We start from the raw sequence: 1,153,433 nt of genomic DNA on the forward strand, positions 1-1,153,433 counted from the left end.
GAGCTCGTATGGGCCCCCTTCCCATTACACACTATAAAAGTTCAAGATATGGGTGAAGATACCTATACCTGGCACTCCAGCAGCCCAACGTGGTATTGGACCCAAATGTAGGCTCTAGGAGGTAACTGAACTGCATGGGGTTCAGGATAGGGATAGTGACCCTAGGACTAGGACCCCTACAGAGAACCAGAAACTAGACCCAGGCATCCAGTATATGAAATAGAAACTAGACTCTGTCCACATGGAAGACAGTGTCTGGGGAAACTTGGAAAATAAAGGAAGCCTCCTAAAAACAATTTAAAAACCCAATTGTGCCCTACATGCAGGGGTAGAGTCAAGAGATACTACTCTATGAGTGATAATAATAAATTGTTATTTTACTTCATAGCTTCTGGGATAGTTTGTTATATAGTAATAAAATCAAAACCTGGAGTTACAGGGATTCCTCCACATTATAGGAATTTCAAGCAAAGAAATTAACAAAAGAAAGCTGGTCTAGAAGTGATGAAACATGAATCACTGTCAGAAGCAAACAAAATCATGGTGAAGTGACATTTCTAACTCACTGCAACTCAGGTATTAACACATGATAAAACCAAGTTAAAGATAAACTCACAATCAAAAATTGCAAATCATATAAGAAAATGAATGACCAGAGCCAACAAAAATAATGGAAAACTTTACAAACTAAAAATATTTATAGACTGTATTTAAAATTATTAAAGAAATTAAAAATAGAATAATGAGTATCTCAACTATTTCTTGATTTCTGAATTAGGTCTTCAGACATTCCTTTGGTAATGGTAGTAAACTCTGTTTTTGTTTATCTGAAAATGGGAGTTGGAAGATGTTATTAACTACAAAAGGCACTAGGGATTTTTGGAGGGATGATGGAAATATTTTATAATTTGATTATTGTGGGGTTACAAAACTGTTTTGTCAAAACTCATCAAACTGGGCATCTAAAAGAGAGAATCTTACTATATGCAAATTATACCTCAGTATCTGACATTAAAAAAAAAACAACAACAACAATCTTTTCTCTTTCAAGATCTCCACAGACAGAAAACAGAACAAAACAGACATATTCATTCGGAGAATAAGAATTTGTGCAGATACATTAAGCAATAAACTCACTCAAACAAAGCCATAGGAAAAAGCAGATTCAAATCCTACTAAGGGTTCAGTGATTTAAGACTTAACTGAATACTGGTCCTCAAAAACAGACATGGATGAGGCAGCCTCACATGGGAAGCAGCTTCCCTGGTGAGGTTTGGTGTTAACACAAATGTGACAGCCACATCTATGGTTGAAAACTTTGTAACAGAAAATATTCACATTTTTTTAAAGATTTTATTTAAAAAAAAATATTTTATTTATTTATTCATGAGAGACAGAGAGAGAGAGAGAGAGAGAGGCAGAGACACAGAAAAGGGAGAAGCAAGCTCCAAGCAAGGAACCCAATGTGGGTCTCAATCCTGGGACTCCATGATCCTGCCCTTAGCCAAAGGCAGACGCTCAACCGCTGAGCCACCCAGGCATCCCAATTCACATTATTTTATAGCACTGGAAAAATAGTAACTAAATCCTTAGTAAACAGGTTTGTCACTGGAAAGTCAGAATAAATTTGTTGACACAGATAATAAGGAAATTATTCAAATTCAGACTTTGCCACAAATAAGTAATATGATTTTGAGGCCAATGTCTCACTTTCCTGCTCCTCAGAGTCATTGTGGTAATAAATATGATCCCTCAGGTCCATTCATGTATTCACATTCTAAGAGTTCTATGACAATTTGGACTTGGATAAGGAGCCATTAAAACTTCAAAGTCAAAAAGCCAAATGGGAGAAAATTTTGAGGCCTGTAAAACTTAAATGCCATAGTAGATCAAGGTTGTACAGTTTCAGAGAGTAGTAAAATCATACTTTCCTCAAAAATCTCCATTGGGGGGATTTATCATAGAAACTAATTTCTCACTGATGCAAACAGGAGGAAAATGTGAATTACAAAATGTGAATTACAGTATTTGAAATTCAATACATGAAGTTTAAGAAAAATTAGCAAATCACAGCTTCATATACCGTGTCCCATTCCTTCAAAGTTCTATTTTCTCTTTCTAAGAGATTGTGGAAATAGCAGCCAACTCCAACCAGCTCAAGCAAAACCTGTAGTCTACTAGAAAAATACCAACAGATTACATGGAACTCAGGAGGAACAAGTGCTCAGAAGGTGCTAAAACAGAACATCGGGACTTGAAGTTCTTCTTCTTGATTCTCTGGGGCTATATTAGAGCTTATTCTGGCACCAACTGATAGACTGCAAATTAACTGTAGCACTAACTACCTGGAATCAGCACAGACCCCACAAGTTAAAGGCTGAGTCCTCCACAAGACTACCCTCATTTTAATGCTAGCCAGGCATCAGGGGTCCCCAGGGGCCACCTGCACTTCTGACTGACTGGCTATAAATTCAGGGGTTCCCACAAACCCCTCAAGCTTGCTAATTTGCTAGACTGACTCACAAGAACTCATAAAAGTGCTATGCTTATTATTACAGTTTTATTATTAAAGGATACAGATCAGGACGAGTCAAATGAAGAGTCACAAAGGCAAAGGTCTGGGAATTTTCTAAACACAGAGCATCCACACCCTCTTCCCATGGAATCAGGACATGCTACCCTCCTGGCACATTGATGTATTTATATATCAGGGAGCTCCACTGAGCTTCAGTGTCTAGAGTGTTTACTGGGGTTTCATTATAGAGTCAGGATTGATTAAATCATTGACCATGTGATTAAACTGCATTTCTAGCCCTTTGCTTCTTTTTTTTTAATAATAAATTTATTCTTTATTGGTGTTCAATTTGCCAACATACAGAATAACACCCAGTGCTCATCCCATCAAGTGCCCCCCTCAGTGCCCGTCACCCATTCACCCCCACCCACTCGCCCTCCCCCTCTTCCACCACCCCTAATTCGTTTCCCAGAGTTAGGAGTCTATGTTCTGTCTCCCTTTCTGATATTTCCTACCCATTTCTTCTCCCTTCTATTCCCTTTCACTATTATTTATATTCCCCAAATGAATGAGAACATATAATGTTTGTCCTTCTCTGATTGACTTACTTCACTCAGCATAATACCCTCCAGGTCCATCCACGTTGAAGCAAATGGTGGGTATTTGTCATTTCTAATGGCTGAGTAATATTCCATTGTATACATAAACCACATCTTCTTTATCCATTCATCTTTCGATGGACACCGAGGCTCCTTCCACAGTTTGGCTATTGCGGCCATTGCTGCTATAAACATCAGGGTGCAGGTGTCCCAGCGTTTCATTGCATCTGCATCTTTGGGGTAATCCCCAGCAGTGCAATTGCTGGGTTGTAGTAGCCCTTTGCTTCTTCCTAGAGGTCAGACTGCTTAAGGTCCCAACCTTCTAACCATATAGTCAGTCCTTCTGCTGGCCAACCCTCACCCTAAAGCTATTTTAGAGGCTAATCTTAAGACATCTCATTTGCATAAACTCAGGTGTGATCCAAGGGGCTTGTGAATAACAAAGACACTTCTATCACTTGGGAAATTCTAAGAGTTTAGAAGCTCTGTGCCAGGACCTAGAACAAAGGCCAAATTCCTTATTATACAACATCTCATCTCAGATTCTCTCTGCATAGTCTTTTTAAATATTCTTTCTCAGCACACAGGCATTCCTGGCTCCAAGATTCTGGTCAATCACAGCTGTCCCAGCTACAGTGCTCCAGTCTGATATAACCATTCAGTTTCACTACTCAGCTCCAACTAACTGACTAATATCCCTGAGTTACCATTTTAAATCTCTAGGAGAGAAAGTCTAAATGCCACAGCTTGAGTCAAGAGATCATTGGTTTAAAAAGCTGTGATTAGAAGGACAAGCCACAGGGTGCTTCAAAATGGGCCTAACAATTCTCAGAGAGTAGAACACGGACTTGGCAGGCATCAGACAATACATCTAAATGCAAGTTCTACAATTATGAAAAGCACAGGTGCATAAAGCAAGACCCTAGGAAATATGAACAAGGATCTGCACACAGAGAACTTAAACATAATCAAGCTCCAAAATTGATGCCGTCCCTCCTATAGTCTCTTTGTAAAATAAGCACAGAAATATTTCAGTTCAACTTTACCCAAGAAGGATGTCATTAAGATCAATATTCATGGGAGGCAAACCCATGAATGGGTGTTCTTCTTGGCAAAACCATGAATGGACATTTTCTTCTTGTGTGCAAATGATTCTGTTTGGTTTTAGAGAATCATCGTAAATGAAGAAAGCAGTTTATAGGGGATGAGAGAAAGAGAGAGTCCATTTGGGAGTACTTTCTGGAATCAAAATATGGAGAGCTAATAGAAGACGTAGACAAGCCTAACCAAATAGCACATAGTTGAGCTAAAAGAGAAAAAGATAAAGGTCTCTTTAGCTACATATGAGGGAAGTTAATTAGAGCTAGATTAAGACAAATGAGACTTTGTCATAATCATGAAGGAGCAACTCATGAACTACAAATGCAAAAATGCAATCTGGCCTCCAGAAGGAACAGAGACCCAGTGTCAAAAGACCTCATGGCTTCTCTCTGTATGTTTGCCTCTCTCTCTCTGACATTCCCATTTTTTTGTTTCTCGGGTCACACAACTATGCATGAGGGCCCCTTCACAACTCTGAGTTTACTTTCTAAAAAAGCTAGACTCTTTTAGTTCCAGGTCTTTAACTCCAAGAGACACTGTCTGATTGGCCCCCTTGAGAACAACCAGCAATGGATCACACAGTAAAAATGTGGCTGTAGGGACCCATCTTTGTGGGTCAAGGAGGCAGGTAAGGAGCCATTTGTGAGTTGAGAAGATGCCCCAAAAAGTAGCTCTGATACTGCTCCTTTTATTCAGTTTAGAGAAAAACAATAGCTGCCCTGAATAAATGACAATGTCTAAAAAAGCATCTCCCGGGGCTACGTGATAGTTTCTGCATTTAATATTTTTCTAAATTATGTGAAAAGTAAATGGGAAGAAAGAAAGAAAGAAAGAAAGAAAGAAAGAAAGAAAGAAAGAAAGAAAGAAAGAAAGAAAGAAAGAAAGAAAGAAAAATTCACATTTGCAGATAAACAAAGATCTCTGGAATATATAAGTAAGTTAAGGTGATAGGAATAAAATACCAACAGATAAATTTCATTGAGTATAAGGGTAAGGTAATAAACTCAGAGAAAAGCAAATCCAAATGATCTAAATCCATTGGTTCTAAGAAATCAAAAAAGCATAATCTTGAATGCACTGAAGAGAATTTCAAGCAGATAAAGACCTGAGATATTCTATGACCTAAAAGATGAATGGAGACTTATATTTATTGAGTAACTTTTAGTCTCAAGTATTATTTACTCATTTGCTCATGCAACAGGAATATATAAGGAAAGAAAGGGGGAAGGGAAAAATGGTGAGAGGGAAGGGAGAAGAAGAAGAGAAGGAAAGGAAAGAGAAAGGCAGACAGACAAGGAGGAAGGGAAGTAAGTCCTACCATGTCATACATACCTCATGAGGCAGGAATTATCAATCTCATTTTCAGATGAGGAAACTGGACTCAGGATTTCACAAACTCCTCAAGACCACTAATTAGTAAGTAGAACCAGGATTCCAGTTCAGGTGTGTCTGAGTCCAAAGCATATGTTCTCTCTACCACATGATTACCCCACATTTTCAAGATTTGGCATGAAATTCTTAGAAAAACATTGGAGCACATTAAAAAGCCATGAGGTACTGATTTTTTTTATACTACACATAAGTCTGAAGATGAAACAACAATACATTTGGAGGCAGAGTATGATACCAAAAAAAAAAAAGTAAACATACTTTTCTCTACCCACCTACAGTTGTACCACCAAAATGCTGCCCTGTTTGCTTACTAAAGCCTAAAATTTCCAAGAGGAAAACTTTGGTGTCAAGTAAAATGAAATATTCAAATCTAAAAACAAAAAAGAAATAATGAAGGAGGGGAAATAAAGATATATCACATTACAGAAAAATTAAAAGTTATTTATAGGCAAGTAATACCAATATAAAGTTAAATTGGAAATCCTGAGTAACATTTATGATAGTAATGACTATTCTCAATATCTAAAGAGGTCATACAATAAGAAAACATTAAATGCTTCTATAGCAAAAGGGCAGAGAACTTAGGAAAAAATGTAACCCTAATATTTGTCTATCCAACTGCAAGTTTTCTCATGCTTTTTTTAGTAATAAGAACCAAGGGGACGCCTGGGTGGCTCAATGGTTGAGCATCTGCCTTTGGCTCAGGGTATGATCCCGGGGTCCTAGAATCAAGCCTGCTTCTCCCTCTCCCTATGACTCTGCCTCTCTCTCAGTGTGTCTCATGAATAAATAAATAAAATCTTTTTAAAAAAAAAGAACCAGAGCTTTGTGGAGGATATACGGATATGGGCTTTCTTAATATTGCAAGTGAATATATAAATGGTATGCATTTTCTGAAACACATTTAGTCAATAGTATCAAAAAATTCAAACATGTGTCTGCCTTTTGGCCCAACACTTGCATATCTAGGAATATATTCTAAGACAAAAATTAGATCTCAAAGACTATAAATGGTACTGTGTTTATACACAAATATCAATAAAAACTGAAAACACGTAATATCCAAGAATAACTATTGCTTAAAGAAAGTTGATCCATCCATATATCATAATTGTTTACAACCACCAGGAGGTATGCTCTAACAAATAGTAATGCTGTGAATAATTAAGTGAAAGGGTAAATTATGAGATTATGTTTACTTATCTATACAACTTAGGAATGCAAGTATTTAAAAAAAGGAAGGCAAGTATTATACATTATACATAACACATAATAGAAATAATTTAAAATATTCATCAGATACACACCAAAATATTAACAGTAGCTCTTTCTGCATTGGGTTTTAGGAGATTTTCACTTTGTACATATAGTTGTTGTTCTCTATTTTTCATAGTTTCCATAATAAATTAAGTTGCATTATTCTTATAATCAGAATACAATTACTTTAAAATAAAAATGCAAATTTTTCAAAAAGAAGGCATTATTTCCACTCATCTAGTCTATGTGCAGATTCAAATAGGTTTGAGCCTATTGAAGGAGGTCACAAAGGTGTCAGCTCATCCTGCATGACTATAAGTAAACTGTCCTATTTAGAAATTTGTGAAGCCTTTTTAAATATTCCTTCCTGGAGCAAAACACAATCGTACATTTCTAATAAGAGCAATTTGCTTTTGATGATGAATTCTACCAAAATAATTAAGACATTATTCAGAGTCTTCAAAAGCAATAATACAAATAATAGCAACAGAATAAATACACAGTAAAAAGGATAAAATACAAAATCAAAACAAGGTCATCTCATTAAAAACAAGGGCTTACTGTTGAAAATGTCCAGGGTCTCATTGGGAGGACTTTATTTTCTTTAATAAGAGCTTTGATTTGAGAATGCCAATGCCAAAATGACTTCATTTTCCTCTCATAATGCTTTCATGACCGGAGGTAGATAGCTCTGAGAGTGTTCACATTGAGGAGTGTAATTGGTAGAAGAGGGAACATATTATTTGCAATTTTCAAAAACAAAACATACTATATGCAGATAATTACTTTTTAAATGTACTGGATTTTTTATTTCATAGAAACAGTAAAAACCGTCTTAGGGGTTTTTTTATTATTTGATTTTTTTTCAACGCGATAAGTGTACTCTTTAGTCCTCATTATCTATCAGACCCATCCCCCCACTCGCCTCCCCTTTGGTGACCATGAGTTTGCTCTCTATTACATTGAGTTAGGTTTAAGCAAATCTGGCTCCTCTCTTCCTGTTCTGCTCCCCTTCCCAAATATTTCTGCCACCTTATGCCCAAGGGACCAAAATACACCATTATTGAGTTATATCCTGGGGTCCTGTGGGGATTTACTTTATCAAGAATCATTCATTACTTGAAAGCAAATGCTCTATGAGCCAAATTCAACTAGTCCTTGGTTAGTTGCCAGTAAGAAAGTGACCAAGACAAACATAGCCGGGTGAGGAGAACGTGTACGAAGGGCATACATATGGGAAGGCATACAGTGAGCACAAGGCAAAGTGAAAAGATCATGAAAGCAAGCACTGCTAGGTATCCATATATAGATAATGCATATAATCATCTAATTCTAGAGAAAAATAACTGATACCCTTTTAAAATCAAGGAAGCATCCGCTTGATCCCATTCTATTAAGGCCCAGAAAGCAAACCACTCACTCCCTGAAATAAACTACTTCCTCTTCTAAACACAAGGTGGGGCTCTCCTTAGGATCTGCAAACTTGGATTGCGTGTTTAGAGCTGAAACAATGGGAAGCTTGCATTAGAAATCCCATCTATAAACCATGTTCCTCCAGTCAGTTCAGTGTTAAATAGGGATAGTTGCCATTGAAACACACTACGCACGTATCAGAGTTCTGTCCAATGAGGATCCCTCATTACTGATGCTGCATCTACAGGGGAAAAGTCTTCTCTAAATTTCAGCATCTACAGCCATCATTTCCTTTCCTCAAGCTGAGCTTCGTGCTAGGGAACTGAGCTCTATGCCTCCCCCTTTTTCTTCTTTCTTTTTATTTCTTAGATCTTGTTATTTTATTTTTGTGTTATGACAAGTAAAGTGAAATGTCATGCAATAGCAGATATGGAGATATGCCACCCAGATTATTCTTTAGGAAAAGCCTGGCAGCCCAGCTGTGAAGAGTGCAGTCATCAGAGTGCAGCTATCAGCTCCCTCACAGTCTCGGCTACAGAAAGCCACCCCATTCAAGCCCTGCCTTCCTAGAGCGGCCTGCCTCAGGGGTACAGGGAGGGTGGATAGGGATACGGAGACCCAACCACTTCAACCCAGTGCAGAACAATTGTGACAAACAATGCTTGTCCTAGAGCTTTGCTGGGCCTGCACTACATGTCACCTTTGTCCCCCAGTTAACGCTGCTTCCAGCCCTCCTTATTTCAAGATATCCCTGATAAAAATCTTGCACCCCAAACTATATGTCTATGACTACCTGTGGAGAACATAGTCTACAACAGTGCAAAAGCAAATTGCTCAGATCATCTGACAATGATAGGCTATTAAATAATTTGGAATACTTAACTTTTGCTTTTATATGCTTTTGTGCTTCAGATGTTTTTACTGAATCCCCATTTACTCATTTATTCAATAAATATTCAAGTGCCTTCCCTGAGCTGGGCATTGGCAAAGATAACCTGAAAAATATCTGGAATGCAACACAAACTGGAGGTGAAGCAGCCATGTTGCAAGAATGAAAATGAAAGCAACGATCCAAGGGATAGCAGAAAAGAGCCAGAAAGAGCCTTTGTGGAGCAGTAATGACTGCCCTGGATTACCTAACTCTGACCTTCTCATTGTGTGAGCAAAGGAACCTCTACTTGGCTTTCTATTATGTACAATAATAGAACCCAATTATCAACCCTAGCTGAGAAAATCTCCCCAGTTGGCACTTACTATGCCTGCTGCAAATACCACGCCTTGGCCATTGTATGTTAATTCATTGATTGAGTAAATGAACAAATGAAAGATAGTTCTTACTATTAGGTTACCCCCACATTCCCTGGTCAAATCCAGAAAGTTAGCCAGTAATAAGGCATAAAGCCCTAAAAGTAGTCTGGTCCCTGACTGCCCACTCCTTGGCTCAAATCTGCTCACTTCATCCTTCCCTTTTTCAGTTCAAAACTATATTCATGCTATTCCTTTTATAGTATTGCCACATGAAAATGAACAACAAGCAAAGCATTTCTCCAGTAAGATCATTTTTGACACTTTTTTCATCTGTGTCTCATATACAAAGGGGAGGAAAATTTGACACATAGGCTGTGGGGCTGTATAAACATATAGCATATTACTTAAAATGCTTCAGTTTCAGGGGAGCTGAGAGATAAATGGCATGTCTATAATTATCCCTCCACTATCAATAAGCTTCAAATTACTATCTATTCACAAAGGTAGAGAAAATGTTAAAGTATTTTTTATGAAACTTCAGAAGTTGTGTATTTGGCAATTTGTTATAAAATCCTAGACACAAAAGGTGTGTTGAGATTCTATTTACCTAAATGACGTTTTCACCTGTTTGATTGTGATGTAAGAAGACCCCAAGAAAAGCCTGACCTTGAAGCAAATCCACATTCGCTGAGGTTCAGGAAAACTTTCCACCAAAATCACCAGCCACTGGTGGTATGACACTCAATTCAGCTATCTCCCTATAAATTTCCTTTTTCCCAACAATGTCTCCTCCAAATTTACTGATTTATATATCTATTATATAAATAGATATAAACACCAATTACATGCAAGCGTAATAGAAATAATAAAAATAATAATAGGAAACCAAGTAGAGGTTACTTTTCTCACACAATGAGAAGGTCAGAGTTAGGCAATCCAGGCACTAGAAAGAAATAAGGCATGGTCCAGGATCTCGAACTACAGAATTCACAGACAGATACAAACACTCAATAGGGCATTTCAATACAATATCATGTGTCTAATAGAAGTAAGCATGGGCTGTTCTGAGAAATCAAAGAGAGAAACCTATCCTAGCATGATAGAACAACACAAAAAATTTTTCTCAGAGAAAATGGCCTTTGAGGTATCCTAAACAATGAACAGAAGTTACATCTACCTACTATAAATATATTCAAATCTAACTCTTCCACATACCCACCTCTACTAGCCAAGTCCATCATCCACCTACCTGGGTCACTACAAGAGCCTCCTAATAGGTCTTCCTGCTGTGAACTCATGACCCTACAGAGGCCAGAGGGGGTCTCTTAAATGGTAAATCAGACAATTCATCCCTCAAATGGCTTTCCTATATCCTTAAAATAAAAGTTTTCACCATGTCTATAAGAACCTCTATGATCTGATATCTGGCTACCTATTCAATTTCATTTCCTATAACTCTTCCCCTGGCTCACTGCTCTCCATCCGCATTTGAACCTTAGAAATTCCTCAAACACAACAAGAAAGCTACTTTAGGGTCTTTGTACTTGCTGTTCCCTCTGCTTAGAAATATTCTAATGGCCTACTCACTCCATTTGGGTCTCTGCTCAAATATCACTTCCTCAGAGAGGCCCTCCAGGACCATACCATTGAAACTACTATGTACCCTCCCCTTATTTGACTTGATTTTTCCTCCTAACACTTGTCAATATCTATCATTACATGTAATTATCCATTACCTATCTCTCCCTCCAGAATGTAAGTCCTTTAAGAGGAAGATTTTATTTAGTTCAATGCTGCAGCTATTCCTGTTATTCACAATAAACACTCAATAGACATCTGTTGAATAAATAAATCCTTTGCATATGCCCACATCACAGAAAAGAAGAAACAAAAGGATACTGTGTTTAGAAATTTTTACATGGCAGGCCCAGGCTCTCTGCTCCCATTCTAATTGAGCTAAACAGTCTGTCCAACTAACTGCATGAAACCAAACAAAGAAAAGATCAGCTTCAAAAGGGTACAAAGGTGGGGGTGGGGGGTGGGTTTGGGCAAGATGACTCCTCTGAAAAGTTTTGGAAACAGTATTGTTAGCGAATCAGAGCCATGGTGCTAAAAGCCTTAGTCCTTCAAGTCCTAAGTGACTACAGTGCCCCAAGTCCATTTGGAAACATGCTCAGTCACTTCAGCTTGGTGTCACACTCTAAAGATAGGGTTTTGTGATGAACAAGGGTTGCTGGAAAACTTTGCTGTACAATCTCAGTGGGAAGCTATGTAAGAATTTCCTACACACGGAAGTAAGAGTTCTTAAAATGGCGACCCAGAGGCCCATTCTGTATTTAGGGATCGGGGGTGGGGTCGGCAGGACATACACTGTATTTTTATGTATTTCAAACATTAGAAGATTTCATCCTAAAATCCATATTTTCTATGATCTCTTAAAAATATGAAAACTCCAGCAAAATATAATAGTCGGCTGGAGCCTAGTTACAGCAGCTGCCTTCACTCTGTAGCTTGCCACCATGCTTAACAAGACTCTTTATTACCTCAGGTGGGTTCATTCATTTATTTGACCCGCCTGGGCCAGGTAGGCATGTAAGTCTTGATTCCTGGCCTTAAACTTGATTGGTTACTTGTCCCCCAAAGTCAGGAAGATAATAAAAAGAGTAAAACATTCAATGCCATAAAGAACCACCAAGTATTAAAATGATACAAGTCCTTGTAGAAATGTAGAGTTGTACAGGGCCTCAGAAATCATCCAGTCAACTTTGTTATTACAGATGGGGGAATGGAGGCCCTGGTGGGTCAAACATTGAACAGATCAAAGACTGAATCTCCTGATGCCCAAAATGGGTCTTATACCTCCCAAAGAGTCGTTATCAGATCCTATATTTGCACGTTAGCAAACGCTGTCCTATAACCCTGGTCAGTGTCAGAGCCACCCACTGATCTTCAATCCTAATGTTTGGAAAACATTTTTAAAAATCTAAATATTAAGAAAAGACAACATTTATGTAAGGACAACTGAGAAAAATCTATGGAATAAAAATCTCATGAGGCCGGGACAAGATTTGGAGAACTGATCTGGCCTCTGTCAGAGACAAGTAAATTCTTTTGGTAAAAGGCCAGATAGTAAATATTTTAAACTTTGTGAGCCATACAGTCCCCATACAGTGGGCCCCATACAATGGGCCACAAGGTAACTCTGCTGCTGTAGTGGGAAAGCAGACATTTATTTACAATATGTAAATAAATAGGTATTACTGTGTTCCAGTAAAACTTTACTTATGGACACTGAAAGTTGGATTTCATGCAAATCTCATGGGTCATGAAACAATACTCTTTGTTGTTTGGGGTGGTGGGGAAGGTTGGAACCATTTAAAAATGTAAAAAGTACTATTAATTAGCTCAAGGGCCATACAAAAACAGGTGGTGGGCAGGATTCAATCCAGGGGCTATAGTTTGCTAATGTCTGGCATGGATGGTGAGGGCGGATAAGAAAAGCAGCTAATCCTGCTTGTCCTGGTATCCCAGGGCTTCTTTCAGTTTGAATGTAAGAGATCTCCTAACTCAGAGGTCTTGACTTTTTAATGATAGTATTTGAATTGTCTTAGAGTTTATCAAATTTATCCAGTAACTCACATTGTCTTGTTTGCTCTTCACAATCATTTTATTAGATACATAGAGCAGATACATGTGTATATTGCATTTCAAATTTGTTCACTTTTTGTACAGGTTATAATGACAATAATAGAAGAAGAATTAACCCAAAATATCACCACCTAAGGAAAATATATTTGACATTTTTCTTTATACTTCTCTATCCTTTTTTTCACATGTATGCAAACTTTTACCAAATCGGCATCATCATGTGGATAAAATGATATATTCCAATTCTTCACATAGTGGATCTGTGCATTACACCATATTACTAAATAGGCCTCATGGTGAATATTTAAGATTCTGTGTAACATGTCATTATTTATTGAATCCTTTCTGCTTTGGTGGACATTTAGGAACTTTCCAATTATTTACCATGATAAATAATGCTGCAATGAAGGTCTTTATTCAATTTACTTTTATAGGAGTATTTCCTTGATATTCCCAGAAATTAGATTACCAGATAAACAGTAACAGTCTTTGATTATTAATATGCTTTGGACCTTCCCTTCAAAGTAATTACACAAAGCAGTTTTCATTAGCACAGGGTTAAAAAAAAAATGGGCATGGAGCAGCCCAGCTCTGTCATAGACTCCAGTGTGACCTTGGGCAGTCACTTCTACTTTAAGCTTGAATTATGCCACCTGTCAAAAGAGGAACATAATCTATGCCTTCTGTGAGAATTTAAAAAAAGAAAAATCTATGTAAAGATGGCCCACAATAAGCAACTTCCAAACACCAGTGAAGATGCTATGAAATGATGATGAGATTGATAACAGTGGTGACGAAGGCGATAATGACAGTGATGCTGAGCTTCAGTTTATTTGTGAAGAACTGAGGTTCATATTTTAATGTCTTGCCTGATGCCATATATTTGGCAAAGAGCACTTCGAACTAAATTATGCCTTTTGGACTTTCACTTTGGTGGCACCCAAGGATCTCCTGGGACTTTGGGTATATAAATACTTTTGATTTCTTACTCACTCTTGGGGACATTTCATTTGCAGACTGACTTCTAAGTCCCAGATATCAGCCAATCTGTTCCTTCCAGATTCTTAGACCCTACTGGTCCATCTCTAACCCACTACACAAATCCAGAAGCAATGCTTTTTTCCTTTTTATTTTTTAAATTAAACAAGTAACAGATGAACATTATGTGGCATAATATTTGTGTCTTCAGGCCCTTATATCAGCCTGGTCACTAAATTTGCCACAGCAGTTTCCCTTCTGACAGTATTTAGATGGCTATTAAAGAAGATGTCGACAAGTTCTAACTGAGTTCATTTATATTCATAATCTTTTATGCACGTTCTGATATTTCAAGGTTAATGAAATCAGTAATCCTGAAACTGAGAATATCCATGAAGAATTCACATGAAAAAAAAATGTAATACTTCCTCGTTTTTATTTCTTCCTTTACAAAAACAATATACTCAAGAAAGAAAGGGGAACCCTCTTGCACTGTTGGTGGGAATGCAAGCTGGTATAGCCACTCTGGAAAACAATGTGGAGGTTCCTTAAGAAATTAAAAATAGAGCTACCCTACAACCCAGCAATTGTACTACTGGGTATTTATCCCAAAGATACAGATGCAGTGAAACAACAGGAGACTTGTACCCCAATGTTCATAGCAGCAATATCCACAATAGCCAAACTGTGAAAGGAGCCAAGTTGTCCTGTGACAGGTGAATGCATAAAGAAGATGTGATATACATATACAATAGAATATTACTCGCCAATCAGAAAAGATGAATACCTACCATTTACATCGATGTGGATGGAACTGGAGGGTATTATGCTGAGTGAAATAAGTCAGTTAGAGAAAGACAATTATCATATGATTTCACTCATATGTAGAACATAAGAAATAGTGAAAGGGCCCATAAGGAAAGGGGAGTAAACTAAGTGGGGAAAAATTAGAGAGGAAGACAAAACATGAGAGACTCATGACTTTGAGAAACAAACAAAGGGTTGTAGAAGGGGAGGTGGGTAGGAAGATGGGGTAACTGGGTGATGGGCACTAAGGCAGGCACTTGATGGGATGAGCACTGGGGATTATACTATATGTTGGCAAAATGAATTTATATGTTTTATATAATTTATATATTAAAATATATGTGTGTATATATTTGTCCCCAAGAAAGGTTACAATTAGAGGCAAGAATAATTAATGTCAGAATTTTGACAAACCCTATAATCTCTATTTTCTCTCTTCTATAATCTTATTCTTAATGAAATGCAAAGATAGAGTCTACAAACTTTCTAGCTGGTTCTTTTTTTTTTTTTAATTTTTTTTTTTTTTTTTTTTTTTTTTTATGATAGTCACAGAGAGAGAGAGAGGCAGAGACACAGGCAGAGGGAGAAGCAGGCTCCATGCACCGGGAGCCCGATGTGGGATTCGATCCCGGGTCTCCAGGATCGCGCCCTGGGCCAAAGGCAGGCGCCAAACCGCTGCGCTACCCAGGGATCCCTCTAGCTGGTTCTTAATCACTCCTCCCAAAATGGTTTCTCTAAGTTTACTCATTGATGAAGCTGTGTTTCTAGGTGTTGGTTGCACAGGGTAGCAACTGTGATTTAAATTAGTTGAGGCAAATCTGGTTCTAGGAATTAAAGATACTTGTGGTTATAGATTGGGGGCATTTGTGGGTCTAGCGCATGTGTCCAGACACTTTTTTCTTAGATAGCCAGATAGTAAAGATTTTAGCCTTTGTAGGCAAAGGTCCCTGTTGCAACTATTCCACTCTGCTATTACAGCACAAAAACAGCCATAGACTTTGTTTAAAGGAATAGGTGTGGCTATGTCCCAGTGATACTTCATTTACCAAAGCAGATGGTAGGCCTGCAGGCCATAGTTTGCTAGCCTCTGGTCTAGAAGCTGATAGAACTTGCTCTTCTAGATGTTACTACCTTGGCACTTTGTAGCACTTGATAATACCTTAATGGCACATACAATCTTGATTTTGGTGTTTTCTGGTAGTTTGTGAAACTAACAAAGGATGAAGGCTTTTTGAGACTTGATGGCACTTGAGGTTTTATGCTTGATGATCCTTGTAGCTGTGAGTGCTAGTGATATTTACATTTCTAGAAGATGGTTATCTAGGAGCCTTACAGTTCACTTGCCAATCCTGAAGGCATAGGCCTCAGCCCATAGTAAACACTCAAAGAATGTTTGTTGAGTGAATAAATGACCTCTTTGGGGATCTTCAGGGTATGCTAAATATTGTATCTCTATTCCATGCCTTGTAGTCAACAAAAACTGGCTACTTAATTTGGAAAAAGTGACAGACTTTGGCCAACAGGTCCCTTGGGCTTTCATTAATTCATACTCATAGTTACCATTTTTAAAAAATATTAATTAAGAATCTACTATGTGCAGGGTATAGGACTTCCTCTAACCATTTCAAATGTTGTATCTGGGTGCACAGCTTTATAAATACCTCTTATTGAAGCTTGGTGTATCTTTCAAAGCACTATGTAGAAATTTCTGCAATCCCAAAGGAATGGGAATGGTATTATACTCAGATCCTACTGGTCTCGTTCTTAAATAAATAACTATATAAATATGGAATTTTATCTTTCTTCTGCACCACTATGAGAATGTGCTACTATGCATTAGAAAACTCCAATTTTAAGGGGCACCTGGGTGGCTCAGTGGTTGAGCTTCTGCCTTTGGCTCAGGTTGTAATCCTGGGGTCCTAGGACCGAGTCCTGCATCAGGTTCCCCTTGAGGAACTTGCTTCTCCCTCTGCTTATGTCTTTGCCTCTGTGTGTCTCTCATAAATTAATAAATAAAATCTTAAAAAAAGAAAACTCCTAATGAGAACAAAGTCAGCTTTACCTATTGACCTCAGAACATGATTAGAAATAAAACATTACTTTGAAAATTTTTCACTTATCTTCTGAATTTGCTTTTTAAAATGAAATAACTAGGCGAAGATGGCAACATTTATGCAGAAGGAGTTTGCAAGCTGATCTGAAAAGCCATACCAACTATCAAGGTTTTGGCACCATCATGTGGCCATTTAGATTTATCTGTTAAAAACTAAAACAAGTGCCACTGTAACCAGGATATTCCCATAACTCCAAACAAATCATAACCAACATCTGGAAATAGAAAGGAAACTCTTCAAAACCAGGTTTCAGTCAAACCTGTCCTCTGATAGGGGACAAAAGATTATTATAATCAAACTATTACCTGACTTAGAAAGTTAAGCCTTGTAGAATGTACTGGCTAAATGTTGCCTGAATCTTCCCTCTTGTCTCTCCCACTGCCCGCTCCTTTGTCGGGTACCACATCTGTTTCTCAGCCAGTCTGTCTCATAGGCTTCTAGACCTAGCTCCCTGCATACACTATTGATTCCCTCCGATTCATTCTCTCCTCTGCTGCCACAGTGATTTGTGTTACTACAAAACTGATCGTATAACTCCTAAACTCTACCTAAGGCCTTTCAGTAACATCCCACTTCTCCTAAGAAAAATGTCCTAATCCTAACACAGCCCACAAGCTTCATAGAGCTGTCCAAAGCAGTAGCCTCTAGCCATCTGTGGTTACTGAGCCTTTGAAATATAGCTGGTGCAAATTAAGTGTGCTGTCAGTGTAAAATGTACCCCAGACTTTGAATCCTTAAAGCATAAAAAAGAAATCTTGCTATTTGCAATGACGTAGATGGAGCTAGAGGGTATTAGGTTAAGCGAAATAAGTCAATGAGAGAAAGGCAATTAACATATGATTTCACTCATGTGGAATTTAAGAAACAAAACAGAGGAGCATAGAGGAAGGGAGAGAAAACTAAAACAAGATGAAGTCAGAGACAAACCATAAGAGACTCTTAATCATAGGAAACAAACTGAGAGTCCCTGGAGGGAAGCGTGTGTTTGGGGGGATGGGGTAACTCGGTGATGGACATTAAGAAGAGCATGTGATAGAATAAGCATTGGGTGTTATATAAGACTGATGGATCACTGACCTCTACCTCTGAAACCAATAATACACTATGTATTTAATAAATTGATTGAATTGAATTAAAATTAACTTTTAAAAAACAAGATTTTATTCATTCATTCATTCATTCATTCATTCATTCATGAGAGACATAGAGAGAGAGAGAGGGAGAGACATAGGCAGAGGGAGAAGCAGGCTCCCTGTGGGGAGCTGATGCAGGACTCCATCCCAGGACCCTGGGATCACAACTCGAGCCAAAGGCAGATGCTCAACCACTGAGCCACCCAGGTACCCCTCATTACTAATTTTTATAGTGATTACATGATTACGTTACATGAAATGATAATACTTCGGATAAAATGGGCTAAATACAATACATTTGAAACTTGTTTTCACAGGTTTCTTTTTACTTCTACAAATGTGGACCTAAAACCTGAGGCTCTGGTGAAGGCAATGGGAAAATTTCCTTCCCCTATGGTACTTATGATCTCATGGGAGAAAGAGGGCATAAACAACGTAAATCAGGGAATATGTAAGATAATGACATATGCTAACAAAAAGGGAGACATGAGGTACCCAGACCCGTGGCTGAATTTTACATAACCCATTCTAGGTAAGGCGTTATTGAGTAGGTGATTTTGAGTTGTAGGAAAAGTGAAGGAAGACACTAGGAGGAAAATCATTGTGGGCAGAGGAAACAGCAAGAGCAAAGGCAGGGGCAGACCTTGTTTATTTAAGAACTGGCAAAGAGGTCAATGTGGCTTGTGTTCAGCAAACAAGGAGAGGAGAGATCAGGGTAATACCAAGAACCAGATCATTTAGACTCTTAAAGGATGTAGTAAGGACTCTAGCTGAGGGAGTTAGGAAGCTACCAGAGATTGTCAATATCACATTTATGCTGACTCAGAAATTTTATCTCCAGGGACACCTGGAGGCATGGTCAGTCAGTTAAGCATCCAACTTGGTTTTGACTCAGGTCATGATTTCAGGGCCATGAGGTTGGACCGTGTGAGGCTATGCGCTCAGCTTCAAGTCTGCTTAAGATTCTCCTCTCCCTGTAGCATGCTCTCTCACTCTTGCGGGAAAGAGAGAGCAAGAGAGAGAGAAAGGGGGGGGGAGGAAAGAAAGAGGAGGAAAGAAAAAAAGAAGGAAACTTTATCTCCAGCCCTAGCTCTTTACCTGATTCGAACCTGTATATCCAATCACTCCACATCTTCCCTTGGTCGTCTAAAAACTCAGAGGCAGCCCGGGTGGCTCAGCGGTTTAGCGCCGCCTTCAGCCCAGGGCGTGATGCTGGAGATGAGATGCAGGATCGAGTCCCACATCGGGCTCCCTGCATGGAGCCTGCTTCTCCCTCTGCCTGTGTCTCTGCCTCTCTCTGTCTCTCATGAATAAATAAAATCTTTTTAAAAATACTCTTTCAGCTGTTACATCGACAACACTGATTCCTGATATGCCACTCCTCCCTGTCCTGCTAACACCTGCTCACCCAGGATTCCTTGTCTTGCTAAATTAGATATACACAAACCTATTTACCACTCAAACAAAAATGATTTACAATAAAAGGCCACCAATTGCAGCTCCAATCTGAAAAGACTCGAATTATCACTCTTAAATTCCAACAAGAAACAGCTGAACAAGGTGAAAAATCGATGCCTTTTCTAGGACCCATCACAGAACTGAGGTATCAAGGCAGATCACACCCTGAAATCCGGAGAGGCAGGTGCGCGCAGTGAGTTACAGCCAAGGTCTGCTTACCTGGAGGAGAAGCCGCTGGAGTGGTAAACTGGGAGCCTCAGGTTCCACATGGTTGCTATAATTACAGAGAATTTGACTCCTAGGCAACTGACAGGTGTCAAAGGCTTTTCCAAGCTGGAAATGAAACCCAGAAGTAAAATATTTACAGAAGCCATGAAATCTAAAAGACAGGTTTGACTACATAAAAATGGAGAACTTCTGTATGACAAAAGAAAAAAAGTTAAAAGATGACTAGGAAACTAGGGAATTATTTGCAGCATACGTAACAAAAGGCCAACGTCCACAATACATAAATAACACTCACAAATCTTTTTTTTTTTTTAAAGAAAACCCAACAAATAGAAGCATAAGCAGACCTTTGGAAAAAAATAATTGTATTTGGGGAGTATATAGTAGATTGAGAAAAAAATGTTAAGAGACATATAACAGGGTCAAAGGGACACCAAAAAAGGCACTATAGAACAGCACAGGTAGGAGTGTATGTTGGAAAACCTTTCTTAGTGGACAACTTGACAACATTTGCCAAAATATTAAACGTGCAGATTTTTTGAGCCAGCTATTCCACTTCTAGAAATTAAGTGAATATACAGAAACATATGTACGAGCAACCTCTTGTTACATTGTTTTCAATGCAGAAAAATTGGAAACAATTTAACATTCACTATTAGGAACTGGTTAGGGTAGGTATATCCATTCAGTAAGGTTCTATGCATGTGATAAAGGCCTGTTGTAACTCACCTACTGTCTTAAGAAAATGTCCATGGTTTGTATTTAAATAACAAAAGCATGATAAATAGTCAGTCTTATCTCAAAAAAAAAAAAAAAAAGCACTTGGGACACCTGAGTAGCTCAGTGGTTGAGCCTCTGCCTTCAGCCCAGGGCGTGATCCTGGAGTCCTGGGTTCAAGTCCCACATCAGGCTCCCTGCATGGAGCCTGCTTCTCCCTCTGCCTGTGTCTCTGCCTCTTTCTTTCTCTGTGTGTCTGCTGAATAAATAAATAAAATCTTAAAAAAAAAAAAAAGAATTACTTAATGTATTTATTCAAGACTTCTTTTATAGTACCACAATGAAATTTTACAATTTCTCCTAGAAGGACCTTTACAGGTTTTGTTAAGTTAATTTCTATATAGTTTATGTTCTGTGATCCCACTATGAATGGAATATATTTTTCTATTATATTTTCTATATAAATTTCTATACGGTTGTATAAAATGTGTTGCTTTTATATAAGAAATCTGCTGATTTCATGTTTAATTTATAATTGAACTCCTTATTGAACCATCTATTGTTTCCAGTAGTTTCATTACCTACCCCTTCTACTTTTTATATTTCCGTCTCTCCCCCCCAACAGGAGCTGTTAAATACGATTGCAGTTCAGGGGAATTTTACTGCTAAACACCTGGGGAAAGAGAGTAGGGAACCACAAAATTACACATATTTAGAAATAAAATTGTTTTGTAAAACAAGTAAGTATGTGGTTCCTGAACTAAGGTTCCTAATGTCATTCTCCATCTGGGCAGTGGTGTTGTTCACATACTTTTTAAGTTTTTTCCAAATGAAAACTTGGGGAGGAGCACAATATGTAAAATTGAGCTTGTCTGGTTGATGCTGCTCTAAAAATTACTCTTCTTCAATGTATGGGGGTCCCAAGATAACTTTTAGACACAAATAAATAGGGCATTTACTACAGTCCTAATGGAATATTCCATGACCATCATATTCTGGAATTTGATTTGGCTTTAAGGAACCAAAAAACAAAATACAGTACGTGGTGACTCTTTGCTTTAAAACCTATTTAGCTCCTTCTTGAAAATTCCTATCTCTTGACCTTAAAAACATACCACACTGAGTGATTAAAATACCAATGTTTCTGCTGATTTTATGACTTTATGAAGATTATGAATTTAACAAAAGGTCTCACTCTGTCTGCCCACAGCTGCTTAAGGAGAGACAGCTTCTCCAGAAGTCAGAAAAATCAAATCAAAAGTGGAAAGGAGGAAAAAACTTTTAAAACAATGTAGACTCAGGATGGAGCTTTACAACAATGGAGTTTTACCCGAAACTGTGCCTGGCACAAATCATTCTTTAAGTTCCATTTACATAATTGGCTAAACTGAGAGGTCTGCTGTCTGGCAAGCACTCACTTATAAATTTGGTTCTTCTAGCCCTCTGTCAGGTAGAGCTGGCAGCTGTGATTTGGAACTTCTCTTACTCTCCTGGCACACATCTATGTGTGCTTGCATAAAATTCCATCTGGTGGTATATGGAGGGATTTTAATTGCAAGACTGCATTTGGCGAGTGGATGAGATAATACATCAGAAGTTTTCCACATGATGAAATTGCATCTCCCAGCATTTTACTTTTTGAATGACTGACTAGGCTAAACTACATTGTTTTTGAGCAAAAGCCTTTCTCCCCAAACCATGTTTTACAGCAGAAGGAGCTGTCATGCTCTAAGCAATCACACTGACCAGAAGGCTTTCTTTAAAGCAAACCCTGTCAGCTGCTCAGGCTCTATAGAAAGTACAGTATGGCACAGAGATTAAATGAGTACCTTTGGTAACTGCTTTGCCACGATTGGTATAAAGAGAATAAATACACAATTGAGGAAAATTACAGCTATCCAGATGCACATTACTTAATTAGCTTAGCCACAACTGAATGCACTAATCATTTTCCCCTTAACATATCCTGCTTTTGCTTCTCTTTCTTACAAGTTAATTGTACCCTTATCCCCAGGCTTAGGCTACACTCTAGCTTTCTGTCTAGGTTTACAGAATGCAATACCTTCTCTCATAGCCAAAGGATGCATATATAAGTTCTATCTGTGTCCATTTCTTCCTGCCCAGAGAAATCTCCCATTGATCCTGAATGTACTGCACATTTGTTTTATGCATCAAGTATTGCTGATGAAAAGTCTGATATCATTCTGATTTTCTTTTCTTTGTAGGTAATCTAGTTTTTATAACTGGTAGCCTTTAGGATTTTCTTTGTATCCCTAGTGTTTATTAGAAGTTTCACTACAATGGGTTACTTTTTGTGAAAGGTATAATGCCTGTATGTAGGTTCATTTTTTTTTTTTTGCATATGGATTTCCAATTTTTTCAGCACCATTTGCTGAAAAGATTATTCTTTCTCTATTGAAGTGCCTTTGCTCCTTTGTCAAAGATCTGTGAGGTCTATTCAGTTCCATTGGTTTACGTCAATCTATGTGTCTGTTCTTTCACCACCAAGCTATCAGTTTGCTCTCCAAGAAAGGTTTACAAATACATACTCCCACCAACACTGTTTTACATTGACCTTTTATCCATATCCCCATCAACACTAAATGTTATGTGTCTTTTTAATTATTTTTTCCAATCTACTAGACTCCCCCCTTAAAAAAATCTTCCTTTTTTTCAAAATGCATGCTTATCCTTTAATATATTGGGTGATTAAAAAATAAAAAATAATAATTAAAAAATAATAATATATTGGGTGATATTTTTAATGTGTTTTTGGTACTGTTTACATATTATACACTGACCTTTTTACCAATTTGTAAATAGTTCCTTCCATTTTCCTACTTACCTTTTAACTTTTTGTTGTTGTTGTACAGTTCTTCATTTTTATGTAGACAAACCCATCTTTTAGATTTCACAGCTTGTAGAAGCATTTTACTTCTGAGTTTCATTTCAAACTTTAAAAAGCCTGTGACACCTGCCAGGTGCCCAGGAGTCAAATTCTCAGTTTAATTGTAGCAACCATGTGGAATCTGTGGTTTACATATTTTCATCTGAAATTTTTGCTTTCTCATCTCAGCATTCTAATTTTCTTAATATTATTTAATATTTCATTTAGCTAATATATGCAATGCTACTTCAATAAATGTTTCAGTCTTATAGGAAATTAAGTACTAGCACACAGTGGGTAAAAATAAATGTTTGTTCCTTCCTAGGTGCATACCCCAAAGAATTGAAACCAGATGTTCAAACAAAAACTCATACACAGATGTTTATAGCAGCACTGATCACAAAAGTCAAAAGGTGAGGGGTGCCTGGATGGCTAAGTCGGTTAGGCAGCTGCCTTAGTCTCAGGGAATGACCCTGGAGACCTGGATGAAGCTCCATGTCAGACTTCTTGCTCAGTGGGGAGTCTGCTTCTCCCCTCCCTCACCCTAGTTCCCTCACTCTCTCTCTCTCTCTCTCAAATAAATAAATAAATAAAATCTTAAAAAAAAAAAAAAAAAGCCCAGAGGGTGGAAACAACCCAAATATCTATCACATGATGAATGAATAAATAAAATGTGGTATATCATACATTGCAATAGTAATTCGGTCATTACTAGGCATGAAATATTGATACATACCACAACCTAATGAACTTTGAAAACATTATGTTAAGTAAAAGGAACCAGATACAAAAGTTCACATACTGTATTATTCCACTTATATGAAATCATCGAGAATAAGTGAATCCCTAGAGAAAGAAAGCAAATGAGTGTTGCCACAGACTGTGGGGAGAGAGTAATGGAGATTGATTGCATGGGTTGATGAAAATGTTTTGGAACTACATAGAGGAATGGTTGCATAACATTTGTGAATATACTAAATGCCACTGAACTGTACACTTTAAATGGTTAAGTTTTGGGGCACCTGGGTGACTCAGTGGTTGAGTGTCTGCCTTTGGCTCAGGCTGTGATCCCAGGGTCCTGAGATTGAGTTCCACATCAGGCTTCCTACTGGGAGCCTGCTTCTCCCTCTACATATGTCTCTGCCTCTCTCTCTCTCCATGTCTCTCATGAATAAGTAAGTAAAATCTTTAAAAAGCAATACATAAATAAATAAATGGTTAGATTTACATTTTGTGAATTTTACCTCAGTTTTCTTTAAATACAAATATATAATAAACATTTCTTTCTAAGGTGGGAACCTTAATCTCTACCTACTGCAAATGATTCTTAAAATTCTTAGATGATACACAGAAAGTTAGAGCATTGTACAAATACAGCATGATCCAATAGATCATAATCATGCTGTTTTCTCTTCTAGGACAGATTTTGCCTTCCTTTCAAAGCTTCTCAGCTGTGGTTTGTCATTCGTAAATCTGTTAGGACAACAAATTGCTTAGTTTCCACCCCTGCTCTGCTTGAATTTCAATAAAAGGAAGGTCATGGTTAAAATTCTAGCCCATCTCTGTCCCTGCTCCAATTAGGAACAGGCAGCTGGTGTTCCTACTGACTGGATTACAAACTGTGTGGACTCAAAAAAGCACAAAAGGCAACAACTGCAAGCCCCTTCCCTAAGGGCACAGTTCACTTTGGGGTTGCTGTTTTATTTTCTTATTCAGAAATTAAACATTGTTGAGCATCAACTATGTGTCAAGTACTTGGGATACATTTATCAACAAACCGGTCAAAAATACCAGTCCTTGTCGAGCTTGCCTTCTGTAAAGAGAGAGAGAGAAAATAATAATAAACTTAACAAGGAAGTAAATTTTATAGTATGTTAGAAGATGATGAGGTACTGTGGGAAAAGAGAAAGGTAAGGAGCATTAGAAGCGTAAGAGGGTTAACATTTCTAATAGGTGATCAAGCTAAGGCTCGTTGGAAGAGTAGCATGTGAACACAGGTGTTAAGGAAGAAAGAGGTAGATCTCCAGGAATCTGATACTTACCATGAAGAGTGCTTCAGGCGGAGCCTAGGCAAATGTCCTAAGGCTGGAGCATGTTAGAGGCTCAGCACCCAAACTGACCAGTGTGGACAGAAAGGAGTAAGAATGGAAGAGAAGATGGAAATGAGATCAGAGGCGCAAAGGGGGATACAGATTACATCAGGTCCTTGTGGGCAATTATAAGGACTTTGGTCACGAGCAAATAACAAGGTTCTGAGCAGAGGCCCTGCTCCTGGCCAGCTTAACTTCTCATTGTGCAAGCTGGGTTTCCTTCAATGACTCCAGCTCAGCATAATATTTCCTGAATCACAGGCTTCTGGAGCACACTTCTGAATCTTCTTAACCCCACCTCTGACTTTAGTCACTATTGGAGTTACTAGTTTTTGACATCCTTTGTCCCCAAGCAACTAGACCATGCCCTGCTTTATGCTGCACTGCATACCACTTGCTTTCTGTCCAGGGATTCTTTTGAGGTTAAACCAAGATATCTTCCAAATCACTTGGAATTCTTCATCCAGATGTTCAGGGAAGTTAACATGAGAGAAGCCATTCATGACCATGGGGAATAGAAGTCAATGAGTAAATGCTTCCCTAATGCATCCCCACCAAGAAAACAGTTCTTAGATGCATTTCATAAGGCTTCTCATGAAGTCTCACTGGATCCAGTACAGGATGCTTCTAGCACTGGTTCAGCTCAGTAACACATCCTTCTATTGGCTTTTACTGCTCTCTAGTTTCACTCTTACATCCTGTATTCCTGCTGAGACCGTATCTCCACATAAATTGACTTCACAGAAACATATCTCAAGTTCTGTGGGAAATTAGGGGAAATACAGATTAAGACACCTCCCTACACTTTGAAACTGTCCCCTTATTCCTCCAGAATACAGCACCCTAGAATGTGGTACCTGCCTGGAATGTCACAAATTGTCATACTCACCTCGCCTTGATTGACTACCGGTTCTACTCTGGTTGCCCGTTTACTCCCTCTGTTCCTCACAGCCAGAAGGAGAAAATGAACCCAGAAAACAGGTGACCAGCAGATTGCCAAAGGGCTGGGATGCCATGCCCAGAGTTTGTAGGCAGAAGAGATTCATTAGATGTTTTTAATCAGGGGAGGAATATGATCTTATTTTAGAAAAATAACCAATGACCGTGTAGATGGTAGATGGGAAGAAGAAAGTCTGGAGCCATGAAGATGAGGAGCAAAGTAAGTTGAAGAATATACCCTCTGAATGATTAGTCTCTCCTCAAAACTGATAATCTGCCAATAGTGCTGGGCCTAGGAGCGAACCAGGGCCCCAGGGGAATGGTAGACATGCCCCTCCTCAGTGAGGTCCTCATGTGGAGGGTTGGGTTGCCCTGGGTTGAGGGGCTGGCAGGATAGTTGCAGAGGAAAGATAAACAGATGAGGGAATATGGTGATGTGATGATGTGATTCAAGGGATAGATCATGGACTCATATTGAATGGGAAAGGTACAGAAGCCAGGCACAATGAATAGTCTAAAAGAATCAAGATGGTCAAAAAGTGGTGGGTTTGACAAGGGACAAAAAGGTGAAACTTTAAAATGTCCATCTTACTTCTTTAATTACAATTCTGAGTGGAAGGCTTGATATAGACTACATGGATACTAATCACTCAGATGAGGTTTAGGGATTATTGGTGGATTTCAAAGATAATTGGACTGAATATGCAATGAAATTCAATTCTGCTTAACTGATGGGAACTAATGATCTCATTTCAAAGTCTAAAGTGAGAATGGACAAAAACTTTCTATTAGTTCAGCATAAATATTAATATGGGTCCATGGATACAGAGCTAGAAAAATGAGGTCAGAGTACAGCCTTAAATTTACTTAGAATAATGGTCAGAACTAAATGCTATAGTATTTATAAGAGTTAACCACACTGATACCAATATAATAAATTAACAATCTTTTAAGCCACCTTTAAATATAAATTTGTTTTATCAATTTGGCGATTTTTCCTTTTTCTTAGTAATTTAACTTTTCCATTTTCTTTCTGTAATTGAAGAATTAATCATTCATCTTCCTTTTTACTATTAAAATGATTTTCATATACATGAAAAATAAACAGCAGAGATACATGTAAAAGCCATGATAAGAATGAGGTCTGTAAACCACCAAGGAGATTTTTGCTTGTTTGTTTGTTTGTTTTACTTTTACCTACGTTTAATGGTTATCACCTTAAGAAAAGGCCAAAGGCAAAATATATCAAGGCTTAAAAAACTACAAATCAATATATGTACCAATAAAAAAGTAAATAGCCAAATCCCACTGCATCAGTTATCTATTGCCACATTAATGCTTTGTAACAAACACCCACAAATCCTCATTGGCACACACAGACAATCATTCAGTGTTCACATCACTGTGGTATGTTTCTGCTGATCTTGCCAGGCTCATTCAAATGTCTGTGGGTTGGGTAGGTGGTTCTGATTTAGTCAGAGCTTTATGAATCCACTTAACTGAGCTAGTTCTTTTACTTTCTTGAAAACAGCAGGCTAGCAAGGAATGTCCTCATGGTGATAGCAGAAGCTCAATTGCAAAAAACGCTCTTCAAGACTCTTCTTGCACCACATTTCTTTTTTTCTTTTAATATTTTATTTATTCATGAGAGACACACAGAGAGAGGCAGAGACACAGGCAGAGGGAGAAGCAGGCTCCATGCAGGGAGCCTAATGTGGAACTTGATCCTGCAACCCCCGGATCACTACCTGAGCTGAAGGCAGACACTCAATCACTGAGCCACACTTCTAGCATCTCATTGACCAAAGCAAGTCATCTGAGCTCAAAGTTGGGACATTACATCCTGCTCACAGTGGAAGAGGCTGAAAAGTAACATGGCAAAGGGCACAGATACAGTGAGGGAAAAACCCAGCCACTGGTGTAATCTACCATACCCATTTTTCAGAATTTACCCAAGGAAATATTTTAAAAGGATAAAAAAACAAAACTATTCATAGGACTGTCATTAGCATACTGATTACAATACGGAAAAATTAGAAATGTAAATATCCATGAATAGAAGCCTTGTGAAGCACATCGTGATATAAGAAAACGATCATTTATACTGCTATTAAAATTGATGTAGGGGGCACCTGGGTAGTTCAGTGGTTGAGTGTCTGCCTTCTGCTCAGGGTGTGATCCTGGGGTCCTGGGTTCGAGTTCCACATCAGGTTCCCACAGGGAGCCTGCTTCTCCCTCTGCCTGTGTCTCTGCTTCTCTCTCTGTGTCTCTTATGAATAAATAAAATCTTTAAAATCTTTTAAAAATAAAATAAAATCGATGTAGATCTTCTTCTTCTTCTTCTTCTTCTTCTTCTTCTTCTTCTTCTTCTTCTTCTTCTTCTTCTTTTTAATATTTATTTATTTATTTGAGAGAGAGAGAAAGCCTGCCCAGGAGCCTGGCAGGAGCCAAGGTAGAGAATCTTCAAGTAGACTCCCTGCTGAGTGTGGAGCCCATCACTGGGCTTGATCTCATGACCCATGAGATCATGACCTAAGCCAAAATCAAGAGTCAAATGACTAAGCCATCCAAGTACCCAATTATTTTCTTTTTTAAATGGAAAGATGTCCAGGACACCTGAGTGACTCAGTTAAGTGTCTGCCTTTGTCTCAGGTCATGATCCTGGGGTCCTGGGATCAAGCCCTGCATCAGGTTCCCTGCTTGGCAGGAACCTGCTTCTCCCTCTCCCTGCACCTGCCCCAACTCATGCTCTCTCGCTATCTCTTTCTCTCTTTCTCAGATAAATAAATAAAATCTTAAAAAACAAACAAACAAATAAGTAAATAAATAAATAAATAAATAAAATCTTTTTAAAAAGTTTACTTTTTAATTAACAAGGTAGAAAGTACAAGGGTATTTGTTATATTATGCTTTGTACTCTTATGTGTCTTAAATATTTCATATTAAATATTTTTGAAAAATTCCTAAGCCAAATCTGTTTTACTACTCAGTGTATTTGTATTATAAATGCAATTTTTTATTAGTCTGAGTCTTGATGTCCAAAAAGGAAGATGTTCAAATTTGAGACTATTTTTAATAATTTGTTGGAATCCTCTAAGAAATAATCACTCATTTAATAAAACAATCATTTATTGAATTCCTACTGTATACAATATACTATATCAAGGGCTATGGGGGGCTTTTTTAACATATATGAGAAAGAGTTTACTCTCAAAGAGCTAAAAGTTTCATATTCTGAAGAATATTCTCCAAGTATAAAATGATATGAAGAATTTATACCTCTAAAATTATCTAAGTATCGAAGCTAAATTTCATGAAGAAGATACATCTCATTTATAATGTTCTCATGTTAGAATGTTAGCATCAATGGCTTGAAATGACTACGTAGGTATTCTGGGTCCATGCTTCTACTGGCTTGAAACTGCTCCAAAAAACTGTGGGCAGTCAATAAGCAACTTTATGCCCCCAGTTACAGGCATTCTGACTACAGGGCACAAAAAAAGAATTTATGCTAAAGAAAAAGAACAAAAAGAGTGATATTAAGTAGTAAACCTAGTATGGTGATACAAAATTGGCCAATATCCCAAGGTGATTATTCACCAAAGACTACTTAAAGTTCCTGAATATAGTTTGTTGTCAAGAGAATCTAGTGTATATAACTCAGTCTGAGCTTAATATGACTGTGTAAACAAATCCAGCTGACACATTTTCAACTCATTGTCCTCCATTTTCCACCAAAAATAGGGATTCCAGCTGTCTGTATGTTAATATACATTGCAAGAGCTTTGCATCATTACCAAACATCATATTGCTGCCAGGCTTCCTAGTAGAATGCTGAATTGGTGATACACTCATTTTAGGTCTTGAATACTGAATACCAATAGAAGACAATACTTGCTTCTTTACTTTAAACTCCTATAGTTCAAAAAATAATAAATAAATAAATAAATAAATAAATAAATAAATAAATAAATTCCCATAGTTCAGTTTTTCAGTACAATTGCATTTAGATGTTGATATGCATTTAAAGCACTTTCATTCAGGTGCTGCCATCCTTCATTGGCCATATATTCTTCAAAGACAAGAACAGTATCTATTAATCACTGAAGCCCTAGAACCCCTACCACATTGCCTGGTAGAGAGGACTCTCAATAAGTGGTTTCCAAATAAATGAATGAGTTCTAATTCTATTCTAAGCAATAAAAACAAATCTGATGAGATAAAATTAAAAGAACACTGGACTTTGAGTACAGAGATGTAGTAGATGCTGTTGGCTACCAAAGTACACATTCACTTTGCAATACTATAACCTTTTACAGCAAAATATGCCTCCAGTGAGAGAGATTAAAAATGCTAGCTATTTACTTTTCCTGCATTCCTTGTTACTAGGGATAAAAATATAACCAAGTGCTAGCCAAAGAGATATATAGATAAATGTTTGCAGAATTATTTCTTGGAAAGATGTATCTCCTAATTAAAGAAAGGAAGAAGGAAAGAATGTGAAAGATGAAAAGACAGAGAAAGAGGTAAACAAAATCAAGAAGAAGAGGGGAGAGAGAGAAACAGAATGACAGAAATAGGGAAGAAGAAAGGGAGAGATAAAAGAAGAGGCAGAAGGAGAGATTGAGAGAGAGAAAGAGGTCTGTCTCCTATCTTTCTCTTTCTGCTTAAGATTGATTCTGTAATGTGAAGATGTGATGTTTGGAGCTACTGCAATCATCTTGTGACTTTGAGGTAAAGATCAAGAGACTCGGAGACATCAGTCTAGCTCCCTGAACAATTTGCCTCCAGTCTTCTTTTAATATGAGATTATTAAATCTCTTTTCTGGGGATGCTTGGGTGGCTCAGCAGTTGAGCATCTACCTTTGGCTCAAGGCATGATGTCAGGATCCTGGAATCCAGTTCTGCATCAGGCTTCCGATAAGAAGCCTGCCTCTCCCTCTGCCTGTGTCTCTGCCTCTCTCTCTCTCTCTCTCTCTCTCTCTTTCTCTCTCTCTCTTATGAATAAATAAATAAAATCTTTTTTTAATCTTTTTTGTTTACAACACTGTTAGCTAGGTAGCCTGTCATAATGAGCCAAAAGTACCATATTTGATATAGAGAGCATAGGTTTAAGTTCCGTTCTTCCACTTACTATCTGCATGACCTTAGAAAAACTTCTTAGTATCTATGATTCTTCATTTCTTTATCCATCATGAGCTTCCTGACAAGGATGATATAATGAAAGGAGGACCACTAATAGCTATAAAAATTAATTTAACTGCAAGTTGAAACTAAAGATATTCTCATATTTTTTCAATCATTGTTGACAGACCATGTCCTCAAATTGCAAAATCAACAGGTAAAGAAAAGTATACCATAAAAACAAGATCAAAATTTGCTGACCAACAGAAGCAATTAAATTTCTTATATTTCTAGATTATCTTCCTATCAAGGAGAACTCTCAAGCCTCATTTGACCAACTCCAAGAATTAGCTTTTTCATAAAATACTACAACAATGTGATTTGAAACAATATGGATTTGATTCTTAAAATATGTTTAAAGTGGACCAAGAGAAATTTTTCTGGAACATAATTGTAGCAAATATGGACTAATTACAGGATAAATCCAAAGGCTGTTTTTCTATGACAGATTGCAAACTATAACCTGTAATGGCTCAGTCACTTACAACAGCATATAATTACTCAGCATTTACAGCTAAGTACTTTCTATGCCTTTGCCAAATGAAACCATAAAAATACTAAACAATAGATTTTAGAAGAGTACATGGATCAAGAAAAGCATAAGCATTTTACCTTCCAGTTGCCTAGTCTATGATTCAGGATGATTTGATATTCTTAGTTGCACACATTTGTATGAGTGAACTCCAGCCAGCCTAAACTCAAACAAGCAGAGGCACAGCTCAACCTGCCCCAGGTGAGAGGCTTAGGCTTGACTTCTTGCTGATCACAGCAGACCATAGGAAGTACTATTTTATCCTCTCAGCATACACACTTTCCTCTCTCTTTCTTCTGGTAACAAACTTTCCCCACTAGTCATAGGCCTGGGCATGTGACCCAAACAAAGTCAGTTAAATGCATCACCCTCCTGTGACTGGTTCTGGAATGTGCATGTGACCCTTGTAGGGCCAAATAGAATCCTACTCTGGACTTACTATATGAACGTTAGGAAAAGGCTATCTTCACAAAATAGAACCAGCTCAGCATACAGAAATAACTAGTTTCATTGTTTGGGTCAGGCTTTTAGCTTCTGCATAACTGGCAGGTTGCCAATATAAATGACTTCTCACAAATATTCACTGGTTAACCCAAGGATGTGATTCAATTTTTCCTCCAGATGGTAGCAAGCAAAAAGTGAGCAATAAAATCAGCTGTCATCTGAATGCAGGTAGAATTCAGGAAAGACTTGGATTATCTATACCATTAGAACACTAATTAACATAACAAGCAGAAATAAAGGGTAATTAAGAGTACAGATTAATTGATCCAAGGAAGAATCTAGAGCAGCACCATCCAACAAAAACATCCTGTGAGCCAAATCTAACGTTAAATCTCCCAGTAGTAGCTATATTTTAGAAAGTAAAATAAAAGGTGAAAATAATTCTACCAATATATTTTATTTAACCTAAAGTAGCCAAAATCTTATCATTTTAACATGCAATTAGTATTTTTAAATTGTTAGTGACATATTCTTTCTTTTTTTAGTAGTATATCTGGAAATCCTCTGTGTATTTTATACTTATAGCTCATCTCAATTCAGACTAGCCATATTTCTTTTAAGATGTACTTATTTATTTTAGAGAGAGATTCAGGAGAAGGAGAGGAAGAGAGAGTCCCAGGCAGACTCCGTGCTGAGTGCTAAGCATAGAGCCTAATGAGGAGCTTGATCCCATGACCCCAAGATCATGATCTGAGGGGAAATCAAGAGTTAGATGCTCAACCAACAGTGCCACCCAGGTACCCCAGCCATATTTCAAGTGCTCAATAGCCACATGTGGCTAGTGGCTACTATATTAGATAGTAAAGGTCTGGAGAAAAAATATCCTGGTTTTTAAGTTTCTATGGCAGCTCCCTATTACTCTTTGAGCTGGGAATCAGGGTGATTTTCCCTAATCCAAAGACTCACTTACCAATATGATAAATAAAAATTCCATCTTTGATATTTTAAAAGGAAAATTTCAAGATTACATGTGGATGTGGGTACATCCAGACATATGTGCCAAGAACTTGAAATACCCCTTGTGGACTATTATACCTCTCCAGGAGACACACAACTATAAGTCATCTACTCTGCACCTGCACCTAGATCATTGAGCTCTCTCTTGTAGAAAAATCCTGTAACTCTGAGCATTGGTATCATTACAAATTCAAGACTTCAAATCTTGAAACTTGAAACTCAATATTACCCAAAAAATCCTGTCCCTCATCCATTCCCTTTGCTCTTGTCCTCAAAAGCAATTTCATGTCTTCACCATTTTCTTTAAGTCCACTACCTTTGCACACCATCTTTTTCTGCCATTCTTCTACGGGCAACTTCAACCTTTCTTCATAGAGAAATGGAAGCTTCACATAAGAGCTCCATTTCCCTATATCTGTTTCCTCCTTCAAACTCCAGGCTTCAACCTTTATCCATCCTCTTTGGTTTCTTGTCTAATTGCAGTCACCGCTCACCTTTGTCAGGGCTTTCTCAATCAATTACACCACCCTTTGCATATTCAACCTTTCTTTTTTCCTTCCCTCTCTCTTCAGCATCTGAAGTTCAAACTTCCATTGTATTGAAATTATATAAATCTAATTATTGCTACTGCTTGCCTTCTCTGCAACCTTTTGTACAAATCTACCTTCCTTACTCTATTAAAACTGTAAACTCTAAAGTACCTCCTCTTGGAAAATCCAACACAGTATCTTCTATCTTTATATTACTGTTTCTCAGAATATTTGGCCAACTTGAGTGTGTCCTCTACCTTGAAAATCTTTCCACACTTGACTCCATGACACCAATAACTTTCTGATTTATTCCTTTTCTGGCTTTTAACAATTTCTTTATAGTTTTTTTCCTCTTTGCCTATTATTTAAATGTTGTTCCTTAAGTGTCAATCATTCACCCTCTTCATTTTCCAAGGGTGGCCCATGGACCAGTAACATCACCACCGTCATAGAGCTTGATAGAAATTCAGAATCTTGGGCTCACCCCAGGCCTTCTGAGTCAGAACCTGCATTTTAACAAGTTCCCAGGCACAACAGGCATAACAAACTTACTATGATCCCACAGGCATATCTGATCCCATGTGTTTAGAAAAAGGAAAGATCATGAGGGGTGTAACTGTAAAAGAATATGTTGGTGTTGGAGTTGAATCTGACATGAGCCTGAAAGGATGGGGAGGACCAGGATTAATGTAAATAAAAAGTGTCAGGAGGCATAAAGCCCATTTATCTTCAAAACTGATAATGGAATCCTTTTCGCCAGGGAATATAAAGAAGAATAGCTTAAACTGTTAAGTTATAAGAATAACTTATAAACTGTTCAGGGTTTCTTCAGCTGGTATGAGTATTCATTAGACCTCTTAGTCTCTATCCTCTTCAAATTTCTTTTCATTCATTGAACAGTTATAATTGAGCTTCTTACTCAATAGTGTCAGATACTATTCCCACTGCTGGTGATAGAACAAAGAACAAAACACAGAAGTTTCTGCATTCACATTCTTAGTAGTAATATTTATTTTCTCCCCTTAATGAGTTATTTTGAAAGAAGTCATCATGCAATTTGAGTCCCTTTGTGATCAACTCCACGTCAAGCTCAAAGGTTCATGAAGAATTCCAAAATACCACTTGAAACACTTTAAAGCAAAAACTTTATACTGGGAAAACTTACAAGTAAAGGTCTGTAGGCAAAGAAACCCTGGATCCTTCATGTTCCCATGGCTTCTACAAAGAGGCTTGCTGGAAGCTGACCCCCTGCTCATCCCAGAATGACTGATGCACCTACTTCATTTTTATCCATGCTGAGCTCTGATATTACAACAAAAAAAGAACATCTCTATCCTCCTGCAGAGATATGAGGTGAATGTCCATGAAGAATGGAAATCCATCACCTCATCTGAGAAACTTTTTCCAAGTAGATTAATAGGCTTATCAGTGCATATAAAAAAGAAACAAAACATTCTATTGTATCCCTTAGTTTATACAAATTTCACTTGTGACATTCTCCCCTACTTTAATAGACTAATTAAAACTGCCACCATAGTTCAACTACAACAGTGCATCATAAAAATGAATATGTGACACACAGTCACAAATGTGAAAGTAAGTCTATTAGAGTTCCATATGAACAGAAAAATATTGATAACAAAACACTACACCACAGAAAATTCACAGTGGAATTATAGATTAAGTGCAGAAATAGAGCATTTCCCTGACATTTTCATAAAATAATGTGTTCTTCAAACCCCAAAGATCATGCCCTTCAATATGTTCTATAATTGTAAAAATTTCAACTGTAAGTCACCACACTTATCTCTACACATTTCTCTTTGTATACTGCATTTTAGTGCTGATAAAATAAAATAGGGGAGAAAAAATAGAGCTCTGATATCATGCCTCTTACCTTTTGATTTGACTTCAATCCCATTATCACATATTTCCAGAAATATACAATAGTGCCAAATAGCTTTCTCTATCTTGGGGTGGTTTCCCTGTATATTAGCTGTCACTGTAAAAATTATTGTGCCTCCTACATTCAGACTAAAATTCCAAACAATGGCTACTGACAAATTTCTCTATAGTTCACTGATTCCTCTAAGAAAATGGATTTTCTACCCAGCTAAAATTAATTACCTATTGTTATTGAAATAGGAATGCATCTGTCAGCTTGAACACAAAACACTGTGTGTTTTGCTTTCCTTTTTATCATATCAGTAATACAGTCTCCAAAATCAATTAGCACCCCATAATCTTCCTAAAGAAATAGCTACCCCCTATACATACTTGCTGCAGAAAAGTCACTGGGTTTGGGTCTCCCTCAGGCACAAGAATTTCATGACTGTGGAGACACAGTTTTGGGGAATAGGAGGTTTCAGCCAATTTTTTGTCACCTCTAGTCTGCTCCCAAGAATAGGTAGGATCTGGGAAAGTGACACTATCGTACTAGGTACCCAAGATGGAGCATGTCAGGGTGTTTAAGTTACTACTTCTGCCTACCAAGCCAGCTAAACTTCAGTGGCTCAAAACAGCAGCCATGTATTATTCCTCATACATCTATAGGTCAGCCAGGCAGGTAGTTAATTTGATTCCAATTATGTGTCTGCAGCCAGCTGGCAGGTTGCTTGTGCCTCAGCCATCGTTCCAGAAGGACAACTTGAAGGTCTCAACTCTCCTCCCTGTGGTCTTACCTTTCAGCAAGCTAGCCTGGGCTTATTCCCAGGACAGTCATAAGGAGAGAACAGAAGCATGCAAACCCTTTAGTGGGCTTGGAATGGTCATTCCGTGTAGCCCACAACATGCTGTTAGGAAGTCACCAGTCAGCCCAGATCCAAGGTGCAAGAAAGTGGATTCTACTTCTTGATGAGATTTTAAAATCACATTGCAAAGAGCTAAAATAGAGGGGTAGAACATTATTAAAGTGGTTTAGCCAGTAGCCATTAGACTAACATTCATGGACCCCTGGATGGCTCAATGGTTTAGCATCTCCCTTGGCTCAGGGCGTAATCCTGGAGTCCTGGGATCAAGTCCCAAATTGGACTCCCTGGATGGAGCCTGTTTCTCCCTCTGCCTGTGTCTCTGCCTCTCTCTCTCTCAGTGTCTCTCATGAATAAATAAATAAAATCTTAAAAAAAAAAAACTAACATTCATAGGAAATCCCTGGATAGCCTCCTTGGGTATTACATCTCTAACTGGCACATTCTTGGGATCATGTTCATGCTAAGACTTTCTCTCACTGTGGCTTCATATTGCAGATTCTGTTACACCCTAAAGGGCAAGCCAGAGAAGAGATAGAGCCAGAGGAAAAGAAGAAGATGCTGCCTGCATCTATAAGACTTCATTGTCTCTCAACTCCTACCAGCACATCCAAAATACTTGCTATGGCTGCTAGGTGGGGGGTAGCACATGACAGAGCCACCCTTTGACTTTGGGAGACCCAATGTGCCTTGCTTTGGCCAATGACATGTGCCAACAGCAAAGGTTTAAAATGTGTTTGGAGTGCTTGGGGGTCTTAGTCAGTTGAGCAGCCAACTCTTGATTTCAGCTCAGGTCACAATCTTGGGGTCTTGGGATGGAGCCCCACGAGAGGCTCTGTGCTCATCAGTGAGCCTGTTTCAGGATTTTCTCTCTCTCCCTTTGCCCCTCCCCTTCTGCTCTCTCCCTCTCTCCCAAATAAATAAATAAATCTTTTTAAAAATATATAAATAAAAATAAAATTTGTTTATACATTGCTTATATTATTGCATTTAGGCCTGGGCCACAAAAAAAAAAAAAAAAAAAAAAAAAAAAACAGACCCGGAGTAGACACTGCCTCGTCAGCATGGAGCAAACCAGCCCAGACAATTCACAGGTGCGTGATCCAAAAACAAATTCTTTCCATTGTATGTAACTGAAATTGTGTGGCTGCTAAACAGCAAACATTGAATGAATTATTAATAAACTGAATTAAAAGAGTAAAGAAAAAAGGCAACAAGGAGACTGGAAATTCTGAAGGCAAGAAACCAGCAAAGAGGTGATGGATTCACTATCTTTAATCTGAGTTTGTTCAACACATGAATTTTCTGGAGAGAAATCATGCACAGTTTTTTTTCTTTACTGAGCATTATAATCATTGATCCAAGTACATCTTTCCTATTGTGTGTGTGTATATATAAACATATTTCTTGTTTAATTGCACATCTGGCTGTGGCCACTCATTAGGTGAGAATTTTGCATTATTTTTGTAAGTATAGCAGGATACATTTGTGTTTGTTCAAGAAGTATCTCACCTTCCCCCATCTGTGAAATGGAGATTAAAATGCTAAGATGCTTCAAAGGGTTCTATTTTATGGGTTGGATTTTTTTCCAAAGAATAATGGAAAAAATAATTGAAAACATTTAAGAAATACAAAGCAATATAAACACTAAATAATAGTTACTTGTGAGAATTGAAATGAGAATTGCTTTGCCAAGAATCTTAAGTTAGATTATAGCTCCATTATTTGTGAGGAACAGCTAATGGGAATCTTCATTAAAATTTCTAATTTTCTGCTGACTGACTCTTCACCAGATCAAAACTATTAGCAAATCCGTATCAACCATTCATCATGAAACAAAATGATATTCAGGGCAACCAGCCTAATTTCCTTTGGGGATATGGTTGACCAGGGTTGTCAGAAGTCACACAACCATTGCAGAAGGATGTGGTACTTCCAGTTAAAGAGGAAAACAATTATTCCTCCTGGCAGATAAAGCTTCAAAAGAGTACCAGGCTGAGGACCCTACTTAGTTACTTGGAAGAATAACTGATGTAATATTTGTACTATTATCATTCCAAAAGACTCACTGCTGATTTAATTATGCACACTAATAATAATAACAATATTAATAGCTACCACTTACTGAACAACTACTATATGCCTGGAACTTTATATATATTATCTTATTCCCAACACCTATTATATATAGTTCTTTTTTTTAAGATTTTATTTATTAATTAATTATAGATACAAAGAGAAGAGAGAGAAGGGCAGAGACATAGGCAGAGGAAGAAGCAGGGAGCCTCATATGGGACTCATCCCAGGACCCCAGGATCATGCCCTGAGCCAAAGGCAGACACTCAACCACTGAGCAACCCAGGCATCCCCATACAGTTCTTTATATGTAATAGAAGCTAATGAATACTTAATGAATGAATATTACTTCTTACAGATAAGAAAAATGAGACTTAAAGAATTTAAATACTTTGTGTAGCATGTGACAGAGCCAGAATTGAAAGAAACTTTCTGAATCCAAACCCGAGCCTAGGACACATAGTACATTCTATTACAACTCACTCCCTCTCTAGTGTAGACACAACAGAAAGTAAACTAACAGAATCCTAGCTCTTTAGATATTTCTGATCTAAACCAAGGCAAGGGGACATCTGGGTGGCTCAGTCAGTTAAGTGTCTGCCTTCAGTTCAGGTCACGATCCCAGGGTCCTGAAATGCAGCCCTGGGCTCCCTGCTCAGCAGGGAATCTGCTTCTCCCTCACTCTGCTCCTGCTCATGTTCTCTCTCTCTCTCTCTCTCTCTCTCTCTCATTCTCTTCCAAATAAATAAATAAAATCTTTTAAAATAAATAAATAAATAAATAAATAAATAAATAAATAAATAAGCAAGCCAAGGTGAAGTTACCCTCTGGAAGTAAGTTATCTTGGTATTTCCAAGCAGAGTGTCTACCAGTAGGGCCTCAGCTCCAGTCCTCACCTAGTTCTCTCATTGGTCAACCACCCTGCAAAACACACTGACCTGCCCTTGTACCTCTATAAAGATGACCCTGTTATCCAGCTCTAGGAAAACATATGGGCTAATTGGGGCTCCCAGGGACCCTTAATCTTCTAATTGTCCTCTTATCTACTTGGCTACTCAGAACACTCCCTGCATCCCCTTAGCTCACCATTTTCCTGTCCGGTGTTTGCTATAATATCATGTGCATAAAATTTGGAACCAGTAATCCCAGCTCTGTCATTTACTAACTGATTTTAAGAATGTCTTATAATTGGGGCACCTGGGTGGCTCAGTCAGTTGAGTGTCACACTCTTAATTTCAGCTCAAGTCATGATCTTGGGGTAGTGAGATCCAGCCCCATGTGAGGCTGTGAGTTGAGTGTGGAGCCTGCTTAAGATTCTCTCCCTCTCAAACAAACAAACAAAAAAACTATTCTCTCCCTCTCCCCCTTCCCCTTCATTCTTGCTCTCTCTCTCTCTCTCTCTCTCTCTCTCTCTCTCTCCCCCTCAAAAAGAAAAAAAAGAATATCTCATAATCATCTTAAGCCTTGGCTTTATCATCTACAAAGTGAAAATGAATCTAAGCAGAGAAAAAATGTACTTTAAGTCAGGCTTTCAAATCTCACCAAAAGTACTATTACTTCAGACACTTCAGATAAAATATTATGACAAATTGAGATGAAGGACAGTGATTTTAGATGAGGGAACTTTGTCTATGACCCTAAGATCATGCTGCCTAGGAGGCTACCTGATTCCTCCTTTACATTGGCCCTGAATCACAGCTCTTAAAAGAAGTAATTGTAATAAAAAACTTAGTGAGGGCAAAGTTTTTTGTTGGTTTATTAACATATCCCAAGGACCTGACACATAGTTGGTATTCAGTAAATATTTGTTGAATGAATGAATACAGAAATCACCATAAATGGCCAATTACCAAGGAAGTAATTGGTCTAGTGGTTTACAGCAGTGATTTAGGGGTCTGACAGATTGAGTTTTGAGTTCCATTTCTAGCTCTGCATCTTACAAACTATGTGAGCTTGGGCAGGATCTAAACTCCTAGGCTTGAATTTCATCATCTGGAAATGAAAATAATTATAGTATATACTTTCTTAGGATTGTTTGAAGGATTACATGAGATAACACATGGAAAACATTTAACACAGTACCTGGCACATAGACCAATTGCCGGGAGGAAGAAAAGCTATGAGTATTGCAAGGGTGGTCATGTGAATCAGAGGTCCTTCAGTTTATGTACTGCATTTGTGTTCTCTTTACAGGTATAAGTGACAGCAATCCATTCATTCACTCAGCAAATATGTTGTAGGCACTTTCTATGCACCAGACATTGATGTATACATATGGGATGCTTCAGCGAACAAAACAAAGAACGCTACTGTCAGAAAGCTTATAAGCTTTTAGCAGAAACAAATGTATAAGCAACAGATGAAATATATAAATAAAGTATAAGATACGTTAGAAGGTGACTATTGTCTTGGTGGTAACATTTGAGCAATGACTTGAAGGAGGTGAGAGAATTGGTCATGTAGGTATCTGGGAGAAGAGCACTGGAATTAAAATGGAACAGCCAGTGCAATGCCAGGTGCATGATGGGTCTGAAAAGAGATAATCAGGGCCAGAGTAGAGTGAGCAGAAGTGGGTGCAGATTATTTAGAAGCTGGTAAGCCATTGTAAGGACTTCAATACTTATTTTGAGTAGTACAGGTATGATAGGAAGGGTTTAAACAGAGAGGAGTCATTTGACATGGCCTGGGCCCATTTTAAAGGGGTTATTCTGGCTGCTGAGTTGAGAATATGTCATAGGAAAGCAAGTACACAAACAGGGACACTTGTGAAGAAGCTATTGCAGTGATATGTACAGGAGATGATGGTCACAAGGACCATGGTAAGCAGGGGCCTGGGAAATGGCAAGAAACAGATAGATTCCAGCTATATTTTAAGGCAATAGAGGTCAGAGATTTGCCCCAGTGAAGGTCTGCTCACCTCCACCCATTTACAAATGCCATGATGTCCAATTGGTAAAGATAAATGTGAATAATTTTGTAAAATTACAGGGGGTGGGCCTTGCCCTATTCAAAGAAGCATTGCCTCTACTGCTGATTTTTATTCAGAATTACAAAATTTGGCCTGTCTGTTAAGATGACCAAAATATAGTTGTTATGTGCTGACCCATGAAGGTTCATACTACCCTTAAACAGTGTGTGTTATGAACTTGGATCAAGTCAAGCCCCCAGTTCTAACCACTAATTTTTAGGCAAAACAGAGGATACAGGAACATGTTAAATAAAACCATAGATCTGCAACCAGAAGAATACAAATGCATAAAATTCTATAAAACAAATGATCTGTTTCTTTAACAGATAAATTGCAAGGGGAAAAGAGAGGAAAGAGACTGACTCCTTTAGATTGAAAATGACTTAAGAGCCACATCTTCTAAATGTATTAACCTCATTTGGATATCGTTTTTCAATAAATCTTATTTTTAAAAGTTTATGACTTATTCTGGAAAATTTTAACACCAATTTGATATTTGATAATATTAACACACTATTGTTAATGCTTTTAGGTGTGAAAAATGGATCGTTATGTTCTTAAAAGAAAAAGAGAGTATCCTTGTTTTTAGAGTGGAAGTTGACAGTTTCTAAAAAGAGTCAGATAGAAAATATTTTAAGTTTGTGTATCAAACAGTCTGTCACAACTACTGAACTCCACTATTTAGCACAAAAACAACCATTCACAATAAGTAAATGAATAGGCATCACTCTTGTTGAGGAGGAAAATCTTTTCCTCTACCCTCTTAGATTCACTTGTTGGGGGAGTGTGAGCTAAACTGATTGAAAAACAGATCAGGAAAGACAGATTTTTATTCATGTACATGCATAAGAGTTCACACACATAAAAAGTGATTAGAAATGGGGACTTCTATACCACCTTAATAAGAGAAGGAGGGGACAAAGGACACTTTTGGGAAACCAAATGACTTTTAGGGAAGATAAATGGGCCCTTAGGAAAATAGATGACAGATATGATGGTTTTGTGACAATGTCTGTTTAAATGTGGTTCCAACTTCTTTGTGATAAGAATCAATCTTTCAAAGTCCTGAAATTCCTTTGGGAAGGGATTTATGACAATTGAGTTCTTTTGGGAGACTCTGCTCTTAGGCAGATAAGGGAGTAGATAGAAGAAAAGCCTATTCTCAAATGACTTCAGCTCAAAATAATCTTTATGCCACAAAATAACTTTTCACTATATTCCAATTAAACTTTACTGTAAAACAGACATTGGGCTGTAATTCGCTACCTCTATGTTAGAGATACATTTGGAATATTTATACATGAAATAATATGATGTATGAAATCTGTTTGAAAATCATCAAGCAGGGGAAGTGAGTGGACATCTAGGTAAAACAAGGTTGCCTATAAACAGATATCTGCTGATGAGTACATAAAAGTTTATTATACTTCCCTATATATTTTTAAAATATTTTTACTATTTCCCATCATAAAGGTTTAAAAAAAGTAAAATAGAAGCAAAACAAAAAGCAAACAAAACAAAACACAATAATACTTAATATTTTGAATTTATCACTATTATTGAACACATTATACTCCAGGAACAGCGCTAACCACTTTATATGTACTAACTTATTTAATATTCAAAACAACCTGAAGAAGTAGATACTATTATAATTCCCATTTTACAGATGAGGAGCACGAGATACAAAAAGATTAAATAAATAGCCAAAGTCACAGAGCTCATAAAAGATCAGAACCTGTATCTGCCCCAGGCAGGCTGGCTCCAGAGCCGAGTCTCCTAAAATACTACACAAGTCACTTATTAGGTATAAGACGCTTATAGATTTGTAGAATTCTCTTTCTGTTCTCTGCTAACAATGACTCTTTTCTAGTTAATATGCTGCTCCAGTAATGTCTAGTCTGGGAGGATTACCTCCTGGATCTTTGCATTCTACATTATTATTCATTCATCTCTCTGAACTGCAATATGATAACTAAGCTTAGTTATTAAAATAATCTAAATCCTTCTGTCTCTGAATGCATTTTTTATCAACCTTCTCCCTCTTGCTTTCATCCAAAATACAACAACAAAAAAAATCTTCTTGAGAAAAAAGACCCAATGGCTTGTATAAAACATGAGCATTTGAGTCCTGTTAATCTCAAGTATACAATTTTAACCAGGCAGGCATAGATTCGGGTCAGGAGCCAGTATTTTCAACCATCACTGTGTACAAAGGATTTCACATCAGCAGTATTAGCATAATCTTTAAATAGACATCAAAAAACAAAACCCAGGCTACAAGGAACCTTGAGAGGTCATCTAATCCCCCCTGCTGCTAGAAAGGGGTGGGCCTGAGCCAGCCAAGAGAGGCAACCTTTCATCCCTTCACCAGGAATTTCATAAGCTTCTTTGTTAACATTTCTATGCTTTAAAACGCTTATTTTAGGGAAAATTCCTGAAGTCTGGATATGGTGCTTTTTACCTTGACAAAGCTTTTCTCCATTTAATAATAGGTCTCAAGAATGACACTATGATAATAATAATATATATATAGTATAAAAATAATGATAAAATCCAAAAGCAATTGAATTTTCTGGACATAGCAACAAATCTCCTGGAGAATTCATTAATATGGAAAAGATCATACTGTCTCTTAACATATAAGCTGCTTACATGATGCTTATATGATATATACAGATGCTTACATTCAGTGTATTATTGATCAACCTATTTAAGGCTCAAAATCACTGTTGCACATGTAGTATTACTGATCCATTTACAGATGAGAACACCAAGGCCCAGCAGCAGTGATTTCAATCTAGGTCTACTGAGGCCAATCTCCCACTCTGCCCACCATCCTACTCTTGGAAAGCAAGGAGATCTTCAGGTGGGTTGTTTACCACCAGACCATGGTTAACAGAGCTTGGCTAGGGTAGAATTAAGCAGTGAAAGGAAAAAGGAAATTCTCATATGCTGTTTGCTAAAGTCAGGCCAGACCAAAATGGCAACATACACTTCAGTTACTTTGAGGTTATAAAACATTACTAGCCAGTGGTGAGGGGTGTGGAGAAAGGGTTGACTTATATTCTTTCATATTGCTTTAATTTTTAAAAATGAGCATATATTGGGGTGCCCGGGTAGCTTAATCAATTAGGAGTCTGACACGATTTCAGCTCAAGTCATGATCTCAGGATTGTAAGATGGAGCCCCACACCAGGCTCTGTGCTTGGCTGTAGAGTCTGCTGAAGATTCTCTCTCTCCCTCTGCCCCTCCCCTGCCCTGCACTTGCTCGCTGCTTTTTCTCTCTAGCTCTCACTCTCTAAAAAAAAAAAAAAAAATGTGGGCATATATCACATACCGTCTGTGGTATATGAAAAATATATCAGTGTTTTAACCTATAAATTAACAGGTCCTTCCCCTAAAATACAACGATGAATTTTAAAATTCTAAATAAAGATATACAAATATTGTACATGGAAAGAGCAGAATATTTACACTTAGAGAAGGATTATTTTGATTTTCTAGTTGGGATTTGATTATCAGACTTTAAACATTCTAATTTAATCTACCAATATCTGCAAAACCCAAATAGGCCACATCATTGTTCTTTTCCAAACAGACAAAAGAAGATGTTCAATAATTTTTCCATCGTTCCTTTCCCCAATTCAAAACAGGATCCAAAAGAGTTATCTTCACCACTTTCTGTATGATTTCTCCTAGTAGGTAGCTTCAACCCTTGCTCTTTAGGCAGGTGGTATATACTTGAGGTTAAGAAGATGATCTTTGGGTTCAGAAGATACTCTTGAGCCCCTGCTCTGCCACGTTTTGACTGTGTAACTTTAGGCCAAGTTTTTAATTTCATGGAATTTCAAGTTCTTTTTTTAAAAAAGATTTTATTTATTTATTCATGAGAGACACAGAGAAAGAGAGAAAGAGGCAGAGACACAGGCAGAGAGAGAAGCAGGCTCCACGCAAGAAGCCCAACATGGGACTCGACTCCGGGTCTCAAGGATCTCGCCCCGGGGCTGAAGGCGGCGCTAAACCGCTGAGCCACCGGGCTGCCCTGTGATGAGGATTAAATGAAAATATATTAAGAAAGGCTTTTGAAACAATGTGTGGCATATTAAGCATTAGCTATTGTTCTCATAATAATAATTATTATTATTATATAATGTAATTACATATGATTATATATAATATTAATTATATAATATTAATATTATATAATTATTATATATTATGTAATAATTATTTTTTATTATTATTACTCTGGAACCAAAATCCAGCTTTCTAAGGTTATACTGCAAAGTTTCTGGACACTTTACTGATCCAGAAAGATTATATGGCTAAACATTTCAAAGAATGGGCTCCCTTGAAGAGTTAGGACAAGAAATGTAAAAATATAGCCCATTGACCAAATCTGCCCCCATCTAAGCCAAATCCTGCCACACCTACCCACTCATTCATGCATTGTCCATGGCTCCTTTTGAACTATAAGGGGAAGGTTGAGAAGGTGTAACTGAGACCATATGACACACAAAGCCAAAAATATTCTCTATCCAGCCCTTTACAGAAAAAAATGGGTTGAACCCTGAGTTAAAGGTATTTTTGCTCAAGACAGCATATTTAGTTTCTTACAATTCAAGATAACATTACTTGTGAGCAATTCTAAAGAACTACCTAGATAACCATGAGCTTTCCTATTTGATCCCAAACATCAAAGCTGAATCTTGAGTAACTAAACAAAGAAAAAGCATGACAGCTTCCACTAATTATGGTCATGAGGTCCATCCCATCTACTTACCCTAAATGTGCAACTTTTGCCTTAATAACAACTCTTTTGGTTTCCTAAGACCATGGATGAATGGCTCTTCCTCATTACCTTTCTGGAACAAAGGTATTTTTAGTCACTGATGGGACTAATATATTTGTTTTTGTGTATGTGTTTGTGTAGATTAGTGTGTGACACCTGTGTGTGCCACACACTTTGCTGGATTCTGGAAATACAATTTTGACAGAGGCAAGGGGATACCATTTTTGTTCCAAGGATTGATAAGATTTCTTTTTCCATAAAGCTTATATTCTAACAGAGATTTTTTTTAAAGCCCAGAAAGTATATTGTTAAAAGGGGATAATTTCTGATAGTAACAAGAGATAAAAAGAAATACCATAGGGCTCTGGGTTGAAGAGGGATTAGTAAGGAAGAGAGGGGGCCACTTTAGATTGGATGACCAAGGAATACCTCTCCCAAGAAGAGGCATTGGTGCTGATACCTGAATAACAAGAGGAAGCCAATTTGCATATAAATCTTTTAAAAATGTTCCAGGACAAGGGAAGAGCAAGCATAAAAGCAGAATTGAGCACTGCACATTTGAGGAAGAGAAAAATATCAGTGTGGCTTGAAAGTAAGTAGTATGAGGTGAGATTGGATAGGGATTTCAGGGCCAAATCACAAAGGGACTCAGGCCTTGGTAAGGTGTTTGAATTGCATCCTACATCAAATGGGAAGCCATGGGAAGCTTTTCAGCAGAGAAATGACATGATCTGATTTATATCATACAAAGATCAGTTTGGCAGCTATGACAAATGTGAATAGTGTTTGGGAAGCATTAGAGAGCAGAAGCAGGGAGAACACAAAGTTGGCTCTTGTTATTTTGGGGGAGAGATGATAGTAGTGATGGATATGAAGAGCAGTGACTACTCAAGGTATATATTAGGTATATAATCAGTTGGAACTGCTGAAGGATTAGAAATGGGAAAGCAAAAAAAGGGGAATCGAGGCCGACTCTTACTAGTCTTGTGGTCTAAGCAACCAGGTAATTGATACAGCAATTTTCAAAATGTACTGATTTGTTCACTCGGCAAATGTTTATTGAGGACATACTTTGTGTCAGGTGCTATTCTAGGCACCAGGAACTCTAGCAATAAAATAAGCAGCAAAAATTCCTGCTCTGGCAAAATTTATATTCTAGAAGGGAACAGAGAATGCAGAGCATTAAGGGAGAAGCAAAGAGTCTGAGGAGGAAGATTCTGAGAATCAGATCCTCCTGATTCTGTCTTCTAAATATTTCTTGTAGTAATTCCAGTTGAAAAAGATGGCAGCTGCATTAAAGCCACATTCACCTTGTTAAATTAATTAAATGAGGAGGCTATTATCCTGAGGTGGCTCCAATATTGTGGCAGCTGATGTAAACAAACCAAAATCTAAGCCTGTCTATGCCTCAAAGTTATTAAATAGAAACCTAAGGACAATGAATCACAAACAGCCAGCTAGGATTTAAGCTATAGCCAATCAAAAATTGCTTTACTTTACTGCTGCCTTTTCTCTATAAAGTCTCTCCCTGAGCTCTTGCTGGTGGAATGCTCCTAACCATGTCTGGTTTGTTACTGGCCAATTTGAAACAATATATTTTCAGATAAACTCTGAAAATGTTTAGTATGCCTCATTTTTATCTTTTAACAAGGAGATTTGAAAGACATTGGTGAGGGGAAGTCCTCCCAAAGGGCAGAGCTGCAAACAACTCAACTGGCCATCTACTTTGTACAAAAGAAGCTCAAGAAGTGAGAATATACAAAGATTCCTAGAAAGTAGCCAAAGTCTGGAAAGAAAAAGAAAGAACAGAGATAAGAATATCTGGTACAGAGTCATGCAGATGGACAGATAGACACTTAGTTGAAGAATAATAACAGTTATAGACTTTGTGTCACACATACCCACCAGAAAACATACACCGCCATATAGGAACTGAACAACCAAGTAGACAAAGGGACTCTGCCGACTGACATTAGTCACCTCAGAACTTGCATGAAAGACCCATGAATGAAGTAGTCGCAGTGGCAGAAATGGAGGCTACATATGGGCAACCAATATGGACTCCCACTTACCAGATGGACCTAGCTAATTTACTCTGCCTCCATTTACTAATTTAGCTACAGCAGCACCCCCTTGTCTGCAGGGGATGCCTTCCAAAATCCCCAGTGGATGCCTGAAACTACACATAGTACAGAACCCTACATGTACTATGTTTTTTCCTATACATACCTATGATAGAGCTTAATTTATAAATTAGGCACAATGAGAGATTGACAATTATAATAATATATAACAATTATAACAAGATGCTGTAATAAAAGTTATGTGAGTGTGTGCTTTCAAAATACCATATTGCCCTGTACTCACCCTTCTTGTGATGATGGGAGATGCAAGATGGCTACATGAGGAGATGACATGAAGCGAATGTTGCCAGCGCTGTGACCAAGCACTGAGCTCTTACTGACTTTCTGACCATCCATCAGGAAGATGACTGGCTTCTAGAATTGGGTGAGGGTAGGGAATTTAAACCACGGAAAGCCAAACTGCAGGTAAGGGAGATCTTCTGTACCGTTGCCTCTGAAAGTGCACATAGCTCTGAAGGAAGCATCTGTGTTTCATCGTCATAGGTATAGATATCTACTTCAGGAGTGGGTGCACCTTTCCTGCCCACAGAGCCTCAACCAGCACCACGATCTGCAGGCTCGTGGAATATCTGACCTGTAGGCATGGAGCCCCGCACAGCACAGCATCTGAATGGTGCTTCACAAACTCCGAAGCTCCCCTGACAAAACCTGAAACTGGTACCTTCCACCAGAGGGCAAGGAAAGACAAGAAAGAGGCTGGTCACCCCTGATTGGTAGGTGGCTGTTTTAACAGGGAAGAGAACTTTATGACACCTGTTTCCAGTGGATCCCTAGATGAATAGATCTCTGCATCCGCTACAAGAATCTTTAAAGTTTAGGGGTGCCTACGTGGCTTAGTTGGTTGGGCATCTGCCTTTGGCTGGGGTCATGATCCCAGGGTGCTGGGATTGAGCTCTGCATCGGGCTCTCTGCTTAGTGGGGAGTCTGCTTCTCCCTCTCCGTGTGCCGCTCAGCCTGCTTGTGCCCTTTCTCTCTCAAATAAATAAATAAAAATCTTAAAAAAAATCTTCAGAGTTTATATAGAGACCTTAATGAGGTTCAGTCATGTAACTGCACACATTGCTCACTCAAGGCTGTGTCCTTTAAATTGCCTCCCTCTATAGAAACTGAGGGCTGACTGTACATTTCAAGGACAGGGGAGGGTGTCAGGAGCTTCTAATTGCCTGGGTCTAGCCCGAGGGTCAACTAGTGTTTCCGTCCTCTGCATGACCTCCTCCGACACTTTACCCCTGGTGACCCGTCTTTCCAATCTTACATGGCCCCACCCCCACCCCAGCCTCTTCTGCAAATTACCTTGAGCAGGCAACAAGGAGTTTCACTGGGATGGAGGTGACTCACTTGACGACTACCTGACTGCATTGGAGGCAGATACCATAACAATGTAAGAGAACACAGATTAAGAGAACGATTCCCAAAATAAAGAACAAGTTTTTCCACCAAGACCCCATGATCCAAACCACCAATTTATTAACTCACCTAAGAAGAATGTCAGATCATTCAGAACATTCAGTTGTATCCTGACGTGACTCTGCTCATACATTAGAGTTATCAGGTATGAACACACAGCATTCTCTTGAGTAAATGGCATAGGTGACTTCTTTTTTTTTTAAAGATTTTATTTATTTATTTATTCATGAGAGACACAGAGAGAGAAGCAGAGACACAGGCAGAGGGAGAAGCAGGCTCCATGCAGGGACCCTGATGGGGGACTCGATCCCAGGACTCCAGGATGATGCCCTGGGCTGAAGGCAGCGCTAAACTGCTGAGCCACCAGGGCTGCCCAGCATAGGTGACTTCTTGCAAGTCAGCAATAACATTCAAGGCCATCCTTCTTTGGAGAATAGGTTTTCTCATTAGAGACATTTTAGTGTTTACTAAGGACAGGCTTCGTTGGCTATCACTTAAGTCTTCCTAGGTGAATTCAGTAAGGCCTTCTATGTGAGCTATAACGTCCTCCAGGCCAATGGTGGGAACAAAGACAATGGCCAAATGATTGTACTGGTGGAAAACAGAATGTGTCTTTCTGGCCTAGAGGAGAGTGAGGTTGGCAACATTAGGAATTTGACCTGGCTATAATCCCATACATGTTTCCTGGGGGAAGCAACACTGTCAGGCATGAGGAGATGAACTGGGGGTTGGATGTGCCAGACCAGGACCTCTATCTTCTCCTCTTTTACAATGGTGCGTGCTTTATTCCAGGTATAGTACATTTCAAAGGTCCAGCTTTCTGCAGAACAACTGAATCTCAGTAGAGATTAAGTAGTTCCTCCTCACCCAAGGGTGCAAAGTAATTATTCATCCATTCTAGTGGAGCATCCCATTGGAAATTCCCATAGGTGACACCTTTCCCAGGCATCATAGGACTTGGTATTCTCAGCAGCATAGCACTTTGATCCATGGTGACAGTTGAGGGGAAAGGGGACTATTTCCCACAATTCCCATACCTTTGTGGTATTGGGTATCTCAGCAGAGTACTCAGTCTGGTATATGGAGCAATAAGTGCTACTGGCTGATCATTCAAATGTATTAAAACATGGGATAGTTCCTTAACCTACCCAGCAAGGTGGCTTTACCCTTTAGTAATTTAATTTAGTTCTTGCAGGTTATAGGGAAGATGGAACCTCCATTCAAAGTCATACTCTTTTGCCCAGTTTTGTTCATCGTGACGTTTGAAATGTGATCCCTGACCACAGTCTATTTGATGAGGTATCTACATGGTACTCCGCTTCTCTAATCCCTTAATCCCCTAATGGTGGCAACATGGTTTGTGTGGTGACAGAGGAATACTTGAGTTAGGCCAGATAGTGCCCACACAAACCAAGGCATATTTAGAACATTCACTTGGAGGGACAGGGACAGGGTCATCAACTTGCCAATCCCTCATCGGTTGGAACTCCATTGAATGGCTCTAGAGTGTTTTGGCAATTGCCTTGGGCATTGCATAGAACACACAAGACATGTTACTTCACTAACCAAGTCACTGTATTTCGAGGGCAATTTGGCATCCTTGGCAATATCCCATTCCACATGGGCACTAAGGTGGGTCTACTAAAGTATATGAGGGCCAGTATAGAGAAATGGCATCAACTTCCTGATTGCCAGGAGGTGTCAATGTCTTATGAGCTGGGATGTAAAAGGCAGTGAGAAATGTCTCAGCTCTTGCAGGTGAACCTAAATGTCTTTCCACATATCCTGACCTCACAAGGGCTAATTCATTATCATCCACCTCTCAATTTCCTACTGGTTTAAGCCATTGGGATAATCCCTTTAGAAAAGTCCAACTGAGGGTCCAACAAAGGGTTAATGTCCAGGGCTCATGAGTGATCATCAACCAAAATGCTCTGAGTTCAACTCACTGGCTGCTGTGGTTCTTTCCTGTTACAAGGAAGACAGATTCTTATCCAACTTATGCAAATAACTATATGAACATGAAAATAAGAATACACACTAAGAGTTTCCAAATTCTGGAGGGATCAGATAAAGAGGAAAAGATAAATGTTTCAACTTTGTTGGGTTTTTTTATGTTTTATTTTTCCAGACTTAAGAAAACCTTTTTCAGGACGCCTGGGTGGCTCAGTGGTTAAGCGTCTGCCTTTGGCTCAGGGTGTAATCCCGAGTCAGGGGACCGAGTCCCACATCAGGCTTCCTGCATGGAGCCTGCTCCTCCCTCTTCCTATGTCTCTGCCTCTCTCTCTCTCTCCCTCTCTCTCTCTCCGTCTCTCATGAATAAATAAAATTCTAAAAAAAAAAAAGAAGAAAGCTTTTTTCTTTCTCTGTTTTCTTAAGCTATAAGCAGTTTGCCAACATACACCTTCATGAACAATTCCCAATAAAAAGTCATGGAAATTATAGTCATCCTTATCAGTTTTTCCATTAGAATTCTGTAAATTCTTATTCAGTCCAGTAGTATGCTCTCAGTTATCAGACAGCTGTACTTGTCAGTCTGTTCCATGAATCTCCTTGAAGATGAAGTACTTTTGCAGGAACACCTTTGCAAGGGCATCAGAGCACAACAATAACTATCTGTAAATGACAAAAGACTTAAAAGTAGCTATGGCTAAAGATCTGGTAAGAGTTCATTACAATGTGATTAACATGGAAATTTGGTTATTCCTGTGACACATATCCTCTTTTTTAAAAAAAGATTTTATTTATTTACTCATGAGAGACACAGAAAGAGAGACAGAGACATAGGCAGAGGGAGAAGCAGGCTCCATGCAGGAAGCCTGATGTGGGACTCGATTCTGGGTTTCCAGAATCACACCCTGAGCCAAAGGCAGACACTAAACAGCTGAGCCATCATGCATCCCGACACATCCTTTTGATGACTCCTCCGATACTGAGCAGGGGGCTTCCCGCATAGAAAAGGAGATGGACCATGAGAGCAAGTCGAAGACATGGGATCTAGGAGTTATATCACGTCACACCATCCGGAAGCAGCCAGCCTCAAAGAATGCTGGAACAGCCTTCCAAAGGCAAACCTGAATCAGCAGGTCAGAAGCAATATTCTGAATGTGGTGCCATCCTCAGGTTATGGTATATGCTTAAATCGAAGACTTCTGTATGGGGCTAAGTCCCCAATAAGAAGAACACAAACAGTGTGGGGAACAGGAGCGGCCCCACTTACCAACACTCTCAATGATCCAATCACAACAGGGAATTTTGTGCTTCCCGTCCTTGTAACTCTGGGCTCCGCAGTGTTAAAAGTTCCGGTTTCCAATGGGTATACATCCTCTTGGCAGGAAACACAGAAAGTGTCTCATTAAACAACAAACTGTAGTTACCACTAGGACACTTTGGACTCCTTATGCCCAGAGCCCAGAAAGTCAACATACTGGCTGTGGTATTTGACCCTAATAAGCTGAAGAAAGTGGCACTGCTTTCTTTACAAGGAGGACAGAGAGAATATGTGTGGAATCTAGGTGGTGTACTTGGGTGCCTTCTGGTATTTCCTTGCCTCCTGATGCCAGTGTTGTAGATACAAACAGCAACTGCCATCTGAAAAAGTTATGATATGATTGCCTAGGCCCCAGGCTATCGAGAATGAAGGTTTGAGTCACACCACCAGGGGAGCAAGCAAGTCCTGCCAAGATAATAACTGAGTACGAGGGGAATTTAGGATGAATAGCAGATTAGAGGGAGGCTGAAGACCAATGTGACCCTGAAACCTACTGCAGCATTAGGAGCTACTATGTGTCCTGCTAAGCTTCCTCTTCTATGAGAACTGGTTAAGCAGTCTCTTTTAGGCTGTTATGTTCACGTGTCATCCTCTGATGCTAAAATCTGAAGTCCACAGGGCAGGCAGTTGGAAAGGGAAGATGGATATAAAGTTTCAATAACAAGCTGGAACCCACAACCACAAAAAGAAACTGAAATCACTCAGACCTTGCTGCTTCTGATATTGATGGTATGGGGCAAAGCTGGGGCCCTTCACTGTCATGGCACTGTCATGGCACATGCAATGTCATGGCACACATACGTGGTCCAGGAGCCATGGAAACTGAAGGAAGATCCAGCAGAAGGGGAAGAAGTTGCTGGCTCAGCCACTGCCTTCTCATCAAGGTGATCCAGCAAAGCCTCAACATGTATCTGCTACAAAGTGGCTGCTACCCTCCAAATCTCCCACAAGAATTTCTTATGGCTGGTACTAACCAAAAACATACAGTAAAGAGAATTCTAGGAAAGGTAGCTCAGCCTAGCCAAGTTGACACCTTACAAAATCATCATAACCTTACCTTAAATGACTTCCTATTACTTTTATACTCTTAAAAAAACTTGCGAGATTCTTGGGACCTAACATCTGCCAGACGTTCTGGCTTTATCTCTTATCCTCCCACACACACACCCCATCTCAGGCTATATGTATTTATGTTTAGTACAAACGTTCTAAATTTTCTAATCTTTCCACACTATTCCTTGTGGCTGGAATATTCTTCCTTCCTTTCTTCTCTTTCCCTTAACCTGGCTGAAACCTATTCACCCGAATAGGTGAATGGGCTCAGCTTCTTTTTGGAAACCTTCCCTGACACATCTCTTTATCATTGGTGGCCAGTACAAAATCAGGTCCGTAGTTAGCATCCAACAAATCTTGGTTAAATAAATTAATATATGCCAATGACAATGAAAACTGATTCTAAGTGAATGAACATAGCTGCAGTCTTAGGCATACAGCAGAGAAAGTGCTATAGTCAAGGTCAGTGAGTAGACAATACATCCAGTCTATTAAAATGTGTGGAACACTATTCAGTACTGCAGAAATATACACATTCCATTTATCCACTTATTCACTCTATCCCTTTGCTATATAAGCTGCCATTTCAACACATCCTGCTTGCCTTAGTTTGACTCTCCCCCAAACAGAGCCTAACACAAGGTAATTTATTTAGAAGGTGATTCCTGGGAGCAGGATTAAAAATCAGGGAGGGAGGAAAGGGAAGGGGGAAAAGGCCAGTAAACAGGGTTATTGAGCTGGCTACTGCCCTGAGCAGAAGTTTTATCTGACCAGAAACCCTCTGAGGACCTGTGGAGAACCTTAGATATCCCTCTGAGAGGAGGCTGACACACTTAACTACTAACCCCATCCTTCACTATTTTTGACTGTTGCCCTAGGAACTTGTCCCTGTCTCCTTCCCAATACTTCCAGCCAGGTGGGGATGAATGAGATCTCAAAAGATCTTTAGAAAAGGCCTCAAGATAGAAAACCAAAGGCACCACCAGCACTTGTGGCAGGATATTAGGCAAAAACTATCTACCATGGGATCCCTGGGTGGCGCAGCGGTTTGGCGCCTGCCTTTGGCCCAGGGCGCGATCCTGGAGATCCGGGATCTAATCCCACGTCGGGCTCCCGGTGCATGGAGCCTGCTTCTCCCTCTGCCTGTGTCTCTGCCTCTCTCTCTCTCACTGTGTGCCTATCATGAATAAATAAAAATTAAAAAAAAAAAAAAAAAAACTATCTACCAGAGCTGCAACAAGGGTGGGCAGGAGTGATGCAGCTTGAGTCACCAACAAGTTCTGTTCCACTTCCCAAGGATTTTATCTCCATTAATCACTAGTTGCCACAACAAATGAGGTAAGAAACACCAAGCTAATTTTACCTCCTTCTTTCAGAAAACTCATGACCTGGGAGTTTAGGGAAACTCCACTCATTTATTACATCTCGGCATAATAATATGAAGAAAAAAGAGCTAGCTAGCTAGAAAGGGTAAGTAGCTCATTACTGGCTGACTGCTTTATCCAAAGAATGTTGATCAATGATGCAAACTCCCAGTTATACTTGTATTCCTTCTCCTCCTGTTGTATGGGAATGGTATACCTGGAGTTGTACCCTGCAACATTGCCTAGCACCGAGCAGCTACTCACCAAATGTTGGTAGAAGGGACAAGAGCAGGTGAAATATCAAAGAGTTGTTTGACCTAGAGTATTAGGAAAATATAGATCAGTGATTCTCAAATAGGGACTATTTTGCCACCTAGAAAAGACCTGGGAATGTCTAGAGACATTTTTGGTTGTTACAACTAGAGAAGAGGGTGCTTCTGGAATCTACCGGGTAAAGAAGAAGATGCTACCAAGCATCCTATGATATATAGGACAGTTTCCCTTAACCCAACAAAGAATTATCCTGCCCAAAATATCAATAGTGGCAGGGTTGAGAAAACCTGACACGGATAAAGGGTATCTGGGTGTTGATAATAGATTGATATATAGTTGGTAAATATTGATATATTTATATAAACATTTTATTTCTCTGCTTAATATAGTCTATAACATTTTAAGAAATCAATGTTTAATTACAAATGATTTGTCCTACATGCCAGCAATACAAAGTGTTGCATTAGTACCGCCAAAACCAAAGGAATTGGTGAGTCCAATACATCTTTTCTCAATTTTCCATTCCTGTGCCTTTAGTGGAACATAATTGAGATCAAATTCTGGTTCTGTACAATCCAGGTTTAAAGTAGGTGGTAGTTTTTGATAATAACAAGCCAGAGCTGTAAAAGCTGCCTCAACCGCCCCTGCAGCTCCCAACAGATGTCCTGTGGCTCCCTTGGTTGATGAAACTGCAAGGGCAGGTGCATGGTCTTTGAAAAGATGTTTGATAGCTTTGTTTTCAGCAGCATCTCCCAATGGGGTGGAAGTCGCATGTGCGTTGACATAGGATATCTCTTCAGGTTGTACACCTGCGTCTTTTACAGCTGCAGCCATACATCTAATAAAATAAGAGAAGAAATTTATCAGAACTAAGTCTAATTTTAACACAGGAGTCTTTATCTATATAGCTTATGAGAAAGAAAGGAACATATATCCTGGATGAAGAGAATCCTTTGCTCTAATAACAGAACCCAAACTTGGATTACCATATGAGTTAGAATGCTACCTGCATGGAAATAATGAGTCACCCTCAATACTCCAGACTGATTCAACACCATGAGATAAATATACAGGCCTGTGGGTTTTATCATCTCTAATAAAATGCATTTCCACTTTTTTGAATTGATACTGTTCCCTGGGGGCAAAACCATATTGACGCAAGCCGAGAATAGTTCTTCTTCTAGGAATTTTTTTTTTATCAGTGGAGTGTGTGTGTATATGTGTGTGTATGTAGTGATTCCAAATGTGGAAAAAAAATTTATAACTATGTGTTAATTTTTTTCTCTCACATTTAAATGTAAAACTTGGCATATTTCCCAATAATCTAAAAATGTCTGCACCATTACTTTGGTGCTTCAAATAACCTTTCAAAATTCTATTTAGGTTTTAAGAATTCTAAATAAATGAAGTACACTAAGCCAAACAAAACAAACAAACCCAAAAATAAAATATTTCTCTGGAAGAATGTTTGAAAATGTCATGAATGTCAACACCTTCTTTTTTAGTTCCCGATCTCTGGGTTGCATATATTTCCTAAAGAGGCAACTTAAGGGTATAATTTGAAGTGTGATGAAAAGTCTCACCTAAACATAACTATTTCCCCATCTAGCTGGCTACTATGTTCAAACCTTCTAGCACCAGCAACTATTTACTAAAACTCAAAAGCATAACTCAGGGGTCAGTAAACTATGGCCCTGGCCAGATAACTATTTTCACTAATACAGCTGACCCTTGAATAATATGGGTTTGAACTATGTGGGTCCACTTACATGTGGATTTTTTATAGTACTGTACTGTAAATGTATTTTCTCCTCCTTATGATTTTCTTGGTAACATTTCTTTTCTCTAGCTTACCTTATTGCAAGAATACACTATATAATATGCAGAACATGTGTTCATTGATTATGTTATCAATAAGGCATTTTGTCAACAGTAGGCTACTAGAAGTTAAGTTTTGGAGGAGTCAAAAGTTATGTATGTTATTTTTGACTGCACAACGGGTCAGTGCTCCTAACCGCTGCATTGTTCAAGGATCAATTGTAGTTTCACTGGAGCATGCCCATTCATTTATTTATAATATCTGGCTGCTTTCACACTACAAGACAGATTTGAATAATTGTGACAGCAACCCTATGGCCCACAAAGCTAAAAAGACTATTTGTCCCTTTACAGAAAAGGTTTGCCCTGGTCAAGTTAACTGGTTAAAACATAATACAATCTAGGGCACCTGGGTGGCTCAGTGGTTGAACATCTGCCTTTGGCTCAGGACATAATTCTGGGGTTCCGGATTCAAGTCCCGCATCGGGCTCCCACCAGGAGCCTGCTTCTCCCTCTGCCTGCGTCTCTGCATCTCTTTGTGTGTCTCATGAATAAATAATAATATCTTAAAGAAAAATAAAACATAATATGATCTAAGCAGGCTAGCCTATTAGCTAACACATAAGCACGGATTTTTCTTTTTTTTTAACTTAACTATCTCTTCTGCAATATCAACTTGCTTTTCTAATCGTGGTCCTCAGACCAGCAGCATCAGCATCATGGGAGCTTGTTACAAATGGCAGATCTCCAGCAGCATCCTAGGCCTAGAGTCAAAATCTGCATTTTAGTATTCCTGGGTGGTGAAAAGTTAGAAAGTACTGATTTAAGAACAGCAGAATCCTGCTGAAATGGCGCAGGGCCCAGACACCACTAGCAGAAAGGGTTAATTATATTGTCTGAGTCTGATGAAGGGCCAAAGAGAAGAACTGTGGGAGGGAGCACTCAAAACAGCTGTTACAACTGGAAGTATGAAAAGTCGGAAAAAACACACATGGCCTTCTCCACAACTTTAAAATCCAATTTTTGTTAAGAATATTCAAATGTGGTGCCTGGGTAGCTCAGTCAGTTAAGCCTCTGCCTTTGGTTCAGGTCATGATCCCAGAATCCTGGGATTGAGCCATGTCGGGCTCCCTGCTCAGCGGAGAGCTTACTTCTCCCTCTCCCTCTGTTTGTGCTTTCTCTCTTTCTATTTCAAAAAATAAATAATCTTTTAAAAAAAGGAATGTCAAATATATCAAACATGTTAAAGCAAAGAATTCAAAGCCATTTTGTTTAGTCTAAAATGGAAAAACATCAAAGATACTGTACACCAAGGGCAGATACTACAATACTGGACTCCCTAGTTTGAAAGTCTAATAAAACGTCTTATTTGGAGAAATATTTTAAATAAAACAACAAGTCTTGGGGCACTTGAGTGGTGCAGTTGGTTGAACAGCCCACTCTTGGTTCCAGCTCAGACGGTGATCTCTGGGGTCCTGGAATCAACATGGATTCTGCTTGGGATTCTCTCTCCCTCTGCTCCCTCCCCTCCACCCCATGGTCTCTCTTTCTCTCTCCTTCTCAAATAGATAAATACATCTTTAAAAAAAAAAAAAAAAGGTTTACCTTAAGGCTCCTTCTCCTTCAGGGTCAGGTGCAGTTATGTGACCAGCATCACCTGAAAGTCCATAGCCCAAAACTTCTGCATAGATTCGCGCTCCTCGTTGAACAGCATGATCATATTCTTCCAGCACCAGCACAGCTGCACCTTCTCCCATGACAAACCCATCTCTCTTTGGGTGAAACGGTCGACATGCCAACTTAGGATCAGGGTTTGTGCTCAGAGCACGGGCTCTGGAAAACCCAGCGAGAGACAGAGGACTAATGCAAGAATCTGTCCCTCCAGCCACCATCACATCAGCATCACCTTGGGCTATAAATCTAAAAGAGTCTCCCACAGCGTGAGCTCCTGTGGTACAGGCTGTAGACACTGCATGATTGGGGCCCTTGAGTTTATATCGAATGCTGACCTGGCCTGCTGCCATATTGACCAAAATCTTAGGGACAAAGAATGGGCTGACTTTACTGTAACCTTTTGTCTGAAACATCAAAGCAGTTTCAGAAACAATTTCAAGAGGAACCATCCCCATGCCAATTGCAACTCCAGTAGCGGCTTGATCAGCTTCTGATTGAGGGAGCCAGCCGGAATCTCTCATGGCTAACTCTGCAGCTCCAATGGCCATAATGGTGGGAGAAGACATGGACTTGATATCGGATTTGGACACAAAGTTTTGTTCATTGAACTGACCTTCATCACAACCTCTTGGCACATAAGCAGCAACACTGCAAGGGATACTCTTATACTCCTCACCGACCAGTGACATAATTCCACTCTCTCCTCGGATAAGACGATCCCATACCAGCTGAGTTCCAACACCCAGAGGAGTCACTAAGCCGATGCCTGTAATGACAACCCGCCTGCGAAATCTGGACGTCGGCACGGTTCCGAAAAGCCGCCTTTTGCCTCCTCTTAATGGCTGGCATAATCTTGAACCTAGATGAGGGCTTGTGATTTTTAAGAAATTTTGCAAGCAGTCTGACAACATGGTTGAGACTCAGATGATCAGAAACCCATTCCTGTAACAGCTCACGATACTTGAGGGCCTAGGGCACAAGAGCCGAAACCTCCACTCGGGCGCTGGGTGTGAGCTGTTGATGAACGCAAGGAAAATAACGTTAACATCACTACAATTTATGCTTATCAAACCGTTTGGAGTTCCCTTTTTAGGCTGAGTACCCTCAGACATTCCGAGACAAAGGTGAAATGATGGTTCATTCAATTCACAACAGAATTACGCCATGAAAAATAGAAAGGCACTCCCGGCCTTTTAGGCCTTTTACGGGCTGCAGAGAGCATCCTCGTTCAGCATCACTGAGGCCTTATTCTAGGGAGTATTTCTGGCGTCAGTGTGACAAAAAATCCTTCAGGGCCTATTCTTTGAATTAGGGGTGTGAGCTTTATTGATCATCAAAACGTGGAGATCATTTGGTTTTTAATCCGGGGTCGGGGGGGGGGGGGGGGGGAGTGAGACGATGTGGCCACCGCCTCTAAAGCACCACCACACGCGCACACACCCGAAGGACGCCGAGGGAGAAGGAAACCAGGCCCGGGTCGTCAGACCCCCCTTTCCCGAGGCAACCCCCACCCGGTCCGGCGGTGGCGGGGCGGGAGGAAGAGAGCGGCAAGCAGCAAGCAGCTGATACCTACGCGAGGCCCGGCGCCGGCCGCGCAGCCGCCGTCTGCGCGGGCACGTCCGCGCATGCGCGCGCGCGCACGCACTGCGTCTGAGCGGGGCGTGGCCAGCGGCCCTGCGTCCACGTCACCTTGGTGGAGGTCAGAGCGCGGGAGGCGGCGGGCCCAGGTGCCGGGGACGAGCGGCCCCGCGCGAGACCTCAGTGACTGGGAGAGCGAGAGCGTGCGGGGAACGCGATGAGAGGGCCGGGCCGGGCCGGGGAGGGGGAGGCGGGTAACTATGATGTCCAAATCGTTGCGCCTCCTGGGAGAAGGGACGCCGTCATCTTCCACCGAAAGCTTTGGAAAGCATTAAGGAAATTCCTGTAGCCTCACAGTTACTACGGTTCCTCCCATAGTTGCTTATAATGGTAAAGTAGGACTAACCGAAGCGCCCAACATCAGGAAATGGCTTATTTTGTAGTATACCTAAAGGCCGTGCCGCCTTTTAAAATAATTTTGGAAAAAATAAAATAAAATGATTTTGTAAGTGAATGTTCTATGGAGAGATGTTGAAAGCACATCAGGAGGTAACAGGTTACAGAATAGCATATATACCTTTCAAAAAGATGTTTATGTTGAGATCTGCAGGGATGTGCAATGATTGTGAAGTTCCTTTTCCCATTTTTGCTTAGTCTTCTTTACTATCGTTTCTACAATAAATAATACTTTTGTAATGATAATAAGCTCTTTTTTTACTTTTCAAAAACTATTGGATCTGGGGCAGGGCTCAAAATGCCAGACGCAATGTCTAACAAGGATGGAGACAAGAAAAGAGATTGTAGACCTTTAAAAAACAAGAAGGCAGTAAGGTATGTATTTGCTCAGATGCTATCCCAGGCGTCAGGTTTGTGTCCTTTTTATTCTTTTTTAGATAAAAGATTGATGATGTAATGTGCATTTGATCCTCCCAGCCCTATTGTCTCTTTCTGGACAGTGTCTCTTGAAATGATTGTTTCCGAGTGCTCTGCCTTCTTTCCCAGCTCTAGAGAATTTTGGTCAAGCTTAGCTTTTCCAGGTTACTACTGGATTTAAATGAATTTGAAAGTGTGCTTTGCCTAAAATAGTTTAGGAAAGCTAAATATGACCTTGAGTCTTCTGTGATCAAAGGCCTGTTTAGTTATTTCTTAGTATGACTTATCATTCATTAACTATAAGAGAGATTAAATAAACACATGTGGTAATAACTAAAATTTGGTGAGTGAGAAATACCCAATATTACTGTCCCTTTTCATTGTAATACACTATGTTGAAATTATAATGTGAGAGACTTAAAATATACTTTTTGAACCCAAACTCTATGAAACAGTTTTGTTTTTTTTTTAAAGATTTCATTTAGGCACACCAGGGTGGCTCAGCGGTTGAGCATCTGCCTTCGGCTCAGGGCGTGATCCTGGAGTCCCAGCATTGGGTCCCACATCGGGCTCCCTGTAGGAAGCCTGCTTCTCCCTCTGCCTGTCTCTCTCTGTGTGTCTCTCATGAATAAATTAATTAATTAATTAATTAAATAAAAATGTCTATGATATTCCAATAGCTGTAAAATGATTTAGTACCATATTTCTTGCTAGTGATGCTGATCTAGCCACTGCTGTAAACTCATTATGACTTCCATGAAAGAAGAGCCCATGCTTTTAAGATTCCCTGCCTCAAAAAAAAAAAAAAAAAAAAAAAAAGATTCCCTGCCTCACAGTACGTAGCATAGTGCCTGGCATTTAGTAGCCACCTCACAAATCTTTGGTGAATGACTGAATTATGAAATGAATGAATAAACATACACTTCTATCGGTTAGTATATATACATAATGTTTTGTGTGTTTTTACCAAATGACTTATTTTCTTTTCACAGTACCTGTTTCATCAGCATAAGGGCTATTTGTATGTAAGGTATGATCATCGATTTTGTCTTTCCTAGTACATTATAAATCTTTTATGTCCACCATCAGACTGCTTTGTACACAACAGGTGCTCAATAAATAATTGTTGGTTAATCACTTAAGCAATCACACAGTAGTGAATTACCATACCAGTTCGTGAAAAGTTACAACCTCTCTCCATGTTACAGTCTTCACTGAGGTCAGTGTTTTATTTTTTATGTCAAAACTGATCCTGGGGAAATTTAACAGGTTATTTCTTTTTTCTGTTCCATTTAAGAATAGTGCCACCATGTGTCAACTCTAACCTTGGTGTGCTTAATAAAACTGGAATCCTGAAAAAAAAAAATCATTATTTTGTAGGAAAAAAAAATCAAGTAAAAGAATGGAGAAACTTCAATGCTGATTTAATAGAAGAAAACCCTTTAGTTGAAGCAATTGTACGTATAAAGAGGTTAAGAGTAGCTTACTATCTCCAATTTTTCTAAAGGAACTGGAAAATCAAAATATTTTCAACTTAGTGGAAGAAGCAGACAGGGAAAAGAACAAGTCAAAGTCCCTTATAATAAATTCTCTTCACAACACATAAATGGTGGTATCCAAGAGAGATTGTACTCAAGAACTTCAACAGGAGTTTTGGTAAACAGGAATTTGGAATGATTTAAATTTCAGGTGATTTAAAATAAGCAATAACTTACTGAATTACCCTTGAAATGATGATTTCTATGATTTTTTTTAGACTTTGCATTATTATCACAGTATTAACTCTATGGCATTGGTTTTGACACTGTGTTTGCATGTTCCCCACAAAGATGCCTTCTAGTCGTTATCTCTTTCAGGAGACAGGCTAAGCTAATGGCATTCTGTCCCTCCCACTCCCCATGCTCTCCTGCTTCAATTCTAGAGCATCTCTCCACTTTGGTGTTTTATACATACTAGGTTTCCTCCTAAGAATCTATTTGAAAAAAAAAAAAAAAGTGTCTTGTTACTTTTAAAAAATCAAAATACTATATAGTATATAATAACCCTAAGCTATTCTAAGGATAAATGTGAAAAAAGAGACTCAAATGAAGGTGAATATAGTTGGTGATTAGAGACATCTAGCTATAATTTTATAGCCCCCCTCCCCACACCTTTCCATCCTTTGAAATTGTGGATAGTACGTGTCTAGCTAGAGACTACATTTCCCAGCCTTCCCTCTTTTATCTAAATGGGGCTTCATTTTCTCCAATTATATGGTAGAGAAAATGCTGTATGTCATTTTGGGCCCATGTGGTTGAATAGGTATGCCTTCTTTCTGCCCAACCACCAACTAAATGCAGAAGCCTTTGTGGCTCAATGGCAGGAGTTAAACTACAGGCCAAATCCAGTGGGCTGCCTGTTTTTGTAAACAAGAGTTTCATGGGAATGTAGCCATGTCCATTCATATGGAGTACTGTCTACAGAACTACAGATGAAGAGGCAGAATTAAGAGTTTGAAACGGAGACCCTGGGTGCCTGGTGGCTCATCGGTTGAGCACCTGCCTTCGGCCCAGGGTGTAATCCTGGAGTCCCGGGATTGAGTCCCACATCAGGCTCCCTGCCTGGAGCCTGCTTCTCCCTCTGCCTACATTTCTGCCTTTCTCTCTGTGTGTCTTTCATTAATAAATAAAGTCTTTTAAAAAAGAAACAGAGACCCTATGGCCACAAAGTCTTAAACATTTACAATCTGGCCCTTTACAAAAAAAAATGTTTATTGACCTCTATTTTACAGGATGGAAGGAGCCTGGGAGCCTGAATGGGGGAAAGTTGTCCAATGACTAAGGACACCTGCTTTTAACAGCAAAGGATACAGTCAACAAAACTCAAAGACAACCTACAGAATGGGAGAAGATATTTGCAAATGACATATCAGATAAAGGGCTAGTTTCCAAGATCTATAAAGAACTTATTAAACTCAACACCAAAGAAACAAACAATCCAATCATGAAATGGGCAAAAGACATGAACAGAAATCTCACAGAGGAAGACATAGACATGGCCAACATGCATATGAGAAAATGCTCTGCATCACTTGCCATCAGGGAAATACAAATCAAAACTACAATGAGATACCACCTCACACCAGTGAGAATGGGGAAAATTAACAAGGCAGGAAACAACAAATGTTGGAGAGGATGCGGAGAAAAGGGAACCCTCTTACACTGTTGGTGGGAATGTGAACTGGTGCAGCCACTCTGGAAAACTGTGTGGAGGTTCCTCAAACAGTTAAAAATAGACCTGCCCTACGACCCAGCAATTGCACTGTTGGGGATTTACCCCAAAGATACAAATGCAATGAAACGCCGGGACACCTGCACCCCGATGTTTCTAGCAGCAATGGCCACTATAGCCAAACTGTGGAAGGAGCCTCGGTGTCCAACGAAAGATGAATGGATAAAGAAGATGTGGTTTATGTATACAATGGAATATTACTCAGCTATTAGAAATGACAAATACCCACCATTTGCTTCAACGTGGATGGAACTGGAGGGTATTATGCTGAGTGAAGTAAGCCAGTCGGAGAAGGACAAACATTATATGTTCTCATTCATTTGGGGAATATAAATAATAGTGAAAGGGAAAATAAGGGAAGGGAGAAGAAATGTGTGGGAAATATCAGAAAGGGAGACAGAACGTAAAGACTGCTAACTCTGGGAAACGAACTAGGGGTGGTAGAAGGGGAGGAGGGCGGGGGGTGGGAGTGAATGGGTGACGGGCACTGGGTATTATTCTGTATGTTAGTAAATTGAACACCAATAAAAAAAATAAAAAAATAAAAATACAATAAAAAAAAAAAGGACACCTGCTTTTAAAAACTGTTACGTGAGCAAGAAAGATTTCTGTTAAGTCACTGAAAATTTTAGTGATAGCAGCTAGTAACAGCTATCAGTTAAACACCAGTCTTAGAAGTTGGTCCCCAAACCAACATATTAAAAACTTTTCCCATGTATCCAGCAGATGAATGGTAATTGAAGTGCATGGCATAGTTCAAGCACTTCCTCTGAGATACTGGAAGAAAACTTCAAATTTAAAAAGCAAACAGAAGATAAATCATCAAGAACATTTAAATAAGCTACTTACGCAAATAATTTACCTTAAAAACATAAGGTCAAGAAAAATATTTGTTGAGGTTTGGAAAGATAAGTCTGCAAAGAAGGAAGCCATTGGTAAATTACCTTTTTTAAAAAAATAAGAGATTTTATTTATTTATTCATAAGAGACACAGAGAGAGGCAGAGAAATAGGCAGAGGGAGAAGCAGGCTCACTCCTGGGAGCAGGACGTGGGACTTGATCCCAGGACCCTAGAATCACGCCCTGAGGCAGGGGACACGCTCAACCACCGAGCCACTCAGGCACCCTGGTAAAGTATACTTTTAACATTGAGAGGCAGAAAATGGATTAAAGAAGTTAGGATTCATCTTCTAAAAGTAATAAAAAACATTAATCACATGATCTACCTGTGATACAAAGTCATAAAATAATAACCTACCCCCTTACTATGCAAGATGCGTATTTTTACTACTCCCCCTCCCATTTTATCCTATTTTGTCCTTATGGTATGTTTTATGCTGGTCACTACATGATAAATTGAGTCCACAACCTACTATGTTGCAACCTGCGGTTTGAAAACTCCTTCTCTATAGAGACCTCATACTATTTGAACGGGTACTTATGAAAAAGATTTTTTTATTCATGAGAGACACAGACTGAGAGAGAGGCAGAGACACAGGCGGAGGGAGCAGCAGGCTCCATGCAGGGACCCCAATTTGGGACTCAATCCCAGGTCTCCAGGATCACGCCCTGGGCCGAAGGCAGGCGCTAAACCGCTGCGCCACCCAGGGATCCCCTATGAGAAAGATTCTTCATACATCATTCATCTATGTACCAGAAACCCAGCAGGGTCACAGACACCCATTCGGTTTTGAACATTTTGTTGCTCCTAGCTTCTGGGGTCTTCCAACTACACGTTATCTCGGAATGCCTGGCAGTCTGCGAGGAGGGGTCCTGGGGGGAGGGGCGGTTGTACCAGGGGGTCCCCCCACCTTCGTAGCTGGATGAATCGAAGGCCAAGCTGGCGCGCGTTAGGCTCCGGGTTTCGGGACACGCGGGCCAGCACAGGGCGGCATCCCCGCTCCCAAGGAGCCAAAGCCCCCGGCCCTACAACCAAGCACCCCGCCCCCTTGTTTCCGAGCGGAGCCCCGAGGCCCTGGCGACGCCGCCCCAGACCCTCCAGGTCCAAATCCCCGCCCTTCCCCGCCCTTCCCCGCCCCTCCCAGGCCCCGCCCCTCCCCTCCCGGGCCCCGCCCCTCCCCGCCGGGCCCCGCCCCTCCCGGCCCGCCGCGGACTCGGCCGCTCGCTGTGGCGCCTGCTCAGTGCGGCACGCGGCGCGCGAGGGGCGGCGACGGCCGCGGGCGCTCAAGCATGGCGGCGGCGGCGCTGGGCAGCTCGTCGGGCTCCGCGTCCCCGGCGGTGGCCGAGCTGTGCCAGAACAGCCCGGAGACCTTTCTGGAGGCCTCCAAGCTGTTGCTCACCTATGCGGACAACATCCTCAGGTGCGGAGCTGAGGAGTCGCACCGGGGCGCCAGGGCGGGCGGTCGGGGCGCCTGGTCGGCCTGGGCTGGGGTCGCGGGGCTCGGGCCCCTCAAGGGTGGCGAGGCCCAGAGGGGCCGGGGCCGGGGCCTGGGCCTGAGCGCGGCGCAGCGTCGGAGCCTACCTGCCAGGGGCCTGGCGGCGCGGCCGGGCCCTCGCTGCTGAGAGGAGCAAGTTTCTTTGCACTTGTGACTTGGCACTTGATGTCGGGGTGCTCCGGGGGTGAACTGGAGGGCGCGAGGACGCGCAGGGCGGAGGCAGGTGAGGAGGCGCGCCCTGAACGCTGGCCTCCGTCGCGTGAACTGTCTTCCTGTCGGCACCGAAACGGTCATAGTTCAGCCCCGCTGCGTGGCTTTCCCCGAACGTGGTGCTTTAAGTCGCCGCAGGATTGTGAGAAGTTAGTCCCCGGCGGAGTCCGCCCCCCGCTCCAGCGTTTTGTGAAGACCTTGAGAGTAAAGCATGCTGCTCAAGTGGTGGGGTCCGGTCTGGTCCGGTCTGGTCTGGTCTGGTCTGGTCTTTTCATGGTCTTTTCGTGCCCACTGTTACTGACTGAAATATTATTAACCAAATTAAAGTTACAATTTTCATATTAATACCTGTAATTCTGCTTTTCAGCGTGACCTTTTAGATAAGGATTAGTGAAGAGTACCTTGGCGGAGAGTAATTTGTTTCCTTCTCCTGCGAGCAGAAGTACACTTGTAGGTCCTCAGATTTGGGGAATTGGGAGACAAGTTTGGTTATTCATTTTGAAGCATTATCCACTTCAGTTCTTAGATCAAATCATGTAGTGGCTTGTGTCGGGGAGGGAAATGGAGCCAAAGTTAAAGGACCTCCAGGTGCCAGGTACTTGAGTGGGGTTACCTCATTCATCAGGTCCCCATGGTTACTGTCTAGGTTCTCTCTCCCACCTTACCCCTGGGGTGCACTTGTTCTCCTACGTGGCAGGTATATTGACATGAAGTCTAAAAGGAAACTCTTGGTTGCAAGGTTATAGATTTAATGTGGCCCAATTTTAGTGACCCTGGTTGCTAGTGTTTTAACTCATAGCATTTCATTGTTCATGGCAATATATTGTTCACAGAGATAACATTAAGGATTTTAAAAGTAAGTTGAAGGAAAAATGAACCTTTATTATTTACCAAATGCTATAAGGGATTGTACAGCATATGCAGTGTACACAGTTACACAATTGTGACATATGTAGAGACTGCCTTTCTCCTCTATGACACCATCTCAACTCACCTCTCCCCTTGAGTCTAACAGCTCTTCAAAGTACAGGATTAAAAAACAACAACAACAACAAAGTACAGGATTGCCGATGGACTCTGCATAAATGAACTCCTAAGCTGAGTCCTCCAGATCTTATGAGCTGGGACCTTCAACCTGGAAAGCCACCAAACTATTTAAACCCTATTATTCAGAAAAGGGAAGTGGCCTTGTAATAAGATTCACTTCTGCTTTTAATTTAGCGAAACCCAAAACGCTAAGATCAAGGTGTTTTGAGGAAGGAAAACCTTTGCATGCAAATAATGACCTGGCATCATAATCACCATTATGAATATTTATCAAACTCATAGAAGAAACTTCGCATGCTGTCAGTTCATGTTGCGGTCTAACTATGGCTTGTTTCTGATCTTGAAAAGTGGTTGTTTTTTTTTTTTTTTTTTTGATCTTGAAAAGTTTTTAATCTAAAAAGGGAATTAGTGTGGAACTCATAATTCGAGATGGTATGAAAAGCTACCCTTGTTAATTTAAGTACAGGTATGCCTTGTTTTATTGCTCTCCACTTCATTGTGCTTTGCAAGGACTGTTTTTCATAGATTAAAGGTTTGTGGTGTTGAGCCAGTCTGTCAGTGCCATTTTTTCCAATAGCTCAATTTATATCTCTGTGTCACATTTTGGTAATTCTTGTAATATTCACACTTTTTCATTATTATATTTGTTGTGATCTGTGAGCTCTTCTTTTAATTGAAATATAGTTAGACACACACTGTCACATTAGTTTCAGTAGTACGATGTAGTGATTCCACAAGTGTACATTATGCTCTGCTCAGGAGTATAATTATCTCTCACATATAATTCTGTTATAATGCCATTAACTATATTCCCTATATACCTTTTATCTCCGTGACTTTTTTTAAGTGAGCTCTGTGCCCAGTGTGGGGCTTGAACTCATGACCCTAAGATCAAGAATCACATGCTCAACTGACTGAGCCAGCCAGGTGCCCACCCCCACCCCCATGACTTATTTATTCCATAACTGGAAGCCTATGTCTCCTACTATCCTTCACCAATTTTGCCCATTCCACACTCCCTTCCCTACCCCCACAAACATCATTTGTACTCAATTTGTTTGATTCTGTTTTTTGTTTGTTTTGGGTTTTTATCCATATATAAGTGAAAAAATACAGTATTTGTCTTTCTGTGTTTGACTGACTGACTGACTTGTCATAATACTATCTAGGTCCATCCATGTTGCAGGTGGCAAGAGCTAATTCTTTTTTTATGGCTGAGTAATATTCTGTTGTATATACATATACCACATCTTATTTATCCTGTGACCAGTTATCTTTGATGTTAATATTGTTTTAGGGTGCACCAATTGCACCCACATAAGATGGCAAACTTAATCTATAAACGCTGTGTGTGTTCTGACCGCTCCACCCATTGGTCTTTTCCTGTCCGTCTTTTCCTTAGGCTTCCCTGTTTCCTGCAACGCAATAATAATTGAAATTAGGCCAATCAATAACCCTGTAATAGCCTAAGTGAAGTGAAAGGAAGGGGTGCTTGTCTCTTACTTTAAATGCAAAGCTAGAAATGATTCAGCCTAGTGAGCAAGGCATGTCAAAATCCATGCTAGCCCAAAAGCTAGGCCTATTGTGCCAAGCAGCCAAGTTGCAAATGCAAGAGAAGTTCATGAAGAAAATTAAAAGTGCTACTGCAGTGAACACACAAATGGTGAGAAAGTGAAACAGCCTTAACGCTACTAATATAAAAAGGTTTCGTGGTCTAGATAGAAGATCAAGCCAGCCACAACATTCCCCTGAAAACCCAAAGCCTAATCCTGAGCAAAGCTCAGGCTCTTCAGTCCTGTAAAGGCTGAGAAAGGTGATGAAGTTGAAGAAAAAAGTTGCGGGCTAGCAGAGGTTGATTCATGAGGTTTAAGGACAGAAGCTGTCTCCATAACACAAAAGAGCAAGGTGAAACAGTAAGTGCTGATGAGGAGCTACAAGTTATCTAGAAGACCTAGCTAGGATAATTTGTGACTATGGCTACACTGCAATAGATTTTCAGTGTGCACCAAATAGCCTTCTATTGCAAGAAGGTGCCATCTAGGATTTCATAGCTAGAGAGGAAAAGTCAATATCTGGCTTTAAAGGACAGGCTGATTCTTATGTTAGGTGGTGGCTTTAAGTTGAAGCCAGTGCTTATTAACCATGATGAAATTCTTAGGGCCATTAAGAATTATGCTAAATCTATTTGGTGTACACTTTATAAATGGAAAAAACAAAGCCTGGATGGCAGCACATCCGTTTGCCATGTAATTTACTATTTTTAGGTCACTGTTGAGATCTACTCAGAAAAAGATAGCTTTCAAAATATTATTGCTCATTGACAATGTATCAGGTCACCTAAGAGCTCTGATGGAAATATGCTATGACATACTGTTGTTTTCATGCCTGTTTACACAGCATCCATAACTGCAGCCCATGGGTCAAGGAGTCATTTGGACTCACAAGTCTTTTATTTTAACAATTATATTTTATAAAGCTATAGCTGCCATAGATAATGATTCCTCTGATCAATCCGGGCAAAGTTGAAAACCTCTTGGAAAGGATTCTAGATGCCATTAACATTTGTGTTCATGGAAGGAGGTCAAAATAACAATAATAGGAGTTGGGAAGAAATTGTTTCCAACCCTCATGGATGACTTTGAAGGATTCAAAACCAGTGAAGGAAGTAACTGCAAATGTGGAAATAGCAAGAGAACTAGAATTAGAAGTGGAGCCTGAATATATAGCTAAATTGCTGCAATCTCATGATAAAACGTTCATGGATGAGGAACATTGCTTTTTATGGATTAGCAAAGGAAGTGGTTTCTTGAGATGGAATCTACTGGTGAAGATGCTGTGAAGATTGTTGAAACAACGACAAAGAATTTAGAATATAACAAACTTTGTTGATAAAACAGTGGCAGGGTTGAGAGACTTTATTCTAATTTTTTTAAAGATTTTATTTATTTATTCATGACAGAGAGAGAGAGGCAGAGACACAGAGGGAGAAGCAGGCTCCATGCAGGGAGCCTGACACAGGACTCGATCCCAGGTCTCCAGGATCACGCCCTGGGCTGAAGGCGGCGCTAAACCGCTGAGCCACCCGGGCTGCCCAGTTGATTGTAATTTTGAAAGATGTCTGTCAAGCAGCATTGCATACTACAGATAAATTGTTCATAAAAGGAAGAGTCAATTGATGTGGCAAACTTACTGTCTTTTTTTTTTTAAGAAATTGCCACAGCCACTCCAACCTTTAGTAACCATCAACATCGAGGCAAACCTTCCCCCAGAAAAAAGATTACAACTCACTGAAAGTTCATATAGTACTTAGCATTTTCAAGCATTAAGATACTGTTTAATTAACGTACAACTTTTTTAAACATAATGCTATTAAATACTTAAAAGACTACAGTACAGTACATAATTTTTATATGCAGTGGGAAATTTTAAAAATTATTTTGACTTGCTTTACTGCAATTTTCTCTTTATTACAGTTGTCTAGACACAAACCTATAATATCTCAGTGGTATGTTTGTAATAGTATTAGTCCCTATTCTCATATTAGAATGAAAACTCCTTTAGGCTTCAGGAAGACTCTTCTATTTCTAAGTCCAGTGACATATTAATCTCTTAACAGAAAAGCTCCTGATGTGGTTTATTTAAAAGTAGAGAAAACCAATGTTTCTGTTCCTTTTGCTGTTTTGGGAAGTCCATCAGTGTTAGAGATAAGGGACTATGTCAGGGATGTCTTGATATGTCTTGTTCCTGCCTCAGAGTTTGACATGGTATTTTATGAAATGAGAGCTGAAATGAGAATTTTATTAGTAGTTTTTGTTTTTATTTTTTTAACAGCAATACTTGTCACTGCACTCAAGTGAAGATAATACTTTTGTTTACAGTTCAATTTTCTGCTTCAGGTAATGTTTACCTATTTCCCAATTAAGAATCAAAAAGCTAATGAAATTATAGAATAAAATATAAGCAACTTATATGCACAATATGCTACGGGATTGAACTTTTTAGTTTTTTTTTCAGTTCACTGACTTCTGGATAAAAATGAGCTGTCTTCAGTAGTATCTGCTTTTCAAAGTTTATAATAGTTGGACTAGCATTCCACATGTGTTCCTTAGATAATTTGTTCTTTTCATTCTTTAAAAAATAAGTTTGATGTCCCACTAATTTCCTTGCAAACTGCACACAGTTATTGGTTACAAACTACACTGCGTATGATTGGGAAGGGCCAAGAATGGAAAGTGGTTTCTTCCAAGAAAATAAATATGTTTAGGAGAAAGACACAAGTATGGAAAATAGCCACAGCATAAAATCTAGAGAACAAATGCAAAATATTGTTCAAGCATGTTTATGTCTGGAGATAGCAGGGGAACCTAGTGTGGAAGAATTTTGAGAATGGAGATTTTATAAGATGGGATGGGTTGATGGAATAGCAGAGAACATATATTTGACATAAGAGGCAAGAGAAAATGATTATACTTTCTAGAATCAAAGAGAAACATAATGAAAGAGTTTCATGTAGAATAATGATATAAAAAGACACAAGGCATGGGCCTCATTTGTAAAGCTGTTACAGTAATCACAAGCATAAATGGGGTTAGAATGGAGAGAGAACAATTGGAGGCAGGGAATGGCAGTCTTGACTGAATGCAAGGAATAGAACCAGTAATGAAAGGAGACAACACAAATAACTTCAGATTTCTAATCTAGGTAACAGTTGACAACTGGAGAAATTGAGAGAGGGTAGTTACTGAGATTGGTGAGTTAGTTGGCATATTGTATGATGGAGAGTAAGCTTGTGATCAGACCAGTGGGTTTAAATCCATTTCCTAAGATTGTGGTTATAGGCAATTTTATGTAAAGTCTCTGAGTTTCAGTTTCTTTTCTTTTTTTTTTTTTTTCATTTTTGAGAGGAAAGCAAAATGCCTGTGTTATAGGATTGTTGCAAAAGAGAAATGAAGGCACATATGTTATCTATTATTACCATTATTCAGTTTTTCATGTTGAACAAGCTAGATTATGTGTATGTTTCCCTTTTTGTCAGCTACATAGAATGGTAGAGTTAGAGCCAGAGATGGTTCCCAGATGGTTCTAAAGATGTTTTTGAAAAATTTACATGTTTCTCAGAATAATAGGTTTTCAGAAGGACTAGAAATAATTTTTTTAAATGTCCTACAAACCAACTTTTGTGATTAGTAATAAAAATACAAGACTATAGGATCTCGCTCATATACTGAATTTCCATTTATATAAACTCTTTCTAGGATTATGTATTCTAAAGAGAAAGAGGGCTAGTAAATGGTTAGATGTACTCTCATCATTTCTGAAGTTCTGAAATAGAAACATTTACATTTTTCTTTTTTCTGAGTCTGTGACCTCAGTGGGACACCTACTTGTTGACATGTCTTAAGATCTTTTTTGGGCACCTGGGTGGCTCAGTCGGTTAAGTGTCTTGCCTTTGGCCCAGGTCATGATCCCCCAGGGTCTGGGATCCAACCCCGCATCACATCACTGCTCAACAGGGAGTCTGCTTCTCCCTTTCCCACTTCCCCTGGCTTGTGCACGCCCTCTCTCTCTTTTTAAAATAAATAAATAAAATCTTTTTAAAAGATTTACTTTAAAAATGATTTATTTAAAAAAATCTTTTTTAAGATTTTATTTTTTCATTTATTTTAGAGCAGGGAGAGGGGTGTGGATTCAGAACGGAGAGAAACAGGAAAAGAATTTCAGTCAGACCCCTGTGTTGAGTGCGGAGACCAACATGGGGCTTGATCTCACAACCTGAGATCATGACCTGAGCAGATACCAAGAGCCACACCCTCAACTGACTGAGCCACTCAGGTGCCCCAACATGTCTTAAGATCTTAAGTATAGGGATCCCTGTGTGGCGCAGCGGTTTAGCGCCTGCCTTTGGCCCAGGGCGCGATCCTGGAGACCCAGGATCAAATCCCACATCGGGCTCCCGGTGCATGGAGCCTGCTTCTCCCTCTGCCTGTGTCTCTGCCTCTCTCTCTCTCACTGTGTGCCTATCATAAATAAATAAAAATTAAAAAAAAAAAAAGATCTTAAGTATATGGTAGATTATGACTTTCAAGGTGAAAAGCATGACTTTTTTTCTACCATTCAGTTGTAAAAACAAAGACAACTGGGGGGGGGGGGTGGGTAAGACAACTAGAGATACACCAAAATATGTTCAAAGTGATGGTGAGTGAGATGCAGGTCATTTTGCTGCCCTTTCAAGATCCCATTCATTCAACATCATCCAACAAACAACCAAAAAAAAAAAAAAAAAAAAAAAAACCCTCAAAGGTGCAAGATTATTGCTAACAGCAAGATAAATATTACAAGTTGCAGAAATAATTAATGGTCAGCAGAGGTAGAAAAAACACATTGAAGAATTATAGCAAAAAATACTTGAGAAAAGTCTGCAGAGAAAATTTAGTGGAAGAAGAGGAACAAAAATAAAGGTGATCCTTACGGGCATTTTAGACACTGTAAGATAAGGAGAATAGTAGTAATGAGTTCAAGGATGGTGGATACACTGGGATGACACTATGAAGTTAAAGATTTAGAAAGTGTTGGTTTGGTAGTTTTCCAAGGTCAGGAAATGGGATGTGATGGATTTGAGCTCTAATGGCCAAGTTCTCTAAGCCTTTGAGGGCTTCAGGATGAACTTTGGCATTATTATATGTTCAAGATTATGGCTGGTATGCTCAACATACTTAAAAAAAAGAGGAAGCTAGGATTTGGGTAACTGGACATTACTCTTGGTTTTTTTGGTTTGTTTTTGTTTGTGTTATGTTTTTAGTGAAAAAAAACATAAATATTATGTGAGGCCCATAGATGTTAAAACATAGAAAATTGCTAACTAGAGCAGAAAAGCTGTATCAAGTTACTTTGAAACATGTATCAAAATAATAAGCTGTATCAGATCACCTAGTGTAGTTTTTATAAGAATTCTTAAAGAGTGGTGAAATAGGAAAAACTAGGAAATTAAAGCCAGAGAAAGACTTTGATCATGTAAAAATCTGGAAGCTATTGGGGAAAAAAAATAGGTTAAAAAAAAAAATCAAGCAGTTTTGTACCAGTAGGTTATATCATCCTGGTGGTACTGATATTTATGACCCGGTGAAATGTATTGAATATCATGAAAATATGCTTCATTTATGTGTAACTGGCCTTGATAAATGTAAGAGTGTTGTATGGTTTAATTTTTTTTTAAGATTTTATTTATTCATGAGAGACAGGGATCTCAATATTTTTTTGTTTAAGTGGTAAGAAAAGGAGGCACTTAGGATACAGTGTGGCATAAAAACAGGGATGCTAAATCTCTTGCTGTGCCCAGGGCAGGCCCCTACAATAAAGACTTCAAATGCCCCTACAACAAAGACTTCAAATACCAAAGTTGAGTAATTCTCATTTAAAACACAGAAAAAGGGGATCCCTGGGTGGCTCAGCAGTTTAGTGCCTGCCTTCAGCCCAGGGCATGATCCTGGGGTCCCGGGATCGAGTCCCACATCAGACTCCCTGCATGGAGCCTGCTTCTCCCTCTGCCTGTGTCTCTGCCTATCTCTCTCTCATAATAAATAAATAATACATACATACATACATACATACATACATACATAATAAACTCTTAAAAAAAAAAGATAAAACACAGAAAAAAAGAGTAGAGCATATATTTTTCTTTGTGTTTTTCAACCACCTATGATACTCAAATGACCTGGGTAAAGAATAATGTTTGTTTTTAATTCCAATCTTTTGTGGAGCTACAACTTTGTAAAATACAATAAAAATTTCATGGCAAATCAAATTGCTATAAAAATTGCTGAGTACTCTCAATTTTTGCACTTCTCATGAATGACTAGGAAGTTTATAGATGGTCACTGGTCTGTGGACATTTTGAATAACACTATATTAGAGCTTTGTCTCTGAACGTTCTGTAACAAACTTGTATAATTTTTGAAATTAAAGAAAAGTTTAAAGAAGATTAATGTATTTAATACAGTTTGGCAATAGAGAGTTGCTTGATAAAAAACAAATGTGAAATATGTTGAAATTTCCACAATTAAATTAGGACAAAAATGGTTAATGAGTTGCTAGCTGTTGCCAGCATTTGTCCACCATCCCCATTCCATACCCCAAGCAGATGGCCTCAGCACTCTTTCCTACGGACCCCTGACGCAACCTCAGAATCCTTCTTAAAATAGTGCTGGTGGAGTCCACTACCATTGGAAGAGAATTTATATCAGATGTGAAATCTACTCATCCTAAATTATGTTCTGAGGTTTTTTGAGTATAATACTGTGATTATCTTTTTTTATTTTTTTAAGATTTTGTTTATTTATTTGAGAGAGAGAGCGTGCATCAACAGAGAGGAGGAGCATAGGGAGAGGAAGAAGCAGATTCCCCACTGAGCAGAAACCCAACTCAGGGCTTAATCCCAGGAGCCCAGGATCATGACCTGAGCCAAAGGCAGATGTTTAACTGACTGAGCCACCCAGGAGCCCCAAACTGTGATTATCTTAATCTTGTATTTTTTTTTCTGATTTTTTTTTTTTAAACAGCCTTTCTGATTTATTGAGGTTATTAAAAATCTTGGGATGCCTGGGTGGCTCAGTGGTTGAGCGTCTGCCTTTGGCTCAGGGAGTGATCCTGGAGTCCTGGGATCGAGTCCAGTGTTGGGCTTCCTGCATGGAGCCTGCTTCTCCCTCTGCCTCTGTCTGCCTCTCTGTGTGTGTGTGTGTCTCTCATGAATAAATGAAATATTTTTTAAAAGGTTATTAAAAATCTCAAAGCTTTTCATATGCTGGTCTCATCCTATGTATGCTATTTAAAATCTTAATCGTGGTAAAAAAAAAATTGTGGCAAAAATATACTTTGAGCTGAAGCAGAATTTAGAGTAAAAACAATCATCTAGGGAAGAAAGAAAATCAAGTGACTATAAGATATATCTAAATTTGTATTTGTCAGAGGTAAAGTCTTTGAGGAACTCAAAGACCCATTTTTATATAGCTTCTTAGTTTCTTTTATTCATCCATTTCACAAGTATTTATTAACTATCATATATGCATCAGGCACCATTCTTAATGATTGAGATCCATCAGAACAAAATAGGCAAGGCCTTATGCACCCATGTCTAGAGCTTACCTGGATTTTTTTCTTAGCAACCTAAAAACTCATAAAGGTATGTGGCTTTAACAGCACAGAATTAAAATGTCGCATGGATTTCCCTTATGGAAACATTAATATTATCAGCTGTGAAATGGTAGGTGGTGGTAAATGTATATTGAGGTAAGAATCACAAAATCAGGCTATTTTTCCAGACTGTGCTTCCTTTTTCTTTAAAGTAGGGAACTATACTATCTTCTAGCAGTATAGCCAATATAAAATGTAAAAAGGAGTTCAAAAACACTGCGGAAAGTATAAGTTGTTATATATAATCAAACTTTTTTATTTAAACCAGAAACCCTAATGATGAAAAATACAGATCTATCCGGATTGGAAACACAGCTTTTTCTACTAGACTCCTACCTGTCAGAGGAGCCGTTGAATGTTTATTTGAAATGGGCTTTGAAGAGGTAAGTATGTTGAAGGATTTCTTCTCCCCAGTTCATTTGTAAAGAGTTTATTATAATGTTGTTGGATAATTACCTAAATAAGATAATATTTTTAAATTAATGGGTCATTTTGGAAATCTGTGGAACTAGTTAATTCTTCGCCTATTGGACATTTAAAAGTCACAGTAAATGTATTTTAAAATCACAATAAAAATATATTATATATATCATATATAAAAATATATATATATATTTTTCCCCCACAGGGAAAATTCTTACAAATTTTAATCCTTTAGAATAGGGAGATCAGACATAAAACCCAAAGACCAAATTGTGGGTCACTTTAGACTTTCCGCAAAAACTTAATTTGTGAGTACCCATGAATATTGATAAGGTCTAACTGCCTGTCTCCAGTAAGAAATGAAAAGAGTAAATGCAGAAAAGCTGAGTTCAGTTGCTGCATGTAAGGAATTTATTCTGTGACACAAGAGGAGAATATCAGTGTTTTTTTTTGTTTTTAAGTCAAAATAAGTTTGGTAGTTTCATCTTCTGGAATCTTGTGGCATGGTTTAATTTTATGACACAATGAAAGTAGTTATCAATATTTTCAATTTTCTTTATGTAATATATGCTTAACCATTTCTAGTTTATGGAATACTGAAAGAAGTTGAACCAGGTTGTGGATACATAGTAATCTATAGCAGTCAGAATTGTCAAGGCTGTAGAAATGATCAAAGAGATATGCTGAGTTGCCATGAAAAGTACTTTCCTTCCGGCCTCCCCAGATTGTGTTCAAGCCCTTGGAGGGTATAGTAGTGAACTAGAGAAATAGATCCCATTTCACATGGAGCCTGGATTCTAATAGGTTGGACAAACAGTAGACATGTAGACATGAAAGCAAAGATGAATGCAAAGAAGAAAAGAAGGCATGGTAATATACTAAAAAAGCACCTGTAGAGGGACAGCTCTAAAAGAATGAGTGGTATGAGAAGGCCTCTCAGGAGAAAACATTTGAGCTGGGACCTAAATGAAAAGCATTTCAGGTACCTGAAACCCTCAGGTAAGAGTACTTCAGAGAGAAGGATTCAGGTGTGCAACAGACTTCTGGCAGGATTAGCTTTGACACAGAAAGTAGCTACAGAGGCAGGCAGGATCCAGGACATGGGATTTTGAGGATTCTGATAAAGACTTGGATTTCATTCTAAGTGAGATGGGAAACCATAGGAAGATTTTAGGCAGGGAAGAATATTTAAAAGATTACCGGTTGTAAAGAGAAATGTTCTGGATATTCTGGGATGAGAGCAAGGGATGAAGCAGGAAGATCAGTTAGAAAGCTTTTCTCAGCCTAAAGGAGAAATGGTAATGGTTTGTGTAAGTTCCATGTGGACAGAGCCTTTTGTCTAAAAAGCCTTTTGTCCCCTCTGTTGCTAGCTCCTAGAATACATTGAGGCACTCAGTAAGCATATGTTGAATTAACGACTGATAGCAGTGGAGATGAGGAAAAAGTAGAGGCATCTAGAATTTTCTTTTTAAACAGAGCCTGCAGGACTCACTAATTAACTCAATGTGGAGTATAAGGGAAAGGAAGGAATGAGGGATTCTTCTAGGTTTTGGTTTGAGCATAGAAGCGGATGCAAATACCATTAATTCAAATTGAGAAACCTTGGGAGTATAGCAGATGATGGGAGAAATCACTACTTACCTTTGGATAATTATAAGTGACATACTGCTAAACTTTCAATAGAGATAGCCAGCAGGCAGTTGGATATTTGAGTCTATAACTCAAAAGGAGAGGTCAGGCTGGAGATAGAAATTATGGTGTCATCTGCTTGTAGTTACAGACATCTGAACATAGAGAACTTAAAAATATAGGAGGCAAAATTGTAAACATTGCCCATTTTGTTCAAGGAAATACAGATTTTTGAGTTAAATGACAGAAAAATGTAGTAAATGACAACTGGAAACTGTACTGATTTCTCAGTTTTGAAGTGTTACACATTTTGTGGAGTCATATTTGTCTTTCATTCAACAAATATTTGAGTGCCGGGTGTGATGACCAACCATCCCAGTTTCCCTCAGGCTGTCCTGTTTTGTTTTGTTTTTAATGTATTTATTTTTATGGGGTTTTTTTGTTTGTTTTGTTTTGTTTTGTTTTTGCTGTCCTGGTTTTAGCACTCAAAATTCCACATTCTAGAAAACCCATCTCAGGCAGACCGAAAGGTTGGTTACACCAGTGCCAGGTAATAAGCCAGATTAAAACTTGCAGAAATATTTGACACAAATGGAGCAACAGTTTCAGAAAAGATTACCATGTTTTGATGAGACTAATTTATACTTCAGGTTTCCGATTGTCTTTGGACTTCACACCTCAGGACCTGTCAAGTAAATGTTCTATCACTGGCTAAGTTGCAGAAGCAACCAGTGGAACTGCACCTGAACTCTATCATTAGAAAGAAACTGAATCGGCTTTAAGATGAAGTGGGAATCTCAGATCCATCCCAAAATGTTCAGTTGTATATTAAAATCCTGGGCACTTTTGGGCCTCCTTGCCTCTGAGGCTATAGTCTTTGTGAAAATTCTGAGAAGAAGGTTGAGAAAGACTGGGATCCACATGGGTATATATGTGACTCATCTGGCTTGCTGAGTGCGGTGGTTCTCACCAGACACCATGGGAGGAGGGCAATTTTGGTTGTCCTGATGACTGGAAGATATTACCAGCATTTAGTGGGCAGGAGCCAGGTTTGTTTAACATCTGGCTGTAAGAATTGTCTTAGCAAAAATATGTTGAGAAATACGGATTTTGCTAAATACTACAGTTCTCATTCATAAAGTGTTATTGGATCTGGTGCATTAAGCCTGTGATTTTGTCTTTTTGTGAAAATACAGTGCTGCTGATGAAACTTTTTGGCACAAGCACTTTGGCCATATCATATGTTCTTTTAGGACTAGTTTTGAAAAGTTGGAAGGGAAGGGAGCAAGGCACAAGCAGCATCTCTGTCCTATAAGGGCCTTCTCTAAGGTATAGACTGAACAGATCCAGACACTTGGTTTACTGTATTTCCACCTCAGCCCATGGTGTCTTCTGTCTCTCTCAGTGCTGCTCCACTAACAGTATGAGATGGGAAACCTCTATATTTGGTTTTAACCTAGATGTCTAATTTCTGAAGAGAAACTTCATCAGAGATGTGAGGTGGTTCCTTTCTAATGTTAGAAAATCATTGTGGTCCGAATTGTGTTAATCATATATGTAATCATCTCAGCTGTAGAAATATTCTCTTTTTGCTCAAAATTTCCATCCGTTAGTACAAGCTTATGGTTTTTGGTCTCTGTTAGTCTTAGATGGAGTCAATTATAGCTTAACAATTAAGTTTTGTTAAGTTTGAATCTTTACTCCCAACAATTATTCTGTAGCTTCAGGCAGGTTAACTTTTCTGAGCTTTTGTATTTTCATATAAAGAATAGGGATAAATCTAATACCTACATTTCAGGGTGATTGTGAGAATTATTCTAAATAACATACATAAAATGTTTAGCATAGCACCATAAACACAATAAGTGATAGTTCAGTTTTGTTTTTACAGAATATATAGAGCTTAATGGCCTCTTCTAGCTTTTTAAAAGGAATTTATTTGGAACTAATTTTCATGTCATTAGTGAGAAATGTGTTGGTCAGTTGATTCTGATAGGTCTGCCATCACCAGTGAAATAAGATCATTCTCAGTTGTGGAGCTCAACTTAAATGCTTAGAATCAACAAGTCTGTCTTCTGTATATTAACAATCATTGTATCTCACATGCAGTTGGTGGAATTACTATTTTAACATTGTTGCTTCTTAACACTTTGAAATTTAATTGAAGATCTTTTCATTTAACTTGTTTTTTGTTTTATAATTTGCTGTTTTGCATTGTGAGCTTTGTTGTAATGTTTATTGCATCTTAAAGCACTCTGATTAGGAGTATTCATTAAATGAACTACTACTTAAAAATGGGATTTTTATTGTTTGTTTGTTTTGTTTGGACCACCTTTGTATTACTGTTAACAGTCCATAGTTTTGAACTGACTATCAGGGTGTACTTTTTGTTTTCTTGGACAAATTAGTGGACCCCATATCCAAACTTCTAATCATGTAGCTATTCTTTAAAGTCTTAGGTTTAAGAGATTCAAAGGTTATTATATAACTTCTTGGTTTTATGCGACCCCAGATCATTTTGTATGGCTGCATCTCTACTAATTCCTATTATTGCATAGGGAATTTCACAGAGAATAGTAGTAATACATACTTTTGCAGAGAAAGTGCATTTTTATAATTCTTATGAGACTTTGTGACCTCTTATTCCTAAAAGAAAATATTTTTTCTAAAGGCCTTTGAACCACTCAAATAAGCTAAGCATTAAATGCAAAGAAGGAGACCAGTTTTCTTAACTTCCTAGTTCATATATAGGCACTTTTTACCTTTGACCATCTAAAAGAAAATACTTATAATGGTATGAAAATAGAATGTTAAAGAACTATGTATTTTATAGTATTGGTTTCATTTTATAGGTATGCATATGAACGTCAGTAAAAAGCAAAGGTTAAAATTTTCCCCAATTTTATAAATTCCAGGGAGAAACACATCTTATCTTTCCTAAAAAAGCTTCAGTGGAGCAGCTGCAAAAAATTCGCGACCTGATTGCCATAGAGAGAAGTAGCAGATTGGATGGATCAAATAAGAGTTACAAAGTAGAATTATCTCAGCAACCTGCATCCAGTACCCAGCTTCCTATAACACAGTCTTCAAATCCTAATGGGTTAACCCAGCAGCATGCAGGGAACAGTGAAGGACAGTCATCAAACCCACCGTCTGCTCCAATGGTAATGTTAGAATTAAACCATTTTTAACCATTCAAAGTATGGAAATAACAACAGCTTTGAAATATGTTGTGATTCTTGAATTTATGCCATCATTTTCTTGGTTCTTAGAACTGTAATATATCCATGGGGATCGCTGGGTGGCTCAGCGGTTTAGCGCCTGCCTTTGGCCCAGGGCGTGATCCTGGAGTCCTGGGATCAAGTCCCACATCGGGCTTCCTGCTTCTCTCTCTGCCTGTGTCTCTGCCTCTCTCTCTGCGTCTCTCGTGAATTAATTAAAATAAATAAATAAATAAACAAACAAACTAATATATCCAGATTTCATTAGCTCTTTAAAAAATTGTCAAATTTATAACAGTAGGGGAAAATGGTTATTTTTTTTATATACTTTTAAATCTTTTGGTTTATTGCTTCTTAGGCATTTCATCATTGTATCATTGATAAATCTACCCATTGCCTTGGTAGGTAAATCAGTAACATAAATTAGAATATGTCTCTAACCTAAAACAAAGTAACAGATTTGCCAGACAATGGCAGTCATACTAGATTTCCTCTGCTACACCAATACTACTTTTTACCTGTTGCCATTCATTATGAAGATTATTAATTCCAATAACCTAATCATTATCAATCCCTCAGTTTAGTAAAAGAAGTCAGCTTCTTCAAGGCAAATAATAATATATTAATTTTTTGAGAGGAGTGTGCTACCAGGTTAGTTAAGTTTTGCAGTTTAACATACACAGATAAATAGATCTGAAGAACTGCAGTCAAACTTTTTGATTGCTTACAGGCATCCTTGGTACACTTAACTGATCTCATTTAATAGGAAACTATCCTGTTTGCAAAACAAAAATGCCTTTTGATAGAGGTCCTTAAGTTTTCCTCTGAATTTTCACTTGGAAAAACTTCATAATTTTTTTCTGTAGTAATTTTATTTAGTAGCCAGCTTCAACTTGTATCCTCTTAATTTTGGTAAAACATCTTGTCACTACCCTCCATAAAGCAGAACTTGTATATAGAGTCAGTTATGAAATCTACCCTTAATCTTCTCATTGAGTAATTCCAGAGTCTTTAACTTCACTTCCCTGGTGGTTATTTCTTTGTTTATGCTGAGAAGACCCTAAGCTTGTCTTGAAAAAATAAAGAATAAAGGTGGTAAAGGCCATCAGGGGAAGTGACAGAATGTTAACTGTCCTTTTATATAATTCTTATTGAGTGGTTTCCAAACTTTTTTTTGTGGAGGATTAACTCAACTTAAACATATTTCTTTGTGCTTCAGTTTACTTAGATTAACCTTTAAGTGATTAAAATATTTTCTCCTCTCATCAGCTTCACAGCTGTTTGCTTTTAATAATAATAAATACAACTAGTGTTTAGGAAGCTTTTGAGAAACTGTTACTGAATATGTCAGATCAACTAGTAAAGATGCTAAATGGCTGGGTATTCCATGAGATAGCATACATGAAAACTTAGTAAACTATAAAGGACTTTGTAAACTATAAAGGTTTGCCCATGGTAATAATAATTCTTTTTGTAAAGTATCTGAGCTGCTGCATTCCCAGAGTAATGGAAAAATGTGACTACTTAACTTTAATGTGACTTAATAGTAACCCTAGTCAGTCCATTCCTTAGAAGAGTGGTTTCTACTCTTTTGATTACACATCTTAACAGTAATAAAATGTTGAGTATATAACCCAGTGTTTATTTCCTTATAAATTATGTACTTCTAATATGTACCTTATACAGCAATTGTGTAAAAATGGTGAAATAAAAAGTAAATCTGAAATGTGCCCCAGGAGATTCTTTTGTGCCCCTCGTGAGATGAGCTGAGGCTCTCTTCGGTTTTGTGGTTAAGGTTGATATAGAAGTACACTTAAGTTCTTCATTTTGAGCTCTATTTCTTGTTTTCTAATTATAGTGTTAGAATATATCTTTTAAGATTCCCTACTTCATCCTTTGTGGAATCTCCGTGTTACAGTTTAAAATGCACAGTACTAACCACTCTTAGAGAAAAGCATATAATACATGAAAACATTTTATTTTACAAAATAGCTTTTTCCTGGACTAAGCAGTATTTTGTTAGTGTTCTGACTCAGGAGATCCATTCATATTTTTTGACTCTACTGTAACCTCTTTCCTTTTTTTGATTCTTAACCTTGCAATTCAGATATAATTTGAGGCCTTTGAAACTCTATAATCACCAGAAAGCCTCTGGATACTAAACTAAAAAAAATGGAAAAGGTCATTTTATTGACACAACAAATGTAGAGTTTAAAAGAAAATAAACTTTCTTACAGACATATGCTTTTAGTAGACAATCTGTTACCAATTCTTATTTCTCTAGTCCATGAGACACAGTATCTTTTTCTGAGTTTCTTAAGGGAATTGGAAGAAATTAGAATAAATCTTGTTTTTTATCACCAAGTCTTGCTTATCCATGGATCACTGGAATACATAGTTTAAAAAAGTATTTTGTTATGTAAGCATTCATCACTATTATTTGTTATACTACAGAATTTGACAGCTATGTTCCCCTGCCTTGCGCATTTTGAGTGGGGGTACTCAGTTGATAATTAAAGATCAAAGTCAAGCAGCAAGAGAAAAATTTAAAAAGTATTGAATGCATTTAAATAGACAGATCCTGAGCATTGATACCTTCATAGCTATTATAATATTTCTTTGGTTGAAACTACATCAAGTAAAATTTTGAAATATAAATTAAAGTGATAGTCACTAATGTTGAAGTTTGCCAATAAACTTTTCCTTTAAGATCTAAAGTACTGAAGTATATTGGTACTCAATAAAAGGTGATGTTGTTAGAAACTTACTTTGCTGCTCTCTCTGGATATTTTATGTAAATGGAATTACACAATATGTAGTTTTTTGCTTTTGGCTTCTTTATTTTGTATGTTTTTGAAGTTTATTCATATTGTAGGATATATCAGTATTTTATTCCTTCTTATTGCTTGATAATATTCCATGATGGACATTCGGGTTGTTTCCCATCTTTGCAAATTATGAATAATGCTGCTCTGAACATTCACATACAAGACTTTGTGTGGGCATAGGTTTGCATTTCTCTTGAGTTGATTCCTAGGAATGGAGCTACAGGTTGTATGTTAAGTTTATGTTTAATGTTTTAAGAAATTGCCAAGCTGTTTTCCAAAGTTGTTGCACCATTTTACATTCTCACCAGCAGTGTGTGATGTTACGATTTCTCAGTACCCTCACTGACACTTGTTATTGTCTTTTTTATTATGGCAATTTTAGTGGATATTAGGTAATATCTTATTGTGGCTTTAATTTGCATTTCCCCAGTGACTCAATTGACTTTTAAATTTGCTGGTTATACATGCTGAATGTTTAGTGTTCCTAAAGGACATAATTTCCCAATAACCCTTTATGTATCCTTTGCCTTCGGAAAGCATTTCAAAACAGCAGAGAGTTTTTCAAAGACAAAGAACCTTACAATGTTAAAAGCATTATATTTCCAATTTTGCAACTTCATCTAGGTTGAAAACAGGTGATTCTGAACTATTATTTGCTTAAAATAAGCCTGCAGCAGTTATTACACAGCTAGTTTAGATGCATACCTTTATTTGGCCCATGCCTACTTTTAGAATGTGTATAGAATTGTTAAGGACTTTTCATCAATTCTAATCACTCTAGAAATTATTGCCCATTGTGTATATGGGTATGCATTTATTTAAAAGAATTATCATTTGAAATTATTCTGTTGAAATTATAAATATACTATATTGTTAGACAATGGTAAACAATAAAATGAGTTGGTTTATTTATGTTTTTAGGAACTGGTTTATTTTTAAACTTAATCTCATAAGAAACCTTTCAGTTTGGATCTATATCTGATCTTTATTAGAGAAGAAATGTTCTATTTGGACATAAGATTTAAATGTCCAATTTCTTGTTGTGAACCTACAATTCTTAAAGGTAAAATATACTGCATTCCCTTCATTAGGGGATCACTTAAATTATAACACATCTGTATACCGGAATTCTTAGCCTCCATTAAAAATGATGATGTCTATTTTGGCATTACAAGAGTTATTATATGGGAGAAAAAAACAGTAAACTACTAATTCCAAAGTTAAAACAACATATGTTGTGTGTGTGTGTGTGTGTGTAATATTTCAATTTTCTTATTAAAAATGTACGTTCGGGCATCCCCAGTGGTGCAGCAGGTTTAGCGCCGCCTGCAGCCCAGGGCATGATCCTGGAGACCCTGGATCAAGTCCCACGTCAGGCTCTGCATGGAGCCTGCTTCTCCCTCTGCCTGTGTCTCTGCCTCTCTCTCTCTCTGTGTCTCTATGAATGAATAAATGAAATCTTAAAAAAAATAAAAATATACGTTCATAAATACGTTCATTTTAAAATGTCTAGAAAGCTATACATAGACAGCCATAATTTTATCTTAGGGTGAAATTACAAGTGATTCCACATTATTTATACCACTCAGTATTTCCTGAGAATTTCTTGCAACAACATTTATTACTTTTGTAAATAGAAAAAAAAAGGGAAGGGTTTGTAAGAAATAAAGTGATAGAAGTCCCAAGTTGATTAAAACTATCATCAAAAAATTATTAAACAGAACTTTTGTGTTTAAAAGCAGGTTCTAAATTTAAAAGGCTGCTTAAAGGCAAAAGGAAGACTGGTGGGCTTGAAGACCTATGTTTTTTTTACTAAAGAAGTGAATTTGATAATCCGTCTTCCACAGGTTTTATCACATGATTTAGCAAAATATACATATTATATAATTTTTTCTTAGGAGAGTCTTGAATATTTTTCACATTAGAAACCAAAATAATTGAAATCCAGGTATGGTCAGTGAAGCAAACTGCCTATTTATTTGACCTAAAACCAGACAGATTGCACCTTTTGAACTTCTGTTCCTACTCCAAATAACTTCAGCTCACTCAGGGAATTAACTGCTGCCTTGTGTCCCTGGTTGCCCAGCTGCTGGAGTCGCCACGCAATTGGCAGACTTCACTCTTATCACTTAGTATTTATGGAATTGTGCCAAAGAGTATGTATAGAAATAAGGCAAGAAAATAAACTCTACTGTTCAGAATTGTTTGAGTGCCATACAAACTACAATGAATGAAGTAATTTCCAGATTGGAAGTATTAAATTGAAAATAAAAATTCCCTAAATGAGTTCTTATCCTCTCAGTAAATGAAAACCTACATTTAAGAACAACAAGAAAAAAAAAATAAGAACAACAAGAATACTGCTGTGCCTCATTGTTGTAAGAATCCTTTAAAACAAAAATGGAAAAAAAATAAATAAATAATTAAATAAAACAAAAATGGAGATCTTTATTTTTGTGTGTTTCTGTATCAGTTCTGGTAAAGGAGCACATTCCTCCCTGCTGGGAATACCCTGGATTTCTCATCACTGGATCGTAAATTTCTTCAGTCATCTGTTCACTCATCCCTTCCGTAAATGGGAGAAACATGTCTGCTCTTAATAAAAGCCAGTTCCTCCTTTGTTCCTGCATCCCTTCTCTGCTCACTGTGGAATCTCACATGGACTGTGCAGTCTTGAACCTCCTCTTCTCTTGGGGATTCTCCTTGTTGTCATTTAAACCTTGCTTTAGGCCAGTTTTTGTCTAAGGTTAGACTGTTAGCATCAGACTGAGCTGGACATTCAAATTCCTAGGTGTAACCCCAGACTGGCTAAATCAGAAAAAGAGGGAAGGAATTGGGGAAATCTGTATTTTTCACAAGCAGATTAATGTTTAGGGACCTTTCCTGCAAACTCTTCTACCTTAGAAACAGGCAGCATGCTGGTTCCTATATATCCTGGATCCTATATGTCCTATAGTTCTCATTTCTTCTTTACAGCAAGTTTCTGGAAGGGCCTCTTATACTCATCCTTGTACCTTTACTTCTCACACACCTGTCTAGCAAGCTTCCATTCTTTAATCATGTATCCTATCAGTAAAATATTTGAGCATACTCTTTCAATATACATTTTGTTTATAAATTCTATAATGTACTGTTAAGCCATTATGCTGTTCAACTTTCTTATAACTTTTTTTTCCTTATTAACACTATTACAAAACTTCTAAGATCATCAAAGATCTCCATGCTGCTAAATTTAACGTACTTTTTTCCAGTTCATTTGTACTTGACTGTTCATCATCTTTAGCTCAATCATTTCCTGGTTTTTCTTCTAGTTCAACTATTGAGTCAGTTAGTTGTTCACTCAGAATCCACAGATCATTCCTAATGTATTTTTCTTTCCTAACTGCCCCCTGACTCCACAATTCAGTCTTCAAGACTTGTTGATCCTATTTCCTAAATTATTTTTTATTCACTTTTCTACTGCTACTAAGCCATCTAGTTGAAGCCACCAACTCTCTTAGAGTTCTGCAGTGGTCCCCCCTTGGGTCGTCTGTAACGTCCTTTCTCTAGCTAAGTTAGAGTGATACTCCGAAAATGTGAATCTGACCATTTTACTCTCTTGCTTAAGTATCTTTAATAGCTTCCCATTACAGTGAAAGAGACCAGAAAGATCTAGCTGCTTATCAACTCCGCTTCATCCCCAGCTTTCTCTCTCCACCATTTCTTCTGGGTTCTCCATGCTCTCTATTCTGATCCTACATAATTTCCTAAGTGTGTCCCCATAGACACACACTCCCAGGAAATGAACATTGTACCAATATTAGTTTCTGTATCCATAGACTACTTTGTGAAGATATTGACTTGACTATTTCAGTCTATTTTTCCAGTATGTGACCCACACACATACTTAAATATTTGTTGACAGTACAGTGGTTTTGTCGTTATTTAATGCCTGTCCCTCCCTTAAACAATAAAGTGACCGTGTCTGTCTCATGTACCCATCCGCAAGCTTTTGAAAGTCCTGAACATTAAAGAGAGTGTTTGATAATGGCTTTATTTTTTAAATTAATCTATGTCTACCTTTTAATATACGCATTTAACCCATTCGTATTTACCATCATTGTTAATATTTTTGAACTTTGTTTCTGACATTTTATTTTTGTGTTGCCTGTGTCTTTTTGCTTTTTCCCCTTTTTTCTCCTATTTTTGTTTTATATTGAGAACAGTTTTCTTCTATTATCTTCCCCTTAAAAATTAGAAAGTTAAATATCGGGGCACCTGGCTGGCTCAGCTGCTGGTTAAGCGTTTGCCTTCAGCTCAGGTCATGATCCCAGGGTCCTGGGATCAAACCCCACATCAGGCTCCCTGCTCTGTGGGGAGTCTGCTTCATCGCTCCCCCTCCTGCTCCTGCTCTCTCTCTCTCTCTCTCTCAAATGAATAAATAAAATCTTTTAAAATAAAAAAGTTAAATATTTTTTTTAGTCTTCTATTATTGCCCTTAAATTTTTAATGCAAATATTTACTTTTATATTTTTTTTACTAACATAACAAGAACCTCAGAAAGCTTTTACTCTTTTTCTGCTCCCTTCCCTGCTATCCTGTTTATGAGAAAGTTAGAGATTTTGCTTTTTAATTATGATTATTTATAATAATCAGAACTTAGGTCTTACTAGTTTATTTTTTTAATGCACTCCTGCTACTTTTATCTCAATTTCTACTCCTGGGTAATCTGTTTATTTACTTTGGTTATATTATATTTTGAGGGGACAGTAACATCTCTAAGAATTATTTTAGATTTTGGAGCAATATACTTTCTACACTTACATATACACACATCTTATTCTGTGAGATTAAGTTTGGCTGGGCAGGAGTCCTGTGTTCCCAGTCATTTTCCCTCAGAATTTCGGAGATTTTGCTTCATTGTTTCTGAGATGTCTGATAAATAAAAGGCTTTTAGGATTTTTTTTTCTACTTACTGTTATGAAATGTCACTATTATATGCCTAGTTTTATCCCCCCATTCATACTGGCTCTTTCTTTAACTCTGAAATTGGCTTCCATTATTTCTTTGAGAAGTTTCTCTTTTCCACTTTTTTCTACTCTACTTTCTAGACTTTCTGTTAGCTGAATTTGGAAACTTTTGGATTTATCCTCAGTGTCTATTTGGGTTTTTTGTGCCACATTCTCAGAAAATGTCTTGGCTCAGTCTTCTAATTGATCACACTTTAGCTATGTTTGTTCTACTGTTTGACATCTTCTGTACTTTCTTATTTTAGTGTTTAAATTTTTAATTTCCAGGATTCATAGTTGCCTTTCTCTGAATACAGTATACTGTTGAATCTCTGAAGATAGACTTGCTGCTATGGCTACAGGGTTAGTTCTTCTGATGTTGATTCTAATGTATCTTCATAACAGTATGGGTCTGTTGCAGATCTAGTGAGTCAGAAATCTGCTAGCCTACCTTCTATGAATGCAGCAACTGTGGGGAGGTGTAGGACATGCTTCAAGATGGGCTATACCAGAAGCAACTGTTCTGAGGTTGGACATTTCTCTTTCCTTTTGGGAATCTAAGCAGCCTCCCTCACTTCTCAGAGGCATAGTTCTTTGTTGAGAAGGAATGATGGTGGTGGAGGGGTGAGATTTGTCTAGCGGTTCCTCCTGCAGAGCCCAGCCAGGATCACTGTTTATTCAAGGCCCTTTTCTGCCCTGTGGATTCTGTGGCTCCTCTGCCCTTGGGATTATTTTGAGACCCTTTTTTGTGTTAGTATAATCACTCTTTTGAAGGGAGCATATTGCCATGGTTTTTTCCTTTAATCCATATGTATCTATTTTTCCTTTCAGGAATTTATCAAAAGTCCTGATCCCTTTAGAATGTTCCTCCTTTGCTAATGCCATGTAGAGTGTTTTGGGTTTGTTTGTTTTTTTTTAATTATGTTACTTATAGGGATTTGAAGTGGAAAGGCTGTCAGATGTGTTGCTTAGAGCACTCTATTTTTTTTAAGATTTACTTACTAGAGAGAGACTATGCGTGCACACGCACATTTACACACAGGAGTGTGTGTTCCCCACTGAGAAGCTGGGGGAGATGCAGAAGGAGGGGGAAAGAGAATCCTCACGCAGACTCCCCACTGAGCGTGGAGCCCAACTCAGAGCTCAATCCCAGGACCCTGCAATCATGACCTGAGCCAAAAATCAAGAGTGGGGTGCTTAACCAACCCCACTCTTGATTTTTGGCTCAGGTCATGATGCAGGCGCCTCTCAGCACTATCTTGATCCAAACTTATAATCAAGAATTTAGCATATCTCTGTTTTTGTTTTGTTGAAAGACTTTATTTGAGAGAGAGAGAGAGAGAGATCATGAGCTGGAAGAAGGGGCAGAGGGAGAAGCAAGACTCTACTGAGCCAGGAGTCCAACAAGGTGGGGCTTGACCCCAGAAAACTGGGATCCCGACCTAAGCTGGAGGCAGACACCCAACTGACTAAGCCACCCAAGCGCCACATATCTCTGTTTAAATATATCCTCAATAGTACATTCAGAGGAAAAGAATAGATATATCTTAGACTGTTAGATATGAGTATCTCCTAAAAATAATATTGTACAGGCTTTGAGTGATATATTTCAGTGAATCCATACATTCTTCTTTATGTATGAAATCATAGAACCATCATATTCTGTTATGTGTTATTTTTGTAGCATATGGAGAAAAGCTAATCAGTATTTTTTTTCTATTAGGTTACTACTGATTCAGTCATTCTAAAAGTTCTTCGGTCCAACATTCAGCATGTGCTGGTCTATGAGAACCTTGCTCTCCAGGAGAAAGCACTGGCTTGTATTCCAGTCCAAGAACTAAAAAGGAGATCTCAAGAAAAGTTATCTAGAGCTAGAAAATTGGATAAAGGTAGTGGTTTTATATAACCATTCATTGCTAAGAATACATCATTGCAGAGAAACACTGAAATGGTGCCTTTTGCTGTATACATCATAAAATCCTAACCTATTTCTATTTTGATTTTTAAGAAGTACGATAGTAAAATTTTACTGCATGTACCTCATAGACACATCTATTAACACATCTTTTTTTAATATATATATTTTTTAACCTCAGTATATGTGTTTGTAATTTAATCATTGGTATGTAGATTTTGTAGGTATAGTAGAACTTAAGTCTGTGGGACATATGATAGTATTATGAGTGAATTTTAATGTGAATTGGACAGAAACCATATTTAAGATCAATCCATATGAATAGACCATTAACTCACTTTGGCTAATAAAGAGATCGTGTCCACTGCTATCTGGTTCTTCCTCACCAACTGCTGTCTACTGTCTGGGGATAAATTCAGCTCTGCCACTTTACTGTGCATCACTGAGCAAGTAATTTAATCTATACCTCAGTTTCTTCATTTGAAAATAGGATGATTTTTAAAAATAAATGAAATAGTACATGTAAATGGCTCAGAATGATACCACGTCCATCAACCAATAATATTTGTGTGTTATCATTAATAGTCTTAGGATTTTAGTTGTTAAATTTTCCCAATGTCAGCATTTTTACTTTAAGTTTTTATGTAATTAGCTTTTATCTAAACCATTTCTTAGTACTATATTTTCTAGGGGATTATGTAATTTTTCTGGCAGTTACTGTAGTTTGCAATAAATGTTTTAACTAAATCCACCTTCAAAAACACTGTTCTGCTTCATGTATAGTATAGATAACATTTTAACAGAATTATTCCAGTTCTTTCCTCTCATCCTTATAACATTGCTATCATATGCTGCAGTCACCCAATACATTGCTATTGTAATTATTTAAAGAAGTTATTTTAGGCCAAGAATAAGAAAAACGAGATTCTCTTTTTACCTTCATATACTCCTTTTTCTGACAGTTTCTGTAGATCCATATTTCTGATCTATATTATTTTCTCTCTTCCTAAAGATCTTTTAATATTTCTTTCAGGGCAGATCTGCTAGAGATGAATTCCCTCAGTTTTTTTCATTGCATGAGAAAACCTGTATTTCTTGTTTACTTTTGAAGAATAATATCACTGGGATATAGGTTCTAGGTTGGTGAGGTTTTTCTTTCTACAGCACTTTAAATATTTTACTCCGCTGTCTTCTTACCTACATTGTTTATGACAAGAAGTCTGCTATAATTCCCATCCTTATTCCTGTATAGTTAAGGTTTCCCCCCTACATTCCCTAGCTTACTCCCTATCCCCAGCTTTGTTCAAAATTTTGTCTTTGGATTTCTGCAATTTGAATTATGACAGGCCCAAGTATAGTTTCTTGGTTGGTGTTTTCTGAGCTCCTAGATCTGTGGTTTTGGAATCTCATTAATTTTGGAAATTCTTGGCCATTATTGCTTCAAATATTTTTGTTTCTCTTTTCCTTCTGGTATTTCAAAATGAAGGTATCCTATTTTGCTATCATGTATCTCTGCCTAATTTCCCACAGTTCTTAGATGTTCTGGTCCGTTTTGAGATTCTCCTGCAGTCCTTGGATGTTCTGTGCCTCCCTCCCCCCGCATTTTTTTTTTTTCTCTTTGATTTTCAGTTTGGGAAGTTTCTATTAACCTATTTTCAAGCTCACTGACTGTCCCTGGCTGTGTCCCATCTACTGTGGGCTCATGAAAGGCATTCTTCCCTTCTGTTACAGTGTTTTTGATTTCTGGCATTTCCTCTGGATTTGTTTAAGGTTTCTAAACAAACAAAAAAATTGTATTTACATTATCCATCTGTTCAACATGTTGTTTACTTTTTTCATGAGAGCACCTAATATTATTAATCATGGTTATTATATTATTAAGATTATTATTAATCATAGTTATTTTAAGTCCTTTGTTGGTTAATTCCAAAATCTTTTTTTAAAGATTTTATTTATTTATTCATGAGAGACACAGAGAGGGAGAGGCAGAGACACAGGCAGAGGGAGAAGCAGGCTCCATGCAGTAGCCTGATGTGGGACTCAGTTCCGGGTCTCTAGGATCATGCCCTGGGCTGAAGGCAGGCACCAAACTGCTGAGCCACCCAAGGATCCCCGGTTAATTCCAAAATCTTGAGTGGTTCTGATACTTGCATTATCTCTTCAGACTGTGTTTTCTTGCTTTTTAACACATCTTGTACTTGTTGGAAGTTGGACATGATGTATTGGGTAGTAGGAGCTGAGGTGAATAGGCCCTTTATATAAATAAGGTCTTATGTCTTTAAAGAGAAGTTGGGCTGTGTTTTTGTTTTTTGTTTTTTTTTTTTTTAAGATTTTATTCATTTATTCACGATAGACATAGAGACAGAGGCAGAGACATAGGCAGAGGGAGGAGAAGCAGGCTCCATGCCAGGAGCCCAATGTGGGACTCCATCCCGGGACCCCAGGATCGGGCCCTGGGCCAAAGGCAGGCGCCAAACCTCTGAGCCACTCAGGGATCCCGAGTTGGGCTGTGTTTAATGTTATCTGCAAATGTTAGGAACTTCAGCATTCCTCTGGTATTCTTCTTGTCTCCCCCATTGTCTTTGGGGTTTTCTAAGAACTCCTCCTTAGATATGGTCTGCATCTCTTATTAGACTCCATTGTTGTTACATCAGAGCCAGCCTTGGTGTAGTGGTAGGGCATGGGGTGCAGAAGGCCTCTGTAATCTTATGATTAAATCTCAGTGTTTTAGTGTGTCTGTGACCTTCCCTAGTCTTTCTTAACTTCCCCTGCCCCTCCCTTAAGCAAGATAGGAAGGCTAGAGGTGGCTAGGGTCAGGGAAGTTCCTTTCCCCACTTCAGAAAAGGCTCTGGTAAAATCTCTTTCCCTGAAGAGTAAGGCCTTAATTGTAGAGAGCACCCTGGGCATACTTTGTATATCTTAACCTTCTCCTCTCCTTCTCAGACCTATTAGGGGATCTTTTTTGATTCTTCACCAAGAAAATCTGATTCTTAGAGGGAAAACAGACAAAAATGTTAGGAACCCCTCCTAAGATTGTATTTCTTACTCAAACTAGTCCATATTCGGCCTCCAGCAATTTGTCAAAATTACACTTTAAGTGTTTCTTCGAACTTATGACTCCAGTGGCTTCTGTTCCATAAAGCAGATGGCTGGTTGTGATTCTCTGTATTTGGCCAAGATTCTCTGTATTTGTCTGTCTCTTCAGATTTCAGGAGATACTTTGCCCTGTGAACTCTAAGGAGCTCAAGAAAAGTCAATGATTTTGGTTTGTTCAGTTTTTTGTTGTCATAATGATGGGAATGACAACTCTAAGTTCTTTACATGTCAGAGCTAAAACCAGAAGTCTCTCTGAGGGATTAACTATGTATCTCTTTTCCTTTTTTTTTTTTTTTTTGATTATTAATCACTTCTTACATATGTCATTTAGGTATTTAGCTGCCCATTGTATTTTGGTAGTTTTGTTTTTATTATAGTATTATATTGTGTCATTTCCTTGTATTTGAAGACCAGAATGGGCCTTAGACTTAATTCAATAACATTGTTGTGAGACCTTGAGACAGTTCTTCCATCTTCTTGGATTGACAGTTTTTTTACTATTTATGAAACGAGAATGCTTATTTATGTGATCACAAAGGCCCTGTTCACATTAAAGTACTGTGCTCCTTTAGATGATCCCTCCATAAATGCCTATTTAACAGGTACTTACTGAAGCATGTTTTATATGTGAGTCATTGGGCTGAGCCCCATAAGGGAAACACAGCAGTGTCCCTGTTGATATTTGCCTGGCATTTTTTCCCTCTATTTATAAAGGTAATACATGGCTGTTTTGTAGAAAATTTGGAAAATATGGGTAAGATAAGCCATCTATAACTTCACATCAGAGTATGATTTTTGATATTTCTGTATATATCCTTTCATACTTAAAATTAAAAGCACTAGGGATCCCTGGGTGGCGCAGCAGTTTAGCGCCTGCCTTTGGCCCGGGGCGCGATCCTGGAGACCCGGGATCGAATCCCACGTCGGGCTCCCGGTGCATGGAGCCTGCTTCTCCCTCTGCCTGTGTCTCTGCCTCTCTCTCTCTCTCTCTGTGTGTGACTATCATAAATAAATAAAAAACAAAAAAACTTTAAAAAAAAAAAATAAAATAAAATAAAAGCACTATAATGGAGGTTTAGTAGGAAAGAAGGAACATCAGGTTGGTAGAATGGTATTGTGAAAATCAGTTAAAGATTGAGCTTATTTTTTTTAAAAAGGTTTTGAAGGGTAAGTTGGAATAATAACCTGAGATGCCAAAGGACTTATTAAGGCAGGGATAAGGGATATTATTACGAATGTAGTGAACAGCATGTATGAAGGCAGAAAAGTTACAGGCTCTATATGGGGAACAATGAGTAATACAGCCTGGCTGTGTATAGCATAAGGAGTGGGTAAAACAGTAGTGAGAGATCAAATAGGCTGAGACCATATTTTGGTTGACACTGAATTTCAGGCAAAAAAATGTACACCAAAGAACTAGAGATAGGATGCAACAAAGAATACTTCTAATAAAGTTTTGATACAGAAAATAAGGACCAAAGAACTTAGGAGGATGTACATGTCTTATTTGTAAGGCTAACATTGCAATGCTAGTATGATTGAACATTAAGCAAAAATATCATGTAACTGTACTCATTAGCAAAGAGGCAATAAAGCAATTGCTCGGAGAAGCCAAGTATTCTTGATTACTTAATTCAGCAGCATTAACCATTGAAGCTTTAAGCAAGTGAGTGACATCAGAAGTGTGCTTAAGGAAGATTGATCTAGCAATAAGTTGTAAGATGAACAAGAATACCGGAGTACAAGGAGAAAACGGCTGAAACAGTAGTAATAGAATTTCTATAAGAGGAATTAGGGTGAATGGGGTATTGTGGCAGCAGGGAAGAAAATGGATGTGAGTTATTGGGGTGATAGAATACGTAATGTTTGCAGGTGATGAGTATGTTTGCTGTGATATGCTTAAGGAAAATCTCAAGAACTGTCTAGTTTTGAATTCAGGAAACTAGAAGATTAGAGGAGTCAATAGGAACGGGCTTTGAAAAGAAATGGTTTAAAGTACCTGCTGACCATTATCTGGGACAGGTGAAAATATAAGCCTGGAGTTCTATTAAGAGGTCAAGCCTTGATGTACATTTTAAGATGATAGGTAAAGCTGTGCAAGTAAATGAGATTTTCTAGAATGAAAAGGCAAGGGGGAAAGGAGGGATTGCAGAGGTTCTAGAAAACAGCATTACTAGCGACATGTAGATATAATGGTGATTTTCTTTCATTCATTTTTTTATTTTCATTTTATCCCCATGTAAATCTTATTCTGGCTTTCTGAACAAAGAAAAATGTTCTGGTTTGAAGCAGAAGCGAGGACCTGACAATCCTACCCACTGAGATACCGTTAGAGATAGGTGAGGCTCAGAGAAGCATGATTTCATAGTTCTAGCTTGGAAGACAGAAGAAGATTTGTCATGATTGAGTGTTCCAAATATAGGCGAGACACCTTTTGTAAAGAGGAAAGAACCCTGTCATTTTGAAAAAGTGAAATAAAATATATGTTGGCCTACTAAATTGAATATGAAGACATGGGAGGAAGAATCTTGAGTATTAAGGTGTATATAAGGATGAGACTACCTGTACTGATGTTTTTACTGGTTTTCTTCTCATTTCCTCTTATGCACACTAATGTGTGTAATTTTCATAGGATGAACTCAAGATGTACATTTTTGCAGTGCCTGGGTGGCTCGGTCAGTTGAGGGTCTGCCTTTGGCCTCAGGTCATGATCCAGGAATCCCGGGATCGAGCCCCACATCGGGCTCCCCACTCACTGGGAGTTTGCTTCTCCCTCTCCCTCTGCCTCTGTTCATATGCTTCTCTCACTCATTCTGTCTCTCCAATCGATAAAATCTTTAACAACAACAACAAAAAGACCTTCATTTTTGTCACTGAAAGTTAACCAGAAATCTATTTGCATGATATTTTTGAAGATGATAAATGTATTAATCTGAAGTCTTGTTTATAATTTTAAAATGTACTCTTCACACTCTGATACATTGTCCATACTCTCACAGAATTTAGCATCTAAAAAAACCAAAAAGCAAATAAAAAAAGAATTCAGTATCTAAGTCAAACCTCCCTTTAAGCCCCGTATCTGTGAGCTTTCTGAGCTCTTATCCTCTACAGACAGGATTCCACGTGGGTTTCTCTGAGCCATAATTAAAGATATTGCTTGATCAAGGAGTACTGATCCTCAGATGGGCCTCATTCTCTGTCCTACTTCTAACTGGGAGGCCGCTAATGTATGTCTGGAGCACATATAATACAGAGAAGTACAAGGATGCTGTCTTCCTTTCCCTTCTTTTCCCAATTTGATAATGACTATTTGGTGAACAGTATTAATTCTAATATTATGAGACTTATTTTTTTAGTCCATCATTCATTCAGATATTTACTGAGCACCTGTTGTGTGACAACACAGCTCGAGGTGTTAGGAATACAGCAAAGAGCAGAACAAAAGTCCCTGCTGTCATGGGTAAGACAGATTAAAAAACCCAAATACTCAAAGATAGCAAGTAGATAAGTGCCAGGAAGAACAAATAAGTCAGGATAACAGAATAGAGAGTGGTTAGGAAGGATGCTAGTTGGTACAGGGTTGTCAGAAAAGGCTTCTTGGGAAAGCAATGATTTCCATTCCAGGTAGAGGCACCAGCAACTGAAAAGGCTCCTCTAGGTGAGAGTGAGTTTGGCATGTTTAAAGGATGAGGACATGGTGCCTGTAGCAGAATGAACAAGATCAGAGAAATAAAGGGGGTATACTAGTTTCCTGTGTCTGCTGTAACAAATTATCACAAACTTGGTGACCTAAAACAACAAAATTTATTCACTCCCAGTTCTGGAAGCCAGAAATCCATATTCAGTATCACTGGGCTGAAATGACATTAACAAGGCCACGCTATCTCTCTCTGTTCTGCTATCACGTTGCCTTCTGTGTGTGTGTTTGTGGGTATGTGTAAAATTTCCCTCTGCTTCCGTCTTCTAAGATTGTATGCATTTAGGGTCCACCCAGATAATCCAGTATAATCCCCCGTTTTCAAATTCTTAACTTCATCATAGCTTTAAAGGCTGCGAGTGCTTCTTTTTTTTCTGTATTTGGTAACAGTTATAGACTCCAGGGGTTAGAATGTGGATAACTTTCGGTAGACCATTTTTCAGCCTACCAGAGGAGACCAATTGTGGTAAGAAAGAGTAAGAGTAAAGACTTTGGATTGTATCCTAGTGAGATAGAAACCCATTGGAGGGTTTTGAGTGATACAATATTGCATTTTTAAAAAGATTACTCTGCTTTAGGTACTTGATGGAGAAGAAGGGGAGCAGTGCTGTATTTCTAAAGTTCATTTTTAATCTAATATAAACCTTAATTTCATGAGAAAAGCTAAACTCTTCCTGCTAATCGGTACTACACCTCTTCCGTAGGTAACAGCTATTATCAGTGTGAGATGTTCCTTTTCATATATTTTCTTATGTATTTACACCCATAAATAGTTACCTGTAAAAATAGTGTGAGTTTACATAAAACTAATCGTCACATATATCTTCAGTTTCTTGGTGTTTTTCATTTACTAATTTATTTTAGAAATCTTTGTAACTCTCCATAGTGTTCTATAATATGCATATACTGTTATTTATACAGTTCCTTATTAATACACATTAAGATTACTTACCGTTTATATCTGTTTTAAATGCTTCTGCAGTGAGAATTCTTGTACAGCATGTCTTGTGGTATATATGCACAAGCGTTTCTGGGAGAGAAACATAAAAATGTCAAGGGTATGTGGTATTTAACACTGTAAAGGATCCTGTCAAACAAATTGCCTTTCAATTTACATCAGAAGTGTCCGAGAGTATTTATTTCCACTTAATGAAATTATTGGACTTCTTTTATGGATTTTGAAATTTTCTAATGGGTTTGCTAATATGCTTACCAATTTATAGAGGTTCTTTATATTCTGGATCTTTTCTTTGTTAGACATGTTACATTTTTTTTTCTCCCAGTGTTCTTCGTTTAATTTCATTTAGTGTATCTTTTGAAATTTGTAAGCTTAATTTTAATATAAGAAAGTGTATTTTTCCCCGTTATTGATTTCACAGTCTGCATCTTGCTTAAGAAGGCCTTTCCCTACCACAAAGTCATAAACAGATTCTTTTGTAACTTCTATTACCTTTATACTATTCCTTCTCTCAATATAGTATTTTATATTGTCCCTAAATCATTTATTGAACAGTCCATCCTCTTAGAACTACTTTGAAAGGCTAACTTCATTAGATACTATGTATCACTCAGAAGTCTTTCAGGAGTCATTCTTTTGTTTCAGTGATCTGCTTTGTTCTTCACGAATATCACAACTTCTAATTATTAGAATTCTTTAATGTATTTTACATGTACTAGATGAATTTATCGTATAGTTCTTAGTCAAATTTTATGAAAAATTATTTTATAAAGTTTTAATTAAATTTATAAATTAAATACTTTTTAAATTGCTTTATGATTGTTATGGGGTTTACATTAAATTACAGATTAATTAATAGAGAATTAACTTTAGAATATTGTTTTCCCATCCAGGAGCGTAATATATTTCCAGGCTTTATATTTTCTAGTTTTTTTCTAGTATAGTTATTTTCATCTTGAACTATATCAAAAAAATTGAGTATGAGTATAGAAATAGAGTATAATGTATCAAACACCTATGACCAGCATTAAACTTTACTAGATCTTAACATTATGCCATATATTTCCTTCATATATATGTTCTATAATCACCTCTTAATAATAAAACATGAAAGAGATGAGAACTCCTGGTATCTCCTAGATTCTTTTCTCCTCTCCTTCTCTTCTTCCCAGACATACCAGTCTTGAATATGGTCAAGAGACATCTTTTTATTTGATAAATAGATACAATATTATAATATTAGAAGCCACACTTACTTGCTAGGTTGTTTTATACTGTGCAGACATTGTTGTATTTTAGGTGATTTGTGGTGAGTATTCACAGATGGATAATATTGTATAGTTAAAAAACTGATAGAAAACCTGATAGGTTGATTTTTTTTAGGTGTTTGGAATTCTGTGATTTCTGTTTGTGATTTCGTGATTATTTCTTGTTGTTTATATACCTGGTAACAAGTTGACTATAGTTCTTTTTAAATATTTTTAAAAATTACACTGATTTTTTTAACCTCCCTGTGTTTCAAGATCAATTACACATTGACCATAGTTTCCCAAGAGGTTATCATATTCAGCTCACTTGTTAGTATATAATGTTGGTTAGAGGTTAGAGAGTGGTAAATGTTCTACTGCTATAAATGTGCAATGTATTATGTCGTATTTCAGCCTGGTTCACAATATGCTTACAGTTTTTTTTTTTTTTTTTTGACAGTTCTTCTCTTGCATCATATTTGTGAAAACCTTTTAGATCTTCTATTTTCATATATTTCAGTTCCATAGTCAAGAATAAAATATGTGTACTATTTTTAGCTTTTGTCAGCTTTAGATCTTAACTTGACTGTGCTTTAACTTCTCAGGTACTAAATTAAGTGATGAGGATTTTCTTCTGCTGGAGCTTTTACACTGGTTTAAGGAAGAATTTTTTCAATGGGTGAATGACATTTTGTGCAGCAAATGTGGTGGCCAGACTAAGTCTAGAGGTGAATCATTATTTCCCAATGATGATGAGATGAAATGGGGTGCAAACAGAGTAGAAGATCATTACTGTGATGTGTGCCAGTTCAGCAATCGATTCCCAAGGTGGGTGTCCACTGGACAGTAAAGTTAGAGTGATCTCTTAATGGAATGGTTAGAAAATGATTTTTATTAAATGAACTTTTTAATTATTAGAAATATATTTCTCGGGATCCCTGGGTGACGCAGTGGTTTAGCGCCTGCCTTTGGCCCAGGGCGTGATCCTGGAGAACCGGGATCAAATCCCACGTCAGGCTCCCAGTGCATGGAGCCTGCTTCTCCCTCTGCCTGTGTCTCTGCCTCTCTCTCTCTCTCTGTGTGACTATCATAAATAAATAAAAATTAAAAAAAAAAATATTTCTCTAGGACAGAGGTCAGCAAGCTATAGCTGGCAGACTAAATCCAGCCCACATCCTATTTTTGTAAATAAAGCTTTATTGGAACACATTTATGCTGATTTGTGTGCTTATTATGGTCTATGATTCTTTTTACATTCCAGTGGCAGGGTTGAATACTGGTAACAGAGGCCATATGGCCTGCAATCTCTAAAATAATTACTGCCTTTTTATAGGAGAAGTTTGTTTATTCTTGCTGCAGAATATAAATTGAGTGTAGTCTGAGCACATTTAATACTGTAAATCCTGTATTGCTCTTTTAATTATGTAACTTTTAACTTTCTGGTAACTTTAACAATGATAGCACATAAAAATAACACTAGACATTAATAATATTGATAAATCATGATAGTAAACACAGTGCTGTGCTTAAAATAATCATTAAATGGTAATAAGGAAGGTAGAAGTCTAGTACCATCATATTATTTTCTTTTTAATCAGGTGCCTCCTCCACCCAACCTATCTTCATTATCTAAATTTTATTTGTCTTTAATTTTATTTATTTATTTGAGAGGGAGAGAGAGAATGAGCAGGGAGGAGGGGCAGAGGCAGAGGGAGAAGCAGACTCCTCGCTGAGCAGAGAAGCCTGACCTTGGGCCTTGATCCCAGGACCCTGGGATCTTGACCTGAGCTGAAAGCAGAAGGCAGATGGCAGACGTTTAACCAGCTGAGCAACCCAGGCACCCCATTATCTAAATTTTAAACTAAAGAAGTTTGAACTTTTCAATTAACGTTTTTCATATTTTAATTCATAAGTCTCTTATCAGATTTTTTCAGTTGACAATATTTAAAAACTTTGTATCATCAGTCAAGAAAAGATACCAAGTATTTGAAATCCCTAATTTTTGGAGCTCAGGGACTCCCGTTTTGTCCTAACTAGGACAAAACTTGGTACCAGTCCTGTGACATATACAATATAGAATATACAGAATCCAATATCCAGTAATTATATAAAATTAGTCCAAGTTGTTTTTTTCATTCAGCATACATTTGCACAGTAATTTTGCAAAGATTGGAAGGTAAAAATATGTATATATAAATCTCTTTCCTCCTAAACTTTTTTACGCAATTTTTTTTTTTTAATTTATTTATTAGAGACAGAGAGAGGCAGAGACACAGGAAGAGGGAGAAGCAGGCTCCATGCAGGGAGCCTGATGTGGGACTGGATCCCGGGTCTCCAGGTTCACACCCTGGGCTGAAGCTAAACCACTGAACCACCTGATCTGCCCCTTTTTTAGGCAATTAGATATAAACTGATAATGCACTGTGGAGGAGCACAGGCTAACAAAGATACTTGTTTTACTGTTAGCTGTTCTCTGTATAGAGTTGGGATAATGAACGCTATTAATTCTAGGCTAAGCTGGTCATTCAGCTTGGCACACGTATATAGAAGAGGCAAAGGATGCTCTAATTCTGCCATTATTACTTCTTCATGTAAATTTACATCTTTTTTCAATTACTTAACTACTTTAGTTATAAATTAATTTAATTTAGCTAGTTTAAGCAATAGCATCTGCTTAAGACAAACTTGTCATTGCCAAGCCAGTTTATTCATGTAATGGTTTCCTTCTAGAGGCTCACGGCCAACATCTCTGCTCAGCTGGGGCACATTCCTTGCTTAGCCTTATCAACTGAAATCCTCCTTAACACAGTATGCAAAATTTGGTGTTCTCTGGTTTTATGATAATTTTTTAATGAGAATAACTTTTTTAAACGTCACTGTAAATATCTTTCAAAAAAACAACTTTCAAATTAGCAAGCACCTTTAAGTAGTTAAGGAAAAAGTTTTAACCAAAAAGATCATTAGAAAAGTATTTTAAGTGGAATTGAGTTCAACTAAGTTTTAAAATCTTGATTGAGTAGTTTGTTAAAGTTGTTTACCTTTTAAATGCATGAGCTAATTATACCACTTGTTAGAATAATACTAATGCTTTAAGCAGATTTCCTAGAGAATCTCTACCTGTTCAAATCTAATCTGTCCTGAAGGGCCCACTTCAAATATAAGCTCTCCTCTCAACCACTGCCTCGTAACACTACATCTGTGCTATTGTATGGTTTGGTTGCATTCTGCCATATATTATTAGTTATTTGTGTTAATTCCTTTTTCCGAAAACTGTAAGCTCCTTGAAGACTGTACCACTGATTAATCATTTTTCACTAAACATTCTAACGTAACACCTCATATATTCTAGACTCTTTAATCACTACTTAAGAATGTGAATACTATATGTCAACTGTATTTCAGTTAAAAATAATTTTTTTAAATGTGGAATTAAGAAATAATACTATTTAGCACAGAGATCATATGAAGTGTTTAAAATTCTTAATTTCATTAATGAATCAAAGTTTTTTTGTGGCTATTTTAAAATAGGTATAATAACCCTGAGAAACTTTTGGAAACAAGATGTGGACGGTGCGGCGAGTGGGCCAATTGTTTTACACTGTGCTGCCGAGCCTTAGGGTTTGAAGCTCGCTATGTTTGGGATTATACAGGTATAAAACATGATGTGGGCAGACTTACCCTAAATCCCAGTATGTATGTATGTATGTGTGTGTGTGTGTGTGTATATATATATATATATATATAATAAAAGCCATGTGAAATTTATATTGTCCTTATTTAGAAGTGACTCATCATCTAAATGTTAAAAAGTTGTTTCCCTTGTTCTCAGATTTTTATTTGTGGTTCTGTTGTTTTTTTTAGGATAAAATGAAACCTTCATTTAAAAATTACTATTCTCTTCCAATCAAATATAGAACATCAATAACCAGAACATAATAATCTTTATTAGACCACCTACTGGTTCTGGGTCTTAAAGGTCAAGAGAGACTGCAGTTTCAAAAGTGGCATTAGCTCCTTCACATTAGCAAAGACTAAACCTGATGTTTTTGATGCTACTATTCAGTATTTCACCTTAGAGTTATAGCTCACATTATTTTCAATTAAGCTTAAAACTGACTACATTAAAGGATATATTCCAAAAACATTTTCAAGGATTTCAAAGAGACAAAAAATTTAAAACAAGTATTCTAGAGTCTTGTGTGCCCCAAAATACTCTGACCTATGAATTAAATTTCAGACTGTTACAAATTATTATAAGATCCTTATCTTAGGAGTTTGTGTGTAGTTGTTGGAAATCATTCGGGTTTTATAAACTTAACTTTTATTTCCTTTCTTTCTGTTGCTCTGTTATCTGTTACTTGAGTAGACCATGTCTGGACAGAAGTCTATTCTCCTTCTCAGCAGCGGTGGCTGCACTGTGACGCATGTGAAGATGTATGTGATAAGCCACTCCTTTATGAAATAGGGTGGGGCAAGAAGCTTTCCTATGTCATTGCATTTTCTAAGGATGAGGTAAGTCATAAGCAAAAGAAAAATTTTTTTCTAAGAATGAAATATAATTTCTTTGCTTTTGGACAGCTTTGAAGGTATTACTGACATATAGCAAGCGGCGTCTATTTCAAATGTATAACTTAATACATTTTGTCATTTGTATGCACCCATGAAACTATCTTTGTAGTTAAGGTAGTGAACATACTCACTATCCCTGGAAATTTCCTTATGCCCTTTGTTATCCCTCTTGCCCCTCTCTAGGCAACTATGGATCTGCTTTCTTTCATGATAGATTAATCTGCATTTCCAGAACTTTACATAAAATGGAATCATACAGTATGTGCTCTTTGGTGCGTGTGGTCTGGTTTCTTTTACTTCTTTTACTTAGCCTAATAATTATTTTGAGATTCGCCCATTTATTCTCCTGTATCAATAATTTATTATATGGGGGTGCCTGTGTGGCTTAGTTAGTTAAGCATCTGCTTTTGGCTCAGGTCATGGATCTCACAGTCCTGGGATAGAGTCCCAAGTCAGACTCCTTGCTGCTTCTCCCTCTCCACCCCCCTGCTCATGTTCTCTCTTGCTCACTGCACTCTCTCAAATAATTTTTTAAAATATTTTTTAAAAATTATTTTTATTGCTAGGTATTCCATTGAATTCATGTACCATAGTTTATCCATTCTCACCTGTTGATGGGCATTTGGGTAATTTCCAGTTTTTTACTATTTGAAATAAAGCTGCTGTAAACATTTAGGCACAAGTCTTTATATCGCCATATGCTCCCCTTTCTCTTTGAAAAATGCCTAGAAGTAGAATGACTGGATCATATGGTAGGCGTATGTTTAACTTTTTAAGAAACTGCTGAACTCTTTTCCAGAGTTATGTGCCATTTTACATTCTCACCAGCAATATGTGAGAGTTCCCAATTTCTCCATATCCTTGTTAACACAGAGTATGGTCATCTGTTTTGTTTTTTTGTTTTAATTTTAGCCCTTTTAATAGATATGAAGTAGTATCTCATTATGGTTTTCATTTACACTTCTCTAATGACAAATGATACTGAGTATCTTCTTATGTACTTATTTGCCATGCACATCCTCTTTGCCAATATTTTTTCATTGGGTTGTTCATTTTCTTATTGTTGAGGATTCTTTATATATTCTGCATAGGAGTCATTTTTCAGATAAATCCTTTGCAAAGATTTTCTCCCTGTCTGTGGCATGTCTTTTCATTCTGTCAGTGACTTTTGAAGAGATAAAATTGATAAAGTCCAGCTTATCAGTTTGTTCTTTTAAGGATTGTGTTTTTTTCTTTTTCATATGACATATAAGTAACATACAACATTATATACTTGCACATGTACAACATATAATAATTTAGTATTTATGTAGATGATGAAATGCATTGTGCTTTTTGATGTATCTAAGAAATTTTTCCATAGCCCAAGCCATAATGATTTTATCCTGTTTTCTTTAAAAAGTTTTATACTTTAAGTATTATATTTGGATCTATCATCCATTTTGAGTTCATTTTTATATATAGTACACTGTGTATTTTGAAATTCATTATTTTCCATATGGATAACGAATTGTTCTAGCATCATTTGTTGAAAAGGTTGTCTTTTTTCCATTGAATTGTCTTTGTACCTTTGTCAAAAATTCATTCTTTAATATAAATGTAATATAATAAAACAGAACAATGTTTTATTTGTTGAATTTTATGAAATCAACTCTGGAGATAAGTTTTAAAAAGCTGAGTGTTCTGAAAATCTCGTTTTATCACAGTCTTTCTTGGGAGTATACCTGTTAGAAAAAATGAATAAAAAGTACATTCTTTTTTCATATGTTTTAAAATTTTAAACAAAGGATACAATTTTAAAAATCTATTTAAGGATTACATACATTCTAGGTAGTTAGCAAATTAAGGTTGATTTTTAAAATCTTGTTAAATACTGTATTCTGTCATTTGAGGTGGTTGATGTCACTTGGCGATATTCTTGTAAACATGATGAGGTAATCTCCAGAAGAACTGAGGTTAAAGAAGAATTACTTCGAGAAACTATTAATGGACTTAATAAACAGGTATGGGCATTTGGCACTTTTAAGAAGAGATTTGAAGTTTTTATATAATCAAGAATGGCCAGTTTTTAACCCATTGAAATTCTGAAAGTAGTAGCATTATTTTGCAAGCAAAAGTATTCTAATATCATAATTTTTTTTTGTTCATTGAAAATTTTGAGGACTCATTTTAAATATTGTGGGGGTTTTGTGTATTGAATTGTCCCATCTCTTTTCCAAAGTTTAGAAACAAAATTTTAATATATGTAATACTAGACATATATAGTATGTTTTACTTTTCAAAGAAATTATCTCTTGAATATAATTATACACACTTCTCCAAGGGTGGAAATTTTTGAAACAAGGCACAGGAAATTGTTAACAATGAGTACTTCTAAAAAGAGAAACTCAGAGGTTCAAAAAGGAAAATTCAGTTTTTATTTTATATCCCTTTGGTAGTATTGAAATTTTTTACCCTTATATATGTGTAAGGGTTTTTATAATTTAAAAGCCAAACCTAATTTTGCTTCTGGCAAGCAATTAGAATAGGGCAGATCCCCTTAACTCAGTGATTGAGATTCAAGGTGAAGTTTTCAGTCTCTTTGGAATTTCACCTAATGTGCAGCCCTTCAGAGATCCTAACCTGAAAATCTGGAGTATTTACTGGAGCCTCTCACCTTGAAAGGCTCTGAACTCCAGCTTATGTACTCCACAGTACTATGGTTCTGTAAAATTTTGCTGTTTTTCAGCACGGCAGCCATCATTTTGTGCTTGCTTTCTCACCCTCTTTTGCTCATACCGGTTAATAATTGGCAAATGCCTGGAAGGGAAAGAGTCAGAATATGTTCCTTTCATACAATTCATTTCTTTCCCTGGGATCATAGCTTCTTTAGTTCTGGTTACCTTGGTAGCTTTCTGTTGTATTTAAACAGGTGTGGTGTGTATACATGGGTGTTTGCATTTAATGTTTTGCACGGCTTTTGTACTTCTTTCTTGGTAGGGTAGTTTCTTTTTTTTTTTTTAATAAGATTTTATTTATTTATTCATGAGAGACACAGAGCGAGAGAGAGAGGCAGAGACACAGGCAGAGGGAGAAGCAGGCTTCATGCAGGGAGCCCAACTTGGGACTCAATCCCACGTCTCTAGGATCCCGCACTGGGCTGAAGGCGGCGCTAAACTGCTGAACCACCTGGGCTGTCCAGATAGTTGTTTCTGACATAAGTTAGTCTCTCGTAGCTGGAAGCAGAAATTGCTACCTCCATTTTAAATCTAGGTCATGAAGAGTTGGATATGGTTGTCAAATTATTTTTTTACATAAAGCTTATAAAATTATTTTAAGTTTTCCATAGTGTCTTATTTTCCAAATAATTACACATGAACAAAAAGTTAGTTATCTTTCAAGATCCTGTTAAAATACAAATGTTTTATGTATATTCTTTCTTAGAGACGGACTTCTACATTTCCCTAATATTAATGGCTTTTTTTAAAACATGAATTACAGAGGCAAATATCTATGTCAGAAAACAGAAGAAAAGAACTTCTCCAGAGGATAATTGTGGAGCTTGTTGAATTTATATCTCCCAAAACCCCTAAACCTGGAGAACTTGGTGGAAGAATATCTGGGTCAGTGGCTTGGAGAGTAGCCCGAGGTGAAATGGGTCTAGAGGTATTTAATTCATTATAGCATGATAATCTTCTCACTTGACTGCTTCCAGTACTGTGCTCTGTACCTACAGAAAAATGCATTGGTTATGACCTTTCAATTAACTTTTTAGAGTAATTATTTTAAAAAATAAACATTTGAAAGAACCAGTAACTGACATATTCAAATGCAGGACTTAGCAAGGCATTTTAAAATGGGATTTTTCTATGTGAACTTTCAGTACAGTGTAACTGTAACTGAGGTACATACAGAAAAATGCACAAATCAGGAATGTACAGCTTAACAGATTTTCACAGATTTGTGAAAGCACCCACAAAACCACTAACCAGAGTGAGAAATAGACCATCAGAATCCAAGGAACAATGAAGAGTTTCTTTTCAGTCACTTCTTACACCACTAAGAGTAACCATTATCTTGGTTTCTAACATCATAGATTAGTTTTGCCTGTTATTATGCTTGGTTAAATGGAATTGTAATATATATACTCTTGTAAATATTTTTTTCTCTTAACATTATTTCATAAAACTCAGACGTTTTGCAGCATGTTTGTGGCACATTTATTCCCATTGCTATGCAATATTCCATTGTATAAATGCAATTTGTCCATGCCACCATTGATAGGTATTTGAGCTGTTTTTAGGTTTTGACTGTTAAAAATTGTACTGTTGTGAACATTTATATACATGTTTTCAGTGAATGTATTTATGCATTTGAGTTAGGTTTGTACCTAGGAGTGGAATTGCTAGGTGATAGAGTAGGAGTTAGGAGTATGTTCAGCTTTGGTTGATACTACCAAGCAGTTTTCCAAAGCTGTTGTGCCAGTTTACACTCTCACCAGCAATGTATGAGAATTTTGCACATTTTTGCCTTTAGTTGGTATTGTCTTTTTCATTTTAGCAGTTCTGGTGGTATATAGTAGTATTATATTGTGATTTTACTTTGCATTTTAGTGATGACTAATGAAGCTGAATGCCTGTTCTTTAAATTTTTGGATATCCTCTTTTGGGAAATGCCTGTTCAGGATTTTATACATTTTAGAGAGCCTTGCTTACTTGTGTGTGTGTGTGTGTGTGTGTGTGTGTGTATTTATACATATGTATATGTATAGGTTTTATGAAGTACAGTGAGAAATAAAATAGAATCTGGATAATTCAGTGGATGAAAATGTTTATTTCTTATGTACTTGTTATATGCATCGCATCTAGTATTGCCTACAAATTATCATTGCTGGTGTGATTACTATTATATTGTCAGATTTATATTAAGACATTATCTCTTTTTTTTTAAGATTTGTTTTTAATTTATTTATTCATGAGAGACAGAGAGAGGCAGAGACTTAGGTAGAAGGAGAAACAGTCTCCTTGCAGGGAGCCCGATGCAGGACTCTATCCCAGGGCCCCTGGATCATGCCCTGAAGCAAAGACAGTCAACTGCTGAGCCATCCAGGCGTCTCTAAGACATTGCCTCTTGATTAATGTCCCAAAATTAAATAATGAACAATGGAAATATGCCTATAGTTAGGGGCTAGGTGAAAAGTCATGTGCTCTGTAATGGACGTTAAGAAAGACCTGCAGTAGACCTGTCCCTTGTCCTTAGGAAACTTAAAGTTGACTCACTAAAAATTATTTTATATAAATATCTAGATATGTAATGAAAAAATGCTTGGAAGGAAAATAACCCACCACAGTATCATATCAAACAGTTCCAAAAAACTGGAGTTTTATATCTGTTTTTTCTAAATTTGCCATTGTTGCAACTCTTATCTCCAATAAAGGAATATGTCCAAAATGAGTGAATTACCCCCCAGTAAACTTTGTTTGCTTTTTTGCTTTTTAATTTACTTCATCATCTATAGGAAGCAGTTGAAAGTGTTGGTTGAGCCATAGAATTACAAGATCTAAATTCAACAGATAATTCAAATCACTGCTGATGCAGTGCAAGTTACAAGTTTAAATCCAAATGAAGCCAATTTAAAGAGCTAATTTAATTCACAGCTGTGTTCAATTTAAATAAAACATCGATATTAGGTCTTCATTCTTTTTTCCTTTTATGGTTGGATGTGCTTCCTCTTGTATGGCATATAAGTTGATTAAACTTTAAAAATATGAATTGGGTCATATGCCCAGATTGTCTTCCCTTTTGAAATTTTTTTTTAAATTTCTGAGTTAGTGGAAACTATTATGGCCATGGATTTAAAGAATCACTTTCTTCTTTAGAAGTTGATGTTTGTTTTAAAAGTAAATTGAATAATGAAAAATGTCAGTCCTAAAAAGTTATGGAGCTATACCTTAAAATCATTTGGAAAGAGAAGGAAACATTGGTGATATTATTTCCAGAAAGAAAAGTTTTATATCCTAATCTTATATTTTAAATATTTTATGAGGGGCTCCTGGCTGGCTCAGTTGGTTGTGCAACTCTTGATTTCAGCTTGGGTCATGACCTCAGGATGGTGAGATGGAGTCCCACATCAGGCTCCAAATTCAATGCAGAGTCTGCTTGTCCCTTTCCCTCTACTTCTCCCCCCACTCACTTGCTCTCTTTCTCTCAAATAAATAAATAAAATATTTTTTAAAAAGGGTTTTTTATAAAGATTTTGTGAAATATTAATGTTATTCTTACTCCAGATTATTCAGTTGCATACATGATTATGTTTGGTTGCATAAATATCTTTCTTTTCCCCTTGTAAATTAGTTATCCTTTGTAAATTAGTAGATAATACTACTTATAAATTTTATTTTCATTTGGTTTATGTCAGCATCTTTAAAATATCTTCGATAAAGAAGAAAAGAATTGGGAAATTTTGTTATATGCTTGTTTTGAAATGATCATAATTATAAATCATTTTCTAAAAATAAGCTTTTTTTTTGACAGTATTATTCACAAGTTCTAGGGAATTATCTTTTTTCATACATTTAATGTTACTATTTTAATAATAGTGACAGTGATAAGTACATACACATACTTTTTTTCTTGTTTTGTTTCTGTTTTATGTTCTGCTTGTTGATTCTTAGATATTTGAAATTTTCATATTGTTTAATACCTAGCACCCAGTCTTTAACAAAAAAAACCCTTGCCTACTCTTTTAATTGATTAGCAAATACTGTGGCAAGACATTGACACAGACTAAAGCAGTGTTTGTCAGTGGAGGATGATTTTTGCCTTCCAGGGCATATTTGGCAATGTCTGATAAGACACCCTGCAATGCACAGGGCAGCCCCTATAACAAAATGCTACTATGCTCATGTCTAAAAAACAAGGGACCATTGTGTTAGTGGCACATAAAAACACAGGACAAATCTATTATCTTCTCATTCAGTGATTTCAGGATTTCTGGGGACTGATTTACATTACAAGAAACAGGGATTTATTTGGGGCTAGAGTGCAATTTTTTCCTGGAATTTAAGTTGTAAAACATAACCTTTTGTAGTAATTTCACACATGTAGAAGATTGTTTCAAGCTATGTGTCCCAGGCACTCTCCTAGTTGAGGGTATCAGGAAAAGACACTCTAGTGAAATGGCTTTAAGTTGAGGCCAGAAGGATGAGAGAGAATCAAGTATATGAAGAGTAAAAAGAACAGCATTCCAGATAGCAAGAACAGCATGTGTCAGGGCCCTGAGGCAGGAGTTAGCTGGACCTTTTTGAGGAGCAAAGGGAATAGTAACATGATATTGGTTGGAGAAGTAAATAGGGAATAGATCATTTTGAGTCCTAGTAGCCTTGGTAAAGGTTTGGAGTTTAAGTACATTAAGTGGAAATCATTGGAGTGAGTTAAGCAAGAAAGTGACATATCCCAATTTATCCCAATTTCTAGAAAATCACTTTCATTGCTATGTGGAGGATGGATAAGAGAGGTAAGAGTTGATAGCTGGGAGTCAACTTTAGGAGACAGAGTCCAATTTGGAGATGTTGGTGGTAGATATGAAAAAGAAATGAATTTAGGTTGAACACAAAGCACAAAAATATAAATCAGAGCTATATATAGTTTATATTTCTCATTTTCTGTTTAGTAATGGTTGGTGTTTTACCTACATCATATTGATCATATTTAACCTATAAAATGCTTTCCAAATTTTTTAATGGCACCAACTTTTTCATTTTCAAGTTGAAGGAATCTTTACTACTGTACATAGCAGTTCCTCATATATAGTCTTCCATATGTTGAAAAACTAATTCTGCTTTCTTTTTAAGAGAAAAGAAACCCTGTTCATTCCTTCTGAAAATGAGAAGATTTTGAAACAGCTCCACCTTTGTTATAATATTGTGAAAGATCGTTATGTCCGAGTTTCAAATAATAATCAAACCATTTCTGGATGGGAGAATGGTGTGTGGAAAATGGAATCCATATTCAGAAAAGTTGAAGCAGACTGGAACATGGTAATTTCATGCATGAAGCTAGTTTAAAATTTTGTCATTGTTTAAGCAAATATAGATTGCTTGAATTGTGTATAATGTGAAAATTGATATATCAAAATCACTTTTATTAATCTTCAGACCTGTAAAAGAAAACCTGCTCCCACGTTTAATCAAAAGTCCCTAAGAAACGTGTGCATTTGTATCAAGGAAGCATCCATTTTCATCAAAGAGGCTAAACTTAATTCATTCATGGGGAAAAATAAGTGTATGGCCAATTTCGTGACTAGTTTTTGCATGAATATATAAAATATACTGTTAATTAATTCCTTCACAGATACTTACTGATTACCTACTAACTGCAGGCTATTGGGGACTCTAACATTTAATCCAAAGTCCCAAGAGCTAACTGTTTAACACACTTTCATTTCATAAGAATGTGGATGATTAAGCAGCAATACTGGTGTTTTCTTCCCTGCATCCTATAAAAGAAATGGATACTAGGACTATAGTAGTTCACTTATACCAACTTGTACATTGTTATCACAGGTTATCTGTTAAAAGTGAGGAACTTTGCTTTTAAACTGCCCTCCCTTGGATACACACCAAAAATGAACACAAAACTATTCACATGACCTCAATAAATCTAACCATATTGTTACCTTTCATAAGGTAATCAACTTATAGGGAACTTTTAAAGTTGATTTGCAAAGATGTTTTAGTAGGAAGAGAAGTTGCTCATTTGTAAGACGCATTGGCTAGATTTAATAAATGAGTCACATAATTCTTTTAAAAATAAAATAAAAAGTGAGTCACAGATTAGCAGCTGCTAGTGTTTATGAGCATCTCCTAAATACTTATCACTGTCCTAGGCATTAATCAGAATACAGAAGACATACAGAAATAAGATCCCTGTGGGGTTTTTTTTCCCCCAATCATAAGTTTTTGTTCTAAAACTTACCTCGGTGCTTATTTTGGTGATCTTTTTGTATTAAACCAAGAATAACTTACAACATTATTAAAATTGTAGGTTTAGGAATTTTCTTCTTGAGTTCAGATCAAATTGAAAATTTTATGTATATCTGTAGTTGATCATATAGTTGATGACAGAGGATGAACTTCTCTGGAAGACAGACTATCCTTAACCTAAAGATTCTTCTGAACAGAAAGCAGGATAGGATAGACATGTCACTTATTCAAGGAAAAAGCTGTCCTTGTGGAACTAAAGAAAGAGTATACCTTTCTTTTTCACCAGCAGTGTTAATGTAGAAAGTTAATGGAGAAAATAATGACATTCTGCAGAAGATGTGGTGTGATGAGAAACAGATCAATTCTATGACATGTTTTTTTCTCTGTCTTGCTCACTGAATGCCTGTTATGTCCAGTGTTGTTCTCAGCTACATGGATAAAAAGATAGAGACACAGTTTCTGCCCTCACCGTCTAACAGGGGAAGCTGAAGCATAAACAGCCATCTTACCCACGATGCAGAGTGCTATAATAAGGATATCAACACATTGCTATGGAAACACCGAGGAGGGAGTAATTAGCTCTGGGCTGTGGGAGTTGGGGAAAGCTCCGCAGAGCAGGCGACATTTGAGCTGGACGCTGAAGGATGAGTAGGTGTTCATAAAGCAAGGGAACAGTAGGGGAAAAGCATGGAGTACATGGCATGTTTGGAGTTCTCTAAATAGACCATGTGGCCAGAAGGTGTATTCTCTGAGTAAGATTTAAATGTAAATGAGATATGCAGAGCCAGTAAACAAAAAACAGGCTCCTACTCAGAGTTTATGCCTTGATATACCTGTACAAAGGGCATCACTTTTAAAAGTTAAATGAATTTGTTTTGAGTTGTAATATGTAATATCAAATGAAAAATATTAGAATCTTAATTATACTTGCAGAGCTTAATAACTCAAAAGTAATGTATTGCCATTGAACATTGAATTTTCCACCCAAGTCAATATTTTTAGTTTTGTATTGGCATGTTCCCAATTAGGGAATCTCTAGCTCCACTAAAAGAAGAAGCCTATTTCCCACCACACCTTTCCTCAGTAACTTCCAGCTTTGAATCATGACAGATCACATGCAGCCTGCCCTCAGATATTTAAAGCAGATTTTTGACAATTGGGAGAGTTAGCCTCCCAGGAACACAGAGACTTAATAAACGTTACTACTTAACAAATACACAGTTCAGTGATGTCTGATTCGGAAGAAATATAAAAAGCTGAATCAAGACCAGTATATCTTTTAGGAGGCAAATGATAACACCTTGATAAAAGTGTTAATAGCCTCCTGATTATTCTGCCTGCATCTCACAGTTGTTTTCCATGCTGTTAAGCCAGAAAAGCATTTTCTGGACCCCAGTTGTTACTGAGTGCTCTTAGGGTAAGAAACAGCTCAAGTCTCTCTGAGTCTGGCCTCTGCCTTCTCTGGCCTCACCTTGCACTGTGCTACCACCTTGCTCTCCATTGCACTGCTCTTCTGCTCTCTCCATTGAACCTCTTTTTACTTTCCCTTTTATTAGATTCACTTATTTCTTTGCTTAGAACTTGGTGTAAGCCTCACTCCCTCTAGTCCCAACTAACTGGATCCCTTTCCCCCTTTATTCACTGTATCATGTACCTCTTCTTCATGACATTTATTGAGCAAGTTTGTGTAAGAATAGATTGTCTCTGTCCTACTAAAATTGTAAACATTCTCAAAGAAAAGACTTTGTCTTTTTCTACTCACTTGTACTCTCAGTAGCATATATCTAGCATAGTGCCTAATGTTTAATAAAGATTGCTGAATGTAGGAAAGAATGTTTGACTGCATATGGCGTAAGTTCTATACCACCTTCAGGCTGTGCAGAGTGTCATAGGTACTCATCTTCATTCAGACTATGCCTTGCATGTTAAGTACATTGCATTTTTGCAAAGTATCATCTTTGTCACTACACTTTCAGTGTGTAGCATTATGTCAAGAATTGATTCATTTAGCCATTCAGTAAATGTGCATTGTCAGACCTTGTGCCTGGCACTTTGGATCATAGTGGTCAATTATGAGTCAAGCCTCAAGGTGAGAATAGACTAGTAAAGGAGAAGGACATGTGGACCAACTGTTTAGGTTAGTGAGATATATGCCAGAAGATATGACTCTTAACATGACTCTAAGAGAGAGAAGAGAGAAGGAAGAGCCACTGTCCTTTCTTGGATCAGAGATGATGACCTTGCAGAAAAAGTGAAATCTGAAAAGCTTAGAGAAGGAGGCAGAGGGAGAGTTTCTCATTGTGAAGACAGGATGTAGAAGGGAGCAGGAGAGATGGCATGCCCAAAAGCACTGGAAGGGGAAACATCTGGTATGTTAAAGGAAGAGTAAGTAGTAGGGAATATAGGGGAGAAGAGTGGGAAATGAGACTAAAGAGGTGAACAGTGGTCAAGTCCCAAGACCTTGCAGTTATATAACAGGAAACCATGAAAGATTCCAGGCAAGGGAAGGACATGATCACACTAATGATTCAGAGGTAATTCCAGAGGCTACAGATACAAGAAATTAGCATAGTATAGAAAGATGTAAATACAGTGCAGACTGACAATGTCATGTTTGGTTTCAGTGATAGAATGGAATAACCAAAAATGAGATTCATGAGCAATAGCAGTTTACCAGCATTAAATTAAAATGTTGAAATACAGTCGTTCGGCTAGATATGTTCAGGAATGACTACAGAGTGTCTGCTGTACAGCAAACTTCATTAAGCTAATCTGTTTGTTTGTTTGTTTGTTTTTTAACTAGAGTTAATCTTACCAGGCTAAGCAGAAGAATCATTTTAAGAGCATAGTAAAGGGACTACTGGGTGGCTTAGTGGTTGAGCATCTGCCTTCAGCTCAAGGTGTGATCCTGGAGTCCCAGGATCAAGTCCCACATCAGGCTCCCTGCATGGAGTCTGCTTCTCCCTCCCCCTCTCCCTCGCCTCTCTCTCTCTCTCTCTCTCTCTCTCTCTCTCTCTCTCTCATGAATAAATAAATAAGAAAAACAGTCCAGTAAAAACCAAACCTCCAGGAAACCATAGCAGTGGACAGAACAGCCTGTCATATAGTAATCAAAAAATCTTGAAGCGAAGATCTTTTGTAGAATGTGAAAAACCTGAAGCATTAAAGAAGCTGAAGCATTAAAGAAGCTGACATGCAAATTGTTCTCAGTCTTGAAAATAGTGGTTACAGCCATAACCCAAAGGACAAGTTTCCATTGTGTACATTATTAGTGACATAGCTTAGACCTTAAGCCATAGACATACTGGTCTCCTTGGCACCCACAGGCTGTGATCTGCCTGTACTATATGCCTTACAGTTGCCAAAAAGGGGCAGGGATGAGTCCCTAGAGGGAGGGGGTGGGATGTTGTATGGATATCAGGTCTGTAGAAGGAAAACTCCATGACTTCTGATTTTACTGTCCTTGCTGCTAAAGTAAGGTAGCTCTTGGTAGCCCCTGAAATTGCAAGAGTGAGCATGTATAAATGCACATGGTAAGTGACACCTGTGAATTAAAAAGCCGACAGCCAAAAATCTGTGTAAGACAACTCAAGAAGAGGAACATCCAATAGTAAAAAAAAAACAGAGGGGGTGTGGTTCTCTAGACCAAACAACTGAATATTTGAAAGCTTATAAAGTTTTTTGTTCTCCTAAATAAATTATAATTACTGGTTCTGTTGCTATTACACATAGAAAGGATTACAATGGAGTGTTTATATAATAAATGGTATTGTTTTGGCACGCTTCAATTATCAAACTGTTATATTCTTAGTAACTTCCACCTATAAAAACACTGAATTAAAATTAGTATATTGTGAGAAAAATATGACATGAATTTTCAATATCAATAGTCTATTTTGTTTCCATATACTGTTTCTTTAGCCTGAGAGACCTTTTATTTTCTTACAATGTTTTGAATGTTTATTTAAGCATTTAAGAATTCAGTGATGAATTCTATCCTATCCTTTAACTTTTTAGAGTCTTAAAGCTGATGCCTTTAGGACTGAAAAATGTAAATTTTAGAAGAAGCAATTCTCTCAGACGTGTTCAGCAGCTATTATAAACCTATGACGGTTAAAACCACAGTTGTGGCCTGGACCCATGTGGTATAATTAAGACAACTCTGAGGGTAAGCTAGGAATTTGAAACTAACCTGACTTCAATCTGTCATATTTTATGCCCACACTTTTTGGGGGAGGGGATCATTTGAAACTACTGAGTTCTAAAAAGACAACAAGGCATGAAAAAGTATATACTGAGACATAAATCTGAATGTGTTGGTCTTTGGACTACTTTTCCCCAGTCTTTTAGTTTCTTCCAACCACCTTTCTTCCAATAACCTACTGTTCAGCTCATCTTTTCCAGTTAATCCCCTATACTAGCCATGTCTTTGAAGTAGTAATTAGGTTATAGATAATCCCCAGATTTGCCAGTAGTTTGGGATAGATGGAACCAATGACTCCCAGGGAGCATTGGTGGAATTCTCAGCCCCAGGTTCTCCTTACCCACAGGTGTAAGAGGAGCACTGCAGTAGGAACAGGTAGGTATTAGAGGAGGTTATAGTGAGGTCGTCCTAAACTTAAGTGGAGCAATCAACACCATATATCTAGGTATGCCCTCTAGTGCAATTGTTGATTATACATACGTAGTCTGAAGAGATCAAATAGTTTTCCTTGGGGAGTGATTGTTTTTAGTTGATAACCTCCAGCTCACTGATTCTAAAAAACTTTCCAATTCAATTAGCTGACATATTTAACCTGGAAGAAAAACTATAGGTTGTGAAATAGAATATCAATAGACTGCTAGCAGTGATTGATTTTTTTTTTTTACTTGATGACTAAAAACAAGTAGTAGGACATTTCCATGACATATGTGTTATATGGTACTTTTGTTGCTCTCAACAAGTAAGTTTGATGTTTCTGGAGGAATATATGTATATGCAGACTTTTAATACTTAAATACTATTTATTAAATCCATGTGAATCCAGAACTGGTGACCCCAGAAAAGTTAAGATTTGGTTAAGATCATACTAAGTACACCTGAAATAAAATAGTTACATTTGGGTAAAGAATTATTGGCAGTTCAAGGTGGAGTGAAATTCTGGAGGACTGTTAAAGATGAGAGTTTAGATTTCAACCCAGTTACTTGCTATACATTCTAGACCATGCAAATGACAGGAACAAAGTGGGCTTTCAAAAACATTAATTAGGCAGTTGGTGAAAGATGAGCATGGAGTCATGACTGTAGTGGTAAGTGCAGTATAAATGAGGAAAGGGTTTTTTTGAGACTTACTTCAAAGAAATGCATGAGTTGTTTTGTGAGTTTGAGCATCTGGGATAACTGATTAAAGAGTCAGATTCTTGGGGGTTTGAGCCTGGGTGAATGGAGTTACTTGTGAAAGGCCAAGGCTGTGGATGTCAGCGTTCACGTCCACATCTTCAAGAATGTGGATGAAACTGAGAGAAGATGAGCTGGAAGTAGCCAGTAAACTTGGATGCCTTAAATAGTATACATTAAAAGTGGTAAGGGTGACTAATAATGAAGGAATGGGAGCATATTATTTAGAGAGGCAAGCATGAATACTATATTTTAAACTACTAGTTAACGATGACTTATTTTCTTAACTTAGAATATATAGCCCATCTCGCTCTAGGAAATCTTATCTAAAAATCCAGATTTAGAAAAGAAGATAAAGAATAATTGTATTTAAAAGGATTCTTCATTTTCACCAGGATTCATCCTAAAGGTCATATGAGATAGCTGGACTTAACTAATTTAAAAGAAAATTTGATTTACCAAAATTTGGTTAGCATGCCCCCCTTAGGGCTATACTTACCAGTGCACCTGTATCCAAGTATCTTTCTTCCAAACCAAAATATACTATAGGAAAAATTGCTGATGAAATGCAAAATGTTCACAGTGAAAATCTTCTCAGTGAGGAAGAAATTAGATTTTTAATAATTTGTATATAGTACCCTACAACAGTAAGACTTTGACTATATGTGTTTTCTGCATTATTTTATTATTTATAACAATTCTTTGTTCCCCTCCTCCTTTGTAGGTATATTTAGCACGAAGGGAAGGATCATCTTATGCTTATATTTCCTGGAAGTTCAAGTGTGCATCAGTTGGCCTAAAAGTAGATAATGTTTCCATTAGAACAAGTAGTCAAACCTTTCAGACTGGAACAATACAGTGGAAATTGCGATCTGAAACAGCCCAAGTAGAACTATTGGGCGGTAAGCATTTGACTAGAGAATTAATCGTGACGTGTATTTAACACTCTGAAGAATAATTGTACTTGAGTTGCTCATACCCAAGATTCATTCATAGTACTGCAAGTAAAAAAAAAGAAAAGAAAAAAATTAAAACTTGTATAACCTTATTCTAATAAAACCACTTCTGTTTTTTATTGTGAAATACAAATGGATAAAGAAAAACCATTTCTTTTGTTTCGAAGGACATATTTCCTCCATAAGGGATAATTTGTATTTATCTTTTTAAGGGTTGATTTTACCTACAGGTTAGGTATATAATATGTATTCCAAAACTATTTCTTTATATTCTTTAAGTTACCAAAAGCAAAGTATTAATTATTTTTTTTCCTCCAACAGATAAAACTCTTCGCTCATATCATGATTTTTCTGGTGCCACTGAAGTTATTTTGGAAGCAGAATTAAGCAGAGGAGATGGTGTTGTTGCTTGGCAACACACCCAGCTGTTTAGACAAAGCTTAAATGACCATGAAGAAAATTGTTTGGAGATAATTATAAAATTCAGTGACCTTTGAGAACCTGAACATTATAGAAAATCTGGCAAAAATCATGGACTTACCGTGTTACAAAGTAGTCTCTTGGTTCAGTGCATGCTTAGTTAGCAATTTACTACCCTCTGCTAGCATTATTTCTTCTGCTGGCTATCCATCATGTACCCCCTCATGAAAATATATCTTTATACTATGGACCATAATGAAACCTTGAATTAAAAGCTCCCTTCCATATGTGACTGTAATTTGAAGTAAAGTCTTGCCTCAATATGAGATTTTAATCTAAAAACCATAAGTATAGTTTTAAAAGTAAAATGAAGGTATTCATGATGAAGTGCTATTCATGATTATGATATAATCTTAAGCTAATAATAATTTGACATTTTTTGATCAGCCATTAATTTCTTCATAAGTAATTAGATTTCCTAATATTTTTAATTTTTAATAAATGTGAAAGTATAGTATCTCCTAAGTTATAAGCGTGAACATTTTTATGATTGTAAATACATAGGCATTTAAGAAATAAAATGAATTATTTTGCCTTATATCATTTTAGTGGTTACTTTGGCTAAATAAGAATCTGATAAGTATGCTGAACATTGAAAACTGTTGGAATAGATAGGAGTTACGAAAATAACATTGCGTATATTCAGAGATATATTATAAATTCATGTGTGGATGGTTCAGAATATGCTTTACTTTTGAGTTTACTTTTGAGTATTTCTATCTACCTCATCGAATAAAGATCTGATCTGTTCTTGTCTTTGAAACTATGTAACGAGGTTCTACAGTATATGTTAATCAAGAGTTTTTGGTGTGTCCATATAACCCCTCCAATTGAATTTAGTGAACATTTATTAAGCATTTGTGTGCAAGTGTGGTGATAGCACCAAAGGAGGCAGTGGTGAGAAGGATACAGCTCCTGTACTCTCACTATCTTTGTGATGTTCTGCAAAGTTCTCAACTCTTCATACAAGAAGAGTACATTCTCAGAGATTCTCACCCTGTGCAACTCAGTAGGACATTCATATGCATTATAAAAAATGCACTAAGATCCTGAACAAAGGTCTTATATTTGCTTTTTAATTGTAGTCAAACTGTTGAGGATCAGTTTCTTGCTAAAAAGTTACATTTCAAAAAATTTTTCATATATCTCAAGGTATGAGTCTTGAATATTAGAAAGTTTTCTGGAATTTTCTTGGATTAATCATAGTTTCATATAGTGGCCAAATACATAAATTTGGAGAGCCTTGACTCTTACCTGTCTTGAAGTTTCTGGTATTGGCCCATGAGTATTGTGATGAGCAGATCAACCAACCAACCCTCTTAACCCTCATGAGAAAACCTAGAGATGATAAGAAAAATGTCAGTCTCAACTGAATGTATCTCACCCATGAAAAGGATACATTCTAAATGTTACTGTGGCAGTAAGCAGAAGAATGATTAGAGTTCAAGTGTCTTATTTTTATAGAGGTGAAATGTTGAGGAAAAGTAGTTGCACACTTTTCTGAAAGGTATTCCACGAGACTCTCAACCCCAAGGGTACCTGATACATAATAATATTCTATCCTACAGAAATTTTTTGGCAATAGTACAGAATTAATGAAGCAAAACAATTCTCCATAATGAGTAAAGCTAAGTGACAGTAAACTGGAAAGGCAAAAGTAACAGGCAAGGAAAGGTTAATTAATAGGACACTCTTCCTCAATAAAGTGGCACTAATCTTAGAGCACAGTTTATGTAAGCAGCCCTTTAGTATCTTCTTACTTAGAAATACATGGTGTTGTGCCTAAAGTGAGTCCCAGATCACTAAGAGGGTACGTCCACCACCACCTTGAAACAGGCTCTGGTTGACCAGCTTTCTACTGCCATTGCTCAGTGTTTAAAAAGGGTTTCTACTTCTGCTTTAGGTCAAGTCCCATCATGACCATTTTTCAAACATTGTTACAGTGGGTTTGTATAAGGGCGGTTTAAAAACGTACTTGTGCTGAAATTCACATCCTCAAGATGAATAAGAAGCTACATCTGATAAAATTGTAAGCCTTATCAGTTTGCAAGGAAAAGAAGTGCCTCGCATTAAAGGAGGATTGGAGAATAGTTTATGGTGGACTTTTGGGATAGGAAGCGTTGCTGGTGATAACTTCACCCGGACTCCTCACTTTTCAGAGGAAACTCAAACCCAGAGAACTTAAATGACCTGTCTAAACAAGGAGTTGCTGTTTTAGTAGGTGTTGGTGAATATAGCTACTTTGATAGGAATGTTCAAGTTTGAGGTGTTAAAATTGTTATTAGAACCAATGATTTTTCTAATTTATAGGTAAGCTTTCCTGGAGAACAAATTGATTGTAATTTGATGATAGATTGTTCTAGATATGGATGCTTTGGTGGTTGTGTAATAATTTTTTAAACATTTTTTTCCTCTGTAACAAAATTGTATGTTGATTTTATAGCCCAAGTGAATACACTCTTATAAACTAATAACTCTGACTCAGGTGGCATTCCTTCCTTAAATACTCTTGGGGGAAGAAGAATAAGAATAAACCAACACAAGTCATGATTAGTTTTATTCCACTTAGTATGTATTCCAGTCACATCTTTATATGGACCAAAACAGTGCTTTATTTCTGGTATGAAATTTAGAACAGACATGAACGAATGATGGTCACCTTTGTAGTGTGTATGAATGCCAATGACATCAGTGTCTCATTCGATCATAGTGGCATCATATCTAAGCCTACTGACATGTATTTTGAAAGGGGTGCCAGCAGTATTTTAATGCCATTCCCTATCATTATGACACCACAAGTGAATACAGACTCAGAAGTTGAAACCTTGGGACGCTTGGGTGGCTCAGCCGTTGAGCATCTGCCTTTGGCTCAGGGGGTGATCCTGGAGTCCCAGGATCGAGTCCCACATCAGGCTTCCTGCATGGACCCTGCTCTGCCTATGGCTTCTGCTTCTGTGTCTCTCATGAATAAATAAAATCTTTAAAAAAAAAAAATTGAGACCTTGCTCTCATCACTTAATTTTCTAAAGATTTGCTCTGAGATCAACACAATTAATTGTAGCAACAACTAGAAATCTATAAGTAAGCCAGAAAGGACCTCTGAAAAACTGAAATAAATATAACGTCTAACCACTAAAGTCCCTATTCTTTTTTGTGAGAGCATTTTGGGTAGTCACTCAAAGTCTTATTTACTGATTTTAAATGTTTGAATTATTAAAGCCATTTTTTGTTGTTAAAAACTCAATAAAGTAAAAGTGCTCTCCACACTAACCATTTACAGAAGTAACTGCCAAAATGTTTGCATGTGTTTTTCCAGAACTTTTCTGGAGATTTTTGTATTCATACATGTACATATATGCAAAATCAGTTTTCATGTATTCGGGGTTTTTTTTCCTTTTTTATGTAAATGGAAGCTTATTTTCTCCTTGCGTGTTTTCTTAACAATGGGTCTTCAAAGGAAACTTTCCATGATTAGCCAAAGATCTGCAACATTCTTTTTTAACTGCCCCGCAGCATTCCTTTATCTATTCCCTTATATACATATATTTTAGTTCTTCCCTTTTTTGTTATTTCAAATACTGCTGCAGTAAACATCGTCGTTATTCATATTTCTTTCACACAGAATATATACAAAGATATGTGGATTTTTTTTTAAGATTTATTTATTCATTCAGAGAGAGGCAGAGACCCAGGCAGCGGGAAAAGCAGGCTCCATGCAGGGAGCCTAACGTGGGACTCTGGGACTCAATCCTGGGTCTCCAGGGTCACACCCTGGGCTGCAGGCGGTGCTAAACCGCTGCGCGCCACCGAGGCTGCCCAGATACGTGGACTCAGTCTTACCTGTCTGCCATCCCGTCATTTCCTAAAGGAGGTACACCAATTTACACACTCAGTGATAAGAGTATAAGGGCACCTATTTCCTCTCATTCTTGCCAAAACCAAATATTTGGTAGCCAGCCTCCAATGATCCTCAACTTCTGGGTCCCATGTCTTTGCGTTGTCACTCCCACAGTAAATTAGAGCTGGCCTGTGTGCCCAGTAGAATACGGTAAAAAGTGACCATGGGGTATTTCTGAGGCTTTGTCATTAAAAACAACAACAACAACAACAACAACAAAAACTGCTTGTTTATATTGCTTACTCTGAAGGAAATCAGTTGCCATGCCATAAGACCAGTCAAGCAGGTCTGCAGGGAGGAAGAGGCTCCCTCCAAACTAGCACCAATTTGCCAGCCATCGAAATGGATCCTCCAGCCCCAAGCAAGCCTTCAATGACTAGCTTCATGAGAATGAGACACCTCATGGTGGAAATGCCAACCAAACCACTCTGAATCCCTAATGCCCAGAAAACCATTAGAGCTCATTGATTTTTTGAAAAGACAATTTGTAACGGATTTGTTTATACAGCATTAGGTTACTGTCATGGACTAAATGTGTTCCCCTTTCCAACCTCCCTACCAAGGCAGATGTTGAAATCCTGCCCCTCAAACTGTGATACTATTAACAAGTGAGGCCTTTGAAAAATAATAAGTTATGAAGGTGGAGCCCTCATGAATGGGATTAGTGCCCTTGAGAGCGCTTGCTACTACTTCTTTATACTTACCACCACGTGAGAACACTAGGGGTCTATCTATAAACCCAGAAGAGAGGAGGGATTTTACCCAGAACCCAACCTGATTTCAGACTTCCAGCTTCCACAACTGTGAGAAATAAATGCTGTTTAAGCCTTTTGCCTATGGCAATTTGTTACTGCAGCCCAAATTAAGACATTTAGTAAAACGGCAATGTTATATTTGCCAATCTCATGAATGAAAAATATCTAGTTTTAAGTTACATTTCCTTGATTAGTTGTTAGGTTAAACAATTTTTCACGTGTTTGCCATTTTTGCTTCTTATTTAAATTTTCTATATACAGGCATACCTTGTTTTATTGCACTCCACTTTATTATGCTTTGCAGACTTTGCATTTTTTTTTTACAAATGGAAGGTTTGTGGCAACCTTGCTTCCAGCAAGTCTATCAGCACCGTTTTTGCTCACTCTGTGTCTCTGTGTCACCTTTAAATGATCCTGGCAATATTTCGAGCTTTTTCATTATATTTGTTAAGGTGATCTGTTGATCAGTTGGATTTTTGATGTTACTGTTGTAATTGTTTTGGGGTGCTATGAACAGCACTGGTATATAAGACAGCAACCCAATAAATGTCTATGTTCTGACTGGTCTATCAAGCCCCTGGTCCCTTCCTCTCCCTCTTCTTGGGCCTCCCTTAATTCCTGAAACACAATATTGAAATTAGGCCAATTAATAACCCTGCAATGGCCTCTTCAGTGTTCATGTGAAAAGAAAAGGTACACATCTCTCAATGCAAATCAAAAGCTAAAAATGATTCAACTAAGTGAGGAAGGCATGTCAAAAGCAAGGATAGGCCAAAGCCTTGGCCTCTTATACCAAACAAATAAGTTATGAATGGTAAGAAAATTTCTTGAAGGAAATTAGAACACACAAATAATAAAAAAGCAAAATAACCAAATTGCTGACCTGGAGAAAGTTTGAGTGGTCTGATAGAAGATCAAAGCAGTCCTATAGTATATCCTTAAGCTGAAGTCTAATCCAGAGCAAGGTCTTAGCTCTCTTCAATTCCATGAAGGCTCAAAGAGTTGAGGAAGCTGCAAAAGAAAAGTTTGAATCTGGCAGAGATAGGCTCATGAGGTGTAAGGAAAGCCATCTCCATAACATAAAAGTGCAAGGTGAAGCAGAAAGTACTGATGTAGAAGCCACAGCAAGTTCTTCAAAAAGACCTAGCTAAGAGCATTAATGAAGGTGGCTACACTAAACAACAGGTTTTCAGTGTAGACCACACAGCCTTCTATTGGAGGAAGATGCCACCTAGGACTTTCATACCTAGAAAGGAGACACTGTCTGGCTTTCAAGCTTCAAAGGACGATCTGACTCTTAGGGGTTAATGCAGCTGGTTGCTTCAGGTTGAAGCTCATTGATTATTCTGAAAATCTTAGGCCCTTAAGAATTAGGCTAGATCTACTCTACCTATACTTTATAAATGGAACAAAGCCTGGATGACAGCACATCTGTTTACATCATGGTTTGCTAAACATTACAAGCCCACTGTTGAGACCTACTGCTCAGAAAAAGAAAAAAAAAATATATATATATATATAGATGTTATTGCTCATTGACAATGCACCTGGCCACCCAAGAGCTCTGATGGAAATGTACAATAAGATTAAGATTGTCATGCCTGTTGACATCCATTCTGTAGCCTGTGAATCAAGGAGTCATCTGGACTTTCAAGTCTTACTATTTAAGAAACATTTTTTAGGCTATAGCTGCTATAGATCATGATTTCTCTAATGGATCTGGGCAAAGGAAATTGCAACCTCTGGAAAAGATTCACCATTCTAAAGGCCATTAACATTTGTGATTCATGGGAAGAGGTCAAAATACCAAGATTAACAAGGAGTTTGGAAGAAGTTGATTCCAACTGTCACAGATGACTGAAGGTGCAAGACTTTGGTGGAGGAAGTAACTGCAGATATGGTGGAAATAGCAAGAGAACCAGAATTAGAAGTGGGGCCTGAAGATGGGACCGAATTGCTACAAATTCATGATAAAACTTAAAGGAATGAGCTGTTCTTATGGTTGAGCAAAGAAAGTGGTTTCTTGAGATGGAATCTACTCTTGGTGAAGATGCTGTGAAGATTGTTGAAAAGGCAAAGGATTTAGAATAGAACGTAAATTGAGTGGATAAAGCAGTGGCAGGGTTTGAGGGAGCTGATTCCAATTTTGAAAGAAGTTCTTAGGATAAAATGCTATCAAACATCATAGCATGCTACAGAGAAATCGATTGTTCATAAAAGGAAGAGTCAATTGATGTGCAAAACTTCATTGTTGTCTTATTTTCAGAAATTGCCACAGCCGCCCCACCCTTCAGCGATCACTACCTTGATCAGTCATCAGCCATCAACATCAAGAAAAACTCTCCACCAGAATAAGTTTATGACTCGCTGAAAGCTCAAATGATGGCTGGGTTTTTGTTTTGTTTTTTTTAGCATAAAGTATTTTCAATTAAGGTATGTAACTTGTATTTTTAGACATAATGCTATTACACACTTAATAGACTATGATAAAATGTAAAGACAATTCTCATATGCACTGAGAAACCAAAAAATTCATTTGACTTGCTTTACTGTGGTACTTTATTGCAGTGGTCTTAACCAAACCCGTAATTTCTCCAAGGTATGCCTGAGTGTATTCTTTGATAATCATTGCTATATCCCTAACTTTTTATGATTGCTTTCCTTCATATCATCTTGTGCTTGCTTAATGATTGTAATATTTTATTTCTATAAGATTACTAATCAGAACTTTTCTAGAGGTCTCTTTTGTTAAATCTATTTTCTTCTGGATCATATATGGTTCATTCTGGTTTCTCTTTCATGCTATTCATTTTCTTTAAATGTTTGTTTCACTGTATTTATGATTAAGAAATAAACTCATAAGAGGTAGCTGGTTTGAGGTGTAGGGTATTTCTTCACCACTCCCCTGGTTAGGAGGTATAATTGCAGAATCCTGTAAGTGATGGGTGTGGCAGGCCAACAGTGAGCTTCATTACTGGGTGCCTGATCATCAAGCAGACAGACATGCTAGATAGAGACTCTCACACCTAGTCCCTCCCTGCTCAGTATTCATAGGTTCATTTGTTTCAGGGGTTTTCTTTTTTTTCTTTATGATCTAATTTTATGTTTTTCTTAAATTAAACATTTACATAATTTCAAAGTCAAAACTATACAATAAGTTGGAGGCAAAGAAGTCTTGTTTCCATCCCTGTTCTCTTCTCCCACCCACCCTACCCTCACAGGTATCCATATTACTTATTTGGGTTTATTCTATTGTTTTTTCTTTTTTGAAAATGTAAGCAAAAAACAAAAACCTCCCCCTTCCCATCACAATAGACACTCTACTATTCTACAGACACTGTTTTGCATCTTGTGTTTTTTTATTTTATCACTCTGTATCAGTACCGTAAGGGCTTCCTCATCCTTTTTATAGGTGTATAATATTTCTTTGAGTGCATGATAATTCACATTTTGGGCTGTCTCCAGCCTTTTACAACCAACAATTTAAGATTATGTTAGTAGATTTAATAAGAAATCTGTATTCCAGCTTGTACTATAAAATTGGATGAGGGATCCCTGGGTGGCGCAGCGGTTTGGCGCCTGCCTTTGGCCCAGGGCGCGATCCTGGAGACCCGGGATCGAATCCCACATCAGGCTTCCAGTGCATGGAGCCTGCTTCTCCCTCTGCCTATGTCTCTGCCTCTCTCTCTTTCTCTCTCTGTGACTATCATAAATAAATAAAAATTTAAAAAATAAAATAAAATAAAATAAAATTGGATGACACAACAACATGTCCATAATGGAAACACTTAGCTGTGCCTGACTAATAGCTGTGCTTCCTTTAAGACAAGACCTGCATTCCCCATTATGGAGGTTTTAGGGACCTGTATCCCCTGCCCCCAGCTCCAATGCTAAACCCCAGCATTAGTCACTATTTACTCTAACACTTGCACTACTAGTCTTAGAGAAATATTCCTCCATTGTCATGTCTGCCAAAACTGTAAAATCAAAGACCTATTGGGTTGCATGGTTTTATTTATTCATTAACTCATTTTTACTTACAGTCACGTATAAAGTTGTCTGCCTATACATTTTGGAGTATGTCACTGCCCTAAAGAGATGTACTATTTTATTTGTGCGTATTTCAGTCAAGTTTGAAGTAATTACTTCATAGTATAAGTTGTTTAAAGCAAGATAATTGACATATTGAATAGCTTTGGGGAAGGTTGTTGACTTTGAATTTTCAGGAACTTCAAATTCATCAGTAAGTTACTTAAGATTGTTATCATTTTTTTAAGATTTATTTATTCATGAGAAACACAGAGAGAGAGGAAGAGACACAGGCAGAGGGAGAAGCAGGCTTCTTCTGGGGAGCCTGATGCAGGACTTAGTGCCAGGACCCCAGCATCATGACCTGAGCCAAAGGCAGGTGCTCAACGATTGAGCCATCCAAATGCTCCAAGATTGTTATCATTTCTGTTATCAAAAGCCAAATGTAGGAAATGTACCAATTTTTATATCTTTATTTCTATAATTTGCACCTTTCCCCAGCTTCTTTTAATTTTCTGTGAAGCAAATATACTCCCTTCTTTAGTTGTCTTTGGATCTTGCGATTAATGCTCAGAATGCTTTGTAAATTCTACCGTTTGCATTTTGGGAGACTGGCTCTGCTGAGTGGCCAGTCCCACCTCAGCACTCTCACAGTTTAAAGGGTACCTGCAGTGGTTTTCTTCCAGTTAAGGCCCCATATTACTTGTTAATGTTTTGGTTGTAATTTTTTTTTAATATACAGATGTGCAAAGAATGATATGACAAAAAACAATGTACTCTCCACTCAGAAGTGAACTACACTAACATTTTATTTTATTTGCTTTATCTTCTAATGAAAATTAAAACAGCACTTCCTCAACTGAAGTCCCCAAGGACCTCTTTCTCAGTCCCAACCCCTTTTTCTCTTTCCCCAGGGGTAGTCATAATCAGAACTTTAAAAAAATTAGAGTTTATTTATTTTATGATTTTTTCCTTGTACTTTATATATTATTTAATTACATTGATTTGTATAGTTTTAAATCATTATAAATAGTACATAATGGTTCTACAATTTGCTTTTTCCTTTCTCTTCTTCTTTTAAAAGATTATTTATTTGACAGAGAAAGAGAACAAGCACAAGCAGGGGGAGAAGGAGAGGGAGAGGAGAGAAGCAGGCTCCCTCCCTAGCAGGGAGCCTGATGTGGGGCTCTATCCCAGGACCCTGAGATCGTGACCTGAGCTGAAGGCAGATGCTTAACTGACTGAGCCACTCAGATACCCCTTTCCATTATTTTCTATATGCATGTTGATATGTATAGATATTAACTATCTTAACCGTGCATACATTCTGTCATTTAACGGTAGCACAATTGATTTCCCCCTTATCAGCCTGATGGATAGTTAGCTGATGCTCAGTGTTTGTGACAAGCAATTATTATTACTATTACAACCAATGCTATCTATAGCTCCTTGTGGGAAAATGCAGTTTCTCTAGGATATAGTCTTAGAAATAAAACTCCTAAGTCATAGGCTATGCACATTTTCGAATTTATTCCCAATTGTTCTCCAAGATGTTTACTGCCAACTTAACAGTGCTTTGGTAATTTACCCAAATTTCTGCTTTTCTACATCCTGGCCTGCACATTAAGCTTTATAATTTTGCCACTATGAACTGTGTAAAATAGTATTTTGTTGCTTTACTTTGTATTTTCTTGATTACTGGTGAATTTGAGTTTTCTTTCACATGTATTGATCATTTGGGTTCCCTATTCTGTAAATGCCTGTTCAGATATTTTGCTCCCTTTTGTATTGGGTTCTTTGTCCTTTTCTTATTGACTTTTAGGTCTTTATGTATTGGGGCAGTAATCGTTTGTCTATGATGTGTTACCCTTTAAATGTGATCCATCTTTTAAATTTGTTGATTATCCTTTATTAGACAGAAACAACATAATACAGCAAAAAGCCATCTTCTCGACAAGATCTGCTTAGGAAGATAACAATCTTTGACTTAAATCTTCTTTAAGCACTGAAGCCAGTCTTATTAGGCACAGGTCTTTGTGCAAAGTAAAGAGACAAAGCAGAATCTGGTGGCAGTATAGAATAATGTGTTATATTCCTGGCGTTCTCGAAATGTAACACTGAATGAAATGCCATGTGTGATGGCAGCATGCTTATAATTTGGAGAACATTTAGGCTTAGAAAGAGGCAAATGGTTGAAAATGAAGGCATTCTTTGGTGGAAAGAAAGACTGTCATCTGAAATGTTATGTCATCCCTCACAGATGTAAAAGACTAAAAAAAGCAAAGAGGGCCTTTGATCTTCATTTAATAAATATGGAATCATCAAAGCTCTTGTACTCCTTGTAAACTTAAATTTGAAACAGATTAAATGCTGAAGGAGAAAGACGGTGGGAGAACTTTGTAAAGTGAATCAGAAAGTAGTTGAGTTTCAAAACTTCATGGTTGAAAAAAATGACTGCTGTAATTTCAGTTAGATTCCAATCACCTCACAGGATAAGGGGTGTCAGCACCAAACGGTCAGGCAATCAAGTCAACCATCTTTGCCGCTAAGGAAAAATATTGTCAGCCTGAAAGCTCCAGGTGGGAGAACAGCTGCACAAAAGCTACGGTGCAAACCTGGGTGCCATTTCCCCTTTATCCAGATGTATGGGAATGTGTGCCTCCACTGAGGTGTCACCAAGTTCCTGTTCTGTCTGAAGCGCCAGCCAAGAGTGGGATGCTTTGCCTCCTGCTCTCCTTCCACTTCTCCATGGAGTATTTCCATGCCAGTTCCTGGATCACAGAGGAGCTGCAGGAATGCCTGTTAACACATATGCATGCATATTAAACGATAACTACTAAAACGTGCTTGCAGTGGGAGAATGGAAATATTCTACATCGGACTTCTCAGATGCTACTCTCCATATCACAAATCATAACTCATGATATTTGGGAGAACCTTTTCATTTTGCTCTGTGTGAGAGCAAGTTAATTATTTTTCTGAGTTCGAATGCACTGTTATGTTTAAGCCACATTTTCTGATAAACCATAATTTTGATTTCACTCACTGCAGAACAAATTGCATACAGATTAAATTATACTACTTATGAAATAACTCCTAAAGTATCTATAAATGTATTACTATGGGAATACATAAATAGAAACAGGAAGAAAAGAAATTACAAGATGTGTATTTAATATTTCTACTAGTTCCCTTTTGTAATGGTGATGCCTCACACAGAGTCTCTTTCGGGTAGGATCGCTCAGGATTTTTCAGACTATTTCAGGCAATGTTTCCCAGAGTGTGGACTGTATCACACCGTCTGAGTTCACTTAAAATGCACATTCCTGGGCCTCTTGCAGGAAATTTTGAATCAAAACTCATAGGGTGGAATCCCTGGATGGCTCAGCGCTTTAGCGCCTGCCTTTGGCCCAGGGCGTGGTCCTCAAGTCCCAGGATCAAGTCCCACATCCGGCTTCCTGCATAGAGCCTGCTTCTTTCTCCCTTTGCCTATGTCTCTGCCTCTCTCTCTCTGTGTCTCTCATGAATAAATAAATAAAATCTTTAAAAAACAAAACAAAACTCATAGGGTGAGACTAGTAGATTGGGTTTATTAACCATTCCAATTCTTAAACGGACAAACATTTGAGAACTACTGTTCTAACCTAATGCTCTTACACGATGAGGAAATTGAAGGTCAGAGAGGTTAGATACTGCCTCCCTTCCTCCAAAAAATACATCAGCCCAAGTCACACAAGTTAGTGATTCCTTGTTTGGCGCCTAATATTTGGAAGCCTCTACTATTGCTAACCTGATTTGTTCTCATTTTTTTCATTCTCATTTTTATAAAGATTTTGCTAACATTGTGTTTGTTTTTTCTCCGCATTGTTATGTGTAGCTGCCTTTTTTTTTTTTTTTAATGGAAAAGTACTCAAATTCTTTTCTGGTTCTTGTCTCTCAAGTCTTAGAGTAGATGAAGATAACCTCCACAGGTAGAGGATGAGAAAGGAAAAGAAAGAAAAATGGTGTTCTAGATTAACTGAGCCCATTTATTCATGTCTTATTTCACTTTGAACACACTGCATTTTGTTGTTCTATACTCCGCTGAAAACATAAAATGGCAAGCCCCTTAATACCAGGAACCATGCCCTATTCCCTTTTTTTGGTTGTCCCTATGATACCTAGGACAGCATCCAGAAGGGATCTACAGTTGACCCTTGTACAACATGAGGTCAGGGGCACTGACCTCTCATGTGGTCGAAAATTCCTTTTTGATTCCTTACTGACAACATAAATAGTCAACACATATTTTGTATCTGACATGTGTTATATCCTGCATTCTTGCAATAGAGTAAGCTAAAGAAAATAAAATGTCATTAAGAAAACCATAAGAAAGAGAAAATACATATATAGTACTGTACAGCAATAATCCCCCCCAAAATGCACATATAAATGGACCCATGCAGTTCAAACCCTTGTTTTTCAAGGGTTAACTATAGTAAGGGGCAGCAAAGGAAAAAGCAGGTAAGCTGCAGAGTAAAAGGAACCCAAAGTGGCTTCTCTTCCTCCACAGAGGACTGGTACTCTTTGGGAGTATGTTTAACTGTTTTGCCCCAGGACATATTTTTAAAACTTTGCACCCACTGTGATTCTTGCATAAACTTGTGAAGTGTCATTGCAGATCTGCTCTGGAACTCTTCTCTACCTTTTTTTTAGGTAGTAGCCTCAGATACATAGGTATCTTTTCATTCTTCTTTAGTCACTGGGACCTGCTCTCTCTCAATCCACATCCTGGTTCTTTTTCTGATTGTATCTATCAGCATAATATAAATTGACTTCCTGTTACTCTAATCGGTTCAACAAGTAGTTATTAAAATTGATGTATTATTTATTTATTTTTTTGATGTATTATTTAAATTAAAATCTATGGTTAAAATAATCACTGGGACACTGGGACAGCTAGTGGCACATACAACATCTTTCTCACAACTGTGTTTGTCATGGTCAGTTCTTGTCCACCTTTCTGTTGGAAGCTCCATTTGATTCGTCTTTCTAATGCACTATTTCTCTTACAGAAGTGAACATATAGTTTCACTGATCAGTCTAAACATAGACAACTCCCACAGCTGAGCCTCATGCTGACCTCTCAAAGATGTCTGAGTTCCATGGCTCCAGCCACCCGTTGTCAGTTTCCATGGATATCTCATTGCCATTCTCTCTCTTTTTTTTTTTTTTCCTAGATTTTTAAAATTTATTCAAGAGAGAAGCAGAGACACAGGCAGAGGGGGAAGCAGGCTCCATGCAGGAAGCCCAATACAGAACTCGATTCCAGAACCCCAGGATCACGCCCTGAGCTGAAGGCAGACGCCCATCCGCTGAGCCATCCAGGCATCCCTCATTGCCATTCTCAATCACAGCCCTGCCTCCACAGTGGCAACCTTCTGGTTAACCACTGCAAATGCACCATCTTGATGTTGATGACACATTTGACTCAGTTATTCAATAAATATTATTGGCATCCTATTCTGTGTTAAAAATTGTTTTAGCTACAGAGAATACAACAAATAACAGACAAAACTCCCTGCCCTCATGGAATATATACTGTGGAGAAGGAGATGGATTTTTTCTTTAAAGATTTTATTTATTTATTCATGAGAGACACACACAGAGAGAGAGGCAGAGATACAGGCAGAGGGAGAAGCAGGCTCCATGCAGGGAGCCCGATGTGGGACTCGATCCCGGGATTCCAGAACCATGCCCCGGGCCGAAGGCAGGCTCTAAACTGCTGAGCCACCCAGGGATCCCCAAGGAGGTGGATTTTTTTTTTTTTAATTTATTCATGATAGTCACACAGAGAGAGACAGAGAGGCAGAAACACAGGCAGAGGGAGGAGCAGGCTCCATGCAGGGAGCCCGACGTGGGATTCGATCCCAGGTCTCCAGGATCGCGCCCCGGGCCAAAGGCAGGCGCCAAACCGCTGCGCCACCCAGGGATCCCAAGGAGGTGGATTTTAACCAAGATTCACACACATATTTTTTTTAAGTTTTATTTATTTATGTAATCTCTACACCCAGCATAGGGTTTGAACTCATGACCCCAAGATTAAGAGTCATTCTTAATCTCACTCTTCTGACTGAGCCTAGCCAGCTGCCCCCACACATATCTTTAGATAGCAATAAATTTGTAGATAAGTATTTAGAAAGTGATACATTCCAAAGAGAAAAAAAATGTGATTATTATTTTGCCAAAACAAAATCAGGCTGTTGAAACAGGAGTGATTCATTTAGCTCACAAACCTAGCCAACTGTCTAGCCTCTGAATACAGGACTGGCATTTTGGTGTGGCTTTATTGCCTACACTCACCTTTACCTGACAGGTGATGGCTACAAAGAACATATCAGCATCCCACTGTGATTCTTGTGTGTCTCTCAATGCAAGCACTGAAGAACTTAAATAAGCTATGGATTTTGCATAATTCCTTGAGCTGAGTGCAAGCATCCCCTTTTCTTTGATGCTGGGTTGCCCATACATTACCTTTGTGATCATGCACCTTTCCTGTCATTTGTAATGCTTTGCTCTTCTATCTGTTAGTGATGTTGTGACCTTACCTGTTAAAGGACCAGCCTTTGGCCTAGTGGTGGTGGACAAATATTGATTAGGAGAAACATGGAAGTGAAACTTGGTGCTTATCAACATCGCTCCATTTCCACCTGGATCAAATTTGCTGTCTTAATTTGGTCTCACAGTATCTTGTCAGCTCTAGTACAGTAACCTTATTAAATCATGTATAGCTTTAAGTAATTTCTTTCTGTGTTATTATACAATACATAGGGATAATGATTTCAAGAATACAAAGCATAAGCATAAAACTTGAATATAGTAGGACTCAATGCACAGTAGTGATCATTGTGATTGATCTTCCGTCTCCTTAGAGGGCCAGGCCTGACCAAACTGTACCTTATTCCAAAATTTTGGCCTTGGCCATTTCTGTTTAGATATTTTTCTTCTCATTCGTAATTTTGCTTCACTTTTCACATCATTTTGTAAATTTGCAGTTCTTGTTTTCAAAAATGTAGCAAGAATATTAGAGATATTGAAGACATTTAATAGCATGCAGTGATGTTTATTAACTTGAAAGCAATTAAATTTTTGTTTTCTTATTTTTTTAATTTTTATTTTAATTCCAGTTAGTTGACATAAAATGTTATATTAGTTTCAGGTGTACAATATAGTGATTCAACAATTCCATACCAGACTTCATCACAGTCAGTGCACTCCTGAATTTCCATCACCTGTTTCACTCATCTCTCCCCACACCTCTGGTAATGGTCAGTTTGTTCTCTATAATTAAGAGTCTTCTTCTTGATTTGTCTCTTTCCCTTTTTTTCTCCCTTTGCTTGTTTGTTTTGTTTCCTAAATTCCACATATGATTGAAATCATATGATATTTGTTTTTCTCTGACTTATTTCACTTAGCATTATACTCTCTAGGTCCAACCATGTCCTTGCAAATGGCAAGATTACAAGATTACATTCTTTTTATGGCTGAGTCATATTCCATTTTATATATAAATACTACATCTTATTTATCCATTCATCAATTGATGGACACTTGAGCTAACTTTTACTTATTATAAATTCTTTCACTACAGAAAAAATTAAAATACAGATGAAAAAATTAAAAATTACCTAAATTCCATTACTCAGAGATAACCACTGTTAGATTCTAATATTTGTCTTTTTATAAATAAGGATACCTATTTTAAAGTTTATATATCTATTTTTTCAAAAATAGAATTGCTCTATATATAATGTTCTATAAATATATGTGTGAATATAAATAATGTGCTTTTCATCATTTTTTATGATTGCATAGTAGTCAGTTATACAGCATTCCAGTTTCTTGTTGGGTTTTTAATGATTTAGTTTGTTTTGTTGTGTTTTTTGTCAATTTTTTTTTTAAGAGGTAAAGGAAGAGAAAAGGCAGCTCTCCGCAAATATTTGAAAAAAGATCATGGGCAGCCTGGGTGGCTTGGCGGTTTAGTACCGCTTTTGGCCCAGGGTGTGATTCTGGAGACCCAGGATCGGTCCTGCGTTGGGCTCCCTGCGTGGAGCCTGTTTCTCCCTCTGCCTGTGTCTCTACCTCTCTCTCTCTCTCTCTCTCTCTCTCTGCATGTGTCTCTCATGAATAAATAAATAATAAAATCTTTTAAAAAATCAAATACTCAGAACATGTCTTGAGATGATATAGACTCAAGTCTAGTTTCCAACACTTCGTTTAGTTACCTCTTAGAGACAATCACCAATTCACTGTGACCATCACCAAGGCACATAACTTCTTCCTTCCTCCTCCTGTCACTGCTGGATATCTCTTGTATATCAAATGCTATAGTGGGACTCAGGATCCCAGCCCAGGCTTCAAGGAGCTTCCTGACTCCTTAGCCTAGGACTAATACTTTTGGGAGAGAAATACTTAGGCAAGGTTTTCTTTTATTTTGTTTTATACATATATGTAAATGTATATATATATATAACATAGATTATACATATTACATATTTTTCCATTGAAGTGTAATTGACACACCTTGTTATATCAGTTTCAGGTGTACAACATAGTGATTTGGTAACTCTATATGTTATCCTGTGCTCACCACAAGTGTAGTGACCATCTGTCACGATACAGCACTTACTACAACACCATTGGCTATGGTCCCTATGCTGTATCTTTTATCCCCACCGTTTATTCTTTTCATAGCCTGTACCTCCCACTCCCCTTCAGCCATTTTTCCCCTCCTTGCAAACTCTTCCCTCTGGCAACCATCAGTTTTTTCTCCATATTTATGGGTCTGTTTCTGTTAAACAAGGGTCTTAGGAAGACATTTTTGGTTTACTCTAATAAAAGTTAAATCAGCCAGATTTAGTGGAACATGCATGATTGGTACAGAGATATTTTCTAAATTTTAATCTCAAATGTATTAGCTAATCTAAACATATAGAATATCAAATATACCATTTTCTAGTCTTCTTGTTTCTTACTTATGTGCTTAAAAAACAAAAAACAATCTTACTGCTTATTCTCATGTAACATAAAGATTAGCTGAATATCACAAGAATTGGAAAGGGCTCCATAATCAGTGGCAGATATGTTTGGCATTGCAGAATGACAGTAATTTTGAAGAGGAAGTGAGATTAAAATAGAGTCTGATGGCTAAGTATAGGCCTGGGGAGCTGTTGCCTGTTTACAAGAAATCATAGATATGGAGACTCCAATTTCTAGAATTCAGAGATCCACATTAAACACACTGGCCTCTGTGGGCTGTTTCAAAGTTAATGGCAAGCTATGATTAACTCAGTATTATGCAAGACAGGTGTAGTCCCCAATCTCCTGACAAGCTGCCAACATGGGCAAAGTATGAAACTGTTGACTGTATATAGATAAGATGTAGGCAGTGTTCATTCTAGAAGAAAATATGGCCTCAAATATACAGTTAAATCTCAGCTTTCTGCAATAGATGTTATATGTGACTAGTATTAGTCAACAGAAGGTAAATGTGTAAAAATATAAATAATAGATTGCTTCTTTCAAAACTAATCACCATATACATTGTGGTAGGCACCATTGGGAAGAAATTACAGATAGTGTGGATTCTTATAGTCAATGAAATTGATCCAGCAACCATTTAGATGAGCCACCATCATCTTAAATTGAAGGTATTCTACACCAACCCCAAATGCAGCTCCACATCTCCAAGCAATTCCATTTCCCATATTTCCCCTATCAATAATGCCACACAAAACTATCAAGTCCTTTTTGTTGATTATTCCTTTAAAATGTTTCTTTCACCCACTCCTTTCTAATCCCACAACACAATCCAGGCCCTCATCCCCCCCCCCTAACTGGTTTCCATGCTTCTGGTATCTCCCTTCCAAGATATTCCACATACCATTGTTACCATGATAGGTGATCTTTCTAAATCATTCATTTCATCAGATCAATCCCCAGATCAAACTTGCCCTTTATTCCTCACAAATTGGATTCCTGGAACATAGTAGGTTTTTAAGAAATGTTGAATGCCTCATGAACTAACTCATTGGTTGGTTTCCAAAATGTGAGGTTACAGTTTTGTTTTAGCTTAAATGTGCAATTCATTAAGATTGAATTCATAACTATAATATTACACTTCTTTCAGGTTATTTTCATTTACAACTAATAAATGCACCGTGGCATTGTAAAATGATTGTTGACAGTGAAATGGACTAAGGAGATTAAAGTTTTAAGTACACTTCAATCTCATGAAATAATTTGGAGTCACAATCTAACTTGTGGTTCATTAAAACTTGAATCATTCACAATGTGTGTCTTTAAGGTGAAGATACTGATTTCCATAATCCTCACTTGCAAATCAGCCTCATTATTTTCTATGTCTCTGTGTATGCTCAATCCTTTTTTCTCATTCTTTTATTTTTAGACCCAGCCAACCTGCCAATCATCTGTCTATGAGCTGCTCGTGAGCAAGACCATCGCTAAACAGGATTGTAATGTTAGGGTTTTGGGCTACTGCATAAATGTTTGTAAATCAGTTGAATACATTGAGCATGTGGAGTTTAATTATTTTACATTGAAGAGAAGTTTTACATGAAATGTTAAATGTTTGCATTTGGAGTGGAAGTGCTTTCCCCTCCCACCCATTCCCCCATTTCAGATTTCCAAAGGTGGTGTTAATCTAACTTTAAGCAAGGTTTGGTAAGAACTTTAGATTAATCACATAGTCCAGCTATGTTCACAGTATAATCAAAGTTCACAAACTGAAAAAAACCAACGAGTTGGTTTAAATAGTTCATAGGGTGATCGTGGCTTATTGTTTCCTCTCAATCACCCCAGTAGATAACCATTGCTATTCTTTATGAAAATTAGATTTTAGAATATTAAATATCAACTGAAGGGAGAGTTCCCTTTTTTCTCAGCTTAGTTTTTGTCACTATTTCTGAAAGATGTACAACTTGCTGACCGGTGACTGAAAATGAGGGAGAAGAAGTAGATTAGCCAGATCCATTCTGGCTAATATGGAGTCATTCTGGATAATTCACTCTTCAATAATTGACTGGAATATGCATATTTCTTTGGTTCACAGTTATAAGCTCTTTTAGCTCTTTTGATTGCACACTCCAAACTTTCTAATTGTAGGCTGAGTGTCAAGTTGCCCATGTTCCAAGCAGACTGGGGAGAAATGTGGGAATTTAGCTTATGTTTCAAAGTTATTTAAAACATGTATCACTCTTTGAAGCTGCCTTAGACTCTTCTTGCCAATAAGCTAAGTTTAACATTTCTCTCAATGTGCTGAGATGATGTTGCTACTGTAAATTGCTATTGTGTAGATTGGAACTTTAGAAAGTAATTATATGTTCGGAGGGCTTTAAGCCAAATTCTACTACATGTTTCTTGACAATTTTGCCTCTAGCCAGTGTGATAACACTAGAAGAAGCTACTCATTCTTAAGGACAAGACAATGCCTGTAGCTAAATCCGAAAAGACCCACCAGTGACCACTAAGCAAGTTATTCCCTGCTGAAGTCGGAATCAGGAATATATAATGTAATACAGCAAAGATGCAGGGATTTCCTTTGTGTGTCTGATGGTGGGTATTATTTTTTTAATCCTTCAAAATTCTTTTTACACAGGGAGCATTGTCTTCTTCACAGCACCTTTCTATTTGAGTATTTTCAAGGCTGTTTTGTTATTTGAATTAGAAAATGTTCAAAAAGTGCATATTATTGATTTGATTCAGTTCACACCAAATAATGAAGAGCACTGAGTATGGTGATTTGAGGCACCACAAATAGAGTTTTGGAAAAGTTACAAATTACTAGGGGTTCTTTTCTTCTTTTTTAAACAAATCAATGGTTCTAATATTGATAAATACAGGCTCTAGTTTATCAGTGGGTTGTGTTCCATAAGTGTATTTTAAAGTCAGCCAGTCACGGGGCACCTGGATGGCTCAGTCCATAATCTCAGGGTCCTGGGATCTAGCTGCCAGGGCAGGCTCAGCTGGGAGTCTCCTTATCCCTCTACCTCACCCCCTTCCTCCCCCTGCTACTCTCCTTCCCCCTCCTCCTGCTCAGTATTCATTCTCTCTCTCCAATCAATCAATCAATCAATCAATCAATCCACATAGTGGAAAGACCAAGGACTTTTAAGTAAGTCAAGCCTGGTCAAATCTTGATTGTATTATGTACTGGCTGGATGAAGTCCTTTAACTTCAGTGCCTCTTTTTACATGTGTAGAAAAGGAGTATCTTCCCTACTGAGTTGGTAGAAAGCTTTAAGAGAATATATATAAAATGCAAAGTGCAGAGCCTAGGACATAATAAGTATTTAATTATTAACATAATAGACTAGCAGTGATAGATAGAGCTGCAGTCTGTTGTCAGAATTTAGGATTGACAGCAGGTTACTACACTGTGCACTAAAATGAGCTATTGTAGAATAGCTTAGAAACCCCAAACCCCATCTTACTTTAAACCAAGGTGAACATGTTTTCTGAGATCCAATTCTGAAAAAAAAAAAAGATGTTTTAGAGCATATTTTTAAAAAAATTTCATAATGAAATTAACTTTTAACCTATGGGGAAATATATGTTTACAGGCCAAAGAAACTTTCTGATCAGAAGAAAGTCATTGAGAATACTGGTAGTGGTTTTGAGACTGAAAGTTTAATATCTGCCAGTATCTGAGAAGAGGAAAAACAGAGGCAACTCTAATTCTCCATCCTTTTCATGTGCACAGAGCTTTAGAGTTCATAAATTTGTTCATGGGTGTTATCTTAGGGGCCATCCCCACTTTACAGATGGAAAAACTGAAGATCAAGCAAATTCACTTTCCTGAAGTCACAGCAAAATGGCAACTAGAATTAGTTTACTTTTTTTTTTTTTTTGCGGTAGTTCACTTATTTTATGGAAACATGTGCCAAGTATATACCAATAATAGGGATATGGAAATAACTATAATCCCCCACCCTTACCCCCTCTCCCAAAACTACACACAATACAGACCTTCTTCCCCAGGATTTTCCTCTCTGTTTGGACCAAGTAAGGCCCTTTCCTTGCCTTAGTCTGTTCACTGCTATAAAAAAGATCACACTTGGTGATGGGCATTAAGGAGGGCACATAATGAGATGAGCACTGGGTGTTATACTATACGTTGGCAAATTGAATTTAAATTTTAAAAAAGATTACACACTGGATACCTTATAAACAAGAAACATGTATTGCTCACAATCAATGATAGCACAGACAGGTGCAGACTGTCTGGGTTGCAGACTTTTCTGTTGTGTCCTCACATGGCAGAAGGAGCTGAGGAGTTCTCTGTAGCCTCTTTTATAAACGAACTAATCCTCGTCCTCATTCTCATGACTTCAGAGCCCAAAGTCCCCATCTCCTAATACTATCACATCAGTTATTAGGATTTCAACATAGGAATTTGGGGGGGAGGCAAGCATTCAGATCATAGCACTCTCCCTACCAGTCTACACAGATTCCAGAATGTCTCAGAACCAGAGAGGTTTCTTGTTATACCAAGGCAGAGCAGTGCTGGGAGTTCCAGAAAGTCCTATTTTTTGTTCTTAACTACATAATAGTTTCCACAGACAAACTCTTGGTCTGGTCAACTTCTTGAAGCACCGAAAGTCAAGGCATCTTATTTTCTACAGTCCAGCGACATTCTATGATTATTGTTATCTTTACAAAGGTATTTTAAGTTCTTTAAAAATTAAAAACAAAAACAAGAAAAACTTTGCAGTTCCAGGTTTGGAGCGCTCTCGCACAAGGTTGAAACAATATACAGACAGATATCTAGGATAGATGTCTTTGTTTTTAAGAGTAGGAAGTATGGCTTTACTTCCCCTCCTTTTGCAGTGTTCACAGCATTATAAGAACAGAATCTATGATTAAATAAATTGGGAATTTTGAGCTTTTTGGGATTCAGATCATGAATGGGTTTTATTACTTTTCTCCAAAGCACAATATATTACCGGGTTTCTCTTCCAATATCCAAACAGCTAATAGCTTTGTTGAACTGTGTTCTCTTCCCCACAAAGGAAATCCTAATTAACTCGAGCACTTTGATTCAACCTCTGAGCAATTTAAAGATGGGGGTTGTGTTACAGTTGGTCTCAGTTTTTTTCTAATGTCCTTTGTTGGCCTCATAAAAACGTCTATGGATATGAATCTTAATAGATTTCAGTTCTGTTCTATTTTCACATTCCTGCTTGTCCTGAGGGAGTAGTATAGTTTGGTTATTGTTGGTCTGGCATGCAGCTGGAGGAAGAATGTGGAGTTTATGGGAGTGAGGGGCCTCTCTGCTTGTTGCTGCTGCCAGAAATGTGTATCTTGCAACTCCTAGGCTTTGTACAGGACATGTTATAAATGGAGCCATGCAGGTTAATGGGTGTAAGCGAGCCCACTGAGGTTGGACTTACTCGTGTGTAACTTATTTTGTCAGGGTGGGGTAGGGAGAGATAGAAAGATTATCCATATTCTGGGATATCTTCTCTCCTTTTTCCTTCTCTATTCTTTTCAAATGGCCTGACTTCTACCCTTAGAAAGAGTTACTGGTTTGGGTTCAGGCACTGTGTTTTGAGGAGAACTCCTAACATGTTGATCAGAGAGCTTATTCGTCATCGTAAGGGCAGAAGCTAGAACCTTGGCACAGTTGCATATGGGAGGTACAAATGATGAGAGGGATATGAAATGGCAAATTCAAGGTTACACAGCTGAGAGCTACAACCAATCCTCTCCCTTTTCTGCAAGCCTTTCACCCTGCTCATGGCTTTGCTTCCTTTGTTTCTTTTCCTTTCAGCTTCTCCATCACTCTCTCTACCATCCCTCATCTCTCAACTGGGCCATGCTTCCCTGCATTACCTGCAGTTTGTTGGGCTGCTGGTGAAATCCATGGAGTCCGCCTTACAGCCTCCTCCCACTTTGTGTGCTCTTCCTGGACCTATGCACCTACCTTCCCAGTTTCCCCTAGTCGACCTGTGTGGACATGTTGCAAAAATTGTATCTGAAATGTTTATACTCAGGGCAGTTCCAGACCCATCTCCTCCAAGTTACTGGAGATATTCACTTAACGAGTCTCAGACAAAGTACATCTTCTCTCTCAAATCTGCTTTTCTCCATATTGTCAGGATCTAAGATCTCTGGAGGGGGAAAAAAAAGCCAACAAATCAAAAGCCATGAAAGTGAAGACCTTTGTCTCTTGCTCTCAGCCAAAGCTAATTAGAGCCCAGTGCATCAAAAAGTGCGGCTGGCATTGCTTCATGCCTTCATCAGTAACATTATGATCTGAGGCATTCTGTGCACAAGTTCAGGGCTTCAGGATGGGACATGTTCATTCATTTATTAGGCATCATTAATGATGCCAGATATGGGGCAAGGATAAGAAGAGTTATTTAGATAAATAATGCCTGGGTGTGCTGTTTTCTTTATATGCGCCGGGGTATTTTAACCATTTCTTGAATAACCAGTCTCTCTGTGATATACACACTCCTTCTAAGTCTGTACACTGCCCACCTTCTCTCCTGCTATGTGCGTGACTTGTATTTAAAGCATTACCCTGAAGGAAGACTTTTTGAAAAGACGACCAGGAAGAAGGCCATTGGTTTCCTTTGTGAGTGATATAACATAAATGCCATACTGAATAGGGGGAAACCATATGCTTCAGCCAGGAGAGAACTAAGGGATGAGTATGATGAATCCTTGCCTAGGGGCTGAGTAGTTTGAGAAGTTTGGAAGTAGTGGGAAAGGTTCCAGGTTGTGACTTGATGATCCCAATTGCTGGGACCTATACCCTTCTCCAGGGAGGGCCCAAGGACTTCTGAGCACACTTGACCTCCTCTCTGCAGTTAACATGTCTTGCCATCCTCTCTCAAACAGAACAATGTGACGATTTGGTTTTTGCTTCTTCACAAGGGTTGTCAAAAAATAAAGGTGTACCTGTTGCAGTTTGGCTTTCCTGCAGAGACATGGTAAAGTGGAAAAAGCAAGGAGCCAGGAGACAGTTTATATTCCCAGGAATTGTGAAGTGTGAACCAGGTCACCCTGTTTTCCCAGCTTCAGTTTCCTGTTCTGTGAAATGATCATTTTTGTAATTCATGGCAAAATCCTCTGGGATCTCTAATAGAACACTTTGGGAATGTACTGCTTTGTGATAAATACATTCTTATAACACAGAAAGACCAACTACCTTACTTCAAGATTTCTATTATTCTAATGCTAAAGTAATTCATGTGTTTTCTCCTTTTAAAACAATCCTTAGATTTGAAGTCCTTTTATTACTTGCTGGATTTGGAAAATTAATTTTCAGATTAATGGCATTATGTGGCACGTCATTATAAATTGTGAGCTCTAAACAACCAAGACCCTTAATGCAGAATAATGGTTTTTAAAACTGGAGTATTTTATTGGGAGCCCATGAAGCTTCAGAAAGAGAATGAGAACTAAGAGTCAAGATGATAGGAGGTCCTTTCCCTGGGACGGAGGACAAGGAGAAGAACAGGTTGGGGAGGGTGAGTCTGGGTAGATATGAATCACAGTCAGAACATGCCATTCTGTTGCTCAAGTGGCTCTTGCTTCACTAGTGTAAAAGAGAAGTCCTTCCCACAACTCTCTGGATTCTGGACTACATGGCCCAGCTTCTCCAGTTCACCTCCTGCCTCTTTCCCTTTCGTTCTGTTGCGCCAGCCTGGCTGGTTCTGGAACATACTTCCACCCCTGGGTGTCTGCACCTGCCCTTCCCTAATCCTGGAATATTCTCTCCCCATTGGCTCCTTGCCTCCCTTCCTTCAAGTTCTTCTCAAATGTCAGCATGTCGAAGAGCACACCACAAATCAATGAACACACCTTCTCTCACCTGGTGTCCTTTCTCTCCCTTGGCGGCCTTTATTTTTCTCATACCCTTACCACCTACTGGTTTGCAACCCTCCTAGAAGCTTCTTGAGTGAAATCTGAAACTGGCCCTGGATGGAGGGCAGGCCTAGAAGGAAGAAAGAGTCCAGCCATTCTAGGTGGGCAGGTAGCAGGTTTAACAGCAGAGGAACTTACACATGAGGCCTCTGTTGGATGGCAGCAAGATGAATGGACCTCCACACCCACCTGCCAAACTTCAGAAGTTCATAAAGAGGCCTCAACTGGGTTCAGTCACATATGTATGCAAGTGTTCTGAACACCACTTTGTTATCTAAAGGCTGTGTCCTTAGAGCCTCTGGGAGCAGGAAATGTAAGCAGAACCCCCAAAGACAGGGGTGGAGATAGGAGCCTCCGAATGCCTGGGTTCAGCTCACAGGTCAATCAGCTACAATGTCCTTTCAATGGTCTTCCCAACACCACCACCCAGTGTCTATTTATGTCTATACATTTCCCTCATAGAAACTTCAGACTGAGGGCAGAGGATGTGCCTAATTATTACTATATCTCCAGCACCTAGAATTGGCTCAAGGTAGATGCTCCATCAATAGTTCTTGAATGAACAAATGACATCAATTTAGGATGTGCTGAATTAGAGTTGGCTCAGTTACAGCTCAGTGGAGGTACACACAAGCAGATGGATAATGCAGGTTCATCAGGGAGGTCTGGGCTGTAGACTGGGAATCAGCAGCATATGGCAAAGTGGATGAGATCAGACAGTGAAGAAGGAGAGAAGGGAAAAGTGAAGGATGTGTCTCTGGGAACACCAATCTTGAGGTCTGGGTAAAAGAGAATGGATTTTTGAAGGGAATATCTTGGAAGGATAGTGAGAGATTGCAAATCAAAGCCAGGTGGAGAGGTATCCCAGAAGTGAACTCCAGAGAGGGCCCCGATGAGAGAGTGGCAGTGTCAGATGCTGCCGAGTGAGACTGGGTTCTTGGAGTAGGGTTCCCTGAATAGTGAAGGGAAAAGCCAGATGGCAACGAGCTGAGGATTGAATCAGAGATGAGACAGTGAGGGTAGAAGCTGGAGGCGAAAGAATGGAGTTAGTTGAGGCCGTAACAGAAGCCTATTTGAATGAAGATGGCGGATGAAATTTGTCTGTTGATGGAGTGAAACCCAGGAGGTGGAGGGAGAAGATGGATTTGAGGCTACAGAAGAAGATCTGACTATAGGAGGTGGGAAAGCACCTCTTCTATTGTTGAGGAGAGGAGGAAGGAGTAGGCATGGAAGTGACACTGAGGTGGGATTTAGGTAGTTGGGCAGCAATGGAGGACTTCCTGCCTGAGGTGCATACTCAGTCTCTGTCTGTCTCTCTCAATAAAAGAAGAGGTAATGTGAACTGCTGACAAAAGGGGAAAAGTAATGGGTAGATTTCTAAAGGGAGTATCGAGTTTGAAGTCCCAGCTCCCGGGAATGGGATGGCATGCCGCCTAGGGAAACCTCTCGAGGGTGTCTGGAGGTGGCCGAGGCCAGTTGGGACATGAGACCATGATTCTTGTAGCAACACTAGTGTCCCAATCTTAATATGCATAAGAATCACCCGGGGACCTTTGTACACTACAGATGCAGAGTCAGTGGGCCTGGGGCAGGCCTGAGATTCTGCAGTTCCCAGAAATGCCCAGGTGATGCTGATGCTGAGGACCATTGAGTCAAAGGTGGTTTGGGGTTTTTTTCCAGCCACGCTCAGCAGCCCCAGGGTCCCAGAGGACCAGTGGAGGGTAGGAGCCAGGGCTGGAGCTCCATAGAAGGAAAGGGGGAAAGGAAAGCTGAGGAGGTTAAGAGGGGCCATCAGCCAGGGGCTACAGGTCCAACGAGGAGGACTTTGAAGGTGGAAGCAGGCATTTGAGTAGAAGTAACAAGCTGACAGAACTTAACGTAGGTCCGAGTTGTTTGATTTGTTTGGCAAAGCAGAATAAAAACAAGTCATGTAGTTTCCAGAAGCTGATATATGAGCGCACCTAATATTGCCATGCTCTGCGGGAAAAATCCTACCACCCACAATCAGTTCATAGTACTTTCTAAATACACAAAAGCTAAACCAAGTGCATTAAAATTCTTATCTTCTTTCCTTTTAAATAAATGTCTCCCCTTTCCCTGTTATCTTTGCTTTGGATTTTACATTTCTACTGGGCAGAGATTTTACTTTGGGATTTGCATTTACACAGGCGCACATTGCATAGGGAGCTGGGCGGATCAGCATATTCAAATACTTTAGTTCTGGGCAACCACATGGACTTAAATGATCCATGAATCTAATCATTCTTCATCAGGGAAACCTGTTACCAGCTTTCTTCGTAAAACGGCATCATTCCATTATTTCACTGTTTACTTTTCTTTGGAATAGGGCATCACTTACATTCTTAGAAACCTAACCCTTTCAGTGAAAGATTAAAATAATGTGACAAGCCCATAGCTTACTATTATGCTGTCCAATTATATTGTTTCTATAACAAGGATCTTTCATATTTGAACGACATTATTAACAAACTTTAGGATATGGTGCTGCATGATGGGGAATACAAAGAGGCATAATGTAGGGCTTCCGTCCCTTGACTCTATTCAGAGACCAAAATACACATGTGTAAAAGTCTTACAAACAACACTGGGCATCATGTTCATTAAGTGTCATTATGAAGGAAGAGTTCATAAAAAACCCACCTTGAAAGGAAAGGCAAATCCAAGTCATTCAAAGCAAAAAGGAGTTACCAGATTATTTTGGCTGGGATAATTTGAAAGCATCATTTCCAATTAGTGTTAATCCTAATTCTGCCTTGAGTGCTGTATTTCTTTTTCAAAACCTGAAATTTAATACAGCAGTTGTTAGATACCAATACTCATACTGGACAATTTAATTACTGCTTTAAAATCATCATAAATTATTTTAGACATATAAGAAGACATAAAGAATAATATAACATATAAAATATTCCTTCATAGTTCAGCAGCTCTGTAGGTACTCAGTCAATGTTTGTTGAATGAATAAATGATTCTCATTTATTATTAAATGCCTTGTCTCCATATTTATAGTATCCTTGGAGTCAAGGACAGTGTTTTAAATTTGTCTTCTTTTTCACGGTACCTATATAATGATGGTTACGTGGTTGGTATTCAATAAATGCTTGTAAATTCGTTGATTATTTAAGGCCTACTTTTCCTATGTTTGTAGCTATCTTTAAATTTAACCCTAACCCATAGATCTCTTGACTCTAACCCAATATTTAGCCTAATAAAATTATTTTAATTGTGATGCATTATTGAAGTATACCTCTACAAGTCTAAATTGAGAAAAGCTGAAATTCATGTAAGCTATAATTTTATTGTTAATTCTATTATTACATGCTAACATCTTTTATTACTACATCCTGCTTTTTTAAAAAATTTATTTATGAGAGACACAGAGAGAGAGGCAGAGATATAGGCAGAGGGAAAAGCAGGCTCCCTGTAAGGAGCCCGATGAGGGACTCGAACCCAGATCCTGGGATCTCGGCCTGAGCTGAAGGCAGAAGCTCAACCTCTGAGCCACCCAGGTGTCCCCTACATCCTACTTTTAATGTTTGAATTAAAAATCGGAACTTGTTTAAAATTCTGATTTATAAGTAGAGTAAGAATAAGTCAAAAGCTTATATTGTAAAATGGCTAAGGATAGATTTTTCTTTTTTTTTTTTTAAGATTTTATTTATTTATTTATTTATTTGAGAGAGAATGAGCAAGATTCAGAGAGAGAGAGACAGCACAAGTGGGAGGAGGAGCAGAGGGAGAGGGAGAAGCAGACTGCAAAGCAGGAAGCCCAACATTGGCCTCTATCCAGGAATCATGACCCGAGCTGCAGGCAACCACCCAACAGACTGAGCCACCCAGGTGCCCCAGGATAGATTTTTCTTAAGATGAGAGCAGAATTGTTTTTTGTTTGTTTGTTTGTTTTGTTTTGTTTTGTTTTTTGAGTCCTCCCATGACTACTAGGGATTTCATAAAATCCCTGAAAGTATTCCTACATTGCCCTGCACATTTATTTTCTGCTCCTTCCTCTGCTTCACTGTTTCAACGTGGAGCTCAAGGACAGCTTGAATTAGAATTGTCTGGAGTGCTTGTATAGATTCCTTACCCTCACCTCAGGTTCTTCTATATCCCAACCAGGGCAGTGGGGTGGCAGCTTGGCGCTCACATCTTTCGCTCTGCAGGTGCTTCGTAAAGAAGCTAAGTTTGAATAAATTGCTGTTGCTGTTGCCTTAGCTCTGGTTCTCCTGTCCAACTTTCCCTCTTGCAATTATCTTTGTATTTCTGTTCCTATTCTTTCTCATGCCCTTGGTGATGCATCTGCCTGCCAGTATGAAAACTTTGGAGTAGTCCCTCTTACAGAATCACTTGACTTCCTGGCTTCCATCTCAAGAGTCAGAGTCACTGGAAATCCTTCTGTTTAACATGTGAGGTGCTGTAGGTCAGTGCTACTCAAAGGAGCCTGTCTGTGAGAGAAGCAGTTTGTGCTTGGTTAATCAACGCACTAATTCCTTTTGATAAAGTATTGTTACAATTTTGTATTCTGGTGCAAGCTCCTTAACTCTTCATGGACCAATAACACAGTTCATGGAAGGCACTAGTTCACTAACCACATTTTGAGTATTTATGTTACTGATGCATTTTTAAAGATTCATAATTAATGAATAATTATTTATCATTAATATAATGTAATATTTATAATTATAAATATTCATATAAAGATTTATAATTAAATGAATAATCCATTCATTTAAGTACACAAAAAGTAGATTCAGAGTTGTGCAACCTTTACTACAACCAACTTTGGAACATTTCATCACCTCAAAAAGAAACTCAATACTTTAACTATCACCCACCAGTCTCCCCAGCCCCCCTTCCCTCAGCTGATCATGGTCTCCTATCACTGTATACTTTCCTGTTCTGGATATTTTATATGAATGGAATCATGTAACATGTGATCTTTTGTGGCTAGCTTCTTTCACCTTGCATAATATTTTTAAAGTTTATTCATGTTGTAGCATGTATTAGTATTCCATTCCTTTTATGGCCAAATAATCTCTCATTATATGGATAGATTTTATTTATTCATTTATCAATTGATGGACCTATGGGTAGTTTTCATCTTTTGGATATTATGCATAATACTGCTATGAACATTCCTATACAAGCCTTTGTGTGGACGTATGTTTTGAATTCTCCTGGGTGTATACTGAGGAATGGAATTATAGAGTCAAATAGCAATTCTATGTTTAAACAGTGAGGAGCTATTAGGCCGTTTTCCAAAGTGGGTGGAGCATTTTGTTTCTATCTGCAGAATATGAGAATTCTGATTTCTCCACATTCTGTCAGCACTTATTGTTATCCAACTTTTTGATTATAGCGCTCCTACTGGGTCTGAAGTGGTATCTCATTGGGATTTTAATTTGCATTTCTTTCATGACTAATGGTGACGAACATCTTTTCATGTGCTTATTGACTGTCTTTGGAGAAATGTCAATTCAGATCCTTTGCCCTTTTAAAATTGAGTTGTCTTTTTATCATTGGAAATTAGGAGAGTTCTTTATATATTCTGGAGACAAGTCACTTACCAGATATATGATTTGCAAAGATTTTTTCCTGTGGTTTGTCTTTCCAGTTTTGATGGTATCTTTTGCAGCACAAAAGTTAATTTTTTAAAAAAGATTTTATTTATTTATTCATGAGAGACACACACACACAGAGAGAGAGAGAGAGAGAGAGGGGCAGAGACACAGGCATAGGGAGAAGCAGGCTCCACGCAGGGAGCCCCAACGTGGGACTCCATCCCAGGTTTCCAGGATCATACCCTGGGCCGAAGGCGGCGCTAAACCGCTGAGCCACCAGAGCTGCCCACAAAGTTAATTTTGATGAAGTCCAAATTGTCTATTTTTCTGTTGATGCTCATGCTTTTGGTGTTACATTTAAGAATTCCTTCCAGAGATGCCTGGCTGGCTCAGTCAGTAGAGGATGTGACTCTTGATCTTGGGATTTTGAGCTGAAGCCCCACATTGGGTATAGAGATTACTTAAAAATAAAATCTTAAAAAAATTTCTTCTAAATCCAGGGTCATGAATAATTACCCTATGTTTTTGTCTAAGAGTTTTATAGTTTTGACTCTGCCATTTAGCTGTTTGATCCACTTTTTAGTTTATTATTGTATATGGTGTGAAGTCAGGGTCCAACTTCAGTTTTTTTGTATGTGGCTTTCCAGTTGTTCCAGTACCATCTATTGACAAAATGATTCTTTCTCTATTGAATAATCTTGGGACCATTGCTGAAAATCAATTGACAGTAGATATGGATTTGTTTCTGGACTTTCAACTCTATTTCATTGACCAATAATGTTTATACTTATGCCAGTTCCATATTGTCTTTTAAAAATTAATTAATTTAATGTTTTAATTCTAGTGTAATTAATGTACAGTGTTATATTAGTTGTAGGTGTACAATATAGTGATTCAACAACTCTATACATTACTCAGTGCTCATCACAATAATTATACTCTTAATCCCCTTTGCCTATTTTGCTCATTCCTGGTAATTGCCAGTTTGCTCTTTATATTTAAGAGTGGGTTTTTCGTTTGTCTCGTTTTTTTTTGTTTGTTTGTTTTATTTCTTAAATTCACATATAAGTGAAATTATATGTTTTTTGTCTTTCTTTGACTTATTTCACTGAGCATTATACCACTAGATCCATCTGTGTTGTTACAAATAGCAAGATTTTATTCTTGTCTATGGCTGAGTGATCTTCCCCTGTGTGTGTATGTACACAACATATCTTCTTTATCCATTCATCTATTGAAGAACACTAGGGTTGCTTCCATAATTTGGCTATTGTAAATAATGCTGAGTGGCGCCTGGATGGCTCAGTTCATTAAGTATCCAACTCTTGATTTCAGTTTAGGTCATGATCTCAGGATTGTGAGACTGTGCCCCATATGGGCTCTGCACTGGATGTGGAGCCTGCTTGAGATTCTTTCTCTCCCTCTCCTCTGCCCCTCCCCCTCTAAAGACCTTTGTCTATTTTAAAGTACATAATCCTGAATGCAAATGATTTTTCAGATCCTTATGATGTGATAAGATAGAGGATTTATGTGGCTGAGGTCTTAAAAGATAAAATCAAACTATTTAATAATTTTGCCTAGAGTAATTATTAATAGTTGTTCATGATAGTTGTTGTAAGCTTCATTAGGTACCAGTAAAAATAGTTCTTTTTGAAAGTAACATTTAACGTTTGCCAGTAAAATACTGCCTTTTAATTTTTCCCTTGGATTAAGTTTTCTGAATAGGTTTCCTAATAAATGTTAATATCAATACTTGATAATAAGAGTAATATACTTAAGACTTGGAAGAATGGGGCCTTTGGGAGTAATTAGATGAATAATAAGCACACAGTAATTTTATTTTTATTTCTTTAAATTTTATTTACTTATTCGTGAGAAACACAGAGAAAGGCACAGACATAGGCAGAGGGAGAAGCAGATACATATATATATATATATATATATATCCCTATCCTTCCAATTTGATTTGAAGGAAAACTGGAGTTTGAACTCTGGTGCTAATCATTCTAGGGCCTTGCTTAAAGAGTGGATCCAAGTATTCCACCCATCTGAACTACATTCACAGCTGGCTCCAGGCAAAATTTGGAACTGGGAAATTTATCATTTGCGTTCCACATTATTCTTTCATCTTCTTCTTTTTGTTTATTCATGAGAGACACGGAGAGAGAGGCAGAGACATAGATCGAGAGAGAAGCAGGAAGTCCAATGTGGGACTCGATCCCAGGACCCCAGGGTCACAACTTGAGCCAAAGGCAGGTGCTCAACCACTGAGCCACCCAGATGTCCCTCATTTTTCTTTCCATCTGCTTTCCCTGTAACTCATTCCCTTCCTTTCTCAGAAATACCAGTCTGTCCTGACACAATCAGCTTCCTGGAAAAAGTAATGTGTCAGTCTGTCTGAGCTGCTATAACAAAATTCCAGAGACTGAGTGAGTTATAAACAATAAACATTTGTTCCTCACAGTTCTGGAGTCTGGTAAACCCAGGATGATGGCACTGACAGATCTGGTGTCTAATGAAAGCTCTCTTCTGGGTTGCAGACTGTCAACTTCTTGCTGTGTGCTCACGTAGTCAGGCCTCTTTTCTTTCCTTTTCTTCTTTAATTCTTATTAATTTACCTTAGCAACTAGTTTATTTCTGAGGAACATCAGTGCACCTTGTCAATCACCACCCAATCTCATTTATAGTTTAATTGAAAGTTATTCTTTTTAAAAAGATTTTATTTATTATTCCTAGAGACACACACACACACACACAGAGGCAGAGACACAGGCAGAGGGAGAAGCAGGCTCCATGCAAGGAGCCTGACATGGGACTGGATCCTGAGTTTCCAGGATCATGCCCTGGGTGAAGGTGGCTCTAAACCGCTGAGCCACCCAGGCTGCCCTATAGTTCTTGTATAAAATAGTTTCAATGGCCTGATATACCAATGGATAGTAGGAAACAATTTGTATATCTTTTTTGTTTGTTTGTTTTGTTTTGCTTCAAATTTTTATTTAAATTCTAGTTAGTTAATATAATATTGATTTCAGGAGTAGAATTTAATGGTTCTATAGTCTTTCTTCTTATCATAAACATACATATTAATATTATAGCTTTGTAGATCATTCTCCCCTGGTTTGCCCTTTCCTCAAGGGCCGTATTCAGTTTTTATGAGAACATTAATTTCACTTCTCCCAAGGCATTAATCTCATTCAGGAGGGCTCCACCCTTATGGCCTAACCACTTTCCAAAGGCCCCACTCCTAACACCATCTCACTGGACATTAGGATAAATTTTGGGAGGACACTCACTTTCAAACCATAGCATAATGTAAAATTGAGCCAAAGGATGCCTGGGTGGCTCAGTAGTTGAGTGTCTGCCTTTAGCCCAGGGCATGATCCCGGAGTCCCAGGATTGAGTTCCACCTCAGGCTCCCTGCATGGAGCCTGCTTCTTCCTCTGCCTATGTCTCTGCCTCTCAATCTCTCTCTCTCTCTCTCTCTCTCTCTCTGTGTGTGTGTGTGTCTCATGAATAAATAAAATCTCAAAAAAAAATATTGAGCCAACAAGTTACCTCCAGCAGGGATATTTGCAATTTTTCTGTTCCCTCTGTGGACTGAAAGGCATTATTTCTAGATTAATGTTGGAACTTTGTCATGGAGGCCATGAGAGGGTATGAATTCTATTTTGAACAGGTAATCCTTTCCTAATGTTTCTGATTTTCTTATATTTGCCTGATGACCAATTCAATTACACCTCTTCTGCTTGGTTATCAATCACCAACTGTCTGGGAGAGGAAAGCATCAATCTTGGCTATTTGATGCTTTCTTGGCTTTATGTCTAATGCTAGGAAGTTGGGGGTAGGAGGACGACACAGAAAAGCTATCTGCAAGGAGACTAGACAGATGGAAAATATCAATAGAATTCAGACCTAACAATAAAGCATAACTATGTGGCTGCTAGTGTTTGTTATTAGTCTCCAGAATGGTTGGGGTTTTGGAAGGGTTTTTCTTTTTGTTTTGTTTTGGTTTTGGTACTGAAAATAACAATTCTCCAAACATATCTGTTGATATGAAGATAGAATTATAGCAAGTTACTGGGAGGTATGGCATTGATTTTTTTTTAATTCTTGATTTCCCTACAATTTAGGTTTATTAGCAAATTATTTTGTGACTTGTTTTAAGCTGATGATTAAAATTTAACATTAAAAAAATCAGTCAAGGAATAGAATAAGAGAGCTTCAGAAGTAAGAACAAATCAATTTAACACAAATTTCCCCAGTCCATGTGGAGGCCTTTAAGGAATAGGGAAAATGTAGATGGCTTTTCTTGGGAGAAGTAAAATGAATGGTTAGCTCTTTCAGGACCCAAACAGCCCTAAAGCTAAGATATTTCTTAGCTCAACTCTCAGAGTGGAAAAAAAGTTGGATGGTGAGATAAGGTGAAACTAGACATTTCCCAGAATCATGACTTTTTCCCCATGACCTTTGAAGAGGATACCCTAATAAAAGGGCAAGATATCAGAATAATTTTCTAAACAGTGGAAAGGCATTTTTGACATTGCCAAAACCAAGCACAAAATGGATCTAGTCGCAGGTCTTTCTCCTAATTGTTATACTAGAATATTTTACGCTTTTTGAGCCTTACTGGCAAACAATGGATGCTCTCATTCAGTCCTGTTGAAAGAAGCCTGGCTGCATTCGTACTTTCAAACGCCAACAGTGTAGGCAAAATATGAAATGTTTAGTATCAAGTTGCAGAAAAGAAGGTTCTCCAAAGCTGTGAAAGGGAGAATGTGACTCATTGGTCATCTATCTCAAATTACTACTCTTATATTTGAATAATAGTGAGAGTCAGATCATAGAAATATTTAGCTAGAAGGGAGTACTGAATCTAAATTCCTTATATTTTACAGATGAAGAAACTAGAGACCCAGAGAAATTCGGCTTCAGAACAAATGATTTAATGAATAAAACCTGTAAAACCAACACCAAGGAATCAAAAACAGCTGTGAAAAACATCATTTGAGATCAGTTTCTGGAGACAATTGAACAAACGAGAATGTGGAAAAAGTGAAGGTGGGAGAGAACTTAATTAAAAAGCAAGAATTTTGCAGTGTGTTAAATTCCTGAGAGAAATTCATAACCGAGGTAATGGCGAGACACTTGACACTTGATGATTAAAATTTAACATTAAAAAAATCAGTCAAGGAATAGAATAAGAGAGCTTCAGGCTTTTACTCTTCTGTATTATCAGATCTCCATAATCAGGTGAAGTAATCATTATGTGGTTGTCAGAGACCCTCTGGGAAGGGTCAGCTCAGCTATTATAGAGATTACTTCACCACCAGTAACAGAAGAAAGCCATGAATTTATGGATGAAGTGTTCAGAGAGACAGATTTTTATTTATTTATTTTATTTTTAAAGATTTTATTTATTTATTCATGAGAGACACAGAGAGAGGCAGAGACATAGGCAGAGGAAGAAGCAAGTCCATACAGGGAGCCCGATGTGGGACTCGATTCTGAAACTCCAGGATCACACCCTGAGCCAAAGGCAGAGACTCAGCCACTGAACCACCCAGGCGCCCAAGAGACAGATTTTTAAAATGACAGCCTGTAAATGGTGGTTGCCCGAACCTAATACTGGAATCACTGGGAATTTTTTTGTTTTGTTTCTAGAACTCTACTAGCCATAGCTCTTTATTCATCATGTTATTCTCCATCAGGTTGTTTATTGGAAGGGACCTTTTCATTCCATAGGTATGAAAATTAAGAACAAAATAGAAGCGGAGAATCAATAGTAACATGTCCTCTCTTAAGCTTCCAAGGCCTTGATTCATTGTTTAACCAGAGGTCCCATAATCCTCCATCAGGGGAAAATGTCAAGGCCAAAACTGTGAAGGAACCATTACTTGTTAGTGAGAGGGAGACAATGATAACCCTGACCCATTTTATCTCATTTTCCTAGTAATGAAAGAAGGTATTGTGTTAGGCAAGTTAGTATAATTTCCAAGCCATGGTCTCTAAAACCCTTTTCTGTAAGAATGAGATAATACTAATAACATTAGAGCAAATAGATTAAGAAATGTCAAATGTAATCATGACACTCCACAGCCTAAAAATCCTTCAATGGGGCAGCCCAGGTGGCTCAGTGGTTTAGCACCGCCTTTAGCCCAGGGCCTGATCCTGGAGACCCCGGATTGAGTCCCGCGTGGGACTCCCTGCATGGAGCCTGCTTCTCCCTCTGCCTGTGTCTCTGCCTCTCTCTCTGTCTCTCATGAATAAATAAATAAATAAAATATTAAAAAAAATCCTTCAATGTTTTCCATGGACTTTTTAGGGCCAAAGATAGAATCCCTATTGTATACTCTGCTTGATTGGCCATAGTCTACTCTCACTTCCTCAACTATACCACGATCCATCCGACCTGACAGTTTCACACATGCTATTGCTTAGTCCTAGGCCTCAACCTATTTTCCTGGGAAAACCTTCCCTCCCCCCTGTCCCTCATTATTTTTCCCCCACTAATCAGTTATTTAAGCAACTAGTTAATGTCCTTCACACCCTTTCTTTTTTAAAGATTTTGTTTATATGAGGGAGACACAGGCAGAGGGAGAAGCAGGCTCTATGCATGAGAGCCCAATGTAGGACTCGATCCGGGGAATCTGTGATCATGCCCTGAGCTAAAGGCAGACGCTCCACCGCTGAGCCACCCAGGGACCCCCTTCGCACCCTTTCATGGAGTCATGATCTCTGCCTCCTATTTACTCCTATATCTGGTGTCCCATCTGGCACATAGTAGGGCTCAGATTGTGGAATGAAAGAAGATAACAGCTGATTTCAATACTTGATATTTAGTAAGTACTGAATATTAACAACTATGTTAATTTTGAATTTGTTTTACTTTCCCTCTGTTGCTTGATATGCCTTGTTATCAGTTGTTGGGTGTTACAAGATGTCTACCCAGCATTGGGGAGGAAATCTGGAGTACAAGGGACTAGCTAGCAGTGTGCTACCATATGCAAAAGGAGCCTGATACACATCTGTACTCATGAACGATAAAGACAGAAAGGTTGTCTGGTCCAGAAAGATCTAGAATCCCGATTTTAGGCCTACTACCAATATAAACTAGGTTAGCTTTCAGGGTACTCTACTTCATCATTGTTAAATACATTACCTCTGGTGATACTATATTAGCTATCTGTTTAAAAATTCATAAGGTTTTCTTAATTTAAGTGTCGATTACAAATCACTTATCCTGCAATGGATACCTTTAGAAAACAGAAAAGTTTTAACTCTTGGTTCTTTCAAAAGAAGCTGAAGAATGTTTATCAGAAATAAGATATTTTTAATATCTTTTCTCAACAAGTAGTGATATTACCGTTCTGATTATTTCCTTTAGAGTGGTCCCTAAAACAACCTCCTGGGTAGTAAAATTATAGTAGCATTTGGAGGGAGATTAAAATCATACAATCTGGAGGAGACAGAATTGAGTTCATATCTTTACTACTTATAGCAGCACAATGTATCATATCAACCTTGGGCATATCAACCTTTCTCACCTCCATTTGTTCATCTGTAAAATGTGGTTTATAATAAGCAATACGGATATTTGGCAAATCCATTTGACATTTTTGAAAATAATGACATAAATATCCTTCTCTACTAATTATTTCTTGACAGTGGTAGGAAGGAAGGATTTTGTCTTCCAGAGGACAAAATATCTGGAGACATTTTTGTTCCCGTAGGGGTGGGTGGGGAGGTGGATGAGTTGGGGAGAAGTGGGATGTTTCTGTCTTCTAGTGGGTAGAGACCAGGAACGCTAATAAACATCTCAAAATGCATATGACAGGCCTCGAAAGAATATTCCAGTTCAAAAAGTCAATAGTACTCTTGGCTGAGTACCTGCTTATAATGAGACTGAAAAATCCTGTTTATAGTAAAATGGTTAAATAATTACTATAGTCATTAAAAGAATGAGATGATCTATGGACAGACATAGAAAGATTTCCAAGATACATAGTTAAGGTAGGTAAAGCAACTCACAGAGTTGTGTTTATAATACAATGCCATTAATAAATGATCTCTCTTCTGTGTGCCTATGTGGGTTTCTACATAGATATAAAAGATTTGGGGGCACCTGGGTGGCTCAGTGGTTGAACATCTGCCTTTGGCTCAGGTCGTGATCCAGGGGTTCTGGGATCAAGTCCCACACTGGATTCCCCTTGGGGAGACTGCTTTTCCCTCTGCCTGTGTCTCTGCCTCTCTCTCTGTGTCTCTTATGAATAAATAAAATCTTAAAAAAAAAAGAAAAAGAAAAAGATCTGGAAGGATGCACACCAGCTTCTTACCAGTGACATTTATGGGGAAAAGACATGTTAAGGACTGTTTGCATTTCTTACTCAACACATTTTCAATGGATTTTACAACCAGAAGGTATTACATTTATAATTTTGATAACTTTTAAAAATAAATTCCAAACCCATGCAGTTCTCATGAGGACTAATGTAAGTAGATAATGCAAGTGAAATGTCAGCCAAATGCCAATATATAGTAAGTGCCAAAAAATAATAGTTACAGTTATTGTTTGTTACTAGAAAAAGTCTATATTTTTTTTCTTGAAAATTGAAGGAGTTAGTTTAGGAAGTGAAGGTGTGCAGGTAAATACAGTAGTTAAGAGATTTTCATTTATGATTTTGCAGAACTTCGGATGTAGCGGCATTCATTAGTTTTTTAAAAACTACGTAAGTTTCATCTTGTGCTTATTAAAATAACTCTTCAATCTCATGTCATTTTGTGCACATAGAAAAGGGAATACAGTCATGAAATACATAAGGGTATCCCTACTATTTCACATTCAGACTACAAATCTTCTAATTACTGATGACCTCAGAGGCATCGAATCGGTCTTTCCATGCACTTATCCTTTCTTGTCAAGTGTTCGTGATAGTGTTTTTTAAAGTAAACTTTTGAATCAAAGCATAATATTCATATAGAAAAGTGTACAGCTGGATGAATTTTCAAAATGAACAGAATCATGTATTCACCACGTAGTTCAAAGAGTAAAAATTACTGGTACCCAGAATCCTCCTCCCACGGGTAACCACATCCTGACTTCTAACATCATAGATTAGTTTTGCTGTTTCTAAACTTTATAGAAAGGGAATCACACAGTACATAGTCTTTTCTGTTTGACTTCTTTACCTTATACTGGAGAAATTTCTATGTGTTAAGTGTAGCAGATCACTCATTTTCATTGCTAAACAGTAGTTCATTCTATGCATATACAACATAACCATTCTATCACTGATGGATATTTGGATTTTCTAATTTGAGGGTACAATGAATTTTGTTGCACTGTGCATCTTATATATATCTTTGGTGTATATATATATAAGTATGCATTTCTTTTTTAAAATTTCTTTTTATTTTTTTAAAAAAAGATTTTATTTCCTTATTTGTTTGAGAAAGAAAGTGAGAGAGGACAAACAAGGGGGAGCTACAGAGGGGGTGGCAGAGAGAGAGGGAGAAGTAGGCTCTCCTTTGAGCAGGGAGCTCAATGTGGGGCTGGGGCTTGATCCCAGGACCCTGGAATCATGATCCCAGTCAAAGGCAGACACTTAACCAACTGAGCTGACCACATGCACCATAAGTATGTGTTTCTACCTGCACCTACCTAGGAGTGGCCTTTTTGGCTCATATTCTATATGAGTTTTTAGCTTTAGCAACTGCTACTAAACAGTTTTCTAGAGTGGTTTTTTACTAAGCTATGTGCTACCAGCAGTATATGAGTGTTTCTCTTGTTCCACATCCTCACCAACAGTATTTTAATTTTAGCTCTTCTGGTGGATAGAACTCATTTTTAAATTTTAAGTAACTTGCTAGAGCCTATTGCTCCCTTAAAAAAAAGTATATGTTTTTGAATGTATGTTATTTGTTTTGGTGGAAAGCTATTCACCAAATTGTTAATAGTAAAGATCTTGGTGGTGGAATTATGGGTCATTTTGTTTCTTTGCTTTATATTTATTTCTACCTTTTAAATTTATAAAATAAATGTGTTGTGATAACAGAAATAACATAAAAAGTGGCAATATTTCCCAGTCTTTTTATTAAGCCATAAATTCCAAGGATGCTAATAGATATTCCTGAAAGTAGTTTCAAGGTTAAGTATGACTTGTTCACCACAAGATTGCTCAGATTTTAAAATGCTAACGTGTTTTCTGAATCCTGTATGCGTGGGGATTGTATAATATAGAGTGCCTGGTTTCTGGGACTTTAATTTCCAAAATATCCCTTTTTACCTCAGGGAGACAAACATTATTTGAAAAAGGTCCAGAAATGTAATGCGTAAAAGTAGATTACAATAAAGCAAATGATCCTTATAATAGAAGAAGTAGTGTCCACAAACAAGTCTTCCCCATGTGACTGAATACTTTAAGAATTTTTATGCTGCTGTCAGTGAATCAGAAATTATCCAAAATATCAATCTAAGAGCCTAATCCCATGGTACTTTTCTGTTTTTCCTCCTATATTGGAAAGTTAGCTATTTTGAGGAATATGACAATCATTATACTGGGTTTAGATGAGAAGGTTTATTTATTTATTCATTTATTTGAAGATTTTATTTATTTATTCATGAGAGACACAGAGAGAGGCAGAGACACAGGCAGAGGGAGAAGCAGGCTCTATGCAAGGAGCCCGATGTAGTACTCGAACCCGAGAATCTGGGATTACACCCTGAGCCAAAGGCAGACGCTCAACCACCGAGCCACCTAGGCATCCCCTAGATAAGAAGGTTTAAAATCCTATAGCTGTCACAGAACCCACAGCATGTGGGGCCTCAGGTTTCCTTTGATGACACTTTGTGGGTTTTTTTTTTTAATTTTTATTTATTTATTCATGAGAGACACAGAGAAAGAGGCAGAAACACAGGCAGAGGAAGAAGCAGGTTCCATGCAAGGAGCCCGATGTGGGACTCGATCCCAGGAATCTAGGATCACATCCTGAGCCAAAGGCAGATGTTCAACCACTGAGCCGCCCAGGCATCCCAGTGATCCTTTGGACTCCAAAAACCAACTTATTTTGTAAGAAGGTAAGACCAAGCAGTTTCAGGCTGGTTTCAAAGAGAACTTCTAGTTGGTCATGCAAATCATAGATACTTGTCACCCTAGTCCAAAAATAAAATTTGACAACCAAAGAGTTTTACTAAGGGCCAGAATTATTCTCCAGTATTGCCAAGTTTCTAACACACTGCCAGATATGCTATATTGCCAAGTGTGTTAGCCAACTTGGCAGTGTTACAAAAGGGTGTGGTTCAGAGTAAGAGACTTGGGTTTGAGTTTCAGTTCCACCACTTACTTCGTTCTGTGACTTTCTATGACATTTAATTTCCTTGACTATGAAATAAGAATGATAGTATCTCTTTTAGGTTATTGGAATTTAGTTAAGCTGATATTTGTGAAAGCGCCTGCCCCGTACCAAAGACAGCAGGGTTCTCAATAAATGGGGTTTCCTTCTTTGATGAAATGAAGTGTAAGCATTGGCAAGGCTACAACTGATCTACCTCCATAGCCAAAATGTCTTTATTTCTCCACTCAGTTTCCACAATTGGATGCTTTTGTGATCACTCTGACTTCCCCCACCCCCAATTCTTTCTGCTGGTACCATAACCTCTTCTTTCTCTCCTCACACCATCTTGTTTTTCATTCTCCAAAAGGAACAATGCTTCAACCAGTTCTTGATAATGTTAACTTAAAATTTAAGGTACTTTACTCTCTCTGGTATTCAACCAAGAACACTTGAAAAAACAAAAGACTTAAGGATCCTGACCAAGTTTTAGGACCATCCTTTATGGTGATATTTTGCTTCAGGGAATTTCTTGATATGCCTCAAATTCATTCTTTGAGTAGTTATTGAACACCTACCTACTACAAGCGAGATACATTCTAGGCTTAGCTAACACTGTATAGTAGACCCTTGACTGAATAGACTGGTCTTGTTCTTTCAGTTTTCTCAAAGAATATTTAAACCAGAAATCTATCTCTTAACGAATCAGCATTCTTGAACCTTCTAGATCTTTCCACGTTCAGACAGCACTCTCAAAGCAAAAAAAAGAAAATTAATAGACACAGATATCAGTGACATAAGATATCTGGGCTGATCTGTGCTTAAGTATTTTGGAAATAGGGGAAAATTGCATTTTTGTTGTTAATTGGTACACTAAAGATCTTTTCAAAGTTCTGAATTTACTTATCACCTTAGGTAACTTGCAGGTACTTCTTTTGTTCTGTTTCAGATACTCCTTTAACTTGTAGGCTTTATATCTTAGATTCTTCTGGTGTAGCTATTCCTTATACTTCCTGGGTTCCCCTCACCTATGACAATAAGTTTTTAAATATACTACAGAATGAAAACAACTTGGCAACTCTAGCTTTAGAGTTCCCAGCTCTTCTGAAATGGAAACAGTTCAGTTAGGAAAGCCACTTTTATCTTCTTTCTTTTGATCTGAGTCTTCTAAGTCTACTGAGTAACTGAATCAGATGCCTCTGGGCAAACATACTTTAAATGCAACTTTGCAATACACATGCTAGGATCCTATAATATTCTTTTGGTGAAGATTATGTAAATGATGGCATCTAATGTCCTCCAAAGCAGGGTTTTCTTGGAACAAAATGCTTCTTTGGAAGTCGCAATTTTTTCCCAAATCCCTCTTAAAGCCTTTTTAACTAAGGTGCATGCTAATTATATTCTCCATATTATATAATTCAGTAGAGTACTTAAGAGCCCTGAATTATTGCTGACCTATATTATGTACAATAACTGAAAATGTCCCTTCTGTCTGTGTAAGTAATTAGAGACCTCACCAGAGGATCAGCAGATGCTGACAGGATTGGCCAAAACCAATCAAACTCCTCCAAACCAAAAAAAGTCAAACAAAACAAACATCCTATATTTATTATAGATTAGAAATTGGAGACCTTTAGCCTTTATCTGTCTTCTCAGTGGTGATAATACACAGGAATGTGGTGATTGTCGATATCTTCATCCATTCATAAACATTTATTACTTTTGGTTCTTAAGTACCCTTAACTTTTTTTTTTAGGTTTATTTTAGAGGTGGGGCAGGGGGACGTGCAGAGAGAGAGAATCTCAAGCAGACTCCCCACTTAGCACAGAGCCCAACATAAGGGCTCAATCTCACAACCCTGAGATCATGACCTGAGTGGAAACCAGGAGTCTGACACTTAACTGACTGAGCCACCCAGGCATCCCTAAAGTACCTTTTTAAAAGTAAAAATATAAAATATTTGGAGCAATCACATACTTTTGAAAATCAGTTCATAATCTATTATATTTATTATAGAAATGCTGAAATCCCAAAAGCTACATTGATGGTAGCTTTCTTCTTTACCTTAAGTTCACTTCTATTTTTTTTTTTAATTTTATTATTTATGATAGTCACAGAGAGAGAGACAGAGGCGCAGAGACACAGGCAGAGGGAGAAGCAGGCTCCATGCACCGGGAGCCCGACGTGGGATTCGATCCCGGGTCTCCAGGATCGCGCCCTGGGCCAAAGGCAGGCGCCAAACCGCTGCGCCACCCAGGAATCCCTTAAGTTCACTTCTAAAGCAATACAATCATGCTAAATTACATTCACAACATTTAGTACCTGGACAATATCACCTGGACAACCATTTATTGGGTTTATTGTAGGCCACAAATGAATATAATAGGGAAATGTAAAATCTAAAATTAAAAATTCTTAAGTACTTAGGATAAGCTCTCATGGAAGCTACTCAAAAAGTTTGGTTAAAGGCCTTTATTTTTGATTTCTACAATTTTTTATTTTGGCTGGTATTTGCTATGGGGTAAAAATTAAGTCTTTAAGTGTAACATGCATATATTGCATAAAGTAGAATTCCAAACAAGACAAACCTGATCTAGAAGCTTCTTAATGTGGCAGTTATTGCCATAATCACTCTGTACATAAATGCAAAGTATTTATGTACAAAGCCCCAGAAGAGAAAGCTGTGCTCAAGTTGGGCATAATCAATTTTATTGTAAAGACATATTAAGTCTGTTGCACTCAGTTAAACAAAACAGTTCTTCAGGAGCTGAGATACTTTTGATCTAGATACTTTCTCCCATTCTTCATGAATATCTGCTTTAAGTTGTTGATTTGCATGTGTACGCAACTATTTTATTTGTGATTCTTTTAGGTAAGTCAGTATTTTCATAAGAATAAAATGTTACCTTTACCACGGTGTCTTCACCCTTAGGAGGCAAAAGGCTCAGTGCTTTACCTATGAGGCAAGTGAAAAGATAAACATGAATTTCCATGAATTAGTCTGAGTTTTGAGTATATTGTTTTGTTCACTCAAAATCTGAGGCTGAAGAGCTCTGAAAACTAAAGTTCAAAAAAGGAGACGGTTACATATTTTATAGCTTGGCTTCTACTTAATGCATATATCTTTATAAAAAAAAACCTCACAACTTTTAAAATTACTTGCCCATTTCAAACTTATAAAATAGATGTTTACTTTGAAGTGTAAAGTCACAGTTAGCAAAAGAGCAAAAATCCTCATTTTAACAAGGCACAGACAGGCTCAGAGAAGTCCAATAACAAGGCACACGAATACTTAGTTGGTCAGGTTCAGAGCCCAGATTAGCCCTGGTCTGTCTGATTTACAAGCTTGCACCTCAAGTTCAAGGTAAAGAAAGGCTTCACTGTTCTAAACCCAAGTCCCAAAGATGCCAGAATTACATGGCCACTAGAGAGCTAATTAAGAAAAACTGTTTAAATTATTTCCATGTTTCAGAGTTCCCCACCTCTCTGGACTCAGCAGGCAGTTAAAATATGTGACCTGAGACATTTTTGTTTTCCCTTGAGAGGAAATGCACAGTGGGAAGAGAAGTTCACAAAAACACCTTTTCCACAAAGCAGCAATAGGGCTTTTATCTTTTTTTTTTTTTTTTAAAAAAAGCTCTCTTGTTATAGCTCTTTGGTGGCAATTCATGCCCTCAAGTGCTCGTTTTAGTGATAGTCACTCCCTTTTAGACTGTCTCACCAGCCGCATTATAAATGACTTTGGAATCAGGGGCCCTGTTTTTATTTTGGACCCATCGCGGAGCCTGGCACAGAGTGGCAGAGTGTGCATCCAATCAATACTTGTTGAACGGAATTCCACTGAAAAGCAGGGTGAGGTGAAGCCTTCTTCCATCTGCCAAAAGACTTTGGTGCGGCTCTATGGGTAATTCTCATTCTTAGAAAGCTTTAATGTGAATGAAATGATTCCTTCGTGGGCATTTAAAAATTCCACTGAAAGCAGTTTTTTTTTTAAAAAAAAAAAAGAAAAAGAAATTAAGCAAGCCCTCGTAGAGGTAGCTGGACACCGGAGAATGCAAAGTGACAGCGGCAAATCCGCATTGTTCAGAGAGGAGAGAGAAAGGTCAACAAAGAGCAGAGAAGGAACCCTGCGCCCACCCCGCATTCCTTCCCGGGAACGTTCCCTGGGCATCCCTTGTCCTTCGGGTTCCTTAAACGCAGCTCCCTTTTAACCGCCCTGATCCCATTTGAGGGTGAGGGGACGACCGGGGAGGGAAGGAGAGGGAGGAGGAGGGGAAGGTCTGAGCAAGGACTCTTTGGACAGCAGCGTCCGCTTGGGGCCGCGGGGAGCCGGGGTCACAGGGCCCTCCTTGCACCAGTGATCGACAACGTCTTGCCTGCGGTTTACAACCGCTCTTTAAAAATACTTTCCCTTTGGGACTGCCCTCGGCTTCTTCCTGCCACCCCTCCTTCTCTGCCTCCTCCCCACCCCGCCCCCCCGCCGCGGCCCCGGGCGGAGAAATGCCTCGGCCTCGCCGGCAGGGCTCAGAGTAAACAGCACGCTCCGAGGGTTACCACCGAGCCGAGGCCCACGCGACCCTTTCCTTCGGCCGCCCTCAAGGGACCCCTGACAGCGGCCCCTGCTCTCCCCTCAAGTGCAAACCCCACACACACACACACACACACACACACACACAAACAAAAAACCCCAAGTCTTCCCTTCGGTTGCTACCCGCAATGACGTTTCCCCCTCGGGCCCCGCCCCTCCGGGGGCTTGGAATTTTGGGATTGGCCGAGGGGCTGCGGCGAGAGGGCCCCGATTGGGCGCCGAGGCGCTGACTGACAGCGGGCGGCCGCCGCGCCCTCCCCCCCGCCCGCCCTCCCCGGTGTGCGAATGTGTGTGCGCCGTGTTATGCCGGACAGGAGGGAGGCGACCGCGGCGGCGGCGGCTCTGTTTATTGTCCCTGTCGGTGTGTGGATGTGAGGAAGCCGGGGGTGCGGCGCGGCCGACGGCGGCGGCCTTGGAGGCGGCGGCGGCCTTGGAGGCGGCGGCGGAGGCGGCGGCGGCTCCGGCGACCCCGGCGGCGGCCGGGCCTCGCCGAGCGCGAGGGAAGGACGAGGCGCCTTTGCGTCCGCGCCACGTCTGGACGCCCCGGGGCTCTCGGCGGCGCTCGGCGAGCGCACCCCCGGCTCGGCCCGGCCTGCTGCGGCGCCCGCGGGCGGGCGGGCGGGCGGGCGAGGAGGAAGCGCCGCCGCTCACCGCCGCCGGCCTCCCGCTTCCTTCTCCTCCCCCTCTTCTCGGCGGCAGCCTAGGCCCGGGCGACGCGGCCGCCGCGCCTCGAGTTTGAGGGCGCCGGGCGGCGCGGCCTCCTCGGCGGGCTCGGCCGGGCGTGCGTCCCGGGTCTCGGCGATGGGGCGCGGGGGGCGGCGCCGCTAGGAGCACGGCGGGCGGAGCGGTCGGTGCGGCGCAGAGGGCCCGGCGGCCGGCAGGGAGGCGGGAGCGGCGGCGGCGGCCGCGGCCTCGGGGCCTGTGAGCGGAGGCACCCGCCATGGCCAAGGCGGGCGGCGGCGGCGCGGGAGCCGGCGGCAACGGGGCGCTGACCTGGGTGGTGAGTGGCGGGCGGCGGGGGGCGGGGGGCCCGGCCGAGGCATTGTTCCCGGCCCGCGGGGGGGCAGGGGGGGAGGGAGTCCGCGGGCCCGTCCGGGGGGGGGCGGGGGGGCAGGGAAACGAGGGGGAAATCGGCGTCCGGAACGGGCGCCCGTCGGGGCTCCTGCCCGCAGAACCCCCCGCTCCCCGCCCCTTTTCTTTCTTTGCCCTCTGTGGAGGCTCCGGCTGCGGGAGCGTGACGTGCACTGGAAACTTAGGGGGACAAACCCTGAACCTGACGCGAAGCCCTCGCTTCAGCTTTTTGTTTTGTTTTGTTTTGTTTTTTGTTTTTTGCCCTCTCTCAGACTCTTCGGGGCAGTCGGGCGTGAGGCGGTGGGTACCCGCCGTGACGCCTGTGTGGCTCTGTGGGTCAGCACTTTGGTCTACATGTGCTTAAGAAAATCCCGGAGACAAGGGTGTGTGTGTGTGTGTGTGTGTGTGTGTGTGTGTGTTGTAAATGCAGATGCACCCAGTTCTGCTGCTCTAACCTCTCAAAGAATGGATTTGGTGTGTGTGTGTGGGGGGGGGGGGGGAATCAGTCCAAGGCAATTAAATTTAACACTTGGGTTCAGAGTCTCGTTCAATTGAAAGCGCGTTCGGACGGCCGTTTCGCAGCAGTTAGCACACGGCAGGTCGTCCATCTGTCAGGGTGGGATTATTAAAAGAAGCGTTCACCTGCGTCAGCATCCCAGGTGAGGCGGGGTGGGGGCCGAGTGGAGAGTGCCCGAGAGGTGACTGAAATGCTTAGTCCTGGAGTTAAGGGACCTCGGCGCTCCGTTCCTGCTGGGAAGTAGTAGAGGAGGGAAGACCCAGAGAGATCCGATTCCCACGGCCGATCGATAATTCACCAGCGTTTTACTTGCTCAGCATAGAGTTCAGAGCAGGGTCATTTCCTACACACACACACACACACACACACACACACACACACACACAAAGCCCAGCTCAGCCGACGTACTTGGTTTCCAGGAGAAACATTTTAAAACGCATTACATTTAACAGGTACTTTCGATGGATCCTTCCTTTTTCAGAAGAACACTCAAGGAAACTTTCGTATTGGCGTTTTTATTACTAATTCTTTCTTTTCTCTTTGCTTGGGCGAGGTTTAGGGGAGTTGAGTAGCAGTTCTGCTGAATTAACCAGACTTCCTTGAGAAAAAGCATGTTATAGCGGGAAAACATTTTAACCATTTATGTTTGAGTGTCAAGTCGCTTTGCAAAATAACTTGCCAAGCTCTTCATGTTGAATTTTCCGAATTTTGTTTGTTACTCCACTAATGGGGTACGAACAGACTAGAGCCAGGATAGATAAAATGCCACATTATAAACTGGTGGTCCATGTGGACCATTCTGGAAGGGAGGGGGGGGGTTGCGTAAGTGAAATATAATCATTTTTTTAAAAATGGGTGGCCCTACCCCCATTACTAAAATCAAGCAACTTCTGAAAATTAAGTTAGCCAGATAAGTTCTCGTTCACTGTTTGGAGGTGTGAGGGGCCTGATTTGAGTTTCTGAGGACCTCTGATTCTGTAATGGTAAACATTTTGCTTCAGGATTGAATTGGTTGGCATTTGATAGCAATATTTTAATTTACTGTTATTTAACTTTGTACATAAATGACTGCTTTTTCTTTTCAAGCTCAGTAGGAAACCACTTACGTAAAAAATTTCCTGAAACTTAGATGGTCTCATTCAGTATCAGATTCATTTGATAATAAAATTGACTTATTTAGTAAAGATTTTTTCATTATAAGACAAATATGGGAAATACAGTAAAATAAAGTAAAAATCACTTAATATTTACAGATTATATCTGCGTGTTGAATTCAAAGTTTATTAAAATATAATCACTCCATAAGTCTGCTTTAAGATTTGATGCTTGCTTTAAATTTGTCAGGGTATATGAGCATCTTTATGTCCATGATTTACATCATTGATCATAGACTAATTTTATGAGAGGCAATATAGTGAAGTGAGCATGGACTTCGATGTCAGATTGATGTAGATTCTGATCCTTTCTCCAACACATATTGCAAAAGATCTAACCTTTCAAAGCCTATTTTCTCACCTGTAAAATAAGGTTGCATTGAGAATTAAATGAGATAACACATGTAGCCAGTGCTGGACTTGGTAAATATTTTTTGTTGGTGGTGGTGAAGTTCAAGAAATGTACACTCAGAATAATGAAGTGGCTCTTACATGAGGTGCTTTTAAATCAGGGTGAAAGCAAATTATTTCTTTGAAAGAATTCAGGGATTTGTTTCAGTGGTCATCTATTTCTGCAGAGGGGTAACTTTGCCTGCTTTGTTGAATGAAACTGGTGTAATGTTGCCACCTGCTTGTGGGTAACAGGAAGAAATAAAAATGGAATTAGTCCCTGATAGTGTTCTTTTGGGAGGGGGATGGGTAATGCCATGTGTTGCTAGTATTAACTTCTGTTGGGATGCTTGCCAGCATGTAGTATTAACATCGTCACTGCATGAAAGTTTACATTTTAATACCTAAACCCACAAGGCAAAGTGGTTTAAGATTGACATTAACTTCTCCTTTTAATGTTTGTGTTTTATTTGCAGGGTCTTAAGCAGATTTTTTAAAATTAGAAAAGAAGTGGAAAACATAAATATAGCAAACTATTTTGAGTTAACATTGACAACAGCTATGAAGGCTTCCTGAACCAAGCAGTTTCTTGAATTAACTTTTAGTTTGTAAAGCTTTGATTAGTAGACCCTGTAGTCTTATTTCATTAAGCCATTTATAATTTTTAGGTGATTGGTAACACTTCTGTGGAAATATTAGAAGATAGTTAATTACTATGTGAATATTGATCTTTTTTCTTGAATACTCTAATTTGGTAGATTAAACTATATTATAATTAAAAACAGTAAGCATATAAAAAAGTGGTGGCTAGAATAATATAAGGAGCCTTTTCTCCATTTATCAAGTCTCACCGATTACCAATTCAAGATCACCCACCTTGCCCCTTCTCTTTATTTTTTATTTATCTATTTTTTAAAGATTTCATTTATTTATCCATGAGAGACAGAGACAGAGAGAGAGAGAGGCAGAGACACAGGCAGAGGGAGAAGCAGGCCCCATGCAGGGAGCCCAATGCGGGACTCGATCCCGGGACTCCAGGATCACGCCCTGGGCCAAAGGCAGGTCCTAAACCTCTGAGCCACTCCGGGATCCCCTATATGTCTAATTCAAACCATCATTGTACATTTAGATATTTAAAGATTTATATTAAGAACCTTGCTTTAGTGGCTTATTGTTGCAAGTCTGAACTCCTCAACCAGACTTTCAAGCCAGTTCTCTTATGTCTCAGTTGAAATTTATTTTGTATAGTCATCATAGTTAAATTTATCTCTTCACTGTCCCCTGAACATCGTGGTTTTTGTCATGTTGCTATACATGCTTACCTTCCATCAGGAATGCCTCTTTCTCTTCTCTTTATAAGTGTAAATGTTAATTACTCTTCAAAGCTAGCTCAGAGTCTCACCAAACTTTTATCCTCCAGTTTTCACTCATTTTTTTCTGTTACCCCTATGGATCAGAAAACATAAATTTCTTTTTATGTAACTTTCATGCATGATAATTTAGTCTTAACAATTAGATTATAGGGATCCCTGGGTGGCGCAGTGGTTTAGCGCCTGCCTTTGGCCCAGGGCGCGATCCTGGAGACCTGGGATCGAATCCCACGTCAGGCTCCCGGTGCATGGAGCCTGCTTCTCCCTCTGCCTGTGTCTCTGCCTCTCTCTCTCTCTCTCTGTGACTATCATAAATAAATAAAAATTAAAAAAAAATAAAAAAAAAAACTATTAGATTATAAACTAAAGCTAAGGACCATGTATTATACCTATTTGTATCTTTTATACAGTTTAGCAAAGAGCTGGATTCATAATCCAACCTCAGTTATTTTAACAAATTGGACAGTTGACATGCTAACTTCCTGAAAAGTCCATCATCATCATTATTTTTTTTAAAGGTTTATTTATTCATTTGAGAGACAGAGAGGCATAGGGGCAAAGGGAGAGAGAATCCTCAGGCGGACTCCCTATTCAGCTCATAGCCCCTTGCAGGCTTATCAAGGGCTGGATCCTAGGACCAAAGAACCACAAAAAGTCATTATTAAGACAAGTGGTCAGGTAGCAATGTTCTTTAGGCAACGTTCTCAAGTAACATAATAGCAGTACTTAGAAACTAATTATATTTGGTGCTAACTTTTCTGAATGGGAGTGTTTACTTGTAGTTTTAGATGTTAATTTCTTAGGTGTCAGTAGTTGCATTTTACTAAGTACTTTAAAAAAATAAGCCTCTTTTCATAGTTTTTAAAAATAGAACCTCCTTTAGACCTCCTTTTTGAGATCAGAATTATTTTCATTTGCAGAAAAGAAAACAGGTTTAGAGATTAGGTAACAAACTGTTAATTACCTGGCTAAAGCAGAGGTGGGATTGAAACCAGATTTATCTTCTTAATCATGATTTATACGGCTCCCCACTTTAAAAAAACATTGAAAACCAAAAAACCTTGGGGTGCCTGGATAGCTCAGTAATTTAAGTGACTGACTCTTGGTTTCGGCTCAGGTGATAACCTCTGGGTCATAAGATCCAACCCTCTTCAGGGTTCTACCCTTAGTGTGGAGTCTGGTGGAGATTCTTTCTGCCTGTCTCGTACCTTTCTGTCTCCTACGCACCACCCTTGCTCTTGGTCTCTCAAATAAATAAATCTTTTTTTTTTTTTTTTAATACCACTCATCTTTTATACCCTGATGTGACAAGATTAAAAAAGCCTTCTGGGATATACTTGTATATTTTTGTATTAACCTTTCTTTTTACAGAGAAAGCTAGGAAATACATTTCCTTTTCAGAATGTATGTATCTGTGTAACAATGCTTTTTTAAGATAATGAGCTATATAAAATCAGATCCTGTGGGTTCCTAATTCAGCTTCTTTAAGTACTAACTTTGTTAGCTTTGGGGAACCACTTCTTCAGAGTTCTATTTCCTCATTGTAGAAAGGAAATCATGGCAACAGTGCCTACTTCATGGAGCTCTTATGAGAATTGATTGAGATTGTCCATATAATTCCCATGATGCTGCAACATAATAAGCTCTCAGATGGGTATATTTGCATGTATTTTTCTTCAAATAAATTGAAAAGAATTTTCATATCTTTTGTCTCACAGAAAGGTTTTTTTTTTTAATATTGTGAAATTACAATAAGTGAACATCTGTCACCACACAGTTACAATTTTTTTCTTGTCATGGGGACTTTTATTTACTCTCTTAGCAACTTCTAAATATACAATGCAGTATTATTAACTATAGTCACCATGCTGTACGTTACATTCACAGGACTTTCTTATTTTTTAACTGGAAGTTTGTACCCATTGGTCACCTTCAACCATGTTGTTGCCTCTAGCCCCAAATTCAAGGGTTTTGTTTTTGTCTTTAGATTCTACATATAAGATCATACAGTATTTGTCTTTCTCTCTCTGACATATTTCATGTAGCATAATGGTCTCAAAATTCACTCATGTTGTTGCAAATGGAAAAAGTTCCTTCTTTTTTTATGATATTCCTCTGTGTGCTACATTTTTTTTTTATCTATTTATCAGTGCTTGTGTGTCTTGGCTCTTGTAAATAATGATGCAATGAATATGGGGGTGCATATATCTTTCCAAGTTAATGTTTTTGTTTTCTTTGGATAAATACCCAGAAATAGAATTTCTGGATCATATGTTAATTCTGTTTGTAATTTTTTTGAGGAAACTCCATATTGTTTTCCATAGTGGCTGCACCAATTTATATTCCTACCAACAGTGCATGAGGAGTCCCCTTTTTCCATTTTCCTGTCAACACTTGTTGTTTCTTGTCTTTTTGATAATAGCCATCCTGACAGGTGTGAAGTAGTATCTTATAGTGGTTTTGATTTGCATTTCCCTCATGATTGATTAGTGATGTTGCATGTCTTTTCATGTGTCTGTTGGACATCTATATATCTTCTTTGGAAAAATGTTTATTCAGAGCCTTTTCCCATTTTTTAATTTATTTTTTTTCTTGCTATTCAGTTGTGAGAGTTCTTTATATGTTTTGGATATTAACCCCTTATTAGATTTATCATTTGTAAATATTTTTTCCTATTCAGTAGGTTGCCTTTTCATTTTGCTCATGGTTTCCTTTGCAGTGCAGAAGCTTTTTAGTGTGATGTAGTTTCACTTATTTTTGCTTTTGTTGCCTTTACTTTTTGTGTCAGCTTCAAAAAAAAAAAAAATATCATTGTCAAGACCCACACCAAAGAGCTTATATTCAAGTCTATAATTCATTTTGAGTTGTTTTTGTGTATGGATAAGATAGGGGTCCAATTTTGTTCATGCATATGACTGTCCTTTATTTATTGAAGAGACTGTCCTTTCCCCATTTTATATTATTGGCTCTTTTGTCATAAATTAATTGACCACGTATGTGTGGGTTTATTTATGGGCTCTCTATTCTGTTCCATTTGTCTTTGTGTCTGTTTTCCTGCCAGTACCATACTGTTTTGATTAGTATGGCTTTTAATATAGTTTGAAACTGGTGACTGGGATGCCTCTCTTTTCTTCTTTCTCAAGATTGCTTTGGCTATTTGAGGACTTTTGTGATTCTATACAAATTTTAAGATTGTTTTATTTCTATAAAAAAGGCTGTTGCAATTTTGATAGGGATAGGGACTTTTATTTTTTACTTTTTATATTTTTTTATTTTTATTTATTTTTTTTTAATTTTTATTTATTTATGATAGTCACACACACACACAGAGAGTGAGAGTGAGAGAGAGAGAGAGAGAGAGAGAGAGAGAGAGAGAGTCAGAGACATAGGCAGAGGGAGAAGCAGGCTCCATGCACCGGGAGCCCGACGTGGGATTTGATCCCGGGTCTCCAGGATCGCGCCCTGGGCCAAAGGCAGGTGCCAAACCGCTGCGCCACCCAGGGATCCCCTTTTTATTTTTATTTTTTTAAGACAGAATGAGAGTGGCAAGGGGTAGAGGGAGAAGAAGAGAATGTTAAGTAGGCTCTGTGCTCAGCGTAGAGTCTGTTGCAGGGCTGGATCTCATGACCCTGAGATCATGATCTGAGCCAAAATCAAGCATGGGACACTCAACCAACTGAGCCACACAGGCTCCCCTGTAGTAGGGACTTTTAAACAATGTTAATTATTCCAGTTCATGAGCATGGAATGTCTATTATTTGTGTCTTCCGTTTCTTTCATTAGTGTCTTAGTTTTCAGTGTTCAGGTCTTTTACTTCCCTGGTTGAATTTATTACTAAGTATTCTTTTTGATTCAGTTGTACATGGGATTGCCAATTCCTCTTTCTGGTAGTTGTTATTGTACAGAAACAACAGAGTTATGTGTATTGGTTTTGTATTCTGCAACTTTATTGGATTTGTTTTAATCGTTTTTTTGGTGGAGTCCTTAGGTTTTTCTGTATATACTATATCATCTGCAAACAGTGACAATTTTATTTCTTCCTTTTCAATTTGGATGCCATTTAGGGAAAGTGTATTTTTTATTTTCACGGTGGATGTTTAAACATTCCTTATGATCTTAAGTATCCCTCACCTTCTGTCTTTTTCCTTGTTCCTTGGTTTGGGAGGGCATTTCTTGAAGAGCATAGATGGAAGGCAAAGTGTTGGTTTTGTTTTCATTAATGGTAGATAGATACATGGCCCTCTCTATTGTTACATAGATGAAATATGAGTGAAAGGAACATCAAAGCATGGTGGGTTTGAGGGAGAAAGGAAGGGGAGGAGATAAAACAAAAGGGTAATGTGAAGTCTGAGGGGGTCATTTATAGAAGATAGGAGAAAAGGCTTGTTGCCAAGGTTTTGCTAGTGCCACTCTTGTTGGCTTGGTGATGGTGAAATTTCTGTGCCGATTATGTGAATGAATGGCTCAGTTCCTTTTTAGCACCAACTGGCAAACCATCTCCTTTCCCCTCTTTGGCAGCAATTCATTCTCTCACAGAAAAACAGGAACTGGGTGATTGCCCCAAATTGCTATGTCTCACGTGACAACTCTGTGTATGGAAGAATCTTTTTTTTTTTTCCTTAACAGAATGATCTTGGTACATACTCATTCTGAAATAAAAATTTGTTTTAAAACAAACAAAGAAGAGGAGGTGGGTGGGGGGATAGGGTAACTGAGTGACAGGCATTAAGGAGGGCATGTGATGTGATTAAAACTGGGTGTTATATGTTGGCAAATTGAGTTTAAATAAATTTATTTTAGTGCAGTATTTTTCTTATGATTGAGGAATGTTCTTGATAAAGGTTGAGTCTGAGATAAGTATTAGATCTGTATTCTTTCACTAGGAGTTAGCAACATTGCAAAAGTGTTATAAAATAGATTGATATTTTAGTATAGATTTTATGTATTATTTTGATGTTTTGTTATAATTTAAAAATTCTGAACAATGCCTTGTTTAATTTGGCAACCCTCTTTTGAACTTCAGAAAAAGTCAGTTATGGCATCATATGTATAAACCACAAAGACTAGAATTAAGATGTTTTTAGATTTGCAGAGGATATTTTCATACAGGGGTTTCTTTACATTTTCATTGTCTTTATGAAAATGTTGCTCTGATTTCTTCTATTCTGTTATTAGATGCTGGAATTATTTACTACTATAAATAGCTTGGTATTTCATCCACATAAATTTAGGCAGTGAAATAAATTACAAATAAACTTAAATTGTACATTTTTAATTTTTATCAAACCTTAAAGTTTATTTAGAATGTTTTTTGGTAATTGGTTATTTTTAAGGGCATACTGTGAATTTTTATTTAACGTGGAATAGTCACTGTTGTACAAGATATTTTGCTACTATAAACATAATAAAAGGTTAGATTATTATTATGAATCAAAAGTGTTTAAAATGAGTGTAATTAAAAAACTTAAACATTAAAAAATTAGTGAAACAAGGACTTGAAAAGCAAAAAAAACTAGTAAGACAGCAACAACAACAAAAATTTAAAAATCAAACCTCTATGCCAATGTATACCTGCCTCAATTAAACATGAGGATGAGGAGATGATAATAATTCAAGAATTTTTCAGCTTCTCAAATATTGTTAATCACACAAAAGATTCACTGGGAAAACTGGTGGATTTACAAGTAAACCAAGTGAGTTGTGAATGAAAACCTTAATATACTGACACAAATATGGAAAGTTTAACACCCCTCCCCACCCCAAATAAGCATTATTCTTTTAGCCTGCAAGTATCAGATATATATCAGTCTCCTTTATTATTTGTGGGATTGAGAATACTTTTATAAATGTGTAGATGGGAGTTTGCTGATCTGTTTGTGTTCAAGCTAATTTTATGATCTCTTTTCTCTGAATATTATTAGTAACGGTGTTAAAACTGAAGAACTACTAGGGATGATCTTTCTTTCTTTCTTTCTTTCTTTCTTTCTTTCTTTCTTTCTTTCTTTCTTTCTTTCTTTCTCTTTCTTTCTGTGGTAGTAAGAGCTGGAGGGAAGATGATCAATAGATTTTTCTCATTTTACTTAGTTCTCAGGCCGAAGGTGTTTATATTCATACCTATTCTAGGGATGAGATATCCCTTTGAGGGGGGCAGAGTAGTTGCTGTCTGTCCCTTCATCAGCAGATTTTGATTTTTCATGGTCTGGACATTATTCAGGGAGCAACTTTCTGCTAATAAAGAGGAGCTAAAAGAGATCATTATTTCAGGTTTCTGTGAGAAAAACTTACAGACTTCTCAGGAGAGAACTTCCTTTTTCTCTTTGCTGCTAGTGAGCCAGTGAGCAGTGCAAACTACCATTTATTGAGAATGGGAAAGTAAAAGACAATGTGTTATTTTCTGTTTTCTGCTCTGCCAAACTCGCCAGTCTTATCTGTTTATTTTGGTTTCAATTACCTTTTTGGCTAGATTCTAGTGAGAAAGTTGGGACTACAGAAGTAGTAAGTAGGTTATTAGCAGTGCCACTAGGAAAAAAAAAAAAAACCAACCCTTTAGTTTTATTCCAGCGTAATGACATTTTCACATACATGGATTAACACGATCTTAAAATATATCCATATATGCTCATTGTAGAAAACTAGAAAATGTGTATCAGAAAAGAAAATGAAAATAACTTCTATTTCTACTTCTCACAGATAATTTAATGATTGATATTCTGTTGAGTATATTTTATATTTTTTCCTACGTGTATAATCTTTTTTTGATGAAAATGGGCTCATTTTTATACTCTTGTAATTTTGTTCACTAAAGAGTATATTTTTAATAAGCTACTAATTTAAAAATACTTGATTACATAACGTTTTTACATAAAAGTTATAGCAATAGAAGTTTATATAGTCAACACAAATAAGTTTTGATAAAAGTAACTAAAAATATTTACTTAATATCCAGGTTTAAAAGTTTATATGTGAGTTTTAGAAATTATTTAATATAAATGAGAGTTGACTTAAAATATTGACAAAATCTCAAAACATCTGTTTTATTATGACATTCTATAAATAATGTGTGTTCCTTAATGCTTTTCATTACTTTAAATAGAATGGTACCTTTTTTACTTAATACCTGTCATATATTTAGGAAAAAATATTTTGACATTAAATATTTTAAGTATTGCCAAACTTATTTTTGACATATATTATTCCTAGAGAAAATTATAAATAGTAATCTGACAAAGCCAAGTACATTTTACTTGTTCTTTGAATTTTGAGACATTATGCTAGCAAGCATGACAACTTTTGAACTTGATAGGGGTCTATCTGTTAGGTTAAAGGGAGGGAGGAAGAAGTGATTGGTAGTGAGGGGATATAGGAAAAGTTGTAAATTCTTGAAAAAGGAGTGATGAAGGACTTTATCCTTATTTTCCATACTTGTGTGCCCTTTTAGTTAAGTATATAACTCATCTGGGTCAAATGTGGAAGCCCCAATTAGGTGGCTGTGAGTCTCTGGTTAAGTCTAATCTTAAAGATATTTTCTTTGTTCTGGGATTTGGAATCGTAGCCTGGGATCAGAAAGCCTTTATTGCATGGTTACTGTAAGTTCCTGACCTTTGTGCCATTGATTGCAAACAGTTCTAAATTAATGGTAAGAAGTTACCTCTCTTTGATTCCATAGCATTTATTGTCTTTAAACACTTTCTAAGAATGTGATCTTAGTCCTTACTAGCTATTCTGAGGACCTATTATATTATACACAGTTATGTTTTTAACTTTGGATTTGTTTCGGTAAGTTAATCAGCTATCTCATGAAAAGCAAGGAACATGATTAGAAATTTGGAGACTGGTATTTTTAAAATGCAATGTATTTTTGGCTAGTTCATCATCTACTTGAGAGAAATAGTCTATGAAGATTTTATAAAACTCTTTTGTTCAGAGCTATTTTTAATTAACTCAGAGCAGTGTTAATAGGTAACCTTATAAATGAAAGAATATATAAGAATATAATTAAAAATACAGAAAATGAGTTATTTATAATACTTTATTTTGCAATTTTATTTTTTATTTTGTAATTTTATTAAGTTTCATTAATTTTATGTAAAATTTATGGCACTGGAAGATTATGATTAATGTTTGAATTTCCATAGTGTTTGTACATTACAGTTCTGGTTTAGACTGCTTAGAGGTTATGTATTTGATTTTTAAATATACGTTGTTTAAATGTAGATTAGGTATACTGACTTTTTTCTTTTTTTTTTTTTTTTTTACTGACTTTTTTCAAGTATGAACATTAAATATAATGATATGGCTATGTATATGACCTGAATTGAAGTGGTTTGTTGCTTGTTCAAATTCATAAAATCTCTTCCATTGTCTTCTGACTGCTTTATTTCTACTAAAGTTCAAAAACTTGTGAAGATATCTCAATTTTCATTGTGTCTTATATGTGAATTATTTTTTGTGAAAAAGTATGCCACTATAATACCTTTCTTTTAGTGGGATGTCTTATTTGTCAACATCAAGGAATTCCAGAAGGAGAGAGGTGTGTTTTCTGTCATTAAGAAATCTCTAAACCTTGGGAATTTGAGTTTGCAATTCTTATCTACATAGGAATGATTAGAATTAAGATCACTAACCTCTATTTACTTGAAACTGGCACAGAAACTGGAATTAGCGAGTGCCTCAGTAATGGAGCATCTAGCAATGATTTATAAGGAATTATTGGCATGACCTATAAAAGTGTGAAATTTGAGATTTCATAAACCATGCTTAGTATTACCAGCCATATCAGTATATATTTTTATTTTTTAATTTTTAAATATTTTATTTATTTATTCATGAGAGACCCAGAGAGAGAGGCAGAGACATAAGCAGAGGGAGAAGCAGGCTTCATGTAGGGAGCCCGACGTGGGACCTGATCCCGGGTCTCTAGGATCACGCCCTGTGCCTAAGGTGGCGCTAAACCACTGAACCACCCAGGCTGCCCTGCCATATCAGTATTTTAACTACATTGTTTACTGTTTTGCATAGGTTACTTTTGCCCACTCTCTTGACTAAATCATCAGTAGTTTAATGGCAGGGAACTGAAACGTAGATTTGAGGATTTCTGCAGGTATCCAGGTTTAGTTATTGTGAACCTATAACCTGACCAGAACTCATATTCCTTGGAAAGTTTTGAAGACTATAAAAATTAACTTGGTAACTTACATAATTGGGAAATTTTTATATTTCTGGATTGAACAGATGTAGGCATTTCTAGCTATTCTAGTGATTATGTATACCTACTTTTTGGGCTTAGTCAAAACAATAGTTTTACACTGTACTATAAAAAGAACTGGACTGTCAATAAATGGACCTCTGTTTCTTCAACACTGAAAAATCAGCCTAAGAGGTCATTTTGTCATTAAAAAGAAAACCTGTGGGGGATCCCTGGGTGGCACAGCGGTTTAGCGCCTGCCTTTGGCCCAGGGCGCGATCCTGGAGACCCGGGATCGAATCCCACGTCGGGCTCCCGGTGCATGGAGCCTGCTTCTCCCTCTGCCTGTGTCTCTGCCTCTCTCTCTCTCTCTCTCTCTCTCTCTCTGTGACTATCATAAATAAATAAAAAAATTTAAAAAAGAAAAAAAGAAAACCTGTGACATGTGTCCATTTGCATTTTAGTTTAACCTCTGGTAGGTTATTTAAATTTGATTTTTTGGTTAATTTTAGACTCTTTTTGATCAGAACAATGCTGCCAAAAAAGAAGAATCAGAAACTGCAAACAAAAATGATTCTTCAAAGAAGTTGTCTGTGGAGAGAGTATATCAGAAAAAGACACAACTTGAACATATTCTCCTTCGTCCTGATACATACATTGGGTCAGTGGAACCATTGACACAGGTAATTATTTGTTAAATTTTGAGATTAGAAGATACGTATCTATATTTACTTTTTAATAAAATTTTTGTGATTGTATGCTTTAGAAGTACATGATTTCATGGCTTGATGCTCATAAGCAAAGTAGGGTAAGAGATCTAAGAGAGGTAGAAATGCCTTTAGTTTTTGCTAAAGATAAAAAACTAGGAGATAGAAGCTATCAGAGTTAAGTATAGAGGAAGATGGTAGTGTGTGAACTTTTATTTTAAAAGTCCTTAAGTTTATGCTGTGGTTTGCTTCCAATCCTAGAATGTGTACATATACAGTGATGACTATTTGATGCTTACTGTGGACTTGACTTACCTATATTATCTTGTCCAATTCTAACAATTTTGGAAAGTAGGTACTATTATCCCTATTTTATAGATGAGGAAACCGAAGTTTAAATAAATTTAAATAACTTGCTCACATCCCTTAACTGCTAAGAGCTGAGATTCAAAGCTAGGTCTCTGGCTCCAAAGTCATGGCTATGTTCATATTATTTTACTCTGTGAGCCTTATAGAAAAATATAAAGAATGAAGTAAAAGTGTAAAGTAAATATAAAATATTTTTGTATTTTTCTATTTTATTTAAATATAGTTTTAAACAATTATAGTGTATAAGTAAGAATATAGACTCAATACAAAATGATTTCTCAATTTTGAAGTTATTTAAATTGAATATGAATATAGTGAGGTTGAGTGCCACTAAAATGGTATATGTTTTTCTACTTTGGTTTTTTTTTTTTAATTTATTTTTTATTGGTGTTCAATTTACCAACATACAGAATAACCCCCAGTGCCCGTCACCCATTCACTCCCACCCCCCGCCTTCCTCCCCTTCTACCACCCCTAGTTCGTTTCCCAGAGTTAGCAGTCTTTATGTTCTGTCTCCCTTTCTGATATTTCCCACACATTTCTTCTCCCTTCCCTTATATTCCCTTTCACTATTATTTATATTCCCCAAATGAATGAGAACATATAATCTTTGTCCTTCTCCGATTGACTTACTTCACTCAGCTGTTTTTCTACTTTGAAGATCTAAGTATTTACAGAGGAAATGACAGATGTGGGTTTATAATTTGCAAAACTGATGTTAAATGCTTTTTTACCCCATAAGTCCTTTTGAATTTTTCTTATAATGCAGCTAATGTGGGTATATGATGAAGATGTAGGAATGAATTGCAGAGAGGTTACCTTTGTGCCAGGTTTATACAAGATCTTTGATGAAATTTTGGGTGAGTACTTGCTTAAGATTTAACTCCTCTGTGTCCATTGATACGTGTGTGTGTGTGTGTGTGTGTGTGTGTGTGTGTATATATCAATGTGTATATAAAGCCAGACTTACAGTATACATTTTAAGGGCATATCTTTGGCTTCTGTGCTGAATATAAATGTTCTTCAGGAAATTTTGTCAGTATAATATTTTCATATCTGTGCACATCATATCTTTGTGTTTATCTGCAAAATATATGTATTGTATTTGATCAGAAGTCCAGTTGGTTTGTAATCTTGGATGTGTAGTTATCTGAAGGTTGCATACATACCAGTCACCTGGGGGGGCATGTTAAAAATAGAGATTACAGCGCTTGATCTTTGTAGATTTGGTGAGTTTGCTGTGAGACATGTAAAATTGTGTTTTTTATCAACAAATCAGAAATTTCTGTTGGGCAGCCACTTATAACAACCATTGTTCTGAATGATCTCTGTTTTTTCCAAATGACATGATAAATGAAATCAAAATGAAGTGTGGATGCTTAATTGATTCCTAGAGAATGCTTGCACTTTGGTAGTATTTTTAGCCAAGCACTTTCTAGAGACTCTGGATTCTGCTACCTCATTAGTGCCACTTGAAATTTCCTAGACACCTGGGTTGTATGTCTTTCTGAGCTTGTTCTGGTCACTCTTTGGGGAAAGGGTAGAGGAGTAAAACTGGTTACTTGTATTTTATACTTTTTACTCTTGCTTCCCAGCTGTCCACTTGATTTTATTTTTATGTTACATAGTGTTTATCAGGAACATATGTTTTCTGTGATTGAAGTTGAATTTGACAGCTAGCTTGTGTTCAAATTTGTGTAGTCATGTGTCTAAGCACAGCAGTGGTTAATGTATGCAAGTATGTTATCAATTATGTGCATAGAATTTAAAATTTTGATTTCTAAAATGCTGAAGATTTTGCCTTTCTAACTTAAAAATAACTGATTTTAGCTCAACTTGTATATAAAACCACTAGTTTTTTGAAGGAAATCAAGAGAAAGTAGTTGTTACCAAAGATAAAATATAATTAAACTCAATTTTTTTTTTCTTTTAGATCTAACCTGGATTAGGGGGTTGCAACCTGCAGATGTTTGTTTTTATTTTTATATATCACAAAATCTACCCTTCCCCTACCCCCATTTTGTAGTAAAGGAAATAGCAGTAATTTAGTGTGATTTAAAATTTAAGAATATTATTTAGAAAATAAAATTTTTATTGGCAGTTAGTAGTAATAATTTCATTAACTATTACCATATGTGAGTGTTTATATTAAGTAGGGATGCACATGCAGTTGTATATTTATTTATATAACTTTATTACTCATCAAAATATTTAATTTGTAGTTAATGCAGCTGACAATAAACAGAGGGATAAGAATATGACCTGTATTAAAGTTTCTATTGATCCGTAAGTATATTTCAAGTTTAATTTTTTATGCTAAGTTGTTTTATTCTGATAGTCCCCAACTTATGAATACTGTATATAATTAGTACTCCTAAAGTTTCCCTGTTGCTTGAGATCTTGTTATTTTTGCCTCTTTTAGCCAGAATATACTATACTTTTATAGTTTTTTTCTGTAATTCATGATCTTTTCCACCAAAGTACTTCCCTATCGGAGCACTTGGAAACCCATTTTTTTCTCTCTTTGATATTGTGGGTATTGTTGCAGGTGATAGAGTGGTCACTAAATCTTTTCTACTTGTCTTTGCTTTGGGAGTCAAGGCTAAGTGCTATTGCTAGTAGTATTCCAGTTATATTGTGGGTTACATTTATTTGTTATGGGCAATATTTGGGCTTTTCCATTATTTATAACATTATTTGTAAATTAGGAACTGCTGGTATTTTAGAATATATACCAGGTGTTCAGCTAATTAGATCTCCCTATGATGATTTGTTTTGGAGAGCTGAAGGCAAGTGAAAATAATACCGTTTTAAGTTAGAAATATTACTGTTCTATTTATTCTGTTTTCAATGGAATGCCTTTTGTAAACTATCACATTTACATTTATAATTTTATTAGTAATTTAGAATGATGTTAAGAATTTTCTTTAACATGAAAATTCAACCAATTCAGGTATAGTCTCACTGTTACTAATCTAATTTTAGATGGTATGGTTAAGTATATATTTATATATGAAAATATAACATATTTGCTTATAACATGAATTAACCATATCTTATATTAAAATATTACCACATAACTACACTGTTGAAATTCTAGATTTTTCTTTTTCTTTTTTCCCCATTTGGATCCTTTCGATAATGAATACATTCTTGAGGATTTATGTGGTAAGGTGCATAAGACACTTATAAATTGTAATATATGCAGAAGCTTAAAATAGTTTTAAGGACATTTTAGCTTCAAGATTCCTTTTCTGTATTTAGGAAATTGTCAGTTAAAAACAGTATCATTTATTATGCTTTAGGAGAGATAGCTGGTTAGTAGTAATGGATGTTGAATGTTAGATATCTTTAAGCTTTTTAAAATTCGTAATGGAAAGATTCTGACTAAAAACTAAGGAAGGAGGGGCTCTCAAATACATTCTTGATGAACATGTTACAGTAACAGTTGGTTCTTTTTATCTTAATAATTTTGGCCATATTAATCCAACAGCATGGACATAAACAGCTTACATAGAATCCCATCATAACAAAGTGAGCTATTATAAAACAACTCTGTAGACTGAATAGTGGCTCTTGGTGGTGTGCTTTGCCTTTAAATTCATTATAGGTTCTGGACAGAGTAATTCTGTATAACACTTTAGTGAGTTCTTTCTACCTTTTTAATCAACATTTTTGTATGGACATAACAGTGGCGTAGGTTATAACTAAATTTATATGGTTTTTAACGACAATCAGATACTAGTTTTTTTTTTTTTATTTATCTCTGTTATTTACTTCTGCTAGAAAGTTCTTTTTTTTCCACTGTGAGACAAAAATTCGTAGCTACTTCCAAGGAAGAAGGTGTGAATTTTACTTTTTTTGTTTATAAATCATTAATGAGAGACTATTGAATCTTTCTCCTGCTTTTAATTGAAATATATATTGTATATTTTAATATATGTTTAAAATATTAAAATATATATTTAAAATTGGCAGTAGACAAGCATTTTGGGAGATGTTGCTAATCCTTATATTTTATTATTTATTTATATTGTATTTCCGAATTTTAACCATAACATTTTGTCTTTTGTGAATTTCCTTTCACAAACTGATTCCTTATTTTTCTTTTACTATGTATAATACTGAACTAATGCTGTTGTTATAAAAATGAATTTTATTTCAGAGCTGTAATTTTAGATTTCTTATTAAGAAGTTAAAATTTAAAAGCAAAATTGAAATGGGAAAACATGCTATTTTGCTGTTTATTTCATTGGCCCAGCTTTTTTTCTGCTGTCCATTTTTTATATCCTCTGAGTTTCATTTTTTCTAACATTTTGTATAGCAAAAGTTTTCTTTGTGCATGAGAGTACATGAACTCTGTGTAAAAGGTTAAATTTTGATAATTAATGGATTAAGTGTGGAGGCTAGACAGCACAACTTGCCTCTTATTCTTTCTTTTTCAGCATAAGGGTAAAATTTAAATAATAGCCATGGTTGTAAAAGGCATAAGAATATTAGCAAGGGGTACCATGCAGAATTTGGACAGGTCTTTTAAAAAATTAGAGAATTTGAAGCAACTTTTTACAAAGGAGCTTAAAACTCATTAAATAATACAATATGATGTTTAGTATTTGCTGGCATCTGTCTGATTAAAAACAAATGTGAAGGGTGCCTGGGTGGCTTAGTTGGTTAAGCATCTGCTTTTGGCTCAGGTCATGATCCCAGGGTCCTGGGGTTAAGTCCCACATCGGGTTGAGTCCCACATCGGGCTCCCTGCTCAGCCAGCGATCTGATCCTCTTGTCCTCCCTCTGGCTTGTACTCTGTGTGTGCATGCCCATTCTCTCTCTCTTGCTTACTCTCTCTCAAATAAATAAAAAGTTTTAAAAACAAAACCCAATGTGGAAAGCACATTAACCAGAGTTCTAATTATCCCTCTAGTTTAAGTATTCTTGCTTACGGTTAAAACTCTTAAATCTGTAGCTTTAAAAAATAGTACACATTCATATTGAAATATGTATACAGATACAGTTTTATTTTTTAAAAAGTGGGATTATATACTTTTTCTATTTTTATCTGACATTGTGGACAGCCTTTCTTATTAACTTATATAGATCTGCTTAAATAAAGAAAAATCTGCTTAAATCTTTTTAACTATTATTTTATTATGTCACTAGATCATAGTTTAACCTCTTAATATATCATAATTTAACCTCTTAACAGTTGATGAATATTAGATATTTAGATTGCTTTCCAAGTTTCTTTTTTTGCTTTAGTTATTTTGAAACTTTATTTGTAGCTTATTCAAAAGTATTCTTTTTCCTAATATTTTTGTGAAGATTATTGATGGAGCAAAGAAAAGAATAGAACTCTGAAGCACTGTTTAGAGCTTACAGAACTAAATACCAGATCTTGGAAGTGATAGAGATTGAAATTTTTCAATAGAGGACTTTGATAGTTCAAATTTCATACTCATAGAGACTTACTGAATGTAGATGTCAAGCCTTATTTTTTAAAAAAACATAAAGCTAATGAGTTTACAAAATTCCCATCTTAATTATAGTACCATATATGATATGCTACAGTGGATGAAAAATTTTTTAAAGGTTTACTCATGAGTATATTGGCTTTTGTATCATTCTGAGATGTTTAAGATGTGTAATTTTCCATTCATTGCCTTTCTTTATTTCCTTCAGGATTCTTCTCTATTAATTTTGAGCCTAAGCTAAAAACTATTTGAAAGTCTAAGAAAGCAGTATCTGGTCCTTGTTTCTAGGGCCCACTGTTTTTACCTCTGGAGATAGGAGGCACAAGTAGAAGTGCAGTAGGCAATTTGAAACTGTTACATTCATCTGTGTATTCTGTAGAGTATGTTTACTCATAAGTGAGATAATCTAATCATCTAGTCTTGGTATATAAGGAGGGTTGGGAAACATTGTTATAGACTGGGTAAAAGGCTTAATGGAGAACTGAAGTCATAAAACTGACTCTCAAAGTTAGGGTAAATTTTGGCTAGACAAAAGAATAAAAAGACCTTAAGGCAAGGGAAAAACCAATAAACAAAGAAATGGAAGAACTGGGAATGAAGATTCAGGACAAGTAATAAACTGACTTGAAGAAAAAGCAGGGTACATGTTGCCAAATAGTGGCAATTAAGTTTGACTGTAATTAAGGATCTGGATAATGGACTGTGAAAGTGCAATAGAGGACTTTTAAGCTTGACCTAACAATATTTCAGGTGATATCATTTTAGACTTGTATATTGGCATTTGGAATGAAGAAAGGATTGAATACTGATAAGAAATGTATCTAAGAAAAAAAAAATTTAAGAAAGAAATGTATTTAAGGACAAACAAGTAAGTCTTGATGACTAAGGACTCTAGAGAATGACCAGGAGATCTGAATTAAAAAATGGGTGCCTGGGTGACTCAGTTAATTGAGTGTCTGCCTTCTGCTCAGGTTGTGATCGCAGGGTCCTGCTTCTCCCTCTGTCTGCTGCTCCCCTTGCTCATGGTCTTTCTCTCTATTAAATAAGTAAAAAAACAAACTTAAAAAAGAATGCTGTCAAGGGATGCCTAGGTGGCTCAGTGGTTGAGCGTCTGCCTTTGGCTCAGGCATGATCCCTTGGAGTCCCAGGGTTGAGTCCCGCACAGGGCTTCCTGCATGGAGCCTGTTTCTCCTGGCTCTCTGCCTGTGTCTCTGCCTCTCTCTCCGTGTCGTTTGTGAATAAGTAAATAAAATCTTAAAAAAAAAAAAAATGCTATCAAGGACAGCCCCAGTGGCTCAGTGGTTTAGCGCTACCTTCTGCCCAGGGAGTGATCCTGGACACCTGGGATCGAGTTCCCGCTTCGGGCTCCTTACATGGAGCCTGCTTCTCCCTCTGCCTGTGTCTCTGCCTCTCTCTCTCTCTCTCTCTCTCTCTCTCTCTTTCTCTGTGTGTGTGTCTTCCATGAATAAATAAATAAAATCTTTTAAAAAATGCTATCAAAATTTGAGCCCAGGGCATTTGAAGAGCTGAACCTGTATTGTACAATGAGGGAAAGAAAAGTTGGTTGCTGATTTAGAGAGAGAAGATATGCTAAAAATTATGTTAGTTTCCCTTCCTCTCTCCTTCCCTCCTTTCCTGTTTTAATTAGTTGATTTTTCCCTGAATATATAGTTTTAATTTTGTCTCTTATAACAAACTTTAATTGTAATAACTACTTCTAATAATTCTTCAAAGGTTAAGGTGTATATGTGTGAGTGAAACTGTATATCTAAGAATGATTATAGATCAAATTGTCAAATGGTAGCTTTTTAGGTCAATTCTAAGTGTTGGTTATGAAGCTGTGTTTCTTTGCAAATTTGGCGTTTAAATGGGTAAAGGCATTGTAGTATATACTACTCGAAATGATTGAATAGGCAAGATTTTCCATTAGGACTATTGCCTCTGTAAAGTTACAGTTAGCTATAGGAGCCTCTACTGCATACCATTCAGGGTTTAAATGGATGGCTTTGTGATAGGAAAACTTAAAATAGGTATCTACATATTTAAAAACCATTAAAATTAATTTATGACAGTGATTGCCACAATGTAAACAACCCTATAATATTTAGGGTGAGAATGGAATACATTTCACACTGTTTGTTGTTTTCCATTTGTAGTGTAGTAATGGTTAGGTAGGAAATGAAAATGGGAATGGCAGCTGACTCTACAAAGCTTGTGGTTTACAGGTGGTATACTGGTAGAAGGAAGCAGAGGTTCCTGGCTCATGTATATGAAGAGAAAACAGAATCTGGAGCTGATTTTGTAAAAGCTTCACTGCTTTCCTAGTTTTTGGGAGGTTGAGAAGAGTTTCTTTTCCTGAGAAATTTTTCAGTTACCTGTAGTGCTTAGTGGTCCTATTTTGAGTTATGATTCAGGTAGAAGTATGTATTCTCAGCAAGTATTTTCTTGAAGAATGAGTGCTGGCCAATTAGGAATGTTTGGAGTTTTGCTTATAATTATTCATGTTTATTCTGGATTACTTTACTTTTTATGGAAATTAATAGACTGTTAAGTCATTTTAAGCTCTAAACTCTGCTTGTTTATTTACAGTGAATCTAACATTATAAGCATTTGGAATAATGGGAAAGGCATTCCAGTAGTAGAACACAAAGTAGAGAAAGTTTATGTTCCTGCATTAATTTTTGGACAGCTTTTAACATCCAGTAACTATGATGATGATGAGAAAAAAGTAACAGGTAATGTCTAAATGGCTGATCAGATTTTTTTATTGAATTTTTTATGCTTCTAACATAAAATTTAACTATTCCTATACAAGATATTACAAAGGAAACCTGTGTAGCTTTATTGTGAGAAAATTCTTTTCAGAATAGTATCTATTAAAAAAACTATCATGTGTAAGTAATATCTTGATTATAGTCTGACATAGACATTTTAAAAGCTTAATTGATAGTACATGGGATTATGCTACAATTCCTAGAACTCTAACTTGGCTGATAGTTGGAGTTTTGAATTAGAGTACTGATGAAAGTGAGATATAGGATTCCTATACATGTGAATTTCTTATTACATAAGCACCATGTCTTATGGTATCAAATTACTTCTAAACTGTTTTTTTTTTTTTACAAGGGTCAAGAATGCAAATCTAGGTTTTAGAAATAGAATCGAAGTACTGTGATCAAAATCAAATGTTTTCCCACTTATTCCATTGCTTAAGGGGGCCAGTGGTTTTTATTTATTTTTCAAAACCAAGGCTTAAAAAAACAAAACAAAACAAAAACAAATACAAAAACAAAAACAAAAAATGAAACCAAGGCTTTAGGAAGATATGTAGATTAAAATTTTGTAATCGAGAAGTAACTGATAGAAAGCTCAGATTTCATACTCACATAGATTTACTTGATTATAGGAGTCAACAAGCTTAATTGTTTTTGAATTTTAAATTGTGATGAAGTTAATGAATCTACAAAATGCATGTTAATTTTATTACTATATGTGCTATGTCTTAATTGTATTTTTCTTTAAATAAAAAAAATCTAAATATACTCTGAAATATTCAATTGGTGATTGTTAAGATAATGCAGTAAGTGGAACTATTTGCAACAGACCTGCCACATGGTGGGTAAGTTAACAAAATTCCTAAAATCCTTTTCATTAAACCTTTCACATTTTATTGTTCTTACAGGTGGTCGTAATGGTTATGGTGCAAAACTTTGTAATATTTTCAGTACGAAGTTTACAGTAGAAACTGCTTGCAAAGAATACAAACATAGTTTTAAGCAGGTATGAAAGAATTGTGTCTAATTTTGTGTGTGTGTTTTGTTCCTTTGTGACGATAATAGAACCTTAGGTAAATGGCAGTGATGCCTACATCCCACCCCCCACCCCACTTTTTTTTAAAAAGCATTGACCATGTCAGCAGAGTATAAAGACTTCAGAATGCCTAGGAGATTTTACATAAACCTGTCTTTCTCCTGTTCTTTCAAAACAAAGAGCTTTATTTAATAGGCTTGAACCTTATAGACTCATTGAAATGTATCCAGTTAGCATATTTGAAAAAGTCCTCATTGATTCATCAAATTCATATTTTAAAATTGTTTTATTTTACTTTGGTGGTAGGCCTTTGAAAATAGTTTGAAATTTTACATAAGCTAACGTAATTTGGTCAGGAAAGCATCATACTTATTTTTTTCTATAAAATTCTAAATGGTTATGTTGAAGAATTTAAAAGTTATTTTACTAATAGTGTATAAAGTTGTGCAGTTCATTTTGCTTATTTTCAAATGAGGTTATTATAATATAGTAGTGTTCCCCCCACCCTCCTTATCTGTGGTTTCACTTTTCATGATTTTAGTTAACCGCGGTGAACCGCGGTTCAGAAGCAAATGATCCTCCTTCTGACATATTGTTGGAAGGTCAGTAGTAGCCTAATGCTCTTTCACAGTGCATACATCATTCACTTCACTTTATCTTGTCATGTTGGCATTTAATCATCTTACATCATCCAAGAAGGTTGAGTACAGTACAGTAAGATATTTTGAGAGAGAGAAAGACCACAATAACATAACTTTTATTACAGTATAATTGTTCTATTTTATTAATTGTTAATCTCTTACTGTGCCTAATTTATAAATTAAGATTTATCATTGGTGTGTACAGGAAAAAAAAGTATGTATAGGGTTTCGTACTATCCATGGTTTCTGGTCTTGGAACATAGATAAGGAGGGACTACTATATTGTTAAATTTTTTTCATCTTTAATATCAGTTTTAAGGATTTGTTTGGTTTGTTGGGAAGCTGGAAAATGGATATAGTTGTGGTAAGTGAATGTATTTCATGAACTGAGTATGTATTATAAAATATAGAAGCGTTATAGAAATATTTGAGTATCTTTTCTTTTAAAGACATGGATGAATAACATGATGAAGACTTCTGAAGCCAAAATTAAACATTTTGATGGTGAAGATTACACATGCATAACATTCCAACCAGATCTGTCTAAATTTAAGATGGAAAAGCTTGACAAGGATATTGTGGCCCTCATGACCAGAAGAGCTTATGATTTGGCTGGTTCATGCAAGGGGGTCAAGGTCATGTTTAATGGAAAGAAATTGCCTGTAAGTGTCTTCTAAAATAGTAAATGCTTTGTTATTTTGTGGGCAGCTTATAGTAAAATCTAACTGCTTTAAGTAGTCAGTTATCTTTTAGAACAATTAAAAATACAACACAGGATTCTATTTTACTTCATTTATTCCATTTTCAGTACTCCTAATTTCTTGGTATAGATCTGAGTTTCTGATCCTAATCATATTCCTTCTGCCCGGAAATTTTAATTTTTTATAGGTAGGTCTGGCAAATTCCCTCAGTCTGCTTGAGAGAGTATTTTCCTTCACTTTCAAAAGATACAGAATTTCACTAGATAAAGAAATTATGGTTTTACAGTATATTTCTTTTAATGTCATCCAATTGTCTTGTTTGTATGGTTTCTGATGAGAAGTCTGCTATAGTTCATTTCCTTCTTCCTCTTTTGGTAAGGTGTTTATTTTTCTCTCTCACTGCTTTGAAGATTTTGTCTTTTTCTTTTGTTTTTTTGAATATGATATACTTAGGTGTTTATATGGGGGTTTTTTGTTTTTTGATGTATTTTTTTTTCATTCTATTTTCTGAGCTTCTTGGATCTGTTTGTTGTCTGTCACTAATTTTGGAAAAATTTTGGCCATTATTTCTCAAATATTTCTTTGCTGTTCCTTTCTTCTGGTATTCCAGTTATGTATATCTTATGTAGTTTGCTATTGTCCTAAGTTCCTGGATGTTTTGCTCTGCTTTATTCATTATTTTCTATTTGTGTTTCAGTTTGTTAATTTCTGTTGCCCTATTTTTAAATTCACTAATTTTTTTCCTTTATATGTCGGGTCTGTTGATGAGAGTCTGCCAGGGGCATTCTTCATATCTTTAACTGTGTCTTTGATTCCTAGCATTTCCATGTGATTCTTTCTTATAGGCTCCATGTCTCTGATGAAGTTGTATGTTGTCTGTCTTTTCCAGTAGAGCATTTAACATAGTAATCATAGTTATTTTATTTTATTTTATTTTATTTTATTTTATTTTATTTTATTTTATTTTATTTTATTTTATATTTTATTTATTTTTTAAAGTATTTGATTCATTTATTCATGAGAAACACAGGAAGAGGCAAAGACACAGGCAGAGGGAAAAGCAGGCTCCATGCAGGGAACCCGATGCGGGACTCGATCCCAGAACTCCAGGATCATGCCCTGAGTCAAAGGCAGACACTCAACTGCTAAGCCACCCAGGGATCCCAATCATAGTTATTTTAAATGTCTTATGTGATAGTTAAAAATATGTGACATATCTGAGTTTGGTTCTTTTTTTTTTTTAAGATTTATTTATTTACGAGAGACACAGAGAGGCAGAGACACAGGCATAGGGAGAAGCAGGCTCCATGCAGAGAGCCTGATGTGGGACTCGATCCCAGGACTCCAGGATTATGTGCTCTGGGCCGAAGGCAGGCGCTAAACCACTAAGCCACCCAGGGATCCCCTCTGAGTTTGGTTCTTATGATTGCTTTGTCTTTTCTGTTTTTTCTTGCCTTTTGGCACGCCTTGTAAGTTTTTGTTGACAATCAGCCATGTTGGATAGTAGATATGGAGTAAATAGGCTTAGTAGTATCAGGATTTATGTTTAATCTGTACAGAAAATGGCTGTGTTTGCAGTTTATTGTTGTACTTAACTAGCGTTGAAGTTTGTTGTTGCTCTGGGCACCGGGAACTTCAAATTCTTCCTTGTTTTTGTCTTTTGTTTTTGGGCCTTGCCTTGGAATTGCCCCTTCAAGAAGGGTCTGTCTCTGCAGCCCTTCCTGCTGAAACCCACAGTTACTATTGAAGGCCTATTAACATGGTGGTAGGTTGTAGGATATTTATGTCTGATTGAGTCTCAAGACTTTGGACTATATACTGTCCCTGTGTCTTGGGTTTGGCCTTCACAAGTGTTTCTGCCTCTCTTTTAGAGGTAGAGATTTTTCCTCTGCCCTTTATTTTCCCCTAGCTGTAGCATGTATCCACCAGTATTCTCATTTAGTATTCTTCAGGCTCCCTGCTGTGTAAAATAAACTTTTTTTTTTTGTTAATGAAATGGGTGTGGGATGAGGTAGTAGGGCTAAGATGTAATTATTTTATTCCAGCTATAGTGATATTTTACCAATACACTTTAGCAGTATCCCCCCCCCCCCCTCCAGAAAACTAAGCATTTATTTATTTAGGTGGATGGGTTGGGTAAGAGAGATGGGTCTGGGTGGAATTCTCAGTGGCTGCTATTATTCTCCCCGCCCCTTCAACCAGCAGCACCATGGTGGGGAGCTTCTTCTAGGTTTTCCCTGCACCATGGTGGGGAGCTTCTTCTAGGTTTTCCCTGACCTTGCCTGTGAGAACCTGCTGGAATTTCTGGAGAAAAAGCCTGTAAATGTAGCAATTTATATGATGACAATCCTCAGGTGCTTCACACACCATCTACATTTGTCCTCTAAGCATCTTGTCAGAATTTCTAGTTTAATGTTCCTTTTGGCTTGTATAACATTAGGCAGCTTCTGCCTCACTTAAGCAAACTGGTTAGTATTCTGTGTCTCCCTACAGACACCTGTTTCTCTTCATATTCAGGATGACCAGCTGTCCTGTGAATTCAATTTTTTGAGCGTTCTTAAAAAATCAGTTTGCTGTCTGACCAGCTGTTTCCTTGTAAAGGCAGAAGCTTCTTATCTTTCATCCTTTTTTAAAGCCTTGTACATATCTGAACTCAAACTGGAAGTCTTTGTCATTTTGAAACTTAAACTTTAAAGAGTTTATAATTTACCTGTCCAGTTGTTCCTTCATAACCTCTCTTTATCAGGTACATATAAAAATGAATCAGGGATCAAGGAATAGAATGGGGGAAGTCTTGAAATTTTGGATCTGAGAAGAGCTGTTGTACATGAGGGGAAGTGTGTAAGAGTACCTGATGGCATTCACCTGGTTGAGTTGCTAATATTAGATTACTCATGGGTTTTGGTTTTCAAATTAATAGGTGAATGGATTTCGTAGTTATGTAGATCTTTATGTGAAAGACAAGTTGGATGAAACTGGAGTGGCCCTGAAAGTTATTCATGAACTTGCAAATGAAAGATGGGATGTTTGTCTCACATTGAGTGAAAAGGGATTCCAGCAAATCAGCTTTGTAAATAGTATTGCAACAACAAAAGTAAGTGTACTACTTCTTTGTTACCATGTCAGTGATAAAACAATATTTCATTAAAAACAAAATAAGAAACACTAACGATAACAAAAAGCCCCAAATCTTCTTTTGTGAAATCAAAATTGGCTTATGAAGATGAAAGCTTATTTTCTATGAAAATAACTTAAAATTTAAACATCCATTGAGCATTGAGTTTATATTAGTGTTTATAGTTGAATACATTTATATTTTATAAATTTAGAATCTAATATTTTATTGAATTTAGAATTTAACACATTCCTTATTCTGTGTTCTGAGTTTAGAGTGTAAAAAAGACTAAAAGGAGAGGAGTCTGTTTTGGGTCAGGTTGTGGAACTTGTTATATGCCATTCCAAGGAGTTTGAACCACTCTTCTGTGGGCTTTTTGGATTTCAAAAGCAAATAAAATTTTTCTCGTCTAAAAGCATTTGTCCACTGATCATAATAAAGTCTTAGGCAATACAAGCATATATCTTAGGATAATCTAAAGCAGTGGTTTGATAATTTGTCACTCTTATTCAAATTTTAACTAATTTTTTCAAGACTCAATTGTTTTCTATAATCTAGCATCACTTTCTCAAGTCAAAAAATTTTGCATCAATTATAATTGCATCTTACTATATGTAATAGAATACAGTGGCATAAAGATGTAAAAGTTTTGTTTTGTTTTGTTTTTCTTCTAACTGGGAACTGGGACAGTCCTAGTTTGGTATTGTGACTCTACAGTATTATCAGGGACCAGGCTCTTCCTGGCTTTCTTTTCTGCCATCCTTAGCATGTGGCTTTCATTCTCATGTTTTTACAGTGCCTGCTGGCTTCTGTATGTTTTAATTCCAGGTTCTAGGAAGAGAGGAAGGGGTAAATGTGTATACCAACTAAATCACTCCCTTTTGATCAGGGATATAGTAGTTTTCCTGGAAATCCCATCCAGTGTTCCTTACTAACATCTCTGGCTAGCACTGGGTCAAGTGGCTACCTCTAGCTGTAATGGTGTCTGGATTGGTTAATGTTTTCAAATGGGCATGTTGCCAGGTAAAAACCATAAAGGTTTTTCAATAAAAGGAGGAATGGACATTGGATGACCAACTGGTAATGGCTGCCCCATTCCCTAAGTTTAAATCTTGTGTCTGCCAGTATTCATTCTCACTTCTTTGTGTTTTTATTCTATTGTTTTTACTTTGTGTAGAGTTTTATGCAGTCGGCTAATTGGTCCTAGAGCCAAAAAGACCCTATTTTTAAACCCAACTCTGCAATTTTGAGATTCATATTATGCCTCTGTGTAATTGGGTTAATACTATTGACTCCACAAAGTTGTGAAGATTAAATGCTCATTAAAAAAAAAAAAAAAGACAACTATGTAAAGTATTTTGCTATCCTAACTATAGAAGATTTTATATTCTATTTTTTTGTTCCTCTTTAGGGTGGACGGCATGTGGATTATGTAGTAGATCAAGTTGTTGGTAAACTGATTGAAGTAGTTAAGAAAAAGAACAAAGCTGGTGTATCAGTAAAACCATTTCAAGTAAGTGGTCCTTTATATATTCTGTTGAATTATTTAATGATATCAGTTCTGATGTTGATCTTTTTTGGTTATGTTTTTGACAGGTGAAAAACCACATATGGGTTTTTATTAATTGCCTTATTGAAAATCCAACTTTTGATTCTCAGACTAAGGAAAACATGACTCTGCAACCCAAAAGTTTTGGGTCTAAATGCCAACTATCAGAAAAATTTTTTAAAGCAGTAAGTAAAATTTTTTATTATTTTTCAATGTGTTTTTATTGAGTGGATTAAGTAGTTTTCTTTTTTCTATTTGTGATTAGTTTCTCTTATATTGACTATGGGCATAGGCATTTATACTGTAAACTAATAGACTTAATTCTGAGAACTACTAAATATAGACTTTGGTAAAACAATGGATTGTTTTGCCAAGAATAAAGTGTTTTTAGCTTTTTCTTGGCCATTATACAGCCCAATTTTCCTCTAACAAATTTACAGATCCTTAAAGGACTCCAGATTTCACTTTTTTTACTCCTTTCAACTTTATTGATTTTTACTTTTGCATATTTTTTTTTGAAATTTTGGTAATCTGTGTATAATGTAAAATTTATCATGTTCTACATATTTTAAAATTACATTTTACTTTGCACATATTTCTTTGGACTGTTTTAACCTTTTTGAAATGAGGTGAGAATACAAATAAATAATCTTAGATTTATAACTGAGCCATGCAGTTAATAATTTCTCATAATCTATTGTATATAAGCAGGATTTACTTCACTTCCCTTGTTCGGCAGTACCATTACTGTACACCAATATTAAATAAGCATATGTAAAGTGCCTTTAAATATATTTGCACTGACAATGTAAAGATGAATAAATCATAGCTCCTCCTCTGTGGAAATTTATAGTTTGGTGGAGGAGTGTTGTATAATTGTCAGAAATAACTTGTCACATTCTGGTATTGTAAATTCAAAGATACATTCTCAAAAACAAAAACAAAAGTTTTTTTCAGGTTCTAACGTAAAGCCTATAGAAATAGTATTTTTGCATCTAATAATGAATTCTGAATACAAAGGACCCTACATTAATGGTTTTGTAAGTTTCTGCCCTCATCGGATTCATTATGAAGTGATTTGATTTTAGATTTTGTACTTTTCCGTTTTGAATGGATTAAGTTTAGATTTGGCAATATAGTCCACCTCTTTTTATATCTCAAACATTCCAGTAAACGATTTCTCATACCTAAAATCAAACTACCCAGGATAATGGAAAATAAATGGCTCCAACTCAGAGATTCTTCACTCTTCTTTTGGGTTAACATCTTGTCCCCACTGCATGCTGACACACAGTATATAAGTTGAAGTTCTTATTATCAAATTTAAGATTTGTATTTTTGAGGAATATAAGAAATGCCAATGTCTAGAATCTCCCAGCTAGTAAATTCATGAATGGATCAGCTTTTACCTTGTTAATTTTAACAAAATAAATTTGTAACAGAAGCTATGTGTACTTTTCATGGAGTTTATTATAATAGAGTTTTTATTGTATCTGGAAAGTTGCTCTTTATTCATATGTTTGCATTTCTGTACAATAGGTTATTGTATATAGCTGCCTGAGTTAGCTTAACTGTAGTTAGGGTAAAATTTACTAGAGTGTATCATTATTATTATCATCACCATTAGCCTTTGGCCATATAACTGCACAGATTCCAAGTATTACATTAATTTTAGCTAAGTGTATGAGCTTACAGCTTGTTTGTATATCATTATTGTTTGATTTTTAGGCTTCTAACTGTGGCATTGTAGAAAGTATTCTGAATTGGGTGAAATTTAAGGCTCAGACTCAGCTGAACAAGAAGTGTTCATCAGTAAAGTATAGTAAAATCAAAGGTATTCCCAAACTGGATGATGCTAATGATGCTGGTAAGATTCAGATTTTTTTTTTTCAAGATTTTGATTTAAGTTTTTATTTATCAAGTTACAGAAAATACTCATTTTCCACATAGAGTTTATAATTTTATGTTCAGAGAATAATTTTTCTTCATTAAATTTGTCACATGCATCACATATTATAAATTTTTAAGGGATAGGAATTCAATAAAATATACCTAACATTGAAACTATGCTGAGCATAATGTTAATCTTATATAGTCTTTCACTATTATCCTGTGATTACTAATTTTTCTGGCTTTGTATTTCTCATTGGTAAAGTTGAGGAATTTGGAATATATGTCATTTTTAATATCTCTCAGGTGGCAAACATTCCCTGGAGTGTACACTGATACTAACAGAGGGAGACTCTGCCAAATCGCTGGCTGTGTCTGGATTAGGTGTGATTGGGCGAGACAGATACGGAGTCTTTCCACTTAGGGGAAAGATTCTTAATGTACGGGAAGCTTCTCATAAACAGGTATGTAACTTTCTCTCTCATATATATCTCCCACTTTATTAAAATTGTTGAATTTTAAAAGTAAATTCTGACTTATTTTTTATGTATTTCAACCCTTTTTTAAAAAATTCTACTTTTAAGTACTTTCTCCACCTAATATGGGGTTTGAACTTTCAACCCTGAGATCAACAGTCACATACTCTACTGACTAAGCCAACCAGGTACCCCTCAACACTTGTAACATACTTTGAATTTCTCTTTTTGTACAGATCATGGAAAATGCAGAAATAAACAATATTATCAAAATAGTTGGTCTACAATACAAGAAAAGTTATGATGATGCAGAATCTTTGAAAACTTTACGCTATGGGAAGATTATGATTATGACTGATCAGGTTGGTTTAAAGGTTGCCACATATTTAAAAGTTATCTTTTTCAGAGTGCCCTTTTGATATTTGTTTCATGCAACTTGCTTCAAAAAAGTAAAAGGGAAAATAATTGTACATCAAAGGGAGGAGTAGAAAACATTCAGTGGCACTGTTTGTTTGAAGCTCATTTTATATTATCTTAATTACGGCACAGCCATCTTTTTGGCTATTTTAAAAATGTTTTTAAATGTAATAAATATGAGAAGAGTAGAACATATTATAGTATTATGGGGTAGAAGCCTACCTATAAGTTGAAAGGAAATTATGAAATTTATAAGCAAGAAAGATTAATTGATAGGATAATGGTCAATGTTTGTATATGATGGCATAATTTGGGATGTGCAAAAACTAGGACTTAAATAGTAAAATGATAGTAATTAGGAAAGAGCTAGAAAACCGAAAAGGAAGAATTTCATATGCATTCACCTGCATGTCTCTTGTACTTAATTAAAAGCATTTGTAGAGAAAATCTTCCCCTGAAAAAGCTGCTGTGTAGTTTTAAGCAGAAATTTAGCAGTTTTTATATCAAGATAAGACTTGTGAATACCTGTATTCTGTGTATTACTCCTTCCCTTGCTAAGTGAAGTGGCATTATAACCATGTTTTATGTATTTCCATTCTTAAATCATTCTTTTAGTGAAATCTATATAAAACATATAATGATAGTGTATTTTGAAATGAGAGGAAGATTTAGTCTATCACTAGCTGTATTCATTATTTGAATTTTAAGAAAAATTCCTTACTGTGATCCTCCAAAGGATGGTCTTTACTGGCTTGTAAAGTGCAGTTCCAAAATTTGAATGGAATTTTGCCTGTGCTACATTTCTACTTTTTAAAAGTTAGTTATATAAATAAATTATATTTCATAAAATTATAGCACTTTTTACTAACATTTATTTAGGATCAAGATGGTTCTCATATAAAAGGCCTACTTATTAATTTCATCCATCACAATTGGCCATCACTTTTGAAGCATGGTTTTCTTGAAGAGTTCATTACTCCTATTGTAAAGGTACTATTTACATTAATATATTTTTATACTGTTGTCTTAAAGAATAGCAGAAAACTAATTTTTTTTTTATTAATTTAAGGCTAGCAAAAATAAGCAGGAACTTTCCTTCTATAGTATTCCTGAATTTGATGAGTGGAAAAAACATATAGAAAACCAGAAAGCCTGGAAAATAAAATACTACAAAGGTTTGTATTTTAAAATACTTAAATTTTGTGAAGTTTACCAGTGACATAAATATGTTTTTGAGATCATAAAATATTTTGAAAGTTTTAGATGACAAAAACAGCTATTGCTGATTTTTAAAGAATTTATGGAAAATTTTATAAAAGTAGAGAGAGTGGTATGATAGGCTTCCCATGTACTCTAATAATAACCATTCCACTGCCAATCCTGTTTATCAAAATGCTTCTCATCTCCTCCTTATTAATTTGAAATAACTTCTAGATGTTATATTATTTCCATAATACTTTAGCATGTAGCATGTTTTAAAAATGCCCATAATTTGGGGGGATCCCTGGGTGGCGCAGCGGTTTGGCGCCTGCCTTTGGCCCAGGGCGCGATCCTGGAGACCCGGGATCGAATCCCACATCGGGCTCCCGGTGCATGGAGCCTGCTTCTCCCTCTGCCTGTGTCTCTGCCTCTCTCTCTCTCACTGTGTGCCTATCATAAATAAATAAAAAAAAATTTAAAAAAAAAAAAATGCCCATAATTTCATTATTGTATCTTTTTTTTTTTTTTTAAAGATTTTATTTATTTATTCATGACAGACAGAGAAAGAGAGAGAGAGAGGCAGACACACAGGCAGAGGGAGAAGCGGGCTCCATGCAGGGAGCCTGACGTGGGACTCAATCCTGGGTCTCCAGGATTACACCCCAGGCCGAAGGTGGCACTAAACCGCTGGGCCACCAGGGCTGCCCCATTATTGCATCTTTTTAAAATAACCTTATATATTCTAGTCAGTGTTAAACTTCTCCTGATTATATTAAAATGTTTTTTTATTTGTTTTGAGTCCATATCCAATCAAGGTCCACACAATGCATATTCAGTTTGATAAGGCTATTAAATCTTAATATACTATTTCTCATTTCATATTTTTTTCCTTCCAATTTATTTGTTCAAAAAGTTAGATGGTTTGTCCTATATAATTTTCCACATTCTGGATTTTGCTGATTATCCCTGCAATTTCACTGAATATATGATGTATTCCTCTGCCCCTTGTTTTCTATTAACTGGCAGTTAAATTGGAGGCTTGATACAGATTTGGATTAGATTTATGTGGCAGAAACATTTAACATTTAACAGATGTATTATATATTTATATTGTATATTTACGTCAGGAGGCATGTAATGTCTGGCATTTGTTGTTTACTAAAACTGATTCATTGGTACAGGTGTGGCCAGCTTGATCTATTAGCTTTTCACCTAATGGTTTTAAATAGCTATTAATGTTCATAATTCATCTAACTTTTTTCAGCTTTATCAAATAATTGACAAGTAAAATTATACATATCTAAAGTGTACAACATGATTTGATATATGTTTATGTTATAAAATGATTACCACAATCAAGTCAATTAATATATCCATCACCTCACATAGTTAATTTTTTGTGAGTATGGATGGAACATTTTAAGGTCTACTCTCTACAGTTCTCAAGTATACAATGTAGTATTATTAACTGTAGGCACCATGCTATGCATTAAATCCCCAGAATGTATTTACCTTATAACTGAAAGTTTGTACTCTCTGATTGACATTTCTGCACTTCCCCCTCTCCCTAGTTGCTGGCAACTACCGTTTTTTCTCTTTTTTTGAGTTCAATTTTTTTTATATTCTGCATGTAAGTGAGCTCATATGGTATTTGTCATTCTCTGGAGTTTTTTCAGTTTTATTTTTTAAATTGTGCAGGGTTGGGTACCAGTACAGCTAAAGAAGCAAAAGAATATTTTGCTGATATGGAAAGACACCGCATCTTGTTTAGATATGCTGGTCCTGAAGATGATGCTGCCATTACCTTGGTAATCAAGTTAATTAAAAATTTTGTTCCTAACACCCATCCCCCTTCCTGCCATACCTTTCTTCCAAGTCTTGGTTTTCTGTAAGTCTCCTTTGAACTCTAATGCCCAAACTAATTAATCTTAATGTTTCTTCACCTCAGTCTCTCACGCAGATTATGCTCCGCCTTTAAAGTTCTTTGTAAGATTTCTGTTCAAGTATATTTTTGACAAAAGTCTGTTGGAAAAAAAACTCAATTTCTGAGAAATTAATAATTGATTAATTGCCTTTATAAATTTTAATTGTATAATGAAATTAATTTAATTTTTAACATGTGAAATTGTTACCTGGAATCTTTCAGGCATTCAGTAAAAAGAAGATTGATGACAGAAAAGAATGGTTAACAAATTTTATGGAAGACCGGAGACAGCGTAGGTTACATGGCTTACCAGAGGTTAGTCATAAAAAGCGGTGGTCTGGGGGAAGAAAGAGATAAAATTCATGCAGGAATAATGACAATGTTGCTATATAACTTTTCTCTTAGCAATTTTTGTATGGTACAGCAACAAAGCATTTGACTTACAATGATTTCATCAATAAGGAACTGATTCTCTTCTCAAACTCAGACAATGAAAGATCTATACCATCTCTTGTTGATGGTAAGTAGCTTTTATTTTAAAATCTTCTCACTTTTGTATGTAGTTATTGAGTATATTTTAATTTCATGTACTCAAAGCCATTCTTATAATAAATTTTAAAATTCTGAATTTATTTTTGAGATCTTTTGGTAGCAATGAAATCTTTTATATTTCTTAATTTGAATCTCTTAAACTCTTTTTTAAGTTTTTCAAATTTTTTAAGTTTTGCCTCAGGTTGATTGCACACTTTATAAAGTAAAAAGTATTTTGATAAATTCTGAAATAACCATCTAAGAATAAATTTTAAAAATACCTTTGTATCTTAGTACCCAAACCTAACTTATCAAACTTGCCAGAAAAAAATGCTTAGAAACTGGTACCCACTAGTTAGAGCAGATTTTTGCCTTCTATCTAGAAATATGTAATTTTCATTTTATAACTTTTAGCAAGTTGATCTTTGGGTTCCTTGGGTTTTCAGCCAATAGCATATGGTTCTACCCATCCGTCTGATTCAGCTTTAAGTTACATCCCTTTTATGAAGTCTCTTCTAACAGTTGCAGTCTAAATTGGTTTCAGATACCTAAGCTTCTATTCCAGTATTGTGTGCCTCTTAATTTACTTATGTCAATTTTGCCTCCTCAATTAGATTATAAAATTCTCAAGGAAAGTGGCCATATTTTGTCATCTTGTTTCTACCATGCTCTGAGCCCACGATGATAGCTAGCATATACTGAAAAGTTTATTACTATGCTCTTTGGCCTAGTAGAATGATTCTATCCAGAAGAATAATAAGGGAGCAGAATGCTTTCCTTGCATTATCTCATGTAATCCTTATGATCACCCTGTTAGGAAGGTAATTACTTCTATTACACTGATGAGGATGCTGAAACTGTTGGTTTAGTAATTTGCAGAAAGTCAAATGGTAGATGGCCAAGTTGAGAAGAGTATCCAGATTGGTGAGATTCTAAAGCCTGCATTCTTAATTGCCACACCACATCTCTTCCTTATAAGGATTTTCTGATTTGGGATACTCTAACAATATACTTTTTAGACTCATTGATGGTTTGCTGCTGCTTTAGTTACATCTAAAACTTTGGATGCCTGAATGTCCAACAACTCGGCAACTCCTGTGAAAGGTATTTGATGCCACTTAGCAGTTCTTTAAGACTGGAAGGTGGTCTTTTACCTGGCACCTTACTTTTGGAATAGACTGAGATGGTATAAAAACATGTTACTATGTATTTACTGTGTTATAGAATCTCAAGTAACAATTTCAGTTATTTTTCAAAAGCAAACTGTATCTTTGCTTCTTCGGTCTCTTGAGTATCTAGGACATTGTTGTCATTAAAAGAAACATTGCAGCTGTATCTGGAGTAATATTTTTAAAAGAGGGTTGTTCTTTTTAAAAATAGGTTTTAAACCAGGACAACGAAAAGTTTTATTTACCTGTTTCAAGAGGAATGATAAACGTGAAGTAAAAGTTGCTCAGTTGGCTGGATCTGTTGCAGAGATGTCTGCTTATCATCATGGAGAAGTAAGCATTAAAACTGGAATCAGTTGAAAACTATACTTACTGGCATGAAGAATGATAATTAAGCATAATAAAGTGTTTTTCTTTTTATAAGTTCTTTGGAAATGTAAGAGAATCAAGAATTTGGGTTTTAATAAAAATTAGGGAATATGTATAGTAAATTTAGAATGTTAATATTATATTTTTGTGTTATAGCAAGCATTGATGATGACTATTGTGAATTTGGCTCAGAACTTTGTGGGAAGTAACAACATTAATTTGCTTCAGCCTATTGGTCAGTTTGGAACTCGGCTTCATGGTGGCAAAGATGCTGCAAGCCCTCGTTATATTTTCACAATGTTAAGGTAACAGTTTGCTGATATGGTGGTATAAAGTCTACTTGAAGTATATTGGAACTAACTAAATGTTTAATAGAATTATAAGTAGGGAGAGATGATAGGGTACTCTGTCGAGGGTGTGTGTTCCAAATTAGTTGATTGCAAATAGAATGAAGTTTGTTGATCTCAGTGTTTGTGAATTATTGATGAAACCAGTCCTAATTAATGTAAGGATTTTTTTCTGATCCAACTTTACTTTTTAGGCTGAAGAAGGGTTTTGGGATTAAGTGAGAGTAAAAGGAAATCCATAAAATGTAATTTATCAATACTAAGAAATTATTAAGTAAGCAACATAAGTACAATAAGGCTATTTTATTCTGGCTTCCTGCCTGAGAGAAATGTATTCGGTAATTATTTTAGGTAAATTGTATTGTTAAGTACATGTAATCAAAATTTTAAAAAACATTTTTCTGAATTTTTGAAATGTAAAGTCTTCTATGTATAATGTTTTAATTGCTAAAACCAGGACATTTTCTTATCTTTATTTCCTTTCACTAGCTCTTTATCAAGACTCCTTTTTCCTGCTGTGGATGACAACCTGCTTAAATTCCTTTATGATGATAATCAACGTGTAGAGCCTGAGTGGTATATTCCTATAATTCCCATGGTTTTAATAAATGGTGCGGAGGGCATTGGTACTGGATGGGCTTGTAAGCTACCCAACTATGATGCTAGAGAAATTGTGAACAATGTCAGAAGAATGCTAGATGGCTTGGATCCTCATCCCATGGTAATTATTTAGAACTTACTGCTTATATAATATTATATTTTTTATTTAACAAATAATGTGTAAGCTACAACGTACAGTCATTTTATAAAGATAATGGAACCATTTTCATTTTGGAACATATTGCAGACAATAAAGACCTTCTTGTGTAACTTAATATGTGCTTATAGTAAAAGAGATTAGCTCTAGAAAAAGCCTGGAGATAAGGATTATTGGGGAAAAAATCACATTGAAAATGAAAAATCTCTAATATTTCAGGTTTTTAAGTAACTGAATTATATAGAGAACAATGTTCTTATGGCAAAATTATATGCAACTTTGTTTTTATTCTCTAAGTCATATTAAAGTTGTAAGGAGTCTTAAGAAATTGTATATATTTTAATGTATCCCCATATTTTTTAAATTTTTGCCCTTATGTCATCCACTATGCTTGTTTTTGCCCCAAACTCCCTCCAAGAAAAACTTATCAAAAAGTGACCTCCTCTTTTCTACATGATTTAAAATCATCTGGAAATTCCCCTTTATCATGATACACTTTAAGTAAAAGTGTATTTGTATAACAAAAATGGTAGTGCTCATTGTAGAAAATATAAATAAGCAAAGAGAAAAAATGCTTCATAAAACCAGCACATGAAAACAAACTTCATATTTTTACATATTTCTCTCCAAGTTTTATTTCATTCTTATATTTTAAAATAAAACATGGGATGCCTGGGTGGCTCAGTAGGTGGGTGTCTGCCTTCAGCTCAGGGCGTGATCCTAGAGTCCTGGGACTGAGTCCCAAATCGGTCTCCTCACAGGGAGCCTGCATCTCCCTCTGCCTATGTCTCTGCCTCCTTCTCTGTCTCTCATGAATAAATAAAATCTTTAAAACAACAACAACAACAAAAAACCCCATTATGTTATGAATATGGTTTAAAATCTTTTCTTCCATAAATACTTTAAAGTATTTTAAAATATTTGTAACGGAAGCATAAAATGTTTTATGATTATAGTGTTTTAATTATTTCAGATGTGTTTTAGAATATTAAGACAATCGGTCAATACATGCTTTTCATGTGCTCAACATATATAGGTAGATACATATATGTGTATATAGAAAGATGGAGCTAAGTTTTTTTTGGTTTGGTTTTTGTTTTTTTTTAAAGATATATTTATTTATTTGAGAGAGAGAGAGTGCGTGGGCATGTGCAAGAGTGGGGGGGTGGAGCAGAGGGAGAGGAAGAAGCAGATTCCTCACTGAGCAGGGAGCCTGACATGGGACTTGATTCGACTACCCTGGGATCATGATCTGAGCCGAAGGCAGATGCTTAACAGACTTAGCCACCCAGGCACCTGAAGCTAAGGTTTGGAAATTGGGAGATGTTGAGATTAAGTTAACGGAGGTTGTGAATCCAAGATTAAGTGACTATTTGGAGACGGACTTTTGACGACGGGGAATTTAGTTTCAGTCATACTAATCTGTCAGTAGCAGTAGACCATAGGCTAAGGGACATTCAAATACCACACTGGGAGTTAGGAGAGAAGTCGGGGCCTTAAGTTATTTTTATTTTTCTCTGCAGCTTCCTAACTACAAAAACTTTAAAGGAACGATCCAAGAGCTTGGTCAAAACCAGTATGCTGTCAGTGGTGAAATATTTGTGGTGGATAGAAACACAGTAGAGATTACAGAGCTTCCAGTTAGAACTTGGACTCAGGTTAGTAGAAGTATTTTAGCTTCCTGTCAGAAGGGCAGTGCAATACTTTCCGGTAAGAATATGATTCCATCATTGTTTGTCCGAAGTCTATATAGTGTTCAAAAATTCCTATATACATTTTTGACCTATCCAATTGAATTTGTGCCTTGAGTATTCAAATAGTAATTTAAAAGTTTAATTTCTCTAAATGTAGAATGACTTACACTAATTTGCAACCTTTATAAATATGGTCAGTAAATTCATGTCAGTATCAGCTCTTCCAGATCTAAAAGTATGCATGTCATCTCTTGTCAGATGTAGTTGATGTCATCCTCTTGATATGCTCAGACTTTTCCTTGCCTTTGGTGTATGAGCAGATCAAAACTATTACGTTGTATATCTTCTTTCACCATTGAGATCCCGGTATTTTGTCCTCTGTGGTGACTGGACAGATGACAGTGAGGGAGGTTTTTCTTTTTATCCTACCAGAGTTGGGAATATTTAAAATTTTCATGACTTGTAGTATGAGAACATGTGTGTTTCAGGAAAAGAATTACTTATTTTTAAATCTTTTATAGGTATACAAAGAACAGGTTTTAGAACCTATGCTAAATGGAACAGATAAAACACCGGCATTAATTTCTGATTATAAAGAGTATCATACTGATACAACTGTGAAATTTGTGGTGAAAATGACTGAAGAAAAGCTAGCACAAGCAGAAGCTGCTGGATTGCACAAAGTTTTTAAACTTCAAACTACTCTTACTTGTAATTCCATGGTAATTGATTAGATTCATTATTAATTTAATGTTTTTTCCATGCCATAAGTAGAATTTTTGTAATTGGTTTCATGATGGTTGTGGCTGTAGTAAGTCTGAATAGTTTTCCCCCTGTATATTTGATGAAGAATCTGATGGTTCATTCCTTTAGATTCTTATCCACTACTATTATCCACCACCCTCAATCCCAACTCTGCATTTATGCATCTGGGCTTGAGCACACAGGATACACACACTGACCAAAATTTATGGGAGTGATTGGTACAGGATTTTCATGTTCCTTATGCCTGTGTCTTTTAGCATTTTAATTGTGGAGTACTTATCTCCCCATAATTCTAATCTGCTTTATTAAACTTGTATATTTGTGTTTTTATATAATCGAGGAGAAAGGTAGAAAGTGAGCATCATATATGATTACCTTCATTCCATTCTCAATTAGCCTTTAGACATAAAGAAAAAATCCAGTAGCACAGTGGTTGAGACAGACTGCCATAATTTGCTAAGAAAGACAGAAAAAAGGAGAAAAATGATAGAGAAGAAATAAAATTTTCCTCCAAGTTGAGAAAGTTTGTATTATAGGACAATTAAAAACAAACAAAAAGAGACAAATACACATCTATTGAGTATGTGGGGTAGAGAGAACTTCAAATTTAACATTTGTAAACTTAGATATAAAAGGTTTTGGGTTTGAAAAAAAAATTTCTTAGATGGTTTTATGGCCATTTTGAATTAGAACCTTTTTTTTAAAGTACCTATTTATCTTTCAGAATTATTTAAAATATTTTCATAGTTTTAAGAATTGAATGGATTCAGTTCTTAGAGCCACCAAAAAATATTTAGCAAAATATACTTAATAGTTTTGGTTCTTTTCAACAGCTTTTAGGGGTGATGTGTGTTCATTTAAGTGTGTCATAGTTATTTTCAATACTGTAGATGTCATACAAGTTAAAAATACCAATACAGGTTTATGTCATCTTTAAAAACTGTGTGTTTTTCTTAGGTACTATTTGATCATATGGGATGTCTCAAGAAGTATGAAACTGTGCAAGACATTTTGAAAGAATTCTTTGATTTACGATTAAGTTATTATGGTTTACGTAAGGAATGGCTTGTAGGAATGTTGGGAGCAGAGTCTACAAAGCTTAACAATCAAGCCCGTTTCATTTTAGAGAAGATACAAGGAAAAATTACTATAGGTAAGATGCAACCTTTAAAATTTTAACATTAGTTAAAATGGAAAAAAAAGTTTATTAAATAGAAGACATTTTTATCAGTAGAATATAAACAAATACAAATTGAATCTCTTTTCTTGATCCTAACTTTATTTTTCCCTCACATAGAGAATAGGTCAAAGAAAGATTTGATTCAAATGTTAGTCCAGAGAGGTTATGAATCTGACCCAGTGAAAGCCTGGAAAGAAGCACAAGAAAAGGTAATCATTTGCAGAACAAGATATTCAGAGAAGCTTTTAAAAGCAAATTCCAAAACAAAAAACCCAACCCCTAAATTTTAAATTTAGTACTGCTATAAAGGTGCCAAGTTGTCTGTTTAGAGACTGAAGTCTTCTGTTTATCCACAGAACAGATACAGTACAGGAATTTGCAGTGCACACCCACCACAAAGCACTTTGCCAGTGTGACTCAACCAGGGCCTGGAGAAATGACTCCAGGTGTGAGAAGGTAGCTCAGTCTCCTTGGCCTTTTTTCTGAGCCTGCCATTAAAGGGTGTTAGTTGTGGTGGTGGTTTTTGTGATGCATGTGAACTATCTGGGAACTACACTGGTAGCACATAAATCATTTCACACTGGTCTTACTATGGTCATAGTATGGTATCCAGTCACAATTCACTTGGTATGTTTCGGTTTATGCTGGAAAGACTAGAGACAAAATGTTCAATATTATATAGTATGTATTGAGCACCAAGTATATGTTTTGTCCTGTGCTTAGATCTTGGACTAGAGATTTAAACCCTGGAACTTCAGATTAAAAGTCTGATGTTTTATTAATTAAATTGTCCATTTCAGATTATAAAGTACTAGTACTTGGTGACTGGAATATTGAAACTTTGAGATTCTTCTCAAGAATTAGTTTCTTGCTGTTGTGTAATAATTAAAAGAAAAATTTAAAAAGGCAGTATAACATTGTGATTGAGAACACAAATGTATGAAAGGAAGAAAATAGTGGAAATGACTAATTTTTTATTTAGAATGTTGTGTATATATGATACTGATAATATTACTATCCTTAAAAAATACAGTTATGATTATATGACATAACTTAAACTGAAACTTCAAACTTTCCAACATTTATGAATTCTCAACCCACAATGTTTTCCATATTTTTTATCAACTACATTGATATGCTGCTTTTGTTTATATTATTTAAGCTTTAAAAAATTTTGGTCAATAGAATGCCAGATATCAGAGCAAGTAAAATTAGAATAAATTATATACTTAGCAATTACATATTAAGATAATAGGCTTATTTACCATTTGGGGAAAATGGGGTAGTAGGACAAGATGGGGAGTGTTCAAAATTAAGATGATCCAAGCACTTTGCTTTCCTTTTAATGTGTTTTACTGCATTTTTGAATCCCACAATTATGGTTTATACACTGCTTGCCCTCTGTATCATTGTTGGTTTAAACTATATCTTTAAAAAAATTAACTTAGTAAGCTAGTAAATTTAATGCTTAGTTAAAAAAGATAAAGGTATTTAGGATTTGAGAATGCCCTTCCAGTGGAAGTAGACTTCATGGGTAAAACTTAGTGGTTGGTTTTAGTAATTTCATTGTCACCATCAAAATTTTCTCAGTATCTTGGCCATGTGTCCACTTTGGGGGTTAAGGTAACAAAAGGAGGTACTCTTCCTATTGTATAGAGTTGGAGGAGACAGAATTATAAAGCAGATAGTTATGAGATTAGAGTTTTTTTTTTTTTTTTTAAACATAATAGAATTCTGTTATTGGAACTTGAAAAGTTTATTTTTCTTGATTTCTGATAATATCCTTAGTTATCTTCATGTTAACAAGGATAGATACACATATATTCATAGAGTGTTCATTTACAATACTTTGGGTGTCATCAAAACCTAGAACAAATAAGCTTCTAAAGTATGGATCTAAACAGGATTTTATGACACCCTAATATTTTAATAGTAGTGTAACAACTTAAATATTCCATACAAACACACTGTTTCATGAAGAATTTTTAAAATGGTAGAATTTGTCGTAAGTACTGTTTGTCTAGGTACTTATTAATCATTGATCAACTCAGCAATAGCATTTCTAATTTGGCTATTGTTGCTTAATTTGAATTTATAGTTTTGTTTATGTAATGAAGCATGTTGCTTTGCAATTTTTATTTTTATCCCTTTGAAAGTACACTAAATTTTACTTTGTATATACACATTATTTTACTGAAATTTTAAACTAAAATGAAAACAATTTTTTCTTTTTTGGTTACCAAAAGTGAACTTTTTGTTTCATGGAGTGTCATGGTTAACTCAGTCATTAACTATCTGAGTGCCTTAAACAACTTAGATGCAGTTTTATTTAATGGCTGTTGTTATTTTTAAAATCTGAAAAGTGATGTCACCTATAATAACTTCTGTTAAATTCATTGAATTTTGAAATTTAATACTAGCATTAGAGGATTTTTTACTGCAATCTTTTCTATGATAAAAAGACCTTATAAATAAAGTTTCAGAATAGCCCTCACAATTCTTACTCTAACTTACCAGCTTTTAAATTCCTAATTGAACCTTTTGTTCATTCTTACATGAGTACTCTTGCTTTAGAAATTTTATTAAGAAATCATACATAATGAGTGACTGTACCTCAGCATATTTATTTATATTACAACTGTAAAACATTCTTCATAAGTGATACTTATTTTGGCTTTCAAATTGTTCATTCACTCACCAACATAAAAATCTGACAAGATACAGTGATAAAACATTAGTTCTACTCTATTAATTTCAAGATGTGGTATCTTCTCATTTCATGACTTAGTGCCTGGGCAAAGCAGTTAATTTTTCATCACATTCCCAGATAAATGGTGACTGAATATACTCATTCCTTTTGAAGATTTATTATTGTGTATTTTTAGAATATTTTTATAGGAAATACTTTTTTTTTAAAAAAATTTATTTATTTATGATAGTCACAGAGAGAGAAAGAGAGAGAGGCAGAGACATAGGCAGAGGGAGAAGCAGGCTCCATGCACTGGGAGCCCGATGTGGGATTCGATCCCGGGTCTCCAGGATCGCGCCCTGGGCCAAAAAGGCAGGCGCCAAACCACTGCGCCACCCAGGGATCCCAGGAAATACATTTTTATAGGTAATCCTGCAGATAACCTAAAAGAATCCCAACCACCCTTAAGATAGACTATTAAAAGTATAGCATTTGTGGAATTTTTAACTCAATATTCAGTAAAATTCAGCATTGATTTGATACCATACAGGACTTTAATATAAAGTTTATTATTTTTTACAGGCAGCAGAAGAGGAAGAAACACAAAACCAGCATGATGATAGTTCCTCTGATTCAGGAACTCCTTCAGGCCCCGATTTTAATTATATTTTAAATATGTCTCTGTGGTCTCTTACTAAAGAAAAAGTTGAAGAACTGATTAAACAGAGAGATGCAAAAGTATGAACTTTTGTGGGTTAAATAATTTGAAACTATTTCAGTATTATCCATTTCTTTTTCCAAAAAGAAGTATTTTGATTTACCCTTTGTACATTATTAAGTTACTGAATGTTTAAATTATACTACTTTCTTATTGTAGGGGCGAGAGGTCAATGATCTTAAAAGAAAGTCTCCTTCAGATCTTTGGAAAGAAGACTTAGCAGCATTTGTCGAAGAACTGGATGTAGGTTAAGTCTCCATTGAAATATATTTGGAAAAGTAATGTTTATGAAATAAGAATGAGAATTCTTCTTTAATTATTTTAGTTTCTTTTAACTCTGTAAAGTTGAATGTGTTTATAAGCCACATTAGGATTAAGCTTCTAGCTACATGAAGTTAAAAAGAAACGTTAGGTCTAATGTAAAAAGCTATAGGGAGTAGGGATTTAGAATAAATTGAATTCTGATACTTTTTGTTAACTTTCTTAAAGGACTTCAAAATAGCTTATTGATTCAGTTTCTTTTCCCCAAAAGAGGCAAGAGAGAATATATATGATAGGTACTTTGATTTTTATAATGTAGAATAATAGTGTCTTTAGGTTTATAATAGAGACATTTTGATTTTTTTTTTCTTTATAACTTAGTTTTCTCCAGGTAGAATTCTAATTAAAAAAAAAAATGTAGAAAATTTAAACTTTTTCTAAAATTGCCCAATACATCATGGGATCGTAGAGTTAGAAGGGACCATATAGATCGTTTAGTTACTACCTTTTTGTTTTACAAATGAGAGACTAGTTAGGCTTAGGACTACAACCCAGGTCTTTTGATTTAGAATTATTGTGGGGTTTTTTTTGCATTTATTTTAGATTAGATCAGTTAAAAGGAAAGGTTTATTCCTTACTGAATGCATGATATTAGTTTTAATTTCTTATGCAGTAGTGATTGTCTTTTTTTAATGAGTTATTTATGTACCCACCCTCTTCCCCTTGCCCCCTTTATAATTATACTTTAGAAAGTGGAAGCGCAAGAACGAGAGGATATTTTGGCCGGAATGGCTGGAAAAGCAATAAAAGGTAAAGTTGGCAAACCTAAGGTGAAGAAACTTCAATTGGAAGAGACAATGCCCTCACCCTATGGGAGAAGAATAGTTCCTGAAATTACTGCTATGAAGGCAGATGCCAGCAAAAAGTTGCTGAAGAAGAAAAAGGTATGACATATCTCTTGTTTTAACTCATTGGGGGATTCCATCCTCATCATGATGTATATATGTATTTTAATTTTACTGTATGCTTAAGTCATGCTTTCTTTATTTTTTTTAAGATTTTATTTATTTATTCATGAGAGAGACACAGAGAGAGGCAGAGACACAGGCAGAGGGAGAAGCAGGCTCCCTGCAGGGAGCCCGATGTGGGACTCGATCCCAGGACCCCAGGATCACAACCTGAGCCAAAGGCAGACACTCAACCACTGAGCCACGCAGGCATCCCTCATGCTTTGTTTCTAATATATTTCACTATGATAGGAAATAATTTGTTCTATGAGAGCATTTGGTGCACAGAAAGAAAATGTAAACTAGGGATCCATATATATATTTAAGAGCTACTTAGTTGATTACATTTTTAAAATAGAAATACTCTATTTAGAAGCATTCTACTTTAAAATCATGGAACAAAAACCAAAAAAATATATCAGCTTAACAGTGAAACTTTAGTTCTACATTATGGCCAATTAAAGAAGTCTCATAAACAGAAAAAGGTCTGTGTAGTTTTTAAAGTAAGCTATTTTTTACTATTTATTTGTTATTACCCTTAGTTTAAAAATTACCAGGACTACCTCTTCTGTCATTAGCATTGATTAGAGCTATTGAGGATTTAAAAGTATGGGGCTTACCTACCCTCCAGCATGTTGGGCAAGAGTTAGCCAGAAGAAGGAAACTCCTGAGAGAGCTGTTCAGAGTTGAGGAAACAGGAGGCATGATGGTCTAAAAGAGAGAGGCAAATGTTTCTGGCAGGTTGATTTTAGAACCCAGGGGATGTGGATATGTAGATAAGTCCAGTAGTCTTATTAGAGCTCAGGAAATGAGCCTTGGAGCTGGAGTAAGAGATTGGAGAGTTCTCTATACCGAGTTAATATTTGAAAGCATAGGAACATGTGACACCAGAAACATTGCGCTCTTTTACTGTTCTGATAAATTGACATCTATACTACTTCTTTTCTTTTTTTTTTTTCTTTTTTTTTTACATCTATACTATTTTCCCTTTTACCTAGCTAGCTTCCTAGCTACACACAGGTTCCTCCTTAGGAAATGGCTTGTCTCCTTTTCAGTTGGTGTTTGTTCTTAGCATTCTTCTCTTAACCTTACACAGTCTCAAGTAACCTCATCTATGCCCAGAGCTTTTTTTCACTCACACTGATGACTTTTTTTTTAATTTAAAGATTTTATTTGTTTATTCATGAGAGGCACACACACACAGAGAGGCAGAGACACAGGCAGAGGGAGAAGCAGGCTCCATGCAGGGAGCCTGATGTGGGACTCGATCCCAGGTCTCCAGGATCACACCCCAGGCTGAAGGCGGTGCTAAATCACTGAGCCACTGGGGCTGCCCTCACACTGATGACTCTTAAATCTAGTCCCTAACCTGTAATGTTTTCAGGAGTGCCAGGGTAATATAGCTACCTGAATGCCCAAAGCCCCTCAAACTCCACATATTTGAAGCTGAGCCCATTATCCTGATTTCAAAAGCTCTTCCACCTCTGTGCCTTATCAGCCATCATCAACAATTTCAAAACCAGGGACTTCCTCATTTAATCAGTAACTAAATCCTGTTAACTGGGCAGGCTGGGTGGCTTAGCGGTTTAGCGCCACCTTCAGCCCAGCGTGGGATCCTGGAGACCTAGAATTGAGTCCCATGTCGGGCTCCCTGCATGGAGCCTGCTTCTCCCTCTGCCTGTGTCTCTGCCTCTCTCTCTGTCTCTCATGAATAAATAAATAAAATCTTAAAAAAAAAAAGATAAAAATAAATCCTATTAACTGCCTATGAAGCAATTCCAAAATCCACCCTCTTTATCTTCGTCCCCATTGATACTGTCTTGGAATTCCATGAGTTTTCTTTGATGTAAAGTGTTCCTCTTAATTAGTTTTCCTGTTTCTAGTGATTTTATCATGATTCCTACTTTATTCCACTTCATTTATCTCTGTTTAATTTCTTACTACCAGATGATATTTCCAAAAATAAGTCTGATTATCGCACAAATGGTTTAAAGTTTTCAGTGACTTCCCACTGACTACACACAGATTCTGGTATTCAGTGTTTTAGCAACTGCGTGCTTCCCTATGTTTCTGTGTGGGTACTCTTTCCTCTTACGTTTCCTTGAATCCTAGCAGACTATTTGTGATTCCCTAAATAGTGTGGCGATCATGCTTCTCTGTGTTTTGCTTGGAATGCTCTTCTTTCCCTCTGCTCACCTAGCAAACATACGTAATTCTTTAAAAACCCAATGAGAAAGGCCCCTTCTCCATGGAATCTTTCCTGGCCCTGCTCTCAGCAGAGATGCTCACTTCTTCCCATGGGTTACTTTTATACCTCCCTCCATATATGTTATTTGTATTGTGATGACCTGTCCTTGGGTCTTTCTTTGTCTTAATAATCTCAGGGTAGGGATACTTTGACTAATGCCAAGCAGTACATGACATGTGTTGCTTATCTTCCTTCAATAATCTGATTTTTTTCTAGTACGTAGAGGCCTGAACATATAGAAACTTATTTTGCAGGTACCCTTTGGTGTAGTTTGCTATTGGTTTGAAAGTCCCTTTGATAATCAAAAGCTGCCTTATTTTTTTACAGTTGCTTTTAAGTAGCCATCATCTCATAGAATGTATCAGAATATTAGAGTGGTAAGCAGTATCATTTGCTGTAGATAAAAAGAGTAAAACAGGTCTGGTCAAAATCCTCTATTTGGACCTCAGTAGAATCATAAAATAAATAATTTTATTATTTTATTTTTACTTAACTGATAAGAAGTGATCTATAGCTAGAAATGTATCTCTAAAATGTATGATGTTAATTTTTATTTTCACTTCTGGTTATTTGTTTGTTTAATGTGTAGGGCGACCTTGATACTACAGCAGTAAAAGTAGAATTTGATGAAGAATTCAGTGGAACACCAGTAGAGGGTACTGGAGAAGAGGCATTGATCCCGTCAGCTCCTGTAAATAAAGGTCCCAAACCCAAAAGGGAGAAAAAGGAGCCTGGTGAGGATTGTTACAAAGTTTTTTGTGAGAAAACATATATATATGTACAGGTTTTGTTTGTTTTGTTTTTATGCTTTTTCGTCAAGTAGTTGATGTAATGTCTTCAGTTTTCGTGAACACTTGTTATAATTAACTGTTCATTATTAACAGTTTTATTTTTACTAATGACATTTGTGCAAGTATTGATACATATCGTATTGTTGTTGTTGTTAGGTACCAGGGTGAGAAAAACACCTACATCATCTGGTAAATCCAGTGCAAAGAAAGTGAAGAAACGGAATCCTTGGTCAGATGATGAATCCAAGTCAGAAAGTGATTTGGAAGAAACAGAACCTGTGGTTATTCCAAGAGATTCTTTGCTTAGGAGAGCAGCTGGTATTCTGATACATTTTATATTTATTTTATTGTATATTGTATATTGACCAAGTTAGTATTACTCAGATATGTTGGTGTTATTAGTATTATCAATGCTATTAAAGTACTAAATTATTAGTATTTCAGAAGTTATAGTTCACAAAATTAAAAAAATTGCTTTACAGAATGATGTTTTTAAGCAAAGTTGAACATAATTGCTATAAAGTGAATCAAGTTTTATTGCATTTTATTAGAAAGTTTGGGTTATATTCCTTCAGTGGTTTGAAGATGTTTGGTAAAAGTGTATCTTAGAACACCAACAGTGATAGATCAGAAGTGCTTTGTAGTTTAGTTTCATTTTGTTTGTTTTCATGAAAAATTTCCTCCTACTTAAGGAGTCTGATTCCATGCACATAGCATAATTTATATAATTGCAAAGCTAGAATTAAAATAAAGATATCATTTTGTTATTCTTTCTGAATATGCAGCTTTATGCTTTCTGAATATTCATTAATTTGAAGTCTTCAAATAACTTAAAAATTGAGTGTCCTATTTTATAGATTTTTCTCAAGTTTTATTAAGTCCTGATCTACTTAAAATGAATGATACAATAAAATGGTTGTTTTAACCTCTGGGAGATACTTTTTAAATTATATGTCGGGAGGAGGGCAGGGGTTGGGGGTGAATGGGTGACAGGCACTGAGGGGGGCACTTGACGGGATGAGCATTCTGTATGTTGGCAAATTGTGAACACCAATAAAAAATAAATTTTTTGTAAAAAAAAAATTATAGGTCAGGCCTTAAAATTCTTTGGTTCTCTAATCACCAGCGATTGAATTTATTTTCCTAATGTGCAGAAGTAATAAAATGTTGGTGAATTAACATGAGTAACTTTTGAAAATTAATTTATTAAATTAGATGCTTCAAAATTTATATAGGCATTTTCATACATCTAAAATGAAATATAAAATTATTTAGCACCCAAATGTTTAAAAAATTTTATTCCACAGTAGATGTTAGAAATTCTAAAAGTTACTTGCATTATCCAATGTGTCTTCCTCTGTATGCTTTATATTAAATTATTTTTTAGTAATATCCTGAGGTCTTATCTCTACTTTTTTCTCATTTATTACTGTTTGTCATTTCATAGTAAAACTACTGTGAATAGAAGATAGAAGCTTTTATGCACTCTTGTTAAGAGAAAGTTGAGCTCTAAGACTAGTAAGATTGGTCTTTTGTAATTGTAAAAGTGGGAAATCTTAGTAGTCACTTTTACAATAGCCTATATTCCCCACTATTTCTGAATTGATATTTGAGTATGACAAATAGCTCCCTAGTAATTAATCTTATTAGTATATGCTCCCCTGTACCATATGCAGCATTACCACATTAGCCTCCTGGGAAGTCTACGATGAACATTTAACATTATCAAAGTCATTGAGGCCAAAGTTGTTGGCTTTTTTTTTTTTCCTGAATGCTTTTCTTTCTTTTTCCGAGTTTTAGAGATAGCTGGAATATTTTTCAAATGTATTATTCATAATATATCATGGGTAAAACTGGATTTAAGTTAACCTTCACTTTTATTTTTCTCCTAGCTGAAAGACCTAAGTACACATTTGATTTCTCAGAAGAAGAGGATGATGATGCTGATGATGATGATGACAATAATGATTTAGAGGAATTGAAAGTTAAAGCATCTCCCATAACAAATGATGGGGAAGATGAATTCGTTCCTTCAGATGGCCTAGATAAAGATGAATATACATTTTCACCAGGCAAATCAAAAGCTACTCCAGAGTAAGTAATGAAGCAACTACTATTCAGTTACATGGTGCAGTTAGTTATTTACACAGCTATCAGAGATCTCATAGCAAGCTGTGTCTTAAGAATTTGTCTTCCTCACAAAGGAAAAAAATCTGGGTAGTATTGTGGCTATTTACAGAACTATTGCTATATCTTATCGCATGGACAGGGTTTTTTCCCCGTAAAGGGTTCTATAGAAAATATTTTTTGGCTTTGCAGGCCATATCATATCGTTTCTGTTCTAACTACTCATTGTTGCCGTTGTAGCAAGAAAGCAGCCATAAGCAGTATGTAAATGAATAAATATAGCTGAGTTCCAGTAAAACTTTCTTTTTTAAAATAGGCAGCAGGCCTATGGGACACAGCCCAACAACATAGTTAAAAGAAGTTACTAAAACTTTAGAATTGGGAGGTTTAATTTTCTTTCCTAACTTTGGCCTTGATTGATTTTTTTTTCTTTTTTTGGCCTCCAGAGAGTATTGAACACCAATGTGTAGGATGTGAAGTTTGTGAGCTATTCCAGATTTTTATTTTTTATTTTTTATTTATTTTTTTTTATTCCAGATTTTTAAAGGAAGTGCTTTACTATGTTAAAGAAGTGTTTTATCGTATGCAATCTAAGATCAGAAATAGGATTACTGATGACTTATAGATTCAGGCTTTCTCCTTCGGTTTTTGGCAGTAATTTACTGATGTTGGATTCTGGAATAGTTCTATTAATCATAAAATTTAATGTAGCAGTATTTTGAATAACTTTAGCTTTTGCTAGTTTCCATTGTCTTACATTAAATCATTAGTTTTTCTGGTGTCTCTGTGTATGTATGCATTCCTGTGCATATGAGACAGAAAAATAAAGTTTGGTTGACCTGTCTTTACAGTCCTCTCACTGGTTTCTCTTTGTTAATTATAATCCTGCAGTACATATTATATAGAATTTACCAAGTTGAAACTGTGTATTTAAATTATATTGTGGTTAATTTTTCTTTCTAATAGAAAATCTTCACATGACAAAAAAAGTCAAGATTTTGGGAATCTCTTCTCATTTCCTTCATACTCTCAGAAGTCAGAAGATGGTACGCTCACTCAGTCTTTTCACCGGTTACTTACTGTACTATCGCTATGGATTTTTTTATGATAGAAAACTTACCTTCGTTTTACATTTTCCTCAACATAATAAGTTTTATTTGCTTTTCCTGAGATGAGTACTTAACTAATTAATCAAAATAGGCATTATGGAACCATTTAGGTGGAAAGGTAGATGTGTGTATGAAGTATATGGATGTGGGTGTAGTGTTTTGATAGAGAAAAAGATATGGAAAGAAATTTTGAAGATGAAATTTGATTTTTATGGCAATGTGAATATATATGTGACAGTTTTCTAAAAACTACAAGGGGACTAATATTCAGATTTGCTGTATTAAACTGTAGTAGCTAAAAGACTAAAACCTTCATAGAAACAAATTTAATCAGGGTATGTATTTTTTATTCTCTATATTTTTGTGTGTAGAATTTTTAAGGTCAAAACTAGTTAGGCATAATTGTCTTGTATACACCTAACACATATAGGCAGACAGATTTGGTATATGTTCTATGTATATAGACAAGCATTTTTGACAGCATGTCAGAACATTTATATAAAACTATAATATCAAAGTAGACATTTTAACAAACCAAAACAGTTCCAGTTTTGGTTTGACAGGGGGCAGGAGGGAGGGAGAAATGGAGGGAGAAATTGATTAATTAATTGAGTGTAAAAGTAAATTGAAGGTAAGCCTACCTACCTTTTAAATTGATTTTCAATGATTTAAAATTGCTTTTTAAAAGATGAAGTTACTACTCTCTTAGATTTGACCATTACTGATATTCCTCAAATGGTTAGTAGCATTAGATGTGTAGATACTAAAATAATCAACAGTGAGAACTTTTTAATATTCCATTTTAAAATAATATTTTTGAGTTGGTCAGTATGTTTTAAATGATTAGCATTTGGGACTATTAAGAATTTTTATTACTCTATTACTCAATATTTGAGTAATAAAGTAAATAAAAATTAAGAATACAATACAATATTTGTATATTGTTTTGTAACAGATTTAACATTTAACATTTAAGATTTAACATTTTTGAAATGTAACATTTTTATATTGTTTTCAGCTGTTGATACATTATGGACTATATGATCACAAAGTAGAAATTTATAAGATTAATTATCTAAAGAGAAGCCATTAGTAAATAGAATCAAAGTTTAACTATTAAGTGATCCTTATAGAATCTCTTAACTGAAAAAAAGCTTTGTAATTTTTAGATTCAGCTAAATTTGATAGCAATGAAGAAGATTCTGCCTCTGTTTTTTCACCGTCATTTGGTCTGAAACAAACAGATAAGGTTCCAAGTAAAACAATAGCTGCTAAAAAGGGTATGTACTTCTATTTGATGTTGTTAAGCATTGCATAAATGATATATAGTTGATATTAAAATAAATTTAATATAACTTAAAACTGCACTTGGACTTTAGTAGAAAATAGTATAAATGCATATAAGGAGAATCCCTCTTGTTTTCTAACCATATGAGGTAATTATTTAAAATGTGTATAAGATATCATTTTAAGGGGGACCTGACTGGCTCAGTGGGTTAAGCATCTGCCTTTGGCTCAGGTCATGATCTCAGAGTCCTGGGGTTGAGCCCCGTGTTGAGCCCCATGTCAGGCATTAGATATAGCAAAACAAAAACAAAAATCCCTCCTTATTTTGAATTCACGGACCATGGTAAGAAATTAATTAACTGCAGAAGCTTCTGTGGCCAACACAGCAGGTGCCCTGCCCATATCCCCTCGCCATACTACTTCAGTACACATTGGCCAGGGACTATATTTCTTTTTGCCTCAGGACTTTTTGTTACTATGTTGGAATGTTCATATTTCCCCACCCCAGCCACCCTTTATCAGTGATTGAGGAAAGCTGGTTTGCAAATATGTTAGTGCTCTTCTCTCAGGTAGGCTAACTCTGGGATGTGTGTTTTACAGTGGCTCAGAGATTGTTCATGATAAGAGATAATAAGCCCTGAGTGATGAGAGGCTTCTCTCTTCGTGTCTCATTTTTGTATCTTTTTTTCACCTCCCAAATAAGTACCTATACTTTGTTTTGGAATGAAATGGGATCTGCTTCTGGGGAACTCAAACTTTAACAGGCCCTACAGCTTCCCTTTATGCATCTTTTTTTAAGTTGTCTTCATGTGAGCACTTATAACCACCCTGAAAACTTGGGAGCCATATCACTTTTTTGAACATATTAACTTGTTTCCTTTATCAAGCTCTTCACTCTTATTTAGAGTTGAGCATTGACTAAAAAGCTAGCACACTACACCACCTATGCTATTTGGTTGTTTCACCAGTAGCTGAACTAGCCTTGTGTCAGTTGAATGGATGATGCCTGTGTGAAATAGTTGAAGCCCCTAGTCTTCCAAAACTACAGTTCCCACAAAATACCATTTTTTTTAAAAGACTGTATTTATTTATTCATGGGAGACACACAGAGACTCTCTTGGGGGAGCCTGATGCAGGACTTGTTCTCAGGACCCCAGGATCATGACCTGAGCCAAAGGCAGATGCTTAACCGCCGAGCTACCCAGGTGTCCCTCACATTAGTTTTTACTAATCACACAAGTAAAGACTGACTTATCATAGTTTTCACATAGACTTTGTTTTTCAGCTCTATTTACAGTCTATTTTAAAAGCAAAATTCATAAGAACAAAGGCCTTTGGATCTATTGTGCACTTATTTCTTTCCACATAAAAGTGCCATGTCTAGATTTCAACTTTTGACTGGAAGTGAATCAGCTTCTATTCAGAGTATTTGAGGGTCCCATAAAAATGTTTTTTTTTTTCTCTAAAATATTTTAGAAGTTAGGACTTCTAACATGTGATTAATACTTGACTTGTAATTAATGTCCAATAGTTATTTTTCTGTCATGACTATACTGTATCTTTCCTACTGCTTTTTAAAAGTTACTGCTTAGGGCAGCCCCGGTGGTGCAGCGGTTTAGCGCTGCCTGCAGCCCAGGGCGTGATCCTGGGGACCCGGGATTGAGTCCCACGTCGGGCTCTCTGGGTGGTGCCTGCTTCTCCCTCTACCTGTGTCTCTGCCTCTCTCTGTCTCTATGAATAAATAAAATAAAAAATCTTAAAAAAAAAAAATAAATAAATAAATAACGTATGTTACTGCTTAATTCACTTTTATGGCCTTTGTATAAAATAATCTCACTTGAAATATCAAAAGGCAAATTATTAATAATAAAAAGCATTTTGTCATCTATGAGAAATTGTTTGCCTTTTACACTGGCACCAAGTATCATTTTGTTATTTAAGGCTACTCAATTTCATATCAGCAGTAAGAAATTGTATTATAGGATTGATTCACTTGAGTGTGGTTTGTTAGTAAGTATATTGATTTATGAAATGGAAATTTGCTTCATAGGAAAGCCGTCTTCAGATACAGCTGCTAAGCCTAAGAGAACCCCTAAACAGAAGAAAGTAGAAACTATAAACTCTGACTCAGATTCAGAATTTGGCATTCCAAAGAAGACTACACCCCCAAAAGGTGAGGATTATTTTTAACCCTCTAATGTATGCTATGTGGAAAAGAATCTCTTCTACTTACTGAATTTTGGGAGACCAGTTTTGTTTTAAATTGCTTTGCTCTTCAATAAGTAATGTGTCTTAAGAATCAGTGCTGAATTGGAGTTCAGAGGAAGTCTAGCACTTTGTTTTAGAAATTAAGGAATTGAGACTCAAAAAGGTTAAGTAAGCAATTTGCACCTCTAAGAATGGATCAAAAGACCTCCTGCCGCAGACTCACTGAAAGTAGTTATTAGTCAGGTGAGGGTTCCTCACAACTAGAGAGTGACTCTTGTTGGAGCTAGGACTCTGAGACAGGAGCTTTTTGCTCATCTAGGAAATGCAATCACTATACTTAGGGATCTGTAAGGGCAGCAGCATCAGTTCTTCTCCCTGGTACTCCTCTTTGCCCCAGAATCTATCTAGAAAGTCTTCAAAGGTGCTTTTTAAAAACTACATGTAAGGTGTAATTTTTTTTTCTAAGAGTAGCTGGTCAACCTTTTTTCCAACCAACAGATGTTACCATCAGTGTATTTAGGTCTTAAAGTGGTGGTTGGGATAAGGAGATACCTACATGAAAACAAGGGAGAATAGGGGCAAAAAAGAAACAGTGACCGAGGAGATCAGTATGTATGGTATGCATGGTTTGAAACTTTTATACGTTCACAAGTGCCATTTCATTGATTCATTTGATAAATATTCCAAGTTCAACCTGGTTAGTTTTTGGTCTTAAGGAATTTTTAAAAGTTGTAGTTTGGTTCCATTTTCTCTTTCACTGACATCTGGCATCATTGTAGGATGGAGAATATTTTGGCACCATTTGCATATTACCTTTCCCTCTTCCTCCTCCAACAAGAGTAAGAGGTTAGGTAGATGGCAACAACAACTGCTGCATGTGCTGCTTCTAAATCTGAGAAAGAACGTGGATTTGACAGATCATTGCATGATTCATGCTGGGAGTTTATTCTAATACTGTGCTCCTTAAAGTGGTTGTTGCTAATATGTGATAAGTAAAATTTAGAGTAAACGTTCAAACATATAATTTGTACTAATAAATATGTATTATTTTTCTAGTAATTCATACTGTATTTTTAAAGGTACTAGCCTATTACAATTTAGAAACTAAGATTTTTTTTTTATCACATACAAGTTAAAAAAGCGCTCTTCGAAGACATTTTCTTTTCCTGCCCAAGGACTACATGTTCAAAATGCAAATATTTTCTCTTGTATATCAGGGACTTGGTTATTAAAATTTATCACCAGGACCTTTCAACTAGTTTTAAATGTATTTGTGAAATACTCTTCAGTCATATCAATCCCAGAACTGAAATGATGCTGCCAAAATGTTGCTTCATCATTTATATTTAGAGACCAGGATTGCAGTACTGATTGGGGCATGCCAAAGAAGTGAGGTATAATGTTGTGGCATTTATTTTTTCTGTCGCACTTAACCTTGGAGAAAAATATCCTTTGTATCATTTTAAGGTAAAGGCCGAGGGGCAAAGAAAAGGAAAGCATCTGGCTCTGAAAATGAAGGTGATTATAACCCTGGCAGGAAAACATCCAAAACAACAAGCAAGGTAATTAGGAACATCTTTTTAATGCATTGTTTTATGATCTATAACTGGCTTAGTTGGCTTATTACTAAAATGTCTTTTAACAGCTTTAAACCTAGCCTGTCTTATGCATAGAGGGCTTATGGATGGTTAAAGAATTATCCAAGTATAAAACCCATATAATCAGGACTATTTCTTGGATAAAACTATGGGCATAAATTAGCCTACTTAATTAAGAGTATTCTATTTCACCCAGTGAGCCATAGAACTTATATGCTACCTGTCTGAAATAATATTTTCCAGACCAAATAAAGGCTATTTCTTTTTAACTTGGATTTATTTAACTAGGGCTAACTTTTTTTTTTTTTTTGGACTATGGCTAATTTTGACAGTCTGACCTTTCTCCAGAAGCACACAATCTTTTTAAGGTAAAAGAAAAGCATCAGGTGTCCCTCTTTTTTTCTCTCTCTCTTCGTATTAGAACTTAAAAATACAAACATAGATGATTTCAGCTTTATGCTGCTTTCCATCTTGATTTCGTGCCTCTGGTCCATCTTGGTGACTCTTCCCTGCATTTTTATAAACATAGAGTGCACTCCATACTGTGCATAAGTCTTGTTTTTCCTTTCATGAATTTCTAGGTACTTATAAATGAGTACTTTTTACTAATCTGGGCACTTTGTATATTTGCTTGGCGATATAGAAGTTCAGAACAAACAGAGCACCAGGGTGGTAGATTATTAGACTTATTTTTACAAAGCGGATAAAGGATTAGGTAACTGGCCTTACACTTAAGTCAGCATTACAATTCTGATTTTAGAAACCTCATCATTTACAATATTTCTCGAGTGTAAGGAATAATTCTATTTTAACTCGGATATTTTTAAATCTTTTTTTTTTTTTTCAACCTGTCTAGAAACCGAAGAAAACATCTTTTGATCAGGATTCAGATGTGGACATCTTCCCATCAGACTTCACTTCTGAACCACCTTCTCTGCCACGGACCGGTAGGGCTAGGAAAGAAGTAAAATATTTTGCAGAGTCTGATGAAGAAGAAGATGTTGATTTTGCAATGTTTAATTAAGTGCCCAAAGAGCACAAACATTTTTCAACAGATAAATTGTGTTGTCCTTTTGTCTTTTCTGTCTCAGACTTTTGTACATCTGGCTTATTTTAATGTGATGATGTAATTGATGGTTTTTTATTATTGTGGTAGGCCTTTTAACATTTTGTTCTTACACATACAGTTTTATGCTCTTTTTTACTCATTGAAATGTCATGTACTGTCTGATTGGCTTGTAGAATTGTTATAGACTGCCGTGCATTAGCACAGATTTTAATTGTCATGGTTGCAGACTACAGACCTGCTTTTTGAAATGAAATTTAAACATTAAAAATGGAACTGTGTACTCGGTGTCTTTACTAAAGATGAAAGTGTAGTAAAATCTCCCATACACTTTTAAAATAAATATATTTTATTCTTTGCCAGGAGACTCCATGGAAAAAGGTAAACAGTATATGAACATAGAAAGCATTGTTAAACAATCTCAATGTACAAACAGAGCCAGTGAAAGTACATCACAGACTTGCTAATATATCAAAAAAAAAAAAAAAAAATTCCACTAGTGCTTAAATGAGAACTAAGAAACTGACACTTGTATCTGTTAACCACTCTACCACAGCTTTCACTCTGCTTCATAGTGATCGAACAAGGTCAAAGGATGCAGATTCTCTGTCCATGCCTTTGGGAGTCCATATTTTAGCCCCTGGGCGTCAGGGAGGCTGGAAGAAAACCCTCAATACCAGGCACGAATCAGAAAGGACACTGGAGTTACATGGTGTAGGTGGTAGACCAGTCTAATTATCCCATGAATTATCCCATGAAATTTCCCTAATGGCTTGTGACTAGGTAAACAAAAAACTTATTAACACTGAAAAGTGTTTCTGCCTTTGAGGCTACCATTACTGTAAAAATGTATTTTTTTTAAATTGTGTAGCTATGCCATTAATAAACCACTGTTAAAGTGACATTAACAATTGAACAAATGACATCTGATTAACTGAACTGGCAGTTACACGGATACAGAATTCTCTTCTGCTAGTGCAGTGAATTTGTATCTTTTTACTGGGCAACATGAAATAGACGCAATTTGAGAGCGTCAAAAAGAGCAAGGACAAGCTTCCATACTAACTAAATTAGAATTATCTCTAGCTTTATCTTGTCATACTGTACAACAGTCCCCTTTCCTTACCTTGATGTTCTGATTGCTCTGTGAAAGCAAGACAGTTTTTTGTTTTTTGTGTTTTTTTTGAGCCTTTCTGAGCTGGACACGTACAGTAGTCTGTTTCACAACCTTGGTGTCTTGGTTATTCTGAGTATGCAAGGCAAAAGGAAAGCACCAAACATACAGTATAGAAAGAACAGAGCCATACTTCTGTATGTACAAAGTCTTCAGAAACTTAACCAGGGTAAATCATTTTGACTGGGTCTTTGCCATGCAATCTTGAGTGTTCAAAGAGGAAAATAGAAGCTTTTAACTAGTTTCTGGTTGCATGAAATGGCTGATTTTTAGAATTTAAAAAGTCTGTACTTCTAGGTAAGTTAGACAGTGAGGAGTATATATTGATACATATGAAAACTTCTTGGTCCTTCTTGAGTTTTAATATATTTTCAGTCCAAAAACTAAGCAGCAGTAAAAATGTTTTTCTTTTTTCTTGCGTTTTAAGTCCTGGAACTGAAAGTCTTGGGGAATGTTTGAAGTAGCTGGAAAGTGTCTTATTGCACCAGTGGTGATTGACTGACACCGCTGTTTTCCACTGAGCTAGGTGAGATGCTGGGACTGTGCTCCGCTGGGTTCCCACTTGAACTTGGGGTCAAGGGTTCATGTCCTTCAGAATTCTCCAGCATTTCCTGAATGAGAGGTGGCATTGATCCAGGAATTTCCATTTTCAAGGTAATTACACGTTCTGCACCTTTTAAAGAGAGATAATAGAAATCTGGTAGAGATAAGGAGTTAAGCTGAATAATGAGGGATCGTCTTCCATTTACTTTAACAAAGGTGTAAACTGTGCCACCAGTGGCCGTCCTGACTTTACAACATTTAAATAGTCTTTCTTACTTCATGTGTAGGAAAGCAGCACGGGTATGGCAACTTGCTTAAATTTGAGGATATTCCATGCCTGAGTCTGTTTTAGGCAAGGTTAGCAGTATATATTTACTTAACATAATCTACAAAAAGAAGTTCCTGATAAAAGACCAGAAAGAGCCTATCTTAAAACGAGATCGTTGTAAAGGATACCAGTTACCCACAAATGAAGGAAGTGACTTAAGTAATGAATGTGTAGTGATTGATTATCAAGTTGATGTAGCTCGGCACTGTCCAGCACAGGAGGCACCAGCTACATGTGGCGATTTAAATTTAAATTCGTTAAATTAAATACAATTAGGAAAAACAGTGCCTCAATTGCATTAGCCACTTTTTAAGTGCTTGAGAGCCACGTGTGGCTAGTGGCTACTTGTATTGGACAATGCAGATTATAGAATATTTCCATAATCACAGTAAATTCTATTAGCACTGGTCTAGCTAGATATAGAGAATGACAGTATTAAGTTAAACAGCCTCATTGTTTTTAAAATCATCATAATTATAATGGCCAAGCACTGGTATCTGCTGTTTGCAGATACTCTTAATCCCATGTTAGGGATGAACTCAGAATGGCTCACTGAGGAAATCTCTTAGAAGTAGCTCAAGAACGGAGACTCCTTGTCAAGCAAGTTCACTCTGTTTTTAAAGCACTTTCTGAGATGTAGAGTTTGTTCCCTGGCACAGCGAGATCTTCAGGGACAGAGCATGCTAATGGGGAAGGAGAAGGACAACAGCACACTCGGTACCACGGATGGCTGCTGAGTTTTCTCTCTACACAGAAAAGCCCTAATGCTAGCACTCAACTGTCATATGGCTCTAGGCACTCCTGTAATTGCTTGAGTTGCCACACAAACTAAAAATCACTAGGCAGGGGATATTTATACCTTACAGGACGGCAAGAATTCCTTTGCTGAGAAATGTGCAGAAGCAAATTTGCCTATACACAAGAGAGCAATGCAACATTAATTGAGAGAGAAACTTCACCAATAACTGTTGCCTTAATTACTATTCATTTTCTGAGGTTTGGATGGTCAGAAAAAATTCAGTCAAGTTTATATCTACCAGAGCATATGTGGAAAGGAATGAAATGGATAAAACTATGAAATTAAAAAGCCTGTCAATATATAGTATGTTCTCTTGAAAATACTTCTTCTAGCAGCTCCCTGGGTGGCTCAGTCAGTAAAACGGTCCTGTCTGACTCTCAGTTTCAACTCAGGTCGTGATCTCAGGGTTCTTGCAATCGAGCCCTCAGTAGGGCTTGGCGCTCAGCAGGGAGTCTGCTTGCAATTCTCTTCCTTCCTCTGCCCCTCCCTATTGCCTTGCACTCATGGGCGTGCATACTCTAAAATAAATGAATCTTTAAAAAAAAAAAAAAAACAGTTTTTCTGTTCATGTAGTCACCTGAATTATAAATTCCTAATCTATTAAGATCATTGAGTAGGGTAAGATACAAGGTTTTTTAAAGGGTGGACACTATTCATTTTGATTTCCATGAGAAATGAGTTCCAGACCAACAACAAATAAGCTATTATCAAACATCCCGAATGAAAACGTCGAGTTTAAAAAAACAAGTCACAACAAAAAACAAACAAAAAACAAGTCAGGACCACTTCGTAAATACCATGTAGACTCTGAAGACATACCTTTAGCACTGATGCTGCGGAGATCTGTGATTTTCATTAAGATCTTTGGAAACATATGAGGCTTGCTGGGTCGTCTCTTTCTGATATAAATTTTTAGTGCTTCCAGCAGTGGTTCCTGTAGCTTATCTACTTTTGTTGGTTCCTCAAGGTCCTGGCGGTCTAGTTTGCAGGAATAAAGTATTGAACAATTAGTATCAGGACAGAGTTACATGCTTACCAGGCAAAAGGGCTGCCACTCATTTCCCTTTCTTGTTTCCTTGGTCCTCATATATTATGATTTTATTAATTTGATGATTCAAACACATATACAGGTTTGAAGATACATGCGACTGCTTTAAGCAGTGATACTTGAAAATGTCCCTCTTGCTGGTCAAAAGCACATTTTGATGCCTGGTAGCTTTTGTTCCAGGGAGACCATTACTTCTCGTGACCAGGAGGTGTCACTACTGAACTGAATTCAAACCAACTTCAAGCAGCCGCCTGGTTAGAAAGGCAAGGTAAAACGCCCCGTAATTAAAGCCATTACTTTTTAACCACTTACAAGTCAACCTCCTGTGAGCCAGGAGGAGTCAGTACAAAGAAGAAAGCCATATTTTATCCCAGTCCTTCCAGGGCTGGGGGTGGGGTGGGGGCCAGACAACCCAGTGACTTGTAGTCCCAGCCACTAAATTCACAAACAGAACAGCACATGGCAGTCCCTTACTTATCATTAAAATGTCCTTAGGCAATTTATTTTACAACAGTCTGATCCTGCTTGGAAAAAAATACTGGTGGCAACTGGAGAAATAGCATTTTGGTATTTCAGAGCAAAAGGATCCCAAATAGCTTTATTTAACGTACAACGATACAGAAAGATGCAACAAACCCCAAACATGCATGCCTGGCTGTTTATTCACGTGTCTTTTTCCATGCAAAAGAACTCCAAAATGGAGATAGGAAATCCCCATAAATTATAAGTGTAAGCTGCTTTTGATGGAATCTCATGAAGGTTTTCTAGGTGGTTGGTACCTCCACAGATTAAGCAGATGGCACTGAGAAGGCCTGTTTCTGTGTCATCCATTTCCAAAGGCAGGAGCTGGTTGGCAAAGGTGAACACAAGGTCAGTCAGAGGACCAAATCCAGCATTGTGCATCTGAGTTCGATTTAGGGTAAGGCCATCTGAAAAAGTCATGGTGTCTTGTTCTGGGGTATACCTGGTGCAAATTCTAAGAATCTGGAAGGGAAAAAACAAACAAACCATATTTGATGGGGTCATGAAAGCCAGCCTGTCCTTACAGCATCAACCAGATCTAGGCAGGAAATAACACTGAAGATTTCCAAGAAGCTCTTGCATCCCATGAGGCACACTGCCCTCCTGGCCCTCTTTGAACGTGGAATGTCTTCAGCCCTTTCATTAAAAGACTGTAGAAGTCAAACATGGGCTAAACTTTATTTAGGGAATAATAAATAGGACACAAGAAATTGTGAGAAATATCTGTGCTGAAAGTAATTCATTTGACTCAAGTAAACATTTACTGAGTACCTACTTATGTCCCAGGCACTGTGCCAGGTGCTGGGGATAGAAAGAAAAGTATTTTTTTTTAAGAGCTTACAGTCTACAAAAAGGAAAAAAAAAGCATGGCCTACGTTCAAGCTTTCAAACACTTCAGTAAAGTGAATGTTACTCTTATTTTACAGATGAGGGACTGAAGCTCAGAAAGGTTAAGCCACATGCCCAATGTCACACAGTTAACATGAGGCTGGATTTGATTCAAACCCAGGTGAGGCTCCCTGACCCCACAGTTCACAGACTACTAGAATACAAGCAGCACAAAGGGAACTGCAAAGTGCTTGGGCATTTGGGAGGAGGAAAGCTCTGACACAGCCAGGAGGATCTCAAGGGCAGATTCAAAAGAGGCAGCATTTCAATTAAGCCCAGAAATATGGTGGGGATTTCTGTTAAGTGAGAAGCCTGGGTCATGAGACTGTGATCTTCCAATGCCACCTGGCATGCCCTTGATTTAAAACTCTGACACATCTGCTGCTAGGAAGTTGCCTGCTTGGTGCTCTGGACCTTTGGGCCTTGCTCAGCATGGTAAACTCCAAAATGCCCTCTATATATATAGTCAAGCCAGCTGGTATTCCCACTGCCCTATCAGTCCACACTGCTGGCAAGGAGCTCCATGTAATCCAGAGCCCTCATCCACCCAGAAGCTTATTTCTGTACCAACCACGATGAGGGGCCTTTCTGCCAGCCAGGTTTCTTCTACATTTGACTTATCCCTCTAAAAAAAGCCTCAGAGCTGCATGAAGCACAGACAGAAATTTATTCCATCTGGACAGGAGTGAATAACCCAATAGGCTGAGGTAGCGGAGTGTTCTTTCCAGATGCTAGTGCTCAGTTTGGGTGTGGTTGCCATGAATGTCCACCTTTGTGTCAACATAGAAGACGACAGATGTGATCAGAAGGGTCTGCGATTTTCTTGTGACCCGGCCATATGCGGAGGGCGTGGCTCTCTGACAGAGCCACAGGACTCCCAGCTAAGTTGGAAGTCCCTGTAGAAGAGCCCCCTCTCCACTCCATATTCCCACCAGGACTCCTAAAGCAAGAACCAGGTCAAGTTTTTCAGTGCCAGGGGTTTAGGGCAAGGACATTTCCTGTGCAGAAGACCATCCTATCTGACTGGCTAAGTTACCACATTAGCTGGGGGACAGGGCTGTCATGCTGGAAAAGTCACGTGCTCTCTGAACCTCCAAGACAGTGGGCTAGGAGCAGCCCTCCTCTTACATTCAGGACTCCAGTGTGAACTTGGAGAGCATTAGGACACCCTGTAAAGTGAGGGCATGGGACATCGGCTGATTAAACAAAACAAAACAAACAAACCAGCCCGACTCCAATGTCTTCTTGGTCAGAAGAACATCTGAGAGGAGAAGGGTGAATGATTCACACTCCCACCTCTAATGGGTAATAGCTAATGTTTTTTGATCATGCTAGGTGCTGTGCGAAGTGTTCTAACATATTACTTAATTCTCCTATCAACTCATATGTTAGGTACTACTGTTATCCCATTTTACAGATAGGGAAACAAATGCTAGAAGCTTGTCCTAGGTCACATAACCATTAGGTGGCATGATTGTTTCAGGCAATCTGTCCCTAGCACTTAGCACTCCACTCCACTGTGCTCTTAACCTCTGCTTCACAGCTGCCTCCTCCCCCTTCCCACCACTCTCCACACTCAGCTGCCTATGGTGAAACGACATCTAGCCTAGCATTAATTTGGAGGTTAACCTCAGTTGTCTCCTTGGCTGGGTGCCTCTGTGCAGTGCACAACCTGAACAGTTATTCATGGTGACCTACCTGGTATATAGGAGTGCATGGCCAGCAGCTTGGAAATGGAAAATTTTGCAAACTTCACTTTAACTTAACATTCTTATCATGTGATCAAGTGACACAGTGAACTGGAAAGCAACTGAATGTGGGTAGTTACTAAAACATTACAAAGATTCCTCTTCAGTGGATGGGTGGCCATTTTTGCCTCCCAGATATTTGCCTGGGGACCTCTCTGAGCCAGTCCAGCCATTTCCTCTGGGTCCCCGAGTGGCTGACCTGTTGCACTTCATCTTGGTAGCTAAGGAGCTTGTACAAAGCCATTCCCAATGTCAGAGCAGCAAAGGAACCAACAGGTGATAAACCTTAGTTCCCCTGAAAACCACAGGAGCTGAAGTACAGTGTCCAAGATCACCCAAGTAATGGTGCCAGGACAGAACACAGGACTCCTAGCCCCCAGCCCGTGTTCCCCTCCACCCGCTGGAGGATCATGGGGAAATATGCCTGCCTGGGGAGGTGTCACGGGACGGGCAGAGTCAGATGCTCAGTATTTATGGGCTCAAAATCCCCAGACACATTTCCAGTTTGGAATCAAATAGGTACTAAATAAGTCTTTGCAGCTGCAGCACGCTGCCAAGAAGTGAGTGCACTAGATCTGTCCCTGCAAGAATGAAAGAAACCAGGATTTGCTGGAAAGGAACAGAAGACCAAGATTTAGGCATTTGCAAGCTGTCAACAGATCACTTAGAAATCCAAGTCCGAACAGGAACGCACAAATGTCTCTTTTGAACGATTCTATTCTGAAGGGTGCCCCTCCTCAAAAGTCGGAAAACATTTGGATTCTAATGAAGCATTTAAACTATGTTCTGTTGCCTCTCTCCCTCGAAAGTTCAAAACCCAAACCAAGTATTAATGGGCTGTCCAGAGAGGAAGGCACATGGCGTGAGACGGGTGAATGGTCAATGTCTTCTTTTATCAGGGGAGCCTGCACTCCCACCCTGCCCTGCCGGGCCCAGTGGGCGGCAGGCGTCCCCCTCGAGGTTTGTGGCTGGGCCTGCCGCTGGACAGGAACCAAGGAGTTCCATTCCGTGAAAGTCAGACACCAGCGGCAACTACCAAATGCCTCACCAGTATTAAAACGCCCTTTGTTTGAAACGGGGGCTTCTCATCTGCACAGGGGAGCACGCACGCCCCACGAGAGGGGTATCAACAGTCCAGGCGAGGCTGACTTCCCCAAGGAGGGCCCCGTTGGGCGGCACAGGGCTCTGCTGATGGGCAAACCTGATGCTCCTCAGAGTGAGAAGGACCCGCAGCCTTCCTGCCTTCAGCAAGGACAGCTGAGTATCGTACTACGGCTTTGGGGTGCCCTCTGGGAGCAGACCGCCTGAGACTGGAGCCCTGGGAGGACCCGAGCATGTGGGATCCCAGGAAATAGAGACCTGTCCCCTTTGCTCCTTGTCCCTGGGGCCACTCTGATCCAAGCCACCATCACGTCTCCTCTGGTGAGGGCCTCCGCTCCTGCTCCTACAGCTGGAGCATGGTGTTCAAAATCTCCATCACAGGGGACCTCGCTCTTGCTAAAACCCCTCCAGGGGCTTCGAGCTGCCTTAGATCCGTAACATCCAAACTTCTTCCCACAGCAGCCTCCACGGCCTCCACCTATCCCGTCACCGCTCCTCCTTTCCCCTTGCTCCTTAACTTCTGGCCACGTCGGTCTTTCTGAATCTCTAGTAACTCAGCGCCGCAGCAAAGCATATTTGCACTTGCTGTTCCCTCTGCCTTTGATGCTTTGCCCTTGATCTTCATGATTCTTCCTCTCAGAGCTCAGTTCAAATGTCACCTCCTCAGAAAGCACGGTGAACACACTTCCTAAAACCTACTGCTTTCTACCCTATCACCCGATTTTTTTTTTGAAATATGCAATAAAATGGTTTTAAAACGAGGTACGTACAGCATGTACAGTGGTTTTAGAATATGCCTCTGAATTCTTTGCTACTACTCTCTGAAAGGAGTAAAGTTTCATTCCCCTCCCCTTGAGTGAGGGCAGGACCCAGTGACTGGATTCCAACACAGAATCCAGGGGAAGCAACAGGTGTGACTCTGGAGAGTAAGTCACAGGAGGCGAGGCACCGTGGACTCCTCCTTGTTGGCTCTCTTAAATCTCATTTTGGGGGAAGCCGGTTGACACATCATGAGGACACTCAAGCAGCCCCATGGAAAGGTCCATGTGGCAAGGAACTGAGCCCTCCTACCAGTAACCAGCTCTTGCTTGCCAGGCACCTGTGAGGAGCCACCCTGGAAGCAGCCCTTCTATCCTGATAAGCCTTCAGAGGATGAAGCCCTGGCCATGCAAACTTTTCAGCAACCCTGATCCACAAGCACCGGGCTAAGTCACTTCCTAAGGCACGGGGACCCTGCAAGATAGTAACACTTACTGTTGAACGCTGCTAAGTTTCGTGGCAACTTGATATACAGCCACAGATTAGGAGCACAACGTACTGGCCTTGAGCTGTGCACATGGCTCAGGTGTACAGCTGACTGCATTTTGCCCTAAGCCTACACCTGTGTAACTACTACTCAGATCAAGACACCAGGGATCCCTGGGTGGCGCAGCGGTTTGGCACTTGCCTTTGGCCCAGGGCGCGATCCTGGAGACCCAGGATCGAATCCCACATCAGGCTCCCAGTGCATGGAGCCTGCTTCTCCCTCTCTCTCTCTCTCTGTGACTATCATAAATAAAAAAAAATAAAGTGTTGAGATCTTTAAAAAAAAAAAAAAAAAAAGACACCAAGACTTCCAGCTCCTACAGGCTCCCTTGACCCCTCCTGATCCAATCCCCTCCCCCAGATAACCATTATTTTGACCTCAATTCCTGCCGATTAGTTTTGCCCGTTCTTGCACTTGAGGTCAATGCAATCACACGGCATATTCTCTCCTGTGTCTGGCCTTTATGTACTCTGTGTCCTATCCGAGATTCCGCGCGGGGGTGCATGAAGCCATGGTACTTTTTCATGGCTGGGTAGTATTCCGGGCTGCCCAGGGCCTGCTTTGCTTTCTGCAGGGCGCCGTCACTCTCTGAGCCTGCTGACCACTGCTCCTCTAGGAGAGGAGCCGGAGCCTGCTCTTCATCGGCCTCGCTCCCTCCCTGCGGTATCTCTAGCATCTAGGGCAATGCAGTCCACACAGCAGGTGGCTAATGAATATCTGTTCAATTATTAATGAGGCGGGTTCCCTCATCAGAATCTCTCCCACCTCGTAGCAACCAGGGATTTCAGAGTTTCTAAGCAAAGGAGAAAAGCTCAAATTGCTCACGCATCTCAGTCCGTGCACTAATTGTATTTGGCAACTTCGTGGGCAGATCCTGATCTGATGTGACTATCCTCCAGCGCTTGTGGGAATGTTGAAGTGGTGACAGTAACAACAGTAACACATACAGAGCTTCACGTGGCTGTCCTCCCTGGCGGTGCGGAGCACCTATGATGCTGAGCTCATTGGAACAAAACGTTGTCCCCCGTGGCACCTGCCGCCAGCCTGCCTTCCCTGGGGAGGGAACACACGTGCTGGGAGCAGGACCTCCTTGTACTGCCACTACTCCCTAGACTGGCACTCTAGGGACTGTCATTTTAACATGTTAAGAGAAATGTGGGGAATTAAATCTAATATATTTTATTTAACGCAACATATTCAAAATATTTTTGTTGCAATATGTAATCCATATAAAAGGTCTTTAAGGAGGGCAGCCCCGGTGGTGCAACGGTTTAGCGCCGCCTGCAGCCCAGGGCGTGATCCTGGAGACCCTGGATCGAGTCCCACGTCAGGCTCTCTGCATGGGGCCTGCTTCTGCCTCTGCCTGTGTCTCTGCCTCTCTCTCTCTCTGTCTCTATGAATAAATAAAAATATTTTTTTAAAAAAACGGTCTTTAAGGAGATCTCCGAGATGTTTAAATACTAAGCGTTTGAAAGTTTTATTTATTTTACAATTAGAGCATTTCAAACCAGGCACATTTTGGGCACTCAACATCTGCGGGTGGCTGTGGCTCCTGTACCGGACAGCACGCTCCAGCCTCTGTGTGGGGGGGGTCCATGTGCTTGGTACCCAAGAGCTCATGGGGACAGTCTGACCTTACTCGTTCCTGATACTGGTGATGATAGCTAATTTAAAGAGCACTTACTACGTGCTGTTAACCTGAAAAATTATCCCAACAGCCTTACGAGGGAGGAGCACTATTCTCCTCATTGCACTGAGCAGTAACCGAGGCTTAGAGGTGACACATTACCTCCCCAGTTCACAGAGCTTCTGTAGGGCAGAGCTGGGATTTGAACCCAGGGAGTCTGGCTGCAGAGCCCGACCCTTAACCACCACCCTGACTGCCTCCTGCTGACTTCCAGTGACAGCCAGGCAATCGCTGGCCCCAGGCGTGGGAAAGCTGAGTTTCAGAGAGACACAGGACCTCCTCACGATGGCGCGGGTGGCCATGGTGATGCTGGAGCCAGAACTTGGCTGTGGGCTCCGGGGCCGGGGCCTGCTCCTCTTCAGGCTGGGTCTTGTCACTACTGAGCTTCTGGAAGGGAAGGACAGGTTCATGTGGGAACGGCCTCCGCGGCTGCAGAGCCACACGGTCCCCGGGACCTCGGGAGCCGCATATCATGTTTTGAAGTCACACGGGGCGGCCGCTTCTGCGTCACCAGAGCAAGGCGCTGCTGCCGCTGGCGTGGGGACGTCTCCTCAGGGCAGCAGAACCCAGGACGGCCCCGGGTGAGCCCCGCGCGGGCCTCCTGCTCGCACCCGCCCAGATGCAGCGCTCGGAAGGGGCTCAGGCTCCGGAATTCCGGCCGTGAGCTCACTCGTTGGCTCCCGCGTTCACTCCGTACGGCGAGGGCCGGGTGTCTGGTCAGGAAGGGCTGCTCTGCAGAGGTGGCCTCTCAGCCGAGATGAGGAGTTGGCCGGGAAGAAAGTGGACGGGGGGACCCAGATACAAGGGGCCTCTGGCGCCCACTTGGGCTGTGGCTGCCTCATCTGCAAGACGGAGACGGGAACAAAATCCCTGGAGGGTGTACAGAGGCCTAATAAAACGTGAGGTGACCGGAGCCGACAACGTCCCGGACACTGTCCAGCCCCCTGAGGACCACTCATCTCCCGCTCTCCAGAACCCGAGAGGAAGCTTCTCTCACCCCCCGTCTTCGGTGTGGGGAGGGACAGGAGCTTGCCCAAGGCCACACAGCGGCAGGCGGCAGCGCGGGCCACAGAGCGCAGGCCCAGGCCGCTGCTCCAGAGCCCGCACGGGCAGGGCAGCCACCAGGGGCCGGGGCAGGGCCGGGAGCTGGGCCGCGGGGCGGGGGCGCCGGGGAGACACGTCTGCGCACAGGCAGGGGCAGCGCGGGAGGGCGCGGGGCCGGTGCAGGGCCGGGAGCAGGGCCGGGAGCAGGGCCGGGAGCAGGGCCGGGAGCAGGGCCGGGTGCAGGGCCGGGAGCAGGGCCGGGTGCAGGGCCGGGAGCAGGGCCGGGAGCAGGGCCGGGAGCAGGGCCGGGTGCAGGGCCGGGTGCAGGGCCGGGAGCAGGGCCGGGAGCAGGGCCGGGCCGCTGGAAGGCCGAGGCGTCCCCAGGCCCCGCGTGGGCGCCTCCTTGCCTCGTGCTGCGCGCGGGCACGTGAATGGCACCGAGAAGCCTGCGTGTGGCGCGGCTCCCGCCGGCCCCGGGGCTCGGGCCGAGGAGGACCATCCAGGGCATCTCGGCGCGTCCTCTGAGGCCCAGGCCCTCCTCCTCCAGGGCACGCCGGACTCTTGGTGTCCTTTCGCTCAGGCCTCTTCCGAGGTCACCTGCCTCCCCGACCACACTGCAGAGAGCAGCCCAGGCCCACCTGAGTCACGCTCTTGGGCTGGATCGTGCCCCTGTGGTCCTCGGCGCCCGCAAGATCCTGCCCGCCCGCATCTCCTCACCCATCGCCGCAGCAGATCAGCTCCCAGCGCCCAGAGCAGTGCCCGGCACACGGCAGGTCCCGGGAACATTTGTAACAGGGAGAGAGCAGAGGGGTGAGCAGGGAGTGCAGGGGACACGGAGGGAAGGTCAGACGGCCCCAGGGTTTGTTTTAAAGGAGGTTTAAGTTGAGAGAGACGTGACCCTAATCACCCACAGAGAAGAGGCAGTTGAGAGGCAGGAGGAGGAGAAACAGGACAGGGAAGGCAGGAGAACAGGGGCACAGAGCACAGGCGGGGGTGCTCCCGGGGCTCCCGTTGTTGTCCTGACCACAAACCGAGGCCGCCACCGCTCTGGGGTGAGGAACGGGCGCAAACTTCTACACACAGTGGTTTGGGAGATTTGGCCCAGCCTACGAGGGACCCTTTGGCGACTCGACCCTCCTGGGACACGGTGAAGCTCAGGGCCAGGTCCCAGCCCCGACGGAGGCCTGGCTGCGGCCTCCACACCGAGGGTGCCCACCGGGCAGCCGCCAGGACCGGACAGCCCTCACCCCTCCGGAGGCACAGACTCAGGGCAGGCTCTCCCCTCGGGCCTGCTTCCTGAGGGGCTCCCACCTCGTGTCATAAAGCAACCCATGGCCCGCGCCGCCCGTGACGTGCCATCGCAGCGCCGGCCCGGCGGGCAGCCCCGACTCAGGCCACACACAGCACGACGCGTGGGTGGCTGTGAGCGCGGTGCCAGGCCAGAGCCGTCGACCCTTGGGACGCCGGCAACTTTCCTTTCCGGGGGCGGACAACAGCTTCAGCCTGTGTCTGTCTGTCCTGGTCTTTCTGTCTCGCTCCATCCATACATCAATGGCCTCGATAAGAAGATTCTTCTAAATGGCTCAGCCAGTTGACATTCTCATCCGAAAGATGCTCTTTGAAGTTGTGCATTTCTCAGGCTCTTGTGATTAATTGCCTCTGCTACAAATTCTTGGAAATGAGCTCTTATCTGGGGCCAAATAAGTACGCCTTCTGCTTCGTCTCATATGACTGGAGGTCTCTGCCCTGCCCTGAATTGAGGTTTTTCCTTCTGTGTCTACTGCATCCCAACCCCAGCCCCTCAAGCCTGGGAAGCCAAGAAGGAGTGGTTGAAAGAGTTTCCTGAGTCCTGCCACAGGGGCTGGAATTGTCCCCACACGCTCATGACAGCTGTGCTCCTGATTTCAGCACCACTGACCGAGCATCGCATCTACTACATGGTCCATGCTCATACCCACGACTATATTTACGCACATTTAAAGAGTTACTTTGGTGAATACCTTATTCATTTATATTCCTGTCATAGAGATAGGTAAACCGAGACTGGGAGAGGTTAAATAACTTGACCAGGGTCACAGAAATTGGCTCCTGTTCTCCCCAATTCCACCAAGGGGCTAGGGGCCGACTCTTGGATCCACGGGCAAATCAGAGGAGTGCTTAGGTTTCATTGTAAACGTGGGATGTGGGAAGACAGCTGGAGGTTGGAGGAGGATGTTAAGGAGGGAATCTAAGCACCTTGACCATGAAGCATGGGGTGTGGTGGAAGCAAGAAGCTTCCCTGGAGGATCTCAAAGCGTCCTTCTCATCTCTCCCAAAGGACTGAAGTTGAAGGAACCCCAAACTGACACCACCTGGCAGCCAGACAAGAGGAGGACTAAGAAACAAGCAAAGAACCAGAGTCAGAGCCCAAGCATCGGGAAGGCTCCAGGCCTGCTGGGTGGCCGCGTGACGCAGGGAGTCAGAATTCCACCACCTGGCCTGGTGCAGACACCGGCCTGCTTGTACCACCTACGGCTCCTTCAGCCACCCCAGGCCTCTGGGGCACCTCTCACCACGTGCTGATAACTCCGGTCTCTACTCCTATCTCAGGGATATACTATACCGTAAGGACTTGTGAGGAAAGGATAAGAAAGCCCAGGCTTTGTTGTGAATTCTTCCAGTAGCTCGTTGTTAATGACATTATTGATTTGCTTGGTGGCCTCTATTAATCCCTGGTGGCCTGGCTAGTTCTCTGCCCAGGGCCTACCTAATACTGTCCCCTGTTTATGCTTCTAATCCTCTCATGGCTTTTGGAATCGAAAGATGTGGGTCTTGGGTTTTGATTCCAGCATTCACCTGACCCAGGTGACTGACCCCGTCTCTAGCTCCTCGTCTGTAAACTGGGCTGAATCTCCATACCCAGCCAGGCTCACTGAGTTGTGTGAGGCTCAAATGAGCTGAGGTTTAGAGAAGCTATAGGATGCAGGTAGGTGATAAGTGAAAGCTGCTGTAAGCTTTCATTTTTTCTGAATGTCCCTAGGTTCATCCCAGACCGTCTGATTTTATGAGATGAAAAAATACTATATACACTCTCAGGATCCCTGGCACTTGTAGGTTACTGAGTAACCATTACCACCCCTCCTAAGATCCAACCAGTGAGCAGAAAGACACATAAACGTCCAAGTGTCCTGCACAACTGCCTCATATGGGGTCCTTTCTCCTCCTGAGGATTGTGTGTGTGTGTGTGTGTTTTAAAGATTTTATTTATTTATTCATGAGAGACAGACAGAGAGAGAGAGAGAGAGAGAGAGGCAGAGACACAGGCAGAGGGAGAAGCAGGCTCCATGCAGGGAGCCCGACGCGGGACTCGATCCCTGGTCTCCAGGATCATGCACTGGGCCAAAGGTGGTGCTAAACCGCTGAGCCACCCAGGGATCCCCTGTGTGTGTTTAATTACAGTGAGTAACTATATTTGCTTTGCAGAATTGTTTATACCCAAAGCTAGGAAAGATGTCATAAAAAGAAACATCTATGCTTTTAAAGCACCTCAAAAGCTAATTTTACTTTCTCTATTTTCTGATACTTCCCTGGGGGCCAACGTCCCCTCCCAGTTCCTCCAGAGGCCCTTAGCACACCCCTTCCACTCCCCCAAGGCAAGATACATCCCTGTCACCTGTAATGGGGGCTGTTTCTCACCCATGGAAACCAACCCCCCAGCCAGAATTAATCACACCATCCCTGAAGCTCCAAGCGGGGAGAGGGAGGGCAGGCATCCGGCCAGTAGACCCACAGAGGACAAGGTGTGACAGCATCCTTAACCCCTCTAGAGCCCTAGGAGCCACAGTGTAGGAACAGCAGAGTGAAAAGAGGCAACAGGGATCCATTCTCTTTGCACAGACAGGGACCCTGAATCCTATGGAAGGAAGTGATTTTCCAAGGCCACCGATAGAGGGTAGAAGCAGGGCACTATGTGCCACCTCCAGTCGGTGTAGCTTGGAGAAGCCTGACGGCCTAATCAATGACTTACAAGGGGGGCCCATGGAAGGGGCTCTAGGGGAGCAAGGAGGCCTGTGACCAAGACAGCCTGGGTCCGTCCCGAGGTCATGCAGGGAGGCTCCCACAACCAGGTGGAGAAGGTAGGAGGTTCTGCTTATTTCCAGGGGGTCTTTGAACCTTTGGTGGTGGAGCCGAGATTCAGGCAGGGAGGATGGGGCTCAGTGTGCAATGGAAGTGGCAGGAGGAGGGGCTGGGTGGACCAAAGCCTCTGGAGTTCTTCAAAGCATCTCAGTCACCTCCTCCCCCCACCCAACCTCTGACTATGAGTTCAGCAGGGCACCTACCAGAATGTCCAGGCAGGCGGCCTTCAGCAGGGTGATTTGGTCCGCGATGGTCAAGCCGGTGAAGCCTGGCAGACGTTTAGCAAACTCCACAATCTTAATAATGCACTTGGTGGCCAGTTCACTGAATTTGTCCCAGAGGCCCAGGTCCAGTCGGACTCGATGGTCAGCACTGGAATTCTAAGTGGGGAGAGAAAACACTGTCAGGAGTAGTTTGTGGAAAGCTCGACAGAAGACAGGAACTCGGCGCATTTCCTCCTGATGTGCTAATAGTTAAGTCTTGACCAGGGAGCTTCCTGTTGGGGTGGCTGAGTGTTTAGCTTGGATTCTTTTAAAAATGCTCAACATCCTATCCCTGAACCACTGGAACATCAAGTAACAGATAAAGGGAGTTTCTCTTTATGCGATTATCCCAGCTAGTGAGCGAAGGAACGATGCAGTAAGGAGTCACCATTTTGGAACACCGATGAATTAGTGGCTCCAGGCCCTGACCAACAGTGGCTGCTAAAATCTTAAAAACGTCATGGAATCACAACCATCATCTACAAAACAGTCAAAGCAGAATGAGAGCGGAGCTCTAGATGGAACTGCTGGAAATCCGGGAGTCAGAGGAACGTGGCAAGCTACACCACGGGGGAGGAACCTGTCACCATGCAGAATGCTGGAGCTTCCATCGAAACAGCAAATCAGGGTCTTCAACAAATACACTGCAAGAGGGTAACGCGAGATGGAAGAGAAACCTACAGACTAAAAGCAACTCCACCTAAATGCTCATTAACCAGTATGGATACATCCGTGGCACCCCACGCGATGGAATGCCGGCCAAGAGTAACAGCAAAGGGACGGCCAACGTGGGCCGCAACGTGGGTGAGCCTCAGACGCACCATGACCACGCCAAGGGATGCCAGACACCTGCACACAGAACGACTCCACATACAGGACATTCTGAAAACAGCAAAGCTGGAGGGAGAGAGAGCAGATCGGGGGCGTCCAGGGCCAAGGTAGGGACAGAGGCCCGGGAGGGAACTAAAAAAAAAAAAAAAGAAAAAAGAAAAGAAAAACTGAGGAGTCTTACAATTACAACGTGTAGATCTTATGCGAATTCTCATTCAAATAAACCACAGAAACTGACACGTGTGAGAAAAGTGGGAATGTGAGATATTAAGGTGTCTGAGATGCTAATTTTCTGCGATGAAAACACTGCTTTTGTTGACATTGCTTTTGGTGGGAAGTTCCCACCATTGAGAACATTAAACATATTTCCAGGCCAAATAGCACGTCTGTAATTTACTTCCACGTAACAGATGATGGGGAGAGAGTGCGCCGGCGGGAGGGTGCAACAAGGTGGGCGGGGAGTGATCGCCGGGGGCGTCGGCTTCTCTACTCTCTCGGCTCCACGCCGCATTTGCAGTCGTTCACCATAAAGATAAAAGACAAGCCAGAGCCAGAGTGAATTCAAACAAAATGACAACAACAGAACATGGACTCTCTAGGCGACCTCAGTGCTGTGAGGGCCACAGGCAAGCTTCTCCGGGCGCCCCTGGTCCCAGCGCTGGGCGACCTCGGGGCCCCGCGCAGCACGATGACACGGTCCCACTTGGGGTGGGAGGGTGACACAGCTGCTCCCCTGGGGAGGGCCCGGCCTTCTCTCCCCTCGGTGCCTTTAATCTTGGACCCCACGCCCAGCTTCCTGCAGGAGCTTCTGGAAGCCACAGAATAAATCAGGGGGAACCCTTCCTCTGGCACCGCGGTGACCTCAGATTTCTGTCCACCTACTGGCCGGGTTCCTCCATCCATCTGCATACTCCTTCATTCATTCACTTCTTGGCCTGCCTCTCTCATCCCTCCCTCGCTCCACGAACTTTCCTGACCCACTCGCACACACGCACGCACGTGTGCAGCCAGGGGCTGAGCGCGCACACACACACACACGCTTCCAGCCCCGATGAGCTGACAGCCGGGCGGGCCAGGCACCTGCTGCTCCCTGGGACTTGCCACGACAGGCCCCGTCCAGGGCCCCGCTCGGGACCTCACCCAAGCCCACTCGGCAAAGAAGGCGCTGGCTGTTCTGAGCTCCATCCTGAGACATGGAGCTAACTTGCCCCCGAGGGGCTGGAAGTGGCTCCCACGTCTGCCCGGCCGCCAGGTGACAGGTGTGCCCTCCAGTAAGCAGCGCCTCATTCTCCCCTTTTGTAAAGTGGGCGACAGGCCACCTGCCCTCAAAGGCTGCCAGGAAGATTAAGTGGGACCCCAGGGCACAGAGGGGGCCTGGTGTGTTCCGGGGGTTGGCCAGTATTGCAACCCTTTCCTCGGCACCCGTTCTTGCCCACCGCGCCGCCCGAGGGTCCAGACCACAGCCGTGACCGTCTTCTCCACGAGCAGAGGTAGCACGGCCAGCAAGGTCCCCATCCGGGTCCGCACTCCACCGCCCATCACACTCCTCAGCCTCGCTCTCTTCAGTTAGTCCATAAAGAGGATGCGCACAGTACACACAGGAAATAGGGTACCACTCGGTAGTTGCCAGAACGTACTGACGGTCTCGGCTTTCAGCTGCGGTTACACTAAAACATACCCAGGAAAGTGCCTTTTGTGGGGTTTTTCTTTTTTTTTTTTCTTTATCCAATCTCCAGAGCAGAATCTCTGGTGTGAACGCAGTCAAATGACTACCTTGTATTGCTTGCCTTTTTGTCATCCCCTTGCTCCTCCCTCCCTCCGAGCCCTCGGGGTTTGGGCAGAGCTCTGGGACCCCCTCAAGTATCGGAGGGCACTTGACCGTGGTCTCGCTAATCACAACAGGCCCTCTTCCTGGCTACAGGCATTGGCTCCGAGAGGAGTGGGTGACCGACAGCAGGCCCATGAGGCTCACTTCTGGGGCTCGAGTTAGAATAAAGGGAAGCAAAGCTGTCAGTGTGGGTGGCCAGGGGTTTTCAGGGGCTACCAGGTGGAGAAGGCCTCTTAAGAATGAAGCCAACTCAGAGGAAAGCTGTGGTGAGTGATGGAGAGAGAGGAAGAGTGAGTCTGTCCTGAAGGTACTGAAACGCTGGATCCAGCCACACCTGATCCACACCATGACTTTTTTGAAAAAACAAACAAACAAACAAAAAACAGACCAAAAGCCACAGTCCTCTCACTGGCCTGCAAGGCCCTCCCGGATCCAACCCCAGATCTGACTCCCTACCTTCCCACTCCCTCCTAGCTCACTCCCGCCCCCAAGCCTCATGGGTCTCTTGCTGTCCCCGAACAAGTGGGCACGCACCGCCTCTGGGTCTTTGCACTGGCTGTTCCGTCCACCTGGATTCCTGTTCCCCTCACTACCTACGTGGTGCACGCCCTCATTCCTTCAAGTCTTTGATCAAATGTCATCTCTCTTGAGCCCGCACCAGCCCACTCTGTCGAGATCTACAGGATCCTTCTGCTGGCACTGCAGCTGCTCCCCATCCTGCTCGGTGTCCACGGCACTTACCGCCTACCGCACTATAAGGCCTTACTAACACGGGCCTTCTTGTCTCATTTCCCCCTGCTGCATCCTCAAGGTCTAGAACAGTGCCTGGTACATAGCAAGCAGGGGCCCAATAGACATTCGTTAAACGAACCAATGAGGAACGATGTTCCCCCAAGTCTTGGCTTGTCCCAGACGTCTCAGGACAACTACATCCTGAGGATGAGGCTCCCCACGCTGCGGTCTAGGCCTGCTCAGGAGCCTCTGCTGCCTGTGGAAGCAAAGTGGAACCACCCAGTGAAAGACAAGGCTCACGGGCCTGGCGTTTAGGCCTCTGACAAATGTCAACAGTTCAGTGAAGGGAACTGTGCGTCCCAAATACCCATCCTTAGTTCCTCACCCCAGTGAAGATCAGCCCAGAGCCAATAAAACTTAGCTTTCATTTTAAATGCCGGGGAGGAGAGCCAAAAAGGAAAGTGGGCCTAAGGGGTGCCCCGGAAGGCCTTCAAAAGTTGGGTGCCACCGTCGCCTCCTGCAGCACCCTCTGCAGGAGCGAGGCACTCTTTGTCCAGATTTATTTTATTCCTTCCTCAAGGACCTTGGTGGCATACAGTACACCCAGGGGAACAGAGGATCAAGATGTGCGGCCATTCGGGCTGTAATTAAATTTAATAGGCAGTTTATCCAGTTTGTAGGAAGATGACACGGAAGAGAGGCACACAGAGGCGAGCTTACGGCGGGAAATCATTTGACAATGGAGTATCCATCTGGAAAAAAAGACATTGGCCCGACCCAGCGAGTGTGAACAAAACCTTCATCAGCATCCTATGAGGTTACTTCATCACACCCCGGGCTGCGGGAGAGAAGCCTGTCGCACCTTCTATTAAAAATAATGCACAGCCGTCTTAATGGCATGTAAATCTAACTCACTATTATGCAAACCGAAGGGAAGAGGCAGTTAATAAAACACAAAATAACCCGGTGTTTTATTATACCGGGCGCTCGATTCATAGGCATGAGGTTTAAAATGGCTTATATATTTTCTGCCGGCGGCAGCAAATGGAGAGCCCTGCTTGTTTGGGGTGGCAAGGAAGGCGGTTCGGGGAGCAGGGAGGGAAGGGTGGGGTTGGGGAGGCCCTTCTGGAACTGGTGGAGGAGTGGGAGGCCAGGGCGGCAGGGGAGGCCTGGGGAGGAGCACAGCCTGTGGGGAGCAGCGGGCCCCCCTCAAACCCTGGCTCTCCTCCCATCCCCTGCTCCTCCTAGGGGGTGGGAGCCCCCCTCCAGGTGGGCACCCCACTCTGCCTTCCCACAGGGCTGCGCGGGCCCCCCTGGACACCACGCACGTGGTGGTCGAGCCGGGCTGCCTGTTGCTCCTGCTCAGCTAAGGGGGAAACGCAGCTCCCCCCAGCAAGGAGCTACGCTGCCCAGGGGGTGCTGGGCGCACCTGCCCGGTGCCTCCTTCCCTGGGCCTGATCTGCCCTCGGCCGCCCGGACAGGCCGACGCCCCTTCCAGTCGCACCGCAGACTGTTCCTGTCATCCGCCTTCCGTGTCCCCGTGGCACACGTGTCCCATGCCACAAGCCCTGGGGCCAGGCCCCCTCCGGAGGGCTTCACAACCAGCTCCCTCTAATCCTCACAGCACCCTCCTTCGGGAAGGCTGTTCCCGGCCCATCCGGCTGGGGTGGAGGCTGAGGCCCAGAGACGTGAAGTCACTTGGGCAAGACGCCCAGCCGTTAGATGGAGGGCACGGGATTCGCACAGGGCAGTGCGGCCGCACAGTCCATGCTCCTGACCCCCATACTGTGCCACCCACCCTCCTGCTCCTCGGTCCAGCTCGGGTTCTGCTTCGTGGCCTGTGGCCTGAACTTTCTGCCTTCTAGAACCTGCTATTGCATTTGTGATCTCCCTCCTGGTTGGAATGCTGGATGCTTCCAGAAGGTGGCTGAAAGATCCCCAGGGTCATCATGAAGAGAACGTTATGTGCCAGGCCGCATCCCTCTGTGGTCAACAAACACGTATCTAGGCACTGTGACAACACGGCCTCAGGAATGTGCCAGCTGGGGTACGTTCATCAGCGGGAGGAGGGCAGTGTCGGGGCCCCCGGCACACTTTTAACATTTCCCTTAAGACCTGCTTCCAACAGGTGGGGACAGGCAGGTTGGCAGCCATCCTGCATTACGGGTGGACAGACAGGCATGGAGCAGCCCATGGGCAGAGAGGGAGAGGGCTCTGAGCAACGGGCCATGGGCAACGGGAAGGGAGAGGCAACAAGGGTCTCGGAGGACCTCCCCAAGAGTTTCTGGGAAGTCTGGCTAGAAGCAAACACGATATCCCTGAAGGTAATGTTTTAGGGGTGCTCCTGTACCCCCATCAACCTAAGATTCTGAGACCCACACATGAGACTAAAAGGGATGGCCGCAGCCTATTCATTGCTGGCGATCCCAGAGATTCAGGGACCTTGGTGGAGTGCAGGGGTATAACCTTTGGAATAGATCGGCTGGAAGGTACAGATCAGTGTTCCAGAGGATGTCCAGGAGGTGCTAGATTTTGGGGTGGTCTCAGCTGCTCTGAAAGTCCACGGATGGCTTCTGGAGTCCCAGGGGCACGTCTAAGGATGAACGAAAGCTCTGCCCTGCTGACCTGCCAAAGCCTGTGGCCGGGCACAGAGCACAGGCTCACCCCCTTGGCCCTGCTTCTTCCGTCTGGAAACCTCACTTGGCCCATGTTCACACACAAACCTTACCCCAGCTCACAAAGGCCCCGCCTGCCAGCCCTCACCTATCTCCTCAGGCTCTGCATCCAGCCCCTCCTCTGCCAAACTCCTGGCCACGCTCATGCTATTCCCTTGACTGAAAACGTCTTTTCCTTTTTCCACCGCCCAGTAAGATCCAGGGAATGTAGCACAGTACCCAGAGGGCACTTTTCACTAAAAGCCAAAGACAAGACGCGTGATGTATACTGCCAGAGGCTTCTAAAAGCTCACAAACATGTGACAACATTTGCTTTTCAGCCAGGCCTCAGAGAAGAGCTGCAAGCCCGGGAGGGTAGGTGTCTGCGCCCTCCGACTTTGCACTCCGTGGGTGCTAGGGTTGAGCTGTGTACCTCTCCTGCCACCGTCGCCACAGAAGACACGTTGAAGTCCTAATCCCCAGTAACTTCAGAGTGTGACCTTACCCAGAAATGGGGTCCTTAACACAAGTTATCAACTGAAAATGAGGTCATTAGGCAGGGCTCATTCTCGTATGACCGGTGCTCCTATAAGGGGACATTTGGAGAGAGACAGAAGCGAATGGAGAGAAGATGGCATGAAAACACTCAGGCGGGAGAAGCCATGTGAAGACACAGGATTGGAATGACACTTCTCCAAGCCGAGTAGTGCCAAGAATGGCCCCCAAGAGCAGAAGCTAGAAGAGGCAAGGAAGGATTGTTCCCTAGAGCCAACGGAGCGAGCATGGCCCTGACATCTTGGTATTGGGCTTCCAGCTTCCGGACTGGAGAGCAATAAATTGCTGTTGACTGAAGCCACCCAGTCTGTGGTACTTTGTTACGGCGGCCTTAGCAGACGAATACAGCAGGGACACAGTCTATGCGTGCTGGAAAATGAAAGAATAGTCGACGTGATACAGGCAGGGCAGGTATGTTTACTGACAGGAAACAGGCTCACAAAAGATAAGAACTGGTTCAAGGTCAGCCAACAGGGAGGCCGGTCGAGTGGAGACTAGAACTCATGACACCCCGTTCATCTTCCCCCCAACCAGGTGCGTCTCTCCTGGGAGGGTGACCTTCTGAGTGTCAGGTTCTGATTCTCTGGTTGATCCCAGTGTTAGTTTGCTAGAATGAAAGCCAAGTGCACCGTGGCCAGAACTACTCACAATATCCTTCCTTTTCTAAAGCAGTTGTTTCCTGGAAAGTCTTTTGGAGGTTTAATGATTTTGTTGGTGGTCATTTTTCTAAGTAGATGAAGGGCTCCTTAAATCTCCATAGCTCAACTCCACGAGCCCCTTGGAGGGCAGCTTATGTGCCATCAAGCTCTGCAAGGAGACGAACAGCCCCCACACGGCGTGCCAAGCAGCAGGATGCGGGAGCGGACAGCCCAGGCTGGGGTCACGCTGCCTGGAGACTGCCTCGCTTGCCCACCTACCACTTTCCCTTCCCAGAACCTGTGTGTGTGACACAGTGTTCCTAACACGATCGAGAGGAGACTGGCCCGTTTTGCACATCCCTCCGCCAGAAACTACACAAGAGGCTGACACATTTGTTTCACTTAACCTTTCCAGGAACCCCACGAGGTGGGTGTCATGCAAATCCCATTACACAGAGGACGGGGCCGAGGTTCCTAGGATGAGTCCGAGGTCATGCGATCTTAGGTAGCACAGGCCAGATTTAACCCTAGGTCTACAAAGTCCAAAAACGCAAACTACATTGTTGCTGGAATGTGACCTCTGGAAGCAGAGTAAATATCCTCAGAACTGGGATGCTGCTTCCTTTGGTTTGCTTCTTCATTCTATTTTGGAGACTCATCTATAAATAGCCACTGGCCTGCTTTCCACTCGCTCCGTGGAATCCCCCTCCAACTCTCCTCGTTTGTGGAGAGGTGATCACTGGTTAGGAACCTTCCCAAAGAGACTAGCTCTGAAGTTTGGAGGTGAGCACCCTGCCCAGGCCTGGGAGTGGAGGGCAGAGGAGTATATATTCCTGCCTCATCACCCACTTCTATGCCCCCTGGGGCTGGGCTATGTGTCCCAAATCTACTGTAATGAGAAAAGAAAAGGGAAGTACTTTTTCAAAGGTCTATAGGTGGGTGGCTAGCTGCCTTTTTAATTCCTCTCTGCCCACTTATTCTAAAGGCATCTGACAGGGAGGCCAGGCTAGTGAGGATGGCAGGAAGTTTCCTTGCAGTGGAAGCAACTGCCTGTCTAAAAAAAGCTCTTAAAAAAAAAAAAAAAAAAAAGCTCAACTCAGAACTAAGAGCTTGCCGAGAATGTGTTATGGCTGCTGTTATTTATTTATATCCCCACCTACTTCCAGAAAGGATTTGAAGTTGCTTACAATAAAAACTGAGCTACATCTGTATACAGAGTAGAAATAAAGAGAAAAGCCGGATGAGAGACTGTTATCAGAGCAGATGGGATCCCACAAATGGGCAGCGTGCTTCTGGAAGGAGGTTGGCTGTCCTGTAGTTAAGGATCACCCTCTGGAGAAGGGAGGCTGTATTTCCATTTTCCTTGATGGATGAAAACAGGTGCAGAAAGGGGCACCTGGGTGGCTCAGTCGGTTAAGTGTCCAACTCTTGGTTTTGGCTCAGGTCATGATCCCATGGGTGGTGAGATCGAGCCCCACGTTGGGCTCTGTGCTCAGCAGGGAGCCTGCTGGAGGGTCTCTCAGCCTGCCCCTCCCCCACTCACATGTGCTGGCTCGCTCTCTCTAAAATAAATCAATCTAAAAAACTAGGGGCAGAAATCCCCACAAAGTGCTTAGGATGGTGGACCCCATCTGGGGATGGATGGTGTCTCACCCAAAGAGGGGTGGGTGGGAAGGGGCCTGGAGGCCCTCAGGAACTACCCCCCACCTCACCCCCTGCCACCTTGGGCCAAAAGCAGACCTTGAGACTAGGATTTGAATGCAAGCAGCTTTCTGGGAATGAGTCCCAGGAAGCACCAGAGGAGGGCTGGGGAGGGGAGGCAGCCAGTAAAGACCATCCCTGTGGGCACGTGGGCTCATCTTGCTGGGGACCCCTAAGAAATGGTTTAGAGAACCTAAGAGGTATCTTTCCTAGGGGCAAGGGAGCTGGGGCATTCACCCATCAGCTTCTTTTTGTTCTTGGGTGGGGGATCCCCCAGGAGTGTCAGTGCCCCACATGTGAGCCAAGCGGCTCTAGCAGCCCTCGAGAGCCCTCCCGCAGGTCCCTGGGACTTGCAGTGTGAGCCTCGGGACAGGGCCCTGCCAGCCCCTGCTGCATTCTCCGGGAAGGCTGGGCAGGTAGCCCCACAGCCTGGAGACATGTGGAATCAGACCTGTGGTATAATGGGAACCCAAAAGGAAAGGGAGTCCTGGGGGAGGGAGGGTAGTAGAGACCCTGGTGAGCCTGGCCAGAATCCCTAGCTGCCTTTTGAGGTGGGAGGGAACAGGGGGAGGTCCAGCCTGAAAGACCATTTGGTCTCAGGCCCTGTAGGAAGCTGGGTCACAGCAGGGCGTACGTTCTGGGCAGAGGCGATGCTATGCCTTGTGTTTGCCCAGCCCTCCCCTGGAGTACAGCGGACACCATCCAGTTACCAGGTGAGTCGGGGCCTGGTGGACTGTCTAGGCCACACTAAGAAAGCCCCGTCTGGGGAAGAGAGGAGGAGACCCCTGAGACCATAGCAAATGATCCTAAGGATTGTCATAAAATGTGTCTCATCTGATCTGGCTCCGAAATTTCCACTTCCAGGAAGTCCTCCCTGCTTTGTCTCTTTTACTCTTTTCGGGAGCTAACAGTTTGATTTATTCCTGGATAACAGCCACTCCCTCCTAACTAGATGCCCAAAGGCTCCTGCTTCCATCCTGCTTCGTCAACCTCCCCCTTGATGTCTCCAGTGTATGGTGTGGCTACAAGGGCCGTCCCTGGACTCAGGCAGTTCACGTTCAAGTCCCAAGTATTTGCTATGAGACACGGGGCACATTATTTGGCCTTTCCACACACCAGCTTACTCATCTGTAACATGGAAGCAACAACACCTGCTTTATAACGTCCCATAAGGAGGCAAAGAATGAATATTCACAGTACTTAGCAGGGTCCCTGGTACAGAGTAAATGCTCAGTAACTACTAGCTGTAATAATAATGCTGATAACGATAACAAAGACTCCTGAGAAGACTTCCTCTTTCTCTCCATTATTTACAGACTAAAGTACAAATTCCTCAGTCAGTGTTCAAGACTCTGCAAGGCTTTCTTTCGTTCTTTCTGATTTATTTATTCACTTATTTTAGAGAGAGTGAGCACAGGATGAGGGGCAGTGGGAGACAGAGGATTTCAACCAGACCCCCACCCACCTCCACTGAGCAGAGAGCCTGATGTGGGGCTCGATCTCATGGCCTTGATGTCGTGACATGAGCCGAAATCAAGTCAGACACTTAAACCGACTGAGCCTCCCAGGCACACTTGCAAAGCTATTTCTTACTTCCCACTCACTCCCAACACAGTCCCACTAATCCGCTCGCCTCCTTCTGTCCGTCCCCCTGAGCCCATCCTCAGTTGACTTCCTGATTTTCCTAGGTCAGGGTGCATCCAGTTTGATCCTTAGCCCAAAACAGTGCCTGCAGCAGTCGGCAATCGTTAATATTTCTAAAAGGAATAAATGATATGCTCCTCGGCACTGGTTAATCATCTTACTTCTCTGTGGCATCAGATGCACCCAGCATGGGACTAGCTCCCCGGACTATCAGTTCATATCCAGTGGGTGGATGTGGGGTAGATGGTGCTCTTGCCACATCTCTGTTGTATAGGTATTTCCCATCACAGAAGCTTCTCATGAATTGTTGAATTTTTCTGACCGTTTTATATCCTCCCCATTCAACAGATGGGAAAAATGAGGCTGAGAGAAGTTAATAACTTGCACACAGTCACTCGGCTGACTGGTGTTAGCTAAGCAGGATTTAAGCTTCTAGCGCTCTTGCTCTTGATAAAAAGCATTACCTCCACCACCTCTTGGCTCATGGGCCTGCTTTACCTCCTGGGTTAAAACAAAGCTCCCTTATGGCGTCCAGCCTTGCCTGCTCTGTGTCTCTCTGGGCTAGGATATGCTCCCCAAGCTCAGGGGGGGCCTATCCACTGAATCAAGCCTTTCCCGTAGCCTGGGAGGGTAGGTCACCAGCTTTCCACACTGGTGGGTGAAGCACACCCATGTCTCTCCTTCTCCTTGACACCAAGGGCCTGGCTGGGCCCAGCAGGTCATCCTGGGTCCGGCTACTAAGTACGCTTCACGGCGTCTGCTGTTTAGAGTGTGGTCTGCAGCCCAGCCGCAGCAGGTCACCTAGAAGCTTGTTAGAAATGCTCCCCCTCCCACCCCGGCCCCCAGCACCGCCCAACCTGCGGAGTCAGAACCCGCATCTCAATATGATTGCCAGATGCTTCAGAAGTGAGCACACGGAGGTCTGGAGAGCGCTGCTCTAGGACGGTCTTCTGCTTTCTGAGCTGGTCTTCGGCTTGGCGCCATCTAACTCCCGGGCTACCCACCAGCAGCCTTGGGCTTAGCTGGGATGCCGCCCCAGCAGGTTCTAGTACAAATCTGCGCAGCAAACCCCCTGGGCCCGCTCCTGCTTACCATTCCCATTGTACAGAAAGAGCTGTGGCGACAACACCCGAATGCAAGACGCGGGCTCCCTCGGAGCAGCTTCCCAGCCCTGCGCTCACTGTCCTCCTTTCAGCACCAACACTTCAATTCTGGATCGTCAGGAGCTTTCCTCCTGTTCTTTTTCTAGTACGCGAGTCACCAAGCCAGCAAATACGATAACTTGGATTATTTTTTTTTAAAGATTTTATTTATTTATTCATGACAGACACACACACACACACACACGGGGTGGGGGGGGGGGAGAGAGAGAGAGAGAGAGAGAGAGACAGACACAGGCAGAGGGAGAAGCAGGCTCCCTGCAGGGAGCCCGATGTGGGACTCATCCCAGGACCCCAGGATCACACCCTGAGCTGAAGGTGGCGCTCAACCGCTGGGCCACCGGGGCTGCCCATTTTGGATTATTTTAAAAGTACATTTATCAGCCTTTTAAGCAAGCAACATAAGCTACTTAGGGAGGCCAGAATAGCATTCTAGTTATATTCATTCATTCATTCATTCATTCATTCATTCAACAAAATCTTATTGACTGCCTACCACGTGCCACACACTGCGAATTGATGTCAGCAAACATAATACCCGCAAAAACCAGTATAAAAGACTGAAGTACCTTATGCGTCTCCAGCGACATATTTCAGACCAGTCATCATATGCCACCTGCCCTTGATCTCCCATCCTCTCCCGCCCTAGCTTCTTTATTTCGACCTGCAGTGAGAGCTATTTCTAATGGAGCTCTGGGAAGCACAGCGGGACCTCCACCTCCCCAGGGAGGAGTCACATCTGTGCTTTTTCCAGCCCTGGCTCAAGGGCTTGACATCCTCTCTCCAGCCGGACCTGGGGCCAGGTTGGACCTTACAGCTGGATGGGTATTTTTAAAACACTGCCTCGTGTCCCCTCTAGGTCCCCATTGGGCTCCGTACAGATGTCTGTCATGACTCCTATAACACCTTATTGGCTTCACGTGTCTCCTTTGCCAGACTGCACGTCCCTGCGAGCAGAAACCTTATCTTATTCACCCCTGTCACTGGCACCCTGCACGCGGCCTGGCACATAATGAGCGCTCATGCTCAGTCTGTGGTTCTTGAGTGAATGCACGCATGCATGACTCAATCGGAGGCAACACCCATCTGACTGTCCACAGATGGCCACATGGAGGGAGGTGGCCACCATGTAGCCCCACTCAGATGTCCTGGGCCATGTCTGGGTGGATGTCCCCTCCGGGTCTGAGGCCAGGGGACAGGGAAGAAGGGAGGGGGCATGAACGCAAGGGCCTGCAGCCCAGCCTGGGGTGGCAGCGTTTCTTACCGTGGTGTATTTGCCCAGCTGGCAGAGTGAGGGGAAGGTTTCCTGGTGGGCTTTGCGGATCTTCTCCGTGAGATCGTCCAGCTCAGCTGTCATTTCATAGCTTTCTGTGCATTCCTGCTTCGAAGGCTCCTTCTTCTTCTTGTTCCTATCATTCCTGACAGCTGGAAATGAGAGAGAAGGCAAGTCAGTGGTCACTAATGGCCGGGCCTGCGCTGCCTGAGCTGGAAGTTTCCATTTCCTGATGCTGCCTGGACTCACTTGACACTTGGAACAGGAACAGTGGGAAAAGTTGCCATAAACACATCTCCCAAGAAGAGAGGTTTGGTGGCCAGAGGACCCCAGCAGAGAGGGCAGTTTGTCCTTCTGTGTGTATACCTGCCAACCCATTCTTCAAGAGAGGTTAGGCTCACCCAGAAGGCTGAGAGCCTCTGTTTGAGTGGAATGGTCCTCGAACAGACGATTTTTCCAAGCATGTTCTCCCTGGTTCCAGAGGGGCTCCCTGGTTCCAGAGGGGCTCACGAGGCATTACAAGGGAACCACTTGGGCCTGGGAGACATGTCGCTGAACAAAACCTTTGTTGCATCATTAAGATTCCTGGCTAACCCTTCTGGTTTTTGTTGTTATTGTTGTTATTTAGTTTTCTGAATTAACTAACACTTTTGAAGAGATTCATCTTAAAGGTGATGGGATGATAATTTTTGTTCCTTCATGCTTTTTCTGCTTCCTAGACTTTTGGTACTAATCATGTAGTCTTTTATTATTATTTATACAGATTACTTATTATATACATTATATATAATATACAAATGAAAAATTATTTGTTGTTATAAAAAGTTATTTTAAGATAATAATCTATGCATTAGGAGCTTTTGGCCTGAAAAGCTATTTGTCCATTCAATATTCGCTTATTCATCTGTAGCTGCTCGACTCCACATCTCATCTGGTCCGCCAGCCCCTTGGCGGGTGTGTGTATTTGCCTCGGCACCTTCCCAGCTGCGGCTACTGCCAGGGAGAGTCCGGACCGAGACCCTGGGGCTGTGGAAGCCCATGCCTCCCCTCACAGTGCAGAGCTCTCAGATGACTTCAAACTGAGTGTAATGCAAAGCTCTGGCCTCTGGTGAAGATCTCCTGGGGAGGGAAACTGAAACCCAGAGTCCAACAGGTAAAACTAGACCACACCAATCCCCTCCGGGCAGTCCACATTCCCTGGGGACCCAGGGGTTGGCAGGCTGGACACCACCTGGCCGTGTATGCCACCACCATGACCTGAGAATCTGTGTTGCAAAATGACCCAGGTCATAATCCGATCTGCCCTAAGAGGATTTGGCCTGCATGGCCTCCCTGAGAGCACCCAGGGTGATCTGAGAACTAGCAGTTCCCTGGGTCTACACCGCGAGGATCCCAAGGCCCCGCACGGGGCAGGAGCTGAGGGCAAGGTAAAAGGCAGGCCTGGGGAGGGCAGTAAGGTGAAAGGAAACAGCTGGGAATGGGGAGGGAGGGAATGAATGGTACCGAACAATCCCAGTGTCTGTATAAGTCCCGGACTCCTGGCTAGGAGGGAAGGCAGTCCAGGAGAATACGCACATTTCTTGAATGTCTTAAGCGCTGTACTGGGAACTGTGTCCACAGTATCTCCCTTAATCCCCTTATCGGGTAGGCAGTTGTAAACTCATTTTACAGATGAACAAACTGAGCATCAGATAGACCAAAGAATGTTTACACAGTTGCCAAATTCTTTCTTCACTTGGACTCACTTATTCCTAAGGGAGTGGACCCGTTGGAGAAGAAAACAATACCTCTCCAGTTGATTCTCTTCCCCCAGGACTCTGAAACAACACTGTTCTTTGGCTCAGAACATTTCCAGATCGAAGGTGAGTGGGTAAAGACAGCGCGAAGTTACTCGGCCTCAAGTGTATTCCTTTCCAGTGCAGCCTGGCCAAGTGCCCAGACCACTCCTAGCAGGTGCGGGACGCCGGGTGAGGGCAGCATGTGGTTTAAAGCAGTGAGAAAGCAAAGAATATAGTCAGCAGGAGAGGACGACGGGAGAGGAGGAGGGTAGTGCTTGGCGGCAGGGATGCCCCGGGGGCTCTCCAGGAGGGCAGAGCCCGGGCCCAGGAGGGGAGGCGGTGGCCAGAAGCCTTGGTGAGAACAGTACGGGCTCTCGGTGTATGTTAGCAGCCCTCTCCTCCCCTGGCTCCTGTTCGTGACCCTTTTTGTTAGTTAACGCAAGAATCATCTCGAAGCAGTCGGGGTCCTTCTAAAACAGAGCCCTGAGGGAAGCAGTCTGGCAGTCCCTTGGAAAGGTAAACACAGACTTACCATATGACCCAGCAGTCCTAAGCCCGGGTCCACCCAAGAGAACAGAAATAGATGTTCATGCAAACTTGCGCACAAATGTTCACAGTGGCATGACTCAGAATAGCCCCAAAGTGGAAACAACCCACATGCCCATCAACTGATGGACACCCAAATGTGGCAGTGCCACACAGTGGAACAGTATTGGCCATAAAGGAAGGACTGACACATATTACAACATGGATGAGCCCCATAAACATCATGCTCCGTGCAAGAAGCCGGTCGCCACAGGCCACTTATCATATGATTCCATCTGTGAGATGTTCAGAGAAAGCAAATTCATAGACACAAGACAGATCACTGGTTGCCAAGGGCTGGGGTGTGTGGATGATAGGGAGTGACTGCTGACCGGCATGGGGTTTCTTTCTAGGGAGATGAAAATGTTCTGGAATTAGGCAGCAGTAATGGCTGTCCAACCTTCTGAACATACTACAAACCACTGAACTGAACACTTAAAAATGAGGAATGTTATGCTATATGAATCATACCTTAAAACCAGAATAACAAAACCCCGACCCCTGAGGGAGGCCACAAGTCACTGAACACTAGGAGCTGCTCTGACTGGAGGCAGAAGCCAACATGGCAGCTTGGACCACTTAACACAGCAGTGATACACCTTATAGATTGCTTAGCAAGGGCCAGCCATCACCATAAGCAACACAGAGTTCTAGTTCCCTAAATTCCACAGTGAACTGGATGAGGTAGGCATTAAAATTCCACTTCTGTACTCTCAAAGCTTGAGGCCCAAGATCACCATGTTTGAAAGTAGTCAAGCCAAGATTTCAGTGGGATATACAGAATGGCAGAGGGAGGACCCGCACACACGCACGCGTGTGCACACACACAATTACCCATAGTCCCATCCCCAGGTATGTCTGGAGGACTTGTGTCCACGCTTGCCAGCATTCTGCTTCTCCGTCCACCATCCACTCACAGCCCCCTGGAAAATCACCTGGGAAACTCATGTGAGGCAACACAGCCCCCCAAGAGGTTACCTGCAATGTGCGAGGGGCACTCTGTGAGCTGCCGCCACTGAGCATCCACGCCAAGCCAGATAGGGACAGATGAGGTCAGGTGGGAAGGTGACCCTGGAGAGCTGTACCAGGGCACCCAGTGGGGGAACTCGGTTGGGTCGTGTAGAGAGCACCCACCATTTGCAAAAATAACAGCTGTAAAGCCAGAGCTCCATCTTCTGTGCTTTGAGGCCCAAACTCTGAGCACGCTTTACCAGCTGACTGGTTGCCAGGGGACCCGTGCGTAACCGCAGGCTCCCTTCCAGATAGATCCTGACCTCCCAAGGCAGAGTGCCTCTCCTACTGTCGCCATGATCAGAGGATTCCTGAGTCTTTCGGGAACTCCTCAGCAACGGCAAGATGCAATGACCCCTCTGGTGATAATGCCCCAATTATGTAAAGGGCCAGAAGTTGATGGATGAGTCTTCTAAACACATGGCTTCAGCAACTGCCTTGCTCAATGGTTTTAAACTGCCATGGATTGCAGACAGGGTATCTGGGCGAGGCACGGGACACCATGAGCTTGCCTGCATGTAGGGTACCGGTGTGGGGCAGGGGGTGACACAGGTGCTGCAAGGGGACCAGGGACTCGGTGCAAACACTGGCTTCACCACCCTTTCAGGGGATCCGGCCCCTCTCAGAGCCTCTCCGAAAGCAGCAACATGCTCCCAGAGACATGTGGACACCCTGCTAGGTGGGAAACAGTGAGTCTATTGTAAAGGCTTGTGCAGGCTGGTCATACAGGAGGAAGAATTTCAGGCCCTTCCATGTGGAAATGGTAGATCTGAACATGAGGATCCGTGGGCTTTATCATGAGGTTCATGGCTGCAAGTGGCAGTGATGCTTCAGAAGAGCTGCCTGGTAGCGGCCCCAAATGAGCAGATGGACTCATTTGTTCCTTCATTTTCTGTCCATTCATTCATTCGGATATTTTTTGAGCATCTAGTATGTACCATCTGCTGCAGGGATGAAACAACGGGTGAGCCACACAGATGGTTCCTGCTGCCATGGAACTCACTTATGGTGAGAGACAGACATTAATCATACAATAGCAACAGTAACAATAATAATATTGGCATCGCTGTTATGACATGTACTGTGACTCACACTGGCGCATTATCGTAATACCGGAAATGTTCATTACGGCTACCGCAGCAGCAATGGGCACTGATAGAAGCCTTCTATTCACATTAGACCCTTCAACAACCTGAGAGCGAAGTATTGTTATTATGCCTGTTTCTCAGATGAGAAAATTGAGGTGCAGAAAGCTAAGTAGCCTGCCCAAGGCCGTGCATCCTGTCAATGACATAGTTGGAATCTGAATTCAAAAGACCTGGCACCGGGCCCCTCACTCTGAACCACTGTGCTCTGTCCTGTCACATATATTCACGATCCTGCTGCATGGTGAGTGCCGTGAAGGCTGCTGTGTATGTATTACCGGCGTGTGCATGTAGGGGCAGGGGGGCAGATCCAGGATGGGAAGGCTGAGGCTGGGGAAAGGGGAAAGCGAGCTGAGAAGAGGGATGGGAAGGTGGGTGGGGAGCCTGGGGAGTCTGGGCTGTCTAACTCATGCCTGGCCCCAAAGGCTGCCTGTGATGTCGGCGGCTGGCCTCTTCTTCCAGCCCAATGGAAGTGATGCTGGCTGGCATGAGCACCAATATACCTGTGACGGATCAGGGTGTTGACAAGCTGCTCTCAGGCACAGTGCAACCCTGGGAAGGCTTGGGCAATGAGATGCGGAGGGTGGGGGGCCTATACTGTTACCTCTGCATCAGAGCGCCTATCAACAAGTGGAGGCCAATTACTGTTCCAAACAGCTCTCCTCTCCCAGTCTGAATAGGCAAGGGTCCTATTTAGTCTGTGTTTCCCCGGGGCCTAATACAGTGTTTGGCCCACAGGGGGGTACAAAAACTGTTTTGTGAAGGATGAAGTGAACATGTGACAAAGTATGGAGTTTGGTCAGCCGCCAGGGCCTCTGTGCGTAACATGGAGCTCACCTGAGCCTCTTTCTTCCAGCCATTAAAGGTCTTATCACCACCTCAAGACCTGCAGGGGATTCAGGAACCACTCTCTACTCCTGCGGCACGAGCCGGCAGGCTGATAAAGCAGGTGAGGCATCCAAAGGGTCATGAGCATGATTTACACACCTGGGAGAACCGGGCCTGATGTCTGCAAAGCGCCTCTTGGACGCAAGGTGCTCCATAAAATATCAAGTATTCTCCTTGTGAGGGCCAAGTGCCACAAATCAGATTTGGTGGCATAAAAGTAACATATTTATGATCCACTATCATATTGCAAATGAAATGAATGTAATAAAAGTGTCACTTATACAAATACCTCTGATGTACGGATCTCGACCTATGAATATGAAAACAGACACCCAAGCACTTTTATTTGAATGTCTAATCATGGAAATAAATGAAGTCATGTTCATTTTAATGTGTGCACTTGTGCATGTATCTAGAATATTGATTTCCACGCACACAATAAAAATGTAATGCAGGAAACATGCAAAAGATGTGGATTTCACTTGGATTCAGGAAGAGATGAAAACAATGCTTCACTAAAAATTCCCTGACATCAAAGAAAGAAGGAAAAAAAGAAAGAGAAAAGGGGAAATACAATTGGCAGAGTTTTGTCCGTAAAGTTCTCTATATTCAGTTTAGCAAAGGAAGCATAACGGTCTATTTATTCTTGCTTGAATATTAAAGTCTGGAATTCGTTCATCTTGACTCTTCATCTTGCTAACTACAGGAATAATGGGTCACAGTTGGTGATTTGAGTTATCTGGTCGCCCTGCGTCGGGGAGAGCCTGTAACTAACACACCAATACAATTAAAGGAAAACCACCAAAACCAGAGTTTAATCTTAGTATGAAGAAGATTTTCTGAACTAATTATGGAAATGAACTGGAAATGAATGGACCCAAAGGCAGGCAGATCTATGAGTAACAGAGATACCTTTTCCCATAATTTCAGGACTTGGGGGTTGGTGCTCAAGAGCAGAGCAGGTCCCACAGCAAAGCTGGGTGGAGTCGGGGTGAGCCAATCCTGCCTCGAGATCAGAATCACCTCAAAGGTACAGACTGTGCCTGCACCAAGAATAGAATTCCATGGAAGCCTAGCAGAAGTTTGAATGAAATGTACCGAGAGGGCAGCCCCAGTGGTGCAGCGGTTTGCACCGCCTTTGGCCCAGGGCCTGATCCTGGAGACCCGGGATCGAGTCCTGTGTCGGGCTCCCCGCATGGAGCCTGCTTCTCCCTCTGCCTGTGTCTCTGCCTCTCTCTCTCTCTCTGCCTCTCGTGAATAAATAAATTCTTAAAAAAAAAAAAAAAAAAAAAAGCAAGAAAGAAATGTACGGAGAAAGGAGGTTAGTGAAGGAGGCTGCGGCTCAGGGTCCCGGCCTCGCCCGAGAGCGCGGCTCGCTGAGCGCCGCGGTGACTGGACGGCTCTGGCCTGCCAGGCAGCGGCGCTGGGGCTAAGGACTTGCCAGGGCGATGTGACCCCCTCCCCGCTGGTGCAGAGTGTGAAGGATGGCCTAGCTTTCATGGGGCCAGTAACAGAGCAGGGAGCATACTTAGAATTTTTACGGAATATTAAATATTCAAGTCATGGGGGAAATCGTCTGGACATAGCATTCTGAGAGTTTAACAAGGATCTACCAGCCTGGCTCAGCTGCTTAGAGTTATTCAAAGCACTTACAGAAAATCCCTGAAATATCAGAACGCACCAATGCCAAATACCTCTTTCTAGTCAAAGTGGTATATTATACTAATAAAACTTTGAAAACAGTTTTAAACCCATTTCCCCCCTCACTGGTTGCTTTTAGGTCTGAAGATTGTGCCTCCTTTCAAGCGGTGAGCCTTCCCCTTTTATTTCCCAAATATGTTCTCCTTCCTCTGTCCGGCCTGCTGTGGCCAGCCCTGCCACGGCCACTTACTTTTCTGGGCAGGCCCCACGTGGTGGCTGTCCTTGCAAGGCAAGAGATACGAAGTTTAGAGGCTATTGCTGGTGACAGATCCTTTCCTTTGGACAAGAGTCTTGTGTGAACTATAGGAAATATCCTAAGTTCAACTCCAGAGATGAGACACAATAAAACATTCCTGTGTGATGTTTAAAAACAGGAACTTTGACAATGAGCAGCTGAGAAAGTGCATAGTGCCTCTGAGATGCCCTCTTTCAGAATCAGTGCAGCTTCTCTGCACGTTCCCTCCGGCAGCAATGGGCTACTGTCGGTGATGGCATTCCCTAAGTCCTGTCCATGGGAGGAGGATGTGTCCTTGGCTTTGTATTTATGGCAGTTATCCCACATGACTGAGGCTGAGATGAACGTCTTAGAAAAAGGAGAGTTTGGCATCTATTCCCATAAGCCACACTGTGGGCAGCAAGGTCTTTGTCATGTCAATCTGAAGTTCACCATATTCAAGTTTGTTGAAGTTCAACGTGCCCTCATGTATCTGAAAGACTGTGGTCGTGTTTTTTTCTTTTTTTTAATAAACTTTGTAAAAATGCAGCCAATCTCAGATTTGGGAATCTATCATTTTCAAGTAAGGATCCACATATGTAGGGTAAATGATTGAGCAGAGATCCAGGCACAAGGACAGCCTTTCAAAGCAGTATCTGCCTGGGGGGTGGGAAATGACAAAACGAAATTTCCCAGCAGCAGACTGTTCCAGATAAACATGTATCCTGCTCTGTGTCATGTATATTCTTCATGGCAAGTTACAGGCTTTCAAGCATTAAACAAGAATCTTTATCATGGTAAATTCCAATGGTCAGAATTTTCATTGCTACTGTTCTCTAAACCCAATTAATTTTCAAAAAATGAATTGCAGTTTTCCTTGACATTCTTATATTTTCCCCTCTTAAATTTTTTTTTTAAAAGATTTTATCCACTTATTCATGAGAGACATGGAAAGAGAGGCAGAGACATAGGCTGAGGGAGAAGCAGGCTCCATGCAGGAAGCCCAATGCGGGACTCAATCCCGGGACTCTGGGATCACGCCCTTTGCCAAAGGCAGAGGCTCAACCACTGAGCTACCCAGGTGTCCCAAAATGTTTTTTAAAATAGAAATGAGGTACTTCACTTAGTCTGGAGGCTCAGCAATTCCTCTTGGGGAGTATGACACTTTGACAAACCCTGCGGAACTGGAGGGTCAGGAAGCTCTAGAGTGCTAGAAATTTGGGTGATGTTTGCATGTGGTTTGACCGCCATGGTGGCCCTAATCTGCTGTGTCTTCTTATTGTACCCTGTTTGCACTGACTTTGCAGCTCCTCCCATTAACAAGTGGAGACTATTCCACAGCCCATTTATCTGGGATGGCCTGTGACTCACTTAAACCAACAGTATGCAGTGGTAATAATGTTATACCATTTCCAAGCCTAGACATCAAGAAATCTTGCACACTTCTGCATGTTCCTCTCAGAACCTCATCACAGTGTGTGAACAAGTCTAGGCTAACCTGCTGGAAAATGAGAGACCATCCAGAGGAGAGCCCAATTAGTCGAGTTAAGACCACCTGAGATCAATCTAGAGCCAACTTGCCCATGAACCTGGGAGAGCATTCAGGAAGATGAGTAGAATGCTTACTCAATCTGAAGCTGACCACTGGCTCAGGAGAGAGCCCAGTGAACCCAAAAGTACCACCCAGCTGATCAATAATTTTGTAACCAATAATAAGTGCTTATTGTTTCAAGTCATTGAGCTTTGGGATGGTTTGTTATACAGCAATAACTAACTGATATGGTCTGTGTAAGGAGTATTTATGCAACAGTAGCACATGCCTACATGTTCTTTTGCTCCATAGTATGTCTGAATCAATGGTTGCTTTTATTCAGTGGTTAAGGCAAGAAAGAAGACAATCTGTCATTCCTCCAACTCAAGGTTCAAGATCTTACCCATATCTGCTACAACACACAGAAGTTATGAAACTGTTCTCCATGGTCTCAAATAATATGAAAGGTACAACAGATAAGTGGGAAGGACTGGGCTAAAATTCCAGTGGCCTGCATTGAGTTCATCATTTACTACCTGTGAAAACTCTGGATAGTCTCTAAATGGTCCCAAGCCACAGCTTCCTCATCTGAAAAATGGGGACATTCATGTTTTCCATTATATACAGGATTTTAACATACATTTAGATATGTAAATGATTGCATCACAGTGTAATATGTAATAAAATAGTGGGAGCCCCACACCAATTTCTTATCACCAAACAGTTACTGAATCCCTGTAGCTACTGAAGATACTAAGTCAAATAAAGCATGCTTTATTCCTCAAATGAAATGCACATGATATATAATATAAACTATGACGGTTTAATATACATGTAATGATTTGAAATGATATGTTAATGCAGCGGTGGAGAAAGAAAAGAGAAAGAAACAAGGAAAATAAGGAAGAAAGTAAAGGAGAAAGGAAGGAAAAAATTTTTATACAAGGCAAGACCAGTGCCCCAGCCTGGAGATTAAGGGGAAGATGGAGGATAGGTAAACTGAACAGTTTTTAGACTTTCAATGGGTTCATCTCAATGGCAGGGCTTTCCATGTGAACTTGACTTAGTAAATGATGTGACCATGTTCACCTACTTGGGATCCAACTTTTCCAGATACTCCTTGACATACTTGACGAACCTCTGCCTGCACCACCCATGTGTCAGTGAGGCGTTCAAAAGAGATAGACAAATGTCTGCATGTTTGCCTAATGTGTGCCAAATACCCTATTTAGGATATTACTGTAGAGAACTGCCTGCATGTTGTCAAATCAATTTTAGAAACCCAAATCCCCAGAGGAATGGTCTACATGTGAATGTGTGGTTGTATAAATTATATACCTAGTTTAAATGAAAAACTCTCACTTTAAGGCATTTCAATGATTTATGCCAGCCTATATATCCCTAAGTGATTCTCACTGGTATCCCTGAAGCACTAAGCATTCTAAGGCTTTTAGGAATCACCAAATAAGTATATTTCAGTTCAGCTTTTATTCTAAATGCAATCTATTAGTTTTAATTTTTAGAGAATTGGTAATCCATGTATGAGTATGTTAGCCTACTATTGGATATAATTAGTCAATTAGCCATAACCTCCTTTCCTAATAATTTGAATTAATTTAAATTTACTGTTGACATTTTGGGAGGCTATCTTAGTTCTCAGTTATTTAAAAAGGCATGTTTACAATGGGTGGGAGTGTTACCACTAAAGTTTCTCTTAACTGTAGGGTTTTATTCATCCATCCATCCATCCATCCATCCACCTATCCATTCATTTACACGGTCTACCTGTCCATCCTTCATCTATCCATTTGTCCATCCACTCAGCTGTTCATCTGTTCAACTGTTTATCCCTCCCTCCCTCCCATTGTTTTCTTTCATTGAACTGTCTATCCATTTATCCATCCATTTGTCTATACTTTCATCTATTTATCTATATACCTACCCACTCATCTATTCATTTATTTAGTTCTTCATCTGTTCAAATAATAACTATTTTAAGAGATTCACATTCTAGTAAAAGATAGTCACCTAAACAAATAACTATCATGCAGTGAGCTAGATGCCAGAACATTCATTCGCTGATTGGAGCAGCAGGAGTATAAAATCTGAGGTGTATGTTGTGAGATGGAACTTAGACCCACAGATGAAGGAGCTACTAGGTTCAGTCTGTGGGAGTCATGAAAAATGTCACAGTACAGAGGAATTTTGAGCTGAGTGTTCTATAGGAGTACCCTAGGCCTTATTCATTTGGGTGTCCTCAGAGCAGTGTGTTTTCCAAGGACACTCAACAAATATTCCTTAAATGAATAAGGCTTGAAGGGGCAGGAGATACTCGGGATGATGAAAGCAGTATGTGAAAGGCCTAAGGGTCAAAACAACATAGTTATATGAAAGGGAAGTTAGTTTTCAGATGGCTTTTAAAGGATGGGTCTCAGTGGGGAGGTAAAAAGAGATGGGAAGAACATTTTGGATGGGGAGATAGGAGGAAATGTTTCCAGAAATGTCTGCATCAGGTCTGTAGAAGAGCAAGGTGGCTGATGTGCCTAGAGGAAAAAGTGGAGACAGGGGATTGGTGGGAAGAAAAGATTAGATTGGTATAATGAGGACGGGGAGAAAGGGGATTTGTAGGGATGCACTCCAAGGAAGACATCTGCTGGGCTTGTAATGGGCTAAATATGGGGGTTGGAGAAGACCTGGAGGTACCAATAATATTTTAAGCCTGGTACTGGGATATTGAGAGTTTCCCAAATAAAAGTGGGGAAGCTGGTAGGAAGACAGTATTCGGTTTGGGGCAGGAAAATGATAAGTGTGGCTTGGGGGAACGTGAGACAGGAATCCAGGTGGCAAGCCCAGAGGCTCTTTGAGAGATGGCACTATGGATCAGACACGAGAACAGGAAGTTAGATTCTTTAGGAGTTGAAATCTGAGAGATGACTGTCCTAAGTCAGGAGGGGGGGGTGAACAGTATGAGAGAGAGGAAGGAAGAAAGGAGGCTTAGGAACTGATCCTGGGCAGCTGCTGGCAGTTGGTGGGGAAGAGAAGACGACACGATGATGGAAGCAAATGAAGGGCGGGCAGGAAAACGGGGATCCTAACAATTCACCAAAGCCAGTGGGGAAAAGGACTGGAAGCAGCAGCAGCAGCCTGGCCGAGCATCCACTGTAGCTGACAGTCAGAAGGAATGAAGAGGAAGCAAAGTTCATTGGTTTTGGCAATGGGGAAAGTGGCGACTTTCGAGAGAACATTTACAGCAGAGCCACAAGGATGGAAGCCAGACTAGGGGCGGGGAGGGTTAAGAGGAGGCCAGAGGAAGCCCTTCAAAACTGAACCTAGGAAATAAACTTGAGTCCAGGCACTTGAAAACTTGTTTTTCTATAATCAAACCTGTAAGAGAAGGTCAGTAGAACCACCCGTATTTACAAACACGAAAAGCTGTACGGATCTCCCAGAGGATGAGAAATTGTTCACTCGTAGAGGCTCCCTGGGAGGTCAGCAGGAGCAGAAAGATCCTGGAAGACGCACTCACTTATGTTCTGTCCATGCAGAGAAGGAAAGCAAGGGGGGGCTGCAGCCAAGCCGAGGCTGCAAGGCGGGGGGGCTGTGCAGGCAGGGGCAGAGCAAGTCTGGCGGCGTGGGGCCTGGACGGGAGCGACAGGGCAGCCCTGAAGCTCTGCAAGCGGGGCCCGGGCTCGAGGTCAGACTCCGGCTGGACCACAGCTCACGTGATCCTGCGGATCTCACCAAGGAGACTTGGGTTTCGGCTTCCTTTGGGGTGCTAGTGGCAGTGATGTTAGCAGAGTTGCCTTTGAGAAAGGCCCCTCGGTTCGTGGTGAAGAAATGGGTGGCGGTGGATAGAATGCTGAGTTGGCTTCGAGAAGTTCCAAAGAGGGCGAATGTCTGAACCGGGGCAGGACTGTGGGGACGGGTCAGGGTAAGAGACGTGGGGCGCCGGGCCGTGGGAAGGGGAAAGCGGAGCCTGGCTGGTCCCCGGTTTGGAGAATGATGGAGGGACAAAGGAGGAGGAACACGATGTATGGAATTCTCAGGGCCCGTGTGCCTTAAATGCCATGTGGCCAGAATTCAAACCGGGTTCTAACTCTGAACTCCACATTGCTCATGAAATAACTCTTGAATCAGTTTCCTTTTATTTTTTTAAGATTTTATTCATTGATTCATGAGAGACAGAGAAAGAGAGACAGAGGCAGAGGCAGAAACTGGCTCCATGCAGGGAGCCCGACGTGGGACTTGATCCCGGGTCCCCAGGATCAGGGCCTGGGCTGAAGGCAGGTGCTAAACCGCTGAGCCACCCGGGCTGCCCATCAGTTTCCTTCTAAAAAGTTTAGTGTTAGGTGCCTGGGTAGCTCAGTGGTTAAGCATCTGCTTTTGGCTCAGGTGGTGATCCTGGGGTCCTGGGATCAAATCCTGAATTGGGCTCCCTGTAGGGAGCCTGCCTCTCCCTCTGCCCATGTCTCCGCCTCACTCTCTCTGTGATAAATAAAATCTTAAAAAAATAAAAGTAAAAATAAAAAAGATTAAAAACAAAAAAAAAAACAAAAAAAACCAAGGACTATAATTAAGGAACTTTCCTACTTGGCCTGGGTTGCCGTGAATGCTATGGAGAGGTCACTTTCAGGCCACATGTGTGACTAAGAGAAAACGTTAGAAATCAAACAGCAGACACAAGCCACAGCCCCCAAGTCAATCTCAGTACGTGAAGTGCCGGACAGATTGGAGCCAACTTAGCCTTCCCTCGAGTGAACTTATCAGTTTTTCAATATAAATAGATCATCCTAAATTGTCCTCATCTGTGAGGGATTGCTAAAATCTTATTTAGTTCACAAAAATCCTTTTTCTGGCCTACACAACTTTAATTCTCAGGTATTTATTTCTCCAGAGCGTCGTTTGGAAAAGAAATAAAGCCATCTTCCCCATCCTCTCTGTTGCTCCCAGCCATGTACTTGGATGCCTGACATGAGCAGAGAACCGAGTCTCTATTCCTGGGAACGCTTCGGCTGCGGGGTCAAAAAAAAAAAAAAAAAAAAAAAAAAAAAAAAAAAATTCCAAGAAATCCAAGAACTGACACACGACGTTCCTGCCAGACCTGCACAATTCACTTCCTTCTGCCCTTCCTTTAACACCCACACCCACACCCAGAACACACTTTTCTTTCCTTTTAATCAAAAAGACATCTGCCCAGGCCTTCTAAGGTAGACCCAGCTGTCAGGGCTCAGGGGAGAGAGGGGAGCATCTAGAACAGAAAGCAGTGGAGGATCCCCACCTCCCACCCATGGCCACCTATTTCTCACCAATCCATATGTTGGGGTGTGGTCATCAGTAAAGACAGCATCTGGGACCTATTGGGAAGAGAGCTCCCCATCCAAGAAACCATGAAGGACACACAAGGAGGTCCTGGGGTGCAGGTTGTCAATTCTAAACATGGTCATTAATTTAAAAATATTTACCAGGTGCCTGTGTTTCAGGCACCGTTCCAGGCACCGGGGGCATAACTGAACAAAACAACGTTCTTGGCTTCTCAGAGTTTATTTTCTTCTTGGGGGAAGGCCATCAATAAGCAAATGCAAATGCCATATAATGTCAGATCATGACAAGTGTCATGAAGAAAAATCACAGAGGGGACAGAGAAGGAGCAGGGGATGCCGTGTAAGGAAGCGTGGGCAGGAGAAGCCTCTTTGATGAGCAGTAGCGTGGATGGCTGGAGGCGGAAAGGATCGCGTGTACTGGGGCAAAGAGCTTGTCATGTAAATTAAAACTCCAAGCTGGAATAGCTATTGGTTAATCTGCTTATTCACTTATTCAATAATTTAACTCAAATCTTTATAGGGAACCTATGCCGCCCCGTGCCTGGCACTGTGGCAGCTGCTGGAGATGTTGACAGTGAGGGAGGCCACGGGTTCTCTCATCAAGTCTCAGTCTAGACCAGGGGTGGCAAACTTTTTCTGTAAAATGCCAGGTAGCAAATAGGTAGTAGGCTTTGCAGGCCTTAGAGACTCTGTTGCTCACTACTGTGCCATTGTAGGGCAACAGGAGGCAGGACTGGACGTCAAGGAAGAGCACGGCGGTGTTCCAATAGAACTTTCTATTCCCAAAACAAGCAGGGAAGCCGGATTTGGATATATATGCTGAATGTAGTTTGCAGACCCATACTTTAGAAACTGTCCTTGACTGTTAAGAAGTTGTTTGTGCAATAAATCCAAATTAGGGAAGAAAGTACATTTAACAAAAAAGAAAACATTTTAATACCCACCTTCTCCCATGTCTGTCTTCTGGTTTTATTTCAGTTATCAGGCAACATAACAAGTGCCAATTGTTTTTTTTTTTTTTTTTTTTTTCCTGCCCAGCAACAAACCCGTGCTCCCACAGACAATTTCTTCTGGGAAATCTCCCTTCCCTTACCCTGATAATGGCCTGTGGTATTTCCAGACCCCTGGTCCAGGGGAGAGGCAGGCTATTCTCAGCTAACCCATGTGTGGAATAATGGCTTATTACACCCCAGAGCAGTAAGGGTAACAGAGATATAGGACACTGGCTTCCACCCAATGGGAAGTGGAGAGGGGAGGGTGGCCAGAGAAAATCTTCCCATGATAAGGAAGATCTGAGCTGAGTAGCAGCCAATTAGGTGAAGAACATTCTAGGCTGAGAGAAAGCAGGAGCAAGATCTTGGGAACATAAGGAGACCCAAGCACTTGAGGCTGTGGTAGCTGAGAGGTGTTCTGGAGATGTGAGTGACGTTTCAGTTCTCATCAAGCCTCATAAAAAGCATGGCCTCCAAACCTGCCAGGTTATAGTGGCATCCGATGACATTCTCTGCAAATACGAATTCTTCTTCAATAAGGAAGTGCTCATAGTTTCTCTCAAGTCCTGGCACTACCAGCTGCTGTTTGGGAAGGTGGCTTAGTCCAAAAAAGAATTTCACGGAGAGCTAAATCCATTTCACACAGAGCTGGCGGGAAGATGTAAAGATTCTGGGAATTCTCCAAAGAAAAGTTATCTGCTGTCCTGCCTAACCTTCCTCTTGGGGATGTTGAAGGGTGCACCTGGATCCTGGAGGCAAAGGCCACCCCCTACCAGCAAGTCTCCCATCCCATGAAGACTCAGTAAGGTTCGGACACTGGAAAAGTCTACAGGCTGCAAACCAAAGGAGTTCTATTTTATTTACCCAGGTCCATCCTGAAAAAAACCCAAGACAAAACACACAAAAGATGGCAGAAAAATATTTCCCTAGGAGTAAAATTTTAAAATATTTAAAAATGATTTTATATTTAAAAATTACTGAATTTTAAATTGTTTAAAAATTAAAATTTTAAATATTTTAATTGAAAAATAAAAATTTAATATTGAAAAATTAACACTGTTGCTTTTCATGTGTTTCATATAATACACCAAGTGAATTATACTTTGCACATCTCCTTTGTAAGGTTTCTGTTTTTATATTTTAAAGCTTCAAATCACAGAATCGTACCTTAAAGGGTCCATCATGAACTTTCCCTGTCTTGACAACTGACATACATGTTTATATTCAAGCACATCTATTACAGAAAATTTCAAACAAAAAGCAGAAAGTAGAGAAAATAGTATAAGTAATGAGCCCCCATCCACTCAAAGCCCACAATCAATTATCACTTTACTAGGCCTATCGTCTTTCCTCTCTACTCCCATCCCTTCCTCCAGATTATTTTGAAGCAAACTTGATGTTGAGTGTTTTCATCTGTACATATTTCAAACTCCTTTCTTTCATAACTTTTTTTTCTTTTTTGAGAGGGAGAGAAGTAGAGGGAGGGACAGAGGGAGAAGGAGAGGGAGCTCCTAAGCAGGCTCCATGCCCAGTGCGGAGCCCAAAGCGGCCCTTGATCTCATGCTGAGATCACGACTTGAGCCCAAATCAAGAGTCCATGCTTAGCCACCCAAGGTTCCCTGTTTTCATAACTTTTTATCACATTCTTGCTTCACTCTGGGGGAAAAGGTGAAATATTTTCTCCTTTATTTATTTTTATTTATTATTACTTTTAAAGATTTTATTTATTCATGAGTGACAGAGAGAGAGAGAGAGAGAGGCAGAGACATAGGCAGAGGGAGAAGCAGGCTCCATGAAGGGAGCCTGATGTGGGACTCGATCCCGGGTCTCCAGGATCACGCCCTGGGCCGAAGGCAGGCACTAAACCGCTGAGCCCCCCAGGGATCCCCTATTTTCTCCTTTAGATAGAATTTAGTAGGGAGAGAAGTCAAAGGTGAGAACTGATGGTCTAAAAACACAGGAGGGGAAACCCGAATGAAAGAGACAGTGCAGGTGCCCCCCTGACCTTGATGTACTCAAAGCAGAGGCAGCTGGAAACATCCAGAGCATAAGCAGAGGGAACAAGTTGTCCTAAGCAGCCACCGACATGAGGGGTGTTGCCCTCTTCTTCACCAAGTCCCTTCCACTTAACGACCAAGTCAATTTCAACAAGAGTGGGCAGTCCTGCCCCCAGCCCTTTCCCTACCCCTGCTTCACCACTTTCATTATTTTGAGAAACATATGGCATGACTTTGCGTGCATTTAAGGTTGGCCAGACCTGAAGCTGGAAAGGAATGCTGGGCTCTAAAGTAATACTTTTCTCATTAATGCCACTGAATCCCTTGCCCAGCCTGTTCCCCCACTTACCCCGTGATCTTCTGACTGAATTCAGGAAATTGCACAATGATTGGTCAGCTCCAGAAACTGCCATTTCCAATCATATAGATTGTTCTGGCTACCATGCATCTTAACTGCAGAGGGGCTTATGGCCCCCTGTGATTATTCGCTTCACCTTCTTGTCCTGAAACTCTCATTGATGTCCACATTTATTTAGAAACAGGGAAAGGTCAATGGGTTATGGGACTTTCTTAGGATGTGTCCAGACTTTACAAAATAGCAAGAATTATGAAACAGGGTTATTAAAAAGTATCTTGGGCTAACTAACTTCAAAACGAGGAATGCTGGTGGATGGGGACCAGGTTGTGTTCTCTGAGAACTGCTGTCAACTCCCAGCTTGATAAAAAGGAAACTGAGGGCTTGATCGAAGAAGTAAAGAAACACTCCATTGAGAAACCTTCATCCTGGGAGCCCCACAAAGCCAATCTGGCAGTACACTAGAAGGATTCCTACACCTCTGGAATCCCTAGCCCTCCCTCACTCTTCGTGGGTCATGCAGTCACACCCCAGCCCTCTCCTATCAAGGGGATCCAGAAGGCTCAGATCCCGGGCCCCAGCCCTGGCCTTTCTCCTAAGCCAGGAGATATGTGTATCTGATTTCTCACTAGACATCTCCTGGCCCCAATTGATTGTCTGATTGTCTCTTAAAAAGACTCCTTAGCTGTCCTGCATGGCTCCTCATCCACTGGTGCTGTCATCTCTGTGACCAGAACCACAGCCCACTCAGGGGCTCAAGTCCTAGTGAGACAGGCCGACCCATCCTTCTCTCCTCCTCATCCTATGGGTCTACCAAGGTCCACTAAGTCTACCTGCTTTACTCAACTCCCTTCTCTCTCTGAATGATGTTTTGCAGACATCAGCTCATCTGTGAGTGGTAGGAAAATACAATGCAATTAGAAGTAAAAGTACTAATATTACTGTTAAGAGCGAAAACAGGCGGTTTCCACAGATGTGTCCTTACTCTCTCTTGCTGGGCCCCAATAACATCCTGTGAACTCAGATAACCTTCAGTCCTTACCACAGAGACATCTAAAGCATCTCCTTCCCATTTTAAGTGCCCTGCTCAGGCTTTGTCCCTAAAGCCTTTAAAAATGATTTTTTTTCTCATTAACTTTTTAAGCCATCTCCTTCTCAACGTAGACACACAGACACATACACTCCCTTTCCTTGAGGCTCCAAGAAAGTCCATGGTGGTAAGCCAGCATCAGGAACTGTCATTTTCAACAGTGTAGAGGGTTTTACTGCCAGTGTAGACAGCTTAACTGCAAGGGTGTCTATACTTTCTCAACCTAAATTTATTTAAGCAGCAAGCATTCTCAGATGAACCTCATCTTATTTTGGGTCCTATGAGAGAGTACTTCCTCCTTATGCTTGAAATGTTTCTAAATATCAGGAAATGATTTTGAACTTGTCTTCTGAGTGGAAACCTACCAAACTTAGAATTGAGAGGGACCTTAGCCATCCTCCAGTTATGGCGTATCACAAGTGACCACAACTGTGATGGCTCGGTTACGGTGATCACGAGAGCTGGGTTTTTATCTTAACTCTGTAGCTTAGTAGTTGTGTAAATTTGGGCAGTTTACCTGGCCTCTCTCAACATTAGTTGCCACAACCATTAAAAACTGGAGACAATCTAACAGAGGTGTTGAAAAGATCAAGTACCCAAGAAATGTTAATAAACTTCTCTTTTCCGCTTCTAACCTTTCAAACAGGTTAGAGCAATTACCTTTTCCCAACATTGGATTTTCTCTGCCCTCTGAATTTCCAGTGTGTTCACTGATATCTCATAGCAGAGAGCTTGATGATCTCATGCCATCCTAGTCATCCTGGTTTGGATAATGTGCAGTCCTAGATAAATTAACTCTTAAAATAAGGTGCTCAGAACAAAAACCAATATGTCCCAAGATGTTCTGACCAGCCACAAATACAGGTGGTTTGGGTGGTCTGTCACAAGGCTTTTAGGAAGGAAGACACAGTAGCACCCTGAGTTAGATCACACTGGGCCATTCAATCCTTACCTCTGGTGTCCCCAGCCGGTCCTTCCACTACTGACCTGGCTGAATCTGAATCAGGACTCGACACACATCTCTGTTAAATGGTAATCTTGTTTGTACTGGTCCCTCAGTTGAGCTCCTGTTGAGATCTTCTGGAAGCATCGGACCTTCTGAGGTTCTCACTCTACTAGGTTCATACTTGGGCTGATTTTAGGAGTGAGTCTTCTGCTGGAAGCTCCTCCATTTAGCCTCTAAATGTCTTGAGGCCAGACAGCTCATTGGCCTCCTTCATTCCTCTTGCTGCCCCTGAATGCCCTTGCCAAAGAGTACAGCATCAAAGGGGAAGGTCCTGAAAGGCTATTGCCTGTTAGCTTATCAGGTTTTGATACCATTTCATATATACCAGATCATCAAACTGAGCCACAAGTTGTCACAGAGGAATGCATAATTCCCTTTTTAAAAGATTTTTTTTTTTTTTTATTTGAGAGAGAGAAAGAGACAGCACAAGCAGGAGGAGAGGCAGAGGGAAAGATAGAAGCAGACTCCCCACTGAGCAGGGACGCCTCCCCCAATGTGGGGCTCGATCCCAGGACCCCAGAATTATGACCTGAGCCAAAGGCAGTTGCTTAACTGACTGAGCCACCGGGCACCCCCCAAATTTGCAATTCCTAACTCAGATTTTGACATGACTAGAACTAAACAGAAGCCACATATATAAAAAGCACAACTTATATCCCAAAGTGAGTCAGACCTCTCACAAGGAAAACAACAACACAACAACAACAAAGTAAACCCCATCAGGTAAATATTAGGCTCTAAATATAGATCCAAACCTCCTCAAAATTAGATATCTCGTGGCTCACTGTGGAACATCTGTAATGTCAGCTGCTGCTACAATGGATATTGGAAAAATATTTAGAACTAAAATATGGTATTTCTCCTGGGCATGTATATCAAAAATGGGGGGAAAGCAGAAGTTACCAAAAAAACTCAATAAATAACTTGGCAACCTGTCACTTTTCTCCAGGTGCACCAATAACATATATCAAAAAGACTCAAAACTTGTGGTATCCTCCCAGAAATTTCTTTTCTTTTTTTTTTTTTTTTGGGGGGGGGTGTTGTTTGTTCGTTTTTTGTTTTGTTTTGTTTTTTGGTCAAGTCTGGCAGAGTTTCATTCAGAGCACCAGCAGGAAAAAAACCCCACACCTTTATGATGCAAAGACTTGGAATGTACATCACATTTAAAGGAATGGGCTTATCTGAGACTTTCCATTGGCACTGCCTTAAAATCCAGGGAATCTGAATGCTGGTCCTTCTGTATTATTCATTACATAATTGCTGTGTTTTATTAGAAATATGATCTATTATAACCTTGAATACAGTACATTAAATGACATTGAAAATTAGATTATTCTGATTATTAGAGAAGTGAGAAATGTGCTAAACATTTGTAAGACTGATAATCAATCAGGGTATCCATTTGTGTGTAATAAAAATCAATCTGGAGCCAGTGTGTTTAAATCTAATTTTTTAAGCATGACATTTTCCTCAGAGTTTCTTTCTAAAATGTCATCATCTTCTGCAACAGTGATTGATTCTGTCTCTAGGGAGAAGCACTCACTCCAATTACTTCATCCACTGCACACAAACCATAGTCCACTTCAAAAAAAAAGCCAAATGAATCACGGCAATAACAATATATATGATGGGGGGGCACAGATTTATGTCACTCAAGCCAGAAAACCAACCCCTTCTTCCTCCCTCCAGCTCAAATAGATAAAATATGCTACTTAGATCATAATGTGGCTCTTTACTTTCTTCCAGCAGAAATGAGGGATTTTCATATTGGGTTTTTATTTCACCTGCAAAATGGAAAAGACACTGGCTTGTGTAAAAACATTATTCCCCTTTCGTCTTTTCAGGGAAAGAAGAAATAGATTATAAATGACCATCTTGATTTACTCTTCCTTCAATCATCCACCATCTTTCCTTTCCTTCTTTCCTTCCTTCCTTCCATCCATCCGTACATGTACCCATCCACCTCTTCATCCATTCATCAATAAACAATTATTCAACTCTGACCGAGGTCACTTAGAAACCGGTCAACTTGGGGTTCTTTCTTCTCTTGAGGCGATTCGAATATGCCCAAGGGGAGAAGGACGGCTAATGACATTACATCCAAGGGAGAGTTACCGAACTGATCCTACAGTCCGTAGAGGGTTCACTAGGTTGGCACAAATAGGAATGACTGTCCACTAATTGAGCTTATGCCTTTACACTGGCACATTCACTTTATGGAATTTTGGCATTTCCCTGAGAGTGGTAGGGGAAGGGATGAGATTAAGCAATGGCCATGACCAAGAACTTGACATTTATGACCCATTAAATCCTCAGTGGAAGGAGGGTACCTCTGCTTCCCTGGCCTTGGGTTCCCATGTGCAGGTCTTCAGTAGGGTGACACTCTTGCCCTTTCTCCCTACCTCTCTTTCTCCTTTCCCCAAAGAAGCACAAGGGTTTTGTCTTGGTGAGTCTGAAGGAAGGCACCTAGTGTTACAGGTTCAAGCCCCTTGGGCCTTCTTGACATCCACTTGCCTGCCTGCCTGTAGGGAAGGGCACCAGGCCTGGGTTCCATCATGTGGGAGTTCCCACGAGCAGGCTCTGCCATGGTAGGAGACCTTTGGGGAGCAACACTGCCGTTGAAAGTGTGGTTAAGTTTATCTGATTTGGGGCTGTAGTTTAGGAAGTCCGTCTGGGCACACAGGTAAGCAACATCCTCCAATAAGCAAACGGTTATTTAAGTTAGTTTATAATCATAGGGAGGAACATTATGTTGCTGTTAAAAATACTTTATCGAAGACTAGTAACAAGGGGAAATCATCACAAAGTTGAATTTAATTAAAACCATAAATGTACACAACTATGGGAATAGAACCAAGGGGAGAATAAAATAAATCAAAATATTAATAGGGCTTGTATCTGGGACATGAGATTATATTTTCATCTTTATAAATTTCAGTACTTTCCAAATTGTCCGCAGCAAGCCTGTGTGGTTTCAATTATTTTTAAAAATGCAGGGGTTTTTTTGTTTGTTTTTTTCTTTTCTTTTAAAACAAAACAGCTCTGCTCCAGTGCTCATAAGGTTCTCTGACTCCAAGGTGACTCTTGGAAACTAGTGGCAGACATTTTGATCTTCTGATTTATGTAGTGATTTCTTAACTGGGCCTGAATCCATGAGGGAAAGAGAGGCTTGTGATTCCCAGAAACCCTACCCCTGCCTCACCACCCCCACCTGGTCAGAGCCTGCCAACCATTCTCTCTGCTTCTGCCCTCACTTCCCCTGTAGTCTAGTTTCAGGCTCATGGTCAGCTAGGGCCTACTAAAGCCCAAGATGTCAACCTTCTGCCCCAAACACCCAATAGCTTCCTACCATACTTGGAGTAGGAGCTGGTCTGTGCAAAGCCCCCTGGGGCCTCTCGGATTCTATCTCCTTGTCTTATGCCCATTTGTTTATTCCCCTCTTGACACACTGGCTTCCTTGTTGGTCCTCAAATAGAGGAAGGCTCTCATGTTAGGGCCTTTGCACTGGCTGGGCCCTCTACCTAGAGTAACTCTCCCCTCCGATAGCCTCACCTTCTGAGTCTCTACTCAGATGTCATCTTCTCAAGAGGCTTTCCTCAGAGTAGAATTTAAAAACCAGAGAATAGAATATCCATAGACGGCTGCCATCAGACCACCATGTCCAAAATTGCAATGCCCTGCCTCTAACAATCCTATCGCCCTTCCCAGTTTTATTTATCTCCTTATTTTATTTGCCTCCTTTCTTATCTTTCTCCTCCCTAGAATTAAAGCTCTAGGAGGGCAGGAATTTGAGGAATTCCTCCCATGGTATCACCACCATCCAGAACAGTGCCCCGTGCGTCAGGTCCTGGATGAGCCTTGGTTGTGGACAAAGGCTCTGGAATGGGAGCCTCGTGCTGGGCAGGGAGGGGAGGTACCACTCAGTCTGGGGGCTCACAGCTACCCATGTAGGAGCTGCAGTGGAAGTGCAGGTGGCAGAGGACATTCTACCCACCTTGGAAGCCCTGAATCTAAGGCTGCCTCACTCTTCCAACCTTACCCTACTCAGAACGGTGCCAACTATGTGCACAGGAGGATGGTGGCAGTGAGGGTGACGAACATGGGAACATCTGATTGCTGGCTGGGCCTGTGGAGATCAGTCCATTCAGGTCACACAGCGTTAAATGATCCTAACCCAGGCTCTCATGCGGGCTTCTGCTTTGGGAAAGATGGACACAGAAGCCACTTCTGTGTCTGAAGATGTCTGAGCCACTCAGGGCACCATTAGCAGGTGATGTGTACAAAACAGACAAAAAAAAAAAAAAAAGTGGTTTAAGATTGCCCATCACTGCTATCTTTCCTAAGAGAGAGTGCAAAGGTATGTCGGGTAGAAATGTAGAGAGAATGAACAAAATTCCTGAGACTTCTACATCCTCATTCTTGAAACCAACAACTTGGGTGAACTCAATGCAATGATGACAATCATAGATCTACCACAGGCTGCTGCTTGGAAAACTGCCTCAAGTTTAGAATGAAAATCTAAATACTGCCGAGAGAGGGCAAGAAGAAAGGCCTTGGAAATGCTTGGGAAGGTAGCAGCCCCCTGAAAATCCTATCCACAATGTAGGTAGGTAGGCTGGCGAAGCATGTCCGGGATGACCAGGTCAAATAAGTCAAGCAACTATTTTCATCCATTTTCTAAATTCCAGACAGGCAGGGATGTAATTTCCCAGCAGGAGCAAGAGGAAGATTCTCCAGTGTTCAAATAAACATCGGTATTGAGCCCAACAAGGGACAGAAGGCATGAGATGTACTTACTTAATTTTCCAGGTAAAAAAAAAAATTTTTTTTTTTGGGTGAAAACAGCTGCTAAACTAGATTTAGGGCAACTAGTTTCCTAGAGTCTTCATACAATATGAGGACCTGATTCCTTCTTTTTTGGGAGGGTGGGGGAAAGAGCACCTTTTAAAAACAACAACAACAACAAAGCAACAGAGAGGTTCACTGCAGATTATCTGGAAAATAATGAAATGTGCAAAAAAGAAAATATAAATCAAAATTAATTTGTGTTCTAGAAGGAAGCCCTTATTATTCTGATTTATTTTATTCTTCTCTTTATGCATTCATTTTTTTTATTATGGATCACAAAATATCCACATTTTTTAAATCTTGTTTTTCATTTAAACTTAACATTATGGAGATAGCCCCCTATCATGAAAATATTGCTTTCCACGGCAGCAGAATGTTTCCTTCTATGGGTGTGAATTAATTTATAGAGCATTCTTTTCTTGTTAGTCCTTTATGTTACCACCTGTTTTATATATATAATGCCGCAATGAACATCTCTATATTATCATCACTGCACACATATATATGTATATAAATATATATATTTACTTTATTTCTTTAAAACAGGTTCCAGGAAGGAGACTATCAAGGCTTTTGAAATACATGGTCAAATCACAGGCAGTTTCTAATATTAACCTTGGGTTATTCTGCCATAGGCTTCGCTCTTGCCCTCCTCTGCAGATCATGGGATACATTCTAGAAAAGGAGGTGAATTTTGCGTTTCTGATCTCATTCACCTCTATGGGGAGCAGACAAGCCCTACTCCTGTCAGAAAGTCCCATCTGCTAAACCCTGTTAGGAGGGCTATTACACAGTCTCTCTGGTCATTCCATCGTTCCAAGGAGCATTGCTATTGTCCGTCTCACTTAGGCCAGCGCTATTGGCTTAATAGTGGCCTTTTGGGCCACAGATGGCCAATGATCAGATATAGCAACATAATCTGATTACAGGACAACTGTGACCTCTTTGGCCAACCTCCCCCTTGCTTTGCAAATAGCCACTGCTCAGAGGGAGTATATCTGCCAGGCTGCCCGTCCCTGCAGAGCTATTGAGACACTCATAGAGGGCAGGGCTCATCCTGAAGCACAGGGCTTCTTCAGTGTCACTGCCTGAGCAGACCCACTGACCTCTGTCCTCTTGGGAGGATGTGTGTCAAGGGAGAGCAGGAGCTGGTGGGACTCTAGGTGAGATTTCTTCATGGCAATTCATAGTTAATTAAGACAGCATTAGTAGCTGATTCCCACTCCCAGTGAGCTTTATCTTCTAAGAGCTAACCCATGTGTATGTTCAGACCCCACAGCACTGTGGGGACTTTGGGCGATCACAAACCACATATCCATGTGTGTATTTCAGGCTTCCTCAGTCTCAGCATGACTGACATCTGGGATTAGATGATTCTTTCTGGTGAGGGGCCTGTCTTGTGCATGGTAGCACATTTAGTAGTACACCTGGCCTCGACCCACTAGAAGCCAGTAGCACCTTCCCCAGCTGTATGTAATAACCAAAAATGTTTCTAGACACTGCCAATGTTGCTGGAGGGTAAAACTGCCCTGGGGATTGAGATCCACTGGTGTATATGAATGTCATCATCTTGAATTAATGAGGGATTACAGCATAAGCATAGGAAGCAGACCTATCACCAGCACTATGTGAGCCAGTCATTTAGCCTTCCTTCCCTCTGATCCTCATCTGCAAACAGAGAAAATAACATATATGTCATAGAGCTGTAAAGATTATGCAAGAAAATGCTTGGAAAGTACTTGGAAGGGTCCTTGGAAAGCACTGCATAAATGGTGGCAACTAGTATCATGGGCTTATCTGCAGACACTCTCAGGGAAATGATGACAGGTGATGGCTGCAAAGCTTCATTACATCAAATTCTGTCATTTGGCCAAATTTCACGTGTTTCAGCCATTCTTAAATCAATCAAGATCCAACTGAACTGCTTTTTTTTTTTTTTTTTTAATGACTACAGTAGAAATAGGAGACTCTCATTTTTTTTTTTAAGATTTATTCATTTGAGAGAGAGAGAGCTTGCACATGAGGTAGGGGGAGCAGAGGGAGAGGGACAGGCAGACGCCCCACTGAGCATGGAGCCCACGTGGAACAGACCCCATGACCCTGGGATCATGACCTGAGCCGACAAAACCAAGAGTCAGAGGCTCAACCAATTGAGCCACCCAGGGTGCCCAGAAATAGGAGACTCTTGATTGCATCCTGGAGTAGACATTAGAGCTAGGGGGTGGGGGCAGTTCTGAGTATCAATTTCTCCTCCTTATCACTATCTTAATTTCCTCTGGGGAAATCACCTCTACTGCACTGGGTACAATTCCGATAGGAAGGAAAATCCAGGTACCTGCCCCATTTGTTTATTAGAGAGGCTGAGGAGACCCAGTCATCCCCCCTTTCCTCTGTATGGGCAGGGGAGACTGGTCCCAGTCTGCCAGGGGGCTCTCTCTCTCGGAACTCAGAATCTGGAGGATAAAATACGTGACTTAGGTTCAGTCTTTTAAATGGCAGCCTTCTGGTCAAACCACCCCAAAGGAGACTTCTTTCCCAGCCTCCCAGAGCCACTTGGTTCCAGTTCTTTTCCATGTCTGGTTCTCTCGCCTCTAGTCTATCCAGGGAGCCCCCACCCTCACTGAGCCCCATAGGTTTTCAATTAATTCCTCTTTGCCTAAGTTGGCCAACTTGGTTTCTGTTGCCTATGACCAAATGACCCTGATGAATACATGCTCACAGAGACTTCTGAGGGGAAAAGAGAAAACCAGAGAAATAGTCAAGGTGAAAGAGGTTCAGAAAAACTCTCTGCACAGAGGAGAATCCACCGTTAGCTGGCTTAAATGCAAACAGAAAATGGGAGAGGCACAATATTATGAAGAAAACTCTCGCTTTTGCTATTATTATCAGTCTCAAACTCCACAGCTGTGGAGACAGGCATTTGGCCCACCTAGAACAGAGCCATAGCTATACTCTCAATCAGTGATGTTTGCTGTTCCTCTAAAGATTAAGATTTCCGTAAGTGGGCAGTTGGTCACAACTTCCAAAATTATATACGTATTTCTCTAAGGCGGGTAGCAGAAATATAATGACTTCAGCCCCCATGTGGCTTCTTCTGTTCCAGCTCCAGTGGTCTCCTGGCCGTTCCCTGACCGCACCAGCATCCTGGGACTTGCACTTCCTCTTGCCTGGAAAGCTCTTCCCTTGGACAATGCACATGGCTTACTTCCTCATCTCCAGGTCTTTACTGAACTATCATCTTCTGAGGGAGGTCTTCCTGAGATACCTGGTGTGAAATAATAATGTGTCCCCTCCTCCAGTGCCTACACTGTGTTCACTTTCCCTCTTGACTCTTTTATTTTTCTGGAAGTCACAACTTCCTTTCTTTCACACGCATGCAGACTTTACTAACTGATTATAGTTCTTCTCACTGAACTTGAAGATAGCCTCAGAATCCTTCTCAACAGTGACTGAAGTAGATCCCAGCAACCACTAATGGATCAGTGTTAACAAAGGAAATGAAACCTCTTTGCCAACCCTTCCCTTAATAATAAAAGACTCAAGTTAGCTTTCCTCTCCCCTCCCCTTCTTGTTCCTTCCCTTTTGTCCTTTTCCAGATGATAATTTATTTGAAAGCAAAATCTCAATCAACTATGCAAAGAGGCAAGGGGGGGAAAAAAACACCTTCCACAAAACGAATGGCAGAATCCTCATCTATTATTACAGTGGTGGCCACAGAGGGAGACCCAGGAGTCCGTGGAGAGAGGGGCCCGAGAACCTTTTTATGACATCCTCATTTGTTTTAGTTTCTTTCCTTGGGACTCTTACAAGTTCTCAGCTACTCTCCTTTGTGTGATCTAGGAGACTAGACCAAATGTGGAAGTGAATAGAGGGAGATTTACAGAAGCACCACTGCCTTCATGCATCACACACATGATCTATCAGAATAAAGGCTTGAGTGTTGGCACCAATGAAATGGAAAGCAGTGGGGCAGGGCCCCAGAGTCTTGGCTGTGTATGGGGGAATGTTCATGACTCCAAGCTAAACTCACCTCTTGAGACTATTACAGATACACCTGTTCACCTGTGAAATCCAAACAGGATTTTCCATTAAGGGGATGTGAAAGGAACAGCTCTGAGCAACCTTCCTCCAGACAGTTAAGAGTCACTCATCCAGTCACTACACACGTGCCAGGCATTTTCTAGCCATGAGGGTGACAAAAGTGAACAAAAAGACAAAAGCCTTTGCCCTTGCTTATATGCTTATGGCTGAAGGGTCAGGATGGAAGACAAGGAAAAAAAAGTGGAGTGACACGCAGAGGATGATGAGGATTCACTGTCACAGGGGTTGAGGGGAAGAAATCATCAGGAATGCAGGTCCTGAGAGCCAAAGGTAGCTGAGATGCTGAGGAGAGTGGGAAGGGAATCGGGACTGCCAAAGTGGCTGGGTCAATGCATTTACTGACACAGGACAGGGGTCAGCAAACTGAGTTTTCTAAGGACCCCAGAGTAATACCTCAGGCTTTGTGAGCTATCCCGTCTCTGTCAGCATTCCTTAGTTTTGTGCTTGCACTGGGACGGCAGCCATAGGCGATCAGTATAAACAAATGGGCATGGCTGTGTTCCAATAAAACTTTATTTACAAAAACAGGTGACCTGTTGGATTTGGCTCATGGGCTGTAGTCCGCTGACCTCTGAATTAGGTCATTAGTAAACCTGGAAGAAGCATTTACTCCCTCTCTAGGTTAGGGTAGAGGCCAGAATGTGAGGAGTCAGGAAATGAGTGGGTCATGAGTAAGTTAGGCAGCCACTGAGGAGGAGGGTTCTACTGTGGACTGAACTCCAGCCAACAAGCAAGTAGGGGCGATTTCTTTCTTCTCTCTTTCATCTTTTCTATTATTACTTTTCTTAATTACAGAAGTCATACATGCTTATTATAACATGTGAAACAATGACATTAATGATCTCCCTCCTACTCCTCTTCCAACCCCAAGGCCCCTGAGGCAACCACATAAAATTTCTGGTGTGGTCCTCAGATGCAGTGACTGTGCCATCAGAGACCGGGATGCTGGGTACAATCAAAGGCACCACCTGGATGTCACAGAAGCAGATATCATAAAGGTCATGGCAAACAGAGCTCCTTGATCAGATATTCTAAAAGGGAAGAAGGATGAGGGAGGCAGCCAAAACCAATGAAGTGTCTACCTGGGGAGCCCACTAATAACTCAGGTTCTAGAGAGCTCAGCAGCTAGTGGGGATTTCATTAATTAGCTAACCATGCCCCGAGGTGTGGACCAGAGGGTTGATGCCTACGCAGACACTGAGGCTCCAGATCAAATTAACCAGGAAGATGAAAAGACCTAAACTGCTTTCCTTCCGCTGATCAGTAGTTCATCCCAAAATAAATTATAGGATGAAAACCCTAAAGCAGGTATTACAGAATGCCACTGGTTGGCTGGCTGGATGTTTGGCTGGACGGTGGGTGAAGAAAGAAATCCATCAATTAATAAATTAGTGGGTCAACAAAGAGAATAACTGCTAGCCAAATGCAGATGTTCATATCAAAAAGACTTAGTACCTGTACCTTATTATAACACAGCAATGTTATGTGGCTGCAAAATAGGTAATGTAGCCTCAGATTGCATTATATGAAATAGCGTGTGGATGGAGGGAAATGATCCATTTCCCATAATCTCAGCAGGCCACCTTTGAATGTGCCAGATTTAGTTTGGTGGGACTCACCCCCCTTAGGACACACATTGACTAAAGACAATACAGAGCATGGCTAGGACGAAGAGCCTGGGGTGGGGTATTCTTGAAGCCATACCAACCTGGGGACCCTTCAAAAAATGAGATTTTTTTACCTTGGGTAAAAGGCACAATACCTATGACTAAACTTTGGGACTCATTCTTAAAATCTTGAGGAGGTAGATCTAGGGCCAACAGGTCAAAGAGAGAAGGGTGGGCATGACAGGAGGAAGACTTTCTAACTGTCCTTTTGCTCCCAAAAGTATGCTATCTAGCATGGTGCATTCCTCCCACGGTGCAGGGGCTGTCCCAGGTAGGGTGGAGACCAATGCCACAGGGCTGCATGGTCCCCTAGCTGCTCTTCCAGACCTTGACCTTCTTTGCAGTTATTATCTTTTAACTGTTTTGCAAAGCACAGGGAATTAGCCAGTCTGTAGAAGTCTAACTGGTTTTCTGAATTAGGAGAACTCCAATGTTATCAAAGGTTATCTGTTCATAGATCACTCAAGGTCACTTGTACAAGAGATACCTCCTAAAAGAAAAAAAAAAAGAAAAAAAGGCCCAGGCAAGAGTGTTTGCAGATGAGCTTCCTTTATTTTGTCTATGATTAGCAGAGCAATACCTTGGAAAACTTCTGGCTCCGGGTAAGAGGAACTAGATCACAACACTACACATGTGATGGGCCAGGTGTCTTTACCTCTTTGAGCCCGGCTTTATTTATTCATAACATGGACCTTAACATGCAATCCCCATCTTCCTCACAAAACTGCAGGCAGCATCAAACGAGATGATCGATGCTGTCATCATCGTTTTTGTCCAACGATCTTTGGGGAAAGACCAGAATTTTGTGTCTGTGGTTGGGGGTGGGGGGGCATTCATTTCTAGTCTACTCTACATAAAGACTGTAATAAAATAAAGAGAAACTGCTAGAAAAATAAAATGCTGTTTGGATGTTACAGTGATAGCACAATGCTAAGAGTTTCTAAATTCCTATTCTTAACTTCTGTACCTATCTTCTGGGGTCTGGTAATGAAGCGTTTGTGAGCCAGCTCTATGAGTGACACTACTCTAAAATGGTGGAAAGTATTATTGTAAAATGGCAATACTATCATGTTAAGACATTAGAAAAAAAAAAACAACCCATGATTATAAAAGCATCTATCCCTGATGAGAAAAGAGAACTCAAATGATGTTTAGCAACCAAAATGATCCCGGTCTCATTTGATAACCAGTTTGGGCTTAATGATATTTACTGGGTCCGGTTACGGGAAGAATAAGGAAATTCTGTAATTATGAAATGGGTCTAAGCCTCCCATTCTGTCAGGTGCATTCCGATCTTTCCGGACATTGATGCAGTGGCACTGGCAATTTCACTTACAGCCTTTCCACAGTCCAAAAGGCTGAATTGATTTAGTGTCTGACAAAACAGTTAAAGAGAGAGACATGTGTTACCGGGAAACACCATTTCTAAAAAAAGAAGGGTTTTCATTGTTTGATTTTAAATCTAAGTGATTACTTGGAGGCCTCTGAAAACTTCCAGAGAAAATGCCCCGGACACAAGGGACTTTGTTTCTATAAAGCACTGAGGCAGCAGTTTGCACAGAGTTAACTCAATAAAATAACACTTTCTACTTGGATAAACTGACCTAGATTCTCTGACTTCCACGCAGAAACACAATAGGCTGGCTGAGATCTCGGGAGCTGTCTGTGAGGAGGACAGAGGGGGTAGGACAGCAGGGATGGGGGACAATCCTGTGTGAAGAACAGTGAGACTCTTCATTTGGATTATAAACTAGAACTTTCATCCTTGGCTTTATTTCTTTTCTTTTTTTTTTAAAAATATCTTATCTGTTCATGAGAGACACAGAAAGGGAGACAGAGATACAGGCAGAGGGAGAATCAGACTCCCTGCGGAGAGCCCGATGCAGGACTCGATCCCAGGACTCCAGGATCATGTCCTGAGCCAAAGGAAGATGCTCAACCACTGAGCCACCCAAGCGTCCTGTCACCCTCAGCTTTATGAACCAAAGGGGCCCCCGCCAAGATTTCCAGAAGGGATTCATAAGTAAAAAGGAATCATCATCCAAGGCTGGCCAACAGAGGAGAGCCTCCTATGAAAGGACTTAGAAATACACACTTGTCTGTGTGTTCCCCCCACCCCACTGCATTCTCAGGACGTGGTGGCATGATCACCACAGCCAAAGAGCCCTGCAAGAGCCTCAGTTTCTACATCTGCAATATGGGGATTAAAGTATCTGCCACAGTTGTGAAAAACTGACCAATCTGTGCACAGTCCCAGGAATGCAGACTGTAATCTATAAACCCTGTGTGTACACACACAGCGACAGCCCCCTCGGAGTCCATTCAAACACACAACCAATCTTGAACTGCAGGGTAAGGCAATCTCAGGGGAAGAACTATATGCAGTTGAAATAATTTACAAGAACATGTGCTCACATTACTCAATTAGCTTGGCATGAGTTTAAAGCATTCAACGGCCCTTTCCAGATGCTTCTTGTTTTCAGCCGCTTTTCTATTAGCAGACCTCTCTTGACCAACCTTCTTTCTTTTCCACTAGGGCCAAACCACACTTTCAACTCCCTGTGTCCCAATGGGTTTGGGGTCTTTTCCTGACTCAGTTCCAAGCCTCCAACTGCAGCAGCGCCACCTCCCCCTCCCACCCCACCAGCAGCAAACTGCAGGAGATCCCCGGGGTCACTGTTTGATCTGGGTGCTCCCCAGGGAAGTCCTTGACTAGTTTTTCCCATGCTTCTGGGAATTTCGGCTCTTACTCAATTCTCTGAACTGGATTGGCGATCCTGCTTATTAACAAAACGTGGATTTCTTTTCTTTCTCAATCCAAAATTTCACCAGAAAACTCCCCAACTTTCTTTTTCTAGGGCTTTAAAAGTTCTTTTTTTTTTTTTTTTTTTTATTTATTTTTGATAGTCACAGAGAGAGAGAGAGAGAGAGAGAGAGAGGCAGAGACACAGGCAGAGGGAGAAGCAGGCTCCATGCACCGGGAGCCCGACGTGGGATTCGATCCCGGGTCTCCAGGATCGCGCCCTGGGCCAAAGGCAGGCGACAAACCGCTGCGCCACCCAGGGATCCCTAAAAGTTCTTGTCTAATGGTGGTGCATCTCCTCTCCCAGAAGCTTATGAAACTTCCATGGACAGGTCCCTACCATTTACCTCATCAACCTTGCCCTTTAGGCCTCCAGCCTCCAATGAATTTCTGAGAGACTATTTCTTCCAGAAATACCCAGCCGCATTTGCTCAGAACAGCAGGACATCTGCATTTTATTTTTCACTGCGCTTCTACTTTTTTAGTTGTTCCAAATGAAGTTCCCCATATTTGCCAGAGCCCAAAAATTTTTTTAAAAAATCTGTGTTTTCGGAAACCACAAATGTTACCTAATTTTGCACTCTACTTTGTGAGGAATAGTTTGACCTGGAACCCATAAATGTTTCAATTCCATTTTGTCTTTCTCCCCTCATGGGCTTTTCTATAAGTTAGCTATGTGGTTGAAAATGAATGGGTATAATCTAACTTCCACTTAAGTCTTGAAAAAACTGGACTTGCTAAGTCTTCTTGGGCATTTACACTTTAAAATGCCCCATTCCAGTGGAACTTCGGCATGGCAGATGTGATTAGCACTAGAATGGTATTTTGCAGTTGACAGTTTGGAGCCTGGCTTTGTTTCTAACCAGCTGTGTGACTTTAGAAAAGACACTTAACCACTCTTTATAGTTTCATGTCCTTAAAACGAGATTAGATGCTTTTTTGTGTGTCCCCATTGACTGTAACATGGATGAGATAGCAGATAGGAAAAAAAGTTTTGTGTAGTAGGGGTGATGGTGGATGGGGGACCCTGGCATCACTGCCTTCATCTTCAATTGTCTCTTCACTTTGGCTTAACATTTATGGAGGCTTCCAAAGTGCCCAGCACCCCAGTATGCACTTCTACCATCTGCAGAGCAACCTACTGAGACAGGAGTCCCTACCCCTCCCATTATAGAGATAAGGACAATGAGGCAGGGGTAGGGTTTTTTTGTTTTTTTGTTTTGTTTTTCTGTTTTGCCCATGATTGTATGGTGGAGGCAGGAGCTAAAGCTAAGTCATGCTCCTAAAAAACAGACAATAATGTCCCCTCTGACCTCATCCCAACCAAATGACCACTTGACCTTGACCAAGAGATCTCCAATTCGGAACTCATCAATACTCACTGATTGATAGAGAAACAAAAAGGAGGACCGAGTTCTACAGTTACTGACCCAAAGCACTGAGAAATTAAGTAACTCCCAGAACATTCAGTTGGCCCAGCTAATGACTAAATTAAACAAGTCTGCATCATTGCCTTTTCTCTTCCACTGGGAAACCCAAATCTGATTACTTTCAGCACCCCCTACTCCATATGAATACAATAAATCCAACCTGATCTTATTTTTTTTAAAGATTTTATTCATTTATTCATGAGAGACATAGAGAGAGAGAGGCAGAGACACAGGCAGAGGGAGAAGCAGGCTCCATGCAGGGAGCCTGACATGGGACTCGATCCCGGGACTCCAGGATCACACCCTGGGCCAAAGGCAGGCACTTAACCGCTGAGCCACCCAGGGATTCCCCCCAACCTGATCTTATTTTATTTCTCCCACAGTCACATTGATATTTTGACCATTTCATTCATATTATTAGTAAGCCTATAGAATATGGTTTATGCTTCAGAGTAACACAGGTGACCCTCATGGAGGAGTCTTTGAAGGGGCTAAGAGGGTACCCTCTCACCCCGTGTCAGCAAAAGAAGGAACTTCTTCAAGTTTTCAATGCACTGGTAGCCCTATATTTGCCTGTCCTTTTAGTTATAGATGATCAACTCAGCCAAAGCAATCTTGAGAAAGAAGAACACCGCTGGAGGTATCACAATTCCAGATTTTAAGATATACTACAAAGCTATAATGTCAAAACAGTACGGTATAGGTGCAAAAACATACTCATAGATCAGTAGAATTGAACAGAGAGCTCAGAAACTCACACATATTATGGTCAGTTAATCTACAATAAAGAAGCAAGAACAAACAATGGAGAAAAGACAGTCTCCAATAAATGATGTTGGAAAAACTGGATAGCTACATGCAAAAGAATGAAACTGAATCAGTTTCTTATACCATACACGAAAATAAACTCAAAATGGATAAAAGACCTAAATGTGAGACCTGAAACCGTAAAACTTCTAAAAGAAAACATAGGTAGTAATCTCTTAGACATCAGCCTTAGCAACATACTTATGGACGTATCTCTTCAGACAATGAAAACATAAGCAAAAATAACTATTGGGACTGCATCAAAATAAAAAGCTTTTGCACAGCAAATGAAACAATGAACAACAAAAAAAGGCAACCTAGGGATGACTGAGTGGCTCAGCGTTTGAGCGTCTGCCTTTGGCTCAGGGTGTGATCCTGGTATCCAGGATCGAATCCCACATCAGGCTCCCTGCATGGAGCCTGCTTGTCCCTCTGCCTATGTCTCTGCCTCTCTCTCTCTCTCTCTCTCTCTCTCTCTGTGTCTCATGAATAAATAAATAAAATCTTAAAAAAAAAAAAAAAAGGCAACCTAACCAGTGGGAGTGGGAGAAGATATTTGCAAATGATGTATTAGATAACAGTTTAATATCGAAAAATATGTAAAGAACTCATATGACTCAATAGCAAAAAAAAAAAAAAATCCAATTAGAAAATGGGCAGAGGAGCTAAATAGACATTTTTTTTTTCCAGAGAAGACATGCAGATGGCCAACAAACACATGAAACAATGATCATCACTAATTATCAGGGAAATACAAATCATAACCACAATAAGATACCACCTCACACATGCCAGAATGGTATTATCAAAAAGACAAGAAATAAAAAGTGTTGGCAAAGATGCGGAGGAAAGGGAACCCTTGTATACTGCAGGTGGGACTTGAAAGGTATTATACTAAGTGAAGTAAGTCAGACTGAGAAAGACAAATACAAATGATTTCACTTAGATGTGGAATCTAAAAGATGAATGAACAAACAAAAACCAAACAAACTCTTAAATATAGAGAACAAATTGGTGGTTGCCAGAGGGAAAGTGGACGGGGTGATGGGCAAAATAGATCATGGAAATTAAGAGGTACAAACTTCCAGTTATAAAATAAATAAGAGAGATGAAAAGTACAGCATAGGGAATATAGTCAATAATATTGTAATAATGTATGGTAAGCACACTTATCATGGTGAGCACTGAATATAGAATTGTCAAATCATTGTGTTGTACACCTGAAACTAATGTAACACTGTATGTCAATTATACTTCAATTAAAAAAAATATAATCCACTCCTTACCTAAAACAAAATGTTAATGTGAAACATGGCTAGATGTGTTTACTTATAGTATTTTCTCTAAAAAGAAATATAGCTTCTGATAAGAAATAAGCCTGAATCCAAACATGTGTGTTTAGCAAAGACTATGCCAGAAGGACCCAGGAAAACCACTGCCAAGGACACTGACTATGCGCTTACACTCAGATACTTAATGGAAAAGGGGAAGTGGAAAAGCACATGTGATATTGTTATAGGATTTGTGAAGCAGGGACCCTTCTCTGCTTTTACTTCAGAAACCTGGAATACTCAGATTTAGAAACTGAAGTGAAGACCCATTCTTAAAACTAAGAACAGTAACAGTCATAATAAGTAACATTTATTGAGTTGAGTAGTCACTGTAAACTAGGTCCAGAGAACCTATGCACTGTACATAGGTTCCCATTCAACCTTCTCCACCCAGGCGGTAGGTACTATTATTCTAATTTTACAAATGCTTTGATTACTTGCTCAAAAAAGGCCAGCATATACTGAAGTTTGGTTTCTGACTCATTCCAAAGTCTATACCTCAATGTTCTTGCTTTCTGAAAATTAGTTATAAAAGGATAAACTGAACACTTAACACTACAAGAGGTTAGAGGTGAGTTAAACATAATCTGGGGGGCTTGAAGTACCAGGTGTAAGAACATTTAAATAAATTAAGATAACGTGGAAGACATGAGGAAGGACTCAGTTCACTTCCATGGAGGAGCTGTGAGAAGCTCTGGAAGGACACTGGAAGACTCAGTGGGAGTCAGTGTCACTACCACAAGAGAGGAAACCAATGTTTAATTTAAAGTTAATTTTGAGGGGTGCCTGGGTGGCTCAGTGGTTGAGCATCTGCCTTTGGCTCAGGTCATGATCTCGGGGTCCTGGGATCAAGTCCCGTGTCAGGCTCCCCACAGGGAGCCTACTTCTCCCTCTGCCTATGTCTCTGCCTCTTTCTCTGTGTCTCTCATGAATAAATAAAAATCTTAAAAAAATAAAAGTAATAAAAATAATAAAAAGTAAAATTAATTTCGAAGAGTTAAAGTGTTAGTAAGGATGGCACTAATTTTTGCCTATGAGTTCCCATTTCTTTAAATCATGCTCTCAATTATATAACTTAATAACTTTTATTAAATAAGACAGTTCCTCCTTGGGGTACTTGGGTGGCTCAGGCGGTTAAGCATGACTTTGGCTCAGGTCATGATCTTGGGGTCCTGGGATCAAGCCCTGTATCAGGCTCCCTACTCAGCAAGAGTCTGCTTGTCCTACACTCTCTGCCCCCTCTCCTCCCCCTGCTCTCTCTCAAAAAAAGAAAATCTTAAAAAACAACAACAGTTCCTCCTTTTAACCTAAACCTTGTAATTGGTTTAATTCATTTAGCACTTATCAAGCCCTATAGGTAACTTTTTTTTTTTAATGGGTTACCTTTTGCTCCTTTTGTCAGATCACTTTTTGATTTCTGCCAATGACTGAGCAGAATCAAACCAACCAAGTAGAAACCTGGATATATCATTTGCAAAGTAAATGCTTATTTTATTTGCTGGCATATGAATGCAATCTCCCCTCTCCTCCTAATAAAATATATTCAAACATTATCCTGCATTTCATATGCATATACTACCTATGGAAAACCAAAAGCACAGATGTAAAATAATAATTTTATCCTCTTGTGAAATAACAAGCCACAAGTCAGGCAACTCATTAGACATAAAGTTTGGTCCATCATCTTAGTATTTTAGATTTACTTTAGTACTATTGTAATTTTCTATATATTATTTACTGATACTAATATATTTATTTTATCTATGGGATTTGTTTTTCAAGGTTATTAAAACATACCGTATATCCAAAACTTGATATGTCTTGTTGAACTGCGGTAGTGAGCGTACTGTGTTTACATAAACACAATAATGTTCTCCCTATAAGACCACAGTATAATTAAGCTCAATATATTTATAAAAACAGGTAAAGCTGCATATTCACATGACCTTTACAATGAATGCGTTCAATTTAAAAGTGGAGGTGACCTCTGGAGTATTTTTAGCAAGTGTTACTTTTTTATAAAGAACTCTCTTTTGTTCTTTGATTCCTCAATATCTTTCAACTCATTTGCTGCACTGAAGAGAACCTTGCTGTGTCTAATAGGAAATCTGGCAGGACCTCAGCACTGCCTGCCACCTGGTGTCAGCATGCTGAAATTGCAAGCATAGGACTCCAGCAGGTTCAGGAGTCCTCGACATGGAGAAACAAGCCTCTACAGTGAATTTTAAATGTCCTGGAGAGCAATGCCTTTTTCCAAAATACTTAATTGTGTTCCCTGGGAGGAATTCCCTCATCTTGTGGCTCAGTGCCACAAGAATGAAGTTAAATTCTCACTTCAGAGACAGTTATAGGAAGTCTCTTCAGGGCTTCAGCCATTTGGACCACGTTCTTAATCATCTGAGAGCTGGATCATTAGCTCTTCTTCCTGGATCTTAGCCAGAGAGCATTACTAACCAAATCAGTTGGTCAAGCATATTCATGTAATATACGGCAGACTTCAAACACACTGCTCTTACGAGGTAAAGTGCTACAAAAATAAAATAAATTGTCACCAGAGAAACTACCAAAAGCCTCTAAGCACCCTTTCCTCTCTTGTCAAGGGAAAACAGTATCATAAACAGGAGACATTTCTTTTAAAATGAAAAATACTATTTGTTTTTTAACAGCTCCTCTCTCCTTGCTCCACCCCCCTCTGCTGTTAATAACATCTGATCTTACATTTAAGCAGGAAGAAAATGTAGCCACATGATTTAAAAAGCGTGTGTTTATGACTTGCCATGTTTAAGCACTGCTGAATAAATGTATATTGAAAACATATTTCAAGTGAGAAGCCATAATAAGAGGTTTGGAGATATTCAATATTACTCTACTAATTCATAGCACACCATAATTATGGAATATGTAGACTTTCTAGATGTAAATTATAATCCATGACTCAGTGAGAGCCTCTTGCAGTTCCCAACCCCCTACCCTGCAACATTACAGTCTTCAGGCAAATTGACACAAAATAGAATAAATTATGTCAAAGGCTACATAGAACCATTATTTCAGCCTTAAACATTTCATTAAAACTAAACAGCTCAAAATCTCCCCTCCTCACTCCTACCTCCCAGCCTGTGTTAAAATGAGTAAGTCCAAAGATCCTGAACAATGTAGCTTTTCACATTTTTTTGGTGGAAAGATTATTTTTACCAACAAAACTGAAACCAGATTTCTGTTCTTGTTCCTTCAGCAAAGACCCCAAGGGAAATTAAATTGTGCTCTTCTCTGCTCCCCAAATTCCTACCTGGCAGAAAAGATCCCTGACACACAATTTTTGTCGTTTGTAGGCCAAGAAAGTGGCTTTCTTTCTTTCTGGGTTTTTTTTTTTTTTTCTTTAAGTGTCTGTATCTTTCCTTTCTCTCAAACAAAATCTATCGACATAGAAAACAAAACAGGAATGCCTCTGGTTGAAGCATGGATAGGCTGGGGACTTTCCTGTAAGAAGCTGTGGGGCTTCTTTGTATCCTCTTTCACAAAACAGGTTGGAAAGTTCCATGAACTGTCACTAAAAAAAAACCTATTTAGTTACTCAACACCATGATTTTACTACATTCAGATTTCCAAATTCCAATGCAAGTTTTAGTGGACATTGCTGGTGCCCCCGTGTGTGTGTGTGTGTGTGTGTGTGTGTGTGTGTGTATTCCTTCGGCCTTGACTTTTTCAGTGTATTCTAACCTGACTTCCAATGCCCAACACTTTGCTTGAGTGCTTTCTTTGGCCTGGAGTGCATGTGGTCCAAAGGTCTTAGAATTAAATTTCCCCAAGAGCAGCCCTCCACAAAAAACTAATGCTTGTTGAGGGATAACTCTGAGGCTCACATTTTCCACTGCCTCTCATTGATCCTAGTTAAATTCTACTGTGCAGATGGTAAGTACCTTGGTAACACACTTTTTATTGCTGTCTTCTCCTCCCCATCTGCCTTCACTGCCCACCAGTGTTCCAGGGATTATCCAAAACAAAAACAAAACCAACTGTATGCACTCAAATCCTCTGGGTCTGCTTCTGGGGTACACACACTAAAAGTTCAGTCCAATGACATCCCAAAATCAAGAAGCAGGTGCTTTGCTAGATGCTGTCACTCTCTTAAATTTCAGCAATTTCATTAGTTCTTTACTACATATGCTGCACGAATGCTGTCCCTCACCAAACTCCCCAAAATGTCTACATCCTGGGCCCCAGAATGTGTGAATGTATTAAATTACATGGAGGTGGGGGTGGGAATTAAGGTTGCAGATGAGATTAAGGTTGCTAATCAAGTGACCTTTGAATAAGGAGATTAGGCTGGATAATCCAGGTAGACCAATCACAAAAGTCTTTAAACTTGGAAGATGGGGCCAGAAGCCTTAAGGACCAGACTGAGAGAGACCAGCCTTTGCTGGCTTTAAAGACAGGGAAGGGGGGATCCCTGGGTGGCTCAGCGGTTTGGCGCCTGCCTTTGGCCCCGGGCGCGGTCCTGGAGTCCCGGGATCGAGTCCCGGGATCGAGTCCTGCGTCGGGCTCCCAGCATGGAGCCTGCTATTCTCTCTCTCTCTCTCTCTCTTTCTCTCATAAATAAATAAATAAATATATATTTAAAAAAATAATAAAGACAGGGAAGGAAGGCAGGCAGCCTCTAGGAGCTGGGGAAGACAAGGAAACAGCATCCCCTAGAGCCTCCAGAAAGGAACACTGACCTCTGACTCCTTAGTTTGAGCTGAGACTCATTTCAGACCTCTGACTTCCAGAAATATAAGATAATAAATTTGTGTTAAGTTACTAAATTTGTGGTAGTTTGCTATCAGGGCCATAGGAAATCCATTCACCATTATAACCTATAGAACTAGCAACTCTGAAGTGAGTATCAGTCATGTATCATTCTCATTCCCCACCCATTTCTTCGCACTGCTCCTGCTCCAACAGCATCAATGTGGATGGATGTCTATGTCTTGACAAAACCGTGCAAATCTTGGAACTCCTATTATGTATTAAGCCATGTGCTATGTCTCTGCCTCTCTCTCTCTCTCTAACATAAAAAAAAAAGAATATAAATTCCATATGAGATATTTTTTTAAAAAATCACAATATAAGGGCTTCATACTCAGAGGCAGATCTGCTTGGAGATTTCTCTCCCTCTCTCTGCCCCTCCTCCCACCTGTATGCTTCCACTCTCCCCACAAATAAATAAATCTTTTAAATAAAATCACAGTATAATAAACATACCATGTGCCTACCATACACTTTCCTTTCAAAGTGTTGTTTCAACTGAGCTTTCATTTACATACTACAAAATTCACCCTTTTAAGTGGATAGTTCTAGGAATTTTAACAAATACATAGTCTTGTGAACACCACCAAGATCAAGATACAGAATAGTTCCCTTACCTCCCAAAATTCCATTGAGTATTTTAAGACAAAGCACACACCTTGTCTTCCTTCGAAGTCTCCTAGGTTCCCCTTCCCATTTCCTCATCCTTCAGAAGCGACTCTATGATAAATCTGGTGTTTATAATTTCTGTGGTTTCCTTTTTAATTTCACCACATTTCCATCCATAAAGAAAAGGCAGTTTTTGTTTTACATTGTTTGAAATTTATATATATGAAAACATCTAGATTTTTCTGTGACTTAATCCTATGGCAAGATGCAACCTAAGATTCATTCATGTTCTGTACTCTACAATTTATTGCCGTATAGTATTTCTTAGTTTGAATTTACTTATGTATTCTACTGCTGCGGAAAATGGACTTATTTCTAGCATTTTGCTACTTTGAATACTGCTGACCAGGAACATTCTTATATACATTTTTTTCTAGGAGAAGAAAAAAAAACCCACACATATATATTCAAGAGAGAATATGGGTAGGTCACCAGGTACACATATCTCCCACTTCACCAGATAATGCTAAATTATTTTTTCAAAGCTGCTGGGTCATTCACCATCTAAACAGCTGTGAATAAGATTCCAGTTACTCATCTCGTTGCCCTGCTGAACAATTTTCAGCAAGAGAGTGCCACCATAGTTGCATTTTTTTTTTTACCTCAGAAAGACCACTATGACCCAAGAGAAAATATGAGAAAATGAACGTGGCCGAAGAATGTGTAGGACAGAATATTCTAACCTGAAAAGAGCAGATCAGATTCATAGAACGGTTCCTAATGAGGTGGCTCTTTATGGTTCTATTTTATTTTATTTTTTATTTATTTATTTTTTTTTATGGTTCTATTTTAAGAAGAAGGGAACCTTTTCAAAGCTGCCGGCCCACTTCTGGAATTGCACCAGTTGGGTGATTCTATGTAGAGTGGCCTATCAGAGATGTGCAAACAGAGAAGTAGAAACCTTTCTCCTCCATAAGGCCGCTCATTTCCAGCTTCACTAGCATAGGGAATAGGATGGGTGAGTTACCTCAGCTGAACCCAGAAGAGGCCTGCTCCTAGACTCCTGACCCACTACCCTTGATTGGTGCCACTAAACGCTGTAACGGGGGTCTCAGGCCATTGTTGCATGGAGTTGTCTGGCCTCAAGAAGGCGCACCCGAAACTCCACTCATTTTCCTGCCTCACCCCTCCCGCGGTCTGACTCCATTAGAGCTAATGCTGGAAACTTAGGCCAGCTGTCCTTCAGGGGTTTAATTGACCATTTCAAAACAGTTTGACAAACTTCCTTGAACTCCGTGTTGGCCAAGCTCTTTCTCCAGAATCTTGATGCTTGGCTTCAAGTCTCTCTTTCTTCCTTCCTCAACATCTACCAGCCTCTATATTTTCTTTTCTCCTGGTGCCAACTCCCCAGACATTACCAATTAGTCAAACATCAGTGTTTGGCAAGCATTTTCCTCAGGCTTCTGGCTCGGCCTGTGGAGCACCTCATCCACAGGCCTCCTGCCTGGCTTTGTGAGGGGGCCTTGCTGGATGGAGCAAAGGCAGTGCTCATTATGCTCTGAATAGGAGACACTGAGGGGAAGAAACAAACAGTAAGAAATCTGGGGGAGCAGGCTTTTTTTCTGAGGTTTAAAGAGTGAACTGTTTATTTTTCCTCTTAAGTTCTGTGGAGGCAAAGATAATTACCTCCAGTTAATTTTTATTCACTGAAGGAGAAATAATCACATTTAGGTTTGTCAGAAGAATGCCAACGACATCTAGTTACCCTCAAAAAAAAAAAAAACAAAAAAACAAAAACCCTCCTTGCCTTGAGACATAAGGGTAATAGTGGTCCTTTGTTCCACTTACTCTGTGCTTGGAAGGATCTGGACTAAATGCTTCACGTATAAGCTAATCCTGTCACACACTCCTGAGGTTTGCTTAGCCCTATTTTATACTTAAGGAAACTCCAATTCATGGACGGCTTGGAGCTGGAATTGAACCGACAGCTAACTGCCTTGAAAGCCCAACTTTCTTGACCACTACCCTAAGGGAATTGGTTTACTGGAAACATGCAATGATCATTCAACGACCAACTTAGTGCTCCTCAGCTGAAGGGACTCCTAGCTAGGTCTCCCTGTGGAAGAAATTGAGTCAGAGTGCCCACCACTGGGTCTACATTAGCAGTGGCTCATGGGGATTCCTGGAGCCTTTGCTTCACTGAGGAATGAAGCTAGAACACTGAATGTTCAGGGCTGCAGTTCAAAATCATGGTCATTAAATTACCACAGAAAACCAGAATTTGGAGGGCTAGTAAGTTAGAATAGATACTCGAGTTTCTCAACTACACATCTGAGTCACACAGAGAATCATTCCCACCACTGACCCTCTGTGACCTCAAGTGAGTGACCTGCCTTCTTTAAGCTTTAAGTTTTTTAACCTGTGTAAGGGGCTGGATGGTGTCAACCTCATAGGGCAGTCCTAAGGATTAAACGAAGTCATGTATAAAAAAACAGCCAGCATACTACCTGGCCTAATAAAGACTGCAAAAAAGCTGGCTCTCTACAGACCCTGCTCCCAGGTAATTACACACACATGATCACTCATCCAGTTGCATGCTTAACCGTAAATAAGTTTTTCTGGCAGGATTGCTGGTAAATAATGTAATACCTTCACCAGCAGAACTCCATCACTATAATCATGAGTGAGCAGTCATGGAAAAGTAGAGATCCACCCGAATAAGGGGAACACTTCTAGAAACCAGCATAAATATCATTCTGTCCTCTTAAAGGTTGAGATTGGCTATCAGAATTGTACTGAAGCCAGAGAACTAGTAACTAGCCACCCATCTATCCATCCTTCCACCCATCCACTCACCTGGCTATGCAAACACCCATCCATCCATCAACCCACCCATCTATCCATCCATCCAAACCACCATTTATCCAACATTCCCTGTGTGCCTTTTATGTGCTATATCATGTCGGTTCCATCTCTAATTTACCAAAATCCTTCCACCTCTCTTTATTTTCAGATTTTATTTTTCATTTTCCTTTATCATCACTGCCACCATCTCAGTCCAAGCCATCAGCAACTCTTGCCTGGACTTCCTAACTGGTTGTCCCACTTTCATTCCAGCTCTGTCCCAACTCATTCCCCACACAGTAGCCTGAGCAGTGAATATTTTAAAGCCACAGAAGTGATGTCCCTCAATGTTCAGCACTTATCTGTGGTGCCACATCACAATAAGGATAAAATCAAATTCCTTCAGGTGGGCTACAAAAGTCTGCTAATCTGGCCCTTGGCTTCCTCTCCGAGGGCATGTGAGACCATATCTCCCCACACTCATTAGCCCGGCCCCAGGGATCTTCTTTCATGTGGGTTCCCAGAAGCATCAGATTTATTCCAGCCTCAGACCTTCTCACATGTGGTTCCCACTGCCTATAATAGCCTCTCCCTTCTAAATACATGGTCAGCTCCTTTTCACACTTGCCTCACTGAGTTCTTCTCTCATCAACCAACTTGAAGTCCCTTTTCCCACTTATTTTCTATCATAGTTTGATTTTTTTAAAGATTTTATTTATTATTTATTCATAAAGACACAGCTAGAGAGAGAGGCAGAGACACAGGCAGAGGGAGAAGCAGGCACCATGCAGGGAGCCTGATGTGGGACTCGATCCCGGGTCTCCAGGATCACACCCTGGGCTGCAGGCGGCGCTAAACCGCTGCGCCACCAGGGCTGCCCTCAGTTTGATTTTTAACTACACAGTTGACCCTTGAACAACATGGGTTTGAACTGTGTGGGTCTACTTACACAAAGATTTTTTTCGGTAAACACAGTACAGCATTTTCTTGCCATTTTCTTTTCTCTAGCTTACTCTACTGTGAGAATACAGTATAGGATACATAGAACATATAAAATAAGTTAATTTGTGGCTTATGTCACCAGTAAGGCTATTACTAGTTAAGTTTTTGGGGAGTCAAAAGTCATACATGGATTTTTGACTGGGTGTGGAGCCGGTGCCCCTCATCCTGCATCGTTCAAGGGTCAACTGCATATGTATTTCTTTGCTTCCTAGTTTTACATCTACCTGACCTGAAGAGTGAAAGGTCCAAGGGGACACACTATGACTGTCTCTCTCGTTTACCACCCAACCTTCAGCATACAGCGCAGAGCTTTGCACCTGCTATTCCTCTGCTGGGAACACTCCCTGATATCTACCCCGGCCCACTCCCCCATTTCCTGACTGAATCTTACCCTGCCAGACAAGACCTTCCTTCTCCACGCTTTATTAAATAGCCACCATCAACTCCAAATACTCTGCTTTATGTTTTTCTTCATATTTTAAGTGCTCAGGAGTCATATGTATTGGCTTCCACATTGCACAGCCCAGTTCTAAGCAGTGATGACCATCTGATGTAATATGTAAAATTGTAGTAGTAGTAAAATTGTAGTAAAATTGTAGTAGTAAAATTGCTTACTAATAGCATCTGTCTACTCTCTCCCCACCTCCAAGCAAAAGCTCCATGACATTAGGGACTTTCTTCAAAGTTGATTCTCAGCACGCAGAACATCTGACCTATATAACAGGCACCCAATAAACATTTTATGTTGAAAGACCAAATGGTAAATACTCAAGAAATATATGAATAAATGAGTGAACTCATGTTGTCATGAGCCAGAAACCATATTTGCTAGAGGCACAGGGGGAGGTTTATGAAGACAATGAAGTTAAAATTTCTGACCTCAAGGACCTTACTCTTGAGGACAGGACAGGGGCAACTTGGTGACACATAAATATTCACCCATCAGCATCCTATCTATAGCCCTTCTCTGCTCCTTTCAACACCAGCTCTCTCTGCCCCTTCTGTCCTCTGCCTCTCCCCTCCAAATGACACCTGGCTTTAATTTCATCTTGTTTTTGCCTTCAAGTAAATATTGGGTGTTTTTACTCCAAGATAGGAGAAAACAGCCTCCTGGGAATTCTATTTTCATGAAAGATCTGTGAGAGTGCTTGTTCTGGGCCCTCCATTTAGCACCACAAGCCTGGGGATTTTTGGAGAGCTTTGTCAGAACATTTTATGAGGTTGTGAAATAAATTGAAAGCTGAAAAACTTCCACACAAAGCCTAATTTCAGATTGTATTCCCAGAGCCATAAAAGCAAACCATTCAAAATGGAGGCAAGCAGAAGGGACAGTGGGGCAGGGGGGCAGAGGGAGGAGAGAGAAAGAACTTCTTTTGAAGGTGTTTGTTAGACTGAGGTTTTAATGCTTGCCTTTATGAGATGAAAAAGATTTGCACCAAATTACTCAGGAGCCTCATCTTTATTCCAACCAAGATGGAGAAGATGGCAGTAACAATGGGGCTGCCGGCACTTTTCAAATCTAACCCTAATTCCTACTGGGAAAAGGTTCCAGTTAAATTATCCTTTGATCTTCCTCCTCTGACCAACACCTTGACTAAAGAGAGCTGAAAAAAAAAACCACTAATGCACCTCACCTTTTGTTCAATCTGAATTTTCAAGGAGCTCAACGTTTATGCCGGGTGCCGTGGTAACAAAAGTAGGTCACCGTGATTGGGTTGCGTGTCTTTCCGACTCCATTAGGACTGTCAGGTGACTCTCCAAGCTCAAGCTCCTCAGAAAACAAGGGTCTGCCTCAGCCACATGTTGTTGCTGAGGGAAAGGCAGCGAGCCATTTAGCTCCGACTTCAAAATGCTTCTCAGCTCAAGAATTCCCTTTACTTTTTAAACAAATTCCCTCCCAGCTGCAGTGAGCAACCTATTCCATATTGAGGGCACCATAGTGAAAGCCCACAGAAAATTAAAAGTGCACCAGCCTGAGGCCTTGCCCATAGGATGCGATGCTACAACTTTGTCAGAGGCACTTTTCAAATCATACTTTATATGGGAATGGGAATGAGAGGCTTTTTTTTCTTACTTCTATTGCTAAAAATGGCCCATTAAAAAAAAAAATATGTGATGTTACTAATACGTCCTGTGAAAGAAAAAGAGTGTAAAAAAAATCACTGCAGAAGTTTTATGGTTATTCTTCCCCCCTTCCCATTCTGCAGGTGTGAGCGAGGGCTGGTTTTTTTATTCAAAAAGGGAAGTGATAGGTAAGCTTTCTTTCTCATCATTTTCCAGAAGCACTTGTTAAGAGGTTTTTGAGGAAACTGTATAAAGTACACGGGGTAGATGTGATCCCTGACTTCTAGAGGCTCCCAATTTGCAGCTGATTCAGCTCAGCTGGTGAGATGCTCCCCTAGGAGCAGGATGCTAAGCGATTAAGGGCACTCCCCTCAGAATCAGGGCACCCACGTTCTATTTCTGGCACCACTGCTATCAGCTGTTGACACTGGTCAAGTCATTTAAGTTGTATACATCTTATATTCCTGAGTCTTACAGGATTTTTCAGTATCTCCCTTGCTTGTTTCACATGATACCTGCCAAGACCCCACTACCTGAAGGTATTGATTGCTCATGTTGAGGACTATTTGCTCTGCAAAACCTTACCCCACACCTTCTTTAAACAGTGATCTCCCTACCTCAACTGTATATGTGAAAACAAAGTTTCCTATTGATAAGGATTTGATTTATCCTGTAAGAGGAAATCAAGAGATCAGAAATCAAGTAGAAACAAAGGCAGAAAACCATTCCCCTGGGAAGACATCCCTCAACTTCTCATATGTGAAGAGAAAATGCTTCTGATTGTCAGCAGAACTTACTGGAAAACAGTGATATTTTCAATACATTCAGGCACATGTTTATCGTGATACCACTACATGTTAGGCCCTGGGCTTCTGAGCAAAGTTGTCACCAATTGAAACGTGTAACCAAGAGAACTTCCTAGATAGCACCACAAAAATGATGACCATTCAAACTGGATTCTGATCATGCATCCATTTGTTCCCTATCCAGTGCCTACTGAGGCCGTGTCTGGATGGACTCTTGGAGACCAACCAGCCTGGGTCTCCTGCTCTATGGACAGAACCTGAGCCAAGAATGTAGGGCCATAACCCAAACACACCCCAGGTCTACTACCGGCATAGGCATGGAGGGCAGGACAGAGGCTCCTCAGGAATGGGGGCTGCTGGGGGAGCTCTCTGAGGATCTGTAGACCTCTCACTTCCCCAGAGCCGGGGTTGTGCCATGGTTGATTCTGGGCCAGACCTCCCCTGTGTTCTCCATCTTTACTTCTCCCCTAGAGTGCCCCCAAACCTTTTTTCCCTCTTCAAAATGTGCTCACAGAATAAGAGCCAACACTTGTTTGCTCTAAAATACTAAAAAGTGATAAACCTGCCACCTTTCCCTGGGAACTTTATTTTCATGGAATTATAAAGAAAACCTTCCTACTAAGTGAAGAATCCTTCAAAGTCAAGGTGGGAAGTCAGTGATGAGTGGGCTTTGCCTGGGACTTGGGGTGGAAGGAATGGGTGAACACTGCCACCTACTCATAGATATGCCCGGCTCCTCATGTCTCCTTGGGGGTTATTTACACAAATCCTCTTAGTTTCTACCTTCCCAACTATTGACTAGAAACAATAGGATGGAGCAAATACACATCTCATGGATTTTTAAATTTATTTAAAAATTTATTTAAATTTATTATTGATATGTTATTTAACATATCAATGCTGAAGCCCTAAAAATCATAGAGTGCATAAGTACAACTTTACCTCTCTTATGCCAAGCCTATAACTCCACCTTTCAACTACTACTGTTTAAAGTATTTTGTATCATATATCTTCTTGGACAAAATAATGAACCGCTTTGTGTCTCAGGTATTTCATCTCAAAGACAGTCCTACTCTTTCATAGCTTGCCATGGCAGGAGTGTTCAGAGATCCCCACATAAAGAGGTGACATATGAAGAAAAAGCAGCAAGAAAAGTCAATTTTGGCACATCATATGTTCCAAAACCACTTGAAAATTTTCTATTTTATTAGGAGCAGAGCACAATAGGAATTAGCTTTCACTGTAATTGTGTCCTGGAAGTAAAAATGGTTTTCAATGAAGAGGTCTTACCAATTTTAATTAAATGTTATAGTCTTTTGTTTCAGATGGGGCAATGTCTGGAAAGGATGGTACCAATCATTGCCTCAATGGCCCTGAGTTACATATGTGTAAGGCCCAGAGAGGTAACTTGCACATGGTTACCCAGCTAGCTGGGGGCATGGCTACTCCCTAGGTCTCACCTTTGGGACTCTCAGTATGCTTTTTTTGTTTTTCAAAGATTTTACTTCTTTATTTGAGAGGGAGCATGTGTGTGTGAGAGAGAGAGCACAAGCAGGGGGAGCAACAGGCAGAGGGAGATAGAGAAGCAGACTCCCTGTCAAGCAGGGAGCCTGATGCAGGGCTAGATCCCAGGACCCTGAGATCATGACCTGAGCCAAAGGCAGACGCTTGAATGACTGAGCCACCCAGGCACCCAGCATACTGCTTTTTAACAGACCATGATTAAAATAGGCTATGGAGGGTATGTTCATGCCTACTGCACAGATCTCTTGTCCATTTATTAATGAGTTACAGTGCAGCGGAACCAAAGCCCCAGTGGATCTCTCTCTCTCTTTTTTTATATACATCCTAGAAACTGTCAGACGCACCAGGAATAATTTAGGAGCTGTCAGCTTCCTGCAGCAGCAAAGTGCACATGTTGATTCACCCTTGAAGCAGAAACCTCTGTGATGAGTTCGGATGTGAGGCGATGTTTGGCGCACCCCCGGTTTCATATAATTAGATTCTAGGAGGAAACTCGAGGAAAGATGAATGTATCTTTTAGATGAGCGAAGTTGGAAGGCTAAGTAGGTCGGAGAAGTTCTACCGGAACACGGATCTGCAGAGAGTACCTTCCCCCACTGGAGCTGGGCTCTGCGCTGCGCACATGGGAAGGCATGGCTGATGGGATTTCAGGACCCAAGTGCTGCCCTATCCTCTATCATTGTGGGCCAGTAAAATGAACCACCATCACATCTCCTGTTTCTCAAGCATTTTGTTTCATCAAAGTTACTTTCACAGCTTCTTCTTACTCTTGATAATTTATTCTCAAACTCCTTAGATATCTAGCAGAAAGGGTAGGAATGTGTATCTTCATATTATAAGTTATAAAACAGAGGTAGTGGCTGTTCTTCTGCCTTGGAGTTCGTCTTTACAATGGGCCAGGACACCATGCTAGCTTATTTCATGTGTTCCTCCTTGGTGGAAGTTTATAAAAGGTGCCGGTATACAGTAATATGTTTGTGACGAGTGCATGTAAGAATTCAAGCATTTCATTATACATAATGTATGAGGTTCAATATAACATGTGACCATTTAGACAAAGAGAAGTCATGGGATGCTGTTCCAACTCTGGTGCTACCGCTCACAACATTACTCTCTCTCCACGATTTCTGGACAAGAAAATCAAGCTCGCTTATTCAGTCACTACTTAGTTTACCTTAAAAAGAGTTACCAGTTGGATGCTTAAGTTCTCGTGTGTGTGTGTGTGTGTGTTTAAAGGAGAGAGACGGCTTCAGAGTTAGCTGCATTTCCATCCAGAACAAAATCCTTTTAATTTTCCTCCCTTTAACATGAAAGGATTTGGGGGTGATGCTGGAAAAGGATTTGTTTATGAATTTCCAGTGCAAAGTTGAAATTAGACATGGTCCCTACTGAAGTACAGAGATATGATTGTAAGGCGCATAACCACTAGTAGCTTACATGAATTGGACAGAAACACAGGTGCAGTTACAAATTGCGCATATGTCTGGCATAGAACTAAACTCTTATAAACCAGTGCTTGAATTAAAATAGAAAATTTAAAGAGAGTGAATGGATTATGGCAGGGGTTGGCAAACTCCTCCTGAAAGGACCAAACAGTAAATATTTTAGACTTTGCAGTCTGTATGGTCTCTATCCCAACTACTCAATTCTGCTATTAGAGCAGGGAAGCAGCTGTAGATAATATATAAATGAATGTACATGGCTATATTCCAATAAAATTTTATTGATCAAAGCAGGAGGCAGGCCAGATTTGGCTTAAAGGTTTAGGTTTGCTGACCCCTGATTTATGGTCTATTATATTTATATTTCTAAGATTTTATTTATTTATTTATTCATGAGAGACACAGAGAAAGAGACACAAGCAGAGGGAGAAGCAGGCTCCATGCAGAGAGCCTGGTGTGGGACTCGATCCCGGGACTCCAGGATCACGCCTTGGGACAAAGGCAGAGATGCTCAATCGCTGAGCCACCCAGGTGTCCCTGGTCTATTATATTTTTAAAAAAAGATTTTATTTATTTGAGAGAGTGAGCAAGAGAGAGTGTCTGCACAAGTGGAGGGGAGAGGCAGAGGGAGAGGAGAAGCAGACTCCCCACTGAGCAGGGAGTCCAATGTGGGGCTTGATCCCAGGACCCTGGGATCATGACCTGAGCCAAAAGCAGAGGCTTAACTGACTGAGCCACCCAGGCGCCCCTGATTTATGGTCTATTAAATTGAGATAAAAATGGATGTTATCCTCAGAAATCAAGATGTCTAAATGTATGGAAATGGATTTGTCTTTTGCTGGGGAAACAAACAGACAAATGCAAAAACAGTGTTGGCATCTATTTCCTCAACCATTTCTGCCTAAAGCACTGTCAATACCCAATGTTCCTAAGCCTAAAATGTTAGACAACTAGGAAAACAGAAGTTCTACCCCAATCTAAGAGCTATCCTCTTTTTCTTAAAAAAACAAAACCAAAACCAAACAAACAAAAAAACCAGCTTTTCTTCTTTATCATGCAACTAACAAATGTGCACAGGGGTTAAATAATAAAATGAAAATACAGATAAGTTCAAAAAAAATAACAGCTTTTAACATCGTGAGATATATCTGCCAAGCTTTGTTTTTACAACTATGAGATCAAACTATGTATAGTTGTGTTTTATATTTTCTCATTTAACAAGAGGTCGAGTTTTTACTAAATTAAAAAGAAATGCATGTTACCAGTTGTCAGGAAGATTCAAATGAAAACCACAATGAGATACTTTTAGTTTTACAAAACTAAAAGACAACCTACATAATGGTAGAAGATATTTGCAAATGACATATCAGATAAAGGGCTAGTATCCAAGACCCATAAAGAACTTATTAAACTCAACAACAAACAAACAATCCAATCATGAAATGGGCAAAAGACATGAACAGAAATCTCACAGAGGAAGACACAGACATGCCAACATGCACATGAGAAAATGCTCTGCATCACTTGCCATCAGGGAAATACAAATCAAAACCACAATGAGATACCACCTCACACCAGTGAGAATGGGGCAAATTAACAAGGCAGGAAACCACAAATGTTGGAGAGGATGCGAGAAAAGGGGACCCTCTTGCACTGTTGGTGGGAATGTGAGCTGGTGCAGCCACTCTGGAAAACTGTGTGGAGGTTCCTCAAAGAGTTAAAAATAGACCTGCCCTACGACCCAGCAATTGCACTCCTGGGGATTTACCCCAAAGATACAGATGCAATGAAACGCCGGGACACCTGCACCCCGACGTTTATAGCAGCAATGTCCACAACAGCCAAACTGTGGAAGGAGCCTCGGTGTCCGTCGAAAGATGAATGGATAAAGAAGATGTGGTCTATGTATACAATGGAATATTCCTCAGCCATTAGAAACGACAAATACCCACCATTTGCTTCAACATGGAGATGGAACTGGAGGGTATTATGCTGAGTGAACTAAGTCAATCGGAGAAGGACAAACATTATAGGGTCTCATTCATTTGGGGAATATAAAAAATAGTGAAAGGGATTAAGGGGGAAAGGAGAGAAAATGAGTGGGAAATATCAGAAAAGGAGACAGAACATGAGAGACTCCTAACTCTGGGAAACAAACAAGGGGTAGTGGAAAGGGAGGTGGGGGGGGGGGGTTGCGGTGACTGGGTGACGGGCACTGAGAGGGGCACTTGACAGGATGAGCACTGGGTGATATATGTTGGCAAATTGAACTCTAATGAAAAAATATACAAAAAAAAGAGATACTGTTTCATATCCAGTAGAATGTCAAAATTAAAAAGACTGAAATATCAAGGTTTGGCAAGGATGTGGGACAACTGGAATTCGCATACAGTGCTGGAGTGTAAATGGTACGTAGAACCTTTGGAAAACTGGGCATCTTTTATAAAATGAAATGCCCATTACTGCCTCTATGACCCAGTAATTCTACTCCTGAGTATGTACCTAAGAGGTGTAAGCATCTATGTCCCCCACAAAGCATGTACAAGGATCTTCATGAGAGTTTTCATTATAGTAGCTCTAAGCTGAAAATGACCTGAACATCCATCGAGGTGAGAACTGTGTACCTATAGAATGAAATACTACTCAGCAAAAAAGGAACAACCAACCCATACTTGTACCACTATCGAAAAATCCTACAAACACAATGACGAAGGAAAGACATGGAACACAGAAGAGTGCAGACTACATGATTCAATGCAGATGAAGTTCTACAGGCAAAACTAATCTCTGGAGGTGGACATCAGAACAGTGTACCTTACAGCATAACCACCACCAAAATCAAGATAACAAACATTTCAAACCCAGAAAGTTCTTAGTCTCTTTCTAGTATTTTGACTTGGAAGGTAGTTAGAAGGATGTATACATTTATCAAACTTATGAAACAGTATTCTTAAGGTCTGTACCATTAAGATATGTAGAGCATACCTCAATAAAGAGAAAAATGTTCTAGAATACTATTGATTTTTGCTGTAAAAGGGAAGATCAAAAGAAACTGAGGAAATACCTGGAAAGGCATTATGTGAAGGAGACAGCTTTTATTCATTTATTTATTTATTTTAAAGATTTTATTTATTTATTCATGAGAGACACACAGAGAGAGGCAGACATAGGCAGAGGGAGAAGCAGGCTCCCTCTGGGGAGCCTGATGCAGGACTCGATCCAGGGACTCCAGAATCATGCCCTAAGCCAAAGGCAGATGCTCCACCACTGAGCTACCCAAGCATCCCAGGAAAGAGCTTTTAAATGATAAAATTTGAAATGGAATGAGGAGGAGAGCCAACCGGTGTTTTGAGGGGACGATCTTTACGGACTCTTCAGTTTCATATCTGTAAGTATATCTTTTGGAGTCTAAGGTGATAAAGATTGTCTTCCTTTTCTATGCTCTTTTTATTCCAATTTGGAAAACAGATGAGATTTAACTACATGGAAGTTCCGTCCTAAGGAAGAACAATGAAAAATGTCAAGGACATCCTAAATGACATCTCCCAGTACTCTCTTCACAAGGACTCACGAGAGACATTCATCTCCAACATCGGTGTCTGGAAAATCTGTGATTCTTCTGCACAACAAGGCAGATGCAAACAGCCAGAATCCTGCCACTGACTTCATCCGTTTTGCCCTACCAAGAACACAAGAACACCAGACCCAAATGGGATCCTTATCTAATATATATATACACCTTAGTGACCATATCTGACTTCGAAGTTCATTTTCCTCTTTTCCCCTTAAGCCAATAAGTTAACTTGTTTTTTAGTTCTATGGTGTTTTTTTTTTTAAATTAAGATATAATTCACATGCTACAGACCTCATACTCTTTTTTTTTTTCTTAAAGATTTTATTTATTTGTTCATAGGAGACACAGAGAAAGAGAGAGAGAGGCAGAGACACAGGCAGAGGGAGAAGCAGGCTCCATGCAGGGAGCCCGACGTGGGACTTGATCCCGGGTCTCCAGGATCACGCCCTGGGCCAAAGGCAGGCGCTGAACCGCTGAACCACCCAGGCTGTCCCAGAGCTCATACTTTTAAAACTGTGTGAAATTCAGTGGTTTTTATTTCTGAAGTAATAATACCATCTCCCTCAAAAGAAACCCATTAGCAGTCACTCCCCATTTCCAATGTCTCCAGCCTCTGGCAACTACAAATATATTTTCTGTCTCTATAAATCTGCCCATTCCGGATGTTTTACATAGGTGAATACATAGTCTGCAGCCTGTGTGTCTGGCTTCTTTCACCTAGCATCATGTCTTCAAAGGTCTTCCATGTTATTCTACCTGTCAATACATCATGCCTTTTTATGGCTGAGTATTCCATTGCATGGATGCACTACACTGTCTTTGTCTCATCCTTAATTGGCATTTCGGTTATTTCTACTTTTTCGTTATTATGAATAATGCGCTGCTATGAATAGCCTCTCAAGTTTTTGTGTTGGTGTATGTTTTTATTTCTCACAGGTAAACACCCTAGGAGAACTGATGGCTTATACAGTAAGCTCTATGTTTAATTGAGGAACTGCCAAATTATTTTCCAAAGTGGCTTTACCATTTTACCACCATTTTACACCAGCAGTGTGCAAGAGTCCAGATTTCTGCTTATCTTTGCCAACATCTGTTAATGTCTCTTTGATATGGGTGCGAGGTGACATCTCATTGTGGTTCTGATTTGTATTTCCCCAATAACTAAAGATGCTGAGGATCCTTTAATGTGCTTATTGACCGTCTATCATTTTTGCTATAATGTCTCTTCAAATCTGCTGCCTGGCCATCTATTTTTTTTTTAAGATTTTATTTATTTATTCATGAGAGATACAGAGAGAGAGAGAGAGGCAGAGACACAGGCAGAGGGAGAAGCAGGCTCCATGCAGGGAGCCTGATGTGGACTCGATCCCGGGTCTCCAGAATCACACCCTTTGCTGAAGGGGCGCTAAACCACTGAGCCACCCAGGGATCCCCTGCCTGCCCATCTTTTAAATGGGTTGTCTTATTGCTGAGTTGTAATCTGTTTAAAAAGTTTTTTTTTTTCAGAAACATTTTTTATATATTGATTTGAGAGAGAGAGAGAGAGAGAGAGAGAAAGTGAGAGCAAGAAAGCATGCGCAAGTGGGGGGAGGGATAGAGAGAAAGGGAGAGAATCTTTTTAAGCAGACACACTGCTGAGGGCAGAGCCGGATGTGGGGCTTGATCCACAACCCATTAGATTACAACCTGAGCCAAACCAAGAGTCAGACACCTAACCAAATGAGTCACCCAGAGGCCCAGAACAATATTTTTTTAAAATTCTTTTGAATTCTTCAAAGATGGCACTGAGAGATAAATATATCTCTCTAAAAAGGGCTGGAGTTTATATTTATAAATTTACAGAAATGCTGCTTCTGTTAGTTTTGATATGTTTAAAGTCATAGTCTATATCCTAAATTAACTCTAATATACTATCCCACAAAACCTGTTTTTGTGTCTAAATTTCTGATGCTGAATTAATTGTTCAACTGCCAATGGGCATTAGGAAAGGACTGCAATTTTCAGTGCCTTCTTCTCTGCTGTCAGTATATACTAAATACTTTTTTTAAAATACCGAAAAGGACAAGGAAACTAAGATAGATGTTCTGGAAATCCAGAACCCTTTCTTTGAATGTGAACAACCTCACGGAGAAATGACTCTGATGGCTGAAAAAAAAAGAAAAAAAAAAGGAAAAAATTAATGAAAAGAAAATTCTGTCAGTCAAACCTTCTTGTTAACTTTTCTAAACCAGTCTCAATTTGGTCACTTACTAAATAAAGTCCCATTTGCCTGTAATGAATGAATCAAAATGAGAAGACTTCTCATTTTGATTTTTTTTTGCATTCTGGGAAAACAGGGAGGGTTGGCTAATTATTAAACTAGAATCCTGGGGATCCTTGGGTGGCTAAGTGGTTTAGCACTGCCTTCAGCCCAGGGCATGATCCTGGAGTCTGGGATGGAGTCCCGCATCAGGCTCCTTGCATGGAGCCTGCTTCTCCCTCTGCCTGTGTCTCTGCCTCTCTCTGTCTCTGTGTCTTTCGTAAATAAATAAATAAAATCTTTAAAAATAAAAACTAGAATCTACACAGGCTCATAAATCAATTTTGGTCATACTATATATTTGAGAGGAATTACTGACACTACTGCTAATTTAACATTTAAAAATAACAACTCTCATTTTTTTTTAAAAGCCGTTTTATTATTTGATGGCTGAAACAGTTTTCCAAAACACAACAAGCTGTAAATGGATCCATGGGCTATTAATTTGCAGTGCATGGCACCAAAGGGAGAAGCTCTTTAGGTGCGTTGATGGGATTACAGGTATTACATAACCATCCTCGGAGAGCTCAGAGTAAATCAGGGATAACATCCCCTCTCTGGTGCTCCTTATGCATTCAAAGCTGCAAGTGAGAAAGGTCCCAAATGAGAAGAAAAGGCAAAGGCAGAAAGGTCAATACATTTTCAGGAGATAATTTAATGTGTTGAAAGGGAGGGAGGTTTTCTTATCGAAAGGATGTTACACTTCTCGTCTGTGATAACACAGTTTCTTTATGCACAGGATGGCATGGTGCTCTCCAACACTCCACATTTCCATCTTTCTTTTTTCGTTTTGACTGAGGTTAAGACATTAGACACAGTTAAGTACACACCAGTTAAGGATTAGAATGCCCAATACGCCACAAGGCTTCTAGGTGTCCCTTTCAAGTCCCAAGAGTGACCACCACACTCACTTCTATCAAACTGATTAGTTTTGTTCCTTTATATGGGAATAGAATTATAAAGAATGCTCTCTTTTATTCAACATTATGTCTATGAGATTCATCCATGCTGCTGTCCTTGGCTATTGTGAATAAGCTGCTGTGGACATTCTTGTATCTATCTTTTGGTGGGCCTATGCACTCATTTCTTTTGAAGATGTTCCCAGGACTAGAATTACTGAGCCACATTCATGTTTAGCTTTAGGAGATAGCACCAAACTCTGGCTTGATTTATACTTCCACCAGCCACATTCGAGAGTTCCAGTCACTTCACATCTCGCCAACACTTGGTATTGCCAGTCCTTTTAACGTCAGACTTTCGGGTGGAGTAAAGCACCACATTTTAATTTCATGGACATAATTCTGTTATTCAGGAACACAGAGCTACGTAAAAGGCATTATTTTTAAAAAACGAAATGGGGCTTTGCATTCTGTAGACCTGGATCCCATCATCATCATGGGGAATGTGGGGAAAGCCATCTCTAAGATTTGCTCGGCCCCAGGAGGCAGGAGGAAGTCCTGATGTCTCTCTTCCAGAAATAACTCACTGGGCCACATCCACTGGGGGGGTGGGGGGGGCGGTGGAGGGAGGAGTACATTCTGAGCCTGCATATTTTCACATTTCTGAGAGCTCAGAGTCCAAGGGCACCTCAGCCAAGTTTCCATTTAGTCTAAAATTGCTCAAGCGTTGTCCCGACACTTCTAGGACACGAAGTGGGAATCCTTCACTCATTACATTTTGCACTGGATTCCCTTCCTGTCCTCATTAAATCCCCTGAGTTGACAGAGTTTACTAGACGCAACTTTCATCTTTCCTTTTGGAAGAGCCATATCATATGACCGGATCCTAAGCAGGTCCCTTTTGAAATGCCAGTGGAATTCCTTCGTGCTATTTTAAAACAGATTTAACCAACGTTGCTGAACCAAGACACTGCTTTATAAGCCTGACCACGTAATGTCATAAAACACCCTGCCCCCCTAAAAAGACGAGAAAAACGGGGGACTTGCATTCTCCAACACCCAAAAGGAACATTTCTGTCCTAAAATTATTCTGAAAGGAAGGCAATCAGAAATTTTTGGAAGTCGTGTAGGTATTTCACGTCACTGAGATGAAGTGCTAGAACGATCAAGTGCAAAGTTGGGACAAAAACATTCTTTCTCGTGAGGAAACGGGGTGTTGGTGCTCCTCGGCCCTGGTGCTAAAAAGACACCTGTCTCCATTAGTCTAGTTCATCGGATAATTGCTCAAGTCTTTGTTTGCTGGCTTTAAGGGGAGACAGATGAGAGAAATAACCTAACTGTGAGAGTTAATATTTTTCGATGGCAGGGGGAGAAGAAAGTGGTTTAAGTGCTCAATGCCACTCCAGGAAGAGCAAATGCAGAGCGTACCCTATGCACGGATTTATTGAGCAATTTCGGCAGCCACCTCCGGAGACCGCTGTCACTGGAACAAGGTACTTAAAGGGCCACGTTCATCGCCCCGGAACACAGGGACCGCGGGGACATTTCGGGTTGCTATTTTCACGGAGACATTTGTTTCCAAACAAAGGGCTCTCTGCCAGCTATTCCAGAAGCACTTGCATATTTATTCACTCAACTCTGTGCTGGGGATTGTCTTTGGGCACGGAGGTTTTATCAATGTCTATTTAAAGCAGAATGAAAAATAGCTCAAGATGGAAACATAGAATATTTCCAGCCCAGAATGTGAGATGCCGCCTTTTCTTAGGGCGCTGGTATCTGGTTTCTCCCTCTCTCCGTCTCTGAAATTGCCACCTGTCTCACAATCTTTGGCGTGTCCTCGTTTAATTGCTGCTGTTTTGCTCTCAGTGGCACGTAAAATAACAGTGCGCCTTAACAAATTATAGATTCGATGAACTATGGTGTGCATGTGTGTACGGTTTTGAGAGCGAGCAAATCTTCCCCGTCAGGACCGATTTACAAGCTCCATCTGGCTGTGTCCACCACGAACCAGCCAACGGTGAGACTCCTTGTCATGCAAGGGATTATATGCTAGAAATCGTATGGTGCAAGTTTCGGGAAGGACGCACAGGGGAAAAGAGAAAAACAAGCTCATTATGTCAGTGGGACTGGATCTAAATCTCGAACTCTTGGAAAGATCAGATGAAAGTTCCCAAATTCAGATTTCTACTCCTCAATTGCTCTTTACCTCCAGTTCATTCCAGAAATATCTATCAGGGGGCATCCGGGTGGTTCAGTGGTTGAGTATCTGCCTTTGGCTCACAGTGTGATCCCGGGGTCCTGGGATCAAGTCCCGTATCAGGCTCCCCCAGGGAGGCTGCTTCTCCCTCTGCCTCTGTCTCTGCTTCTCTGTTTCTCTCATGAATAAATAAAATGTTAAAAAAAAATAAAGAAAAGAAATATCTATTAGGTACAAGGCACTGGGCTTTCAGTTGAGGATTCAGATAGGAAGGAGACTCTGTGCCTGCCTTCAAAATGCTCACAGAGTGTAGAGAAAACCTGTGTATGTTTTCTTTCTTTTACACACACACACACACACACACACACACTCCTACCTCCCTCCTGGACTCCAAAGCAAGTCTGACTTTCAAAGTCACCCAATAGAGGTGTTACACTGGAATATGTCACACTGCTGAGAGGTGAGGGTGACCCACACCTCTTATTAGAGAAATGTGGGTGCATACTTAGGAAAAAGGTGGCTTGAAAAGGAAAAGGAAGATGAGTGGGAGGGCAAGCTGGGGATGGGCATCACAGGCAGAAAGAGCAGCACACACACCCTGAGACTGCCTCACACGACAGGCATGCTGAGTAGTCAGCAGTGACTAGTTCGGGGTGGGGTGGGGGTCATTTGGGGGAACATGACAGAAGGTCAGTGTCCTGGGCAGGCTGGGGCAGGCTGAGCCAGCTGTGCAGGGCCCTGCCCATGCTGATATACTTGGAATGGATTCTGTAAGTGATGAAGGGCCATGAATCCCAGCATGGGATTATTTGGCTCAGTGATGACATTTTGCTTTGTGGGTGTTAGGTCTGAGCCCCAAGGATACATGTCAAATTTAAGAGTACCTTTTGTTTTGAGTAAATGGACCACTGGACCATAAGGAGCATCAGCTGTTCCGTATAGTCACTAAAGACTACACTGATGATCAAACAGGCTGATTTCTGGAGGCCAGAATGGATCATTAGCATAGCAGGGTGAAGAGTAACAAGAGCTAACACTTAGCTAAGAAATGTCTTTAGTTCCTCCCATAAATTAATCCATTTACTCTTTACAATAGCCATATGATGTAGGCACTATTTTTTTTTTAAAGATGTTATTTATTTTATTTGAGAGAGAGTGCAAACAGGGCAGGTGCAGAAGGAGAGGGAGAAGGAGACTCCCCGCTGAGAAGGGACCCCCCCCCCCTCCCCGCCCCCGCCACTGCTCCCCAGGACACGGGGACCATGACCTGAGCCCAAGGCAAATACTTAACTGGCTAGGCCACCCAGGCAGTCCATGAGGTACTATTATCATCTTGGTGTCACAGACAAGAAACCAGCGGCACAGAGATGCTAAGTAACCTATCGGAGATCACACAGAGCAACATGAGTGGTGGGCTGGGATCAGAATCTAGACTGTCCCTCAAGTCTGTGCTTTAAGCCACAACACTACCCTGCTGCTCTGAGGAAGGGGGAGTGAGAGATGCAACTTGAAATCTCCCCTGTTCCTCATATTCCCTCCACCAGGTACACCTGATCCTTGAAACCCCACCAAGACAGATCCACCCCTTTACTGACCCTCTGTTACACCAGGAGAGGAGAGGAGATAGACCAAACCTAGAGGATCCCAGAAAAGTAAGACCTAGCTGTCAATCCTCAAACTGTTCTCAGCTCAGAGGCCTGAGTAAACCAAAGGCAGGTCAGTGAGCTGCTGACCAACAACTGAAGCACTACACAGGCTCTGGAAGGGGCTGAGGTTCCTCCGGAATCTCCTCTAATCTTGCCAAGATATAGGGGCACCTGACCAACTAACATAAAACCAACTTCTGTGCTTTCTGTACTCCCTTCATGATCTTTCACACACAGGCCCCTATACTCTTAGGATTTCTATCTAAATTGATTTCTTAAAAAATATTTTATTTATTCACAAGAGGCACGCAGAAAGAGGCAGAGACATGGGCAGAGGGAGAAGCAGGGTCCCTGTGGGGACATGGGATTCCGTCCCAGGATCCCAGGATCACAATCTGAGCCAAAGGCAGACGCTCAGCCACTGAGCCACCCAAGTGTCCCAAAATTGATTCTCTTTTTTTGGCTTAAATAAAATTTACTGAATTTTATATTACTACTATAAAGGTAAAAGCAGTATTGTTGGACATCAATAGAAGTGAAGAGTAAAAAAATAAATGGGGTTCTCAGGTTGACTGCCTCAATAAAGTTTTACTGGAATAAAGCCACGCTCTCTCATGAAGCGTTCATGCTGCAACAGGAGGGTCAAGCAGTTGCAACAGACACTGAATGGCCTGTGAGGCTTAAAATAAGTGCTGTCTGGCCACATCAGAAAGTTTGCACATCTCTGAAATGAATAGAACTTAGTCCTAACTAGGTCCAGTTGCCTGCCCGCCCTCTGTAAAAAAGAGGGAGTAGCCAAGGTTTAAGAGGTATTAATTAAGGATGGACTGGCGTCAAACTGATATCTTCTCATTAGCAATATAAAGACTGAATGAATATTGAAAAGGGAATGACGTTATCACGCTCTGAGTTGAGATTGTTGCTTGCTAAGTTTAGGACTCCCCCAATTTAGATTTCATAGGCTTTGTGCAGAACTTATTCTGGGAAAAAAACCATACTGAACTTGTACATATTTGACATTAAATCATACACCGTAGAAGATGTGATTAGGGAGCAAAAATGGGTGAAGATACTGAAACTGTGTAGCATTAAATTCACACAAGACCCATGTCTTTAGAGAAGCAAAGAGTAGTTGAAAAGCTCACAGAAACTAGAATGAGGACCCAGGGCTTAGGGCTGGCAGCGTGCCGGCAGGCAGGTCGCTTGGCCTCTCTGGATGTCGGGACCCCTGGGATCCAAGTACTATTCCTGATCCACCTGCCACGTAGGATGACTCGAAGTCTTGGGAGACTCTGCTGCTGGTAAAGCACTTGGTGACCACTGACTGCCATATTACCACCCATGTCCTCTGCAGCCTTCCTGCCACATGACTGACTGCTAGAGCAGCACCAGGGAACAGGACAGGGTAAGATTTGGTTGGGAGGAGGGAGATGGACTTGGAGAAGTGGGCCTCAGAGTCCCAAATAAAAGCTGGGGAGAGATGGGAGGTACCATAAGGATAAACAAAGGAGGAAGTGGGGAGTGAAAAAGACTTAGCCTCCTTGGTGAGCAGGTGCCAAGTGGATGTTGCCCAGGACACCCCAATGGCCTCACCCTGAGCTGACTGATGCTGGGAGGGGCCCAGGAGTCCTCTCTAATACCCCAGTTCGGTTTTCCCCATGGAGTTGGGTTCCATGATACCAGGATCCCATCCCATTCTCTGATTACACATGTCCCAGCATCTCCGGGCAAATGAGCCATCTGCCCCCCAGTTTACAGCAGCCGAGGAAGGCAGATATTTCTTTTAGAAATGAAGCCTGCAAGCTTTATTTTTAAGGCTGTGACATAATATTTGGGGCTATAGGTCTACACTGTGGTGTTATAAACAATTCAAACCCGGTAGAGCCTCTGCCTTTCACTTTTCTCCTGAAGGAGGAGCCGGGCTGTGCAGTTATTTATATAAAAAGCAGCTGTGGGAGAATTGAGGCGAGCAAAGGATGGAGCCCATGTCACCAACCAGAGGAAGAACCCGAGAGAACAGCTATCATTATTTAGCAGCTACTGGGTGCCAATCAGGGTGCTAAAGGCATCACCCTCATGAGGTCCGAGGCACAAAACAATCCAGCAAGGCTGATCTACTGGCCAACATTAGCTCCTTCCACTCGAAACAAAATCACAGGCAGCCAGAGGGCAAGGTCGGATTTGAACCCAGCTCAGGCTCACTTTGAAGCCCTCTGTTCCTTTGCTCTGCTCTGTCCTATCGTGTCATGGAAATTTCTCCTTTTTCTGAGGTGAGAATGTGCCAAGCGTCCCTTATTCTAGGAGACAGGCTGCAGGGAGAAATGTGTTAGTAAAGCTGAAGGAATTTTAATACTTCCTCTGCAGTCTGAGTGTTAATGGGCCTGAAGTCCCACAGTGGCATTGACATCACCGGGCTGCCAGTGCCCAAACGGAATTGGGTTTTTTTAATCTCCCGAACAGATGCAGGAAAACATTAACATTTGGCAAGTGGAAAGGGACAGCAGATTTTTACTTTCCAGCTTCCGTGACATTTTTAGATACAAAAATATAAAGTTTCCAGCCTTTCATTGACTTTTGGGGGGCTCTTTGAGGAACTTGTGTGTGGCGGGGCAAAAAAGAGAGGTGCAGGGTTAATGCTAACTCTGTTGAGCAGAACAAAACGATCCCACCGAACCCTGGGAACACAGTAACAGGCTGGGATGCAATATGGGGACAAAGGCAGAAATAAACTAAAATTAGAAAGACATTAAATGCCTGATGATGATTTTTATGTAATTTCCCAAGTACACAGGGCAACCTACAATGTGAATTTCCTCATTCTAAAGCCAGTAAAATCCATCCATAGAACCAATGAGCACATAGGTAGAATTTGTGCATCAACAGAGGTGATTTTAACTGAGGTTAAGTGCCTTTAATCCAAAAGGTTTGTTTTAATGTAAGTTTAACAGTAAAGGGAAAACACAGAACAACAGAAGCCTCTCGTGGAGGTATCAAGGCATCCATGCAAAGCACTTTCCTTCTACCCAATCGACCCATGAGGGCGTTCATGTCCAAAGCATAAATCAGAATTTGGAGACTTTATAAAAAGCTATTTTTTGCTTTTATTTTTAAAAGATTTTATGTATTTATTCATGAGAGACACACACAGAGAGACAGGCAGGAACATAGGAAGAGGGAGAAGCAGGCTCCTTGCAGGGAGCCCGATGTGGAACTCAATCCCAGGACCCCAGGAACACCACCTGAGCCGAAGGCAGGTGGTCAGTCACTGAGCCACCCAGGTGACCCTAAAAAGTTTTTAAGCTCAATATGCCCTAAATAAGAAGGTGTCAATGAGTAAGGGGTTCCTAAATTGAGATTATTCAATTGCTTTATTCTACAGATAGACTTACGCAACTGTCATAGGGGGGGATGCTGTGAAAATAAGCTAAGCAGCATTCTCCAACAAAATCCAAGACAACTCTGGCCCACCACTCAAAAGCATGGCCCACATAAACATAAGCTCAAAGGCAATATGAAGATGTTCCTTTGTGAACCAGTGGCCAATGGTTTTCAGAAAGAAAAGAAATAGCATGGAGGGTGGCAGGCACAGTAATCTCCAATGTTTCTGTCACAGACGTGAGGCGAGGGCATCCCATCTGGAAGGCCAGAAGCCCAGGGAATCTGGTCAAATGTCAGAGGCATCCAGAGTCCACTACTTCCCCTTTATCATGGTACATGAGTTTTGATTCTGATCTCCTTTTTATCTTTCATTTTCCTATTGGCCTCCTGACCCCAGGGTCTAGCCCATCCTTGGATCCCCCTTCTTGTCAGCAAGCAAACTGATGGCCTGGAACTGGCTCAGTGAGTCCCAAATCCCACCACTTGTCCATGTTAGCCTCTCCCCCTTTGTGGGATTTTGTCACACACAGTTGTACAAGATGCCCACTCAGCTCAACCATTTTCGAGAGAAAATCCACTAGAAGATCTCGGGTCCTCCAGAGGGGAGAGAAGTGGGCAAGAGGAAGCTGATTGGAGAAACACTGTTGGCTAAACAGGATTAAAAGCATCAGTTTTCACATCATGCTCAGGCTGTCCGCCAATATTACTGTTCCCATTACATTGAAAGAAAACACACCTTGTTCCTGGGCTCGCAGCAGGTAAGTGAATGTCAGGTAAGTGAGAGATGAATACCAAGCATAACCAGAATAGTTTTTTGCATCTGACAACTTATCAGAAGTAAAGCTGGGGAGATGTCGGATTTGGTTGCCTTTTAAAAACAGCCACTTTCGGGGGCACCCATCTGGCTCAGTTTGTGGAGCATTCGACTCCTGATCTCAGGGTCATGATTTCAAGTCCCTCATTAGGGGCAGAGCCGGCTTACACTTTAAATAAAATAAATAGCTACTGTTAACCCTGTGACCAATCCAACATCACTGGGCAAAGCATCTGCTAACCTCAGAGCTACAAAGGTGAGGAGGACATGACGCTTTTGCCTTAACCTGTAGGAATTCATAATTGAGCCAGGGAGCCTCACCGGTGTGTGAATAATCACACTGTAAGAAGTCTACAGTTCAATGGAGGGATATTCGAAGTGCTAGAGGAATATAAGGAAGAACAAATTAAGTAGAGTGCAGGGCTGGGGTTCATGGGGGCTTCCCAGAGCAACAGACTTTTCTGCCAGTTGCTGGGGCTCATCTGAAGAAGAAGGAGGCAGAAACTCAATTCCAGGGCACAGCCCCTACAGAACATGGAGTTGCAAGGTTCATGGGTCAGCATGGCCCAGTGTGGCTGGAAGCTGGGATGTCTCTTGGTAGGAGGGAACAGGCGGCAGTGGGAGGTGAGCCGAGCATGACATCACAGAGCAGCCTTAAGTGGCCTATCTGACCACTGGGTGAGCCTCCTACCGCAGAAGTAGGCAAAGTATGGCCTTGAGCCAAACCTAGCCCTCCGCTTGTTTTTGTAAATAAAGTTTTATTGGAACACAGTCTTTGTGTATGTACTTTCTTGGCTCCTTCTGGGATATGGTGACAGAACAGAGATCACACAGCCCACAAGACCAAAAATACTTGCTATTTGACCCTTTTAAGAAAGTTTGCCAATCCCTGGCTTATGGATTTGAACTATTCATTTGGACTTCTGTAACAGACCCAAATGCACATGGTCAGGCTTTATGTACTCCTACGGTCTCTAAGTGGCATCGTTTTAAATCTTCTCTTTCTCCATCATGGACAATTAGTGGTTTATCTGTATCATAAGCTTGTCCTGACATGTCTTTCACAATCCCAAATTTTATGTCTTCCTTTATTCTCTTTTTTATTTCTTATTTTAGGGCCACATACTTTCCTTTGCTGACATCGTTTCAAGCCTCCCACCCCACCAGCAGAAGCTCATCACTCAACTTTGAGTCACTTTGCTTCCTTTGCCTCCTCCCTAAGTTCTTCATAAATTTTTGTACCACTTTTAGAATGCTGCTGAAAATCGATTTTTTTCACTTGCTGCTACCGCTTTCAAATCCCATGCTTTGACAAATAGCTATTCCTCTGCAAAAAGGCTCCCCTAGTTTTACAAAGCCCTTGGAAAATACACGGTATACCCACCAGCATTTACAGAAAAGAAATGTGAAGAAATAATCATGCTTTTCTGATCCGCCACACTAAAGGATTTCTTTTACGAGGTAATCCCCTTATACATTTTAAACCAAATTTGAGCTATAAAAATTAAATTTACACATGATTTTCTAGGGGGTACATCTCTCATATACAATAAGCAGTGCGAGTACTGTTTAATTAACCACTTGCAATAGCGTCAAGAAGAGAAGTCAGAGTTTTAAAAGCTGCTCTTTATGGCATATAGTGTATATTACTACTGGGATCCAAATCCCCACACTGCCCTTACTAATTGTGTTACCCTAAATTAATCAACCTCTCTGTACCTAAGCTTCCACATCTGCCCCCAAAAAAAGGGGAAGAAAGGGTTTATAACTGATCTGTCTCATAGGGTTATTGTTAGGATCGAATGGGATAAAGTATTAAAAATAGTTAAGCAGTGCCTGGCATATAGAAAACATGGAGCCTATGTCAGCTACTACTATCCTAGGATTCTTAGGTGTCTTCCTTTCCTTCTACAGCATGAAGAATAAGCAAGAGCACCATGGGGACTGACAGGGCTTTGTGAACATGGAGCATTTCTACCTTCTGTCTTTCTGATTCCCTACCTAGGAATGCTGTCCTCCGGGACATGACACTCCGGGCCCCCTGGCTCAGGTGGGGTCAAACTCCATCCCCTGGCTCCAGGGACTAGCACATGATCCAGATCTAGCCAATCACAGTGGTCTAACACCCCCAGCCTCCCCGAGGCCAGGTAGTTATAAGGGGCTTGTAACTCCAGTTAAGCTAATGAGAACCAGTTCCCTGACACCAATGGGATGATGGGGATCCAAGATTCTCTTTTTGTCAGGTAGACTCTCAGCCACAGTGGTTGGTGGTATCTTTACACTTAGCCATTTATAAAATCTTCCTGGAAACCAAACCAACACAGTAAAAAACAGCTGTGGGACAGAAAGGTGAGACATGCCCCCCTGAAAAGGAACGCAAGCCCATGCACGCAGGTGTGTTACTCTGGACTGTCCAGTTACCTGCACTGATGTTTAAAGCTTATGCCAAGTTTGAGCTGAGTTCTCAGAGTTCACTTGCATCCAAAAATTCTGATGCATACTAATGAATCCTTATGACCCACACAGGCACTGAATGCAAATCTTGCTGCTCTTGGTACTGCAGAGAAAGCATGGAGAGAAAAGGCAAGACCTGAACGGTAATCTTGCTTCTGTCTTTAGCCAGTTGGTGATTGCTGGGAAAACCGTTTCATCTTTCTGGGTCCCAGTGTGCTTGTGTGTCAAGTGAGAGAGGTGAGTGAAAATCAATCTCGAAGATCTTTTTTCAGTTCTAACATTCTATGAGTCTCTATTATGCCTGGATTCGTTTCAGTTGTGAATACCGTGGTATAATTGGTTGATTCTCATAGTTTCCTGCTTCTTTGGGTTTCACCTTAAAAAAATACCCTATTAGACCCTCAGTCTCTATATTCCAAGTGTTTATTCCTTCCCCTTCAATTCCCTTCTAAGGAAAATATATTTATTTTTGTATACTTGGGCATAATGATCCCATTTTCTTCTCATTTCTATATTTTTAAATCTAATTAAGGTGATAAGTTCCTTGAGGGTTGAAACTAGAGTTTTCCTGTGGGTGTAAACATTATTTTTTTTTTAATTGGCAACCAAGCTGCCAGTTTTTACAGAGCAGCAGGATATGGGTTTTAAGTAATGTAAGCAGGAAATGGGTCTCCAGCCCACACAAAATAAATGCAAAAGTACTGATTTACCCCGAGTCCACATCTGGCTTACTCATTTATAATTTCAGCCTAGACTAAAATTCTCCCACAGAACTGCAGTGTGACATCCATGTCTACAGAATGTCAGACCAAAAATGGAGTGTCAGGGGATTGCTCTGCGAGTCTCACTTAGACATATAAAAAATCCAGTTATTTCAGGGGAATGTCACGCTGTTCTCTTCAATGGTGGCGTTGGGGGCCTGAGCTAAGTAAATATTAGCTCTATATCTTCACATTCATTGATTTTAAGTAATTTAATAGCTCTAAAGTTTGGAGGGATCGAAGACAACTGGCTGAACTGTGGTCAGTTGACCCAACATCCACAGATAGAACTTTCTAGAAGAAAAAAGACCCTCCTAGGAGAAATGGTAGGATGCTTGCCTGTCCAATGACCCAGTCCATTTTTGTTCATCAGGACCCTAAATATGATCAAGCTCCAACCTCAATTGCTTTAATGAGCATCTCTTGGCAAATATAACAAAATTAGCTGGAGGCAGAGGTTTTAGGGTCGGTTGGTTTAGCAATTCAAGAATGACATTCAGGGCCCTATTTATCTATTCTTCCACCCTTCCATCCATAGTGTCTGCTTTGTCCTAGAGGTGACTTCCCTTGGAGTGGGAAGCTAGCTATTAGGGGCACTTCGGGCTACTTGTTTCCCTGTTCACATGCATCAGGAATTGTCTCAATATCCTAAGCATGAGTCTTTTGTTCTGTTTGGGTAATTTTATTAGGATAAAATTTCAAATTTGCTCAAAAGTTACAAGAATAGTACAAAGAACCCCTTTACACGCTTCATCTAATTCACAATTCTTAGTATGTAATAATATACAACAGTATATTACAATGCTATAATCTATAGTCCATATTCCGATTTCACTCACTGTTCCAATTATGTCCTTTATAGTTATTTTCCCTCTGACCCCAGGATCAAGACTGGATTATGCACTGCATGTAACTGGCATGTCTCTTTTAATCTGGAACAGTCTTTCAAGTCTGCCTTTGCCATGTACTCTTGGCATTTTTGAAGGGCACTAAGGCTTGTTTTTTTTTTTTTTTTAAATTGGGTTATTTGCTTTCTTCTTGAGTTTTCAGAGGTTAGTATATTCTAGATACAAGTCCTGAGTCAGATGTGCAATTTGTAAATACTTTCTCCTACTGTGTGCCTTGTCTTTTCATTCATTTTGTAGTAGAGCAGACATTTCCTATTTTGATGAAGTTGAATTTATCTTTTACTCTTTTGTGGATCATAAGCCTGAGTTTCATTCTCATTGGACTGGCCTAGATTACAGATTCACACCATGAACCAGTAACATGACAGGCTGGAACACAGAAAAGGATGCTCGGCTTGAGTCAACTGAATTATTCCCAATCCTGCTGTTTCTCCTCAAGTATAGAAACCCAAGGAGGGGCAGACGGAGAGAGTGAAAGAATCTCAAGTAGACTCCTTGCTGAGCACAGAGCCTAATGCAGGGCTCCATCTCACAACCCTGAGATCACGACCTGAGCCGAAATCAAAAGTCGGATGCTAAACCGACTGAGCCATCCAGGCACCCCAGTACCTGGCTTTTTGTCCCATATTCTTAGAGGGGAGGGGCCATGTCTCATGCATCTCCAGCGTCCCCTCATACCACTAGCCCAGGACCTCACTAACAGTCTTCCTTCACCAAATCCCCAAGTAATGGGATGAATGGAGAAGCAGCAACCACGTGAAGCACTTCACCTGGCACACAACCCTATGTCTTCCTTAGGCCTGCCTTAGTCAAGCCATTTGCCAGTCACTTTCTTGTCCTAACTGAAAGCACCAAAGAGAGAAATATAAGTAGTGCAATTTTTTTGTAGTGTATATACTATCTGTATTAAATGATATATATTTCAAGTCCCCATTATCCGAGGTTTACAGACCACTAATTATTTACTAAAATGTTCTCTTTTGCATTAAAAAAAATGTGTAATTATTTGGAGGAGGGGGTGGCTGGGAGGGAAAAAAAAGCTAAATCAAGTTTGGAAAATTGCCAATGCACCAAGTTTCTAAGTATTTCTTCCACAACAGAAGTTTTATGCCCCCTTCTGTCTGAAAAAGGGCTAATTATTACTACTGTTAATATTCACACCTATCATCTCATCTTGTTCTTGTATAAGTACCACGCACTAATCAATTGTGCTACTGGAGCTCCTCATCTTGTTCTCATCGATACAGGCAATACTTTTTGTTCCCATTGTCAGGATAGGGAAATGGAGTCTCTAAGTGACTTTGTGGTATGTTTGAGCTACCAATGGCTGTGAAACATACAGTGAGCGAGTACTGCTCAGGAATACAAATCTGCCAGCCACAACACACAGCTCCTGTCTTTTCCCCAACAGCCACTCAAGTTTTATCTGAAAATCCCCACAGGTATTCTGTTGTCCTACTACCTCTGTTTACACTTAGCTTTGGCAATATATCTTCAGTGTCATGTCTGAATTCCACATAATGTGCCCTCCACAACTTGATTTTGGAAGCTGAGCAAATCATATTTATAGATAAGGCAAAGACAGAAAAAAAGTTTTTGAGACTCCACTTACATTCTTTGGACATTCCCACTTCAAAGCACTTCTGGAGTCGACAGTACTGGCATCGATTCCTGGTGACTTTATTAATAACACAGTTCTTATCTCGGTGACAAGTGTAAATCATGTTCTTCTGAATACTTCTGCGGAAAAACCCCTGCAAGCAAGTGAGAAGATGAGAAAACTAAGTAAAACTACCAAGTTTCATGAGAAATCAAAACCAGCCTTATCAATGCATTGATTGCTTGGTCTGAGTAATGAAGTGATGGCAGTAGAAAAGTTCACTTATTTAAGCCTTAAAAATCCTTGTGAGATATTAATAGTCAGCTCTCCCTTTGTTTCAAATCAGAAAGCCCCTTTTAATCAAAACTACACATGACCGTTATCATCTTGCTGAAGGAAAATGAACACGAAGCTGATTCACTCAGAAAACATAATGCGGAGCTGGGTTCCCTCCAAACAGGCTTAGCTTCATAAGCAGCTAGAACAATTTTTTTTAAAAAAGAGAGGGGGAGAGAGAACAATTTCAGGTGAGCCCACTCTCAAGAAACTGGATACGAGAAGCATCCCATTTGTAAAAGAAATGATAAGATTTGTGGAAGAATTAGGTCTGCTCGAGAAAGTCTCTTCCAATTTTTTCCCCACATATTTAGCTTGTTACAGTATTTTAAAATGTGATTTAATTTACAGAGTGTTTTAAAAAAAGTATTATCCAAGATTGGAAGCAAGGCATAAAAAGGACTGCCCATTTAATGGCACAAACGAGCGGCCACTGTCCAATACGGCAGCCCCTAATCACATGCAGATATTTAAATCAAAATTTTTAACAATGAAGTAAAATTTAAAATTCGATTACTCAGTTGCACTGGCCATATACAGCTAGTGGCTACCCCACTAGACAGCACATATATAGAAGATTTTCATCATGGCAGAAAGTTCTGTGGGGCAGCACTGTCCTGCAGCATTGGCTTTTTGACAAGCTTACCTAAGAGTCATCTGACACTCTTGGGAAATGTAACTTTGTTTGACTTACTATTTGCCATTGATTGGACACAGACTCTTTTAAAGACTGTAGAAGGCTGGTAAATTACAAATCTATTTGTTAAGGATAAGTGCAAAGATTTCTGTCTGGCTGAAATATAACCAAAGAGCATGGCTTGGTTGCCTTGTAGGACATTAACCAGTTCTGTATCTACCTCTGCAGTCTTATTCCAGCCACCTCGATATTTTGCTCCAATCCCTCTCTGAACCAGCTCTGTCATCTTACTTCTCATTCTCAAGTTCAATGAATCTTCGACTACATGCTTACTGAATATTTGAGTGCGTTGTTACTTCTCAACTTTTGAAAATTATATTTTGGCAAGAGAAGCAATTTATCCCGATTTTTGTGAAACACCGATGGGATAAAGCAGATTATAGGCTCATGAGCACATGGTGGCCACTTTGTCCTCTTTGTTCTCCTCATTCTCCCACATGGTTTTGCAGACAATGGATAATCAAGGGATGCTTGTTACTACACAGATGAATGAACAGTGAGTGAAGGGCATACCTGCTGTCTTTTCTGTCTCCTAATTGCCCAACAAAAACATCTATGTTGCTATGAGTATTAAGAGTAGGGAGTTTTACCTTCTCCACTGTGATGTGACTTTTACCGACACTAGCAACAATTCTCTTGGATGTAAGAAACACACCACTGAATGTGCTAAACAGCACATAAGACTCACCATCTGAGTTCAACTTTCCCTGTAGTACATTAGCACTCCAGGAGCCAGAACTAAAAACATTTAAAGTTAAAGTGCATTAACAAAGGAAGCTCATGTAACACACATTGTTTAGGATATTTACGTGGGCACCCTAGGATTCTAATGTCTAAATAAACATATTTTTACTGGTATGGTTCAACTGTAAATGCCTGAAAATCTTGTTTAAGTTTGCAACTCCTGTCACATCCCAGACACACACATTTTCCAAGAAAACACTGCTTATTTTGGTACCTCTGGAGCTACAAATATGCTCCAAATCTAAAATAACAGGTTACCAATGCTCCGAACCTCTAATAGAATCTGTGCAGAGTGGTCACCTCAAACATATCTTTGCATGCAAAAAATATACCTACGGGACGCTTTTGGTTGCCAGATGTACAAACTCAATTTACAGAAACTGCACTGCTCTCCTGCCAAGAAACACTGACACGATGGAAGACCCAGTCTTTTCTGCATGTGTGAAGCAAGTGAGGTATGGGCAAAGGTGACCTGCTCCGTTTATTAAAAACCAAATACTCAGTTCAGCAAATTCTTAGTGAGTGACCAAGAGGGGGAGAAATACAATCTCCTGATACTCAAATGAAGGAAGATTTTATTCATGAGAGACACAGAGAGAGGCAAAGACATAGGTAGAAGGAGAAACAGGTTCCCTATGGGGAACCCAATCCAGGACTCGATCCCAGGACCCTGGGATCATGACCTGAGCCAAAGGCAGATGCTCAACTGCTGAGCCACCCAGGTGCCCTGAAGAAGAGAGAATTAAGGAACTTTCTGTGTCATTAGTTATCCGCTCAGCCTGGTTCAGTAACCATGTCGGCAGAAACTAAATAGGACTTCTTGGTTTCCCAAATCAGATTTTTGGCTAGATATCAGGAGACGGTTTAAGTTTCAGCAAATCATTTCTACCATAGTAGAATACCTGCTGACTAACATATATGCTGGGAGGTATTTTAATACATTGACTGGGTTAAACAGAAAAACCCTCTGAGGCCAAAGATAGGTTTGCATTCTATAAATCCTCCTCCCCAGTAGATGTTATTATTTAAACTTTATTTCCTTGCAGACCACCACTTTGAGGATCTAGTGTGTGCCTGTATGGGAAATGGTAGCCACATGCCCCCTAAGTTCCATCTACTTAATATTTTTACTTAGGTTGCCTCTTCCTTTTATTTTTAACATTCCTTAAAATGGAGACCTTTAACCTCTGGCTTCATTTGAAAACCAATACCTACTGTCAATATTAAAAGGCAAATGTAACACAAATAAAATGAAAGTCAAACAAAATGATAATCAGATATTATCTCACTCTCACTGGATCTTGGATCTGCTAAGGGCTTAACACCCAGACCGTGTCACTTCTTACTGAAAAGGGAGCTAAGCAAGTGTTAGATCAGCCCTGACTGAGACTTTCTCTTTGAGGAATTCAGAGAAAATGTGTCTCATTATGTGGTTCACTGAAGTATAAAGCCACAAATCTGTGCCACTTAAAATTGGAAGCCTCATGCTTTGAGAAACAAAACTGCAACCCAAAACCTGTCATACGTAAAAAAAATGGGCTTAGAAGTGCTGAATTCAATGGGTGACAGTCCTTGAAGCAAGTGGATGGATAGAGACACATCTAGAGGAGAAAACACTGAAAAGCTGAGCATATAAAAGGAAGGATTTGGTCCCACTTGAAGGAGCAGTCCCAGGGTGAGGGTTGTGGGGTGGGAGCAGGTACAGAGAGACAGAAGAGGTAGGAAGCAGTAGAGGCAGAGCCCAGGAAAGAAGTCCAGGAAAGGCTGGACTGCAGCCTCATTACCACTGTGCAGCCTTGGGCAAGTCAGCTCAAGGAGGCAAACCTCTCTTACCTCCTCAGTGAGGGGTTGGGGAGCTGATTTCCCAGATCCTTTCCAGCTGTACATTTCTGGGATTCCAAGTACATTATCATACCAGAGAGTGACAAGGTGGGACACCTCACAAGTGAGGATGAAGGAGTTTCTGGGAGCACAGAAATTGGCCAAGGAAGAGGTGGTGTTTGAAGACTAAGGAAGAACGTGTTGGTCCTCTGCCTATACAGGCAAATACTGCAATTTGCAGAGGATTAGTCTAGGGTAACTGAGATCACAATTTTATTCTCTTTTTTGGGGGGTGGGAGGGAAGGGAGGGGCTAAGGGAGGGGCAGAGGGAGAGAGAGAGGGAAAAAGAGAATCTTAAGCAGGCTCCATGTTCAGCATGTGCTGGACACGGGGCCAGATCACACAACCCTGAGATCATGACCTGAGGAGAAATCAAGAGTTTGACGCTAAACAGATTGAGCCACCCAGGTGCCCCCCCAATTTTATTTCTTCTTTCCTGAAACATACTTTTCCCCATAAACTCAGAAAAATTCTGTCTTCAAGATGTATGTCACCTCATCCAGGAAGCCTTCTCTGACTAATCCAATCCCACATAAATGCTTCCTTTCCTAGGCGACCTTGGTATTTTGCTTATCTTTCTATATTATTCCAATTCAAGTATAATATTAAAAATAGTAAACAATAGTACCATTCACTTTAGAGGATACATGGGTGACAGGGAGGAATGCCTGCCTGTGGCCAGCAGTCACAGCTTCGGGGAGCCAAATGGGCATCATAGATATCCACAACTGGATGTAACAGTACTACCACCCAGTGTGACATTCTCCTTGCTGATACCCTGACAGATAAGAGGCAGGGACGTGGAGACCAACTTTCTTGGAACTAAAATGGGCATGTTGTTGGGCTCCCACATGGCCTCAAAGCAGTATGTATGTATGTATGTATGTATCCATTCGTTCATTCATTCGAGACACAGGGAGAGAGGCAGAGACATAAGCATTGGGAGAAACAGGCTCCCTGTGAGAAGCCCAATGTGGGACTTGATCCCGGGAACCCCAGGATCATGCCCTGAGCCAAAAGCAGACGCTCAACCACTGAGCCATCCAGGCGCCCCTTGAAGCAGTGTTTAAAATGTCTTCCCTGGAAGCAAGACAGTGGACTTGGGTAGAGAGGATCAAAAGACTGGATGCAATGGTTATTTGACAGATGGTAGGGAAGTATTTCAGTATTTCAACACCTAATAAAACCGTATTGGTGCATATTAGCTGAATATCCTCAGTAGTGGGACAGGACCTGACACACGGTAGAGAGTTAATAAATAGCTGTTAAATGAATGAGTGAGTGAATGATGATATCCTCAGCTCTAAGCAGAATCCGAGTAAGAGTCCTGAATGTATTAAAACTTAATTCCATAAAATATTCCTCCACAGTCATGCATTCGCTGAAGATGATACTGGGTGTACTTAATAAAGTGAGCAGCTGGATTTCTCAGAAGTTAGTAGAAGATCCACCGGTTTGAGATGTAATCAGATTAGAAAGTCAAGAGTTCTGTTGGTTAACCATGATTCATGTTGGTTAGTTATGTTTTCTGTTGGTTAATCTCGATTTCTCTTATTATGACTTTTAGTGGTTAATCAGGACTTCCGTGGTTTGTGAGAAACACATTTAACACTCTAGCCACTTAAATCGACAGGATAGGTCTTCACCACAAACTGAGTCCCGTGTTTTCTGACCAGTTTTTCCGACCTTTCTTAGCTCATGCTCTTCTATTCTTGCTATCAAGAAATTGGAATAAAAAGAAACTACTTCTATGGTGGAGAAGGTCACATATGCATTGGGGTGATCTGCTTCATGTCTTAGCAATAATCCTGGAATTCCCATTGCCTACTCAGATTACTTCTGTCTCCCCTTGGGGACACGAGGTACCCTCTACGTACCTGTAGAGGTTCTACGTAATCCTGTCTTATCTAGAGTACAGACACACTCCTCAATCAAAAGGAAAGGCAACCATCTCTTTTAAATCTGAATATTCTCTGTCCCTAAGTATCCAAAATTCATAATTACCTGAGAGACCAGTTATATGGCCCAAATCTATCAAGGACATGAAGAAATGTGGCTCACTGTACTCCCTGCTTCATGTTTTGATCTGAGAGTAACTTGGGCCACCTTCTCTCCTCTAATACTCTCAAACCATTGCTCTAATTCTGATTAATTTTTTTTTCTTTCATGGACCACATTTCAACTTCTGTTTTTCAGATTTCATCACACATAATATTCCCCACTGTCCCCCAAATAGAGCACTTTTTGTTGGTTTAGATACTAGCCTGGTGATTAAAAACTGGAATTTAGCTTGAGTACCTGTGGATTTGAACTCTGACTCTGCTGCTGACTATCTGTGGGCCATTAAGTGAGTTACGCAAAGGCCTGTTTCTTCATTTGTAATGTGGGGATAATGAACATACCTACACTTCATGGGATTACCTACTGTACCCAATTAGGGGACATGTATGAGGTGGGAAGCCAATGCTCAACACATAGCAAGTGCCCAGGGAATGGCAGCTTTTGTTATGGATGAAACCTCTTCTCTCCAAAGCTTTCTTCTAGAAAACTTCCAATAGACATTTTATATTTAAAATAAAGATTCCCGAAGAGGAAAGAACACTATTCTGAATCTCTGAACAATACAGACTATTGTGGGTAGACAGCCTCATGATTCCAACGGCCATCTTTATATATATATTCATTTCCATACTGATTCATTTATCTAATGCCAATTAACTGGAGTGGATGTGGTGGGCTCCCTTAAGTGTACAAAGATAGATCTCCTGCCCTTTCTCAGCTTACCAGGAACATTAAATCAAGTGAACACCTTGGAGCAGATGCCACCATGCAGTGTGATAAGAATTTAATGGACGCACAAAGTGGAAAAGTGCCCAGTATAGTACCTGGCACATAATAGGCCCACTTAAAATATTTAGAGTAAAGGTCACAGGAATTCAAAGGAGTTAGAAGGGAATCAGCACTTGATTCCAGCTCTAATGAAGGAGGAGGATTTGAACAGCAAGTCCCCCCACCCCCCTCAGGAACATCTCAGCTTTGCCAAGATCACAGGTGCGATCATACAGGGAAGGGGCTGTGGTCCAGGTTGGCAGAGATGTAAATAATGGACGGTGTGTGTGTGTGTGTGTGTGTGTGTGTGTGTGTGTGTAAAGCACAACTGAAAGAGCAGGTTGACAATCAATCAGACTGAGCAGGATCTTGACGGCCACGCCAGGTATTTCCTGGGAAGGCACTCACTCTTCTGTACAGGAGAAAGCTAGGGTCAGAATGCTAATCTGCCAGGATCTTCAGGAGGTCCTGAGTCACTGGTTTCATCATGCATTAATTTAACACCTACTCAAGTGGATAGTGAGCTCTGGGTATGAATATAAATACCAATACCCCTGAATTTGCCCTCAGGTCTGGTCAGGAAGGTAGCCCAAGAATCCTTGATTTCTGAAATAACAGTGCAATCTGCTGATTCATAGTTAATCATAAAGCTACTTGTGAGAATTCAAAGCGTGGTGTTTTGAATGGAAGTAGCTTTTTAGGCCTAGAGCTACTTTATATCAGGTTCAACATGTGTGAAATGTGTCGTGACTGAAGAAAAGCACTAAGAAAAAACTAATTTCTATTATTATTATTTTTTAAGGTTTATTTACTTATTTATTCATGAGAGACACACAGAGAGAGGCAGAGACATAGGCAGAGGGAGAAGCAGGCTCCCTGTAGGGACCTTGATGCAGGACTCCATCCTAGGACCCTGGGATCACGCCCTGAGCCAAAGGCACTCAACCGCTGAGCCACCCAGGTACCACACTTATTTCTATTATTAAAAAAACAAAACAAAACAAAATGACAACTTGGCGCAGAGTTAGTCATAAAAAGCACTGGATCAGGAGAAATCCACCCAAAAAGTAGTGTGGGAAGCACATCTGTTTGCACTAGGCTTTTGCAGAGTTAATTTCTATCCCATGCAAAGTTCAAAAGGGTAATTTTTCCTTCTAGAGTGAAAGGAGAGAGAGAGACATCAAGGAGTGTTACTTAGGCATTTGCCCTCGGTCATTAAAGGGAAAATATTGCAACCCCATCTCAATCAAAAAGTAACCAGGTGGCTGCCTGGGGTAGTCCTTCGCCCTGGCCAGCAAGGCCGGGCCGGTGACGTGCAGCCCCAGGCCAGCATCGAGCTGTAATTCCCATTTCCAGCCAGAAGCAAAGACGCTGCCAGTGGGAGGCGAGTATGGAATAATCCCATCGCGGCTACTTTGGGAAACACGGTTTTCAGACCAGGAAACACGTTGCCTTAAACAAACAAAAAACACCCTCCGGAGTGAGTGGAAGTCTATGCGTGACAACGTCTAAAAAGTTATTAATAGCAAGATTTGTGGGGGAGAAAGAGAAAAGTGAAGACCTTTTCACCCCACTGAAAGACAATGGGTGAGAGGGAGGGAGAAAGTAGAAAAACAGCCTACTTTTTTGATGACAAACAGAGTTTCCTCCTAAGCAGGGAGGGTGGGCATGAATGCAACTCAAAGGATGCTGATCAAGTTGGGGGAGCCCCCCCCGCCGGCACTTGGAGCCACGAAAAGGGAAACAACCTAAGGTTCATATTCCAAACAAGAAAGCGGAGTTGTCCCAAGGCGTAGAGGCTTAGAGTTGTTTATTTTTTATTTTTTTTTGTTTAAAAAATTCCTGACAGGACAAGGTCCCACTTTTGGGAATTTAGTAAAAATGAATGAATGAAAATAGTGAAGTCTGAGTGCTCTACTGTTTAGTAACCGTGGCTTCTAGAAGGTCTGTCATTCCACACTGCCTCTTGCCTGCTAACCGGGAAAGTGTCTCCTGTCCCTTCACTTAGAATCTGACCATAGATAGGATGCCTGGGTGGCTCAGTGGTTGAGCATCTGCCTTCGGCTCAGGTTGTGATCCCAGGGTCCTGGGACGGAGTCCTGCATCAGGCTCCCTGCATGGAGCCTGCTTCTTCCTCTGCCTATGTTCTCTGCCTCTCTGAGTCTCTCAAGAATAGACAAATAAAAATCTTAAAAAAAAAAAAAAAAAAAAAAGTGACCATAGATTTTAGGTCTGTCTCCTTTCAAGTCCCTTGGACCAGTAGCTTCCTTGGCGTGTATGCTCTTCCCTAGGTTACCAAGGCAAGCCTTAATTTTGGAAAAGCTCTAGAAAGATGGTACTCAAAAGACAATGACGATAGGTTTAGCAAAAACATCACCTCTGTGGGAACCAGTCATTCTGGTAGAGGGTGATGATGGCATCTCCCTGGACTTTGTCAGGTGAACCCCTGAAAGCTCAACCCCTGGAGACCCAGAGGCCAATACTCTCAACCCTTTTAATCCCCAATTAATTAAAACTCCCTGGGAAGGAATACCAATGAATAGACAACCCATGTTCTTAACTGAGAACCTGAACTCACAACATCAGAAAATCACGGTCTAAACTTCCAAAGTGTTCAATGTTCCAAGGAGGGCACTGAGCCAATACATTCAGTTCACAGTGTTCTTTATTTTAGAGTAACATGATCTGGGGAAGAAATGCTACAAGGTAATATAAACTGGAAACCAACAGTAAGGAGAGATTAATCAGTTGGATAAAAGGTCTTTTAATTTAGGTGTCTTATTATGTCTTATTATTTTTCAAAAACATGACCTTGGATAATTTTTTTTTATGTGACTAGCTATCCTATGGGTCTGATTATTAGAACACCATTTTCATCCACCAGGTTTGGGGGCCAGTAATCTCAAAACACAATTTTGGGATTGAGGTGTACACACCTTTGATAGGGTATGTACACTGCTAGTTAAACTGGCTGTTTTCAAAAACTGAAAGGATCTGTTCTGGGCAGGGCCAATTTCACAGGCGTGTGACCTGGGCACACATGGAGCCTGGTCCTTGGAAGGGCTTCATGCTTAGTTTGCTGCCCCACTGTCACTGTCTTGAAATTCTGAATAATTTTTGGTCAAGTGGACAGTACTTTTCATTTTGTATTTTTGTATGGGGTCCTGCAAATTAAGTCGCCAGTCTGGGCTTTAGAATACCATCTACAGGAAAGGTTTCCAACGCATTATGTTAGTGAGGATGAGTAAGTCTTGGGTAATCTCTCTTCTCTGGTTGACCTCGATGCTAGTTTTAAGACTATAGATCAGATAGAAATGCTACCACAGATAGAAAGTCTACCACGGTCACACTTCATCCAGGATCTCTCAGGGGTGCTTCCGAGCAGTCCACAACCCCAGCAAGAGCCAGAAGGGAAAACCATTTGGGAATCATCTTATGTTCTACTATTGGGCTTTATTTTCCCCATGGATAAGGGCCTTTGGAGGGAGCTGGAGGAGGAACATGAAGACTGAAAAGAACTTTTTCAGAATGTCATACAGTTGGACACCTGGATGGCTCACCGGTTGAGCATCTGTCTTTGGCTCAGGGCGTGATCCTGGGTATGGGGATCGAGTCCTGCATCAGGCTCCGGACAGGGAACCTGCTTCTCCCTCTGCTCCTTCTCTATGTCTCTCATGAATAAATAAATAAATCTTAAAAAAAAAAAAAAAAAAGATTGGGATACAGCATCCTCCCAAATAGCATATATATATTTAGTTGTGAGTTCAAGAGGGTGCCCAGAAGCTCACTCATACACCTCCTAGATGACTCTGATCCCTACTTGGAAGCTACTGAAATAAAGAGTGGATTAGAAGAACGCAAGAAATATGAGGTCAAGCAGTTTACCTGTTACCCAAAGCATTTCTGCACAGCGGGTTAAATATTATCAACACTGTACCTTGGGGACCACTACCCCTCTTCTCAAGACTTTGAGTTGAGATATGGTAGTAGGGAAAAGAACCCTAAGACAGGAAAAAAAAAAATCTGAAATGGAAGATTTCACTCAGCCCCATAGAGCTTTCTTTAAATCTGGTCTTGAGAATTTACTTTAAACCAACTAGAGACATCTGTTTTCTAGATTACTTGGGTCAGTTATTTTGTGCCCTTCCTCAGTGAAACCCATAGTTACCGATTTATTATCAGGATTACTCTAAATATAACTGGGCAAGAAGCCAATGCATTTTAAGGTTTCTAATTCTCAAATATTTCACTGAGAAAATGCACCAAAATAGCTCCTCAGCTACAGCCCAGGAGTTAGGAGACCCCAGGTGCTTTGTACATTAATTACTAAATCTCATCTGGACCTAAATTCAAGATCCTCAATTGTACTGAAGGGGTGGTGGGGAGGCAGGCAGAAGGAGACAGAGCCAAAACATGCTCAAATATGCTTAAACCCTTTGCAGAGGAGCATAAATTTTTAAATCTCTTTTAGAAGTTTGGTATGCAACATTTCACCATCAACAAAGCCAGGTCTTAGGTCTGTCATAACATGTGGGTTGATGACAACGTACATCACCATGGCAACTCTACATATCACATGATTCAAAAGCCTTTCACAGAATCCAATGATCATCATGCACTTACATTATTTCATAATGCTAGGAAGGACCTAAATTGAAAAGAAAAAATGCTTGTCCACAATGTGTTGCACTCTTTCCAAGTAAACTTAATTTCCAGGGCCATTCTGGGACCTTCTCACTGGAATCTTTCCTGCTTATTTTATAGGTGGTTACATCCTGAATCTGAATTGAAAAGGAAGAAATCACAGAGGATGTGGGAGCAGAAGGGAAGCCAGTCAGGCATTTACATTTAGGTCTTCAAGAGCCTGACAACTGTAAAATAATGGGCATTTATCGGATGCAGCCTTCTGCTTCTCCTCAGCACAGACACTGCTCAGACAGTACAAAAATCTTGCTAACAGTTTACTGAGAAAATACTGCCTAAAGTTCTAGCTCTCAAAATGCATTCTGTCCTTGTATGGAAAAACCCTGGTGGCTTTAGGCAAAGAGCTGATGTGCCATGTTATCCCAAACCCACAGCATCTGAACAACGACACCACTGGCGAAATAGTTGAGAGCCTAGCGGCCTTCAGTGGCACCTGGGCCCTTTGTGTACTCATACTTAGCCAGGCCCCTCAAATCTAGAGTGTTCTCTTTTGCCTTTGTACCTTTACACATGCTGTTCCCTAGGCTTCAAAAGTCCTTTCCCTGCCTTGTTCACACCTACTTACGCTCCAACATAGCATAAGGCACCTCTGAATCACATACCAGGGTACCAGCATACCCTGTTTAACATTCATTGTACAACGCTGTAACCGTTGATCTTTGTGTCTCTTTCTTCCTCAAAGCCAGAATCCTTTGAGGGTATCTTAATTGTCTTTGTGATGGCGCACATGCAACCTTTATAATTAAAAAATAACATGTTGCAAAGTTATTTTGCTGTTTAAAATCATATGGAGATTCAGTAGAGAATGGAAGAAAAAGATTAGCAGAGAACCCTAACTTCAATAAATACAACCACCACCTAAATTCTTTCAGTATAAGGAAAAGAAAGAAGGAAGTTCTATTTTCAAGAGCGAAACTCCAATATCATAACTCAGACAGCAATTCTAACTTCATGATTTATCCCAACCTCCCTTCTTTCTTACTCCAAATTAGCAAGAAATAGGCTCAAATTTCACCCATAGCTCCTCTTCCTTGATCTTTAAAATTAAAGTTGCTGTATAATGTCAGCATAGTTGCCAGGATTTGAAATTAAATAGGTCCCCAATGTAAAAGGTAAAGTTCTTTTAAACAACACGAACTTGCCTGCAATTAAGCACGTTATAGCCTCCACCTCAGCACCGCGCTATATAAAAATCCACTCCTGGAGCTACTGCTGTGTTGAAGACCTGAACTTCTGTGCTTTCTGTTCCTATTTTATAAGAGAAAATTTTGCAGAATACACACAATTAATTTTTAAGTGTTACTTCTCCGCTTTTCCATTTCATACCTGACTTTGGTTGATAAAAAAAAAAAGGAGTTGTCTTCTGATTACACTGGAGAGAAGGGGGAAGATAGGCCCAGCAATAAAAGAGGTACCTGCCAATTAGTTAGATTGTTCTCCAGTTTTCAATTAAAGACAGCCTAATGGATGCAGGGGGACCTGTTTTATTTTCCCTAACAGAGCCCTTATTTTTAAACTCTTAGCTTCATTTTCCAAAATTGCTGGCTTTAGACAGAAGAAACATCTATCTTGAGTGAAAAGCTCTATGATTTTCTTCTATTTCCTGTATTGAAATTGTATTTCTCTCCTCAGTGGCTACTTCCCATTTGGCTTCACAAAGCTCTGCTGCCCACGATGGGTTTGCTAATGGACAGCAAGCAGTCCCTGATCTTGTACCCCACTCTGGAAGATGGAGGGGTCAGGCTGACGTGGGAGTTTGGGGGTGCTTTGCCCTATTTTTGCTCTCTTCAGATGATCATCCGCTGGAACTTTACCGACCCTCCTTCAGTTTCTTCAAAAAGCCAAGAATAGAGAACTTAAGAGGGTATGCTTATGTTGAACCCATCTGAAAGAACTTGCCTCCCTTAAGCATTGGCCTGTGCATGGAAATTGGGAATTATTTTCCTTAGATCAAACGGGAGTAAAAATATCCTTGGACATGCTTGGCCTTCTTTTTGGAACACACATGTTTTCAGGATTGAGAGTTTTATCCAGTGTTTTCTCAAATGAATAATTAGGAGATGTCCATGGGCAGGTGTAGGAAAAAGAGCTGGGCCTCCATAAATCATGATCAAGCTACATTTAACCACCAAAGGACTGAATGCAGTTTTGTAAACAGTTTAGCAGTTTTGTTTCTGTGGGAAATCACTGTCCCTAGACCTCAGGGATCTGTGGGCGCAATTCCCTTTACTGCCAACAGGAGTTAGGGCAGCTGGATAAATCCTTCAGGATCCGACCAACCCTTCAGGGCTAGCTAGAAAAGGAGTCACTAATCACATTATCCTGGTAATTTAAGAGTTAACATATCTATGGGGAGAGGAAGACCTAATGTATCATATACTAATTCCTGTTTGTTTTTAACATCACCAGAAGTTTACCTGGTTCAGACCAAAGACACATTAGGACTGAGCATTCCACCTTAGCGGGTGTTAGAACAGACCTTGTGAAAACACCAGGCAGTGACACAAAAGTAATGTTTTCATCCTGCCAAGAAAACGGAAAGGGCTTTTAGGAGCCCCTCAGAAGGAGATTCTGAATTAATTTGTAATTCCAGGTTTCCTAACAGCTTTTACGAGCTTGCTTACCCAAAGTATTTCAGAGCATCATCTTTTTTAATTTTTAATTTTAATCCACGCGTTGCTCCAAAAACATGCCAATCTGATCGTTGCCCCCTCATCTTGTTATCTTAATGGGGGAGGGATAGAGTACCATGCCGGCTATTCCGCATTAGGTGTCCTCATTTACAGATTGGGGGAAAAAAAAAAAAGTGCCGGACATAAATTATTTAAAATCTATTGTATCAGTGTGTGTTCTGTAAGCATTCACTACCGGCAAAGCAGACAGATTATTTTTCACTTTTAATTGTGTTGATACCTTATCTGCTTTGTTGAAAGTGGAGAGTGGTATGTGAAACCACCTCACACGCTGAGGACCAGAAGTGATGGGGTCTATTATTTAAAGCCAAAGTAACCCATTTAGTGGAAGTACCTTTTAACACACTGCTAAGGAAGAGAAAACCTGGAGCTGCTATTTATGTTTGTAATGTGTGTCTATTACTGTGTCAAACACAAACGAGGGTAGGACAGAGGCGGCTTCCATAAAGAAGCTCTTGGGTGAGGGAATCCGTGACAGCATGCACCTCACACCAGCACCCAGGCACAAAGGCACCCATTGTGTGTGAGCGACAAGGGGGATCACCCTGCATTCCTCTGCCCTCTGCCCTCCACTTCCCAGGTATGTGTTAAAAAGCAACATAAATAAGAGGAGATCATCTCTAGGTACGCTTGAATACACTGTCCTAGAAAAAAAAAATATTCAGAGCAATGACAATATATTTAGATAATTAAATTACTAATCTGTGATTTGAACCTGACTGCAATGAAATCATACATAAGATATGAAGATTCATTACTAGAAATTCAAAATGAGTCCTAATGCTTCCCTTCTCTTTTGACCCACAAAGACCATCATCAAAAAATAACCACAGGTAGGGGTGCTTGGGTGGCTCAGTCAGTTGGGTGTCCAACTCTAAAGGTTTCAGCTCAAGTCATTATCTCAGGGTCCTGGGATCGAGCCTGGAGCTGGGCTCCACACTCAGCGGGGAGTCCACTTGAGATTTTTCTGCCTCTCCCCCCCCCATCTCTACCCCTCCTCATTCTCTCTCAAATAAATAAATAAATAAATCTTAAAAAAAAAAAAATGATCACAGGTACTAGGTATGTTAGTGTGCTCCCAAAAAGTACCTCACCCTTATCTGAATTTAAAATATTCCTTCAAAAAAAAAATAAATAAATAAATAAAATAAAATAAAAATATTCCTTCAAAAGACAGCAACTCGGAATTCATTTGGGTCAATCTCCAGATGAGTGGTAGAGTATATATAGATAATGACTAGCATCATTCTGATGTAGCTTATTAAGCCAGAGACTTGTCAACACTCTTTAGCTTTTGTATCCTCCACAGCAAATCCAGTACCTTACCCAGCTTTCAATAAAAATTTGCTCATATACATGGGCAGAGGGTTGCATGGGGAAAGGACTCAGTTTGCCAAATATTCTCTGGCAGATGGCTGAAGAGAAAAGCACGCAAGTGTAAGTCCAGAGGGTAGTGGGCTGGTTTATGCTCTGCCTTTATGTGGCTTTGGGCCGTCAGAGCAAACTATTGAGCTGTCCTTGCAGTTCCATTTCACACATTTGAAGTTATCTCTATACCTTCTAGTGCTGACAACTGAGATTTCCATGTGTCTGAACAAGGAAAAACACATTCCTATGTTCCCAGTATGAGCCTCAGGTCTGCACGTTTTGTGGGACGTGTCTGGTGTGGTAAGAAGCAGAGAGAGGGAGAGGGCCAGAAGTCTCCCAAATATGGGTCCTTTTCACACAGGGTCAAAATCCAGCAAACAAACAACTCCCAGCAAAATCACAGTCAATACCAGTCTACAAAAATGGACCACATCACATGTGATATTTGTGAGTCTCATTTCCATGCTGTCAAGTATAATTGGTGACAACCCACATCAGTGAAAGCCCAAAGTTAGCCACCACACCACACTTACTCTCCAAACCCCACCACTCCGATCCGGTGTGTGCTTCAAATTGAACTCCTGACCTTTCCAGCAATTATCCCCAGAATCTAGACAGCCCCGTCATCACCTCAAGTCAGTAGATGAGAGGAGCAGAGCCAGGAATGTTCCGCCTCTGTTCCCGAAGGGAACCAGAGTGAGGGAGAGGTTCCTGCCTTCCTTTCCATCTGGTTTCTCCAATAAAAGGGAAAAAAATAAATGGAAATGAAAAGTATACAATTAAAAAAAATTACATTTAACTTCCTTTTGCTAATGTCTGTAAGATGATTTTTGGCCTGGCAGGAGATTCCAGATGGGCCGTATAATGAATATAATTTAATACGAAAAACCGGAGTTCAAAGAAACACATTTTTCCAAGTCAGAAGGTTGTCTCACACTGTTTAATGCAAAACACCGGGACAAGTCTTGCATTTCTTTTCTTAGTGCACACTGGCCTTTAAACCTAATATCAGTGTGGCCAGATCCGAAGCCATCAAAACCAGAAGCTGTCACTCTCTGAGATGGGGCTGGCACTGGTGTATGCTCAGCCCAAGGGCCAGAGACCACTAACCATTAAGTGTGTTTTCCTCCGGGGTCTCAGAATTTATACCACCAATTAAGGCCATAATGAGTGCCCCAAGTTGACTTCCTAGGAGCAAGAATTAATTAAGCACAGTATTTCTTAGTAAAGAATGACATTTTTCCAGATGAGTTCTATAAGGTAGCCATATTTTCCATGTACGATCCTTAATTGTTAACGCAAATAGAATGATCCAGGAACATGGCTTACTTTATGTTTTTAATTTGACAATATGAGAAAACAATCTTTATTTTTCTCCTGATTTGGGGCGCGAAGAGAATGTTTTGAGCACATTGTGCGTATGCGAAGCACAAAATTATTCACATGAGGAATATGGTGTCACTTCTTTGAATTATCAACGTGGCCACAAAGAAGGAAGCCAGCACTGGTATTATAATCTCTTTCTCACCTTTCAAAAACGAAGAGTCGTGTTTTGAACCTATTTGTTCCCCAAATGGCTTATGTTCCGATAAATTTTGTAGAGTTAGAAAAACAAACCCACACACAAAGGTTAAGGATGCATTTTTTAAAAAAGATTTTTATTTATTCATGAGAGAGAGAGAGAGAGAGGCGGAGACACAGGCAGAGGGAGAAGCAGGCTCCATGCAGGAGCCCAACGTGGGACTCGATCCCAGGACTCCAGGATCACACCCTACGCTGAAGGCAGGTGCTAAACCGCTGAGCCACCCAGGGATCCCCAAGGATGCATTTTATAAACTACACCTTAGATAGTCTGATCCAGAGGCTGGCAGACTGCTTCTGTAAAGGGCCAGATGTAAACTTTTTAGGCTACGGGCCATATAGTTTCTGCCACAAACATTCGACTCTGCTGTGGCAAGGTGAAAAGAAGCCATGGACAATTCATAAATGGATGGGCCTGGCTGCGTTTTGAGATAACTTTATTCATAGTTACTGAATATGAATTTCCTATAATTTTTATGTGTCATAAAATACTCTATTTTTTTATTTTTTTTTCAAGTTTTAAAATGTAAAAATTCTTCACTTTCGACTCTACAAAAAACAGGTGGCAAACGAGATAAATCTGCCTAAAGCCCGTGGGCCATAGTTTGGCAACCAGTGGCCTCACACAGGTGTATATTTTTTAAGTCATCAGTAAGGTTGGAGAAAACTCCATTTCTCTCTCTCAGGCACAGACACACACGTACACTGTCACACACAAATACACCTCAGCTGTCAACATCATGGTCTCTGAAACCACTGATGTAGTACAGCAAAAATGTGGCTTCAAGCATGTGTCTAGACCTGTGAACCAGAACATGAAGAAAATCTCAGCCTTGAAGAAACATTAGCAGGGTGGTAGGGAAAAAGAGACCTCGCCCCTCCCACCCTTTCTCATGGAGAGAATTCCTACTCTAAATTACAAATCATGTCCTTTACTCCTTTAAGGAGTTAACGTAGACAGCGCGGTTCTGGAAATCCCTGCAGCCTACTTGCCAATTAATGTATTTAACTCTAAAGAGCAGGGGCTTTTTAATTTACCTCATCCATCACCAATAGAACATTTTGGTAGAAAATATTAGGATTTCCAAATAACTTTATAGCTCTGTAAATTGCCAACATACCATCTGCAATTGAATTAACATTTATAACCAAACCGAAATAATAAATAAAGCAAATTACGCTGCAAATATTCGAGAGTGCCCAATATGCACTTGAGGACGATAATTAGCATTTTATAATCACGCTTCATTTTCTTTATCCAACTCCCTGTCACATTAATGATAAAATATTTTAAACTGTGCTCTATCAGCAAACGGCAGTACAATCTCTAGATTAGCCATTAACTAACATGGGAATGAAAACAGTTTGTGCTGCTGGCATTACATATCTAAAGAAGTTTTACTCATAATCACATCCTCCAGTCTCCCTGGCTCTTATCTGTGTGATTTTTTTTTCCACACTACTTAAACAAGGCCTAGAAAGCCAACACTTTATTTGTACCATCCGAACCCAAAGTGACAAGAGAGCTGAAGGTGCATGTTCTCACCAGCAGGGAAAAAAAAGGAAATATGATTTAAACACTCATTATGCTCATCTGATCTAGGAAGCTGAAAGGGTCTGTCTAGAGGCCAAGAAGCTTAAGCCATTCAAATGGAATAACTCTGGTCCTCAAATCATTCTTTCTGAAGTTCTCTCTCATTATGATCTAACGTCCTCAACTATGGCATGTGTAGTTTCTTTCCCTAGCTTTGAATAAAAATCAACTTGACTAAATCAGTGAGGAGCAAACACATGTATTTTTTTTTCCAACTAGACTTTCCAACAATTAGCAAAATTTCCCCAAAGTTTCTCATTATCTTCCGCCAAGGTTTATTTTAAAGTTTTTTTTGTTTTGTTTTTAAGGTTTATTTTAGAAACAGAGAATGAGAGGGAGAGAGAGAGTATGAACAGGGGCAGAGGGGCAGAGAGAATCTCAGACTCCCCACCAAACGTGGAGCCCGATGCCGGGCTCGATCTCATGAACCTGAGATCATGACCTGAGCCAAAATCAAGTCAGACCCTTAACCAACTCAGCCACCAAGGTGCCCCACAAAATTACTTCTTTATAACTGTATCCAGATGCTTTCTTGATTTTCTTCTCTTCGGCTCCTCTCCCATTTGCATTTGACATTTCAGGAATTTCTCACTGTGTGATTTCCACATTTCTTTGGTACAGGGCTGTTCTAGTTAATACCATAACCAGTGCTTGTGGGGATCCCTGAATGGCTCAGCGGTTTAGCACCTGCCTTCAGCCCAGGGCGTGATCCTGGAGTCCCGGGATCGAGTCCCACATCAGGCTCCCTGCATGGGGCCTGCTTCTCCCTCTGCCTGTGTCTCTGCCTCTCTCTGTGTGTCTCTCATGAATAAATAAATACAACCTTTTAATAAATAAATAAATAAATAACCAGGGCTTGTGTCCTGCCCTGGTTAGTCTGGATTAAAGGCCTCTTCCTGCTATTAACTGTGTGATCTTAGACAAGTCACATAACCTCTCTGTGCCTTGTTTCCTTACCTTTAAAATAGGAATAATATTTTCCATCACGTGGGGTTGTCATGAAGATTAAATGAGTGAACACAGGTGGAGAGCCTAAAACAGTACAAATGCTCACAAATATGAGTGAGCTGTTGTCATTGTGACTATTATTAGTCTAACCAGAAGGGCAAACAGAAGCTTTCATAGCACAGATGGGAGTGGCAAAAGGTGCAAGGGAAGCTGAAACCAAAAATAAAGTGAGATCCGGAAAGCCAGCAAGCTGATTGCAGGGGGAATTCAGAGAAGAGTCTGGGATGTACCCCGGGTAGAGCAAGGTGAGGACGAAAAAGCCAGGGATCCCTGGGTGGCTCAGCGGTTTAGCGCTTGCCTTCGGTCCAGGGTGTGATCCTGGAGACCCGGGATCGAGTCCCATATCGGGCTCCCTGCATGGAGCCTGCTTCTCCCTCTGCCTGTGTCTCTGCCGGCCTCTCTCCCTCTCTGTCTCTCTGTCTCTCATAAAAGGAAAAAGCTGCTACCCTGCTAGGGTCTCTTGAGTGAGCCATGCCTGTCACTAGATGATAGGCTCACTTAGTGGCCACAACTCACAGGATGCGTATGCCTACTGGAGGGGATGATGTGTTGTTCATTTTAATAGTTTATAGATTTCCGTCTCCTGTTATAAAAGCAAAGTACATGCGGTAGGTTTCTACACTAGCTTTTCTTTTATTCTGTGGAAGTCTCTCCTAATATTTTTACTGACAGAAATTCTTTAAAAATGTAATTCTTTTATGACACCTGGGTGGCTCAGTGGTTGAACGTCTGCCTTCAGCCCAGGGCCTGATCCTAGAGACCCGGGATCCAGTCCCACATCGGGCTCCCTGCATGGAGCCTGCTTCTCCCTCTGCCTCTCTCTGTGTGTGTCTCTCATGAATAAATAAATCTTTTAAAAAAATTATTTTATTCTCATCCATGGTGTCTCCTAAATTTCTAAAGCAGAAGTTGCAAACTGTTAATCTATAAGCTGAATTGAGCCAAAAGACATGTTTATTTCTGGCTGAGGCAGTGGTGGCCAGCACGGACTTAAAAACTTTTAAATGTGTTGCCAACATTTAAAAAGTAGATTTCAATTACAGAAGAGATTGACTTGATGTTTCTCCCTGTTTTTCTTGACAAATCACTGTATGGTCTGAGTGTTTTTCAGTAGTAAAATGTCTGGAGGACTAGAAAAGACCTTGAAAAAGTCACAGTGCTCATGTAACAAAGAGATTCACTTGAAATATCGGAAAACCTGGCAATGATAGTTCCACATTCTCACTGAGCAGGAACTCTCAAAAAGTGGAGGCTTGGGAGCATCACATGGGAGCAGGTTAGACATGCAGATTCTCAGGCTCCACCCAGAGCTCCTGAACCTGAAACGCTGGTGGTGGGCCCCAGCAATCTACAGTTTGACAGGCCATCCTGATGAGGCTGATCCATGCTAAGGCTTGAACTCCACTCACCCAGAGCAGCAACTACTGGGAAGATAACCTTATCTTGGGCATACTCTCCACCCCTCCCTATTATCCCAAATTAGCCTGCATCATTCACTTCCTTGCCTGGCCCTCCTGATAAGGCACCTGAATTCTAAACTCCAACTGTAAAGCTAACTCCAGTAAGAAAAAGTAAACATAACTTCTTAATGAGGTTACTTTCGGTAGAAAACAATCAGGCCTCGGGATGCCTGAGTGGCTTAGTGGTTTAGCGGCTGCCTTCAGCTCAGGGCCTGATCCCAGGATCCTGGGATCGGGTCCCACATCAGGCTCCCCAGAGGGAGCCTGCTTCTCCCTCTGCCTGTGTCTCTGCCTCTCTCTCTGTGTCTCTCATGAATAAATAAATAAAATCTTAAAAAAAAAAAGAAAAAAGAAAAAGAAAACAATCAGGCATCATTTTTATCCTAACCTTAGACAGATTGGAATATGAACTTTCTACATCTAGAAATACATGAAACATGACCAAAATGCATCCTTGCCATACTTCCAGGAAGTAATGAATCAGAGAATTTCAAAGATGAAAGTTAGTAGCCTCAATTATCATTTGAGCCTAACCCGGCTCATATCACAGGTGGAGAATCAGGTCTCTGAAGGAAAAAAAGGGAAATAAGCCAGGGGCCCACTGACCTGGCCCAGGGGCTATGCCTCGCCTGGAAAATGAGAGCAGTGACAGTGTCTTCTTCATAGAGTTGGTATGAACATTAATGGAGTTAAAATATATGTCCAGCATGTAGAAAGTGCTAGACAAGTCCTCTTCTCGCTAAAGAAACATTGGGTATATACACTGTAGTGTTTATTCCTCAAAATAATTCTAGCGTCCTGATGGCAAAGGGATTATCCTCATTCTACACAAGATGAAACTAGGTTTCAGGTGCAGAGTGGGCAGGCTATGAACCAGGCCACCAGGTTCCCAGACAAATGCAAATGACCAGCTCAGGCTGAGGGGATGCAAACCATCAAGAGGAACACCAGGAACCACAAGATTGCAATATTCCATCTCACCAAGACTGAGCCTGCTGCAAAGGATACAAATTTCTCTTTTCTATGGGAATACAACCAACCTTTTGTTATTCAGGGATAACTGTCAGTCTGTGGATCATTCAAGTTCTTTACTAGCTTCCTGGTCACTGCACCGCTGGTAATGAAGCGGGGACCTGGAGGAAGCTGAATCAGCCTACTTCACTTCCATGCGGCTTTTATTCAAAACATCCAGTAGGGGAGGAGCTGAAACAGACAGGCATTAATAGGACCTGGGGATTCTGTGATCAGTGATAATCCAGCCTCCCTCTACAATAGATAGCAGAGGCGTGGCAGGTGGTAACCAGAGGAAATGTTTTGGCTAAGAAAGAGATCTGAAGACTTTCAAGATCTCACAACTGCCCAACCAACCAACAATGAAAAACCCTTCCATCGTTCTACAGATCTCAAGATCCATGAAACTTGCTACTTTAAAAAAAGTAATTGCAAGTATTTATTTATACAGACTTGAACAAAATTCACATTTCACAGTTTTGTGTTTAAATTTTAAAAGGGAACAAATTAATAAAGTTGGAGGGGTTTTAATCTAATTTGTAAAAAAGGAAAACAAAACGGTCCAAGACGGGCATGGACTGCCTAATACTATGTATGGCAAGGCATATAAACATATAGTATATACTAAATAAACATAGTAAAACACCTCTCATTTCAGGATATGGTATATCATACTAAAACCAATGAACACACTGTGATGGATTTACTAAGTAATTTTTAAGTAAATACCCGTGCATATTTTCTCACTGCCCTTCCCTTGACATACTGTACTTTACAAAAAAATCCATGTCCAAGTTCAAAGAGGGGGAAAAAAAAAAGAAGAAAGACAGACAACATTTTTTAAACAGGCCAGCGTTGGAAATATGTACAGAATTTATGCATGTTTCAAGCGCTCTTTCTCCTTTGCCAGAGGGTGTAATTAAAGGCCCACAGACAACTTCTAAACTGAGGCCAAAGAGAACTGCAGTAGAAGTCAGTGGGAGTTCAGCACTCTGACCATGCACAAGAATAGCTCACCCAAAAAGGAATAAATAACTATCCTGGCAAGAAACACAGGGAAGCACAAGGATGAGAGCATCAAACAATAGAACCCACAGTTAGTAAAAAAAAAAATTCATTCAGTGGCTTAGAATCAATAAGGTAATAATTGTATGATGTGACACAAGCCAGGGGAAGGCAGGGGCCCTGAACTGGAAGCCATTCCCTGGGAGATGAGCTGGCCGTCTGTTTTGAGATAGCTGGCAGAGCTGAGGTCTCACTCGGGCCTTCTGGGAAATTCTTTCCCTCTCTGTTGTCACAGACATTATTACACCCTATGTGCATTTCATTTTTTTCTAGTTATTTGGAAAGCACGAAGCCACTCACAGCAGCAGCTTAAAGGGGGGTGGTTGGCAAATGCTGATCAGCCTGTTAACTCAGGGAGTGCACGTCCTAACACGTAAGATTGGTGGTGGGAATCCATAGGCCCTTTGCTCTCTCTTGGTTCCCATCTATTTTTCAAGGTGAAAAATACCAAAAATACCAAGATGCATGTTTTCCCTACAATAAGGTCTGAAAAACACTTCACTTACTCCTTCTGGCATCCAACTAAAGAGCGAGCCTGTGGTTGGAAATAAAACCTAAGGTGGCCACCTTAGGTGACCTCTCCTTTCCCAGAAGATCTTCCAAAGTGACCCTCGCTCAACCACTGAGCCACCCAGGTGCCCCTTGTGATGGTCTGTTATACAGCAAGGGTAACTGGAGCACATGGTTTGGATGACTCGGGGTCATTTCAACCCTATACAATTTTTCCCTCATCTACTTATTTTAGAAATTAAGCCCTAAATGGAAAGGGACTGTACTCTCCTGTCTTCCCTACATGGTAAAGTAATATGAAGCAAGGAGATACTGCACTTATAAATCCTCTGTAAACTGCGGTATGTCCTGTGCTTATTATTACAAGATTTATCATTTCACAATGAAAAAAAGGTATCTGTTATTTCACTGGTGTATATGACAAGTGGGGAAAGACCCATATTTGAAATTCAAAACCAGTTCAACTTGAGGCCAAGAAGTGACCTTAATAATTGATAAGAAAATAGTCACCCTTGGCAGACACCAAAGGGCCATCTCATCAGGTGGCAAAACGAACCTGAGTGCTGTGCTTGCATCATCTACCTGATGCCAAAGAGCAGCATGGCAATGGAGAGTGGGAAAGAGGGAGTGGGACAGATGGAGCAGATGCCCCTGTATAACTTGGGAGTGCTCAGAGGAGACCTCGCCTAAAAATAAAAAATGGAACGGAGCAGGATGCCTACTGAAATTGTCATTCTCCCTTTCTTGCTTGTTTGGACATGTTCAGCCAACATCATCCTAAGTATTTTCTCCTTCATCCGCCCCTTAGCCTCTGCCCTGTGCTAACTTGGACCTAACACCATCTTTGGGCACGAATGCACTCTAATCCAGTTTGTCTCCTTCCTATTGCTTCTCATTTTACTTATTACATTGATTCAACAAACATCTATTGAGCGGCTATATCATGCCGAGTTTGTCACAGGCACTGGAAATGCACAGGTAAATAAGACTCGCATGAAACCCCTAATTTCACAGTACTCATATGCCAGTGGGAGAGAAAACCAGTAAATCAGTAGATGATGAAATAATTTCAAAGAGTAGAAGTACTACAAAGAAAGCTCCACTTCACTACGGGAGCCCTGGCACGTCAGGATGGCCGCCAGCACTTTTATTTCATTGAAGACCCAACAGACCACACTGGAGAAATGTTGAGTGCACAGCAAAGGATAGTTGTAAGTTCAGGACTGGGTCTCTCATATAAAGACAGGGAAGGCAGCTGCCCTTTAACTTCTTGGCAGAGTTTCCCAGAGGGGCAGGGATTCATTTAAAATTTTTTATTTAAAATTTCTTTAAAAATAAAATGACAGAGGGATACCTGGGTGGCTTCAGTGGTTGAGTGTCTGCCTTTAGCTCAGGTCATGATCCTGGGGTCCTGGGGTCGAGTTCCACATCGGGCTCCCCACAGGGAGCATGCTTCTCCCTCTGCCTAGGTCTCTGCCTCTATATATCTCTCATGAATTAATAAAATCTTTAAAAAACTAAAAAAATAAAATAAAATGACAGATATGTTATGATCAAGTTCAGTTCAGAGAGGCAGTTTGGGGTGGAACACAATTCCTTCCCTAAATCTCTCCTATGAACTATGCTTAAGGAACTCTTAAATATTTTTGGCAAGAAAAAAAAAGCTTTTTTTTTTTTTTTTTTGGCAGAGACTAATGGTATAAAAAACAGAAAGCACAAACTCATAAGAGTATTTTTACCCAAGAGGTCTTCTGTAAACCCCTTGCTAAGGGCCCAATAGAGTTTGATACTGATGGGGAGAGAAATCTCCCATGGCATGTGAATGCAACCATGTGTATGTAACAAGTGCACCGACAATCACAAGAATACGGAGAAAAGAAATAATCTGTGGTGATTCTTGAAGGAGAGGGAGGGGGTAAATACTGGCAATATTGCCCATCCTCCTAGACACACAGTATGGTTGCATCTCTCTATTCCACTTGTGTTGGGTAGGGCCATAAAAGTTATTTTTACTCAGTACAGTTGTACATATAAGTGACAGCCTCAACAAAGAGAAGGCCTTCATGATGGGGAGAAGAGAGGTGGTTTGTGTTCTAGGTTACGTTTATTACAGTATTCAGTATTTTAAAAAGATTTTATTTATTTATTCATAAGACACAGAGAGAGAGTGGCAGAGACATAGGCAGAGGGAGAAGCAGGATCCGTGTAGGAAGCCCGATGTGGGACCCGATCCCGGGTCTCCAGGATCATGTCCTGGGCCAAAGGTAGACACTCAACCACTGAGCCATGCAGGCATCCCAGCATTTAGAATTTTAATAACTTATTTTAAAATAATAAAGATGAAATTCCTACAAGGACATACACAGCAATTTAAATTGGTTAGAAAAAATGATTTTTTTGAAACATGATGTCTTTGAACACTTTCTTCTTTTATTCAAGCCACCTAGGAGTGTAAAGTGGTGTGGCTTAATCTTAGGTTCTGAAGCCTTGCTAGAACACAAACCACCTCGGTGTGCCTAGAGTAACTAACAATGTCTAGATACGATACAGGTAAAGATTAGTTCCTTGGAGGTCACTATCATCAGTGCTCTTTTTCTCCAGTGATAGTGGAGGAAAGGAATACTGTTTCTGAGGCCTAGAGCTCATGAGATGGATGAAACAGGGCAGCCCCGATGGCCCAGCGGTTTGGCACCGCCTTGGTCCCAGGGCGTGATCCTGGAGACCCGGGATCGAGTCCCACATCAGGCTCCCTGCATGGAGTCTGCTTCTCCCTCTGCCTGTGTCTCTGCTTCTCTCTCTCTCTCTCTCTCTCTCTCTCTCTCTGTCTGTCTTGAATAAATAAATAAAATCTTTAAAAAAAAAAAAAAAAAAAGATGGATGAAACAGAATCAAATAATAAAGGAATACCTGATCTAGACTCACTAATTCAACAATACTCTTTTATGTTTCTTAAACCACCAGATCCATGATATCAGTCTTGTTTTTTTGTTTTGTTTTGTTTTGATATCAGTCTTGTGAACTCTCTCATAACAAACATCCCACATTTGGGTATAGCAAAAGAAATGACTTCATTAGGAGTTTATGTTAGAAACAAGTACACTTGAGGACACTTGGGTGGCTCAAGTTGGTTAAGGGTCTGCCTTTGGCCCAGATCATGATCTCAGGGTCCAGGGATGGAGCCCCACATCGGGCTCCCTTCTCAGTGGGGAATCTGCTTCTCTCTCTCCCTTTGCCCTTTCTCCTGCTTGTGCTCTCTCTCTCTCTCTCAAATAAATTAAATCTCAAAAAAAGAAAAAGGAAAAGAACAAGTACATTTGGTAGTGACAGACTCACTTAGGTTTGCTATGTAACTCACAGTTTTATTCAGATCCTACCTGCCACAAATATTTACAGACATAAATACCATATCCGTATGTGTGATATGTACATGAAATTCAAACTGTAGGTCAACAGGCAAGAATTTGCATGACATATGCACTGAAACAAAACCTGTTTCCCACATGACTCTTAAATCAAGCAATAATCATGTAAGACCAAAACACCACTGAATGAGGAAGTTTACATTTAATTCCATTTTGGGGAAGTAATCAGAATTTGCGAACTCAGTTTCTAATACCCTCTTCCCACAATTTCTGGCATTGGCCTGCTAACTTTCCTACTTTTTCTGTCACAATTCAACACAACACATATACTGAAAACTATTCGAGCATTTTAGCAAAATGTTTTGATCCTATCATAAACATAATACATTGTACATTCAAATGGAATAGATGCCATCAAAAATATCTTATGGAGTACTGTGTCTATAAATTTGTTAACTTAAGGTACCAACCAGTTGAAGGAGCATCTAACACAGCAGGACATGCCTCTGGAAACTAATAAATATCAAAATCACGCAACCCCTCCCCAGTTCTCTTATTCTAAAACTAATTCTTTATGTTACCGAGGAATAATACAAATTAGGACAGCAGCTTTCAGAAGTACTTGTTGGTTAGAAGTATGCCCACACTCCCAAGGTCCCCAGATATAGCATAGCTCATCTACAATTTGAGTTTGACATATGGATGTGAGATCCAAACTAAAATTCTCATTTCCCTGAGGAGCAGTCAGATGATCCCTGCTGGGTTTGACTGATAAGGATAATTTTCATGATTTGGGGGACTTTCCAGGCCCGTATGAATAGTGGTGTTGTATAGTTAGAATGCTGCTATTTTCAGATTCAGAGGCACAGAATTGCCAGATCATTCTAGTTTCTCCAAATTTGTGTAGCCATGAAAATCCTTTATAAAACCAAAGTACACTCCCCCTCACTGACCTACCTCAGAGTTTTCTAAGGCTCATTATTTTAAGGCTCACAGATCCTGAGAAGTACATTTTACATGCTCCAGTTCAGAACTGCAGCCAATAGAAAGGATTTTTCTTTTCCAGACGCAGAAAAAAAAAGCCTCCATAGAAGCAGAACTGAGAGGGTCACTGAAGATTTTGCTTTTCCTTATTGGAATATTTACTTTGCAAATCCACCAATCTCTCTTATAAATGAAGCATTACACTGAAATCATGAGAGGGAGGAGGTGGCCCATGGTAAAGCCCAAAGGCTGCCTCAGAAACACTTGAGAACAAGTTAGTAAGTTAAACTTACTATATACGCCCTTTTGCATTGTGACACTAGTGAACAGGAAGCAGACGCCCTGGCAGATGGGCCGCTTTGCCTCTCCTGACAAGTTCGATGACAAGCTTTATAAAAACAGTTCTACCTTGTACACTTATGCAGCTTGCACTTTGCTACTTCTGAAATAAAACAAAACCAACCCAAACAAAAATGCCCCAGGCGACAGTGCTGGCCACAGAACTGGTGCCAGAAATCCGGGCAGGACGTTGCTAGCAAAGGAATGTCATCTTTTCAATACGGAACAAGGAACAAGGCCCTAATGGGGCAGGCCTGCCGCCAGAACCCCGCTTTTCCTCTCCACCCCAGACAATGCTAGCATTGTACAGGCAGAGAGGCGCACAGAGTTTTATTCCCCGCTCTAGAGTTTTTTTCAGGGATGAGTTCTAGGGTCCACAGGACAAAGTTTTCCCCATTCTGGCACTGCTCATCCATATGACACATCTAGCTGCCTTTCTGAAGTGGAAAAACACTGAACAAATACAGAAACAAATCAAAAAAAGAACCAGTTCGTATAGGGCACAAGAGAAATCCCAAATCCCAAAGAAACTATTATGGTAGAGGCAGTTCACTAACAAAGACGTATCTAGAATGATGTGGGATTTTCATGACATGAGTATGATTCTTGTGCTTAAGGACACATATGTTTGGTACAGCATGAAAACAAAGCAACTGTTCCATCTGGTTTCCAAAGCTGGAGGAAGAACTGGCTTTGTAGGTCTTAGTGACAAGACACACGCCAGTAGTCTCCAAGAGCCGGCTTGCCGAAGGGATTTTCTGGGGTCATTCTGGTTACCTGTGATTTTTGCCTTGTGGAATCTAACCCCTGCTAGAGGTCTAGCTGTAAGGGTAAGTCTCTCAAAATATCAAAACGGAACATGATAGGAAAATGGAGATGTTTAAGAATCATACACTTTGAAAAGACAGTTTGATAAGATTCGGGGAAAATTAAATGCAGAAACGTATTCAAGTTGGTTTCCACAATAAATCACTTCAACTAACCGAATTAGGTTATAAATCAAGAGTGTGGATGGTAGAACTTGGTCCCATAGACTCTTAAAAGTTTCCTCAAATATTGGAGGGGGCAAAGCCCATGCCACCTACTTCTCTAATTGGTATAAAGATCAAATAGAAAAAAACCTAAGGCAGAAACTGTTAGCTCTCCATTGAATTCATTATTTCTTTCCAGAACAATCGGTCTGTACCCAGGCATATGGCTAGACTACGTTTCTTGCACTTGCTTTTGGTCATATGAGCAGTTCTGGCTGAATGATGCATCCCACTTCAGGCCCTTGCTTCTTCCATGCACTCTTTCTCATTCCACATGATGCTAAGGACCTAGTGGATGCCAAGCTAGAATGCTGGAGGGAGCCAGACTTCCTAATCTCTGTGTGGAAGAGAGAAGAAATCTACCTGGAATACATACCTTGAACTGTTATATGAAAAGGAAAAAAATCTGTATGAGGTATCACACATTTTAGTGTGGTTTCTGGGTTATTCTGGTTTGTTTTTGGTACCGCAGCTAAGCTCAGCTTAATTCTATATGTGAAAGTGCTCTAGAAACATTAAAAGGCAATAATCAACGTAAGATATTTTTATTGTTTCTGTGGGCTTACCCTGGTCTGCAGATGGGAGCGAAGCAACCAAAATAGAGGGGAAACTGAGAGCTCACAGTTGTGCCCTCATGAAGAGAAATAAAGGGGCTGCTACAACAGGATGCCTTTGCCAATTTCACTTATTACTTTTTTCTAAGAGTTCACCTAGGAGGAGGAAATACCGAACTGAAAGCTCTCTATTTAACCTCTCTAGTAAAAGGTTTAGAAAGAGAAAAGGCTGAAAACACTCATTTCCCAAAAGTAACTAAATCATCACCTAGGATGGTGTAAATTTGATTTAAACAGAAATGATTTCAGTCATAATTTCTAGCACTCTCAGGAAACCCTGGAAGTATACTTTTATTTCTCTGACAAAAATATATTTTTGTTTTTGTTTGGTGTAATTGTAAGACATTGTCACAATTCACTTTTAGATGACGGTCCCTAGGAATTCTGTAAAAGCAACTTCTTTTGCTTCCTCCCACCTTCCCACCATTTGCTTTAAATCAGAAAAAAATAGTGTTGGTTTTTGGTGATTTTTTTTTAACTGACCAAAACATGAAACAGGCACTTGAGACATCCCTGGGAGGTAAGCCATTTTCAAAGCAACAGGTTAACTATGACATGAATATTGGGAACTGCTTCTCTACTGTATGACGGAGGTAAAACTCTCACCAAAAATGTTGGACCTTTACCTTGTTTGATGTAACTAAAATGGCCAATGAAAGTGCTCCAGATATTTTTAAATACAAGCAAAGTGAGCATTTCAACAGCATTTATGAACTTTTAACAATTAGAAAATGTATGAACCATTTAAAACCACTAAATTAAATAAAGTATTTTACCAATACAGCAGGAGCAAAGAAAAATACAGAGTTGCAGGCTAATTCAAAATATACCCTCCACTTCCTGTTTATTCATATGCCAGGAAAAAAAAAAAAAAAAAGACCTTTCTGCCTTTTCAAACAAAATGATTTCTCAATTTAGAACATTTATCCAGAAGAAGAAAAGTGTTTTCTCCTTCAGTAGGATCTATTACTGGGAAAAGCCAGATTGCCATTTCAGTGGTCTTGATGTTTCTCCACATGGGAGCAGATTCTAGATGTTGAGATTTTTATTTCTTTTAAAGCACTAAGAGCCCACGGTGTTCTTGAGTATATCATTCTAGTTGCTAGCCGTAACAGTTTGCTTCCGGATGGCATCAAAGAAAAGATAAATCTTTTGCACAGAAGGGTTAACTCTGAGGTAGAAGGCAGGAATTATTAAGAAAATGAGCTGCACTCTGGTCGTGAAAAGCTTTTTCCTGTTTATAAGTTTTATAAAAGTTTTCAATAACGCATCATCAACCCTATATAATTAGATGCAATTAATTAGATAGGATGTATAAAATTATACTACTATGTGCATTACCATAGAATTATATACCTGCTTGATTATGTCATATATTACTGTATTACTATATAATTAGAACTAATTGGTGATGAAAATCCTTCATGCACTGAGGCCCTACGAGGTGCAGAGCACTGTGCTAGGCACTGAGCCCAGCCCACTTCTAGTCTGAAAGAAGAGGCTGGTATCAAACCAATGACTCCATAAATAATAAGCTGCTTCCAGTTGCAGTGAAGTGCTACAAAGGAGAACAATAAAAAATATCGAAGGGGGTTTGGGAAAAGGCTTTTTGAGGAAATGATATGCAATGAGTCCTCCAGAGTGTCTTTAAAGCCTGGCTGAGCAATTGCATTATAGGTTAGTTACCCCAAAGATACTGATGTAGTGCAACCCTGGGACACCTGCACCCCAATGTTCACAGCAGCAATGTCCACAATGGCCAAACTGTAGAAGGAGCCATGATGTCCTTCGACAGATGAATGGATAAAGAAGATATGGTATATATGTACAATGGAATATTACTCAGCCATCAGAAAGGACTAGTACCTACCATTTGCTTTGACATGGATGAACTGGAGGGTATTATGCTGAGTGAAGTAAGTCAGTCAGAGAAGGACAATCATCATATGGTTTAACTGATATGTGGAATACAAGAAACAGTGAAAGGGACTATAAGGGAAATGAGAGAAACTGAATGGGGAAAAATTAGAGAGGAAGACAAACCATGAGAGACTCCTAAATCTGGGAAACAAATGGTTGTGGAAAGGGAGGGGGGTAGGGAGATAGGATGACTCGGTGATGGGCACTAAGGAGGGCACTTAATGGGATGAGCACTGGGTGTTATACTATGTTGGCAAATTGAATTTAAATAAAAAATTAAAAAAAAAAAAAAAAAAAGCCTGGCAGATCCCCAGTGGCTTGCACAGGGCTATGCAAAACTGATGTCAACAGAATGGATAAATTTCATTTTCCACATAATTCTTCATAGGCTATTCCAAGTACTCTTGTCTTCAACCTGTGCCTCGAACTCTTCTCTCCCTTTTCCCATCTAGAAATTGCCTCTACATCTATAAAATCGTCTCTTGTATAAAGTCTTCCCTGAACGTATCAGAGGGATGGGAGGCTCTGTCTCTGCACTCACCAAACCCCCTAGGTGTCCCGGCACATGGTACATGCACTGTTTGTCTCCCTGCTTTTCATTCATCCATTCAGGCCATAAATATTTACCATGTACCCAACAGGCACTGACCTATGTACCTTATAAACACTGGGATACAACTTTGGGAACAAAATACACCTACAGCCTATCTCAGAAGTTGTTTAATAGATGTCTGATTAATGAGAGAATAAGTCAATTCTCCACTGTTAGCCGATGTTAATAAGGAGAATAGCTCTTTGGGTCTACTAGAGGACCTACTTTGTGCAGTTCAAGAACTATGATAACGAACTTAATGGCAAGCTTCACAATTCACTTTCAGCTATTAAAGCATGCAGTGCAGACATTGTCCAGATTTTGTTCTTGCCTTTAGCATGGTATATCGTTCTGGGGGCTCAATACTGCAGGAAACTCTGAACAGAAGCAACTCTCAGGGCAGCAAAGCCAGAAATGGTCTCCAGACAGAGCACAATGTTCATGTTTATCCATGCCAATTAAAACCACAAAAACGGAAAAAACGGGAAAAAAAAAAAAAAAAAAACCAGGAAAAAAAAAGTTGTTTTAAATGCCCTTGGTCAAATAAAATCATTAAGCACATTTGTAGTATTTAATAGAAGGTCTAAAATTAAGTGCAGACATCCATCTTCCTGATTGCAAAACTTTTTGTGACAGAGCATACTACTTTGCTGTCTGCCAGGAAAAAAACAGCCCAGCAGCCCAACTGTCATGGAGATGAGGGCCTCCCTTCTTCAGCAGCAAAGAAAACAAAGGCAGATGAGAAAATGGACAAAATTAGCCCTGAGGGACTGAGGGGGCTAGTGGAGTCTAAACTCTTAAAGGCGGCTTTAAATAGAAGGCTACCAGTGTGACCTTGAGCAAGCATTTCCTCTGTGCCCTTGTGGGGAAGGCGCACCATCATGGCGGCACCCGGAGGCTCTCCATGGGAGCTGGACAGAGGCTCCCCAACGCCAGCTTATGGATGGGAAGTTCCCACCCATCAATGGCAGAGCAGAGCAAACAGGGACAAAGCAGCATTTGGGACTGTGCCCGTGGGTGGGTCATGTCTGTTAACCATCCCTTCTTGGGAAAGACTGCCTTGTATGCTCTTCTTTCTTTTACTTTTTGTTACAGAAATGTCATTTCTTTTATGAAATGATTGAGACGATACTCCCACCTGTTTTTAATGAGACCCCCCACTCCAGAACATAACATATCACTGCTTCCCGCCTTCTGTTTCAATGTGGCAAAAGCAGGGGAATGAATGTCTTCCAGCAGCCCTAGGAGTTCAATCCCTGCCCTCGAAAAGACTAGCTGTGTGAATTTAGCCAAGTTCCATTACCTCTCTGAAACTCAGTTTCCTCATCTGTAAAATGGGTATTATTGAGCCTACCCCCTACTGTGCTCTTGTGATAAATAAATAAGAGTATACAATGCCCCAATGCCTGGTATAGAGAAGGTACCCAACAAGGGCAGTTTTCTCCTTCCCCTTACCCACCCCTCAACTTATAAATACCCGTATCATATTAGCCATCCCTAACAAGAAATGAGTACAATACTGCACATAATTAATTAGTCAGAAATAACTTTACCACTGTATTTGGCGTAGGACTGGGTTCAAACTTGTGAATGTGAGTTTTATAAATCTGTTGAGGCCCAGAGCAGCAAAGAAAGGAAGGCAAAGGATACAGCAAAGAAAGGAAGAAATAGTCCTGGATTCCAAGTACTCAGTTTCTGCCCTGAAACACTTTTCCCTGTTACTCACAAAGCTGGTCATAAGACTTCCTCTGACTCCCCAGTAAATCAGGTACCTCTCCACTGTTGTTTACCAGTCTTTCTGTCCCTTTTCTTCCAACTCAATACAGATATCATCTGTATGTCATTTGCACGAGACAGTAAGGTCCAGGAGGAACATGTCTCTGGCGTTGTATCTCCAGTGTCTGGCAAAGGCCCTGGAACTTAGTAGGTGTTCAATAATTATCTGCTAACAGATGAAGGGATGGTGAATCCAGCTGTCAGAACAGACTTACACATGAAATCAGGAGTTGAGGATGGTATGTAATCAAATGCCAGCTCTAATATACTCACTCTTTTGCAAGGTCACTTTGCCACTTTCCCCTTCAAAGGTGGAGTCAATTTCTCCACCCATCAGACCATGTAACTTCACCACATAACTTGTTTCACCAATGGGACGTGAGCAAATGTGATGCAACCAGAGGTTTGCACGTTGGTGCTCATCCTCTCTTACTGATGGCAACCCATCCACCACCATGTGAACAAGTCCAGGCTAGGCTAATGGATGAGAACTGATAACATGTGAAGAGGATCCAGTCATCCTGCCAAGGACCCAGTCATATGAGGCCATCTAAACCACCTGACTCAAGACAAGCCCTCCAAGATAAGAAAACCTGCACAGAATTGTGACCAACGATTCATGCCTATTGTTTAAGCCAACAACATTTAGGTTATTTTTTTAAGCAAGAAAATCTTACCAACACCGTAGTTCATAGAATACATCCCACAAACCTCTCCAAAGTAAGATTCTAGGTGTTTCTGGAAGCTAATTTCTCTGACTTTGGATGATAAAGAAGTAGGAGCTGAGTTGGAATGAGGGGATGGAGTAAAAACAGAGACTAGTCTTAAAGCTCCCACTGGGGAGCTCTGGGCAAGTGGACATCAATTTTTGTTAAACACCATTTCTGAAGGAAATGGGGAAGAAGTACCGCATTCCCTGTGCTGCAGTCCACAAGAAACAACTGGCCTGGCTCCTCTGGCATGAGTGCTTTGGACCATCAGCTTCTGAGTTTTAGATACTGTAAAAAAAAAGAGCATATCACCATGTACTTTAGCAGAGCTCAGGAAACCAGGCCCAAGGGCCAAGTGTGTCCCACAGCTTATTATTATAAATAAAGTTTTATTGAAACATGCCCATGGCCATTCTTTAACATACTATCTTTGGCTCCTTTCATACTATAATGACAGAGTTGAGTAGTTGTGACAGAGACCAGATGGCCTTCATAGCCTAAAATGTTTTGGTTCTTTACAGAAATGATTTCCCAACCCCTGTAATGGAGTAATCAGGGTAAGTTCCATGAAGTGGTTGGGTCCTAACTTGAGTCTTGAAGAAAAGCGGCAGTGTTTATCTTTGGTATAAAGAAATGGAGAATTGCTAAAAGAGCTTACAAGAAAGTATACTAAGAGTATAATTGATGTTACATCACTGTACAAAAGTCATTAAGTTTATGATAACATAAACCATAACCGAATGTATATACCATTTACTATGTGCCAGGTACTGTCTGTATGCTTCATAGTAACTCACTTTATACTCACAAGATTATGAAATATGCAGTATTATTAACTCTGTTTTTCCAGATGAGAAGAGAGAGACACTGAGAGTTAAAGATGTTTGCCCAAGGTCACAAAGTTATTAAGTAGCCTAACTAGAATTTAAATCCTGGTGTTCTCACTCTAAACTCCATAATTAATATAAAATATGATGAAGGCCAAAAGTTTGCATAAATTCTAGCTATGAGCAATGAAGCTGTTTCTCAAGGACACATGAAAATCAACTTTATCACTTTATATTGTTGAACCCTCTTGGCTAACCACAACACATGTTCACTTTATGTACTCTGTATCTCTTGCAAAAAACTGCCATTGCTTAGCTGGAAATCCCCTAAAGGGGACATCCCAGGGGCGCATTTAGTGGTTATGTTGCCATGGTAATATTATGTCAATGCAGTAGCCACTGGCCATTCCCAGAGATGGACCATAACCTATTCATTAAATTGAGTCTGAAACTGCCACCTGTTCCTTAAGAAAGTGGAAGGTTGTCTTCTGCAAACAATAGTCAATAAGGCCATCCTGATCATGACAGACTGAAGCCACCTTGGGCATTACTTCTTATAGCTGTCAACTAGGTTCTGTTGGAGAGTCCTATTTTAGAGCAGAGGCTCTGGGTTGGGAAACCCAGAAGAGTGATCTTTGATCTCTAGCCAAAAAAGGCCAGCCCTTATAGGTCAATCAGGCTCCCATCTGCTGGGAGCCCAAAATGATAACATGTATTAGACTCATTATAAACAACCAAAGGAAATATAGGCATAACTCCAGAAGAGAAGTTGTTTCTTGATTCATTAGCTTATTATCACATGGGATAGATTCCTAATAGATAGTCTCTAAAATGATTACCTTTTAACAGACTAACAGAACATAAATTGATATGTCTCTTTTAGAGGGCATTTTGGCAATGTGTATCAAAAGTCTTTAAAATATTCAAAGCCAATGACCTAGGAATTCCAATTCTTATAATTTATCCTAAAAAAAATTATCACAGGTATACCTCAAGGTTATGTATTAAAGTATTATTTATAACAGAGAAAACCTGCAAACACCTTAAATGAACAACAGGGAATTCATTAAATAAACTATGATATAACCATAAATTACTCATTAATGTTCTAACAACAAACACTTAAGCAGTTATTTAAATTTTGGTCATGAAAGATTATTAAATTTAAAAAGCAGATTAAAACCGGCATGCAGCCCAAAATTCTTTTATATATATATATAAAAACCAAAGATAACAATACACACACACATATATTCATAGAAAAAATAGACTTAACAGAGGTTTTCTCCCAGGGTAGAACTATGGTGGTTTTAATTTTCTATTTTTTATACAATAAATTTTGCACTGTCTTAGTAACTTTCAAAAATGCTGTTATATTTAATTTTTTAAATTGTATTTCTTCTCCTTCATCTGTTACGTTATACTTTGGCCTTAACGGTTTTCAGTTCTGTGAATTCTACAATTATATTTTCCCAGTAAGCCAAAACGCAGACCAGTCTTTCTCAACAAACCCAGGGGAAAGGCAGTCCACGTTTTCAGAGACGTACCCACAATACAGAACCCCTCAAACCTCAATAAGTCTGGCCAGCCTTCTTGGCCTCTTACTCTGTTACAAAGTTATGCCATAACATGACTTTGAACAGCTTCACCAAGTTTATCAAAGTTGCCTGTGCTGGTACGGACTTTGTTTTTGTTGGGGTTTTTCCTAAAAAGAATCAGAGTTCAAAATTAAAGCAAGAGGTCAGGGAATTAGCTGACTAAGAGCTGATTAAAACAGTGTGTACTGTACAGACTGTGAAACAGCTGAATATTGTAGGGCCTGGAATCTGGCAGGGACGAGAGATGCTGGATAATTTCTTTTTCCTAGGACATAATGGGAGCAGGTAAGCTGAGTTAGAACATAACTGCATTCCAATTTCTGGACAGGACATGACTTAACATTTTTTGAAATAAAAGAGTGTCTTTTGATTTAACTTTCAAATGATCACTAGGAAAGGGTTTATTTATATGTTGTACAAGTGGGCAAAGTAAACTGGTGTTTGGTTGTGGCTTTCTCAAATCTCAAGATACACTTAAGCAGGTTCAGCTAGCAATCAATAATAAAAGTAATAATTAGACACACAAATGTTTTGCTTTTTCTCCAGCTGCCAAGTGGCAGTTGTGTGAACTTTCCTGACCACCTTATCTGAAGCTACTAGAGGAAAAGACACTCCTTTAAAACAACCAACACAATCCCAAAGGCAGAGAGAGAGATGCTCTCTAAATTAGCCTTCCTCAGTACAGTAATCCATGTTTATTCAAGTGGCTTGAAAAGAAGGGAAAACTCACATCATTTCTTTTAGGAGCTGAGTGACATTCCTGTGTTTGTTCAGCCTATATCTTTAAAGTACCCACTATACGCCAGACTGTGTGTGAGGCTCTGCACACTCAAGCTAGGATTCCAACTCTTCGTCACGGACAGTAAGGCATTCAGTGTGGTAGACTTCATGCAAAAATGACCCCGTTTCTCCTTTTCCTATATTCCTGTCTTTTAAAATGTGACTTTGCGGCACCTTGCATTAGAAAGTTGAGTTTATATTTCTACCTTCCCAAGTATCACTGGCCTTATGTCTTACTTTGGCCAACAGAATGTGTCAGCGGTGACGGTGTGCCATACATGAGCCTAGGCCTCAGGAGATCTTGGATGCCTCTGTTCTTTCTTCTGGAACCCTGCCAGTGCAAATAAGCCAGTACCAGCCCAATAGGCATGAGACACCATATGTCATCAGCGCACCAAGAGTCATCAGCCAACAAGTGCCCTCTGCAACCCCCAGAAACACATCCAGCTAGTGAACCCACAACTGACCAGAGATAGCATGGCTGAGAGCAGGTGACCATCCAGAGGAGGCTGGCCTCAAGTGCTACCACATAGAACTGTAGGCTGAATGAAAAGTGGCTGTGTTAAGCCATTCAGCCTTAGGATGGTTGTTACATCACAGTGCCTAACCCAGACATACAATGACAATGAAGCTAGCTCTGACAAGCCAAATACAAAATGCCACAGAGCACCTGAGGGGAGCACCTGTAATGTTATTGCAACATGTTTACCACTACAAAGAATCATCCAATGGAGCTATATAAAGAACAGGTCTGACCAACTGTAGGACAGACCATAAAGAAGCTATCTATCTGGGGAAGGGCTAGCTCTAGACAGCAATAGTTCCTTTGAAAAACTATCTGTGGATGAGTTGGACTTGTCTATGAAGTCATTCTTTGTTTCTTTTCTCTCTTTCAAAAAAAAAAAAAAAAGCAGCTCTCTCATTCAATTAAGACTGTTGGACTCGATAGCAATTGTCTAGCTTGATTCAAAGCAGCCATACCCTCTTTGACACATGTTCAGCCTCCACTACTCTGCAGGCTGGAACGTTAAATCCAGCTCTCCTGAATTTATGACATGCACACAGTAGCAAGTCCCTACAGGCTGAAAATCAAACTGTAATTCAAAGGCCACAGGGCTGAGGAAACAGCCAGAAGATAAATCCCAATTTCAACCTTGGATTCTCAGCAAGTTGATTTAGTGGATTGTCAGTCATATTTAAAAATAAAATAAAACTACAAAGACAGCAGACGGCACGTTTTAAAGAGAAACAGGATGATGCTTTTCAGGACTCCTTCAAAAAGCTCTTGTTACCTGCAAAGAACTGTTATGTTATTTTAAGGGCCCCAGAACGTTTGGCCCCAATCAGTCATTTGCAGAAGTTAAGGAATTTTTAACTCATGAGATATAAGGAAGAAATTAAACCATCAAGTCCAGCTGAGACCATCACACCAGAGGTGGCATTACAGGTGGCAAAGCAACCTGCTTCTGGAGCTGAGCAGGTGACCCCCACAGGACACAGGAGCGTGGATACTCACCTTACAGCCCTCACAGGCGCTGACCCCATAGTGGTACCCCGATGATTTGTCCTGGCAGACGAAGCAGGGTTTGTACACACGAGGGGGAGGAAGTGGAGACGGAGGGCTTGGGACCAGTTCCTCGGAGCTGGTGCTCTGTGTTTCAATCGCTGTGGTGTAGACGGGGTGGGGAGTAAGGGGAAGGAGAGAAAAGAGAAAATGTGTCATTTCTTTTTCACCAGCGGAATCATAGGTCTCTGCTCCCAATCCAGCAAGAACACCAGCAAGGATAGGCCCACAGAAACAGTCGTCATTGTAGGCACAGCAGTGGGGATATGGACATCGACGTGGTGCTCTGTAGTTCACAGAGCAAGCCCATTCACCTCTCTTCTTCACAGCGTACCTCAGCACTGTGAGGGAGATGATTTTAGGACCCTGCTGCCCTCGAGAGAAACAAACTCAGAGGAGTGCCAAGACTCCTCCGACATGAACAGGCCCAGTGGTAGAGCCAAGACACAAAGTCAGATCTTCACACTGCAAACCCCAAGCTCTTTCTGCTCTTCTGTTTCCCCTAGCTTCTGAATCATGTAGTCTCTGAAAGGACTTCTTTGACCCTGTTGCTCACTCAACCAAAAGTAAATTTCCTAGGACAAATCAAGAAAATGCCATAGCAGCCATGTGACAAGCATATGAGGAGGGCCTGTAGCATGCAGCCATGACGGATCTCCACTAATAACAGCACCCGGAAGACCTCTGCTACTACGCCAGGACTGCTCCTTGGACCAGCAGCACAGCATCACCTCAGAGATTATCAGCAAACATAGCATCAGGACCAGCCCAGGCCGAGGGAATCAGAATCTGCATTTTAACAAAACTCTCAGATTGCCAAATATACAATTAATGTTTGAGAAGCATATGCTGATGACGGCAGAGTCACACTGCTCTTTGTCCTAGATTTAAAAATATAGTATTCCCCATTTCGTTTTTCTAAACACCCAAATAGGAATACATAAAATTTAAGACCCAATGGCTCTCCCATCCCTTCTCTTCAGATTTACGTTCCAAGTCAAAGCAAGACCTGGCCCTTCTCCAACCACAGGCAAAAATGCAAATAAAGTTTGAAGGTAATGGAGAAGGGAGGGTGTGACTCAAAGTCATCAAATAATGTTCCAGAATATTCCAATCTCCAAATTTCTCTACAATATACAGGATAGCCCCCACATTATAAGATTTCCAGTTGTTCCATTACTCACAATCTCCAGACTAGGCATTCCACTGACTTTATTGTCCTATAGACAAACCTTCAGGAAGTCAGGGCAACTCTACTCCTTACACACTCTGTGAATCCATCCTCATCTCATAATCCTGCTACCATGCTAGGCTAGCAGGCCACCATCACCTCTCACCTGAGCTACTACCACAGCCTCTTCAATGGTCTCCCTGTGTCTGTGCTTCTATCCTAGGATCCCTTCTTCAAATACATAGTCAGATAACTGTTCAAAAAGTTAAAAGCAATCCCTCTCCCTTACATGTCTAAGGCCCTCCAAGAGTCACCAGTTAGGTCAAAGTCAATCTCACTGCTGTGTTCAATAAGGCTCTTTAGGATATGGCCCCTCGCAACATCAACATCACTGAATTCAATCATTCTCATTTATCAACTTCTAAATACTTGGCTTCTATGCCAGCTCTTGGATAGGCCAAGATCTCATGCCAATGTAGGCTGCTTACCATTTCCCCCACCTGGATATCCTCAGACTTCACACATCTGGTTCCGTTTCATTTCTTAAATCTTAAAGCAAATGTCACCTCCTCAGAGATGGCTTTTCTAAGTAAAATGCTCCTCCCCGCTCCTAATCACTACACATTATTTTCTGCAAAACCCTACCTAGTATCAAAGTTTAGAAAGTCTATGTACAATTTTATTTTATTTTATTTTAAAGATTTATTTTTATTTATTTATTTATGATAGACATAGAGAGAGAGAGAGGCAGAGACACAGGCAGAGGGAGAAGCAGGCTCCATGCCGGGAGCCCGACGCGGGACTCGATCCCGGGACTCCAGGATCGCGCCCTGGGCCAAAGGCAGGCGCGAAACCGCTGAGCCACCCAGCAATCCCCCTATGTACAATTTTATATTCTACCTCTGTTACCTTCCAACTATGGGTTTCATGAGGCCAAGGAACTTAACTGCATCATTTACAACTATGTTCCAGGCCAAGAAGAGATCCTGGCACCTCTTCTTAGGTGCCAGGTAGGTTATCGATAAATGGTAGATAGGCTATCGATAAATATTTGTTGAATTAATACATGAACTTTTCCCTATTCCTTATGCTTCTTCATTCTAAGTACCAAGTGCCCCTCTAATGTGTTAGGGTAACACAATTACAAATCAAAGAGCTTTCATATACTCATTTGCTTCCTTAAAAAGTTAATTATCCATTTTGGAGTAGAATCAACTATAATTACAGTATTTTCATAATTCAGAAGTATCTTGGAATGAATTCATTACAGTAATGCAGGTCTAGGAGATAAATCTATTACAGTCCTTACTGGTTAGAAGCAAGACATCCGGGACGAAGACAGCCCTTACTCTGGGTAGTTTGGCACAATTATGACAAGTATGCTACATAAAGGTTGGCATCTGAGATGTCACTAAGGCCTATCAGATCAGCTACCAAGCTGTAAATGCAAAAGCAGTCCACACACTAATCAGCTTCACTGAAAGCAAATTAGTAATAATGACATCAACAAGAAAACAGTACTTGTTAAAAGTACAGAATAATTTATCGCTCTTTGTTAAAATGTAAGAAAAACAAACATGCAGAGAATCACCCCAAACCTTCTGCTTAGAGAAAAACATTGTTATCACCTTAGCATACATCTTTCCAAACCACTTTTCTATGCAGATAAATGATTTTGGTGTGTTTGTTTACTAACGTGGATTTATAGCATAGATTTTGTTTGGGACTCTGTTTAACTTATGTCATGAGTTTATTTCTATGTCCATAAATATTTTTCCTGCAAAACAGTTTCCATTATGATGAAACTCTTTGTAGCTAATCTCAGCACATGCCTATTTAAGATAGATTCTCAGAAGCCGAATTACTAGCTCAAAAGGTATGGTTATTTAGAAATATTTTGTTAGTTTTTAATTCACATTGATAAACTGACTTCTAGAAAGGCTATGTCATTCCCAATACATCAACATAAGGAGTCCTTCCCTAAATGCCTCCCCAAACTCTTGGATTAGTTTTATTTGTATGGCTCTGCTTCCACCCAAGTGTTTCAACAACTCTGAAAGAATTGTGTCATCACCAGCATGATCAATCCTGCATTGTGTTCTCCACAGAAGCAATGTGGGGTGTGTGTGTTTTAATGTTCTACTTGCTCGTGTATTCGCTCGTGTAGAACAGCTAATCTGGCTTGTCTAGGAAAGTTGTAAATAGAATTCTGTTAGGGCTGGATTCAGCTGTCAGAGTTATGCCCTGAATTTCAAAAGTGGGTGGTAATTTCCATAAATATGTCACTTCAAATACATGTCCTAAAGGGAATCCAGCATTTCACCCTCCCAAAGAGAGGAAGCAGAACTTGGGCAATTTAATTCCCAAGAAATTTAGGGCAAAGCACACTTTTGAAAAACGGGGAGACCTTAAAAACCCCAAAACATTTTACAAGGTTTGGTAAAAGCCTTTTTCTATGGATAAGAGTTGCTTAAAACAAACAAATGAATCCAGAATGCTTTTCCTGAGCAGTTGCCATGAATGGAGAAGTTCTGTTGTAACCAACCAATAGTGATGGCTCTAGACTTTTATTAAAGCTGTGGTGAGGGACGCCTGGGTGGTTCAGTGGTTGAGCATCTGCCCTCGGCCCAGGACGTGATCCTGGTCCGGGGATGGAGTCCCACATCAGGCTCCCTGCCAGGAGTCTGCTTCTCTACCTCTCTTTGTGTGTTTCTCATGAATAAATAAAATTTTTTAAATAAAATAAAAAAATAGGGATCCCTGTGTGGCACAGCGGTTTGGTGCCTGCCTTTGGCCCAGGGCACAATCCTGGAGACCCGGGATCGAATCCCACATCAGGCTCCCGGTGCACGGAGCCTGCTTCTCCCTCTGCCTATGTCTCTGCCTCTCTCTCTCTCTCTCTGTGACTATCATAAATAAATAAAAATAAATAAATAAATAAAAATAAAATAAAATAAAAAAATAAAGCTGTGGTGGTTTCAGCAGTAATGTTTGTATGAACCTTTCCATATTTGTGCAGTGGATGTTCACGTGTTCAATCATTTTTGGAGTGACCAGAGTATGCCAGGCATTGTGTTATATTCTATGGATGGTGCACGGTATAATGGGTATAATGCCTTAGCCTTGATGGTTTCGCCTGATGGATAGTAAACCAACAATGAGAATATGATACAGACAGTTCTCTAACCTGATTTTACATTAGACCCATGTAGGGAGCTTTTAAACATTTTAATGCCCAGGTTGTACCCCAAAACTATTATGCCAGAATGTCTGAGAGTGGGAGTCAGATATCGGTGTTAAAAACAAAAACAAAAAACATCCCAGGTGAGTCCAAAACGTAGCAGTTTGGGAACCACTGATAAAATACAATGACATGGAGAGCTAAAAGCCTTATTGAGCCCAGAGAAATCACAGGAGACTTCCCAGAGGAAGTGACCAGGCTGTGTTTTGAAGGATGAATGAATTCTTTCTATTGAGGTTTGTAATCTGAGTCCTACAAATGCCATAAATGAATCCCATACAAACATAAATAGAAAAGACATATATGACAAGAAATAATCATCTTCAGAAAAATTGTCCCACTGGTGGTAAAGAATTCAATACTGGTGCTATATATACACTCAAATATCCCCTCCAAATTGATAATCGATGGTCCTGTATTTCCTTTGTGTGGTCTATACCACAGAGAACAATGCAAAGCAAAAACAGAAAAGCAAATCTCTGTGGTATGGTTGAATGCCAAAGCTAGCCTTAAGCAAACTCGTCAAGACAAGTTCTAGAATTACAACCAGGATATGGCATCAGTATAAACGCACATTTGTACTTTAACGCAACCTCTGGACTTTTCAGTAAAATATACTTTGGCAAAGTTTATCAGCGATCCCCTTCCCCTCCTGTCCCTACCTCCTCCCACCCCCCACCCACCCCTTAGCAGCACCACCAATAAAGACAATGGGAAACCAGGGAGGGGGGGCAGCCTATAGCTTCCCTCTCACTAGCCATTGTTGGTATTTAAGAGAGCTACACAGTGCTTGGCCATTGATCTGTTCACTGTCATCCTGCTTAAATCAATAATCTATTAGTCCCTTTAAATTAGAGTTAGATTCATCAAATGCCCTTGAGAGGTCTCAAACATTTTGTTCCTTATTCCAGGCAAGCACAATCAGTCTATGGAATGATAAAATTTTTGCTCGAAAACTCTGCAGGCTCAGCAGACAATGTGTCCTGTATTAGCTCATTCAGCGATCTCAGGCAGGCCAAAAAAGCAGTTTTTAGACTTCCCAGGGGGAAAGAGGCTTGTGTCATTCAATAAAACAACTGCACTCCAGCCATCCTGATGTGATTTCAGTTTGGGGAAGCAGTCTTTGAGGAATAATTTGGATCTGTTTTTTTGCCTCCTGCTTTTATTTATTTCCTTGCTTACTTATTGACTTACTCAGTCTGTCTGGTGAGTGCATCCCCAGTAAGCAGCAGCCTCCAATGTGGCATCCAAACTGCTAACCAGATGGGCTGCCTTGCTTTGTCAGGGAATGGCCAAGACACAGGAACTTCTGCTCCTCGAGTGAGATGGATGCTTGGCTCCGTGGGTCCCTGCCCAGAGCAGAGTCAGCACCAGGGGTGCTGAGGGGGCTTCTCTGGGCTGCACACATGCAAAAGGAGAGAGTGAGCTGAACTCAAACCTGCACTGACAGAAGCTTCTAGCCCCTATTTGAGACCTTTCCATCCCCGCAATGTAAAGATGGCTGTCACTGGGGAAACAAAGCTAGAATCACCTTCCTTCTGGAAAAAATTCATTACAGGTCTTGTTTGCCTTTAAATTATTGTTCCTTGTGATCCCTGGGTGGCTCAGCGGTTTGGCACCTGCCTTCAGATCACGGCATGATCCTGGAGTCCCGGGATCGAGTCCCACATGGGGCTCCCTGCATGGAGCCTGCTTCTTCCTCTGCCTGTGTCTCTGCCTCTCTCTCTCTGTGTCTCTCAAATAAATAAAATCTTTTTAAAAGAATGAATGAATATTCCTCAAAGTGTGATCCAGATCAGCAACCAGCAACAGCATTCCTGGGCGGGGGGAGGCATTTGCTTTAAATTAGTGACTTTCAGACTCTCTAGGTAAAGGACCGTTTCTAACTCCCTCGCCCCAGCCCCTTGGGGGGTGACAAAATCCAATAAAAACACGTCCCTAGGAGAAAAAAAAAAAAAAAACACATGCACACAAAGTGAATTTTTGGAAAAAGGGAATAAAGAATAAGATGCTTGAAATGCAAGCGACACCTTAAAGGAAAAGGAAAGCCGGACTCGACATAAAACTACTCTGTCAAGATGCTGTAGAAGTTTCTAACCCGGGCTGTCCGGCCGCTATGCCTCCCTTCCTGGGAGCAGGTGGCACAGAGGAGACCCACTCTGAGGGCCTTCGACTCCAGGGCTCGGCAGACAAAACAAAAACAAAGTAAAGGGAATCTCCACCGACTGAGCCGGCGTGAATGCACAATACCAGCGCTCCCAAGTGACTGCCCCAACCCTGGGAGTGAATTCATGCCCCCAAAGAAAAGAAAACCAAAAAAAAAAAAAAAAAAAGAAAAGAAAAAGAAAAGAATTAACGCTGTTGCCTGTTTAAAAGGACTTGGCACTTGCGAACCTAACTCACCTGAGAAAACACAGTATAAATGTCCTTGTTGTTACAACACACCTGAGTGTCATTTAAACACACAGAAAGTCTCCAACAATAGCTCCCTTCACGATTCCTAACATGCTTGGCATTTTTCTAAAGGTTAGATTAAGTAGCAGATAACATTTTTAAGAGAGAGCACAGTATACTATTTTTTTTTCCCCTTTGTGAGAACTAATTTAGTGCTGCCTAAACCATGTTGACAGATTTCAGGATTTTATGTGGGGCCTGATTAGCAGCAGGCAGGCATCAAACGTTATGAGAGCCCTGCCTCTTTACTAGAACCTTCGGATGATTAAGACAGTATTTTAATGCACTCTCTGGGCAGCTGAACCTTAAAAGAAAAAGGAGTTGTAAAGCAAAAGGCATTTCCTGCATGGCCCCGGGGGAATTTTGAGCCCAGAGCTCCGGGACCCGGTGGGAGGGAGTAATTTCAGCTAATTAAGGGAGAATAGCAAAGTGTTGCATTTGGTCAAAACATTCAGTGGGGCTTCATTTTTGTTGGCACCAAAGAGAGCCGGTCTGGATTTTTTCCCCCTTTTTCTGTGGATTCACTGCAGGATTGCAGGGCCCACAGCTCACATACATTAGGGAGAAAGTCAAAGGAAACGCCAAAGTTCAACTAAAGTACAAGTAATTAGAACCAGATTCTCCGCTGCCTGCGTGTGCGCATGCGCGTGCGAGCGCGGGTGTAGACGTTTTATTAAAATATAATCTGCACGCCTCGACACGGTAGAATGGGGGAGGGGGAAAAAAAGCTCCTCCAAACTGTCGCTCATTTAATTTTCCTGTCGCCTCCTCCTGGCGGTGGCGGGGGCTGGGGGGGGGGGGTGGGCGAGGTCAGCTTTTGATCGTCTTTCAGTAGAAGCGGTTTGTTTCCACACGCATGGGATTTGCAAATCTGTGAATCGCATTGTGAAGTTCGGTAACTGCCAAACAAGAAAACCTTTGCTTTCCAATGGTCTCGCCTCACTCTGCTGCTGGCTTTGTTATTATTAAGCAGCTCCAAGATTAGTCCTGGGTTTGGGGCTGGCAAAGGGGCGGGGGGAGAAGGAAAACATCAACGCGGGGCTCTGGCAGTCTTGACTCAGTAACCTGCCCGTGACCCTGAGGAGTGTGTGTTTGCCCGGGTCACCCGGGATCCTGGCCGAGGGCTGGAGCTGGGTTATGAGAATCCCTGCTATTCTGACCACACATGCAACAGGTGCTGAACACAGGCAGGGGACAAAAGCAGGGGCGGGGTGGGGGGGTGGGGAAGGGGGGTTGGGGGAGACTTTGATTTTGGAGTCCTTATAGAAAAGCCTTGCTTTTCAAAGTTTTGTCCCGGGACCAGCAGTATCGGCATCACCTGGCAACTGGTTAAAAGGCAGGCTCTCAGCTCCACCTGCGATAGGCCTGCCGAATCAAAACAGGCATCTCAAAACAAAACAAAACAAAAAAATTTTAATTAAAAAAAAATTCCTATGCGTGTGAACATTTGAGACACCGTGACATGATAATGTCTTATTACTGCTCTAATCTCCCGAGAATCCCAGTTTGCTGAGTCAATTTGGCGTGGAAACTCTGTCAGCTTCCCCCTTGCACAGGTCCTTACTAAATACCCCACCTTGTTAAGTACTTAATACATTGAGAACTTCAGGCGGTGTGTTTATGCTCACCAGAAGCCAGAAGCCTTCCTTCTCTCCCACAGAATCCTGGCAGTGGACTGTAGTTGGCAGCGGGTTCAAAGTTGCACAGGAAGAGCCTGAACTAATAGTATCTGCTATTTACTGAGCACTTACTAGGTGCCAGGGGCGGTGCTAGTTGCTTAATACCTATTAACACATCTGACTCCTCCCCAAAACCAGGGGAAGGGAAGGGACCAGGAACTCCGCACTTTAGGATTAGGAATTTAAAAAAACACCACTCTCAGCCTTTACAAAAGAGGCGGAAATGGCTTAATATCTATCGCTATTACTTTATGAAGATCCACAGCTTTTAACCTTCTCATTTATTTTCTTTGCTAGAAACATCACCGGATCTGGTCTGGTCAGGCCTATTGACTAAAATTGAGACCTGCAGGATGTGTACCCCCCTTTCTTTTAAGTCATGGTGATAATTTTCCAAACACTGATCTGATTCCAGACATGGCTAAATTCGACAAGATACTTTGGGCTTTAAAATGAGTGAGAGAGAGAGAGAGAGAGGCTCAGCATCCACTAATCACTCTATATTATAGCTACACCTGCCTGGGCTCACGGCCAGCAGTAGAAATTACTCCTGGGACTGACTTTTACCATGGGAAGTGCTGTCATATTTTCATAAGGGACCATGACACGTTCAACACCTACATTTCATTTTGATAATATGCTTTCTTGCTTCAAGGAACATAGTCGAAAATTATCTCATAGGTTGTTTTGGGTGACGTTTTTAACAGACGATGCTTTATATCACTATTTTCTAGGACATACTAAGATAGCTTATGACAGGGTTCAAATAAATTCTCCCTTAAAATCACTTAACGGGCCGACACATCTAACTACTTATTAATGATCTGAACTGAGAGGCATCAGAAATGGAACTGCATTAACTGAGCAAATGCTGGAACCAGTCTCGGGAGTCATGTATAGATGAAGCTAATTGCATTGCAATATTAAGGTCCCCCTGAAGAGTTTATCTCAACACCAAATGATTCAGTTCAATATTCTACTTCTAATCAGGATTCCCATAATTTCTAAAAAAGCAATTATTGCACTAATAAATGACATTCTATTATCTGTTCAAATTTCCTGCACATAAAGTTGATTAAAACTGTAGCACTAAAATATATATCATCTCACATACAAAATTCTTTGCTTATGTATTGCTAATATATACTAAAAACCACGGTGATATCAGCCTAACAGAAGAGTTATGAAGGGATAGTTTTTGGAATACTGTATTTAAAGGAGAGGGTAATGAAATTATGCTGTATCACATGGGGATTCTTGCTATATCCCGAGAGCTGAGAAAGCTCAAGTTTGGTGGTGACACCAAAATTGAGCCCAAACTACCTTTCTCAACAAAATGATGATCTGCTTACTTGGCTTGTAAGTTGGCTGCAAAGAAGGTTTTTGGTTTTGTTTTATTTTTATAGGTACACACTCATGAGTGGTGTCAAAATAACTTTGAAACCCACATAATCCTCACGGGGTGGGTTTTCTTGGGTCCTAAGAAGAACTACAACACAGAAGCCTGCAGAAAACTGTGCGTAGGAAGTGATGGGAAGGGCATGGGCTTCCTGCCAGATGAACCTGAATTTGGGTCCCTCTTTAGGCACTTACTAATTTAATGGCCATACAGTTTTCTCTATTTTCTCTACTTTTCTGAGTCCAGTTTCCCTTTCATGAAAATGCAGATAATCTTAAAATTCTTGTGGGTGAAAGGGAGACAATATTTGCAACTTCCCTGGCACACAATAAGTGGTTAATGAGTGACAGCCAACCCTTACCTCCATCACCCTCCCCCAACATTTCCCTTCTCTTTCTTAACCCAAGGAGTGGTTCTTAACCAACATTGATTTTGCCCCCCAAGAGATATTTTGCAATCTCTGGAGACATTGTGGCTGTCATGATTGGAGGCTGCTACTGGCAGCTAGTGAGTGGGCTGAGGCCAGGGAAGCTTCTAAACATCCCACAATGCACAAGACAGCCCTGCACCCTCCCTCTCCCCCAAATGAATTATCTGGCCCAAATTACAAGGAGTGCTGAGGCTGAAAACCTCAATCTAGGGTAAGGATGGTACTTGTGGGGAGACTTTAGGACAAAGCTGTGGAACAGCAAAGAAGATGATTTCCTGCAGCGCCAGAGAAGTGGGCCCAGCATCCTAGCCGACAGAAGGCCTATACTAGGTTCCTAACCCTGTCACATACCAGCAGTCACTTTAGTTTCCAGAGCCTCAGGTTCCCGAATCTGAAACGTGGAGATGGCAAGCATACTTACTACATGGCAGGGCTAACACTTTGTGAACTCTATACAAATACATGAAAATAACAGTCAGAACTTCATTATTAGGGTATTTAGGGAAAGGTGGATAAGTCCTATCTGAATATGACTAATATTGTTACCTGAGAAGATGACAGAAACATCTCTAGAGTCTAGTCAAATAGTAACATAACAATATTAATAGCTAACATTTATAGAGCATGTACTGTGACCTAGCCTCCAGCCCCCATTCTGTTCTAAGAACGTTCCATATAGTAACCGGCTTGATCCCCATAATGACCCTAGGAAATAAGCAGTCTTAGTATTTTGTCTTTACGGGCAAGAAACTGGGGGCACAGTGGTTACGTAACTGTTTAAGGCCACACAGATGGGAACCCATGGGCAGGGATGGGGATGCAAATGGTCTGGGGTTCATGAGAAGGAGTGTGACCATGGTGTTGGCAGAAAATAATGACGCCCCTACGACCACATGGAACTTCTCCAGCAAGAGGCTGACATATTCCCTGCCAGCAAGTTTGAGAATATACAGACTACATCTAAGATACACACACACACACACACACACACACACACACACACACAGTTATCCCAGCATAAAGACTAAAAGTAAAACTGGAAAATAAAAAAGAAACTACGCATAGAGAAATAATGCCCTCTTTTCTTTCCAGTCAGAGCAATAAAGTAGGAAAGTCCCCCAGAAGCAAACACAGGAATTAGAAGGCGCATACACACCCACACACACCCACAAACCCCTCCCACATCTTCCCTGCCCTGCCGAGAAACCAACCCCCAGCAGGCAGAATGGCAGCAGCTAAAACCAAGGTTGCAGAGGCCTTTGGCGGTGCTCCAAGGGCGTGTGACTACACACTGTCGGGAGCAGTCACTCAGGCCAAATGTGACCTGCACAACTGCCAGCTTTGGGGGCCAGGGGTGGGGGGTGGGGGGCAGCTCTGGAAGCCCCACCCTGAGCTGGTTTTTCCCCCTCTCTTGCCAGTGGGCCATATATACTCCTCTAACCAAAGCTTAATTGGCACAAGAAATGAAGGCAACATCCAGAGTTCTAAAGTTGTGCCGTGGCTTCTGGGTCACTGTCTACAGATCTGGAATTCTCCATGTTAGGGGCTGCATTACTCTCTTCCCAGGAGGACCAGGGTGGGTCAGAGAATAACTAGAAGAAGGATGATAGAGAACATACTCCCTGCACCTTCTACTTACCTAAGAAGATTTTAACACATCAGGTCAAGAATGATGCGCTTGGGGACATTTAAAAGAATCTGAAGTTTCTATATGGAATGAGGTTTATGGAAATGCTGTAACTGTTGTGTTTCTCTTTCATAACTGATTTTTTTTTCAATGTTTCTTGAGAAGAATGACAGCTTCAAAGTGTTTTAATTGTAGTTCTTAAAAACAAAATGGCTAACTCAAAGAAATGTTCACCAAAGTTCCCATCATGAGCAGTCCCCAAGGTCGAGTCTTTTTTGGATATTCCTTCCTTTAGGGAACTTTCCAACTTTACAGATAAGCCAAGGCATGTGGTTGGAGATGTGTCTGGGTTCAAATCCTAATTCTGCAACCTGCTGTGTGACTGTGAGCAAGTTACTTAACCTCTCTGAGTTTCAATTTCTCCTTGTATACAATGAGAGTGTACTCCTCATTGGGTCATCGTGAGCATTAAATTATAAATCACTGTAAAGTGACACAATGACAAGCACAATGCCTGTCACATAGTATGGTGCAGTTAACATCACTAAGGTATCAAGAATACACTTGTGTTGATGAATCTCAATGTCCTTTCCTTCCTTTCCTTCCTTTCTTTCTTTCTTTCTTTTTCTTTCTTTCTTTCTTTCTCCTTCTTTCTTTTTTCTTTCTTTCCTTCCTTTCTTTCTTTCTTCTTTTCTTTTCTTTTCTTTTCTTTCTTTTCTTTTCTAGGTTTTATCTTTAAATAATCTCTACACCCGACATGGGGCTAGAACTCACAACCCTGGAGATCAAGAGCCACGCTCTACTGACTGCACCAGCCAAAGTGCCCCTACCTTCCCATCTTTCTTCTACACTACACTTTCATGTCTTGATTTGCTGACTTCACTTCCATTTTCCCATTTTCCTTGCCCAAATAGTTGTCCTTCCTCACAGAAGAGATTCTTTACAAGCTTATACCAGGAAAGCAGTTATGTGTCAGCTCTACCTCCTTATGATCTCTCTCAACTCCCTTTCTTCCTAGCCACTTGGGCATTAAGCCAACATGCTACTACAATCCTCTCTTCATGGGTTCTCCTGGCTCTTCTCCTGGCTCATCCCTTTTTTGTAAGCACAGCACCCTCAGAAACATCTTCCTTGAATACCTCCTTACATGCCACTTGGTGCTTAAAGGAGTGCCTGGCACCCAGGAGGGACTCAATTCACATTAGTTGAAAAACCGAGTGAGTGAAAGAAGAAAATCTGTGCAAAAATTCTCATACGCAGGGCACCTGGGTGGCTCAGGGTGTAATCCTGGGGTCCTGGGGTTGAGTCTTACATGGGGATCCCCACGGGGAGCTTGCTTCTCCCTCTATGTCCCTGCCTTTCTCTGTGTGCCTCTCATGAATAAATAAACACAATCTGAAAAAAAAAAATTTTCATATGCAGTATCAAACCAATGATGATTGTTGTGGCCAGTTCAGGGGAATGTGCCAACAGCACCCATTACGTGGCATCGGATGACTCGCGATGTGTTTGCTCTCACGTTACCCCCTGTGTGCTCACTTGTGACTAGAGCATGAAGAAGAGCAGGCTTTATTATCATTATCCGTGTGTTAATCTCCATTATTCACAGGAGGAAACTGAGGCCCAGAGAAGCTACAAGACTTGGTAAAGGTCACACAGGGAATGGCTCGATCTAGAATGGGCTTCCTGAATCCACGTAGGGGGTTATTATAAATGAGAAACAAAGCACTCGTTTCTATTCCGAGGCCTCTTATTAATTTGTTAATGTTTTAGGACAAGGTCAGCAAACTTTTTCTGTGAAGGGCCAGGTAGTAAATACTAGTCTTGAGGACCATATGGTCTCTGTCACAGCGATTCAACTCTGCCACTGTAGGAAGAAAGCAGCGCTAGACAAGACATAAATGAACAGGCGTGGCATGTTCCAATAAAACATTATTTATAAAAACATACTACAAGCCAGATTTGGCTTAGTTTCCTGACCCCTGCTTTAAGATAAAGGAAATTAAAACTATCCCTTCTTATAGTAACTGTACTTGTTACTATAAAATCCGTGCTTTTCTTTGCTTCCAGGGTAAAGATAGAGTATGACAGCCATATGTCACAGAGATGTGGGAAGTATTTTAAGGATGCTAACACTATAGTGCATATAGTATTTATATGCACTATAAATGTGTAAGGTCTGCACATTTCCTTCAAAACTAACCTCATGTACACATTTTTATTAGTTAGGGAGGTCAATATGTCTATCATAAATACATTTTAAAATTCCTTCCTACATATTCTGTCTATTGGGATTATTTATCGTGCCTTGTTCCCTGGCCCAGAGCCAAGCAGAATATGGGAGTTTTAATACCTTTAATCCATTACATGGATTTTTTTTTTAGAGCTCCATAAGACAAAATAAAATGCACTCTCATGGTCATATATGCAATAGACCTAATATAATATACCACTTAATATTTCATGTCCCATTTTATATTTCAGTTGTGATGGTTTCCAGCTTTTTCAATGTGCAAAATGACATATTTTTCAGCCATCTTTTGCTCCAATTTTTTTTTGTTTTTTTTTTTTTTTGTTTAGAGACCGGACAAATCATAAACAATAAATCTCACTGTGGACTCTCAGGGGTGACTATTGTTGCTCCCCGATATTCTGAAGAGGTACTTGAAATGACTGTCCTCTGACATATGCCACCCAGTCCACTGCGATGTGAACTGGTCATGCTTATTTTCAATTAGGCCGTGTTGCCTTGCATTGACAGAGGTATACATTTATTTTTACAGCTATTTGTATGGTAAGCGGCCTCCACAGATGGCCTGCTCAATGAACCACACCTCCAGGAATCCATGCCAATGTATAAGGCCCTTCCTCTTGAATCTGAGCTGCTACTGTGATTTCTGTCCGACTGACAGAATGTAGCAAGAGTAATGCTGTGTGACACATGAGGCTAGATCATAAGAAGCCTCGCAGCTTCCATCTGGGTTTCCAGGAATGCTTATTCTAGGGGAAGCCATATACAGAGCCCTGTGACCACCATGCCATAAGGAAGACCACATCACGGGAGGAGGCCACAGGGAGAGAAAGATGCTTATGGGGGTTTCTACCCATTCCAGCAATTTCAACTGGGGAGCTGGACACATTGACAAGCCTTCTTGAACATCCAGCCAGCTCAAACCCAGAGATGAGTCCAGCCCTGGTCACTTCCGAATGCAGCCATGCGAAAGAGCCCAAGTGAGACAGAACCTTGAAAGTTAATCAATTGTATTTTAAGCCACTTAAGTATTGAGTTGGTCTGTTACATAGCAATAAGTTAATTAACTCTATAATTATTAATTAAAGATAATTTTGGCAGAGTCATAAAGAACCTGCAGAAAGGGCTCACTTCAACTCTTAGATTCTTTAGACAATAACTTGACATCTCATGTACTGTGCGCTTTGCATGCATCCCTGTCAGGTACAAGAGCAACGGAATAATTCCATCTAAAAAAATTATTAAGAAATTCTGCATGAAAAGGAGTAGGATAATTGCTCAGCTATAAATTCCAGGACAGTAATGACTAAAATATCATAGAATAAGGCTATTAATTTTTTTTTCAAAAGTTGACTGTAATGCAGTGGGTCCTTTTTTTTCTCAAACTGCTTATAAAACTCATTCATATCCACCTGAGCCCACATGTGAACACCACCTGCCTCTCACCTGCACACACCCTCTTTTATTTTGAGATGCAGATGTCTGCTTATAGGGTCGTTGTATTTTTATTTGTTCCTCCAGGGGACAGATTGAATTCTTCTCCCCACACTGGACATTGTGGTTCAAAATAATAGCAAAAGACCTGCAGGTAATGGGCTATAATACTCACTTGATACCCACTAAAGGAGGGTTTAGAACACTTGCTCTCCGTTACCTTTCGTGAAACATCTGTTTCATATGAGCCAGTTAAAAGTGCATACATCTGTAAATAATAAGCCTGTGTGTGCACATAATTTAATGAATTAGGACATAAAAAGGAATTGAACAGTAGGGGCACAGCAATTAGAGTAACTGCCCATTTTGTTAAAAATGTATTGTTTCCAGCTTTCACTTGGAAACCCTCCTATTATTCTGTGGGTTCTGAGGCTTCCAACTTTCTTATTCCCCCTCCCCACAAAGCAAATAGGAGTTTACTTTGCATAGCTGGCAGAGGGAAGGCAACCCACATTATGCAAAGCTAGGATGGGAGCTTCCAACTGTTTGCTCCTACTTGGGAGACCTGAATTTGGTCCCAGAACCGGCCTGTGCCTGGGAACTCTCATCTGTAAGAAACAAAAGAGCGGTAACAGGGCCCTCCCCAGGTGACATAATTCATTTTGTGCACTTGGCAGAGATAATATGCACTTAATAAATAATTACGATGATGGTAGTTTTGCAGTCTCATGAAAATCAATCACAGCTTGAAGTCATTTGGGGCCCAGGTGGGTGGAATAGACCTTGCTCAAATTTTCTCTTGATTTTTGATTTGGTCTTATTTCTCTTTACCTTCTTGACATCATTTCCTAGGATAGACAATAAAAAAATGGGGAGGAGAGGAATGACCATGTCCTGGGTAACAGAAAATCCATTCCCAGGATCTGAAAACAAGTGCCAGAAGTCCAAGAAAACATCCCATGCCCGTTCAGGCCAGCTTTTCAGCTAACACATGGACTAAGGCTCATCCTAACAGCCAACTTGTACTTCCCAAGTTTTGACAGCTCTCTGCAAGTTTACTTCGGGTCTTCTAAGAGACCCCAAAATATACACATAAATCAGAAACCACTTGAGATGTTCTGAATTTTATGTTCGTTACTACTGAACTCTTCTCAGCATATTTCCTGAGCACCTACTGTGTGCCGGGCACTGGGTTAGGAAGTAGAGTATGCCTACGTGAGCAGGAGAAGGTGCCTGTGGGAGAGACAGCATGGCATTCTCTAGAACACACAGTGAGCCTTCCCTAGAGTGTAACCTGTTCATCTCTGCCTCCCTGCAGTTGAAGATTTTCAAATGAGTTGAACATAGCTTGAAAATGTTGGAAGACACTGTGTGTTCATTTGAAAGCCAAGAGGGCACAGAGCACAGGAATAGAATTTGATGTTACCTGAGATATGATTGCTACAAGGAATATAATTGAAGTCCAGAGCACCGGGATTCTGGGAAAATCTTGGTTTAGCTCTATAGTTAGTCAATAAGTGCTGCTCTGCATTTGCCAGGCCCTAGGAAAACTAGTTCCACCCAGAAGGAAAACAAGTTAAACAATGACCCAAATCACCACCCTAATATTCTGTTTACATTCCACTCCCCCAATCTATTCACCATCTACATAAAGAGATAATTAGAGCTCCTTAATAGCAATAGGAAAGAAGAAGGGCTAAAGGAAAATTGAGAAGGAACAAATACTGGGAAAGTATTAATAGTATGGAGAGCTGCACTGTTCAATACAATAGTCACCAGCCACATGCAACTACTGAAACCTTAATAGATTAAAATGAAATAAAAAATTCAGTTCCTCAGACATATTAGCCACATTTCCAGTGCCACACAGGGCGAGCAGCTACTATATTGAACAATGCAGAATTATAGATCATTTCTATCGCTGTAGGAAATTCTATCGGACAGCACCGATAACTAGTATACCAAGTGGTGGTGTGCTTGAACATATCTATTGACTTAACCATAATCCATTCAGTACTGACCAGGTACTAAGTATTAAGCTAGGACTGGAAAACAGAAAGACACAATACCTGACCTCAAAAATGTGCCAGCTTAGAAAGGGAACACAACTGATAATACAAAACAGAAAAAAACACAAGCACAAAAAAGGAGAAACGGGTAGACACACAAGAGTAGCTAGGTGTTCCCTGTAAAATTTTTCAGCTTTTCTGAAAATATTTCAAAAATACTTTCTGAATAAAATATGGGGGGAACATCTATTTACTGAGTACTACAGGGTCTTTATATACATTTTTATTTAAGTCTATGGTAAGCTTTCAGGGTAAGTAGCCTGGATCCATTTTACAGATGGAAAAATGAGGGAACCTGGAGTTCTAGCTCCCATAGCAGATGCACTGCATAAAGAATGTCCAGCTCCACTGCATCACACATGAGCACAGGGACACAGGACAGCGCTGTATTCCTATAACACAGGGCAGCATTTCCAGATTTAGATCCACTTCCATTCAGAACCTACTATATGATCCCTTGATCTCTCTCTCTTTTTTTTAAGATTTTATTTATTCATGAGAGACACAGAGAGAGACAGAGGCAGAGACACAGGCAGAGGGAGAAGCAGGCTCCATGAAGGGACTTGATCCTGGGACTCCAGGATTACACCCTGGGCCGAAGGCAGGCACTGAACCACTGAGCCACTCAGGGATCCCCAAGAACCTACTATGATCTCTAGTAAGTCACCTCATTGCATCCGTCTGTCTCTATTTCCTCAACATAAATAATTCAACAATAGTTTCCAAACAACCGAACAAACAAAACCCCAGGTAGAACATGGCCTATAAAAATCCAAAACACAGAGCACTATAATGCATTTCAAATGTACCTGAAATCACTGAAATAAGAGCATTATGGGAGAGGCTAATAATCGTACTTATTTATGTAAATTTCATTAAGCAGTAATAGTTTTGTGAGGTTTGGGACCCTCTACAGAAAACACATACTTAGGGGAACCCTGGGTGGTTCAGCGGTTTGGCACCTGCCTTCAGCCCACTCCAGCTGTGATCCTGGAGTCCCGGGATTGAGTCCTGTGTTGGGCTTCCTGCATGGAGTCTGCTTGTCCCTCTGCCTGCGTGTCTCTCTCTTTCTCTTTCTCTGTGTGTGTGTGTGTCTCTCTCTCATGAATAAATAAATAAAACCTTAAAAAAAAAAAGAAAAAGAAAAAGAAAACACATACTTGGGGCACCTGGTGGCTCAGTGGTTGAGTGTCTGCCTTTGGCTCAGGTTGTGATCCCAGGGTTCTGGGATGGAGCTCACATCAGATTCCCCACAGGGAACCTGCTCCTCTCTCTGCCTATGTCTCTGCCTCTTTTTCTGTGTCTTTCATGAATAAATAAAATCTTTAAGAAAAAACATCCTTAAGACAGATGGCAAATCCCAAAATGGCGATATAACTTCATCATCTCCTAGGAAGCTTTCTTGCCCGCCCTTCCTTTCAAGTGATGGAAGTGTACAACGGTGATGCTTCAGGCGGAGGTATCACCAGTAGGATTGCCAGTAGCCATCCCTACAGGAGGGTAACCAATGAACCGGAATAACACAAGAAACCTTACTCCTCATCTCTCACCTTCCTGTGACTCCTCCATAAATACAAGACTCATCCTGCCCCAATGCCTACGAGCTGTGGAGGGATAAGAACCATGTGGACTTGAGCCACAAACAGGATGGAAAACAGGACAAAAGAGGAGAAAATGGCCTCACACTTTCTTCCACAACATAAAAGCCTGTGGCTTCTGTTGGAGGAATAATGTCAGAGGGACCTAGGTGAGTTACAGTTCCTTGACTTCTCTCTTTTTCACATTTCCCCCCAAACCAAAACACGCCATGGTCTTTTCTCCGCATGATGAGGGCCTAAGAAATTTTTCCAGGAATTCTTCACGCAGCTGACAGAGATGAGATTTAAACTGGAAGTGAGGACCTCCACACGGAGGATGGAGGCAAGACCTTCCCGGGGTTGACAGTGCAACTCCCTGTCCCTGTGCCTTCGGCCACACTCCTCTCCTTGTCTGAGTGACAACTGCCTCCCCTATACAATGAGGAGAACTGCACCTTCCACATCGGATTGTTTGCGAGGATCAACTGATGACAACGTTCCCAGAGTTGTGAGAGTAGAATTTTGTGAAATACATAACCAGACAATAGCCAAACAATAACAAACCACAGTCCACCATACTGCTTCAATTTAGCCTCTACTGCCAGAAGACAATCATTCCTTTCCTAGAGAAGGTGTGCCTCTTCGAGAAGACGGTTGTTATGGTGGACTAAGGATGTATGCACTTTCTTTGTCAATCTGCATTCAGAGGCGGATTTTTGGGGGATCTGGGCTGGCCCCGGGGCACCTTACCCAGCAGAATACTGTGCAAGTGACTTGTGCCAGCTCTGCATCCAGCCCCTCGGAGGACTGGGAGCTTCCGTTTCCTCCTTGCCTCTCAGAATACTGCTGCCATGCTGTGAGAAGCGCCGGTCACATGCAGCTACTCCAGTTGACAGCCCCAGCTGAGCTCTCTGCCAACGAGCAACATCGTCGACTGCCAGCCATGGGAGTGAGCCTTCCGGGACTTGCCGCCGTGCAGCCTCAGCTGACATCATGTGGAGCAGAAGACCTGCCCAGCTGAGCCCAGTCCATCCACAGACTAATGAGATCGTAAATTGTTAGGCCACTAACTTTGGGGGGTGGATGGTTACATAGCAAGAAGTCATAGAAACAATCGTAGAGAAGGAGGTGATTTGTTAAAAAGCTAAGCTAAGGGCAGCCCCAGTGGCCCAGCGATTTAGTACCGCCTTCAGCCGGGGGGTGTGATCCTGGAGACCCGGATTGAGTCCCACGTCAGGCTCCCTGCATGGAGCCTGCTTCTCCCTCTGCCTGTGTCTCTGCCTCTCTCTTTCTCTGTGTGTCTCTCATGAATAAATAAATAAAATCTTTAAAAAATTTTTTTAAAAATTAAAGAAAGCTAAGCTAATGAGACGTACCCCCAAAGAACATTATTTAACAAACACACTAAAAATATCCACACAAGAGTCTTCATGAAGCAAGTTCAGAAGGTATACACTTACTCTACTGCTCAAGTGAATTTTAAAACACTGCTACGTATGCCACATTTAGAAATTACCTATGAGGCCTACACACAGGAAAACCTCTGCTTGCTCCTGTGACAAAAATGTTTCACCCGCCTGATCCCTCACCTGATGCACCAGCTGCAGTTACAGGAGTTTTGAGTTCTTTCCATAATCAAAGTCATGTGCCAAGTCCCGAGGAGATACTTGTGTCTGTGTTATAAGGGGGCTGTGTCACGGTGACTTGTGTACACAATTTCTCCCACACTTTACGAGTCCAGAGAGAGCCAGAACCGGGTAGGAATCATCTTGGTGTTTGCCCATAGAACAGAACATAACAGAGTGCCTGGAACATGGCCAACCCAAGAGGTGTTTGCTGAGTAACAATGCAAGATCTAATCCATCGCTGAGCAATAAAATGGACTACACCCCTGATGCACCTTTGGGTGAAGTTGCGTTGTAACAGTGCTCACATGTTAAAAAGCAATCATTTGTTCTAAATCTGGGGGTTTGGTTCAATGGATGCCACTGAATCAGGGCCAGGGCTACCCAAACAGCAACCAGTGGGAAGAACTGTCACCTAGTTTATGAGCCACAGACAGAGGAACCATTTCACTGGGGACAAGAGATACCAACTGAAACAGCATGTTTGCTATTAGCAAAGACACATGAGCCACAGGTGTCACGCTGGAATCAGAGCAGAAAGTCTGTCTCCTCGGTGGCTTCCATATGCTTTCTGGGCGAGAACAGAATCCTCCTTTACAGGATCTCTGATCTTTCTGCAAATCCTGCAATGTAGACATTATTATGCCCATTTCACAGCTGCAGAAATTAATCCTGTGTCAAGTCAGGCTATTCCCAACATCTCAGACCAGCAGGCAGTGGCAGGGCACACGGGTGGAGAGATGCATGGGAGGGCAGTCAACACGAGTGGGCACACAGAGGAGAAGTGGTAAAACTCTGAGAGAATGGCAACTTTTCACAGCCCCTGGTCTGGGGGCAAGAAAATCATTCTTTGCCAGAGAGCTCTAGAGGGACAGGTAATAGGATAACCTTTGTCAGAATATAGGCAACTTCTGTCCACTGTAAGCCCAACACGGGTTTCTGGAAACTTGCCCAAGTAGCAGAGAGATGCCCTGTTCTACTGCATCCTCCAACTTTCTTTGCAAATCCAAACCTGTTCATCCTATCTCTAATTCCTATTGTTCCCTCTGATAAGCAGGGCCCCAGTGAACAATTAAAGCTTTCAATAAATAATCTCTAAGCACATTCATTTGATTGACTGTTATTTGATACAGCAGTTAGTTTCAATGGGGCAGTTAATATTGATCACATAAAGTACTCCAGACAAACATGAAACAGTTCCAGAACTCCATGGATTATTACCCTTTATCTGCCAGTCATCTGGGTTACTTGTAATGGTCACGGAATTTAAAATCAATAATAACAATTAGTGTTCTGTACACCAAAACGGATGAATCATGTGAAATGGGTTTTCATATAAAATCAAAGGTAAGGCAGCCTGCAACATGGAAAAAAGGCTCTGAATTTCCAGCACACATTTGGCAAAGTACCTTTCAGGCAAGTCTTCCTAACAGGCGGCAAGAGAGACAGAAAGGTATTTAGGAAGATGTGGCCATAAAAACGCATGTGAAACCCCTGACAGTCTTAACCCAAAAGGATAAAGCATAAAAGATAAAAAGTGATCAAAGTGAGTGCTAACAAACGTAGTAAAATTAATGGGACTGGCAATTTGCTTCCTCTAAGATGCGCTTCTAGCTACCTTTTTCCGCTTCTGATTCATAGGCATTAATTGTGATTTTTTTGTAATAAAATGGCAACAACAGTATTTTAACTCCATGGCACCACTACTGTAATGTCTGGATAATTAAAATGCAAAGCAACAGAGAAATGTTTCATCATTAAACTGTAACCAGCGCACTATGTGAAATCATCCATTCCAAAGACTTGTTTTTCATCAATTATTTGTTATTTATCTGATGTAAATATAAGAAGGACTAATTAAAATGTATGCCTTTTTATACAGCTTCTTGTCATTAAAGCCAATGAAAGCATTCTGAGGACCATAATGAAATAATTATGTTTGCCTTTAAGAATTCTCTTCAATAACACATGGCAGTACTGAGCTAAATTAAAACATCAGGAACTAAATTTCGCTTGCCTCCATTTCCATTTTACTTAATTATACCCCCAAGCTTTCCAATAGACCAGACCCTAAAAAATCTTTTGAAGCTGAAACAGCCTTCAGATCATCAGCCTTTTTATAATTATGGACTTTGATAACAAGACATAGGTACTGTAGCCCCGAAAGCTTTAATATTTCTGAGAAGAGGCATTTATTAGGTGAGGTCTTCATTTGCTCTGGAAATTAGAGAAAAACCGAGATAAACGTCTGATCCAAATTTTCTACCAGTTAACAGACATACTCGTCTTATGGTCTCATCTGCATTACTTCTACCAGAGAGTATTTTGGAATCAGCAATTTGGTTTTTCCTGATGTGGTCAAATGCAATCTGTGGCAAACAGTAATTGGTCAATAATAACAAAAAAAACATTTCACCATATCTGGGTCAAATCAGGAGAGTCACCCTTTATTCCACACTCAAACTTGAAAACAACAACAACAGAGCAATCTTTGAGAAAAGAGTAGAGTCTGGAGAACCTGTGAACTTGGGAAAAAAAAAAAAAAAAAAAGGCTCTTTCATTCGAGATTCCCCTCCGGACCTCAAATCACAGATACTCGCGAAGGCAAAAATAATCTGTGTTTAAGAGAAAAGACGGGAGAAAGGAGAGCAAAAACTGCTGGACGCTGTCAGGGCTGGTGGCAGATGAAATGGTTTTAGCAGCGCTGTCATATGATGCGGATGGGGGTGGGAACTTGGTACTTGGGAAAGTAAATAGGAGTCCCAGGGACTGACTGACAAGGTGAATTCCCTCCCATTTTGTTATACAGAGAGTTGGCGGGGCTCAGGGATGATGGGATTTGGTGAGTGCTGGATAGACCGGCTCAAGACACATCAGAGGAAAACTGTGGACAGCTGGAAAACAAATACCTATTCTAGGACAACGTAAAATTGCAATTATATTCTCAGAATCTGCTTTTAGAGAAATCACTCCCTTCCACCCCAGTGATTCTTTGTTCTATTTAGAGGAATCTCCTTTGGGGAATAGGGACATGGTCACCCACCATCACTCCTGTGGAAAGTAGCTTTCTTCATGCCCCCCCCCAACCCCCACCCCCAGCTGGTTCAGTTCAGCAGCAGCGGGGGGAGGCCTGGAGACTCCTGGAATCCATGGGCCCTGACTAGAGGAAATGCTTGGCCAGCCTGGGTCGCCTGGCTGACGTCAGTTCCTGTTATCCTCGCCTTATCGTACAGGGGACCAAGAGTCTTATCTTACTGAATGGCCCCCTTTCAGCTCCCCACCCTGCAAGTCCAAAGAAAAAGCAAGTCAGCAGTTCCATTGCCTGTTTGAATTCTCATCTAAGAAGCTCTGAAAGCTCAAGATAAATAATAAAGCTCAAGATAAATGATACCTGCAGACTCACCCTTACTACTTCCCAGGTGGAGAGAACTTGGGCAACTTTTTTTTTATTATTCATTTAAAGGGGTTTAGGGGTGTGGGGTGAGGCGGGAATCATAACTTCTTAACGATGAGGTAAGGAAGCCAGAAAGGAAAAAAGAATTCAGGGCAACATATTGACTGATGAGGTTGTGTTATTAGATCTTACAGATGGGGAAGGTTATCTCATCTCCTATTTAACAAGAGGTACTTAGGCCAAGCCACTTACAGACAGGATACTGATAAATCTGGAACCTGAGTTAACTCTGCTCTCCTCTCCCCATCACCACCCATTTCAACTTTTTAAAAGAAGCTGGCCGAGAACTGATACAGATTTGTTCCTAGTGATTCCATTTAATAAGTCGACCCCTCCCCCACTCCCAATACACACATGTGCTGGAATCAGAACCACAGCCATAATACTTAAATCCATTTTGCAAGGGGTGCTATTTACAGATCTACAGTTTGCCACAAAAGGAATTCGTGTTCAGAAGAATGACCCAGAAGCACAAGGCAGTGTTCAGTCATAATGGAAAAATTAAACTGCGAGCGCTCTAGCTATATTGACCATAGAATCCAAACAAAGACTTTCTGTGCCACTCCTGGGTTCAAGGGGCAGCCTCAGAAATGTCGTAATATTGAAATATCTGGCGTATTTCCATGATTTATGTGGGAATTGTGGCAGTATATCTGGAAGTGGGTTATTCTAGAAAACCAGAGATGTACGATTGCCCTAACTACCCTATAATTTGAAAGGCAAGATTCTACATTAATATCTTTTGGAAAGGTTTTTAGCCAAGATTTTTCTGATTAACCTTCATCAAAAGCTCCCATTTCCAAAAGAATGTATTTAATTGACAGTTAACTGAATCTATAGTAGAACATTTAAAATATAAAAATGTCATTTAAAGATAAATTTATTAGCACTTACATGTAACTCAAACTCTGTAGAAGATTCTTTTTAAGATGTTCTAATATGAATACTGCGTTTATTGTTTAATAAGTCCTGTGTGACCTGAAGAGAGTTCTGTATTTTGCATCTCGGTTTCACATCTCTATTTTCCTCCTAGAGAGTAACTTTCTCATTTAAAAATTCCTAGCCTTTTGTAAAAAAAAAAAAAAAAAAGAAAAGAAAAGAAAGAAACAAAAAAATCTGATTTTAAAGATTACAAATTCCTTGAGAGCAGAATTTACAATCTTAATCATTTCTCATGTATTCCGTTCAGAGATAGTTTATTGATGCTGGGAGAATGTACAAAGGAGAAAATGTATGATTTTCTTCTCTTTTCATCTCAGAGACTTAACATGTTGAAGATAAAATTACAAGCATCTGATATCCAGAAGAACGTTCTTTTACTTTTATGTTTTAAAGTTCATGACAGTACTGACTGGTTATATATGGTCAAAGCCAGGCTTCCAGAAATAAGAACAAAACTTCTGTTTCAGGTCAGTTATCAGAAACGGCAATTCTGATTATTTATTCAACCAACCTTATTAGATAATGAATAAATAAATAAATAAATAAATAAATAAATAAATAAATAAATAAATATTTTTAAAAGGCCTGTTTCAAACCAAAGGCTTTCGCGTTTGGGCTGGCGAATCGAACGCCAGCTGGAGCTTCCAGATCAATTCCATAGCCTAAGTTTAAAAGACAGAGGTCTACTTCTCCTATCTTATTTTTTGGAATCCACACTCTATGGTGAGAAAATTTAAAACTTCTGCGTTGGTTTTTTTTTTTTTTTCTTTCCTTCTAGGTTGCTCATCAACTCTTCCCTACCCAAAGTACCAAGTTATCAGCGTAATGACAAAATTTTAGTATTTTTTTTCCTACAGGGGAGGAAAACTTTGTGAATCTTCTGCTTGTTTTCAAGTGACCCTATCTTGTGTTCGGGAGATGTAAGCAAAAGTTCCTTTTCTTTTTTCTTTCTGATGGTATTAGTTACCACTGTCATGTGGCTGAGAAGCAGAAAATTATGTCCTACTTTAGAAAAACAATTGAGCCTTTTCATCGAAATATTTATTCAAAACCCCATTCAATTCATACGGTGGCTGTCAGTCTTTATTTCAGTCTTTATTTCGTCTCTTTCAGAGAGTATCTTTGATTTTGCCACTTTGACCCCAATTTATATCTCACTAGGAGAGGATTTGGATACTGTGTAATACTTAAAATTCAGGTCCCAGGGCTTTGAGAAGGGGACTTTTCTTCCTTCCTTGATCACACATCACTGTTTGTTTTTAAAACAGATGATTTATCCTCTTTAAATGGGCAAAATACTATTTCAAAAAGAAAATATTTTTTCCTTTTTTCTTTTGATGGGCTGAGTATGGAGATGACGGGGAAGAGGGCCAAGAAGTTGTCACACTCAGGATTTCACCGAAAGCAACTATATTTAGACCACAAATATTAGGATTTATCCTATGCCCACTGAGCAATGAATGCTGAAAACATCTGGAGCAGCCCTAAAACCGAGATAATCCAGGAGGCATATGAATAGAAACTTTGTGACTATGATACCTTCCAGGGGCAGTCTGAAATCGTATTATTTATACCACATTCCCTTAGAGCCCGCTAATCCTGACTTCGAATTTTTATAACAAGCCATTTGCAGGCCCTACTCCAACCGGTAGCTGGTTGGCATATCATTTATCTGTCGTTAAAATTTTAAAAAGAAAATAAAAAGAATATCCTGACCCCTTTCAAAGACCGCTTCTGATGTGTTTTTTCATTCAAAGGGTTTACTCCAATTACTACACATACACACACATACACACCACATGTCAAAAATAGAATCTCAAAGCAGAAAATACTTTTGGTAGGAATCAGTGCTATTTTTTTTTCTCCTTGCCCACTGTTTCCTCTGTGTGAAGAGCGCAAACAGATCTGCTTCTCGTCAAAACAGTCATTAAGTAAAATGGAAAAGGTTGTGGTTTTTATGTTCTTACTTATCCAAATGAAGCCCTAATATGCTTTCATTTCAAAAGTCCTTACTACCCATGCCACCCCGAACCAAACACCATGTGGCAGACATTTGTTAGAATTTTTATTTACGCTTAAAAACCTGAATCTCTTGAAGAACTAAACTGACCGTCATAAAGTGGTTGATGGAGGATAAAGTGCTCTGCAGGGGCATATGCAATTTTTACAATTTATTCATTTAACCCATAGCTGGGGGGTATGCGAGTGGAACTCTTGTGAAATTGACCACAATAAGCTCTAATTGCCCTGCTTACAAAAATAAGACACTGGAATTTCTGAAATCCCTTTGTCAAACGCCTTTATTTACTTTTTCTAATGCAAGTTTCTTTGATTAGCTGAACTTTGCTGTTATCAACACTTCTTGCTTATCGGCTGGCCCTAGGCGAATGACACATTCACCACTCGCTCTCCCTAGATAAGGCAAATCCCTTGTTTAACTTGTTCAAGAACAAACAAAGCTTTTCCCCCTACTCCTACAACTTAATAGGCATGTTTGGAGGGTTAATTACAAAAGGGAGAATGTCTACTTGTGAAGGCTCTGTTAGGTCTAATAGCTTTCCGCCAAGGGTCCCGAGCATTCCCCCCCCCTTCATTAAAAATATGTTTCATAGAACTTTCTCTTATAAGAAAAACTTCTGGAGAGCCCCAGTTCCCTGAGATCCCGAGTGAAACTGTTCACACTCTTTTAACTGCTACGGAGAGGACAGGTCTGAAAGATCTGTTAGTGGATTATAAAAATTATTTTGTAACACTGAGTTTCTTTGAATTCTCCAGAAAGAAAACAGGCACAGCAGGAAAGAAAAGGCATTTGGGGAGCCGCTGAAGATGAAGACACTTTCTGAAAACTATATTCTTTTTGCCCTGGTTATGGCTCTACGAAATATTAAGTCAGACAGCCAGACTGTTGGCATCAAATGGTTATTGATTTTTCAGCTACAAACCTGTTGATTTCCTGGCCCAAGAAGCGAGTCTTTATTGCTAAGACAAAGTTTCAGAGAGAGCAATTTAAATCTGGTCACTGTCCACTCTCTTTCCCTTTTCTTCTCCCTCTTTACATAAGGCACCATGTTATTAGGAAAACTCAATTTCTTCCAGTTAAACTTTGACCTCTTTGAAAACAAAGATTTAAAATGTCATTTTCAGGCTAATGCTCCAATGAATTGTCAAATAAAGTACTAAAAACATTTTGATAGATAGCTGAGCCATTTATCTAAATCACTGTCAGGGCAGCGATGCATCCTGCAGGCTCCCACCACAGCCACCCGAAGGTGGGATTTTCTGGGGCTCCTGGTCATTTCTCAAGCCTTGCAGCCACACTACTGTTGACCAGATGCGTGCCTCGGCATCATGTCAGCATCAGATAACCAAATAGTCAATATTAAAAAAAAAAAAAAAAAAAAACTGGGCTACTCCACTTATATTTCCTTTCCTTTAAGTGATGTCCAGGTTCGAGGATGAATTGCAAGATATGGAAATAATGGATGGCTCAGCCCAAGGGGTGTTCATTGCCAGTAGTTTTCTAGCAAAACAGCAACTTCTTAGAGCAACAAAGTGACTCGGAAAGGTGGCAGCAGGGTCAATGCTAAGAAATATTGCCTTTCCTTAGCAAGGAAAACATTGGAAGCAGCAGCTTTAACTGGTGGTTTATGAACTTCAGGAGCAGCAGCCACCCTAATTAGGCTAAATTCCTTGCAAGGACGATGTCATATTTTAATTACTTGGGACTGTTGAAACACACAAGGGGGGAATATATACAACTAGCAGCTAATCCAAAGAACAGCAAAGTTAAATTCCCCTCTGCATACATTTTAGTAAAAAACTGCACAATGTGTCAAACTGCCTTACTTGAAGAATGTTTCAAAGTCCTGTGGTCACACTCTACTTTTCACCACCACCCCCTCCATGCATATTTTTAAAAACCGTTTTTCGAGAGACCCTAAGGTTGGTTAAGGAGAGGAGCGGGGTTCGGGAGGGGTTGTTTGGGAAGAAAACATCTAACAGGAAATTTTCAGCAGAGGGAATCAATATGCACGCCAGCATATCACACCCTTTCAGCATTAAATCATTAAATCCTTTGTCTTGCTACCAATGCAGTTTGTTTCCAACGTCTTTATTGCATGCAAGAGAGACAATTCATTTTTTTTTTTTTTCTTGGTAGAAGAAGGGAAAAAATAAACCTACATTGAGCAGTGTGCCGATGCTGCCATTCGGTTTGGGTCAATCCACTGAAGCATGCTTTGAGAGCTTTCTCCTGGAGCATGCAGGAAGACGGACTCGCAGTGTAGAAATCCAGGATTTGCCCAGGACTCACTGACAGAACATCCATACAGTCAAACATGATCTCCCCTGCACCGAATGTCTGCAAAAGTGCTTATCCTCTAGGTGTGGAGGCAAATGGCATAGAAAAGTCCACCCAACTCCATCAAACTCTGCCCCTTTTTTGGCACGTAGGCTGTTGGTCTTTTTCCCAGCCCCGAATCATGAATTATGACAGACAAGCCAGCTAAAAGCCTGTAATTGATCCAAATGATCATTTACCATTTTCCAGGCTCGCTCGGCCAATCCAGCCGGGGCGGGGGTTCCCAGAAAGATCCCAAGTTCTCCTTCCAAGCAAATGCCTGCAAGAAGCCTTCCGAAGGCGGTCCGGATCCTAGCCCGACGGTGCCCAGACAGACCCTGCCCGGCTCGCTCGCGTCCTCGGCATCCCGGTCCTCCAGCAGCGCGCTTGGGGGATTCTGGTCCCCCCTTTGGCAGAGAATAGACCCTCCTGCCTCTGAACAGCTCACTTCCTACTACTTCTGTCACACAGAATGAAAGATTGAATTGCCTAATATATGCGAGTGAACTTTCGGTGAACCCTTCCCGGGCTGCTAACCTTCAAATGACCCAACGAGTCTGACATCACCAACTCCCAGGATTCTCACAGAGCTTAAAAACTCCCAGCAGCCCTGCAAAAGCAGACAGCCCGGGAGGCAGGCAGCGGGCGAGCGCGCGAGCCGCCTCTTTCTTTCCCATTTCTCACCTGAAAAACAATGCAAGGGGTGCTTGTGCAAACGGGCGGGGGAGGAGCCGGGCCCCCGCCGCCGGCTCGCGCCGAGCGCCGACTCCGCTCCGGGTCCGCCCTCGCCCGCGCCTCGCCTCGCCGCGCCGCGGCGGCCCGAGCCCGGGAGCGCGCCCTGCCCCGCGCCCTGCCCCGCGCCCGCCCCGCGCCCGCCCCGCGCCCGCCCCGTCAAGCCCTCCGAGCGCCCGCCGGGCTGCTCAATCCCTCGCAACCTACGGATTTTTCCACTCGCGACAAAGCGCGTGCAAGCCCTAAACTGTAGAGCAGTGGAGAGCTGCTCCTCGGGGAAGCCTTGGGTCGAGAAACTTTCCATTGGATGGAGAGCTTCCCCCCCCCCCCCCCACCCCACTCCTGCATCCCTCCTGCAAAAGCCTCGGGCCTCCGGAGGGATTGCATTTGCTCCGGAGTAAAAATCCAACTTCGTGGATCCATTTACTTTTTTAAGCACTCTCTCAAGTCTGGAGGCGGCCGTCAAGAAGGCATGATTCCTGCCCCAAACACGCACACACACAGAAATCACACAGATACACAGGATTTCAGGTCCTGATCAGAGGAGACAGACTGGTCAGGAGTGGATGTGGGGCTGAAACTGAAATCGATTCCAATTCCACTTCTTTTTTTTTTTTTTTTTTTTTTACCAGCGGTGTGATCTGGGATGAGTATTTAATCTCTCCTAGCCTCAGTGTTCTCATCTGTAGAATGGAGATAGACTACTACCCACTTGGGTGGGTTGCTGTGAGCCGCTCCCCTCCCCCAAAGCGCTTGTATGGCACTCAGTATGTACCCTGCAACAAGTACTAATTCTCATTTCACCCTCTTATTTTTCACTGGGGAAACAAGCCCTGCGACGGGAGGCTGAGACCTGTCTGAGGCCGCAAAGCTGAGAACTATGACCAGACGCAACTCCCCGGAATCCCAGCCCAATGTGAAAATTACTTTGCTGTTCCCACAGCCTTGCACCCTGAACAGCATGTTGGTGACCTCCATCACCTCATGCACGTACATACACACACACACACACACACACCACCACCACCACATAATTAAACACATATTTTGAAAACTGGCTAAGTGTGAAGGTTTTATACCTCCAAAGGCCTGTTTTCACCAATATTAGCCCCTGCCCAATCTTGGTTACTTATTAGAATAATTTTAAGAGAGATTCTTTTTTATCCTTCCCATATTGACCCACCTACAGGAAGGAGAAAGCTTGTAGCAGGTCCTAAAACCCTGAGAAGGACAGATGCAAAATTTACAAATAAACCCGGGCAGAGAGCTTTCAAAGGGAGAGCTGATCCACATTGCAGTCATTTTGTACAACTTGCTTAAAGGATGCAAAGTACATCAAAGGAAGGAAACTCTGCGGATGATTTAAAACACCCTATCTCCTCTACTACCTCTCCAGGATTTACTTGTTGTAACTCTCCCACAAAACAGGGCAGTCAAGCAAGTGGGCATGAGGGAGTTTCCTTGCCCCTTGCAGGGAAAAGTGCTGCCCCAGTCTCCTTTCTGTGGATAATGCTGGAATGCTCATTGGCATCCAGGCCCTTTAAAAGCCTGTCAGGGGGCACCCCGCCCCATGCTGAACGGCTGCTCTGTCTTCAGGAGTTGCTAAGTGGCACTCATGGTGTAACATGAAAAGTATGCATCACACACACTTACTAAGTCAAAGATCCTTTTATGAAGGTACATTAAAACAATTTTCAGCCCAGCAAGCTCAGTTCTTGCTATTGAAAAGTCCAGGGCAATAGAAGGGTGAGATTTTGCTGAAACTATGTTTGTTATTCTCTCTCTCTCTCTCTCTCTCTCTCTCTCTCTCTCAAGTGGCCATCATTTTGTAACAGGGGTTTATAAGAAACTCTTTAACTACAAAGAAAACACACGACTTAGGTTGCACAGAGGAATTTACAAAACATTTAACACACTGTCATTAAGATAGTTGTAAAGATACACAAAGCACCACATTATGTACCAACCTCTGCATGTGTGCGTGGACTTACAGCTCAAATGCTAACTTACGGTCCTTACGGTCCTTAAGAGTTCCTTGGAAACTGGACTCATCTTATATGCTGTAATGGAAGCCACTGAAAACGTGTTTCGGATGAAAGGAGGAAGGAGCTACATTTAAAGCACAGCAGGAGGCATCAAGAGAGAAATCTCCCCACCCCCAAACTCCCAAGTGTGTGTATTCAGGTATCTGTTGGGGTGGGGATGCATAGCACTTCCTGCTCAAACATCTTTCCAAAGGGAAGGGTGCACTGGTCACAAGGAGGTAAAGATGGGGATGGTGTCTCCCAAATTCTGTTTACTCTCATTTCACAAGCTAGAGGACAGCCTAGGAAGGGAAATGACTGCTCCCTAATTTCTACCCTGAATACCATGTCATGACACAAAAACAATAACAAAGTGTGCAGGGATGGGGGGAGATGGTAGGAGATTGGATATTTTCTTTCTTTGCAAGAGAACATTTTAAATTTATAATCATCTTGGGGTTCTCTTAACTGTAGAGGAATAAACTTGGGCTTTTGAATACTGATCTTTTATTTCAATGCGTGTGAATAGAATAGTATGGGTTTCTTATAGTGCAACAGCATTCACTAGTCTATTCATCATTTCTCATCATGAGTTAATTATGCTGATGGCAACTATTAGAGCTATTATTTAATCCAAGTATTAATTTATAAAGCAGCCCCCAAATTTAGCCACATGTTTCTTATCATTTCTTCATCAGGAAATCTAATTCTTATACTTCTGGAAAACCTGTCTTCCCCCACATTCTTCATCTTAAGTAAAATTTAGGAAAGACAGGCAAACAATCCACACTTCTTTAAAGAACATATCCATGTACCATAAAGATTAATGAGTAGGTAGACGGCAAAAAATGGCCTAGTTAATTTGGGGATAAATGAAGTTTAAGTTATCGACGCCTATTTTAAACATGAATCCAACAGTTGGAAGGAACCTTTCACAAATATTCTCTTGGTGTGACATAGAATAACAATCTGATATGTGTCATCTCCTCTGTTTTGTATTTGATCAACGATAAAAGAAACTCTAATAAAAGTATTTCCAGCCACAAACAAAAAAAGCAAAAGTTTGAGACCAAAATCCATTTTGTTTCGGAGTAACTGTAGATTTGTCAGTGTGACACAGCACATTTGAAACCCATAATCATAAAACAAAAATTTATAGCCAAGGTTCACGGTCTACATCTGTTTCTCTGGTTTTCGTATAGCAATTACCCACTGGACAATCCAGAAAGAAACACCATGAATCATGCTCTGCAAACATGTTTGAACTGGAGAGGTTTGTGAAGAAAGAGCAGGCGTCTCTGTGTACCCGTACTGAAGCCGGCCGTGTTCAAAATTGGTCAAATGCCTTGTGATGTCTAAATAAAAAGATTCTCACAGGCGCAGACATACCCACCCCAGGCACAAGTCATGCAAAGTGCAGGCAGACATGGGGGTGGGCTGCAGGGAGGTAGACACGGCTCATTGTAAAAAACACACCTGCCTCCTCCATGGTTTTTGGTTTGCTTTACTTTTATTTATTTGTGTGGTTTTCTTAACCGTTAATCTCATACAAACTCCTCTTGCCACAGTTTTGCCAGAAAAAGAGATGACTAGCACTGAGTGCTGTGTGCATTTTGGTCTGGGAAGCCAAGGCAGGGACGTGCTGCGGCACAAGGCGAGCAGGGAGGCACTTCCCAGGGCTTCCCCCCACCAGGCAGAGCTGCTTGCTGTGTGGGGGGCTGGGGGAAGTTCTCACACCAGTCAACACAGGGAAACTGTTTCTGGCCCTTCCATCTGAACACCTGATAACGTACCAGGACTGTTGATGGCCATGGATCCTAGGCCAGAAGACACCAAAGTGCTCTGCAAACATGAATTTGTGGAGTGGGTCTACGCATCTGTGTAGAGACTGGGTCTTCTCAGAATCCCAAGGAACATCTGTTCTTCCTCAAAAATGTTTCTCCATCTTGAGCATTGGCCACTGTGTCCTTCTTTCATTTGGTTCCTTTCTCTCCAGCTTCCTGTTTTTTCTAGTTTCTTCCATGAAGTCTTCCCACCCGGGGAACTTACAAATGCCATTCCTCAAGACAAGGGGAACACTTCTCCCTTTCCACCCTTGACTTGCTTTCTTTAGCACTTTACTTCTCTGCTTTCGCTGCACAGGACTCATAAAGACATCTCTTCAAGTCTGACAGTTTCTGTTGGTCCCAACTTGGCACTTACCCTCCTGAATGAATACCTCAGTATTGAATTTTTCAGTTTGGGAGAGACCTAGCTTTGTTTGTTTTCTTTTCTCCCTCTTATTTTTCACTTTTTTATTTTTAAAATTTTTTTATTTTTTTTTAAGATTGTATTTATTTATTCATGAGACACACACACACATACAGAGAGAGAGAGGCAGAGACACAGACAGAGGGAGAAAGAGGCTCCATGCAGGGAGCCCGATGTGGGACTCGATCCCAGGACTCCAGGACCACACCCTGGGTTGAAGGCAGGCACTAAACTGTGGAGCTATCCAGGGAATCCCATTATTTTTCATTTTTTTAATTTAGATTTTGTTGTTTTTTTTTTTAGAGTAATATACATTCTGCAACAACATGGATGGATCTTGAGAATATAAATGCTAAATGAAATAAGCCAGTCAGAGAAAGACAAATACCATATGATTTCACTCATATGTGGAATCTAAGAGACAAAACAAATGAACAAAGGGAAAAAAGAAAAAAGAGACAAACCAAAAAAATAGACTTTTAACGATAAGAGAACAAACAGATGGTTCCCAGAGGGGGGAGAGGGGTGAAAGAGGTGATGAGGATCAAGAGCACACTTATCTTGATGAGCACAGGGTGATGTATACAAGTGTTGAATCACTATATTGTACACCTGAAACTAATATAACACTGTATGTTAACTACATTGGAAATAAAATTTTTTTAAAAAGTAATACACATTCATAAAAACTCATACTTTGATCTGGAAGATATAAAGTGAAAAGTTGCTGGGCATATATCTGTATATCTCTTGGGAGGGTTGTTGCTTTTACACAAATATGATAAAATAATACATATTCTTCTGTAACATTTTTCTATTTGGCACATTTCTTGAAATTCCTTCATAATAAACAGTACATATAGAACTTGCACTAAAAAACAAAAAGAAGGGACACCAGGGTGGCTTGGTGGGTTGAGTGTTGGACTCTTGGTTTTGGTTCAGGTCATGATCTAGGGGTCCTGTGATCCAACCCCCATCAGGTTCCACACTTGGTGCGGAGTCTGCTTGAGGATTCTTTCCCTTTGCCCCTCCGTAGACTTTTGCTCCCACATCATGGACACTCTCTCTCAAATAAATAAATCATTAAAATAAAAATTAAAAAAACAATAACAAAAGCTGAATAGTATCTCTCTACATTAATACATATAATTCATTTGGCTAGTGCTCACCTACTGGACAGTTAGTTTGTTTCCAGGTTTTCAGTGTTTAAGAAGACCTACCTGTATATGTAGCCAAACATCTGCTGGATAAAATTCTAGTAGCAGTATTGCCAGGTCAAAGATGATGTGCATGTTAAAATTTGATGACCACACAAAATTGTACTCCAAAATGGTTGTGCTAATACATTCCTCTTTGTTCTAAAATAGGGGTCAGTAAATTTTTTCTGCTTATGGTCATAGGAAAGATTTTAGGTTTTATAGTATATATAGTTTGTTGTAACAGCTCAGTTCTGCCATTGTAGTATAAAGGATATAAATGTGTGTGTGTGTGTGTGTGTGTGTGTGTGTGTGTTATAGGCATGTTCAATAAAACTTTATTTACAAAAATCAGCAGTGGACTGGCATTGACCTATGGGCTACAGTTTGTCCACCTCTATTCTAAACCATTCCTTTAACAATTGCACCAAATTTTATACTGTCTTGTTTCTTTCTCTCTTCAAAACCCAGCTCTATACATTTGGGTTCTGTTTAATCTTCCTTCTCTTTTAAAAGCTTTACCCAGTTTCAACTTGTATACCAAGAATGATATGGCTCTTTTATCATATTATTTCATCTAGAATCCTCTCTTCTTCTCTCTTGGCTCATTAATTCCCACTTTCCTACTTCACTCTGCACGTCCTTAGGAAGGGGTGCAGGATTGCATATCTCCTTCACATGAGCCCAGATGCCCTTGTACTTTCTTTCCTCCACCACCAAACCCTGCTTTAAAGTCCATTATTTCCATCAACCCCTTCTCCCCCTAATATATGATGGCAATATTGAGGAGATGGAAAATATAACAACGACTCCTGAGAATAAATGCCAATGGCACCACCACGCTACAACTTGCCCATGACGTCCCTGTATTATTCTGCCTGAATTACTTTTTCTGTCTCATCTCAATACATCTTCCAATGAGCTAAGAGTAGATGTGCCACCTAGTTGGCAGAGGGCTTAAAAGAACAGCGAGGCTCTTTTCACTGATGGAAAGAAGCACAAAGGATTCTAAGAGTGCTTTGTAATTATTTCACGTTAATATTATTAATAAAGGAGAATGTCTATAACTGGATGCCTACCTTAGTACCTAATTCAACACTTCATTTTTTTTTTTTTTTTGGAGATCAACTGTGCTGTTTAAATTAATTAAAATTCAGTGCAACTAAAAACTTAGTTCCTCAGTCAGACTAGCCACATTTCAACGGCTCAAAAGCTTCATGTGGCTAGTGGCTACCATGTTCATGGGACAGCACAGATATAGAGCATTTTCACCATCACTGAAAGTTCTATTGGATCACAGTGCTCTGAAAGCTCAGTTTAGTGATCAGAGACGTTCATGGTGGGTGAAGCCATTGAGTCTGGACACAGACTGCCTGTGTTAGAACCCACGATTTGCCTCATATTAGTTGTGTGATCCTGAGCAAGTTACCTCACCTCTACATGTCTTAATTCCCTCACCTGTAAAATAGAGATATTAATGGTAAATACATTAAAATATTGCTGTAAAGATTAAATGAGGTAATACAAGTAAAAAGCACTTACAACATTGCCCAAGATAGAGTAAGTAAAACTTTTTAAGTGTTAGTGGAATGTTTGCAAGAAGAAAATAAAGTCAGGACACATAGCTCAAATACTACTTCTATTAGGCACAGAGACTAGTCTGTCAGGGCAGTTAATTTTCAATCAGGATGCACATTTCAGGGTCTGGGGGCCAGGCATATGCAGTTAGGGCAACTTCTCCAAGCGATTTTGCTGTATAGGTCTGGTTAAGTATCACTACATTGAAACATTTTTATAAATTTCAGAAAAGAGAATGATTTCTTTCATTGTACAAATTGGACACTGAGTCAGAATAGCAATGAATTATTTGACAAGCCCCACCCTGTTCTTGCCATATCACATGACTTGCTGTTTTCTGCAGAAATGGTATTCAGCCTCAAGAACACCAAGACCAATTATGGTTAATTAGATGGCAAGGATTGTACAAAACAGAAGACTTGCATTATTTATCTATCTTGTCTTTCCATCCATCCATCCATCCATCCATCCATCCCATCCTTCTTCTCATTCATCTACTTCAACTATCTGCCCACCCATCTATTTACCCATTTAACAATCCATCTGCTTTTCTAGTTACCCACCCAACTACTTGTCCATCTACTCATGTACTCATCCATCTACCCATCTATCCATGCTCTGACTCATCATCTACCCATGATCTAAGGATCAAAAGTGAAGAAGAAAGCATGGATTGGCTTTTCAAGCAGGCAATATAGAGTAGAGAGAGGGACAACAGTAAAGCTTCTCAGATTATGCATGTGTCTTTCCCTAGACTCCTTGAAAAGGATTTCCTGATGAGATGTGCTGGCAGAAATAAGGTCAAAGGCACAGGCCACTGGAGATTTTAGTTAAACAAGTTTGATAAATCAGGTTGTGGCTGGGGAGCCCCTCAGATCTAACACACTGATCTCTAAGAGCATCTTAGGATTTGAAATGCTAATGAGGCTGGGTTCTATTAGCAACACAAAAGTTTTTGACTCTGAGGGAAAGCTAAAGGCTCCAAAGGAATTTCCATCAGACTCTACAGGGAAAGGGAATGTAAAAAGTAGCAAATACATCAGAGAGGCCATTGGAAAGGGATTGGAGTTTAAATTCATCCTGGTGTCTGACAGAGAAAAGGGCAAATAAAAAAGCCCAATGTGATTTAATGGGAATTGAGGGTAACACGAAGTCAAGTAGAAATCTCTGTGAAATTTCTGTTGGGGAAACAATGATATGTATATGTGTACCTTACACACACACACACACACACACACACACACACATACACACACACTCTGAATACATTATATAGATTTTTGATGAAAAAATAATTTTCTCTCTCTTTCCTTTCAAACTGCAGAGTATAAAGCCCCCTTCTGAACATCTACTTCAACCAAGGGCTTTGAAAACTTCTGTTTGAGAAGATACCATGGTGGCTTCCCAAATTAGTTTTTGACATTTTGTCATTGTTTGCTTTTTCATTCTGAGTTAGTGATGCTTCAAAAGAGATTAGCAAAGACTTTTCAAAAGCAATTTTCCAAAATTTAAGGTAATGCATATAAGCACAGGAGGGCAAGAAAAGAAAAAAAAAGACAGAAATATGAAACATCTCCTCTCTCTGTTCAAGCAAATGCAATGATAAAATGCAAGATCACTGCAGTGATTCCCAAAGCACTGCAATTTTAGGGCCTCACACCTACAGGTACCTCATGAAAATTTCTCAAGTTCTGGTAGAGTAATGGGTATTTTAATCCAGGTGCTTAGGTACTTACCCAGCACACTGAAGTATCAGACCTCTGCTATGATGGAACATTCCATTTGGTGAATGCCAAGGAACAGGAAACCCTCCAAAGGATTAGGTATTAAGAAAGACTGTGAGGACTGGAAATGGCAGAGCTCTGAGCCTGGACAAAAGTCTTGGCTCTGTCCTCTGCAGATACGTGGGTTTGAGTAATCTCATCATCTTTCTGAACCATACTTATTCTTCACATCTAGGAAGATTAATGTCTACTTCCAAAGATAATGTCTAGTTTAAAGGAAGCTAACGTTAAAGAATTAAGCAAAATAATGTATGAGGAAAATTATAAATCTCTAAAGTATTAGGTAACATTAGTCATTACAATTCACACATGTGGTAGAACGAACAAAAAAAATTTTCCACTCTTTTATAAGCTCTGCTGAAAACTGCTAATCTAGCATCCCATCTAATTTGTAATCCCCTTTAAAAATCCACAGTAAAAATAATAAAATAAAAAAATAAATATCCAGAGTAGATTATTATCTGAGCTTAGGACTTCACAGATAGAGGCCACATTGCCCAGCGTCCTTTCCAGCTAGGTGTGGCTATCATATGACCTCATTCTCAGCAGCAAAATGTGATCAGAAGTGCTGTGCCCTACTTCTGTATCACTTCCTTAAAAAGTAATTTCCCAGCTTCCACTTTCTCTTTCCCCCCTTCCATGCCAACTGGAATGCCACAGGACCCTGTACAGACTGGATAGATGAGGACAGCAGCCCAGGGGAAGGCAAAGCCATGAAGATGGAAGCAACTGGAGACTGTGAACATCATGTGAAGCACTGCCACCCTACCAGCTTGGATTATTTCTCTCTAGACAGTTACAGGAGAGAGAAAATAAACTTCTATCACATTTATGTTGTCATAGTTTTGGGTATCTCTTAAAATCAGATTTAGTCTATATTCTAATTAATTGAATCTCATTTGAAGTGCTTAACATTTAAAATAAGAAAAAAAATAAAATTGAAAATCAGAGAAAGGATCATCTTGGTATTCCCTTATGCAATTAATCGCCCAACCCCTTTGAGATCTACCTTGTATTAAAGGCCTGTTCTTCTTCCCTCACTGAGCCAGGCTCCCCTCTCCTTTCCCACTGGGATGACTGGTCAGTGGCAGGGGGACACAGCTGATTTCCACTGTCCTCTGTGCTCCGGATCCAGAGACAAATGGCAGAGTTTTTCATTTGTATTTCTGCAGCACAGACAAAATGAGAGAAAGCTCTGCAGAAGCCTTCATTTCTAACTCTGGACATTACCAGCAGCTTCCCAGGAAATACTGCCATTCAGGCTTTGGCTGATTTGGGGAGGTAACCCTCAGAATTCTATTACTGTCCTATATGTAAAGTAATTTGTGGCAAATCTGAAGGAGGAAGGGCAGGGCTAGTGTAACAAAACTGAGCAGTGAGGCGGTGAGGCCAGAAATCTAACTTTCCACTAACACCTTGTGAGAACTTGTCTGGTCTAATCAGTAACATGAGGAGGCTGTTGTTAGTCACAGTGGCAAGTACATGGCTCAGGTACTTCCCAAAAGCCTAGGGCAGACTTGGCTAAGGTGCATTCCTTAGAAAGATCCCAGCAAGGCTGCTCAACGCCACACTAGCCCAGAGGCTGGTGGCTTCCTGGGCAGTCCAGGCTACCTCCTCTGGTAAAATTAAAGTTTGCTTGGAGCACAGCACACTCATGTGTTTGCTTACACACTGTCTATGGTTGCTTTTACAAAACAACAGAGTTGAGTGAAACATTATGTCACACAGAGCTGAAAATATTTATGATCTGGACCTTTATGGGGTGGGGGGTGGGTGGGGGGAAGGCTGAGTGCAGCTCCAGGCATTTACTACCAATCCATTTGAAGGGGCTTTGAAGATGAAATCTACTGGCAATCCTAGAACTGGATAGTACTGAGGGCTTTCTCACGGTCTAAGATTCTTAATTCAAATACCTAAGAACCCTCTGTGGCTATTTCTAAAACATGCCAAATAGACCTCTTTAGTGTCTAGTTTAGAGTTTATTTTTGCTCTGTCTGGAATATTTCATTTAGATATAAAAGTGACTTATTCCATCCCTTTCTTTAAGTCTTTTTGAATATGTTGCCTTGAGATACTAATGATCCTAAAAATCAAGACCTCCAGGTCATGACCATTACTTTCTTTCCCTTGCCCCTATGTTTTGAAATTTATAGCCTTTATTATTACCTGCCAAACACTTATTTTTTATTATATAATGGAAAGTAATATCACTGAGGGCAGCAACTCTATCTAGTTCACTGCAATGACCCTCATAATAAGAACATTACATGATATATAGCAATCCTTCAACAAATGTTTGTCAAGTGAATAAATGAGTGAATGAACAAATAGCCCCTCTTGGCAGACACTGCTTAGTAGAGACACATAAAACTTGGTAAAAATTTAAAATCGGCACCAACAATAATCTATTGCTTCCAATCAATTAGAATGGCCCTGCTACAACCAAAACAAAATTAAGACTAATTATTAAATGATCTCATTTTAAAAATGAAATCTATGGCATAAGCCTTATTCTTTTAATTCTCTGATAAAGAAGTTCAACCTCTACACAGAGCAGAAGAAAAAAATAATCGTCTTTTCAAAAAATAGAGCAAGCACACTTAGGTATCCATTGCAAAAAAACAATAAACAAAACAATATGATTTGATCCATAGCTGACACTACATACAAAAGTTAACTCAACATGGATCATGGGCCTAAATGTAAAACATTGAAATATAAACTTTTAGAAGAGAAAACAATAGGAGAAAGTCTTGTGACCTTGAGTTGGCACAGGTTTCTCAGAAATGGCACCAAAGTATGACATAATAAGTGAAATTAATAATGTGGATCTTATCACAATTAAAACTTCTATTTTTTGAAGGGTGCCTGGCTAGCTTAGAACACAGAACTCTTGATCCCGGGGTCATGTGTTCAAGCCCCACGTTGGGCATGGAACCTACTTAAAACAAAACACTTCTATTCTTTGAACGATTCTGCCAAAAGAATGAGAAAATGAATAAAAAACAAGAAGGAAACCATGCAAAACATATATGAGATAGTGAAGTGATATCTAGTATAAAGAAAGTCAGGTTCAAAAATAACAAAGCTAACCCCTTACCCTCACCCCAAGAGAGTGAGCAAATTTAACAAAAATGTCATCAAATATATGGATGGCAAATAAACACATGAAAAGGCATCAATATTATTAGTTATTAGGGAAATGCACACTCAAACCACAGTGAGACACCATGACACATCTACTATAATCACTAAAGAAAAAGACTGCCACATAAAATGTTGCTGTGGACGTGGAGAAACTGAAACTCTCATCTAATAGTAGAACTGTAAAATCATATAACCTTTTTTTACAGCCAGGAACTGGAAACAATCCAATTGCCTCTCAACAGGTGAATTGACCAACTATGGTATATCCATACAATGGAAAACTCTTGGCAATAAAAAGAAATGAACTGGTGATAAATGTGACAACCTAGAATGAATTCTGTAATAATTATGCTGAGGGAAAAAAGATACAAAATAGTATTTAGTGTATGGTTCCACTTATGTAAGGAAATTCTAGAAAACTCAAACTAATACATGGTAGCAGAAAGAAGATCAATGGCTGCCTAAAGATGGGGTTTAGGAAAATAAGGCAGAAAGATAGGATTGAAAAAAAAAAAAAAACACATGGGAAAACTTCTAGGGGTGGTGGTAGATATGTTCATTTCTTAAAAAATTGAAAGATGATTGACATAAAAATTAGTTTCAGGTATACAACATAATTATACAATTTATGTATATATTGTGAAATGATGACTACAATAAGTCTGGTTAAGATTTATCATTACTCAACTACAATTTTTTTTTCTTGTGTTGAGAACTTTTAAGATCTACTCTCTTAACAACTTTCAAATATAAAATACAATATTGTTAACTATAGTCACTAGGCTATATGTTACATATCCAGGATTTACTTTACAACTGGATGTTTGTGCTTTTTTTTTTTTTAAGATTTTATTTATTTATTTGAGAGAGGGAGCAAGCATAGGTCGGGGAAGGGTGGGGAGAGGGAGAAACAGGCTCTCCCCTGATGCAGGGCTTGGTCCCAGGACCCTGGGATCATGACCTGAGCCGAAGGCAGACAATTAACCAACTCAGCCACCCAGGCACCCCTAAAGTTTGTGCTTTTGATGACCTTCATCTATCTTTCCCACCCACCACCACCTGACTCTAGCAATCACCAATATGTTCTCTGTATCTATGAGCTTGGTTTTAGTTTTTAGATTTCACATATAAATGAAATCATATGGTATTTGTTTTTTACTGTCTCACTTGTTTCAATTAGCATAATGCCTTCAAGGTCTATCCATGTTGTTGCAAATGGCAACATTTCCTTTTTTTATGGCTGAGTAATACTCCACTGTAGATATATATATACCATGTCTTCTTTATCTATCCATGGACAGACAATTTCTTCCAAGTCTTAGCTACTGAAATTATGCTGCAGTGAACATGGCAGTATAGGTATCTTTTGAAGTCCGTGTTCTTGTTTTTTTTTCAAGTTAATGTTTTTATTTCCCTTTGGATAAATTCCCACAAGTAGAATTGCTGGATTATATGGTAAACATATTTTTAATTTTTTGAGGAAACTTCATTCTATTTTCCATGGTGGCTGTACTAATTTATATTCCCACCAACAGTGCACAAAGGTTCCCCTTTTTCCACATCGTCTCCAACATTTATCGGATGTGATAATGCTAGTTATTAACTTGTCTTTTTTATAGTAGACATTCTAACAGGTACAAGGTGATACCTCATTGTAGTTTTGATTTGCATTTCCCTGATGATTGGTGATGTTGAGCACCTTTTTATATGCCTATTGGCCATCTGTATTTCTTCTATGGAAAAAGGTCTATGCAGATCCTCTTTCCATTGTTAAATTAGATCATGATTATTATTATTATTTTGCTATTGATTTTTTGAGTTCTTTATATATTTTGAACATTAACCCTTTTTTAGGTACACGATTTGCAAATATTTTCTCCCATTTGGTACATTGCCTTTTCATTTTGTTGATGGTTTCCTTTGCTGTGTATATTTATTACTTTGAGTATGGTGATGGTTTCACACACATATATACATATGTCAAAACTTACCAAATTTTATACTTTAAATATGTAAAGCTTAATGTCAATCATACCTCAATAAAGCTGTCATAGAAAACAGTATTTAAAAAAACATTTAACTAGTACAGACATTAATCCTTGAAGATAATATTGACCATGCTAGCATGTTGCAACTGAACACCAATCAACCACTTGTAGCCACGGAGGTGTTCATCGGTTTTTCTGGGAAACAAAATTTAAGACCATAATGAAATAGCACAATATACCTATCAGCATGGTTAAAATTAAAACAAACAAACAAACAAGCAATGATACCAAGGGTATGCAAACATATGAAGAAATCTAGATAGTCATACATGGCCAATGGGAATGGAAATTTGTGTAACTATTTTGGAAAATCATTTGTCAGTATCTACTGAAATCTGACATTCTTTGAATTCTAGGATGTGATGATTCCATCCCCACATATACACCCAATAGAAACATATCCATATGTTTATGTAAAAGACATGTAGAAGAAATGGTCATAGCAGCACTCACTATAATAGCTCCAAACAGAAAACTACCCAAGTATATATCAATGGTAGAATGAATAAATAAAATATGTATTCATGCAATAGAATTCTATCCAACCATGAGAATGAATGAAGTTCATTGTATTCGAATGTGGGTAATTGCCGCAACATAATATTGAATGAAAAAAAGCCAGAAACACAAAAAAGTACATCCCTTATGATTCTATTTATATAAAGATAAAAAATAGGCCTTATTAATCTATGCTATTAGGAGTTAAAACACCTGTTACCATTGTGTCAGGATTAGTGAATAAAAGAAGGTACAAAGTGGCTTTTGGTGTTCTGGTCACATTCTGTTTCTCGATCTGAGTGCTGGTTAGATATTCAGTTGTAAAAAAAAAAAAAATCCCATCACACTGTACACTTGTGATTTATGCATGTCTATGTATATTGCAATAAAAATGTTCACTTAAAAAAAATAGGGGCAGCCTGGGTGGCTCACCGGTTTAGTGCCACCTTCGGCCCAGGTTGTGATCCTGGAGACCCAGTATCAAGTACCATGTCAGGCTCCCTGCATGGAACCTCCTTCTCCCTCTGCCTGTGTCTCTGCCTCTCTCTCTCTCGCTCTGTGTCTCTCATGAATAAATAAATAAAATCTTTTTAAAAAAATAGAGTGGATGGGACACATGACTCACAGAATTTCTAAATAAAAATCTTCTTAACTGATCCTTGTATTGAACAATTTTGAGAACAACTAATCTAGTCAACAATATTGAGAAGGTAATGTGTTTGTACCATAAGCAGGTCAAATACAGGGGTGAGAAGAAGAGAAGAGGCTAGGAGTCACTAAAGAACTACCTTTGAATATTTAACTCTAAGGTACAAAGAGCGTTTTGATGAAAACTTATGTCAGCATCTATATAACTAGATCCCTTGGTTAATAGCAACACCTAATGAATACCAAAGCCTTAATATATCAGTACATAATTTTTATCTTTTAAAATAAATATCTAAGAAATTAAATGTAGGAGAAAAAAGGGAATGAGGCATATAGGACAAAAGATAAAGCAAATATCAATTTTCTTCTAGTAACTGTCTGCTATCAATTCTCCACTAAGATGCACCTTGACCACAATGTATTAATAGGAGCCAAGAGCCATTAGATAATTCACAGTTATTTCTAAGGAGTCCTCAGGTCTGTAATGACCCATACTGACTGTTTCTTGTGCGTTCTACAATTCTTTGCTAACAGACCATTTCTAAGGCAGAACTGGCTCTTCCATTTGCAGCTTACCATTTCCCCAAAGTCAGTAAGCGGCTCCCACCCTCTTCCTCACCCAGTCTCCTACTTCCTGGGCTCCTGCGACACTGCCCCTGCTGGACAGGAGTCTTTTCCATATTGTTCCTGTTCCTCAGAGCCCCCCAGTTATCTCTCCCAGTAATCTGTACCTGTTCCATTTGCTGAGTTTGGATACCTTGGGACTTCCTCTCCAGATGCCCAGGGGTCACCATCCTTTCAGCCAGTAAATTTTCCTTTTTGATATCAATGCATCAAGACAAAGGGGTATAGGCCAGGCCCTCGAGGGCAGTTCTTTGGCCTTGATTTAGAGTACTGATTTCCAATCATGGCAGTACTACTCCTTGGCCACTCTGTGAATCTTTGGGAGATATTTTTGCTTGCCTCTATAATGGGGGTTACTGATGGCATTTGGTGGGGGTGCTAGGATGTCAGCTGTTCTATGCAATCAAGAACTACCTAGATCCCACACAACTTTAAAATGCAGGTAATTCATAATAGTAAATAACCTGAACCTAGAAATGAATTCTTTCTTATACATACACACAAACTGTTTCTTTGTTGTAGGATCTTCAAACATGCAAGAACCTTGTGCATTGAGGGATTATATTTTGTACTGCACAAAATTTTACCAAGTGTTTATCATTACAGAAAATCACTCTGATTTACCAGGACTTCACTTCCATTGGTTTGCACTGTAGCTCCTGCTTTCACACTGGTTCTACATAACAGCATGAGCATTTGGCTATCTTATCTTGTCTTCCAGTTTAGTAATGCCCAGATATTTACTTATTAAAATACAAAGTAATATATTATAAATAACTTTTATTTTTCATTTGTACTGTCATTGGATATTATGCTGATTTATTTTTAAAAAGTTTTGTGTAGATAGAGTGTATTATCTATGAATTTCATTTCAGAATGGTATAGGATGTGTTATAAAATATTTTGTATATCAAGGAAATACTGGGCCTGAAAGGGTTGGGATCCATGGATTTAGAGAAACCGCTCCACTTTCCTCTGAAACATTTGAAAATGCTTCTATAAAATCTTGACTCTTAATGACAAATATGGGCTGACCTTTGCCCAGTGGTGTGCTAGTAAATATTTAACAACTGACTCTCTGTGGGGGAGAAGCCCTGATTTGCAGTATTTGCTGATTTCCATGGTGTAAATACTCTGACCATAGCCAATTTCAAGAATTACGTAACACGACATCACTGGACACAGAATTGGGTAAAGATACCAAAAATTAGCTCCTGCAAACTTCTACAAGTAAGAGAACCCCATCACCCATTAGTAATCAAATTTCTGCTTAGATACCACCCCGATTTTTTTCTAGGTTTTCTCTAACAAGGCGCAGAGGACCATGAAGCAAATTAGCAAAGAATAAATGAAACAAACATGTCACACCCAATATGGGTAACAACAGATACCTGTAGGCTCAGGGAGTTCACTGTTCCAAAGAAATAAAGACAAGCATGAGTTAAACAATTCTTTAAAAATCAGCTGTAATCAGTTGAGATTCCAGGATAAAAAGAAATACCCTGTTCAGATGAGAACTAGGGGATATGGCAATATGTTACTAGCATTTATTTTGCTGCTGGTTTGAAAGAAAACACTGGAGACAACATTTGTGAAACTACTTAAGGGAAGCACCTGGGAAAGCATCCTTTAATTAGCCAGGCAATGGAAATCCATGGGCTATAGACTAGGTCTACTTAGTCATACCTTAGCTCGTAAACAGGTGCTAGATCAAAGAAGGGCAGCCTACTGTGAGCAGTGGGATAACCCACGTTCAGTTGTCCTGTTGTTGGTCAGTTTAAGGACTGGGGTATCCAGGCAGTTTTGGCCAGAGTACAAAATCTCACCAGGAGAGAATGGTGGATGGATTACGGGCTAACCAAATGGATGGTAACAAGAACTGGATTAATGTAAATGGTGCACCAACATGAAAAAGTGATCAAGATCTGCAGCAATGGGAAACTGCCCAGTGTAAACACATGCATGTCTGATTTAGAATTTGTCTAGGACCCAAGTTAGCAATACTTCCAGTGTTTCTGCAATTCCTGACAAAGAACACTGAAGAACTATACAAAGAGCACCATGAAAGTAAGACCCCATTGTATAAAAGGCATTAAAGTATTTTCTGTATACAAAGAGACATGCGCAGTGAAATTTCTGGAGAACAGACATGGGGAGATGCTCAGGTGGCTTGGATGTGCACACCAGGTTCTACTGGCAGCTTTAAAGTCTGCTTATTACTGGAAAAGGACAGATACCACAGAGTCCATTGTAATAAAGAGAGCAAAATTTTGTACAGCCTATACTCTGTATACCTTTTTAGTGCTGTCAAGTGTTCAGAGATTTCAAGCACAGTCCCAATTTAGAGACTCTGATGGCCAATGTTAAAAATACACAATTCTGGGGCTTCACATCTATGAATCCTGAATATTCAAGTCAATTGGAAGAGGTCCTTGTACTGCACGGCACTATAGAGTTAACACAATTTTGAATAATGTCTTGAGTTTATGATGAATGTGTTCCAGACATGCAGAAGTTTACGGTGACTGTCAACCGGGAAAATGTGCAACCCCAGCAGATAATGGCATATGGTGTGTGATCTGATGAAGGGGAAGAAGGTTTGCAGAACCTTCACTAGCAGATGCTCAATGACAAAAGCAAAGTCAGTTGTATGGCCTCTCAGGGAAACAACAAGAAAATAAAGGTAAAAAAAAATTTTTTTTTGTCATGTCAGTAGAAGATATTTGTGAGCTATACATTTTTCCTCTGGTCTCAAGGAACAAGGGAGAGTGAGCTCATGGCTGTGGGCTGAGGCCAGAGGGCACCAGGTGATCACAATCAGAAAGAAGTTGCTGCACCAGCACTCTCACCCCTAGTTTTTGGTGTCGTATTTTATATGCTGTGGTGGCATTTATTGTGTCATGGCTTTGCCTGCTACATAGAGCCAATAGGGCTTCTCTTAACAATTCGTTAATGGTAAAAGAACTTCTGATAATGCTAGGATGCATGAATTCCAGCTTCCTTGTGGCAACTGTCCAGAGTGAGCACCATTTGTTTGCAGCCTGTAAAGGGAGGTGCTACTGAGTAGTCAAGAGATGAAGGACTGAGCCTATTCTACACAGTTGACCAAAAGGGACAGCTGCCATGTTTGTGTCTTAGGTTGGGTTCTCTCTGAGGCAGATATTGACAGGTTTTCAGTGCATGTAGCTTCTATGGGGGAATCCCAGGAAGCAGTGATAGGGAAATGGTGAAGGGGCAGAGAGATACAGGGTGTGTTACTGAGAAGGTGCCATTGTGGGCCAATGGAGTTCGATCTATCTGAGCATCTTGGAAAGAGTGTAGAATGCACTTGAGAGTTATCCTCCCAAAAGAGCAAGAAGGCTCAAGGATTTATCCACCAACTTCCCATCTGTTTTTGCTGAGGGCTGTTTAATTTTCTGCCACTTCTAGCTTGTACTGCATGAGAGCCAAGAATGTTCTCATGGCCAGGAAAAATGCCTTCAGGCAGAGAACTGCAGAAATTCACATAAGCAACCTCTGCTGTGCAGAAGGGAGGATGGAAGGATACAAATAGGACTCTGACCGTTTTTTTTGCAACTATATGTGTGTGTGCATGCATATGTGTGTGTGTGCACATAGATATAAAAAAAGAGATGGACCATGAAGAATGTAACTAAGATAGGCATGACAAGGAGAGCACTCACAGGCAGCAGGTGGAGTAGTATGCTCAAAGGTACAGAAAGAAGGTATTCAAAGGAGAGTCAGGAATGATAAAAATTATTGCACCCTTAACTGAGAACATTCTATAGTCAAGCAAGCACCTTGTATATATTATAAAGGATCTTCTCCAGCAACATTCAAGATATTATTATTTTCACATTAGAGATGAGGAACCTCTGCTTCACTTGACATGTCTCAAATGTCAGTGAGCAATTTGAATTTGAATCCGTTTTTACTCTAAAGACTGTTCTTTTGACTACCACATTGCCTGGGAAGCAATCTGGGGGGCTTACTGGGAAGCTTACTCACCTGTCATGAAGCCTGTTGTGGCAGATTAGGTTGTTGGTCTCTACTGAGAAACTTCTCAAATACTGGACCACCGGAAGCCGGAAAGCACTGAAGGCATGTTAAACAAAGAGGCACGTGACGTGGCCAGCAAAAAGATATTGAAAAGATGATGGTGGAGGCACCCAGTTAGGTAACTGTCCAACAGTGTGGATGGGACAAAAAAGAAAAAAAATAGCTGAGAGAGACAGTGTTTACTCTAGAAAATCTCATGGGATTGGTAAACTACTCCACAATAAAGGCAGACAGAGGGAGGCAAAGCTAACTTAGAGATGTCAAGACAAGGGGCTTGGGACGCCTGGGTGACTCAGTGGTTGAGCATCTATCTGCCTTGGCTCTGGGCATGATGCCGGGGTTCTGGGATGGAGTATCATGAATAAATAAATAAAATCTTAAAAAAAAAAAAAAAAAGACAAGGGGCTGGTGGGGTGAATAGCAGCCATCACCAAGCCTTGTCTGGAATGAAGAACTCAGTTGTTACTGCTGTGAATCGAGGCAATGCAAAATATTTGAGCATAAAGGTCCAGTGTGACAGTGGTGGCTGTGGCCTCTGTCACTCTGCTCATTGCTGTTGCTGATCGGGCTGTGGGGCAGCTGACCCCTGTCCTGCTTCACTGCTGTTACGGGCTGAACTGTGTCCTTGCAAAATTTACAAGTTGAAGTCTCAACTGCCAGTGCCTCAAAACATAACCATATACGAAGAGAAGGTCTTTAAAGAGGTAAATGAGTTAAAATGAGATTGTTAGGGTGACACCAGGGGTGTGTGTGTGCACAGAGGAATGCCCACATGAAAAGGCAGCAGGAGGGTGGCCATTTTTAAGTCAAAGACTGAAGCCTTGAGAGAAACCAATCCTATGATCACCTTGATTTCATACTTTTAGACTCCAGTAGTGTGAGACAATAAATTTCTGTTGATTAAGCCACCCTTTTGTGGTATTTTGTTATAGAAGCCCTAGTAAACTAAATTCCTGATGAGCACTATGTTCATCCTCAGAGCGTGTGCTCCCACACACAGGGCAACTCTTCTGACTCACTGTTATTCTCTTACTCAAACCTCCAAAGAAGGGTTTGAACGCAGACAACACGTATGTGTATCTGTGTATCTGCGATCTGAGTGAGGCCAGTTCAGGATATGGAAGGATGCCAGGACATGTTGGTAAAGGTTAGTCATGGAAACCGGTGGCAACCCCCTGAAAAAAATTATCAAGAAGGGATCCCTGGGTGGCGCAGCGGTTTGGCGCCTGCCTTTGGCCCAGGGCGCGATCCTGGAGACCCGGGATCGAATCCCACGTCGGGCTCTGGGTGCATGGAGCCTGCTTCTCCCTCTGCCTGTGTCTCTGCCTCTCTCTCTCTCTCTGTGTGACTATCATAAATAAATTAAAAAAAATTATCAAGGAAAAAGAAGGAGCACCAAAGATCATAAATATTCCTCATTGTTAGGTTAGTGGGATCCAACCAAAGCAAGAAGAGAAGGAATACAGTCAGGAGAGTGACTATATTATTGCTACTAATGCTACCACCAAACATGCTTTAACAGGTTCCTTGGCTTACACCACTCTTCTGGGAGATCTTCCCTTTTCTTGTCTCCCCTCTGCCAAAAGCTGCCTCCTATGTCACATCTGCCATGAAACTTCCCATGACCAGCCTAATAGAACCGCCTTCTCATCTCTCTGAACTTCTAGAGCAGCACTACCCAATAAAGCTTTCTGTGATGATGGAACTATATCTGTGCTCCATAATACTATAGTCATTACCCACATGTGGATACTGAGAACTTGAAGTGTGGCTAGTGTGACTAAAGGACAGAAGTTAAAATTTTATCTTGTTATTTAATTTAAATTTAAATAGCCACATATTGCTAGTAGCTAACATGTTTGGCAATACAGATCTAGAGTGTTTACTATACTCCTGGCCTCATCCCATATTGCCTTTGGTAATGGATATTTCTGTACCTGTCTCCATTTGTTCACCACACTCTCTCAAGCCAGATGAGACTTGGGGTTCTCTCTTAATTATGCATTCCCACAACAACAAGCTAGTAATGGATTACAGTAATACTTTTATCATGTTTGTGAGCATACTGTGGTTGCCATTTTATCTTTGATCACTGATATAGATTACTTATCAATCTTGTGACTCAAGAGAATAAACTTGTAATGGCTTTCCTGAGTTCCACTGGATGCCAGGTCTCTGCTGCAGTCTCTGGGAATTAAGACATAGTTACAATATAGCCTTAGCCTGGAAGGGCTCAAGTCTCATGGAATAAGCAGAGAAGTGAATGAAAATACAATTTAGGCAGACCTGTGGTTTGCCTGAAGGGACTTCAGATTAAACTCCTAGTATTTTTTCTTAGATCCTATAGAATCAATTTTCTGTTTCCTCAGATTGAAAAAAATATACAGACTAAATGGTGATAGGACATGAAACATGTTAGGATCCTTGACAAAATGCAGTCAGCACATTATATTCTTTGAGAGGCAATCAACAACTAGAGGGTAGAAGTAGAAGAAGAATGAGGGGAGGTCTTTCAGGATAGAAACTTTGAAAAACTTCACTTTGTCTTATGTAACTATAACATTGATATATCATCAAAGAGGGTCTTTCTCTTTGTGGGTAACCCTTGAAATACAGACACCTTGCCTCAATTCATTTGGTCCCCTTCTGTTTATTGCTTAAATAATGTCTGTTAGAAAATAAAAGGAAGAGAATGTTGAGGGAAATTTATTCTTACTTTCTATCCGTTGGGTCAATTCTCTATTCCCTAGAACCATATCCTTTATAAAAATGGAGGACACTAAGTCAGCCATCTGGTCTTCCTTTGGTTTAATAAGCAGAAACTCTTGGAAAAAAAAAAAAAAAAAAACAACCCAGTGGCACTGGGGAGTTAAAGGCGGATAAGCAATAGCAAGTCAGCTTTCTACCAGGGAGCATGTTACTGTTGGCTATGCAGTACTCCAGGCCGGCTAAGCTAACCCTGTTGGAATGTTAAACAGAGTGCAGCCAACCCCTTGTGAATGTGGAAGGAAACCATCAGGGCTTTGCCAGGACTACTCATCAGTGAGAAGAGTCCTCTGGAAAAAATGAAGTAACAAAGATCACTGAAGAAAGTGGTAAAACAATCTGAGAATCCAATGACATGTTGACAAATATCACTCCTCCCTGCTTTCCTCAAATCAGAATCAAGCAGTGAAAGCATGAGTAATTTCTAAGTAGAGTTTTCATAGTCCAAGATTAGGCTCTTCCTTGCCATATCAACAGCCTCTGAAAGACTCCAGGTGGATTCTGTCCAGGAAAAGAAGAAATCTTGAACTATTCAGTAAAAAGTTATTAGGGAGGCTTTGCCCTTCAACAGTAAGCTTCTTGGGGAAAAAACGAGCTAGGTGTTTTTTTCTGAAAAAAGAATCCACAGCTTGTAAAACTTGGCACCTTTTCTAAAAAGTAAAGATGATGGCTGACTTTATACAAGAATAAGAAATGGAAATAAAAGTGCTAAATACCAACACTCAAATGTCAAAACGACAAGATTTTCCAGGCAAATATCAGGGCTGATTTTAAAAGAAAAAGCTGAGAAAGGTTATTGGGATGGCAGTAGAGTTTGGGACCCAGTCTCTTCTTGCCTCAGAACAAATTAAACCAAATAAAATCACAGGGCTGAAATCTGTATTTTTGTTCTGGTTCTAAAGTTAAGCCAGAGTAACTTGATCCTAGCCCGATCTTCCTAGGTTCACTCTGGTTTAAAGGCAAAGTCAAGGTCAAATTAACACTAGTATCTTATTCTTTAGCTGAAATCACATGTACTCAATGAAGCTTCAAAAGATTTTACTTCTAAATCATAAACAAATCAATAGTGTTGAATGAAACTAGCTTTAAGTAATTGGGTTTTATTTAGCTTAGGGTTCAAATTATGTTCTTTAACTTGTAGTTAATATCTTCCATCAATTTTGAAAAATTCATGGTCTTTTTCTCCTGGAATTTGCTTCTGTCCTATCATCTCTCTTCTCTCCTTCTGGGAATCCACATGTATATGTTCAAACTTTTCAGGGTCTCCTGTGTCTCATTTCTGTGTTTTCTATACATTTAGCTCTCCTCTGTGCTTCAGTCTGAACACTTCCTCCTGACCTATCTTAAAGAGCACTTACCCACTTTTCAGCTGTATCTAATCTGCTATTAAATTTTTCTACTGGGATATTCATCTTCATTTAATGAATGTAATGCATTTTTCATTCCAGAATTTCTATTTCATTCTTTTTTCATTCAGCTTCATTTTCTGGAGAAATTCTTCATCTGGTCATTTATTTCTTGAATATACTCATCACATTTATTTTAAAGAGAAGCAGAATATTTGGATCATCCATGGGTCTACTTCTAATATCTATTGCTTCTTGGTCCCATTTCTCAATATATCTGGTAGTTTTGTTAGAATGAGAGACGTTGTATATGAAAAATTTTGGAGGCTTTGGATGATATAATATTTCTTCGGAAAGCATTGACCTCTCTGAAAGCAGTAGGTATCTAGATATCTAATGCTGGGCAAGTTTACCTCAATCTAATTAAGGGCTCAGTTGACCAGAAAGTTTTGCCCTAGTCAGGGTGGGTCAACTGTGGGTTCACCTTCTCCTGGGGTATTGTCTTCTAGGGATCCCAAGAGGAGCCTGGGATATTTACAAGAGCCTCTCCTCCTAAATTCTAGTTTTTATCTTTGAGATACCATGAAATCCTGAAAACCCCATTCTGCTTCTTAGAAGTTTTCATTTGCTTGGGTTTTTAACTCCTTGCCCTATGCAATTAAGAACAAGAAAATTGTTGGGGGGGAATTGTTTGGGGCCTTCCTTTCTCAGAGAGCTTGGGCCCTCAAGTCTTGAATGCCATAGTAGATCTCTGATGACTTCAAAAAATTCTCTGGTATTTCTTGTTATCCCCCCGGGACCATTGGTGTGCTATAAGCTACTTCATTGGCCCCATATGTAGAAATGTTGAATAACTGTGGTTTTTTGCAAAAACAAAATCCTAGAGGCAGAAAACTACCAAAAATCCAACTGGGGAAATTCATTCTGTGTGTACTTGTACTGGGGCTTTAAAATGAGTAAGATGATATCCTTACTCTGGGGCATTCACATCCTATCAGACCTCTTCTAAGGCACACTTCATTCCATTCCATTCTGATCCTCCCTTTTTGCTCATTTTTAATATTTAGTTCAAGACCACCAATAAACCTTTGCTCGAAGACTCAGGCAAATATTCAAATATTCTTTCTCTGAAACCTTGTGCTATTTATTATCAGCACCTGGCAGAGCAACATGCCACAAAGCCCTAGTTAATAAACTGTCCCCTATTCCCTCCCCCACATCAGATTGTGTGTTCTTTTAAAGAGAACTAGGTTTGATATTTATGCTGTAACCTCCAAATCACCCAATGTATATTTCTGGATTTTCTTTTTTAAAATTATGATTACTCTCTGAGCAAGCTTTCCTACTTCCAGTATCTTTCGTATGAGAAAAAATGAGGAGAAGAAATTGACCCTTTTTATAGGTTCCTGCCAGTATAAAAGGAAGAATTGCTATAACTGGGTCTCTGGAAGTTAGATCTCACTTATGCAGAATCAATAATGATTGGCCCCTCCTCTCTCAGATTTTAGGATGGCGTTTACTAAGTGCTTCCAGTGTGCTTGGCATTATTTTAAGCACATTACATCTATTCTTCCATTCAACCTTTAGAACAATCCTAAGAGGTAGGTTTTATTATCATCCTTATTTTCCAAGTAAAGAAACAGAGAGACCCAACCCTAAGGCTCACTTTTCTGGAAACAGCAGCTGAGACTAACTCAAGGCATTACTGGTGGTGGATCCTGGTCCCAGCATGAGGCATCCCTGGTGATGGCCTCTAGCCACGGAGAGTTGGTTGGATAGTTGGGGGGAGACTTGCTAATTGTATACAATGATCCTTGCCCAAGAGACATGCCTTGGGTTTCCTTCTGGTTCCATCTAACATTTTCTTCTTCCCATTTTTAACTCTTTTAACTCTATCAATGAGGACAAAGTTCAGTCACAGCAACTATAGTGGCTTAATGAGATAAGGGCCTATATTTTTTCCCAGAATAAGAAGTTTGAAGGTAGGCAGATCGGTTTCTGATGTGGCTCAGTAATGCTCTGAGGGATCCAGGCTCTTCCTACCTTTCTACTCAACTAAATATGTCGCTTTCATTCTCATGCTTGCAAGCTGGCTGCTACCTCTTCAGCATTGTGTTTGTATTTTAGGCAGGAAGAAGAGGATAAGATAAAGAGTGAAGCCAACAATTCTGTTTCTATTTAAATAGCTTCTCCAGAAGCCCCATCTGGGGACTTGCTCCACATCTAGCTGGCCAGGACTGTGTCACATGGCTACCCCATATTCATGGGCGCTGGGATATTTTACATGGGTACCATTGCTACACTGAAGGAAATTAAGATTCTTTTAATAAGGAAGAAAGGACAATAGCAATCCAAAGTGTTTGCCATTATTAATAAAGTCCTAGCTGAAATGAGAGGAAAGAACCTCATCAAACATCAGCATGCCCCATGGGCCATATTTCTTGGGGAGCATCACTGTGATACATGGGGCTTGAGCAACAAACCCATGTCCCCCTGGATCAGGTCTATGTGTCTACTATCTGTAAATGATCTCGTGCTACACAGCCAGGATAGTGTAGTAAGAAAAGCCTTGAATTCAGAAGCAGAAGAACAGGCATCACATTCTGCTTTTGCCACATAGAATCTGGGAGACCATGGGCAAGATAAAAACATTACATTCCTTATCAGTAAAATGGACATCAATGCATGTGTCCTACCCACTTCACAGAACTGGTGTGACCAAAATAATGGACATGGAAAAGCTGTGAAATCTATTGACCTGTGCATCTGATTTCTCACAAGGTATTTAAAAATTGGAAATAGAGAAGTATGAACGGAAATGAGCTAATTATTTCAATAACCTTTTCGTAAGTTCATCCAAAATTATATATGCATATAAATCTATGTTTTAACATTTTGTATATATAAATAAAATGTTAATGTAAATAATTTTATAACATGATAGCATATACACACAGTGCACACACACACACACACACACACACACACACATATATAGTCGTTTGCTTAGGAAATTTTGTGATAACTTTGTATTGGAATGTGCCAGAATTTATGATGTTCAATTTCAGTACTTAAGCTTCTCAAACCCACCTAGATGCCTAATCTTCTTTGGTTTATCCCATATTGGGGAGGGGGGGCAAAGAGGGCTTGGAATTATCGGTGTATCTCAACATTAAAACTGTCATCTCTCCCATTGGAAATATGGCAACTGTGTTGTGTTTTCCAAGATATATGCCAGCAATATTTCAAAATATGATTAACAGTGCCAATACCTTGCAAAGTCGGGCACATCTTTTCTTGTTTTGTCTTAGTGATGCCGTCTATCTTTGTGAAAGCTGATATATTAAATAGCTTTTTAAAAGCCTTATTGTGGCCTTTCTCTCCCTTCGGAACAGTAGTGTAACTTTTATCGATAATAATGGGAGCTATGTTAGAGCACATGGGCTGGTTATGGGGCTCCTGTAGTTTATGGTGATTGACCAGCCTTGAAACCATGGCTTGGAGTTCAGGAGCTCGTCTCAGTTATGTAAGCTCTCAGAGGGGAATGGATGGGAATGGAGGGGGCATAGTCATTTCCTGTTTTAGCTAACCCCCAAACTTGGAGCTTTTCTGCCTTTTTATTTAGATAGAAGCTAGTGCATGGACACATAAAGGGAGACAGAGTGACGATAAATTTCATGTAAGGCTGTGTGATAGCCAAAATCCAAAATTAGGGGCATTGTCACCCAAAAGATGTAAATTGGCATTAGCCTGAATTTTAGTTAGAGAGTATATGGAAATTTTTATCATCTTCAATTAAAGTTCATATAGAGAAAAAATGAGTGAAAATATCAGTGAGGATGACGGAACATGAGAGACTCCTAGCTCTGGGAAACGAACAAGGGGTAGTGGACAGGGAGGTGGACAGAGGGTTGGGGTGACTGGGTGACGGGCACTGAGGGGGGCACTGGATGGGATGAGCACTGGGTGTTATGCTATATGTTGGCAAATCGAACTCCAATGAAAAAAAAATCTGCCACTGATGTTAATAAAAAAATAAATAAATAAAATAAAGTTCATATATGGAGATCCGCCTTTGAGATTTATACAAGGAGATACATTACTTCCTAATCAAAAGATCCCACTCATTTTCACAATTCACACTTGTTTTTGAGATGGACTAATTTTATAGAAAAGGAAATTGAGGCCCACTGAGTTTAAATGAATTACCCACAGTCATACAGTTAATTCTAATCCCTGACCATGAATTTTGAAAAGATTATAATGTGGAACCTGACCACCGAATAAGTATATATATGCAGACTTGGAACAGAATGGTTATTCAAGAAATACTTTTTAAATAAATTCAATATCGGGTTCTTAAAATCCAAAGAACAGTGCTAAACGGATATAAAATTGTCAAAATTCTTCATATTTTACTAAAGAGGACTAGGAGAAGTCAGCTAATATAGTCATGCAGGGCTTAGCAGGATGCCGGCACATAATAAGAGCTGAATAAATATTTGGTGAGTGAAGAAAGCGTGTTAAAAGCTTATCATGCATGTGATAAAACATTCCCAAAGAGTAATTTCTTAGGCTATATCACTTTTTCCTTTGACGACAACTATTATTGTGAAGTCTAAACTTGATCAATATAATAGGATATGCATTTGGTTATTCTTTTTGGAGTAGATTCCCACTACCTATTTTAAAACCTGTGCTAGGGAATCCCTGGGTGGCGCAGCGGTTTGGTGCCTGCCTTTGGCCCAGGGTGCGATCCTGGAGACCCAGGATCAAATCCCACATCAGGCTCCCGGTGCATGGAGCCTGCTTCTCCCTCTGCCTGTGTCTCTGCCTCTCTCTCTCTCTCTGTCTCTCTCTCTCTCTCTCACTGTGTGCCTATCATAAAAAAAAACAAAACAAAACAAAAAAACCTGTGCTATATTTTTGGAGAGGAAAAATCAATGTGCCCACTACTATACAGGTACCTCTGGCATTTCTGCATCTCACAGGTGCCTGTATCCAGTAGATCATCCCAGGCCCTGCTGAGCCTCCGGACTCCTCTGTCACCAGCCTCACTTTGCCTCTTTAGCTCTAACCAACTCCAGTTCCTTGGAGCACCTTAACATCTGTCACGGAAGCTTCCTTCTTGCTGTACTATCTGCTTCAGAACTCTTCCCTACCTACTTTGCCTTTGTTCAAAACTCTGAGATTTATTGTCTTCTCTTTCAGGCCTTCTCGAGCTCTCTAAGGCTCTTCCTTTGGTGCCCCCGTGTAACTCATGCACAACCACTATGATTTGCATTATTTTTATGCACACAATTTTCTTTTCTATTAGATTGTGGATTCCAAGAGAGCAGATACGCTTACATTCTATTTATTTCTGTATCCATAGCAAATAAGCTCTACTGAAAACAGAGTGGACAGACAATCAATATCTGTAAGATGAATGAACGAACAATGCCAAGCCCTCCCACAAACCAGACACCCGGTCCTCTGAGCTGGCCCTCTCCTCCGCGCACTGTGATGGTGAGCTTCCCGGGAGCTTGCTGAGCGGGGGTTAGCACGCATTACGTTTTATCCTCGCTGTAATGCTACTGTGGATTCTGTTAGTAGCACCCTTTCATTGAAGAGGAAAGTGGGACTTACTTAAGAGCTACGTAGTGACTTTCTCAAAGTCACACAGCTTGACAGAGAGATCGTGCCATGGAAACAAGAGGGAAGAAATCTGAAGCAAAGGGACCCTGTCTGGGAAAAGTCACAGAAGTCAACAAGAGCAATCCAAAGCAAGGTGACCACTAGAGAAGCTGCAGAACAAAAAGCCCCAGTTCGTTACCAGGTAAAACAAGGAAGGCAGGGCAGACCTTGGTACCTGGGGTCTCATCGGGAAGATGTCCAGATGAACAGTTACTGTCACCTCCCCCGGGAGGGCCCTCCATGTGGAACCGTGCTCTTTAGCTAACCTGCGTTTGGCATGCTGTACTCTGAGCCCAGCTCAGAAGCTACTTTTGCCCTCTTCTCCTTTTTCCTGGCAACCAGCAATTTGCTTCTGTGTCATGATTCCTCAGGGTCATGTGTTTCTTTATTCAATAAAAGGGTTCAGCGGCATTTTTCTACCACTAAATCAAAAATCTCCCTCTTCCTACAACTTCAAAGAAAACCCTGGTAATATCTAAAACAGCTTCTAGATTTCTTTTTTAATGCCTAGAAATTCACATGACAAAGGAAATAGGAAAAGCCCTTCCCCACCTAGCCCATGTGTTTGTGAGTGTTTACAATGCCATCATTGTTTATGTTGGGTTCTATTCATTTTTGTCTGCAGACTTCCTCTGTACAGTTTAACTACTTTCTCATGCTAAGCTCTCTGCAAATTGTCACAATGGTTAATGGGAAATTCTGTACCAAATACTATTTAATTTTAAGGCATTTCTGTCTGCTAATTTATTACCAACTGCAAATTTCATTTTGCCAGGGCAAAAAACAATTTGTTTGTTTCATGTTGAAAATAGTTTTTCAAATAAATTCTGATGGTACACTTATCAAGCCCTCTTATCTTTCATTAAACTAATGCTTTCAAGCATAATTAAGAAGGGGCTGGAAAACTAAGTATAATGTAATGCTCTGATATTAAAGAAGACATATCAAAATAAATTTGCAATTGTATCATCACATCAATCTCTACTATGACTGCAATAGTATTATAACCATAATTAATTAGCTACGGTACAAATTACCAATAAATCTTTAGAAATTAAATGCCCAATTTTTCAAAACCATATGTCTTCATAAATTGATTATTTAGAATTTAGAGGCTTTTTAATTAGGAAGAAATTTATGCAATGCTGTATGTAATAATTAGGAATCAGCTTTTCTGCGATACTTTTGAACATCAGCAAAAAATTAAATCTTAGGAAAATAGTCTGGGTTAATTATAGTATTTCACTGTCAAAAATCAACATATAGGTAAAATTTAGAGGTTAATGTGGCTTTCCATTTCTTTAACTTCCACCTAGTCTTGTGTTCTCAGTGCTGGAATCATTAGCCGAGCCCAAAAATCAATGAGAGAGGGGGAAATCTCCCCAGTGATTTATGCCTCGAAGAAAGTTTTCATTTTATCCAATAGTTTCAGCAAACCTCATCAATCCAGGTTAAACATTTAACACTCCTTTTTTTTATATTCCCTAAGGTTAAAGCAGGGATGTTTCTGAGCCTAGCCATCATTTTGGGTAAGTGATTATTTTGACATAAGACACAAAAGCTGCTCTGTCAGGAGGGTGGGAACATCATTTGGGGTCGAACAAAGACATTGCTGAAGTGCGACCTCATTATGTGTGTGGTCAAAACCCCCAAAGAGACGTGGGTTGGGACCTGATGGTGAGCCTCTGGGCACTCACAGGGACCTGCTATCAAAGCCAAGGCCCTCCTGTGTCCTGGAGCCTGGCTGGGGCTGGCAGGTGCCCTGGGTCGCCTTGTCCCTGCCTACCTAAGGGCCTGTAGGGAAATGCATAGGCAATATCACAAAGAGAATTCTACAAAAACTGGAAAGACTGCCCACACAATCCGGAAACCAATTATTTTCTTCTTGCTCGTTCACCTTCTCCCCACTTCAGTTCACAGAACATAATCTGGCCATCGCGTTTTGCATCTATAGGGGCCACAGGAATCAGGCCAACCAGGGTGAAATTCAAATTTTGCTCATCTAAGCACTTTCTCTGATGTCTTCCATTTGAATGTATCTTCCTCAATAAAGAGTTGGCTTCTGCCTTCTCCCAAAGCCAGTGTCCCTTTGTCTGCCCAGGAAACAAAATGATTCTTCCCTGCTCGGTCCAAAAGGAGCTAAGTCCCTAATTTTTTTTTTTTCTTCCTTTTGGGTTTTCTCTGTATATCACCGAGCCTTTTTTTTTTTTTTTTCACCTGCAGGTCTTCCGGCAAAATAGTGAAGCTCCTGAGCTCGTGACTCCAGAGTGACAATCACTAACAGATGCATTGGTACTTGGGCAGAATTGGCCTTTAATTGTTGCTTGTAGGAGAAAGGAAAAGCGACTAGCAGCGCCGTTCTCTGTTGCTGGCAGATAACAAACTCAAGATGAAGCCACATTTACAGGGGAGAAATTGCTTACGCCCACAGAATGAAATTTCAGGCTTTGACAGCTGCTAGGTAAGTAAATGAGAATCATTTTATTCTGGGTAAGTGCAACACAGCACATCTTGAACAATGAGGAGTTGATGGCCCGAGGGCGGTGACACCCAGGTTGTGCGCATTCAGAAGAGTCTCCTAGGAGAAGAACCGGGGAACAAGTGGCCAAACAATTGTCCCCTTATCGCAGCGTGGCTCCTCGAGATCTGAAGTGGGAGGCACAAGTCCCTTCAAAGGAGAAAATGGCTTCAATTTTCCAATTCACAATTCGACAGACAAATACTGCACACCGACTCAGGAAAAAAAAAAAACCCCGTTAGAAAGCCTCAGGCCTCTGCCAGGACGCAGGAGCCCTTCATCTCATGCCTGGATGCTTTTAACAGCCTCCCAACTGGTTTTCTGACCTCAATGTCCACCCTGCGGCCAGAGAAGAAAAGGGCTTCTAAAAGGCTGCTACTCCCCCGCTCAAAATCCTTCCAGGGCTCCCACTTGCCATCAGAAGTCCTCCTTTGGGTTGACTCGCAAGGTCCTCTCACGCTGGCCCTTGACAACTTCCCAAACTCACTTCTCACCTTGAGCCCCTGGCCTCCACCCCTTGGAGAGGCTGTTCCCTTTTCTGAGCCTGTCCCACTCATCCTGCAGACAGGAGGGAAATTGCCTCTTTCCCCAGAAGCCTTCTCTGCTGCCACCAGCCCCGGTGGTGGAGGCCCTTCCCTCGGTGCTCCCATGGCCCTCATTCTCCTCCCCCCACCCACCTCAGGGGATGATAGCTGCCTCAGGCTGAACTGCCTCTTTATTTTGTCTCTGGTGTTTTTGAGGTTGCAAGAGATAGAAACTCGACCCAAATCAGCTTAATCTGAAAAGGAAATTTATTGGACGTTAGGTTAGCTCACGAAGCTGAGGGAAATACTGACCGATCAAGTTTTTTTTTTTTTTTCTTTTAGGATTTTATTTATTTATTCATGAGACACACACACACACACACACACCAGAGGCAGAGACATAAGCAGAGGGAGAAGCAGGTTCCCTGTGGGGAGCCCAATGCAGGACTTGATCCCCAGACCCCAGGATCATGACCTGAGCGCAAGGCAGATGCTCAACCACTGAGCCACCCAGGTGCCCCTTGACTGATCAAGTTTGAGGAAAGCTGAAACTGGGGAGCCTCTCAAATCCCAGATGTTGCGTCAGGGCTTTGACAACTGTTCTTAGTATGCTGGTCTGTTTCTTCTCCCTGACTCTGTCTCTTCTCTGTCCCTTTTCTTCTGTTGATGATGTACTGGCTCTCACCAGAAAAGTGGAATCGTGGAATCGTGTCTGCCAGGTGGGCAGAGGCTCACATTTTCCTTGGTTCTAACATTACAGGTCAAACGGAGGAACTCTGATTGCTCCTTCCTGGGTCACGTGCTTGCCCTAGACTGAGGACTACGACTCTGGTTTGCGGGAGATAGGAAGATGGCCATCCCTTGAGATATTTCAAACTCTCAGGTAGAGCAAAGAACATGGAGGAGGACAGACAATTAGAGCAGGAGCCAGTGTTTGGACCACCTACTACCACGAAATCAACAACCGCAAAATCTCAGTGGCAAAGTATAATAAGCCTTTATTTTTTATGCGGTTGTAAGTTGGCTAGAGGTTGACTGATCTAGACCAGGTAGCTCTTTCAGTGGCTTGTCTGGCTGAATAGTTCTTGTGGCCTGTTAAACTCAGGCATGTGCTATTAATATGCCTCATTCTAGTGACCAGGCTGAATGAATGGGAAAACTCTTCTTAGAGCAGTTATAGAGGTGCAAGAGAAGAAGGGGAAGCCCATCGTGGATCTTAAAGACCAGGCTCAGAAGTGGCACATTGAATTCTACACTCTTCTGTTGGCTAAAGCAAGTTATATGGCTGAGCACAAAGTCAAAGGGTGAGGGAGGTACCATACCACTAGGTGGGAAGGACCAGAACAGTCACAGGGCTAAGGGCATGGATCCAGAAGGGGGTGAAGATAAGAGGCCAATGATTCCAGTTACTACAGGAAGGACTTTTTGAAGGAAGGATGATATAATTTCTGCAAGAAGGAACAGGTGCTAAGCAAACAAAAACAATAATTCTCATTATGTTCTCCCTGGTAAGGCTATAACTTTTATGCATTCAGAAAATGTGATTATATACCTGTTGCCATAGGCCCCATCTAACACCGTGCTTGGCCCACAGAAGGCAGTCAAAAATTATATGTTGAATTCAACGTAAGCAATCAACGAGTTACAGAGGACAGACACCTGACGCACCTCCCCTAAAGACTTGAAATCTCATTTTGGAGGCTGAAGTTCATGTAAATAACTGGTAGAAAACAGAAAGAAATATGTGCTCCTTTCATTCAGCCAACATGCTATGGGTGTGACAGAGAGGGAGAGATGAATTCCAACTTGGTAAGCTCAGGACGTGTCCTTGGAATGGGTGGGACTGAGCAGAAAGTTAGAAGGATGGAAGTGACAATGAAGACTTAGCTCACACACAAGCCTTTCAACTAGGTGGAGGCTCGTGATCTCATTCCGCTGCGTCAAGAGGAAAGCAGCATTCTCGTGATTTTACACATGGGGTTTATTAAGTCAACTGTCCAGAGCTATCCAGCTAGAAGGATCACAGAGCCTGATGTGGACACAGAAACCTAGCCTGTCATCTTCTCATTGTCTGGGTCCCACTCAGTGACTGACAGTCCAGATGTTCTATAAATGTGAATTGAGGAAGTATGTGAATATCTGGAGCCCAGGTCTCTTTTTTCAAACCTTTGGCAAGTGAAGGAGTCAGGAAAAGGCACTTGAGACAAAGGGAACAGTCTGGGTCCACTGTAAGAAGAGAGGGGGCACAACTCAGAAATAGCCAACAGATGCGTGTGACTGGAGTGTCGCATATGCAGAATGTGTGGCACGCCACAAGGCCAGGAAGATAAATTGGAGACAAGCACAGAGTGAAGGGTGTATGTGTCATTCTGCCTACAAGTACCTGTTCGGGCCATGGGTGCTACTCAACATACGACCTCACAGGTAAAAGTTTATGATGCATTAAGGCAAAACAGATTGTAGATGCTACGCAATATGTAATGATTTGGAACAAGTGCACCTTACAATTTTTTTTTTATCATCAACATGCTAATGAAGGAAAGAAGTGTGCTGAACTGGGAAAACAATTTATTTCTTATTCCCTTTACGCTTTCTGAATGAACAGTTTGGCTAGCTGGTCTTCTACACTAAAAGCATAAAGAAGGCTGGACTTTCTAAAAGGATCTCTGACACGGAAAGTATGGAAAGAGCTGAGATAAATTGCAACTCACCACTGCTAAATGTATGGCACATCAGCCCACCTCCTGCCACTGCCAGCTCCTCACAGAGAAAAGAACAGTCTCAGGTGAGGAGGAATGCCAGCCTCATTGTAGAGAAAGGGGAGCCAGTCCTGTGTGTAGGTGTGATTACACAGCTGGGGTTCTGATGCTTTAAAAGAAAGAGAGAGAGCGAGAGCGAGCTGAGGAATAAGTCCCTATGCCAATTTCTAACACTCTGTCATCAAACAACCATGTAGGCACATCACCATCCACGCCTTTCACTGCCCAATGCACAGAATAGCATGTTCATTGTTAGTCTATACATGACTCTCATCCTACTGTTGGTTAATAGGAAACGACAATAAACAGAATTTGCTCAAAGAGAGAGAGAGAGAGAGGAAGAGAAAAAGATATATATAGAGAACCACTGTACTGATTTTGCAGATAACCAGACAATTTAGCAACTGATGCAGTAAGGGGTTCTGCTGGGGACACATGTCTAAATAGATAGATATTTGGGGATAAGTGATTTTGTTTGAGAGATTGAGGGGATGGAGATTAAATTATATTTTTGTTTCTTATTTCTCCAGGTAGAACCTACCCAGAACCCAACTAAAAAATGATCTTATAGATGTATGTTGTCTCATATGGTAGCCACTACCTACACTGTGGCTATTTAAGTTTATATTAAATCAAATAAAATTAAAAACTCACTCATCTAGCGGTTACTATATTGGACAGCATAGATACATAAATTTCTCTAACCACAAATGTTCTCTTGGAAAGTACTGCTATATACCAATGGTGCCATCCTTTCTAGCACTGCCCAGCCCCCTAGTTCTATCAGGTTAAAATCTGGGAAAATTCTTGGCAGATAGCAGAGGTTGTCAACACAGGGGCTGCCAAACTCCGGAAGCAAATCACCTCTTCATTTCTAAGATATTAAAAGGGGCTTTCCCATCAAGAATCCATGTTCTTTTTATGCTAAAGACCTACAGGCCATCCTATGTTATGGGCTGGCAGAGAGATGCCTCATGGTGAAGTGGAAAATGCCCTGGATTGGGATTCAGAGAACATGGGCTCTCACTTTGGTTATATGACTAGTTTTGTGCCTTTTGTCCTTACAGCCTCTCTGAGCTGCATCTGTTGCTGCATCTATAAACTGGAGATAACCAAATCAATGTGTCCAGTTAAGTAAACAGAAAGGTATAATATCCAATCAAATACAACAATTCGTGCTTGCACAATGACTGCATTGGTACCACGCATTCAGGAATTGTGGCTGAGACTGTAGTGTAGACAATGAGGCTTCTGCACTAGATGCTTTCACTCTGGTTCTTCCTCCTCTTCTTTTTAAAAAAATTTAAAAGATTTTATTTATTCGTGAGAGACACACAGGGAGACCTAGGCAGAAGAAGAAGCAGGTTCCCCGCAGGGAACATGATGTGGTACCCAATTCCAGTACCCTGAGATCACGCCCTGAGCTGAAGGCAGACCCTCAACCACTGAGCCGCCGAGGTGCCCCTTCTCTTTATTTTTAAAGGATTTATTTATTTATTTTGGGGAGAAGGAGAGAGAGAGAATGAGAAGAGAGAGAATGAATGGGAGGGACACGGGAGAGAGCATCCTGAGCGACTTGATGCTAAGTGTGAAGCTCCACATGGGGCTAGAACTCATGACCCTGGAGATCATGATCTGAACCAAAATCAAGAGTTGGACTCTTATCCAACTGTGCCATCCTAGTGCCCCTCATTCTGGTTCTTCTATGAGGATTTCTGGGAAGTCTGCCTATGGATGAAAGCCATGGCCTCTGAGCTACTGTCTCTTTGAGGATGTCAGCAGATGTCATCTGTCAACTTGATTCAATTAAGAAGAAAGATGTATGTGACCTTCCCTCATATTCAACAGAGAGCTTCACAGGTCCTTAGGGATCACCCAGTGCTCACAGGACATAGGCACTGCCACACACAATCACACCTATGGATGGGGCTACCTAGTCCACGTACCTGAAAGGGGAACTTCAATCAAGAGGTTCCTGAAGGAGAACATGGTGATTTGTCCTAAATATTAACTTCAAAATTTCCCAAACATCTCCTAAAATGAACAACTTAGAAACATCAAACAGAGGTCACTGAGTATTTTTTGCCAGGCAACCTGATTATTTTGAGAAATGAAAGGCACTAATCTTTGAGTTTATGTCTGGACTACCTAGTCTTGCTTGCCTAGGCAAGCAATAGGCAAGCAAGGACATTCTTTGTCCTTACCCACTCTATGATTTTGGGGTCCTACTTTTTAAATCCAAAGAAATAGGCAGTTCACTACTGTATGCCAAAGGAAGATATGATGCTAATATTTCTCAGAATATAGTTACATTGTACCTATTGCTTGCTTGTCTTCAAGTTGCTCCAAGAAGCATGACCATGGACCATACAAAGGCTCATCATATTGCTGTAGGTGGTGGGGTGGGTGGATACAGCTATACTGTGTTTTGGATGCTCCATTAGAATAGAGAGGATACTTGCCATAGGGTCATGGTCCTCAAACTTTAGCATTAGCAGAATTACTTAAAGGGCTTGTTAAAACTTGAACTGCTTGACCCCACTAAAAGTTGATGATTCAGTTTGGCTGGGGGTGTATCATTGGTAGAGCTTAATAATTTGCATTTTTAACAGGTTCCTAGATGCTGCTGCTTCTGGTCAGAAAACTAAACTTTAAGAATCACTATTTTTAAGACTTTTCAAACTTGATCCCAGGTGGACACATGCAAGAGAAAATATATTTCCCCAAATTTGTATTTTCTTATACCTGATATAAACTCAAGTGACGTAGGCAAATAATGGTAACAGTTAGGACTTACATAGTTTTACTGTGTTACAGACATGGTTCTAAGTGCTTAAATATGTTTATCTCATTTAATCCTCACAAAAAGTTGTCTAAGAGTTGTATATTTGGCTGGGGTTTGAACACAGGAATTCTGGCCCTAGAGGCTAGAACCACTATACAACACGTCCTCTCCCTTCCACTCCCATTCCTTTTTTTTTTTTTCCACTCCCATTCCTTTTCCATCTTTGTCCTCATCTCTGGGCGGATGAGGACATCTCTTCCTTTAAGAGAGCACCACTTGGGAGCCTCCCCTCCCTACATGGCGACCTGTTGGGGGTAGCCTTGGTCAAGTTTATTTTGGAAACCTAGTAACTCTAGGAGGGCACAGTTTCTTATCTGCCTACACCTTGACGTCTTGGGAGTCCCTTTGATTCAATCATTATTTTACAAGGGATGTAGAAGGACTTGAAAAATAGAAAAATGGAAACGTGAGTGAAGGAAGAGAAATGGTAAACAGGAAAGCGAAAATAATAAAGCAATAGGAAGAAGGGTAAAAATAACCAGATGGAAAGGTCAGGGTGGTTAAAACATGTGGAGTAAGGGCTCTACAGGAGAAAAAAAATCCTAAAAACGAAACATGCATGATAGGAAAGTCAAACTCTGGGTAGATATCACACTGAGAAAATAGAAATATAAAATCTAAGAGTAGAACCAGTCAAGAGGAGGGAATGCAGGAAACAAGGAGGGGAAATTAGGAGGGGTGGGGGTGGGAATGAAAGATGCCATTAATTGGATTTTGAACTCCAGTTATTATAATTGGGCATTTAAGCTATATCAACATTCTTTTTCATCTTTAGAATATTTTGCAATCTTTTAAAATACAGGAAATGCCATTTGATTTTGTCCCAACTCTGGCTACTCAAGTTCTGGTTGCTTGTTTATTTTTTCTTGAGCAAAAGAAGTTTCACTAAAGGTTGGCATGTGGGATAAATCTTTGAGAGGAAAGAGGGGGAAATAATTCAGTGGGAAGGAAGGATTCATTATGACAAGGGCCGGGTCAGGGAAATGGCCACATAACTGCATTCCTGAGAGGAAAGGCCTGCGGAAAATGAAACCTGCAGGAAGGCTGTTTGCTCTGCCCTGGGATCGAGTTGGGGTCGCCTCAGAGGCCAGTCACAGAGCCTGAGACTCTGAACGTTCTGTTTTAGATTAAGAGCTGGGTTCACTCAAGGGGTACAGCGTGGGGAAGAGCGTGGATGATGTCAGCTCGTCTGAAGGCCTGCGTCCTGCATGGGAGCATCTCACCACTCTGGAACCTCTCTAGAAGGTGGCCGTTCCGTTAAATGGGGGCAAAGGATGGGTGGGGAGCAGCATCCACCTGTTACTCTACCTCCTGTCATCAGTTGTCCAGTTCTTTTCCACACATTTCTCTTTTGATGTAATAGGAAACTCCTGACTTTGAAAATGAAATGCTTGCAAAATTTATTCTCTTTTCCCCTAAAATGAGCTCCTATCCAGCCCTGCAGTTTACATAGCCACGTTTCCTGCAAAGTCTTGCAGAAGCTGTCCTCTGGGGATCCATCACCCTCTTCCCCCAGAGCTCCCTTGATCCTGGAGGAGAGTTATCTGTGAGCCATATTACTATATCTCATTGCATCTAAGACAACACGAGTTTTACAAAGAGGCATCATTATTTCATCAGCCACTAAAGAAAGAAAAAGCCTGCTAATTCAACCACGATCCATCGTTAGTTGTGAGATTTATCTCAACTGCAGAGAAGTTATGTTAAATGAACACTGCCTCAAAATCCATGAAATGCGGAATCTCCTCTGCTAGATTGTAAGCTCTCTGCAGGTAGGGACTATACTGTAGTCTCTTATCTCTGAAGTCACCCCAAGGCAGAGATTGGCTTTTTGTATTTCCAAAGCTATCTTGCTAACAGCTTTAAATTGAGGGAGATGGGGTGGGGGGGCAGGCAGGCAATGAGGGAGAGAGAGTGTGTGTCTGTGTGCAATTATGCATTTGCACAGCACATTGCACCCATTTTATACTTAAATTTTCCCAAGAAATTCAGGCACCAGGCAGGTACCGAATTTTGCCGGTCATATAGCTGGCCAGCCCAGAGATGTGACATAGTATACTCACAGTCACATTGCCAGCAGGAGTAGGACGCAAAATCAGATCTACGTCTCGCCTTCTTCTAGGCTTTCCATGTTCAAGACAGTAAAAAGTAGAAAGATACTGACTGCTCACCTCTCATTCCAGTTCCTGAGAAAAGCCCTGCATTTGAGTGGAGAAAAATGAAACTTCCTGTGCCTCCATGTGTTCTGGGAGGGGGTCCCTTACTCTAGCTCTGCGGCAGCTACCTGCTCGGGGCTGATGGGGGGGTGGGGGGAGCCTGTACACACCAAGACTATCTAAACAGGCCATTAAGTGGTAGTAAAGTAACACATGTGAACGACAGGTCAATAAATCCCAGACAACTTATGTTGCCTCCAAGGAGCTGGCTGTTGCTGAGTGTTGTTGTGTTTACATAAAATCAATTTTACAAGCGATCTTAAATAATTAGGGAAGACGCCATCATAGGGTAGTCTACATTCCCGGTAAGATCTTTGGCATTCATCTCATTGATCCCTTTTGTTTGATATTGTGTGTGTGTTTCCAAAGCAGCTATCTTCTCTGATGACTTCTTTATGAGATGCTGAGATTCTATCCTAGGAGGAACCAGGACACACATTCTTAGTATTTTACAGACTAAAGACCCTGAAGATTCCCATTAGCCGAATCTTGATGAAGATCAGTTTTTTGTTTTTTTAAGCTCAGCTTTGTATGTATTTTCCCTTAATTCTCTCATCTTGGATGCTTAAAACATTTGGGGGCAGATGAATGAGGGAAGGAGGTAGGTACCACCCATCCTAGACAGAAGTTGGAAGGAAAACAAAAACTAGGTTAGGTTTATGACAATGAGCATTTAGACTCATGCAGGTTTACCTCTTAATCATCTAGCCTTCTGGGGGATGTTCATTTTCCCTTTATCAAGTCTAAATAAAAAGAATCTTTCATTGACATCAAACACCCATTGATGATTCACTGCATGGGCACAGGATGGAGACAATGTTACCACTAGGGACGAAATTTCCTTTGGGGACTCCTATGCCAGTGATTCACTGATTCACAGGCCAGAGGCATCATATCACTTCAGCTGCTCCCTCAGGTAGAAGAGAGCCCCTCTGGCTCGTGACGGTCGTGCTATAAATCCACATTTACCATGGGATGCCATGGGTTCCATCTGTTCCCTAAAGTGCCTATATAAACTAAGTCTCTGCACGCCATCTGCAAAGTGCCCTGGCGCACGCATGCTGGAGTCTTGCGCTAATGCAGTGTGGTGATTTTGCAACTTCAAATAAGGCTCATTTTAATTGTCATTGTTAAGATCAAATGCTTTGCAGCTGTCTCTGTGCTGCAGATGAAAAACATTACTTTGATGGCTGACGTGATGAACTCTCACGTTCTATTTTCTCATCGGAATTACCACACTTCAGTGCCCTGTGTCTAGTATGTGCTTAACAAATATTTTTGAACTAAAAAAAATATATATGTGACTAGGAAGAGGTGTGGGGCAGCAATGTGGGGAAAACACAAGACTGACAGCTAAAAAAGGTGGGTTTTGGCTATTGCTCAGCTATGGAAGAGCCATATGACCTTGGCCATGTGACTTGAACCCTTTGGGTCACCTCCCCCTTGGTAAAATGGGCATGTTGGATGACTTAATCCTAGGTTCCTGCTGGCTCTAAAATTTGGATTTTAAATTTAATGATTTTTCACTCAGGGGTAACTCTAATCATGTTTGAATTTTCTTATCCAAGGAACATGACTCAATATGGAAATTCTGTCCTTCCTTTTGCTTGACAATCCCAGCTAAACCTTTTTTATAAACCAGCCCAGAGAGTTTAAGTTATCATTTATCACCTATTTTAAATGAAACCACATACTATAAAAGATGACTTAATTAACTCTGGCTGGTAATTTTTATCTGCTTAAGAAACCCTATTTCCTATTACCACACTTTAAGTAAAAATAAAAAGCAATTTAAATAAAGAAATATCTGACCTACACAGTCCATGCCTAGCACATAAGAAGAATGCTTCTATTCTGTTAGGACTGTTTATATGACCTCCTCATCTGCTTATCTGCACATTTCTCCTTCTGTCTGCCTCGGGGAGGACAAAAGCAATACACAGCTCTGAACACCGTTTTGTCCAGTCCTCTTTTCAATATGGTTGGTATTTAGTCTAACAAGAAAAGCAAAGAAGGGACAATTAGACAAAGTCCAGGAATACCTGTCCTTTCAGTGCTGAAAAGCTCAATTGCATGGGGCATGTCTGAGCGGAATCTGTCATTAACACAATGTACTATTTGTCCAAACATCTGTAGGTCACATTATTTCTCTACAAGCCAGTAAAAAGCAAAAGCAAAACCAAGACGGTTATTAATCACTTACTTAGTATTTCTCAAACAACGATGAAAAAAAAAATGAACCTAATGGATTGAAAGAGGATAACACAGAATAAAAACAAGGCATTCTTCACTATTGTGAAAAGAGCCCACCCAGGTCCCACTAAGTCCATGTTTTACATAGAGTATTGGGGAGACCCTGAGGGACATAGGGGGTTGGAAATGGGACCAATGCCCAACTAAGGACACCCTGGTAGTTCTCATTTCCTCCAGAAGAAAACGAAAGTTCAGGGATCACTGGGTGGTGCAGCGGTTTGGCACCTGCCTTTGGCCCAGGGCGCGATCCTGGAGACCCGGGATCGAATCCCACGTCGGGCTCTGGGTGCATGGAGCCTGCTTCTCCCTCTGCCTGTGTCTCTGCCTCTCTCTCTCTCTCTCTCTCTGTGTGACTATCATAAAAAAAAAAAAAAAAAGAAACGAAAGTTCAGATTTGCACGTCTTCAATATTTGTGTTAGAATTGCTTCCACCAGGAAACCCAAGTGGATGCAATGAGCCAAACAATCCTTGGGACAGCCTGATATCATCAGATACAGGTAGACCTGGGAAAAAAAATTCAAGTGTCCATTAATGCCAAAGAAAAAGAAATAGTGCAGTTTCCTGGCTATCCACAGCTGTCAAGCTGATACAGAATTGTATAGGTTGGTGCACTTTTACACATCTATCAGCAGAAGCCTGTTTCCAAAAAACAAACAAACAAACAAAAAACCCCCTACTACTCAGGAACAGCACATTTATTGTTGGCTTTCCCAGGAGGACTTTAGTTTTTGAGTAAAGCATGGACTACAAGGTGACATGAAGACATGATTGTATCCGGGACCACAGGGGCTGGTAATTACTCAGAGACAAAAGTTTCTTTTTCTTTCAGTGTTCTCTACACTAGAGATAATACTTTGATACAAAATAGAAGCATGTTTTATTGGACTACATGCATCCTACAAACCTTAGTGGCATCCCTACTATATGTTATGCATCAGGCACTCTTCTGGGTGGTTAATATGGGTTTATGGAGAGGTAGGAAGATAATATCGTGGTGAGTAGGGGAATGGTAACATATGCAAAGTGGAGTGAGAAAAATGCCATTTTGTGTGGCTGATTCTACATACAGAAGTGATAACAGCTTATCTTTGAGGTTTTCTTAATAAACAGTGCAATACTTTAGACCTGCAAAAAAAAATAATACTCTAAGAGCTCACATTTACGGAGTACTCCCTATGGGTCAGGCATGGTTTTAAGAGCTTTACATGGATTAACTCATTTATTCCTCATTAATCCTGAAGAGGTAGGGGTAACATTATCCCCGTTTCACAGATGAGGAAATTGAACCACAGGGAGGTTCAGTAACGTCCCTCTAGGCCACAGAGCTAGCAAATGGTTGGTAGAAACTTGAATCCTGCGAGTCTGGCTTTGGATTCCATGCTTTTAATCATGCTTACTAAAAAAAAAAAAAAAAAAAAAAAGGTCTGGCTCAAAGATTACAAAGATTATAGCTGATCACAAACAGAACCTCAATTTTGATCATGACACATGTGTCCCAGCATCCATCTATGTTTTTGCATAGAGAATTTAGTCATAAAATGGATTGTACAGATTTTCTCACCCAATAGGTAGTGATCATCTATTAACTGCTGGATAACAAAATATAGGCCAAGAAAGGATCCAGGTTTGCTTCAGATGAATGTATTTATTATTTAACTAATATGTGACAGCCCCTTTTAGCCTTCTTTTCTATCGGAATTTTATTTTTTAAAAAGATTTTAGTTACTTATTCATGAGAGACACAGAGAGAGGCAGAGACACAGGCAGAGGGAGAAGCAGGCTTCCTATGGGGAGTCTGATATGGAACTTGATCCCAGGACCCTGGGATCACACCCTGAGCTGAAGGCAGATGCTCAACCACTGAGCACCCCCCCCCCCCAGGTGTCTCTATCCATCAGAACTTTAAAATGGTACTTCTTCAATTTCAACAGTTACAAGAGCCAGAGGACCCAAAAGTAACCAATCACCTTGTCTGACTCAAAAATCACTGTATCACTGCGGAGCTCCTCTGTAAGGTGGTAACCATTTGTATTAAATCAACGACACTTCATACAAGAAACTTCACAGTTGAGGATTGATGGCTGTGATGTTGCCTACAACACTTATGGTTCTCTAGACATAAAATAGATCATCATTATGAGCCAATTCAGCTCCAACAATAGAAAGGTAGAAATATATCCTTATTATTGAGAAGGCACCAGCTCACCTACTATGCGTAGGGTTCTGTATTTATTCCCTAGTTTGAAGCTAATGGTTTTTCAGAGGTGGAATATGCTGATGGAGAATAATTTTCCAGGCTTTATTTTCTTCCTGGCAGATATCCTGTATCAGTTTTGGTGCCCAGCACCTCAGAGTAATGATTTTTCATGTTTTTTTTGACAACCTGGTTTATTTCTCTGTGCTTTAAGTTTTCAGTAAGGCTACTCTCATGCTCAGCCTGGAAGATAAGCAGTGCTTCCTGCACTAAATAAAAGACATGAGTTTTAGAAAAGATACTTAGGAAAGCACAAGAAACACAACATGATCGTAGCATCTGTTCTCCCTTGTGGGGTTTTTCTGGATGTTGTCTTGAACATCCAGAGCAACTGGATGTTGTTTCTTCCCCAGGCAAAGTCAAGGTTAGCACTGCTCGGTGTAGCTAAATTTCTATGAAAGTCATTAACACTTGAAGACAGACACCTTGTTCACTCTGAAGAACAAAACATACTTGTTAGGTTGACCTCACTCATCCCAGAAGGCATCTGTCGGGGACATCTTCTATTTGTCCCTCTAGATCCCCACCCTACTTTTCATGCCCCCAGAGGCTAACATCTACTCTGGCTTCTGGTTGGAGATGGATTGGCAGGTAAAACGAGACTGAAGTTGAGATGCCCACTCCCCCAGTTACCTCCCAGGAACAGCAGGTTGGCAGTGTTCTACCTTAAGGGCCCCCGCTCCGATAGGGGTGGCTCTCTCCCACCCACTCTTTAGGTCCAGGAAGGATAATAAAGCCCTGCTATTGCTAGTACCAGAGTAGTTCTTCATCTCTTGTTGATCTCTCTTAACCCTATCCACATCTTTGTATTCTCCTCAGTTAACCTGCTTTCTGCAGGGAAGATATCTGAAACAAAGTCCTGGCCTGAAACAACTGATTCTGAGACTTGCTCATCTGGTCCCAGTCGTCAGATCTTGTTTTCTGCTGTCCACTGTTTCTTCATGCATGATCTAACATGTGAACATATCTTTGTGTCTGACTATACTCTTTATTTTATTTTAAGATTTTATTTTATTCATCCATGAGAGACACACACAGAGAGAGGCAGAGACATAGGCAGAGGGAGAAGCAGGCCCATGCAGTGAGTCTGATGCAGGACTCAATCTCTGGACTCTGGGACTACGACCTGAGTCAAAGGCAGATGCTCAACCACTGAGCCACCCAGGCATCCCTCTGACTACATCCCTCTTTAAATGCTGACCCCAGTTCCTGGCTTCTCCATCCCACTGTGTCCACTCAGCCTTCCTACTCTGACCTGTTCACGCTGCCTGTGCTTCTCATTGTACTTCTGAAAGGCTGAGGAAGATTCCAATTCAAACTTGACTTTGTTTGCCAGTGGCTTGAACTATCAAAACACACCTGAAGACTTAATATCATCATGAGCCTCCTTCACTGTTTTTGGTGTGTGTGTGTTTCGTTGCTGTTGTTTTGTTTTTTTGTTTTTTCTGCAACTTAAGATAGAATGGTTTCCCAACAATGTGCTCTATCAATCCATACATTGCTCTGGCTTCTCATCTGTGAACTACTCTAGTTTCTGGCTAATTTTTTTCCTGCCTGTTAGTCCACCAACACCTGAGGTGGGATGTCAAACCAAGACTAAGAAAAATGGATTTTCTATCTGGATACAGTTTAAGTCCCTGTTAGGTATGTAACACTGACTCACAAGTTAGAAGGAACTGTGAGAGGTTATGTGGTCCATCCTCTACCATGGTAGTAAAAGGAAGTCTGTAGTCCCCTTTCAGTTTATCAGAGAAGAAGAAAAACCCCAAAAATACAGATCTTAAGACTATGAAGCAATTAGTTCTTTAAGTGCTTCAGGATATTGGGTAATTAGCTTATAGATGGGACTTTATAACGAAAAATGATTAGAAGAGAAAAACATTTAGGATCTCTCAACACTAATAGGATTGTGTATTCTAGCTTCTAGCAGCTGTTTCTTACCCTTTTTCTTTCTAGCTCCCCAAAAAGCAACACCTCAAAAGTATTAGGTCTTTCATATGCCTTCTAGTGGCCTTCACTGTTTTATGGGATTGTTTTCTGCACTGTTTCACTGGGCTCTTTCTCTTGAGCTTTCTTTTCTTTTCTTTCTTTCTTTTTTTAAGAGTTTATTTGTAAGTGATTTCTATATCCAGCCTGGGGCCTGAACCCACAACCTTGAGATCAAGAGTTGCATGCTTCACCAACTGAGCCAGCCAAGCGGCCCCCTTCTCTCTTGATTTCTTACCTTGACTTCTCCTCGACAGAACTTCAAGCTCAGTCTTGGGACCCCCTTTGCCTCTGCTCTACTCTTATTCTCTCTCTTCTCTCCTTGTCTCTTCCCTCTTTTTCTCTCCCTCCAAGAAATCTCATCTTGACCATGGCTTTCAAAGCCATCTACATGCCAAAAACTCCAAAAATTATACCTCTAGGCTGACCTCCCTCCCGAACTCTAGACTTGTGTATCTAACAGTCTACTTGAATTCTTTTCTCCCCTGGATGTCTAATAGGCATTCCAAATGCACATATCCACATCAGAACATGCCATATTCCTTCCTACCCAGTGATCTCCACCCAACCTTGTTCTCTGTCACTCTTCTTCATGTCAGCTAAAGATACCACTAGTCAGCCAATCAGAGGAAGGCCATAAACCTTCCTCTGGTTCTTCTCTTTCTCTTGCACCCACACTTCTAAATTGTCAGTCAGTCCTGTGATTCCACCTCTAAAGCACATTCCAAATTCACTTATTTCTCTCTCTTGGCAATTAGAAACCATCATTTTCTCTTGCCTAGAGCATGTTAAGCCTCTTAACTCGTCTTTTAGCTTCCACTATTATCTTCCCTACAAACACTTTCTCCTTGGAGTAGTCAGAGAGTGATTTATTTAAATCAATGGTTCTCATCTGGGGCTGATTTGGTCCTATAGGGACATTTGGCAATGTTTGGAGGCATTTCTGGTTGTCACAACTGGGAGAATGGGTTCTATTGACATCTAGTAGGGTAGAAGCCAGGGATGCTGATAAACCTGCACATGATGGCCCCCCAAACAAAGAACTGTCTGGCCCCAAATGTTAAAAGACTGCCAAGGTTGAGAAGCCATAATTTAGATGGAAATCAGACCAAGTCATACATCTCTCTCTCTCTCTTTTTTTTTTTTTTTTGAGATTTTATTTATTTATTCATGAGACACACAGAGAGAGGCAGAGACATAGACAGAGGGAGAAGCAGGCTCCCTGCAGAGTGCCTGATGTGGGATTGGATCCCAGGACCCCGGGACCATGACCTGAGCCAAAGGCAGATGCTCAACCTCTGAGCTATCCAGATGCCCCCATACATCTCTCTAAAATGCTCTGATGACTTCTGCTTATATTAAAAATACTTTTTACCAGGGCCCCTAATGCCTTGAATGATGTGGTCCTTTCATGCTTACTGAGCCTTATTATGTAACCCTTCTCCCTGTTCTTACTGCCACTCATGCAGGCCAGGCTTGCTCCTCAAATTACCAATGAAGGCTAAAATGCCCATCACCCAGATTTTTTAGTGTTCCAGGTCACATGTCACCTCCTTAGCAAGGCCTTCCCTGACCACCCAATCTCAAATACCATCAATATCTTCTTTCTTTGTACTTTCTTTTACATAATCGTATGTTATTTTATTTTTTGCATTTATTACTCTGTTATTTTTTCTGGTTTACATATTGCCTATGTATTGATTATTAGCTCAGGATAGCTGGGAATCTTCTTGCCCTTTATCTATAAAAGCCACAATAAATGCTCTATAAATATTTGTTGAATAGATTAACTTGATGTTTTTACAGTAAGGATCCTCTGGCTTTGTGTGTCTGAGTGACCTCCTAAAGAACATCTATCTGCAAGAGTAATTTTTTCTCCAGGAACAACATTTTTCAAAACACTTAATGAGCACTTCCCACAAGACAAGTACTCTTCTCATCTCTAAATGTTTATATGTCAGCTACACCTTTTCTTCTTCACTGGTCTTGCATAATTTATCTATTTGTTTATTATTTCAATAATCAGCATGTCAGAAATCATGGTAGGTCCTTTGTTCTTAACAACAGACAAAAAACATCTCTTGTCCTTGAGAAACTTCTCGGCTTGGCTTGCCTGCATCACCTTCCAAGAAATCAAATATGATAATATTATTTCTCCACATTTGATTTGCCCCATCAGCACTGCTGTGAGCTGGATGGTGTCCCCCACCACATCTCCTCCCACACCACCAAAAAGGATTTGTCCACATCCTAACATAGAGAACTGGTGAATGTGACCTTATTTGGAAAGAGAATATTTACAGATATAATTAAGGATCCATGGATGAAATCATCCTGGATTATCCTAAATCCAATGGCTAGTGTCCTTAGAAGGGACACAGAGGGGAGAGATACAGATAGAGGAGGAGCCTGGGGGCGCCTGGGTGGCTCATTTGGTTGAGCATTTGACTCTTGATTTCCTCTCGAGTCATGATGTCAGAGTTGTGAGATCGAGCCCTTCATCAGGCTCCCCACCCAGTGTGCAGTCTGCTTGAGATTCTCTCTCCCTCTGCCTCTACCCCTCCCCCTGCTCGCAGTCTCAAATAAGTAAATTAAAAAAAAAAAAAAGAAGAAGAAGAAGAGGAGAGGGTTCTGGGGATGGAGGCAGAGATTGGAACTATGTAACTACAAGTCTCAAAAGCTGGAAAAAGTAAGAAAGATTCTCTCTTAGAAACCCCATAAGGAGTGTGACCCTGCTGAATTTTGGACTTCTGGCCTTCACAACTCTGAGATATTAAATTTTCATTGTTTAAAGCCACCAAGTTTTTGGTAATTTTTGGGGGGAGCCATAGGAAACAAGCACAAATACTTGCAGTGACATACAATTAGCACTTCAGCTTGTCACTGAGGTTCTCCTGGTTCTGGCCTCTGCTTTTACAGTCTTTTTTTTTTTTTTTTTAATTTTTATTTATTTATGATAGTCACACATTGAGAGAGAGAGAGAGGCGGAGACACAGGCAGAGAGAGAAGCAGGCTCCATGCACCGGGAGCCCGATGTGGGATTCGATCCCGGGTCTCCAGGATCGCGCCCTGGGCCAAAGGCAGGCGCTAAACCGCTGCGCCACCCAGGGATCCCTGCTTTTACAGTCTTATCTCCAGGTCCTAGAACTGCTTTCCATAAGCCACAACTTTTTGCAGGTACACAAGCTCTGCTTGAGTCAGGATTATTCATGTTCTCTAAAAACTCCCTCTTCTTTTATGCTTAATCTAGTCTTTTTGCCTGTGCTGCTCTTCCACCCATTTCCCACTATAGTTATGCTAGTAAACTCCTACTCATATTTTAAGGCCCAGTGTATATTGCCCTGGTTCTTCACTTTCACGTAAGGCCAGCACTCTACTACTGTATGCTGCCAGTTACTTCCCTATGAACTCTCCAGAGCTTGGAATTGTTACTTTTACTGGAAGGTACTTGGAAGTGTTACATTTACTGTAACACTAATTTTTATGCTATTATATCTTGATGGTTACATTTTATTAATTAGTTTTAATGATAAAGCATTTCATGAATAAAATCTCCTTATTTAAAAAGAGCATTATAAAGCTAAAAGATCCCTTTAACTACCCCCTACTACCCCTACCCAAAACCTGTTGTTCTCCCCAGAGATATAGCTTGCATTTTTCCAATCTATTTTATTTGTGTACCTAAATCTTAGAAAATGTATATTATTATTTTATGTGTTTTTAAAAATTACACAAGTTATATGTATGTATGTGTGAGTGTATACCATCTAGGCACTTATCAAAATCAGAGTAAGCAAAAGAAACTGCTATTTAGTTAAAAACATGGAAACTCTGTTCTCCACCTACTTCCCTACCCAAATGAAAATAATTATAAATGAAGATGTCACACATTCAGTCAAAAAATGCAATCAGCATTTTGAATACATAATCAAATCTATGTATAAGTAGGACTTTACAAGAGCACATACCATGGCGTATCTCTGCCTCCTCACTTGTATTTATGAAGCAGCGCATGTGGACAGCTGATTCCTCAGTGAGGAATTACTCGTAGGGGCCTACATTATCTGCAGGAATTCGCAGGTAAGAAAAGGAGGCCAGGGAGAGAAAAGGAACAATGGATCCCACTGGCTGACCCCTGGGCTAGCACCACATACAATTAGGCAGACTGCATTTAAATCGTAATGAACACACCTGGAAATCTGCTTGCAATTAGAAAGGGATAATGAACTCATCTATCAAGGCCAGGTCTGTATGTCAGAGGCTTAGGCAGCAGGACTAGGAATGCCTTGAGAAGATGGGAGTTTTCAATGAAAACATATACAACTCCTCATAAGCAGAACGCCGCCCTTAGCATTTGTGTGCTGATATATTTTTGGTCTTGAACTATATGAAAGAGAGTATGTGTAAGTAAACAATGTATAATAATGAACATCTCTGAACCTGTCCTTGTAATAAGTGCTGTAAACATACTATATGTCCTAATTATGGCCTATATGAATGATAAATGCAAATTTTTTTCTCACATAAGGTGGTGAACTATTTCTTACTACTTTGTTGCCTGTTCTGTTTAAGGAATTCTTTAGTTTCTCTGAAATGCAAGAGAAAAATTCTCAATTGCCTGGTCTACAAAAGTTCCCCAATCTTCACATTCCATGGAATGATTAAAAAAGCAAACCAATAAACAAATTTGGGGTTTGTTACAGCTTGCCAGCTTTTCATTTTGACAAGGAAGGAAATTCAGAAAGAAAAACAAGTTATTTACTACCATCTCATTTCATAAAAGGAACAATTTTTAAGCTCCTACCTCCCCTAAAAGGTCAGAGGGACATTCTCAGAATAAGGGGAAGTGTTTTAGCTTAAAGAAATCAGGTTTGTAAAAAAAATTTAAGTTTTACAAAAATATTTTCTCATATTTTCTTGTTGCACGGAGGAGCACCGAAAACTGGATTGTCTTTATGCCTGCAGTAGGAAATCACCTTTCCAGTTTGGCTGCTTTCATAGTTCTTTTGATCTGAAATTCTCCTATGAAATCCAATATGGCCACTGTTTCACGAGGCCATATTGGGGGCTGATGCAATTCTACGAGCATGTGTTGAGGCCCTACTATGTGCTCAGCCCTGACGTAGATGCTTTGCCAAAGGACAACAAAGCAGGAATGCCATTCTATAAGTTGTGTTCATTCCCATGCTCCCTTTTGTCATTTCAGCCAGATGAGTTTCTGACAAAAACCAGAATATGGGGAGAAAATTCTTTTTTTTCCTAAGATTTTATTTATTTATTTATTTATTTATTTGACAGAAAGAGGAAAGGCAGAGGGAGAGAGAGAAGCAGGCTGCCCGCTGAGGGCCCAGATCTCAGGATGCTGGGGCCATGACCTGAACCTGAAGGCAGACCCCTTACCAACTGAACAATCCAGGTGCCCAAGGGGAAAAAATTCTTATGACTGAGTAATAGATGCCATTATGCTAGGTGTTGAAAGACAGTGTTCAAATGCTACCATAGCTTGGAACTATCCACCAAAATGATGCCCATGCCAATGCTAGAAACACAATTTTCAAGTATGCATTAATAAGCAAGTCTATCTTTTGCTTTTCCTGGGGCTTATTACAACCTGAGAGAATGCTAGTCTTTTTAGATTTCTAGTTCTACTGTTCAGACTGACAAGAAGATAATGATGGAGTATGAACTCTTGTCTGGCATAAAGAGAGTACCAAACAGGCTGCCAATTTAGGGTCATCCTCTCCTTCCCCTGTCTCAATCAACTTTTTTTTTTTTTAATGGCATTTTGTTGCTATAATCCAGAGGATTCTATCACAGAAAAGGCAAAAATGACTAAGTCTGGACCTAACTATGTGCTCACCACTCTGGGAGTAGTCTGCTCACTTTATGAGTAAATTCAGACCTGTGAACTATTCCAGATGTGAGGGTAATATCTGGGAAATGCTCTCCCTGAAGACCCTTGAAATAACCCATTTTCTCTGTCCTACAGAGAGTTCATTGGCAGAGATCCAACACATGTAGGCAATAGAACAAACAACTCTCAATATAGATTAATAAGAACAAGTCCCCTTAGAAAGGTGAACTTCTAAAAAGAGTGGTTGACAGGTGTTTAGGAACCATAAGCTATAAATAATTTGTGCCTTGTAGATTATTTCATTTATTTAGTGATCTCCTCCTCCTCTCCATTTTTAAATGGTTTCCAACCATTTTCATGAATCTTAGTACTGTCTCTGTAGATTCTACAGCCCCTCAAAACATACGTTGTTTCTGTTAATCTGATAATTTGCTTCACACAACTAGAACTTAATTGTATTTTTGTGCAGGTACTGGATTAATGGTGAATTTAGTTGTGTCTCATAGGAAAATGTCCAATAATCTGTCCTACATTCTCCATAGGATGCTTACATTTCTAAGAGTGTGGTGTTTAAAAAGTTGGCCACACTAACAATGAGGTCTTGCCACCTATGACAACATGGATGAACCTAGAGACTATTATACTAAGTGAAATAAGTCAGATTGAGAAACAAAAATACCATATGATTTCACTTATATGTGGAATCTAAAAAACAAAATGACAAATAAACAAAAAGCAGAAACAGACCCATAAATGCAGAGAACAAACTGATGGTTGCCAGAGGTGGGGGGGCGGGGAGAGGGGATGAGCAAAATGGGTGAAGGGAAGTGGGAGATATAGGCTTCCAGCTGTGGAATGAATAAGTCCTGGGGATGAAGGTATGACACAGGGAGTATAGGCAATGGCACTGTAATAAGATTTCATGGTAACAGATGGTAGATACACTTGTGGTGAGCAGGGCATAATGTACAGACTTGGTGAATCACTATGTTGTATACCTGAAACTAATGTAATGTTGCATTTCAAACTATACTTCAATTGAAAAGTAAATAAATAAAGACTTTCAAATGGCCATAATTTTGGGGGACACTTTTCCCATAGAGAGGTGGTGTCTCTGTTCCTTCTCTTTGAATAGAGGCACAGTGTGGATATTTCAGTATGGCAGACGTGTTGCCATGTGATTTCCAAGGTTAAGTCATTAAGCTATGCTATTTCCACCTTGTTCATCAGAGCTGCCACATAATAAATCTGATTACCCCGAGGCCTCTATACTGTGAGGAAGATCAAAACACATGGAAAGTGAGGCACTTTGGTCCACAATCCCAGTCCTTAAGTTATATATATATATTTTAAGATTTTTATTTATTTATTCATGAGAGACACACACACACAGAGGCAGAGACACAGGCAGAGAGAGAAGCAGGCCCTATGTAGGGAGCCCAACGTGGGACTCGATCCTGGAACCCGGGACCACTCCCTGAGCCAAAGGCAGGCACTAAACCGCTGAGCCACCCAGAGATCCCCTCCTCAAGTTATTCTATCCCAGGTTTTACACATGTAAATGAGTATTCCTCTACATGATTACAATGTCCAGCTTTCCAATCACTCCTGGTTTCCAGGTATTGTCAGCAGAAACTCTAGACATAGTGGAGGAGGGATAAGCCACCTTTGTCGTGCTTTGTCCAAATTCTTAATTGAGGATCTCTGAACAGAATCAATCGTTGCTTTAGAACACTAAGTTGTGTGTAGTTTGTTGTTTTATATCATTAAGTTTTGAGTGGTTTGTGACATGGCAATTATAACTGAAACATACTTTCAACTTGGGGAGATAGAAAGCATAGATGGCTTATTTAGCCTCTTTTTTTTTTTTTTTTTTTTTTACAGAGGACATATGGAGTCTAGGAGCATAGATGGCCTCCTTTTACATATCCTCTCATTCAGAGGGGTTTTTTAGGGCCTTTGACTTATGGAAAACCTCCTTCAGGTAGCCCCCAAATCATAAGCAAAGCACGGCAGGAGATGGGTAATATCAAATTGAAAACTTAGTTCTTAATCAAATGACAGTGATAATAATCAGATACCTGGAGAATGACAGAACTGATACATATTCTCAGAAGTGTAACGAAAGCTGATAACTAAAATAGTTTTAATAGGAGCATGGATGCATTTTAATTATCATAATGATAAAGTACTTATCTATACCTTTTATAAACAGAGCAGGCTTGTAAAAGTGTTGCAGCAATTCTATTAATTTCACTTACTTAAAAGCAAATGGAGGGTGTTCAGGTCCATGTCGAGTTAGAGGTGACCACAGGGCAAGATTACCAGGCAACCAGGCATTGCTCCTCATGGCTCCCTCTCACCTTCTATATCAAATAGAAATAACCCTTACTCTGGCATTCTAGGCCCTATCCAGTATAGCTCAAACTTATCTTCCATTACTCTTCTCCTTTACTACCCACCCAAGCCAAATGGTTCCTGCTGAGCCTCAAACACCTCAGAGCCTTTGTGCATGTTGTTCTTTCTGGCTAGGACATGGGTCTTTCAACTTGGGTTCATGGATGAATCTGAATATGTAGAAGTGAATTCAAAATTATCCTGAAAGTGAATGCAAAATTTTGTGTAAATTTGCATATGTGTGCCATTCTTGGAAGGAGGTTTATTAAGACTGACCAGATTTACAAAGGGGACTGTAATTCAAACCTTTTTAAAAACTACTATTTCTGGGGCACCTGGGTGGCTCAGTGGTTGAGCATTTACCTTTGGCTCAGGTCATGATCCCGGGGTCCTGGGATGGAATCCCGCATCAGGTTCCCTGCATGGAGCCTGCTTCTCCCTCTGCCTGTGTCTCTGTCTCTCTCTCTGTGTCTCTCATGAATAAATAAACAAAATCTTCAAACAAAAACAAAAACAAAACAACCCACTACTTTTTTTCTTTCTTCTTTCTTTCCTTCCCTTTTTTTTTTTTTTTTTACAGAAAACCCTAATTCCCCCATGAATTCACTTATTCACTTATTGACAGATGTCTGTCTAGTGCCTATTATGTGCTAGGCATTATTCCAGGCACTTGGGATACAGCAACAAACAAAACAAATGAGGATCCTATCCTCTTGGACCTTACATTCTAGCAGAAGGATGTAGAAAATAGATCACATAATAAATAAATGAAAAACAGATATATAAATTATATAGTATGCAAAAATTTAAGGTCCTATGGGAAAAGAAAAAAAAAGTGTATAAAGAGAATCAGAAGTGCTGGAGGGGAGGAATTCAATTTTAAATAAAATGCTCAAAATAGGTCCCATTAAGAAGACATTTAAGCAAAGCACTAAAGATGGTTAACAAGTGATCTATATGGATATCTGAGAGAAAAGCACTCAAGAATGGGGGAAAACCAGTGCAAAGGTCCTAATATGAGAGTCCATCTTGCATGTAAAAGAAATAGCAAGGAGGCCAATGTGCTAAAGCAAAATTAGGGAAGGAGAGAAGAGTAGGAGACAAGGCTGTGAGGTACTGTTATATAAATGTGGAGCCTAGGAGGATTCTGGGAAATGAATGATGGAATCTGATCTGTGCTGTGTTGAGAAGAATCTGTAAAGTATTAAAACAGTGAAAGCAAGAAGAACCACCCAGGAGGCTACTTTGATAATCTCGGTGAAAAACAATGGTGGCTTGGACCAGAATGATGGAGTGGAAAAATCATCAGATTCTGCACATACTCTGAAGGCAAAGTTGATAGAATGTTGTCACAGGTCAGATATATGTGAGAGAGAAAGAAAGGGGACAAGGATGATGCCAAGGTTTGTAACCTGAACAACTGGAAGCATGGTTGCCATCAACCAAGTTGGAGAAGCCCACAGGAGAGTACTTTTTTGGGAGCAAGGCTGGGAATTGTACTTTGGATATGGTAAGTTAGATATCCAAGTGGGGATGTCTAGTTGGCAGCTGGATGAGTCAGAAATTCCAGGGGAAGGTTCAGCTGGGGATAAATGATTGGGAGTCATCAATTATAGATAATAAGGAGAGCAATCCTCAGTGGCCTGCAATCCTTCTCTTATCCTCTAAGACATTCTGCTATACTTCCCTAGTGAAAACTTTTACATTTTTCTTTGTACTCTAGTTTTCTCTATGCTTTTCTCATTCTCCTTACTAGACAATAAAGTCCTCAAATTGTGTTCTGTCCAGCTTTGTATCCCTTGTTTTGCCTCCAGAAAACACTGGTTTAAGCTCCTCTCCCTTAGGCTTTCATATTTCAATTGCCAAGACGTTGTACATGGACTAAAAGTAATAACTTCGTTTTCTTTTCTTCTTGCTTGGTATTTGCTATAAAATTCAGGGTCTGTTTTCATTTTCTCTTTAGTGTAAATCATTAGCAAACCAATTTTCTCTTTAGAAGAGATTATTAAAAAAAAACCCAAACACTAAGAATATTTGTTGTAAACAGAACAGAAAATATGTCAAAAGGCAAAATGCAAACTTAAAAAAAGTTTCCCTGAAAATTCGCTATTGTACTCTGCTCTCACTTAGCTGGGTATAATTAGTGGCTTGGTGGGTCTCATGTTTCTTATCCAAAAGATAAAGAAACTTGGCTAGAAGATTCTAAAATTCTGCAAATACTTCTTGAAAAAACCAGAATGGCTCTATTAAATCACTCAAATTGCTGGCAATACACCATTTGCTCTGCTTGAAATTATATGTGATCAGCATAAATATGAGTAAGAACTAGATCTTGCAGTGAGTAACCTTTACTACAACTCTTTGCTATTACCTTGCAAATAGAGAATTTTTTTTTTTTTAAATAAAAGAAAATTCTCAAGAATGCTATTGGGCATTTTCTGTGTAAGGATTAAAAAGAGTCTTTTTCTGAGTTCCTGTTTATCATTTTTTTCCCCAAATAATAATAGCTAAGTCTATTGTAGATGCATCCCATAAAAAATAAACCTAATCACGAGGCAAACAAAATTATTCTCTGTGTTCTGGCCTGAGTGTATTTCACGAGACTCTAGGATCAACTTGCATTACAGAACTGAATCTTGTGATTCTTACATTAAAACTATTTTAGCTGATTATGAGGTTTTGAAAAGTTACCGTGTCCAAGAGTCTTGCTTTTCTTTTCTGGTCAAGCCTACTAACAGGGGGTTATATTTAATCATGAACATCATGATTAATTGACACATGGCTCCTCTCAGAGCTGGTTGGAAGTTAACCACAGGTAAAGAAGGGGCACAAAAAGAAAGAAACAAACAAAACCCCCTCCGGCCAAAGAAACTCCTGACAAGAATAATGAAGTGGCTTTGATTGAAGCACCTCACTATGTGACAAAAGAGTTAAATGACAGGGATTCATTCCATCAGATTATCTCAGATTTGAAAGCCCTTGGAGCATGGTGGGGGAGGCTGGTCAAGGGAAACCTTGCCCTCCGAGGAGTTGTGAGGGAAAGAAGGAAATCACAAAAAAACCCACCACCACTATAACTGGCCTCACAGTAGCAACTGGCTTCTGAGGCCTGCTCTGAGTTCAACACATCCACACAAGCTCTCGTGTTTCCCTTTGTCACCAGACTGATTTTTAAAAGACATAGGCAGGGCATCTGGATGGTTCAGTGGTTGAGCATCTGCCTTTGGCTCAGGTTGTGATCCCAAGGTCCTGGGGTCGAGTCCTGTATCAGGCTCCCTGTGAACCTGTGTCTGCCTATGTCTCTGCCTCTCTCATGAGTGAATGAATGAATGAATGAATACATAAATAAATAAATCTTTAATAAAATAAAATAAATAAAGAAGACCTATGCAGCACTTGGCTCATGTCAAGCAGTATTCTAAGAGTTTCACAAAGATCTAATTTTTCCACAAACCTTATGAGGTGAGCAGTATTAGTATCTCTAGTCTCTAGATAGGGACTGTAGATGCAGATGACTCTTTAAACCTGCCCAAAGTGGCCTGATTTGTAAGTGGCAGAGATGGGATTCAAACCTAGACATTCTGAATCCAGAGTGTGCGCACATGGTCACTATGCTGTGCTGGAAGGAAATGGAAAAAACATTGCCAACGAATTTATGTGACTCGAAACTCCTGTTTTTTCCACTTCATGAAACTCCTAGGGAACATCTTTCATCCTTCAACAGTTGAGTAGTAGCAGAGCACAGGCTGTTTTTTAAGTATTAGCACCTCTATGTTCCCTAAGAGTGTACAACTCTGTTACCAATAAATCAAACCCAGCAAAGGCAAAACAAAATAACTAGGGCATTTAACTCAGAGTAGGCTATCGGGGATGAATGGTTTAGTTTACACTGAGTGGCTGAAAGGCAGGCATTGGAGGGGGCTAGCAGGTTTAGCTTTCAGTTCTACAATACATGATGAAAAATAATAATCTGGTTTGCTTATACCATGGGAAGGTATGCCATGGTCTATGGTAGTTCCCTTTCTCCTTTGTACAAAATAATACAACATAAAATAAATTAGTAGCTTACAGTTCTGTGTCCAAGAGGATGTTGATACAAGTTTTGGAAACGAGAAGAACAGACCACCCCCAAGAGGAAATTCCAGAGAGGAAAAGCATACTATCAGGGCACACACGATCATAACCTGATTTCGCATCCTTTAAAACCACAGTCTCCTCAAGGATTTTCCTGATTACTGTCTTCAGAAGCATGAAAAAGTTACACGGGATTTTCCTGATTATTGAATGCAAAAGCATGAGAAAGTTCCATGAGTCACACGATAGACTTGTCTAATTTGAAGTCTACCACCGGGCAGTTTGGAGGGTTACAATTTTATTACTGCTACATAGCAGTTCTGGGAAAAGGAAAATATTTAGTCATAAAAAATCACATTCTCCAAGTGGACCAGAATCTTTCAATCAATCATTCTTAAACTTTTTTTTTTTTTGGTGGTGGAAATGGGGAGGGTCATGGATCCCTTTGATAATTTGAGGAAAGGTGGGGAGGATGCATGTGCTCCCCAGAAAAATGCATGGGTATAGGGGTACCCCGGTGGTTCAGTTGTTTAAGTATCTGACTTTAGCTCAGGTCATGATCTCAGGGTCCTGGGATCCAGCCCCGTGTGGAGCCCTATGTCGATCACTGAGTCGAGCCCCTACCATGGGCTCCACACTCCACTGGGGTCTGCTTCTCCTTCTCCCTCTTCCTCTGCCTCTGCCCCTGCTCATGCTCTCTCTCTCTCAAATAAATAAATAAAATCTTAAAAAAAAGAAGAATGCATGGGTATCGAGTTATAATACACTGCGTTTTATTTCATTGGGGTTCACAAACCTCTTAACTCCCTGTCCTTAGAAAACCATGTTATATGTTTGGCTACTAATGGAATTCCACTGACGGTTTAAGATGAAGGTATGGAACTACTTGAGCAAGGCTTATTGTTGCAAACAGGTCAAAGACCATTGTTCCAAACTCCAGCAACTCTCTGGTCTCCACACAATCACCTGGCCAAAGGAGGAAATGTAAGGGTAGGAAGTATGGAAATATTCAGCTATGGTTGCCCACTTCCAATGTTATGAGTTATCAGAGAGGTTGGGGCACCTGGGTGGCTCAATCAGTTGAGCATCCCACTCTTGGTTTTGGCTCAGGTCATGATCTGAAAGGTCATCAGATCAAGCCCCGTGTTGGGCTCTGTGCACAGGAGTATGCTTGAAGATCCTTTCCTTCTGCCCCTCTATCCTTGCTAAAATAAGTAAATATATCTTTAGAAAAAAAAAAAAGAGTTATCAGAGAGGCAAGGGATAAACTGAATTTTGGTTTTAATCACTTATTTTCACAAATATTTCTGAATCTACTTTGGGTAAGATAAAAGAATCTCAGCAGTAGTTTTACCCTAGAGAGAATCAATCTTACAGTTAAGTTTAAGAAGAGAGAATCAGTTTCCAGTGAAAACCAGCTGGAATCAGATAAAGAAAAAAAAAAAATAAGACTTTCACAGTGATCTTCATTGATACTATCAAGCATAGGAAGCAAATATAAATTTCCCAGGGTAAAATTTAATCATTTATTCACTCATTCATTACTTATTCATTAATTAATTTAAGTGAGTTTCCATTGAGACTCTAATAAGCGGCAGATTCTAAATTGATTCAGCAGCCCCTGTCCAGAAGTAACAATAAAGTACTGTGGATATTCAGAGCCAGGTTTCCTGCCTGCTGATGTCAACTGAATCATGAGAACAAAAGCCAAACTGTGGGCTCCATGCTATCATGGATCTGAACACAAAATAAAGGCAGTTGTGTGTTGGTGGTGGTGGTGGTGGTAGTGATGATGATGATGATGATGATGATGATGATGACAACACCACCTCCAAAGGGCAGGAAGTGTCTTCACTTTACTTCTATAGTCTAAGTGCCTCACTTAGTGCATAGTAAGTGCATGATTAGTGCTCACTGAGTAGATGAAAGTTTTGCTTCTTACTTGTTTGTTCAATGACTCCAGAACCGGCAGGGTAGTCACGATTATCCCTACTATACAGATGAGAAAATCTTAGTTTTAAAGAAGGTAAGTGGATGTCTAAAGGTAGCACAGCTGACACACTGGAGATCCATGTCTAGAATTCAGGACTTTTCAGCTCCCAGTTCAGTGTTCCTCCCACTACATACATAGCCCAACGGGATGGTAGAGAGTAATGAGTGATTTGTCTATACTCCTGAAATAGATGCAGAAAATCATGGAAGATGAGGGTCTGTAAACTTGCATTTAGTTCTGTTCAGAGCTGCCTGGTAATTTTGCCCTGTTGACATTAAATGGGCAAGTTTGGAGGGAAATGAGCAATTAGCTAATTAGTTACTAAACTGGAACCATGCAGGAGAGAAAGAAAAAGAGAATAAATGAAAACATCAAGTTCCTTAAAAATTGGGACACATTAAGCACATAAAAAAATCAGACATGAGCAATGCTAAAGGCAGACTTACTTGCCAAAGGTGAAGAGAGAAGGTAAGTGGTTTTACTCTAGCTTTAGGCAGACTTTAGGCAAGACCTGAGCCGAAACCAAAGGCTTTGAGGCTTTGCCAAACCCAAGAGAATCTGGGCTTGTTTTCTTCCACTTTAGAAGAGCCGGAGCTGGAAAGATAGGGATTCAAATGGAGAGAGAGAGAGAGAGAGAGGAAACTGGGATGACTCCAAAGGAGCTGGAGTTCACATTCTCTCTTTGCTGAGGTCCCACCATGCCCATGGCCTGGACTGGATTTGCTTTCAGGAGTTCAACTGGACCATTGCAATGTACAATTCCAGATTCATAAACTTAAAGCTGTGTCTTGGTAAGTGACATGGAGTGGTGTTTTCATACAAGGTGCAAACTCCACGGGACGTGAATGGTCTCTTATTTGAACTTAAGACACACAATTGTGTTCATGCATCTCTAGGCCTAGAGTCTAAAATGCCAGAGAACTCTGATGCACAGCTTTAGCATGTTTGAAGAATTTGGGTAAGGTTAACATAATCAGAAACAGCACTCATATTAGTGCTTCTGAAAGACCGTCTTAGCCAGATGCTCTCCTATTGCAACTATACAGGGCTGAGGCTCCCATGGAAAGAGTTGACACACTCTAGTACTACAAGCAGAGCCAGGAATGTGTGTGTGTGTGTGTGTGTGTGTATGTGTAAAAAGGGAAACAAGACAAGGAGGAAAATAACCAGGATACAGTCCAAGGGAAACATTTAAAATGGTTTTCCAAAGAAATTTTTTAGCCTTGTTAGAAAACACACAAATGTTCTGGGGCTTGTAAGAGGGTTGAAAGCCACAGCCCTGATAAAGACTCTTTAAAGGGTAAGAAATAGACAGGGCGTTCCAATAAGAGTCTCTACAAATGACAGACCTAGGTGACCTGTAAGCAAATCAGATGCAAGCACGTAAAATTCATTAAGGAAATCTGATGTGTTTTTCTGTGATCGATAAACAATCAAAAGAGTAAATGGACAGGGGAATGAGCACAAACAAGGATTCTCACCAATAGTACCAACTTTTCAAGGGAAAAAGAAAAATGAGCAAAGAAAGAAGGAATACAGATTGGTAGAAAGCAGAAAAGAGAGAAAGATAGAACGGAAGAAAGAGAACCCCTCACGGTAGCCTAGTAAAAAGCAGAACATAAATGAAAACCTATCTGCTTAAGCCTCTTTTTAGGAATGAATAGCTAATGCTCACCAACCAGTTTTAGCAAGGATGAGGATATCCACGGTTTAATTGGAAATAAGATAGCATTGCACCAGAGGCTATTCCTTAAAACTAAGGCATTAGATAAAGCAAGGTTCGGGTTTCTCCTACCTCTGTATTTGGAAACAGGAGCATAAAGCCTAATTGGCCAAATAAAGGAGCTGTAGGCTCCATAGCAAACCCTCTAAACCCATGATTGATGCCCCCTGACACCTCTGAACAATGACACCATGGGAACTGGCAGAGGGCACACACCGTACGCAACCAGGATGTGCACTGCCCGAGCCTCTGGAGGAGACACAAACCCTAGCTGTAGCCTCTGCAGTAGAACAACTTCCTGTCGGGTTGTCATTTCTGCCTCGTAGGCATACTCTCAAATACCACGTTTCTATACCCATTCCTTCAATCGAGGTTTTTGCGGAGCCTTCTCTGTGTCAGGCAACGTGGTGAGTGCCCGGTCCCCATCCCCAGAGGGTTTTGCATTCCATAAACATTTCTGTAGGGGAAGACAGAAAATAACCATGCAAACAGCAACCTGATAAAGTATTAGGCCGAGGTGAGCCTTGTGAAGGAAGAAAAGACAACAGGGTAAGTAAGGGAGTGACTTAGAGGGGAAGTTTTGGCAGGAAGTGCAACAGAGATGCCTGTTCAGCAGATACACATCCTCGTGCTTTGAAAACTCTCTGGTAGATATAGTCAAAGCCACTTCTATCTTTGGGAGGCACTGATGTCCACCTGAAATCGATGCTTTGCTCCGGTTTATGCTGAACAGCCTGTACGTGGGACGGAATGCAGAGAGCTCCAAAGGAATAGGGAGCAGAAAATCCAGCCATTGTGAGTGTGGTAGACTGTCTCCTTGGTGGCCCCACTAACCCACGCTTCCTGCTGTTTATGCCTCCTGTAGACTGTCCTCTTGAGTTTGCGCTGGCTCTGTGACTCCTTTTAACCAATAAAATGTCATGGAAGCAGTGCGGGTGCCAGTTCCTGGCTTAAGCCTTAGGAAGGTCTGGTGGTTTCTGCTTTTGTACATGGGGCCTTGTAAGAAGCCCTACTACTCTGAGACCACTGGGCTGCCAGAAGCCCAGCCTCACCGCATAGTGACACCACAAAGAGGAAAATCCAGGTGCTGGCCAACGGCCCTGATACCGTCTTGTCAACAGAGGTGAGGGTGAGTGATGCTGACCTGGAAGTAGATGGTCATGCACCAGTCAAGCCACCCTAGCTGACCCCAAGGAGAGTGGAGATGAGCTATTCTACTGAGCAGTGCACAGCATGCAGACCCATGAGCAAAATAATAAAAGGGTTGTTGGTTTCAGCTATTAAATTTGGGGGGTAGTTTGTTATTCAGCAATGATTAGCTGGAACAATGATTTTTAGTTTCAGGTACTAAAGATGATAACTTTAAAAAAATATATTTTATTTATTTATTCATGAGAGACATAGATTGAGAGAGGCAGAGACATAGGCAGAGGGAGAAGCAGGATCCTCGAGAGGAGCCTGATGCAGGACTTGATCCCAGGATCCCAGGATCCCAACCCAAGCCAAAGGCAGACACTCAACCACTGAGCCACCCATAATGGCCCATAAAGATGACAACTTTTTATGTACAATTTTGACTCGGAAAAAAATTCCTTTTTTTTTTTTTTGGTTTAGGTTTTTCTTGGTTTTGTTGTATATGTCTTTGATTTTAAAATATCTCATTTGAGGACAGGAATTGCTGGATCTCAAATAGGGGGAAAAATATGTTCTGACTTAAGGCTTAAAAATAGAGTCGTCTGCTATTCGGAAGACAAGAATACGTTTCTGCTGACCTATTCATCTCACGCGGGCCAAACTTACGTCCTGCCATAATTCTGTAGGTAGGAAACTGAACTAGAATTGACCTCAGTTAGCATTTCCCAACTCAAGTGACAATACCCCGCCCTGGAATTCCTGACAACACTATCAACCTCATACAGCAGCCACTTTCTGGCCATCCTCGGAAAGTGCTAGCAGCAAGGTCTCGTCCAAACAGGGGACAAATCTGCTTGGCTTTATGCAAAGGAAAAGGAAAAGCAAAGCAATTAATTCACTCTAGGGAAACATGCTGAGGCCATGAATTCACCAGGTAGTGCAAACTGTCAGCTGCCTTCACAGAGAGGATGCATCATCCTTCCCTTGTCCCCTGAGCCCTTTCCTCCTCCGTTGTGGGGGAAGGGCCAAGGATGAGATGCAGGGTAGGGAAACGTAGGCCACGAATGGGCAAACCAAAATGTAATGGGAACATTACTTCTTGGTGGCATTGATCTTAACTACATTTGTATTATATATATCAAAAGTCTGGGACAGGATACAGCCCAGGGGGTCTTCAAGGTGATCTATGACAGTGATTCTCAAAGTACGGTCCTAAGACCTGCGGCATCAGCAACACCTGGAAATTTGTTATAACTGCAAATTCTCGGGCCTTGCCCCAGATCGAATGAATCTGAAACTCTGGGAGTGGGGCCCAGCAATCTATATTTTAACAAGCCTTCCACTTGATATTGGTGCACACGCAAGCTTGAGAACCACTAAATGTACTGGAATTCAGAAAGAAAAAAAATGAGAACTTCTATGTATATTAATTTATAATTTAAAAAGGAAAAACCTTAAGTTTTACTAACATCTAAGAGCAACAGACTCTCCTCTTCTGATTTAACCCTTAAGTCTCATGTCATATGTGATATGAAATTTCTACAACCCAAAGGGTTTAAGATTATTATCCCTACTTGTTTCATTTGCTTGCAGCTTATTTCAAAATATCACTCTTTGCTTATGCCCCTTGGTGGATTTACAAATTATATTACCCAATTTTACTTTTACTAACCTGTCTCAAATGGCCATGTGGCTTCAAGGATTTCTGCAAAGAGACCACCAAGCTGAAGCAAATTTAAAAAATGGGCAGAGTTGACACTTTTACAATCTGCTCATACTTTTACAAGCTATGACACTGTCCCCATCATAAATATTAAAAGACTATTTTAGCGAGTACCAAAATTTTAATTTTATTTAATATAATGGAACTCTTTAAGATATTATATACTTTACCTACATCATCTCTTAACATATATTATTATTATATTTGACAATATAAAAATACATTAATGCACAGCATATATGAATATATATATACCTGTACATATTTTGGGGACTCAGTCTTAAATACCTTTTTATTTATTTATTTATTTTTACTTTTAAGGTTTCATTTTTAAGCAGTCTCTATACCCAGTGTGGGGCCCAAACTCACAACCCTGAGATTAGGAATAGCACCCTTCATCAATTGATCCAGCCAGGCACCTCTCATTGATAGAGTATACTGATACATATACTCTATTGTGCTCTTTTAAATTGTATTTCTTGGGACACCTAGGTAGCTCAGTCGATTAAGCCTCTGCCTTTGGCTTGGGTCATGAGCCCTGGATCAAGCCTCATGTCAGGCTCCCCACTGAACAGGGAGTTTGCTTCTCGTTCTTTCCCTCCCTCTGCCCCTCTCTTCTCACTCAGGTTCTCTCTCTCTGTCTCAAATAAATAAAATTTAAAAATCTATACAAAAATGTATTTCTTGGTAGTATATGAACAGGTTTGTACAATCAGTTATGGAGACTCCACAGCCAAGTTACATTTTTAATCAAAGATAAAAATCCAAGATTTTTAATCCAAGGAAGGTATCTACTAGAATAATCAGAGACTACTTGGGAATGAGACACATAGGTACCTGTATGTGGTATACAAATATGAAATATTTTAAAATGGTTAAATTTGGCAGAATCAATGCCACAAAAATTAGTAGATACCACTATACAGAAATGGTCACAGTTAAGATTTAAGATTTTTTTTAAAGATTTTATTTATTTATTCATGAGAGACAGACAGAGAGAGAGAGAGAGAGAGAGAGGCAGAGACACAAGCAGAGGGAGAAGAAGGCTCCAAGTAGGGAGCCTGATGTGGGACTCGATCCTGAGTCTCTAGGATCATGCCCTGGGCTGAAGGAAGGTGCCAAACCGCTGAGTCACCCAGGCTGCCCGATTTAAGATGTTTTATAAATAAGACTTGATACAGCATTTCTCTATCTCACATCAGTATTTGATCAACCCTAGTTGACAGATGAAGAAATTGAGGATCCAAGAAGTCACATACATTTATCAAAAAGTCTAAGAGAGATGGACCTTGAAGACAATATGCTGAATGAAATAAGTTAGAGAAAGATAAATACCATTTGATCTCATTGGCATATGGAATCTTAACAAACACAAATCAAAGATACGGAGAACACACTGGTGGTTGCCAGAGGCGAGGGAGGAGGTGGGCAAAATGGGTGAAGGTGGTGAAGAGGTACAAACTCTCAGTTATAAGATAAGTAAGTCCTGGGGATGCAATATACAGCATGTTAGTAATAATACTCTATTGTATATTTGAAAGTTGCTAAGAGAGTAGATCTTAAAAGTTCTCATCACAAGAAAAAAAGAGTTGTAGCTATGTGTGGTGATCAATGGTAACTAGACTTACTGTAGCAAAGATTTTGCATTGTAAACATAAATTGAATCATTATATTGTACATGAAACTAATATAATATTATATGTCAATTATGTCTCAACTTAAAAAAAATCTAGATAGATTTAAACTCTAGAGCATCCGTTGGATCCTACAAACTGCTGTTATGAGGTGACTGCCAAAATGTGGTCTTTCAGCCCATGAATCCCATGATGATCACGACAGAAGATACAGGTGGGCCTTACAAATTGGAGTCAGGTTGGAGACTCTCTGTGTTAATCAGAGAACCTGATGGATTCTGAGAAGACAGGGCCAGAAGTATTCTCATAGACTAGTTGATAGGAAGGTAGGAAGGCCAAAGGAGGCAGAACTTTCTTGAGAAGAATCTCATATAGCATCTCTGGTGCTATTAATGGGACTTGCCCTGTGTCTTGCAGGCAATGAATGAACACACATGATTGAATGCCATCATCATTGTATTAACCATTTCACAACATCATACAGATATACCCTTCTTCAGAAAATACAAATCCTGGAAACTGGTGTGGACTTAAAGAGCACGGGCTTTCAGGCCTTCTGCTGATTTTACAAGATGTCTACACATGCTGCAGGTTTTCATTACTATCTTATCTTCTACTGCTTTGGGCCACTTACATGGACTCCCTTGTCACTGTGTTTGGAAAAATAAGTTTGAAAGAAGGGATTTTATAAACAAAAATTAGGTTTTTCAATGAAGTTTTATTCTAAGTGGACCTGTAAGATAATAATCTTTGTTACCTACCATTTCTCATTTTTTTTTTTTAGAATACTTTCAAGTGTCATTTTCAGTTGAGTGGCAATGGTAGCCTTTAGATGGGATGGACACTCCAACAATCAGGCAACTCTTTACCTCTTTACAGGCTTAAGATCGCTAGTCAAGTCTTCCACTGGAGGGGAGGGGAGTCTCATCATTCTTCACTTACATGATTGAGCTTACATTCCACAATTCATCATTTCTGAACTTTCTTGCCTATGCTTTGAACTCCCTTGTACCTTGATAATTTCATCATATCCAGTTTGCATGCATCTGGCCATGGACATATCCAACTATCCAGTTTCCCATGCTCTGCACCCAGGCAGCCAAGCCCTTTGGGAGAAAATCCATGGTATTTAGGTGTTAATTTTGCCATCTGGGAATCTGGTATGTCTTCGTGGTCAATCTGCTCTTTCATACTCTACAATCACAATTTTAAATGTTCCTCCCTGTCCTCAAACCTTCCTTTCCCAATGCTTTTTCTTCACAGCAGTCATTCCAACTTGTACCTTTTTGGAAGATTACTAATCAACCATTCTCTCACCAATTTGACTCAAGCCTCACAAGGGCAGTGTCAATATCAATTTTGCTCACCGTAGTCTTCTGGGGACCCAGCACAGGGTAGGTGCTCTGGTATGCATATGAATATTGACTTTGTTGAGAGATGAGTGACTGCTTTCAAACCTTGACCCTTGGGCCATGTCCCCTCCCAAATGCCAGCAAGCCCTGTAGGGGGCCTCAAACAGCCTTGTCCAAACAGCTGTGTCAAAACATCCTGTGTTGATGGAGGCTGCAATCAGTCACAAGCTTCCTGATTAATTAGTGAGGGACAACTAGGGCACATTCTGCAGTGGCTGCAGAGTTTATAAGTGGTGTCCCATGTCAGCCATAGGATGAAATTTCTAAAGGCAATGTTGTCAAGGACTGGTGAGCTTCTCTGAGACATACAGGAAGTAGGAAGTAGAAATAAAAAGCAATAAATTCCATAATAATGCTAATTCATTTACTCATCAATTTTTAACCATTTAATCATCTTATTAATCAATTTGTTTTGTTTAGATTGTGGCTCCTCCCTGAAAGCCTTGGGGCTGATGACCAACCAATAAACAAACAAACAGAACAACCCACAAATAACCCTAAAAGTTACTGAAAATACATCAGAAGAAATGTTGCCTTTCTCTTCATTCCCTATCTCAAGAAAATTTAGGCAACCATGCTAGAGGGTGCTGCCCTTGGGGATGTTCTAATAAGATACAGGTTAAGGACATGAGAAAAGGAATTGAGAAACATGGACAGATTCTAAACAAATGAAAGAAGATATGGAATTTTTATCTGAATAAGGACCAGGCTGAGAGACCACAGGAAGAGAGGCCTCAGCTGTCCTTGCTTTGGCTATCCTAGAGCAGAAAGTCCACAACTAACCCAGCATCTGGCCACAGATGCATGAGCAAACCTAACTAAGATCAGACAAGTCCATCCAGATCGGGAGAACCACTCATCTGAACCCACTCCAAAATGCAAACTTCTAGAATCATGAACAATTTAAATGGTGGGGTTAATAGTAAACTACAAGTTTTGGAGATGTTCCTTTTATAGCAAAAGCTAACTGATACAGTTCACTTCACATATGATCACCTTTTGAGAAACAAATGCTTATTGGCTTCAATCTGCAGCTATACTAAAAGACAAAAATCTTTTGACGTTTCCTCGAAGTCCATTTAAATTTAATCCTTTGATGGAATTTCATGTAGCTTAATCCCATCTGCCAATCTCATGCTTACTGGACATGGGTGGAAAGTACTATGAATTTCGGCTCAGGAGCCTCAGTTGCTTCTTTTTCATGACAAAAACAACAACAAAAAAATATTCTAGATGGGCAATTTGACTCCTATAGCACTAAACAAGGAGCTTTGGCCAGGTCTGTTTGTTTCGGCTTTTTCGGCTCCTGGGGATATTACTTCTATTGATTTTGGTTTGAGAAACCTTTTTCTCTTTGGAAGCTTGAATCAGGGGCTAACCTAGCAAATCAACACCCACAGATATTTTTACAAGGTGGTAAGCCAAACATCAAAACTTCAGCGTATCGGCTCTCCCAAATTAAGATGGTCTCTGTGAACCGAACAGATGAGCATAAAGGGAAAAAGAAAGAAAATGCTTCAAAACACAAATGTATATCTTAACTTACAAACACAAACATGGCAAATACTTTTCAGAGAGCATGCATGAGAATGACAAACAATTTAAGCTTAATCCCTAAAAGCTTTCTACTCTCTCTGGCTCCCACATGTATATAAAAGGTTTAAATGAACAAGAAAAACATGTTGGGATTAGGATTTGATTCCAAAAAGCTTTTATAGTCATATAGAATAACCAGGAGTCACACTAGCTTCAAAAGACACACCAAACAAAAACTGATTTTTACTAAATAGCATTAATACTTTATGGACCAAAGTTGTTTTCACAAAGTATTTACATAATGAAGAGCTTGCCAAGCTGTGTAAATGTTTATGGCTTTCGGGTTCCCATCTTAGAGCTTTCAAATTCAGTCAAAAGGAAAAACCACATGCTTGTTTACTTGAACTTTAAAATTCACTACCAAGTATCAGACCCAATACTTCTGAAACATGAATGGTGGGCCCACTCCTGACTCAATTTCCTACTTGGACAGTGCTCACTACACACACCATACTATGATAAATTATTTCATTTATTTGCTAATTGGCCCAACCACTTGTAAGTCTCTCTCACATAGACATTGCTCAGAAGTTAACCATTCCTGGTTCATTAATGTGAAAACTTGCCCAAGATTCTCAGAAACTCAGAAAAAATTAATAAACGTAACGTTTTCACAAAAGACCAAGTCTTTTATTCATGTTATTTGATCCTTCTTTAACTAAATAAAAAATTCACCACCAACTTGAGCTTCAACTCATTTCAAACATGAGTATGTGAAAGAAGAAATGAAGAATTTTATCATCCCATTATCCTTGAGGCAATTCATTTACTGAGGTAATCCAAGTTATTCACAGGAAGTTTCTGGAATATACAGCCAGGTTCCTGATTTTTGGCTTAAAACTTCTGCCAACATTCTTTCCTTGATTTCCATACTAAGCTATATATATAGAGACTGTCACGGCAAGAATGAAACTCAAACTTGCCTCTCCTAACTTCTGGGTCTGTCTGCTTAAATTTTCCTGTTCTATCCATTTGGTCCTTTCTTTTATGCTCATTATCCTCATGATGTTAAACAGCAGTTCCCAAACTTTGACACAAGTGAGCAAGTGACTGGGTGATCATTATTTTATGATCTTCTTGTCCTAGAACACTTTTTGGGTTATATAAATAGGATTTTGAATGGTAGCAAACCACATATCTCTTGGAAAGACACAGCACACACTGGCATATCAAAGGCAGTAACCATTAGACACAGTATTTCCTAAAAAATGCTATTTACTCATTTATTTAAATAACTGGGTTCTGAGGAATTTAATTTGGGAAAATTTCCTTTTTAAAATATTCTTTTTCTGAATACATTTTTTTTTACTGTCAGGATTTTCCTTAATCTTTCTCTTCAAAATATAGGGACTATCGCTTGCAATTAAAAAACAAGAGATGGGAGTAAAAAATGAAATCTATCTCCTTCTCCAGATTTTGTCTCCACTTTTCAAAATTTTTAAAAAAGATTTTATTTATTCCTGAGAGACACACAGAGAGAGGCAGAGACACAGGCAGAGGGAGAAGCAGGCTCCCTGTGGGGAGCCCAATGTGGGACTTGACCCCAGAACCCTGGGATCACGACCTGAGCCAAAGGCAGTCGCTCAACCATTAAGCCACCCAAGTGTCCCTTCTTTTCAGATTTATGCACTTTAAATACCAAAGAGGGGAAAACTGTTTAGTTGGGAGAGTATTGACTGAGAATGGCCTGTAGGCCTGGCACTCTGCTGGGACCAGAAAAAACTGAGATCAAGAAGACATGGTCCCCATCTCCAAGATTCTCAGTCTAATGGAGAAAAAGGAGCAGAATGAGGTAGAAACACTCTGAAGCCTGGATCCACGAAGATTTGTAGGATAGCTGCTTTATCCTAAGGGCTTCCCTTCCATGCAGAACTTTTAAATCTGCATCTGAAATTCTCATCTAGTCACCCACTCACAACCAGAAAAAAGAAAAGGTCTGCAAAACGTAAGTAGGAAATCAGCCAGGTACACTTTGTATTCTAAGTATATGATTATTTTCCCTCTTAAACCATGAGCTCTGGCATTTCTCCTTGCTGTACTCACTATTCTATAGACTGGACCCCCCATTAATATTTCAATGCCACAATCTTTGTAACTTCAGATCTTTTATTTACTTCATACTTTGGATGAGATTTAAGCCCAGGGCAAACTATGATGGCTACCATCTTTGTTTCTGCTCTTACATCATTAAAAAGACCATGGAGAAAAAAAAAAAAAAGACCATGGAGATAGCTTGGCTGCCAAGGCAAAAGAATCTATCATCAGGTCAAGCTGTGTTTAGCTGCAGGTAAGAGAAAAACCTGACTAACTGTGGCTAAAAACAAAGCTGGGTTACTCTTCTCACTTAATAATTAGTGTCAGGGTTGGCATTTTGCTGTTCCACCCAGGAGAAAGAAGTTTGGTGCCAGTTTTACCTCTCCCTTTTGTGAGGAAAGCAAAGGCCCTTCCAGAAATTCTGTCTTAAAAGATCTCCTTTTTGGGATAACTGAAAAGCACCATGTCTGCAAGAGAGAATGAGAAAGTGAACCTGAATGGGTACTGTGGGAGCCAGTGAAGAGCTTTTGCCACAAGATTAATCCTCGTTCAACTTCCAAACATTTTTTGTCATAGTTGATATGCCAGTGATTTTACCGACAAAGAGCTAAATTGTGAAATACTGCATTAAATCTATAAACTAAGTGTATACACAGAGGAGTTTGAATATTAGTTCTACTTTCCCCTGACACCAGAGATAAACTCATCAGTTTCTTGAGGTGAAATAGAGGAGAAATCCAGGACCACCTGAAAAGCTTCAAATGATTGCTACAACTACAATTCTACTTAATGAGACTATATATATTTTGCTTATTTTCTACTATTAGCTGTTTGTTGATTTATTCATTCAACAGACATTTGTTGAGGTCCTACTAAGTGCCAGCCATTGTGACAGGTGCTGTCATGTTGTGGTGAATGAGATACCCACTATTTCTTTTTCCAGGAGGCTTGGGCTGTAACAGAAGAAACAAATAGGATGCATTTCATTACAATTGTGATAAACACTACAGAAGGAAAGTAAAGAGTGAAACGCAGGTATCATAGGAAGTTAACATAGTTTGAGGTAAAGCTTCCCCATAGTACACAGAAGCTGCAGTTTCTAAGCCTGGCACCACTGACATTTTGTGTTGGATGATTTTTTGTTGTGAGGGGCTGTCCTGTGCATTGGAGGGTATCTAGTGGCACCCCTAGCCTCTACTCACTAAATGTTAATGGCTCTTCTCTTCCAGTTGTGACAACCAAAGATAGCTCTAGACATTAAAAATTATTCCTGGGGATGGGGGAGTGGGTGGGGGGAGAGGAGGGTAAAATCGCCCCTAGTCTGGAAACCAAGGATTTAAACAAAGACACAAATATTTGAAAGGTAAATGGGAGATTGACTCAATCGTACCAAAAGGGAGAGGTAAAAAATTTGTGTTCACCTTTCTGCCAAACCTCTTCCTTTGATAACATTTGGAAGCTTTCTTGCTTTATTCAAAAAGCCTTAAAAAATTACTTCTTCTTGGGACGTCTGGGTGGCTCAGTGGTTGAGTGTCTGCCTTTGGCCCAGGGCATGGTCCTGGGTCCTGGGATCCAATCGTGCATTGGGCTCCCCACAGGGAACCTGCTTCTCCCTCTGCCTATGTCTCTGACTTTCATGAATAAATAAATAAAATCCCTAAAAAAAAAAAAAATTACTTCTTCTCATCAAAGTGTTTGTTGAATAATTAGAAAATTGGTGCTAAATTCCCTTTGTTCATACCCTGAATAAATATTAAGTCCTGTGATCTTTTCCTTCTTAATATTCTGCAAACTACAGGGTACCCATGAAGTCTGAAAACATAATGTTATTTTACTTTTTCACAAATGGAAGCTGTCTTGAGGACATTGTGCATATTCACCTGTATTTCCAGACCTTATGGATACCCTGGATACTTATTTCTTTCGACTACTCCATAGACAGGCACCAAGGGCTTATTTCATGCCAGGCACTGTTCTAGATGCTACAGGATCAATATGCATAAGGAAAGAGCTGTGATCTCCGAGAACACCTTCTCTTAACTCACTCAGTACAAAACTAATTGAGTTGTAGAGGCACACCTTTTGTGTGCAATCCCTTAGTTTCTGTTGTCCTCATGTTCTTTCAAATGAAAACAGATTGAGAGGCAAGGGCAATGCCTATTTAGTTCACAATTCAGTATCTATGACATTATAGAGAGAATATCAGCGGAGGATTTGATGGAAGATAATTCTGGTATTAAGTGATTAATGACAATGATTTTACACTCACGAAGACAACCTGCAACCAAAGTGGCAATTCCAGTAGGTTTGGATCTTCATAATTATTTGCTGAACTACTGACACTGGTTTTTATTTGCTTCACATTTGGTTGATAACTTTCCCAAAGTGAGAGTTCTCCTAAAATTCCCTGCTAGGTTTTTTTTTTTAAGATTTATTTTTATTTACTTATTTGAGGGAGGGAGGGAGGGAGAGAGAGAGAGAGAGAGAGAGAGAGAGAGAGAGAGAGAATGAACACATGGGGGGAGGGGCAGGGGAGAGGGAGAGAGAATCTCAAGTAGACAACCCACTGAGCGTGGAGCCCAACATGAAGCTCTATCTCATGACCCTGAGATCATGACCTGAGTAGAAATCAAGAGTCAGATATTTAACTGACTGAGCCACCCAGGCCCTACTCTACTAGGATTTTGACCTAGTTCCTTCTCGTGTCTTCTTCCCAAGTCAGAGCTTCCCCCTAATATTTTGTTTATCACCTGTCTAGCCAAGTCAGGTTGCCAAGGACAGGAAGGCTGAAAGGGAGGCAAAGTATATCTTTCCTGCTTTGAGGAACCAAAGAAAAATGAAGTACTTTTTTTTTTTTTTTTTTTGCTTTCTAAGTCACACTTTGTTTTGGTCAGTACCACACATCAATTTACGTGTCCAGGCTAACTTATAAAATCGGAGGCATGATGACTGATACCAATCTGCATTTCTATTTCTTTTCTCTACCAAAAGGAGCTTGATGGTGGTGGCTCATCCCTCGTGCACTGAAGAATAGACTTGAAGTTTTGAGGAAACCAGGACCCAAAATAGAAGGATGGTTAAATCCAGTAGTCAAGTAATTGGACAGTTAAACTTTTATCCCATGGAGGTGAAAGCAACTCACAAAAGGAACTCCCTAAAAGAATGAATATTGCTAATATGGTGTAATGAGGTAACTGAGGCTAATCTGCAGCTGTAGGTTAAAGACAGCCCCCCACCACCACCACCCCTTTTTCTTCCGTTGGTTCTTCACAATCTTTGGAGTCAGCAGAGCAAAATGAGTGGGGAGGTCAGCACCTAACACTCTTCATTCTTCTCCAGAGGAAGAAAAATGCACTTTAATGTCAATGATATTTGGTCCCTAGTGTTCCATCTTGCTTTATGTGTTCCTTACCAATGGCTAATAGGCTGAGGTCTTGTTTTTCATTTGCCTGTTTAAGAGTCTTTAAACCGATTCAGGACCTCCTGCATGCCTGAAGCTGCTGGTCATCTTCACAGTGGGGCTCTTATTAATTTATTTCTGAGAAACTGTCTAAATCACAGCACAGAAACTGGCCAGAGTTATGTGGAATTCAAGCAGTGTTATGTGGAAACTACCAGGACAAAGTTCCTTTCCAGAAGACGAACAGGTTGCCAAGCATCGCAATATATGTTATTGGCTGGATCCAGTCCTCAGAACTTCTCTGGAAGTGCAACGATAGAGTCTGGGAATCTAATACTCATCTATCCCAGCCATGGCGGCAAATGCGGGGACAGAGCGGGAGAGGGAGTGGGAGAGCTCGTATACTCATGGGTGGACATGGTAAAACCAGAATGTCCTTTCTTTGGAAAGGCTCTCAAATTAGGCAACAAGTGTGAGGTTTGTTTTGGTAAGGCAACAGAAATAGAACCTGGGAGACTTCTCTTTTAGTATGTTTTGAATCCAGTTAATATTTTCAGGTTATGTGAGCTCCATCTCTGTTAAGCTGTGCTTGGATTGTTATGAAGTAAAGGACATGGAACTTTCAAAGGAAGGTTTCATTGCTTACAGTATTGGGCAGGGAGATATTAAAATATTTATCAAATGGAAAGGTAATGGGCACTGCTACTCAGAACAGATCCCAGCTATTTTCTCAAATACCAGTTCCAGAAGGCTCCCTGCTGTGAGGCAGTCACTTTTAGTGGTGGTTTGGGGAAGGTCTAGTAACAGGTTTTTGTAGGGAAACCCAGGTAACTCTGGTGGGGGGCAGAATGCTCAGGGTAATGGCTATTTACCATGTGGTACCCAAGTATTTCTTGTAATAACCAGAGCAGCTGTATTGCTGCGAACTGCTAAATGACAGCCTTACTTTCCTAGATGAAATTAAATGAATCAACAGATGACTGACTTATCCTCTTAGAGATAATCATGTTGTCTTAAATTCTTCAGAAATCCATTGAAGCTTCTAAAGGGTGAGTTCAGTTTGCTGAGTTTTTCCTAAGAACTTTCCTGTGGATAAGGGGTTGGTGAAGAAAAGGCAGGCTGACAGCTGCCTTTTGGCCATATGTCAAAGTAACTAGAGAGGGTAAATGACTCCAGCCAAAGCCATCAATAATTGACAGCGGGTAATTCAGTACATATATTCCCAGCCGCCTTTCTACAAAGGTGGCAAAGAGAATGTCTTTCTGTTTCTCTTCACCCATTCAATTTAGACACTAGCCCACCCCCAAATAGTGCTACACATTCCAATCATGAAAAACAAACAGTGTGACAATAGCCAGGGGACCTACAGACGAGAGCATTCCCTTGGTAAACATAGCCTCTAGATTCTATCTCTAGCTCTCCCATGGGATGCCTCTTGCAAAATAGGCTGGATCTCAAAGTTGAGTGGGTTTGGAAATTACAGGTTATGTCATCTTCTATGATCAAAATAGAGCAAATAAGCCCAAGGAAACTTTAATGTTTTGGTGCTTTCCTATTTCTGTATGTTTTGGGGTGCTCAGTAATGGTGATTTTATTCTTAAAGCCTATGATTCAATGAATGACATACTATTAATTATTTGTAGTGGTAACTTATAATTTTTAGATCTCATTTTCTTGAGCTTTCAATTATTAGCCCTAGGTAAACTCAATTCAATTAAATTAATCCATTTATTCATTCAACAAATATTTATTGAGTATCCACTGCATCATCTACTCTTTTAGGCTCTGGAGATGTAGAAGAGAAGAGGACAAATAAGAAATTTATACTTATGGAAATTACATCCTAGGGAAAAAAATTGAAAATAAATAAGCAAATAAATACTTATAATTTCAGGAAAGAATAAGTACTCTAAAGACAATTTAAGCAGGATAAAGGCTGGGGATGTCATAGCTAGCATGGTTAGGGGAAAAGCCTCTGTAAGGAGATGACCTCTAAACAAGAAATTGAACAATGAACAAGAAAGAGTGATAAGTATTCAGTGGGAGCCCTTTCCAGGCACAGAGGACAATAACAGCAAAAGCCTTGAGATGGGAAGGATTCCTGATGTGTTCAAGTCACATCAAGAAATCCAGTTTCTGGAGCAGACTGAACAAGGTGCAAATGAAGGAGATGAGATTGATTGCTCCTCTTGCTAAAGCCCCAGAAGAGTCAGCATTCCGTCAGATTGGGGGAACTTTTCAAATAAATGCTGTAAGTTCTCTTTGAAAAACAAAATGCTTCCTAAAATAGCTAAACTGGTGGTGATTAGGATCCTGAATTGGAGAATCATATTCCTAAAAAATAAATATTTATGACTGTTGGTACATGGTATGGAATGATTTCCCATACAATTCTATAGCAGACATGTTCTGATTTTTTCTTTTCTGCATGTGGGGAAGAGTAGGGTGCAGGGTGGTGGTGATAGTGGTTGACACATCCAAACTGAAAACTATGAAAAACAACAAAGTACGCCTTTCCAATTCCTGCCTCTTCTCATTTAGCACCCAGATCCAAAGCTCCCTCTATTCCCAGTCTCACTTGTCAATGGTATCCCTTTCCAACAGACTGGGATCTAATGGAGCTTCTCTATTAGAATGTAATTTCCATGAGGGCAGGGGTGTGTTCATCACTGCATCCATGATGAGTTGCAAATAGTTACTGATGATATGTTCATACTCTGTCCAGTTTCATTTACTTCCCTGGCATTTTGATTTCCTCTCTTAAAGCCTCCTAGAGTAGAACAGTACTTGGAGAGAAACACCACAGGACACTCCGGGGCTTCCAAGCGGACAATCATACTCTCTCAGCCTGAACATAATGTGCTACAGACCATTTCTTGGGAAAACCCCAATTCTCCTGGTATTGCTCAGCACATTAACCTTTAGGTAATTGGCACTAAACTTAGGAACAGTTCAGTGGAGTTCCAAGTAATGAGAGAGGTGGCCATATTCCAGTGGTTCACATCATTGTCGAGAATCTGTTCCACGTATCTTAACTTGGTGGGAACATCACACTCCTTCCTTTCTTCTCCAAGACTGGGGTATTTATAAGTGCTTGATATCAGAAGAGAACTGGGCCAGGCACCTATGTTACAGAGAAGTCTAACAATTGGTTCCTGCCTGCAAAAGTTTTAAAATCTGAGGAAAATGGCAAAAACAAGATACCATTAAACTAAATACTAAATGAATAAAATAAATTTCATTACCAAAGTGTACTGAATTCTAAAAGCATCTAATGGGGTATTAGAAAATAAGTACTCAAATATTTGTGGAATTAAATTTGTGTTATTTATCTTGAGGCTATTACTACTTATTTTTAAATCATATATATATTTTTTCATGATAAAGTAATAGACTTCCTAAATAAAAACAAAAAAGGAAAGAAAAGGAATAAGGAAGGAAATAAAAACTATTCATAATCTTTGAACTCAGAATGACCTCTCTTAACATTTTGGTTTATTTCCTTCCAGTTGTTGTTGTTGTTGTTTTTTTGTCCTCTTCTTACATAGATAAGATCATATGGAATACATAATTTTCTTTCCTATTTTCCTCCTAAGGTCACAGTATGTTTAGCATGTTTTAAAAATCTCTGTCTATTGGGTAAATAATAATCAAATAAATGATTTATTGACTTCACTTTGAAAGTTTATGAATGGCTATATTATTTTATACTCCAACAAAATTTCCATATTTGGATGCTTCCCACTCTCTGTGGTGCTTTCCTTTGGTCTGTTCCCTGGTTGCATAGGTGACAAAATCAGTTCAAGAAAAGAATATAGCAGAGAACATATAGATAAGGGCCTCAGAAGCACAGGCTCAGTATTTGCTTGCCTGCCCTTGTAAAAAGTAAACATGTGGGATTCTGGCTATTTGGCTCGGTTATCTCTTCTTCAGCAGAGCTCCTCTCAGGAAGTAAACTCTCAGTGGCCTTTCAGTTGACAGCCAGAAGATGGGATGAATGTTATTAGCAGTTATGCTGGGGCAGAAACCTTAAGAGGCAACTGCCCCGATGGACCTAGTGGAGCCAAGGCAAGGTAATGAAGCGCCAAACCTGGCCTGACGTGCAAAATGCAGGAGACAGAGGCCAAGCAATTACATACTGACACGCTGGGTTCTGGAAATCTGTCAAATGATGGATTGCTTTTGCAAAGCTTTTCATTTCACAATCAGGGCCCTGTAACTAAATATTGTCTTTATCAGTGAATATATATTTATATTTATATATATTTATAATATGTATATTATATATATTTATATATACACACACACACATTTTTTTTTTAATCCATGGGTTTTGTTTCCTAAGCATTTTGGGTGGCCTTTTAGCACTGCACTTACCAGTTCATGATGTGTGTGTTATTAGCTAAAATCTAGTGATAACTGCTGCTTATTGAGCACTTACTATGTGCTAAGTACTGAAGCACTCTATATCTGCTCACTTAATCCTCTCAACAAATCTACACAACAGGTTTGTTCCATTATCATTTCCATATACAGATGAGGAAACAAGCACAGAGGTTACTCGGAATCAGCTACCCACTAAGGGTGGAGGCTAGACTCAGAGTTGGTGCTCTCCATTCACCACACCACTCCCCTATTTTCCTCCCTCTGTATGCCAAACCCTCCACGGGGAAAATGGTTGGGTCTCATTTTTACACTCTCCGCAACTCATACTGATTGGAAAAAAGGTGACCAAAAAATAATATTGAATGATGAAATTGAATCAATCCACTTTGGATATCCTTCTTTTTGTTTCCTTTTAATTTCTTTGCCAAAGTGACACACATACATTGCTTAAAAAAAAAAAAAAAAAAAGAAAGAAAAAGAAATATAACATGTAATCCCTCCTTCCCCATACCCTGAACTCCCATCTCTTTTCCTGAAATCTCCTTTGAGCAATTTATTCTGGTCACCAGATTGCCAAATTCCTTATATTAATATTTATTAGTATATTAATTTTATAGTTTATATATTGATATTCTTTATGAGACATGAAAATATAGTTTTTACATCATTCTCCCCATTCCATTTTTTAAAAAAATATTTTATTTATTTATTCATGAGAGACAGAGATGGAGAGAGAGAGGGAGGCGAGACACAGACAGAGGGAGAAGCAGGTTCCTTGCAGGGAGTCTGACGTGGGACTCGATCCCAGGTCTCCAGGATACACCCTGGGCTGAAGGCAGGGCTAAACCAATGAGCTACCTGGGCTGCCCTCCCCATTCAATTTTAAGTGTATATTTATAATGATATAGCAGGAATATTTGTAATTCCTAATAAAGATTTGTGAAATCAACAGTGTTTTCAGGACTATTATTTATTGCAGAGCCAAGTAGTGTACTATGATTTATTTTCATTTCTTGTACAGATGAGTTCAAAATTGCTTCTTTTTAAAAATTTGCTAGTTTTCTACATATCCTTAATTTTCTTTTAAATGCCCTATTATAAGTATTATTTTCCAATAGTCAAATAGACCAGATAATATATCAACTTCTTTTCACTCCCTCTTTGGAGAACCCATTCCCAGAGCACTTTATTCTCTTGATCTATCTTGAACCCCTTTCTCTACAGACTAATGGTGTAGCCTGTCATTTAGTACCTTATCTTTCCCATTGTCTGGATATTGTTTTATATTTCTGATTTCCTGTGTTGAACACTCTATTTCATGGATCCTTTCTATTTTGGAGTTAATTGCCTCATTTGGCTAAAGTCAAATCCTGAGGATCACATTAGGAAAGTGTGCAGGGGAAATATTCTGAGACCATGCATATCTGAAGATGTCTTTATTCTATGCTCGCACTGGATGAAAAGTTTAGGCAGGTGCATCAGATTATTTTCCAATCAGAATGATAAAAAATACTGGTTTTATGTTTTTCTCTCTTCTAATGTGTCTATTAAAAAGTCTTATGTCTTTCTGATTCCAATCACTTTCAGTATGACTTTTCCCCCTTTTTTGAATGCTTTCTGAGTTTTCTTTTATGGATTATTTTGAAATATCCCAGTAGCATTTCTTGGTGTGGATCTTTGTATTTATTAATTTTTCAATTATTGTACCTAAGCATTTATTGTGTCCTTTTAGTCTGAAACTTCATGCCCTTCAGATCTTAGAAACTTCCTTTTTTTATTTCCCTCCTACCCACCTGTTCTCTTTTCTCTTTCTGGAGTTCTACATAGTCAAATGTTAAACTTTCTGGGTTAATCTAACTCTTTTTGTTTCTCCCTCTTATTTTACAATCCCTTTGTCTTTTTATTCTACATTTTTTGGAAATGTGTCAACATTCTCACTTAGTCTACTGGTTAAATATTTTAATGTTTATTAAAGGATATTGTGACTTTCAGATTACCTCAGACTTTCAGAAGAGACTCAGGGGTTGATAATAGGAGCTACTGATCCTCTAAGGGCATGCTAAAGGATGGTGAGACCACAAATGTAACTACTCTGTTGAAAAAAAGTTGGACTTGGAAGGCTGAATTCAGGAAATAAGGGCATTGTGTTTTAATACCATAGTCTGCTGACCATATTATTTTGAATATTTTCATCCTGCATTTGAAAGAAACTTCAGCCTCTTCCAGGTATTGAAAATAGACTCAATTAGGCAACTGTCTCAATTGACAGTTGGGGACATTTTGCCCATCTAGGGGTCCCTTTGAGAGTGACTCCATTTCTGCTCCTTTTCATAATTTCCCCACGTGACCCATGGGAAGCACAAACATTTGTTCAAGCACCAGTGGGATGCACTGTGCAAAGTCTTTTCTCCCTGTTCTCTTGTTGGAGTTAGACACCATTCTGTCCTCCTGCATTTTAGGAAGATGTGTGGCAACATCTCTGATGTTTCTCTAAAAGTTAATTTCCTTTCCCCAGGGTAAATTGAGCAAAAAAGACACCAACTCTCTCTAGAAAAATTCTCAATACTGCCCTTCCTCCATAGATCTCCTCACCTTCTCTCACATATGTTTAAGGTGAGTGATGATAAGAATGAAAAATCATCTCGCATTTCTTTTGAATTCAGCTAAAACTGAGACCACAAGAAAATGTGGACTTGACATTTTTTTTTTACTTTAGCTATTTTACATTTATTTCCAAGAGCTCTTTCTTGTTTCTTCTTTTCATTTTTCTGATCTTTATTAAAATAGCTTCAAATTTATCAGAGACTGCAAGCAGTAATTTTCATGGTTTTCTTCTCTTTCCTTTATCATATTTTTTTCAAGTTCCTCTCTTGTTTGTTTATTCTGGGGCCTAGTTTATATCAGAAGCTTTCCTCATATGTCCAGTGATTCTTAATTGTCTGTTGTCATTGAAAAGTGAAGTACTAGTGTGTGACTGGTGTTTCAGAAGGAAGATAAACTTGTGGCTCAATTTATCATACTTAACTAGAAGCTCCCTTGGGCTTTGGGGCCATAAATTAGCCTTAATTTTTACATCTTTTCACTACATTAATCCACTCTAAGGCCATGGCTTGTGTTTTTTTGTTTGTTTGTTTGTTTTGTTTTGTTTTGTTTTGTTTTGTTTTCCAGTTCTTCCCCTTGGTGTGGGCCTAAAGGTCCAGCATTAAAATGCATGACCTTTCATTACCCAGGACAGCATTAGTTTTCTGAAGAGCTTCCAAACTAGAAAGTGGAGTTGTCAAGTTATAGGCAAAATATTTTTATATCAAAATGGGTGAAATACATTATATAGCAGCTAAACTTATGGCATCTACTTTTCCATTCCATACATATAGTAATTTTGAATAAGCTACAAAACAAAACAAAACAAAAACCCAACCAACCAACCAACCACCACCACCACCAAAAATCTTGGGTATTTAAATTGAATAGATGACCATTGTAAGTTTACAGTCACTCCTAGATCAGTTTTGTTGAATATGAATGTTAGGTCACAGACAAATTCATATGTTGGCTAAAAGTACCACATTTTCAGAGTCAAACTGTGGGAGCTTATTTTCAAAAAATGGTTACAGCAATCCCAACCCTACCTCGAGTCCTTTTGCAGGATGACTATGCTGTCTCTGTCTGCAAAAAGACTGTGAGTCTAATTCCCCTCACCTTGAATCTGGGGTAGCCACCACGGCTTGCTCTGGCCAGTAGAGGTGGTGAAAATGATGCTGTGTAACTGCAGGTCCAGGTCTCCAAAGATCATGTAGCTAGGTCAGGGGACTTTGTCAGACAGAAGCTGCATGGAGCAGTACTGAATCACCTCAGGTGACAGATAGGACCGAGGCCCCAGACCAAGGCCTTAGTGGATCCTCACAACCTGTTATACACAGCCAATCTCACCTGAAGCAGAGATAAGCTGCACTTGGCTGTATCCTGCCTGAATTTCTGATCCACAGAATCATGGTTCATGTTTTAAGCCACTATGTTTAGCTGTGGTTATATAGCAATTGTAACTGTGACTAACTCACTTTAGGAGAATCACTTAGAGCAAGGATTCATAATTTAGGCGGCATTTGGAGTGTCTATATTTTTGTGCCCTGTCAGGAAATGGAACTCATAGCTATCACCTGACTCTTAAAGGAGTCTTTATCTCCAAAAGGAGTAAGAACCACTGATTTATGGGTCACTCAAAGTTAAACACAGTATCAACAAAGGTTTTCATTTTCTTTTTAAAGATCTTATTTATTTATTCATGAGAGACACAGAGAGAGAGGCAGAGACACAGGCAGAGGGAGAAGCAGACTCCACGCAGGGAGCCCAATGTGGGACTCCATCCAGGGACTCTAAGATCACACCCTAAGCCAAAGGCAGACGCTCAATGGCTCAGCCACCCAGGTATCCTGGTTTTCATTCTTTGTAAAAATAATGCATGCTTGCACTATTAGAAGAGTAAGATTCCAAAATTATATTCAATGAAAGATTATCCAAAAAAGCAGGGTAAAAAATTTGTGTGTATCCTCCCAGAGCACATAAAGATCATGAATCTATTTGGAGAAGTTAAACTGCTACCTGTGTATTCATACATCATGTGTCTCTATCTGCATATGTATATTCATATACATATATATATTCATATATATATTCATATATAAGTGAATTATTTTGCTCAGTAAAGAAGTCAGATCTTTGAAATATGTATTGTAAATATCTTATACTAATTTGTTGTTTGGCTTCTGATTTTTGATGAGAGCCTAATTTTGTTTTGTAGTCAGATGTATCAATATTTTATTTTACAGCTCCTGCATTTCATGTAACTCCCAGAAAGGTTCTCCCTTCTTTAGCATAAATACACCTATGCTTTCTTTTAAAAATTTTGTGTAGCAACTATATATTTTTTCCCATTATGATCATTTGTCCCTCTGTGAGTTACCTGAAGTTTATTTCAGGTGGAAGGAATGAAATAGAAAGCTTGCTTTATTTCTCCTCCAACATGTATTAAGTGATACACCATTTCACCATCTAAATGGCCACCTCATGTACTGATTCATATACTTGGGACCACCTCTCTTGCTACTCCTACACCACTCATTCACTGTTTCAATTGCCACTGCTTATAATGTATTTTATTATATGGAAAGGAGGTCTTCTCTTCTTTGTCTCTTTTCATAAACTTTTTTCTTTTAACTTTAATTGTCTTTAAATTTTTCCAGATGAGCTTAAGAATCCTCACATCCATCCTCCAACTGCCTGCCTCCATACATTCCTCAAACAACTATTTTTTGGTCTAGAAGCTATCCCACTGAATTCAGAGTTCATTCTATAGAGAAGTTATGACTTATTAACACTGAGCCCTCCAACTCAAGAATAGGGTCTGCCTGTTAACCTGAAGCAGATTATCATACAGATAATATAACACTTAGAGAAACAGAGCTCCTACAAAGAAACCCAGAGCTCACTTGATGAGTTTATACAGCTTGTCATTTGAAGGAGGATAGAGATTAAACAATTTTTAAATATTAATGATGGGTGGATATTTCAATATTTCTCAGGTAGAAGTCTCTATTCTGTAAATCAAAGTATTTTGAGGGGATTAAGTAAAGAACATCGAGGGTTTACCTGGGTTCTTAATATATGATTCAGGATTGAAAGAAGAAATAGTGGAAAGAATTCACTGGGAAAGAAGTCAAATATCACCACCAGTCAAAATATGGATGCAAATCCCAGGTTTTAGAAAGAGCTCCTTTAGCACTTTGAAAAACACATTTAACATCAGTAACTCTACCTATGGACCCACAGTAAAGGGAAGCCTGGATTCTGAATATTATCATGGCACTAGATGTAAGACATAAGAATTTAGAAAGTCAAGTAGACATTTGCCTTGATGAACAAGTGAAAGCAGAAGACTATGTAGGTAGCACAGTATGAAGGGGCAGTAGGAAGGAGAAGGCGCTGGGAACACTGGGTGGGGAGGTAGGGTAGGTTGCGGCACTGGTAATGGAGTCAGAGCAAGAAGGCCCTTCAATGGCCAATCTCTAGATTGTGTGTTTTGGCCCTGGTAAGCTCCTTTTCTGTAGTTGTAATACTGTGGAACCATTCCCAAGACGATCCGATAGGGATTCAATCTGAAGATAGTGTGGGTGTATAATGCGGAGAAAACAAGGTCTTAGGGGGCAGTGGTAAGACCTTATGAACCATTTAAAGGTACTACAATATTTTGAGGGAAAATAGTGAAGGTGTGAAGAAAAAAGGAAAAAGCCCTAATATGCATTATGAAAACATCCCGGCAATCTTTGATGACAGTGCAGAATTTATGGTGGAAAAGAATCCTGAGGTTTAAAAATGGAGGATGGGCAGGTTACAGAGGTCAAGAGGTCTTTTGGGGCCAGAAGTATCTCAGCACCCTTTGCCTTGGTCTTTTCTAGATTAATGTATCAAGAGATCCAAAAGCAACTTGACCATTAGCAAAAAGATAGTCACTAATCACTTTCGTTTTTAGTTGATGACAGAGAAAACATCCACAGTGTTCCAGAAATAGACTGCTTTACCACAAGACTTTGACCTCCCAAATTCACTTAGGATATCAAGATATCCCTAGTCACTCTTTGCAGTGAATAGCTCTAGGCTATGTTTGTTACCTTTTCAAAATAATAATAATAATAATAATAATAATAATAATAATAATAATAATGCCCCCAGAGTGTATCCTGAATAAATAAATGCCTGAAATCCACATAGTGCAGATCCACTGTCAATATTATGTTTCAGTTCTGGAATGTAAAACTCCTTAACTCCACACACAGTGTTCACCTCACGGTCTTATTAACTTCTCTTTGTGACCCATGTCTTTTCAAGCAGTGGTGAAATCTTCTGTTGAGGAGAAAGAAACCCAAACTGCCATGGAATGCATGGCATCATGTTGACCTGTGTTCTCTGGCCTGCACGAGCTCCTGTGGCACCTGACCGCGCCTCAGTTTTGGCTGGTCAGATGAGCTTGTCTGGGCTGAGGGATGGAGGATGGGCACAAGCTCAGAGCATGCTGGGGGAGGAGGGCACAGGTAGTGAATTTGTGAGAGTCCAACCCAAAATATAGCAGTTTGGTTCAAAATATTCCAGTTCCCTCACCCCCAAGAACAACATGGCCATGCCAGAGGAGGAAAGCTAGTTATCCTTTCCATGAGAGATGGACACCATTAAGAAAGTTCTATGAGGATAGAATTATTTGGTGGGAATTGTCTACATCATCACATCAGACCCCAGGAGAATCATGGGGCTCAGAGGGCAGCATCACAGATCACAAAGGGGATAAAATGTTCATATCACTTCACTTATTCTTCATGTCCCCCTACTTTTTGGAAGATAGACCTGTACCATTAATTTGAACCTGCTACCTTTTATAGAAGAATTTCCTTTTATTTGCCAGGCCTGAGAACACACATATATTGGCTCAATATATCACTGAAAACTATCTTTAATATCACAGTTAATAAGAAGTAACAGCTCACTCAGGTCTTCTTCAGTCTACCTCCTTACTCAGTGTTCAAACACAAACATGGGGTCGCAGGGAAAGACACACAGCAGGAGTTCCTGTAAATGGCACTGTAAGAGTTAAAACAAAAGGTTGGCGAATGGACACAGAAAGGACATTAAGGATATTGCCTGAGGACAATGGTGAAAAAAAAATCAAAACCTCCCTGAAATTCGCTTCTGTCTCACAGGTTACAAGAGAGTCTTAAGGCGATAATTTTTAAATGTGGGGGCCACTTACAATTCTGCTAAGCACTGTTATAGTTGCCCGGCGGTTGGGTGGACATCATTCTTTCAGGAAGACCAAAGAATGGCTTTTTCTCCTGAAGAGTCCCTTCTTAATAAGGACTGGAGCAGATCCCTGTCATTGTTCTAGATAATGGATTACCTATACATACATTTTCAAGTGTAATGACACTCTTGCTTATTAAAGACCTCTCAGCTGAAAGGGCAGGATATTATGAACTGGCCGAGCCATTCATTTTCTTGAATATGTTATTCAGTATTTTATGCTAAACCAGCAATACACCATCCATTTTAGTACAATGATCCTTATGTTCAATAAAATTGAAGTGTCGCATCATAAATCATTATAGTCATTTATTTTACATTAGACACATTAGCCACTATATTCCATAATCTATTACAATAAGGTGGATTTAAATGTACCCCAAGGAACTGCAATAATAACTCGAGAACCAAATATAGCAATTTATGGATAAAATATGCTTAACCTAAAACTGCACCAGCGATCGTGACGGCTGTGAACTCTGAGCAGAATTTAGTGCTGATGGTGACTGAATTCAGCTACACACAGAGGAGAAAAGAGGGAGAGAAATGGCAGACGGATTTTCTGTTCATCGGTTTACAAAACGTAGCAGATTAATAATTACACAATTAATCAGTGAGACAGACAAATCTTACGAGGGGAAGGCACGTTCAAATGAAACTTTCTCTCGGCAGCGCATGGTCCAGATCTCTAGTGGACTATTCAACAGGATGCCTGTTGTTACCAACAATAGTGGTGTCCTGGAAATCATCACTAATGCAGAATAACTGTGTTAATTCCAAACTTGGGAAAATTCAGACAGAGGCTGGGGTGGGGGTGGGGGTGTGTGAACAGAAAAGTTTGTGTATCTAATTAAGAGTGTAAAAGAGGTGCCAGGAGAATGTTTTTATGCAGAGAACTCCCTAAAAGCATCCTGAAGTTTGTAGGAGGTGCACTTTCACTTATAAGAGATGATAATTACACATCCTTATCAATTAATGAAGAATTTTCCCCAATGATCTCTTCCAGATAATATTTTATGAGCTGCCTCCATTTTCCTGTAGGTTTCTAGAAGCAATAAAATTGTGCTCTGTAATTCCGATTCTTTACTAAGTTGGTATTCCTCCACTTAGTCACAAATAGTGAGGTCTTGTTTGTAATTTTAGGCAAATGATTACTATCCATGCTATTGACACTCTTGGGCACCTCTCTCGGAAATCTCAAGTCTGCTGATGATGAAAATGAGACTGACTGGCTTTATTATTTTACCTGATATGAAGTCCTTGCCATTTAGGATTATTAAAAAATGTGTTTATTGCTGTGTTCATTCTGAGATAGCACGGCCCAGAATTGCCAAGGTCACTTGTTCCTCAGGAAATGAGAGAATAGATTAAATTTCCCCCTCGAAGGTCACACACCTATCCTTCCAACCATCCTCTGTCCCTCCCTCCCTCCCATTCATCCAACCACCTAATAATCCACTCATCAACCAATGATCCAGCTCATGAATATCCAACATCTACTTAATGCCTTCTCTGTGTCAGACACAAGGAAGAATACAAGGAAAGAACAAGACAGAGTAGCTACTCTTTGATAACAAGATATTTTCAATGATTATGTTATTTTTTTATCTATGCAAACATGTTGTATGGTTTTTAAATACCATTTATAATCCTCGATACTTACGAGTAGTTCTAAGTTTTCCTTCATTCAACATTTATAGAGTTGTAAGTTGCTATAGAAGTAAAATTCTATGGGAAAAGAGAGGCCCTTGTTTGGCCAATATGGCTAACCCGATGTGAACTATTTCTCTCTCTGGTCCTCATTTCTTCCTCTGTTTAATGAGGGGGTCAACCAGATAGTTTCGACTATTCCTTCTCACCTTCTAGGTTTTGAATAATTTGTGCTGTCTCTTACAATAATGTGTTCCATTTATGAAAATGTCTCCGATATAGAAAAAGACAAAGAAGTACAAAATCTCATCATTGTTGTATTGGCTAGTCCTCAGTAATGCAATTTGTACCATTGCATCTTTTCTTTTTACCATTTACTAACAACATCAGATTTGCTGTTCCTGCATCAATTTACAGTCCAGTTTATGGTCCTAAAAAATTCTTACTATCTGATTACAGTGCAGCACCAAATTTGTTGTCACTACGATTCATTCCTTTTTCGGTACCAGCACTATCCTGGTATTCTCTTCTACTGATATATCTGAATTATACATTATTTCCCCCGGGCACGCTTTTCCAAATGAAATAAAATTTAATTTTCCGTTTCTAGTTCTAATCCCACTAGATTCCTTGGCTTAAAATATTTACAGATACCACTTTGTACCATTTTTTATCATTTAGTCCTATCATATGTATTATGTCTGGTGTTTGTAGGGGTTCTGAATTGTGCTCACCACAATTATGACTTCCTTCTAATATAGTATATGTCATCTTGTATGTATTTGTCAATTATGGAGAAAAATGACACTTTATCTCTGAACAGAGTAGAAATTATACAAAAAAAGTGCATATGGATATAATGGCCCTCAGATTAACCTGTGGGCTCAACCAGGTGCCACGTATAAAAAGTTTATTGAACTCTGGGAAACAAACAAAGGGGAGGAGGGTTGGGGAATGGGGTGACTGGGTGACAGGCACTAAGGAGGACTCCTGATGGGATAACCATTGGGTGTTATACTATATGTTGGCAAATTGAATTTAAATTAAAATTTTTTTTAAAGTTTATTGAAGACAATAAGCATCTATTTATACAAAAGTTTTAGGTCAAATTTAGAAATAGACATTTTCAAGTATCTTTTAAGCAGAAAAAAGAATATGGACCAGGGCCCACCTATTCTAGGTGATCCAGTAGAACAAATCTAATACAATTACTTTTCACAAATGTTTTGCCATAACTGAAAATCCAGTGGAACAGTGACAGAGGTTAACAGGAAGGAAGCCACTATCTACCCTTCCTAGAACTGGAGGGGTATAAAGAAGAGAAGGTGTTAACAAAGGTCTTACCAATGTGAGCTTTTGGCCAAACCAGGCTAGAAGAAGTAGGTTGAGAGCAAAGTTAGTGAGACCCAAGCTTAAGGGCTTCTCATTTTAGTACAAGGCACGAGGAGGGTTCTAGCAACTTGTGTGCATAGTTCTACATATAGAATTTGAAAATATGCCATTATAACTCATGGTTCCGACTGCTGTCTCTGTGCTCTGACATCCCCTTCCCCATACTTCCTCTCCAGTTAGTGGCCTGGGCTATATTTAAGGGCTGGCTAGGGGAAGCTGATTTAGTGGGATGTATATATGTGGCTCACAGTTATTTCTGTGTAGAATTGAGTTTGGTGTGGTTGCCATCAGGACGGAGCTTCTACTGAGTATGTAGAGGCTGGAGTTGCCTGCAGATATCAGACTGTCCCACACCCCTGAGAATTTTTCCAAGTCTTTCATCAATCCCAGGATGGCCTGCAGTAAAACGTGAGTGTCCATTATGCCATTTCTTCTGGCTTTCACCTCAGACGTCTCACCACGAGGATGCCAGTGACAAGCCATTTGGTTGCAACATAAGAAACTTCAACTGCCTTAAAATCTTACAGCTCTTCTCTGAAAGCAACTTGCAGAGGCTTGCCTGCAATTGAAAATGATCCTAAAAATTTCCTAACCACATTAATTAGGAGAATGGAAATTTTTTAAAGCTGTCAATAGTAAAAAAATGTCAATTCCATTAGCATACTGAGGAAAGACATAATTATATTTTTGTTTTTTTCTTCAGAAAATTATTTCCTAGGAAGAGATAAGCAAATATATAAAGTAAAAAATTCTCAGAAAAATGTATGAGAGAGAGATCTCAACAGTTCACAAATAAAAATGTGATCTTATTTTTCCAGCTTTGAATTTTTTATTTGTTGTTTTTTCTCATTCGAAATTTTTAAGATTTGTAATTTGTTAAAAAAGATTTATAATTTGTTGTGATTTTTTTCTGATTTAAAATAAACATTCCCTTTGTACATAACTTTGTATTTATAATTTTAAATTATTTTTCATAAAAGAAAGCTCCCAGCGTGCATAAACTTTAGGCCCTACCTGCTGACATAGGATCTTGGCAAATGTACTTTATAGTGATCACCCTGTGCAACTCATATAGTACAGGGGAAGGGTGGGGAATGGATCTGAGAGCCAACAGGCAAGAAATAGGCAACAGGACCTTACAGGGCTCACAGCTTCTCTTGGAGGATCAGAGAACCAGGCTTGGAAGTTACACAACCAGAGATAATGGCTAACATCATATCAGAGAATGGAGGAAGCCCAGATGCTTCCTATAATGGGAACACACATTCCAGTTCATACTCCACCAACATACTGATGATGAGTTTTGAATGGTACCACTGACACATCCACTATGGTTATCCTCAGACTCTTGCAAGATAAATAGCACACATGTGTTCCTTTGGGTCATGAGCTGTCAAATCCATTTGGTTGGAGTATCAGAGTTCCTCATTTGTGCCCCAGGTGTTAAGGATGCTTGGAAAACGTAGGTTTCCTCATCTCCATAAGATGGGAACTTCTAATGGAAGAAATAATGTTGAAAGAAAAAAATGACAGTGACAACAAAGTCCTAAGTATCCACTAGCATGACACCATTATCATTCCTTTTCCAAAGGAATTATCATTCTTTTTCAAAGAATGGAAATAGAAATGGAAGCATTTCCATTGGGTGAAAGTAACCTGCCCATGTTCACATAGTCAAAATTGATAGAGGCCAGAAGCTGCCTCCAGACCTGAGTACACAAATTCAAATGCCTACAGAACTCAGTGAGTGATGTAGATGGGTAAGTGAAAAATAACAACATAGATGTGATGAAAAACATCAGCGAATCCTTGGTTTTGAGGGCAGGCAGCAATAGGGAGTGGTGGGGACTGTAGCAAACCAGAGAGCTCATGTCCATCTAAGAGAAACAGCAGCCTCTAGGCTCCTGATAGTTGTGCTCATGTGGAAGCACTGGCCAGTGAGATCAGGTATACTGATTTTGATTTTAAAAGAGAAGACAGATATCTAGATTTTAGTATAAAATGTCCTAGTTTTTAAATCTTGTCAAAAATGGAAGAAACCTGTAAATATTGTTTGGGCCATAGCTGTGCAAGCTCATCTGCTTTCAGATTATGACTTCAGGCTTCTCTTTGCAATTTCAGTGAGCCCCTGCCCACTAAACTACATTGATTGCTACACCATCTCTGTTAAGTCAATTGCTTTTAATAAACCCGCTGTTAGCTCACAGGTTTTGCTTTCCTCTATACTTGACCAGACTAGAGTTAGGGCTGAGGTTTTAATAAAGCCCTGACTTTCCTGCTTATTAGCTGTGTAATCTAGAGTGAGTCCTTTAACTTTTCAAAATCTTAGTTTCTCATTTATAAAATGTAGGTTAAAAAAAAAAATCACTCTGCATTCCTCCTGGGTTGTTAAGGGAATCAAATGAAATAATGCATCTCAATGTATTTTGAAAACTATCAAGATCTATAGAAAAGTTAGCTTATTATTTTTAATAACCTTAATTTTCCTAAAGGCAATTAGCTAAAATTCCCCCTTCCCATTTATAGAAAATAACACATTAATTTTTCACTGTTTCTGATTCTACCCCCATCCTCCTTGGCATTTCAAAAATGATTGCCTTGGATTCAATACATTCATTATCCACTTCCTATTACACAGTGGGAAACAACTCATCTGCCTCAACTAACCCACATTTTGAACATAGCATCTATTTTTTCACCTCTTTTTTTTCAACCAAATACAACATTTAAAAAAAAAAAGATTTTATTTATTTATTCATAAGAGACACAGAGAGGGAGGCAGAGACATAGGCAGAGGGAGAAGCAGGCTCCCTGCGGAGAGCCTGATGCAGGACTCAATCCTGGTACCCCGCGATCACAACCTGAGCCAAAGGCAGATGCTCAACCACTGAGCTACCCAGACATCCCAACCAAATACAACATTAATGAGTTTTGTTCTCACTTGGATGTTTCATAGAGATTAGAAACTAACTTGAATGAGAAGACGGAATGACTTAGGGCAGTGGAAAGGCAGAGCAAGGGCAGCTTGAGTGTGTGTCATTCCATGTGTTTTTTGAGTCTGTGTCATGAGCCTGAACTGTCTATGTATCAGATGTGCCCCCAGAGAAAGCCATTCTCATTAAAAGGCAAAATAAACCCATCACTCATATAAAGAATGGAACTCATTGGCAAAGGTATTCCTTTCTATATTTCTCTTCTCCAAATGTCTTGTTACAGCCCAAAGACGGGCTTAAGCCCCACCCTGCATTCCCATGGAGCTCTTGACTGACCCATTTATAATGACATGACAAAATCTGCCATCAACACAAGAAATGTCCAGAGAAATACATCTATAATATGATACTGTTGCTGGTGTTAATTAAATAACTGTGGAGAATCTGCGATAAAAGTAAGTCTTATAGTGGCAAAGATTTTTTTTTTTAATAAAAGGGAATTTAAGACATCTTTTACAAAAAAAAAAAAAAAAAAAAAAGACATCTTTTACTATATACCTAGATAGCATGGTGGTTGGTTTTTGGGCTGGTCAACCCAAAGTCACATGATAGGTAAGAGACAAAGGTACGCTATCTTTCAAAATTCTTGTCAGTGAATTCTTCTAAAATTTGTCCACACAGAGCTGGTCTGAATCTAGTGCTCGCTCCCATTCTCTGTTCTTACCATGCGGGACGTCATTCTGTTTTTGCAACCCACCATGTTCACCCTCTTTTTGCATTCTCTAGAGTCGTTCCCCCTGTCAGATGTGCCTCTCCCTGATGCCCTCTACCTACCTAGAACTGGCAGTCCTTCCAAGCTGAGCATAGTCCAGTGCCCTCCAGGAAGGCTTCCTTGATTACCCTTATCCCTTCTACACCTCCTTTGTGTCCAACTCTGTCCCACAATGTAGCACAATATGCTGAGCCCTAGTATCTAAATGCTGCTCTTATCTGATTGAACTTTAAGTTGAAGGTCATCATGTATACTTCTCTACCCTCCAGAGTGTCTATTCCAAGGCTGTGCTTGGCACAGAATAGGAATTCAATAAAAATTTATTTACATGCAAATTCGGACATTGGGGAAGGGGTTCCATAACAAAAAATAAATCAACATATTTCCAGGCTTCTAGAACATAAGAGCTTCAGAGGAAAAAACATTGGAGCAGACACAGGTGCTTAGAGATGTAACACTGCCTTGGGAAGTGGCAAGCATCATATCTTTGAAAGCCTTAGAGACTGGACAACCATTGGCATGCATGAACGGTATAGAATGAAACTAAGCAGGAGAAAAAAAGAAAGAAAGAAAGAAAGAAAGAAAGAAACAAACAAACAAACAAACAAACAAACAAACTAAGCAGGAGTGGAAATGGGTAGAGGAAATAGTGGCCTAGACAGGTAAAGTGGTCAACCCAACATCATATGGTAGGTAAGAGACAAAAGTGGCTCTCCTACTCCCAGTGAGGTCTCTCTCTAACCTGTTCAGTGATCATCATACATCTGGAGATGGCCTGAATGTGCTACATTCTATCTGCCACACTGTTTATGGAGGAGTCTGGTCTAGTGCGGCCATTGAACCAAAGGTCCAAACCCTGTATTTCTACAAGGAGAGAGATTTTTAGTTTGCTCACAGTTTAAGTGCTTTGCACACAGTAGGCACAAAACAAAGAGCTGACTAATGGGATATGAATCAGTGACCAGAAAACCTAAGTATCAGTTAGATAAGCTATGTTGCAAGAACAACTTCTAAATCTCCTCCACTTACAGAAAACAAAGGATTATTTCTCATTCAGGCTCTGTGTCCGTCCTGAGTCAGGATGGGACTCTGCTTAATGCCACCTTATTCTGGGAGCCAGAGAGATAAAACAGCCACCATCTTAAATGCTGTTGGTCACCATATCAGAGAGAGAAAAAGACAGAGAGAGAGAGAGAGGGAGAGGGAGGGAGAGGGAGAGAGGGAGGTAGTGTTTTGAATTGGCCAGAACATATCACGTGGCTGGCAATCCTACTAAGCTGACAAAAGGAGGAGAGTCAGAGATATGTGTAGAGCAGCGTCTGTGATTTCCATAAAGTAACTTTGCTTTTAACCACTTCCCTTCCACGTATAGAAGATAAAGTAGGTTGGAAAAGAGTAATTAGTCTGGAAGACATCACCCTTCGCATGAATGGATAAGGGAAGAATTAAAGACATTTATTCCTTCCCAATTAAGAGACAATTATCAGATATGAAGGGATCAGGCTCCATTGTAAAAATAAGGATGTAGTTCAGCCAGGTATGATTGAGGGCAGAAAGAGAACAAAGGTAGGAGAACAGCAGGATAATTTCCTATTTATCAGCAAAGGTAGTGGAGTTAGATTTGGGCTGAATGTTTGTGTCTCCCCCAAATTCATAGAGTGAAGGTGATTCCAACACCAAAGGTGAGGCCTTTGGAAGATAATTAGGTTTAAATGAGGTCAGGAGGGTGGGATAATTAGGTTTAAATGAGGTCAGGAGGGTGGGATCCTCATGATGGGATTAGTGTCCTTACAAGAAGAGGAAGACAAAGAGGTCTCTCTTCATGCATCCACAATGAAAGACCATACAAGAACATGGTGAGAAGGTGGCTGTCTACAAACCAGGAAGTGGGCTGTCACTAAGAACTGAATCTGTCAGCCCTGGTCTTGGAATTCCCAACCTCCACAACTCTAAGAAACACATGCGTGCTGTTTAAGGCACCCAGTCTATGGTCTTTTGTTATAGCGGCCTGAGCAGACTAAGACAGTTGATTTCATGCATAATCTAAATCAACAGTGAGATGTGGTCTCCCCAAAGGCAAATTATTGTTTACAGTAACAGAAATATTACTTCTAGAATGATGGAGGTGATGATTTTGACTCCACGTTGGTAGAACCCCATTTGGAATTCTGTATTAGTACCTAGTGATGGATTTATGCGTCCAGAGAAATGTGAGTAGGTTGATAAAGGGCTCAAAAGGAACAAAGGGAATGAACTGGAATACTTAATTTGAAGAAGAAAACACTCTGGGAGAAAATAGAGGTAGCTTTCAATTCCTGAATGATTCATACTAGTTTGTATGCCTACAAAGCAGAGGAATCTGACCAATGGAGAGAACCTATGAGGGGATACAAGGAAGAATTCTTAACCGAAATATCAATATACAGAATGGCATGTTTTAAAATAGTTTTCCCAATACTGGAAATGCTATTGAGGGTAATTCAACATCAGTCAGTTAGGAAGTAGAACCATGTGACTTCTAATTAAGATTCCATCTCATTCAAAAATCCAGACACCTGAGTGGCTTAGTGGCTGAGTGCCTTTGGCTCAGGTCATGATCCCGGGGTCCTGGGATCTGGTCCTGCATCAGGTTCTCCGCAGGGAGCCTGCTTCTCCCTCTGCCTATGTCTCTGCCTCTCTCTCTGTGTCTCTCATGAATTAAAAAAAAAAAAAATCCATGATTTAAAATTCCTGATTTCACCTACTCTTAAGTTAGCTGCTTGCGATACAACTCTGAAAAGCAGCCACACCTACTCCTGGTCATCATAATATAGGAAAAGATTTTGGAAGAATATCATATTTAGGCCAGAAATTTGCAAATCCCTATCAAGGGCCAAATAATAAATATCTTAGGTTTGTGGGCTATATGGTCTCTATCACAACTATTCAACTCTGCCGTGAAGTGCCAAACCAGTCACAGGTAACACATAGACAAATGGATGAGGTTGTGTTCTGATAAAACTTTATTTACAAGCTTTATTTACAAAAAACTTTATTTATTTACTTTCTCGAGGCATCCCCATGTCCACTGAGAGACTTTTGAGATTGGTAGTAACTACATAACAAAATCAGGACTATGTCAGGGACTTATGTGGCTACATTACAATTCTTAACTGGAAAGAACAACTAATCATTACCATTAATGTTTCCTGGACTAGGGTAAGACCAGACGCAAGTCTCCGACCCTTGTAGAATGTGAAGGAATGTGTCTTGGTATCGGGTGGACCTTCACATGCCAATCCTTAACAAGCCTTGACAATCAGAGTGTGGACATCCATGGCTCTCACCAAGGATGCAGCCATGACAAGCAGACAATTAAAACTGACAAATGGCTTTTGATTTGAACTAAGAAAAATGTTCAACCCACCCTACCGGCAACGAGCTTAGCTCATAATCAGGCATTATTATAATGGTATGCAAATTGTAGAAACGGCAGACATTCTTTCCAACTATGTTTTCATTAAAGATTCAGCTTTTTTTTCCCCCCAGAATAATAGTAAATGACATGCGAACTTCATATGAACTATAGGTCATGAAAGGATTTAGTATTGGCATTTTTAATCTAAAAAGTCTGGTGCCAGAAAATCAATATGCTTGCAGCATTCGGATGCAATTTTCCTCACGTAACAGGGTCGCTTTCTTTCCTTCTTTTTTCTTCTTCGCCCTTTTTTTTTTTAAGAATGAATAATTCCTGGTTTTTCTATGAAACAAGCCGCTGTATTATAAGGTAATGACATCAATAACACATTACATGTAAACAGAAAATGAACAAAAAATCATTCAAGGCCCTTTTGAAAGTGGAGTGCTTTTCATCAGCACTATTACAGGTTCCATTCACATTATCGGATTGAACCATCCTGCATAACCGAGGTGCTGACAAGTCCTGATTACCCAATAACTCCTGTATCCCTTTCAAGCAGGTTCACGGAGAGGACAGGAATACCAGGCCTTCCTGGGGGGCAGCCAGCTTGCCACGGAGACCCAATCAGGGAAACCCAACCGCCTCTCACTCCCCTCCGCCAAAACCAGGGTGCCGGCAGCACTTCCTGAGGGTGACTGGCCTCTCCTCCTGGGTCCTTAATTGTTCCAGATAACAACTGTTTAGAATATAGCCAAGGGGGTGGGGGTGGGGGTGGGGGCAGGCTAAGCCTCCTCAACTCTTTTCCCCCAAATACTTACACAGGGCTCCAGTAAGGTCACCTGTGTGTCACTAAAGTGCCAGAAGCCAAAGAGCTTGGGCACTTGGGACAAGGCTGAGTCACTTGAAATGTTTGAATGTTTCAACCAACCAGTCACTTGCCTTGGACTCCTCATCATTCTTTGGTTTAACTACCAGAATATCTGAAGACCCTTCTCTCTCACTGATTTGCATACCACTGGGTGACACTTTACTCCTTCTGAGGAAATTCCAGTTACAGCCCAAGGGCTCTCTGCTGCTCAACAAATGGGACGCCTCCCTCTTCACGAGGTAGAGGGAGGTGGTAGTGGACACTGTTGCTCAGATGCAGCAGGGAGCAAGCCAGCAGCCCGGGGGGGTTGACCCTCTAAAGGCTCAGAGCCAGCAGCCCTGGGGGATGACCCTCTAAAGGCTCAGAGCCTCTGGGCTGGGAGGACCTCAGTTTCTTTTCTCTTGAAAACTTTTCAACCCTTGCCTGGCAACTGCGGCCTGCTGCTTGTGGTACGGCTCCGGGCAGCAGCCAAACCAACCTAAGACAGCCTTTAAACAAGCAAACTGTGGTTTTGCCTTTTGGGTGGTATATCACCCTATATTTTACATCATCTCCGGCTTGGGAGAGATCATATTTTTAAAACAAATTTCTTGGCTCCCAGCTTGGCTCTGGGGCATTGGTGTCTGAGCAACTTGGGTTTCCCTAATGAATTCAGGCTCCAGCCCTCCTTTTCTCTTTGTTCTTCCCTAAAACCTTTCCTTCTACAGTTAAAGTCACACACTGATACATCCACGAATGTAAGAAAACAAATAGAGTGCCGGGCTTCTTGCTGAAATATTTGAAATGAAAATGAGGGGTTGATAGGGTGGGTTGTGGCACATCTTGGTGTCTCTTGTGCCCACAGAGGAAAGGCGGGACAGTGGTCAAGACTGTGGCTGAGGTTTAAATCCGAGCTCACCACTTCTGGGCTGTGTACTTTGTGAAAGCCTCCTGACCTCTTTGTGCCTTGGTTTCCTAACGTGTAAAATATGTCAAAGGCTCCCACCAGTGCCTTATAGAGGGTAAATGCTTGTCAAATGCCAGCTGTTGTTGCTAATACGAATAGTAAAACTCCATGGAGAAAGTCTGGATTGCTAGCTAGTGTGTTGGCAGAATTTGGTGAGTTTTGGATTCCATCCTCAAGCTGATGGGAGTCACTGGAGGGCTCTGGATAGGGGATGTGACTGGAATTACTATCTGAAAGGGTCACCTTGGAAGCCAGTCCATAAGCGCAAAAGTAGAAGCAAGGAGGATATTTGGTGATTATTACAATAACCTAGGTGGGATCATTTGGTGTCTTGAATTTGTGGCAGCGGTAGGTAGTGGTTAGATTCTGGGTGACTTTCAAGCTAGAGCCCATAGGACTCATGGGAGGATTAAATGTTGGGGATAAGAGGAAAAAATAGTCAAAGTTTATTCCAAGTGTAGAATGACCAATTGGAATTGATCGAGGTCAATGAAAAAGTCCCAAAGAGTGAGGATAAGAGGCAAGCTGAATAATGAAGAAATAGGCCACGTTCGGCACACTCAGGGAGCAATACTAGTCACCAATGGCACACAGAGGTTGGTAGGTTTGGGATAATGGACAAGTGGAAGGCATTTAAAGGACCAGAGAGCAAAGCCTGAACAAGATTGTGGGAATGGAATGAACATTTCATGTCATGAAGAGACTAATAGAGCTGAATAAAGCAGCTTTTCCAGGAAGCACTGCAAATAAGGCTAGAGCAGCCAGGTGAGCTGGATTTTAGAAGGCCTCGACTCTGCAAGACTTGCTCTGGCCTCCTAATGGGCAAGGAGTCGGGACTGGCTGGCTTCTAGGTTTAGCATGATCTGTGCATCACAAGAGAATGTACTTTGTTTCATGAACCCCAGTAAATCTGTCAAACTACTACCAGAGACATGTCATGAAAACCCTCAGATCTTAAAATTGATATCAGGTGACCTAAAATTTAAAGATTAATCATTTATACAAACACTACTTTGACTCCACATTTGGACAGTGATATGCACCATCCGTAGATTTTAATAACCCGAATTCAACTCAGTGTGTGCTTTTAGTTATGTAATTAAAGCAGAGTTATATTTTGCATATGTACCATTTACTATGCTCTACATTTCTAGGTGCATTAAGCATTTACACATATTAACCATTCAGGACTGTAGATGCAAAGCCACTTTTACTCTACTCTGTGGGCAATTTAAAGGATTTATCAAGATAATTTTTTCTGTTTTCAATCTTGGATTTTAAAATGTAGGCCTTGAATAAGATGCAAATTTGTTCAAAGCACTGCTTCCCAGTCTTGACTGCATACTGGAATCACCTGGGGAGCTTTAAAAACTCCTGCTGCTTGGTCAGGCCCAGGAGATTAGGATTTAATTGATCCAGGACGAGGCCTGGGCATCAGGATCGTTAAGATCCTTTGGGGTGATTCTAATGTGTGGCAGAGTTTGAGATCTACTGCTTTAGGTTTATTTGGCTTATTTTAAGATTATTTTATTTTTAAGATTAGCAAAGGCAAGGTATGCTCTTATCACTGAGGTCAAGGAAGTTAAATGTGTTTGTGTCGGGTGTGTAGGTGCCTGTGCTGGAGGGAGAGGGATCTAGGAAGAACTACTAGGTGTCCAGGTTTTGTTTTGTTTTTTTTCCTGGAACTTCTGAGCTGCTCTGTGTTCTCTGTCATACCTGACACCCCTAAGCCTCAGGACTGCATGGACTATGACCTGGAGGTATTCACAAAGCTTGTTAAACCAGTGGGCATTGGCAGTTATGCTTCACCAGGGAACCCTGGTCACTGCAGTCTGCAATGAAGAAACAAACCAACTGGCACCTGGGTGGCTCAGTCCGTTAAGCTGACTCACTGTTTCAGCTCAGGTCATGATCTCATGAGTTGTGGGATCCAACGCCCTGTTGAGCTCCCTACTTAGCACAGAATCTGTCTGCTTGGGATTCTCCTTCTCCCTCTGCCCCTCCCCTGGCTCACACATGCACATACTCTCTCCATCTCAAATAAAGAAATCTTAAAAAAAAGAAAAACCAAGACCAAATCAGACAAAATAAAATAGAAACATTCTGGCAGGCTGGTGGTGGCTCTATGGGGCTCAGAAGCAGCTCTGTCGAAATTACGCCAGTGATCGTGGTAAGGTGTTACTACAGCCAACTTCCACAAAGACGGGCACCCGAGGATCTAAACAACCCAATTACCGAGGGAGGAGGGATGATGAATACCGCCATGAAAAAATCAGTTTTACTTGGTGAGGTTTCAACAGTGTTGGGGGGAGCCATGGTGAGGGGGGGTGGTGACTGCTGGTATCTGCCCAGCTGAGGGTCATGGAGAACCAGTTAGATTTGAAGTCAGGGGGCACCTGGGTGGCTCAGTGGTTGAGCGTCTGTCTTTGGCTCCGGTTGTGATCCCATGGTCCTGGGATCGAGTCCTACATTGGGCTCCCCGCAGGAAGCCTGCTTCTCCCTCTGCCTATGTCTCTGCCTCTCTCTCTCTCTCTCTCTCTCTCTCTCTCTGTCTCTCATGAATAAATAAATAAGATCCTTAAAAAAAATCTGAAGTCAGACAAGGGTGTGTCTGCATTTTGCACCCATTTGTTCATGGCCCTTTGTTTTACTAACTCTCTGGGCTTGCTCCGAAAAATTAACTGAAGCTCAGCTTTGCCACTGTTGTCAAATGTTATGTTCTAGCTTAATTGTGGTTATTATTGAGCAGAAAGGCCTATGACAAATTTAGTGAACAGATTCACACACGGTTACAAGCACTTGAAGAATCCAGTTAAAGGGGGATGGGGAGGCTCAAGAGGTTAAAATCAGTGTCTGTTTTCTTTGCTTTTGGGGTCACAGTCTCTCTGAGCTCGGGTTTTCCACCTGGGGTCCTGCAGAACGCACCAGGCTTCCGAGCTAGAGCGGCTGCACTGGCCTAAAGGCTGCTCCTGGAAAAAAAAAAAAAAAAAAAAGGGGATCCCTGGGTGGCGCAGCGGTTTGGCGCCTGCCTTTGGCCCAGGGCGCAATCCTGGAGACCCGGGATCGAATCCCACGTCGGGCTCCCGGTGCATGGAGCCTGCTTCTCCCTCTGCCTGTGTCTCTGCCTCTCTCTCTCTCTCTGTGACTATCATAAATAAATAAAAATTAAAAAAAAAAAAAAAAAAAAAAAAAAAAGGCTGCTCCTGGGAAGGACCAAGGAGCCTGCGGGGAAAGAATTGAAGGGAATCCATGCATCCATGCACAGAGGCCTGGAGCCATCCTCAGGACAGTGCGAGCCCGCCCTTCACAGGATCTTCCTGCCCAGTCCCCTTAGAAACAGATACTAAGGTGTCAAGAAAAATACAGAAAAGGCCATTTCTCCCTCTCACACACACAAACAAGTTTTGTGACAAACAGAGAACAGTACTTTAACACCCAAACCACAAAAGTATGGGGTTAAAGGAATTATTCTCACAGGACCAAGTATGACCTTGACACAGCACAGCCCAGCTTTGGGGAGACTTCTTTTTTAAAATAGTTTGAGACATAATTCACAGAACATAAAATTTATTTTTATTCATTCATTCATTCATTCATTCATTCATGAGACACATACACACACACTGAGAGAGAGAGAAGCAGAGACATAGGCAGAGGAAGAAGCAGGCATGCAGGGGGCCCGATGTGGGAGTTGATCCCGGGTCTCCAGGATCATGAACTGGGCTGAAGACAGCGCTAAACCGCTGAGCCACCTGGGCTGCCCATATTGGTCTATTTTGGACATTTCATCCAAATGGGATCATAGGATATGTGGCTTTTCATGACTGGCTTCCTTAGCATAATGTTCTCAGGGTACATGCATGCTGTGGCACACATCAGTACTTTCTTTTCATGTCTAGATAATACTCCATTTTATGCTTATCCACTCATCCACTAATGAACATTTGGATTGCTTCCACTTTTTGGCTGTTGTGTATAATTTTGTTTTGTTTTGTTTTGTTATATATAATTTTGTATGAACTTTTGTGTTCAAGTTTGTTTTTGTGTGTGTGTGTGTGTGTGTGTGTGTGTGTTTTCAAGTTTTTACACAAATCTGTTTTTAAGCCTTTTGGGTGTATCTGAGGAATACACTTGCTGGTTCCTATAGTTTACTTGACGTTTAACCTTTGGAGAACTGCCAGACTACTTTCCATAGCTGCTGCACCATTTAAAATTCCCACCAGAATGGAGGAGGGGTCCAACTTCTCCACTCATTGCTAACACTTTTTATTGTCCAACTTTTTGGTTTTAGCCTCCCTAGTGACTGGGAAGTAACATCACTGTGCTTATGACTTGCTTTTATTCATTCAGCTTGGCATTTGTGTAAACGTACTCAGAGGACTCATGTCCTAAAAAAAATGATGACCATTCTTCTCTTTTTCATGCTATTTTCCCTTTTTGTACAATGTTTATGGTTCTTTTGCTAATCCCTATCTCATTATTTATCTTCCAGCTCAGGGAGTGACTTTCCACTTGAGTCCAGGATACAATCCAGCTAATCTTTGGAGTTTTAAATTTTAATAATAATGTTTTTTTCACTTTAAGATCTCTCTCTTTTTTTTTCTTCTAACAACTCTGTTCTTTTTACATGACTTCCTATTCGTACTTTAGTGATAGGATTCCCTCCTTTGGCTCTCTGAGGCTGGTTCATTCATTCTTTCTTTCCTCCTTTCTTTTTTGGATTTTAAAGTCCTTTAAACATCATTCTAATATTCCTATTTCATGTGGTATTAGTTCTTGCACTTGTTGAACCTTTTCCTCAGGATTCGTCTCTCTTGGATATTTGGGGACTCTCAGTTCTATGCTTACCTTCCACGGGTGGATTTTCCCTTGCATGTCCTGCACTGTCATGGCCTGGAGGTGAAGCGGCATCGTGATGTTGTTGGCTCTCTGGAGATGGTGAGTTATTCACAGCTCTGTGCAGGGGTGTGTAAGCATGGGATCTTCTGCTTATAACCACGGGGTCTTGCCTGCTTCCTTCATTTCTCCTTAGTAGAAAATATATCCCTTTCATGTTTTGGTGCTGGGTATAGAAATAGATTTGTTAATTATATTTCTTATTTCTGCATCTTGTTTGAGTGTGTTAGGAGTCAGTGTTTGCATGTGTTCCAATCTTGAACTGGAAATTCAGCAGAGCTTCAGAACATTTAAAATTCCAGAATATCAGGCAGTCTTAAGGTCCTGGTCTCAATGAGGACAGAGATCCTGGTGCTGTCCTCAGCATCTGCGGCTCCTGTGGTAGGAGTTGCTGTCACCAGTGGCTTTAACCACTTTAACCAGTGGAGGTAGTACTAGATCAGGGAAAGTATCTTTGGCACAGCACCAGGATCATGGTGTTGGAATAAAACCCTCTAGCAGCCCCAGAAGCAGCAGAGGCCTCGGCTACTGCCATGATTCAAGACAGCCAAGGAGAAGAGAAGGCAAATGGCTCAGCAGGCAAAGTTGAGGAGCAAATGTGAGATATCAGGAAGCTGTTTTGTATGTGAGGCTGGGGACTACTGGAAATAGTTGGCATTAAAGAGAGGATTAAAATCCTATGAAGAAATTCCAAAATGGGATTGATGTCACAGAAATATTGGCAGGTGCAGTGTGGGGGAAGTCTCAGACTAAACGAGACAATATACCTAAAAGTTGCCTAACACAGAGTCACACATGTAAAAGACCCTTTTGTGTTCCCTGAAAATATAAAGAACTGTGAACCGGGATCCCTGGGTGACGCAGCGGTTTAGCACCTGTCTTTGGCCCAGGGCGCGATCCTGGAGACCCGTGATCGAATCCCACATCGGGCTCCTGGTGCATGGAGCCTGCTCCTCCCTTTGCCTGTGTCTCTGCCTCTCTCTCTCTCTCTCTCTCTCTCTCTCTGTGACTATCATAAATAAATAAAAATTAAAAAAAAAAAAGAACTGTGAACCTCTTCTTTGTGCTCAGGTCTCAGGTCACTCAGGGCCACAGAGGGTATGTACAGTCAATGCTCATGGGCAGGGATGCATACAGTCTTGGCTTCCCTAAGAAGCCTTTATGGTCTCTCCTTTTTAAGTCCGTATGATCCCATTAGAGAAAGCTCTGGCTCTCTCCATTTTCTCAGAGATCTATCCTCTACCTACAGGGGTCCCTGCAGGATTGTTTGTACTATGGGACCTGGTCTCCTTGGTTCCTGAGTGGGCCCAGGAGGACATCAGACTTGGACAGTCATATTGTTCCTTCTAGAATTTGGACTGAATGATTCAGAGACTAGATCATCTTTGCTAATGCTTAGATGAAGAGACCATGTGGGTTCAGGAGCTATAGAGAGAGACTGTGTTTTGCATGTGACCATCTTGCGTACTTAAAAAAATCAGAGTATTGCTCAGCACACATTTGCTGTCCTTCCTCCACAGAAACGCAACCTAAAAGTTGTGACACATTTTGCAGCATCTTAATCATTTTTCCACATTGAGGAGAGCACGTATTTATGTTAGACATAATGCAAGGACATTTTGTCAAAAACAGTCATTTTTTGTTATATAAGAGAGTGTCTGTCAGACATCACAGCAGCAATCACACAGCACAGGTTAAATTTAGAGCAGTGACTCTCAAGTGACTTCATGTGGTATCTTCTATCCCTTAACCTGATCTTTCAAAGGCACAAACTATGAAATGATAGAGACTACTAAAATGACTGGATTTTGGTGCTGAAATCCAATCAAATGAACTGAAGATCAATTGGACATACATTATATACCATACATCGTTGTAATTATACTGCATGGCAATTAGACACAAAAGGCAAACTGTTCAGGTGAACACACACAATTATTATGACTGTTCCCCAGTTTTTTTGGCAAGGGGTGGTCAAAGGATTCTTGAAAAGGAGAGATAAGGGACGCCTGGGTGGCTCAGTGGTTGAGCATCTGCCTTGGGTTCAGGGCGTGATCCTAGGGTCCTGGGATTGAGTCCCACACTAGGCTCCCTGCAGGCTCCCTGCTTCTCCCTCTGCCTATGTCTCTGTGTTTCTCAAGAATAAATTTTAAAAATCTTAAAAAAAAAAAGGAAAGGAGAGATAACAGTATTTCCTATTCTTGTACTTTTTTCACAAAATCTCTTTGTATTTAATTAATTAATGTTATTATTATTATTGTTATTGTTATTATTTTGGTGACACAGACTCTTTCATAGGCTGGTGAGTCTTATAAACCCATTCTCAGAACAACGTTTCATGAGATAAAATATACAGGATTGACACGGAAGCCAATTTTATTAAAAGACAGTTAAAGTAGTTTTAAAAACTTTTGTGATATAATAATAGATGTTCCTTTTTATTAACTTGTTAAATAGCATATTAGTTGTGGTCTTAACAACTAGCACAACTTTGAAAAAGTGATGAGCATGAATAATATTTTGAGATATTGTGATAATTTAAATGTGTTATGAGAAAAGAAACCATAGGCACTGCTAATAGTATTGTGGTTGGCATCCCCATTCATAATCCTAGATTTCAGTTAGGAGTGAGTAATAATGGGGATACAATTTGTTTTCCTATCAAAGCTGACAGATCCTCTGAATGTATATTAAGAAGCCTGTTCTAAGGGGAGAGGTCAAAGCAATTAACCACCATTATCCAGTAAATGCTCACTAAATGTTAGCTATTTAACATGAAAACTGCACTAATAAGTTTTCATGTTACCTAAAACTGAGCTAATACACTGTTACCTTAATGCTGTCTGCCAGAAAACGGTTTTAATAATGACACATCTATGATATTGAGGATGTGAACTGTGTCCTCTCAGACGTGCTGCCCTTGTGCAGTGCACATGAGTGCAACTGGACAAGGCAGGCTTAATAGGAGGCCCTGCACAGCTGTGACAGCAGTGACTCACTCATATTCTCCAGCTGTCTTCTGGCATTTGGGATCAGGACTAGCCCCTTGCTTCCGAGTAAATCCCTGGTAGTCTCTGGACAATTTCGGGGTAGAGTTGAATAGGTCTCCAATCTCCTATGTAAAGTTGCCTACCTTAGTTCTCAGAGATCCTCCAGAATTTTCCAGTTTTCCTTCCCAAGCCCCCAGAAAGAAGCTGCAAGGTATTGCTCCCCCTTGGAACAAGCAGACCCCAGGCAACCATCCTTCTAGGGTACCCAAGCCCAAGACAGGTGAGGAAGGCTATGGACATTCCCAATGTTGGTGTCATACCTGGGTCGAGAAATCAGAGACCAGTCTAAACTTACCACTATGCAAATGACTATCCTGACATTCTCTTCTTAAACAGTCACACAACGAACTATTGAAATAAAGGAACGTGGGAACAGCCCATGCTGGTTCTTTATCACTGTATCTAAGCCTAGTTTTTAAGCATATACTGGATGAAAAGATTTGGTAGCAATTCTTAATACAATTATATGAGTGTTTACATAGTCAAAATAGTCCTTTTCTAAGCTGCACAAATAAATACTATTGCCCCCTCCCTCCGAACCTTGCTTTGAAGAAAGAACACAAGCTTAGCTGTCCTTTGTCCTATATTACAAAAGAAAAGCCCCTTTTTGTGGAATATCTGAATCATCCGCTGGCAGTTTCTCAAGGTAAACAGAGTAAATTAAAAATTAATGTTTCTCATATGTACATACACACACATAAGTGAATGCTTGCCTCACCACGCATTAGAAGCAGTGGAGTCTATCCGTCATTATGAAAAGCCACTAAAAAAGTGGAAATGCCAGGACAACATCAAAAAATTCTGAAAACAATCTCCTGGATAAAGATAAATGTTCTCTCAGTGATTCGTCTTGTCTAATTAATCCCATGCGTGAGACTAGACTCGAAGATGAAGGGAAAAAAAATCGGATTGACTCTTGCTTTTAATAGGAAAGAAAACAAAGGAAAAAAATATAGTCCTGATATCTTAAATGAAAGGAAAAAGACCCCCACAAAGATCTGCTTTTTCCTGCACATGATTATCTTCTCCTCATGAATTAGGTTTTTGATAAAAGCTGTTTCAGATTACAAGAAAACAAACAAACCATGATTCTTGTGAGTTCATATTGTATTACATCTCTGCAGAGAAAGCAGGAAAGCCTTTGACCAGTCTAAATCCAAAAGAAAATTAAAAGTAAACCAGAAGTTGGGAAAAAGAAAAGTGGCTCTGGGTCCACCGTTTTTTTCAACTCTGCAGTGAGGGGGATGGCAGGGAGGTGCTGGGGATAAATGAGTTGATTATAAGCTCCTTCCTTTTCTCTACTATACAATGCTGCAGTTATTGGTCTGACTATTCTGCTGGTAGGGAATCTAGACTGTAATTCCCTTGCTTTATCATAAGCCAGTCATTATTATTTTCATAATCATTTGAAATATGAAGAAAGCCATGAATCCTCTCCTAAGAAAGATGTACATTCATATTAGGCACATATCAATTTGCATCTCATCACAGAGGCATATGAATATTCTAAGGTCTATATATGCAGAACTCTTAAAAGTTTACAGAGGCCAGATAAAGGGACTGGACCTCGAGCCACTTTGTAGTCCACTGAATTCTTTGTCTAGATGATAGATACAAAGGGAATAAGAGCCCTGTATCAAACTCAAAGTCTCTAAGAACTATCTTGGTTCATGGGCCTCAGATATCTCCCAGGATACTCAAGGAACATGTCCTTGTTCCTATAAAACATTCTCTCCAGAATAGCTGGGAAGGAAAGCACTACTAGGGATGGCATTCTAATGAGAAGGCTGGTTCTCTTGACCAATCTCATGATCCAGTCAAAAGCACAAAAGTAGTAGGACTTCCAACTTAAAACAATAATAATGACATGGATCAGCCTCATGGGTCAGGTGGGAGATCACCCTGAGAATCATTGAATTAGACAGTAAAACAATTTGGACAGGGAAGAAGACTACCTTCCTAAGTAGAATGAGATTATTTCCCCCACAGCGATCCAGATCATTCCCATCCTTTTTTTCCCCCTTAAATTTATCAGACCTTTACCACCAAATACTTGTAACAACTGAACTAAGAATTTTGGATGTTTACTACCTGCCAGGTATCATGCTAAGCACTTTCACCTACAATTTCATCTTAACCTCACATCAAGAGGTAGACACAATTTAAAATCAGAATTTTACAGATGATAAAATGGAGGCACAGAGATGTAATTTGCATGAGGTCACCAAGCTAGAAAATGGTGAATTTATTCCTGACCCTTTTCCCATGGATATAGCTATCTTGGTTTTCCTTTGAAGGGTATCTTCCAATGAAAACCTTAATTCCCAGCTTCTTTGGGACAGAAAGAGTCTTTTTGGAGTACTTCAGATTGCCTTTCCATTCATATTTTCTACTGTGAATAAGAGGACTTTTCCTTAATTCTGGAACATTTCATGATATGTTTATCTCCTGATCCTTTCCCAAGTTTCTTCTTTCAAGGCTCAGCTCAAGTTTTGCCTCTTTTGTTATCTGACTATCCCCTGAGTTTATAATATTAAGTTAGATCATGTACCTTTGAATGTACTTTCTCTTGGACAAACACCTCAACCAGACCTAGTCTGTGATATAAAAAGCCTTGGAAATTTGTGGAATTAGTCAGCAAGACAATGTTTTTAGAAACACCTTAAGTACATGAGGCAAAGCTCTCCTTTTTGCAAATCCATCACAAATACTTGTTCCCCTTCTTGATACTTCTGAATTCTTGTGGCTGCCGGTGGTGATGGAGTTGAAGAGTCATAGAATTTATTCTCAACATGTTCTTTCTTGCTTTTGATGATGTGCCTTACCCTCAGGTTGGTATCTAATATCTAGCAATACTGGTATCAGAACCCAGGCAGAAAGAGTCCCATTTCATCATCCTATCACAGTAATAAAAACAGGCTGCTGGTGTGCCAGAACTTAAGGCAGAGCCTGGGAAATTTTTTGGTTAATACCTGGGAGAACACAGCCCTGTATCATCAGGTAGATAAGAAAGAAAGAAAAGAAAGAAAGAAAGAAAGAAAGAAAGAAAGAAAGAAAGAAAGAAAGAAAGAAAGAAAGAAAGCCATGAGGTTGGGACTGTTCTTAATTCCTCTTTATAGATGAGAAAACTGAAGTACAGAGAAGTTCAATTGCCCAACATCACACAGCAGGCACAGCCAGGGTTTGAACGCTATATCATATTGCTTCTCCAGCAGAAGAAAGTTACGTGGTAAATGGACATGTACAAGTCTACCACTTAGGGCTATATATGGTCCATCAGGGAAAATGAACAGATGAAGACTGTCTTTGGAGAGAAACACATAGAAATATTTTCTGGTATCCCATGAGATTACACATAATATTGGGTTAACGGCCCATTATTATCCACCTATATGCCTCAGTTCCCTGATGAGCAGCAGAGCAGGGAAAGGGCAAGGAATGAATCTGAGAGCAAATCTGTGCCTCCCCCCCTTCAAAAAGAAAAGAAAAGAAAAGAAAAGAAAAGAAAAGAAAAGAAAAGAAAAGAAAAGAAAAGAAAAATATTTTCTCTTCTATTTTTATAGCAACAGATGGAGAAAGACATTGGGAAAACATGAATACATGGCCAACTGGCTTCCAGGAAGTTCCTACCATGGGGGGCAGATGAGAGGAGAAGCTAGGACATTTCTTTCTCTGTCTTAGGGGTTTCTCCTGTGTAACTGAATCCTCTCTGGGGTTCTAGCTCCCACTGTCTTAAGGTCTTATGCTCTGGAAGCACCACCTCTTCCCGTTGTCTCTTTAGTCTTGGAGTCAACTTTCTGTTGAAGTGAATGTCTGAGTTGTCCTAGCTTTGAGCTTTCTCTTTCTGCTCTTCATTAACTATACAATCAATTCCCTGTATTCAATTCCTTCCGTCAGAAATTGCTGGAATGGTGTTTGTTTTTCCTTACTGGATATTGACAGATGGCCAGCTGAAATGAGGTCAAGATGTGGCCTTGCCAAAGGCCACACCATAAGTACAGAAGTTGAGTTCCTGGGGTTCAACTGTCTTCAAAACCTAAATCCTTTCCTTTAGAATGTGCTGTTCCTTAGTGAGTATCCAATGTTTACAATTCTTAAATTAGTGACAAAATCGCAATTAAAAACAAGATCTCAGTCATTTTGTTAGGTCCGTTGATCTTTTTTGGCAAGTTCTTATTTGCTTATGGAATTCTTATAGATGTGGGGCTTTTTTTTTTAATTAAAAAAATTTATTTATTTATTCATGAGAGACACACAGAGAGAGGCAGAGATGCAGGCAGAGGGAGAAGCAGTTTCTTCAAAGGGAGCCCGATGTGGGACTCGATCCTGGGACTCTAGGACCACACCCTGAGCTGGAGGCAGAGCTCAACCACTGAGCAACCCAGGCATCCTAATGTGGGGCTCTTTCCTGGGAGTCAGGCTGCATTTTCCTCGGTGAATCCTTTGGTGAATATCCCTTCTTATCTCTTCTGAAGTTATTGTTTCCTTAATACTTGGGCAGAAGCTGAATGGGCTTAGTGAAAGGAACAAAGCCCTTTAAACAAACAGGCTGAGGATGAATGAGCTCTGATAACCACTCCTGGTGATGTTAAATTGGGCCCCGGCATTCTGTACTTGAACTGCAGAAATGCAACTAGGTCTTCATGTTGGTGGCAGAGAACAGATGGGAGACACACGGACACAACCTCTTGAGCCAGAACTCCTAATCTTGAGATAAACAGCCAACAGTGGAGATATCAGGTGATAATAGTTTTAGGCAAGTGGGATGAATTATTGCCACAGACACAACCTGATTCCTATCTCTGGATTTTCTTAATGGAGTAACTCCAGCCTTGAGAAATTATTTTCTTCTTGGTCAGTGTTCTGCAAAATGTCAGCCGAACTTGGAAAACATTTTATGTTGGGTAATGTGCATTCTTCCCGTAGTCAACAATATCAACATTACAATAGCATCAAGTACAACAGAAACATTAAAAGTGTGAGAGCAACTAACATTGGACTTATGATAGGCTGGTCACTGTTCTAAGTCGCTTATTATAACACATTGAATCCTATTAACAACTCTATGAAGTAGGTACTACTCTAACTTTCTCTTTCAAATGAGGAAACTGAGCCCAAGGAGGTTGAAGTTACTTGACCAAAGTGACAGAGCCTTGTAAGGAGCAGAAATGGAATTTGAACACTGATCATTTGGAGCCTTGCTTGCCATTTCGATTACTGTACTGTGTCTCCAAGATGTGTCAGAGCATGGATAGGGGAATGTGGTGGAATATTATGCACAATGTGTTTTATCTGGCCAGGCTGTGAATAACTAGGAGAGCTACCTTTTGGCTCCATGTGACATCCAGACGCAGAAAAGAAAATTCAACTCCCTTCAGTGAGCATCTAAGATCTTTTCCTGCCTTTAAGAGGACCTCAGACACACTGTTCTTATTTTGTGTTACATTCTGGAAGGCCCTTCGGTTTCACAGACCCCAAAGGTATTTCCAGGCTAATGCTAAGGCAAAGCTATTTCTAAGCAGTCAGCCCTACATAGCAAAGGGCGACTTTTTTTTCTTTCTTTTTTTTTACTTACACAGTGCTATGACTATAATAAAGGGCACGTTTGAACACGCAATTTTGAAACCAACCCTTTATTCTCCTCATGCCAGTGGGGACAGCTGACCATATCAAAGGGAAGAGAGCTCCTGAAGAGTCTGGTTTCTCAAGACTCTGGTTTCTGAAGATTTAAGAAAGCCAAAGAGGGAGGCATTAATATAAATCTTTTCTTGCCCAACTCCATCTGTGATATGAAGCTACACAGAGCAATGCAAGCTCCCTCTTGTTTTAGAAGTACCTTTTCATCTCATAATCTACTTTAAAAAAAAAAAAAAACTACAAAGGTTTGTTTCTAAAGGTTTTCCTCATCTCCTCTCCCTACCTCAAAGGAAGAGAGGACCCAGAGTTTGGCTCTCCACTTGCGAGAAAGCATACCATTTACTTAGTGACGTGCCCCTGCCTATATGAAAGGAGGAGCTAGTGTGTGTCCCCACTTCACCTTTACTCTCTATGACATCGGGGAAGACTGGCTCAGTGTGAGGCATTTCTTGGATGCTTCTCCAAATTACATTTTGGTGGGATGGGGTAAGAGGGGCCAACTCACCAACTGATCAAAGGATGGCCCTTCCCTTGTTCCATGAAGAGGGGTGAGGAGCATCCCTTGTATTTTTGTTAATAGCCAAATTCTTCTGTTACGGACAAGAGAACCAACTTTCCTCATCAGCAATCCCTGAAGTATTCTGCATGCAAAGGGCAGGGAGTTTGAGAACAATTAATCTCTATCAAGGTTTGGCAAAACAATGGGAGGAAGGTTTACTCCCCCTTCTCTTGGTATTAGAAACAAAGTCCTATTAAATTGGTAAAATTTTAATGAGAGGATGGTCCTGTGGAACCCTCCATTAGAAGGGGAAAGTTAAAGTCCTAGGTTAAAGATTAATATTCCAAGTTCAGAACAAAAGGATGCTCTTTTGTGGCTCTGTGCTTATGCCTCTGAATGTAAACATTGTTCTGAGAGCCATTTTTTCTTTGCCAGATCTTTAAAGGGTAATAAATTAGCCCGTGGACAGCCATACAAGCTGCTACTAGATGTGAATGTGAATGTGTCTGAAGAAAAGGCTGACTTTCAATCAAAGTCTATTGAAAGAATGGTTGGATTTTCTAAAGAAGCATGTTGTGCCTATTAACCAACTTACAAAAGGGGCCATTTCCTTGATTTATGTTTGGTTGCTATAGAGATCTTGCAGCCCAGACTGGCAGGTGAAGCTCCCCCTAACAATCTCAGAGGTTTTTCTTAGTTATCCTCAGAGGCCAAACTGCTGCACTGGGTAAAAGGCAGTGTGCAAACAAGCTGTATGTGTTTAAAAAAAAAAAAATCAAACATCTGGCTCAAGCATTTTCACACATCTTTCTTAAATTATGACTTATTATATGCAAGACTTAGGGCAAGCATTTTAACAGCCCTTAAAAACACGAGTACAAAGAAAGTTCATTTTCCTATTTGGGGCTATTAATGACTGGTTTCTGCAAGGGCAGCTTAGTGCTTCAATTATTTTAGAGGATGCACAGGATTCAATATTTGAATTCAAACTGATCTTCCGATACAGTTGTGCCTTTGTGATCTAAGTAGAGAGAGATGTGTATATCTGTGTGTGTATTGGTGTCTACTTTTGTTTTTGTTTTTGTTTTTTTTTTGGTGTCTACTTTTGTTGAGTGGGTGGATTAGAGGCACTGCGTGTTAACTCTAGAAGGATCTTAAAGAAAAGTTAGCCTGGACCCCCTGTTTTTCAGGAGAGGAAACTGAGGTACTACAGAATCCAGGGAATATACCCAGTGTGACATAGGTGATCTGAGGTAGAGTATACACTGTTTCTTTATCAACACCCTTGCCACCCATCCTTACTGCTGAGCAAACCGTAGAAAACCAGAATCAGAGGTAAGGAGATGGCTTGGATATTGATGATGGAGTAATCTTGCATTTAATTCCTAAGGAAAATATTATCACTGGATCAAAGACAAACTATAATTTATGTTCTGGGGGAGAGCAAGGGAAGGGGGGAGGAGGAGGAAGCTGAAGAGCAAGCAAGAAGCTAAGTACCCTCTTCACTATCAAAGGCCCTTATAAAGAAAACAATGTCCTAGAGAGAGGTCAAGACAGCCCAAGAGGCTGGTTATCAAGTAATAAAGTGCAGTCTCTTCAAGGAAGTGAAGCATGTAAGGAGGGTCACTTCTGAGTCCTGAACCTTCCTGCCACGTGCTCAAATGGAGCCTCCTCATCTCAGGTGTATGACTTGTAAAGTCTTATGGATGTTTTGGGGGAGATCATGAAGGAATCTCCTTTGGTCATGAGGGGATGCTATGTGTGTCCTTTAACACAAGTATCAGTTTGCCAGGACTGCCATCACAAAATGCCACAGGCTTGGTGGCTTAAATGACAGTCTGGAGGTTAGAAGTTCTAGGTCAAGGTGTTGGTGGGGTTGTTTTTTCTCAGAGACCTCTCCTTGGCTTGCAGATGGCCATCTTCTCATGGTCTTCTGTTTGTCCTGTCCTAATCTCTTCTTCTTATAAGGAAGATCCGGATCCTAATCCAGATTGGATTAGGGCCCACCCTAATGACTTGATTTAACCTTAATTATCTCTTTTGGACTTATCTCCAAATATAGTCTGATTCTTAGATACTGGTGGGCAGGACTTCAATACAGGAGTTTTAGATAGACACAATTCAGCACAAATCTAACTACGAGAAGAGTCCAACACTTCATCAGTCTGAAGAAGAGGGGAGCTTTCTCCAGAAGGTTCTCTTAAATCCCCCAACCCCAGGTCCCAGAGGGGGATTTCCACAGGCCCTACCAATACCTGCCAGAGCCTTTTCCTGATTTCCAGTAAAGCCAGCATTTCTTCACAGTTCTGAGTCGTGGTGACAGCCTTTCAACCATTAGGAATTCCTGGTAGCCTCATTCCCCACAAGGTCTTGGAGGCTTTTGGCTAAGAACTATTTGCTAGTGGCTGAAAAATGAATCCTTTGGTTTAATTCCAAAAATAATTTATGGCTTATTCCTCTGCTCTCCAGTACTTCCAAGAAACTAAAGGGAATGGCCCAGACAGGGGAAAAAAAAAAAAAAATCCTTTCCTCCCTCCCACTCCTTTATTATGCTATAAACATTTGTTAATAGAGCAATTATCTTTTGAGTTGTAAAGGCTAAGTAAGTATGAGGAAGAAAGGGGTGAAGGAAAAGTGCAATTCTTCAAGCTTAATGAAGTCAAGGGAAATTATTTCAAGTGGATATGAGCTATGGCTAACAGAATCTGTTTTTGCTAACATTGGATGAATGAAGACATGCCATTCTGTTGATCTACACCTCCTTGCAGCTCAGTTTTGTTAGACAACATGCACAAATACACAATAAAGACATCTGTGGACAATCCTGGCATTCTAAAGCAGTAACTCTTTGTGGTTGAGAGGTGGTTGGTAGTAACAGGGACTGTAGATACTCTGTCTCTTAAAGAGCCTGCAGTTCATCAAGCTGTCTTCATGGAGCATTGGCCCAGTCTCCACCACGGTGCTTCCTACTTTACAAACATATCTCATTTCCACCTTACAGTATCCCCATAAGAGAAGCCTTATTCATCATTTTTGGCAAATGAAGAAATAAGATCAGACACACTAAGGAACCTGACCAGTGCTCCACAGCGTGTGGGAGATGGAGCTGATATTTGAATTCAACTTTTGCTCTAACTCTGGTCTCTTACCTACTACATGGCACATATGAACATCTCTGCTGGTCCAGGAAACTGCATGCACTGTGACGTCATGAAGCACTGCCCCAATAGTGGGACATTATAACTGAGCTAACACTTCTGACTCTTTGGATTATTATTCCAGAAGTTTAGGCTTCCAAATACAGGTGAAGTATGAGGAATAAGGAATAATAGAGGTTTTCTGCCTGTTAGAAAATGACCATTGAATGGGAACTTGCATAAAAATGATCAACTCTTGATTTCAGCTCAGGCCATGATCTCCAGGTCATGAAATTGAGCCCCGCATAGGGCTCTACACTCAGCATGGAGTCGGCTGGCCCCTCTCCCTGCTAGCTCTTGCTCTCTCTCTCTCTCTATCTCAAATAATAAATGAACAAAATATTTTTTGTGGACAGGTTGGGTAAAGATCAGTGTCTCAAATTTCTGCAGGGACAGTTAAAAGCAGAAATTTCAATCTTCAGGAGAGAAGGAGAGAAAGAAGAGAAGAGCACAGCTCCAAAGGATGGCAGATTCTCTTTGAAGAGGGCAACTCTGGGATGAAATTGCTTGGCTTTCCTCTTTCATTGTTTCTGCCCTAGGAAATTCTGCTGATGCTCAGGAACAGAAGATTCTCCAGTGGAAAAAGGCAGTCTGTAGCCAGGTAATCATTTACCAAATGGCTACCACCTGGGGTAAACCCTCACACATGCAAATTGGCCCACATCAGGTCCTGGGCTCAGGGGTGATTTCAATGGGCACAGCTGGGATTTGATATGGAGTGGCAACAACAATACTGAGAATATTCTGCACTAAAGACTTGGACCAAAGAAAATAGCATGTTGACTTGTGTCCTCTCAGCTTCAGTTAGTTCCAAAAGTCTTACAGTAATTCCCCCACCAGCCTGGTGTGATTAGGTGAACAGGCAGTGACCAACTGCTTTGTAGTCCGCTTTTGAACTCAGTTCCAAAGTCTCTCTAGATCATTTATTTTGCTGTTTGTTTATTTTTATATTCCAGAGCATCTTAGCCATTACTGCCTCTTCTTTCCAAGCTGGGGCTACACTACAAACAAAACTGACCGCTAAATGCAATAGTGCCTATAATCCACTTGGACAAGTCCCTGTAATTGCTTTATAGTATGCACAGCTTGAGTCTCTTTGACAATGTTTTGCTGGATTTGCCAATTCTTATTAACACGAAATTAGGTATTTTTAGTTGTGTCAACAGATTTTTATTAAATATGAATTTTTTATATTTTAAAAACCTACCAGCTTCAAGGAAAACTAAATAGTGGGAAATTATGCTCCTCCCCCTTTTAATGCACACTGAATGTGTAAGTTCATGATTCTACATGAACTGCCTAAATTGTTTAGGATCACAGTCCATCTGCTTTATTTGAGCTCTAAGTGAATATGGACAACAATAAATGAAGAGAAATGCTTCTATCACAGGCTACAATCATTTCTCAAAATGTTTATTTGCATCCTTCCCGGATTTAGTTTCCAAAAGAAACTGAAGAGTGGAAAAAAATATGAAATATGGAAGACATTATATTTATGTAGAACATTCTGTAATTTACAAAAGATTTGCCATGCATCTTATTGGCTGACAAAGGGGCAGAACCCTTAAAATGTTTGCACTCATAAAGAAGGAGCCAGAATTTGCGCGATGACTCCTAATGCCAGGGAAGGCTGCTGGCACAATGCTAAGGGAAGCTCAGGGTGTCTCTGTGTGGACCAGGATAGATGGAAGCATTTACCTTCCATGCTTCCTCCTTCTGCCCTGCTGATGACCTCAGCCCTGGCCTGAGGGACCAACATCCCTTAGAATGAGAGGTTATTTAGCTTTGATATGAGTGCAGCCTTGGGACTCTCCATAGAGAAATTGCTTATTCCAAAAATTTAGCTTCTTTTTTTTTTTTTCCTAAGTGGAAACATAGGAAGAGATGTAATTTGGAACACAGAGTACATGGGAAAAACAAAGCCAAGTCAGAAATGAATTTTGGGTGGAGAAAGGAGGATATATTTAATGTTTGCTAGAAAAAGGAGAGCACCAGAATCTACAGAATACCACGAGTTGTTAACTTTGTTCAAGATGATGTCCATTTCAACAATGCATTTCCACCCAAGATGTGAGACATGTGTCACTTGTTGGATGCAGATTATTTTATGTGGTTCACCAATACAAATGAGAAAACAGAGTCACACAGCTTGAAACAAATGGCGTCTTCGATTTCTCCTAATCACAGCCAGAAGAAAGTCTTCATGTGTTGCAATGTGTCTTTATCACATCTCTTATATTCCCTCAAGAGAGGGAATATCATGAGTGATAGGGAGATTTTCATTTATGGTCATGGTGTATAATGTTTCTTGCAAAAGAAATGCATTTAAGTACAAATATAGGCTTAAAGAGAAGTGTTGAGAGAATAATAGTAATAGTACAGGTGGTTAGTCACTGTGGTAGAATCATCTCTCTGAGCCTCAATTTACTCCCCTGTGTAATGTGGAAATGCCAACCTTGTAGGGTTGCCCTGAACATGAGAAAGAACTTTGTTAATTCTTAGGTACTATTAAAATATTCAAATGACCAGTTAGATGTGTGTAAAGATTAATCCACTTTGGGGGAACCAAAAATCATAAAGAAGGGACGCCTGGGTGGTTCAGCGGTTGAGCATTTACAACATGCTGTGTTAGGTGCTAGGGATACACTGATGAGTAAGGACAGTTGTGATCCTTTTTCCCTGAAAATAATAAATAAAGACCCTGAAAAAAGGGGTAGTGCTGTGAAGGAATGGAACAAAGTTCTGTAGAATTATGCAACAGAAGAAACTGACCTAGCCTGAAAACAATAGGAAAGGCTTTCTTGAAGAAATGAGACAAGTTAAAAAAAAAAAAAAAAAAAAAAAAGAAATGAGACAAGTTGAGCTATTAAGAAGGAGTAGAGGTTAGTAAGGTAAGGGGGATGAAATTTTCCTGAGAGAACAGCATGTAGTAAGACGCTGTAGCGGGAGGGAATTTGCTATTTGACATTGAGGAACTGAAAGGAGCTCATGATGGTTGGAGGGGAGTGGTATGAGATGGGGCTACAAGGTAGACAGAGACCACATCAAGTCAGCTGTGCTAAAGATCCTGGACTTTTGGGACACCTGGGTGGCTCAGTCGTTAAGTGTCTGCCTTCGGCTCAGGGCGTGATCCTGGAGTCCCAGGATTGAGTCCCACATCAGGCTCCCTGCATGGAGCCTCCTTCTCCCTCTGCCTGTGTCTCTGCCTCTCTCTGTGTGTCTCTCATGAATAAATAAATAAAATCTTTCAAAAATAAAGAAAAATAATTAGGAAGTTTCCTAGAGAAGGCATAAAGGGCAGACAAGGAGTTGGGACTTTTAGCTTGGGGAGCACCCGAAATTTTTTTTAACAGGGTGTGTTAAGAAGAGATCATCGAAAAGAAAAATCAGGGGATCCCTGGATGTCTCAGTGGTTTAGTGCCTGCCTTCGGCCTAGGGTGTGATCCTGGGGTCCTGGGATCTATCTGGTCCCGCATCGGGCTCCCTGCGTGGAGCCTGCTTCTCCCTCTGCCTGTATCTCTGCCTCTCTCTCTGTGTCTCTCATGAATAAATAAACAAAATCTTTTAAAAAAAGAAAAGAAAAGAAAAGAAAAGAAAAGAAAAATCAATCCAGCTGTGCTGTAGGGGACACAGAAGAGAAGAAAGAGGCTGGAGAGGAAGCATGAAAAGGTTATTGCACTACTGCAGAGGGATAGCAGTGGAGACAGAAGAAAACAGACTCAAGAGAGCGTATGGGAGAAGGATTACTAATTAGCAATTAACTGAATGCGGTTCAGTAGCTGAACAACAGCCATTGCTTGAAATAGAGGGATTAAGGGAAACACGGAGAGGGAGGGCAGAAAAATGGCTTTGAACAGTTTGAATTTGCGTGTGTGGTCCTGCGGACACCCATGTTACTGGGCACGCATGAGCCTGTGTAGATGTATTTGTATGTGCGTACCAGTGGTTATCTAGGGATGGAGACAGAAAAAACCTGGTCTTCTCAATTGTCTAAAGTGGAGTTTAGTATATATAATCTTACTTCTTTGGCTCTGCTGTTGACTTTGGACACGTTGTTACCTTCTGTAAGCCTCAGTAAGAGCATCATCTCTAAGATGGAGATAGTCATGAAACCTCATCTGCATCACCTCCAGTTCATCACTCAGCCTGTGTTCACCAGATAGGTCTCTCTTAAAAATGCTCTCCAGATCTCAGCCACCACCCCAGTGGAAAGCACCATCCTTTCATCAGGATTACTGCAGGAGCATCTTAACTGGTCTCCCAGGGTAAACTCAAGATCCTCTTCAACAGGTTTCTACACTGTAGGCAGAGTGACCTTTCAGTGGATATCTGATCACATTCCACCAACTGCCCTCTTCAGATGGGTTCCTATCCATGTTTCCTACAGACCCCAGCAAAGCCTGGCCTCCACCCACATGTCACACCTATGTCTTCTTCTCTCTTGAGTGCAAACAATGGGTCTATCCAACATGTGGCCTAAGTATATACTATTCCCTTTAGCTGGATGGCTTCTATTTTCCCACATCACCTAGTTAACTCATACATCAGTGTTCAAAGCATCACTTCGTAGAGAAGCCTTCCCTGACCACACCATGATATGGGTCAGTCTCCTTTGGTAGGACTATGCATTTACTTTGGGAAACATCTTAGGTCTTAATCACACATTCATTGTTGTGATGATTGAGGCAATGCTGCCCTTACCTATTAAACTGGAAGGTCCATGAGGACTCTCCATTCAGCTAACGCAGTACCCAGAGAGGCACAGGTGAATAAATGAGGGAATAAAGGAATACATGAATGAATATATGAATTAATGAATTTGGGGACACCTAACTCACAGAGCTGCTCTAAGGACTCTAGGTAAACATAATTACTATTCAAACATGAGTCACGGTTTTGATTTATAATTCTGAATATTCCTGAATGAACATCCAAATGGCTTCACTAAGCATCTTGAAACCCTCCTTTACTTTTCATCTTACAGGGATTTATGGAGCTCTGATTATCCATATTTTAGAAGGCTGTCTCCTTCATAATATCTATTTCTGCTTAAAAAATTACTCCGAGCTTAGTGGCTTAAAACAACAACATTTATAATCTCAATAGTTTCTTTTGGTCAAGAATCTGAGCACAACTTAACTCGGCTCTCTACTCCAGGCTTACTGGCTATAAACAAGGTCTTGACTAGGCTACAGTTATCTTAAAGCCTGATTAGGAGAAAGATCCACTTTCAAGTTCATCTGTACCTTTGTAGAATTCAGTTTCTCAGGAGATGTTAGATTGAGGGCCTTAGTTCTTCAGCGAATAGTGGATGAAAGCTACCCTCAGTTTGTTGCCACGTAGGCCTCTCCAACATGGTAGCTTACTTTGTTGAAAAAAGATGCTAGTAAGAGAGTGCCAGCAAGACAGAAGTCACAGCAGCCTTTTATAACCTAACCTTGGAAAGTACATCCCATCATCGTTGCATGTGCTATTTATCAGAAGGAAGTCAGCAGGTCCACTGTACATACACAGGAGGAGGGAAGTTATATAAGGGAGTGAATGGTAGAAGGTGGGGATCGTTGGAAGTCATTTCAGAAGGCTGGCAGCCCCACTCACACAAATGAGCAAAAGTAGGGTTTACTCAGTGACCACATCCCTAATCCTGTTTGAATGGACCCTAACCCAGTACCATCCACAAATTGTCCCCTTAGGAAGGCTTGCGGGTGTTTCTGATGATGGAATAATCCTGCTCAGTAGGGCAGCCCCAGAGCAGATGACCTACTGATCTGCAGCTTAAAATTTCCTTGTTTCTTCACAAAGTATGTCAGGGAGAGAAACAGTCAGTTTGACCCTGCAAGGTCACACTTACCCCATTTCCATTAAATAAATATTCACAGACTCTAGCGAGCCACCTCCAAGGTGTCAGGTATTACGCTTTAATTTCAGCAATTATGTGGCCTTCTGTCAGATTTATGTGACACCAGTGTTGAGATACAGAGCAACTGAAGAATTTCCACTCGGGGTCAGGCCCAAAATAGAGAGGAAAGTCATTAATGTTCTTCCTCCTTGAGTGGACTGTGTATAATAACAAAGAACCTACCCAGGAAAAGGCCCACGCTTTGAGTCGTTGTGCTCAGGGCTCTGCCTGGTGTCCATAGCCAGCTCTACGTTCTGGTCTGGTCTATGTTGACAAAACTTAGGGCTCACCGCCATGATTCCAGGATACATCAAAGCCTTTGTGGACAACTAAACTCTTGATTTTGGTCTTACGGGTATTTTGCGGTGACAGAGGAGGTCGAGTGAAACAAAGGCTTCAGAATGAAGCTTATCTCTTGCGGGATAAGCCTGGTTCTGAGACAGGTGGGCCCTACAGCACATTATGCAACCATGAGTCTCGGGCAGCTCACCTGAAAGGGGGCACAGGGGTCCTCATTCACGTGCTCACAAGGTCCTATGACAGCTGAATTGTTTTCTCCACTCCCTCATCCCTCTTTTTTTTTCTTGGAGAAGTTGAAAACTTAGATACTGCATTTGTCAGCTTGTCTTCCTTGGGCTTGGAGTGAAGCAGAAGCCATCTTCCTGTGGCCTGAAATAATCCCAATCATGGGAGCGGCTGCAGTACAAGCTGCCTCAGTGTTGTGCCGGCAGGACATCAGCAACGGTTTCCTGAACTATGGATCCCAGCTAGGGTGGTGTGACCTTCAACTCATCAGTCCAGTAGCAGTGCCATGGCTTCCTCTCCACCAGCTCTTCCAGGGATACTATAGGCCCCCATTCACTCAGTAAATATTTCTCAAACACCATCTACATACCAAGTACTGCCTTGGGCCCTTAGGACTCATCAGTGATCAAGAGGCACAGGATCCTGTCTGCGGACTTTGCACCCTACCACATACATGGGAATAAACATATTAAGCACATGTTTTGTACTTAAAAATAATTTAAGGGCTAGGCAAAATATTGTAAAGGAAACCAGGCAGCTGGGGTAAGCCTTGCTGAAGAAGTGACATTTGAGGACAGCTTTGAAGGAAGAGGGAATATTCTAGACAGAGGGAAAAGTTGCTGCAGGACCTCTCATTGGGAGTGTGACTGGGCAACTCAAAGAACAGGAAGGAGTTCACGTGTTGAAGCAGGGCAAGGGGGAGAGAGGGCGGAATAGGTCAGTCAGGTGGTGGCAGGCCAGACCTGCTACTTAATTCCCCTATATTAAATCCCTTTCTGCTTGAAACAACTAGACTGGACTTCTCTTTTCTTCTACTAAATGGTTACCAGTACATGCATACCCTTTGCATAATTTGATCCCAGTCTTTATCCAGTTGCCCTGAAACTATGCTTTCTTGTTTGTACCTGCCACAAAGGTGGTGCCTTATTTATCTCTGTATTCCAAATGCCTAGCCCAGGGTCTTACTGAGCATACACCTGATATGTAATTCTTACTACTATTTGAGGAGAACTATTTCCAAACCACTGCCTCTTCCAAACAGGAGACTTCTTTGTGGAAAGATGTAGCCTCCCAATATGGCTGGATGTGTGGGGGATAAAGATCTTCCTCCTTGAAGTAATACATTTAGTATTCTAATGAAGTAATTATAAAAGTAAGTAATTATTGAAATAACCACATCAACTCCCAGTCATTAAAATCCTCCTAAACAGAGCTGGCATGATGGCTTAGGCCATTAGAAACCTTGGCAACCACCCAACGCCTACAATAGCTTCTAATTAATTGATCTCACCTCTAATCTGCTATTGTTAGCTCAGTGCCATCATTTGTTTGGCCTACAGATCCTATTGCCCCTTCCTTTTGATTGTATTTGTTACTGTACCCTCTCTATCTCTTTCAATTAAGCACAGGTTAAGTGGTTCACCCGCAAGAGAATAGGAGATAATGGCACCAATCAAAGTAATCTCTTTAATTTGCTAAATGGATTACAGGGAAACCCCAGCCAAAGTGAAGTCATAGCTAGTGGCCTTCACTTGAACTATACACAAAGAGTATCTAATTATTAACCCACCATAAGCCAAACTTCATTGTGGATTAAATGTCTACAAAGTTAGCCAGGTATAAGCAGTTTTCCACAGAAGAGATGGCTCTCTGGGAACTAAATTGTTCCCATGGTAAAATGTCCCCACTGGCTCCTTTCCCAAATTTCTCGCTTCCCTTAACTTTCAAGTGCAACATACACGCTCATATACCAATCAAAGTACTGCCCAGCACTCCAGTCAAGAGAGTGGATTTATAATCTCTTTAAGGACATGCTCTAGCTAGAATTCATTTTTCTTATTTGTACTATAAATGCAAATGCAGTTTCATAGGCACGATGGCTCTGGCTTTTGCTGACTCTGAAAAAAAATGTATATTTAAGAGTAAACAAGTTTGTACTTAAGCTGGTAAGCGATCTTCCTTCTCCTGGTGACCCTGCTTATTCCCTCCCTTAAATACACACACGTGCGTGCACACACACACACACACACACACACCCTCTGAGACTCAGGATGGGGTAGAGCATACAAAGATCCCCATACCACCAGGATCCTGGATTTGCACATGACCTTGGTTTGTCATGTGGTAAGCAAGCAAAGAATGTTAAATTAAGTCATTTCCCAGTGGAATAATAGGGGTGGGGTGGGTAACAACAAGAATAAAATGGAAGGTGAAAAAGTGACAATTTTATTTTAAATTGTAAACTGATCATAGAATGAGGGACTAGATCTTAATTTGAATCATTCAATAAATACAGACGTACCCCCTTTTTGTCTGCAAGTCTTCCAGCTTTCTGAGGTCAATGCTTTGTTCAACATCCAATTAAAATGATTAGCCCCACTATCCCACATTCTACAGTGAATCTAGAGACCTTTCCCACATTTCTAAGCATACCTGAGGAGGTTCACATCCCAGGTTATTTCCATTCAGCACTCTTGCTCTTGACCTATCTCTCAACCTCCTTTTTCTGTCTCACCTTCTGGAGCAATTGGCCTCTATAATGTCTTCCCTCTTTAGAACAAAGACTGATCTAATCCTTATTTCATTTCCTAAAGCATCACTAACACAATATATATAATTTTACTGAAGCTCAGGGCAAAATTGTCCAGTGAGATCTTATAACAAAGAGCAGAGTCAGAAATACCTAATAGTTAATATTAGATATCGCCAGCACCAACCTTCCTCACCACAGAGAATTTACCACAGACCACGTTTCTCTCATGGGCTCTGGCTATCCACCATAATTTTCTTTTTTTTTTTTTTTTAAATTTTTATTTATTTATGATAGTCTCACAGAGAGAGAGAGAGAGAGAGAGAGAGAGGCAGAGACACAAGCAGAGGGAGAAGCAGGCTCCATGCACCGGGAGCCCGACGTGGGATTCGATCCCGGGTCTCCAGGATCGCACCCTGGGCCAAAGGCAGGCGCCAAACCGCTGTGCCACCCAGGGTTCCCTATCCACCATATTTTTGAGAACTTCTCTCATCTTTCCTCCTCCTCTCTTTTGGTACCAGGCTTCCTCTCATGGTGTCAGGGAAAAAAATACCAACTTTTTTCACCCATAGGTGAATAAAAATCTGTCTCTTTTCTAGATTTGCTCTGAGATCTCTCTTTGCATAGTCAAAAGATTCTTTAAGATATTTTTTTTCACTCAAGAATGCCTTTCACTCTTGGGGCACCTGGGTGGCTCAGTTGGTTAAGCGTCTGCCTTTGGCTCAGGTCATGATCTCGGGGTTCTTGGATTGAGCCCTGAGTCAGACTCCCTGCTGAGCAGACCTCCCTTCTGCTTCTCCCTCGTCCTCTGCCCCCACCCTCACTCATGGTCATGCGTGTACACTCTAATAAATAAACAAAAAACTCTTAAAAACAAAAGAATGCCTTTCACTCTCTACTAGCAATTCTTAACTCCTAGAGCAACCTGTTTAAATTGTAACTAGCTTATAAAGAAGCACATGTAGTTCCAAGTACTTTAAGCATCCACTCTGCTGAGAATGCAGAAGAGAACAGAACACAGGATAATGGGTACCCTCTGCTTTCTGGGCATTTATAGTGTAGCAGGGGAGGTGGATATATACCCAAGAGGCTGTGCAGAACATTAGAAACCAGGGAAACCCAAGGTTCAATGTTGGCTTCTACTGCTTTGTAATGCTGTACTCATGGACAAGATAAGCAGCCTGAGTTTCAGTTTTAAGTAATACAGGGATATGAACACTCCATTCCCTGCCTCATTTCTGGGTTGGCTCTGAGGATAAAAGGGAATGATGTGTAAAGAAGCATTATGGAAACCATAAAGCATGGTACAAGTGTACAGCATTGCTATGATCACTATGTGAGAAATAACACACATTATTTAGCTATAAGTGCAACTCCCATTGGTACACAATCTTTTTGGGTTCAAATGTTAAAAAAGTTGGTGTCATGGTTGAGGGACTAAAGAAACTAGGGGTGCCTGTGTGGCTCGGTTGGTTAAGTGTCTGCCTTTGGCTCAGGTCATGATCCCGGGGTCCTAGGAAGGAGCCCCACATTGGGCTCCCTGATCAGTGGGGAGTCTGCTTCTTCCTCTGCCCTCCAACCAGCTTCTGCTCTCATTCTCTCTCACTCCCTCTCTTAAATAAATAAGACCTTAAAAAAATAAAAAAAAAATTTTTAAAAAGAAATCAAACATAGTAATCAAGAATTGTTACAATAAAACCACAGCCACGTATCTCAGTATCTCCCTAAATCTACAAAAATATTCTTAGCTCTCATGTTTGATCTTTAATAGTGGTTCTGGTTGAGTAGAATGTCGCTCTCCAACTATGTTCTCTTATATGTTCCTAAGGCTAACTTCACATATAATCTAATCAATATGCAAATTGCCTTGTAGATGGGTTGATATTTTGCTATCTCTCTTTCCCTTCACTATGAATAAGCTGTCTTGGTTGCCATCTGTGTATATAACCTACTCAGTGTTTCTTTTTGACAGAGGCTATTATAACCTAATGGAGTTTCAGTTATAGAAATAAAATCTACATGTCGACAGGTATTTGGCAATGGCCCCAGGTAGACATTGGTGTACCTACATATTTTGGCCTAGACTTGAGCACCACTGCTATAGATGCCATGCACTATATGGGTTTGGAAGGCCTGAGAATGGTCAGAGAATATTTCAAGAAATGTGTTGGATTTTTCAATGGGTACAGAAAAATGGTAAAGGTTCTTTCTAAAAGTGCCAACTCCTATACATGCCTCACATTTAAATTCAAAGTTTCAAATATGTCATCTCATTGAATCTTTACAATAAACCTGTGAGATGAATATTCATTTTCTAGCTCTAAACAGGTGCTTAGAGGTGTAACCACACAGAAATGTGAACATATGTGTCCCAAAAGGCATATACAAGATGAGTAGTAGCTACAGGATTCATGATAGCTCCAAACTAGACACACCCAAATTTCCATCCTCAGGATGAAGAAACAAACATGAACAGAACACTGATTTCCTCACAGCAAGGAGAATGAACCAACTACAATGAGCTGCACAAAAGAGAGGAATCTCTCAAATGTCATGCAAGTGAAAGATGTCAGACACAAAAGAGAAAATACAGTATGATTCCATTTATATAAATTACACAAGCAGGCTGTCAGAAGTCTGGCAGTGGTTATGCTTGGAAACGGGTTATGACAGAAAACGACAAGACAGGGGCCTTCAGAGATACATGGCATGTTCTGTTCTTGATCTAGTTTCTGGTAACCTGTGTGTTCACTTTGTAAACATTAATCAAGCTGTGCACTTATGTGTTATACTTCAGTAAAAATTTACACATACGCAAAAGGCAGAGGGACCCACACAGGATAGCCAACTTCTATTTTGCTAAGGGCATTACAAAAATAAATAAATAAATCAACCAACCACCAATTACCCTCCATTACCACAGTCTATACATTTTTTTTTTAAGATTTTATTTATTTATTCATGATAGACAGAGAGAGAGAGAGAGACAGAGAGAGAGAGAGAGAGAGAGGCAGAGACACAGGCAGAGGGAGAAGCAGGCTCCATGCTGGGAGCCTGACGTGGGACTCAATCCCGGGACTCCAGGATCACACTCTGGGCCAAAGGCAGGCACTAAACTGCTGAGCCACCCAGGGATCCCCCAGTCTATACATTTTAAGAAAGGACAAGACAGCACTAAAAAGTAGGAAAGACATACAGTTGTTTATATTGCATAAATTTAGAAAAAACCCACTTGTATATTGGCCATATTTTTGCTCATTTTGCTCTGGATCTCTAGACTCTAGACCCTTTCCAAGATCAATCTCCATTTACAAACTGTTATTTGAAAGCTGCTGTTTTGGGGAATCTGGATAAAAGCCAGGATAAAGCTCAGTCCCTGGGTAGGAATTCTTATTGTTTCTGACCCATGGGAGATTTAATGTGCATCTGTTCTCCTTACTTCTGCAAGTGAGAAGCTTAGGTTAATGGTGACCTCCTGGGGTTGAATGAGTGAATCAATATGCTTTTTGGGCGGCTGAAAACATCCTGGACCCTTCTGACCAGGCTGCTTTTCTAGGTGACCCAAGTGACTCCAATCAGCCCCCTCTCTACTTCTAGCAGTCTCCACAATGCAGTCTACTAATTCCTTGACACCTGCCTAGAGTTCTTCCTCACCAGCTCCACCTTAAAACAAACCTTGCAGCTTTATGTTTTTGCTCTGCTCCTTGGTCAGCTAGTCAATTAACTTTTGGAAGTTCCCCGGTAATGTGTGGATATAGGCTTTACCATTATTATTATTGTCAGCCTTGAATGGCAAAACCCTTTATCTGTATCCTTTCAACCAAGCAAATATTCATCCATCTATCCATCTAATTCATTTATTTTCCTTTTTTCTCCTCTCCTGTTCAAACTCTTAACCAACCAGAAAAGATGACCAGTGCTGGATCTAGGACACAAGTTTCCAGTTTATGCAATGTTTATAGTACGGACTTCTGACAGCCAAGATATATTGTAGTAGTCAAGTGCTCTTGATCCCTAAACCTGATCTGACAAAGCTTGGTCTTCACATAGCCATGTGGCATATTACAAATGACTCTGCTCTGCCAACTTCCAGGTATCTGCAAATGGATTTTGAGCTGGCTTTGTTTTTTCTCCCAGATCTTTCTTATGCTAAGTGTTCAGCTTATCATTTCTGTGATCACCTCAGCCCTACTTTGAAATTAGAGAGACATTATCTTCTGACACTTTTTCTTTTTCCCAAAACTTTGTTAAGTAGCAGCCAATGTGCTGTGGATTACTTTGACCAGTTCCCTAGTTATAAGAGAGAGCAAATGAGGTGTAGAATGAGTCTAAATGAAATTCCTTCTATTATATTTCACTTCATTTGGTTTCCTATATTCCCATTCCACAAATTACCTATTTATTTATTGAGTTTTTATGATGTACGTGTATTTAAAGGCATTTACATGAATTATCTCATTTAATCATTACATCATCCCCATGATGTAAACTTCATATTATAATAAAATAAAATTTACTAGAAGAGGAAACTGAGTGGTCTAGAGATGTCTTGGTTTTATATGAGACGCTTTATGTAGTTCTAACTTTGCTGTACATTTTAGGATAATTTCATTCAATTGAATGAATACCTATTAAGAGTCTATAATGTGCTAGTTACTGAACTTGGCATTGGAGATTCAGTCTGAACAAGGGAGCCTGGTTATCATCCTCATTGGGTTTGTAAGGCTGTAAGGCATACATAATATTGAGTATGTGTGGTTCTGAGAGTGGTACATAGTATCAAAAGGGGCAGAGCAGCGAGTCCTCCTGTGGCTGACAGTGTAAGGAGGGGGGATAGTTTCAGGAATAAGCTGGTTGCTAAAATATCCGTTAAGTGGATGAGTCAAGACTCTGAGTTCCTAAGAGTACCACATGGAGAGCCTGTGACTATGATAAGGTAATCACTATTTGAGAAGTGTGTGGGCCCACTGAGCGTACAGGGATAGGAGCACATGAGAGCATGTGGCCAAAGGAGAATGGTTCTTATTTTAAAAAACTAAACAAAATGTTTCAAGCTTCCAAGCGAAAGCTGGCCAGCTAATCATCCTTAGATAATATCTGAGGGGGATTTTTGGCTCAGACCTTTTCCTTTCCTGCCCCTGCCACAATCACAGTGGGTGCAGAACACTTCACCCCATTACTGCTAGGGGTAGTAGCATGCTAGGTTATCAGGCCGAGTCATTGACTTGCCTTGGCCAGTGGAATGTGCATAGAAGTGACAATGTACCAGTCCCAAGCCTAGGCCTTAAGATGCCTTATGTGTTGCCTCCTGTGTCCCTTCAACCCCTGCTGCCATCTTGTACTTCTGCTACCACTATGGGAAGAAAATGTGAAGAGGAAGCTACTGGTCCCAGAACAAGGAGACATGGGGAATACACCTGAACCCAACCTCCAAGCGAGGCCAATCCTTGACTCCAAGGCCTGCAAGACCCTGCAGAATCTGGCTGACCTATAGAAAAAAAAAAATGTCTGTTGTAATCATTGAGATTTGAGGGTTGTTTCACAGCATTATTATAGCAGCTACACACAGGATGTACCTCGTGTCTTATTTCTAGATGGTTAGGATCCAGAAATTTGTCCTGGTTTCCCCATTGTCTCAGTAGCCCTGGGTAAGACAGGCCTTCCCCAGTTACCTGCTATAGAGAGGCAAGCACCCTGCCCCCAGCAGTCTCTGTTCTTTTTTTCCTCTGCTTTATGTTTCCATATTGTATAGATAACCATTTTATATGTGATCTACTTATTTATTTCCTGTCTCCCCAACCCTCCCTCTTTCCTCACCCCCAAACTAAAGTCTGGGTCCCAGAAAGATTCTGATCAAATTGACCCATAGTGAGACCTGGTCTTCAGCCTTTAAAAAAAAAATCCCTGAGTAATCCTAATATGCAGTAAAAGTTGAGAACCACTGAACTTGGGTGATGGAGGCTGGAGTCAGACCTGGCTTGCTAAGGGCCACAGCTGATTGGAATCTTACAAGAGGAGTTGGGATAAGGCTGGTGACAGGGATGGGAAAGTCTGGAAGTACACAGTCCAGGAGGGGAGCCTGCAGCAACCAGCCACATGTGAGCACCTGAAATGTACCTAGTTCAAATGGAGGTGTGTTGGAAGTATAAAATACACGCTGGATTTTGAATACTTCAGTATGAAAAAGGGAATGTCAACTATTTCATTAACAATTCTTGTATTTGCTATATGTTGAAATAGCATTTTGGATATGCTGGGTTAAAAGACATTGCTGAAATTAACTTCACCTGCCCGCCCCTTCCTTCCTTCCTTCCTTCCTTCCTTCCTTCCTTCCTTCCTTCCTTCCTTCCTTCCTTCCTCCCTCCCTCCCTCCCTCCCTCCCTCCCTCCTTTCTTCTTTCTTTCTTTCTTTCTTTCTTTCTTTCTTTTCTTTCTTTCTTTCTTTCTCTCCCTCCCTTCCTTCCCTCCTTCCTTCCTTCCTTCCTTCCTTCCTTCCTTCCTTCCTTTTCTTTTTTTTCTTTTCTTTTCTTCTTTTCTTTTTTCTTTTCTTTCCTTTCCTTTCCTTTCCTTTCCTTTTCTTTCTTTTCTTTCTTTTTTTTTTCCTGTAGTGATGAGAAAGCTTAAAAATGCATAGGTGGCCCAGAGTACATGTCTACTGGAGAGCTCTGGGCTCCAGAGATTCCCAGGACAATGAGACAATGTGTGCAAAGCCTAGCATGGAAAGTGGGGGGGTGAGGTGGGGTGGAGGTTAGATTATCCCATGCAGCCTGGCTGGGGCATACAGGCTAAGTAGTGCAGAAGTAGCAGGCCAGGAGGATTCACAGCTATGGAGGCCTGAACACCACACTGAGGGCCGCAGCCATTTCCTAGAGGGGCCTGAAAGAGATCTTTCTAAAGGCAGAAAGGCCGGGCATTGCAAAGACATTAGGTGGGGGATCACAGGAGGAGACTGGCCGGTGCTGAGGAAGTGAGATATTTGCAGTAGTGGAGTCAAGTGCTAGCTAGCAACTGCTTTGCTATTCTAAGGCCCTTACAGGTTGATTCATGGGCAATTTGAACCCATAAGCAGTTACGGTGATGAAACATGGACACCAAATGATATCACATTTCTTATCATTGCCAGTGAGCACAAGCTCCCCTCTGCCTGCTGTCACATACACTGTCACCTTGAAAGGTGTTATCCCATCACTGTCTCTGACGGCATGAGCAGGGAGATGTCACTTCCAACAGCACCATGAGATACGGGAGCATGTGAAGATAAATTGGGCAGCCACAAACAAAGCCAGCCCTGCTTTGGCAAAAAGGCAGGAGGGAAGAAACGCAAGTCGTAACCATATTAGAATGTCCTATAAACACAACTTTCACCTCTGTGCCCATTAGGTGAAGATTCTAAAGGTTGGCTGTAAAAACTTCTAGAGCAGAAAATACAATGGTTGTACAAGTGAGGACCTGGAAATTCCTTGGGACATAGAAAGAAACATTAGCTTTTCACGCACAGTAACAGAGTCCCGTTAGAGAGTTTTGTGAGCTACACCAACATCAGTGATGATTCTACATGGACTACAACACAGAAGCCACTAAATATTCCACTGGATTCTAATCACAGTGGACAGAACTGCTTAGTACAGGTGACCCCCATTCCCCCAGTACAGCAGGACAGCTGAGGCTGTCTGGGAAGCTCAGGGCTATTTGAGGCTGACACAACATCAGCTTATACTGGATACAAAATGCATACGAACTATTTGGGTGGCAAGAGATAAAAAAATATTTCTTCCTACAAACGAGTATGAAGAATTCTATTTGATCAGGTTGAGGAGGAATTGGCATTTCATAGACTAGTAGAATTCAGGTAAAAGTGACAATCAGCCCTATTCATCAAACGGGGAGATACCGAGACCCAGGCAAGATAGTGACCAATCCAAGGGCCACAACTTGTTCAGGTGCAAGGCTGGAAACCCAAACGGAGTCTCCTGTGTCCCTGTCCTGCTCAGAGTTCTTGTACGACTTGCTACTTGTAAGCTGACCCAAGAGGCTGAGATGTCTTGACATAAAGCTACTTGAGATGCTAGGATCTGGTGTTAGGTGATGGTTCTCAACTCTGGCTGCATACTAGAATCCCTGGAGGAATTTTGGAAAAATCCTGGCTGCAAACCAGAGCAATTAATTCAGATTCTCTGGGTATCTTCATTTAAAAAAAAAAAAAAAAAAAAACGCTCTCCTGGTGATTCTAATTTGTAGTTGAGAATTAGTGCCTAAGGGGGCACCTGAACAATTTTAGAGAAGACTCAGCATTCAAAGCAGGCTCTTTGAGAGGACTGAGAGAACTGTCATGTCCAGGTTGAATCTAGACGATTCAGCTGTATAGGAGGTGGAGATAAAGCTAGCAATATTATCTTTACCTCAAGACTTTTTTTATTAGCCAGACTGACACTGGTGAGTTGCAAAGTCACCTTATTGGTGCCCAGAAAAAATTAAGGCACATCTATGAGTCCTGACTGGGTGATGCCAGCTTTGTTCTCAGTTGGTGCAACAGTAGACTCTTCCACCCCACTTGCATGTGACCAGGATGGTACCCAACCTAAGATGAAAAAGTTTTTAAAGCAACACAGAACTGTCCATAGAACTTTGTGCAATGATGGAAACATTCTCTATCTGCACTGCCCTATACAGTTGCCATTGGCCACATATGCTACTGAGCATTGAAAAGTTGCAAGGAGAATGAAGAAATTCTTATTTCCTCTTAAATTATTTTATATGTTAAATTTAAATATCACACATGTTTAGTGACCACTGCATTGGACAATGAAAAAGTCGTCTTAGAACTATCCCAACCAGGTAGGTAACATAGAAATTTGTAGATGAAGAAGATAAATATTTTAACTTCAAACCATGTTGTCACTTACTCATTTATACGTCAGTAGCTTGCTCAGCAAGATTGAACATTAATAATAAAAAAACCTTAGTTTTTTGACAATAAAGGCACAAGTAACATTAATTTTTTAAAGTACTTTTGTGTGTTTGGTTTTCCTTTTAAACAAAATCATGGAGTTTAATAAGAACGCTCTTGCTGAATATTATAGTATATGACAAGTTTTAGGAACAGCAAATGTTTTATAGCAACTGCCTTGCTCTCAGATGCTTGAGAGTCAGGTTGCAGGAATGATGGAGCTATTGTTTCATGTAATGACAACCTTTCCATGGAAACTCTTCCAAAAGCAAGTTATGTGAATGCCAATATCAACTTACTCTCCCAGTTACACTTAAGCACCAAATTCTCCTAATGCAGAGACCCTTGGCCAAGGAACGTGACTAAACTTTTTTGATTACTTCTTTCAGTTCCAGCAACAGACTCTTTTGGGCCTGCACTTGAGATGAGATTCCTGGGAAGTTGGTATGCTTCTCCCATGAAACATTCCAACAGTCAGTTATTTTTGGTCAGCACTTTATTTTTCATATGAAAAACCACCTCATGCCCACGGAAATGCAAACCTGCCGTTATCTCTATCTTGATATTTTATCTCATCCTTAAATATTTGACAGAGTTACTTAATTTATTCTAAAATCTGAAGGATAATGAATTCAAGCCATGGTCCATCACACTTGGTGGTTGTAATGGGTCTGGCCAACCTCATTTCACTATTGTAAAACCAGTGGTTATGAGCGATGACTGATTCTTCGCCAGCCAGAGGATAAGCATTCTTTGTATTTCATGGAAAGGTGGGAGAGGCCATTCATTTATGGAGTAAAAGAAGATCTAGTCAAGAGGTAGTATAATTTAGAGGACAGTGCACAGGAGTCGGTGCCTGTAGGCTAAACTTTAAGCCCTGACACCAATTTACCAATAATGTAACCTTGAGTAATGCATCACTTAATTTTTCTGAGATCCGTTCTCCTTATCTGCATAACAACAATATTAGCCCACGGGGGGCTGTGAAAACATTATAAGGTGATACATCTTTATGGGTTTTGTAAACTGAAAGTATTATCTGGGTTTGAGTTATCAGGATGGGATAACGTGGCCATTTCTTTTCCAAGTCCTGCATATAGCCCTTCATTCTGGGGTCCATGGTAGATTTGACCCTATGTGTATAGGTTTCATTTGGCTCAGAACTGATATTCTTTTGTTTGTTTTTATGTAAAATTAATATTCTTTAACAATTTTATTGTGGTAGAACAGACATAATATAATTGACCATTTTAACATTTTTTTATGTGAACTGTTGTTCAATGGCATTAAATGCATTCACAGCTGTGTAACCATCACCATTGGCTAGCTTCAGAATTGTTTCATCTTCCCAAACCGAAACACTGCACCTAGTAAACAACTGCTCCGCCCTTCCACCCACCTTTCCCCATCACAGCATCTGGCAACTACCATTCTACTCTATGAATTTGACTGTTGTGGTATCTTACTATAAGCCGAATCATACAGTATTTGTCCTTTTGAGTCTGGCTTCTGTCACTTAGTATAATGTCTCAAGGTTCATCTGTGCTGTAGCGTATGTCAGAACTTCCTCTCTTAAGGCTGAGTGATATTCTGTTGTATATATACACCATATTTTGTTTATCCATTTTTCTGTCCATGGACAGCTGGCTTATTTCCACCTTTCATTATTGTGAATAATGCTGCTATGAACATGTGTATACAAATAACTGTTCGAGTTCCTGCTTTCAATTCCTTGGGTTTATACTCAGAAGTGAAATTGCTGGATCATATGGTAATTTTATTTTTAATCTTTTGAGGAACTGCCACATTGTTTTCCATAGAGGCAGTGCCATTTTACATTCCTACCAACAAGGCACAAAGATTCCAATTTTTCCACAACCTCAGTTATTTTCTGTTTTGTTTTTTGTTTTTGATAAGAGCCATCCTAATGGGTATGAAGTAGATCTCACTTTGGTTTTGCTTTGCTTTTCTCTAGTGATTAATGATTTAAATATATTTTCATTTGCTTGTTGCCATTTGTATATATTCTTTGGAGAAATTTTTCTTGAAGTATTTTGCCCATTTAAACATGACATTCTTAATGTCAATGAGAGTATTACTCATTTTGTCAAAAAAAAGTTTTAGGATCTAACAGCAACGTCATAATGTCCTTAAAAGTAACAGTTAAATGAGTCCATATTGTTATTGTTTTTACTGTTATTTTAAACTTTATCATTCTTACTGCTATTTAATCTAAAATGATCAAATACTGGCCATGTTCCAAGCACTGAGCTAAATTGTGCACAAGTATAGACTTATTGGATCTTCACACCCATTCTACAAAGCAAAAATTATTAGCACTCCCATTTTACAGTGGAAGAGACTGAGGCTTCAAGAAGCTAAGCAATGTGGTTGAGTTTCATGGAGTTACTAAGTGGAAGAAGGGGAATTTGAACTCAGATGTCAAAATCCTTGCTCTTAACCACCATACATGACTACCTCTCCATGATGAATGCTCCTCTATGATATACTGACAAACCTTATGGGACATGTGTGTTAGAGGAACAATAAATAATAGGTTATTGCTCATGATCTTTCATTTCAGAATACTTAAGGAGATTCATGGACTCATTTCTATGACTATTCTATGTTCTTCTGAAGCGATCCAGCAATATGGCTATCATCTGCTCTTATTTAATAGCCCAAAGATGAGATGTATTTTGGAATATGCCTGAAAAATTATATTCCACAACACCATACTGTCATGGCTTAACAGTTTACTAGAAGGATAAAGGTAAGGCATAATTACTTGTGGTGTTCAGTATTTTTATAGACTACTGGAAGAGCACATTTTCACCTTATCCATTTTCCACACACTGTAAACACCACAAACCTTAATTGAGTGCCTATCATGTGCTAGGAATGAGTCCACCTCCTAGGTATACAAACACATAATGGGTGCTTTAGTAGGTGTTGAAGGAAGATACGACAGGCAGTGAACATGGAATTGCATAACAATTTCTGCATCAAGTAATGGTGAGTTCTAGGAAGAAGAATAAAGCAGGATAAGAGAAGAGAGAAGGTCTAAGGGTGTGAGGAGGGACTGACATTTTAGACAGGGCTGCCAGGGAATGTGTTTATGTTGAGATGATGTTTGAGAGAAGCCAGAATGAAATAAGAAAACGAATAATGGGTGACGAGGATTTTAGGCAAAGGGAACAACTAGTGCTAAAGCCCTAAAGCAAGAGTCTCCCTGGACTGTTTGTATAATGAGAAGTAAGGGTGAGCAGAACAGCATGAAAGGGGAGCTGAAACTCACTAACTCTGCTGTTCCTTGAGCTCTATTGTTAAATTGACAAGAGCAGAATTTATCAGATGGCAGTGACCCTGGTGGGGACCAGAGCTGAAATACACCACATCTAAGATCTGTGTTGGGAGATAAAATACAAAAATATAGACTGCTCTTGTAGAGCACATGACACCTGGATTATTTTTCTCTCACCTGGAGTGGGGGGTGGGGCATGCATCAGAAGCATTATGAAAAAGAATTATCCAGGGAGTAAGACACTTCTTGGTCTGGATTAAAAATACTATGTTCTACATGTACACATACTCAACAGGAAGTTAAGATTAATTTCTTCTATATCAAATGATGAGCCCTTCAATATTGGATTCATTTGCTCTTTCAAAAAACCAGTGAGGGTCACCAAATCTTCTCTACTGGAGAAAGGAAAAATAAGTCTACAGTTGAGATTTGTTAAAAGATTCAAAGAAGAGGATTCATGTGTGAGGGTTCATCTGTGTGTTCAAATATAATTTTCTTACTATATACTTTTGTTCAAAAAATTTTGCCATACAACTAGATGTTCCAAAAAATTTGACATTAGAACCACAGATAATTTAGGAAAAATATAACCCTTCTAGCATTTATAAAAAGCTTGAGAAATCAAAATTAAGAAAATGTATTAGTTTCAGCATTACGTGTGTACATCTGCCAATTTTCCGTATTAGATTTCTATAGTTAATCCTGAATATCTCAATCCACATATGCTGGACAATAACAGTACTTAATTCTACGCCATTATTATATATAATGGTCTGATTTTTGCTGTATATTTAAGAAAATATTGGAGTAACCACAAATTTCTTCAGCTCATATAGAATGAACTCCCACCTAGAAAACTCCCAAATTGGAACAATGCAAGTGACTGTATTTTAGAATAATTTAGGGGTGTCTGGGTGGTTCAGTGGTTCAGTGGTTGAGCATCTGCCTTCAGCTCAAGGAGTGATCCCGGAGTCCCAGGATGAGTCCCACACCGGGCTCCCTGCTTGGAGCCTGCTTCTCCTCTGTCTTCCTATGTCTCTGCTTGTTTCTCTGTGTCTCTCGTGAATAACTAAATAAAATCTTTTTTTTTTTTTTAAAGAATAATTTGCAAACATTCAAAATGTCTTTCCAAAAAGAGCCTGTCATGTTTGTTATAGAATAAAAATATCCTCAGTCAAGTGCAGAAAAGAAAGGGTCCTTTAGGATCACAGCTGCCAAACACCACTGCCAAGCATGGAATTTTATTCTTAAAAACAAGAGGACACTAAACATAAGAGGTGATAAACTAAAGGCACATCAAGGAGTAAGTGGAAGAGTTGGGGAAACAGTTTAAACATACAGAGAGAGGCTAAAAATAAAAACAATGAAATCATCCAGATAGAGAATTGGCAGCAGCAGTGTGAGGTGGAAGAGAGGGCCCACTATTTGGTTTCTAAAAAGAGGCCTTCACTGCTTGAAACATTTGAAACATTTCAAACCATCCAAAACATTTCTGTGCTGCCACCATTTCCCCACATGGTCTAATATACTGTAGCTACTCAAAATTAATAATGCATTCAATAAATAAAATCTGAGTAAAATGCAGGTACTTAATACTGAATCAGAATGGGGCACCTGAGTGGCTCAGTTGGTTAAGTGTCTGCCTTTGGCTCAGGTCATGATCCCAGGGTCCTGGGATTGAGTCCTGTATTGGCTCCCTGCTCAGCAGGGAGCCTGCTTTTCCCTCTGCCACTGCCTGCTGCTCTGCCTACTTGTGTTCTCTCTCTCTGTCAAATAAATAAAATCTTAAAAAAGAAACACCAAATCAATTGAATCAATCTTGGGGCAAGAATATAGGAGGATTATGGCTTTCACTATAACTTTGTTTTGTGTGGTGTCTCAACTTTATAAAAATTGATATACATGTTAGTTTTCTATTTTAAAAAAGACACTGACATCAGATTGCACTAAAACAAGTAAAATGTAACTATGGCTCCAAAGTAACTAAGAGTAAGTTCATCGCAAGCAAGTTGTTCAGTTAGCTCTTTCAAACTTTTCGAAGATGCTAGCAACAGAAAACCGAGAGAAGGACTGAATTCACATGGCACTGTTCAAGTTTTATCAAGAAGGCATGTCTCAGCCTGTCTCCCACAGAAGAAAACAGAATAGTGTCTCTCAAACACCATGCCTATAGAGTGGAGGAAAAACAGTCTCCCCTTCACCTCAGGGTTCTTGAAGGCATACTGGGATGGCGGCCACCCCGTCAGGTTGTGCACATGGTCCTCCCCACTTTCTCAGATTATAAATCGACCAGGTTACAGTTTAGCAAGAGCTTTGAATTCAGTGAAAAATGCCATTGGCTTTCTAAAGTTGTTTGCAACAAAACAGAATCAACCTCTAAAAAACAAACAAACAGTACGCAAACTAAAAAATACATATTATTAGTTTACCAGGCCTCTAATTGAACTGCTGATAGAAGTGAGGAAGTTGCCTGAAAACATGAATTTTGTTGCCGTCGTGCAAAACAACCTCCTAATATCCCTTGCCTTTGATGGCTTCTATTACATTCTAGAGCTCTAAGAGAAATAAGCTTGTCAGTACAAAATGCCTTAAAGGGCTCTCCCCCTTCAGAACTGCTGAGAAGACGTAGAATTTGTTGACTGAGAGGAGGCGATCAGTGTGTCCCCCAGAGACGGCATCAAAGGCAGATGCTGTAAGCAACTGCAGATTTAATGCGCTTCTTCCTCCATCCTTCCTCCCTGGCACACTGGCCTTCCCTTGGGACCGACTCTCATCAAACTGACAAAATGATCGTGTGTGGACTCGTGGTTAGGCCCACGGATTTTCCCAAAGACCAAGGTGGCTTTGAAAGATAATACACAGCTCATTTTTACACTTGAGGCCTTAGCCTATGTGCCTTAGAAGTTGGCTGGTTGAAAAATCTCATATGGAGCCAGCTAATTCACTCAGTTCTTTCCTTAAACCCAGGAGGCTAAAGGCTATTGAGTTTCATGAGAAATAAACAAAATTTCAAATTAACTACACCGACCTCCCATTTATGTAGACCAGCCATAGAAGGGATTGTTTGGGTTGGCAGGATACAGTGGTTAACTCAGAGTTACTGTCTACTAAGCTGGCCGACACCAAGAAAGTCATCTAATCTCTCAGTTGCCACATGCATAAAATGGGTGACAGTAATTCTACCTTTACCAGGAGATTGTTGTAAACCTTAACGAGTACGTGGAAAGCACTAAAAACAGTGTCTGAGATGTACTGAGAGATACAATAAATGTTTGCTAGCTATTGCAACAAGAATAATGCAACTTATATTATTCATATCACAAATTGGTGGACCAATGTCCAGAGAAACTCAATTATTGACACGAATAACTGTAATACTGTGAACAGGCCAAGCCCTCTTGTGTGTTGATCCTTAAAGGAATTTTCAGTTATCACTAGGGATTGGAATTATCTACACTGTCTCAAAAACATTTACTGAGGGTCTACTATTTGTTCTTAAAACAGGAATTCAAAAATCAGTAAGACTCTAAGATCAAAGTTAGGTCAAGGAGACTGACAAATGCACAAATGCTGAAGCAGTATATAAATGTATCACATATGTTGGACACCTGAAACTTGAACAATGTGATGTGTCGATTACATAGCAATTGAAAAATAAAAACCCAGAAAACAAAACCAAAATTCTATGACAATATTTATTATATGGAATGATAGAGACACACATAGAATTTTATGGGAATGTGGGAAGGAACATTGTGGTTAGCCTAACAACAGCCTGTCCAGAGATACATATGTTCTAACCCCCAGAAAATATGAATATGTTACATATATGTCAAGGAAAAATTAAGATTGCTAAATAGCTGACCTTAAAATAGGGCGATTGGGGATCCCTGGGTGGCGCAGCGGTTTAGCGCCTGCCTTTGGCCCAGGGCGCGATCCTGGAGACCCGGGATCGAATCCCACATCGGGCTCCCGGTGCATGGAGCCTGCTTCTCCCTCTGCCTATGTCTCTGCCTCTCTCTCTCTGTGTGACTATCATAAATAAATGAAAAATAAAATAAATAAAATAAAATAAAATAAAATAAAATAAAATAAAATAAAATAAAATAAAATAAAATAAATAAAATAAAATAGGGTGACTATTCTGGATTTTCTGGGTGGGTCCAATATAAACAGAAATATCCTTAAAATTGGGGGGTGGGTGGAAGCCAAATGAATCACCAATGTAATGTGAGAAATACTCAACCGGACATTACTGGATTTGAAACTGGAGGAAGGAAACCATGAACCAAAGAGTAGAGGAGGCTTGTAGAACCTGAAAAAGGATATAGATCTATTTGAAGCCTATAGAAAGGGACAAGACCTGTAGAAGCTTTGATTTTAGTCTAATAAGACTCATTTAGAAGGACAAACAGTAGTTATGTATAGTGAGAACATTCTGGGCCGAGGCTTTAGTTTGGACAAAGATGCAGATGTGATAGTTTAATTCACCCAAAATTAAGAGACTGAATATTTTTAAATGAGGCTGCATAAATCTGCAGAGGCCCAGGGGTACCTGGGTGGCTTAGTTGGTTGAGTGTCTGACACTTGATTTTTGGCTCAGACGTGATCTTGGGATCATATGATCAAGCCCCACATTGGGCTGTGCACTCAATGGGGAGTCTTCTGGAGATTCTCTCCCTTTGCCTCTCCTCCCACTCTCTCTCTCACTCGAAAATAAATAAATAAATAAATAATAAATAAATAAATAAATAAATAAATAAATATTTTAAAAAAAATTTACAGAGATCCAGTCATAAAGAATATGGCATAATAGGGAATATAGTCTTCAGCCAATAAAAAAGGGGGCATCAGAGGGCTTTAATTTAGGGAATAATAAGGCCATCTCTGTCTTAGAAATGTTACCAGAGTATCAAGATGGAGAACAGGCTTGAAGAGGGCATGCCAAGACAGAGGAGATCATGTACAAGGTTCCAAGTGAGGGTTGGTAGAGTCTGCATTAAGGCTGTAGGAAGCAGAAAGGAAAGGAAGAACCATTTGAGGAGATATTGGCCAGCAAAATTGGCTGCCTAATCATAATGCTTTGAATGTGAGGTATGAGGATAGAGATGGAATCCAGAACAACTTCTGCATTTGTAGCTTGGGGGTCTAAGGAGATGAAGGTGCCCACAAACAAGATATACAATGGGAGAGAAGAGGGGTTGATTTAGGGGAAGATGATGAGTTCCTTTTTTAAAGTGTATAGAAGACAATTGAACAGTAAGATAGGATGACATCACTCCAGAATGAGAACAGTGGGCTGAAGGCAGGGTCCTGGGAGATAGTAGCATGTAAGAAATGCTGGAATAAAAAAAGAGATGCTCATGAAAAAAATGAAAGAGAAATGAGCAGGAAATAGCTGCAAGAACTAGCAAGGATAGCATCCCAGAGTCAAGGCAATAGTTTCAAGAAGGGAAGGGAAGGAGACATAGGGTCAAATGTAGCAGGATTTAGAAAGATGATGATGGTAATAGTGGTGGTGATGGTTCTGATCATCATATAATAATAACTACAATAGCAACCAATACATTATGACATTTATTTAACCAACACACATGTACCACATATATCCTACCAGAAATTACTCTAAGTGCTCAATAAGTTTGAACTTACTTAATTCCTTTAACAATCCTATGGGGAAGGTACTACTGCTAACCCTATTTTATATATAATGAAATAGAAACACAAGAGATTAAGTAACTTGTCCAAAACTACTCAGTAAGTGACAGGGCCAAGCCTCTTTAGATGTGACTCTTAACCACTAAGCACTGCTATCTCACGTTCTATCTCATTTATTTTTCACCATATATAAGCCAGTGATTAGGTTCCACCATCATCCTAATTGAAGAGAAAGGAGCCAAGGATCAGCAAAGTTAGTCAACTTTGCCCAAGGTCAGCCAGCTTCAGCGGTGGGCTGAGATCAGGCTGAATGAACTGACCTGTGTATTGTAACTAATCAGTACTAGCCTAGTCAGAGGGAGGAGGCCCCGGATTATGTCCCTCATAAGACATAGGTTCCCCCTTCCCTCTGTTTTAAGACATGAGTTCTCTCTTGTCTCTTAATTGGGAGATAAAGTGAGGGGCTAATCTCATCCAATCAAGAACTGATCAGTTTTTAAACTTTAGTTCAATTCTGCTTTGTTCTTATCCCTTGGGCATAGACTCTCAGGCTTCTGACTAGCAACGTGGAGAGTCTCTGTCTCCTGTGGGATTGTGGGAGATTCCATTCTGCCTTTTGGGGGTTTGTTACTTTTCCCCCCCTCATGATAAAGGAGTGTGAACAAATTCCAAATAAATGAACTTTTAGTCATTTGGTTCCTATATAAATGGAATGCTACAAAAAATACTGCAGCTTTTTTCTCTGTGAACAAAGTCCTGCATAGCCCTAGTGTTCTTGCATTTGCTGTCTTCCAACTAGGTTTGCAGGAATTCAATCAGGGTCCTCTATTCCAGGGAACTCTGACCACCGGGTATCAGAGGCTGATCTCTGAACACAGTTAGTACAAACAACAAACAGAACTGAAACTCAGCTGGGCCTTGTGCCCAAGAAAACCAGCCACACATGAACTCACACCACGGGGGAAGGAGAAAGGGAAAAAAGTTCCAAAAACAAACTGAGGAGAGAAAAAGGCAGGCTGAGAAGCTGGCTCCATCCTGACTGGACCCCACATGAATGTGTGAGAGACAGGGCTTGAGAAAGAAAAGCTTCCCTAGACTTGCCTAGAAAGGAGCTTTAATCTTTTGACTTGCTTGGAAAGCAATGACAGAGACCAAGAGCTCTGACTCTAATGAGAGAGGAAATGGTTTTGGTTCATGTATAAAATAAAGTAAGCTTTGTTTAAAATGAAAAAAAAAAAAAACAAAACCAAAAACAGAAATGCTTTAACATCTTCTATATTATTTACATGTAGAGCTATCCTAATTGAAACACTTATTTGGAAATGTATTGATTAAAACAATAATAGCTATTTGTAACAGAGAAACTTGAAATTTCAGTGGCTTAACACAACAGAAGTTTATTTTTTGGTCATGGAATGTCCAACCAGTGGATGGGCACAGCAATGCTCTGCTCTAGGCAGTCATTTAGGGACCTAGCATAAAGATAGCGCTGTCATCTGACACATGTAGCTTCCTAGGTTGCTCTGGATCCAGCTAGCAGAAAGATAAGAGAGATAAGAATTATACAGGAGATTTTATTCACCAGGTCAAGTGATATATGATATTTTTGCTTATATATCACTGACAGACAGAACTTGGTCACATGGCTGCACCTTAAATACTGGGAGTGTTGGGAGATGTAGCCTTTGGCTGGGCAACCACTTTCCAGCAAAAACTCCCCATTGTGGAAAGGGAACACCACCATTGGTGGAAGCAAGATGTCTATTTTCCTATGGATTTGCTGATCTTTACCACATCTGCTTATTGTAGGGGTTTGGAAAACAATAGAGGAAGAGAGGAAGCAAAATCACAAATTAATACCCTGCTCTGTTTAATTAGTGTTTCTTGAGAAGAGAGCTATTGTCACTTTAGGTGAGACACTTCTTCAATTGCTGGACAGTGTCTCACACTGTGGTAAGTTCATATCTCTGACCCCTGCCCACTAATGCCAGAGTAATTCCAGACACTATGACAACCAAAAATGCTATACATTTCCAAATGTCTTCCTCAGGGTTGGGACTACGATGGCTGAAAACCACAAAAAGTCAGAACTTCAAAGTATCAGCCAACTGTTAACTCTTGCTGGATCAGGATATCAGAATTATCTCATCAAACAAACCTTCCAGTGGGTTCCACTCTTATTAACATCTCCCTAGAATGTCATGTGTTCTTCCTACTTTACCATAGCAGATGTGACCATATACCGATGTGCCTGACTCCACTGCAAACACCTCAGGGCGACTAGCCATTTAATGTAATAAGGTTACCATTTCTTTAAATGTTTCAGAACTGTCCTTTTGGAATCATCTTCTGTGACAGCACTATGTAAAAACGTGTAGTCACTGACCTTCAGGGAACCACAGAGGCTCCTGAGTTCAACGTTCTGTCTTGTCCATACTTTTTATTATGCCTCTGCCAAGAGTTCCTCAACCTTTATTCATTCAACATCATGTGTCCTGAGCACAATGCAGTGAAAAATAAGTTAGTGACCTCATAGTTTAATAAGAAAGACTAGTACATAGGTGGATCTTTACAATGGAAGTAGGTAAATGCCAAGGCTCAGGTAGGAAGGAAATGCAGTGGAATACAAATGAGGGAGGGACTAGACTGGCTTCTTAGAAGACATTGATTTGTGTGCTTCAATGGAAAAGGTTGAGTTTTCCAGATTGAAACACTAGGGTGGTAGTGACAGTATCAGTAGGCACATACTTGGGGAGACTATAAGTATTATAAGGGACTTGGGGATGGAAGAAGCCTAGGAAGTTTAGGAAAGAATAAGGAGCCTGGGAAAGGTAGAAGGGAAATGAGATGGATGGATTGGTGTAAATTGGATAGAAAGGGAAGGTCTGAGAGGACTACTGTGAAACAGAGGGTGAGCCAAGTGTGAGAGGGAGTGGAGGCAGCAAGCATCCTGATAGACTTGAAGGGACATGGAGATTGGGCCTTTGGTGTAAACATCTCTAATGATACAGACCTCCTGAGGAAACAAACCTCACATCTGACAACTTTAGATGTTCCAAAGGTCTTCTCAATACTTAGCCAATACCTGCCTTAGTTCCTACCCTATGCCCTGGTTCTATTCTCCTAGACACAGAGACGGAGCATAATCACTATTCCATAGATCAGCCCTTTTAGAGTCCAAAGACAGTTATTAGAGCTCCATGAGTATCTACTCTTTTCCAGGCTAAAGTCCCCCTTCATATGTGTTTTTCTGTATGTTTTTAATCTTCTTTTCATCCTTATCATAGTCCTCTGTCCTGGGCATATTCTATTTGGTCCACATTTCCCTTAAAATATGGCACCCAGATGCAACATACTATTTCAGTGTGGTTCACCCACATAATCTTTGATCTGCATTTGAGCATCAAATGAAGTTACCAAGCAGGCATACCACATTACTGAGTCATGCTGAACTTCCTGTCAACCACTGTGAGTGTTGCTGGTAAGCTCATTCCCTATTCTATTCACAGGCAGATGTTTTTTTAAATGTGAGTGTGTAACTTTACAGATATCAGTTAATGTTTCCCTTGGTAAGATTTGGTCCATTTTTCTATGTTGTCAAGAGCTTTGGAATAGTACTCATTTTATGATGTCTTAGGCAAGTATGATAAACATGACACCAATGTCCTCTTTCACAGTCTTGATAATGATGTATATTGATTCAAGGCTGAGACAGAACTCCATAAACTGCCACAAAAGACCTCTAAAAAATAAACTCTTTGTATCACTCTTTGTCTTCATCCTTTGGTCTTATGTTTTCCCATATTTTAACATCTTTTATTTTCATATCTGGGTTAATCAGAGAAGTCCATGAGCAGCGGCCAGCTTAGTTCCTTGCGTTTCTTTGTCCTTGTCTGCTTCACACATTACACAATCAGAATTTCATTTCTGACACCTTCCTAGTCTGTTTGGGAAGACTATACATTGGGCTGCTATTCATAAATTTCTTTTTTTAAGATTTTATTTATTTGAGAGAGAGAGAAAGAGAGAGAGAGAGACACCAAACATGGAGCCCGACATGGGGCTCAACCCCATGTCCCATGAGATCATAACCTGAGCCAAAATTATCAGTTGGATGCTTAACTGACAGCCACCCAGCACCCTGCTGTTCATCTATTTCTACTAAGTTTGCCCAAATATTTTTTTTAAAATTCTCAAGTCTTAAAAAAAAAATTCTCAAGTCTTGGTTATACGTCTCATTATGAACCATTTCTTAGTACAGTATCTTGCTTCTTTTTCTGTATAAATTCATGGACATCCTTAGAGAAATCTACCTTCCTAATCAATTTCTTTCTCATCCTTCAATCTTCCTCACTTAATGATTAAATAAGCTTCCCTTGTTGCTCTTGCATCCTAGGAGATTATGTCAACAAAGGTGGTATGAACAAAGAAAATGGATTTTCTACAATGAGGGAACCACAAGAAAAAAGAAAAGTAAAGATAACAGCGTATTCTGCAGATTTTCCATGTATGTATGTTTGGTTCATAACCTCACAAGTAGAGAGGAAGAAGCTACATCTTTTCTGTAGAATACTACTTCTTTTTCTTTTATCACAGAGGAATAGCAAATACACAATAGGGGATCGACAGATGTTTTTGAATAACTATCAACAACAACAACAACATGGGTTAATGTTTAAATGTACACAAATTTCCACATTCTGGTTGAAGCAATTAAAATCTTGGAGCTTAGAAGACCGTTCCTCATAGAAATATCTATAAACACAGGCATTTACATGATAGGTCAAGAAATGGTCATGAATAAATAACAGCTTACAAGGAAAAAAATTACCTTTAGAAACGTCTCACTGAAAAGTCAGTAAATGGGTAAGAAATAAATGTTATAAATGAATTTATAAGCACACACAAACACACATCCACAATGGCCATTATTTGCCCAGACGGCAAGTATAAAAATAATTCATTTTTAAAGTTCCCCCCACCCCCCAAAAAAAAGTTATATAAGACTTGATTCTGGGGGGCTGTCCAAGATGGTAGCATAGGAAGCTCCTGAACACACCTCCTCTCAAGGACACATTGAATGCACAGCTATATATTGAACAATTTCCTCTTTTTTTATGGAAAAAATCCTGGAAATTAGCTGAACAAATCCTTCAAACAAATGATAAAAGGGTCACATTGAGATGAGTATGAAAAGTAGGGGCATGGTCCCCCCCAACTCCTCCCCTCACCCAGGGTGGTAAATCACTATTGAGAGGGATCTCACAAACTAGGAGCTTCTGAGGAGTGAGGGGTTCCTGTCCCAAATAAGCCATTCCAACCCTTGGAACTTGCAACAGAGAGATGAGTCCCCAAAAGGTCTGGCTTGGAAAACCAATAGGATTTATATCCAGGAGACCAAAAGGGCTGTAGGGAACAGAGGTACTTCTCTTAAAGAGCTCACATGCAGACTCGCTTGTCCCCAGGACCAGCAAAAAAAAAAAAAAAAAAAAAAAAAAAAAAAAAAAAAATTTGAAATGGTACCTAGACTATATATGAAGGAGGTTCATTTGCTAATCTTACACATCTGTAAGAGGGACAGGCCTATGTTGGGACTTTCTTTAGGGACTTGAGACACTGGCAGGAGCCATTTCTGCACTCTTCCTCTACCTTCATAGCACTGGCAAATGCACCTTAGCCCTGTAGTCTCCCCATGCCTTACTAATGCCAGTGGATGTGCCCAAGCCATGCATTCTCCCACAGTTTTGCTAAGCTAGTGTGCATATGAAGTCCACAAAGGGGTGCCCCTTTACCATCTGGCTCTGGTAGCAGGAAGGGCTTACATTTCTGGGTCCCAAAGGACTGTAACAATCAGAGACAGCTTTTGGTAGGCTACTGCTCCAGAGTTTAGACAGCAGTCTAAAACATATCCCAAGTCTTCCTATAAAAAAAAAGCGTTATTTATTTCTCCTGGACCTTCATTCTGAGGAAGAGAGTTCAGATTTGCCACACATTTAGAGGTTACAAAGTTGTCAGGGAACATGGGCCGAAGAATGCCATCTATGTGCTCTTCCTATCCTTTTCTTCAGATCACCAGTAACTTGTAGGAAGGAGCTCATACACTTGTCTGGAGCCCCTATATTTGCAACAGTCACCAAGGGCATACTATATCACCTGGTTTAAAGGGCATTAGGGTATAACAGTTCCAGTCACAAAGGACTGCATATTTATATTTGCATACTTTAAAAGCTGCTGCCTGAGGATCTGGCTTACAATCAGAATGAAACTAAAACTGATTAAGATTCCTCCCCTTGGAACACTTACAGGTCTTGGCACACCCTCAACAAATGGGACCTATCAAGAATAAATCAAGAGCTAAGGCGAATGTGAATGAGAAGGTTTATGTCCTACACAAGGCTACTCCTTCAGGCCTAGAAGTAACTGTTTGACTAGTCTATGGAAGCAGAGAGTCAAGCAAAATGGGGAACAGTGTAATATGTTCCTAATGAAAGAACAAGATAAAACATCAGGGGGAAAAAAAAAGACCTTAATAAAATGGAATAAGAAGTTTACCTGATAAAGACTTTCAAGTAAGGTCATTAAGATGTTTACCCAAATTGGGAGAAGAATGAACATAGCAGAAACTTCAACAAGAAGAAATAAAATATAAGAAAGTACCAAACAGAAGTCACAGAGCTGAACAACATAATAACTCAACTGAAAAATATACTAGACAAGTTCAAGAGCAGACTAGATGAAAAAAAAAAAAAAAAAAGAATAAATGATCTATAAAACAAGGCAGTGGAACTCCCACAAACAGAGAAGCTAAAGAAAAGAGTATTTTAAAAAGTGAAGACAGCATAAGGGACAATGGGACAACATCAAGCAGAGTAATTTTTGTGTTATGAGTTCCAGAAGGAGAAGAGAGAAAGAAAGGAGCAGAAAACTTGTTTGAAGATGTAATGGTTGAAAACTTCCTAATTTGGGGAAGGAAACAGGTATCTAGATGCAAGAAGCCCAGAATTCCAAATAAGATGAGACCAAAAAGACCCACACCAAAGCACATTATAATTAAAATGTCAAGAGTTAAAGAGAGAATCTTAAAAGCAGTGAGAGGGAAAATAAAAAGAAAAAAAAAAAAAAGAAAAACAACAACTTATTATGAACAGAAGAACCCCACAAGACTATCAGCAGATCTTCAGCAAAAACTGCCAGCCAGAAGGGAATGACACAATATATTCAAAATGCTGAAGGAAAAATCTTCCAACTAACCATATCTGGTAAGATTATCATTCAGAATTTAAGGAAAGAGAAGAAGCTTTTCAGTCAACAAAAAGCAAAAATGTTTACCACCACTAAACCAGCCTTAAAAGAAAAGTCAAAGAGATTTTTTTAAGCTGAAAAGAAAGATCATTAATTAGTAACAAGAAAACATAAGAAAGTATAAATCTCTCTGGTAAAGGTAAATACATAGTAAAAATAGTGAATTAATTAAATGAGGCTAGTATGAAGGTTAAAACAAAAGTAACAAAAATAACTATAACTGTGATAATCAGGGGATGCATAAAATAAAACGATGTCAGATGTGACATCAAAAACATGAAACAGGGACTCCTGGGTTGCTCAGTGGTTTAGCATTTGTCTTCAGCTCAGGGCATGATCCTGGAGTCCCAGGATCAAATCTTGCATCGGGCTCCTTGCAGGGAGCCTGCTTCTCCCTCCGCCTATGTCTCTGCCTCTCTCTGTGTGTCTCTCATGAATAAATAAATAAAATTTTTAAAAAATGCAAACAAGGATCCCTGGGTGGCGCAGCGGTTTAGCGCCTGCCTTTGGACCAGGGCGCGATCCTGGGGACCCGGGATCGAATCCCACGTCAGGCTCCCGGCATGGAGCCTGCTTCTCCCTCTGCCTGTGTCTCTGCCTCTCTCTCTCTCTCTCTCTGTGTGACTATCATAAATAAAAATTAAAAAAAAAATGCAAACAAAACAAAACAAAACAACTCCAAAAACATGAAGCATAGGGTGGGGGTAAAAATGTGGGGGTTTAGAATATGTAAAATCTTAACTTGCTATCAACTTAAAATACACTGTTATATATGGGCTGTTATATGTGAGCCTCATGGTAACCACAAAGCAAAAACCTACAGTATATACACAAAAGATAATGAGAAAGAAATCTAAGCATAACACTGTAAGTCATCAAACCACAAGAAAAGAGAACAAGAGAAGAAGAAATGAAGCAAGTAGAACTATAAAATAGCCAAAAAACAGTGAACAAATGGCAATAAGTACATACGCATCAATAATTACTTTAAAGGTAAATGGACTAAATTCTCTCATCAAAAAAGAGAGCATGGCTGAATGCATTAAAACAAACAAACAAACAAAAACCCAAGGCCAATCTATATGCTGTTGATAAGAAGATCATGTCACATCTAAGTACACACACTGACTGAATGTGAAAGGATGGAAAAAGATTCCATGAAAAAGGAAAACAAAAGAAAGCTGGAGTACCTATACTTATATCAGACAAAATGGACTTAAAAAAAAAAAAAGATTTTATTGCATCCCTGACAAAATAGACTTTAAACAAAAATTATAATGAAAGACAAAAAAGAACATAGCATAAAGACTATGCAAAAAATTGTCTCTTCAAGAAATGGTGCTAGGAAAACTGGATAACAAATGTATAAAAATGAAGCTTTCTTATACCACATACAAAAATAAACTCAAAATAGATTGAGGACCTAAATGTGAAACCTGAAACCATAAAAATCCTAGAAGAGAGCACAGGCAGTAATTTCTCTGACACTGGCCATGGAAACCTTTTTCTAGATAGGTCTCCTGAGGTAAGGGAAATAAAAACAAAAATAAACTATTGGGGTTACATCAAAATATAAAGCTTCTGTACAACAGAGGAAACAATCAGTAAAACTCAATAAAACTTAAAGGCAACCTACTGAATGGGAGAAGATATTTGCAAATGATATATCCAATAAAGGGTTAGTATCCAAAATGTATAAAGAACTTGTAAAAAAATTTAAAAAAAGAACTTATACAACTCAACACTAATAATAATAATAATAATAATAATGCAATTCAAACATGGGCAGAAGACATGAATAGACATTTCTCCAAAGAAGACATTCAGATGGCCAAAAGACACATAAAAGATGATCGACATCACTCATCATTAGGGAAATGCAAATCAAAACCCTGGTAATGGGACCATACCTGGGTGGCTCAGAGGTTAAGTCTGCCTTTGGCTCAGGGTGTGATCCTGGAGTCCCAGGATCGAGTCCCACATCGGGCTCCCTGCATGGAGCCTGCTCCTCCCTCTTCCTATGTCTCTGCCTCTCTCTGTCTGTCTCTGTCTCTCATAAATGAATAAATAAAATCTTAAAAAAAAAAAACCACCATAACATATTACATCACACCTATTAGAATGGGTATTATTAAAAAGTCAAGAAAAAGGAACCCTTCTACACTGTTGGTGGGAATTCAAACTGGTGCAGCTACATGGAAAACAGTATGAAGAAATAAGTAGAATTACCGTATGATCCAGTAATTTCACTACTGGATATTTACTAAAAGAATATGATTTAAAAATATTTATGTACTGCTATGTTGATATTTACAATAGCCAAATTTTGGAAGCAGCCCAAGTGCCCAATGATAGATGAATTGTATAAATAAGGTGTGGTATATATATACACAATGGAATATTACTGAGCCATAAAAAGAATAAAATCTTAGCATTTGCAACAACATGGATGGATCTAGAGAAAGCAAAAGCAAGACAGCAGACAAACCAAAAAAACAGACTCTTGACTATAGAGAACTGATGGTTACCAGAGGGGTGTTTGGTAGGGGGACTAGTGAAATAGGTGAAGAGGATTAAGAATACACTAATCACAATGAACACTGAGTAATGGATTCAATGATTGAATCACTATATTATACACCTAATCTAATGTAATACTATGTTAACTACACAGGAATTTTAAAAACAACAAAAATTTTTTAAAGATAGAAAAAAAAGAAGGGCATTGCATAATGATATATATCCCAACAAGAGGATATAACATTGATAAATATTTATGCACCCAATATAGGAGCATGTAAACATATAAAGCATATATTACACACCTAAAGAAAGAGTACAGCAATACAATCATTGTGGGTAACTTTAATTCCTAACTTATATCAGTGGATAGATGTCTCAAATAGAAAATCAATAAGGAAACATGGGTCTTAAATGACACATTGGACTAGATGAATTAATAGATTTATACAAACAATTCCATCTAAGGGCAGCAGAATACATATTCTTCCTAGGTGCACATGGAACATTCTCCAAAATAGATCATATGTTAAGCCATAAAACAAATTTCAAAAGATTTTTTCTTTTTTTCTTTTTTCTTTTTATTTTTTTAATAAATATTTTATTTATTCATTCATGAGAAACACAGAGAGAGAGGGAGGCAGAGACACAGGTGGAGGGAGAAGCAGGCCCCATGCAGGGAGCCTGATGTGGGACTCAATCTGGGGTATCCAGGATCACACCCTGGGCTGAAGGTGGTGCTAAACCACTGAGCCACCCAGGCTGCCCTCAAAAGATGTTTTAAAAATAGAAATCATATCAAGTATATTTTCTGACCACAACTGTATTAAACTAGAAATCAATTATAAAAAAAAGAAACTGGAAAAAATCACAAATAGTTGGGGATTAAATAATACACTACTAAATAACCAGTGGTCAAAGAAGAAATCACTAAAAAATTACCTTGTGATAGATGAAAATATAAATACAATTTACCAAAATCTGTAGAATGCAGAGAAAAAAGCTCTAAGAGGGAAGTTCATAGCAATACAGGCCTACCTCAAGAAATAAGAAAAAAACTCAAGTGAACAATACAATGTTATACCTAAAAGAAGAGAAAAAATGAGAATAAGTGAAGTTCAAACTTCATAGAAGAAAGAAAATAACAAAGATCAGAGCAAAAACAGAGACTAAAAAAACAGACAAGATCCATGAGACTAAGAGCTTGTTCTTTTAAAAGATTAAATTGACAAGCATTATAGCTAGATGCACCAGAGTTTAAAGAGATAAATAAGAAATCAAAGAATTTACAACTAACACTATAGAAATAAAAAGGATTATGAAACTACTATAAACAATTTTACATCATCAGATTGGATAATACTGGGAGAAATGGATAATGCCTGGAAACACAATTTTCTAAGACTGAAACATAACTAGAAAATCTAAATAGATAACTAGTAAGGTGATTAAATCAGTAATCAATATTTCCCAACAGATAATGTCCAGGACTGGGTAGCTTTGAGGATGAGTTTTACCAAACATTAAAAGAAAATTTAATTCTTCTCAAATGCTACTAAAAAATTGAAGAGGGGGAAATTTCCCCAAACTCATTCAATAAAGCCAAGTCCAGATAAGGACATCAATAAAGGAAATTATAGCCCAATATCTCTGATGAACATACATGTAAAAATTGTCAACAGAATATTAACAAACCAAGTTAAACAATATTATTAAAAGGATCATACACTATAATCAAATGGGATTTATTCCAGGGATGCAAGGATGGTTCAACATCCACAAAACAATTAACATGACACATCATTAACAAAATGAAGAAAAATCATATGATTTTAATAGATGTAGAAAAAGTATTTGATAAAATTCAACCTGCATTTATGATAAAAACAATCAGCAAGATAGGTATAGAGGAAATACCTCAACATAATAAAAGTCATATATGACAAGCCCATAGTTAACATACTCAATGGTAAAAAGCTGAAAGCTCTTCCTCTAAGATCAGGAACACAAGAACCACTCCAAATATTTTTTACTCAACACATTAGAAGTCCTAGGTAGAGCAATTAGGCAAGAAAAAAGAAACAAAAGGCATCTAAATTGAAAAGGAAAATGTAAAGCTCTATTTGTGAACAACATGATTTTCTCTCTCTGTCTCTCTGTCTCTGTCTCTGTCTGTCTGTCTCTCTCTCTATATATATATAAAATCCTAAAAACTCCATAATAAAGCTGTTAGAACTAATACATTAATTTATTAGAGATGCAGGGTACAAAAATCTGTTGTGCTTTCATACACTAACAACAAACCATCCAAAAGAGAAATGAAGAAAAAAATTCCATTTGCAAATGAATTAAAAGAATAAACCATTGAGGATAAATTTAACCAAGGAGATCAAAGATCTATACACTGAAAACTATAACAGAGTGATGAAAAAAATTGATGAAGACACAAATAAATGGAAAGATATTCCGTGCTCATGAATTGAAAGAATACTGTTAGGATGTCCATATTACCAAAATAGTCTATAGATTCAAAGCACCTCCCACCAAAATCCAAATATCATTTTTCACAGAATTAAAACAATCTACAATTTGTATAAAACCACAGAAGATCTCAAATAGCCAAAGTAATCTTGAGAAAGAAGAGCAAAGCTGGATACATGCCTCCTGATTTTAAACTATACTACAAAGCTATAGCAATCAAAACAGATGATACTGACATAAAAACAGACCCATAGATCAATGAACAGAATAGAGAACCCAGTAATAAATCCATGTATATATATGAACAATTTGCAAAAAAGGAGCATGAATATGCAATGGGGAAAGGGTAGTTTCTTCAGTAAGTGGATTTTAAATGGGACAATGGTGTAAACTGGAACATATACAAAAGAATGAAGCTAGATTGTCTTCTACCATACATAAAAATTAACTCACAATGGATTAAAGACTTAGACGTAAGACCTGAAACCACAAAATTCCTGGAAGAAAACATTGGTGGTAAGCTCCTTAACATCAGTCTTGTTATTTTTTTTTTTGGTCTGACTCCAAAAGCAAAAATAAATAAGTGGGATTACATCATATTGAAAATCTTCTGCATAGCAAATAAAGTCATCAAAATGAAAAGGCAACCCACGGAATAGGAGAAAATACAAATCATATATCTGATTAGGGATTAATATCCAAAATATATAAAGAACTCACACAACTCAATAGGTGAAAAACAATCCAATTTAAAAATGGGCAGAGGATCTGAACAGGCAATTTTCTAAAGAAGACATACAGATGGCCAGCAGGCAAATGAAAAGATGCTCAACATCCTTTGTCATTAGGGAAATGCAAATCAAAACCACAGTAAGCTATTACCTCACACCTTTTAGAAAAGCTATTATCAAAAAGACAAGAAATAACAAGTGGTAAGGATGTGGAGAAAAGGGAAATTCATGCATTGTTGGTGGGAATGTAAATTGGTGCAGCCACTGTGGAGAAAAGTATGAAGGTTCCTCAAAAAATTAAAAATAGGAACAGCACAGATCTGGCAGTTTCACATATAGGTATTTGAAGAAAATGAAAACACTAATTCAAAAATATATATGTACTCCTATGTTCATTGCAGCATTATTTATAATAGTTAAGATACAGAAACAACTAAATGTCCATAAATAGATGGATGAAGAAAAAGTGGTGTACACACACACACACACACACACGCACGCACTAGAATATTACTCAGCCATACGAAGAATGACATTTTGCCACTTATGACAACATAAATGGACCTTGAATGTATTATTTCACCTTGAAGGTGAAAGAAGTCAGAGAAAGACAAATACTTTGTGATCTCATTTGTATTTGCAATCTAAAACCTAAAGGAATCGAACAAAACAAAATTCAGATACAGAGAACACAATAGTGTTTGTCAGCAGGGAGACAGGAGGGGGGTTGTTAAAGGAGGTCAAGAGGTACAAACTCCCAGTTTTAAAATAAGTCATCAAGATGTAATGACAGTGTGATGACTATAGTCAATAATATTAGAATGTATATTTGAAAATTACCAGGAGAGTAAATCCTAGCATTTCTTATCTCAAAAAAAAGTGTCACTTTGATGAGATGGTAACCAGACTTACTATGGTGATCATTTCCCAATGTACACAAATATTGAATCGTACCTGAACCTAAGGGAATTTTATGTCAATTCTATCTCAGTAAAAAACAAAACTATGACTCTATGCAGGTATATGCTCTGTATCCTCAATTTCTCTATCAGGCCAACAAGGAAAGTTTGTTCCCATCATATCTCCCAGTAATGGTACTTAAAATAACCAAATGAATGAAGGATCTCATGTTATTAATACAAAAAAAAATAAAACAAAAACAAAACAAAAGACCAGGTTTTGATAGCCTATGGACTTTAGAAGCTCAACTGAAAAAATAAATAAAACTATACTGCACAAACGACTCTAATATGGTATAAAATCTGTACAATCAGAATCTCAAATTACAGCTTTTTTCTCCCAAAATTCAGCTCTGTGAGAGCCCTTCATGGCAAGTACTGATTCTTACTCGTCAAGATAAATTTTATCTTTTTTAGCTTTTATTTTTTCACTTACAAGGTGCATAATAATTAAGGATTTTGGTTGCCAAGGGTGAAATGCTGTTTCAAACTCCAAGTTCAATTGTTTTGTGAATTTGTAATTGCACCCTTTCTGAGGGATGGGGAAGGCAGAGGAGGAAATTCACAAAAGTGACACAAAGCAGATAATAATAGAGTCCCATGAGGAATTCATAATGATATTCAAGGTGTGAGGGAAAGAAATTGTTTTTGGCACAAAGAATGATCTCTGATCACTCACCGCTAATCACCACTGAGATGGCTAGAGATGTAAGGACCTGCTTTGTGTCCTAACAACAGATTAAACATCTAGGTCTTGATCTCCAGAGAAAATTTCTATTTGTCTTAATCCAGTGTGTCTGGGAAGTTGAGGGTACAGATATTTGAGAGAATTCAGCAGGCATTTCCTTTGTGATCATGACTGGTAACAAAAAAAAAAAAAAAAAAAAGGGTGGGTGGGTGTTACCCTAAAGTGAACTCCAAATTTAAACTTGTCAGCAAACTTGACCTCTTCACCAATATCAAGGGCAGTGCCTAGGTTAGATGCAGAGAGAGCTAGGATGCTAACATTTGTGGAATCTGCCAAGTATTCGGAATGGTTCTGGTTGTGCCTTAAACGTTCCATGTCAAGCAATTCAAGTAATGATACACAGGCCCAATTTATGGATGAGCAGATGAGATCACCAAGCGTGACATAAACATGTAAATGGCCCAACATTGTAAAGTCAGTCAGTGGCAGGGCCTAGAATCTCTCCAAATACAATTGCATTGTCTTCTGCTTTACCCTACCTCGCCTTTTTTTTTTGTCACAGGTAGGGTAGTTGCTAAGTACTTTTACGTTGTGGCTTGATAGGCTCCCAGGTCATCCAGCATTCTCCTTTCCCACATACACCCTGAGGCCTTTCCTTGATAGGACACATTCTAAGCATGCTTTTAATGCTTTAGGTGCTACATTTAAGGAAAGCTATCAGAGAAGGAAGAACCAGCCGGCCATTAAGTTGAGCCCTCAGCTACAGCATTTCTGCTATCTTTAATCAGGTTCTCAGCTTTGCGAAATAGAAGTGGGATGTCATTTGTTGATTCAGAGATGATTAGGCTGTAGGTAAACTCATGTTTGTCAAATTTGGAAGAAACTGATTATTAGCACGGATGCTCATTTACTAGTTAAGGAGAGAAGCTACCCATGCCCAGAGATGCAAATCCTGTTCTACATGGAACTGCCTCTCTATGTAGGGTACCAGAGAAATTAAAGAGGAGGGGAAATATTCCTGAAGCCTACTATCCAGGCTGTAGAAAAACCTGAAGAACTACTTCCATTCTACAGTCAATGCAGTCAATGCATATCTTTGATGAACCATACAAGCTACATATAACTCTCCTTTGGATAACACTCAGGAAACCCAGACAAATTTATAATAGTGAGTCATTACATGTCTCATGAAATGCCAACCAACTGAATGGGCTGACATTTTATTTCAGATCATTGCATCACATTTTCCTTAGAATATGCAATTCTACAGGGATCCCTGGGTGGCTTAGCAGTTTAGCTCCTGCGTTCAGTCCAGGGCATGATCCTGGAGTCCCGGGATCGAGTCCCACATCGGGCTCCTTGCAAAGAGTCTGCTTCTCCCTCTGCCTGTGTCTCTGCCTCTCTCTCTCTTTCTGTGTCTCTCATGAATAAATAAATAAAATCTTTAAAAAAAATGCAATTCTACAACATGTTTGCAACTGTTCTTTTAGGCTGTTTATTCTGGATTGGTGAAGTTCATCCATTATAAAATGGATGATGGGACAACTGGATATCCATTCATATGCAAAAAGAATAAGTTGGACCAAAACCTCACACCACATACAAAAATTAACTCAAAATGGATCAGAGACCCAAACACTAAAACTGAAACTAGAAAACTGTGAAAAGAAAAATCACAGGTCTAAATTTTGGTGACGTTGGATTAGGCAATGATTCATAAGATAGGTCACCAAAATCAAAAAGAAAAAAATAAATTGGATCTCATTAAAATACAGACTTTGAGGCTTCACATGACACCATCAAAAAAGTGAAAAGAAAAGCCAAAAAAATAGGAGGAAGAATTTGCAAATCATATATCTTACAAGTGGCTTTTATTCAGGATATATAGAGACTTCTTAAAATTCAACCACAAAAAGACAAATAACCCAAGGGAAAAGTGGCCGAAGTTTGAATAGACACTTTGCTAAAGAGGATATGCAAATGTTAATATGCACATGAAAAGACATCATCACCAAAAGTCAGGAGGGAAATGTAAATCAAAACCATGCTGAGTTTCCCCTTCAACCCTATCACATAGAGCTAGAATGAACAAGTACAGGGGAGAAGGTAGAAAAATGGAACCGTCATACATTGATAATGAGAGTGTGCAATTGTGCAGCTGCCTTGGAAAAGTTTGTCCCTCAAAAAGTCACACAGAGAGCTACCATATTACTCAACTATTCCACTCCTAAGTATACACCTAAGGGAACTAGAAAAATACATCTATATAAAAGCTTGTACACAAATGTGCATAGTGGCCTTATTTACAATATCCAATAAGTGGAAACAACCCAAACATTCATCAAGCAAAAAATGAATAAACAAAGCATTGTATATGTAGACAGTGGTAAATTATTTGGCCATAAAAATGAATAAAGTACTGATGCCTGCTACACCATAGGTGAATCTTGACTACATCACTGTAAATGAAAGAAGCCAGTCACAAAAGACCACATATTATATGAGCCCATGTATATGAAATGTCCAGAATAGACATATCCATGGAAACAAAAGGAGAACAGTAGTTGCCAGATGCTGAGGGAAGGTGGAATAGGGAGTGATTGCTAATGGGTTTGGGGTTTCTTTTGGGATGCAAAAAATGTTCTGGAATTAGGTAGTGGTGGTATTTACAGAACTCTGAATATAATAAAATCCACTATATTGTACACTTTATAGTGGTGAACTTTGTGACATGTGAATTATCTATTAGTAAAGCTGTTATTAAAATAAGTGTACTTTTTTCCTTTTTTAAAAAAAATTATATCTGAGTTACTGGCCATAAAACGTATTCATTACTTTTGGAGAATGATTTTTAAACAACAATTACCAGCCCATGTAAAACAAGACCCAGTAAAATGCCACACGGTATTTGGAATGTGAAAGCGACAAGAGGAAAATAAAAGACGAAAGGGAAAAGAAACAGAAAATGTATTAAAATAATATTCTGCTTACTTTAAGATCATTTTATAATGCTGTTTTGGAAGTCATTCTGAGCGATTGTCTAATAAATGGCATCAACTTATTATAAGATCACTTTAGTACTTTAGTAACCAAATTCTCTAAATGGATTGCCCAAAGTATACTGAATATTGTTCTATATAGAATCCTTCTGTTGTGAGGTATTAATGCAGGAAAGCTTTTAAGTATTAAAGGAAATCTTTTCAGATGAAAAAGTGAACTTTATTAAATGGAAAGATGGCAATTATGATAATAGCACAAGATGCTCTCTTTCAAGCAATACCAAAAGTAGAGAAAAATATCAAATGTGGAAAGTGCATAGTCTGATTAGCTCAATATTGGAACACTTATAACCTATGCTTAGAGTTTCAGAGAGAAATAAAGGGATAAAAAGGGACATAATTATCAGAATTATGTACATCTTACAATCTCTAAGGTTTTAAGTGAAAACTTTAATATTGAAAAAGTATATTAACCATAAGAATTGATCTTCCAGATAAATAACATCTAAACTCAAAACTGGTCCTAGAACTTTTTGTAAGAAAAATAATTAATGAGGAAGAGTTCTATTCTATTTTTCTTACATTCTCTACCAAATTCACTATGAAATGCTAGGTCACCAAACCAAAAGAAGAGTGTTGATGTAAAATTTAATGTTCATTTTCTCTATTATACATGTATATATTAGTATTAATAGTTTAAACCACCAGTTCTTTCATCAACTAGAAAGCATGTTGAGGGGAAAAAATATTCCTTTCCTCCTCTCTGACTTCCTCCCTCTTTCTTTCCCTCTCTTCTTCACTAGATCCTACACTTCAGTCTTTCCTTCTGTTCTTCTTTATTAGTAATATAATGGCCATTTAGATATTGTTCATAGTTTTTGCTTTTGAAGGGTGCAAGGCATTTTAGAAGAGGCCTTTTCATTCTTTAGAAAGCCAGTAGAATAAATATTTCAGCAGAGAAATGTAAAGAAAAAAATTGCCAATCTGCTGTTTTGAGGTAAGAAAAAACAAGGTATCACTCTCTTTGAAAGTATGTGTAGTTTAAATGCTTCTGATTATTAAAATTAGGTGGATGTTCACCTAACTCTGTTATATCTATTCTTTTTATTTACTGTGTAATTCTAACAGCATTACTCTTGGCACAATTAGTATTTGCCAAATGAATATAGCAGGGCAAGAAGCTATAGCTACAAGTTCATTCATTCATATGAGAAAACTGTACTACAAATATATCAGAAACATGAGTATTTCTGAGGGATACACAAAAAGGGTATCTAGAAAGGCCAAAGAAGTAGAGTTAAAACTAAGATCCCCTGAAACAATTCACATGTACTCCTTTCTCAGGCTATGTAGACCTGGGGCTGTTGATCTTATAAGATATCTAGAGATATTTGATAATATGGAAAACAGAGGTGATGAAAGTCTCTAGCATTTGAACACATTTGGAGTGGTTTAAAGCATTTTTTATTCCCAGATACAAATGCTATGGGAAAAATCAGGACATTTCTATTTTTATTTTAAAGCACAAATAAAAAAGTAATAGTCAAAGAAGGACTTTTTGCAACAAAACATTCCACTCCATGTGTATATCTGTGTGTATGTTTCTTCAGTCTGCCTTCTTACCTTGTAACCTCACACAAGGGCTGTAATAAGTAAGAGAAAAGTGATCCACCACATGAAACAGCAGACTTGCTTATTACATCTATGGAATGTTTTGTCTGTGATTTAAGTGAGTAAAAGGCATGATGGCTATTACAGACACAGAGGAAAGAGGCCAGTTGGACTTCACTATAATGAAGAATGAACACCCTTCACCTTTGCTGGAACTCTGAAAATATATGCAATCTCTTTTCAATGAGGAGAAAGATGTTTCTTCTAGAGTTTAGTATCCTAACTTACCTCAAATGTCCCTAACTTTTTAAATTTATTATTACTTGATATTCAACTTACAGAACCTTCTCTGGTCTTCTGAATAAAATTTCCCTTATAATATTTGATGGAGAGAATGGATGGTACTTGCCAAGATGAAGGAAGTCAGCTGGAGATGTTCTCTCTATGTTATAACCAAAGAGTTCAGACAAAATAGAAAAAAACAACTGAGGTTTCTAAAATGTAAACATTCAATTGCAAGCCAATAGTGAGGAAAAGAAAAACTTGACAAATGACCAGTTCCATTGAATTTTCTGGTTAGGATAGCCCAATGGTTTAAGTTGTAGAATTAAGCAATGGCTATGGAGAGAAATCCATCTTTGTGGCCAGACAACTGGGGAAGAGGGGATACTGTGAGCCAGAAGTTATAGGGGAAATACCTGAAGTTTGGAGGATTTTTTGTTCTCACTCAGCCCTGCCCTGAGAACAGTCCCAGTCATGAGCTATATTGATGTGGTAGGGACAGTAACAGTGGCAACAGTGACAACAGTGGCATGGGTATATAAAACACCAAGAGAAAAACCTCTCTCTAGCCATAGAAACTAGAAAAAGAGGTCTCTGAGGGCTGAAGCATGTGGGGAGAATCCCTGTAATTTTTTTCTTCCTTCTTTTCTCTTGTTGCTTTACTCCAAGGGTGGATATAGTCACTTAGAAATATGAAAAAGTTAAGGGAAGAAACAACCATCTGGCCAGAGAAACCAGTATAAGTTCCCTCTGGAACCAGACAGTATGAGAAAATCCCAGGGAAGAAAGGATTGGAAAAATTAATCCCCTAATTCTATATTATAAATTAACACAAATCCCAGGCTTTCAATCCATGCATGCAAATTCTGGGGTTCAGAACATGCTACTCCAAAATATAGTGATTTGGCATACTAAATACGTTATGCTAGAGCAATTTGAGAAATGTCAGATACAGAAAGGACTCTCTGATCTCCTCCCACTCCACTTTTTTTTTTTTTTTTTTACCTAAAGTGGATCATAGAAACAGAAGGTGGTAGGACTCTGACCTCTGCCTCCTCTCCTGAAGGAGGTCATAAGAACCCCATGTGAGAAGTGCCCTTCTTATAGTTGGAGGAAAGGAACATTCTTATCTCTGTGAAGATGAAAGTGTACAGAGTGGAATCCAAGTGAACAGGCCTTCTTGCTATGTTTCTTCCAATTTATTATTCTTAGCTCATATCTTTTTGTCCTACCATGTTTACTCATGATTTTTCACTCTTCATCAAACCTAGACTAAAGGGGGATCCCTGGGTGGCTCAGCGGTTTAGCGCCTGCCTTTGACCCAGGGCGGATCCTGGGGTCCTGGGTTCGGGTCCTGCGTCGGCCTCCCGGCATGGAGCCTGCTTATCCCTCCTCCTGTGTCTCTGCCTCTCTCTCTCTCTCTCTCTTTCTCAAATAAATAAATAAATAAATAAATCTTAAAAAAAAAAAAACCTAGACTAAAAAGGTTAGGTTTAATTATTCTTTCCACTATTCATTTATTTATGAAGGCTCCTGCATCATGTGAAACTTATTATAAATAAATGGTGTGCTTTTTTCTTGTTATCTGTCTTATGTCAGTCTAACTTATGGAAGCCCAGTCAGAGAACCTGGGAGGGTAGTAGGAAAGACTTTTTTCTTCCCCTACACAAAGAAAAAATAATAAAGATAAAAGCAGAATAGAATGAAATTGAAAACAGAAGTTATAAAGAGAAAATAAAAGCTAGCTCTTTATATAGATCATTAAAACTCATAAGCACCTAGACAAGTAGACCAAAAAAGAGAAAAGTCACAAATTACCAATATAAAGAATAAATGAAGAATATCACTACAGACCCTACAGACCTGAAATTTGATAACTGAGATGAAATATACTATTTTCTTTAAAAATCTAGACTATCAAAACTTACTCAAGAAGGAATACATAACCTGGATAGCCTGTAGATATTAAAGAAGTTGGAAAATTCCAATAAAATTCCAAACCCATATGGTTTCCATGGGGAATTTTAAGACATACTGAAAGAAAGAAAGAAAGAAAGAAAGAAAGAAAGAAAGAAAGAAAGAAAGAAAGAAAGAAAGAAGCATTTCTATCCATTTTCTTCTAGAAAATCCAAAAGGAAATAATATTTCCCAATCATTTCATGAAGCCAGCATTACCTTTATAGTAAAAACAAAGACATTACATATAATGACAACAACAAAACAAACCCAAAACTATAGACCAATATGAAAAAAAATCTCAAAATCCTCAACAAAATATGGGATACTGAATATAGATATATCACAACAAAGTAGGGAAACAAGGTTGGATAAACATTCAAAATTGATTTAAGCATGGTATTTCTAGTTAAAGAAAAAGAAATGTGATTCTCTTAATGAATACAGAAAAATCATTTGACAAAAATTCAACATCCATTCAGGATTCAGAAACAAAAATCAAACCTGAAACAAAAGAAAAACCTTCCAGCAAACCAAGGACAAAAATAAATGCACCTAGCCTAACACAGGGCATCTAGAAAAATCTATAGTTTACATTGAATTTTAGGGTAAAAGACTGAATGCTTTTTACATAATATTGGGATGAACACAAGTACATCTGTTCTCACTATTTTTATTCAATATTATTCTAGAAGTCTTAACCAGTGCTCTAAAATAAGTAAAATAAGCACAAATAAATACAGATTAGAAAAGAGGAAATACAAGTGTCTCTATTCACGAGATGATGGCCTGCATGAAAAATTCCAAGGAATTAAGAAAAACATACATAAACCTTCTAGAATAAGTGATATTATCAAGATATCAGGATACAAGTTCAATATTTTAAAAAATCAAATGCAAAAAAAAATCAAATGCATCCCTATATATCAGCAATGTAAAATTAAGAAGCAAAATTTTTAAAGATACTCTTCACAATAGCACTGATAAATACACATAAATCTAAAAAATATAAAATGTGTATGCTGAAAATTATAAAACACTGGTCAAAAAAGAAAAGAAACCCTAAAGAAATGAAAAAATATGCTATGTTCATGGATTAGAAGTCTTGATATTGCCAAAATGCTAATTCTTCCTAAATAGACGTGTAGAGTCAACAGAATCACATTGAGAATTAGTTTGTAAACACCATGAAGTTGATTCTAACAATTACATGGAAAGTCAAAGAGACTAAAATTGTCAAATAATTTTGAAAAAGAGGAACAAACTATCAGCAACCATATTATCCAATTTCAAGACTTATGATAAAGCTACAGAAATAAACACAGTATGTTATTGATAAAAAGATAAATACATAGATCAGTGGAATACAATAGAATCCAGAAATAGATCTACACAATATGGCCAGTTAATTTTCTACAAAGGTACAAACACAGTTAAGTGAAGAATTGCTAGACTTTGCAGCAAATGGTCCTTGGAAAATTGACATCTATACACAAAAGGAAAATGAATCACAAACAGTATCTCATATATTTAAATATAATGCCTTAATTAAACATAAAGGCATAGGACTTTTAGAAGACAACAAAGAACAAAGTCTTTGTGACCATAGTCAGGCAGTGAGATCTTAGATAGGAAACCAAAAGAAAAAAACCTGATAAATTGGACTTCATCAAAATGGAGACCTTTTAGTCTGTGAAAGACAGTGTTAGGAAAATGAAAATCACATCCCCAACAAAGGCCTTCTAACCAGAATAAATAAGGAACTCTAAAAATTCAACAATAAGAAAGCAAACAACCCAATTAAAAAATGCACAAAAACCTTGAACAGATCCTTCAATGAAATACATTAGGTGACAAGTAAGCAAAGAAAAGATACTTCAAAAGTCATTCAGGAATTGCGAATTTTCACCACAACTACGTATTGTGAGATACTAGAATGGCTAATATTAAAAATAAAAAAAATATTTCCGACTGCTGCCAAGATTTAGAGCATCTGGAACTCTCACACACTGACAGACAAAGATGCAACTTTAACTTCTCCAAGGAATAACCTACAATGTTGCAGGGTACTGATTGTTTCCTAGTAGTGTTGCTTGGCTACAAGGAAGAAAAACTAAAAGCCTACAAAGACTTCTGAAATTCATTTCATAGGAGCTGAGGGATACCCAGGAGTCAAAAACAATTTGCATTTGTGCTTCTAAACAAGGACCAGGGGATCCCTGGGTGGCGCAGTGGTTTGGCGCTGCCTTTGGCCTGGGGTGTGATCCTGCAGACCCAGGATCCAGTCCCACGTCAGGCTCCCGGTGCATGGAGCCTGCTTCTCCCTCTGCCTGTGTCTCTGCCTCTCTCTTTCTCTCTGTGTGACTATCATAAATAAATAAAAATTAAAAAAAAAGCTTTAAAAAATAAATAAACAAGGACCAAAGTGGGTGTAAGTCAAATAAAGGAAATCCTTCTGTTTTCTGAGAAAAACAGGCATTTCCTTACTGCTCTATGTCTTGACCAACAGGCTTTTTATTAAATTTGCTGAAAGTACTGAGTTCTTACTTTCAAAAGTTTCTTTGGCATAACCCTTTGGCATAACCCTTTGTATTAACAACAAAATGTAATTTTGTTCTTAGATACTGGGTTTTAAATACTTGTTTGTTTTAAGAAGGAGGTATTCCCAGGAGCCAAGAGCCAAAGAAACAAACATGTCAACTTTTGTATTTTGATAAGATTTTCTTATTTTCTTAATTTTAGATACAGGGATTTTTATAAGATATCATACATAGTCAATGTTCAATGCATTGATCATTTCTGCATAACAAAATTTAAAAAAATCTTATAGAAGACTGACTAAATCTGTATTGTTTAATATGGTAACTCAATGTGGCTAATTAAATTCAAAATTAAAGTTAAAAATTCAGTTTTTTTTTTTTAAATCACATTAGCCATATTTTAAGCGCTCAACAGTGACCCGTGGCTAGTGGTTACTAGAGTGGATAGCACTGCAACAGTAGAGTATAAAGACTGTGGGCTTTGGGAGTCTGAAAGGCTGTGGTTTCCATTCTACAGTCTTGAGCAAACCTCAGCTTTCTGTAAACTGAAGAAAGAATGCTTGTTATCTGGGAAGAGGAAACGAGACGATATTAACAATAATGATAGTTATTATTGGACAGTTAACACCAGAAAAATATAACTTAACTGAGGAATTTAACTTCTCTTTGAAATAGCCTATTCCAGTTTTGAGAAACAATTTATGTTGGTGATTGGACTTTACTTTTATTTCTTCCTATCACTCTATCTTCTAGATATTTGCAGATTAGTAGGAGAAGAGGCAAGTGTCCCATTTTTATTTACAATTTCATGAAATATGGGAGGACAGCTTGACCACTATCTAACTTCATTTTCCATGTATCTCTGTGTTCCCAGAGTGTGAAAAGGCATGAGGAAATGCTGGTTGGTTTTGGGGGGGATGCTATAAGCTTACTGTCTTTAATAATTATAAAATCCTTCTTCTCTAAATAATTATTATGAAACTAAATTATTTGGAATAGAAAGTGTTTATACATAAGAGAGAATGGCGGTAGGAATGTGAAAGAGGGAAGGGGGATCTTAATACCAGGGATTCCTAGGCTAATACTTCAGGATAAGCATACTTTATTCATTATTTGTTTTTATTCCTTTGGTGTCACTAGGCACCATCACTCATAATATATTTACTCAAGATCCTTCCCCACTCCAGAAATAGGGTTTACAATACAAGTCTTTGATGATCTGAAAAACTATAGTGCACTTCATTACAGAGTATACTTAGGGAGAGGATGAGCTTTAGTTGGGGTGACCTGTCACACTAGCTCATCCATTACATCTCTTGTCACAACTGTTTACTTTTTCACACTGTGCTGGAGCCGTTAAGAAGAAACACTAAGGTGGGATTGGCTACATGCTGTTCTCCTCTTGACCTGCCAGAGAATTAATCTTGAATGCTCAATTTAATGCTTTCTAACAATGACTGCTGGGGGTGAAAAAGTCTATTTAAAAAAAAAAAGGCACCCATTTAAAACAGAGATGTATATGTCAGTGAAATTAAGTTCTCTCAGTTTATCTTTGATAGGGAAATAGTAGCAGAAGATCCCCACATCTCTTAACCACTTACAATACAGCCAAGGATTACTGGGATAGGATGTTTACTTACCCATTAAAGTAGACAAAAATCAGTAAAACATATCTATTTGTAAATGGCACTATAAATGATAGTTATTTATGGAAAATTATTATTTTCTACCAGGGATTTGGGAGAGGATTTTTATTTTTAAAATACTTATCAAATTTAATTTAGAGATCTTTAAATTTTGTACTTTTTAAAAAGTCACATGAAATTCACACAGAAAAGATTAAGTAAAGGTATGTAGAGTCCCTTTACTAAAATTCATGGAAATGAACAAAAGGAGAAACAAAATAGAATTCATAATTAAGTTATAAAACAACTGCAAATCACAGATAGGAAAATAGTTTTCCCAAGAGAGTGACTTTTGTTTTAAACTGAGATTTAAAAAAATGCCAATAAATGCTGGCAAACTTTTCTAGCAAGGTACAACTTAAAAAAAATATTTTGTTTATTCATAAGAGACACACAGAGAGAGGCAGAGACATAGACAGAGGAAGAAGCAGGCTCCCTGAAAGGAGCCTGATGCAGGACTTGATCCCAGACCCTGGGATCACGCCCTAAGCCAAAGGCAGATGCTCAACCACTGAGCCATCAAGATTTCCCTAGCAAAGTACAAATTTTTCTAAAAGTGAATTGGCAGGTTCTGAGAGATCCAAGGAATAGCCCCATCCCTAGAAGACTGAGGCTGTTAGTTAGTGGACAAGGGCATCAAGAATATAGAAATGTCCTTGCAGAATTCTGGCTCCTTATAATACCAAGATAACTTAGGAGAAAGGAAATAAAGGATAAATGAGAAAAAATGAAGAGAAACAAATTGCAGCTTGGTGAGGAAGCTTCATGATGAGCCATCCTAACCTCTTTGCCTTCGTAATTTGCTGTACCAAAAGAAAAATATTCTTCTAAAGCAGAAGGTACATTAATTAGTGAGAAAGTGTCTTTGTCAGTCTCAATTTACTCTCCACCTGCATATTTTTGCTTATACTAGTGGTAAGCAAACAGAAAGTCACAGATAGATGACTATTCAACAATGATCCAACATGACATCTGCACATAGTTACCATTATAGTGTCCTGTCTCCCATAACAAGAAAAATCAAAAGGTACATAAAAAGCATTCCATACGTTTCAGAGAATTGGGAATGAAGAACACTACAGACAAACACTCCCTCATGCTCTTAAAAAATGGAAAGAAACATGGAATTTTTGATTGGTGTGGAGAATATTGAAAAATCATTACAGGAGATGAAAGAAGAGATACTTAAAGAGATGAAACATAATCTGGCCATGGTGTGGAAAGAAATTAAAGTAATTAAGCCATTATTAAGAAAAAGAAAGCCAATCAGAAGCAGCTAGAAGTAAAATGGATACTGTTAGAAATAGAGGCAATAACACGGAAAACAAGCATCAGAAAGTAATCAATATAAAGGAAGCCCAAAAATCAGTCAAAGTTGTATTAGGCATGGCAGATTTGTCCATTCTTTGCAGTAGAGCATCCTTAAAGTAGAGAATTGAACAAATGATCAACTCAAACAACAATCACTATCACAGACAAGAGACTCTCACAGACACACTAGAAGAAAAGTTTCTTATGAAAAACAAAGTTCTATATCTGCAGATCCACATGGCATGGTAGTTTTTCCTAAGAAAATTTTTACAAAATAATTAGTAAAAGGATATATTCCAGTCACGTTTTTGAACTGCAAGGATGGAGAAAGAAATCTAAAGGTATTGAGACAAAGTGTTACATTAACTACAAGATATAAAAATCAGGCTGGCTTCAGATTTCCCCATAGTAACACCCACTCACAGAAGGCACAGAAACAATCTCTCCTGACTGTTAAAAGAAAAATAAAACTGGGGCACCTGGGTTGCTCAGTTAGTTAAGCATTTGCCTTTGGCTCAGGTCATGATCTGGGGGTCCTGGGATTGAGTCCTACATCAGGATCACTGTTCAGCAGGGAGTCTGCTCCTCCCTTTCCCTCTGCCCCTCCTGCTCGTGCTCTCTCTCTCAAATGAATAAATAAAATCTTTAAGAAAAGAAAAGAGAAAAAGAAAAATAATATACCCAGCCCAGATTTTGGTCACTTTTAATGACATAAAAAGTCTTTCTAAAAATAAGTGAATAATTGACAAAGTCTAGTTGAGAATGGAATCCAGACCAACAAGAAATGAATGAAAAGGATATATAACGTAGGGAAGGAAAACTATAAAATAAAGGGATGGTCTGTGGGAACTGATCCCACATAAATTTAGAAGAAACTTAATGATCAACCATTATGATAACTAGGATTATAAAAGAGAATGTAAATATTATAAACACTCACAATGCGAATCTACTAACATAACAAATAAAATGTAGTTGTGATGGGAAGAAATGTAAGTAAGCCATATTCTTCATCTCCCAAAGCAATGTGTCAAAGATTACTTTCTAAAGATATCACTGTGTGTCTGTATGGAAACTATGATGAAAAGTGAAAAAAAAAAAAAAACACAGTAGAGGTATATATGTAGCATGATTCTAACTGGGAACTGGAGGGTGTGAGAGGGTTAGGATTGGCAAGAAAGAAAATTTTTAGTTAACACCAACAGTATAAAATTTCTGCAGTGCTTTTATAATTAATACCAAATAAACTCCCCTTTTGAATGGATAAATGTTTTATCTTCCATGCTTAGTCAAAATGTCTAGTTGATGATTTCAGTGATTCTACTGCAAAACTTAATCTTCTGAAAATATTTCTTTTGTTTTAACTCAAGGTAAAATAGTCAGACTTACATCGATTTCTCTTGTTTAATTTTTAAAAAAATTTATTTCTTTATTTCAGAGAGAGAGAGAGAGAGAGAGCGAGAGCACAAGCATGAGCAGGAGGAGGGAGCAGAGGGAGAAGCAGACTCTTTGCTGAGCACAGAGCCCCAGGCATAGCTTGATCCTAGGACCCTAGGATCATGACCTGAACCAAAGGCAACCACTGAACCAAAGGCAACCACTCAACCCAATGAACCATCCAGGAAGACCTCTTGTTTAAATTTTAAATATAGTTTCAGCACACATATTTACCTGGTAAGAGAGCTCATGAGCCCATCAAACAACCATCTTTTAAATGACCATGCTCTCTCAGTACTGGGAATCTCTTTGAGCAGTATCCTTAGAGCATCCAACCATCAGCTTCTGGAATAAAAGGCTACAGCTTGAAACAGGAGCCTGGCTAATAGGGCTCATCGAGAAAAGCAAAGCACCTAACCAAATTAATCGACAATAATCTCTCTAATGTTAAATGTTGTGGGGTGTCATACAATCGGTGTCTTACAGTATGACATGTTCTAGATTGTGAGAAAAATCACAAAATTAAATAGTCCTGAGGTATTATGGATAATTGTGGGTCTTTCCAAAGTCCCTACACTCAGCCTTTCAGAACCTGTCACATCCTGATCAGTTTCTAGTGTGTCTCCTTGTGTTTGATTCACAGAGCAGTTTGATAAGGAGGGACACAGAGCTTGGGAGAACCTGCCAGAAAAAGTGAAGGGAAACACTATTTTTGATTGAGTACCCACTAGCAATTCAGACAGCAGCCAACCTGCTCGAAGAGAAGTTGAATGTAAAATCAAATTTATGTCCCTCAGCAGATGTTGTTCATGTTCACCTGTCATAAATGTATATAGATTATATTAAGACATAAGGATTGACAAGTTTGCAGGTTTTAGTCTGAGAAAACTAGAAAACTTGTATAGAGAGGTCTATAAAATGCTTGAGAAATTCATCGTGAAGCTGATTTTAAGTTCCTTTTTGAAAGAGACTGGCCATGGTACTTTTTTACTAAGAGAAATATTGCAATAGGGCTGGTTTGGGGGCAAAACTAAATTATCCTGAAGTCAGAGCAAGTTCACTGCTATTTTAAAGTAATTATGATCTAGCTCCATTGTTTGTTTAATAAGGGCTCTTGTATTACCTACTAAAATAAACTATGATAATGTAATAGAAGTGCCTAATTTTATAGAGTAAACATGAAGTTGAATTGCAGATATTTTGTAACTCTGCGGATTATCTAAATGAACAAGGAAAATACAACATTTAAAACCAAAATCTAATGGCAGATCTTCTAGAAAAGTGGACCTCCATCCTTTATGCATCATATGAAACTGAATGTTCATGTTGGGCAGTTTGCCTAAAAAGGCTACAGTTGTCTTCATCAATTACAGTTATCCATGAACATTGAAACCACTGGGGCCTTAAAAAATGACTTTTATCATGTATCTATTTTCTGGTTTGGGGGTAACACACACATCCTTACTTGGAAGATGACTGAAGAACTTTGTAACACAAAAATCTATAATGGGTGCTAGGATGTTCAAATCTAACTTTTTCTTTTTTAAAGTCCAATAAAAGATATCATCATACTATTAAAACAAATTAAAAATATCTATCAGAAATGACTATTGTCAGTAGAGGTGTAGTTATCTCAATTACAAGAATATGTGTATATGCAAGTGGATCCACATCTTCATCATTTATATCTAGTTGTCATGTTGCATAAAAAACTTTTTCTTACTTTTAATGAAACATGAAATATCTCAAAAATGCAATATTGATAAAACAGGATGTTTTGACAATACCATAACATTTATTATAGCATATTTATTATTGGAAATATAAGGATTCCAGAAAGTATGGGATCTTAAATGAGTGAGTTCCATCTACTTGGTATTGAAATATGGCTAAAGTCATTTTGGCCTACTGATCTACACCTCCATTTGAAAGCATCATATTCTTCCAAAATGAATCCAGGGAAAAGACACCCTGCTTATTGCTTTTAAGTTTTTATTTAATGTCCAAGTAGTTAATGTACAGTGTAATACTATTTTCAGGTGTATATTTTAGTGATTCAACACTTTCATACAATACCCTGTGTTCATCACAGCAACTGCACTTCTGAATGCCCATCACCTGTTTAACCCGCCCCCAAACCACCTCCCTCTGGTAACCATCAGTTTATTCTCTAAAATTAAGAGTCTGTTTCTTAGTTTGTCTCTCTCTCTCTCCTTTTCCTTATGCTCATTTGTTTCTTAAATTTCACATATGAGTGAAATCATATGGTATTTGTCTCAGACTGAGTTATTTCACTCAGCCTAATATTCTCTAGCTCTATGTTGTTGCAAATGACAAGCTTTCAAAAAAAATGACAAGCTTTCATTTTTTTATGGCTGAGTAATATTCGAGTGTGTGTGTATATATATACACACACACGTATACATATGCCATTTCTTCTTTATCCATTTGTCAATTGATGGACAATTGGGGTATTTCCATAACTTGGCTATAGTAGATAACACTGCTGTAAACATTAGTGGCACATATTGCTTTGAATTAGTATTTTTTCCTTTCTTTGGGCAAATAGTGGTGCAATCACTGGATCATAGGGTAGTTCTACTTTTAACTTTTTGCGGAACCTCCATACTATTTCCCAGAATGGGTGCACCAGTTTGCATTCCCACCAACAGTGCAAGTGTGTTCCTCTTTCTCTACATCCTCTTCAAGCTGTGTGGTTTCTTGTGTTGTTGATTTCAGCCATTCTGACAGGTGTGCCCTGGTAGCTCATTGCAGTTTTGACATGTATTTCCCTGATGCTGAGTGATGTGGAGCAACTTTTCATGTGTCTGTTGACCATCTTCTATAGGTCTTCTTTGGAGAAATCTCATTTCATGTCTTCTGCCTATTTGTTGTTTTTTTGTGTATTGAGTTTTATAAGTTCTTTATATTTGGATGGTTACCCTTTATCAGATATGTCATTTGCAAATATCTTTTTTCCATTCTGTTTTTTTTTTTTTTTTTTTTTGGTTGTCTTTTAGTTTTGCTAATTGTTTGCTTCCCTGTGCAGTGCTTATTGCTCTTTTCATAGATTCCCTTTGTACTCCCAAGAATTATCATGTTAACCTTCTGAAATGCTTTTCTTCATTCAAAGCCCAACCCACAAGCTGCCTTCTCTTGAAGTTTTCTTAAATTCCCATCCCACATTGAAATCCTTTGATCTTCCTTCACACCATCAGAACACCTTACTTATTCCTGTGTTAAAGTGCTTAGGCATCTGACAAACATTTGATAAATATTTTTTGTATTAATGGATGGATAAAACAAACCAAAATTTCATCTAGTGGGAAGGGGACATCTCAAGTACTGGTTTGAATATTATCTTGCTGGATTTATAAAACCAATACAATTCAGTCATATCTTAATTTTTCACCAGATCTATGAAATTCAGAATATTACAGAAGCCTGAAGGATTTTTATCTGATGGATTCAAATCCTTATGGATGTTAAGTTGTATAGATAAATATATGACAGAGGCCAAAAGTAATTATTAAGATTTTAGATGAACAATCCACCTGAAAACCTAATTTCTGGAATATTTAGTGGTTAGGCAGAGAGAATAAATCTTAAAAGACGAAGAAAGGTTTCATTTAAGTCATATAATTAACAGACTTTGCCATCTACTGAGATGTCCAATTGAGGTGAGGTTCAATCTGCTTCATATAGAATTTGGCCTTCTTGGGATGTCTGGGTGGCTTAGCAGTTGAGTGTCTGCCTTAGGCTCAGGGCATGATCCCAATCCCATGATCGAGTCCCACATTGGGCTTCCTGCATGGAGCCTGCTTCTCCCTCTGCCTGTGTCTCTATCTCTCTCTGTGTGTCTCTCATGAATAAATAAATAAAATAAAATATTTAAAAAAAAGAATTTGGCCTTATTTTATCTGTTTTTCTTACCTTGGCATAGATTCTACTACAAGCTATGTAGCTTCTCTTTGAGTACATTATTTTTTCCTTGACATACTCTAAAGTACCACTCAATAAAATACAGACAACACATTCCCAATTCCCCTTTTGAATATGAACAAGCAAGCAAACTAAAATATCTTCCTTTTGTTTTCAGTTCAATTCTGCAAACTATCTATTTGCTTATTGGGATTAATCAGCTATTAATGAATTTATCTTCAGTTGCACACTTCCCATGAAATGTGTGTGAATTGGAGCAGCTCAGTCTTTGAGAGTTGTTTCTCTTTTCTAATGAGGACATTAGTCTAAACCACCTTGAAGTATTAATATTCTATGGTCTTCTGTTTCCAAGTACACCATTCCTTGATTACACTTTTATATCTTAGAAAAACTCTTGGAGCTGAAAAGTGCATGATTCAGAAACTTACTAAATATTTATAAATACTATTAGGGCAAATAAAAGGACAAGGCATAGTAATATATGCACTTGATTATCCCAAAGCTGGGAGTTCAGGATAAAATACACAAGATCAAAAGGTTTTAAAAATGCACAAGTTATAGAGCTTAAAATAAGGAACCTGAAATATGTACGAAATACTCAGTCACTTTACAAGCACCTCTATGATAAGTGCTCAATAAGTGGTAATGACTGTAACTTTTCTTTCTATATTTTACTGTTCCTTATCTTGAGGGACTGTTCTCTTCACATGACTGTTGTGCATGGATGATGAACATCTATTAATGTCTTCATTCACTCATCTAACAATGATTTATGAAGCACCTAGTAAAAGCAGACACTGGGCTAGATATTGCAGATATAATGGCAAGCTGTAGAACATGGTTCTTGCCATCATTTAGCTTTCAAGCTTGCCATTGTAAAGTATTAAAAAAATATATTGGAATAGAAGGCATTAATTCTCTTTTTAAGCGAGAATACATATTGCCATCTTTATGCTTGTTATTAAATTCATATGGATATTCTTTCAGCAACTACTTTTAATATCCTTTAAGCTTTTTCCTTAGAAATATAAATCCTAATGACATACTACTCAGCAATAAAAATGAACAAGACAGGAGTACACACAACAACAGAGAGGTGAAATAAAATAAGTCAGGCAAATGACTTTTGAATCTTCCATATGTATGGAATTCTAGAAAGGGGAACACTATGATGATGGAAAGGATGTAAGTGGTTGCACAGACCTGGGTGTCAGGTGATGGGAACCACCAAAAAGGAGCAAGAAGGAACTTTTCAGCAAAATGGACCTCTCATTCAGTATCTTGGTTGTAGTAGTTTTTACACGATGATATGTTTTCAAAATTTATCAAAATGTGTATTTATGGAGGGTAAATTTTATCGGTTTTAAGTTATAGCCGAATAAAGCTTAAAAACATATTTTTTAAAAAAGATTTTATTTATTTGAGAGAGAGAGAGAGAGAGAGCATGAGCACAGGGAGGGGCTGAGAGAGAAGCAGACTCCCCACTGATCAGGGAACCCAACCCTGGGATCATGACCCAAGCCAGACAGATGCTTAACCAACTGAACCACCCAGGAACCCCAAAACCCTTTATCCATTTCCTAAAAAATATTCACAGGAGGGAAATTATATTAGAGAAAAATAGTACAAAGAAATGGTCCCATTTGTTTCTATAGGCTTTCTGATTTTATTCCCAAGGTAAGTTATATGCCTGAACCACATTCTCTTTGTTTTGCAAAGAAAATGTCTTAAAAATCTATACCATAATTATATGCTTCACTTTATCAAAGGATGGCAATAAGAAATCACTATGAACAATATTTCTGTATTTTCAGGGATCTCACTATTGAAGGCAAAGTCTATTAAGTTCTTTAAAGTTCCTTAGATATCCATCCAAATCATTTAGTACTAGAAAGTAAGTTTCCAAACAAAATGTTTTTCATTCTTTCAGTCCATCATCCCTTTTTGAGTTTGCTACCAGGAAGCTCAGAGATACTCAGTTGCATCATCCTTATTAGTCTTTATTTCTGCTTTTTTTTTCCATAGAGAACCTTTTTAGACGTAATTAACATGCAATATTATGTAAATTTAAAGTGTACAACATATTGATTTGACAGATTTATACTGCAATATGACTGCCATTGTAGCATTAGCTAACACCTCTATCATGTCACATAATTATCATTTCTACTAGTGGTAAGAACAATTAAGATCTAGTTTCTTAGCAAGTTTAATTTTATAATACAGATTTGTTGTCTATAATCTCTATATTGTGTATTAGATTTCTAGGATTTATTTATCTACTAGTTGCAAAGCCTTGATTTTTAGTATCATTATCACCTACTTTTTATTGGCATTATATCAATGTGTGTCTTTTTAAAAAAATCTTATACCCTTTAGAATAAATAGGGTAAAAATCATAGAAATCCAGAAGTGCTCTGACAAAGTCAGCTATAACACTGAATTTTCTCAAAGTAGAACTCTTCAGGAAAGAACAAAGTGGCTCCATCATATATGCCCAAAGGAATTCAAGTTGGATATCCCTGGGCCAGTAAAGGATTCTGGGAGTAGTCAGAAAGGAAAAATTAGAACAGTCCGGGGACAAATGGGCATTAATTTGGATAGCTTAAAAAATAGCTAAACTTCATAAAGTAAGAAGAAGGGTAGGGGGTCAATCCATTACATAGAGCCTCTTGGGCCTTAGGCTGCAGCCATCCTACATCTGCCCCTGGATGCTTTCTGCACTGGATAGCCCTGCCTCTGGAGTAACACCTTATTAGTGGGATTCACCCTGTTGATGAATTACACTAATGCATCATTAGAATGACAGGCCACACTGGTGATGTATTGCCAAGTAACTTAATGAGAGCAATAGCTCATTTCGATTATGCTCCCATGAAAGGAGGGCTCTATCTTCAGAAGAACTCATCTACGAGCCGATTCTGCTTAATTACAGGATACAACATATACTAATAGTAATGTCAAGATGTTCTTTGGCACCAAGTTTTTGGCACTGATCAAAATATAATTTATGGCTCTACTCTGTACACTTGGAAACACTTACACAGGATATGCAGTCTCAAGTTGTGAAACAAGACACCCTGGAATCCACTTGGTTTCTAGGCTAGAAAAAACCAAAATTTTACCGTAGATCTCTAAATAGGTGCCTGAAAGATACAAGTTTGAGTGCTTTTGTCGATCAAGTTATCGTGGCAGCTGTATTTGTTTCAAAAGAAATGGGTAAAAGAGGAGGAAAAAGCAGAGTGACTTCCCTTTAAGATTGACAGGGGCTGTTTATTATACAAATTGTATCTTCATGAAGACAGATTACCTTCATATGGGTTAGACCTAAAAATAAACCCACCAATGTCTTGGGCGTGTGTATGCCAGGATCAGCCTAAGAAAGCAATAAGAACATGATGAGGAAGAGGAAGAGGAGGCTTATTTATTAAGCTGCTTATAATGATCATTACTATGAATTATGAGTCTACTCTGTGTCAGGCAAGGTGCTAGACACTTCAATACTGAAAGCAACACCACAAAGCTCAATTATCTCCACTGTGCGGATAAGGGGACTGAGGGTCTGAGTTTATATCACTTGCCTAAAATCTAATCAAGTGGATAATGTAGAATTTGAACTGGGCAGGCGTCATCCATGGCTCTTCAGCCATTAGGAAGATACTGTCTGGGGCCAGAGAAGAGGATGCTGATCATCAATGGGTGGAAACAGAGTTTTCAAGACAAAGTTCATAAAGTTCTTAATTCTGGATAACATATGTTCAATGACAAAATAAAGAATAGGAAACTGACAAAGAACAGTTAGAAAAGGCCTGGAAGTGGGCTGGATAAAGACTGGCAACAGAGAGTGCAACTGTTTGTCTATGAAAACAAAACTAAACAAAAAACAAGACTTAAGGAAGAGCAGAACTCTTTTCAAATATTTGAAGGGCAGTCACCTAGAAGAGTGAGCTGACTTATCCTCTGTTTCCTCAGCTCTGCAGAATAGGCATAAGTAGGAGAATTTATTGGAAGGCAGAGTTCAGCTTAGTATAAGAAAGAACGTTCTAACTACTAGATCAGGGAACCAGGCTACCTATTACCAAAGTACCAACCTCCCCCAAGTGAAAAAAGCACAAAATGGATAGGGCAGGCCAGGGAGAGGTTAGTGTGCATTAGGGATGCAGAAGAGATTTCTCCTCTTGGTGCATGCTCTGACAAGCTAGACATTAAGGAAATTTGCAACCCTGGGAATAAAATAGGTCATCAATTCTTATTTGAAACCACTGGGGTTGGATGTGTTTGGGAATTCATAATTTTTTAGAGTTTGGAAAGGTAATTTAGTGCATATGCCATTCGTTATGTATGATCCCCAACAGAGTCTGGGGCAGCACTCCATAACCAAACGCATAAATACTTCTGCTTTTGTTTTTCAATTTCTCTGAATAGTTGAAAGACTATGAATATCCTTACATCAGTTCAGGTCAGGTTACACTTGAGTTTCAGGGGAGACATTTTTGTCAAATGACTTAGGAGAAGAATTTTCAGATTCTGGAAATTTGGGGATTTTACAATCACAGATAAGGGCTAGTAGAAATGTAGTAACTGATATGTGTTGATTTCTGTCTCTATGGCAGCTGCTGCATCGGGAATAGAGCAACTCTGCAAGTTGGAGTTGGTCATCTCATTTTACAGACAGAAAGACTCAGGATTGGAAGTACCAAGTGAGTTTCCTATGGCCATGCAGTAAATGCCAAAATTGGAAATAAACTCCTGTCTGTGTGGCTCTCCGGTGAAGGAGGCACCCTCTAAGACTTCATGGATCTTTAAGGGTGGACTTTTTGCCTCAACTGGAACCCAACACACATTTGAATTTGGAAATAATCTAGTTTATTTTCCCATTTCTTAGTGTCACCTCTGAGGTCCAGATGCCACTAACAGAATCCAGAACAAAAAATTAAAGAGCTATTAATAAAACTCAGGGCTAGGGTCATTTCTAGAGTATACAAAAACAGACATGTCAGGGACACGTGTGCCCCTCATGTGATATAGAAATGTTATGAAAGCAATGGGACTTCATTTTTTAAAAAAGATTTTTAAAAAGTATGTATGTTTGTTTGTTTATTTAGTAAAGATTTCTTTTATTTATTCATGAGAGGCATAGAAAGAGAGAGAGAGAGAGAGTCAGAAACGTAGGCAGAGGGAGAAGCAGGCCCTTTGCAGAGAGCCCGATGTAGGACTTGATCCCAGGACTGTGGGATCATGCCCTGAGCCAAAGGTAGATACCCAACTGCTGAGCTACCCAGGCATCCCTAAAGTTTTATTTATTCATAAGAGACACAGAGCGAGAGGCAGAGACATAGGCAGAGGAGAAGCAGGCTCTCTGTGGGGAGCCTGATGCGGGACTCGATTTCAAGACCCCAGGATCACACCCTGGAGCTGTAAGGCAGATGCTCAATCACTGAGCCACATGGGCGTCCCAGGCCTAAATGCTTTGAAGGACATTTTCTGTTCACTCAAAATGTGGACACAGCACTAGAAAAGTGGCTTTCATTTAACACTGTTCTAAAAGAGGTTTGACAAACTTTAGATGCAGTAACAACATTTTACCAAATGAAGTACCTTAATAATGAAAGATCCTGCTTTCCTAAAAAAAGTATTTGGTAATGATCTCCGAAGCCTATTTTTTAAGTAAGAGTCAGTGTGAGAACAAAAAGAGTTTTCACAATCAGACTAGGAGAACCATGCAAGAAATGTGTTTTTCCTTTTGTCCTGACTGCTCTGCAGCTAAATTTTCTTGCCATCATTATCTGGTTGTTGTTCATATATCATTGTTTGATCGATTCTATTATATCGGTGTCTTGTATCATAAGACAGTTTAAAAATTTTTTTGGAAGTAGACCATAAATTACAACTAAAAAAAGTAAATTTGTGAAGCTGTTGAGTGTCTGTGTATTTATGTGTGGAGCATAAAAACAAAACCTAAAGGACAACAATGTCTTATTATCCATTGCTTTACACTCTTGCAGGTGCTAAGTACTCATCTCATTTGACCTGCGTCAGTGACCCCATTAGATAGTCAAGACCACGAATGACCATCCCTACTTAATAGATGACTGTCTGATACTACATAAGGTGTAAGCGGAGGGGTTAGTTTTTGAACTTGGATCCTGCAATCTCAAAATCAGTTCATTCTCTTTCTCTTACACAGTGCTTTCTCCAAATTAATCACAATACTAATCAAAAGTCTTTAGGTGACTGTTAAGTAGATTGGTTAAAACTGTAACAGCTAAGCTGTAGCAAGATGAATTCTCGTATACAGAAAAGAACTCTTCTGTTTTTTAAACAAAAGAAAATTGTCTCTTAGTCCGTGTGTGTTGAACCATGCAGGGAGGGCAACACAGCTGTCAAACTGACTGGCTGAGCTGGAGTTACAGTGAAGGAGTCCAAAGGCAGAGCAATAACAATATTCAATCATTGGTTGCATATGAAGGTTTTACAAAACATGTTAAGCAGTAGATTATTTTTTGTATGTAAGATGATTACAGATGCATTCTTTATGATAATACTATATATACGCCTATTCGATAATTCTCTACAGAAAAGGATTCAAATCAGCACACTTTTCTCAAATGTCTTACTCTGAACACAGCAATAATAGTTTCATTTTTTTATTTTTTAAGATTTTATTTATTTATTCATGAGAGAGAGAGAGAGACAGGCTCCATGCAGGGAGCCCGACGCAGGACTCGATCCTGGGTCTCCAGGATCTCGCCCTGGGGCTGAAGGCGGCACTAAACTGCTGAGCCACCCGGGCTGCCCAGCAATAACAGTTTTAAAATGAGGTATGTGCGCCATGATATTACTTCTATTTTTTATTTCAGATTATTTTTTCTCTACTTCAAGGATCACATTTGACTCTCCTTATATGAGCCTAAAAATCTTCACAGAGCTGGCAGGGTGAGTCTGTAGAAGCCTGCATTCCAGAACCATTTAGGAATACAGTTCTTTGATAAACCTAATGGGACTTTCTGAAAACTTCAAGTTATGATTCATGATCCAATACAATTGTCCTGAAAATGCCACTTCTGAAAACAAGAAGAGTGAGCATATGCTTTATCTGAAGATTCTGACAAAACAGAGTTTGGTCCTGGGAAGTTGGGGGAGGGCAGCTTACAGCCTGTCAGCAGGTGTGATGAAAAATAACGAAGGGTCAGCCCCCTCCGCCACCCCATAGATCTCTGTCTTGGCACCAAAAGGTGCATTGCGTTCTAGTAGGCCCCAAACAACATATTAGTGTTACTTCAAACTGTCAAGACAAAACGGCTTAGGTACAAGAGCAATTCAGAGTGATTAGGTGCTTATTCTCAACTTTGTGCTTGTACATTCTCTTCCTTTTTTTTTTTTTTCTCATCAAAGCAGCCAGAAAATGTGAAGTTATTTTGAGACTTCCCTCCTCTTTACTACAAGGTGATATATGGACACACATTGGTTTTTTTAACCTGGAGATGGTTCTTTTATCAATTTCAATATAGATAATCACTCTTCCCCCTGACTGTAAGCACTCTGAGAGTGTTTGGTTCTCTACTAACAGGGTCACAGTGCTTGATATATACTAGGTGCTGAGTACATACTTACAGGTGAATGAATGGGCCTCTTCAGGACAAGCTGGCTACAAGGGAAATTGATAAGATTCAGGGCCTACATTAGTTAGAAGTTCAAGTGCAGAGGCCAGGAGCCATCCTGCTGGGGGAGCAAGGTATGTGTGGAGGTAGGAAGTCACACTGCCTGAGATAAATGGACACCCAGGTTAGGGCAGCACGGAGACCACTGGATAAGGAGCAAGGATACCTGAGTGTTAGTCCTGACTCTAGCAGCTCTGACCTTGAGTCACCTTTTTGAGCCTCAGTTTCCTCTTTTATTAAAGGCGAAAGAAACATCTCCTTAGCTTTCTTCAGTATTATTGCATGGTCCACAGGCACAAGTGGTCTCGAACATCCCTTCACTGATACAGTCAAACCCTATAGCAACATAAGGTCTTAGCAAATGACTTCCTGCTCCTCTCCTGAAAAAACATCTATGTGTTGATAAAGTTTTAAGTTACTATGGCAGAATGCCCCGGAATCCTCCTTGTCTGCTGGAGAGGTCGTCCAGGCTGGGTAAACCACTGGTTGGGATGTACCTAGCTGCATCTGGTTTCAGTTATAGCTTTCCCAGAGAGACGTTCTTTCTCTTTGGAAATAAATGGCAATTTCTAAGCATGTTTACATTTTATGATGATATGTTCTCACAAATGAAAAGGAATAACTTAGGAAAATGTTGAACAGCACCCTGAGAATTTAAAGGGGCCTGAGGGCAAAACAAAAAAGCAACATAAGTAGTGACTGTGGTGGTGGTGGTGGTGGTGGTGGTGGTGTGTGTGTTGGGGGGTAGAGGGGTAGGGGGTAGGGGAGAGGAAGTGCAAAGCTGACAACTGTCACAGCACCTCTGAAATGTAGCCAGAGAAAACTGCCCTTCCTAGAAGCTGGAGTCCTTCCAACTAGATACAGGCCGGGGTGCCCATGGTCGGCCTGGGAAGCCCATGGCGCTATGGCTAAGATGATCCTTTTCAAAGCTGGAGAGGCTGATTTGTGTTATAGTAAAGGGCTCCTAAGAGTTACCAATTAAATTTCCTCAGAAAACACAGAGAATTAAAATAGTTTTTATCAAATAATGAAAAGTCTCTTCAGGTAGAAGCAAAAAAAAAAAAAAAAAAAAAAAAGACAAGAAGGAGAAAAAGGAAAACTGCATGCACCGATGGGCTGAAATCTCTGAACAACATGTTCCAAAGGGATGACCCCATTCTTCACATGCTTCCATTCCTGATAACCTCAGCCCCAGCTGGGCCTCTGCTCCTAGACTCAGTACATCCCCAGAGCTGTGCTTTTCAGAGGGCAGGAAAGAGAAAGAAATTGTATCCTATCCCTACCACCCGTTGGACACTGGGCCTGGTGTGTGTGCACATTCTCAATTAATGCACAAAGCTAAGGCAAATGCTGTTACTCTCACTTTCACAGATGAGGAAGGAGAGTCTCTGAGAGGCTTGGCGAGAGACCCAAGGTCACACAGTTAAGAAATGACACAGCTCAGAGTCAAGCCCAGGTCTTCTTCCAGTGACTCTGAAATGAGGTCTTTCTTTCCCTAGGTCCTATAACATTCAGGGTTCAGAAAGGAAGGGGAGAAACCTTCAGACTCTCTTTATCTTCCAGCCACCATTTCTGGGCTGATGGCTGTACAGACAGGATTGCAGCCATTGTGCAGCCATGAACACAAGCTCCTAATGAGATTATAAATCACAACCATGATAGATTGAAACAAATAATGTATGTCTATTTCATGAGTTCCTAATGACACAAAAAAATTAACTGACCTCTTTTAGAGAGGATGTTGGGGAACTGACTCTATTTTGAACAGTGGTAAATAAAATGACATAGTCAAGCACTTGTCCTATTTTGGTTTTACAAACTATACCAACTGATAAGCAAACAGTAGATGAGTAGAAGTTTCTCTGCACAGAAGTATTTCAACAAACAAAGAAGGACACAACTGGAAATATCACCATTTACTCCTCACGAATTAAGGATGTAAGCACAGAGAATCAGTGGCTACTTCCAAGACAAAAAGAAAAAGTCAGACAGTACATACCTCTTGATGAAGAAGATGTCACCCATCACCTAAGCAGATATCCTCCCCACAAATGTCCAAATGTGAACATGATTGATCTCTTCAGAGTCAGCTACTGTTTTGCAGGGAGTGTAGAAGCCAAAGAAAGATGTGAAACCATGAGGTAGAAACACAACCTGCAAAGTCCAGGCTGAGGCAAACTGTACAGATGTGAAATGTCTGCTTCTACAAATCAACTGTCATGCAGTAAAATTTTTTTAAATAGATTTCTACAGATTAAAAGAGATCTAAACGAATAATTAAAAAAGTAGTGTTACCTCTGGTGTTTGGAGATATAAATTTGGATAAACAAAATATCTGAAGAAAACAAATCATAAAGTTGATCATCAAAATGAGGATAGTGGTTTCTCTTGGAGGAGGAGGGTTGTGTTTGGGAAGAGACAGAGAGCTCCTGTGGTATTTGGCAAAGTCTAGCTCCTTCCATGGGTGGTGGTTATAAGGTTATTCACCTTTAATAACTATGCTACATATTTGTGTTACTTTAGCAATTACTTTTTAGATAAAACTGTGTGTGTGTGTGAGAGAGAGAGAGAGAGAGAGAGAGAGAGAGAGACTGTGCCTCTCTGACTTGCCTCAAGTATGCATTTTCACATGGTAGCCTAGGGCTCTGAGCTCTGAAACAGTTAGGCCATGTCCTCTAGTGCAAAATGCACTTCTGAGAAGAATCCCTTTTATTTTATTTATTTTATTTTATTTTTTTTGAAGAATCCCTTTTAAAACCTGACTAAAATGAGGGGTGCCTAGGTGGCTCAGTGGTTTGGGCTCAGGTGGTGATCCCGGGGCCCTGGAATCACGTCCCACATCAGGTTCCCCATAGGGAGCCTGCTTCTCCCTCTGCCTATGTCTCTGCCTCTCTGTGTGTCTCCCTTTGGTACAATGGCTGCTCTGCACCCCATGTTTCCTTCCCACAGACCATGGGCCAGAGGGGCTGTGAAGGTCCAGTTACCATGAAAGCCTGGCTCCCAATCTTGTCACATAAAAAAAAAATTCTCTCCTTGGTAGCCTTCAACACGTCCTGTTTCCCCCTCCCCCTTGCCACCATGGACCAGGTGTCCAATTACATTCATACATTACATTCACCATTTATCTCTTCATTAAAGTGCCATATGTAGAACAGTTTGCAGTTTGTCAAGCCCTTTCGCATATATGCTTTCATTCTCATGCTTTCTTTAAAAAATTACATTCATGATTTAGATTTAATTGCTCAGCCTACAAAGGCATTTAATCTCAATCTACGGTTCTCAACCCTGGCTGCTGAGAATCACCTGGGAAGCGCTTCAAATATACTCCTGCTGGGGCTACATCCTAAATCTCCTAAACCTAAGGAAACAGAAGCTTGGCTACTGGAGTCTGGGCCTTGGGTGATTCCAGATGCAGCCGAAATTGACAACCACTGGCTGGGATCTTTACAAATTTGGCTGAAATCAATTGCCTCATGTGATAGGTTGGGTTTTTTTTTTTTTTTTTTTTTTTTTCTTTTCTCTCTCTCTTTTTTTTTTTTTTTTCAGAGTTCCCATCTGGTATTCACTGTGCATAGGTTCCACTTGCCATCCCCTTCTTCCCAGTCATTCCTATTGTGGTTGTTGTGGTTTATAGGCACCCCTAGAAACAGCCCCTGCAAAACCCCTAATTCAGGAGGGGGATAATGGGAAGGCCATTGATGAAGGCCACAGCTCCGCTACTTTTTAAGTACAGGACATTGGATCTATAAAATGGGAACAATGATGTTATCCTTTCAGGGTTATTGTGAAGATAAGATAAGAAATGGTAATCAGAAAGAACCTGGCCCATAGTCGAGGGCACAAAACATGGGAACCTGGAATCTCATAATCTCCCTGGAAGCCATGTAACTTGCACCAGATGCGCTCAAGTTCTTAAGTCCTTTCATGTGCATTTTAGGACATCCTGACAAAATGCTCCGGGTTCTTCAACAGGGAGATAGATTTCTTTTGCAGCCATGTGAATTTAATGTGAAAAATATATAAGACCTACATGCACAAATATTTATATTTCTATTCATATCTACTTAGATATTCTATTAAATGCAAAAAAAGTGACTGCCACCCCATTTCCTCAGAGACAGTCTCTATGCATGTGGCTGACATACATATTATAAGCACTAATAGTCCTCTGAGTTAACAGGGTGCTCTGCATTAACAGGAGCCCCTACCAGTGGGGAATACCTCCCATGCAGTCCATTTGCTCATCTCACTCTAACACCTCCAGGGGCACTTCCTGTACCTGGTGAGAGGCTCTCTCTTTGAAGTCAGCAAGAGCTCTACCAATGAAAAGAGCAAGAAAGCAAAGAAACCAAGGATAAAGCCCCATTAAAGAGCTTCTTCCCAGTAGTCATGGCACAAATCTTTACACCATAGTCTAGAGTTCCAAACTTCTGAATTTCTTACATGCTTGGAGACCTTAAAACTTTTATAGATCAAGGTCCTCTATCCTGACTATGAAATTATAATCGAAATAGTGCAACTTCACAGAAATATAGGAAACACTCTATGCATAGTTTTGCTGAGTTGGCTCCTCTGGCTTACTAAACAGTCACAGTTTTTACTAGTATATCTGTTCTGATAAGCCAATAGTTTAGAAATACATCATAGAACTTGTTAATTTATTCCCCAAAGAAAGAGTGGGTCATACTGGACAATGAGCGATAGTAAAAATGACGTTTCCAAGAGGCATTTATCAGTATAAAAGTGGAGACTTTAAAAATGATGTTTACAAAAAAAAATGATGGTTACATTATCAAAAATGTCCTTTCTTGCTATTTAAAACAGAAGTGATTGGGCTGCCTTCGTGGCTCAGTCGGTTGAACATCTGACTCTTGATTTCAACTCAGATCATGATTTCAGGGTCATAAGATCAAGCCCTGCCTTGGGTTCCATGTTTGGTGTGGACCCTGCTCAAGATTCTCTCTCTCCCTTTCCTTCTGCCCCCTCTCACCTCCACTCAGGCTCCCTCTCTTTCTCTCAAAACCAAAACCAAACAAAAAACCAGAAATGATTAACCATGGTTTAACATTCTTGGTCAGTCAAGGTCAACTGAATTAAAATCAATTACCACTACTTTGCCATAGTACAGCAATGCTCCTATGTAAAGAGACCTGGTTCTGAGCACTCTTTAAATGTCACTCTAGCTTTTATCGTTGCCAGTCGCATGCCTGCCTGTAGCAGGACTGACTTCCAATTTGTTTAAGAATGGCTGTGAGCTTCAAGAAAGAGCTTGGGAAAAATGACTAAAGCTGAGCATATTCCTGTAGCATGACTCAGCAGTGTCACTTGTAGGAGTATACTCAGTGGTGATGTGCTTAAGTGGTCACCAAAAGACATGTACTAGGAAGTTAAACAGTGGCCATACAGGACAGAGTCCCAGACTGGAAAATTCCCAGAGGCCCATTGTCAATCAAACAGGTAAATAAACCACAGTGCACTCACATACAACTGAGTATCATACGGAAATGAAAAAGAAATAATAGTTATGTGCAACAATATGGATGATCTCCCAAACATTGAGTCAAAGAAGCCAGGAACAAAATGGCCCAGACCGTGTGATGGTAGCAGGCAAAGTACAAGAACAGGCTATACAAATTCATGCTGTTAGGAGTCAAGATAGTGGGACTCCTGGGGGCAGTGATAGTGGGAAGAGAGGAGAAAAGAGGCTCCAGGGCACTGGTGATTTGGTTTTTGACCTGGCTACTGTGACTTGAGTGAGCTGTTTAGTTATGATATATGCACTTTTCTGTATTTGTATCATGCTTCCATAAAAAGTTAAAAATAAAAAGCTGTGTGAGCAAGGAAAAAAAGGCAAATAATTCTGTTTAAATTAAAACTATGTGAACACTGAGGAGAGCCTGGGAGGTTGGCTGATGAGCCAAGAATGAAAGCATCAGTTGTCATGATGCTCGGGGACATCCCTTATTTCCTTTCTGTGCCCTAGTTTGGGTTCCCAAGTAAATAATCCCCAGTAATTAAGATTTTACTACACCTGGCTTAACCTGGAGTTTTCTAGTTAAGTCACCTTGGTCTTTCAGTTTATTTGGATATGGACTTCAAGCTGATAACCAGAGGTTTTAATTCTTTTTCTCCTTCCACATTCATAAAAAAATGAGAAATCAAATATTTGGCACATTCATGAAAATAGCATCAGACTATAATATCTAATTTGATAGATGCCATGAAAATTTAGTGACATGATGCTCTGGATAGTACACTGTCTCGTAGTTAATAAGATACTCATTTCTTTAGAAATAAAACCAGTATCTTGAATATTTGTACTCCCATGTTCATTGCAGCATTATTCACAGTAGCCAAAATATGGGAACAACTTCAATGTCCATATATGGATGAAGAGATTTAAAAAGTGGTATTGATATACACATAACACACACACACACAGAGTAATATTATTCAGCCTTCAAAAAAGAAAATCCTGCCATTTCCAACAACAATGATGAATATGAAGGACATTATGGCCAAGTGAAATAGGCTGGATACAGATAGATATCACTGTCTGTCTTCCACATCTATGTGGAATCTGAAAAAGTTGAACTTATAAAAACAGAGAGCAAAATGGTGGTTGCCAAGGGCTGGGAGGTCAGGGAAATGTTGGTCAAAGGTTACAGAGGTTCAGTTATGTGGGGTGAATAAATTTTGTCAATAGAATGTACAGTATGGTAGCAATCATAATATTGGATTGCATACTTGGAATTTTCTAAGAGGAAGCATTTTAAATTAAATCTCACCACATACATGAGCACACAGATAACTGTAGAAGTGATGGATAAGCCATTTAGTTTTATTGTGATCTTTCATAATGTATGTGTATATATAAAAACATCAAGTCGTAGCCCTTAAATATACACAATTTCTTTATGTCAAAGCTATCTCAAGTGATTCAAAAAAATACACATTCCTGTGTATAACATAGGCAATGTTAAACAGCAAGATGCTATTTAATAGCTGATTACTGATGATGAATTGGGCAGAGTCTATAATATTGAATTAATTTCTGCCTTAGGCTTAACTTATGTAATTTGCCTGTTCTCCTTTCAGTTCTATTCTCAAAATATGAAACTAGGGAATGGAGTTTAAATAAACATTCCAGCCTCATTCTACTACTGGCTCTTTGTTCATTCACGTTGGACAATCTCATTTCAACTTACTAGAAGAAAACAGCAAAGCTCATCCTCACTCCTACCCTAACTGCACAGAAATATCTGACAAAATAAATTGAAATTCAGAGAGCATAATATGCTTCTTTCCTTCAGGTAGACCTTATAGTCCCTGAAAATGAGACTACTTGAATGGGGGGAATAGAGTATACAAAAAAATGAGAGAATGACAGAAGAGAGAAAAGAGAAAGAAAAAAGAAAATATGAATTGTAATTGTTTATAATCATAGGTCTGAAAATCATGGCCCTTGGGGCAGATGTTGTTCACCACTTGTCTTTAGAAATAAAGTTTTAGGGATCCCTGGGTGGCGCAGCGGTTTGGCACCTGCCTTTGGCCCAGGGCGCGGTCCTGGAGACCTGAGATCGAATCCCACATCGGGCTCCCAGTGCATGAAGCCTGCTTCTTCCTCTGCCTGTGTCTCTGCCTCTCTATGTGACTATCATAAATAAATAAAAAAATATATTAAAAAAAAGAAATAAAGTTTTTTTGGAACACAGCCATGCTAATTGATTTATGTAGTTCATAACTCCTTTTGTGTGACAACATCAGTTGAATAACTGTAACCAAGACCACATGATACCTAAAGCCACTTGCTATCTGTTTTTTTACAGAAAAAATTGGCCAACTCCTGGTTTAGATGACATTATATACACTTAGATTTCAAATTTCAGATTTGAACCATGAGAAGATGAAACTTGCAGCTATTTTATCCCTTGATGCTTTAGTTCTCAGCTATGGTAAAATCCATACATCTTCTCCTATGTGCCAGTGATCATTATTAATAAATTTCCACTAGACCATAATGGCTTCTGTAATATATTGCAAAATATAAGTATATGCAGGGCACCATGCCTTCTGCTGCTTTGGTTATTAATTGCCAAGGCACTGTGATGATATATATTCAGAAAATCTTATTTGTCATGTTTTTGTAGAAATGGCTCAAATGTACACTAAGAGAGCTTATAAAATTCCTTCCCTCCACTCAATGCCCATTCTGTTGTCAGGGAGTTTTTAGGACCCTGTCCTGTTTCATATTCTTGCCACACTGAAAAAAATATTATCAAATGCCTCGAACATGTCTTGATCCTTGGTAATAGGGACATATCCTCAGAACCTATAAAACCAACTGATTTGATGAGTAAGAGCTAACATTTTCTGAGTGTTTATTATGTCCCAGGTGTGGCTCTGAGGTTTCACATTTACTACCTAAATTCATCTTTGGAACTCTATCATATAGGTGTGGTTATCTTCATTTTAACAAGATGGGGAAACTGGTACAGAAACAAAATTTGCCTGAAGTCACACAGTTAATTGGGGTGTGGGCCAGAAACTGAATTCATGTTAGTATTAAAAATCAATGTTTATTGCATGGACTTTTATGTGGCAGATCTAGGGCAAGAGTGTACAAACTTTTTTTTCTATCGAGGGTCAGATAATAAATATCTCAGGCTTTGGGAATCAGATGAGGTCTTTTTGCAACTTCTGACCCCATAGTATGAAAGTAGTCATAGAGGGACACCTAAGTGTCTCAATGGTTGAGTGTCTGCCCTTGGCTCAGAATGTGATCCTGTGGTCCCAGGATTGAGTCCCACATCGGGCTCCCTGCATGGAGCCTGCTTCTCCTACTGCCTATGTCTCTGTCTCTCTCATGAATAAATAAATAAAATCTTTTAAAAAAAGAAAGAAAGCAGTCATAGACAATGCATAAGCCAATGGGCATGGATGGCTGTGTTCCAAAAAAACCCTTGTTTTAAAAAACAGGATGCAGACTAGATTTGGCCCACATCTGTGCTCTGCCAACCCTTGGTCCAGATAATTCTGCTAACCCACAAATATTACTCTTTTCTTGTGCTTAGCACTGTGCTGGGTGTATTGCATTGGAATGAGGAAAGGTGTAATGATAATTATCTCTGGAATCAGTTGCTGACCGGTATACCCTGAGAATCCATCCTGAGCCTTCTTCCTTCACAAATCTTATCTGTGAGCTAGCAGCAAATTCTATTATAATCTGGCCCACACCGATCACTTGAGAAGTTATGGAGCCTATTCTGAAATCTCATCTTTTAGATTTCCAAAGTGAAGCGGTGGGGAACAGATCTAGGGATGGAGAAGTAATAGAAGTCCACTCTACACAGTTGTGCATGTTGCTACCACCAGAAGGGGGAGTCTAGCTAAGGCGGTGTAGGGGCTGAAACACACCCTCCAAGTCATGAATCCATGGGTATGCCTCATGCCAGCCTGCTTCCTTTTTCAGTGCTCACAAAGGCATCCTATGGTTTACCCACAGTCTGGTATACAAGGGACTTTAGTAAATCTGTCACTGAATCGTGACTACATGGCCATGAAGGGTGCTATCACCCTAGGATCACAGGTCCTCATTGCGTCTAGAAACATGTCTGTTAGGAACAAACTTCAGGGATGCCTTGGTGGCTCAGTGGTTGAGCGTCTGCCTTTGGCTCAGGGCCTGACCCGGGGGTCCCGGGATCGAGTCCTGCAGTGGGCTCCCCGCAGGGATCCTGCTTCTCCCATCAGGGATTCTGCTTCTCCCTCTGCCTGTGTCTCTGCCTCTCTTGGTATCTCTCATAAATAAATAAATAAATAAATAAATAAATAAATAAATAAATAAATAAATAAAATCTTTAACAAAAAAAAGAAAAGGAAGAAACTTCAAGGTGTCTTCAATGCCCACTCACAGAATGACTGTGCACCTAAAAAGGCACTCACGCTTTCAGACAGAGAAATTAAATGAGGAAATAGTGAGCCAGAAGCAACATAGTGAGAGGTTGATCATTTTTTCTTGTCTCCAGCGATCTTTGCATAAGTAACTTGACTCTGCTGCCTGCAAGCAGGATGCCAGCTGACTGATGAAGGGGTCAAGTGGCTGGGATACACAGAAATGTGAAGCCAAGAGTGGACTCACTGGTCTGTGGACTCCCATATATTTGTGGCTACTCGTCACAATGACAGTGAGAATAGGTGACACGTCCTTAGCCTTCTGTTTTCCTTTTAACTTAAAGCCCTCATCTCAACACAGGGAGCAGTTATTCATGTTTGTTTTCAAACACTAGACTGAACCCAGGGTACTTCATTGCTTACGCATTCTATATGGGACACTTTATTAAATGAAGGGTTTCTTTTGTTTCTTTTTTTTTTTTAAAGATTTTATTTATTTATTCATGATAGACATAGAGGGAGAAAGAGGCAGAGACACATGCAGAGGGAGAAGCAGGCTCCATGCAGGGAGCCCGATGTGGGACTTGATCCCGGGACTCCAGGATCGCGCCCTGGGCCAAAGGCAGGCGCTAAACCACTGAGCCACCCAGGGATCCCCAAGTGAAGGGTTTCTTGATAAGAAGAAAGACCTCTTCATGAACCCCAAGGATAATGAAGCAGGCCAGTGCCTCCCAGGAGGGTGGCTGGCCCTGTGTCAGGTCACCTTCCCTTCCTGGTTAAGAGAAGGTACAAGTTCAGCAGGTTGGGGAACTGGCAGCCAAAACTGAACGGTTCAGTATGATCTCATTGCTTTGTTTAAGAAAGGAAATACAGTTCTTCTGTAAAATAAATGAGGAAAAGAAGATAAAAATGTCAGGTCAGAGGGCTGAGTGAAATGGATGGTCCAACAGACATCTTGTCTCTTTTCTAAGAAAAAGAATAAAACAAAATGGGAGAGAACAAGAGAATGGGAGTACAGACACAAAGGCAAACTACCAACAAAATGGAAAGGCAACTCATGAAATGGTAGAAAGTATCTGCAAATTGTATGCTGATAAGGGATTGATATCCAAAATCTGTTTGAAAAACTCATGCAACTTAAAAAATTCAATTAAAAAATGGGCAGAGGCTCTGAAAAGACATCTTTCCTAAGAAGACAGACAGATGGACAACAGGTACATGAAAAGGTGCTCAACATCATCCATCATCAGGGAGATGCAAGTCAAAACGACAGAGATATCTCACATCTACCAGAAAGGCTATAATACAAAAAAGACAAGAAATAATGAGTGTTGGCCAGGGAACCCTTATGTACTGTTGGTGTAAACTGGTTTGGCCACTATGGAAAACAGTATGAAGATTCCTCAAAAAATTAAAAAATAAAACGAACTACCATAAAACCCAACAATTCAAACTCTAGGTATTTACCCAAAGGAAACATGATCATTCTCTTAAAAGACACACATACCCCGTGTTCACTGGATCATTCTTTACAATAGCCAAGACATGGAGACAACCTAAGTGTCCACTGATGGATGAATGGATAAAGAAAATGTATACATGCACACAAATAGTATTTAGCCATAAAAGGATATCCTGCCACTTGACACAACATGGATGGACCTTCAGGGTATTATGCTAAGTGGAATCAATCAGAAAGAAATACTGTAATGATCCAACTTATATGTGGAATCTTAAAACAAATTCATAGAAACCAAGAGCAGAATTGGTGACTGCAGATGCAGGGCAGGGGGAAAGGCAGTGGGGAGGTGGAAGTGAAGTGAGTGAATTGGGTGAATATGGTCAAATAATATAAATTTCTAGTTAGAAGATAAATAAATCCTAGGGATCTAATGTATAGCACAGTGACTAGAAAGAGAAAAAAAAAAAAAAAAAAAAGGAGTCATGCTGATATTTAGGATAAGACTACATTCCAGACTACATTCTGACCATCCACTGGGTGGTCAGAGAGCAGGGGGGAGCTCTCAAGGTGGGCCTTATTTGTAGAATTTTTAAATATAGAAAAGAAACGTCAAATGAGAGTAAATGACTTGCCTGAAAAGTCAATAGCAGAAATTCAACTCAGTCACTGGAATAAAGCTGAGCAATCAGTATTTAACTGTCAATACGTGGGAGAGCTTTTTGATGAATCATGATCTCCAAAGAGAATTTATTCTGATAGTTAATAATTCAAATATTCAAAGTATTAGAATAGGAATTTCTTCTGATTGCAAAATTAGCTTCATCTGATAGAAATACAGATCTTGGGATCCTTAGGATTTAATTCAAAATGATAAAATATACTATCCTTATGAAGAGTCTGGATCCCATACATTCACTCATTCAACAAATATTTACTGAGCATCTTGATGCAGTTCTAAGACTGGAGTACCCTTAGGGAATAAAACAGACAAAATCCTTATTCTCTTTGGAGTTTTTCTTCTAGCAGAGCCAGAGAAACAAAATAAATAAGCAAATTATCTGGTATATTAAAATGGTTTAGTAGTACGGAAAAAAAATAAAGCAGGTGATAAAAGGAATACTAACGTTTTTATTTTTCTTTTGTAATTTTACTAGTTATCACCACTTGTTAACAACAAGTAGTTTATTTTTTCTATATGTTTGGTAAGTATTTTGTGGACTGTGTGAGAACACTGAACTAGGAAAGAGGAAATGTGAGTACATGTCCCAGACGTGCTGATTTCCTCAGGCAATCTCAGGTTTCTCATTGTTAGGATAAGGGCATTAAACTTCATAACGTATTTTCAAAGTTCCTTTTCATTTTAACTTCATGATTTTGTGACTTAAAGAATGAAACGTGGCTTTATTAAGAGAGAAGCAGACACCCAGGAAAAGAAAGATGTCAGGGGCAGATCCCTTCCTTTCATGGAATTCATTGTGATTGACTTTTATGCGGTTGAATAGGTCTGAGCCCGAGAGCTGTCCCATGCCACATGCCTGGGACCAACTACTGCAAAGCCATCTAAAATTGATTCCAATGCTCAGGGTATCCAACAGTCAAGGTAAGTTTGAAATGTGAGCAAGGAAAAGTAAAGCCAGGGTTTGGGGAATCTCCTGAAAGGTATCAGGCATTAGTGGGGGTGGGGGGTTCAGGAAGAATAATTGAATAATTAAGGTCTCTCGCATCTACAGTGATTCCCATCATAATTTTTGTCTCATTAGGCTATTGTGCTGCATCCGAACACTATTAATGTGGTGATGCACTTTCATTAAATGGTTCCTGAAACACATACGAAGCTTAGAATGGAAAGTTTTCTCGATAGGCACAGGGGATGACCCCTAGAGATTTCTTCGGTTAAGGCTCAAAATAAAAAACATACTTAGTAGACCTAAGCTGGAACTATGTCCGCAGGCAAATGACCTCATTATTCCCTGACCAACCAGCAAAATATTCAATATAGCACATCAGCAGTTTATACATCATTTTTACCTGCATGTTAAAATGTGACCTGAATGATTTAGGAGTAAAAACTTGAGTGAGTCATAGAGATTGCCTCTCTAGAATTAGAAATTTCACTTGGAGAAGCCTTAAAATATCAACTTAATAATAAAAGGACATCAGAAATTTAAATTCCAGAGGATGGGGGTCATCCAAGATGGAATATTTTCAGGGCTGGTAAAGTAGAGTTGGGCAAATATTTAGCTGTAGTATTAGCCTATAGAGTATATAGATATTTGGGCAATTAGATACATTAGAAAAGGCATCTGAGGGTAGGTATTATCTATGCTGTTTCTAAAATGTTTAGTGATGATTCATTCATTTTACAGGGAAATGGCAATATGGCAATGTGATATTTCTCTAATGATCAAAAGGCTAGGTGGCCGCGAATTGATAATTGCTTCAGCAGATGCTGTCCGCAGGGGTAGGGGGGCTGATCAGAGCGTCTCAACAGCCAGTAACTGCAACTCTTTGTGACAGGGCTTTCTCTGGCCACAGCGTCCATTTTCAACAAGGGTGTGGGGGCAGGAAACACTGGGCAACGAGGATCCTTACCTGAGAACCTCAGTCAGTGGACTGTTGGGTAAATAACCAAGCTGCTTGCCCCTGGGTAGGGTGACTCAGATGCAGGTTCTACATTGTCTCCCAGAATCCTCCTGAGGGATGAAGTGCCAGTTGCCCACATGGTAGTTTGCATGATAATACATACTCTATTGGCTTAATTCTCTTACAATCATATCCTCCACTCCTCTAATTTCTTGTACCTCCTAATACAACCAGTTGTACTCAAATCTTCGTCTCAGAGTCTGTTTCAAAGGGAAGACAAACTAAGAACCTGACAGATGCATCTGGAATTCTTTTTTTTTTTTTCTTTTCTGGCCTGTCAGAGCTCCCCTTGAGTAATATAATAATAACAAGGTATAAGAATGTCCCACTTAAAAGGCAGGCACTAAGGAGAAAATTTCACCTACAGATATAAGGGATTATGCAAATCTGAAATTCTGTTAATGGTACACCTGATAACCTAACTCTACAGGTGGAGCTGACCACGATGAATGGTTTTGAAATGACTTGAAGCAAACAGAAACAAGGAAGCATAACCACAAAACTCCCCAACAGCCTCATTGGCATTAGTTCACTGACAAAATATTTTATTTAAAATCGAGTCACGAATACTAAAACACTGATTCTAGGAAATTAACAAACTGCATACACTTCAGATATATATAGCTTTGGGTATTTTACAGGAGTTGTTTATATTTTGATATTCTCTCACTACCCATGTTTTATGAAAGCATTATGGTGTTTCTTTAAACATGTGATTAGATTCACAAAATTTCTATATATAATTGTAACTTAGATTTATTTAGCACCCCCCCCTTTTTTTTTTATTCTGGGAGTGAAACTGTAATTTCACAATAAGTCAGTGGTAAAATACAATTCACTGAATTGAAATTCACTATCAAGTTAAATTTTTAATGCACCTTTGTTCCATAAAAAGCATTTTAAACTCAATGAACTTTATAAGGTGTTAAGAAAATGCTTGGAAATTCAGTAGAGATGAGAACAGTAATAGGAATGAAACTTGATGGATTTATCTGGAATAAATGCAGAAACTGAATAGAGTATTAGGGGATAACCAAGCTAATGCCACAAGTCCTTTTTTAAAATCATATTAAGAAATATTACTTTAGCATGTTACTACTGAAACCTACCAACCAAATCCAATGATGTTAAAAATCTATTTCCCTAGCCCATGAATAACTAGAATAAAGCTTTTGACAAATGATGGTATCAGAAATTGGGCATAGAAGATACTGCATATTTTTTAAGTGACCTGATTTCAAGAATAAGGCCCACATTGAAAAGTAGTTAATTAGTAGGCGCATAAGAGATAAATATCTACAGGTGAAACTGTTTGGCAAAGAAATTCTCCCATCAAGAATGACAAGGAGAACAATCAACAGTTTGTGTGATGCCATTTCAGTGGTACTACAAAGATCTTTTATATCAAGAAATATCTCCTGTCTTCCAAATACTGACTGATGCCAAGCACATACATTTTGAGTCACATTTTAATATTTTTGAGTAAAACTTGTGTTTCTGTTAAAATAAATATCCACAGGATATTTAAGATAGTAAATTGTATTAGTCACCTACCCTTTAGTATAAATTAGTATACTTTCCCACCACACTCCTTCAAGCATGACTGAATCAAGAAAAGAAGAGAGTGCTACTGAATGTTCAAAGAGGTCCAGACCAGTGTAAATATCTACTGGAGTTCACAGATACCAACAATATCCAGCAGTCTGATCTTAATACACAAATATTTTCATTCAAACTGCACAGCTAAATAATCATTTTACTAATTGGTTAATCACATAGTTTTTAAATGTTGATTTTTTTAAAAAACTAAGTGTATAGTGTGCAAACTATACATGTCATATAAATATATAAAATGTACACACTGCCCATGTTTCATATATTCTCCATTTCCCCTTTTCCTTTCCCATCTGATCATTTCCTTTCTTACTCTGAAAAGCAATAATCTACATATATAACTGAAAGAAAATTAGAAAGAAAATTGTTAAAATAGCTCCCTATAAAACATATCACAACAGCTGCTAGCAAAAGAATATATTCCAAAGTAGCAGAAACAGATAAGGGGAATAAACACTGAAATGATGAACAATGAAATTTGATTATTTCTACTCTTTTTTATGACAAATTTATTGCTTAGAATGAAATGCTGACAAGCAATTACAATTGAGTTAATTGAAACATATAAAACAATAAAAAGCACAATCAGATTGCAATTCCATAGAACAAAGAAGTGATTTCTGAACTTTTTAGGGTCTTAATGTTTGAATGTTCTTATCTTTTCATCCTAGTGCTGATTTATTTTTTGCTTTAAAATTAATATTCAAAAGATTTCTTTCTACTTTGGAACAGTCTGGGAGGTGTCTAAACGCCAAGGGAAGATGGCTTCCATTCCATGAGAGATGAATTTTCTGTGGTTTAGGCAGAATGTAAAACCATGTGTTTGGTGAAGGTGGGATCAGTGGGAGAGAGAGACAAACAACTAAGCCAAAATGGTCAAACTCAAAAGGGGTGGATAGATAGACCAAGTGACGTGCTTTTCTCTTGAGTGGAATGTTAGCTACCACTGTTGGCCCTTCCCCTAACTCAGTTTCCTTTTGCATATTTGGTGATAGAGTGAATGAAATTTTACATATTGTTTTTTCCATCTTCGTGGACTGAAGCAAGATTCATGAAGAGTCCCTTTTTAGAATGTAAGTTTCATGAGGGGCTGACTTTGTTTCATTCACAGATGTATATCCTAAGTGCCTTGAAGAATACCTGGTACATAGGTGGTGCTCAGCAAGTGTTTGTCTACAATGGACCAGGCACCAACTCAACCATTTGCTCCCAATGTTCAGTAAGACCAGTTTATAGACACTTGTTTTTCTCAGTGGAGGCTGCTGACATTTTGATCAGAACCATTTTTTTGTGTGTGGTACAGGACTGTTTGGTCGCAGTAATATGTTGAGCACACTTGGCTGGCACCCATAAATTGCCAATGGCAGCCCTCAGTTGTAAATGACAAGCCAAGAAATTCCTACACATTTCCAAATGTTTTTGGGGGACAGTTATACCTCCAGTTATGAACCACAGATGGAAAATCTAGGTGGTAAAGGAAGTCACTTAACGCTAAATCACTAAAGAGCATGACAGCTTCTTTATACAAAGCTTTTAAATCATATTATAGGCATATTAAAAGTTCACATTTAGTGTCTGTGTTATATTTTGCTGAGTAAATATATTTTATTTTTTGTAAGTTCTCTTCTGCTAATCAAGAAGGAATGTTGAGACTTGAAACACAGATTCACTTTGGCCCATTTCCACACAAAAGCAAGATATTCACTGAGAAGATCTGAATGTGAAGTTTTAACTACTTCCTATAAAAAGTAAATTTTCAGCAATAAATGACATCCTTTAGTCTACATGTAAATACAGATTTATCATGGATTAATTCTTGCCCCTATCTTCCAAAAAGGGCAAATTAGATCAAGGTTGTCAGAGTAAAATTTTTGAATAAGCCATTTCATCCTTGAAAATTTATCCAAAGAAAACAATTTTTAAAAATGGACATAAGAAGGAGCATCTAGGTCATTCAGTAAGTTGAATGTCTGACTCTTGATTTAGGCTCTGCTAATGAACTTTGGGTTGTGGACTAAGCCTCACATCAATCTCTGTGCTCAGCACAGAGTCTGTTGGAGATTGTCTCTCTCTCTCTGTCCCTCCCACCACTTGTGTTCTCTCTCTAATAAATAAAATTTTTTAAAAAAATAGACATAAGAAAAAAACTTGGATGTGAAAGTTATTATTTTCTCCATCAGTAGGAAAAAAATAGAAACCACTTAAATGCTAAAGATGCATAGAATCATTTACCTCCACTTCATAGAATGTCATACAGAAACTAAGACAATAATTATGAAGCATATAATAATAAAAGGAAAATTTCTATAAAAAGGATTTTAAGTGCTTTACATAATACACATAAAATGAACTGAAATAAAACAGAAAACTGGTTGAACAGAGTAGAACTGGATGAGAAAGAAAAAATGTAATGTACAAAGGTGGGTAAATCTGGAAAATGTTCACCATTAATCTTGTATTTGATGCTAACTGCCACAGTGACTCTAAGCCTTCTGAGAAGCAACACCAAAAGGGAGATGTGATTGCCAAATGAGTCTTCCTGGCCATACAATAATTTTTTTTTTCTCACTAGAAACATGATTGCATGACAGAAAACAGAAAAGATCTTTCCCCTATAATGGTTCAGAAAGACAACATTGTTGAATATAGCAAGCAATATCCTCAACAATATTCATCAGAGTGACAAGCAACAGCATGCACTTGTAATGGAAAGACAAATAGAACCACAATTAAAAATAGTCTTTGCTTCATGCCTGGAATAATATAAAACCATGTCTGCATATGGATCAAAACCAAAATAGAAGTGAGGAAAATATAGTTTAACTTTCTAGAGCCATACTTTAGATAGATTACACTCTGATGTTCCAATATTGGGACATTTATAAGCTATTTCTATTCAATAAACACATGCACTAAAATAAATTACAGGCTAGGGTATCAATTAATATGAGAAAGTCATCAAAGTTGTAGTGGCTAATGTCTATCTTCATTGTAAATATAGTCCTTGAAAACATAGCTAACTCCCCAATATTACTGGCTAGTAGTTTTAAAACAATTACATTCATTTCTACCAGTCAAAATCTTTTAAAAGGGTAGCAGGAAATCTGGAGAATAATCAGTTTATGAGGGGCCCCAAGAGGCTACAGTGCTTCCCTTTGTTTGATCTATAAATTATTCAACTATGAGAGGTTATTTAGTTGTATTGACAGAATGATATCAAAAAGGTTTCTGACTCCTATTCTGATATTTACAGTCAATGGGCAAAAGATACTACCTTTATGTCCTAGAAGAGCCAAAGATGAAGAATTATGTCAATATTCGATTTTGAACATTCAAAGCTCTCCGTCATGGGTGCACTTTTGCAAAGCTGTTTATTTATTTATTTTTAAAGATTTTATTTATTTATTCATGAAAGACACAGAGAGAGAGAGAGAGGCAGAGACCTAAGCAGAGAGAGAAGCATGTTCCCCCCCAGGGAGCCAGATTTAGGATTCTATCCACTGAGCCACCCAGGCATCCAGCAAAGCTGTTTAAATAAGCACCGCCAGGCATGAGATGAGCACTGGGTGTTATACTATGTGTTGGCAAATTGAATTTAAATAAAATATTAAAAAAATAAATAAGCACCTCCAGACTTTGAATTATGTCAATACTCCACCTATTCCCCCAAAAGGACTCCACGTTCCCCACCCCCCTTCCTTGCCTGTTTTTACATTAAAAGAAAACCTATACATTAGCAAATTCACAGGATTCCTTGACTTTGTAATTAGAGACAACATGGGGAACTTTGTCCCTAAAGAGTCGTCAGCAAAGCACACTACTATGCCTTGTTGCACTGGATTATAGAAAATTTAATCTCCATTGTGAGAATTCCTGGTTGAGAAGGTACCATTTCAAGTCCTTGGGTAGATGGCATAAGCTGATTTAAAGTCCTCGACTGCCCAGCTTAGTTACTATATGCAATCCAACAAGTGGTTTAAGAAACACAATACAGATCTTTCCATTTACTCCTTCATGGGTTGTGGGATAAAAACTCACAGTCATCCACTTAGGGATTCTTTCCTTCATTCACCAAAATTAGTTAGACTCTCCCTGGTGAAAGATATCATCCAAAGTATACTTGGAGAAAATGTGGGACTCAAACTTAACAAAATGACAATTTCATGGGAGGGAAAAATGTTTAAACCACTAACCACTTATAAGGTGGAATACCCAAAATTCTTTTTTAGAGATATAACACTCATGTGGTGAGGGTCCAGATGAAGTAAAGATGAATTGAGGGGGAACTTTCATTCAAAAGAGGAGAGTATTAGAAACATCAGCATTGTGAGGGACAGAAGGAATCTATGTGAGAAATAGGATCCCCTAGAGTTTTTCACATTTCCCCCTCCTATCCTTTGGGCTAAACGTCCTCTTACCACATGAGAGAAACATAAAAATTGTTCTAGGGACTTTAATAAATGCTAACCACCTCTCAGGAACTTTGTATTCACAGAATTCTTTTTGTCTTCTATACACTTGAACGAGGGATAAAGAGAAGAAGATGGGCAAAGCCCCAACACAAATCCATGCAAACCAACCAGTTGCCTTCAGGGAATTAATGGATTCTGACTCAATTTATCACAAGTTTCTGAACCGGATGATTTTTTTTTTTTTTTTTGATGGCACATCTGGCAACATCATAAAACCGCCAAGTCCCAAGTGATTAGACAGGAATTACTTTTGTAAATCATTTATGACTATTACTGATGTGAGCTCATTCTGAGCACCAAGCGACAGAAGTAGCCAAGGACAAAGAAAAAAAATCTGGGGGTGGGGAGAAGATCCTTTTTCTTCAAGATGCCTTTTAGAAAGGGCTGCCATTTATCATCCGAAACTAGAAAATTGCCGTCATTAATAGATTGGAATTAATTAAGCATACCTCAAGGAATCACCCAGCAGTCTCTTTTTCATTTGTCTGTTAAAGAAACACATTCTTTAGTTGAGCAGTTGAAGCTTTCCATGAAAAAATGTGGCACACTGTGACCTCGGAGAGAACTTGCCAGTTAAACATCTCCTGCTGTGCTCTGTAATGCAAGTCCACAATAGGATTAGGGAATACTTCATATTTTCCCCCAAATAAAAGGAACATATTATTGCACATATCAGGATCTTAATGACCACACAAAAGAAGGCTTAGACATTTGGAAGCATAAAATGTCTCCTCCAGTGGGTGTTTCAGTGTTGCAAGTGTGTGTCTGGGGGATGTGGCTGGGTGGGGAGGGCTGGGTGTGTGGGAGTGCATTCGCCGACTATTCCTTCCAGTGGCCAAAGAAAATTAATCCAACTGAGGAAAATGCATCCTTGAATCCAGTTGCTTCTGCTGAGGTAGCTGTCCTGTGAGAAAGAGGCTTCGCTCTTGATATTATTATTTTCCATTTCAATTTCTCCTCTTCACATTATTCCTCTTCTCACAACTCCCCGCCTCCTTATAAATATCCCACGTTGAGGGACAAATCAGGCCTGACTGAAGCTCTATGTAGGGCACCTCCAAGCATTCTTTCACTCAGTCCTAATGTGGCCCTATTTCCAGGCAGATAAAATTTGGACATAGCAATGCCAAGAGGACAGTCCTAGGGGTGCTGATTTATCCAAGGATCTTACAGCTGGGTCACACGGAGGTTTTTCTGACTTGAAGATCTATGCTTCTAAATGTGCTGCTCTCCATTTTCCATGATCTGGTGCCCTTTGGCGTGGATTCAAAATTGTTCTGTGAGGGAAAACCCTGTTCCTATGGGCCAAGCAGGCCTTGGGCTCCTTGGTCCCTGTCAAGGGAGTATAACCTCAAATTCATGGCTTCTCAATGCTCACAAAAATCCTTCGCTGAGGAAAACAGTTTTTATGGAGAACTGCCGGAAGGCTATGAAGACCATTTATTTATCTTGACACTCTAATATTTATTTTTGGATTAAGTTTGGATTGTGAGAGAGCTGTGTACCTGGAGACATTGTTTGGGACTCCCGCAGGGACCTGCTTTCACCGAATGAGGTTTGGAATGATTAATTTGGCCTACATTGAGGGATGTTATTAAAAACACAAGCACACATATACAGAGTTGGATTTACTGTGTCTTTGGGATGTGCTTCATGATTCAGTCATCTGTGCTTCTTTAGATGGCCAGGTGACTTCATTTTACGAATTCTATCAACTATATGACTGTGGGGACCCTCTACTTGGGACTGGCTTTTAGGTTGTCTGAGCAACGTTTATTATCTACCTCACAGGACACATTTTAACACACTAGCCTCAAGATGGTTTCCACCCATTTTCCTAATATTTATTTTCCCCTTCCCCAAATAAACTTCTTTATAATTTTTAAAAATTATATATATAATTTTTATAAGTTGTCATGAAAAAATTTTCCCCAAATGAAATAGGATATAAATGAGTTAATTTAAAAAATGCTTACCTATTTGTTGTGAAAAAAATGAGACAACGTATATAGTTTCTCATAGGTGGTAATTATGATTTTTATACATAGTGATGCTAATAACATTTATAATCTATCTAGAGTCTATTAGCACAGAAGAGTCCTTGGGCATGGGTAGAGTATATGGATACCATATGGTACAATCTTTGAAGAAGTCGAGAGAATAAATTTCATACCCTAAGATATTTCCTTGGAAATTCTACCAGAGTCTCAGTGAAGTCAGGATCTCAGCTTAAAAGTTACTATTCCAAAGTGCAAATATCCCTCTGAAAGGTTAATTCCTTGGAAATGAAATGGAATCAGTCATGAACACCTTTAATGGGATACTTCAAATATAAGGATACTAATGGAGGTAGGATATTTGTTTCAGTTAAATTTAACTGAATTAACACAATGAAAAGTGTCCCTTCTTTTATTTAATTCCAGAAGCTATTATTCAATGCATTCATGCACACAAGAGGCATTCAGTGAGTGTCTACTATGAGGGGCCAAGCACTGAACAGTGAGGTGATTAGGGTAAGCATGACCCCTGAATACAGATAAAAAAAACATTATGGATCCAGAAATAAAAACTATGAGTATGTTCCCCAGTCTCTGTCCTAAACTCACAAAACACCCCCAAATATACACAATATATATCTAAGATAAAGAATATTAAATATTTTGAATATCTTAGTTTTTAATAGTTAAGACTTCGTTCTATTAGTTCTGTAACTTGTGTTTTCCACTGAGCATTTTCATGTCAATATATTCGCTTCTCCATCAACATTCTAACAGTCTGCTTATTATTTTCATTCTCTATTATAATCAGTCACATTTTATTAGCAAGGAAGGTTGTCTCCAGCTTTTAAAAAAAAATAAACAAGTCTGTGCTAATATCTGTTTTCCCAAGCACACTAAAACATTTACTTCTCACAAATAAATTCACAGGAGCAAAAATGCAAAGCCGTCAGTATGAATATTTTAAGGCCCTTGTCATTTACTGTAAAATTATTCCATAGAAAGGATGTATCAATTTTCATTCTCCCTATCAAGGCTGCACTGAGTATGCTGTTCTCTGTAGCCTGAATAACAATGGGATCATTCTTTTAAATCTTTGGTTTCTAAGTAAGAAATAAAATCTTAATTTGCATTTTTCTTTTAAATTTGCTTTTGTACAATTACTTTTAAGACAGAAATTAAAAAAAAAATATTTTCACTGGCCATTTCCCTTTCTTTCAGTATGTGAATTTCCTGCTTCAGGCTACTGCTATTTTTCCTGTCTTCTAGTTCTAGCACATAATAGATATAATCATAGTTTATCTTTTTGATGTACCTTTAATAACTACAAAAATAAACCTAACATGTGCATGTGTTATAAAACATACTAATAAATATTTAATAATTAGAACTCTATAACTTATGCTGCACACACCCATGTGCTCCTTCTCTATCCCATCCACTTACTTATCTATTCTGTTTAACCTCTCAGAGGTATATATTACCTTGAATTTGGTCTTTATTATTCCCTTGACTCCTTAATGCACAGCTTTATTATATATATTTCTCTAACCACTATTTCTCTTGAATTTATAAAAAATATTACAATCTTATACATAGCCAAAAAATTTGTTCAACTCAACACTATGTTTTTATGATCTATCCATGTTGTTGCTATGACTTCATTTTCAGTGATGGGTACTACTGAATTTAGCGACCATGCCACCATTTATTTTTGCATTTATCTGTTCATAAATATTTGGCTGGTATCTAATTTTTTACAATTTACAAACAGTGCTACTATAAACTTTCTTAAACATAAATCCTAGTATTCATATTAAAGAGTTTTTCTAGGATAGTTACCTACAAGACAAACTGCTCAATAGTAGGAAATCTGAATATTCAATTTTATAGGATAATGTGAGCCATTTCCAAGAAGATGATAGTAATTTAGGCTCTCACCAGAAATATATCTCAGAGTATCTGTTGATTGACATTCTCTCCAACACTTGGTATTGTCACCACACTTAATTCATGTAACTTTTATGGCTATAAAAAGGCATTGCATTTGGTCTTGAATTATACATCCTTATTATTAATGTGAAGTTGATACGGTGTATTTGAATTCTTTTTGAGTAGAATGAAATCTATTGTATATTTTTGGTTTGAATTATTTGCCTATTTTTCTGTATTGGACAAGTTCTTTACATATTATTTACATTCTGTCTTTGTCCATTGTGTTGCAATGGAAGTGGTGGATTCCCAGTGTCAAGCCTTATCTTCTTCTATTATTCCATAGCATTTCTCTGTTTGCCCAAATACCAGACACATATCGTTGCTTTCTGTCCTCGAAGCAGGGATTAAAAAATTGTGGCAAGTACTAAAGAACATGTTAACTGGGACGCCTGGGTGGTTCAGTGGTTGGGCATCTGCCTTTGGCTCAGGGCATGATCCTGGGGTCTAGATTGAGTCTCACTTGGGGCTCCTTGCAGGGAGCCTGCTTCTCCCTCTGCCTACATCTCTGCCTCTCTCTCTGTGTCTCTCATGAATAAATAAACAAAATCTTTTTATTTTTTAAATAAACAAAATCTTAAAAAAAAAAGAACATGTTAACCTTTGCACCAATATGCGTATACTTAACCCATTATGGGATTCAGAACTGAACAAAACAGTATTATTGATAGTGCTACATGCATCTTTTGATTTTTTTTTTTTTTTTTTGGCTTTGGTTCTGGAATAAGATTTTTTGTGGAAGAAGAAAGAAATCCCAAAACTTTCTATAGGAGGTCAGAACAAGAGTCAAGGATGATATGAAGACCACTTCCTAATTCAGAGATTTCCATCAGAAGTCAAGGAAATCAAAAAAAAAAAAAAAAAAAAAAAAAAAGAAGTCAAGGAAATCCCTAATCCTTGTTTTGTCAAATATTCCTTTAAGCCATTCTGATAAAATGCTGAAGAGTAGCTTTCTTTTGAACTATGTGGTCATTATTAAAGCTCTATTCACTTGTATGAAATGTCAAGATAACTTTTTCCTCTAAGTACTTATTTTTGGATTGGCCAATTTCACAACCATTAAATATTAGAGTAACTTGGTATTAGTAGAAGCAAAACCATAATGCTTGAGAAATGTGCATTATTATACACATCACTGAAATTCAAGCAAGCATTATTTGAGATGGTTTATAGGAACAAAGTGACCTGCAGAGCCTGCAGGCCCTAAGAGGTCAGGGAGGTTCAGCTTTTGCTTACGTTCTCTGACTCTGAGAGGAGCTCATCTGTGAAAGAGAACCCGAATACATGTGTATTTCTTGGATGTGGCCTCTGTGATAAGTACAAAATTATTAAACAGGCCATGGTTACTGATGAAAGAGAGTCCTTTCCAATACCCAAGTGTAAAATCACCCTCTGGAGAATTCTGGCTGAAAGGAAAATCTTGTAGGGTACAAATTCTGGAAAGTGAAAACTTCTACATGCATAATATGGACTTCTAAGAAATACAGAAAAGTACCCGTGTGTGTAGAACAGCCTTTATATTTTGGAAGCAATCATCAGAATGTCAGTCCTATGACAGCACAGGTGTTTGCTTCTCTGAGTGGCCAGATTTTGAATGCAGAGCATTGATAACAATGATTGCTACTACTGATATGGTTTTTACTGTTATAGCTCTATTATAAACAGTGTAAGCACTGGTAGCTGGACAGTGCTAGTAGACGCTTCCATGCCTTAACTAACAGCCATCTCACTGTGGTGACCCTTTGAAGGTACTGTTATTACCCTTATTTCACAAGCTGAGGAAAATGATGTACAGAGGTTCAACTATGTTCAAGGACCCAGTTTGGGGGTTGAAAATAGTAACTCCCCCATTTTTAAACATCCTCCTCCATCCCCCAAAATTATCTACATGAATACCATTTTTGGTTCAACGGGATGAAGCTTTCCTAATTAGTACATTTGTCTTTGTAAATTCCCCAAGGTTAAAGGCAATATGGAGGCAGTACCTCTCACTAGTGCCACATTTTGTAGCCCACCACAAAGCAATGGCTACATAACTTGCTACTGTCATTAGTGCCCACAGGGCTACAGATAACTACTGTCCTTGGTCCCAGAACTCCCTAGAAATTTTGTTTTGTCTAAACATCTGCAAAACTAACAGATATTTGATAAAACACCTCAACACTAAATTAACAATATGTACTCTCATTAGAAAGGGGACATTTTCATCAATATGATGACTTTTTGAGATTTTAGCAAACTGAAAAAAGTAACTTTATATATACAGATTTTCATATTATTAAATGTATCTTATTATATAAGAAAACAATGGCCCAGGCACCCACTTTACAGAGGGTGAAGGTAACCAGACAAAGGTTTAGTGAGGCCCAGAATCGTGAAGTTTATACATGGTACAACTTTATTTGGCTTCCAAAATATTTTAAAAGGCTTTTGGCTATAAGTAACTAAAAAAAATCCCAGATACAGAGAAGTAATGGGAATCGATGTAAAGACCAGGAAACAAACAGAACTAACCATAAGACAAAAAAAGAAGAACACAGTATTAAAGAAAGAATGCCCAAGTGCCCAGGGCTGTCAGATGAACCAATAATGATGTTTGAGATAATCAATGACCAATAATTATAGTAAGATCACAGCCACCAACCCCCAGGGACTGCAACTTGAAATATGAATTTGTTTTGTTTTTGTTTTTTATAAAGATTTTATTTATTTATTTGAAAGACAGGGAGAGAGCACAAGCAGGGGGAGCAGCAGAGGGAGAAGCAGACTCCCAACTGAACAGGGAGCCTGATACAGGGCTCAATCCGAGAACCCTGAAATCATGACCTGAGCCAAAGGCAGACACTTAACTCACTGAGCCACCTAGGTGCCCCTGAAATATGATTTTGTTAAATGAAGGACTCTTCTGGAGAATTCTACAGGCTCCAATACAATAGTGATGAGTAACCCTGCAGAGTCATGAGGCAAAGGGTTTAAAATTAAGAGTAAAATAGATATTAAAGACATGTGAAGGTCAAGAAAGGGAGTATAAATTTAGTATCCAAGGATAAGACCAAAATAAAGCCAGAGAAATAAAGACATATTCATTAAAAAAAAAAATTGACCATTGTGATTTATGACCATGGACTTGTAGCCACCAGAATCAAGGGAGATTGGCTTGGAAAGGAAAGGAAAAAAAATACTTTCCTGAAATATTATTCATTATTCCAAGCCAAAGCAGCCACATATTGCAGAAGAGGTCTTTGTGAGCATAAAATTATGAGAAAAATAGCTAAATTACTAGATACTTTCAGATGGGGGGTGGTGGGGGGAGACCAAAAGCACGATTTTTCCTCCTTCAGTAGTAGGAAGGTATAATTTCGAATTAGAGTCCTGATAGTTAGTTTCCTAGGACCACTATAACAAAGTACCACAAATAGCTCTGGATACGAGAAGTCCCAAACCAAAGTACATGGAAGGCTTGCTTCCATCTGAGGACTATGAAGGAATATCTTTTCCATGCCGCTCCCCTATTTCTATTCATTTGCTGGCAATCTTTAGTGGTCCTTGCATTGTAGAAGCATAACTCCAACCCTTACATGGCACTCTCCCTGTATCTCTATTTTTGTGTCCAAATTTCCCCTTTTTATAAGGACACAGTTATACTTGATTAGGACCCACCCTAATGACTTCATCTTAACATGATCATCTGAGAAGATTCTAAGTAAAGTTACATTCATGTATAATGGGGGTTCAGACTTCAGCATCTTTTGGGATATGCAAACTCAATCTAGAACAGTTCCATACGTTTGTCCTGGTAAATCCTAAAATGATGTATCATTGAAAGTGGATTTTTTTTTTTTGGAAGTGGATTTTTTTTAATGCAAGTATAATTAATACAGTATTACATTATTTTAGGTGTACAGCATAATGATCATATAACATGATATAATGATTCGAAAACTCTATACAGTACTCTGTGCTCATCACAATAAGTGTATTCTTAACCCCATTTACCTATTTCATCCATCCCACCCACTTTCTAACAACCACCAGTTTGTTTTCTATATTTAAGAGTCTGTTTTTTTTTCTTAAATTCCACATGTGAGTGAAATATTTGTCTTTCTCTGACTTATTTCACTTAGTATTATACCCTCTAGATCCATCCATTTTGTTGCTAATGGCAAGCATTTATTCTTTCTCACAGCTGAATAATATTCCTGTGTGTGTGTGTGTGTGTGTGTGCATGTGTACATACACACTACATCTTTATCCATTCATCTATAGATGGACACTTTGGTTGCTTTCACATCTTGACTATTGTAAATAATGCTGCAATAAACATAGGGGTGCATATATCTTTCTGCATTAGTGTTTTCATTTTCTTTGGGTAAGTACCCAGTAGTGGAATTACTGGATTATGGGTAATTTTCTTCTTAAAATTTTGAGAGACCTCCATACTGTTTTCCCACAGTGGCTACACCAGTTTGCATCCCCAGCACCCTGCACAAGCATCCCTTTTTCTCCACATCCTCCTGGATCCTTGTTATTTCCTATGTTTTTTACTTTAGCTATTCTGACAGGTGTGAGGTGATAGTTCATTGTTCTGATTTGCATTTCCTTGATGATGAGTGATACTGAGCATTTTTTGGTGACAGACTCTGACATGACACACAAGTAAGAACCAATTACTCTGATAAATTTACCCAGTAAACCATCAGAGAGACTCAAAGGTGCCTATTTCAATACTTAACGCATATGAGTCAAATAAATATTGAAAGAGTAAATTCATGAATAAGAAAACATTTGATTCCCTCCTGTATACCTTGGAGACACTGTTTACACATCAAGAAATAGGGGCAAGGGCTGGATGGCTCCTTGCCAACCCCACATGCCTTCCAAGATGGGAAACTTTAAACACTTTCCACAGGTCTTCTGCATATGACTTCCCCATGCCATATCACTGCCCCATGCCTGACATGATCATCAGATTTGGTTTCACAAATCTTTTCCTGTCCATGACCCTTATTGACTTTCTTTCAACGGCTAGAACATTTAAGTTCCAAGCAGTTTAGTTGACACTGTTCTATTCTTCACTCACTCACTCACTCATCCATCCATCCATCCATCCACCCACCCACCCTATCATTCCAGCAATCTTCAAGATATTGAATGTAATACTTCTTTTAGTAACATATTTTATAACATGTGCTTTACTATCTTAAAATGACAGTCATAGATAATATAGCCCACCTATACATATAATTTCAAAGAAATCAATATATGGCCTTCACTGCAATATAAAGAATGAATTCAAAGAAAGTAAGTTGTAATAAAATAATAAGTATTTCAATGTATAAATGCTCGGGAATAAAGAAGCAGTAAGATGATTATTGTGCAGAATTACAGTGAATATTTTACCTACAAATGCAGACTGATAAAAACATGTGGTATGGGTTAGTCAGTGGTGACATTGTAATCTGAAATTGTAAATGACTCTTAGGAACATTCCAAACAAAATAAAGATCAGCCTACTCTCCATCTACACAGCAATTATAGTTATAAATAATTCACGGTATAATAAAAGCACATAGTATTTTGCATTTATATGTAAAATGGAGTTATAGGTAAGTTCAGTTAATCATAATTTATTTGGGGGGGAGTGTTCTTAACATGAATGTCTGGTGGGACAATGGGAAGTCAAGGAGGACATGAAATAATTCTGTATTATTTGCAACTCTTGTGCATAGTGCAAGACATTCAGTCTCCCAGCCCTTACCCCCTAAATGCCTATAGTGTTGCCAATCATGGTGACATCCAAAAGCACACTTGCAAATTGTCAAAGTCCCCCATCAACAAGAATCATAAATTTGGTCATTCTGTGAACCTTAAATGAGTTTTCACTGTAGCCAGGCATCAAGTTAACAGATGAGTAAAGGAGGGAAAGCTATGAAAATTACTGAAGACAGCAGAACAGGACATGTAGAGTAAATTACCATATGCATAGCAGGTATGTGGGTGGGAGGGGTGTTATAAGCTTTATAAAATCAAGGCCTTAAAGAATAGAGAACAATCAGAGTTTGAGATCGAAATTATTTTAGGCAATTATGATTTCCCCATAGGAGTGCAAGATCCTTAAAGACAGAATGTTTTTAAAACCTTTGTATCACCTCAACATCCACATCTAACATACAGGTGTGAAAAGATGACTGGCCAGAGTGAAGAACTGAAACCCAGTTCCATCATTTTTGCCTGAGCAATTTTAGGAAAGTTGGTTATATTAGTCTTCCTCTATTTCTCTTTTCCGGATGGCAGATAGAGATAATGTATGTAGCACACTAAACAGATGACAGCTCTTTTAATCCTTATTCTAATGGAAAGTGAAAAAAGCAAGAGTGCTGATGGTACCACTGGCTGTTGGTTGGTTCAGCAGCCTCAAGTTCTTGGAGGTGGCATGGAGGGAACATAATAGGGCCAGAATGTCTCTTTCTCCTGTCTATCTTTTCCTCCTTCCTTCTTTCCTTTCTTCCTTCCCACATTCCCTTCCTCCTCTCCCTCTCTCTTGTTCATTTAAATTCCTAAAAACAGGGGCACCTGGGTGGCTCAGTGTTTGAGCATCTGCCTTTCTTTGGCTCAGGTCGTGATCCCGGGGTCCTGGGATCGAGTCCTGCAGCAGGCTCCCTCTGGGAGACTGCTTCTCCCTCTGCCTGTGTCTCTGCCTCTCCCTGTGTCTCTCATGAAACATAAATAAAATCTTTAAAAAATAATTAAAATAAATAAATTACCAAAAACCATTCAACTGTTTGAGGGATCCAAAATAGAAAATAGAGAAAAAAGACATAATAGGGGGCTGTATCACTTTGATAACACAGCATAAATCACCAGAGCTTCTGTGGTACTGCTTGAGATATATCCTGAAGATGGCCCAGAGGGCAGCCATCTGGTGGCAATTTTACCTGTCCTCATATTCATCTACCTTGTATGGAGGTTAATCTCCTATCACTCAAGGTTATATGAATGAATTTTTCATCATTAGGACCAAAATAATTCATCTGAAATGTACAGGAGCTGCAGATTGATGATTTCATCAGTACAGAAATTTGGAACACATGGAAAGTCTCATATCTCATAGCCAACTCGGAGCTGTTATGGCTATTTTCAGAAGTTCATCTTCCTAAGGTCAAAAATGCTCCTTTAAAATGTCTCTGTTTATCTAATAAACAGAGTATCTAAAGGAATCTAATATTACGTCTAAACCACCAATCTCTCTCTTCTCTCCATTTTGAGTCTTCTTCTTTTTTTATTTTGGTATACTTTCAATCATGCTCTCTGTAGGAATAGTCATTGGCAAAAGTAAGTCAGAGGAAAATCCATTCCTGTTTTTACAATTGTCTCTTTAGACTGAAAGCCTATTTCTATTCAAGAACACACTTCCAGAGTTGAGATTCTCCTTTGGGCATTGTAGTTAATTTGATGAAATTGAACAATAATCTTTCTGTTTCTAATTCATGTTCACATATTCTTGATCCCTTTGGGGTAAAGTTCAACAAACAGAATGAACCCAGCTCCTCATTAGAACTATTCAAAGGATTACATGTTGTACTCGACCAGAGTCTGGAGAAATTGTAAAGACATCAAGAAGAAGACACAAAGATTCCTTTATTATTGGGGAAGAGAGGCACTGCCTTCCAGTAATCAATACCTGTCCACCTTTAAGGAATAGACTCTTACATACTGTACATGAGGCTGTAGGCCTACACAAGACCACTGAAAGTGTCTGATCATGCCAAAGACTTAAACTATATATAAAGCATCCAGGTAAAAGTCTTTGACCTCCATAAACCTCAGAAATTCAGAGATCCTCAATGACCAAAGACAGAAAAATGAGCAAAACTGTTATACTCAGTTTACTGGAATTCCTAACAAGTTTCTCTTACTTTAACTTAGTTTTATCTGGCTTCAAAAAAAAAAGGTACATGGGACACCTGGGTGGCTCAGTGGTTGGATGTCTGTCTTTGGCTCAGTGCATGATCCCAGGGTCCTGGGACTCCATCCCACATCATGCTCCCCATAGGGAGTCTGCTTCTCCTTCTGCCTATATCTCTGCCTCTCTCTCTCTCTCTCTCTCTCTCTCTCTGTGTGTCTCATGAATAAATAAATAAAATCTTTTAAAAAATGTGACAAATACATGCATGTGGACCATATTATTATATTCACTGAATACCAATAATATACTAAGCTCCAGACATCTTAAAACTAGAAATGATCCCTGTCCAGTGGGGTCATTGTGTATGTTTAAGGACAAATACAACTTACAGTAGAAAGAAGACAAGAGTATAAAGCAAAGAGTGCTGGACAATAGGAATTAACAAGTTGGTTTTAGTTACTATCAATCTGCATGTATTCAAAACATGATCAACACCTATGGGCCAGTTGTCTTAAAGGCCCAACATGAATTCCAGTTTGGCCACATACACTGCTTTAGACAAGCTGCATATACATGGCTTCTCTTAGCTTAAGACAAGAGATAGAAATAATACTCAGTTTATGTCCTGTCATTGGTAACTCTGAGACTCTCAGTCTGTCTCTCCAAAAGGCTGTTGATTTTTTTTTTAAGTCAATACCCTATTTTGTGATTTTGACAGGAGAGCACTTTCTGATCATTAAAGAAGCAAGGAAAAGAACTCTCATTTTAAGATTGTAGAGTTAAACGGAGATCATTTTGAGAGAGTCTCTGAAGCCAACACTGTTAATAATATTTTCCAGCTTACAACAACCTATAAAAAAGCACATGTGTGGCAATAAAACAGAACAAGCAGCCATGAAAGGAACCATAAAGAGAGACAGACAGACAGTTGTCCAATTTTCACAGAGAGCTCTGGAACATTCAATTTTGAGCATTCCCTGGCATAGTATATCAGGCTTTCCTCCTGTGGGGAGTCATGCTTGCCTGGAGGTGACAGGATCTCTGCCTTTAGGACAGAGACTTCCTAACAATGTTAGTGACTTCCTAACAATGGGGCCCACCCTCAATGCCTCAAGTGGATGAAAAACAATATCTGCTTCCACAGTAATGGATGGAACTAAAGAGGTTGTGAATTCCTTTAAATGTCCTTCATTTCCAAAGACTCTGAAGCATCATGGGAAAGAGACAGCCATGGTGGAGTTGATTAGCTGAGCAGTTAAATTGGCCTCGTTACCCAACACATTGGGAAAAATATTCACTTAGGGGCTCCAAGATTTGGCCTTGGAATCTGGCACCAACATGAACCAGCTGTAATTGTTCTTTGCGTTTTCTAAGCCTCACAGTCTTCGTCTGCAAAATGGGACTGTTACTAATGGTTTAGCAGTGGTATTAGGAGGCTATTAAAAAAGATTAAGAATGGCATACATGAAATGCTCAGTGGATTATATACTGATGCTCAATACATGCTAGTTTTTCTTATTACTTATCTCAACTTCCTCTTTTCTTACTGTCTCCAGATTTCTAATCTCATAGAGACTCTACAGTATAGAGATTTAAGTCAGAATTCAAAGACAAGGACATTCACACATAGAAAATTTTTAAATCCACCTCTCCCCTGCAAATATTTATTTTCCTTTATGTTATAAAGTTCTGGAGAGCAGATTTTCTGGAAAGCGGTCACATCTTTCACTCATAATTGTGAGTTGTCATAATTGTGAGTTGTCACAAATGTTCATACCAATGGCCAAGTGCTCCATGCTACAGAACAGAGTTCACCATTGACACACACCAAAGAAAGATGGCATGTTTGGCTGCAAAGGGCATGAAGACATGGAGAAAATCAGAACTGCCATATATAGAATCCTCACCTGCTACAGTTGTAAAGGCCTTGGAGATTATCTGAATTTACCCCTTTATTGGAACAACTTTTCTTTCAAGTTCATACCTCATCTTTATCTTTAAAAGATTTGAATACGATTACTATAGAAGACTATTCTTTAAATAAAAATTGTTTATAGTTGATGTAAGAAAACTTTAGAGAGGTTTAATGACCATAAATGAGATGGCAGGTCAAGGACTTTTTCTATGTGGGAATGGGGATATGTGTATTACCCGAAGGAAGAGGTTAATGTACAGATTTCAAGCTGTCATCTGGGAGAACAGGCTGACTAGAGAATCAGAAGTGAATGGTGAGAAGTGTCAGGAATGGGGGTAGTATCAGTAGCTGCTACAGAAATTGTTCTCACTAGATTTTGAGGTAGAAGGTTCTTGGCCTTCTGTAATTCCATGGTGCTGAAAGAACCTTGTTACAGGGGTAGCAGAATTTATTCTTTCTGGCTGAACTACAGGATCTGGATGTGTATGGATTAGGAAAGAAACATCAGCAAATCCCATAGTTCAATGACATGACCCTCTTTATGGAGTCATTCCCAACACCCATTCCAGATTAGCTGGCTTTTCCACCCAAGCATGTGTTCTGCTAGTTATTGAGATTTTATAGAATTCAGCTACCTCCCTAAATAACCTCAATACATGAATAAAATTTGATGGTTAATTTTAGCCAAGAGAAAGTCTACATTTAACTTTTAAGACCTTACCCTTGTTCCTGGTCTTTCTAAACCTCAGACTATAACAAAGACAAAGACAACTCCCTGTTTAAGGGCCAACTAACAGCTTGCATATTAACAGCAGCTTCTTTTAATGATTTTCATCTGAGCAGCTTTCATGTACTTTGTCTGTAGCAAGAAATAATAAAATAAGATATTAGCCAGCATATAAAGTTAGCCAATTTCAATGTTTCCAGCCTGAATTTTCAGTTCTTCATCCTTTTTCTGCCACTTTCCAGTCATTTTTCAATGTACTCAGCACCCTCTCCCCAAGGTCCTCAAAAAAACTGTAATTATCCTCCCTCTTCTGAACTGCAAAACCTCTCCTATAGGTTGGATCATATAAAATTGCCATCATTTGATCAACTCTGATCTAGAACAATGACAACTGCATTACAGTTCAACCTGGTAGTGACAGTCTCTGTGCCTTATTAGTAACTGTGAAATGAAAACAAACAAACAAACAAACAAACCAACCAACCAGCCTTTTATTTAGAGGTAAATGGAGTGGAGCCTTAGGTATTATATAGCCCAGTTCATTCAGGTATAGGCCTAGCTACTGAGACTCAGAATAGCATAAGGAATTAGAAGATCAAACATCACCACTTAGAGAACAGAGCCTGATTACATTTGGGATGACTTGACTTCTTATCTCCATGGCATGGGTCAGAAATTTTTTTCTGTAAAGGGCAAGAGAGTAAATATTTTAGGATTTGTGGGCTATTCGGGGTCTAACACTGTAGCATGAAAGTAGCCATAGACAATATGTAAACAAATGAGTGTGGCTGGGTTCCAATAAAACTTTATTTATAAAAACAGATGGCAGGCTGGATTTGGCCCACAGGCTGTAGTTTGCCAAGCACTGCTCTATAGAATTCTTAGACCTAAAAATATCTGCAAGCAGATGGGTGAGGGATCTGTATATTGAAAGTGTGTTCAAGTGTTCATGAATGCTAATTCAGCACAAAGATCTTACTAATAAGCACCTAAAGTAGCCCAAAGTTGCTGGGACCTCGGGTCTACAGCTGCCTAAGGGTTTGCCATCTGCAAGATTACATCATTCAGGATGGGAATAATACTGCCTTAACTCCTTAGCTACATCTACAAAATATAGTTGTGATCTGAGGAAAGAAATACATTCAAATGTGCTATCCATTAGGTTGGCTGACCTATGGAATTGGATACAGGCGCTTCTGGGTGAAATTTTAATAGCTTTAACAATCATGTTGTCAGACTGCTTCGTGTGTTAGCTGAAAGTAACTTCATTTTATCATTTGCATGTTGAGTGAACAGGGTTTGAACTGGCACGTGGGTCAGCAAGATATTTTGAATACAGGCTCTTTTTCTACTTCTCCTGACAGCCAAGAAACCACTTTGGCTGTATCGACTTTCCATTTGAACTTGAGAAGCATGGGAGAATGTTATTAAGCAATTTCAAAGACTTTACTGATCACATATTCTGGTCAGAAATCCAAAACACAGAAGGGAAGAATTATGATCAGGTCATACCAGGAAGGAAAACCAGTTAGCATATATCAGGCATGATAATCACTGTGATTGCAATCAGCATCCCTGTAGTAAAATTCATTCCATCTCTCTGTCCGTCTGTCCATCCATCCAAACATCTTCCCAAACACCCAGACACCTAAACATCCTACTAGTTCTGAAGGCACCCTACCATTTGCTGAGGAATCCGAGTTAGGTGGAGCAAACTTCCTGTTCCCAGTGAGCTAACAACATAGTGGGAAGAAGAAGTTAAGGCACAAAGACCAAAATATCAAAACAATTAAGGTAATACTTCAAAAGAAAATCTCTTAAGTACCAAGCCAATACTGGTAAGAACTCCTTAAAGAGCAGTAAAATTTGAAATAATCACCAGACAGAGCTCTCAAAAGTTATTGTTGAGCTGTGAAAGAGTCTGGAGAAGGCACTATGGCACCCTGATGCATCCCCATAGGATAAATGTGTTTTGTCACCTCCAGGTGTCATATGGCCAACCTATTTCTCAAAGGCGAAAGAGCTCACTGGCTAACCACAGCTTGTGCGGAAATAGGCAGGTCTTAAAAAAAAAAATCACATAATATGTATGTTTTCTATAAGTAAGTCGTATCAGTCTTGAACAATTCTAACTCTATTTTTATCTTATAATACTTTATACCCAACATTCCAGTTAAGAGCAGAGGTAAGGAACAGCTTAGTACAGAACCAAAAGTGAATGAAGACACTCACAAAAGCTTATGTGATATGAATTAAACAATTAAAGATACTATCTATACCCAGGAGCAGAGTTAGAGATTCAAAGAAGACCTCACAACCAAAATTGATGTTAAGTCCAGCATTACTGTTAAGTGATTTTTATGGAATCATCTTCTAATCCTCTGTCCACATTATTTATCAAGCGGCCAATTTCTTCAGGAATGTTAGTCATACATATCTGCTGATTACTTTTTAGGTTTACATTTTAAGAAATGGAGCAAAATAAAACAGAGTTTTGAATGGACCACATTCTAAAACGCATCATTTGTCAGGTTTCAAATTAGATTTCTGCAATAGAACTAAAAGTACAATTGCAGACCAAGAGAAACCAAACCCCCCCCCAAAATAAAAACTTACCCAGGGATATGAAACACCTTGTTTTCTGACATCCATTAAGCCAGCCAACCAAGAGAAAAGACCAAATTGCAGTGGTACTTACTTGCAGGTGATGGGGTACTGCATCCACTTGGAGGAGGGTGGCCGTGAAGGCCATGGAGGGGAGGCAGGGAAAGTCCTCCAATGACTGGTGGAAAGAGCAATGGGTAGGGTGCAGCTGGATAGTGAGTCATGTGTCCATTCACTGCCGGGACGGGACATGCGTGGCTACTGGTGGTCATGTTTCAGGCCTCACAGGATGAAAGGTGCTCTGGGGCTGGAACACATCACTTCAGGTCTTGAACCAAAATGAGGGAGGTAAATATGGGGCAAGGATTGAGTCTGAGCTGTCTTCTGGGCAAAAGGCAAAACAGTTCAACATATGACCTTGCTTCTTCTCAGCATGATTTTTCCACCTCTCATCTTGTTGTGTTGATTTACAAGAAGGATGCCTTTTTTGTTGAGCGTCTCAATTTAAGGCTGGGAAATGCTATTACTTTAATGATTCAGAGCTGCTAATTCTGTAAGGGAAAAAAAAAGATAGAGTGATAGATAATAAATAAATAAATAAATAAATAAATAAATAAATAAATAAATATCACAAGTTAAAAATATCTTCTTCTTTATCAAATTATATGAAAAATCTCAGGTATTAATCTAGCTCTCCTAGCTCCTGGCTATTCCCCTATATTGACTATTCTTAAATTCTTATATTCTAATATAGAATCAAATTTACAAATAATTTCACAATAGCCACAACTATCCTATATTAAATAGCCATGTCCCCCCACTCTGGGGTAATCTTTCTCCATATTCCTCATCCTGCTTTAAGTTTTCTCCATGGCACTTAAGTTTTTGTGAGAGTGCTTTGTCAGTCTCCCATTAGAATGAACTGACCAGGAGGGGAGAGTTTTTCTGTTTTGTGTACCACAACGTTTTAATCTATTAAAAGGAAACCAGATAGGCCACAGATACTCAATAAATATTGATTGAATGAATGAATGAATGTTTTTTCTTGCTTCTTTTAGAGACACATTGTTTTATGATGTCCTAACCTAGGTTCTTTCAAGATGTTACATACGTTTTATAAACAAATTCGGGATTTCAACCCATTCTTTTGGAATGAGATGCCCAACGAGATAAAATATAATTCTAGGAGACCCCTAGATCCTAAAGAAAGGTAAGTAAGAGATATAGCCAAAGACCCATGAAATATATCAGTTTCTCATTGTCAATAGTATATACCTTTCTTGTAAGAACACCATCCGTAGATCCACACAACTGCTTTGTGGAATAAAGCAGTTGTGAAATATTATTGTGGAATAATAGTGGAATGCTAACTACTACTAGACACCTGGTGCTGATGTAGGCTGTAGAGATACAGTATGAAACAATGCTAATGTGGATCCTGCCATCACAGAGCTGTTTAGTTTTAACAGCTTCTAACTGAGATCATGTTGTTAAAGAGGGTTAAATTGCTCTGCCCTCACAAAAGACATGCAAGGGATGATCGAGACCTAGGACTCCTGGTGACCAGGAGTGGAAAAAGCCTGAAATCAATTATAGGGTGGGCTGACTGTAGACTCCATGGGCTCATTTTGGTCCTGAAGACCAATATTCAGCAAAAGTCTCAAACTCTAGACTCCACTGAAGGAAAGCCCTGAGAGTAAACCCACATGACACAAAACAAGAACAATATCTCAGGGCCAGCACAGAGTCACAGTCAAGAGCATGATTCTAGAGCCAGACTGCCTAGGTTCAAATCATGGTTCCATCCCATGGGCAGTGATCTTACTTCTCAACATAGCAGTTTTTATTACACAATGAGGATGATAATAGAATTTACTTCAGAGGGTGGTTACGAGGGGTACATGAGGAAATGAAGTAACATCAAGAGAAGAAGAGTGCCCTGTGTGGAGTCAACACTAGGTCAAGGGCAACCCGGGTGGCTCAGTGGTTTAGCACCGCCTTCAGCCCAGGGCCTGATCCTGGAGACCTGGGATTGAGTCCCACGTCAGGCTCCCTGCATGGAACCTGCTTCTCCCTCTGCCTGTGTCTCTGCCTCCCTCTCTCTCTCTGTCTCTCATGAATAAATAAATAAAATCTTAAAAAAAAAAAACAAACCACTAAGTCAAAGTTCATTATTCACATATGTATTGTCTCATCAAATGATATGCTTCTAAGAACAAGCTCACTGGAATAGACAAGAGGCTTTGGGATCAGGGCAGGGAGGAAGTCACAGCACAGTTGTTTGAGGAAAACATTAGGACTAAAACTTTTGTCATGGAAGAAGGAAAGGTGGGATCCGGGTACAGTGGAGAACCAAGACATATTAAGGCTTCCTGACTTCTCAGTCTGTGAAGCTGGCCAGCTTGATTATGAATCCCCACATTTTCTAATTCATAGTAATTTCCATTTGTTTACTGTGTTGTCAAGCACTTGACTTAGGGGCTTTAAGCTCTGGCCCTTAGAGCTGTCCATAGGCAGTTATCCTCATTTTCCAGGTGAGAAAACTAAGTCTCAATGAGTTTGTTTGTTTAAAGAATTTATTTATTTATTCATGTGAGACACAGAGAGGCAGAGGCATAGACAGAGGGAGAAGCACAGGCTTCCTATGGGAGCCTGATGTGGGACTCGATCCCAGGATCCTGGGATCACGACCTGAACCAAAGGCAGATGCTCAACCATGGAGCCACCCCCTCAATGAGTTTAATTGACTTAACAGCAATGTCACAGAGTCAGCCTGTGGCTAAGTCACAATCTGAACCTAGATCTGGCTACATCTCTGTGCTTTCCCCTCTACCATGCTGTGCTTTTATGTCACTGAGTGCCTGAGGTGTCCTAGTTGTACCCTACAGGAAAAAGTCCACAAGCTGTTGTGATGTGAGTGGCTGGCCTCACTCAGATGACATTCTCCCCAGGGCCTTGAGTCCCTGGCCTATTAATATTACAAATGAATGTCATCAACAGTGAGACCATCTGGTCCCAGGTTCCCCAGAACTTCGCTGTCCCTTACAAAGGAGACCGTATTTGCTATTTGCTTATGTAACACATTTATCCCTAAAAGTGATGCCCTCCCCAAATATCATTGTCCTTTTCACACTTTCAAACCACAACTTTTTTCTCTGATGAAAATAAAGTAAATGGACTATGAGAGGTGAATGTTTTCCCCGCTTTCTCTTCTAAAATATCACACACCATCTAATATATTTAACACTTTTATTTTGTGGTTTGTAGCAAATTAATTAGAAAATAAACAATACCATTTCGTATTTGCTGCATTTCCACTCAATTTGATTTTTAAATCACACACACAAAACCCAGCATTGTTAAAAATGGTCTTTTCTATCTCCATTAGACAAACTACCTCATTAACTGGTAGAGCTGACAGTTCAGCAAACCCACCCCCGCAGGGCACAATTCTTAGAGTTTTAAAGCTGTTTGTTTGTTTTTACCAACCAGGGACTATTTCTACTCTCAATAATCCTTCATTTCTCTTTGCTTTCAAACACTACAGATTTTCAGCATCCTGCCTGCCTGATTGAAAAGTGTGGTATCATGCCTAGGATCCTGAAAAATAAAAAATAAAAAAAAAGAAGAAAAAAGAAAGACAAAAAAAGAAACATATTGATAATAGGGCAAAAGGAAAAAAAATCGGTGCGTTGGGAAAATCCTGTTATGTTGCTGGAAAATTGTTTGAACAGTCACTGGGTCTATGTACACATATGTGACTGATTAAGGCTATTTCTGGAAGCAGAGAATTTCCTTTGTTTTAGGCTTCTCGAAAAAAAAAAAAAAGATGGTTAGCGGTATTAGCAGTGCTTCTTTTTTCCCTCTTCATGCTTGATTTGAGTTTGGGTTCATTCAGTTTGGGTTTGGGTTCCTTCCTTCACAATCTGAAGCAAAGCAAATGGGAGCTGACTGAAAAAGGGGAAGGAAGTGGGCAGCAGGTCAGCAGATCATGGATCTACCACCCAGGAGATTCCCTGCTGTCAGTTTCAACGTCAGTGAAAGGGGTACAGGGAAGAAGAACAGGTTTTATTTTATATATATATATATTTTTAAAGATTTATTTATTCATGAGAAACAGAGAGAGAGTGGTAGAGACACAGGCAGAGGGGGAAGCAGGCTCCATGCAGGGACCCCGACGTAGGACTTGATCCCGGGTATCCAGGATCATGCCCTGAGCTGAAGACGGCACTAAACTGCTGAGGTTTTAAACCAAGTTTCTAGACTCTGCTGTCCAGAAAATAAGTGCTTTCCTAAGACATTAAATGGAAATCCTGAAAATATTTAAGAGGAAATAAAAAAGAAAGGATTTTTCCATAACTGTATGCATAGCTGATTTTGTTCTGCATAATCTGCCTTTGATAAACAGCAGAATGACAGGAGGTAGTAGAAGAGGTCTACCTACTAACCACTTGGATGAAATGTGCCCATGCAGTGACAGGGATCCTGGGAACTGTTAACATCTATGCCTGCATCCGTGAGATATTATTTTAATAACACACAGCATATTTTCTCCAGTTTAATTTATTAATGTTTTTGTTCCATTAAAAAGATGTTTTTTTAAATTAAATTGCATTTCAATTTCTTGTCACATTTAATTTACCAGAGGTCGTTTCTGTATTTATTTTAGCCTAAATTTGCATGTGAGTTTTCAAGCTTATATTTCTAAACATTTAAAATTTGTTTTATAAACATGGTACTTATGTATGATTTTTTTTTTTTTTTAATAGGTTCCTTTAAACCAGTGGTTCTCAAAGCACTATCCTGTCCCTGAACCAGCTGTCTCACCATCACCTGGAAACTTGTTAGAAACACAGATTCCCCAGGCCCAAGCTTGACTGAATCAGGGTCTAAGGAAGACCCAGCAATCTGTGTTCTAAGAAGCTCTCTGGATGATTCTAAAGTACCTAACATTTGAGATGCTCTAGATGTGAGGTTGGCACATTTCTTCTGTAAGGGACAGAAAGTAAATAACTTACATTGCAGGCCATACAGTCTCTGTTACAAATACTCTACTCTGTTTTTGTACCAATTTCTTGTGAGACAAAAGCAACCACAGATAATCTGTAAGGGAGTGGACATGGCTGTAATCCAATAAAACATGATTTACAAAAATAGGCAGCCTGCTGAACCAGGCTCATGGACCATAGCTTGCTGACCTCTGCTTTAGATTAATTAAGAAAAACAGCAGCCAACTTTCCCAATCCTTTAGCTCCCCTCTCTATATGCAATTACTTGAAACTATTTTAGTTGGGTTTTTCCTGTTACTTGTATTTCTAGATAATGTGCTTAAACTATTTTTTTCATAATGATCTAAGATTTCCTTTACTACCTATTGGTTTCTACTATAAATATGATTAAAGTTTCTTCAGCTATTGCTAACACATGCTAAACCTTCTTTTCTCTCTTACTCTCCTCACAATGTCATCACAATTGAAAAAAATGAAAATCATTTACATTATATTGACCTAATTATGAATAGGTAAATATTGTTATAGCTGAGCCACATGACATACTACATTTTCAGTTCTTACAAATAATTTTTGTTTTTCCTGGAATTAAGAGTTGCTTTGTTTATATAATTGGATTATTTTCCATCTACGAATAATTTTTCCCCAACTCCCAGACATGTCCTATGATATAGGAGTTCCATAATTAGAGACATTCTACTTGCCACAAGGCTGATTGGTGTTTTCCTAGCCTCATGCATGGATGTCAAACTAAGACTTCAAATTAGCACATCTCTCTCTCTCTCTCTGTCTTTTTTTGGAAACTTCCCGGATCTCACACCCTTCTCCTTCTTGGTTTGCTTCTTGATCTTGTGGGTTTTTTTCCCTAAGATCTTTTGGAAAGATGGTATGTGGGATGTAATTTTTTGAGACTTGGCATGTATTAAAATATTTTATATCTCACACTTGTTTGATAGTTTGGGTAGGTATAAAATTGTGGATTGAGAATAACTTTTTTTTTTAAAGATTTTATTTATTTATTCATGAGATAAAGAGAGAGAGAGAGAGAGAGAGAGAGAGAGAGAGAGAGAGAGAGAGGCAGAAACACAGGCAGAGGAGAAGCAGGCTCCATGCAGGGAGCCTGACGTGGCACTCAATCTTGGGTCTCTGGGATCATGCCCTGGGCTGAAGGCGGCGCTAAACCACTGAGCCATTCGGGCTGCCTGAAAATAACTTTTTAAATTAGAGTTTGAAGTATGTTACACCACTTTTTCAGGTTTTCGACATTTCTTTGGAAATTTCTAAAACCACTCTGATTTCAAATCTTTTGTGTGTTACTTTTTTTTTTTTTTTTCCTTTTCTGGAAGCCTTCATAATCTTTTCTTTATCCCCTATGGATCTTTTTTCCTCCTACACTGTGCTAAGTTCTGGTAGACTTCTTCAGTCTGGTGACCCATATCCTTCTGTTAGAGAAAACTTAATTTAATATTTCCTTGATAATATCTCCCTCTCTATATATTATGTTCTCTCCTTTTGGAAATATGAGATATTGCACCTTCCTAATTGATTCTCTATTTTTATTATATTTTCTCTCATATTCTAACTTTTAATCCATTTTTTTGCAAGATAACCTTACCCTTAACTTCATTGAATTTCATATTGATTGAATTTTATTAATAGTGAAGAGTTTTCTTATTTTTTCTTCTTTACACATTCTGGTTCTTGCCACAAATGGCTTATCTTTTCTTTTAGGATATTAAGGATAGTTCTTTTTAATGTTTTACTCTGATTTCTACATTGATGAGAGTTTTATGAGAAAGTGATCTAAGTGGACATTTCTTTGGGAGATTTCCCAAATGTTAGATTTATGGACTTCTTATTTGGGGATTGAAAGTAGCAGAATAAACCACCCTAAAACATAACTGTAGGGATTCAGGACATGCCACCCCAACATATGATTTGGTATATTGATTATTTGAGTTGTAAGTACTTGAAAAACAATAAAAGTAGGGAGGGGCTTTTTAAAAACTCTCCTGATATGCCTGAAGACATAGCCACCAAAAGGAACACAATTATAAATCCCCTCCATGGGAGTTTTATCAACCAGCAAAGATGGACTCTTGCCACAGGAGAGGAAGCTAGAAGTCAACAGCACCCCCAGACAAACTTTGTCACAAGCTATCATACTTCCAGTCTATTCTAAGGACCCACTCAACTTCCTTAGACACTGCACCCACCCCTTCCCCTTTCCCTATCAAGATGGTATTTAATTCTGAATTCTAAGCCATCTCAGGGACTTACTCATTTTTTTCTGGTCTATCCCATGTATGCGTGAAGTATACATGTTAACAAACTTTTGTTGTTTTTTCCTTCTTGATCTTTTATTACAGTGGTCTCAGCCAAGAACTCAGAAAGATAGAGGAGAAATGATTTTTCATTTTCTATAGGCTCTTTGGTAAATTCACTGAGAAATTCTCTAAGATTCTACCCAAAATGGGGAAAAAAAGAAAATGCCTGACAGAAAACACTTCTGGTAGATGAATGGAACAGTAAGGCTCAGGCTGACTGTGGGCTTACTATTAAATAAGTAGTCTTTCACTTCTTCCTCCTGTGTTCAGTTTAACACTACACCTCCCCACTCTACATTTATGCCTGGTGTCCAGAACTCTAATGTCTCTCATTTAATTTATTCAAAGAGGAGACTTATCTTTCCTACCAGGGTTGGGTTACAGTAATCACCAGAATGTAACAGGTGGAGAAGTGAATTTAACTACTCCTTGTTCAGAACTCCAACCAATCTTACTATTTCAATCATCACTTCCATCTTTCTGGACATCTGGTGCTTCTACTTTCTGGGACTGACCAAAATCCTATAGCTTGCATTTCCTTGCTTCTTTGTGTCTCCTTCTTCAGGCATTCAGTTAGCATTCTACTCTCTGCACTTTACTAATTTACTCATTACTGCCCATTTACTTTTTGTCCTCAAAAAAGTTACTACTGTTTCTTTTTTTCTTTTTAGTTGTTGCCATTTCTTATCTGCAATTAGCATCTCTCATATTCTTGTTAATTTTAATGGTTTATACATTTTATATCCCATTTCTATAATTTTATTTAAGATTTGGGAGGGAATAGGTAAAAATACATGTTATTACCCATTATATTTCCCTAGAAATTCACTAAATTTTCTTTTGTCACATATGATATTTCATGATAATTTTACTGAAATATAATTAACATATAATTTTATACTAGTTTTAAGGTACAATATATTGATTTGACAATTCTATACTCAATGCTTACCATAATAAATGTAGTTACCATCTGTCATTACACATTATTACTGTATTATCAGCTATATTCCCTACACTGTACTTTTTATTCCTGTGACTTATTTATAACTTGAAGTTTGTACCTTTTAATTCCCTTTATCTATTTCATCCATAACCCCTCCCCCACTACCCTTCTGGCAATCACCAGTTGTTCTCTGTATTTAAGAGTCTGTTTTTTGTTTGTTTGATCTCAATCTGAAATTGAACAAAAAAGTGAGGTTTGACTTGCCATCATGGACTTTGCCACAGGGCTGTGTCAAAAGCCTTCTACCAATAAATAAAATAAAAATGGAATTTGACCTGTCTTAGCCACGGACCTACACACATACTGGATAATTAGAAATGTCATTTAATGCATTGGTGATTTGATATGTGCTTTCTAGAAGACTCCAAATTGGAGAGAGGACACTTGTTGAGAGTCTATCTTGAGACACAGGAGCCAGACACTTTAACCTGGTGAAAAGTGTTCATTTCACACCATTCTGCCTTTGAGTATAATCTAAGTGACAGAAAAGATTTCTGTAGAAAACATTGTATCCATTTCCTTCCATTGAAATTTAGTGACACCATATTGATGTGGCTAACATAAAACACATGCAGAGATGAACAAAAGATAGATTTTTAAAATTCTCATGGTGGAGCACTCTAAACTCTTCTCTATTTCTTCACTTCATTTAGAATTTGTTGTGGGGGATATTTTTGCTTCAACAGATACTACATGTATATTGCCTCTTCTTCCAGTTTATTTTAGCTCAAACCTCCCTATTTATTTAAGGCATTGGTTTCAGGTAATGCCACTTAAAATTTCTCAAATGCATTCAGCCAAAAATACCTGTTTTCAGCAAAAATGCCAAACTCAGCACAAATTCTGTCAGTTTCTTTTGCTGCTGGTCTTGATAGAAAAGAAACACGGCTATAAAGAAGTCAGGTTTGCCTGCCTGGTAGTTTTGCAGCCTTTCTTATATACACCGTCTCCACTGTAAATATTAGTGATAAAATTATGGTCAACTTAAACCAAGAGGATGACACAATGAGTAACTTGAATTTGGCCAAAAAGAGAAATCTTACCACTCTTTACTTTAGAAATGAAAGAGAGGAAATTTACTTAGAATGATGCCTTCAACGAGTCCCTCAGACCACCAAGTGAGCAGAGTGAAAGCTGAATCACTCTGCTGCTTTAGGAAGAGGTCATGTGGCATATTGAAGACATATTTTTAAAGCATACACAAAATGTCCCTGCATTCCTTTTTGGGCCATTTTTATAAGATTCCATCTGCTAAAGAAATACAAAGAGAAAATATGACTCAGAAAATGATGAGGGAATACACATATATTAGAAAGCATAAAACTCTAAGATTTTAATTTCATAAATTATAGGAGGAATAGTGTATAGATGAATTTTTAGGGAGTCAACACTCAAACCAAAGGTGTTACATACACTAGCGTTGCCAAACCTACCTCCTGAAGAGCCAGCTTTCTCCTAAGTTCTTTTCATATGGATTCCAAAACAGAAAGGTGTAGAGAATGTACTGAATCAAATATCTGTTAGTACCATGGCTTGTTTCTTTTTTTAATATTTTATTCATTTATTCATGAGAGACACAGAGAGAGACAGAGAGGCAGAGACACAGGCAGAGGGAGAAGCAGGCTCCATGCAGAAAGCCCGACGTGGGACTCGATCCTGGGACTCCAGGATGATGCCCTGGGCTGAAGGTGGCGCTAAACTGCTAAGCCACTCAGGGATCCCCTCATGGCTTGTTTCTAAGAGAAGCGACAGTAGGCAACTCCTTCTACAATGGTTCCCATGCTTTGCATCGTGGAGTTCTGCCATATTGGGCATAATGACTGGATTAGGATTTGATTCGAGGAAAAGTCCATGATCTGGAGGCAGGCTAGTAGCCTAGGAGGCAGCCTAGAAGATGCAGTCGGACCCTAGAAGATTCTCTACATTGAATGATGACCTGTCTATCCTATCATTCTTACTGTTGATTCATTTTTGAATGCCTAACACGCAAAGACAGACGCAGGTAAAAGACTGGCATAGAAATGGAAAGATATACAGGAAAGTAAGTTCACAGAAGCCACGAGACTAGAGAAACCTAGAGAAAGAGAAATAGGAGATAGAGAGTACATAGAACCAAAACATTTGTAGAAAAGGGGATGAATCAGGTCACAATAGTTATGACTGTGCCTCTAGGTTACCTTTAGTGTTAAGAACATCATTCTGACTTTTTTGAGGCCCAAGTTTCACTTGTTCAGTTGTTTTGTTTTTTTTCCTTCTCTTTTATCTGACAAACTCTCAAATTATATCGCTAGACCTTAACTCCAAGAAGAACTTTACTATCCCAGTACTTAACTCTGTCTCTTTTGGAAGGATAAAGTGGCCAATCTTTTTCTTTTTTTCTTTTCTTTTTTTTTTTTTTTTTAGATTTCATTTATTTATTCGTGAGACACACACACACACACACACACACACACACACACAGAGGCAGAGACATAGGCAGAGGGAGAAGCAGGCTCCATGCAGGGAGCCAGATGTGGGGCTCGATCCCAAGACCCTGGGACCACCACCTGAGCCAAAGGCAGATGTTCAACCACAGAGCCACCTAGGTGCCCAACTGGCTAGTCTTTAGCTGACTGTGGTAATAGACCACTGATGGGATGTCAACCTATATGTTAGGATTAAGACTGACACAACATTATCAAGTAGGATTTGTAAATGTCCATTCGTAAATGGCAGGCTGCTGGAAAATCACTATGGCAAGGGACACATTTGAGGTCTCTAGAATCTTGCAGTTTGAAATAATATGGAGATCATGAAAACACATACAATATACTTTGCTATAGTCAAGTTCAGTATGTATACAAATTCACTGATATTTGAAAATAAATTCATCACACATTTATTCTTTTTATAAAAGAATTCATACAAAAGAAGTCAGAGTCTCCAAAATAGTATAGTAGGGAGGTAAAACAAAGCCTTTGACTCAATGTATTTATTCATCCATTAGTGACTCCTTTGTTTACTACCATGGGCCACTCAAATACGTAGTTGTATGGAAAAAAGGTTAAGAAGCACTACATTAGAATTACAATAGTACAAAGAGAAGGTCAGATCAAGCAAGCAAATATATATTTTTTCAAATGTAGAAGGATGCCTAATTTAAATTATATTTGAATGGACTCTAAATTTTATACTACCTGATAGTGGGAAGATTCAATCTGTTAAGATTTTTCTTCTTTTCCAGGGTTATTAAAAGGACCTGGGGTCTCATGCAACCAAAACATTGGGGGTGGACTACAAGAAAAAAGACAATAACGCATGTTGGAGAGAATTTGAACCCTTTAGTATTGCTGGTGAGAATATAAAATGGTCTGGATGCTTCGGAAAACAGTTTGATAGTTTCAGAAAGATGGATGGATGGATGGAGGGAAAGAAGGAAGGAAGTAAAAAAGGAAGGAAAAAAGTTACATGGAGCTACCATATGATGTAGGAATCCCACTATTGAATATATGAGGAAAGTGAAAACATATCTAAGCAAAAACTTGTACATGAGTATTCACAGCAGCCTTAATCATTATAGCCAAAAAATAGAAACAACCACAGTGACCACGAATTAATGAATGTATAAGTAATATGTGGTATACCTGTAGAATGGAATATTATTTGGTCACCAAAAGGAATGAAGTACTGACACACGCTACATCATGGATGAATCCTGAAAACATTGTGCTAAGGGAAAGAAGCCATAAAAGCCTTAGCTATGAAGGCTGCATATCATATGATTCCATCTATACAAAATGTCTAGATTATGCAAATCCCTAGACAGAAACTGGAAGGAAGGAGGAAAGAGTGACTCTTAATGGGTATAGGATTTCCTTTTTGGGTGATGAAAATATTCTGGAAGTGAGTAATGATGACAACGGCCTAATTTTGAGAATATACTAAAGAACCACTGATCATATAACTTAAAAGAATGAATTTATGTTATGCAAATTATACCTTGATAATTACAAAAAAGAAATAGGTACATAAACCAACAAACCTCCAATGGGTAGACTCAGTCCACACAGGTTCTACTGATAGAGCCTAGATTTACCCAAAGTCTAAGCCTAGATTTACCCATACATGTGGCTTTCTTGGCCTTGGTGCCCTGGGCACAGGGTCCAGCCTTTGCAGAGCATCACACAGCCATTTACTCTGGTAAGGCCCTCTGTTAGGATCAGGTCTGGGTCCTCACCACTCCCAGGCCTCATGGACTCCTGCTCTCTACTTACCTCTAGGGAACGTTTACTCACCTTCTCTCCCTCCTTATTTCTTCTGTCTTTTCTTAAATTCATAAATTCAGTTTTTTAAAATGTTCTTATCTACTTTTATTCCCCCTGGAAGAGATTTTGTCAATAAACCTGCATTTGTTCCTTAAAACACAGTCAACAAACATTTTGAAAAAAAAAAAAATAGTAAGAACTAGCTCTGCAAAAAAGCATGCCCCAAAATATGTTCTAAGACAAGTGGGAAGGCAAAAGAATGCAAAGGTATGATGAGGGTTTTACATTTCTGAGCCAGGGCAGACTATGAAGAAAGCGTAGAGGAGCAGAAATGTTGCCAACTTACAGTCCTGCAGTTGTAATGAACATGAATAGGACACTGTCTCAATCCATTTGGGCTGCCCTAACAAAGTATCACAAACTAAGTGCCTCATTAACAGTAGAAACTTACTTCTCACAGTTCTGAAGGCTGGAAGTCCAAGGTCAAGGTTCCCACATAGTCCTGCTCTGGTGAGACCTCTCATGGTGAGTACCTTCTCAGTGTGTGCCCACATGTGGAAGGGGCAAACTAGCCGTTTGGGTTCTCCTTTCTAAGATCACTAATCAGAAAGGCTCCATCCTCATATCCTAATCACTCATAAAAGGCTTCACCTCCTTACACCATCACCCTGAGGGTTATGATTTTCAACATGAATTTGCATGGGCACCAACCATTCAGACCATAGCAGACACAGATTTAGGCCTTTGTGGTAGCTGAGCCACCTAAGGTAGACTGAATAATGGCTCGCACAGGTGCCCAGGTCCTAATTTCTGAAACCAAGGAATGTAATCTTATATGGCCAAAAGAACTTTGCAGATGTGATTAAAATTAAAGATCTTGAAACAGGGAGATTATCTTGGATTCTCGGAGTCTTCCAATGTAATCACAGAGGTCCTTATAAGAGAAAGACAAAGGGAAGTCTGATTACAGGAAGGGGTGGTATGATGACAGAAGCAGAATTTGTAGTGATTTGCTGTTAAGGTAAAGGTGCTAAAAGCCAAGGTATATACTCAGCCCCTAGAAGTTGATAAAAGCAAAGAAACTGATTCTCTCCTCAGAGCCAGGAGGAACTCTCCCTGCTGACATCTTGACTTTACCCCAGTGAAACTGATTTTGGACTTTTCATCTCCAGAGCTGAAAGGATAAATCTGTGTGGTTTTAGAACCACTAAGTTTGTGGTCATTTTTTATAGAAGAAATGGGAAATGAATATATTGGTCCACTCTGAGCCTTCAAGGACCTACTCGAGAACATAAACCACAAACACTGACATAATACTTATCCTGAAACCAGTAGCCAGTTTTGCCAAAATATAATTTTTTTCTCCTGGGGAAAAACCCAATGTGTGGTGTTGGTCAGGGCGAAAATCTCAAAGTTGATCAGCACTGGCTTCTAAAACTTCCTACTGCATTAAAGCAGAGGTGAAGCCAAGTGATGTCAGTTCTGAGGAAGACATGGGCTCAAAAAGAGGCCAGGGGTCACAGTGGTACCAAGAAAAGATGCAAGACTGTGCTATCTTTGACGGCAATGTACAACTGTTCCTGAACAAGTACATAGAATATTTATGTAACTATTTTTGCCGTTCTGCTATGTCATGTGACATAGTTTTTATTTTTTAATTGTTTATCAGAAGCTTTAGAATATCCCTGAAAATTGCTAGAATGTTCTATTTCTATGAAAAATGCCACTGGAGGGATCCCTGGGTGCGCAGTGGTTTGGCGCCTGCCTTTGGCCCAGGACGTGATCCTGGAGACCCGGGATCGAATCCCACGTCGGGCTCCTGGTGCATGGAGCCTGCTTCTCCCTCTGCCTGTGTCTCTGCCTCTCTCTTTCTCTCTCTCTCTCTCTGTGTGACTATCATAAATAAATAAAAAAAAAATTAAAAAAAAAATGCCACTGGAATTTTGATAGGGATTGCATTCAATCTGTAGATTGCTTCAGGTAGTATGGACATTTTAACAATATTAATTCTTTCAATCCATGAATATGGAATAACTTATCATTTATTTACATCTTCAGAAATTACATTTTTAAGGCAATTCCAAGGATAAACAGCCACTTCTTAATAAATTAATGCTTGCTACAAATGAAAAAAGAAGAAGAATTTCAAAGAAATTTTAATCTTTAGTAGCACTATTAAAATATGTCTATAACTTCTTTAAGGATCATCTTTGAAAACCAATAGCACTCATTTGAATACAGAGCAGAGTTTATAAGAAATTATAATAAGAATTCAAGCATGGAGATCATTGTATGAGAATACCTTAAAAGATTAACATCTTAATAATCACAGCATTCTAATAATTGAAGCATGGTTTGGTTTAACATATGGTATAAAGTGATGGTTTGATCTCCCAGGTGAAATTACAGTAGCCCAGTCCCCAGAATAAGAGTAAGAGAAGGGAAGTTTGTAAGAAATAGAACAGTATTATCTTAACAGCTTGGCTAGTAATACTTGTGCTGTAATGTTTCTTAGTTGTTTATATGTTGGGCAGGAAATCATGTTCAAAGCATTTAGCTTCAATTGTGCAAATATCATATTCTGGGATAAAATTATGTTTATCAACTGTTGCATTCTTTCAAAGTCAAGATATCCACATTTTGGAAAAGTTATTAGTTCAGAATGTGTCAAATTATAGACATTCTGGATAAACAGTAGTCTGCTGCATTTGTTCTGGCATGTTTGATTTAAATTGGTAGGCACATTGCTTTGTTAATTCACACCTCGCAGATAAAAAGGTGAATCTCATTCTAGGAATCAAGTGATAATAAAGCTAATATTAGAGACAAAGGATAAAGTCTCAGCTTCATTGAATCTCACTTTCCTGATTTATAAAATGGAAATGACAGCAGTAGTTCACAATTTTGTGACAAAGATCAAATGAGTTAATGTACATAAAACACTTAGAACTGTGCCTGGCACCTAGGAAGCAATGGTTAGTTATTCTTAATATTGTTGAGTCCATGAAAAATGTCTGATACCTTTAAACATATTTGAGCGATTAAGCCATTTATATGCTTACAGGTACCTGGGGGGGGAGAAAAGCACTTTTCCTCCATATTTATTTTTAGCAAATAATCGATTATCTCCTATGTTCTTTATCCATTCCTTTACTTCTATCAGATGCATGTTGAAATACATAAAGCATACACACAGATACTCTATTTTAGAAGTCAAATTTCTTGACTTAAAAATCAATTTAGGGAATTTCTTAAGGAAATGACAAAATGTATGAAAACGGTTGTAATTCCTACTGACCGTGATTTTACGGGCTCCTGCTACAATTTGTAGCTGGCCTGGCTCCAGCATTTCTGCTAGCCAACTAGCCAGGAGCAGAACTAGAAGGCTTGCCACATTCTTAACTATTGTGTCATTCCAGCAATCTATAAGAGACAGCAACTCTTTTACCCCGTTCTCGTTAACACTCATCCTGTTTCTCTACTGCTTAAACTTTATATTTTCAGGAGAAAAAAAAAATCAGCCTAAAAATTCCTCTGGGCCAAAACACAGCCTTGGGCATCCTATGCTAAGAGGGACTTGAAAAATCTGGCTGAAGCATTTTTTTTTTTTTAAATCTGTTGTAGGGATGGCAAGCATCTCCATTTAGACTCTGTGCATATTTTTATAACTGTTTAATTCTCTCTTGTGGATGAGCACTTAAAAATCAAAATAAAAAATTAAGTGAACACTCTAAACACTTTTTTTTCAGTTGGTATAAGAAACTGTGTGATTGGAGTCACTTAAAATGAAAGGAAATTAATAGTGAGAAAGCTCTCACTGGTGATGTGAATGAATGGCCACATTTTCATGACATTTTACTGCATCCACTCAAACAGATGGGATTCCAGAGCTAACTGGCCTCTGTTGAGATGAATGAGATTCCACAACTATTAGCACATTGGCATAGAAATGGGCCGGATTCGGTTGCAGAGGCATTCTTACAGAAACAAAGAGGATCACAAAGCTATCCTGTCTCCAGTGCCCATCAATGCAGACCCATTCGTTATTGAATCCCATTCATTCCAGTTAAAGCTACATTCAATATCAGATGACATTCTTAAGGCACTACATGGAAATCCTAAGGATTTGATCAGCTATTAACTACTGCTGGTGCTGATGTGGCTGATTTGGCTACAGAAGACCCAACAGCATTCTCACAAGTGGTGATACAAGTCAAAAAAAAAAAAAAAAAAAAAAAAAAAAAAGCACCAGGCCAAAAATCAAACATGCAGAAAAAAAGCAGACTCCCTGATAAGCAAATGAACTAAGGCCTCTTGTGTTGGCAAAGGTCATCCAAGACATTGAAATTCAATGAAGGGGGTTTTAAGTTCAGGAAAACAGGCAAGCACCAGGGAACCTATCATGTAAAAAGGCTGGGGACCAATGCCCCCTTGTCTATAGAAAGAAGCCAGCATGGGGTAGGCTTTGCAGATGGACTGGGGTAGCACACAGGCTGCAGAGCACATCTGGCACACAGGTGTATGGTCTTGTATTCCTAAACCAGCCATCAACAGTCATGTGCAGAGTGTCCCATTGCTATGTTGGGTGGAAGCAAGAGGAATTACAGCTGAGAGATCATAATGCTTTAAAAAAACAAAACAAAACAAAACCACAATGTATGGGTCCCTGCCAAAACATTCTTTCTCTAGCAGATTATATTTTTAATCCACCTACTTAATTAACTAGCTCCTCAGTGGATCAAATGATATTAGTGAGTTAGAGTAATATTGCCACTGGAGCAGCCATTTAATTCTGGCAACTCTAAAGCAAATTATTTCATAAATGGTTAGTTTATTCAATTCAGTTCAGTTCCAATTCAATTCTGAGCCCCTTCTATGACCAAAGCACTGAGCTAGACCTGTAGGGGAACAGAGCAAGGGAGAAACAACAGTCTCTACCCACAATCTAAGGAAGGAATGTTGACCGCTTTGCCAATTACAGCAATGCAATGTAAATAAAGTGTATGTGTGCTGGGGGTTGCGGTGGGAGTGAAGAAGTGCCCAGAGGAAAGAGGGATTATTTTCACGTGCAGGAAAGCAGAAAACATCTGATGAAGCAGACAGTTTAGAAGATGAATACTGAAAGATACCAAAAGGGTTTCAGCATATAGAGATGAGGGGGAAACAGATATCTTCCAGGAGTAATATTAGTCTGAGTTAGATAGAATATAAAACATGCAGAGGCAAGAGAGTGATACCCATCTAAACCAGAAGATGGCTATGAGAATGAACAGGAGGGGACAGACATGAGAATAATGTAATTTAACAAGTGGTTGAATGACCTGGGTGAGTTTCGTAAGTGATTGCTTTACCCTACACTGGATACGGGGACACAAAAACCAAAAGACATACTCCTGCCATGCACACCCCTCCCCAAGTAGCTCACATCCTGGTGGGTAAAAAGCAATCTGTCATGGTTTATTGTATGTTTGATGGAAGTATGTGTCCAATATTATGGAAGCACAGAAGGTGAATACCTAGTCAAACAAGGGCTAGTAGAGGAAGGATGACAGTTGAACTGGAAGAAGGGCCTTCCACAACACAGAAAATGCAGGCAATCAGCCAGGGAATAGTGCCAGACGAGACTGGCAAGGAAGGAACCAGATGGAGAAAGACCTTGACTGCATCATTACAAAGATTGGGATGCCTGGGTGGCTCAGTGGTTGAGCATCTGCCTTCGGCTCAGGGCGTGATCCCGGGGTCCTGGGATGGAGTCTCGCATCGGGCTCCCCACAGAAAGCCTACTTCTCCCTCTGCCTATGTCTTTGCCTCTCTCTGTGTGTCTCTCATTAATAAATAAATAAAATCTTTAAAACAAAAACAAAGACTGGGTCTGTTCTCCTGAAGGTAATGGCCAGTAAGTCATTCACCAGGGGGTTGAAAGTAGGAGAGTGATGTTTATTGGATTTGTACTTTATGACGAGCCTTTGGCAGCTGGGTAGAGATTGGACTGGACTGGTGGCTGGGAAACTACACAAGAGAGTATTGCAATGGTCCCTCTTAGAGAGCCTGATACTTTGGTCCATGGCCATGATTAATCCCAAGGATATTCATAAGGTAGCATGGGTAAAATATGACATGGATTGGATACAGGGTAGAAAAATATTAAGGATCACTCCCGAATTCTGGTTTTAGAAATGAAGCAAATGATGGTGCCTTCCATCAAGACCAGGAATAGAGAAGGAACAACAAGTTTCAAGGAAGAATGAATGCTCTGGATGACATAATTTCAAGTGTCTGTGCGGCAAACTAGCAGACATGCTCATTAGCACAAATCGATGTTGAAACAAGTCAAAATGTACAAGGAAAAAAACAAGGTATCTCTAATTGTGTACATCAACATAACCGGCTCTTCAAAAATCAGCCCGATCACAGAACAGAGTAATTTAGAATGAATACAATAAAAGTGAAAAGCATAAAAAGATAACGCCTCAAATTTAAAAGGCTTTCACATAGTGTGGATTCTCTGCATTCTTTTAGTTATCTCTTTAGAGAAAATGGTCTTTAGAAGGCTCAGGAAATGTCAAGGGGTTTGGAGCTCTAATTTGCCCAGCCCTCTGATGTAACCAGCACTTAGGGAGTAGCTGCTATGTACAATGCTGGGTAAAGTGAGGAATACCAAAACAGACATGGCCTTGCTATTCATAGTAATATATCACCCCTGCGGACAACAGGACATAGAAGCAAGTGACCATAACACACAATAAAACCTGCTGGGAATTCTGGAGCAACCAAAGTGCTCTTGGAGTTTAGAGTAGGGTGGGCAGGGAAACATAGTCCAAGTGAACAGCGAGTGACAATAGAGCACTAGTCTGTATTCCATTTTTGGTACTTTTTTCATTACAGATTTTTGTGCATTAATTTTTAAAAACTGCTCTTTTCATTAAAATATTAGCTTGATTGAATTTTTCTGCATGCCCTTAAACTGTGTAACCAAGGTGAGTGCCCTACTTGGGTCATCCCAATCTTGGCTCAGGAAAAGTTTCAGATTTTGGATGAGGCAGACAAACAAAGGGTTCATCATGGCCAAATTGTAGCTTCCTACTCCTAAATTACTCGAGCATCTGAATTATTCTTCACTTTTCTCAAGACTAGACTGGCCTCCTCAAAACAATTTAACCACTAGCAATGATTATTGCTTTCCTTTGGGGCAAATCCTTTACAGTGAATTACCAGGAGATAGATGATATTATTAATTAGCTCAGATTTTATGGTTTTGTTTCTTCTAAGGGTAATTTCCAATTTCACATAAGGATGTATTTTGATTTCCTTTAAGACTATTCCTTCCTTCCATACCCCAAAAGGTCTATGCATTTTAGAGTCCAACAACAACATTTTGAGCATAAAAAGAAAACTGGAATTTTCGGACTCCTTTATTACAACCTAAACTCCCTCGGGAAAGAAGTTCTTTCCAGAAGGTGCTCTGCTGTATCCTCAGTGCCTCAGATATGTCCACATCCCAGTGAATACTTAATATCCATTTGCCTGAATATTGTAAAATGGAAGATTCTTTGGAACTACAGTAGCAGCCACTCATCAAAACAAGTTAGAAGATATTCACATTGTTTAATTGTAGCTGTAGATTCTATTACTGTTGGGTATCAACTCAGTGCCCACAAACTTCAAGGCATGACCTTTAAAGCCAACTTCACCCAACTGGTAGCTATTCATCAGTCCTTCAGTAACAGCAGAAGTTGCACAAATAGACTTGAGGCAGGGTACTTTATACTGATTCTCCACGAATAAATAATCTCTCTATGTTCTTAGTAGTGAATGAAATTTTGAACCACATTTTGGCAGTTTATTAGTGATACTCTGATGACTAATGTTATTTGGAAATGTCTCATTAAGAGTCTGGGAATGATGTGCACCGCATAAAACATGTCTCTGTGTGTGCCTCTGTGTTTGTATGACTCCTGTTCACATTTCCTAGCAAAGGCTAATTCAAGATACCTCTCTTCCCCATGTGCGTGCACACACACACGTACATGCACAAGCCTCAGGTCTATAATTTGAATGGCTTGGATTATGGAGGTTAGGCAATTAGTGAGGAATTCCATGAAAGTAGTAATGAATAGCACCCATGAACAGATTCAAAATTCTGGCTACTTCTCCCCTAGAGAATTTCACTCCTCTTCTCCCCTCAAAATGGTCGGTCACAGTTCCACTCAAAATTATGGGTAGTAAAAGCTCCAGTCTACTTCTAGAGCTTACATATTTTTAGAAGCTTTGGCTGTTCTTAGAAAGTGTCATCCAGCTAGTGGCCCCACCTGACCTTATTTAGTTTATGAATTCTGATGAGCACATAGGTCAAAGTGTTACGGCTCTAAGTAGCATTTTAAGTGATATTAATATACTCCCATAAAAAGTTAGCTGCCAAGACCCACAACTGTAGATTCCACAGTATAAAGACTACATAGAATCACATATTACAAGTAGTTTTAAAGTACCAGGCCGGTAGGTATTTCTCTCTCTCCTTATGTGTGTGTGTGTGTGTGTGTGTGTGTGTGTGTGTGTCTGTGTGTGTGTAGAGAGATAGTTGTATAGTAGTGTGGAGTAACATATTTGTTTCCATCCCCAGGTATGGTGTAATTCTACCTAATAAATTATAGTTTACTTTTTCCCACTTTTAGTTCCATATAAATCAAAGACAAAGTCAATGATTATTTTCCCCTCTTGCTTTTTCTTGTAATGAAATAAAATCTCTTTGGACCTAGGAGGAACAAAGGTACCAAATACTAGTCTACTTTATAACATACTATTTCGTACCAACTTAAAAATATGTTAAGCAGGTTTACTGTGGAAAAAGGCAAGATCTTTAGCTATGTTATCCTAAAATAAAATGATAAGTGAGTTGAAAGCACAGTGATTTGAAATCAGAGGGAAAAGCGGCTCTATAGACATCCACACGTCTAGAGAGTATTTAAACTATTTCACTTTATAAACTTCAACGGGGGATGTGATTTCTGGTGTTCTGGCTTATAGAATCACTTGGGAATGAATAATTCATAGGCTTTTTACCAAGTCTCAAGTGTAAATCAGTCAAATATAGCAACATGATATTCATGCTGAATTTTTAAGTACTTAAAACATTTAGATGGAAACTTTAAGAGAGCGAGAGGAAGAATGTCATTTTCCCTCTGCGCACGTCGGCCAGGCATATTTGCATTACGTACTCTAAAATATCTATACAAGAGGTTTTAATTAAACAATAAACCAGTTACAGTCGCAGAAGTGAAGAAGAGAAAAGCAACAAAAAACTTTCTCTGTGTTATGTTTTCTTTATTAACATACTGATGTGAAACAGAAAAAGCAATCTAATAACAAACATTCCTTTGAGACATGTTCTGGGAGCAAAAGGACATCCACTTATTGTTCTGCCCATCCGATTGGTCCATATATGGCAATAAAGGTACAATAGACGGAAACAGGAAACAGACTGGCACATCTGTAGTATCTTATTAGCAGCTAATGGATATCTGAGAAGAACACGCATATAATGCTGAATCGTCGGCACCAATCTCCTAAGCAATCACTCTTAATTAGTGGGTTCTGTTTATAGATTCAACTTAGTGTACCCTTATGTATCAAAGAGATGAAGGCAGCTGGAGAAAAAGAAATGAAGCTCTTAAAAGAAAAGTATTGCAAGATGTTGGAGGATTTCTCTTTGATGAAGTGAAACTTAATTTCTTGCCTTTCCCTGTCTGGCATAAAGGGGCTTTCTCCTTTGTGAACGATTAAAGAAAACATAGGGGAAAAAAATGTCCAAAGCTGGCTAGGTGTTAAAGTTATTCCTGTTATTTGCCTTAGGAAAATGTAAAGAATGTCAGTAAAAACAAAATAATCATGCAGGACAAAAAACGCTCCCTCAAACTGTAAGTCTAAACATTTCCAGGAGGTGCCATCCTCCCCTCTCCAACCAAACTAACGCTTCAGAGATGCAGCACCTGCATTTTGTGTCTGCCAAATTGGAAGCCATGGGGCAAAATGGGTGATGTGACCAGCTGTATCTCCATAAAAGAGAAAACACAAAATGTTTTTTTCCAGGCCAATCTACTCAAAAGAGATCTGAGTAGATAAACAGAGCCTCTGAGCCAATCGCCCACTGTCTGTAAATGGAAAAATATTATGCAGATCAGCGTCCTACTCAACACATACCATGTACCTGCCTTTAAAAAGACAGAGGAAATTCCTTCTGGGTAGTGGATGCTCAATTTGTACATTGCTTGTTCCCATGAAAACAGCTGTGCAGGCATCTTTCTTAGAGAGCACCGCCACCAGGATCCTGCCTCTTGTGTTATTCTTAAACCACTGGAAGGCTTGAGTCTTTAAGCATTTCTCATTATTTTTGCAACATACTGTTCTGTTCCCATGAAAGTCAGAGAGGTTCTTTCCTGCTCTTGTGGAATTCTGTTTAAAAAGATCATTTTGATTGTATGAGTAGTGCACTAATGTACAATACGTGACTGTTTTTATCAAATGCTTGTACTCTGTGCATGTGTAAGAAGACTGGGCAGGGGATCTTAGGGAGGTAACGGAGAAAACTTCTTACTTGTCCAGAGTTTGCCACAAGTCAGGCTGGGCATGATTTCTTTGCATCTGTCTTCCTGAATGTCCAAGAGTCTGTACATGAAACTCTCCCTACCCAAAGTATCTAAGCCAAGAGAAATAAAATACTTGGCTTTTCCCCACTGTGTTGAGTGTCCAGAGAATACGCTGAGCAGTGTCAGCTGCAGGCAACGGGCTCTAAAACAGGGGATCCAGGAGTTGGTGCTTGAAGGCAACTGGGGCTACAGACAGGAGCTGTTTTCTCTTGGGGAGGCTCTTCTTCCTGAAACCAGCTCCAGGCTTGCTCTTCTGTCAGATAAACCAGCCTCTTTGTCGAGTGTTTGCTCTGTGTTAACTTGCTATGCTAACAACTTTTCAGATCTAGTTTAAGATTCCTTGCAAATGGTTTTAATGCTCATGAATATAGGTGAAGCTGTTATAATTAAACTTATAAACAGCCAATTTTTGATAACCTACTCTTTCAAGGCCTGCAACGGAGTTGTAGACAAAGAATGACATGCACAAGTGGAGACCTTCTTCATGGGAGAAAGAGAGAGAGAAAGAGAGAGACTGTATCGTACATGCATTCATTCATGCACAGTTAAATTATATGGACTGTGGATGTGGGAGGTAAGTGGGAGGCAAAAACAATCAATTTAAACACTAGATGGTGATGGTCTTCCCTATTCTGAGTTTGTGTTCCAACACCAGTGTGAAATGGGGGCTTTAAATGTCAATGTGTTCAGTTGGCCTATTTTCCCAGGCAGCTTTCATGGCATGTGTATGAGCATTACCACACTTAGCAGATATTAGAAATGGCTTAGAGAAGTAACTTGTCCACCAGCAAAATTCCTGGTAAAATGATGGTCAGCATATATGCTTCTTATATATAAATAAGAACATATATATAATAAAGAGCATATATGCTGTAGGTTATACATTTATATGCAAGTATTACTATGAGGGATTGTAGATACTAAACCACACATGATTGGTGTTTATAAATAATTTAACTTTCTAGGGTAATTTGGACAATACTCAATTGTCAATAGAGGCATTTTTTTTAGATTTTAGAATTTATTCCTGTGGAAGACCCTACAGAATGCCACTCTATGTATTACCTACATACTAAATCATCCTCCCCATCCCTCCTGTCTCCCTCCTCTCTCCCAAATGTATTCAAGTGGCAATTAATTTTCCTCCCTGCTCAAGAGCTTCTGGATGAAGTCCAGAGAAAGGTAATAGGAGATGGGTTTTCAGTCCATCTCCACAGCATTTCAGAATAAAATTAATTCTTTAGTCCCATCTTATATCTTTTTTCTATTCAGAGACTGCAAAGATAGACCAGATATGGAGAGGAATGTTTGAAATGAGCTGAGATGGATATAAAATGGAAAAGAAAGTAGAGGAAATAGCTCACAGCCCCTTACTTTCAGAGGCTAAGCTGTGGTAGGCTAGATATCCAAGTTGTGTTTTAGAAAGGGTAAGAGAGGGCAGCCTGGGTGGCTCAGGGGTATAGCGCCGCCTTCAGACCAGGGTGTGACCCTGGAGTCCTGGGACTGAGTCCCATGTCAGGCTCTCTCATGGAGCCTGCTTCTCTCTCTTCCTGTGTCTCTGCGCCTCTCTCTCTCTCTCATGAAAAATTAAAAAAAAATCTTAAAAAAAAAAAAAAAGAAAAGGTAAGAGAGTATCTGGCAAGTACTTCATAGGTAAAAGAGTCCGGGATTATGATTTATAATAATTTCACTCAATCCTTTTTGGTAATGCTGAGAGCCAATGAGTTATTATCCATACTTTCTAAATGAAGAACCAGAGGCACAGAGAAATTAGAGAGTATGCTCAAGGTCACAAACGTAGGAAATTTTTAAACAGGATCTGAACCTGCATTATCCACTGCACTGGCTCCTTTCCTAAGAGAAAAGTCATAGTCATCACTGAGTAATTAGTGATCATTGCGGTGTAGACTTTAGAAATGGCCCTTGTTGCGAGTCAAACTAAAGGAAGATCCAGATCCAAACCAAAGGAAGGGCCAGCTCTCATGAATCCAACCTCACTGATTCAGTGGGATCTACTCTCCCAATAATTTTGGAATGCATGAAAGTCATGATTTGTCAAAGCATTTAAAAACTACTTTTGAAAAGTAACTGTTGTGTTAGTAAACAACTACCTTTTCTTTTCAAATTTCTGCCCAAGATTAACGGAAGTAATCTTGCCTCTGGCCAAGGCAATTTGTGTGTGTGTGTGTGTGTTTTTTAAGATTTTATTTATTTATTCATGAGAGATACAGAGAGAGAGAGAGAGAAAGGCAGAGACACATGCAGAGGGAGAAGCAGGCTCCATGCAAGGAGCCTGATGTAGGACTTGATCCTAGGTCTCCAGGATCACACCCAAGGCTGCAGGCAGCCCTAAACTGCTGAGTCACCTGGACTGCCCCAATTTGTGCTTTTTAAATTTGTCAGCAAAGGGACTTCCCTGCTGGTTCATTCAGAAGGCTTACATCAATATATGAGGGTGTTAATGCCTATTAAACACTGCATCTTTTGTAAGAGAGAAAGAGGTACCTTACATATGCCTGTTAGGAATTCTTTTGGCTCCATGTAACAGAATATGTGAGTGGTCAAAGCAGTAGACGTGCTTGACTTTGTTACATACACAACAGTCTGGAGAAAAGGCAAACCAGAAAAGGAGTTTAGTTCAAGGAAATCCTGAAAGATCCCAGATCCCCCTGTGTTCTTTCTACTTCACTAACATGTTCACTTCCTGCCTCATGGTCATAGTCTCTACAATCAATGCAGGAAGAAAAGTTGTAAAAAGGTATGTCTACCTTTCACTAGGATAACCAAAGCTTTCTTAAAAAGACTGAATATTTCTGCTTAAGTCTCATTGGGCAGAACCTTGCTGGATAGCAAGCTAGGAAAGTGAGTAGCTTTCTAGCTTCTTTAGTGAAAGCCATATGGGAGAAGAGGGTTGATGTGTTGGCAATGAGTGCTATGTGCTTTACTGATGTGCTGACTTGAAAAGAGTAATTTGTTTCAGACTGTTAATGTCACATGTTCTCTTAGTACAGATTTCAACACACATCTTACCATATTTCTGTACTACAAGAATTTGCAAAGCCTGATATGAAGTCTCCTCTAGACTCCCTTTATAATTATTTTTTCAACTTTGGATGAGAGGCAAGAAATAACCAAACACTGCTGATTTCATACTAACAGTACTTTCCAAGTACTCATAGAATACCTGGGTATTCTACAGGCTATAGTTACTGTTACCTGCACACAAATGTTAGGTCTTACATAATTTCTGGTTTCCTCCATACTTGAGATGAAATGGAAAGACTTTCTGTCCTTAAACTATCTCCTTATTTGGTACAGTATCCATTTTTTACTTTAATATAAAACTGGGACTCTTCTTCTGGAAATAAGACCTATCACTTCAACTCAATTCCCAGGAAAATCCATATCATATAAGGGTCATACTTCCTAGACCAGAACAAACTTCAAAATTCCTACTCTAGAAGTAACTCTTCCTTTGGCCTCTATATGGCCTTCCCAAAATGTAGCCATGTCCCAGCACTTCCCTGACATGGATCTCCTATCCTAGGTGTTGTAAGAAACTATAGGACAGGTAGTATTTAATGGAGGAAACAGGAAAGGAAGGACAAGTTTCCCAAACTTGCCTAAAGATCACTTGGAGTGCTTATGACAAATATAGATTCTTGGGTAACTCAGAATGGGAATCAGAATTTGCTGACAGAGGTCTGAAAATCTATTTTCTTTTTTTCCTTTTTTTTTTTTATAAGTGCATTAATAAATGTTATCATCTATGATTCTCAACTCCGGCTCCTCACTAGAAGCTCCTGGAGAGCTTATATAAAACACCAACAACTGGAACCCGATTCTAACCCAAAATATCAAAGCATGTGGCCCAGAATTATATTTTAAGGACATCCATGTGCAGATCTGACAAAGGCAGGGGCTATGGCATAGAAATCCATATGTAAGTACAACAGCTTAGAAGAGTTGAGGCAGCCATAGGAATGTGTTCAGGGGTCAAACCATGGCCTATAGGCCAAACCCTGTGCTCTTCCTGCTTTGTAAAGTAAGTTTTATTAGAACACAGTCATGTCCATTTATTTACATATCTTCTATGTGTAGCTATTTTCTGACCTACCATCATAGAACTGAACAGCCGTGACAGATCTTATATGGCCCACAAAGCCCCAGATATTTATATGGATCTTTATAGAAAAAGCTTACCAATCCCTGAACTCCATGAACATCTGGATCATAGGTAGTTAACATATCATAATACTATAGTCACAATAAACTCTGATTATATATAAGACATGGTGCTGAGTGCCCTGTACCTATTAATTCAATCTACATTTTCCTAATAGGGAAACTGAAGATATGAGAGGTTGAAAAACTCATATAGGGTCATAGAGCTAGCCAAGGACAGGGTCAGGATTTGAGTGCAGGCTGTATGACTCCCAGACATCAGTATGTCCCTTCTAAATTGAATTAATATAGTTCTTAGGCATGACTTCTGTGACAAGGTGTAAGAAGAGAAAGGGTGACTCAGGAGGACAGATAGCTGAAAAATCTAAGCCACCTCTTGTCTTTTTCCTTGCACCTAATGTCCACTGGAGCAGTCAGACTGAAAAGGATTCATTCTTTTATCAAGCTTGAAAAATGGTGAGTGCTGAACTGTACAATTTCTTTTTCTTTTTGAAATTTACAATGTTCAATATGACTAACTCTATAAGCTAGAGCTCTAAGAATCACTCAAGGCTCCCAGACATATGGCATTATGATCACTTCCTTGGCTGCATTAAGCCTCACACCCTTAATTTGTTCTGTGATATATTCAATATGTTCCTAGTTTTCCACAGGGTCAGCAGGATAGACAGTTTGCTGCTAAAGATTAGACATTATTCTGGAATCTCCATTTGCTGTGGCTGTTTGTCAGGGGAACAGCTAAGCAGTTGGAAGAGAAGAACATGTAGCCATTAAACACAGAGGAACAAAGATCATGCAGTGGCTGGTAAGACAAAAATAGCAATTTTATTGTCAATATTTTGCTTTACAGGGATCCAATAAAGCAATTGAAACATATAAATTATATGCTGAGATAACCTAGCCCACAAAAGAGCCTTGGGGGTAGTTTCCAGATCATCTGCCACTCATAGTAGAGCCCACATCATCTTAGGAGCAAGGGTAAAAGCCACAAAAGGTCTGTGTGTTTCTCTAATCAATTTGGATTCCACAATTTTATATTCCTAAAATTAGGCACAGTATATGCCAAAATGCTAATCAGACAAAGTAAATGAAGGGTGAACAGAGTCCTGAGTCATACTGTGTCACCAAGTTCCCTCTGTTGGTTTAATTTATTGTTCATTGACCCATATACCCTTGAGATGCCTGGCCACATATTCTTGTTGGCTGGAAATCACACTCTAGCCTTATTTGTTATCACTGCAGACCAGACATTTAAAATGCAAGGCCATCGGTAAGGCTGATAGTGGTCTTACTCACTAATCAAAGGGCTGAACTAGGTGTACCTAATGTTCATAACAGTTCAGACAAGCCTGTTTAGCATATGGCACTATGCCAGATTCCCAGCTATTATTTGAAGCTTTTTCAATTTAGTCAATGAAACTTTTCTTTTTTGGTCTTGCTATGTCACACTGTTGTTTTGTCTTTTTTAATGTTTACTATTGATTTGATCCGAATTCTTTAACCAGAGAATTCCAGTCTCAGATTTACTGATGGCCTTCTCCTCTCTTACCACCCTATACTTCGGGAACAGCTTTCCTTGTAGTACCTAACCCCTAACTCTGCTGTAGAACCTCTTCCAGGATGCTTCTCTCTCTCTCTCTCTCTCTCTCAGGATTCAGAAAGGACTACTGACTCCTCTTCACTCAAAGGGTGGCACCCTCTTTTCTACATTACAAGGGAGAAGGAATTATTCATCTGAATGGTTTCCAAGTGAGGTCACAAGCATAGATAACAACCAAGGACCTAAAACTTTTAACAGCTGATGTTATAATCTAGAAAGTCCAGATTTAGCTGGAGAGATTGGGAATGGGATGTTCCAAGGTTTGGGTTATTATTTCTTATAGCACACAGAGCCCCAGAAAGGCAGAGAAGCAGAGTGCACCCTCTCCTAAGAATACATTCAAATTCTGCTCTATATTCGGCAGACTCCTTTTCCCAGTCAAATGGGGAAACCAAAATGGGCTAGGCCAAACGCTCTCCAAAAACCTTTCTTTCCCTTTTTGCCAATTAACTTTGGCTTGCCTCATCTCTTTCTTCTGAAACACTCTTCCTAATTTTAGCTGGTTGAAATCCTAATATACCATTAAATTCCCAATTTGAATACCTCATTTCTTCAAGAAGGCTCTTAGAATGATTCGGAACCTATACTGTTTCTTAGTTCTGTACCATTTATAAGTCTCCTGACGTTTTCTGCTTTGTTTTAGCTTTCTAGATACTTCTGTTAAATCACCCCTCCAAGTACTCCTAATCCTGAGACTAGAAACTTTGCATAGTTGACCAACAAAGTTTGCCGAATGTATAAAGTGAAGGTGGTCAATGTCAGGTGATTCTACCTGGGTAGCTAAAGAGGAAGGAAAATTTGTTTTCTGCAATAAAAATTTCTGTTCTGGGACTCTTGGCCTCTGTATGTTCATATGAATACTTACACTGAAGGTGAACTAGCATAATTTCTCCTATTCAGGACTGGAGGAAAAGGAAATGAACATTTATAAATTCATTGCTTGGCTTTAGGCACTGTGCTTTTTTTCCCCTCTTAGTATCAGGCTTTGTGCCAGGCACTATATATATGTGTGTGTGTATATATATGTGTGTGTGTGTGTGTGTGTGTGTGTGTGTGTGTGTGTGTATAAGTTACCTTAGCCCTCACAATAGCAGTCCAGTTAACAGATCGGGAAATTGAGGACCCAAAAAAGGTAAGCCACATGCTTTGAGCCATGTAATCCCAAGGGCCAAGGCAGCATTGCAATCTTGATGGTCAAATTCCAAAGAGAGAACTCATCGACTGAGTTATACTGGTAGGCCTGAAGGTGGGAGAGTTCTGGGTTACTCTGGTTCTCATGAAAGGAAGGTAAAAACCTAAAGAGGCTAAAAGGGCATTCTGTGGACAACCCTGGGCTAAGGAGAAGGCCAGAAAGTACAGCAAGGATGGCAATTAGCTGGCTAGGTCACATAATGAAGTGCCCAGGGACACAAACCTAACCTGACTTCATGTGGCACATGCTTTTGGGAGGCTCCCCATGGAGGCAGCATCATCATGGATTGAATCAGGTAGCCTCAATCTAAATCTAAGGACTAGGCCAAACCCAATTACACAGATTAGCAAAATTGCATTCTGTAGTAGTTTTAGAAATGTTAAAGAGAGAAAGAAAAAAAAACATACAAAATGGAAGTCTAGTTGGGATTTATACAAGAAAACCAGTTCTTAAAGGGCTTTAGCAATTCACTTTCCCTCATCATCCCTCACTGTCAGAGAAGCTCAGTAGGTGCCCCTTTCCATTTGCCTCCATGCATTAGCAGCTGCTAGCTAAGTTATCACCTCAAGAAACAGCAAGGTCCTCAAGAAACAGCAAGGTCAGTCAGGGAAGTGTGTTTCTCTCGACAGAATGGCAGAGTGAGCAAAGAAGTCATTGGCAAGAGACAATTCACCTATCAGTGGACACTCCACACCAACTTTTACTCAGAGTAAATGCCATTCAGCTAAAGACTCAACCTAGCAGCATGTCCCAGCATTCACTTAATCCTTCAGGAACCGTCCAAAAGATTCCTATCACTAGTATGACTTAAAAAAAAAAAAATCACAAGGTTTCATGCATATGTCATTGTCTCTGAGGTTGGATCCATCCAAGCAGCAGCCTAGACATAGAGACAGCTCTGGTTTTATTTACTAAACAGCTAAAATCCCCCAGTAACCCCATTTTCTCTCTTATCTTGACCACAGATCCTGAGATAAAACAAACCAGCCAGCTTTGGATTATAGCCCGTTTGCAGACTTTCACGCTCTGGCTCTGGGTTCCTGTGGGCTCTTCCGGAGGAGGCATTCCCTCTTAGAAAAGCAGAAGCATTATCTGCCTGTTAACCCAAAGTTACCTTCCCTGAAAGCTAATGATAATGGCAAATGTCTGTACTCAGATATGCTCTCAATTAAAAAATACTAGCAGCGACCTGCAACAGAGAAGACTTCCAACCTCAATGCCGAGGGCACAGAGATCATAGCTTTGCCTCATGGTATCATTGCGAGGGGTACAGGAGCTAGTGCTGAATTTACAAAGCCGCAGGGCATGACTCCTCAAACCTTAACGTGCCTGCCAGCCCCTTGGTGATCCCATTAAAGTGCAGATTCTGATCCAGGCTTTCTGGGGCCAGATATTCTCCATTTCTAAGAAGCTTTCAGGTCAGCCTATGTGGCTAGTCCCAGGCTATCCTTGGGAGGGTCAAGGCTAAGAATTCTGTGTCTATTCTATACATGTCATCAGAAATATTCATATTTCCAATGCCCAATCTTACAACCTGCAAACCCATCACATGCATACACCTCGCTCATCTGACATCCATGTCACCATGCTGCCTGTAGAAGCAGAGAGAGAGACACACCTCAATTATAAAAGCAACTTTACTTGATAAAAATCTGGATTTATCAGATTTCTCTTAAAAAAGAACTCGTTTTAGGATTCCTGTAAGTAGAAAGCTCCTCTATTAGGAAAATAAGGACCAATTTTTAAAAGATCTACTTAGAATGTAAAAACATAAGAAATCATTCATGATCAAACTGGTAAATATCTAAGGTGAGATATTATAAAATAAGTTAATTGCTTATTTGGCTAACCAAATAAGTGGCTAACTCTGTCAGAGTCTTCAAGCTTTCAGCTACTCTCAGACAATTGGCAGAAGGATTCTAGTCGATACTCCCCTCCAAAGAGTCTCCAAAATTGGCAAATCATTCCACCTACGAGTGGCCACCTGGGAAGTGAATGAATTGGGTCAGTAAAAATAGGTCAGGTGCTTCTTTGAAAGCCACTAGAGATACAAGGTTAAGCTGAAAACAAGTGAAAGGAACCTACAGTTGATTCTGTTCCATCCTTACGCATCTAGTATATTTAATTCAGATACTGGCAGAATGTGTAACTGTCAGTGTCAAAAGTTATCCAGGGAAAAGTAAATATCTGTTGAAAACATTTATTAGTTGCCTGGTATTATAAATTTTGTCCCTACAGCATTTGTGCACACTCTCTTAAAGAACCATACTTCCCTTAAAAAATATAGAACTCTTATTATTAATAATTCTAATACTAATTTAGTCAGGTTAAGGTTGAAACTAACTCTTCTTTTTGTTAAAAATAGTGATGTGGACTTAGTTAAAAATAGTGGTCTATTACAGAAACATCATTTATGTGGAAAATTTCTGCAGATCATTGATAATAAGTGTAATAACCAAATAATCTCAAACAACCACCTTGATTTTCTTTTCTTAGAAACGAATATTTTTTTATAATAAATTTATTTTTTATTGGTGTTCAATTTACCAACATACAGAATAACACCCAATGCTCATCCCGTCAAGTGCCCCCCTCAGTGCCCATCACCCATTCACCCCCACCTCCCCGCCCTCCTCCCCTTCCACCACCCCTAGTTCTTTTCCCAGAGTTAGGAGTCTTAGAAACGAATATTGTTTTTAAATGTCCTTCCTGCTCTAACATATCAAGAATGACTACTTACATTGCTAATTAGAACAGTAGGCTCCAAGCTTAAATAAAAACAGTAAGATACAAATGCAAGTTGAATATTTGTCTGTTTTGCACTATCCTGTACACCTTGGTTCAACAAACCAGGGGCAGGGACTGAGTGAGTGGTCCTATTTCAACCAATGTTCAATCTAAGAAACTGGAAACATTTCTTTCTTTCTTTTTTTTTAATATCATAGTTATGGTGCTGCTTTTAAAAGGATGTATCATAGCCTGGGGGCAAGATATAAACAGCTAACTTTTGGTAATTTCCTTCACGGCTATGTCTGCTTTCATCTACGCACAACTGTAATTTGAGCATTCCCTAACAGTCTCCAATCACCTCCTGACTCCTGGCCATGCCAGATGTTGGGGAATTGCTTGAAAGAAGGTCTTGTAGCTCCCTAAAGACTGGAATTCCCTATAACCCTAAGGTATATTATCTGAAGTCAAAACAAAGCTTTTTTGACTTGTTCTGCTGGAGTCTTTTATCTCTTCAGTTGCCTGACCGGGCATCCCGTGAATGAGATCTCAAAATTGATCTTAGGTGAAAAGGATGTTTTCAGTACCTTTTTACTTCTATGTAGACAATGGCTACTTTAGTGACTTCTAGTCTTTCAAACGCAGAAGCTTCTTTTAAACTCAACTACGTCTTGCTTTTAGGTCTTACAAAATGTTCCACCTCTCAGTCATGGCTGAGAGCTAAAAAGACAGAGGCAATTAAGGATTAAAATGAGGGACTCTTTGGCCAACATTCTTTTAAAAATGCCAGTGGGACCTTAACATGAGTATAGGGCCTCATATTACACAGGTTATTTAAATGGCAATAAACCAAGTTTCAGCTAAGAGGCACTCATAGGTCTGGTAAATTTTGCTCTAAGGTATTAATTTCCACTGGAAGTACAGAATCACAATCACACACACACACACACAAAATCAAAAGACACATTTTTAGTTTATAAAGCTCTTCAAACTTCAACACCCACATGGAAAATATGAAAATTTTCTATGGAAGCCAAAACTTCTTTGCTGACTTGTTATCTGACCAAACTGATTTCACTCAGTTTTTCTATAAGTCACTGTAAAATATTAATAAGTAAACAAGCAAAACCAAAACCATGCTGTATACATGATCCAGTACTTCTGAATCTCAACATTACCAAGTCGTTTTAAAGGTAGGGAAAAGGGAACAGGAATCATACTCTTTGCAGAAGCTCACCTCATGGTTGAAGCAGAAAACATATCTTAAAATACTGAGCTCTATCTTATGTGAGAAATGAGAAATTATAACCATTTCAGCTGCATTCAAAATTCCTTAAGTTTTAAGTTCTTATAGCTTGTTTTCTTTGGCTATATAAACCCATTCTTTTAAATCCTACTCTTGGTAAAAAAAATAAATAAAAATAAAAAATAAAATAAGAAAACAAGTATTTTAAAGTGGTGGAAAAAAATTCAGCATTTGAAGAAAATAATAGGACTTTGGTTGACATTAAAAAGTCTGAGACTAATGTACCTTCATCTGAAAGCAATGTTTGAGTACCTCACTGATTACACAGCTTCAAAATCCACCTGCTATTCCTTGCTTAACACTTTCTGTTTCAACAATCTAGGTGCAAAGAAATTGTTGGCTGTTCTGTGCTCTCAACAAATTTATTAGGTTTTCAGCACCAATAACAATCTCAGTGCAACCAAACTCATCAAATATATATTCCTCTACTTCCCCACTGAATTATCTGCACAAGACACCACCAGTTCCCTTGTCCAAATTCCCTGAGCCCAAATTCTAAGCTAATGATGGTTTTCCCAAGGTCCTCTTTTTCATCCCCAAACTCTCCCCGCATCCTTCAGCATTGAAATGTAGTCCCATCACATTATTCTGTCTCTTCCCAGTTTAGTGCAGTACCTATTAATAGATGTACTATTAATTGGAGTTATGAGACACATATTATATTCTGTTTTGTGTGGGTTTTTCTATTGAGGTCTTTTATAGCCATGTCCATCACTGTCATTAATTGGTCATGTATAATATTTTCATGCTGTAACCTAACAATGCGGAAATCCAGATATTTATGAAAGAAACCAATTCAACATGCTCTATGGGTTATGTTTATCAAAATCTAGATACACTAATTAAGGTTAAAAATCAAGCAAAGTTTCCCAATAAGCCATACATTCAAAGAGGAACCACACATAATGAATTTTTATACAACCATCTCTTAATTTAAAACTAAGGGAATTTCTTTTTATATAAAGGTATAAAGACAACAGCTTATCCAGATGCATCCTCGACCTGTTAGTTAAGTATTAATCATGCAGTTGTACCTACTATCTTTAACAGATCTTTTAGTAAGTCCTTGGGATAAAGCTTTCTCATCAGGACAAATGTCCATCAAGGGTTCAGTCTATTTTCCTGGCATGCTAAGAGACCAGTGGGCCAAAAATACTGTATATTCTGGTGATTTTAGATTGCATATTACTCCTGTATTCTAAAAGGAGTCAGAAATAAAAACTGCTGATTCCAAAGAGGTTGGGCCAGATAAGGAATGTTTCCACATATGAATATTGCTTATCCTTCGAAAAGCCAAGACTTTTCTTACACATGTTTTCATATAAAATATTTAAAATTTTATACTTTACTCTCAGGAATTTTTCAAAGATAATAAGCTCCCCCCACCTTTTTCTTTCCTCCTGATGAATTAGTTTCAGCATTATGACTACTGTCCCCGATACTATGACATTTTCTGGAGTTTGCCCTAAATTGAGCTTTTCCCCTTGGTAAACGGCCTCAGACAGATATGCCCTTATAGTTCTACTGTCTACTTTTTCTATTTTATTTCATTTTTATTTGTGCTTCATATACTGCCTGTCTAAAAAAAATGACTTAATGCAGTAGTTGCTTTTAAAAAAGTCTTTGCTCTCTTTTCTTTCTACCATTTAGCTTTATCTTCACACTGACATCAATGTGTTCCTGGCTTTCCTGGCTGTCTTATTTTATGCACTGTTGTTTAGGTGAGAGTCCCAGTGTGACTCAACCTATCCTCAAAGTGTTGAGTATAACACTTTGACATCACCAAGAATCATTTGTAGCAAAGGCTAATATTTGTCATTCTAGGTTTTTTCTACTTACCTCTGTGCTTCTTCAGCTAGCAATTAGATATACACTTTCTCTAAAAATCAGATGTCTAGATAAGTGGGTTGTATCTCTGATTCCCATGAAAATAGAAATGATATGAAAACACTTTAAAAATGTGCTGTCCAATATGGTAGCCACTAGCCACATGTATCTATTCAAATTGAAATGAATTAAAATAAAAATTCAGTTCCCCAGTTGCACTAACTGTATGTGCTCAGCAGCTGCATATGGCTAGTGGCTACTTTATCAGATGGTGTAAAAAAACATTTCCACCATGACAGAAAGTTTAGCTGGACAGTGCTACCTTAGAGGATTAGGAAAACATGTTCCAAGGACTATAAAAATTATAGACTATTTAAAGTAAAGAAATGATGGACTCCAAAGGACCTTTATCATGCCTGTACTAAATTCTCATTACCTTATTTCTAAGCAACAGCATCATAAGCTACAGTTTAATCTTCATATAGTATTAGTAACTTTAAAGTTCACAGAGTAAATAATCCACTTATGGGGAAAACGTCTGTGAAACAGCAAAAGTGCTTCAGATGTGATGTTTTTATAATTCAGACTAAGGGAGAGGCAGTGATGGTTTAGGTGGGATTGATCCCTAGCTATATTCTAGTTCTTCTAAGGTGGATGTGAGGATTTTTAAAAAGCATAAATCTGGTTTTAAAAAAAAGAGGAAGAATAGAAAGAAAACTCAATTCTAATATAATATGGACCTTTTAGAGTTTGGGGGCTTTTTGCTTCTAAAGTAAAACATGGTCGACCCTTGAACTATAGTACAACACTATAATCATATTATCTCTTCTTTTTGATTTTAACATTTTATTTTCTCTAGCTTACTTTATTATAAGTACATAACACATGTAGCATACAAAATACGTGTTAATCCACTGTTCATGTTATCTGTAAGTCTTCTGGTCAATAGTAGGATGGTAAATTTAGGGGGAGTCAAGATTTTTACATGGATTGTCAACTGCTTGGAGGATCAGTACCTCTAACCCTTGTGTCCTTCAAGGGTCAATTGTTTTCTGTAAATGGGAAGGATGGAAAATCAAGTTTTCAGAGAAATAAAATATTTTAGTTGACAAAAAGTAACCACATATATTATCATACTAGCTAATACCATTGAGTGATTACTATGTGTCAATAGTTTACACACATTAGCTTATTTTATTCTTACAACAAATCTTTTAAGAAGGTACTTGTAGGATCCTCAAAAAATGGAGGTACACAAAATATAAGAACCCCGGTGGCAATTAATAAGCAGTAAAAACCTGGGCTGAAACCACGCAGGCTGACTCTAGAACCTGTGTTCATCTTTTGAATTCTTGGCCAGTTAAGAGATTCCATGATACACAGTTCTAAAATTCCACTAAGTATCATTTAATATTTCTTTAGTGGCTCAGAAAACAATTCAGATGTTACCAGATCTCCTGATTTTTAGTATGAGCAAGAATTTTTACTAAACTAATGATCTCTACAGTGTTGGTGCCAAAGAGGTTTGTTAACAAAATGTAAGGCAACTGGCTTACTCCTCTACCTTGGCAGTAGTCAGAAAATAGAAAATTAGAGCATGAAAAGCAGGATTGACAGGAATTGCGGCAAGAAAAGGAATGCTCTTTTAAATAATGGCAAAATGTCTTTTTTTTTTTTTTTTTTTAAACAAAAACAGTACTCCCCAGGAAATCTCAGTTTTTGTTTTTGTTCAACCAGGACTGTAATATTTAATTAACTTCACAGCTGGATCAACATATTGATGATATTTTATACTCATTTTTCTTAAATGTTTCAGTGGTAATGATCTTGCCACAAACCTTCCCCCCATTCCTTCCAATTTACACACACACTTGTTTTCATCAGTACTGATCAACCTTTTATTTTGAAATATGTGGTCTTATCTTTGCCAAAAACTCTCTTTATCTTGTCTTCATGCCTTTGTTTGAATTCTTAAAAGGCTGTTGTGTTGGAGAAAACAAAACCAAAAACATCTAAGGATAATGTGTAGTTACAGGAAACAATATCCTTAAAAATTGGTAGAAGTTAAAAAATATAAGCTGATTTGCATGATTTGAGTGAATTTTTCGGCTAACTTAAGAGGTATACTAGATACCTGGTATTTATTCTCAGCTTTACCTTAACCCAGGAGGCAGCAAACCATAGGTCATTGATTCTAAACCACAGATTTTCTCCCTTTTGAACATTTCTGCTTACAATTTCTGTCTTTACGGGTGCTGTACCTCAAAACATGGGGAGTGGGGAGTACCAGAAACTTGAAAAAAAATCCTAAAATAGTGGAGTACTCATTTAAGATATGCCGTATCACCAGTGTTGTTGACAAAAGAAGGTATGATACTCTTGGGGAGAGACAATTGGTAGCTCTGAGTTGAAAAGTAATTATAAAGAAGCAATCTCTAAGTGTAGAGATGTTTAGGAAAATCTTATCCAGTTTATTTCACTTATACTTTCCCTCTTTCATTTGGCTAAAATTTATATATGATAAGAACCTATGACTAAATTAAATCCAAAAGAACTCTTTCAATTAGTTAAAAACAAAAATTCTAAGAGGTAAGAAGCATAGTCCTGTAGTTTAATTAATATTTTTTTCTTTCTTAGTGGACCTACACAAAAAAATGGTGTGTCTTACAGTGATATCATCTTAGATTTGACAAAATACTGTAACACAGTGGCTAGAACATTAGTCAAAGCCAAGATAAGTCCTCAATCCTCTACTTTTCATTAAATATGAGTCTGTGGATGAATTCATTTACATCCTTGATTTTTAATTTCACCATCTTTCAAATTAAAATAGAAAAAATACTTAACACAGTATTTTGGGAAGATTAATGAGATAATGCAGGAAAAACAATGAGGACTCTATAAATGTTAGCTCTTGTGAGTATTATATGTGTAATATGGCAAAGTCACAACATTTTTGGCTGCTGAGTTTTCTTAATTGTCAAGTTGAGTCTAAAATTTTCTGTCTGATCTCACAGGGCTGTTGTGGTGTCCAAACACAAGAATACTTACGAAAGCACAAAATGGTAAACTGCTATGCAAATACGCTATTATAGTTTGTCATTATAATAGCAATTGGTTCCATTGAATGACAAAGCTATCACCTCCCATCGTTATGAGTACCTTGGTACAAAAGGGATTTACGTGAGTACCTTGGTACAAAAGGGATTTACCACCTGGTTCAAGCAGAGGTTGAAAGAAGGACTGAAACTTTTTCTGGGGATTAGAAGAGGAGAACCTGAGATCAGATCATCTCTTCCTTCAAGATTTTTTGAAAATGATTATCAATAAGGTTTAATGCGTTGATCTAGCATAATGTGTCAGACTGAGGAAATGTGTGGCAGGCAAGTACCTGACTTTGGATGGAGCCATAGACCTTAGGTCCCTGCTCAGCTCCAACCTCTCCTCGTCTCCAACCTCACCATCTTTTGCACCCTTAATCCCATAGCCTATCCTTTCTCCCGTGAGCCTGTGATTTCCTCTGGTTTCCTTCATCCTAAATATATCTAGTACTGGTAATGGTAATGGTAAGAAACTACTCAGCTCCATATTTTGTTTCCCTTAATCCTGAGGAGGGGTGGGGTGGTGGGAAAGGGAAGGAGTGTTGATCTCTGCACTGATTCTCAAATTAGAATTGCAAACGTGTTTGGGGCCTTGTCTTCTCTCCCACTGGCTACCCTGCAATGGCTATGCCATTTACCTCCCTTGAAATGTTTCTTATGGTGACCAGGATCCATGATAGACTTTCAATTCCTGAAATCCAAAACCTTTACAAATCTATTTTTCTTAGCAGATGAGGAACTTCGAAAAATTATAACATGCCAGACGGGTTTAAACAATTCATCTGGTATGTTGAAGCTAATTAGACATGCAACATAAACACTGCCATGATAAAAATGTACAGAAAAGGCATTTTACAAACAATATGACCATAAAACCCTACATCTGATAAAAAATGTTTAAAAAGAAACAAGGCTATGCCAAAATTATTTTCCAAAGCCCATTATTTTGAGTGTGATATCTGCAGAAGGAGCCAAGTCACTGGAGAGCTTGATGTTAAAGAGTGAAGGACTCAAGCTAAACACAAAATGATTAGGAGCTCAGGAGGAAGGCATGGGTCTGCACTGGGTCTGGTTGTCCTTGGCTCTAAGCTTGTGAACTTTTCTCAACACTTGGCTTATTCTGTAGGCACCTCATCTTGCATAACTTTGGGTCTAATTTCTGTGCATGTCCTAAGATCTCAATCAACATTCCCTTCAGGCTTGCTTTTCAGCAGACAAAGAAGTTGACCTCATATAAATCAATACAGAGGTTTGGAAGAATTAATGATACATATTTCCAAGTCTGTTGAGACACAGTGGTATGGGATATGAGGTAGAAGCAAGGATGGGCAATTTGTTCATTCCCAATTTCCAGAGCAAGTAGTTTCTACAAGCAAAGATGGCACTGTTGGATATAACAAGATGAATGAGACAGGATTCTGGACTCTCAGAATTACTACAAGAAAGTCAAGACATTTATAACAGTCATTGTAACGGATGACAATGATCAGTGTTGATTTTGAACAGAAAAATCAAATCTCCTCCATCTTTTAAAAAATATAAGGCTTAATAGGAGATGTAATCCCAGTACAGCAAGAATGAGAGAAATGCAGTGAGGCAGAGAGGAAGGAGAATAAATACAAATCCACATATCACTAACCTGGCCACAATTTTTTAAAAAATATCACAACATGCTCAGTCTTTCTGCAAAAGTCGTCCAAGAACAGAGCACCTTAGAACAATTCTTTACCCTCTAATTGTCAAAGTCAGTTGCAGAGGGCGTTATTTACCTAACACAAAACATTTTCTACTAGGATTTCAGCTGAAACTATTCAAGGAAGGCTGTTGGAGGTGAAGTTTCAGCTGAGTTTTGCGAGATGAGTAGATTCTTGTATCGTCTAATGAAGGAGGACATTCCCAGACCAAAAGTGCTCAGCAAAGACTCCTACTAAAGGAAGAGTTGGCTTTCTTCCCCTACTTACACTCTAACATCAAGCTCTTCCCCTCACTGGGCCTTTCATGTGCCTGTCTGTCCTTATACAAAGACCATTTTGCCACCAGTTTCCCATAGGGAGTTGTAAAGTCTCACCGAGGCCTTGATGTTTTCAGCTGGGTTATCAAATCCAAAGATTTTATTTTAGGGACTAGATAGAGGACAGTAAATGCAAGGACTTATAAAGAAGAGCTTGTAAAATAAAAACGTAAAAATCAATTTTTAATGGGCAGGAAATACTGCTAAACACTTCCTAATCATTTTCTTCCTTTGTCAGTTTGTGTCAAAAGAGTGTGTAATTAACACCAAGAATGATGACAAATGGTGACACTAACATTTAGGACAATAGCCAATCCAAACAAATGGAAAAACATGCTTTGATTTAAAAACGTTTTTAATCAACCTTCCTAAAATTTGATATTAACTTCCAAGTCATTAATTCAGTTATTTGACAAATATTTACTAAATAGCAACACTATGCTAAGGATTAATCTTAGCTCTGATTTTTTATTTACAATTAAATATTTTCTGGCCTATAATCTGGACAAATTCAGGAGTTAGAGCAACAGTAAGTTTAAATATGAAGACTCGGATTGTGACATTAGTTCATCTAGGTCTTAATATTAGTTACTTTAACACAAATAGAACCTATATAATCTGATTCTAAATGTGCCAGTTATAGGTTTATTTATTTATTTATTCTTTAAAAAGATTTTATTTATTTATTCATGAGAGATGCACAGAGAGAGAGAGAGAGAGAGGCAGAGACATAGACAGAGGGAGAAGCAGGCTCCATACAGGGAGCCCAATATGGGACTCGATCCTGGGTCTCCAGAATCACACCCTGGGCTGAAGGCGGTGCTAAACAGCTGAGCCACCCAGGCTGCCCCAGTTTTAGATTTATACTGGAGAGGGTTTTAAAAAGTGGAAGCTCAGGAAACAGAGACCATTTCTCCAAAAAGACATAGTCTATTGGTAGTTTAAAATATATATTGAAATGGTTGAAAAAAATCCATCTTTGTATGAAAACTCAAAAATCACAGGTTCTAATACTGACACACAGGAAAAATATTTGACTAAAATATGTGGAGACATGAATCTAATTTTTTTTCACTAAACTTGCCTGCTGTTTTAATAGTTTATTACCTACATCCAACAAAATAGCAGGACATACATCTAGTGAAATAGTAAAAGGAAAAAAAAATATTTTCCAGAACACTAAATTCTAATTCACTGTTTATATTATGGGCTAACCCCCTGCTCCTAGATTGTCTCTTCCTCATTAAAATATATGTTAGGCTTTCTCATTGTATCCTATCTAGATTCTCCTCAACAATTTTTTTCAGCAGGGTCTAATCTGTTGATTACCTCTTCCTGAGTTTTTATTTTTAACAATTTTTAAAATTTTATGTTAAAATTTTAACAATTTTATTTATTTATTTGACATATACACACAGAGAAGAGAGAGCACATAGGCATGAGCGGAGGGAGGTGGTGAGGGAGAGGGCAAGCAAGCTCCCCACTGAGCTGGAAGCCCCACATGGGGCTCTATCCCAGAACCCTGGGATCATGCCTGAGCTGGAGGCAGATGCTTAACTGACTAAGCCACCTAGGCAACCCTATTTTTAACAATTTTTATTTTGATTTTTTCCCCTAAATCTCTCATAAAATGTCTTTAATTCCCCCTCCCCCCCCCACTTTCTCTCTTCCTCCCCCAGTAACTGACGCTTAACCTCTCCCAACATACTGAGTTGCTGTTAATGAGAGGACTGTTCTGGGTGTCTAGTTCAACAAGGCCTGCCTCCTTCAATAAATCTGGGGCTACCATTTGTACCAAATTCCATACGAAATTACATTCTGAATTGGCACTCTGGGGAATCATTTACATAGAGAGAATGTAAGTGGTGGTGCCATTTACATGGATGTAAAATAAAGGCTGCCTCCTGGAATTGCAACATTCCCACAGCCTCCAGAGATACAAGCCCAGGTTCCTTAGTGATTTAAAAACCTCACAACAGACTTTTCTTTCATGATACAGGTGAAAATAAGGAGGCTCCGAAAGGCTAAGGTAATCTCTCAGAATCACAGGACTAAGGAGCCAAGATTGGAATGTCAACTTGGTGGACTCCAAAGTATACATTCTTTGCCTCATCCAATGGTGGGCTCAATTACTCTAGGACAGGGATTCCTGATCCTTTGGTCCAGGGTTGCAGAAAGTTTCAAATACCCTGCTAAGAAGGCCATGGGGAGGGAAGAAACACCAAAGTGAACCAGAGAAGTACATTCTGCCCTATGACCACAGATGGCCCCAGCCTCAGTTGACCATGTAGCAAGTGTTTGCCTGATATCCTGAAGCAGCAGGTAGGCCCAGAGCTCTGTCAGCACAAATGCACTATCCATAGTGGAGAAGAGTGTCATTCTCATGTAAATTTCCCCAAATGGTGCCTTTTCTTAACTCATTTGAGTTTCTGGAAATAAAAGTTAATGATGTTACTAAAACTCAACATAGAAGTGAACTACTCTTTATATAGAAAAATATTTTTAAGCCTTTCAATTACATATGATAATTTCTGTCTTTTCTAGAACATGAGAGAAAAATAAGTTCTAATAGTACTCAGTATCAAACAGAAAAATGGGTAACATTTGATCAAAGGAATTGGGATTGCCTGTCTCCCTTCTTTCCTTCCTCTCTCCCTCCCACCATTCATCCCAACCTCCTATGAAATGCCAGGTCCTGAAGGAACTTATGGTTTAGTGTGGTGGTGTAAGCCAGAAAATAAGTAAATAAAGATTTTTTTTAATAAAAATACTTTCAGATAGTGATCAGAGCTAAGAGTGAAAAAAAAGCAGGCAGATAAAACACAGAAATATGGGGCACAGCTAATTTATATTGGGCCCCTAGGGATTGCCATTCAGAAGAGGCAACCTTGGGATGTGTGAGTGGCTCAGCGGTTGGGTGCATCTGCCTTGCATGATCCTTGAGTACCAGGATCGAGTCCCACATCAGGTTCCCAGTATAGAGCCTGCTTCTTCCTCTGCCCGTGTCTCTGCTTCTCTCTTTCTGTGTCTCTCATGCATAAATAAATAAAATCTTTCTTAAAAAAAAAAAAAAAGAAGAAATAACCTGAAGATAAGGCACAGAGCCTCAGGAAAAGCCTCCCAATGAGAGAGACACCAGTGCAAAGCTCACAGGAAAGAAGGAGCTTAGACTGCTGTGTTCAGAGAGTAAACAGGAGGCTGGTGGGAGGAGTAAGGCTCACTGAAGGAAAGGGGCCTGGACTAAGGTGTTTACAGGGTCGGATCGGGTAGCTGGCTCCTACATGCTATGGTCATGGGCCTGGGTCTTATTCTGAGTGTGTGGGAAGCTACTGGAGGATTTTAAGCAGGAGGTGACAGAGTTTGATTTATACTCTTAGAAGATCACCTAGCTTCTATGGGGCAAGAGTAAAAGTAGGAGGAGGAGTCTGGGGATTCTCAGAGCCCAGGTGAGCAATAGCAAAGGATCGGACCGGAATGGTGTGGTGGAGATTATGAGGACAGGATGGCTACAGGTGTATTTTGAAGGTACAGCTGACAGGACTTGCTGACCCACTGAATGTGCTGTGGAAGAAGAGGGAATCACAGGTGACTAGAGCTTTGTCTCGCCTTGTAGTTGCTTTAGGACTAATTCAGATGAAAGAAGCAACTGCTGAGTAACTCAACCAAGCAATCTTGGCAAGTTATCCACAAGACACTGTCCCAGAACATGGAAAAAATGAGAAAGACTGTAAAGCGTGTTGAAATGACAGATGATGTAGTTTACCTTTCAGGAAACATGAGTCAGCACTTAGAGCTTCGATACTCAAGTGTGGCCTGAGGACAACACGACTGAATCATCTGGTTGGAAATGCAGTGTTCACTCCCACTCCAGCCCCACTGAATCCAGATCTGCTTCTAGCAAGATCCCCAGGGGATATGTGTGCATACTAAGGTTGGAGATGCAGTGGGATGGAGAAGTTCAAGCTGGAGGCCAGATCCCTTGCTTTAAGAACCATACAAAGGTACCATGCTAGTTGAGCAACAGCAACCGTAAAAAAAGAGAAAGAGCTTTCACTGGAACAACAAAAATACTAAAACAAAACATAAAACCTAGCTTCTATAGGCTTGTTTCAAATCATCTTGCCTACCAGATTTCTTTCCCTTGCCAGCGGTCTTACTTTCTCGTCATTTTAGTGATTACACACCAGAGGATGAAAATCTGCACAAATCTGGTTAGCAGACTTCAGGTCTTGTGGTCAGGAATACTGCTCTCTAGTAATATTTTAAAGAAAACATTACTTTCTTCAATTATAAATAGAGGTCACAGCAATTTCTGCACAGACCCCTAAATGTTTTATGATGTTTTTAATGAAAAAAAGGCAAAGAAGCCAACACTTCAATATATCACACACACCAGAGCAGCAAATATTATAATAAAACTCTATGTACTCAACTACATTTCCAACCGGCAGTGAATCTACTGAGAATGGAACCATTTATACAGAGTTCATTTCTCATTGGAGGTTAGGGGAACCTGAGAAGTTCCCTCAAAATCTGGGGTTCCTTCCCGGAAAAAGTCACCTAAAAATTGAACACAAAAGCCATCCATTTCAAAACTCAATCAAGATGTTTTCCAGAGCTGAGGTGCCGATGTCTATGTATTGGCTTGTGGAGATATTATTAACCAAAGTTTGAAGAGAAGTTTCCATGCTGACAATTTCAAAGACAAAAGGAGTGAACTTTGCTTAAAACGCTAACTGTGCCGAAGATTCAGTTCTATTTTTGGAGTATGAAATTTATTGGGTCTTCTTTTCCCGTTGTTTTTATATATCTGAATCTCATGATACTGCTGAAATGGCCCCTACTAAGAGAGATCTTTCCTGCCCACCCAACTGCATAGCCATTTTTGTTCTCTCCGGTTACTCTCTCACATAATCTAGTTCTTTCCTTTCTGGGCATTTAAGATATGCTCTAATTTTGTGTATCTTTATTTGCTTTTTGCTCTGTCTTCTCACAAGATCACTCCTCCTGAGAACAGAGGCTGGTCTGATTTGCTCCCCAGAGAATATGAGCTGCCTACCAGAAGATTCTTCATGGCAGACAATAAATATATGTTGAGTGAATACATGAAATTATTAACTGCCAAATCTCTGCTCTGCTCCACTGATTACCTCCTCTTCATTTCAGATGCCCTAAGTAAACCTCATCTATTCTTATGTTTCTTCCTCATCTGCTTATTCACTTGAAACACAATGTGTATCTAGGTAGATATGCATATTAGGTACATTTATCTAAAAGAGAATGGACACGATCTTTGGAGACCTCTGATTCTAAATCTCAGCTGACCTAATCATCCAGCAATCATGAAATATTAGCACATTTTTATTGCTTTCTTTAATTCCTGATTTTTCTTATTTGGATCTACATGTGGAAGCCAGTAGTAAGCTGCATGACCATAGTCAGGGATTTTCATCCATTACTAAAAGCTAAACAATTAAGCTCAACATGTAAGTCAGTAGTAGCAAAATTCTCATTAAGGTTACGTACCTTTGGCTATGTTAGCCAAATGAATAATGTATTTCAAAGAAGAAATCTAGAAAGATCGATCTATTTAGAAAATATGTAAGGAACACAGACCAATGTGACACAATGGAATGGTCCCTGGTTCATACACAGACAGCTACAGGTGGGCTGACTACAAAAAGATGACGAAAAAAACTGATGGGCTACAAATAAGAAACATCAATCAAGTGAAAAGACAAAGCATACCTCTACTTAAATTTGTCTCTAGGTCAAAACTTCAAAACTGCATTTGAGTAAATATGCTTAATCAGTTCACAGGGAGGAAGACAGTGAGATTGGGAGAAATATTTAGAAAAAATTACTGAAGCAGTTCATTTTGCTTCCAAAATTAAAAAAAAAATTCTACAAGTTGATTTTAATTCCCAGGTCTATTATGCCCATAAAGGTAGAAAAGAGGGACTCTCATGTACATTACATAAAATTCCCAGTTCAGGCTCCAATATCTATTAATTTTCTCAGTGTACTTTTCATGATAAAAAGAATAACGATTATTAAAAAATAAATTGAAAGGTAAGCAAATTAAAGGAAGCCTCCTACAAATGCTAGTATCACCGAGGCTACAGATTATTTTGCTGCCCATTTTTACTAGCATCTTAAAGTTTGTCTTCTACTCAACAGTTTAATATACTTGCCTACCAAAACCACTGAAAGAAGCTTAGTATATTGACTTAAAAGGGGTGGCCATAAATATATCTGAGAAAGAAAGGAAAGCTTAATTATATTTATATTCTCTAGCTTTCCAAAAATTTCATTGCTAAATAGTCAGAGGTCTGGAGCTAGGAAAACCTTTGAAAGGCAGTTTAGCCCATTATGCTGACCATATTAGGCTCTGTCAGCAATTGCAAGTCCTGTGTAGTGGACACTGTGATGGACTCAGGTCTTCAATACTCATTCCACTCGTCCCTGCTTGACTCAGGTCTTCAATACTCATTCCACTCGTCCCTGCTTGGCTCAGGTCTTCAATACTCATTCCACTCGTCCCTACTTGAGTACTGGTTATGTAGTTTGAAGAATTTACTTCTACTTAAGAGATGTTATTCCTGATTATTCCAAGTTATGCTTGGTACTAATTAGTTCAGGACTGAGATATCTGGTCAAGAAGTTATGAGAAGATGTCTGCTACTGCCTTTTTGGGAAGTCCCAGAGAAAGCCACAGGAAGCAAGCCTCTTGAGTAGTCATGTAAAGCAACCACCTTAAAATTAAATCAATATCACTGAAGGCAGAGAGATTAAAAAAAAAAAAATCCTAGATGATGGGGTTGAATAGATGGATTTACAAAGACTAAACCCCTAAATGTAGAAGAGTCATTTAAAAGAGCCAGAGTTTTAGTGAATGTTGGCTTGCTTCCATTTGCCAAAAAATGTTACAAGAAAGAGATGAGCTCAGAGAAGTTGCTGGTTTGCCAGCACAAATATGAGGGGAGGAAGTAGTTCAGCAGCTAGGTGCTGGACTGATATGACTGGAAAGGGGTAAACAACTGTGGATTTCCCACCAAAGTCTAACGTTTCAGTGGCCTCAGAAGAACCACCATCAATGTGAGAGAAATGGTTAGAGCAAGGTAACAAAGAAAGGGGGGAAGTGTGCCTAGCACAGAACACTGGGTATAGTTACTGGCATGAGAAGCTCCTGGACATAAATAGGTGAGAAGGCTACTATGATTTTGAGGAAATTATATTGCCAAAGAAATCACAGAACTCATCTGCAAGAAAGCCCGTGATGATTCAGGCCCTAGATGGATGTTTTCCTCCAAAGTGACACAAGCAGAAACTGGATTATGAAACAGGATTATGAAACAGATGTCCCAATTTCCACGTAAGAGAAAACAATGGCAGATAATGGGGGAAAAAAAACAAAACAAACCAACCTGTCAGTGGATGGAGCCAGAGGCCACAGAAAATAGTGGACAAGAGAGTTTTACCCAGGAAGTAGAAACACACTAATCCTCCAATTACCACCATCCCTCACCAACCCTCTCCTGCCAGGTCCAAGTGTATCCCCAATTCCTGTGTAAGAGAACTCCATTACTACTATGCACCAATTCTTTCTTTATCTAAATGACAATTTTGTTATGCATTATACTGTCCTTGAGGCACCACTGTGTTGTGTGTCTTATATGTGTGTGGGTGGGGGGGAGGGTTCTGTGTAGACAACTTTTTTTTTATTATTATTTAAATGCGCAGAACAGGAGGGGCCAACACAAAACCTGATGAAAACAACTGAATGTTATCAGACATTCTGGATTTGAGCTCGATGCCGTAACTGGCTGGGGACTTACAAGGGTTCAGAATACCCAGTTCCAATGGAGGTATGTGGGCAGTGAGGGGTGTGAAAGAGGATTCCAAATAGAGTAAGCATGGCTAAAAGAGTCATTTTAAAATGGAGTCACAAGGTCATGGTGGAAGTGGGACTTATGTACGTCTCTTGTCTCAGATTCTTGGAATCGATGCTGAACTCAGTCGAAAGCCAAGGCACCTGCTGCATGTTAAAATGGACATAAATGGGCTTTCTGCCTAGTAATAGCCCTAGCAACCAATCATGTATAGATCAGCCTAACTGCAGCTATACTAGCACCACTCACATTTCGTTCAAAACAACTTACATAAATTCCCTCTTATCTCTTTAAATAACCCTAAACTCCTTTGTCTCTCTGACGCATTCGTCGATTTTGGTCCACTCTGTGTCTCCCAACTGCCAATCCCTAAGACCTCAAAATAAGTGTACACATTTTATTTTTCAGTCTGCACTCTTGTCTCTTGTTGGTCAACAGGGGATTTCCCCCCTACACACTATTAAGAAATTCTCCAACACCATTTAAGAATCCCATTATTTACTTCCATTCTGACACTATGTACACAAGATAGCATCAGATTTCAAAAAACTGTTTCTCCACCTTTAGGCACCTGACCCAAGTCCAGGCTACCATCTGTGTTTCTGGCCAACTGGCTATAGATTGGAGGTTCCAATGGCCCTCTCTTTGGGTTTAATTTGCTAGAGTGGCTTACAGAACTCAGGAAACATTTTGCTTACTAGATCATCAGTTTATTATAAAAGATACAACTTAGGAATGGCCAAGTGAAGAGATACATAGAGCAAGGTACAGAGAAAAGACATAGAGCTTCCTTGGACTGCTCAAGGGCACCACTCTCCCCAAATCTCTATGTATCCACTAATCCAGAAGCTCTCCAAACCCAGTCCTTGGGGTTTTTATGGAGGCATTATTATACAGGCACGATTGATGATATCATTGGTCACTGGCAAGTGATTCAGCCTGCAACCGCTCTACCCTCCCCAGAGGCCTAGGGGGTGGGTATAAAAGCTCCAACCCTCTAATCTCCTGGTTATTTCCCCTGGCAACCAGCCTTATACCTTACGTGTGGTCCAAAACCATTAACATAACAAAAGACACCTTTGTTGTTTTCATCACTTAGGAAATTCCAAGGGTATTAGGAGATGTGTGCCAAAAATGGGATGAAGACCAAATATATATTTAATATAAATCACAGTATCAAGGGCTCTGGCTATTGTTTTTTTTTTTTTTCTTATGAAAAGTGAGACTATTCTATATGTGGCTAGAGGAGTGAACTGTACAAAGACTTAGCTGTCCACCAAAATTTATTCTCCCCTCTAAAGTAGCTTCCTGGATCACGTCAGCTGGCTATGTTACATTCCCCAGCCTGCCATTGTTTATGATCATTTAAGACATCACTAATCGAATATGAGTAAAGTGATATGAGAGTACCCGGTGGAAACCTTCAAGAGAGTGGACATCTCTTGCCCTCCCTTCCCTTGCCTTAAGCGTCAGCACAGACACACCTGTAAGCGGGCTTTAACCTCTGCATTTCACCTGCCAAAATGCCTCAGAAGAGAGGTTCCAAAACCTCACAGGTCATGGCACTCTATGTCTAAGTAATCTTTTCACAGTGCCCCAGGCCAAAAAAAAAAAAAAGAATATCCTAAATAAATTTCATGTAAAAGCAATTAGGTTAAAAGAAAAATACTCATATCCTAATGAATCTACTGGTCATTTGAAAAAATAATACATGGAAGTCAAGAAATAATCTTGTTCTTACATAATCATAATTACTGATGGGATTTATGTTTAACTTTGTACTTTTCAAATACCATCAGCCTCATTTCCTATTCAACACTGACTTTCGCTCAATCCTTGCTTTTAAAAATCACAATTTCTAAAGAAACCAGCTTTGCAAAGACATGGCATCTCCTAAAGGAATGTAGTGTGAAATTTTATGTTGAAATTGATCTGTGTTATTTGCATTTGGGGCTGCTCTGTTGTAATAATTACCATTATTCTAGCTAATGCATTGACTAAATTCTTGGAGAGCCTTCAAACAAATGTAAGAAAGTTTCATGCTGAATCAGAATGAGACATGGATTTACCAGGCACACTACTGCTTGTTTGAGGGCTTAACCAAATGTAAGAGCAAGAACATTAAAGAACAAGTGCTCTCTGGGATGTAACCCTCCAAAGATCATGACCAACCACCAATGGCCTCCAGACTTCTTTTTCTTTTTCTTTTTTTTTTTTCTTTTTTTTTTACGCCGGGCGGGAGTGGGAGGTGGGGGGGAGCCGGGTGGGCCCCGGCCCCGGCCCCAGCCCCGGCCCCAGCCCCAGCCCCGCCTGCGCTTCCAGACTTCTAGGGCTCTCTTATTCCTGGCTCTCTTATCAAATTGTAATTCTGGAATGTTCACTAGACAAAGTTTGAGGAATGATTAGGAAATGAATAAATGTAAATGATTTTTGAATAGCTTGCCTACTAATTCAGTATTTTCTAAACACTATGTATACTTTACTGCTGAGTATTAAAATACAAAATCCACACTACCACTCTTCAAAGAATATATTCGTTGAATAGTATCTGTAGGAAGAATGAATCCACAATCATTTCACAGATTGGATTCTAGTATCTCAGTAAGCCAAAAATCAAAGGTCCACTGTTTTCAACATTGTTCCCTGAAAAAAAAAAAAAATTAGATTGGTGTGGTAAGACTTTTTTCTTATGGACCATATTCATTGTCTATCTTTACTGGATAGTTCACACTTTGATTAGTCCTGCTATGCTTGGTTACTTTTCAACTATTAAAGTTGACTACAAGGAGTTATTCATTAAATAAACTGAAGTAAAGACCTAGAGAGTATGAGAGCTGAAAGGGATGTGAGCAAAGTTCTTTTTTGCTTCCCTGACATATTCCTGGGAGTGTTAAGCCCTCTTTTGCCTCCTCTCTTCCACAAGCTTAAATCATTAGCTGTGATTCAAACATGTCATAGCTTAAAGTTCTACCTTCTGCACTTGAGGAACTCTTGTCCTGTCCTTCAAGACTTAAGTCAAATATTACCTTTCCAGTGTAGCCTTCCACACCACCTCCCAGAAGGAATGGATCCCTCCCCATCTTTCAGGCTGTTCCAGCACTTTACACACGTGCATGAATTACTATATATGTATTTCTGCTATAGTACTTTTGGGATTATACAACCATTTTTGGTTGATGTGTTTATTTGGATGAGTGGTGAGCCAACTTTTTCTGAAAAGGGCCTGATGATAAATGTTTTAGACTGTGTAGGTGATAGGGTCTCTGTGGCAACTACTCAATTCTCCCATAGCCATGGGAAAGCTGCCAGAGACAATAAGCAAATCATTGGGTGTGGCTAAATTTTGGTAAAGCTTTGAGTGAAGGCCAAAGGTCAACAATTTATGAACCTCTGATCCAAATCTTCAAGACAGGAAGGCCCATATTGCTTATAAAGTCTCCTAGATCATTTATCGTCATAAAACATGCTAGGTCTTTAACCATTTCTTCCAATTCTGTGAGGACACCTTACCAACGGGATGGGTTTTCAACTGAGAAATTTTGGAAAAGGTTTTAGGTAACATAAGTAACTCACATCCAATGTGAAGCAGGTAAGCTACCTGTTCAAGAAACCACATTCAAGTATGCAGACAAATGTGTTTTCTTTGGCCTATAATGTTGACCCACACAGTGCCTTAGATTTCAATTAGCTGATAATATTTTAAAATAGTTACTGAAAATATTAGAACACTGTTTCCTGACAAATTGGAAGATGTGGCCTTACTCCATCTACCTTCACCAACAATCAGTTGGATCTGAGAAGTAGCTATCTTTTAAAAGGAACACATAAGGGGAGCCTGGGTGGCTCAGTTGGTTAAGCGTGACTCTTGATTTTGGCTCAGGTTGTGATCTTGGAGTCATGAGATTGAGCCCTGCATCAGCTCTGTGCTGGGCATGGAGCCTGCTTGGGATTCTCTCTCTTTTCTGCTCCTCCCCCTGCTCACACACTCTCTCTCTCTTTAAAAAAAAAAAAAAAAAAGAATAAAAATAAAAGGAGCACATAATCTCCAGGTCTTCAGTCACACTACTCTCTATTATTCTCCAGCACTGAGTGGGAGTGTTTGCTGCGATTTATCATCTTACATATGCCTCGCCTCTTTCTTTATGTTATCTTTCTGGTTCCTCTGGTCATTTGAGTTTGCAACCTCTGCTATAGGCATTAAGAATCCTTGGATGATTTCAGAGCACAAGCCCTCCACTTTTCTTGCACCCATTTCTGTTTTTTCTTTCTTGTACACCCAAGGTAGGCTTACCAGGTTTTGTGATGAAATAAATTCTAAAACTGTGTGCCCCAAACTGGGGAGGGGCCTAAAATTCTTTGTGCTGTATTCAAACCATCACTTTTCCTTTCCTCCAGCTCTGATTCAGCCTTCACATTGCGCAAATCTCTCCTGTTAACTCATTTATGTACTTATCAGATTCTTTTTTAAAAAAATGCAAATGCTCATGTACTTTTTAATGATAAAATACAGGTACCAGCTAATAGGCATCTAAAGTTCTAGTAAAAAGTGCATCTGAATATGGTAGTTACTTGCTATATCTGAGCGAATCAGCAGGTCTTCAAATATGAAGATAGCCCCCTTACTTTTGGCAGGAGAGCACATGTCCTTGGGATCACTGCCTCACTAGAAGAGCTGGGTTGAATGATACCCATTCATCTAGCTTGCCTCATGTCCTACGGTCTGCATTTGTGATACAGATGGAATGGGTCAGTGCATATAGTTCAACTAAGACCTGTAACAACAGTCAATGTTTATGGAGTATCGTCTATATCCAAGGGTATCTAAGATCTCTTACCTGTATTATTTTGTTTTCTCCTTACAATACACTCACGAAGTATATACTATTATATTTATCTTATAGCTGAGAAAAATGACACAAAAAGTTAAGTAATTTGCCAAGATCAATGGAAGAGCATGGATTAGGATCCAGGAAACGTAATTTCAAAGTCTATTCTCTTGGGATGCCTGGGTGGCTTAGCAATTGAGCGTCTGCCTTTGGCTCAGGGTATGATCCCAGGGCCCGGGATCGAGTCCCACATTAGGCTCCTTGCAGGGAGCCTGCTTCTCCCTCTGCCTTTGTCTCTGCCTCTCTCTCTCTGTATCTTTCATCCATAAATAAACAAAAATCTTTTTAAAAAGTGTATTCTCTTAATTACTAACCTCAACAGCCACCTCCTCCTCATACTTACTAGATGTTCTTTTAGCAGAGCCAACACTTTTGTTCAATCAACTTCAAACTGAAGGTAGTGCTAGCAATAGACTAATTCAATTATAACACTGAAATCTAATGGTAGTAAGACTACATTCTAGAACTATTCATATTCTCCTTTAGTTACAACAGCAACAAAAATACAGATTTACTATTCCTATGCTTAAAGAAGCTGGGATATTGGTAAAAAAATTTAATGGATAATTTAAAAATTGCATTATAATTTTTTTCAGTGTATACTAGGAATGACATTGCTCAAAGCTTGCTATTCTCTGGATACTCTATTTGCTGAGATTTTTATTTTTATGACCAAAGTGGGCATTTGGTTACAGCTGCTTTAAAATTTTTCTGAAATAAAGATTAAAGTTGTACCTTAAAACTGGGAACTCTGGGACTTCCATTTCCCATCTGTCTGTGTTATAATGGACTCAGAATGACTTTCTGGGGAAGATCTTGGGTTGCCTGGGACTACTCGAGTGGCTCATAGCTAAGCAAAACCAGGTACCTTCATACTGAGGCATATCTCATTGTTAAACACCCTGACTTCCACAGGAGGGTATTAATTCTACCCCCAGCTTGACTAAAAAAGCACATGGCTTAGCACTTGCTGACAAAATAGAGCAGCTGTTCTCCATGTACCTCTCTAAGAATATACCTTAAATTCATTACTGATCCAGTAATGTCTTTCAAAAATTTGGTTGAGAGAAAATGTACTTTGGAGAACTCCCCCAAACCTAGGTCTGTCTACTTCTCAGAAACAGGCTCTTTCCTGTTTTGACATTCAAAACAATTACACAGAATGTATATTTACTCTTTTTTAATAAAAGTTCAGGGACCTCACAAGGTGAGAAAAAGGTACTCCACATTCCACCCCCAGGATTGATGGCAGATCATCAGAGAGTGACAATCAGAACCGTGTGAGGTTAAATCTGATGGAAGTATTCTCTTTTTTCATAGCATGGATTTTCAATTACTTTTGCCATGGCAGGTGCACTGGTCTATACTGAGGGACCACATAGGAAGGAGCTTATGAAGGCTATCACGGTTTCTGATGAAGATGTTGTTCGTGACATTATATGATGTCTTTCAAGAAAGATTTATTAGAGAAATTCCTCTTTGGCCTCAGTATCAGCCAGAATGGGGCTTCTCCAAACAGAGGGTTTCATTTCACTTATGAACACTATGAATCATGTTTGCCCCTTCTCTTGCGCTGCTGAATGCTCAGTGTGAATTATATATTTCTTCTTTACAAAGGAAGTTGGAGATCAGTGGGCTGGGTCTCTTCCTCTCAACTATTTTTTCTTGTTATTCTGAACAGATAATAGTAATTCATTTTAGTAAGATTTTTTTTAAAAAGGTAAAAATGCAATTATTTTGCTTTTTTTCCCCCCCTACTGACTAGTTCCAATATTGATCCAGTTGTTACCATGAAACCCTGAAAGCTAAGCTTGACTTTCTTCTCCCTCATGCCCATATAATTAATTCTGTTTTAACTCCATCTACTTATAACTCCACCCCAGTATTGTAACTGGTCTGTCTTCCTTCTTGTCTGGTCCACTTCCTTACCCAACCTATTCTCTGGGCTTCAGCTATGCTGGAAACTCTATATTGGCTTCCCTTTGGCCTTAGGTTACAGTCTAAACTCCTTAAAAGACCTTTAAAATCCCTTAAAAATCTGAAATGAACACTTTTTCACTTAACCCATGAAATCTCTCTTCCTCCAAATACAATGTTTCCTCCTCCCTCTTTTGGACATTTGCACTTGCCACTCCGTTTCCCTGAAACACCCTTATTTCACACCCCTGGCTTTTACCTAGTTTCCAGTTCTCAATGTAAATGCTATTTTTTTTTCCCAGGGGGAGGTTTTCCTAGACTCTTATGTTGGGTTACCCATTCCCATTACCCTCAAAAATACTTACTATGTGGGCTTATTACATTTGACTGCAGTTACTAGCTGGAGAGTTTGTTTTCTCTGCTACACCACAGGACAGAAAGTATCCTGCATCTGTCTTGTTCCCTGCTCTAGTCCCAGTGCTTGGCACATTATAGGCACTCAATAAATACAAGTTGATTGATTGAATGAGATGACTCACCATTAAAACACCATAATTTATAAATTAGGAAATGCCAATATAAGATTCCTGGTGAGTGTATCCTTAGTGAGCCCACAAATGTAATGAAACAACCTGCAAAATTGCTCTTATTTAATATAAAAAAATTCATTATATTTGACTGGTCCTTTTCTATCTTCCAATATTTTCACTTTAAAATAGAGAAGAGGAGAATTCAAACAAGCATGTCATTCCTGGGTTGACAGGACTACTGTCAACCCAGGATTATTGACTGATGACTTATTCAGATGCCACAAATCATCCAGGATAATGGAGCAATAAAAGGCAAGGTGTATCTTCAGAGATCTTTCTATTTATCAAAAGATACTGTTATTTAGATTTAAAGAAAGGCTTTGGTTGTCTGAGAGAAATCAGAGAAGAGAGTTAATTAACAAGTAATATAAAGATCTTGTTGGGTTGACAAAGTCACTGGTAACTTCACATTCCCCTGCACAATCCATATAAAACAACCTGCTCATCACATCAGTAGTTTCTGCTTTCTGTTAAAATAAGTTGTACTGTTACCTTTTTTGGGGCGTGAGGGGCCACATACTATAAAGTCAAGCAATATCACAGGCTTCTATTCTTGGACTGAAAGTATATAAGTAGACCTAGCATTGTCTATCAGGTGCTTGGCTTCACTTCTTTTACTTCCTGCATTCTTGACTCTTGCTCATTTATAAATTAATGAGACTCCTGTTTGATATACATGAGGATCATGTAGGTTATAACTGCCATAAAAGTCAGACAAAATGATTACTCTTACCTGTGCTAAAACAAACATTTAAACTCAAGGATGTACATCTTCAAACTAGTTAAAATGCTCAAGTAATGCTAGTTACTTGTAAATGAAGAGGGGGCTTCTGGGTTGCTAAAGTACTCAATTTCTGACTCTGCTACATCTTGGGCCTTGGGTTCTCTCAGATGCTCTGTGCTCCTCTTCAGTAACTCTGTTAACTTGCAACCAAGAAAATCTCAACTAATGGAGCAAGTAAACTCAATCAATAAGATACACAGATGGTCTTAAATAACAGATTCTTAGAGGAAAAAGAGAATTACTTCTTGAACTTCTCAATGTAGGAGAGAATCTGCACTCCCCTTAAAGAGAAATGATTATCTTCAAAAATGAAAGATTGAAGAATTCCAAGCACAGTAGGAAACACTGGCTTCTGCATCTAGATTCAGCACAATTAAGTAATCATCTCTGCACATGTGTACACACTGACCAAGGTATTATCTGCTCCTTTCTAACAACTGAGTTCTATAGACTTAAAAAGCCATTCGCAGTAAAAAGCACATTGTTTTTTACATACTACTAAAAAACAAACAAAAGTACTGTGAATTAAATGGTTATAAGAGACTTTCTTACCACTTGTTTTTTTATTTGATACTCCTTGATGTCGCTCTTTTCAGATTTAGCACATATTTTTAGCACATGTCATTCTTATGCATAAACAAGGGAAACCTGTACTGGCTAAGGTACTCCTAACATGTCTTTATACTCAAGAGTTCAACTCATACAAGTCACTTTTCAATTCAGTATTTGATAACTATGCATTTCTGAAAGAGAGGGGTGTTTTTTTTTTTAAGATTTTATTTATTTATTCATGAGAGACACAGAGAGAGAGGTAGAGACACAGGCAGAGGGAGAAGCAGGCTCCATGCAGGAAGCCCGATGCAGAACTCGATCCCAGAACTCTGGGATCATGCCCTGAGTTGAAGGCAGACACCCAACTGCTGAGCCACCCAGCATACCGAGAGGAGTACTTCTCCAAAGAGTGGTCCACTATTATCTCTAAACTGCCAACGAGTCGGCAGGTTTCATGCTAGAGCTTTTTTGATCTTACCAGGTGTCAATAATCTAACCTGCCTTCATCAAATGGTCCTTGAATGGCTATCTTAAATGTCAAGACATTATGGTTGTCTGGTCATGCAATTAGAAAGAGCAATCATGGTCATACATGCAAAGAATGGCAATTATGGTATGGCTGCTGCCAACAATACCATCAAGATGCCATAAAGTATAAGCTGAATCCTGATTTTAGGGATACTAAAATGTGGATGTGAGGTGGAGAGGGGAATATATTTTAGAATCAGTGAAATACAATCTTAGAGAGTCACTCTAGAACACAAAGTAAAATCCCTTTAAAACAGGCTTGATCATTTTTACCTCTGCCAGACCAAGTATTTTAACTCAAAAACACTTTTAGAACATTTCCAAAGTAGTTAGAATCTACACAAACTGATAATAATTCCAGCTAGTCAGTTTGGGCCCATGGGACTTCTTTAGTGAAAGGAATTTCACCACGAGCTATCCTGATCCAGATGAAGCAGAAGTTTCATGAAGGGGAATACTTTTTACTTCTCCCAGCTACACAGAGATGGAGTGGGTGCAAAAGGACAGACTTGAAACACAAACGGCTTAAACATATTATTACCTACCTCACCCCATGCTTCCTTTTACACATAATGATGATACAAAGTGCATACCTTCAAACACCCAAGAAACCAAACTAGTTAATCAGGGGTCTAGGTTGACAAGGCATGTTTTTTTTATATACCATCTTCAAATCACTTGAACTTTTTGGTTAATTCACAAATGCTTCCACACACAAATCCAGGAATGACACCAATCATTTCCAGGGGAATAGAACAGGCCTTTTTATTCTCACAGTTCTGTACACACATGCTCTCAGCCTCTGCCTTCCAAGGAAGAATGGGTACTGCCAATGCAACCAAGCTTTCCTGTTGTCCGCTCAGGGACCATTCTTCCTGCTTGGTGGCCATTATTTATTGCTGGGAAACTTTCCAGCCAGAGTTCTACTTACCACTGTTTAATTCCAAAGTCTTTCCTAAATCCAGAGTCTACATCCCAGCTGGGTGGCAAGACTATTACCTGTGAAACCTTGGGTCCACAGCTTTCTCTAGTTGAGAAAGTTCCAAGGACTTGAAACTAGCACTGGGTAGAGATTACCAGAATTTGAAGAATTAAATGTCAGCTCAATTATAACCAGGAAGTTGTACAAAAAGAATAATGCAAGTTACTCTCTTTCTACTAAATAGAGTAATTACCATTTTTTTTAGCCTCTGTATTTGAAAGATGACTTTATTCTCCAAATAAGAAAACAAGCCAAAAATATTTTCACTGGACATTTATTGTTAAATTAAGAAAGGATGGGTCTTAGGGTTGTCAAAATAAATGCTGTATGAAAATTTAGGCTTTTAGGAAATTTACAGTGTTGCTAGAAATGCATCACAGCAGCAGTAATTTAATTTCCTTATCAGTCTCCCAAGAGAAATGGGGAACAGAATGTGCCCAAGTCCAAAAAGAATTCCTGAAGGGAACACAGAAAGAAGCTAATTGCAAGCACTGGTACCAGTCTGTGTCAGGTCAGATAATGCAAATACAAAGGAGCAAAAGCAAGGAAATTATCAGTGAGGAAAGGAAATAAGAAGAAAAAGATCAGAACAAAAATAAACCAAAAGACAGATCACTTTATAACAGGATGTGTTTTAAAATAAATGGCAAGTCAAGACAAAGACACAAGAAAAAATACTGGCTTTTAGTGATGCTGATTATCTATCAGAACACCACAAAAAAATAGGTATTTACTAGATAAATAGAAAAAACCTTAACATTCAGAAAAAAACAGAGGATATATCTGAAAAGAACACAGGATACTTTACAGTCCCTGTAATTTTTATATCATGAGGCTGATAGGACTCTGCATGAAAAAAAAAGTACACTGAACATTAATTTCCTATGGACCAGGGTTAGAAAAACTATTAGTCCATTAATTTTTGGAAGGAAATATTATTTTTTTAATACACCATAATACAGATAGAAAGAAAGACTAGTATACAGGAATGCCTACGAGGTTCAGTTGGTTAAGTGTTCTACACTTGATTTCAGCTTAGGTCATGATCTCAGGGTCATGAGATAGAGCCCTACATGGGGTTCTGGGCTCAGCAGGGAGTCTGATTGGGATTGTCTCTCTCTGACTCCTTCTGCTTCTCCTCCCTACTCTCTCCCTCTCTCTCAGAACAAAACAAAAACAAAACCTAGTATGTAAGAAAATGTCTCTTTAATTTTTATATTAAAGTAAATATTTAAATTATCTTCTAAGATTCTCGAGAAATTTTGTTACTAGTGTAGTGTAATAGTTCAAATGGATTATGTTTTCAAATAGGATACTTAATTGATGCTTATACTAAACTGTAAATCAGTTAATAGATCAACATATCTTCTAACATCAATAATTCTCAAAGTTTTCAGTGTATGCAAATCACCTGAGGATCACATAAATGAAGAATAATTCAGAGGGTCTAAACTGGGGCCCAAGAATCTGCATTTCAACAACTTCTAAGTTAAAGATGTGGAGGCTACTGGCCTATGGACCCTGATTTAAATAGCAAGACTTACCATGTGGCCCCTGTTTGTGGTGCAGTCTTTCACCAGCCATATGTAAACCAAAAGGATGACTAACTTCCAGCTTAGAACCATGTCTGGACTCAGTTATTTATTTTGGTTTAAGATCACCAAATAACTGTGAACTTCTCTAAGAGGATGATTTCCCTTTTATTTAAAATCATTATCATAACCAAAACACTGAACAGCTGCCTAATATCTGTGGAGTGCCAGGCTAGGTTATAAATGGAGAAAAAAAGACTCCTGACCCCTAAGAGTTTATAGTCTAACACAAAGTCATTGGTATTGGGGTGTATACGATACTCCAAACCAGAAAACCACACCAAAGCAGATGCATGTTATTAAACCACATCCAACTCAAAGGTTTCATTTGTTTTTGGAGTGAAAGGAAAGAAAATGAGTATAAAATTTGGTGGAAACAGAGATAATTTCACTTAGGGAGCTCAAACTGCAAAACATATTATTGAGCTGTGAGTTTCTTTTGCACGATTCCCTAGGAAAGAGTGTGGCATTTCAGAAAGGATAAGAAAGCAGTTTGATAGGCAGCAGGGCACTTCCACACGCACAATGGCAAATACATCTGTAGGTGTCAACACTATTTTGGTGGTTAAAATAGATATTTACTAATAGTGATCAGGGATATGTAAATCAAAGCCACAATAAGATACCACCTGACATCTGTTTAGATGGCTATTATTAAAAAAAAAAAAGTGTTGGCAAGGATATGGAGGAAAGGGAACCCATGTATACAGGTGGTAGGAATGTAAATTGGTACAGGTGTTATAGAAAACAGTATGGAATTTCTCAAAAAAGAAATTAGAATTTTAGAAAGAATTCTAAAAATAGAATTAATGTATGATCCAATAAACCCTCTCTGGGTATATATTCAAAGGAAATGAAATCAGTACCTCAAAGAGATATCTGCATTCTTATGTCCATTGCTATTATTCTCAATAGCCAAGATATGGAAACAACTTGAGTGCCCTTGATAAGAGGACTAGTTAAAAAAATTGATTGATGTGTGTGTGTGTGTGTGTGTGTGTGTGTGTGTGTGTGTACCCACATGATTATACACATATAATTTCTCTGTTTTTCAAAACAGGAGATCCTGCCATCTGCAACAACATACATGAAACTAGGGAGCATCATGCTAAGTAAAATAAACCAGGCACAGAAAGAAAAATACTGCGTGATCACATTTATAAGTAGAATCTGAAAAAGTCGACTGCATAGAAGCAGGGAGTAGAGTGGTAGTTGCAAGGGGTAGGGAAATCGGGGAAAAGCAGGGAGATACTAGTCAAAGGGTACAATTTGCCACTATGAAGGATGAACAAATCTACAGATCTAATGTAGAGCATGATGATTATTGTTAATATTATACTGAATACTGGACATTTGCTAAGAGATTTCAGGTGCTCTCATAAGAACAAAAAAGGAACTATGTGAGGAGATGATATGTTAATTAGCTTCACTGTAGTAATCATTTCGCTATGTGTGTGTATGAAATCATGATGTTGTACACCTTAAATATATATATTTTTTATTTTCAAAAAGGTGGTAGAAGATTTAAGAATAGCAGCTAGTAATTAACAACTAAAATTAAATATAGTTTTAACTCTCAAATATAATCGAAGCATTTCCTAAAATTATGCCACTAACTTTTCCTCCAAAGGCTTTATAAAAACATATCTCTCAGTAAATGAAATCAAAACAGTATTAGGATTGATTACTTGCATCTGAAAAAACAAGATGGATTTGTTATGAATTCTAGACTTTCTTGCTGCCATGGCCATACAAGTGTTTAACTGGTATGAAAATAATCCTGCCAAGCTTTGGAAAAACTCAACAGGCCGGAAAAAGAGCCAAGATGTTACAAATATCTCCCCATTCCACTGTCTCTTTTCTGTCAAACTCATAAAAATGTACATAATCCGCACACATTTGTAAGAGCACACTCTATTTATGTCAAAGTAAACTTAAATTTGGAGCTTTATGTGTCTTTCACATAATGTATCTCATTGTTTCCCTGAGAAATGAGGATGAGAGATTTTGATACCTGGGGCAACACTGAGATTATTCAATTTGAGTTGGGTAATTAAGAACAGATTTTTACTACTTGATCAATTTAAACTGTTACAATACAGAAAATACTCCTTCTTCCTGAGATTTTGAAACTTAATATCCTTTTAAAATGGGAAAAGCCAAAAATTATTTCTCTCCTAGAACAAGACATAATTATAGCTGTCTAAGGCTGTAGCTCCACGAATCAACTAAGCCAATTTTTTTGGATTATCTTTCCCCTTCACCATTTCAACAGGCACTATATTCTCTCACTGGAAGAAATCTTAATATTTAAAACACAAATTGCTCTTAATGAAGAAGTTGGTGCTTTTAAAGCATTTCTAAAAGTTAGCTTTATTACAGACAAAAAAAAAAAAAAAAAAAAAAGCACTGAAATATCTGATTTTGAGTCCCTGGCTCTTCCACTTACCAACTCAGTGATTTCAAACAACTCAGAAGTTGTGTCTCCTCATTTTTAAAGTTCCTTAGAGATATGCAGCGAAGACTGAATAAGATAACACAAATGAATACCCTTTGAAAACTGAGGAATGCTTACAAATATACTAGTTTGTTATTTTAGGTCACATCAGGAGCAGGAACCATGAAAACCATAAACTGAGACATGTTGACACATGTTTAGCCTAGACATGATAAACTGTCAATTTATGAGCACTGTCACCCCTACATCTCATCTTTAGGGGATTGTTTCTGGGATCGGTCCTGGCATGAATTTCTGAGTCAGGCAGGAGACAGGAACAATACTGGTAGCTTAACAGGATTTAATGTCAAGAATTTTTAACCAGTTATGGTAAAACTGAAAATTCTCCAAAAAGGGAAAAGGGGAACAGAAGTATTACAGATAATAATTACAGGAATCAGCTTTCACTCACAGGCTGGAGAAACAAAGGGGAGAGGTTGGAACTGTCACAACTTAAAGCTCAAAGAAAGGACCCACATCTCAGAGGAGAGGACACTGCCTGACAGGTGCTTATGGCTTCGAAACCTGTTCTGGGAGTGCTGGGAAAGCTACAGACTGGAATTAGCTGAAGCTACTGAAAGAAACTGGTGCTTCCTGGGTGAAGAGGATGGCTGAGGTAGGGCTTGAAGGAAGGAAAGTAAATCAAGTGAAGTGTCATATCCAGGATTCTACCGCTGGTGTGTGGCAATGCAGGGATAAAATATGGTCTGGGTGGTGCCAACACCCAGGATCTATGCTCTGTATCTCATTGTTTTCATATAAAGATTAATTCCGTATGGAGTTGCTACCTGGAAACTGGCAGAGAATACCTGAAGTAAAAGATGCAGAAATACTGCTGACATGGTGAAGCTAATTTTAAGCGATACCAGTTTTAGCAAAGTAAGTTTAAAAATCAGCTTGTTTGTAATATATATATTAACGTTAGCTCATATATAGTTTTAACGTTAAAACCCTGCACAATTTGAACATAGTAAAAACTGCAGAGAAGAAAATTGTTAAAGTGAATGTCACAATACATACATAGGGAAACAAAACCAAAATATCCTAGCGGAGACTGAGATCCATCAAAACCTCCTCCTCTTTCTGGGCACTGACTGAGACTACACTACCCAGATTCCCTTGCAGTCAGGTCACTTGACTGAGTCCCAGCCAATAGAACTATGAGTGGGCACGTTGTGTGGCCCTTCAGCATCTGGTCCAGAAAATCTCCCACCCTCACATCTTCACACCTTAGACCAGAAGAAGAAAACTAGAAAACAAAGAGAAAGATTTATCTGTAAGATAAAAAAGACCACCAAGAGAATCAAAAATGGGCAGCTGATAGCTTGATGGCAAAGCAAGAGGTAGAAGGAATACAGAAACCATGTAAGAAAGAAGTATGCAGTGTGGGGCCATCTGGTATAGGGCTATAGCTCCACTAACCCTTAGAGTTTTCAGAGGAATCACAGTATAATTGCTCCTTTCAACAGTAGATGTTTATAATGATGGCTTAGTGATGAAAAAGTCATGTTTCCTAAGTTCTGTTTAAGAAAGCAAGAAAGTGTTACAACATGCATGTGAATATTTTTCAACTGACATGGTCAACATTAAGAAAAAAAAAGGAAAAGGAGAAAGAGAAAATCCTGCTGCTTAAAAGATGTGTTTTAGCTGGCTGGAAAATTTACTTATATAGAACAATAAATTTGCAAAAGCAGTACATCAGTGTGCATTTGTTTATCTAAGAAACAATCCTTTGTAACATCATAACTGTAAATCCTGCAGGAAACTCAAATGGGGTTTAGATTTGATAAACCAGAGTATCAGGAAGAGTCTCCATTTTTTTTTTTTTAATGCAGTCCCATTTTATGGGAAACCAACCACCTCCTTCACTGATGTGAATCACAAGAACTCATTCTCCCAAGTTGTTGCCTAGGCTCACATTCCCTATTATCCGGTTATCTTTCCACTGCTGTCATTTTGGGACACACACTGTAAACTGCAGAAGTGGTCTTGGTGGCATTCCTGCTGGGATTAATAATAGCCATACTACCACATATTACTGTGTAATCGACCTGGGGCTTGCATTTAGATTACTTTTGATTTCTATACTTGGGAAATGCATGCTTTAATTTTCCTATTACGTTAAAACTGATAATGCATAAAAAAGAAGATACCTGTTCATGATTCTGACTTTATAAAGTGGGTATGATTTGCTTTATAATAGACATGCTTGTACCACCAAATGTGCATTTATGATTTAGACCAAGTGGCCTATGGGGGTTGGCGGGGGGGAGACTGACAAGTAAAAACACTGGAATGGGAAACAATCCCAACTGTGAGGCAGTTAATAGAAGGTGCTTCAATCTACATACTAGAGAAATTTCAGAGAGTGCAAATTTGGTGAGCACATTCTTCCAATCTCTCCCTCCAAATGTATTGAGGCCTATAAACGGCCAAATCCATTATTCACAAGATAAAAGCAAAGAGGAAACTAAGACTATTATGTCAGAAGCAGCGCAGTCTTACTTGGCAAAACATATGACTGATACCCTTTATGGCACCACAAATCTTTTGTTGTTGTTGTTGTTGTTGTTTGGGTTTTTTTTGTGCATGTACACACTAAACAGCTGTCACCTCTTTTTATATCTGTTATGAATTTTTTAAAAGTGCTATCAAAGCACTTGTTTTACTATCTTTTTACTGTCTTTATTTTTTTTTTCTTTTACAGTAGGTCTCAGAGAAGCCTGGATACACATCCTAAAGCTCATTAGGTAGGAGAGGAATAAAGTCCAGCAAGTGTAGATTCTCTATGGGGACTCAGGATATTTGTATGTGGTGTAAACTGTAGGGAGCCAAAATAAAAATTCTCTAACATACTGAAAATAATGTAATTATGAAAAAATTTTACCTTTAGAATAAAAATGTGAGAAATAGAATGATTTTCTTCATTAAGAATTTTCAAAATACTTTAACATATAATTCAATTATACATACTTAAGGAAAAGTACACAAATTCTAAATATATAGCTCAATGTATTTTCGCCACTCACAGGACCATCAATTCAGTTTAAGAAGTAGAACCGGACCAACAAACAGAAACTCCAGTCATTACCTCCACTCTACCAGGAAAACCACTCCCAGAACTTTGAACGCTGGAGATTCGTTTTGCCTATGTGTATCCACACCCTAGAATCAGTTTGTACTTTTATATCCGTGAACTTCATCCATACGTCATATGCAGTGTACTTTGTTTATTCTCATTGACATATATGATATTCCATTGTTGCCAATATACCTAGTTTATTTGTCCATTCTAATGTCAATGGGCCTTTGTGTGTTGTCCAGTTTTGAGCTATTAGGAATAGCATTAGTATGAGTTTTGTGTACATGTGTTTTGGTGTACACATGCTAGTGCTTTTTACTAGGTTTATATTTCTCTATAGAATCAAGAGGTCAGTAGATGTATGCATGTTCAGGTTTAGTAAATACTGACACCTTTTCCAAGGTGGTTTACCGATTTGTATTTCCAGGGTGGTTGTACCGATTTATAAGTCTACTCGCAATGTATGGGAGTTCTGGTGGCTCCATATCCTCAACTAAAACTTAATATTACCTGTGTTTTTCATTTTAGCCATTCAGGTAAGTGTGCAGTATAATTACACTATGATATTAATTTGCATTTCCCTGCTAATAATATTCAACAGAATGAGACTTTTTGATTTATTTTTAAATAAATGTGTATTTTACAGAATCCTGAGATAGTAAAGGATCTCAAAGATGACCCAGTGCATGAATAGCAAATGTATGGCACATATGTCCCCACTAAAGCCCATACCACCCCTTCTCGTAGCTTTGGAATATAATGCAATGGATCACTGACCTGGATTCAGCTTCAGAAACTTTCCAGATACAACTCTTTACACAGTCATTTCCAAGCAAACAAAGTAAACTCACAAGAGGAATCTTATTGACCAGATAAAGTTTATCAGAAGCAGAAAGGAAGAGCTAGTAGAAAAGGCTAAGGTAGATTGCTCTGGGTTTAAATTTCAGATCTGCCATTCACCATGGCAGAAAAGATTTCTCTTTGTGACACTGTCTTTATCAGGTTGTTATGACTTGCTTTATCATAGCAATGTTCAATTGAGCTGAGTGATCCTGGCAAGTTACTTCATCCCTAGAAAGCAGTATCATGAAGATGGACTAAAAAAAAAAAGATTTGTACCATTTCCAATTCTCATCATCCCTCCCCTTGTTCAAGGACAGGTTTCTACCAGGCACAAATCTTTTATCATTTCTGTGAACCTACTGGCTCTTGAATTAGCATACTTCTTAAAAGCCTGCTGAGGATACCAGGAATTTAGGCAATGACCATGAGTCACTGAGGTCTTTCCTGATTTTTGTCTAAATCAAGACATTTACTTTTTGGGTCATTTTGTTTGTAACTATGGAAAAGTATGCAGGAAGATTCAGTGCTGGAATTACCAGAGGGAGAAGGTCACCTTCCATGACACTTCAATGGTGCCCATTGTATCTGAGGCTTTGTAGAGTTCTCAATTTACTCACCTCATCTTAGCAGAGGTCCTCACACGGATTCTTTAGGAACAATGAGATCAGCCACTGGCCCAGGGTGCACACCCTAACCATAACTCCTGCCCAAAGGAAACTACGAAAGGAAAGGAAAACCATCAGACCCCACTGCTGCTCCTTTTGGCCACCTTTGCATGGTTTCAGTATCTTTGGTCTGCCCTCACAGGCAGGTAATGAATTCCACTTCTGTGTTGTCTACTCATCCTACTCAGGCTCTTTCCTTCCCTATTTATGAAGCAGTTGTTTACACAACCTCACAATATTTTGATGGCAATTCTGAAATACAAATCGCTCTGAGCCCTCAAATTTCATTTTTATAACTCATTTGGGAGCAAGATCTTACCTAATCCAAATTTATTTGATGGCAAAAGCCTTTCCTAAACTAATGTGAGGATATTTATTACCTTTACTTGGTCCACTTTGTGGGGAGATTTATACAGTTTGCTGTGTAAGGACTGCTAGACTGGCTTAGGGAGTCCTGGCCCAGACTGGGTTGGGAGTGGTACTGATTCACTGCATCTATACATAATACCTTCCAAGCTCTGAAAAATTTTGAATTTTGAAATAATTCTGACTCCAAATGTGTTGGATTAAAAACTGTAGACATGTACCACGTTCCTAACAGACCTAGTTTTCAAGCTGTATGTCCTGTTGAGTGTTTACACTTTTGTTTGAATTATTTTAAAGAGAAGCAAATCAAAACAAGAGGACACAGGCTTTCACCTAAAAGAATGTAATAGAATAATAAAAATTTGAAAGTATCCAGAGTAGAAGAGGATGTGGGGGAGCAGAGACCCTTATACACTATTGGTAGGAATGTATATTGGGATAAACTTTGAGAGGTGATGTGCAGTTTTCTCACGGAATTTAAATTGGATTATGTATTTTGACCCAGCAATTCTACTGCAAAGTACTCTGCAGAAAGAGTCAAAAGAGTATGTCAGGAGTATGCCATATTGAATATTATATAAAAATATTTTTAGGGATGCCTGGGTGATTCAGCAGTTGAGCCTCTGCTTTCCGCTCAGGGCGTGATCCTGGGGTCCAGGATCGAGTCCCACATCGGGCTCCTTGGAGGGATCCTGCTTCTCCCTCTGCCTCTGTCTCTACCTCTCTCTGTGTGTCTCTCATGAATAAATAAAATCTTAAAATTTTTTTTTTAAAAACGGTTTATCAGTAAGGACTGGTTAAATAAATTTTGGTGTAACTTCACAAAATGATACAATGCAACATCTAAAAACATGAAAATGAAGTAGACTTGGATGTAATGATATGGACAAGTCCCCAAAATAAATCTGTAAGGGAACCAAGCAGTTTGTAGTATAGTAAATATATAAAAGACATGTATATATGATCTTTATAATTTCTAGGGATATACTTATATTCTAAATAAGCCAACTTTTCCCTTACACATATGTTTATGGGAAATGACAGGTGGTAATGATTAGGGATGAAAACAAGAGAGGGAGGCTTTCACCCTTCATTATGTGTGTTTTTTAACCTTTTGCTTTGCCACGTGCATATGTGGCTCTTACTGGTTGACAGGGAGCTTGTGGAATTCTAGAAGGCCCAGGTATAGTACAGGTCACCTAGCATCTTTCCTGAGACTGCAAATGGCATGAAAGGAAGTCTCCATCCACCAAAGACACCTATCACCCTCCAGTTAAACTTGACCTCCATCGACCCTTAAATATAGACCAAAGACCTACAGTAATAAGAAACTCCACAGATGACATCATGGAATTCCAGAGATGACCTTCTGCCAAATAAATCCAATAATCACCTCTACCTACCCCTTAAATGTGCCTTATGTGAAGTATATTAACTATATAGCTGCCTTTCTGATCTAAGAGCATGATCTGTGCTTCAGCTCTGGATGTGCTACTAAGAGCCAAGAAGAGGTTGTGATGAATTGAACTGCAACTTAAGTGTACTGACCCAGTTTTTCCACTTTCCATTGCCCACCTCACAAAGCATGTAAAAGATGGGTTACATATTGATATACAGCGGCCTGTGTGATCTCCTCTCTAACACCTGAATCTCCTGGTTTAATCAGAACAGTAATCTCAGGATGAATATTTCTATGGACCCATTCGAAAATTTGACCCAATCCAAAAATTCAACTCTGCTCTAAACTTACCTGGAATTGCAATTGGATTAGAAAGACAATAAAGAGCAGAGTTACCTTTCATTGCTGGCACATAAGTATTATGCTTAATAGTACTCCTTTTGTCCAGTAAAAACATGTAAAAATAACCAACTTAGTTGGTCAAGCTACTGGCAGATATATGTAATCTTAAGAATCAGATGCCTGATTAGCCTTCAGGCTTTATTTTTCTGAGTTAATTTCTTCTCTACTTTTCCTAAAACATTCATTTTTTAAAAATATTTTATTTATTTATTCATGAGAGACACAGAGAGAGAGGCAGAGACATAGGCAGAGGGAGAAGCAGGCCCCCTATGGTGAGCCTGTCGTGGGACTCCATCCCAGGAACCTGGGATCATGACCTGAGCCAAAGGCAGATGCTCAACCACTGAGCCACCCAGGCATCCCTAAACCATTCATCTTCAAATATTTTTTTAAATAATCAAAGTACACCCTCAGTCTTCGGCTGATCTTCTACATAGAACAGTCTTTTCCATGATCTTGGCGAGGCTGGCTCCTTTTTTATCTAAATCACAGCTTCCATGGCACCTGTGTTTGTTTCTCCAAACAAGTACTGTCACATTTTAATTCTTTGCACGTTACTTATGATTATTCTCTTTATTTGCTATGTATTAAAGTATTATTGGTTTGTTTTCCATCTCCCAAAATATAAATGTTGTAAAAACAGAAATGATGTCTGTTTTGGTTGTCAGTATATTCCCTGGAACACAGTAGTATTGGGTAATCATTTTCCAGTGAAATGAGTGAACACTCTGTCACCTTCTATTCCCTAGAAAGGGAAGCCAGGTGTTTTGGGGTGGAAAAGGCAAAGCAGGTACCGCTTTTGTTTAGTAGGAAAAAGGCTAGGTAAAACCAGGAAATGGTATTTTATGTTTTTAAAACATTTTATTTATTTGAGAGAGTGTGAGACAGAGACATCAGAGCAGGGGGAGGGACAGAGGGAAAAGGAGAAGGAGACTCCCTGCTGAGAAGGGACCCTCCCCCCCGCTCCCCATGCAGGGCTTGATCCCACGACTCTGGGACCATGACCTATGCCTAAGGCAGGCCTTAACAGACTGAGCCACCCAGGCATCCCAGGAAATGATATTTTATTAACAAAAATTTTTAAATTCAATTTGCCAACATATAACACCCAGTGCTCATCCCATCAAGTGCCCTCCTTAATGCCCATCACCCAGTTACCCCATATTCCCACCCACCTCCCCTTCTGCAACCCTTTGTTTGTTTCCCAGAGTTTGGAGTCTCTCATGGTTTGTCCCTCTCTAATTTTTACCCACTTAGTTTCCCTCCTTTCCCTTATAATCCCTTTCACTATTTCTTATATTCCATGTATGAGTGAAATCATATGATGATTGTCCTTCTCCAATTGACTATTTCACTCAGCATAATAATCTACTGTTCCATCCACATCGAAGCAAATGGTAGGTATTTGTCCTTCCTGATAGTCAAATAATATTCCATTGTATGTATGTGTACACACACACACACACACACATATATATATATATATATACACACACACACACACACACACACACCACATCTTCATCTGTCGAAGGACATCATGGCTCCTTCCACAGTTTGGCTGTTATGGACATTGCTGCTAAAAACATTGGGGTGCAGCTGTCCTGGCATTTCACTACATCAGTATCTTTGGGGTAAGTCCCCAGTAGTGCAATTTCTGGGTCATAGGGTAGCTCTATTTTTAACTTCTTGAGGAACCTCCACACTGTTTTCCAGAGTGGTTGCACGAGTTTGCATTCCCACCAACAGTGCAAGAGGGTTCCGCTTCCTCCACATCCTCTCCAACATTTGTTGTTTCCAGTCTTGTTAATTTTAGCCATTCTCATGGGTGTGAGGTAGTATCTCATTGTGGTTTTGATTTGTATTTCCCTGATGGCAAGTGATGTGGAGCATTTTTTCCTGTGCTTGTTGGACATGTGTTCATCTTCTTTGGAGAAATGTCTGTTCATGTCTTCTGCCCATTTCATGACTGGATTGTTTGTTTCTTGGGTGTTCAGTTTGATAATTTCTTTATAGATCTTGAATACTAGCCCTTTATCTGATATGTCATTTGCAAATATCTTCTCCTATTCTGTAGATTTTTAGTTTTGTTGACTATTTCCTTTTCCTGTGCAGAAGCTTTTTATCTTGATGAAGTCCCAATAGTTCATTTTTGCTTTTGTTTCCCTTGCCTTCATAGATGTGTCTAGCAAGATGTTGCTGTAGGTAAGTTCAAAAAGGTTGTTGCCTATATTCTCCTCTAGTATCTTGATGGATTCCTGTCTTACATTTAGACCTTTCAACCATTTTGAGTTTATATTTGTATATGGTGTAAGAGATTGGGGGAAAAACTGAGAGCCTTTCCCCTAAGATCAGGAACATGACAAGGATGTGCACTCTCACCACTGAGTAACACTGTTATTCAACACAGTACTAGAATTCCTAGCCTCAGCAAACAGACAACAAAAAGAAATAAAAGGCATTCAAATTGGCAAAGAAGTCAAACTCTCCCTCTTCGCCGATGACATGATACTGTACATAGAAAACCCAAAAGACTCCACCCTAAGATTGCTAGAACTCATACAGCAATATAGCAATATGGCAGGATCCAAAATAAATGCACAGAAATCAGTGGCATTTTTGTACACTAACAATGAGACTGAAGAAAGATAACTTAAGGAATCAGTCCCATTTACAATTGCACCCCAAATGATAATGTACCTAGGAATAAACCTAACCAAAGAAGTAAAGGATTTATACTCTAAAAACTAAAGAACACTTATGAAAGAAATCGAGAGGAAGACATAAAGAGATGGAAAAAGCATTCCATGCTCATGGATTGGAAGAATAAATATTGTGAAAATGTCAATGCTACCTACCCAGGGCAATTTACATATTCAGTGCAATCCCTATCGAAATACCATGGACTTTCTTCACAGAGTTGGAACAAATCATCTTAAGATTTGTACAGAATCAGAAAAGATGCTGCCAAATAGCCAGAGGAATATTGAAAAAGAAAACCAATCCTGAGGGCATCACAATGCCTGATTTCAAGCTGTACTACAAAGCTGTGATCATCAAGACAGTGTGGTACTGGCATAAGAACAGACACATAGATCAATGGAACAGAATAGAGAACCCAGAAATGGACTTTCAACTCTATGGTCAACTCATCTTTGACAAAGCAGGAAAGAATATCCACTGGAAAAAAGAACAGTCTCTTAAATAAATGGTGTTGGGAAAATTGGACAGCCACATGCAAAAGAATGAAACTGGACCAGGAAATGGTATTTTAAACTGAATGAAGACTAAAGGTCTAGGAGCCAAGGTAGTCCATTAGGCAAAGTGTTTGCCAACAGCCTGTCATATCTTCCTCCAGCTTTCCTGCCTATTCTGAGTCAGGGGAATTAATTTAAAAATGGCAAAAGTATGGGACACCCAGGTGGCTTAGTGGTTGGGCGGCTACCTTTGGCTCAGGTTGTGATCCCAGGATCCCAAATCCAGTCCCGCATTGGGCTCCTGTGAAGAACCTGCTTCTCCCTCTGCCTATGTCTCTGCCTCTCCCTCTCTGTGTCTCCCATGAATAAATAAATCAAATCTTTAAAAAAAATGGCAAAAGTCAATGGAGGGTAGAGGTATATCAAGCTCTCCTCGAGTACTTCTGAGATACACCATGTCCAGGTCTACCGATGATCACTAAACACTAGAGAATTGAAACAAAGGCAGCAAAGGACAAATGGAGAACTCCAGTGGCCTTCCACGGACAGACTTACATCAATAAAATCCTATCATAGATGTTTAGCCATCATCTGCTGCATAATGAAAGCCTTTGTGCGTGTGTGTCTGTGTGTGTGTGTTTTAATTCCGAAAACACTCCTGAAAAAGTTAGAGGAAAATTGACAGTAATGGAAAAATGTTAATAATATAATAATATCTTAGAAGATATAATTTGATTCAATGATACATATGCATCTTAATCTTGGTATTTTTCAGATGAACTTTTTCCCTGGTAAGTTTTTCTTTTCTAAGACATTATAAATGAAATGCTTCACTCAGCATGTTCATATTCTGTTGTATTTGTATATTTTTCCTTTCAAAGTTTGTTCTAGCCCTCCTCTTTATCCAAATGCCACATAAAAAAATATCTATCTGCAATATGTCCAGTGTCTTCTCTGAAACAAGGATGGACAAGCAACACTGGACTTTGCTCAAGAGCACAGAAAACGGGGATCCCTGGGTGGCTCAGCAGTTTGGCACCTGCCTTTGGCCCAGGTTGTGATCCTGGAGTCCTGGAATGGAGTCCCACATCAGGATCCCAGCATGCAGCCTGCTTCTCCCTCTGCTTGTGTCTCTGCCTCTCTCTCTCTCCCTCTCTCTCTCTCTGACCCTCGTGAATACATAAATAATTTTTTTTTTTTTTTAAAGAGCACAGAAAAGTAAGCAGGGTATGGGCAATTTTCCTTGGGAGTGGATAACAACTGAACTTTCTTTAAAGCCCAGGGGTTTGAGGAGTGCCTACCTGTTTTACTACCATCTTTCTTTTTATTCTTCCCAGCTCCCATCATGACTACAAATCACTTCATCCCCGAAGAGTCATTCTTGCATGACTTCTCTGTGCTAGACACGTAACCAAACATTGTGGTTACAGCACTGAAAGGACCTCATGGCTTTTATGGGGCTGAGATCCTAGCCACTCAAAGCAGGTATGCCACAGAGTGGTAGTATCTTAAATATCTCAGAGAAAACATTTCTAAAAATTCCTTAAACAATAAGCCTAATAAAATGAAGAGTACTTATAATTTAAGTTGGATGTAGGGGTAGAGTATTGGTGTTGAGGAGGATACACTTTAAAAAGGAAGCATTAAAAATTAGATTTATCCAAAACTAACAACCACCACCACCAAAACAAACATAGGCTGACAAATAAGCACAGGTTGGTGATCAAATAGCTTTTTCTGCAAAGGACAAGACAGTGAATATTTTAAGCTTTGTGGGTCAGTCTGTATTCCAGCTACTCAACTTTTCCATTGTGGCACAAAATCATCCAAAAACAATGTGCAAATACATGACCACAGCTGTGTTCCAATAAAAGTTTATTCATAAAAAGAGTCTGCAGGCTGGACTTGGCCCACATGCATTGTTTGCCAATTCTCATCTAGGTTCGTCTTTTCCCAACAATCCTTTATGATGAAGAAACTGAATTTATACTAGATAGAATCCTTTACCTAAGGTTACACAGGTAAGAATTCCCCTAACTCGGTCTGCATTCCTAACTTCCTGTAGTTGGTGAATAAAACAAACAGGTCTGGGAGATACTGCGTGTTAGAGGTCTCCGATTTCCAACTTAAGTGCTATAATCTGGGTTACTAGGTGCAATGACCAGACGTTGAAGCAGTTATAGAAATCCTTCTGGAGGAAGTTGGCTGGCAGCATTCCTGACCTGAAATACCCACCCTTTCTTCCCCTACCTACCTCTGCCTGCCTATAACTACTCAGTCTGCAGGTCTCACTTCCAGCTTCACCTCCTATGGGAAGCCTCCCCAGAATCCTCAGGCATAGTCAGATGCTCCCTTTACAGTGCTCACTTTGCACCTGGTGAAAGTCCATAGCCCTATGTGCACATTTTTCGACATTTATATGATACTTATTAAAATTAAGACCAGCAAACAAAAATTGACAATGCTTATCACCTGGCACGATGGGCTGGTTATCTCCAAGTCTGAATCTCCTGAGGACAGTGAGCAACTCAAGGGCAGGAACTATTGTTTTACTTCTTGGAGTCTAGCCCAATGTTTGTGCAGTAGATGTTCAGGATTCACAAGTTGAATTACCAAATTCATAAATAGGGGTAAGATTTGGATGAGCCTAAAGGGAGGTAAAAATTACATTCTCTAGAAGAGGAATCACTGATGGCTTGGGACGTGGATATGAAACTGAGCTTGAAGAGGCAAGAGGAGTGAGTAGGAGAGCACAACCTGGATGGGATGATGCCCAGGAGTTTACTGTCACTTTACTGGTGGCAATGTCCTCCCTGAAGTAGCTTATTTTTCATTACAGAGTTGGAAAGTATTTTGATTGCAGACATTTTCATATGCAATTTCAGTGAAATTGATTTCCCTCCCCTCCCTTGATGAAGCTGTAGGACTTTGTTATAAGAACATTCAAGTAACACCCTAAATGTTTTCATATTACTCTTTTTTAGTACCTGGGGATATGCTTTGGTTAGATTTCTATTCTAACTTATGCTGCTTCTTGGTCTTTCCTTTTTAGCTTCTCTTCCAGTCTCTCTGCTTTCAATTGTTGGGTGTGGTCACCAAATAGTCTTTGGTTTATGTCCATGAAGAGTTTAGAGTTCAACATCTATCAAGCCACATGTCTTCTTGTTCCAGTGGGTCTTTGAGTTATGGTCCAAAGATGTCAACATGATGGACAGAATCTTGACTACACTGTCACCGTTTGTTCTCCTCTCCCTTTTTTTTTTTATTAATTTTTTAAAAGATTTTTTAAAATTTATTCATGAGAAACAGAGAAAAAGGCAGAGACACAGGCAGAGTGAGAAGCAGGCTCCCCATGGGGGAGCCTAATGCTGGACTTGATCCCAGGACTCTGGCATCACGCCCTGAGCCGAAGGCAGACGCTCAACCGCTGAGCCACCCAGGCGTGCCTCTTTCTACCTTTCAAATCACTTGTACCCTTTTAGCTCAACCACTGCAAAGAACTAGAAGAAATAACTTATAAAGTAAGGTGTTATTAGGATGTGCTGAGATGCTTATTTCATTCTTAGTGCTATGAAGGTTTGCCTGTCCCTCCCTTGTTCAACCCCACAGGCTGGGGAAGCCTCTATTTGAGAGGTTTCAGGTAGCATAAGATAAAACATCATTTCACATCCCATATCACTTCTTTGACGATGAAGTAGTTACCATTTTTTTCCTGAGGGGCCTACTGCCTTTGTCAAGGTTTTGTCTATGAATAGATTAGTCTTCCCAGGAGCCTTAGCTGATGGATGATTAATATGCAGGGTCCACCCCCAGATTAATCATCTTGAGATACTAGGAGGTGAAACACCCACCTACCCCAGGTAAGAGCGGCTAAGCTGTCCTCTTTCCCTGCACCCTTTCTTGCCTCCTCTCCTTAGAATTTTCACGACATTTTAAACACAGGTTCCTCACTGCAGGATGAAAACAGAACAAGTCAAACGATGCCAAAGTCAAAACTTGAAGTCACTTACTCGTTGAAAAAGGTACAACTAAAAATAATAAAAAATTTACTAAATTATAGGGGAACATTTTGCATATATTATAAAAGCATTGTAGGATTGGTAACTAATGACTGAAGTCTAACAGCTGGTTTTTTTTTAAGTCTGTATTAAATTTATTCATTTAGATACAATCTCTCCCAACTCTTCCCACAATCTCTGCAATGGTATCCAGCCTTACATAAATATTTCCCTTTTACTATCCCCTCCTGGGGGAGCATCATACAAATTCTCAGTTTAAACAATTATATCCCATTAACACCTTCCTCACTCCAATATTGGAGTGCTGGACCCTTAATTCTTTCATAAACCATTGTCCTAAGAGCCCATCTGACCTAACCCAAGCAGTTACTGAGTGAACTCCAGTTGGGAATACTTAGAAAAATATGACAAAAACCAGCTACATTGAATGAACATGCAACAAAGGGCATTAGGGAAATTGGCTAATATACTGAATTACTTAAAATTATAATGTTGAAAAAAAATTGCGGTAGCAGGGAAATGATGCCAATTAGTGGCCCAGTAATGGGAAAGAGGCAGGGGAAAAGTCACTTTGCCATCCATAACTCAGCCCTTCACTTCTCTGGCACTGAATGCCTGCTTTCTGCCATTAGCACAGAACTAGAAGACGGAGGTTTCAACTGCATTGAGATTTTCAGGAGAAAACAAGAGATGCCAGTTAAGACATCACCATGAACTTCAAAGTTCAGGAAGGAAGGGCTGTAAATGACTAAAGTGAAATCAGATGACAATACTTATTGCTTTCATTTTTCTCCAGAGGCCAATTTCTTCCTTTTCATTTTTTTTTTTTTTTTTGCTTCTGATGGTACAGTATTCTGCCCACCCCCAGAAAGATTCCAGAATCTTTCTTCAGTTTTTTATTCCTGCAGTTGGCAACCTACACTACCAGGATATCCATCTTTAATATAAATCTGAATGCCTTGTACTGTCATTTGGGTTTAAATATATTTCCCCTGAGCTCTGGCCTCAGTAAAAATAGCAGACAGCTGGTCACCATGTTCCACACCATAAACCTGTTGGGAGGAAGTATGGCCAAGGAGCTTGGCTTGCATCAGAATCACTTGGAAAGCTTGTTTAAAACACAGATTTCTGGACTCCACCCTCAGAATTTCTGATATATAGGTCTAGTGTGGGATCCAAAAATTTGCATTTCTAATAAGTTCCCAATTGGTACTGATGCTGCTGGTCCGGAAACCATACTATCAAAATCGCTGCTCTAAACCAATCCCAAACCTACTATCTCTAAAGATAAAGAAGAGGTTCTCAAACACCACAGCATCTCAGAATCATCAAGTAAATCAGAATATGTATGCAGGCATTCAGGTTTCTAAGCCAGGCATCTATATTTTCAAAGATCTCCAGGTAATCACGAGATACATCCAGATTTGAGAACCACTGAACCTTGGGATGAGGCTTGGAGATGATGAGAAAGAGCATTAGATCAGAGACCAGGAGGAGGAGGAGAAGAAAGAATAACCCTTATTAATTGTGACTTTGGGACCATCCTCTTTACCTAGTCTCTCTTTTTCATCTGTCAAACAAGGTGACCACCCCTTTACTTGCCTCTCAAGCACCAGTAGCAAGAAAAATATATCAAACAAGTAAAGTGGTTTTGAAAATTAGGAAGGCGCCTACAGATACAAGGCATAGCAAGGGAGGTGGTGCTGCCCAGGGTGATGCAAAGACTGCCAGCAGGAAGCCCAGGTCAGCACCCCAGTTCTGGTTAGCTCTGTGACCTGAGCAAGTGAATTTAACTGCTCTGTGCTGTACTTTCCTCCTTTGTGAAGCCAGAATGTCACTACCTTCCTGATGGTGTTCCTTCAGAGCAATTTTGCTATTTGCCTGGAACACAGTACATGCCCCAGAAATGACTGTTATGGCATATGTAATGGGTATATATATATATTACATATGTCATCATCCCTTGATATGGAGAAGGCCTCCCCTTGGGAAGACATCCAAACAGAGGTTAGTGAAATTAACAGTGGAAAGGCTGAAAAATAGCATCAAATAGACCTCACGTAAGTGGACAAGAGACAGTTGTGGGTGTATGAAGATTCAACTCAGCAGCATCCTTAAAATTAGGGAGCACCATGTCCTTTCCCCCTGCATCTAGACAGTACCCATTTATAAGGTGGTTTGTTCTTCAGATTCCCTATGTACTAGTCTGAACTTGAAGGTGCCTTCAGATCTTGTATGTGATATTTTGTTTTGTATATACAAGTTCTTCTGTTGGACTAGCCTACAAGATCCTTGAATTTCATGAGGTTTGTGTTTTCTTAGAGCATCCATGGGCTGATAATTTTTGGTGCTTACCAGTCATCAATTTCTCACCTATTTCCACGAGGCCCCCTTAATTACCCCTACATGGGAAATTGAGTATTTTTTCAACAATACAAATTTTCTCTCTCAACTTAAAAGTATTCCAAGGTTTCCTATCATTCATAGGGTCCAGTTAAAAGTCCTTAGGGCAGTTTGTAAGGCTCTTTCTGATCAGGCCTCTGCCGAATTCTCCAAGCTTGGCAGGGGGGGATATAGCCAGGGCTTTGGTGTTATTAAAATTAGGAGTTAAAATCCAGCCTGACCTCTTACAAACTGTACATCTGCCAGAGTTCCACAATTGCCCTGAACTTCAGTTTCTTTATCTGCAAAATGAGAAAAATATTACTTCCTTTCAAGTTTGTTGTAAGATTAGGACTAATAAGTGTGAAATGTCTAGCACATACATTTTCTTTTCTTTTGTAAAGCTTTATTTATTTATTTTAGGGGCACCTGGGCAGCTCAGTTGGTTAAGTGTCTGTCTTTGGCTCAAGTCATGATCCCGGGGTTCTGGGATCGAACCCCTGCTCATCAGGGAGCCTGCTTCTCCCTCTCCCTCTGCCTGCTGCTCTCCTTGCTTGTGCTAACTCTGTCAAGTAATTAATTTTTTTAAAAAATAAAGATTTATTACTTTGAGAAAGAGAGAGGCTTGGGAGGGACAAAGAGAGTCTTTTTTTTTCTTTTTTTTTGGTGGTGGGGGGAGAGTCTTAAGCAGATTTCCTGCTAAGGGTGGAGCCTGATGTGGGATTAAGCTCATGACCCTAAGATCAGGACCTGAGCTGAAAATCAAGAGTCTGACACTTAACCAACTGTGCCACCCAGGAGCCTCACAGCATATATATTTTCCTGATAAACATGAACTACCTTTCCGGATACATGCAGCCCTTGCCCTAGGAAATGCAAGTTCCCTCTGATACTCTGTGCTACACTGTGCTTCTTCACCTTCACAGACATCTCCCATGTCATCAGCTTGGAAATCTCTCACCCTTCGAGGCCCAGATGAACAAGTATCACTTCTGTGAAGCTTCCCTGACCCACATTTGCAAAACTGCTCTGTTCCCTTGGTGCCACTGCCATCTTGGTACAGGGCTCTGTCTGTCACAGTCTAATGAAATTAGTGATTTATATGCCTGTCTCTCAAACATATAGAAGGTGTCAAAAATACAAAGAACCACACCATAATCAGCACAGCACATGACTTGCAAGCAATAGGTGATCAACGTCAGCTCATTGTGTCCTCTTCACAGTTTGTCCTGTTATTTGTGCAAGGTCACATAAAGCCTGGTACAGTGTAAGTTCATATCCTAAACTCTTGATACCCACAGACCAGGAGCATTGACATCATTTGGCTACTTTTCAGGACTGAAGAATCTCAGCGCCCCCTGTCCCAGAATTTCTGCATCAGAATCTCATTTTAACAAGTCCCCCTGTCCCCAAAGGATTTGAAAGCACACCAGCATTTGAGAAGAGCTGTCCTAAACATCTCTGCACTCCCACCAGATACACAAGTAGGCACTTGATAAGCGAAAGCATATGGACAATTCATCATGTGTTAGCTAGGAAGAGGAAGGTGCTCTAAAGATATTTCAACCCCAGCATAATGGTAGCCATGGGAATAATCCTGTATTTTATCCTGAATAACACTGTGGTGATGATTTACAAACTCTGAGCCCCAAAGGGGGTCCTGAGAAGTAGCATTCCTTGCTTTCATGGATAAAAACTGAAGTAAAAAGAAAGAGAAATCCATCCAACCCACATACTTGTACAAAAGAAAGGCAAAAATCAGAAGTTTAAGGAGTGCTGGATCACATAACTAAAAATGAAAACAACTAAAAGCTAACCTTCCAGTGGAGAAGGTAGCAAAATTCATGAAGAATAACATGTCCACTAGGAGCAAGAGGGTTCTAGTTTACCACCTGCATCAGAGCAAGGGGCCATCAAAACATGAGACTAATCCAGAGTCAATACCGTGGTGAACAACACTTGTACAATTTAGGTTGGACCACCATTTACTTGAATGTGGCGACCAGAACACTGTAAGTGAATATCCCTTCTGTCACATCCCTGTCATGCTCTAAGGAAAGCCCTAGTTGTTCTGAGCTATAGGCTCAGGCCTCCCCCCTCCCTCAGTTACTATTACAGATGGACTAAGGGCATAAGGAAAAATAATGCTTGCATCGAATATTCTCCCTCACACCTAGAACTCACATTAGGTGACATTATTGTCTGGGAATGTATTCAGTGGAAAACTATTCCGATAGCCAACAGCAATTACATAGCAGGACAACATACTTCACAGAGACATATTTTATTATAAATAAGGGAGGCACAAAGCTTCTGCACAACTGTAAATATTGCCTTCCATTCTTTTTCTGGGAAAAAAGAGCAAGGATGCAATCGGAGTCACAGATCGCCATTTCCAGACAACAGCCTGTCTTCGGTGGTGTGGGGACGGGACAGGGCAGGGAGCCCAGACTGCATCTCATCTCTGCACACTGGGACAGAGGCTATTAGAAACAGCAGCAGAAATTAAAGTGAGAGACACTCACTTTTACTTCAGTTTTTTTTCCCCTAAGTTCTGGAGGAATGCTTGCCCACAAATTAAGACTGGGATGCTTTATTTAGGATGCAACCTCACTTTTTTTTTAAGATCTTGGGCAAACAAATGAACTAAAAGAAAGTCCTACATGAAACTGAGAGCAAAAGGCATTTGGGAGTATTTCTTTGCCTTCCTGGTCTCAAAAGGGCCCAAACATCACAATGGTTTGCAACCTTTTTGGTTGGATACTTTTTCCCCTGTCATTTAACAGATGGGAAAGATTTTGTGAACTTTTCTAAGCAACCGACAGGACCGCCTCATCTCTCCTAAGTGCCTCGTCAGCAGATTCCTAGAGTCTGGCTGTAAAAGCACTATTTCCACTTTTTCCCCCGATCCGAAAGATGCCTCTTAAGCTATAGTGAGGCAGAGCATAGCCATTCAATTATCCAAATACTAGAAGTCTATAAAAGAACATTGTGCTGCAATTGGTTTCTTAATTTGAGTGAAACGGCGTGCCCAGACACATCCCCAGGTCCTGAAAATAAATCTCCACACAACATCTTCTGATTCAACCATGTTGCAGGATGCATTTTTATCAATTTGGAGTTAACTTAGAGATTATGCAGACTAAACCAATATGATCACACCATCAAGGGGGAAAAACAAACCCCAAATTAAACCCTTTAACAACCAGGTTATTGATGGTAGCAACAGCTCATCTGCCTTTTTAAAAAATTACAGATGTTCAGACTTCAATTTTCAGAATGCTTTTAAATGTATTCAACTGTTTTAATGTGATAAATGCCTTTTAGTGCCCACTCCACAAATAATCCAGTCCTACTTAGCTGCGTGCATTTATGTCTACAACCACTCAGAGAGTAAGTGGGGGGGAAAAAAACCAACCCAACTAAAAGATAATTGTCAAGTCTATAAAATTTACATCTACTCCTTGTGAAACAGATGGTGGATTCTGTAGAAAGCATAAAGCAATGAGCTGTCCAGTTTCAGGCTCAGAAGCAGTGATTTCCTGAAAAAGAAAGGCAAGTCACAGTCTCCGTACTATTTTCCTGTTTGCAAGGACTCACCTGTGCTTGGAAAGAAGGTAGGAGCTTGAGAATTCATTTTCCTAAGGAAGCCACACAATCCCATGGATAAAGTGAGTTCAGCTTCCAACCTTTGCCATCAGGAGACTGTGTACCCTCAAATCTCGGAAAGCATCCAGATAACCCAGGGCACAGTTCAAGTCTCTGTACATGTGTTGCAAAAAAATACCTCTCCTTCACTTGTGCAGATCTCTTTATCGCAGTTGACATGGGCTTGCCCAGGGGACTGACTTGTTGTTCCATAAAGATCCTTAAATAGGCACTACTGATGAAACATTTAATCCAAGCCTCGGGATCAAATGGCTGCTACTGCCAGGGACAGTGATAGAAAAATCTATTCCCCAATTAAATAATTGCACACGAAGCTATGACTGTTCATTATGTCCTTTAACGGAGTTCAGCTTTTCTGGAACACAGCCAATGGCCTTCATATTTTATTTTAATAATATGTATCCAGTACTTTTGAGATCATGGATTATTTTAAACATTTTTTGAAGGAAGCCATCTCTTCCCCCACATGAAAAATGGAGTGTGAGTTTGAACAAGAGATGCCTGTTATGATCACCATACAGCAATTATTTATTTAAGTGCACACTGGCTGTTTCTGAAAGTCTTCTCTGCTATAGTTTAAACTCTATCCTTTATTTGGGGGCATTCTTGTCTCTTTAGTACCATGGCATGAATATTTTATTTTTGCCTAATCTGAACTGTTTATCCAGGACGTGAGAAGAGATTCATCGACTGTCTATTAAAGGGTTATATCCTGAAAGTCTAATAAAAAATCTTGTCCCCCAAGGCAAAAACATCCACATTATATGAACAGCATAAGACAACAGGAAGGTGGTTCAGTGGAAAAAATCCAGCGTGATATTTTGTTCTGAAGCTTTAACTTCTTAAGAGCATAGGGGATTGTGAGTACAGTGACAAGATTTTTTTTTTTTTTTTTGTAAGGGAGGGAAGTTACACATTGAACATGGGTAGCGAAGTAATTCGTAAGATTAGAACACTCGTACAAAACAAATATTGGTTTTGAAATGCAAAGCTGTTAGAACAAAGAACAAATATCAGAAGTTTGAAGAGGCTTAAAAGTATCCCCTAATACAGTCTTTCCTCTAGCACTCATTTTTCTCAAGAAAGAACTAAAAAAACACTCCCATGCATGCGTCTCATCTCTACAGGGGGGTTATTTTGAACAAAGCTTTCCAATGACGTGCAAAGGTACCTAGTTCTTTTTGATGATAAGGTAGCTCAGAGCTTGTCTCTTGCCCCTTTCAAGGAAGTGGATTTTTAATTCTTCAAAGTTGTCCTATGTCTGTGTTATTTTGTGCTTTCATTCAGATTAATTATGGATTTTAATTACTGCTTCCTGTCATTTGGTTAATGAATATTTTTCTGATAAGTCACATCAGTGGACCTGGATTGAAGTTACATCCCACATTGGGTCAATGTTAAGGCATTGTTCTCCAAGACCCATTGATTCTTATGTCATTAAGCGGCAACTCTGAGTGCTAATGTACCAACATCTGGGAACAGTCTTTCTCCTAATTTCAAAGGATTCTGATATAACAAGGAATAGAATCTAGGAAAAGCACTATTTCCATTGCGACTTTAACATCCTTCACATGGGAACTATTTATCAGTTCAAATGCCTTTAAGGAGGAAGAAAGAAACTGAAAATATTCTTGGCTTCTCTTCCAAGGAGAGGCTTGCTATTGCTGAATCTGACTGAAATAAAATGATGCAAAATAAAAAAAAAACTAACTTCAAATAATGCCTATATCAATAGGTAAGTGAAAAAAGTAAACTCCACCTTTGTTGCTTCAGACCACTGTTAAGTGCCACTTCAATGATAAACACAGCTTAATTAGTAAATACAGTGACCTGACATTAAGCAGTATTTCAATGCAGTTTTTGGTCACAATTTGGGATATTTTTGTGGGATATGATCCAGTCCCATTGGTGCTTATAACTCTCTTTGATTTTGTTACTTCCTTTGTTTATCCCTGCTGGATCAACATTCTCAATCACTAAAATACTTTGTGTAACTAAACCACCTAAAATTTACTGTATCTAGTGATGCATTACTGTAATTTTGGCATTATAATCCATTTGGCAAGAATACATGTAAAATCTTTTTTCCTAAATAGGCTATTGAAATATCATGAAATATCTTTACCAGGGCAAGACAATTTTTACAGAAGAACAAAATAAATCACAAACAAATAATAAAGTCTGATATCTTCATGATGAATATTAAAGAAATAAAACTGGTTTACTCTATTCCTTCCACCCTTGAGGATCTCTAATTGCATTTAGAAACTTCATAACAATCTTTGCACTCCAAAGAAATGTGCAACTTAGAAAGTTTCTCTCTCTCTCTCTCACACACACACACACACACACACACAGAAACTTTCACAGGTTCTTTTTGAATTAGTAAAACCTAAAGGGGGCAGGGTGAGGAGAGAACAAGGCCTTAAATTCAGCAAATTCTAGAATGACAGGTACTGCAAGCTACATTGTGATGCAGCTGCCAAAAAATACAGTATTTTCCCTTTCCTCTTTTTTTCATTATTAAAAAAAAGAGAGAGACTTGTGCCTTTAAAAATGAGCTTTCAACTGCTCCCCAGTCAATGACTGAGCGACTCCTCAGGCACTCCGGAGTGGCTTTTCAATATTAATAATTTGAAGTACTAATGTCAAATTTCACTTTTGGAGTAACAAATATATCTGGTTCACCAAATAGCTCAGCTTTCCTTTATAAATACTCTACAATGAATACATTAGCTTTAACATCTATTCTTTTGATAAGCCATCTTGAGGTGGCCTGACTTTTGTTTTCCTTACTTTCACAAACACACTCCTCCCCATGATTAATGGCCTCCCATTGGGTATATGGAAAATTTCCCAGCCTGGTTCCCTTGAGAATGCTCCACTACATGGATTTCTAGGCAAAGCTAGATTAAAAGAGGAGGAGCATGAGCTATGGTCCCCCCTACCCCACAGCCATCAATTATATACAGTTATAAATCAAAGTTTTCAGTCCAAACAAAGACCCGTGTGGCAAGCAAACAAGGGCGTTCACGGCAAATTGTTTTGAAGCCGAATAAAACTCTTGACAGGAAACAATGGAGTTAGCAAAGCCCCTGTCAATATCACTCTAAAGTTTAGCTGATTTATGAAGAATTAGACATGGTGTATCAAGTCGCTTAAGGATTGATTGAGAAAACAGCAAGGAGAAGTGTGAATAAGCTAATATGAAACCAAATGAAGCTCTTCCTTGATCAGAAAAGTTTTGCCAAGTACTGTTTTTATCCATATAAATTGGACCCTTTGCCCTAGAGCCCTACTGCGAAATCTCTAATTATCAAACTTACTCCCATCTTCCCTCACTTATTTTTGGGTTCTCTGTAAGCAAATTTACTGGCCTTTACAACTTTCCTGTGAACCATGGTGTCAGGCTCATACTTTTCTTTCTATTTTGAACCTTCACTTGGGAGAATTTAATTTCACTTGTTTCAGATACTGTTCACATGCCCCACATAAAAATCTATTTTAAAAGGAGAAACAGGAAAATATTGACTTCTGTGAAAACAAATAGAAATACCATCAGGAGGCAAAGCAAGTGCAGAAGGCATGAAATTAAATAAATAATACTGTAAGTTTTCTAGGTTTTTTTTTTTTTTTTTTTTTTTTAATCTTTGAGTTCTAACATCTGTCAAGGGCTTTCTCTATCAGAGACCCAAACTGCTAGGACCTAAAAAACACAAACTTGAGTGAGAGAATAATAATTCTAGTAACAATTATAACATTCATTGAGCATTTACTATGTGCCAGATAGGCTTCAAAGCAATTTATGTGTATAAGCTCATTTATTCTTTAGAACAAACATATCAAGTATTGACTATTATCCTCTCCAATTTATGGCAGAAGAAATTGATGCATAAAGAAGCTAACCTGTTGGAGGTTGCATGGTTAAGAAGTTATACAAGTGGGGCACCTAGGTGGCTCAGTAGGTCATGATCTCAAGGTTCTGGGATCCAACCCCACATCTGGCTCCCCCTGTAGTGTCTCCTCTTTACCTCTGCCCACACCCCTTGTACTCTCTCTCTCAAGTAAATAATATCTTTTAAAATTATGAATGAATGAACAAATAAATGAATGAATGAAGTTACATAAGAAAGATATGGTGGATCCTGGCTTTGAATCCAGGATGTAGGACTTCTTAAACCACTATGCCAATCCTTGTGTTTGGAATAAAAAATTTAAAAAAATATAGATCTCCCTTTGAGACATGTGGGTGCCTCAGTCAGTTGAGCGTCTGACTTTTTGGCTCAGGTCATGATCTCAGGGTCATGGGATCTAGCTCCACATCAATCTCCATGCTGGGTATGGAGCCTGCTTGCGATTCTCTCTCCCTCCCCCTCTGGCCCTCCCCCTCACTTCCACTCCCACTCATGATCAAGTATGCCTGTGTGCTCACTCACTTTCAAAAAAAGATAAATAAAACACTTTTTAAAATATTAAAAATAAAAAAAAACATAATTCTTCCTTAAATCACTAAAAATTGATTCAAAATCTTCACTCCTGAGGAAAGATATTCTCACTTGCCCCACTCCTCTTACCTTAGTGAGTTGTGAAAATCAAATGATATTGTATACAAATATAGAAGGGAAATGTTTTAAGTTACATAGAACATCTGAAATTACCTTGCCTGTGACCACTTTGTCTGTGTTAATAACAACTACTTTTTCCTGTAGATCTACCTCATGTTCTTCTGGTAGGAAATGAACAAGTGGTGGGCGGGCATATGACTCAGGCCTAATCAGAATTCATCACTCCCACAGTCAGAGTGTAATGAGAGTGGGTATGATATGGGCCCTTTCTGGGCCCAGACCATTAAGAGGTGAGTGACCCTCTTCATTTCTCTTTCCTCTTCTAGCAAAAAAACCTGGATGTGGTAAACCAATCTTGAGCATGCTGACTCATCAAGGGTATAGGGGATGGCAGAGCCACAAGATGGAAGGAGCCTGGATCCCTGAATGATTGCACAGAAAAGAGGTACCTCCAATCTACATACCTATGGTAGGTCATTATATAAGAAAGAAATGAACTTCTCAGGTTTAAGCATTATATATTTTGTTTTATTTATTACAGCAGGGTAGCCTACCTTGATAATACAATAACAATGTAAGTGAATACACTTTAAGTTTAGATTATTTCATTATATAATTTGGAATGAAGACCATGAAAATGAACTCAGAACAAATTTGGACAATTATGAGACTTCTTTCTATTTTAGTAAGGCAGAAAGAAGATGCAGTAAGATAGAAAGATGATGATGAAGCCAACTGTTTCTAATTCATTATTTGGGAGGAAGAGGGCCCTGATAAAGACTAAGAAATTAGATTCTTAAAATTTGACAGTGTTCATCTTTCCATATTGTGTTTGGAATAAAAGGAAATGAACTAAATAGGTAAAGGTTTAAGAAAATTTGGCAGGGGGCAAATGAGATGCTAGAATAAGGAAAAGTTACAGAAAAAGAAGGGAAGGAGAGAAGACAGAAATGTGAAAATGGTAAAACAAAATTAAACCAATAACCGCCCCCCCCCAAATATACTTCTTAGCAAAATCTTACAAAAATCCTTCAAGAACAATTTATTTCAATTTTTTCCATTCCATGACATAATAGACAAAAGTAGATCCATTATTTAAAAAGAACAAAACCTGAAAACACGTTAACCTGAGAATGATTTTCCCATGCTTCTCAGTAGGGTATCTAATCATTCTGTTTTCTGTGACTTTTGCTACATATGTTAAAGAAATCTTTTGTTTTCCTACTTAATGAAAGAGAGGACTTTATTTCTTGCCAAAGAATCAATCCCAAATGATAAAATAATACAGTATTTTTGAACTTCAGATGACAAACCTAGAGTTGTAACCTCTTGGTATCCTGCTTTTGGGATGATGCATGTCTTGTGCCATATTCAAAATAATAGATTCTAATAATCTGTAGCCTATGGAACTGAAAGAACTATAAGCTCTACCTTATAATTTTCTATTGAGAAGACAGTACACAAATCATTTATTTTTCATGATTCTTACGTAAAAAATGTATCATTCAGTGAAGTGGTGGACAAAATGCTGATATTTAGCAGATTAAATTGATTTATGGTTGGGGTCTATACTGGCAATTGCCCTCTTAATATATGTACTCAAATTAACTTTAAAATCTAATTAAAATTTTAGATTTAAATAAATAAATAAATAAATAAATAAATATATATATATATATATATATATATATATATATATATATATAGAGAGAGAGAGAGAGAGAGAGAGAGAAACAAATCCAAAGATCTGGGAACAAACATTTAAAGACCCCCAAAACAATGGAATATGAAAAGGGGAGAAATACAAAAATATAATTAGAGCCAGAAAAATAATAGTGAAAAATGTCCCCTTGCATTTCCTTCCCTCCTTCCTTCCTTCCTTCCTTCCTTCCTTCCTTCCTTCCATTCTTTTTTTTCTTTCTTCTTCCTTTCAAAATTTTATTTATTTATTCATGAGAGACACAGAGAGAGAGGCAGAGACACAGGCAGAAGAAGAAGCAAGCTCCCTGCAGGGAGCCTGATGTGGGACTTGATCCCAGGACTCTGGGATCACACCCTTAGCCAAAGGCAGTTGCTCAACCACTGAGATACATAGGCATCCCTTCCCTTGCATTTTCTGATGAATTCTAAAAAAATGGTTTACACATTCCTTTTTAAACAGTATTTTGTAAAACCCTCCAAAATGCTAATACTTTTCTAGTTGTAAAAATATTTAAGAATAGTTTATTCTACACTATAAAAGATTAATTAATGAATGAATAGTCAAATACTGTTTTCATCCTGAAGTCGAAATTAAGGGCTGGCAGAGAATAGCTACAGTCAAAGGAGAGATGAATGAAGATTCCAAAGGTCACACAGTACTGGAAGAATTTCAATTTGATTCAAAGTGGGTAGACTTTGTTGAATATCTAGAGTACCCAGGTGGGACTTTATAAAGGCATGCCTTAGAAGTATGGCAACTCTAGACCTAGAAGGAGAACTACTATAGATCTGTCCCAACCAACAAAGACTAAAATAAACCTAAAATTCCAGTTTAAAAACTCCACATAGGGATCCCTGGGTGGCGCAGCGGTTTGGCGCCTGCCTTTGGCCCAGGGTGCGATCCTGGAGACCCGGGATCGAATCCCACATCGGGCTCCCGGTGCATGGAGCCTGCTTCTCCCTCTGCCTGTGTCTCTGCCTCTCTCTCTCTCTGTAACTATCATAAATAAATGAAAATTAAAAAAAATAAAAAATATTAAAAAAAAAGAATTAAAAAAAATAAAAAAAATAAAAACTCCACATAATTGCCTACTAGAGCAAAGCTATCTTTAAAGGGTATAATATAATCCAGAATCTCAACAATAAAGCATTCATCACATGTAGCATATATTCAGTAATTAATAGATAATAAAAGTGGGGAGGATGACAATGAGAGATAAAACAGAATATAAAATACAGATATCACATCAGTGTTAGCAAATAAGGATTTTGAAAGTTATTATGAATATTTTCATTTATTTAAATAAAAGATGGATATAATAAGTGAACAAGTGACAATCACAACAGAGTGATACAAACTGTAAAAGAACCCAAATGGAAATTCCAGAATTGAAAAACAGCATCCAAAAGGGAAAAGAAAAGAAAATCACTGAATGAAAGCAATAGCACACTGATAATGGTGAAAGAAAAGACCAGTGAACTTGAAGAAATATCAACAGAATTTTTCTAAAAGTAAAGCACATAGAAGATTAAAAGGAAAAAAAAAAAAAAGAGCCTTAGCAATACATGGAACCAGAGTCCTCAAAAGAAAGAAGGGACAGATTAGGGCAGAAGAAATGTATTTAAACAAAAATTGGTCAATTATGTTCCATGTTATTCCAAAACACTACACTGTTTAAAACTATCAAGATTCTAGGTGCTTAATGAATCTCACACATAATGGTAACAAACATTAAGTACTTATTAAAAATACCGAAAACAAAAGATTGATAAGTCTTAAAAGCAGCCACAGGGGAAAAGACATATTACATAGAGAAACAATAATAGTTGTGTTGATTAGAAACAATGCAGGCAAGAAGGTAATAGAACATCTTAAAATTCTGCAACTAAGAAAACAAAACAAAACACAACCAGACACCCTATAAACTAGAATTCTATATCCAACAAAAATATTCCTCAAGAACAAAGGTGATACAAAAACACTTTCACATTAACAAATTTTAAAGATTCCAGCACCAGGGAATATACTTGCATTATAATAAATGTCATATAAAGTTATTCTGGTTGAAGTGAAATACTATCTGAGAGAGATTTAAGCCTACACGAAGAAATAGAGCACTTGTATAGATGAATGTGTGGGTAAACATAAATAATATTTTCTTTCTTGTTTCTTAATTTACTAAAAGACAAATGGTTGCTTAAAATAAAAATAGCACTATGCCTGGGGGTTCACTCAATATATAAAAGAAATGAGAGCAGTACACAAAGGACAGGAGGGAATAAATAGAAAGATATTACTGTAAGGTTTTTAATATTATACTTAAAGAGATATAAGATTAAATCAAAGTAGACCAGCATAAATTAAAGACATGTATTATAATCCCTAAAACAATACAAAAGTAGAATATAAAGAAGTATAGCTAATAAACATATATTAGAGATAAAACAATACCAAAAATCTTCCAAATTATCTTTAAAAAGCAAGAAAGGAAGAAAAGACAAAATGGGAGAAATATAACATAAATAGCAAGACGCTATACCTAAATCCAAACATATCATAATTACATTAAATGTAAATGGATTAAATAATTAAAAATAATAAATTGACTGGATTTAGGCAAGAAACCCAAGTCTCACTTCTATGCTCAGTGACACATTTTAAAAATAAAGGCATAGAATTTAAAAGAGAAAAATACTGAATATGACAGAAACAGGTATTTTAAGCTGGAGTGGGTATATAAGTATCAGCAAAGTAAACTTCAAGATGAGCATTATCAGAAACAAAGAGGTATAATTCATAATGATAGAGTATGTTTATGCAGTTTCAGTTCCATTTGAAGATGTGGGAGGCTCCTGAACTTACCTCCTCTCATCAACACACTAAATCTATAGCTCCATACAAAACAACTCCTTCTGAAAGAAATCCAGAAACTAACAGAGAAACTCCTACACATTGGGAGAATAAGACAAAAACTTACCAAAAACTGAGTATGACAATCCGAGACAAGATCTTACCAAAAACCCCTTCCCTCCAGTTCTATGTACAATGACATACAACTGGAAGGGAATTCAAAACTCTCCACTTCTAAGGACATAAGCGTTTGGACCCTCTATCTGGTGACCCAACTAATAAGACTTCAGATTGAGGGATAGGATCTTAAAACATTCAGCTTTGAAAGCCAATGGGGTTTGCAACCACAAGACCCACAAGGCTACAGTGAAGTAAGAGATAGTTCCCAAAGGACTTGCATAGATTCACCATGGCTAACCAACCAGCAAAGAGGCAACAGACTGAAACGTGCCCAGGCTTTCAGTGAAAGAGGCCTATTTGTTCATCTCAGAAGCTTCTGCTGAGGAGCAGGCTTCTAATTTAACTCATCTAAAGTCTGACTGTAATATTCTCCAGGTTTCTAATATCTTCTAGAAAAGTACTTATGTACATTTCTGCTGTCCCAGTTTTGTGGCTGCCATGCAGGGGACCCCACTTGATCAACTGGCTCTGGTATCCTACATATTTCAAATCTTTGGGTCCTACATGACTGTAACAAATACATAGCTCTTAACTGGCTATCGCCCTGGACACAGTATAGAAACAGCAGATGAAATAACCCAATCTTTCCCTGAAAGAAGGCTTTTTGCTTATCTTGAAAGCTGTGGCCTGAGGGGCAGGCTTCTAATTTAACATATATCCAGAGGCTGACTACAACCCTCTCAGAGATAGGAGATGCTGATGGGGCACTCTTTGTGCTCACCTGCTACCTTACCTGAGACTGTCACTGTCTCTGAGAAGGGAGCTAGGTACAAATCTGGTGCCTCAGCTTTTGTGGCTGCCACCCAGAGGACATATCCCTTGATAGCCTGCCTTTGGCCACCAGGGGGGCTTATGCTTACAAGTTCAATAGGATAGCAGCCAAAAAGAAAGTTCTTAACTGACTACTCTTCCAAAGTTCAGTGCAGAGGGAGCAAACGGAAATGTTCATCTCCCAGTCTTCTGCTAAAAGAGGTATTTCTGCCCACTTTGAAAGCTGCTGTGATAGGGTTCAAATTCCAATCAGCCTACTTCTAGATGCAGCCTGATATCCTCCCCTTTGGGACACGGACAGTTCTTGGAACACCTTCAACTACTTGGAGTCACTAAGAACAAAGGAAGCTGCTTGGACAATCACAAAGATTTGAAAGACAACCAAGAAGTAGGGCAGGATTGAAAAAGAATTTTCATCTCCTACATGAGATCACTTTTTCAAGATTTGGAGAGGAGGCTTTTTTAATATAATGTATTGAAACCAGCACAGAGAGTCAAGAAAAATGAAGAAACAGAGAAATATACTCTAAACAAAAGAACAGGACAAATCTTAAAGACTTTAATGAAATGGAGATAAGTGATTTATCTGCTGAAGAATTCTAAATAATAGTCATAAATATGCTCACTGAAGCCAGGAGAACAATGCATGAACAAAGTGAGAATTTCAACAAAGAGACAGAAAATGTTAACAAGTACTGAGTAGAAATCACAGAGCTAAACAATACAACCGCTGAACTGAAATAGTCAGTAGAGGAGTTCAATAGTAGATGGGATGAAGGGAAAAAAAGGATTGGCCAACTCAAAGAGCAGTGGAATTCATCCAGTGAGAAGTGAAAAGAAAGGAGGATAAATAAGAGTGAGACTAGATTAAGGGGCTTATGGAACAATATTCACATCATAGGTGTCACAGAAAAATACGAGAGTGAGAAAGGGGCAAATAACTTATATGATGAAATGATCATTGTAAACTTCCCTAATCTGAGAAAAGAAATAGATTTCAAGAGGTACCTGGGTGGCCCAGTGGTTGAGCATCTGCCTTTGGCTCAGGTAGTGATCCCAGGGTCTTAGGATGGAGTTCTGCATCAGGCTTCCCAGAGGGAACCTGCTTCTCTATCTGCCTATGTCTCTGACTCTGTGTCTCTCATTAATAAATAAATAAAATCATTGAAAGAAAGAAAAGAAAAAGAAAGAAAAGAAAAGAAAAGAAAAGAAAAGAAAAGAAAAGAAAAGAAAAGAAAAGAAAGAAAAGAAAAGAGAAGAAGTAAAGAAGGAAGAGACAGACATCCAGATCCAGGAAGTTCACAGAATTCCAAATTAGATGAATCCAAAAAGATCCATAGTGAGGCACATTATGAGTAAACTGTCATAAGAAATGGGGAGCATCTTAAAATCAGCAAAAGAACAATTTATGACTTAAAATGGAATACCAATAAGACCATAAATAGATTTTTCAGCAGAAACTGCAGGTCCGAAGAGAACGGCACAATATATTTAAAGTGATGATGAAAAAAAAACCCCACAAACCTGCCAGCCAAGAATACTCTATGTGTTAAAGTTGTCTTCCAGAATGGAAGGAGAAATAAAAAGTTTTCCAGACAAGCCAAGCCTGAAGGAGTTCAGCATCACTAGAAAGACCTTACAATGGTAAAGGGATTTTCTTAAACTAAAACAGCAGGGTTCTGATTAGTAATAGGGAAATATATGAAAATATAAATCTCACTGGCAAAGGTAAAATGTAGTTAGTTCTATTCAGAATAATAGAATGTTCTTATGGTGGTAAATTAATGTCTTACAAATCTTAGTTGAAGGTTGAAAGACAAAAATAGTAAAAAGTAATTCTAAGTACAATAATATCTTAATAGATACACAAGATAAAAAGACAAATTGTGATATCAAAAACATTAAACATGGAAGAATATAGTGAAAATGGAGAGCTTTAGAATGTGTTTTAACTTATTAATTTAATATAGATTATTATAAATATAAGAGGTTTAATATAAGCTTCATGGTAATAACCACAAAGCAAAAACCTATGGTAGATATACAAAACATAAAGGAACTAAGCATACCACTAAATAAAGTCATCAAATCACCAAGGAAGAGAGCAAGAAAGGAGCAAAGAAATTACAAAACAACAAAAACAAATACCACTTAACAAAATGGTAGTATGTCCATACCTAATGATAATTACTTTACATATAAACAGACTAAATTCTCCAACCAAAGACAGAGTGGTTGAATGAATTAAAAAACAACAACAACAACAACAACAACAACTCACCAGACCCAACTGCAAACCACATACAAGGGACTTACCTCAGCTTTAAGGACACACAGACACTTAAAGTGAAAAGATGAAAAATGATATTCCTTGCAAATGGAAAATGGCTGGGGGAAAAGGCTGGAGTAGCTGTACTTTTACCAGGCAGAATAGAATTAAAGACAAAGATTGTAATACAAGACAAAGAGGGTCATTGTAAAATGATAAAGGGGTGAATTCAACAAGAGGATAAAGCATTTGTAAATATTTGTGCGCCTCACATATATAAAGCAAATATTATAAGTGTAAAGTGAGAAATAGCAATACAGTGATTGGAGGGGATTTTAATGTCCCACTCTCAACAATGAATAGATCATCCAGACAGAAAATCAATAAGCAAATATTGGTGTTAAACAATAAGTTAGACCAGACAGACTTAACAGATGATTATGAGACATTCAATCTAAAAGCAAGAGAACTCATACATTCTTCTCAAGCACATATGGAACATTCTCCAGGAGAGATGATATTTTAGGACACAAGATAAGTCTTAGTACATTTAAGAAGATTAAAATCACATCAAGCATCCATTCCAAGCACAACGTTAAAAAAATAAATCAATTGTAAGAAGAAAATCAGAGAATTCACAAAAAAGTGATTAAATAACACCCTAGCGATCAATGGGTTAAAATAGAAATCAAAAGAAAACTTGAAATATACATTGAGATAAATAAAAATGAAAATACAACATACCAAACCTAACGGGATGTGGCAAAAGTAGTTCTAAATGGAAAGTTCATTGTGATAATCAACTACACTCAGAAACAAAGATGGAGCATGTGAGTGGCTCAGTAAGTTGAGCCTCTGACTCTTGGTTTCAGCTCAGGTCATAATCTCAGGGGTCATAGTTTCCAACGCCTCCTCAGGTTCCATGCTCAGTGGGGAGTTTGCTTGAAGATTCTCGCTCTCCTTCTCCCTTTGCCCCTCACCCCACATGTGCACACTCATTCTCTCTCAAATAAATAAATCTTCAGAAAAAGAAAGATCTTAATCTAACTTTACACTTTAACAAACTAGAAAAGAACAACATGAGCCCAGACTTAGTATAATGAAGGAAATAACAAATATTAGAGAGGAAATAAATGAGACAGAGATTAAGAAGACAATCAAAAAGGTTGATGTAACTAAGCAGGTTTACTGAAAAGATAAAATAGACGACCCTTCAGCTAGATTCACCAAGAAAAAAAGAAGACTCAAAAAATAAGAGATGTTGCAACTGATATCACAAAATTATAAAGAATCATAAGAGACTTCAAGAAATAATTATATGCCCAAAACTGGACAATAGAGAAGAAATGTATAAATTCCTAGAACTACAAAACTACCAAGACTGAATCATGATGGAATAGGAATTCCAAGCAGATCAATTCCTGGTATGAAAATTGAATCATTAGCAAAAGTTGTTCCAACAAAGGAAATTCCAGGACCAGATAGCTTAGTGAATTCTACCAAACTAATGAATACCAATCCTTCTTAAACTTGAAAAAAAAAAAAAATGGAATGGAATGGATCACTCCAAACTCATTTGTTAGCCTGATACCAACACTGCACCAGAACCTCACAAGAAAATAGCAGACAAATATCCCTGATAAAAAATAAATACAAAAATCCTTCATAATCAGTAAGGTAAACACCAGACACAAGCATCCAAAGCAATCTTAAGAACAAAGCTAAAGGCATCACAACTCCTGATTTCAAACTATATAATAAAACTATAGTAATTAAAATGGTACAGTATTGGGATGCCTGGCAGGCTGAGTCAGGGGCCTGTGTGACTTGACTCACAGGGTCATGAGTTCAAGCCCCATATTGGGTGCAGAAATTATCAAACATAAATAAATAAACTTAAAAAGAAATGGTATGGTATCCACATAAAGCCTGACACAAAGACCTATGAAACAGAGAACAGAAATAAACCCACACATATGTGGCCAAATTGAGGTATATTCATACAATGGAATATTCCTCAGGGTAAAAAGGAACAAACTGTTGAAAATGCTACAATGTAGATGAATCTAAAAAGCATTATACTAAGTGAATAAAAAATGGTAGATTCATTTATATAAACTTTGAAAACAGACAAAATTAACCTATGACAATAGAAACTAGAACACAGGTTGACTTGGAATTGGGGAGGAGAAGAGTTTGATCAAACTGAGAGAACTCTAGAGGGATGGCAATATATCTTGACAGGGATACTGCATACAGGTACACATGTCAAACTCACTGATTTCTACACAGAAGATCTGCATATTTCACTCTGTGTATGTTATACCTTGATTAATAGAAATATTTAAAATGTTGCACAAATTCAGCTGGTTCATAAGGAATAGTTTAAGAAAACAAAAACTCTTCATTTGAGGAGCACATTAATGATCAACATTGGGTTTGAGCATGTGAGGAAGACCGACACACACACACACACACACACGGAAAAGTGGGGAGAGGGAGAGAGAAGGGGAGAAAGAAAAAGAGAGAGAGAAGGGAGGGAACAGAGGGAGAGAAAGAATCTTAAGTAGGCTGTATGCCTAATGTGGAGCCCAAGGTGGGGCTCAGTCTTACAACCCTGAGATCATGACTTGAGCTGAAATCAAGAGTTGGATGCTTAACCAACTGAGTCACACATGCACATGTTCCCTCCCACCTTCCTTTTTTTTTTTTAAGACCAACATATTTGTTTTTCAGCCTAAGGTAGAGTTGGCTTACTATAGATGATACAAAGTAAATGACAGAAGTGGCTTTCTCACACAAAGATCTAAAAGACTAGGAAAAAGAGATCTGATGTCTTTGGTTGTCATGATCCCCATTTATAGTTCTCATCACACTAGACCAGAGTTTTCTTAGAAATCCCAGCCTCAGAACCTCTGCCTCATGAGAAGCACTGCAGTTCATAAGGTAGCTTCCTTCTCAAAGCAGGGTGAGAATCTCTTGTTCTCCCACATGGTAATTGATTTGATTGGAATAAAGATTTCAGTGGCTTAGTAGGTTTTGGGAACTCTGTTTCACTAAAAAAAAAAAAAAATACAATCACAAACAATAAAAACAAAACAAAAAACAAACTCAAAATATTTAATTTATTGTAAGACCTCTTCAAAATCTTTGATATGCAAATGCTCAGAGTGACTCTTCAAAAATGGAAACCCAATGAGAAAACTTTTCAAACCTACTTGAGCATGGAAATCATTTATTCACTAAAAATTTCAGCAATAAGGAGTTTTGGGGAAAACACACTTTGTATGCTACTAGGGCAGAGTAGTGTTTGTCATTCTCTTAAGGGCTCAAGAAATGAAAACAACATGTGGGTAAATTCATGTCTAAAAAAAGCCACAGAATTCTAGTAATTGCCATTCCATGTATAAGCCATATATAATGCTCCCAAGTTAAAAAAAAAAAAAAAACTTGTATAGACACTGTTCAATGTGGGTTTATTACTATGAGGGCTTAAATCCTGAATAGACTGTTCATCCTAATAAAGTATGTTGAGAATACAATGCAATTAACTGTATCTGAATTAATGGTCAAAAATTTACTTTGATGACCAGATGCTGACTGTGAGTTTTCCAGCACTCTCAGACATCTAATGGCACAATCAAACAACTTGTTGGTCTACAAACCAAAGTGTCAAGAGAGTTAATTTGTCAATTTGTTGATTGCTCATGGTCATTAGTCAGTGGATGGACCTGAAATTATTATTTCACATACCAGTTCTTCTATAGAAAATTCCCAAGTTCATCTTTGTTATTCCCTGCCAAAAAAAAAAAAAAAAAAAAAAAAAAAGCCAAAACATTGTGCTAATATAATTATTGTATCCAGGGATTCCACCACAAATGTCATAGTCATTTGCTTTTCCAGTTGTTTTTATTCGAGGACAATTCTCTCACTAAATGATCGCCACCCTCTACCCCATCCTTTGTATAGATAATAAGAGGGTTCTTAGCAATTAGCAGAGTTCCAGTAAAAACAAAAACAAAAACAAAAAACAAACAAAAAAACCCCTAGCTATAATGCAGTAATAGCCCAGAGAAATTGGTGCAAGCATTTTTCCTTTCTACTTTAATAAGTGCACATCCAAAGTAGGGACATGCAGGGTATCTGCTCAGGCATGCCCCAGGCTCAGCATCCATCTTTCTGCTGCTTTACCACTTCCAGACTGACAGCTAAATTACTGCACAGAAAAGGTTTCTGTGGGCTGTAACCATAATGCTGCCACTGAAACTAGTTTGTTGGCTAAAGGATAAACAGAGATTGAAGGACAATTTTCATTAACAGAGAAAGATGGGGTAGAGGAGAGAACAGAGCTGGATCTGCATGGAAAACAAGTGGAGCAAACTCGAGGACAAAACACAAGTAGACACACTCTAATTGAGTTGTAATTTTCTTGTCAAGTGGCAAGCACTTGCTGAACTCTCGGAAGAAGCCACATCTGCATCTTATACAGTCTCTATGCCTGATGACTAGGAACAGAGGAGATCTTTACCTGTAAATGGAATTGAAATTACAGCAAATAAACAGGGGTAGTCAACAGCATTTCATGATGAAACAGACATGTGATTTCCAGGAAGATGAACTTTCTTCGTCAAAGCATTATCAAACCATAGCAGTGAAAACTAAGACTGAGGAATGAGGGAATAATCAAGCCCATGCTTAGTAAACTTTTTAGCAAATATGTATAAGCCACTATACTCCAGATAGGAGATGAAATCATTCATTTAGTTAGTGATCCTATAGCTTCAATTATGCAGAAGGAGACATACTCAAATACACAACTGCGTTACCAGTGTCAGGCTGGCTGGCGATCATCTATCTCATTCACCTTGACGTCTACTTCAACCCCAATTGTCAGCAGTACAGTCCACACAATAGGCCCTTAGTATACATTTGCTGAATATATTATTGAATTAATATTTCTTACCTAAGGGAGAAAAGAATCACAGACGTAAGAAAGTTCTAGATATGAATGATGGGCTTCCAATCTCTGGTGGGAAGATCCAAGATGACTCTATGGACATGTGGCCTTCAGTATTGATAAATATTTGGGGGTTCAGAATGACAGAGAGGAAAAACAAAGAACAGAGCCTGAACACACACGTGGAGGATTCTTAGGAATTAACAGGAAGGGGAAGTGGTATTTTGTCCGTAGGAATCATCCAGGCTAAAGTGAACACACTCCTATCATTCTGATTATCAGCATCTGATGGGGAAGCAAATATTGTTCATAGCTATTTATATAACTACAAACCAAGTCAGGTCATATTATGACTCGGTAATGGCTGTGAACCGAGCTATTCTCTTTCCTAATGTCAGAAAGACCCTGAAGGAAAGGAAACAGTATTCCTTTTTGTGTTTACACTTTTCCATTGTGATAAATTATGAATTGAAAATACATACTTTAATTTGATTCCTGGGTTTAGGTTAAAACTGGTGTGGGCGAGACCAATAATTTAATCCCAGACTCTACTCAGTGCCTGGCATATTGCCTGGCACACAGTAGGGATATGAGAAATAATTTGTTGAATGGGTGACTATCAGAAGTCAAGATTTCACCAAATTCTGCAGAATAGATTATCCTTTATCTCCAGTCTCACTCTCACTTCAAAACTCAAAAACGCAAACACTCCATTGCTGACAAAGTCTAATTCACAAAGTAGCTGATAACAAAACAAAACAAACAAACAAAAAAAAAACACCACTGTTTCCCCCATCTACTCCATAGCTTGAAATCATGGTTTCCAACTTGTCAAGGTCACTTACAGGCATCTTAATTTTAGCAGGGCTGTTTGTTTTCTGCATCTACAGTTTCCTCTTGCATTTTCACTTACAGGAATTACACTCACATTATTTACTGCAAAGTAAATTACTGCATGGTCCTTCAAAGTACATTGATGAAGTATCCACAGCAAGGGGTCCAAAGGTCAGAGCAGTTTGGGAAATGATGGGTACCCTGAACTTCCTCTTGAAGGTTCACTTTATAAGTAATACATTTAAGGTTCTGAGAATCCCTGCAGTCAAGAAAGCTAGTTAACTGTTTAACCCAGTGTTTCTCAAACTGTTTTGCCTAAGGAACCTCACCACTCACTTTCAGAACAGCTGTTCTGAGATGCAACCTTGGGACAACCACCTAAGGCAGAGATTGCAAACTGATGGCCTGTACAGTGTTTTAAATTTGAGTGATCCCACACACTGAGAGGGAGGGCAGGGAGAACAGTTAGTGCATCCTGGCAGCCCTGGGGCCACATCCTGACCTAGCATCAATCCTACTATCCCTGGGATGCCTGGGTGGCTCAGCGGTTGAACATCTGCCTTTGGCTCAGGGTGTAATCCTAGGTCTCTCATCAGGCTCCCTGCTGCTCCCTCTGCCTGTATCTCTCATGAATAAATAAATAAAATCTTTTAAAAAATCCCACTACCAAAAAAAAAAAAAAATCCCACTACCCCTTTATAAGGAACATAGACTCTCTGCTTCATTATGACTCTGGCATTCTCTTATTATTCCCAAATCATCTCTCACATGTACATCACTTGCCTGGTTCCTGCTGATATTTGACTTTGGACCTCATATCCTGAGGTAGCTTAATCACTCAGTTGTCCCTCTTACTCTTTTGGGATAAAGGAATGCCAGTATTTAAATGGCAGGGAAAAAAATAGGTCAGAATAATATGAAACCCCCTTCTTAGCTATCCAAAGTAATTTCTATGCCTACTAAACTTCGAGGAAAAAATAAGAAGGTACCTGTATCAGTGTCTTGGCTTCTAAATGGTATTAGTCCCTTTTTCTTTTGTCCTTTTCGTTTTTGCATCTGCAAATCGATAATCCACTTAATATAGGAATCTTGGGATGTTATAAAACATTATTACTATGAGGTAGTTCACTTGTACCCCCCTAAAAGGGCTCTTTGTTTCTGAATGGGATCATTCCTTATTTATTATTTCAGATCTTTTTAGGCTCCAACCCCAACAACTGGCTGTTCTGAGGTAATATGATAAACTGCTCAGTGGTATGACTGAAAATGTGTCACTGAAAGGGGTGCCTGGGGTGGGGGGCATAGTTTAAATGTCTGACTCTCAAAAAAAAAAAATAAATGTCTGACTCTCAGTTTCAGCTCAGGTCATGATCTCAGGGTTGTGAGATTGAGGCCCATGTCGGGGTCCATGCTCAACACAGAGTCTGCTTGAAACTCTCATTCTCAGTCTCTCTCCCTCTACCCATCCCCTGTCCCATCCCACCCTTCAGCTCTCTAAAATTCTTTTTTTTAAAGGTGTCACTGAAAAAAAACTCCCACATTTTTCTAGATTTTAAAATTAAATGTACTTTAGTTTGTAAACTGTACCATAGAGGCAGGGGAACTGGGAAAGATATACACACACACACACACACACACACCACACACACACACACACGGGCCACTTGACACATAATCTTCATGCAGACTTCTTCTAGCAGGAGATATAAACACAGAAATAAGAACTTTTCAAAGGAAAGCATTTACAGAGAAAGGTGAGAGGCAGCTTGTTCTGCTCATGCTCCACTTGTATTCTCCAAATAGTATATGTTACTCATGGCATGATTTATCTTGAAAACAGTAGATCCCAAAAGCATGTGAGACACTGTATCGATGGCTCCCAAGCACCTTTGGGAATTTGTTTTTGTTTTTGCTTATTACCCAATGTCCTACCATTTATTTTATTCACCACCTTAGACTGAAAAGTGATTTTCAGCAAGATCTCTTCTTGTACTGTGAAATGTATTTCTTCTCTAAATATTTTCCAACTCACACCTTTTACCTTTTCAATCATGCCAGACATCAGCATCTCATAATTCCTTATCATCCCTTTAAGTCAACTAATTATATCGCCAGCAAAAAAGGAGGTAATCTGTGGTCCAGAGGAGAAGTGAAAGGAACTAAGGTTGTAAAGGAGCTTCCTGTTTATTTTCCTCCTTTGGTGTGAAGCAGTTAAAAGAAGGAATGCCACACAAACTACCCACTCACTGAAGTCAGACAAAGTAATGGATTATTAATGTTGGTTTAGGTGTCTGGGAATGAAATATTGCTGGCCTTTCTAGTGTGGTTTTGTTTCAGTAAATCAGTTATCCAAAGTAGCATAATATATAATTTCAATTTTACAGTGGACATTTTGTTTGTAAGTACCAAAAGCCAGTAACACTGTTTTCCATGGTATGATTTAAGCTTTGGGTTTCAAATGCCTGCTAATTACTGCCATCCATTCATTCTACAAATATTTATTGAACATCTTCTAACGGGCCAGCTACTCTTTTGGACAATACAGAAATAGCAATGAACAGAGAGAAATTCTAGCGGTCATGGAGCTTACTTTCAAATGGCCATCTTTTATTTTAGTGACTGTTTTACTCATTTCTGTCTGCAACACTCAAAACCGCAAACAAATATGGCGGACTCAGTCTGGTCAATGTCAACTCAGCGACCCAAGGCAAAGAAATTTCAAGAGTGAAATCCATTCCAGCTATGTTTTAAACACTAAAACCCTCTGGTGCCTGCATCTTCCCAAAACTACAGCAACTAAGTAATGGAGACAACAGTACTAGTGCACTAGACATGCACGAAAGGATCCTGAGGTTCATTTAATCTCATTTCAAAGATGAAACTATTCAGACCCACAGGGACTAGAAAACAAACCATGAGAATATAAGTTCCGTAAGAAAAAGGCTTGACCTTATTTGTACACCCCATACAAGACAGTCATGGAGAGTATACGAATGTAAAGCACTTAGAATTGTGCCTGGCAAATGTTTTTGTACTATATAAATATTAGCAACTATTATTAATCACTATGATATCCATTTTGTCCTGTGTATTAAAAGTATGAAAGTTTTCATATAATTATATCTCTGTCTGAAAGATGTTTAATAATGCAATACTGCTGTATTCAGGTACCTAGAGGTTGTGGATGTGTGTGTGTGTGTGTGTGTGTGTGTGTGTGTATGTGTACAGGATCTTATATTGATCATCTCATAGAACTCAAACAGCACCTAGTACAACCTTTGATACCAGTGATTTCTAGTTAATTGTGTATTATATTGAACTAGAAATATGTCTAGATCTATTTGGTTAAGATTTCAAACAAACATTTCTTGTTGTCACAGGTTAAATTATGCCCCCGCCCCTCTCAAAAAAAAAAAAAAGTTTTAATCCCTGAATGTGATCTTATTTGGAAATACAATTACTGCAGATATAAATAGGTTAAAATCACTGTGGAAGAAGGGCCCCAATGCAACAGGACTCCATGTCTTATAAGATGGCAGTCATGTGAAGACATAAAGACATAAGGAAGATATGGGGTGATGGGAAAGGTGGAGACTTGCCCCCTATAGGTTTCAGCATGGCCCATGGATACTTGAATTCAGACCTCTAGCCTCTAGAAGTGAGAGATGATAAATTTGTTATCTTAAGCCACCCATTTCATGAAATTTCATTTCAGCAGCCCTCGGAAACTACAGACATACTCTGCCTCACAGTCATTCATAGCAGTAGTTAGATGGCATGTGCTTCCTAAACGGAGGACACACCAACATATAGACTGTTCACTTTTAGCTCAACATTTATATATGGAATATTTGCCACTGGGATCAAAACAGAGCCAGCTGTACCAGCAATATGATGCTTCATTCATCTAACCTTCCTCCTCACACCTTTTTCCAAATATTTCAGATGTTCTTGATATCTACCAGATAAAACATTGTGACAGTGCATACACAGGGAGCCTCAGGGGACCAATCTCTGGTGTCAAAGAAGAATCCTGCTGAGATTTAGAATGCCCTCACCATTTATATCCAGGTGGGTAGGCAGTGAGATATAGGGGGTGGGGGGTGTTCAAGGCAGACAGGTGACTTCAGAAGCAAGATCACCCTAGAAAGTTTCCAGAGTTCTCCTAGTACCCCCCAAAACTCTATTCAGCATAAAATCATTACTTGCTTGGGTGGAAAGATGCCACATATAAATTTGGTACAATATATGCCAGTTAATTCAACAAAATGTCAAACTGTCTGGGAAAACCCTTAGAAAAGGTTTACATTCTGTGTCACCAGGGAACTGAGTGATAGGAAGGGAAGCTCATGAAAATGAGATTTTCTCTAACTTCTGCCTACAGTGAATAAATCAATGAGATTTTTCAAGTCCCTTCAATATCAATGAGTTAATCTCATAAGCAGGCAAGGATTTACAGACTCCAGAAACATCTCTCTTTAGTCTTTCTTCTTTTTCTTCCCCTTCCAGCCTAATAGTTTTCCTTTCTCTCTACCATTTCCTTCCTTGCCCTTCCTCTTCTTGTCTTTGCGCAGCTATAGGAGAGATGATTTGTCTGACAACTGCTATCTCTTATCTCTTTGCTTCTAAAAGCCTTGATGAGTGTGGGGGTCTTGACTTTGTCAGGTTTTGTTTTGTTTTTTAAAAAGAAGATTTAGTCTCCCTGCCCTGAACTGGGTTTAGGGTAATTGTGTATCTGCTTGAGGGCTGAATGCAATCTCTAGCCTTTTTCATAAAGTTTATGGCCCTGGTGCCCCTTTAAAAGTCTCATGTGGCTGATTGATAGGCTCATTTCTGATACTAACCATAAAGAATTGGCCATCCTGAAGATAAGCTGCTCCTCCCCTGAGCATTACAGGAGGTAAAGGCGGGCACCATTATAGATGAGGCCACCATTATAGATGGTGCTTCTTGCCTCAATCAGATTCATCCTTCAGCAGCCCAGGCAGTGCTCTGCGCTGAGGGACTGCACCACCGGACACAGAAGCTCAGTCAAATCCATTTAGTTAATGGGTGCCTAAGGATTAAAGCATCGCCATGGATGGGACAAAGAGAAGAAGAGCTAATATCCCACTTCCTAACTTCTGTTTTCTCTTGGTGTCATTAACCAAAGGGGAAGTTGGCACACACAGAATCACAGAATCTTCATTGTTCAACAATTTGAGACTTTTTATTTAATCTAAATATTCCCCAAATTTTACTCCTTTAAGATTTGTTCTTTTAGTTTTCACGTCAATCTCTTATGGTCCTCAAACTAGCTTTCAAATATCTCTCCATGAAACAAGTGTGGTAATTAGTGATTCTTCCCTACTTCCACAACTTGTATGTTCTGAGTCAAAACGGCATTTAGGTTCTCATAAAAAGGTAAAGATGAGGGAAAGGATGGACAGGGAGGAAAAGGAGTTGAAAGGGAGGGAGGAGATACATACACTTACTCCGGGGAGAGGAGGGGAGGAGATGGAGGAGGAAGGAGATACACATACAGAGTGGGAGGGGAGGGATTTTATATACATATAATTTAATTTGGGGGTTATAATTTAATACTTAACTGAAGATTTGATTTCTTGGAGTAAAAGGAGTTAATGTGCAACTAACCAAAACTGTGACATCAAGAGATGTTGCAGAAAAATGGATAAAACCTGGCAGTCTATCAAATGTAGGAAAAGCAAGGAGAAAGAAGAATTTGAAGTCCAGAAGGAGGAGCAATTGTGGGAAACAAGATTTACTTACCAAGTATTTACTGACAACCTTGTATGTGGTAAGTATAGTACTATGACTAGGGTCATCAAAGGTAAGACACAAGGAGCCCACATTTTAATTAATTAATTAATTAATTAATTAATTAATTAATTAAAAAAGATTTTATTTATTTTTTCATGAGATACACAGAGAGAGGGAGAGGCAGAGACACAGGCAGAGGGAGAAGCAGGCTCCACACAGGGAGCCCAATGTGGGACTTGATCCCGGGTCTCCAGTATCATGCCCTGGGCCAAAGGCAGACGCTAAACCGCTGAGCCACCCAGGGATCCCCAGAGCCCACATTTTAAATAATGGAAACATCAGAACCATATACCAAATAATTACATTAACATGTTAAAATGTGATAAAAGGCATTTAGGGATTCTGCTAATGCCTCTGCACTTACTCCTCTCTGGTTTCTTGCTAACATCTCATAAAACAGCTCTTGTCAGTGTCACCAATAACACTTATGTTGCTGAAACTAATGATCATCTTTCATACCTTATTAACAAATAGCATTATATCCAATGGACCGCTTCCTCCATTTTGAAACGTTCTCTTCTTGTGCCTACTGGATACCACATTTTCTTGTTTTTCAGCTACTTCTGTTTCTTTTTCATTTCTTTCACAGCTCACCTCCTCCTGCCAACCATTAGAGGTCTCCAAATTTTGGAACTGTGTTTACTTCTCTTCTCTATACTTTTTTAGGGAATATAATTGAGCATATGGTTTTGATCATCTTTCATATACCAAGAACATTCAAATGGTCTCTCCAGGCAGACATTTCCCTCTATAAGCTATGTGAAATGCTTGCCTTTCAAGGTTAGCCAGACCCTTGCTAGGGCACTTCCTCAACACATTCATGTCTATCTATATCTGCTAGTTAGGACCTATGAATTATTCACCTGTGTGTCCTCACACGGGTGTCTGGTGTGTGTTAGGGGTTCACTATTTGCCCAGCTGTTGACTGGAATTAGGGCAGGGCTTAGGGGAAGGATGGCACAGCATCATACTAAGGTGCTGGATTCCTCTGCCTTAGCACAATGAATACATGACTGGATAAGATAAGATAGTTAACAGAAGAACTTTTCAGATATTAATCTCTTAATTATAAGAGATTTAAATAAGATGGGGACAAAGAAGTAAACAGGGATTTAACAGATGATTTTAACATTTTTCTGATATTAGAATTTTCTACAATGTATATATACTACTTTCATTTATTTCTTTTTAAACTAAAGTTCTTTTGAGGTCTGCTTTATGTATTGATACAGCAAGAGAGAAAGGTATGTATGTCCATACACACAGTCAGGGTAGTGACGTAAAGAAGAGGAACATGAGCCATTTGCAGGAATTATAGGAGTTGAAATTTCCAGGAGTTAGAACCCATATCTCTTCAATAAACAGCACTGTGCAAATTCTTGAATAAATAGTTGCACAAATTGTCTTTGTGTCTAAGTGACTTTTAGAGAGAAACAGACCAAGAGAAATTATTTCCTCAAATGAGTTGTCACTCCTGATTTTCAAGAATTAAACACAGAAAAGCATTTGTACATAATAAATTTGAGAGTAACATATGCTCTCCTGAATTATAACTCACACTACAATCTTTACTGATGAGCACTAGACACTGACATCCTAGTCAACCAATTCAAGCCATCAAAATAAACAATCCCTTATGAAAATGAAAATTGAATTATTACACTGGAGAAATTGAAAGCATGTTTTATCAAAGGCAATTTGTCTATTATCTGACAGCCTTGGAAAACAACAAGAAAATTATGTCTCTCACATTAAAATGAAAAGGCAGCAGCTTCTTTAGACATCACAGTAATGAGGGAGCTGTGGGTCATTCAGAAAAAAAATGTTTATTCTATAGCTGGCACTGTCCAACTTTTTCATCCTTGTGTTCGGGTGGGGGTGGCGAGTAGAGCACATTGCCAGACTAGTTAATGGATCATAGAGGAAAGCAGTACCAATTTCTTCCTTTTAAAAATTATTCCTTAAAAATATGTTTCCTGGGATACCTGGATGGCTCAGCAGTTGAGTGTCTGCCTTTGGCTCAGGTTGTGATCTCACGATCCTGGGATCAAGTCCCACATTAGGCTCACCGCAGGGAAACTTCTTCTCCCTCTGCCTATGTCTCTGCCTCTCTCTCTGTGTCTCTCATGAATAAATAAGTAAAATCTTAAAAATAAAAAAAGAAAATGTTTCCTTTATTGTTTAGAGGGAGGGATTCTACAGAATCCTTTTTGAGAGCAATCTCAAAGGCCAAAGTGTGGATACCATGAGCTGTACCAAGTAACAGTAGCTCCTCCTCCTCCTGGGTCAAGCTACCAATGTCTTTCATCCATGAGCCAGCCTTGGCATTATTTTTCACATATGTGGCTGATTTATACAGGACATTCACAACCTAGAGCCTCAGGTATGGTACTGAATATTACCTAACTACACATTTATTTAAGGGACTTTTATTTTCTATCCACCATGATAGGGAAAGTAGCCAGGAATTCTGGTCATGCTTTGGCTGAAACAATCATATTCATGTCTATATGTTGGTCATGGTTGTTAATTGATCATAGGTATAGCAACAGAAATTGATCAGAATATGTGGCATGCCTAGTGAAAATACTTCTATAATGCTAGAATCAGTGTAACACTATCAACACCAGCTAGTGCTGCTAATCTACTTCAAAGGTTCATTTATGTTTTTGCTGTAATTTAACACATTCTTTGTGTAACAAAGCATTCATCTTTTTTTTAAAAAAATGGACCATCTAGAGAAAAAGCATGGTTATTAACCCAATGATTAATTCTCTAATGCCAGTATTTCAAAAAGCTAAAGTTTCCGTGAAGTAGTATTTGATGTAGATAGGAGTTATATGCAAACCAGGTGAATGTCAGATTCTTCGCAAGGGGTTTTCATAAGTAACATCCTAACAAAAACTTTATAAGAATGTCAGAGTAACTCCAGAAGGGAGAAAAAATTAAAAGTAAAGTGAGGTTCCAGAATGGTACTTAAAATCAAGCATACTTAACCGATTTATTACTTTCTCCAACTAAATGATCCTCATTGATCAGTACCCTTATAAGTTAACAGTTTTGGTGGGTGAAAGATTTCATTCCTGGGGCCTGGGAAGGCTGACCCCTGTGGATGTGGTCTGCAGTTAACTACGTGGACCTATAAGCATAGCAGGATAGAGAGATTCAGAACTCTGGCATCCAGTTGCGTGGTCTCACAACTTCCATCTCTTAAACAGAATCTGGGAAAACACGACCTTTCCTTTAATACAAGAAATACTAATATGTAAAAAAAAAAAAAAAAGTATTCCTTCCCTCCCTGTATACCTTACATACATTTTAGAATAGTAGTGGGCAAGTTTGCCTCCCTTCATGGATGGTATTTTTTTTTCCTCCTCTTGGAAGAATTAGCTGCATTAACCAGAAACATCTCTTGATAATACCAGAAGGATGTTTCAGTGAGCACTAAGCAGGAACTCTTTCTTCTTCTTCTTTTTTTTGGATAACCTACAACTATATGTGAAAAAAACTAAAACTAATGCCATTTTTGATTGCTGATGTCATGGACATTGGAAAGAATATTGAAGCTGTACATCAAAAAGATATTTTAGGGATAAGTCAGCATAAGAATAAAATAGGGCTCTCATGAAATTGAGAGATCTCTTTTGTATCAAAGTATATTTATGAGATAATATTTCAATAGAAATGGAGAAAAAATGGAAATCCATTGCCATTATATTACTATTTTGTTGAAATGCCAATCTTATAATGAAATCTAAAATTCCAGCTCTCATATCCTAAAGTGGATTCCTGCTTGCTTTAATCTTGGTTATCATTATATCGCTAAAGCAATCATTGAAATTAGCTTTGGCATTTACAAAAAGGCAAGATAGGCCTGCCCTTCCTCCCCACTGGCTTTCATAACCCCCCTCCCTCTGTAGTTCTGTGGCTGCGTCTGACAACAAAAGTTCACAAACACCCAATGCAACTAGAAATAGGGAGACAGTTGTAACCTGGAATTTGGTAATCACAGCATTCCCTAACTGAGCATCGCTAAAGCATGGAGCAGTTAACAACACTGCTTCAGTTCACCCAACCCACACCTTCTTCTGAGACCTTGTCTTAGTTACCAGCACTTTTCTTATCTTGAGGCCTGGTCTGAAAATGTGAACCTGTGTAAGTCCCTAACTTGCCAGGGTCTGTGTTACCTCATTTATAAAACAAATGTCTTGAACTCAATCATCTACAGACATCTTTAGACTCCAAGATTTTATGACTGCTTAGTCTTTAAATTGTTCCTCAGACTTTAGGTAAACTGATTCCATTAGCACACATTTTGACTTTTTAGGTCAACAACTTTCATTATTTCTCTTTAGGTTAGCACACTCGTTTTTTACTTGAATAAATGTGTTTAAGATGGACGGTTATAATCTTCCAAAAGCCATAAATCAGCTTCATGGACCTCATGTAGAAGATAAAAAATAAAAAGCATGGAAACAATTTAATTGAGTCCTGGTTAGATGGTGTGATCTGAGGTTAGCTCCGAGAGTCAGGACTAGTCTATCTTTGTTAAAAAGGGCCACAGCAGATGAAATGCCATCAAATAGCCTCTCTTATCAAGAGAATCAGAAGTTTTGGAGGAGAACTGAAAGGGGCATAAAATACTTTCCTTTCTGTAGGGCTTAACTTATGGCTGGTACAACCACTGTGTGATCCCAGCTTCTGGGAAATCTTCTGTGGCTATTAAAAGGTTATGTTACCTTTCAGACTCAACTGCAGATTACTGAAACACTCCATTATTCTTAATCTTTATTACTCTGAGAAAGGATCTCAGAAATTGTCTAAAATATCCAAGGGAAGTTAGGTATTTTGAAAAGTCATTATTAGGATAATCCATAGACCATAAAGTTCACCTATATGAAGTGCACAATTCAGTGTTTCTAATATGTTCAAAGTTGTGCAGCCATCACCAGGACCTACTTTTACAATAATTTTATCTTTCCCCCAAAAAAGCCCACACACATTAGCAGTAGCTCCTTCTCTTACTACTTCTAGCCTCAGCACCAGGCAACCAATAATCTACTTGCTGTCTCTATATCTACATATTCTAGACATTTCACATAAATTAAATCCTACATGTGTTCTTTTGCGACTGGCTTCTTTCATGTAACATATTGTTTTCAGGGTTTATTCAGGTTATGGCATGCATTGGTACCTTACTTATTATTATTGTAATAGTCCATTGTATGGATGTACCACATCTATCCATTATCATCATTGAAAACCTGAGTGGTCTCCATATTTTGGCTAATTATGAACAATGCTCATAAACATGTATAAAGAAATTTTGTGCAGCCATATTTTCATTTTCCTTGGGTATATACCTAAGGGTAAAATCTCTTGAAGATATACATTTCAGTGAAGATAACTCATTTTATGTTATATATCAAAACATAATTTGGGGGGCTCCTGGGTGGCTCATTCAGTTAAGCGTCTGCTTTTGGCTCAGGTCAAAATTTTAGGGTCCTGGGATCGAGCCCTACCTTGGGCTCCCTGCTCAGTGAGGAGTCTGCTTCTCCCTCTGCCCCTCCTCCTGCCCATGCTCTGTCTCTTGCTTCTCTCTCACAAATAAATAAAATCTTAAAAAAACAAAAATTGTAATTATGCAGTGAGTTACCACAAGACTAAAATAGATTCGGTACCCATTATTTTTATTGTTCTACATTCACTTTTTTATTATTTTCCATGTTTATATGCTAATTATATATTTCATTTGAAAAATATAATACATTTAAAAGCACCTTTAACCAGAATACATATTAAAAACAGACAGTAAGATAATAACCTATTGACAGACACTTAGGTTGCTTCTAGGTCTTAGCTATTATAAATAATGCTGCAATAAACAAGTGCATTTACAGGTGCACATTTATCTTTTTTAATTAGTGCTCTCATTTTCTCTGGGTAAATAATAGTGGAATTATTGGATCAGACGGCATTTATATATATTTTTTAAAATTTATTTATTTATGATAGTTACAGAGAGAGAGAGAGAGAGAGAGAGAGAGAGACACAGGCAGAGACACAGGCAGAGACACAGGCAGAGGGAGAAGCAGGCTCCATGCACCGGGAGCCCGATGTGGGACTCGATCCCGGGTCTCCAGGATCACGCCGTGGGCCAAAGGCAGGCGCTAAACCGCTGCACCACCCAGGGATCCCCGGCATTTATATTTTTAATTTAAAAAGTTTCTTTTGGAAAAATCTCCATACTGTTTTCCACAGTGGCTGCACCAATTTATATTCCCACCTAAAGGGAAAAGGGTTCCTTTTTCTCCACATCCTCACCAATACTTGTTTCTTGTCTCCTTAATTTTAGCCATTCTAACCGGCATGAGCAGATATCTCATCATGGTTTTGACTTGTATTTACCAGATAATGAGTGATACTGGGCATCTTTACATGTATCTGTTGGCCATCTATATGTCTTCTTTGGAAAAATGTTTATTCAGGTCCTCTGCCCACTTTTTAATCAGACTGTTTGGGTTTTTTTGGTGTTGTATTGTGTGGGATCTTTATATATTTCAGATATTAACCCTTTATAGGATATATTATTTGCAAATATCTTCTCCCATTTGGTAGGTTGTCTTTTTGTTTTGTTGATGGTTTCCTTTGCTGTGCAAAAGCTTTCTACTTTGATGTAGTCCCAACAGTTTATTTTTGCTTTGTTTCCCCTTGCCTTAGGAGATATATCTAGAAAAATAGTGCTAAAGCTGATATCAGAGAAATTATTGCCTGTTTTCTCTTCTAGGATTTTTATGGTTTCAGGTCTCATGTCTAAGTCTTTAATACATTTTGAGTTTATTTTGTGTATGGTGTCAGAAAGTAGTCCAGTTTCATTGTCTTTTTCTCACTGTACATTCTTGTCTTCTTTGCTATAGATTGATTATATGTGGATTTATTTCTGGGGTCTCTATCCTGTTCCACTGATCTATGTGTCTATTTTGTGCCAGTACCATACTGTTTTGATTACTACAGCTTTGCAGTATATCTTAAAACCTGAGATTGTAATACCTCCAGCTTTGTTCTTTTTTCTCAGGATCCCTTTGGCTGTTTGGGTCTTCTGTAATTCCATACAAATTTTAGTGTCACTTGTTCTAGTTTTGCAAAAAATACCCTTGCCATTTTCAGAGAGATTGTATTGAATCTGTAGATAGCTTTGGGTAATATGTACATTTTGACAGTGTTAATTCTTCCAATCCATGAGTGTGAAATATCTTTCCATTTCTGTCATCCTCAATTTCTTTCATCAGTTTTTTCTAGTTTTCAAATAAGGTCTTTCATCTCGTTGGTTAAATTTATTCCTAGGTATTTTATACTTTTTGACTCAATTGTAAATGGTATTATTAAAAATTTCTCTTTCTGCAACTTCACTGTGTTTAGAAATCCTACTGGTTTCTGGATATTAATTTTGTATCCTGCCACTCCACTGAATTTGTTACTTCTAATAGTTTTCTGATGGAATCCTTAGGATTTTCTATGTGTAGTATCATGTGGTCTGCAAATAGTGACAGTTTTATCTCTTTTTTATCAATATAGATAATTAAAGAAAAGGTGATATGTATGTTTACACATACACACAATGGAATATTAATACAGCCATAGAAAGGATGAGATCTTGCTTTCTGAGTCAACATCTTGGACCTAGAGGTTATTATGCTAAGTGAAACAAGTCAGACTGAGAAAGACAAATACCATATGATTCCGTTCACAAATGGAATTAAAAAAAAGAACAGAAAGCAGAATCAGAACTATAAATACAGAAAATAAAATGATGTTTGTCAGAGGGGAGGGTGGGGTTGGGCAGAAGAGGTGAAAAGAAGAAGGAGATACAGGCCTCCATTATGGAATGAGTATGTCATGGGAATAAAAAGCACAGCATGAGGAATACGGTCAATAATGTTGTAATAACAATACAGTGGGACATGTATAGCTATACTTCTGGTAAACATAATGCATAAACTTGTCAAATCACTAAGTTGTACACCTGAAATTAATATACTGTGTGTCAACTATATATAAATGAATAAGTAACCTACCTACTTCTCCAATTCCATACCCAGAGACAAGTACTTTTTAAATTACAAGGTACTATTTTAATGAAACAAGATTATGCAATGTATATAGTATTTATCACCATCAACATATTATCATGTCATCTGATGTCAATTTACTGTATTTTCATAAAAACTACAGATCATTTCTGTATTTTGAGGCATCATGATTTATTTAGCAAGTCTTCTATTTTATTTTTTTTTTCCTATTACAAACAAAGCACAATGAACATCTTGAACATCTACCTTTGGAACTTGAGTAATCTCTAAGAGTTATTTTCTAAGAAATTAGACAGTTGAGTGATAGGATACCTATTACTGGAATTTTAGTAGATAGTGGCCAATTTCACTTCAAGAAAAGTTGTTTCACTTCACATTTCCATCTACAATGAAAGGCAGTAGACATGTTCCTATGGTCTCCCCATTGCTTGATGTTTTAAGTTATTAAGCATACATTTTGTCAGTCTAAAATAAAAATACTATATATATATATATATATATATATATATATATATATATATGTATTAGTATCCTTGTGTCCTTTTTTTCCATTTTGTTTATTGGCCATTGATATTTCTTTGGGCAATATCCAATTCATATTATTTGTCTATATTCCCACTGAATTGTTTATCCTATTTTTATGGATGTGTCTACATGTGTATGTTCCCTATTTGTTGACAAAAAAGCTTTAGCTTTGTCTTTTGTTGTAAAGATATTTTATATTTTTAGCTTTGTCTTTTGTTGTAAAGATATTTTATATTTTTATGTTGTCTGTTTTTCTCTTCGCTACTTCACCCTTTTGTCATTTCTCCTACTAAGTTGAAATATCACTTCTATCCTACATGAAATTCCTATATTTCAGATTTCATTCTAGACTGTTCCACCGATCTCCTTTACTCAAAAGCCAGTGCCAAAACGTTTTAATTATTTCAGTTTCATTATAACATATACTGTGATTATCAAGTTGGAGAAGTTCATTTTCTAAAATGTTTTGACTTTATTCACATACTTATTCTCAAAAATGAACATTATATCAGCTTGAGTCATTTTAACTTTTTTCTCTAAATTATGTGCCATAATCATTAGTAATAATCTTTAATAAGCATAAAATGCTTTGCTCTCAGGAATATAAAATGAAAGAGATCAATATATTGGTGTGAAACTGCAGCATTATTAGAATTATTCCAGTTTACATTTAAATTTGGATGAAAGGAGCTGGCTCCTAATAAGAAAAAGCAACAACAAAATAAAGCAGAAGAAAGCTGCGTTCAAATCTTAAAGTTTATAACTAGAATATGTAACTCCATCAAGTAGAGAAGAAAACAAAGTTATTAAAGTCATTAAGAAATGCATTAAATAACTCTACCAACTAGAGAAGAAAACAAAGTTATTAGGTCATTAAAAAATGCATTAAATTCCAAATGAATTAGAAAAAGCAATGAAGTTATTTGGAACTGCTATAGGAATTCTGTTTTAAAATAACCAATTGAATTTACCCAATAGGTTCACTTGAAGATTAAGTTAAAATATGATCACAATATGAGAAATTCATAGTTAAATAGCATTCATTACATCAATTCCTTATTTTTTCCCCAGTACACTTTCATGTTTCTCTTTGCTCTTCCTTGTACATACTTATCTTTCTAATGAATAATGGAGGAAATGATGGGCAAATGAAATTTTATTTTCACCATAATTAGATTTCTTCTCTCAAGAATCTTCCATCTTCTTAAATCACTATGAATTAAACTATAGTGTTTCCTTTATTGCAAAGTTCCATGCCAAGGATGTTAATCTTTTCTTGAGGAATCTCAGGACCATTCTAGCACAGTCATGCCTAGCCAAGCTTTGCTAAACATCTGAAAACATGAATTTTAAGAGGATCTGTGTGATGCAAGTCTTTGACTTGTCAGGGTAACAGTAAATTTGGTCAATTCTTCCTTGCCCAAATGCTTCATCTATGTTCATGTCTGTACAAAATTTCTGCTTTTTCCCCACAGCTAGTAATGGAAACCCAAATCTAGTTCTCTATCTACACCCAGGACATTTATCATGTTTACTTGATCAAATTCATTTATTTCTTCTTTCTTTACTCACCAGGTATGGCTCCTTGGGCAAATCACATCATCTCTGCAGTACTCTATTTCATCTGTAAAATAAGGAGCTGGGTTAGACAATCTTTCAAATTCCTTTTAATTCTAACATTCTATCACTGTATTTAACATGGCAACTCAATTTTCTTTGTATCATTTAATTTCGATAACTACCAGTCATAAGCAGAGATGTTTGCAGGAGAGCCTATTTACTATTTTTGTTAGAATATAGTCTTCACAGACCATTCACACTTCTCAGATTTTTTTCACTATAATCTCTTTAAAGAGAATAGTCACAGGAATTCTAAGATACCATCATATTTTCAAAACTCCATCTAGAAGTAAATTTCTCATCAGATTACAAAACAAATTATAATTCTTGGGGATAAAGATTCTCTACCCTGATTCCAAACTTGTTTTCTCTAAGCAGGACTTCTTTTTTTGTTCCCATTCTATTTATGTTCTTATTTGTAATTTGTTGACTTGCTTTTGTAAAGATCATCACCTTGAACTTTGTCCTCGGAATGCTCAGATCCCATTTCCTCTAAATTAGATTTTGTTTATAGTTTTATTTTAAAACAACATTACAAATCCTAAGTCATTAAACATATATTTAAATATCACATAAGATAAAAGTAGTCATTCTCACAATCATTTTGTGACTGCTTCAATGACAAAAAGTTAAAAATCAAAACAAGAATCCAGTTCAAGCGATATATGGAGAGAGGGGACACATTTCCAGCTAGTGAAGTATATGCATCAGTATGATCCTTTGAGGGGATATTGTTAAGCATATATCCAAAGCCTTAAGAGTTTAACCATGAAATTCCATTTTTAGGAGTATGCCCTGAGGAAATAATGAAAGGTAAGGAAAAGGACAGGCATCCCATTATTTAGAGAAATAAAAACCTGGAATCTTAAATGTAAGTAAATACTGGCTGGGTGAGTGCAAGTGAGATGCAACGATGTAATGAAGTACCATGTGGACATTAAAATTATAATGTAAAACAATATAAAAGATCATGAGGAAATGTTCATTCTAAAAAGTAGAAAACGGCTGTAAAATAATGTATAGTAGCATTCTATTTCTTATAAAAATACGTATGTATAAATATTTACACATGTTAGAAAGTGACTGGGTGGATACCTGCCAAAACGTGAATTCTGGTTACCTCTTGTTGAAAGATTTATAGGTAGATCTTTTGGTAATTTTCAAGATTACTGCATGGATCACATATTATGTTTACCGTAAGAATTATTTAGGAGTAGTAAATTATAGTTATAAAAATAACTTAAATGTCTAGATTATGCCTAGCTATATAATCAGACCTTCAAGGAGTTGGTCATTTCAAGGATTCAGTATGTGTTTCCTTTCTACTGAATCTAATAATTTTGATCTGGTGCATAATCAACTGAATTTTTTCTTTGTATTGAAGAAAATGAAAACTAGTGATAATGAGCAATAAGATCATCAATCCCTTCACATCCCTCTCATTCTCTGAGGTCTTTAATTTCTTTTTTTTTAAGATTTTATTAATTTATTCATGAGAGACACAGAAAGGGAGAGGCAGAGACATAGGCAGAGAGAGAAGCAGGCTCCATGCAGGGAGCCCGACGTAGAACTCGATCCTGGGACTCCAGGACCACGCCCTGGGCTGAAGGCAGGCACTAAACCCCTGAGCCATCCAGGGACCTCAGATCTTTAATTTCCAAGTTTTTTGTTTGCTTACTCTTTTTTAAAACAAATGATAACAATTGTGCTTATTTGCCTTTACTTGGTTTTGTGTCCATCCAAGCTCTAGTTTTCTCTTTTTGCTTCATTTAGCACAGATCTCATTAAATAGTTCAGTGGGACTAGATAAAAGAACAAAGCTACTTAAGCTTTATAACATCTTAAAATCAAAAGTCCTTAGACTGGTTCAGTTTGTTCCTGGGACCCATGGGTTGGCACAATATTCCCAGAACTTAACCACTTGGAGCTTACATAACCTAACACACAAAAGCAAAGTATACTATATCAGCATCTAGTATATTTGTGAAAAACAAGACCATCAATCTTGATGATTTAGGAAAAGTTAATCTTCCTTACATGTACTGCCTATTATTTAATTTTATGCCTTTAAAAGATTACATCTGATAAATCAGCCATAATCAAAACTTTGAACTCCAAATATAATTAACCAAATGGCACCCTAGTGCCATTTAGGTGAAAGTTAATGGGCAGGAAGTTCATGCTGAAAGCCATTTTTTTTACAACCTGAACAAAGTGAAAGTACATGATTAAGCATTAGCTTGGGTGATATCAAGAAAGAGTTTAGTTAAAAAAAAAACTATACATACTGATTGATACATTCTGATTGTTCAGAAGTCTATCTTTATATTACCTATAAAGACAGGCTTCCAAAGCAACATGTTTTTAAACCAATTCTAGAGAAACTATTCTTAGCTAAGCAGTGATTCCATTTCAGAGCTCTTCTAAAAGGTCTGTATTGGTCAAGCTCCACAATAAAAGTATGGTTCACAGTAAAAATATTCTTTCTTTTTTAAAATAATTGACAGTTCAGCTTTCTCCATCATTTGGACTAGTCTTCCTCCAGTGAGTCTGAAACAAAAGTTCATCATCTTCTTAAAATATAAAAGCATGCACAAATATAATTCCAAGATGAAGAAGCTGAAACAAAAGAAGTCCTTCTCATTTTTCCTTTGAAGCTGTTCTCATCCCATAGGATCCGTGAATGAGTAAGCCTCTCCTATGCCAAGTCTTCAAAGCAAAAACTGAAGTGGAAAACTACTCAATTCTCTGGCAAATCCAGGCAGTGAGGCAAGCCAGCCTAGACTGAGGCTTTATTTTCATACTTATTTTTGCTTATGATTTTTCTAAAAGAGTCGAGATTTAAAATTCAGTCTCCAGGATAAATATTTTTGTTTTAAATTTTAATTGGGGGGAAAAGTAATTGGGCTATCAAGAGCCAACTCCTATTCTCAAACACAACTGGAAAGATTATGATGGTAACCCTAAGTCCCTTAACAATGGAATATCTTACTTCAAGTCCTGATCACACAAGAGTGCTTACTGCAAAGCATTCCTGAAACGTCTATCCCCAACTGGTTTGTAACGGTCAATAGGACCTAGTGTCTGTGTTGAATGCAATAAGCACAGAAGTCTCTGGCCAAAACACTTGCAAAGCTTAAATGTAACAGTGGAATCATTCAGACTAGCTCATAAGCTTTAAGGTTAGAAGCTAACATTTTAGTGACCTGCCTGATAATTGAGGGTAAATCACTATGGAAACCCAAAACTGTCCTGGTATGTCGGATAAACACTTGAGAATGCCATTATGAAATACAACCTGGTGCAGATCTAACAACAAAGGCTTATACACTGATGGTGTGGTTTACCTCCAGGCCTAGTAATTGATTTACATGGACTTTAGCGGGTTATTGGCCATTAAGGAAATCCTGAGGATTAACAGAAGCTCTGCATTGAGACAGCATTTTGTCTTTAAAAGACAACACCATATTTTGTGGAATAATTAAAAGAATCCTATCCTGCCAAAATGCTGATGGCAAAACCCTCACCAAGATAAAGGTTTATTTTCCCTGAGATATATGTCATTATTAAATGAATAAGCAAGTGTTAGGCATATACTAAAGATTTTATTACAATGGATACTAAGAGCATCTATTACTCTGTCAGAGTAATAGATGCTCCCAACTTTTAAACAGGTGGCAGGACTCTAGAGGGTTTGATAGTCTTTGCTTTTTATGCCTGGTTTCTATATTCTGGAAAGTCTTCTATCAATGTCCAAACCATAGTTACACCCATATTAAGACCATTTATTTTAGACATCTGAATTTGCAAACTAGTGGCTATAGGTCTAATTGTGCACTCTAATGTATTTTTGAGCCAGTACTCTTGATGGCCGAATATCAATTCCTTTCTAGATGAGCCTATCTCTGGCTATTCAGAGGCGTTCCTCTTCTAGTTTGCATACTCTACTTTCAGGGCACTGTGCACATCCCCTCACATCCCTTCCCATCTTTGTTCAGACCAGTTTCCTCGTGTGCTTTCACATCAGCAGGCAGCACCTATAATTTTGTGGGCTGATCATCAGATACAAGAAGTATAAATATGCCAATGGAGTGCTCCTGGTGATGAGGACTCTGGGGTATGTCCCACACTTGTTCCAGAGCTGCCTAGCAAGATAGGACCTAACTTCCTCTTTGGAAACTTTTTCTGATACTGTCCCTTTGTTGGCTGCTTCTTTTTTCCAGTCCCGCTCTGTTCCAGCTCTTCCTAAATATATTCCTCAATCCTCATCAGCTGTGCTGGGGGAAGCCTACCTAGGACAGCTCATTTCCCTGAGCCGGGACGAATAAGAAAAATGGGTGACCAGTTCTCATCAAGACCCTATACTATTCTCCCAAAACAGTGGTTCCAGTTGGACCTTGTGTGACTTACAGTATATGTGCCATCTCTGTACACACATGGTACTGTCAGTTCTTAAGGGCCCTCAGTATATAACTCAGTGACACAAGATGCTTGAGGTCATGACAGCATCATCCATCAAATGCATCCATGGTACTTGGCAGTATATACCGCGTGACGATGCCAAATTTGCAATGATACCCCAAAATGACTGTTAACTAACTGTGGGTATACCTTACAAGTTCAGGGTTGTTCAGATTTTGTGTTTGTGTTTTTTGTTGTTGTTGTTGTTGTTGTTTTGTATTTAATACACCAAAAGCCAGCATTAATTTACAAACTGAAATCCCATACCTCAACATGGTTGTGAATCTTACATTTGGAATAACACTTCTGAAACTTTGGCTTTTAATTTGTGACTCTTGAAAATCGCTCTCTGGCAAAAGCAGAGCGAATAAATGCTAATAATGTTGAGGACCCCAGTTCAGAGACTGGTGTTACAATTTTCTAATACATGAAGTATTTAAAGACTGATGAGACAGTACATTATATCTGCATGGTAATTTAGTTCAGAAGTTCACAATTATTTTATTTTCAATATTAATTGCTTTTGTCTCTCAATAAATGACTCTGTAGGAAGTGGAATTCAATTTCATTCATTTTCAATAATCGAGATTGCTTTGAACTAGCTCAATAACTCTCCGTTCCTCTTGGCCTCCGACGTATTGCCAGTGGTAGCACATAAATAATCTCAGTTTTCTTTTCAGATTCCTAAGCAGAGCTGCCCTTTGGCAAAATAGCTAAGCAGACACAGTTTGCCCCCCACAGCCCATTTGCCAGAGTCTCTTTAGCACATACAGCCCCTCCTACTTCTCCAGATTTCTCGTTACCACCCCTGCCCTCTTCTCCTCTTCTCTCCCACTCCACCCCAGAGGCAAGTGATAGGAGAAAGTCACTGACACACCCGAGTTTTCTAACTCCTTTGTCTTTTTAATCCTGTGCCCTCTGCCTGAAGTAGCCTTCAGCCCACATATCCAAATACACCAGGAAGTGAGCTTAGGGTTCCCATGGCAGCCCACCAGATCCAGAGAGACTCTGGGATCTCCTCAGGTAAAAGAAAACAAGTGGTTCCTTGCTAGGTTCCTCTTTGCCTCTTCGAGACTCCATCTCTTCTTACTGATTTAGAGGTTTTCACATATCTCTCTCCTTCACTAAACTATCAGCTTCTCAAGGTAACAAATGACAAGCCATTCGTCTATATTTCATGCAATGCTTAGCTGTGTCCCTTGTCAAAGAAGTCTGAATGAATAAATAAAGTAACGGGGGGGGGGGATTAATGAGTACTTGGGGTAAGAGGCTTGTCTTTTTCTTGTTAGCCACATGAATCCACATTACTTCCTCCCACATAAGTTTGGTCCATTTGCCTTGGTCTCTCCACAGATGCCAGCCCTGATCAAGTTGTACTGGTGCTGTGTCCATGTGGGTCCCACACAGCCCCCACTAAACTGAGAACTCCTCAAGGGCAAGACAAGGGCAATGGTGCACAAAACCCCCAGTAGGAGCTCCAGTTCATTTCGGGGCAACGTGCAGGATCATAGCATCCTAGCATTTCGTCAGTTTTTCTTTCCGAAGTTCACATTTCAAAAGATGATTACAGTCAGGCACTTCATGGATCAGGGTGCTTGAGGGTCTGTAGGGTCCGTGAGGGAGAGAGATAGGGCCCTTACCCACAAACTCTAACCTTGCCCCGGCGCCCTATTTGACTGAACTCTTCCACAGAAGCTTTGGAAGTTTTTACCTAATGTCGAAAGCAAAGGGACCTCCAAACCCACTGACCTATCAGTACTGCATCAACATTGAGGGGACACAACACGGGGGCTTTATTTATTGATATGGGATTTCTTTTTATTGGCTTGCAAGTCATTCTCAAGAATGTTGCAGACACTTCCCTCCAGGGATCACAGGTTCCTAAGAGGAAAGGACATCAGACTTTCCTGAAGGGGGCTCTGAGCTGGGATGCCAGAACAATGCTCTGTATTTGGCTCTTACAGTCTGCTGTCAAAGATTTAGTTCAGTTCAGGAAGTGCTTACCATGTGCCTGCTAAAGCAAAGGAAACTGCACTTGGATGAAGAATGAGGATGGATAAGGATATGGAATAAAGCAAATATAAATACCTAAGGATAAGGATAAATACATATAAGGATGGGAACCACCTCTTAGCCCAAGAAAGCTTACAATCATATGAGAGGGAAAGAAAGGTTTGAGTAATTCCGTTGCTACAGGGCAGAGGGGGCAAGCTGTGGCAGCTTGTAAGAACAAGACACCCAGTGTGACAGTATAAAGGGATTCATTTTCATTTCATAACTTATATATTCAAGAGCTGGTAAGAGTTTTGGATATGTCTCTGGTGTCTTTCCCTATAACCCACAGAATGTTCAGGAACTAGACCCAAGGGTGTCATCTGGCCCTCACCTTAAGTTCTTACGTGTACACCTGTGTGTGTGTGTGTGTGTGTGTGTGTGTGTGTGTGTGTAGGGGGATGCTTTCATCATGGTTTCCCAGTAGGCTTGTCACCACCAAACTGTGTCATAAGCCCTACTCCCAAGTGGCCCAGGGGTGCTGCTAACAGGTCATATGTGCCTTCATTTGCTTCAGAACTCTCACATCTTCCCCCAGCCTGCTTTAGTTCTTTTTGCCTTTCCTTATTGTGGCTACTTTCCAATTTTAAAGGATATCTATCTACCCATTTATTTATTTATTTGTAGCAAGAAAGCGGGGGAGGGGTAGAGGGAGCCACAGAATTTCAAGTAGACTCTGTGCTGGGCACAGAGCCCCATGTGGGGCTCCATCCCACATCCCCAGACCATGACCTGAGGCAAAATCAAAAGTCAGATATCACTCAGGTGCCCCAGATACTTTCCAATTTTAATTACTTTTGATGTTCTGCTTTGAACTCATAGCCCAATTAAGTAGAAATACCCCCAAATTATAAATAAGCATTAAAAATTGAGTCAGGCAACATAGAGGCAGGACAATCTCCTTGCTTCTGCCCAGTACTTTTCCTCAACATCTCCAAGACCTACATTTTTTTCTTTAAAAATACATGACTATTTCACATCTTAATTGTGGCCCCATCCTCACTAATCCTGGCTTCTTTTATCTTGTCATGTCCAAGAACTCACTGGTTTATATATTTTTTTCTAGATGGAGAGCATAAAACTACTCCCAAAACTACTGTCAAAATGGCTAAATTAAAAAAGATAAGAAATCACAAGTGTTGGTGAGAATGTGGAGAAAAAAGAACTCTCATGCACTGTTGCTGGGAATGCAAACTGGTGCAGTCACTGTGGAAAAGTGTATGGAGGTTCCTCAAAATATTAAAAATGAAAGTGCCATATGATCCATTAATTCTACTACTGGATATTTATTTATTTTAAGATTTTATTTATTTATTCCTGAGAGACACAGGGAGAGAGGCAGAGACACAGGGAGAGGGAGAAGCAGGCTCCATGCAGGGAGCCTGATGTGGGACTTGATCCTGGGTATCCAGGATCATGCCCTGAGCTGAAGGCAGATGCTTAACTGCTGAGCCACCCAGGTGTCCCTACTACTGAATACTTAGACAATAAAATCCCCAAAACACTAATTTGAAAAGATATTTGCCCCCTGTATATTTATTGCAGCATTCTTTACAATAGCCAAGACATGGAAGCATCCTAAGTGTCTATCAAGAGTTAAATGGATAAAGATGTGGTATATGCACACAATGGAATATTATTCAGCCATATGAACAATATGCAACAATATGATTGAACCTAAATGATATTATGAGAAGTAAAATAAATCAGACAGGAAGACAAATACCATATGATTTCACTTATATGTGGAACTTAAGAAAAAATTTAAAAAATGAAAAAGAAAAAAAGAAAAACAAAACAAAACAAAACATAAACCCAGACCCCTAAATACAGAGAACAAACTAGTGGCTGCCAGAGGGCAGGGGTATGGGGACATGGATGAAACACATAAAGGGGATTAAGAGGTACAAACTTCCAGTTACAAAATAAGCTACAGAGATGAAAAGTACAGCATAGGGAATATAGTCAAGAAGATGATAATAACATTGGTGACACATGGTGACTCATTTATTGTCATGAGTGCTGAATAATGTATAGAACTGCTGAATCATTATGTATACACCTTAAACTAATAAAGCACTCTATTAATTACACTTCAACTTAAAAAAAAAAGTAAAGCCATCATGACAAAAATTAAGAAACACATTTGAATTCCAGATAAATAACAACTGAGTATAAATAAATATGTCTCAAATATTGATTGCATGGGCATACTTATACTAAAATATCTGAAATTCCAATTTGCCTCAGTGCTGTAGATTCTTATTTTCAATATATGGCAACTATACTTTTTTATATCTCAAAAACGAGTTTTAATGGGCCTACAAGAGGATTTGGGAGGCAGTTTTTAGTATGCTGGTCAAGAATAAAGCTTCTACAAGCTTCTAAGTCTTCTCTTCCTTTTAAATAAATAAATCGGTCTTTTTTTAAAAAAAAAAGAATAAAGCTTCTACAATCAGACAAAATAGTTTGCATCCTGTGTATGTCACGTATTGTGATAATAATTATGACTTTTACGAATAGTTTGATACTCATCTCCTCTGGAATATAAGGCTCGATTCCACTTCTTCTGTCCAGTGTTAGCTAGGTGTGGCCAGTTAGCTTTGGCCAATGAAATGAGAATGGAAGCCCCTTTTCTCTCCCCTTCTGGAGTGATCATGGAGGCATATACTGAAGTAGAGCCTCCATTAGCATGGGTCTCTAAATATCTACAATAAGCAGGGTATCTTATAACAGGCATGTAGCATGAATGACAAATACATTTTGGGGGGCTAAATTAGCAAGATTTGTAAGGTAACAGCTTTTTTGAGAGAAAAGGCATCAATCTGAAGTCACAAGACATATACCTCAATCTTAAGAATGTTTTACTGATTAGCTTTGTGATGTGTGGCAAATTGCGCCACAGGTCAAGCATCAGAAACATAGTGTTGATGATTCTCTGTCAACCTGAGATTCACTATAATGAGCATTGACTGCATGTTCACAGTATGCCCAATAATGCTGTGTATTTTACTGACTATCACAGTCCTCAATCACTTCATCAACAACAAAAGCACACGAATGAGGAGCCACAGCACCTTTATTGGACTAACCACGTACCAGACACTGTTCTAAGTACTTTACAAATATTAACTCATCTGATTCTTACAACCACCCTTTGGGGTAGGTGCTATCACTATCCTCGTCTCTTCCATGAGACAGGCACAGGGAAATTAAGTGGCCTACCTTAGCTAACTTAAAAGTTTGGTTATGTGATCAGAACAATTAAAAGGGATAGCAGATGATGAGAAAAGGTGTATACGCCAATATGTAAATCAGCACATCGCTTTTTTCACTGATAAAAGCTTTTAATTGGATGGTGGTGCATTGGAAGGAGGCAGCTAAATTAAACAGTAGGATGAATGATCTACCCATGCTCTTTACTTTCATTGCAGACTCTTTCAGCTGTCATATTCTTTCTGAAGTTCAATCCACATTTCCAGCATTCATTCCCTTGGACCATTTCCTATGGTTGGCCAATTGATAAGTTGAAATTATGATCCCCAAACAACGCATTTCCTCTGCAGTTTCTGCTTCTAATAACTTCTATGCTTCAATGAATGGAATGGAGTCCTTTTGCTCCATGCTTCCAAATGTCCTAGAGTGCTCTTTCTATCCCCTTCCTCAACTTTGGGCTCACTTTTCTACAGCCCCTGTCAGTGTGCTGCTCTATATTTTCCCCTTCCTTTTATTTCCACTGCTGCTATCTCAGCATCATATCTTCTCATCCTGCTTCTCTTTCCATTGTATCCTAAAATATTTTACTTACACAATTGCTTGGTTTTTCTTCCTACAGTGTAGCTCTACCACTCTTGTATCATAATCCAAAGTTTGTGGTGGCTCACCATGCACGACTAACTCCACACAAATTCTCCAACTTAGCAGTCAATGTGTTGGTGGACACATTTAATTTTCCACATCACATTTCTAAAGAAGGAATCTCACTTCCAGGCCCTCTTCCAGAATAGAGAAGCTTTGGAGAGAATATTCATATCCTGAAAACCCTGATTAAGACTGGGATAAAGAAAAAAAAAAAAGACTGGGATAAAGATCATTGTGTATATGTGATGTAGCTGAGCTTGGCTGATTTCTTTGGCAGTGGTCTGTTATGACAGGTCCCTATTTTCCCTTCTTCAACTAATTCCACCTTTGGGTCCAGAGGCTTGTAGTTATCTACATGCTCTGTTGGGACCAAATGGGCAAAATTTACAAAGTCTGACTCCGTTCTTTTCCATACTACATTCCTCCATGCCAGGCTTTTTTTTTTTTTTTTTAAGACTTTATTTATTTATTCATGGGAGAGAGAGAGAGAGAGAGAGAGAGAGAGAGAGAGGCAGAGACACAGACAGAGGGAGAAGCAGGCTCCATGCAGGAAGCCTGAGGCGGGACTTGATCCTGAGACTTCAGGGCCCTGCCCTGGGCCTAAAGCAGATGCCAAACCACTGAGCCACCCAGGGATCCCCTCCATGCCAGCTTTACTGGCAATTCTGTTGGTACCTAATCTGTCTGGTTTTTATTTCTTTTTGTCAAAATGCTAAGAACCCATAGGTGAAAGAAGATGGATGATGCCACCAAAACCCTGATAAAATCTGTTTGCAATTTGGTATCAGTATATCTCATGAATCTCTTAACCAACTTTTTTGAAACATCAACCTGAGGGTCTTGTCCAAGTTCACTACCAGTTGTCCTCCATGTAAGGACATGGTAAGGCATCAAGCCCTTACATCATCATGCATTTTAACTCTTCAAATAGAATTCATTTTCCACCATTTTGGGGGATGGAGGGAGGCTGAAGAATTGTGTATTTCAGAGCCGTTATGATGTTACCTTCTTCAAGCATAAAGGTAGTTTCTCATTTCATAAATTCTTAACTCAATCCGGTTTCCTTCTCTCCCTTTTCCTCTCTACTTAGGTTTGTTCATCTTGCACTATTTTATTTATACACTTGCCTCATCAACTTTTCTGAGCTATAACTTACTCAAGGTATCTGTTAACTGATAGCTCACACTCACTAATGCATTAATATCTTTAAAAATATTGACTGAATTGAATGTAAGATTAGTTTTCAACAGGTTAGTGACCAAACAAAGCTCTATTAACAATAAAACTTTTTTCTTTACTAATTCAAGGATTTATATTACTTTATTTTTGCAAATATCCTTATCTTCCTCTTGTGCTTCTCATATTTATATGCACTTAAAAATTCAAAGAAGCTGAACTCTACTATGGTTTCTGGTATGAGGCATCTTGAGACAGTTCTTTGAAAGTATTTGCAAGCTTTTTTCTTTCTTCATAACCCTCAGTCTTATTGCTGTAAATACTCCCTCTCTCCTACATTTATAAACAGAACGTTCATAACAATTATACCTTTCTATTCCTCCCCCATACATGTACTTCATCTGTGTCTTAATATTTCTGACAAATAGTTTAAATTTTGCACTATCTCCACACCTGTTTTTCCTCTGTAAGGATTAGACATTTTCACGTAAGATTCTACTCCTTCCTTTTCTGTAGCCCCACATAGAGAGCCCTACTCCACTTTTGTTTAACATGGCATATCAAAGATAACACATTCATCTTTACCTGCTCCTCAATGGCATCAATCCATAAGGTCAAAGAGAATGGAAGAGGGGACAATAGCAGGTGAAACACATTAAAAAAATTCAGTAACTGAAAACTATATGGGAAACTTAGTAAACCACAGAGAAATACAACATTTAACTGTGGACTGAGTCAAAGAGGAGCAGACGGTCATCAAGAACCAAATCAATTCATATAACAAAAGAAAATGCAATCATAGCAAAGGACATCTCCAAGCAACACTTGCACAATCATACGCACAACTGATCAAAAGCAATGATATAACTATAATAAACAATGAGCACACCAACGTAATGGCAAAGAGTTAAACCTTTATCTTCTATAGTTGTGTGTCAGAAAATGATTGCTCCTTTTGAATAACCACAACACAAAACGTGAACAGTTAAATTAGAAATATTAGAAGAGAATAAAAGAAAACTGCTGAAAAGTTGGAAATGGTAGCCTCAAGAGAGTAGGAATCTCTGCTGGAAAATGGTAGATCATGGAATTGCTGTATTTTGTTAGGTTTAGAGAACTACTTGACTTCTTGAATACATGTGATACTTTTCTTTTAAAATGACATCATTTAACTCAAGTGTAATGATGTAATTTTAATATTTCTGAAATCATGAGCCTTTTGACAAGTAAAGGTTTATTTAAAAAGTATTAAATCAAGGGTTCCATTTGTGAGATTATCTCTCGTGTAAAATATTGACCATATCATGATGGCATTGGTTGTTAAGGAATGAAATGTGTCTCATGTGTTCAAAGAAAGCTAACCCTCTGGTGGCAAACATGCCACCTCCAAGATCCCTTTCCATAATCACAGTCTAAGAGTGGGCGGGGGCAGAGCTTTCCAGGCTTGATTCTTCCACAGTCATCTCAACATGCCATCTAAAGGCTGCTACATGAAACTGTGATTCTAGAGACTAGATAGCCATACTTTCTTACATAAGCTTGGCATATGCTTTTCAAAGAGTTGGAAAAGCAACTTTTCCTCTCCTACCTAGAAAACACCTACATAGTTTTAAAAATTCAGAGCAAATGCTCCTTCTTCTTTGAAACTTTCCTCCTCAAATAATTAATGGTGCCCCCTTCCTGTTTGCTTGATTATTCATTACATCACACACAGCCAATTACCTCTTTACATACACGCCTTCCCCTTTTACTAGACTTTGAGGTACTTGAGGGAAGGAGCTGCAGTTTTTCTTTTTTAATTCATAGTGCCAAAATATTATCAAATAAAAAGATTCAGGAAATTAGATGGCTCCTATTAAATATCTGAAATTTCATTAATTTTACAGGAAATCACCCATAGCCCAGCATCTGCTTCTATCTGGAAGTTCAACCAATATGAAGATGGTAAGCTAAGATAACATATTTTAATTCTTAACACTATACAAGAAGTATGCTATTTAAATATGCCTACAGAGCTAAAATGTTCAAAGTATGCAATCTTGCATTCATGAATCTCACAGCCTATCCTGGAAAGTCTCCTAGCTTTTTCATGACAAGCATCTAAATTGGAAAAAAGAAGGGTCAGAGTGATGGAAATAAGCAAGAAAAAAACTGCTGGTGTGAACTGTACATATTCCAATGTCAATGCTGAAATTCTTGAAACTCTACATCAATATTTGGCAGAACTTTGACAATTCTCAATCAAATCATATGAATGCTAGAGTCTATAGTGGAAGATGACAAATTTATCTAGAATTGGCAGCAGGATAGGTCTTTTGATGAGCCTCAGCCTGCCCTTCCAAACCTAGTTCCTTTCTCTCAGTTCCTGGGATCTCAGGGATTCCACAGGCACTCCTGAAGAGCCCCACTCTTGTTCTGAGCTACCCCAAACTGGCCTGGTCCACAAGACTTCTCTAAATCAGCTGAAAAAATATGCCTGGTTATATTTCTGTACCAGGGACAATTATATCATTACTGAACTAAAAAGCAGCAGCCTGAATTTCTTTCTCTGCAGATCTTTTTTGTCCTATAAAACCATGAAAGCATGGCTGGATGAAGTAAAACAATCAGATAAAGAATGAAGAAATCTGAGAGCAAGTGTCTGGCAGGAGAATCCACTAGTTCACTGCCACCATAAAGATTAATCAGCACATACACGATGTTTCAGAAATGCAGACACCATTATAAACATTTTTTAACAACTTGAGTGAATGTGTATAAGCAAAACTTGTACAATGAAGTAAGCCCTTTGACATCATAACAATACATTCCTTCAAAATATCAACATTCTGCTTTTACTGACATGCATTAACATGGGAAAGTTGGATGCACTGAATTGGGATATTATACACTGGAGGGGTGGGTGGAGCTACTTTGTATAAAGTATTCTACAATGTACAGCTATTCAGATAAAACATGTAGGAAATACAAAATGGTAATTTGGATGGCCCAAATCACCAACTGAACTGTTTTTCAATCCTGTGTTTTTCACTATGTAGACAATACTTATACAAAGCAAAGGGATGAAATAAACAATGATCTTGCTAATCTTTATGAACAGAACAACCTGCATAAATCAGTTCAGAAATGCTAGTAGAGAGCATGATGCAGTGGGAAGAGCAGGGATTGGAACCCAAAGGACCTAGATTTAAATTCTTTGAGCCTCTCCGTTTACTTATCTACAAAAATAGGGCAAACAAAAGAGCCATTATATTGAATGATTAGGAAAAAGGACCCAGCATAGGCTTAATAAATAGTGATGATTTCTCCAAAATAAACCACAGCCCTTCATTGTATTTTACCCACATACACATGGTCATATTTGAATATGAAACTCTTTGATGTTTTGTTATGCTACTTTACATATGGTATGAAAACTGAGTGAATTTTTTTAAAAACTCCTTTCTCTTCTTCTAGCAGGTTCTTTTACATAAACATAAACATTTTTTTTAATGAATCCCTCCCCCACACCCCAACCAGCCTTTCCTTATGGATTGCACCCCCGACCTAATTACATAAGTACCTGATGGGCTGGAAAGCTTCCAAAAGGGCCTCTTAGGAAAAACAATCTGAAGGGTTTTCTTCCCCTTCTTTTGTAATTACATAATTACTCAGCTGACTAATATGAGTCACCGTGTGCCATTCTAATCTCCCAGGCACAAAATAGTTTTATTATTTTCCTTGGAACTACCTAATTACCCAATGGATAGCAATAACTCCCAGGATCTTTTCAGTAAGTAATCTGTAAAGCTCAAGGCTGAAATTCCTCCAGAAGTCTTTGAAAATGGAGGAGAACTTAGAATAATATTATCATTTGCCACATGAGACCCTGATGTTCTTGGTGACTAGAGTGGTCCAATGATATGCTACAAATGAATTTGGAGAAAAATTTGGGCACGCAATAAGTTAATGAGGCAGATTCTCCCTGCTGGCTCTTAGAAAAGAAGCACTCCTGAGCCAGAACAGCAGTGGCTGAGTGTACATCTCATCAGTTAAGAAATTAGTAAGCAGTCCCAAAATATGTGCTATTTATTTATACATTATAGACATCTGCAGATCTATAATCTGCTATAATTGAGCCACATATTAACCACCAGCAAAACTTGATTACTATTCTGATAAAACCTCGATACCAAACCAAGGCAGGAGAATGCTGCCATGTGGAATACCAAAGTCTCCAATATATTCTAGAATTACTCTACGATTAAGTTGTAGTTGTTCAGTCTCTATTAACTTAGGGAATAGACTAGGAGACTTCTTATATTGATTTTCCCCCCTCTCTTTTGAAAAGGAATACAGAGGAAAGTCACACAGGCCCCTGGATATTTTCCAGGGGATGCTCAGAACCAAAAGGCACAATAGACTTCTCTTCATTCCTTTCCTGACCCTCTGGTTCCCCTAATTTCTTATCTGGCCCCAGGAATGGTGGATTTATAAAAGCCTCTTTCTGGTCTACAGTCTAAAAGGTTGGGCAGACTACATGATTTACAAAGCCAACATGTTGGCCTATGCCCTGGATATGATAGATTTCTAATAAAAAGAAATGCATATTTATCCAAGCTATTGAACAGCTAGGTCTAATCGATATTAAATCTGATCAAGGCATTTTCCAATGTATAATAAAATACTAAGTCATGTTCATAATTCAACTGCATTTAGAACTGTCCTTTATAGTTCTAGTTCATTAAAACATTTTAAGAAAAAAGCCACATTAAATTCTGTTTAGAGTAATATTGAACCTAAAGAACTTCAGAAGCTTCACTAGTGTGGCTGAACCTAGTAATACACTTGTCATTTACTGAAGTAATTATTGATCTGAGTCCATGACAATGAATTTTATTTTCCAAATATTCACAGCACATATTTTATAAAAATTTCATAGGTTTTAGGAAAAAACTAATAAATCAGAAAAACCACTCAGTCAAGTCTGATTGTTCTGATTCTTTGGTATGTAAGCCAAAGCGTACATTGTAGAAGTAGCAACACTGAAGTCGTTTTGACAGTTAAACACAAACAGAGCCCCAAACAATGAACACACAGAAACAGTACCCTCCCCTAGAGGGAGGTTCCTCTGGCTCTGAATGTCTGGAAGGGAGCCAACAGGCTGTCCATTAACTTAAACCTTCCAGAAAAGAATACTTACCTCACCGTCTCTCCTGGAAGGGCCTTCTGATCAACATTCCTGTCCCCTACCTTGGATCCCTATTCTTTCTCGATTTTGTTCATTTGGGAAGAGCAGAAAAGGGGCCAGAAAGCTCAGGGACATCTATAAATGACAAACTCTCACTCTCTCTTTCCAGCCTTGAAGTTTAAGACTCTCCTCCATCAAACAGTTGGGAAAGTTGCTTTTGCAGGGATGCACTCGAACTGTGCTTACTCATGCTTTTAGACCACTGATTTCCTAGAAACACCTGGCATCTTTCTTCTTCTTATACCTCTTGGTGCCACCAAACTAGAGCATAGTTTGGGACTTTGTCCTTCGGAAGTCTCTGGCTATCGTCCACTTCTCCAATTACAACAGAAATGCTCTGACTCCCCTGCAAGCTACAAACTGCTAGAGGCAAATGGAGCATTCACTGAAAATAATGGAGACAAAGAGAGAGACGACTGCTGTTTTAGGTGCAGGAACGGTTCAAAGATTCCAGGACTAGCCTTAGATAGTTGGTTAACTATTGCTTCCTGCAGATCCCATTGTTACTAGAAAGAAGTGTAAAAATTGTAGAAATTATTTCTACATTAGAAAGACCCTTAGGTTCAATTTACTATTCAGTTAGTCTACAAAAAATGGGGTACCTACTATTCTCCAGACACTATTTACAAGCCACCGAAGACACAATTCATTCACTTTCCCATCTGAGTGTTCATTACAAGCCAGGGACATGCTGGCCACACACACCACGGGTCCCAACACAGGGAACCTCGATGCACCAGTTCAGGGCTCTGATTACTATAGTAGGGCCTGATAAGGAAGAACTTAAGGATTATTTGGAACTTTAGAATCTATATAAGTAGGCTTCCTGCCTCCATCCCTCCCTTCCATCTTTTATTCTAATACATATGCATGAAGGATAGAGAGCCCTACACAGGATACAACAGTGGGAGACCTAGGTATGGTTCCTGCCTTATACTTACAACACTTGACACAAGTCCAAGTTCTCAAGTTTTGCCCAATTTGGGATTAAGATATTAATGTGAGAATTATACAAATGTCTAAAATTTCAACTGTCTTTCATCCTTGGTATATTTTTGTCCCCCAAATTTATTGAGGTATGACTGATGAAATTTGAATAAACTTAAGTTATACACAGTATGATTTTTTTAGGGTGTCTAGCCTAATGATTTAATATGTGTACACACTGTAAAATGATTAACACCATTAAGCTACTCTTTCACTTCACATACTTATCATTTGTGTGTGTGTGGTGCCAAGTCTCGAGACCTACTTTTTAGAAAATGCAAGTACATAATATAGCATTAATTATAGTCACCATGCTGTACATTAGATCCTCAGAACTTACTCATCTTATAACCGGATGTCTGGGTCCTCTGACCGAAATCTCCCTATTTCCACCATGCGCTACCCCTGGCAATCACTGTTCCGTAGTGATTCTTAGAGCTCAAACTTTTTAAATTTCACTTATGAGTGAAAACATAAATGTCATTAGTCCTTGAGTGTGTGGGAGGGCCATGAGGCATTAAATACAAATTTTGTCAAAGAAAAGGGAAGAGTCTCTTAAAGGACTGACCGAAAGGTTTTGTTGTCTGAATTTCTTCCCTGAACTTGTTTACCTTCTGTTGATCTTTTCATGTACTTTTAAAAATTTCACTGGATTGGAACAAGAAAGAAAGAAAAGAAAGAAGAAATGGGAAAGCCGGAGAGGTCTGTAGAGCATCAGGTCCCCAGTGGGGATGGCTTGTGCTCCATGTCCTTACACACACACGGTTTCTATTAAAACCATTGAGAAGTACTCCTGAACAGTGTCAACCACACGTTTCCTCAGTGAGCTACAAAATAAAGTGTTATTAATTCTCACCAATATTCATGAAATGATTGTCTTTTATTGCACATGTCTAACCTCCTACCATGGGCTTGAGATTCCCTATACTTTTCTGACCCATGGGCGAACCTTTTTCCATCTTAGGGAACATACCGAGTAGTCATAAAATGGTCAAAGCTGCCTTTAGTTATAAGGTTTAATAGGCTATTCAGACAGGAATCATATTGATGTAATTATAAGTAGCTTTTTTTTTTTTTTTTTTTTTAAAGAAAAGTTCCCTAATGCTTACTTTTCCTTTCCTCTCCTTGAATTCCCTATTAGGAATAAACTTTCTTTCTTTCTGGACAAAGACCTTCTTTTTGAATGTATTAATACATCACTCCAAATTTTCCTTTTTCTTTTTCTTAAAATTTTGATTCACTTCCAAGTTCCGATGAAAGTGTTTCTTTTATTTTTTTTTTTAATGTAATTTAAAGAAACACATTACATTTTACATCTACTCTGACCATGCTCAGGTTACAAGCCTCTGAAGTGTGCTTGGCCTGTTGCCGGGTGTATTTATTACCATTAATAAATGAGTCGCTGGTGTAAGAATGCAAATTTTATGTGGCCCATGTATAAATGAGCCTGTTAAGAATGACCAGATACACATTTTATGTGACTGCTAAATAATTATGTCATAGAAATACAGCTTGTGAATTCAACATTAAAGAAAGAAATGGATTCAAATAACGTTAGAGTATTTGTCAAAACAGGGTTTTGGTGAGTTAAGGACATAAAAAAAGGACAAAAGAAAATGCTCAGGTTACAGGAAGAGCATGTAGAAGCCTAAGTTTACTACAGTGGCCTCTGAAGCCCACTCTTCTACTTTCATTCATTATATTATGCAGGCACATCCAAGTCACAACATCGCTCTTGTGTTTTGAACACTGTCATCTGTGAAGACAGGTATTAGATGAGGGACATCTGAAGTTGCGCCTACCAACAGCCACAACATGTGAACCATCAGAATTGAGAAAACGGTATCTGATAATGGGGACATGGTAGTGAAGGAGACAGATATGATCTCAGAGCTCATATTCTGGGGGTTATGGACATTCAATAACCAATCATGCAGTGTATTAGAGTGTCATACACGTATTATTTGGTGTCTGTCAAGTGGCATAAACCAGAGTTCTCTGAATGGTCCTTTCCACATCAAGCTATTCCATCCAATTATAAATCTCAGTGTTAATTTAGTATCATTTCTCTAGTCTGCCCATTGAGCAGCAGCTTAACGTGGAAGGGCTAAATCGACTAGCCACAGGGAGTCAAGGGCAGATAGTAAGGCATTCCGCAAACCAAAGGAGCATAGCACCAAAGACTACTGGGTGTTAAAACACAGATACCATTCTAGAACATTTGAATGAGACAATAGTTACTTAATTTTGCCTTAGACACAATCTGAGAACTTAATCTACATTCCCAATGCCTTCATTAAATATTGTACTATCCTCTCTCTTTATTAGTCAATCTGTTGGTCAGTGAGTGTGGCCTGGGAGAGCCATGCAATGTTTTACAATTATTAGAAATCACCAGCCAAGCTTAAATGTGAGATTTTGTATAACCAACCACATGATCTAGTTGAGTGTTTTTCTTTTGTTTTGTTTTCAAAGAATGGGTAACACCAGCAATATTGCCATATTAGCATCAATCAACAGGATCACAGTAGTGCTTACCTTCCCTCTGAAATGGTAATGTGCCCTCCATCTAGGATAATCTCTTTTACTGCTAACATTATTAGACTAGAGGTAGAGGAGGTTGGCAAGGTGGGCTTCAGTCATTGACTTTATTATATGCTCTGCATTTGGGGGCAGCTGCTTTGAAAATTTCGATCTTTAATTGCACAATTAAAACAATCTAGGCTTTTCAGTATTTTGCCTTACTCTGTTCCTTGGATGCTATATTATCACCTCTGCTTAATACCTTTATTCATTCATTATTCCTGCATTTCTGCAGCAACTCTAACTCCATCCTCAACCACTTGCACATACATTTATTTATTATTCATTTATTTATTCATTTATTTATTTATTTTTAAATATTTTATTTATTTATTCATGAAAGACATGATGGGGGGGTGGGGAGACATACAGAGAGAGAGGCAGAGACACAGGCAGAGAGAGAAGTAGGCTTCATGCAGGGAGCCCGATGTGGGACCGGATCCCGGGTCTCCAGGATCACGCCCTGGGCTGAAGGCGGTGCTAAACCGCTGAGCCACCCGGGCTGCCCACATTTATTTTTTCAATAGGTATTTACTTATTATTTTATACTAATTGGGTATTAAGAATGGGCAAATAGATGTATAAGGCATAATCTATGACTTCAAGAACTTCACAATCTAAAAGAGGACTTCAGAGTGGAGGAGCATAGCAGGGATTAAAAAAAAAATTCTTAGCCAGAGAGCCTGTGCCAGACCATAAATTTTGATCTTCTACATTTTGTAGGCGGACAAGGTCAAGACCTTTAATTTTGTCATATGTCCTCCCTCTCAACTAAATTCTCTGTCTTTACCACCCTCAAGCCTTCTACCCCCACCCCCCACTGCCTTTAAGGATATCAAGCATGTTATTTGGTCTGGGGGGGGGGCGGGTGGGGGGGAAGAACAGAATATATATTTGAGAGCCAGATCCATGGACCTTGTTCTTGAAACTTTAAATGCAACCTCTGAATGATGCTGTTGAAAGATTTAATTTTTTAAAAAGATTTTATTTATTTATTTACAACAGACACACAGAGACAGGCAGAGACATAGGCAGAAGGAGAAGCAGGCTTCTGGCAGGGAGCCCAATGCAGGACTCGATCTCAGGACTCCAAGATCACAACCTGAGCCAAAGGCAGATACTCAACCACTGAGCCACCCAGAAATCCCAAGATTTAAGTATTTAAATACTCCATGGCAATCTTGAAAAAAAAACTTATGGAGAAAATATATTGAAATGTAGAAAAATTACTCTAGCATAGAATATTAGAGCTGGGAGAGATGTTTCATTTTATAGATAGGGAATTTCAGACTGGGTAAGTGACATCTCTCAGGTCTTGGAAACAATTAGCAATAGCCAGGAATCAATCTCAAATTTGAATGTCCCTAGAATTTTTGTTATTAAACATTTAACAATATAGACATTCTCATAATCTCACTAACTACCACCCCATCCTTTTTTTAAACCTCTAAGGAGCAAGTAAAATTCATATCAAAATTTTAATATTCAATTCAAAAGATAATTATTGAGTTTGTTTTCTATGCCAGGCACTGTTGTGGGTGCTGATGATACAGCATGAATCAAACCACCAAAAAGTCCTGCCCTCAAGGAGCTCACATTCCAGTGGATAAGCTCTGTTTGAAGCCAATCCAGGCTACAGGACACTACATAAATATTAGACCTACAGCCCATTTACCTTCTAAGACTGTTGAACAGTCTACTGAGACAATGGCCAGGAAAAATGTTTTGGAACATCAAGGGGCTCTACAAATGTTTGTTGTAAATTCTAACATGTCAATGACCGGTTCAGTTCATATGGCCAGTCATGATATGAAAAAAAAAAACCATAGTAATGGATTCTATCCTATGAACCACAAAATACTGCCATTGGTTTTACCATAACCCAAATCTGATGCAACTCTCTTAAAAGAATGGTAACTCCACTGACCATATTAAAAAGGCCAAGCAGAGAACCTGTCTAAATTCCGTCGCATAGATACATTCAAACTAAATAATCTGCTCCCCAAAGAACTCCACTTTTTTCTCCATTTCAATTTGTCTCTGATTTTTTTCACTGTTTCCACATTTCAGACCAAATAATAAAAATGTACATGACACTCATATTACCATAAATGCCCCTGGCCTGGCCAGGAGGGCTCATCTTCAGGTCATTGGGAGAATGTCACCATTAAGTTGACTTTCTCCAGTTAACATCTCTTTCTCATTTCTAAGCCAAGCAAAACCATTCTGTGAGCAGTTGCTTCTCCATTTTCTATCCTAATCTACAAGACCCTTTGTCTTCTATTCAGCTAAAAATGGTATATAATTAAGTTGCCCAGCAGTCACATCTAATTTTCGGCAAAAAAGTCAGCAGTGATTCTCCCCATTCCCGACTCCTCCCCAAAGACATCCTGACATCCATACTTAACACTCGTTCAGGTTGGGAAATTTATTAACATATGCAAGACTCTAGAAGCCAAAATCATATACAGCACCCAAGTTCTACTTTCATATTAACCAACCATAATGAAAGTAGCAAACAAAACAGATCATTATCCTCTAGGTGCTAGCTTTCATCCTCATATGGTTTCTTAGCTTTCCATACCTCTCTGTAATGCATAAAGCAATTATACCAATATAATCCACTTATAGTGCTTAGTTATTGGACGTTGTTGTCCACCAAGAACGGAAGCTCTGAGTTCCAATCTGACTCTGTGCTACTGTGTCTCAATTGCCTGATATAATTCTTGCCACAATGGAGGTACTTACTATTTGTTGAATTAAACCATTAATAGATTAGGGAATGCATCATTTGAACTGTAGACTCCCTCTGATCAGGCTTACACAAAATCACCTTTCTATTTCTCATCAACAGAATAGAAAGGCTTTACTAATCTACTAGACCACTGTCTTCATTCATTCTGGTCTAAACTTCAATCAACTCCTGCTATTGTCAACAGGACTCCACACTCCTAGCCTATCACTTCCCCCTCTACCTCACCCCATTTTGTCTCATGTATGCTTCTTAATCAAATGCAGAGTGCATGAAATAGGATATGGGATCACATTAGCACAGCGTTATTCTGATGTATTTTTGTCAAGCCTGTACAGACAAATGGGAAGAGGACTGAAACAGAAGCTGGGAAAATACTGCCAGAAATGAGGTCAACAAATAACTTCAGCATTTACCTTCCTATTAGTTCAAAATCCTTTAAGCAAAGTAGCTGCTCCTTTGTCTATAGGTCAAAGCTTGAACCTGAATTAGGGGGGAAAAAGGCAAAGCAAGTCCCTAATAGAACATTTTTCATCCTATGGTCTCAGAGATTAGATTTCTTTCTATTCTTACTTAAAACAACAGAGGTTTATGCCTCCTTGTCTTTCCAAATCATACCCAAAGGTTGGCAATAAGGCTCTGGTTGGTAGTTAATAAATCTCAGGTAATGTATCGATCACTCTTCATGCTTTTTTCTATTGTTCTTAACACATAAGAACTGTCTCATTATGTTAAGAAAAAAAGGACAAGTTTCCACACTTAAATGCCAACCAAGGAAAGAAATCCCTGGGAAGCTAATAATGAAACAAAGGTGGTTTTCTTCAGCAGAACTGTGTGCGCTAAATTGCACTTTTATGTGATTTTTAGGGCAATTTGCCACTTTCTTGGCACCACTTCATCACTTTCCTTCAGCAACGAAAAGAAAAAGAAGGACCACAATGACCTATATATTACAGCTCTAACAACGTGTGGGGGTTGGGCTCTCCAAGCTTAGGAGTTCGATTTAATAACGGATAATTCATTTTCTTATCTAAGAAAAACTAGAGGGTACATTCTCATGCCTCCAAGAATTTTACTGTTCTTCTCAGTCTCTTTATCCAAGAGTTTTTTTCATCTTCAAATGCTGTGACCAGCACTGTTTCCATCTGTATCTGTTATCCATGTTACATACTACTTCCTTGACATAGATGCCTTGTCTTCCTTGAAGGTTCAACTCACAGAGCATCTGTAAAGTTCCCCTAATCACCCAAATGGAGAAACTGAGGCCCAGAGATGTAACCTGACGTGCCTTCACCTATGTGGACTACCAGGGCAAAGGGATTAAATGGCTTCTAAGGTAGATTATAGTGTCCAGTGAGGAAGGCAGTTAATAGAGAAATTGGAGAGGCGAGAACCAATTTGAGCCTCATATTTCCCCTGTCTAAATGAGAAAAATACTTCACTGAGGTGCTCCTTGTCATCTCTAGAGGTTTAAAAATCAAAATCCAACCACCTCCCCCTCAGAATGTTATTTCTTCTCTCTCCTTCGACTTGCTTTTCCAGTTAAGTATGACCCTTTCCTGTCTTGTCTACAAATTTCATGTCTTTCCAGGAGGACGTCCTTGATCCCTCTGAGTTAGGTCCATAGGCACTCAAGGACACCTGTACTTCTCCACTGTTATTTCATCACAAAAGTGATTAAATAATGTGTGGGGAAAGTGCTGTGTCTGTCAGGTCTCTGTTTTGACAGAGCAGAAGCTCCATGAGGGGAACAAGTCTGTCTTCATTTTTGCTTGCTCCTACTCTGTCACCTAGACCACAGTGGATGCAAGGAGATGGTGTCTCATAAGCACTTGCTAAATGAACAGCATAGTACATTTTCCATAAATGAAAGTCTATCTTCCTGCTTCTTCCCAGCCCTTCTGGTAGTTGAGCCAAGTGACACATACTTAGCTATTTTCACCTCTCTTGGGTCAATCTATTCTTCTCTTTAAAAACGACTTAGTTCATGGTTTCTGTGTAGTGATAGCAACTTCCTGGTGTCTGATCTTTTATCTCTCATTTCAGTGTGAACAAAACAATCGAGGAAAAGTCACTTCTGTGTTTAGCTCTTTTGGCAAAACAAACCTGCCTCCTTTCTTCCCTCCCCCCGCCCCCCCCCCCCCAGCATTTGCCCTGAATTTGACTTCACCACCATCTACATTAAGAACAGCAGCTAAACCTTCTTTGAAACTTTATTCACCATGGCCAACAGAAAAAAAGAAAAAAAAAAAGAAAAAGAAAAAAAAAGAAATTCCTTTAAAACGCTCTTTAATCTAGCTGGAATGCCATAGATTGCTTCCAGATGTGCACGATACAAAAGTCAATCAAAGCTATTTATACTGACACTCTACAGTCCAAACAATCTGAAGCCAAATGCCATGTCTCCGCTTCAACGAAGCTATAAATGTCAGTTTTGTTGAATTTGGAGAGGTGTTGAAGAGTTCATGCAAGTTTGAGTTCTTGACTCTCTTAGAGCCAGCGGTAATCTTAAAAGGGTGGGGGGATCAAACCACAACACACACCAACTTTTGTAAATCCTTGTCCCCGCAGAGCCTACCTGACACCTCTCATATGTGATCTTAAAATTACCAGAGGTTAGAAGACAATACTTAGTTTATAAGACAAAAGAATGTAGCTCTTGGACAAGACACCAAAGAATCTGGCCAGATCCCCATACCCCACCCTGAACACAAACAAGCACACTCGAGAGTCAGTTGGCCGTATGGCTTGTAGTGATACCTTTTTGACATCCTAGCAATCCCATTGCTCTCCAGAGTGGCCCTGTCCACAAAGGCAGTTCATGCTGTCCACACCATAGTCAGGTACCCATGTGAGCCTGAGGTCCAGAGGGCTAGCCGGGTACTGTTGTCACTTAGAGATATTTGCAATCTCTCTTTCCACTGAAATGTGATCTCCAGGCTTGTTTTCTACCTCATTCAGCATCACATTCCCAGTGCCTGGCACCCAGTAGGCCCCCAATAAATAATGTTGAAGAATATCACATTTAAAAGAAAGGATGAACTGTGGGTCTGCCTTTTTCAGGGAAATACTTAATAATGCTGAATTCAGAAAAGGTACACCAGATGTTGACACAGTAAAATAAAGACAGCTTGGCCCACAGGACCAAAAACATGCAGCTGCAAATTCCACCTTGCGGACGAGCAGTGTGACTTTGTACATGCCTCCAAACACCGCGGAACGTCAGCCCTCTGTACAGCAGAGGCCACTAAAGACACCTAACTCATGCAGCTGCCACCAGGAGGCTGTTCTGGTTTCTCAGGAGCCCTCTGGTATTCGTGCCTTTCCTTTGGCCCCCATGGTTAGGATTTCATGTGTTTGAAAAACAAATGGAGCCAGAAACAACTCAAATTTGGAACCGTACGTAACAAAGGGTTCAAAGCAAACATTAGTTCAATTTTCATCCACAGATTGGCATGGCACTGGTGCTTCATGAAATCTCTGATGTTTCCCAACAGTAATTTCATACAGTTGCACCTACTGTGGAGGGTTATGCGGAGGACCACGCAGCAACATCCACCGCCCCCTGTGGTAGAACCATCCTTAGTGGTGACGTTCACTCACAGGTCCTGTGTAGATAAACTGGTCTCCAGTTCAAACCCAGTTCCTGCCTGGTTTTGTAAATAAGCTACCCCCTTTCCTTGATGTACTGTCTGCACCTACATTCACATGACAAAGGCAGAGCTGAGAGGTTACAACAGAGAGCACAGGGCCCACAGAGCTAAAACTGAATGATGTACTACCTTGCTCTTTACAGAAAAAGTCTGCTGACCCTACTTATGAACCTGGGTTCTCACATAAGACTATTTTCCTGTTACCTAAATGCTGGCTATATTCTTCCTTTTGAACTCAAGGAAGGCCCTTAATTTTAGTTTTTCATCCATAAGATAGAAATAATAGCTATCCTGAAAAGGTGAGGAAAATTCAAGAAAAAATTAAGTATTAAGGTATTTAGCAGAGTGCCTGGCACACGGTAAGAATTAAATAAGTTGCAGCAGCTTTATCATTGACCCATCAATATTTCTACACTTACAAAAAACATATGGCATGTGAAATGATAAACAGCAAAGGATGTGCAGCCTTTGCATCAAAGGATGATTCAAATCAGCGGGGGCCATGGCGATCAGGAGAGAGCAGGAGCCACTGAGGTCCAGTCAAAATTGTCACATGGAATTAGCAGACCAGCATTTCCAGGTGTTCCAGATTCCAACAGACACTGGAGATTTGCATACTTATGCACAATCTCCCATTTTTAAAGGTCATTAACTATAATGCCAAGGTCCTTCCAACATGGCCCCTTAGGTGTGAGATACAGCCACACATCCATCCTTTGACCTGAGTGTGAACTAGTGAGCAAAGGCTCATAACACCCTCAGGGCGACACAGCATCTTTTAGAGTCCTGCACCTCTTGGCCTCAGTACACCTGAGAAGGCAGATTTCAACCAACATTTAAATGGTCTACTCTTAACTTCCTTGTGAGATGAGGTCTGAGAGAACACTCTTCTTGAATAGAAGCTTTTCAGTAATGTGAGATGGAAGGCTTAAGCTCACAAATGTTTATTGTGGCATTTTGTATTGAGCCAAAGCCCCTACGCTGAGATTTGTTCCCCAGAACCATCTTCTCTGCATGGGTTCAAGTTAGTCGGTCAAGAGTAATCTGCCTAAGGCCTGGAAGGCAGAAAGGAAGCCATGGCCGTTCCTTTCTGAAGGCCTTATGTTTATTTTATTTTGTTTTATTTATGATAGTCACACAGAGAGACAGAGAGAGAGAGAGGCAGAGACACAGGCAGAGGGAGAAGCAGGCTCTATGCACCGGGAGCCCGACGTGGGACTCGATCTCGGGTCTCCAGGATCGCGCCCTGGGCCAAAGGCAGGCGCTAAACCGCTGCGCCACCCAGGGATCCCCAGGCCTTATGTTTAGATGCAGTCCTGGCTCGTCCTTGCTCTCCTGCAGGTTCACCTCTTGCTCTTCCTGACTGTTCAGCTGGTTGCCAGGCAGCGTTCCAAGGCTCCTCACTGAAGCTTGGTAGTGGTGCCACAAACTAGTAGCTGCAGAGAGACAGCTGCCCTAAGTCCTCCCGTGCACTTCCTCTCTCAGTCCCATTTTGAAAAGTGGAACTGCTTTCATGTCACGTTTACTGCTTGGTGACTTCTCTGATTCACCACCTTTTCCTCTTTCAGACATTTGCTTTCCTGCTCCTCCTACAGTTACGGTCCAATTCCTAGCATGAATCCCTTATCCTACACTAATTGCAGGCTCTGCTTTCCTGACTTAACCCAGGTCAGTGCAATGTTCTTCTATAATAGCTCAGCGATGACTATGTTGTGTCTACCTCAATGCTTGTGACAGGACCCTTTTCCCCTTAAGTCTCCAGAGCCTCATAATAGTGTCTGGTCAACAAATATTAACAAAATATAAGCATTAAATGATCTGTATCATCAAACTATCCAACTAATTTGAAAACAAGAGCACAAAGTTTATTAGTAGCAAAACTCCAAGTGAATTCCTGGCAATCAAAACACATTTTATAATTCAGTAAATGAGAGGGCCTGGGTGGCTCAGTCAGTTAAGTGTCTGACTCTTGATTTCAGCTCATGTCATGATCTCAGGGTTGTGAGATCAAGCCTCATGTCAGGCTCTACACTGGGTGTAGAGCCTGCTTAAGATTTCTTCCCTCTGCCCTTCCCCTGTCCCTTGTCCATGAGCACATTTTCTCTAAAAAATAGTAATAAGGGACACCTGGGTGGCTCAGTGGTTGAGCATCTTACTTTGGCTCAGGTCGTGATTCCAGGGTCTCAGGATCAAGCCCCAAATCAGGCTCCCTGCAGGGAGCCAGCTTTACCCTCTATGTTTCTGCCTCTCTCTGTGGGCATTCATGAGAGACACTCATGAATGAGTAAAAAGTCTTTAAATATATATAATAATAAGGGCAGCCCCGGTGGCGCAGTGGTTTGGAGATGCCTTTGGCCCGGGGTGTGATCCTGCAGACCCAGGATCGAGTCCCATCGTCGGGCTCCCTGCGTGGGGCCTGCTTCTCCCTCTGCCTGTGTCTCTGCCTCTCTCTCTCTGTGTCTGTCATGAATAAATAAATTAAAAAATCTTTAAATATATATATATAATAATAATAATAATAAATGAGTAGAAGGAATGAATGACAAGCTGATGTGTGATGAGTGACTTTTCAATTCAACTTAACAGGTTTCACTGAGTGCCTATGGGTTACAAAATACTATATCCATGGCATGAGGTAATATATTCTTTTATGATTGACCAGCTGAGTTTTCTTTTCTAGCTTTGTTAGAAAACAAACAAATATAAAACAACCACAACATAACCTTGAATTACATCTTTGTGAACTTCTGTGAGATTTGTAAGATAAATTCTGAGGTCAAATTGCTAGAACAAAGGGCAGGGAGGGGGTAGTTCAGTTGTAATTTCTGCTCCCTGCTGAAACATCTTCCATCTACGTTTTATCAGTTTATACTTTCACCATTGGTGTATAAAAGTGCCTGTTTCCCACATACCCTGAGCAAACCTGTATAGGATCAAACTTTTCTATCTGTGCCAATCTGATAGGGGAATAATGGCCCATCAATGTTGTTTAAAGTTAACCTTCCTTTTGACTAGCCAATAGTGCCTTAAGTTCTCACCTCTGCTTCTCTTCAGATCCACGTAATCAATAAACCAGTCTCATCCTGGGATGGGATTAACTTTACAAACCAACAAGGGATACTTAGCATTTATGTAGCACTTCAACTAATGACTGGAACTGGCTTTGAGAAAAAAAGTGTTTTTGCTAATTATCATAGCCCATAGGGACATTAGCTTTTACTGTCTTTGTTTTACCATTCTTGCATTAGGTAAGTGGAAGGTGTAGAAAGGCAGGCTCTATTATGCCGACTATAGGTTAATTAAGATAAATAAGACAGCTCGCTGTTTGCGGATGTCTTTTACAATGCAATCTCAATGCTATTGTTGCCAACATTGGCTAGCTAGCGTTAGCAGTGAGAAAAACAATTAGTACGTTTGTGAATTATGGTCCTATTAATAGTTTTGGGGGGGAAAGAAAATATTTTTAGCTTGACACTCTGCCTTGATTACAGGATTAGTAGATGGGTGTGGATGCTTAGGGGGGGAAAATCTTCTAATGGCTTTAATCAGGACAAGATCTCCCAGGAATAAGAAGTTACTAATTGTAACAATAGCATGTTAAGGAAAGTCAAATTTATTAATTTTCTTATTGTATTTTTTCCTGATGCTGATTCTACGCAGGCGTTTTGGTTTGGTTTTTGGTTTTTATTTTTTGGGCATTAACAATCCCCTAAATATGTATTAAGAGTTAGAAAAGTATATAAAGACATGGAATTATTTGCAACTATCCTTTTTAGTTGTCCTTCAGACCACGGTAAGGCAAAAAGTTTGATATTCACAGGTGTGGCTAATGGAAACAAGCCTGTCCATGGAGGCTTCTTTTCCTGATCACTAGCCCCCATGTACTTGCTACATAGGAGGGGGAGGTGGGAGACAATCTGTTAGCTAAGAGGAAATTAGAGGTCACAAAAGTAGGGGAACACCAACGAACTTACTCAGTTTTCACTGCATTCTCTTTGCAATGTATCTTCTCCCTACCTTCTTACCCAAATCCCCTACTCCAGGTATCAGCAAAACAAAGGCACTTTTCAGGGGGTTTATAACAAAGCTTATAAACCATCCTTTCCTTCAAACAATTAGCCCTCTTCCCCTGGGAATCTATAGGAAATGTTCATGGGTCAGGAAGAGGATGACTAAACTTGCTCAGAACTTGCCCCATATATTTATGCTGTTAACTTCATAGTGTGAGAACTGATGCACACTTGTGTGTGTATGTGAGGGAAGTGGCACTGCCTGTGGTTCTCAATGTAAAGGTGGGGAGAGGGAAGCATTTGTACCCCTGAGGCACCTCTGACAATGTCTGAGCTCATTCCAGTTGTCCCAGGTGGTGGTAATAAGTGTTGTTGGTCCTCAGTGAGTAGAAGCCAGGATTACACATCCTACAAGGCAAGGGACAGTCTTTCATAGCAAAGATGATCATGCCCCAAATCAAAAGTTGATTAAAGCAAAGTTTCTATATTTCTATGAGAGAATATGACTGGAAAGAAGCCTCCAGAATAAAAATCACAGGAGAGTTGTCAGACTGATTTTCTGTTGGATATCTCTGTTGAAAGGGGAAAGAGAGGTTTTTTTTTATTTGTTTGTTTGTTTAAAGTTAACTAATACTAGAGTATCTAAAAAGCACTGAAGACAAATGAGAAGAAAACACTCCAAGACCTTTTGCTCTTGAAGAACATACTTTTAGGATTATAAGAAGCAGACAGACACATTTCATAGTTTCGAGAGGGCTCCAGAACATGATACAAGTAAAAGCCTATGTCCTCAACAGGGCCTGATATTCTCCACAGCTTTTCCAGAAAGCTGTAGGACTTCTTCAAAGTTATGTGACAAAATATTGAATGTTCCCTCAGGTCCTCCAACTGAAAAGAGCTAAAGTTTTCTAGCCCAAATTTATTTAATAGTTATCAGGAGGAGGCATGAGATAATGTAATACAATTGCAAACATTTTTTCCTCACTCAATTTTTTTAAACATCTTTGACATTATTGTGATTATCTCAAGTTTTTAACCAAAATTAAATCTATGGGAGAATACAGAATTAAATATTGGTAAGTCCAATACTCTTTCCTTAATTATAAAATTCAGTATCACATTCCCAACCTAGCTTAATGACCACAGAAAAAGACAAAAGGGTGATGATTTTAAAAATAGAGAGTCATCTTCACCTCACATTGCTGGCTGAATTAAAAAAAAAAAAAAAGTGGAACAATGCAATATTTCCCTCTCCCTGATCTTTCTCAATCTCACACAGGCTCGAGCAGAAGAAAATAATTATTTTCCAGTAACATAATAATAAAGGTATTGACCAGCAATATGATCTACTTGATCACCCTGCATGACTCCATTCTTAGCACTGAAAGCTCAATTTGATGGCATGAGATATCTGTCTCTCAGAGGAATAAAAGGGCTTTCCAACTGCACTACAACTGAAGGATGTGATTTGTCTTGCCTGACACCATATTCTATGCATCCCCAAATTCAGGTGCCCTGCCTCATATATCAAGCAGATATTTTCACTCTGGTAGGATTTCTCGGACCTAGCGTTCTATGGCAGCTAAATGCAATGAAAGGATTTCTGCCTTCTACTCTGTACCATGTTAATTTCCTTTTCCCATTTAGATGAAATAGTAGCATGACCCTTATTGCCCATTCCTGAGATGAAAAGCAGCACTGCTGTGCCACACGTGACTTATTCACTGGTTTATGGACCCAGATCTCTCGAAGGATTATCTTTAATACACAAGGTATCCTGGAGTGCTAAATGGTGCCTCGGGGTGTCGGTGAAGTGGTTGAGAAATGGGTCAGAATCACATGGAGAAAAGTAAACTCCCCACTGGCCACACATTTTAAAAAGCTAAGAAGGCTCATCAGTGAAGACCAAGAAAAAGGCTCCCGTGAGCCATTTATCTATAAGAACTTGGAAATACTTACCACTTGGAATTTATTCCCAGGTCACTAGTTTTGAAGCAGTTATGCAAATCAGAGTTGGGCCAAACTCAAGACCAATTCATTTAATTTATTTCTTATCCTTGCGATTTTTTCCCTTTTTTGGGGGGTGGGGGGTGGGGAGGGCCCCCAGAGGCTTCTGCTTTCTAAGAGGAGAAAATGTATCAGTCACTTAACTCTTGGGTTCCTCAATGCTGACCTATGGTTTTATGAGAATTGGAAGGATATTAGTGAGAAAAATACTGGGGGACAGAAGGGTTGCATTTTAGACTCAGCTTTCAGACTGTGAGCAGGTCTTCTCCGAAATACTTTCCTCTTCTGCAAAATGCCCTCTAAGTATAGAACCCAAGTGCTGAACAGCACCATCTCATTAAAACAGGTGCAAAAGGAAAGATGAAGTGAGCTAGTATACACAGCAGTCAGGATTTTGCCAGGGACCCTATCCAAATGTGCTCCCCTGGGCTTTCCTCGGGGGAATGAGAAATAACCTCATCCCCAGGATGGTGTTGAAAATATGTCCTGACTCCCCCGTACCAGTGACAGGCCAGAACTGGAAAAGGGGTGGAGTAGAGTGGAATGGGGACAGTAATATCAGGAAGAGGGGGCAGCCAAATCTACTTCCACAAGAAAGGCTCTCTTCTTGGATAGCTTTCATCTCTCCCAACTCACCTTTACTCCGACATACTTGAAACCACAAAATCATTTCTCACCCCTCCTCCTTCTGCTTCTACCTCCACTCTATCTCCAAAACAGATGTGTTTTTTGCCAGACTAATGTCCTCCTTCCCCAAGTCCAGTGGTAGCTATCCAAGTCCACCATTTTAAGTTACACTTGGGCAATAACTCTCCTCTTGCTGAACCCTGTCTCCCAAATTCTCAATGGAAGAAGTATAAAGGAGGTACAGGAAGCTGCAATTCTAGCAGGTTCCCAGGTGATGCTGATGCTGCTGGTTCAAGACTTCACTTTATGCATCACGGACCTAAAGAGATGAAAAATGTGATGAACAAATGAGAGGAGTTTTGTACAGCAGAGCCTCCTCTCAATTGGCCTATATCAGAGTCACCTTGAGAGTTCATTAAAACACAAATCCTGGGGTTCACTCTTGGAGATTCTCATTCATCAGTTCTGAGGGTCTGGGAGTTTGCATTCCTAACAAGTTTCCAGGCACTGCTGCTGAGGCTGCTGTCCAGGAATATGTTTTGAGAAGCACTGGCGGAAGGATCACATCACAAAATGAGGTGGGTGGAGTGACCAACATATTATAAACCTGGTTGTTTTCATTTCTAGTCAATATGTAGCTACTTACACAACAGTTTTGAAATGATGATGATGGCATATTTGCGGGAGAGTCTGAAAAATCCATGAGCCAAAGAAGACCTGTTTTTTCCCCCCAGAGGGTCTTAAGTGCATAAAACCCGTTTCTTTTTAAAAAACCTTTTCAGGAGTACAGCAACGAGACACCCTGCTGTGATGTAGTCAAAACATAAACCATATACTGAGGCTTAACTATTGAACTGAAAGGAGAATCCCTCTGGGGTTGCCTGCATTTCTGATACAGTTCACATACTGGTTCTTCTAAGCCAAAGGTACATTTAAATAGGTTACTTATATTTGCCTCTGAGGGTCATAAGGAAAAAAAAAAGTTTCAAAAGAAATCTTTTTGATAAAAATCGTGCTAACTATGAGAGACAATAGAATTTTTTTTCTTTATATTAAATTTATCTTTTGGGTGACTGTACCATATGTAAGAGATAGATACATGCCTATGTGTCTCTGGCTTATATAGACAGAAATGAAAAGGACTTGGGGCGCCTGGGTGGTTGAGTCCATTAAGCATCTGACCCTTGGTTTTGGCTCAGGGCATGATCTCAGGGTTGTGAGATCCAGCCGTGCTTAAGATTCTTGCTCTCCCCCACTCTTAAAAAAAGAAAAAATGAAAAGGACTTGTCAATTATATATAAGTGATAGGATCCCAGGATTTTAGAGTTGAGAGTCACCTGAGAAATCATACAGAGGGGATATATTTTAGAGCACAGAAACTGAGACTCAGAGTTGTTGTCCTTGCCACCAAGTAAGACAAAGATTCAAGTCAACTGACTCTAAGGCTCTCTCTTTCCACGATGCTCTGTGAATTCACTACCTCATCTAAATAGCTTTCCCTTCCATTTCTCCTCTAATTTATTTTTGATTCTTCCTGCTTACTTCTGCCCATGTCTTATCATTTATGTCCAATTGATTCTCCCTTTAAAATTTGGGAGGAAGCTGTTCTACTTTTCCATTCCTCATGATAGAATTCTACTTAACTATGGGAGTCAGTGGTGTGCTAGAGCTAGTTTGTATTAGCTCTTGAGAACTCTGTTAAATTTTCAGAAATTTTGCTACCTGATTATTAAACACAGCCATTAAAAATTAAGTTGGGTTATGATGCCTGGGTGGCTCAGCAGTTGAGTGCCTGCCTTCAGCTTAGGGAGTGATCCTGGGATCCAGGACTGAGTACCACATCGGGCTCCTTACAGGGAGCCTGCTTTTCCCTCTGCCTGTGTCTCTGCCTCTCTCTCTGTTTCTCATGAATAAATAAATAAAATATCTTAAAAAATTAAATTGTGTTACCTTGCAAAAAACCAATGAGCTTATCATAGAAAAGACTAAAACCTCATCTCTTATTTTATTACATTTTACTATTATCTATGGTCTTGAGGTTATTTATATCTACTGCATATGGATGGTGGAATTTCTATGGAATGGTATGCCATCACACTTCTGGTCCCAAGTCAGGTTCAGTGAAGTCCTACTGGTAACCTGAAATCAGCCATGGTGGAAGTATTTACACCACAGAAGTTGGCAAATGCTACAAGTAAGGATTTTTCTTCCCAGAGAGATGTTTGTTAAAAATGTATCAGCACGCTACTTGTCATAGGCTGAATTATGCCTCCCTCAAAATGTGACTATATTTGGAGATAGGCCTTTAAAAGAGGTAATTCAGATGAAAATTCATATTGATGGGCCCTAATTCAATCTGACTGGTGCCCTTCCAGGAGAAGAAAATTTAGATACATAAAAGGACACCAGGGACATGCACGCAGACAAAAAAAGTCCTTGTGAGCTCACAGCAAAAAGGCAGCCATCTGCAAGCCAGGGTGAGAAGCCTCAGAAGAAACCAATACCTTGATTCTGGACTTGTAGCCTCCCGAACTGAGAAAATAAATTGCTTTTGTGTAAGCCACCTAGTCTAGAACTTCGTTATGGTAGGCTGGGCAAGCTAGCACAACTGTATTTGGACCTGCTCACAAAGAGTTTCTAACTATGAAATCCTTGACTTTGAGGTTTTATAAATCCCTTCTCCATGTATCCCACAACATTAGGCAAAAGTGCAGATGTCTATGAAGGTCCACAGCTTTTAACCAATTCATCAGTGAAGAACAAGAATAGGTCCCTTAAAAACTTAAAACTCACTTTCTGTTATTCTTCTATTTCATCTAAATTGCACATTAGTTCTTACAGTACAAACTACCAATTTCAATATTTTGGAACTGCCAACTATTAAGTTCAACCATAGGAAATTGCTAGCTTTGAGCCTTTTTTTGAGTTATGAAAATGACAACATCCTATGGTTCAATTTCATAGAATTTGTGCTCCTTGGGACCTACCTAAGTCAGGTAACTTATCCTTGCAAGGCTTTAGCAAACTGAAGATTATGAGTAGGATTCCTATGATCCACAGACAAATACTGTTTGTCCCACAAGGTGTTTATTTGCACTTCGAACTAGCTCCCAACATTTAAAAACTGAGCAAGTGCCCGAAGAACTCTGAGATTCTGAGTTCCTTGAAACATGAATGATCATGCAATACTGTGTCCACGTCGCTCCTGGCAACCAATGCCTCAATCTGGACTCTCCAGACAGTCTCAATCCCTTATACAAGCCATGTTACCCATGTCACCATGTATCTGTAATACCTGCCTGGTCCTAGACATATCTATGTGGGTAACTCTGAAATATATCCTTCCTATTATTTTTACTTCCTTATGTGGTTCACACTTCATCAGCCAGTAGGATACATACAAAGTGAGATAACGAATCATCTAAAGTTAAGATGGTAAGCCTAGAAAGGTAGGTTCCCCAGGACTCAACACCATCCTACAGAGTTGTTTGACATAATAAAAACATCACTTCACATTTGCACCTAAGTGGAGAAAGGCTCTGAGGCCCAAAACCAATGGATACCAAAGTTATTAATGAAATATTTTCTGACAACTCCCATGAGTATTTGGTATCATCCAAATGCAATTAAATGACACTTAGAGTTCACCTTGGAAGTGCTATGAAGATGAAAATGTCATAATTACTGTATTTCAAAAGGACAACCTCAAAGGAAAAATGTCAAATCTTTATTCATGTAAAATGCTTAGAACTTTTATTGGCAGATACAGCTCTCTCTAACCTATTTTTTTAATATCAAGATCTCATTTCATTTATCTTGCTGCAACTGAAATCTCTGGCCTGCTAGTTGGTTTATTTCTAGTATTTAAGGCCTATTCTAAGTTGCTTTATTGATAAGAAAAGATGCCTAAAAGAAGTTTCTTATCTGCAAGGAAAATAAATAGAAATTGATCTCAAAGGCACAATTTGTTGCTTAATTAATGTTTATGATAGTCTTCATAATCACACTCAAATGTTATTACTTTTAATCATGTCAATTTATATGGATTGAAAAGCACAACACAATGTATCTCTATGGTCTCAAAGTTTGGAAATATTTCTCAGTGTGAATTGGCCTAAGTATTCTCTGATAATTTTATTGACTAAGAGTCAATAAATAATATTAACCAAATCACTGCATTTTGGCTATAGCCACTAAATCACACAATCATTTCAAAAACTAATGAAGGAAAAAAAAAAAAAGAATAGAACTGTCTACGTTTCCTCAGGCTACAAATAAAAACCTACAAAAATCTCATGCATTCCATGTTGTAATCATCCTAATTTTCTAATTTGAAAGTAAGGGATTAGACTGTTACAGAGGGCTCATTAGAGAGCATGCTCCTATGGCTGATTAATAATGGAAGACCCAGACATCAGAGCTTGATAGTCCTTAAGGATTACCTAAGGCCAATTCTTTCAGTTCACAGATGTACAAACCAATGTCTGATGAGAAGCAGTGAATTGTTCAACAAGACTAAATAATAAGCCTCGGTCCATGATAATAACACACGTACATGCAAACATACATATCCTACTCAGATATATCCTTCATCTATATCCCAAGACATCCACATCCAGATTTCTGCATGTTACCTTTTAATTTACTCTTAATTAATTCCTCTAGATTATGTTGTCATTTTAATAACTATTTAGATAGCTATTCTAATCTATTGAGGTTTCCCGAGAAAAATTCACATAAAGAACTTCCACTCTATCCCTTCATAGTTGTATTGTATATACATAACAATGTATCACATTTACATATTTCATATTCTCATGACTAAGCACAGTGGCAAAAACTCATCCTAAATCTTTAATAATAATGACCCCTGGCCTATAAACCCATACTATAGTTTTGACTGGAATACAAGAAAGGTAAGTTCCTTCTGTCACAAAGTCTTGTCATCTACCTTTCCTTTATATTGGAGTAAACGTCGGCTGCATCAGTCTATCTTGAGTGCTCATCAATGCATACTGAGATAGTAGTCCCAGGCTTTCATTTCACGAATAAAAAAGCAAAAGCAGCTTTCATCTCAACTACAGTAAATGAAGAAAAGACAATGGAGCCCATCACTTTAACTGTTAGCCAATTAATAATCTCCCTTTCTTGTGCCTAGAAATCACAAAATAGATTTCTGGATTAATCAGACCCATGGTAAAATTGTGACTGGATTTTTCTTACAATTACAGTAGAGTGTAATCTAGTCCTTATTCTCATCACCTCATGGGCCCAGATCCCACTAGTATCTGGTTTTTCTGGTCAACTTACAGCTTGTGAGGTAGGTTGTTAGCCCACTTACAAGGAGACACTTTAGGACACTTCTGACTTAATTGGAGAAATAGGTAATCAACCAGGGCTTCTAAATGATGAGACTGTCAATCGTTTGTGGTTGTTGTTTTTTTTTTTTTTTTTTTTTTTTTCCCCTAGGCCAGTAACACTAGAAAAACTTCTTGACTGATTTGAACATAGAAAGGATGAAGATTGTTTTTAGGGATGGAGATTAAATGATTAAGTACAGATTTAGGGTATTTCATCTCTTACTTTAAGATGTAAAACTATTATACCCACAATATACTACCTTCAGAAGTACCACTCGTCTTTCAAACAATATTATTGAAATTCCACATGCATCTTTTAAATCTGTCTTCACTATCAAGAGAACCATACTTTCATCAGCTAAGAATTTTCCAGAGTATCATTTTATTTCCATTTGAGATGCTGACTTTTTGAGTCCCTGTAAAATGATACCACTGGAAAATTGAAGTCAAGCCTTAAGCACTCATTTGTAAAATGTTAGGATTCATCCTTATTCATCCTTTAAGTGTTTGTGACTCCACAACACAAGCACTTGCTCCATGTTTTTGCAAATAATCTTCAAAAGTCTTTTAGCCAGCAAAATCCAACAGCGTGTTAACATTCATCTCTTTTTTAAAAGATGAATTCTTCTCACGTGGCTCTATAGGTATTCAAAACCAGCATCAATGGAGGATGTATTAGGCTGATGTGTTTCACCCAAACAGGATTCTTGGTTGTTTAAAATGAAGTGACCATGACACTGCTTTACATGTGAAACATTTTATAAAGACCTCAGGATAAATTCATACCTTTTATTCTGAGAGCTTGTTGTGGGCATAATCTCCAATTTACATTCAGTCGAGTATGAAAGGCTGCATGATTTATGGATGTTGGAGAGGTCCCAAAGGGACACAGCTACCGCTACTACCAACACCACCACCACCGTCACCACCACGTGATCTGTTCCCCAGAGGTTAGGGCATGAGGTTTGGGTTGAGGGATGGGGTGGATGGACAGCTTCTCTGGGGCAGGCTTCTCAAAACCTATAATAACCTAGAATTTCTTTAATTTCCAACTTTTAATTCTGAGTGCTGCCCTTCTGGCTACAAAGCAAAGTTCCCCATTGGAGACTTCACAACATGGAACCAACTGAAGTTCAAACCACTTATCATGGGTTGGCCTGAGGTGGAGAAGAGTGCTTCCTACAATATCCTTCCATTCTCCTTGAGTATCTTGCTAGGTATTCTCCTAAAAAGCAAGAGAATAATCATGCTATGCCTCAGCCTCCTCCATCCTCCTCCCGCAGCAAAGGGAATGAAAATGAATGCCCTACCTGTCTGTCTTTTGAGCTAGTTATCGGGTTTGGTTATTGTTTCTGCTTCCCTCTCAGAGGCATAGATAAAAAGCTCTGATATTCACATTCACCACACATTATGTATTAATGCAAATTAAGCTTTCTGAACCTTGAGCTACAAAGAATTATTTTTAGAAGGTTATAAACCTATGAAGAAAAAAAAGTAAAAGGGATCTGGTATCACTGGTACTGTCACATACACAGCTAGGTTTCATATGCCAATCCCCACCTGGCCCCATCCACAATTGCAGAGTTTGCTTCCCTCTATACAATCCTTCACACGCTATGTCATACTATTTCTCTTTTGGGCTTCTCTAACAATCATGCTGGATTTTTGACTAATTTTTTTTTCTTGAGTTTCTATTGTACTCAAATATAGTTCTAAATTTGATTCCATATTTTTAAAACATTTAAAAAAATAATCACTCAACAATATAAGACATAAAATTCTTTCTACCTAGTATACGTCAGAGGATGCTACAGTCCAACATTCAAACAAGGTATGATACAGGAATTCCATGTCTACATTGAAAAGATGATTTCTCAAGATTCATCTCTCTGTTCAAGACATTTACCTTGAGGGTCATCTGGGCGGCTCAGTCTCTTAAGGATCCAACTCTTGATTTCTGCTCAGGTCATGATCTCAAGGTTGTGAGATCGAGCCCCATGCTGTTGGGCTGGCACTGGGTGTGAAGCCTGCTTGAGATTCTTTCCCCCCTCTTTTTGTCCCTCCTCACACGTGCATGCTCTCTTTCTCAAAAAAGGGGGCAATTAGCTTCAAAAGAAGCTCAGTATGTAGACAAGTTTTGTTTTTCCTTCTATTCATGGTATAAACAGGCAGTACTTTTAAGCCATTATAAATATGAACATGTTTAATTTGAAGACTTCAGGTTCCTTTTCTTTTCTTTTTAAAGATTTATTTATGAGAGACACAGAGAGAAAGAGAGCGAGAAAGAGGCAGAGACACAGGCAGAGAGAGAAGCAGGCTCCATGCAAGGAGCCTGACGTGGTACTCAATCCCAGGTCCCCAGGATCATGCCCTGGGCCAAAGGCGGCGCTAAACCGCTGAGCCACGCAGGTTGCCCAGACTTCAGATTCCTAAATGGGTTTATAGCATCAACTTTTGAGCTAAGAAGGTAAGGGTAAAATGACTGAGAGTTTAAAATTATGTGTGCCCAGGGGCTAGTGCTGGTGAGCATTTCTTTCGACATTAATCACCAAGAAGACTTGCTATGTAAGGACAATTTAATAGGGGTAGAACTTAAGAACTGGAAGGGATCAGAGTTTTACATAGGCAAACTGTAGCTTGGGTAGGATAGGTGCTTACCCAAAGTGAATGAGTTGCAAACTCCAAGCCAGGCTTTCCAAATTTTCTAACTTCACATATAGTGGTTTTTCCAATTACAGGTGACCCTTGTAGAACACTGGGTTTAGGAGTGCTGATCCCCTGTGTAACTGAAAATCACTGTTTAATTTTGATTCCCTTAAAACTAAACTTCCAATGGCCTACTATTGACTGAAAGCCTTATGGATAACAATTATTAATACACATTATGTTTTATGTATTATATTCTATGTTCTTGTAAGCTAGAGAAAGAAAAACATAAGAGAAAATACATTTATACTACTATATTTACTGAAAAATAATCCAAATATAAAGGGACACATGCAGTTAAACCAGTGTTGTTCAAAGGTCAACTGTACATGAAATATTATCTTAACTTTTTTTTATAAAGATTTTATTTATTTATTTATCTATTTACTTACTTACTTGAGAGAGAGAGAGAGAGAGAGCGAGCGAGCAAGTGACCGCATGCACATGAGCAGGGGCAGCTGCGGAAGGAGGGGGAGAAGCAGACTCCCTGCTGAGCAAGGATCACAACATGGAGCTTGATCCCAGGACCCTGAGATCATGACCTGAGCAGAAGGCAGACATTTAACTGACTGAGCCACCACCCAGGCACACCTCATATTAACTTTTAAAATAAATGTTATTTGCTTATTTGTCCTAGGTTTTGAGGTCAAGGAGTAAATAAATGTCTTAACAATTGCCTATTATTAGTGATAAAATTCAAAGAGAAAAATAGTTGTGATAAAGAAAATACCATTTAAGACTCTGAGACATATTGTCAAGATACTGAAATTCTTGACAACTCTCTGAAATAATGTTTCTAAACTTACTTGTTGGGACGGCTGGGTGGCTCAGTCATTCAAGCATCTGCCTTCAGCTCAGGTCATGATCCTGGAGTCCTGAATCAAGCTGAGTTGGGCTCCCTGCTCAGCAGGGAGTCTGCTTCTCTGTCTGCTCCTCCCCCCCACCCACTTGTGCTTGCTCTCACTCTCAAATAAACAAAATCTTAAAAAAAAAAAAAAAACGGACTTCTCTTTCCATCCTCTGCCTATTTGATTCCAGCCTATGATGACCAGTTCAACAATTAGTACTCCAGTTTATAAGAGAACAGAATAAGAAGAATTATTATACTTATTGTTTTTTTTAGCAATGCATTTACTGACATATGATAGCCTACAGCTATAGGAAGTAGATTTGACTGTATTTGCTATGCTCTGGGCATAATACGTTGGTCTCCTGCAACATATCTGTGCTTGTAGTAATTATGTCATCCATTCACTTAAATGTCGAAAAATAAGCCTTCTAAAACTTTAAATCTACCTACATATTAAGGGTTGAGGCTATTCTTTATGATCTTCTGTTTAAAAAGGAAATGATTGGCCCTGATTCAGAGTCATTAAGTTTAGTAGTAGTTATTAAAAGTGCCTTTTATTTTACCTTAAAAGAAAAAGAATTAGAGTTGACACAGTATTAACAAGCTGTCTTCCTGTTTCTATCTCATCTCCTGTCATATAGCTATTCATCTTTAAACACAAAGGTATTTGATCAATCAAATAGCTGAAGTCAAGATAGTTAGGTGTACTGCTTTCTTAGAAAATTATATAAAAAAATGCTACAGATAAGCCAATACTCTAGGGGAACCCTGACCTTCAGATTCCTTTTAAATTTTATATTTGAATTAATTGTTGACAGTAGATTCATCAAAATGGCAGAATTTTTCTCCCTCCTGCCCTTTTTTTTAAACATGATGAATGACTTGTTTAAACTTTAGGAAGGCATAGCCTGGGTTATGTGGTGTCTCTGTAGAAACAGGAACTTTTTATTAATAGGAGAGAAATTAGTTATAATAGAGGTTAACTCTCATTTTAGAGATTTGGGTGCTTGGGCTCTGAAAGGAAAAGAAAAAAAAATAGTCAACTAGCAAACAACAGGGCCAGTATCCAAACATGGATGTGGTGAATGCTTTTTTCAATGATGGTGGTAACAGAATCTCTCATCCCATATGCTCTTCTGTAGCATGACTCTGCCACTCCCCAGCAAGGCATGGAGCCTAACTTCCCTCATCTTATATGGAGTGCTCATTTATAACCAATAAAATGCAGTGAAAGTGATGTTGTGTGACTTTTAAGGCTAGGTCAGAGAAACCTTACAACTTCTGCCTTGGTCTTTTGCAATGGATGTTCTTCTCAGAAGTCAGAGAAATTAGGGGATCTACTGAAATAACAAAATGCTTGTGTCTGGCTAGCCACTATCAATTTTTATTACTTGTAAATACCATCCAGAAGGGTGAGGATGGGGAATAGGAATTCTAACAGAGATACTTTAGAATATAGACAAATGTCAAGAACATAGTTGGGATGGAGAAAGGAAGGGGGAAGAGGAGAAGGAGGAGGGAAAGAAAAAGGAGGAGGGGTAGAGATGAGGTGGGAGTGGATAGAAAAGGAAGAACAGACTGCGGGCACAAGAATTCATTTAGATCTGATTTAAGAATAACTAAACTAGATACCCTTCAGAGAGAGTAGAGATAGTAACTTCCTAAAAGCTCTGGTTATAGAAATTTATTACAAAATAAAAGTGAAAACAACTCAAAAGCCAGTGTTGATGGAGGAAAAAAGAAGGGAAAATCATATAGAATATGGTATTAGTCCATCTTTAACCAAAAGGTTCTTAGAACACAAAAATGGCCCCTAACTGTAGCCATCTTAGATAACATTCACCCTTTATTCCAACTTTCCCAATTGTTTAGAATGTGAAATTTCTCGTCTTTCACAATAATGTAAAAGCATCAGAAAGACTTCCTTGTGTCTAAAAATAGCAGAAGAGAAGAGTAACAGAGTGACTAGCTAAATCTTGAGGAGACTTGAGGATGGGGAATAAGAACAATTTAGCATGGACCAACAAGGATCAATGGTTGAGATCCAGATGGAATGATGGACATTTCAAAGGATATCGGTAAAGGCAAATGATGTTGGACTCCACCCCTAATTCCTGGGCACTTGGAATATTCTGGGTGGGGGTTGGGGAGGATTGTCAAATGGCCATGATTAAATTTCTGCCACCCTGATGGAATAGGACTGGAGGAAGTTATCATAATAAAAATAGAATAAAATCGTCCCCCTCCAGGAAGTTTTATTTCCACCACATCTAAGTGTATGGTCAGATGATTATGCCCCCTGCAATTTCTTCTGAGCTCAGCGTTGTAGGATAGATGATGAATTTTATTGATGTTCTGGTTAGAGTATTTCATGACAGGTGATTGAAAGCTACATGTGTGGTATCTGTGATAGTTTCAAACCAGTGGTTCTCTGCCTAGGATTATCTTCTTCTCCCATTTTGCACCAGTAGAAATTGGTCAATGTCCAAAGACATTATTAGTTATCACAATTGGGGGAGGAGAGGGCTACTGGCAGCTAGTGTGTAGAAAGTCAGAGAGGCTGCTCAACTTCCTACAGTCCATGGGGCAGCCTCCCACAACAAAGAATTATCCAGACTAAAACGTCAATATCACTGGAGTTGAGAAACACTCTTCAAATTCTAATGCCCTAAGAACTTTCTCTGAACATGACTTAGTTGAATAGGGACTCATGTGTACCAATAAAAATATCCACAAAATACTTAATCCTGTTTCATTTCTTTCATGTGTAAATTTGCAAGTACAGTGTGCTCTACACATTACTCAGGAATGTTAGCACTTTCAAAAGTTCTTACCAATGACAGGTAGTTGACTTCTGTCTTACTTAGGCTGAATTTGCTCCTGTTTAACTTCAAATGCTTGTCCACTTACTAATTCAACCAACAAAGAGCAGGCACCAAATCTTTCTACCAAAGGTCTGAAGATCTTATCAGGAGATAATTAAAGAAATAAATACATTCTAAGATTTTGTACAATGTTTTGCTGTAAAAAGAGTCAAAGCAAAATCTTAGAGAATAATCCATGGGGGTCCTTGAACTGTGGTGGGAGGAGTCAACAGGATATGGCTAAATTTACTTATAAGGCATCAAAGAGCCTTGGACTGGTCCATATTTATAATATTTACAATCTGCTGTTGGTTCTCTATGTGCTGGTCTACTGACTTCTTGAAATGTCTTGCAGTTCATATTCATGTGACTTTAGTCTAAAAGCACTAAATCTATTTCATCTATGACCACAAAGAGAAAATATCTCTGTCCTTGGAATAACTTAGAGGGTATAGAGGAATAAATGGCTTTTAGAAATTTTAAACTGCATCAAGAGGGAGGCTGTGGGAACCAAGCTCATTTTGTTGTCTAAACATTCAGTAGATGAGTTTTTTATATCAGTTTGGAATTATCAACATATCCTATTAGGGAGTTTCCCATTATGCCTAATTCAGAAAAAAAAATATTTCTTACACGTAAATGAGGAAAGGTGTCAACCAGCCTTTCCACTCCGAAGAAAACAGTCCATTTATTTCACATTTTAACAAGTTGTAAAGATAATATTCTCTCCCCATGAAATATTTAGTTTCTCGAAAGTACAAAGCATTTCTCACACCTCCTCACAAAACACACTGTAATAAGAAATTTAGAATGAACTTAAAAAACCCATGAATATTAAATTCTTTGTGTTTAACAGCTGCCATCCTATATGTACTTTAATTGCCTCCCGTTGCTTTTTGATTTAATGTAAGTTACTGTGGCAAGTATTAGTGGGTATTTTTGAGGTGAAGTCATACCATTGTGGTTTTTTGTTTTGTTTTGCTTTTTGTTGCAGAACTTCAATTCTTGAGCATTTATATGAAGCCATCTGCTTATATGCACACTCTGAAAGCCAGATTTTTCAAAACAGGAGAACACAAAATGTGGAAAGTTCCTGATTATAAGCATTTCAAATCTGTTTGTATATAAACAATACTCTTTCCCTGATGTGTCATACTCATAGAAAAATGCAAAAAAAGTAGAGACGGTTTTATTCTTTAGATGCTCCATGAAGACAGTAGTATAGATGAAGTTAGGGAAATATAACCAAAGTAGAAAGAGAGGTGAGCATCTGAGGATTTGTCTGCATAATTATTCCTATAATAACATCCTAGTTTCCCATGGTCAAATAGCCCTAATTCTCAGTCCGCATCTTTCTAGGAGGGTTGATCTCACCCGATACTTCCAAGAATGGCACCAGCTATTGCAGTCTGCCAAAAAACAAAATGTGGGGCAGGAGTAAAAATGCTGTGTTTTATAATGTGTTCAAACTTAAGTTATCAACATAAAATAGACTGTTATCAGTATAGGTAGTTGTCTAAGCCTCATAGTAACCAAAAAGCAAAAATCTATAGATACACAAAAGATAAGAAATAAATCTAACCATAACTCTAAGAAAAGCCCTAAAGCTACAAAAGAAGAGAGCCAAAGAAGAAAGTAAGTAACATAGAATCACAAAACAGCCAGAAAACAATTAACAAAATGGCAGTAAATACACACCTATCAATAATTACTTTAACTGTAAATGGACTAAATTTTCAAATCAAAAGACATACAGCAGGTGACTAAGAAAAAAAGAACACCTATATGCTGTGTGAGAGATTCACTTCAAAAGTAAGGACACACACAATGTAAATGGATAAAAAAAGATCTTCCATGCAAATGGAAACCAAAAGAAAGTTAGGGTAGCTATACTTACATCAGATGAAATAGACTTTAAAATCAAGACTGCAGTAAGAGAAAAAGAAGGGCATCATATAATAATAAAAGGATCAATCCTGCAAGATTATATGACATTTTTAAAATACTTATGCATCCAACATCAGAAAACCCAAATACATAAAGCAAATATTAACAGATTTAAAGGGAGAAGGTGACAGCAACATAATAATAGTAAGGGACTTTAATACCTGGCATCAATGGACAGACCACCTACATGGAAAATCAATAAGGAAATAGCAGCCTCAACACACTAGACCAGATAGACTTGATATATATAGAACATTCTATCCAAAACCAGAATACACATTCCTCTCAAGTATACAAAGGACAAGGTCTAAAACAGATCATATGTTAGGCTACAAAATAAGTCTCAATAAATCTAAGACGGAAATCGTATTAAACATCTTTTCTGACTACAATGGTATGAAACTAGAAATTAATTACAAGATTAAAACTGGAAAAATCACAAATATGTGGAGATTTAAAAAAAAAAGCTACTGAATATCCAGTGAGTTAATGAATAAATCAGGGGAGATATAGAAAAATACCTCCAAAAAAATGAAAAATGAAAATATAACATACCAAAACTTATAGGGTACAGCAAAAAGCAGTTTAAAGGGAATGTCTTTGTGATAGAGGCCTACTTCAAGAAATAAGAACAATGAACAATTTCAAACAATTTAACTTTACATCTCAAGGAACTAGAAAAAGGAGAACAAATGAAGCTAAATTAGTAGAAGAAAGAAAATAAAGATCAGAGAGAAAATAAATGAAACAAACACTAAAAAGGCAATAAAAGATTAATCAAATGAAGAGCTGATTCTCTGAAAAGAAGCAAAACATACACCTTTAGCTAGATTCATCAAGGAAAAAAAAAACAGCTAGATTCCAATCAGAAATTAAAGAAGTTGTAACAGATATCACAAAAATTCAAAGGATCATAAGACTACTATGAACAATTATACAGCAACAAATTGAAACCTAGAAGAAATGAATAAATTCCTAGAAACATACAGCCTTTTAAAACTGAACCATGAAGAAATAGAAAATCTGAGTAGATGGATTACTAATAAGGAGGTTAAATCAGTCATCAAAAACATCTCAACCAACAAATGTCCAGGACCAGACAGCCTTACTAGAGAATTTTACCAAACATTCAAAGACGAATTGATATCAACCTTTTTCAAACTATTCAAAAACTTGAAGAGAAGCAAGTGCTTCCAAACTCATTCCCTGCAGCCAGCATTACCCTGATAATCAAAATGGACAAGATCCATAAGAAAATTATAGGCCAGCATCTCCAATGAACATAGATGCAAAAATATTCAAAAAGAGATTAGCAAACCAAATTCAACATTGCAAGAACATTTTGACCAGGTGGGATTTATTCCAGTGACTAAAGGATGTTTCAACATCCACAAATCAATCAGCATGATACGCCATTTTAGTTAAATGTAGGATTAAAATCATGTGATCTCAATAGATGCAGAAAAAGCACTTGACAAAACTCAACATCCTTTTAGGATAAAAGCTCTCAGTAACTTGGTATAGCAATAAAATACCTCAACATAATAAAGGCCTCATATGACAATACCACAGCTAACATCACTACCAAGGATACCCACTATTACCACTTTTATTCAACATAATATTGGAAGTTCTATCCAGAGTAATTAGGCAGGAAAGAGAAAAGGCACCCAAATTGGAAGGAAAAGAATAAAACTGCTTAAATTTGTGGATGGCATAAATTTATATGCAGAAAACCTTAAAGACTGCAACAAAAAATTTAATATAATCCAATTAGAATAAATGAATTGTTCCAGGATACAAAATCAGTAACAAAAAATCTGTTGTGTTCTATACACTAAAAACAAAATATAAAATTTCTTTTGAAAATTCCATCTACAATTGCATCAGAAAAAAATAAAGTATCTAGGAACAAATCTAGCCAAGGAAGTAAAAGACCTGTACACTGAAAACTAAGACATTGATGAAAGAAATCTAAAAAGACCCCCAAAATTGGAAGATATTATGTGCTCATAGAATGCAACATTATTGTTAATATGCCTACACTACCCAAAATAATTGACAGATTCAATGTAACCCCTACCAAAATTCCAATGGCATTTGTCACAGAAATAGAACAATCTTAAAATTCTAACCATAAAAGACTCCAAATAGCTAAAGCTATCTTTAAAAGCACAAAGCATCACACTGCCTAATTTCAAACTATGTTATAAAGCTATTATAATCACAACAGTATGGCATTGACATAAAAACAGACAACTCATTCAATGGAATAAAGAGCCTAGAAATAAACCCACGCATATATGATTAATTAGTTTTTGACTGAAGAGGCAAGAATATAAACTGAAGGGAAAGGACAGCCTTTTCAATCAATACTGCTGGGAAAAAACTGCACAATCATGCACAAAATAATGAAACTAGACAACTGCTTACACAAAAATTAACTTGAAATGGATTAAAAATTTGAATGTAAGACGTGAAAACATCAAACTGACAGAAAACATAGGTAGTAAGCCCCTCGACATTGGCCTTAGTGATGATGTTTTGGATTTGACACCAAAAGCAAAGGTAACGAAATTAAAAAGTGGGACTACATCAAACTAAAAAGCTTCTGCACAGCAAAGGAAATCATTAATGAAATGAAGTAACCTACTATATGGGAGAAAATATTTGCAAATCATATATCCAATAACCCAAATAGAGAGAATACATATAATTCAATAGCAAAACAAATCTAAAAAAAAAAAAAAAAAAAAACCGCATCCCCCCCACCACCACCAATAATCCTATTTAACAAATGGACACAGGACCTGAATAAACATTTTTCCAGAGGAGATACACAAATGGTCAACATTCATGTGAAAAAATACTATCAATGATTACCAGGGAAATGCAGATCAAAACTACAATGAGATATCATTTAACACTTATTAGAATGTCACCAAAAAACAAGATATAAGAAATGTTGGGAAAGAATGTAGAGAAAAAGAAATTCTTGTACACTTGTTGGAGGGAATGTAAATTACTGCAGCCACTATGAGAAACAATATGGAGGTTCTTCAAAAAAATCATAGCACTACCATATGATCTAGCAATTCCTCTTCCAGGTATTTTAACCAAAGAAAACAAAAACACTGATTTGAAAAGATATATGAACCCCCATTTTCAAGGGAGCATGATTTACAATAGCCAAGATAAGAAAAAAAAAAACCCTAAATGCCCTTTGATGAATATAATGGATAAAGATTGTCTGTATAATACTGACAGATAAACACACACACACACACGCATGGGGGTAGAGTAGTACTCAGATATAAAAATGAACTGAATCTTGCCATTGGTAACAACATAGATGAACCTTGATGGAGTCAATCCTCCCAGCTCAAAAAGGGAGTGAGCTTAAGTCTCCACAGTATTCTTTAAGCACCTGAGCACAACCATTCCTGAGTCAAGTACTACCCTGGATGTTCCAATTTTTTGAGTCAAAATCTTCCCTCTTATGTTTAAGTCAGTTTTAATAGCATTCTTATTGCCTATAATTAAAACAATCCTGAATGGCACAGACAGCCTAGGTTAGCACAGAGAGGAGGAACTAGCTCAGTTCACTCTGCTTGAACCTCAAAGCTCTGAGTAAGACAAAAAGCTGTCTGAACAGCATATGGTTCTGTTCTTCTCCAGCTCTTATTTTGCTATTAACATTTAGCAAGTCTACACTCAGGATTTAGATTATATTGTTCTTGATTATCCTAGATTAGAACTGGATGTGTGTTGAGATGAGAGGAAGAAGTGGGTAAGGGCCCAAGTCAGAGGTCAGTACCAACTGTGAAGACTTCATGGCAGCATCAGGATGGAAACAGAAAAACCAACCTCAAAGTTACAAGATGAGATGAACAGAAATAACGAGGAAAATAAGTTAGGACAATGGTTTGTCATGAATTCAGTGAAACCAAAAGCAGGTTCTGGAGGCTTATGTGATGACAGCAGAATGGCCTAGGTATGTGCCAGCTAGGTGAAAGGAACCCCACACAACCAAACGCATCTTTCATATGGGACATTTCCCAGGGGACAAAAGTATGTTCCTGGTTGACCTAAGAATGTGCAATAGTTCTGAGATTCTTAGCAAAATTAAACTCTGGTCTTCATGCCAAAATTGTTCTTAAACCCTGACCTACTCCAAATCTAATGTAACCACTTGGTCATTTCCTTAAGGCAATACTGTTTGCAATGAACTGCCTAAGGCTATGCTGATTCAAATAGGCTACAACTTGAGCAGAACCAACAGGTTTGCAACAGTAAAATGGTCCTTAGCAAATGAGACCCTGAGCAGAACCAACAGGTTTGCAACAGTAAAATGGTCCTTAGCAAATGAGACCCTTTATTTCACCCATCTATCCTTCCTCCATATATACATATTATTTTATGTATCTGGTCCAGTCAGGTCTTGATGTCTGTGGAAGACATTAAGGAGATTCTTATATAATAATAGTGAGCACTATTATTTAGAAATCCTAACTATATACCAGAAATTATACCAGATGGCTTACAATAAATCTCTTACTTGATCTATGGAATTGGCCCCATCATTACTCTCATTTTAAAGAGTGTACCATCGTATTGCTTATATACACTAAAGGCAAAAAAATCAAGTTTTTCCATCTTATGAGCACAGATTTTGTATATCACTTTATTTGTGTAGATTACTTTTCCCTTAGAAATAAAAAAAAGTGTCTAATTTTCTCTACCTAAAAGAAAAGAAATCTAAATCACTTCAAACAACATTTACAAGCTCACTTATTAGAAAGTCAAAATATGCCAACCTGAGGAAGTAATGATACAGGACACTTTACTTTTCATTCCTAAAGTGTAATAAGACAGTTAAAATTGAAATCAGTATATCATTCAAGTTTCTAACATGTAGATGTGAGCAGCTAACAGACCTGTGTAATGCTGAGCCCTCCATTACAGGGCATTTCTGAACCTGGCTGATTATGTGAATTCATGTGGAGCTTGTTAAAAATACTCATTCAGTTGCCCTATTCAAGACCTTCTGAATCAAAACATCTGGGTGGGGGACCAAGGAATAGCTTTTTAAACACTTCCCAGGTGATTCAGCTTGTCAGCTAGATTTGTGAACCCCTTTCTCATCAATAAGAAACAAACTTCTTTAAAAATCAAAGTGGATTTCCTACATTTTAATAGTATTCTAGGATGTTATTATCAGCTTGAAATATTTAGCATACAAGTCCAGACAACTTTGAAGTACCTTTGATTTCCTGTTCAGTGTTGAGGCTGAGCCTATTTAATTTAGAGATGTGGAGACATATGGACATTTTACTCTGTCCAAGTCAGAAACTAAAAGAAGCTAAATTGTTTTTTTCCCCACTGCTATTAAATTTATATGTTATCTTTGAAGCATGTGCCACTATTTCTCAGTGTGGGATTTCCAATCCCACTTGGGAGATAGCAGTCCTCCTTACCTACTAACACTGTAGGGTCCTATGCCCTTGCTTGGGAAGAATGACCGGTCTCCCCAAAAGGTGCTTCTTTTCTTTAGGTACTGGATCAAAATGCAACACTCTGACCAACTCCACGTCCTGGTGATTATGCTCTTAATTTGAATCCATACTGTTTATATTTTGCCTTGGACTTGATTCCTAGTTATGGGACAGGTCTTCTATGTGGATTAAAGTCCACCAAGGACATGCCAGTTTCTTTTACATTGTTTTCAAGCTTGAAGTACTTGGAAATTACCTGGAAATTTCCAGAATAGGTGGAAGGTAAGAGCTTACTAAGAAAGTGGATGGATGCAAGAATGACCTGGATGTTAATGTTCAACTGGATTTTCAGCAGGATGCTAAAATGTCATTGGTCAATCTAAAGGCAAGGAAAGAAAGACACTTGACTTCTCTGTCCTTCAGCTTTCTCACCTACAAAATGGAGAAATAGGAGGAATGTTTATAGCAGCAATGTCCACAATAGCCAAATGATGGAAAGAGCTCAGATGTCCACTGAGAGATGAATGGATGAAGAAGATGTGGTGTATATATACAATGGACTATTACTCAGCCATCAAAAAATGAAATCTTGCCATTTGCAAGGATGTGGATAGAACTAAAAACCAGAAGCTAAGTGAAAAAGTGAGAGAGAGACGATTATCATAGGATCTCATTTATATGTGGAATTTAAGAAACAAAACAGGATCATAGGGTAAGGGAGGGAAAATAAGACAAAATCACAGAGGGAGACAAACCATATGATATTCTCAATCATAGGAAAAAAACTAAGTGCTGCTGGATGGGAGGGAAGTAGGGGGATGGGATAACTGGGTGATGAATATTAAGGAGGGCACATGATGTAATGACCACTGGGTGTTAAATAAAGACTGATGAATCACTGAACTCTTCCTCTGAACCTAATAATGCACTATATATTAATTAATTAAGTTTAAAAATAGTTATTTCAACTATGATGATGGACACAGATTGAAAACAGGGGAAATGTTGTGCTGTATAACAAGTCCGCATGCAAAGTAAAAGCTCATACCTTCCAAGCCCGACATACTTCTATATCAGGTTCACTGTATATTATACAGGTTTTAAAAAAATCTTGTGTATACACAGCTGTAAAATTGACTATCTCAGCAATTATTTAAAACCTAATTTAATTTTAAAAATTTATACTGATGTTAAACAGGACAGAGAAAGGAATGTTTAAATTTGGGGAAGGCATCAAATCCCTGTAGGAGAGGTGGTTATTTAAGATACGGAATCTGATGGAATAAGAATATAAAACTAATCAGATGTGACTCTTAAGTTTTTCTTTAGCTCCTCTGTCATTTAGTCCTCCTACTGGAGCCCTATCTGACAAGAGAGAGAAAGGGGTAAGTAATCCTAGGAAAACCTTCACCTGAACTAAGGTTATAAAGAACAATCCACCAAAGGGTCATGACCCAGCACTTTGGGCTGGAAGAAGGTAAGAGGGGCCACTTAAATCAGACAGCTTGGCTTTTATAAAATAAGAAACAGCTTTGACGTCAGTGGTGTCCCTGAAGTGAACTGCTTAAAGGTTCAAATTGGGTTCAGTTAAATTATCCCTTCCTTCCTGCCTGTCTCCCGTGCACCACTTCCCCTAACCCTGACACCACAGCCAGTCCACTCTGACCTTTTCCAGATAGAACAAGGCAAATGAACCTATTTTCCTCTCCCTTCTAAGCTTTCAAAGGAGGTTTATCCCAATTCACAATCCCAGAAGTTGACCAGAGAAGCCTGGTGAAAAAAGGTCAGCTGTGGTGGGGTTGGGGTATAGATCTCTTGGGATCTCCAACTGTAGACTGTACTGCCAGCAGTGAACCCATGGTGTGAATAGGGACTTTTCTCCTGCCAGTCAGGAGCCCCTATTCTTAAGGGGTGACGTGAAGTCAGAGATCTTAACTCTGGAGTTTGAGCTGCTTACTGGAGCCGCAGTGTTTGAATTTTTATGCTGATAACAATTACCCATTTTTACATGTGAGGAAAATTGTAGGGTAAGAGAAGAAAAACTGAAGGTTACAATAACTTTAAGTAGGATTGTGGATGTGGTAAATAACTGGCATAGTTTCAATGTGAAGAAATGAAATATATTAACGATTATTTTAAAAGAAAACTGCTCTATTAACTCAGTCACATAATTCTGGATCCAAGTAGATAAGGATCTTCTGTCTTTCTATCTACCTTCACACCCATGGTCTTTTTCTTCTTAGAGACATAGAATTTTGGAGATTTTACAGTTAGCCTAGTATACTTAGAACTAAGTGATTCACTCAAGGACACTAACAGATTGTGACAAAGCCTATATTTGGTCTTCTGATTCATTTATCAGGGCTTCCTAACAGGTCATGTTGCTTCTTTAGGCAAGCAGATTTCACTTCATGACTTTGAATTCTGAAGCCAATTCAAGACTACTAGAAATACTATATCTTGAGAAATTAAAACTAATGAAGATACTGCTTCCTACAATTAGGATTTGACTATATATATATAGTGAAAGCCTAGAATTGATAAGAATTTGGAAAGCATACAAAGGATGAAGACCACTGTTCACCTGACCAAACTACAATTACAATTGGCTACATTAAATTGGAAGTGTCCATATCAAATACCTTGAGGCACAATCTGGTAATAAATGTGTGAATTGGGGTTAGAGTGAGTTGGCTGCTTCTGGGAAAGGTAGACTTCTTTGGAACAAATGAAATTTTTTGTTGAGAAGGTCTCAGAAAGTTGGATACAATAGTGATAATGATGATCATTACCACTCTGTTTCAAGGCATTAGAGAATACCAGCCAAGGCAGCCAGGACTTGGTCCAAAAAGGAAGCTCACTGAAGCAAGCCCAATATTCAGCACTAATTTTCCCTGCAAGGCATTCCAAGAGTCTTCAGCAGTGCCCTTGAGGAGCTAAAATATGACAGCTCCTCAGACTGTGTTCACCATTCTCACAAGATGGAATCAGAGTTAAGAGCTGCTAAGACACTAGGACTTGGGAGGCCAAACTCCCTTGGAAAGACAACTCTTCAGCGGTGATCTGTGGGTAGGAGGAAAGGATAGGGTCAGGACAGCACAAGGTAGGTTCCTACTCAAAAGTAAGACAGTCACAGGATGATAGGGTTTGTTGTAAACTGCCAAGATGAGCACAGAGTGTCCAAAGACACTCAAATTCACTTTTTAAAAACTCTGTACTCGCCAAAAAAAACACTTTCATGAGCCATGTATCAGCCTGTGGGTCAAGGTGTCTGTGTATACACTACATATTACAGGAGCTTCAAATGCAAATTTCTGTGTGAGTTTATATGCCAAAACTTCTGTTTAGGACTTATATATTTTTTCTTAGTTTAACAAATCCATGAAAACCTTGTGACTTTGGCAGACAATGTTCAGCATGGTATAATTGCTCTAGTTCCATCATGCACCCAAAGCTAACACCTGGGTATGTCATGGGATTGAACAGGAATCATCTAACCTCAATTCCAGACCATTCTGTACCACAAACACACAACACATAGAGCATCACAGAGCTTGAAGTGTTAGATTCCAAAATGAAGATTAAGCATCTTCAAGTCTTAACCCATTTATTGTGCAGGAGACACTTTAGGTTTACCAAACCAGAACTTATCAGAACTTTTTAAAATTTTCTTCCCAATGTATTTATTTTCTAACAAATGCATGCACTTCTTTCAGAAAAATACCACTGCAATTCTGGCAACTAGCATTGAACCCCACATTTAGAATGGTATCCCTTATTTATCAGGTACCCCTCAGTGACTTCGACTGACATGGATAAGACCAAAGGGACAAATGTTTTATTTTCCTTCATCTTCCTATGTGTAGTAATCAGAAGATTCAGGTCCCATGCTCTTTTGCTTTATTGCAGATTTCTTAAGTATCACTGCATTTATGTTGTATCTTTGAGCTGTGCAGATGCTAGAAGTTTCAAGTTTAAGTCAAATGCAGGGCTGAAATTCATAGTTCCTTTCAGGATTCCCCACAATAACCATGCTCCTCATTCTTACTTGGAAGACACAGAACATCGAAATATGAATTTAAATACCATAAATTATTACTAGGTATTACATTGGAGGTTATTAACTCAGTGGCCTTCTTCTTCCACATAAGGAGTTCCACGACATAAAAATATATGGTTCTGTTGAGAAAAAGGTCTATTTAATGAATTTATCCATTATTATATACATCAAACAGCAAAACACAATACACAACTCCAAGGTGTAATGCCTGCCTCTGGAGTAAGAGTGGTCTCAACTAGAGGAACATAGATAAGAGTAAAAATCCATGTTCAGTACTCATTATTTTTTTAATTATTTAAGATTAAGATATAAGGCCTTTTATAACAGGCTTTGATTAAACCAGAAGTAATCAAACCCTGATTCCATTTTTTATGATTAGTTACCTTCTTAATTTTTTTTGGAAGAGTAGTTTTAAGTCCACAGAAAAATTGAGAGAGATGTGCACCTCCTGTCACCAGACTTGCACAGCTTCTCCTACCATCAGCATTCCCGCCCACAGTGGTACAATGGTTACAACTGCTCTAATTACACATCATAATAACCCCAAGTATACGGTTTACCTTAAGGTTTGCTCTCCATATACACTTTAGAATCAGTGTGTCAATATCCACAAAATAACTTACTGGGATTGATTAGGATTACATTAAATCCTTGGCAAGAATGGACATCTTGACAGTATTGAGTCTTTCTATCTGTGAACACAGGATCTCTCTCCATTTAGTTCTTCCTGGATTTATTCAGTTTTGCAGCTTTCCTCATATTGATCTTATATGTATGGTTATGTTTATACATAAGGATTTCTCTTTGGGGGGGTGCCAATATAAATGGTATTGTGAGTTTAAGTTTTTTTCTTATTTTAGTTGACACATGATGTTTCAGGTATACAATGTAATGATTCAATAACTTTATACATTACATACTATATGCTCACCATCAGTGCAGCTACTATCTGTCATCGTGCAACACTCTTACAATGTCACTGACTATATCCCTTTTGTTGTGCCCTATTCATTCCATAACTGGAAGTTTATAACCTCCATTCCCCTTCACCCATTTTGTCATACCCCCCACTCTTTCCCCTCCATAAATATTAGTTTGTTCTCTGTATTTATAGGTTTGATTCTGCTTTTTGTTTGCTCATTTGTTTCTATAAATTCCACATAAGTGAAATCATATGGTATTCATCTTTCTGACTTATTTCACTTAGTGTATACTGTTGCAAATTGCAAGATCTCATACTTTTTATGGCTATGTCATATTCCATTGTATGTACTATGTATATACATAATACACCACATCTTTATCCATTTATCTATTGATGGACACTTGGGCTGCTTTCATACGTTGTCTATTATAAATAATGCTGCAGTCAACAGGAGGGTGCAGAGACCTTTTCAAATTAATGATTTCTGGGGGTTGTTGGGGGTAAATACTCAGGAGTAGAAATACCCAGTAGTGAAATTATCTGGATCATATGGCATTTCTATCTTTAATTTTTTGAGGAACTTCCACACTCTTTTCCACAGTGGATGCACCAGTTTACATTCCCACCAACGGTGCACAAGGATTCCTTTTTCTCCACATCCTTGCCAATACTTGTCTTTTTTATTTTAGCCATCCTGACAGGTGTAAAGTGATACCTCACTGTGGCTTTGATTTGCATTCCCCTGGTAATTAGTGATGTTGAACTTTTTAAAAAAAGTTTTTATTTAAATTCTAGTAGTTAACACACAGTGTAGTATGATTCTGGTGTACGATTTAGTGATTCAACACTTCCATACAACACCTGGTGCTCATCACAACAAGTGCACTCCTTATATAACAAAATTAATATACAAAAGTCAGTTGTTTTCCTGTATACCAATGAACAATATTAACTTTGTTTCTATTTTTTAAGTGACAGGACATACAAAGAATCAAATTTACCTCCAACTATGACATTTCCAAAGTCTTGTGCAACATATATTATAGTGTTTCCTAACTGGAAGCCAGAAGAGGATGTCAAAAGGTATTTTTTTTAAGTTTTTTAACAACATCAAAGTTTTAATTCCACAGCCATTCAATACAAAATATGTGGTTTTCCTTATTTGAAAGCCTACAGTCAAGATTTTATCTGCTTATACGAATGAAGGATGAATCACATGGCAATTTCTTATGGTTCCAACTATAGTATACCATGCATATTCACAAGTATTGAGACAGGGCAAGCACAGAACAGATAAAATGTCTGCATTTATAAGATTTGCTTGACTTCGAAGAGGTTGACAAATTGAAATATCAGTATTATGAATGCAAACGAAGCAGCGCAAAGGGAGAGAGCATACTGAAGGAAGACTAGTTTGTCAGGTAGTCAATAAAGGCCTTTCTAATAATGAACCCTTTGGATGTCTGGAGGAAGACGGTTTCAGGTAAAGGATACAGGGAGTACAAAAGCCCTGAGGTCGGATTACCATTTTCCTGTTCCACAAACTGTGAGGAAGCTGGAATGTCTAGTGTAAATGGGGAAAAGGAAAAGAGAGAGAGGGGAAGTCAGAAAGATGGTAATGGGCTACATGATATGGGACCTTCTAGAACCTTGATTTTAATGTTGAATGAAATGGGAAACCACTGGTCACTTTTTAATAGACAAATGATACAATCTGATTTACATTTTTAAAAAGACTGTCACTGCTAGGAAGAGAACAGACCACAGGGAGGATAGTGGCCTATCGCCATAATAGTGCCAATGTTTCTTGCCTCAAGTATTAATGGTCTTGTCTAGTTCAACTAGGAACGTAGTGGCCTGCCTGACTCACGCAAACAAAAAGACATTGTGGAGAGCACAATGTGTGAGTTCCAAGGCCAGCTTATAAAAGACATTGTGATTTCCATTTTTTCCTCTCTTGAATCATGTGTTCCACCATATGTTATGAGGACAACACATGGCCCATCAGAGAGACTCATGTAGCAGGAACTTTCTCAGCCAGCTTACACTAACTTGCCAACAATTCAAGTGAGTCTGCCTTGGAAGCCAATCCTCCAACCCCAAGTAAGACTTACAATCCTGGTTGACATCTTAACCATGACCTGATTGAGATACACTGTGGCACAGCCACCAGATAAAGTACACTGGAATTCCTGACCCACAGAAACAGGGAAAGGGTGTTGTTTTATAACACTGAGCTTTGGGGTAATTTTATACACAGTAATAGAGAACTGATACAAAGATGGAAACAGTGAAGCAAAGGTGGAGCAGAGAGATAGGAGACTATTTCAGGAATGCAGGAGACCTGGTGGTCTGGACTAATTGGCAGCAGTAGAGGCACTGAGAAGTAGTTTGATGATGAACATATTATGAAAGTAGGGCCAGAGTTTGCTTAGGGATTTGAGATAGGGTATGAGAAAACAGAAAGGAATCGAGGTTAGACTCCAAGATTTTGACCTCGGTGATGAATGGAATTCCCATTGGCTGAATAGGCAAAGCTGCCAAAAAGAACAGGAGTGAAGAATTAAAATGTAAAATAATCAAATAGTCAGAATTTCTCTATCACTGAAAAATTATAATGATAAAATTATATTTTATAAAACTCTAAAAATACTACTCAATAGTTAATTTTTACAGATACTATCATAAAACTTCTACTTAATGACTTAAACTTTTCAGTTGTTTCATGTCTTACATCTCAAAATGCTGAGAGTGAACAGAAGCAGGACAGTTTAATGGGAATCTATATGTCATGAAGTGAAGTGACAATATGATGTTTTTCACTAAATTCTATTAGGGGGCAGACAGAAAAAAAAATATGTTCTCAAGGCTCCTGATATTAGGCTGGGGCAAGTTACTTCATTCTGGCCTATAAGATGGTTGTGAAAGATGTCATAACACAGAGCTCTGAATTTAAAAACATCACATGCAACCTTCATCGTCTCTCTTCCCTACTGCTACAATGTCTTGAAATGGTGGCATCATAAGACATAAAGCTTGGATTCCTGAAGCTCCATGTGGAGGAACTTGCATTAGCCTTTGTGTGATAAAGAAAATTTTTATAGGCTCCACTGGGATTTGGAGTTTGTCATCACAGCAAAATCTACACTATGCTGCCATATATGATCTGGCTCAGAGATCAAACTCATTTCTCAGGGAAGTTTCATGGCCAGAAGGTAGTCCAAAACTGCTGCCAAACCATACCCTCTACCAACTATTTGGTCCTATGTGTATGGAGCCCATCAGTGAAAGCAGAGGTTAATTTTCCTGAGTCTTTTCCAAGGGTTTTAGCTGTATATCCTTCCATCCCTATGCCCCACCAGGCAAGGAGTGGTTCCTTACTCCCTTACCTCATAAAACTTTGCTTAGTCAATACCTTTATTCTAGTACAGATCATATTTTAACTGATTATAAGTCCCTTCAAGGAAGAATCTTTGTCTTCATTTTCTGCTTCTACAAGTGCCTAACATACAGACACAGACAGTACCCAATAAATTTTGGACATATTAATGAGGCTAGTACTTGTATCAAAGAAAACATTCAGCTACTCTTTGTGTCATAATATATAAAGTATCTATGGAATTGACCAAAATGTATACCAATGCTACTATATACTTGACTAAAGTAGAAACAAGAATCAAGATCATCTCTTCATTTGACTAGTAGACTTCATTTTGTAATTTCAGGGCTATAGTCACTTGCCCTTGGTCTCAGGTCCACTGATAATGCTGAACTTCCCCTGACAAGGTGGTCTGACTATATAGCTCATATCTGTTTTGTTTTCTTTCCTAAATGAAATACTCTGTAATTGTTCCTAATAAACTTCATTTCAATAGCATCTTTTTGTTTTTCTTACATTATAGTCTTTAATCCTTAGAACAATTCACATAGTTATAAAAGAGAAGCAAAGACTGTGAGGAATTACATCAATGATGACCATTATAGCATTATATGTGATACAGAAGAATCATAAATGATTGGATGTCCAAAAACTGAATAAATTTCATTATATCAGTTCAAAGGATACCTGCACAGCAAGTTTATGCACAAAGATCTTTTACTGCTGTAAAGCCATCATCAGCACAATCATAACAAACTTATATAACATTAACCAGGTACTAGGTCTTTTCCAAGCATTTTATATATAGACTCAATTGACCTTCCCAACAACTATGAGACAAATATTCCTATTGATCCCATATTATGGATGAAAACAAAGCATTAAGTGATTAAGTTACTTGTCTGATCATAAATTGATAAATTATGGAGCCAGTATGCAAAACAAAAATGCAGAATGCATGCTCAATTTACATATATATTTCACATACAGTATAATCTGGTATCCAAAGCATATATATTATATATTTTTTTATTATTTTTTTAAAAATATTTTGTTTATTTATTCATGAGAGACACAGAGAGAGAGAGGCAGAGACACAGGCAGAGGGAGAAGTAGGCTCCATGCAGAAAGCCTGACGTGGGACTTAATCCTGCGTCTCCAGGATCAGGCCCTGGGTTGAAGGCAGCACTAAACCGTCGAGCCACCCAGGCTGCCCATATTATATATATTTATGTGTATAGATTCTTCATATATGCATACATGTATACTTACAAACCTGCAAATATATGTAGCACTCAAAGAGCTGATAGAAAATATGCCCAGGGGATCCCTGGGTGGCTCAGCGGTTTAGCGTCTGCCTTTGGCCCAGGGCGTGATCCTGGAGTCCCTGGGATCGAGTCCCACGTCAGGCTCCCGGCATGGGCCTGCTTCTCCCTCCTCCTGTGTTCTGCCTCTCTCTCTCTCTCTCTCTCTCTCTCTCTCTCTATCATAAATAAATAAATCTTTTTTTAATAAATAAATCTTTAAAAAAAAAGAAAATATGACCAAATATTAACTTTCTGCTTATTTTTAAAACTATTCTGTTTTTTTTTTTTTGTAGTAGACTTTATTATGTAAAAACAATGATTTTTAATCCCTAAAAGAAGATACAAGCACTCTAGACCTACTGAATTAACTCTAAACAGCATCTTAGTCTGAACAATGCCCGGTGTGTGGTTGCATGATTGTCATCTGCTGGTTTCATGAGCACCTGCTTTGTGTCAGGTACTGCTCTAAGCACTGGCAGGGAGACAATGTGTGAACACTTCAGGAGGACAAGGTTATATGTTTCACAGTGAGCTACAAATTACCTTGCTGATTTCCTAAAGCAGACAGGAACCCTGCTGAAGGTGGGAACTGGGCCATCTCCACTGCACCCTACCACAATCACAGTCAAGAGAGGGTGGTCAATAAATGTTGAGAATCACTGCATAAAACAGATTTTAAATTTCAACTTCAGAAGCCCTATATTAAACTGAGACTCCTTCCCTAATCACCAGTCTGTGAACCCCATGTATAGACAGTAGTAATAGGATCCAATAAACACACTCCTGGGATGAAAAATAGTACAAGAGAATTTGAGATACAAAAAAAGTATTGTCCACATGATTTCCATTTACAACAAATGAGATAGAACAATATTTATCAATGTTTCTCAAGTCAGGCATACTGATGTAAGTTGATTTCTTCTCAGTACAACAGGAGTAGAAGAACAAACAATTTGGGGAGAAAACTGAAATACCAGGCTAATAGCTAATCTTTCAGCTTACTTCGAGGAGGTCAGGCCTGCAGTCTATCACCGAGGTGCTTGCCAACATCAATGTGTAAAAGAAATCTCTCTTACCACTCCCATTTTGTTCCTGCTGAGGGAGGGGAGACAGTTGAGAAGGAAGGTAAAAATATCCATATTACCCTTCTGCTGAGTGGTTTGAGGACCTATCAAAACCTCTTAAGAAAGACATTTATTTGTTCCTTTGAATAAATAGGAATTCTTGATGGAATGTCTTCACATTCTTGAAACATGGCCACTGCTAAAAAGTTCTGAGGCTTGGCATATGTGTTCTTTAAAAATAAAAACCACAGCTGGTTTTATATTATGTATTTTTGTTAGAAACACATTAAGGTTTGCCTTTATTTATTTGTTTTTAGCAGTGTTAGTAGAAAAACTGTCATCTACCTAACATGATTTAGCCCTTCCTTTGTCTCTCTCCCTCCTCATTCCCACAAATTTCTAAATGTTAGACAAAACATTAAATAAGTTGTTACTGACTGAAATTTCAGAAAATGTTTATAAACATCCTCTTTTTTTAACGGCTCAAGTCCATGTTTGGGGAGAGTCACTGTTCTAAATTCTACTCATTTCAAAATCAGGTTTATCAACTTCAATGTATAAATTACATATAACTGAAACACTCCCTGCTGGAAAAAAAAAAAAATTTAAGATTTTATTTAGTTAATCATGATAGACATTGGGCGGGGGAGGGACGAGACACAGTCAGAGGGAGAAGCAGGCTCCATGCCGGGAGCCTGAAGCAGTACTTGATCCCGGGACTCCAGGATCACACCCTGGGCCAAAGGCAGGTGCTAAACTGCTGAGCCACCCAGGGATCCTGAAAAAAAATTTTTTAAAGGTTTTCAACAAATACATACATAGACTCTAGAGTTTATAGGAATAGAATTTTACATTCCCACCAGCAACGAGTGAGAGTTCCCCTTATACCACATCCTCACCAACATTTAGTGTTCTCAGTATTTTGGATTTTCACCATTTTGATTCATGTCTAGTAGCATGTCACTGTATTAATTTGCATTTCCTAACACAAGATATACACCACTTTTTTCAATGTGCTTATTTGCTATCTGTAGATATTTTCTTCAGTAAGGTGCCTGCTAAGCTCTTAGTCCATTTTTAATGGAGTTAATTTTCTTATTGTTGAGTTATAAATGTTTGTATATTTTCAATAATAGTCCTTTATCAGATATACTTTTGCAAAAAAAAAAAAAAAAGATATACCTTTGCAAATATTTTATTCCATTCTGTGGTTTGTCTTATTCTCTTGACATTGCCTTTCATGGAAAAGTTTTTAGTTCTAATAAAATTCAGGAGCGTAACTTGCATTTACCGGTTAAAAACAAACAATGAAATTGTTTTAAAGTCAGGGGTAAGTTGAAGTTCTTAAGGGAAAATTTAGGATTTCCATGGGGTTAAAAAAAACCCTCCAAAAACAGATAATAAAAACTGGGAGGGGAAGGGGACTTTTCTCTTTAATTAAGAGAAAGAGGTATGCCTGGGTGGCTCAGTGGTTGAGCATCTGCCTTGGGCTCAGGTTGTGATCCCTGAGTCCGGAGATGGAGTCCCACATCATGCTCCCCACAGGGAGCCTGCTTCTCCCTCTGCCTATGTCTCTGCCTCTCTCCCTGTGTCTCTCGTGAATAAATGAAATATGAGAGAGAGAGAGAGAGAGAGAGAGAGAGAGAGAGAGAAATTAGCCAAAATAGCTGTGGTCTATAATTGAGTACACACAGGTATCTGGATAGTGCCTATGGTATTGTTGGACTTGGATCTCTATCCGTCCCCCTGCCACCCTACCATTAGTAAGGTTCATAAAATACTTGTATTACTTTGTATTGAGATTAGATGGAGCCAGTGCTTATTTTGGCAGCATTATATACTTAAAAAAAAAAAAAAAGTAAAGAAAAGAAAGAGATTAGATGAGGCCAATCTAAAACTTATGTTTCAGAAATAAGTATAGTACCAGGTACTTTAAATTCATGAAACTATCAGAACCTTTCTGTCATTGTACCCATGTAAAAGTAAAAATTTTGTAGTTAGTATCTGTCATTTTGACTTCTCGGCATCCTCTCTTCAGGAAATAGAATCTTTTTTTCTTGTATAAATTGTTCCTCTGTCATTCTAGTGTTTGAAGCCACTGCCACCAAACTGGGTATGTGACTCTGGACAACATAGCCTCTTTCTCTTATACATAGATCTCAGGAGTAAGCTGAAGATTCAAGCAGGGCAGAGCTAGTCAAAGGGTTTTCTTGGATTAATGTAGCTGCTGGGAAAAAAAGGGGGATCGGTCTTTTCTTGTCTCTGTTTTTCTTGCATCAAAGGCTATAAAAAGTAGTAGTAATACTGGAGGTGTCCAGGGCCATCTTTGCTACTTGGGAGAATATCCCTAAAATTAAAGTTCACCCAACAGACACAAGAGATGGAGTGGGAGAGGCACATCACCCTGATCAAAGCCCAATCTACCTCTTAGAGAGCTTAACTACAGGAGCTAACAAGTCCTTTTTGCTAAAGCAAGTCTAAGTTGTACTGGGAATCCTGAGTACCAGCTATCATCTTCATTATGCCATTTTACTGGTCCTCAATTTGCACACTACAGTCCAGGAAATGCCCATGTTTCTTTCTTCTCTGCCTATGTCTGACCATTCAATATCATCAACTACTGACCTTAAATACATTTAAGGAGATGCACCCCTGTAGGCTTTGATTACTTAACTGGAAGTGCCTTATAGCACAACGTTCATGGCTTGTGAGCTGTGAGTGATGAGAAGATGCCTTTACTACTGTCCTGAACTAGTAGAATCTGCTGCTGCAGGAAATAGATCACTTTTATACAAAAGTATAGGGCAGAAAAGGCTTTTGAGGGTATTTATGCATGCTACATAAAGTGTAATGCAAGCCATCTCAAATTTCACACCAGGAAATGAACATTCAATGAACACATAAAGGACTTCTGACTCTAATATATCATTCTGAATAAATTTGAGGCTATTAATCAATGTAACAGAAAAGGAAAATATAAAGAAACCTGATGCAATCCAGGAAAGTGCTCTGTACATTTTAGTTTAACTAGCCAAAATTCCATCCCTTTTGGGATAGTTAGGATTCTAGGTTATTATGCACAAGCTGTATCCGAGATCTCTTCCTTGCAGGGTCAGGGTAATACTCACAGATGACCTTTACAACACAACAGAATCAGACATATGGAAGTTCCTAGCAGTGTATCCAGCCTGTGGTCATTATGTATAAATATTGTTTTAAGAATCAATGTCAATCAAGTTTTTAGGAACTCGTAGGATTCTAGAGTTTTTGTAGGACTGTTAGGACTTCAACCTAATTTACATACCCATGTGCAAACTAGTTGAATTTCTGAGGAGAATAACAAGAGAAACCCTCTGGAAGATAGAAGTCAAGAAGAACTGTAAAGTCAGAGTGGTCATCCCCAAAAGACTGTAGAAATATCAAGGACATCGAACTAGATAAAACTCCTTCGGATAAAAGGCAAGAAACAGACCTATGACCTTAGGCCCATTAAGGCCTAAACCTTCAAATGACTTCCAGAACACAAAAACAAGCATTATAAAAACGGTCTTTAAATGCAGTTAGTTTCAGTCAGGAGTCTCATTGGTGAGAAAAAAAATCTTCCATGCAAACCATGAACACCATAATTCTGTCACACACATAGAAGGTTTCAGCTTTAGTGGTGGAAGATCCCACTACAACAAATTTAAGTTCTTTTCTGTTATTCAAATTCCTGGGGTACCAGAGTCCATAATACGCTAAAAACACCCAGCAAAAGTCACAAATCAGAAGAAGATGAACCCTATAAGTTGGAGTCAACTGAGGATAACCACAGGGAGAATGAGTATCCAATGAGTTAAAATAATCTATGAGCACCTACTAGAATGTTTATAATTCTTGAAAAGCTGAAAGTGAAGACTGAAAAACATTCTCTCCTCTTTTTTTAAAAGATTTTATTTATTTATTTGACAGAGAGAGAGAGTACAATCAGGGCAAGCGGTCGGCAGAGGCAGAGGGAGTAGCAGGTTCCCTGCTGGGACACACAGGCGCCCTGAAAGACATTCTCAAACTGCAAGCAACTAAGAAAAAAACCACTATACCAGTTTGAAAAAAAAGTAAAACCTCTAGAATCAAGGCACACATAAAGATCAAAAGAATGTTTAAGTATCCTGATGTTGAAAAACAATAACAAAAAATATCACAAGGCTAAAAATACTAAGATAATACTAAGATACTTAGATAAAAATACTAAGATAAAAATACTAAGATAAGATAAGAAATACTAAGATAAGATATGTAATGATATCATTACATAGTGATAAAAGGAATCATTCACTATTAAGATTAAAATGATTTAGAATATCTATGCATTTATTACAATTCAAAGAATAAGGGGGATTCTAACAATTCAACTAAAAAAATATAATGTATGTAGAACATTAATCCAATCTTTAGAAAATCTACATTTTACATATATACACAATATTTTAGAAATTTATGCTGAATAGGCTGCAAAGTTCTCCAAAATCTCCATATTTCAAAGGCATATAAAGCAATAAATTTAGTATTCAATTCAATTAAATTAGAAATGTTGTTGGCAATAAATAACAAAAAGAGCAAAAAAAATCCTTATGTTTAAGCATTTTAAGATACAGTTAAGTTCTATAAACCCAACAATGAATCACAATGAAGCTTCACCTGAGTAAGAATGAAACTACCATATACAATAATTTACAGGCTGTGCAGAGGCAAATTTACAGCTTTAAATGTATATAAAAGAAATAAGAAACACTAAAAATTCAATGAGAAGATTCTTCAACTCAGAAATTGCTGGAAAAATAAGTATAAAACCAAAGAAAGTAAAAGGAAAAAATAAGCAGAAATTAATAAAACACAAGAATAAATAACAAAATTAGAATGTAAGATAGCTTTTGAGTCCTTTTTATAAGGGCACTAATCCCATTCATGAGTGCTCCATCCCTCATAACCTAATTGCCTCCCAAAGGCCCTACAACCTAAAATCCTCCCATTGGGGAGTAAGATTTCAACATGAATTTTGGGGAACACAAACGTTTAGCCCCTAAGAACTGTCAATTTACAAATTCAAGAACATCTGCAGACAATAGGAAATAAGATAATTTATCAAAACCGCTGGTTACAGGCCAGCGTACAAACAAGAACATTCTTATACAGTAGAAACTGCCAATTAGAAAATGCAACTTTTAAAATAAGCATATTAAAAAAATAAAATAAAATAAGCATATTCATAATAGCAAGAAGAGCCTTGATGTACTTAGAAATCAGTTTAACAAAATTATAGATTAAAAGATTTGATATTTAAAGATGTCAATACATCTTATTCTATAATTAAGTGTAGTTCCAAACCAAAATCCTATCAGGGATTTCTTGGATGCTTGTCAAATTAATTTGAAATTCCTATGATAGAGTTGAGTGCCAAGAAAAAGAACATTTTGAAGAAGAGTTAATAGGGAGATGAGACAAAAAAGAACAAAAAATGTAACATAGAGGCAATATAATAATACATGGTGGTACTGATACAGAGCTAGACAAATTAGATATAATGGAACTAAATAGAGGGGACAGAAAAGACCTATGTATGTATTTAAATTTCACCTATGTTTTAAAAAGATAGCAAATCAGATACCTCTTTGATACATTTTAAAATACCACATGAGTTAAAAATAATTAAAAAACAAAACTTCAAAATTCTAGAAGTATAACTGAGATCATTTATGATGTTAAATATGATTTTTTAAAACAAAATACAAAAATCAACTATTTGATATGCAAAACAAATATGACAATAAGCAACATATTAAGTTGAAAATCAAACTATAGGCAGGGCAGTTATATTTGCTTTGCATATAATTCATAAAGAACTAGTATTCAACACGATAAAATTAACTACTGTCCTAAATAGAAAACGAGCAAGTAAGTAACTCACAGATGGCATATGAAATCTTTAGTAAGCATATGAAACGATGTTCCCTCTCACTGATAATCAAAACAATATATCTATTAAGCATCAAGGAGAAATTATACTTCAAATGCACAGCATGTAAATGTTAAAATATGTTTCAATAACAAGAATTCGTGAGGTTGTAGGGTAGTAGAAACTCTAATGTATTGGTAGAAGGAGTACATTGATACTACATTGTTAGAGAGCCAGTTCTAATTGAGTAGTTGAGTATCTCCCTGTGACACATTCCTACTTTAGAATATGTATCTAAGAAGAACTCTAGAACACAGGAGTCTTGCTTAGCTGGCACACCTGATACAGCTTTGACAACTGTTGATGGCTGGCATCCACACCTACAATTCAGTATCCCATTCTGCTGGGCTGGCACTTATGCTGTACAGACTGTTTAAAATTTTGACTATTACATGACAGTTACATGGATTAACAATTTGTGCATCTAAAAATAATTTGATATATTTTTTAAAGATTTTATTTATTGAGAGAGAAAGAAAACTGAGTGGTGGGGAGGGGCAGAGAAGAAGGAAAGAGAAAGAGAGAGAACCTCTAGCAGACTCTATGCTGAGCACAGAACCCAACACAGGACTTGATCCCACGACCCAGACCATGACCTGAGCCAAGGCCTAGAGTTGGAAGCTCAATCGACTGAACCACCCAGGTACCCCTAAAATAATTTGGTATTATTAAGTACAAAATACCAGATTTTTAAAAATCAATCTGTAAAAGGAAAACATAATGTGATAATATTAAAGTAAAATGTCCTAACAGAAAGACCAAAACTATGTATTTTGTTTTGTATGTTTAAGGAAATAAGCATACGTTACCAAAGGACAAACACATGAATACATGATCTAGAAGTACATTTACCAAGATCAGGGCTAGGATTACCTACCTGCAGAACAAAGGAAGGAAATGAGATTGAACAAATCTTGCACTACACATGGAATATTTACATCTTCTCAATTAACATTCCTTAAGTCTGGTAAAAAGGAAGATATACGTCTCTTCATATGTCCTAGTACATTTGAAATATTTTATAAAAAATGAAATATTTTATAATTTAAAAAACATGGTACACAGAAAAAAAAATGGATCAGCAACCTTGCTTTTTTTTTTAACTAATTTTTTTTTTTTTTTACCTTTATTGAAAGAGAGATCCATTCCAGGATTTCAATGCCCATAACTACTCATACCTCCCTAGCTCAAAGAAGGGCTTTGACTTTACATTCAGTCATTCTTAATGGTAAACAAGTAGAATTGTGTTAATCATAGTATTAAAATATATAGTATAACACAAATAATACATGGTAACCATGGAGGATACCATCATGACCTGAGGTACTCCGAGATCCAGAAATTGGAATTATGTTTAAAATGCCTTAGTTGGGCAGCCCTGGTGGCGCAGCGGTTTAGCGCCGCCTGCAGCCCAAGGTGTGATCCTGGAGACCCGGGATCGAGTCCCACGTCAGGCTCCCTGCATGGAGCCTGCTTCTACCTCTGCCTGTGTCTCTGCTTCTCTCTCTCTCTCTCTCTCTCTCTCTCTCTCTCTCTCTGTCTCTCGTGAATAAATAAATAAAATCTTAAAAAAAATAAAATGCCTTAGTTAAGGGCTTCTCATGGAACAGTATGAGATCTAGCATCTAGCAACTCAAGCTCATTCCAAAATCAAGAAAATTTCTCAAGTTCTCTAATGTTTACTGTAGAAAGTTCCAATTACGACTAAGGGTGATAATTATGTGAAAAATGAGCAAAAGTTCTTAAACTTTGTGTAAAAGGAGAGAAGTCAAGAGCTTTATTTTTTTTGTTGGTGTTATTTGTATTTTGTTTTGGATTTGTGTGTGCACGTGCATATGTGTCTGAAACCTTTGTCTGTAGGTGTTTGGGGAGCAGAGGGGCTCAGAGAGGGGGGCAAAAGACAGCTGCATGGCTAAAGCTCAAATCTATTACCTTACTTTCAATTTACCCATTTCAAAGTATGTGGAGTCAAATTTGGAAATTCTTTTCCATTTTCCACAAGGATTCAGACCTAAATAATCTTTCCATATATTTTTCTCTCAAAGCCTGGCCTTTAGCTGTGCGGTACATTCCCTCAGGAGGGATATAAGTCTCTTGTCTTAAAAATGGAATATATTTCTCACGTTGCCCCAAGGCAAGTGAATAGTATAACAACTTCACATCAGAGGAACCGTCTCCTTTTTTCTGACCCCCTCTTGCAGGGTGTATTTAAGATAAAGATTCCATCTGCCCCTCTGGGGTTCATCATTTTTCACACATCATTTCTCCTTCTTAAGGCCTTTCTTCTTTTCTGGTCTCCCTTTCATAGCCACTAAACGACTTTCCTGTTAAAGACTTCCATCCTGTTGACTCTTCTGTAGGTTTTCATTGGTGTGAGTCCTTAACTTGAAATGTTGTATTAAAAAAAATGGGGCAGGGGAATAAAAGAACAAATGTTGATAAGGAGACTGTTCAGGTTGTAGTACAAGAGAAATAGAAGATTGCTAAGGGCTTATTTTCCTGAATAATTTCTTCTGCATTCTGTGCTAATATATATTCCACTCACTGCCCAAAAATTTAGTCAAGTAACTTCCTGAAGGCTAGTAAGAGCTATAGCACTAAAAGCTGGGTGGTTAAATCAGAATTTTCTTGGATGAGAGGCATTTTGTTTTCAAACCTTTAATTTTCTGAATGAATATCAGATTTCTGAAAATGGAAAGATGACCACAGTTGTATTCCAAACGTTCTTAGGTCATAAGGTTTTGATAGGCTACTTTTAGTTTCTTTAGCCCAGCTGAAGCATAAAGCCCCCACAGAGAGGTAAAATTGTTGAGGTTTGCTTTTCTACTCTTTTCGGCAAAGGGGCAGGAGTTCACTGCACAGCTATCAGGAGATAACAGGGGAGGGCTGCCATGTGAATCACCATGCTGACTTCCAGTGAAGTTACAGTACTGCTTAGCCTCTCCAAAATAACATCTGTTATTTGAACCATAAAACACACACGCTGCAATCTCCCAGAAATTAACTACAAATTGTTTTTATTCTCTTGTTTAATGATCTTTATGAATCAATTAGAACAAAAAATAGCATTATGCAAGCAGAATCCAAAGAAGACAAATTAAATTTCAACAACACAACATTAACTACTATTAATATTTCTTTAACTAAAACCACAAAACCCATTTGGACATTAATCCCAAAGTAATCAACAAACAGCCAAGACTAATTTTGGGAAAAAGTGAAACTCTGGCAAGAATGAACTGCAGAGATGTGATTTTTTTTTCCAATGTATCTAAAATCACTTTCATATTCTGGATCTCTGATCTTTATCTTACAGAGAGGACTTGGGCATATGGCTAGTAATACTGAATAACTACACACGCACACAATATATTTAGCTTTTTTGCTACACGGGAAATGTTTATGAGAATTGAACATGTTCTGTGTAATTTTAAAGTCCCACCTTATTCACCTCTGTATTTCTAGCCCCAGCACAGGGCAGGTACACACAGACATTCAATAAATATTTCCCGAGTCAATGAACTGTACCGCAGTGTTCGGAACCAAACAATTTATAGTTTAAGCACTTAAAACCAGCTTGTCACCACTCTAGGTGATCTTACCCATGCTTCTTAGAATTATATTCAAATATTCCAAGGCCGGGGAGAAAAGTGTGCTCATATTTAATCCCATAAATATTTTATGGTATATTTAATATGGACACAGATGAGCGCTAAGTCTCTATTCTTAGTTTATTATTTTCCTCATTGTGGTCCGCCCTGTCCTTTCTGTTCGTCTGCGGCAACATACTGCCATGCATGGAGGCTCCTGGCTGCCAATGTGGCAGCAGGCACCGGCCTCAGAGCTGTGACATATCTATTTAATTAACACAGCTGTTGTAGCTACTGTGTGAAGTACAAAAGAGTGGAAGTGCTCTGGAAAAAGCATGGCTCGTAAAATGGGGGAAAAACATTGAACAAAATCTCTGGGAACAAAAGACCCACATTTCCCCATTTGCAAAAAGGCAAGCTTTCATTCTTTAGATTTCGCCCATCTAGAGGGATCGAACTGAAAGGCACTGGACGTGTATTTCGGATTTCTTGAATTATGATTTTTGTTTAAATTTTTCCCATAAGGAAAACTTGTAAGATAAAATTGCTTTGTGTAAAATCACACATTAGCTAAACTGTTGTGCCAAAGGTTTGTCTGTTGTTTGTTTATCCCCTTCAGGTTTAGCAAAGTCATATAAACTGTCTCCTTGGCTTAACCCAAATATAATATTGTTCAGTTGGGAAATACTCTCATCAAAAATAACCACGAGCAAAATGCTATGGCAGTGATGAAAGCAGCATACATCCAGTTGTTGCTTTTAAGGTTTTAAGATGTTCATATGCAATCTCAATGCCTCATTAAATTTCATGGTGAGGAAGGGAAATTCTTATGATCTATTACAACACGCAATATACGGTAACTACTAAGCTAAAATGTGAACAAGTAAAAGGCTATGAATTGAAAGACATATTAACTACTGATATTTGGGAAAGAGCGTCTCCCCATTTCTACACAAGAAGTACTAGAGATGAGGTGGATGTAATAGTTTATGATATGATGGAGACGGAAGAGCCCAATGTTTGTTTAAGGCATTTGCAGAATCAGTGAACCAGGTGACCCCTCTGAATTCTGAAAGTCGAACTCCCCACTTTACAGATGAAAAAACTGAGCCTCAGAAGGGGGAAGGGACCCGCCCCATAGCACTCAGGTGGTTAGCAGTAGAGTTCAAATCAGGAGGTCATAGGCTATTGCTTTTTGCACTTACATTTTACTGAGCTAACGATGCCATGTGAATTTTTAAAAACCCATCCTCTTGCATATTATTATCCTCTTTTCTCCTATTCTTTTCTAATATTCCCAGGACCTAATATAATGCTTCTCACTAGCATATACTAAGTAATACTAAGTAAATGTTAATTGAGCCAATGAAAAAAAATGAGTAAATAGTCACAAACATATTTCTGGAGTAAATATAATTATTTATGCCTGTTTTGCTAATTTCCTGTATTTATTAACATTTCCACCTATGCTTATTTATATGATTTTACACTGTGATGGACGTATCTTAATTCTTCCCTTTTGCTTGGCTTAACTTAAGTTTTCATGAAAGAACTGCCAGATAAATAGGAATGCACTCTGTAGTGAACTCGGCATTATATAGCCAAATTGCTTACCCAAATAATTTTGTTAATCTATAATGATACCAAAGGAAGCAGCAGAATGGCTCTACTACAACCTAAATTGGAATTCATGAAAATCACCAAAAATGAAAACTAAATAGAAATTAATTGGAAATTGCTTGTGCTTCTCATTTTACTTGTATTGCATTGTCTGTGCCTACACGTCTTTTATGATTGTATTTATTTTGTGTTCTTTGGTATCTTAAAACTTAAGTGAAGACCACTCCCTTTACCTCTATGTTATAAGCTAATCACTTTCTTCCCCATGTTATGATTCAGCCAAGAAGCTCAGGTCATGGAAAAGAAGTAGGGCAAACTAAAGATAATCTTTAACATTTTATAAAATGGCCTGAAATGAAATTCATAGAAAAATACAACCTATCTACAAATATAATTCAAAAAACTTAGCAGTTTTCTACCACTAGCAGAAGTGATAAACAAAAGGAAAGTGAATGATAAAGATGAAATATGTATTTCAGTCTGAAAGTTCTCAGGTAAATTTCTACTGGAAGATATAATGAGGTTGGCAGATGTGTACACCTATGTGCAGTATCATCAGGAATGTGATGTTACAAATTCTGACTAGCATATGTGTGTTTTATTGGCAACTGAAATGTCAGGAGTGGCACTGCTATCAGTGATGAATAGAAATTTACAAACAAAATAAAGTAAAATTCTTTCCATTTGTTTGGTTGTTACATTCTTAGAAAATTCAACATCCTACATATATGTGTTTGTGTAGAAAAAAGGGAGGGTTATAATATAGGCTCCGATCATTTTTAACAGTGTTCTCATTTATGTGAATTTCTGCAAGGACACTTGAAGGTCATACAGACACAAGATGTATGTATGAGTTGCTGGATAGGAGTCCCATGCTTTGAAGGATGTTCGACATCCCTGGACTAAATGTTCATAGAGTCTCTCAATTATTATGATACCCCCACCACAAAATACTGACTGGCACATTTCTAAAATCCTCCCAGGATGGTGTAACTATTTAGACACACTGACAGAAAAGCTGGGGCTGAGCCAAGGGGGAGAATTTAAAACTAACAACTAATAACAACTCCAGAGAATTATGGGAAGAGGAGAAAAGGGAGAGGTTAAGACATTTGCTCTCTGATCTCTCTTCTCTTCTTTTCTGCCCAGAGAAGAAAGTTTTTATCACACAAATAGACAGGAAAGCCAAGGATGGACCTAGCTGACCCAGGACTATAATTGAAGAGAGTCTCCCACCCTATTCCCCCCTCACAGAAAGGCTGCACCAGAGTAACTAAGCAGCTCAGGCTGGGCAGGCGGAAAGAGAGCCCATGCTTAGCTCTCCTCAATTAGCCTTGGTTCTTCTGGTTTGGAAGGAAGCCTGAAACCCCCACACACTCTGAGAGGGGATGTACAGATTAGCCAAGGTTCTGGATAAGGATTAAGCTTGAAGAAGTGACTGCAAGGAAAACAAAGTGGCCTTGTGCAAAGAGCTGCAAGGGGGTCCACCTGGCCAGAGTCACAGCCAACCCAGGGAGCTTGTGCAGCCAGGGAAAGCAGAGGTGGAGCCAAGGCAGCAGGAAAATCAGCTGGGCCCTGACCAAGCTGACAAAGAGCCCAGGCTACGAGTGCCACCACCTGCAGATATCATCTGACCACACATGGCAGGGCACACACCGACCCGGCAGACATGAGACAGTGCCGTAGCAGAGGCCAGCTGGGGCCCGGAGCAGCACACAGATAATTCTGGGCACTGCCAGGATTCCCTACCTCCCCTCCACTGTCTTCAGTTCACAGACAAACTACTTGTCCAGAGGCTCCTATACCATCTGAGAGTTTAGGAGCAAAGAGGTAAAACTCCAACTCTGTGTATTTTTTTTCCCTAGCCTCTCCCCAACCAAAAAGAAAAAAAAATTAATTATTCCATTGGACTCCGTCAAAATTGCTGGATAGAAGCAAGTATTTAAATTCTTCCTCTTCCCCATCCCACAGGACTGGGAAAGATAGATCTAATGATAAGAAAATGGAACCTATGTGATCTCTGCACATCTCAGAGTAGCACAAGCAAAATTCCATCTCATGAAGTCATCTAAGTAGAATTTAGCTCAATAATAATTCACTAGAATGGCAACTCCATGAAGGCAGGGATGTTATCTGATTTCTTCTCTGTTGCATCCCCAACACCAAAAACAGTGCCTGGCATGTAGTAGGTGCTCGAAAAAAATCTTGAATAAATTTTAATTTAAGTAATAACACTAATAACTATAATAGAGGCTGTCACTTATTGAGCAATTAACATTGAGGAGAGAGAATAGCAATCGCTTATCCATGCTACCTCTCACCATGAAAACCAAGTTTTAACCTTAACAGTTCAACTGATATTCAACAGATTCTAAACTAAAATCCTTATGCTATTCACTGTGGAGTAGAAATGCACCCCTGATTTATTTTGGCAATTCAACTCCACTGATTAAAACTAAATAAAATTTAAAATTCACTTCGTCAGCCACGCTAACTACATTTGAAGTGGCCATTCAGTAGCCACAGCAGACCAGGTCACTCCATCATCTATAATGACACCCACAAAACTGGGACCAAGGATGAGATGGGGAAAACAAATGAAGGGAGGAGCTATAATGTCAAACTCTTACTCTCCATGTGAGCTTTTTTAAAAGAGGACTTAATCAAGATAAAAAGCTTCTGCACAGCAAAAGAAACAGTCAACAAAACTAAAAGACAACCTACAGATTGGGAAAAGATATTTGCAAATGCCGTATCAGATAAAGGGCTAGTATCCAAGTTTTATAAAGAACTTATTAAACTCAACAGCAGGGATGCCTGGGTGGCTCAGCAGTTGAGCATCTGCCTTTGGCTCAGGGCATGATCCTGGGGTCCTGGGATTGAGTCCCATATCGGGCTCCCTGCATGGAGCCTGCTTCTCCCTCTGCCTGTGTCTCTGCTTCTCTGTGTCTTTCATGAATGAATAAATAAATAAAATCTTTTTTAAAAATAAATAAACTCAACAGCAAAGAAACAAACAATCCAATCATGAAATGGGCAAAAGACATGAACAGAAATTTCACCAAAGAAGACATAGACATGGCCAACATGCACATGAGAAAATGCTCCGCATCACTTGCCATCAGGGAAATACAAATCAAAACCACAATGAGATACCACCTCACACCAGTGAGAATGGGGAAAATTAACAAGACAGGAAACAACAAATGTTGGAGAGGATGTGGAGAAAGGGGAACCCTCCTGCACTGTTGGTGGGAATGAGAACTGGTGTAGCCACTCTGGAAAACTGTGTGGAGGTTCCTCAAAGAGTTAAAAATAGACCTGCCTATGACCCAGCAATTGCACTGTTGGGGATTTACCCCAAAGATACAGATGCAGTGAAACGCCGGGACACCTGCACCCCGATGTTTATAGCAGCAATGGCCACGATAGCCAAACTGTGGAAGGAGCCTCGGTGTCCATCGAAAGATGAATGTATAAAGAAGATGTGGTCTGGGAATCCCTGGGTGGCTCAGTGGTTTAGCGCCTGTCTTTGGCCCAGGGCGCGATCCTGGAGTCCTGGGATCGAGTCCCGTGTCGGGCTCCCGGCATGGAGCCTGCCTCTCTCTCTGCCTCTCTCTCTCTCTCTCTCTCTCTATCATAAATAAATAAAATCTTAAAAAAAAAGAAGATGTGGTTTATGTATACAATGGAATATTACTCAGCCATTAGAAACGACAAATACCCACCATTTGCTTCGACGTGGATGGAACTGGAGGGTATTATGCTGAGTGAAGTAAGTCAATCGGAGAAGGACAAACATTATATGGTCTCATTCATTTGGGGAATATAAAAAATAGTGAAAGGGAATAAAGGGGAAAGGAGGGAAAATGAGTGCGAAAAATCAGAGAGGATGACAGAACATGAGAGACTCCTAACTCTGGGAAACAAACAAGGGGTAGTGGAAGGGGAGGTGGGCGGGGGTGGGGAGATGGGGTGACTGGGTGACGGGCACTGAGGGGGGCACTTGATGGCATGAGCACTGGGTGCTATGCTATATGTTGGCAAATCAAGCTCCAATAAAAAAATACAAAAAAATAAATAAATAAAAGGCAGGACTTTGAGGGCACCTAGGTAGCTCAGTCAGTAAAGCTTCTAATTCTTGGTTTCAGCTCAGGTCACTATCAGGGTGGTGAGATCAAGCCCCATGTCAGGCTCTGTGTTCAGAGCAGAGTTTGCTTGAGATTCTTTCCCTTTGTGTGTGTGTGTGTGTGTGTGTGTGTGTGTATACACATACATAAATATATATATTTATATATATATAAATTTTTAAAAAAATAAGGACATGACTTCTGAAAGTTAATATTTATTCATGATTCATGATTTTGAGAATATTTTAACATTTGACATGAAATCACCAATTTTTTTAATAATCTGGATATAGGTTAATAGGGTCATTTGTACCCCAAATAGCCAACCATGCCAAGCCCAAGTTATACTAATAAAAACACCGATTAAAAGTCAGAAGCATGATACCTTACTTCCCTTGGAAGTTGAAGTCATCATTCTGATGTTTACCTACTTCATTAATGCTCCCTTAGATAGGTATGTGCAACTTATTTTAGAAAGAGCTTTTTAAAACACTTCAAATTTTTTTTGAAGTTTTGGCAGTTAAAAAGTTTTAATTATCTAGAAATATCACTTACAGAAATACTCTGCATAAATACTCAGATGCATAACAAGTTACTAGAATTGGTTTATTTCTGATTTATAACACTAATGCTATTCTAAATCTATCATTAGAGACATATCCATGTTCAAAAAACTCTAAGGATTATCATCAAAACACTATGTGTACAATATAGTTTTTTTTTTCAAATAACGTTAAGCTAGAGTCCAAACAATAAGCACAATACAAAAGTAAATAGCAAAGGATTAAATGCCTAACCTCTTAACTTCAGATTCCTTGTCTGTTGGAATGATTGTATCTACCTCTGACTTGTCATGAAAAATAAATGACATAATGCATGAGAGCAACTAGCATGGTACTCGGCACAGCGTAAACCTTCAGGAGATGTCAGGAGTGACTTCATTATATGACCTCATCTTGAGGTTCTGATTATTGCTGCCATCTTTTCAGTGATGCCTTGATCTTCCTCACTGAGCAAGTCCAGATAACAAATGCAGTGGACTCTAGAATAAGGATACGGCGAGTACCAAAGTGCAGAATTTGTCAGCAACAGAACGTGTCCAGCTCTGAGCTGATTCACAGTATGAAGGGCGCATCACCACTGTGGCTGCTGGGGGAACGGAGCAGGAATAGCCAAAGAAACACATCTGGCCTCAGAGATATGGGTTCAAGCCCTGGCTTAGGCAAATTAGATTCACGAAGTTAGACAAATTCCACAGTTGCTCTGAAGCTTGGTTTCCTCATGCTTCAATTAGAAAAATGAATGCCTAGCTCACAGGATTCTTATGATGACCCATTCAGAATCCTCAAGAAAGCAACTCGCAGTTGTAATTGAAAGGGGGACAATTCTTGTGCATGTTGGTAAGCGAGGAGCTGACTCATTAGAGCAAACAGTTTGGGCATCCAGTGCCAAGTTATTCAACTGACATTAAAGCCACAAAGCTCCTAAGAAGTCGCCCTATTCTGACTCACAAACAGGTGGAAACAGCAGTCTTCTGACTCAGTAGTCTGAAATAAAGTTTATGAACTGAAATTGTTCCATGACAAAGTATTTATAAGCAATGAAGAAAATATAGGCAATGTTTTACACACCATGCTATTTTTCTAACTCAAAGGAATACCCTTTCAGTGTTCTCTGTGTGTGAAAAACAAACGCCTTTCCTACAGGTCTGAGAGTAAATGATGGCAAAGTGGCTATATGAGTTTAAATGAGTTAATGACTTACTTTAATAAAAAACTATTGGGGCACCTGGGTGGCTCAGGTGGTTAAGTGTCAGGCTCTTGAATTTGGCTCAGGTCATGATGGAGCCCCACATCAGGCTCCATGCTTAGTGGGGAATCTGCTTGAGATTCTCTCTCCCCCTCTCCCTTTACCTCTCCCTCTGCTTGCATGGTGTCTCACATTCTCTCTCTTAAAGCAAATAAATCGGGACCCCTGGGTGGCTCAGCAGTTCAGCGCCTGCCTTCAGTCCAGGGCGTGATCCTGGAGTCCCAGGATCGAGTCCCACATCAGGCTCCCAGCATGGAGCCTGCTTCTCTCTCTGCCCATGTCTCTGTCTCTCTCTTTGTGTCTCTCATGAATAAATAAATAAAATCTTTAAAAAAATAAAAGCAAATAAATCTATAAAGAAAAGAAACTATTGGTCCAACACTTATTTAAATTTACTGCTCTGTGAAATTCACAAGTCCAGTTAAACACACCATTATCAATATCCAACTACAAATTTAAAAGACACATAGAGATGACCCTCACCCCCAAATGGAATCATTCATTATAAAGGAAACAATCTTCTCTGGTTATCTTAAATGTTTATTGATGACATCACACTCCAGAAGGAAGCAGGGACACCAGTACTGGATTTAGTTCTTACCACCATAAAAATTATACCTACATCTTACACTTTCTTGAAAATACATGTTCTTTTTTCTGATTGCTTGAGAGATTACATTTCCTTCTAGGTTGAGGTTGGGTTATCTATGGTCACAGACCAAATCTGGTTGTTATTTTGCCAGATAAAATTTTATTGGAATATAGCTACACCCATTCATTTACCTACTGTCTGTGGTTGCTTTTGCTACAAAAGCAGATTAGAGCAGTTACAACAGAGACCTTACAGACGACAAAGCCTAAGCTACTATCTCTGGCTCTTTTTTTATCAGCAAAAAAAAAAAAAAAAAGAAAAGAAAAAGTTTGCTGACTCTTATTTTGAGTGATGGTTTTATTTTTTCCTTTAAAATGAGGTCATGGTATATTATAGCCTGTCCAATACAAGATTTACAGACAGCTTTAAGTATTGTGTGGTAGACAGAGCTCTTCAGCTATATATTAGGTTTGGCTGGGAAAGAAATGCATACCTAAAACTATATTTAACAATGAAACTGTAATGCTCTGAATGGACACACCACTCTCTGAGGAAACATCTTCTCCACATCCCCTATTATCCAAAGCTCTGAAGCAGAACTTCGTGTCTCATCACAGTCATTGGGAATTACACAGAGGGCTTAGTGAGGAAACAGTAATTGAAATTCAACCCACTTTCTATCTCTCTTCTTCTTCTTAAAACAAAATTAGTTGGAAATTTGATGTATTGAGAAAGACATAATGAGTATCCAAGCTCCGGTATGGTGAAATGAAATGGCACATAAATAAAAGAGAGCCAGGGAAAACTTACACACAATTATGCAAAGATTGAGTCCTCACATCTGAAAGATGTGATATGTGGCTTTTATAGGATCAGAATCTCTCTTCTTAGAATGTCACTGTAACTGACTTTATTACTGCTATTTAACAATAATAACAGCAGCAAGGCATCACTGTAGTTCCATGTTGCCCCTCACAGATAACATCAAGAAGGTGCTTACTATGTGTTGGGCACTACGTTAAGCTTTTAATTTCACAGCAGCTCTACAGGGAAGGTACTCCTGCCATATTGTTTTTAAAGATGAGAAAATTGAGAATGACAGGGAAATAAACATGCATAAAAATGACAAGTATTCTCATATTTGTGTAATATTCACATACATTTACATTTCAGAAGACTTACCATGCATGCATTTTGTAAATCATTGACAACGAATACTACATCAATATCACAAGTCAATATATCCCTCCCTCTGCCTTAGTTTATCCCTAAGGTAATTTCTTCATTATATAAATTCTTATTAAAAAAAAAGAAGAAAAGAATGGCCAAATATATTTAAGATTCTCCAGAAATGTGCTTGGCACATAAGAGGTGATTCATATTCAATAAATGTGAATCAATTTCAATCTGAAAAATTACTTGTAGTAGCTGGTCAGAATAATGGCATTCCGTTCATCCATCACTCCCCACATCCATGTCATAGGGTAGACTGCTTCCAGCCTGACTCTGGGCTTACCCATGTGACTTGCTTTAGCCAATGGTTTAATAGCAATTGTGAGGGAGAATTTAGTATGAGCTTGCACACAAGGGCTTGCCCTCTCTCACTGTTCTTACAACCCCATGAACACCATGTGAATGAGCTCGGGCTAGCCTGCAGGGGAAAGAAAGATAATGTGATCCAGCCAATAGCCAGCCAATCACCAAATGTATGAGTGAAGCCAATGGAGGACCAGCCAGCCCCCAGCTGACATGTCAGTTGACCACAGAAGTAGGAGGCAGGCCAGTTAAAATCAGGTGGATTCAACTCAGCCCAGAACTGTCTGGCAGAGGCCTGAGTTAAATAATTGGCTGGTATTTTAAGCCATTAAGTTCAAAGTTGGCTTATTACATGGCAAAGTTAACGGATTCTCTACCCCCAAAAGGAAAGTATGTTATTTTTGTCATGGGAAACATGAAAACCATAGTCTTAAAAGAATGAAGATCTTTTACCCAGTCATTATAGGGAACACTGCTTCAGGGAACCCTTTTAAACTGATTTATGTGGTAGGTATATAAAGACAACTAGTCAAATTGGACAATGTGGCAGATGGTATTGGATTTATGGCTATTTACGTAGCACATGTTTAATTGTCTACTTTGCTGTCCATCTTTTGCCCCTCTAGTAGATGGTTATTTATAATATTTGTAATACTTGAACTGGCTGACATTCCAAACACAGCTTCTGCCTTTGGATACACTAGAAAAAAAAAAAAAACCCAAACCAACCAAACAAACAAAAAAACCCACCAAAGCTCCAAAGAGCTATTATAATTGTTTTACAGTTTCATTAGAAAACATCCTGTCTGTTATGCTTGCTTCCGGAAACTCTAATGATAATAGTGTTTGTTGCTACTGCTTAATTCCCCCTCAGGGTGTCTGCCTTTTACAGTTACAATTACAATTGGAAAGTCGTTCAACCACATGTTCACATCAATTTACCCATTAATTTATTTGACCTGTTAATCCATTAGTTACTCTCCCAGTAATCCATTAAACTGCTTAAAATAATATTTGCAGTCTCTAGTGTGGGATGACTCTGGGTCAAAGATGAGGAATCCAAATTATTAATGATGAAGCTATTTTATTCATTTTGGAAACTTTGATAGTGCTATAAAGCAAACTGTGAATGCCTTCTTAATTACATGACTGTAGAGGAGCTCATAAAGTCCAGTGATAGGGTAATAACTCATTCCTAGGCTCTTACTATCATTCAACCAGTTCATTCTACCTCTAGGAATAGATGCTGAAAGACACATGTACGTTGGCAAAATACTATACTTGGTATTGTAGGAAACAAAGTGGGAAGGCACCAGATTCTCTCATAAAAGATGACCATTTGTGTTGATGAGATAAATTTACAAAGCAACTACATATAAATCTAAAAAAGAAATGAATGCTACTCTACCAACCTGCTAAGGGACACCCAGAAGCTTGAGCAAACCCAGGAAGCAATGAGGGAGGATCTGGCTTCTACTTCACAGTCCTAAGGCCAAACCTTATAGGAGACACAGAGATACTTTAGGGACTCAATCTAGCCAGGGGAAAGAAAAGCAAACGGAAGTGCTGGCAACCGTGACCAATGAGAGAGTTTGTACCCTGTCAAAGTTAACATCTACCACACATTTCTGACTACTGCTACAGAGAATCATGGGCAAAGTTGCCAGATTGAACTTTTTTAAGGTAATATGGAAAATCTGTATGGAAAATCATTTACTCCTTTTGCAACTAAGTCTTATTTAATAAATGAAAATAACTGCACAAAGCAGGAGTGCCTGGGTGGCTCGGTCAGTAGATCATGAGACTCTTGATCTCAGGTTTACAGGTTCAAGCCCCATGATGGGTGTAGAGATTAAAAATAAAATCTTAAAAAAAAAAAACTACACAAAGCAAAAGAACCCTATCATAGAGTTTACTTTTGAATATAAGCAGCTGGTTGTGATATCCATGACAGAAAGCATTCCAGTATATATGAGCAAAATATGGAGGAATTAAAATATATGGTGAATTCAGGCAAGAGTGTGAGTCAATATAATTGGAAGGTGCAAGGTGTTATTAATGTATATAATGGCCATCTGAACCATATTAAGGATATCTATGGAATATTTTAAGCTTTTATAATCAAAAAGGTAAAAGCTGAGTCTGAATTTTGTGGTGGTTGTTCTTTAAAGTGAGTTAGCCATTATGTTAGACGTTCCTGGTCTGCTAAGCATCTGCCCAATATCTTCACTGCTCTGCTTCTTGTTAGGGACTTCAGAGAGACAGACAGAGACGAGAGTAAACCAAGGTCAGACAGAGATGATGGTAAAGTGACCCTTGACATTCCTGTACTTAATCAGACCAAGGAGTGTGCTAAGAAAAACACACACTGAGGTGTGGAAACCATAAAATATCACTAGGGAAATGAGAAAGCCGGGTTGGTTGGAAATGCAAGCCACCTGCTGATATTGCACAAGTGATAGTAAGAGACAAATGTGGATAGAAATCCCCAAGTTTTAAAGCAACACCCAATCCCCTCCTTTTAATTTCCAAAATTGTTTCTCTTAAGTGATTAGGTACAGCTCCCCCAAAACTCCCACCTCCACCATCCTCAATCTTACTCCTTGCTGACCTAACAGTCTCTTTCTCCCTCCCACCTTGTTTCCCTCTCCTTCTGATCTCTCCAAATTCAATCATAGAGATATGTCAACTCTCTACTTTGGAACGCCTTTCAATTAAGTATTAAAAACTGCCAAAGGTCAGTGCCAAAGAAAAATAATTTAATGACCATCTAAAATAACAAAGAAAGTTTTCAACAGGGCAGCCCCGGTGGCTCAGCGGTTTAAGTGCCGCCTTCAGTCCAGGGCGTGATCCTGGAGACCCGGGATCAAGTCCCATATCAGGCTCCCTGCATGGAGCCTGCTTCTCCCTCTGCCTGTGTCTCTGCCTCTCTCTCTCTCTCTCTCTCTCTCTCTCTCTCTCTCTCTGTGTCTCTCTCATGAATAAATAAATAAAATATTTTTAAAAAAAGAAAGTTTTCAACAATAAAGGTGCCACTTCAGCTTGTATTTTTAACTTTTCTGCATAAGTTACCCCAACTCCTCTACAGAAATGAAGCTAACCAGGCCTCAGCACCTGTCAGAGTTCAGCTGCATATTCTTTTCTAATACCAAACTCAGACATGCACAAAAAAGGCAGTACTAATACCACATTACTTTTCCCCATTGCGCTGCACCTACAAATTCTTTCACAATTATCTTCCTTAATCTTCACAAGTAGATTATATCTGTTGCTGTTGTTATTGGGGGCAGGGGGGGTTACTGGGACTCTCACCTACAGTCATAGCTCCAATCATGTAACAGAACCAGGTAACTGTTATTGATGTTTTACTATGGAGCAGACACCTTCTAAAGTGTTTTACCTGTATTACCTTCAATTAATCCTTACAACCCAATTTTATAGGTGACAAATCTAAGCTATAAAATATTGCCTCCTCACAATGCAAATTTTGGTTTCCTGGTTCTAAATCTACTCTTAACTCTGCCCAATTGATTTGCTCACAAACTTGCAATAAAGTCTACCGGTTTTTCCATAGATTAGGAGAGGATAATTCACTGGCTTTCCTCAAAATGATTTCAACCTAAGTATTCCCTGTCCTTAGCATTTCAACATTTTGTTATGCTTTAGCATGACCATTCTGCTCCAGTATTGGTATTTCTATATTTTTATACTCTCTTGGGCACTCAACAGGATCCAAGTACCTGAAAAAAAAATACATTCAATACAAGAAAGTATGTGGAAAAAATGAGGAGAGCATACTTGTTGTCCTAAGGTCCTGTATCCTCACTGGAGCTGAGTCTAGTAAATGTGGCTGTGAAATTTCCAACCGCCAACATGGAAAGAAGAATTTGTTACATAAGACAGAGTTTCAGTAAATCCAGAATTGAGCTCCAGTTCTATTTTTAGAAACAAAGTGCTTCACCTTCACATTATCTTTTGTTGGCAGTATTTCCTATCATCATGAACAGCTCCTAAGTGAGATTAGCACACATAAGCATCCAACTATGTGATGCCCACAATTTCACCACAAGGCTGAGGGTGCTCTAAGTGCCTGCTCTTAGAGAACTCTCCTGAGGGAAAACACCAAAGGAGGGCACTACCTTCACAGGACTTCAGCAAAGCTGTGCAGGATGCCAGGCAGAGAGCTGATTACTAGGGTGTCCCTTCTATACTTCCTACTGTTGGCACTGCAGAATTCATCATATTAGCCAGTGGTCACTTCTGACTTCACCAGCCTACGTACATGGCTGGGAGGCTGGGCATCAACATCTTTGAACTTCCTCTGAATCTACCCCTATGTTCAGAATGTACACCAATCTTTATGAGCCTTGGGTGTGTTTTCAGGATCTCAAGTTTTCTGGATGTCAAAAAAATTAGAATATAAAATAGGGAGTAGAAAGCAGTGGTCTGATAAAATAAGTTCTCTTTGGCAGCCATGTACCAAAGCACAGATTCCAGAACAGTTGCTAGAGACAAACACTCACTATATTCCAAAGCTAATGCTTCATGTGATATATGTAGGGAAAAAAAGGTATTTCTCTTAATGAGGGTTAGCAATAAACCAATTCTTTTGAATGTATTTGATTTGCAAATTCCTAGAAAATCTCAATCATCCTAGGAACAGCCTTTTATCTAACCAAATAAAGAAAAAACAATTCCTGTGATTCAAACTTTAGTTTTCACAAAGGAGAGCTGATTATACCCTGTACAATATGTGCTGGAAAAAAAACACCAATGTGTTATATTTCAGGAAAAATCTCAACTTTAAAGGACTTTGGTAATAACAGCAGCAAAAAACCATGTTAAAATGCTACGAACTTTTCCAAGTCCCTTTTGTTCTGTTCAGACATCATTTGTCAGGTATGGAAGCCCTCTGCTGGTCAAGACCGTATACAAGGCAATATACTAGAATCCTGGAGATGACTTTTTTTAAGGTTCCCTCCCAAAATTGCATTGGATCTGTCCCTAAATTTTCTTCTGAAGATTAATTAAATATTGATTGAACCTAAATAAATTGTCTTTTGAAGAGGAGTCCTTTATTCTAGATTCCTAATTTTGTTAGACACTTTCTCGCAGAAGGATCTCTAAGATAGAAAACATGAACTATACGCTCTGGTAGGGACTCTATGTTCATGCTGACTGGGTTCCTCTTCACGTGATGCTTGGGAAATGTTTCTCATCTGTGTGACTGGTGAGATTTAGCCAGTCTTGTTGAATTCTCCGAGGCCATCATGTTTTTGAGGATTTTGAGGGTTTTGTTCTAAAGTTATTCTCCTTCCTGAATTTGGTTCATTAAGCAAATAACAGTCATAATGCAATAGGCAATAATCTCATTCTCGGAGGAGGCTATAGTAAGGCCAAAGCAAGCACGAGAAGGCAAACTACATCAAGAAGCCAAGAGCGTGACAACAAGGAGGGGAAGCCATTAGACCCTAATGCTTTGGATACAGCACAGCTGACCAAGGAGGAAAATAGATGAGTTCCCAGTGTTTCACCCCGAGAGAGCCTCTTTAATTCTCTGGCAATTACATTCATGCGCTCCTTTGTTTGCTATTGCAAAGGAACTTGCCTAGAGGTTAACCCACTTCAAATAACTAAGGGATTAAGGAGAGATCTACCTTACTTCTAGAACAAGACCCAACTTCTCTGTTTAAAAAAAGCAGAAACTGGGGCACCTGGGTGGCTCAGTGGTTGAGCGTTGGCCTTTGGCTCAGGTCATGATTCTGGGGTCCTGGGATCAAGTCCCACATTGGGCTGCCCACAGGAAGCCTATTTCTCAACCTCTGCCTATGTCTTTGCCTCTCTGTGTTTGTCTCTTATAATAAATAAATAAAATCTTTTAAGTAGAAACAACATTTAAAACATTTAAGTTTTTTAAACAATGCTTTTTAGGATTTTGAAAAAATTATAGTTGGGTGATCTCTGCAAGCTACTTACTAACTTTTCTGTGCATCAGTTCCTCATTTGTAAATGGGCATGAAATTAGAATCTATTTTATCAAGTAACCATGATAATTAACTAGTGAACACACATCAAAGGCTTAGAAGGGTACCTGATACATAATAGTCATTTACATCATTTAGTGTACCAGCTAAGGGAATGGTTTTTAACCAGAGGTGATTTTGTCCAGAAGCAATATTTGGCAATGTCCAGAGACGTTTTTGATTGTCATATGACTGGGGTTTGCCACTGACATCTAGTGGATAGAGTCCAGGAATGTTGTTAATGTATCCTATAATGAACAAGATAGCTCATGACAAACAATTATCTGGCCCCAATTGTCAAATGCCAAGGCCTAAAAACCCTGATTTAAGAACAGACTTTCAAAGACGCTCTGAATGGAACACAGTATCTTCTATAGATCTCAGTATCGTTCTCTCTCTCTCAAGCACATCCTTTTAGAAAATCCAAGTGCTTTGTTTTTCTGGACATTAATTACATGGTGTTCTCAAGCTTAGATTAGGAAACTCCAATTAACCCAATGTGTCAGTCATGTGCTTTGTTGGTGGTCAAAGGGCCTCTGGGATCCTGTTTCCTGACATCTTGGTTATTTGGTTTTGAGTTGATCCTTCCTTTCCAACACTAGGAGACACCTTGATCATCATCAAAACTCCATGTCCCCTCCTTCTCACAGTATGGCAAGCTTCACTGAATTCATCTCTGCAAATGACCTGAAGAGTCTCAGATGACCCGTCACAAAGAAATCATGAGTTATTACCTTTATTAGAAGATTGCTTGATCTAAAAAAAATTAATTCTGCTTTTACAAACTCTCAGATATAGAAAATGGCCAATTGTAATGTGATTTATCAATTTCATCATCAGTTAATACCCACAAAGCTGAGCAATGAAGCCATTAGTCTGTTAAGACGATTTCAATGAGAACGTGAATGTTATTTCCAGTTATTCATTGCACAATATTTGCACAATATTTATTTTTGGTTTGGAAAAGGAGGGGGAAATTAGAGCTGTTGTGTGACTACCCTAGCAGGGTGCCTAGAACGGTAGATGCTTAGTAAATATTTATTCAACAATAGACCCGAGGTTCCCATTTATCATCAATATTTGTAAGAACAAAGTAGCTTACAAAGATTTGAACAGTGCTTTGTGGTTCTCAAAAATGCTTTCCCAGTTCTTCTGTCATTTAATAACTTCAACAAGACAGATTGCATTAACCAAATCTGACAAGAAGAAAACAGACTTAAGAGAAGTTCTCCTCCCTTTCCACCAGCCTCCCAGCACTTGTTATGGTCAGAGATTTCCTAATCTGCACTTTCCTGGTCAAAGTTCCCATTCCCAAACGTATCTTATGTTTGTGTCAAGGGATAGTCTGCTATCATCATAGGTTTGATTCTAAGTTTTATTCAAAAGAGGAAAATAGATTGATAAATTTATATCATTAACCCACAAATATGTAGAAATACAAGTATTACATGTCACAAAGTTGGGGAAAAAATCTGAAGGCCCAATTCTCAACTGGAAATTGCCATTTTCTATTCTTAAGATTTTATTCATTAGAGAGAATGAGAGAGTGAGAGCACAAGTTGGGGGGAAAGAGCAGAGGGAGAGGGAAAAAGCAGACTCCCTGCTGAGCGTGGAGTCTTATATGGGGTTCCATGCAGGGCTTGATGCTGGTTCAAATATAAAGAATGGAGTTCATCATAGATTGGACAAAAATCATTTCAGTGTTATTTTTTCCCTGGAAGTTAAATTATTTTTCCCAGGACACATCTCAACGTTTGTAAAAGCAGGTGTAATGCATAACTTACTCACATCTTACAATATGTTAATTTCATAACATGCATCTAAATAACACTTTGAAAGAAATCTTCTAATACCCAAAGATTTATTCACTAAAAACTCCAATGTAGCTATGACATTGGTTTTCCCCCCTTCAAAATAGGCTATCACGCCATTATAACAGAAGATATTCAGGTTTAGAACTTGAGGGGAAAAAATGGTTGATAAATAAAAAATGGTCTCCACACATCATCCTTTCTTCTGTTGTGATTTATTGATCTTTCAGTTTGTGTACCATTTCTTTCAAGGATAAGTCACTGTCTTGACCTCTATGGATAGACTTGGACCCCAACCTTAAACCCAATTACCAACTGTCAGATCTTGAATTAGTCTAACTTCTCTGAAACCATTTTTTTTTCAACTGTAAAAGTCTATGGTAATAATGTTGACCTTACAGGGTTCTTTATGGGGATGAAATAAAATGAATATAAACAAAGGGCAGGAGTAGGGCACCCTGGGTGGCTCAGCAGTTTAGCGCTGCCTTTGGGGTCGAGTCCCATGTCGGGCTCCCTTGCATGGAGCCTGCTTCTCCCTCTGCCTGTGTCTCTGCTTCTCTCTTTCTCTCTCTTCTGTCTCTCATGAATAAATAATAAACAAAATCTTAAAAAAAAGGGGACAGGAACATAGTAGGCACATTTTCCTCTGCCTCATTCCCCCTGTTCTATAACTTATAACTTTTTTCAATGAGCATTAAAAAAAACAAAGATCACTGCCAAATTATTATTATTTATTATCCCAGCCACCTTTCAGACTTAAAATATTGCTAGAAAAGACATGAAAAAGATCAGGTGCAATTCCTGGTCTAAGTACAAGACAGTGACGATACAGTGTTCATGGCCAAAAGGTCTCATCCCACCATGCATCAAGAAACATCTTCTTAGGAAATATCAATTTGATCAACTCCAGAACTCCATAAATTTTCTTAAAGACATGCTTGGCATCTTTGCTTTTATCACAGTGGCAGTCTGGATGAGGTTTACCCCTCATTGCATAATGCAAACTTGCCTACGGTCATTCTAGAAGGAATGAGAATGAAACTTCCAACCAATAAAAAAGAAAAACAAAAGAAAATCCCAAAAAGAGCAGCATGTATTTCTAAAACTCAGGGTGTGAGAGAATTTAAATGATTCTTTGTTTTTTTTGTTTAATTAAATTGCCTTTATGGTCGCTTTGGCAGACGTCTGGGAACCAAATGGCTAATTAAGAACAGAAAGCAGTTTTCTCTTTGCCTTTATTAGAGGGCATATAAGGAGAATGAGTTTTGAGTAAACTATTAATTTTCAAGTTGCCTGGGTGCTTCCTGATTATTTAAGAAATCTTGAAATTGGCTGGGGAAGAGACAAGTCATCTTCACTTTCTTTGGCGTTTTTAAAAAAGTCCAACACCAGATACCCTTTGCTGTGAATGCTCAAGTTTAAAAAAAAAAATGACTATCAGAAGCTAGGGAGCAAGAGCTCTCAGGGTCGTTCCAGGGGTGTGCTGAAACTTCTGACAGCCAGGTGTTAAAGTTTCAGGGACTTTCGTGAGCAAATTGTTAATAAAATTAACACCAATAAAAGTTGCAGTATGTAAATTTACAGTTAAATGATATCCAGACCAAAGTAAACAACTCTCAAAGTTCATCATTTTCTGTTTTTGGTCTTTTATGTTTATGTTTTACTATTATTTTGGGTTTACTTACACCTATTTTTACCTGTAAGGTATGAGCATATATGAAAAAATAAGGACTCCAGTGGTTATACTGGAGAGAGGAGTCATTTTTTTTCCCCACCTACCCACTCTTTGCTAAGGGCTTCTAGTCTGCTCACATCATGGGTCACCTCAGCAACCATATTTTGTCTGTCACTGGACTCTCATACAGACAGAAGACTAGATAGACTTCAGGAGGGCACCTGATCCAATAGTAGCTAATCCACTGAGTAGTCATTGACTTGGGTTATGCTGGCAGAGCTGCCTTGGTCCAGAACTGTCCTTTGCTTCATACTCTAAGTCTGCAATGCACAGTGGCTCTTACTCTGGGGGCCCTGTCTCCCCAACCCTTCCCCACACATATTCCTATGATTAAATGTTTTCATCTCTGATGCCCTTTCTTTTCATACAACCAGACACAAATTGAGGCAGTGGCTCTATAGATTCTGGGAGAAAATAGACCTAACAAAACCATCTAGAGTTTTAAAATTATATTAAATTCTAGAATGAACCACGTAGGGAATTATTTTGATAGATTATTCTTCCTGCAGGGAGTGGAAGGTAAAAAAATTAATATACATCCATAGCTCTGAGGACTCCAAGCACTTAATTAATCTGATCAGAAAATAATTTTTATTTTAGGTTTCATTTGACTAAAGAATGAATACTGTATTATAATTAAAAGCCTAATTTCTCTGTCTTTAAGGAGCTAAAAGCATTTTGTACAACATCCTCATCCACTGAAATGAGAAACTGGTAACACTTGCTGAACATGTATTAAATGCCAAACTCTATGCTTGACACTAAGTACAGAAAAGGGATGTGGGTTGGGAGACATCAAAGGAACGCTATGAAGGAGACAATGCTTAAGTGGAGTCTTGGGCAATGAAGAGCTGTTGGCCTGGGGGTGAAGGACATGTCTAGCTCTGGAAAGTGTCTCGGGATCATAGGGGAAAATAGTTTGGAGTGCATGGAGCAAGAGTCCATGAAGGGAATAATCTAATGAAGCAAGGATGCCTGAGTGGCTCAGTTGGTTAAGCCTCTGCCTTTGGCTCAGGTCATGATCCCAGCCAGGTTCCTGGGATGGGGCCCTACGTCAGACTCTCCTGCTCAGCAGAGCCTGTTTATCCCTCTCCCTCTGCTGTTCCCCCTGCTTGTGGTCTCTTTCTGGCTATCTCTCCCAAATTATTTTTTTTTAATTGAATGAGGCAGATAGGGGCCAGATCATGAAAAACTGTCTGACATTCATGGGGATCCAACATCTACTCTAGGCCGTTAAAAGGGCAATAATGAAGGACTTGTTTGAGATCATCCTTACACTGGTGGAATGGAAGATGGTGGGAGCGGGCCAAACCAGCTTATAGGGATTTCCCTAATACTGTAACTAGGTAAGAGTCACCTGGATCAAAATAAAGTAGAAGGAGAAAACATGAAGACAATACAGATGAGGTATCTAGAAAAGAGAATTGGCAGTACTTGGTGACATAGCAAATATATAAAGTACAAGAGAAAAAGAAGTTTAATATTTCCTTATTCTGGCTTTGGCAACTAAGTCAAACAGGTGCTATATTCTGACTGGCACAATTAATGGTTTTAGCAAGTGTTTAAGTTTACTGCTAGGCCTAAGCAGCAGCAAGATCAGATGAGCTGACAGTGGGGAAGAAAGGTGGGGACCTTAACTGTTTCAGTTATGTTCAGTTTAGTTTTCTAAAAGAGTGGCTATTAGGCAAGTCAGTCGTCCGTGGAAAAAAGAGGTTATTAGTAATATTTCTGGTAAAACTATTTTAGTCTCAAGAGCAGGGTTAAGGTTGAATTATCCAAATTGTCTTTGGAGATCAACACATTAGTTCATACAGGCTTTCACTCATCCACACCAAAAGCTTTGCTTTAATCTCTCTATGCTCATGCAATGGATGAATGAGTTGGACTAACACCATAAAATTTATGTGGAAATTGCTGACAAAGAAATTGAGACCAGACTTAACACAAAGAACTCTTAGGAGATTATCAACTGTTGATGAATATGCAAGAAGAATATGGCTTTGTTTAAAACTACAGATACTGCAGCAATGCTCTTAACTCTGTGTGAGCAAAATGAGGCCAAAGTTCTTACAACCGGCACACAATTTTCCTGGGAACCTCCAAATAATCAAGGTAAGAGATTAACTTTCAATCTCCTACTATCTGAATAAGAATTTTGTCCCATGAGTAATCATAGCTATACTCAGAACCTAGTTCATCTGCTTCCTTTTCATAATTCTGATGGTACATACCGGGCTCTCTTCTCTGCCATTTAGTCTCTCCCAACAGTATGCTGAAGCAAACTGGGAGAACTTCCAAGGTGTTCTCTCCAGTTCCACAGACTGACAGCCCTCATGGGGCCTGTTTTCAAACAAAGTCCCCAATTAGTGTCCAATTAGTGATATTTTTTCAATGTTTGTTAAAACTTCAAGGAGCTCTGGTTATAGACTTCTCAAGGAAGGACAAATGTTTCCTTGGGTTTCAAGAGACCTTAGTCATTTTCTTGGGACTCACAATACCTTGAGAATAGCAAGCTACCACTCTCCAAGCTGCTCCTGCCTACTGAGAAGATACCTTGTGTTTCTGTCTTGGCTTCTGTAGTGCTGGGTCCAGATCCTACTTCAGAAGAGAGGTACTCATGTCCCCTGCTGCCTGCAGTGTTGGTTGCTCACCCTATATAGCTCAGGCCCTGTGTGACAATTTGTTTCAGAATACAGACACCTTGTTCAAGGTCACTCCTATACAGAGGCAGCCAGCATTGAACAGCTGGTTGGTGTGAAGTACAAAGATCTAAGCCCTTTGCCTCAATTCTGGACCATTCAAAAGAACAATACCAACTCCCTAACTCCTCAAAGGATGGACTGGGAACCACAGTAACTACTAAAACTATATTGAATTCCTCCTTGCATCTACTCCAATTTTCCCCATTCTCTCACAGGTATAAATCCCTCAGGCACTTTCCAATAACCTTCCTGTGCATGAGTATACAGCTGACAGCCCATCTCCTGGGGAAGTTGACGAGGACCACTACCCTAAACCTTTGTGTGACCTATGACCATGCTCTGTCACTACAATGTTAAGAAGATCCACTCTATCAGCCCCCAGTAATGCAACATCAAGTTAAAGATATTTTCATGCACATGGCATCAGTTCATCCTTTGTGACAAACAGCAGTTTTTGTCCATATATTAGCTTCCCTGGTTATGGTTGTAAGCCACAAACTTTGGCTGGGATTACAGTGACAAGAAGCAAATAGCTTGAAGCCAAGTTTCAGATTCTGGTTTCGGAACTAGATGGAAGGTTTAAAAGCAGCCTCAGCGACTCTAGAACAGTAAGACTGCTATTCTTCACGGGAGGGTCATTAAGAAGAAAGTTTAGTCTTAAATCCAAAACAGTAATGATTACTCTTTGCTGACTGCCTTCTATAGATCACCACTCTAAATTTCTCATGTAATAATGACAACCTGCTTATGAAAATATTTTCTACATTTGACAAATGAGAAACCACAGATGGGTAGAGATTCCTGATTATCTTCTTTGTCCCCACTTCCCTCATCTGCCTCAGAAGAAACATTAATGTCTCTCTTACTTTAAAATATTTCAAAAAAAATATTTTCTTCACTCATCTCCAACTTGGAGAAGGGCCTCAAATTCTACTCCCTTAGCAATAATAACTCTTCCTTTCTATCTTCTCTTGCACCTGTCCATAGCAGGGTGGGCTGAAATAGTCACTTCCCACATGTCAGAATCCCCAGGTTCTAAAATCTTGGAGTTGTCAGTTATAAAAGTTTGAGCAAATTGCAAGCCCTCTGCACCCCAATATTTTTTCATCTGTAAAATGATGGAACTGAACTTGCTCCATGATTTTCTAAAGCCGCTCCAAGGAATACATCTTGATTTCTGATTTCTTCATGATTTCCCATGGCTTCTAGCAAAATCCAGGCCTCTGTCATCATTTGATGGCCTATAAAATGGGGTCTGACTTTTCAGGCTGTCAGAGTTATACTGCAGAGGACTGCACCCTCAGTCTTCCCTGTTTATTCTACAAAGTCCTTCCCACCAGTGGGCACACGCTGAATTTTAAGATGAGTTTTTCAGGGTCCTATCTCACTATCGCCTTACAAAATGTTTTGATCTGTTGAAATTGCCCTTTGTCATTTTAAGAATCAAGCAGATTCACCATGTGTTAAAATGTCTGGAATTAAAAAAATACATAGAAGTAACATCAAAAAAGCAGAGATGGAAAACAGGGAGGCAACAAAGACAGGAGGACATGGAGGGAGAAACAAGAGATAGGGCTCAGGGAATACCAAAAAGTAAAGATAAGCAGAAAGGAAGAGACAAGTAACAAGAAACAAAGAACACAAAGGGGGCAAAACTGGTCTAAGTACAGAAAAAAAAAAAAAAAAAAAGGACAAAGGAAGGAGGAAGGACGAATGAAACCCCTATTTATTGTATAACGAAGAAACCTTAGCAGTCAGCTCTCTACCCTCTTGCCCCCTAGCACTGGTAGTACATTCAACCCTCTGAAGAAAGTTAATCTCCCAGACAAGAAGTCAGGTAGGAAATCGAATGGGCGTAACACATCATAAATGTGATAAGAAAAAAGCCTGGAAGAGTAAGAATGCATACAGAGTGGGAGTACTGCAAAGAAGAGTTCTATTTTTGATTTTGACAGAAGAATTGTTTTGGAAAAAAAAATCTGTAATTTCCTAGGCACAAAGGCCTCTTCTGACATATGAGATCATTTATCTACTATCTATTCAGTGTCTATCTATCATCTAGCTATCTATCATCCAGTTATCTCTATGGCAACAATCACCATTGCACGTAGGTGTTTTGACACCCCAGAACCGAGCTTCCAGTTCATGGGATCTGTCGCCTAAGGTGAACACAATGCAGAGAAAGTGTTCTGTGTCCTTCCTGAAATGCACTGGTGTTTCAAAAGGAGTGTTTCCAGAAGACTACATTGCTTAGCAGTGTAAAGTGAGCCCCTGGCCCTTTAAAGTAATTGTAACCAAGATGTTCCAATTTATTTTAGAAACTGTATCAGGTATAGATTGCTTTTTCAGGTTTTTGCTTCCTGATTTTCCCTTTTCCCCCCCATCTCCTTTTGAATATGCATTTCTTCCTCCCACTGTGCCTGCTGGCAAACTTCCAAGGATTTTTATCAAATGTTCTAGGGAGTGAATTACTCATTTTAGGTTATTTAAATAAAAGAGATGCATAATACCACTTCTTCAAATTTCATGAAACTCTGCCCGTGAACTCATTTATCTACATGCATCTATGTACTTCCCTGCCCCCACACTGATTCCCAGCTCATACTTTTTGTTAGCCTCTCCCTGGAAGAGGCTACAACTAAATGGGAGTCCATTTGACACTAGACAATCAAAAAGATTTTTTTTTCTGCTACAATGTTTAGTGTCTATAGGATGTACTATACATTCTTTCATAATTAACGTGCATGGTGAATTACCTTATGTCCCTAAATTATACAGCTTCTGGTGCAAAAAGGAATTAGTTTTACTGTGGGGCTTTGTTATCTTTTAATATAATTCAATGAGTTGCATGAACAATTCAGAGAAATTGAGGACTGAGTTTAATGTCTTTGTAATGAATCCACCAGGGACAGGGGGAGGAGAGAGGGCAAGAGAAGACAACGGAGAAAGAACAGCTTCAAAAAGCAGGTATGTAGAGCAATCTTTGATGACAATTGGTTTAATGAATGTTTACTGAGCACCTACTGGGCCAGGCCCGTGCTAGAGGCTGAGGCCAGCCAAGCCCATACTATCTTGCCCTTACAGAACAAAGAAGGGAAGCCACTTAAATGCCAAGGGTGAAATGCTGTTAAGTGGTTAGGAGTGGTGGTGGAGGATAGAATGAATTTTAGAAAAGGAAAATCTAGAAAATATTTCTAGAAAGGGTCAAAGACAAGTTGAAAAGCTCAGGAAATCTGTGTACATTTAATTCTGTAAAGTTGGGGAAAAAACATCCAATTAACACACAATGAAAATAGTATTTAAGATACATTTTCTGTAATCATTATTTAAATTTAAACACTGAGAGAAGCACACACTACTTTTTAAAATGGGAAGTTACGGACAAGGCTGAATTAGTTGTTTCTGTCTAAACAGATGGTAAAATATTTTGATAATTGCCCCTGAATACAGAATTACAATGCACCACATACAGCAAATATATTTACCATGTTTCCCATATTCCAAGTTTTTGGAAATTATTCTCTGTAAGAAAATAAATATGAATCAAACCCCTTTTTTCATCATCTCTAAGATCTAGTGATAAATTGTTTATCCTGAATACTCTCATGAACTTGAAAGAAAGAACTCAATGTCTTTTTTTTTTTTTTAAGATTTTATTTATTTATTCATGAGACACACAGAGAGAGGCAAAGACACAGGCAGAGGAAGAAACAGCCTCCCTGTGAGGAGCCCAACATAGGACTGGATCCTAGAACTCCAGGATCACGCCATGAGCTGAAGGCAGACGCTCAACTGCGGAGCCACCAGGCATTCCTGAGAACTCAATGTCTTAAGGAGCAGCATCTCTACTCTTTGCATCTTCTGCTTCTTTCAGAAGTTGGTATTGGATTTCTACTGACTTGATGATTTTCATTCTCTCAACTATCTATAGACGAGTCCCTTTGGACCAGATCACAATCAGGTATTCCAGGGATGAACCCCATAGCCCTACAATAGGTACCTATGGAGGGTTGGGGTTTGGGGGAGACTACAGATTCCCATTTCCCAGGGGACCCAAAACTTTGTCCTGGTAATATTAATCTCACAAAACTTCCACAAGCATTTTACTTCACTCATTTAATTCTCTAAGTCCCAAGTAACCTAATTTTCTTCCTTGGGTGTCTAAGTACTCTTAAACCTTGACTCTGGCCACAGCCCCTTCACGCTTTTATGCTCTGGATGCCCTGACTCCCACCCAGTAACCCACCCACCCCCCCACCCCCCCGCCACATACCTCTCACCTCCCACCCAGTACCATGACCTTCTCCTTCTGCATGGGCTATGTCTTCTGCCTGGATCCTCCTTTCTGCCACTCCTCCTGAAGGACTGCCTACACCATGAATTTGAGTCTCACCAAAGAGGATTAAGAGATGGAAAAGGCCATCACTGAGTGCTGTGAATGAGCACATAACCCCACCCGTAGGCCAAGATTGCCTTCATGCCTTTAACATGGTTCCTTCAACTGTCTTAACTCTACCATGACATCTATTACTTCCTAAGTCACTGAAAAGACATTTGCTCCAGAAGGAGTAACCACTCCCATCCAGCTCTACTAGCTGTGTTCTGCTCTTCAACTACACGGTGTTCAGGTCTCTGACTTCCCCTTCTTGCAAGTGCACTTGGTGTCCCTCCTACACACAGGCGTAGTGCCTGGAGCAGCACACCGAACGGAAGCTCTCGGGACCCTCCAGTGGACTGGTAGTGCTCAGTCTTAAATGTGCATCAGAATCAGCTGGAGGGCTTATTAGCACAGATTCCTGGACCCCACCCCCATTGTCTCCGATTCCATATGGGGATGGGGGTAGGGCCTGAGCATGTGCACTTCTAACAAGTTGCCTGGGGATGCTGATGCTGCTTGTCCAAGGACCACAATGTAAACCACTGCTGTACACTATGCCTTCTCTGTATTCATTGCCTGTGGCATACTCAAGCTCTCATCTAAGTCATATAATCCCTTTTCATTTTCTCCCTTTTGTCTAATTATCCACCTTTTCCCCAAAATTTCTTTTTTCTGCTTCTTGAGGAAGAAGCCCATGCCTACACCTTCCTGTCACCCAGCTGGGCTTTGTTCAGCCACGCTCACAGCAACCAGGACAACAATGGCTTCCATCTCTGGCTCCATTATGTTCACCTCTAACATACCAGATATAGCTGCACATTCCGCCAGGCAAACTCATCTGTGATATTTCAAATGCATTTCATGGACCAGAATAAACTAGCATATTTGAGCAAAGCCGTGTTCTGGATATATTAAAGTGTAAAAACTGGCATGAAAATCAGGTCTCATGTAAACAGGAGATTATTATTACTTAGAATCCTATAATGTGCCCATCATATGGATCTCTAGGGCATTTGCAAACCCATTTTTACATAATTATGTGAAGAACATGTATTTTATATGAGATGGTGAAATTAAATACAAAATAGGGCATTTTGAAATGGCTGTAATGTTTTAAATGAAGAAATGAAACTGTTTCGAGACATATGTAGGAGAGAAAATTTATAGACAGCCGTTTTTAAGAGGCTCTATTAATTCCAAAGAAAACACAGGATGAAAATGAAATACCCCAAGAATAAAATAAGAGGTCTCCCATAAAAATCAGTCTATGTGATTCAAGTGGTTAGGTTTGCCTTCTAACAATGTGAATTTTACAATGTGATGCTCACCCACATTAGCATCTCAATGGCACAATATTTTTGTTACACACTGTTGCAACTGCTGCAATCTGCCCCTTCCCTCTTCTCTCTGATCTTGGGTGCATTCCAAAGGTACGATAATATGGCTGGCTGGTGACTCTTGCATCAATTTCCTACACCTGTGCCAACTAGGCTAGTCTTTTCTACCCAGTTGCGGATATCAGAGGAAAAATTAAAGGAACAAATCAAATGCATCATGTGTCCATTCAGAGGCATCCAATTTATAAACTGGTTTTTGGAATGGACAAGTACTTCATTCTATCTCAGAGGCTCTAGGGTAATGTCCTATACAGAGGAAAATCCCAGGCATGCTTCAAAAGAGCTAAGTAAAATTTCGAACAAGAGTCAAGAATATATCCTCATGCCTATATTTAATAGTAATACTTTATTTTTCATTTTCTAATTATTATGCACCCTCGTGGAGAGTATAAAAATACATAAAATCATTTCACAATCTTTTAGTAGCCAGACGTTATGTATTTTGACAATTTGCCTGCAATCCAATTTGACCCTCCATTTCACATACACCCTCTTCCAAGTAGGTGAACTTGGAGTCCACCTCTTACACAATCTGTGTAGGGAGGAAAGAGCATTATGTATATTTTTCCATATCCTAGAAAAAGTTCTTCAGGTGTGTTCTGTGACACTTTTCCCTTCTGTGGTGCCATCTGCAACTTGGCTGTCCCTTCTCGGGGAGCTAACCTGCCACCTACAGTCACCAGCAGGAAAGAGCTCTACTCCCCCTTCTACAGTGTGAGTTATTCTATTGCTTGCATATTGGAAAGCTATGAATGTAAGCGACAAGGTGAAGGAAGTACAGTGAGATTTCCCAGGTTTATAGGCAGTTGAGAACATGGGGCAAATGTGGCCCTGGGGCTGGGAAGGTCTTGATCTTTCAGTAGGATCAGGGCATGTCCTTTTGAACTTGCTCTCCAAACTGATGACAATTAAGATGGTATTTTTCCTACAGAAATAGATGGAGAGTTAATTATAGGGGTTATATGGATAGGATACTAAATAATACTGAGGTACAGAATTAGAGTTATATTTTCTCTCCTAAATTTTCTTTCAGCTTTGATTAAGCAAATCAAAAAGAAGCTCTAGAGAAGAGATCCAAGGAAAACATCATTCCAGCTTCTTTTCATCTGTACTCCATGTGGTCAACTTTCCACATATAACAGATGAAGAAAGTGAGGTCACCCAGCTAGAAACAGAGAAATTAGGATTTGAACCCAGAATTTAGGTCATATCTACGTTTCTCTTTCTATCTCCCTCTGACTTTCCACTGCCTGACTTTCCAATCATGGACAAAGAGGCCTGTTTCTATAACTGGTGTTCCTCCAATGACACATCAAGACTTTAAGCCCTAAAGGGATGCCAGTGTTTCCTGCTCAAAGATCCTTTCCACCATCTTTAATAATCTGAGCACAACTCCCCAGGTCAGCTAGCCTGAGAGAGTAGACTTGAGTCATGATCCAAAGGAGATTGTCCCATGATCCAAATATGGGATTGTTTGGACTACGGTAAGGATATCAAATGAGTACATGTCATTCCACACAGAGAAAAGAATCATGCTAAGGAGATTTATATGCATACTACTTATCACACCTTCTGAAAAAATAAAACATAGTCATTTTGTAATGTTTAAGGATTATACTTTATTAGGGTAATGAAACCAAACCCTGCTACTCTAACCCCACAAGACTAAGTGGAAAATTTTTGTCACAAACCACCATTAATGCTGGTTTAAATATACTTCTCTATACGTGTGAGTCTACCTTGCAGCCATAAAAGCACAGTAGAGATGTACATGCTTTCATGGAGTAGAGATGGTGTCAGTTTATAGCCTGAGGTTCCCTTTGCCTGATTTCATGGTTTACACTTGTTCTACTTCTCAACATGAAGCAACACTCCTCTTCAAACATAAAATGCCTGAGATTCAATCAGGTGGATTATTGTCCATATATCCTGATAAACTTACAGTCTGATTTGCTACAGATGTGCATCTGAAAAAGAGATTAGCATTATGGAATTGGTAAATAGAGGGATGATGTCATCTTAAGGGAGAAGTTATATAGGGTCATATATGACTTTTCCCAGTACATTAATACTTTTTAGCACATAATAGCAGTTGAACACAAGATACCCCTGAACAGAAATTGTTGATTAATATTGTACTATACTCAATTCACTCATGTTTCTTCTTCTTGGCTCAATTTAGCCACATGCCTTGTCTTGGAAAGGCTAATCACGTGGTTCACCCCATTAAATCTAGCTCCTTAATTCAGCAGTCTCAGCCCTACCATCAAGTTACTTTCACTTTTTTCAAGATAACACTCCATAAATAATTCATTCCTTAAAGAAGAGGAACGAAGTATGTCTTTTCAATAACATGACTAATTTTTAATTAGGTTTATTTATGCTAGGATTACAAAGCTGCATGTCTTTTGAGTGGTCTAACAATATTTTCCCATGAGCCTTGCCATTATTAATGTGTCATTTCCCATAACTCCAGGTTTTTCCAAGCTTGCATATATTGTATTATAGCAGAAACATCTGTGTTATCTTTAGCTTGGTGACCCTATTTCCAACAACATTCTTCCAAGAAAGCACATAGCACTTTCTTTACTATGTGTTGACTGTCCCCGACTTCTCACTACTTCTTAATTTTTAAAGGCAAGGGACTTGGTTATATAATTATCACTCTGAAATGGCCAACTTTTAGTAAAAACATTCAGCTCTGGAGAAGATATTGTCCACTAATGATAGAACCACTTCAATTACAACCATGCTTAGGGATACATTATAGGGTTCTCAAGATGGCTTGAGAGAGTAGAGTCTGAGTTCCAAAGAGAACAGTAGCAAATAAACTTCCAAGGATGAAATAGTGTCCACTGGAAAGTAGAATATTAACTACTATGAACTGGTCTCATTGGTCACCATCCTTAAGCCCCTTTGATGCCTTACTGACTTTCGAGATAAGTAATACCATCAGGCATTGTTTCAGGCATCAGGAAGAATAAGGAATACATCTTTTTTTTCAGGTTTGTGGTCTGGTTGGAGGCCAGGATATAAAGATATTACAGTGACCAAGTGTGCCAAGAGAATTTCCTTTTAGTTCTTGGCAAAGGAGGGATCACGAAGAATAAGATTCTGGCACTATCCTGGCCCAAAGAAGGCATCTTCCTTTGATACATTAGAAATTTAAAAAAAAAAAAAAAAGACTCCCAGAAGAGCTTTATGGGAAAGGAAAGGTGTTTCAGGAACATTGCTTGTATCAAGGTCTAAATAGTTGGGCCCCAGGAGATGATAGTCAACCAACTACCCCCCTCAAACTTCTGGGGCCACCACTTGTTTCATGGAGATTAGCAGGTGTGCATATGCGTATGTACACACATAGACACATATACAAACACCAATTACCCTGATCTAGTTTCTTTCCAATCCCTGGGGATCACATATTACCCAAAGTATGATACAAGCACTCTATCTCAAAGAGTTTACAGATCCCTTTGAAACAACCAAATAAGAAAAACTATGGCAGAAACATTTCACTATTACATAAATAAGCACAAACATGAAAGTGTAAATTCCTTATGTCTGAGATGCTATATGATCATGAAACCAAAATTTCATAAAGAAAAACCTGTAGACTGTAAAGGAATTAAAATATAAATGGATAATATTAGTCTACTGAAACTCTATCACTGCGCCCCATGTGAAGGCAGCCAGACTGGAATGGCACAGTTTCTATGTATCACCAATGCTTTATGCTCTGTGGAAATTATTTTGTATTCCAGTTCTCTATTTAAACCACTCCAAATCCTTAATACCACTCCAACCTCCATTGGCACAAATACATTATCATTTCCAGATTTAGCCTGCCTCTGCTCCTCCCTGAATAATGTTCTACAATTAAAGTAATACTAGTTGGCACTAACGTGATAGTAAACACCATCACAATATGGTCATCCAGATGATCAAGAATACATTCAGATCCATTCTACTTAGATTACCACTGCAATAAAAACAAACAAAATACAGAACAACTCACCCAAGGAAACTCAGCAACTCTCTAGAATATAGCTAGAGACCCACATTTGAGGACATCAACTTAGCAAGGAAGTATCTAAAAGAATCCACAACCTTACAAGAGTGAGCAACAGACACAGTGTCAGATGTTCCTCAGTTCCATCTCTCTCTCTCTCTCTGACTTACTTGTGATTTTTAAGCAAGCTGTTTAATCTCTCTTAGCTTCAGTTTCCTCATCTGCAAAACCACAAGAGTAGCACCCATCTAAGAACACAGCAGTATGTGGGATCCCTGGGTGGCGCAGTGGTTTGGCGCCTGCCTTTGGCCCAGGGCGCGATCCTGGAGACCCGGGATCGAATCCCACGTCGGGCTCCCGGTGCATGGAGCCTGCTTCTCCCTCTGCCTATGTCTCTGCCTCTCTTTCTCTCTCTGTGACTATCATAAATAAATAAAAAAAAACTTAAAAAAAAAAAAGAACACAGTAGTATGGATTTAATGAGATAATGCCAGTAAAATATTAATACATACTAAGTCTTCAGTAAATGGTAGCAATTTCTATGAGTTTGCCAACATTCCATTCAGCAAATATTTGTTATTTGGGACTTTGTCTGGGGACCCAGAAAGAAAAGGTGGAATTTTCATCTTCAAGGGGATCAAAGTCTGTGAAACACATATGAAAAGGCAGGACAGTAGAATATGTGTCATGCTAAAGAAGATGCTCCAAGTATGCTTACTGTTTGGGGATTTGTTGCCAACCAGCTCATTTCCCACCACTTTTAAACAACAATCCAATCCGATCTTAAGAAGTCTAGGAGTGGAGGGGCACCTGGGTGGCTCAGCGGTTGAGCATCTGCCTTTGGCTCAGGGTATGATCCTGGGTCTGGGATGGAGTCCCATATCAGGCTCCCTGCAAGGAGCCTGCTTCTCCCTCTGCCTGTGTCTCTCTCTCTCTGTATATCTCTCATTAATAAATACATAAAATTAAAAAAAAAAAAGAAGTCTGTGAGTGGGGGAAAAAAAGTCTGAGTGAGATCAACAAGGATACTAGTTAGGTTTACCAAGGGCTCTGAAATAGGCAATCATTGGCACATCCAAGACTTCATGATTTCCAAGTAAAGATGTGTTGGAGTTCCATCTGGACACTATTTAGGATCCCAAAGTCCCCCTGACCACATCAATCAACATGTATCATCGCACTATCTTTCTTAATTGTTAGACACAGAGTTTTATTTTTATTTATTTTTTGACAGAGTTTTAAATAGTCTGTTATTCACTTTTGCTGTTATTCATTACTGTTATTCACTTTGCTTGGAATCAGAACTACATTCCCCACCCCAACTATCATTTTGAAAACTAAAATTCACGAATGCCTGATATTGAAATGAAATGCCTTTCTAGAAGTTTCCAGTTTCTGTGCCATAATGACCATAGCAAGTGAGCCTAATGAATGCTAAGTTTTCAAGACTCACAACAAGAGTCCAATCTTTGATGTTCTGTCATCCTAGTCTGCTTATTCAGAAAATGGATCCATCTGTAGGTACAAAACGCAATCTTCAGGAAAAAGGCACCTTAAAATATTCTGACACAATGTTCCATCAGCGGTCCTTGTAGTTAGACAAATAATGACAATGAAGAGCCATGCAGACCTGTTAACATCTGCTCAAAACCTGCGCCGGCATTTCCTTGCCTCTGCTAGCACTAACTCAAGCTAGAATTCATTTAGATAATTCCTTAAGCTCAGAATGCTTAGCATGTCACATTTCTACCAAGTCTCATTTATATAATTAGTGCTAACATATGGCCCACAATCAACACTGGAGATTTGGAATCATTTTTAGCATGCCGTTAGACCTAAAGGGGTATGGATTCAATATGGAGGGAAGAGAATTAGGCATGCAAATTCTATTTGCGATAACAAGAGCGTAGCAATGGAAATTTACCCCCAAAAGGTTCGACTGCTAATCACATAGCAAGCAGAAAGAATTACATTCTTAATAACTTTCACCAAGTGCAATAAAAGGAAATAGAAGTTTGTTTTATGTGATGCTTTTGGTTACTAATTCTCCCCCTTCAACTCAGAGAAGTATTTTACAAACTAGCATGAACTGCTAAGATTACCCCAAAAGAATTCTCCCTTGCAGGATTTGATTTAGGTACCTAAGTCTAGAAATTCTTTGGCATCATCCATTAAAGAGTTCATCGTCAACACTATGGCATCTTCGGAGATCACTCTTCCCCTGGACTGCACTAGATGGTCTCCCTGCTTATTTTCAGTGAATCTTTGTTCCAAATGCTGGCCTCATTTGGAACAAATGACTAAACCTTGGTAGCCCAAATTGACTTATTTCCTTAAGATTATTTTAACAATTAAAAACCCTTTAGATGGAAGGATTCAAGAAAAACAAATAATGGCTAAGTGATGGAGCTGGTTTCTAGGGGCTTCACAAGTGAAATCCTGAATATTTAATAGAGTAAGAATCCCCCAAAACCAACACATCTCATTCTTCTCATAAATCAGTATCACTCATGCTCACAAAACCCCTAAAACTGAAATAATTATTTCACAAATAAGTTAACTGAGGTCACACAAAGGCAGAGAACCCCATAGTCCCTGTTTTTAATTACTATGTTATTCTGCTCCCAGGTTCTAAATTCCATGTATATTTTTTACTTCTCTTTCAGCCTCTATGGTTAATTAGCCATCATCATATTGATGCTTCCCACCAAAATTACTCATCTGTCTGTTCATCTTATGCTACCCTCATTAGATTAGAGCCTCATTATCTCAAATATGAATTAGAATAAATAAACCCAAAGGTCCACTTCAAATTTAATGTGTGATACATCTATAATTACTGCTTCCGGGATGACACCTTCCTATTCCAACAATTCTGAACACAGTTACAAAATATTTGGTTGATTACCCTTTCACAGAACCTAGTGCTATGATGGTACCCAGGAGCTGTTAAAAAAAAAAAAATGGATCAGTGTCTAGATGAACTGAGAATCATGAAACCAGGTTCAGTATCACTTTTACCACAAAATAGCTGTTTTACCTTGAACAAATCACTTTGCATTTCTAAGCTTCAATGAAAACATCATAAAATGAGGATGTAGGACCCCCCCCCCAAATCTAAAAAATCTTCCACATCAATATGACCATATCATTCCCATACTGTGGAATCTTTGCCTTCTCTTCAGGGCAAAAAATATTTATATCCATCAGCCTGAGATCCTGATTAGCCACACTTTGCTCTCATGGGAAAGTGTGGTAAGACAAAACACCACAAATCCAGAACATGAAATTACTCCTAAGGTTTGAGCCTCCCAACCATGCAAATTGGGTAAGCTATTTTATATAAATGTCAGTCTCCTGAGCTTTAAAAGGAGTTAAAATCTAGACTCAAGATTCTCAAATGCTGGCCTACAAATTAAGAATTCAACAGTCCACAGAAAAAAAATGAGTCAAAGATGACAATTGAGTGAAATTTTCATAAAGCTATATTTATTCAGTTTAAAGCACTCTCTTTTGTGCTCTTTTCTTACTTTTTGGTATTGAAATACGATTTAAGAGTAATTTTTTTAAACGTTCTTGGACATGTTAAAAAAAATAGCAATCTAAAGTTAGTCCCACCTCCCCAAGAATGCTCAGGAATGGTCCATTTCCCCCTACTAATCACTTAGATTTCTGTTTATGAGGACTTCCCCATCCACCCTAGATCCTTCACCTATGGCTGTTCTTTTCTCTCTGCAGGCTCTGTTAGTTCAGAAGTAGAACCCTCTTTAACTCATTCCCATTATTTTTTTTAAGATTGTATTTATTTATTCATGAGACAGACAGACGGACAGACAGGCAGAGAGACAGGCAGAGGGAGAAGCAGGCTCCATGCAGGGAGCCCAATGTGGGACTCGATCCTCGGTCTCCAGGATCACGCCCTGGGCTGAAGGTGGTGCTAAACCGCTGAGCCACCCGGGCTGCTAACTCATTTCCATTCTAAAGTATCAGCAATATTTTTTTCAATAAGATGTTAGTAACGGAATAGGAGTTCCATTACAGCATGGGATGGTAACTTAAAAATTTAGTATTGCCTGAATTTGCTCTTCAAAGTCCCTTGAACAACTCTACCTCAGAACCACCTCCTCTTCCTCATTCCTGATCTTCATTTTCTGAGTTCGTACATTTCTCATGAAGAACGTATCAGAGGAGTATTTTCAATGCTCCAAGAATTGACTTGCTAGAGTTTAAGTAAGGGACAGAATGAGGCCTCGAACCCAGAGTCCCTACCTTCCCTGCCTTTCATCACTGTCCAATAGCAGGATGAAATACTATGGTCTGTCTATGCCTTCCCCAGAATAATGCTGAGTCAGAATGACTGGCTCCTGGGAACACGCATGGATACGCACTCATTGTGGTCCCACTGAAGGAGGGCACCCTATGGGATATTGCCATAGAGAAGTCAGACAAGAAAAAAAAAATCCAGTAAAGGAATTAGATGGCAAAGCAATCCAAGTGGTTGCTTAGCCAGGCAGTTCACTTGAATGATCACTTGGAAAACTGAAATGGTATCAAGTCCTTCCTATTCCCTGATCCTCCAGTAAGAAGTGAGAGCAAATGGAATTTAGATCTTTCAACCAAATATATAGCTCCTCCTTTCCACACTGAATCTCCCCCCCCCACACACACACACACACATTGTCAACATCACAGAACTGTGTCTTAGTCCTCAGACCTTTTTGAACCAATGAAGAAACTGCCACCCACTGAGCTGCTTCCATTATTTCCATGGCTGAATAGAAGGACTATTCGGTATGAAATTGTCAAATGGAACTCCTTTTGTACTATGGAAAGATAAAACGATCTGCTACACCTTTGAAAGCAGACACAGACCATCGCCACCATTTAAAGGAGACGTGTTGAGGTCATTGCCAGTATTGACATATTTTGCCACTAAAGTAAACAGTAAAGGATTTCAGAGCTCACTTTGAACCTACATAGTCATTCCCAGAGTCCATTTACATAATAAAATTAAAGTGCATTTAAGTGAGTGAGAAAATTGTTTTGCTGAGAACCCTGAAATTTATCTAAAATGACTGGCATTTTTTATAAGAAAAAATATGGCACAAACTGCCATTTATGTCCATAGATTGCATCATGTATAACTTCTTCCTCAAAGTGTGTGTGTGCACCTGCATTAGTTAAATAAGCAAAACACAAGTGTTCATATGATCCCATAAAGGCATCTGTGTGGAATGTGTTATAATGTGCTAACAAATTAACTTCTAATGTTAGAGAGTTAACTTTGCTGGTTGTGCAAAGAACAGTCTCATTAGCTATGATGGTGAGGAAATTTAAGAAGTCATTATCAAAATAGTTAAGGTGAAACCAAAAAGTACTTCTAAGAGGCTTGAAAATTGGAAACAGTAGAACAAAATTTGACCCCCATGAAATTCTGATTATTTAGGAAAAATCTGCCTTTTTCTCTGACCAAATATTTTCTATGGCAAAAGATAAAAGACCCCAGTTTTATTTTAGTTTAAAAGGGAATAAATACTTGGATTTAAAAGGACCAGTAAGGCAGTTTACCTTTGTCACCTCTATAAAATTATTTAAGTTTGGCAGCTCCACAAAAAGTTAAACATAGATTTAACATATAATCCAGTAATTCCCATTTCTAGCTATATATCCAGAAGAACTGAAAGCAAGGACTCAAACAGATACTTGAGATCAGTGTTCAATGCAGCATTACTCTCAATAACCAAAAGGGGGAAATAAACCAAGTGTCCATCAACAGAAAAGTAGAAAAATAAAATGAGATAAACACACACAATGAATTATTCAGCCTTTAAAAGAAATGGAATTCTGGGCACAACACGGATGAGCCTTGAGACATTATGCCAACTGAAATTAGCCAGACACAAAAGGAAAAATATTATAGGATCCCACTTGAATGAGGTACCTGAAACAGGCAAATTCACAGAGATATAAAGTAGAATGGGGGTTACCAAGGATTGGGAAAGGGCTGAATGGGGAATTACTTACTTGGTATAGAATTTCTATTTGGGACGATAGAGAAGTTGTGGAAATGGATCATTTTGATGGTTATACAAGATTGTGACTGTACTTAATGCCATTAAATTGTAAACCTAAATGTTTAGAATGGTAAATTTTGTTATGTGCTTTTGACCACAACAAATGCATATAATACTATTTCTGGGTTTAAAGTTATTAAAGCTGAGTTATCACAAGGCAGTGAGTCTTTCCATCAATTACCCCCATTTTTTTTAGAGAGAAGCAACATCTACTAGGCTGAGTATCAAAAAATAAATCTATGGTGGGGATGAAGGGTCAGCTCACTCCTAAAACAAAAGCACCTCACACTGAAATCCTAGAGGTCTAAAAGGAAAACATACCATCCTGTAACAAACCCCACAGAGCAATGAAAATTCTAGGGGTCTCGTGGACTTTTCTTTAAAGAAAGGAAGGGAAGGTGGATTGAAGATATGAAACTGCCAGTATTTGATTGGTTTTGAGCTATGAGGAGGTCAATTGCATTTGGTTCAACTTGACACCTGAAGGCTACCTTGACACTCTCCTTACTTTCAGGCTAATATTGGCTCTGCCAACCTGATCCCCTCCCAAGTTCTCTATCTCTCCATCCAAAACATCACCCCGAACCAGCAAGTCAGTAACTGGGTTATGTGGGTGTGAAGAGAAAGGGGAGGGGAGGTCATGGACTCCAGTCCACATAGGGGCCAAGGAGTGATTTAACCGATCACACAGTGAATACGATCACCCTATGACCCCCAGTCAGCTCAGGCTCTGAGAACACAGATGCAAGGTTGCCAATCCTCTAATTTTTCAAAAAAAGCCAAAACTCGGGATTCAGATGGGAATATTAATTTTTAAAACGTTGGCTCAATTCTTTAAAACACTACACATGCCAAAGAAAACATCTGTAGGCCCAGCTCCCTCCACCCAGCTGCCAGTATATATCCTCTTCTGCTGTATACTGAAGACCCAACTGCCTGAATAAATGTTTTAATGCAGCCCCTGGACAGTTCTAAAGTTTCCTTTCTCCATCAAACCACAGAGGAATGAGAATCTTCCATCCTCCTGCCCTCCCCTTCTCCTCACTCCCTCTTTTTAGATGGTCTGGGTCCTAGGATTTGTTTTGGGGATCTTGAAATAGAAACAAGTTCCATATCATCTGGGGCATATGTGCATCTGGGTGGGGAGGTGTTGCTGAAAGTGGGCGGTAGGGATGGAACGTGGCATAAAGTGGAACGTGGTCTTAGCCTAGTCCGGGAGTTATGGCAATCTCTGGCACCTGGGTGGGTACTCTGGCTAGGAGCTGCTTGCCTTGATAAAGCCCCTGTCCAGCTTAGAAGGAGTTCTCAAACACATCGAATCAAATAGAGCAGCAACTAGTTTCTTCTGGCTGTGAATGGAGAATCATTACAGAGAAACACAAAAAGGCAAAAAATAAAGAGGAAGGAAGACAAGAGTTTAATTTTTGTTTCCAAATAATTTATCTGTGTTACCAGTTATTAAAAACCAGGGTATGCCTCAAATGACACAATTACTTTTTGAAATGATATCCTTTAATTACACAAAAAGATGAATCTTACATTTTTTTACAGACAATAGTCAAGAAAAACTCCTTTTTACCTCTCATGTCACAGAACGCTAGCAGAAAAGACTTATCCAGACTCCTCATAAATATTTAACCCAAGGATGGCCTTTTCCCTTGGAATTTTAGCAAAACACACCCTACACACTCCACAGCATTTAATTAACCAGAGACCATTCTCAAGTACACTTAATTATAGGTCAGTTTTCTGACTATATAAATCATGGAAAAGGAAATGAAATGACACAAAAGCCCTAGACTAATATAATTTATAGCTATCTGAACTAACACAAGGAAAGAATGGTACTGTGCTATAATTAAAGATTAGGTTAGTGCCAAAAATCATAATTTTCTGCCTGGCTTTAAAAGCAAATGTCATGTTAATGACAGTTAACTTTTGATTACGCAAGGATGATTATATATAGTTTGTGGATTATCTATGCCCTCATTTTCTTTCCTTCTTCCTCATGTTGCTTTATTGCTAATTAATCCCTCTATCAGAGTTCTGATTAAGGAAAGGAAGAGAAGTAGAAAATCAAATTAGTCATTTGGGCTGATTGTTCGCTGCCTCAGATAAGACTCCTGGTTAAGCTGGTGTGAAAAACGCCTTTCTGGCTTTCGATCCTCTGCACTACTCCAGGACTTTTAACAAAGATTATCTGAAGTTGGGTATCCTGAGAAGGTTTATTATTATGTTATAGTCTATAGCCTTGGGATATTCTTATGTTATTGTGTGACCTGAGGTGCCAACACATACAATTCAGAAAACTTTATTCAATGTATCAATGTGTAACATAGAATTTCAGTAATAATCTTGTGACCCCTTCACTATCACACATGCTATTTACGAAGCACTTAGAGGCACTCCTCTAAGACTTTGTCTTTGAGACCCTGAGAGGGTTTCTGTTTTTGTTTTGTTTTTTTTTTTAAGGCGCAGTTTGGCTCTTCAGCAACTACACTGTTTCCTGCAGTTAAGTTCCAAAAGCCATCCAGATCCTCTCAAGTCAATTTTTTAATTTATATATTCTCCTAAAATACCAGGAAACAAAATTCACCTACTCTGTGCCAATTTATCGGTGGTGAAATCAAGAGAAGATTAAAAATGAGTAGCAACAATGAACAATCAGAGCTCTCTGCCAATGAACCTGCAATAAAAACAAGCCAACAGACTGCCATGTTGCTGTGATTCTGTTATGATTATGCCACATTAATCACGTAAGAAAGTGAAAACAAACAATCCAATTCTTGAATCTAAACAAGATTCCCACATCCTGCCAGGCCTGCTCAAAAACACTCTACCCGATTTCCCATCCTAAAGTCTTACCCTAACATATGGCAGTATATTCCACAACCCAAGGATTGTGAAAAATCAGCACAAAACTAGTTTTCCAGTATCTTCCTATAGAATTAGAAGTGTGAATATTTCAGAACATTAACAGATTTTTAAAATTAAACTCATTTCTGTGAAATCAGAACAGACTACAGTATGAGCAAGGATTGAAGAGCAAAAAGGGAGTGGGGGAGAGAGAAAGAGAGAGAGAGAGAGAGAAAGAGAGAGAGAGAGAGAGAGAGAGAGAGAGAGAGATGAACATGGAACCATAGCTTAAATAGGACAGGCTACCAGGCTCGCCTATATTGCCATAGTGTTTTGGGGTTTTTTTCTTGTGTTTTTTTAAAGGCATGATGGTTTTTGTTGGTTTGCTTTGGAGGTTGTATGCCTTTCATTACTAGAGGGAGAAAGGAATTAAGTCCTCTTTCCTTTAACTATGGGAGCTCAGTGGGATGTATACATATAGAATGACATAATGCCTTTGTTCTATCCTAAATATAACAAAGCAATTTGACTTCTGTTTAAAACCTGCAACAGAGTATGAAAGTGCCTTATGGATTAAATTAGCCAGCTACAACCCATTACTGAGCTTTATGAAGAAAATGACAAAACATTAATAAACAGCCGCCTTTCAAAAATACCCACCTCTGGAAAACATAAGTTAATGCGATCATGGTCCAAAAGGAATGTAAACCAATATTATAATACCACATGATATGGTTCGTTAAACACTTCAAGTCTTTAGGGTGCTTTTCGGAATTGCAAAATATTTCTGTCATCTCCCCACTGTAATTTGGTACTCCAAAATACCATTAACTTTTAAATGTACCAATTTGCTTTTTGCTGCTTGATAAATCTTATTCGTCATTCATAGGCTCTAAATTCATTTTATGCTTTATGATAGCTCACTCAAAAACTTTTTCCAGTGTAGCAAATTCCTCAATAAGAAAGTTTGAAATAAAATGATATTTGGTCCTAACAATATAAGGAATATAGCCAGGCATTTTCCTCCTTGATGTTAAAATTGATATATTCCTGACAGGCAAAATTCCTATTTTGATTAGGAAAGCAACCACAACACTTACTAAAAATAGGTCTAGCTATAGCACAAGAGGTATGAAATTATTAGTTTCATGCATTAGACTGCAAAAGGACAGAAGATTCTATCAATGGAGACTTCAGGCTTATTCATATACAACTTACAGACCCAGACCAAATCCAACTTAACAAAAATAAGAAATTCACGGCGTATGGTATGATCCTCAGCAGATGTGTAAGTAGGAAAGACAAAAGCAATTTAAATCTTCAAAGTCATCCAAACAATACATTAGAAAGAGCTATTCTTACCAGAAAGATCTGCTAGATTATCTCTGGGTTAACAATGATTCAGACTGAGATGCGCTGGTAACTTTTCCACCCCACAGCCAGAATGGCAGGCAAGCAGTTATCAGACTAACAACCATTAAACCATGGCATTTGATTTTTCACTCTAGAGAGAGCCACAATGGAATGGCTTTGCCTTTCCCTCCTCTGGTTAGCTAGGAGGACCAAGGACACAGCTGAATTTCACAAGTCATGATGAACACAAAAACTCAGACAATACCTTTTGGCAAAATAACAATTGAAATCGCTCCATTATTTATCATTATGTCCTTCAAAGGGAACTTTATTGAGAAGCTGGGAAGTCTGCTTAAGAAAACAAAAACGTCCTTCTCTAAAGGTTCTAAGGATATGAAGAAAGGTTTCTATACTTTTATTAGAATGTGTGTAGTTTATTACCTTATTGGAAAGCACAAATATAAATGCATATATATTTTTGTGTACTTGAGTTTATAATGCCAGTGGTTTAATATCATGTCTGATGTTTCTTACCACATCTTATTCACTACAATAGAAATATGAAAGGGATGCTGGGAAACATGATCATGAAAGACCTAGTTACTGATATTTTATTTCTCAAGTAAATTATTTTTAGAAGTCTTAAAAGGGCCATTTTATAATGAATAAGGTTTCTGACCTTGTCGAGCATCTGTTGCTCAGTGTTCTAACCATTTCCATTCCTGATGAGCTCAGCTGTGGTTCTACATGCACAGCCACCAAGTCCCAGCTTGCTCTAACCATCGGAGCATCCTACCTCTCCTGGCTGCAAGAGCTCACGCTCCATACACATACACTTCTGCTCAACGACAAAGTGTGGAAAGTGAGCCATTAACAAGCCTAAGAAAGCCCCCAAATTTCAATACTCAGGTTTATTTGAGTTGGCTTCTCAAAAAATTCCTTCCCAGAGTTCAAGTGTACATTTAGGGGCTTTCAAAAAATAAGCTTGGGAAAAAATATGTAAAAGATGTAAAATGCTCTTTCCTGATACATTCAGATTTTAGAACACTTTCATCAAGATCTATGAAGGAAATTTTAGGTGAAATATTTTTGTCTTTTTCCTCAAGTAAAAAGTCAACAGTACTCCTTTAAGAGACTGAAAAAATGCAGAGAATCATCTGAAAGAATACTATACAGGATTTACATGTTTTGCCATCATTTTTTCTTTTTTAAAGCAGATTCATATACAGGGAAATAACCTTAAGTCGTTTATTCAATTACGTGTCTTCATTCCTCCGAGAAAATTATTTACCTTTTTTAAGAGATTATGGCCACACACTGAAATGTCACAAATCTGAATCATATTTTATTTCAGTTTTCTGAAAGAAGATTGATTTCTTAGGCCTATTTAAATGAAGCTGCTAGTTCTCTCATTTAAGGATATTTTATTGGTAAACAAATTATATAGGCTTCCTCTCTTCCATAATGGTTAATTACTTTCTCTAAAGCAGAGAGAGAAATAAAAATTGAAGAGAGATTAGCACCTCCATGAGTTCTGTCAGTCATTGGTAGTTTTTCAACCAAAGTAGCAATTAATTATGATTTAATCCTACTGGATGTTTCCTGATTAATAAATAATATTTTCCTGGCCACATATCTAAGCCTCTAACAAACAGTCTCTGAATAACTTGAATATAATACTATTTGTCTCTATATTTTTTCTAATTATTAAAACTGTCACATTAGATAAATCTAATAAACATAGCTCATGATCAACATAGAAGACTTTGGGGTCCTTGAGAATTTAAAATAGTATTCAGTATCTTCATTTATCTATGTAGATGTATACATGTGTACGTGTGCTTAAAACACATTAAAAATGCATGCTTAATGAGCTTGTCAAAGTTGCTATTTAACATGAATTTAATATTGATTGAAATGATGGACTAAAATAAACTTATCAGCAACTTCACCAGTTCTAGCAGGTAGAAGTCACTATACAAACAAGAGCTAAAAAGAAAAAAAACAAGAGCTACTGCACCCACCACAGCCAGATCTTTCCACATCTCTCGTTCTGGTGCTGGGGTGTTTATTTTTCAAGTTTTTATTTAAATTCCAATGAGTTACCAGACGGTGCAGTATTAGTTGCAGATGTACAATATAGGGATTCAACACTTGCATACATCATCTGGTGCTCAATACACCAAGTTGGTGCTGGGATAGTTCAAGTGGGAGAGTTTCAGGACTAGGGCTATGACTGTCACTGTGACTTTGAGACACTCTTGGTGTTTACTGCCTTCCTTCTTTTTCCCTGTGCTTGTCATGTAGATCAAGAAACAGGCATCCACCACCCTGGGTGAGAGGCTCAAACTCCAAGGCACAGCAGAGGATATGGTTCATGGAACAGGTAAAAGAAAAGAAGAAAGAAAGAAAGAAAAGAAAGAAAGGAAAGAAAGGAAAGAAAGGAAAGAAAGGAAGAAAGGTAACTCTTTCAAGCAGATTCCAAAATTCAGGAATTTTTGCTTATTGTGGAAGTCAAAGGTATCTCAAGATATAGTTTGGTATTCTGTTGGAATCCCATTAGTTTTTCTACCAGATAAAATTTTGTGGAAGAAGGTATGAATTTAGAAACAAATCCAGATACGTCCTGAATGGTCAATACTCCCCAAACTACTCGCACAGTCTCTGATCTTGTGATAGAAAAGAAGTGCCTAACTCATTGTACAAAACCATACTGAGTTCCTACTACTCACCAGCAGAGTTGCCCTGTACTGTTGTGCCAGCATGCACTGTCCAATCCAGGGGTCACAATTCATATTGTAGACTATGTGAGCGAAGGCATGTGTGAGGATGCCTACAAACACATGTGTGTAGTCTGCAGGAACCATTCAGTGCACACTTTGTGTTTGTACCCATCAGTTCCTTTTACCAGACATGGTGCTAGACTCTAATTTGATATATGCAAATTAGATAGCTCCTGCAAACTTCATAGAACAGAGGACATTTCATCTGGTCTTGACAGATCTGTAGAACTGAAGTTGGGCAAAAGGCAGTCATGAGCATTGAGGTATAAAAACAAACAGCCTATACAGGCCATTGGAATATTTCATGCTCCTTTCCATAGAGGAGGACAGAGAAATAAGGTGAAATATAAACAAGGTCAAATTAAGAAAAGACACAAATGATGTGCCAAGAAATTTAAGCTCTTCTGGTGTTGTTGGAGAGTGGGAGAATTTTCAGGCAGAAGAGATAAATAATTGGGTATACACTTAAAAATATAGGAAAAATGAAGGCATTAATCATATAAGTCAGTGGCTCTTTCCAAATTATATTCAATTCAACGAGACATACCTGGTAGTTAAAAGCATGGAATGTGGAGCCAGACTGCCTGTGTTTGAATCCCAACTCCACTAATTACAAGTTGGGGGATCTTGAACAAATCACTTAAAATTCTGGCATGTATTTAATTTTCCTCACCTTTATGTGGATGCATAGCTTATAGTGTCACTGTAAGAATCAAACAGTTCCTGTTTGAAAAGCATTTAGAATGGTGTCTGGCACACAGTAGGCACTGTATAAGTGTTGGATAGTAAACAAGTATTAACTGAATTTCTATCATGTACCAGGCATTGAGGATATAAAAATAAAGAAGACAGACAAGAAACCACCTGCTCTGACATAATTTATAAAAAGGAGCATTTAAGACCCTATTAAGTGGCTTTCATTGGTTTTCTTTAATGACTGAATTAAGATTACTTTGGTTTAGGGAATTTTGTTGATAATTTTAAGACCACAGGTACAAACCATATTTTTCAATTCCAACAGGATGCATAGATACAAAGTTAATGGTAGTAAAGCTTCAGTCTCTAGATGTATACCACCTCCTACCCACTTTCCTTTCATTCAGAATCATAAAGGGGAGGACCCCTAGCACATGGCCCCCAAAGGAGAGCTCTTTGCACTCTGCCTAAATTCAGACAGCTGTTGTGTTGCAATTTTACTTTATACAGAATCTACTGAATAGATCTCCAGAACACTGTCATTTACTTAAAAATACTAGATTTTAACTTACTAAACTATCATAAACCATGTCAGATTAACAATGAGGGCTCAAAGGACAAGAGAATGCATATTAAAATAAGCAGAATGATATACATTATTCCTCATAATTAAGAAGCATTATTCATATTTACTTCTTTGTAGTTACTGTTTTCCATACTTATTTTTTTTAAGATTTCATTTTTAATGTCTACACCCAACATGAGGCTCGAACTCACAGCCCTGAGATCAAGATTCACATGCTCTACCCATTGAGCCAGCCAGGTGCTCCTTGTTTTCTATAATTATTAAGTATATATTTGGGATCCCTGGGTGGCGCAGCGGTTTGGCGCCTGCCTTTGGCCCAGGGCACGATCCTGGAGACCAGGGATCGAATCCCACGTTGGGCTCCCGGTGCATGGAGCCTGCTTCTCCCTCTGCCTGTGTCTCTGCCTCTCTCTCTGTGTGTGACTATCATAAATAAATAAAAATTAAAAAAAATAAAAGAATATGTTTAAGGAATCAATTCCAAAGAAGCAGCATTGGTCCAGGTAGCAGTACTGCCCAGGTACTACAGGTGGCCATATTGACAACATAAATATTGGCATTGAATTGAGTTTGGAAGTTTTGTTTCCTCTCAAAATGCTAAGGAACAGTTCTTAGAGATGGGGTAAAAAAGGAGAGCCAGCAGTAAGCATTTAACAATCTAGCTGCTGAAAATGAGCCATAAATTACTGGGATTTTTTTAAGCCAACAACTTCAGAATCTAACATGGTGTTTATAATTATGTTAGGGACTCAATAATTATTTGTGTAATGAATGAATAATGACCAATGTTTTATTGGCTTTTTTTCTGCCTGAAATCATATTTTCAAACAGCAAAATAAAATTGCTCTTCTTTGCTCTTTCATAAGTGATGGTTCCAAACCATCATATTATAAACTACAGCTCATGACATTTTTCCCCTTAAAATGCATTTTTATTAAAGACCATCGGTCACTTTTCTGCTTACTCTCAGAGCATGGTGAGATCTTCCTATAATTTATCCATAAGAAAAGCTAGTATAATGTGCAAACGTAGAGATTTCACTATGCACTCTAACTTCCAAATCATTTACTAAGATATCAAGTAAGGCTAGGACCCACGTGCATCTCTTAGGGGATTACATTAGTGACCTATTGTCCTCACTCAGTTTTCTTTCGAAATACTTGGAAATATTTTCTCTTCATAAATGAGCATGCTAATTAAGTATCATTTTCAAAGGATATTTTAAATTCAGCAAGATACTTAAGAGAATATTCCTATCACTGCTTTTAGGTAACATATTTTCTAAAGCCCTTTTTCTAAACAATAGGCATTTCAATGTATAAAATAAAGACTAGGGGAAAACATGATCCAGATACTAATAGTGATCATTTCAGAGTGTTAAGATTTTTTTTTTTCTGTTTCAAGATTTGCCATGTCCAAGCACCCAGCGGGGTTCTTAAAATCAACCCAATTTCTAGGCATCACTAATGCAAAACAAGGAAAATCTGTTTTACCAGATTATTCAGACTCACACCCTGAGCTCTACCAAACAAGAGATTATCTCTATGTGGAGGAAAAATGCTTGTATAATTGGAGGAAACCTGAGAATTTAGGGGCTGAGGATATGCACTAACCACCAGCATCCACCTGTGGAGGGACAGGTGGATGTTACCTGGCAGTCTAGGAGAACTGGGAAAAAAAGCACATGCTGATAGTGAGACAACACAGATGCTGACAAAAGCACACCTTGCATGGAAAAACCAGAACTGCAAAAAAAGTACTTTCAGAGGTTGAGTCTAGATAAAAACTGATTAAGACTGTAAGAAGAGAAAGAACAATCACTTAGCTGAAAGAAAAATCCTTGCAAATTGAAAAAGATTCTTTTAAGTGGTAAAGCATTTCAAGAATTAAGAACTATCTGGTGCCCTTAGGTCTTTTCGTCTTTCTATTTAATGATGCGCAGAAAGCTGTTCAAGTGTATTTAATAAATGGGTTATGCTTTGGTTGGAGTACAGATTGTACTGTGAGTACGTATAGCAGATGGACTGTACTCTAGCTACAAAAAACATTTGATCTTTCAAATCCTGTCCCCTAAGACCAGGGTTACTTTTGTAAGGGGTCAATTAACCCCTTCATTGGTAATACTGTATAAGCAACAGAAGTATCTAACAATCCACATCAACTCACTGACTTCCAGTAGCTTAAATCCACTTTACCCCTCAAAATTCTACCATAAGGTGAATTTTGCTTTTCCAAGTTGCTTCTCTTCTCAATAAAGATGAACCCAGACTTAACACGCTCCGTGCAAAAATATTCATAACCCCTCAGGGCTCTCCTGTCCCTATTAAGCCCAGCAATAAAACTATCATCTTGTACAAAGTTGGTGAGGATCTGGTTTGCCAATGCATCTACACTACAGGAAACAAAGTAATCCCTCAGATGTGTTTGTCACTTCTGCTGCAGAACACTAAGTTTTACCTTTTTTCTCTGCAGATCCACATTAGTGTGTATTGAAAACATGCAAAATTGCTAGCACCTCCTCAAACCAACTCATCTGAATGCATATCAAAATCAGCCTAAGGGGTATACTTTCAAGAAATAAAGTTTAACAAGATTACATTGTTGAGGCAAAAACACAGGTTGGAGAGTCTATATCATAATACACAGATCAGTTGTGGCTAACTGCATTTCTTAGTATGTATTCAGGGAATAAATGATCCTTGACTACAGAAACTTTCAAAGTCACAGTATCCTTTGCATGTTTCTGGGCTCTGACCATAGATCTTTAGCTTATATCAGAACAGCTACAGACACTCAAGTGTTTAAGGCCTGATAAATAAGCAGATGTTACATAAAGCTTTCAACCCAAAACATCCTCCAACCAAAAACAAAGATCACGGTCACCACATACCATGGCTGTGTAGAAGCCATGTGGCCTGCAAGACTGCCTTATAAAAACCAGTCCACTAATGCATTTTTTAAATTATTCTTTTAGGGCAATGGAATACATACTTACTTGAGGATTCAGAACCGAAGAATTCAGAAAAAGGTAAGGTATTACTATATACTGCTAAGTAGATTTAATGAAAATTAAGCTCCTACATGGCAATTTCCAGGTTTTTTTTTTTTTCCTATATAGATCCAAGAGTCGTTAAATATCACAGACATTGAATGGAATATTTGACTTGATAGTGGAAGGATAAATATGGTTCTGCGAGAAAAGTATAACTTCAGGATGAGGGCAGTTAGGGTAACAGCATTACTGGATCAGTTTACCTCATTGGTGTAGTAATGGACAGAAGTCCATCCTTATCGTTAAGAGTCTTGTGTGTACTCTGTAAATTAATGCAATCAACCCCCCATGGCTCTAAGTTCAGCTGAGTTCTGACAAGAAAACAGTAAGACTGGCCTTTTCACTTAATTTCTCAAGCCAAGCACATTTGATTGGAGAAGAGGTTAATGTTAGGAACATCATATTAAGCCTCATTTGGGTAATTTATCCTTCATCTAACAATACAACTCTCTCAATAGTATAATTTGTTCTTATAGCTGCCTAGAATATAACACTCAGGGGCTTTGGTTTTCAAAACGCATACAACATGTTTACTTATGCTTGCCCTGTTGCCTTCTCCTGCTCTGATAAACCCAAAACCAAACTTGTTGTTCTTGTCACAAAAATAGCTCTTGATCTCCACTTTCCTTGGTAACCTCATTTTCTCAATCAGGCTCAAACACTAAGTCTTCCTTCTTATGTAATAGCTATACCCTAAGTCACCAAGTGCTGGTGACTTGCTCACATTTCCAATGATATTTTAGCACCATCCACAAATAATTATTCCACTCCTCAGTACCTATGTACCTGGGGGTCAGTATTATTTCTTCAGTTGAACCTGTATTTGAGGGCAAGGACATTATAATCTGTTTACAAAGCACCACAGAATTTAACAAGTTGTAGAGAAACCATGCTTTGATTCCCACAATGCAAGGTAACCTATACTCTAAAAATAGGTTTCAGTTTTATGTTTTTCACTGGAATCAGTATCAACTTTATTATCATCCTTTCTGCCTATCTTCTAATATACTAATATCCTACTACTTTTGCCTCATTCTCCTTGTTGGAAGACAACATGGGGATCCCATAGTACATGAAAATGCCAAGACATATCTTTTTATTGGTAACCTACTACATTCCCAAAACAGTAGAGGCAGCTTTCATAACTATACACCATGAGGAGATTTCTTTTAAAGGGAGATACAAAAAACAAATATAGCAAAATATTAACTGTCTACAAACCTAGTTATGGGTAAGTGGAATCTGTCATGTTTTCTGTGTGTGTGTGTGTGTGTGTGTGTGTGTGTTTTTAAGATTTTAGAGGAAGAGCACTTGAGTGTGCATTGGGGGCGGCAGAGGGAGAATCTCAAGCATCTCCCTGCTGAGTGGGGAACCCGACTTGGGGCTTGATCCCATGACCCTAAGAGACTCTGAGGTCATGGCCTCTACCCAAATTAAGAGTCAGATACTTAACTGACTGAGCCACCCAGGCACTGATTTTCTGTGCTTTTATATTGTTACTAGAATTATACAATTACAAATAAGTGAGAATGATAGATTCTTACATTTAGCAAGTATATAGATGTCTTGGGTATACAAGGTAGAACATGAGGTTATAGGGATATAATTTTTGTTTCAGTGATTAATGCACATCTGACGGCTGGAGGAACAAAGGTGAATTAGATCTTTATTATTTTGCCCTCATTCATGCCAAGAGGATCCTGAGGCAGGAAGGTGGAGGACAGTGGTAGTGTTCAGTCCAGTGACACGTGTTACGGGGTTGCTTTACCTGGAGAGAATTTTTAAATAAACACTGAATAAAAGTCTGTCTGCATTTTATGATTACTGTGCTTCAGTAATTCTACACAATTTCATTGATAAAATATTCCTTGCCACTGGGGCTAACTGCCACCACTGTCCCTTCTCTTCAGGACATAAGTAGTCTGTGCAGCTAAGTGCCACTGTTCTTTAAATACCTAGAAAGCTGTATCTGAGTCATAGAAGTCAAGGTGTATTGTTCACCACCATGGATTTTTCATAGGTAGTGTTCATCACCATCAGCACTTTGCACACACCAAGTTCTGTTGTAAGTAGTTCACACTATTAATTCCCTTACACTTCACATCATGCCTGTAGGGTAAGGATAGTACCCTGCAAGAAGTTAGGATACTGTTCTAAATCACACCCTGCTGCTAGGTTTTGATCTCAGGTCCTGTAAATCATGTCCTTTAAAGCACAATGCTATGCTCATTCCAAAATACAGGACTTGGACTAGAACATGGACATATTCACATGCCCTTGGCAATAGGGTTGTTATGTGGCTTTATATATTGAATAAGCAAAAATACAGAGAGCTATGCTGCTCCATATGGCATCCAGCAACCACTTGTGTCTCAAATTTAAATTAAAAAGTCACTTCTTCCATCACACTAGCCTCCTTTCTCTAGTGCAGCAGCCATACATGGCCAGTGGCTAAGGTAATAGACATAGCAGATAGAGTATTTCCATCATCACAGAAAGGTCTAATGGATTATCCTGTTCTAGGCTAAGGCTTCTCAACCATGTTTCCTCAGTGAGTCAAAGAATGCAAAAGTTTATTTGGATGACTCTCTTCACAATTTTCTCAAAGACAACACATGTTTACTCCCATTCTAGAACCAAGAAATGCCTTAGGACATTGAGGCTTGCTTCTCTCTACTAACTCCCATTGAACAGATTCTGAGATGCTACAAAAACTACAAACCTCATGATGAGGAAACCATGGCTACTGTAGGGCAGACAGTTGGGAGTCTAGACCTGGCTGGATCACCAGATTTTGGACCTGAACAAGCCATACACCTCAATGGGCCCCAGCTATAATGGAAAATAATACAATTTGGCCTGTTGATTTAATCAGATCTCTTTCTGTTGAAATTTTTAAATAGCTACAACCACAGAAACCATCTTCCTTACCTCTTCTCACTCCAAATCATTAGTGCTTTCAAGAAAGAGAAAACATTCACTCCAATCTAGGAATAGGGATCTCAAGTCTCCTTTTCTATTCCACCAGTCTTTAAGCTTTCTAAATTCTTAAACTGTAGGTCTGTCCACACCCATTTATTTTCTCGAGGCTCCTTAGTAATTCCACATGATTTGGGCGGCTATCTTCAGGATTAAATAGTCTTCTTTCAGACAGTTTTTATACCTTGCCCTTAGCAAGGGGCCTCTAAGGTTAGAGCCAAGTCTACTAAGGTTTATTCTGGATACCCATGGCCAGTATTTCAAAAAGCAAATTGTCAGAGCTGAGACTTTGCCTCTACATGCTGCACATTCAAAACAGGGGGGGAACAAGAAAAAACGAATGCCTATATAAGGTTTTAAATAGCGATTCTATAATTATTGGTAGATCTCAATGGATTTAGTACATCACTAATTATACTGCATTACTGTCAAATGAATTCTTTTAGCATGATTAATGTTATTATGCCAAATCCCAAATTAATTCACAATGAGTATCTTAAAGTCTCAGCAATGCTTTAAAAGGAGGGGAAAAAAAGATGACAAATTAAGCTGGGCCATTATAGTGAAATAGGGAGAGGGTTGCTATCTAAGCACTTCAAATATATTGCTAGAATTAACCTATATATTTATGAAGCACCCTTTCTGATCTTAGTTCAGTTGTGCAGTAGATTTCCCAGCTGGGAAAATAATGTACTAAATGAATAGCTCAAATACCCAGTCTCTTGACCTTTTACCCTTGTCTGAACATTTCTATTGTTTGTGTGTCTTTTGTTGTAACCTGCCGCAAGTCATCATTTTGTAAGTCAGCAGGATATAAATAAAGAATCCAAGAACAAAGAAAATATACTCTCTACATCAATTTTTTTTATTTATAACTTCCCAGTGATTTTTCTGATAGATTTAGCCTTCTCCTGTTGTCCCAAGATTTGATTTTCCCAAGCTGAGTTGGCCATGGAGACCCTAAGGGTTTATACTCTGAAAACCCCTCCTCCCTACCCCCTTTCAGCAAGAAATTCTCAGCAGAGCTAGAAACAGCCAGCTGTAGCAATGAACATTTAATCTTCCCATTGTGAAGGGAAGGCTTTGTATCTTGGACTCAGATTCCACCCATCTTTTTTCCCCTACCACCTGTGAGGCAGCCTAATGTAGGGGTTGAAAGAATAGATTTGGAGATAGGCTCTTTGCATCTAGGTTCTCCCAAGGTATGTAGGAATTTAGACAAATTATTTCTGCTAAACTCAATGTCTTCATCTGTGAAATGGGAATAAGCACTTCCTATAAATAGCTACAGCATAGGATTGCTGTGAAGATACAGCAACTTAAAAATGCTTCCCAAATCACAAGGATCATCTTCTCTAATACAGAGTTCTGTGTATCATGTTTTGTGCTGAGAACTTAGCCAACTATATATTTTTTTTCCACCATATGTATCTTTAGAACTTAGCCAGCTATATTTTCTTCACCATATGTATCATCATCTTACAGGCTGACCCAGACTGGCAATGGCAGAACCAGATCTGAACTGATTGTTGTACTCTGAAGCCTGTTATCAAACTCTGACACAAGTTCTTTTACAAAATACTTTCCTTTAAAGAGGAAGGTGGTGGTATCCTCATTTTACATAAGGAAACGGCACCTTAGCAAAATTGCCTCAGCTCATAAGATCATAGCAGGTAGAACTAGGGATCTCACTGCATCTCCTGACCCTAGGGATACAGGCCACAGGATAGGACTGTGCTGAGGTCTACGAGGAAAACAGCAAGGTTGGGCAGGTGACAGAAGGCTGCATCAAGCCAAACTGTCCTCGTCAGCAAATGCATGAGTCAATACCAGAATCAGGGCATCAGAAATGTATAATTTTTGAGAATTGTAGTATTATTTAAGAATTCCTCCATAGGGTTATTAATTGTGATTATTCTGCATAAATTCATTCTTTTCCTGCTATTTTTGTGTTTTGGTCTAGGTTCAGAAGTATTTCAGAGAGTCTCAGCATCAGGAAAAGGCAAGATTTGTTGACACAAAACTCAAACCATAACAATGCACTCTTAATTCTTTTCACTAGGACCTGAGGAAGTGTATCTTAGTGGGATTAGAGTGCCAGAGTGAGGATGAATGGGGGGTGGAGCATTTGGCATCATGAATGAAGAAAACTAGAGTAGTTTTTTTGGGACAGATCATATAGTCTACACTAGACTAGAAAGGGTGGGGAGAGGGCATATGATTGGGTACTGAGAAAGAGCAAGGTAGGGAACTCACTATCAACATGTGCACATGGTCAGCAGGATCAGAGACAGTTGTGCTGATGCAAGGTCACAGGAAGACTTCATTTTCATCTAACCAAAATGTGCTCCAAAGTCTGAGTCAGGGCTGAACTTATGAGAAGATGGAAAAAAGAGGGGAGAAGGATAACACAGACTTCCAGGAACTGCTAGCTTCAAAGAGCAGAGGGATGCAAAGAAGTTCATTATACCAGGGAAAGCAGTATTTTTCCAACCCCATCGGCTACAGAATAAAAGTATGTAGCACAGCACTGGACACATAACAGGATCTCAACTGAAACCTGGAATGAAATCATGAACTCTGTAAGTCATCAATTGATAGGCTCATTAGGTTATACTCACCAATTGCTAGGGTTACCTGATGTTTAAAAACCTAGGAATTCCCTCCCAGCATTTATTGATTGGGATACTTTACATAGAAACTGGACTTAACATATCCTTCAAAATCAGCAATCTGACAACATTGGCAGATGTCATCTTGACCTGTTTCTACCTACTTGGCTTTGGAGGCATCTGCACTAGCAAGCCTGCACCTGAATGCATGGCTCTAATAGTGGGAATTAAAGACCACAGGAAGTAATGTGATTCCATAGATGGCTTCAAAAAGCTAATTAGGGGTGAAGGGGACTCTGACTTACCACTAGAATCATGTCACCTAGGCAGGATGCTCTCACTGGGCTTCTGCTGGGCATGTGCTATAAATGCAGTGTCCAGTTAAAAAGATGATTGACAAAGATGAGCATGGCTAAGGGGGACTGATCAAAGCTTGAGCCATGGGCAAGAGCCATGGGCAGAAGTTGGCTCTGGTGTGAGCTTAGGACACATGGATCTGAGCAGAAGGAAACAGACTATTGTACAGTCACAGATGGAACTTAACACAATGTGTGGGACAGAAAACATAACTGGGTGTCAGGAAGGAAGAGTTCCTGTCCACTACAGCTGCCAGCCAAGTATTATGACCTTGTCCAAGATGACATCACCTTCCCCTTAGTTCTTTATCTGGAAAACGAGGCAATGGAATAGATTTTTATTTTTTAAATATTTTATTTATTTATTCATGAGAGACAGAGAGAGAGAGGCAGAGACATAGGCAAAGGGAGAAGCAGGCTCCCTACTGGGAGCCTGATTCAGGACTGATTCCAGGACCCCTGGGTCATGACCTGAGCCAACCACAAGCCACTCAGATGTCCCTGGAATAGATTTTTAACCTCCAGTTTTAAATTTACCTGATAAGGCCACAGAAACTAAATGCTAAAGCTGAAATGTGTGACAGAGAGCTGGAAAGGGGGAGATAACAGTAGGTATAGGGAGAAGAGGACCATTTTTGGTACAATATTTAGATCTGTCAATTCCAAGTTTCCCAATTTTAAGTCTCTGATCATCCTTTCTACATTAGTTCTAAGGCTATAGCTCTATTTTAGATTTAGGAAATAACTGTTCCACAAATAGAGGAAGACTTCTTTTGGCTATTGCCTTAATTGGGGGTGGGGATGGACTGTTTAAGGACTTTGCATTCTTTGTTTGTATGTAAATGGTACTGCTAATTGCCAAATTAAAAGAAGTCCCAGCAGGACCTCTTCATGAAAACACTTGGTTAACAGCTAGTTCACATTGTTAGTGTTCTTGAAAAGTAATAAAATTGCTTTTTATTTTCAAATAATCTTAAATTCAGCCTTCAGTTTGTATGACTGGCATTCTCCCAAGTCTGTGAACAGAAATTTAACTCTTAACTTCTCCCAGATCCATGGGCTCCCAACCAGGTTTAACATTATCTTGCCAGTTTTCTTAGCTAAGACCCTCTCTCTGAAGGAGTCAACCAAAAATTGCATTATAAAACAGTAACTGTTTCTAAACAAAGTCATCACAAAATGAGTATTAAAACCCATGCACTATACTTTGTAGGTGAAAACCTTAGACCCTTATATAGCTAATTCTGGACTTTTCTTTCATACAGAGTGCTATCAAGGCTAATCACAGTTAGGCAGCACCATAGGAAGCCACAAATGAGGAGGAATAAGCAGAAGCTCCAGTTAACACTGAAAAATCTGATGAGAAGAAATTAAAGGCACTGTGGCCAAGAGGGATAGAGAGTAAAATTAAAAGTCAGGCCAGGAACTAGAGAAGCATACAATTCTAGGCTCTACCAAATCTTGGGAGTAAATATATTAAAATCTTGGAGCCAAAAAGAAACCGGGAAATTATGGTCAATCCTCCTAGATCACCATTACCATGGTCATAAGAGTTGACATTTATTAAGCTCTCCATGTGCTTAATGCTGTGCTAAAGCACTGTTTATCTAATTTAATGTCCTTACATTAACATGAAGTAGATACTATTGTCATTTAAGCGGGGGTGGGGGGGGTGGTGGTGGAATAAATCAGGGAGGTTAAATTCTACAAGTCATCCAGTAAGGATGAGGGAAATCCTATACCAGATTCCATTCTCCTAGCCACAAAACTCAGTCACCATTGAACGAGAACCTATTTTTTCAGGTTTCATATACCATTCTTAGCTGAGAAATTAATATGCAATTCATCTGTTTTAAGGGTATAACTCAGTGATGCTTTTTAAGTGAATTTATACAACTGTGGCCACAATGCAGCTTTAAAAACTTTCCATCACTTCAAAAAGATACCCCTGGCTCATTTTCAGTCAATCCCTGTTCCCTCCTAGGAACTCACTTACGTGTTTTCTAAGTTTGGCCTTTCGAGACATTCCATATAAATGAAAACTTATAATATGAGGTCTGTTGGTCTCTGGCCCCCTTTACTTGGAAGAATGTTTTTGAGGTTCAGCTGGGTCAGAGCATCTATTAGCTTGTTCCTTTTTATTTTTTTATTTTTTTTTTATTTTAAGAAGTTTCTTTTTTTGAAGATTTTATTTATTTATTCATGAGAGACACTGAAAGAGAGAGAGAGAGAGAGAGAGGCAGAGACACAGGTAGAGGGAGAAGCAGGCTCCATGCAGGGAGCCCAACATGGGATTTGATCCCAGGTCTCCAAGATCACGCCCTGGGCTGAAGGCAGGCGCTAAATCACTGAGCCACCCAGGGATCCCTGTTCCTTTTTATTATTGAATAATCTGTTGTATAGCTATGCCACACTTTGTCTAGCCTTTCACCAGCTCGACATTTGGAGGATTTTCAGTTTTTGCTACTATTAATGGCACTACTCTCATCATTCCCTTTCAAGTCTTTACATGTGGTTTCATTTCTCTTGCATAAAGTCCCATGGGCAGACTTGCTGGATCAAGTGGTAAATTTACAGTTAGTCTTTTGGAGTGTTCACTTTGGCAGCACATATACTAAGGTTAGAACATTTAGCCTTTAAGAAAACTGCTCGATTTCCAAAGGAGCTCTACCCCTTTACGTTACCAGCAGCAATGTATGAGAGTCCTGGATTCTCCATATCTTGACCAGTATTTGCTTTGTGTCCTTGAGTCTAACCATTCTAGTGGCTAGGAGGTATATGTGGTTTTTACTAAAGTCTCAGAACACTGAACATCTTTGTGTACCTCCTTCAGTAAAGATTATTTAAATCTTTTGTCCATATTTTATTGGGTTGTTCTACTCCGCAGTTTCATGCGGTTTTCTATATTCTGGATACAAGCACTTTCCCATATATCTGATTTGGAAACATTTTCTTAATGTTTAATCATCAAAGTTTTGAACTTTATTGAATTTATCAGCTCAATGATTTATCAATTTATCCATTTTTTTCTGTGAATAATTTTGGTGTCTTATCTAAAACCTCTAACCCAAGGGTCATGAAAATTTGTCTATAAGTTTTATAGTGTTCTCTGTTATATTTAGGGTTGTGCTCCATTTTGAATTAGCTTTTGTCTATGGTCTGAGATAACAGCAATTTGTTCCCACTGACGTACCAGAGTTTACAAATAATCTTGTTTCCCTCTCTCCCTCCTCAAGAATTTTGAAAGTTGTCAAAATCCAGAAAAGTTGGGAAAATATGTACATAGATCACTTAGACTCTAATTGTTAACATTCAATGTAGTCATTTTAGTCATTTATCCAGCCATCTGTTAGTTCATCTTTCTAATGCATGTCAAAGTAAATTAATTAATTAATTTATTTATTTTAAAGATTTTATTTATTCATTCATGAGAGACACACAGAGAGAGGCAGAGATACAGGCAGAGAGAGAAGCAGAAGCAGGCTCTCCTCGAGGAGCCTGATGAGTGACTCCATTCCAGGATCCCGGGATCACAACTTGAGCCGAAGGTAAACACTCAGCCACTGAGCCACCCAGGTACCCCCTTCTTTATGCTCTTTCAGCCCTATTTTCCAAATACCCACAGAAAGGCAGTAGGAGAGCAAGACTAACAATATCATGTCACTTGATTGGTGATGTTTTATTCCAGGGCTTGTGCTAAATCTTAGTGTCCTTTAGAGGACCTGGGGAGAAGGTTCTGATCTCCCATTTATAAAATGGAAGGCTAATCTAGTTAAATTACACATTTCCCCAGGTCATACTGTACAAGTCTTTTTCCTCTGTGTGACACTGATGATACCTGATGATCTAGTGAGTAACACACCCTCTCTGAAAATGGGGTTTTCCCTCACTCAAAGTACGTTGGTGGTGACGAGTAACAACTGGAATCTCCTATGCCACTGTGGGAGTATAAGATGGTACCACAACTTAGGAAAAAATCTTATACTTGCTCATAAAATACACATCTATTTTATGACCCAATCTCATTCTTAAGTGTTAGCTGTGCAAAAAATTGTATAAGAAGGTACATAGCAGGTTTTTATACTTGTTCAAAATGGGAAACAGCCCAGGTGTCCAACAGAAGAATGCATGAGCAAACTGCAGTACGTACATACAATGAGATGCCATTAAGGAGCCATGTGCATGAATGTCAAGAATACTTTGCTGAGTCAAACAAGCATTGCCCAAGAATATATATTAGATCATTACATTTGTGTGAAGTTTTTATGAAGATGAAGAGGAGGAAGAACTAATTTTGGGGGAAAAAAATCAAAGCATTGGTAGTTGGAGCTGGGAATTGAGGGGGGAAAGGATATAAGGAAAACTTAGGGGGTGATAAATATCTTTTCTCTCTTGATAAGATTTCAAGCTAAAACTGAATTTTTCAAAATACGGGAAACCATGTCAATTTTTTTCAACTGGTGTATCTAAAATGTGTGCATTTTGATGTATGTGAATTTTACCTTAAAATAGAATGGAAAACAATTGTGATCTCAGACATATTATTAATGTGTTAAATTTTAATGAAATCATTAAATTTAAAGAAAGTATAAAGGTTGCTTCTCCCTACAGTTCTTTCCAACTGTTTCTCTTCTGTGCTGTGACTGGAGTGGAGGAGCATACAACCATAAAGCCAGCTCTCTCTTCACTGTGACCTACTGCTGCTTTCTGGGAGTACTTTTTTCCTCTCTCTTAACTCAGACGTAAACACAGACATCTCTGCTTGTACTCTCATTACAGAGAAGTAAACTGATATTGACAAGCTCGGTTTTTTATTAATTCTCCTTGTCAACCAGAGTCAACAAACCTCCTTGGAGCTTCCGAATGCCTTGCACTTCTGATGTGCATTAACACTCTGCTCTGGCCTTGCTTGTAGCTGCCTCTCTCCTCTAATCCTCTGAGCTCACTTCAGGCACCAGGGCTTCCTTATCCAGGTTGGTTAGCATCCAGTAGAAGGAGTAGGATTTTGAAGCCATCTCCACAGGTTGATCATTCAGCTGAATGCTCTACCTACCCACCTGCGTTTGTAGAGACCAAGGCTGAACTGATTGCATTTCCAGAAGCATATTGTTTGGCGAGGTCACCACAGCTGAGAGAGTCACAGTATCTCACCTGTCAGCTGGAGCAGATCCAAAGTCACATATCACAGACAATGCTGCGTGGCAAGCACATACACAAAGCCCAAAAATGTTTTTCCCTTTCTAAAGGGCTTAAGCTCTTTCATAAAACAAAATTTGGGCATTTACTCTCCAGCTGGAAATTGCTCCAATGGATCAGCCATGATTTCCTAGCAATTCAGGAGCGTAGCCTTCTGTCTAGAGCGGCCTATATGTTATCATAGCCATTAGCCATATGTGGTTCTCCACCAGTAGAATTGTGGCTTCTCAGAATTAAGATGTGCTGCAACTGTGAAATGTGCCCTGGATCTTAAAGATAGGGCAAAAAGGGTAAAATTTGCTCATTTTAAAAAATACTGATAGTACACCCAAAATACGTCAACATCCAAGGGAAGTAAAATTAAAATTAACCTCATCTGTGCCTTGTCTTTTCTCAATGTGACCATTGGAAAAATTAACATACTTGAGTTGCACCTCATTTCTACTGGATGGCAAGGCTCTCGGGCATTTTAAAAGAAAGTCTTTCAAAATAGTTTATCCTTGTTGACTTCAACTTCAGCATTTCTCATCTAAAGGCAAAAGAACAAGCACTTTAAAAATATCTCTTACAGGGCACCTGGGTGGCTCAGTTGGTTAAGCATCTGCCTTTGGCTCAGGTCATGGTCTCGGGGTCCTGGGATCGAGTCCCGTATCAGGCTCTCTGCTCAGCAAGGAGTCTGCTTCTCCCTCTTTCTCTAACCCTCTTCCACAATTGTGCTTTTTCTCTGTCTCAAATAAATAAATAAAATCTTTTTAAAAATATACCTCTTATAGAAAGTCTTTTTTCCCCTTCCCTTCACTAGGGGCACAGTTTTAAATGGTCACTTCAATCTTTCAAATTAGCTTTTTAAAGGTAAACATTATGGATCTCCATAGAGCTACATACACAGTAGCTGGGTCTCCCATGGAAAGCAAAAGTATTATATCCACCTTAATAAGTTAGACGACAAATCTACAGTATCAGAAACAGATCGCAATGAAGTGTATTTGTAACATACATGTGGTTAAAACAGGCTAGTTGCGCCTCTGATAGTACTGAGAATACCACATCATTCTGGCCACTTTGTTTTAAATGTCATTGGTATAAGGTATTGTAGGTACCAATTCCAGAGGATTTGCCTCTTCCCATGGACAGAGTGAGGTCCATCTGAGAAGGCACAGTACCTGTCTTGCCCTGCCTCAATACTGTGGCATCATCTCCCACCTTCTCAAACTTTGATGCTTCGGGGAGTGTCAATATTTCAGCAATCCAAGGCCCCTCTCATCATTGAGATGTTACAGGAAAGCCTGGGAAAATATTACTGGTCAAGAGATCTGAATATATATGAATCCTTTCAGTGCTGCTAAGGAATGTTAAAGCATTTAAGCATTCCATGCCTCAGAACCCTGAGCTATGCCATGCTCGGGCCTATAGAATGTGGAGGGCAAAGGATTTGGGATGATGGCATCTCAGATTCCCTGTTTAACACTGTTTAACTAATGTCACAGACTACACCATTCACTGCAGTTGGCACTATCTTGGCCCTGCCCATCTATTTCCCTGTGGTTATAACTACCTTAGCATCTGATGGACTTGTGCCTACTTCTGCTGCATAGATAGAGACAAGCTGGTATTACAAAGAATTCTACAAAGTGGATTAAATTTCCAAAATAAATTACTCTACTGCTAAGAGATAATAAGTAAACCTCTAATGTGAATAGGCAATGCCAGAGTACTGTTATAGACTGGACATCCATTATTCTCTTATGTTACTTCTAGGCTTATTTATGAATTTATAATTACTGACCTGATCATTAAAATTAATCTTGAAACTTCCTTCTCCCAAAAAAGTAAAAAAATATGGGACCATGAAGACTAACATCCATGACGGGCTTAGTTTCTGGGAGTTTTTTGTTTTTTGGATTTTTTTTTTTTTAAAGAATTCATTTGAGAGAGACAGGACAAAGAGAGAGAGAAAATGAGCAGGGAGGAGGGACAGAGGGAGAGGAGAAGCAGACTCCCCACTGAGCAGGGAGCCCTGATAAGGGGCTCTATCTACTCCAGGACCTCGAGATCATGATCTGAGCCAAGGGCAAACACTTAAGAAACTAAGCCACCTGGGGAACCCCTTTTGACTGATGAATAAACATTGATTTTCATCATCTTACTTTAAAACATGGGATTTCATGAAGAAATTCTTGGCTTATTGTTTTCTACTAAACATGATTGACAAGAAGCTACTTTTCATAAATATTTTCTAATGAAGTATTTCGTTTAATTTCAACTTTGCTCTTCTAGAAAGAGACTAAGGCACAAATTCTTTCTGAAGTATATTTTTCACTCTGCTCTAAGAGACGTGTTAAATAAATTTCTATATTTACCACTATAGATGATCTCTGATTAAAATAAAATAACCTATCACATTTGCTATATCCCTAGAGTTGTCTGTAAATTGACGTTAATATCAGTGAGGGGAAGAAAACTTCTGTTAAGCCAGTAACTACCTTATGTATGTACTATCACTTCAGATATTCAACAATTAAGCATTTTTAAAGAAGTTATATCTGTATGGGATAAATTGCCTCTGTGAAAACATGTTTTTCTTGGAGAAGCTCAGAAATACCACCTAAACTAGATTCAAGTTCCTTCTATAACTATCATTGATAAGATAGTCATTGAAAACACGAATGGGATACTAATTATAGAAGAGATGTCAAATGCAACTTAGTTTAATCTTGTAAAGATTTTCTCATCCCCTGAGAAGTGGCAGCTTCTTCTATTTAAATACTCTGTGTGACAGACCTCATTACCCTGTGCCCTGGTTCTTTTTTTTATCCATTTCTGTAATTATTAACAGATTCCCTATGTTAAGCTGAACTGGGTCCTATAACTCAGCTTCCATCCTATCTATAGTATCACCCCTAGTAAGTCTAAATCAGTCTTATACCTATTAGATACAATATTTAAAAGGACATCAACTATACCACTCGTTGAGATTTTACTGCGTATGGGCCACCACATTAAGTATGTTATGTGTATTATTAATTTACTCTTCTTAACAACATAAAGAAATAGGTACATTCGGCCTCCTTTTATAAAAAACAAATGGAAGTATGGAGAGGTTCCCCAACTACCCAAGATGATATAGATATTAAATCAAAGTGGCCTTTGAACCCTTGGATGCCTGATGCCCACACTTGAGTGCTCAGATGCTAATATAGAGCCCTGCTTCTTGACCACTCTAATTTAAAATTTTTTAGCAACTTTACCTTCATCCATTAGAATATCTAAGCATAGCATGAGGCATGGAAAAGGCACTCAATATCTGATGAATATGTACATGAGTAAATGTTACTAAAAATGGTTCTAAGATCCCATGTTCATTCTATTTAGCATTCTGTAATATCTTCTAGGCCTGTAGATTTGAACTTCTTTAAAGCAACCATATGCTCTGTGTTTTTGCCAGTCTTAAGATTCAAGTCTTCTTATTTCAGCAGGTTCTAAGCATTTGGGGGAGTATCACAAGATGCTTTGACAATGTAACAAAGACATGGACTCTCTTTTCAGGAAAATGCACCCCAAATTACACATTTTAACCCCAATCTGGTACATAGATCTTCTAATACTATCCATAGAGTGATCACAGGATCTAAGTGTATTCAAAAAAATTTTAAAGATTTGAAAGGGTAGGGAGAAAGAGTTCAAGCGCACACAGGAGGGTAGGAATAGAGGGAGAAAGAGAGGTAATCTCAGGCAGACTCCTCCCAATGCAGGGCTGATCTCACAACCTGAACTGAAACCAACAGTTGTACACTCAACCAACTGCACCACCCAAACATCCCTCAAACTTTTACAATGTTAAGATGATACTACCTTTTTTAAAGATTTATTTATTTATTCATTGAGACACACACACACAGAGAGAGAGAGAGAGAGAGAGAGAGAGAGAGAGGCAGACATAGTCAGAGGGAGAAGCAGGCTCTTTGCAAAAGCCCAATGTGGGACTCAATCCCAGATCCCAAGATCACAACCTGAGCTAAAGGCAACTGCCCAACCGCTGATCCACCCAGGTGTCCCAAGATGATACTACTTTAGAAGTACCTAGGTGGCTCAGTCAGTTAAGCATCTGCCTTCAGTTCAGGTCACAATCCCAGAAAGCTGAGATCAAGCCCTGCATCCGGATCCCTGCTCAGCAGAGAGCCTGCCTCTCCCTCTGCCCCTCACCCAGCTCATGCTTGAGCATTCTCACTCTATCCCTCAAATAAATATTTTTTAAAAAGTAGGCAAATAAATATACTCCATAGCAAAAACAAAAATGTTAAAAATGGGTAACTCTTTAAAATTAGGTAGTACCTATGCTTGATACTGATCCAGGGGACTATTCCTTCTCCATCTTTCTCAAATTTGCATCAGAAATTGGTTGCTTCTAAAGTTCTCTTTGGAACATGTCAGTTTATCCAAGGGTTTTAGTATTCCCACAGTTATTCTTAAAAGTTCATACCGCTCATTTTTTAAATTTTATCTTAGTAAAAAGCTCCCCCTTATATTTTATATAAGTTACTTCACTAGTAAACAAGCTGAATAATCCTGTCAATGTCACTTATTGAGAAGTCATTCAAGAATTCTTACACTGAATACTGTAGCTGTGAACAAAGCCAAATAGATTTCTTCCAAGAGAAAAATATGGTTTTATCCTAGAGATACTTTTAATTATTAAGCAGTCCAACTTAATTCATCATTAGTGCCCATAATGAAACGCAGTAAGGCAATTTAGCAGGAATGGAGCAGAGGTGCTATAAAATAAAATATAAAGTCATAACATTTATCACAGCTTGCCGTGGAGAAATTTATTCTGCTGGAAGCAATAGTTTTAGACGTAAAACTTGAGCTATTAAAGAACTTATGTCGACCCTGTGGCAGAAACCAGCTAGCTGTTCACAAACTAGCAGTTCTTCCTCCTTTGGGGCACACGGACTATATTCCTTGTGGTTAGAAATAGCCACATGAAAAAAAAAAAAAAAAGAAATAGCCACATGACTGAGTTCTAGCCATTGTCGTGGGGCAGCAGTAATGTCTGTCATTTGGGGTCTCCACATAAAACTCTCCCATCTCTCCATGGCCTTTTCTGCCTCTGGTTGGCTATAATGGAGGTGATCTCCATCTCCATCTGAGACCTATACATTAAAAATTGTAGGGTTACAAAATGGCAAGAAATGGAGGTTCTGAATTCAAGCTTGTAGAAGAGCTGTCAGACCAAGAGCATATAAGTTGGACTGTTAGGTGAGTGACAAATCTTTCTTACATTTCTCTAAGATTTAGATTTGAGGAGATCAGAGGAGTATCTGTTATAGCAGCTAGCGGTTTAACCAACACAGCTCCCATTTATAGAAGCAGATGCACCTGTGTCCCGAGAAACTGCAAAGGTTATTTACTCTGTATTGTATATTTATCACTTTATATCATATGGCCATTCTTGTGTTTATCTTTGAATGAGTTTCTGCTAAGTAGTTTCATTATTAGAAAGTTTAGGATAAAAAGAATTCAACATTAGTGTTAAAGAGACTGGACCTGAGGGAGAAAACCAAAAAATTACTAAGAAGTCTTTGAAGGGATAGTAGAAAGGCAAACAATTTAACTTTTTTTTGCTAGCATCTCTTCCCCGGTTTCTAGGTTTAGGTAGAATAATTTTTATATTATAAAATTCAATGTTCAGCTTTTTAAGAAATGGAAACATGGTGTTTATAGGTCATAAAATCAAGGGTTATAGAGTCAGACTGCGATAGGTTCAAATCTTTTGTCAAAACTGGAAATCAAAAGACCCAGATTTACATTTGCTGTGAGAATTAAATGATGAAGTACCTAGCACCTGGTAGCTTTTCCATAATTCCTACATAGAGTTGAAAACATATATATACTTTTGTGAGAAACATTTTATGGAAAGCTATGGAAGCTAGATACTTTACTCTGGTGAATACATACATCTACAGATATAACCATATACATGCATATTCATTATTTACTCTACAAATACAGCCATTTAAGGAAATATGCCAAATACATGTTATTTAAATCCTTCTGCTTTATGAAATGACACACTAAGAATAGAGGGTATAGAACAAAATAGGTCAGGAGAGACCACTCCATATGCATGCACCTTGTATCCAGAGCACATCCTAATAAAAATACTGTTGCAGTTAAAAGACATGATGAATTTCTAGTAAGTAAAACTGTATATAAAAATGATCCTTTTATATATAAAAGGACCTCAACTTACAAACATAAAGAGAAAGTAGTAGCTTGATGGAAGTAGGTTTAAGAAAACTTTAAAACTGAGCCTTGGGGTACCTGGTTGGCTCAGTCGGTTAAGCATCAGTCTCTGGATTTCGGCTCAGGTCATGACTTCAGGATCAGGAGATTGAGCCCTGTGTTCAGCTCCATGCTGTGCATGGAGCCTGCTTAGATTGTCTCTTTCCCTCTACCCTTTTCCCCCACTTGCAAGCATGCTCAGACTTTCAAAAACAAACAATTGAGCCCTGGAGACAAAGTAAAAACGCGAAAAGATGAAGACTAAAATCAATGCTTCCCAGCCAGAACACATAGCCACCCCAAGCCAGGAACAATATAGGAAATGGGCACCATGCGCAAAACCCACTTGCTCGTAGCTTGTTGCATTCAACGGGTTTTGTCAACTTTAAAATGTTAAGCGTGTATATGCTTTAAAAAAAAAACAAACAAGGGATCCCTGGGTGGCGCAGTGGTTTAGCGCCTGCCTTTGGCCCAGGGCGCGATCCTGGAGACCCGGGATTGAATCCCATGTCAGGCTCCCGGTGCATGGAGCCTGCTTCTCCCTCTGCCTGTGTCTCTGCCTCTCTCTCTCTCTCTCTCTCTGTGTGACTATCATAAATAAATAAAAATTAAAAAAAAAAAAACAAGATTATCACCATGTTTCATTAATGTCACTCTTTCATTTTACCAATTGTGTATGTGGTGCTAATTCCTATTGCAGAAACATGCATTATAGTAGAATCAAGTAGAGTAGTTTTTTTCTTTAATGAATACATGGAGAAATAAGTACCTAGAGATCAGTGAGGACAGACACAGGAAAAGAAGAGCAGGGAGTATAAAATTGGTAGCATAAATCCTGACTTGGTCCTAACTCTATAACTTATTAGCCTTTACTCCCTTGGAAACTTGGTACCTTCCTCCATCAATACACCATCGCGATAACTTGCTTTTCAGGGTTATCATGAAAAATAAAGATACTGATTATAAAAATGCTTTGACATTTCAAACGTATCATACAAGTGACAGATGCCAATATTAATAGCATGCATTTCTGTTGAAGCCCTCCAAGAAACACTTAATAGAAAAATTAGGATTCAGCTACATCAGGAAGGGGGAAGCACACATAGAGAGGTGAAGGGTATGGAAAGGCAAGGTCGGTCAGAGTGGACATTGGCAAAAATTTTATATTTTACTCAAACAATAGCAGGTCAACTAGCTCTTAAATGCTGATGGTTTAGATGACTAGAAAGTTATGCTAGAGCTAATATACTAAGGGCCAGTATGGAACAAAGCCTTTCCTTTTTCATATTTTATCCCCCCTCAATCTTCCGTAAAATGTGAATTAACTGTTTTGTTAGCCAAAAAAAAACACCGATCTGGTTACCTGTCAAGAATTACAGAATTTTTGAGTTAGTAAAGTCCTGTTTATCTAGCCAATTTATCCCTCCTCTCAGAAGGTCTTTGATTTGACCTTACTTCTCCTCTTCAAAAAACCATTTCCAAACCAAAGCAGCTGAATTTTGTTCATTATGTTGAAGCTGCACACCAAGAAGTATTAGTCTTATCAATTAGAAGATCCTGCTTCATTGATTTTCCTTGACGGAAGCTGTGTGTGTATTGGCTTTCAATGTACAGAGCATATGGTAACTGCAATCTCTTCTAGTAGAGATTCTGCTACAGCTTTTAAAGAAAAGAGATGTTTGGAATAAATAATTAACACCAAAATATATAGCTACTCTATGTTACATAGAGGTTATCGTTAACTTCAGGTACCTTTCAGAAGAATTTAAGGGAAGATATGCTTTCAATCATTCTGATGATAAAAATCCAAGTATACCTCCAGGAAAACAAATACCTGGCCAAGAATGTGTTTTTTTTGAAGTTGTCTACCATCCACTTAAAGACTTAGAATATACTGTGATACTGCACAGATAGGATGCTTGATACCTGTGACTCGTGCATAGTCCTGGGTTCTGAAAAGGGATCCCACTCAAATCCCAAGCTTTTATGGGAGGTTGATAAAGATAGGAGACCTTCCTCCCCAGGGACTTCTATAAACCATGGTCAGCCTTAAAATTGCAGAGAGACTAGTTCCAAAGGGTGTTCCTGGACTGCTTGCCCCCAAAGTCAGCTGTACAAAAAATTACTTCATTGTCAAATAATTTTGGGAAATATTGCTTAGTGGATTCCACTGGCAATGTGCAAAGCTCATTTGCATATTAATAACATGAAGAAATGTTGCTATATTCATATCTGTTTAGCTTTACTATGGACAGTATCTACCAGGTATTTCCCACAGAATCTTTCCATTTAAATGCAGTTTATCTACCTCACCCAAGCACTTTGGTGATTAATGTGCTCAAAGTCTGTTTATTTAGGAAAAAAGCAAATTTCTAAAGTTGACCAACCACATCATCCCATATATCTTTACTACTCACACTCTTTGGTTCCTACTCATCAACTACTTAGCTTCTCTTGTCTGATTTACTAAGTACAGGAGTGGTTTTAGTTTGACTTTTTTTGTGCTTTCAGCAATATTTAACAGATCTATTGCTTCCTTCTTAAAGCTTCCATTTTCTAGGCTTTTCCCTATATCCCCCTTTAGCTCTTCCTTCTCAGTCCCCTATAGCCACTCTCTTTCCTAGTCTACTTCAAGTGTGGCCCTAAACCAGCAACATCGACATCATAACCTAGGGCTACTGTTAAAATGCAGAGCCCCACACCTTACTTCAGATCTATTATATCCAATCTCTGGGGTAGAAACCGCAACCTATTTAATAAGCCCTCCAGATGATTCTGATGCTAAAGTTTGAAAACTTCCACCCTCACTCTCAAATATTCTGTTTCATCAGGGGCTTGCCCACAGTCATTTTCTCATGGCTTCAACTGCCATTGGACACAGCAGTGCCTAGTATAATACCCATCACATGGTGAGTGTTCCATAAATACTGGCTGATTCAATGAGAAATTCTGAGTATCTCTAGCTCAGCCCCAAATCCTCCAATTGGTTTTCTACATGTGATGATTTTTTAGCCTCTCAAATTCACTCTGTACAAAATTGATTTCCTTCTCTTCCTTCACTTAACCAAATCCAACAATAATGGTTAATACTAAATGTTATTCCCATGCTCCAAGGTTCACATGAGTGGTCTGAGTGGTAGTGATACCATTTTTGTCAAAGTAAAAAATCTAGACACATTCTGGTTTTTCCTTCATTTTCATTCTGTTCCATCATTTACACCCTGTCAATCCAAACAGTAGTACTCACCCACTTTTCTCCAAACCCACTCACATAATTGCATCCCCAAACTCCAGTATCTCTCCCTGATATCTGACAAAATGCTCTCTACTAGACTCCATCCTATTGGCCATCTATGAGGCACAGCAAGCTTTTTTCAACAGAGATAGGGCCACAAAGCCCTCATTAACCAATCCCTGCTGAATCCTCAATATTTACACTGCTGATAAACCCAAACTCTTTCTCATAAGCTGCAAGGCTCCCTTTTCCTGTTCTTCTTCATCACTTACCACAGTTTTCTTCTGCTCTCACATTGGCTATCCTAAACTTTTTCCAGTTCCTTGAATACAGTGTGTGCTCCCTCTGGCTTCGAGGACTTTGCACATACTCTTAACCACTTTCACTCATACTCTCCACCTGGCTATTTCCCACTCAGGAATCCATGATACCTTCTCTGCCTTGGTGTATAGGCTATTTCAACATTCATTCCTTCGATGTAATTTTTTGTTGACTTGTACCTATTTTCTAAAAGTCATTGGGAACTTCTGTATTTCAGGGATTAACACAATGCCTTGAATATAGTAAACTGCAAAAAAAGTTCACTGTCTCTTCTAGACAAGGAAACAAACAAAACATCACATCTTAGATGCTTTGATACATGAAATACTTCTATGGTGAAATAACAAGATTACATTTGTAACATAAAAACCTTACTGACCAGTATAGACAGATGTTAACTAGATTCATGTAAGAAATCTGACAAGGGGGATCTCTGGGTGGTGCAGCGGTTTAGTGCCTGCCTTTGGCCCAGGGCACGATCCTGGAGACCCGGGATCGAATCCCACGTCGGGCCCCCGGTGCATGGAGCCTGCTTCTGCCTCTGCCTGTGTCTCTGCCTCTCTCTCTCTTTCTCTCTCTCTCTCTCTATCATAAATAAAAAAATAAAAAATAAAAAATAAAAAATAAAAAAAAACACTGAGAAATCTGACAAGGGGTGTTTTTGTCTGGTACAACTGTTCAATGACACTTTTAAGGATCCAGGTTCTAGCAATGTCTGTAGTGTACCATATGGCTTGTTTCTCATTCTTGTTGCCTCTCTCAAGATGAATGCTGCTTCTCTAGGTTTCCAGTGGGAAGAAGGAAAGAAGGGCAAGGAACAAAATGCTTAACAGCTTAAAAATATCTTTTTTTTTTTTTAATTGGAAAAGAGATAGTTTGTCCCAAGGCCCACCCTAGTAATCTCCCCCAGCATTGCTCTGGCTAGAATGATGTCAGTTGGCCATCCCCAGAGAGCAGGAGGCTGCAGAGTGGAGTGAGTCAGTCTATGAATGCTGAGTACCATCACCACTATCACTGGAGCAGAAAGATGAACAAAGTGAGAACAGATGTGGTTAGACACAGAGTAAGCAGAGAGATTTTCATAGTGTGCTACAAGATTGTACTTAGCCTTAAGATGATGAGAAAGAGAAAAAAACATAATTGGATTTGTATTTTGGAAAACTCATTTTCACTACCCATACAATCACATCTGAAACTACCAAATCAGGAACTCTCAAGGGTCTCATGTAAGGAAGAGATGGCTTTTCACTCTACCATCTGTGAAGTGAGTACATCACAAACTCACCATCCTTTAAGGCAGCACCAGGGTAGGGGCTTTGGTTAAATTCTTAAAAATGGAGGAAGGCAAAGTACAGCTTAAGAAAATAAACTCAACTGAATCCATGGGGAGAATGATTCAAACTATAAACAGCAATGCAAACTAAATCCAGGTACCTGCCATGTGTCAGATATCTTCACATATTCTGAGCCACTGAATGCACCTTATAGACTTCCAACAATATAGGAAACCTCCTGTCCCAGAGCTCCAGCAGCTGTGAACTTTCCTGAGACTGCAGGAGGTCTAAACGCTTTCCTCCCTCTGACCATATTGAGGTCACTGACTTGCCTCACTGCAGACTCTGGCTCTCTTGGTGTTCCCTAGCTCCCTCCTCACATGTCCCCCATTCATACCTTTACACATTTTTTTTTTTTTAAGATTGAGACATAGAGAATGAGAGAGAGGGTAGGGGGAGGAGGAGGAATAGAGAGAGAGGGAGAAGCAGACTGCCCACTAAGCAGAGAAACAGTTGAAGGTGAAGACAGTTCAAGAAATGGCTCAACCAGGACACCTGCACCCCAATGTTCATAGCAGCAATGTCCACAACAGCCAAACTGTGGAAGGAGCCATGATGTCCTTCGACAGATGAATGCATAAAGAAGATGTGGTATATATGTACAATGGAATGTTACTCAGCCATCAGAAAGGACGAATACCCACCATTTGCTTTGATGTGGATGGAACTGGAGGGTATGATACTGAGTGAAATAAGTCAATCGGAGAAGGACAATCATATGGTTTCACTCATACATGGACTATAAGAAATAGTGAAAGGGACTATAAGAGAAAGGAGAACTGAGTGGGAAAAACTAGGGAGGGAGATAAACCATGAGAGACCCCTAACTCTGGGAAACAAAGAGTTACAGAAGAGGAGGTGGGGTGGGGAATGGGGTAACTAGGTGATGGGCACTAAGGAGGGCACTTGATGGGATGAGTACTGGGTGTTATACTTATGTTGGCAAATTGAATTTAAATTAAAAAAAATAAAGAGAATACTTATATTATTTACATGATAAAAAAAAAGAAATTGCTCAACCATAGCCCCCGCCCCTCCCCCATTGGATTAGCAAGGGCCAGAGTAAAGCATTCCAGTATTTTTTTTTTTTTTAATTAACATCCAACTTTCTGCCACCTTAAGGAAAAAGACTGATTCTACTAGACACCTGGAAATTGAGGCTAACTTTGTAATTCAACTTCAAACATGATCTGGAAAACTAATTACAGAGTAGTAGCATTCCTTCAGAAATGTATTCCTTCCTTCTAAGACCTGTGACTTCAGTAGTTAGATAAGTCATGTCTCGTAGTTGATCCTACTAGAACTATTTTACATTGTAGTGGCAAAATTTTTTTTTCTCCAATTAAATCCAAAGCTTCTTTTAAAAGTATGGTGCATATATTTCAGGGTTTTTTGTTTTTGTTTTGTTTTTTGTTTGTTTTTTTTTTTATAAAACTATTTATTTATTCATGACAGACAGAGAGAGAGAGAGAGAGAGAGAGAGAGAGGCAGAGACAGAGGCAGAGGGAGAAGCAGGCTCCATGCAGGGAGCCCAACGTCGGACTCGATCTGGGGACTCCAGGATCACACCCTGGGCTGAAGGCAGCGCTAAACCTCTGGGCCACTGGGGCTGCCCATATTTCAGGTTTTATATTACCAAACACAAAATATTGATGTTTCTTAAAATATGCTTCCTTTTCTGCTCATTATCTGAAAATTAATCAGAAACAGGATGTATTCCACTTGAGTATCAAGGGCCTGAACAGATTTAGTATAAAATTCTCTCATCTTAAGAGTTGCATCATTAATATATTGACTTTTTTTCAAAGGATCTGCCACTATTGGTAATTTTCAGTTACTTTATGCCATTAAAAAAAAAAAAAAAAACTGTGTACCTTTCCCCTTTATTCTTTCTTTTAAAAAAAAAATTTATTTACTTGTTTTAGAGACCACACAGATGCATGCACAGGTGGCGGGTAGGGCAGGAGAGGGAGAGAGGGGGAGACAGGCAGACTCCCAACTGAGCACATAGCCAGAGGACTTCCGAGGGCTTCATTTCAGGACCTTGAAATCATGACCTGAGCCAAAAACAAGAGTTGGCCTCTCAACCAACTGAGTCACCCAGTTGCTCCTATTCTTTTATTAAAAAAAAAAAAAAAAAAACTGGTTTGGGGGCTCCTGGGTGGCTCAGTCTGTTAAGCTTCTGACTTGATTTCAGCTCAGATCTTGATCTCAGAATTGTGAGTTCAATCCCCACATTGGGCTCCACACTGGATGGTGAGTCTACTTCACAAAACAGAATAAAGAAAACTTGTTTTAGGAGAAGGACTAGAAGAGCCTGAACGCTTGTTTCTAATCCTGAGCTCAATCACAAAGCAAATCACTCTGGTCAATCAGGGCATCCCTGGGTGTCTGTGGCCCCTTCTGTATAAACCTGGTAATATCACCTACCAGAGCATCTGAGGGATTTTTGACAAAGATGAAGCATATATGAAATCATTTGAATGCTTATAGAGATCTGTATTATTCACACAGAATACAATGTATTCTAGAAAAGCTCTCGATCAGTGGACCATGGTTACTGCACTCCTGTGACCTACATCACAGAATTTTGTCGTAATGTATTTGTATGTTTATAGCTGCATTCTACTTCTCACCATAATGCCTCATTTTAATTGTATTTCCTATGGTCGAAAAGCTGTCCTACAGTGAAAAATAAGAATTATTTTCGATTGAATTATTACAATTACTGTTTTTAAAATTAAATATTAAAAGTTCTTATAGCCATTGTACATAAGGAGAAATTTTATTAGAACATTTTAATGATGTGAAGCTGAGTTTTTCAGTAAACTTTGGAAGCATCTCAAATGGTTTTTCTAAGACTTAAATGACTTAATTATCCTGTTACTCTTCTGCTTCAAGACATCTTATTTATCTCAATACACTTTGAAAGATTTGTAAGTTAATTAAAAACACCTTTCCTAATGTAAGGCTGATAAGATACTTTGATCCTATCCTGTTTTTAATTTTTACTCAAACCTTTCAACTACAGATTTAGTGTATACAATTTCTGTAAAAACATCTACTATATAACCCAATTAGCACAGTCAGTCCTCAGTGTCAAACCAAAAGGTAAAATTAGATTTACCAAAGGTAGGACTTCGTTTTCTTATTTCAAATAAACATGTCACACAGTCCTTTGATGACCATGTCATTTTCTATTAGAGACATACAGGGAGATGGACAGGGAGACAGACAATTCTTTTTATCAGAAGACAAAAAAGGGGAAGTGCTTGAATCATCAGCATTCTCAGTTGACTCTACAACGTATTTAAATTCAGAAATTCAACACATGACCTAATTCAATCATCTCTGGTTGCCCTCAACAGAATAGGTCTAAATCTCAAAGCCCTACCAATGAGCCCTGGCACGACTTGGGAGGGTGAAAGGTGTTTCCTTTGCGAAGTGGACAAAAACTGGGAAAGAACTGGTTCCAACTGAAGGTGGGTGTGAGACTCGAAGTGATTCATTTACTTTCTCCTGAAGGGTTTACAGGTTAAGTAGGGAGGCATGCCACATACATAAAAAACCTACCTAAAATAAGGAGATGTGTTTTGGGAAGCAGTGCTCACACTCTCTGGGGACAGATCGATCAGTGCTCCAATTTTAGATGTTATTTGCCAGCTGTAGGAATTTGTGCAAGCCACTTAACCCTCCTGCATCTCACTGAAACAGCAGTACCTAGCTCCTCTGAAGAGTGTGGAATTGGAAGAAAATGTAAGTAGAAACACTTAGCACCTGCTGTAGCAAATGCTCAATAAACCCTCAGCTATACACAAAGGCCTAATGATTGTATAGTTTTAAAGTGCTTCTATGCAAGAAAGAGATCTAAGAGGAATCACTCCCTCCCTCTGCCAGTCAGAAACGGCTCCCTGCAGGAAGCCGAACTAGGCATCCTGAGATTTAGGTGAAGAGAAGAGGCAAAAGACATGCTGGACCACTGCTTGGAACCTTATTCATTATAATAAAACAGTAGCATGATATATGCTTTATGTATGTTTTTAAGAATTGGTTATCACAGGCTTCGGTAACCTTGTACTTGGCTTTTTATTTTTACTACCCTCATAGGCTTGGACTTCTGTTCTCTTATGGTTCCCCTCTTTTCAGATTGGAGCCCTGTGGTAATGCCCACTACTTCTGTCTCCTTTTTATATTCTTTAAAGAGATTCCTAATTCCACTGTTGTGTCTACCCATAATTCTCCTGGGCTCAATTAAATGGCCAAGCACACACTGGCAATTCTATTCCCCTGCTTCCCAGGAAAGGACAAGTCTTTGAAATAGTTATGTGGCTGACGAGCACAGTCATGGTTCAATCCTGTTCTTTCCTTTCTCATGCCATCAATTCATGCAAACTTTTTCACCCAATTTACAGAGTCATATATGTAACTAACATTTAACAGAGCTAACATTTCTTCCCTACAGGTGGAGAGAAGAAATCAAAATGAAACTAGAATAGATTTTAGGTCTTGGGTTATGCGAAATCTATCATATTGTCTTCCAATACTGGATCAATGAACCTTGTATGTATGCATTCCAAATTATGTAAGTTATTATTCAAAAACCCAAGAATTACATTTATTGTTTTGTATTCCTTTCTGTTACAAGCAACCAAGTATTCTCTATAGGTTTATTATGCCTCACTGTCACAGTATCTGCTCAAAATAAATGTGCTACTTTGCCCAAATTAGACATGCTTAGAAACACTTTTAAGAACAAAAATTGTGCTTAAGTGCATTTACATCAGCCTCTCATCCCATCTTTAGAGAAATAGCAAACAACTCTATTGTGCCAGTTTTCAAAAAACATTTTTTAAAGCAAGCTTTGGCAAATTAGATAATTATTAAGCAAAACAATACGGTGCCCAACATGATGCATTAACAGTTTCTAATGTTATTGAACCGAACGACAAGAGAGGCACTTTGTTCTTACTTACTTGGCAGACAATTATTCTTTGCTCCAGCAATACTTCATGTGCATACTTCCAAGGAAGACTCATGAATGCAAAGGTTCATTAAGGGAATGAGAGAATCGATTGTAAAATGGAAAAGGCCGGGTGAGGTCATATTTCAAAGAGATGAATATGGTACACTCCATTATGTTGTAATCAGCCTCTCTCTTTCATTCCACAAACTGTAATAGTTTATCCTAATTTTTAAAAAATCAAAAAAAAAAAAACACACACACACACACACACACACAATTCTTGCAGCCTTCTGACTACCTTTGTCCTAAAGCCAGTGAAGGAGTCACACACGCTGCAGGCATTTTCCATTTACCATCGTCCTTGGAGTCCACCAAACCAATGTTACTGACCATTTTTCTCCTTAATAAGAAAAACATTCAAATGCTACTATTATTGCTGCCCTGGCAAACCACACTTAATAGATGGCACTTGCCCTGTACATGACACTTACAACATCAATCAAGACTGAATTTTATTTCAATTTATTATGATTGCTGCCCAAATGAAAAAATGCTTATATCGTAAAAGTGTCTTACAATATAAATGTGCCAATGATGTAATCACAGATTTCAGGCAAAAAATCCTGATTTGGGTTAAACATTTGGCCATCCCTCCTCCTAAATTTTTCATTGAAGTTAAACTTAACAAAATAATGTGACTATTAAGAGGTGATGTTGGTACAAAGCAGAAGTCACATGTTAAATATTTTATATCTTTATGAAGGAGCTTTATTATATTTTCCTTCTTTAAGAAGGGAGTTGATATTTCCAAATGATCTGGGATAAATGACTTTAATTTCACTTTCATTGAAGGCTCATCAGCAATTTTTTTTAACCCCTTGAAATAACCATTCATCAGGAGAGCAACACTACCCAGCTTTTTCATCTAGAATTTATCCTTGGCCACAGCTGTCGGCTGCCAGAAACTCCTCCAGGTCCTACTCAGTTCCCACTGGGCTTTTGTCCCCAGATGTCAGGAGATGCTTTTCACCAATGGCAAAGAAAATCATAGGACATTCTGCCTCCCATAGGACTGATCGGCGAGTGAATCTTTCTACAAATAGCCAGGCAGTTTCCTCAAGAAGTAGTTAGATCTGGGAAATAATTAAGTACCTATTCTCCGTACCTCTAGAGTGGTTCTCAAACCTGAGCATACCTCAGAATCACCTAGAAAACTTGTTACATTTTCTGTTACATATGGTAGGCCCAGTTTCATGGGTATGTAACCTTTGACATTGCACAGGACCTCATGCTTGATTTTAATGTTCTGCTGTTATTGTCTTGAAAATTTTAATCATTTCTGAACTAGGGGCCCCACATTTTTATTTTGCACTAGGCTGCACAAAGGAAGTAGCTAGTCCTGATAAAGAGTCAGGGGTGAGGCAGAAGAACTTGCATTTCTAACAGGATCACAGGTGATGCGGATGCTGGTCTAGGGACCACACTTAAAGCACTTTGTGCAGGAAGTCAGAATGCTAAACGCTTGATTTTCCAAGCCACCTCAATCGAGAGGTGGTTCTAAAACAAAAGTTTGGCCAGTGGATTGTGACTAGAATTTTACTGAGAAGGGCCTCCCATCCTGAGTCTGCACGATCCTTCCAAAAAGTAACTTCTCCATCCCTCCCATTTAGAACACACTAGTGGGGCCAACAGAACAGCCATCTTGTAACGAGGAAGACAAAAGCAAAATGTTCAACGTAGTACAGCAGAAAGCTAAAAAAGTGGCCATCGTAGTATGAGTTTCTACTTCAAGGGGAGGAAGAATCCTAGGCAGTAGAACTGATAAGAAATCTGTACTTCTATTATACACAAGTAAAAAGTAGAAGTACTGAACCCAAACCCTTATCAAAACAAAACACGGTTAACATCCAGGCATCTTGTCTTCCAATGTTATTTGTTTCATACATAGGGTTATTTTTGGATGTTGCTGTGCTCAAACCATGTAATCATACTACGTATCAAATTCATCTTGATATAATCAGAAAAACCATTAATACCAGAGCTATCGTCTAACTGTACTTATGATGACGGTGATCTGCAATTGTGCTTAACAATTTGCAAGGCTACTTCAAAAGCATTAAATCTACAATCTTTTGAGTGAGGCACGGGAGGGATCAGTGCCTCAACCCAGTCAGGACACATCAGAGTTACAGAGATGTCTGAGGGTATCCAGCCAGCCAACTCAGAGAAGGGCCTCAGATTCTAGCTTGGACCCTCAGCTCATGCCTTTCCACTCCAAAGTGAAAACTAATCTATTTTTAAGGCCACAGAATACCAAATAAACCATGAGGCTTGAAGTCTTTACATCCTCCATTTGTCCTAGGTACAAAGTTTGACTTTCTCAGAGCCTATTTTATTTTCTCCTACTTCTAACAGATGCCTTTTGGAAAGCAAAGTTCCATGAGTATGTTTTGGAGGACTGAATTCCATACATTTCTTCTCTGCAACTCACAGTGTAAACACTAGGAAGTTAAGGTTCTTAAAAGTCCTGTAGTTTTTGTTTGTTTAAGCTTTATTTAAACCAAAATTTATCACAGTTACTTGACAAAACAAGACTTTCTTAAACAGGAAAACTAGTCAACAGCTCTCAGAACATTGTATTCTATGGAGCACACTGAGGTATTCTCTAGATAAAAGTCCTTCCTGGTTTTAAGGTTTTATTGAGTGAAACAAATGGAAGACCAAAAAAGAATGACATCCACAAATTATCAAGTATTAATCTCCTAGCCAATAATATTTAACCTAAGAACCTAATTTATATTTTAAACTATAGCCTTATATTTTTAATGCCCTTCTAGAGTATGTAGTTATGGTATTTGCAAGGATTGAAAAACTTGGTCACTTCGATGAAAATTTTTTTAAAGGAGAAGTAGGGTATTCAAGTCAGGAGCAGTCTTTCCCTTTGCAAAAGGATAATTCAGACAGAAGAGATTTCTTTTGAAAAATGTCATGATCAAGAACTGCACATGCTGCCCAAAATTAATAGCTTCAACTTGAGTTGCAGAAATCACCCTGAGCATTTCACTCCATATATTTATTTTACTATTAGGTTTCTCAACACAGTTTACTTCAGTCACATTTAATTGAGTTAAACAGCTATGCCTAAGGTTAGAAATTATGAAATGATGGATACGGACAACTACCCAAAGTGGCAATGCCCTGCTTTATGGAAGAGGAGAGGCAGGGCATGGTGCTGGCTTTACACGTTTATTTAATTAGCAGCAGTGTAATTTAGCCCTAAGTGTCAGAGACAGACATCAGGGATGCCAAATCAGACAGTCTCTGACTTGCAGCCATTTTCTATGAGCTAAACTTACAGACAATGGCTTCCCACTCAGACAAATTGAGACTCATTTTCCTGGCAGTGTGGCCTGTAGTTGGATATGAAGGGTTAACCTCTGGGCAAGTTTAAGGTGCACGTCGTTTTTCTAGGTTAGTTTCCATAACAGCTCAAATTTGGTATTAGATGTATCTAAAAGAGGTCTGTTTTCCACTGGGGGAGTAGATACTGCCACACTCTACATCTCAGTCATTCAAATGAGATGGTGTAGACTATTCAAGCATGCTTTGGCAGATGAGTCAGAGAGGGAATGTGAATCCTTTTTTTACAGTCCCCTTTTTATTATAGTAAAATAGGCATAAAATTTTCCAGTTTTAATGAGTTTTTAAGTGTACAGTTCAGTGACATTAAGCACATTCACAATGTGGTACAACTATTACCACCACCTATCTCCAGAACTTCCTCATCCCAAACTGAAACCGTACCTGTTGAATTTTAACTTCCCATCCCCACTCCTCCTAACCCCTGGTAAACACTGTTGAGTTGTTACTACCTTTTGGCTAATATTAATAATGCTCTTATGAACATGGGTGTACAAATAATCTGAGACCCTGCTTCCAATCATTTGGGGCATACCTAGGAATTGACTTGCTGGATCATATGTTAATTCTATGTTTAACTATTTTGGAGAAGCCTACATACTGTCTTCTAATACAGATGCACCATTTTACATTCCCATTAGCAATGGACAGGCATTCCAGTTTCTCTATATCTTTAACAGCACTTATTTTCTTTTTGTTTTTTTTTTAATAGTTTTGTTACTGTGGAATGGTAGTTTTTTTTTTTTAAGATTTTATCTATTTATTCATGAGAGACGCACACAGAGAGAGAGAGAGAGAGGCAGAGACACAGGCAGAGGGAGAAGCAGGCTCCATGCAGGGAGCCTAACGTGGGACTCGATCCAGGGTCTCCAAGATCAGGCCCTGGGTGCTAAACCGCTGAGCCACCCGGGCTGCCCAACAGCACTTATTTTCAATATCCATCCTAAAGGGTTCAATTTCTTTTGACGGGCCTAACTGTAGGGATCAAATGGGAAAGAGAGAATTTGCATACAGAAAAAGAAAAATGGTGTACTTGTCACTAATGCACAAATGCATGGTGTTTTTTAAAGATTTATTTACTTGGGGAGAGAGAAGGGGCAGAAGGAAAGAGAGAGAGAAACTAAAGCTGACTCCAAGCTGATGCAGGGCTCAGTCTTACAATCCTGAGATCAGACCTGAGCCAAAGCCAAGAGTCTAATGCTTTAACAGGCTGTGCCACCCAGGCTCTCTTCTCGAGTGCATTTTTTTAAATAGATTTTATTTATTTATTCATGAGAGAGAGAGAGGCACAGAGACACAGGCAAAGGGAGAAGCAGGCTCCATGCAGGGAGCCAGATGTGGGACTCCATCCTGGGACTCAGCAACTTTTGAAAAATGCATTCCCAATCTACCTGGGAGCTGCCTGTAATCTAAGTAGATGGATCATATCTCCATTTGCTCTACTTATTTAATAAATTAGCTGTGTGATATTAGCTCACAAATGTCTTAGCTTCAGTTCCTTTATCTTAAATGGTTGAGTAAATCAAATAATTCTTAGGAAAGCACTTAGCATATCACCTGGTAATCAATAGTCAGTTTTACTTTTCCTAAGTGTTATAAAGGGGATTAAGTCCTATATGATTCATTTTCATCTTACTTAACTCAGTAAAATAGATAAATTAAGTACATCTTCCTGGCTAAAGGAAAGAGAAAAACTGGCCTCTCCATCTATGTTCTTCAAGTTAATTGAAAGGATACTTCTTTGAGAACCCTCACCGACTCTCTTCTTATCCATTAACTTAGCACAAACCTCTGCCAGAACTTGTACTGCATGTTTTGTTCTCACTGGATACCGGCCTCCATAAGGGCAAGTACTACATCCTTCTTACATGTTTCTCTGGCCCCTAACACCTATTTGATGTTACTCTACCAATATGCCCAATAATTGAATTACTTTTCTTATTGATATAAATTCATCACTGCTAGCCAAAAGCAGATGAAGGCCCAGAACTTTCTGAATAATTATCATCGAAAAGCACAGGTTTACATTAAGTAGACTAAAACTGTGATTGTTCTTAACCTTTTGGAGTCACTGGCTTGTTTGAAAAGCAAATATGTTCAGACATTCCTCCTAGAAAATGCACATGATGGCATACATAAAACTATTGTATACATGCATTTATTTTTATTTTGCTAGGGTAAGAGCTTTAGAGTCAAAAGCCCTATCTTATTCATCTCTCCTAGTACCTTACAGAGAGTGTAAAAAATTAAACTGTGAATAAGATTTTGAACATTTAAAGTATTAGACCATGTATTCTGAATGCTCATTTTATTCCTCTACTTCGAGGCTCTGTTTACTTAGCAAATCCGAGTAACCATACATTAATAATGCCCTTTCAAATAAAACAATCTTTTCCAATGGGGCTACCTCATTGTCTGCCAAGGTCAAGAGAGCAAACGGGTTTACACAATCTTTCAACAAGGTTCAGATGCAAATTAATCCCATGCAAATGGGGAAAAACCTTTGTGAAGTTGTCGTTAAGTGGTTGTCCTTACTGCAGCTCAAGGGGTCTCCCTCTTTTGGGTAGATATGTAAAGGACTCTAGCCCTTGTTGACTGAATGTCACCCTGTTATTACATGTCTAACAATAGAAAATACTTAGAATTTTATCAATCAGCTACTCTGAATGTGACCACTATGAAAACACGAAGAATACCATCCTGATTGGAAAGCAACTGCCACAAGATCACTTATCCAGAGAAAGCCTCAGATCTCTAACATCTGTCCCTTTATTACAATGGGCCAACTGAGGAATGCCTGTGTGGTTCAGGGGTGGAGCGTCTGCCTTTGGCTCAGCTCATGATCCAGGGATCCTGGGATCAAGTCCCACATCAGGCTCCCCACAGGGAGGCTACTTCTCCTTCTGCCTGTGTCTCTGTGTCTCTCTCTGTCTCTCATGAATAAATAAAATCTTTTTAAAAACCCTAAAACAATAGACCAATTGAACTTAACATTATGCTTTCAGTGTACATCTTTTGAATTACTTTAAAGCATACAGGATATGAATATATGCTAGAATTTTATCAATAAGAAAACAATCAAATTCCCTAGGTAAATCTTTGGCAAAATCAAACTCTGGGTTTTGAGTCACTGACTACTTTAACAAGGAAAGGATTATGTCTTTGTCATTCTCCCTGGAAAATGCTCATAGGAAAATTTCAAAAAGCCACATATTTTGCCTATCAAGATTGCAAAGTTTAATTTGCAGTTTAAGTTTAAAAGCAAGTTTCTTTTATTTGGTCTCAAGCCTTCTCCATAAGTTTCCTCCAGCTGGTTTATTTGGTCTCAAGCCTCCTCCATAAGTTTCCTCCAGAGGGAAATAATTGACCAGTTTATGCCATCAATTGAGCTAAGTTTTAACCTGTTCCCTTGGATAAAAACGTACCATCTCTAAGAACCCTCAGCCCTCCAACTGCAACTTATTTTCTCTCTAGGACAGCAGCAGGTGTAAGGTTAAAGAAGGCCACCCACACTGTTCTTTTTTCTAAGATCGCAGTCAAGGGAACTGGAGAAGGGGTGTCCATCTCTAGGACCTGGTCCAGCTGACTACTTTCAGCAGGGATGGCTTTCCCCACCTTCTGTCTCCTCATGACTTCTTACTCCCTCAGCGGTCTAGCAGGGCTACTTCTGGGCCTTGTAAGTCTCCTTGGCAGCCCTCCACTCTCCTCACACCAGTGATCCCCTCAGGCAGGCTCTCGGCCACTGTCTTATCTACTTCTTTAGATGCACCTCCAGAATCAAAGGTAACTCAAAAGCACTGAAATTTAGGGGTATGCACCCAGCTGTGGGCAGTCTGAGATGGGATGCTCCCCAGCGTCAATTGTAGGTAAAGAAGGTAGCTGTTTTTAATTCTTCAATTAACCTAATTCTAGAATGTTTGACTGCTTTGTTCCTCATTTCTCCTAAGCCAGGAAATGGTCAGACTGTTCTTTGCTCTCCCCTGTGTCCTTGCCTGACTTATCTTCCACCCACCCCCCCGCCCCATTAATGCCTAATGTTTAATTAGCTGTACAGAAAAATTCTGATTGAGGCAAATGTTCATTAGCATTAACTATATACTTATAGTGGGGGGCGGTAAGTAAGCAGCAGGCAACATTGACTGGATGTTTACCATATGCTGAGAAAGGCAGGTAAAGCACTTAAATCATTATAATACAACTAACTTCTAAGAGAGCTGTTGTGATTCTTATCATTTGGGAGATGGAAAACTAAAGCATGGAGAGCCTAAGTAACTTGACCAAGACCACTCAGTAAGCCCTCAGAGAAGACAGGCAGCCTGGGCTCCAGAATCCATGGTACTAACTGACACATACACCATAAGGTACCTCTTGCAGGACTGACCCAGACAGAGCCTGGCTTCAAAGGCACTCTAGGTGAAAAACAGAAATGTGCAGATAGAGACTTCTATGGCAAGATGTCACCGGATATCATTCAAAATGGAGATTTACAGTCCTTGGTAAATTTTTTTTTTAATGTCCAGGACTTCATTTGCTAAAAATCAAATTTTATGGACTGTATGGTCACAACTTTGCAGACAGATGTAACGGCACTAAACCTTCCCATGCCCTTTGTAACTGGGTTACTTTACTCAGAAGTGTTAAGCCACAGTTCACAGAGGCTGCTGATGGGCATGCATCCAATACCTCAAGAATTCCCATTTCACAGAAGAAATGGAGGCTTAGCAGCATTAGGTAATTTGCTCAGGTCACACAACTGATAACTAAATCCAAACTCAAACCACATCCATCAGATGTGAGAGCCTCCATCAATGCACGAAACACTACTGAAGCATTTAGGCAGCACTAACACAAACAATTCTTCACCCAGGAAGACAGAACACAAAACTCCCTACTCAAGAACTGGTTTAAGGCCAGATAGTCCATTTTTCTGTTCAGCTAGGTCTTCCTACATCCTACAGGGGCTCACATTTCAAGGCTATATTAAAATGGAAATATAGATAGCAAAGTCCCATTTCTCCTTGGTGCTACCCAAAAACCCCAAGTCTAAATTCTCAGAGTGTGAAATCTGATCACCAAGAGGGTAGGTCCTGAGTGTCCTGGAATCTACCATTAGTTACTGTGAGAGAAATATCTAAGGAACTTCAATGCCAGGGACTTGACAAGTTAATAGTGCATGCAGGTTGAGGCTCAGGACAAACTGGAAATAAAGGAGTCAGCATAGTTGTCATTGAGCCACGAGACACCCCACTAGCAAGGCAACTACTTATAGAGGACAGAAAAACGTTAACCTCAAAGAATGAAAAAAGTACATCATTGTTAACACAAACAGAAGTAAACCAGTCACACTTGGGTTACCTGAATTCTTCACTCTTTTCATTTGGTACCGCAGGGCGGTGATAAATATAATTGTTGAGTGTACTGCTTACCACATTAAAATACCAATGTGCTATACAAATACTCATTATTAAAATTTTCTAAAAAAAAAAACAAAAAAAAATTTTCTTTCATGGCAATCCAAACTTTTCAGAGTTTTTTTCTTTTACATTCTTACTCTTAATCTGAAGTTAACTTTGAATGGTTTGCCAAAAATCTCAACTCCTTTACAAGGTAACTAAATACATTTGAAGAGGGGAGAAAGTAGAAAGTTAAAATTTAAAAGCATTCCAAGCCAGTGCTTGGAAGATCACCAAAACTTGTCAACAACTTCTACCATATAATGTCATTGATGTAAAAATTTATTTTGAAATAGTCAAATTGTGATTGGTTTCTGATGTTTCCTGAGCTGACTATCCCTCCTTTAACAAATAAAAGGTAACGAAAAAAATGTTAACAGTGTAGTAAGGAGATGTGGCAAGCACATGGTTTTTCCAAAAGTCAAGATTTCTCTCCCCCCTTGGTTCCAAAAGTCAAGATTTCTCTCCCCCCTTGGTTCACCAGTGGAAAAACCCTGATTTGAATACATGAAGTTGACAATCATATTGGTGAAATTCATCTGCCCCTGGAGGAGTTAGTGAAGAAAAGCAGAACTACTAAAAGAGATGATGGGATCCCTGGGTGGCTCAGCGGTTTAGCGCCTGCCTTTGGCCCAGGGTGCGATTCTGGAGACCCGGGATCGAATCCCACGTCGGGCTCCCGGTGCATGGAGCCTGCTTCTCCCTCTGCCTGTGTCTCTGCCTCTCTCTCTCTCTCTCTCTCTCTCTCTCTATCTCTCTCTCTCTGTGTGACTATCATAAATAAATTTAAAAAATTAAAAATAAATAAATAAAAATAAAAAATAAAAGAGATGATAATGCTTTGTGGTAACGGACCCACATCAGCAGTGTGAGAAGAGGAAGTAAAACGAAACAATACAGCCGTTCCGTGGATTTTGATGAATCCACAACACGCGGCTTGGATTGTGTGCAGTAAGGTTTTATATAGTCCAACACACTGCTATCACTTCCTGCCCTCAGCAGATTGTCTGATTTTCTATTTGCAAAATTCCCAATAATTCTATTATCCAATTAGAGAAGGAAATTTACAAAATTATCAGGAGGAAATTAGTCTGACAGTTGCTGTTTTCTAGTTAAATAAGATCCAGGACTGTCAGCTGTAAAGTAAAGTGAACTTACTATAAATGAAGTTAAACCAGAGGTCTGAGGTAAAGTTTCTCCACACACACCGGTGATGGTAACCCTGTGGAGATTAACCTCCGTGGTCCAAAACAAGAATATGGGCACCCCCCACCTCCCTCACTTCTGGCTAGTCCCTTCTTCCTATCACTGACCGTTCCTCCCTCATGTCAGCCCATAAAACATGGGATATATACACAAGACTGTTTTATACCTATCAATGGATAACCCTTCTATTTCCGTCACTATAAATCATAAGGCCAACATTTATTGAGCACTTTAGATGCCAGAGATCTCATAATTTCCAAACCATTGGAATTAAATTCTATGACCATCCTCATTTTATTTATTTATTTATTTATTTATTTATTTATTTATAATTGACATAGAGAGAGAGAGAGAGGCAGAGACACAGGCAGAGGGAGAAGCAGGCTCCATGCCAGGAGCCCGACGCGGGACTCGATCCCAGGACTCCAGGATCACGCCCTGGGCCAACGGCAGGTGCCAAACTGCTGAGCCACCCAGGGATCCCCTATGACCATCCTCATTTTACAGACTGCATAAACACATCAACAAAAAACTTGATTGTTAAATTTCAGGTTGTCAGTACTTAAATCTGACTTCGACAGATAACTGGGCCTTAGCTTCAAACCACTATGCATGACTGGTAAAAGAAGAGGCTATGACTGCCCAGGTTCAGATTTCAGCTCCACCACTAGGATCTGTGTAAGTTACTTCTCTGGCTTTTTTTTTTTTTTTTTTTTTAAGATTTTATTTATTTATTCATGATAGTCACAGAGAGAGAGAGAGAGAGAGAGAGAGGCAGAGACACAGGCAGAGGGAGAAGCAGGCTCCATGCACCGGGAGCCCGACATGGGATTCGATCCTGGGTCTCCAGGATCGCGCCCTGGGCCAAAGGCAGGCGCCAAACCGCTGCGCCACCCAGGGATCCCTACTTCTCTGGCTTTAATTCTCATAGGGTTATGGTGACAGCTTATCAATATATAGGAAGTATTTACTTAGCAGCTACCCAGAACTACCCAAGTATTTGCTATTCTACTTAAGCTTCATTACTGTTATTATGGTGTAAAAAAAAAAAAAAAAAAAAAAAAAAAAACTTCATATCCTATGTAAAACAGCCTATCTTTCAGGTTTCAGGGTGTGGGAAAAGGATTATAGATGGCTATTCTGGTGATACCACGAATAAAGCTTTCTTATCCTTAAAAATGAAGACTCATGGTAGTTTAAGCACTAATAGAGTCCTATAATATAGTATCCAACATGTGCCTGTATCCCATGGGCACCTAACAATGCTGATGAACCAACTAGTGATCTAGCACACGTGGACCAAGATCTAGAGAAAAGCCACTAGGGGTATGTACACTGCCTAAATCTGTACTGCACTGGCCTGTCCTCTGTAGTGGTCAGCCTTCTCCTACACATTCCACAAGTACTAATGCCACAGTCAAAGCACTGCTGGCAGAACCAAAGCCTACCAGAGTTGCTACGAGTCAACAGTGTCCTTTCTCCCAAGTAGCTAGCTGCAAGGTTATATTACAATGCAAAGACCAGAAGGAAAAAAGAAGCTTTCAGAGGTCACAATGCATAGTCAACCATAATATTGAGCATCATATCCAGAAGTAGTGGCTGTGCCAGTTAGATTATTCCAGAGGCTGGCCTGCACAACACAGACTTTCATTACAGTAAGTGGAAACAATCTGTTGTTCACTTGTTGCTATGTCTCTTAATTAAGTACTTACCAGTACATAAGCAAAACCATGCATTCTTTCATAAAATAGCATTGAGCCTCAAAGATGCAATTATTAATCTAAGAAGCAAGGGTACTTGAAGTGAGGTTCAACATGCCCATTTATGAAGCATTGCTCAGTTAATACACTACAGAGATGTGCTACAATAAATTGGCCTCAGCCAAGATTTACCTTCCAATACACTACAGATATAAATCATACGTTGAGAAGATAGTTTGTAAAAAAAATTTTTCCGTTGTACTAGAAGTGCCCTTTTGTCTCTCCCACCCCTAAAAGTTCTCCATATATCATTTTTTCTCATGCATACCAGTTAACAGAAGAAATCTGACTTTAAATCCTCTTGCAATCCCATTATGCACAGAGTATTTTGTAATTGATGGTCCTTACTTATGAAATCTAAACCTGCAGGTGTTCAGAATATGCCAATTTTCATGCCTCCATGGCAATAATTCGAAAAAGCAGGAATTAAAGAAGTTCAAGTTACAGTTCTTATGTGAGGAATACTTTTCAAACTATTAACACAGCATTTTATGTAAAATAGGAATCCCAAATATGAATCCCTAACTATGAAATCAGCCAGTTTGTATGTGTAACTCCCAAAGGGAGGGAGAACATTTAAATATAATTAGAAACGTTTTGTGATCCCATGGCCTAGACACCACAGACACTGAAGTCTAACATAGAAAAGCAGTCTAAAATTGAATTAACAAATAAAATCTCCTTCCCATGATTGCCCTTTAGTCTTTCTGTATGGATCAGGCTGCCCCCAGAGTAGCAAGCAGTATCTCCAGATGTTTCCACTTGGGAGGTCAGGCATCATGAAGCTCCTGCAACAGTCTCTTCAATTAAGGAGAGGGAGCCCAGCTCAACTGAACAACCATCCACAGGGTACACCTCATTCTGGAGGATTCCAAAGAAATGAGTGACTCAGTCCCTCCAATAAGAGGTGTGGAGTCTAGTTAGAGGCCAGGTGTACCCAAACTACAAATAGAGGACAACAGAGCCAGGTATAATTCAGTGCAAAAATCTGCCTTACAGACAGGAAATGCCACCAAAGGCTAAGATAGGTTTGCCCATGTGTAGCCATGGCTAGCAGGGAAGGTTTCTCAAAGAACACGAAGCTACAGCTGACCTAGAAAAATGGAATTGTTGGATAGAGATCAGGAGTACCTTAGTACAGGGGTTCAGAGCTATGTTGGCAAATGAGGACAAGATCATGGAGTTGAGATCATCTTTGAAAAATCTCTAAATCATTCTATGAAGTAGCATATAATATATAAAATCCATGGTAGGCAAAGTACACAAATACGGAGGACAATTTTATAGCACTAATATATATCTCTACAGCTCAAATTGCATAAATGCACATATGATAGAACTTCCTTGTATAAAATTTCAGAGGTGCTATTTGAAACATCATCCTGGTGCCTCACAAGTCCAGTGGAAGAGCACTGTAGGGATCACACACCCTGCTTTGGAGGGAGTTTTACTTCATGTCTCAAGGCCTCCAAACTGTACCTTAATTTTGTGTCATACCCAGTTCAGTTTACTGGTCTTAACAGTAGGTCCTACAACCTAAACAGTTTCTGTCCAGATCATTCTTGACAAAACTTTAGTTCATTCAGACATCAGTGACTCAGAGCTACACTCCTGCCATATTAGACTGCACTCATTCCAGAATACAATTCTACTAATGGATCTTAAGACAACTTGACATAGAAAGTACATCTTTCCACAGAACTTCATTTAAAATTTAGAACCATAGATTTTCAAGGTTTGCAAGAACATTCAAGTTCATTTGGTCCAACCATAATTCTGATGCTCAAATCCCCACAAAACTGTCCTTTTTAAATGGCCTCATGATCATATTTGAGCAATACCATTGACTACCTGGAATTCTTGGATAGGCATCCCATTTCAGCCAGTCAACTGTTCCTTACCAATCCCTTCCTTGACAGCAATCCAGTGCCTCCCCCTCACACTGCCCTCTCTCCTTCCCATTGATCCTACTTGAAGAATGCTTTGAGGCTAGTAGTCAAACTCTTCAAAATTAGGATGACCACACAACCTGTCCAGTGCAGTCCTTGTATGTGATGGTTCTCCCAACCTAATCATTACTATTACTTTCCTTTTTTTCCTCAAAGGTTCCCCTTGTTTGGTAAATTTTATGATCATCCTAATACAACAGATCTTGACCAGCTGGTAGACCTGCAATCTACTTTTTCTTTATGCCTAGCACAATTTTCCATGACCTTCAAGTATTCTTCATCTGGCATAAGTTCTGTAAGCATCTCATTTTCCTTTTTGGAATACACAGTAGTTGGTCTGTGTGTGAGCTGAGAAAACAAGGTCAGGTCCCAAGTTCCTTGTACTCTGTAAATATGTTGCTACATTGGTCACTTCACATCTGGTATTCAGCTTGTAATATTTTCTTTCTTGTGAGGGGTAACTTCCATTTCTGACTATTTTTTTTGTAGTGAATTTTTTTGCATCTGAGTATCATCTACTCTTGGATTCCATCTACATCAAAATGAAGTTCCTATGAAGAGTTACTAGTCTGCTCTTGAGGGCAAAGACAACAATAGATAGCAAATAGTCAAATACCATTGAATCACCAACAGTTAAAACATTATCTGAATACCTTCAAATAGGTTTTATAAAGAAATCTAGAAAAAAAAAAACGATAGACTAAAAGACAAAATATAATTAGTTATGAGATGTGAGGAAACAGCATTCAAACAGAAAAATCAAGCCAAAATCAATCACCACTACATCACTAATACTTTATCTTTAGACACCATCCTCGGAAAAAAAAATTGTGCTATTTAACTTTATGAAGTTTGGGATGCCTTTTGAAAGTTCTACCCTTTCTCTTTCCACCCCCATCCTATGTATGGCTTTAGAATAAATTTATGTACTTTCCCTCAAACTAGTCCTTCATAAAATGCTCAATGAATAAAGATCCTAATGGTTTTCAGTATTTCAGTCTAACAGATAACATGACATTGCCCTTCCAACTCTGTTTTCCGGATAATCAACAGTTCACAGCCACATTTTTATCTCAGCCAGATCCTGTATGCAGTAATCAAGATACTGGCATTAACATTAAATAGAGTTCGTAGGCATAAAGCATTTTCATGTACACCTGCTAGAGAGCTTTATTTTCCTTAAAAATTTTATTAGAGTGGTTACATTTTTTCCACAGTTTTATGTGATTTGCTGTACATGATTACTGTATTGCATTAAACATAACAAAATCATTAGTATCGGTCAACTAAAAAAAACAAAACAAAACAAAAAAAACCTATGTGTCACCTATTTAAAAGAAGGGAGAAACAAATCTAACATTACACAAAACAACCTAGTTCTGCTGATGAGGATAATGAAAATTAAATAACCATATAGGGCCTAAATGAGAAATCTCATCAGATGATACATAGATACAAATGAAATGTAAAAATACTAGCAACTTACACAAAAATCAATGATTTTTTTTCCTCTTGATTACTATTTCAGTGATCGGAGTATATTAGGTACTTGTTTGCTTGCAATGCGTTTTATTAATGCTGTATCTGACACCCAATTTGGAAATCAATGCTTATTTCATCATTTTTCTCTGAGGGGTTCTATTATTTACAATTGATTTAACAGGAATGAAAGGCTTACCATTAACAAGACCCAGCTGCTGACACTTCACAGATGAGTTATTGAACTTCAAAAAGTGAATTAACTTAACCATCGCCAAGACTGATGGTTTGATGATTTTTTTTGCACCAAGTCTAATGTATTTATAATTAGAATGTCAAAACAATAGTGTTCCTGCTTTGCCCAGTTTCTCAATTCTTGCACTTTATAATATTTAAAAGTTTATTTGCTTCTTAGCCCACCATTCTTTCAGGTTTAAAAATGTTCCTTTAGTGGAACTAAAAAAAATCCCACATGAACACTGTTCAAAGTCTGGCTTCACACAGGTCTATGTAAATGAGGATCTTTCACCACTGAGTATCTAAGGACTGATGCATATAGAAGGATGTAATTATTCTAGATCAACGGGACTTTATAAAATGCAACTAACTTTTAGGAAAATGTGAGAAAGACTTCGGTGGCAAATTTTTAAAAAGTCAGATTCAAATGAATGGCTTAAATAAGGATATTTATAAAATCTAAGTTTAGAAAAATAAAATTAAGAGTTAGCATCCAGGGTTGATGAATTAGTGGTTCCACATTGTCACTAGGACCCCTTGCTGTTTCTCTTTCTGCTTTGCATCAACTTTAGCTCCATGCAGTGCTGCATGCAGAGCCAGGCATCACAATCCATCCCCACACCATCCATCCAATGAGAAAACTGCCCATCCTATGTGTTCTTTATTAAGGAAGGCTTTTCCAGACACTCTGCCATTACCAGTGAAAACTCTCCCTTAAGTCTCTTTAGATAGTTTTCTGTCACATATGCATTTGTCAACCCATCATTGCTCTGAGAATGGGACTGCCAGTGTTGGCTAAACCATATTCATGGGAAGGAGGAGGAGAATGCTGAACAAAATGGATCTTCTGCCAAAGAGGACACAGAGGATGAGAGGTGCCTAGGTGGCTCAGTCAGTTAAGCATCTACCTTTGGCTCAGGTCATGATCCCAGCGTGCCGGGATTGAGCCCCACATTGGGCTGGTTGAGCAGTAGGGGAGCCCGCTTCTTCCTCTCCCTCTGCCATTCCCCCCAACTCATGTGCGCTCTCTTAAATAAATAAATAAAATCTTTTTTAAAAAATGGAAGAAAAAAGAAAAAAATATTTTCAACCAGGTCTTTATAGGTAGGAGATAGTTTCTTTTTCTCTCCCTGGCAAATCCTATCAGTCCAAAAAGAGCCACAGAAATTGGCACTGGGAGCTCCCCACCAAATGGTACATGTAGATCATCTTACAGCAGTGGTTCTCAACCGAGCTGATTTTACCCCTCTACTCCAGAGAACAGATGGCAAAGTCTGGGGATGTTTTTGGTTATCACAGCTACAGAGTACTAATGGTATTTAATGGGTAAAGACCAAGGATGCCTGCTCAATGCCCTGCAACACACAGGACAGTCCCTGACAATGATCTGGCCCCCAATGCCAGTAGTGCTGGTACTGAGAAGTCCTGCTTTGCAGTCCTTATCATGGCTATGCCCCATCTACCTCTCAGAGCCTCCAGCCAGCTTTTCCACTATTCTATATCCAGAAACAGTCAACCAAGACTATGATGAGGTATCTGAAGAAAGAATTTAAAATGGAGGATGAGGGGGCACCTGGGTGTCTCAGCGGTTGAGCACTGCCTTTGGCTCAGGTCATGATCCCAGAGTCCTGGGATCTAGTCCCACATCAGGCTCCCCACAGGGAACCTGATTTTCCCCTCTGCCGATGTCTCTGCCTCTCTCTGTGTGTCTCTCATAAATAAATAAAATCTTTACAAGAAAAGTGGAGGATGAGGAAAGCAAAAAAAGAATTTTTAAAAAGCAACATGAAGGAGGGACACCTGAGTGGCTCAGCGGTTGAGCATCTGCCTTCAACTCAGTGTGTGATCCTGGGGTTGCAGGATCGAGTTCCACATGGGGCTGCCTGCAGGGAGCCTGCTTCTGTCCTCTGCCTATGTGTCTGCCTTCTCTGTGTGTCTCATGAATAAACAAATAAAATCTTAAAAAAAAAAAAAGCAACATGAAGGAAATATGCCAAGCAGGAAAAAAAATTCACAAATATAACCATATGCTATTTATGAGGGGCCCATAGGAAGCACAGAATAGTTAAAGATGATAAGAAAAAGACATGCCAGAAAAGTACCAACAAAAAGAAAATTGGTCTCACGTAAACCAATTTGGTATTAATATAAACCAGAGATTTTAAGACAAATGTTTTCCTAGAGGACAATTGTCATGCAATGCTAACAGTCCATTCACCAGCATAAAATTAACAACTCTCGACATGTATACGCTAAAGATCCAGCCTCAAAGCACTCATCTTGTGTCCTTTCCTGTTCTCATTTTGGAACCTTGCACCTGTACCACCTTTATTTTCCCTTTCTGTAAGAAAGTAGTCTCTGTGGGTGGTAAGCAGGGCCTTCTCCACCACACCACCCATTCTGACAGCATGTCTGTGTTGTAAAACCACCTAGGAAACAATATATCTTGAAAGGTAAGTACAAAGGAAAGTGTATGAATATCTTTACAGGCTGCTTAGAAATTTCATGTGCATGTTGAAGGCCTATAGATAGGGCGTGTTCCCATTCCATTAACAGGCCCTCAATTATCACTACCTCTGGGCCTTTTATTTTCCCTCAGAGATCTTAAATCTCCCTCCTCAGAAGTTTCTGTCCACCTGCCACTGTTCTCAGAGGTAAGTGGAGGAACAGACCTGGAACTCTCCATCTTGGTCAGGTAGATTTTCACTGTAACTGGCAGCCTTTACCATGGTACAGCAGTCACAGCTGTACCGGATGGCTTGGCTGTGATCGTGTGACCGTGTTCCAACATCTTCACAAGCAAACCTTGGGGATTAGCAAAGGAGGCTGAAGGCCTTGCAATTGTTTTTCACTGACTTACAGACAAATCCTATTTCAAGTCACATCAGCACTCCAGTTTTTGAAGGTTCTTGGGCTTTCTATTACTAAGCCTTTCTAGAGTTTTAGAAAGATTGTGAATTTTATATTTAAAAAGTATAGCTACTTTTTTTTGAAAAAACTTCACTGTATTAATATATACTTTTTTAAAATTTTTATTTATTTATGATAGTCACAGAGAGAGAGAGAGAGAGAGAGAGGGGGGCAGAGACATAGGCAGAGGGAGAAGCAGGCTCCATGCACCGGGAGCCCGATGTGGGATTCGATCCCAGGTCTCCAGGATCACGCCCTGGGCCAAAGGCAGGCGCCAAACCGCTGCGCCACCCAGGGATCCCAACTTCACTGTATTATATAAAATTTCTTAGAACCAATTTCAGATGCACGAAGCAAATGTATTAAAATTTCTGATTTTAATCTATCCTTTTTGAGAACAACACTTAAATAGCTAAAAGACAGTTTCTAAGAATCACTGTACATCTAAGGAATGCTTCTATTTAAACTGGAACGGTTTTCAAAAAGTTACATTTGGGTATCACCTTGACATACTATCTACTACATCTGACCACTAAACTATTATTCAATTCAGGCACTGCTAATAAAATTAGAGGAAATACACAGGATTAAAAAAAAGATGTGTCTGCCTTTAGTAGAGACCCACCATTCCAATTTGTACTATTACCTCTCAGCCCTCAATATTCTTATTATTCCAGAAGAGCCCCAGCATTAATAAAATTACATTTCTGTTGCTACTATTTTATGATAAATTGATGTAACTGTTGCTTCTGAATATACTGAGGCCTAGGAATGAGATTATATAGTACAGTTTTACATCAGCCCATAGTAATAGATACTTGATAAATAAAATGCCACTAAATTCCATTTTTCTCATTGGTACTATGCTTTTACACATGAGAAAATGCTGTTTTCTCATACATGCTTTGGAATAATATAACATGGCAAGTTTTATTTCTCAAAGCAATAAATATACAGCACATCTTTAGAATCACATAATTGCAATATAATTAAGATTTTTGGTTTATATCATTAGGTTTGAGAAATAAGACATGTAGTTCATAATACCTAGAATTCCAGTGTATTATGGCTTTAAAAATTAAGTTTTTGTTTTTAAGATTTTATTTATTTATTCATAGAGACAGAGAGAGAGGCAGAGACACAGGCAGAGGGAGAAGCAGGCATCATACAGAGAGCCTGATGTGGGACTTGATCCAGGGTCTCCAGGATCACGCCCCGGGCTGCAGGCAGCACTAAACCACTGTGCCACCGGGGCTGCCCTAAAAATTAAGTGTTAAATGCTTGCTAATATGTTCACATACTCAAACATTTCTGATTTGATTAACATTGATTACTCCACAATTCTTAACTACCTGTCTGCAGTTCTCTCCTCCATACCAATACTTTAACTTATTTTTATTGGATTATAACCCATAATAATTTAATTAAATAAATGAAAAAGGAACAACTCTTTCTTCTAGGGAAAAAATTGAATTATTAAAGAGAGAATAAGTGTGGGAAATAGAAAGTCACCATTAAGCAAACACTCTCATAATGACTGTTTCAGTCAAGATCACCAGATACTAAAATTTGTTGCTCAAAGTTTGAAGGAGAAACAAGTTACTTCCATAGTCTCAGAAATACCTTGGAGGTATTTATTATTCACAAAGGGAACAATTTCACTTTACAGTGGAGAAACCCAGCAGTCACCACACCTCAACAAGTCATCAAAGTTAATATCATCAGTAATAGGATATATTGATGTCATGGCCCCTGGTATGATATACTGAGAAGGGCACATCACTGCTGTGGTATGCTAGTCAAAATAAGAAACCTCAATCTAACCTTCAGTCATCAATAGCCCCAACATTAAGAAGTGTCAGGAGGGTGCGTGGGTGGCTCAGTTGGTTTAGTGTCTGCTTTTAGCTTGGGTCGTGATCCCAGGGTCCTGGGATCAAGTCCCACACTGAGTTTCCTGCTCAATGGAGAGCCTGCTTCTCCCCCTGCTTGTGCTCTGTCAGATACATAAAATCTTTTTATTTAAAAAAAAAAAGGGGGTCAACGTTTTGAAGGACAAGGAAAGAATGAAGAAGTCACAGATGGGAAGAGATGAAGACAACATGCCAACTGAGCTGGAATAATATTGGATGCTGATTTGTATCTACAACAGGAAAAGGAAATTAGTGGGATAACTGGTGAAATCTAAATAAGACCTGCAATTTCATAAATAGTATCGTACTGATGTAATTTTCCTGTTTTTTTTTTTATTTTTTTTTGTTTTTTTTTTTTTTTAATTGTACTATGGTTACATAAGATTTTAACTTCAACCAAGGTCTGTAAGATGTATGGGAACTTCTCAAAATATCTTTGCAAATTTCTATAAATAGACAACTATATCATAATAAAAACATTTAAAAGTTCTAACAAATGTCAGTTAATCCTATTAATGCATTTGTTTACATTTCAATGTTCACTTTAGCCAAAGTAGTGATCTGAGCACTGTGAATGCATTAACTTCATCCACCATCATGATAAACCAGTGAATCAGTACCATAATCATCCCTACTTTAAGGACAAAATAACTAAAGCTTAAAGTATAGAAGGAATTGCTCAAGATTGCACATTTGCCATGTGATCCCAGGATACCTGAGCCCAGAGCCAGCATGCTCACTTGGCACACTGCATCACTGATCTATAGTATGCCCTAAGCCTGCATCCTGAGTAGCTGGCCAACGTCTGGATCTGACCCTGCCCACAGCCCAAGGTTCCTAGATCTACATTCAGCTTGGGCAGCCAACACAGCCTTCAGCAGAGACCTGCAAAACAATGTACATCAAGAAGGAAAAGGACTCTGAAAGGAAATCTAAAATGGAAGAAAGGAGGAGGAGAAGGTGGGGGATGGGGAGGATAAGGAGAAGAATGTTAAATTCCTGGGATTAAAATAAATAAGATAGCATTAAAATCCTGCACAACAAAAGAATACCAACTGGGAAGACATTTATTCCTGTTAAGGTATTTGAAGGTTTGCATATTGTTTGGGTAGAGGTAAAGATTTTCATTACCATTAGATTTTGACTTAATAGTATAATTATTCATTTCTAAAGCAATTACTAAGAGAAGGGCAATGAATATATCTTCTAGTAGAGTATAGAAAAAAATGCAAAGAAAATTTTAACAAAGGTGAAAAAAGATGAAGACAAATATAAAATATGCTAGAAATTTTATAGTAATTGCCATCAATAGAAATGAACTAAAGTTTAAGATAAAGACAGCCATAAAAAAACAAATCCAGCTTTATAATATTTACCCCTAAAATCACCTAATATAAAAGGACAAAACAAGATTATAAGCAGAAAAAATGTTTCAAAATCTAATCGAAGTGATCTATACGGACATATTAATAGATTTCACAATAGGTACCACTTGCAATAAAGAGCATCACAGTAAAATGTTAAGGCAGACAACACAAGTTGTAAATTTATCTGCTCCTATTAACATGACTTTGAAGTATTTCAAGGGCATTTTTAATATAACTATGTCAACAAAAATTTTAAAAATCACCATCATCCTGGAAGATTCCAACAAGTCTGCCTTAGTAACTAATAAATTAGCAAGTGAAAAGAATCAGTAATGAGGAACACTATCAGTAGGCTTAATTTAATGAACACTTCTAGCATGAAACATACTACAAATTTACATAAACACCAAAAACTCTAAGGTTGAACTGCTGCTAGTCCATGAAGCAAAGCTCAATTAATTTTAAAAAGTCGGTATTTCCTTACCATCCTAGTCTCTGATGAAAAAACAAGTTAGTTAAGTGTTAATAATTTTTTTAATTATACTTAGAAACATACCTTACCCAAGTATCAAAAAAAAAAAAAAAAACAAAAACAGGCTAAGCAAAAATGTTAATATCACATATCAAAGCATGTAGGATGATTTAGAATGACTTGTTTGAGGGAAGATGATAGCTATAAATTCTATGGGGGAAAAAAGCTAGTAATTAATGAGCTAATTATTCAAAAAAAGTAAGCTCAAAGAATAAAGCATTAAAAATAAGAACAGAAAATGATAAATTAGAAAATCATACTATAGGAAGTAATAAAATCCCTTTGATCCTCTGAAAAGACTAAAAATAGTAAAATCTCTGACACGAATAATCAAGAGAAGGAATTTATTAATATTTAGAATAAAAGACATGACCAGAGGTAGAGAGATTAAAAAGAAAACTGAACAATTTAGTATAGTAATATAGACTTGAAAAGAACCGGAATACCAGAAAGATTCTATAACAATTAATGAAATAGAAAAGTACTTCCACCAAGAAAATGCTAGGCCCAAATGGTTTTATAAGCTAATCATTCATGCAAGATACTATTAACCTAGAAAAAGACAAATGTAATAAAATGTAAAATATTAAATAATAATGGCCCATGGGCCAAATTTGGCTTGTCATCTGTTTTTGTAAATAAAGTTTTACTGGAACACAGCTACTTTAAAAAAAAATAATGAGAAAACATGTTTTCTATGCTATGACAGCTTTCATGCTAGAAGGGCAAAGCTGAGTAGCTATTCTGCTTTGTGGACCAATGGAGTCCACAAAGCAGAAAATTTTACATCTGGCCCTCAGAGAAAGTTTGCTGTTAATAAGTTTCAGAAAGAAAACTTCTGAAACAGAAGGCTCAAAAGTAAAAGCTATGACAAAAGGCAGATCAGGGTATAGGAGAGGAAGAGGTCTAGGAGGGAAGGACTATTCATGGCTTAGAATATTAAATAGAGTAGAGCACCTTTACACAGAAGGTAAGATTTGAGCCAGGACTTGAAGGGGATGTGGTCATTAGCTAAATGAATAATTGGTTGGAACAGCATTCCAGGTAGGAGGAGGAAGCAAGGAAAAGGTTGCAAGGTGGGAGTGTGCCTTCTGTGGTTATGGGATAGCCATGTGATGCTGGGACACAGTGCAAGGCGAATAATGCTGCTACAGAGGAGTCAGAAAGATAATACACATGTTACGGGAAGGTGAAGGAAAACAAAGTCTGTAGGTCCTTGTAGGCCACTGTAAGGATTTTGGCTTTTATCCAAGTTAAATAGGGAACCATTCCAGGACTTTGAAGAGTGTCAGGACCCACATTACTGGAACACCAATGGTTGTGTTAAAAATAGTCGGTAGAAGGGCAAAAGTACAAAGCAGAGGTCCACTGGGAGGCAAGAGAGGACAGTGGATCAGACCAAGGTAATAGCAGTGGAGGGGGTGAGATTCTGTATATATGTAAAACAGACCAGGAGAAATAGCAAAATGAAATTTGCATGTTAAAATGGAGAAAAAAATTACTGATATCTAAATCGAATCAAGGTTATACAAGAAATGCAAATATATTCTAGTAAATTATTAAAATTATAAACATAGTCTTAACAAAATGAGTAACAAAAATAGTCACAAATAATTCTCTGAAATAAAGGCAGGTCCAAACCAACAAATGAAAAAGGTCTATACTATGTCCTAGCAGGCAGGAGGGAAGATAAAGAATAAGTGATTAACAAGGCGGCACCTTGGTAAAGTCATCAGGTTTCCAACATGAAAAAAAATATATGGATAACCATAGAAGTAAGCCAATCACTCTGGATTGGAGAAAGAATACCGCACTCAAAGTCTCCCTGAACTATACAAATGTGAATCAGACCATCAAATAAGTAGGCAGGTTTGACCATGAAAATTCTGAAAACAACAAAAAGAATAATGAGAGGGACTGACTCCCTCAATTATTAAAGGCTATAAAATTATAATAATTAAGGAATCAACAGATGCACCCATGGAATCAAATACAGAAACCAGGAATAGACCTAATGACAAAGTATCTCACAGCAGACGGCAGAGATGACTTACCAAATGGTATTTTTAAAAATTATAAAATCTTATACTGGCAAACTAGTAAAATGAATAATTTAATTCACTGATAGCAATGTAAATTCATCTACCTCCCCTGAAAAACACTCCGTCGGCATGAATAAAGACCCCCTTTGACTTAGTGATCTTATAGCTCCATTTCTAAGAACTCACCCTAAAGAAATAATGATGATAAACGTATGTTGGTTTTTCATAAGATGCAAAAATTAGAAGTATTTTAGGTCTACCAAAAGGAATAGTTAGTATACACTATCATGTATCCATACAACAGATAATTATCTAGATACGAAAAAAAAAAAACAATTTCTGATATTTAATGACAGGCAACAGGTTATTGCTTAGAGAACTTTTGACTTATATAATGCTAAATTTAGAGGAAGGACATTAATCCATATGTGTACATTCTAGAAAGCTGGAATCTTTGAATGATTCATCATTATTTTTCCCTTTTCCAAAGTTTTGATTTTGAACGTAATTATCCAATTACAAGAAGTGTTAAACTAAATTTTATAAGGATCATAAAGCATTATTTTAGTTGGTTTAAGTTAGTTTCATATTTGTATAAGAGCCATATATTCTGGACTCTATAAATCCACTCTGTACCTCATATCAGATTTTTTCTTCTGAACTCTATAAATCCACTCTGTACCTCATATCAGATTTTTTCCAATATAAAAATAAGGCACACAAATAACAAAGTTGATCAGATTTACAAGCCAACTTAATATTATGAAAGAATCATATACAAACAACTGCAACGAGTGATTTTAAGTGTACGTTCACTGTAAGGCATTTATAACAACACCTACTTAAGTGAATAAAGAACTACACTGTATTAAGAATTATTCAGTTTTTTTGTACAAAAGGGAGATAGACTGTTGATTTCTTGCTTCACAGAAACAGAAATGGAAAGTAGCCACAAATGATATTAACATATGAAGTATTTTGACAGTGATTTACTTTTTAAAAGCCTTATCAGTCTTCAAAGTGGATTCAACACTAAGTATGCTATCATGCATTATAGATGTGCTTCTGAAGTGTCTTCTATTCTTGTTGTATATTAAATGAATTATTTTGATTTCAAAAACCTTGATTTTCTACATCCAGACAGTATCAGGATAGATTTTAAAAGAAACTAACACCCACATGTAACACATGCACTTTATACTGTTACCGAATCAGCATTGAAAGGATTTTCAGTGCTAATGTGGCCCAGCAAAATTATTTTAATTTGATAGTTCTTACAACACACATATCAAGCCCTATTTTCTGTATAACCCATCCAGAGATATAGAATTGCACTTTCCTTGGTAGAAAGGAGTTGTCAATCTCTGATCACTTCAATAGGCACCTATAATCTCACCGTAACTACTTTGCTCTCAATGGGGACTCATTATTTGACACTTGACTTGGAAATCTGCCTGGTGTTCAATTTGATTTCAATGGTAGTCAATGGAAAAATCCCAAGCCTCTACACATTCTTTTTTTTTTTATTTTATTTATTTATTTATGATAGTCACACAGGGAGAGAGAAAGAGAGAGGCAGAGACACAGGCAGAGGGAGAAGCAGGCTCCATGCACGTGGGATTTGATCCCAGGTCTCCAGGATCATGCCCTGGGCCAAAGGCAGGTGCCAAACCGCTGTGCCACCCAGGGATCCCGCCTCTACACATTCTTTTGTTATTTTTGTACATTTTTCTTAGAAGAATTTCCAAAGTTGCTTTTTCAACTTAATGGGCCACTGAAGACCTGACAGGACTGGAACATTATGAGGGCAGAGGAGTGTGCAAGCAGATCTGAAAAGAACACAGAGGTCCAATTCCAAGTTGCCTGAACGCTGAAGCAGTTCCCCCTTTAGCCATTTATTGGGACTGCACCCAAAGTCAGCCTCCACAGGGACCAATGACCCAACCTCAGCAGGCTCCCTTCCTCCCACAGGACGGATAAGCAACTTTCGATGGGTTTTAAGGTATCTAGATGCTGGGCAGCTGGTTTTCCAAGACAACTCTATTGAATAGCTGCTACTCCAAGACCCAGTCTGCCTGCTGCCAAGCAGGTCTGATTATCCCTCCACTGAGAGAGATGCTCCCTCAAGCTTTCCCTGCAAAAGGAAGAGAAACAGAGGGAGAATACTTTACATGTGGAACCTAAATCCCCCAGTGTGAGTGAGGCCAGCAAGTACTGGGACCCAGCAGCACAGTTTGGAGGGTGAGGGGAAGTTAGTGGACCTACAAAACTGCTTCTCTTGCTGCTTCTGGCTTTTTCGGTGTTCTCATTCTTCACAAAGCCTATTTCTTAAAGCTTGCTGTGACACTGTGGAGCTCACCTCGAACCATAGTGTAGGACAGGAGGTAGCTCACAAGGACCTTGCCGGGCATTACTGAGGCATTAGTTTGTTCTGCTACACACAGGCCATTTTGTGGGTTGCTGAGAAGTCTGTGTTCAAATGGAATTTTACAGGATGACTAGGGCTTGGGAGTACACTGGATTTGAGGGGTGGGCTTAAGGATTGGAGGAGTCATTCAGAGGAGAGTTCTTACCAAAGCCTGAAAAAATGAAGCAATTCACTGGACACCTAAGCTTACATGCAGTTTAGTACTGGTGAAATTTAAAAGACAAGAAAGTAGTAAGAGGAAGTAAGGAAGGGTATCCTGGGATCCACTGTGAAGGGCTCTAGATGTCCGCCCAGGAGCTACACTTCAGATTCCTCAAACGAGGGTCTGTGACTAACCACCTGAAAGCACAGAACCCCTCTAGGATTCAGAGCCAACACTTTCTTTTGATGGCATGGGTGGCAAGTCTTACTACCTAGAAAGTTTGATGAGGGGAAATGAGGTCAACACAATATTTGTATGACACATTCAGGCAAATTATCATTATATTACTGTGTAAAAATGGTTTCACAGGAGTTTGAAAAAGAAATGCAATAACAGAACATGCCTCAGGCTGTAGTTAGGTTGAACCCACAAGAGCCTCACTGTAGCAAATAGATACCAATTCATGTTGCAAAAGACAATTAATATTTAGTAAAATATTCAGTATCATGTGTAACATCAATTTAATGTTAACTTAGATTTTATTGGAATTGTGTCTTTGTATTCACTTTGGTTTGGTTTTATAGTTGTACAGGAACTATTAGCACAGGAGAATGTATCTAGGTTTCTAATTGTACCTATTAAGGTAATACTGTAACAAAACTAAGGGGGGGGGGCACTGAGTAAGGGGTTATAAAGAGATTCAGTGCAGCATAGATAGGCTCTGCATCCAGACTGCTCAGGTTCAAATTTTGATTGTACCACCTTCCTGCCCCATGACCTTGGCACTGAATCTCAGTGTGCTCATCTGGAAAATGGAATTGATAAAAGTTCCTACCACACTGGGTCATTGTGAGGAATCCATGAGTTAATGCTGTCAAGGGCTTGATACAAAATAAAGACCGCTCATGCGGTTAACTATTGTGGTTTATGTCATTTTCCTTTTACTGGGATCCATACTTTGTTCAAGGAGATGAAACCTACCTGTAGGTAAGACGAAGTCCCTGAAAACTTGTCACGTTTTAGATGAATGTGTATTTCTAAAAAATCATTTCAGTATGTAGATTTGATGAGGAGGAGAAATTTAAGCTCATTTGGAAGATCGAAGTGAATGACAATGTAATTGAGAACACTGTTCTGGGAGTCTGTTCAATGGGTAGCTCCCAGACCAGCATTACCTGGGAACTTGTTACAAATGCAAATTCTCCAATCTCTGAATAAAAAAAAGTCTGGAGATAAAACCCTTTGGTGGGTACTATCAAGCCCTTCAAAGGATTTTCGTGTTCCAGGACAGGGGTTGACAGATTCCTTCTGTAAAGGCTCAGATATAGGGATGCCTGGGTGGCTCAGTGGTCGAGCACCTGTCTTCAGCTCAGGGTGTGATCCCGGGGTACTGGGATTGAGTCCTACATCGGGCTCCTGCAGGGAGCCTGCTTCTCCCTCTGCCTATGTCTCTGCCTCTGTGTATCTCTCATGAATAAATACAGAAAATCTTTTTTAAAAAGTGGGGGGGGGGGCAGTCAGATATAAATATCTTACATTTTACAGGTCACTCAGTCCCCTTGAAAATACTTTAAAAAATGGGTAGGGGTATGTTCCAATAAATCATTTACAGAACTGTGTACAGGCTGAATTTGGCCAACTGGCTACAGCTTGTGGACCCCTGCTCCAGGATGTGGAGGACAGCAGCTGTGCCTAGCAGTAAAGGAGGACAATGTTGAAGTCTGGCTTTGAGATGGTGAGTTGGAGGTAGACGTGGATAATTATCAGTTGAGTATCTGGCTCTGGAGCTTAAAGGAAAGAGCAGAGCTGAAGGTATATACATTCAAAGGCAGGGTAAGATGCTTATGAAAAGTTGGGTGCAGGTGACACTGCCCATGATGAGCATGGAGCAGGAGCAGGAAGGTAGACCACCAATCCTGACCAAAAAATAAGAGGAAACACTGAGAAAGATGAGGAGCCAGACAAGAGAGCCAAGAACATGGATGTGATCAGTTGCAGCCCCCGCCATGCCATAGGCATGCAATAGTGGCTACCCCAGGAGCAGCCAGGGTGTGACTGTGCACAGCTCAAGGTTATGTGCAGAGGGTAACACAAGTATGTCCAAACAGCCAGGGAGCTTTTCTAAGTGAAGGAAAAAGAAACAATCTGTGAGCAGAAACAGATGGAAGAGACTAGGAGAGAGAAGGGTAAATTGGAGCAATGATGTTCCTGAATGGGGAAGAGGCCCCCTTGAGAGGCTAAGGGTATAACACTGGCCCCGAAAGGCAGGGACCACACCTCCTCCTTCCACAAATGCAGCAAGAGGAGGGACACAGCAGCTTCAGGACAGGCAAGAAGTTCAGCTTCTTTATTGTGGTAACCTCAACCTTATCAATAAATTAGAAAAGCATTACGCAGAGGACAGGTGAAAAATAGACAAGATAATAAAGCATCACTTCTTTAGAAATAAGTCAAACTTTTCACCGATTCAGAGTGTATTTCCCATTTGGTAGGTATTAGTGGTGTTCTTTAATTACACTGGATTTATGAACAGGCTAGGCATACAAGAGATTTTATTCCCTATTCTCAATTTTAGCATTCACATCTTGATGCGCTCCTTCACCTAACCCAAGTTATGCTGACATGATCTTTGACTTCCCACAGAGAAGCGTTCATTTTAACTGGCAGGCAAATGATATTACACTCCAAAGGCCCATCATGCTAAATGACCATTAAACCATTACACTTAAGAACTGCCTCTCAAGATGGAGATTCCAAATGCTGCACAGAGTATCACTGTTTAACTATCAGCATTTTATAGACAGGGAAATGTCATCACCAACCTCACATGAATTCCTCCGGTTATAAACAAAACATCTGTGGCTAGTTAGCTGGGTTGGTTCAGTGATGGGAGTTTCAGGGCCAAAAGCTTGGATGGAATCCTTTGTCAAGCTCCAGGTAAGAGCCACTTACCTGCCACCCCTGTTAGATGAAGCATCTAACAAATGAAAGCTTGGATTCAGAGAGGGTGTTGCTACCACCACCCCATCTGTCAGTCTCCTTGCTCCTTATTCCTCAGCAACTGTTCCCCTCACCCCTGATCACCACCACCTCTCCACCAGCCCATGTTCACAAAGCTTTTTTTTCTGGCCACCTGCCCCTATGTTTTTTTTTTCAAAATTCTTCCTTTCACTGGGTTAACCTGTTCCCGTCCTACCCCTCCCTGAATTTCAAAGTTTGCCCCAAATCCACTGAAGTCTTATTATTTTTCTCTCTTGACTCCAGTCTTCGGGAGTCTTTATACAACCAAATGATCACCCTTGGACTCTATAGTCTCTGATTTAGTTCACAATTACATTCAGCTTGAGTTGCTAAGCTGGCCGAGGATAGTAGTATAGGTATGGCACAGTGCCATGTAAAAACAAGGTCTTTCCTATCTCAAGTGCTGTATTTCTTGGTTGGGTAATCCTGGGCAATACATCCAGCCTATGTGGACATTCATTTCCTCATTCATAGGATGAAAAGCCATATAGCTCAAATTCTCTGCCTTAGATTTTCTAATCACTGCAGTCTTTAGTAGCCGTCAAATATGTGACTGATGGAGACAGATCCTATGCATAGGTAAATGCAAATCTAAATCAGGTGCAAAAAATTAACCAAAAAAACCCACTATGCCTTACAGGCCATGTGGGTTACAAGCAACAGTTCTTCTTTGCCTTCATTGATTTTCAGCCGTACCTTTAAATTGTGCAGGGCCATTTGTGCCCTACATACGAAGTGGTCCTAATTTTGAGTTGTTCAGTTACATGTTTACAAGTGTTCCACTGACAACCATTTTAGACATAGTTTTAAAAAGGCAACTACGAGGAGAAGTTTGTGCCTGGTCAACAGGGCAGGCAACCAAGTCTTACTAGAGAAACCATAAATCACCTTTTTCTGGGTATATTGCCCTAGCAGAGGTTCTCAAACTGATCTCACAAGTCCTGATAGGGCTGTGCAGGACATCCATGAAACCTCAAGTACTTTCCTCCTGATGCCAAGGTGGCACTTGCCTTTCTCATGCTCTTGCGTATACTGCAGTTCTCTGAATCTAGTATAATATGTGATATCGCAACAGTTTGAAGGCAGAAGCAGATATGCCAATCCAGCTACCTTCTACTAGGCTAGACACTAAAAAACTTACAAAAATGTGGAGGAAAAGGTTCTGCTCTTCACTGTTTTTGCTTTGGGAAAATCCCTTTTCATAAAAAATGTTATTTGTGTTAATAGGCTTATTCTAAATGAAGCAATTAGCAAATTTCTCATTTTTACTTTCTAATATATAAATATCTATAGCCATACCCCACATATAAAAGCTTTGAAGTCCTGTAGGACTGAAGGGTATGAAAGAGACAAAAACATCTGAGAATGGCTTCTCTATATCAATAATGGTATGAAAGCAGTATCTGGCAAATAAGAAGTTTAACTCTGAATTCTCACTAAGACATATGAAAAATATGCTGCTAACAGATTAAGATTTTATCTTTTATTGATGTTCAGAACCCTGAAACTTTTCTCCAAAGAAAGCCAGGAAGGTCCACACAATCCAATGATCTTTCTTTCTTTCCTTTCTTTCTAAGATTTTATTTATTTATTCATGAAAGACAGAGAAAGAGGCAGAGACATAGGCAGAGGGAGAAGCAGGCTCTCCATTAGAAGTCCAATGTAGGACTCGATCCCAGAACTCCGAGATCATGACCTGAGCTGAAGGCAGACGCTCAGCCACTGAGCCACTCAGGCACCCCTCACCTCTTCTTTCAAATCCAACCCCACCCTGCGCTCCAGACCAGGAGTGGTTAGGTGGAGCAAGGAATGGGGAGGGAATCAAGTTCACACTACTCCTTTGCTTCATGAGGTCAGCTCAAGGATGGCACTCCTACACACATTCTTTGCAACACTACGTATATTAGTGTGCTAAGGCTGTCATAACAAAATACTACAGACTGGGTGCCTTAAGAAATTTCTCGAGGTTCTAGACAAGGCTAAAATATCTAGGTGGTTGCAGTTCTGGCTTCTCCCTGAGGCCACTCTCCTTAGCTTGCACGCAGCTTTTTTCTGTGTCCTCACATGGCCTTCACTCTGTCCTAGGGCATCCCTAGTAGCTCTCTAAAAGGCACCAAAGGCTGTCATCCAATGGCCCCAGCCTACTGTCTCATTCAGTCCCCTCTTTGAAGGCCTATCTCCAAAGACTGTCACCTGGGTTAGGGTGCACCCATGTGACCTCACTTAACCTTAATTGTCACTTCAAAAGCCCAGTCTCCAAACCTGGTCACATTCTGAGGTACTACAGGGTTAGGACTTCAATATATATTAATTTTGGAGGAACATAATTAAGCCTATAACACCATGGTGAGAAAATAATGCTCTTTTACTCAGTGGTTATGAGACACCTACACTCTATATTCTATTATTTCATCTTTTTAGGTATACCCAGGAACCCTTTGAATTCATATGCCTCAAGTTCCTCATTTTATTTAACTCAGGTACAGAGAAGTGAAGTAACCTATCTAAGGTCACACAGCACATTATTAGCTCACACAAGGAAGGAAAGCTTTTCATTTTTACATATAGTCTTATTTTCAACATTCAGCAAGTGTATTATTTAGAGAAAGCTTCAGTGATTTTAAGAAAACATTTGAGAACTGCTTACAATTATTTCTTTTGCAAAGAATTATTTTTATTCAATCATCATGCCCCAATTGATCTATTTATTTGGTGTAGAGAATAAAGGATGGGAGGGGGTCCACGGGTTTGTTAGTTTCTTTCACTTGAGTTTGCCTACACTGAGGCAGATCTATGTTCAAACAACTCTTGTCAAGTGTTTGAAATCAAACCCTTTAATCACAGAGAAACAATAAAAATGTAATATAAAGAAACCTTCTGCCTTCTGACCTTCTGCTATGTTGAAAAACAGCTGCCAAACTTCTAGCTCCCTAAAGTTCTGCTAACTAGTTTAAGAGCTACAAGACTAAAGTTAAAGCAGGTGGAAGGTCACTGGCTGGGAAGCAGAACAGCCCAGGTGCACAAGGTTTGTCCACAGACTTCTGGCAATAAACAGCCAGACCAGGTATCGTCAATACCTGACGCTCCTTCCTCCTCCCACAAGGCACAGCTTAAGATATGCTGTCCGGCCCCGTGAGGCACTAACCACTTCTGCCTTGGGCCTGGGTCTTTTTGGAAAACTATAACAGGAGTGTAGCATAAGGTCTCTGCAATGATAATGAGTACAAAGTATGCAGAGATTCGCAGGAGGCTTTGCCTTGGTTTAGGATCTAAAGCAGAGGCAAACTACAACCTAAGGCCAAATCTAGCCTTTGAGCTAGAAAACAAAACGTGAAACAAAACACACAAAATAAAATTACAGGGGTGCCTGGGTGGCTCAGTTGGTTGTGTCCGCCTTCTGCTCAGGTCATGATCATGGAGCCCCAGGACTGGGTCCCCTATTAGGCTCCCTGCTCAGTGGGGAGCCTGCTTCTCCCTCTCCCTCTGTCCTTCCTCTGCTCATGAGCAACCTCGTGCTCTCAAAGAATATCTTTACAAAAAATTCTTGAGGATACATTAGAATGTCAACATCAGATTTCAGTGTCTGCACTCCTTCACTTGTATGTGGCCTAATACTGCTTTCCTTCTACAATTGAGTAAAGGCCAAATTGAGTAAAGGAAACCGTGAGGCCCACAAAGCCTAAAATGTTTACCATTTAGTCCCTTTACAGAAGTCTGCAAACCTCTGATCTAAACTTTCAAGCACTCCCACTTCCAACAGCAAATATATAAAGCTTATGTTTCTGATTTTGTTATCTTTGTGTATCTCACCCCGGGAAAATATAATGGTCTAGCAGACAGTTATCAGTTGCGTTTAGGATTTTGTAGGACATGTGAAACCCAAAAAATTTAGAATTCTAAATCCTTTTTAGAACAATATCACAGTTTGAAACTCCAGTCCTCTGAAGTGAGAAAAGGCTGTTTTGTTTCACTTCCAGGTGAGTACAATAACAGGACGCCTGCAGTCATTTTGATGTTAAACTGTTTATTATAACTACGTGGGGGTTTTAGGAGAAACTCTGTTCCTATTTTACCACATAGCTCTGACACAAATGCCTCCCCTCAGCATCCATCCTCACTTTACCAGTGGCCACTCACCTCCCCACCTTCAACAGACTTAGAGCTGTTTAACCCCCAGAACCATGTTCCTTCAGGAGATACTTCAACATAAAACAGCACATCATTTCTTTCCTCAGAGCTTTTCCTGGCAAGAAATTATTACCATGGATCAAAGTGATTAATCAAAATAAATACTCCAGAAGCCAGATAAGGCGGATTACAAAGGGAATTACTGAACGTAGCTTCTAATAAGAGTATTAAGGAGTTTAAAAGGAGTAAATCTGAGCATACCTCTCTTCTGTAGATCCTGAGAACAGTTCTCTAGATGAAAAGGAGGGTGACTGTCACTTCATAGTAATATTCAGAATCCTGTAATAACAAATACCTTGAGTTAGTGGTCTTAAAAAAAAAAAGTAGATTTGATTATTCCGGGTCTTTGCCTCCTTCTTCGCAATACCTCGTTTTCCACGACGTGACAAGTTCATCCTTGTCATAATGAGAAGAAACCACCAAGCCCCTTTGCTAAATCTCAAACTAAGCTGGACTGTGTCCACTGTAGCCATGATCATCGAGAGGAAGAAAAGTGAGGAGGCACAGGTTTCTTTGTGCTAAGCTTTGTATTAACGGGACTCAGATGTAACTAGGTATTTCTGTATGCAAAAGGATTCACATAGATGATAAATGTGATAATGGTGTAGCTACCTTTAGGATAGACCTTTGATCCCCTAACAAATTGAAAAGTAGATTGTATAAACGTTCAGCTGTGACCCAGATCCATGAAGACTTAAAAGAGAAAAAGACATGTTGTGATCTTCTTGGGTTCTTCATTTTTCACATGGTAATATTCACCCTAGGGCCTAAGGAGAAATACCTCTAATTCCTGCTTCACTCATCTTAGGGAAACATGACAGTGGCTTTTGACCCTAGCTGTTTCTCAAAAAAAATGAAGTCTTAGGTTCTAAATTGTCTTTTCTTCAGAGAATAGAATTTGGTCCTAATTTCCTTCTGGTAGAGAAGCCAAATAACTTGTCTCCAAGATTCCCTTAGGTTGAAGCTTAATGATCACAATTGGATATTCCTGTAGTCCAATAACATCAATCCCAAGAGAAGCCAATAGGGTGGCCTGATTTAACAAATCACTACAAGACTCCCCAATTAATGTTGTTTCAGACAGACCACAAATAGATTTTTATATCCCAAATAGTGCATGGAAAATATGTGCACTAAAAATGTACTTGCTGTTTATCTGAAATTCTAATTTAACCAGGTGTCCTTTATTTTTTCTGATACTCTTAGGAGCAACTTTAATTGAAAATGTCTTTTGGCGGACACTGCAGTGGGGAAAAGGTTTGGTGACTGTGTTGTGCCTAATCCTTGAAGGTGAAAGTTCATAAGAGCTTTGGAACAGGCGAAAATATCCTTAATTCTCAATTCTCTAGTAGGTGAAATTGAAGGGGTGATAAATTAAATATTGCAGGGGCCTAAAATGAGAAGTTGTTAAAAGTAATGTAGTTCAGTAGATAGAAGACAAACTGCAACACCCTTGCTTTTTTAAACTTCCTTAAATTGCTTGGGTATATATCTTATAAGTATTATAATTAATTTATAATATTTATAATGTATGTGTGAATTAACTGAACAAAAATTGGGTGCTTTCACTTATACTCTTGGCATCATCATGAACTCTCAGGTGCAGCTCAGCAACTAAATAATGAGAAGGCATTTCCTCTTCAGCTTTGGTGCATTTTATCTCCAAATAAATCAATTTAAAACTCATCTTGACACTCTCCCACCCCATCATTTCAATGTGGAAAAAAAAAAAGGAAAGAGATTCAACCCAACTAATCCAATTGCTTTTTCAAGATACAGACTCCTTAAGTGTTGCCTCAAACTACGTCTGACCTCTTGAACTCACAGAGGGGAAATTAAGGCAGAAAAACCTAGCAGTTCAAATCATGGCAGCTTCAAGATTTGGTAAGATTTAATCTCCGAGGTTCCCTAAGGCAAATAAGGTGGAGCAAAATAACCGGAGAGTAACATATTGAAGAATAGCTTATTTTTAAAAACTGAAAATGGCCCCAAACACCGAGCCTTTAAGAGGAGAGGTGTTTACAAAAGTTCAAGGTTATCATATTAAGTTACCAAAGCATAATGATAAAGACAGGCAACTCATCAGGGAGAGGTGGATTGAGTACAAAAAAGAAAAGAAAAGAAAAAACCAAACAAACAAAAACTTACATAACTGGGTACAAGGAATCTTTTGCTTGGATAACTGTACCAACCTTAGGGACATCATAGTCGACATAATACCTTATTTACCTCACAGTTATTTTCCTTGCACAGTGGATCACGAAGTATTTCTATTTCTTAGTATTGTTGATTGGCTGGAGCAAACCAAAAAAGGGTCAGTTCCCCTGGAGTCCTCTTCTGAATGTTCACCCTAGAGAGCTTCACCCGGAAGTTAAAAGCCTCTCAGTGTAATCTCCTGAACTTGCCATATTGATCTACAATTTGGTTCCTTCTTAGGAAAGCCTTGGAACCTCATATGTTAATATTCACACCTGAAAAATTCTACTGACAAGGCATTTCAAATAATCAATGGGACCAGGATACAAAAACTGTATATGAGCAGAATAAAGAGTTTCAAAATAGTGTACATATTCAAGAATCATTTTGCGGGACTTATTACAAGCCCAGATTACCAGTCTCCATCACAGAGATTCAGACATGGTAGGTCTAAATTTTCCTAGGTTTAGTTTTGTTTTCTTATAACACATATACAATTTATTGATCACATACTATAAGCAATGTAATCTGACAAACCTCTTGAAAGTTTACCATCTTTGAGCATTTTATTTTTCAAAGCAGACTTCTAGGGAACAAGTATTAATCCTGCTTTATAAAAGAAAAAGCTGAGGTCTAAAAAGATCACAAAATACACTCAAAGCCACATAACTTGCATATATAGAAGTCAAGGTAAACTTGTTCATTGATTCATCCATGTATTACTTCTCTTACTTGTTTTCTAACTACTTCCAGACTCCTCTACTTGATCACCCTGGGCTACCTACTAGCCTCTAACCTACTAGACATACATCTGCCCCAGGGCCTTTGCTCTTTCCCTTCTCAATGCCCGGAGCATTCTTCCCCATTCTCTCTTCACTCCTCACTTCCTTCACTCTTTGATCAATCACCTTCTCAATGAAACCTTCCGTGACTATATTATTTAAAACTACAACCTTTCTCTTCCTGGGAACACCCTGTCCTCCTTCCATATCCTCCTTATCCTTCTGAAAGGAGATGTTGAATGGGTAAAGTGAAGACACTCCTTCTTATAGATCTTATGTGTAGCACACTACTCATTCTGAATGGTTTGCACGTGTCTATCTCTTCCACTAGGATGGTGGTTCTTGAACCTTAGCAGCATCACAATCACTAGAAGGACTTTTTAAAACGTGGATTCCTCACTCATCCTAGAGATGTGATTGAAGTGATGCTAATAGTACCAGTCAGCAAGCCATCTTGAACAGCCTTGCCCTAAGGCACTGGTTCTCACCTGGGATGATTCTGCACCCCCAGGAGACATTTCACACTATCTGGAGACATTCTTTATTGTCAAAACTAGGGTAGAGAGCTACATGGCATCTCTTGTGCTAAAAATCTTACACTGCTCAGAACAGCCCCACAACAAAGAATTTTCTAGCCCAAAATGTCAACAGTGCTAAAGTTGAGAAACCCTGCCCTTGAAGAGTGCTTCTCAAACACTTATCCCACATCAACACTTAGAGAGCGTATTAGCATTTGTATTGTCAGGCTGCCCCTTCAAAGTTTCTGATTTGTTAGGTAGGTCAAGTGCAAGGCCAGAAACTGTACATGTCTATGTACCCAAGCAAAGGAGATGCTGCTGGTTCAGGGCCTACAGTTGGAGAACAATTTAGTAGAACAAGTACTCCATGAAGCAGGGACTTTGGTCTCTTTTATGCACCACTGTTTCCTCAGAAACAGAGCATGGCATAGTACAGCCACTCACGTCTCTGATTGTTAAAATAAGATACTCACACTTCTTGCCCCCTACAAGGTTATTCTGATACCAGTGATCCTCATATTATACACTGAGAAATGAGTTGTTTTTGTTTTTGCTGTTTGGGTAGCAACTTTGGGACACCTTCTATTCCTATTACTCACTTACTACCAACCAAAGAAGGCTGATAAAGTATATGTGTTAGTCTATCCGATCAGGAGAATGCTAGGATTGCACCCCCACAATGAGATCCCTACAAAAGAAACAAATAGAGACACACAGAGAGAGGCAGAGACATAGGCAGAGGAAGAAGCAGGCTCCCTGTGGGGAGTCCGATGCAAAACTTGATCCCAGGACCCTGGGATCATGACCTGAGCCCAAGGCAGACGCTCAACCACTGAGCCACCTGGGTGCCCAAGCTATTCCCATTCTCAAAAATAAGGCCAGAGAATTCTCTCTTTCTCTCTCTCTCTCTCTCTCTCTCTCTCTCTCTCTCTCTCTCTCTATCACACACACACACACACACACACACACACACACACACGCATAAACACACACCTAGTTCTTAAATCTGATGCTTGAATGAGGTCCCTAGCATTTTAACACAATGAGACTCGGTGCCTCTTCTTAAATGTACTTATGCTTCCATAAGCACATCTATGGCAGTTGTTCCAAGATGGTATCTTCCAGGTGCTGCCAATTACCTCTCCTTACATCATTCTCTGGGGGAATATTCAACTCAGTTCCTTTTATCCTGTGCCCAAGGCCAAAAATGAAGCAGGTGATCTCCATAACTCAAAAATGTCTGATATCTTAGACTCAATTGCCCTGGTTAAGGCAGGCATTTAATGAAGAACTGGTGAATGAGAAGTTTAATGGCTAGAGTCAAGACACTCCATCTTAAAAATCTCTCTTTACTTACGTGGAATCATCAGCCAGTGTTATTGATTTGCATTTACTGACTGGACTTTCTATTGTTTTCAGATGTTACGATCCTCAGCTGGTGCCTGCAGGCTATTAGTTTCAGGGTTCAGTTTGCTGTCCTGAAAAACCAAAGCGTTCCCTACTGAGTTGAGAAAGCTGAAGCATTCACGATAGCTCCGGAATCCACCTCATTTCAGAAAGCGAAAAAGTATTTCACTGATTGTCCTCATTTTATGAAAATGAGAACCTACACAGAAATAAGCAAAAATTTAAAAAATGAACACAGTTCACACTTTATTTAAAAAATAGCATTACTGAGTTATAATTTACATGCTATGGAATTCACCAGTTTCAGCATTCGATGCAATGCTTTTTGGTAAATTTACAGAGCTGTGCACTTATCATCACTATCTAATTTTAGACCATTTCTGAAGAGAAACCTCGAGCCCATGTGCAGTTACCCACTGGCACCCCCTGCCAGAGCCAGTCAACTCCTAATCTACTTGCTGTCTCTACAGATTTGCCTTTTATGGGAATGCTATATAAATGAAATCATACAGTATGTGATCTTTTGTGTCTAGCTTCTTTCATTTAGCATATTGTTTTTGAGGTTCATCCACACTGTAGCATATAGCAGTACTTCATTCCTTTTTATTGCCAAACAGTGTTCATTGTATAGATATATTACGATTTGTGTATCCATTCACTGGTTGATGGACAGTTGTTTTGTTTTGTCTATTAAGAATAATGCTGTTATGAACATTGGCACACAAGCCTTTTGTAAATATATTTTCATTTCACTTGGGTAGATTCCTAGAAGTAGAATTTCTGGGTCATATGGTAAATCTATGTTTAACATTTTTTAAAAATGCCAGACTGTTTTCCAAAGTGGCTGTACTATATTAAAATCCCACCAGCAATGTATGAGGGTTCCAGTTTTTCCATATCCTGTCCAATATTTGCTACTGCCTATTTTCTTTTTTTACTATAGCCATATACATGGTTCACTCTAAATGTTGAAACAAGAGTGATTTCAATTTGTATCACGAATATAAAAAAATACAGCCAGCATTCACTAAGGACCTACTCTGTGTAATGTCCTTTAAATACATTTCTGTTAGCTCTGGAGCACCTGAGTGGCTCAATAGGTTAAGCATCTGCCTTTGGCTCAGGTCATGATCCCAGGATCCCATGTTCTTACGAACCACACAGAGCCGGTCAGGCTCCCTTTGATTAATTGATACATATTAATTGAAGCAGAGGTGTTGCAAGTGTCAGGGCAGAAACTGAGCCCACGCTTTGAGGTGTGGTGGAGTCATTTGGACCTTGATCAATGTTAAAGAAACCATAGCTTCCCTGGGAGCCCAGGGAGCAGGGCCCACACACGTGAAAAGTTGATAATTTCCTTTACTGTAGTAGTTATTGTACTGACTATTTATTTAAAGTGCTATTCAATGGTAAATGTCAATCTAGGATTGGGATACAGTGAGAACGTTCTAGGATTCTGAGGTAACTAAAGCTCCCCGTCAAGGACTCAATGTTCCAGTTCGATGCAGAGATAGGCAAGGAAGCAAAGAGTTATGAAGCATGGCACTGGGGTGCCTGGCTGGCCTGGTTGGGGGATCTTGATCTCAGGATTGGGAGTTTGAACTCCATGTTGGGTATAGAGAGGACATAAAAATAAAATATTTAATGGATGAACAAATAAAGCATGACATCAAAGGTAAAAAAAGAAAAAAAAAAAGAGGACTCAGGTCATGATCCCAGGGTCCTGGGATGGAGCCCCATATCATGGGGCTCCTCACTCAGCAGGGAGTCTGCATGTCCCTCTGCCCTCTCCCCCAGCTCATACTCTCTCTTTCAAATAAATAAATAAAATCTTTAAAGATAAATATATTTAAATATATATAGAAATACATATATATCTATATACATATATATCTTTAAAGATATATATGTACATTAGTTAGCCCATCTTTAATGCAATATCACCTATAAGACACAAATAAAGAAATAAGGTTCAGAGTTTAAATATTTGCCCATGGAATCCTAGCAAGCAGGTAGCAGTCTGAATTCAATGCCAGATGTGTGTGACACAAAACCTAAATACAACAGCAATTCATGCAAAAACCATGACATATTTGAAATATACGCATGGGCTTTATCTTGCTAATCACGGCCAAAACACTTCTGTCAATGTCATTAAAAAGAGGAATCAACAGACAATAAAATCAATTGTTCCTAATAACTACAGATGTTCCTTTGAAGGAACAATGCTAAAGTTCTGAAGAACCATTTCACCTCAAAATATTCTCTTCAAACATCAAATCTCATAGTTATAGTCTTGCTTCAGATTTAACTAGCAAGATATTTATGACAATCAAAACTCAAATGAAACATACTTCATAGCATGAAATTGCTGAATGGCTTTTATTAACTGTACTGAATCCTCTGCCACTATCTAAAGTTATGAATTCTGACAAAGCTGCTATTCATGTTTGAGTGCTCAAAAAACATTTATTGCTAGTTTCTAAGTCCCATCTGCGACTAAAAATATTGATGTTTCCTTTGACCCACATTCCACTACAAAGAGGGTGTTGATAGAATGGTGATGGCCAAAGTCACTGGGTGGAACTGCTCTAGCTCAAAATCTATAACTAATAACTAACTCTTCTCTGGCCACACTTCTTGGCCTACCCACTGCCCTACCACCAGTCATGACTCCAGGTGATCCTCTCATCATCATTTGAAACGTAATCCTGCTCTCAATATCTGGTTCTTCTCTGCCTTGGAGATGTTCTGAGCAATGACCAGAAATGTTCAACATTTCAGATTGGGTACTTTATTCCCTTTGGATTCATTATTTCACCTTTTTGATCCAGATAGTTTGTTAATGAATACCTGTTTCTGGTTTGGTTTTAGAACATCTGGTGATGAAAATCGTTGTTACTACTCAAAGTATGGTCCATAGACTGGTAGCATCAGCATCCCCCAGGACCTTATTAGAAATGCAGGATTTTTTTTTTTAATACAGGATTTCAAACCTCGTTCCTAACCTACTGATCAGAATCTGCATTGTAACAATCTCCCCAGAAGATCCCTATGTGCTAGATCATTAACTTGAGCTAGTATGGACTACCAGGTCTAACCCACAGACATAGAAACTCATAAAGCCCAGGTGAAAAACTTCCCCTACCATAAGTAACAGCAGGGGATATTAATTATTCAGAAAACACTCTGTGTAGGTTTCTTCCCTCTTCCTCCAAGCACAGTGAAGCCATGCTCCTTAAACAATGACAAAAATCTCTTGACAGTTTTGCCTTGCAAGGAAGAGTGCACTACTGTTCATATTCATCTGCTTCCTCTCTCTGGAGGAGTGTTAAAGATCCTCATCCTGGTGAACCCAGGTCTGTCCGCATGACTTGCTTTGGCCAATGAAATCTAAGCAAAGGTGATAAGTGCATTTCTAAGCAAGAAGCTTTAAGAGTTGGTTAATGTTTTGTCTCTCTCTTTCTTGACTATCACAAGCCTGTTAATAGCCCAGATGGTGGAGGCTCTATCACCTGAGTCCAGAGAGGACAACATGGAGCTGAACCAAAGGTGACCTATGGAGGACAAGCAGAGCTGCTGTTGAAAGCCACAGGGAGGGATCCCTGGGTGGCGCAGCGGTTTGGCGCCTACCTTTGGCCCAGGGCGCGATCCTGGAGATCCGGGATCGAATCCCACGTCAGGCTCCCGGTGCATGGAGCCTGCTTCTCCCTCTGCCTGTGTCTCTGCCTCTCTCTCTCTCACTGTGTGCCTATCATGAATAAATAAAAATTAAAAAAAAAAAAAAAGCCACAGGGATTTGGGGTCCATTTGTTACAGCACAGAATAGCCTAAGTTGACTGATGTACCTTGAATCACTGTTGCTTTTCCCTTTTTCAATTAAAGAAAGAATGGGTGGGGGGGGGGACAACATACCTTAGAAAGGAATCTTATTTAGAGGTTCATTTACATCTGAATTCTCTAGAACCTAGGTTATCCCACTCTCCTCTGTCAACTCTGCCAACTTTTTTAGTTTGTTTTCATTCTTCTAATTTCCAGATCTCTCCCAGTCTGCATAGTAATTTTTATTTCTTTACCTCAGGGATCAGCAAATGTATTCTGTAAATGTCCAGATAGTAAACATCTTGGCCTTTTAAACCATATGGTCTCTACCATAACTACACACCTCTACCATGGCAGCATGAAAGCACGGTGAGAAACTACTACAAATGCATGAGTATGGGCGTATGGCTATGTTCCAATAAAACCTTCTTGGCCCAAGGTTCAAAACTTAGGGGTTACTCTTAATTTGTCCCACATTCTAACCCCTGTAACTAAGCCAGGCATTAAGTTCTCATAAAACCACAGAAATTTCACCTGAAAGTTTACCCAACCTTATACTTTTATGCATAAAGAAACTGCTACCCAAACAAATTAAAAATTCATATCCAGAAACATATACAGAACTCTAGCTAAAGTTATGCAGGCTGGATGAACTATTGAGGGATGAATGCACTGATGTCTTCAATTTACTTTGAAATGCATCAAATAAAAAAAAAAAAGAAGATGAATGAGAAAATGAATAAGTAAAGGTATGGATAGCTAGGTCTGCAAAGCAATGAAGTAAAATGTTCATTGTAAAATATGGATGGTGTACATATATATGTGTGTGTGTGTAATCACTGTAAAAATCTTTCAATCTTTCTGTATATTTGATTTTTTTATAATAAAATGTTTGGGGGGGAGGATCAAACTAAATACAGAATTTCAAGCCTCATCCCTAACCTACTGATCAGAATCTGCATTGTGATAATCTCCCCTAGGTGATTCCTATATGCTACATTGCTAAAAGTCTACAAATGCTAAGTATAATCAATTGATTTGTGAAATGTAATTCTACTTGATAAATATCCCATGGAAATTTATCAAGTAGAGTTTGGAAAACTGACCTATGGAAGGCCCCAAGACATAAGCTCAAATACTTTCCTTTTCATTTTCACTCAAATAAATAATTTTGAACCCCTACTATATGCTAGGCACTATGGTAAAAAGGCAGATGTGGAACTTTGGTCTCGCAGGAAACAAAAATTAGCCAACCTGTGGTGGTTTTGAAATTCTCTAATACCCGTTATCTGTACTATCTATTAGGCTCTTACTGTTTACTGTTATAGTTGATCCTCTTTTCTCATGGACATTGCAAGCTCCTTGAAACAGAGATCCATGCACTGGCCTTAGTGCCCTATACATGGTACCTGGAAAAAGCCTGATACCACGTTTGTTCATAAATGAGGGCCCTGGATACTGTATTATGCTAAGATGCTGCCAAAGTGATGATATATCTTTATATAACAGGCCTCTATCAACATGCTTCTAGAAGTTTTTCAATAGTTGAAGGCAAATGCCTTTACTCCACTAAGTAGAATCATAGACTAAATAGAGCCAGCTATGAAGACTATGGTTATATGACAACATACATCAATCTTCATTATTCACAGAGTCCATATTTGTGAATTTGCTTACTTGCTAAAATTTATATGTAATTATAACCCCCAAATCCTAACATGTGGCACTTTCATGGTCATTTGTGAATATGGCCAAAATCTGGGTCACCCTATGCATACATTAGGTGAGGTCACACATGCAACACTCCACCTTCTTGTTTCACTTCTCACACAGTGAACAAATGCACTTGTCATACCTTTTTAGTGCCATGATTTTTTTCTGTGTGGTATTGGTTGATTTTGCTGTTCTAAATGGCTCCCAGGAATGCCTGGGTGGCTCAGCGTCGAGCGTCTGCCATCAGCTCAGGATGTGATCCCTGAGTTCTGGAATCGAGTCACGCATCGCGCTCCTGCGTGGAGCCTGCTTCTCCTCCCTCTGCCTATGTCTCTGCCTCTCTCTGTCTCTCATGAGTAAATAAATAAAATCTTAAAAAAAAAAAAAATGGCTCCCAAGCCCAGTACTATGTGCTGTCTAGTGGTCCTAAGTACAAAAAGGGTGTGAAGTGCCTCACAGAGAAAATACACATATTAGATGAACTTTGTTCAGGCATGAGTTATAGTGCTGTTGACCATGAGTTCAATGGTAATTAATCAACAATATATATTTAAGGTGTCTTTAACAGAAGCACATGTAACACAAGTTTATGCATTTAATTAGCTGATGAAAATGTTGTGACCATAAGACCAAGAACCCAATCCTGTATTTCTCCTACGGGTAATTGTTCAGTATTCACTAATTCAGGATTTGAGGTATTGTTATAGACCATAACTACCATGAATAATGAGAATTAACAGTACATCAAAACAACTTTATATGTTACCAGAAACTCATGACCAGCAGCTTCTTAAGAGCCATTACTAAGCTCTGCCTCTCTGTCTTCATCAATGAAAAGATGAAGTGTATAGACAAAAAACACTAATTACACAGGATATAAGCAGAATGAAGAAGACATAATAAGGCAAAAAGGCTCAGTGCACAGCTCACTGTGACAAGTAAGGAGAAATCACATAGTCAACAGCAAGTAAGTTATTTCTTGTGCTTTGGGTGGTCATAATGTAGACCAGTATACTTGGATACAAACACAATTTATGATGATTTTAAAGGTCGCAGTGAAGTCTGATTTTTTTCTTAATAACTCTCCAGGACACTCTGAAGTAAAAGACAATCAATCATGGAAACAGATGGGATATAGAATGTGCTGCTGTGCTGCAATTAGTAAAGGGGGATATGGATAAAGCAAAACTCATTATGCTGAAAAGCACTAACCCTGCAAATAGCAAAAGACCCTGTGGTCGACCACAGCTGTAAACTGAAGGACAAATGAACCATTCGTGAGGCAAAGACAAGACCAAAAATGACAGATATACCCAGGTCATCTGCAGATGCTTAGCCTAAACTAGGAAAATTATTAAGTAATACTCAAACGCAAACTGAGAAAACTGTAGCCTTAAGAATGTTCTACTCTACTTTATAACGGAAGTCACCTGCCCTTATAAGGGACAATTTTTAAGGCATGTGTTGGATTGGATGGGTTAAAGAACCACAGCCCCAAAAGGTAGAGATGTGTTGATACCATATATTTGTAGGTAAAATTCACAATTCTAATGCCTGTAGATGGCTCAAAAATTTTCTTTGACTTTGTCAGGGCCAAGGAGCCAGTCTGCAGTATAAGTGCCTATAGATACCCCGATTTATCTGCATATAGGCCAACTCTGTATCCCAAGATTGGCATACTACCTTGCTGCCCAACTGTGGTCCACAGACCAGCAACAGTATGTCACCTAGGGGCTTGTTGGAAATGCAGACTCTTCAGCACCAAACTGAAAGTACTGAAATCAGCAGAGCTTGCATTTTAACAAAATCTTCAGGTTATTCACACTTTAAAGCTGGAAAAGCAACATCCTACAATTAGGGTGACCCATGGTCCCAGATCTAGTGTAAACATGGACAGTCCCATGCTGTGGGAATCCTCAGTCTCCAACAAATCTGGACAACTGGTCCCAATACCACAACCAAAGGGAGTTCTCAGCAGAGACTTGAGACTCACAGCCACTTAGTGATCAATGAACCCTGAAATAATTCCCAGGCTTTATTTTGGAGGCACATTTGCTTTTGTGTGGTCCCCACATAAAGAATGCAGAACAAGGATGGAAGGATTCATATAAAAAGCTAAGACTTTGAAGAATGTAATAACCCAAGGAATCCAGTTTGAAACTGAGCTGAAAAAGACCAGGAGACATGGTTCAGGAGCCTACAGCCATTATATAGGATTGCTGACGTAACCACCAAACCTTTCAAAGCCATTGTCAGCTGCTTTCCTGCAATGATTCTCAAATGTTTACAACTCAGAGTCACCCCCAGAGCTTGTAAACAGACAGCTGGGTCCCAACCTCTGGTTATTTGCTTGAGGAAATCTGGGGAGGAGCCCAACATTTTGCTTTCCTAACATGTTCCCCAGGGATGCACATGGTGATTTGCTGGGCTCACACTCAGTGAACCACTGCTCTGAAGGGCCCAGCTTTTCCATTCTAGGAGAACAACTACTCTTATTCCATGCCCTGTTCACCAAACAGAACAAAACCCCAACAATAAAGCAATGTAGCATTGTGCTACTTAAAGTGTGGTCCCAGACCACCAGCATCCAAATCAAATGGAAGCTTATGAGAAATGCAGAATCCCAGGCCCCACCACAGATCTGCTGAGTCAGAATCCAAATTTTACCAAAATCTCCTAGTGATTAATTTGCACAATAAAGTTGGAGAAGCATTGATATAGGGGCTGTCAAGAGGTTGTTAAATCTGCTTCCTATATATAAATACAACTAAATGTTCAATGTCCTCTGGGCCTGTATTCAATGCCCTTCTCTTCCTTTTATTTTTTAAGTTTTTAAATTTCAACCATAGAAGAAGAACGTTGGTTTTCTCACAGCTGCTTACATTCATTGGTCAGAATGGCTAAAACAGCTTATCTTCAACCCCAGGGACAGAAAACTCTATTGCTTATGGTGATGGAGCATGTACACTGGCTCAAGCCATAGCAGGTCTTCTAGTCTTTCCAGGGATGCAGCCACTTGGTTGCCCACCGCAGCCCACTAAGGAAGTCTGGACACAGTCAGTGCCCATAGGCCGACCTAGGAATCCCTGCTCTTTGCAAAAGTTTCTGTACTTCCCAAAGGAGGGACAGGATTTATTGGTTGTGGCTCATTAGAAGGTTTGATTCCTTTCTGAAGAACTTTTACTTTAGTAAAAGGGCAGCATGTTCCCTTCTGCAGATAGGTAATGCTGCTGTCACACTTTGTATCTCCACTTCACTTTTGCCAGGAACAAAAGGCCACATACTCTGTCATTTCTTTGGATTCCCTGTACTAGGTACCTATTCTCCTGGAATTAATATATATATATATATATATATATATATATATATATGCATTCATGCACTTTCTTTCTCTCAAATAAATAAATAACTATTTTTTAAAGATTTTACTTATGTATTTATTTGAGAGAGAGAAAGAGCAAGTGAGCAGGGAAGAGCAGAGGGAGGGGACAAGCAGACTCTGAGCCCCACAAAGGGCTCAATCTCACAACCACAAGATCACGACCTGAGCCAAAATCAAGAGTAGGTTGCTAAACTGACTGAGCCACCCAGGTGGGCCTAAAATACATAAATAAATCCTAAAAAAATTTTTTTAAAGAATATGTCTTTTGACCTATGTGCATCTCCACTTCCTCCTGTGGTAGGTAGGATAATAGAAAAGCACTCTGCCTCTAACTGAGGTACTGTATAAGTCTATGCCTGCATCACATAAACTATAAAAGCACAGGACAAAGACAATGATCAAAGGGATGATAATCACCTAAAATAATTCATTAATTCTCACAACACCCTTCGGAAATACAGGAAGTTGAGTCTGGATTAACTGCTGGCAACCATCAAAATGTGGCCTGCCAAGATTCTAGTTTTGTTCTTCAGGTGGGTGGAGGGAGGCTTTCTGCTGCAGAGAACTGACTCTCAAGAGGGGGAGGGAATGTCAAATCTCTCTAAGGAGTTGCAGGAGAAAGAGAAAAAGGAACAGGGCACTTCCTACGCCCACAGCAGCAACAATGAATGGATGATCACCAAATCCAGCACCCAACTAGGCCACATATCCCGGCCTCCTTTGCAATTGAGCATGCCATGTGATTCAGTTTTTAACAATGGAAAGTGAGCAGAGGTCATGCATACCTCCTGCTCTTGTACCACATGGATGCCCCTATGCATGCTCCTTTCTCTCGTCCCAACTGTCAAATGGATGCCAATACCCAGGGCAACCCGCCAAACCAGGCATAGAAGGTGGCAGAGCCTTTGTCAGCCTGGGTCCTTGAATGAATGCATGGAGCAATCCTCTTACCTCCCCAGTCCAGGCATGCTGCCATTACACATATACCTTCATATTATATAAAAGTAATTTTATTAAGCAACTGAAATACAAGCATTTGTCCGTTACTGTAGGTGGTATTAGCTAAAGATGATATTGATCAAAGTTCTCTTTAATCTGCTATAGACTACTTTAAATGTCATTCAGATCATCGCAAATTCCCTTGAATAAAGATTCCATCCAAGTTAAAAAGGAAAACTGTCCTTAAAAGGATTAGGGGAAATTTTACTCTTGAATGTATATTCATCTCATTGTTTTCTTCCTAACTCCACACTGGGATTGGCCACACTGGGTGAATGAGAGTTTGATGGCTGGATAGAAGAATAAGGAGAGAGATTTTGCAGCAAGGATGAGGAGGAGTTTGCTGAAGAGGAAGACATTTGTCATTCTGAGTTCACCAGATTCCTAAGACTGAGCAGAAAGTGAGGTGTGATGACTCCCAAAAGAAGCCTCCTGCCTAACAATTTTGCCAAGACTGGCCTTGGGAACAGGAACAGAGGAGTGGTAGAGCACTAACCACTAAGGAAGCAGGTTCCAGATCTCAAAGGTCCAGGAACATTGGTGTGTGAACTTCACAGAAATATACTCTGGGTTTAGGTGGACAAAACTCGATCTCAATATATTTGTTGCAATTTGGTAGGCTTGGAAAGCACCATGTTTGATTTGTTCAAGACCATGGCAATGCAAAGCATTTGCCAAACTTTGAAGAGGTCACAGCTTCCTGTGTCTCACGGTGCTCCAGAGAGAAAGCTCATGTCCAGCCATTTCATTTTTCTCTGGGTAGTATCAGCTTCCCAGCTTCCCCTAGGCCAGCCATACCCCAATGCCAGCCTGTGAATCAGCAGCTTCACGATTTGAAATAGAGAAAATTTGAGACACAGGCCAGTTAGTCACAGGGGTAGGAAAATATGACCATGGTGCGCTGCCACTGTACCCACTCCATTGTCCCTTATGAGCAAGAAAGACTACCACCAAAAGATAACTGCTCCCAAAGAATCATGGCATGAGCTTTGCCAAGCAAGGGAAATAAAAAAGAAAGGAAGCCCCCTGTCCTTTGTTCTGACTACACATATTTGACAGGCTTTCAGAACCTCAGCAGATCTCTTGGCAAGAACAGCAGTGAGCAAACCCCTCCTCCCCATTGGGTATGGGTAATGCCTCCTGGCAAAGACCTCAAGCACATTCATCTCTCTCCAGGCCCTTCTAGGGCTGCTGTGAGTCTGTGGAACAGATGGGAGAGTCTGCCTATCTGACTGTGGACTGTTTTATTTCACTCAATAAACATTTATTGAGGTCCCACTTGTGCCAGGCCCTATGCTGAGGGATGTTCCACTGTCATGTATGGAGGTGAGCATGCACAGATGTGCCCCAAGGTACCAGTGCTGAGGGAACACCTATGCCCCCCGCAAACATCCCCAAAACAACACATGAAAAGTGAAAAAAAAAAAAAAATGAACAGCAAATACCACAATGGATCAACTTTGCCAGGAGAGAAGTGACACAGTCAATAGGAGTGCTTCTCACACTTTGCCTGTGCACACGATTCCCCAGGAGACATGCAAGTTCTGATTCAGCAGGTCTGTGGTGGGGCCAGAGTGTCCACATTTCTAACAAGCTCCCAGATGATACTGATGCTGCTTCCATGAGGATCCTACTTAGAGAAGTAAAACATGTACTTACTTTCCATGTTGATGTGATCTATCAGCTTGCCATTGTATGAGCAGGCAGGAGGTATTATTTGACTTAAATCTACATGTGCCCATGAAGGAAATGGGTGTATAGCACTCACAGTATAAAGAGCCTATAGGATACCAGGCACTTTGCCTTTGTAAATTCGAACAATTGTCACAGGCAGGCACTACTACATCATCTCTTTCATAGGTGAAAAACTTAAATTCAGAACAGAGAGGCAAGCCACTTGTCTGTATCCCACAGCCTGTAAAGCGTAAAGGTAAGACTTGAAATGAAGTCTCCCTATCTTTTAAAATACATGTTTTACCTGCTGCCTTCTGTTGTCCCCTCATCCATTCAAGCTGACTTTTGTCTGGAAACAGATTGTTTGAAGTGTCAAAGATTTAGAAATGGGAGTTGCCTTCATGTGACCCTTGAAACTCAGTGAAAAATAATATGTGATTCTCTGCTTAGCAGTATTGCTCAATTAATCCAATTTTTAAAACACAGCTACCATTAAAACCTCTGGATAGAGATTTAAAACACACATAGACACCCCCCCCCCCAAATTAGCTAGTTTTCCCCTTCTGGCAATAACTTGACAGCAATGAACGGGTATCAATATCTAGAAGTGATGGATTTTTGTTATGTCAGAGCAAAACAATAATAGTAAAGGTCAAGGGTGAAATTCCTTCCACCGTAAGAAGAAAAAATACTGTGAGGACTGTTTACTAGGAGGCCTTTGGCACAGCCCAGCATTCTCCAGAGAATGGCTGCTTAGGCTGCTATGGTGGCCCGGCCCAGTATTCAAAATATATTGAGTTTCATGCCTAAAGAGTTATGTTTATTGTTTCCTCTAATCAATTTTACTTCACAAAATAAAGAGTGTGATATATCACTCTTAAGTTCTCGGAAGAAAGGAATGTCAGAAACCTTACAAATAAAGTATGTGTTAAAGAAAATGGGTACAGAGTGGATTCTTAACTGAAGAAAGGATGGATAGCCCACTCTTTAAGCTCATAGGAAATCATGACCTCGAAAAAGCACCCATGATTTCTCAAGAGAACTATTACTTAACAAAATTTCCATGATAACAGTGAATGATAGCCTGCCAAAGAATATAAATAGAAAAGGATTTAATATATATCTCATAGTCATGAGATTATTGGCCAAGGAATTTCATGCTAATAAGGTCACTCCCTCAATCCCCAAATCAAATGCCCCCCACAAAATAATATTCATATTACTAACTCTTAAAAGAAGAGAAGATAATCCTCTATAATTTGCAGCCCAATTGGCATTTATTTTTCTATAAGGAAAATAAAGAACTCAAAATGATAAAATAATTTCATTTTGAAGTACTCTTTAATACGCTGATCTAACTATAGCTTTGAATTTATAATGGGATGGTTTCCATGCTTTATATCTAAATACAATGAATCTCTGATAAGAACTAAAAATGAAAATAACCTGAATTATTTCCCATCATTTGCGTATTTCCATAACTGTAGCCAGTCTTGGGCGTCTTCAATCTTGTCCCTCCCTACTTCATTCTATTACTCTCAGGAATGCTGCTCAATAGAAAATCGAACCAACAAAAATGGACAATTGTTAATGCATCATTAGGCCTCTGGAGCACAAAAACAGACTGCATCAATTAAAAACAAGGGTCCTGGAATGCCTTCTGATTATTAAAACTCAGAAAGTGACATATTCTAATAGGTTCTTTCATATATAATTTTACGTATTAGCTCCACATAATAATATAACAATCAATAGATATAAAATTCTCAAAATATATGCATTAATAAATTCAAAATAATAATTTCTAGAATTTCTGTACTTTCTAATCCTACTGCACAACCATTATCATGAATCAATATAAAACTCCTATTTGTGATTACAAAATGTTTGCTAATGATTTCATTAATAGTAAACCATTGTATTGTTATTTGCTATATGAGAAAAGGCTATTAGGATTAGAATTACATAATTAACTTGCCTCCTGTCAGTCTAATTTTCCTACTCATCTAAAATATGAGCATGGCATCCAGTCTTGATATAACGGGCTACTATAAATTTGGTTTAATTTTTTTCTTTCAAATCTAGCTCTGAGCTTCACCTTACTAAAATCCTGTACAGTATTGTACAGTCCTCAAAACTATCACGCACCTTCTGGAATATCCTACATTAAGTAAGGATTTTCTGATTTGCTATTGTAGCTTAGCAAAGTTACAGTGGTCCTCATCCAAGCAGCAATTCTGACCAATGACACAGCATTTGTGTTTGCATTTTTATGTACAATCTATGCTGATGTTATCACTAGGGCTATGGTAGGTAAATTCCTTTTTTTTCCTAATTGTATTTTTAAATCTTATGTAATACTTTTAGAAATACGACCTTGAGTGGAAAACTAGGACTATGTCCATGGACTCGTTCAATTAAATACACAGTATCTGAAGTTCAGGAAAGCAAATAGGGAAAAACGTGGTCTAGTTTGGCTTAGTTTTTATCTTTTAGAGTATCTCTTGTAGGGGCACCTGGGTGCCACAGTCAATTAAGCGTCAGACTCTTCCTTTTGCCTCGAGTCATGATCTCAGGGTCATTAGATCAAGCCCTTATGGGTCACCATGATCAGCCTGGAGTCAGCTTAGGACTTTCTCTCTCTCTCTCTCTCTCTCTCTCTCTCTCTCTCTCCTCTCATTCCCTCTGCCCCTCCCCAGTGCTCACTCGCTCTCTAAAATAAATAAATAAATCCTTAAAAAAGAAAAAAAAAAAACATCTCCTAGATACCGATCTCCAGCCAAAAAATATTGTAATCTTTCATTTAGGGTGTCTTCTTCGATTCTCTCCCCACACTACTGCCCTATTGATCTCCAAAATACTTGGCAAGAACCTGAATCAGTATATATTATGATGTTTATCTTCCTAGCTAGAACATGACTTCCAGAAGGCACTGTGTAACTGGCTTGCATTTGTTTGTTTTTATCCTCTGCACATACTATAGCTGAAACAGAATAGATGCTCAACAAATATTTATTAAATGATTCAGTAGTGGCTGTGCTGGGTGTCCTCTTCACATTTTTCTTTCTTCTCTCTCATGCCAGATCAAAGAAAGTGGCCCAGTAGGGATAGTAGCAAATACTAACCATTCAGATTCCAAATCTATAAAAAGTATATATTCTTCAAGCAATCCTTTGAAACTCATTGTGAGTTAGGGAACTTGAATTTCTCTTTCATACAAAGGGAATGTAAAGTTCAGAGGATGTGTGTATATTGCCCATTTTCACATGGCTTGGCTGGGAAGTTGTAAAAGCACTACTTGCATCCAGGTCCTTAGGCCTCTTCATGCACTTTGATACACTGTAAAATAAATTCTCTTTTTAAATCAGATTTTTAAAGGTTATGCTCCCTATCTCTTGTAAAATTCAATAAAGGGAAACCTCCTTAAGGGGGATCAGAAGGCTAGAAGGAGGGGTCAGACCACCCAAGGTCAATTGCAGGAAGCATTGTCAGCTGTAGGCCCTTACAGACCAATCTCAACAGGAAGAATCAGCAATTCTAGGCCCCAAAATATACATTGCATCTCCTACAAGAAATCAACTACCCTGCACCTCAGCCAGTATAAAATCGTCATCACCCTGAACTCTGCTTTTCTGCAATGGATTTTCACTCAAAACAACCCCTCACAACTGTCTCCTTCTTCTGTATAAAATAAAGTTCCTCTCCTTTGGTTGTTGGACCTGCTTATGGTTTGCCATAGCCTCCGTGTCTCAAATTGCAATTCTCTGTTACTCCCCAATAAATCTATTTTTACTGGTAAAATAACCGACTTTTCTTTTTAAGGTTAACACTAAAGATAAATGCAATTTTGTCTAGATTGAGATCTGTGCTTGAATTATCCAAACTGTTTCTTCACACTCTTTAGAATTCAATCGATAATTTATCACACCTCTTCCGGATTCCTTTCGCTTGTGCAAACTTGAAGAATATAAATCAAGAAAAAGTGGTATTTAAATACTTGTGTAAAGTCAAACACTCCAGAAACAATATTATTGCATTAATTATTTTCCTCCCCTCCCCAGGTTAACAAAGTAGGACATTAAGTCATACTGTCACGTCCAAAAGCGGCAGCCAAAAAGTTCCTCATCTTACTATATCAGAGTATTTTAATATCTTTGTCAATGACAATTCCTAAATTGAATATTTTTTCATCAAATTCAATAGTTTTTTACTCAAACATGCACTTTACTTAGTATGAGTAAAACCATGAATTGCCAACTGGTAGCCCACAAGGAAAATTTAATTTCAAATACATTAGGTTTCATGCTCCATTATTTTTAATTTTGATTTTGTCAGCATAAAAAAAAAAAAAACCTGGATATTTCACACAGATTTCCAGATTCGCAGAAAAATCTAGATTTCTAAACTCTCATTTCAAGTCGGGTATTTGCCATTACCGGCAGAAATTGCTTGAGGGGTGCCTGGCCGGCTCAGTCAGTGGAGCATATGACTCTTGATCTCGAGGTTGTGAGTTCCAGCCCCATGTCAGGTGTAGAGATTACTTAAAAATAGGATCTTTGAAGAAAAAACACAAAGAAAGAAATTGCTTGAGAGCAAAACAGGTACCTGGAGCTGAGTTAGCACTACCTTCTTTTACATTCTTAGTCTATACTACTATATTGTCATGCATCTGACTACCTTCCTTTCTGACTTCTGACCCTTGTAGGCATTTGAATATTTTACCCTATGAAACAAAGTTCCCTTATTTATTCAAGCTTGTTTCTTGGAGGCCATGTCTTCCAAAATTAAATAATCAATTTTTGTTTTGTTTAATACTATGAGTGTTTTAAATCTGCAGTGGCTCTGTTACAGGGTGTGCTAAAAGAACACCACTCTCACCTTCACCAAAAGTTAGAGGTTTCCAATTAATACAGTCAGATCATTTGGTCTGTCCCAGCTGATAAGTACATTCCCAGAGGTAGATCTCATAGGCCCTGTGGTGGGCAAAATTTTGGCCTCCGTATCTTTTACTCCCTGAGGTCATTCTGGTAAGTATGTTACCCTGTTTGGAAAAAAAAGACTTGGCAGATGTAATGATGATTACTAATTGGTTTGGGGTGCCTCAGTGGCTCAGTCAGTTAAGCATCTGAATCAGGGCATGATCTCAGAGTTGTGGGATCCAGCCCTACACAGGGCTCCAAGCTCAGTGTGTGTGAGTCAGCTTGTCCCTCTCCCTCTACCCCTCCCCTAACTCCCACATTCTCTCTTGCTCCCTCAAATAAAAGAATAAAATCTTCAGTAATCTTTTTTTTAATCAGTTTACCTTATAATAGGGAGATTATCTTGGAATTATCTGGATGAGCCCAGTCTAATCATGTGAGCCCTCATGAAACAGAGAACGTCCTCTGCTGGAAGGCAGATGAGAAGTAGGAAAAGAAGAAGTCAGATATTTGAAGAGACGGGCTGAACTCATTGTTGTTGGTTTTGAAGACAGAAGGGTCCATGAGCCAAGAGCTGCCTTAAGAAGTTGAGAACGATCTCCAGCTGACAGCCAGCAAGGAAACAGGGACCTCAGTCCTACAGCCAATGGAAATTAATTCTGCCAACAACATGAACGAGCCTGGAAGCAAATGCCTTCCCAAAACTTTCAGCTAAAAGCTCAGGATGGCCAAAATCTTATTTTTTTTTTTGTCTTGTGACATCCTAAACAGAGTATCAGTCATGCCTGCATGCCTAGACTTCTCACCTACAGAAACTGGCATAATAAACTGGTGATGTTATAAGCCAGTAAGTGCGTGTTAATTTGTTAAGGCAGTGATAGAAAACTAATACAGGTCCCATGGTCACTAGTGACCCCAGTAGATAGTATCAGAAAGGGTCTGAATGCTTCATCCATAGCAATCATTATTTCTTTGTTGATGTGACATTGTCATTAATCATTTATGTTTCTAAGCCAATCATATTGATTTGGAGCCTGTATCCATTTTCTATCCCTGCCACAACAAATTAACACAAACTGAAAAATAAACGGGCTAAAATTGATACTGAGAAAATTAAGTAAGTAATGTATAAATCACATGGAAACTGAACCTCTTCAAATTAAATTTTTCAGAATTATCTCTTTTAACTATAATGTTGAATGTATTGATGTGTTTGGCAAGAAAGAGCTCTCTACTCTAAATTTGACTTCTTTATTAAATTATTTATCAAAAGAATACCACAGTTGCCATTGTATCAGTGAGACATTTGCTACAGTTTTAAAATCAAATGCAGAGCACATTCATAGACCATCAATTTGGGACCTTCTTTTGTCAAGCTCTGTTTTTTAAATACCTTAAAAGTAAGCCTTATTTTACTAGTGAAGAAAATCTTAAGGAAGACATTACAATATAGTCACTCAATATAAGATTGTTTAAACTGTATTCATCTCGGAAAGCAGTACCATTTTCAGCGCAGGAGAGAGGGGGACAGATGACCACATTACTCAGTGTTTAAAGCCAGGAAGATATGGGATCTGTAGAACATATCTTCCTGTAACTGTATGCTAATATTCTTCATAGGATGTATTGTTACCTAAAATTATAGTTTTATGTGTCCACTTTATTGTAATATATGTCTCTTAATAGCATGTCAGCCACACATTCCTGTTCATTGATGTACATGTAGCCTTTACACTAGTGCCTGGTATAAAGTAGTAGATGTTCAATAAATACTCGTTAAATGAATGAAAAAATAAGTGATGAAAACTCTTAAGTCAGGATCCAGCTGTTCTGATATACTAATTTTTATCTTTATTTACCTACTCACTAGATTGTTCCTATGCCTTTGATTTCTAACCTTAATTTCCCTAGTGTCCCCATTAAAACAGGAAGTCCCTCCTTCCTTATCTATTCAACAATATGACTGAGCACCTTGGATAGCCCCTGGCTTACTCAAGTGTCATTCATTCATTCACTCAACAAAGGAAATCAGCAGATGAAGTCAGAAGGATAACAGAGGGCTAGATCATGAAGTCTCCTGGGCTACTGTGATCTTGGGCTTTTAGTAAGAGTGAGAGGTCGGAAGCCACTGGAGGACCCTCACACTGTAAGTGTCATATTCTGAGTAACATTTGAAAAAAAGGGTAATCTATTTACTATATGAGGCCTGGGAGACACAAGGTCAGCAATCAGGAAGTTACTGGGATACTAATGTTTTCTGACTGCCCGTGTTCTCCATGTTCTCCAATTCAAACTAAGTTGCCTAATGAACTTTGTTGGAGCACAGGATTCATTTTAGAGTCCCTTGTAAGACATTCAACACCAAATGCCAATGGTTGTCTCCTTTATACTCAGTCCCTCTCTGTGTATAACATCATGGAGCATGGTTTCTGCGAAGAATCAAAGAGAACACTAACTGCAATCACCTCTGTTTGATCACTCCTTGATCAAGGCTCATTTCACCTACATAATGACCTCTTATTTCTCCTCTGCTCAAACCTAGTGTTTTATAGCATTCATTCTCACTGAAGACTATGTGTACCCCAAAATGAACAAGCACATTGCCTTGAGAGTGACAAAGAAAAGCAGGGAGCCACTTAAATCTCTTAAGATTCTTCCAAAGCCTGTTGTGCTAATGTTATCTCACTCTACAAATCCCACTAGTTTTTAGGCTTCCCCACTAATCACACTAGAGAGACAGATTATGATGAGCTGCTTTTACCATGCTTTCCTGTGAAATATCTAACCTTAAGATTTACCCAACTGATCTATACCAGTTGCACCCATGGGACCAATGAATGCCACACCCCACACACATCATCTCTTTGATATTATGGCTTTGGAGCATTCCAGCAGCTCACTCAATATGAATGTATTCATAGATACAGGATCTGGGTGCTGCTGAGGAAGTGCCTCTTTTGCAGTATAGAGCACGACAGCTCAGAAGATCTGAGTTGTCAATCCCATGCTTTTAATCCTGCAATCTTTGTTTAAGTAATTTAACCTTGTTTAATGTTTCCTCACCTATAATACAGGCCTACTGAGAGTGAGGAATAAATAAAACCACACATATCAAACATTTAACACAGAGTCTGGCACATAGCAAACACTCAATAGATATTAGTCACTGTCATTTAGGCCATTATTCTAGCTGTCATCATCATTGTGAAGATGGACATGCATCTTCCAAAATGGTACCTGGGCTCAGGAAGCAGGCTTTGCTACCTTTCTATCACCTGGTAATAAAGACTACTTCTTGAGAAAAGGTCACTCTAGAATGTCGTAGCATGGATCCACAAGGTAATTTACCAATCCCTTTCTTCCACCTTACATGTTTATTTGTTGTCAGAGGGGAAACGGGGCAAGAATCTTAAGATACCTTAAGGTATCTCACTTATTCTGGAGGTAAGTCTGAGGTAATGGTTGCAAAGACCGCCAAGTACAAAAGGCAGGGGCAACGTGGTAAATTAAATCCTACCGTGATGATAAGAGCAGGGACAAAAACTCATGTAGATCTTTCTCTTCTGTTTGGTGTTGCTTATAAAAAGAACATGAAAAAAGACAAAAGATGAGGGAAAGAGGAAGGGGAGTAAGAAAGGAAAGGACTAAGAGAAAGTGAAGTAAAAGAGAAGCACTGAAGAGGGAAGGAAATACTAGTGAGAGAGAAGCAAGAAAGAAGTGAGTAAAGAAGATTCCTAGAAGGCCAACACTGCAGCCCAGTGTCATCCAAAGGTTAAAGGCAGGGCCAGCACTGTAAAACTACCAGAGAATATGAAGTGCATTTACAATTGAACCAATTCTTGCATCCCTGTCTCTCTTTTATAAAGGGAAATGCCTCTACCTCTAGAAAATTAAAACTTAGACTTTTCTTGATCTTTGAGTTCCAATGACAGCATGGAGTGATCATTTGAGTCTTGTTTACATGGTAACATGGATGTACATCATTGCCACCCCTGTTGAAGTAACACTTCATAACTCCAAAGGGAATGAATACAGAGTGAAGAATACTCAAAGATGCTTGTTTTGCTAAGAACACTTGTAAGTGGACCAAAGTGGACAAGGCTGGAATTTCAAACAGTTCTGGGGTGAACTGACCATACACCTCATCTCATCCAGTTATTTTGCTTTCATTTTCTATTTGTCAAAAAATCTGTATATCCACAATTAACATGCCTTATACTCAGTCTCTTACGTTTCTAGATTAGCTTTTTGATTAAATCTACTCTGTTGGCCAAACACAAAGAAACGAACAGAAAGACAGACCATTAAAGATTACAATTACTTAAGCCTACTTACAACTTTATCTGACTTCCCTTTCCCAAAATTAAATGCAGGAAAGGTATTCCAAATTTGGCAAAATGTTGACAACCTAAAATTCCATAATTTGTCATGTCAGTATAGAATCCAACCAAGGATATTTGTCTTCCCCTAAAGGACTTTCTCCTTATAAGGTATCCTACCACTTAGCATTAAATTGATGGGATACCTTGCCAAGCAGATGCCTTTCTTTATTGATGTCCAATGTCCTAACACTCAATTGTTTAAAATGTATTTCATACAACATACAAAATGCAAGTCCGTTTAACTTTAAAGAGTGATATTAATCATTTACAACTCTATCATATCTGGATATCTGGACACAAATATAGGTGAGGGGTGTTATTGACCTGGACCCTATAGGTTGAAATGGGAATGGACATAGGAAGGTAAATACAGGAATAACAGTAATATATATATCTTAGCTGGTATGGCCAGGGCATTGCATCAGAAGAGTTACTCACTATAAACTATCAATACCGTCAGGTTTATCTGTGTGTATCAGGTAAACACCCACCCAGAACACAAAGTACATGATGAATTAAGAAATACGTTGGTGCCATGTTGGTGGCAAAGGGGTAAAGATCCTGAAATGCACAACTGGATGTATGGTAGTACCATTCCCCCAAATGAGAAAGATTGAAGGAAGAATAAATTTGGTGTATTGTGGTAGAAGTAATACAGATTTAATTTCTAACGGAAGAAGTTGGAAATGCTTAGGAAACATCAGAGAAGCAGATGGCTGAATAGATGCTTCTGGAGCTCAGAGGCCAGGAATGAACAAATAAACTGAGTCAGCATATAGATAAGAGTTAGAGCCATGAGAATGGAAAAAACTACTTAAAGGCAGGAGGAGGCTGGGGAGCTAAGAAGAGGGCCCAGGGTAGACTCCCAAGATTGGAAGGATTCCCATCTTCATTTGGAGACAGAAAGAGGAGCTAGCTGAGAAATAATAAAAGCCTAATGAGGAAAAATAGAGATGTACAGTGTGACAGAAGCCATACCAGAGTCACCGGTGCCAAGAAAAGATAACTTTTGAAGGGATAGGGACCAGCCAATTCTTTCAAATGCTCCCAGAAATTGAATAAGAATACAGCTCACTGGATCAGACCACAAAGTGGCCACAGCTGATCTCAATCAAAGTTGTTTCTGTAAGTGGTGGAGGCAGCAGTCATTTTGGAGTGGGATGCACAAAAAAGGAGAGAGAAAGTGAAGACGGCTTAGACAGACAAGCCTCACCGGAAATCTGATAAGGACATAGAGTAAAGAAGTGAGGGATGTTGAGAAGTGTGGGATTCAGGGTTTGTTTTCAAGATGGAAGACAGGGCACCTGGGTGGCTCAGTGGTTGAGCATCTGCCTTTGGTTCAGGTCGTGATTCCGGGGTCCTAGGATCAAGTCCCCCATCAGGCTCCTCACAGGGCGCCTGCTTCTCCCTCTGCATGTGTCTCTGCCTCCCTCTGTGTCTCTCATGAATAAATAAGGTCTTTTAACAAAAAAAGATGGAAGAGATTAAAATATGTTGACATGTAATCTTCCCAATGCTGGGGTCTAGAGAGGTATTATTTCCCTTCATTTACCAGATAATAAAATTGAGGCTCAGAGAGGTCTAAAAACTTGATCAAGGACTCACAGCTGGTATGAAGCAGAGCTGAAAGTTGAGCCCAGTCTATCTCATTCCAAAGCCCTAGGATAGACTGCCACTTACTGCACTTTATTACATGTATTTATCCAATAAGTGCCTCCCTCACTTTCTAAGTACCAGGACTGAGTCTAAACTCATCCTTGAATCCCTGGCACCTACTGCAATATCCGGTAGTTAATAATAGGGACCGAGTAAATGTGTCATAGAAATGAATGAATTAGGAGTGCGTGGGTGGCTCAGTGGTTGAGTATCTGCCTTCCACTCAGGTCATGATCCTGGCTCCCAGGATCAAGTCTCACATCAGGCTCCCCATAGGGAGCCTACTTCTCCCTCTGTCTATGTCTCTGCCTCTCTCTGTGTGTCTCTCACGAATAAATAAATAAAATATTTAAAAAATAGAGAAATCCATGAATTAACCAAAAGTCAGACTTTCTAGCCTTTAAAACAGAACTTCTCTACAGAACAGGGATTTAAAGAACAATAGAAATATAGAGAAATTGGGGAGCCTCTGAAATATTTATCATATAAAAGTGGTAATAGAGGAGTAGTGACTTTCTTTAAGAGTGAAAAGAGTAATTAAACCTATACTCAAAATGTAGTTTGTTCACAAAATTGCATTTGCCAAGTTTGTAACCAGCAAAACTGATAAGAACTTGCCCTAATCTTATGCAACCACCCGTCCCACCGTAATGAAAAGCTTGCTTGTCACTTACTATTTTATTTCCCCAGAGCTTAAAATACATACAAGGTCCTTATTCCCACATGGAATCCCTTCTCAGGTAATACGGATTTTATGTGCTGTTCCACATGATACCAGTGTATCTGTATGGAAAGGGAAAAGGGCATTCAATCATTGTGATATTCTCTGTGCCTCACAAAAATAAATGGATTTTTTTTTAAAACATTCATGTGATTGACTGATCCCTCCCAACCACTACATGTTTTGCTCAGCTGTTTTGCTGGCATGTTACTTCAGAGCCTTTTGAATACAGTTATTAATTGTTCTCTTTATCATATGAGTAAGGCACTTTTAGCAAAGATCCTAAAGTTAAAGTAATCCACAATCATTTTAAGATGTGTGAACTCTGAGGTTTATTTGTCTCAAAATGTTAATAATTTAAGTTTCTGCTGAAAGAATTTTGTTTTTGAGCTTCCTCCAATAAATTCCTTCCTTCTCAATTTTAGAAAATTTACCCTTTGGACATAGAAATAGAAAAAAAAAGAGTTTTTCAGGTTAACAAAATTGTTGCATGATGTAAGGTACAGTACTTTGGTTTGGTTTGGTTTGGCTTGGTTTGGTTTGGTTAAGATTAGCTAGGAAAGAAGTCTAAGGGCTGCCCACTGACTAATTACATATATATTGTTAAAAACTACTTGCACCAAGTTAAATAAAATAAGAATGCCTAAAGTAGGCTGAATTTGCATTCTGATTATTTCCAGATGACTTCTAATCCCACAAAGTTTTTTTTCTATCCCTTTCTTGCTCAATATAAGGGTTACCTACTAGTCTCACCCGCCAGTATATCTATAAGCATCAAGTATTTTTTTTCCTAAAAAGGATATACTATACAATTTAGCTATTCATTTATGCAAATGATGGTAAACAGAATTATAAAGACAGATAATAAACAGCAAATGAGGTTATTTTGTTTCACGCTTTATGTTGTCAGAGTTCTGAGCATGGTTTAGTGTTTTCTATTCATGACTTTATATTACCAAATTACTCCCTGATGGTGTCTCAGATGTGCTTTTGTCTGCAAATGAGAAGGAATAAAATACCAGGACATTAACGTTAAATTACAATCGTTAATGGCGTAAATACGAAAATAATTACTGCATCATACCATCAATTGTTATGTGTTCATTACGGAAGTTCTTGTAAAGCCTTCATTTTCTTGTTACAATTATTTTTTTCCTTTATTTTTGCCTGGCTATTTTATAGCCCTGACAGTACTTTAGCAACATTCAGCAGTTACACAAGCCATTTAATCCTGCTCAAAGCTTCATTTAAACTTCATTTTAGTTGCATTTTATTTGTGTATATATGCCTTTTACTTCTTTCTGACAGTCAAAAGGTACTTCCAGAGTAGGTGCTGGAAAGATGTGTCAAGGAGGTTAGCTAAAACCAGCAATAAACTTTGGCGCTGGTTTCAGACTTCCTTGAACACCGCTCACCTTTATTCATCAAACTAAATGCGCCCCCATTCTCTAAAATTTTAGCTCCAGGGTCCCCACCCGACATCTCTTTTTTAAGATTAACTTATAATTTTACAGCCCATCAGGCAAGATGCTTTCAGATCCCTGCCCTCCTGCTTCCTCCCGTTGTTTCTTCTCCCGTGCTCCATCTCACCTTTCTCCCTTCTGAGCTCCTCTCTCCGCTACCTGCTTTCTCTCTGGCTGGCAGGAAGGGGATGCCCTCCACACACACACACACACACACACACACACACACACACACACACACACACACACACCAGCCGCCTCGCCCTCGGAGGGTGCACCAAGTGCACCCTTTTGTCTGCTCCACTCCAAGACCATCGCTTAGCCTCTCGCCTGGCAGCCTCGGGCGAGGAGGGACAGGAAAACTCAGCGCAGTGGCGAGCTGGGGGCGGGGGGGCGGGGGGGGCTCCACGGGCGGTCCAGCATCCCCCCGCCGCTGCGCGCGCGCACACACACACAAGCACACACACACACTCAGAAGTCTTCTGTCACCTGTTCGCTTTCAAAGCCAGTAGCCCTAGAGCTAGGTGAAACTTATCCCTCCCCCCATCTCCGTCCCCCACCTCCAGGAGTTCAGGTTCAAGAAGGCATCCCATGGCACAGGGTTTGTTTGTTTTTTGTTTGTTTTTTTTCCCCAAAAAACACCTGAAAGGGGGGGGGTGCACACTAGGTACACTGCAATTACGTCTATCCCTAGTACAGTTCTCTGCCTCTTTTTCGCCCACCTTCTCTGCAATTACACCTGGCCCCGCGTCTGCGACAGTCGAGCTCCTAAGCCCGGCCTCCAGGGCTCCCCCTCCGTCCGTGTCCCTCTGCCTGGCGCCAGCCCCCGGCGCTCTCTCCAACTCCTGCCATGTGCAGCCCAGCGCTGCCGGCTCCTGAGCCCCAGCCGAGGCTCCAAACTTTTTCTCGCCCTTTCTCCAGCCCCAAATCACGCGCCTCCCAGAGGCTGCACGCCCTAGCGGGTAACCCAGACCACGCCGGGGAGTGGGGCGAGCACCGCGCCCCCGCGGGCGCCACGTCTCCCGGCGCGCAGCGCAGGGCAGCCCTGGGTCTCCGGGGATGCGAAGGGAGCCTGGGCGGACCCGGCTGGCAGGTGCCACTTGCCAACGACTCCCGGGTTCACGCCCTGGGGGACCGCGGGTTTGGCCTGACGAGAACAAAGCTGGAGTCCGGGGAGACTGTCAGCCGGGAGGCGCTAAGACAATAGCAATAAAGGGAACTTGGGAGAGGACCGCTGCGCAAAGTTGTCTCCGAGTCCCGGTGTCTTGGGATGGCCGCAGGCTCCCGCTGCGGACCCCGAGCCCCCAGCCCCGGCCCCGCCGCAGCACACGCAAAACCCTGGCTCGGCAGCGGTCCCGGGATGCTGTGCAAATACCCTGCGAGCCCAGACGCAGCTCGGGGCGCCGGGGACGCTCCGGGACTCGGACAGCCGCTGCCGGCAGGAGGCCCCGCCAGCGCGCTCTCCCGGCTTTACCTTTCCGCGGGCTGCCTGGGAGTCCGCGGCGCGCCGCCCGCTGGCTGTGCCCTCAGCCCCTGCCGCCGCCGCCGCCGCCGCCGAGAGCAGGCAGCGGGAGCCGGCGCCAGGCCCCGCCCCCGAGCGCCAGGCCCCGCCCCCGAGCGCCAGGCCCCGCCCCCGAGCGCCAGGCCCCGCCCCTCCACGCTGGCCGACAGCCCCCCAGAGCCACGCGGGCCCCGTGCGGTTTGCACGCGCGCTGTGCCGCCCGCAGCTCCCGCTGCCCCTGGCTCCTGCCTCCGCTGCCGGAGTGGCCGCTGCTGCTGATGCATTGCATAGACTAGGAAGCCCCGAATTGTCGAGGGGGATCCCCCCTCACACACACAAACGAGATGATTGAAACGACCTCTAGAACAGGGCAAGTATGGTCCACGCTGGAACAGAATCAGCACCTCCCGAGAGCTTGCTAGAAATGCACATTTCTGGGCCCCATCCCAAATCAACGGAATCAGAATCTCTAGGGACAAGACCTAACAGTAAGTATTTTAGCGAGCTCCTGGGACGATTCCAAGCACATTAAAGTTGTAGAAGCACTACTCTTTTGCTCAGAGAACTGAGGGGTTGATCAGATGCAGTCCTAGCATCCAGGAGCCCACTCGAACTGAAGGTTTAACTTGGCAGCATTTGCAAAGCCCGAGAGTACGCTGTCTGCGCCCTGGATGTCATTCATCTTGCTTTATTGACTGCGAAGTCTTTAGAGATAAACAGAGGGGGGAACACATTTACTTCTGATCTGACAGCTCTAATGAGCTCAAGGAAGAATTATGTAAACATTATTAAGTGTAATAAACACGTGTCGGCATCAGACAGTCTTCTCAGAAGAAGAGTTGGCAAAAGCCGTCATGAGCCAACGTTTTATTCATAATGTCTTTTTAACTTTATGTTGCCTGTGTAATAAGCCTTTGGCTTTGCTGTTGCCCAGATGGAAAATCATTACCCCAGTAATGGATGAGCCAGTTCAAAAGGAGAGCCACTGGGATGCAGAGCACTTTCATTCATAAGTGCTATGTATCAGAGACAAGGGGAACCATCCCCTGCCAATGTAGCCATTTTAATCATCCCATTGTTGTCCAGGCTTCTTCTTTCAACTTCCTGAGGCATCACTTGGCTCAAACTCTAAAAACCAAATAAAAGTTGGCTGTTTAGTCACCTTACCATTTTATTTGTCATGTCACTCTACCCTTTTTCTACTCTATTTTCCAGAGCTTCAGACATTAGTAAATACTAATACAAGCCATCAGAGAAACTGCTGATGGCTTGTCAGAAGGAGGAAAGGAGGGGACTGCTTTGGCTTCCACCGCTAGCTCTAGAAACTGATTCTGGCTTTGAAGTGTTCTTTTGGGTAGAATTGGAAGCCAGAAGCTTGGGCCTTCAAGGAAGCCTGATCATCTATATCCAGAACAGGTGGACCTTCATGAAACCTCTTTTCCATTCCTGTCACGTTCTGTTTTCGTCAAAAATGGCAACTTGCTCCCAGCACTAATAACATTACCATTTTAAGTAATGAAAGGAGAGCATCACTATCAAGACAACCAGTCCATCAAAAACTTGAAACAGTTTAGCACCCGCCCCCAATTGTATGAGTGTTGTGAGAGAAAGAACTAGAAATCTGGCATCACAGGGCTTATTCTAGATGGGAGTTTGGAAAGGGGAAGAATAACACCCCCCCCCCAAAAAAAAAAGAATTAAAAAAAGGAAAGGAGGGAGGAAGGACCAATAACTGCTGCTCAGGTCTCAGAAATTAATCAAAAAGAACATTTAAAAGAGATGGCAGGGGGCATCTGCGTGGTCAGCGACCGACTCTTGGTGTCTACTCAGGTCATGATCTCAGGGGCCTGGAATTGAGCCCCATGTTGGGCTCCATGCTCAGCGGGAGTCTGCCAATCCCTCTCCCTCTGCCCCTCTCTGCCCCACTCCACCCTGCTCACTCTCTCTCTCTTTCTTTCTCAAATAAGTAAAAAAAAAAAATTTTAATAAAAGGAAAGAGATGACAGGGTAAAGAGAGGAGGTGTGTTAAGGTTCTGCAGAGCAACAAAACCAATAGGAAATAAAAGGAGAGAGATGAGATAGAGAGCTAGAGAGAATTATTATGTTATTGGCTCACATTATTATGGAGGCTGAGAAGCCCCATCTCCTGTCTCAAGCACCCAGTGGCATACTTTGAAGTCCTGAGAATTAAGAAGGTGACCATGTACATTTCATCCAGAGTCTAAAGGCCTGAGAACTAGAAGCACTGATGACAGGAGAAGACCGACATTTCAGCTCCAGCAGTTAAACAGAGAGAGGCCAAATCATCCATTCCTCCACCTTTTGGTTCTGTTCAGGCTCTCATGGGATTGGAGGATTCCCACTCCCCCTGGGGAAGGCCATCTGCTTTACTCAGTCCACCCCTTCAAATGCTGATCTCTTCCAGAAACACGGTCACACACATACCCAGAAGTCATTTTCAGTCATAAATCTGGGCACCAAGTGATCCGGTCAAATTGACACATTAAAATTAACTAGCATGGGGCAAGGGGAGCAGAGCTCCATCCTTACCGAACTGTTTGTCAAGGGTAGGTTTCTTGCGTCAGGTTCCAAGGAGCAGGATTTATGTGCAAGTGATTTATGAAGAAAGCACTCCCAGGGGAAACCACTAAGGGAATTGGGGAGAGGGGGAAGCAGAACTGGAAAGAGGAGAAAGCCAAACAAGGGACGGGAAGTCCCACAGTGAGTAGGGCTTAGACACATTCTGCAGGGAAGCTCTGGAGTTTTAGCCTCTAATTCCTCTCAAACTGAGCTAAAAGAGCTGGGCATTCATATTCCTTTGCTGGACAGTTTATTGGTTAACAACCTCCCAGGGGAAATAAACTCCTTGGTACTTAAGTAGGCTCCAGTAGCTTGAGGGTAGTCCTTTAAAGAAAAGTCAGCGTTGCTATTGAAAGCAATGGAACTCAGAAATATGGAGGAGGTGGGATGTCACACAAAAATACTAAAAAAGGATTTGAGAGTATCTGAGGTGAGCACTGACTTTGTTTCAATACGTGACTTTTGATATGTGAATTTTTCCAGCTCTTGTACCAAGCATAAGCTGAGTACCTGAAACCCCACCCAAGAGGGGTCAACACTGGGAAAGCAGCAGGTAGCTATGGGATATCTTATGGGTTCTGAAAGTAGGGGTATTGAGGAAGCCTGGACAACCTCCTTTCATGGAGCTGAGTTATCAGCTGATTTGGCAGTGTCCAACTAATATTGTCACCTGTGAGAGCCAGCATTTTGGATGCTGGCATGAGAATATATGGATGGCCAGCCCATCTTAGCCAGAGAAGCTGTGACAAGCCACACCAAAGCAGTTAAATTTTGAGAATTTGCCCTTCCTATACACTTCCTCCCCTCCCCCCACCTTCCAAGACCAGAAGGGAAGGGTTAAAACAGAATAAAAAGAGACATCCTAAAACCAAATATTGAATCTTAGGTGCTTAGAAATAAGCACAAGCTAGGCCCCCTCCCATTTAGAGCTCCTTAGACCTAAGCATGGCCTGTGATTAGGGACAGAGCTCTGAATTGGAGATACACTGGAAATGTAAACTTGGTGGATTTTTTTTTTAAGATTTTATTTATTTATTCATAAAAGACATATGGAGAGAGGCAGAGACATAGGCAGAGGGAGAAGCAGGCTCCCTGTGGGGAGCCTGATGTGGGGACTTGATCCCAGGACCCCAGGATCATGCCCTGAGCCAAAGGCAGATGCTCAAACAATGAACCACCCAGGCGCCCCTTGATGGATTTTAAATGGGTGAAAGTGAATACCTAAAAGTGATCCAGAAGTTAGGGAATCTACCTGAAGTCCTGTTAAGAGGTCTCGCACTTGGTAAAAAAGAAAAATTTGACATACGCATTTGGGACCAGTGGTTTGAGAAAAACATAATAGTTTCATGTTTACACTTCAGTTTGTACAATAAATTAGCTATATTTGGAATTATTTATTTTCCTGGCTGCCTCCTGCCTCCTGTGATGTGTCCTCAAGTAACTTCTTCTACCTTAGGTGAGCCTCCACACCAGTGTTTGCTGGGATGGTTGTGGCCTGGCAAGGCTCGTCCACTGCCTGAGGACATATCCTGCCCAATTATCACATGCGCTGAAATGTTGGAAATATTAGCAAGGCAAGGCACAAAGGAAAAGCTATAATGTAAGTGGTTAAATACCATGTGTAAGTCTAATTATTTTCCTTTTTTAACAAAGATATTAGTTTAGAAATTTGCATAGGATGGTTTCCTCTTCTTACTTTCATTTGTAATTTCATTTAGAATGTCTATATAAACACTTTTTTATTTTGCTTAGAATGTTTGGCTCTGGTTATATGCACATGGGTTCAACGCCTGGGGAAATTGTTACAACCATCAGTTGGAAATTGATTCAGATGCTAATCTGAAGTTGAGAGGATTTCCGGTTTTGCAGACATTGTCATTTTGCCACCATGCAGATGGTAGGAGCCCACTGTTGGTTTTCACCAGTATTTGGCATGCTCTGCAAAGCCCAGCTGGACAATCCAGCTCAAGTTTTCTCTCTTCCTCCTTCCTGTCAGAGTTCCCTCACCTGCCTTCTAGCTGATTCTATTCCCATTTGTTGCATTTCCCACTTGGACCATGACTCTAAGAGACACAGTACATCCTATGGAAAAACTGAGTGTGATAAATATGATTCATTAAACACAGTGTACATCAATATCAGGTCAGGGTAGAAAATATACAACATAATGAATGCTCTACAGTTTGAGATTCAAGAAAGTATAGTCATCTCACGCAGGGTGTTCAGTGGTATCATCAATCATGAAAGTAAAAGTGGAGTGGTTCGTGGCATTACTAAAATGCCATAAAGATAGGCTGTTTTCTACTTCCTTCTTAATCCGACACTAAACCTTAAAGATATAGAATTTGCAAATCATATATCTGGTAGAGTCTTGTATGCAGAAGATATAAATAACACAACTCAACAGAAAAAAGACAAATAACCAAATTTTAAAGTTGGCAAAAGGTTTGAGTAGACATTTTTCCAAAGAAGATTTGCAAATGTACAATAAGCCCATGTAAAGATGCTCAGCATCATTAGTCAAGGAAAATTCAAATCAGAGCCACAGTGAGATACCACTTTGCATCTACTTGGATGGGTATAATAAGAATAATAATACTTTTTATAAAGATGGACAATAGCAAGTGCTGGTAAAGATGTGGAGAAATTCAAACCCTCATACATTGCTTATGGGGATATACAGAGGCATGGCCATTGTGAAAAACAGTTTGGAAGTTCCTCAAAATGTTAAACACTGAGTTACCAAAAGACCCAGCAAATCCAATCTTAGATGTAAGCCCAAAAGAATAAGAAACATATGCTCTCAAAAATGTGTACATGAGTGGTTTTGAAAGCATTATTCATAATAGCCAAAAAGTGAAAACAAATGTCCATAAAGTAAGGAATGGTAAACAAATGTGGTATTTCCATACAATAGAACACGATTCAGCTATAAAAAGGAATAAAGTACTGATACAGCCTATAACATGGATGAACTTTCAAACCATTACACTAAGTTCAAGAAAGAAGACACCCAGGGCTCACATTTTATGGTTTGATTTATATAAGAAAGGCCCAGAACAGGCAAATCCATGGAGACAGAAAGTAAATTAGTGTTTTCTAGGGGCAGGTGGTAGCAGGGAATGAATGGGGAGTAATTGCTCATAAGTTCAAAGTTTCTTTTTCTTTTTTTCTTTTTGTTTTTTGTTTCATTTTTTTTTCAAATAGACTTTTTTTTCCCTAGTTTTAGGTTCACAGCAAAATTTTTAAAAAGATACATATTTTCTTTTTTTTTTTTTAAGATTTTATTTATTCATTCATGAGAGACAGAGAGAGAGAGAGAGAGGCAGAGACACAGGCAGAGGGAGAAGCAGGCTCCATGTAGGGAGCCTGACCTGGGACTCGATCCCAGGACTCCAGGATCATGCTCTGGGCCAAAGGCAGGCGCTGAACCGCTGAGCCACCCGGGCTGCCCACATATTTTCTATATACCTCTTGCCTTCACATATGCATAGACATTCCCATTATGAAGATCCCACACAAAAGTGATAACGTTTATTAAAATTGATGAACCTACACATTGCACATTACTATCACCCAAAGTCCATACTTTTACATTATGGTTCATTCTGGTTGTAGTACATTCTATGGGGTGGGCAAATGTACAATGACACATATCCATCATTATAGTATCATACAGGGCTGTTTCTCTGTTCTAAATATCTTTTATGCTCCCTTCCAGCAGTCTAACCCCTGACAACCATTAATCCTTTATTGTTTCCATAGTTTTGCCTTTTCTAGGATGTCATATAGATAGAATAATACAATATGTATCCTTTCTGGATTGACTTCTTTCATTTATTAATATGCATTTTAAAGTTCTTCCATGTCTTACAAGGTTTTTCAAAGTCTTTTAGCACTGAGTAAGAGTCCACTTTCCGGATGAACTAGAGTATATTTATCCATTCACCTACTGATGGACATCTTGGTTTCTTCTAAGTTTTGACTATTATGAAAAAAAAAAAAACTGCCGTAAATATCTATGTTTGGTTTTTGTGTGGCCATCAGTTTTTAACTCCTTTGGGTAAATACCAAGGAGCAGAATTGCTGGATCATATATTGGGGTATTTTTTGTTTTATGAGAAACTGCCAAAGTGTTTCCTAAAGCACCAGCAATGAATGAAGAGTTTCTTTTACTCTACATCCTTGTCAGGATTTGGTAATTTTAGTGTTCCAGATTTAGGCCATTCTAATAGGTATGTACTGATATCCAATCATTCTTTTAATATGCATGTCCCTGGTGACCTAAGATGTGGAACATCTTTTCCTACGCTGATTTGCCATCTGTATTTCTTCTTTGATGAGATATCTGTTCAGACTTTTTGCCCATTTTTTAATTAGGATTTTCATTTTATCACTGAGTTTTGAGTTCTTTGTGTATCTTGAATATCAGATAAATCTTTTGCAAATGTTTTCTTCCATCTGTGGCTTGTGTTTTCTCTTGACAATGTCTTTGACAGAGCAAAAGATTTTCAGGGTTTCTTTTTGTGGGTGATGGAAATGTTCTGAAATTAGAAGTGGTGATAGTTGTCAACTTTTATGATTAGTTTATAAAACACTGCAGGTTCTGCCTTGGGCTCTCTTACTGTGGTGGGGTGTGGAGGCATGCCATGAGCATTCCCCTAGAGATACCTATTGGTAAGAAAATGAGGCCTGCCTACAACCCCCTGTGTAACCTTGGAAATAAACTCTCCAGCCATGGCCCTCTTGAGATGACTGCAGCTTTGGCTGCAACCTGTGTTGGAACTACCCATCTACCTGATATACTTGACTCTCAGAAATGGTGCAAGATAATAAATAATTTTTGTTTCAGCTGTTAACTTTCACAGTAGTGTGTCATGCAACAACTGATAAACAATACTGTTAAATTATTAAATTGTTTGACTATTTTTATGTGTTTGTTTTTAAAGTTTAAAGGGCATATTGATAGTTTCAAATCCCAATAAATATTTAAGAAAGATTTCTAAAATGCAAAGCAATCTTTGGAATTCAGTGTTTTTCTAATTTAAAGAATGAGAACAATATGGAGAATCATGGAGATTTAATTTTTATATTATTATCTGTTGTATTTGCTTCTGTCTTAGAGCAAGCTCACAACAGAATGCATGGAGATAAGTGGAGAGATGATTACTGTTAAAATAGAAATGTCACATGGAAACTATGAAAAAGCAGAGAACATAATATTGTCAAGGTTTTTAAGCCACAAAATTAGTTTTGAGCTTCCTGACAGGACAAAAAGGGAGATTTTTCATCCTCTGGAAGAAACATAGCTATAAGGCATAGCTAATAAAGTAGCAATTCTTTCCCCTCATATCCTTGTATTAATTATGAGTAAAAACTGAGATCATAATATTTATTTGTGATCAGTCTGTTTCTTCTTTGCTTCATAGGATATTAAACAAGTGATGAGGTAATTAAGCCTACTGATTAAATGGTTGTATCAGTGTTAATTTCTTGATTTTGATAATTATACTATAGTTATGAAAGAGGTTGTCTTGTTTTTAGAAAATGTACACCGAGTATTTAGGGACACCTCATTACCCTCAAATGTTTATATAGGTATAGGTGTATGTCTGTGTGTGTGAAAACTGATAAGGCAAGTATAGTGAAATATTAACTATTAGTTAACCTGAGTATATATAGGAATTTTTTTATTAGTGCAGCTTTTCTGTAAATTTAAAATTATTTCAAAATTTTAAAATTAATAAATAAAAAAGAAAAATGATCGAAATGGCTTTAGAGAAGATAGTCAGGGATAACCTCTCTGAGGAGTGACATTTAAGCCAGGACATGAAGTTTGGGAAAGAGCTAGACACACAAAAAGCCAGTATTTCTCAAACTTTAACATGCATCATACTTGCCTGGAAGCTTGTTAGAATACAGACACCTTTAGACACCTGGACTCCACCCCAGAGTAGGGTGGTTCTAATTTAGGGTAGGTTCTAATAATTTGCTTTTTTTTTTAAGATTTTATTTATTTATTCATGAGACAGAGACAGAGAGAGAGAGAGAGAGAGACAGGCAAAGACACAGGCAGAGGGAGAAGCAGGGTCCATGCAGGGAGCCTGAGGTGGGACTCAATCCTGGGTCCCCAGGATCACACCCTGGGCTGAAGGCAGCGCTAAACCGTGGAACCACCCAGACTGCCCAATAATTTGCATTTTTAACAAGTACCAGATCAGGTTGATGCTACCAGTCCATGAATCTTGCCGATTAGCACTGTCCTGGCCATAAGAAGCAGTAAACAAAAAGCACCAGAAAGGCCTTATTATTTATTAAAAACTATTTATTTACTTATTTATTTACTTATTTATTTATTATTTATTTATTTATTTGTTTATTTATTTATTTATTTATTTATTTTTATTTATTTTTTTTTTTTAAAGAAAGAGAGAGAGAAAGTGGGGGAGGAGGGGCAGAGGGAGAGACTCTCCAAGGAGTCTCCCTGCTGAGACAGAGCCAGAGGCAGAGTTGGATCCCAGGACCACCAAGATCATAACTTGAGCTGAAACCAAGAGTCAGATGCTCAACTTACTGAGCCATGCAGGCACCAATATATATATATTGGTTTTAAGCAAAGAGTGAAATTAAGTCAATTTCAATTAACAAAAAAGATGTATCTGAGACCATTTGTCTGTCAAATTTCTGTAAATTATATGCCAGTCATGTAACTGATTTCTATTACAATACTCAGGTAATTTAACTTGAGTTTTAGAAGACCATATCCAATTCCTGATGATTCAACTTCAAGTGTCTTTTTCCTTTTTTTCCTTCTTTGCTTCTCAAACATCTGCCTACAATCAAATCAAGCCTCCTTGTGAAGTATTTAATGATCTGTAAAACCAACACATAAATGCACTTGTACTCACCAATTTAAAGGGCCCCAGGAGTAAATTCTGTTTTAATGTTAATAATCACTTCTAAATTATAAACACTTTTCTGCTTGGATTTCAAAATGGTGTAAGAATCACAAATCTCCAATGATTCTAAACTATATATATATTTTTTGCAACATGTGTATCCACAAGGACTATTACCTTGATTTTACATAAAGCTATGAACAATCATGCACCTTTGCTTAAATTGGAATAAAGGAAGGTCATTTCAATTTAACATTCACTAAGTGTTGGCCGTGTGGTATGGCTATTAACACAAAGATGAAAAAGGACAGTCCTCCCTGTTCACTGTGGACTGAGGACCTTAAATCTAGAGTGTATAAACTCTTACACAGATGGTGGTGATAATTCTTCATAACTGTCATGTCAAAATGATACATATTTTTTTCTTTACATTTACAATTATAATGACTTTGTAGGATTTTTTTTTTTTTTACTGAACTTTAAAGATATAACTGTAAATTGCCAAAAAAAGTCTTTGGGAATTATAAATAAAATTCCATTTATTAATTTGTTACAAACACAATTTTGACATTAAAATATTGCTTGATTTTTAAAAATTCCTATTTTTTTAAGATTTTATTTATTTATTTAGAGAGCACATAAGCAGGTAGAGGGGCAGAAAGAGAATCTCAAGCAGACTCCATGCTGAATGCGGAGCCTGACATGGGGCTCAATCTCACAACCCTGAGATCATGACCTGAGCCAAAATCAAGAGTCAGTCACTTGACTGACCCACCAAGGCTCCCTAAATTCACTAGAAGGATGAAGTATTTCCCTTCTTATTCTCTCTAGGGATCTGGAAGTAATAATGACCAAGTTTTATTCTACATTATTAATTGACATCTTAACCTATATTTCATTATCTTTGCCAGGAATTAAATATATCTATCAAACATAGAGATGATTCTGATAGATTGATAATTTTGTACACCTTTTTCTTCCCCACAAAATATTCCAAGCAAAAACCAAAAAATTTCAGAATGTGAGATCCAGATATTATTATGTTCTGAACTCTGTACATGCTCTTCTAAGAAGTACATTTAACATCTGTTTTGATTTTCAAAATCCTATTGTAGGGACTGGCAGCTGGGAAGATGGTGGAGTGGGAGGACCTTAAGCTTACCTCATCCTATGGATGAAACTTGATAACACTTAAAGAGGGTAGAAAAGGCAGAGACGTTGTAGGGAGTGAAATAAACTGTGGCCCTCTAGGTCGGGGAGGGAACTGTGGGAACAGAGAAGGGCAAAAAATGGGGATATTACTCCAGGGAGCCCACAATGGGAAGATAAATCCCCATAACATTTGGTGTTGAGAGTAAGAGGGGCTGATTTCATGAATTCTTATAATCAGTGGGATTTAAATCCTGGAATTTTAAAACTCAGTGAGCTGGGGTCTTGGAGAGCCCTAAGGTGGCAGGAAGCTAAGCACTAGCCCTTAAAGAGATAGCATGACAAATAGCTCCCTAACATAAGGCATAGAAGGTGTAGTTTGAAAAACACCCAGGGCATATGGAAAGACGAGTTATTTACTCATTTCAGAGCATGTCCAGAGAGGCAGGGGTTAAAGGGAGATCTCTCCAGGAAAAAGGAGCTACCCAGGTGCCATTTCCCTCCCCTGGCTATCAACATAAACACACAGCCACCTGTAAGAATGATCATGGTGCCTGTAATTACTACCTAAATTGCTTCCACCAAGGCCCACAACCTGCATTTCTACACATCTGCCCTTCCCAATCACACCTACACCTGCCTCAGTCCTGGGGCTGCAGGTCCCCTTTCCCAGAAGACCAGCATAAACTTTGTCAACAAACACCACATCTCCTGATTCATGTGCTTTGTGAGGCATTGGTCTCAACAGTGGCAGCTGGTGACCTCCCAAAGAGGACAAGTACATCTTGTTAAAACTTCGCCCCCCACCCCTCAACTACCTGGCCAGCCTTGGTCTCCACAGCAGCTGCCCATCCCCTATAGAAGATAAGAAGCCCCACCTTGTTAAAAAATATACATCCCAGAAGTGCCTGACTGGCTCAGTCAGTAGAGCATGCAACTCTTGGTATTGGAATGATGAGTTCAAGCCCCATGTTGGACATTGAGCTTACTTTAAAAAAGTGTGTGCCCCATTCACTCCTTTCAAACAGAAGTAGCAGGAAACATAGCTTACTTTCCTAATAAACAGAAACAGACAGATCCCTATAATAACATTATAAGGATCCAAGATTCCAGAGAAAAAAGGGGGCAGAAAACTTATTTGAAGAAATAATAGTTGAAAGCTTCCCTAATCTGGGGAAGTAAATAGATATCTGGATCCAAGAGGCACAGAGATGCCCCCCACCCCAAATCAACCCAAGGAGGTCCACAATAAGGCACATAGTAATTAAAATGGTAAAAACTAATTAAAATGGAAAAAAATTAAAGCAGTAAGAGAAAAGAAGACAGTTACATACAAGGGAAACCCCAGAAGGCTATCAGTGGATTTTTCAGCAGAAACTTTGCAGGCCAGAAAAATGTGACACAATATATTCAAAGTGCTGAATGGGAACAATCAGCAGCTAAAGGCAGTTAATCCATCAAGGCTATTATTCGGAATAGAAGGAGAGATAAAGAGTTTCATAGACAAGCCAAAACTAAAGGAGTTCATTACCATTAATCAAGCTCTACAAGAAATGTTAAAGGGGACTTTTTGAGTGGGAAGGAAAGACCATAAGTAAATGTATGAAAAGTAAGAAACACAAAACCAGTAAAAATAAAGTATATCTGTAAAACTCAGTTAAAGAATTCAAAAAAGAAAGGATGTAAAGTGATATGCCATATACCTAAGACACAGGGCAGGAGAGTAAAGAATTGGTTCAAGTTTACTCAATCATGTTTAGTATAGACTGCCATATGCAAAAAAAATGTTGTATATAAACTGATGGTAACCACAAATCAAAAACTAGTAATAGATATGCAAAGAATAGGAGGAAGAAATCCAAGTATATCATTTTAAAAAGCCAGCAAATCATAAAAGACAGCAAGAGAAGAGTCAGAAAAAAACTACAAAGAACAACCACAAAACAAGTTAAAAAGGGGGGGGGCAATAAATATAGATCTATCAATAATCGCTTTGAATGAAAATGGACCAAATGCTCCAATCAAAAGCCATAGGGTGACAAAGTAGGTAAAAGATAAGACTTTTCTCCATGCTACCTACAAGATATTCATCTCAGATCTAAAGTCATCTGCAAATTGAAAGTGAGGGGATGAAAAATCATTTATCATGTAAATAGATGTCAAAAGAAAGCCAGGGTAGCAATACTTATATTGAATGAAATAGCCTTAAAACAAAAACTGTAATAAGAAACAAAGAAGGAAGACATTATGTAATAATAAAGAGGACAATCCAAGAAGAAGATAGAAGTATTGTAAATATTTATGCACCCAACATGGGAGTACCAAATACATAAAACAGTTAATAAAAAAACATGAATGAACAAATCAATAATAATACAATAATAGTAGAGGCCTTTAATACCCTATTTACATCAATGGATAGATCCTCCAAACAAAAAATCAACAAGAAAATTGGATTTGAAAGACACACTGGACCAGATGGATTTTACAGATATATTCAGGATACAGCATCCTAAAACAGCAGAATACACATTCTTTTCAAGTGCACATGGAACGTTCTCCAAAATAGATTACATTTGAAGCCACAAAACAAGTCTCAATAAATTCAAAAAATCAATCATATGATGCATCTTTTCTGACCACAACATTATGAAAGTAGAAATCAAACACAAGAAAAAAATCTGGAAAGAGCACAAATATATAAAGGTTAAATAACATGCTCCTAAACAATGAATGGGTCAATCAGGAAACCAAAGAAGTAAAAAATTACATGGAGAGAAATGAAAATGAAAATACAATGGTCCAAAACCTTTGGGATACAGCAAAAGTGGTACTAAGAGGGAAGTTTATACCAATACAGGCCTAGCTCAAACAAACAAACAACTTAAACAACCTAACTTTACACCTAAAGGAACTTGGAAAATAAGAACAAACAAACCCAAAACCATTAGAAAGAAGAAAGTAAAAAAGATTAGAGTAGAAATAAATGATATAGAAACAAAAACAAAAACAAAAGCAAACAACTCCCCCCCCCCCAAAAAAAAAAAAAAAAACAACAAAAAAACAATAGAACAGATCAGTGAAACCAGGAGCTGGTTTTGGAAGAAAATCAACAAAATTGATAAACTTTTAGCCTATCTCATAAAAAAAAGTGGGAGGGGGGATCCAAATAAACAAAATCACTGAAAAAAGAGGAGAAGTAACAACAAACACCACAGAAATACAAACATTGTAAGGGAATATTATGAAAAATTATATTCCAACAAGTGGACAACCTAGAAGAAATGGATACACTCCCAGACACATAAACTACCAAAACTGAAACAGAAAGAGATATAAAATTTGAACAAACTAATTACCAGCAATGGCATTGAATCAGTAATCAAAAAACTCCAACAAAAGTCCAGAATAGCTAAAAGATAAGACCCACAGATAGCTTCACAGGAGAGTTCTACCTAACATTTAAAGAAGAGTTAATACCTAGTCTTCTCAAACTATTCCAAAAAATAGAAGAGGAAGGAAAACTTTCAAATTCATTCTATCAGGGCAAAATTACCCTGATACCAAAACCAGATAAAGACACCACAAAAAAAGAGAACTACAGGATAATATCTCTGATAAGCATAGATGCAAAATGTTTTTTAAAAGATTTTATTTTTATTTATTTATTCATGAGTGACACAGAGGGAGAGAGGTAGAGAGATAGGCAGAGGGAGAAGCAGGCTCCCTGTGGGGAGCCTGATGCGGGACTTGATCTCAGGACCCCAGGATCACACCTTGAGCCAAAGGCAGATGCTCATTTGCTCAATGCTCATTGCTGAGCCACCCAGGCATCCCTAGATGCAAAAATATTCAACAAAATATTAACAAACCGAGTCCAACAATACATTAACAACAAATCATTCACCCCAATCAAATGGGATTTATTCCTGGGATGTAAATATGGTTCAATAGTCACAAATTAATTAACATGATATATCACATCAACAGGAGAAAGGATAAAAACCATATGATCATTTGAATAGATGCAGAAAAGGTATTTGACAAAGCACAACATCCAGTCATAATAAAATCCCTCAACAAAGTGGGTTTACAGGGAACATACCTCAACATAATAAAGGCTGTATATGAAAAACTCACAGCTAACATCATACTCAATGGAGGAAAACTGAGAGCTTTTCCCCTAATGTCATGAACAAGATGGGATGTGTAGGCAGTTCAGTGGTTGAGCATCCGCCTTTGGCTCAGGGCGTGATCCTGGAGTCCTGGGATCAAGTCCTACATTGGGCTCCCCACATGGAGCCTGCTTCTTCCTCTGCCTATGTCTCTGCCTTTCTTTCTGTGTCTCTCATGAGTAAATAAATAAAAATCTTTTAAAAAAAGACAAGGTTGTCCATTCTCACCACTTTTATTCACTATGGTACTGGAAACCTTAGCCGCAGCAATCAGACAACAAAAAGAAATAAAAGACATCCAAATTGATAAGGAGGAAGTAAAATTTTCACTATTTGCAGATGATATGATACTACATATATAGAAAATCCTAAGTATACCACCAAAAAAGTGAACTGAACTGATGAGTTCAGTAAAGTTGCAGGATACAAAATCAATATACAAAAATCTGTTGCATTTCTATATACTAATAATGAAGTAACAGAAAGAAAATTTAAGAAAACAATCCCATTTATAACTGCACCCAAAATAATAAAATACCTAGGAATAAATAGGAATAAACTTAACCAGAGACATAAGAGACCTACTCTGAAAACTCTAAAACATGGATGAGAGAAATTGAAGATGGCACAAAAAAATGGAATGACATTCCATACTTATTGATGAAAAAAGAAATACTATCAAAATGTCTATATTACCCAAAGCCATCTACCATTTAATACAATCCTATCAAAATGCCAACAGCATTTTTCACAAAACTAGAACGAAGCATCCTAAAATTTGTATGGAACTACAAAAGGCTCCAAATAGCCATAGCAATCTTGAAAACGAAAAACAAAACTGGAAGCAACACAATTTTGGATTTCAAGCAATATTGCAAAGCTGTGATCATCAAGACAGTATGGTACTGGCACAAAAACAGACACATAGATCAATGGAACAGAATAGAAAACTCAGAAATAAACCCACGATTATATGATCAATTAATCTTTGACAAAGGTGGCAAGAATATGTAATGAGAAAAAGTCAATATCTTCAACAAATGGTATTGGGGAAACTGGACAATTACATGCAAATGAATGAAATTGGACCATTTCTTACATTATACACAAAAATAAACTCAAAATAAAGGCCTCAATGTGAAACGTGAAGCCATCAAAATCCTAAAAGAAAGCATAGGCTATATTTTCTCTGACATGGGCGATAGCAAGATCTGTCTCCTAAAGGAAAAAGAAACAAAAGGAAAAAGAAACTATTAGGACTAGTTTAAAATAAAAAGCTTCTGTATATCAAAGAAAACAATCAACAAAAGACAAATTACTAAATAAGAGAAGATATTTACAAAAAAACATACCTGATAAAGGGTTAGTGTCCAGAATATGTAAAGAACTTACGTAACTAAACACCAAAAAGCACAAATAATCTAACTAAAAGTGGACAGAGGAAATGAACAGACATTTCTCCAAAGACATACAGATGGCAAACAGATACATGAAAAGATGCTCATCATCATCATCAGGGAAATGCAAATCAAAACTACAATGAGAGATGCCTGGGTGGCTCAGCGGTTGAGCATCTGCCTTCAGCCCAGGGCATGATTCTGGGGTCCCAGGATCAACTCCCATATCAGGCTCCCTGCATGGAGCCTGCTTCTCTCTCTGCCTGTGTCTCTGCCTCTCTCTGTGTGTCTCTCGTGAATAAATAAATAAAATCTTAAAAAAAAAACTACAATGAGATATCACCTGACACCTGTCAGAATGGCTAAAATTAGAAACACAAGAAACAGTAAGCGTTGGTGAGGACGTGGAGAAAAAGGAACTCTTGTTCACTATTGGTGGGAATTCAAACTGATATAGCCACTGTCAAAAATAGTATGGAAGTTCCTCAAAAATTAAAAATAGCACTACCCTATGATCCAGTAATTGCACTAGTAGGTATTTTTCCCCAAAATACAAAAACACTAATTCAAAGGGCTACATGAATCCTTATGTTTATTGCAACATTGTTTATGATAGTCAAATTATGGAAGCAGCCCAAGTATCCATGGACAAATGAATGGCTAAAGAAATGTGGATACATATACAATGGAAGATTATTCAGCCATAAAAAAGAATGCAATCTTGCCAATGATGGAGCTAGAGAATAAAATCCTAAGAAAAATGTCAGTCAGAGAAAAACAAATACCACATGATTTCACTCATAGGTGGAATTTAAGAAACCAAATAAATGAACACAGGAAAAAAAGAGAGAGGAAAAAAACCTAAGAAATAGACTTAACTATAGAGAACAAACATGGTTATCAGAGGGGAGGTGAGTAGGGAAAATAGGTGTGGGGATTAAAGGCTACACTTATCATGATGAGAACTTAGTAATGTATAGAATTCCTGAATGGTTTACATTGTGCACTTGAAACAAATATAACAGTATATGCTAACTATGTATATATACATAGATACACATACAAATGTTTATAGAAATGTTAATATGTACTGATTAGTATCTTCTTGCTCTGTCAGGTGAGTGGACCTGGAGGCAAACACCCCAGTAGCAATGAGCACACCTAGCTCCCGTATCTTGGTTTCTAATACCAGTCCCCTATAAACAGAACCAGGGCTTCTTGGAGAAATTGATGACTCTAGGATTGGGACAGAAAATACAGAAGATAAGCCTGGTGTATCTTACAGTGCCAGAAAGTAATGAAGTGCTAGAGGGGAAATAAAGCCTGTAATGTTGGGGGTATATAAAAGGGACACAGAAATCAGCTGAAAGAATTCCAAAGCTAGAACAACCTGAACAAAATAAAGTATTATTCGATTATAATAAAAAATCAGCATATAAAATAATACATCTATATAAATATAAATACATGATAGAATTAACAAATAAATAGAGACACAAGCTCCCATTAGGAAAATTCTAAATAACTTGTGTAGATCAAAATTTGCCTCTAGAATAGAAGGAAGAACATTATCCCCACTCTAAAGGATGGGCTATTCATAGGGACTTTCTTTCAAAAAAGATAATAAGAAAATGGGCTGTAAAAAGAATGACTGTACAGTGGGGAAGCCTGGCAAACACTGTCTCAGGTGATCAAGGCCACCGTTAACAGTCATAACTCATGTTGATACTATATACCTTAATGAGTGTGGCACTTTGCTTTTGTGGTTCTTTTCCAAAACTCATAGCCTCTGTCTCATCATGAAAAGAATTCAGAAAATTCCAGTTGAGGAGGATTCTACAAGATACCTGACCAACATTCTCAAAATGCTCAAAGTCATCAAAAATAAAGAAGTCTGAGTAACTGTCATAGTCAAGAGAAGCTAAAGACAATGACAACTAAATGTAATGTGCTATCCTGGATGGCATCCTGAAACAGAAAAAGGGTATTAGATATAAAGTAAGGAAATCTAAATAGTATGAACTTTAGCTAATAATAATGTATCAGTATTAAAAAATATTGTATCAATATTAGATAACTAATTGTAATATATGTACGTACTAATAGAAGATGTTAATAATAGGGAAACTGGGTGCTTCCTTTATGGGAACTCTATACTGTCTTCATAATTTTTCTGTAAACCTAGAACTTTTCCAAAGAATAAAGTTTATTTTAAAAAACATATTAAAACTATTAAAATAACTAGCATTTATGGAATCACTCCTCATTCCTGGAAGTACTAAGTTTTTATTATGAAAGATAACATTTTTAGAAAATGATCAAAACATGAATGTAGAGTATAATAAATTGCTGTAAAGCAAATACTACTGTAACCACAACTTTGGTCAAGAAATAAAGCACTGCCAACTACTCTGAAACCTCAGCATATCACTCCAAAATGACCTTTGTCCTTCCCCCACCCTTGTCAGCAACCACTCTCCTAACTTCTATGATAGTTATGATACTCACTAATTCAATGATACCCACCTTTTTGCTTTTCTGTTTAGTTTTTCCACTTATGCATACATACTTAAATAATGTAGTTTAACTCTTTTGAATTTAAATGATCATAAATATACATACATATTATTTTAAGACTGCTTCCTTTCAGTCAATATTATGTTTGTGAGATTTATCCATGTTAATCTGGGTAGCTACAGTTAATTTTTTAATTGATCTTTAGTATAGTATCTCAATGCATGTATATAGCAAAATTTCCTTACCCATTGTGCCATGTATAGATAATGAATTGTTCCCAAGTTTTGCCTATTGCAATCAATGTTGCTATGACTGTTCTGATATATGTATCCTGATGTTATTATCCATCATTTTTCCAGGGATATGTACTTTAAGTGGATTTGCTAGGTCTTGGGTATGCATACAGCCAACTTTATTAAAAAAAAAAGAAAAAGAAAAAGAAAAGCCAAATCATTTTCCAAAGTGATTTACCAATTTATACTCCTCCAAGAAATGTGAGGGCATTTTTATTGTTTACATCTTTACAACATTTCATATTATCAAACTTTAAAAATCTTTTGCCTATCTGTTGGGCAGGCAATGATCCATCGTTCTAGTTTTACTTTGCATTTTCCTGGTTATTGATGGGGATGTTAAAATATTGCACTTTTCATAGGTTTATTGGCCTAATGTATTTCCTTGTTTGTTAAATGCCTATCCTAATCTTTTGTGTTTCAGTGAGGCATTTATCAGAGGAAATTCTGATTTAAAAACCTTAACATTGACAACACGGAGGCTTTAAAAGGACGCAGTGATGTTAAAATGAATATAACTCATCATTCCTGATGCACTTAAAAATCATTTCACTTGGACCTTGAACCCCTTTTAACATCTCACTGCCAAACCAAGCCAATAATAAATTGTAAATGCTAGAGGAAAATTAATACACTTAAATTCATTAATGTGTCTACATCTGGAAGATGAATTGTACAAAGCTCTTAGCTACAGTCTGTAAAATATATTGTAAACACTTTTGAAACTCCTTCAGGTGGTGTTCTGACTTAAATTTTAGCTTGAATATCTGAGATACCATATTATTTTTGGTTTAGGTTTAAATTTTCAATAGATTGCTACTATATTAAAGAAATACAGAAAGCTTAATGGCAAAATCATTTATTGAGTTTTTCTCTACTGAGAGTAAGGGACTTGGTGGAAATTGGTTTGGTAAGTTGAACCCTGTCTTTAAGAGACGAAGGTCTGCACCTAAATTAGGCATAATTTGTAGACTCTATGCAGGTGATTTGCAGAGATATCAAAGCAATTGAGTTCTTCTTATTGAAAGTAAGGTATTAATATTTTAAAATATAATGATTACTATAACACATAAATATAAATAGAGTTCTCATCACATATTTCTATCCTTATAAGTATAAATACAAAATATTGACAAATCAAAATGTGAAGGAATTTGTGAGCTAATTAATTTTTATTAAAATATATTTAATCACTGTTATACAAAATATTTTATTAAAATATATTTAATTCCTGTTATACAAAAAGTTTATAGGAGTTCTCTACAAATTTGAAAATGTTTATGGCAAAAAAAAAAAAAAGAAAATGTATATGGCATGTGTATGTGTATTAGGGGTATTAGGGGTTTTTTGTTTCTTTGTAAAATTATTTAAACATTCTAACATGCTATTTTATTTTACTATTAAGTCCAGAAATGTTATAGCAAACTGGCTGAAGATATACATTTGAAAGCAACTTCAACTTTTAACTATGACAAAGTAACTGGCACCAGACATGTCCTCTTGACAAGAAGAACTATTAAATTGGAAAAAATGTATGAAATCACTGTGTCAGAAATTAAACAAAGGCTAGATAAGATTGTGATCTTTAAAATAAGAGGAATAGAAGACATGAGCCTTATGATTATAAATACCTCATCTTTCCCCAAATTGGTCCTTTTTAGGGCTGAGAGCCAGTCATATTAGAGGGCATACCATGCCAGAATTCACTGGAGTCCAGACCAACTGAAGTAAAGAAATTTCATTCGTGATTCAGTTGAGATTCAGAGAAATTATATTTTAAGTATAAAGATCATGCTGTAGAGTAAGGATATTCCCTAGGATAAAGTTAAAAACTAAATATAGATAAAGCTCTAATAAACTATAAGTTCAAGCCTGACAAGAACAAAAATATCTACCAGTGATTTATATGTCAGCCATAAAAAACATCACCAGTATTTAAGGAGGACAACATAATCCAGATTTCTATAATTTCTGATCCATTATGTCCAACATATATCTAGAAGTTACTACAAATAAGAAAACAGGATAAAAAATGTGAACAATATTTTAGAGAGTTAGTCTATGTAAATCAATACCAAATATCTAGATGTTGAAATTAGTGGACATGGAATTTAAAGTAGCTTTTATAAAATTTTAAAGAAAAATATGGTCATGATGAATGAATACCGAGAGACTATCTCAGAATAGGAAAAAAAATCATAAATATGAACCAAATGGAAGTTGTAGAGTTGAAAAGTATAATATTTGAAAACAAACATTGATAGCTTTAATCACAGATTGGCAACATAAGAAATAACACCACGCTCAATGAAAGCAATATGCTAATATGAATTTGAACTACAGAGAGAAAATAAGATAAAAGAAAATGAACAATGTAGGACCTGTGGAATAATATCAAAAGTTGTAACACAAACATAACTTGAGTTTGAGGAGATGAGAAGGCAGAGGAGAAGGACGGGAGAGAATAGTGCAATAAAAATATTTAAAGAATAATGACCAAAATTTTTCTAAGTTTGATTAAAACACTACTGTATTTAAAAAATTAAACACAATCATTTGATTTAAAATAAGGAAGATACATTTTCATTGTGGGCAGTTTTCTATTTTTTCCTTTAAGTTTTCATCTATTCGTGAAGAAGAAAAAAGTATTAACACACACTCATGAGGGCAACATGCTAAAGTTCAGGATATCCAAACTTGTAAATCTGAAGTAATAACTTGTGTGGGCAAATCAAAATAACTATTCAACAATTAAATCTACAATGAATATATTTTTCAATTACAAAGCATCTAATTTCATTTTACAAGTTTACACTTGCATTCTTTATAGATGATGATCACATAATTCTTTATAAATTATATGTGATAAAGAAGTGCTGCATAATCTTAGAATATTCATCAAGAGACATATGTATCAGTGGTAAATCACTTTTGACTTACAAAATGCCAGTAGATAAATAGCAATCTTTTACCCTTCATGTGAAAATGTATAATGTGTAGATAGATCCACAGTAAACCAAGATATTGAATTAAAATTTCTCAGACCAAACTTTTTAAATTATTAATAAATTACACTGTTTTATAGTTGTGTTCTTTGATAATAAGCAGTTGAAACTGATGTTAGCAGAATGGAGTTGGGGAGATGCTTATAGAATCTTAGGGAAGATTGAAGGAGATCAAAGAAATGAAAAGAAGTAAAGAAGCTTCATAAAGTGTTAGTAGCATGGGTTGGACCACAACTTCATTACTTATCTATTGCTGTTTAGCAGGTTATCCCCAAATATTATAGCTCAAAAAGACAATAAACATTGTTAGATTTCACAGTTTGAATGATTAGTATTTCTGGTTCTGGATCATCTGAGTATTTCTGGCTCAGGGTCTCTCATTGAGGTTGTTGTTAAGTTGTTGGCCACAGTTGTAATTGTCTGAAGGTTAATCAGAGTTAGAGGATCCATTTCTAAAGTTCGTTTACTTATAGAATTATCCAGCTGGTGATGGTTTTTAGCAGGAGCCTTCGTTCTTCATTTGGACTCTTCTAGGTTGGCTCGAGTATCCTCACATTATGGTGGCTGATTGCTCCTACAAGGAGAGAAGGGAAGGGAAGGGAAGGGAGGGGAAGGGAGGGGAGGGGAGGGGAGGGGAAGGGAGGGAAGGGGAGGGGAGGGGAGGGGAGAGGAGGGGAAGGGAGGGGAGGGAGGGAGAGGAGGGGAAGGGAGGGGAGGGGAGGAGGAAGAGGGAAAGAGAGAGAACCAGGTAAAAGCTGTATCCTTTTTATGACCTAGCTTTGGGAGTTAGATAGAAATTATACATTCTATTTATTAGAGGCAAGTCACTAAGTTTGGCCCAAATTCATGGAGAAAGGAATAAAATTCTGCCTTTAAAGGGAGAAATGTCAAAGGATTTGAAGACATATTTTTAAACCATCACAACAGCCTTGTCGGGGTTGCCGCTGGAATGAATCAGCTCCAAATATTTCATTCTGGCTTTATATCACTCTGGTGAAAATTAAAATGAAGGGAGTCATATTGTCATATTTTGTTCATGAACCTACTCTTTGGTGAGAGGATATCAAGATACCTTGTTTTACATTTCAGCTAAAAGTACACATAATAAAATTTAATAACTTCCTAAAAGGAATTAGGGTTTTATTATTTTGATTTGTGTAATACCAGTGATTTTGATATTAAGCATCACCAACACAGTAAAATTCCTCAATATATGGCATTAGGAAATTTGAAAATCACTTGTGTAAAATGAAAATTAAATGTATCAAATACTTGCATACCAAATATAGCTCCATATCACTTTGCATATTCTTTGGCTAGCACAGTACTAACAACAGTGTTCACAAGATTTAAGACCTTCTGTATTGCTTTTCAATCCAATATTTCAAGTACAGTTAGATTTTTCATCTTACACAAGTATGGATTTCTACTCTTCAATAGTTTCTCTGAGCATATGGTGTAACTGCTCATTAAATTCCTTCCTCTTCCAACTGTATTTCAATTAGTGGTAACATTTTTCTGTTACAAATTCTTGAACTGAATTCTACTACCACTAAAACAGTTCTTACTTTAGAGATGAAAAAAATCTTCTTAAAATTCTTTCTGAACTGATGTTGTTAACCTCTCAGAATATGAGAAATATTCATTGGTTTCCTTGTACATGCAACCCAGAACCAACTTCAGCTGGTCCTTTCTCCCTCTCCTCTCAAATAAGTTTCATACAGAGATAACTCAAGGTTCTCAAATAAATAACATTGTAATTGCTTCTCTACTGAACTCAGGAGACCATGATGCATTTTCTGTTTTTCTGAGACAGTGTTTTTATAGCCATGCTCCTTGGAGTCCCTATGTTCCTCAGAATTCCTGTGGAATAGGCAAAGCTGAGGTAGAAGAGTTGGGTCTGCACCCTCCAATTCCACCTTATTCTATTCCAAAAAGAATTACCTCAATTGCTTCATTTATTTTGTATTTTATTTTATTTTTTAAAGATTTTATTTATTTATTCATGAGACAGAGAGAGAGAGAGAGAGGCAGAGACACAGGCAGAGAGAGAAGCAGGCTCCATGCAGGGAGCCCAATGTGGGACTCCATCCCAGGTCTCCAGGATCATGCTGAAGGCGGCGCTAAACTGCTGAGCCACCCAAGGGATACCCCCTCAATTGCATCATTTACAAGAGAATTTATAAATAAGATGTCATGAAAAGAGTAGTTCCAGCTAAAAGTAAGTTTGACGACCACGAATCTAAGGCAATGGCCAAAATAAAACCCAACAAACAAAACAACTGACTGGAAGGGTAGGATAAGTGAAGGAAAGCAACCTACTCTAGCATTGGCCTCTTTGGCAAATTATGCTTCTGAGAAAATCCAGATTCTTCGAACACAAGTTCTCAAAGGATGCTCACCATTGTGATAGTGGATTCTGCAACACAGTGAGATTTCTGTAAAATAAATAGATGAAGTCCTTCTCTATCTCTTTGCTTTGGGTCCAACTGCCTTTGTAACTCTCTCCTATCCTCATTATATTCCCCATCATTACCACCCATACTCTCAAAGCCTTTCCACAGCTGTATCCATCCAGGCATCACTTCAAGCCTCCACTAAATCCTACTTTTTTTTCCTTCTTCCCTATCAAAACTTACCTGCCCTAGGGCCCATTTCCTCATTTCTATGTGTCATATTAATCTAGTAATCAATTTGGCCCAGAGTGATAATAGCTTAATAAATAACCAACTAGGGACACCTGGGTGGCTCAGTGGTTGAGTATCTGCCTTCAGCTCAGGGTCTGATCCTAGGGACCCGGAATTGAGTCCCTCACTGGGCTCCCTGTGGGGAGCCTGCTTCTCCCTCTGCCTGTGTCTCTGCTTCTCTCTGTGTCTCTCACGAATGGATAAATAAAAACTTTATAAATAAATAAATAAATATTCTTTCAATCATTTTCATAATTACTGGCTAACTTACTCAACTAATATTTATCAGGCTTTGTAGTCCCCCCAAAAATTTAATAGTTTAAACAATTATGTTTGGGCAGCCTGGGTGGCTCAGCAGTTTAGCGCCGCCTTCAGCCCAGGGCCTGATCCTGAGACCCGGAATCGAGTCCCATGTCAGGCTCCCTCCCTGCAAGGAGCCTGCCTCTCCCTCTGCCTGCGTCTCTGCTCTCTGTCTCTGCGTCTCTCATGAATAAATAAATAAAACTTAAAAAAAAAATTATGTTTGGCTAGTGGAGTGACATATTCAATTAGCGAAGCTCCATATGGGACCCCATAAATCTCTTCTTCTTCCCCAAATAGAAAATTTGTGGGAGTTTGTGGCATTGTAATCCTTGTTTGTTTGTTGGTGGGGGTGGGAGGAAGGGGTGTTTCTAGGCAAAATAAAGTCTTACTCTGACACTAACTACTGGCACAATTTTGAACAAGTTTCTTCGACTGCCTAATCTGTTTCCACACCTATAGTGTGAGTGACCTTGAGCCAATTATCTTTAAGCCTCTTTATAAATCTTTATTCAGTCTTGGTATTGTCATTTTCAACATGAGATATCTTCTTTTGCTGTCTCCTTCCATAACATACCTGTCACTATAACAAGATGTCCCTTCATCTACTACCCCCAAAAAGGAACAACTAATAAAAACTCAGGAGTATATTTTTTTAAAGAATAGCTTTTTATAAGCAATTCCATTTATTTAAGACCTATTTATTGAGTTCCTCCTATATGCCAGGCAGTTAAGATAGACATAGCTCTTACCTACCAGAGACACATTATCTAGAAAAAGTAATAAAGCAGTATGTCATATATGGTTATTATACATTTATTGTTAGGAACCCATGGTGGACACTAGTTAGACAGAGATATCCTTACTTTGTTACAGCCCTCTACATATCAAAATGCTTGGCTTGTTCTGTTATTTCACTTAGGGACTCTCCCAGTTCAATATTTTCATAAATACATAGCCAACTTAATTAAAATGTTTTTTTCCCAAGCATTATGAAAAATTTTAAATGTGCAAAGATGAAAGAATAATATATTGATCACCTGAAAGGGCACTTCTTAGATTCTACACATAACAGTTTACTTCATCACATTAATACTTATCCACCTCTTTATTCCGCTCTATTCAGAGGCAGAGATTTTGATATATTTTTTTTTTTAATGATAGGCACGCAGTGAGAGAGAGAGAGAGAGGCAGAGACACAGGCAGAGGGAGAAGCAGGCTCTATGCACCGGGAGCCCGACGTGGGATTCGATCCCGGGTCTCCAGGATCGCGCCCTGGGCCAAAAGCAGGCGCCAAACCGCTGCGCCACCCAGGGATCCCCAGAGATTTTATTATATATATTTTTTAAAGATTTTATTTATTTACTCATGACAGAGAGAAAGAGAGGCAGAGACACAGGCAGAGGGAGAAACAGGCTCCACACAAGAAGCCCAATGTGGGACTTAATCCCACGTCTCCGGGTCATGCCCTGAGCCGAAGGCAGACGCTCCACCACTGAGCCACCCAGGCATCCCAAGAGACAGAGATTTTAAAAACAATTTTGTAAATAGGATTAAATGAACAAAAATGATAATAAATTGTTTGGAAATATTTATAGTTATCTTTTGCCATTGTGTATCTAAATAAGGGAAACTGGGGTATGTTTTGCTCACTATATTTTATGTTCTAGTTAAATTATTTTAAAAAAAATTAGAGCACCTGAGTTGCTCAATCAGTTAAGCATCTGCCTTCAGCTTAGGTCATGATCCCAAGGTCCTGGGATTAAGCCACACATCAGGACTCCCTGCCAGTGGGTAGCCAGCTTCTCCTTAGCCCTGGCCTGAACTTCGCCCTGCTTGTGCTTTCTCTCTCTTGTCAAATAAATAAATAAAACATTTTAAAAATATATAAATGATTTAAAAATTGGCACTACAGTATGAAAATATCAGTAGTTTCTCCATATCCAAAGACAGATTTTCTTTTTCTTTTTAAGATTTTATTCATTTTTTCATAAGATACACAGAGTTAGAAAGGCAGAGACACAGGCAGAGGGAGAAGCAGGCCCCATGCAGGGAGCCCGATGTGGGACTTGATCTCACAATTTGGGATCACTCCCAGAGCCGAAGGCAGACACTCAACTGCTGAGCTACCCAAGTGTCCGAAAATTTAGATTTTCTAATTCCTTAAAAGGAGGATAGAATATGATTTTTTTAAATATAGTTTTTATAAACAACTCCATTTATTTAAAACATATATATTATCCTTCTGTGTGCCAGACAATGAAGACAGACACAGCTCTTACCCACCAGGAATATTCTGTCTAGAAAAAGTAATAAAATAAAGCTCTGTACTATATATAATTATTATACATTTACCATTAGGAACCCATAGTAGATGCTGTTGTGCATGGCCTAGCCCCACCTTCAGGACTATGATACTCATTTTACAAGTGTCAGGAGTTTTCATGGCTGAAAGCTGACAGTTGAATCTTTGGGGCTTATGCTCAGCACCAGAGAACTACCTTACCCAAGAAGTGGCCTCTCCGGGAGAAGCTCATTCTCAGATGTGGTCCATGTAGGAGTATAAAGGACCAGTCCTCTCACCTCAATGGGACTTCACTGAAAGTCATCCTGGTTTCAGTGCTCCTTAAGAGTCAAGTTGAAGTCTTCTTCAGACTGAATCAGAGCTCCATTTTATCCAAACTTATTTCCTTTTCACTCCTCCAAGGATATTGTTGTCATGTGATTCCCTAATAAATTATCTGCAGGCAAATCTCCATCTTAGAGTTTGTGTGTCAGGCCATCTAACCTAACTAAAAACCCATTGCACTAAAATGAGTTCTTTTTATTGTTAGGATTTTCATTTGTATAGCTCTTACAATGTCATAAATAGTATACTAAGTGCTTGGTGTACATTATAAATGTGTGTAGTCTAAATAATTTCTACAGTAGGAACTATTATTATCTCCATTCACAGATATGTCATTTGAAGCTAAAAGGTTCAGTTACTTGATCTTAAATACATCATTTATAAGTGGCAGAGCCAGGATTTGAACCTAACCCTTGCTGGTCACAAAACAAACCTTAGCAAATTAAGACTGAAATCATACCAAGTACCTTTTGACCATAATAGTATGAAACTAGAGATCAGAAGAGGAGGGAAACCAAAATTTTGGCAAATGTGTGGAAATAACACAATGCACTCCTGAATAATCAATAGGTCAAAGAAGAAATCAAAAGGGATTTTGTTTTAATCTTTGAAACAAATGAAAATGAAAACATAGCATATCAAAACTTATTGGTGTTGCAAAAGTAGCTCTCAGAAGGAAGTTTATGTAATAAATATTTACATTAAGAAAGAAGAAAGATCCCAAGTGAACAACCTAACTTTATAGCTTAGGGAACTAGAAGAAGAAGAACAAACTAAGCTCAGAGTTAGTAGAAGGAAGGAAATAACAAGCTCAGAATGGAATTAAATGAAATAAAGACAGAAAAACAATAGAAAAGATCAAGAAGACAAGGAGCTGGTGTTTGAAAAGATAAAATTTGATAAACCTGGGGGCACCCTGGGTGGCTCAGTGGTTGAGTGTCTGCCTTTGGCTCAGTTCGTGATCCTGGAGTCCTGGGATCGAGTCCCACATCGGGTCCTTTACAGGGAGCCTGCTTCCCCCTCTGCCTGTGTCTCTGCCTCTCTGTGTGTCTTTCATGAATAAATAAATAAAACCTTTAAAAAAATTTATAAACCTTTTAAACTAAGCTAAGAAAAAAAAGATAAGACTCAAAATCAGAAATAAAAGAGGAGACATTACAACTGACACCACAGAAACACAAAAAGATTAGAGACTAGTATAAACAATTATATAGCAACAAATGAAACAACCTAGAAGATATGGATACATTCCTAGAAACATAGGATCTACCAGGACTAATTCTTGAAGAAACAAAATCAGAACGAAACAATAACTAATAAGGAGACTGAATCAGTAACCAAAATACTCTGAACAAAGAAAAGTCCAGGACCAGATGGCTCCACTGGTGAATTCTACTAAACATTTAAAAAAGAATTAATACCAATTCTTCTGAAATTCTTCCAAACATATAGAGAGAAAAGTCATTTTACAATGCCAACATTATCCTCATCCCAAAGCCAGAAAAGGACACTACAAGGAAACCGAACCACATGCCAATATCCCAGATGAATATGGGAGCAAAATTTCTCAATAACATACCAGCAAATGAATTCAACATCACATTAAAAACCTCATACACCATAATCAAATGATATTTCTCTCTGGAATGCAAACATGACTGAAATATACAGATCAATAAATATGATAGACCACATTAATAAGATGAATGAAAAATTATATGATTATGTCAATAGATGTAGGAAAAACAATTGACAAAATTCAACAACCTTTTGTGATATACACTCCCAATAAATTAGGCATAGAAGGAATATAGCTCAAGAAAGTAAAGGTCATATGTGAGCAATTGACGGCTAATATCATACTTAACAAGAATGCCCACTTTCACCATTCCTATTCAACATAGTTTTGAAAGCCTAAAGACACCAAGCCAGAAAGAAGTAAAATTGTCCTCCCAGTTGAGGTGATCTTATATAGAGAAAATTCTAAAGACTCTACCAAAAACTATTAGAACTAATAGATGAATTTAGTAAAGTTGTAGAATACAAAATCAACATAGAAAAATCAGTTGTGTTTCTACACACTAACAATGAACTATCAGAAAAAGAAATAAAGTAAACAATCTCATTTAAAGTTGCATCAAAGATAAGTACTAAGGAATAAGTTTAAGCAATGAGGTAAAAGATCTGTACACTGAACATCACAAGACAATAAAGAAAGAAATTGAAAAGGACACAAATAAGTGGAAAGATATCCTAAGTTCATGGATTGAAAGAATTAATATTGCTAAAATACCATACTACCCCAAATTATCTACAGGTTCAATGCAATTGCTATCAAAAATCCAATTCCAATTTTGCACAGAGGTATAAAAACAATAATTAAACTCACATTAAATCTCAAAGTACTCTGAATAGAGAAAACAGTCCTGAGAAAGAAAAACAAAAGCTGAAAGCATCATATGCTTTCAAAAAACAAACAAAAAATAAAACCAAAAAAAAAAAAAAAAACCAAACCTGAATAAAAAATGCATAGAGGACTCGAATAGACTTTAAAAAAGAAAAAGACATATAGATGGCCAAGACGTATATTAAAAGTTGCTCAATATCCCTGAACCCTTTAAGGGAAATACAAATCAAAACCACAATGAGGTATCACTTCACACCTGTTAGAATGGCTATTATTAAAAAGATAAGAAATGACAAATATTGATGAGGATGTGCAGGAAAGGCAACCTTGTGCACTGCTGATGGAAATGTAAATTGGTACAGCCACTATGGAAACCACTATGGAGTTTCCTCAAAAATTAAAAATAGAACCATCATATGATCCAGGAATCCTACTTCTGGGTATACATCTAAAGGAAAGGAAATTGCTATCTCAAAGAGATAACTGCATCTCCATGTTCATTGCATCATTATTCATAATATCCAAGATCTAAGTGTCCATCAAACGATGAATGGATAAAGAAAATGTGTTATATATATACAATGGAATATTATTCAGCCTTAAAAAAAAATCTTGACTTTTGTGACAACATGGATGGGTCTTGAGGACATTATAGTAAGTGAAACAAGCTAAGTAGAGAAAGAGAAATACTGGATATTCTCACATGTGGAATCTAAAAAAGCCAAACTCATATAAATAGAAAGTAGATATATGTGTTGAGGGTCTAGGGGTTGGGGGAAACAGGGGATATTGGTCAAAGGGTATAAACTACCTGTCCTAAGATCAATAAATTCTGGGGATCTAATATACAGCATATAGTAATATAGTAAACAATATTGTATTATATACCTGAAAGTTGCTAAGAATATAGATTTTAAATGTTATCACCACAAAAAAAAATTGGTGACTATGTGAGGTGATGCGTGTGTTAACTAACCTCACTGTGTTAATCATTTTGCAATTATAGTTATATCAAATCATTACACTGGTCCCTAAGCTTACATATGTTATATGTCAATTATAGTTCAATGATGGTGGAGGGAGAAAATATTATAAAGTCAACCTAACAACCCATGTCTTAGTCATCCTATACATTATTACCCTCGAGATTTATTCAGGGATTAACTGTACATTATACTTGTCAACCTGGAGATGACTTCAAGATCAAAGGCATGAAGAAGCATGGTTTGTTTCCCCCATGCTGTTTTCACAGCTTCACCTATAAAATGTTGAAATGTTGAAAATGTTGCAGATGGAAGCAGCAGAGTACAATTCTAGCTAGCCTTCTGTAAAGGAAAGCTATTTTGCCATTTAGTGACAGTTCCACTATCTCCATATGAATGCAAGTAAGCAGTAGAGAGAAGGAAAGGAAAAGAGATAATGGAGAGAAATGAAAGTGAATCTAAAAGAAAGTTAAGACAATGTCTGATTTAAATAGTATATTGCAACTCAGGACTCCAGAACAAAATGTCAAGAAGCTTTGGGGCAGTCAGGATACAGTAAATGATGTAAGTAATAAAATGAAGATGACATAATTTTACCAAACCAGATTTCCACAGAATAACAGGAAGTCTTTTGAATTATAATGCTCTATATTTAATGATAATCCTTGGCATATGGGAAAAATCAATATTCATTTATTCCCTTCAAAAAATGCTCAAAGAGCAATTCCTAGAACTACTTATTAGGTGTGGCAGGTAAGATAAGGGGAAAGAATCTGGCTAATTTAGATCTTTACAGTGCTCCAGGATTTGTACTAGACCTCTTCTATGCCATCTTTTATTTCATTTTTCCTTATGAAATGATAAGATCAGTATAAATATATATATTTCTGTCTTCAGGAGGTTTCAAAATACTTGGTGGGAGGGGGGGTCAGGACTGAAAAAGGTTAAAATGTGTTAGCAATACCAAATTCATGTAACATACTTCTATTTGTTAGGTGTTTTTGATCTTTTTTATATTTTAATTCATTTAGTACTCAAAACAAATCTTTTTTTTAAGATTTTATTTATTTATTTATTTATTTATTTATTTATTTATTTATTTATTTATGACACAAAGAAAGAGAAAGAGAGGCAGAGACATATAGATGAAGAGAGAGGCAGAGAGAGAAGCAGGCTCCATGCAGGGGGCCTCACATGGGACTCGATCGCGGGTCTCCAGGATCACGCCCTGGGCTGAAGGCAGCACTAAACCACTGAGCCACCCGGGCTGCCCAGGACTCAAAACAAATCTATGGATGGATAACTATTATGGTCATCCTAAATCAAAAGAGGTGAAGTAACTTGCCAGATGTCATACTGCCAGAAATTGTTGAGTGAGGATTTTAATGTAGGCAATCTGGATCCAGAGGGTGAACCCTTGCCATGACTCTTTACTGCCTCTTTTATTTTTTCTTTTCTTTTTTTTTTTTTTTTTCCAGGAACAAACATAATTCATCAGTCAAGAGCTGTTACCATAGGGGTATGAGTGACCGTTGCCTTTGCGATAGTAGCAGCGGCCACAGAAATATTTATGGAGCACTTACTATGTGTCAAGTCTTGTGTAAAGCACTTTACATGATTTTTGCCATTTGATAGAGCCCAAGATTTTTTTTTTTAAGTTAAGGGAAACAAATGTACATGACAAGAAGTACGTTACAGCAACATAGTTGGAGAAATTAGTATGGTCTAAAGTGAAGGTGGGAGGTAGGGAGTGGCCTTTATAGCTAGGGTGGAATTTATTCTCAATTCAAAAGAAGACGAATAGGATTCATTAAGCACTGTACGCCAGACCCTTTACTGGGCTACTTTATAAGTATGATCTCATTCAGCATTATTAATCATTATGATTTTCATCTAATATATGAGAAATTTGAGGTCCAGCCAAATTAGGTAACTTGCCCAAGGTCAAAAGGCTGGGGGTGAAGTCAGGATCAGGTCTGGTCTTTGATTTGAAACTTCCAGCATTCTGCTGCTCCTAAGATTTGGATTGGTTGAAAAATAACAGAGAAGTCCTGGAAAGGGGCTCAGTGAGAGAAATAGACACAATGTGACCAGGTGAGACTACATGGGACATTTAATCAAAGCAAACTGTTAATGTAAAGTTCATAAAGGGAAGTACATATTTGAAGGTAAACTGAGGTAGTTTGTGGCTGGCCAGCTTTTAGAGTTTAAATATTTTATTCCAGATCCTACAGAGCCTCTGAAATTCTTGAGGAGGAATATAACACAATGAATATAGTATTTTGGAAAGATATGAGGAAGGAAATAAGAATCTGAAAAATATGTATGTTTAACCATTTTAATAACAATATTAAGCTAGCCCATGATACAACTTTTCTGTTACATATACATAAATATTCTGGCACTTTTAAACACTGTGTACTTATTTCAGTCCCCTTCTAAAAACAGGGAAACCATATGATGTCCATCTCAGTCACGTTCAGGCTTTTGACATTGACAGCACCATTTCCTTCCTTTTCATACTACTGCATCTTAAACTGGATGGGCATTCTGGAGAGCCTTTAACTTTGAGTCGAGAGCCTTAAAGCTTATTGTGAAACATACCTTTACTTATCATTCTGTGTGTGTATACATGTGTGGAGTATGTTGGTGTGCCCTTCTTACTTACAGAAGGTTAAGAAGTTCTGATTAATCTTTATTTTTTTCTACTTTGGTATTTGTCTCTGGATCCCTGAGCCTAATTATTAAAACTTAATCACCTATCATTTTGGCAATATATAAAAGCTGAAGACTCATAGTAGCAGCATCGGAGCCACTTCTGCTCCTCAACATGTCAGCACAGAGTTAGAGCAGACTGAAATGCAGTGGCAGATTTCTGAGAATGCCAAGGTAGTGCCATGTATCCAGACTACCCCCAGCTCTCTCGTCGTGTGTGAGTTAGTACTGGACACATGTAGAGACACAGGAATAAAATCTTGAATTGGATCATGGTGAGGACACCTTTATTGGCAAGATGGGAAAGGACCAAACGAGGAAAAACAGGTGGTGAGCAAAGGACAGAAGGCAGATCCTTGTTTCCATCATGTACATAAAAGATGGTTTCAGCAGCTGCCAAGAAGGGAGGCTAAATCACCAATTCTTTTGCTCTCAAAACATGCTACGCATTTTAGCCTTTAGTTTGAAAGTGGCAAAACTCTTTTTCTGATGTTGATAAGTACCTCCCTAACCAATAACTAGCATATAACTCTTAGGGCAGAAAAATATAGGCATGTCTCTTGTGAGGCATCTTCCACCTAGCAGCTGTTGACTACTCCCTCTCTCTTAAGATAAAGCCTTCTTTTTTTAAAATTTAATTAATTAATTAATTGTATATTTTTTATTGGCATTCAACTTGCCAACATATAGTAAAACACCCAGTGCTCATCCTGTCAAGTGCCCCCTTCAGTGCCTGTCACCCAGTCACCCCATCCCCCTGCCCACCTCCCCTTCCATGACCCCTTGTTCGTTTTCCAGAGTTAGGAGCCTTCTGAATTTCATCTCAGGCCCTACCAGGGGATGATAGACCAGGCTTGGACTAGCTCTTGATCCTTTCCAGGATCAAGCAAACAGGTATGTTCTGTAGATAAGACTCACTCTAAGATAGATAGCTATGATTGGCCCCATTATACATTTTTTAAGTAAAATTATGCAAATGCTCTTTGAAGGAGTGTCTAAATATGCAAACAGCATGCAATGTGTGGTGTATACATGAGACCCCTAAATGGAAGATACAAAGGCACCCATTACCTGATATAACACACATTTTTTCTCTTTCAGACTAATCTAAAATATGGACAAATCCCATGATACCAAGTCATATGGCAGCATTTTGAGAGTGGGGGGAAAAAAAAAACTAGTGGATTTATCAGTTTTGTGCTCTCCATTTATTTGAAGTGTATAAGGTAATTCACAAGTGCCCTTGTGTGGTGTTCCACCACAAGGATACAAACAATATTTCGAATTCTACCTCTGCCAAGTGACTACATTTAAGAAGCAGTATTATTCCCTCTTTGCATGAAGGTAGTGCTGTTAAAACACCTAATAAACATCTAGGAGGTGATGAGTGCATAGTGATTGGCTTGAATGAAATTGACTTGTGAAATGACTTCTTTAATGGCCACATGAGCAGAAGAAAACTAAATTTCCATTCCTTCCTATCTCTATGCTTACCTACAAAAGAAGAAAATCTTACAAACTTCTTGTCAGTTTGAAATCCCTGGTGCAATAGAACTGCAATAAAGTAAGATATAAACAGTTGGTTCATTAGTCTCCAATACTTCCTAAGCTATAGACACATGTAAAAAATGATGTAATTATTACAAACTTTTTTCACACCATTGAGAGAACAGGGACCTGAGAAAATGTAATCACCAATACTAATAGTGAATTATTTAAATAAAATACTATCATCTGTGATTTCATCCTGGATTGTATCTTTTAAATCAATTGTACTAAATGAGATTTAAGAAAAAAAAATATTTGTGGTAGGTTTCCCACTTCCAAATTTGCTTTCATTTAATTTAGAAATATGCAGCTGTTATTAACAACTGTTTTTTAATCTTTGTTAAAATCTCCAAGTAACACAGGTGCTGTCCTCTCAGGTAAATCAGATGAGATCTTGAAGAGGCTTACCAGTTACCTGCTGTCAGCAATTTTTAAAAAGCCACCAAAAGACGGCGCTGTAACTTAGTGCTGATTGCTCTAGAAATATACTGACAATTGAGATTATTTACTCAGCAGCCTCTTGCTAGAGTAATATTAGATAATAGTACTCAGTAGATGGGGTTGCTTTTATATAAAGCATAGAGAATTTGGGTGTGAGAGTCACACACACATGGGTTACAACACCATCTATATTTTGTTCTTGGCTGACTTCAGCCATGCAAGTTAATTGGAAGTCAGGCTTCTAGGGAAGCTTCTAAGAGACTGATCCTTCTAATGAAAACAACTATAAACTGCGACCAAAATTGAAATCAATTGCCTTCATCCTCTGGAAAGTAAAAAAAAAAAAAAAAAAAAAAAAAAGTATATCTTGTAGGGGAAATGAAACTTGGGAGAAGTGACTGGCATAATAAAATTTCCCATTTATTATAGCTTTTGCCTGTGGGCAGACAAGAAATAAAATATGGCAAGGGGCAACCTAAATTCTAGCAGGAAACCCGTCATTTTTCTTTCCCAAAGAATCAGTTAAGGACATCAGCCATTTGAAAGCAAGGAAAAAATCCTAGAATGGAGAATGCCAGAGAACAGAACCTTCAAATTCTGAACATATGCTATGTTCAAGTCTCTTGGCTATCCCTAAATTATGTATTTGTGGGAGAATCTCAATGCAAATTACAGCTAATGTTACAGGAAATGAACCAAGATATGATCTGCCACCAACCATACATAAGACAGAATTTTTGGGTTGAGTCTAATCCAGTTAATCCAGTTGATTTCTTTTTTTTTTTTTTAAGTTTATTTATTTAAGTAATCTCTACACTCACTGTGGGGCTTGAACTCATGACCCTGAGATCAAGAGTCACATGCTCCTCTGACTGTGCCTGCCAGGTGCCCCTAACCAAGTTGATTTCTAAAACAAAAATATCAGCACTCTTTGAAAGAATAACAAAATTTAGAGTCTTCCTAATGTAATACTCACAATGATAAGGATAGAATCCCAAACAATCAAAATATACAAAAACCAAGAAGTAGAACTCATTCGCAAGAGAAAATATAATCAAAAGAGGAAAACTCCAGCATAATTCAAATGTTACAATTACTAAGTAATGATTTCAAAACTTTTATAATAGATATAAGTAAAGAAAAGATACAAAGGAAAATATCACAATGATTGAAAAGATAGGACATTGAAAAATTGAAATGATTTAATAGCAGAATTGAGATGACTGAAGAAAGAACCAATGTGCTTGTATTTTGCTCTTTAAAATATACTAATAAGAAAATTGAAGGGTTTCTGGATGGCTCAGTTGAATAAGTGTCTGCCTTTGGCTCAGGTCATGATCTTGGAGCCCTGGGATTGAGCTGTGTGTGCCCTCCCTTTCCATCTGTCTCTCTCTTCTTGTGCCCTCTCACTCTCTATCTCTGTCAAATGAATGGACAAAACCTTAAAAAAAAAAAGAAAGAAAGAAAGAAAGAAAGAAAGAAAGAAAGAAAGAAAGAAAGAAAGAAAGAAAGTTGAAAGACAAGCCACAGGATGGAAAACATCACATATTCTGTAATATAAATATTACATATCTGCAATTTGACAAAAGTTTTCTATTCTGAATACATGAAGAGTTAGCTCTTAGAACTCAATAAGAAGACAAATAAAAAATGGGCCAAAGACTTCGATGGGAACTTTAAAGGAAAAGACATACAAATGGCTGCTAAGCACATAAAATAGTGCTCAGAAAAATTAATCATGAAGAAATTGTTCATTAAAGCCACAATAAGATATACAACATTAAAAGATGAATAATACCAAGTGCTGGCAATGTGCTCATTTCAGCAGCACATATACCAAGTGCTGAAGCGACTAGAGCTCTCATGTTCCTAGTGAGAATGCAAAATGATGCACACTTTTTGGAAAGTTGTTTGACAAGTCCTTCTAAAGTTAAACATGAACTTACCTATCCCACTGTACATTGTACATTGTGCATTCTATAGCTATTCCATACCTAGCTACTCATCCAAAATAAATAAAAATCCATTACCACACAAAACTCATGTGCAAATTTTCATTATGTATCTATTCACAATAATCAAAAACTAGAATAGGTAAATGGAGAAACAAATGCCAAATGCAGTAAACACATATGATGGAATACAAAATAAATGGATTAAAAGAAATGGATTCTTGGGGTGCCTTAGTGGTTCAGTCAGTTAAGTGTCTGCCTTCAACTTGGGTTGTGATCTTGGGGTCCTAGGATCGAGCCCAGCATCGAGCTCCCTACTCAGTGAGCTGGGGTGTCTGCTTCTTCCTCTTCCCCTCCCCTCCTTGTGCTAGCTCTCTCAAATAAATAAATAATCTTAAAAAAAAGAAATAGACTCCTTTTTTCTCCAACAATATGTACAAATATCAAAACTCTTATACTGAGAGAAAGAGGACAGTTACAAGAGTGCATACTCCATGATTCCATTATATGATTTTGGAAAATGAAAACTAATCTACATTGACAAAAATATTAGTGGTTGCTTGGAATTGGGAAGGGAGGAGAGATAGTCAGCAAAGAGGTAAAAAGACATTTTTTTAATGATGAAAATATTCTCTATTTTTATTATGATGGTTTTATGACCTTACATCATTAATAATATGAATGGCATTTTTAAATGTCCTTTTCCACTCAATTTTTTTTAAAAAAACGCAAATCTAAACAATGAAATACAACCCTACATCCACTGAATTGGCAAAATTAAAGGTTGATGATGGTCCAGAAATCGTGAGAACCAATCTCACATACATCATAAATCAGTGCAGGCTTTCTGAATGACAAATTGGCAGTAGCTATACAAACTGAAAATGAACAGATCCTTTAACCCAGCAATTCTACAGCTAGGAATATACTTTTAAGATTTTACCATTATACATTTACAAAGATGTTAACTGAAGAGTTTGTAACATCACAAATTTAAAACAACATAAATGCAAGTCAAAAAGAGACTAGCTATATAAGGTATGACATATAAGTGATGGAATTCCATTTAACTACATTTTTTTAATGTGGTTCATTAATATACGTTAAAATGAATAGATTACTAAACTATGTTATTAAGTAAAAAGCAAAAACAAAGCCCACAAAATTCATATAGTATGATATAATTTGAGTAAACTGAAAGAGATCTATATATATGGGGGAGTGGATGTGTGAGTGGACATATATGCATACAAATATACTGCATGTAATCTTCTAGACATGCAAACTGACCTTTGTGGATACTTTGCAACAATGGTACTACTGACAATAGGAGAGGGGTTCTGGATTAATAAATCAACCTATATTCCAAGTCACAAAGTTTTATTCCTAAACTGTCTTCAAATGATTTGAATACTTTTTAGTTTTAAGATGTTAACTCATATGTAATTTATTATTGTATATGCTAGCAAGGAGGGATTCAATTTTATATGCATAACTATATTCAGGATGTTATATTTTTGTCATTCAAAATTTCTACTGAATTTTAAATTTTAAAAAAGATTTTATTTATTTATCAATGAGAGACATAGAGAGAGGAAGAGACATAGGCAGAGGGAGAAGTAGGCTACCTGCGGGGAGCTTGATACGGGACTCGATCCCAGGACCCCCGGATCATGACCTGAGCCAATGGCAGATGCTCAACCACTGAGCCACCCAGGTGTCCCTGAATTTTAATTTTTTTAAAAAAGATTTTATTTATTTATTCCTGAGAGAGACAGAGACAGAGACAGAGACAGGCAGAGGGAGGAGCAGGCCCCATGCAGGGAGCCTGACGTGGGACTGGATACCGGGACTCCAGGACCACGCCCTGTGCTGAAGGCAGGCGCTAAACCGCTGAGCCACCCAGGCGTCCCTGAATTTTAATTTTTAAAATATTTCTTGAATCTCTTTTTTAATTTTTAGAAGCTATTTTTTCTGTTTTTTAAAGATCATTTTATTCTCGCTTTATGAATATATTGCCTTACTAAGTCTTCTTTGATTTAATTCTTTGAGAATTCTTTGATTGCAGATCAAAGGATTGCAGATTGTGAATAGATATATCATGAACATTTGCATATGAGTTTTGTGTGGTAATAGATTTTTATTTATATTTTTTATTTTTATTTATTTTTGATGAATAGTTAGGTATGGAATAGCTATAGAATGCACAATGTATAATGTACAGTGGGATAGTGTAGGTTCATGTTTAACTTTATCTTTTTAAAGATATATTTATTTATTCATGAGAGACACAGAGAAAGAGGCACAGACATAGGTAGAGGGAGAAGCAGGCTCCCCACAGGGAGCCCGATGTGGTACTGGATCCCAGATCCGGGGATCACTCCCTGAGTTGATGTGCTCAGCTGCTGAGTCACCCAGGTGTCCCCATATTTACCTTTAGAAGGAACCAGCAATTTCTTTGGTTGCATTCTTTGAGAATGCTAATTAATATTATATAAATGTTTTCTTGGGTCAGGTTGTCAGTCTCTTTATTGTAATCCAGGCTTTCCTCAAGTGGCCTTGGCAATCCAATCACAAGTGTAAATGATGGAAGCTTGGCTGTTAGCTGTGGGGACTTGGGTGGAGCTTGTCATTGGCGGGCTTCTCAGAGGGAGCAGGTAGGGAAGCATCTCTTATGATCCTGGTGTCCATTCCATATGCCAGAGTGGTAAGAGTTTTCATCTAAGTCATTTTCACCCATTTACAATGTGTATGTCGAGGGGAACGTGGGTAGCTCAGTGGGATTCTGCTGGGAAGGTTGCCCTTTCCACGATGTTGGAGCTCCTCAGTGTGCATTCAAGGCAGTGGTTTCCTCCACTTGCTTTCACTTGTCATCACTCTTGACTCATTTTTGAATTACCGTGATGAACAGACGTTTTTATCCGCTATATCACTCCTTTCATTCTCTTTACTCTTATGAGCTTTATATCCTTACTGTGACTTTAATGTGAAGGGGTGGAAGGTAAGTGTACTTTCTCAATGAATCATCTTTACCTGGAAACCAAAGAACTAATTTTTGAGCAAAGAAAATTTGGCTGTCATCTTAGATAGAACTGTCATGTGGTGGTGAGAAGAACTGAAAAGGAAAGATTTTTTGAAAGAAGGGACTGGAGCAATAGTGAAACTGCCATTGTATTGGGAATGTTGCTGGAAACCCATGGAGGATAGTTTGTATTGATGAGAGTAAAATCCAAATTTTTAAGTGTATGATGAGTTAATGGTGTCCACCCATGAATGGAAACTTTTCATTGAAAACCTGACTTCTGACATTTCTCTTTGAATCATTTCTAGGTATTGCCTCTATCTTTCATTAGACCTTCCAGATATTGATCTTAAGATTATTTTTCTATTTTTATTTTTGCACAGTATATAGCAAAATGCACCTTATTTCCAAGTTCTTTTTTTTTTTTTAAATTTAAGCCTTAAATGCTTTTTTTGTAGGGTATTTATTTATTTATTATTTATGATAGTCACAGAGAGAGAGAGAGAGAGAGAGAGGCAGAGACACAGGCAGAGGGAGAAGCAGGCTCCATGCACCGGGAGCCCGACGTGGGATTCGATCCCGGGTCTCCAGGATCGAGCCCTGGGCCAAAGGCAGGTGCCAAACCGCTGCGCCACCCAGGGATCCCTATTTCCAAGTTCTATTTTGTCGTCTGCTACTACTACTACTACTACTACTACTACTACTACAATAAGATAAGCCTATTTGATGCAGCTAGGACTCACTATCCCCACTTTCCCATTAGAATCCCCATCACACACAAGCTAACTAGGATGGCACTCTTATCCATCTTGTTCCAGCCTCACAAGGGAGAACAGATAAAGAGTGAGACGATGGAGAAAGAGTGATTATAGGGGTAAATACATCAGAGTAATAACATGATTATAATCTCCTTAAGGGCCTTATAAGAGTCTTGTATTTCTTCATACCCCTAAGAACTTAACAAACACAATAAACCAATTAAACAGAATTCAATTGAGTGGAGCATTCTCTAACTCTGTAGTACTTAAAGCACCTAAATAATCCTCTCAGCACACCTACAAGGCAGGCAATTATAAACGTTCCTCATCCTAGGAACTAAAAAAGGCAGAAGCAGAACACACAGATCTTCTATTTACTGAGGCTACCCTGTACATCCTGTTCCTGGCTTTAGCTGAAAGTATTAAATAACCATTGCTTTATTTTTACCGACTCCTTTCACAGATATTTATCGAGTACCCATCATATGCCAACCTCTGCTCTCGGCACTGAGGATACAACAGTGACCAAAGCTGACAAATCCTTGTTCTTATAGGAATAACATTATATTTGGATATAGATGATCTACGTGACACCCAAATGGCAGTTTATTAAAAAGTCAAATTAATTTAAATTCTTCTATTTTGGAGAAAAAAAGATTCATTGATCCCTGGATAGAGACGAATCTGTAAAATCATATGTGCTTCTATAGAGAAGAATCCATAGAAGAATCTATAAAACCATACTCATGATCACAGGTTGTGGTGCTTTCTGTGCAACGCTGCCATGGCTGGTGACCTGGGCCAAGCAAAGACACCAAGTCTGCTAACAGACATCAGATCAACCATCCTAGAGAAAGGCAAAATGGCTGAGCTAAGTGAACCATATTATAGGCTCCATCCTTCAGGCTGTTCATGGTGTTTAGCAGTGAATCAACCATTCATACATCTTTTGTGGCTCTAGCTGCTAGAAAACAAAGACAGTCGTGGTTGACTTGGAGTGTTGCTCAGTTCTCCACATGGAGCAATATGCAACCTACTCTTGAAGTACAGTGTAATTCAAAGTGACTGTGAGACCACAAGAACAGCCAAAATTTTTCTTCTATCCTTCTGAAAGCTATTTGATTTTTCTCTTCCTTGCAACCTTACAAAGGTTATCAATGTAATAATATCTACTGTGTAATGCAAATTAAATCAGAATTGTTCAAGAGCCTTCTTTTGCTGCATATCTTATAGTCTTCCTCCTTCTCAGAAATGTTCAGATTTAAGGGGAACCAACTACATATAACCAGAAATACTTTTAAAAGAATCTTATATTTTTCTTCCATATCCTTTTAATTTGTGCCAGTCATAACATAGCCTAACACAATTAACTCGTAAAATATAGTCACTCTACAAATCATACCAAGTAACTTTTATTTTTATATTTATTGTGTTTACTTTAAAAAATATGAAACCATAAATCAAAAATAATAGTTATCTTACAAAACCCAAATGTCGTCCTGTTCATTTGGTTCCCAATCATGGCAGAAATAAATAAGGAGATAGGAGGAAAAATGAATCAGATCTATACAGTGTGATGCATTCACTTTCTCCATTTGTCTTATCATGTCAGCTCATACTCTGCAAAAATGTTGCTATTAAATTGTAAGGAGGAATATCTGTCAATATAATCTTGGAGGCAACTACAAACAAATTTAATCAACTGAGAACAAGGGTGACTAATAAACTCCAATGAGAATTAAGAAGCTGTTCAAGAAACAGAATAAACATTGATGTATTGCTTGAGAATATGACTCTTGCTTTCCTGAAAAGTCTATTCATATCATGCTCTTTAGATGTCTAGATTTTGGCAGCAGCTCCCAGAAACCAAGTGGAGGTAATCACATAAGCAGAATGTAGTAATTTCATCACCCATGGTGGAGGAGCAGTCAGGACTTGAAGACTGGTGTTACATGCAGAGCAGACAAAAGAACAAGAAACAGAGGAGAATGAAAGCTGTTGAGGACGTGTTCTCTCATTTCTTTTTGCTTGCTGGTTCACACCATCTGTTTCCTGTCTATAGGGAATGAATAGTGTAATTATAATGGGAATTAGGTGGGCAAAGGGAATAGCTTGTGTGTTCTAGTTAGAATAAGCTTCCTGCTATGTTAGATGCTGGAGAGCGGGATTCTCTCCTATTGTACCATATTCAGAAGCATTAAATCATATCTTTAGACAATTGGACAGGTCTATATGAGGTTCAGAGACTTACAAAGAGACCTTGGAGTAGCACACACTTGAGGGAAGACCATCTGATGGAATGGGATTCCCCAAACATTCCAGATTCACAGCGGAGACAGTGTGGTCACTGAAAAAAAGACTGGTAAAATGAAGAAAACCTCTGGCAGAGTGGACCAATTTAAGAGTCAAGGCAGAATTTACAAGGAGACAGTGATTTCAAGTATGATGTAAGACTATGACTCCCACCCCACCATCTCTATTCCCATTGGTTAGGAGTATACTGTGGGCAGGAGAAAAATGATGCATAGAGCAGTCTTCCTCAAACTCTAGAGAACATAAGAATCAATTGGAGATTTTGTTAAAACATAGGTTTTGATTCAATGGTCTGAGATAGAGTGGAGGGAAACTGAGATTCAGCATTTTTAACACCTCTCAGGTACTGATACATGGATTCCACTCGGAATAGTAAGGGTCAAGTGACTTTTTGTGTCACTTAGGATAATAGCTGTAATGTGTGAAAGACTTCTAATAAAGAGCATAAGGGACCTTCCTTGGACTGAAGGGCCATAGGGAACCATTAGCCCAACAGGGGTCACCAATGCAGAGGATAACTGCACTGCCAAGGGTAGTTCATTGAAGGTCTGTAGGAAGCAAAATGGTCACAACCTCAAGACTTTGTATGAGACTGACCTGAGTTAGAGTTCTGAATCTACCATTTTCCTAGCTATGTAATCCTAGGCAAGCTGTTCAACATCTCTGAGACTATTTGCTCATCTGTAAAACATTGGCAATAAGTATCTACTTTCAAATGGATGTTGTGAGGTTTAATGAGATAATATAAATATAGTCTGGATCTACTTAGTGCACAGAAAATTTAGATGTTGGTTACTTATCTTTGGACTCTCAGCTCCATTCCCAACTTTCCTGCCTCAAAGCAGTATCACCCAGACTCCCTTGCCAGCTAGTTTGTGGTTAGCCTCTGCTCACCATTGGGATATATTGGTGAAAGAATAAAAGGTAGGAGAAAGGATAAGCCATTCTTCCTTTGCTTTTGTCTCTGGAAGTGGCAGTAGCAGAATCCCCAAAGCCTCAGAAACATGGGCTCATTGATTCTGATTGCAACAGCTGTAACATGGCAAGCAACTCTAGGTGACTGCCAGGTGCTACATTTGTGGCATGTTTATGGCAGCTGTAACAGCAGATATAAACAACTATGGGTTCCAGAAGTCTCAGCAGCAATTCCAACAGCATCAGCAAGACTGGGCTCCAGGGCTCCTGCAGAGTCAGCAGGAGTGCAAACTCCTGGCTTCCTGCAGAGCAACAGTGGTGGTTTTGATAATATCTATGATGCTAATGACACCCTGGCACCCTTAGCAGCACAGCCCATGTGGGTTCCACAAAACAGCACTGACCCTATTGTCTCTCTAGCTCTGGAGATATACTAAACTAGATAGTAGTACCTGTAGGCTACTAATCTCTGAATAACATCTCGCCTTTTCCCTCTGATTTCCCAGTCCTTCCAACAATTTTATGTATAATTCCCTTTGTTAAAGTCCTTCTGTTTGAAATAACTAGAATGACTTCCATCTTCCTGACTAGACTGACAGCTATCATTATCATTATTATTAACAGTAGCAATTTTGGGAGTGAGGTAAGCAAGGGGAGTTGCAATGGCTACTGAATCTTTGTCAATAGGAAATATGCACCTTAAACACATTCTTGTTTCCTCTTCAATGACCTTCCCTTAACACACATATTTAGATACTGTAATTCCAGGACTTCTCATTTTAATGATAGATATTTGAAATCAAACATATAATGTTAGATTTAAATTAATAGAAAGATTGACAGAGTTGAGAAAGTGTCTCAAAAATTAATGAAGGAATACAAAATCTTAAATGGAATTTTAGAACTACTCAAGAGCTCAAAAATACAAATAATGAGTTTCAGGGAGAGAAAACAAGAAAAAAAGGGAGGAAATTAAAAAGAAATAACATAAGAAAAATTGGCAGATCTGAAGGATAACAGTTTCTAGTTTATGAGTTCCTTGAGAGCCCAGATCAAAGAATGAAGAAACAATCATATAAACAACATTAAGGCATATAATCATTCAACTGTAGGAAATCCAGTTAAAGAGAATATTCTGAAATCTTACATGAAGAGAGCAAATTACATACAAAAGTGAGGAATTATGATGATAGTGAGATTCTCAAGAACAATACTCAAAGCTAGAAAACAATGGAATAAAACACTTGAAAGTTGAAGTGATAATAATTTTGGAACTTATTATAATTTTATATAATAAATATTAAATATAACAATATTTATTACTTCATGCAGATAGCTAAATTATAAATCCAATATATGACTTTTTTTGGCACACAAGATCTCAGAAATTATTCTTTCTATTGCTCCTTTCTAGAAAGCTACTAGAGGTTGTAGTCCAACTAATCAAGAGAGTAAAACAAGAGAAAGAAACATGGGATCTAGGGGAAATATATTCTCTTAGTTTGTACTGTCCAGAACTTGGCTCTGAGTCAGGGATTAAGGGCAGAAAGGGAATGAAGGAAGGAAGTGAGACAGGAAAGAAAAAGTAACTGATACGGGGCATGTTAGCAAACAAGGTGCCATTGAGGGCCATCAGAGCTTGATCCTTCTGGGGAAATTCTGAGACACAGTGTGAATCACATGACCCAGAATTATCCCCCTTGAAGAATGAAGAAGATAGGTTTAATAGGTTTATACCCATCTTGCCAGGCTTTTACTAACAGCTATTTCCAAGGGATGCTAATTTCCATGCACTTTTAATGTGGTTACATGAGTGGGCAAAGCAGGCCCTAGAGGACAAAGCCTTCAGGAAAAGAAATGCGGCGCTAGCAGCTAGAAGTTGGATGGATACATTCTTAAGTACAAGGGGCATCAGCAGTGACACATATCACTTCAAAGCACATTCTATTGCTGGGAATGAACCATTTGGCCTCACATGAATGCAAAAGAGCCTGGGATATGTAGCCTCTGGCTGGGGAGTCACTTTCCCCTGACAATTTCATATCCTGAGCAATAGGCAGTAAGGAAAATGTAAATCATTGGTGAACATCTACCTCTGCCACTTGTGATTTCTGTTTTTACCTCCTGAGAGCCACTAACAAGAACAAGTGCCACTAGGAGGCTTGTGATGTCTTCCTTGCTATTAGTTTTTCCCTTCTAAATTGATTCTGTTTCATGAGGAGATATAACTAATGACATAGCACTTATTGCCCTAAGTTCTAGTTAGCTCCAAGAAAAGTCTATATGAATCTCAGAAATCCATCAAATCCAACAAATATTTATTGAGTTCCTTCTTTGTTGTAGACCATGAAAATTATAAATAGAATACTCTGTCACCTTTTAAATTCTAATGCTGGTAACTAATAATGCCAAGTGGTGTCTGACATTGCTGTCATACTATATTTAGCTTCATGTGTCTCAGGACATTTTGTCTGACATAGGTGATAACTAATGATCAAGACAATAGCTCAATTTTCAGCAAAGTATCTAAAATCTCCTATGTAGGAAATCTACTCATCTCCAATACTTGGATCAAGTGCCATCTCTTTACTGAATCTGCTCCCAGAAATTTCAATCGCAATAACTAACTCCTTTCTGAGTGTCCCCATTATATTCTATAGAGAATTATAGAAAAGGAATCCTGGATTGTATGTTAGTGATAATTTTGCCTCAAAATTTTTCTCAGAAGTATATAAGCTTCTCTAGAGTAGAAACTTAACAGTTCTTCACTGTATTCTCAGCACCTATCATAAAGTGTATATAAAATGTGCTTTCATATGGATTATGAACCACTGAAATAGGATTCACTAGTTCCTTCAATTTTTATAACCTCTGGAATCAAGCAGTGACCATTGTTAAAAATTTACCTAGATCTCACTGCTGGGCATAGTCTTAGAAAGAATTATATTTTTAAAGGTCTTTTGCAGGTATCTCTAGAGAATCTCCTTTATAAGCTATTTTATTTAGTTGCTAGTGCCATTCATCTATAGATGTTCGATAATTGATAATAAATGGTAGATGATGGATAATAATGATGATGATGATATTGGATACTTTTGGTTTAGCAAACTAGTAGGTGTGCACAGAAAAATCATTCCATAAGAATTAGTGATGTACTAGAAAAAGCACAGGATCTCATTCTAAGGATTCAGGTCCTTACTCCTCTCTTACCATCTGTGCTTATTTCACCATTGTAAACCATTTAACTCTCTCCAGCTCTGCTTCCACTTCCAGAGAATGTGGAAGATAACTGTTTATACAGTGATGGTAAGAATTGCAACACTGTAAATATTTTTAATTATGCAAATAGTGCTCAAATGTATTTAGCTCCAGGAGCTTCGAGTTCTATCATAAATCAACATAAGAAAGACAAATAGCTCTGTAGGGAAATCTGCAAAGGGTATGAGCAATCAGGCTATTTAAAATATACAAATGGCCAAAACCACTAGGAAAAGATACCCAATCTCACTCAAAATTGTAAAAAGGCAAATCTAAACAAATCTATTTTTCACCAAATAGATTGAAAGAGCGTTAATAATTTTATAATACCTAAGTGTCCAAGAAGAAGATCTGAAGAAGGAGCCATGTCTAAACAATAGTGAAAGAAACAAATAATGTAAAGGAAAAGTTAGCATAGCTATAAAGGACCAGGTTTTTAAAAATTATGTACCTTTGATTCACAATTCTACTGCTACAAATTTATCTTATGGAGATACTCAGAAATGAAGACATATGTACAAGTTTATTCATAATATAATTGATAACAAATGCTGCCAGCAATTTAAATGCCTATCAACAAGGGAGAGCTTAAATAATGGTTCTTGCAAACAACAAACTATGTTTTCCTCAGACATTCAAAAACAATTATTTATCTCTGCCTGTGTGTATAGGTTTGTGATAATATTAACTGCTGACACTGATTCTAGAATTTCAGTGTCTTAACACAATGAAATTGATTTCTTGCTCATGTTCTAGCCCAGTGAGAGTGCCCAAGACAGGAGCAGGGGAAGGGGTCAAGGGGATGGACTCCTTGCAGTCCTTCGCACATCAGGCTGATGGAGGCTCTGCCATCATCAATACCTGGTTTTCACGGTCAGTAACATTCAGTTAGCACATAGGAAATGAGGGGAGGCTCATGCATGGATATTTTTATGGAATGGATACAGAAGTGACACACATCACTTTAACTCACATTCCACTGGCCAGAACTCACTCAGATGGCCACTCTTAACCCCTAGGGAGTTTTGGAAATGTAGTCTGGCAGTGACTCCAGGAAGGAGAGGAGATGGGTTTGATGATGAAGACCAACTCATAAGATGTGCATGATGGCTTAAAGTCAGTCAACTCATACACAGAGAGTTAAAAGAAAAATGCAGTATGCAGAACAGCATATGAATGTGCATGTGTGTATATGAATATATATTTATTTCCCATTTCTTTAGATTTTTAAATAGAGTCTTAGAAAAGCATAAACCAGTATGTATATTCTGTTTTCTAAATGGACACTCAAGAAAATAATAACTGATTGTTTTGATGAGAGAGACTAAGGTTGCAGTGAAGAAAGAGGATTTACTCCTTCTTTTTGGTTAAATTTTTAAAAATTATGTGTGCATGATTTGTGTTTTAAAAACTACTTTAAGCAATGACAAAAATATCCAACTGTATATATTTTACTACTATCCATGTCTTAGATAAAACATGATTTGGTGATAAACTGAAGCCACATTTGACTCATGGAAAATGCTTCTTAAAATGTTGAATGACTGGGGGGAACCTGGGTGGCTCAGTGGTTGGGTGTCTGCCTTTATCTCAGGTCATAATCCTGGAGTCCTGGGATCAAGCATCACATCAGGCTCCCTGCTCAATGAGGAGTCTGCTTCTCCCTCTGATCCTCACCCTGCTCATGTTCTGTTCTCACTCTCTCTCTCTCTCTCAAATAAATAAATAAAATCTTTAAAAAATGTTGAGTGATTGAAAGAATGAATTAAGAACAGACTGTATAAATAATATGAACATACTAGGAATTTAACTATGGGAAGAATCCATAGGCGTTGTAGTTGTCATGACTTGAAGGATATAGGATATAAACTGGGTCTTAAAGTATGCCTTAATTTGGAATAATCAACCTTGTGTATACCAGAGCAGAGTAATAGACAGCAAGAATATTCAAGTATTAGAAGATTAAGAAAAAAAAGGCAGAGGCAGCCTCCTGTATTTCTGAAACCATTTTGTGTTCACCCAGTTTAAATTGGCTTTACTTGGTTTCTTCTTTCACAGATTTTAGAACATTATATCCTGCTGTGTTGTTTTATTTTTCTGGCCCTCGATATGGCCCCAAGATTTTTCATTCTTGTTCTGTTTTCTGGATGCCTGCTCATTTGTTATTTCTCAACACTCCCTGGGTTTCTACTACCTCTTATAAGAGATTTCATGTTTTTATGGACGTCATCTTTCTGTGGCCCATTACCAAGAAAGGGCTTTGGGATTTCTGCTTTCACTGTTTTCTCTTACTTCCAAGCCTCCTGCTTATAATCATGTGAGTAATGCAATTTTACTGATGGAAGTATATTTTCCTTCACTCCAGAAACCTTTGTTTTGTGTACCATAGTTAAAAAAATATGTACAGAGTTATGACTATTGTATTTTATCAGCCAGAAGTAAGAACATTATATGGGGAGGAACAGGTGGCTTATAAAAGATATTATACTGCTTTCTGCTTTTGCTCTATATCCTGCAGGTAAACTGACTGATATTTTAATTTCCTCAGACTCTTTTGAAAGCTCTCTAAATGAATGTTCTGAAGAAAATATATAACTTTGGTTATCATACTTTATGGTTATTACTGTGTACACATTAAATGTGAATTAATGCAATAAAACAGTGCATTTCACATAAAAATACTATGAATTTCACTGCTGCCCCTGACATAGCACATGTATCAATGTAATTATGGGTTACAAATCTTTGTCAAGAGAGGGAGTAACATTTATTTGATATTCACTTATTGTAAGAATTCAGAACAAGCAATGCACTTTGATACCACGCTTGTACCTATTCTGTTCCCTTTACCCGAGGTTCCTTTTATAAAATTAGCATTTGCTTTAGACATAGCTTTAATTTGATAACAGGTGGTAACATGGGAGATACTTAGCAAAGACTGGTGCCAGTGAAAATTCACTTGCCACTAAATATGGATGAGTAATTCTCATCACTTAAATGAGAGTCTGCTGTCTTTTCCAGCTATCATCAATTTTAACAAAGTATCGTATAGTTTTAATATTAAATTAGATAGATAAAACAATATATACATCATAGCAAGTGGTTAGATGTTAGCTATTGTCTACAAAAGGCACTAATAATTAGTAAATGCATTCACGGAGGTTTAACTGGAACTTTTATATATTTGTCTATTAATTACACTTTAAATCAACTAGTTAAACTTGATTAAAAATCAATAGATTTTACCATAAATGAATTTCACACATTTTAAAGAAAAAATAGCTAAGGTAATATTTAAATCTATGAACTATAATATTACTTTAAAAGATGATTCTCTAGATTCAAATTCTATGAAAGAATTTCTCCACATTTCCTATAGCATCTAGCACAGGTAGATGCTGATTAGTACAGATTGTCACGATTTCTCAGCATTCCTTATTCTTATTTCCTGCTATGGCTATTATACACTGCCCAAACTTAGTTACTTTGAGTCTGAAAATTAGAGTGTATATGTCTGTATGTCCTACAAAGAAAGAACTATAATGTATTTACACCAGAAACTGTTTTCTCTGATGATGTTTCTCCATGTAAGTTATTGCTATATACTTCATCTTTGCTAATAGAACATCCCCTTATGTTCAGAAATTAGAAAGAGAAGACTTGATTTCAGGGAAGGTGCACCCAGTCCCTGGTCAAGAATGTGCATGAATCCAGTTCTGGACAATGATCAACCTAGCACCTTGACATTGCTGAGTCTGGAATTAACCTGCAGCTACTTGCCTCCAGATTTCTTAGTATATGAGAAAAGTATGAGTTTTTTTATTTTACACATTATTGATAGTTTTGTTTTTCTGCTATTTTTTTATTTGAGTGCCTATTAAAACTTTATGTTCATTGACATAAGTCGAAATCAGTCAGATGAGTTGTGTACTTTTTTTTTTTTTAGCAGTATTCAGATGAGTCAGTTTGGATGTGACCTTGGGTTCAACAAAGGCTGAGGTATTACCAGTTAACTACAATAAAGAGAGGAGGGAATAGGGGAGTTAAGGATGTTAAATAAAAGATTATAATGAGAATTTTGGAATCTAAGCAAGATGAAGAGGAAGTGAACCTGAGAGGAAGGTCATACGATGTCATAGTAGGTCTTTTTTTTTCTTTTTTTCATAGTAGGTCTTAATGAGACTAGAGAACTCTTGCAGTGGGCACATTAGAATAAATGTACTGGAAATATAGGAGAGGATGGTTAAACTCTGGGATGCTGGAAATTAGAATTAGAAGTAGGGGCATTATTGATAATGAAAAACCCTTGGGTAGGACTGAGAATGGTGGCTAAGTGAGGCAGAGCAAATGAATGTGGAAATGTGGAGGTCAAAACCCAAAGAGATCAAATTGACATCAAAGAGAATTCCCCTCTCCACACACACACACACACACACGCCCACATGCACACTCATATAAATGATCTCATTCATATATGGATACTATGTTGAAACATCCATCGATCATCCTCCCTCATAACCATTTTCTACCATTCTCTGCCTTGTTTTCTGCCCTCATGGTGGTGGATCTCTATGGAGTACATCAGTCATATTTCCTAGTTCTGTGGTGTTCAGTTGGATTGACCAAAGTTAAGGTGGAGGGGAAACTAAAGTTGGAGTATTTATACCCTTTACCATCTCTTCCTTACAGAGGTTCTGGCCATGGCTGAGTAGCAGGGTTACAGCCCCATTGGAAGAGGATGTGCCTCTTCCCTAGCTCCAAGCTCCCTCCAGTTTCCTTAAATGCTTCTCCCTCATCATTGCACCTTCCATCCTATGTAGCAATGGTTTCCTGCAGGGTTCTCTTATCCCAGCTCACACCCCTTAGAATGTGCCCTTCATTTAACTTTCTTCAATTAAATTTTTGAGTGTGTTCCATATCTTCCCCCAGGACCTAGACAATGTCAGTCACTTTTACAACTTATATTTATAGAATAGTGAATAATTTTTAAAAAAGGTATATTAGGGAAAGTACTAAATATTTTGAAACTTAATATCAAATAATGAGATGTTAAACAATATTTGGGATTCTAATTAAACCACAGTTTTCACAACTAAAACTGTCCTTAGCAATCAACACCCAATGTAAATGCTTCATACTGCAAATATTTTTTCTCAATACAGACATGCTAAATGACTTACCCATTGGGAGATTTTGAATCATGGAGATCGAACTCTATTTTGACTTGCTCAGCGGACCATTGTGGAACATGAGATTTCACAATCTTCTTGCTCCAACCTAATTTTACCTGGAGAAATAAACTACATTATAAATAAAATAGAACTTACAAAATTTAAAACTTTACTCAAGGAAGATACACTGAAACTATTTTTCATTTAATTTATCCTAATTTCTATAGCAACTGCCCCTTTGATACATTTCTAAAGTGCATAGATTCATTTTTAAAGATCATCTAAACATTTCTATCATTTATCATTTCACAAAAATAAAACTGCTTACAGATTATTTTATAAAGGTAATGTTATCATCCAGAAGCCTATGGAAAGGCCTATCTAATGACATGTGATGCCATGCAGCTTCTTTATTTTTTTTTATTTTTTAAATCTTTTTCTTTGCCACCCTAGTGCCAGAAGTATAGTTCATTATTATTTCTGACAGTCACAAACATGAAAATTTACCTAACCAGTGGTTAAAAACTCCACTCAAGGTTATTATATCTTTACAGGAAATACCTCTATAAAGATAAAATTCTGATAGGAATGTTCACATATACTAGGAGACAGAAGAATAAATACCATGAACCTTATCTTTTCTATTTGTACAAGCAGCAGAAAATATTTGACGACAAACATTCTTATTTCCATTTGTCACACAATGCTTTTAACAACATATTATCCTCAGCTCATATACCAAGAGGTTGCCATTGATGTTATGTGTCAGGAAGATGCTTTTCTGATGACCTTTAAATACCACAATCCCAAGTGATGATACAGAATGACTTTCTTTTATTCTAAAATCTTCTTTAAAAAATTCAAATGCTTTGGGGTATGTCATTGGGCCAATGATGCAGTGTTATATTTTTTGCAAGATGTTAGAGGAAGGAAAGGCTGTTAAATCTTGAATGTCAATCCTTACATTTTACTAAGATACTTTTACCTTGTGTATTTGTAACAATTTTCTTCCTTAGAGCACAAGGAACTTTGTGCAAAAGAGTACAAAGGACCCTCAAAACTGAAAACTGTTGAGAAAAGGTGGGATGTGTGTGCGTGTGTGGGTGGTTCTGATAGCTGTGCATTGATATGAAAGTTTTTGAAAGGAAATCATCTCCTAGGAAGATGATGGCAATGAAGACAAATTTTAAACTAATCTGTTCCATCTGTTAGGTCCTACACGTCGTGTGTGAATCTGAATCTGTGATACCCATCAAACCAGCACACACAGATCAGTTCCTTATACCTCCAACAGGTGGCCTTGATATTGAGCCAGATGTTCATACATGCATACCATGTAGGAGAGGATATTTTCCCCATTTATCTAAGCCAGACCCTGTGGATAATAAAATAAGTCTATTTTATTTCTTTTAAAATTCTCAATTCTTGGCACATATCTGTAATAATATGGATAGAACTATTATCCAGAACTTTTCTCAGGGAAAATGCTGTGTGTATTTGGAAGAGATCCTTTAATGAATCACCTAAAGTGGAAAGAAAACCCAAAAGTCATACTGGAGGCAATATATGGTCAAGAAAATGTCTCCAAAAGTGGAGAGAAGGGCTTTTAACTGTTGAGCACTGTGGTCAGTGGGCTTCACACATATGAAAGCAGAACAGAATCATTCCACTTAATAGGGAAGGTAATAAACATTGTTTAAAGAAAATTTAGGAAACAAGAGGAACCATGAAAGACAGCTGTCTCTTGGGATTTGTGCAGACTGAGCAATGTAATGTAAATATAATTTTAATATACAAGGAAAATCCTTTCTGCTTTTTGAAATCAACATGAAACTTTACATTACTCAGTAATAATTTTGCTGTGATTGGGTCACCCAAGTAGAATATAAATAATGGTAGGTACAAGGCAAAACCAAGGACGTCTCAACATTTGGTATCTTTTAGATAAAGAGAGGGATTCACTTTTTCAAGAACTTTTTCTCTGCTTTCCTATATTAAGCAAAATTTTTGGTTAGTTTTACTCTGTTCTTTTCACAATGGTGCAGTGGAATATGTCTTACAACCATTTATATTCAAAGGACAAAAAAACCCCACTTGCCTGTGTAACCTTATAATTAAAAAAAAAAAAGTAGAGCTGTGGCCCTATTCTTTTAGCTCTGTAGAAACTCATTCTCCAAAGTTAAAAATGCTATCTTCTCAGTGTCTCTACCTATCCTACTCTGAACCTAACTTTAGAAATTATCTCAAAGGAGTCAAGAAACTTCCAGTGTCCACTTAGGTGTAGAAATCTGGGAATATCTATACTCCCAAACTTACAAGAACGATAATATTAAAAAGTCAAACAAACTGCAAGTTCATGACTTTTATTAAACATATCAGAAAGCCAATGTTTCTGGAAGCCAATTAGATGAAATCTAATGAGAGAAGGATGCATGGAGGGAGAGGTGGGACATCAGTAGTTGTTTACCTGGGCAGATGCATGTGGATAGTGGTAAGAATGATTAATCTAGAATAATTTATGGGTTGGTAGAGGCCAAGTAGGCTGGTGAGAAACTGTGGAGCCATAGAATATGGAGATATAAAGGAGAAGAGTTTCTCCTTTTTTCAAGATTTCGTCTGTAGACTCTATCTTGATCTCACAAGAAGGACTGGGAGAGTCCCAAGAGAGGCCTAGGAGAGGAAACAACAGTCATTGTGGAAGAAGCACACGTCTAGCCCAAACCCTCTCCTTGTATCTCCTGTGGAAAAAAAAAACCCTATAATCTATGAGGTGAAGGAAAGCCAACACTCTCACCCTGAGGGCAATGGTGAAAACCCACTGTAGCCTAGGAAAAGAAAAGAAAATAAAACATTCTACCCTTAGGGAATGATCAGAAATAGGAGCTGGACCTAGAACTACAGTCAAGGGCTCCACCTGAGATCAGCAGACACAGCACCTGCTATGACCAAGACTCAGCCAGAACAGAGACTAGCGAATATATGTTAAAAAGCAACAAAAGAATACTGTTGGAGTAGTTCAAAGATTATGGAGACAGACATTGTCTGAGGCACAATGCAAAAGGAAGAACCGAAGCTGAGAATGAAGCAGGTATTAAGTAAAACCTACTGGCCAGCCAGCCCCTACCTAAAACAAAGTCTCACTACAGGAATTTGAAGCACTGTGGAGTGGAGCACTGTGGGTAACCATAGTAACAAACCTGGAATACATTTCAACTCTTGGCTGGATTAATTTGAATATGGATATGAAGGACTAGAACGGTAAAGAAAAAAGGCCTTGCAGAAGGAAAGGCATCATGCCCAATTGCAGGTATAATAGCTATTTATCTCTTTCTCCACTGTCCACAAGATGTGCTATTTTCAAAGCAAAGAAAAAGGGGTGGAGGGCAGGACAAAACAGCACATTGCCAAGAGACAAAGCAATCAACAGAACCAGACTTAGAAATGACACTAATGTTGAAACTGAGAGGTGGGCTTTATGATTAATATGTCAAGTAATATGATTAATATTAATTATGATTAGTCTGCTGAAGGATATAATGGAATAGGAAGAACACCTACATACATGATCAGATGAGGAATTTCAATAGAGATTCAAAAACTATAATATATTATTAAATGGAAATATTAGTAATGAAAAGCACAGTAACAGAGATGAAGAATGAAACTAATAGGTTCATGAGCAGTCTTGACATAGGCTGTGAAAGAATCAGTGGAAGACATGTCATTACAAGTTATCCAAGCTTTTCAAACTGAAAAAAATACAAAGATAAAAATAGAATAAAAATTTTGAAAAAGAACAGAACATTCAATAATATGAATAAAAAAGGATTTTATGTATATATATGTATATAAATGAATAAATATATAAAAATAAATATATAAAATATATATAAAATCCTTTTGAAATATAAGGATACATAAAACAATAGGAATACATAAAACATATATTCCAGGGACACTTGGGTGGTCCAGTGGGTTAGGCAGCTACCTTTGGCTCAGATCATGATCCTGGAGTCACTGGATCAAGCCCCATGTTGGGCTCCCTGCTTAGTGGGGAGTCTGCTTCTCCTTCTCCCTTTGCTCCTCACCCACTCATGCTCATTTTCTCTCTCTCTCAAATAAATAAATAAAATCTTAAAAAAAAAAAAACCCGCATATATTCCACAGTCATAAGATTATTGGCCAGGGAAGTCTGGTATTAATAAGACCACTCTCTCAATCCCCAAATCAAATGCCCCATAAAATAATAATCACATTGCTACCTCTTATAAAGAGAAAAGATAATCCTCTATATTTTGCAGCCCAACTGGCATTTATTTTTCTATAAAGGAAATAAAGAACTCAAAATGATAAAATAATTTCATTTTGAATAGTTTTTATTTTTTTATTTTTTTGAAGTAGTTTTTTATATGTTGATCTAACTATAGCTTTGAATTTATGATGGGATAGTTACCATGTTTTATATCCAAATACAATGAATCTCTGATAAGAACTAAAAAATGAAAATATTTCCCATCATTTACTTATTTCCACAATTATAGCCAGCCTTGGGCTGTTCTCAATCTTGTCCCTCCCTACTTCATTCTATTACTCTTCATTCTATTTTCTATTGAGAATGTTGCTCAATAGAAAATTTAACTTCCCAAGAATGGAGAATTCTTAATGCATCACTAGGTCTTAATGCTTCAGTTCAAAACAAGGGTCTAGAGCTCCTGGGTGGCTCAGTGGTTGAGTGTCTGCCTTTGGCTCAGGTCATGATCCTAGGACTCTGAGATCGTGTCCCATATTGGGTTCCCTACAGGGAGCCTGCTTCTCTCTCTGCCTATGTCTCTGCTTCTCTCTGTCTCTCATGAATAAAAAAATAAAATTGTTAAAAAAAATGAAAAACAAGGGTCTAGGAATTTATTTTCTGTCTTATAATTATTAAAAGTCAAAACGGGCCATTTTTCAACAGGTTCTTCATATATAATTTATGTATTAGCTTCAGGTAATTATAAAAGATAACTGACATAAAATTTATAAAATATGTGCATTCATAAATAAATTTTAAAAATTTCTAAAACTTCTATATTTTATATTTTCTAACCCTACTTCAATCCATTATCATTAATAGATATGATTCCCATTTACAATTTTACAATGTTTGCTAATGTTTTCATTAATAGTAAGCCATTTTACTAGTTGTTATTTGCTCCAGTAAAAAAGAATTTTAGGATTAGAAATATGTAATGAACTTGCCTTCTGTTAAATTTGTCCACTCATTTAAAATATGAAATGAACAAAATAGCAATGTATTGCATGTTTATAGCAAACATAAGTCTTAAAGTTTGAGAGGGAGGAATTTGGAATCTACTATTTAAGGATCTTAAAGTCCTTAATTAAGTATTAGGTAGTATAATGGTATTTCAAGGTAGATACTGATTAAAGTTGTACCTTGCAAACCCTTCAGAAACCCCTGAAATATTTAACATAATGTATAAATAGTAAGTTAAGAGTTAGGACGAGATAGAATAATAATAAATGCTTACCTAACCCAAGAAAAGGCAAAGAGATAGGAGAAAAAAAGAGAAACAAAGAACAGATGGAATAAATCAATAACAGATATCAAGAAGATCGATTTTAAACCAATCACATTAATGATTACATTAAATGTTAATAGTCTAAATACATACATTAAATAAAAGATATTGTCAGATTGGTAGAAAAGCAAGTTCCAACTGCATGCTGTTTCAAGAAATCCACTCTAAAGATACAGATAAGTTAAAAGTAAAAGTATGGGCAAAGATAAAACATGCAAATGCTAATCACAAGAAAGCTGCAGTGGCTACATTACTATTAGACAAAGTATATTTCAAAACAAGTAAGATTATCCAGGGCAAATGTTATAAAAGGATAAAGAAGTCAGTTCTCCAAAAAGCATAACAATTCCTTAACAACAGAGTTCAACATGCATAAAGCAAAATATTTCTTAATTTCTGGTTTGTAAAAATATACAAGCCCACAATAATAATTAAATATTGTAACCCTCTTCTTTTAGTACAAGTAGATAGAAACTTAATGATGTAAAGAGCCAAATAACTCTACAAGCCAATCTGACCTAATTGATATTTACAGAACACTTGATCCAACAACAGAAGGTACATTATTTTCAAGTGTACATGAACAATTCTTCAAGACAGACCATATTCTGTGTCATAAGCAAGTCTTAACAAATTTAAAGGAATTAAAATCATACAAAATTAAGTCCTTGGACAATAATGGAATAGTCAAAACAATTCTGAAAAAGAAATTTGGAGGACTCACACTATCTGATTTAAGACTTACAAATATACAATGTTCAAGACAGTGTGGTATTGACAGGAGGAATAGACATGAGATCAATATAAAAGAACAGAGAGCCCAGAAATAAATCCACACCCATGTAGTCAACTGTTTTTTTTTTTTTTATAAAGGTGCAAAGATAATTCAATGTAGGGAAAATAATCTTTGTAACAAATATTATGGGATCAAGTAGATATGCATATGCAAATAAATGAACCTATACCCATACCTTTTTCCTTAAAAAAACATTAACTCAAAATAGGTCATAGATCTAAATATGAAAAGTAAAATTATAAAAACTTCTTAAAGAATACATATAAGAAAATAATTTTGACATTGAGCTATCCAAAAAGATCTTTAGATAGAGCACCAAAAGCATGAGTCAAAAATTTTTTTGAAAACCAATAATTTGTACTTATCAACAATAGTTTTGCTGAGCAAAAGGCACTGTTAAAAGAATGAAGAGAGAAATCACAAAGAAAATATTTGCAAATCAAATCACATTGCTGACAAATAACTTCCATCTAGAATTTTTTTTAACTCAACAAGAAGAAATCAAACAATCTACTTAAAATGGACAAAAGGTCTGGACAGACTTCAGATATACAATGGGCCATAAACACATGAAAATATACTTAATATCATTAATCATGTTAGGGAAGTGCAAATTAAAAATCACAATGAGATACATATATATTAAAGTAGCTAGAATTTTAAATAATTATGAAACCAAATGCTGGCGAGAATGTAGAATAAGTCAGACCCTGATGTACTATTGATGAGAAAGCAAATTGTCACAGCTACTTTAGAGAACAATTTGGCCATATCTTAAAATGTTAAGCATGTACTTACCAATAGTCCAATAGATCTACTTCTAGATACTTCCTCCAAAGAAAGAAAAACATACTTTTCCATAAAAACTTATATGTGAATGTTTACAGGAGTTTTATTCATAATTGCCATAAAGTAGAAACAATCCTGACATCCTTTAAGTGATGAATGGATAAACAGAATGGTATATCCATAAAATGAATAAGCAATATACAGCGATAAGAGGTAATAAATTATTGATACATGAAACAGCCTGAATGAATCTTGAATCTATTGTGCTAAGTGAAAAAAGCCAAACTAGATGTTATAATGTAAAATGCAAAAAGAACTGAACATGGTTATTGTATTCAAGGTAGTATTTTTTTTCTTCCTAACTAGGATATGGGCTGAGAATTCTGGAACTACTTTATGAATATATCAGAGTTGAACAAATCACTAAAAATACTGTAGGCTTCTTATTGTTGGAGAAAGAAGTTAAAACTAGGAACAGGGAAAGCTGAAGTGAACTCAGTGTTGCTGGATTAGAATGGGCAGTATCCATATAAATTCATGTTTATTATTATTATTATTATTATTATTATATATGCAGATAGGTACTGAAATTAATATAAATGTGTGTGTACTCATGGATTAGTATGTACACACACACGTGTTCTAGGTCTGTCTGCTGAGAGGACCTAGGACTAGCTACACCACAGTAGTAATGAACATATATAGCTCTCAGATCTTGGTTTCTAAATAAAATGATCCAAGAACACCTTAGTATGTAGCTGATTCCAGGTGTGGAGTTCAGAAAATACTAGAAGAGCCTGGCATACCTTTGTCAGAAATTAAGGAACTGCTTATAAAAAGATATGGCATGTAGAAAAGGCCCAGGAAGCAACAGCAAGAACTCTCATAGGCCATGGCTGAAATAATTTGAGCAAAGTTCAACCACAAAAAATGATAGTATTGTAATATAACCTATAGAATAAAATAAATATCAACAAGGCCACACTGATGTCAGAAGGTAAGCTAGTAAGTACGTACATAAATAAATAAATGGAATAGCTCTTCTTTGCAGAAGAATTCCAATCACTAAGTTTAGAAGGAATCAAGAAAGCTGAAAATATTGTAATAGACAAGGTCCACTGACAAATACTAAAATTAGCAGGTGAACATTTGATCAGAAGCAGGGTATCTCCATAAATCGTAATGTGTCTCCCTAGGAATAGTAATAGTATTAAAGACAGAGGGCAAAACAGAAACTTTACAGTGGGGATACCTAGCAGATACTACTCAGACCCCAATGAGGAAGGCTCACATCACCAGTAATAAAACATACTGACATTATGCATTTCATTATATGATAACCCGAGAAGGGCATATCATCTCTGTGGCATTCTTATCAAACAAGTTTGTCTACTTTCTACCTTTCTTAAAATTAATTAATTTATTTATTCATGAGAGACGGAGAGAGAGAGGCAGAGACACAGGCAGAGGGAGAAGCAGGCTCCACGCAGGGAGCCCAACGTGGGACTCAATCCTTGGTCTCCAGGATCACGCCCTGGGCTGCAGGCGGCGCTGAACCACTGAGCCACCCAGGCTGCCCTACTTTCTACCTTTTTTATCCTTCTTTGATTTTTAGTCTTTCTAGTCATAATTCTATGCTCAGATTAGTGCCATTTTCTCATCATTTTTCCTTTGTCCTAAACACGTACTTTTCAACTTTCACCCTTGAGTTGCTAACTTCCTAACCTTGGTTTGTCCAAGATTTACTTGACAGTAAATAAAAAACGAGGAATCTCTTTCCTCTCTTTCCCTTCTTTCTTAGGAAACGGGTAAATCACAATGGTCAAGGGCAGAGCTCTAGCGCCCTCTGCCTGGGGTCACACATAGCTCAGCCATGAAGCCTGGTGATTCCTCCTGCATTATTTCATTTCCTGGCCTTGCATTTCCTCATCGGTGAAATGGAGATAAAACAGCACCTATGTTACAGAGTCACATGAGGAGTAAATGAAATAATATGATTAAGGTATTTAGAGAGCAAAATTCCTTGAGCATGGCCAGTCCTTAGTAACTATTATTACCTATTTTATACCTAGATTCAGAGAATTAAATTCCGTTATCATCAATTTGGAGAAATCTACTTTCTCATTTACTCCCTTCGTTGATACTAGACATGACCTTATTATCCTCACTCTCTCTGACAATCATGCTACCTTGCTTAATATGTATATCCTAAAGAAACATATTTTGGGATGTGTGTGCATGTGTGTGTGAGTGTGTATACACACACATAAACATATACATATATATGTTTGTGTCTGTATCTGTATCTGTGTCCTTGATTTATAATACCCTGCATTAAATTTTTAAAGAATGTAAAATAAATAAGATGTATTTTAATTTTTAAAATATGTGTGCACATAGCTCTATGACCATCTTATTCAATGGTTTTCAACTCTAAAATCACCTGGGGAATTTTTAAATATCAAACTCCACCCGGGACTAATTAATTTAGGTACAGGGGCTTAGGCATTAGGAATTTTTAAAAGTTCCTCAAATGAGCAGCCAGGGTAAGAACCGTTGATCTAGCTCATTTCCTTTCATCGCTCCATAGCATGCTTCCACTGCCATTCATTCATTCGTTCATTCATTGGTTATGGATGCCTCACTTTCTTTCCATTCTCTACTTCTATATGTAATGTTTTAATAAGCATCCTCACGCACATTGTGTTATGGACCTAGAGTAGATGTTTTCTGGATTATATATGCAGTGGAGGACTACTGGGTAGTTAAATCTGTACATCTGACTAAATAATATCAGGTTTGCTCTGGGATGTGTGCATTAGTTGATTCTTATACAAGAGTGCATGATTAGTCTATTTTCCTCACATCACAAAATCCAGAATGGCTTCATTGGTGTGCAACTTCTATAGTCAAGAAGGGCTCCATCCTGGACTTAATGCTCTCCTCTCACCATCTTGAAAACATTTTATCATTGAACTTGTGTTTCGTAAGAGAAGTCAGATGGGATAACATAGCATGCATATGAGCAGAGGAGATACACCCAACAGCAGTCGGCACTGGAGACATTCAGTAGTGGTGGAGTAGTAGCTCATACAAGTGTGCACTCAGGCCCATGTTCATGGCATGAACCTAGCAGTTTGAGTGGGACGGTGTGGGCTGTTTGGTGGCCCAAGAGTCAGCTGGGTCCAGATGGGTGGCAGAGCCCAAGAGTCAGCTGGGTCCAGATGGGTGGCAGCAGCAGCAACAACCACGTGGCAGTGGTTCTGGCAGGTTCTGGGGCCCCAGAAAAGAGAAGAGATCTGTATGGGAGCCCTGTCCCATAGCCAGGCAACAATTGATTTACTTTGTGCCACTATAGATTAATTTGCACTTTTGATAATTAGTACAAATAAAATCATACAATACAATCTCTTTTTTGTATGTTTTTTTTCCAACATAACTATCTTGCATTTCAGCCATATTGTTATATATCTTTCAATAGTTTATTTTTTGTTGACACTAAGTAGCATCTATAACATGAATAACCTGCAATTGGTTTATCCATTCTCTTCTTGGTAGATATTTTTGTTGCCTCCAGGTTTTCACAAGTACAAATAAAGCTGCTATGAACATTCATGTACAAGTTTTCATGTAGGCATACATTTTAAAGCGTAGATACAAGTTTAATTTTTGGAGAAACTGCCCAATGATTTCTCAAAATCTGTATCCGTTTACACCCTTACCAGCAGTGTATGAGAGTTCCAATTGTTCCATACCTTTGCTGACACTGTGGATAGCCACCCAGATTTTTGAGGGGTATTGAGTGGTATCATATTGCAGTTTTAATTCTCATTTCTATAATGATGAATGATCTTGAGCTTCTTTTCATATGCTTATTTGCTATCTCTATATCTTCTTTGGTGAACTGTCCAAGCCTTTTGCCTCTTTTTACTGGATTGTTTTCTTATGACAAAATTCAGAGAATTCTTTATGTATCCTGGATACAAGTCATTTATCTGACATATGATATGAAAACATGTCCTCCTAGTTTGTGGCTTGTCTTTTCACTGGGTTTTACTCTGAATGAGATGCAATCCCACTTCAGCTCTGAGTAGAGGGGTAGCTGATCTAACTTCCATTTAGAAGATCACCTCAGCAACTGTGTTCAATGGATAAAAGAGAGTGAAAAGCTTAATTAGCAAGTTCATTTATATAAGAGTTCTTCTTTTAAGATTTCATTTATTTATTCATGAGACACACACAGAGAGAGGGGCAGAGACATAGAGAGAAGCAGGCTCCATGCAGGGAGCCCGACGCGGGACTCAATCCTGAGTCTCCAGGACCACGGCCTGGGCCGAAGGCAGACACTAAACTGCTGAGCCATCCAGGGATCCCTCAGCAAGTCCATTTATAAAGTTAGGATGCAGCTGCAATCATCCAGGCAAAAAATGATGGCTTCCTGGGCTGAGCCAGTAGCATGAGGAGTAGAGAATAGTTGGATTCTAGATGTAATCTGTATTGGCATCCCAAGACTGGTGTGGTGGAAGCCATCTGCTCCAGATACAGACGATAAAGTGGGGGATTGAGAACTATTGAGAACTCAGAAATGACTTTAAAACTGACCAAAATTTGGTCTGCTTTTTATTGTCACTATAGCCCTGCAACTTTAAACAATGGCAGTGATAAAATACTCTTTGGAGAAAGGATTTTTTATTACTTCAAATTCTAAACAACTGCTGCAGTTCAGTAGAGCCTTAATAATATACCTGGGAGCTCCAGTTGAGTATATTTTTATTTCTTATCCTTTAATAAACATCATATGCCAGATGGAAGTTATTTCAGAGAACTCTGTTACACAATTGGGTTTCAACACACTTGGATAGACCCAGCCGCCTGCACTGGTTTTGAAAGCACGGTTGCACACAGGATTTGGGAACCACCTGTGCTGTCTTCGGAGCACTTCCTGTCTCCATCCCTGGGTGGGGCAGAGGCACCACCTGTTCCTGCAGTTCAACAACAGATTTGAAATGAGGAAAAGTGCAATGATTATAAAGATGAAAAAGCAGCCACCAAGGTGGCTCAGTCAGTGAAACATCTGCCGTTGGCTCAGGTCATGATCCCAGGGTCCTAGGACTGAGCCCTGCATCAGGGTTCTCTGCTCAGCAAGGAGTTGGCTTCTCCCTCTCCCTCTGCCTGCTGCCCCCCCCCCCCCCGCTTGTGCGTGCTCTCATGCTCTCTCTCTCAAATGAATAATTAAAATCTTAAAAAACAGATGAAAGAGCAGAACTTGAATGACTTCAATTCTGCTATTCAGTGTGCATGTGAAGTTTTTGCATTTAAAAGTCCTGTGTTTCATTGTGAAATGGGATTCTATCTTTAAGACTTTTGTGGCCATATATGCACTTATTAATTCCTGTAATTTAAATTTATAGTGCTCTTTGTTAAACTATAAAGATTGACAAATCTGGCTCTACTATACTAACCATGAATGGATGAAGAAAATCAACTTTGTTGAAGTCACTGATAAATTTGCCAAAGTTGAGACAAAACTTCATTAATGCAAGAAATATATATATAGTTGTCTTTTTAACTTTTTTAAAGATTAGAGAGAGAGAGAGAAGAGAGTACCTACCTGTGCTCAGGAGTGGAAAGGGGCAGAGGGAGAGGAAGAGGGAAAGCAGACTCCTTGCTGAGCCCAGAACCAACTCATGGCTGGATCTCACAACCCTGAGATCATGACCTTGGAAGGAAACCAAGAGTCAGCACTTAACTGAATGAGCCACTCAGGTGCCCCTAGTTCTCTGTCTTTTTTTTTTTTTTTAGTAAATCAAATAATATTAATCCATTTTTTCCTTTGTATAATGTAATTTGTATTTTATTCTTTACTTCTTAATTGTAATATTTATTTTTGGCATAAGTTTATATATGAAGTTCAATGAAAGAAAAAAATCAGTGCATTTCTTTTTTTTTTTTTTTACCATTACTACTATTCTTTTTACTTCAGTGTTATTATCTTTTTATTTAATGACTATTATTGAAAATGATAGACAGATAGGGGATATTAAAAAATAATCTACTTTGGTTGTCAATCTTCAGTGTGCCATTAATAATTTGAAATTAGGGCCAACAGTATTACGTGGTGTAAGGTAAAGAGGTTTTCATTCCTACATGTACTTTATTTTGTTTTGCTTTTTTCCTGAACACCTGGAGAGATGTTATGTCATTTATGTGTCATTTATGAACTTGTGGAGGAAAAGTATATGTTTGGTTTGGGGATATGCCAATTTCAAGAGTCTATTAGAAAAATAAAAGTGGATGTTAAATCTGCTGCAGATATACAAATCTGGGGTTTAGGGGAGAGACTATTGCACAGCATCAGCACATGGCTGGTACTGAAAGACAATGAGAGGGGTGACTAGATGGCTCAGTTGGTCAAGTGTCTGCCTTTGGCTCAGGTTGTGATCCCAGGGTCCTGGGATCTAGCTGCAAATCTGGCTCCTCATTCAATGGGGAGCCTGCTTCTCCCTCTTTGTCTGCCACTCTCCCTGCTTGTTCTCTCTCTCTCTCTCTCTCTCTCTCTCTCTCTCGGTCTGTCAAATAAATAAATAAAATATTTTTTAAAAAAAAGTGAGAACTCAGTCACATGAGAGAGGAGTAAGCACAAAGAAAGAGGTGATCTGGAAGTGAGTGTTCTGCTATGCCAGATTTAGAGACTGAGTCTTGTGGCCTTGCATATGGTCAAGTTTTTATGAATATTCCCTTTATGCACAAAAATGCACATTCTCTTTTTATTCTGAATGTGGATGTTGGTTAATATCTGTCTGCTTGATCTACAGGTTCCTTGAATGTGTTAAAGTATTCAAAGTAATTTTTTTTCCAAAGTAAATTTTTGACATATTTGCATAACCAATTTGAACTGTTATTTGCTGCTTTCCTTAATAAACTTGGTTTTGGAAAGTTTTAGATTCACAGAAAAATTGAGAAGAAAGTACAGAGAGCTCCTATATACCCCTGCATATGGTTTCCCCTACTATAACACTGTATAGTAATATGGTACATTTGTTACAATTAATGAGCTAATATTGATACATTTATTAACTAAATCATATAGCTTTCCTTAGTTTTTCTTAATGTCTTTTTTCCTATCTCACCACATTGCATTTCTTTGTCATGTTTCCTTAGGCTTCTCCAGACTAACAGTTTCTTAGACTTCCTTGTTTTTTATGACCTTGACAGTTTTGGTGTCCCTCTGTTGGATTTTGTCTCATTAGTCAGGCATTATGAATTTTTTGGAGGAAGATCATGGCATAAAGTGACATTTTCATCACATCATATCAACATGATTCATGACTGCTGATATTGACCTTGATCACCTGGCTGAAGAAGAGTTTCTCAGGTTTCTCCACTGTACCATTACATAATTTCTACATAAATTATTTGGAATTATTTGAGATTGTTTTGCATGGACAATATGTCTCTTCTTCTTTTGTTATTTGTTCAATCACTTAGTTATCGCAGTATAAACTCATGGGTATTTATTTTATACTTTGCATAGTAATCCAATATTACTTTATTTCAGTTGCTCTAGTTGTTCCAGCTTTGGCCATTAGATACTCTTTCAGTTGGCTCCTGTGCCTCCTGATAAACCCACATCAGTTGGGGGTTGGGTTTTGTTTGTTTCGTTTGGGGAAATTTTAAAACATTTTCTTATTTTGTGGCCCTCCACATGCTCTAGGCTCATCTTATATATTTCCTTCTCCAGCCCTACAATAAATCGTTTCTATAAAGGCCATGGCTCCTTTTATTGAACAATGATATCAAAAGCCAAGATATGGGGGCACCTGGGTGGGTCAGTTGGTTAAGCGTCTGCCTTTGGCTCAGGTTGTGATCCTAGGGTCCTGGGATCCACCCTGTGTCAGGCTCCCTGCTTAACGGGGAGTCTGCTTCTCTCTCTGTCTCTGCCCCCTGCTCTTGCTCTCTCTCTAATGAATAAATAAATTCTTAAAAAAAAAAAAAAAAAGAAACCAAGATATGATCACTTTAGTTGTGGTTATTACTGGGCTGTATCATTTGTTGCTTTTTGTATTTTGAGGCTGTAGTTTAGTTATATATATGGTTATGTTGATTGTCACAACTTTATTTTTACTTTATTGTGGTGGGAACACTTAACATAAGATCTACTCTCTTAACAGATTATTAAGTGTACAATATAGTTTTGTTAACCACAGGCAAACAAAGTTGTACAGAAAATCCCTAGAAGTAATTCATCTTTTATTACTGAAAGTTTATGCTCATCAATTAGTAACTCTCCATTTCACCCTCTCCCTGGCAACCTCTTCTCTGTCTCTGCTTCTATGAATTTGACTATTTTAGATAATTCATAAGAGGAGTCATGCAGTATTTATCTAAATGTGACTGCCTTACCTCACTTAATACAATGTTGTAAATGTTTACCCATGTTTTCACATATTGCAGGATTTCTCTTTTTGAAGATTTTATTTTTAAGTAATCTCTACAATCCAATGTGGGGCTCCAACTCATGACCATAAATTAAGAATTGTGTGCTCTACTGATTGAGCCAGCCAGGTGTCCCAGGATTTTTTTTTTAAAGCTGAAAAATATTCCACTGTATGTCTATCACATTTTCTTTATTCATTTCTCTGTCCTTGACATTTAGGTTGTTTCAACATCTTGGTTATTATGAATAGTGCTGCCATTAACATGGGAGTGCTAATATCTCTTACAGATATTTTTTTCAATCCTTTGGATAATACCCAGAGTGGGATTGCTGAGTCATATGATAGTTCTATTTTCAAGTTTTGGGCAAATTTTCATTCTGGTATCCATAGTGGCTGCACCATTTTGCATTTACATGCACAGTGTACAAGGGTTCCCTTTTCTCCACATCCTCATGGATACTTGTTGCCTTTTTTTTGATATGAGCCATTGAAACAGGTGTGAGGTGACATTTCATGTGGCTTCAATTTGCATTTCCCTGGTGATTAGTGACACTGAGCATCTTTTTTTAAAGATTTTATTTATTTATTTATTTGAGAAAGAGGGCACTCACAAGCAGGAGGGTGGCAAAGGGAGACTACCTGCTGAGCATGGAGCCCAACAGAGGGCTTTTTCCTAGGACCTGATCCCAGGACCTTGAGATCATGACCCGAACTAAAATCAAGAGTCAGATGCTTAAATGACTGAGCCACCCAGGTGCTCCTTGAGCATCTTTTAATAAACGTATTGGCTGTTTGTATGTCTTCTTTGGAGAAATGTCTGTTCAAGTCATTTGCCCATTTTAAAAATGAGGTTGTTTGTATTTTTACTTTTGAGTTCCTATATATTTTGGAAATTAACCCCCTTTCCAATATATAGTTTTTCAAATATATCTTCCCGTTCTAAATGTTGCCTTTTTACTCTGTTGATTATTTCTTTCTCCAGGCAGAAGTTATTTAGTTTGATGTAGTCCCACTTGTCTAGTTTTGCTGTTGTTGCTGTGCTTTTAGTGTTATAGCTATTAATTCATTCCCAACACCAGTGTAATGAAGCTTTTCCCCTATGTTATCTTCTGGAAGTTTTACTTTTGGGTCTATGTTGAAGTTTCAAACCATTTGAGTTGATTTTTTGTATATGATTTAAGGAAAAAGTTCAATTTCATTCTTTTGATATTTAGTATTTCCAGCACCTTTTGTTGAAGAGACAATCCTTTCCTCTTTCTGATTCTTGACACTATTTGTAACATCTCGATACACTAGTTTATATATATATATATATATATGTAAACTATATATATATAAACTATATATATTTGTAACACTTGATACACTAGTTTATATATATATAAAAACTATATATATACTATATAATATATATTTATATATATTTATATATACAATTTATATATAGTATATGTAGTATACTATATATAGTATATATATTTATTTCATATATATATGAAAAACACCAGTTTTTCCCCTAATATAATATTATTCTTTTACTTACATGGTTTTAGCCTTAAATCCCATATTGTGTGATATAGAAAATGCTAAACTAGATTACATTAGATTTGTACTTATCTAGCATTCTCTATCATTCTAGTTTCAAACTTTCTGAATATTATTGTTTTAAATATGCCTCTTGTAGGTAACATGTTGGTGAATTTTTTAATGTAGTCTGAAAATTTCTTTAAATGGTGAGTTTAAACTTTATATTCATGATAACATTGTATTCATAGGAATTTGATATAGTGGGACTTTTTTTGACATTCTGTATTTCTATTTATTATGCTGTTATATTTCTACTTTTTTGTCTTCTATATAAACTGATTGAACTTCAAACTGCTGGTTAGAAAGTTACATCTTTTTAGTTTTCATCTGTTTTCTGTTAAGATATTAAGATTTATTAAGATATACCTATATTTTACTCTTATACATTTCTTAATCTTAGCAGATTCCAATTTTTCTTCTAAACTAGGTAAGTGTCTTTGTGTGCTCTAAGCCCCACAAGTCTCTTTTACCTAACACCCTCTCTATTTTTACCAATCTCACTATGTTGATATCATCTAGAACTTCACTAATATAGTAGCTATTAGCCACATGTGGCTATTTAGTTATAAAGTTAATTAAAATAAGATTAAAAACATTGTTTCCCAGTCATATGAATTACTTTTCAAGTGTTCCATAGATATATAGAGCACAAAAATATAACATTTCATCATCTCAGAGACTTTTTTTGGATAGTGCTGATCTAGACTTTTATTCTGCATTGTTTTGAATATATTTTTGTCGGTTGCTTACTCTTTAGAAAATGGTAAACTTTTCTGAATTATTTTATTATTCTTACTTTGCATATATTCCATAGTATCTGCCTGAATCTTTTTCTCTATATTCTGGAAAGCTTCCTCAAAGAACGCTTCAATGGAGGTCTTTGTATAGAAAACTCTGTGAGGCATTTTACAAATAAGACTATTTTTATTTAGACTTTACATTTAAAAGAAATATCATCTGGATACGAGCTCTAGATAAAATAGTCTTCTCCTTTGTCATTCTGCTAATTTCATTCTTTTTTTTTTAATCCAGGATTGCCATGGAGAACTCTAATATTAGTCTGACACTTGTTTCGTGTATATATTGTGCCCGTTTTTTTTTTTTTTTGCCTTTAATAATATGGGTCTTATTATTTTGTTACTTATTTTTAATTGTTCCTGTGAATTCTGTTCATTTCTGCCCAGTATCTTCCTTTACTTTTGGGAAAACTTCAATGATTTTTTTGCATGCATTTCTTCCTCTTTATATCATTTCTCTATTTGGGGGATCCTTTTTATATTCAATTAGGCATTTTATTGTTCTCTTTAAGTATTATGTTTGTTTTAAATATATTTTAAACTGGTTCCTTGTTTTATCTTTTCTAATTGTTCGATTTACTACTCTTTTATAGTGCTGTGTTCCTCAAATGTCTGAATTACCCTGGAAGTTTATATTCCATTTACTATTTACTAACTTGACTAATATTGCATGCCTGGAGAGGCACTGAAATCCAGATTCTAGGCTCTATCGTATAGTGTCTGGCCCAGACCTCACTCACTAAGAAAGTTAGAAGGATGTTCCTCAAGTCTGGGAGGTATTTTTTGGTGGACATTGGGAAAGTAGAAAAATTTTCTCTCTGGGATATATGAAGCCTACTTATCCTACTGACATATTTTCTATAAAATCGTTACCATAAAATGTTTTATACTGTATCAGTTATCTTTTGCCACTGTAACAAAGCACTCCAATAAACAGTGGCTTAAAACAACAATTTAGTATTTTAATTCTATGTGTTGACTTATCTTAGCTAGGAGGCTCTCAGGAACCTACAATTAGATGGAGGCTGAGTAGGAACAGAGGGCCAAAGTAGACACGATATCGATTATGACTCTTTCACATGATTGGCATTGATGTTGGCTGTTGGCTGGGATTACCAACCAGCACTACCTACACATAGCTTCTCTATGTAGCTTGCATTTCTCACAAAATGACAAATGGGTTCTGGAAGAAAGTATTCCAAGGATCAACATTCCAAGGAACTTAGGAGGAAGCTAACAGGGCTGTTATAATGTAGCCTGGGAAGTTTCAGAATGTCATCCCCACTGGATTTGATTGATCAAGAAAATCATTTAGGCGAGCTTGGATTCAAGAAGAACAGTAAGCACATACAGGGAAGGAAGCAATTGATGGTGGTCACCATTGGAAACTAGCTATACATATCCCTGTTCTCTGACACATAAACATGAAATAACTCTCTATGTGACTCCCATAAATTAAAACTATTAACTACTGGTTTTCTCTCGCAAAGAAAGTGAACTTTACCTTTGCCCATTAGCTTTATTTTTGGTTATTAAAAACTAAAATCTCTATTATATCAGTAGGGTATCTGTATGTATTTCTACCATGGAGCATTGCATTCTCTACAGTGTGTATGTGTGTGTTTGTGTGTATGTATGTGCGTGCATGGACTATTAACTACTGGTTTTCTCTCGCAAAGAAAGTGAACTTTACCTTTGCCCATTAGCTTTATTTTTGGTTATTAAAAACTAAAATCTCTATTATATCAGTAGGGTATCTGTATGTATTTCTACCATGGAGCATTGCATTCTCTACAGTGTGTATGTGTGTGTTTGTGTGTATGTATGTGCGTGCATGTACTTGTCCATGTATGTTATACAGTCTCTCCTTTTCCCATGCCACACAAACATACACACATACTTGTCATGCAAATATTCTAGAATGGCTAGATATTTTAGTCTTCCTTTTTTTAGAATTGACTAGATCTAAAGCTACTTACACTAACAAGCCTTTTATTTTCATAAGTCAGATATAGTTTAAAGAAAGCACTTTCTTCTCAATCATAGGCATCTATCATCTGGAAGTAAGTATCTCATTCAATTATACTGCATCATGCCAAATAATCACATGAGCCCTAAAGAATGTTTAAGCTTAAGAAAAAAGAAAGAAAGTTCAAACCATGGGAAATACTATAATAAGTTCCTTGTTTGGTTGAGAGGAAATACGATTTGCTATAATTTCAGTGATTAGAAACATTCACTTTTAGTATATAAAATCCAAATTTTTAGCAAGCATTTCTTTCCTAAATATGCTTACTCTTTGATAATTTCCATTGTCTTAGGTGCATCTTTATGTTTTAACATCATAAAGTACATAGAAGATACTAAACTATATGCTTAGGGCATTCTATGTGTCCTCTTACGTGAGAAGTCAAGCTAGTGGGGGTACAGATTATGACTGGAATATTCATACTTGAAATAAAGGGCATAATGAATTTAGTCAAGAATTTCAGCAAAAGCCTATTTTGAAAAGTAAATGGAGGATGTAAGGAAAATTCAGAAAATATAAGTACAGGTAACTAATAAACAGGAAAAACTGTTCAGCCTCACAATTTATCAAAAAATGCAGATTAAAACAAAAACAGACATTTTTTTAACCAACAAACTTTAAATAATATTGAATGTTGTCAGTTCATACAGGAGCAATTAGACAAAAACTAAGAAATTGGGACTATCCCCCAAATTTCATATACATGACAAAATTTCATATTTTGCAATTTAGTGACAATCTATTTAAATAGAAAACAAAATTACAACTAAAAGGGTACTAAAAAGTATAGAGCCAGATAATCAAAATGAAGTTAGAAATTATCTCCTTTTGCAATTTAGTGACAATCTATTTAAATAGAAAACAAAATTACAACTAAAAAGATATAAAAAAGCATAGAGCCAGATAATCAAAATGAAATTAGAAATTATCTCCTTCAGTTTTCTCCTAACATTTTCTGGTATTTTTGTTAACAGTTTAAACTTTGAGTTTGAGATGAGCCCAGGAAATAAAACCATCATTACTGTTTGTTTAGTAAATAGGATTAGTGAATAGGTACAACCTAAAATTGCAGATTTTTCTATAAAGGGCCAGATAGCAAATGTTTTAGTCTTTGAGGGCCATAAAGTCTGTTGCAACTACTCAATGGTTGCCATAGAGTGAAAGCTGCCACAGACAATATATAAATTAACGGGCAAGGCTGTGGCTGTAGGCTGTAATTTTCTGCCACTTCCTTTAGGATATTACCTATATGTCTTTTCTTAATCATAGCATGTAGTGTATTTGTATTTATTCATCCAAGGAAGAAGCTAGAAAATCTGAGGTGAGGGGAAAGTCTGGAGGCCAGAGTTAACTAAATAGAAGCAGAGAAAGAATGGCCACCTATAGGAGTAATCTAGAAGTCATTACACTGGCTTATGATTTGAAAGTATCTAAATACTTGGTATAAACCAAGGAAATAATTTACTGCTCATGTTAATTATACTCCATTCTTTGAAAATTTTTTTAGCCCATCATAAGACTCTCCAGATCTTGAATGAGTTGAGCAGCTAAATATAGAGTTTGGACTGAGGAAAACAAACAAAAAAGTAGGGAGGGGGGCATAGCAGAGAAGAAAAATCAGAGAAGGTAAACTCTTGTCTTGAAAAAGAAAAGATGGTTGGAGGTTTCAAATGGAATGTTAGGAAAAAATACATTCAGATAGTGTTGATGATAGTCACTGAAGTACCTGCTGTGAGAATAACCTTCAAAGAAATAGGAAAAAAGTGACTGTGGTTTGGGTCAGCATTTGTCTCTCTCCCTGTCCCCTTCTTTTGCTTTTTCCCTCCTGAAGCTGCACTGATCTCCCATCTCCTGCTTTGGGGGGTGATGATTAAGCCGATGGGGGTACCCCAATCGAAGTCCCTGACTGTTGAGTCCTGTCCTGGGTTATTTAACTGTGATGGGTATTTCTGAGAAGGTCACATCATTTCTTTCCATCGCAATGAGTGATTGGCTCAACAAGGAGTTCATATTGCACCAAATACTTTCAAAAATGATTCATGTTAATGGCATGTCTCTGGGGATTGATGCTAAATAGAAGCTACAACTAAAGCTTAAAAAATGATTTAGCAATATGAAATCCCACAGACCACGGCACACGTAGGCACAGTTGATGGTAAACATCAAAGAATAAATACAACTAAAAGTCATAAAATTGGAGAGACAATAAATCTGACAGTTCAAGACCTTTTGGGGGCTTGAATCATAAAAAATAAAATGACTTACTCAGGCATTCCTGGCTTTATTTATTTATTTATTTTTATTCTTTGCCAGACATCTTTTACAGGGCAGTGAACTGAAGACAGTTTCATATTTCTGACATGTTAGTGTGGTTTACAAAGGTAGTTGCCTCACAAAATAAAATCAAATAGACATATTGAAGAAATACACTCTTTTGTCCATAATACTGATCACTCCTTGAGGGGGGAGTTTGTTGGGAATTTTTCCACCAAAATCAGACTTAAAGATTTTATAGTCTTCCCATGGTAGTCACAAAAATGTAGCAAAAAAGAGAACTGACATATACAACTCATTCTAGTTTTTTTTTTTTAAATCTCCCTACAGTCCTTTTACTTTTTAAGGGGGTTATAATTGGTTCTTTAGAATCTATTTTATAGTAAAAAGGGAAAAGAATTGTAATATTTTAGATGAACTGAAAAGAGGAAAAAAAATACCTAGGTTCAATTTAGCATATTAAATTAAAGAAAATATTAGTGTCAAAGATTCTTTATCTTCAAATATAAAATGTTTCTTTTTGGAAAAACTTCTTTTAAAAGATCTAAATACAGATACATCTAAATTCATCTTTAAATAAATGAAATAGGAAAGAGAAAAGGAAGCGACCTTATATCTCTCTTTCTTCTCAAGACTTTCCATCTTAGCTATTAATTCATAATTGAAACAACATTCAACCACCATTTAGCAGACATTGTGTAAAGACCTCTAAAGTGTTTAACAATGAATGAGACATGGTTCCATACTCAAGCTTTCATCTGGGAAGCTCCTCACGGGAAGGATTAAATCTGCACTGGGTAAGGGAAAATGCCTCAGTTCCTTCTGTCTCTTGCTACTCCTCATACAAGACCCTAAACGAGCTCATGAATACTTTCACTTTTACATGTCTTGTTCTCATTTCCCTCCTAGACATTAAAATCCTTACCAATATATTTAAGAAGTATCAGTTGCCTATTTTGTATTAGAATCCATTCAAAAGGGATGTCTGGGTGGCTCAGTGGTTGAGCATCTGCCTTTGGTTCAGGGCATGATTCTGGGATCCTGGGATCGAGACCCACATCAGGCTCCCTGCAAGGAGCCTGCTTCTCCCTCTGCCTGTGTCTCTGCCTCTTTCTCTGTATCATCTCTCATGAATAAATAAAATCTTTTAAAAAAAGAATCGATTCAACAATGACTAAGAAATCTATGCTTCGGCCATCACAGAGGCTTGCAACTGAGTAAGAAAGATAATAGACAATAATTATAGCAGTGAGTTATTTAATTAATTTTATCTGTTATAAAGACAACAATGGGCATTGACTGATAGGTTGATCTTATTCATCCTCCTTAGATGTTCTAAGGTGGCACAGTCTAGGGCATGTACTCGATGTGCAGGCAATATTGCCCTCATGGGGGTGAAACTTAGTTTGACTGGAGATAAAATAATCTTATTCTTTTAATATATAAAGCATGAGCGCACACACACACGCACACACACACATATTCACACACACAGAACATAACCAGATATACACCTGAAATATTAAAATTTCTTGGGAGAACAATTAGAAAAAAATTTCTAAATAGGCCCCTTGGGGGAGATGATAATGAAAAAGAGATTGTGAAACACTGATCTGACTGGTGTTTACTGTTCACACACAATCCATTTGTGTACACCCATTATATACGATGTCCACTGTTTCTCCTCAGTTGTGGGAAGGATTATCATCAGCCAAATCTCTTACCGTTTTAACCTTGCTTCACTAGATCCTGAGTGTAGGGCTCTGAGGAGATGAGGGCTACAATTTAAGACAAGTTTAAGGCTTGGGGGTTATGCCTACCAGTACTAGAAATCTTCAATGGGTAAAAACAATAAGAGCTACATTTTTTGGGCATTTATTATGTTGTTAGGCTCTATGCAGAGTTTTTTAGGTATATCATCTCATTCAATCCTCAAAACTCTGTCGTGAGTACTATTATCATTCCTGTTGTATAGATGATAAAATCAGGGCTTGGACTGGTCAACTAACTTACTCAAATGCAACTTGAGACTCAAACCTCAAAACTCTGTCGTGAGTACTATTATCATTCCTGTTGTATAGATGATAAAATCAGGGCTTGGACTGGTCAACTAACTTACTCAAATGCAACTTGAGACTCAAAGTCACACTATCTGATGTCAAAGCCTCTTCTCATGATCTTTTTATGTTTCGCCCTTTATAGAAAAATTGTATTTATAAATATCATTTGCAAAATGATTTTTTGGGGGAATGTCCTCTGAATTCTAAACACCGACCCACAGAAAGAATTATCCAAGCATGTATGTTTACAACAAACTGATGATCTATACACTTCTTGGTGAATTAAAAAGAGCCACAAGTATATGGCAGCACTTCCATAGAAAGCTGTTCTAGTTATACCGTTAAACAAACAAACAAAAAATCAGGCTAGAGAATAGAATAGGTTAGGTGGAAAATTCATATGAAAAATAAATTAATGTAATATGAGCCAGCAATCCCAACTCTGGGTATATACTCAAAAGAACTGAAAGCAAGATCATAAAGAGATATTCATATACTCATGCTCATAGAAGCATTATGCACAGCACCCAAAAGGTGGAAGCAGTCCAAATATCCATCAATGAATGGACAAATGAAATGTAATCCATTCATACAATGGAATATTATCCAGTCTTAAAAAGTAGGGAAATTCTGACACACACTACATGGTGGGTGAACCTTGAAGACACTATGCTAAGTGAAATAAACCAGTTACAAAAAGACAAATACTGGGGCACCTGGGTGGCTCAGTTGGTTAAGTGTCTACCTTCAGCTCAGGTCATGATCCCAGGTTTCTGGGATCAAGCACCACATCGGGGTCTCTGATCAACAGGAAGTCTGCTTCTCCCTCTCCTCCCTGCTTGTGCTCTGTCACTATCTCTGTCGCTGTAGCTGCTGCTATCTTTGTCACTATCTCTCTCAAATAAAATCTTAAAAAAAAAAAAAGACAAATACTATATGATTCCACTTATACAAGGTATGCAGAGCAGCCAAACTTAGAAGGCAGAATGTCGGAGGGAAAAGGATATAGAGAGATGTCAATTAACAGGTATAGAGTTTCAGTTTTGGAAGATGAAAAAGTTCTGGAGAGTGATTGTGTAACAACGTAAATGTACTTAATACCACTGAACTGCACACTTAAAATAGGTGGCAAATTTTGTTAAGTGTATTTTACCACAATCAAAGATTAAAAAATTTAAAAAGTAGCCACAATTTTATTATTTCTATACCTGCACCAAGGGGTGGACTCCTTTTTTTTACCCTCTTGACTGTGGGCCAGGACTTGTGACTGTTTGACAGATAGAATATAGTAATACTCAATGTTTGCTCATTATAAGAGGCTTATTCATAAAAAATTCTCTACTTTTTTATCTCTTTACTATCTTCATTGCATTTTCCTTTTTCTTTTTGTTAATTTTTCATGCTGAAATTCATGTTTTTATTCCATATCCCCTGCTCTCAAGAGTCACTTGTGTTATGTATTAGATATTGAATTTTATCAGGCCAAAGATACTGAGACACTGATCCTTACTCCTATCAACTGCCTCTGTTGCTTTTTCAGAACTAAGGTTCTGAATAGAGTAACTTAATTTATAACAACAACAAAGATATAATATTGTCTGTAAGAACAAATAGAAAGTCCAATATGTATGCAATCTTATACATTCTATGTTCTCTGGGCTTTTATTTGTACTGTCATCAAAAATTACTTAGGTGCAATTACAAACTTCCTGATCTTTCTTCAGTCAGGTATCCGGCATTTTTTTAAAAAAGTCACATTCTTATTACCAGGATACATTGTCTAGTTTTTATGGAACAATAAATGATCTTGATCACTGTATACAAATCACTCCTTGAACCTTCAACAGGAAAGTATTTGTCTCCAACAAATGAATACCGTTTTTCTTTTTTTTTTTTTGAAGATTTTATTTATTTATTTATGAGAGACACATAGAGAGGCAGAGACATAGGCAGAGGGAGAAGCAGGCTTCCCATGGGGAGCCCAATATAAAACTTTATCCTAGGACCCCAGGGTCATGCCTTGAGCCAAAGGCAGGTACTCAAGCACTGAGCCACCCAGGTGCCCCAGAATACCATTTTTCTTAAACAATGCAAAACATGTAATTCAACATATTTCCTACTTTTCCTTATGATACCAGAAAAGCCAAAGCTGCTTAAAGTTTGTCTCTTCTAGCTAAGCTTCTGAGTCCCCAGGTAATAGCTTCTCTCCTTCAGTTGGTGCATGTTCTTTAGATGAACCATTTTACTCCCCCACTGCATACTGTGTTTGATATTACTAATCTCTTCAATTATACTTTGGAGTTGCTTGGGATCTACATCAATTTTATAAATAGCAAAATGATAAATGAAGTAGCTCTTAGGTGACTAACTAGAGAGTGTCACATACCCAGGGAAATATTCATCCATGGATCATTTCAGTAGTATCCTTAGACTTTCCTTCAGTCTCACATATACAAAAAAGGGTCAAATCAGAAGAAAAAGGGTCAAATGAATGCAAAGGAATGATTGTCCATATAGATATGCTTATGTGGGGCATCCTCCATTTAACTCTTCTAGGGCTTTCCATCTCCTGTAGCAGTATTTCTGAAAATATGGCCCCTAGGCTGCTTTTAAAAATGCAGATCCCAGACCTACTGAATCAGAATGTCAAAGAACAGGGCCCCAGTAATTTACATGTTCACAGGTTCTCCAGGTGACATGAATGCCTTTTGAAACATGGGTTGCTAGCCTTTGGATTAAAGCCAGATCCCTTGGGGTGCCTGAGTGGCTCAGTGGGTTAAACATCTGCCTTTGGCTCAAGTCATGATCTCAGGGTCCAAGGATCCAGCCCTGCATCAGACTTCCTCCAGGGAGTCTGCTTCTCCCTCTCCGTCTCCCTCTACCCGTCTCACCACTGGTGCACATGTTCGCGCGCGCGCTCGCTCTCTCTCTCTCTCTCTCATAAACAAACAAACAAACTTAAAAAAAAAAGCCAGATCCTTTAATACTTAATAACCCCTGGATTCAGTCACTACTTTCTGGCATGCCATCCCACAAATAAGATGTTCTAAACTGGTATGGAATCACCTGAAGTTCTCTGAATTTTTTCTGCTTCCTTAAGCAGCTGAGTTTCCTGAACTCTCTGCTGAGAAGTTCAACCTGACCTCACCCAACTGAGACACTACAACTGGTCTAGTAAGAAATAATTCATACATACCCTCTTCCGACAAAGTCTTCCCTGGTTATGCCCAAGTCAACTCCCTCAGCCCATCTTCACGACATTTCCCTTTCTGCTCATTCTGCCGCAAAGCTCTTAGCTAGTACATTACATCATAATTCTGGGTTTTTAGGCCTTCTCTATTAAACTAGAAATTCCTTATGAACCACCTAGTTATTTACCAATTTTCCCCCCATGTACATAGTTTAAGCTAAAAATGTGTATGTTAAACACATGAATAAACAACATGAAATGTGTTCTCTATGTGTCTGATGGCTCATGGTCTCTAATTATATGCAAAGTCAAATGAAAAGTCAAAGTCGGCTTGTTCAGCACCCCCACACTCCTATGCAGTCATGAGCATAACAATAACTTAGTCAACTAGTCCATCAGCCTCTTTGCTTCGCACGTATGTACTCTCCTTGAAACAACAGCACCTCTAATTTATGAACTGCCACTTTGAACTAACTCCTATTTCAGTCCCAATGGCTCAATGGCTATTTGAATAGCTCTATAAGGGTTCAAGACTTTTTAAAAAATGATGCCGTGGCTCATAAAACTATGGTGAATATGGTTATAAATTTCAGGAATGAGACGTAGTTTCTTTGTGCAGCCAGATTTCAGTTCAGGGAACATTCCAGCCATGGAATCTCATTCCTTAGGAGAGAGTGGATGCCCCCACTCTACGCTAATTATCAGGCCACATTAGAATCTCCTCCTCTGATGATAAAAGCTTTGGCTGCCTTTGAATAAAGCACTTCAAAGTCTCCTTTTCATAAGATTTTTGAAATCTCAGCCCATTGAGACTGTCACAGCTTGACATGCTTGAGCATTTGTCATACCTTCTGGAAGCCTGCCTCCAATTCTGGACCTGGGCTAAGCCAAAAGCTTCTACAGATAACACTCTCCTAAAGGGGGAGGGGGAGGAGAAAGATGGCATAATGTCATAAAATTAGGAAAAATCACTCCATTTGGTCCAGGAATTTTCAATATATGCAGAATTTTCATGATTTCAGAAGGAAAGGATTAAGTTCATCTGAGATGTTTCTCTGTGCAATGTAGTACCAGGACCCAAACACAAAGTAGGTTGGTGGATGTATGTCAATGTCTTGAAAGGAAAGAATGGGGTATTTCAGAATTTAATTAAAACTTACAATTTACAAAGGTATTTAGGGAAATCAAGTCAGGGTAGTGTAATATCCTGGAACTATCTACAGGGGAACCATTAGTACTTCACACCTGAAGGGGTAAGGAAGAGAGTGGTTACAGAAACCCAAGAGGCAATTAAAAGGAACTGACCATTAAGCAGCTCTGGTCTTCCACTGAGGGACATAATCACTCCATCGCCGCTTAACAAGGAGGCATCTATGGAAGTAAATGGTCCTGACTCACTCCCCATATTCCAAATCCTGCCTGTATTTCCCATCACTTCAACTTGTGGCCAAAGGGCAAGGAAATCCACTGTGTGCCATGTGGGTCTGCCTCATGGACTACAATGCACGATGGAAAAGAGATGAGCTTCATGAGGCACACAGAAGACATCCAGCCTAGAGGGTCACATGGAGGCTGGAAATGAGCATGGAACAGTAGAATTTCTTTTGTTTCTGCTGAAGGAATTGATATCGGCTTTATTGGGCACATGTACAATGTAATAAAGATTTACTGACCATAAAGACTCCAGTGACTTATACCTTCTCTGCTTTAGGTTCTATTAAGGTTTTGAGAATCTGGATCAATGATAATAGGTAGATACCGTGAAAGAATTTTTTTTAATGACATGCTGAAAGGTAGCAATAACAAATGCTTGGAAACTATCTAAGAATGGACACTGTTGATCTATATGCCAATTATGCAAATAAAATTTAAAAAATGTATGTAAAAAATGTATGTAAAAACAACAATTGTCCCTCTACATCATTTATACCTAGAAATGGTTATGGTGGTACATGCTGATCTCAGGACCAACTCCAGCCATAAACCAAATCAGTGACAAACTACATGGTGTGACTCAATCAAGGAATGAGCATCCTCAGTGCCAACTGGCCCCAGTTTCCCCAAAGCCAGTCACTCTTAGCTAGAATTCTGCCATTATAGAACCATCTTGTGTGTCAGGTGCCCTGGATTTGCTGGTATCCCTTCTTAAAATTTGTGTTCTTTTAAAGCAATATCAGAGTAGTTATTAACATACTGAGTTAATTAGGAATAATAGGAATTAGATTATTAACCCTATTTAACCAAGCAACTACCTATAATTTTTTTAAATTTTTTAAAAAGATTTTATTCATGAAAGACACAGAGAGAGAGAGAGAGACAGAGACAGAGAGAGAGAGAGAGAGAGAGAGAGGCAGAGACAGGCAGAGGGAGAAGCAGGCTCCATGCAGGGAGCCCGACGTGGGACTCGATCCTAGGTCTCCAGGATCACACCCCAGGCTGAAGGCAGGCGCTAAACCACTAAGCCACCCGGGCTGCCCTCTATAATTTTTAAAGTGAAGAAACTGGACTTGTTGCATAGGCCACTGTCTGAAGAAGACAGGCTGAGATGATGAGGTATCACCAAATAGAGAGGAAATTTCTGGGTAGTGAGGGGACATGAAGTAGCAGCTGGAAGTTAGGGTCAGAGGTACAGGAGAGAAAGAAATCTAAAGGGAAGGAAAGGTATTGAATAGATTCAGTAGATTGTATTTGTTATATGTCACATATTTTGTGCACGGCATCATGCTAAGCTGTCTCCATGCATTGTCTCATGTAACTTTTATATCAACCCTGTGAAGGAAGCCTTATTAGCCTGAACTTATCCAGATGAGAAAAATGAGGTTTAAGGAAGCTCAGGAAACTTGCTTAAGGTCACAGATCTAGTAAATGATGAGAAAGAATATGGATTCCACATCCCCTGCCTCACTTCCTCTGAGGTATGTTCCCATCCTTTCTTGCCCTCTCTGTAAGATTTTTAAAGAAGGTTGAGTTAGAACTGGTAGAGGATTAAAACAACTAGAAAAGGCCTGAAGGTAAAACATATATGCACTGTCCCCAAAAGAAATATTCATTTATCAATTCTTGTCCAGCAAACTTCTATTGAATGTTTACTCTAGCCTGGGCTTATACTTGGTTCAGATATTACAAGGGTAAAGAAATATTGCCTTGCTTCATAGGCTGGCAGTGATGAAGGCTCTGATCCATGTGTGTACTCTTGAGAATCCAACAGCTAAGTTTGTTAGGCTGTTATAGACCAAAGAGAATGGGTTTAGGAATATGAATACTTCTTAAATAAATTTGGCGCTGGATAAAGATAAGGCAAAAGAGGACGTGCTTATATTAGTTGCTAAGTTATGTTATGATGCAGTAACAATAATCTCAGTGGTTTTACAAAGTGATGATTTTTTTTTTTTTTAATGAATTCAAAGTCCACTGTGATGATTCTCGGGAGAAGCCATTCTCCAAATGATAACTCAAAGATCAAGATGGCTTCCTCTTCTTGGAGGATGGGAGAGGGCTTTCATTATTCCAACACAAGGCCTCCTTTGCTATTGCCAGAATAGAGGAAAATAGAATAATACATGGCATTTTTCTTGACAGACTGGAAATGAAATGCATTACTTCTGCTAAGAATTTATTGGCCAGAAATAGTTACATGGACCCATTCACCTATAAGTATTCTGAGAACAAGAAAAAGCCATAATTGGGGAACCCTACTAACATCTATTGTAGTACTTAACCGCAAATGCATACTGTCTTTGACAATAAAGTCTTCTATAATGCAGAGATTATTTGTGATGTCTCTGATTGTGACATGGAAGATCTTTTCTTAAGGATGCCAAAGAAAACCAGGTAGGAAAATAGACCAGATGCTCATAGGAGAGGCATGGATATGGCCTAGTCCAATCTCCATCCTAGTTAGTGGGTGCCTCTTGAGACCTAACTCTTAGAGACAAAATAAATTATCAGGGAGAGAGATGCATTTGTTTTGCTTCCTGGCTGCCATCAGATATCTGTGGGACTTCCTTTGGCAGCAAAAGACTTTACTCTCAAGGGTAGCATTTTAAAAGATGATTTAGCTTTGGTCAAAGTACACTGAAAAAAAAAAAAAAGGAAAACTCCAAAAGTTGCAATTCACAAATCAGACACATTAAAGGCTTGAGCACACTAATTAGTTCTTAGTCAATACACTGTAAGGCTACTCTGAAATTATGGCTAAATTGCATAAGAAGAAACATGTTTGGAGCTGAGGGTGGAAATTGAGAATTTGGGAAATTAAACTCATTACTCTATATACTCCTGTTATGACTCAATTCTTTTTCATTGCCCCTTTTTGAACCTTTTCTGTGTCTCTTGTGCTCCTGAGCTGAGTAATGGAATTTAATATTAGATTCTTTTCCCCCCCCAAGTGCAGGTGTTATTTGGTCTTACACAAGAGTAGCGGGACACTTAACAATCTACACAAAGAGGCTTAGATAATATTCAAGGAAATGTTCCTTCCTAACAGGCTGCAGTAAAGTTGTTTCAAAGGAGAATGGCAAAGAGCTTAGAAGTTTTGACAGGGGGGATGAAATGCACGAGAAGCAGTGGACAAAGAGGCAAAGTGGGAATGGTAAGATGACTGGCTAAGACCCTGGAAGTTGGGTCCATGTGCCAGCTGCTCTGATAAATAATGTGTGACCTTGGGCAAATCACTTCATGTGGTGGGTGCTGTGATGTACTACCCAGATTGTCCCTTCAGGGTTGAAGGACACATTTCCCCCACTGTGGGGAGTAATCCAGGCAGAAAGCCTCAGTTGTCAATTGTCAACACTTTCAAGGATTGCTTCAGTTGAAGGGTGCAGCTTCTCTCAGGGAAGTCCACATCTAATGACTAATCTATGAAGAAGCCTAGCTGGACCTCTTGCCCCAACTTAAGATGGCTCAGAAAGGCCATTTTACCTCCAGAGGTCCTCAAAAGTCACCTGGGGCCTTTGTTAAGAATGCATTGCATCTCAACTTCTGGGATGCCTGCGTGGCTTAGTGGTTGAGCATCTGCCTTCAGCTCAGGACATGATCCTGGGGTCCTAGGATTGAGTCTCATATCAGATTGAGTCCCAGATCCTGCAGGGAGCCTACTTCTCCCACTGCCTATGCCTCTGCCTCTCTCTCTGTCTCTCATGAATAAATAAATAAAATCTTTAAAAAATGCATTTCATCTCAACTTCTCCCTTTGCCCAGTTCTGCTTCTTTCCTCTCCCTCACACAGGTGTTGATCCCAAGAGCATTCCCTGATAAACATCCTGCTCCTAGTCTCCACCTCAGTCTCTTTCCTGGGAAATCTAATCTGCAATTATACCTCCAACTGGAGTCTGTGAATCTAGGACTCAGTTTCATGTTCCAATCAGGGGGCAAAAATAAATAAAAACAATACTGAGAGAGCCATGAGCTTTTAACATGAGGTTCATGCATGGATGAGAAGGACTATGGACACCTTGAAACCATACATGAAGTTTTGTATGTAAGTGTAAAGGAGACATTTCCTGGAGAGATGAGTTGACCTTGACAGATTGCTTCAAGTGCTTTTCACCCTACCAAGTTAGGAGCCATTGATAAGAGATGACTTCTTAGAAGCGCTTTAATTGCAATATTCCAGGATTTCATAGGGCACAAGATGGGGTCTTCGAAGGGATGCTCTGTGTGCTCCTAACTTCCCACTATAAATGTCAATTTGGGGACTCCTGGGTGGCTCAGTCAGTTAAGTGGCTGGCTCCTGATTTCAGCTCAGGTCATGATCTCAGGATCCTGTGCTCGAGCCCTGTGTCTGGCTTGGTGTTCAGCAGGGAATCTGCTTGAGGATTCCCGGAGAGTGCATGCTTATTCTCTCTCTCTCTCTAAAACAAATCTTTAAAAAAAAAAATTCCTATTTATGAGTTAATGACAGAGGTCTACCTTCATTTCAGTAGTGTTCCAGAAATAATTGCTTAGCCTTAATTTTTAAACCTCTGAAAGTGCTCTAAAGATATTTATTTCATGGGTGGAAAAGTGAACCCAAACTGGCTAGTGAGAGAGATAATGTGGAGCAGGCTTGTAATCCTTGTTCCTACTCTTATAGAACCAACCCAGAACTAATTCTAGTAGCACAGTTACCTTCCACCCTCACCCTAGCCCACTACTATGAGAAATAGATTTGCCCCAAAGAGAAGAGCAGAAGCTATGATTTGTGTGTCTACTATATGCCAGGTGCTCTGTGGACTAATTTTATTTAAGGCTCAGGCCAAGCATTATTATTTCCATTTTATGTAGAAGCAAATTGAGATTCAAGAAGTTTCCAAATTTTGTTCAAGGTCACAAATATAGCAAAACTGACTTGGATTTAAACTCGTTTGTCCTATTCACCTCTAAATTTTGGGTCTTATTCTGAAATACCACCTGGACTCCTTAGGCTATGTCAGACCCTCATGCCAAGTTTCTGGCAGGAAACAGCATCTCAGATTGAACTGGTAGTGTACAGGAACAGTAGCCATAACACTAATTCAGCTACTACAGCCTCTGCTTTTGTCTACCTGACACCAAGAGCATTCACGTAAGATGTCTGTTAAAATAGCAGTTGGAGGAAATAAAGAAAAAAAAAAAAAGAGTTGGCCACTGCTAGAGAAAAAAATGTAGGTGATCTGATGAATCTTTTCCTAAGTGTTCAGAGTTTAGGAATGGAAGGTTTTTTTTTTTTAAAATATTTTCTTAACATTTAACAATATATCCCATATATTTGGACTATGTCAGTAAAATCCAAGCAGGTATTTCTGAGTAATGTGATATCAGAAGTATTGTTTTCTCCAATAAGAGAAGGAGTTACCACTATTAATTGTACAGCATTCATTCTATACACCTAAATAGAGTGCACAGAGAAACCAAAAACAGTCTACTTTAATGTCAGATTTTTATCTTTTTTGCTATTATAATCTCTAGCACTATGATCTTAATAATAAGCATTACCTCTTACATGTGTGTAGTACCTGCCTACTTTAATTTACACTATTATTGTGTAAGAAGGCTGAGTAAGCATTATCTCCACATAATAGATGAAAAAACAGAAGTTCAGAGTGCTTAAGGGATTTACCCAAGACTTCTTATTAGTGTTCTGGCTTCTACTCTTTCCCCAGATTTGCTAGTAGGTAAGGAAAAAATATATACTCATATACATGAGCCCAAATTTTGCAAAGAACTCCATGTAAACCCCCTACTCCACATCTCCACATAGCAACCAGAGTGTTAATTTCAAAAACCTGTATCGGACCCGGTCACTCCCCTGCCCTCCACCTTCTAGTGGCTTACCGTCACACGAAATTAACAATTCTAAATCATTTCTCTGACCTAAAAGCTCTTACAGGATCTGGCTCCTGCCCACTTCCCTTGCCCACATTGGCTCCTGGTTCTTGAACCAATAAGCATGCTCCTTCTTATGCTTTTGTAATTGCTTAGCTCTTTCTCTGGGACACTTTCCCCTGCTACTCCCATGAAAGATTTTCCTTACTATCTTAGCTGAAGAAGCACTCTGCTATTCTCTTCCTTTTGACTTGGGCTTATGTTATTCATAGCTCCTAGAAGTACTTAAAATCATATTATACATGCATTTGTATATATTTATCTATGTTTCATACTCATCATTCATATTTGTTTACTTTTTCTTTCTTCTCTAGAATATGAGCTCCATGAAGGCAGGGATTCTTTCTGCTTTGTTCACTGCTAGATCCACAGCACCAGACTTAGTTTGTGCTTAATAAATATTTGCCAAATTTTAAGTGAGTCTTGCTGAGAATGTCAGTTAAGTAGTTGAGATTATAAAAAGAGGATTATAATTCTCACATTTGCTGCAGTCAGCACTTTCTTTTTCATGTATTTATGAAATACATGATGTATTATAAAGCTTTTATGAGAAATGGTCCCATCCTGGCTTCATTACTTACAAGCTGGGGGAGCTTCAGTGAGTTATTTAACTTTGCTTCTGTTCTAAAACTAGATGTCCTCATCTGTAAGATGGACATAATTGTAATAGTTATGGGAATTAATAAATTAAATGTAAAAAGCAAGCAATGTCTGACACACTAGGAAGTGCTGAGTAAATGTCAATAGAATTATAATATTTATAAAGAATTATAAACAGGGATCCCTGGGTGGCGCAGCGGTTTAACGCCTGCCTTTGGCCCAGGGCGCGATCCTGGAGACCCGGGATCGAATCCCACGTCGGGCTCCCGGTGCATGGAGCCTGCTTCTCCCTCTGCCTGTGTCTCTGCCTCTCTCTCTCTCTCTGTGTGACTATCATAAATAAATTAAAAAAAAAAAGAATTATAAACATAGTCATTCCAATTATTCATTGTATCATTCATTATTCATGTACTCATGAGCTAGGCACTGGAGAAGCACAAATGAATAAGATTTACTCCATGCTTTAGGACAGCCTGGGACTAGTAGGGGGAGAGGGTGTATTCAGTATCACTTTTCTCCCCTGGATTACCAGAAATTTCTACTACATGCATCTATATAAAGCATTCTGTGAAATAAGTTATAAAAATAAATCATTAATTCATGAAATCATTATTACATTTAATTTTTTTCCTCATTTAATCCTCAAATACCATTGAAGACACAGCTGTGGAGAAACAAGGATTTGAACCTCAAAAACTGTATGAAAGGAAAGGCAGACATTAGTTCACTCAGATACTGACCCTGGCGACGGACCTGGTTTGTGTTGCCTGCACTGTGTCATGAAGATGCTGAAGTCTTAAACTGTCACATTTTCAAGAAAATCTTACCTAAAAATTCTGGTTCCAGTGTCTCTTGGAAGATTGGATGGCCAAGCAACACTAGACCTGCATTTCCTTTTGGCAACTGAACTCTGAAGCTGAATAGTGGTTGCCCCCTTTAAGTCAACTCTCCAGATTTTATTAATTGTGAGTTTGCTTATATACTTACAATATCTTTCTATCCTCTTTTCCAATAGGCAAATATTAAAATCTACAATGATTGTAACTTTTTCATTTTCTCCATATAACCACGTCAGTGTTTGTTTTATATATATTTAAGGCTGTGTTGTGAGGTTCATATACATGACTGTAATATATTCTCAGATTGCTTTTTATTATTGCTTAGTGTCCCTTTTTTGTTCCTAGCAATTGTTTTTGCTTTAAAATCTATTTTTGTCTGAGTTAGTATTGCTATAATGGTATTCTTTCAATTATTACTTGCCTATTGTATTTTTTTCTTTTATTCCTATTTTCTTTACCCCTCACCTCGATTTCAGCCTTTACTCCTACCTGAGCAGCAGTTTTTTGAAAATCCCTTCACTTGCTCCCTCAGACCCAAAGAAGCAGATCTTACGTTAGCATCTTGGGCTACCATCTGACAGGCTAGTGGGAATTCAGAAGACCCAGTTATGTTGCCAGCAGGCAGGTTGGGCTAGCATCAGAGGAATGGCTGGGTCTGATTCCTATGGGTCTTCATTTGTATCTGGCTATGGTTTTCTCTATTTTTAAGTTTTCTCCTTAAAAACAAACATTTATCTGTCCTTATGGAACATAAAATTCAAAGTTGGTTGTGACTATTTTTCAAGGCATGGAGTCTATAAAACATATAGACTGAACATCCAGGATATGGGATAAAGCTTGTGCCAGATAAATATAGACAGTTTGTAGCTCTGTGAGGGGAAAATGAGTTCTTAAGACCTTTCCTCAGCAAAATCAGTGAAGCTGGTTTCCTACCATGCAGGTTCCGTGAGTAGCTCCTTCTCTAGCCTTCTTACCCAGAGAGCTGGCAGTGGAATATGAGTGTCACTCCCAGGGTCATAATAAAATTAAAGGACAGATGTCTTTTAAAAAATTGCATATTATCAGTTTAGGAGTTATGTGGGTATATATGATGATTATATCCCCAGCCTCAATGGCATATCTCACATACTTCATCAATCCATGAATATGTTATTTTATTAATAATGAGGTGATATTAGACAAAGAGAAGGAAACAGAAAAAGCAGAGATTGAGGTAAAAAGAACTGGCAGATTGGAAAGAAATAATTTCCCATGAAGTTAAAAAATGTGCATGTAGTTTGAGAGTCTAAATTTAAAACAACACAATGCTTCCAAGATACTGAAAATCAGCCTGCCCTGCTATGTCCATTCAGATTTCCCTAATCCAACCACTTCAATTTATTGTTCACTAATTAGATAGAATTGTTGTCCAGAATAAAGAAATCACCACCCAGTAATTACTTCATTGTAAAACGTAACGAGCACCCAAACACTGACACATACTGTAAAAATCGCAGCACAATAAATAGAACACTGTTTTCCAACAATAACCCAGCAGTGAATTCTGCTAGTGTATTTCTTTGTGAAACATGTTTATGTGATAGTCTTCCAATTTTATGGTGGAAGTTTATCACCATAAGGTGCATTTCATGACAGCCGAATAACTACATTCAGTTAGGCTTGTCACCATGTGCCTTCCGTATCAAGACACATGCTGATTGTATCAAATACTGTTGACTGTCTTAGTGCCACAAATAGAAAAGATGATTACACTGCTCTGTGTAGATATGATGCAATATTATTCACACTGCAAGAAATCGAAGGTCAAGGTTGTCTAATGACATTAGAAAGATTGGGTATTGAAAGCTTCTTAATGCAGTGAGGATTCACTAATGGGCAGATGACATGTGTACCTTAATGTGTGGATGATTCTTTATGTAAACGGGTGGGATAGAGGTATATGCATATCAAATCACTGAGCATCCTTAGGTGGGGATATGGGTTATTAATTTATCTTTTCGAAAATAAATCAAACCAATGCTTTAAGCACCCCCTTCTCAAAATGCATTTATCGCAAAGGATTGTGCCAGAGGACAAGAGATCTAAAATTTTGCCTCTGTTCTGCACAGACACATTCTATGATGGCATTGGCAAATAACGCATGTGCCTTACACCTTGGCATTCCCAGTTTTTTGGGTTTTAGCATAGTACTATTGGCTTTTACTCTCATCTAGAATATACTGAAAGGCGGGACACCTGGGTGGCTCAGCAGTTGAGTGTCTGCCTTCGGCTCAGGGTGTGATCCTGGGTCTGGGGATCGAGTCCTGCATTGGACTCCCTGTGAGGAGCCTGCTTCTTCCTGTGCCTGTGTCTCTGCCTCTCTCTTTGTGTCTCCCATGATTAAATAAATAAAATCTTTAAAAAAGAATATACTGCAAGGCATATCATCATGAAGCTCTACAATCAGATGGATGACTCTAAAACAGTAAAGATCACTAGCCAGTTAAATTTGAAATGTATTTATATGCCATGGTCAAACAGCTGTTAGTGTCTGATGCCAGCTCTGCAACTGACAGAAAGTAGACGAACTTAGAAATTTAATTTCTCAAAATCTCATTTTGATAGTTTTTTTTTAATTTTTATTTATTTATGATAGTTACAGAGGGAGAGAGAGAGAGGCAGAGACACAGGCAGAGGGAGAAGCAGGCTCCATGCACCGGGAGCCTGATGTGGGATTCGATCCCGGGTCTCCAGGATCGCGCCCTGGGCCAAAGGCAGGCGCCAAACCACTGCGCCACCCAGGGATCCCTCATTTTGATAGTTTATATGTAGTAACCTGCGATCTTGTTTGGGTCTCACAGTTCTTTTGTAATCATGTAGTATACCTCAAAAAAAGAAGAAGGAAGAGGAGGAGGAGGGGAGAAGAAGAAAATATATTCATTAGAATGGTTTTTAAATAGCATGTTTTCCATTAATTTTTCCTTCACATCCACATACTCATGAACTAACCAAAAAAATCATAAAACTGTGATTTTAACAATTTATCAGATCAATGCACAGTTAATTTAAGAAATCAAGCAAATATCCGGATTGAACATCTGTTTGCAGAACAGCTGTGTCATGGGGACTATATTAGCTTTCAAAGGATAAAGGTTAGTTTGGTATAATTAATAACACAGATGTGTTTGCCATTTAAAGGATATCTGCAATTCTCTAAACTAATGGCCTTTATGAACATGATCCACAAAGTGTCCTGGAAAGAGCCTGTTCATCATAGTCATTTGGCCAAAGTGAGAGGCATCTTGATCTCTTATTAGGAAAGGATGCTAGATGAAGGCCCAGCTAGTAGAGACAGAAGAATATATTCAGACATATCAGTCACGAGGAATAGGATTCAGTTTTTTCCATTAGGTGGTAATTGGAAATAGTGTCTTCAGAGAGTTCTTCTGAGAGCAATAGCAGGCTGTTCCAATAACTGAACAGTGCTAGGGAATCTGAGAGGGACCTGAATTGCAGTTCCAAGCTCTTGACTAGTTGCCATTGCTACAGACTGCTCTAGGTATTAAGGCCTCAAACAGCCCTACAGTCACCAAGTAAAAAGAGGAAGAACCAACAAGGCAAAGAAAAGCTATACATGCGACTACCCTTTTGGATGGGACTGGACAGTGATATGCATTACTGCATGGGACAGGCCCAAGGAGGCTGGGGGTAGCAACAAAGATTATTGGAAAGGAGACCAGGAAATCATCTCTGTTCTATGAAGAAAAAAAATGGATGAATGTAAAAGAAAAAGTAAAATTGGGCTTTAGAAGATTCTTCACAAACCAGGGCTCCAGGAATGGGTCATGGGCCCCAGAAGTGGGGACCTGTGTCAGACAATATTTCCTATTCCTCAATGTCTGATATAGGTGTTTCTAGGGTGGGCTATTTGGCTGAATAGAATCAGTCAGCTGAACATAAATAAAGAATCAGGTCACTTAATTCAATTGTCTTAAAAGCTTAATTGTTCAGTCATTTGGTTATTTAATAAATCTTTGCCCATTTACCATTATGCCAATTATCATTAATCTAATTAGTGCAAAAATAGTAATAGTGCAATAAAAGGTGCAGTATGATCACGATATTTGTGTATCATGAGAGCAGATGAATTGGGACCTTACAAGAAAAATTATTCTGAACTTTGTGTGTGGTGGGATGTCTCCTTTTCTTTTTAAATTAGAAATGCCTGGCTTTATCCAATAACCCAAGAGTTATCTCAATTAATTGATGCTATTGTGGTAGTAGCTTCATTTTTATGCTTCAAAATAAATGCAACCTTTACTTTGTAGGGAACACTACTTTGGATATTTGATAGAAAAGAAATCTTTAGTTAATGAATTCACAGTCCCTCAGGCCTCAGTTAAGAAGTATATTTTAACTACTTTCTAGGTGATTCTTCTCTACATTTTTAAAGAATTTTAGCGAAGTCTAATCTAGAAATTATATTCACAATTTTAAATTTGTAGGTCAAAAGATGTTTGTTGTAAGCTTAGATACACTTATATTAATGATTTCCGTATCCACTAGATTATATTTTTCCTCTGAGTGTGTAGAAGTTTCTTCCAGTGGAGTTTGTCAATCCAGATATTTCTGTAATACAATGTGCGCTTCGTGGTCTAGTTGCTTCTTTGAGGACTAAAAGTATCAGTGTTTGTATATTTGATCAATAAAGTGGAAAGAGCTGGATTTGGGAAAAAGAAGTGACCAGGATGGCTGAGATAAGAGGTCACTTGCCTCAGCCACCACCAGCTAGGCTGAGGGAGAAACAGGACTCTGATTACCTTCGTCATTACTGACCCTGAAACAGACTGACCCCAATGAGAAGTGGCAAGAACATGAAAGTATTTTTTGAGCCTGACTCCTTGGTATGAAACTGCAACATAGTCATGAACTACACAAATCTTTTATCCACTTTTAACCACTTACTGTCTTTTGGAACTTCAGTTTCCTCCATTTGTAAAATATGAGTTCTTTAAAGTTGGATATTTTGTAAATTTCATTGTAATTTTTGGGACTAAGAATCTCTTAAACATTTAAATATGGGAGTAGAGTTGCAAAGAGAAAGACAGCAGATTGTTCTATTTAATGCTTATTCTCACAATAACCAGCTCTGGGTCATTAACTGATAACAGGGATCAATGATTTTCCACCTTGCCTTAGTGAAATATGTCCAAAGCTATGGAGTAAATATTTCCAGAACACAAGAATTCATTAAGGAATGCTGTGGAGAGAAACTACTTGCACAGAAAGGAAAGGGGCAAATAATAACCACTGTCTTAGCAATAAATAGAAACTTCTTAACTATTGTCTGAGGAATGATTATTCAAAGAAGGAAAGAGGGGAAGAAAGGAGGAAGAAAGGAAGGGAAACAGAGAGAAAGAAAGAAAATCAAAGTGAAACGACAACAAGCCTATCACAAAGAGCTTACAATCCGTCAAGGGCAACACAGCAGCTGAACTTGAGTGTGGACTCCAAGAGGCCACTGCCCATTGACACAGCCCTGACCATTTGACCCTCAGTGTTTTCATTAAAACCCAAGTATCCATCATATCTCAGACTGTGTCAGAAGCTTGAAAAGACTTGTTTCTGCTCTCTACTCAGTAGCTCCCTGTTAATTCAGACAGGGGTTTGCAGGGTACCTGGCTGGCTCAGTTGGAGGAGCATGCCACTCTTGGTCTTGGGGTCAAGCCCCACATTGAGTGTAGAGATTACTTAAATAAATAGGGGCGCCTGGGTGGCTCAGTCAATTAAGCCACCAATTCTTGATTTCAGCTCAGGTCATGATCTCAAGATCTTGAGATTGAACACTGTGGGCTCTATGCTGGGCATGGAGCCTACTTAAGATTCTCTCTCTACCCCCCCTCTCTGCCCCTCCCTCACCCTGCTGTGAGTATGCATGCACATACATGCACTCTCTAAAAAAATAAAAAACAAATAAATAATAAATAAATAAACTAATAAATAAACTTTTCAAAAAAAAAAGGTCAGGGGGTGAGGGGTGGTGGATGGGTTGCTAACCAGTTGGAAAATGCTACCAGGAAAATCAGAAAATAAATCTTCACTTCTTCAGTATGTCAGAATTTATTGCCATTTATCATTAGGAGTTTACAATTATCAGCAGCAGGAAACGACGGCCTAAAATGCAAATGTAAAGGAAGAAAGCTTCTGTTTGCAATCAGATTTCCTCCTCTTCCTTTTCACTAACCTTTCTCTAAGGTCAACACAATGCGTTTCAGTGCTGGAACACAGGACAGTTTGATTTCACCATGAGAACACATGCAGGACAGCAAGCAGGAGGATGAACACACAAAGGCTGCCCAGTTGTCTCAGCTGTGCCACCCCTGACAGCCAACTCCTCTGCATGTGGGAAATCTCAGCCAAGGTCAACAAAACTATGAGCCAATGGTTATATTCAGTGGGACCAGAAAAACCACAGATTTTTACTAAATGCCTATGGTTTTGAGCCACTGCATTTTGTAGTTGTTTGTCAGTCACCATTACTGTGGCAATAGATAACTAATACAGTACCTTATGCTACCATTTGTATTGTCAACTAGTATTTTTATATAACTCTTGATTTGATTCTTGATACTTCATATAATAATAGTAATAATACCTTAATTTATTGGATTCTTTCTATGTGCCACACACAGTGTTCCTTATTCAACCATTCATTCAGTCATTCATTCAACAAACACATATCTAACACTGCCACATATTGTTGTTAGGGATGTAGTCATGAAAAAACAGAGGCCCAGACATTAGAAATTTGGTCTAGCTGAGAAAAACCCCAGTCTGGTTGGGAAAAGATGTGCATTAAATCATCTTACAAATGTTTAAAAACTATGATAAAGGCTGTGAAGAAAAGCTATAAGGAGTAGACCTTAGAAAGGGAATTTATCTAACTTAGAGATCAAGAAAGTAAGATTTTTTTTGTCTTGAAAAAACTCTATTTGAGAGAGAGAGAGAGAAAGAAAGAGCATCTCAGGCCAATGAAGTCCTACTTACAAATGCCCTGAGGCAAGAGGGAACAGGGCTAATTCAAGGACCATGAGGGCTAGCATACCCAGAATGTGCCCAATATTAAGGGGAGTTGGAGCAGCAGTTTGTTGTTTCCACCCGTTAGTCCTTGACAGAGATGTGGTAGGGCAAACACACAGGCCTGAGAGCTGGGTGGACATGGGTTTAAAGGCCTACCCTGCCCCATGAACAAATCGTTTAATTTTTCTAAACTTCTGTGACTTCATTTTTTTCAGGTTAAAAAAGGGATAGTGATACCTCTTTTCAGGCAGGGGCACAGGGACATACAACAAAAGGGTTTGCAAATGAGTGGACACTCAGTAAATGCCAGCTTTTATGATGACCACTGGAGATTCAGTAATGGAATGTGTGTGTGCATCTAATGTTGACTCATTATCATTATCATCAAAAGGCAACCAGCCTTATGACACTCATAAGTCTAAATATGACACTGGCATTGAACTTCACCAGGGATTAAATGGCTCAATTAGTAAAAAGCCCTGTTAATTTCCCAATCCACATCCAACTCTGGAAAAGGCCTCAGGTCTTGCGCCTATGGTCTTAATGATTTGCACATGGGTACCATCATCTGACCCCTTCAACATCCTCTGATGGGAGGGTGGGCAGGGGGTCTCTTCAAACTTCTCCCACCCCAAAAGAAGTAGCAGTCCCAGGAAAATGCAAGCCTCTGAACTTCCTCTCTCATATTCCCCATTTCTCTACAAGTCTTGCTTCCTAACCACTGCCTCCCTGTTTAGGTTGAAAAGCCTAAGTTTACCCACTATGCAATGCCCTTTAGCAAAAAGCACACAGCAGAATGTATACACCACCAACGGCACATTTACTAACTGACCAACAGGATAAAAAAACAAACAAACAAACAAACAAAAAACATCAAGTGGTTTAAATCAATACAACAGCCTCATTCTAGCACCTAATACAGTGTTTGGTCCACAGAGGGGCTCATTTAGTGTGTGTGCGAATGCTGCCTTTGGATGTCTGTATAGTATAATGGTGAAGAGCAGGCTGTCTAGGGGCACCTGGCTGGCTCAGTGGTTCAGCATCTGTCTTCACCTCAGGTTGTGATCCCAGGGTCCTGGGATCAAGTCCTGCAATAGGCTCCCCATGGGAAGCCTGCTTCTCTCTCTGCCTATGTCTCTGCTTCTGTCTGTCTCTCATGAATAAGTAAATAAAAATCTTTAAAAAAAGAAAAAGCAGCTTGTCTAGATTTGAATAGATGCCACCCTTTTACTTACGAACTGTGCAACCTTGGGCAAGTTACTAAACCTATCAGAGCCTGCTTTGTCTGTAAAATGGGGATAATAACCACCTTATGGGTTTTTGGAAGGAGCCTATGAGATAAGGAATGTAGCCCTCTTAGTGGAGTGTCTGGTACTCCACGGGGTCCACACACACTATAATTATTGTTCCAGTGAATGCTGTCGAGGCCTCCCAGAGAGGCCTCCAGCAGACAGTGTGTTTATTCACCCAGGTAGGGGACCACAGCATACAGTAAAGAAGTTTTCAATTCCTACAAAAAGGCCTTCCTTTCCCAGGCTCTTACCTACAGGCAAAGGTTGCTGGCTCACCCCTACCTCAAGCTACTGCCTAGTGGTTCCCCTCCAATACCTATAAATCCCTTCACTATTTTTTCTCAGAGAGGGGCTCAAAAAGAAAGCAACAACATAAAACAACTTCAGTTCTCCATAATGAAATTCACAGTATGCTAAAAATATTAGGGAAACTATGAAGTTGCTATTTTGAGAGGTCAATATTTGACCATTTTCCGAACTAACAAAATAATCCAACAGAGCCCTGTGGCTCACCAGACCAGGGAAGTCAGGGGAAGTCAGTAAAAGTTTGTTATTTTTAAATTACTTGTTTGTTTTAGTATTCCTCTTTCAGGAGTTCCTTTTGTATTAGCCATGAACTGTGCAGCCTGGATTTGCCTAACACCCCCTTCATCCCCCAGGACCTCCCACAAGCCAGGTCTCTGGGCTATCACGTTTCCCTTCTGTTATCACACTCCCTCCAGAGAATCACAGAGCCCAGGAGGAAGAAAGACCTCAGCAGGCAAGCCCCTTCCTCCAAACACAAACCCTCCCTGGCATGTATGTGCCCCCTACTCTGTGTCCCTGAAGGACCACGCACGCTGGGCCTGCCTTACTAGCCCATCTGGGTTGAGGGTGCATACAGATTCTTTCTCCTTCGTGGCGTTTAGAGTCATTCTTTTCAAATCATACACCCTGGACTTCAGGAATTAACAACACTACTTTTCAGCATTGTGACCCTCAGTCAATCGAAAATTCCTGGAGCCTCAGGTCTCCTATCTGAGACACTGAAACAATACTGCATGCTGCATTCTGACCTCACAAAGCTGTCGTGAGGTTCAGATCCCACGTGACAGGCAAAATGCTTTGGAAAACACTCTGCAAAGTTTATTATTACCCCTCCCGGTGCAAGTAAATAAGATGTTAGAGAAACCTGTGCCCTCATTCATTTGATTCAAATTACCTTTGAAATCTGATTTATTTTTAGCATGCCAATTTAGAAGTCCTTTACATATAAAGCAAACGAGCATTGAAGCAGGACGAGAAGTCAGGGTAGCACACATTTGATAGTGTCCTGGAACTACCTAGGTTTTGAGAAAAGTCTGGGAGCCCGGATACCCCTTCTCAGCCAGGCAGCCTTTCTGTTGCTACACTGTTTGGCTCATGAAAACTTTTAAGAAAAAAGGAAGTTATAGTTATTGACTACTTTTAAATTAGAGCAATATTTCTATTTCTACAAAGAGTGATTCCTTTTGGCTCAGGAAAAACAGCATTGATTTATTTCCTTAGTGAATTCAACCAGGCAGCTTAAAATGTAACCTAATAATGTAATTATGATTATTAGGGAATGCCTGGGTTAAAATAAAAAAAAAGACCACCAATACCCAGAGAGTCTGTACCCTTTGTGACATTCACTGATTTAGTCACTCCTTCATTCAACAAATATTTACTGAGCATCTGCCATGAGAAGGGCATCTGCCGGAGGTGCTACGGATACAACTGTTAATAAAGGAGCAAAAAATATGAGATCTGTGTTCATTCAAATCATGTCCAGTAATTCTGATGATCAGGAGAACGAGGAATCTAATGTGAGATGAACTTCTAGTTAATCATGTAAGTTCAAATACTCTGTGAGAAAGCCTTGCACTTGGCTTCTGTCTGCATTTCTTCTCCAATTAAGACTCAGTGTCAAAGAAGTGAGGAGTCAGATCAGGAATCCTGTGCTGCACACGTGGCCTGTCCGCAAGCTCAAAGTGTGGCTGCGTGGGTCCCCTCCCCTTCTCTGAGCCCTCATTTCCCCATCCATGAAAGGAGAGTGTTTTCCCATCTGAGTGCCTATCAGCACTCAGCACATGTGAAAATTGAGATGCTTCATTTAACAATCTGGATGTCCATCTTCTGACGGATAATGAGATCTGGCCACTCAGGGGCACTTACCTCTAGACAACAATAGATCAAAGATGAGGAGCTTCAGTCTCTTTAGATGCCACCTGGGCTCTAGAGTTTTCCATGGTCTCCATTGCTCCCTGCTGCCTCCTGAGACAAATGCCAAGGATATATGTATATATTTTTTGTTCTCCGCAGTCTCCACTCATTTGTAACCTGCCAGGCCCAGGTGTAGGCATTTGCCTTGTAGCGCCTCCGACCTGAAGATCTCAAAAAGGAGAATTCTAGAACCATGGCCAAGGTGTCTTCCTGAAGACCCTTGAGTTGGTTAGAAATGGAATAAACCACTATCTCTCACTCTGTTGCACATTGGGCCCTCATGGGGAAATTTTAAAAGATCCTATGCCCAGAAATTCTGGTTGAGTTGGTGTTAGGTGGGGTCTGCATGGCATCGGTATTTTTTAAGAGCTCTCCAGGTGATTCTACTGTGCAGCTGCTACTGCTTCTCATTAATCAATGTGGTATGATGATCTTGCTGTCTTCGATTCCAGGAGATATCTCCACATTCAGCATGTCCTAGATCCCAGAGTTCTAGTTTTACCATGGGGGCTGGCTTCCTCAGCATGTGACCTGTGCAACCACACGACAAACACCCCATGCTTAGAAGGAACCTTTTCTTGGTTTAATGCTCTGTTGTCACCATCTTGAAAATCTTAATAATTTTAAGCAGGGAGCCCTGTATTTTCAGTTTGTCCTGGGCTCCTGAGATCATGTAGCCTGTCCTGCTTGCCCCCATCCTGGGGCTGGATTCCCTCAAAAGCAATCAAATGGTTACATCTTGGCCTCTAGTGTGCAATGTTAGCCCACCTTTTCATATCATTCTGAAGTGATGCTGCCCCTGAAGAGCAAACTATTTCCTCCTCTCCCTGTATTCTTGCCTTAGCACATAAAATAAAAACATCTGTCCTCTTGGAAGAACATCCCTGCCTGCTCACTCATTTTTCCCAAGAGAGGAAGAGAGACTTACCTAATTAGAGAGTAGAGAAAGGTCTTCAAGGCACCTGCTTAGACCCCCATCCAGATGCTCATGCATTCGCCTCCCTGCTCAGCAAGCCTTGAGCAGTTTGGTATAGAAGCTGGTTCTCCTCTTCAGCGGCTTTGTCTGCTTGAGAGCAGTGTAGTGGTAGTGCAGGCTGTGTATGCTGATCCTGCCACACAAGAGCTATAGGACCTGGCGCATCCTGCTTATCCTCCCTGCAGCTCCATGTTCTCACCTACGAAATGGGGATCATCAGAGGGCAATCAGGGAAGGGAGTGGGGAGGAACAGCCCAGCTGAGCCTCAGGTCCAAGCCAGGTTTTCCAATCGAATGCTGCCAATAATCAGACTGATGTTTTGATTCCTGGCCCCTGTATCTACTTCTCATATGGTTTAGAACCTGTAAGAGGAAAGCGCATGATTATGCTACGACACAGGCCAGTCGTAAAGCTTTGTTTTGCCTCTTTCCAATCCCACGCCCATTGTGCACATGGGTTGTGACCAATCCCAGGAGGCTCCACTCCTCAAGCCCACAGTCTGGAAATGCCACCCATGGGCTCGGCATCCTACAGTTAGAAAAACTGTTAGAGATGGAAAGGAATTGGCAAACCATCTTCCAGATGTGAACGTGAGGCAGAGAAGCCCAAGGTTGCCCAGGTTGTCAGTGGCAAATGAAGAATCAGATGGGAGTCAATGGCCATGTTGCTGGGTGCTGTGGGAAATTCCCCCACCTCGTGTGTGGGGATAGGGCAGTGCTCAGTGTGCGGCCATCCCTCTTCTTCCAACGATTGTTGCAAAACGGTGACCTTCGGGGAGTAAGTCATTCATAATCTTACGTGTGATGAATGTTTAAAGGGACAAAGGAGGACCCTGGTTGAGCAACATGAAACGAGGAAAGGAGAGGGGCACAAAGCAAAAGAAAAAAGAACAGGCTGTTCTTCCTTTGTTTGCAGTGATGCTTGCAAGTCTCAGCTGTGACGAAGACCTTGCACAGGCAGTGTATGAGGAGGGCAGGTCACACAGGGGTCTCCCCTCCAGGAAATAACCTTCAGCAGCATTGTTTTCTAATATGGAGGATAATGAACAACACTGTTGATCCAATTTGCTCTTTTTCTCAGCATAGAACTTTCCCTGTGCTGTCAGCCCTTTGGATTTATTGATACTACCGAGAGTTTGGAGAAATATAGGCATTACTTTGGCTTTTGGGCTCTTTGTTTCAAAAGAAATGTTGGAATTGTCCTATTTGACAAAAAGAAAAAAAAAGAAAACAGGCTTGGCAGTCACAATGGCTATTTCTTACATTGAAAGGAAAGAAAAGGAAAGATGAAGGAGGGAATAAAATAAAATAGGTTTTTATTCTCTGGTTCTTCAATTAATGGTACAGAACACCAATGATTTTGGTGGGAAAAGTATTACATAATAAACAAAAACTCCAACCTAATAATGGAACAATCTTTGTTATTAGCTTGATAGCTTTGCCCTGCAAATATCATCAGAGCAGCTGGCCGCAGTAATAGTAGAATATATTTATATATATATATATATATATATATATATATATATATATATATACATCCCTACCACTGATAGTACAGAACAGCTAAGGTCAGGCCCCATTACTGAACACACCTAATGTTGTTTTCTAAATTTTCAACACCTATTCAAATAGAAGCCTGAAAAGAAAAATTGCCTCTCACTCCAAAGCTTTAAAACACACAAAAAGGCACCATATTGCCACTTTAGGGACACATTTGTTCCCTGCTGTTGCTATTTTATATGTCATTTCAGTCCTGCAGTTAGCTATAAAGCAAATCTTTTCTTCTTCCGGAGAGGAATAAGAGCTGCCTGAAGGGAAACAAGAATGGGAAGCATCCTTAAAATGACTGATTTACAATTGGCAAGGAGATACAATATGAAAATTATAGCTTTCTCATTTTGAACATGGGAGCCTCAGCTCTTACTCTGAAAGTACCCCCTAGAGGCCCCCTATTGGCACAAGAGAGAGGATGTCATGTTTGGGTTTTCAGAAGATATGGGGAAAGAGTAAGATTTGTTTGTGTGTGTGTGTATGTGTGTGTAGTAAGTATGTCTGTATGTGTTTGTGTGTGCTATGTTTAAAATAAATGTATGGATTGGGGGTGGTAGTGAGTGTAGTGGTGGTAAAGGAATGGATTCATCTGGGGTTAGGCAGACTTAAAGGAAATTCAGAGAAGTTAGCATATGCCACAACTCATCATGTACCGGAGGGGGTCTAGTCTAAACATAAGCATGGAATTCAGGTACCTTGAGTAGTAATCCCTATTTTGACATATGGTGACATATGGTGTACCCTTGGGCAATTCCTGTGACTGTATTTTGACCCTAGTTTATCTATAATAAGAAAAATAACACCCACAGAAGAGGGATGTTGTGGGAATATATTTATGTTACCAAAAGGCATGGGGGACCATAGGTGAAAGGTTGAAGATAAGTCAAGACTCTTTGTCTGTCAACAATTCATGTATGGTTCATGTGTACTTCCCCATGGATTTAAGCTTCTCTTCATGAACTTCCCAAATACCTTTCTGGGGTAAGGCCTAGTAAAGAAGATTCCTTGATTCCTCTCTTAGAATTCCAAGATGATTCACATAGCCAAATGTGATAACAAGCTTCCAATATGGCCCCATTGACCCTCACCTCCTTGTATACACTCCTTTGTGTTGTTTCCTCCCATACTGAATCACAGCTAGCTTATTTACCCAACGGAATATGGCAAAAGTGTGTGACTTCCAAGGTAAGGTTATAGAAGGCATTGCAGTTTCTACTTTAGTCTCTTGGATTGCTTACTCTGAGGAAGTTAGCTACCATGTGGTTAGGATATTCAGCAAGTTTCAGGAAGAGGCCCAAGTTAAGAGGAACCAACTTACCAGCAAACTGAGTGAGTGACTTGGGAAATGTATTGTCTGGCCAGAGTCAAACCTTCAGATGACAGCAGCCTCAGTTAGTATCTGACTACAAGTTCATAAGAAACCTGAGCTAGAACTTGTCCTCAACTGAGCGACTCATAAAATTTTGACTCACAGAAACTGCAACATAATGAATTGTTTTTGTTGTTTTAAGCCCTAACTTATGGAGTTATATATTATGTATCAGTGCAACTCATGCACCTATAGTAGATTGGGATAGGATGGTCCTGATATCATTCTACGGAAGAATCTACCTTGAAACTAGTGTCATCTTTCAGAGACTGATTATGCTAGATATTGTGAGTGTTCCCAGAAGGCCATGAGCCTACTGATGATTCATTCATTTATTTATTCATTCCTCCTTTAATTCACCAAATATTTATTAACCATCTGCTGGATCTTAGACTCTGCAATTGATAATGAGAGAAGAGTCAGTTAAATATATTTCCTTAAGAGATCTCATCAAGTGTACTGGTGGAGACAACTAAATAAACAACAAACATGGCATAATGTGGCAAAAAATTGGAACAAGGAATTACATAGACAAAATTGTGGGAGCCCTTGCTTGAGGGAGAAGTTAATTCTATCTTGAAGATTTGGGAAGAACTGTCCTAAGGAGGGGCTGTTTAAAGACATTCCCAGGGGGATCCCTGGGTGGCGCAGCGGTTTGGCGCCTGCCTTTGGCCCAGGGCGCGATCCTGGAGACCTGGGATCGAATCCCACATCGGGCTCCCGGTGCATGGAGCCTGCTTCTCCCTCTGCCTGTGTCTCTGCCCCTCTCTCTCTCTCTCTGTCTCTGTCTCTGTGACCATCATAAATAAATAAAAATGTTTATAAAAAAAAAAAAAAAAAAGACATTCCCAAAGGTCAGGTAGTAGTTACCAATGTGAAGTAGAGAAAAGACAGGAGGCATCAGGATGAAGAATGAACAGCAGGTACAAAGACAGATGGAGCTGGAGTATGCAGATCAGAAGGCCCCAACTGCACTACCCGTGGCTGTAGAGAAAGGGATTTGTTTCCCCTTGATTTATACCTTCAGTAAATGGCCTTTTTCTGACATAACTGCCTTTCTGTAAAGTCAAAGAAATGTTCAACTACACAAAACTCTACCACAAGCAATGGAACAAGAAGCCTTCACTTCCACATTCAGACACTCTTTAATTCTTTCTTCCAGTGCTTTCCCCTCAGCTGAGACCCATGTGCGCTTCATTCCCTTTCACAGCTTATGCAAAGAAGTTATTTATACCCCAAGAAAAGCGCTTAGTGAATTGTGGTCATTAATGAAACACTCGAGATCCTTTTTTAAAAAAAGGTTTTATCAATTTATTTGACACAGAGAGAGAGCATAAGCAGATGGGGCAGCAGGAAGAGGGAGAAGAAGGCTCCCTGCTGAGCAGAGACCATCCTCCACCCCCAGATGAGGCTCTATCCCAGGATCCTGGGGCCACGACCTGAGCCAAATGTCTGGGGACAGACACTTAGCTAACTGAGCCACCCAGGCACCAAAAAAATACCTGAGTTCTTTCAAGGTGATTTGTTACCTCCTTCAAGAGGCTTCTCTGAGTCTTCCAAAAAAGACTGAAGCTTTCTAGAGCCCCAAGAGGACCTCATTCATGAGGGTTAGCACAGAACCTACCAACCTGGATTTTTACCCATTAGTTCATCTGTTGTATCCCCAATTGGAGCAAAAATCTGGTGTTTCAGTCTTGAATAGTACCTCTATTATTCCAGGGTCTGGCATACTTACGGATATGACAATGGCCCCTCCATTTTCTCTTCTACAAACCTTGATCTTCTCCTTTATGTTCTTCTTTATCATTATGTGGAAGTCTTTCTGTATATAGACTTTTTGGAGGATTCATTTGTTCAATATTTCTCATCCCACTCATACCACAAATGGTAATTGAAGTTCTGTAGTAATTACAACGTTGCATGCTTACTTCCCACTATTTATAAAGCCTACTTCAGTGCCTGGCAATTAGATGGACCTCAATAAACATATCTGGAATAAAGAAACAATTTAATTCTGTGATTGCTATTTAATGAAAAAAATCAATGTGGTTCCTCATTCTCATGCATATGTGAATCTTTCTTCTGCTTTCTTAGAAAATCAATCTTAAATACCAAAACCATGGATGCCATTTCTCAGTAAAATATAGTGAGTTTTAATTTGGTTCAATAAATTAGTTTTTAGGGGTGCCTGGGTTGCTCAGTCAGTTAAGCGTTTGATTCTTGATTTTGGCTCAGGTCATGATCTCAGGGTTATGAGATCAAGCCTTGTGTTCTACTCCATGCTAAGCATGGAGCCTTCTTGAGATCGTCTCTATTCCTCTGTCCCTCCCTATTGCTCCCCACTTAAATAGATAGATAGATAATGAACCTATTAACATTTATTTATTTATTTATTTATTTATTTATCAGTCTACTTTCTGTAAAAGCACATTCAGAGCCTGATAAATATGTAAACCCTGTCTACCTTTCCATTAATTAGAAAATTGGATATATATATATATTTAATAATCAATTACTATGTAGGTATGGGTTAACAAGAAAGCAAAGCTAAAAAGAAAGCAATGAAGTGGCAAGCGTAATAGCCAAAGCACCAGCATGTATATAAGCCATTGTGTTTTCACACTATGTCTAATGAACATAAATAATGCCTTTGACACAAATATAACACTATTACCCTTGGATTTCTTTCTGCAAGCTGAGATTGTGAAAGCTAAGCCATAGATTGTTTCCTCAAGAAGGAATGTGTTTGTTTGTGACTGGCAGCAAAATGGTATCAGTGGGGACCTCATCAGACATCGCCCCTCACGCTGCTGATTGGCAGGTGGAGGTGAGGAAACAAACAGCAGTACTTCCTTAGGCACAGGGGAGGGGGCAGAGACAAAAAGGCAAGGAGCTTGTGTCAGAGCCTGGGGAAAGAGGGTCCTCTTGGAATAAGGAGTGAAATGTTGGCTTTTAGCTTCAAAAAATCCAACTCAAGTGTGACTGGTATTTCTTAAAAAAAAGACAGCAATGAAGAAATGAGAGAAGCATCAGCCTTGACCAAACAGAAACCTGTCTGCATGCCTTTCTGGGCAGTCATTCAAAGGCCACAGCTAAATGGGTGGGGTTGGGCTGACTAAAGGGAATTTCAGGACACCCAAATATTCTGAGGATGGATCAGAAAATTTGGAAATTGGAAAGCTGGAATCTACTATTTCCTAAGGTCTTCCTCAAAGAAGAGATTTCTACCTGGGGATCACTCCAGTCCAGGTAGAAAGGCCAATATGGAGTTATTTGGAAACATAAACCACATATTTCCTTTTCTTTTCTTTTTTAAATATTTTATTTATTTATTTGACAGAGAGAGAGAGCGAGAACAAGCGGGAGAGCTGCAAAGGGAGAGGGAGAAGCAGGTTCCACATTGAGCAGGGAGCCCAATGTAGGACTCAATCCCAGGACCCTGGTTTCATGATTTGAGCCAAAGGCAGACACTTAACCAACTGAGCCACCCAAGTGTCCCACGTATTTTCTTTTCTAACTATACCCCTGTAGGTAGAAAAATGATGTTTTGGTTCAGAGTTAGAGTCATAAACCGCAGGATACAGAAAGCAGCAGTTGAATTAATGACTAGAAATTTGGTCTTAATATTATAAGATGAGGGTGATAAGAACTAAATTATAAAAAAAAAAGAACTAAATTATAAGCTTATATTTTACAAAGAGATAAGAAAAAAGTTTGTAATTGTGTGGCATGATGGTCAATTATTACTGGCACAAACAATTCCAGGGGGTCTTTTCACTGGAGGGGAGGGAGAGATGTCCATCTTGTGTTCACAGAGTTGGACCATTAGATAAACTCTATCCACTCCTGCTAAAATGGTGAGAGGGGGATCCCTGGGTGGCGCAGCGGTTTAGCGCCTGCCTTTGGCCCAGGGCTCGATCCTGGAGACCCGGGATCGAATCCCACGTCGGGCTCCCGGTGCATGGAGCCTGCTTCTCCCTCTGCCTCTCTCTCTCTCTCTCTCTCTGTGTGACTATCATAAATAAATTAAAAATAAATAAATAAAATGGTGAGAGGGAGTATGGAAGACTGTAGAAAAACCCTTCTGTCTGATTTTAAGCCTCCTAGAGGTTTAAACCTTTCTTCATCATTTTATAAATATAACCTATTCATTAATTTTTGACATAGAAAGTGGCCAAGATTTCCCCTAAAACAGGCATTTTCAATGTTATGGTGGTATGGAGGGAAGGAAAACCACTTAGGTTAGGTAATACTGTGGCATAGCTTTCAAAGATGACACCATTATTTCATGTTTAAGGTTTCCATTATGATTCATTTTGGTTTTTTATTTAGCTTACTGTGGTGGTTAATTTTATGTGTCAACTTGGCTAGACTAGTTGTTTAGTGCCTAGTTGTTTAGTCAGGCACCAGTTTAGGCGCTGCTGGAAAGGTGGGTTTTTGTTTTTGTTTTAGATGTTATGAATAGCTAAATCATTAAATCATTAGACTTTGAGTAAAGCATTACCCTCCACAATGTATGTGGGTGGGTCTCATCCATTCAGTTGGAGGCCTTAAAAGAAAAGACTGAGGTCCCCTGGAAAAGAAAGAATTCTGTCTGTAGACTGCCTTTGAGGTAAGGATTGAACTAGCAATTCCTGCTGGAATTTTCAGTCTGCCAGCCTGCCATGTAGATTTTATACCTGCCAGCTCCTATGATTACGTGAAAAAATTCTTTAAAATTTCTCTCTAGGGGCACCTGGGTGGCTCAGTGGTTGAGCATCTGCCTTCGGCTCAAGTTGTGATCCCAGGGTCCTGGGATCAAGTCCCGAATCAGGCTCCCTGCAGGGAGCTGCTTCTCCCTCTGCCTATGTCTCTGCCTCTCTCTCTGTGTCATATATATATACATATATATATGATAAACTATATGATAAACATATATATATATGACACAGAGAGAGAGTGTTTCTGTTTCTCTGAAGATCCCTCTGAAGTGAAGGCACTCAGTAACCAACATTTGAACTAAATTCAGCTAATTATTTTTCAGCCTTTCTAATGTTGATTTTCAAAGCCATTTAGAGGTTTATTTGCAAAGGTAGCAGCTGAAGTGCCATGTGAACATTGGTGCATCCTTTGCCGAATCTAAGATTCAATAGCCTAAAAGTGATTGAATTTCCTTTAAAGTAGGAGGCTCAGAACAGCTTTCCTAATGGATTCAAATAAATATCAACCAAAGTTCATTTTATCTGTTTTTCTCTTAACCAATTTTATAAACCAGGATGTGTATGATAGCCTTGAACTTAAGTGACCTAATGAAGTACATCATTTAGCATCAAAATGCTTTTTTTATTGTAATGCATTTATATTTACAATAAGATATATATTTCCTGAAACTAGGATAATTCCTTTTAGGCAGGGAAAAAATTAGAAATACTTGCTTTAAAAAAATCTACCCATAGGAGTAACAGCATCTATTATACTTGTGGGTCCTGTAGGAAAGTATTTTGACAGGTGAGATATCAAGATCTGGTTTGTTTCTCTTCTACTTCAGCAGGAACCATATAATTTCAAGCAGTGTTCTGAAATTTGTGACTCAAGAACATCCTATATCAGAAATAGGGGGACATTTCTTTACATTGCAGGTTTATAATGATGGGACCCAGGAACCTGCATTTTCTACAAGTGGCCAAGGTGATTCAATGTGTACTGAATTCTGAGGATAGCTAAGCTAAAAAGATGAATAGTTGGACTAGATATTTTTGTGGAATAGAGATATTTCTTTAATCTAACTTAAAAAAAAACTTATCTAATAACTAAGGTCTACTGGGATTGAAATAGTGTAGAAATCCAGATATCTTCAGGGTTTGTTGTGGAACTTCTAATTAAAAGCGTCCTAGAAACCCCAGTGTTTAGAATTTTGATAACACAAGTTCTGAATTCAATTCTCTTACCAAATCACAGGGCCTGATCTTTGGCAAATGGGTGCCCTATTAATAACAAATTAATATGTGTATGAAGCTACAACTTCAACAGTTTTTAAGCAGAACCAGATACAAAAATGGATAGATAATATAACCCAAATAAATACACAGTGTCTTAAAAAGTAATCAAATGTCCTGATCTTAAGAGGAATAAAGGTAATTTATAATAAACTAAAATGGATTTTCACTGTTAAAATAATGGCCCAGTTGTATATCTGGAAAAATAGGTGTATATTATAATTGTGAAAAAATGCTGTTAATACAGCAAACACAGTTAATTTTTAGGTTTATATAATTATCAAGAGCATTTTCACCCAAAGGAATACCCAGCCAAACATTCAAAAGTTGTGTGGATGTGGCACAGTTGTTCATTGTGGGGGTGTCTTGCACAGTACAAGATGTCTAAAGAAAACTAATCCCTGCCCAGCAAGTGTCAGTCCTTGTCATTATGAAAATGTTAAGAAGGTCCTGTATTCTTTGACGCCTGCTACATTATCTCTTCCTTCCTTCCTTTCTTGGGGTCCCAAAAGAGTTACACACTATCCAGCAGGAAAGGGACCTCACAGTCCATTTTACCCATTTACTGCTTGAATCTCTTCTGCAACATCTCCACCAAGTGGTTGTCTAACCTACTGTCCTAAATTGGGCTATTCACATACCACCATCACATTATTTAAATAGTCCAATCCCTTTCCTTTCTTGTATCCCTGAAAAACGTGTGTTGGTAAATATGGAAATTCAGTCTACACAAATTCATACTAGCAGTCTATATCATCTGTACTGTCTATATTACAGAAGGTTTGGGTGAAAATTTCAGTTATCAAAGTCCCAAAACAATTCTGGACATGCTTGAACACATCATCTATTATTACTGCTATTTGCTAAAGAGGATTGTTATCTGTGTGTGAGATTGCTAGTTTGATGTACCAATTCTTTATTTTCCATATATTTTGGTAAATGAAAGTGTATTAAAAAATTAAAAGATGAGCTACATACGACCTAAAATACATTGTAGTCCACACTTTGGGTAATATTGGTCTATTCTATTCTCTGTCATCCATGATGTGGTTTTTGTGTCAACTTAAAAAATGTATTGAACTCTTAACTGGAAGGCCTATATATGCATTCTTAATTCTGCTTACAATGTGCTAAATGTTCATGTCCAAACCTGAGCCTGAAGTCCGGTTTCTTGTAGGAGGAGCCAGTGTGTCCTCCCTCCAGCTCAACAGCGTTTTACCTCCTAAATCTCTTGAGCCATAAATAGACAACATCTCCTTTCCAGGCTTGTTTCCTGGAGGTCTAGCCTCCTTTTCTAGGCTTTCTTCTCTAGAAGTCAGCAAGCACTTATCTCTGACCAGCTGTTCTTGTGAAGGACATGGGCCCTCTTTGCCGTATGGGTTCTGGAAACCTTTGCTTTGCCCTGTCACAGGGGAAAAGATGGAGAAACATGACCTGATTCCCACATACAGGAAGTATTAGCTAGCTCTTGCTTATCCCTGATTCTGCAGTCAGACTGCTTGGATATGAGTGTACCATCAGTATTCTTTTGACACCCATGACCCTTCCACACAGTCAGTAAGAGTTAAGAGAAACACACTCTTCCAGGTATTTCCCAGGCTTGAAATTAGAGTAATAAGCTTTCCAGTGATTATTAGTTCTAACTGAGGTTATTAGATAAAGGATGCAGAGGAAAAGGAACCCCCTTACACTGTTAGTAGAAATGCAAGCTGGTGCAGCCACTCTGGAAAACAGTATGGAGGTTCCTCAAAAAGTTGAAAACAGAGCTACCCTACAACTCAGCAATTGCACTACTAGGGATTTACCCCAAAGGATACAAACATAGTGATCCAAAGGGCCACCTGCTCCCCAATGTTTATAGCAGCAATGTCCACAATAACCAAACTATGGAAAGAGCCCAGATGTCCATTGACAGATGAATGGGTAAAGAAGATGTGGTATATACATATATACAATGGAATATTACTCAGCCATCAAAAAATAAATCTTGCCATTTGCAACAACATGGATGGAACTAGAGGGTATTATGCTAAGTAAGGCAATCAGAGAAAGACAATGATCTTTCTCCACATATGATCTCACTTATATGTGGAATCTAAAACAAAACAGGAGCATACGGGAAGGGAAGGAAAAATAAAACAAGATGAACTCAGAGAGGGAGACAAACCACAAGAGACTCTTAATCATAGGAAACTGAGGGGTCACTGGAGGGGAGGAGGGTGGGGGATGGGGTAACTGGGTGATGGGCATTAAGGAGGGTATGATGTAATGAGCAATGGTTTTTATATACAACTGATGAATCACTGAACTCTACCTCTGAATCTAATAATATACTATATGTTAATTAATCAAGTTTAAAGAACAAAAAAAGAAGTGGTCATGGCCAGTTTAAGAACAGACCTCTCCCTAAAATGCTTGCACTATTAATAAGAACAGATGCCTTTTTTTTTTTTTTTTAAACAGATCCCTTTCTTATGTAATCCTACTAGGGAGGTGTCTTAGTCTGCTTGGCCTGATAGACTGGGGTGGCTTATAAACAACAGAAATTTATTTCTCAGAGTTCCTGGAGGCTGGAAGTCTGAGAGTAAGGCACCAGCAGATTCCATGTCTATAAGAGCCCACTGCCTCACAGATGGCCATATTCTTGCTGTAACCTCACATGATAGAAGGGGCCAGGAAGCTCTCTAAGGTCTCTTTTATAAGGGCACTCATCCCTTTTGTGAGGGCTCTTCCCTCATGACCTAATCCCCTCTCAAAGGTCCCACCTCAAGGTGTATTACACCTTGATGGCTAGAATTTCAGTAGATGAAATTTGAAGGGGACACAGACATTGAATCCATACAAGGGGGGTATGATATCATACCCAATAGAATCCCTTCCCAGATAATCCAAGAAATCCTCACCACATGCCCCCAGTTACCACAGTTTCTTCTATCATAATCAAGCATTTGGCTTACCAGGAAACATTTATTGAGTGCTTATTGTAAATGCATTACAAAAATGCTAGCTGCTGTTCTGGGAAAAGCAAACGAGTAAGTAGCTGGAGAGAATGTTTTTACCCAAATTATTTATTAGGAACTGGCTGTCCTGAAGACACTGAAAGAATGTGGAAAAGACCGAAAATATAGAAAACAGAATCTGGAACTCTGGATGGGCACTCTAGTAAGGGCAGCAAAATAGAAAGGAGATATGCAGCGTATGCATTCTCAGTAGTGTGGCCATTCACAATCATCCCTCCCCCAGATGATGTGTAAACTGTTCTGAAACGCATGAAATGCCTTTTGTAGGTGGATCTCCTAGGATATCACAGGGCTTCTGAACTTTGTCCCTGGAGCGACAGGGGTGAAAAAGAGGCTACACCTCTGGGCTCAGGAGTCAGAGTTATAAGTTGATTCAGGGATTGCAAAAGAATTCTTAGCTTAAAAGAGCTTAAAATCTCATGAAGGGGAAAGGTATATAACCATAAGCCCAAAGGCATAGTGAAATATCTAAATACCAAATTAGTGGTGGAAAAGTCGGGGACCTCAGTGGGTATTCAGAGGAAGGAGAACATCTCTGTGAACTGAATGGTGGAGAAAAACATGACAAAGAAGTACCTGAAATGAACCTCAGGATTTTATTTTTTTTTCCTTTGGGAATCAATGGCTCCATAAAAGGGCATTGGTAGAATGAGGACGAGGACCTAACCATGAGTATTAGAATAAGCTCCATGACTAAAATTTCCCATGCTTACATCACTTTTGTGAGTGTTATTTGATTTTAAATTGGAAGATCTATATGCTCATCGCAAAGATTTAGACATGAGTCCACAAGTAAGTTTCAAAGAGGGAATTATTTAGCAAGACAGTGGGACTATTTCCATTTCTTGAGGGTTTCTACATATGAAAATTTTGACGAAATGCCCTATCACATTTATAAAAATTGTGGTGCGCTTTACTCTAACATATAAATAGTAATAGCCAGTGCTTATTGTTTCTAGTGCTTAAAAGATAGGTTTTCACTGCACCGTCAACAATAAGGTACTTGTTATCCACAGGTACTTGTTATCGTCACCCCCCTTACACAGATAAGGATTCAGTGTCAAACAAAGATTCTGTGAGCTGCCAAAGCTCACACAGTGCTAAGAGGTAGAACCAGAATCAGAAAGAGGCAGTCCGACTCTAAAACCCACACTTTCTACGACTGTACATAAAATGATCTGGTTATCCTCATTTGGAGAAAGCATCAAAGATTGTTCAGGAACATGACATCCCCTTACCACCTTCACACACTTTCTGTGATAGGCTTTGAAGAGACCCAGTACAAACAACTTACATCAGGTGTGCACATCTGGAAGAATTTTATTCTTGTAGTCAGGAGGGTAAGGAGTCGGGGATCAACTTTTCTACAACCCCTGGATGTAGAAAAGCAACTGAAGAAAAGTTCTCTTCATCCAGAGAGCAATAGCTAGTGCCTACACTTCTTTCCCTGGGCACTTTCTCCCAGGTAGCAAATCCCATATCTGCACAAAAATGGAATGAAATCACACCAACTGATGATGTTTAGTAGTTCTGCATAGGTTACCACAAGTGCAAAGGGACAGTGTTTCTGATAATTAAGTCTCAAAATTAATTCTCCATTAAGATAAATGAAGAAAGTTCTTTCTTCCCAGTGGTATTATTTTAGTCTGCCTGCTGATTGAGAAAGATTAGCAGAGATTAATTTACATTCTCAAGAAAGTGGGACAGGGAGAGATGGAAATGCCTCATAGAGAAAGAAGGTAAATTTAAGTCATGGTTCAAGGTCTCAACCAAATGGGCCAAAATATAGTTTACTTATATCTGTTAATTTCTTATCACTTAGCATCTGACCTTGGCATTATAGGCTTAGAATCTGGAAATCTGGGCTCCAGTCCAGTTTCTAATGCTCACTAGCACCACAATCCTTGAAAAGGCATCTGATGTCTCTGAGTTTCATCTTTCTCACCATTAAAATGGGGATCACATACCAACCTCACCATGTTGGGGGTTCTCATGGGTATAATATGTGCAGAAGTCCTCTGAGGATTTCACAGGCCACAAATGATGTAACCATGTTTGTTTCATCATTAATGTGAACAAGGTGAACCATTTTTGTATTACTAATATTTCTTCCATCTGAATAATTTAATACAGATGACAAATTTTACAAACAGCTCAAGCCAAGAGCTGAGGATCGGGATCATTTGGTTCTTATGGCCACAGACTTCCAAAACAAAATTATTAGAACCAATGGTTCTACTCTTAAAGCAGGACCACTGTGGCTTTCCATCATCTGGATAAAAATGAGGTCACTAATTTGGAAACAACACAGAGTCCATCCCTGGCTAACCAAATTAATCCTTCATCAGTGACTAAGAAGAATTAATAGATCTAATGATGGAGAACATTAACTATAGCAAGCTTTTCTCAAAATGTTAGTAAAACAAGCTTAATTGTTTCGAAATGCAAGAAACACTATTAGATGATGGCAATGGAAAAAAAAAAGATGATGGCAATGGGGAAAACAAGATAGAATTGAAGTACTATGTTAATCAAGCACAAACTCTGGCTTGATTGGAAGAATGGAGGAAGACACCTGTCTTCCTTCTAGCACTACAAGGAAGCATGTCAAGACAGTAAAAACATGCAGCTGAAAATGGGTTATTTCTATCTCCTTAAGCTCACATGTAGTCCGTAGAGCCACTGGGCCTTCCTTCCTGGAAAATTAGAAATTGATGATTAGCAATATAAAAGCATAAGAAAATTCAGTGGAAAGATTCTATACCATATAATTACTTGAACATTAAAAAATAGTGGCTTGGGATCCCTGGGTGGCGCAGCGGTTTGGCGCCTGCCTTTGGCCCAGGGCGCGATCCTGGAGACCCGAGATCGAGTCCCACGTCGGGCTCCCGGTGCATGGAGCCTGCTTCTCCCTCTGCCTGTGTCTCTGCCTCTCTCTCTCTCTCTGTGACTATCATAAATAAATAAAATTAAAAAAAAAAAAAATTTTTAAAAAAAATAGTGGCTTGAGGGATCCCTGGGTGGCGCAGCGGTTTGGCGCCTGCCTTTGGCCCAGGGCGCGATCCCGGAGACCCGGGATCGAATCCCACGTCAGGCTCCCGGTGCATGGAGCCTGCTTCTCCCTCTGCCTGTGTCTCTGCCTCTCTCTCTGTCTCTGTGTGTGACTATCATAAATAAATAAAAATTTAAAAAAAAATAGTGGCTTGAAAGAGAATAATCTTTTTAACACATTATTATTTGTGTATTTATCTCCACTGCTCCTAAATTCTCATTTTCCTTCCATTATATCCCCATGTCCTTCTTGCTTTTCTCCTAGAGCCTTTCTCCAAAAAAGGCTCTCTCCCATATTTTTTTAAAGTTTTTATTTATTCATTCATGACAGAGAGAGGCAGAGACTTAGGCAGAGGGAGAAGCAGGCTCCCTGTGGGAAGCCTGATGCGGAACTCGATCCCAGGACCCTGGGATCATGACCTGAGTCAAAGACAGATGCTCAATCACTGAGCCACCCAGGTGCCCCCCTCTCTCATATTTTTAAATGACTTTCTGCTGAAAGTTCCTTCATAGCTGATGGATATAAATATTTAAGTATGTGTGTTTATTACATAAATATTATAACAAGAATCACTGTACAGTTTTCAATTAGAAACAAGTGTCTATATTTTCATGTCATCACTCCAAAGATTATTTTCCAAGCCATGTTATTATTTATAAATAGTTACAACCTAGTTTAAGTACAATTTGGAGTTCTATTCATAGAATTTATACTATAGAATAGTATAAGTATAAATATTTCTATGGTAAGTTTCTCTCAATAAAATTTATTGATAATCGTGTCTTAGGTGAAAAAGAGCTTAGCTTTTTGGTATATTGGGATACTTTCTTCTTCTGAAGATACTATTTGAAGAAACAGAACAATATTAATAATAATAATGATAGTGACTATGGTGGCTCAGTCTGTGCTGCCATTTATGGTTGTGTAGGTTGAATGTGACATGGCTCTAGAGGCCACTGCTGACATTTTAGTCATCATAAGATATATGCCAGCATTCCGCAGACACCAGGAACGTATCTGCATAAGGACTGGCTTTCCCTAACTCATAGGATTTAGGCTAATGGTGAGCTGCTCCTATTTCTCCAGTCTAACATGCATCAGGCTCTGTTCAATGAGGTTTTCCCATATAACCTCATGTAATCCTCTCAACAATCCCATGAGTATAGAAAGAATTATTGTCAATCTTATTTACAGATTAGGAAACTAAAACCTTAATTCACTCAGTTAGCAAGTGGGAGGGTGAGTTATTCTAAGTTCTTTCAGACTCTGAGTCTAAATCCAAACAACTGATAAACTCTATATTAGACTGACTTTGACTACCAAAGATGTCTGCATTGCCACACATTATCTACATGCTAAATAATGACTTTCTTCTAGCAGATTCCTTCCTCAAAGGTGCAATTACAGGGTCATATAGTACTTTCATTTGTTGAGTCATATAAATGTACTTTTCCATCAATAATGTAATTAAGTTCTACTACATCTTTTCACTCTTCATTCAGCAAATATTTACTGATCAACCACTATGTTCCAGGCACTGTTCCAGGATTTGGAGAAAGAACAGTGGATAAATAGACCACTTTGTTGTTTCGCAGAAGCTTAAAATTAAGTAGGAAGCTGAGAAATCACCTAAGAATAATAGGCTGTTATTCTTACTCCTGTTTTCTATTTTTGAACTGTATAAAATGTTAACCTCAGGGATCCCTGGGTAGCTCAGTGGTTTAGCGCCCACCTTTGGCCCAGGGCCTGATCCTGGAGTCCCAGGATCAAGTCCTACGTCAGGCTCCCTACATGGGCCTTGCTTCTCCCTCTGCCTGTGTCTCTGCCTCTCTCTCTCTCTCTCTCTCTGTCTCTCATAATAAATAAAGTAAAATCTTTAAAAAAATAAGAATAAAATAAAATGTTAACCTCACCATTTAGATCTACATTTTTAATAAGCAGTAATGACAAACATGGTTCACAGTGAACTCTAGCAATCGTTACTCTGCTGTGTATGGGGGAGTGGCGGAAGTGAAGCAGAAAAGGCAAAAAGTGGTTAGGAATTATTTTCTCCTTCTGAACATTCCTATAGCACTTTGTACGACATCACCATGCTTTATGATTAAGTCATTTCTCTGAGTGTCATAGCTAGAATTCTTTCAGGTGGAAATCATCTGACACATAACTAAAAATATAGGGTTATTTGTGCGCACTCAATAAATATCTGTTAAATGAATGAAAACACTACTTGAATGACCAGTAATATCAAAGAGCAGAATAAAATAAAAGAATTAATTATATATTACACACACACACACACACATGCACACAATTTATTGGATGTCCAAGTCTCTCTTTTTTTATAGGAAGCCTCAGAAACCATGACTTTATACACACAATTTGTTTGAACATACCAATCATGCAATAATTTGTATTATTCTTTTGCACCTGATCATAAAATCAGTTTGGGAAAATATCCATTCCCAGGTTTCTCCTTGATCTAGTTGGATTAGGAATCTATTCTTAATTTTTTGCAGATGAGTCTTATAATCAGGCAAAAAAAAAAAAAAGTTAAAACTACTCAAAAAAGATGTGCAACATATCAGACCTCACACTAGATTAAAAATATGAAGAGTAGAGAGGTCTCAATAGGTTAGCACAATTTCTAGTATGTAGTATTTAATGCAGGAAGATAAGATTTGGGGATCACCTGCACGCCTGTTAGAAACAGATTAGAAGTTACTCTATTATGCTGCTATCCTCAGTTTTGAAAATGGGTTCCTAATGTGTCCATGTATGTGAGAAGCAATAGTTTTAAGCTACCCAAAAGAGAAATGCTAGATATACTAGATATACTAGATACAGTGGATACCTGTAATTGGATTAGGAGGAGGGGTTACCATGTTAGAAAATGCTCTCCTCAAAATGGAATTTAAATTCAGTGATGGTCATGCATTTATGCCATGGGAGGAGGCATCCTGCCTGTCTCAAGTAACTGTCTCCTGAGTTGCACATATACAATTCTACTCATAAGCATACAAACTTTGAAAAAGCCCTATGAAACATATCAGTTGAATTCCTATGCATAACTCAGAGGAATGTCTCTATATGTTTCCAGACATGTCCTAGACGGCAAGAATGTACATGCACAAGAAGGTCATAGGAGCCATATTAAACTAACAGCCCCAAACTAAAACAAACAAATGTCCAACAACTGTAAAACAATCGTAAAATTGGAGCATATTCACAAAGGGGAATATTGTACAGCAATAACAATAAACAAACTATTGCCACAAACAACATGAATATCACAATCACAATATTTGAGCAAAAGAAGCCAGATATAATAGAGTACCTATTGCCCAATTTCATTTATATAAAATACAAAACCAAGCTAACAATCTATGAGCTTAGATGTCAGGAGAATGATAGCCTGGGGAGGCTGCTTACTGGGTGGGGGTAAGAGGGGTTTCTGATGCTAGTTCCTGATCTAAGTGCTGGCCACATGGGTAATTTTGTGAAAATGTATTAAGGTTAACATTTAAAATTTTTAAACATTTCTGAAGGTTTGCCATATACCAGAGCACCATTTACTCCTAGAAAAAAAAAAAAAATGTCTGACTGTGTTTCTCCTCAAATTCTATGGTTGTTCATAGGGTAGGGGATTTTTTGCTGGTTATCTTCACTGATTCATAGTCTTCTATCCTACAGAGAAGAGCTATAGAGAGTTTGTATAGAAAATACATGACAATTTCCAAATGCAAAGATTATGCCTTTTATCTACTTCCAGTCTGTTATTTACTTTGAATGTGTTTTCCAATAATGGCCCTATATTTGTGCTGATTCATCCTCTTGACCCTGCCAGATTCTCTATATAAACACTGAACAGAGAGAAGAATCTATAACTCATCTAGGTCAGTGATTCCAATGAAGTCAGTGACGAACAGACCAGAGTTCAGCTCTCCAAAGCTCACCTTGTCAGCCCTGCATGTGAATAACCCGTTCCTTCCAGTCAGGGGACCCTATGGGTGAGCGTGTTGACAGTAAATATCTATCACTATGGCTAGAATAACAGGCCACTGAGTCAAAAGAACTGCTGGAGGATGAGGACAGTGAGGTTGGTGCAGGCACTGAGCTAAGGAGCTTTTGAGAACCTCTCTAGCAAATCATGTGCTGCCCCAGATCTCCACTGATCCCTTTTTACTATTTTTGGGCACCTCCCTCCCAGACTGTTGGTGGGCTCTCCCGTCCAAAAGCCGGTACCTACAGTTCTTTCTCAGATGATTTTGGGGGCCCCCAGAACTGCTTCACTAGCATTTGTAGAGAGCTGGGAGTCTGGAAACGTGCCTCACCCCAGGGCAGCACTTGATAACAGCTCCAGCCCCACACCAGCGTCAGGACCAGAGCAAGGGGAAGGTAAGGGAAGAATATAATCTAAGGAGACACCAAAAATTTGGTAATCAAAATAAATATTTCAATGCAATATTAAAAAAATCAGAATGAACACAAAAATCCATGATGATCAAAATATCAAAATTTATAGACATCGATATTACTGAAATTGCCTCAGGTTCCAGTATGTTTTCCACATTGCCCCAAAGCTCCCCTCTAGATGTTTCCCCTCTCTCTGGGGCCTAAAGCGTTGGGAGAAGGACTCCTCTGTCTTTTCGAGTTGGGGGGTTTTCTTTTTCCTCACGGGATTTACATCTCTCCCATCTCACCCGCCACACACCTTGTTTTCCCATTCCCACAATCTCCACAGGACACCCCTCCAAAAGTGTCACCTTTCTAGAAGGACTGTCTTCTGAGGCACATCTCACTCCCAGCACTTTTCCTTCCATCAGTATGCTGATCTGCCAAGACTAAAGAATTTATTTATTTTTTACTATTGTACTTCCTATAGTCTGTCTTTCTTCTAGTGCTGATTTTAGTTCAATCTCCTCTTATTCCTTTCACGCAGTAGGACACCCAGCCACCCTCTGACCTGGCTTGAGGAAAAGTTTCTGTTTTTCCACCTTCAGGTAATGTGGACTTTATTCTGTCAGAGGCATTAGATTTATGTAATCTTATTTTTCTTGTTGGTCTGTAAAATTATGAGGATGCTTGGAGAGATTTGACCTTAGCTGCCATAACAGCCCCCAGAAATCCCCACAGTTTTTGACCCCTCATGGAGAGTGTGCTGACTCCAGAGCCCTCGCCTACTGGGCTGCCTCATTTTGACCTTCTACCTGGACACCTTCTCCTGTCCTCAGGCTGACAACGCCACAGGTAGAAAATGTGATACAAAGAAAAGTGCATAGACCTTAACACTGAAAGCATAATATTACTTTCAGAGAAAATAATAACCTGCCCTAAAAATATTTTACAATTCATTACAATTCATGAAGCTCCAACTATGAAAATCACAACCCTGTCACGTTACAGTTCTAACTGCATGTGTAAACAACTAAACAACTCTAAGTGGAATATAATATTGGATTCATGCCTTTAAATTTATTTCATTACTTGCTATATTGTAGCAAATGAAATGCTGGGAAGCAGGAATGAGAAGCAAGTGTACTAGATTCCTAGCTCATGAGCTTTATAACATACATTTAAGGTGCCATCTCCTGGCGAGAGCTTTTCCGTACCTCTAAACTGGAGCATGCATTTCATCTTTGAATGTGTTGCTGGAACAGGCTGTAATAATGACATCTGGCCACTTATTTCTAAGGTAAACATAAAAAATTAAAAAGTCCTCTGCTATGATTAAATAATCATATTTAATCATATTATTAATGATTATTAATTATGTAATATTCAAATATTATTTAATAATTATTAAATAATTATAGGTAGATTATATAGATAATTATAATAATTATCTGCTAGTATTTAGTCAGTTAAAAGTAGGGAGCTTCTAAATAAACTATGTAAATTATATCAATGTCAATTTCCTAGTTTTAATATTGGACTATAATGATGCAAGATGTTAACACTGAGGCAGGCTGAGTACTAGAGATCTTTGTGTACTTTTCAATTTCATGTGTACCTATGATTTTTCAAAATAAGCATTTTTAAAAGTTTAAACAATAACAACAAAGGTTTTTCCTGTCCTATAGGAAAAGCTTTTAGTTTGCAAGATAGGATGCTGCTCTTTAGCTGGGATCTAAGAGGCAAGCTGTGTAGACGTTAGTGCCCAACAACCTAAATTCCATTGCACATGATGCCATCTATAAATGTCTTACAAATGGAGAAAGTCTTCATGTGTATCTAAGAAATTGATCTGCACTGATACCCAGTGCGTGAATGACATTCAGTATTTCAACTGACAATTGTCTTGGGATCACTTGTTTTAATCCTGCCCTTGCCATGTCACTAAATCTTTCTGAGCACACCTGATGAGTCATGCAGTAGTTGGCTGTGTGTGACAGACTGAGTAAACGCCCCCAAAGATATTGGGTCCTAATCCCTGGAACTTGTAAATGTTACCCTGTTTGAAAAAAAGGGTCTTTGCAGATAGATTAAGAGTCTTCAGGTGAGGAGACCATTGTGAATAACTAGGGAATCCCTAAAAGCAAGTGTCTTCATAAGAGAATGGCAGAATTTGGTTATATGCTGGTATCTTTATGTCAGCAGAGACCTCAGAAATTGAGTAAGCCTTCCCACCTAGTGTTGCTTCTGCAGAGCCCAAAGGGTCTCCACTTCATGTTCAGGATTGATTAGCAAACTTTCTCCCATCACATATATTAGTTTCCTGTGGCTGCTATAACAAATGATCACAAACATGTTGGTTTAAACCAACAAAAATGTATCCTCTTACAGTATGTAGGCTGGAATTCCAAAATCCTTATTTCTGGACTGAAATCAAAATTTCAGTAATTTATATGCTCAATGAAAAAATATTTCCTACAAGTAAGCCCATGGCTTTTCTATCTCATATTACAATAGGCACATTCAATGATAAGGTCCCTCAGCTTATTCTATCATATAGAATGATATTAGCTATGGGCTTTTCATATATGGCCTTTATTATGTCAAGGTACATACCCTCTAAACTTACTTTGGTGAGGGTTTTTATCATGAATGGATGGTGTACTTTGTCAAATGCTCTCTCTACATCTATTAAAATGATCATATAAACTTTATTCTTTCTTTTATTAATGTGATGTATCACATTGATTGGTTTGTGAGTGTTAAACCACCCTTGCCGCCCAGGAATAAATTCCACTTAATTGTGGTGAATGATTTTTTTCATGTATTGTTAGATTCAGTTTGCTAGTATTTTATTGAGAATTTTTGCATACATGTTCATCAGGGATATTGACCTGCAGTTAGTTAGGAGTCTCTTTTTTTTTTTTAAGATTTTATTTATTTATTCACGAGAGACACCCAGAGAGAGGCAGAGACATGGGCAGAGGGAGAAGCAGGCTCCTCGCAGGGATCCCGATATGAGACTTGATCCCAGGATCACGATCTGAGCCAAAGGCAGATGCTCAACCACTGAGCCATCCAGGTGCCCCTTAGAGGAGTCTTTATCTGGTTTTGGTATCACAGTAATGCTAACCTCATAGAATGAATTTGCAAGTTTTCCTTCCTTTTCTATTTTTTTAGAATAGTTGGAGAAGAATAGGTATTAACTCTTTTTTAAATGTTTGGTAGAATTTACCTGTGAAGCCATCTGGCCCTGGACTTTTGTTTTTTGGGAAATTTTTGATTACTGATACAATTTCTTTGTTGGTTTTTGGGTCTGTCCAAATTTTCTATTTCTTCCTATTTCAGTTTTGGTGGTTTATATGTGCCTAAGAATTTATCAATTTCTTTCAGGTTATCTAATTTGTTGGCATATTTTTTAAATAATATTCTCTTATAATTGTTTGAATTTCTGTGATGTTGGATTTTCTCTTCTCTCATTTGTGATTGGGTCCTTTCTCTTTCTGATAAGTCTGGATAGAAGTTTATCAAATTGTATTAATTTTTTAAAAGAACTGGCTCCTGGTTTCATTGATCCATTCTATTTTTTTAGACTTTATCATTTTTTTCTGTTCTAATCTTTATTTCCTTCCTTCTTCTGGCTTTAGACTTTGTTATTCTTTTTCTAACTCCTATAAGATTAGGTTGTATATTTGAGATTTTTCTTGCTTCTTAAGGTAGGCTTGTATTGCTCACTGCTTCCCTCTTAGGACTGCTTTTGCTGCACCCCAAAGATTTTGTACTATTGTGCTTTCATTTTAATTCCATATACTTTTTTTATTTCTTCTTTGATTTCCTGGTTGACCCATTCATCGTTCAGTAGCATGCTGTTTAACCTCCATGTATTTTTGATCTTTCCCAATTTTTTCTTGTGGTTGATTTCTAGTTTTGTACTGTTGTGGTCAGAACAGGTGCATTGTACAATTTTAATCTTTTTATATTTGTTAAAGCCTGTTTTGTGACCTAATAAGTGGTCTATTCTGGAGAATGTTCTATGTGCACTTGTCAAGAATTCTGCTGTTGTAGTCTGTTTTTGAGGATGGAATGTTCTGAATATATCTGTTAAATCCATCTGGTCCAGTGTGTCATTCAAAGATATTGTTTCCTTGTTTACATTATGTTTAGTAGATCTGTCCATTGATGTAAATGGGGTGTTAAAGTCCTCTAATATTATTGTATTATTATTGATCAGCTCCTTTATGTTTGTTAGTAAGTGTTTTATAGATTTGGTGCTCCCATGTTGGGTGCATAAATATTTAAAATTGTTACATTTTCTTCTTAGATTGTCCTCTTTATGATTATAATTCCCTTTTGTGTCTCTTGTTGCAGTCTTTATTTTAAAGTCTAATTTGTCCAATATAAGTATTGCTACTCCAGCTTTCCTTTGATATTCATTGGAGTGATAAATATTTCTCAACCCCTCACTTTTAATCTACAGTCATCTTCAAGTCTAAAATGAGTCTTTTGTAGGCAGCATATAGATGGGTTTTTTTTTTAATCCATTCTGACACTCTATGTTTTGATTGGAACAGTTAATCCATTTACACTCAAAGTAATTATTGATAGATATGTACTTAGAGTCTTTTTAATTACTTATTTTGTCATTGTTTCTGGAGATTTCCTCTGATCCCTTCTTTGTCACTTTTGGTCTCTCCTTTGTAATCAGAGTCTCCTTTAATATTTCTTGCAGGACTAGTTTAGTGGTCACAAATTCCTTTAGTTTTTACTAGTCTAAAACTACCTCTCCTATTCTGAATGATATCCTTGCTGGATAGAGTATTCTTGGCTGCAGATCTTTCATTCAGCACTTTGCACTTTGAATATATCATGCCACTCTCTTCTGGCTTGCCAAGTTTCTGTTGAGAAATATCCAGCTAGCTTTATGGGTTTTCCTTGTAAGTTAAAGTCTTCTTTTTGTCTTGCTTTTAAGATTTTTTCTTTATCACTGTATCTAGCAAATTTAATTACAACATGTCTTAGTGTTGTCCTGCTTTGGTGTTGGCTTGTTTTTGTTGATTTTGATGCAAATTCTCTGTGCCTCTGGAATTTAAATGTTGTTTTTTCTTCCCCAGATTAGGGAAATTTTCTGCTATTATTTCTTGAAATAAATTTTCTGCCCCCTTTACTCCTCTTCTTCTAAGATTCCTACCATATGAATGTTATTATGTTTGATGTTGTCACTGAGCTTCCTAAGTCCTTTCTCGTGTTACATAATTCTTCTTTCTCTCTTGCATTCAGCTTATTTTCCATTATTTTGTCTTCTAGGTCACTAATTCATTCCTCTTGTTCTTTCAGCAAGCTGTAGCTGTTCATTACATCAAGCCTGTTTCCAATCTTCTTTATTGCATTCTGCATGTCTGATTCTTTTTAAACTCTTTGATTTCCAGGATAATGGTACCACTGATGTCTTTTATTCTTTTCTAAAGCCCAATGAGTACCCTTTAAAAAATATTTTATTTATTTATTCATGATAGACACAGAGAGACATAGACATAGGCAGAGGGAGAAGCAGGTTCCTCATGCAGAGCCTAGTGTAGGGCTTGATTCCAGGATCCTGGGATCATGACCTGAGGCAAAGGCAGATACTCAACCACTGAGCCACCCAGGTGACTCCAATGAGTGCCCTTTTGATTGCTGCTTTAAATTCTCCATCAGGTATGCTACTTATCTCTGTTTCATTTAGTTGTCTGGTAGTGATCTTATCTTATTTTTTCATTTGGGAGAAATCCATCCATCTTGGCATTTTGTCTAAGTGTCTGCCTTCTTCTCTATAGAAAAGCTAATTATGTCTCCTGCTTCTGAAGTAATAGCTTTAGAATGTAGTGCTCAGGGCCTGATGCTTCAGGGAGTGTCTCTGGGTGTGCTGCATACAATGGAGTAGGAGGACCCTAGGCTGGTCTCATCACATGAATACAACTAGATAACTATCAGATCATCCTAAATAGACCTGAAGATAGAAAACACTCTACAACTAAAGAAAGAGAAAAAGCCACCTCAAAGAAGGTAGGAAGTGCAGAGATGTAATTTAGGGGAGAAAGGGATTGCAGGTGCTGCAGAGGGAAGAGAACTGTGGTCACAGAACAGCACACAGGGGAATGCACAAGGAGAACATTTCCCCAAAGCTATTGGCTTAGAAAATGAGAAAGGCTAAATTTCACGAGTTCTCGCAACCAGTGGGGCTTAATGCTTGGAGTTTTAAAGATCACTAGGCTTGGCTGGGATAGAGCCTGTAGGGCACTGCACTGCTACTGAAGACAAGCTGTCAAACAACCTGGGGACAGTGTGGAAACAGCAATTTGAAGAACACCTGGGGCACATGGTGAGATTATTCACTTTTTTTGGAGAGCTTCCCTGAGAGACAGCATTCATAGTGATGCCTCTCTGGGAACAAAGGATCTGGCTGGCACCCTCCCCTCAGCACAAACACAGAGCCACCTGAGGGAAGCAGCACAGTGCAGACATAGGCTGCCTAACTTGCTTACACCAAATCCCACACCCTTGTGCTCTGGCAGGCCTGCCCTTCTCAGTCAAGTTGTCTCAGTCCCAGTGTAGTGATACCCTCCCCCAAAAGACCAGCACAACCCCTGCTCCCACCATGTCTCTAGAACAGAGTGTTTCAGGGCCTCAGTTCTGGTAGAGTTGGTGTCAGGTCTCATTTCACAAGCAGACCAGAGCACATCTAGTTAAAACTCACCACATTGAGGCCAGGGACCAAACACTGCCCACAGCAGGAGGAGTGCCTCTGCAGATGACTGGCCTAAAGGATAGAGCAGCCAAGACAAAACAGCAGAGGGCACACAGACCTTGCATTTTAACATGTCCCCAGGTGATTGTATCATGCACATTATAAAGTTTGAGAAGCTCTGCTCTAGGACTCAGGAAATCAGCAACATCTTGAAATGGCCTCATACATCTAAGCCTACATGTAAATCCTCAGCTGCAGGTATTAGCCTACCAATAAATGCCAGTGCTTTAGAGAATATCTTACCATTTGCCCAGATACAGCATCTACTTTTGCACCCACTAGCCAGAGATTGTTTTGACATAATACATACCATTAACAACATTCTAAACACAGTAATTTCTTTAGGAAATAAAGACTATACCTTTTCCCCACTCCTTGCTATAATACAGCTTTTATTGTGGCTCTCTGACTCCCAGACTTCACGTTGTTTTCTTCAAGCAGTATTATTCTAGTGCCAGCTGAGAAGGGCAAGCTCAGCCCAGCTGGGTTTTTCCTTTCCTATTGTTGCTTCCTTAGAAGTTAGTAGTCTCGTCTTCTTTGGTACCCTGTTTGAGAGCTCCGTGGGTGTTCTCTGGGCTTGTAATTTCACAGAGTTTGTTTGGGAACAGTAATGTTTCCATAGTTCCAATTGCTCTGTTTGTCTGACTCCCTGTTACTGATGTTTACAATCTCATGGAGACATGTGAGGCCAACTTGTCCATATTTGCTCTCTTTGTTTGCAACAATGCTGTATTTTGACCTGATTTCACAAAAGCACTAATGTATTTCTCTCCATCATGTAAACCTTAAACCTTTAAACCTCCATCCTTTAAACCAATTCTTTGGTTTAAAGTTTGCTTGATTTTATCAGAATTAAAGGAAAAATTGGATTCAATCTTACTCATTCCAACCCACATTCCACTGACAAGAAAGGGTCATTCTTGAAGCTGATACAAGCAGACACACTCATTCTTCTCCCTAGTTATTTTACATTAAATGATCCTTTGGTCTATGGCCACTGGAAAACAGTAGTGATCACCAAGAGAGAAACTGAAAGAATAGCTAATTACTCAGGGAAAAACTCTTGGCTAATGACTCACTGAATTAGACAAACAGAAACCTCACATCAAACTTACTTAAACCCTAGCTCTCTTCTCTGCAACAGTACATCCTGGGGCTGCAGACTATGCCATCAAAGGCACAAACAGCAAATACTCTAAGAAATTATCAGGGCTGGAGGATAAATATGAGCAAGTCAAGTTTAATTCTACTCTCTTGGCAAGGAAAAGCAGTTAGAGGAAAAATAGGAATGGATTCAAATGCTACCCATTCCTCAAACCAAATATTTATTTAAAATAACCATATGGCCCCCCAAAAATGTTTGTTTGATTTGATATTTGTCTCTTCTTTCTATTTCCTCCTGGGCAAACTGAGAAATGAATGGCTATGTTTTTAAATAGGATAAAGCAACTTTAAATAAAAACTATATAGCAAAGTCAGATTTATTTGAATATGAGAATCATATGAGAGCCAATGAGGGCATTATTTTTGCCCCAGAGGGGACATTTTCTAGTAGACAACATGTCTTAGGTGCTACTTTTGATGAATATTTATTTTATTAGCATCACATTTTGTATTCTATATTGCTAGACACACATTCTAACTCAAAATTAGTATAAATTCTATTATTCATATGGTAAGTAGCCATCATAAAGTGAAAATGCCTTATTGTTGCAGATGGGCATTAAAAAAAAACTACACGTACAATGTCAAAGAATTTGAGTATTTTGGAGAACCATATAAAAGTGTTGCAAATCCTGCAGTACCCATTTGAGATAAGGAAGAAGGAATTATCAGGTTGATGTTGGCAAGGCTATATAACCTTGGGCCAAGAAGCTCTCTGAGCCTCCATTTACTGCAGTGTAAAATGTACAGTTACAGTGGCAGGGTTGACAGGGACTTAGTGGAGGTTAAACAAGATCCCCAAATTCAAGCACCCAGTTCTCTGTCTGGCCCATAGCAACTTAGTTCCTTGCTTGTTGTAGCAACTACCTCTCAAGGGCCTTCCATTTAGTGTGTAAATTATATACCATTGTAAAAAATAAAAAAATAAATAAATAAATAAAGGACTCCATAACTTGGTACATTTCTGTCTCTAAAATACCCCACACAATTCTAATACCTGATGAGGCTAGAGAAAACTGGTCTTTAAGTGTTATGGAGATTATTCTTTCTCCTAAGGATTGACCTGACCCTCCTGGTTCATATCTATAAGAGTAGAAAAGCTGAATTTTGCCTGACACAGAGAGGGCCTAAGTTCCAGCCTGCAGCAGGACACAAGGACTCTGAGAGCTTCCCCTGTGATGGTGTCTTCTAATAGAAAACTCAGTGCTCCTGGGGCCCACTATGGGTTGTACTGCTTGTTAGTGGACACAGTTAACATGTCAAAATATGCACTTGTTAATTGAGTCAGTAAATGTAAAGTGTTGGTTCATACAAATAATTTGCATTTATGACTCTTTTTTAGTTTGCAGCATTTAGTTCTTAAGTATCTTTCAGAACAAGATATTTATTATATTTATATACTACTTAATAGCAACAGAAAATATTAGAGTGTCCCTGAACAATGTATGTTTTCTAGTGCCAATAACCATTTGATCAGTCCATGGATGTTATATGTTATACATACATGTAGTAAACTCTGGTTTTTTTAAATAACTATTCGATTCATACATGTTACATGACTTTTTCACTTTTCATTTGAAAACTAGGAATAATAATACCTTCTTCACAGGGCTCCTGGGAATATTAAAATAAGAGTGAGAAATAAAGAGCTTTATATACAGTGGTGCTTGAATGTTACTTCTCTTTTATTTACCCAGTTAATGAATATTGAACAATTATTACATATTAATTTAAGTGTTGGGTTATTGGGGCCAGCCAAGAGTTTACTTTTTAGTGGTGAAGTCAAAAAATGAATATATGAGATCATTTAGATAGTGATAAGAACTAAAAAGTGGTGAATATACCAGTTAGCTGTTACTATGTAACTAATTATTTCAAAATTCAGTGACTTAAAAAGACAAGAATTTATTATTGCTGCAGACTAGTTATATAGTTCTTCTAGACTCAGCCAGTCTCACTCATTTATCAGTGGTCATCTGCATGTTGGCTCAATGGCTCTACAGATCTTGGCTTGAGTCTCTTACATGTATAGAGATCTACACTGAGACAACTTGAGTCTATTCCATATGGGCTGGCACCCTTCAGCAGGACTTCACTTTCATTCAATTGGCCAAATTAAATCTGTAAGATTCCACCTCTTAATGGGAGGAGTTGAAAAGTTAAGGGGTTTGGACACAGAAAGGTATGAAAAATTGCTTTCATATTTGAAATCAATCCATGCCAGTGAGTTTAATGGCCACTTTAATGGCAGCAATCAGAGAATCCTCTTTGAGTGGGTGTCCTTTGAGTTAAAAATGAGCTGGCCTTGTGAAGACTTAAGAGTCTAGCAGGCAGAGAGAATAGCACATGCAAAGTCACTGAAGCAGGAACTATGACTTTATTATTTTCAAACAATGGACAAAAGACCGTGTGGCTGTTCTGTCTTCCTCCATAGAGCAAGATCCACTTCCATAGATCTGTCTGGTAGAGGAGATCAGGATGAAGAACTTGAGAGTGGAAGTACAACAGCTATAGATCTAAGAGTTTAGAGACCAAAACTCAGTCTATCCTTTTGCTATGATCAAAAATAATACAACTGCTTCCACAAAGAACTCCCAAGGTTTCCCATCTAACAAAATCTATAGAGACATTCAGGGTTGGATTTTCAGATGTAATATAAGATAGAACATTTGTTATTGCAGAAAACATTAAGCAGTATTTCTAAAATAGATCACTTCCATCCTTTCCCCAATTACCACAGGGTTTTCTTTCTAGGGCAGAACTGTAGAATTTTCCTAAGTAGTTTCATTTTATTATTTTTTGATCTGTCTTCACAAAAATTTTCATTCCAGTAACTCAAAGTACAAAAAAATCCTAGCTCATTGCAGTAGGCACAATTAAAATTGAAACAGAAACTGCAAGAGGCAGAAGGCCAGATCAAGGCAAAGTCAGGCTTTTGGCTCATGTCATGAAATGTCTTCATGACATTTCTACAGTCAGTGTCTATTTGTTTAATGCATAAGAAATGTGGTCCCTAAATTAGAAACCAGAAAACATGGGTTCTAAGACTAGATCCAAGCCAAAGAGCAAGGTCTATGTCTTATTTGTCTTTGTATGATTAGCTCCTAAGGAAGCATTAATTTAATACTAAACAGGTAGATGGCTGACTATTTGCTGGCAGGTTAGCTTACTAGCTGGCTGGCTGGATAAATGAAGGATACTGAAAGGAGGAAAAAGGGCAAGATTCCCCAAAGCCAGGTCCCTTAAGAGATATTGCCAATAGATGATTAGTTTTCTCTTAGTTGGCCATAAATAGGAAAATAGACATTGGATTCACTTCCAAACAAATATTCACAGCACCCTAGAAGTCTATCAAACTCCTTGGCATCAGCATTTTCATCCCAAAAATGGGACAGCTGCTCTAGGTGGTTCCTAGTTTTTGTCCATCTCTTATACCGTAGGGTTCTATGATATGCACTTCTTTTTTTTTTTTTTTATGATATGCACTTCTAAGTACAAGACCATGCTTGATGATGAGAAATACATTTCAAAGCTCAGTCTGTGGGCAGTGGCTCTTTCTACTATTTTCTTTTTTCAACTTGGAAAAAAAAAATGCTTGGAAAACCTGACTTATTAATATTGCCAAAAATATTAGTCACATTAAGCACATGGAATATTTATAGTGAGAGAAAAAAAGAAGTGCTAAATCCCTGTTCTCTGTGAAGTTCTTCATTTTATAATTTATCTTGTTATATAGCTGAAAAATCTCTTTAGCAAGAAACTAATTCTACCCCATATTCCACCCCTCAAAATTCCTCTTCTGATGTATCTATTGATTGGCCAGAATTTCTTGTTTATTTTTTAAAAATTTAATTCCAGTATAGTTAATATATGGTGCTATATTAGTTGCAGGTATACGATATAGTGAATCAACAATTCTATACATTACTCAGTGCTCATCACGGTAAGTGTACTTTTAATCTCCTTCATCTATTTCACCCATCCCCACCCTCACTCATTCCTTCTGGCAACCATCAATTTGTTCTCTATAGTTAAGAATCTGTTTCTTTATTTCTTTTTTTTTCCTTTGTTCATTTGTTTCTTAAACTCTACATATGAGTGAGATCATATGGTATTTGTCTTTCTCTGACTGACTTATTTCAAATGGCAATATTTCATTCATTTTTATGGCTGAGTAATATTCCATTGTATATGCATACTGCCTCTTTTTTATCCATTCATCTAGCAATGGACACTTGAATTGCTTCTGAATCTTAACTATTGTAAATATGTTGCAATAAACATAGAAGTGGATATATCTTTTCAAATTACTTTTTCATATTCTTTAGGTAGATATTCAGTAGTGGAATCAATGGATCATATGACAATCCTATTTTTAAGTGTTTGAGAAAACACCATACTATTTTCCACAGTGGTTGTACCGGTTTCATTCTCACAAATAGTGCATAAGGGTTCCTTTTTCTCTATTCTTTCCAACACTTGTTTCTTGTGTTTTGATTTTAGCCATTCTGACAGGTGTGAAGTGATATCTCATTGTAGTTTTGATTTGTATTTCCTTGATAATGAGTGATGTTGAGTATCTTTTCATTTCTCTGTTGGCCATCTGTATGTCTTCTTAGAAAATGTCTGTTCCTGTCTTCTCATTTTAATTGGATTATGTATTTTTATGTATGTGGATCCTTTTCTTGTTAAAACACCTCTTTTCATACTTCCTTGTGGAAATTTCCCTTTCTCATTTCATGTGGTTCTACTAGTTTGGGGAGGGGAGTTGCCAAGCATACCACCAAGGTGCACTACCAGACATAGGAGTGGACACATAACCAGAAGTTTCATGTTTTCTTATTACCTCTGCTTATTTATTTAAATCTTTATTTTGCTTAACATCACAAATAATATTTATTTATTAATTTATTTATTATTTATTTGGGATGTTAAATTATGTTTTATTTATCCCAAATAAATATTATTTTGGATATTAAATTATCATGGTGGCCTTAAAAATATTCTTTGGACATTCTACTTTTTAAGGTTTGCTCCTTAGAGACACGGAAAGACAGAAATGGTTTAGAGATGATTCATCCAAGGGCAGTACTAGAGAGGTATATAAGGATGTTCCAGTTCTAATATTCCAGACAGTGGTTTTCCAGTTTGAACTTATGTCAGAATCACATAGAGACTTATTATAACATGGATCTCTGGTCCCTGCTCCTAGAGCATCTGGTTCAGGAGATTTGTTGTAAGGAAGAGAATTTGCAATTCTATCAAGTTCCAAAGTGATATTGATGTTGCTGATTTATAAACTTCACTTTGAGAACTACTAACTTCCAGTACCATCCTGGATCTTTTCTTTTGTTGAGGTCTGGTTTTCCGGTGTGTTCCTCAATCTGAAACTATCTGGAATCCCTCTAACAAATCAGTTTTCCTGTTTAAGTTCCAGTAGACACATTAAGTCAGATTCTATAACTTATAATAAATTTTTGGAATCATGGGTGGATTTTCTAAAGCATGCTAGGACACATTGGTTTGAATTCTCTTGGCTAATCCAATACTTATTTCTGCTAAGGTCCACAGAAGCATGGATGAACTCTGATGTTCACTCTTCCCTTTCTGACTTCCCACCTGCCCTGGCTTAGGCTCGGGAGTTGTCCGTGGTCCTCACACTCTACACCAGGTCTGTCTAAATTTCTCCTGCTCCAAATACCTGCTAACTGAGCCAGGTCCTACTTTCATAATCACCAACACCGGGTTCCACATAGATGGTAAGAGCCTTAGCTATACCCATTGTTCCAGGCAGTTTTATGTTTTCTTATCTCTGCTTATTTATTTAAATCTTTATTTTGTTTAACATCCAAAGTAAATATTATTTGGGATACTAAACTATGATGATGGTCTTAAAAATGTTCTTTGCATGGTGTCCCTGAAATGAATACTCATACCCAGGACATTTCTCTATCCTACTGGGACAAGATTTTTGAAAATTTGAGAAGATACTTCAGTCAGCTATTCTATTTTTCTCTTTTGAATTCAACAGCCCTCAAGTTGGGTTGAAGATGTCTAATCTTTGCTAGTCTTACAAGATGGTAAATTTCAACCTCAGGTAGATTGTGGACACAGACTTAGAGGAGTACCCACTTTCATCTGACTAACTCATACCATCCCCCTGAGGTCTCAGTATAGATGGCTCCTCTTCCGGGAAGTTAGTTACTGTCTCAACACGAACATTATTGCCCTACCATGGTTCCCATAGCAACTGCTTCTGCTCCAATTACAGACTGCTTAACAAAAGTAAAATTACCTGTCTACTTTCTGTATTCTCTCCTCTCTCCACTAAACCCTAAACTTCTTGAGTACTCTCTGTTATTATATCTCTGGTATAGGACAATGCCTTATCTACTGTAGGTATTCAAAAACATTTCTCAAACATTGTGTAGATATACAGTTTATCATATTCTGTGTGTCTGGTGGTTTGGTAACCACTAGGTACAGCTTAGTTTTGCCTTCCCAGCACCCATTTCCCACTTCTTCTGGTAAATGCACTCTTGTATTCCTTTGGTGAAATCACTTTTCCCATACCTTTAATTAATGTCCTTTGAGGTCAGACCTCACACCAGGCTCCTAGGAGCAGCATGTAACCAAAGCCTGGTATTTTAAGCTCTTTGACCAAGATTCAGAATAAAGTTTCTGCCTGCTCTAATTAATGAAATTGTTCCTCATGAAATAGCTAAGTGAGAAATCAGAACTCTGAAATAGCTCAAAGGGATTTTTCAACAGAAGTCTTTCCAATTTTTGCCCAAGAAGAATCATCTTTAAGGTCTCTTCAGCAAAATTGTCTAAGAATGTCCTGGCACACTTGGCCAATTGTTGAGCCCAATCCTAACCACAATAAGTGGATCAGGAATGGAAATGAGACCTAAGGCAAGACATCAAGAAACCCACTGGCCATCCTTGTTTCTCCTTGGGAAGAGCTTATCTGGAAATTATGAGTAAAAAAGCAACCCTGAAACTGGGAAAAGATTCTGATGAAATCCATTGAGCACGGGGATCCATCTATGCTTGAATTGAGACTGGTCTTAAACATTTAATTTACAAAAGGTAATAAAATTCTCTTTCTTGCTTAAATCGGTTTGAGCTCAGCTTCTGCCATTTTCAACTGAAATATCCTAATTAATGCAGTGTACAATATCATATTTAATTAACATTTTCAAGTAACAGATATCGACTTTCTGATTTAGAGATTTCTCAATTGGCACAAAGGGACTATCTCCCACTATATGAACTCTCCCAAGGTCACACAGAACCAAGAACTAGAACTCAGTTCACATGGCTACAGATGTCATGTTCTAGCCATTACCCAACAGACACCCACATGGGGAAAAAAAAATAAGAAAGGCAAATCAATCCATGAAAACTGTTAGAACACACAGTTTATAAGGAGATTCTTAATTTCTGGAGCCCTACAGTTCCACATGCAAGATGTAGGGGGACAAAGATGGGAAGGGAATCAGTATGTTTCCTTACCTGCATTAGCAACATGTTACAGACATCATTTGCTGACACTGACCCGTGAACATTCACTTTGAATAACACAGCTCCTCTCTCAATAACGTCTCATCCTACTTGTACTTTCACAGAATCAGGAATTTCTTGGAGGCTTTTAGAGGTTATATCCTTACCCAGTCACTTCATATGCCATGAGGGGACCTAGAGAAGGAAAATAAAATTGGCTGTTAGAGGCGACAAGGTAGAGAAAAAAAGGAAGGAGGTCTGGAATTCTCCACCCTCCTAGTCAGCTGCCTAGGGCTGTTTCCACTATCATTCAGGATCCCTGTTGGATAGACTGGTTCTACCCACACTGACAGAATTCCTAAGATATCTCCACCACCCAATGATTGTCAGAATTGTACCAAGCACACTTAGGTACAAGTTCTTTCTGCCTTATCCCCACTGCTCCCATTGCAACTCCTACCATGCTCTGGCTTCAACGAGACAACTAGCACGAATTTAGCAGACATCAAGTTCAATGATTTTCATATATTCAAGACAAATCTTATGAGAGCCATCTGTGGTCCTGGGTGTACAGAAAGAAGGGTGAAGTGGGTCTACCGAGAAGAACCCTGTGTGGTTGGGCTCCTCATTTGGTCCTGGAAGTACCTAATTCATTGCTGCTAAAGAACCACAATTTTGAGTAGATAAATACTTTAGTAGTGGAGTCTTGTCAGGCTGTTGCTGTGTGACCTCTGGCAAGTTACTTCACCTCTCAGTCTCAACTTCCTCATCTGTGAAATGAAGGTGATAAAAGCACCTACCTTAGAGTATGGTTGCAAGGATTGTATAATTTTCTAGCATATAATAAGGATGTAACACAGATGAACCATTATCATTATGTGCAACTATTGTACATGGATTTCAACTGAAAGGCAACAAAAGAAGTGTCTGAGTTATTGATATTCAAGAGACCACTGTTTCCTGAAATATCTGAACATTTTAGTAACACTCCATATTTTGACCTTGTTTACTAGAGACTTTGCCTCTGCAGATCCAATCTTCAAAATCTGTCAGGCATCCGTTTTCTGGTTACTTTGCCCTTTCTTTAACGTTCAAACACATCCTAATTGCACTGGCTGCTTTAAGGCCTGGCTTAATACCACTGTGTTTACATGTTCAGCTAGCCTTAGAATGCTAGGTAGGCATTATCTGTTTGCCTTCTTCCATTCTGCACAAATTTTAAACTTTCCTCATATTCATCTGGACATCTTTCATGCTAATGCTTGTGTTTTTAAGTTTTTATAACTCCCGTGTACCTAAGATGCTGTAGTTTTCAGGGAGGCCCTCCTATCCCCAATTCTTTCTCCAACCTGTGTGATAGTCTGATTTATAATAAGAAATATGTATTTGGCCTTCTTCCCATTTCTGGCACTAGCTCCTAAAACCCTTGGAATCTCCTAAGTGAGCACAGCAACAAAGGCATCTTTTGTTATGTTAATGAGGTGACTTTTATGCACCACCTAAAGATTGGGGCTTTTTGCCAGGGGAACCAACCACTTGATTAGAAAGCTGGAACTTTCAGTCCTCCCCTGACATTCATGGAGGGGAGAGAGGCTGGAGGTTAGTTGAATCCATGGCCAATAACCAATGATTTCATCAATCGTGCCTACATGATGAAGCCAACATAAAAAGCCTCCATATAAAACCTCTAAGGTGGGGGAGGGGCAGTGTTCTGAGAGCTTCAGGGTTAATGAACACATGGAGATTAAAGAGAGTTGGCATACCTGGAAAGGGCATAGAATCTCCTCATCCTATCCCATGCATCTCTTCCATTAGGCTGTTCCTGGGTTATATCCTTTTTATAATTAACTTTTTTTTTTTAATTTTTATTTATTTATGATAGTCACAGAGAGAGAGAGAATAGCAGAGACACAGGCAGAGGGAGAAGCAGGCTCCACACACCGGGAGCCCGGCGTGGGACTTGATCCCAGGTCTCCAGGATCATGCCCTGGGCCAAAGGCAGGCGCCAAACCGCTGTGCCACCCAGGGATCCCTTTACAATTAACTTTTAACCGGCTGTAGAGCAAGATAGTGGAGGAGTAGGGGCCTCACCTCACCTGGCCCCACCAACTTACCTAGATTACTTTCAGATCATCCTGAAAACCTATGAATTCGACCTGAGATTTAAAGAGAGAATGCTACAGAGACAAGGGTTTTTGCTTCTAACAAGGTAGGGAGGTAGAGAAAAATAAAAATAAAAAAAGAATCAAGTGGGGAGGGGCCCCGCGAGGAGGCGACGAGAGCCTCGGGACAGGAGAGCCCCCGGGAGAAGCAGGAACTTTGAGAATCCGCACCGGATCCTTCAGGAGGGAGAGGCGCTCAGCAGGGAACCCGGGCAGAGCCGCAGGAGGGCAGCGGAGCCTCCAGGATCCCGGGGTCACTGGCAGAGGAGGGCCCCGGGGAGAGCGCCCCACACACCCGGGGATCTCGGTAAAGGGCTGGAGCGCCCGGCGGGGCCTCGGGAGAAGCCGGTGGGTCAGGCGGGGGCTCCGGGCGGAGGGGGCTGCGCCCTGATGCCTTCGGGAGCCCGGACCCGGGGGCGTGATTCCAGCGGCGCAGGCCCTGGATCCCAGGGCGCCGGGGACACAGCCCAGGATCCTGTGGTCCCCAGAATGGGCGGAGGCACGGAGGGCACAGGACAGCGAGGACGGTCCTGCCACCGGGCGCCCTAGATGCCTAGGCCAGTGCCCACTGGGAGCTGTGGCAGTTACTGCGGGAGCCGACTCCAGGGCTGGAGAGCTGGCCGCCACCAGTGGGGTTGTTCCTCCTGGTGTTACCCTGTGCCTGGGATGGGGTGGGGCTGCCAGGGAACAGGAGCCTCACCAGGTAAACAGCTCACCTGAGCCCAGCACCTGGTGGGGTGGGGGCAGCTCCCCCAGGTGCACACACCTGAGAATCAGCACAGCAGCCCCTCCCCCAGAAGGCCAGCTGGAAGGACAGGGGAGGGCATGTGCTTGACCGAGCAGCACTGGAAAGCTCCAGGGGAAGTCGAGGGATTTCCAGTATATAGAACCAGAGGATACCTCTCCTATTTTTTTGCTTCCTTTTTCCAGTACAACTCCTTTTTATATCAGACTATAAATTTCCAATTTTTTTCTTTTTTCCCACCTTAACTACTATATTTTAACAGCTCTTCATTTTTAAAATTTGTCCTTTTTGACTTTAATATTTCTACAATTACAGGTCCTAGATATATTTTCCACTTCTAGATTCTTTCAACATACTCAACTTAACTTTGGGAGATATACAAGATATGTTTTTTTGTTTGTTTTGTGTTTTTTGTTTTCTCTGCCTCATTTTGTTCTACAATGTCAGAAGTTAATACCTTCTAAAACACGACCAGCAGGCACCCAGAACCAAGTGGTATACTGTGCTAGTTCATTCTGTGAGATTCCTCATTCCCATTCTGTCCTTCTCTATTTCTTCTTTAATGAGTTTGTTTTATTTATTATTTATTTATTTATTTATTTATTTATAAAGATTTTATTTATTCATGAGACACACACACAGAGGGGTGGGGAAGGAGAGAGAGAGAGGCAGAGACACAGGCAGAGGGAGAAGCAGGCTCCATGCAGGGAGCCTGATGTGGGACTCAATCCTGGGACTCCAGGATCACACCCTGGGCCAGAGGCACCCAGAGGGACAGCAGGACAGAAGGCATATTTGAACAAATCATAGCTGAGAACTTCCCTAATTTGGGGAGGAAAACAGGCATTCAGATCCAGGAGATAGAGAGGTTCCTCCCCGCAAAATCCATAAAAGCCGTTCAACACCTCAACATTTAATAGTGAAACTTGCAAATTCCAAAGATAAAGAGAAAATCCTTAAAGCAGCAAGAGACAAAAGATCCCTAACTTATATGGGGAGAAATATTAGATTAACAGCAGACCTTTCCACAGAGACCTGGCAGGCCAGAAAGGGCTGGCAGGATGTATTCAGGGTCCTAAATGAGAAGAACATGCAGCCAAGAATACTATATCCAACAAGGCTCTCATTCAGATTAGGAGAGATAAAGAGCTTCCAAGACAGGCAGGAACTGAAAGAATATGTGACCTCCAAACCAGCTCTGCAAGAAATATTAAGGGGGACTCTGTAAAAGAAAGAGGAAGCCCAAAGAAATAATCCACAAAAACAGGGTCTGATTAGGTATTACGATGACACTAAATTCATATATTTTAATAGTAACTCTGAACGTGAACGGGCTTAATGACCCCATCAAAAGGTGCAGGGTTTCAGACTGGATAAAAGAGCAAGACCCATCTATTTGCTGTCTACAAGAGACTCATTTTAGACCTAAGGACAGGAGTTGGTTCTTTGAAAGATTAATGAGATAGATGACCCATTAGCCAGCCTTATTAAAAACAAAAAAGACTCAAGTTCATAAAATCACGAATGAAAAAGGAGCGATCACAACCAATACCAAGGAAATACAAACGATTTAAAAAACATATTATGAGCAGCTATATGCTAATGAATTAGGCAATCTAGAAGAAATGCACGCATATCTGGAAAACCACAAACTACCAAAACGGGAACAGGAAGAACCAGAAAACCTGAACAGGCCAATAACCAGGGAGGAAATTGAAGCAGTCATCAATAACCTCCCAAGAGGGCTTGGCTCGGGAGCTCCGCTGAGGAGCCGGAGGTTGGGCCGGGGCTGCCTCCGCGTCTGGCCCGCACTGCAAGGCAGTGAGCGGCGCCTTCCAACCCCGGAACAAATCTTTCAGAACATAAAACAAGAATACAGTTGTTAGCAGAGGTGGAGACATTTAGAAGTTGTTCTTAATCAGAGTGAAGCTTGTACTTCAGAAAGTCAGCCTCATTCCTCAGCACTCACAGCACCCAGTTCTCCAGGTTCCTCCCGGATGAAGAAGGACCAGCCCACCTTTACCCTCCGAAAAGTTGGAATAACATGTGAGCGTCTCTTAAAAGACTATGAAGATAAAATTCCGGAGGAGTATGAGCAAATATTCAATACCAAACTAGCAGAACGATATGAATCTTTTGTGAAATTCACACATGATCAGATTATGCGACAGTATGGGACAAGGCCAACAAGCTATGTGTCCTGAAGCTTTCTTGCATATCTGGATACCAGGTTTGACCTCAAGAGATGGCTGCTGTACACTTTTTGCAACTGGTTTGATATCACATTTCAGCTCCAACTTTGCATCCTGAGAACACTTAAACATTTCTGCAGGTCCATTTTATACAACTTGAAAGACCTTAAAACTTTCTGGTTGCCACAAGCATATCTTTCTTTTCTGCTCATCCAATAAACGGCTGTACCCTACTGTGATGGATTTTCCAAACAAAAATACCTGGAGCAGCAGTTTAGTAAAATATGCCCTCAGTGGCACTCAACACATGGAGTTTCCCCAAGCACAGTTCTGTAAGAAGTGTGTGTGAGAGTGTGTGTATATGTGTGTGTGTTTTAAGTTATTATTTGTATTGTGCAAATTTTTTTGATCTTGAGGATTTTGGCTGTGAATTTGATGCACAACAATTATGGTTAAAAACATTTGCTTGCTCTACAGAAGATCATTAATGTTTTGTGACCATATAAGTTGCGACTGTGGATTGTTTTATGTGTAGGTATTATTGTTAAATACAGGGACTGTTTCCAGGCACAGAATATGAATCATAAGTTAGAATGGACATTAGATGTGATTATGATGACATAGCAAAGTCTGTGGTCCTAGGTCTACAAATGTGTGGTGAGGAATTAGGACAAACTGGAGATGGGCCGTTTGACACATGAACTGCCTAGCCGTGTTGAAAACTACTTTGACTCCAAGCCTTAAAATACCCATGTGGAGTCTGTGCTCACCTCATTCACACAGAGAGCTCCCTGGACACTGAACCTCTAAAAAGAAAAGTCTCCCCTGGAGCAGGAGCATGAGGGTTTACTTGGGAGCACAACATAGGTGAGCAAGGGGCGGGGCCAGCCCCTGGTGGCACTGCTACTTGTGAGGAGCCACTTCGCCTTTGTATGGGTTATTAAAAACAGAATTTGGATCCTTTGGTCAGGCTCCCCCAAATTCTTTTTAAAAAGTGACCAACTTTTAACTGTTCAACTGCTTAAGCTTTGTTTTGGCAACACCCTGCCCAAAGTTGCTTACAGACTGTTTCTTTCTTGCATATCTGGATACCAAATGTTCCAAGACTGTGGAACAGAAAGTAGTCTCTGTTTTGAGGAGGTGGAAGTTTAAGTATACATTTATTTTTCACTGTAATTTGCTCAGGACCACATTTTACAAAATTCCTTGTTTCCTTTATTATTGTTTCTGGAAAGGAAAATTCTATTAAAATTGTTTTAGTTTGAATATAGAATAGTTTTATTAATTAGGGCTTATTTTGAAAAATTCTGAGTTTAATTCAAATGTATGCCAGTACCTTCCAAAGTAAGGTAATATTCAGAGACAGTTCTGATCAGATGGCTTAAATATTCATATTTGAAGATTCCTTATTCATGAACGTCTTTGACTTAAATCTAACCAAAAACTGCAACATTATTCTTTGTACATTTTCATTATATAGTGTTAACAAGCTTAGTTGCAAACAAATAAAATACTTAAGTTATTTGTTTAAAAAAAAAAAAAGAAAAAAAAAAACCTCCCAAGACACAAAAGTCCAGGGCCAGATCACTTCCCATGGGAATTTTATCAAACAATTAAAGAAGAAACAATACCTATTCTACTAAAGCTGTTCCAAAAGATAGAAAGGGATGGAATACTTCCAAACTCATTTTAAAAGGCCAGCATCACCTTAATTCCAAAACCAGACAAAGACCCCACCAAAAAGGATAATTATAGACCAATATCCCTGACGAACATGGATACAAAAATTCTCAACAAGATACTAGCCAATAGGATCCAACAATTGATCCTTGAAAAAACTGAAAAAATTTTTCACCATGACCAAGTGGGATTTATCCCTGGGATGCAAGGCTGGTTCAACACTCGTAAAGCAATCAACATGATAGATCATATCAAAAAGAGATAAAACAAGAACCATATGATCCTCTCAATAGACACAGAGAAAGCATTTGGCAAAATACAGCATCCATTCCAGATCAAAACTCTTCAGAGTGTAGGAATAGAGGGAACATTCCTCAGCATCTTAAAAGCCATCTATTAAAAGCCCACAGCAAATATCATTCTCAATGGGGAAACACTGGGAGCCTTTCCCCTAAGATCAGAAACACGATCCACTCGAGAGAGAAACACGAGAGGGATGTCCACTCTCACCACTGCTATTCAATATAGTACTAGAAGTCCTAGCCTCAGCAATCAGGCACCAAAAATAATAAAATAATAAAATAAAATAAAATAAAATAAAATAAAATAAAATAAAATAAAATAAAATAAAATAAAATAAAAAAAATAAAAGGCATTCTAATTGGCAAAGAAGAAGTCAAACTCTCCCTCTTCGCCGATGACATGATACTGTACATAGAAAACCCAAAAGACTCCACCCCAGGATTGCTAGAACTCATACAGAAATTCGGCAGTGTGGCAGGATACAAAATCAATGCCCAGAAATCAATGGCATTTCTATACACTAACAATGAGACTGAAGAAAGAGAAATTAAGGAGCCAATCCCATTTACAATTGCACCCAAAAGCATAAGATACCTAGGAATAAACCTAACCAAAGAGATAAAGGATCTATACCCTAAAAACTACAGAACACTTCTGAAAGAAATTAAGGAAGACAGAAAGACATGGAAAAATATTCCATGCTCATGGATTGGAAGAATTAATATTGTGAAAATGTCAATGCTACCCAGGGCAATTTACACATTTAATGCAATCCTATCAAAATACCATGGACTTTCTTTAGAGAGTTGGAACAAATCATCTTAAGATTTGTGTGGAATCAGAAAAGACCCCGAATAGCCAGGGGAATATTGAAAAAGAAAACCAGAGCTGGGGCATCACAATGCCAGATTTCAAGTTGTACTACAAAGCTGTGGTCGTCAAGACAGTGTGGTACTGGCACAAAAACAGACACATAGATCAATGGAACAGAATAGAGAACCCAGAAGTGTGCTGTCAACTCTATGGTCAACTAATATTTGACAAAGCAGGAAAGACTATCCACTGGAACAAGGACAGTCTCTTCAATAAATGGTGCTGGGAAAATTGGACAACCATGTCCAGAAGAATGAAACTAGACCATTCTCTTACACCATACACAAAGATAAACTCAAAATGGATGAAATATCTAAATGTGAGACAAGAATTCATCAAAATCCTAGAAAACACAGGCCACACAAAAACACAGTTTTTGAACTTGGCCACAGCAACTTCTTGCAAGATATATCTATGAAGGCAAGAGAAACAAAAGCAAAAATGAACTATTAGGACTTAATCAAGATAAAAAGTTTCTGCACAGCAAAAGAAACAGTCAACAAAACTAAAAGACAACCTACAGAATGGGAGAAGATATTTGCAAATGACATCAGATAAAGGGCTAGTATCCAAGATCTATAAAGAACTTATTAAACTAACAGCAAAGAAACCAATAATCCAATCATGAAATGGGCAAAAGACATGAACAGAAATTTCTCCAAAGAAGACATACACATGGCCAACAAACACATGAGAAAATGCTCTGCATCACTCTCCATCAGGGAAATACACATCAAAACAACAATGAGATACCACCTCACACCAGTGAGAATGGTGAAAATTAACAAGACAGGAAACAACAAATGGAGAAGATGTGGAGAAAGGGGAGCCCTCTTGCAAGTTGGCGGGAATGTGAACTGGTGCAGCCACTCTGGAAAACTGTGTGGAGGTTCCTCAAAGAGTTAAAAATAGAACTACCCTATGACCCAGCAATTGCACTGCTGGGGATTTACCCCAAAGATACAGATGCAGGGAAATGGTAGGGCACCTGCACCCCAAGGTTCGTAGCAGCAATGTCCACAATAGCAAAACCAAGGAGCCTTGGTGTCCATCAAAAGAAGAATGGATAAAGAAGATGTGGTCTATATATACAATGGAATATTACTCAGCCATCAGAAAGGATGAATACCCACCATTTGCTTCGACATGGTTGGAACTGGAGGGTATTATGCTGAGTGAAGTAAGTCAGTCAGAGAAGGACAATCATTATATGGTTTCACTCATTCAGGGAATATAAAAAATAGTAAAGGGATTAAAAGGAAAAGGAGAGAAAATGAGTGGCAAAAATCAGAGAGGGTGACAGAACATGAGAGACCTCTAACTCTGGGAAAGGAACAAGGGTTAGTGGAATGGGAGGTGGGCGGGGGGATGGGGTGACTCAGTGACGGGCACTGAGGGGGGCACTTGACAGGATGAGCACTGTTATGCTATATGTTGGCAAATCGAATTCCAATAAAAAATACACAAAATAATAATAAAAATAAACTATTAACCTAGAAAATTAAGTATTTCTCTGAGTTCTGTGTGCTACTGTAGCAAATTAATCAAACCTAAGGATGTGGTCATTGGAACTTCTAGTCTATAATGGATTAGTCAGAAGCACAGGTGACAACCTGGGCTTCCGACAACCTGGGCCTTTGAATGGCCTGTCTTTGCGGGTAGGAGGTGAGTCCCTAACCTGTGGAATCTGACGCTATCTCTGGGTAGATAGTGTCAGAATTAAGTCGAATTTTAAACTCTGCTGGTGTCTGAGAACAGCTTGTTGGTGTGGGAAGACTCCACCACCCCTGTACTCCTCCTCCGTTGGTAGAATTGAGTGCAGAAACTTTGACTTTGGCTTCATACAAATACCTTAGTAGCATGTGCTGTCTCTTTGATGCAAATGAAAGGTTAAATAAGGATCTAAAAAGATCTTTTGACTCATTGGTTGTAGAAGATTGCTTGAGACCATAGGGTATCATTGAAAATTCAGGAAAAAACATGAAAAGTGGAAAGCTAGAGCCTCCAAAGACAGCTTCTGGCCCTGATTATATATGAGCAATTTTATTTAGATGATACTGATGCAGTTAGATGATGATGGTGGAATTTAAGCCTCTTTAAATACCAAGAAATACCACTTATATATAGTTCCATTCTCCCCTACCAATTATTTGTTCTCCCCTTTGCTGATGACTTCTGAACATTGGAAATGTCTCTTCTGTGTTTATTCCATAAAATTCTTCTCTTGTGATAGCCGCATTCAACTTGTTATTCTTTTAAAAGTTCATACAATTTCATTAGAACTAGAAAGGGCTTTTGGAATGTTACCAATCTGGCAACATTCATCTGGCAATAGAGCTTGGCCTTAATAGGACAGGATTGGATTGAATTAGAGGGCTCAAACTTCTGAGTGAATAATCCAAAACTTTTGGAGGAACAGCAAAAGTGTTTGCCAAACTGAAACAGATACCTGTGGGTACAGGCAGGTGAAAGATCTTTTTGCTGTTCACTATTAATGATACGGTATTTATTTCATTGAAAGTCCAATAAAATGGTTTCTTGAAAGGGTTATTATCATTTGACTTCAGAAACTTAAACATATGATATGTCCTCTTATTCAAAAGAATGCTGCCATTGCTTGCCTTTGGATTGAAAACACTTGTTTTATCTTGACATATGGTTATAATTCAAAGTATTTTCTGATAGTTGCTGAGGCCCTAGAGAAGTAAATCTCAACTAGGACCAGTATTGGCTCCAGAGGATATCTGTCAATGTTGCCCCACAAAGGATATCTATAAACATTTTTTTGTTGTCACAAAGGGGGATGGGTTCTGTTGGCATCTACTGGGTAGAAGACAGGGCTGCTATTAAACATCCTTCACAGAACATCAACCCCCAACAAAGAATTACCTGATCCAAAAGATAAATAGTGTAGAGGTTAAGAAACCCTGCCCTAGACCACGTAGAATATTAAAGGTACAAGAGCCTATCCTTGGTTGGAGTTCCTTAGAATCAAAACTAATAAAACAAATGATTCTTGTGTATGATGTATAGAATATTCTTTTTTTTTTTTTTGTATAGAATATTCTACTTTATCTGTCTATTCAACTGGATTGCAAACCCTATGAGTGAGGGACCATAGTTACTATGTCTTTGTAACAAGGTGATGGTTAATAATTCTCTAGGATTTGGTGAGAACGGACCAAAAGTAGCACAGCTAATTCTCAAATAGCATAATAAGAGTTAAAAGATGTAGAGTATACAAAATCATGGTTGCAAAATATGAGTCAAAGTGTGCTTTGATGGATTTTATATAAATGTAAAGTCATATCCAGTAATTTAAGGTGTACTCACCATTTTAATATGCTCATATGGTAAAAGTGATCAATAGTGTGTAGTAATTAAGAAACAGTAAATATAAATTATTTGGTGAAAAATCACCCCCAAATTACTATATATATTAAAGCAGTATGTTATTGCCTATTTCTTTATTTTTTTAAGTATTTTATTTATTTATTTATTTGAGAAAGAGAGAGAGACCACAAGCAGGAGGAGGGGGAAAGGGAGAGGGAGAAGCTGATTGCCTGCTGAGAGATGAGAACAACTATGCTGGGTTCAGTCCCAGGACCCAGTCATGACCTGAGCTGAAGGCAGCTGCTTAACTGACTGAGCCACCCAGGCTCTCCTGTTATTGCCTATTTCTTAAGCTATTTCAACTCTATCCTACCTTCAAATATTACAAAGGAATCAGAAATAGGTCAGAAATCCAATCCTAATTACTTGCTCCTTTCCTTCTTCGCCTAATTCCTCCACTGCTGGATGGAGTTGTAGGTCTGATGTCATAGGAGTATAATATTAACCATATTTTCCTCCTTTTTGTCTCTCTGGGTCTAGCCTCTGCTTTGGTCTCAGGAGAGGCTATGACCAAAAAGGAAGGGGCATACTGTCCAATTATGGAGGCAACTGTGCATTCCCAAATTACAGTGCATACCTTATGGTACTGATTATTCTGAAGTTCCAATCATCAGTATTTTGCAATACGGCAGTTTTATTTCTTGATGATTTGTACCAGTATTAATTTTTTCCCTAGGAAACTGCTTATTTAAAAATAAAACCTATGGTAAATTGTAAACATACATCTTTCCCACATCATCAAAAGCTGTTATTTGTCATCTTTGGGGTAAAATAGATTTTATGTATACCTATATACAGCAGCTGGAGACATCCTGTTAAATACTGAGAAAAACATCCTAAAAAATACTGATAAATGAAATTTCCTCTAAAAAAATTAATAAAATTAGTTAGGTCCATATATTTCTTCATGGTTTGATACTCAAGCAGTAGGATAATGCAGAATGCCTAACAGTTCCAAAATTCTATGAATCTTTCTGTGTTCATTTGGTTTAATATCACCATAAACCTAATGGTACTGCAGTCAGCTGTTGATTTATTTAACCTTGACCAGAAATGAAAATATTACACTGAAATAGGATAGCATTACCTTATGAAGAAGAGATGAACTATCAGATGCCCCACCTCCCTAAACAAATAACAGTAGAATTTCCTCTAGTCTGAGCAGCTTTCACCAGTTTTATGAGTGAGTTAAACAACAAAAGTGTCATCAAAATCTGCTACTGGTTTCAGATTACACCTGTTTAATCTCCTGGTAATGACTTTTGCTAACGCATCTGCCTATATATGAGGATTCCCGGAAGAACTGAAAATCTTATAATCACATGGAAAATGCCCAAAGGTAAGATAATTATTTGTGAAGAAGACAGGAAACCCCGTTAAAAGAATTACCAATATGCATAAAAATAGATATTATAGTCACTCAGTTTACAATGCTTAAGAACATTAACTCTTTGAAAAAATAAATTAATTGTATACTGACTCAAATGTCAGCATTTTAAGTAATATTAGAGGATCAATTTTTTTTTAAATTACATTTCAAGACTACACATCAAATATGTAGTTTCTTATAGTTGGACCCTAGAGAACAGAAAATTAAAGCAGAAAAAAGTATAATTGAAGAAAGATAGCCAACATATTTCCAAATTTGGTGAAACACATAAACATATAAATTCAAGAAGTTTAGCAAGGTCAAACAAGAAGAATACAAAAAGTAAACAAAAAACAAAAACAAAAACAAAAAACCCACCAGAGTACATCTTGGTCAAACTGTCAAATTCTAAAGGTAAAGAGAAAATCTTAAAACTAGCCAGAGAAAAGTGGCATTACATACAAAGAACAATTCAAAATATTGTTGCCTTTTTATCAGAAACAACTGAAGTCAGAAAAGAGTGGAATAAACTCTTTAAGCTCTAGAAGAATATATAAACTGTCAATCCAGAACCCTATATCCAGCAAAAATATCCTTCAAGAATGAATGTAAACTAAAGATATCTCCAAATGAAAGAAAACTAAGCTTTTTCACTAGCAAATCTAGTGAAAGTTCTTCAGGCAGAATGCAAATGATACCAAATACAAATGTAGATTTTCAGAAAAGAATGAAGAGCACTGTAAGTAGTAAACGTATGACTGATTACAAAAACAATGCCCTCTTAATAACTAGATAAATACACAATAAATGCATATGACAGTTTAAAAACATCTCTATCTCTATAGTGGGATTTTGGCATAATCTGATGTGATACATACAAATCATACCATAACTAATGGGGGGAAAGTAAATGGATATAAATGATTATAAGGTTTTTAGAATTTCACATAAATTCAACTGGTACAATATCAACCCAAAATTGTGACAAGTTAAAGATGGGTATATAATCCTAAGAACAACCAATAAAATAAAATTCAGATAGCTATAGTTAAAATCAATGACTAAATTAAAAGGAAGTTATAAAAATATTCAATGAATGTAAATGAAAACACAAAAGGAGAAATAGAAACAAAAAGTAGAGAAGATAAAAATTTTGTTATAAGTTAGCAGACTTAAATTTAGCCATGTTAATAATTAGCTTAATATATTAACAGAATAAACATTTAAAGAGAGAAAATTCAAATAAATTTAAATAGCAAAACCAGTTATGTACCCTTCTTAAAACAGGTAAAAAGTAAAAAAGATAGAAAAACAAATACCACAAATACAGTAAGCTTAAGAAAGTAAAGTGATTGTGTTAATATCAGATAAATAAAACTTCATGACAAAGAAGAGAAATAATGGTAAAAGTGTTATTAATAAGAAAGACATAACAATCCTAAGTATGTACATTCCCAACAGAACTGTTTTAAAATCCATGAAGAAAAACTGACAGAATAAAAGTGAGAAATAGACAATTCTATTGTCATGAGATTATAATACCCCTCTCAAAAATTAATAGAACCAGATAAAAATATTAGAAAAAAAGAGAGAAGATCTGAAAAACTCTGCTAACCACTTTGTCCTAATTGGTATTGATAAAACACCACATCCAAAAATTGTAGAATCCACAAAATATACATGATATATTTAGTGAGATTGATCACCTTCTATATCACTAAAATATCTCAATGAATTTCAGAAGACCAAAATCATAATGATTGTGTTTTCTGACAAAGTAACAAACTGCTAAAGTTAAAACAAATAATAAACTAGAAATGAATAACAAGATATATACAAAAATTCCAAATATTTGAAAACTAGACCACATTTTTTTTTTTTTTTTTTTATGATAGTCACACAGAGAGAGAGAAAGAGACAGACACAGGCAGAGGGAGAAGCAGGCTCCATGCACCGGGAGCCCGACGTGGGATTCGATCCCGGGTCTCCAGGATCACGCCCTGGGCCAAAGGCAGGCGCCAAACCGCTGTGCCACCCAGGGATCCCTAGACCACATATTTCTAAATAATTCTTGGGTCAAAAAATATGAGGGAAATTAGAAATACTTCAAATTGGATATAATTAAAATAATACATATCAAATAAGAGGAATGCATTTCGGTGCTTAGAGGGAAATTTATAGCAGTCAATGCTTATTTTTTTAAAGATTGTATTTATTTACTTGGGGGGGGGGTAGGGGGATGGGGAGAAGCAGAGATAAACGGACATGCAGACTCCACACTGAGTGCAGAGCCCTACACGGGGCATGATCCCACCACCCTGAGATCATGACTTGAGCTGAAATCAAGATTTGTATGCTCAACTAACTGAGCCACCCAGGCACCCCAGTGAATGTTTATTTTTTTATTTTTATTTTTAAAATATTTATTTATTCATGAGAAACACACAGGGAGAGAGAGAGAGAGAGAGGCAGAGATACAGGCAGAGTGAGAAGTAGGTTCCACGCAGGGAGCCCGATGCAGGACTCGATTGCGGGACTACAGAACCACGCCCTGGGCCAAAGGCAGACGCTGAACTGCTGAGCCACCCAGGGATCCCTATGAATGTTTATTTATTTTATTTTATTTTATTTTATTATTTTTATTTTATTTATTGTATTGTATTATTTATTTTATTTTATTATTTTAAATTTTGTTTATTTATTCATGATAGACAGAGAGAGAGAGACAGGCAGAGGGAGAAGCAGGCTCCATGCCAGGAGCCTGACACGGAACTCGATCCTGGGACTCCAGGACCACGCCACGGGCCAAAGGCAGGTGCTGAGCCCCTGAGCCACCCAGGGATCCCCATGAATGTTTATTTTAAATCTAAAATCAATGCTGTGAAGTTCTACCTTAAGGAGCTACAAAAAAAGAAGAGTGAAGTATACCTAAAGTAGAAGAAAATGGTAAAGAAAATAGTATAATTAAATGAAATAAAAAAGAGACAACAGGACAAATTAACAGAGTCAAGACTTGGTTCTTCTAAGAAATGAAAAAAAATTAATAAGCCACTACCTAGGAATAAGGAGAATACAAATTACCAATATTAGGAATGAAAGAATGATGTATCTCTTGGTCTATGTGCTAGTTTTATGGCTGTGTTCCTTTTTAAAAAAAATCATTGAAGTGTATTCTAATGATTTGTGTGCTTTTCTGTATGTATATTAAGTTTCAATAAATAGCTTGCTTATTAACAAGTAACAAAGCTCTAAGAACATGATTTTTAATTGCTCTCAAAGTTAGAAGACGTGAAATCAGACAGAGGGTATATTTGTTAGCTTGGACTACTGTAACAAAATACCATGCACTAGGGGGTCTTGAACAACAGAAATTTATTTTCTTACAATTCTGGAGACTGAAAGTGTGAGATCAGGGCGCCAGCATGGTTGGGTTCTGGCAAGAACCCTTATTCTAGATTGTAGATAGCTGCTTTTTTGTTGATACTTATGGCCTTTCTTGGGATTTCTCTCTCTCTCTCTCTTCCTCTTCTTAGAAGGTCAAATCATATAGCATTGGGATCCCACTCTTGTGACCTCATTTAACCACAATATTTGCTAAAAGCCCTATCTCCAACTATAGTCACATTGAAGGTTAGGGCTTCAACAGATGAATTTTGGAGGAAACACAATTCAGTCCATTGTAGAAGGGATGAGTTGAAGTTTAAAATTCTCCAGAAATAGATCTGATATGGTATATAAGACATTTGTTAGGAAGTGCTCTTGGGATCAACAAGTATGGAAAGCAGAAGAAGAAGGATTGTGCCAGAGAAACTGAGCTGTGATGCAGTCTCAAGAAAGCCCACAGCTGACTCCATGGGGAACTCTGTAAATAGATGGCTCTTCAGAGCTACCCCCAAATAGGACAAGACAACATTGTTCTACAATGGCCAGTCACTGCATGTGAGCTGCCCTAGGAAAGAACAAGGTCTTAGACAAGTTGACTCCTCAGCAGAGACAATTCCAAAAGAAAGAAAAGTAACAGCAGACAATCCCTCTGCCCCCAACAGCTGGGTGAATAAATCTTTCAGTTCTGATAGGCAATGCAGCACAGCATCCTCAAAATGTTACCTGGAAAAAAGTTAACTGCACACCTTTATCTTGGTGATAGACCTTCAGCCTACCAGACTTGGAAACTCCAGTGCAACAAGGTTTGTGCTGACCAAGGATATGGACTCAACTTGGCAAGGCTCTGAAAGATTATTATTTACAATTGCCATACTGATACATTAATTTGCAATGAGCTGTATATTTGTCAATGTAAAACTTGTAAGCTGCTAATATATAATCAGAAAGGTCTTGCTTAGTATAGAAATAACTGGTAGTATAATTTGAATAATTAATAACATCAAACCCAATACCCAGGCCCAGATTAGTGCCAGGTCTTTAATATAATAAGGGTCACGTTCAATATGTTATAAAGCAGTTAAATTTAGTTCTCCTGTATTTTTGGCTTTCTCATACCTTTCTTCTTACAATTACTTAATTGTAAGTAATTAAAGTAAAAATACTCCAAAATCTGATCCTGAGGGATGTTTAATACACTGTTCCTCCTAGATAAACCAAACTGAATGATGAAACCAGCAATGCAGAAATAAATGAATCACCCTTGAGATACCAGGAAGCCCTGGCCACTGGACTTGTGAAAATATCAGTCCACTGTATCTTTTATGCTTGACTGCTAAAATCTGAAGCATCACTGTTTATCTGATAGCACTCCAAAAAATGGAGTCAGACTTCGGTTACGTAATTAGATATGATGGGCAGGTTATCCAAATGGCAGAAATGAAGAGGAGTGGAGCACAGATGTAAAGAAAGAATTAGATTATTCAGAGAGGACATGAAGGACAGTGAATTCATGTAGCATATATTTGGGGAAAACTAAATGGATAAATAATTTTGAGAGAGGATGAGAATAATTTGTATTTCTGAAAATGACTCTTTCCTTGATGAGTTCAAGACTGCTCTTTAAAATAATGTCATTAATCATATAAAAACATGGATAAATTTCATAGATATGTTATGATGAAACAGACAGTATTATTCCATTTATGTGAAATTTAAAATCCAATAAAATATTTCAGTGGAGTAGATGTGCTTTTTCTTTTCTATTTTTTTAGAGAGTTTGAGTAGGGAGGGGCTGAGGGAGAGGATAAAGAGAATCTTAAGCAGACTCCACAATAAGTGTGGAGCCCAACACAGGGCTCAATCTCACAACCCCCTGAGATCATGACCTGAGCTGAAATTAAGAGTTAGATATTTAACAGACTGAGCCCCCCAGGCACCTCAATAGTGGTTATTTTTGGAGGGAAGTATTGACTGAGAGGGGCTTGAGGGAGCCATCTGTGGTGCAGGAAATTATTTTGATATGTGTCGTGGTTACCTGGATTTACACATTAGAAAATAATTCATCAAGCTATAAACCTAAGATCTGTGCACTTTTATTGCATGTAAACTACACCTCAAATGAAAGTAAAAAGGGAATAAAATAATTGGGGAGTTCATCTATCCTTATATTTCATGCTATCCATAGCTTACTAATTTAAGGGAAATAACAAGCTGTATGTAAAACTTTAGGGTAAATGCTTGTATTTGGTTCATAATAATCACAGAATCTTAGGATTTCAGGATTTCTTGGGTTATTCATCAGGCAAATGGCATATATCAGCTTCATACAGTGTGGTGGTATTTTGCACCAAAAAACCTGTCAATTAAGATGTGTTATTTTTAAAAATTAATTTAAAAAATAAAGGTAAAAAACATGAGCCTTATAATGGTTGAATGAGGTCACTGATTTGGTGGGTGGCACAAGAGCAAATGAACTCCAGACTGACAGCCTCCAGGTCATTTATTCTCCTGCTCTCTCCACTCCACAGTTTTGCATTTTTGGAATCCATTCACATGGCATTGATCCCACTTCCGGTAAAATCGGAGTAAAAAATGGAGTCAGGCACACTTGCTTAAAACACTCACCCTTCCTCCTTTTGAAACCCAAATCACTTCCTCAATATGATAATATGAATCAACAGAGAGGTTAGTATTCAATGTGTGGTAAATGATGGATGCTAGAAAGTTGCATCATCTAAAAATTGTTCCTCCCAACTCCTTGCCGCCCCCTGCCTATCATGACATCCTAAATACACCCAAATACATGCAAACTCAATCCATTTCTCGGGATCATAAAGGCTTTTTGTGGGGGCAAGAAGGAAGGCTTTGAGAGTTATCTATATTTTAAAAAGTTATCTTTATTAAATTTCCAATATTTCTAGTGTGTCTATAAATGAGAAAGAAGAAACCCAGTGGGGGAAATCATCATAGCCAAGCTCTGTATTCTTGATAAACTTACCTACGATAATCTTTTCCATGTTTATCTAAATAATACCAGCGATATAACTCTAGTGGTCTGGCATTATTATACCTTCAATTTCTGCAGCAATAGCATGTACCATTACTGCAGCTTTGAGGATGTTACAATGGTTTAACGTCTGGTTGACGAATCTTCATTGAGCACCTACTATGTATGCCTGATACTATCCTTGATGTGTGTGAATCAGCATCAATGATAGCAGAGGTGTCCCACCTCTGCAAGGAGCTTGCATTCCAGTGGGAGAGAAAGCCCATAAGTAACCAAATAAACAACAGTAATTATGAAACCACAGAAGTTTTTAAATTGCAGTACTTACAAAATTGCAATCAGTGCTATGAGGGAAACAGATTGCAAAGATTTTTTTTTTTAAGGAAGAAGGCCTACTGTAGACACAGTAACTTTAAATTGAGATTTCCAAAGTGAGGATAAACAAGACACATTATAAGACATATGAAGAACAAAGAGAAGACTTCCATCCAACTGTAGGGAACCTGAAGAAGCCTTCCTGGTGGGATTAATCACCTCCCATGTCTTATCCACGCTTAGCCACATCCTCTCATTACATAACTAAGTTCTATTGCTTTTCTAGTTCACATATGTGAAACTCTCTAAACAATACTTTCTCCAGACTAAATAACTGTAAGTTCTTTCCCTTTTCTCAGATTTTCTCCATAATTATCATTCTGTAAATTTGTTCTAAAGAAAATGTCCATAATTGCTTATAATGTAGCTTATACCAGGGGGTGGATGGGGACTGGTAGCATTTAGAAGAAAGAAAAATAAGCTTGGCAAAGAATTAGGAGAAGAAAAAAGATCACTGAACAGCAAGAAGAAATGGGATAGATTCGAACTCAGGAAAGAAGGCAAACGAAAGAGAATTGCAGAGAGAAAAAATGGCATCAGTTCCAAGGTTGTTCAGGGACAGAGAGAGAAACTGCAAACATTCACATGACAATTCAGTGAGAGTGAGGCCTCTTTAAAAAAAAAAAAACTAAAACAAAACACACACACACACACAAACCTGTCACAAAATGGCAACAGACACACCGATAGAGATTACATGTGAAGAAAAAAGAGGTAGAGAGAAAAGATAGAGGGATGAGAGAGTCCCACTGATTTTATCTAGAAAGACAGAAATGTAAAAGCTATGTCTGAGATTACTACAGGTTTATATGATACAAATATTCCTACCACTAACAGAAGCTCTCCCTGGGTCCTTCTCCAATTTTTTAATAACTATCCTGTCCAAAATTCTCTCTGGGAGCCCTACAAAATTCTTTCTGGGCAAAATGCTGAGTTGAGCAAATCTCACTTGAGATTGCAGTCAGATAACTGCTGAAACTGGAGTCACTTTAGGGCTTGATTAAGCTGGAAATCCAAGATGGCACACTCACAGGACTGGAAGTTTATTCTGGCTATTGGCTGGTATTGAGCTGGGCTGTTAACTAGAGTACCTACACATGTCCTCTCTAGTATGCTGGTTGGTCACAGTGGGCCTCCACCAGAGTCCTTTGAGTGTGTCTAGATCTAGGGCAGTAAAACCCAATTGTCCCTAAACAAGAGATGGTTTTGATAAAAAAGGAAGGGAGAGGGTAGAGGTGGGGAATTAAAAGGCATGAGGATGAATGTAATCTTGCAACAAATGTGGGACTCTGCAGAAGGTTAGCTACAGCATCAAACTGGGTACATTTTCTAGAAGACACAAGATAATCCACCCCTCTCTAGGGCTCCAAAACACCTGCACCAGGAAGCATAAGATTCATATTCATATTAAGAGGAAAAATAGATAGCTATGCCTACTCGTTTGACGAGAAAGGCTTTTACGCATCAATAAAATGCTCGCTTGTCAACATTATGTGGCATGTAGGCCCATAAAGAACAATTGCTGAAAGTCTTTGCACATTCAGATTAAAATAAAACTGCTGAACAAAAGCCATATTGTACACAGGTCTAAACTTGAATGGCTGGAGGGGGTTTTATATGAGTATTTTTAGTGACATGCACTGAGAATATACCTATCTCTGGTTCAGTGCTTATTGAAGAGCCAGAAGTTTTTATGAGCAAATGTACTCTTGACTGAGCTATGTGTATTTTCTAAAGGATTACTTTATATTCTCAAATACATTGAATTCACATCTAAAAGCTAAAGTTATCTGCTGAAAAACAATAAGCTGATTAGAAAGCGGGCAAGTGACTTGGTGTTTTATTTTTTAAAACATGATTTCTGAACATGGTGTCAAAAATACCTATAGGAACCGAGCGTAGGAAGCTTTGGTGAAGCTTACACTGTCCTTGATCTCATCCACAGCCCAAAAACTTGGAACATCCTTGCCTGAAACTGTTCCAGCCAAAAGACAAAAAACAAACAAAAAACCCCACAATTCTAAAATAAAAAAAAATTAAAAACTGAAAAAATACCTCATGTACCGTATCATCTTTTGTCTGCAAAGCCATGAATCACATTGGGGTCTCAGAGCCACGTAAGTTCCCCGTCCCAGACTCCTTGCCATGGGTTCAAGAATGTTCCACTTAGTATATGCTTTCAGTCTGGTGCCTTCTCTGGGTGATCTAAGAGGCTACAACCCCTTTGGGAATTTATCAGGTAGGTATCTGGATTTCTGCATCTGGTAGAGTACTGACAAAGACATCAAGGGTATGCAATTTTGTAATCACCCTTATAGAGGAGAATTCATGTGGAGCTGTGTTTCTGCCATTTTCCTAACCTGCCAATGCTGTTATGTCACTGAACCAGTTTATGAATCACAGCAAAATGTGTCCACTCAAGGGACTTCATGAGAAAACTGATCAGTTTGGGAAGTACTATTATAAAATGTTGATTTCATTTTATATTTGCAATTTGTTGATTATGCCTGGAGTTCTTTTAAATTACAAAGGGCAGGGTACAGGACATAGAGGCCAGAAATCTGGGACTTCATCTCATTCATTTTCCTAGGTCTGATCTTGAGCAAATCAAGCCCATGTTCTGTTCCTGCAGTCGTGTCATAGGGTAAATGAATTTTCTTTCTCTCTCACTCTTTTTTTTTTTCTATGTGATGTTTCTCATTCTAAAATTATATTACAGTGAGAAGGAGAACAATAGTAGCCTGGCTGTAAATGTGAAGAAATATCTTTTCCTTAAGAAACAAGAAGCTTTGGAATAAGGCATTACAAAAAGTATATTGTACATTAGCACAACGAGCATACTGGTACCAATTAATTAATATAATTTCACAAAAGACTTTCAGATATTTCATTTTTTCATTCTATCTATATAAATGGGACAGAGAGCAAGCTGGAAATTTAGAGTAGATAAAAATAGTACATATAAGGTAAAACCAATCATTTTCAAGCATTTAGTATTGTCATTTAATCAACAAATCATGTTTAGTTTTATTTTAGCAGACAAATAATTGTCAAGCATTTCAACAAATTTTTAACTAGTGGTATCAATATTTCAAAATATTTTTTCAACTAACAATTTTCAACCTAATTTTCAAGCATTTAATGTTCATCATATTCCTTAATAAACAAATCATGTTCAGGCTTCTTGTGTGTATTGGTTGCCACTGTGAATCGAGAAAAAACACAAATTAATTACATGTTGACATTTGGTAAATAAAAATATTCAGTTAATTCTTCCAAAGTATGCATTTTATTTTTCTGTTCTTTATTTTTTTTAATTGTTGGTTTCACTTGAAGATTGGCTATGATGATTTGGAGTCTCTTTCAGCCTTTTTACTCATTCATTATAATTTGGGGTTTGATTTTTCTATGATGAAGATTTTCTCTACTACTTGGTGGACTTGATTGGGATGCCAGAGGGGAAGCATTTGTTAATCTGGAGTTTAATGAGGAATACTGATGACCCCTCTCCAAAATCCTAAAATGGAAGCCCAATAGATAGATACAGCAGGTTACAGAAAGTTGGCAACTGCAGGAGTAGGCCAAAGTTAGCCAGATTTTTTAATTTCCTCAGAGATGTTGGAGATCTGGGATTTTATATAAAATCTCCATGACTGTTGGAAGGGCAAAAAAAATCTCAGATAACTTGAGAAATGGATTTAATTTTTAACAATGTGAGTGAACCCGAATGGATTTTCATTAACTCCAGGTATAAGAGTGGCAACAACCTAATGCCAGAAATCCAGCAACAATAGCTAGGGTCAAGGATTCATTCTGTTGGGAAGGAAAATTTTTACTCTACCCTTCAAGATTCTTCTGGCTGGTCTAAGAATTAAATTGACATGAAATAGATTAACAGGAGAAAATCAAATTTAATTACATACTTACCAGGAAACCACACAGACATGAGATTTCAAAGACAGGCAAACTGAGGTTTATATGTCATCTCAAACTAAGGAGAAGGGAGTAGGAGTCTACTACTTCAAAAGAAAGGAAAGCAATTCAGGAAGATGAAAAAGACGATATGATTGGCCAACAAATGTTTGCCAAGGCCATTCAGAAACAATGGGACAGAGAGAGGAATTTTAACAAACACTTTGCTAAATTCCTCTGGGCCTACCACACCAAGTTCACCTTATATTGTAGTTATTTGTGGTGACCATTTTCTGGAGCAGGTGCTCTATCTAAATTATTTTAAACCATTAGGGGGAAGATGAAAGTTTCTTCCCAGTGTTTTGGGCCTCGTTATTTTAGCTTGAAATAATCTTTTTTAAAAAAATGTTTATTTAAACTCAATTTGCCAACATATAACACCCAGTACTCATCCCATCAAGTGCCCCCCTTAGTGCCCATCACCCAGTTACCCCAACCTCCCACACTCCTCCCCTTCCGCAACCCTTTGTTTCTCAGAGTTAGGAGTCTCTCATGGTTTGTCTTCCTCTGAAATGATCTTCATGACTAAGTGGTATGGCTTGGGGCAGCCTGCCTTAGGGCCCCTACAATTTCAAAAGGAAATTTTTTAAACAGCATTTTTTTCCATCAATATTTGATACCACGACAACTAGTGCTTAATATGTTTAAGTAAATATCCAATGTAATAGAATTGCATGTCTTTATTTTCCCTTCTCTTTAAAGTGTAGATGTATATATATTCACAGTCACATGATTTGACATTGTCACATAATCAGCTCAAATTTGAAGAGCAAAATATTTAGCAGAAATAAAATATTCTGGTATAAAAATGAATCATAAGTCATAGCTTTGTCCTGAACATCAAATAAACATTTTTGAATTTCCTAAGAATGTGACTTGATGATTTGAGCAGTAATGACCTCGACAACTAAACAAGTATTATAGGAATGACTTGGGATCAAAGACAGATGAATGAAAATGTGTCTCAAAGCACCAGCAGATGGCAGGAGAGGAGAAAAAATTCCAAACTCTAAGAGCTGATCAGCTTCCATGCTAGAGTGTGACAATTTTTTAATCATTTGTCTGCCAAGCTGTCAGCCTAGTATCTCCTTCTCTCTACCTATTGTGAAGACATAGGAAGTCTCTGACAGTAAGTCAAGAGTTCAGGGCATTTTGCAAAGGCCTTTATAGTGGAAACATGACACATTTCTTAACTGAAATTTGGCTTGTGGAAAATGCCAGTAAAATACCTGCTAGTCCTGGGGACTTTTGGTGTCTGCACTCCAGCCTTGGTTCCACCATTAACTGGTGCAGTGAGGGACAGTCACTGGGGTTCAGTCTCCATATCTTTTTTATTTCTATTTATTTCTATCTTTATTTTTTATTAATTAAGTAAGTAAGTAGGCAGGCTCCACACTGGGTGTGGAGCCCACCATGGAGCTTGAACTCAGACTATGAGATCAAGACCTACGCTGAGATCACGAGTCAGACACTTAACTGAGTGACCCACTCAGGCACCCCACTTCTATTTTAAAATGAAAGGCATCAAGTACTACCTAATGACAAGAGCATACGGTTTTAAAGTGAACCAAGTATGTCTTCTGAATACTTTTTTAACTTTCTCTTCTTTTCGAGAAATATTTAATGAGACCTGTGCTCTAATCATGATGCATGAATTAGCGGCCCTGATGCAGGACTGCAGTGGTATCTATGCCTGGGGTGCCTTTCCCACACAGTCTCCAAGGAACCCCCTAAGTGGCTGCCCTGTTGAACTCAGACTAAATGGATTAGGGATCCCTAGATTCTCTGAAAGGGATTTAAAAGGCTCAAATCGAAATTTCTTTACAACTCCCTTGGGGAATTTTTTCAAAAGTCATGTGTGTATGGGAGATGTGTGTATATATACAATACATGTCATTTCAATGACTCACAGATACTCTGCTTTAAACTATTTTTTTTTATCCCTTACTTGACTGTGTGACTTAAATCAGCCATTTAAATCTGTTGTGCCTCAAATTTCCCATCTATAGAGTTAATATCTATTGTGTCAAGTTATGGTGAGCAGGGCCATTTGCAGACATTCATAGGCACTAGGTATTTTACAAGTCCTACCTTACAAAATAATAAGCATATTTAGAAGACACTTATACACCTTATTAAATACAAGACATTGTTTTAAAAATATTCAAGAGAATTGTACTCTTTTACTAAAAAATGGTTAATATTGGGGTACCTATGCGGCTCAGTGGTTGAGCATCTGCCTTTGGCTCAGGTCGTGATCCTGGAGCCCTGGGATCAAGTCCTGCATCAGGCTCCCTGCAGGGAGCCTGCTTCTCCCTCTGCCTAGGTCTCTGCCTCTCTCTGTGTGTCTCTCATGAATAAATAAATAAAACATTTTAAAAATGGTTAATATTAATTTCACTTTTGCAGTTTTCCTTTTGTGTTTTGGACCAATATATTTTTGCCAAGTCTCAACCATTTTTATAATTTGTTGCAGAGCCATAAGCCCTAAACACTTTCCTGTAGGGGTAACAGATAATACATTTCTTGTTGTGAGGTTTAAATGAGATAATCCACATGAAAAGCTTCCAACTATGCAGACCCATACAAAGCACTTGACAAAATGTCAACTGGGATTATTAATTGTCTTGACTGCCTAAATTCTGAGACTATCCAGAGACACAAGACCAACTAGAGGGGGATGCTGACGCACTAGCTCATGGCTCTCAATCCTGCCAATTTGAACGCCTGTGGATTTAAAAATGCTGATGCCCAGACCACTTGCCAGGTCAAGCATAACATACTCTCTGGGGTGGAGTATTTTTAACACTCTCCAAGATGACTCCCTATACAAAGTTGAAATCACAGAGCTAAGTAAAGGTGAGCATTCTTTATTATTTTTTTTAAGATTTTATTTATTTATTCATGAGAGACACACAGAGAGAGAGGCAGAGACACAGGCAGAGGGAGAAGCAGGCTCCATGCCGGGAGCCCAATGTGGGACTCCATCCAGGTCTCCAGGATCATGCTCTGGGCTAGAGGCAGCAGCTAAACCGCTGAACCACCCCGGGTTGCCCCCAGCTGTTTTCTGACAATCCTGATGCACACTGATTTTGAGAGTCACTGTTTAAGGAAACACGTTTGTGTTCTGTCAGGATTTCAAAGCTGATTATTAAAATTCTAGGATAACGCAGTTTGAAAAGGCTGATGTTACTTAAGTCATAGCATGCACACACACACACACACACACACACAAAATCATTTTCTTCAAGTGGTTGACAAACAGGTTCTCACCACCTCCACCTCAAACTACCTACTCAAGTAGCAATCACACTTTGAACAAAGAGATGTAATTGTCACAATTGTCTTTCCTTATATACATGTTAAACTCCCCTGGTCCATATTCTGACTCATATCAAGAGCAGAACATATGTGAATAAAGTCAGGGTTTTTCCTCCCTCTGTATTCTATTAATTCTATGATCTATAAATTCTCCTCCCACAAAAACTCTTTACCAATTTCCCTTCGTACTTTCTTTAGACCTCAGGGTTCACAGTACTGCTTTGAACCTTCTTTACATTTCTCCTTCATACAAGTGATTTACATGCCAAACGTGAGCCTGGACCTAGTCAGCAGGGAGGGTTCCTTGGTCACTCATGTAGGGCTCCGGGTAGGAATTTCTTACTACTTCCTGCCTTCTCCTGTTTGGTGGGTAACATTCATCTCTGTTTCTTTCAACGTATTCTTATTAACTTGGTCTGTTTCCATTTTGCATTTGCCATATTTCATCAAGTAACCCTATTGAATGTTATCTCGTTATTAGCAACTCCAACAATTCCAATGTATTTGAATGTCTACCTTCAAAGCACTACTAATACCTTGTGATTTGGCCACAATTTAGAAACTGTCAAAACCCACTTCCCTAGGATGAGGACTATAATCTGAGTAATGACCCTGGCTGGTTTTTACTCATCTCTGTCCCCATCTTTTCTCAAATCCCAAATTTGGCCCTTTGGCCTTCTAATGGACTGGCACCTATGCCCCAACATTCCTTTCAGTACAATTTCTAGCTCTACCTCTTTAGCTCTACCAAAGCTAATGGGTAATTCTGAAACTTAGCTACACTTGGCTACACCTTAGGACAACTAAAGTCCTTCAAAGAATACCAATGCTTGATTTCAGGCCCCAGAAATTCTGATTTAATTGGTCAGTCTGGACTTACCTGAGATATCAGAATGTGTTAAAGCTCCCTGGGTGGCTCTAATACAACAAAATTTGTGAACCACTACCCTAGAGGGACACCCACCTGCCAGGATGGCCCCCACACCTCCTGTACCTTAGAGTGGCTCTACAGGCCTGATTACCTGGCACTTTGCTGCCCTCTGCTGGCTTCTCTCAGCTTCACCTCCAACAGGCCAGACCATCTGAAAGCTGGTTTAAAAGCGATTAGAAAAGTAGGTTGCAGGTATCCAAAAAATCTAATATATTCTAACTCTCCTTTTTTAGTTCCTTTTTTTTGTTTGTTTTTTTCACCTGAAATAGTATCTGAGCAGGAAACTAGATTTTTTTTTTCCTAGCCAGCTGCCTATTTTCTTGGCTAAGTAAGAGATACTGACAAACTGTGTGGGTCAGGAAAGAGGAGAAAGATGCTGATGTGTGTTCAGAGACACCCCTGACTGGGAGGGTCAGAGAAGAGTTCTGTGGAGCACAGAGATCTTTCTGAACTCACTGACAGGCTGGAGTAATGGAATTTTTTAATTTTGAGGGTTTCCTTTTCTGTGCTCATGCTGTACTTTATCACAACAATTGCAATAATATCTGTTGACTTAAAAAAAATCCTTAATTCTTGTTATGTGCCAGCTTTGGCTGTTGGTGCTTCACCTCTCATCTTACAATTGCCCCCATTTTAAAGATAAGGAAAATGTCTCAGAAGAATTGACTTATCTAAGAAAGCATAGTAAGATAGTAAGTGGCTGTTACAGGCTGAATTGTGTCTCCTCTAAAATGTGTATGTCAAAGTCCTACCTCCCTAATTCCATCTCAGAATGTGACTGCTATTTAGAGGTAGGGTTTTTAAAAAGGTAATTCAATTAAAATGAAGTCATTATGGGAGTCCTAATCCAGTCAGACTGGTGTCCTAATAAGAAGAGGAAATTTGGACACAGTCATGCAAACAGAAGACGATGTGAAGACATGGGGGGAACACAGCCATCTACAAGCCAAGGAGAAAGGCCTGGAACAGAACCTCTCTCATGGCCCTCAGAATGACCCAACCCTGTCAACCAACACTTAAATCTCAGATTCCCAGCCTCCAGAACTGTGAGAAGTAGATTTCTGTTGTTTGCCACCTTGCCACCGTGGCACTTTGTTCTGGTAGCCCCAGCAAATATACAGGGACAGAGTCAGGATTTGAATCTAGACCTGGAAAATTTCAAAACTTTGCTTACTGAATCACAGAACAACCTTAATCCTGGAAACTGTAAATTATTTTATAAGTGATTTTGAAAGTATTATAAAGCACTCTCATAAAGTATTATGCTCATCCATAGTAATTACCTTCTGCATTTCCGCAGCCAAAAAGAGTCTTGCTTTGGTGAAAATACCTTTATATAGTATTTCACAATATATCTTTACATATAAAGTTCTGGGCTTTTCTCTTTGGCTATGCTACAAAATTCTCCTTTCAATGCTAGAACTTCTGTAACCTCAAGGTTCAATTCAATCTAAAATTGCTTTCGTTCATCTTCTTCAGATCATAAACACTCCTCATTTTCACCTCTGTTATCTGATTTGCCTCCCATGGTTACATTTTTCTGGTAGTTCTTCCCTACTCATGAGAATTCTGAATAGTCACATGATTTTCCTATTAAGTGAAAAAAAGATAAGCATACTACCTTTTCTTTTTCTAATAAGCAACTAGATAATTTAAATTGTCCATTTTAGCTATGCCCTGTGATTAGCTAATGATCTCACAAACTGCTCAGAAAAAAAAAAAATTCATCCTTTTTTTTGTTGTTGTTTTGGAAACTTGCCTTTTCTCTTCTTTTTTGTATAATAAGCTCCTTGTTGATTTCCACTCTAAGCTATCAAAAAACTCCTACCCACCTTTCAATCATTTTTACCTTTGTCAATGAAATAACAACCACATATTTTTGGATCCCACTTCCTTCTACTGACCCCCTCTTTAGTTCACTCATTTGTTTTTTAAAAACTTTTTGTTAATGCCTTTTCAGCATTTTGAGGCCAGCAGGCAAAATTTGTAGATCATACCCGTATTGCAACATCAGGATGAAAATACCACAAACATTTCCTGGGCCTTCACAGACCACCTGAGGTTTCCTATGATTCAGAACATTGAGACAGTCCTTGTGAATCATGTAGTCAAGATGACCACAGGATTAACCTCACTCCACCAAGGAGGATAAACAGCTGTTTATAGATGGTATTTATACGCAACTAAGGGAGTCTTGCTGGAGGTTTTTTAGTGAGTTGGATCCCAGGGATCCTTTGGAGACATAACCTACATCCCACACCCGTGTGGGTTTAGAATGTTCAACTCTCAGAGAAGGTTTCTTTCATGCACTGCTTGTGGGTACCCTCAGTACACAACACAGGCTTCTCAGCTGGAAGAAACAGAAAGTGACCCTGAATGATGTAAGCAGAAAAACAATTTATTGAAAAAACTATATTAGATAGCTTCCAGAATTGTCATGAGGGCCAGGGAAGTGAGCTCAGAAAACAGCAGAAAATGAGGGCAGGCAGTGCCACACCTTGGCACAGATCCATCTAGAAGGAATAGCACTTTTACTTCCACTAAAAGTACTATGGTAGCCTTTAAAGATGGAACACTACTCAGGCTGCAAAATGTATTCTTTGCAGGTGGTAGTGGCTTTACATCTCTACCACCAGACTCGAATGTACACCAAACAAATGTGATTGGCCTAAGTGAGGTAAATGCTTTTCAGCTGCCAAGAATGCTGTGTAACTGAGCATCAGGCCTTTTTTAATTCTAAGGAAAAATAAGTCGTTTTTTGGGTATTGAGTTTGATAAGTTATTTATAGATTTTGGAATACTAACCCTTTATCATATATGTTGTTTGCAAATATCTTTTCCCATTCCATTCCAAGGGTTGCCTTTTAGTTTGTTCATTATTTCCTTTGCTGTGCAGAAGCTGTTTATCTTGATAAAGTCCCAATAGTTTTGCTTTTGTTTCTCTTACCTCTGAAGATGTGTCTAGCAAGAAGTAGCTATGACCAATGTCAAAAAAGTTACTGCCTATATTCTCCTCTAGGATTTTGATGGTTTCACATTTAGGTCTTTCATCCATTGGAATTTATTTATTTATTTTTTAAATCTTTTTTTTTTTTAATTTTTATTTATTTATGATAGTCACAGAGAGAGAGAGAGAGGCAGAGACACAGGCAGAGGGAGAAGCAGGCTCCATGCACCGGGAGCCCGACGTGGGATTCGATCCCGGGTCTCCAGGATCGCGCCCTGGGCCAAAGGCAGGCGCCAAACCGCTGTGCCACCCAGGGATCGCTGGAATTTATTTTTTGTGTATAAGAAAGTGGTCCAGTTTCATATGTGGAATTTCAAAAACAAAACAGATGAACATAAGGGGGAAAAAGAGAGAGGCAAACCAGAAAACAGACCCTAAACCATAGAAAATAAGATAAGGGTTAGTAGAGGGGATGTGGGTGGGGAGGTGGGTTGAATGGGTGATGGGGTTAAAGAAGGCACTTGTGTTGAGCACTGGATGTTGTAAGTGATAAATCACTAAATTCTATACCTGAAACTAATGCTAAACTGAGTGTTAACTAGATGGAATTTAAATAAAAACTTGAAAAAGATTCTAAGTAGAAATAGACTCTGCCTCCTACCAAGACTCATAAAAGGAGACATCCCAAACATAGAAGCATGGGTTTGGATGCTGAATAACAAATAAAAAGTACAGATATCCTCCACACTCCACTACTTCCCATCCCAAACCATTGCTACTAGGTGGTACAACAGAATCACCCCTTATTTCCAAAAATGTACACTTCACAAAGGAAGAAAGGTTAAAATCTCATTATTTACTACATCCCAATCTAGTTGAGATCAATTATTGTAGTTTTATCATGATCCTGTCTCCATATTCTCCTTTGGACTCAACGAGATAGTTAACCATTTCCAACACACCGTATACAGCACAATAACATATAGGAAAAGGAGAGAATTAACTTAATAGATGAATTTAAAAGTTAGCCTAAGTAAATACACAAATTACTGCAAGGAAGGGAGTATGGTACAAATCATAGGGTTGTGATCCTCATTTTTACCACTAGTCCCTTGGCAATGGTTGCTACTTATGACTCCTTTCTGCTGGTCCTCATTCCAAATTATTATGATGTCAGCTGATCTGGGTTCCTTACCTGGTGAGATGGTCTATCTCTGAGGGCTCTGACCATCACAGGGAACACTCCAGTACCACACTCACTTCTTCTCCACAGTCTACTGGCAGCCCTATCTCCTTGACACCATCAATTGTGAAAGCCAACACTGAAACCCACTTTGACCTCTTCACCCAAAGGCCACAGAAACCCAAAACAGCCCAGTGGCAGTCTCAGCTTACAATTCAAGGAAAGCAATTTGTAGGTAAAAGCCTTCATTTCTAAACCAGCAGCTGCTAGTCATAGGGAAAGAAGGCACGTTTTTCCAATTGATTTATTAAAAAAAATAATAACAGGCACATCCTCACATTACTTGGTTCTCAAGACCACATGTAGCTAGGAAAGAAAAAAAAAAAAAAACCCTCATACATATACATCTTACAAGACAGCACCCAAATCTCATTAATGTGTGGTCTCTCCTAGCTGATGCTGTATCAAAGTTCTCAATAAACTATGCCACCATCTATAAAGGGTACATTTTCCATATGGAAATTAGAGTGCATAGTCAGACTAGTGAATCCTATGTACATCAACTCATTGCTTTACATGTCTCACTATACGGCAATTTCTCATTTGGAAGGTTGTGAAATATCATGAGTCTGTAAGTATTCAGAGAGTCCATGGATAGTGATGCTGGAAGTATGGCAGGAGGAAAGGCAAATCTAAAGCCACAATGAGATTTTGTTTCACTTCATAGCAGAAAGGGCTCAATAGTGAAAAACATAGCACATAAAATCTACAGTGAAAAACTGTTTTGGAGGGAAACATTTTTGAATCTGTGGAAATAACAAACCTCAAAATAAAAATAAAAATGATATAACTTCAGTCAGAAGATGAGCTAGGCCCTGGATTTTGAGTACATAGAATGTTCTTTCTCTTGCCCCACCTCCTCCGGTGAAATTTAGAAACATCCAACTGATTCGTTCATTTATTCGAACACTTATGGATAACAAATTAGGTATCGAATAAGCTAGTGCATATGTAAATAACCATTGGGTATATAAAGAGGAGTTCAGAAGAGAGTCTGAGGCTGGAGATAAAAATCTCTGGGCAATGGGCAGACAGTAACTGAGTCAGTGAATGTCAATGAGGGGGCCTCAGAAGCAGATCTAGGCAAGAAAGGGAGACATTCTAGTCCTAAACCTTGAGGATATCCAACAGCCAATGAGATTAATAGACTTCTGTTATCTCTCTGTGTCCCTGGGGAACATCTAAATTAAATGAAATATAGCAAATGAAACCTCACTTGTAACATGGAAAACATAATCTGCTATGGAAAAAATGACACAAAGAGAATTCTTAGAATGACCAATGCAGAAACGTGGCACATAGAAAAATTAGGGTTAGAATAATTCTGGAGGTCTCCAGTACTATTCAAGAAGAGATTAATCTTGATTTATTTAGAGAAATTTTTTTGCCTAAAATGGAGCAGTGTATGAATTTAAAATATTTAAAAGAAATGATGTGTAAGCCTTTTTTTTTTTTTTAAGATTTTATTTACTTATTCATGAAAGACACAGAAAGGCAGAGACAGAGAGGCAGAGGGAGAAGCAGGCTCCCTGCAGGGAGACCTATGTGGGACTCAATCTCAGGACCCGGAATCAAGCCCTGAGTTAAAGGTCGATACTCAATCACTGAACCACCCAGGTGCCCTTGTGTAAGACTTTCTTTTTTTTTTTTTTTTTTTTTTTTTTTAAATTTTTTTATTTATGATAGTCACAGAGAGAGGGAGAGAAAGAGAGACAGGCAGAGGGAGAAGCAGGCTCCATGCACCGGGAGCCCGATGTGGGATTCGATCCCGGGTCTCCAGGATCGCGCCCTGGGCCAAAGGCAGGCGCCAAGCCGCTGCGCCACCCAGGGATCCCTGTGTAAGACTTTCTAACCACATTTTCCTCCAATCCTATGGGGCGGAGGGTTGATGATGTATAGAAGTGCTTGAGAAGAAGGAGCTAGTCTTTCATCCTTTGAACCTGGATTAAAGGAGGTAAAGGTGAGTGTGTATATAGAAAAATAAGTAGCACAGGGCAGGAAGAGAAGGTCACATGTGATGGCCTGTGACTCGTAGCAAATCCTGATGCACAGGTGAGTGATGGTTAAATCAGTGGTTTAAAAGGAATGAGTTAATTTTGTCATTTGATAATTAAGGGAAATGGAACAAGTGGCTGGCAGAGAACAAATAAGGGGGACGTACAGGTGTCAATAAAGTTTCTGTTCAGGTAAATCACCAAGAATTTTTACATAAGGTTGCTTAATACAAATTTAAGATAAAACTGCCTTTCGAATGGTAGCACCTTGAGCCTATGGTAGTTGACACCCAAACAATCAGCTATTTATTTTTTAAAAAACAGAGTGTTTAGTGTCTAGGAGACAAAAGTATTAGGTAGCTGATTTTTTACATTCCAGAGCCAGTGGGTTTTCATGGTACAGATACACCTAATTTTTTTTTCTCAGGGAACTAAAGCAAATTAATGTTCTATTCATGGATCTTCTCTAAATAAATCGTAGAGAACCAGAGAGAGGCTGGGAAAGAAAACAAAACAAAAGCCTGCGATATGAGCTAAGACTGCTGTTAACAATTGTTTACCCTCTTTTGTCCTTTCTTCCCCTGTACCATTGAATTTATTCCAAGGGGCCTTAACCACCCGCCCCCCCCCCCCCCCACACACACACACCACCACCACCTACCTCCACTTCACAGGTCATTGGCTAAACTATAAAATTTTAAATCCAGCCATTGTTCACGAGGAGACTCAAGGCCACTCATGCAGGGTCTGTTAGAGCCTACACAGCTGTAAGCAACAGCCCAATTATATCCTACACCAGGGAGTGTCTCCCCATTCCCAAGGAAGGTTAACCAAAACTTAGGATGTTAGATTTTGTTAGTGCTTTTTGCCCCACAAGTGAAGTTAAGCCTAAAAGAAATTAATGATATGTCTGCGTGTCATGGATAAATAGAAAGATCTCATTCAAACCTGTATGTCCTTTTACTAGGCAACATGGACTTCCTCCTAAGTACCTAATTATCAAACTAGCTCCTCCTGGAACTTGATTTCCTCTTTTTAGAGGAATGCTACCAGTTCCTAAAAATATAGGATTTTTTTCTTCCCAGAGTGACAATGCTGCCTATGTTTGTAAAATATACGTTAGGCAAAGAGTCCATTGATCAAACTCTTTTTTGAGGGATTCCTGGGTGGTTCAGCGGTTTGACGCCTGCCTTTGGCCCAGGGCACGATCCTGCAGTCCCGGGATCGAGTCCCACGTTGGGCTCCTGGCGTGGAGCCTGCTTCTCCCTCCCCCTATGTCTCTGCCTCACTCTCTCTCTGTCTATCATGAATAAATAAATAAATCTTAAAAAAAAAAAAAAACTGTTTCTGAAGTTATTTGAATGCTATTTTAAGATTGTTAAATAAGACTTCCATTTTCTATATATGGATTTCTCTAAGGAGTTGTAGGAAATTACTGAATTATATCAGTACACTGTGTTTTCCTGCATATTTTGCTAGCCGGTCTCTCCATTAGTGAAATTGACTTGAAAGCCAATGAAATATTTCAATGAGATAGAGTTTTAATATCAGCTAATGAAACTAATTTCTCAATTCATCTGTTTGCTTTTTCCAAGGGCATCCAACCAAACCTTTCAGAAAAAAATTAGTATGTTGTCTTCCTTTTATTAAATCAACTCTGAGATAATGGCCAAATGCATGTGGAAGAGATGTCCAGCTCCACCATTTAAATCCTTCTGGGCATTTCGGCATGAATCCACTGTTTAGGGCTCATCAAAAAAGCAGCAGCCTGATGAGGATACATGCAGAATCCTGGGGAAGATGGCAATTTATATGTTCCTCTCTTTAGCACTGATTTGCTCTCAGTAAGGTTTACAGCCTTGGTTTCCTCCCTTTCTTTGAACTGGTAAGTATTTATATCTGGTCTGTACATCACCCTCAAAAAACTGGCTAGTGCTACCAGTATTTTTTTTTAATTCTTATAAAGAGACCTCAGATTCTGATCACTACAGCCAATTCTCTCATAAATATTGTTCTCAAGTATTTAAACATAAATTGTTACATATTTATTATTTTACAATCTTATTACCATTTAGAAAAGAGTATGTAATACTTGTTAATAAAAGTTTAAAAATGTATGAAGTATTTGATTACTAACAGAACCCCTATGTTCTGACGTCTCCCACACATCTTATCTTTTAAATGTGCCTGTTTCTCTCCCCCCCACACACTGTTTTCTCTTTCTCCCCACTGCCATTCCCCCCACCCCCTTGCTCACACTTACTTCCACTCTGGCTATCTCTCTCCAGCTTTTGTGTGCTTTCTTATGGCTTCCGCTTGTGAGCTGTCTTCAGAGGACTGCGGTTGGCCTCCTGGAGCAGTATCACCCACAAAGGAGGAGAGTTGGCAGGGCCTGGAGGCTACACTTCCCTGGGCAAGGAGCCACAGCCAATGACCAGCCAGTGGAAGCATTAAAACCCAGCTGCCTTGCTTTGAGGCTGGTCAAAGGCCTAAGTGCAATTTCCTCTTAAAGGCTCCCATCAGGATCAGGCTGCCACTGGGACTCAGGCAGAGGCTGTACCCTTGCATGGCCTCCTCCCTCCCAGGGCTTACTTCTTCCACCTCCTCAGAGGAATCCTTGGGAAGCACTTACTTCGTCATTTATACAAAAATATTCATCTTTGAGCCAGCTTCGGGGGGTGGGGGAGTCCTAAGACACCATCAAAAAGGTTTCCATGTCTCTAATATTACCCTTCAGGTTTTCTTGTTCAAGGGAACAAGAGTAACTGTGCCTGTAACAAAAGTAACCCTTCAAAAATCCAAGTCTGCTCACGACATGGATCTGCTTCAAAACTTTCAAGGATGCTCCATTGTTCTTATAGACATTCTGACACTTTAATCTTTTTTTTTTTTAAGAGGGGAGAGTGGGGTAGGGGAGGAGGGGGGCAGACAGAAAGAGAAAATCTTAAGCAGGCTCCATGCCCAGTGTGGAGCTGATGCAGGAGTCAATCTCATGATCCTGAGATCATGACCTGAGCAGAAATCAAGAGTCAGATGCTTAACAGACTGAGTCCTGCCACGTGCCCCCTGACACTTTAATCCTGAGCATGAGTTCCTTTATGATCTTGCCCTACATAACCCTTCACTTTTATTTCTTCCCACATTTCAGTCCTGTTGGACTTTTCAGTTCTCTGGGTACTCCCTCTCCAGGCTCTCTCTGGTCTCTGGTCCTTCAAAGAGGCTATTTCCTCCATCTGAATCAATCTGACCCTCTTTAGTCTCTGTAACTGGACCATAACTTCTGCAGGTTCTCAGCCTTTGGAGAGAGACAAGCTTGTCTCTACCTTCCTCAGGCCAGGTCATGTGCTCCCAGACATCATAGAGTGAAACCTGCCTTATGTCTAATATGTCATAGTGAAACCTGCCTATGTCTAGAGTGAAACATGCCCCAAGGGCCTTCCTTACCAGATTTTATGTTCTGTGGGAAGATGGGCTATGGCTACACCTTGGTACCTATCAGAATGTGTGGCATAGAGTTGGGACTTTAAAAGAGTTTGTTGAGTGACTCCAGTGATAGATTAAGAGGTGGGTCAATTTGGCATTTGCATGGAGAGCCAATCTTTATAAGACGCTCAAAACATGACAAGATAGAGAAAATCTCATTTACAGAATCCTCTCAGGGAGAACATTGTGAGTGATTGAAAGAGATGGTTGGATAAGAGGCTATGGTGAGAGCTGATATCAGACTCAGTTTAACAATGTCAGACTCAGTTAACAATGGATGAGCCCCAAACTCCCTTTTTGGGAGGCTGGATCTGGTGAATGGCAGGACTCTAATACTGCTAAGTCCAAGTTTGAGGCCAGAGCTGAATGGCTGTGGCCAATGGAAGAGATGAGGAGGGTAGACACTAGGGGGCCTTTCCCGCAACCCCCAACCTTCTCCTCCCCTTGCAATCTTTAATAAAACTTGAAAAATAAATAGCATGAATATGATAATTAGGCATCAAAGCTATTAGTCTATCCAGAGATCCCACATATCTTTTAGACCTGAATGAGTATTTTTTTTTTCTAAAATAAAACAGAAAAGCCTTTGCTATAACAGACTAGTCCTCCTTGTAATTTAGGTCCTGAATTTTCCACTGCTGGTATCATCATCAAAATCATGCCCACTGATGGCAAGACAATTGCAGTGTCTTGAAAGAATTTTTATCAGAGGGATCCCTGGGTGGCGCAGCGGTTTGGCGCCTGCCTTTGGCCCAGGGCGTGATCCTGGAGACCCGGGATAGAATCCCACGTCGGGCTCCCGGCATGGAGCCTGCTTCTCCCTCTGCCTGTGTCTCTGCCTCTCTCTCTCTCTCTGTGTGACTATCATAAATAAATAAATAAATTAATTTAAAAAAAAAAAGAATTTTTATCAGGGAGGGGTGTTAAAGAGATAACCCAATAATAATTCTAGAGTTGGGGACCATCTCCCTTATACCCTCAGATCTGGCTGGGAGAGAAAGAGATGGGGGAGATTTCATAGAGCTACAGTTTCACAAACTGATAAATAAGCCCATTTTATGCTTAATTGCTTTAATTCATTTCTGATAACCTTGCCCTTAAGTAAAAAACTGTTAAATTTTCATAGGAGACAAGCATGACATGTTCCATAGGAGACAAGCATGACATGTCATGTTCCATGACATGTTCCATTATACCCAAGTAATTTCAGAGAGAGTAAAATATGAAAATTAAACAATGAAAACAAGACAATATAGGTCAAAAATAAGCAAATAAATTTTGTACAAAAAAGTGATATGATAAAAGTTTATTGCCTCTTTTTTGGCAATGGTTTCTTCATGAAGTTTTCAGCTTTTTGCTTGCTCATATTAATCCTGAACTCAAAATAATTTAAAAATAATGTTCCATCACAGATAATCACCTTTGCAGTCAAATGTAGGCTAAACACAAGAAAGCTTTGACTTCTGGGGAAATGGCACTCATGGACAAGAACTTGAAGAGGAATAGAAGATGCTACCCCTTCATCCTTCTTGCCTGGCATATAAATTTAAATATAAATCAAAATGTTTGGGGTCCAAAGATAGTAGATAATTCAGTTAGCTTCATTTGATAGTTTCTGTCATGAAATTGTTCAGTCAAGAAAATTGGTGACACTTTCTGTGCCAGAAACTCTAATGTTGAAATATTATTTGATCTATCATACCCATTTGGTGTGGCTTTGGTTGAAAATAATTTGTATTTAAAATAAAATAAATAAAATAAAATAAAATAGTAGTCATTATTCAAAGAACAGCGCTATGGACTAGATGTGCCCTCCCCAAATTAGTTGTAGCCCTAATCTGATATGATGGTATGTGGAGGTGGGGCCTTTGGGAGGTGAGTAGGTCTGGTGAGGTCATGAGGGTGGAGCTGCTATGATGGGATTAGTGCCCTTATAAGAAAAAGAGCCTAATAAACTCACTGGCTCACATACTCCAGCTTCAATGTGGTGATACAGCAAGTAGGTAGCTGTCTGTAAACTGAGAGGAGGGTACACACCCAAAAGCAAATCTGTCATGATCTTGATCTTGGACTTCCCAACCTCTAGAACTGTGAGGAAATAAACGTGTTGCCAGCTAATCTATGATATTTTATAATAGCAGCCTAACTAATACAAGTAGTCTAAAATTCTCAAGTGCTATTCAGATTTTTAAAAAGTTATTAACTGAATGTCCATCGTGTAAGATAAATCTGAACTACATAATTTGTTCTCCTCTCTGTTTCCCTTCCTTTCTTCAGGGTCACCTCAGTGGCACGGGCTCTGAAATGGGTTGGCAGAGATGTAGAAGGGAATTCCCCATTGATTCAAGAAAAAGTTTTGATAGAAATTTAATGTATCTTACTATATACAATGACTAACAAACTGTTTACTTTTTTTATTATTTGGTTTCAATATTAAATCCCATTAGTCTGTGGTAGTTACTGACTTCTGTTAAGAATGAGATTCCAGAATATCAGCTCAGTGTTACCAAACAATTCTCCACTGATTTCTTATATTCCTTTGTGGTCTGAGCCAAACATATCCTTTGGTTAGAAGGATATGTTTGTACATCAAATAGCCTGGGAAGCCAGAGATAATGTGTTCTTCTGGAGAGATTTGAAGACATCCAAGGATAGTAGAGATTTATTGCTTTACTTCCCTCCCTGGAGATATTTGCTTAAGTTCCATGGTAATTAGTAATCTTTTTCTCCAAAGGGGAAGATAGGTAGATGTGCCCACAGTCCATAAAAGTTTCAAGTCTCCTAGTTTGTGGGCTTATCTCCTCTTCCATCACTGCATGTAGAGATATCCATCACATCATCTCTCATGAACTAGGGCATGGGGAACTGACACAAGATGCTGCCCTGGCTACATGAGAATGATAAACCATCTTTGCCTCTGACTAACCGAGAGTCTGGTGTCTTCTGCAGTATATGTACATAAAATCGTGGCACGCTAACTTGTTAGTTTGCAATTAGGGTAAAATCTCAGATGTTTCACAGTTTCAGACTTAACACTGAGTTTTCAAAATTCTAAGAAAGTGATTAGGGAACATTCTGGCGCATTCTCCCACAAACACGGCACTGCCAAGTACCCCTTTGTGTTATGCACTGAAGTGAAATATAGTCTGAATTTTTAAACAGTGTCTTGTACTATGAGAAAAATATACTTATCAAAAATAACCAAGAGTTTATTTCAGATTTTTTATGTGGAAACTGACCAATTTTGCTTTAGCTTGGCTTTATTTAGACTTAGTTCAGGATTTCTTAGATGATAGAGGCTAATGATATATCTTTTTTAACAATAGCTTAATAAGACATTCTGGGTTTTTTGTTTGTTTGTTTGTTTGTTTGTAAGAAACACATACACCTATATTCAAACTTCAGGAACTTGGCAATATTTATCTCAAGCAATTTCAATAGGAAAATTATGCTCTGACTCAAAAGTTATTATTCTGAATGCTCTAAAATATTTTTGCCCTTTGTGGATGACTATGTCTATTGCTCACAGCCACTGTGCCACTTTTTTGTTGATGGAGTAGGTGGAGAGTTCTTGATTGCTGGGAAATGGAAGCCTCTGTAGCCTCAGGAAATAAAACTATGATAATTCCTTTGCCAATAATAGGCCCAGAATGGACAAGTGATCCAGTTCCTGATATCTCTGTAGAAGAGGCAGCTCATCCTAAATAAGAAGACTAAACCTTCTTAGGAGAAGTTGCCCTTTTAATCATTCTTTGGAATGTGGAGATGATGTCTTGGTTTGTCACAGCCATCTGGGGACTATCATGAGAGTAAAAGCCAATATATTCTGGATGACAGAGCATAACACTAGGAAGAACAAGGTCCTTGAGAGCACTGTTGAGTAGCAGAACAGACTGGGGCAACCCTTACTTACCAGCTTCCCACTAAATGAATAAAATTAACTTTTGCTTATTCAAGCCACCAAAAAAAAAAAAAAAAAAAAATCAGATTTTTGTTCTGAGACACTGAGTGCACTCGTAATTGATATTCAAAGAAGACTTGTGGAGGAGATGTGTTAGTAAGAAAATAACACAGCAATTAATTTATTACCTTAGCATTTAAATTTTAAAGCATTTATGGGGCACCTGAGTGGCTCAGTCAGTTAAGCGTCTGCCTTTGGCTCAGGCCATGATCCCGGGATCCTGGGATCAAGTCCCACATTGGGTTCCCTGTTCAGTGGGGAGCCTGCTTCTCCTTCTCTCTCTCTCTAGTGTTCTCTCTCACTCTTAAATAAATAAGTGAAATCTTAAGAAAAAATTTAAAACATTTATATCAGTATCAAATGGTTTGCAATACTGGTGATTTTTTAAAATCAAAGTCTGATACAAAGACACTTATTTGCTTTAACTGTTCTTTTGTTGCAGGATTATCATCAATAAATATAAAAATTTGGCTTTTCAATCATAAGGGTACATTTTATCAACAAGATTATTATCCCAATCCTTCTTCACATTTAGGAATGTCATTTTTGCTTTAGATATTTTCCTTCTATAATGGCACTTGAAATTTAGATATATGGATTGGCTTGCTCATTCTAAATAGTTAAAAAGTTCTTAAGGAAAAAAAAAAGTTCTTAAGGAAACATTTATAGATTTTTTTAACTAGTAATTTTATCAAGGTCAGTGAGGGAAAATATTTGACTAATCTTCCAGTATACTTTCTCCTTCTGAGCAAGAGAAGGCTTCAAATTCCTTCTGAAAACATAAAATAAAATACATTTAAAATGTCCCTATTCCAGACAGCTACTAGCAACCAATCAAATAATATAAAACTTATATATAGGCTTCATCTAGTGGCTTAGCAGTTAATTTTAACCTTCATTTTAATCAGTTAGCAGATGTTTTAAGCATAAAACTTGTCTCCCTTATGACATTTCAAGTAGCATTAAGTACAATAAGCCCATACAGCTGACAACTTCACTGCTTCCATAATTACACAGATCCAAATAGTTCCCCCAAATATAACAAGCACATAACAGAAAAAGGTTTACATAGGTTGAATATTTGCAAATCAATCAATATGATACAACACACAATAAAAGAAAGGATAAAAACCAACTTCAAATTGGTAAGGAAGAGGTAAAACTTTCACTATTTGCTGATGACATGATACTATATATAGAAAACCCAGAGACTCCACCAAAAAAACTACTAAAACTAAATCCAGTAATGTCTCAGGATACAAAATCAATGTACAGAAATCTGTTGCATTCCTATATACTAATAATGAAGTGGTAGAAAGAGAAATCAAGAAAATAATCCCATATATAATTGCACCAAAAATGATAAAGTACCTAGGAATAAACTTAATGAAAGAGGTAACAGATCTGCACTCTGAAAACTATAAAACAATCATGAAAGAAATTAAAGATGCCACAAAGAAATAGAAAGTCTATGCTTATGGATTGGAAAAAGAAATATTGGTAAAATGTCTATACTACCCAAAGCAATCTACACATTTAATGCAGTCCCTATCAAAATACCAACATTATTTTTCACAGAACTATAACAAATGATCCTAAAATTTGTATAGAGCCACAAAAGAACTCGTATAGCCAAAGCAATCTTGAAAAAAGAAGACAAAATCGGAGTATCAAAATTTCAGATTTTAAGTTGTATTACAAAGCTATAGTAATCAAAGTAGTATAGTACTGACACAAAAATAGATACATAGATCAACGGAACAGAATAGAAAGTCCAGAGATAAACCCACAATTATCATCAATTATTCTTTGACAAAGGATGAAAGAATATGTAATGGGAAAAAGACAGTAGTGTCTTTAACAGATAGTGTTGCGAAAACTTGACAGCTACATTCAAACGAGTGAAATTGGACCACTTTCTTACATCATACACAAAAATAAATTCTAACTGGATTAAAGACCTAAATGTGAGACCTGAAACCATAAGAATCTTAGAAGAGAGCACAGGCAATAATTCCTCTGACTTTGGCTATAGGAATATTTTTCTAGATCTCCTGAGGTAAGGGAAATAAAAATAAACTATTGGGACTATATCAAAATAAAAAGCTTCTGCACAGCAAAAGAAACAAGCAACAAAACTAAAAGGCAACCTATGGAATAGGAGAAGATATTTGCAAATGATATATCTGATAAGGAGCTAGTATCCAAATATATAAAGAACTGATATAACTCAACACCCCCAAAAAACAAATGATCACATTAAAAATGGGCGGAAGACATGAATAGACATTTCTTCAAAGAAGACATACAGATGACCAACAGACACATGAAAATATGCTCAACATCACTCATCATCAGGGAAATGCAAATCAAAACTAAAATGAGCTATCACCTCACACATGTCAGACGGCTAAAGTTAAAAACTCAAGAAGCAACAAGTGTTGATGAGGATATGAAGAAAAAGGAACCCTATGCACTGTTAGTGGGATTGAAAACTGGTGCACGCACTGTGAAAAACAGTATGGAAGTTCCTAAGAAAATTAAAAATAGAATTCTAAGATCCTGTAATCCCACTTCTGGGTATTTACCCCAAAAATATAAAAACACTAATTCAAAGGCATGTATGCACCCTTGTGTTTATAGCAGAAGTATTTATAATAGCTAAATTATAGAAACAGCCAAATGTCCATCAATAGATGAATGGATAAAGAAGTGACACACACACACACACACACACACACACACTGGAATATTATTCAGTCATAAAAAAGAATGAAATCTTGCCATTTGCAAACACATAGATCGAGCTAGAGAGTATAATGCTAAATGAAATAAGTCAGTCAGAGAAAAACAAACACCATATGATTTTACTTATATGTGGAATTTAAGAAACTAAAGAAAGGAAAAAAAAAAGAGTGCCTGCATGAGAGAGGGAGACAAACCAAGAAACAGACTCTTAACTATTGAGAACAAATTGATGGTACCAGAGAGGGGAGGTGGATGAAGTAGTTGCTAGGGATTAAGGGGGGCACTTGTGATGAGCACCGGGTCATGTATGGAAGTATTGAATCACTATATTGTACATCTGAAACCAATATAACATTATATGTTAACTGTACTGGAATTAAAAACTTATACCACCTCACACCAGTGAGAATGGGGAAAATTAACAAGACAGGAAACAACAAATGCTGGAGAGGATGTGGAGAAGGGGAACCCTCTTGCACTGTTGGTGGGAATGTGAACTGGTGCAGCCACTCTGGAAAACTGTGTGGTGGTTCCTCAAAGAGTTCAAAATAGAACTGCCCTACAACCCAGCAATCGCACTACTGGGGATTTACCCCAAAGATACAGATGCAGGGAAACAGCAGGACACCTGCACCCCAATGTTTATAGCAGCAATATCCACAATAGCCAAACTGTGGAAGGAGCCTTGGTGTCCATCGAAAGATGAATGGATAAAGAAGATATGGTTTATGTATACAATGGAATATTCCTCAGCCATCAGAAACGACGAATACCCACCATTTGCTTTGACGTGGATGGAACTGGAGGGTATTATGCTGAGTGAAGTAAGTCAATCGGAGAAGGACAAACATTATATGGTCTCCTTCATTTGGGGAATATAAAAAATAGTGAAAGGGAATAAAGGGGAAAGGAGGGAAAATGAGTGGGAAATATCAGTGAGGATGACAGAGCATAAGAGACTACTAACTCTGGGAAACGAACAAGGGGTAGTGGAAGGGAAGGTGGGCGGGGGGTTGGGGTGACTGGGTGATGGATACTGAGAGGAGGGCACTTGATGGGATGAGCACTGGGTGATATGCTATATGTTGGCAAATCGAACTCCAATAAAAAAGATACAAAAAAATAAAAACAATACAGAGAGAGCTTTACATTACATCATTAATATACATATTAATCTTTATTAGTATACATATTTTAAAGATTTTACCTATTTGAGAGAGAGAGTGCATGAGCAGTAGGGAGGGGCAGAGGGAAATGGAGAAGTAGACTCCCTGCTAAGCAGGGAACCCCATGTGGGGCTTGATCTCCCAGGACTCCAAGATCATGATCTGAGCCCAACGCAGGCACCAACTGACTGAGCCACCCAGATGCCCTAATTTATATGTTGAACAATAAAATAATTCTACTACTTATATATTATGCTATAACAATTACAAATAATTAACTGAACATATGAATAATTTCACTTGAGTCCATGATTACCATATGTTCTCATGTATGTGTATGCATACATACATGGGTGTATCTGATCTTCATTTACAAATATATATTATACATATGCATTTTCAAGCTTCTGAAGGGCCCAGAAGAAAAAGAGAAAAAAATGTCTTTTTAACCAAAATTTAGAACCTGGCAATCAAAGTATGAAACTCACCAATGCACAAGGATGTAGTATCAAGAATATCAGCCCTATAATCAGACTGGGTTTGAATTCTAAATTATTTTCCTTTACAGTTACCATGAAATTTAAATAATATCTTGTTAGCTCATGAACAAAGTACCAGAACACAACGGGCCCTCAATAAATGTTGGTTTCTTTCTCTTTCTATTAGAACAAGACCAGAAACTCTTGCAGGGCAGGAAGTGCTCCCTATCATCTCTACATCCACAGACTCTAGAATACAAAATAAATGTCACAGTTACTAGAACCAATGATCAATGAGTCATTTTGAAATGGGAATAGTGCTGTGATTGGCTACCAGTGGTCATGAATGAAAGACTTCCCTTTCAGCAGACTTTGAAGGCATGGCTTTGGGGCATGTCTGGACTATGACGGTGGAAGGAGACTTAATGAAAAATGCATTCATCACAAAGGCAACTGGGGTGATTTCAGTGTCAGCTCTGGCAGCAACTTTTAATACTGTGTGCTCCCAGGATTCAGTCCACTGCTAGACCTATGGTGAGTTTCAACCTGGAGTTAAAAGGGTAGAAATGCCTCCTCTGAGGATAAAGAGTCTATACACAGATTCCAGAAATGAATTTCCAGTCTGGTACACTTATTCTTCACAATTTGCAAGCAAAAAGGCAAGTAAGGCAAAAGAGTGGATGCAAGCTAACAGGCAGGTGTCCGTGATCTTTTGTGCTGGGCAGGAAATAAAAGCAGAGCTGTGTCTCAGATGACACAGAAGCAAGGAAAATAAAAAGAAGTAGAAACAGTAATTTTTCTGACCGCTGAAGCAACCCCTTATAGGAAACTATCTTCTTTAATTTGGGTGCTAAACACAATATAAGTACCTGTCCCAACCCATAAACTAGTACAAAGATTCTATTCCTTCTGCAGCTCATCTTTGAGAGGGAAGAAAGGGAAATATTAATCCTTCCTTGGATCTCACTCTTGGGAAGAAAGGGAAATATTAATCCTTCCTTGGATCTCACTCTTTTCACCTACCTTCACATTCTGTTTGTGCTTCCATGTCTCTGTGCGTGTGTATGTGTGCAATCCTAAATGCTCCAACTATAGCAGCAACCTCTGTCACAGCCCTGGGGGTGGAGGCTGGGGCTGGAGGGAGAGCAATTCCCTGGCCTTGGTCTCCTTCCAGAATGGCTGGTGGGAATGAATCAGCTTCCTCAAGGCTTTCTCAGTGTGAAAATGAATGGCATTATTATTTGTCATCTTTAATATTTTTAGTGAATCATATCTTAAATTAGATCAAGGGCCTGACCTATTTAACTCTAGCAGGTTGCCAGCGGCTGAGGATTGATAGAAAGCCATAATTTTGGCATATTACAATGGTTGATGATCACTATTATATAAGAGTCAGGAAATAAATGATAAATGATATTAAGTATTGTCTCAGAAGGAAGGAAAATGTTTAGTGCATGTTGTAAATATAATAACCTTATAGAAAAAAAGAATGTGATGTATCAAAAAAAATTTCTGCCAATTCAGGTAAAAATCAAGTAAATATCTTATATAATTTTGAACATTAGATTTTTGGGTATTTTCATTTCAGGAAGTTTATGAATTAAATACCTAAGAGTTCCTTTTATTAAAAAGAACAAAAACTCTGGGAAAAAAATGTGTTAAAAATCTGTTTTAAGTGTATTGCAGAACTGATAAGAAAGATAGGAATACACACACACACACACACGCACACACACCCCTACACACACACACCCATAGGAAATAAAGGAAGAAAGAAATTGGGAAATCTGGGGTATAAGTAAGCACCCAGGTTGATCTTGGGGTTTGCAGAATCCTAGTGACCTTGGAGCTCTGGTGTTTGATGATGGTATAGGAGACAGAGGCATAAGCAGGGACACCAAAAGGCTCATCTCGGTGAGAAATAAATTTACAACACAGAGGACAACAGGATTCTTGCTTGCCTGTCTCATCTTGGTCCCATGTACACAGAAAAATAATTCTTCCCTGAGGATTCCTAACAAACCAGGTGTGGACCCATAAATTCAGCAAAGTTTCAGCAAGTTATGGAAGGAAGCCTCTTAAAACAGAAAGAATACAAGATTAAGAATATAAGGTTTGGCATATCTGGGTGGCTCTGTCAATTAGGCATTCAACTCTTAATTTCAGCTTAGGTCATGATCTCAGGGCTGTGAGATCCAGCCTTGTGTCAGGCTATACTGGGTGTGGAGCCTGCTTAAGATTCTCTCTTCCTCTTCCTCTTCCTCTGATCCTATTCTCCCTATCTTGAAAAAAAAAAAAGGAAGAAGAAAGAAAAGAAAGAAAGAAAGAAAGAAAGAAAGAAAGAAAGAAAGAAAGAAAAGAAAGAAAGAAGAAAGAAAGAAGAAAAAAGAATATAATGTTAAGTACGTATAACACTTATTAGAAGAAGAAAAGAAATCACAACAAAATATAAATTTTAAAAAGCTGACCAATGTCACAATGATCAGAAAATCCAGAAGGAAAACATAATATGTTCTATTAAATAATAGCCTGACGTACCACTTTAATAGTGTTTTCCTACATTTTTTGGCTGCCAATTCCTTGATCAGCTTTTTCTATGACAGAACTTTTGTTATATCAATTCAACTGGGAGGATAAAAAGATAAATTAGTCTTTTCTAGCGTATTTGATGAAAAACAATTTTTTAAAATCAACACTTATAAAGTTTCTACTTTACAATTTGTTATTGGTAACATGATTTTTAAAGATTATTACAAACTATGGTAAAAACTATTGTTTCTTCGTTAGTGAGGTAGAAAATTTAAGCACATTTTACATTTATTATGCAGTGATATATCTTAAATGCTTTGAATTGATTATACTCAGTGAGTACTTTGTCATATATGTCCTCATACTGACGTAGCATGAGTTTTATGCTTTCATCTTCAACGTTAATAGCTCCTGTCAAAACATAATGGAATTCAAATCTTTTTCCAATGTGTTTATATGTCTCATGTCCTTTTATCACTTGGATTATGAAACAATCCAAGAGTCTACCTGCTACTTTTATTTGAAAGTTATTTCTTCCTCTTCCTGAAATACTGTTTTTGGTATAAGATTTTTAAAAAATTGTTACAATTCTTCTTTTTTCTTTTTTAAAAAATTTTTATTTACATTCAAATAATTAACATATAATATATTATTGGTTTCAGAGGTAGAGGTCAGTGATTCATCAGTCTTATGTAACACCCAGTGCTCATTACATCACATGCCCTCCTTAATGTTCATCACCCAGTTACCCCATCCTCCTATTCCCCTCCTCTCTATACAGTTTACTTCTTAATGTCAGGATGATTTCTTCTGATTTAATTGATCATTTTTATTGCTTTTGTTTCAAATTCCATTTTTTTAATCCTAATTATCTCTCAGGTATCTAAGAAATAAATTTGAAGATGAAAAATACAACTAAGTAGAAATCTACAATTAATGACTATTTTATTAAAGTGTTCTAAAATGTCCTTCCAAATTGCAGTAAAAATGTTATATTCCCAATTCAGTTTTTGTTCAGATCCCCAAAAGACCTGAGGCTACTGCAACAGCATCCAATACAAAGGGAAGTGTGACAGAGGAGAAACACTGGAATTTAAGTAGGCAGTGGTTCAAAGCGACTTTGGTTTAAATATACTTTGACAATACTGATAAAACATATGTCCTCATAAGCACACTACTAGGCCTCCTTCAGGCAATGGAAGAGTCCCTTGAGAGTAACGAGTCCCACAGGGGCCCATTGCTAAACTTTATTATTTTCCTGGAAAATCCTCTATTCAACTCAATTCTCTTATCCGTCAAAAGCTGGAATTCCTACTACACATGTAGTACAAAAAGCCTCAAGAACAAATTTAATTTATTCTTCAATTGCTAGTGCTCTCAGGCAACTAGCTAAAAGCACATCAAAATCTCCATTGGAGGGATTAATTTTTATTTCTTATCTCAGAATATTTCCACTCTACTGTGAATGAGTGCCTGAAGAAATCTATAGGCATCAGGATGAAACCTATGAAACACTAAATATTGGAATTACAGAATATGGAATATAAAGTAAATATATCAAATACATTTAAAAGCATCGAAGATAGGTAGAGCAACTTGAGCAAAGAATAGGACTTTTTAAAAAAAACATGTTTGAAAATGAAGCAAATGGAACTTTTAAAAAATTAAAGCAAATTTAAAACTTGATAATATGTTAAACAGCAAATAAAGCAAATATGAAGAAAATATTAGTGAATCAAAAAACACTTAAACTTCAAAAATGTAGCACAAAAAGTCTAGGAGAAGGAAAATAGTAGAGGCACAGAGGCTGATTTTAAAAGGGTGCTATATGTCAATTAAATATTTCAGAAGGGGTTTTGGGGGAGAATGTTGAAGTAGCACTATTGAAAGCATAATGGCTGAGAACCTTCTAGATGTGTTGATAGGCAAAAATCTTTATATTTATCAAGTCCAATGAATTCCAAAAAGGATAAATTAAAGAAGACATATGTACATATACATAGCATAGTCAAAATGCAGAACAAAAAAGAAAAAGGAAAAAAGTCTTAAATAGCCAGGGAAAAAAAAAGGACATGTTACCTAAAAAATGAACAATGAACAAGTTGATGGCTAAGTTCACTACAACAATAGAGACCAGAAAAAAAGTGAAGTTATGTCTTCAGAATCCTGAGAAAAAACAACTATTAATCAATAATTAAATATCCAGAAAAATTACTTTTCAAAAATGATGATAAAATAAAACACTTTTAGACAAAACAAAAAACTGAGTTTACCACTTACAGCAATAGATGATCACTGAAGTCAAATATCTAAATCATGTAGTTTAAGGGTAAGAAAATTACTGCAATTATTTTCAAATGCAAGAAGGAATAGTAGACAAACATATCAGTAAGCATGTGGGCAAATTTAAACAAGTATTGATATATGAAGTGATAATGATAATGATGATTTGTAAAGTAAAAAAAAAATGATAAAATTGAAATACTACAACACAATAGCATTTACATTGGCAAGGTGTGGTCTAAAATGTCCTAATATTCCTCTTTGTATTCTTTCAGGAGGAGGCACAGATATTAACAACAGACTTAGTTAAGGATACACTTTAAGATATAGGGTAAACAGTGAAAATATGGATATACAGAATATAGTCTTCAAAATAATTAAGGAGAAAATGGAATTTTAAGAGAAAAAACATTCAAAATTGAAAAAAGGAGAAAAATAGAATAAGGAAAGCACAGAGGGTAGCCCGGGTGACTCAGCGGTTTAGCACCATCTTCAGCCCAGGGTGTGATCCTGGAGACCCAGGATTGAGTCCCACTTGGGGGACTCCCTGCCTAGAGCCTGCTTCTCCCTCTGACTGTGTCTCTGCCTCTGTGTGTGTGTGTGTGTGTCATGAATAAATAGATAAAATCTTAAAAAAAAAAAAAGGAAAGCACATAGAAAGCACAAAATAACATGGCAGAAGTAGAGGCAAACACACAAGTATTCACAATCAATTTAAATTAATTAAATACTTAATTAAATGATAACAATCATTAGACTGGATTAAAATACCAAATCTACTTATTTGTTTTGGGGACATGTTTGTAATTTATAATGCCACAGAAAATTTCAGGGAGAGAAAAGTATAAGAGAAATAATAGAAAGTAGCAAGAAAAAAAAATTGAGACACATGATATAACCTCAACACTTTTGAAAGATTGAAATATGTTCTAAACTTGTATTCATTTAAAACAACTACCCCTCTCCTTCATTTTTGTGCTCTCTCTAATAAATGAATCTGTCTTTAAAAAAAGACAACATAGACACATAAAGATTTCAGACATTGAAATTATCAGACCCAGACTTTAAACTACCTGCTTAATAAGTAAAAGATAAAAGACAAATTTAAAAAGTTTTTCCAAAGAACCAAGAATATATAAAATATCATGTAAATTTTTAAAGAAAAAAAAAAAGTCTAAATAAAAATTCTAGAATTGAAAAATATCTAGGAACTCAATGAATGGTTCAACAGAAGATTAGATAAAGCCAAGGATAAAATTAGTAAAATGGAGGATAGGCCAAAAGAAATTATTCTGAATGAAGTACAGACACAAAAGCATAAGAAATATAGAGAAGGTGAGAAACATAGAGGTTGCCACAAAAAGTTACACATTCAGTTAGAATTCCAGAGGCAAAAGAAAGAAAGAATTAGGCAGAAACAATACTTGACAAAATGATGGCTGAGAACCTGCCAAACCATTGAAAGACACCAATATACAAATTCAAGAATACCAACAGATAACAAACAAGATAAATTAAAAGACAAATCCAGGGCAGCCCAGGTGGCTCAGTGGTTTAGCGCCGCCTTCAGCCCAGGGTGTGATCCTGGAGACCCAGGATGGAGTCCCATGTCAGGCTCCCTGGGTGGAACCTCCTTCTCCCTCTGCCTGTGCAGAGCCTCTCTCTCTCTGTGCCTGTCATGAATAAATAAATAAAATTAAAAAAAAAGACAAAATCCACACTTAGAGATCATATCAAAACTCCAGAATGTTTAAAGATAAAGAAAAAAATATATAAAAATCAGGCTGAGAAAAAAGGATAATTTACCACCAAACAAATAGTGGATAGAGTGATGGCAACAATGAAACTAGAAAATAGTAGAATAATATTTTCAGAGTGTTTACCCCCACCAAATCTGTCAGTCAAGAATTTTAAACTTTCCCCCCCAAAATAACTTTAAACCCAGCAAAAATGTCCTTCAATATTTAAGGTGAAATATTTTTAATTTTAGTCAAACAAAAGCTAAGGGAATTTACTATCAGTAGACCAACAGTAAAAAAAAAAAAAAAAAAAAAAAAGAAAGAAAGAAAGAAAGACAAAAAGAGAAAAAGTGAAAATAGGTGGAAAATGACAATAATTAAAATTTAAAAATAATAACAAAAATTAAAAAAGGAAAAATGATTATGTGTTGAAGATAGGAAATATGAGGAAGAATGAAGAAACAAAATAATGAATATATCAGTAAAAGTAAAATTTGATGATATAAACATAAAAAATGGTACTATGTAATATAAAATAAAAAATGAATTTAAAAAATACACAAAAGTGATAGCATAGAGTCAAGAGAAAAAAATGAAATTAAAATAAAAAGTTGGCTCTTTTATTGTCTGGAGCAAAGAGCAGATTAACATTAGGTTGATTAGTAAAGGATACAAATTGTGGGGATTTTTTTTTTTAATAACAACTAAAAAGTATTTAACTTCCGAACTAGTAAAGGAGAAGTTTTTTTTTTTTTAATTTAAAATAGAGCTACCCTATGACCCAGCAATTGTACTACAAGGTATTTATCCCAAAGATATGAATGTAATGATCCAAAGGGGCACCTGCACTCCAATGTTTATAGCAGCAATGTCCACAATAGCCAAACTGTGGAAAGAGCCAAGATGTCCTTCAACAGATCAATGGATAAAGAAGGTAATTCATATATATATATATATATATATATATATATATATATATACACATATATATACACACAATGGAATGTATACAATGGAATACTACTCAGCCATCAGAAAAGATGAATACTTACCATTTGCATTGACATGGATGGAGTTGGAAGGTATTATGCTAAGGAAAATTATCAGAGAAAGACAATTATCATATGGTTTCTTCATATGTGGAACGTAAGAAACAGCACAGAGAATCATAGGGGAAGGGAGGGAAAACTGATTGGAAGTCATCAGCGAGGGAGAAAAACCATGAGACTCCAAAATATAGGAAACAAACTGAGGGCTGCTAGAGAGGAGGTAGGTGGGGGAATGGGTAATTGGGTGATGGGCATTAAGCACGACACGTGATAAGCACTGGGTGTTATACACAACTAATGAATTATTGAACTCTGCATCTAAAACTAAGGATGTACTATATGTTGGCTAATTAAATTTAAATTAAAAATTTTTAATAACCAATCCAAAAATAGGGGGAAAAATAAAAGAAGTTAGAACAGGACATAGAACACAAAATATAGAAATCTAGTGTGACAATAGAAAGCAGATAGTAAAACAGTAGATATAATACCAAATGTTTTACTAATTACACTAAATACAAATGGAATATAGACAAAGCTTGTCACAGTAGATTTATATATACATCTATACATATACATTATTTGCAAGACATACCTAAAACACATAAAGATTCATAAGGGTTAAAAATAAAACAGTGGCAAAAGATAAATCGACACTTCACAAAAGAAAGATTGTATAGCTTCATTAATATCAAAGTAAACTTAAAAGCAAAAAAAAAAAAACATTATTGAGGATCAAAGATTCTTCATGGTCTCTTCGTAATGATTATTCACCAGGAAGGAGTGAATTTTATATTTTTATGTACCTAAACTCAACTTCAACGTATATAAAGCAAAATCTGAAAGAAATACAATGAAAAGGTAAATAATTACAATCCTAGTGGAAGATTCTAAAACCATTTTTTAAAAATATTTATTTATTTTAGAGAAAGAGAGAAAGCAGGGGAGGGTGGAAGGGCAGAGGGAGAGTCTTAAGCAGACTCTATGATGAGCATGGAGACCATACAAGTCCATCTCATGACCCTGATCACGACCTGAGCTGAAATCAAGTCAGACACTTAACAAGCTGAACCACCCAGGTGTTCCAAAAACCATTTTTAAATGACTTTTCAAATACGCACCCAAAATATCAATAATTTGATCTTAAAAACTAATCTAATATATAAACAGCATTTTACCTAACAACTGCAGAAGTAATTTCTTTTCAAAGACAGACTGAACATTTACAAAATTAATCATTTACTGGGCCATGGAGCATGTCTCAAGAAATTTCAAAGGGCTGAAAACATAGAGAGTATGTTTTCTAATCACAATTCATTAAAGCAGGAAATTAAAAGCTTCAGTCAGTCAAAAAAGAGAAGAAGCAATTTCCCATATGGTTATAAATTAAAGCTTAAAATTTATAAATCACACATGGTTAAAGAAGTAATCAAAATGGAAATTAGAAAGTATTTTTAACCGAATTATAACAAAATGTTATATTTCTAAACTTGCAGAATGCTTTAAAGCAGGTTTTCTCAACCTCAGAGCCAGTGACATTTAGGGCTGGATGATTTCTTGCTGTCGGAGGCTGTCCTGTACATTGCAAGATGTTTAGCAGTATTCCTGGCTTCTCCACACTAAAAACCTATAGAATTTCCCCCTCATTGTGCCAATCAGAAATATCTATAGATATGACCCTGGTGGAGGCCAGAACTGTCCCAGGTTTAGAAACACTATTCTAAAGTGATATCTAGAGGAAAAGAAACAAAAGGGCTGATGTTCATAAGCTGAGGACACACCCATTTACCAACTTCAAGGAATGTGAGAAAAACTATCCTATTAAAGTGTATGAACGGAGGGAAGAGAAATTGATAAATATAAGAGCAGAAAGTAACAAAATAGAGAATAAATGCAGAATAAAGAGAATCAATGAAGTCAAAATTTTCTCTCTGAAAAGATTGACAAAATTTCTATATTTGAGACAAAACTAATCAAGAACAGGAGTAAAACAAATAGCCCATAACAGTAATGAAAAATAATTATAGATCCTTCAACCACCAAAAAGATAAGATGATATTAATAACAACTTTTATGCTGATAAATTGAAAAACTTAGATGAAATGAAACAATCTTTAGAAAATTACATTTTATCAAAAACTAAAAAGAGAAATAAAAAATCTGATTAATCCTATAACCACTAAAATGAACCTATAATTAAATGACTCCTAAACACACACATACAAGACAACAAACACAAAACAAAACAAAACAAAACCTACTCCAGTCCCCTGAGAGCTATTTAAATCCCAGAAAATGTTACCAAACATTTAAGGAAGAAATAACACATACCTGAGAAAATAGAAAGGAAATAATGTTCACCAATTCTTTCCATGATATAGCAAAACCTTGATAGCACAAACCAACACAGATGGAATGAGAAAGGAAAATCACAGGCCAATCTCATCCATGATCATAAATGCAAAATGTCTAGACTTAATATTGCCTAACAGAATCCAGCAATATATAAAAAAGATAAAAATATCATGACCAAATTGCATTTGTTATGGGAATGCAAGATTATTTGAAACCTCAAAATTTGCTATATTCAGAAATGAAAAAAGAAATATATGAGTATTTCTCAATAGATGCAAAAAAATATTTGATAGAATTTAACACTTATGGCAAATGTGTTTAGCTATCTTAGAATATAGTATAAATTTTAATATGACAATGGCTATTTCTCCCCCAATAATCCTATAGCTAACATCATAAAGTTAAAACATTGAAAGGTTTTCCTCTGAAATAGGAAACATGACAAAGCTGACACTTCTCTTCAACATCACATGGGAGAGGCTTTTCAAAGCCAAGAGGCAATACAATTAAAGAAAAGATTAAAAAAATTAAAAAATAAATCAAGCAGGCATCATTTGCTAATAATACAATATGGTTATAGACTGCCCAAATGGACCTAAAGATAAATTATTAACATTAATAAGTGAGTTTAGCAAGGCTACTGATACGTCAATATATAAAAATCAATTATAGTCATATGTTAAGGTTAAGCAGAAAATGAAATCTTAAATATATATTTTTATAGCACTAAACTTTGTAATACATTTAAATTTTTAACCTATTTATATACATAATTTTTATAAAAATTATAAAGAAAAATTTACCAAATAATCACTCTAAAGAGGTGCTCAATAATATTAGTTACTTACTGTTGCAATGTAAGTTTTCAAATATTTTTTTCCTTAAAGAAAAAAACTATCAACTATGGAGTATTTACCTCCAGAATTCTAAGCAATATTTTTTATCTACTTCTTGAAACAACAAAGCAATACAAGCATCATCTTCCTATGTAGATTAGGAAATGTGGCAGTGTGGGTACCATGGCTGGAACTCCTGTCTTTCTGATTTCAAAGCTCACACTCTTCACCCTATTTATCTTTTCTTGCTAAACTACTTTAAGAAGGGACATTTTCCAGGGCTCCTGGGTGGCTCAGTTGGTTAAGCATCTGACTCCTGGCTAGAGCTCAGGTCACATGATCTTGGAGTCCTGGGATCGAGCTTCATATCAGGCTCTGTGCTCAGAAAAAATATACCATTACTGTGTATTTCCAGAAAATATTCTCCCTCTGCTCCTCCCCCTGCTTGCCCTCTCTCTCTCTCTCTCTCAAATAAATAAATAAAAATCTTTTTAAAAAAGAATGGACAGTCCCCATTTATGTAATTGCTCACCTTTACTCCAAGTGTCTTTTCAACATTTTAATATGATATTGCAAAGTATCGAATCATGTTACCATAATGCTTTTCAATACCACGCTTAGAGAAATTGACAAGTTTATATACTATTTTCATTATAACAGCCAAGAAATAAATATTTATTCTGGCATTTGCAGGCAACTCACCAATGTTTGTCCAATTAATTAATGTGAGATTTTGTAGTTCTGTCTTTATTATGAAGTTGTTGAATTAAATATTTCCAGAATTTACTTGTAATTACATTGATGTCTTGGAAACAGGCAAGGGTAGACAAGGACTCTAAAAGCGCCAATGCCAGTAGGTCTTCACTGTCCTAAATGTTCTACAGACCTTTAATTTTATTAATAAATTTCACAAAAACCTGACTGCATACATCTGTCTACAAGGTCCTCATTTATATTCACTCAATATATATTTATTGAGGACCTACCACATGCTGGTCACTGACTGTACCCTGAAGATAAAACTGTAAACAGAAGAAACAAGTTTCATGTCCTCATTCCAGATGGGCTTTGTGTACAAAGCTACCAAATCCAAGTGTGGCAGGATTTTCAAAGGCATGGGGAATACTACCAACAGTCCTTTTGGAAGTGTAAACCATCTTTCCCTCAGCTAATAACCTAACTGGCCTACTGCTGATGCACAGAGTCTGTTAGATTTCTTAGTTTGTAGTGGGAATGTATCATTAGACAGAATAATGGCTCTACCAACAGATCTTTTCATTAATAAGAGTTAAATGTAAAAGTGACTAAAAGGGCATGTCCCTTAAGGAAAAGTGTTATAAAAAATCACTGTTTTATAGGTCAGACTTCTATCTTGATCCCACTTAAAGAAGTTACATAAGGAAACCAGTGGCAGAATGGAATTTACATTTCATGCATTTTGTGTTGGATAACAAGGTAGTGTTAATAAAAAGTATGTTTGAATTGTGAACAAATATAAAATTTTAGTTAATGATATACATACTGAAAGGAACGCACTGATGCATTGCAACTTACTTTGAAGTAAATTTAAGAAATACATATTGATGGATGGATAGAGACAGGGATAGAAGGATGGATATGGGATAAAGCTAGTATAGTAAAATGTTATTTGTAGAATCCAGATGGTGAATGTCTGGGTGTTGGCTGTATAAGTCTTTCAACTTCTCTGTATGTTTGAAAATTTTTACAATAAAATGTTGGGAAAACGTGAGGTACAAAAATGTTAATCAAAAAGTAAAGAAATGCTTTTTTAAAAAAAAATGCATTACTGCTTTTCTGGAATTGTTTAATTTTTCATTACACAAATATGCACAGGTACATTCTTATAAAAATATTCACACAATATGGATAAAATCTCCCTTGACAATCACCCCAAATCCTAGATCACTCTCTGGAACTTAGCCTTGCTATAAAATCCATTAGTATGTTCCAAATCCATCCATATATGTGTATCTAAGGAAATATGGCAGTCTTTCCTTCTCTTAAGTAGGTTACAAACTCTATGAAGACAAGAACCATCATTGTATTTTTCAGCTCTATACACAGCATCTAGAGTTACATCCAACACCTAGTAGGTACTCAAGAAATATATGTTAAATGAATATAATCCTTAATAATAGATTGATTAAACCATAAGCTCTGGCAAATAGCAGAACAGTAGTAGTACCCTGTAGAAAACCACTTTCTCTGGCCTTCCTATGTCAGTTTGGAGTTAGACCCTCCAATCAAACTAGATATAGAGTTGAACACAATATAGACTTGTTAAAGTGATCACTTTCCAAAGTTAGGTGGTTTGTTGTTTACTCACTTATGCATTCATCAATGCAATCAGTAAGCATTTACTGAATATATCCTAGGCACAAGGCACTATGCTTAGGCCCTCCAGGTACAACAGGATTTTCCAGTCTCTGCTCTGTTGACATATTGAACAGGACAACCCTTTGTTGTAGGGATTATTTTGTGAATTGTAAGATGTTTAGCAGCATCCCCAGAGTATTTGCTTCTTGTCTATAATACTCCTCTCTCCAGTTGTCACAATCAAAAATGTCTCCAGGAAACCACATGTCTCCTGGGCCACAAGGAGATTGTGACCTCTATGTGGGGCAGTGGCCCGAGGCCTGTGTATAGTAGTCCTCCTTTGAGGACACACACTACCCCATAAGATAAGGACTTAGGCTACTGGAACCTTAAGTATCCAAAGACCCGGGTAGCCAGAGTGGCTCAGCGGTTTAGCACCTGCCTTCAGCCCAGGGCATGATCCTGGAGACCTGGGATCGAGTCCCACATCAGGCTCCCTGCACGGAGCCTGCCTCTCCCTCTGCCTGTGTCTCTGCCTCTCTCTCTATCTCTGTGTCTCCCATGAATGAATAAACAAAATCTTTAAGAAAAAAAAAAAGGATCCAAAGACCACCTCCCTAACCACTTTTTCTCTAGTATCTAGAAACTTCTCCTTCTGGAATCATAAAAAGAAAAAAATATCATTACAGTGCATTTCCAGATGATAAAGCTATTCTTTTCCAAATGCCCTATACTTCTGGAGGACAGAATACAGATGTGGCTAGAGGGGCTTGGAGAATGAGGTCAAAAGTTATCCTCAACCTGGGTGACTAAGTCAGTTAAGTATATACCTGCTGCTCAAGTCATGATCTCAGGGTCCTGGGATGGAGTCCCTAGCTGCTCAGCAGGGAGTCTACCTCTCTCTTTCCCTCTGCCCTTCTCCCTGCTTGTGTTCTTCTCCCCCCACCATAAATTCTCTAATGTTAAAATATATACATATCTTCAGTCTATCCAAGGTGAATCTCACTCTCTTTTCAAGGAGAAAACTTCCTGGCACTCTCTATAGAGTTAAATAAAACAAGCACAAATGTAATTCTCACTAGAGCATCATGTTATACACCTAACCTCCCTAAGTCATGAGAATGCCCTGAGGATCACCTGACAAACTGTCCTCAAATTCCTCAAATGCAATTATGTAAGCACAGTACCTAGTCTAGGGGTGGTACATAGTAAACAATCAGGAAATCTTTGTTTAATGAATGGATGAATCATATTATATAAAATGTAAGAGAAATGTGATACTAAAATTTTGCTATTGTCTACAGAAATTGTTTGATCTTGCTCTGTGATTAAAGCCATATGTTTTTTCTTATAATTTGCAACACCACCAAGTCTACTTGCTTTTTTCATTGGACATTAATTTACTTTCACGTGACGGTTAACCAAGCTTCAAACCAATTTGATAAAAGATATATCTTAAAGAATGATAAAAAATAGATTTTAAAAATCTACAAGTTACAACCTTAATGTTTTCATAAAGAATATTTCAGTTTAATTATATCATAATATTTCAGCTCTATATTGTCCATTTTTCTGTAGAATGTTAAAGTAAGTGTGATTCATTAAAACCTCATTCCTTCATTATGAAAATGGAGTAGCAATTTATATTCATTGTAAATGGACTCATTATGGGAGCAATTTGCAAATTATATGAAGTCCTTACTTTCTAAAGGAAGCCACATATTTTATTCACATGGCAAGTTAATTAACCCATATTCCTTATTTTACAAATTTTGTTTTGTACAAATCTCTCAAGTTTGTTTTATCTTTTATGTAGAAAATTATATCATGTATATCTGCCTAGCAGAACTATAATTTAATCACTACAGAAAGCTTGAAATAAAGGTAAAAAAACTCTCTTAGTAGATTATATATTTTAATGTGATTTTCTTTCCCACTCTGATTTGTGTATTTCTGCCTTGACCCTGGGAAACTGAAATTATCTTCCTTTTTCTATTTTTTGTACTATGTCATTTTTTAAACTGTAAAATTCAACATAGAATTCAAGCAGGATAATAAGGGCTTTAAATAACTGTTTAACCCTCTTTGGAGATATAAAATCCATCATCCAAAGCAGGTTTTATGTACTTCCTATGTAACAAGACTCATAATACTCTTTATTACTGAGAACAGACCAATACAACATAGTTTCCCAGGGGAAAGAAAGGAGCCCTATTTGGTACACATAAAGATGCCCGATACAGTAAAGTCCGTTATTCTTTAGCAGCTTGAACTGAGAAGCCAGAAGATGTTACTGTTGAAGATAATTTTCCCACAAAAGCAATAGCACCAGATTGCTAAGAAATGGCATCATTGTGGACTGGCAATGCCTCCAAGTGGGTGTCAGCAGGAGGCAGGGGGACAGGCTGCTTCTGCTTCTTCTTCACTTAACTGATTCCATAGATCCCCCCTTCAAGACAGATGATCATTAGTCAGAATTCTCAAATGGAAAACTCTGACCTTTTAAATTTTTACAAGGCAGTTTCAGAAAGCAACTCAACTAGAGCAATTATGTCTATTTAAATCATATTTGGAAACATGATGAATGTTTTAATGTTGGCTGCCCCAAAAATCTTGAATATTAAGGTGGATTAGTAGAGCCTGAGCTTAAATCATAAGGGTATAACATGGGCAGCCCGGGTGGCTCAGTGGTTTAGCATCGCCTTCAGCCCAGGGTGTGATCCTGGAGACCTGGGATCGAGACCCACATCAGGCTCCCTGCATGGAGCTTGCTTCTCCCTCTGCCTGTGTCTCTGCCTCTCTCTCTCTCCTCTCTGTGTATTCTCATGAATAAATAAATATTTTCTTCAAAAAAAAAAAATAAAGTAGCTAACTTAAAAAAAAATAAGAGTATAACATAGGGACTGTTTGTAAAGATAACTAAAGCTTTAATATGTGAGCTAAAGTGTTGATGCCTTAATGTATAAATACTGTTTATGGAGAGGGAAAAATATATGATGTCAGATACAAATGCCTTATGCAAAGTCAGTTGACTGTCAGTTTAAAAATTTTAATCATCTATTTTTCTTGGTATATATCTGAAAGTTATTGGTAAACTATTCATATCACATTTAATTATACTCTATAATTCTCAAAATTAAACCTACTAGGTATAAGTGGAGTAGGTAGTTAACAGGTTGGGCAGAAAGACTTACTATGTGTGGAAGATGGCAGTGCTTCCATGAGGGCTTCATGGAATCTAAGATTTTTGTTTCTCTTCTACGAAAACAAAGAAAAACTGTAGCAAGTCTTAAACCACAAAATGAAGTATACAAAAAGATATCTTAATTCTAACATTCTTTAAATCATATACCATTGTGGTAAGTATATTTGTAAGGGCTCCCCAGCTCATTAGCCAACTCTAGAGGCCAGGCCATTTGGAGCTGTGTTGGAATGCACCTGGCTTTGGACCGGGCCCCATGGCATTATATATATATATATAATATATATTT

General features: G+C 38.9%; 4 protein-coding genes and 4 long non-coding RNA genes across 24 annotated transcripts; 4 read left to right on the forward strand and 4 right to left on the reverse strand.

Annotated features, from left to right (window-relative positions):
- Window positions 1-56,679: 56,679 nt before the first annotated feature.
- OXSM (3-oxoacyl-ACP synthase, mitochondrial) lies at window positions 56,680-68,768 on the reverse strand. 4 transcript variants are annotated; one of them, XM_025461033.3, is made up of 4 exons: window positions 68,550-68,768; window positions 68,025-68,449; window positions 59,753-60,835; window positions 56,680-57,167 (listed from the first exon to the last, which is right to left on the reverse strand). In XM_025461033.3, the coding sequence occupies exons 3-4, from the start codon at window positions 60,730-60,732 to the stop codon at window positions 56,765-56,767; spliced, it is 1,383 nt and encodes a 460-aa protein (XP_025316818.1). In that variant the 5' UTR covers window positions 60,733-60,835; window positions 68,025-68,449; window positions 68,550-68,768; the 3' UTR covers window positions 56,680-56,764. The 4 variants fall into 4 exon arrangements, with proteins under 4 accessions (XP_025316818.1, XP_025316817.1, XP_025316820.1 ...); XM_025461032.3 differs by lacking the exons at window positions 68,025-68,449; window positions 68,550-68,768 and adding an exon at window positions 61,395-61,457; XM_025461035.3 differs by lacking the exons at window positions 68,025-68,449; window positions 68,550-68,768 and adding an exon at window positions 61,391-61,434.
- On the forward strand, window positions 67,691-125,205 carry NGLY1 (N-glycanase 1). Of its 4 annotated transcripts, none has more exons than XM_025461029.3 (12): window positions 67,692-67,863; window positions 78,653-78,767; window positions 83,352-83,600; window positions 93,197-93,362; window positions 102,992-103,214; window positions 105,915-106,036; window positions 106,753-106,898; window positions 108,848-108,958; window positions 110,436-110,600; window positions 114,788-114,973; window positions 122,020-122,197; window positions 122,573-125,205. In XM_025461029.3, the coding sequence occupies exons 1-12, from the start codon at window positions 67,733-67,735 to the stop codon at window positions 122,746-122,748; spliced, it is 1,968 nt and encodes a 655-aa protein (XP_025316814.2). In that variant the 5' UTR covers window positions 67,692-67,732; the 3' UTR covers window positions 122,749-125,205. The 4 variants fall into 4 exon arrangements, with proteins under 4 accessions (XP_025316816.2, XP_025316814.2, XP_025316815.2 ...); XM_025461030.3 differs by lacking the exon at window positions 67,692-67,863 and adding an exon at window positions 68,381-68,403; XM_035704810.2 differs by lacking the exon at window positions 67,692-67,863 and adding an exon at window positions 69,633-69,661.
- A 45,482-nt stretch (window positions 125,206-170,687) lies between these two features.
- TOP2B (DNA topoisomerase II beta) lies at window positions 170,688-229,997 on the forward strand. Of its 3 annotated transcripts, none has more exons than XM_025461018.3 (36): window positions 170,688-170,842; window positions 184,056-184,211; window positions 185,374-185,464; window positions 186,827-186,890; window positions 192,662-192,807; window positions 193,755-193,852; window positions 194,973-195,185; window positions 198,145-198,318; window positions 199,751-199,852; window positions 199,936-200,073; window positions 201,617-201,755; window positions 202,085-202,242; window positions 202,491-202,616; window positions 203,551-203,661; window positions 203,741-203,846; window positions 205,570-205,679; window positions 206,018-206,110; window positions 206,201-206,315; window positions 207,707-207,828; window positions 208,021-208,169; window positions 208,701-208,932; window positions 210,492-210,626; window positions 211,184-211,384; window positions 212,385-212,580; window positions 212,725-212,816; window positions 215,879-216,034; window positions 216,174-216,257; window positions 217,025-217,219; window positions 220,120-220,264; window positions 220,478-220,639; window positions 222,214-222,415; window positions 223,415-223,494; window positions 224,727-224,837; window positions 226,895-227,017; window positions 228,520-228,614; window positions 229,507-229,997. In XM_025461018.3, exons 1-36 carry the CDS (start codon window positions 170,783-170,785, stop codon window positions 229,672-229,674), a joined length of 4,848 nt encoding a protein of 1,615 aa, XP_025316803.1. In that variant the 5' UTR covers window positions 170,688-170,782; the 3' UTR covers window positions 229,675-229,997. The 3 variants fall into 3 exon arrangements, with proteins under 3 accessions (XP_025316803.1, XP_025316802.1, XP_025316804.1); XM_025461017.3 differs by having other exon boundaries at window positions 170,718-170,842; window positions 184,041-184,211; XM_025461019.2 differs by lacking the exon at window positions 170,688-170,842 and adding an exon at window positions 182,818-182,874.
- Window positions 229,998-230,044: 47 nt separating this feature from the next.
- RARB (retinoic acid receptor beta) lies at window positions 230,045-955,348 on the reverse strand. Of its 7 annotated transcripts, XM_035705024.2 has the most exons (11): window positions 955,262-955,348; window positions 924,355-924,432; window positions 740,701-740,752; window positions 623,238-623,694; window positions 371,037-371,185; window positions 331,519-331,660; window positions 259,291-259,451; window positions 246,224-246,400; window positions 234,388-234,592; window positions 233,380-233,538; window positions 230,045-231,563 (listed from the first exon to the last, which is right to left on the reverse strand). In XM_035705024.2, the coding sequence occupies exons 4-11, from the start codon at window positions 623,413-623,415 to the stop codon at window positions 231,367-231,369; spliced, it is 1,368 nt and encodes a 455-aa protein (XP_035560917.1). In that variant the 5' UTR covers window positions 623,416-623,694; window positions 740,701-740,752; window positions 924,355-924,432; window positions 955,262-955,348; the 3' UTR covers window positions 230,045-231,366. The 7 variants fall into 7 exon arrangements, with proteins under 7 accessions (XP_035560917.1, XP_025316811.1, XP_025316807.1 ...); XM_025461026.3 differs by lacking the exons at window positions 623,238-623,694; window positions 740,701-740,752; window positions 924,355-924,432; window positions 955,262-955,348 and adding an exon at window positions 401,461-401,566; XM_025461022.3 differs by lacking the exons at window positions 623,238-623,694; window positions 740,701-740,752; window positions 924,355-924,432; window positions 955,262-955,348 and adding an exon at window positions 400,620-401,453.
- LOC125753456 (uncharacterized) lies at window positions 261,056-275,390 on the forward strand. The gene is made up of 3 exons (XR_007405351.1): window positions 261,056-261,161; window positions 264,675-264,767; window positions 273,047-275,390. It is a non-coding gene; the product is annotated as an uncharacterized LOC125753456 (long non-coding RNA).
- Window positions 548,213-552,390, forward strand: LOC112668635 (uncharacterized). The gene is made up of 4 exons (XR_003141753.3): window positions 548,213-548,335; window positions 549,103-549,296; window positions 550,212-550,322; window positions 552,121-552,390. It is a non-coding gene; the product is annotated as an uncharacterized LOC112668635 (long non-coding RNA).
- Window positions 955,349-974,861: 19,513 nt separating the features above from the next.
- On the reverse strand, window positions 974,862-1,127,502 carry LOC112668630 (uncharacterized). Of its 3 annotated transcripts, XR_003141750.3 has the most exons (6): window positions 1,127,241-1,127,502; window positions 1,091,099-1,091,281; window positions 1,056,227-1,056,473; window positions 1,055,251-1,055,349; window positions 1,008,412-1,008,518; window positions 974,862-977,877 (listed from the first exon to the last, which is right to left on the reverse strand). It is a non-coding gene; the product is annotated as an uncharacterized LOC112668630 (long non-coding RNA). The 3 variants fall into 3 exon arrangements; XR_003141752.3 differs by lacking the exon at window positions 1,055,251-1,055,349 and having other exon boundaries at window positions 974,863-977,877; window positions 1,127,241-1,127,500; XR_003141751.3 differs by lacking the exons at window positions 1,055,251-1,055,349; window positions 1,056,227-1,056,473 and having other exon boundaries at window positions 1,127,241-1,127,493.
- LOC125753439 (uncharacterized) lies at window positions 1,113,597-1,122,892 on the reverse strand. The gene is made up of 3 exons (XR_007405307.1): window positions 1,122,843-1,122,892; window positions 1,118,885-1,118,951; window positions 1,113,597-1,113,772 (listed from the first exon to the last, which is right to left on the reverse strand). It is a non-coding gene; the product is annotated as an uncharacterized LOC125753439 (long non-coding RNA).
- Window positions 1,127,503-1,153,433: the final 25,931 nt, after the last annotated feature.

This window comes from Canis lupus, chromosome 23, assembly GCF_003254725.2.
Source record: "Canis lupus dingo isolate Sandy chromosome 23, ASM325472v2, whole genome shotgun sequence".
Lineage (NCBI taxonomy): Eukaryota > Metazoa > Chordata > Mammalia > Carnivora > Canidae > Canis > Canis lupus.

Coding starts and splice junctions, on each gene's coding strand:
- OXSM (XM_025461033.3), bottom strand. CDS start 60,732: ATGTTGTCAGACTGCTTGCAAAATTTCTTAAAAATCACAAGCCCTCAT. Junction 57,168..59,752: donor GAAGGAGAAGGAGCCTTAAG/GTAAACCTTTTT, acceptor TTATTTTATTAG/ATGTATGGCTGCAGCTGTAA.
- NGLY1 (XM_025461029.3), top strand. CDS start 67,733: ATGGCGGCGGCGGCGCTGGGCAGCTCGTCGGGCTCCGCGTCCCCGGCG. Junction 103,215..105,914: donor TTCAGCAATCGATTCCCAAG/GTGGGTGTCCAC, acceptor ATTTTAAAATAG/GTATAATAACCCTGAGAAAC. Junction 106,037..106,752: donor CTATGTTTGGGATTATACAG/GTATAAAACATG, acceptor TTACTTGAGTAG/ACCATGTCTGGACAGAAGTC.
- TOP2B (XM_025461017.3), top strand. CDS start 170,783: ATGGCCAAGGCGGGCGGCGGCGGCGCGGGAGCCGGCGGCAACGGGGCG. Junction 184,212..185,373: donor CAGTGGAACCATTGACACAG/GTAATTATTTGT, acceptor CTTATAATGCAG/CTAATGTGGGTATATGATGA. Junction 227,018..228,519: donor GAAGACTACACCCCCAAAAG/GTGAGGATTATT, acceptor TATCATTTTAAG/GTAAAGGCCGAGGGGCAAAG.
- RARB (XM_035705024.2), bottom strand. CDS start 623,415: ATGACCACCAGTAGCCACGCATGTCCCGTCCCGGCAGTGAATGGACAC. Junction 259,452..331,518: donor AGTGGGAATGTCCAAAGAAT/GTAAGTGGAGTC, acceptor TCTCATTTCCAG/CTGTCAGGAATGATAGGAAC. Junction 231,564..233,379: donor CCGCAGCATCAGTGCTAAAG/GTATGTCTTCAG, acceptor TCTCTTTAAAAG/GTGCAGAACGTGTAATTACC.